The sequence below is a fragment of the Hemiscyllium ocellatum genome, chromosome 23 (genome assembly GCF_020745735.1).
Source record: "Hemiscyllium ocellatum isolate sHemOce1 chromosome 23, sHemOce1.pat.X.cur, whole genome shotgun sequence".
Taxonomy (NCBI): domain Eukaryota; kingdom Metazoa; phylum Chordata; class Chondrichthyes; order Orectolobiformes; family Hemiscylliidae; genus Hemiscyllium; species Hemiscyllium ocellatum.
The window spans coordinates 15,183,574-16,303,227 of NC_083423.1; the positions used below are offsets into that span (position 1 = coordinate 15,183,574).

The window sequence follows — 1,119,654 nt, forward strand, 5'->3', positions numbered from 1 at the left end:
ATATCCCAATATTAATGAACACTGCACCACATGAAGGTACAGTCAAGAGGGGGTAAGTCCCTGTATTGAGGGGTTGAGAGACCCTGAGTTCCAGCGTTTCAGTGTTGAACTCTGACACCGCCGGTTCCGCTTCCCTCACTCAGTGACAGTCTGGGCTCCCATTTTTAGCCAACCTGCACATTGAGAGACCAGGGGGCGGGCGACGTGGGCAACCTCATGTATGTTTCTGAGCAAGGGTCACCGGACCCGAAACGTTAACTCTGATTCCTCTGCACGGACGCTGACAGACCTGCTGAGCTTGTCCAGCAATTTCTGCTTTTGTGTCTGATTTACTGCATCCGCAGCTCTTTTCGGTTTTCACGCATGTCCCAACCTTCTCAGATTCTCCAAACTCTAGAACAGCGTTTCTTGCATTGCAAAATTCCAACATATTTTAAGGAGTTCCCCCGGAGAGAGAGAAAAAATAATGCGTTGAGAAAAGTACACGTGAGTAAATGCACCGATTGCATTGGAGATAATGCAGTGTTGTGTGGCAGAAGGCGATAGACAGACAGAGGCTGAGTGTGTCTGTGTGTGTGTGTGTATGGGAGAGGCAAGGCTCTCTCGCTGAATCCCTGCATTGCAACGACATCTACAGGCGACACATCGCTTGCAAACTCAGCGGAAAAGGGTGCTCTTCAGAGGGGGCTAAGGGAAATCCACTCATTCGTGCCTGTCATTTTAGAGCGACCTGTCGATGCTGAGGAAGGGCTAACCCAGAAATGGCCCCAAGAAAAAAAAATGGCTCCAACTCTTCAACTCTCCTGAAGATAGCGGCCAATCCTCAGAGACAGTGTGACCATTTCTGACACCCGAAGAGTCTGCAAGGGTTGAACAGGCGAAACATATTAGGCGCCGTTCCCCAGTGTAAACCGTACACATATCACACGATGGCAATGCTATTTGATCCTCGTGTTCAATTGACATTCGCACACTGTAGGGCCACTGAAAATCCTGAACAAAATAACACAGAGAGACACAGCAATATAAAACGTGGGAGTTATCAAATTTGAGAGCGCAACTCGAATTCACCTCATTCCAGCAGAGATCCCTAAAGGGTCAGAGAAGGGAAAGATTTACCAACACTGGCCCCTCAGCGAGCGCGGTGTGGCTAGTCACTGTCTTCTACACTGTTACAGAATGAATTGAATGGGTTGTTTGGGTCTGAATCAGCCAAACTTGAAGGTTGTATCCCGGGCAAGCATTGGTATCCCCAGCGTCCGTATCAGGAGTGAAAAAGGCAAACTTGCTCTCTTCAAAAACCCTGGAGCCTGGATAATATCCAGGTTTGGTCTCATGATCTGCTGAATTTCTCCAGCAATTTGTTTTTGTTGCACTTGGGCTGACAAGTGGCAAGTAACATTTGTGCCACACAAATGCCAGGCAATGACCATCTCCAACATGAGACAATCTAATCACTGCTACTTAACATTCAATGGTGTTAGCATCATTGGATCCCCCACTATCAACGACCTGGAGGTTATCATTGACCAGAAAGTCTGCTGGATTCACCACATAAAACACAATGGCTACAAGAGGAGGCCTGAGGCTAGAAATACTGTGGCTTGTAACTCAACTCCTGACTCCTGATTTCCTGAAGAAGGGCTTATGCCTGAAACGTCAATTCTCCTGCTCCTTTGATGCTACCTGACCTGCTGCGCTTTTCCAGCAACACATTTTTAAGGTCTGATCTCCGGCATCTGCAGTCTTCACTTTCTCCTGACTCCCAAAGCCTGTCCACCAAGGAGCTAGTCAGGAGTGTGATGGAATACTCCCCACTTGCCTGAATGGGTGCAGCTCCAACAACACTCAAGAAGCTTGACACCATCCAAGACAAAGCAGCCCGCTTGATTAGCACTACGTCCGCAAGCATCTATTTCCTTTATCACCTCCACTCAGTAGAAGCAGTGTATACTATCTACAAGATGCACTGAAGAAATTCACCAAGATCCTAAGACAGCACCTTCCAAACCCAGGACCACTTCCATCTAGAAGGACAAGAACAGCAAGTTCCCCTCCAATTTGCTCACCATCCTGACTTGGCAATATATACCTTCAGCATTGCTAGGTCAAAATCCTGGAATTCTCTTCCTAAGGGCATTGTAGGGTGACCTAAAGTGATTAAAGAAGGCAGCTGACTGCTACCTTCTCAAGGGCAACAAGGGCCAAGCAGCCAAAGCCAACCATAACCCATGAATGAACAAAGAAAACATGGAATACACTACCAGGGAAAGGTACTAAGGTGGTTAAAGAGTCAGTTGTGTTCTTAGCTGGAGGGTACAGTAGATATGAATTGATAATATATGAAGATGAGTCATATTAGAATATAATACAGTGTGGAAACAAGCCATTCAGTTCAACAAGTCCACACTGACCCTCTGAAGAACACCTCATCCAGACCCATCCCCTAACCCTATGCCTGCATTTCCCATGACTAACAGACTTAACCTACACACTATGGGTAATTTAACATGTCCAATCCACCTAACATGTATGTCTTTGGACTGTAGACCTGAAACTTGTTTCTCTCTCCATAAATGCTGTCATTACTATCATATTTGCCCAGCACTTTATTTTTACTTCAGATTTTCAGCGTCCACTCTTCTTTTGCAATAATGATTTGATTTCATTCAATTTATTTCTTTGGTATCTTTCAGGTGTTTGTTGTGTCTTCCGAAAAAGAGGGTTGTGTTTTGAGAGCATGTTGGGATTGAGGGATAGCGTGAGAAGGTTGGAAAACGATGTTGAGATGTTAATTTGTCTTTTGCGTTTCCAGTGCTGACAGGCGTGTGTACATTTCTAGCACTTTCTGTTTGCAGTTCAGATTTTCAGGATTCACGGTTCATTTTATCTCTGCTGTGCCACAGAATTAAACTAATTTATTATACTCTCTGAGATGGTGCTGCTGACAAAATGGACCTATGACAGACTGAGTGTTTAACTCAGCATGGTGCTGCATTACTTTCTTATTCTAGTCCAATGCTCTTCCATTCCAAGTTGCTTTAAAAATTACAGGGTTATTCTTTCAGTATTATTCCCAATGGCAAATTTCTTGGTATCGTTGACATAGATCACAATGTATTTTTCTCAATGTAAACGACAGCTCTCATGATCACTTCTCCCTTAGTTAGCTCAGTATTATGTAAAATAAAAATTATATATCGCACTGGTCATAATCACCTGATGTCTCAAAGCTTTTTATAACCAATTAAATACAGTTACTGCTATTCGAAATGCAGCAACCAATTTGAGCACAGCAATTTCCCACAAATTGCAGAATGATAACATGTTGATTAAGAGATAAATATTGGCTAAAACACTAGGAAGAATTGCCCAGCTTTTATTCAGAAGGATTTCTTTATGTTCAACAGAGATCCATAGGATTTCATTACATTTACTTGGGTAGGGTTATCAGAGTCTCCATTAAATATCTTATTCAAATAAGAGCACTTCTGACAATGATTCATTTTCTCAGTGTAATACTTACGTGCTCAAGTTCTGGAGGGAGACCTGAAACCAAAACCTTCTGGATCAAAGTGTATCAAGGTTGAGTCACAAGTGTCATAGAATCATGGAGATGTACAACACAGAAACAGACCCTTTGATCCAACACGTCCATGCCGACCAGTTATCCTAACCTAATCTACTCCCATTTGCCAGCACTTGGCCCATATCCCTCCAAACCCTTCCTACTCATGAACCCTTCCAGGTGCCTTTTAAATGTTGTAATTGTATCAGCTTCCACTATCTCCTCTGACAACTCATTTCATGATATATTGAATAGCTGCAGTGTATTCTCATGCAGCAGCGTTATTTTTATGCAATGCAGTGGCCATCCGGAGGGATGTTTGAGACAGCATCAGTTGTGGTGGATGAGGAAGTATAGTGGATGCTGTTTACATGGACTGTCAGAAAGCCTTTGAACACTTAACAGACAGCAGCAAGTTAGATTACAGACTGATTAGAAGTCAGAAATAGAGAATATAGATGAAAGCACTGTTTCTTGGGTAGCTGGAAGTGAGTAGCAATATCGCAAAGGACTCTGCAAAAATTGTTTCTGTTCACAATGAGAAAATAATGCCATAGAGAGAGAACTAGAGAGAGTGGTGACCCACACTGGTAGATGCAATGACATTGGAAGTAGAATAGATAATTGCAAGCAATTATTAACAACATGATGAAATAGACAAATGAAGATTTAAATAATGGAAAGTACACAGTAGAACACTGTTGTTAAAAAGGAAAAGTAACCCAATGATTATTTTTTATATATATATTGAAATATTTTTACTTTTACTTTAAAAAGTTATAAAAGTACAAAAATACAGAAAAGTAGAAATACTACCACTTTATTATATTACAGTAATGTTAACAATAAACTACCTACTACTCTTCAGGATACAATCATCTCATATTTAGTTAAATTAAGCTAAGTTAAACTAAACTCAAATTAAATGAAATAGTGTTAAATTAAATTACAATCTAATAAAAGTAAATTGCATTACATTACACTACATTACATTACTCTACTCCACTCACCGCACCTCCATCGAAGCTCCCATCCACGGTAGCATCAATTATTATACCCGTATTTACTAGGCTTCCTCCCCACCCGCCCCCACCGGGGTCCCAGGACCACCATATACAACCCTCATGGCTATATAACAGCCCTAATCAGTATTGCTCTTAGGTCCATGTCTATGTAATTTAGAAATGGCCACCATGTCTTATAAAATTACTCTGTTCCATGGTGCACCATACTCATCAGATAATCTTGGGAGACGTACTCCATCACAAGTCTGTGCCACCCCACAAGACCTGAAGGTTTTTCTGATATCCAGTTCATTAGAATGTTCTTCCTCGCACAGTGTATAAGAATGTTAAATAACCTCTTCCTGTGCTCAACCAGAGAGGGCAGATTCAGTAATCCCAAAAGAAGGGATACCGGATCCTCCTTAACTTCAATTCCTAGGATCTTCTCGAGCTCATTCACGATGGCACCCCAATATCCTTGAATCTTGTAGTAGGACCAAAAGCAATTTGTGAAGGTGCCTATGCTGACTTTACATTTGGGACATTTTGGAGAAGACTTTGCTGATCTCTCTGGTGCCATATGGACCCTGTGAAGGATTTTCAATTGCATAGCTTGTGCTTTGTTGCATATTGAAATTTTCTTTACATTCCTCCATATATCCTCCCATGTCTCTGATGAGATTTTTTCCCCTAGCACCTGATTCCAGATGCCATGGAGTCTCTCCTCATACCCCAAGATCCTCCCACTCTGCAGATGGTATATTGTACTAACCGAGAGAGCACCCCCACTTCGGAGCACTCTTCTCCCTATATCCAATTTGTGAGGCTGAGTCAAGAGCGTGGTCTTTTTCTGCATATAATCCCTAACCTGGAAGTATCGGAAAAGGTCCCTATTAGGGAGTCCATAATTTTGACTTAATCGGTTGAAAGACGTCAAGACTTCGCCCTCAAATAAATCTCCCTAACAGAAGATTCCCTTACCCTCCCATGCTCTAAAGCCAAAGTCCATTGACCCAGGTCTAAATCCTGGGGTTCCCACTAATGGGGTAAATGGTGAAGTCTTAAGCAAATTGCCCTCACCCTGCCGCATTATCCTCCATGCTTTCACCATATTTATGATTTTCAGACTCTCACAGTGCTCAACCACAGATCTCATCCTGTCCATAAACAGTAAGTTGATGAGGGGACATCTTGCCTGCGCAACCTCAACATCAACCATATCAACCTCAAGTCCTTACTGTCTGGGTAACAACAATGGGAGCATCCTCATAGGAAGAACATTCATTTAATCAGGGCTATATGGCCAAACAATGATAAGGGTAGCCCCTCCCACTACTGCAAGTCCTGCTTTATTCTCTCAAGCAATTGTACAAAGTTAGATCTTTGCAGCAGATGGAAGGTAGGGGTCATAAAAATTCCCAGATGAATAGAACCTTTCTGTGACCACTGAAAAGAAAAGTGCATTCCGTCCTCCAGCTTCACCAATCAACCCACAGGCATAAGTCCCGACTTTGCAAAATTTATCCTGTATCCCAAAAAATTGCTGAATAATTTAATATTTGTATTAGCCGGGGTACAGTCTTTTCTGGGTTAGCCAGAAATAGAAGGATATCATCCGCATAAAGGGCAATTTTGTGTTCCCCAATTCCCACCTTTGGTGCCACTATTTCAAAGTCCTTTCAGATGCCCTCCGCCAACGGCTCAATTCCCAAAGTAAATAGCAGTGGTGAGAGAGGACATCCTGTTGGCTGCCCCTCCCCACACTAAAATTGCTTAATTTGACACCATTCATGATAACTGCCACCTTAGGGCCTCTACATAACACTGCCACCCATCTGGTGAAGGCCCCCACTAGACCAAAATGATCTAGAACATCAAAGAGATACGACCGTTCCACTCGAACAAAAGACTTTTCAGCATCCAGGGAGACCACCAAGCACGGAAACAATCTCTGCAGACATACTTGCACTATGTTCAGTATCTGCCTGATATTGTTGGAGGAGCTGCGGCCCTCGATAGAACCCTTCTGGTCCTCCTTTATAATAATGGGCAGCACCTTCTCCAACCTTAGAGCCAGCACCTTTGATAAAATTTTGAAGTCTACATTTAACAACAAGATAGGTATGTATGACACGTAATCCGCAGGGTCTTTACCTTTCTTTAAAATGATGGAGATATTGGCCTCGCTAAGAGAGGGCAGAAGGCAGTCCTGGCTATACAAATGACTATACATCTCCAGATGTGGTTCAACTGGGATGGCACTGTGGCTCAGTGGTTAGCACTGCTGCCTCACAGTGCCAGGTTCGATTCCAGCCTCAGTCTGTATGGAGTTTGCACATTCCCCCTGTGTCTGTGTGGGTTTCCTCCAGGTGCTCTGGTTTCCTCCCACAGTCCAAAGATGTGCAGATCAGGTGAATTGGCCATGCTAAATTGCCCATAGTGTTAGGTGCATTAGTCAGAGAGGAAATGGGTTTAGGTGGGTTACTTTTCGGAGGGTCGGTGTGGACTGCTTGGGTCGACACTGTTTCCACACTGTAGGGAATCTCATCTAATCTAATCTAACTAACATGTATATATAGTCCTTGTAAAATTCACTCGGGAACCCGTCTGGACCGAGTGCCTTATCGCCTCTTGTATTGTCAGAGGTGCACTTAAAAGGGAGCCAGATCTGCGTTTGTACCAGGGAGGTCCAAGTTTTCAAAAAATGATTCTAATATCACTACTCCATTCCCCCAGCGCTCTGACCAGTATAACTCTGCATAGAGTTCCCGAAGTCTGGCATTAATCTTTTTCAGCTCGAGAATCTTGCTGCCGGTTCTCTCCCTAATAGACACAATGGACTGTGGAGCACTTTTCTTCCTCGCCAGATAAGCCAGCTATCTACCTGGCTGATTCCTACATTTAAACAGCCCTTGTGTTGCAAAAGAGACCCCTGTCTTCGCTGTTTGTGTGAGCACTGAGTCCAGAGCAGCCCGGACAGCCATGACCTGTTGTAATTTAACCACGAATGGTCTGTTATAACATGCTGACTCGGCTGCCTTCAGCTGGGTATCAAGCATCCACTGCTGCTCTCCTCTCTGCCTCTTTCTCACTTTGAGTATGAAATAATCAGACCTCTTAAACATGCCTTGCTGGTCTCCCAAAGCACCAATGGCTTACTGCCCCTACTTCAACTGATGTCCCAAAAAAGTCCTGAACTTCCTTGTATTGCACTGTACAGAGTTGCCATCCCTCAACAGAAATGGATCCATGCACCAGTGCTGTGTGTCTGCTCCCACTACCCTTGGTCTTAACATCCAAGTACACCGCCGCATGGTTTGAAATAGTTATGTTCATAATCCTGCAGGCCAACACCAGGTCCAAACAAACCGATGCAACAAGAACATATCAATTCTTGTGCAGCACTTGTGCAGGTTGGAGTAAAAGGTAAAATCCCTCCCATTAGGGGGGAGAGACCTCCACACATCCACTAACCCCAACTCCTTACACAAGTCCACTAACTGTCTAGACTGCAATGGTGTACCTGACAGACCCCTTCGCATCCTGTATATTCCAGGGTCCATGAGACAATTAAAGTCTCCTCCTATAATCATGAGGGCACACCTCAAGAGCCATCAATTTAGAGACCACGTCAATCAAAAATTTGAGAGGGATGTGTGGGGGGGACAGTAAACTTTCCATACTCTTCTCCATGCACCAGAGCGTTGAGAATGATTAACCGTCCATACCCGTCCTTGATTTGATGTATCACCTGAAGTGGGAGGTTCCTTCATACCAGTATGACCACTCCTCTGCTTTTGGAGTTGACGGGAGAGAAGAATAGCCTATTGTATCCCCTTTGCTGTAACTTCAGATGTTCCCTATCATTTAAATGTGTCTCTTGCAACAGAGTGAGGCTAATCTTTTCCTTCTTAAGATTTGAGAGCACATTTTTCCTTTTAATGAGGGAATGGCTCCCCTTTATATTCCAGGTGCACCATCTGAACAGATCGCTAGCCATGACCACACACTACAGCCCATGGTTCCCCCAAGAGGAAGAAGCCCATTCAATGTGCAGCGAGTGGTAAAAACACAGACTGTATCAAATCTGAAAACTATTCCTACAAACTAAGAAACTAGCCACTACTCATAACTTGAACAAATGAACACTAAAACAACAAATCCCCAGAGATCTCTCCCCTCGCCCATAGGGGGCATTCACTCCCAACCTTACAGCTGTCCTGGCACCTTTCAGTTAAGGCCATGACCCAAACCCAGGCAAAGGGAAAAAATACACATTATTTACACTCCTGCAAGCTAAGAATGGATGCCCTTCCCTCCTTCTCCATATCTCAACCCCACACATCTTTACACCAAAGAAGTAACCACCCTTCACCCAGAAAAACAGAACAGTAAAATAACAGATAACTACCAAATGGATATAATATGAAACAAACCAAATTTTACATCAAAGCAACACCAAGCCTATAAGGCCTGAAACCACAAAAGAGAAAAGAACAAAGAAAGAGAAGATGAAAAAAAATTATGCCGTTGTCTGCACACACCTTTTCCTCCTTTCCCCTCAGTCCAAGTCCATTATTTCAGCAGGTTCATAAATTTTTTTTCTGCCGAGTTGAAGTTACAATCAGACCCCCGATAACTAAAACATAATTCTGCCGGGTACCTAAGAGAAAATTGAACAGTTCTAAGTCTCTTAATTTTATCTTAACATCATCTTCTTAATTATGGCTTGAGAAGAGTCTTGAAAAAACATTATTCTCGAACCTTTATATCCCAGATCTCTTCCACCCAAGAGATGGAAGTCTCTTTTGTGATTCAAGCACGAGGAGCCCTCTGATCCCTCTGCATCACAACATTCTCTAACCACTCTCCATTTAAATAATATGCCACTTTTCTATTACTGCTTGACAATGTGGACAACTTCATTTCTTCCCACATTATATCCCATTTGCCAGATTTTCTGCCCATTCCTCACACCTTAACTTTCCAACTTATTTTCATAGTTGTGATACAGAGGGCTCCTCGTGCTTGAATCACAAAAAGTAAATAGAAAGACAGCATGTGATTAGGAAAGCAAACGGAATGTTAGCCTTTACTACATGCAGGAGAGAATAAAAGTAGGTCTTATTACAACTGTACAGAATATAATGAGACCACTCCTTGAACACTGTGTATAGTTGTCATCGGCTTATTAAAGGAGAAATATACTTTCATTAGGTACAGTTCAGGGAAGATTCACTAGGATTCCTGGGATGTAGGGATTTTCTTATGACGAAAGGTTGAACAGATTAGACCATTACTTATTACAGTTTAAAAGAATGAGCGATGATCATTTTGAAAAATATAAAATGCTATGCAGACTTGGTAGCGTCACAAGAGCCCTTGAGGGGTTAAATCTAAACTGAGACTATGGTTGTTTAGTTGATGACTTGTATTATCAGCAACAGTGACAATAATAGATAGATTTGAGTTCTCAGTGAATAGATATTTCTCCATTTTGCTTTTTATCACCAGCTTTGTCCTGAGAGGGTAAGAGAAAAAGACAAGGAGAGACAGAGAGAGAAAGCCTTCCTGTTATGACAAATCTCTCATTTTGTCTCTGCTCTGCTCCAAAGCTGTTGTCTAAAATACAGTTCCTTCATGTATTCCTGTGTCTAGCTTCATGTTTTTTTTCCCAGGCCATATAATCTCTAGTTGACTTTTATCCTGATTTGTGAAACTTCCTAACATTTGTAAACAAAACAGAAGGTGCAGGTCTGAGTAATTGGTTATATTTATTTTAATGACAAGTCAATTTCCATTCAGATGTGTTTGTTTATTATTGGTCTCATAAGTTTGGCTCAACTTAATCAGTCACAACTGTAGCCATCGTAAATCATTGTTATTATCTTTAAAAATAATTTTAGTCCATAAAAGATCTCAGATATTAAAATCAGATGATAAATGTTGAAAATTGATAATCCAGTATCATAACATTATTGGGGGCAGGTAGGGAAGTGGATTTATCACCTACCATTGTCTTACTGAATGATGGAACAGACTGAAGGGCTGAATAGCCTGCTTCTGTTCCTATTTCTTATTTTCTTATAATCTTAAAAGTAACTCCACAAATAGACAATGTGATGATGCTGTGCTTTAAGAATTACATTCTGTCCTGGTTCCTGTTAGGGAAAGATTGGGTTACAGGTACCAAGCAGTCTTTGAGAAGATAAACAACTTGTGAGGCTTCAGGGTTTTTTTTAAGGTTGGAACAATAGAAGCAGCCTGAGTGAGTGTGGTTAAGGTCTCACAGATCAAGGATTTTTAGAGTCATAGAGTCATAGAGATGTACAGCATGGAAACAGACCGTTCGGTCCAACCTGTCCATGCTGATCAGATATCCAACCTGCCAGCATCCGGCCCATATCCCTCCAAACCTTTCCTATTCATATACCCATCCAAATGTCTCTTAAATGTCGCAATTGTACCAGCCTTCACCACTTCCTCTGGCAGCTCATTCTGTACACGTACCACCCTCTGTGTGAAAAAGTTGGCCCTTAGGTCTCTTATATATCTTTCCCCTCTCACTCTAAACATATAACCTCTAGTTCTGGACTCCCCAATCCCAGGGAAAAGGCTTTGCCTATTTACCCTATCCATGCCGCTCATAATTTTGTAAACCTCTATAAGGTCACCGCTCAGCTTCCGACACTCCAGGGAAAACAGCCCCAGCCAGTTCAGCCTCTCCCTATAGCTCAAATCTTCCAACCCTGTGTAAATCTTTTCTGAACCCTTTCAAGTTTCACAACATCTTTCCAATAGAAAGGAGACCAGAATTGCACACAATGTTCCAACAGTGGCCTAAGCAATGTCCTGTACAGTTACAACATTACCTCCCAACTCCTGTACTCAATACTCTGACCTATAAAGGAAAGCATACCAAACACCTTCTTCTCTATCCTATCTACCTGCAACTCCACTTTCAAGGAGCTGTGAACCTGCACGCCAAGGTCTCTTTGTTCAGCAACACTCCCGAGGACATTACCATTAGTTAGCTTTTAGAAATTGCTAGAGCTTTGAAGAAGTTGATGCTGTTTTTTTCCCCCTCTCTCAGCTACAGCTAGAAGCTAGGATTTCTCTTCCTACTGTGGGCATTGCATGTGAGAAAATCTGATTTCTGAAATTTTGTTTTCCCAAAGGGCATGTTTATGGGATGTTACTATATTGGAACAGATAATTAGTAATAGCTACTGTATCTGCTATTCTGTTAAGTTTTCCAATAAAGTTGCTATTTTAAATTTCTCTTTCTTTTGTTGCATTTTACTACAATGTTTAAATTGTGTTTTGCTTAATGTCCAGTGGTTTGACCAGTTGAATTTTGTCTGCAACATGGCACTTTACATTTTATTTAAATTAAGAAACAGTTAGTGTCTAGGCTACCTTCTTAAAATATTTTGAAGGGGTCTGGTCTGCTCCATAATAATAACACTATGAATGAACAGTTAATGGAACACAGGATTTCACCATGAGGTATAGAATATAAAAGTCAAGAATTAATAAAGAATCGATGTAAAATCTTAGGAACATTACTGTTGATCAGTTTTAGTCACACACAATAGGTAAGATGTGAAGACAATTGAGAGAGTAGAGCATAGATTGAATAGGATGCTGTCAAGTACAAAATAAAAAAAACAAAGAAGAACATGAAATTGGGACAATTTTCATTGGAACAGAGTGTTAAATGTACATTAATCATATCATGACTGTGTAATTATAATATGATATATTGTCTAAAGAAAGTTAATGTTTCAAAATGAATATGGCAACATATAAGATCGCTCCCAGAAGTCACAGGATTATTTTTGTTGATTCACTGTCAGCCAAAAAAAAGTAGACAAACCGATGATTATCTCAGTGTCAGTCATAAATGCTCTTGTTTTATCTGGTCTTCAGTTGGGGGATAAGAGTTACCCATCCAATCTTTCCCATTTCTGAAAGATACGTTTGTGTTGAAAACTATTGGTTCTTCAAAAGTGATCTTAATAGCATTCATCTTAATATCAGATTTCCTAAAGTAAGCTGTATCCACAGAAATTCTAAAGACAAACACATGCATGATTAATGACTTGACCACATGTGCCAAAACATCAGAGTGGCCCTATTCATTATTCTTCTGCCTTCAAGAACATCCCATTGGCCAAAAGGTTCTTTTCAAAAAGTCAATTTCTGCAGAACAATCTGTGTCGCTTTTCTCTTTTCCTGAATTGAACGTGTGTGTATGCACACGCATTTTGGGGTTATTTGAAGAGATAAGCATTGATATTCCCATATTATTGACTGTGTATGTTAATCAATTTTTGCATCTTCATTGAATTAATTTTGCTTTGTTAGTAAGCCAATAGTTGCATTTAATAAGAAACCTGTTGGATAGACCTTTCAGTTTCAAACCTGATATGGTTATGGTAATTTAATAGGGGGCCATCGCAGCAACTAGGAAGCCTATTTTTTGTTTTATGTTGTAATCTGTGGACAAGAGTGACACAGAACTCCTACAGCTTGATTGTACCACCACAATACACTGGAGAAGGTCATCTAACCCTCAATATTATTTCACTATTAAGTTAGATCATTACTGATCAGACCTCACTCCATTTGTGATGTGACCAATAATACTTAATTAATCTAATTTTTAAAAAATTTCTCTTACCACCATTCGTGGGCGGCACGGTGGCACTGTGGTTAGCACTGCTGCCTCACAGCGCCAGAGACATGGGTTCAATTCCCGCCTCAGGCGACTGACTGTGTGGAGTTTGCACATTCTCCCTGTCTGCGGGGGTTTCCTCCGGGTGCTCCGGTTTCCTCCCACAGTCCAAAGATGTTCAGGTCAGGTGAATTGGCAATGCTAAATTGCCTGTAGTGTTAGGTAAAGGGGTAAATTTAGGGGAATGAGTGGATAGCAGGTTGGTGTGGACTTGTTGGGCCAAAGGGCCTGTTTCCACACTGTAAGTAATCTAATCTACCTGTAAAATGCAGCATTGCTCAATATGCTTGCATTGTCCTTTTGGAAATTTACTGTGGTTACAATTGCTGAATAACTAAAACAAATAAAACTGAATCATGACAACAATATTATAACCCGTGTTACAATAAATCAGCACCAACAATTCACAGCCAAATAGAATAGAGGTGGGAAAATAGAGTCTAAAGATCTCCATGCTCCTTTTCCAGCACAGATACTACCAATGGACATGTAATGATGCCAAGTCCTCCAAAGACATCTCCTGCATCAGGCATTGGTGGCTACATATGAATAAATATGATTATCTTAGAATTTATGTAATTATGTTGATATAGTCATAGTCTACATTATTCCTCTCATCACTCCCGTTATGTTCCTCTTTCAAACAGTACAACATTGTGGGCGGCACAGTGGCACAGTGGTTAGCACTGCTGTCTCACAGCGCCTGAGACCCGGGTTCAATTCCCGACTCAGGCGACTGGCTGTGTGGAGTTTGCACGTTCTCCCCGTGTCTGCGTGGGTCTCCTCCGGGTGCTCCGGTTTCCTCCCACAGTCCAAAGATGTGTGGGTCAGGTGAATTGGCCATGCTAAATTGCCCGTAGTGTTAGGTAAGGGGTAAATGTAGGGGTATGGGTGGGTTACGCTTCGGCAGGTCGGTGTGGACTTGTTGGGCCGAAGGGCCTGTTTCCACACTGTAAGTAATCTAATCTAATTTGCGCATTCTGTATATCGAGGCATCAATCTTTACTATGTTGTGCAATGATGAACTTTCAGTATATGATGATGCTGATAATCTGTACCATTCTCTATACTGTACAGTGTTACAATATCTAACCATATTGGTGGCATTTTATGAGGTTTGTAATACTAAGCCGACTCATAAGCTATCACAGAGAAATTGTATTGCTAACTGCATGAGAAACATACTCATTGGAGACAGAATAGCATCCTGCTATATTAGAGACATATTCAAATATTGAGAGATTGCATTAAACATCAAGTGTCAATGTATGATTCTATTATACATAATATTCAGAGTGAATATTACTAAAAGAACTACTGGAAAAACAATAATGAGAACTACAGTATATTGACTGGAAAGAATAATATCATTATCATAGAGTGAGAACTGTACTGAAGACTTATGGAAAAAAGTGAGAGTAATTTGTGTGTATTCAGTGAGTTGTATTGAAGTAAATATCCTGTTCCCTAGTGAGAAAATTAATGCACAGTCACAAGGACACATATTTCGATTTGTATGTAAAATGGTTCTTAGTTTGCACAAGGAATAAATGTTTTGACTCCGATTATAGCAGGGAGGTGATTCAAAGACGAATACAGTGCTATCCCCATAGACATCGTCTGGACTGTACCGAGATCACAACATTATTCTTAAAAAAAAGATATGTCTCCAGGTTGCAAATTTCTGTCATGTGACTTCATGTGACTTCATGGGTCTTCATGGGTCTTCATGTGACTTCATGTGAGTCTTTAGCAGCCCAACAACTGATCTAACAACATTGGACAGGATGTACCACGTGATGTTGAGATCTTGATTTTCTTCCTTCCATTTCTTTCTCTCTTGTTGCTCTACCTCAAATAAGATACTGTGGTGTAAAGAGTGATGCAATTGATAGACAAGTTGTCACTATTCAGAAGAATTGATAGCAAGTCTTTCCCACTCCTTATCGGCAATGCTGCTGAACTTTAAGGAGAGTTTCAGAATGACTTTGAAGCATTTTCTTTGTTCTCCCCAGAAATGTAGGTCATATTAGAGTTGGGAAAACAGGACCTGGCAGAAAAGATACTTTCCTGACATCCAGTCAGAGTGAGCAATCAATTCTGGTTGATTATGTAGGTGTTTTGCCTGAATGCTTGTGAATCTGGCTTAAAGAACATTGGTGTTTGTCCAACAGCCTTCATATTGAATCTTGAGGATACAATGGAAGCATTACTGTTGGAATTTCTCTTGCACACATTTGTGTTGCTGATACACAGTCCTGGTCTCACTGCAGAGTGGTGATAACAAGTGCTCTGTGCAGTAGGACTTTGGTTGATTTAGAGTTAATCAGCACGGAAACAGACCCATCAGTTCTAACAAGTCCATGCTGAACATAATCCCAAACTAAACTAGTCCTGTCTGAAAGTGTACAGTGTGGAAACTGGCCATTTGGCCCAACAAGTCCACACCAACCTCCAAAGAGTAACCCACCCAGACCTCTACATTTACCCCTGACTATTGTACCTAATATTATGGACAATTTAGCATGGCTCGTTCACCTGACCTACACATCTTTGGATTGTGGGAGGAAACCTACGCAGACACAGGGAGAATATGCAAACTCCACACAGACAGTCAGCTAAGGTGGGACTTGAACCCACAATCCTGGTGCTGTGAGGCAGCAGTGCTAACCACTGAGCCACCATGCTGCCTGCCTGCTCCTGGCCTATATCCCTTCAAACCTTTCCTATTCATGCACTTATCTAAATATCTTTTAAATGTTGTAACTGTGCCCACATTCACCACTCCCTCATGAAATTCATTTCACACGTGAACCACCTTCTGTGTCAACAAAATGCCCCTCATATCTTTTTAAAATCTCTCTCCTCCCACCTTAAAAATGTGCCCCCTAGTCCTGAAATCGCCCATCCTAGGGAAAAGCAACTACCATTAACAGTAGCTATACCCTTCATTATTTTATAAACTGCTATCAGGTCAGCTATCAACCTTCCACATTCTAGTGAAAAAAGTCTTTTTTTTATTAAACACTCACTGCTGTACTTTGTAGAAGGTTGAGTTGGTGCAGCTTATCCAGTATTGGATCATCTCAAAAATGATGGCCTGTTGAGAGGTGGCTGCCAAAGCAAGGAAAGCGTTCAACATTCGCCAGAGTTTCTTTTAACATGCATGAGGTGGAATATTTGGGCTGACCAGATATGGGTTCATATGTAAATTGTGTTTTGGCAACATTTAAGGTCTGTCCGAGTTTCCTGTTATGTAGAATTAAAGAATGATTTGAACAAAATGTTGCACATCCAGCGAGTTGTATTGACCTCACCATATTAATGAGAAAGTCATCTTGCAAAATCATCATGAAACCTATTAAACGCCTTTACAGAGTAATCTGCATTATTCTGACAGAACAATGCTAACACTATATCATTGGCAATGTAAGTCCTCATAGAATGCATAGCTATTTCAGAAACTGTATAATTCTATGCTGAATTTCATATTAAGTGTGTGATAGAGTCTGACAGAGGATTATACTACAAGTGACACTATACTGAGCTGGTCTTATAATACTGAACAGATTAATTCTGTTCATAATTCAATGGTGTATTAATAATAGAAGTAAAAAGAATGGATTATTCCAAATATAATTAAAATCCATCATTACAGCAGTAAAGCATAGAGTTTTAAAATACTCTGACTTCTCTCTTCTTGCTGATTAGAAACTTGCCACTTTTTTTGGGTGGGGATCATAAATCAATTATTCTGTATATTTGTAACATAACATCCACTTCTACACCCCCTTCATAATAACCTAAATTTGTGCAAAACTGAATTAGGTGAAAGGAAAATAAGCTCAAGGACGTCTTTGAGCAGAAGTTGTGACTTGACTAAGTAAATAGTTGTTCCCTTACACAGGCCTAACTCCTCAATGGCTACTTTGTCAACTAGGTTTCTTTGAGCTAATGGACAGCAGTGTGGGCTTCTAATGATCTGAGGTAGACTAAGTCATGGTCCATTGGTATAGTCCATTGGATAGGTTTCTTTTTGTGTCTAAGTGCTGTAGACTTCTAATTTATTATCAAAGAAACTATTTGTTTGACTAGAGGTTTACCATTTAACAAGTAACACCAATCTATAATGCACTGTCTGCCTACCACGAAACTCAGCAAATTAAAACATTTCTTCCTGTGCTGTCCATAAAGTGAAAATTGCATTTAGCTTCCTGAGGTCATAGAAGTCATTATACCATGCAAAACAGAAAAACGCCTTCATGCCTATGCTATGCAATTAGTACCATTCCCCTTAAACAGCACTGTAAAATTTCCCTTTTCAATTATTGTGTTTACTCAATTCCTTTATGAAAGCTACTATTGAACCTTCTTCAAGCAAAGCATTCAAAAGCAAGGCCACTCAGTGAGAAATTTTTTATGTCATCTCCATCTGGACACTTTGATAATTAACTTTAATCTATCATCTTAAATTACCAACCTTTCCACCAGTGGAAATAAGATTCTCTTCAGCTACTCTTTATCAAAATGCCTCATTACATGTGAAGTCTGGTGTGAACCAGAGGTATATTTGGTACTATCATTATATATTTCTGCACTTCAATACCATATATAGCTATGTATATGTTGCCCCTCCATCACTATCCAGAAAAAAATTATAAAAAACCCACGCATTGGAAGTGAGATAACATTTGCACTCAAACCTTCCCCATTCCCGTTAAGTTTTTTTTAGCTAAAGATTTTTAATTTTATGTTTTGTTTTATTTTATAACCATTTTATAATATTGTAAAGTGCACTATTTGCAACAAGTGTGACTTTCCTTCAGGGGAATTTCATCCCTTTGTTCTTGATTTTTCCGCATTGCATTCCACCATCCACCTCCCCCTCCTCCCACTTTGAGAATGTAGAGAGGTTTCATCCAGCAAATAATAGCTTGTTTCTTCCTTAATTTACTTTCCATTTTTTCCTTCTAATCTTACTTTTCATTCTCTTTATTCTCTTTTGTATCGAGTTTTGTTTTAATTCACTTTATTTCCTTCTCGGACTTTCCTTTTCCATCCTTAAATATAATTGTGCTGTGACAATCTGTCCTGTCATTAACTAACGCCTTTGACATCTCATGCTAGCGATTTCTGGCACAAAAAATGTTCAAGCTGAACAGTGGGAAAAATATAATTTTGCACTGCAGTTCCTGAACATTGCCTGTAGGGGATGCTATGCTTGAGCTGAGACGTTGCACTGGAACCCCTGACTGCAGTAGGCAGATGTTGAAATATTTTAAGATGTCTCTCTCAAAATTTCACTTCATTTTTTTTCTGTTTATAGAATTTCTTTTTTCTGAACATGTTTTCCTGCATAATTTCTGCCACTGCACTTTTTTAAAAAAACTTTTGTTTGTAGATATAGTGTTTGAGATGTTGAATATAGGATTTGTTCCAAAACTCCCACCCCCAATATCACGAGTGTGCACAACTCTATCTGGCTTTCAATTATCTCTGTTACACAAAGGGAGCTTTGGGGCAGATATAGGTATGAGGGGAGAGTGGGGTTTCTGAACTCAGAAATCCAGGTTTCTCCACAAGTTGTAGCTGTAGTCAACCCAACTGACTGGCAGGAACAATCTGCAGCTGATACTGGAGGTGACTCCAATCTATGGCCTTGGATAGGGTCAGATCGTTGACCTCAGGGTCTGATCCTGCAAAGTCCTGCCTCCAGGCTGTTTGATCGAAAGCAAGCTAGTAAATTTAGGGGCCCTTGTTGGGGAGGACCCCTGATCCCCAACCCACAGTAATATTGTAAAGCCATAGCCAAAGAGTTGTATAGAAGTAGGCTATTCAGCCTGTCACATCTATGCCAGCCAACAAACACCAAGCTGCACTAAGCTTATTGACCTGCATTTGGCTCTTGGCCTGTTATAGCATTTTAAGTGCTCATCTAGATACTTCTCAAATGTTGCAAGAGTATTTGCCTCCACCATCCTCTCAGGCAGCACCTTCGGTTTTTCTATCCTCCTCTGGGTGAAAACTTCTGTCTTATATCATCTCAAAACCATTTGCTCCTCACCATAAACTTATGCCCCCTGATCTTAGACTCAACTGCCATGGGGAAGTGTTTCTGATGATCTGCAGTGTCTATTCCTCTCATAATTTTGTGCACATCAAACAGGTTCCCCCTTTGGCCTCCTCTGCTCCAAGGAAAACAAACACAGCCTATCCAGTGTCTCCTCATACCTGAGACTTTCCATCCTCGGCAACAACCTGATGAATCTCCTCTGCACCATCTCCAATGCAGTCACATCTTTCCCATGATGCAGTGACCAGAACAGCACACAGTATTTCATCTATAGCCTAATTGATGTTTTATACAGTTGTAACAAAATTTCCTTACACCTATGTACTATATCCCAACTAATGCAGACAAGCATCTTGTATGGCTTCTTCACCACCCTATCTACCTCTGCTGACACTTTCAGAGGTCTATGAGCTTGGACATCAAGGTCCCTTTGTTCCTCATTTGCTCCCCAGACATTTACAATTGTTATCTTCTTCCCTTAATAGACCTCCCAAAATGCATCACCTCTCACTTATCATCCAAACCTATATTGAAATAAATGTTAGAAAATACAGCAAATTCTATAAAGTTCCACAAAAACAACAGATTGCATTTATATAGCACAATTAACAGAGCATAATGTCCTAAGGCACTTCACAGGACACATATCAAATAATATTCAACACCGAACCTCATAATGAGATATTACAACAGATGATGGAATAGTTGGTCAAAAAGACAGGTTTAAGCAGCATCCTGCAGGAGGAAAATGTGACAAATTTAAAGATGTTGCCAAAAATCACAGATTGCAACCTACACATCATGTAAAACTTCTCTCAGATTTAACACACCAAAATTCAGAAAGGAAACACCAGAAACAATTAACATTCATACTACAAGCGCAACTCAGAGCAGGAATGAAGCTGATGAACAACTCAAGTTTGGTCCCCATTATTTATGACCTTACCTCAAGCTTTCAGTGTGTTACTAGATTGAAACACAATCCACATTGTGTGTGTGTATCCTGTGTAATTTACTGTTTGAAGTAATTCAGTCAAATAACTGCAGACCAAGTGCTCTGTAACATTATTGAACCACTAAATAGGGGTGAAAACAAGCTAAAAATGTCCACTAACTCAGATTTCTTGTTTATGACAATCATCAACTCTTCGGTGAAATTATTGCTTTCTGATTACTTTTGGGCATTCACAATCTTTTTTGATTCTTCAAACTGATCTGCATCATAAAGATGGGAGAATGAGAGCATTAGGATAATTAAATATCACTTGCTTGTATCAAGGACTTGATGCAAATCTCAGTGATAAACATAATATACACACCTGATGTTGTGTTGGGTATTGTCTGTCTTCTCTTCATGAGTTCTCTGTCAAAGAATGAACAAATAATTTTATTACAATGTGTATTTGGAAAAATACAGTGAAAACTACTTTCTCACCATAATCCAGCACCATTTTAGATGACAAAATAATTAAAAAGAAATTACTTAAATGGAGCTTCATTTTCTGTTCAATTGTCAGAAAAATATAAAGGCAGAAAAATAAGAAATAATGTTCAACTTTACAGTCCTTCTAGTCAAGCATGTCATTGGGTTTTGTTTAGGTAGGCTAATGTAGAGATGTAGGGTATTCCAGTCTCTGAGCCACAATGGGTCCCATTTCTGTGTCCAACCGATATCCCAGGAGCGCTGGCTCCAGTGCCATCGTCTAGCCAACCCCTCACAAACAGCCAAAGCTGCAGCCACTGCTTCACTGGTCTGACCCCTAACACCACAATTTCCATCACATATAGGACATGCAGTTAGGGCCTGAATCCCTTTGAACCCCATGCAATTGGCACCAATCTGATCCACACCAATATCTACCACCTAGAATGGGCGAGGGCGAGGATAACTGGGAACATGACAACCTGCAAGTTTTCCTGCTGGTAACACATCATTCTCATTTAAAGCTACATTGTCAGTCCTTCATTATTACTGGTTCAGGATCCTGGAACGGCCGCTGGCAGAAAGCATGGGTCAACTTTGCCCAATGGACGACAGCAATTCAAGCAGGCAAATTTCCCTGGGGCAATTGGGATTGGACAATAAATCCTGTCCATTCTAGCAATGTCCACATCATGTGAACGAATTAAAGGAAGATTAACACAATGGATGATGATTATACAGTGCTGTTACTGCTAACAATTCAACGTTTCAGTCCCAATGCCTTTCCCTCTAGTCTTTTAACTTCTCCCAACTGGTTAGTCACGAGGGGGTGCATCTGCTCGGTGTCTACATTTCATCTGTGACTGGCAATAAGGCCATACCAGAGAATGCTTTGGATCTCCAGTTGCAGAATCATAAAATGATACAGCACCAAAAAAAGCCATTTGGCACAACATGCCTTTACCATTTTTCTAAATAGCTTTCCAATTAGTCTGATTCTCAATGCCCTGAAAATGATTTTCCTTCAAGTATTCATCCATTGCCCATTTAAGAGTTATCCTTTCTGTTCCCTTTTGAGACTGTGCATTCCAGAGCATTGCCATTTTCTACACAAAGAAATTCTCCCAATGTGCTTCTTTTAATTTCCTCTGATTTCTATCCTCTGGTTCTCAACCAACGTAACACTGGGAAACATTTTCCTTACTAACTGTACAAACATCCTTCATGATATTGAATCCTTTTATTAACTACTACATTAACTTTCAGTGCGCTCGAGAATAACTCTAGTTTCTGTAACCACTCCATGTTACTGACAATCCTCAAACTCGTCATTTTAAAACTCTGAGCCTTTAGAATGGACACCAGCATTGTGCTGATTTTAAGCAGAAATCTAAACTGAACCATTGTTGTGTTTTCAAGAGTTGCTCAGAGCTTTTCGCTGTTCTCCAAAAGATTTGGTTGCTTTGTAAGAATCCACAATGAAATGCAGATTTCAGCTGATTGGATCCACCCCACTAACAATTGGCTGACTTGACTTGTTTCTTTCACTGACAGAAGCACTGTGCTAAACACAATTTTCAGAACATAACTTGATGTTAGCACAGGCACAGATGCTACTATTTCTCCATGAGTACTCAGCTAGTGTAAGAATTACCAGCAGAACATTCAGCCACCCTACTTAACAGAAGCTTCATGTTTTTCTATTTGCTTGTGGGACATGGATGTCGCTGGCTGGGTCAGCATTTATTCGGCAAAAGTGAGTACTGCAGATGTTGGAGATCAGAATTGAGATTAGAGTGGTGCTGGAAAAGCGCAGCAGGTCAGGCAGCATTCGAGGTGCAGGAAAATCAACGTTTCGGGCAAAATCCCTTCATCAGGAATGGGCACTTATTGCCCATCTATAATTGCCTTTGTGAAGATGGTGGTAGACTGCTGCAGTCTTTCGGAACCACTGCAGTCCATGTGTTGTAGGTAGACACACAATGCTCCAATTCCAGGAATTTTGACTCAGCAAGTGTGACGGAAAGGCGATATATTTCCAAGTCCGGATGATGAGTGGCTTGGAGGGGAACCGGCAGAAGGTGGTATTCCAATATATCTGCTGGACCTTGTCCTTCTAGTTGGATGTGGTTGTGCATTTGAAAGGTGCTGTCTCAGGATTTTTGGTGAATTCCTCAAAATTAACACTTTGGCATACAAAATCCTCGTTGTCAAGTGGAAAATAAGCAGATGATTCCAGTCCCCTAGTTTCAGCCAGTTGTCTCCAAAATCAGGTACAAAGTGTCCTTTGATTTTGTGTAATCCAAAACTCAGGATATCAATAGAACAGAAAATAGAAGATGTTCTGTACTTGTAACATTCTTTTCACAACCTCAATGTTAATACGTCCTTCACAGACAATTAATATTTCCGATTTAAGATATGAATCCTGGTGTTCAAAACTCTCCATGGCCTTCTGTCTTTGTAACTTCCTCCAGCCCTATTACCCTCTGAGATTACTGCTTCCTCCCCCTCCCCTACTCAATACAGTGTTTTCAGACATCTAAACCTGAAACTCTGAAGTCCTGTTCCTAAACTTCTTCGGCTTTCTCCTTTAACACTTCTTAAAACATACCTCTTAGTCACCCTTCATAATATCTCCTTCTTTGGATCCGATTATGTTCCTGCCAAACATTATAGGATGCTTCACTATCTCAAAGGTGTTGATTAAATGCAAGGTGTTATTTGAAGTGTAGCTGTTGTTGTAATGTAGAGAAACACCACAGGAACTCGGCACACAGTAGTATTGCTTACTGTGGCTTAATGGGTAGCACTGTCACCTATAAATCAGGAAGTCCTGCTCCGGGAGTTGAATGGAAAAATCAATGCTGACTTCTCTGTGCAGAGCTAAGGGAGTGCTGCACAGTCAGTGGTGTGACTAACCAAGGCTCTATATGCCCTCTTGGGTAGATGTAAAAATCTCACAAAGCTTGAACAAGTTCAGGGTTGTTATGCTAGTGTCCTGGCTGTTATTTATTCCTTAATCAACATTGCTAAAGCAAACTATCTGGTCAATAACACATTGCTGGATGCGGGAAGTTTGTTGTTTTCTCTGTCACAATGGTGATTACACTTCAAAAATATTTAATTGACCATAAAGTGCTTTGGGAAGGCCTGCGGTTATAAAAGATTTGTAGTGCAGTTCCTCAGGGCTTGGTATTGGGACCCTTGCTTTTCATGATATGTATTAATGATCTGGATCATGGTGTGCAGGGGGCAATTTTCAAGTTTACAGGTGTCACTAAAGAATTGTAAACTGTGGGGACGGCAGCGTGGAAGTCCAAAAGGACATAGACAAGTTGATGGAATGGGAATATAGGTGGCAGATGAGTTTCAATACAGAAAAGTGTGAGGTAAGGCAATTTGTTTGAACACTGAAAGAAATACAAAATACTAGCTATAATTCTAAAGGGGGTGTAGGAACAGAGGGACCTGGATGTGTATGGGCGCAGATCATTGGAAGTGGCAGGACAGGTGGAGAGATCAGTAAAAAGCACATGGTATTCTTAGCTTTAAAGTATAGAGAACAAGAATAAGAAGGTAGCATTGAGCTTGTACAAGGCACTTGTTTGACCTCAACTGGAGTATTGCATACAGTTGTGGGCACCATAATCCAGGAAAGATGCAAGAGCATTGGAGAGATTTCAGAAGCAACTTACTAGAATGGTAAATTATGAGAAACCACAAGAATAGATGGAAGAGGTTGTGAAAGTTCTTGCTGAAGTGAAGAAGGCTGAGGGGAAATCTAAATGAGGTTTTCAAAATCATCAGCAGGCTGGACAGAGAAGATAAGGAGAAGCAGTTCCTTCTTGTAAAAGAAACAAGATTTAAAGTGATATGCAAATTAAGCAAGGATGATGTGAGAAAAACTTTGAGTGAGTTGATAGGGCAGGAGATGCCCTGCCTTGAAATGTAGTGGAGGCAAGTTGATTTGAGGCTTCCAGGAGGGTAATGGGTAGCTTTTTGGATAGGAATGGTGTACAGAGATATGGGCAGGAGATTGGCACTAGATTGGCACTGGATAATTGGAGTGGTATAGGCACAGTGAATAAATTGGCTTCTTTTTGTGCTCTAATAATTCTGAGATTCTGTGGTTCTGTGAAAGGTGCTTTACCACTGCAAGTCTTATTTATATTAATCTTTTTCAACGATATTGATTAAGGGACCCATGTATTTTTTTATCGGTATTTTTATTGAAAAAAGAACATTTTTAAGATTATTTTTACAAAATTACAAAAGTAATACGAACAAGTATTAAACATCAAGATAAAATTAAGTAAATAAGCGAAAAAAAACAATAAAAAGGAAAGAAAAAAACCAACTAACTACTAATCTATCCTACAAACAACCAAAACATAAAATAGAATATCATACATTACTAGCAATAAACAACAAAATAATTAAATAACTAGATACGCACTCAAAATAGATTTACATCAAGTCATAATAAAACCCATTTTATATGGGATTCCCCCTCCTGGGGGTCCCTGAATCAGTCAGAACCATTACCACAGCTAGACAATAGCCCTGGACAGTATGGCCGAGATATCTGTGTCGATATAGTTCAAAAGGGCTGCCATGTTTTATAGAATAAGTCCGTTTTTTGGTGCACCAAATTTGTAAGGAAGTCAAGGGGTATATATTCCATGACTAACCTATGCCAGTTCAAAAGTCCTGGAGGGCCTTCAGCTACCCAATTCACGAAGATACTTTTCCTTGCACAGAAAGAAAGAATAGGAAATAATTTCCTCCTGTACGCATCCAGGGAGGGAAAATCTGAAGAACCCACAAGCAGGGTCACTGGATCCAATCTAATCTCCGTACCCAAGATCTCTGTCAAGGTATTCGCTACTCTGTCCCAATAGCTATGGATCTTATGGCATGTCCATAGACAATGCGTGAGAGTGCCCACTTCTATTTTACATTTAGGACACACTGGGGATGCTCCTGCCTTGAATTTTGCGAGTCGTTCAGGTGCCATATGAGCCCTGTGGAGTATATCTAATTGAATAGCCTGAGTTCTAATACAAATAGTGATCTTTCTGGCATTTGCTCAGATGTCCTCCCACATTTCTAATGAGACTTCCAACCCTAATTCTTGATTGCAGGTTTTAAATAATCGTTCCATGTCCTTAGATACTTTATTATAAAGTGAGTGATAAAGAGTACTAACCAAGGGGGGCCCCATCAGACATAGCACTCTCCTTCCCCTATCCGATTTATAGGGATTAATTATTAGTGTGGTCTTCTTTTGTATATAGTCTCATATTTGGAAATATTGAAAAAGGTCCCTGTTAGGCAGTCCAAACTTCTGGTGCAACTGCTCAAAGGACATCATAACCTCCCATCGAACAGATCTCCCAAGCAAGAGATACCTCTGGACTTCCAAGTTTTAAATGTTGCATCTGTCACCCCTGGCTGGAATCCCGGTGCTCCCACTATATGGGTATAAGGGGAGGTTTTTTGCAGGTTACCCTCATCTTGTCGCATTATCCTCCAGGCTTTAATTGTATTTAATACAATAGGGTATTTACAGTAGATAATAATAACTCTCATCTTGTCCATAAATAAAAGATTGACGAGGGGACATTTTGCTTGGGAGGTCTCAATACCCAGCCAGATTGATTGTGGGTCACAAGAGACCCAATCAGCTACATAAGATAATAAGGAGCTCAATTGATACCTCCTAAAATCTGAGAAGTCCAGACCCCCCTTGCTTATGGAAACTGCAGCTTTTCTAGTTTGATAAGGGGCCGTCTATGATTCCAAATAAAAGAGCCAAGCCAGCTGTAAAGCTTATGCAACACCTGTCTCAGCAGCATCAGGGGGAGCATTATCATAGGATATAGAAGACAAGGTAGAATATTCATCTTAACTAAGGCTACTCTGCCTAACCAGGATATTGGGAGATCTCCCCAGCATTGAAGGTCCTATCTTATTTTCTCTAATAAGTGCACAAAATTAGCATTATACAGCTGACTAAATACTGGGGTGATAAAAATACCTAGGTACAGAAAACCTTTTGGTGACCACCGAAAGGGGAAGCAAGATCTGTCCGGTAAATTAGATACACTGGCAAGACCTCCCAACAACACGGTCTCAGATTTTATAACATTGATTTTATAGCCTGAGAACATACCAAATAAATTGATCACTTGGCTTAGGCGAGGCATGGATATCAAAGGGTCTCTTAAGAAGAGGAGGACATCATCCGCACACAGGGTGATTTTGTGTTTGCCCAATCCAACCCTCAGAGCCGTTATGTTAGGGTCAGTTCGTATACCTTCCACCAGTGGTTCAATCACTTGTATGAATAATAATGGTGAAAGAGGACATCCCTGACGACAACCTCTGCCAACACTAAAGTGATCTGAACTTAAACCATTGGTGATCACTGCTGCTTTGGGATCATTATATAATACTGAAACTCATTTAGTAAATACCTCTCCAACACCGAACCTTTCCAGTGTATAAAAAAGATATGACCATTCTACCCGATCAAAAGCCTTCTCTGTGTCCAAGGAGACAGCTAAACCCGGTATTGTTCCCTGTTGACAGGCTTGTATCATATTTAAGATCCTTCTAATATTATTAGTTGACCTGTGACCCTTTATAAACCCCGTCTGGTCCTCTTTTATGATGAATGGCAAGACCTTCTCCAATCTTAATGCTAACATTTTAGAAAGAATTTTGAAATCCACATTTAGTAAGGATATGGGTCTATATGATGAACAATCTTCTGGGGCCTATCCCTTTTTAAGAATAAGAGAGATGTTTGCTTCTCTCAACGAAGGCGGGAGGCAGCCCTGACTATGCGAATAATTATACATAGTTATGAGTGGCCTGGCCAGTTCCCCTATAAATTCTTGACAGAACACAGCCTGGAATCTGTCTGGTCCAGGTGCTTTGCCACTCTGAAGCTGCCTAACCGCATCGAGTACTTCCTGGGCTGCTCGGCGGGGCATTCAAGATTTACGCCTGCTCCGAAGTTAAGCCCAGAAGGGCCAAATTTTTAAAGAAGGATTCCATCTTCTCAGTTCTATCTTCATAGTCCTGCAATTTATACAGTTCAAAATAGAACTTTCTAAAGGCTGTATTGATCTTTTTATGATCACTAGTCAGGGTACCAGCACTTTCTCTAATGAACGTAATGGCTTGAGGAGCCTTTTTCTTTCTAGTAAGGTATGCTGGGTATCTGCCAGGCTGGTCGCCATATTCAAATAATTTCTGCTTTGCGAATAATATTTCCCTCTTTGCTGTTTGGGTAAGTGCAGTATTCAAGGCTGTCCTAAGGGCAGTGATCCTTTGTAGCTTAGTAATAGAGGGCCTATCAAGATACACTGTCTCAGCTGCTTTCAAGCGAGCCTCGAGCAGGCGCTGTTGTTCTCCCTTTTGTCTTTTCTGGGTCCCAGAATATGAGATGACCAAACCTCGCGCATATGCCTAAGTGGTCTCTCACATCATTGACGGGTTACTGGCCGTTCTTGAATTAATTTCCCAGAAGATTTTGAATTCCTGCGAAAAATACTTTATACGTTTGCAATCCTTTGATAAGAAAGGATCCATACGCCAATGTTGGGGGCCTATCCCATCATCCCTAATCTTGACTTCCATATATACTGCGGCATGATCAGTAATAGCTATATTACCTATTTACAAGACAGTATGGAATCCAGAACGGTCAAGGGGGCAAAGAACATGTCAATTCTGGTGTGGCACTTGTGTGGGTTAGAGTAGAAAATAAAGTCTCTACCCTGGGGGTGAAGGCGCCTCCATACATCTACAAGCCCTAGCTCCTCATCCAGATACAACAGTTGTCTAGATCTCAGAGATGTACCTGTAGTGCTCTTAGGTATCCTATCTGTCACTGGGTCCATAATACAGTTAAAATCTCCTCCTATAACTGTATGGTGGACTCCAAAAGCCATCAACTTACAGAACGCTTCCTTTATGAATTTAAAGGGATGCGTCTAGGGGCAATAAAGATTCAAAATTCCATATTCCTCTCCATGTCTTAGGGCGTTGATCAATATATACCATCCAGACTAATCTTTTAGCTGGCTTAACATTTGGAAAGAAAGATTCTTTCCGAATAAGAATGGCTACTCCCCTACTTTTTGAACTGAAATATGAGAAAAAAGTCTGATCAAATCCGCCCTGATGTAGCTTTAAATGTTCTTTGTCAAGTAGATGTGTCTCCTGTAAGGGAGCTACATCAACCCTTTCTTTTTTGAGACTTGATAATATCTTTTGCCTTTTGATTGGTGAACTACTCCCCTTGACAGTCCAGGTGCACCACCTAAACGAATGGCTAGCCATGATCGTCCAGGCCAGCCCGAGACCCCCCAGGAGGAAGAATCCCACTCAGAAAACCTTGAATAAAGACCGTAGTACATTCACAAACATAAAAATTCTTTAAAACATTTAAACCAACACAATTAAAAGCTATTCCTAAGTAAAAAAAAGCACAAAACATATTTGAAAGAAGACTTTCCCCCTTGCTCCCAGGGGGCATAACTACCTATCAAAAACCCCACCATAATCTCTCCTAGCTAGGGCCCTGTCCTCAGCCCAGGCATTATAAAGTGGAGTAGATAAATTCAAGTATTTTATAAAACCAAAGTTAAAAGTGAGTAACCCACCTCCCTTCCCCCCACCCCCCACCAACATCTGGGTGCATTTAGCAAACACAGTACAAAATAGAAGTATATAAAATTACAAAATCACAATCCCGGTGAGTATTAGGCAAGTAAGTAAAATAAGAAAAGAGAAAAACCCCATTCTTAATAAAAGGACAAGACAAAACAAATCCCCCTCGCCCACAAATCGAGTAAGCCACAAGAGCAATGAAAAGAAAACCAAAGAAAGAGTAAGGAACAAGCACACCCCCACCCCCAGGGAAAGATGAATGGAAGAAGGATTAAAAAAGGAGGCAAACAAAGAAGGGGGGGGGGTATGCAAAATAAAGTCATTGTTCATACAGTTCAGATCCTGCAGTCTATTTAAGAGAGTCCAAGAATTCTTTTGCTTTTCCCCACGACCCAAAGTTATAAACGGATCCTCCATGGCTGAAGCGCAGCATTGCCGGATTGCACATGGAATATTGGATATTTAAGTCTCTCAGATATGTCTTCGCTTCATCGAATGCCCTCCTCTTGCAGACCACAGCTGGAGAGAAGTCCTAAAATAAAATTATTCTGGAACTCTTCTGCGTCATGGCCAGGGGATCCTTCCCCAGGACTTTGGAGGCTTCCAGGAGCAGCTGCTTCTTTCTATAACATTGGAGCCGGAACAGAACCGGGCGGGGGCGGGGGCGCTAGTCCGACCCAAGCCTGCGTGTGGCAATCCAGTGGGTCCATTCCATCCGCACCTGGCCCAGTTCCAACTCCAACTTCAATAATTGTGGAAGCCATTGCTCCAAAAAGTCTACAAGCTGGCCTTCCTCTTCCCCGTTCAGGAAGGCCCAGCAACCGAATATTTTCCGACGGCCCCAATTGTCGAGGTCGTCGACGCTCTCTTTCAGAGTCCGGATTCACTGCTTGAGAGCCCGGACTTGACCTACGGACGATTTGGCAGCTGTCTCCGAGGCTGCAGCCCGTTGCTCCGCCCCTCTGACACGCTGCTCAAGACCGGGACCGGGACTTTTCAATAAAGCCGTCAACCTTCTCTTGAAGCTTGGTGATCCCGGAGATCAGGCTCGCCTCTGCAGGTAAGTTCCCCACGAGGCGGCTGCGGATGTCTCTGCTGCTGCGGGAGGGGGTGGGGGGAGGGGTCCCTACCTGTTGAGAGCTGTGGGAGATTTTGCCCTTAGTCATTTTAGAAACAGCACCAAACTATCCAAGTTTGATGTAAAATGACTGACTAAGCTGGACAAAAGCTATCTTATATGATTTAAAGAGTGAGGTGAAGGCGGGTGGCCCACTTTACCCGAGTCTTAGGTAGAGCACTACAGATTCAGACTTGCTGGGTCGTCACCATCTTGAATCTCCCCGAGGGACCCATGTTGACCCAAATACCAAAGACACCATAACTCAACCTGATTCATTTCCCGGTTGCCAAAGCAAAATATTGCAGATGCTGAAAGTCTGAAATAAAAGCACAGAATATTGGTGATGCTGAGTAGGTCTGGCAGCATGTGTCAGAAGAGAAACAGTTTCATAATCTCAGATTGACACCCAGAGCCGATCTGACACGAGGTTACTACTTTGTTCTGCCGAGTATTTCCAGCATTTTCTGACTTTCCTTTTGCAATATTCTTGAATGTTCCTCATCAACTTGCAAGACCCTGTAGTCAATTCCAGTAACCCAACTAAGATTACTAGATACATCCAGACAGAGATGCATGTAGCTGGCATCTCCTGTTTTGGCCTGAACCAATGTAAGGGCTGTCACCAATGAGGCCTAGCCAGCAGAGTAGCCTGCACCAGTGGATTGACTGAAAACCAATTAAAAGTTGAACAAGACTTGAGGGAATAAATCAAATGATTCTGGAAGAATTTCACACAAAATGAATATAAAATTAAGCTAAAATCAATTAATCAAAATTAAGAAAGGAAGTGTGACATTCAGAATTTTAATAGATAAGGAGATTAATTGAATAAATCCCTCTTGATGTGAGAGGCAGAAATTCTTTGTAGGCAGATAAAGAGATCTTGATAAAGTAGTATGGAGACCAGATGGATATAATGTTCATGTCTAAATCAAGATTGGGAAGACAGATAGATAAAGATCAATTGATAGAAAATGACTTGAAGTAATTGAATCTCAAAAGTGCACAAGGTGAAAGCTGAGAGCTGACAACTGTGATTGGGACATTTTATTTAATTGAACAATTTGAAGCGTGCGGCTAAAGCTGTGATAATCTGTTTGGCTGAGGATTTTACAGGATATAGAGTGGAAGAAATGGAAATGACATGATGAGATATAATGTCCTTAATGTTGTTGACTTCATCTGCTACTGCCCTTGAAGAGTTAACAAGATGAAGTTAGAACACGGGAGTTCCTAATACAGGGCACAGGTCAAAATTTCTAGGACAGACAATATGGTAATGGTAAAAACGGGAATTCAAAGAGATGGGAAGCTAAATATGCTGTACATATACAGCAGGCAAAGCATCTATTCATCTCCAGGTTAGTTTTTGGTTGGGTATTTACCAATGAGACTACACATGATGGCAGTTAAAAAGCTTTCAGATGGCAGATACCATATGTAAATAGACCCAAGGACATTTCAGTTTGTAAATTATCAGAGTGGCATACACGCTCTAACCATTGTCGTGGGTGGTAGAATATATAAGGCCTAATCAAGGTCAACGTGTTATTACGTGTCCTTTTATGAATTCTGAAGAAGCAGGTATGGACCACACAAAAATAAACTGAACCATTGCCACCATACACAATGACGTGCACTTACTACTTTCCTTAATGGAGAGCCTAAGTTACATCAAACAGACAGCATAGAAACAGGCCTTTTGACCGAGACAGTTCATCCCATGATTTAGACTCCACCCCTCATTCTTCATCTAACTCAATTAGCATTGTCTGCTACTCTTTCTCTCTTCTGTGGTTATCTAACATTCCCCTGCCTCAGCTACATTCCCTGGTACCGAGTTTCAATTTCCCACCACTCCTTGGACAGTTTCTTCTGAATTCCTGATTAGGTTTCTTGAGGGCTATCTGATCTTGATGCCCTCTCCCTTACAAATGGAAACATTCCCTTCCATAGTTTTAATGGCCTCTGTGAGGTTACATCTCAACCTTCCCTTTTCAAGAGAACAAAAAAACCCAGTCTTTTCATTCTTTCATGAGGGATCATCTCAAGTAACTCCCTCAAACACAAGGCAGAGATTCAGCACACAGCATGTTTCATGTTGGAGAGACTTTTCTTTGAGTCATGAAAGCAAATGTCAGTTCAAAGTTTGTGAGAAGATTTGTAGCTCGGGTGCTCGTTGTTGTGATTCTGTTCGCCGAGCTGGGAATTTGTGTTGCAGACATTTCATCCCCTGTCTAGGTGACATCCTCAGTGCTTGGAAGCCTCCTGTGAAGTGCTTCTGTGATGTTTGCTCCGGCATTTATAGTGGTTTGTCTCTGCTGCTTCCGGTTGTCAGTTCCAGCTGTCCGCTGCAGTGGCTGGTATATTGGGTCCAGGTCAATGTGTTTGTTGATAGAATCTTTGGATGAGTGCCATGCCTCTAGGAATTCCCTGGCTGTTCTCTGTTTGGCTTGTCCTATAATAGTGTTGTCCCAGTCAAATTCATGTTGCTTGTCATCTGCGTGTGTGGCTACTAAGGATAGCTGGTCATGTTGTTTTGTGGCTAGTTGGTGTTCATGGATACGGATCGTTAGCGGTCTTCCTGTTTGTCCTATGTAGTGTTTTGGGCAGTCCTTACATGGGATTTTGTACACTACGTTGGTTTTGCTCATGCTGGGTATCGGGTCCTTTGTCCTGGTGAGTTGTTGTCTGAGAGTGGTTGTTGGTTTGTGTGCTGTTATGAGTCCTAGTGGTCACAGCAGTCTAGCTGTCAGTTCAGAAATGTTCTTGATGTATGGTAGTGTGGCTAGTCCTTTGGGTTGTAGCATGTCCTCATTCCATTGTCTTTCCCTTAGGCATCTGTTGATGAAATTGTGTGGGCATCTGTTTTTGGCGAATACATTTGTAGAGGTGTTCTTCTTCCTGTTTTGCAGTTCTGGTGTGCTGCAGTGTGTTGTGGCCCTTTTGAACAGTGTCTTGATGCAACTTCTTTTGTGTGCGTTGGGGTGGTTGCTTTCGTAGTTCAGGACTTGGTCTGTGTGTGTGGCTTTCCTGTATACCTTTATGGTGAATTCTCCATTCAGTGTTCTCTGTACCATCACGTCTAGGAATGGGAGTTGGTTGTCCTTTTCTTCCTCTCTAGTGAATCGGATTCCTGTGAGTGTGGCATTGATGATCCGGTATGTGTTTTCTATTTCTGTGTTTTAATGATTACAAAGGTGTCATCCACATATCTGACCCAGAGTTTGGGTTGAATTTGCGGTAAGATTGTTTGTTCTAATCTTTGCATTACTGCTTCTGTTATGAGTCCAGAGATGGGTGAGCCCATGGGTGTGCCGTTGATTTGTTCATATATTTGGTTGTTGAATGTGAAGTGTGTTGTGAGGCACAGGTCCAGTAGTTTGAGTATGCCGTCTTTGTTGATAGGTTCCCCGTCTTGTTGTCTGTTCTGTATGTCCAGCAGGTTGGCTATTGTTTCTCTGGGGTTTTGTCAATAGAGGTGAACAGTGCTGTTACATCGAATGAGACCATAGTTTCTTCCTTGACTATATGTATATTTCTGATGATGTTCAAGAATTCCTGTGTTGACTGTATAAAGTGTCTGGATCTGCTGATCAGGTGTTTCAGTTTCTGTTATAGTTCTTTAGCCAGTTTGTGTGATGGTGTCCCTGGTAGTGATACTATGGGTCTGAGTGGGATGCCTGGTTTGTGCACTTTAGGTAGTCCATAGAATCTGGGGGTGGTGTTGCTTTCAGGTTTCATTTTCTGTAGGTCAAACCTGGTTATCTGTCTGTTTTTTTGCAGGTTCCTCAGTGTGTTGTTTATCCTATTGGTGAGCTGTGGGGTGGGGTCAGACTCCCTCTTTTGGTAGGTGTTGGTATCTGCAAGTAGTTGTTGCGCTTTCTGGATGTACTCTGCTTTGTCCAGGATGGCCGTCATTCTGCCTTTGTCTGCTGGTAGTATGATTATGTTCTTATCATTTCTTAGTGTTTTTAATGCTTCCCTCTCCTTGGTGTTGAGATTGTGTGTTTTTCTTTTCCTTGTTATCATGGGTACGATACTTTGTCTCACTGTTTGTTGTGTCTCTTCTGTCAATCCATTGTTCCTGAGTGTGCATTCTAGTGCTGCTAGGAAGTCTGCTGTCTTGGTGTCCCTGTGGTTATAGTTGAGTCCCTTGGCCAGTATTGTTCTTTCCGTGTCTGTGAGCTGTCTGTGGGAGAGGTTTCTAACCCAGGTGTGTGTTATGGTGTCCTCTCTGTTGTATGTTGATCTGGCCATTTTTTTCTTTTAGTGCCGTTTTTTTGTGGTGTGTGGTCCTGTTCTGTCCTATGGTGACGGCCTGTTCTATGGTCCGGGTCCATTCCTGATTGGTGGTTTTTGAAATTAATGATTTTTGGCACGCAATTTCTTGTCTGTATTTGTGTAATCTGTTTTGTGCATCTGTAATCATTACCTGGATCATCCTGAATCCGTTCCGTCTGGCTGTGTCTCTGGCTTGTGGGTTGTTGACTGGTGGTCCGTATTTGACACATGCTGGAAGGATTCGATTCTTTCGGCATTCGTGCGGGAACCGGAGTTATTCGTATGTGGCGCTTAGACGATTGGCACAGGATTCCCATTTCCTGGCTTGTTTTAGTGTCTCTTGCCCGTAGGTTTTCAAAGTTTGTGAGAAGATTTGTAGCTCGGGTGCTCGTTGTTGTGGTTCTGTTCGCCGAGCTGGAAATTTGTGTTGCAGACGTTTCAGTGCCGACATGGAACATTTGCTCATCGACCTTCACTGTCTCAAGCTCTCTAAACACCTCAATTTTCATTCCTATTTTGCAAATTACTCCCTGGTCTCACTCATCCCTCCTTACCTTTGTCACCTCCTTCAGCCCCATAGCACTCCAAAATGTCTACGTTCCTCAAATTTAGCCCTCTAATTCCCTTCCCCATACCAGCTGCCTGACCCATAGATTCTATAAGCCCTTTCTAAACCACTCCAGCTCCCTCTCACTCTCTTCAAAAATCTTTTGAAAAGCTACCTCTTTAACAAAACCTTTGGTCACCTGACAATACCATTTTTTTGTGCTCAGCATCATCGCCTTGCCCGATTAGATCCTTGTGAAGCATCTTGAGAAACTTCACAAACTTAAAGGTGTATAAATGAAAACTATTGTTGTTTTTGGAGTCAATTTCAACAGCCATGGTTTCTAGATCTGATTTAATTCAAATCAGATACCAAGAAAAGCTCTGACCTCAAGCCATGAATGTACTTCAACTCTGTCCTGAATAACTGTCCCCCTTATACAGCAATATGACATTTCCCATGAGTGGGATTCCCAGATAGGAAGAATGGTACACACAACTGCAAGAAAACATCATACAACACAGCACTCATCAGCCAGATTGTTCATAAAACAAGGTGAGCAGCAGTGCAGATCTTGTTTAGCTGCCTCTGAGTACATGTTGGCAGCAGTTGGTGTCTGAAGAATCATGCTCATGTAAATCAGCAGCAGGAAGTACTGAACATCATCCTACAGAAGAAAACCTCATGGTAAGGTTCAAAAAAGTAGAATGTACACTCAATGGCACAATCCAACCTGGTAAGAGAGCTGGTGCATTGAGAGAGTTAGCAACTACCTGAAGCTGGAACATTGTTCACTCCAAGGTAGTTAAAGTTGGCAATTTATCATAAAATCTCTAAGGTATATTTGGCCCATTGAATCTACACCAATCCCACAAACACCACCCAACGTGAGACCACTTAAATGGCTTCAAGAAGACCACTATCATCCCTGTACCAAAGAAAACACATGCAACCTGCTTCAATGACTATTTCCCAGTGGCTTGGACCTCCATAATCATAAAGTGCTTTGAGAGGTTAGTCACGGCCCACATCAATTCCAGCCTCCTAGCCTGACTCAGTCCCTGCAGTTTGCCCACCGACAAACCAATCCATAGTGGACACCATTTCCCTGGCCATTCATCCTTCTCTGAAATATCTGGATAACAAGAACACCCAATCAGGATCCTACTCATCAACTACAGCTTCACCTTCAATACCATTATCCCCTCCAGACTAATCTTAAAACTCCAACACCTAGGTCTCAGCTCCACCCTGTACAAGTGGATCCTCAGCTTCCTGACCCACAGACTGCAATCAGTGAAGATAGACAATAGCACCTCCTCCATACTAATGCTCAACACTGACACCCTGCAACCATGTGCACTCAGCCCCCTACTGTACTCTCTGTACACCCACAACTGTGTAGCCAAATTATGTGCAAATGCCGTCTACAAATATCTGATTACACCACTGCTCTAGGGCTGGATATCAAACAATGATGAGTCAGATTACCAGAAGGAGATGGAGGGCTTGGTAACTAGCTCTCCTTCAATGTCAACAAAACAAAAGAACTAATCATTGACTTCAGGAAGAAAGGAGGAAGACACACCCCTAACTACAACAACAGAGCTGAGGTGGAGTGGGCCGAGGGTATCAAGTTCCTCGGCGTGACGATAACTGACAACCTGTCCTGGACTTCCCACATGGATGTGACATTCAAGAAGATATAATAACACCTTTTCTTCCTCAGGCAGTTTAGGAAATTCAGCATGTCCATACTGACCCTGACCAGCTTTTACAGATACACCACAGAAAGCATTCTATCCTGGTGCACAACAGCCTGGTATGGCAACTGCTCTGCGCAGGACCATAAGGAACTAAAGAAGGTGGTGCGCACAGCCCATGCCATCATGGAAGCCAACCTACCATCTGTGGACTCCACTTACACTTGTTGTTGCCATGGAAAGGCTGCTAACCTCATCAAAGACCCCTCCCACCCTGGTAATGCTCTCTTCCAACCTATTCTGTCAGGCAGAAGATACAGAAGCTTGATCACTCACACCAACAGATTCAAGAACAGCTTCTTCCCTGCTGTTGTTAAGTTGCTGAATAGACCTCTCTAACTTCAAATAATGCTGATCTTGCTAATGGTAATCTTGCTTTGCCCACCTCCTGTGCAGTGTAACCTGTATGCCTTGTTATGTCTAAGCACTCTTATCATCTGTATTTTCTTGTTTACTATGATCCACCTTACTGCTTGCAAAACAATTTTTTTTTACTGCACTTAGGTTCATGTGACTACAATAAATCAAATCAAGTAAGTAACAAATGGACAGGGGGAAATGGAAAATGGTAAATTGAACTATATGCATTTATAATGTTAATATTTAAAGAAAAAGGCTTGGGTGACTTGTATAAGGGTGTAAGTATCTGAAACCATTAATACTGAACAGGGTCTTAATCAGTACCCATTGTGATGCTTGCAATTTGACTAGGTTTATTCAATATATCGTTTTCAATTACATTACACTGTGATAGTTTGCTAAAAATTCTGTGTCTTATGACCTTGCCCTGCCCCCCTTAGTTACCTGATGAAGGAGCAGTGCTCTGAAAACTAGTACTTCCAAATGAACCTGTTGGACTATAACTTAGTGTAATGTGACAGTTAAGACATGGTAGCATGTCATGAACCTCCTGGAATCTTCTCCTATTCTGCACAACACAATTTCAGCAGAAGCCCTATTCACATATCTCACATCAGTGCAATAAGAGCAGCCCAGAGAAACTATCTGAGTGATAGTGACCACAGGAAATCTTTCTCATGATGTCCAGTTAAATCTTCGTAAAGGTAAACTATTTGGATAGTAATAACAGCAGGAGGGCAATTAACACTTGTTTTGGGATACAACTAGATCATAGCTTAATATCCTTTGACATAAGCTATGACATAGAGTCATAGAGATGTACAGCATGGAAACAGACCCTTCTGTCCAACTCGTCCATGCCAACCAGATATTCTAACCTAATCTAGTCCTATTTGCCAGCACTTGGCTCAAATCCCTCTAAACCCTTTCTGTTCAAATATTCATCCAGGTGCCTTTTTAATGTTGTAATTGTACCAGCCTCCACCACGTCCTCTGCCAGCTCATTCCATACATCACCACCCTCTGCGTGAAAACGTTGCCCCAGGCATCCCTTTTAAATCTTTCCCCTCTCATCTTAAATCTACGCCCTGTAATTTTGGACTCTCCAACCCCAGGGAAAAGATCTTGTCTATTTACTTTATCCATGATTTTATAAACCTTTATAAGGTCATCCCTCAGAGTCCAACACTCCAAGGAAAATAGCCCCATCTTATTCAGCCTTTCCCTATAGGTCAAATCTTCCAACTCTGGCATCATCTTTGTAAATCTTTTCTGAACCCTTTTAAGATTCACAACATCCTTCCTTTCGGAGGGAGACCAGAATTGAATGCAGTATCCCGAAGTGGCCTCACCAATGTGCTATACAGCTGCAACAGGACCTTCCAACTCCTATCCTCAATGCTCTGACCAACAAGTACTAAATGCTTTCTTCACTATCCTGTTCACCTGTAACTCCACTTTCAAGGAACTATGAACCTGCACTCCAAGGTCGCTTTGTACAGCAAAACTCCCCAGGACCTTACCATTAAGTGTATAAGTCCTGCCCTGATTTGCCTTTCCAAAATGCAGCACCCGACATTTATCTAAATTAAACTCCATCTGCCACTCCTTGGCCCATTGGCCCATCTGATTAGTCTTGAAAATTTCAATCAACTCAATACCTACAGGCCTTCAAGAGAGAGGACACCAGGATTGAGATTTCAACTCACTCAAAACGTATTCATTTCGAAAGTTAAAATCAGACCCCAGAATTCCTTTTGAATAAAAGCAATATGCTGCAGATACTGGAGATCTGAAACTAAAAAAGAGAAAACTGCAGAAACTCAGCAGGTCTGGCAGCCTCTATGAAAAGAGAAACAAAGTTAACATTTTGAGTCGGGTATGACTTTTCATGACTAAAGTGAGTTCTTCCAGTATTCTCTGCGTTTGTTCCAGATTTCCATTATTCTGTGTATGGAGAAGTGCTTGCTATTTTTCCTGCTAAGTGGCCTGGCTTGAATTTTAATAGGACAATATTGCACCCTTTTGCTTTATATTCCCCATCAAATTCCATTGTTTCTTTGTGAACACCTTACCAAAATCTTTCATCAATTTAAACACTTCCACAAGAACTCCTTTGTACTCAAGCAAAACTGGATTATTGTTTAATCTACTGGATCTCAACCAACGTTCACTTAAGCTGCACAGAAATTCCAAGGTGCCACACATGGTGAACGGAATCGAAGTGATAATTGCAACATTGACTTCCAACGACGGAAATCATTGCAGTGCATGGACCTCAAAGACCTGCACAACTGGTAGAAAATTTAGAAGGGACAATGATCTGAATCAGATATACATTTGGAAGTCCTCGCAACACCATTAGATGTTACAACAAATCCTTCCTTTACTGCATTAGATGTGCTTTTAAATTCTTATTTCTCAAATGAAACTACCTGATTAACATATAATAATTAATCTATCAATTAAATGTTATTGAAAATATCTCCACTCCTTTCTCTTGCATCCAGTCAAAATTGAAAAGATGCAACTTTTTAAAATCTGCACAATTTCCTTCTAATGAGAGCTTGTAATTGATTTTTAATTTATGACTCGAGTCTAAAATGGATAATTAGAACACTGAGAGGGAACACAGTCTCTTTGAGTAAAGAAAAGCAATGTGCAAGGTTGGAGAGAGGAAAAAAAGTCCCTGTTGTCCATTTGGACTTTATCTTGTTTTGAATTTGGCTCACTCTAGATGTGGCATGATGCCCAATGCCACCCTAATCACATTATAAAGGATAATTCCAGCATGAAGGTCCTCCTATGGCGATGTATGAAGTAAGGGATTATTTGGAGCTATCATGGGTAAATTGACTGTAAAGATATAAAGGGACAGATAATTGCCTCTGTGGTTGGATGAGCTCACACTTCAGGCATTGATTTGGGCAATATCTCCGTAATTCTGCTCAAGGCTAATCGTCCTCTTTTACATATAAAAGCAGTGCAGTATTTTCCTCGCTTTTTCACAGGTTATCGTGTATATTAAAATCCACAAAGTGCTCATTATCCAAGATTACCTTTTCATAATTGCCCCCTTCTTGGTTATAACCATGAAAACTCCTGTAGAAGTTAAAGTCATGTCCCACAGATTTCAGTAACTCAGACCCCAGATGTAAAATACAATGCTTTTGATCTTAACAGATTTAGAAAAGCTTCGTTTTTTTGTGTTTTCACAGGATTTGAGTGTGACTGACTATTTATTTCCCAGCCCAAATTGTTTTTGGGGACCTTGGGGTATAATAGCATCCTCAGCTGGGGGCGGGCACTCCAGGATTTTAACACAATGATCATGAAGAAATGGTAATGTTTCAAAGTGAAGATAGTGTGTAACACAGGAGGGACTTTACAGCTGTTGGCCTCCTCATTCAACACTTGCTCTTATTATTCTAGGTGTTGGAGGTCAAGTTTTTGAATTGTCATCGAGGGAAATTTAATGAGACGCTGCAGTGTATCTTTTCAATGCTGCGTGAGATGGAGTGAGTGAATATTTAAGGTGATGGATGAGGTATTGATCTTCGTTGACGGTGCTGAACTTCTTGAGTATTGCCCAGGTGGCACACATCCAGGCAAGTGAAAGTACTTTCATCATGCCCCTGACTTGTGCCTTGTAGATGATGGAAAGGCTTTGGAGAAATAAGAAGAGCTATTTGCCACAAAATGCCCAGATTTTCCAAGTCTTTCTTGCTTGCACGTTGACATGCGTGTAGACAAGTCATAGTATGGATTTGTATTAAAAACATTTTAGAATCGGACACAAGCAAGCTGTTAAGATTGAATAAAGGCAAAATACTTTGGATAAAAACAGAACGAACTGCGAATGCTGTAAATCAGTAACAAAAACAGAAATTGCTGGAAAAGCTCTGTAGGTCTGGCAGCATCAATGGAGAGAAAACAGAGTTAACTTTTTGGGTTGTGTAACCCTTCCTCAGAACCAAAAATACTTTGGATGCTGGAAACACAGAGAATGCTGGAAACTCAGACATATTATCCAGTGATCAAAGTTGGTTTCAGGGACGAGACCCCTATTCCCACAGGACTGACAAGATACATCTGGGGAGGCACTGACCTAGTGCTATTCTTTGTTAATCCAGAAACCAAAGTAATGATCTGGGGACCTGAGTTTGAATTTCACCATGGCAGATGGTAGAATTTGAATTCAATAAAAGTCTGGAATTAAGAGTCAAATGGTGACCATGAATCCAATGTCAATTATTGGAAAAACCCATCTGGTTATTAATATCTTGTAGGGAAAGAAACTGTTATCCTTATCTGATCTGGCCTACATGTGACTGCAGATTCACAGCAATGTGGATGACTCTCAACTGCCCTCTGGTCAATTAAGGATGAGTAATAAATGCTGGCCTAGTCAGCATTGCCCCCTCATTCTGTGAATGAATAACGTTTTAAAAAATAACCATTTATCATCAAGCAGTCTGAGAGCATGACTCAAAAACTAATAGAAGGCCACCAAACAGCCAAAGTACTTAATCTTCAATTTCAAAGTTCTCCTGAGGACCACCTCAGTTCAATGACAAAACCTGTTGTGAATTCTTCATTTCAAACCTAAGATAGTCAACATGGTTTCGTCTCGGGCAGGTCATGTCTCACAAACTTCATTGAGTTTTTTGAGAAGGTGACCAAACATGTAGATGAGGGTAGGGCAGTTGACGTGGAATACATGGACTTCAGTAAAGCCTTTGGTAAGGTTCCACATGGTAGACTGTTGGAGAAAATGCAGAGGCATGGGATTGAGGGTGATTTATCAGTTTGGATTAGAAACTGGCTTTCTGAAAGAAGGCAGCGAGTGGTGGTGTTTGGAAAATATTCAGCTTGGAGTCCTGTTACTAGTGGTGTGCCACAAGGATCTGTTTTGGGACCACTGCTGTTTGTCATTTTTATAAATGACTAAGATGCAGGCATAGATGGATAGATTAGTAAATTTTGCAGATGACAATAAAGTCGGTGGAGTAGTGGACAGTTTGGAAGAATGTTATAGTTTGCAGGGGGACTTGGATAAACTGTAGAATTGGGCTGAGAGGTGGCAAATGGAGTTCAATGCAGCTAAATGTGAGGTTATGCACTTTGGGAAGAATAACAGGAAGGCAGAGTGCTAGGCCAATGGAAAGATTGTTGGTAGTGTGGATGTGCAGAGAGATCTTGGAGTCCATGTACATAGATCCCTGAAAGTTGCCATCCAGGTTGATAGTGCTGTTAAGAAGGATACGGTGTGCTAGGTTTCCTTGGTAGAGGGATTGAGTTCCGGAGCCGTAATATCATGCTGCAACTATACAAAATGCTAGTGCGGCTGCACTTGGAATATTGTGTACAATTCTGGTCGCCCCATTACAGGAAGGATGTGGAAGCATTGGAAAAGGTGCAGAGGAGATTTACCAGGATGTTGCCTGGTCTGGAAAGAAGGTCTTATGAGGAAAGGCTGATAGACTTGGGTCTGTTCTCATTGGCAAGATGAAGCCTAAGAGGGCATTTGATAAAGACATATAAGATGATCAGAGGATTAGATAAGGTAGACAGTGAAAGTCTTTTTCCGAGGATGATGATGTCAGCTTGTCTGAGGGGACAACTACAAATTGAGGGATGATAGATTTAAGACAGATGTCAGAAGCAGGTTCCTTCCTCAGAGAGTGGTAAGGGTATGGAATGCCCTGCCTGCCAGTGTAGTTAACTCAGCTGCATTAGAGAGATTTAGATAATCCTTAGATAAGCACATGGATGATGATGGGACAGTGTAGGGGAACGAGCTGAGAATTGTTCACAGGTCAGCGCAACATTGAGGGCCGAAGGGCCTGTTCTGCGCTGCATTGTTCTATGTTCTATGTTCTATAATCAAATGCATGGTAAAATAACTGCTATTTTGTTAATGTGTGTCGTTTTTATTTGTATTCTTTATTTGCATATTCATGGTATGTAGTGTCTGATGTTGCATTAATTCTGGTTAAGTGTGTGCAAATAATAATCTCTATGTTAAATGCATTTATTTTAAATTCACAAAAGCGTGCCGTTGATTTTAAATTAGAATACATAGAAACATCAAAACACATGCAATACACATGCCAAGGATAAGAAACGATACAATTCTTTCCATACTGATTATGGGCATACTGATTATGAGCATACTGCATGTCCTTGATAAAATCAAGTGTTGCATCCAGGATTAAAATTACTTTAGGCAAACAAAGTAAATCTTATTTTAAACATCGTTTGAAGGGAGAAGGGTAATGTGGCGTTGTCAAAATCATTGACACAAGAACAAAAGGGATTATAGTAGCATGATTATAAATACTAACAACAGGAAGTAAGATGTCTGATTTTAATACAAAAGCATTATGCAACAAGAGAACTTAACTTGGGTTAGGTTAGCATTTGTAACCACAGAACAACTAAACGTTATAGCTAAAGAAGGTTGACTGTAATACACAGTATAACATAGAAGCCAAAGGTGTTGAATGAGCTGAATGAGTATTTTTCCCAGTCCCAGCATCAGAACAAGCAGAGGATCCAGACCCTGAGCTTGAAACCAGGTTACTTCAATGCAACTTCACTTAGATAAGCTAAAGCTAGAATTAGAATTCCAGAAAAAGGAGAAAGAGAGAGAGTGAGAGAGAGAGAAAAACAGAAGAGAAAGAAAAGGTAAACAAGAAAAAGACAAATGGACAGAGACAAAAATGATGGAGAGAGAGGGTTGAGAGAAGGAGCAAACCTTCCATGTATAAAAGGGCATAGAAGGAATTTTAACCCATGAGGAAAGAGGCACAAGGCAAAATGAATTGGGAAGGAAAGGACATCTTTCCATTTAGGCAAAGACACGAGAGATTCAAATGAAAACCAAAAGAACTGTGGATGCTGTAAATCAGAAACTAAAAGAGATATTTTTGGAAAAGCTCAGCAGGTCTGGCAGTATCTTTGGAGGGAATTCAGGTTAACATTTCAGGCCCAATGACCCTTCCACAAAACAGTGATGCATATGACCCAGGTTCAGAAAGGAGCACTGATTTTCCAAAGTACTTCAGGTGCTCAACAAATATTTGATGAGGTGATTCAATGCATTTGAATATTTTCCTGACAGATTAAAGCAATCGGGGGAAGACTGGATTTCCCTGATGCAAGATCCCTTAAAGGGGAAGACTTACAGAGATTATTCCCTGGTGCCCACCAACTATTCTACAAATTATGGCATACAAAGGATGCTATCCTAAGTGGCAATGAGCTCACTCCATGATCAACAATTCCAGAAATCTTATAAGATGACCAATCGAACTTTCCTCCAATTTGAAGGAATTAAACAGCCAGCGTTTGACCATTGAGTATAAGGCCAAGACAGATCAAAGGTGACAATTTTTTGGAGGAGTTTAAAAACTAGTCTTTCACCCAACTTCAAATCTCATGTAGACGAGCAGAGAGTCTGAACAGACAATAAGTCTGGTACCCTTGCAGATGACTATGTGTAAGCCTGGAAACCCAGGCAGATCCTTCCCTGATAACCCACAGAAAGATAAGAAAGGGTATAATGACAAAAGGTGGAGCAGCCTTAGTAAAGAAAATAAATGAAGTCCAAAGAGAATGCATTGGGAGTTGAAAAGAGAGATGAAAGCCCCTGTATTCTCACTGCAGCTAAACAGATCACAAAACTTGAAAGGGTTCAGAAAAGATTAACAAGAATGTGCCAGGTTTGGAGGGTTTGAGCTATAGGGAGAGGCTGAATAGGCTGGGATCAATTTCTTTGGAGCATCGGAGGCTGAGGGATGACCTTATAAAGGTTTATAAAATCATGAGGGGCATAAATAGGGTAAATAGACAAGGTCTTTTGCCTGGGGTGGGGGACTCCAGAACTAGAGGGTATAGGTTTAGGGTGAGAGGGGAAAATTTAAAAGGGATCTTTGTAGCCAGTTGTGAAGCACCAAAATGCTGCAAGAATAAATTTGTAAGTTAGCTCACTGAGCTGGAAGGTTTGTTTTCAGACATTTTGTTACGATACTAGGTAATATCATCAGTGAGACTCTCTGGTGAAGTGCTGGTGGTATGTCCTGCCTTTCTATTTATAAATCTTGGTTACTTAAGGTGGGTGATGTCATTTACGGTTCTTTTTCTCATGGGAAGGTAGATAAGATCGAAATCGATGCATTTATTGATAGAGTTATGGTTAGAATGCCATGCCTCTAAGAATTCTCATGCATGTCTTTGTTTCGCCTGTCCCAGGATATTTGTTGACCCAGTCAAAGTGGTGTCCCTCTGTATGTATGGAACTAGTGATAGTGGGTTGTGTCTTTCGGTGGCTAGTTGGTGTTTGTGGTGTTGGCAAGTTTCCTGCTTGTATGTCCAATGTGTTTTTTTTACAGTTCTTGCATGGTATCTTGCAAATGACCTTAGTTTTGCTGGTAGTATTTAATGGATCTTTTGGGTTCATTAGTCACTGTTGAAGTGTGTTAGTAGGTTTGTGGGCTACTATGATGCCAAGGTGATAAAACATCTGAAAACAAACCTTGCAGCTCAGTGAGCTAACTTACATACTTATCATCAACCTGAGCTACAATTCCTTTCAAAAATCATTAATGCTGCAAGAACCTTAAAAACCAAAATGGATAACATTATAGCTTTCTACTAGATTTTCAACAAAAGGTATTTTCTGAACTTCCACAGTTCCTTGGGTGGAGAATTCTAAAGATTCATCATTCCCAAAATGAAGAAATGTCTCCTAATCTCAGTTGTAAATGGCCTAGCTCTTATCCTGAGAATATATTTCCTAGAGTAAAAAGTGAGGTCTGCAAATGCTGGAGATCAGAGCTGAAAATGTGTTGCTGGTTAAAGCACAGCAGGTTAGGCAGTATCCAAGGAACAGGAAATTCGACGTTTCGGGCCAGAGCCCTTCATCAGGAATGCCTCATGAAGCCTGATGAAGGGCCCTGGCCCGAAACGTCGAATTTCCTGTTCCTTGGATGCTGCCTAACCTGCTGTGCTTTAACCAGCAACACATTTTCAGCTCAATATATTTCCTAGTTCTAGAGTCACCAGCTAGAGAACACATTCACCTTGCTGCACCATGTAAGACTTTTATGTGTTTATTGTACATATCTGTGTCACTTCATATGGTTTAATGGACGTAATTTTATCATTTTTTTCCAAACATCGTCACTGAAGTCATCAACTATGAGCAGAAGCTGGAGACATTTGGGGTCATGGTAGCCCTGGTCACCAATAAATCACCTGATAAATGACCAAGCGCCTTCAATTGGTGACTTGTCCCATAAAAATGCATTTGATTATGATCATGGCATCAGCATTGCATGCTGGCTACAAGTTGATGGAAGCTTTTTCTATTCATAAAATGCAAAGGCTGTAAGTGGCACAAGTCCCATCAATAACTGTGAAATGCCAGCCAGGCAATCAATTGGGCTCTCTCTTTGCTTCATTTCCTCTTCAGTAGGGAAGAAATAAATTATGCAGACCTCATGGAGTGAGCATTAATGATGATCTTGATGCAATGGTGAGCTGCTTATTCTTTCTTTAGATGTAAACATCACTATCAAGGTCGTCTTTAATCAATCACTAGTGAGATAACTTTGGTGAGGTCAAAGGTGAAATCCAATTGGTCTTTGTTTGCCACTCAACCCCTGCACACGGTTACCATCTCCTAAGTCCAGGGTCAAAATGCCCAAGTGTTTCCATGTTGGCAGCTAAATGATGGGGCAGAATCTTCATTGGGAAAGCAATTATAAAAAGTTAAAGTGTGGAATAGATAATCACATCACAGCTTCCTTTTCTGTCCAAGTAAAAGGCTCAGAGGCAAATGCAATTAAATATAGAGTGTCTTTTTAACCAAAAAGAAAAGTAAATAATGTTTATAGTTTTACAGACAGAAATAAGAAGTTTTTGGTTATTATTCTCTCTGTAGAAAATGTAATGCACTATTTGAAGTTGGACTTTGGAAGGAATCTTTATTGCAATAATTTTCTTTGGCATCGTTTGAGAAGAGCAGCCATGATGGCTTCCTCAATAACAATGTCAAGCTGGCTCCAGAAGACATAAAGAAGGTTTGATTGGCAACGTCTTTGAGTTGAGCAGAGGGTGGCAGGTGGCTGACTAGTGTAATCAGCAGATGATAGATGACAGAGCCAACCTGCTCAAGTAACTGTGCCAAGCCAACTTGGACTGCATGAGCTGGGAAGTAATGTCACCGTGAAGGCAGTCTATGGAATATCCAAAACTTTTCCAGCACTCTGAACCCTTCCTTATCTCTTATTGCCTTAAGCTTTAGAGTTGGGATTGGGTGGCCAACATTTTCTTGAAGAAAACTCATTGATCTCTGACAAAAACTCATTAACTCTTGGTCAAAAAATGCAAACTGACCTGTTCAGCACTTCCAACATGTTTGGTCTTTATTTCAGATTCCAAATGTTTGATTTTATTTTGCTTATCAGTCAGATGACTAGCTGTTCTCTCTACCTTGTAGAGAAGTTTAAGTGAGGTGTTGAGAAGCCACTGTTCAATGCCACTGTTCAGTTCTTGGATAGATTGAGGTTTAACAAAGAACTCACACCATTCAGGGAGAGAAGAACCTTTACTGTCACAGTCCTGAAACATCTTTCCCAACTGATAATGTGGGTGTATTAAAACTACAGGGTCTGCAGTATCTCCAGAAGGTGATTTACTGCTATCTTCTCAAGGGTAATAAATATTTGCCTTTCCAGTGGTACTCATATCCCATGAAAAATATTTTTCAACAATTTAATTAACCAAATTCAGAGACATTATCACACACCTCTGGAGCAAGTGGGACTTGAACCCACGCCTTCCAGTCTAGGGGTAGGGATTCTATCACTGCACCATGCTGTAGCTTCTTGCTTCTCCTCCCTGCTGTCAGAAAAATACGAACTGGAGTAGCCAATTCAACCCATTATGCTTGCTATGTCATCTTGCATGTTTATTTGGCAACCCTATATTTTTAGTCTCCTTTCCTTATCCCTCTCCCTGTTCTTTCAGCATTTTTCAGTGATTTATTCTCAATTTCATTTCTTACTGTTACATCAATTTTAATCTCAACAGTAAGGTTGACTCTTAACTATCCTCTGGGCAATTAGGGATGGGCAATAAATTCTGACCTCGCCAGTGACACCTTCATCCTATGAATAAATTAAATTAAAAAGATATCATCCCACAATATAACCAAGGAAAAATGGAAATATTAATTTGTGGGATATTGTTCCTCTACATATGTAGGAGAGAAATTGGTGGGCTGCAATTACAGAACAGGGAAACATTAGAGACCATATATTTGGGTACCATCTCATAATTTTTCATTCATAACTCAAGGGATAATTTTAAAGGCATATTTTGCCTTTGTCCCAAATGCTCAAAGGACAGCACACTCTATTCACACTGCAGTTTAAACAGGCAGGGCAATGAATTAATTATATTACAGACACTGCGTATGATTCACTTAGCAGAGTCAGATATCATAAATCAGTTTAAAAATTAAGAAGGACACTTAGCTGTTTGCGGTATTTAATTAGGTACAGATGCATTTTATTTCTGCTAATTTTACATCAAGGCTTAAACAGTAGCATTTTGAATTTGTTGTCTTGATTTGACATAGAGATTTTTCATGTCTTATATTCTCTGCTGTTGTGTTTCAGGGTTTAGCATAAAGTGATCCTAAACAATTCTATTTGGTTTGTGACTCTCCTGGATGCAAGTTTGGAGTTTGGGAGTGATGGTTTTTTTTTTATATATAGAAAAGTCGGACACAAATATTGGTGCGTTAACTGCCCATTACCAGTACCCAAGCATCTGGAATTCTCAAACAACGAGCAAAAATTTCAAAGAAAGCTTCCCCTTTTTATAATGTTTCCTGAGAAACACCCATTTGAACTTTGCATGCCAAGTTACAAAGTGCCTATGTTTGCTCATCTTGCAGTAGTTCTCCCAGCTACTACTACCAGCGCTGTCTGTTGTTCCCCCTCACACAAGCATCATTACAGTAGCAGCTAGTTGAATTTGTACGTGCATTATATGTGAAATCCTTCACCAGTCCACCCACTAAGTTGCCTAAGAAGACTTCCATGCAAAGACTAAACTGAAAACATCCTACTCTGACTTTGAAATGGAAATCTGAAGTATGTGAAAGATTGGAAAAGTCTGAAGATCGCAATGTGCTTTTGTGTAATGTAACACTTCTGTTTAAGAAGGGAGGGAAGCAGAAGAAGAAAAATTATAAGCTGGTTATAGACCTTGGTTATTGGTAAAATATTAGAATCCATTTTTAAGGATGAGATTGCGGAATGCTTGGAAGTGAGTAAACATGACTTCGTCAAGGAGAGGTCATGCCTGACAAATCTGTTTGAAATCTTGGCGAAGGTAACAAGAAGACCAGGCAAAGGAGAGGCAGTGGATGTGATCTATTTGGATTTCCAGAAGGCTGTTGACATGGTGTCACACAGGAGGCTGTGAGGCACCTTGCTGTTAGAGGCAAAGTATTGGCATGGATAGAGGATTGACAGAAGGAAGAATGTGAGGATAAAGGGGTCTTTTTCAATATGGCAGCTGGTGACTAGTATTGGCATCACTGCTCCTCACAATATACATTAGCAATCTGGTCAAAGGAACTGAGGGCATTGTTGCTAGGTTTGCAGATGTCATAGCGATAGGTGTGGGGACAGGTAGTGTTGAGGATGCAGGGAGGCTGCAGAAGGGCTTGGTCAGGCTAGGGGAATGGGCAAAGAAGTTGCAGGTAGAATACATTGTAGTAAAGTGTGCGGTTATGCACTTTGGTAGGATGAATGGAGGCATAGACTAATTTCTAAGTGGGGAAAGGTTTCAGACATCTGAAGCACAAAGGGACTTAGGAGTTCTAGTTCAGGATTCTCTTAAGATTAGCATGCAGATTCAGATAGCAGTTAGAAAGGTAACTGCAATGTTAGCATTCATTTTGAGTGGGCTACAATACAAGAATAAGGATGTCCTGTTGAGTCCGTGGAAGGCTCTGATCAGACTGCTTTTGGAATATTGTGAGAAGTTTTGGGCCCTGTCTCTAAGGAAAGATATGTTGGCCTTGGAGGGCTTCCCAGGATGGTTAAAATAAAATCACAGGATGAAAAGCTTATCTTATGAGGAGTGGTTGAGGACTCTGGATTTGTACTTGATGGAGTTTAGAAGGGTGGGTGTGTGTGGGATCTGATTGAAACTTACAGAATATTGGGTAGAGTAGACATGGAAAAGATGTTCCCACTAATAGAGGAGACTAGAACCTGAGGGCACAGTGTCAGAGTGAAGGGACAACCCTTCAGAAGTGAGATGAGGATGAATTTCTTCAGCCAGAGAATGGTGAACCTGTGGAGTTCATATCTGTTGAAAGTTATAGATATTAAGTCATTGAGTGTCTTTAAGCCAGAGATAGATAGGTTCATGATTAGTATGGGGATCCAAGATTATGGGGAGGAGGCAGGAGAATAGGGGTGAGAAACATATCAGCCAGGATCGAATGTAGAGTAGATTCGATGGGCTGAATGGTTTAATTCTACTCCAATATCTCATGGCCTTATGCAGGAGTTCAATGTTGGTTTGACAATGACCTGTAACATTAAAGCACAAAGTGGAAAGGTTAAAGAGTATGTTGTGAAATCTGGGAGCGGTAAAAGCAGGTAGTGGCATTTTACAATTGATTCTCCTAAGCTTGAAGACTAGGATACTGCATTGTATGAATGGTTTTCATTAAAGAGGTCGGAAGTGCATGTATCTCTAAATCAATGCTGGTGAAAATCTTAAAGGAAATTTATCAAAAGACAAAAATCACAGAGACATGCCTTTTCTCAAGGGTGGCCCGCTCATTTTTAGATATGGCATGGGATCTGAAGGGTTGATGTATCAGGTGAACAGAAATCTGTGGATATGAAATGAGCTGAAGACCTTTGTGAAATTCTTAATAAACTTGTGATTGAACATGACCTGATTGCTGAGCAAATCGATAATGCTGATGAGATGGTCTTCCAAGCACAACCTTAGCTCATGCTGATGAAAAGGTTGCTCATGGCTTTAATCAAAATAAAAATTGTATAGCAGTGCTTGTGTTTGCAAATGCCATGGGAAAGCATAGAGAAAAATTGACTATTATCGGAAAATATATAAAACCAAGATGTTTCAAAAGCATAATTCACCTTCCTGTTGATTATAAAGCACAAAGTAATGCTCGAATGGACACAGAAATTTTTACTTCGTGATTTCATCATGTTTTTATGCCTAGTGTGAAAGAACATTTGTCAAAGAAAGGAATGCCTGAAAATAGCAATGTTGGGCTTTTATTGGACAATTATTACACTCACTCCCCCTGCACAACAACTCACTAACAGCAATATCTTTGTGTGTTTTCTCATTTCTGATGCAAATAGTTGATTCTACAATGGATCAGGATGTAATCTAAAATTTGAAAATGTTTTACCAATGTGAATTCATGAGAATTCATGACTTTCATTTGGAGTAGTCTATCCATGATGGCAAAATTAACATGTCATATGCATGGAACCAGGCGAAAAGTGCAACCCTGTGAAAGTGCTGACAAAATCTACAGTCGCTTGTCATATTTGAAGAAGGATTGTCTGATGAGGAAGACATTTGTGAAGGATTTCATGTGCGAGAAAGAAACTAATGAAAACATGAAGAAGTCAAGAATTGGTTGACTGTATGAGTGCTGTAAATCCAACGAGAAAGGTTTCTAGCTGGATGCTCGAATGCAGAAGAAATGATAAGCAGCGTCTTGAATCATGACAAACCTAGAGTTCAAGAAGAGAAAAGTGATGATGAGAAGGTGTGAATTGAAAGAATTTCATAATGGACTGCTGCTAAATATGTCCCAAATCTTGCTAGACAGCAAAACTGCTTCACTGCACAAACTGTAATGCAGCTTCCATTTCTTGCATGAGAGCAGGCAAGCATGCAAGCAGACAGGTATAAGGAATTTATTCAAGAGGACTACCTGGCCTTAATCCTCATCTCCTCCACCTTCAACATCCATGGTGCAAGTGCTCATTCTGTTGATTACCCTGATGAATTTTGGCATCATGGATAGACTTCCAAATGAAAGTCATGAGTCTTTCCTTTCATGAATTCTCATGAATTCACATTGCTAAAACATTTTCAAATTTTAGATTACATCCTGATCCATTGTAGAATCAACTATTCGCATCAGAAATGAGAAAACACACAAAGATATTGCTGTTAGTGAGTTGTTGTGCAGGGGGAGTGAGTGTAATAATTGTCCAATAAAAGCCCAACATTGCTATTTTCAGGCATTCCTTTCTTTGACAAATGTTCTTTCACACTAGGCATAAAAACATGATGAAATTGCCAAGTAAAAATTTCTGTGTCCATTCGAGCATTACTATCAGAGGACCCAGACCCCGAAGAGTAAATTGCACTGCTCTTTTGAAGTTTAGATTACTCTTTTCATTCAAAGACAACCAAAGTTTATTGTTATTGGGTTTCCATCATACTATTTCCAATGCAATCAACAGATACACGTAACCAGCAAGCCTGATATTCTCAGACATGCCAGATAATGGGAGTTTAAAATCAGGAAAGACACAACTTCTGAAGACTTTAGATAAGCTTGAAGTAGATTTTTTAGACTTCTCTTAAATTATGTTTATTGATAACTTGTTCATGATGATAAGATGATATATTCTCCATGTTGTATGGGTTCTGACCTCCAGGCAGAGTACTAGTACGTAGCCAATGAGCAACATCAGAGCATATCCCAGAAGTTCATCTGCATATTTATTAACCCTATCGCTACAACTGAAAATGTTCCTGCTCTTCTGAGGGAATGTCTACAAGAGGATGAAGGCGATTGGCTACTACAGCCTGAGATATTTGCAGATGAGTAGAGCAGGTGAAGGCCTCAGTCAGGAGAGCTTCTTGTTGTCAGAGATAACTTGAGAACTCCCAGCAACAATGTCAAACTTTAAACATTGAGAATAAAACCATGAATTAAAAATTTTGAAAAGAGTAACATATTCCACAAAATTGAGTGTAGTGTAGTAACCAAAACAACATTCACAGCACATTTCCACAAAAGTTTGTCATTTTGATTTTTTGATTGGAAGAAGACAGAGTTGTGGTGAGTGGTGTTACATACAAACAAGGAACAAAAGTAGGCTATTTGCCTCTTCAAGCCTGCTTCACCCTTCAATTAAATCATTGCTGCTCTGATTTTAGACTCAACTCAACACTCCTGTATATCCCCCGATAATCTTTCTTCCCCACATGATATTTTATTGTGTTAAGCACACTCTAGGCATCATTCCTGTTACACAATGTTTCCTTCAATTTGTCAGATAGCTTTCTTCATAAATTGAAATCTCCTTGCGGGATTCTGACAGTACATCCTCAGAGGTGATAATGGCTTCGATGAGACTAAAGTGGAAGGTTTGACAATGAGAGATTTGTCAGTAACTCATTGGTCAGCTCAAGATGCTATAAAAAAAACAACTTAAGAACCTCTGTGGCAATGCAGAGACATTTTTCTCCTTGAAATAGTGAAATTTGATGCGTACGTAACAATTATCACTCCGGACAGTGTCCTGAAAAGATTGCAGACAGTGACGTGTGACATTGGGAGAATTGTCAAATTATACAACAATCAACTTGATATTATCCAGTCTGTGCAAAAGAACCAGGATCATTGTGAAAGTCAGGCAAAATTGTGAAGGTGGGGCGGCCCGGTGGCTCAGTGGTTAGCACTGTTGCTTACAGTGCCAGGGACCTGGGTTCAATTCCCACCTCAGGCAACTGTCTGTGTGGAGTTTGCACGTTCTCCCTGTGTCTGCGTGGGTTTCCTCCCACTGCACAAAGATGTGCAGGTTAGGTAAATTGGCCATGCTAAATTGCCCATAGTGTTAGGTGCAGGGGTAATTGTAGGGGACTGGGTCTGGGCAGGTTGCTCTTTGGAGGGGCGGTGTGGACTTGTTTCCACACTGTAGGGAATCTAATCTAATCATCAAACCTAGTAGGGCAGCAGGTCTTACAAAATATTTGATGCTTAAAGGAGAGACATGTCAAAGTTTACATCTTAAAATCATCTGGCCAAACACAAGAACGTCAAATTTCAAAAGACCATTACAAAGCATCCCTCAGGAAAGAAATGTGCAGATTGGTTAATAAATGACTCTGATTGTCCAAGAAACTGTCATGGAGAAGGCAATGCGGAATTACAGGCTTGTGGATAAATTAAATTGGTGAACGCCTTGAGATTTGGCATTTTTTTTAGATTACTCACAGTGTGGAAACAGGCCCTTCGGCCCAGCAAGTCCACACCGACCCACCGAAGCACAACCCACCCATACCCCTACATTTACCCCTTACCTAACACTATGGGCAATTTAACACGGGCAATTCACCTGACCTGCACATCTTTGGACTGTGGGAGGAAACCGGAGCACCCGGAGGAAACCCACGCAGACACAGAGAGAATGTGCAAACTCCGCACAGTCAGTCGCCTGAGTCTGGAATTGAACCCAGGTCTCTGGCGCTGTGAGGCAGCAGTGCTAACCACTGAGCCACCGCGCTGCCCAAAGACACAATGAGAACATGCAAACTCCACACACAGTTGCCCAACGGTGGAATCGAACCCAGGTCCCTGGAGCTATGAGGCAGCAGTGCTAACCACTGAGCTACCATGCCAGCATTCTTGAACTTGTCCTGGTAAGCACAAAATGAAAAGCTTTTGCAACAACTGTCTTTTTTCAACAAAATTCTGAACTAACAAGTGGTTGAAAATATTTGTTGATGAAGCTGGACAGGCCTCAGTAACCAGACACTTTGGGTGGTGAGGCTCCAAATTTTCTTCCCACTGTAAATGTAGAAGTTTCTCCATCAGTGGGATTTCATGTTGTGCACTGTGTTTCGAAACCTGAGCTACCAATGGGGATCATGTTATGTAAATTTTTCAAATGGATGCAGAAACCATTAATGGTCTTCCTTGGGCGCCTACCTAGGATGGGATGGGGAAAGTCACTGAATTGGGCCCCAGTGATGCAGGGAATTTAAAAAAAAATGTCCTTATGCTGTGTTGATCCTGGCAAGGTCACATACATCGTTGATCCTTGGTCACTCCATTGTTGACTGTGGGACTTCTACTTTAACCATTAGCTTTCCTCCACTGATGGAGTTAGATGGTGAATTCCAAAGTATTAACTCACTGACAATGGGGGAATGTTGACCCATAGCTGAGTCAGAATGGTTTAAAACTTGGAGAGGAATTTGAAATAAATGGTTTTCCTTGCTAAATTGACGCTTGTCTCTTTTGGCAATGGAAGGGAGAGAGAAAAATTTCACAAATGTTTTGGTATCAACATTAAATTTGAGTCATGGAGATTCATTGGACATCAGGAATACATCGCCATCCCTTGAACCCAATGTTGCTATGAGGTGGAATTAGATATATGTCTCAAGTTGCATATAATCAGAACAAACACACACATAGAACAATACCATAGAATAGACATTCCTGAATTTAGCTGCAATCCAGATTAGGAAACATTGCCATGCAATAGGAGGTTCAGTTAGGGTTCACAGCTTTTGTTAATGATTATACGCTCTTGCAGTCTTACTGGAGAAGTTTGATCTGAGAGAATACAGGACAATATAAGGATGAAGCACCATTGTCCTAATGTCTAGCTTGAACTGTTGCTGAAATTAAGACTGCCTTGCATACCTATCATTGCTGCCACACACTGGTAGTTGGTAGGATTGTACAGAGATCATGAAGTCAGTAAATTGTTGACAACTGGATTCAGATCCTTCACCTCCTGCAGCATTGAAATGAAGAGAAATATATTGCGCAACAGAAACCTCACAGACTGGATATTTGCTGACTGTTAATTGACATAATTTATTTATCACGGCCCATGTGAAAAATCTCAAAGGTCTTACGCTGGGGATGATTTTCCAAATATGGATATTTTCTTCCAAATATATCTGTTAATAGAGTCATAGAGATCTAGTAAAGCCCAGTCAAACCTTTCTTTATAAGTTCTCCCCTTCAGAGCGTGAGCAATGAAATAGTTACTCTAGCATTTCCCTCGTTTATAATCACCCCCTACCAACTCCCCTTCTCCCCCTGCTGCTTAGACAAGACCTGAACGATGACATTTGAAATGTTAAATTCAATTGGCCAAATAGAGGGAAAGGAGGGATGTCAAGTCTTGTGTGGCAACTGGGGAGAATTAACATCTTAATTGCTGTGGAGGGTGTCAGCAGCTAGGGCAAGGTGGGTCTCCCTGCACCAACACCTACCCTCACCCCCCACCCCCACCTCACCCCCCCCAAATTTCCTTTGCCTGGGCCCCTTGAGCACACACTGAGTGCCTTTGAAAGAGAGGAACCCCTGGCCCATCCCAAAGCTGACAGGGTAATGATGACTCCCTCACCCCCACACTGGTTACAGTCCAGTGGTAGTGGGATGAAACCTTGACTTGCCCATTTAAAGGCCTTGAAGAGCTTCTCTATGGGAATGCTGTTTCCCGATGCCAGGATTTAATTAGATTGAGGCAGTGGGCTGAAGTTGGGCTGAATCTTACCAGAGATTGGCTAAGTTTCATGGAGGATTCTCTTGTGAACCTGAACACGTTTTCTCAGACTATCTTCCCAAACTCACCTCATTACCAATGCACCAATGCATGATAGAGGGGAACATTAAATTCTGCTTTTTGATTCAGTGTCAGTAAGACTAGAGAATGGAGCAGGGGAGCAAAATCCCCTTTAAGCTGCACAGTTGCGCACAGTGAAAGAAACAAGCTGTGTACAAGCAACAATCCCTCGCATTTGAACCTGTGTGTAATCATGGGAAAGCCTAAAGGAACTACTCTGCAACATACTGACTGCGTGCAACAAACTGAGTTCAGAAACAGCATTGGTAGTGAATGGGAATAATCAATTAGGATTCCTGATCTCCAAGACAGAATCAGATTAGGCTCTGGTGGTTGAATAGTTTACCTACATTCACTGTCCAAACCCAAACATGAAGTGACCTCATTTGGGATATTGACTGATTCTCTGAAACCAAACCATAGCTCCCAAACAGCTGAGTAGAAAACTGAGATAATCATCCAAATATGCTGAGGAAAGTTGAAAAGCTTCTGAATAAATGCTCTGTTCAATAAGTAACGCAAGATAGTGGCTTTGCAGAGTATTTTACCCACGTTCAGTATGAAGCAAAGCACTTCATATCTGATGAATTACTTGTGAACTGCATCACAGGTCATACCTGATTATGTGTCAATTTGGGTCTTTCCTGTTATGTGGTTATGTGACATATCTTTTAATAAAAGTGCCCCATTTTTGCCTTTGATCCCATGGACAGTGGACTCAGAGATGACATTGTGCTGTTTGATCAGTCATGCTGTCCCATTCTGTAAAGATTAAGAAGCAGCTATTTGTAACCAATCCATTTGTCCATTGAGCATTGCTCTGAAGAGCAATTATGACCAACATCAAAGACATGAAGGGACAAATTGAGCATCTCCTTATTTCCACTCACACTGTTACTGTAAGCCACCTTCAACACCCAGCTGAAATGCGCAGGATATCAATTATTGTATCAATGTGTCTGTATTGATGTTTATGCCTGGGGAATGTTCCAAGATCAAAGTTGAGCTGCTTTATGCAATAGGAGGAGTTCAATAGGAATTCCATTAGGTCTGTCCAGACAATAATCTTTTTAATTCATCTGCCACTACACATGCTGTTTGTATTCCTCGATAGTGCAATATCTGGACCCAGGAAAATGCCAGGCAACACTTCGGGAAATAGCATTGTTTTATTTAAGGATCTATATAATTATATCATGATCTTATAGATTTAATAAGAAGTGCATTGTGCTTTCTTGCATTAAAATCAAAGCACTCCACCTAATTAAGTTGGGCTGAATCTTACCAGAGATTGGCTAAGTTTCATGGAGGATTCTCTTGTGAACCTGAACACATTTTCTCACACTATCTTCCCAAACTCACCTCATTACCAATGCACCGTCTTCTCATGGCAGCCCACTTCTTATATTCTCCCGCTTGCTGAAGGCAGAAACACAGGATGACACTGGCACTTCCCAGGATGACTGGCACCAGGTTCCATCTGTCAAGCCCATCCATGCACCCGGACAAATGCTGGCAGCTTGCAGCGACCCTGCACAGTTTTATTTACCCCAGATAGGTCAGACAAAAGGCAATGGAAACCACACTTTTTTTGCTGACGGGACCTGGAGGTCCTGCTAAATGGAGGGCGGTGTGTATTGCCTGTCCAAGGAGCATGTGCTGAGGTGTGAGTGACTAATGGAGGTCCAGAGGAGCAAATGATAGGGTGGAGACACCAATCACCCGCTCTGAGCTTCATGTCGGGAATTGCTGCTGTCACACTTTAGTCCAGCAGGTGGGAGAATGGGAAACTGTATTTCAGTGAGGTGAGATAATGTAAGAATGTGGGTATTAATACATGCAAATAACTTCCTCGCTGCTCACTAACGAGAACCTCATCTCAATGTTGGAAGATGGGACTTCTCACTCTTGACAGTGGGAAACTCCTCTCTGCTAATCTCAAGTGATTTCCCCCAACTTTCTCATCAATGCACATGTCGTTCAGTGCTTGGGAAGATACCGTCTGTATTTTTAGAAACAGGAATTTCCTTGGTGCAGTTCCGATGTTTCCCTATAACTTGCCCAGCAAACCACTTGGAGACATTTCTCTAACACCCGCAGCTAATGTATGGCAATACAGTGAGGGCACTGAAAAGTGTTCATAGAACATAAAACATAGAACATTACAGTGCAGTACAAGCCCTTCAGCCCTCGGTGTTGCGCTGACCTGTCATACTAATCTGAAGCCCATCTAACCTACACTATTCCATGGACGCCTATATGCTTGTCCAAAGACTACTTAAATGTACTTAAAGTTGGCGAATCTTCTACCGTTGCAGGCAAAGCATTCCATACCCTTACTACTCTCTGAGTAGAGAGTTCCTTATCAGCATTGTGCCACGCAACAAAGGTGATGAGAAGGACAACGATAAAGCTTTTTCCCCATTTCATTGGTAGCCAGGAAGGATGATATTCGAGGAGTCTGGAAGAACTTCCATGAACTTTGAGGAAAACTACAGCAGATGAGCTCTTCAATGTGAAGTCCCACTCTCTCCATGAGTTGCTTCTGAACTGCACTGAAATGTCAACCTCAATCTGGCCTGCAAACCCTGGTAAAATCAACTGCTGGATCAACTGGGGGCTATGAAGCTGGGCTTTGTTTCAATATAGAATTCTTCTGCTGAATTGGAAACAGCCTAGAGTTTTGCTGGTGGGAGTAAGTTGATTGGGATCTAACTCAAATGCTTTCTAGCTACCTGGAGGAAAATGCTACTTTGGTCCAATAGGAAATGGTCTGTGAACAAAGTGAAGAGCCATTGTCAGATAAGGCATTAATCTACATCTGAATTGTAACAGTAAGGTTAAATTTTCCAAAGCAGCCCATAGAAAACCTACGCATAGCAATTGACTCCTGGCTAATTAGTTCCTAGCTTTCCACAGGTACTATAACAAAACATTGACCAACCAACCCAACCACCCCGTGGCTCAACACTTTAACTCCCCCTCCCACTCCACCAAGGACATGCAGGTACTTGGACTCCTCCATCGCCAGATCATAACAACACGACGGCTGGAGGAAGAGCGGCTCATCTTCCGCCTGGGAACCCTCCAACCACAAGGGATGAACTCAGATTTCTCCAGTTTCCTCATTTCCCCTCCCCCCACCTTGTCTCAGTCAAATCCCTCGAACTCAGCACTGCCTTCCTAACCTGCAATCTTCTTCCTGACCTCTCCACCCCCACCCCACTCCGGCCTATCACCCTCACCTTGACCTCCTTCCACCTATCACATCTCCATCGCCCCTCCCCCAAGTACCTCCTCCGTATCTTTTATCTTAGCCTGCTGGAAACACTTTCCTCATTCCTGATGAAGGGCTTATGCCCGAAACATCGAATCTCCTGTTCCTTGGATGCTGCCTGACCTGCTGCGCTTTTCCAGCAACACATTTTCAACATTAAGCATAGGCCAAGTTCTGATTGAGGCAAACTGAGTCAGAAGAGTCAGGATTAGAGTGGTGCTGGAAAAGCACAGCAGGTCAGGCAGCATCCGAGGAGCAGGAAAATCGATGTTTCGGGCAAAAGCCCTTCATCAGGAATCCGATGTTGATTTTCTTGCTCCTCAGATGCTGCCAGACCTGCTGTGCTTTTCCAGCTCTATTCTAATCTAGACTCTGATCTCCAGCATCTGCAATCCTTACTTTTGCCTGAGTAGAAGAGTGGCTACATAAAAAACAATGTTATTTGATCACAAACATCAATTATCTGGTACTAGCACTAATGCTACAATCACATGTTTGACACAGATACGAGTCAGCCTATGCTGGTGTTTGTGTTCGACTCATCTTTCTACATCTAAATCTATCATCACAATCATCTATACCAGGCCTCTACTCCCTTCTCTGTCATAAGCTTGTCTAGCTTCCCCTTAAATACACCTACACTGTCCAGTTCAACCACCCCTGTGGTAGTGAGTCCATATTCTATCACTCTTTGGGATATTTAAAAGTCTTCTGAATTCCCTTTTAGATTTCATGGTGACTATTTTGTCTTGATGCCTTTAATTGCCCTTCTCCACAGAAGAGGAAACAATTTTTCTCCAATACATGTATACAATAATATATATCTGTATAGAACCATTACTCCTACTCAGCACTCTGATATAGCTTTACCAGTATTTATTTTGCTAATGCATTCACTTCTATAATAATAAGAGCATTATAGTGATAGAGATTATAAGAGATAATGCAGGATAGGCATGTCCTGTTGAAGGCAAAGTATAGGAAGGGCAAAATTCGTGAACAGTGAATGACAGGAGAAATTGTATGATTAGCCAAGAGGAAAAGGGAAGCATACATAAGGTGTCAGCAGCTAAGAACAGAATGGGCCCTGCAAGAATATCGGAAGAGTAGGACAAGTCTTAAACGAAGAATCAAATGGGCTAAAAGGGGTCATGAAATAGCTTTAGCGAACAGAATTAAGGAGAATCCCAAAGCATTTTATTCTTATATAAGAAGCAAGCAGGTAACTAGAGAAAGGATTGATCCACTAAAGGATAATGAAGGAAGGCTGTGGGTCAAACCTGAGAGAATGGGAGAGATTCTGAATGATTACGTTGCATCAGTGTTCACTGAGGAGAGGAACGTGATGAATCTTGATATTAGAGATAGACGTTTGATTAGTCTGGATCTCATTGACATAAGTAGGGAAGATGTGTTGGATAGGCTAGAGGGTATTTAGGTGGACTATCCCCCAGGCCTGGATGCGATCTATCCCAGGTTGCTGAGGGAGGCAAGAGAGGAAATAGTTGGGCTCCTGACAGATATCTTTGTGGCATCCTTAAATACAGGTGAGGTGCCGGAGGATTGGAGGGTTGCTCATGTTTTCCCCCTGTACTAGAAGGGGAGTAGGGATATTCCGGGTAACTACAGACTAGTGAGCCTGACGTCGGTGGTAGGAAAGTTGCTGAAGAAGGTACTGAGAGATAAGATCTATTTATATTTAGAAAAGAATGATAGGCAACATGGTTTTGTGTGGGGGAGATTGTGCCTTACCAACTTAATAGAGTTCTTTGAGAAAGTGACCAAGTTGATAGATGAAGGAAGGGCTATTGATGTCATATACATGGACTTTAGTAAGGCGTTTGATAGGGTTCCGCATAGTAGACTAATGGAGAAAGTGAAGTGACATGATGTGCAGGGTGTTCTAGCTAGGGTGGATACAGAACTGGTTGAGCAACAGGAGACAGAGAGTAGTAGTTGGAGGGAGTTTCTCGAAATGGAGAAAGGTGACCAGTGGTGTTCCACAGGGATCAGTGCTGGGACCACTGTTGTTTGTAATATACATAAATGATCTGGAAGAGGGCACTGTTGGCACGATCAGCAAGTTTGCAGATGACACAAAGATTGGTGGAGTAGCAGAAAGCATAAGGGACTGTCAGAGAATACAGGAGGATATAGATAGACTGGAGAGTTGGGCAGAAAAGTGGCAGATGGATTTCAATCCAGACAAATGTGAGGTGATGCATTTAGGCAAGACTAATTCTACAGTGAATTATACAATGAATGGAAGAGCCTTGGGAAAATTTGTTGGACAGAGAGATCTGGGAGTGCATGTCCATTGTACCCTGAAGGTTGCTGCACACATGGATAGAGTGGTCAAGAAGGCATATAGTATGCTTGCCTTCATTGAACAGGGTATTGAGTAGAAGAGCTGGCAAGCCAAGTTAACATTGTACAAAACATTGATTCAGCTGCATTTAGAATACTGTGTACAGTTCTGGTCGCCACATTACCAAAAGGATGTGGACGCTTTGGAGAGGGTGCAGAGAAGGTTTACGAGGATGTTGCCCAGTATGGAAGATGCTAGCTATGAAGAAAGGTTGAGTAGGTTAGGTTTATTTTCATTAGAAAAAAGGAGATTGAGGGGGGACCTGATTGAGGTTTGTAAAATCATGAAGAGTATAGACAGGGTGGATAGAGACAAGCTTTTTCCTGGAGTGAAGGATTCAATAACAAGAGGTCACACTTTCAAGGTGAGAGGTGGAAAGTTTAAGGGGGATACACGCGGCAAGTACTTCACACAGAGGGTGGCGGGCATTTGGAACATGTTGCCAGCAGAGATGGTAGAGGCACGGTAGATTCATTTAAGATGCATCTGGACAGATGCATAAGTAGGTGGGAAGTAAAGGGAAACAGATGCTTAGGAATTGACCGACAGGTTTAGAAAGTACATTTGGATCGACTCAGGCTTGGACGCTGAAGGACCTGTTGCTGGACAGTAAATTTTCTTTGTTCTTTGTTCTATATGCTACAAATGAATCATATTTAATCATTTTTGTGAACTTGAATTTGAAGGATTGTGGATTCCTTTTTATAGAGCAATTGTTGAAAGGACATTTGAACTGATTTTTAAACAAGACATTTATTGGAAGTCACATGTCTTATGATAACTTCTAGCTTACTAGAGAGCCCCTGCATAGGTTTACAACTGATATTTTTCATTGTTTGTGCTGAATATTGCTTAAAGCTATTACTGACCAGCCTGCTGAAGGAAAAGAGCTCCCCAAATGATCTCTCCTGCTTTAGTAGAGGGACCCTTGTTATGGGCCCAGTGTGCCATCTGGAGCTACTGTTCAGCTGTTCTCACTTGAGAATCCTCTGGAAGAGTTGTGAGCATTTTCTGACTGTGTCTGCAGACGTCCCCAGTAACAATTGCATGTGTTCAGTAACATAGAGTCATGCAGCATGAAAATAGATCCATCTGTCCAACCAGTCCATGCAGAACAAAATCCCAACCTAAACTAGTCCCACCTGCTTGCTCCTAGTCCAAATCTCTCCAAACCTTTCCTATTTATGTACTTATCTAGGTGCCTTTTAAATGTTGTATCTGTGCCCAAATCATCATTTTCTCAGGAATTTCATTCCACACACGAGCCACCCTCTGTGTAAAGAAATTGCCCCTCATGTCTTTTTTAAATCTCTCTCCTCTCACCTAAAAAATACATACACCCTGAGTCTTGAACTCCCCCATCCTAGGGAGGGGACACCCATCATTGATCTGATCATGATTTTATAAACCTTTATAAAATTAACTCTACCCCCCTTTGCTCCAGTGAAAAAGGTCCCAGTCTGTCCAGCCTTGCTCTGTGACTTGAACCTTCCATACCCAGCAACATCCTGGTAAATCTCTGTTGGCACTGAGTGCCAGAACATCAGACAGGCAGTGACCTGAAAAATCAAATATTATAACGTCTGTTTTCAAAAAGCAGTCTTTTTAAACTTGAGAAATGAATTGCTATGGAGAGAGAAATTTGTTTGTTTGTTTTCTTTTACTTAGTGGGAACATTTTGGTTTATTTATAGTGATAAATGTATATATTTTCATATGGGAGGCAAATCAGGGCAGGACTTACACACTTAAGGGTAAGGTCCTGGGGAATGTTGTTGACCAGGGAGAACTTAGAGTGCAGTTTCATAGTTCCTTGAAAGTGGAGTCCCAGATCGACAAGATAGTGGCAAAGGCATTTGGTATGCTTGCCTTTATTGGTCAATGTATTGATTATAGGTGAGGTCATGTTGTGGCTGTCCAGGACACTCATTAGGCCACTTTTGGAATACTGCATTCAAGTTTGGTCTTGCTGCTATAGGGAGGATGTTGTGAAACCTGAAAGGATTCAGAAAAGATTTACAAGGGTGTTGCCAGGGTTGGAAGGCTTGAGCTATAGGCAGAGGCTGAATAGGCTGGGGCCGTTTCATGAGGGGCATGGATAGGGTAAATAGATAAGGTCTTTTCCCCGGGATGGAGAAGTGCAAAATTAGAGGGCATAGGTTGAAGATGAGAGGGGAAAGATTCAAAAGGGATCTCAGGGGCAACCTTTTCATAGGGAGAGTCGTACATTTATGGAATGAATTGCCACAGGAAATGGTGGAGGCTGGTACAATTGCAACATTTAAAAGGATTCTGGATGAGTTTATAAATAGGAGCTGTTTAGAGGGATATGGGCCAAATGCTGGCAAATGGGAATGGATTAATCTAGAATATCTAGTCGGCACAGACGAGTTGGACGAAAGGATCTGTTTCCATGCCGTATATCTCTATGAGTTTATGACTCTATGATAAATTATGCATTAACCAATCTTTGCATTTTTGATATATTACAAAACAAAATCTCTGCAATAATTCTGTGTTCACTAAGGAAAACTGTTTTTTTAAAATAAATCTAACATAGAGAAAGAGTACAGCTAGTCATTTTCGGAATTCAGTGAAACAATTCAATTTACATTGTGAGCTGAGGAGTAGTGGGACTAGAAAAAGACAGAGTTCTTCTCCCACCTCTGTCATAACATATCATGCTTTCATAAAATGACTGAGCTATCAATCCTTCAAATTTGATGTCATAAAAACTAATTTATATCTTTAATACAGTGTCACTTTTTCTTTTGCACATTTTCAGCACCTTCAATGTCTTTCAAAAGTTTCTCCCCGAACATAATCTCATCCACAAAAATTTCCTTATTTCTAAAACTTCACAAACTCAATGCTAGAAAAAGAAAATAGATGAGGATGTGTCAAAAAAAATCATATAAAGTCTGAGGAACAGCCTGCAGCAGAGCCCCACACAGTCTCACAGATATTATGTTTTAGCCCATTCTAAGAAAAATCAAACTGCAGTTCTGCCTTGGGATGGAGTGGGGGGGTCATTAGTAAAGAATGTTTTCTTATAACCCAATAATCCCTCTGGAAAAGTGATTTGTCTGACAGTTTTAAATACATCAATAGACATTACAGTAGAATGACTCTTCCTGTTAATGGCAACACTCATATGCGATGCCTGACTGTTCTCTTGATTTTCTCAGTTCCACCAACCAAACAGTGTACAATGTGCAGATTAAAGGAAAACCACAAGTAATGGAATTCTGAAGCCAGAACGGAAAGTGATGGAGATGCACAGCAGGTCAGTCAATATCTAAAAGAAAGGCAGCTTAATGTGCCGGGTAGTGCTCAACATCAAATCCCGTAATTGAATTCACTTCTTGCTTGTCTCTTTGGGTCATGCACAATGACTGAAGCAGATAGAGAATTGCACCGAGTCCCCTGTCAAGATGCTCTCGTGACTCTCTGGGTGCGAAACTAGTCTAATCCAGCCATGCAAAGCTGGCTCAGAGCAAAACTGATTTTTAAATTTATATTGCCCATATTTCTTTTATATTGTCCAAATTTATATTGTTCATATTTGAAACCAAGTAAAAGTGACAGTGAGAATGCAACATGTCAACAGAAAAAGTCTGAAATATCGTCAGTGACAAACTGGTTGTTGATTCACTGCCAGTTCATCTTGCATTGTGACATCATCCATTTTCATCCCCTTTTTCTTGTTAAAAGAAAATATACATTCTGCCTGCCACTCCACACTCTGTGAGGCATAGTATCAACTACTGCACAAAAATCTGATTCATTGATATCAGACTTCATTTCCACCCAGGGCCCACTGGTATTGAATATTTATGCAGATCAACTAAAGGAGGACTTGACCTGCCAACACGGCCATCCAGTTCCTGTCCATCCAAAAACCTCCAATTGCTGTTTTGTACTCGTGCCCTTTAATTTACCCAATACTCACTTCTGTAGGGCCTGAAATGCCTCTTGGCCAAAGCTGAGGTGATCATCTGGGTCTTATTTTAGTACTCCAAGCTTATGAGGCAACACCTCAGACAGAATTTATGGACACAGGAATCTATAATCATCTTCCACGGAAAGTTCACCCTTATCTGATTTCCAAGAACAAGCTTGTGGATCTGTTTCTGTGCAGTATTATGAGTAAGATAAACATTCCATTCAAATCAAGTCTGCAGTTCATAGTATCCTTAATGTAGGAAAGCATCCCAAGACACTTACAGCAAGTATCAAACAAAACTTGACACTCAGCCACATTGGAAGACATTAGGACAGGAGATTGAAAGCCTGGTCAAAGAAATAAGATTTTAGAAACTTCATAAAATTGTCACAACCATCAGACCTGCCTACCATTTGGTCATGGAACCGTAGATTAATATATTTTTTGCAATCCTTTTTCAATTTGTAATGATTCAAGTTAAAGTATATCAGTAATCAAGCATTTGGTTTAAATAGATTGAAGGGTAGTTTATTGTAAATTACTAAAGCAAGTTCCTTAGAGACAAAGATAAGGTTATTACAGTAAATTTCAGACGTAAAGGTGAAAACAAAAATCCAAAAGAACATGAATGAGGAGGAGTTATTAATATATTTCTGTGGTATACATATGGCTTGGTGCATTCCTTCCTTGTTGCTAAAGAGAAGAGGTGAATATTTGTAGCCAGATCAAGTGGATGTGATAGCTTCTGTAGTTGGATAGCTGGCGCTTTCTTGCACAGATTATCATGCAAACCAGCAGATTTTGAGTGAGAGAGAGAAGATTCCTGGCTTCTGCAGGTGTTGCATTTTCACCTGCCCAGCTACTTTACAGTGAATTACTCGTTGTTTCAAGTTGTTTTCTCTACCTCTCTTCATCACTCTTACTCTCTGTTTGACATGTTTTCTCCTGGATGGTGCAAGGTGAAACCTCTCATTGTCCAGCCAATTTGCCTCTTTTTAAACCACATTTAGCAAGCAAGCTAAGATGGAAAATACAAAGTCATGTTTCATTAAAAGCACTGGCATTCTGGAGACAGCTCAGTCTCTACCTCTTGTTTTTAAATTTGTTCTGGTCCAATTTACATTCCAACAAACAGCCATCAAAGAATGTTGTTAACTTTTGGACAAGAGCTAATACATGGTTGGCCATGTCTCTCTGCAATCCATGGAGAACTGGTCAGGTAATTTGCAACAGGTATAATTTTAGTTGCTTGCTCAGTTACACTCAAATTAACTTTCAAAAAGCAGCAGCATTTTACAGTTATCTCCTAAAAATTACCACACCATAACTATCCAATCATAACAAAACACAACAAGTCAAAGGATTTGCTTTCTCTCTTATAATTGCTGACAGATACTGGCTCCATTCATAAGCTCTGACAAAAGAACTGTCTTTCTTTAAAATTTCATCTGACAAATGCTTCACCATGTATTCTGGAGATTTGTATACTCCAGATTTTGTTTTCAAAAGAAAACTCTTTTCTTGTACAGTATTTGGCACTGACATGAAGTTTCCTTCAAAAACGCAACTATCCAGACACCTTCCATGTCGCTTTTGTCTCACCATCTGGCCACAAATGTTGGCTCTACCATTTATCCATGACAGCTTAGCAGCCAGGAATGTTTGCAACCATCTGTTCATTGCATTATTTTCCCCCACCCCTTTACATTTTAAAAAGTATTTTAATCATAGTTTTTCTCTATGTTCATCTCACTTCCCCAAATGTCACGAGCCATCTTCTGCCCAGCAATGTGAGCAGGTTATCTATCATGAGGGTTCTGCTGTTGTCACTCTTGAACCAACTCCTAGGAAGTGCTTTAAAGTGGTTCAAATACTTTCCTGTTAATTCTTATTTCCTTAGGGATGTGCAATGAAAATATATTTGGCTGCAGAAAAAAATAGAAAAAGACACAACTTGAAGCGAAGGCCAAAATGAACCTGACGACCAAAATAATTATGTTTCAGAAATAAAAAGAAACGAAAACCAGACCATTTGGTATCACATAGATATCAATAGGCAGTGAGGTGGGAAACCTCTCAAGTGTCAAGGTTGTTTGCAGATAATAAAAGAGACTTAAGAATTGCTCTGTTAGCTACACGAGCGATAGACAGGTGAACAAAAGACCAGATGGTTCACTTAAAGGATAAGTTGTGGAACATATTAAAGAGGATCAGGAAATGATTGATGCGTTAAACAAGTTCATCAGAACTGTCTCCACAAATAAAAATTGTGATCAATTCCCACATTATTTGCTCACACAGTTGGTGGGGTTGAGCTATGAAAAAGGATGGCTTGTGTTGTTGGGACTAACAAACTTCATATTGTATCGCCATCTAGGACACTTTTAAATGGCCTGTTCAGCTAGTGTAACTAAAAAATAAATCTGCAGTGTAGCTATCTTAGAACCATGTTATGAAGAATATCAATGAATTAAAAACAGATATTTCTGTTAGTAACATTCAAGGACAGAACCATAATATGGTCATAAGACTTCCCTCTACCCATTACATAACATTTATAAAGTGCCTATAATGTAGAAAAACATCTCAAGGATGCTTTGCAGAGATCGAAGGAAAAGGACAGGGCTTAAAAGAGAGAGCTTTGTTTAAAAAAATTAGGTTTTCTGCAGGGTCTCAAAAGAGAGATGAAGCAAAATTTTAAAATGAATAGGCTAGTGTCACAGCATTATTCGCACCTTTGCTCCTGAGAAAAGATAATTTATTTCTACACATCTGCATGTCTTTATAGAGACTTCAAATTCCATGTTTTGAGCTCGAATTAGAGAAACCTGTGGCACAGAATGGGTCACCAGCTCCATTGTGACTGAGTTACTCTTTGAGAGAGTAGGTATTTTTAATTCCTCATCCTTGCTTTTTATCCATAAGTCTGTATATCTACATAAATCTAATGTTTGCACCTCAAGTACTTTTCCAACTTGCTTCCAAAATTATTCCACCAACCTTTCAGGTAATGCTCCAGATCACTACAATTCTCTGAGTGCCCATGGTTCTCATCTCCCCTCTAAACCATTTGCTAATTATCTTAAATCAATGATCCTCTTGCCATAGGGAAAGAACAATGATAATAACACAAAAAAAATCAAAAAGGCTGTGAAATAAAATGGAATGCACTTTGCAATGTTGGATATATTGATTAATCATTATTTTACACTCTAAACATGGCAAGGTGATCAGTTCAAGCAAAGGCTCATTCATCTCCACAGAAACTGTACACTATGTTTATTCAACTTCATTTCCACTCTGGTGTATTGTTTCTTCCATAACATTCTGACGTTGACATTCAGACCTTGATGAGGAAAACACCAAGACTTACAATGTCCATCACAGAGAATGTTCTGTCAATCTAATAAATGTTCTCAAGTCTCAAAATATTGTTGATTTAAGCCCAATAATATTTGTTTAAATACAACGCATTTTTAATAGTGATGAATTAATGAAGTTATCATAAACTTTTATCATGCCTTAACCATTGAACGGCTGTGATTCCAACATCGAAATGTGTTATTTTAGTGGTCAGAATGTAGAATAGCTACAACCAATGCAGGCCATCTTCTTGTTTTCTTTTCTAATTTGACTCCTATCGATGCTGACTCTTGCTGGGAGAAAGTTTCATGAATTACAAACCCCTTAGTGGTGTTCATGAAGGGAGCCTTTTATTTCATCTCCCTGCTTCAGGGATGCTGATGTCAATTGTGGCACTCCATCTGAGGCACACAGCATAGATTGTAGGGTCAAACGTGGATCTTCTGATGCACTTGGCTCAATACTGCAAACAAATTGCACTGCATTGACTAACAAAGGCATTACTGGCTTACTAGCTGGTGTCTGAAAATTACTTTGAGTAATCCAAATGCACGACCACTTGGTGCACTCGTATTAAATTGCTCTGTCTGCTTTTAAAAGGTACATTAACTCATTTAAAATAGGCAGAGAGAAATTTAGCATAAGCACATTAAGTGCTCACAGATAGTAATGCTCATAGTAATTTTTAGGCTTATCTCCTTACAAGCTAAGTACTTAAAGTGTGAGTGCATTTCAAGTTTCCTGCAAGAGGTAATAGATAAATATGGTAGATATGCATGTCTATATATTTTTTACAAATGTGCAAATTAGCAACCAGCCATAAATAATTTCCTTTTGAATTAACAACTAGTTCAACAAGATGTCAATTTAGTGTTCTTAACATTTTGCATGTTTGCTTCTACCAGTTTTGTGACCCCTGGATGGAAAGGTACAATCACTTTAAAGGTCCCCTCCACCTTGCAGATACTGAGAAACATGTGACAAATGAAAGAGGATTTTACACTTCTGAGGAAACATAGCTTTAAAGTGGCCTTGTGTCCATTTATTTCTTGATTCTGCTACATTTGTTATTTTCAGAGCCATTGTTTGTCAATGGAAGAGTATTCAAGTGAAATGAGATACATTTACATGTATTCAAGTGAATCAGACATTATGTAGTATTATTTACTGACATTGTAGAGCATAAACTTACCAATTCTGGATGGACATAAGCCTGGAGGGCCATCAATTGATTGCCCCTCCCTATTCTGGATCAGTAGTGCTGGAAGAGCACAGCAGTTCAGGCAGCATCCAACGAGCAGTGAAATCGATGTTTCGGGCAAAAGCCCTTCATCAGGAATAAGGGCAGTGAGCTAGCAGCATGGAGAGATAAGTTAGAGGAAGGTGGGGGTGGAGAGAGCCACCTAGCTTATCTCTAGCTTATCATTCCATGCTTCCAGCTCACTGCCCTTATTCCTGATGAAGGGATTTCGCTGCTCGTTGGATGCTGCCTGAACTGCTGTGCTCTTCCAGCACCACTGATCCAGAATCTGGTTTCCAGCATCTGCAGTCATTGTTTTTACCTTTTTGTCCCTCCTTATTCTCTCACTATTGGTTCCTGACATGTTTATTTCCTGGTGCACCATTTCTTTGATTGAATAACACTGAAGAATCATCCAAACAGTCTTTCACTCCAAACAGTGAATATTCTTTATAGGAGGTTCAACATGCTCTGAATTAACTTAGAGAGTAAAGGTTCTCCAGTCTCCCAAAAGAGGTATGTATTTCTTTAAAACTACACTTCACTAATTAAAAATAAGGAAACTAATAGTTTTCTTATTAATGTATTCCAGCTATAACACGGTCTCAACTGTTGAACTCTGATATCGGCATTATTCTGAATTTCCACCTCATCTGCTATCTTTAGGTGGGGAGTCAGCATGGACTTAATGGGCAGTATGACCTCCTTCAGTGTAGTATATGACTCTGAGACTCTATAGATAAAAAAGAATTGTTCAATATTTTTAAAAGTTTTATTTATTAGATTCCCTACAGTGTGGAAACAGGCCCTTCGGCCCAACAAGTCCACACTGACCCTCCAAAGAGTAACCCAACAGTCCTATTTCCCTCTGACTAATGCACCTACACTATGGTGTAATTTACCATGGCCAATTTACCTAACATGCACATCTTTGGACTGTGGGAGGAAACCAGAGCACCCAGAGGAAACCCCCGCAGACACAGGGAGAATGTGCAAACTCCAGACAGTCGCTGAGGCTGGATTCGAACCTGGGACCCTGGTGCTGTGAGGCAGCAGTACTAACCACTGAGCCATCATGTCACCCGTGTTGCCAGTTTAAGGTTCTCCAGGATTGCTTGTTGCATTATTTTAAACTCTTGGAGACTCCAGGCAACTCCAGTGAGGCAAAAGCAAATTCCTGTGAATTCTGACAACCCAAAACAAATACAGGAAGTGATGGAAGATATTTGCAATTGAATTAGCACTTAATGATATTGGCTGTGTTGGGCAGCCTGTGGTGGGGGCAGAGTGTATTGGAGTGGAGTTTGTATAACAAACCCAGAAAGGGCAACTCAATCATCATGGTAGGAGAATTTGAATATTGATGATAAAATATGTTGTCTGTGCTTTTGACAGTTCATGTATTGAATACACTTCACCCAAGTGCTCTTGTTGGTGAGGTGGACAAAGGGACACAGAATTCGGTTTGTGGTTCAACTTGATTTTATTAGCAAAACATTTCTTAATTAAAACACCATGTGAGCATTTCCCAAATTTCCACCACATTTATTCTCTCTCTTGGTCTAACTGCTTAAGAAAGGACACTCATCAATCTATGTGTTTGAGCTGGGCCATTCGCATCTCCTTCCTCTTTGACATGGGGCTGGCTCTCTTCTACAAAGGTGGGTCTCACAGGTGAGGGTGGATCTTTTCCTAGATCTTCTTTGGTTGCTGCACAGTCTTCAGCCATGAATCTTGCTACAAGTCTTCGTTGAGTGTGTGTATTCCAGGTGTGCGTTTTTATTCCTTTTGTCCCAGACCTTCCTGAATGTTCTGTGGCCTTTGGCCAATGAGGTCATGAGCGGGGTTTGTCCAATGGAGTTGTGCCGAGTGATGCAAAGTGCATGTCTTTGGGTGTCAAGGTGCCAGGAAGTCTGATCAATACTTCTCCAATACACAATGTTTGGTTGATTATAACTGAATCCCCCTAAACCTTTCTGATCTCCTTGACCTTGGCTCCCACTGTTGGCTATAGCTGCTGTTTAATTTAGTTTGGCCGATTTTCTGTCAGGCCTGAGTTCTCCAGCTGTGGGTCAATATAAAATGTTCAATTTTGGGCCTGTGGTCACCTACAACAAACGTGATATAATTAATCTATGTTTCCCTTCCAAAGTTCACAATTGACCGAGCATAGGCGACACCCAACACTGTGTGTCAAAGCAGTCTCACAGATTATGGGGATTCCTTTATGAAAATGGAATATCAATACCAGAAATTAAAATCAAGAATTTTATTCAGGGAACAAGACCTTTGCTACAGTTGATTTTTTTTTATTGGAGCTGTGAAGATATAATCCACAAAGCACTGTAGCTATTTGCATCTTACATGGTCTACAAGTCTATGACTTTCAATTTGGCTGAAAACCAAAGCAGTAACTCGTTTCAAGTAGTAAAATACCACTGCTTAAAAAAAAGTTCAGGATTTGGTTTGAGAATATCCAGCTGTGTTGATGCATAATATATATTTTATATACCTTTATAACATTTATCTTCTATTACATATAGAAATTATATTGCAATTATAGGGCATTGTCAAGACCACGCAACATTCCAAAATGTTTTACATTCATTGAAGTACTGCTGTTATGTAGGAAATGAAATAGTTGTCCAGAAATCTCTTGTGACTAGCCTGCACTCTGTAAATGTCATGCTTATTGCATGTAACAATTCCTCACAACTATTTTCCATTACATTTTATATTTACTGTGGAGAAGGGCATGAAAAATATAGAGTGTGGGGAAATAGATGGTGATATCTTGAAAAATGTCCTTATTACAGAGGAGGAGATGCTGGATGTCTTGAAATGCAGAACGGTGGATACATCCCCAGGATCTGATCAGTTGTGGGAAGTCAGGGAAGTGATTGTTGGGCCCCTTGCTGAGATATTTGTATCATTGATTGTCATAGATGAAGTGCTAGAAGACCGAAGGGTGGCTAACGTGGTGCTACTATTTAAGAAAGGTGATAATGAAAAGCCAGGGAACTATAGACTGGTGAACTTGACATCGGTGGTAGGCAAACTGTTGGAGGGAATCCTGTGGGACAGGATGCACATGTATATGGAAAGGCAAGGACTGATTAGGGATAGTCAACTTGGCTTTGTGTGTGGGAAATCATTTCTCACTAACTTGATTGAGTTTTTTGAACAAGTAACAAAGAGGATTGATGAGGGCAGAATGGTAGATATGATCTATATAGACATACACATTGGTAGTATGTGTATGGAATGAGTTGCCAGAGGAAGTGGTGGAGGCTGGTACAATTGCAATATTTAAAAGGCATCTGGATGGGTATGTGAATAGGAAGGGTTTAGAGGGATGTGGATCTATAAGGTGTTCAACAAGGATCCTCATGGTAGACTGGTTAACAAGGTTAGATCTCATGGAATACAGGGAGAACTAGCCATTTGGATGCAGAACTGGCTGGAAGGTAGAAGACAGAGGGTGGTGGTGAAGGGCTGGTTTTCAGACTGGAGGCCTGTGACCAGTGGAGTGCCTCAAGTATCGGTGCTGGGTCCACTGCTTTTCATCACTTAAATAAATGATTTGGATGTGAACATAGGAGGTATAGTTAGTAAGTTTTCAGATGACACCAAAATTGGAAGTGTAGTGGACAGCGAAGAACGTTACCTCACAGTATAATGGGATCTTGATCAGATGGTTCAGTGGGCTAAGGAGTGGCAGATGGAGTTTCAGATAAATGTGATATGCTGCATTTTGGAAAGGCAAATCTTAGCAGGACTTATACATTTAATGGTAAGGTCCTGGGAAGTGTTGCTGAACAAGAGACCTTGGAATGCAAGTTCATAGCTCCTTGAAAGTGGAGTCACAGGTAGATAGGATAATGACGAAGGTGCTTGGTATGCTTTTCTTTGTTGGTCAGAGCATTGAGTACAGGAGTTGGGAGGTCATGTTGCAGCTGTATGGGACATTGGTTAGGCCACTGTTGGAATATTGCATGCAATTCTGGTCTCCCTTCTATCAGAAGAATGTTGTGAAACTTGAAAGGGTTCAGAAAAGATTTACAAGGATGTTGCCAGGGTTAGAGAATTTGAGCTATAGGGAAAGGCTGAATAGGCTGGAGCTGTTTTCTCTGCAGTGTTGGAGGCTGAGGGGTGACCTTATAGAGGTTTATAAAATGATGAGGGGCATGGATAAGGTAAATAAACACGGTCTTTTCCCTGGGTTGGGGGAGTCCAGAACTAGAGGGCATAGATTCAGTGTGAGAGGAGAAAGTTATAAAAGAACCTAAGAGGCAACTTTTTCACACAGACAGTAGTATGTGTATGGAATGATTGTGTGTATGAGTTGCCAGAGGAAGTGGTGGAGGCTGGTACAATTGCAATATTTAAAAGGCATCTGGATGGGGATGTGAATAGGAAGGGTTTACAGGGTTATGGACCAAGTGCTGGAAAATGGGACTAGATTAGGTTGGGATATCTGATCGGCATGGACGATTTGGACCGAAGGATCTGTTTGCATGCTGTACATCTCTATGACTCTATGACTTACACACCATTTGTCTTACAGAAATGCATTTCTTCTGACTTATAACAGCATTGCCACAGATCTGCAAAAATCTTTATATGCCAGAATGTATGAACAATTTTAAATCTGCACACATTTTGTATCCATTAGAAATTCTAATATGTGCAATTTTAGTAGAAGTCATCAATGTAAACTTGTCACACTACACTTACATGCACCCACCAGGGGTGGAGCTGTAGTATATCAGTGTGGCAGCTCCCAATTCCTTTGCCTCCAGATTTCCCTGCAACTAATACTACTATTCTGATCTCCAAATTGTCGTAGGTTGCTTACTTAATTCGACGGGTAATTCTCCTATACCGTGATGGTTGCGTTTTTGTGTGACCCCAAGTTATAGCAAAAAATGTGCTTTAGAACCAGCACTTAAAGTGCTGGCGATATAATTGCGTTACAGCCAAAACACGTTTTAAAGTTCACGCTTTAGAAACAGTGTCCTCAATTTGTCAATCGTGTTATCACGAATTTGCGTTAATGAAATACACTTTATAGCAGAACGACCTGTAAATTACAGCATAAAATCAAGCATCATGGAGAAGTAAAGTCAGTGTGCTTGACTTTCAGTGGAAGCAAATTAATGCATGCATTGATGTGGAGAGAGACAGAGGGAATGAGTCAACAAAATTGATGAATTTATGAATGAATAAATAAATGAATGAATGTCAAGGACACTCGTTATACTCAATAAATATCTTCACAGTGAATCTGGCCCCTGATGAGTGCGAAGTTGTGAATGACACATACTCAGCCCCACTCGTAGAAATATTTATCATTGAGCAAGGACAGACACCATTGCATTCCTTTCTGCTATGAATAATGCTGGACCAGGAGTTAGCAGCTAATCTCTCACTCCAGTCCCCAGAAAATCCTCTGCTTGTGCTCTGGGAGCACTATATTTTAATCATTTGTCTCAGTGGAAGTCCAGCTTTCTATCGCTGTCATACACTGGCCAAGGATGCTTAACAAAATGTTAACCCTTGTAGTGCCAGCAGTCATAGATATCTCAATGTACATTGGTTCATCATTTAACCTCATGTGGTGATTTGAATGCAATGGTAATAAACTATGATGCCAATGAAAGAGTTATTACATTTATAATGTTCACCCTTCAAGCATCATAGACTAGTTTCTTCATTTGGGAGCTGTCAAACATAGGAGTTGATTTGTTTTGACCTCAGGACATATGCATTTCTACAGGTACAAAACTGCAGTGAGCTTGGGCTCAGTTGGTTGAGTTTCTGATCAGAAGATTGTAGTTTCATGTTCCACCTGAGTGCAAAATATGTGTCAAATCATTCAGTAATAATATGGAGAGTGTGTAGCCTTTCAGATTTGAAAAAAAAAATCATTCCTCGATGAACATCACAAAAGAATTTGCTTACTATTACATCGCTGTTTCAGGGAAAAAGGGTTGTCATGTTTCTTCGGTGGTAACACGAATACACTTCAAAAATATTCCATTGGCTGAGAAGTGCCTTGGAATGTCATATAAGGAGCAATATAAATACAAACCCGTCTTTCTTTTCTTTCATCTCTAAAATGGACAATGAGAGTTCAATGGTAGAGGAAACCAGCAGCTCTGATCTCCAGCATCTGCAGTCCTCACTTCCTCTGTGATAAGAGACCATCCAACTATCCCAAATGATAACACACATTCATACAAAGAAATTACTGCTTTGGGGGCTACCTTGTTCTCCTCATAGCCACTGAACAGGCAACATCCACCAATAACTCACAACACCATACAATCAAAGCTACCACAATAGCTGCAGTCTCTTATTGACGAATTTACAGTTTCAACAAATGTTCAGAAGTTCAGTAGTTTCTCGTGAGTAAGTAATTACACCCTATCCATTTGAACAGATCTCTTACTGCTAGGTATTCTGTAAGAGCTAGCATTGCTGAGAAAATCACAGGCTCCATGAGATTATAGTGAAAACTTTCAGCAAGATATACATTTACCACAAAAGGATACAGTAACAAGAATGAAGCCACTACAAAGCTAAAACTAGATGAACAATGACAATGACAAAGAAATTAAAACTTAACTCTGATCATGTTCCTGATTTGTTTTTGCCCCCCGAGAAACAAGCTAGTCACTCAATTAAAAATAAAGCTAACGTAGAAAGTGATTTGTTCATTTATGAGCAGGAGTCTCAATTCAACTACAGTTTAGTTCCTCTGGTCCCATGCTGGAAAATGGGTAGTACCCATCCAGTATGGGTCCATCACAATTTCGTTCTCCCAGCCCAGCTTCTTTATGTGTACTTTGACAGATCTTTTTTGGCTGAGCCCACCTTCTTTACCCATCTGGTGGTGCCCCTTACATCACTTTGCCAGGGAATGTGCCTGGGAGGTGAAATACATGTCCTGTCAGTCTTCATTGTCATTCAGGGTGATATCCCTCAGGCATCTCTGACCAGCACTATGCAACTTTTCTTTATGGAAACATAGATTATAGGAGCAAGCTTAAGCCATTCAAGCCCACTTGGCCATTCAATACGATGTTGGCTGATCATCCAACACAGCGCGCTGTTTTGCTTTCTCCCCTCTTTGTTGGCGCTCTCCCGTCTGTGATGTCTGGGATATTGTATAGGCAAAGCTGGTGAAAGTTGTCCAACCCATGTGACTCCCTTGTTGCACTTTGATCTGTTTGGCTGCCACTGCTGCTTCCTTTCCTTCCCAGAGTCGACTGAACCACACTATCCTCCTCCACTGTCCTTACTGCATCATTAAGTTGTGTGGGAATGCATGTGGCTGCTTCCATGTTTATTTATCACTCCTTGCTGGAAAATCATGTGCAATTGCTTCATGTCATGTGTAGTCATTCTAGAACCCCAAGAAACTATTGTGGACACCACTGCTCCTATTTTTCACCTGCACTGTTGTGTAATGTTACACTGTCAGTATACCATTAACAGACATACTCATGATATCATCAATGCATTGTAGCATGGGCCCCCTGAGGGTATAAAGATCTCAGGACTCCATCTTACCTCAGGTCGCTTAAAACATGACCCTCTACTGGAAGAGTGCTGTTCAATTGTAGCTTAATGGTAGCACAGACATGTATGTACATAGTTAACTGTAATAAATGTCAGATAGATTCTTCAATATCATGACATTCACATCCAATTTATGTTACAAGAGGTAACCTAAGTGTTGCTCCATCAGGCATAACACCATCTTGGAGGTAAATATACACCACTTGGTACTCCTCAACATCATCCTTGTGTATGGTGACGACACCCAGCTTTATCTCAGCAACCATCTCTCTCTCTCGACTCCTCTACTGTTTTGTTCGGTTGCTGAACAGACATTTATCCCTACTAAATACTGAGAACACTGTCTTCAGGTCCTGCTACCAACTCAAATTCTCTCTTTAGCAATTCTTCAACCAACAAGTTAGAAACAAACAATTCCTAACTTTCGTGCTGTATATAACACATGTCTATCTTTAGAACATTTTCTGACTCCACCCCTACATCAATGTATCTGCTGCTCATCCATATCATTGCTTCCTTAACACTTGAATATTTAATGAGCGCTTGGTCAGCCTTCAAACTTCTACTCTATGCAAACTGAGCTCATTGAAAATACTTCCACCTGTGCCTCAACATACACCAAGTCATGTTCATCCGTCACTGTCTCATTTCTTTCCCACAACATTCCATGCTCATTGACCTATACTGGTGACTCATCTGACAATGCATCAATTTTAAAAGTTCTCAGCCCTATATTCAAACCCATCTTTGGTTTACCCTCTGTATGTCTCGGTAGGCACCTCCAGTCCTAAAATCTTTTGAAATCTTTGTACTCCTCCATTTCTGACTCCTTGCACATAATTGATTATCCTTCCTCCACTATTAGCGATCATCAGTTTCGCAGCCTGCACCCGAGACTCTGGAATCTCCTCCCTAAACTTGCATCTCTCTCTCTCTCTCTCTCTCTCCTCCTTTAAGAAATTCATTTTTGACCACGTTTTTGGCTGTCAGTCCTAATATCTCCTTACGTGGCTCAGTGACAATAGTTTTGAAAATGCTCCTGTGAAGCAGCTTGGGACATTTATGATGCTAAAATGCTATATAAATGTAAACTTCCTTGTTTTATCTATATGAAAATAGATCTCTCTTAAACAGATTTCTTTATGACCATGAACAATTAGTTGTTGTGATAGATTCTGGGGCTACCTGGCTGAGTTTTTCTGCCTCATTTTGAGGGATGAGGGATATTCTTGACATCAGTGTTGGAATTACCTTTTGCATTTTGCTCACTTTTAATCCTGTAGCTGCTGTCAGGATGGTTCTTCAGAATACAGAAAGCTGGCTACTGCCTTTCTGAAATTAATGCTAAGTCCATTGGGATGTAACAAAACTATGGCTTCAGGAGGTGTGTTTTTCAAAGCCAAAGCCAAAAACAAAAACTGCTAGTGAGGCCTTGGGCTTTTTAAAAGTAAAGTTGGAACAATAGAAGCAGCCTGAATGGGTGGGGCCAAGCTTTAGTTTTAGCTTTCTGCAGTTGCTGGGGTCTTAAAGTTGGATGTGAAAGCTTTTAATCCTCTCTCTGTTACAGTCAAACACTGGGGTTCTCTTTGTGTTGCTAGAATTGTATGTGAGACAATCTATTTTACATTGTCAAGAGTATGTATGAGATGTTACTATATTGGAACAATTAATTAGTAGTTAATATATATATTAATTTGTTAAGCATTTTGATAGAGTTACAGTTTAGCCAATTCTTTTCTTTTAGCTTTATTTTGTAACTGTAATGTGTGAATAAAGTGTGTTTTGTTTAAAGTTGAATAGTTTGACCAATCAAATGGCATCTTGAAGGCAATGCCTTACACTTACCTTTAAAATAAGAAAAAGTTAGAGTCTAGGCTATCTTCTTAATATATTTTGAGGGGCCTTTGTCTGGTCCATAATGGAGATTATTAGAGTTTTTTAATTCAAAGACGATTTCTGCAATCTCACAAATTGTCACACGTGATGTTCTAAGAGTCTTGGCTGTAAGGTAAGAAATTAATCAACTGACCCACACTGGGTCAATCACCTGATGAAGGAGCGGCGCTCTGAAAACTAGTGTGCTTCCAATTAAACCTGTTGGACTATAACCTGGTGTTGTGTGATTTTTAACTTTGTACACCCCAGTCCAACACTGGCATCTCCAAATCATAACCCACACAGGGTCATTTAGTCAGAGTCATACAGCATGGAAACAGACTCTTCAGTCCAACTAGTCCACACCGACCATATTCCCAAACTAAACTTCTTACCACTTGCCTCTGTTTGGTCCTTATCTCTACTAGATCTTTCCTATTCATGTATTTATCCAAATATCTTTTAAATGTTGTAACTGTACTTGCATCTCCCACCTCCTCTCACAGTTTATTCCACATATGAAGTACCCTCTGCGTGAAAAAGTTGCCCCTCATGTACTTTTTAAAATTTTCTTCTCTCACCTTAAAAATGTGCCTCCTAGTTTTTGAACTCCCCTACCCTAGGGAAAAAAACCCTTGCTATTCATCCTTTATATACTCTTCATGATTTTATAGACCTCTATAAGGTCACCCCCTCAACCTCCTATGGTCCAGTGAAAGAGGTCCCAGCCTATTTTTATAACTCAAGTCCTCCATTCCCAGCAACATCCTGGTCAATCTTTTCCGAGTGCTCTCCAATTTAATAATATCCTTCCTACAGCAGGGCGACCAGAAGAGGCCTCACCAATGTCCTGTACAACATCAACATGTCGTCCCAGCTCCTGTGCTCAAAGGGCTGAGCAATGAAGACAAGGATGCTAAACACTTTCTTAACCACTCTGTTGACCTGGAATGTAAATTTTGAAGAATGATGTATCTGAACCCCTAGATTTCTCTGTTCTACAACACTACTCAGGGCCCTACCATTAATTGTATAAGTCCTGCCCTTATTTATTTCATCAGTATTTGCAAAGTGAACTTTCTCAACTTCTTTTTTAAAGTTTCATCCACATTACTGACTTAATCCTTGCCTTTATTCTTCCTTACTAGATTCTAATCTTCAAGTATCTATCTGTCCTTCTAAACATTTCTGTTGATTCTGTATCTATGGCCTCTGTATATGCCACATCTTATTCTTCACATATAATAATTATTCCTGGATTAATTTCAAATTATCTTTACTGTATTCTTCTGTTGGAAAGAAGACCTTTTTTTCACCATATCAGTTCGACAATCGTTAGCCTGTCAGCTTTACTTAGGCCTCCTTATCAGCAAACACCAAAAAATCTGTGTTAACAAGCTCAAAATCCTCACATCAGCTTTCTTTCCTTGTATATGCGTAAGTTAACATTGTGAATTGTTCCCTCTCCATACGGTATTACTCCACCTTTTGGATGTTTTCCATCATTAACCCTTGTATCGTCAAAAGGCCAACGATACTCCTTTTATCCTGTTATCCCATCACCCAAACTCTGTTCCAGAATGTCATTGATTGTGTTGATTCCAAAACCTGAGCTCATGACCCCCACAGCATTATGTTTGAATTTCGCCAATTTTCAAGTTCAGTTCAATAATCAGGTGTGACTAAAATCGCAAACAACCTCTGTGATTTGTCACCAGGGTGCTCTGTTCCCTTAATATTGTAAAACACTAACCACTTACAACAGCTCTCTCCCATTGCTTGGTTGAACGGGCCTATCTTCACAGCAGTAGTAAAGGAACTTGTACCTGACCACCAGGCTCATGCCCACAGCAAACAACTTAACAAGAAAGACTAAAAGGTTGAACACTTTTTCTTTATTTCTTTGCTTTAAATTCTATGTTTTGGTTTATTTTTCTGTGCTTTAAAATGGCTCCAGAGAGTGGACATAATGCTTTTCGCTATCTTCTAAAACAAAATACATGTGACAATAAATACATCAAATCTAATCAAATAATTATGGTCTTAACCGTACAGTTTCAATCTGCAATGCCTTCTTTTCAAAGCCTACACTGACCTTAACCTTTTCTTTGGATTCCTTAAAGTCTCTGTCTTTATCCTGTTCTTATTTCTCACATATATGCTGTCCCTTAGCAATGTGTTTAAAAACCACCTTTTTCAGAAACCCTGCATTGAGTTTTTTCAGACTGCGTGTCAAGCAACCCATTCTGGATGAACTATAAACTATTCCAATTAGAAATTGGCTGGGACAAAGGGTCTTCAACTCATGTCACAAACTACATTCACTTGTACTGATTCCAACTTTCCTTTGGCCACTGTGCTAGGTTGAACTTGACAATTCACAAGCCTGGCATCCTATCTGATCTGAAGCCAAACTAACAAACTCATATCCTCTGAATCACAAAGATGGACTACTTCCACCCTTGTACATTGCTAATCTTTGGCATGGACTCAGCTTATTTATTACTGAAACTCCTGCCTGCACTTAGCTGCTGTCAGATTCCCCTCGAATTGATGATGTTCTCAGGGATATCCTTCCATTTCCCATTCACCATAAACCTTATCCAAATTTACATTCCCTTTATTCCAAGTTCTAATCATTCATCACACATGCACCCTCTAATCTAAATTGTTTCCTTGCTCTTCTACATTCCAATTTTAATGTTTTGATCCTGGAGTTTAAATATCAAGATGAACCAACCACTCCCCATCTCTCTTGCTTCCCTAAAGAACCTTGCATTCCTCAAACTGTTTACTCCTTACATCCTCAGTGTTGTCTTCTTACTGTGAGCAACCTATTAATTATAGCAATTTGTCTCTAAGACCACAGTCATATAGTCATAAAGGTCTACAGCACAGAAAAATGTCCTGCAGTCCATCACATCCATGGTGATCAGAAACAAAATATCACCTGACAATTCTAATGCATTTTTCCAGCCCTTGGCACATAGCCTTTATGCCTTGGCATTGCAAGTGCACACCTAAATACTTCTTAAATATTATGAGGGTTTCTGTCTGTACCATTCTTACAAGCAGTGAGTTCCAGATTGCCACTACCCTCTGGATGAAAAAGTGTTTCCTCACATCTCCTCCGAACTTTCTGATCCTTAGCTTAAATCTATGCTTCCTGGTCATTGATCCCTCCATCAAGGGGAAAGATTTCTTCCTGTCTACCCAATCTCTGCCCCTCATGATGTTTCACATCTCAGTCATGTTCCGTCTTTATCTCTTCTGTTCTAAGGAAAACAACCGCAATCTGTCTGGTCTTTTTTCATTACTGAAACTCCTGGGAAATCTTCTCTGCACCCTCCCCTGTGCTATCACATCCTGCCTATAATATTGAATCCAGAACGGCAAACAAACTTCCTCTTCTCTCCACCTCATTTAAGAGCTTAATTAAAACTGACTGCTGTGACCAAACTTTTGGTAACACACCCAAACATCTACTCTGGCTTCATGTGAACTTTCACCAAATTACATTCCTGTGAAACAGCATTGGGTTGTTTTCCTGCATTAAAGGTAGAGCTTGTTGTTATAGTACAGATGTCATGACAGACAAACCACAAAAGCGGAAAACTCAATTTGCATACAGTAATTAACGCAGAACTCTGCAGTTAATATATTTAGATGTTGTGGAACTTAACAATGGCTCACTTCCAGGGGAATGCTGGAGCTGTTAATTACAATTCTTAATTTAGGTGATTAAAACACTGCAGATTAAAGCTGTGTGCACCATGTTCAGTAATTATGAAGGCATTTAGAGTTCTAAAGTATTAGCTCTTAAAAATGTTTGGCACGTTAGCAACAGAAATGTCAAACATTAAAGGTTTGAGTGGCATGATAAATTTGCATGTGGCATTTTAAACTCTGGAACTTGGATTTGATTCTCAATCAGATGCTTGGGCTGAAAGTCTCTTTATTCCATCAGCTGCAATGATCCGAACTGAAGAACAAGTTGGGGCAGCATTAATCCATTTTGCCGTGGATCGACATTGAAACCACACAATCGTGCTCTGTTTAAAAATACTTTCCTTCTCCATACACCATCGATGACAAAATTGAGCTCATAAGTTCAAATGAAATAGGGGTTTTTTGGCATATTAAAGTCTTAGTCTTCCTAATACCAGATTTCCTTTCAATGCTTGTCTTCTTAATACACACCTGAACTGGATATCAGTTTTATATTTAAAGGACAGCACCTCTCTCAATCCTGCACCGGAATATCAAACCAGATCATGTGCTCAGTGGCAGTTGTGTGCTGTAACACCACAACCTGTGGAGCAAGTCAATGCAGAGCAAAACTCAATTTATATTGAACATTTCATTGTTTTATACATGACAAAAATGCACTAGCACTTTGCAAATGTCACATTCAAACTTCAATTGCACTTCAAAAGAAAAATATAAAGAGCCAAAGGCAGTCATTTGACACAGAGGCCAGATCATCAGTACTTACTGAGTGACTTTACCAAAACATTAAAAAAAACTGTTGTGAATTACAGACTGAAGAATAATTACACCCTCACATCACCCAATATTTACTTAATATTAACTAGACATCATCATTAAAAGACCACAGTGCTGTCTTAATAGTAGAATAATATTGCCAAATTGCACAGCATACACAACAAACCAAATTATTTGATTTATCATTGGAGATTACTATGGGAGGTTTGGAAGCGTATATCCAACATTCTGTTTTCATATTGTGATGATTTATTAGTTTTTTCTTGATGCAAAGCAATGTAACTGTAATGCCTGAGTTAAAAGAGGTGAACTGATTTGTTTCATATCTTATTCATCCACTGATCACAATGTTATCTTTTTAAAAGTGAGGTAATGCATAAATCAGACTGTATATAGCTCAGTCTCAGAAACAAATCAGCCAGGTTCTTTGAATTAATCAATTATAAACTGACTTATTACAAACAAACATACTCAAAGAGTAAAGTTTGTTAACAAAACTTTTAACCGTACAAATACATACAACTACCCTTTTGAAAACAACCAACACCATACACAACCTCCAAGCCTGGGGAAAAAAGCTCTGCAGAATTTTAAAAGTACTTGGTCATATAATAGTTCAAATTAGAAAGGAAAGAATTATTTCACTAGTTGTCTCAAATGCTGAACTTCAGCTGAAGTCACTTTCCACCCGAGCTGTTGGCACCTTGCATCTCTTGCTGGGTCAGTCCTAGCTGCCTGAATTCAGTCTCTCTGGAAACATCACTGCAGACTTGAAATTCTCCTTAAGAATCTTCAACCTGTGATAACGATATGTTCAGTGGGCTTTTGATTCAAGAACAAATCAGAAGTTGTTGGAAAAGCTCAGCAGATCTGGCAGCATCTGTGAAAACATTTTCTGAGCAACCATCAGTTTTGAGGAAGGGTCATCAGACCCAAAAGGTTAACATCGATTTCTCTTCATAGATGCTGCCAGACCTGCTGAACTTTTCCATCAACTTCTGTTTTTGTTTCTGATTTACAGCATCCACAGTTCTTTTGTTTTTTACTTTGATTCAAGAACTTTGATGAGAGCCAGAGAAAAGAGGGGGTGGAGGTGGGAAGATAAAAGTTGTTGCTCCTGAGGTAAGCTATCTCAGACTTTGTATTCAAGTCCAAACTTGTTTTCACCCACAGAGTCACATGGTCATACCATGGCCTGTCGGAGGTTTGGATTAGAAATGGGGGCACTAACCAACTCAAACCACAGCAGGGATTAACTTGGTATCTTTGTGGCATCATTGGAGGAAGCAGAAAGTTTATTCAGTAATTATAAATGAGGAATACATCTCAAAGTATATTCTCTGAATGTCTATTTATATCATACACTTCATTGGAATTGTACCCAAATCAATGGCCTGCTTATAAAGCATATACAATCAGAGAGGATCATGGACTGTGCAGCACCATGATTCATAGACAGGCCATTAGTTAGTCATAATTGAGGAAAACCAACTGAATTTCTCCACTGAGAATGGTTGGGCCGAGGACACTACCCTGACCAACTGCTACAAAGGTGTCCTAGAGCTGACTGACCTCCAAAAACCACAACTATCTTCCTAACCTGGTTTGAAACAATGGAGACTTTACCCCCTTGATACCCATTGACCATAGCAAAACTGGACTCACCATCTAAACAGAGTGGCTATAAGAGCAGGTTAGAGGCTAGGAATATTGTGGTAACTCATTTCCTGACTCCTCAAAGTCTGTCCACCATCCATCAAACACAAGCCAGGAGTGTGATGGAATATACCCCATTTTCCTGGATGGGTGCAGCTCCAACAACAATCAAGAAGCTTGACACCATCAAGAACAAAGCAGCCCACTTGACTGGCACCACATCCACAAATGTCCATTCCCTCCATTACCAATACTCATAATAAACACAGATGCTATCTCCAAGTTGCACTGAAGAAATTCACCAAAGATCCTTAGACAGCACTTTTCAAACCCACAGCCACTTCTACCTAGAAGAACAAGGGCAGCAGATACATGTGAACACCACAACCTACAAGGTCCCCTCTAACCCCTTCACCATCCTGATTTGGAAATATACTATCGTTCTTTCATTGCTGCTGGGTTCAAATCCTGGAATTCCCTCTCTCACAGCATTGTGGGTTAACCCACAGCACATCTTCTGCAGCAGTTCAAGAAGGTAGTTCACCAATACCTTCTCAAGGGCACCTAAGGATGGGCAATAAATGCTGGCCAGCCAGCGATGCCCACATCCCACCAATTAATAGAAAAACACCAGAATGATGGTAAAGTCACTAATATTACATCAAAAAGTTCCTAAAAGATGACGTTTTTAAACTGCAAGGCTCTGTTGAGGAATCCATTTCCAATTTTTGTCACAATAGACTTTATAATTCCTAACTTTCATTAGTTTGAGCCTTTGTTTCCTTCTCTTAGTCTCATAATTTAAATGCAATTGCTTGGATTTATCTTGTCTATAGAATTTATCACTTTGTTATAGGATTGCCTCTCAATCCGTTAGAACTGAGAAGTTCAAATTCCTTCAGTCTCCATAACTCAAATATCTGATACCAAGGAATTAGTTCTGTAGCTTCCTCCAATGTTTAAATGTCAAATGCATTTGAGTGAGACAGACTGACATGTGAATTTAAGTACAGTTATTTTATATTAGTAATGCATAAACAAAGCCAGTGTGGCAGGAAATTAATATTGAGCTTCTGCCCATAAAAAAATGCATTTAGTTTCAGTTAAAGTTGACCTTGCTTTATCCTGCTAACATCCAGTACAGTAAGACTTCGCTTAAGGATGCATTTTCCTGGAAGTGAAACATTTAGAAATCAATGTAAAAGGTTATGTTCTATAGGCTTTTTCTTGTCAGAAAATAATTAAAATATTATACTCTGCAAGTTGAAATACTGTACATTCATACATTCCTATTGTTAAAAATATACTAACATTAAAACTTGTAAAGCTTTGTGGGCGGCACGGTGGCACAGTGGTTAGCACTGCTGTCTCACAGCGCCTGAGACCTGGGTTCAATTCCCGACTCAGGCGACTGACTGTGTAGAGTTTGCATGTTCTCCCTGTGTCTGCGTGGGTTTCCTCCAGGTGCTCCGGTTTCCTCCCACAGTCCAAAGATGTGTGGGTCAGGTGAATTGGCCATGTTAAATTGCCCGTAGTGTTAGGTAAGGGGTAAATGTAGGGGTATGGGTGGGTTGCGCTTCGGCGGGTCAGTGTGGCCCGCGAAGGGCCTGTTTCCACACTGTAAGTAATCTAATCAAATGTGGAAATATATAAGAAATATGCTAACATGCTTCTTATTACAAAGATAGGTAGAGGGACAGGTAAACTGTCTTAATGCCTCATTCAAAAGGCAGCACCTTCAATAATAAGGCAGTCCCTTAGTGAAGATGGGAACGCTGCAGAAGGATTTGGACAGGTTAGGAGTCTGGGCAAGGAAGTGGCAGATGGAGTACAACGTGGGAAAGTGTGAGGTCATGCACTTTGGTCAGAAGAATAGAGGCATGGACTATTTCATAAATGGGGAATCTGAAGTGCAAAGAGACTTGGGAGTTCAAGTCCAGGACTCTCTCAAGGTAAGCTTGCGGGTTGAGTCAGTAGTTAGGAGGGCAAATGCAGAGATAGTATTTCTTTTGAGAGGACTTGAATGGAAAAGCAGGATTTACTTCTGAGGCTCTGTAAAGCTCTAGTCAGACTACGTTTGGAGTAACGTGTGCAGTTTTGGGTCCCATATCTCAGGAAAGATGCACTGGGCCTGGAGCATGTTCAAAGGAGATTCATGAGAATGGTCCAAGGAATGAAAAGCTTAACATATGAGGCAATGTTTGAGGACTCTGGGTCTGTATGTAATGGAGTTTAGAAGGATGGCGGGGGGGGGGGGGGAATCTAATTGAAACATATAGAAAACTGAATGGCCTGGACAAATAGATGTTGGGAAGATGTTTCCAATGGTAGGACAGAGTAGGATCCAAGGGTCCAGCTTTAGAGTAAAGGAATGGAGATAAGGAGAAACTAGAGAGGGGTGACTGTATGGAATTCATTGCCACAGAAGGCAATAGAGGCCAGGTCATTGAGTATATGTAAGACTGAGATAGAAAGGTTCTTGATTATAAAGGGGAACAAGGATTATGGGGAGAGATTGGGAGAATGGGGTTGAGAAATGTAACAGCAAAGATTGATTGGCAGAGCAGATGCAATGGGCTGAACACCTTAATTTCTGCTCCTATGTCTTATTTCCTGATCTCTGACCACTTGCTGCAGGCTAACACTTCCCCATCTCTCCTCACTTCCTCACTTGACTTGCTCACTCGCTGTGAATATTCAGGAGGGTGTCAAGCAGTGGGAGTCAGGCAGGAAAATGACAAACAGGAGAACCAGCCAGGGAAACAATCAGTGGGAGGATTGAACAGGGAAGTGGCGAAGATAGACAGGTGGCATGAAGGAACATGCCACGAGCAACGGGAAAGAAAATCTGATGGCGTGGGAGAAGCTGCATTTTCATGGCATTGATTGAGCCACACATGCTCTGAAGACCCCAACAATGTTGAAGTGTAAGGGTTGATGCTAAATGTGAGCGATGGTCTTGATGTGAAATGACCCCAAATAAGGCAACTTAAAATGGGAACTTACTATTGGCTGGAATTGAGGTTAGACTGACCATGGACTATTGATCAGTTGTGCTGGAAGAGCACAGCAGTTCAGGCAGCATCCAAAGTGCAGCGAAATTGACGTTTCGGGCAAAAGCCCTTCATCATGGTTACAGAAACAAAGGCATGGATTTATCTCAGATGTGTCAAAGTGCTTTAAAATGGAACAAAGTTTTTTTTGGGAAGTGCAGTCATGCAGTCATACTGGAAACACAGCAGCCAATACGTGCACAGCAAATTCCCACAAACAGCTTTGTGAAAGTGACCTGCTACCTTGTATTATCTGTGGTATTGATTGAGGGAAAAAATGCCAGGCAGGGCAATAAACATCCAGCGAAGCATGCAAACTGGCTTAATGCCTCATTCAAAAGGCAGCACCTTCAATAATAAGGCAGTCCCTTAGTGAAGAACTGAAGGATCAGCCTTCATTTTTGTCCTGAAGACCCACAGTGAAATTTGGATGCAGACCCTCGAGATTCAGAGGCAAAGGTCTACTAACCAAAGAGTCACACTGGACTCGAAAGGTGAACTGCTTTTCTCACCATGGTTGTGCCAACCCAGTCCATCATTTGGTGAGTTTGTTCTCCCAACTGAGTCACGGCTGTCACTCACACAATACACAAAGACCTGAAACTACCATTCCAGTAAATCAGGGAGTTAAATTCAAAGCTGGAAATCTGAAATAAAATTAGAAAATGCCAACCAGCATTACTCGGCAGGATAATAAAAACTTTCGGCCAAAAACATTAAGAGTTTGAGTGTGACCACACAGAACTGGAACAACACATGGGCCTGGACAACGTGGGCTACGGCGTGAAATCTGGGAGAATCGAGAGAAAAGTTGGTCTTGGCCAGTCTCAACAGAGAGAGCAAATTGTTGCATTTTCCAACACTGTTTTGGGTGTCAAGGCATGATTCTCACTAGGTAGCAACGAGATCTTGATTAACAGGGATCAGTTCACAGATTGGTGCAACATTGTGGGCTGAAGGGTCTGTTCTGTACTGTGTTGTTCTATTGCTTGTTCTCAGCCTTACTAACAGCATATCTCACCCCATAACAGGTGGTTTCCTATCCTACCACTTACTGTGAGGAAATTAGATGTTGACAATTCCCAACATGAGAGTCAGAGTGTGTAGATTCAGACAGTCATACAGTGTGGACCTTCTGTCCAACCCGTCCATGCTGACCATAATCCCAAACTAAAACTAGTTCAATTTTTCTGTATTTGGCTTATATCCCTCTAACTCTTTCCTGTACATTTACCTGTCCAAATGTCTTTCAAATGTTGTAACTGTACCTGCATCTCCGCTTCCTCTGGCAGCTCATTCCATTCACTAACCACTTTCTGTGAAAACGTTACCCCTCAGGACCCTTTTAAGTTTTTGTCTTCTCAACTTAAAAATTTGGCTCCTTGTTTTGAATTCCCCTACCCTAGTGAAAAAACTTTGGCATTCACCTTAACTATGCCTTCACAATTTTATAAACCTCCATAAGGCCACCCTTCAACTTCCTATACTCCAGTGAAAGAAGTCCCAGCCTATTTTTATAGTGCAAACCCTCCAATTTGGGTAATATTGTGGTAAACAGTTTTTGAAGCCTTTCCAATTTAATAAATCCTTCCTATAGCTAGGCGACTAGAATTGTACACAGTACTCCAAAAATGGTGCCACCAACGCTGTATAAACCTCAACATAACTTCCCAACTGCTACACACAATGGTCTGAGCAACGAAGGCACACTTGCCAAAGGCCTTCTTCACCACCCTGTCTACCTATCTCCATCTGTCATTCTTCTAAATTCCAATGAGTATACTCTCAGTCTACTCAATTCTTTCTCATAAGTCAACCCCCTTAATTCAGGAATCAACCTCCACTGCACCCCCTCCAGTGTCACTCCATCCTTTCTCAAGGAGAATAAAACTGTACACAGAACTCCAGGTGTGGCCTCGGCAGCACCCTATAAAGCTGCAGTAGAAGCCCTCTAATCTTAAACTCTATCCTCCTCTCGATACAATAAGCCAAGGACACCCTCTAATCCAGTCCAGGAGCTTGGGCATAGTCATTCAAGTCCTGAAGGTCAGGATACTCCCTTCACAAAGGTTAAGGAACTAAATATTGGGTAGCTCACCAGTTGGTTTGGATCTTTTTGATATTTTTCTGGGTTCTTTTTGCCTGGAATGAGAGTAAGGATTGACCGAGATGAAAATGGGTGCCACAGCTGTTAGTGTTGGTGTTGTTTGTGGGAGGGGGTGGGTTCTGGTGGTTTGTGGTGAAGAGGCACTGACATGTCCCAAGTGCATGAAGATAATAGTGTAGGAGCCAGGCTGGGTTAGGAGGGAGGAGGTTTAGAGTGAATGGGACAAAGTGATGGAAGACATTGCATGTAATAGTGAGAGTGGTTGAGTGTAGCTCCTGCTGGGATTGGTGAGTAATATCAGAGATGGAGTGAGTGTGATGTAGCAAAGAGAAGATGGTCCTGCTTACCATGACGGAGCAGAGAAAGCCATTGGCCATTCTCATTCACTGCTGGGCACTCTTCCAGACAGCCAAGATTGCAATGGTCTAGCTTGATGACTTTGAACGAGGCTGGCAGGGTCAGATGGTGTGGCATCCTCTGCTGATCTAGAGGAAAGGATGGCACTGTTCTGCACCAGCCTATCCATTAGAACCTCCAGGTCTCTGCTGCATAGAGGGGCACCAATTTGCTCTTATCTATCATGTCCAGTGCAAATGCCATGAACTGAGCAGGGAGATTCTGTCCAGGTGCACAGTAGCCTTTTAAAGATGGCACCGGTGCCAGGGATGCCAATCTGTTGTGGGAAACCCTGGCAGTGGTGATGTCTAGCAGTGAGTGGTAAAACCCAACCAGTATTGGATAGGTGGAACACCATTGGGTTGTGCAAGTCTTTAGGTAGGCAGGTTTGTGATGATTCAGTAAGAAATCTCATTCATGGAGAGAAATCCTCTGTGAAATCTGACAAAATTGACAACCAAAATATCATAAAATTCAGCCTTTGGGGAAATTTGGGAAGTTTTACACATCATTGCTATTTTTCCCAAGTGACAGAGACACAATTTGATAAATGGGTGGTGGACAGGAAGGGAAATGGGTGATTTAATGCCAGGTTACTTCAAAAATTGCCTGCAATGGTGAGGTTTCTTTTTATTTATTACTTTCAGTCTCATTTCTTAAGACCCAAGCTTTTTTCTTTCTTGAACAAAGGTTGCAAATGAATAACGAGGTGAATTTTATACCTTCCAAAAGGTTTTCTTGGTTCCCGTCATCGTTTTGTGACATTTAATATTAATTGCTCACATTTGAAAGGGATGTTGAAACCAACCACACTCAAAAGATACTACAAAAAATTTGCGGGAAAAATTGCTGGCTTTGTTTTATTTTTAGAAAGATGTTACTCTTTCTGCAAAAATACTTTCAGAAATATATTGCCCCTCAGGCTGGACATGCTGCAGCATATATTTTAGCCTAAGAGACAGTGTGATTCTAAATTTGTTGGAGTACCAAGATGGAATCTCATTTCTACTTGCAATAAGATGTTTGAATGCAATTCTGCACTTAAAATGATTATCTGTGATGCTATAATTTTAGAACACTTGAAAATCCCATGCGCGTTAGTGAGCATAACAAAAACCACAAGTTTGACTGGGGCTTGAAATAACTCTACTGAGCCCAGTATCCCATCACCAAGTTACCTTTTATTTACATGTGGACAGTCCTTGACACTGATCCAGCTCTCAGAGTGAACAGGATGTCTGACACTGTCAGCCACCGCTCCCTGATTAGACCAGATTAATAGCCCCAATCAGGGAACTCTCATTCAACAAAGTCCACCTGGCTGACCTCATTATAATCACTCCAGGGCAACTGCATCCAGAGGAGAACTTACTAAATTCCCATTTTGAATGGGTGCTCTTTTTTTATTAACCATTCAAGGAGGGCATCACTGTCTAGGCCAACATTTATTGCCTATCATTAATTGCCCAGAGGGTAATTAAAGAGTCAACCAGATTGCTGTGGTCTGGAGTCACATGTAGGCCAGACTAGGTAAGGAAGGCAGTTGCCTTCCCTAAAGGGAATTAGTGAATCAGATGTGGTTCTCTGACAATCAACAATGGATTCATGGTCACCATCAGACTTAATTTCTGATTTTTATTGAATTCAAATTCTACCATCTGCTGTGGCAGGATTTGAACCTGCATCCCCAGAACATTACCACTTGGCCATACCTTTAGTTCCTGTGCTCACAAATTCATATATTAAAATGCTGTTTAAATTATTTGCAGCTTAGGTCAAATAAATTAACATGATTGTGATAAATACATAGTTTTAGCATGAAGTGATTGGACAGGTGCTGAAGATTAAACAGCAGGACACTAGAACAATTAAAATCACCTAAACTGACCATCCTATTGGGAGGAAGTGACCATCCTATTGGATTGGATGCTTCACCAGAAATATTTAAACAGAGGGCGATGTAAAAAGAGGGTCAACAGCAGAAAATAGATAGAAGCTCAGGGATTAGATATGTTCACAACTTTTTGGAAGATTGAAATTCTAAGTGGCACCAAGAATGCAGTTGAGGAAATTGAATCTTCATCACTTAAAGAATATAACCAATAAAGAATTAAATGGGCCTAATGTTTGTCTGCTGATGTAAATTAGGTCCAGAGTTTTACAATCTTGGATTGATCTGGCAGAATTAAAAGTCATTAAATGTCATGGATCAGCCCATTTGCACACTTATTTACACACTGGTGAAAGGTAGTATTCATCTGACATCTGGGAGCAGACACTAGAGCAGAACTGGAAGCAAAAATGGTGACGTAATGTGAGCATTAAACTCAAGTGTCAAAAAGAGTAATAAGAGCAGAAGAACCCTTTGGAAGGCACAAAATTCATTTCATAATGCATTAGCAGCCTCTGCACAGGAAAAAAAAATGCTAGAATCTTAAGAAATGAGACAAAACAATAAACGGAAAGAAACTTGATAGCTGCCGGCAACTTTAAGTTGCCCAGCATTAAATCCCCTGTTCAGAAGCAAAGCAACTGCAGGCTGCTAGATATTTTCAAATCGACCTTTTCAGAAATGTTATTATATGCCTTTGGAGTAAATGGGATGTGAGCTCAGGCCTCCTGGTTCAGAGTCACAAGCACTACCATTGCACCACAGAAGCCATACCCGAGATTATGATGATTCTGGTTTGCTATTTGATGTTGTGACAGTACTGAGCCTTTGAGAGGGGCTTGTTCTGCATTGTTTCTCTTGAAGAGAGGTGTTGCCAGTGGTGATGGGATGTCTGCTTCAGATGCAAAGGGTGAACATTTTTGAGCTAACGGACTGTCTTTTCTTCAAAATTAGAGAAAAGAAGCATAAATGGGTGAGTCAGGCTGTCACAGACCCAGGATTTTAATTTTGCTTTCAGGTGAAGTTCGGATTTTGGAGTTGAATATCATAGCACAGGTCAGCAGCAAAATGCTGGAGTTCAGTCTCTGCTGCTAGATTGTTTTTTTTTCAGTGCTCCTTTCTTCTGGACTAGAGGAGATAGCAAGATAGAAAACCTGTTTTACTGAATTGGCCTTTGCCAAGAGTGTGTTTACAGGATGCTGCTAAAAGTTAATTAATTATTTGTTAAATAAAACTGCCAACTAAGAGCTATTCATTCTCCCAGGCTGATCATTATCCACTCCTTTGTCTGTCCAACTGTTCTTCTCTCTAGTTGGGCTCCATCTCAACCTCTCATTCACTCCTTACCCCATCCTCTCCCACCCTATCTTCTGCATAAAAATCAATTTTTCCGAGTTCCTGTCGGTTCTGAGGAAGGGTTAGTGAACTTGAAATATTGACTCTGATGGCTCTCCACAGACTCTGCCAGACCTGCTAAGCTTTTGCAGCAATGTTTTTTTTACTTCTTTTGTTTGTACTTTAACTGTGTTGTAAGAATAAAGTATGTTTTGCTTATAAACTAATAGTGGACCAATCGAATCATAGCTGGAACATGGCACCTTACACTTGCCTTTAAATAAGAAAAAATTAGGATTGAGGCGATCTCTTTGATATACTTTGGGGAGTTTTGGTCTGGTCTATAACAGCACCATAGCATCGTCTTAAAAGGACTTTGGAACACACTTGATACTGCAATTGCCTTGGTATACCGACTACCTTGCTGACTCTATGGCACATGCTTGCCCTAAGAAGTTGTTCACCATTAAATGTGAAAGTGCCTCCCATTATCAGGTAGCTGGGACAATGTTTGAAAAGTCAAGCAGAAGTGAAAGAGAATGCAGTGATGAGCAACCACCACGCGTTTATTCATTCAGCACGATGAAGAACAGGTATACTGGTTGCTTGCAACATCAAACAGTTATGTACTGAGCTCATCTTGTCTACACTATAATCAATCACAGAGCTGCATACACTCATGCTCACTGGTGTGCAGATGAAGGTAGCTGCACACTGGGCTGCTCAAGTTGTCTGGATTAGTGGTGCTGGAAGAGCACAGCAGTTCAGGCAGCATCCAAAGTGCAGCAAAATCGACGTTTTGGGCAAAAGCCCTTCATCAGGAATAAAGGCAGTGAGCCTGAAATGTGGAGAGATAAGCTAGAGGAGGGTGGGCGTGGGGAGAAAGTAGCATAGAGTCCTCTCCACATACATGGATCCCCATTGCAGGGAATGTTACCATCGAGGGAGAAATGCAAACAAATGAAGATTGCTGGCCCAAAGGCTCATGGGAACAAAAGCAGCAGCATTAAACAAAAAGGCAAGTGATCACAAATGATTCTTGAATGACTCTACTTTCTAGCTGCTCTGTTCATGCACTTAATATGGGTAGCTTTTCAGAATAACAAAGGTCAGGGAGAAATGAAAGCCATGCTATAATTTCACACTGTAAAAAGTGAGGTCTGCAGATGCTGGGGATCAGAGCTGAAAATGTGTTGCTGGTTAAAGTGCAGCAGGTCAGGCAGCATCCAAGGAACAGGAAATTCGACGTTTCGAACATAAGCCCTTCATCAGGAATGATGAAGGGCTTATGCCCGAAACGTCGAATTTCCTGTTCCTTGGATACTGCCTGACCTGCTGCGCTTTAACCAGCAACACATTTTCAGCTATAATTTCACACTAACATGGTTGCACATTAGAATATTTCAGTGAATAACTCTCTTCTCCCTAGGAATCAATTATCATGCACATACAGGGTAGAGACCCAGATATGCTGGACTTTGATTTTTTCCAATCTGTTAAGCACCATGCAGTGTCAACTGTGGTTTTAGGAGTACTCTGAGTCAGAAGGTTATCAAATTCACAGTTAACACCCTGTTACTGCAATTGTGGTAAACGATCACTCCTCAAGAGCTTTCAAAATAGCAGAGTGAAGAGGAAGCAGAGTCCTTCTACTCCAATGACCTTCAGCAATGATTCTCAATTTACAAAAAATTTCATATAAGAATGAAGCCAAATCAGCTCTGTATTGATTAAAGGATGATCAAGCATCCTTTGTGGTACTCTGGAGCAGGTAATTGGTTTCTTTCTTTGTCACAGGACCCACATCTACACAGAGTGCACAGAATCGAATAGCACGTATTTAGAGCAGTTCAGACACAGCCCAAGATTTAACAGACTTAACGGCCTTTTGGAGACCTTAATGCACAAGCATGGCAGTACCACCATCTGACCAGAAGCTCTGGGTTTGAGCCCCATGCAGAAGTCTGTTGGGCATACAAAGTGTAACATGGCCAAACAGGTTGATTATCAGCACGTAAACCCTTACAATGTGCCTGATGGCAGTTGGCAGGAGTGGGAGAGTCTCCTAGTCAGCCTTCCCACAGAAGGTAATGGCAAACCACTGCTGGACTTTGCCTGTAAGTGTGGACCAATCCAGAAGTTTATGGCCCAACTCTCAGAAATGAGGACGGAAGAAAAGACAGTAGACAGAATAGACTTTTTCTCCTTCACTTCTGTAAAATCACAGGATTCAAAGATTGTTTGGCATGTTGATTGACAAGAGGCTTTATAGATTAAAAGAAAAGCCACTGAATTGGACATTGAATACGTACAAAATAACTCAAGGCACTTTGTATAGCCAAAGCCCAGATACACTTAGCAGAATCACAAAATTAAGGACAAGCATGCAGCATTTTGATCTTTCAAAGATAGATTTAATTGCATTATTGTTAGAACATTTTAAAGGCCTCATATGAAACAAAACAAAGATATTCCACTTAATGTCATGGGTCAGATCAATTACAGAAAAGCTGAACATTTTCCTGGTAGGACTATAAGCATGACAGGTTGTTAAGACATTCATAACCCTGCTAAACATATCCCCACTGATTAAATTAGGGTGCTTGCTGCTGCTGTTGCCGTGGTGACAATGGCCTTTTGTTTCCTCTTTCCCATATTGTCCAGATGCTTTGCTGAGCTTCTTTGAGTGCTCCTGAAAGATGTTCTGTTGTTGAAATTGACGATGAGGGCTTTTTGATGTGATGGTGGGTTGTTTTAACCTCCTTTGCTCAGCAGGCTCTAAAAGTGCAGAAAGACAAGATATTAAAACAGCAAAAGAATAAGCTATCAAAGGTTTTGATGTAGTTTTGAATCAATTGTTTGGTTTTTCAGGAACATATTCACTTGCAGCTTATTGTTCTCTTTATGCTTCCATTAAGATAATAGATCTTAATCAATACATTCACTACTATGCCAATCAACGTAATGAGAACCAATACAAACCATGCTCCTTCAAAAGGAAGAGTGTACTTCCTTGTGTGCTTTACAATGTGATGCAAAACCATAAAGCATTAGTGGAATATGGTGAAATTAAATTTGTGTGCTACAATCACTGAGATGTCTTCAAGCATGGAAATGTAAATGGAATGATAAATTTTATGGGCCAACTAATTTTTTTTTTAAACTCCGATTTTCTTCTGCTTGTTGCATGAACACAACAGAGCAAGAGGTGTGGTGGCAAGAGAGAAAAATGCCAACTACCTCTAGGCTGGTATGAGCTACTGTTGGATATCGAGCACTATTAACCACACGATTACTTTCCATTTTTCTGGACTTTAAATGTCTGTAGACTGAGACAGGCAGGGGAGACTGCAATTGGTCTGCACAAGCCACAGGTTTCCTGGGTAGAATGGTTATTTCTCATTTCCTGCTTTTTTTCTGTCCTTATACTTTATGTTGGAAATGTTTTATAATGTGAGGAAACTTCAAATGAAATTACTACAAAATATAAATCAACCAAGGGTGTGCAATTTGTCATCTTTCAGGAACCATCGTACACCCTGATTCCAATACTCTGTAATAGCATTCATGGGGAAAGTCACACCATCCACAGCATGTCCACGATTTGGAAAGAGGTGAGTTTTGAGAAGATTTGTAGCTCAGGTTGAGGTTTTGGATGTAGGTTTGCTCACTGAACTGAAAGGTTAATTTCCAGACGTTTCGTTATCTTACTCGATAACATCTTCAGTGGACCTCACGCGAAGCAATGCTGAAAGTTCCTGCTTTCTATTTATACGTTTGGATTTCTTTGGGTTGGTGATGTCATTTCCTGTGGTGATGTTATTTCCTAGAAATTGCAAAGAGGTGTAATGCTGTGCTGAATGCCTAAAATAACAGGAATATTAAACAAAACAAAATGGATTATCTTCTTCCATTTTGGAAGCTCCACTTACAGAAAGGTATGGTTTTGGCCAAATCCTAGTGATGATTCATCAGTGTGATCCTAGGGATGTTGAGATAATAACCTTTGTTATGTCTGAGTAACATTTACTTGCGATGAGGAGATTAAGGAGTAAGCTGATTCAGATATTTAAAATTAAGGCAACTGAAAAGATATACCAGGAATAAATCCCCATTCTCGATAAGCATGAATTAATTATGAATAAGGGAATAAGGAGGTTAAAAGAAACTTCAAGATATTGTTGTGGTTCTGTTTGCCGAGCTGGGAATTTGTGTTGCAGACGTTTCTTCCCCTGTCTAGGTGACATCCTCAGTGCTTGGGAGCCTCCTGTGAAGCGCTTCTGTGATCTTTCCTCCGCCATTTGTAGTGGTTTGAATCTGCCGCTTCTGGTTGTCAGTTCCAGCTGTCCGCTGCAGTGGCTGGTACATTGGGTCCAGGTCGATGTGCTTATTGATTGAATCTGTGGATGAGTGCCATGCCTCTAGGAATTTGCCTCAAGCCAAACAGAGAATAGCCAGGGAATTCCTAGAGGCATGGCCTCATCCACAGATTCAATCAATAAGTACATTGACCTGGACCCAATATACCGGTCACTGCAACGGAGAGTTGGAACTGACAACCGGAAGCGGCAGATTCAAACCACTACAAATGGCGGAGAAAAGATCACAGAAGTGCTTCACAGGAGGCTCCTAAGCACTGAGGATGTCACCTAGACAGGGGACAAAATGTCTGCAACACAAATTCCCAGCTCGGTGAACAGAACCATAACAACGAGCACCCAAGCTACAAATCTTCTCACAAACTTTGAACTTCTAGATATCCTTGTCTGGGTGAGTGTAGCTTCAGCAACACTCAACTAGCTAGACACCACCCAAGGTGAAGGCAGCAACTTTATTGGAATCAAAGTTCACTCCCTGCACTACAAGCATACAGTTACTTTTATGCATTCTTGGGATGTTGACAGGGCTGGTTTAGTGAGCATTTATTGACCATTACTAATTGCCCAGAGGCCAGTTAAGAGTCAACTGCATCACTGTGGGTCTGGGGTCACATGTAGGCCAGAAGACGAAAGGATGACACTTTCCTTCCCTCAAGCAGATGGGTTTTTCCTTGCAATCAACATCACTTATTCTTATTTTCACATTTTCTTTATATTGAATTCAAATGCCACCATCTGCTTTAGCAGGATCTGAGCATTATCTCAATCTCTGGATGAATAGTCTAATGATGATACCACTAGGATATCGCCTCCTCACTGTATACCATCTACTTTAGCAATTCTCAAATGGCCCCTTCCACAGCTTTGTACACCTTGGAAAGACAAGGGAAACAGGTGCATGGCAGCACCATTGTCAACAGTTTTCCCTTCAAATTACACCATCCTAAATATGAACTATATGTTGTTCCTTTATTAATGCTGATCAAAACCTTGGGAGCTCCCATTTCAGCAGTATTGTGGGTGTACCCACAGCATAATGGCAGCAGCAATTCAAGATAAAGGCTTGTCACCACCTTCTCAAAGGCAATTAAGTTGAAGCAGTAAATGCTGATGTTGCCAGGGATGCTTGTATTCCATGATGAATACAAACAAAAGGTTGTAGAAATATCTAACATGTTGCCCAGGTAGCAAATGAGTTAACTGAAATGCTTAAAAGGTAAGCAAATAGAGTCCATAGAGATGTACAACACGGAAGCAGACCCTTCAGTCCAACTTGTCCATACTGACCAGATATCCTAATCGAATCTAGCCCCATTTGCCAGCATTTGGCCCATATCCCTCTGAATAATTCCTATTCATGTACCCATCCAGATGTATTTTAAATGTTGTAATTGTACCAACCTCCACTGCTACCTCTGGCAGCTCATTCCATAGATGCACCACACTTTGCGTGAAAAAGTTGCCCCTAAGTCCCTTTTAGCACTTTCCCCTCTCAGCCTAAACATATGCCTTCTAGTTTTGGACTCCCCCAACCCAGGGAAAAGATCTTGTCTATTTATCCGATCCATGCCTCTCACAATTTTATAAAACTTTACAAGGTCACCCCTTAGCCTCCAAGGCTCCTTAGGAATAATGAAAAATTTTAGTGACTTGCTCTAGTCATGTCTTCCCAAACTACTTTAAGTCAATGTTCTTACAAGTAGTCACTGCTGCAGTACAGTGAGAGAAATCAAATGACTGAATAAGCAGTGGTGGTGTTGATTTAGGGAAATTTTAAATGAGACACTGGGGTCTCTTCTACTCTAACTTGATCGGTGAAGTGGGAAACTGACACAAAACTGAGTAGACAGTCGAGTACTCAGCTTAGCATCTTATCTGAAAGTTAAGGTAGAAAGAGAAGAGAAGAGAAAAAAGGGATTGAGCTAAACAGAGAGACAGCTACCATGACAACAAAGTGATAGGGTGATCTGCTGTACTAAATGGCTTAAACAACATATTTTCAAGAGTAAGATTCATTGTTCCTTTCAGGAATAATTCTATTTATGCTTTTTCTCGAATGTATTGCTGTATTTAACCTGACGTATGCAGCCAGATATTCCACAGACCATCCTGTTTTGAATTTTTAAAAATTTCACTGTCAGAAATGACATACAGACTGGGACAAAGCCAAATATAGTAACTGCCTGGATTCTATGATCAACAACAAATGAACGGCACCAGCTACGTTCTGTGGGCTTTTGCACTAGAACCTGCTGTTACAGTATTTGGGTTTGAGAACAGCAAGATTCCTGTACAAGGGCTGGTGACCCTCTTGCTCAAAGCATTGAATGATGCACCCCCTTAAGTCCTCCCTGAGACAGAGGGAAAGCGCGAGAGCACGAGTGCCTCACTGTAATTTTTACTGCAAGATCTGGGCCAACAATAAATTTAATTGTAATTTGTTCTCCTTCCACTTTCATTTTTTGAGAAAATATATATTGCCCAAAAGAAAAGCAGCATCTCTGACTGAAAAATGGCACAGATCCTTTACAGTTAACGACTAATGCACTCTCCATTTCTGACTTACTGCTTTTGAGTAGTGAATGCCTTTATTTCACTATGAATGGCTTCTCTGGTCTCTGACAGCAATTACATGTTGGCACATTCAGTTACTCAGGTCACAAGAAGTTCATTACTATACTTACACCTTTCCAGTGGCACTATACTCAATGCAATGAGTGATGTTGAATAGTTCTAAAATAATAGTCATAGAGATATACAGCACAGCAACAAACACTTGGGTCCAACACATCCATGCTGACCAGAAATCCTAAATAAATCTAATCCAGTTTGCCAGCATGTGGCCCATATCCCTCTAAACCCTTCGTATTCATTTGGACATCCAAATGCCTTTCAAATGCTGTATTTGTACCAGTCTCCACCGCTTCCTCTGGCAGCTCATTCCACATACACACCACCCTTGACATGAAAAGGCTGCCCCTTAGATCAACTCTAAACCTTTCCACTCTCATCTTAAGCCTATGCCCTCTAGTTTTGGACTCCCACACCCCAGTGAAAAGACGCTGTCTCTGCCCCTCGTGATTTTATAAACCTCTATAATGTCACCCCCCCCCAACCTCCAATGCTCTGGGGAAAATAGCTTCAGCTATTCAGCTTCCTCTTGTAGCTCAGATCCTCCAACCCTGGCAACATCCTTGTAAATGTTTTCTGAACCTTTTCAAGTTTCACAACATCCTTCCTACAGCAGAGAGGCCAGAATTGAATGCAGTATTCCAATAGTGACCTAACCAATGTTCTGTACAGCCACAACATCACCTCCCAACTCCTAAACTCAATGCATTGACCACTAAAGGCAAGCATACCAAACACCTTCTTCACTATCCTATTTACCTGTAACTCCACTTTCAAGGAACCACGAACCTGCATTTCAAGGTGTCTTTGTTCAGCAACACTCTCTAGGATCTTACCATTGAGTGTTTAAGTCCTGCTAAGATTTGCCTTTCCAAAATGGAGCACCTCATATTTATCTAAATTAAATTCCATCTGCTACTCCTTGGCCCATTGCCCCAGCTGATCAAGTTCCTGTGTACTTTGAGATAAGCTTTGTTGCTGTCCACTACATATCCAATTTTGGTATCATCTGCAAACTTAGTAACCGTACCTCCTATATTCTCGTCCAAATCATTTGATGATCCAAATCACACCAATCCTTGTGGCATATCGCTGGTCACAGGCCTCCAATGTGAAAAGCAACCCTCCAATGCCACCCTCTGTCTACTACCTTTGAGCCAGTTCTGTATCCAAATAGCTAGATCTCCCTCTATTCCAGGAGATCTAACCTAGCTAACCAGTCTACCATGAGGAACTCCTTACTGAAGTTCATATAGATCACATCAATCCTCTTTGTTAATAAAAACTAGTTGAATGCAGTAATTGTCCTTCCTCAGGGTAGTGTTTTAGGCCTAACAATCTTCAGCTATGTCATCAATGCACTTCTCCCATTATAAGGTCAGAAATGGGGATGTTTGCTGAAGATTATATAATGTTCAGCACCATTTGTGACTCACCTGAAGCATTGGTGTTCAAAACCTGGCAAACATCCAGGCTTGGGCTGATAAGTAATATGAATGTTGCTTTGCCAAGCTATGACCATCTCAGAAGAAAAGCACAATGTAATCATCTTGCCTTTCCCTTCAGTGGTATTATCATCACTGATTCCTCCACTATTAATATTGTGGGGGTTACCTTTGATCAGAAATTGAAATAGATGGGCTATATAAATACACAAGGGGTCAGAGGCTAGGATTTCTGCAGCAAATAACCCCCTCCTGACTCCCAAAGATTGTCCATCATCCACAATGTAAGAATTTCTTCAACCTAAAACCTCAACATCATCCAATAAAAAGCTGCCTATTTGATTGGCAATCCATTTCCCAGGTTCAACATTCACCACTAATGCAGAGAGGCAGCAGTGTGCACCATCTACAATATTCCCTATACTAACTCCCCAACCCCTACAACCTGGAGAGAAAAGGGTAGATGATGCAAAGGAGCACCACCAGTTGCAAGCTCACCTCCAAGCCATGCACCATCCTTACTTGGAGCTGTTACTTCATCAACACAAAATTGTGGAGCTCCTTTCAGAACAGCACTATGGGTATACAAACACCCCAATGTTTGCTGGGGTTTAAGAAGGCAGCTTGCTATCACCTTTTCAGGGTCAATAAATGCTGGCCTAGTCAGTAAAGCCCAGATTGCACAAATTAATTCAAACAAAATTATACATCATTGTCCTACAGGCATCCACAAAGGGGAATGCATCTGCTCAACACACCTCTTACCACATTGAGATCAGTGTTAAATATACTGGCACCAGTGCTGGGAGAGGAAGGTACTGCACCTGGACAAAGGAATAGCAGGACATATTTCTGGGGTTAGAGGAAATAAAGTAGGAGGCATATTCTAGGAATCACAAATACCAGCACAGACAAGTTGGACCAAATGGCCTGCTAATGAGCTGTCAATTATGTATAACAATATTTTCTTTAATTTCTGTCACAAAGACACTGATTCTTCCTCATGAAGAATCCAAATCCTCTGCTGCTCTTTTCATGAGGCTATTCTTCAAAGATAGAGTGAGCATCAGCAAAGAGACACCTTACCATCAAAAGTGGTACAGCCACACCAGATCTTATTCTGTGAATTTACACAGCAGGTCATCGGGGAAAACTTGCATGCTGACTGTTTTTTGTGTAAATTCAGGCTTATACACAAGAATTAAAAAGGAAGAGTGTTTAGAAGGTGAAGCAATAAAGCTAAAAGCTCTCGAGTCTCAAAGATAAATGAATATTTTAAAAAACACAGAAAACTGAAGCTCAGTTCATTGAGCCTTAAATACCAGCCCTCCCCTCCACTGGTCCAATTCCTTCATGCCTGTGTGCAGTTTTGTGACTGACATTACAGCACTTACTTGTTTAGCATAGTTAATACAGTGAATGTACTGCTTGGCCAATGCAGAACAGCTGAGAGTCTGCTCTGGGTTCTTCTGATAGCAGCGGAGGACTTCCCCTTGGAGTTCAGCACAGATGGGTTGTGACTTGTACTTTCTGGGGAAAGAAATGAATGAAGGAGACGTTAAAGCAAACAAAAGAATTAACATGTGTTTGAATGTCAGATCACACGTAGGTTTCAAAATGAGTTGACATCTGTAAAGGCATGATATTCACTAAATGGAGTCTGGTATCAACCAATAAAGTGTACACTTGTCTAACTTTGCATTTGGGCACTGATTACTGTAAATAGCTAATGCCAGTGTAAAATTCAACACCTTGATAACGTGCTCCTGTGATCACAGTTAGGCACAGCGTTGCAGCGGTCTGCTCATGAGGATAAAATCTTAAAGCCAGGATGTGACATTTCTCTTTTTGTCCAGGCTTCAGCAAGCAATTATCACCTGATTAACATTTCTATTGTAAATAGCAGATTTGATCACTAGGCTGTTCTAAATGAGGACGAGATCTCAGTTGCGATAAAAGGTAGGGCCAAGCAAGGACAAATCAGGGAAACAAAAATCAATCATTCCTCAAGTTCTTGATTCCAATAAGTAAGGCCCACACATGTATTTACTTATTTAACATGGTCTCACATCCTGCACTGATGTATAGTTCAATGGTTTCTTAGTCGAAAACAAAGGTCAGCAACAAACTATTGAAGTTGGCTTTATTGTTTCATTGAAATCATGGATAGCAATTAATCTGTACATGAAATCATGTGAAGTCATTGTGCAAGTTCTACTTCATGATCTCTTTCATGCATAGAAAATAGGTGCAGGAATAGCTATTTGGCCTTTTGAGCCTGCACCACCACTCAATATGATCATGCCATCTCAGTATCCCATGCCTGCTTTCTCTCCATACCTCTTGATCCCTTTAGCCATTTCCAGTTCTCTTCTGAATATACCTAATGAACTGGCCCCAATAGCTTCATGTGGTAGAGAATTCCACACATTCATAACACTGAGTGAAGAACTTCTTCCTAATCTCAGTCCTGAATAACTTACCCTTTATTCTTAGACTGTGACCCCTAGTTCTGGATTTCCCCAACATCGGGAACATTGTTCCAATATCTGGCCTGTCTAGTCCCATCAGGATTTTCTGTTTCCATGAGATCCCCTTCATTCTGCTAAATTCCATGGAGTATAAGCCCTGTTGATCCAGTCTTCCCTCATATGTCAGTTTTGCCCTCCCTGGAATAGGTCTATTGAATTTTCACTGGACTCCCTCAATAGCAAGAGCTTCCGTCCTCAGACCAGAAGACCAAAACTGCACTCAATACTCCAGGTGTGGCCTCACCAAGGTATAAAAGCAACAAACCATCCTTACTCCAATACTCAAATCCTCTCGCTATGAAGGCCAGTATGCCATTAGATTTCCTCAGTGCCTGTTGCACCTACATGATGATCTTCAGCAACTATTCCACCATGACACCCGGTCTCGCTACACCTCACCTTTCCCTAAACTGCCAACATTCAGATATTAATCTGCCTTCTTGTTTTTGCGACCAAAATGGGTAACCCAGATTTATTCATACTATTTTGCATTTGAGAAGTATTTGCCAACTCAGCCAGTCTGTCCAAGTCACCCTGTAGCTTCTTGGCAATCTTCTCACAGCACACAGTATTCTTAACTTCAGTATAAACAACAGACAAACATCCTCTCTCTCGTTTATGGTGATATCTGCAAATCAGAATTGGGCATTTCACCAGGCAATGGTAATTGTAATTAGTCCAGTGCCAGTTGCCTGCTCTGCAGCCCCAAGAAATAAAAGAAAAGGTTGGAAAATTTAATCCAGGCAAAGAGAGTAGCATTCCCACCCTTCATACATCTCTAGTTATTGCCATTAAGTTGCAATTTCAGCACAAATGTGAATTTACAGCTCCAGTTTAAATGCGGTATTAGGCACCAAATGCTCGAATTCCCACTGTGATGCTTAAATGATAAATAGTTCCATCTGTTTGTCCACACGCGGAAACAAGTTCCATCCAGCAATGAGAACAAATGTCCAGAAATACCAAAATTGGAGTCAGTTCAGTCCCAGGTGGATGTGAACTACACGCATGCACGAGTCACTTATAGTTATCAGCTGTTTTCCAATATTCAAAAGTAGCAAGGCAATAAGCAAACAGACTCTGTCAATTCTCACTCATTAATCAACTGCTGCAAGAGTCGGCACTTCCAAAGCGCTTTGAGGAGCAATATTTCTATAATGTCATCCTAAAAATAACCACTAGGGGACTTGATCAGTCATATCCTTAAAACCTGTTATATCATAATTCTTCATTTGGTGACTTCTGAAAAATTTAAACCTTGAATTTTACTTAATGTTTTTCTCCAGCTGTTGAAAACTGACTTGAAAAAAAAAGTGTTGAATGGGGAATAGAGTAAGATAAGGTGGATTAATTTGATGTTAAGGAGAAAGAATGCAACACAACAAGCTGCAGCGGAATCCAGACGATAGTTTCAAAGGGAAGTGGATAGTATTTGGAAAGAAAAAGACAAGAACTTGTTTTGAACTGCTCTACAAGCCAGGTGTGGGTACCATGAATTTGTGGATGTAGCATGCTCTAAAACAGGCCTATGAGAGGATGTACAGCAAAGAAAGTGAAAACAAGTGTCAGGACATGAGCAAAAATGAATTGGAGAAATGAGCCCTTGCTCAGGAGAAGAGCCAAGAACATGCCTACCAAGATACAGGTTTAGATTATGGCCATCGGAAAAACCACGCTTTCGCCAGTGCGAAGTCTTAGCCACACTGGAAGAAAGCAAATAAAAATGGAGGGACAAATATCTTGTTTGAGAGATTAGACCTTTGGCTTTATCTCCATTTTCCATATCCCTTAATTCCCTTAGATCAGAATTCTCTCCATCTGAAAAATATTCAATGTCAAAGCAACTCTACTTTCTGGTGTGAAGAGTTCCTACTCCTAACACTTTGGCAAAAGCAATTTCTCCTTATCTCAATCATAACTGTCGACATTATCAATTATCCTGAGACTGCGCAGTGTTTTAAATTTCCCAGCCAAGGACAACTTTGTTGGACCTGGAGCTCCAGCTATTTACAATCTATAGAAATTGTTAGAGAAACTCAGCAGATCTGTCAACATCCGTGGAGAGAAAGCAGAGGCCCAGTGACCCTTCTTCAGAACAGATAACTGGACTCGAAACATTAATTCTGCTTTCTTTCCAAAGGTACTGTCAGACCTGCTAAGTGTTATCAGCAATTTCTGTTTTTGCTTCAGATCTTCACCATCTACAGCTCGTTATTTACAATTCACATTGGCAATTTGGATGGAGAGAGAGAATTTGTTGACAGAGCACTTTTGGAGTTGTAATGGTTAATAAGACTGGCTCTCCTTCTAACTGCCCAGGTATAGGGCCAGTTTACTCAGTATGTCATCATAGAATAGCCCCTCATCGCAAGGACTAATCAAATGAGGTTTTGCTGTACAGCTTCCAATTCAAGTCTCTCCTTCCTTAAATATGGAGAGCAAAACTGCATAAGCAGCATTATTTCTTCTATAACTGCATGAAACCTTTAGAATTGTAGCAAAAATTCTTGATTTTTGCACCCCAGTTTATTTGCAATGAAGATAAATTTACTGTTTGCATTTCACATTGATTTGCTGTACAAGCATACTAACTTTGTGCTATACAAGTATACCCAAGTCCCTCTGATCACCAAAATTTCCAGGTGTCACACCCCTTCAAAAAAAATTTTTTTTTATCATGAAAGTGAATGTTGTCACACTTAGCCACATTATACTGTATATGACACTTTGCTGCCAACTCGCAACCCATCTTCTTCTAAAGCCTTGTTGTGTCTTGCATTTCGATTTAGTTTTGTATAGTTGATGGCTTCCATTATCTTCATCTGAGCATTGGTGTAGACTGACACTTGGGGCATTCCATTGGTTACAACCTATAAAACTAAAAATGACATTTATACCTGCTCTATGCTTCCTGTCCATTAACCAATTCTTTATGCACGTTAATACTGTACTCCCAACTAATGATACCATTAGCAGGGGGCTGGGATCCAGACAGAATGTTCAGCTGGGAGAGATGAATGGCTGAAATTTGGGGAGACAGCAAGTGAGTCAAGAAATCAGAGAAATTATAGACCAGTTAAGGTCTTTGGCAAGGTTGGATGGATTTAGTTTAATGTAAGAAGTCTGACAAGGAAGATGTGTTGAGGGTGCACATGAAAACATGGGGAGAGTAGGGCTCAATATCCTAAAACTTAAAAGATTGGAGGCAATAATCAACAAGTAGGGTAAGCTGCTCACCGAAGCAAAGGGTATGGCAGAGTACTAAATTGATATGCTGCTTCTGTATTTACCAAATTAGAAGATGGTGATATATATTTGAAAGTGATGAACTTAAGAGGGCGAAGCAGATAGGGCTGGAGAATGAGACTGACTGGGTAGCTCTTTCAGGAGCAGGGAGAGACATGATGGGTCAAAGAGCCTCCTTCTGTGTTGTAAAATTCTAATGATTTAATGAGGCCATTGCTGTCACTGAGATGTGGTTGAGACGGGGCAGAATTGGCAGTTCAATATTCAAGGATATAAGATCTTCAGGCAGGACAGGAAAGAAAGTAGGGGAGAGTGCAATCACAATATTGACTAGTGAATCAATACAATAGGAAGAAGTGATGTCATTTCAGAAGGCTCCTCAACTGAAGCCATATGGGAAAAGCATGAAAACCAAAAAAGAGCAATTACATTGCTGAGAGTGTCGTATAGGCTCCCTAATTGTCTGAAAGAAATAAAAGTGCAGAGATGTAGACAAATTTCAGAGAAATGTAAAAATCAAAGGGCAGTGATCGGAGGGAATTTCAACTCCTTCAACATTAACTGGGCGAGTCATATTGTGGAAGGTTGCGAGGGAGCAGAATTCTTAAAATGTGTCCAGGACAGCTTTTCAAGCCAGAATTTGGAAGGCATTGTAAAATGGGGGTTGGTTCTGGATTTAATTTTAGGTAACAAAGTCAGGCATATGAGTGAAGTACAGGTATTAGTGTGGGAGCATGTTGCAGACATCAATCATAACTCTATTAGGTTGAAGACTATTTTGAAAAAGAACAGGGATGGTCCTGAAATCAAGGTTCTAAACTCAGAAAGGCCCTATTTTAAGAAGATTTTGGGCCAGAGTGGATTGGAAGCAGTGGGACACATTCAAAAAAGGAAATGGGGAGAGTAACAGACGAACACGCTCTCAAAGAAATAGGGTAGAACCAACAAATTCAGCAAGCCCCAAATATCAAGGGATGTACAAAATTGGATAAAGAGAAGAAAAGGAGATTCTGACAGATACCGGGAGCTCAAAATAGTAAGGCCCCAGGAGTACAGAACATGCAAGAGAAAATGTAAAAGGAAATTAGAAATCAAAAAAGGGGCATGAAAGAATAATGGCAAGTGAAAGAAACAAAAATACTAAGTTATTACAAGTACAGCAGGGGATAATAAGGGAAATGTTAGACCCCGTTGAGGATTACAGTTGTAATTTGTGCAGAGAACATAGGTAGGATTCTAAATGACTATCTTGTGTCGGTGTTGACTCGTGAGAGGAATGATGTTGGTATAGGAATCGAGGGGGAGTGCTACTGAGAGATATTTTTAAATCAACATGTTCAAAGATATTACTACACACCTCTGGAGCAGGTAGGACATGAAGCCAGGTCTCCTGGACAAGAGGTAGGGACATTACTACTATATGGGATAAGATGCTTGTGTTGGTAATTGGACATATAAATATGAGAGGATGGATTTGATCCATTGACCTCCAGATTATATGCCGAGCACACTGCTGTTGTCCCATGCTTGAAGAAATTAGCTTACACAGAGAAGAGGTTTTGAGTGATCTGGTAGGCTTAAAGTAGGATTGGCTGAAATGTTACTGAGGCTGTAGAATGAAGCAAGAGCAGAAATAGCAGGGATGCTTGCAATAATTTTCAATTCCTCTCTGGCCACAGAAGTGCCAAGGGACTGAAGAACAGCCAATGTAGTACCCATTATTCAAGAAAGGAGCAAGAGGCAAATCAGGAAACTACAGGTTAACCAGTCTAATCTCAGCAACTTTGGAAGCAATTCTGAGCGACAGAATTAATTTGTAATTAGCATGCTTTTGTTAAGGGGAGATCATGTCTGACCAATTTGACTCAATTTTTTGAGGAGGTGATCAAGTGAGAGAATACAGTCAGTTCTGATATAACATGGTGGTTCCATTCTCGTGCAATCTCGCTTTGTAACAAAATTGCATAATACAGCACCATTTAAACTAATGGGGCTAGAAGTGCATTGTAATCAATACACGCTTTAAAACTGAGCGCTTTAGAAAGAGTATCCCCAATTCGTCAATCATGTTATAGCAAATTAATGTTAACAAAGCATGCATTATAGCAGAACGACCTGTAGATAACAATAATACATTTGACACACTCCACTCAGATTTCAGCAAGGCTTTTGGTAAAGTCCCAGTTGGGAGAATGATAGTGAAGGTAACAGCCCATTGGATCCAAAGAAATTTATCAAATTGGATGCAGAATTGGCCAAGTAGCAGGAAGCAGGTGGTGATGGTCAAGGGGAGTCTGCAGTACAAATAATGGATTTAGAGTTGAATGTAGGTGGGTTATCAATAAGTTTGTGGATGATATGAAAATTGGTGGAGCGGGATATGGTGAAGTGGATATAGATGGGCAAATAGAATTCAATCCAAAAAAGTGTGAGTTGACGCACTTGAACAGGCAAAACAAGGCAAGGGAATGTATGATGAACAACAGGGCCCTGGGATGCAACAAGATTCAACGGGACCATAGTGTGCATGTCCATCTGCCCATTTAGTTTAGATTAGATTAGATTACTTAGGAAATGGGACAGGCAGGTAAAGTGGTTATAGGACACTTGCTATTTTTAGTTTAAAAGCAGGGAGATTATGCTGGAACTATCTAAAAGGTTAAGCACTGTATGCAGTTCTGGGATTCACATCATAAAACAGCTGGGTTGGAACTGCAGAGGGTGAAGAGAAAAGTTACCAGTATAATACCTGGGCTGGAAAATTTAAGCTGTGAAGACTTTTTTTTATTCATTCATGGGATGAGAGGAGTGCTGTCCAGGCCAGCATTTATTGCCCATCCCTAATTGCCAGGGGGCAGTTAAAAGTCAACCACACTGCTGAGGGTCTGGAGTCACACGATGTCAGTTTCCTTCCCTATATGACATTAGTGTACCAGATGGGTTTTTCCAACAATCGACAATGGATTCACTGTCAACATTAGACTCTTAATTCCAATTTTACTGAGCTCAAATGACACCATCTGCCATGGTGGGAATTCAATCCATGCGCCCAGAACATTATGTTGGTCTCTGGATTACTGGTCTAGCGATAATGCCTCTAGGCCGTTTGTTTTCTTTGGGGCTGAGGAGACATGTTTCAGAAGCATAACAATGAAGTGCAAATGCATAGACAAGGTGGTACTATTGCCCTTGATGGAGGGATCAATGACCAGGGGACATAGATTTAAGGTAAGGTGCAGGAGGCTTAGAGAGGACATGAAGATTTTTTCCCCCACTCAGATGATGAGGAGTATCAGGAGGTTTCTGCCTGGAAGGCTGGCAGAGGTGGAAACCCTCAACTTTTAAGCAGCATTTAGACTTACATTTGTGATGTCAAGGCAGACAGAGATACAGGCTAAGTGCTGATAATGGAACTAGAATAATTAGGTTGCTTTTTCTGACTAATGAAAACCTGATTGGCTGATGGGCCTTTTTCTGTGCTATAGACTGCTATGACTCTGTGAAGACACTGGCACTATTGATGGCGAAGTCAAGATTGACAGTACAGGTAAAAAGCTGAAAATGTGTTGCTGGCTAAAGCACAGCAGGTCAGGCAGCATCTCAGGAATAGGGAATTCGACGTTTCGAGCAGAAGCCCTTCATCAGGCTTCTGCTCGAAACGTCGAATTCCCTATTCCTGAGATGCTGCCTGACCTGCTGTGCTTTAACCAGCAACACATTTTCAGCTGTGATCTCCAGCATCTGCAGACCTCATTTTTTACTGACAGTATAGGTAGACAATCCTTTACCCGAAATCTGAAGTTTTTTTTCCCTCCGTAACAAGTTTTTTTGGCACGCAAACAATTACCCCAACTGATCAGTGGCAGGTGTTAATTCTGTCTCAGTACTTGGAGCAGTCACACATGCGTCTGCTGCTCGGTAACTTTTAAAAAAAAATTTCACTGCAAAAACATCATTTATTCCAAAATCTGAAAACCAGCTAGCCCCATGGGTTTCGGATAAAGGATTGTCTAGTTGTATTTAGGATTAGTTCAATTTCAAGCTCCATTTTCCACTGAAGTGAAAAGGCATGCCTTTCCCCACCTCCCTGTTATCTTTTCCATTGTCCAATGTGTCAATGACAGTTAAAAGATGCAGCAAAGAATCTATTTCAATTCCCTTGGTTACCCTACAATGCCTTTTATCCTCCCATTAACCTAAATACTTGTGGGAAATTAGTGACTCCACATCCACTCCTTTCATGGCACACAGTCATGGTGAAGTGGTTAAAAAATACATTATCCCATTGTTCTTCCACCCTCATATTACTACTCAATCTCCTGTGTTATCTAATTGGGCTCCAATGCATTACATCACCACCATGTTCAGCTGAATAACTGGCTTTTCCTTCTGAAATTCAATCTTGGATTCTCCCATCCCCATCACTGCCCCAAGCTGATAACATTAATTGCATTTATTTTGTTTCTGTAATTCAGAATCATGGTGTAACTAATTTTTTTGTTTGTGCTGCTCATCAATTCACCTTTTTTTTTACAAGAAAAGGGGACTTCATATCAAAACGCATGTGTTAGGAATTAAAAACAATTACAATGGAATGCCAAGTCCCAGCATCAAAGGAAAATCCCGGAGACTTAAATATTAGGCTGGACAGGATAATATCAATTGAAATGTTATATTCTGTAAATGAAGGGAATGAAGTGAAATCCATCTTTAAAACAAAAGCAGAAAGAATTCCCCTAATAGTTTTGATCATTTGCAAACAACATTATAGTATGTGACTTTCCAATGAGTGATTTCACCCATAGATGTAGGTATTGCTGGCTGGGTGAGCATCTGTTGCTTATCCCCAGCCCTCGAAAACCTGGTGGTGAGCTGACTTCTTGAATTGCTGCTGCATGCTTACTATAGGTAGACTTACAATGCCATTAGGGAGGGAGTTCCAGGATTTTGACTCAATGACACTAAAGGAATAGTCAGTTCTGCTATAATGCAGTGATTCCGGTCTTGTGCAATCCTGTGGTATAAGGAAATTGTGTAATACAGCATCATTTAAACTAATGGAGCCAGAATCACGTTAACCAATACATGCTGTAAAACTTTTGCACTTTAGAAAGTGCCTCCAATTCGTCAACTGTGTTACAGTGAATTAGTGTTAATGAGACACACGTTATAGCAGAACAACCTGTCGTAATATATTTATAAATCTGGATGGTAATGACTTGGAGGGATTTTGCAGGCAGTGGTGTTCCTGAATATCTGCTTTCCTTATCCTTTTAAATGAAAGTGATCATGTGTTTGCAAGACACTGTCCAAGAAATCTCTGCATATTTCTGAAATGCATCTTGTAAATGGTACACACTCATCTACTGGTGATGGAGGAAGTGCATGTTTGTGGATATGGTGTCAAACAATGAGGCTGCTTTGCCTTGAATGGTGTCAGGCTTCTTTAGTTGGTGGAGCTGCACCCATCCACACAAGTATGGAGAGTGCCATCACACTCTTGACTTGTTCCTTGGCGATAGTGGGCAGGCTTTGGGGAAAGTGAGGACTGCAGATGCTGTGGATCAGAGCTTAAAAATGTGTTGCTGGAAAAGCACAGCAGGTCAGGCAGCATTAAAGGAGAAGGAGAATCGATGTTTCGAAGGGCTTATGCCCGAAACGTTGATTCTCCTTCTCCTTTGATGCTGCCTGACCTGCTGCGCTTTTCCAGTAACACATTTTTAGGTTTTGGGAAGTCAGGTGCCGTGTTACGTGCTCAGGATTGCTAGAGTCTGACCTACTTTTGTAGCTACTGTATTTATGTAGCAAGTCCAGTTGAATTTCTGGTCAATGAATTCCCCCTGTCAATATCCTGGGGAATACAGTGACAGTTATGCCATTGAAAATCAAGGGGCAGTGGTTAGATTATTTCTTATTGGAGGTGGTCATTTCCTGGTATTTGTGTAGAGCAACTGTTACTTGTCAGACCAAGCCTGAAAATTGTCCAAGTCTTGCTGCATCTAGACATGGACTGCTTCAGTATCTGAGTCTTTAGTGGTGCTGAACATTATGCTATTATTGACAAATATCCCCACTTCTGATCCAATGATGGAGGGAAGGTTGTTAATAAAGCAGCTAAAGATAAGTAGGCCGAGGACACTATCCCAAGGAACTTCTGCAGAGACGTCCTGAAGCTCAGATGCCTGACTGCCAATAACCATGACCATCTTCCTTTGGTACAACATCAACCAGCTGAGAGTTTACCTCTGATTCCCAATTTCTCCAGTTTCGCTGGACCTCTTGGTCAAATGCAGCATTGATGTCAAGGGCAGTCACTCTCAGCTCAGCTCTGGAGTTCAGCTATATTGTCCATATTTGAATCAAGGCTGAATGAGGTCAAGAGCTGTGCGGCCCAGGATCACTTGACTAACCATAAGAACTTTGATTGCACCTTCATTAATTTGGAAGAATGAAAGACATTCTCCCCGAAACTTGAATTCAGGATGTATTCAAGTCAGAATTGTTACAATGGTTTTAGGGGTATTGTATCTTTAAGAGAGTTGAAGGACTTAGCAAGCACACAGAGTACTGCAGAATTTACAATGTAACATTTGGTCTAGCCGCAAGCAGTACCTGGATTGCTGAGAAAAAAACAAATTCAAATTCCGCCAGTTTAAATTATGTTCCAATATACTAACCTTAAATCATGTTTGAATTTAGTATTTTGACAATATTAAAACCAATGAAATAATGCAATGCTTTGGGGTATAAGACTGGGAAAAATTCAACAGTTGGAGAGCCGGCAAAAGACCAACAGATGTGGACTGCTAGTAAGATTTCTCTGAAAGGTATCTGTGTGGAGAAGGAGTTTGCACAGAGAAAAAAGATCGACACTGACCGGTGAGTGCAAATCTACAGAGGAAGATATCAAGAGAAGATTCAACAGCGGCTGGTTTTGAAATTTGAATTTTTCTGTAAAACTTAATCGGGGCTTTTAGTGGACTAGTATTGTAGAGGGGAAGGTAAAAGGTAGGTTTAGATAAATGAGTTGTAAACAGTTGTTAGTTAATTATTCTGTTAGGCTTTAAAAAAAAAGTTGTTATGGTGACTTTTGGGATAGTTCTTTGTCTCTCCAATTTTAACAGATTACAGCATAGTTTAAATCATTTCTGTGTTGCAGGTTTAAATTAGAGGGGATGGGTTTACCCCATGTTGTAACAGAATGGTGTGTAAAGCAATGGCAAAGAGATGATTGCACTCCCCTTTTGCAATCAGGTCTCAGCCTGTGTGTTAGATGCAGGAGTTACTGTTGAAGTAATCTCACTGAGCTGTCACACCTCATTTTGTATACCTTGTAACTATTATATTCTGGTGGTGGAGGGGTTGGGTAAGCAAGAAATTGCTTTATATCCAAGAAGTTGAGCCTCAGTATTATTGTGGCGGTACCCATCCAGACAAGGAGTGAGGTTCTCTCACATTCCTGACTCAAGGCCTTGTCAATGATGGGGAGGTTTTGAGGTTGGGGGGGCGGGGGGGAAGGTGGTTGAGGACAATCAGTGATCCTTGGGTATTTGATATCTGCCCCTGCTGTTGCAGGCAGTTCATATAGTTAATGCAGTTCAATGATAGGGTGAATCATTGTGCTGGTGCCACAGAATGTCAGTGGGTATTAGGAGGACATTCTACAGCTTGAAAATGACATTGTCTGCCCTTCATATGTTGGAAAAGATACTGCAGATATTCAAAACTGAATTCTATTGAGGTATTGAACAGCTCAATGCTGTTCTTTGGAATACTGTAGGTTAGATAGGCTTCAGATTGGTTTCACAGGTCGGTGCCACATAGAGGGTCAAAGGGCCTGTACCGCACTGTAATATTCTATGTCGTGTTGTAGACTGAAATAAATTGTTTCATTAACTCAAAATGTGAATAGCATTGAACATAATGAAATTATCAATGAACTGACCTGATAATGGAGGAATGCTGAAGAAGCAGATCAAAACATTGGGCCAATAATATGCTCCTCATGAACTTTGCTGTTAAATTCTGAGGCTTCAAAAACAGACTTCTCTTATGTCAGGACAGGATTACACAGTATGAAGATTTTCCCCTAGACATTTTCCACAGCTTTATAGTGCGACTCAGAGCCATACTGTTGACTACCAGCCTCATATTAAGGCCAACTCTGAACCCCTCTGCATTGGTATTCAGCCCCTGATTCCATGTCTGGTTCAAGGATATGATGAGAAATGGAGTCATGATCTTGTGACTGCACTGTGGATTGGCATGAAAACTGCTGCACATTGTCATTTGATGGTACAATTACTGCCACCTACCATTCCTCGGATATATTAGATTTGTTCTTTTTTTTTGCACAGGATGTACTTGGGTAAAATTTTAAAACTCTGGGTAAATGAGTGTTAACTGAGTGTTAAAGGAGTGAACTGTCCAGTTGTTAACATCTTATCAACACCCAGTAAGAGCTGTCAGCAGATGGATTCCTAGTTTGCAAAAGCTACAAAGGGTGACTGAATTTCATTTATTATTTGGTATCTCTACTCTTTTAAAGCATTTTTCCACCAACTCCACTAATGTCAATTATCACAGTTGTTTTGCCTCAGTAACTTTCTACTGATGAGCCAAGTAGGTGGACTTCAATAGGCTATTTAACTGCTGTGGTCTTCACAACTGAGATGAATATTGACCTTGTTGGATGCCCACATAAGAACACTTTGAATAGACTTTATTGAGATGTTGATCAAGAGTGGAGAAACCTTGACTAAGTTTCCATTGTCCTGACTGTACCACAGAAAGAAATCAATGAAGCAAACACGAATCAGAGATTGCAGATGGAATCTTGGTAATGCTAGGCTCAGTTAGCGCTTGGATAACTTGGGTGGGTGAAATGGGGCGGTTGAGATGGGGGTGTGGGGGGCAGTGAGGAAGAGTTGGAAGTCTTCATTTAACTTCACTCATTATTTTAAGCGAAAGGATGTGATGCACTGTGCAGGAAAAGATGATGGATGGATTTTAGGCAAATCAGGAAATGGTGGCTGGGTGGCATCAAGTTTGGTTCAAAGATTGCAGGAGAAAGAGAAGTTTGAAATACTAATTCTTGTTCAACCATCTGCAGAGATGTGCTTCAGCTCCTCAAATAGATTGCATTTTCCTACTTTGTTATATAATGTTTTGTACAAGTTTGATTTCTTTTTCAGAAGGAACATTCTATTAACTAGCTAATCGTCAACTTCAGTTAATTTCTTTCAACTACATTCAGGATATTCAGTCACAGTGACACCAGAATAAGTTCATGATATATTTCAGCTTGAAGCATAACAGCTCACCCCTCCCCCTACTACCCATTCACAATCAATCCAAGCTATTGTCTATGAAGACCACCACCACCACCAGACTGCGATCACCACAGTCTTCCAAGTGAATTCAACATTCCTAAAAAATGAAAAGTTTATTGAAATCAGACACCAACCAGAACTCAGGTCTGCAATAACAGGGTTTGAAAAAATAGGAGTCACAATGTGCCATATATTCCCTTTGGACATGATTGACCCACTTACATTATGTGTCCGTAACCACGTTCCACTTTCAAACTCAAACCATTTATTGCTTAAAAAAGGAGTCAATAAATAGTTCATTCTACACCTACTTCGAGCAAACTCCTCCATTATTCAGAAGAACAACACTAGGAAGACAAGGAGATATTGATCCCATCCACATGCTATCCAAGTCCTAACGTGCAGGATAACTGCAGCAAAGTGGAAATGAATATTTCTGGTAAGAGCAATGTTTCAATAAACCGTCAGCACACTCTTATGCTTGGTTTTCTTCCAGAAAGGAATAGGAAAGGTTTGGAGGGATATGGCCAGGAGCAGGCAGGTGGGACTAGATTAGTTTAGGATTACGCTTGACATTGACTGGTTCGACCAAGGGTGTGTTTTCACACTATGACTCTATAAATGGAACTCTTGCATTCCATTTTCAGTGCAAAGCAGCTCCAAATGTTTCTGTTAGCACGAATCATTAGACAGTACAAAGATCAGATCTGATTGCACTGGCAATCACTATACAGCATACACTGTACACCATTTGAAAGGCATTAACCTTTACTTCTGCATCAACAAAAACCATAAAGGAAAAGACACAGAATACAAAGTAGGGATGTGGGATCCAGGACCATTTCAGATGCTGCAGTGCACATCGACAGACAGCTCTTAAAATTCCAGGATTCAAGGTTAAGTTATTTTTATTTACAAGAGGTGTAGGTACATTCATGACAAATTCAATTTTAACAAAGCAGTAAGAAAGTGGACAACGTACTACAGATTACTTGTCAATCACTGAGACTAATCCTTTTAATTCAAAAGCTGTGTGGATATGGAAGGATATAATTGATGGTTTAGGAGCAAGTAACAAGGCTGTAATTTAATTAGGATATTCACATGATCTCAAAAATGGAAGGAATAATGCAGTAGTTGATTGCAGCAGCATCTGAATGCAGCAATTGAATTACAGCCCTCATGTTCACTTACGGCCATCTGTGATTGAAACAATAAAGTAGATTTTTATCTGAGGGCTCCTATACTAGCAAGGAGAAAAGAGGAATTAGCTGCTCCTGAATAACATTAGCTAATAATAATCTCTAGTAATAATAATAATAGAAAGTCAATGCAGTCAGGCTCAGCTCTAATGCCTTTTGTGGTTGAATGGTTACTTGCACATAGCATCAAGGCCATGTGTGAACGAGAGTCATTTGGGTGCGATACTAGAGCCAGTGAAATGCAAGCAAGAACATAACATGAGCCAATCCTAAGAAGGGTGGGTAGGCGTCAGAGGTGGAGAAGAGAATACAAAAAGAAAGTAATGTACCCCTGGTTAAGTGTAAAAGACAGTTCAACATGATTTCATGTTTCGGATTTAGTACTTTAATATCTTAGCATAGAAGTCATTGTCATATCAACGCTACAACATGATTGTTACACGATTCACAGGATAATTCAGTTCTCAAAATTACTTTGCAGTCTCAAAAACTGTCAAGAAATGATGCATCTCAAACAGGATTTGCAATGATCCCCAGTTCTTGGCATGTTTGGTAGCACAAGTTTACAAGAAAAGAAAATCATGGCTGTCACAGCAGTATTAGTCGAAAATATGAGCAGAATGGCTTTTTTTTTCCTCAAGCCTCAATCTCAACCTAACTAGGTTCTGCTTTAATTGAGCTCCCTCCCCTCTCACATTGTCTCATCTGCTTAACAGTTGTGCATTTTGTGTACGCATCGCAGTCCAGACATCATTGATACAAAGCAATCTTCAAGAAAAAAAGTTTATAGGTACTTTATCTCAAAGCTAAAAATTTACAAGCTACTTACTAGCCTGCAACTGAGCTGTTGGATGTTAACTCCGATTACTTGGATTAACACAAACAACATTTAGTTTTAAAAAACTGGATATATGAAAGAACTGTGATTGAAACCTCAGCTGCCTGTCAGTTGGTCTTCAATTGTTAAAGCAGGCGACTGACCTGCTTTTGAAACTCTCAAAGGGGTATTGCTGTGCTGCCATCTGTGAAAAAATACCCACCATATCTTTTACATTGAATTACAGAATCCCTACAATGTGGAAGCAGGCCATTTGACCCAACAAGTTCACACCGACCCTCCAAAAAGCATCCCACCAAGACTCAGCCTATCCCTGTAACTCTGCATTTCCCATTGCTAATCCACCTAACCAACACGTCCCTGGACACTATGGGCAATTTAGCACAGCCAATCCACCGAACCTGCATATCTTTGGACTGTGGGAGGAAGCTGAAGAACCTGGAGGAAACCCACGCAGACACAGAGAATTTACAAATTCTACACAGTAACCAGAGGCTGGAGTCAACCTCAGGAATTGAACCTGGGTCCCTGGCGCTGTGAGGCGGCAGTGTTAACTACTGACCCTCTTGGTTTGAAAAGTATTATTTACTGAATTCTTTACTGGATTTGAGCTTGACTATCTTGTACTCATAGCACCTAGTTTTGGATTCATCAAGTGGAAATAACTTTTCCATATCCTCCCAGAGAAGCTGATATTGATAGATCCTAGATAGATCTCTTTGACAGATCTCGAAACTCAGGTTCTACTTAGTTACCTGCAGTGCCTGAGAAATGGTGAAGTTACATTAATCCTGTATGAACTTTGATTACACAAAACCTAGGAATACCTAGCATAGTTCTGGCTCCTATATTATAATAAAAATGAGGCACAAAAGGAGGTATGACAAATATTTCAAGGATGATACCGGAACTGAAATCTTATAATCACCAAGAAAGATTACACAGCTGTGTCTTTCCTCGAGAAGAACAAGACTGAGGAGTAAGCTAATTGATACCTTCAACATGATTAATGGTTTTGGGAGCTTTTATTAGACTTGTTCACTGAATATGAGTGCAATGGCTAGGTCAGGAATGATTTCCTATCCCTAATTGTCCTTGAGAAGGTAAGCTGCCTTCATGAACTACTACAGTCCATATGCAATGGTACACCCTCAGTCCTGTTAGGAAGGGAGGTCATTTCTTTTGACTTTGCAATGTTTGACACAACTGAGTGACTTTTCAAGCTTTTTCAGATGACATTTAAGTCAACCACAATGTTAAGAGTCTGGAATCTCATGTAGACCAGTAGGGATAAGGGTAGAGGATTTCCTTCTCGAAAGGGCATCAGTGACCAAATGGATTTTTATGACAATCAATGATGGTTTCATGTTCACTATTATTGAGCCTAGCATTTAATTTCAGACTTCTTCAACTTTTACTATTATTGCTATTAGGATATAGGCTTTGTGAGCTGTGCCATTCCTTTATTACGCTTGAACTAAGTAGGTTGTTAGGCCATTTTAGACAGCAGTTAAAACCACCACATTGTTGATGTCTGGAGTTACAAGTAAGCCAGACCAGGCAAGGGTTGCAGATTTTCTTCCCTCAAAGACATTTATGACAATCGATAGCGGTGGCATGGTTATAATTTAATGATGTTTTAATTCCAGATTTTTATTAAATTCAGATTTCAGCATCTGCCTTTGTGGGATTCAAACCTGTGGTACCAGAACATGAACTTGGGAATACTAGTCCAATGATATTACCCTGTGTCACTGTCTTCACTGAGGAAGATGAAGAAAAGGTATTTCCACTTGATGAAGAATCCAAAGCTAGATGCTATGAATACAAGATAGTCAAGCTCAAACCCAAAAAGGAATTCAGAAAATCATTTTTTAAACTAAGGTCTACATAATATGGAATTTACAATAACATGGAGTGGTTGAGAAGAATAATACGATGCTTTAAGGAAATCTAGGTCAACACCTGGGAAAGGGAGAAAAAGCAAGATACATTGACTGGGTGAAATGAACAATGATGCAAGGAACATTGATATGGACATGTGTCAAATGGCATATTTCTATCTTGTTAATGCTAAGTAACACGATATAGTAAATGCAAGCAACAGATGTTCGTGGAACTGCATCTCACCAGACATTACCCATGAAGGAGAAACCATAAAACATAGGAGAAGCAGGCTATTCAGCCCACTGACCCTGTTCCAACATTCAATGAGACCATGGCTGATCTGATAATCCTCAACTCCATTTTCCTGCCTTTTCTCAATAACCCTCTATTCCTTTACTAACCAGGAATCTATCTCAGCCTTAAATATACTTAATATCCCAGTCTCTGCAGAGTTCTGCAATATAGAATGCCACCAATACCCTGAGAGAGAAGACTCTGTCATCCTTACCACTTGCTTCGCCACCTATCCTGGTGGCAACAGTGCATTCACTTTCCTCATGCAAGTCATTAATATTTTTGTAGATAACTATGGGCCAAAAGTGATCCCTGTGGCATTCCATTAGTTTACAGGCTGAAAATGTCCCCTTATCCCAATTCTCTAATTCCTATTAGTTAATCAATATTCTATCCATGTTAACATATTACCACAATACCATGGGCTCTTTTAAAGAAGCCTAACAGAGTAATACTGCATGGAAACAGACCCTTTGATTCAACTCATCTGCACAAGCTGGACATCCCAATTTGACGGAGTCCCATTTGCCAGCATTTGGCCTATATTCCTCTAATCTGCTCCTATTAGTGTACCCATTGAGATGCCTTTCAAATGGTACCTGCCTTACGTGTGGAACCCTGTCAAACAAGGTGGTGAAGAAATTGGATTGGAGGGGAAAAAAGAGAAAGGAGGTATTTGTGAGGAAGTTAAAACATAAGCAGGTTATTTTGACAAGGTTTTTACTTCTCTCAAATGTGGATTCTAGTTATGGAGCTAACTCCTGTCGACTATACAATACAGGGCAACTTTTCAACATTTCTCTAGCACTTTCGTTTTTATTTCAGATTTACAGTACTTTGCTTTTATTGAGCATTTTCCTGTATCCTATTCACGTCCGGAACACATTGTGAATCACCACACACAAACAAAAAGGCACATTTTCTTAACAAAGTTTCCCACGAGTTAACATAAATCACTTACATCAGCAGTTCAGGAAAGAAAACATGAAATCTAATCTGCATGACTCCAGTATTAGTATTTATAATGTTAAATAAATTAAATCATACAGGACAAAAATAGATAGCTTACAAAAAGATGCAAAAAATCATTTGTCCTGCTAGTTTCTTAATAAGATTAGTGGGATTTACTGAAGAACATTAAGTGTTGCATTTAAAATGTAATGCTGTCTGTAGTTATTGATGTTGTGATGTATAATTTTACTGCTGGTACTGGCTGATTGCGTGTCAGTTGACAGGCACAGTTTCACTTCCTTAGCAGAAAGAAAACATGTTTAAAAATAAAATCAAAATTGTTCTAGCTTTCTGTGTGGCTCGTGGATAAAACACTGCCTGGTGTTGAATTAATCATTATGGACCAGGAAAGTTAGAGGCTAATCAGACTGAACTGACAAATTAGGGGGCCTGAACTGGCCAGCGCTCAATAATTGGCCTCAGTTCCTCCAGGTTTGGTAGGATCAAGAATAAACAAGCCAGAATTCTTGCCACTGATTCCACCAAGCTCAACTGCTGGAACGTGCTTACCAGTGGTAGTTGAATGGGTTGAGATTGGATTGGCTTCAACTCTGATGCTCTCCCATGATCATATAGATTACAGACATTTAGTAGCAAAGCACAATGTGAACACATGCTTCAACAAGCTACAAGCATGAGTGGGGAGTACCGACTTGTGCCCTGAAGAGTACAGTTCATGTGGGAAAGGTATACGGGTCAAGCTATTGAGAAGTAAGTTTCAAGATACAGTGAAAATGCAATGATGTAGTTCTGAGACAGGAGTGTGGTGGGATGGGCAGCAGCTTGGAGGGGGAACTTGTAGGTTTGGTGCTCCCAAACAATTGCTGATCTCATCAGAGAGGTCACTGGTTTGCAAGGAGGCTTGATGAGCTGCTGCAGATTACACACTGCACTGATGTGAGTGGTGGATGGAGTGAATGGTAAAGGAATGGACTGGATGCAAATCAAGCATGCTGCCTTGACCTGGATGGTTTGGAATCGGTCGAGATGTACAGCACAGAAACAGACCTTTTGGTCCAACTTGTCCATGCTAAACTAATCCAGTCCTTTTTGCCAGTACTTGGCCCACATCCCTCTAAACCCTTCCTATTCAGACACCCAAGCAAATGCCTTTTAAATACTATAATTGTACCATCACCACCACTTCTTCTGGCAGGTCATTCCAAACACGTACCACCTTTGCGGGAACAAGTTGCCCCTTAGGTTCCTTTTGAATCTTTCCCCGCTGAACCTATGCCCTCCACTTCTGGGCTCCCCAAACCCAGGGAAAATACCTTGTTTATTTATCCTATTCCTGCCCATCATGATTTTATAAATCTCTTTAAAGTCATCCTTCAGCCTCCAATGCTCCAGGGAAAACAGCCCCAGCCTATTCAGCCTCTCCCTATAGCTCAAACCCTCCAACCCTGGCAACATCCTTGTAAATCTTTGTTGAAGTCTTTCAAGTTTCACAACATTTCTATAGGAGGGAGACAAGAATTGCACATAATATGCTAAAAGTGGCCTAACCAATGTCCTGTACAGCTACAACATTACCTTCCAAATCCTACACTCAATACTCTGACCAATAAAGGAAAGCATACCAAACACCTTCTTCACTATCACTCCACTTTCAAGGAACTATGAACCTGTACTCCAAGGTGTCCGTTAAGCAACATTCCCCAGGACCTTACCGCTAAGTGTACAAGTCCCACCCTGATTTGCTTCTCCAAAATGCAGCACCTCACATGTATCTAAATGAAGCTCCATCTATTACTCCTCAGCCCATCTGATTAAGATCCTGTTGTTCTCTGATGTAACTTGCTTCATTGTCTACTACACCTCCAATTTTGATGTCATCTGCAAACTTACTAACTATACCCCCTATGTTTACATGCAAATCATTTATATAAATGATAAATAGTAGTGGACCCAGCACTGATCATTGTGGTACTCGACTGGTCACAGGCCTCCAGTCTAACAAGCAACCCTGTGCCATCTTTCTCTATTTTCTACCTTTAAGCCAGTTTTGTATCCAAATGGCTAGTTCTCCCTGTATTCTATGTAATCTAACCTTGCTAACCAGTCTACCATGAAGAACCTTGTTGAATGCCTTACTGAAATGCATACAGATGTCAACCGCTCTGCCCTCTTAGTTACTTCTTCATAAAACTCAATCAAGTTAGTGAGACATGATTTCCCACGCACAAAGCCATGTTGACTATCTTTGATCAGTCCTTGCCTATCCAAATACACGTAAAATCCTGTCCCTCAGGATTTCCTCCAACAACTTGCCCACCACTGATGTAAAGTGCACTGGTCTATAATTCCCAGGCATTTTCTTACCACCTTTCTTAAAAAACTGGCACCACTTTAGCCAATCTCCAGTCTTCCAGCATGTCATCTGTGACTACCAAAGATTCAAGTATCTCAGCAATCAATTCCCGAGCTTCCCACAGAGTTCTTGGGTACATCTGATCAGGTCCTGGGGATTTATCCACCTTTCTGCATTTCAAGACATCCAGCACTTCTTCCTCTGTAATCTGGACATTTTGCAAGATGTCACCATTTATTTCCCTACAGTCTATATCTTCCATATCCTTTTCCACAGTAGATACTGATGCAAGATATTCATTTAGTATCTCCTCCATCTCCTGAGGTCACACACATAGGCTGCCTTGTTAATCTTTGAGGGGTCCTATTCTCTCCCAAGTTACCCTTTTTGCTTAATGTATTTATAAAATCCCTTGGGATTCTGCTTAACCCTATTTGCCAAAGGTGTCTCGTCCCCTTTTTGCCCTCCAGATTTCCTTCATAAGTATACCCCTACTGCCTTTATACTCTAAGTATTCATTCAAATTCTGCTGTTTATAACGTCATATATGCTTCCTTCTTTATCTTGACTAAAACCCTCAATTTCTCTCGTCATTCCTGACACCTACCAGCTTTGCCTTTCACCCAAACAGGAATATATTGTCTCTGGACTCTTGTTAGCTCATTTTTGAAGGCTTCCCATTTTCCAGCCATCCCTTCACCTGCGAATATCCACATCCAATCAACTTTTGGAAGTTCTTGCCTAATACCGCCAAAATTGACCTGCCTCCAATTTAGAAATTAAACTTTTAGATCCTCTGTATCCTTTTCCATCACCATTTTAAAACTAATAGAATTATGGTCACTGGCCCCAAAGTGCTCCCCCCATCTTAGTCACTTGCTCTGCCTTATTTCCCAAGAGTAGGTCAGGTTTTGCAGCTTCGCTTGGAGGTATATTGACATTGAATGTTTTCTTGTACACACTTAACACTATGGCAGTCCCACTCTTTGCTTGAAAAGTTAAAATCCCGAACCATTACCACCCCATTATTCTTACAAATAACTGATATCTCCTGACAAATTTGTTTCTCAATTTCCCGCTGACCAACTGACTGGGGGCAGGGTGAAGCTGGTGGCTTATAGTGCAATCCCAATAAGGTAATTAATCCTTTCTTATTTCTCAGTTCCACCCAAATAACTTCCCTGGACATTTTCCCAGGAATACCCTCCTTCAGTACAGCCATAATATTATCACTCATCAAAAATGCCACCCCACCACTTTCCATCCTTCCTGTAACGTTTGTACCTTGGAACATTAAGCTGCCAGTCCTGTGCATCCCCGAGCCAAGTCTCTGTAATTGCTATGACAGCCCAGTCCCATGTTCCTAGCCATGCCTTGAGTTCATCTGTCTTCCCTATTAGGCTTATTCCATTCAAATAAATGCAATTTAATTTACTTCGGTCTCTGCCTTGTTCCTGCCTGCCCTGTTTGACTTGTTCCCTTTCCCAAGTGTACCAGTCTCAAATTGATCTCTTTCCTTACTATATCCCTGGTTCCCATCACCCCTCCACTCTTTGTAAGTTAAATGCTCCCAAACAGCTCAAGCAAATCTTCATGCCACTGTATTAGTCCCCTTTTAATTCAGGTGCAATCCATCCTTCTTATACAGGTCACTTTTACCTAGGAAGAGATTCCAATGATCCAAAAACGTGCACCTTACTCCCCTGCATCAGCTCTTCTACCACTCAATCATCTGCTCTATCCTCCTATTAATGACCTCACTAGTGCATAGCACTGGGAGTAATCCAGATATTACTACCCTCAAGGACCTCCTTTTTAAATTTCTGCCGAACTTCTTATATTCTCCCTTCAGAATCTCATCCTTTTTCCTTCCTATGTCATTAGTTCCAATGTGTACAGTGAACTTGATGCTATTGCAGTTGTATTCACCTTGACAAGTTTCATTACACTCGACCATTTGTGCTTGAAAGATGGTGGACTTTGGAGAGTTGAGACATGGGCACTTATTCCTGAATTCCAAGCCTCTGACCTGTTCTGGTCAGTGTTTACACGGTTCGTCTATTTATGTTCCTACTCAACAGTAAACTGCATCATTTTGAGGATGAACTTGCAGTCATGGTAATGCCTTTGAATATCAAAATGGAACAGTTAAAAATCTCAGAAATTGCTGAAGAAATACACCAGCTCTTTTGTCCGTACTTGAACAAAGGTTGTAGTGAGGTCAGGAGTTCAGTGGCCCTAGCAGACCAGGCTTCAGTGAGCAATAATATATATATTTTTTTAAAACATATGAGTGTGTTTGCTGGCAAGATCAGGATTTGTTGCCCATCCCTAACTTCACTTGGACTGAGGGAAATCAAGAGTCAACTGCATTGTTGTGGGTTTGCAGGCAGGGACCTGACCAAGGACGATAGATTTCCTTCCCCACAAACCTTTAGTGAACCAGATGAATTTTTTACAAGAATTAACAACAGTTGCCATGGTCACCATGACTGAGATTAGCTTGCTGCTCAAAATTCAATAGCCAAATTTAAACCTGCGTCTCAAAACCATTATGTTGAGCCTCTGAATTACTATCCCAGTGATATGATCCTTAAGTCAACCTCTTCTCCAATGAGACGGTACTGCAGATGCTGGAGATCAGAGTCAAGGTTAGAGTAGTACTGGAAAAGCACAGCAGGTCAGACAGCATTTGAGGAGCAGGAAAAATAGACATTTTGGGCAAAAGCCCTTCATCAGGAAGGCCCTTTGCCTGGAATATCGATTTTCCCTGTTCCTTGGATGCTGCCTGACCTGCTGTGCTTTTCCAGCACCAATCTAATCTTGACTCTTCTCCAATGAGTTGATTCTGGTGAGTCACCTTCTGACCATATACTATACGTACATACACATTGCTGATTGGGAAGGACTTCCAGGATTTTGACCCAGTGACAGTATCTGCTCCCTTTGTCCTTCTGGTGGTTGAGATTGTGGTTTTGAAAAAGTGCTGGTGAAGCTGTCTTGAGCAGTCAAGAGGTGGCGTTATCGAGGTACAATTTAAACACAATTAATTACAATCTGGAATTTAAAAAAAATTCTCACTGTGATTATTAAAACATGATTTCTGCAAGATTGCATGGGTTTAAGGTGAGGGGAAAGATTTAAAATGGACCTCAGAGGTAATGTTTTCCACACAGAGGGTAGTGTGTGCATGAAATGAGCTACCAGAGGTGGTGATTTAGGCAGGTAAAAGGCATCTTGATGGTTAAATGATTATAAGGGTTTAGAGGGACATGGGCCAAATGCTGGTTCGTGGGACTAGATTAATTTCGCATATCTGGTCAGCATGGACAAATTGGACCACTATGCAAAGCTGTTTCCACGCTGTGCATCGCTATGACTCTAAGTCAAGGGAATTGAATCACAAAATGTTTGTGGACTTGCATAAGAATAAAGGCAGCCCTAAAAAAGTACCTGATAGGCAAACATCATAGTAGCGATGGTTGTACTTTTATGAATGTGAACTTGCAAGATATTATGCGTCACATCTGGAAAAATTGAGAAAAGACCAATGGCAACTTTCATGGATTGTGATGCTCCATTAAAAACAGGAGAGCTCTTTAAAAGTGTTGGCTAATACCTGTCAAGCAGTAAAGGTCGGGTAAGTTTCCTAATGATTAGCCAACACTACTTTGGGCTGTGAAAACATCAATAACATCCTCAGATTAAGTTCTCAGACTATTTCAACAATCCCGAAGTGGCAGTGAAAGCAGTGGGAAAGGAGGAGAGATTAACACATTCACCTATTCAAAATTCAAATATTAGCCAACTGTACATAGCTTTTTTTTAAGCATGCTCACATGTCTCTCTTGCACTCAATTCCAAATCCCTTAATCTACAGTTTAATAGAACTTCAGAGTTCTCAGTATCTCGCTGAGGAATACAATGTGAACATGTGATAAACATTATTAATATTATTGGTAACCCTCAGATCAATTGCCTTCAATGAAAAAAAAATCACTGGATTGGCTCATTGTTGCAGGCATTTTCTCGCGATCTCTGAAGACATAACACATCAATGGGGAGTCCAGAAAGAAGATGATTACGAACATGATGACAGTTATTACTTGATACTGTTATGGCTGTGTAATGTTTGTGGAAAACAGCAACAGGGCTAGCATGAAAATGTGCCATGGAGCAGTCCTCTCAAATCATTGCTAAAACCAATACATAAGCATACTAAAGCAGAATGTGACAGTAAAAAGTTAACACTGAACCTTGGTTATATCAATCTTCATAAACATGTCCATGAAATTACAACTAGCTCAACATTACAGCATGTCAGCCCCAAATGTACACAAAAAGTTGACCCGGAGGCTTGGTGAGGCTTTTTAAAATGGTCCGTTAAATGGATGGTATTATAACCAGTACAGGGAGGAAGGAATGACTGCAAACAGGGCTGCGTGTCCTAGCATTCTTTTGGTAGAGGATGAGGCCGAAATGAAAGTCAAATGGGAGCTGGAATGAATTTAAATCCAAGTTTCCTAATGCTGTTGCAGCAGCTGTGTATGCACAATGGTGTGTAATGAGGTTCTGATGATGTACTGGCATCCTGCGTTGATCGCTTCATCTGTAGCTGCCTGCTGGGAAAACCTGGGGCTTGTGGAATGACCTTCTCCCAAAGGATTTGCTAATGTTTCGACACCAACTATTAAGATACTTAGTGGTTGGCTCCCCTCTTTTGTGAGGGCATCTCAAAGTGAAGTCAAGTCAGTTATTATGATAAAGGCCCCTTTATTTCTTTTGCGCTGTCCATTTGCCCTGTCTTGCAAGTCCTCAGGGGAAATCAGAGAGAACTGATTTATGTAGGATTTTTGTACTTTTTGTCACAAAGCTGGCTTGCAAAAGTATTGAATCTGAAGTGGCCCTGACAAATTTACTGCTTATAGCCAGAACAGAACACTCCACACTTAGCTGGGTACGAGAAAAAAGGATCAATGCTATTTACTTAAATTTACACAGAATGATACCTTATTCAGGCTGTGTTTCTAGCTCTCAAAGAATTACATTGTTACACATAAACTATTGAGGGAGACCTCACCTTTTTAAGATTGAGAAAATAAAAGATGACTTGGATTTTTTTTTTGTCTTTGCTCAATAAAGCAAATCTATCCCAGTCAGGAACTGCATACAGCAATCACATAAAAACATCTAGATTTAGACTCGGACCAGACTTCTGTCTGTGACGAAAAAAGGAACATTTTCAGCTTAGAGGAGGAAAGGAGGTTAACTTTGTGTTTCATGCCCCTGAAACGCAAGTGGTTTCCAGCATTATCATAGATATACCTCCCAGCAGATAAAGCTGATGGTGAACAGGTACTGAATTTCACTGGAACAGCTTAATTTCAGGGTTTCAACAAATTGATTTACCTGCATCCTGACTGTCTGTTATCAGTTCTAAAGTGTAAGCTAAATATTGTCAGCAAATATTCTCTTACTGAATTTATTTTATTCACTTCAGCAAATCTACCAAGCAGTTCTGACACCTGCTTGCAATGGTCTGAATAATGAAGTACCAGGGTGCCAGGACAGGAGGAATTTACATCTCTTTACTGGCAGTTGCAGCATTAGGTCTGTGCTACACCAATGCTATCCAATTCCAAAGGCAACAGAACTAAAACAAAGATCAGATCAGCCACGATCCATTGGCTGGAGAGTCAAGTTCCTATTTCTTACCTTATTAAACATGAAATAAGTATCCATGACTAACTCACTGGTTAATATCTAGCTTGATATTTATTATCTACAAAAACCTTACATTCGTATATTTTGCCTGCCAGTACTACCTAACTAGTCAGATAATTTGCTTCAACTTTTTGCCAAAGATTCCTCTGTAAACGTTTCTCATCATAATCATACCCCATCATCGGCCAGGATAAATCCTGTATATTCAAAATATGCATCAATTAGGATGTTGTCAAACAAGGATTGCAATCATTGACTTAAAGGGTGACGAAAATACTGTACTCATGGCTCCTTTCAAAGCCATCGTGGAATGGTCCTGCTATCATAGATCTGACAACTAACTAATGCGGTTAGATTAAAAAAGGCAGTATTCTGTCACATAAGGACTAAGAGAAATCTCTTTATTTGATTAATCTTATCTGCTTTCTGAAGAGTTTGCCTGAGAAAAGCAATGTTGTGGTGCACTCATTGTTCCTGCTTAACTACAATGATGTGTGGTAGCCATGGTGTCTGACAGTATTGGAGTTGCATTGGACTTCTATAATAGTAACTGAGTCAGTGGAGAATAGGACAAAGCCAAAGTACAAAGTACAAGAAATGCTTTGCAGCATGTGTCAGGTTGCAAGGTGAACAATGACCCAATGACAAAACTACATGGTAACACAAGTACTGAGACACCAAATTATGCTGTGTTTCAACAGTTCTGTAGCACAGACAGCAACAGTCAGTTACCTACTTGGTTCAAAGAACAACATGATTTCCAACAACACAGACAGGAAGAGGTTCTACAGGCAACTGTATTATTTCTCAATTACTCTCTACACAGTCCCCACAAATAACAGAATAATCAAGAGTGGATAATACTGCAAATCAAACACAAATCTTAATATAGTCAACCATTAAATGACACCATACATTTGATAACTTTGATATCCATCAGTCTCCATTTCCTTAGCTCTGATCCTGGAACTTCTATTCTTCACTCTTCATAGGTGCATTAGCTTTGTGACCCTATATAATATCTTTATCTTCTCCTTTCTAAGTTTTCTATTCCTATCAGCTTCCCATACAGATGTATGTGAACAGCTATTTTTGCCTTTCATTTCTCCAGATCACAGAATCATTCTTATTTCACTGCACAAGGATAGCAAACACATTAACCTATCCAATCCCAATGAGACTCTTCAACAACTTACCACATGTAAACACATGTTGTTATACCAATTGAAACTAAGCATTCTGACCATAGCGCACAAGTGTGGATCACAATTGAAACTGACACCTTGCTATATTCATGACTGAAACTACCATAATCTCTCTCTCTCCAGACCACGAACAGCCATTCATAAAGAGAATCATGTATAATTTACTGGTTAGTCTATTGTAGCCATGCTTATTGCAAGCCAAAAGTTGTAATTTGATGTAAGGAATATTGTGCACAATGGTACACCTTAATGATAGCAGAATGTAATTTCACTCAGATAACCACAATCTTAATTGATAACAAAGCCTCAGTTCAAGCGTTTGGTAGTTTTCAACATATGAACACTTGCTGAACTTAATGTATTTGTAGCTAATAAGCTTTTCAGCCCCTTAGTCCTATCCCAGCAAACAAATAAAATCATGAATAACCTTCAACTTTCCAAATTGATTCTGTAACTCTCAAATGCCTTGCCTTCGTGTGTCAGATAAAAGGGCCTGCTGCACACACACAATAGCAATGAATGGACTTACTTACAAGCTTCATCGATCCCTGATGGTTGCAATGATCAATTTTTTGGTGCAGAGGCACTAACCTGCAAAGGCTTCTCTTCCTGCACCTGTTTGATACCGAAGACCACCTTGGCCATCATGTATTTCTCACAAACATGATGGCCTGAGTAAATACAATAAAGAAACATGGCATTAGTTGCCACATGCATGCTGATGACATTCAGTTCTGTTTCACTGCTGTCTCTCCTAACCTCTCTGCTGCCTCTCAAATTGTCAGGCTGCTAGTTCAACATCCAATACTGGGTGAGCAGACATTTCCTCTAAATAAATATTGAGAAAACTGAAGTCTTGGTTCCTGCCTAAAACCGTGCTCTCCCAGATACCAGACTCTTTCTCTCCTCTGCAACTATGAGGCTGAACTAGATGTTTTTGCATTTGTTTACTTTATCCCAAGATGAGCATCTGAACACACAGCCATTGCATCTTATAATTCAACCTATTTCCACCTCTAATAATATCACCTGACTCCACATTTGCCTCACCTAATCTGTTGCTAAAACCTTCATGTCAAATCAAAACATGACTCTTCTCCTAACCAATCTCCCACATTCTCCAATCTGTAATTCAAGCCATCCAACACGCACTGCCTGTCCTAACTCTCAATATATCTTTGTCACTATTAGCCTATGCTTTCTGATCTACACAGGTTCCTGCTTAAACAATGACTCCCCATCTTTTTGTGTGCCTTTAGAGGAACTGTTAAACGCAGTCATGACATTTAAAAGTCATTTCGAGGAGTACATCAACAGGAAAGATTTGGAGAAATATGGGCCAAACTTAGACAAGTGGGACTAAGTTAGTTTGAAAACATGGTTGGTGTGGATCCATTGGACCAAAGGGTGACTTATTTGAAACCTACCATTTTGATTAAGCTTTTGGCCATCCGGGCTAGTATGGCCACTGAGAATCAATCAAGTTCTATTTTTCAATGTTTCTGTGAAGCAAGTTGAAATATTTCACTGTGTTAAAAGGTGCCACATGAACACAAGTGCTGCTAATGTTGAAAGTAGGTATGTGTGTGACAAGGGATTTCCCTTAACTTTACGATGCATTGCCAGAAGATGCATTAAATCAAACGACAGGATTTCACTGGCCAATTCATTAAAAAGTGCACTGCAAAGAAAAACTGAGCTAAATCAGTGGGAAAAATATGAATTGCCTAACATTTCACTGATACTGGTGTTGCTGTGTATTTATGACATCTATTACTTCTATATCTGGTGTTTAGATTTACTATTTTCAAAACAAAGTGAACCTGAATCTTGATAACATGTAGGTCACATGCCTCTAACTTGTGATGGTGACTTTGTCTGAAGAGGATGTTGACCGTCATCTGTCAAAAGCAATATTATGCCATTCCTGTTAATGTTTGGGATCTTGCATGTGGCACACCAGGACTGGGAGGTGGCAGAAAGATTGGAGTAGACCAGGTTTGTCCTTCATTCTGTCTTATTGCTACATCATGTAAATGTACCTCGTAAGAAGTCTAATCACATTTGTGCCACCTCAGTTAGTTACCATGTATCTTCTGTGAAATCCTGAATATGGACTTGTCTCAAATGTAACTGGCAATTCTGTACCTGCACTGTATCTTGGGGTTTTACATGCCACTTGAGTTTCAAAAACAGCAGTGAGACTTGAGTTGGTAAATTGCTAAGTACTGATCTGCCAAACAACAGCTATGCCACTGAGGAAATCATCGCATTGAGTTACTACTCTCAAACGTAACAGACCGTTGGACCAGAGATAATGTGGAAAATCAGCAACTTGAATGTATCTTGAATAGTTTACAAATAAATTGAGCTCCATTGTCTGTAATGATCTCTCTTGGGGCATTAAACTAATTAAAGATGGAGTTCAGAAAACGTGCAACAGTTTTATGAACTGTAAAATGATGTATGGTGGGGTAAACTGTCAAAGGTGATGATCCAGTTATTTCCATGGATACTGAGCACCCATCTACTCCAGGCCTGTCTTCCAGCACTTTGCCTATTGACTTGAATGCTGTGTTTCAAATCATGAAATAATTCAGCAATTTTGCAACAGTTCTCATCTCTGTCACTCTTTCAGGCAATGAGTTCCAGATACCCAATCACCTTCTGGGTGAAAAAAAATGCCTTAAATCACCTCTAAATATCCTACCCTATACTTGCAGTCTATACCCCCTACTCATGACGCCTCTACAAGGGGAAAGCTTTCTTCACTTAGACCATAGGAAATAGGAGCAGAAATTAGGACATTCGGTCCATTGAGTTTGCTCCACTATTCAATCATGACTGATAACTTTCTCAACCCCATTTTCCCTGTAACCTTTGATCCCCTTGACAATCAAGAGGCTATCGATCAATGACCTAGCCTCTACAGCCTTCTGTAGTGATGAATTGCATGGAGTCACCACTCTCCAGCTGAAGATGTTTCCCTCACCTCTGTTCTAAAGAGTCTCCTGTTTACTCTAAAGCAGTGCCCTCAGGTCCTTGTTTCTCCTGCTAATGGAAACATTTTCCCAACATCCACTCTGGCCAGACCATTCAGTACTCAACCCCCCCATCCTTCTAAATTCCATTGAATATAGACCCAGAGTCCTCAAACATTCCTCATATGTTAAGCCTTTCATTCTGGGGATCATTCTCATGAACCTCCTCTGCTCCAGGGCTACTTCTACTCTGTGCCTCTCATAATTTTGTACATTTTAATCAGGTCACATCTCAGCATGCTCTGTTCTAGGGAAAGCAACCTGAGCCAAAATAATTTTTCTTCATAACTAGAATGCTCCAGCCAGGCAACATCCTGGTGAATCAGCTCTGTACCCTCTCTAGTGACTACTGAGCAGTCTTTTACATCTTCAAAGAAATCCTGCCTAATAAATCACCTGAAGAGGATTTGTTGAAACCTGTAGCATTCGAATGGGACATGGAATGTGGTGAGTACTTATTATTCACCGCAAAGTGTACTGATCAGTAACCACATTAACTAAGTGATTATTAAGGAAGTCACATGTCATTCAGGAGTAACAGTTTCTCAATCACTTTAAAAACAGTAACATTTTCATGTTTGGTATTTACAATTAAAGTCTATCCATGCGTATAAAATTAATTTTATGAATATAATTGGAAGTAGTCATTACAAAGGCACATTATTGCAACAGTACAAAAAGTCAAATTTAAAAGAAGGTAAAAACTACATTACTTTATCATTTGTAAATAACAAGTATCCCTCACAAATCATATTGACTATGATTGAACAAAGTTTGTTGCAACATTTAATTTGATGCGTGGTAGGGATCTTTTCGAAAGGCATCAGTAATTTAATTGCATCAAACAGATTCTTTCTGAAAAGCAATTATTAGAATGTTGCTAAGGTCTATGGTGCTACAAAAGCTTTAAATCAGCCTTCCTTTCTGGTAGCTGCCATTTCACCAATTACTCAAGGAAAAAAAGAGGTCAAGAACCTTGAATCTAATCAATCACTAAAAGCTGAAACTAGCACCAGCTCTGCCTTTCTTGTGCACCATTATGTTTTATCAAACACGGTGTGAACTTTCCAGTACATTTAGGAAATGTGACTATTTCAATCTAATACTTTTGCACTTAACCTAACCATGCAAATTTGATCATCATTACTACTGGATGCCAAATAACAAGTTAATAAACATTAATGTTCAGAGATTAAAAAAAAACCTTTTAGTTTACCATATAGTGGCTGAAACCAATTAAGTCTTTAAAGAATGGAAACATATAGTCTATATAATGGAGTAGTCAAAAACGGTGGAATGCTTGATTTACCTCTCCTTCTGTTAAGTTATCAATCTTACAAAGTGCTAATTAGGAACAGGAGGCTTTAACGTTGTAAACAATGTAACTGTGAAAAGCCCTGAAAGCTGATGGCTTCCTAGCCCCACGGTTGCAAGCGGTCATGCACAAGCTGCACAAAGGTCTTACCTAGTGAAGAAAAGCAAGAAGCAAATTCATCTAGAGGAAATGAAATTAGCTTTTTTTAAAAAATTCAGTGTAACAAGTTGTTAGAAAAAACAAACAACAGGCCAACAGAACATGCATCTTGCAGTCATTTTTCTCAGAAACAACCTATTGAGATGAGTTCAGTTGGTCAGCTGTTAAAGGAGTGATGAGCTGAACCAAGCAGATTGTGGTACTGAGATTAGATGACAGGTCTGTTGATATCAATAAGCACAATGGAGGAATGGCACAACCAATTAGGATTTCCGAGTCTGATTATTCCATTGAGAACAGAAACAGACATAATTATTGTGTTACCACGACTGAATACACTTTTCAAAGTCTAAAGATAAAGATTAGTTTGGGATTGCCACCTGCTGCATAGCTATCAGCAAGCCAACACTTTCAGTGGACAAGCATAAAATACTTGCCCCACAATTTGTCATTAATATATATTTGTTTTAAACATGAACCTTTCGACTTTAAATCTTCAAATCAACTTTCAGGCTACCACTGCCCACACTGAAGAAATTTGCTACCTTATTCTTTTTTTACCTACAATATCACTTTCATGCTTTACTGAATGCAATATTCTAAAGAGCTAAAATAATCTTAAAAACTGTACAAACTTAGTTGGAAACAAAAATAAAAGTACAGTGAAAAAAATCCAGTGTCTGGATATTGAGGGATCCTTGCAAGTGTATAATGTAACATCATGGGCAGATACTTCTGAGGAGAAGCTCCACCTAGTTTTTGCACTGAGATGTAATTCACTGCCTCAATGACTCCCAGGTATTCACCATTCTGTATCTACCGGTTAATTCTGCTGCAGTTTAGGCAATGCTGATAATTATAATACACCTTAGCACTCCATCATTCATAGTGTATGAAACACAATGCACTTGACTATTTTATTCCCCTATAAAACAGAGCAATAAAGTGCAGGAAATGAAATCACAATGGCCTGTGTGCAGTAACAGCTCTCTCAGGATTCAAATGCCAGGATCCAGCACATTTTGCATCTACTCTCAGATTTGATGGCCTTTTTTGTTCATTAAGCTTCCTGCTGAAAGCTAGGGATTTTCACTGCAGTAGTGCATGGGGTCATTGTTAAAAACCAATCCACATTTTCTATTGATCACAGCTCATTTTTAAATGGCCTCAGATCTTACAGACACATCAAATTTTAATAAACCGCACTAATAAATGATTGTAGAATACACTTTAGTTTTTCAGATACTCATCTGAAACAAAACTTTCACAAAAAAACTGAAAACCTAGAGAAGAAAAACATCCCTTTATTCTGTTTCAATTAGCTTTGACTTATTAATTTAAGAAACAAATGCTGATACCAGAAGCATTGTTTCAGCAGTACTTGTAAATTGAAGACATCTACTTTCAGTTAGTTGTGATTTTGACATCTGTGGAATGTCATTACCATTCGTGAGAAATTGTCATCAAACTAATAAGAAATCCACATTGCTTGTTCAAAATGGAGTGCATTAAAACCAAATGACTTCACAATAAACTCTTGATGCAAATATTCAGGTCCCTAAAATTGCTTTAACCATCATATGAAAGCTCAAATCTTGAGATAATTAGTTCAACTTTCATTATGTAAACCAAAATTATTTTTAAAAATCAGTTTTATATTAAGCTGATGCTTTTCAACTAATTTAATTCACAGGTATAGCATTTTATGTATAGGTAATCACAGTACCAAGAATGGCGTGATTACTCCAAATGCTGAAATGGCTCAAGTGATGTGGGCTGATCATGACAAGACATAGGATGTCTTTGCATGCATTGCCACCATCATTGCACTCTGCGCATTCACAATAAACATAACCTTGAAACAATGACAGCATTAAGCCAAATGTATGAACTATACAGCCTTTTGCATACACAATTTTCTGACCATTTATTTTTATTCAAGGAAGAATAAACAATGAATAGGAAGTTGAAAGCAACACACTTATCCATTATCGTTAAAAATATTTCCCTTCCATTATTTTAAATATGGAAACACTGAGTTCAAGAAATAACTGATTTTTAATACCTGCATTATATTTGAGAGAAATAGTAGACAGTATGTTCTATAATGTTAACTTACATTTAGTTGATCTCGTGACATTATTTTAAAACATTATTTATAAGATTGAATTGAATTGAATTGAATAGATCACGATGGTTTGCTGGGTTTGCTCACAATTTGACTCCATAATTGACTTGACTGAATGCAGGAGGAGTTACTATTTTATTTCTAACTTCAATCTTTGAATGGGTAGCGATTATTATAATTGGCATCAATTGTTTGCACATTGAAAGCTAGATGCATTCAAATTAAATTTATTCAAACTTCCAATTTCAGCTTCTGGCATGGTTGATCATGGTTACCTTCTGTATTTGTCATGGACTATGATTCTTGCATCTGATTGACAGCATCCTTTGCTAAATATGAAGTATTAAAAGAAAAATTTTTTGTTTGAGGACAACTATTTTTCCAGAAACACTAAGGCAACATGCTTCCATTATTAATACTTCTTCTAAACCACAGGATTATGCAGCAATTTGGAGTGTCCATGCACATCAGTCAGCATGCAAACGCATTAACTTTTAGCTCCTTAAGTCATTGCTGTGCCCAGCTCTTGGGGGTCAACACAGTAGCAGGAAAAATTAGAAGGAGCGTAGCACATCATCACATCCCCCATTCAATCTCCAGGAATTTCTGAAGCTGAAGACATTTCTGAATGTTTCCTTTTTGATTTTGGAGAACACTTCTAAAAAGACCAAGGAAAAGACAAAAAATGCAAGACCATTCATGGCTGGAATCACAGGATCACTGTCCTGTGATCCAGTGGTAGGGGAGTCATACAGGACGAAATGAAGAAAAGTATTTCATTCTTCACTAAGTGCTGATGTAACCAGATCAAAATATTTTGTCACGAGAGTACTCTGTCCCATTTACATATCCAGTGGATGCATCTGGCATTCAGACTAACCTTTACAGTAAATTTTCTGATTTTTATAGGTATCATGAAATATCTTCAAAATTAGGTGCCTAACCCACCCCTTCCACCTTAAAAACCAGCTGTTTTGCTTTGGAGTTGTTGTAATAATAATAATACCTAAAACAAAGCTATAAGAATAGCTTGAGTTTGGCAAAAAATACAACGAGTAAAAATATGCAGATGTTAAATATCTGAAATAGAAAATGCTGAAAACACGCAGGGCCAAGCACTGCTGGCAGAGACAGCAGTCTGAACTCTTCAAAGATTTCTTTTTTGCTCTACTGGCTCTTCAATATTAGGAATCAGTATCTAGCTAGGGAATGCACAAATGACCCTTCAACATGTGGATGTCAGCTTCACCCTTTTCCCCTTTAAGTACCTGACCTTTACTCTGCAGATTAAATGGAAAGATGTACTCAACAGTGCACAGATAAGTACATTTGATACAAAATGATCTTTTCACAATTCAGTTTCACAAAACATTGCTGAAATGTACAACAATACATGCATTTATTTGAGATAGCTGCCATGTCCAATGTACTATTCTATACCATTCCCTCCTGGATACTGTGTACTCCATAGGGCTATCATCTAGAGTTACATTTGGCAAAGACTGCTCTTCGTGAATTTTCAATGAAAACTGCTAGGATCACATCAGGAACATCTCTGGAAAACTTAATAAATAACAAACATCAAAATTCCTAATGGTGCTTTTATTATTCAAAGAGTTGCAATGGTACATATTATCTCATAAAACAGAAGTCAAAATGGAATTAAAGAAGTTGGATTTACATTAAGGAGTTTACTTCAGACAGCTAATTGACCTTTTATATCATGAAAATGTTTTTATGTGCACAAGAATGACCCACTTCGTTTCTGGAGGTCTGACTTCCTAAGATTGAAATGCACATTATTGCTCGTGATAACTTACATTATATCAAATGCTGTCAGTGTAGTCGTACTTAACTGTTAAGTCCACTTCGTTTCTGGACACATGATATAACCTTGATTTTTACACAAATATAATCACAGGCATTGTACATTTTACTCATTTCAGAGGAGGAAAAAGACAGAAGCACCATATTCAAGGAATATGAGAACATTGCTACTAATTGTGCGTTTTATAAATTTTCCTTGCTCTCTGGCTTTTCCTAAACTTCAAATACACCTCCTTACATGTTCTTGTTCCTCCTACTGGCTGATTATGTTAAAATCAAGATCCAATGCACTGGCTCTAACTCACTCTTTCTTTTTCTAGGATCTCAAGAAAGTGGAGCTCCGCATCTTTTTCAGTTTTTCCTTCCTCTTGCACTTCACAAGCTTTTAAAACCCAAACTGTTACTTGATTTAACTCATCTTCTCTCTTATATTTTTCAATCTTGCACGTGTCCTGCACTACAGGCCTTGGTTCTGCACCTGGATATATAAGAGACTTAATACAGTAAGAATAAACACTGTGATTAGACTACTTAGATTAGATTAGATTACTTACAGTGTGGAAACAGGCCCTTCGGCCCAATAAGTCCACACCGACCCTCTGAAAAGCATCCCACCCAGACCCATTCCCCTACATTTACTCTTTCACCTAACACTATGGGCAATTTAGCATGGCCAATTCACCTAACCCGCACATCTTTGGACTATGGGAGGAAACCGGAGCACCCAGAGGAAACCCACGCAGTCACGGGGAGAATGTGCAAACTCCACTCAGACAGTTGCCCGAGGCGGGAACTGAACCCGGGTCTCTGGCGCTGTGACGCAGCAGTGCTAACCACAGTGCCACCGTGGCAGGTAGTTTGTAGTTCAATAGCTTAGTCTTGGGTTCATGCATTCACAAATGCTTCTGTTTTGCTCTCATAAATCAAGGTGCCATTAGAAGTCTTTGGCCTATAAGATTCCCTATCCACGTTTACTGTTTCCACATGGATGTTTGTTCTGTGCTTTCATTTTTCTCCCTTTCAGCAGATAAAGTGCAAAGAGGTGCATGGCAGTTGCTACTTTCTACTGTGCATCAATTGTGAGATGCATTTAAGATCAAGCCACATAAACACATGAGGGAGAAAGGAATGGAAGAATATATTGACTAGATGAAGGAGAAAGAGGTGCTCATATTCAGCATAAACACTAGCATGACTATTTGGGTTCAATTATGTTGTAGATTTTACAAGATAAGAACATTTTAAATTGTGTAGGATAACCAACAGAGATGGTGGTGCACGGTACTAGTAATCCCTAACCCCTGGCTCATGTTCTGGGAACATGTGAACTCCATTTTGGTGGATTGTGAAATCTGAATTTCATAAAATCTAGCATCAAAAACTTGTCTAATGGTGACCATCTAATCACTGTTGATTGTCATAAAAGCATTCCTGAAGGAAATCTGTCATTCTTACCTATTACACAAAAACACACAGAATTGATGGAGCAAGCCATTTGGTCCTTTCAGCTGACTCCACCATTCAATATGATCATGCTTGATCATCTGACTCAGTATCCTGTCCCCACTTTCTCCAAAGCATTAAAAACTATATTCATTCCTTTCTTGAAAACATTCAATATTTTGGCCCCAACCACTATCTGGTACAGACATCCAAAGACTCATCACTCTGTGGATGGAGAAATTTCTCATCTCAGTCCAAAATGGCCTACCTTGTATCCTTCAACTTTATCTTCTGGTTCTGGACTCCCCAGTCATTGGGTACATCCTTCCTACATTCACCTTGTCCTATTAGAATTGTGTGTGTTTCTATGAGATTCTACTGCATCCTCCCCCACCCCAGTAAGTATAGTCTTAACCAGTACAGTCTCTTTTCACACATCTTGACATTTTGGGAATCAGTCTGGTAAGTCATCACTGCATGCCCCTTCAATAACCTGAACATCCTTTCTTAGATAAAGAGACTAAAACTGGATGCAGTATTCTAGGTGGGGTCACATCAAGTCCATATACATTTGCAGTAAGACATTACTGTTCCTGTTACTGAATCACTTGCCTATCATTTAACTGCTGCACCTGCATGCTTACTTTCAGTGACTTGCATACATGGCCACCCAGGTCTCACTACACCTCCTTCCTTTACCAATCTATTGCCATTCAAATGATAACTCACCTTGATTTTTGCACTTCATCTGCCATGTATTTGCCTATTCACTCAACTTGTCCAAATCACCACGAAATATCTCTGCACTGTTCTCATACCTCACTTGTCTACCCAGCTTTGTGCCATCTGCAAACTTGAGAGACATTACATTCAGTTCCCTCATTTAAATTAATACAACAATGTTGGGAAAAGCTACATTTCTAGCACCAATCCTTGCTGTATTCCACTAGTTTTTATCTACCACACAGAAAAATACATTTATTTCTACTCTTCGTTCCCTGCCAGCCATTCTCTACCCATGTCACTACACTATCCTAATCCTGTGAATTTTAATTTTTCATGCTAATTTCTTACATGGCCTTATCAAAGGCCTTCTGAAAGTCCAAGTAAACCACACTCACAAGCTCCCCTTTATCAACTCTACCAAGTACATCCTCAAAAATTCCAGAGGATTTCTTAAGCACGATTTTCCTGTCACAAATCCTGATTCTGCCTGATACAATGACTGCACTTGGAGTAATCTTTCACATCATTGTAGCATTTTTTTCCAACTACCGATGTCAGGCTAACCGATCTATAATTCCCTTCTCTCACTCTTCTTGTTTAATTAGTGGAGTTGCATGAGTTCCCCTCCAATCTATACTGACTGTTCCAAAGTTCACAGCATCTTGAAAGATTATGACCAATGCAGGCAATATTTCTAGGGGCCACTTTCTGAGGTACTCTGGGATGTGGACTATTGAGCCTTGAGGATTTATGGTCCTTTGATCCCATCAAGTTCCCCGATACTATTTCCTTAACAATTCTGATTTCCTTCAGTTCTTCCCTCTCACTAGATACTGTGTTCCCAACATTCCTGGGATTTTAACTGTGTCTTCCTTTGCAAAAACAGAACTAAAATATCATTTACTTGACCACCATCTATTTGTCACCAGTTCTAATTTCCCCGTTTCTGACTGTAATAGATCTACACGTCTTAACTAATCATTTTATCTTCATAAAGCTACAGAAGCTTTCACAATCAGTTTGTATATTTCCTTCAAGCTTACTTATTCTATTTTCAATCTCTTAATTAATCCCTTTGTCCTTTGGTGAAATTTAAAGTACTTCCAATCCTCATCTCTGCTGCCTTTCTTGGTGAATCTGTATACCACTTCATCAATCAACTACTTTCTCTAATTTCCTCATTGGCCACACTTAGATCACAATTCTTTGATTTTTGTGCTTGGCAAGAATGAACAAACAATTTTGGTCTGTATGCAAACTCAGACCCCTAGTATTTTGGGTGACACTTAACTGCTCTATGAAATGTCCAAAAAAGCCGCTTAGTCATATCAAAACGCGACAAGTCTATGACATTGACAGAATGCTATTTCTGAGAAGTAACACTCCAGTCAGTCAGCTTTAATCACCACTAGTTTTAGGCATAACTCAAAGTTGCTTCATCAATATATCACAACAGAATGACAAGTTTGTTTATTTGGATAAATTTCTCCAAACTTTTAAGAGCAAAAGTGAATGCATGATGTTTAACATCAAAACAGACATTGCTGGAAACACACCAGACATCAGCCATGACACAAAAGATAGTAATATCTTGATGGGGTTGTGGAGGTGGCGTGGGGGGTTGAGCGGGAGGATATTTCTGGGATTCATTCATAATGACTGGGATCATGCTCCTCACACTGAAGATGAATTGTCTCTCACGCTGTTTAAGATGCTGAATGATCTGCAACATATTTCCAGCATTTCTGCTTTAACCTCAGAATTTTAAGTATCATTTTTCTGAATCATCACTGGAAAAGGAAATAAAATGATAGTGTGCTATTTAAGTTCTACCTCATTACCACCCCACGGTTCTACAGTGTGAGCAGCGAATCTCAGCAGCAGTGCACACTCCCATGCTGCTAACTGAGCTGCTTCATTTCAGATGAAAATGATCAATATAATGAGAAATGATGTAACTATCATGATATTTGCTGGATGAACTGAAATGCACAGATAACATTTAAAGGCACCATTAGATTGCTTCTGCTTTAAACAAAGAAGTGGTTCACCAAAAAAAAAGACAAATTACAATATGAGATCTTACTTGAACTTGGACTCCACTTCACTAACAGCTTTCTGATATTGCTCAGCAGTCAGCTTGTAGAATTGGGCACTCTAGGGGGAAAATGAAAACCATTAAAATGATAAAAATTATATTCAAATGAGCCTCTGTTCCCCACCCCCCTCCAACATAACAGCATAAAGTAGTCTTAGGATGTCAATGATTGTCACTCCCAGGTTTGTGTTAATCACATTGATGGCAATGTGATTAAACAGGAGTGTAACTGGTTGGGGTGCATGGGTCATTGCGCAGGGTGATGAATGGCTCAAAACCAGTCTCACAGCCTGACGCACTGACATACAGTAATCTCATTTGGGACCAGATTTATCTTTCTTTACTGAATCAATAAAGATGAACACAACAGTTGTAGGAATCAATAGCAATTTTTGATTGTTTCAGCTTGAGGGCTCATTTTTGTTTAGGCACGGTAGTTTGAGTAGTTTATTTGCTGTTTTGGTTGCTGTTCAACAGCTCAGTTGGGGTTTCAATATAAAGAAAGGCTTTTCTAATTTGATTGCAAGCCAACTTATCAAAAAGTCATTTGTCAGCAGAGATAGGATTCATCATTTGTTTTGTATATTCCTCTTCCACCATCATTTAGTCATTACACACTCAGCCCTGATGTTTGAAGACATTTATTACCACCTGCTTTTATTGTGATAGAAAAGGGAAATACAGAACGCGACACAGAGTCCCTCAGGCAGGCATGATCTTGCGTAAATTATCTGCTTCAAAAGAGCAAGCGACAGTGTTCAGAATCCATCATACTGGGCACAAACAATCATTTCAAAAGTGAACGCACTGTTCATTTTTTTTCCAGCTATGCCTTATTACTAATGCAATCTAGCTTCACAGTATTTTGTAAATATATTTACAGTATGTGTAGAATCAAACCATAATTCAGGATTTGGTTCAAAAAGGAAAAGAAACCTGTTGTAAATAACACACAAAAAGGTCACTAGCTCCATAGAGGTTAGATCGTGTTTGTGTTGCACAAATTAGTAGCACAATTAAGAAATACTAACTGTTATGTTTATTCATCATAACAAAGTTTGTGGGATTCAATTATGTGCAAAATAGCTATCATATTTACCTCCACAATGTACCATTTTCCACTTCACGATAAGTTTCTGTCTTTGCATTTAGGAGCGACCTAAATTCATATTAATGAAAATCATGACATTGAATATACAGGTGTGGATCAACCAATAGACAAAATGGTGTTGAATGAGGGCAGAATGGAGCTACTCATGGGCAGGTAGATAGGAAATAGCAAAGAGATATCTACAGGCTGGGGGTGACAGACAAGCTGGATGGGGTGATTGACAAGCTCTGGTTAAGTCACAACTGGAGTACTGTTTTCTAGACGTCACATTTTAGGTAAGATGCTTGGATCCTTGAGAAGGTCAGGAGAAGAACCATTGTCAAATGGTTCCAGGGATAGGGGATTTTAAGTACAACGTTAGGTTAAAGAATCTGGGGTTGTTCTCTTGACAGCAAAGGACATTGAAGGGAGATTTGAAAAATGTGCACAAGATGATCACACATTTGATCAGGTAAATAAGGACCAAGTATTCTTGTTAGCTGACTGCACAAGGACTAGAAGACACAGATGTAACATCCAATCAGAACATGTAATGGAGATTGGAGGAAGCATATTTTTAAACACAACTGGTAATGATCTCAAACCTATTGCTCACAGGGTGATGGAAGCAAATATGAACAATTATTTCACAAGAAATCAAAATAGACACTTAGAAGAAATAAATTTGCACTGCAATAGGGATGGTAAGAAGAATAATGGAATAAAGGAACAGAACTGAACAATTTGCTGAACAGATCGCAAAATGAATTTGATGGGCTCAATGCCCTTCTTCTAAGTTGTAAATGACAAAGAAAAGAAATTCCAAATGTTAGTTACTGAAATGTGTTTCATTAGCACATGGGACAAATGACAAAGCAGTCCAACTGCATCAAAGTAGAATTATCCCATTAATAAAGAGTCTCCTGCTTTGCCAACACTTTGAGACGTTATGAACAGGTGTTAAGAAGAGATCATAAAATGGCATCTAATTCATATTGCTTTCTGAAGGATCTTGCTTCTGCTATTAAATTCTATGGAGTGGTTGCATAAGTTTTATAGAAATGGATGTAAAAACGTAAGCAGTTCTGTATTGCTCCTTTTGGTTACAGCAAAAGTGGATGGTAAGTTATTTCAGACATGAGGACTTGCTGTGCTTTTAACTACTAATGGGGCAAGAGATGAAAAATATTATTTTTTTTCTGCTGGCTTGGATTTCCTTCCCCACACAAAACAAAGGATAGATACGTGGCCTCTTGGATTCACATCAGGGGACTAATCACAGTCCAAAATTACAGGTCTGCAAAGAATTGATTGTGGTTTTCTTTCAGAAGTCTCAGTAAATGGTGCTTCCCAAATGTTTTCTTCATAATTAAAGAATGGTTTTGATTTTTAGAGCCAAAGAAGTTCTTTAACAGATTCCTGAAATGAACATTTTAGAATATGTGCATCAATTGCTACATACTATATGATATTGAAGTAAACGAACTTGGATAGCGCAGTGATACTACAATGGGAGGGAGGGGATAAAATATCATGGTGAGTAGTTAGTATACACTATTTTTCAAAAAAGCAAATATTTACTGCAGTCAAAGGTACAACCTATGTTTCTTATGGACAAACCTATAAGGAAGGCTCAAATTAATGATGCAGCATATAATATAAAAAGGTTTTATGCTCATCTGTATTTGTCAAAACCAAAACAGCTATTCAGAAAATACTTGGAATCATTTATGAAACTGCACTCTTCAAATAAAGTAGATAGAAACTGAAGTTCTGAGGAGATCATCAACCAAGGTTTAAGCAGTGAGACAGATACAAGCGTGAAATTAGAAACATGCTTCATGGAAGCTTACAGCTGCAAGCTCTTTAACTGATGCTGCATTTTGGAGTACTTTCCATTCATTGAACAAGTATGTACATTGTTTTTTTATTTCTTCACTTTTTAAGCTTCTGTGCTTTCTTTATTTCTTTCCTTGTACAATCATGGAACAGTTCAGCACAAATGAAGTCCATTTAACTCATGACATCCCATTATTTCTTTCCAACAGCAATTCAGTTTGCCCCATTCTTCAACTCTTCCCACACATCCCCACAATATTACCCCGAGAGCTCCCACCCAAGCATTCATTCCATTCCCTTGAAGACTATGGCTGAATTTACATTCACCAACCTCTCAGGGCATGCATTTCAAATCTTGATCACTAAATGAGTGCTCACTAATTACCAACCATTCAGCCACTGGAAAGGGGCACTCTTTATCTATTCAGTCCTTCCTGATTTTAAGCACCAAATCAAATTTCTGAAGTCTCGCCATTTTTCCTGGGCTACAACTCACGGGTGCCAGAAACCTTCAAACCCCTGCCCACATGGCCAGTTCTCAAAAACCAAAACAGAACATCCAAAGTCAAGATCAATCCTTTCCTCAGTAATATGTGCACATTTAAAGGAGACTTCATACAAGGTTGTTACAGCAACAGAAACACCAAGAAACACTAAGAACCATCAACATGGCAAACCTGTCAGAAGCCAGCCTGATACTGGCATTTGGTTGAGACAATAGAAATAATTTGCATCTTTGAAGCAATGGATAACGGCATTGGTCACTCATCACCCCTTCCCAAAATCACAACAATCTCCCATGCAGACAAACATCGATCTTTCAACAATATTATAAGACAATTGCATTGTTTCACAATCTTGAAACACCGCTGCAAAAGAACGCGACACTCCTTCTTACTTTTTCTGTGGGAAATTACCAAGTAGCCCCAGGGTGCAGAGGTCCTTTAAATTTAAAAAAGATAGCAATCTTTACCTTCTGTCATTTATCAATTACATCCATTTCTAAAGCTTCTCTGATCCAGTGATATTGGAGGATCACAAGTGAAACGAAGTGCATCTGTCACAATTTAGTCCTGAGCTGACAACATCCAAAGTGTTTTTCAAAATAAAAACCTACTCTCGTGATCGGAGCTGCCTGAAAAACATGAACAACCCATATGCCTTTTGTTTGTTCAATGGACGTGTACGTCATTGGCAATGCCATTGTTTAATAATATCGCTCTTATCCAGGAGAGTAAAGAGTCAACCATATGGCTGTGGGTCTGGAGTCATATGCATGTTGGACTGGGTAAGGATGTCACATATTCTTCCCTGAAGCCAAACAGTACACCAGATGTTTATGATGGCAACTGGGTTGTTTCAGGGTTACCATTAGTAACATTAAAATCTTATTCCAGGTTGGCTACATGAACTGGATTTAACTTCCTTAGCTGTTGTTTTGATCCTTGAATTCATGTCTCCGGATTATCAGTTGTGGTCTGTGGAAAACCAGCCGAATAATATAACTACGCTGGCATTCTTCCTTGCAACTAACAGTTTATATAATATTGTCCAGGCAGAACAATTATCCAAAGAAATTTTACAGTGGTAAGAAAGGAATTGAAGGATGAACTATAGTGGGTGGCACGGTGGCACAGTGGTTAGCACTGCTGCCTCACAGCGCCAGAGACCCAGGTTCAATTCCCGCCTCAGGCGACTGACTGTGTGGAGTTTGCACATTCTCCCAGTGTCTGCGTGGGTTTCCTCTGGGTGCTCCGGTTTCCTCCCACAGTCACAAAGATGTGCAGGTCAGGTGAACTGGCCCTGCTAAATTGCCCGTAGTGTTAGGTGAAGGGGCATGGGTGGGTTGCGCTTCGGCGGGTCGGTGTGGACTTGTTGGGCCGAAGGGCCTGTTTCCACACTGTAGGTAATCTAATCTAATAAGGAGGCAGCAAGAAGTTTTGTTGAGAACATGGGCTATTTAAAGGTTTATGAAGGCAGAGAGAGAAATTGCTGAACTATTGAGACCAGGAGAATAGAGTCAGAGAGTAATGCTAAAGTGGTTAAAAGGTCCTCCACCAAAAATTGTTCAAAGTGAGGTCATGCTAATTACCACAGATCATCAAAGTCAGGATGATCAGCGGAAGGACTGCATGGACGACTAGAAAGGCATAATTTCTGTGGGGTGAAATTAGAAAAGGTTTGAAGATAAGGAAAGCAATTTTCATTTTGTATAATGGGGAGCTAGGTGCAAAGCAGGATACAGGACTGAAACAGAGGTAGTTTGAATTTTAAATGTTAAGATCTGCTATAACAGGAACTGCTAATGTTGACACTATAACAATTTGGTGCATCAAAGGATACAAGTTCAAAGCTGAATTGAATGCTAATTTCACAGACGGGTCGTGGAACTTGACGTTATAATATATTCGAGGTGCAAAACAAACAATATTGGGGGCAAGGTGGTTTTTGGGAGATGAGACTGTGTGTGTGTGTGTGTGTGTGTGTGTGTGTGTGTGTGTGTGTGTGTGTGTGTGTGTGTGTGTGTGTGTGGGGGGGGGAAAGAGAGGAAAGAAAAAATGAAATTTTAAAAACCTATTAAACTACATCGACACAGCTGGAGTAGTCCAAAAAAAAAACCTGCTTAATGCGATTAGGAATGAAGTCGGTTTACTCCATGTTGGTTCTACACAGTTGAAACAGAATTTAATTTCTGGCAAATTGGATTTCTGTTAAATCCAAACATACAGTCATGCTAAAATCCAGTTTTCCACGGCAGGAATGTCGAATACAATAGCTTTACAGTCTAAAAGGCTTGCTTGTTGTCTGTGCTACAAATCATGCTTTCAACTTGTGATCTTGGCTCTTCCTTCCCAAGAGGGAAGAAAGTGGATTCACTACAATCTGTGCTTTAAATTATTAAAATATCATCTGACAGGAGATGTTTGTAATAATCTTTCTTCATAAAGAGCATATTGAGCTGCTACTAATCCAAAGTCAGTCAGTGACCTCAATACAAAGCTGATGTGTGTGTTTACTCAATCATCAAAAGATAGAACAGAAAATGAAAATCCTCACACTGAAGATACTGAAATAATCAGAAAGCCAATTAATCATACAGATGTCGGCCGACACGACGAAGGTCTTAGAAGAGATGGGAAGGGAAGGGAAAAGTGCCACCTATTACTGGTGACAATAGCAAATCTTCACTTAATTCAGACAACTTCACAATTTACATGATACTATGATGCGTTTGATAAATTCCTTTAAATCAACAATTCCATTTATGAATTTTATTGTCCCTCATTGTTACAACTAATTCTGACTAACAGGGAACTAAAACATGCTTAGCAGAGGTAATATTTATTATTAACTCCATCACTGCTTTTCTAAGTCTTTAAAATTAGAACTCACATTAAAAAAGATGCACAATCACATTTCATTTTAAGCATATTTAATCATTTACTGTATTTCAAAGTACGACATGTGCTTGGGAGGCTCAATTATCCAACATTCTTAATTGTATGCTATTCAATAACTCTCCACCATCTGACAAGTCTAAGTGACTGGTGTTGAATCAGTTTCAAAACATGCCTAGATCTGTCCTCTTTAAAAGAAATGCAAAAACAACTTACGTTCACCTGCAGACAGTGAAACATTTTTTTTAATGAATGGGAAGATCATCATTTATGACCTAAAAGTTAAATGTTGGTAAAGACAGAAGACTCTGTCCTCTGCTTCATAACTTAATTTTAGATCATACCCATCAAAAGCAGGATAAGGCCATAGTTTAACAACTCATCTGATTGATGGTACTTCAATGTAGTGTTGCATTGGGGGTACAAAGGTAAAAATCATACAACGCCAGGTTATAGTCCAACAAATTCACTTGAAGCACGAGCTTTTGGAGCACTGCTCCTTCATCAGGTGGTTGTGGAGTAGAAGATCATAAGACACAGAATTGAAAGCAAACGGTTAGTGTGATGTAACTGAAATTATGAATTGAAAAAGAACGGATTGTTCAAGTGTCTCATCTTAGAATGGACATGTTGGTTTCAGGAACTTTCATTCTAAAAGATGGGAGACTTAACATACAATCCAGGTCTTTTCAACATATAATTTCAGTAACATCACACTGAAAAGTTTTGTTATAAATTCCCATGTCTTACGATCCTACACTCCACAACCACCTGATGAAGGAGCAGCACTCCGAAAGCTCCTGCTTCTAAATAAACCTGTTGCACGAAAACCTGTTGTTGTGTAATTTTTTTTAACTTTGCACACCTCAGTCCAACACTGCATCCCCAAATCATTGAAGTATCAAGTTGCTCTAGTCCTAGAATGAGACTTGAAGCCACAATGTTCTGATGCAGATGCAAGTGTACTAACAATTGAACCAAACAGAAAGTTGAAGGATCATCAAGATCACAATAGTAAGTTAGACAAAAGAATTCCCAGTAATAATGGAGGCTGGTACAATTACAACATTTAAAAGGCATCTGGATGGGTGTAAGAATTGGAAGGGTTTAGAAAGAGTTGGACCAAGTGCTGGCAAATGGGACTAGATTAATTTAGGGTATCTGATCAACATGGACGAGTTGGACTGAAGGATCTGTTTCTGTGTTGTACATTTCTATGATTCTAATAAATCAGAATTGTCCCCAACAAACCTACAATGGTAACTTTAATATGCATGACATACTTCACACTCTCAGAAGTTATTCAAGATGGCAGTTTGCTGTGAACTTTGCAATGAAAATTAAAGGTAGGCAATAAATACTGGCCTCAACAGTGGTATTAAACTTAAGGCAAACAAGTTTCGGCTTGACCTCTAATCAAGCAAGCACAGCATAACATGACAGGAATAACTATATGCTATACGTGTAGGGCAAACCCATGTGTAAGTCCAATAATGCACTATGAAATGATAGATTGCTGTCACTGTGCACCATTTAGATCTTAAAAGCTGTGTAGTGGAGTGCAACGAGGTTCATCACTCATGTCAGAAGGATGAGTGATAAGGAGCAACTTGATCAACAAGCTTGGGAGAGTGTGGTCTCAGTAGGAACTTGGTAATCAGGATACATTTACAAGCTAGCAAATCTAAAAAATATTTGCAAATATATTTTGACAGTTAAAAGAACATGTGCGAGGTTATGAAGTTAAGGTTGAGAATAGAAGATAAATAGTATGAATTTATGTAAAAGAAAATTAACAGTGAGAATGGTTTGCTAATAAATATAGTTCATTCAAGGACACTAGATTAGTTTTTGAAGCAGTTAGATGCTGCAATGGCAAGGTGATTAAGGTGGTCACTTCTACCAAACCTGTTGTGTAAACTTTTAGTCTTGCAAAATTATGGTCCAGTAATAAGATGAAAACCCACTTCTTTGTTCAAATATGTTCTATGATGCTGAAATATGTCTGCCTATGTTTACTATTTTGTTTAGATTTCAACTAAGTCAAGAATGTTGTACTTACACCATTAATCTTGTATCTTTAAATATGTGGTGTTTTGATCTTAAAAGGCATGGGAGAATTGGCAAAGATGAATTGGAATACAACCATCTGTGAATCAACTTTTTCATAAAAAGAAAGCATATTTGTTTCTTGAACATGATCAGACAAGTGTAAAACATACATAATGATAAAATACCTCATTAGTTACCTATAGTTAGAACTAGCATAGACTCCTCTTAAAAATGTGTCTGAATTGAATATTAGCTTAAGAATATGAAATTAACAGATAAATTAAATATAAATTTTCAATTAACCTTTATTTTGCTTACATAAATACACAAATACATTGTATTCAGACAGTGAGGCAAATTTAGAATAAAAAAGCCTGTGCTCTATTTTTCTAAATCAATCTAGAACATTGATCGAAACCAAATATAAACTATGGTTGATGGGGCAATTTGCTTTATGATACTTGTCAAAGCCACTCTAATCTGCTGCCCATTTATTGTAATTTTTTAAAAATCACAACATTTGCTACTCATTATGCTGCATGCCAAGCATTTTAGGAGTGCTGAGGCATTGTGGATTTAATTGATATATAGGATCTGAAGATGCACCAAGCAACAGTATAAGTGAGCCTCTAAATGGCAAGCAATTTAGCTCGGAGTAATCAACCACATATTATTCATAGCATAGAACAAGATGGACCAAGGACCATTATGGAGTCAACTGGACATTATTAACATGCAAATAACAGTTCTGAATTCAAGTTTAGGATTTATTAATTTGTGAAAAAAAGTGCTAAAATCTTGAATTCCACTGGTGTCAAACTGAAGGGGAGATAAGTTGTCAGAGTCTATAAGCAGGATTTCCAGAGTTCATAGGTTGTTGTTTGGAAGCCTCTAGAACTGCAGATGACTAATGATGGGGCACAAAGCAGCAAGTGAATCAAGGACTATGATGGCATCATAAACTACCAAGATAAAATTATGAACATACAATTTTCTGATGAGCTGATGCAGGTGGCATTTCAGTTCTGATTTGGGAATATTGTATTAGCCCCATGAAATTTGCAAATTAAATCAATGTCACACAAAAAGATGTATCTAACTAATGAAGTTTAAGATTGCAAAGCAATTAAAAAACAAACTGAAAATTTATTGGCAACAGCACACCTTATGATTTTTAATAGGAATTTCTCAGATTATTTTCAAAGAATAGACTCTGCTCTGGGAAACATCGATGTACATTCATGTTGGCACAGTGACGAATATTCCATACCATTAATACAGTGATAACATGCTTATGTTGGAAATGAGCGTTAAACTAAAAGCCTATTATACCAAAGGATGTGTCACACAAAAGGTATTTATGTGGGGTTCTACAGTATTCACTGAATCTAAAACCTTACATAAGATTTGGGGGCATTTTACACAAAGGCAACATGAAATGGCGTTTTATCGGTGTGATTGTGCATTTTAAGCAGCTTGTTTAAAAGAGCATATTTTTCGAGTAGCATACCAAACAGTGAGCTACCTGAGTGTGCCACAAAGCTCAAACACAAAGACTGTAACATTTACACTTAAATTTTAGATACTATCTGTAATACATGGCTTAATCTCAACTGTCAATCAGAATATATGCAGCGCAGTGAATAAAGAGATCACTCAATGAAATACGTAACCAGAGACTGTCCTGAATTCCTGGTTTATGCCAAATTATTTAGCTGAGATGGGGCAGTAGTTAGAAGCTAGAATGATGTTAGTAACCCACCATTGTCTTTGCTACATGTGGGTTGTGTGCACACTGTGGCAAACGAGGACAAGGCTAAGATTAGGTACTGTTCATGGCCACACAACATTTAAGTTCAATTGATCATCCACGAGGTACGACATGGCTTCCGGTACTTGAAAACTCAAATCTACAAATCTCAACAAGCATAAAAAGAGGAAAGAAATTGACCAACATTTAAAGGTCGCCTCCAATTTGAGCCTGGATTAGTTGCAATTGCAGAAATATTTTTCTGCTCAGGCCTGTCTCTTCTGCAGCTATTATACAAGTGATCACAGTGAGACATCCATCATGTGAAAATGAACAAGGGTTTTTTTTGCTGTGCTTGTTCTTGAGATATTGAACCTCTTGTGTATATCAGCAATAGAATACACACTGATGAGCAGTAGTTTACAAAAAGATTCTGTTCATGACAAGGCTGTGAAAACTCAAGTGTGATTCAATATCAAGCTCAATGAGATACTTTTGTGAACTATGTTCACTGATATTGACTCTCTACTCCTTTGTACTCAGGAAGAGACAAAAGCGTGAACGTCTATCTCTCAGAAAGTCTTACAGTTTCAAACAATGTAAAACTGATCATTTTAGTTGGATGAATTTCTTTTTTTAATATGACTAAATGGTATGTTTTATCTTTTCCAGCTTTTTAAACAAAATATTCATGGGCCATTAAACCCATGGCTTCCAAAATAAATTGGCATATCTAACTCCTGACTTTTACTTGTTTCTGCTTTCCTCTTCTCACCTATTCAACACGGCGTACAGACTTCTATATTTCATTTTCTAGTTCTGATGAAAGAGTTCATTCTAAGTATTAACATTTCTTTGTAATTGGTGAGGTTTACATTATATGCCTTGGAATTTGTATTTTTATTGCTGACTTTTGGCATATATGGCTTTTCCCTTTCACTAATTTTAACACTTTTATAAATTATTTTATTACTGCTGCAACTTGTTTTTTGAGTATTCTGACTTGCCAAAACATCAGTGTTTTCCAAGAAAAATATCAGTAGTTAATTTAGTACAATAAAGCACCGATTCCTCTTTCCACAGACTCATGGAATTTTTTATGTTGAAAAAAGTGACTTTTGACCTAACATCTCAATAATGAAATGGAGCTCAATATGCTAACATACTGATTCCTAATGAAGGGCTCTTGCTCCTTGGATTCTCCTGCTCCTCGGATGCTGCCTGACCTGCTATGCTTTTCCAGCACCACACTCTTGACTGATCTCCAACATCTGCAGTCCTCACTTTCGCCTCAATATGCTAACATTCAACATTGAAGATCTGCAATGCTACAGAATATTTCTTGGGCAATCAAAAGCAAGAGTTCATTTACCAGAACCCTGCCTGTGGGGACTGCTTGAGCCTGCATGCTTGAAATCTCTGGTCAACATTTTGCTGGATACATCCAAATCAGAACACCAGGACTCATGAATCTCAATCTCTTAAAATCAATGCAAAACTGTGGAAACGTCAATTTAAGACATGATTTACGGTTCTTTCTTGTATTTCTGCAGCATGTTACACACTTACAGGGCATTTCAAAGTCCTTCACAGACAAAGAAATACGTTTGAAGTATATTTGCTACTGTTCCTTAAATAACAGCAATGAAGTTGTACAAAGAAAAGTACCACAATGATGATTTAAATAACAAGCATGTTCTAGGTTATTGATTGAGAAATGTATTTTGGCCAAGACATTGGGAGGACTCCTAGTATGCTGTTAAATAACCACAAGGAATCTTTAACACTCACCTGCTCAGGTAGAAAATTGATCTAACATACTCAGAAGACAGTATTCCCTTGGTACATTTAATTCGCTTTCTGGAATTTATATTCAAGTCCTTCAGTAAGGTGGGGTTCCATAAATGTAACATCCTATTAAGCTGTACGCATGCCTGACTGTGCAACAACCAGAAAGCTACCTGGTAGGTCACTGATAAGCTATTTAATTTAAGACACTTGCCTGTGTGCAGCCAGACAAAAATAAAAAGCATTGTACTCTGAAATGAATAGGTTGTGCACAAAAAGATGAATGCATGCAGCTACACAGTTTGCAAAGACAAAATAAAAACCTGCAACATAGCAATGCAGCGCTATACTTGACAGGACTTCTACCATAAGGCTACAAGGAGTGCTGGTTATTAAGAACACTTAATCGTGGAGGATGATAGCAGCAGCATGTAACTGCCACCGGAAAAGGAACCCAGGGGCCTCGGCTAATGCACTGGGTTCAAATCCCACCACAGCAACTCAGGGCAGTTTAAGTTCAATTCATAAATCTGGAATTAAAATGTAATCTCAGTAATGAATTCCAATTGTCATAGAAACCCAACTGGTTCACAGATGTCCTCCAGAGAAGGAAGTTTGCTATCCTTCTCTGGTCTGTCCTGGGCGTGATTCGAGGTTTATGGAAATGGGGTTGGCTCTTAACTGCCTTCTAACTAAAGTGTCATTCATTCTATTAAAGACTTGTTTTTAAATCGTGTTTGTCTTCAATGAACCTCCCAGTGCAATTATAGTCATTGATGCCTTAGAAAATTACTACCATCAAATGGTGTGATGGTTAGAAATATCGTTAGTTTTGGACTAATTCACTTTGTAGTTTAAAGTATAGGATAGGCTTCACTTGAGCTGGTCTTGCATTGAAACCAATTCAGGTTGGGCAAGGAAAATACATGTAGCTGTCCTGCTGCCTTTCAGTTTACAATTGAACTTCTTTCCACAACCTTGTCAACTAATGTTTCTCATGAGTGTCTGCTGGTGGATTAGAATACGCAATGTATCTTTTTGGAAAGGACATCTTGCTTATCAACGATGAACTGCAAAACAGTGTACCTCATGTTCTAAAACTAATAGAATACTTCAAATAAATCACAGATTACAAAGTGAATCAATCAAAGTCACAGGCTCTCATTTTCTACTGAGTTGGAATATACTTCTTCAATAGGTCTTTTCTCATGAAATTGTGAGATATAAATAATTTTGGAGTTATTACCCAAAGAAAACAAAATATTCCCAAAAGAGTATCTTTTGAGAGTTAAATAGTCACCTTTATATCAGTCGGAAATTATCCTCACATCATTCCAAAAGAACATGAATTCTTCAGAGTACGTCACAAGGGCAGAGGTGGATTATTAGCAAGAAATGAAGGGGTAAGGTAAGAGATGCTGTGCCAAGGTTCAAGCTTTTCCTTTTAATGGAGGATTTTAAAAGGAACAGAGAGCTGCAATAAGTAGAAGCTGAGGTCAGTATATTGTTATGTCAGGATATTTTCAAAGGACAGCTCTGATACTGCAGCCTATGGAGCATGAAGGTGTAATCCAGAGAGTGGACCAAGGGTGCAAAAGCAGGGATAGTATTGAAGACTATTTTCCACACAGGTTGGAGTGAGGCCACAGAATACAGGAAAACCGAGAACAATTATATTCACTATTGAACGTAGGAGTTGCTGCACTTGGGTATGTGGTTGAGCAATACCAAAGTTGCAGAACTATGAATTGTTTGAGGTTTGTGATATATGGAAATAGGAAAAGCTGTAAGGCAAATATTTCAGTGGCTACACAAAACAATGGAAAAGGAGCAACAAGAGCTTGAGCAGCATTGAGAGTCAAGTAACGAGTTTACATTAGATTAGATTAGATTCCCTACAGTGGAGAAACAGGCCCTTCGGCCCAACAAGTCCACACCGACCCTCCGAAGAGCAACCCACCCAGACCCATCCCCCTACACCTAATGGACAATTTAGCATGGTCAATTCACCTAACCTGCACATCTTTGGACTGTGGGAGGGAACCGGAATACCCAGAGGAAACCCACAAAAACATGGGGAGAATGTGCAAACTCCACACAGACAGTTGCCCAAGGCGGAAATTGAACCCAGGTCCCTGGCACTTTGAGGCAGCAGTACTAACCACTGAGCCACTGTGCCGCCCTTGATATTCTTGTCCATTTCAATGATAGAAGCCCAATGGAGGGAGGTTTTAATACCTTCAGTACATTGTATAAACCAGCGGCCAAGACCAGAGGTTATCAAGTCTCAAGCCCAAATAGTTATTGGAGTCAGTCATCTCAGCTTCAGGACATCTCTGCAGGAGTTCCTTAGCATAGATATTTCTAATCAACCTGTTCCAAGCTGTTGTGGCACATCTCTGGAGCAGATGAGAATTGAATCCAGGTCTTCTAGTCCAGAGGTAGGGTCACCACCACTGTGCCATCTAACTAAGACCAGTAGAAAATAGTTGATCAAGTCCCAAGCTCCCAATGATATCCAAATCCTACTGTAACCTAACTGGCTACTTCATTATCTGGGGCTATGAATAGAGTTATACACTAATAATTAGCAGCCACAGCTCCACATTCAATCTTTGGTGAATGGACATAATTCAGAATTGAGCAGCTGATGATGATTGAGTTGAGGAAACTTATGGCACCGCGCAGCGATAAACCAAGGGTACAATGACCACCTAACGAAGAAATTCATTTGCATCAAGTACAACTGCACTTACTGGACACTACCTTCACTCCAATTCATATTTGCTAATACTTCATTGACTTCCCCTACTTAAATACTGTCTTGCTGTCAAGGATACTTGCTACTCTTGCATTCCATTTGGTATACAACTCTTGGGTCCATATCTGCATCAAGACCAAGATTAGGCTGAAGCTAAGATGTTCTGTCAGAATTTGACTGTGCAGCTTAAGAGTTTAAAAGGATTATGTCTGCCATTGTGACACCACCTTCTGAAACATGAACACAATCATGATGGTGGAAATCATGACCATTTCATCTGTGGTTCATCCATTGTTAAGAGAATTCATTCAAGCTCTTCCATGTGTAGTAAATAAACAACCACAAAAGGAAACCAAAAGTGTAAAGACTCTTTGGTAAAAACAAAAATCAGCAATATTAAATGGTTACAATTTCAGGAACGAAAGTGTAGGGTGCCCTAAATGGATTCTATTTGAGTACTGGATGAGGGAGATAGTTTGACAGACATATAAAACACCAAAAGCTCTTCTCCCAGCTCAACCCAAATCTTAGGACAAACCTGTTGGTCAAAAAAACATTGGACTGCAGAAGGTATGCAGAATAATTGAGACCATATGCCTCACATTTGACCAAAAGAACGATATACAGATCAAATTCTTTACTAGGATTAAATTCTAATTGTGTGGTCCAAAGAACTATACTCTCAACTGCTTCTGCACCAGGCTGGTCAGAGTATCCTTCAACTCCTGGGCCGACCAGGAACCAGGCTAAGGGTAGCAATTCCTGCAATCATTTGCGGGAAAGAGCCCAAGATGTTGGTGCCCTCTTCACCAGCAGAAGTAAGGTTTTGCTCCAATGCTTGCCAATCAATGTTAATATTTTAGAACAAGCTTCATATTCTTCAAAGTTTTGCTTTGATGGCAGATAGTTTCTTTTTGTTTTTCCATTGGCAGAGCATGTTTAACCAAACAAGTTAAGTTAAGGTCATGTCTGAGTTTTGCATGTAACGAAAACTTGGGAGCGGTGTTGAAAGTAAAAAGTGAGGTCTGCAGATGCTGGAGATCAGAGCTGAAAATGTGTTGCTGGTTAAAGCACAGCAAGTTCCTGATGAAGGGCTCTGGCCCGAAACGTCGAATTTCCTGTTCCTTGGATGCTGCCTAACCTGCTGTGCTTTAACCAGCAACACATTTTCAGCGGTGTTGAAAGGCAACTGAGACTTGAAGAACTGGAATCCAGCGAACCTTTAGGAGATAAGGAGAAAAAAGGAAAGGAACTACTTTTTAATTGTCAAGAGAAAGCTGAGAAAACAAAACTGGAGCAGTTAATTGCATCCCTTACCCTTTTGTGGTATATCATCAACAGTTGTAATAATCCAAGTTAATATTTTTTAAATGCATGCCAAATGAAATTTGAAATTGATTTGCAACTGAATGGACTGAATAGAGTAGCAGGAAAATAAATACTGGTTTAGTGACAAAAACAGGACCTGTTCAGGCAATTTTCATCTCTCGCATATCCAAACACCATTACCATTTGGCATTATTTCACTTTTGGTGGATTCTTTTAAATTTAGAAAAATAGCTGTCAACTTTCCTATTTTAATGATTAAGTTGGTTTTCATCAATAAGAGGTATATATAAGAGAACTAAAATTTCCATTTTAGACACTCACTAAGCACATCCAATCAGAAACAAGACTAGTAAAGCTCCTCGACTTCAGAAAATCTTTAGAGCTTCCTTGAATGTACTTGCTTCGTGTTTTCACTTTCCATATAGTGATTTCACTAATTATTTAATGTTGAATTGGAAGCAAATTATCACATGAACCTATTCCTACCAGAGATGGGTATCAGTCTACAGATATTCACTTCAAGTGGATGCAGTAGAATAGTCATGTTCCAGGACTAGAGATGAGAACTAACATCACAAGATGACAATTCAAACTCAGCTTTAGAAAATCTAGAAATTGTATAATGCAATTTTCTAACAGTTGTAATGAATTTACATGTAATATTCTAGAGTAACTAGACCATTGTCAAATAACTCATTTTGCTGAACAAAATTAAGTTTCAGCTCATCTCGGAGTTGATGTAGAAGAAACTGCCAGATAGTACTGCTTAAGACCAGCAGTGGGAGTGCAACTCTGTCATTGGCTTACATGTGGAAACTTGTGACAATGTTGTCATATTATGGGGATACTTTGTGACATGTCAAACATTATTGTGAGAAGTGACACTATCAACAAATTAGTCCATAAGGCATAGTGTCGTACAATTAGCCAATGTTTTCCTTTACTGTCTAGTTCTTAACTCACTCCTTTTCTAAAGGTTGCGAAATGGGCTAGGATATAATTTGAGGCAGGAACAAGTTTGTTGGTATCTCATGGAATTGTTACGTTGTATCAGACAGAAATTGGCATGTTTCATGATGCATGGCATTGGCATGATATTCTGTATGCACATCATGAGCAAGCGATTAATTTAATGTTGATATTGCACGTAAAGGTTGCTGGATATCATTGACAAACAGAGATTGGTTAACATTTTCAATAATGCCACAGGTGCAAGTGTTAATTTGTGATCCTCTCCTGTTCTGACTGAAATAAGCCCTCTTAGCTTCAGTAGTATTGAATCCATCACTAGTTTATCTGCATAGGTAAAGGCCAGGCCATCCAGTGAATAGTTACTTAGCTATCACAAGAGACTGAAGTTAATAAAGCCTTAAGCCTGCAGACAAAATACACACATTCCACGAAAGAGACCTTTCTTAGTTTGTTCGGCAACTCCAAAAATAATCTGCGCTTGATTTTATTTCTAAACAACGAAATTCAGTATGAGATTACAAGGTAATTAAATGTTTGAGATATCTGTGTTAGTTTACAAAATCTGCAAAGAAAAAGTCGAACATTCAGCACTAAACATGGTGTACAATTAGTATTTGCTATGTTCGTTAACTAAATTCTAAAAATACATGTTGGAATTTGAACCTACAACCTCTCATTTTGATCAATTATCCCCAATGTATTTGCTTGGTTAGTTGATGGGTCACTCAACCAAATTTACTGAGAAATGTTGGCGGAAAGATATGCTGTTATCAGGAGGCAAGAAATCTGCAAGGGGATCCAGATCGGTTGAGTGAGTGGACAAAATCTTGGAAGATAGAGTTGAACAGTTACTGGAGGCAGTTCAATAGACATTCAAAAGGCTGATTCCTAGGATGAAGAGGTTGACTTATAAAGAATGATTGAACAGGTTAAGCCTTTATTTGCGAGAGTTTACAGAATGAGGGGTGATCTCATTGAGATGTACAAGATTCAAAAGGTGTTTCCTCAAGTTGCGGGATCTTAAATTTGAGGACCTAGTTAAAGAATCTAATTTCAAAACGAGATGGGAAAGAACTTTTTCTCCCAGAGGATAAAAAGTGTTGTGATGCTTTACCAAAGAGCTGTGGAGGCAAAACAAGACATTTAAAAAGGTTAAGATTTTTGAAATATTGTGGAGTTAAGAGTTATGAGGAGCTGGCACCAAAAAGCATTTCAGCCTGGGGCAGATCAGCCATGATTTTGTTGAATGGTGGGCACGCTTGAGAAGCTAAATGGCCGATGTCTGCTCCTCTTTCCTGTATTCCTATGTTCATGCAGATTTGGGTCATCAAGGTTCCAGCCCCAAGACAGCACTTGGAGTACACACGTTCTAGAGTGAAACATCTGTGCAGTGTGAAGAGAGCATTCATTTATATAGGTGGACTTCTTGGGATGCAACTTACTTCAAAGCTTAATCCATCTTTATTTATTCGCTATTCCAAGTGAATTAGTCACATGATCTAAATATATATTTTTAGGACTAAATTTCAATGTTCCAGCAATAATTGTGTGTCTTAATTCAGGTTATGAGACAATTCCTTTTCAGTACAAAAAAACTCTTCAATTATTTACAGTAATCTGAATTTGATTGGTTAGTTAGGTGGGTAGTTAGAGTCTCATGGTAATATCTGAAGCCAAGCAAAAGCTTATCCCAGTTTCCTAGCCAGCATTCCTGCTTAGATCAACATCCTCAAATACAAATTACCTGGTCACTCCACTCATTATTATTTGTGTTAATTGGTACACCCAAAAAGACCACTGCATAATCACTGAACTTGTTAAATTAAAAACCAGTGTTAAAAGTCAAAATACAATGAAAAATATATGGGGTCACGATAGAAACAACAGGTCAGGTTCCAACGGTCTTTTCTTTTGGCAGAGCTGGATTTACTACTTTACATTATCAATAATTCTTGTAGATAATGGTCATGTTACAGATAAATACGTTCAGCAATGATCTCTAAGTTATGAAAAGATTGTCAGAAAACCTTGGAAGGTTTAGATATGCTCAAATTTAAAAGGACCAAACAAAAAATTCATTCAAGGATGATTTAAAACAAAGGTCTTTGTGACCCCGATCCCTGATGCTTCGATACTTGAATAGAATCGTGGCAATTTACTTAAAGCCAGCTCAAGAGACAAATCAAAACCAGGCTACCACAGGCCTCTCAACCCAACATCCATTCTGAAATGTTGTGAGAAGGAATCATAAGAGATGTCTTTTAGAAAGAGATGGGGCATGGAACTGCACATTAGAAATTCACAGCATTTTTTGAAAGTAAGTTATGGCGACCAAATTAAAATTAACTTTTTTTTAAATGGAAGCCATGAAGGCAATGGAAAAGGGCAATCCAGGAAGCATTGGCAATATTGCTATTATCCTCATTGAGACCAGCAACATTTTGTTTTATTAAGTGACAGAGAAAACATCCCAGTTATTTACTGAAAGAATGAAGCCAGTATATTCCAGTTTAAAACAAATGAATTTTTACTGTGCAAGTGTCAAACAAAGCAAACACTAGATCCTATCCTAGTAACCAGGTTTACTTCAAAACCAATAATTAACACATTTCAAATATGAACAGGCAAATTGCACTAATATAAATTATGCATTAAATGGCAGATACAATGAGGACATGCCTTAGAAATTGGCTCGACAGGCTATATAGCTTACGCATAATCAAAACCAATTATCAAATCCTTCAAAACTCATCTTCCTCACAAAGTGTTTCAACCCTTCTCTGAAAGGATTTAGCCGAATCCTGACAGCTGCACACAACTAACCAACTACTACGGTTACGGACTTTCCAAGTAAGGCACATTTTTACAAAACCTCATGAACTCTGCTGCTGAGGGCCAAGATGCATTAACGTTATCTTAAAGTAACAAACAACTGCAGCAAATATGTAATGGTCAATTCCCAGTTTGTGTGTCTGGACTGCCTTCTTCAGCATTTCTGTAATGTACCCCTGGGATTGTACAAGCTCTGATGGCTGTGTGTCCAAATATTTGGCATCAACCAGTTTCAGTTCCCAGAAATGCTGGTTTCCAAACTTGCTTGTTTTCTTGTTTTCCCTTTTCCATTAGTTGTGTCTTAAAAGTACCAGTTTGAAACCCTGGATTTTATTATGACCTGCAATTCCAGAAAGCCACCAACAAAATACTTCACTTTAAGAGTCTTGAGTGAAATTTAGACAAGTTGGGTGAGTGGCCAAAAATGATAGCTGCAGTATAAGTATGAAGTTGTCCACTTCAGTAAGAGAAATAGAATGGCACAATATTATTTAGATAGTGATAGATTAGTTTATGTAACAAGGGACTTGGATATTTTTATACACCAAGTAGGCAGATGCAGCAAGTGGTCTGGAAGGTGAAATAGAAATTTGGTCATCACTGCAAAAAGGTTTGAGTAAACTAAGAAAGTCTTACTGCAGCTGCACAAATCTTGCTGAGACCATACCTGGAGTAATGTGTACAGTTTCTATATTTAAGAAAAGATTTTCTTGCTTTTGATACAGTGCACCTGTAAGGGACTAGGCCAGATCACTCAAAACATTTTTGTTTCGGTAAATGTACAGTGAAAATTACCCGGAGTATGTTAGGTTGACTAGCAGATTTTAAATCAGACAAAAATTTATTCACAAAATTACAGAATGAAACATAAAAAACAGAATATAGAATACCCACAGAATTCAGTCTATCCAGACTTAATTATGCTGTTTCAAAAATACACAACAGTTCCAATATGCAAACCCCTCAAACACAAAACAAGAAAAAAAACAAAGGTTTATAGGTCGAAGTTTGAAGGAGATAGAGACTCACAGCCTGTTTCCACACAGCTCCACTACTGAACTGACTCAAACAATACTTCAGTCTTTCAGACTGACCACTCCCCTCCCATTATTCAGGTTACTTCTAAAACATGAAAGCTTTGGCCTAAAGTCTCATTTGTTTACTTGTAGGCAAAAAGACGTCCCAATACCCTTTTCATCTCTGTACCAAACCAGTTGATTCGAAGCCTGGAGTGTTTTACAACTCCTCTGTGGAAAAAAAAACCAAGGACACTGTATCCTTGCGAAAAGGAACAGCTTTAAGTGAAAAAAGGACCAGCTTCGTGATACCTCCTCCCTTAATAAAAGAACCATTAATATCTAAAAATGGCTTCATTTTTAAAACCCCTTAAAAAAATTGGTTCGTAATCTAAAACACACATACACTACACTGACTATACACATGCAAACATGCACAATCACATTCGAATTCAGGCTGTGGCACACCTGCCACCGAACGCCTCAATATCTCATCCGAGTCTCGACAATGCATTGGCAATCAGGTTTTCGTGATCTGCCACAAGCACAATTGTCAACTTATGTGGCTGCAACAACAAGCTCCATTTAAACAGTCTGGCATTTTTGTCCTTTAATTTCTCCACAAATACTAATGGGTTATGATCAGTGTATACTATTGTCTCAGATGCATTACTGGTAATATAAACACTGAAATGTTGTAATGCCAACACCAAGCTCAAATTCTCTCTCTCCACCATTGAATATTTCTGCTGATGAACGTGCAACTTCCTGGAAAAATACCTGAAGGGTCTTTCTATCCCCTTGTTATCCTCCTGCAGGAGCACCGCACTGACACCCACATCACTGGCATCGAGAGGTACCTTGAAAGGCTTTGTGTAATCAGGTGTGGCTAATACTGGGATTGAAGTTAACAGGTTTTGGACTGTCAAATGCCTTTGGATAGTCCACTGAAACTTCTTGCTCTCTTTTTAAAACAATTCAGTGAGTGAAGCAGCCATACTACTAAAGTTCCACACAAACGTTTGGTAAAATCCACTCAATCCCAGGAACCGTATTACTGCTTTTTTCACTGTGTGAGAAATGCCCCAATTACATTAGTTTTCACATTGTCTGTGTCTATTAACAGAGCCGTTGAAAGTGACTTGGCTTTGGCAAATTCACTTTTAGTTAGGCTTACCATCAAGCTTGCCTTCTGAAGTCAATCAAACAAGTCCAATAAATGCTGTAAATGCTCCTTCCACGAGTGACTAAAAATCACCCGAATAAACATCACACAGTTGGGTAATCCTGCAATGACCTTATTTGTTAGTCTCTGAAATGTGCCTGGAGCGTTTTTCATACCAGATGGCATGACTTTGAACTGACATAGTCCATTTGGCATAATCAAAGCCGAAATTGCTTTTGCTTTCTCTGACTGAGGTACTTGTGAATAACCTTGGAGCAAATCCAACTTAGAAATCTAAGTTGCTTGTCTCACCTTTTCAACATAGTTCTCCAACCGTGCAATTGGATATGCATCAGTCTTCGTAATGGCATGGACTTTGCAATAGCCCACACAGAAGCGTTGGGTACCATCTGGCTTTGGCACTATGACTATGGGTGAGCTCCAGTCACTGTAACTCACTTAGATTATGCCATCTTGGAGCACGCATTCTATCTCCTTATGAACCTGTGTCAACTTTAGAGGGTTATGCCTACAAGGATATTGCTTAATCGGAACAGCATCTCCAATATCTACACCATGCACAATTAGATTGGTACTTCCCAGTTTATTTCCGCATATCTCCACATGTGATAGTTATAGCTCTTTCAGGTCATTTCGATTTTCTTATGGAAGTTAATTCAATAATTCATCCAGATTTTTGACAATTTGCTCATTGTCAAATTTGACTTGAGTAATGTCCAATTCAGAATTCTCTGAACTTAGTTCTTCCTTCTGTGCTGTAATCATCAACACCTGCCCCTCTTGCCTTCCTACCCTGTCAAAATACCTTTTGAGCATACTCACATGACACACTGAGATTTCTTCCTGTCTGGAGTCCCTATCAAGTAGTTCACCTCAATCAATTTCCTTTTGATTTGATAAGGTCCACTAAACCTTGCTTTTAAAGGTTTACCTATTACTGGATCTAACACCAATACCTTATCCACAATGGAAAAATTACAAATTTTTGATTTCTTATCCGCTTCTTGTTACATTGCATGTGGTGATACTTTTAAATGCTGTCTAGCCAACTCCCCAGCTCTACTTAGTTGTTCTCTAAAATTTGAGTCCAAAATTTTAGTCCAAATGGGTGATCTCTGAATTCTGACTTGCTAATTTCTGCTTAATCAATTTTAACAGTCTGTTTACTTCATGCCCAGAAATTAATTCAAATGGACTGAACTTGGTCAATTTATTTGGTACATTCATTTGGAACTCCCTTACCCCAATCATCTGAATAATCCTGACTTTAAGCCCTCAACATGGTATGTGGCGTTTGATGCCACCTTGTTCACGCTCCCTGCGATTCTGGATGGTATGCAGTAGATCTGAATTGTTTTATTCCCAAGCTATCCATAACCTCCTTGAATAACTTGGATGTGAAGTTTGACCCTTGATCTGACTGGATCTCTATTGGTAGCCCGAATCTAGTACAAAATTTCAGTAATTCTTCGATAACCCTTTTAGCTGTGATATTATGTAATGAGATTGCCTCAGGAAATCGAGTCGATACTTCCATTATTGTCAATAAATAATGATTCTCACTTTTTGTTTGCAAATCAATCAAGACTCTTGTGACAAGTTCCTCAAAGCTGGAATAGGGATTAAAGATGCAGGTTTTATTACTGCCTGTGGTTTTCCGAATACCTGACATGTATCACACGTCTAGCAAAATTCGACCATCCTTGTCTTGTTTAGCCTGTGTTTTCCTCATTTCTAAAAGACCTCCAAGTGGTAGCTCATGTGCCACTTGTAGCACCTCCTTTCTAAACGCTAGTGGCAAAACAATTTGATTAACTTATCCCCATTTCTCATGCGCTTGAATGTGTGATGGTCTCCATTTCCTCATTAAGACATCATTTGTTAAGTATTAACACACAGGGATGCACTCTCCTTTCATGTGTATGCCTTCTGATACAACTGGGATAAAGTGAGGACTGTAGATGCTGGAGATCAGAGCTGAAAAATGTATGTCTGCTGCGCTTTTCTGATACAACTGCTTTAAGTTCTCATCTTCTGATGTAACTCAATAGGCTTAGCAGAGCGAAAGATACTTGCAGGTTTACCATTTTGATTCTTCTCTGTCCCACTTACCTGATCAAAAAAGTCTCAGATAACATTATGTCAGCTTTATCTATGCCTTTTCATCTCCCCTGCTTCAACTTGTGACTCTAATCTCATTAAGACACAATCTGGGAAGACTCCTGGATAAATATCCTGCATTTCTTTTGCCTGCATCTCCACTGGATTTTCAAATGGAGTAGGCACCATACCACTTGTAATTCAGCTAAATCATTTGCAAGGACAAATTGTATTACTGGAGCTGAGAGTTTATCCAGTGCTCCTACCACAAATTTTCCACTCTTCTCTGGACACTCTAGCCTCACTGTACATAATTAAGTGCTTTTTGACTCACCGTGAATTCCTGATAGCATTGTTTTTCTGTCAATAGTCCTTCAGGAGTACATATCTCCTCACTCTTCACCATTACAGACTGAGAGGATCCTGTGTCCCCATATACTGTAACCTCTTTACCTGCTATTTCTGGACTGTGCAAATAAACTTTACCCTTGCATGTATATTTTTTAAGCAGATCTGGCACTTTATCCTTAACCAACATCCGATCAACTTGTACACTGAGGCAGTTGTCTAACTTCCCTTGTGTTTTCTATTACCAGTCCAACAAGACTTCCAAGCTTGGTCCTGTTTTCCAACATCTGGCTTTCTCCTTGCCCACCAACATTGATTTCACATGGCCCACTTTATTACAATGAAAACACCAGCGTGCTTTTTACCTTTGTGCCCTTCAAGGGTTTCTTTTTTACCCTGTGTTAAGTTATCCTTATGATCTTCACTGAGATCTGACTTTCCCTTCCCACATGAGGGTTTCTCTTTGCCCCAATTTCTATCCCTTATGGACTGAAATGGATTCTGGAAGCTAAACTGTGTTTTATGGACTTACTTATAAATGACCACTTCAACTGCTAACCTTGCCATTTTAACTTTCTGCTCTCCCCCCGACTTGCCTTCAACCTTGTCCATCTATTTCTGCTGACTTCCCTTTATAAGTAGTAAAAAATGAGGTCTGCAGATGCTGGAGATCACAGCTGAAAATGTGTTGCTGGTCAAAGCACAGCAGGCCAGGCAGCATCTCAGGAATAGAGAATTCGACGTTTCGAGCATAAGCCCTTCATCAGGAATGATTCCTGATGAAGGGCTTATGCTCGAAACGTCGAATTCTCTATTCCTGAGATGCTGCCTGGCCTGCTGTGCTTTGACCAGCAACACATTTTCAGCTTTTTCCCTTGAAGTGTCAGTTTCAAACACGCTTTTTTATTCTTTCTCTTCCGCTAAAGCCCCTCATTCTTTTTCTTTCTCATTTGCTTTTAATTGTAACTCAAAATGTTTCATTTCTGCTGCCCTTACCTTCCCTTGCCTCACAATCAAGCGGCTCCATTAGCAATTGAATTCTTGTGATCTCTGTAGATCTTGATGGCGTTTCCAGCAAATTTAAATGCTGAGCTACGACTGAAATAATCTCTCCTCACAGAAAGAGGCAACTCAGAATGCAGCTTGTCTGCTAACTCCTGTAGCTAGTTCTTATTCACCTCTGGTAAAACTTCCAAAGTCACCCCATCCACCTCCGGAAATCTCTTGGTGACTAAAAGAGCCATTACTATCCCAAGCTTTGTCTACCCAACCAAACCAACACCCAAAACAAAGACATGAGCACCTACCACTTGCTGTTTAGACTCTGCAAAGAGCCACAAACCTGTTATGGACTTGGCCAGACCACTCAAAACATTTTGAAGCTGGCAGCCCAGACCGTAACTTTGCTATTTGTTTCGGTAAATGTACAGTTAAAAATTACCTGGAGTAAGTTAGCTAGGTTGACTACCAGGTTTTAAAACAGAAAACTTTATTCATAACATTATGGAATCAAACACAAAGAATAGAATAACGAATAACCACGGAACTCTATACAAACTAGACTTAATTATGCGGTTTCGAAAATACACAACAGTCCCAATAAACAAAAATGAAACAAAGGCTTACAGGTCGAAGTTAGAAGGACAGAAGGAGATAGAGTCTAGTAGCCTGTTTCCACACAGCCCACTGCTGAACTGACTCAAACAGGACTTCAGCTTTTAGGACTGACCACTCCCCTTTTATTATGCAGGTTACTAAAACGTGGAAGCTTTGGCCTAACGTCTCATTTGTTTACATATAAACGAAAAGGCCTCCCAATTGCCCATTTTCATCTCCATACCAAATCAGTCGATTCAGAGCCCGGATTGTTTTATGACTCCTCTGAGAAAAACCTAAGAGGCAATTTTTTCATGCAAGGGATGGTCCGTGTTTGGAATGAGCTGCCAGAGTAAGTAGTGGAGACTGGTAGAATTACAACATTTAAAAGGCATCTGGATGGGTTTATGAAGAGGGAAGGGTTTAGAGGGATATGGGCCAAGTGCTGGCAAATGGGATGAGATTAATTGAGGATATCTGGTTAGCATACATGAGTTGGACCGAAGGGTCTATTTCAGTGTTGTATGTCTCTATGACAGATTCTATGACTTGATGTATCGTAAGGTGTGAACTAATGGATCAATCCATAGTTTAATTATAGCAGCTGAATATTATCAACAACCTAAGTGACTTGTCTGAAAACGCCCACTCTCATCTGATCTTGGTAGCTAAGCACACTCAGGTTTGATTAGTTTTTGGATGAAAAACCACCTGGGAATACATAGTGCAGTAGAATTTGGGTGCCCTCTTGAGACTCTGTGGTCATGTCTTGGTCCCTAGACAAAGATGCTCAGGTTCAAATTCCACCTAGTCCAGAAGTGTGTAATAACATCTCTGAACAGGTTGGTTAGAAAAATAGGTTCAATATTTCAAAAAATAGTGTTTAATCACAGGACTCTTGTGGCACAGTTGTATTATCCCTATCTCTGAGCCACAAGAGTTGAAGTCTTACCTGCTCCCGAAGTGCGTAATAGCATTTTTTTTAGATTAGATTAGATTAGATTACTTACAGTGTGGAAACAGGCCCTTCGGCCCAACAAGTCCACACCGACCCGCCGAAGCGAAACCCACCCATACCCCTACATTTACCCCTTACCTAACACTATGGGCAATTTAGCATGGCCAATTCACCTGACCCGCACATCTTTGGACTGTGGGAGGAAACCGGAGCACCCGGAGGAAACCCACGCAGGCACGGGGAGAACGTGCAAACTCCGCACAGTCGCCTGAGGCGGGAATTGAACCCGGGTCTCTGGCGCTGTGAGGCAACAGTGCTAACCACTGTGCCGCCCACTTCTGAACTGGTTGGTTAGTAAATAACTCGTGTGTCATCATTCATGAAAGGCAAGTTGTGAAGGGTCATCTGAATTGCTTTTGAATACATTTTGACTAACATTGAAGATGGTGCTGTGCATCATAAATTTATTTGAGACTTAATAAAGTGTACGAGAAGTGATTTTTCCTTCTGGTAATACATATATAACATTATCTTCATTTATAATGGAACTGCTTCAGCCTGACAATATTTGAGGCATCATTGACAAAACGGGCAGTTAAGCTGTCCTTGGGCATATTGCAATGTTCATGACTTTTAGCATTGACTGTGCTGAGATTTTCTATCCCCACAGGTTGTGGCCAAGACACATTCAAGCTTGCATAATAACTGTTAAAAAAAAATGACAAACACAAACACTGTATGCTGACAAAAGAACAGTATGGAAGCAACACACAAATATTAATATGCCTGGGAAAGGTGAAAATAGGGATTTAGGGACTGTCAATTGCAACACTTCAGTTATTCTTCTGGATCTTCATTGAAATGCTTATACCAAAATCCTGTAATTTGAAAAGTATTGCAAAACATGTCTGCAATACAGAGGCTTCACCTCCCAAAACGAAACTGAAAATCATGATGCACCACACTACTCTCGGAATCAACGTATAGATGGAAGTTCAAAATGCCTTGCCATGATGGATTGAGAACCCCTCTAGTAAAAAATGAGGTCTGCAGATGCTGGAGATCACAGCTGCAAATGTGTTGCTGGTCAAAGCACAGCAGGCCAGGCAGCATCTCAGGAATAGAGAATTCGACGTTTCGAGCATAAGCCCTTCATCAGGAACCCCTCTAGCCTAACTGCTCCAAAATGATTCACTAAGTTCGGGAGGGGAGCAGGCAAGGCAAGAGAAGTGGAAACAGTTAAAGGTTCTCTGTAAGTAGCAAGGCATTCAAAAAAACTTGATGGCCTTTTCTTTCAGCCATTTACAATTAGTACAGCTTAAATTTGTGATTGTAGCACATCGTAAATGAAAATAAGATCAAGCCTTTTCAACAGGATTCACTTATATGAGATAATGAGCATGGCTCAATGCTCCTTGTTCTGCAAAAACAAAACGTAGCAAAGGAAAAAATGTACATACAATCAAGGCATGGTATTTTAAACACCTTTTTAGTGGCAGGATACTCTAGCCATGTAATATGTTTAAGCACCTTGAGGCATCTTGATGAAAAGGCATTAAATAAATGGCAATTATTGATTGCATTCAGCTTTATGCAAATATTTTTTAAAAAAATAAATAGTGATATGCAGATAAATCTGGGTATCCTTGCACACAAATCAAAACAGAAATTCTAGTACAACGTGTGTTTAGGAAAACAAATGGAACATTATCATTCATAACAATGTAATTACATAAGGCTTTGTAGAGGTAACATTTGGTTAACAAGAGTACATTTTTGATCATCTTACCATAGGAATGAGACATTTGCCCAACAGGGAGTGGAGGAAAGTTCACTTGATTGATTCCTGGGATGGTGAAGGAGGAGCAAATGCCTAGGCATGAAAGATTGAATCGACTAGGCTTTTACTTTCCAGTTACGAAAGTGTTTGTATTGAAGTGTCTGAAATTCTTAAGCAGCTTGACAGGAATACTGCAAGCAGTATATTTTGTCAGACTGTCACCTCAGTCATTTAAGACTGAAACTAAGAGAAAGTTCCTCATTAAAAGGATTGATAACTTTTGGAATTTTCTACCTGCAGAGGCTGGGGATATTCAGTTACAAAGTACATTGAAGACTGAAATTTATAGATGTCAGCTCAGGAGTTTAATCAAAGGATACAGAAATAGTATGGGAAGCTAGAATTGAATTGGAAGATCACCATGCCATTAATGAATTGTGCAGCAATTATGAATCGCCAACTCTTCGTATTTTTCATCATCTTAATTAATATTGCTATTTTGAAAAAAAAATTAAGAGGTGACTGAAATCTCACTCCATCTCAAAAGACAAGGTATGCCACCTGCACTTGAGATGTGTGCTCTCTATTGTTCCTTTAGTGCCTGATGAACAGGAATGAATGAAAAGTTTGGCTAAAATAGTATTTACCTTCCTGAAGTTTGTACAGAAAATGCAAATGGCAGTTTTTAAGTTGTCCACCAATAAAAGAATTCAAGTCCTAGAATTATGCTATTTAAACATTCATTTCCGAACTATTTAGTGTAGTTATATTGAAGTATTCCCAGTTGTGCAAAGTAGTTGTATGTTACCGAAGAACCAAGAGTGGAATTGCAGCCATACCACATCAAATAACTTTAAACACACTTTTACAAACATAAGAACTTGAAAGACTAACACTTTGCTCGATTATTGGATAGTGTGATTTTATGATAATGTATCAAATGCTAATAGCTAACAGTATTATCCCAATGACAAAAGATTTGTGAATGCAAACATTTCCTTCAAAAATAAGCTGGTGTCCAACTAGATAACAATTTAATGGCCTACGCATGTTTGGTATTGTTATCAAGTTTGTCCAAGAAAGAAAGTTGACTATCCATCAGCAGAGAGTGAGATCTGAAGATGATAATATTCAATGTAATTTAGTCAGTGCTACTTTTGAAAATTGCTATTTTACATTCACCCCTCCACATTTCAATCAGTGAAAATGAGGTAGCTGGAAAGTTTACTTAGATTAGATTTTAGGTAATCATATGAAACATGAACAATTTATTCAAAAGGACAGAACTTAACAACATGCTTGGAGACAGCTTTTGACTGTTAGCATTAAGCTATATGGTTTGTTCTGCTTTCCCTCAACTTCAGTGAAAAAAGCATTTGTTAAAAACAAAGTCCTTCTTACCCTATCTTCAAGTCTGGTCACTTGCTCCTTGTAATAAGCATTGAGCTTTTGCAGTTCTTTTTCCTTTTCTTCCAATTGTTTTGTCTGAAAGTGGAAAGAAAATGGTTATTTGTAATTCAGCGAGTAAACACATTCGTGCCTCTATTGTACAGTTAAAAAGCTTGGGTGCCTTTAAATTGCAGGAATAAAGTACGGGATATGCACATTTGTTGGTGGTGCAGATACACAAGGCTCACTGCAAAGTTTCACATTTACCACAATGAAGGTGATGGTCAATTTTCTGACACTCTCTCTTTTAAAGTTTGGATTTCACTGTCAGAGAACACAGTGAAGAGCTCTACTTTTCTGAGTAGAGAGTAGGAAACATTAACTCAATGCTATATGCCTGGACAAGTGTCACCCAGCACTTACATTCAAACTGAGTTATGAAAGGAAGATTACAGTCAGAACTCATTAAAATTATGCACAATGGAATGACAAATGAGAAACATTTTATGTTCAAGTGTCAAATTTGAAAGAATCTCTTTGTTCAACATCAAATAATGACAACACAATTGGAGAAACAGACTGGACAAATGACTGAGCTTGATAGTGAAACACAAATGAGTTAACATCCACACAGATGCAGCCAGTAAATCATTTATTTGTAGTTGAGCACAGTAATTTCTACTAGTTAATTCTGACATGCACATAACACTCATATTTGATAAAACATGGCAAAATCAAAAATGATGGTAAGCACATCCCTCAAATACTGAACCCAAAACGGTAATTCTGATTTCTCTCCACAGATGCTGCCAGACCTGAGATTTTCCAGCAATTTGATTTTGTTTCCAAAAATCGGGCACTATTTAGGGCAATTCCACAGATCCCTTTGCAAAGAAATGGGTGAATAAATGACACAAGCAATGTTTAGGGAACAGCAAATTTCCAGTTACTTTCACCTCCTTTTGCCAGATCTCCACCATCTTTTCTTCATTCATCGAATGTGACTGTTGCTCACTGGGACAGCATTTATTGCCCATTCCAAATTGTCATTGAAAAAGCAATGATAATTTCTTGAACTATTACAGTTGCTGTGACACTCAACCCCATATATCTTCTAGAACTAAAACACAAAACAAATTGTTTCTGTTGCTACTGATGCCACACACAGACCTCGAGTGTTTCTAGTATTCTCAGCTTTTCTGTTACATTAATAACAACTGCAGAAATTTGTCCTAAGGCTTTTGACCTTACTTTTTCACTATCTGACAGTGACACCAATGGACTGGCATTTAATCCAAGGATGGCAACACCTTGTAACGCCTTCCTTAAAATGCTTATTCTGATGTACCACAAAGAGAATGGAATGAACAGGAAGAGAGTGAATCTTACAAAGCCCAACTCTACACTCCGATGTATCTGATAATTGATGAATTTTTCTTTGAATTACAATGAACAGGTCTTGTGCTTTCCATTTATCTAGTCAGACATTTACATAGTTAAGCTCAAATACTTGGCAAATGATAGTTTAAGAAAATATAGATGACATTAGGCAAAGTACATTTTTTGTCCACTTCAAATTGTCCTGAGGGAAAGATAAGAATCTTCTGAAGATGGTTCTAAGATTTTAGAAGAATAACAGATGATTTTATTGAAACACAGGATTCTTAAGAGGCTTGACAGGGTAATGCTGAGAGGATGTTTCCATTCAGGGAAACATCGAGGGCTATGAAGCACAGGTTAAGGATAAGACTGCGACAAGGAGGAATTTCTTCTCTCAGAATTGAAGGTGTCTGAAGCTTGCCAGAGACAGCTGTGGGGGCAATGCCTTAGTGTATATTTAAGGCTGAGATGGATAGATTCTTGGTCAGTTGGGGAAATCAAGGATTACAAGCAAAGAACAAGAAAATGGACGCAAAGAATATTGGATTCCATCATGATCCTATCAAATGGCAGAGCACACATGAGGAGCCAAGTGGCTTACTCCTGTTCTTATTTTTTATGGTCCTAAAGTCAACCACATATCACAAGAAAAGCGCAGTAGTTCAACAATTTTATGCTCTCAAATAATAAGCTAGCACATATTAGACTTACTCAACTCCATTTCACAACTAGTCATGATGGGACTGGAACTTGGAACCACTGGGCTCCCAGCCTGTTGCCACAAAATCATATTATCATACCTCGAATACTGGACATGAGAGGACGTAAAGCTGGAAGTTTAAAGGGAGACATTGATGCAAACTAAAAGTAGTGATTAAAGTTGAGTGAGTAGGAAAATTCAGATCTAGTTTATGAATATACATGAAGTTGTAGAAACAGAGAAAACAGAAATAAGAGAGTACTATTTAAAGGTTGATGATCAAAGAGACCTAGTCTGTCCTTGTGAATTAGTTATTGCAAGTATACATGCATTGCAGCAAGCAGTTAGGAAGGGAAAAAGCATGCTGGCCTTCATTGCAAGAGAATTTGAGTTCAAGAACAAGGATGTTGCAGTGCCGCTGTACAGGGCTTTTGTGTGATCACATCTGCAGTATTATGTGCAGTTTTAGTCTCCTTACCAATAAAAGGATGTACTTGACAGAGAGTGAGTGCTGCAGAAGTTCACTGGACTAATTGATGGGATGACAGATTTATTGTATAAGAGATAAGGTTTGATCAACTGGATGTGTTTTAATTAGGATTAAGAAGAAGAAGAGGTCTCATTCTAACATGTGAGATTCTGACAGCATTGGACAGACTGGATGCTGTGATAAAGAGCGTCTGTGACATGATGACGTTTCCACTGGCCACAGGATGCACAACGATGGATGATGGATCTGAATAAGTGATGGCCCATTTTGGATTGAAATGAGGAGCAATGTTTTCATACAGTGGTGAATTCATGGAAACCTCTACCACAGAAAAACTTGTGCAGGTTAAGTGATTGAACATGCTCACAAAATATATAGGGAGATTTCTCGAAGCTGAAGGTGACAAAGGTGTATGATAGAATGGATGCGATGGGCCAAATGGCCTACCTTGGTCATGTTTTCTATCTTTCTATCCTTATGCACAAAAAGGAGGGACAATCACCTTAACATTTTCTGAATGATCAGAAAAGGCACAAAAATGTTTGAAGGTTTGGAATAAAACAAAGTAATGGAGAAACTCATCAGAACTGACAGCATCTATCTCAACCACAGATACAGCCTGATCTGCTGAATTTCTTCAGTACTTTGCTTCATTTCAGATTTCTAGCTTCCTCAATAAGTTGTTTTTATTTAAATGTCTGAAATTGTTTATAATGAACTTTTTCTAAATCTAGATCATCATTATGGGACAAAGATAAACCAAATAGTACAAAACCACTTAGCAAAGAGCAAAAACTTATTTAGTTCCTCATTTCTGTTATATTCCTCCTCTGAAAGCAACAATTGAGAGCCTGTTTTTTAAAAACAAAGTTTTGAGATGGAGCATATTAAGTAGGTCAAGATGGAAATTCAAAGCAATGATGGAGTTTTCCAGTTCGGAGCTGAGAGCAATTTTATTATTCACTCACGTGGCTACATTTCATCTGGAAACCATTAAAGTGTGGCGTAAATTACAGTTAAACTTGAAGCTGTTCCCACGTGAGATACACCTTTCCGAGCACCAGTCATTGGTTACTGATCAGAAATACAACTTGTATTTATTTGCCTCCCTAGCTTATGAAGCTCTTTGAGATATTCCTCAAGACTTTGCTGGCTATCTCAGAATAATTTGGACCTTCTTCTTTGAACAGCTCAGCATCATAGGTGGATCTACTCACCAAAATCAATTTTCCATCTCAATTTGAAGATAACAAATGCTCATCTTTAAAAAAAGATACTGCAGTGGTTTTACTTCACCATATAAAATCCAAATGTAAATGAAGCTCTTCAAGTGTTGACTTAATGAAAAGAATTCAAGCTTGATCACATTTTCCACAAATATAAACATCACACAGAAAAAAAATTAGCTAATACTGAGTGTTTAAATGATCTGAAACTGGCACTTCAGTTGTGAGCGTGAGTTTGCAATAAGAATTAAGTGCTACAGGATGAACCAACCAGAATTCAAGAAAATAATTTGTACTACCTTTTGTGAACTGGATGAATAAGCACGTTGAAAGCATAGCAAAGCTTGCAATCTGCCATTCCATTTACAGGGTGATTGTGTCTCAAAGCAACCAATTGGCCTAAATTACACTATTAAGCAAAAATGTTTTACTCAGCTACATGATGGGAAGCAAATCGATTTGAAGCACTGAAAGAAAAAGAAGTTTTATTATAAAGATAATACCATGTAATATCTTTATTCTGTAAATTTGTAGCAAATTTGTCAACCGCTTGTGCACTATATTGCATTGAAGCAAGTATTTTTCAGTCTGGGAAATGTGGTTTATTTGGAACTGCTGATGAAGCTGGGAAAGAACAGTTCCATTTATATACTTATTGAACAGAATGGGTTCGTACAATTAATGTGACAACATACATATTTTCAAACATGTATTTTCAGCATATGCTACCCCTGGGAAGTTCAGCAATTATTGCCCATTGCTAATTGCCCTGAAGTGACAGTGATGCTGATTGTACAAAGCCAGTTAACGAATAGGACAGACTATTTTGTACATGTTGAGCATTGCACAGATTTATCTTAATTCAAAGTCCTGTTTAACTTAATGGAGTTAAAGAGTGATTTGAAAAACACTGTTCTGACCTACCTTTCACACTTTTGCTTGTGAAGACCTCGACTTGTTCCAGTATACTCAATGCCCTACTGGAGTGTATGTTGTTGTTTATGAATTTGTGTTGATTTCCAACTGACTTTGGTCCATTTATGCAAAAAGCTCTTGTTTCTCCTTTTCTTCTTTGCTCTTCCTCATGACCCAGTAATGTGCAACAATCTCATATCGAAGGAGAACTGGTAACTTCACTGCCAAAACTCTGAAAGCTCATTCTAAACTGAAAGGGAGGGAATTACTCTGGTTTTGGATTTTTCTTCCGTCTTTTCTATTTGCACTATTGCTTTGTAGCTGATCTTTTCTCTTGAAAATTCAAATAATTGGCAAGTTGTTTGCAACAGGATTTATTGTTAATACAAAAAAATGCACAAAATGAAATAAGGGGTGAGAAAAATGACATTGATGGTTCACCTTAATTTTCATGACTTGTTTGACAAGGGATATTATTCACACTTGAAAAAAAAAGAGACTTGCATTTATATCCCATCACTGATGATCACAGGATATAACAGTAGACTTCACAGTCAATTCCTCTTAATTGTTGTCCATATTTAGTCCAGTGGAAGTGAAAATAGCTTCATTTTAGCCATACAGTAACAATCTCATTACTACTTAACACTGAAAATTGATGACCAGATGAAATACTGACCAAAAGCAATGATCAAATAAGGACATGATGCCTGGATCTTTTATGGCAATCAGTTATTTTCAATTTTTATATCTAGAATTCTTCAAGTGTTTGTGGGTTTTCTTGCGCAGTCCAAAGATGGATTGGTTGGCTCAGCTGAACAGCCCTGTAGTGCCCTGGGTAGTTCAGTTTAAGTGAATTAGGCATGAAAAATCCAAGATTACAGAGATGAGGTAGGGTAGGTGGTGGGCAGTGTGGACTCTATGGTTGAATGGCCTGCTTCCACACTGTTGGGAGTCTATGAATGGTGTTCAGAATAGGATACAGGTGGTAAAACACTCATGTCTCCCAAGGATTTATCCTTGTACCCTCTCATTTACATTTTGTCCGTCAGCAGAATTATCCAAAAGTAAAGCCTCAGTTTTTACAGGTTTACTCACTATGCCTAATTCTACTTTACTACCATTTCTCTTGATTCCTCCACTGTTGCTAAATTATCAGACTACCTATCCGAGAGCTAGTATTGGAAATTTCCTCAAATTATTTTTAAAAGACAAAAGCCATTGTTTTGCTACCTACTTCAACTGCTATCCCTTGTAAACAAATTGCTCTTCCTAGCAATAATGTGTTTCCAGTCTGGCAATCACGTTGGATTCAGACAAAGTATTCCAACCTTACATATGCGCCATCATCACGACTCCCATTTCAGTTTATTAGCATTGGCAGATTAGTCTCCAATCTGAACTCATCTGCTGAAATTGCCATTCATATTTTTGGATCTCTGGACTTCAACATCCCAAATGATTTCTGGCTGGTCTTGTACATTCAATCCTCTCAAAACTTCCTCCCTAAACTCTGTTGTCCATACATCACCTTCTGTTCTCTTTGGTCATGAAGTTATATTGGCTCCCAGTGGAGCATCCCTATTTACAAATCCTTTCTGTAAATGCTGAGCTGATCTGGCAACATCTGCAGAGAGGTCACAGATCTAAAACATGAACTCGGTTTCTTTTTCCACAAACACTGTCAGACATGTTCGCTATTTCCAGCATTTTCTGTTTCTATTTCTACTTTAGAGTACACAAAATATCACTGTATTATCCAACAAAATTGTGTACTGGAAATTTGGGAAAGATACGCGACTTAAGTCAAATTAATATCATGCATGGAATTGCTTGGAAGCTAGCCTTAATTAACCATCTGAATTTGCACCTATTGCTACCATCTTTAAGCTGTAAAATCACAGCTTTGATTGATGTACCTTAAAATGGTCTTTCCAAACAATGTTCACATTTGAAAGGGACAGAGTCTGTAATCAACTGCACAGCACTTTTCACAGTTAAACACACATCAAGCATTATGTGTCACTGAAGTTCTGGGAAAATGTGGTTGCAGTGTAACTGCAAAGACATTGCACACGAGGGCTTTACAAACAGACTGAACACTCAGAATTAAAACAAAAATCATTCTTAGCTGAGTACAGCAGAAGAACGTAATTCAGCAATCACTTCGCTTTGAACCTGTAATGAGGGATATGATGCAAAGGCTTTGCACTTAAGAAATGGCACATCATTGCAAGATGTTTTTTTTAAGAAACCTTGCCTCTAATTTTGCATCCATTATGTTGATTTAACAGGCTCAGCATGAATTAATAGGAGAAATGAGGACTGCAGAGCTGAAAATGTGCTGCTGGAAAAGCGCAGGATATCAGGCAGCATCCAAGGAGCAGGAGAATTGACGTTTCAGGCACGATTCCTGAAGAAAGGCTCATGCAACACATTTTCAGCTCATCATGAATTACTGCTTGCTGTTGCTAACTCAGAAGATTGTTCTTCACAACTATCTGTTTGGTCCTTCCATTTTTACCTGCACATTTTAGCATTGTTGTGGGGAAAGCAGAGTTGAAACACTCAGTGTAGAATTGTGACTGCAATCTTCTATGTATCACCCTAATGCCGCGATTTGAATACAACTTTGACATTTGGTCTATGCAAATTAAGAAAAGCCAAATTAGGGTCATACATGATGAAAATAACTTAATCAATCTTAATTGATTTTTCTCTCCAATGCATATGTGCAGGAATGGTTATTTGGTTGAATAATTCTCTCACCTGTCACTGGTTCCTTCTGAAGCTTGTGATTTGTTCAAAAATGAAATGCTTTTCTGTTAGCACTAAGCTATACAGAAAGATGCTGGACTCCAATTTCCAGTCTGTGACAAGTTCACTCATGTCAGCAAGGGTACAGTAGTAAAAGCATAATTGATCTGCCTCAGCTTGGGAGAGGAAAAGAAAACTTCACGGTTTTGTTCCTTATTATTTACTGACACTGTTGGAAAAGAGCTGTTCGGTAAGAAGTTTGGACATAAGCTGTATGTCTCTTCCACATTCACTCTCCAGAATCACAAATAAAGAGTGGTCTCAAGCAAAGGTACCCAGAGGATTGTGAGAATCAATGAAATTCTACCCTAGCAAAAAAGAACAGCTATAAGAACAAAAAGCAAATAATTCTTTCACAGACGACAAGTTGAAAATTTAAATTTTTTTTTCAGTTAAATCAGGTCAAATTCAGTTGTTCACATTACTCATGCTGTAGTATACATGTGCAAGTATGTTATTGAAGGTTTGTTTAGTAATATCAACAGGGAAATAGCTTCCATTTCTTACTTTGCACATGTTTGATTCATCAAGACTACATCTCAAAGATGGTGCCTATTGCATACACAGAAGTCAGAAAATATTTAAAACTGATTTTCTACCTCCAAGCTACATTATGACCTGTGTTTAAAAAAAAGGTCTCAAAGGCCCGACAACTAAGTAAAACTGAAACTGTATCAGTTTACTTGTCTTTTGCACAATATATTGTATTTTCATTTATATGATAACAAAATACAGTTTTGATGCATTTTACTATAAATTTTAGCTTTATGGTTAAGTCAGTGGAGTCCAGGACCCAGAGGTTTATTAATGCAGCTCAGCTCAGGAGTAGGAAGAATTACTTGCACAGGAATTATTGGCTGAATGCAGAAAGGCAGGCAATGTTTTCAATAGGCTATTTGTATTTTCTGGAAACTGAAGTCAAATTCTCACATCTTTGTTTTTGTGTTGCTTTGACATGCATTCTGATATTTTCCAATGGGTTTTGAGAATAATGGTGATGACTCATAGCATGACATAGTGACATGCTTACACGAGATACATGCTAATTACACACAAACAGGATAGTTAGCCCACTCAGCCAGCGCATAACTACCTCATGAGTAAACAGTGCCAATCGTACTTGCCTAAAGCCTTTCTAGATTGAAAATTAATAACTTCAGTGAGGAATTATATATTTTCGTTACAAACAGTAACAGTAATTACACATTGCTATTTTTGGAGAAGATTTGTAGCTCAGGTTGTAAGTTTGCTCACTGAGCTAGCAGATTTGTTCTCATATGTTTTGTCACCATGCCAGGTCAACATCCTGATGAAGGGTTTCTGCCCAAAACATCGATTTTCCTGCTCCTTAGATGCTGCCTGATGTGCTGTGCTTTTCCAGCACCACACTCTGGACAAATATTATCAAAGAACTTCTAATGAAGTGCTGTGTTCTGTCCTACTTGTTATTTATCTATCTTGATATGTTGTTGGTGATATCACTGCCAATTCTGAGAAGTTGGTAATCCATCCATTTTGAGACAGGCTAAACAAAGACACGAACAGGAATTCCTAGAGGTCTGGAACTTGATTAACAAGCATATTGATTTGGACCCCATTTACCAACCCCTCAAAAAAAGAAGCGGAAGTGATATTACCCACCATAACAGACCAAGACTGATAAATGGCATGCGGGACAAAACACCTGTGCTTCACTGCAGGCTTACTGATATATCTATATAAAGAACTCCAATTTCTGAGATATAGTAAAACTAATGGGATTCTCTTAAGTCATTCAATGTTACCATTCTATGGTAGGAAAGATCATGAGGTGATTTCACATTACCAAAAACACAGAATATAAACAAATGCTCTCATCAGCAGTGTAACATTCAAAATCATGAGGACTCAGAATATTTATTATTAAAAATGTAGAATATTTTGTAGGCAATCAGGCAACTTTACGATTTTTATGAATGTTACCCGATTTAAAGTAATAATAAAATAATAGCAAAATGATTTGTTACCCCAAATGCAAATAAAGCACTTGGTACAGCAAAATCCACAAAATAAATCTGCATTTTCTGGAAATTGTGCACATCAATGAGTTGTATAGTAGTTGCAAAATGAACGAACTAAATGCTGGTCATTGATCACGAGTCTACTTGACAAGATGCCTGGTTTGATGTTCATGCTGTGTAAACTTCTCGCACCTGCATATAAGGATGTTAAGGGGTACAATCTTTGGCCTAAAATTCTCCCAGTTATATATGAGAGGACCGATACCTAAAAGATGCAAAAGCATATCACACTGAGATATAGTACAAAACAATGATAACATTCACTTACAAAAATGAAAATCTCAGTGGATGCAGTAACCAACCAACTAAAAACAAGATACTGCAGACATTGAAAATCCGAAATAAAAACAAACAGTCTTAGTAAAAGTCTTCAATCTGAAACATTAACCCAGTTTTTGTTGGCACAAATGCTTCCCTGACTTGAGTATTTCCAGTTTTTTCCATTTCATATTAAACATCCTAATGCTGTAATCCTCTGGTCTCAAGTAGAAGTCCAGTCACCATTGAACATGTAGGAAATGTACCAGATACCCAAATACTGTACCCATCATAGGACATAACCACGTACTAAAGGATTCACATAAGCAAAGTAACTTTGACACCTCAGGTGCTTGTCTATCATCACATGGCAGATTCTCAAAGCCAACATATCCATACATTTCAACAATAAAGTCCAATTTGATGTACAATGTCATGCCTGCAGACAAAATGTGCATGGCACTCAAATTTATTGGAGAAACAAATTTTTGTTTTGAATTATATCCTGCCCATCTAGAACAACAAAATAGATAGACAAAGCCATCATTTCATGTCTCATCTCAAGGATGAGGCTTATCATTGTGTATAAAGCACACTACTCTAAATCTTTACACACCACTTATGCAACCAACTGATTGAGGAAGAGGATCACAACCACGAGTCACAACAAAAGGGAATAGAAAAAAAATCTATCAGAAATCCATGGGCTGAGTAAGAACCAAATGATGTGGAAAACATGGTTCATTCCACCACATACCAAAACTAAAGACCGAATCCTGAAATTCCATTTTACTACACTTGCTTTTTCCTTCTAATCTGCTGTTAGCTGAACAATCTGATCAAATCTGGCAGCAAAAGCTGGCTTGTTTCACTCATGAAAGCAGCGAATTGTCAAATTGCCCATATTAAGGATCCCTGAACACCACAACAAACCACTTTTTAAAAAAAATGAGAGGCTGTCAATGTTTGTGAACTATGAGTACATTGTCAAGAGATTTTTTAAAAAAAAGTTCTACATTTATTTGTCTCCAGCATGGTTTTGTAATCACTATTTCACATTTATAAAGTTAAGAGTACCAATGGTAACCTTTTGGAAATTCAATAGAATTATCTTAACGATGATCGCAGCAATTTCAGCAATAAAGGAACTCTTTCAGCCTTATTGCGCCTGTCAGTACAAGCTTAACAATGAATTGACTTCAATTTCAATATATTGCCATTTAACCGTTATGAAGACAAAAAATTAAGTCCAATTTGCATAATAGCATGATGAGCGAATCAAAGAGCAAGATTGTTATCATGGGAGATAGAAAAACATGAACAACAATTGAACTCAATGGGGGTGTGGGGGGAGAGAAAAGAGTCATTTAAACATGACGAACAACATTACTGCAAATATATTTTGCTTGTTTGATTATCCTTCCCTGTCTTTCATAAATTGTTAGGCACTATGTTTGAAGCATAGCTTCAACTTACTCGTTTGATCCTTACTTCATTACTATTTGGCTCACTTTTCCCATCTCTCTTGTTCTTCTAGATTGCTACTTAGACTTGACTAATTCCAGAAAACAGGCACAGCTGACAAGGCCAACATTTGTTGCTCATTTCCAATTGCTCTTGAGAAGGTGATTATGATCCACAACTGGTGGCCACACCTTCAACTGAAATCACCTATCGAAATCTTCTGGCCACTCTTCCTGTTTTTGTTAGGAATTCATAGATTGAGGCTTAGCTCTAGGGACATGTGTTTATCCCATTATAGCAGACAGCAAAATAAAACAAAAAAGATTGCAGATGATGGAAATCAGAACCAAAAATTGTTGGAGAAACCTGGCTGAGGAGCATTTGTAGAGAGAAAGCAGAGTTAATGTTTTGGGTGCAGTGATTCTTCCTCTGAATGGATTTAGCGATGAAACTGTCGGCTGAATATGGGATGGGGGAGGGGAAAACAAATTGGTGGAGATGGACCTCAGAGAGACAGAAAAATAATTGGGAAGACTGTTGGCAAGAAATGGGTGAAGACCAGCATGGAAGAATCAATAGCTACTCATGGGGACCATTATTGGCTGACAATGGGTTACAGTCCATATGATGTCAAGATCTTGTGATAGTGAAGTTGAATTCAAGTAATGAAACTGGAATTAAAAGCTAGTCTAATAGTAAAGATAAATCCATTGTCTACTGTTGGCAAACAAGACATGCAATTCACTAATGTTCTATTGGCAAAGCAAATCTGCTCTCACTTTCTGGCTAGCAAATAAATTCAGATTGTAGCGAAATGGTTGGTTCTTAATTGCTTTCTGAATGATCAAGCAAGCCTTCCAATTGCACCAGACTGCTAATCTAAGTATTGAAAGTACAATTTTCATTAATCTTCGGTTTACGTAATCTAAGATTACGAAGACATCGAGATCAATTAGGTCAATCGGCTGAAGAGTGGCAAATGGCGCTTAATTTGGATAAATGTGAGACTTTGTATTTTAGCAAAACAAACAAGGGCAGGACTTATACAATTAAAATTAAAACCTTGGATACTGCTGCCAAGAGGAGGGAGGGAGTGGTTCAGGCACATAAATCTTTGACATTTGGGTAACAAAGACAGGACAGTTATAAAAGCATTTAGCATGCTTGCCTTCATTACTCAGACCTTTGAATCAAAGAGTTGAGGTTGCAGAAGACTTTGGAGAGGCTTCTTCAGGAGTACTGAGGCAGTGAGAACTGCAGATGCTGGAGAGTCACAGTCGATAAACAGTTGAGCTGGAAAAAGCACAACAGGTCAAGCAGCATCAGAGGAAAAGGTGAGTTGACGTTTCATGTCAGAAGCTTTCATCAGGAGTCCTCCCCTTCTCCTCTGATGCTGCTTGACAGCTGTGCTCTTTGCAGCTCAACACTTTATCCACTCTGGAATATTATGTCCAGTTCTGTTTGCCCTATTATCGGAAGGAAATGACTAAACTAGAGAAGGTTCAGAAAAGATTGCTGAGAATGAAGGGCTTGAGTTATAAGGAAAGGCTGGGACTTCTTTCACTTGAGTGTAGGAGTTTGCAGGGTGATCTTACAGAGACGTATAAAATCATGATAGGCATAAATAAGGAGAATGGCAGGTGTCTTTACACTAGGAGGGGGATTTCAAGACTAGGGGGCATATTTTTAAAGTGAGAGGAGAAAGATTTAAAAAGACATGGGGGCAACTGTTTTATTTAAAACAGAGTGGTTCCTGTTTGGAATGAACGTCTAGAGGAAATGGTGGATATGGGTACAGTTATGTTTAAAAGTTGTTTGGATAACTACACAAATAAGATATGCTTGAAGGGATATGGGCCAAGTACAGGCAGGTGGGACTAGTTTAATTTGGGGTTATGGTAAGTATGGAACAGTTGGATCAAAAGGTCGGTTACATGCTGTATGATTCTACGCTTTAGAAGATACGTAATCTGGCACTGACCAACAAATTGGAAAGGCCAATGGTTAACACTGTCCTAGAACCCTGCAGAGTCATCCATAGTTATACCTAAGAACATGTGACAAAATTTGGAGTGTTGATTCACAGATCAGTCAAATAACAGGTGTAATGTCATGAGAATTACTATGTTAAAGACACCATGTAAACCATCCCTTTAACGAGAGGACAAACTGACAAGAGATGTGGGCACGAGGAGAGATGTCAGGAGGCAGTTACTCTGGGAGTGCTCAATTAGACATCAGACCTCATGAACTCACATCGACAAGGAATATTCTGCTGATGCTACTTGACCGAGCAGCACTACAATTCACCATGCTGGTCAAGTCCTAAGAGGACATACCTGCTAGACTGAACATGCTGCACATGTTGAAGGACTCAAGATAATGGAAAAAAATGTACTTTACCCTCTCCTGTGGAGTGACCACAGCGCTGTTCTTGTGGAGATGAACTTCCACTTTTGTACTGTGGATACCCTCCTTTGAGGCATAAAACAGACCAACAGCAGCAGCAGAAATTTATTTAATCACAGTATGCAAACGTTTAGACCAGCATAAACCCCATTTTGCAATTAGCACCAAGTTGGGGGATCAACACTGCAAGATATGAAGACATGGTAAGAGCAGCACCAGGCATAACTAACTGATAAAGCTGAAACATTTGCAAACATCTTCAGTCAAACAAACCATTGAGCTCAGCGTCCTTCCAAGGTGCCCAGCATTAGATGTCAGCCTTCAGCCAATTCTATTCACTTTATGTGAAATGGCTGAAGGCATTGGACATATTAAAAGTCATCAGCCCTGACAACATTGTGACAATAGTACTTGGCTCTGGACCAAGCACACTCCTAGCTAAGTATTCCAAAACAGTACAACATAGACATCGAATCAACTATGTGCAAAACAGCTCATTGCTGTCATATATATAAATAGCAGAAAAAAATTCAACTGACAATAACTGCAACAAACTACCCTCAATCATCAAGGTGATGGGAAGCCTTGCTGGTGAAACTTTCAGGCAACACTTTGCCAACTTAATCTGTTCACTGGCATTCAGTTTGAATTACACCAACCTCATGCAGCAGGACCTCATCACAGCCTGATCCAAACATAGATAAATGGCCTGAACCAAAGAGGTGACATGAAGGAGCAAAGCTGGAGTCAATGGGAAAAGGGGAAAACTCTCTGCTCAGTCATACAGAGAACAAAGGAAGATGGTTATGGTCAATAAAATCTAAAAGGGGAGAAACTCAGCAGATCTGGCAGCATCTAGGGTAAGACACAGCTCTGAAGAAGTCATCTCAGGTTTGAAATATTGACTCTGTTCCTCTTCAGATTGACTGAGTTTCTCCAGCACTTTCTCCTTTCATGTTGCCAGCATCTGCGTTATTTTGTCTTTAAGATGATTACCATTGTTGGTGATCAATTATCTCAGCCCCATTAAGTCATTGTATGAGGTCCTCAGGATGGTATCCTAGATTCAACTAATTTCAGCTATTTCACCACTGATCGATTTTCCATCATGTCAGAAGTCTGGATGTTTTCGGATGATTCCATAATGACTACCTTAATTCGCAACTCCTAAATTCTTGAAGCAATCTGTCCCAAATGGAGCAGGAAGTGGACAAGATTCAGGTTTGGGCTATTAATTAGCAAATAAATTTCATACTACACAAGGGACCATCTTTAACAAAACAAAATCCACCAAATACTTGAGATTCAATGACATTATCATTGCTGAAATCTATACCATAAACATCCTGGGCTTTATCACTGGCCAGAAACTAGCACAGTCAAACAAAGATGTGGATATCAGAAACTGGGAATTCTGTTGCGACAAACTCACTCCCTGACTCCTCAATGCCTGGACAGCATTTACAAGGTACAGGACTGGACCGTGATAGAATACTTTCTTGGATGAGTGCAGCTCCAACAACACTTAAGGAGCTCAAAACTATCCAGGACAAAGCACCTTGCTTGACTGGAATTCCATCTAACACCTTCAATATTCACTCTCTTTCACATAAAAACAATGGCAGCAATATGCACTGGAAGAGCTCACTAAGGTTTCTCAGCCAGCATCTTCCATCCCCCCTGAGCTTTATCATCTAGAAAGAGCAGCATAGCAGATGCATGGGAACATCACCACCTGTAAATAACTCCTCAAGCTACACATCATCCTGATCAGAAACAATATGGCCATTCCTTGCAATCCGAACTTAACGAAACAGCACATAGCCTGCATGAGTTCAAGAACGCAGCTCATTCCCTGGGGCAATGAAGGATGAACATTAAATGTTGGCCTAAATAGTCACTTGCACGTGCCAACAAAATTTATTTTTGAGAACTCCAAACTTTACTTCCAAATCCAAATGCAATAAAGAGCATCTCGTCAACCTTTTAACACCATAACCAAAGCAGATTTTGTCCTAATAATATTCAGCGTACTTTCCAAAAAGGATAACCAGACATGGATCAAGAGTGAGAAACTTGATTGAGACTTGCCCATTATTATCCAAGACTGCTTGACGTAACTATAGACTCTATAAAGTGCACGAAGGCTGTGAAAAAAAGCAGAACCAAATTTGTTTTTCTTTCTCTGTACCACTCAGTGCCAGTATCACACCAAATAATGGATCTGTCCAGCAAATCATCAGATTTCCTTCATAGAGATTAACATTTGAACAGGTACAAAATATAATCTTTGACTGATTGATAGTGAAATTCTTCCTGAGAGATCAACTAATGAGAAGTAATTTACTTTGGTACCAAGAATAGGAAATAGATTATGAATAAATACTGCCAGAAACTGGTGACTGATCACTTTTATATTAAAAACATTCCCTGATGACTTCTGAGCTTATTACTTCTGTGTTAGAAGCAAAATGTAATTATAACAAGTTTGCTCACTGTTGGTCTAATATTTTGTATCTGCAAACAATCATTCTACACATAAAACAAGGCTTATCGAAATGGTTCACTGAGTGTTAACATAAGATACTTATTTACTTGCTATACTTGGACTCCAAATCATCACTTCATCAGTTTTCTGAATGAACAAATGGAAAGGAAAGTAATTTAACATATACATTATAAGAATAAGTTCAGTTTTGACTTCAGTCAGAAATTGGAGGATTAAATCACACTGAGGAAATTGATTAGCCTAAGTGGAGCACGGAGTGATTTTTATTCAATGAAACATGAAATCTTAAACCTGATCAACCTGGACCAGAAGCATAAAGGACAAGTCATAATCCTATAATTGTATATAAACAGCGCTGTTACCTGTATTCCTCAGTGACCATTTCCCAAAAGAAACTGATAATTTCTATCACTAATATACAGAGCACCTTCCCACGTGCAAATGACTAATTTGTCCTCCCAAACAGTAGGCAATAATTCAAGACACAACATATGGAGTTGCTTTGTGTTATTGGAGGGATAAAGCATGTGTGAAATGAAAGACAGCTTTAGTTAAATTATGAAGGACTGGTTATCAATCTTTTTTTCCCAGAAGGCTCAGAGCATGCAAAGTTCCATTCTGACACTGAGGTTACCATGGCAAAAAGAGCCTATTTAAAAATCTGATATCGGCAGGTTCTCCTCAGCCTTTATCTGTGCTCAATGACCTCTGTGAATGTATAGGTTTCAGCTGAGTACAGCCTTCGTGGTGGAGGTTTACTGCTGAGGTGCAGAGGAAAAACCATTTGTGGCAAGTACTGGAAAATATAAACAGCCTGCACATCTTGTGTGCACAGATGAGGAAAAGAGAGAATGAAGGTGGAGATGGGATTAAAGAGGTCTTTGAGAGAAATTTCCAACTATCAAGATTCCCAAAGTTATTCTGCAACATATTATGAAATGACAGAGTGAACAAGCTGATAATTTGACCAATTGTGCTTAAGCTGGCTCTTTGGTCAAGTTGCCCAATTAATTCCATTAATTCTGCTGTTTCTCTGCAGCTCTTTGGGTCTTGAACCAATTCTCAACTGAATTGAAGTGATGAAACCATTTATACCAACTTTCAGCAATGCATTATAGGTTAGGTTTCTACTTTTCTCATGCCAATCATCTTAAATCGGTGTCCTCCAATTACCAATCTTTTACTAATGGAAGTAGTTTTTCTGAACTGTTTTGAAAACATTCAGTGTTTTGAACATTTCAATCCAATTTATCCTTAAGTATATCTGCTCTGAAAAGCACAACCCCAGCTTCTCCCATCTCGCCTCAAAAATAAAATTTCTTGCTCCAGGTACCACTTAATGGGGAAATGGCATTATAACAGTAAAATCTGGACTAGCAATCCAGATGCCTTGGCTAATGCTCTGGGGAATGAGTTCAAATCCCACAATGGTAGCTGAGGGGAATGAAATACAATCGTCAAATCTGGATTTGAAATCTAAGCTCAGTGATGGTAACTCAAAAGTCACCACAACATACAATACAATGGTTGACTCTTCACTGCCCTCTGAATTGTCCTTACAAGTCACTCAATTCATGAGCAAATTATGGCTCAGTAGAGAACAAATACTTGCTAGTGACATCCACATCCCACGAAACCATGAAAACAATACTAGTAATTATTTTATTTCAGTTGCTCTAGTGCTTTGACAACTCTCAAATTACCATGTCCAGAAATGAGTGTAATACTCTAACTATGGCCAGGTCAGTGCTTTACAAAGGTTCAGAATCAACACTATTTTGTACTCTGTTCCTGTCTGAAATAAAACGGAGGATTCCCATAGCCAGCAGCCTTCAAATGTGTGTACATATACCCCAAGTCTCTCTTTCCCTCTTTAAAAGCGTACCATTTTGTTCATGTGGCCTCTTCTCATCTTTCTTGCCACATCATATTTCCTTGCATCAAATGCAATGCGCCATCTGTCAGCCCATTTCACCAGCTTATGCCCTTCCAAAGTCTGTAATCATTCTCAGCACGATTGCCTACATTTTCATGTTCTTGTATTATCTGCAAATTTTGTAATTCTTGTTATACTAGAAAGACAGCAGGCAAAATCAAATCAGTTTCCCTTATCCTTGCATTCACAACATAGTAAAATTAAAATTCTCAATGACCCTCAAAATTGTGCCAAAGTTCCTAACCAGACATTTTAAATAATCAGCAGACTTCGTGAACAATTGAAACTGGACTTCAAGTGCAGCGCTTAAACAAAAGAATGAACACTTTATTAATAATACAGCAACTTTGACAAAGATAAAGAAGATCATCGAATTAATATCAATGACTTAAACCCTTGTCTTCTTGGATTTGAGCTCCCATTCACACAAAGACACAGACAAGTCGTCACAGTTAAGGAATAACCAAAAGAAAAATTAAAGGAGCTGTAACTGGCCAGTTCACTTAAACAGTTTCCATTTTGTCATAGGCACATGGGATGGCTCCTTGCTTGGTTTCCAAAGACAGTGGTGCATGCGTATAGCTTCTAGTAGGCTCTAAGGAATATTCATTTAATCCTTACAATCGAGATTCCATTCTCTGAATTTTCACTGAGTTGATATGAGAGGATAATCAAAGAGCAATCAAACCTTCTTCCTGGGATTTGTGTAACCACTATCCTCATGACAAAAAAGTACAAAAGCAGTGCAAATTTTGGTTTCTCTTCCTGTTTTTTCAAACATTTTCTTTGCTAGATTGATTGGCACCCCCACACTCTGTGGGGCCCCAATTAATATTCAAACATCTGCCATCAGTTTCAGTACAATGTATCTCCAGAACTGAAACATCTATAGAATACTTAGCATAAAAATCACCTTGCAATGAACATCCAGACTGGGACTCAAACAAATATCAATTTATTTGTTCTCCTCTTTTTAAAAAAAACAAGCTGTTGCTCACAACCCAAAGGTCATCTTCAGCTCTAACCAAAAAATGTTTTAAAAAAAATATCAATAAGGTTTCTAACATTACAGCTATATACATTCCTGAGAACTCCTGCAAATGCACTGCTTATCAAATTAAGTTAAAATGCTATAAAGTATCAAAGGTACATGATTTTTGCCCACTGATTTTTATTTTTATTCCTAAGAATTAGACATGATTTGACAATTTTGCGATTTCGTGGATACAAAAGGATTTCCTGTACATAAGTGACAAATCTCCTCAACAGACATTTTGGCTTCAATTTTCATGTACAATGACAAGGAACACAAATAAATATATAAGTGGAGTATGAAAGAGTATGGCTATATACTGGGTGTATGGCGTCAGGCATACAACTCTAACAGGAGTTAAGAAAATAAAATGGTTAATGATGAAATTTTAGAAAAGAAAATCTACAGCAGCGGACAAAATGGAGTCAAGTCTGAAAACGTGCAAGTGGAATAGCTTCTCTAGGTTGAAGTTCATGAAGCATAACTTAAAGTAGCATTTTGACAACAAGTACTTGTATCCTAGAACACAAATGTGTACAGGTTCTATTGCTACATAGTAAGAAATAATAAAAGGCAGCTATTATTGAGACAAGGAAAATATGAGATTACAGCTGAGGCAAAGGAAGAAAATAAATTTTTGAGGTAAGATTCTATATTTGAGAGTTCACGTTTGTTGTTGCTTATGTCAGGAACTCTGACAGCTTCTATCAATTCTGAAGGATCATGAACATTCAAAGGATAAAATCTTCGACAAATAAATGATTATGAATTCAGAAATAGGCACAGAGAAATTCTGCCTCTGGGCCTACGACAGTAGACTTGAGACATGGAAACTTGTGATATTCGATGGATTGTGTGAACTGCAAATAAATGCAACTAAAATCCGAAAAAGATAAAATAATATTGATTAAATAAATTAAAAGACATGCAGGTAAAGTTGAACAACATGCTGCAAAGAGTGATAAATACATTTACACGTGCAAAAGAAAGATGGACAAGAATAAGAAAGTGAAACTAACAAGAGAAAGAAAATCAAACAACTTTTATCCATGAATCCCAACATCAGGATATCCCAAAATGTTTCAGCGTGTGAGAAATGCACTTGAAGTGTGATATTTCTGTTTATGAACAAAACAAAAGCATGCCATGTCCTGGAAGATATCATTGATGAACTTCATAAAAATAATCAATGACAGATGTTGTAGTTACTACAACATTGAAGAGTACAGCACAGGAACAAGCCCTTCGTCCCACCAAGTCTCAATGACAATAATGCCATTCTAAATTTATCCCATCTGTCTGCACATGGTCTGCATCTCTCTGTTCCCTGTCTGCTCATGTGTCTGTCCAAACACCTCTGATACTTTCCAAATGTAACTGCTTCAACCAGCTTCCCTGGCAGCACGTTCCAGGTGACCACCACTCTGTGTAAAATAAAACTTGCCTCTCACATCTCCTTAAAAGCTTTCCTCCCTCTCAACTTAAACCAATGCCATCTAGTATTTGACATTTCCACCCTTTTAAAACTACCCACCCTATCCATGACTCTCAAAATTTTTATATTGCCCTCTCAGCTTCCAATGTTCTCGCAAAAACAATTAAAATTTGTCCAACTTGCCCTTACAGCTAATACACTCCAACCCTGGTAAACCTTTTCTTCACCATCTTCAAAGTCTCCACATCCTCCGTATACCGTGGCAGCCAGAAGTGCACCAAAACGTTAAGGAGGCTGACTAGTAGTTCTATTTCCAAATAAGCAATAGCAGCAATGCATTGTCCTCTGGAAGTAACTTTATATAGCACTGCTCAGGTTTCCAACTTGGACCACAGTAAAAATTGGCATTCTGTTCAATAAATAAAATCAGTATCACACACTTCTAATGCGATACCCACAGGACAGTTTTTTTATTTCTTTCAATTCTGCCAATGAAAGAAAATAAACAATTAATGGTTGCTTGATGGATTTTGCACTCAAACATTAACACATCAGGTAAAACGTCTCTTCATTCTACAAAGCTTAATCTCTGAAACCCACTGGGTTACTCTAAATATTTCCGATGTGCAAATGTATTTGACACAAACAGAAGATATTGAACTCAAGGAAAGAAATATCGAAAACTAGTTTCAACTTTGATTTCTATGCATTAGCAATATGGACTAAATCTTTCTCAATATCACGTACAGCCAGTCAATTAATGGCTATTAAAGATATTAAAACACTGACCATGGTGCAAGCTACCTGAATGAGCAAATACAACTTGTCCAAAGGCTTGGTGTGTAGTTGCTGTTATGACTGAAAAAGTACATCAGGGCAGGGGATCTCTCAGAGTTCTGCTGTTTTTATCATTAAAGGAAATATAGTGTAGAAATAAAAATGTGGTTTCAAATTCATTGCACTGGGCAGGTATTCTAGATTTCATGTCAGCTGATAAGCCCCAACAAAACTACAATTTCAGGTTTCTGGTCAGGTCCCAGAGTCACTCTGTTGATGTCTATCAGAGGTGTGGCTCTACCGAAATGTCAGCATCAGGAGCAACCATTTTCATGTCAACTAAAGAAAAGTTACTGGATTATTACTTGGAACTTTATCAATAATCGCAAGTGCTCAGTACAGCAGACATCCTCATAAGACACAATGTGAGAAACTGTGATATGGTTCAAACTGAAAGAATACATTTCATTTGCCAAGGAATATTACAACCAATTTAGGGCTTCTGCATAATAGGAGAAAATGGGTAATGCATGTCATTTGATTTGTCTCTCTGCACTGGGCATGCTTGTCGATCTGGAAGCTCACTGCAATATGTGTGTATGTTAAATGGGCATTCAAAGAAAATCATAATTTCACAAACAAACAATTTCCAACAGATCATCAACAAATTTACTGATTCTATGTGTACTCACACAAGGTCACAATCATGCAATAACACAAATTAATCCATGGATATTATAAAAATACACTGTCCTTTTTGCCCCCTTCAACAATTTGAAACACATCAGCAGAAAGCAGAGACATTAAAGATTTGGTAAGGCTGAAATCTTATAATCTGTAATATCTCTCAAACACCTGCCTGTTTTAAGTAAGAAAACATCCCTTGTCAGGAATCCACTCAATTTGCAACAACCAGTCATCCAAATGCCACATGCAATGACAGAGATCTAAGGGAGATACACGACTGCAGTGAATTAATCCTGTTCCTATTATTTAAAAGGAAGAAGCTGAAATACTGTGTGCGACGGTGGCGAAAGTGGCCTTTGATCTTCATTGTAACAGAAAAGCAATTTGACGTGCTCAAATGAAAATCATTTATAATGGATGGAAGTGGCAGCTATGGTTCACCTTTTCTTGTGTGAATTACAGCAGCCAATGTATGGAGCTAACAGAATAAAGCAAGTCTGATAATGAAAAATACAAATGTAAGCCTCTTTCAGCTAGCTCTTCTGAGATTTTCTTCAGCCAACTGAAGTGATTTAAACCCAGATAATAAGGAGGGGGGGAATGAATCCTTCAACGTCTGGGCAATAAATGTTTCACTACATCCACTAAAATATATGGCAGAAAGTTACAAATACCGAAGTTCATTTTGAAGAAAAACAGCAAAATAAACTTGTATGGAGTATTTTTCATTCATATTATCAGAAATAAATCTGAAGAGACTTTGAAGAAAGTTACTACTGGTTCATGTTTTCAATGCAGTGCAATGGCCTGCATCAATGTACAATTCCTTGGTCACATGTCTTTACTTGAGTTGGATTCATTGTTGAGTTTTGAAAAAAAATTAATTCACAATGTAGGTGTCATTGGCTGGGCTAGCATTTATTGTCAATTCCTTGTAACTCTTGAAAAAGCCGAAGTGAGCTGTGGTCCACATGACGTAGCTAGATGCAAAACATGGCTCGGGAGGGAGTTCCAGGAATTTCACCCAACAACACTGAATGAATGGCAATGCATTTTCAACTCAGGTTGGTGAGTGGCTTGGAGGGAAATGAGTTGTCAACTTGGTATTTCCATTGGCAGCAAAATTTTACTGCTTAGTCAAATGAAAGAACTGTCATTGAGTGAAACACTATTTACGTAAATAGAATATGGTTATTTTAAAGTTCACAGCACCTGAGACTTGGATCACAATCCAAACTGTAGGCATATGGAAAGGATAATATGAAGGGCAACAAATGTCTGTCTTGTTTTGTATTTCACACAAAGATAACATTACCAATGGTTTTAAAAGAGCACAAGGGATGGTTCAGTGGTTAGCACTGCTGCTTCACAGCGCCAGGAAACCGGCTCGAATCCCGCCTTAGGCAACTGTGTGGAGTTTGCACATGGCCCCCATGTCTGCATGGGTTTCCTCCAGGTGCTTCGGTGTCCTCCCACAATCCAAAGATGTGTAGATTAGGTGAATTGGCCAGGCTGAACTGTTCATAGTGTTCCAGGACGTGGAGGTTGGGTGCTTTAGTCAGGGGTAAAATATACAGTAATGGGGATTGGATTTGGGTAGGATACTCTTCAGAGGGTCGGTGTGACGTGTTAGGCCGAATGGCCTATTTCCATACAGTAGGGATTCTAAGATTCTAAAAAAATGCAAGGTTTATGTGAAATAAAAACAAAGTAGCTGTTTAAACTTACTAAGTCTGGCAGCATTGGTCAGAGAGAGATACAGACTAATATTTTGAGTTGGCTGTTCTTTGGAACTTACAAAAGAGATTATGATTGAGGAATGATCCAGTGAACTTAACCCTAGACACAATAAATTAAAGAATAAACATAAAAAAATGCAAATTCAGCTTGAGATGGCTTTGGATTGGCCAACTCCACCATAATTATTACATCAGTCTAACATATATTTCAAAACTTAAGTTAACGATATAGAAGATGGTATTAGTAATAACATTAGCAAATTTGCTGATGATACTAAGCTGGGTGGCAGGGTGAAATGTGAGGAAGATGTTAGGAGATTACAGGGTGACAGGTTAGGTGAGTGGTCAGATGCATGGTAGATGCAGTTTAATGTGGATGAATGTTTGGTTATCCACTTTGGTGGCAAGAACAGGAAGGCAGATTACTACCTAAGTGGAATCAATTGAGGTAAAGGGGCAGTAAAAAGAGATTTGGGTGTTCTTGTGCACCAACCAATGAAGGAAAGCATGCAGGTACAGCAGGTAGTGAAGAAGGCTAATAGCATGCAGGTCTTCACAACAAGAGGGATTGAGTATAGAAGCAAAGAGGTTTTTCTGCAGCTGTACAGGGCCCTGGCGAGACCATACTGGAGTAGTGTGTGCAGTTCTGGTCTCCAAATTTGAGGAAAGACATCATCAGTGCTCTGGAGCCTCCTGCGAAGCGCTTCTTTGATGTTTCTTCCGGTATTTATAGTGGTCTGTCCTTGCCGCTTCCGGGTGTCAGTTTCAGCTGTCCGCTGTAGTGGTTGGTATATTGGGTCCAGGTCGATGTGTTTGCTGATGGAGTTTGTGGATGAATGCCATGCCTCTAGGAATTCCCTGGCTGTTCTCTGTCTGGCTTGCCCTATGACTACTATCATAGTACTTGATTGATTACTTGAGGAAAGACATTCTGGCTATTGAGTGAGTGCAGTGTAGGTTCACGAGGTCAATCCCTGGAATGGCGGGACTACCTTATGCTGAAAGACTGGAGCAACTGGGCTTGTATACCCTTGAGTTTAGAAAACTGAGAGGGGATCTTATTGAGACAGAAGATTATTAAAGGATTGGACACTCTGGAGGCAGGAAACATGTTTCCGCTGATGGGTGAGTGCCGAACCAGAGGACACAGCTTAAAAGTACGGGGTAGACCATTTAGGATAGAGATGAGGAGGAACTTCTTCACCCAGAAAGTGGCGGCTGTGTGGAATGCTCTGCCCCAGAGGGCAGTGGAGGCCCAGTCTCTGGATTCATTTAAGAAAGAGTTGGATAGAGCTCTCAAGGATAGTGGAATCAAGGGTTATGGAGATAAGGCAGGAACAGGATACTGATTAAGGATGATCAGCCATGATCACATTGAATGGTGGCGCAGGCTTGAAGGACAGAATGGCGTACTCCTGCACCTATTGAAGACTTCAAATACCCTTCTGGGAAAAACAGCTTAAAACCCCAAATCTCCTTGTTGCTGGAAGCACTGCAGGCCTGAGACCTAATTCATAAAGTAAAGCCAGCACCAATTGGAACTTGTCTAAGGAAATGAAATGTGTTTCCTTCATACAAAATTGGATTGAACAGGGTCTCATTACTCGTGGACAAACAACTTGGATAAAGACTAATCTGTGGATTCTAAGAATTTTAGGATTCTCCTCCTGCTCCTTTCTCCTTTGAACTAAGATGTTGCCCCCGCCTCCCCCAATCTCTTTTCAGTTTTGCACATTAGGGTAGATCAGATGTTATAACACAGCTGGGAATTTATAACAATTTCTTATTGTGATCGCAGGATGTGAACAACTTTGGTGAGGACATATTTTATGGTGCACTTCAGGTGCCTCTGATAGCATTCTAACAATGGCACTGGATAGGGTTTTAAAGATTTTAAAGAATTCAAAGAATGAAACAATAGTGATGTATGCCCAACTCATTGTGACTTATCATTTGGAGGTGGTGTTCCTGCCCTGTACATATTGCCCATATCCTTGGTTAGATGCTGTTGGTGAAGTAAGCTTGGCAACCATGCAGTCAGCGCTTGAGGGTGAAAACAGTTAAGTACAATGCAAGGAGTCAGATAAAAAGACTCCTGAGCCTTGAACAGAGTTCAGGTTTGAATTGTTGTTGCAGCTTCACCCATCCAGGCAAGTGTTTCATATTTCATCATACTCGATAACAGCTGTCAATGTTCTTCTTTCAGAACAGTTCCAGAGTATGGAGAGAAACATAATTGTTAATCTTCTTCTGGATTAATTGCAGATGTGATATTTACAATAACAAGAGATTTTAATTTGTTCACCACTTTTGATTTTTCAATTTCAGAATAAGGAGATTTGGTTCATCTTGCATATTCAAACTATTATTTAACTACATCTTAAAAGTGGTGTCACCAACAATGAAACAACTGCTTGCAATGATACTTACCAAGTCACTGATGGAAAGAAAGAATGGTGCCAAGCACAGATTCTTGAAGGGGATTTAATGAGCATTTTGGGAAATTATAAAACATTGGATAGATCATTATCTAATGCGCAGCTTAACAAATAGGCAGAAAAGGAACATGAATCAATGATATCCTGATTCTATTGAATGGCATAGCAGTATCTATTGGCTGAATAACCTACTTCTGTTCTTATGGCATGTGGTCTTTCTCAGTTCATCTCAATTGGGTGCATTCTCACCCAAGTGAAGTCGACAATTTAAACTTCATTTCAGACGTCATCCTTTAGATATATCTTAAATTTGTGGTTCCACTCACTCATTCCAGTAGCTTCGATACAGATGGAAGATTATGCAACACCATTTGAAGCTTAGTAATTTATCTCAGCACTACGATTATTGTTCCTGGTTTAATTAATTTCCATTCAATAAAATTACTTGCACAACACCATGAGATATCTGTCCCATTGATAGCCACGGTGAAGTGCCTGAAGACAGGAAGTTGACTTATGTGGTGCCATTATTTAAGAAAGACTATAAGCAAAAGCTAGGGAACTACAGATCAGTGAGTCTTACATCAGTGGTGGTTAAGTTGTTGGAAGGGATAATGAGGGATGGGAATTATATGGATTTGAAAAGGCAAGGATTGATTAGGACGAGTCATCATAGCTTTGTGCATGAGAAATCATGTCTCACTAACTTGCTCGAGTTTTTTGAAGACGAGACAAAAAAGCTCAATGAAGGCAGAGTGATTGATAGGCATTATCCGTATGAACTTCAGTAACGCATTCAGCAAGGTTGTGCGTGATAGACTGGTTAGTCGAGTTAGATGGCATGGTACCTGGGGGAGCTCGCCAATTGGGTATAAAATTGGCTTGAATGTAGAAGATAGAGATTGATGGTGGTGAAGAGTTTTTTTGCCTTAAGATTGGAGGCCTGTGATCAGCAGTGTGCCACTAGGATCAGTGCTGGGTTCACTGCTTTTCATCATTTATACAAATGATTTGGATGTGAATAGACAATAGGTGCAGGAGTAGGCCATTCTGCCCTTCAAGCCTGCACCACCATTCAATAATCCTGTTCCTGCCTTATCTTCATAACCCTTGATTCCACTATCCTTGAGAGCTCTATCCAACTCTTTCTTAAATGAATCCAGAGACAGGGCCTCCACTGCCCTCTGGGGAAGAGCATTCCACAGAGCCACCACTCTCCTATAGGAAGGATGTTATTCAACTTGAGAGGATGCAGAAACCAATTTACAAGGATAGTGCTGGGACTGGAGGATTTGATTTATACGGAGAGAGTGAATTGGCTGGGGCTACCTTCCCTCGAGCATCGGAGGCTCAGTGGGTGACCTTATAGAGGTTTATAAAATCATGAGGGTTTCAGAATAACCGAGGTACTTTTTCTAGGGTGGGGGAGTCCAAAACTAGACAGCACAACTTTAAACTGAATGGGGAAAAATTGAAAATGGATCTGAGGAGTAACTTTCTCATGCAGAGGTTGGTGTGTGTCTGGAATGAGCTGCCGGAAGTAGTCATGGAGGCGAGTACAATTATAAAACTTGAAACACATCTGGATGGAAAGGACTTAGAGGGATATGGGCTTAATGCTGGCAAATGGGATGTCAGATTGGGATGTCTGGTTAATAGGGATGAGTTTGACCAAAGGGTGTGTTTCCATGCTGTATGGCGCTATGACTCAATTTATGGGATCTTGCTATGCATTAAAAGTGCACTGCATTTATTCACAAAAATTAATGGCACTTAATATTACTTTTGCACTTTTATAATGACAAAGTGAAACTTACTTTGTGCATTCCTGTTCTTAATACCTATTTAGGAATAAGAGTATAGTTGACATAAGAATGCAACAAAAGACAGAGATAGTATGGATAGATATTGCCTCAGGAAGGATAGCTGAAAACTTCAATTACTGTACTACTTTAATTTGCTGGACTTTTGTTTTAATATCCCACAGATAGCCATGCCAAAGAAAGTCAAAACTGATGGAGAATTAAAATTGTATGGTAATACAAACCATATCATAACAATGTAGACCAAAAGGAACTTTGAAGGTTTGACAAATAGCCAAATGTCAAATGATAATGGCTGGGAAAAGATGAGAAGTGAGGAATTAACACTATGATGAGTGAATGAACTGTGATATACTTAAATATTTTAATATTTGCTCTGCCAAGTGTTTGTTTTTGATATTACAAGAAACTATTTCAGCAAAAGAGATTTTAATGATAAAGTAGTGTATCATTAATCAATATCTGAAAGCTATGAATCCCATTCCACATCATTGGTGTTTTCTGTTTAACTAATGAAGACATTTGGTTTTGCTCATGTGTTTAACTGGAACTTGAGAGTACCTTCCTCAAATAAACAAATGCTGCCAAGCATGCGATTATAGGGCGACATCAAAACCAAATTACATCCAATATCCACCTGAAAATCGTATCCATATGTATACTAGGAGGCATGACAGTCAAGAACAAGAAATGTGGTCAATGCTATTCCTGTTCTCAACTCCAGAAATAGAGATGTCAACTATGCACACAAATCCTGCCCCTGCTAAGGTCAGACAGCATGAACCCAACAGAAGACCTCTCATACATTAATGGATCACCTGGGGGTAATTACAGGAGCGACTGGAAAGTGCTGTCTAAGAAGCCTTGATGTGTTACTGCAGTGTACCTTGTAGGCAGCATACATTACTGCTGCTGAGCATTGGTGGCCAAATGACTGCTTGAGGATGTGGCAACCTTCATACAGGTTGCTTTGCGCTAGATGGTGTAAAGTATTTTGAGTATTGTTAGAGTTGTACTCACCCAGGCAAATGGAGAGCATTCTATCATACTCCTAACTTGTGTCTTGTAGACGGCCGACAGGCATTGGGGAGTCAGAAGGGGAGTTACTTGCTGCAGGATTCGTAGTGTCTGACCTGCTCTCATCGCCACATCATTTATATGGTTGGTCCAGTTTTCTAGAAATGGTAACTCCCAAGATATTGATCATGGAGGATGCAGCGATGATAATGTCATTGAATATCAAGGGGTGATGGTTAGTTCTCTCTCGTTTGAGACAAACACTGTCTGGCACATGAGAAGTGAAAGTCACTTGGCAGCCCAAACTTGGATACTGTATTGGTCTTGCTGTATTTGGACTCAGACTCTTAGACTGCTTCAGTACCATAGGAGTCATGTATGGTGCTGAACATGGCGCAATCAGCAAATATTCCCATTTATGGTCTTATGATTGGTGTCATGAGGTGAAGAGAGAGATATGCGAGCTCGGTTTCGGGTGCGCTAAGACAGAAAGTGTGTCACCGATGAAGCAATTGAAGCTAAATGGGCCAAGGATATTATTCGAAGGACCTCCTGCAGGCATGCGTTGGAGTTAAGGTAACTGATCTCCGACAACCACAGCCTACCTTCGTGTGAGGTACACTTCTAACCAGAGGTAAGCTTCCCAATTCCAGCTTGGAAGTGAGGCCTTTTCTTGGGATTCGTCATGCAACAGAGATCTCAGGCATTCTCAAAGTATTAATGATTTGCAGAGTTCAAAACAAACATGTCTGGTTTTGGAAGTTTCACAAACTGAACTCTTCCCCTGACAGCAATCATTTCCTTAATTAAGTTAACAAACTTCTTTTTTCTACAAGACCACATTTGAAACGGTCTCCGGTCAGCTTATCTTCAAAATGCTCCTGAAGCTTTTCTGAGCTCTAAGCTTGTCTAAGTAGAATAGAATTGTAGAATAGTAATTTATTGTCTTGTATGTTTACAAAAAAAAGTGAAAAATGTTTAAGTTGCTATGCTCTGACACCTATGTTAAGAACACAAAGGCCAACCTCCCATCTATAGAATCTATCTACCAGGCCTGCTGTCAAGGAAAGGCTGCCAGCAGTCTCAAAGATCCATCCCACCATGGTTTTTCTACAACCTCTACCATCGGGGAGAAGGTACAGAAGCCTGAACACATGAACCAGCTGGCTTCATAACAGTTTCTATCCTACTGTTAGAATATTGAATTGACTCTCAAATTCTTAACATTCGCCTGCACCTGTGTTGTTTTTGCTGCTGTTCGCCTATTATTTACATATCTATGCTACTTAACTCTGTTCAGCCTGCATTGCTCGCAAGACAAAGCTTTTCACTGTGCCTCAGTACATGTGATAATAAATTCAATTCTATTCAACAGAAATTAAGTATTAAATAAAACTAAGACAAAGTTCATCTTTGTTCAAATCATGACTCATGGGTTCCCAAGCTTAAAAATGTGTTGCTGGAAAAGCACAGCAGGTCAGGCAGCAAAGGAGAAGGAAGGTTGACAAAAAGGCAGGAATCACATTCTCCATAGCTGCAGAAAACTAACAGCGAAGTCACCGAGTCTCAGGCTGTGGGAATCCCAGACTAACCACCATGCCACCAAAGATGGAACTCCGAAATTGGAGACCAATCTCACTGTTGAATGCGGATTACAAAATTCTGTCAAAGGTAATAGCCAACCGGGTCAGGTCTGCTCTGGGGTTGGTGATTCACCTTGACCAAACCTGTGCTGTACCGGCAGGAAGACCGCTGAGAGTCTCGCACTCCTCAGGGATACGATCGCCTATGTGGAGGACAGAGGGTTGGACACCTGCCTGATCAGTCTGGACCAGGAGAAAGCCTTTGACAGGATATTGCACACACATATGAGAGATGTTCTCTACAAAATGGGCTTTGGGGAGGGAATCTGCAACTGGATCAGACTGCTCAGTGCAGTCTCAATCAATGGGTGAGAATCAGATCTGGAGTCAGGCAGGGCTGCCATCTCTCTCCTGCATTGTTTGTGTGCGGCATAGAGCCATTTGCTGAGTCCATCAGGAAGGATGCGAGCCTGAGAGGGGTGACTATTCCTGGCAGCAGGGGCCTGCAGGTTAAGGTCTCCCTGTACATGGATGATGGCGCCGTTTTCTGCTCGGATCCGTTGTCCGTGTGCAGACTTATGTGCATATATGACCAGTTCGAAAGGGCCTTGACAAGAGCGAGGCCGTGCTCTTCGGGAACTGGGCCGACCAATCCTCGATCCCCTTCACCATCAGGAATGACCACCTGAAGGTGCTGAATATGTGGTTCAGGGAAGCTACGGCGTGCACCCAAGTCTTGGGAAGAGCGTATCAGCAAAGTGAGGCAGAAATTGGACAGATGGAAGCTATGGTCGCTCTCCATCGCGGGAAACAACCTGGTCATCTGGTGCGAAGCACTGTCATTGTTGTTATACGTGGCACAGGTCTGGCCTATTCCCAGACCTGTGCCGCTGCAGTCACCCAGGCTATCTTCCAATTGATATGGAGGTCAACGATGGACCGGGTCCGAAGGGACGCAATGTATAAAGATCTGGGCAATGGAGGAAAAAATACACCCAATGCCACCCTCATCCTGATGGCCACCTTTGTGTGTGGCTGCATCAAGCTGTGCGTGGATTCCCGGTACGCAAACACCAAGTGTCACTACGTACTGAGGTTCTACCTGTCCCGGGTGTTGCGAAGGATGGGCCTGGCCTCGCTGCCGTGGAACGCTCCGAGTAGTTGAACCGTTCCGTATCACCTGTCCTTCGTGGAAAAGTTTATGAAGAAAAACACCTTTGACCACAAGTCCATTGGGAAGTGGTCAGCATGTAGTGTCCTTGAGACCCTTCAGGAAAAGGAGAGGGCGGATCCTATCGAGCGGTTCCCTGAGCAGACTGTCAAAGCCATTTGGCAGAATGCCTCATCGCCAGAATTTTCCAACAAGCACCAAGACATGGCTTGGCTGGTGGTGAGAAGGGCTCTGCCTGCGAGATCCTTTATGCACGCCGGATTCTCAGCTGCACTTCACGCTGCCCTTGAGGCGGCTGCAGGGGGGAACGAGACTGTCACACACCTCCTTCTGGAATGTGCCGACGCAGAAGTCTGGAGAGGAATGCAGTGGTGTTTGTCGAGGTTCATCCCGAGCAGCGCCGTGACGCAAGACTTCACGCTCTACGGTTTGTTCCCCGGGACGCACAACGAGACGAACATCAACTGTGCCTGGAGGATCATCAACTCGGTGAAGGACGCTCTCTGGGCGGTCTGAAACCTGTTGATTTTCCAGCTGAAAGAATTGACCCCGACTGAGTGTTGCAGACTGGCACATTCCAAGGTGCAGGACTACGTGTTGAGGGACGCGCTGAAGCTTGGGACAGCTACCGCCAAGGGGCGGTGGGGAAAGACCACCATGTAATGTCTGCCTGCCTAAGCACAGGGGGCTGACAGAGTAAGGGGGCTCCGCTTACCCCCCCCAGCTAAACATGTGGATAGTAATCGTACAGACCTGTATATATGAATGATTACTCTGTCGCTGTATGCAAAGAAATGGAATGTTAACAGATGTATGGCATGACCAATTGTACAGATCATCAATATATTTACGAATAAAGTATATTTTGGAAATAAAAAAAAACCATGCCACCAAAGATGCTGCTGAAGCAGTCCACTGGAATCCGGGCCGACAGATGCCACAGATACTACCTCGAGGAATCCCGGACCACTGTAACCCCAGGTTGGACCACCATGCTGCTGAAGACCACAATACCAGGCTGCTGGAATCATGGGCTGGACACACCAGGCTGGCAAAGTTGAGGGCTACGTTGACACCTCATGGGTTCTTTGTTCACTTTAGGACTTTACGACCTAGTGAGGTAGACAACTGCACCTCAAGCTCTTCGAGAAATTTGTAGACTGGGAGTTTTTTTAAGCTTGAGGAAACACCCATTTGTTCAGGGGGAAAGATTTTTGTTTCAATTTTACCTTGAGCAGGTTAGTTCGAAGAAGTTGTTGTAAGGAGATGCATGTATAAAGCTGTGCTCCTGAGAAGGGAGAATATAGTGAAACAAGATTACCTCAGACTAAGGTGTTATTGATAGCCCTAGTTTGGAAGTGATGAGGTCAAGGCCTCAAGAAGACTTGAAGTGGATTTGATGAAACTCAGGTAAATGGTGATTCCAGTAATAAGCAGAGGACTTAGCTCTAGGAGCTGAGGTCACAGGCACCATAAACCAATGGTGCGTGAACACAGTACAAGGATTGCTGTTGCATATGACACAAGGGTTGTGGTTTTTTTTAAAAAGGGGGCATTTTAAGATTAAATAATTCACAATCCTCCTGTATATTTAAAACTCTGAAATTTTAATATAAATAAATATTGTTTATTCCATATTATTATTTCCGATGCTTCATTAATTTGTTTTATTGCTAAAAAATCTGCAAAACTACTTGCGTTTCATTTTATTAAAATCATACCAAAACAAAATGTGATCGACAAGTCAGATTTCAATCCACGATCTATCTTGACCAGTAACATTAATTTGGATTATAACAAAACTAAGTCCAATCCTCAATTATTTTAAATCCTGAAGAGAATTAATGTGCTTCAATCTTTTCTCTCTCCTGCTGTAAACACCCAAAATATGAACAAATATTCATTAATGCTCTAGGAGGTGCTGCTGTAAACAGCCAGGACTGGGTCTTCTGGTGAACCTGCCACAAGTAGAACTGGGTATATAACGGAGACAAGTTGTAGTATCAACAGTCAAAGTTGGATTCAGAGTGTAGAAGAATTTTGAATCAATATTGTGGGTTAGCCAAGGCCACACACAGCATTTTAGCTGTTGGGAATAAAAAAGATTTACAGGAAATCCCAGGTGCAATACAGTGCCACAATGATGAGATGCATGTTGAATATCCAATGGTGATATGTAATCACAGGGCTGAAAACCACCGGAGATCATAAGAGGGAAACGTTTTAAGTTCTAATTTCTTTTTAAGCAGCAGTGAGCATGGAGACAAAGGCAAAAAACAAAATGGCAACAAAGTTTGGGGATGTTGCTTAGAAGATCAGTCCACAGTGCTGCCTCGTGGCCACTTATTGGAACTACATTTCAATTGGACATATCAAAAATGCAGTATTCCCATCTGTAAATGCTGTTTGGAGAATTTTACCTGGTTAAGGAGATAGCACTTGCAAAATAGCTCATAACATCTGATGGGCAAACAGAAATATCACTTTTTAATGCTGTTTTTAATTCTGAGCATCGCTCTAAAACAAAACTGAACAATGCCAAAAAAAAACACCAATAGAAATAGGAAATTAAAATCTGCAATCAAGACTAAAGTGAAGGAACAAACTCACTGGAGCCCCAGATACCATCAGAGAATGAAAGTAATGTTATCTTTCCAAAAACAAACAAAAATCACACTTTCATTTGTTTCCATCAATTTAGTCTTTCAAATCAAACAGCACAATGACAGAATTATGCTGAACAAAACTGCCATAAAATTTAACCCCAGAGCACGAGTAAGAATTCCACAATCAAAATTTAATAAAAATGGAACTTCGCATTTAATTCACTGTAAATCATTTGGCCTGATGTTATTCCCAACATGGTATAAACATTACTTTTGACTCACTGTGAGCAATGCTGCAGATTTACTCATTTAAAAAAAATGCTGGTTTGATTGGAAAGGCAGCAATTGAAGCACTATTTGAGAGCTCTGCATATTCTTCTAATACTGTAATGTGCAAGAGTTAACGTTTGATATTTTCAGAATAGAATCTGGTCTGCTATTCAGTATTACTTAAATTGGAATAAAGTCAAAAACAAAATTGGATGTTATGTAAATATTTGTCAGACATTAAATACTACCACTTATGAATGAAAAGTGATGCCATGTCTTGTTGAGAAATCAATACATGAGAATAAGAGAAGTGCACAAGAAATAAGGGAATGTAGCAATGTTACAAGGACAGGGTTTCCATGGCAACTGCAATGGCTTCAATTCATAAAGACAGTTTGATTCACTGAGTCAACTGATTAAGTGTGTACCAGACCAATCATTTTAATTCATATCCCTCCTAACTTAAAGATAGATTTGGACCAAATTTAAAATAAAAAGACCCTTTCTGGCATTTAAGCCTTAACACACAATGCAGTTAGTCCATACTAATCTGGAGCAAGAACTTGCTGAAAAATGAACAGAGTCCACTGTAAATTTCCACTGGAATGCTTTAGCTTTCTGGATATGCATTTGGAAATTGCAGGTAATAATCTGGGTCCTGAAATTATCCTAATGTAGACTTGGAAACTAATAGCAAGAAGAGGATGAGTAATTCCTGCAAGGCGCATTAACAATTGTTTCATCAGTTTGTTTCTAGCCAGACAAAGAAAGCAGCAGCTCTGGGTCCAGTTCTGGTGAACCATGTAACGTTTGCACCACAGAACTGCCAGGCAGTAACCTTCTCTAAAAAGTGATAATGTCATCAACGTCCCTTGACATCTAATGGTGTTACTATCACTAAATTCCCCACTAACATGCTTGGGGTTACCATGGACCAGAAACTTGATTGGACTTGCCACGTTAACACAGTGGCAACACCAGGTCAGATGTGAGGAAAAATGCAGCGAGTAAGTCACCTCTTGACTTCCCAAAGCCTGTCCAACAACTACAAGGCATAAATCAGGAGTGTTATGGAATAGTCTCCACTTGCATGGATGGACACAACTCCAGCACCACTCAGGAAGCTTGACACCATTCAGGACAAAGCAGCTGCTTGATTGGACCACATCCACAAACATCTAGTTCCTCCACCACCTACCTCAGTAACAGCAATATGTACTATATACAGGATTCACCAAAGATCCTGAGGCAGCATCTTCCAAATCCATGATTACTTCCATCCAAAAGGACAAGAACAGGATATACAAGGGAACACTATCACATGCAAATTCGCCTCAAAGCCACTTACCATCCTGACTTGGAAATGTATCACCATTCCTTCACTGTTGCTGGGTTAAAATCCTTGAATTCTCTTCGCAAGCATTTTGTGAGCCAACCTACAGCACACGGACTGCAGTGGTTCCAAAAGGCAGTTCACCAACACCTTCTCGAGGGAAACTACAGATGTGCAATAAATGCTGCCCAGCCTGTGATGCCCATGTCCCACAAAGAAACCAAAGAAATAGGACAAATGGATCACATTTTAGTGGCACAACATCTGTGAAATGGTATCTTCAGTTTATAACAGTCATGGAAAAGGAAACTTAACTATGAAAATCGTCCAGAAAGGAGAGCTAAATCCAGCGAATTGAAAAGGAATCTGGGTCCAGGTATAAATGGAATCACACAATTGGCAGGTAAAGTAGTAAATGAGCAATAAGAGGCTTTCATGAAGAAATAACTTCATTACAGACAACATGCAATTCTTTAAGTGGGAAGAAAAAGCACCCAAAGCTTGAATTGCCCAAAATATTGAAATTAAAATGAAACAGCAAGTGAAAAATTAGGCTTGTCATAAATGAGAGAGAGAACACCAAGGTAAACAAAAATAAAGAAGAGAATTTGTGTTGTGTTTCAGTATACTTTGCAAAGACATTGTCATGATATCACTATTTTAACATGGCATTACAGCAGAGGGACGAGTGACTGCAGATCTTATACACGATCTGCTGGAAGCACGCTCCTCCATTGCAATCTAATAGCTTTATACTTGACCAGATATTTACATGGCGAGAGTGAGGTCTGCAGATGCTGGAGATCAGAGTTGAGTGTGCGTTGCTGGAAAGGCGCAGGTCAGGCAGCATCAAGGTGCAAGAAAATAGATGTTTTGGGCCGGAGCCCTTCAACAGGAATCCTGATGTGCTGTTCCAGAAATTTACATGCCTGAGCATTACACTGTATGCACCTAACAGCTACAACAAACATGTCTTGAATTCTTCAGCACCACAATATTCACTTCCAGTTCCTTCTGTTACAAGAGACAACACAAGCATTGTCACAACAGGCAATGAGGTGAAAGCAAGTGGATGAGAATACATTACAGGGCAACAGACAATTAAACCAACAATTCATTTATTGACGTACAAAAAGTTTGTAGTTAAAGGTAAGGGTAAGATTAATTAGGGACCTAAAAAAGACCTTTACTTGAAAAAAAAGCATTAAGGTCCTGGGTGAATACTTTGCATAAATCTTCATGGAAGAAGAGGATCTGCTAACGAAGAAAAAAATCAAACTAAGAGGGAAATTAAAAGCAGCTCAACATGAGCAACTCAAATATTTGGCAGTGCCAGCATGTTTCTCTACGTAGAAAAGCCGTTAGTCAGATGCAAGAATGGAAAGTGCAGAGGCTCTAGGCATGGCCTTTCAGTTCCATAAGTGTTGGCGGGAACTGAAGGAATGCAATTATTATACCCGTATTTTGAGAAACAGAAGGGTAAGTAGCCCACATAATCTTCAGGAGGGGAAACTTTCAGAGACAATAATCCACTTGGAAAACTACAAATCAATAAAATGAAATCCAGTATCATTTGCTAAAGGTGTGAAAACATTACTAAGGCTTGAACTTCAAACAAAGAAACCGTGCGCACATTTTCAGTGGAACACAAGCAGCTGGATACATTGCTGTCAAAAACGTGTTTCCAGCACAAACTTGGGACAGAGCCAACAATCTGCAAACACGCAACAATATATTGCAAATCTGTTAAGTGAATGAGATTTTCACAGTAAAATCAATATGGAATGCCAGGGACAACATAATTCCATCAAAGTACAATTTCAGAATCAATTTTCCAAAATACAATTACAACTTTAATAACTGAAGTGGAACAACACTGACAAAAGTGTTAGTGCTCTCAACTATTCAAGTTAATATAGAAATAAGCCCAGAACTGACAAAGAGCAAAGTGTGATTTATTTACTTAGTTGTATTTCAAATGACTGTAGTTGCATTTACCCTGTTTCGCATCTTTATGAAACAACATTCAGCTGTATATCTCACTGAAAAATATATTGATGGAAAAGTGAAGTAGGTCAGGCAGCATCCAAGGAGCAGGAGAATCGACGTTTCGGGAATCCTCCAACTACAAGGGATGAGTGCAGATTTCTCCAACTTCCTCATTTCCCCTCCCCTGACCTTATCTCAGTCCCAACCCTCGAACTCAGCACAGCCTTCGTAACCTGCAATCTTCTTCCCGACCTCTCCGCCCCCACCCCCTCTCTGGCCCATCACCCTCACCTTAACCTCCTTCCACCTATCGCATTCCCAAGGTCCCTCCCCCAAGTCCCTCCTCCCTACCTTTTATCTTAGCGTGCTTGGCACACCTTCCTCATTCCTGAAGAAGGCCTTCTACCTGAAACGTCGATTCTCCTGTTCCTTGGATGCTGTCTGACTTGCAGCGCTTTTCCAGCAACACATTTTTCAGCTCTGATCTCCAGCATCTGCAGTCCTCACTTTCTCCTATATATCTCACTGCAGAGTCTTGCACAAATTATTACTGTATTTCCTACAACAGGAATTATACTTCAAAACAACTTCTTTGGCTATAACGTAATTTGGAATAACCCTAGGTTGTAAAAAACATTGTATGCATCCAAACTTTTATTTCCTTGGACTACTCTCAGTGAAGATTTTATCAGTTGTGTACCTCATGATGCAATATGAAGACTGACATAAACTCACAGCAGTTGGTGCCACAAGCAGGCCTCAGCCTTTAAATATTTTGTAATCAACCTTACACATCTCTGAACCCAGATCTTCTGGTTCAGAGGTCGAGACACTGCTACTGTGCCTCAAGAACCCTGAAATTGATGTCGATATTTAACTTGACATTTCATTTGCTACCTTGCTACGCGTAATTACTGTTACACAGTTGAAGCCGGGCTTGCTGATTCAAGAGGTATGGACACTTCCACCACACCACAAGAGTCCTGAAAGCTTCACGAACCTGATGTGACTGAACACGCAATGTTCTGATATGGAGTCTGACAGGTTACCATTGTGTCACAAGCCCTATTTCAGTCTTTCAGTGCACAGAGCAGGAGCTTTTGACATTTGCTAACTAATAGGATGTCTCAGACAGAATACCGACTCAGAATGTTTTAAAAAAATCTGGCTTCTCCAGAATAGATGCAAAAATCAAAAAGTGTTTGCCAAAATAAGTAAGGATGAATTAGCACTTCAGCAGGTTACTGAGAATTGTTGATGCCTTTTGTGTTTGGACAAATGACTATAGCTTGTGAAAAGCAGAATTAAAAATTTGTGAAAACTATGTAGCCAGTAGCTCGAGTGAAGGTTTGCAACGTCTGTGATCAACAATCTGTAAAGTAATCAAATTCCCATTCCTGCAAGTATAACTGACTGCAGTAAACTATAAACTCGAGTTCCACAGGTTTCTGAAAAGTGACAATGCTGCCAAGTGCCATTGCGCATATAATGTGTGTGTCAGAACTGTCATTCAGTACAGTGATGCTTGCATGCTCTTCATATGCAAATACATGCAGCACAGAATTATAAACGTTATTTTTGATGCACATCAGGTGGTTGAAGAAATCAATGCCATTTGGCAATATATATCTCGATAAATTTAAAACCTTCAACAATAGAACTGACAGAACTTGGACTTAATGAAATGATTTCCCAAACAAATAAGAAGAGAGAAAAACTAAGTGTCAATTTGGAGACGAGAGTCATGTTAGTTGGGCCAATACAGAGGAACTTTGATTAACTGGCATTTGATTATCCAAATATCAGATTAGCCAGCAAAATCGCAGGGCCCGATGCTCAGCTAAACTACATTAAGTGGCATTCATTTAACCAAATGAAATACTTCCCCCGCCAGTGTCCTTTGGATAATCAAGGTTTTTCTGTGCATAGATCTAAACTGGATGAACCAACACATTCTATTATATTTTCATCTTTCTGCTTTTTAAAAAAAATGTTGACGTGAATGGAGGACAAACCAGAGAAAGGAGTTTAAATCTACTTCACCATCCCATTTTACCAATTTAAACTGGGTTAGAACAATCCAAGGTAATAGTTGAATTGCTATTGTACAAGCTGTGGTTTAAAGTAGGAACAATTTTAACCTCTTAAGTGTTCCTTTAAGTAATGGTTGGAAGGATCAAATGGCTCAACAGTAACAGACTCAGTGTTATGGTGCAGTGAAGGAACTTAGCGATTCAGATTCAAAGCAACATGAACAAAATTAAGTCTTAATGACAAAGGCAATGCTGATTTACACTTTAACAGGATTGAAATTTAAAAGTGAGAGCAGATGTCTCACTTGTATGGAGCTTGGTAAGACCCAAGATGGAGGGTTGATTTTAGATTTTGGACTTCCAATCTCAAAGATACAACAACACTGGAGGGGCAGAGGGTTGCTCAGATTAATTAGGATTAGATCAGGGCTTAAAGCTTTATTTTTAATTCACCCACAGAATGGGGATCTTGCTGGCTGGGCCAGAATTTATTGCCCATTCCTAGTTGCCCTTGAGAAAGTGGTGGTAAACTGCCTTCTTGATTGCATTCCATTTTGTATAGGTAGATTCACAATGGTTTTAGGGAGAGAATTCCAGGATTTTAGCGCACCGACACTGAAGGAACAGTGATATAGTTCCAAGTCAAAGTCAGGATGTTGAGCAGTTTGGAGAACTTGGAAGATGGTGGTACTCCCATGTATTTGCTGCCCTTGGATTTGGAACATGCTGTCATAGGAGCTTTGGTGATTTGCTGCAGTATATCTTGTAGATTTGTTGAACGTGATCATTGCTTGGCACTTGTGTGGCACACGTGCTGCTGGCAACTGGTCAGCCACAGCTGGATATTGTCCAGATCTGGCTGCGCTTGGACAGGGACTGCTTCATGACTACAGGTAATTGTTTGTATTCTCATGTTCAGAAAGCTTAAGATAGATTTAGTCAAAGGTTTGAAAATGACATAAGAAATTGATAACAAACTAGATCCAGAATAATGGGGCCTAACATTCAAATGAGTAGTCCACAAGCATTTTTCAAGCGAAACATGGTTGAAATTTCTAGACTTCTGTCGATAATGCTATTATAAAGTATAGCACAGGGATAGGAGTTAATGTATGGATTAGTCATGACCGAACTGGATGGAAGAGGAGGCCGAAGTGACTGAATGATTTACTACCATGTCAAGATTGCTGGTGCTCCATGGCACCACATTAGATTCTGTTATCATGATAATTAACACCTCTAATTCATTACCAACTTTAAGTTGGAGCTGCGTCACAATGAAGGTGCATGAATAGCAGTCTTACTCTTCTTTACTGGAGGCCATTATATTAAAGGTAAAATTCTCACTGAGGCATTGGGACTACATTCTTGCACTACAAGACTCAACGTAATATTTATACATCGGCAAAGTTTTAAACCTTTTCTATACAAACCAATACTAAGCATTAAGGACTTGACAATCACATTCAGAATTGAAAAAATCTGCAGAAGATTTTAAAACTGGGGTACACTAGCTGACTACATAAGCTTTTGTTAAAAACATACCTATGAAAGCTTTTAAGTATGGCTCGCTCACTGGTAATACTGTTATTGTGGGACAGTGCTTTCAAAGCAATTTGGAAGAAAGCAAAGTGTTGCTTAAAATTTGAGGTTCTCACTCAAACTGGGACCATTCCAAAATCAAAGGTTAATCAAATCAAAATCAAAGGGTCTGAACAAGGGTTACTGGACTCAAAACATAAACTCTTTTTTTCTTTACTGATGCTGTCTGAAGTACTCAGTTTCGCCAGCAATTTCTATTTCGGTTTGTATCAAAGGGTAAAAGTTTGATTAAGTTGAAAAATCAATGCCAATGCAATGACTTTCCCAAACTTTGCATTGAAATTAGCTTTGAAAGTGATACACAAGCTGTCAGAGTTTGTGTGTCATTTTGGTCCACCATACTCAAAGTGACATGAACAGCCTGAAGGTTGGTCGAGGCAGATTCAATTCTAGTTTTTTTTAAAAAGAAACTTCACTAAGCACCTGAAGGAAAAGAATGTGCAAGGCTGCCACAATCAGTAAACCTATCATATTCCTAACTTTGATGACTCAGACTCTAGTTCATATAGCCTGCTTGAAATGGACTTCAAAAAGTAGACAACCTATTGCAAACATGGCCAGAGGTTCAGGGGTTTTTTTTTTACCATTTCTGTTCAGATTTTAAATTAAATCAAAACTCTGGCAAGTTCTTAAAATACAAATGACTAGGAGAGGAATGTTATCCCTACATTGCTGGATATGCAATAACTTGCCAAGTTACACCACCTATTGCATACGCATTTATCAAAACTCAATTTCATTAATTTCTCCCTTCCCCTTGACAGAGTGTCTGCAAGCTTGAAAATTAGTAAAGAGATGCAGGAAAAAAAAAGTTTTCAAAAGCGGTTGTCAACAGCCACCATTAATTGCCAATGATTTTTAACTTTTTGCTTCAGTTAATTGTGTGAAAAGTTGAAGTACTGATCATGTGTTCATACAATCACAGAGGCATAGAGATGTACAGCACAGACACAGCCCCTTCAGTCCAACTCATCTATGCCGACCAGATATCCCAAATTAATCCAGTCCCACCGGGCAGCACTTGCCCCATATCCCTCTAAACCCCTTCCTATTCATATTACCATCCAGATGCCTTTTAAATGTTGTCATTATACCATCTCCACCACTTCCTCATTCCATAGACGTACCACCTCTGAATACCTGAGTAAACTGCTCTATTCTAGCATGATTAGGGATGGACAATAAAGGCTGCCATTTCCAGCGACGTCCTCATCCAAAGAATAAAAGGAACAAGGCCAATAGAAATTAACGCCATGAAGTAAACTATAGTGTGCAATTCAAACATAAATGCATTCAACAGTTGAAACAACACAATGGCTGAACAGCATTTGATAATGGCTTTTGCTGAATATTTTCAAATGAGACCCATGTGTTTTAAGAGTTGGTGCTACACAAACTATTGGACAGTAATGGAATATCCCTGCACTTGTAACAATTCAAGAGTCGTAGATTTGACTGAACTTAAAATTCTGACTGTTTTGTCAAAAGAGCGGGAGGAGAAATGTGTTCACAAACGGAAGCGTAAAAAATAATTTATTCCAGCAAATGTTCAAGTTTCCTAATTTTATGGAACAAAAGCTTATTCCATAATAGGCAAAGTCTCCTGGTCTCAGAGAACATCATTAGTTAAAGCTAGGATTATATCGGTGTCCACTAAAATAAATGGAGTGATTCTTTTTACAATTTGGTTTTGCAACACCACTCACCAACATTGACAATCTTCCCTCAAGCAGATACCATACCTCTTCTTTTGTTAACTTGAAAAAGTGCAGGTCCCATTTTGATTGCTCGGTTTTACAACTTTCTGCTTGGAAACTCAAGTCTACAGGCTGAATTTATTGGCCTTGAGATTCGAGCTCTCACTTCTGTGTATGCAGCATTCATGTTTTTGCTGTATAACTCTCTGTTGCATCACAGTTCAGGTGCAAGATTCGTAGCAATAGGAAAATAGTATGAAATGTGACTGAACAAGCAGAATGCTGGATAAACCCAAGTAGGACTGCCAGCATTTGTGGAGAGAAATAGAACTAATATGTTGAGTCTGATATGACTCTTATTCAGAACTCATTCATATCGGTCTTGAAACCTTAAATCTGTTTCTCCCTCTGTAAGCGTTGTCAGACTTAGTGAGTTTTTCCAGCATTCCTCATTTGTTTCAGATTTTCAACTTTTGCAGGATTTTGCCCTTCCTAAACTGGACCAAGTAGCAAGCAGACAGTGCCCATTTAATAAATCACAACTGAAACCCATAGTTTTGAGCGTGATCAAAAATCTATTCAATTATTAGTAAACTATTGGTCTTTATTTCATTAAGATTTGATAATCAACTTGACAACAACAGCATCATTGCAATGTCACTTAAGGATCATAGCCATTTCAAAATATAAATTTTAACTCTATATAACACCTAATCTTTGAGATCACCACTCGTAGGATAAAGCGGGTACCCAAATTTGAAGAGGAGAATGTTGCTGCAAACTCCCATGCCAGTAAACACTGGCAAGAACCTCAGTGCTCTTTTTGATTATTAAATCATTTCTTGAATTCCTAAAAATCTACATCATGTTACAACATTCCTGTTCAATACATTCACTTACTTAACCTCACAATGTGCAACAGTCAAGTCTATAGAAGATCATTTTTTATAGATGATACAAAAACAATTTCAGTGGGAATACTGCTTTGTGTAGTGTGGTAATTAATTACCACAACTAACTCTCTTTCAACAAAACAACCTTCGAGATACTGCATAACAACTCACTACCTTTAACAGAAAATTTTCAGCACTGCCCCATCGCAAATAAAGATGCATCATCCTTGCATTCTCAAATTTTGCAACCATTTTTGTGGGAGTTTCATTGCCAACCATGAGCCAAATTATCAATAATTTATTCAAAAGCCACACATTTTGATTCCAAGAGGACTGAAACCTGATCTCAATTACAACTGGTGTCTGTATTTCAAATGCACAAAATCATTTGTTGCTGATGACAATATATAGTAGTATAGCAAACACTGCATGGCCTTTAAACATATTTTGTGTGTAGTCAGTACATTTTATACGAGGTACTATTTATCATTGCAATGGAAATATCCTCATGTTTCATTTTTTGCACAATCAATGCAAAGCCAGCTATTTAGTGCTAAACGAATTACAATGTTGGACAAAATGGATTGTTGCTACCTTGCACATATTATTTTACATATTAGCCAAATTTATGAACATAATTTTCTACAAACACACCAATGCTATCAAGTTGTAACATTGCTACTAAGACTTTTTCAGTGAGTGGCAAATATTGCATTTATTTGCGAAGCATTAATTAACTTCAAACAGCAACTGCACAATTACTTTTGTGCTGCTGAATTATACTAGAAATAAATCTACAGTGGCAACATGAAGTGTTCTATTGCTTATCTGCACTAAATCAGCTGATTTCAGCAGCAGCAGTGGATCAGATGGAAATAAACAGTCTTGGTGTGCACTTTTTATTCGTTGGTTAGGAGAAGAAACAATGGGCCAGGGTACTTAATCCTGATCATTAACCTGTTATTCCAGCTGAGAAGTGAAGTGCAGGCATGAGAAGGAAGGAGGGTGGTACAGTGGCTCAGTGGTTAGCACAGCTGCCTCACAGTACCAGGGGCCCAGGTTTGATTCCAGCCTCTGCCTGTGTGGAGTTTGCACATTGTTCTTATGTCTGCGTAGGTTTCCTCCAGGTGCTCCAGTTTCTTCCCACAAACCAAAGATGTGCAGGTTAGGTGAACTAACCATGCTGAATTGCCCATAGTATTCAGGGATCTGTAGATTAGATGCATTAGTCGGGGTAAATGGAGGATAGTAGGGGTAGGGGAATTGGTCTGGGTGGGTTACTCTTCAGAGGGTTGGTGTGGATTTATTGGGCTGAAAGGCCTGTTCCCACACTGTAGAGATTATATGATTTGGACTTGCTTTGAAAACTTCCATGATCAAATTTGCTTGAAAATGATTAATGTTGAAAAATATCCAGAGTTCAGCAATAGACTAATATTTAGCACATCTGTTATGACTTCAGGCAGGACCATTGGATTTTAGGTGGAAATTTGACAGATTATTTCAGAGGAGACGGTAAGGGACTGTAGATGCTGGAGGTTCAGAGTCAAAAGGTGTGGCACTGGAAAAGCACAGCCGGTCAGGCAGCATCCGAGGAGCAGGAGACGATGACGTTTCAGGCAGAAGGCCTTCAGACATTTGAACAAGGAAGATTGACATTACATTTCAGTTTAACACTGAGGCAATGCTACCTCAGTGATCCCTTTCGGATGAGACATTAAAGTGAGGCCTCATCTACTCCTTAGGTGATGCAAAGGACCCCCATAGCATTCCTTTGAAGAATAAGGGGGTGATCCTAAGTGTCTTGGCCGATATGTTGTTCTCAAACAGCATAATTAAGAAAAACTTTCATCATAAAATGCCCATTGCAGGAAATAGCTGTATGCAAATTGGCAGTTTATGTTTTGTATATGACAAGGAACTACATTTTAATCCACTTTGTTGATTGTAAAGCACTTTGGTCTTCCTGATATTGTGAAAGAAAGAAAAATCAGAGTCTTTTTTCGTAAGGGAGAAGGTACAAGAAACAAAATTACAAATAGGAAAAAGAAATGAATCTTAATAAAACCAAGCTTCCATCCTTGATCATCATCTGTACTTTTCATTTTCTTGAAACTAAATCTTTGAAACAGTCCTCAAATTTGGTTTAAGTTTTCCTTTCTTCTCTTAACACAACAGTCAAGTTCACAGCATCAAACTTGAAAAGGTAAATACTGGTAGCACAAATAATTCAAGAAGAATCTTTTGATGGTGTTCTAAAAGGGCTCCCCTTCTCGAAAGGTTTTAGCTTTTTATAAATTGCTTTTCCTGACTGGTTTGTATCTTGGGTTTAAGGGCTTATGCCCGAAACGTCGAATTTCCTGTTCCTTGGATGCTGCCTGACCTGCTGCGCTTTAACCAGCAACACATTTTCAGCTCTGATCTCCAGCATCTGCAGACCTCACTTTTTACTCAAATTCTTCTTCAAGTTCCAAAAATAATTCCATATTCCTCTGAGGTATAACTACATATCATTGAAAAATACATGTGCTGAACATGGGAACATTTTATTGTTGAATGTGAAGTAAGCATCCAGAAACAAATACATCTGTGGGTTGGAGAAAGAGTTTCAAATAGGATACGTCAGTAGCAACATCCTTCAATAGGAAATAATAGCTTCATTAATTTAAATGGACTCAACATGCTTTTGTGTCAGTATGATCCTGCACATCAAGATACTGCCATCAGTATCCAGTTAGCATATCAGCTATGCCCAAAATCTTTGATTTTGTATGGGACAGTGCATTTTAATTGGAGCATCAATTTCAGCAAAGTTTCCAAAAACGGGTCAGTTCACCTCAATGGAAAATGATGGACTCTTCTTTTGTTTGAAGAAGTTTTTCAGATATAAATAACTTATCACATCAGTTCAGGAGAACCCCAAAACAGAACAAAATGTTTAAAAGTCATCATGTTGGCACATGGCCGTGATTTGACTGGAGAATTATCCAGCGCAGAGTTGAATTGAATGTCACAAGAAGACCTGATTTGTGGAATAAACCCAGAGAAGATGAAGAAACAAGTTTGGAAGCATCTGTGGAGAAAAATAGAGTCAACATTTCAAGTGTGTTATGACATTCCTTCAGAACACAGCATCTGCAACCTGAAGAACGAAGTGTTCTGAAGATGTATCATCCCAGACTCAAAACGTTAACACTCCACAGATGCTTCCAGACCTGCTGAGTTTCTTAAGCAGAATATTCTCTATTACAAGGTGAACTGAATACCAAAATAGGGAGGTTATGCTTCAGTTTTAAGAGACATTGCTAAGACCACATCTGAAACACTGCTTATTTCAGAAAGGATGCAATGACATTTGATGCAATTCAGGGAAGGTTAAAATTGACTAATGCTGCAAGTTGTGTGACGCCTGCCTGGTAAGGAAAAATTGGGCTGAATGGCTTGTATCCATTGTTGATAAGACTAAGATATGACTTGATGAAAACACTGAAGATCCTCTGTGGTCTTCACAGGAAACCTGTTGAAAGGATACTTCTTGGAGAATAATTTAAAACTTGGCATTATTGTTTCAAAAAAGGTTTACACTTTAAAGTAAACCAACTTCGAGGCTTAGAATTGACTGGTTTTAAAACTGTTTTCCACCAAAGGTGGTGGAAGGAGAGTTGTTCAATATTTTTAAAGCAAAGGTATATGGATTCTTGTGAAGGGGTGAAAGGTTATTGGGGTAAGCAGCAATGTGATCAAAATGGACCAGCTTGAGAAACAAAACATGCTCAAAAGGGTTGAGTGCTAATCCAGCCTCTTAAGTGTCCATTTTACTCTAAACATGGCCAAAGTCAGATCCTATGTGAAAAGCAATGATTTAACAGACACCAGTGTCTTTTAATAAAACAACTTTCTCATCACTGATGTTTAGCTATCCTTGCCCAAGGAATACATCACTATACATTGTGCATATTTGACTAATTGGCAACAAGATTGTTAATAAGTAACCATACTATAACAAACACTAGTCTACCAAATCGGTATCATCTTCTCATCCTTGATGTCACAGCCCTCCCAAACTGAATTGTTTCCACTTGTCCCAGTCATTCATCCAGGTAATATACAGACTAAGCTGCCCGAGATGTAGAAGCCCACCAATTCTTCTGAGGACATTTTGATTTTAGAAAAAATAACAAGGTCACCAATACTGTTTTCAGAGCAAATTAATTGTGAAACTGCAAAATTAGTTTTAATATTATAGATTTCTTACAATGTCAAATATAGTTAGATTGCATTACAATAATGTGGAACATAAGATAGCACTATGTGCAACTTTTATGCTGTCCTATTTATTTACTTCTCTGAACCAATTTAGTTCTTCATTCCCAACGTGAGATTCAACAAACTGTATTGCTTATCTTCAAATCAAGAAATGTAAATTAATGTATTCTGAGTTACCAACAGTCTTTGCTTTGAAGCTCAACTCTCAAAGGGAACAGGCATGAAGTATTAGCCATCATTCTCAAGCTACCATCCCCTCCACAAACCCAGAAAACTCTAAAATATTGTAATTTGACTGGAATTGATTTTTGGGGAACTGAAGATTCCAAAAATTCCTTCATATTGATTCAATGATCCTCGTTCAATGCTTTCATTTTTGAAATTCCAGGTTTTGGTTTATGAATGCATCATACCTTTTCATTTGCGACAACATAGATAATCACAAATCAAATCTTCAAAAGGTTTCATTGGCTTAAGTAGAAAACATTTCGTGAAACCTAGAATTAAGATTTAAAGATTAATTTACACGGCAAAACATGGATATCTGATAATTATATGGCAACCATCATGATCTCAGTGAAGAATTCAAAATAATTCAAGTATCTCAATACATTAAATCTTAAAATTGCTTCCATACATCTTGCTGCACAAATTGTTTGGGTTTAGTTGAATTCTTTAGTTCACTTTGAAATGCAAGTTATACTGTCCCATTTATTTACTTCTCTGAACCAATTTAGTTCTTCATTCCAAACATGAGATTCAACAAACTGTACTGCAAATAGCAGCTGTAGTATCTTGGAACAAACTCAGTTTTAGGTAAAAAGCAGAGCACTTCAGGGAACATCTCTGGGTCACCCACACCGATAAACCACACCGCCCTGTGGCCCAACATTTGAACTCCCCCTCCCACTCAGCTAAGGACATGGAAGTCCGGGGCCTCCTTCACTGCCCCTCCCTCACCATCTGACGCCTTCAGGAAGAACACCTCATCTTCCGCCTCGGACCACTTCAACCCCAGGGCATCAATGTGGACTTCACCAGTTTCCTCATTTCCCCTTCCCCCACCTCACCCCAGTTCGAAACTTCCAGCTCAGCACTGTCCCGATGACCTGTCCTACCTATTTTCTTTTGCACCTATCCACTCCCCACTCCCCTCTAACCTATCACCTTCATCCCACCCCCATCCATCAATTGTATTCTTTGCTACCTTCTCCCACCCTCCTTCCTGACCTATCACCTTCATCCCCACCCCTACTCACCTACTGTACTCCATGCTGCTTTCTCCCTAGCTCCACCCTCCTCTCATTTATCTCTCCACCCTGCAGGTATTCTGCCTGTATTCCTGATGAAGGGCTTTTGCCCGAAACGTTGATTTTCCTGCTCCTCGGATGTTGTCTGAACTGCTGTGCTTTTCCAGCACCACTCTACTCCACAAACTGTTTTGTCAAACAAAAAAGTCTGCATCACCAATTACAGCAACAAATTCTTCAATGATCAAATAATTCAGCTCAGGTCATTGCCCCAATGTCTCTGAGGTAGTTGTTTCATGTTGAATGTTCAGTCCTTATGGAGTGCAGTGGAACAGAGAGATCTTGAAATTCAAGCACATGATTCTCTGAACGTGGAGTCACAGGTAGAAGGGCAGTGAAAAAGGCTTGTGGCACACTAACCTTCATCAGTGAGGGCATTCAATATAAAAGTTGGGAAGTTATATTGCAGTTATACAGAACGTTGATGAGTCTGCACTTGGAGTACAGTGTTCGATTTTGGTCATCTTGCTATAGCAAGGATGTTATTAAACTGGAAAGAGTTCAGAAGAAATTTACAAGGATGTTGCCAGGACTCAATGATCTGAGATTTAGGGAGAAGCTAGACAAGCTAGCATTTCTTTTTAAGCCCATAGGAGACTGAGAAGGGATCTTATAGAAGCGCATAAGATCATCAGAAGCATGGAAAGAGTGAGTGCATTCAGTCTTTGTCGCAGGGTGGGGAAATCACAGACCGGAGGACATCAGTTTAAAGTTAGAGGTGATAGAATGAAAGGGAACCTGAGGGGCAACTTTTTTTTTTAAAAACACAGAGGGTGATACACATATGGAATGAGCTGCTGGCAAACGGTATTGAGGTGAGTATGTGAACAATGTTACAAAGACATTTGGACAAATACATGGATAGGAAAGGTTTAGAAAGATATAGGCCAAGTGCAGGGAAATGGTGTTACCGTAGGTGGACATTTCAGTCGACATGCATCATTTTGGGACAAAGGGTCTGTCCACGTGCTGTAGGACTCTATGCCTCTCTATTAATTTATTACTACCCGAAATTAACAGTTGTTTCCTTCCCTAGTCTCCAGTAATGTGCTTTTTACTGTGGTATAGTTCCATAGAAGATGTGATATTTTGCAGAAGTAACTCATCTTTATGATTGAGACAGGACAGTAAAAAGCACCAGGGTAATTACCCATGGCACATCATGGGAAATCCAAATTTGGCCTCATCTGATTTCTTAATGGACAAAACCTGATATCCATTCGGACCACAAACAGTGGCTGATGACTGCTGTTCCCTTTTTTTTGTTAAATCGTTCATGGGATGAGGGCATCACTGTCGAGGCCAGCATTTATTGCCCATCTCTAATTGTCTAGACGGCAGTTTAGAGTTAACCACATTGTGGAGGGTCTGGAATTACACGCAAGGCAGACCAGGGAAGGATGGCGGTTTCCTTTCCAAAAGTACACTAGTAAACAAGATTAGCTTTTCTGACAGTCAATTCATTATCATCATTAGACTTGTCATTCCAGATATTTTGTTGAATTCAAATTCCACCAGCTACCATGACGTGAACCCAGGGATCCAGAACTTTACCTGGGTTTATGGATCAACAATCCAGCAATAATACTACTGGGCATTTTCTCTACTTAAGAAGATTGAGCTTGATGTTTAGGCTGAAATCAGATTAAATATGACACTTTTCTGTGCCTCAAATATTTGGTTCAATAAACTGATCCATTGTGGTGAAGATGCTTTGATACAAAAAGTGAAGTGCAAATACACTTTGTTTTGTGCATCTCAACAAAAGAATTTGAAAAAACTTCATGTCACAACAGTTGCACATTGTTACAAGTGTCATTTCAAGATCCATTCAATGAAATGCTAAGAACAACAGTTTTATAGCATATTAAAGCCAAAACAAAGTGCTTTATAGGATGACAGTATGCATAGAATGATCAATTATTCTTTTACACTATTTGAAGTGTTATTTGGCCACTTACGTGCGGTTGCAATCTTTATACAAACTGGCAAGAGAATTTTCTCGGTAGCAAATCTATATTGTTCCTGGAAGGGGAAATGTACATTGCACAAAAACCCAACAGTTTGAGAAACTATTAATGAATGGTTATGCACTGCATCAAAAGATGCAAGAATAATACAACAACAGCTGTTTCTATGCTATGTACAAAACACATGATGTGGTTTATACTTTGAATCAAGTAATTTACAAGGTGATTTTTAATAGGCGTGTCGCAGCGAATTTAAGACCAAGTGTAGCTTCACTGAGGAAGGGTCACTAGACCTGAAATGTGAACTGTGATTTCTCTTCACAGATGCTGCCAGACGTGCTGAGCTTTTAGAGCAACTTCTGTTTTTAATTCTAATTTACAGCATCCACAGATCTTTTGGTTTCCATTGCATAAATGTTGATGCTGTTCCAGGCTGTGAATCCTTTAGTTTACATATGACCAAAATATTGCACAAAGTCCACGTTGTCGAGTAAGTGGATTGGATGCAACAATTTCTGCTGATGTCAATATTGGACAAGTCAGATCATAAAAGTTGGCTTGACAGATTTTCTTATTTCAATATGGATAGTCATTCACTGAAACTGAAGCATATAAAGTTTCAGATACTCAGCAACACAAATGTTTATCTCACAGAAGGAAATAAAGCAAATCAAACTAAATATAGAAGTACCTGAAATTTCTTGAAATGAACTAAACAAGGTCTCATGTATTCCTCACTGGTACTGCAGTTTCACAACAAAATTATCCCTTTATCACTGAATCACAACTGAATGAACTTAACTCTTTCCAGTGCTCTGCTGTGAACTGTGACTTCATCTAATGTAATCATTCAAAAAATTGGACAGTCTCAGACTTGCTCAGATTTCAACAGTTGCAGGTTTCTCACTAAACACTCCTGGTTTGGAAGTTGAGCAAATGAACTTTTTGCTAAGCTAACTTAATTCCTGAACTGTTCTGGGACAGAACCAGACAGTAACTACAGATGCACCTAAGTTCCTAAAAATAATTCCGATTTAAATCATTTAGACCCACATTTATTGAGATCAGAGCCAAAGATCCCAAGTCCAAGATGGGACAGATACTAACTCCAGCTGATAATTCCTCTTTTTTCCCAATTTCAAATTAATGTATTATTTGTGCATTTTGTTGGCTGCATTTAGTCAGGGGTGAGCAGAACTGTGTGCCTGCTGGTTACCATGGAGGAGGAGAAAGTGAGGACTGCTGATGCTGGAGATCAGAGTCAAGGGTGGTGTGCTGGAAAAGCACAGCAGTTCAGGTCAGGAGAATCTCTGCTGCCCGACCTGTTGTGCTTTTCCAGCAACATACTCTCGACTGCTGCTTACCATGTACCGTAATGGATGACATAGCGGATACTTGCCACATTGTCAGCCTTTAAGCTGCCCACTTGCAAGGTAGCATATATCTTTCATTACCTGAACTGAAATGCTTCTAAAAATGGCATTTAACATAGTACAATTGAAATATTTATAATTCTATCAACAACAGCAACATAATAATGGCTTCCTGCATACATCCAATGACCGGACAAATTAAATTTACTTGAACAGAACTCCAATGACAGCTGTTCTACTGGCTCCCTGTCCAAAGGTAACAAGCATTAACTACTTGTTAAGTTTCGCACCAGATATGCAACACAAATAATAAAAAGCTCGCACACAGCTTTAATAAGGACAAGTGCAACATTGTGCCATACCAAAATATACAAATCAAGGTAGTCTCAGGATTGACCACAGAGTCATACAACACAGAAACAGCCCTTTGGCCAAACTTGCCCATGTTGATTCCATTTGCTAAATTGAACTGGTCTCATTTGGTCCTTATCCCTCAGTACCTCTCCTATCCATGGATGTGTCAAAATGTCTTTTAAAAGTTGTAATTGTATTGTCTCTACTACTTCCTCTGACCGTTCATTTTATACATGCACTGTGTGTGAAAAAGTTGCCCCTCGGGTCCCTTTTAAATCATCCCCTTCTCATCTTAAACCTGTGCTCTCTATCTTTGGACCCCCCAAACCAGAACGGAAGACCTTGGATGTTCACCTTTTCTAAACTCGTCATGATTTTATAAATCTCTGTAAGGTCACCCCTTGGCCTCTAAAGGTCGAGAAAAAGAAGTCCCAGCCTAACAAGCCTCTTCTTCTAACTCAAATCCTTCAGCCTCAGTAACTTACTCAATTTTTTTGCACCCTTTCCAGTTTCATAACATTCGTCCTATAGCAGGGCAACTAGAATTGTATGCAGTTCTCTCAATGTGGCTTAATCGATGCCTTGCATATACCATAAACAGTATAGGCTCCAACAGGAATTCCTACAGAACCCCACTGGACACAAGTTGCCAGTCTCAAAAACACCTGCGACCATTACACACAGTTGCCTGCCACTCAGCCAACTTTGCAACAAATTTGCCAAATTTTCATGCACTCCATGGGTTTTTACTTTCACTACTGTCTTCCGTGGAGGGCTTTATCAAAAGCCCTGCTGAAGTCCAAATAGTATATGCCAGTTGCCCTAACCTGGTAATCTCGTCAAAAAATTTTACTAAATGGATCAGATAATGACCTCCCCTTAACCAGATCAATGTGAGGAAGGGCACTTGGGCAGGACAAACAAGGCAAGGGAACACAATGATTACGAAGACCTTGGAAAGGGTCAGAAGGACATTGGCATGCAAATCCATTACCCCTTAAGATATCAGGACAGTAGACAAAGGAGGGATCTGGGATTGTTCCATTTTTTGCGAAGGCATAGATATTAAGCGCATGTTATTAATTCTAATTTGAATGGCAGGTTGGGATATATTTCCAATGTCCAAATGTGTTTGTAAGATTTCTGTTTTCCTCTATTTGCAATCTGTGTTGTATGATTGAAAGCTATTGCAGATGAGGCTCTACGAATTTTGATGAATAATAAAACAAACATAACTCACAACAGGTTGGAGTTTGACAAAGACAAAGATAATAAAACGCTTGTTCCTAGTCAGTGCAGAAGTTTAATTGATTCGAAAATTTTTTCAATTGTCACATAATCCAAACTCTAACTGCACTGCTGCCCACTGCTTAGAAAAAAGCCTAACAAGTAGGAAGAAAAATAGATTAGATTCCCTACAGTGTGGAAACAGGCCCTTCCGCCCAATAAGTCCACACTGACCCTCTGAAGGGTAACCCACCTCCCTCTGATCCATAATGCATAATTATGGATTAGAGTGGTGCTGGCAAAGCACAGCAGTTCAGGCAGCATCCGAAGAGCAGGAAAATCGACGCTTCGGGCAAAAGCCCTTCATCAGGAATATAGTAGAGTACCTGAAGGGTGGAGAGATAAATGCCCTTCAGGTACTCTGCCTGTATTTCTGATGAAGGGACTTTTACCCGAAACATCGATTTTCCTGCTCCTCGGATGCTGCCTGAACTGCTGTGCTTTTCCAGCACCACTCTAATCCAGAATCTGGTTTCCAGCATCTGCGGTCATTGTTCTTACCTAATGCACAATTATGGTCAATTTAGCATGTCCAATTCACCTGACCTGCACATCTTTGAAATGTGGGAGGAAACCGGAATACCGAGGAAGCTCACACAGACACAGCGAGGTGGTCTGTGTGGAGTTTGCACAGTCGCCAAAGGCTGGAATCAAACCCCGGTCCCTGGTGCTGAGGCAGCAGTCTGACCACTGAGCCACCATGCTGTCCCTATGCCACTGTGCCATAATCACATGGGGTTTGAACTTTTATTGTTAAGGCTACAGAATACAAAAGCATTCGAGTGGACTAGACAAATCATTGGGCATACTTGAAGTTTAAGAGACTTCGACGTCCAAAACCATGACCGCAAGACTCATTTTCTCATTTATGTTTAACCTAATAAAAGTATGAACAGTCAACATTTACAAATCAAGTAAAATTAAGGAAGCAAGATTTTATAAATACCTAATGAACAATACAGTCATTTCTTATCTTTCAAGACTCAGGATTCGTTGAATGTTACTCTATTCTCTTGTCTTTGAGGTAATGTTACTTTGAATTGTGTATGTAAACTATGGTAAAACTGTCCAACAAAAGACTCACTCACCAACTCTTTTCCCTCATTCAGAGTCTTATTCCTCATAAGCAAATGGTTGAAATTAACTGCTTGCATTGGTGAAAGATGCAGGTCATCAGGCATCACTCCATTTGATAACTCTGGTGAGTTATTGCTTCTCAGACCTAGAATATCCGATGGTGAAGTGCTGTCCCTACTACCTGCCATAAGAGTTCACTTATGCTATTCTGACACCAGTTTACATCCCAGCCCACACAAAGGAAGAGTACACTTGATGAAATATACACCACAACAACATAGCCTTGAGACAGCATACCTTCAACTCCTGACCCATAAGCTGCAATCAGTGAGGCTAGGCGATAACATCTCAACAGCGGTGCCCCACAAGACTCAGCACTCAGCCCATTATAATACTCCTTATACACTGATGACTGTGTGGCTAAATTCTGCTCCAACTCCATTTACAAATTTGCTGATGACACCGGTAATGGGTCGGACCTTAAAAACAACGAGACAAGAGTACAGGAAGGAAATCCAGTTTAAGTGGCACGGCATAAAGACAACAATCTTTCTCTCAATGGCAGAAAAACAAAAAAGCTGATCATTGACTTCAGGAAATGGAGTGGAGTATATGTCCCTGTCTGTATCAATGGGGCTGAGGTGGAGACGGTCAAGAGCTTATACCAATGATTTGTCCTGCTCCATTCTAGTTGGTGCATTAAAAATGAACACCAACACCTCTACTTCTCAGAAGGTGAAGGAAATTTGGCATGTCTATAATGGCTCATCTTTTTTATCGATGCACCATAGAAACCTAACACTCAGATGGTATGACACTTGCTCTGCCCAAGACCATAAGTACTTACGGAGTTGTGAAAGCAGCCCAGTCAATCATGCAAACCGGCCTTGCATCCACTGACAATGTATATTTTCCCCACCTCACAAAAGCAGGCAACATAATCAAAGAGCCCTCCCACCCCACTTAGACACTCTTCGCCCTCTTCCATCATGACTAAACAAAAAGTTTGAAAGCACTCACCAACAGATTTAAGAATAGCATCTTCTGTTATCAGATTTTTGAATGGATCTCTCATATATTACAGTTGATCTCACTCTGTACCTTCTCTGTTGGTGTAAAACGATATTCTGCATTTTGTTCTATTACTTAAATAAGTATGATTTGCCTGGATAGCACACAAAATAATACTTTTCACTGTTTTTCAGTACATGCAACAATCAAATCAAAGCAAATCAACTAATACTAGAGTTTTGTAGACTAAACGAATGCTCATCTCTTACTCTCTCGGCCTCAGGAACTAATTTTTCAGCCTGTGAAGCAATGATACCATTTTAGATTCAAAGATACAGGAGAAGATGTGCAGTAATGCGAATATAAAATGATTCACTTTACTTTTCCAGGATTGTGAAGAACATATACTTCCAGTGGAATATCAGCTGGTCCTTGTTGAAATATAAATAAACTAACTGAATTAAAAAACTTACCAAAACACATTATTCTTGCTTAAATATAGGTGCCATACCCAGTTCATGATGGGAAATTCCATCTAAAAAATTTATTTCTTCAAAGCTGAAAAACAAGGCTATGTCTTGTGACATTCCCAAATAGTTTACATATCGCATACAGAAAATTCTGCATATTTTGCGAAATCTTTTGTGAACATCAACTAGCCACAAATCGACATGACCCTCTCTCACTAATATCCTTACATACAGGTAAGGAAGGACACCACTGAGTGGGACAACACATCCATCCTAGGACAAGCCAAACAGCGAGATGCACAAGAAATCAGAGAAGTAAGCGTTCCGGTTGGAATACCAATCAACAAACACATCAAGTTGACCCCATCTACCACCCACTGAGAAAAAGAACAGGAAATGACATCACCCCAGGAAATGACATCACCAAGCCAAACAAACCAAAACATGGAATGGAAAGCAGGGATCAGCAGCAGTGCTTCGCTGGGAGGCCCAGTGAAGTTGTTACCTAGTAGAGTGACAAAATGTCTGGAAACAAACTTTCAGCAAGCAAACCTACATCCAGATTTTGTGAAATATTGTGCCACAAAACAAAACAAGGGAGTGCTCAAATAAATATGAGTGAATGGGCCAGAATCATATCACTGGCAGTATTGGCAGGGGTACTGAAGCCACACATTCTGCACATGCCTACTTAATGTGTTTTTGAGGATGTCAGCAGATATTCCTAAAAAAAAACCTTGAATTGTACCTAAAACAGACAATTCTTGAACTGGACCCTTGGGGATCTTGAAGACAGTTAGCTCAGCAGTGCAAGCAGCTGTCCCAACTTTGAATTGTCTCATTAGCAGAAATTCAAACCAAACTTCAAAAAGAGAGCCAAGGCAAAATCATATTGTGAGAATACTTCAAGCTAATTGTACATACAAACCATCTGATTCTTAGAAAACTGAACAACACTATGCCTTCTGTTTGTCCTTTAGGAGAAACCAGAAATATGACATGAGATTTAGGCTGATGAGAATAGAATACAATGTTCCAGTTATCAAGATTGAAGGTTAAGAAAACCAGAATTTTTTGAACTGAATAGCTTTTAGAACCATGCAAAATTATTAGGTGTCTTGATAAGACAAATAATGTGACAATGAAGAGTTAACTTGTAAGGAGGAAATAAGCTTAAGACTGACTAGAAGGAGGAAAGGAGAGGTAATCTGTTTTTATTCAGAGGATGGATTGAAAATGGAATTCCCAAATACAAACAATACTGTAAAGGAATCGTCAAAAGCTTTTAAAAAGAGAAGTGACTGAACATATTTGAAAAGTGAAATTGAAAAGAGGTTTTCATGAACAGCCAGGGAATGGGACATCATGTGTAGCTCCTTAGGAAGCTGGCACAGGGAATAGTTGTAAACATTTTACAATTGTGAAATCAGACATGCTATTTCGTGATGAATGAGTTAAGTATTTGATCAGCCATAATAATTTTGTTCTGTCGGTTTACCCAGTCAGTCAATGTGTAATGCGCACAGAATTCTTATCACAACATAATCAATAGTTTCCCCAGTTATCCATGTGTGAGTGACAACCACCAAATAACCCTGCAGTCCCCTACCACAGACGTTATAACTGCTAAAGGCGCCAAATATTTTCTGTATAAAGATTTCTGTCAACCCAAACATGTTTAATCCAACACGTGAATTGGCATGGTGTCATTTACAGGGACAGAACTTGACAGCTCTTCATTCAGCTGAGCTGTGTTGTATTGCTTAATCAAGTATTAGCTCTGAAGGTCCAATAGGACAAAAAGAATTCTCTGACTTGAGTTTCAAAGGATAAATTTTATTCAAAATTTCTTCTTTCTAATGACTACTGGGCACTGATAGATCTGTCTGGTTTAATGTCCCGTGTCCCTCAAGTAAAACCACTGACATATATACAAGCAAAGTGATGAATCTGCTCGTGAAGGACAGATGTTGGCTATAAAAATAGCCTGCCTGGCACACTCTCCTCATTCCTGATGAAGGGCTCTGGCCCAAAACGTCGAATTTCCTGTTCCTTGGATGCTGCCTGACTTGCTGCGCTTTAACCAGCAACACATTTTCAGCTCTGATCTCCAGCATCTGCAGACCTCACTTTTTACTATAAAAATTGTTCACAGCTTTTCGTCAGTGGTCACACCAGTGTACTACAGATTCCATTTTCAGATTCAAGTGATGAAGAGCACATTTGAATAAGAAGAACTAAGGAAATACATGTCATGAATTTCATCAAGTGGATATCCTCTGACCCTCTCTCTTCTACATCATTCATTTCCTTATAGTTGCTCCTTTGGCCTCTTAGTGTTTGTGGCAGGGAACCGTTAGGTCATTTGGCAGCTAAGAATTTTCTGTCGGAAGAACAGTAGGCCATTTAACCCCTGAAAGCCATTCTGAGAGGTTGAATTAGGGAGATGTGTCAACTCAATCTAGTTGTGAATGCGGACAGATAATGAAATCCTGATCATTTTCCTCCCTTGGTCTTTGGTTAAAGGAGTACAATGACATCCAGTAAACAACAAGTTAATTACTTTCCAAAACTATCTTGCATATTTTTTTCAAGTCAATGCTCCATGTGCCTTTATGATGGAAGATTTGCTGAACAATGTGGACATCTTAATGCAAACTTCATTATGAAGGCTGTTCTATTACTTTAGTTGAAAAAAAAACTGGTTCATTTGACAGAGGAAGTACAGACTTTATCAGTTTCTTGAAAGATCACACACAAAAAAGCACCTTTTTAAAGACTTAGTTAAAGCCACATGCCATAGATACAAACCTCCAATTAGACCATTAAAAAGAGTAGTACATTGTTCTTTGCAGAAGACTGAGGTCTAAGTTTTGGAATTTGACTCATCTGCCTACTGCAACTCCAGTTATATTCAGACTGTTGATAGCTTAAAGGTTAGGAGCTGGTTGCATATACTCTTGCAAGGGGAATCCTTCCATTATCAGGGTGAACCTGTTTTGCAAAACAGCTTCACTGAATTAAGGAGGCAGGCGAGATACTCTTGATCTTGTGTCATTGGAAATGTTTGTTATGCAGAGTGCTTATATTCTGGTCAATGAGAAACGATTAATGATCAGTAAGAAATGCATCAAAGTGCTTTTAATTTTTAAAATATAATTGCCTTCCCTTAGAAATGCACCAAGTGATTGCATTTGCAAACATGCCTTACGAATGAAAGGTGGAGTCTGGCTATTGCATGTGTGCCATGAGGGTACGTCACTCAGTGATGAATGCTTGGATCTAACTTCATTCCCTTAAAAGTGAAATTGCTTCTTATAATAATTGCAAAGCTTGATAGTCCCACAAAGTTCTACTTGATTGGTATACTTGCACTTGTGAAATCAACCAGCTGTTTTCATCATTCAAGTCATTCTACCCTCAAAATACAGCTGTGGGTTGGAATGTAATATAGCTAAACAGAATCAGGAACCAGTATTAACTCCTATAGTACATCTCTGATGTGCAGACATTTTAAAAAAAAAAACCAACATGGAGGCCTGTAACTGGAAATTAACAATTTAACTCATCATAACACAATGAGAAGCAGCAGCTTCAATTTTTCTCTTCACTTAGGTGTCTACAAAGACAGGCTTTGCACGAAATATCAAAGAAAAATCCACTCTTTGTTCTAATTAGATCAAGTTAAGGCATGAATAGTATTGCTCAGAAATGTCATCTTTGATCTGGTATGAATTAGCTCAATAGTCATGGGTTACAGAGAGTTGGGAGAAATTCAGGCTGAGCTCCCGCTCTTCGAATTTATCCAATAATCCCTGTATGGAATTCATGCTCATTAGAAAAAAGTTTGTTGATATTATTTGTCTTAAAATATTAAGAATGGACGTTGATGGAACTGAGGGGAACGCACGAGAAAGAGAGAGAGGGGGCGCGAGCACGAGCCCAATAAAATGGCATGAAAAACTCAGTTCTGCAGCTTAACATTGAACTCAAAGCCAAAACATTTTGAGGATCTACATGGCAATGTTGACAATTAGTTCGTCAAAAGGCTACATTTTCTGAATTAATAGTGCACTTGATTGTCCGATTTCTGAATTGTCTAAACTGATGAGATTTTCAAATCAGAATGATGGGCTAAATGACGTATATAATAAATAGGCTGTAAACACATTACTGAAGAAGGGCTCATGCCCGAAATGTCGACTCTCCTGCTCCTTGGATGCTGCCTGACCTGCTGCGCTTTTCCAGCAACACATTTTCAGTTGTAAACACTTCTCCCTTCGTACAGGGACTTAGTTTTCCCATCTCATCAAGCTGCCTGCCCTGTGGCACTATAATTAAGCCATGCTTAAACCATCCAGTTAGAAAGGGGTTGAATGCTGTATAATTACAAAACTCAATGAAGAATGGCTGATCTAATACATGAGCAACAGCTTGGAAACATTGCTTGAAAGATTAAGCCTGTAGTCTTTCCCAGGATTTATATTGGAGATGCTGGTGTTGGACTGAGGTGGATAAAGTAAAAAAATCACAACACCTGGTGTTGTGTGAATTTTAACTGTTGTGCATTAAATATCCTTGTTAGCACTCATTCAACAAGAATTCACCTCTGCACCCAAAACACGGGCACCAAATTGTTCAGTCAGCCTTCATCTGAAACTCCAGCTCGAGAGCTTCGATGTTAAAAAAACCCTAAAGGCTCTCACGATCTCTATCATCTACTGAGGGGAATCTGTTAAATCAGGTGGCTGGTTTGTGATGCAGTGACACCAACATGTGTTCAATTCCCGTACTCACCAAGAGATCACCACAAAAGTCCAGCCTTTTAACTTCACCTCTTGCCTGAGGCTTGGTGACCTGCAGCTTAAATCACCACCAGCTGTCTCTCTACTAATCGGAGATCAGCTGTATGGTCCTCTGGGATGATGGCGACTTTAACTTTTACCACATACAAGGGCAAGGACAGCAGATACATGAGATCACCACCACAACAAGTTTCCTTCAAGCCATACATTATCCCTACTTGGAACCATATCACTGTTGCTTCCATGTTGCTGCTGAAGATATATCGTCTCCATAACAGCAATGCACAGGTACCGACAGTTCATGAAGTGTAAAGGTTTAAGACAGCAACACTAATTTATCAAGGTCAATTAAGGATGTGTAAGAAATGCTGGCCAAGCCAATGATGCTCATATCCTGTAATGAGCAAGAAAGTATCATAGATATGCATGAAAAATGCTGTGGTAATTCACTTTTGGCTTGAATGAATTTAATCTGATTAATAATTGAGTCTTTTTTTTAAATGATTATACATTCCGTACCTCCTCAACTGGTTGTAATATACTTGCATCTACATTCAAAGGGTTACTGTTTCAGTTCAAGATTGGAGAAAAAGAAAAGCAACATTATGATCTTTTATGAAAATGACTTAAGACATGCACATTATGAATCAGGAACATAATGATCAAAAGATGGTTTTCATGCATGCATGCAATTGCGTGGGAAAAAAAATATTAAATGCCACATTTTCAAGGCTGTAGTTAAAAGGTGTTAGGCAGAAGCAATCACTCTGCAACATTACAACACTGCTACTAGAAATCACAGCACTCAGCAGTTCAAAGAACATGATTTGATCATGTGTGCATGTGATCTTGGGACATGGCTCAGAGTGCGTCCAGCTAAAATGGGCTGAGCAAAACATACTAAACCAAGCAAATGGTTGAATGAATGCGGAGAGCTTGGCAAAGGTGAACCAGAGTACTTGTATGCATTCAAATAAACTTATGTTTTCTCAAACAGACTGTTCGGAGGTTATACTTTAATTGCCACTTCGACCACCTTGTTTTCAGTAAAGAGATCAGAAATCCAGTTCTTTTCAAGCGTGATCTTAAAATTTAATCATAACTCAATTAGTAAAGACCAGTACTTGCCACAAGTGTTATTTGACTCATATAAACATGTTGGTTTCAGTGTGCATATATTTTTGTCTTTATTTGGTTTTCCACTTACATTTGGAATTACAGTATGCTGCTAACAACCAAGTATTTTTTATACTCCTCCACAGGAGTCCAGGACTGAATGACATCTGTCATAAAACAAATGTTGAAGGCATACTGTACTGTGAGTGACAGTTGGAATTGCTGAGATTACCCACACGAAAAATAACAAATTTAAATAATAAAACCTATAAATTTCAATATGGAAAGGGATGGGTGGGGACTTGCATCTTATATCCGAGGAAATGGCAAGCAATGTTGCATCGAATATCAATTGTAAGCTTAGCAGAAATTTTTACTTTTAAGAATACCACAAATTCAATGAGACTCTGCGATATCTACGTGGATACATTGATGCAAAAGTCTGCTCTAGTGTATGATCCTAATGTAAAATAAAAGGTATAGTTCCACATGAAGCTCCTTGCTACAATATACAAGAAAATGGGAATCTTGCATTCAATGTATTGATGGCATTAATTGGTTGGACTGACACCAATTTCAAAGTTAATCGTTTTAAAAGGAATGTTAATGTTTCAGAATAATTTTATTTGCTATTTGAAAACTATAACAATCATGTCTGTCAAAACAAAATAAAGCCTCATAGGGCAGACTGGGTGACTCAGTGGGCCTGACACTCATCTTTGGGTCTGGATTCAAATCTGACCACAGAATGAAAGCCTTGTCTGTCCATTAGTTATTTGGCTGCAGTCTAACAAAGTTCAATCAGTGAAAATCATTTTGCACACAGTTTTCTCAATCAACCTCTAATATTAAACTTTGATTAGACAAATCTCACAGGTTTCGATGGATGGGTCAACAAATGCAGCATGAATCAGCTAATCTGCAGCTTTGCAGAACAGCACTTCCGCATCATGAAGTCAGTGAATCAGTATTCAGGAAACACTCAAGAAAGCAAGCGGATTGTTTGGACGAGATTTTTAAACAAGTAGTATTCCCTGAATTGATCAATGGGTAATTACGACATGTGATATCGTCTCTGCAAACCAGCAGCAGTTGACTTGTCACAAGATCTAAAGATTGCTACATCTACCAAGTACTCAAGGGTAGCTGCAACCCATTGATTCACAAAGAGCGACAGTGAGGACCAAAAACATGTTAGCAATTTTCAGAATGTTAACATGGTGCAGTGCAAAGCGATCTAACATTGGCACTGGTCATCTGTTCAGTCACGCTCAAGTCTTTTTGTATGTATCGTACTGATCCATACTGCCTTATTTTCTCAATACAGAAACATAAAACTGTTCAGAAAAAAAAGTAACGATTGGCTCTTGAGGATGCTGTTATCATCTACAAGCCTTGGCCAAATTAATTTCATTTTGATAGATGCAAGTGAGAGAAACTTGGAACTTTTCATTGCACAGATTTAAGCACAAATTCAGGTAGGAATCTGAGCAAGATAAAGAAAAAATATGGACAAGTTTAAATGTTAAATAAAACTGAATAGAACTGTCACAGAAAGACATAGCACATGGGGACAGAGAATATTTAATTTTTAAATTGCTAAACCAAAGAATGGATCAGCAAATTTAATTCTCAGCATACTACAGCTTTGGTTATGCATTTCAGTATTGCCAGGTCAATTAATGTCACCCTTCTGTTTTCATATTATAGTATCCTTATGAACAGGCTGACAATGAAGATATATTCAATGTGAGACTGTTAATGACATGAAATTGGGCACAGGCATTGAGTTTTACATTTTGTTCAATGATGCTCTTTCAACAATGTTTTTTGCAGCATCTGCTCTACCTCAAGCCATGGTACAATCTCTCTGCCTTGCACATGTTATCAGGAGGTAGCTTTCCGAATATTAATATATGCCTTTTTAGCATTATAAAGAACAAAGAAAATTTACAGCCCAGGAACAGGCCCTTTGGCCCTCCAAGCCTGAATCGATCCAAATGTACTGTCTAAACTTGTCGGTCAATTCCTAAGCATCTGTATCCCTCTGCTCCCCACCTACTCACGCATCTGTCCAGACGCATCTTAAATGAATCCACTATGCCTGCCTCTACCACCTCTGTTGGCAACACGTTCCAAACATCCACCACCCTCTGTGTGAAGTACTTGCCACATGTATCCCCCTTAAATTTTCCACCTCTCACCTTGAAAGCATGACCTTTTGTTATTGAATCCTTCACCCTGGGAAAAAGCTTGTCTCGATCCACCCTGTCCATACCCTTCATGATTTTGTAAACCTCAATCACGTCCCCCCCCTCAATCTCCTTTTTTTCTAGTGAAAATAAACCGAACTTACTCAACCTCTCTTCATAGCTAGCACCTTCCATGCCAGGCAACATCCTCGTAAACCTTCTCTGCACTCTCTCCAAAGCATCCACATGCTTTTGGTAACGTGGCGACCAGAACTGTACACAGTATTCTAAATGCGGCCGAATCAATGACTTGTACAATTTTAACATGACTTGCCAGCTCTTCTACTCAATACCATGTCCAATGAAGGCAAGCATACTATATGCCTTCTTGACCACTCTGTCCACCTGTGCAGCAAACTTCAGGGGAGAATGGACCTGCACTCCCAGATCTTTCTGCCCATCAACTTTTCCCAAAGCTCTTCCATTCATTGTATAATTCGCTCTAGAATTATTCTTGCCCAAATGCATCATCTCACATTTGTCTGGATTAAAAGCCATCTGCCACTCGTCTGCCCAACTCTCCAGTCTATCTACATCCTCCTGTATTCTTTGACAGTCCCCTATGCTTTCTGCTACTCCACCAATCTTTGTGTCATCTGCAAAGTGACTGATCATACCAACAGTGCCCTCTTCCAGATCATTTATGTATATTACAAACAACAGTGGCCACAATACTGATCCCTGTGGAACACCACTGGTCACCTTTCTCCATTTCGAGAAACTCCCTTCAACTACTACTCTTGTCTACTGTTCTCAACTCGTTCTTTATTCACCTAGCTAGAACACCCTGCACATCACAGGACTTCATATTCGCCATTAGTCTACAATGGGGAACCTTATGAAATGCCTCACTAAAGTCCATGTATATGACATCAACAGTCCTTCCTTCACCTAACAACTTGGTCACTTTCTCGAAGAACTCTATTAAGTTGCTAAGGCACAATCTCCCCCACACAAAACCATGTTGTCTATCACTGATAAGCTCATTCTTTTCTAATTATAAACAGATCCCATCTCTCAGTACCCTCTCCAGCAACTTCCCCACCATTATGTGCAATGTGACTTGATAACCATAAGGTTTTTTTCAACGTTCACAGAACTTCAGTACAAAAAAAGACCATCCCTTCCTTTGTGTATTGATGGTTCCTAGAAAGAGTTCTCCAATTAGTCTTATTCTCTCACTTCTTCTGCAGATCCCTGCAATTCTTTATGTTTCAAATATCCAAAATTTGCCATTTCATGTGGTTCTGTGAACCATTCAGGCAGAACATTACAAATCACAACAAGTCACCACCTTAAATAAAAAGTACTGTAGATGAAAAGATGTGGAGACCTGTTAAAGACCAAGAGTAAGAAGCACAACCTGATTTTCCTAAGTGTACCAAATCATTGCAGCTGGAAATAGTTCAAGGGTCACCCAGTTAGAGTATGCCAAGTATTTACATGGTCCCTGCACCCTTTAGTTGGAACTCCATGGCAGCCATGGTTGCCTCAGAGCTCATGATGCAAAACTTTTACTACACCCCATCTTAGAAACACCCCTCCAGTTCATGATGAAAGTTTCTCATTCCATACATCATTTGGACGAACTCCATTGCTCCCCCTCTGCAAATCACAGGACGGAGGGAGGGAGGTGGGGGAGAGAGTGCGAGAGAGAGAGAGAGAGAGTGCGAGAGAGAGAGAGAGAGAGAAAAAAAGAGAGTGCGAGAGAGAGAGAAAGAGAGTGCGAGAGAGAGTACAAGAGTGAGACAGTGACAGGAAGGGAGCATGGGCATGATAAATGAAGAGCAGATCCGAATAAGCACATGGATCTCAGTGCACCTTGCGGACAGGGGCCATTGAATTGCATTCTTAACATTCTCCCCCCAATAACATCAACTTTGTTTTTAACCTTTGTATGTGGGTTTAATGAAAATTTACTTGTTCCAAATGCTGTTGACAAGTGTTGCAAAGATGGGGTTAGTAGCTTGACTGCTTGAGCTACATACAGTAATTCCTGTGTTTTAACCTGTAATGAGAATCTATTTATTAATAACAAACAGAAATGTCTTTCATGAAGAAACATTGTCAGGGCTTTCCCTCAATCTGGGTCTAAAATGCCTGGTAAATTGAGGAATTTTGAGGACTTGATGAAATCTTTAGATCTTGTGACAACTCTTGGAATAACAGGGCTTCATTTCCACCACATGACCCAAGGGAGGGATGATACAGGTACAATTCAGGCTCAGGACTGCACTTCACATTTGATAGCCTTTTCTTAATTTGTTCTTAAAACAAGTCAGCTCAAAACTTTCACAACTCAAAAGGTATTTTCCAACTTGCAGAGGTTTATTTCAACAAAATGCAGGATCATTACACAAGATATTAAATCTAAATTCTGCATTTTCCAGAATCATGTGAATCTTTTTACTTGATTCACCATTTATTGGGTCTCAAGAGATGTAATGTCAAGACAAAATTGCTTCTAAAATGGCTCTGCATTTGCTCAGATTCATTTGCACAAGTTCAACCTGGTTTGGAAAGGAATAATTTTCATGGGGCATAGAAAACAAAGATGGTTGTTCTTTCTTTCCTCCTTACTCCTTCACTTCTTAAATTCTATTCAGCACTAAGTGAGATGCCTCTCACCTGAAATCAGACAATGATACTCAAGTGATTTTGAAGTAGAACAGAACGGTCATGGAATTCAACAAAACGTCTTAATCTTTTGAAAATTTAATCAGGTAAATAAAACCAAGTTAAACTTGACAAACGAACTGAGGCATAAGAGAACTGGAACTAATTAACCCCTAGTTTCCTTTTGGCATTTAAATATGAACTGTCTCAGTGAGTGGCATTATTTAAGGATTAATTTCTGAAGTATTTGCCCTTCTCTGTTTCAGTCTTTTCAAGCTTGCCAGATTTTGACTTATGTGGTTTGACCCTTCAGATACACTTAATGAAAAAGAGGAGAAGAATTACATATAAAAAAGCCTTGCTTTTAGGGAGAGTGCATTTTGGGTGTGTTGTGGCGAAACGCAGTAGCCACAAATCACTTCAGGAATGAATTTCTTCAAGTACTGGCAGATCAGACAAGTAAACACTACAACCTCAAGCTCCAAGATTGTTTCAGAGCTCTGAAAATGGAAAATGTAACTTTGATTTTATGTATGTCAAAGATCTAAAGAACTCAGCACTGAAAACAAAAGAAGTACACACTATTTCCAAAAACACCAATTTATAACACTTTGGATCATGTACACATTTGATAAAAATTCTTGATGCATACAAATAGTTGCGCGATTTTCATTAATCTGTTTTTTTCCTGACAAGGTAAAACAAGCTCCACAATTCTACGCAAGTCTCTTAAGGATGCAACAGATCAGCTCTTCAAAGAAAAATCATCATGGATCATCACTTGTTACTCTATATGCTTGGGGGAAGTTGTTGGTGTGAGAGTAGGGGGAAAAAGGTGGGAAAAATAAAAAGACAATTTATGTCCAATAAATTTAACAAAAGGACCAGCTCGTGCAGAAATATAAGACAGCCCAAACATCTATGCACCTACTCCAATACTTAATAAGGAAACACTTCCTTCACAACTTAAATTAAAAGTGCACTTGAAAGACAATTTAGTAAAAGTTAAAGCTTTTTAAAAAAAATTCTTGTGGGAATTTAAAATTTTTTATGGGAAATGGCTAGCCAACACTAATTACCCATCCCTCACAGTCTTTGAGAAGGTGGTGGTGAGCTGCCTTCTTGATCTGCTGCAGTCCTTTTGCTGTGGGTTGACCCACAAATGCAGTTAAGGATCAAAGTCCAGGATTCTTACCCAGCAACAGTGAAGGAATGGTGACATATTTCCATGTCAGGATGGTGAGTGGCTTGGAGAACAATTTCAAGGTGTTGGTGTTCCCATATATCTACAGCCCTTGTCCTTCAAGATGGAAGGGATCATGAGTGTGTAAGGTGCTGTCTGAGGATCTTTAGTGAATTTCTGCAGTTCATCTTGCAAATAGTATACACTGTAGCTACTGAGAATCCATAGAGGGAGTGGATGATTGTGAATGAAGTGCCAATCAAGCAGGTGCTTAGTCCTGGATGATGTCAAGCTTCGAGTGTTGTTGGAACTGCACCCATCCAGGGAATTGGGAGTATTCTATCAGACTCCTGCCTTGTGCCTTACAGATGGTTGAGAGACTTCGATGGTTGGGGTGGGGGTATGGATTGTAACTCCATTGAATGTCAAGAGGCGGCAGATCGATTGTGTCTTATTGGATACAGTCATAGCCTAGTTTTGTGTGGTGTGAATGTTACTTGCCACTCATTAGCCCAAACCTTGATATTGTTCAGGTCTTTCTGCATTTGAACATGGACTGCTTCAGAATCTGAGGAGTCACGAATGGAACTGAACATTGTGCATTCATGACTTCTGACTTATGATGGAGGTAAGGTCATTGATGAAGGAACTTAGGCGGGGGACACACTGCAAGAAACTGAGGCAGAGATGTTCTGGAGTGGAGATGACTGATGTGTAACAATTCCAACCACCTTCACATGTTCCAATTGTGACTCCAACCACCAGGGAGTTTGCCCCGTAACCAAATGTTTCCAGTTTTGCGAGAGATCCTAACACCACACTTGGTTTAATTCAGCCTTGATGTCAATGGCTGTCACTCTCACCCCTCTTCTGAAATTAAGCTCTTTTGTCTATGCTTGAACCAAGGCTGAATTAAGATCAAGAGCTGAGGGTTTCTGATGGAACCCAACAGGATGTCACTGAGCAGGTTATTGCTCAGCAGAAATACTGTTTGATAGCATTGTTGATGACACCTTCCATCACTTCATGATGGTAGAGAGTCAACTGTTGGGGGCGGTGATTGTCAGATGGGATTTGTCTTGCTTTGTGTGTCCAGGTCATAGCTGGGCAATTTGCCACACTGGGTAGCTCCAGCGCTCTAAATGGATTGGAACAGCTTGGCGAGGGGTGTGGCAAGTTCTGGAACACAACTCTTCAGTACTATTGTTGGAATGTTAACAGGTCTATTGGCTTTGCAGTATCCTGTGCTTCCAACCATTTTTTGATACCACATGGAACAAACTGAATTGGCTGAAGAGACTGGTATCTTGAACAATGAGGACAACAGGAGGTGGCTGAGATGGATCATTCAATTGGCACTTCTGCCTGAGGATCACTGAGAATACTCCAGCTTTACTTTTTGCACTAAGCTCTTCCATCATTGAGGATGGGGATATTTGTCGAGCTTCCTCCTCCAGTGAGTTGTTTAGATGTCCACCACTATTCTTGAGTAGATATGGCAGGAGTGCAGGACATAGATCTATTCCAATGGTTGCCGGATCTCTTAGCTTTGTCTATCACTTGTTACTTAAGTTGTTTAGCATGCAAGTCGTCCTGTTTGGTGGTTTCAGTAAAGTATAGTGAAAATGCTTAGCTTATGAGCAGTACAGGCAGATCATAGTAAGCAAGGACATGCAGATCATATGGTGCTTATACAGATGAGAAATGTAGTTTACCCTGCACAGGAGGTGCACAAAGCAAGATCAACATTATTTAGAGTCCATATATCAGTCGAATAATAGTAGGAAAAAGCTGTTCTTCAATTTGTTGGTCTGTGTTCAAGCTTCTGTCTCTTCAACCTGAAGGAAGTCTGTCCAATTTAACATGGTGGTAATGCTCCACAACTGCAGTGGTCACTCTTATCGATATTTTAATGGACAAATGCATCTGCAGCAGGCAAATTTTACCTCTTATTGGTTCCCTCACCATCTATTGCACAACAAGTCCAGCAACTATGTCCTTTTGGACCTGACCAGCTCTACCACTAATATTGCTGCTGAGTCACTCTTGGCAGAGGACAGTGAAATCCCCCACCCAGAAGACATTTTGTGCTGTGGCCATCATCAGTGTCTCCTCCAAATATTGTTTGAAATAGAGTTGTATCGATTAATCAGTGGCAGTTTACTTGTCGATGTTTAATGTGAAGCCACAGGACTTCTTGAGGTCCAGGGCTCCCAAGGCAACTCCGTTCTGACTGTATACCACCATGCTTCCACCTCTGCTGTGTCTGTCCTGCTGGGATAGGGCATAACCAGGGATGATGGTAGTGGTGTCTGGGACATTGCCTATAAATTCTATCTTAAAATCCTTGGAGTGTGAAAGCAGGCCATTCTGCTCATGAAGTCCACCCATCTCTCGGAAGAGCATCCATCCAGACCCCCCCCATTCCTCTAACTCTGCATTTCCCAAGGGTAATCCACCAAGCCTGCACATCCCTGGATAATATTGGCAATTGAGGATTGCCAATCCACAGAACCTGCACATCTTTGGACTGGAGGAGGAAACCAGAGCACCTAAGAGGAAACCCATGCAGACACGGGGAGAAGGTTTGTGTGGAGTTTGCATAGTCACCCGAATCTGGAATCGAATCCAGGTCCCTGGCACCGAGAGGCAGCAATGCTAATCACTGAGCCGCCTTTGGATTCTATGAGTATGACTATGTCAGTGCATGATTAGTTTGTGAGACATCGCCCCCAAATTTTGCCATGAGGCCCCAAATGTTAGTGAGGAGACTTCGCGGGGTTGACAGGGCTGTTTCTGCAGTTGTCTTTTCCAGTATCTAGGTCAATGTGCGAGCAGTGGCAGAGTTTAAACGAACCCAGAAGACTACAGCTAAGGTAAGACAGCTTGTTTTAAAATTACTTACCGGTAGCGGGCAGCGGTGGCTTTTTTTCTCTCTCTCTTCACAGAAAGAGCGGGAGAAGTAGGGGGAAGTGACGACGACCAGAGGGGCAGCCGGGAAGGAAAGCAGTGAGTATATAAATCAGGAAGGCAGCTAAACCAGAGACTCCACAACTGTAGTAGCTCCCACCCACCCTCCTCCTCTAACCTCCTTAAGTACTCTGGTTTTTTAAGGTAAGGATTTTCTATTTCTTTACCAGTGACTGGTTAAAAATTTACTTTTTTTTGTTTATCTATTAATTTTTTTTTTAGGAAAAGACTATAGCAGAGGGGTATCAAAGTATTTTAACTCAAACCTGTACAAAGTAACAAAGTAATTAACTAAGCAGAGATGGCTGGGCAGGTGATGTGCTGTAGCTGTATGATGTGCGAGCTGGCTGATCCCATTGTGAATGGGCAGTGATCACATCTGCAGCAAGTGCAGGAAGAACTCCGGATCAGAGTTGATGATCTGGAATCTGAGGTTCAAACACTGCAGCACATCTGGGAGGGGGAGAGTTACCTGGACGCTTTGTTTCAGGAGGCAGTCACACCTAGGAAATTAAGTAATTCACATTCGGTTAGTGATCAGGGACATCAGAATGTAACTGTAAGTGAGGCAGGTAGGGGGAACCTGAGTTCAGGAGTGCATGAGCCTCAGCCCTTGACCTTTGTCCAACAGGTATGACAATAGACAACAGGTGCCGGAGTCGGCCATTTAGCCCTTCGAGCCTGCACCGCCATTCAATATGATCATGGCTGATCATTCCTAATCAGTATCTGCTTCCTGCCTTATCTCCATAACCCTTGATTCCACTATCTTTGACAGCTCGATCCAACTCTTTCTTAAATGAATCCAGAGACTGGGCCTCCACTACCCTCTGGGGCAGAGCATTCCACACGTCCACCACTCTCTGGGTGAAGAAGTTTCTCCTCATCTCTGTCCTAAATGGTCGACTCCGTATTTTTAAGCTGTATCCTCTGGTACGGCACTCACCCCTCAGCAGAAACATGTTTCCTGCTGCCAGAGTGTCCAATCCTTTCATAATCTTATATGTCTAAATCAGATCCCCTCTCAGTCTTCTAAACTCAAGGGTATACAAGCCCAGTCGCTTCGGTCTTTCAGTGTAAGATAATCCCTCCATTCCAGGAATTGACCTCGTGAACCTACGCTGCACTCCCTCAATAGCCAGAATGTCTTTCCTCAAATTTGGAGACCAGAACTGCACACAGTACTCCAGGTGTGGTCTCACCAGGGCCCTGTACAGCTGCACAAGCACCTCTTTGCTTCCATACTCAATCCCTCGTTATGAAGGCCAGCATGCTATTAGCCTTCTTCACTACCTGCTGTACCTGCATGCTTGCCTTCATTGACTGGTGTACAAGAACACCCAGATCTCTCTGTACTGCCCCTTTACCTAAATTAATTCCATTGAGGTAGTCATCTGCCTTCCTGTTCTTGCCACCAAAGTGGATAACCATACCTTTATCCACATGAGATTCTTGCTCCCTGTACAGATGAGGAAAAGGGCTCTGGACAGGATGAGCCAGCTGACCATGGCACCAGGGTGCAGAAGGCCATTCAAGAGGGGGGAAACAAAAAGACAAGTAGTGGTTATAGGGGATTCTAAATTAGGGGGGCAGATAATATCCTTTGTAAGCCAGATCGGGAGTCTCGCATGGTGTGTTGCCTGCCCGGTGCCAGGGTGCGGGACATCTCCAACAGGCTTGAAAGGATATTGGAGCGGGAGGGGGAGGATCCAGTTGTTGTGGTCCACGTTAGTACTAACAACATAGGCAAGACTAGGGTGGAGGACCTGTTTGGGGATTATGAAGCACAGGTCCTCAAGGGTCATAGTCTCCGGATTACTGCCCGAGCCACGTGCCAATTGGCATAGGGATAAGAAAATTACGAAAGTAAACACATGGCTAAGGGATTGGTGTGGGAAAGAGGGATTCTACTTCATGGGGCATTGGCATCAGTTTTGGAACAGGGGGGATCTGTACCGTTGGGACGGTCTCCAGCTGAACCGATCAGGTACCAATGTTCTAGCGAAGAGGATAAATAGGGTGGTCAGTAGAACTTTAAACTTCTGAGTTGGGGGGGGGAAGGGAAAGTGAAAGCGACAGGGAGTATGGAGTTAAATGGAAAGCTAAGCAGCAGGATAGCATATGTGCAGGCGGATCGAAACTCGAGGCAGACTGGGAATGCAGCAAAGAGGAAGGATAACTTAGGACATCTTATGACTTCCAATATCTCGAATGATAAAGTTAGCATTAAGGCACTTTACCTAAATGCTCGTAGCATTCGTAACAAAGCAGATAAACTAATGGCACAGATCATAGTGAATGATTATGATGTGGTAGGCATCAGAGAGACGTGGTTACAGGGGAGTCAGGACTGGCAGTTAAACATCCAAGTTTTTCAACTTATCGAAAAGACAGGGAGGTGGGCAGAGGGGGTGGGGTTACCTTGTTTGTAAAGAACAAAACTAAATCTATGGCACTGAATGACATAGCGTCGGATGATGTGGAGTCTGTGTGGGCGGAATTGAGGAACCACAAAGGCAAAAAAATGATAATGGGACTTATGTACAGACCTCCTAACAGTGGTCAGGACCAGGGGCGCAACATGTACCGGGAAATAGAGAAGGCATGTCAGAAAGGCAAGGTCACGGTGATCATGGGAGACTTCAATATGCAGGTGGACTGGGTAAATAATGTTGCCAGTGGATCCAAAGAAAGGGAATTCATGGAATACTTACAGGATGGCTTTTTGGAACAGCTTGTCATGGAGCCCACAAGGGAGCAGGCTATTCTGGACCTAGTGCTACGTAATGAACCAGACTTTATAAAAGATCTTAAAGTAAGGGAACCCTTAGGAAGCAGCGATCATAATATGGTAGAGTTCAGCCTGCAGTTTGAAAGAGAGAAGGCAAAAACGGATGTAATGGTGTTACAGTTAAATAAAGGTAATTATGAGGGCACGAGAGAGGAACTGACAAAATAGACTGGAAGCAGAGCCTAACGGGGAAGACAGTAGAGCAAAAATGGCAGGAGTTTGTGGGTATAATTGAGGACACTGTACAGAGGTTCATCCCCAAGAAAAGAAAGATTATCTGGGGAGGGATTAGACAGCCATGGCTGACAAAGGAAGTCAGGACATGTATTAAAGAAAAAGAGAGATCCTATACAGTGGCCAAGAGCAGTGGGAAATCAGAAGATTGGGAAGACTACAAAAACAAACAGAGGATAACAAAGAGAGAAATAAGGAAGGAGAGGATCAAATATGAAGGTAGGCTCACCAGTAATATTAGAAATGATAGTAAAAGTTTCTTTCAATACATATGAAACAAACGACAGGCAAAAGTAGACACTGGGCCACTTCAAACGGATGCTGGAAGCCTAGTGATGGGAGATAAGGAAATAACAGGAGAACTTAACAAGTACTTTGCGTCAGTCTTCACAGAGGAAGACATGAGTAATATCCCAACAATTAAAGGGAGTCAGGGGCTGAGTTGAGTATGGTTGCCATTACAAAAGAGAAAGTGCTAGAAAAGCTAGAAGGTTTTAAAATTGATAAATCTCCTGGCCCCGATGGGATACATTCTAGGGTTCTGAGAGATGAGGCTGAGCAAATAGCGGAGGCGTTGGTTGAGATCTTTCAAGAGTCACTAGAGTCAGGGAAAGTCCCGGATGATTGGAAGATCGCTGTTGTAACCCCCTTGTTCAAGAAAGAATCTAGACAAAAGATGGAAAATTATAGGCCAATTAGCCTAACCTCGGTTGTTGGTAAAATTCTAGAATCCATCATTAAGGATGAGGTTTCTAAATTCTTGGAGGAGCAGAGTCTGATTAGAACAAGTCAACATGGATTTAGTGAGGGGAGGTCATGTCTGACAAACCTGTTGGAGTTCTTTGCAGAGGTGACAAGTAGGTTAGACCAGGGAAACCCAGTGGATGTGGTCTATCTAGACTTCCAAAAGGCCTTTGATAATGTGCCACACAGGAGGCTGCTGAGCAAGGTGAGGGCCCATGGTGTTCGAGATGAGCTACTGGTATGGATTGAGGATTGGCTGTCTGACAGAAGGCAGAGACTTTGGATAAAAGGTTCTTTTTTTTGGAATGGCAGCCAGTGACAAGTGGTGACCCACAGGATTCAGTGTTGGGGCTGCAGCTGTTCACATTATATATTAATGATCTGGATGAAGGGACTGGGGGCATTCTAGCGAAGTTTGCCAATGATACGAAGTTAGGTGGACAGGTAGTACTGAGGAAGTGGGGAGGCTGCAGAAGGATCTAGACAGGTTGGGAGAGTGGTCCAGGAAATGGCTGATGGAATTCAACGTGAGCAAGTGCGAGGTCTTGCACTTTGGCAAAAAGAATAAAAGCATAGACTACTTTCTAAATGGTGAGAAAATTAGTAAAGCCAAAGTACAAAGGAATCTGGGAGTGCTAGTCGAGGATTCTCTAAAGGTAAACATGCAGGTTGAGTCCGTGATTAAGAAAGCGAATGCAATGTTGTCATTTATCTCAAGAGGGTTGGAATATAAAAGCACCGTTGTGCTACTGAGACTTTATAAAGCTCTGGTTAGGCCCCATTTGGAGTACTGTGTCCAGTTTTGTTCCCCACACCTCAGGAAGGGCATACTGGCACTGGAGCATGTCCAGCGGAGATTCACACATTCACACATTCACCATTCCTGGAATGGTTGGTCGAACATAAGAGGAACGGCTGAGGATCCTGGGATTGTATTCACTGGAATTTAGGAGATTAAGGGGAGATTTAATAGAAACTTATAAGATAATACATGGCTTGGAAAGGGTAGACGCTAGGAAATTGTTTCCGTTAGGCGAGGAGACTAGGACCCGTGGACACAGCCTTAGAATTAGAGGGAGTCAATTCAGAACTGAAATGCGGAGACATTTCTTCAGCCAGAGAGTGGTGGGCCTGTGGAATTCATTGCCGCAGAGCGCAGTGGAGGCCGGGACGCTAAATGTCTTCAAGGCAGAGATTGATAAATTCTTGATGTCACAAGGAATTAAGGGCTACGGGGAAAATGCTGGTAAGTGGAGTTGAAATGCCCATCAGCCATGATTGAATGGCGGAGTGGACTTACTTCCACTCCTATGTCTTATGGTCTAATGCCAAGTGATTTGTCCGGTTTCATTTCTTTGAGACTCTATAGTGATTGATACAACGGAATGATTTACTAGGCTTGTGAAAGGCAATTGAGAATCAACCACATTAGTGAGGGTCTGGAGTCACACACAGGCAGACCAGCTGAGGATGGCAGATTTTCTTCCCTCAAGGACATTAGTGAACCAGATGAGTTTTTCCGATATTTAACAACTATTTCACAATCACCTGTAGATTCTTAATTTCAGATTTCTTTTTATTGAATTCAAATTACACCACCTGCCACTGTGAATTCTAACTCTGGTCCCAGAACATGAACCGAGTTTCTGGATTAATAATCTAGTGATAAGACCACTATGCCATCGTCTCTGTGATGGCTATAGCTTCTAAAGCAACTTTTACTAGTGATCAGTTTAATGTCTAGTTGGAACAATTAATGTTTCAACTTGGCTGTGTGTATCCAATGTTGTGAAGAGGTTGAATGACTAGAAGACTGGGGAAATAGTAGCACAGTAACTAGCTAATGCACAACAGCTACGACAACTGATATTGGTACAATGTATTGAATGTAACAGAATGCCCCAAGGCAGATTACAAGAGCATTATAAAATAAAATGAGACTCTGTAACATCAAGAGATATTATACGTGAGAACCAAAATCTTGCTCTTAAGGTTACACCTCAAGTGCCTTAAAAAAAAAGAAAAGCAGACAGACAAAAAAAAAAGGGCTTAGAGAGATAATTACAAAGTTTAAGGCAGAGGCAGTTGATAATATGGCTAAGAACAGTTGTACACTAGAAATCAAAAATATTCAAGAGAATTAGGGGTGCACAAATATTTTGGAGATTTGTGGGACTGACCAATTCACATGCATGTCAAATGGTAGAAACAGCATGCAATGAAGCCAAACTCTGTGGACCATCATCCGCAGCAGAATTACACTTGACACAATCTGCAAATCTCATTCATGATGTAACTCTCATTCTTCTCTTAAAATCACACTGGGAGATCAAACTCTTGCATTAAATGTGTTAACAGCAGTTCCAATCTTACCAAAGTAAAGGAGAAGCTAACCTGGTAAAGCTACAACACAGGAAAACATGCATGCTCAACAAAGGATGGAGTGTGAGAGAGCTAAGCAACCCCAAAACCAATGGTCAGATCAAAGCTCCGTGGTCCTGTTACAACCAAATGTGAACAGCAATGGACAGTATCATGAACACTGTTACTTCTATCCAACCAACATGAAGATGTTAGTTAATCTAGAAAGACACACAAAACTGCAAGTTAACTATTATCCCAAGGGAGGAATTTGATAAGGACATCATGTTTACCAACATGGATACAGCAGCAATCATTACTACATTATAACCAAAACTGGCAGATACAATACAAGCTTGAATAATGATCATTGTACCTATCAATGCACGAAGGAGATTTTCTGGGGACTCAATGGAATAGACTTGTTAACATGGTTGACTCCTGTTAAACATTCTTGAATAAATTAAACATTAGACTATGAGCATTGACAATCATCAGATGACAATCATAATTTCAAAACCAAAAGGTACAACAGTAAGCAAAGGTTATCATTTTACTCACAGCATACTTGGCTTTCACACGTTCCTCTTCAGTTAGTGCTCTCTCTCGCAAAATAGCTTTTATAAGATTGTCGCTTGCTGCATCTCGCTCACGTTGAAGAACCTTGCTAATCTCATCGTGAACATACGGTTTTTCATGTTCAAGCCTGTATTTCAAAAGAAAAAAATATATGATAACTTACGAAACTATATAAATATGAAGGTTATCCTGAGTCCCATTCCAGTTTCAGCACTGACGAAAACAACTTTTTATCTTCTATTTAAGTGATTTGGATGTGAACATAGGAGGTATCATCAAGTAAGATTGCAGATGACACCAAAATTGGAGGTGTAGTGGACAGTGAAGGAGATTACCTCAGAGTACAATGGGATCTTGATCAGATGGTCCAGTGGGCCGAGGAGTAGTAGATGGAATTAAATTTAATTTTGAGGTGCTAATTTAGGAAAGGCAAATCAGGGCAGGTCTCATACACTTAATGGTAAGGTCCTGGGGAAAATTGCTGAATAAAGAGACCTTGGAGTGTAGGTTCATAATTCCTTGAAAATAGAGTCGCAGGTAGATAGCATAGTGAAGAAAGTGTTTCAAATGGTTTCCTTTATTGGTCAGAACATTAAGTATAGGAGTTGGGAGGTCATGTTGCAATTATACATGATATTGGTTCGGCCACCTTTGGAATATTGTGATAAGCAATTCTGATCTCCACCCGATAGGAAGGATGTTATGAAACGTGAAAGGGTTCAGAAAAGATACACAGAGATTTTGCCAAGGTTGGCGGGTTTGAGCTATTGTGAGAGGCTATTTGGGCTGGGTCTATTTTCCCTAAAGCAGAGGCTGAGGGGTGACCTTATCGAGGTTTATACAATCATGATTGGCATGGATAAGGTAAATAGACAAGGTCTCTTCCCTGGGGGGAGTGGGGAGTCCAGCAGTAGAGTGCATAGGTTTAAGGTGAGTGGGGAAAGATTTAAAAGGGACCTAAGGAGCAACTTTTTCACAGAGGATGTTACATGTACGGAATGAGCCGACAGAGGAAGTGGTGGAGGCTGGTACAATTACAACACTTAAGATGCATCTGGATGGGTCTATGAACAGGAAGGATATACAGGGATATGGATCGAGTGCTGGTAAATGAGACTAGATTAATTTGGGATATCTGGTTGGCATGAACGAGTTGGATTGAAGCTTCCGTTGTGAGTTGTTTATCTCCACGACTCTAAATGAAGAAACATTTGTGACCAGTTTCTGGCAAACAAGTGGGTAATTCTACTTGGGCTAATCCTGAAGACATCACCAACAATAGGTATTGATGTCTTTTTCTTAGGCATGGGCCACATACAAGTATTGGTTACTTGAGCTGGACACCAAATTGCAGGCCTTACAAGTGTTGAAATATTTCATTAAATCTATTTCAGTGTCACCATGACACAGCTATCAAGGGTCTTCACCAATTTGGCCTTATGGCAAATAAGGATAAACAATAAATGAGGCTTTCATAGCATTACATCAAAAAAAAACTTGCAATCTGGGAAGTTATAAATATTCTCTCCAATGCATCCAAAATGTGATTTTTTGAAAAAAACTGTACGGTTGTCTGTGTTTTCAGATCAGTATATCTGGTGTGACAAAGCACAGAGACAGTATTTCATTTCACTGGGAACGAGGTGATGATTCTGAAGTGGGAGCAACATAAAGTAAATTTAGTTTTTATTATTCAAAGCCATCAAAACTGTGCAGTTCAATTGAAGGGAAAATGTTAGTTGAATCTGAACAGAATACTTGCTTAAAAGAGACCAGTTGCCTGTTTCATTCCCCAGAGACTGAAAATAACAAATTTGACAATTTTTTCAACTTTAGAACAACTTCCAAAAGTAATATCTTGTTTAAACGGCTAAAACTGGAAATGTGTTTCACACACTTTGTGCTGTACTGTTGTCCTCTCATTCTTGTAGGATAGCTGTTTTTCTCAAGGGGTGGTGGTTTATCCTGTGTGAAGCTCTGCACTAGACTCGATAAAGGTGTATACCTGTTCAATATGTTACTTCGGAAATAGAACCAGTCTGCCTCAAGATCGGGATACAGACAGATTCTAACATCACACCTTTAATGCACTGAGCTGAGATGTCCTTTTTTAAAAATAAAACTTGAAATTAACCTGAGAATACGACTGGAAAACAGTTCTTGGATTTATGTATGTTAAACCTGCAACCTATCCGAAAACATGAAAAACATAACAGCAATCTGGGTTTGTTCAATACATCGCATCACTTGCACGACACCGAAATCTTATGCTTTTGTTGTGTCTGATCATCCTGTTCCACAACTGCCTGATGAAGGAGCAGCGCTCCGAAAGCTTGCACTTCCAAATGAACCTGTTGGACTACAACCTGGTATTGTGTTATTTTTAACTTTGCCCAGCACAGTCCAACACTTTGTCCTTGAGAAAGCAGTGATGGTTTGCCTTCTAGACTGGCTGCTTCGGAAGGAATTCCAGGATTTTGACCCAACAACTGTGAAGGAAAGACAATATATTTTCAAGTCAGGTTGGTGAATGGCATGGAGGGGAACTTATAGATCATGGCGTTCCTATAGATCTACTGTTCTTATTTTTCTAAATGGTAGCCGTCATAGGTTTGTAAAGTGCTGCCTAAGGACTTTCGATTTTTTTGAATTTCGAATTCTAAATTGAACAGAACTAATGCGCAGAGGCTTGGTCCTGCGCAAGGGGAAGAATTGCCAGATGAAAAAGATTCGAGGTAAAAACAATGACTGCAGATGCTGGAAACCAGATTCTGGATTAGTGGTGCTGGAAGAGCACAGCAGTTCAGGCAGCCTCCGAGATTTCGCTGCTCCTCGGATGCTGCCCGAACTGCTGTGCTCTTCCAGCACCACTAATCCAGAGATGAAAAAGATTCACAATCAAAAAAAAATTTTTTAAATGCGGCAATGAGTTGAAGCCTGTAGTCGTACTTGAGAGCAAAGATGCTTGAAAACTAGGGCTCAATTCCATACATCTGCTATTCCTGATGGTTGCTAAGTTATTCTTTGACTGCTTTTCTGCTATTTTAAGACTGTAAGGTATAGAAACAGAAACAAGCCATTCAGCTTGCTCCACCAGCAGATCATAGCTCACCCATTTCTCACTGGCATTCTACTGGTTCTCTCCATAATCCTTGATCCCCTTTTGAATTAGAATTCCTGTAGTGTGTAAACAGGTCCTTTGGCTCAATAAATCCACACTGACCCACTGAACAGTAACCCATCCAGACTCGCTTCCCTATCACTCCGCATTTCCCCTGACTAATGCACCTAACCTACACATCCCTGAACAGTATGGGCAATTTAGCATGGTCAATTCACCTAACGTGCACATCTTTGGATTGTGAGAGAAAACTGCAGCACAAGGAGGAAACCCATGCAGACACGGGGAGGACGTGCAAACTCCACATGGACAGTCGCCAGAGGTTGAAATTGAACTGGATCCCTGGTGCTGTGAGGCAGCAGTGCTAACCATTGAGCCTCCTTGCCGCCTCTTTACGAAAGTACAAAGTATCTAATGTGTTTTAAATAACTTGCCACCACAGCCTTCTGCAGCCATTAGTTCGATAGATTGACTGGCTGAAGAAATTACTTCTCATCTTAAATTGAAAGGGTAGCCTCTTTACTCTGAACCGGTGCTCTTCTTTGAGTGGAAACATCTTGTTTACATGCACGTGATCCAGGTCTCCCAGTAGTTTTGAACTTAAAATCAGAATACCACCACTCCTCATCCTTCTCCACTCTACAGAGTACAGACCCAGAATTCTTAACCAATCCTCATATGACCAAGTCCTTCATCCCTGAGATCATTCTTGTGAACCTCCTCTGGCCTTCCTCCAAGCTCAGCACATCCTTCCTAAGATACAGGGCTCACAATTTTCCAAACATGCTCTGGACAGAGCCTTAGACAGCCTCAGCAGTACATCTCTGTTCTTGTAATTTACAGGTTGCTCACAAGAAGTTGAAAACACTGAGGATGTAAGGATGAAACAGTTTGAGGAATGCAGGGTTCTGTACCCTTCTTCCTACCAAAGGCAATCAATTTATCACATTGTAATCCATCTGCCACTTCTTTGCCCACTCTCCTAGTACATCCAAGTCCTTGTGCAGCCTCCCCACTTCCTCAATATTTCCAGTCCTTTCACCTACAACATATCAACAATGCCTTCAGTTCCTTCATCTAGATTCTTAACGTATAACACAAATAGTTGTGTTCCCAACATTAACTCCTGCTGAATTCTACAAGTCACTGGCTACCATCCTGAAAAAGGCCCCTTTATTAAGAGTCTCTGCCTTCAACCAATTAACCAATCCTTTATCCTTGATAATATCTTGCCATGAACACCAGGGCTCATATCTTATTTAGCCGCCTTTGTTGGACCTTGTCGATGGCCTTCTAGAAATCCATTTTAATCATGTCCACAGGCTTGACTTTATCTCACTTGCTCATTTTTTGGGGAGGTAATTCGACACTTCTGTCAGGCACAACCTTCTCTTGATAAAACAGTGTCGACTTGGCTCTATTTTATCATGTACTTCCAAGTCTTAAAGTACATACAGTCTAACATTTCACTCTGAAATTTTACCAATAGAGGTCAGGCTAATCAGCTTACAGTTTTCAGTCTTCCACCTCTCTCCCTTCAATAGCAGTGCTACATTAGCCATTTTTCAGTCTTCTGAGACTCTCATGACTCCTGTGATTCCTCTAAGATCACTATCAATGCCTTCACAATCTCCTCAGTTATTTCCTTTAGAATTCTGGGGTGTAGCCCATCTGGTCCAGGTGATTTACCCACCCTCAGACCTTTCAGCTTCTTGATGATGTCCCATACACTCATCTCTGTCCCGACTCTGTTCAAATTCTGGTTTATTGGTGTCTTCCAATGTGAAAATTGATACAAATTACCTCTTCAATTCTTCTGTTACTTTTTTTTGCTCCAAATGACTACTTCACCAGTCTCATTTTCAGTGCTCCAACGTCCTCTCTCTTAAGGCCTCTTACTTAGGAGCTGAAAAAACTTTTGCATTTTTTTGTATTACTAATGTGCTTACTCACATATTTTATTTTCTCTCCCCTTAATTTTTTTTTAAAGTTACCCTCTGCTGGTTTTTAAAGGCTTCCCAATAATCTTCACCATATTGAGAGCTTTTTCTTTTACCTGTATGCTGCCCTTGACTTGCCTCGTCAGCCCCACTTGCCTTATCTTCCCTTCCTACATTTCTTCCTTGGGATGAATTTCTGCTTTGTCTCCCAAATTACCTGCAGAAACTTCAGACATTGCTGTTGCACTGTCTTCCATGCTAGGTTTCCCAACTCTGGCCATCTCCCGCCTCCTGTCTTTTTGGTTACTGTAACTCAATTGTAATACCGTTTCAAGTGATTCCAGTTTCAAACTGCAGGGTGAATTCTGTCATATTACAATTATGGTCATTATCTAATAATCACAAAAAAAAAACACATTTACCAAATGGTCCAAAATTCCTTTTGTAACCAACACTAGAAAAACTGATTTATCTGGCCTTTCATCTGATTTGCTGATTGTTGTAGCTTGCTGCACACAACTGTCTGCACCATTTATCCAGATAACTGTCAAAGCACTGAAAAATAAGTCAATCACCGTTTCTGGGAAATATTACCAACAGTTATGCCACTTAAGCAGTTCAATTTAGTTTAGCAAATACTAATAAAACAGAACAGGGTGGAACCTTATCAGGGTTGGAGAGATTTGTGGCAGAATCAGATGAAAACGTTAGGGAGGACGATCTTGATGTCAGGAGCACCTTGCTCCATCTTTTATGCTTTGAAGGCAATTTATACTCTAATGGAGAGAAATGTCAAAGTGTTTCAATGCAGATGAATCTGGGCATCCTTGTGTATGAATCAAAGAAAACTAGTATGCAAGTACAGCAGCTAATAACAATGCAAATGGAATTTTGGCAATCATGCTCAAGGAATAGAGAATGAAAGGAGGGAACTGTTACTGCAACTGCAAGGCATTAGCAGGTGGATGCTGGAGCTAACTAAATTTAAGAAGCAGGTAGACATATTTTCAATTAGTACTGGGTTGAAGGATTATGGGACCAGGCAGGAAAATGGAGATGAAGCAGAGATGAGATCAGCCATGATTCTATTGAATGGTATTGCAGGTGCAAGAGGCTGAAATGCCTACTCCTGTTCCTCCTCCTTTTGCTGTGAAGCAGCATGGCTCGTTTCACACTAGGAAATGGTAAGTTACCAATTAAGACTGATCTTTTCTTCTGTTAATGCCCCATCTAATGTGCCATCCTCAAACAACTGTCATGATACACTTACAAAACACTTCTGAATTACAATATTGCATTGTTTAATTGCTATGCTGCTGCGAGGCCACTTCTGTATTCAGGGGCACATGTCCAGCTCACAGACTGAACCAGTCTGCATCCCCAGAACCTTGACAACGTCCATGCCTCGCTTTTTGCACTTGGTCCCTTCAGCCAGAGACACAGGTAACACATTATTTTTGTCTTGACTTGCTATTTAATGCAGACACACTGCTAGCACGCTTATCATGGCTGTCAACAAGCCTCTGTCAAGTCAATGGGGATACACTTCTGTCAGAGGGCCCTGGACAAATTAGTCAAAATGCAGCCTCCAATGTCAGTCCAGGGGCTCAATAGGGTCAGTCAATCACTTGGTGTGACAGTCAGCATGAGCTTCATGTAAGGGTGAAGAGCTCAATGTGAACCAGACAACCACTGATTCTTTTAATATAATTAGCAGATGCTTTGCTCCTGGAATGAGACAGGCAGCTATAATAACCGAAGGTGAAAATAAGTGTTACTGTCACTGCTGGTGCAAGCGGAGAGATCTTCTGAATAGTGGGTGATAGCAACTGAGGCAAAATGTTTAAGACAACAGTGAGAATAGGGGAGTACAATCCTTGGTGGAAGGTGGGTATAGCAGCAGAGAAAGCTTGTGTCTTATTAGAGAGAGGGTGATGGCACATACACTGGCAGAGTGGCAAAGGTAATTCAACATATCATATTGCGAAGCTTTCCCCCAGACACCTGAAACTGCCTTAACATGAGGAGCAACCTCAGGCCAGCTGGCATGGTCTGGTATTGTAGCCTCCACTGCTGCTTCCAGGGGAAGTGGAAGCGGAAGCCAGGCGTCTCATCGCCCCTTCCAGCAGGATCTCCAGTTCCCCATCTGCCATGCCAGAGTGGAACATTAAAAACTGCACAGGGCAGCTCTTGACTGCACCACAGGCTTTTAAAGATAGCAATAATGTAAGGGATGCCAGTGAATTCTGGAAGATCCAGTGAGTGCCGGGTTGTTTTACACATGGCAAATGGGAAGCTGGGGTCAGAATCAGACATGAGAGATGCCATAGGGGCGACGTTGGTAGTGAATGTGGTGAATTTGGTTAAAAAAACCCATATGGCCAAGCAGGAGGAACCCCGAAAAAGAAAAAAAAAATGACTTCAACACATCTCAGACTTGGAAAAAACAAAATGATTCCGTTCATGAACAAGCAGCTCCCATAGTTAGAATCACGTCTATGAAGGCAATTTTCAGATTAAGATGAAATTAAAATTTTGTCACAAAACTCCAAGTATACACACATTTCCTTTATCTATGCAATATAAGACATTTAAATTCCAAACTGTTCAAGGACTATTAATTTAGTTCACATTTTTCAGTTAACATAATAGGATTTCTGGTAAATACATCCATATATAAAAATCAATGAATGTTAATATTTCAAAGAGCATGGTTTAAAAAAAGGTCAAGCCATAACGATTCAAGAAAAAAAATCTCATTTTTACAAATGTCCCCTGAGGGGGTTTCCTTTCTTAATGAGACTCATTTATCCCTTTTTTTCTTTCGATTAAAAATAATTGAACAGAATGAACATTTGCATGCATGAATGAGAACCTTGTGTTATATATTGCCGCTATTGGCTATGTATTTTTATTTCAGATTAACAATTTCTGATACAATTTAACTAAGTTTGGAGGAAATAAGTGCTTATCATAGAACCTCAATTCTGCTAAGCTTTGTTGTTATTCAGGCCAACACGACTGTGAGCTTACTGTAATACTCCTGTAACATATGCCATTTAGCAAAACGGGCCAGAATGTCCATGGGTGCTAATTTGCAATCACAGTTATTTAGTCCAAAGGAGCCCAAAACTGAAGATGTAGCACTAACCAGGTAAAACTGTTATTTAGTTTGACATAGGTAAAGCTAAACCTAAGTTGTGACTACAATTTTGCACGTCTTTGTTGGAAAAATTGGGGCGATGTCAAAATCGAATTCCTTGACTGTAAAACATTTTTGATATGATTCGCATGAAACAAGTAATGCCAATAATTCATTCTTTAGAATGCAGTCGAAATGATCAAGGTGAAGGCGAGGATGCAGACAATCTATCCTTTGGTCAACACATTAAGTGGCAGCTATTATGCCTGCACTGATCTGATTGGCCACTTGATGCCAAGTCTCCATCGATCCAAACCACATTTTGCATTCACCCTGGCAATTCATAGAGGAGGAAAGAAACATCCTCAACAGTGCTTTCAATGTACAGATTCAAAATAAATGTTGATTACTTTTTCAGCAACAATGCACACAACCTCAGAAAAGCATCATTAGTTAAACGTTTATGCCATGTACAGAAATATGATCAGTTTGTAATGTCTATATTTACGTATAATCAAAATTCTATCATTGTCAAAGAGTACAAATGTACAACATAAGTAATTATTTCATTTCCAATAATTTAGAAAGCCCATAAAAATGGATCTCAAAATAGCGACGATGAACCACAACTTTTAAAAAGGGGCAAACAATAAATGCTCAATTCAGAGACCTATGATCTTTGGATAAATCAAATCTCTATTGAAGCTTTGATTGGTGTGGCTAACTAAAGATAACTGACACAATGTTAGATGTGGAAGGTAACCAGTAAGTTGGCTTGACAGTGGATTTCACTAAGAGCTCATTTCATTAAAATACAATATTCACTACTGCTCAAACCTGTTCAAGAAGCTCATTTGAAGCTTTTGTTTGAAAGCATGAAAATAACAGGTTTCAATTCTTCAAGTACATGAAGGCCTGAATTTAGTTACATGCTAGATTATGGCTCTTGACGACTGAATGGTAGACTGACATGATAGAGAATTGGTGGTGCTGGTTAGGATGTTGGAGGATACTCAATCCTACCAGAAACTATGTTATGGGCTCTGAAATTTGAATTCATCATTTCAACATGCCCAGCCCCGAACTGACCAATGGAAGTATCAAATTGCAGATGGATAGGCTATTTTGTCCCAAGAATGACTCTTCTTAAAGTGTGCAAGTCAGCCTTTCCTTGAACCACACAGACCCAGGCTGCCTTTGTAACACAAAGTCAGAGTTGGGGGCAGCTGTGGTTTACCTGACCTCTGCCTTACTTCCTTTTTAGGAAAATGAGAGAAATGTAATTAAAGTCCATTTGTGCTATTCCCATCATCTCCTGGCAGCAGGTAGTTTTAAGGAATGGGCAGTCGGCAGACTGCTGTTAAAGTGAATGAAGATTCCTTTTTTGGTAGATTCAGATGGGCATCTAACCTGGTTTGCTCAGATCCCACTCAATACTGCAACACTGGCATATTATTTCTTGGCTCACCTGAGAAGATGAGGGGGGTGTGTGTGTGTGTGCGCGCGTGAGCGAGAGTGTGTGATGAGAAACTATGAGGAAAACAAATTGATAGAGAAGTCATATGACAGATTGAGAGAACTGGGTGATGACTGTGAAATTTTGTGAAATCCAAGTGTATTAATTCATGTAAATAGCTGCATTGGTGATTATCAGAAGGATATGGTATTTGCTGCAGTCAGTCCCACTTAATTTCTCATAAAGCTAATCCATTTAGCTCTATCACATTAGTCCATGAAACATGTCGACATGAGACAGAAAGCTTCAAACCTTCAAGACAAAAAAAAACTTAGAAGCCTTGAATCATTTCTTCCAACAATCAACATGATGTTGCTCTCTGCTTAAATTTTTAAACTCTCCTCTGGTGTATAAAGACAGAAACTAATTTGCAGTTTTCATCATCACTGATTGCCACCATCATTTGTCATCGTTCTGATGTTTATTATTATGAATATCAGTCAGGAGCTTATAGTTGTTATATAGTTGATCCTTTTTAAATTCTGTTCCAGCAATTGCATTTTCCCTTATCCAACACATTACCTATTCATTACCTAAGGTTTCAGCCTGAAGAAGTCTTAGACTGAAATTGTCACACATTCATTTTGCTGGCATATTGAAGTTATAGCTTTGCTCATTTAATTAAATTAACCATAGTATCAACACCCAGACGAAAAAACTTGGAATTGAGTGAATTCTATCGTTGAGATTTTGGAAAGTAATGCCACCCTAATTGAGTGCTTGAGTGTTCCACCTTATATTGCAACTGTGCTGAAGTGCTTCTGTAAGAAACAAGCAGAAATGGGACATCTCGTGATAAGAGTCGCTGTTTCTATCAGGACAATGGATACAAAATATGTATCAAGCATAAAATCCTGCAAATAAGCATGTACCTCAGATCTCCATTTTCGAGGTTACTGAGACTTACCTCAGCTGTTTGTAAAGTCCAGCTCACAAATTCATAACTTACAGCATCTATTCATCACAGCTTAAGCTTCCAACGAAGCTTTCCTAATGACTGGAATGAATACCTGATTTCACAGACGTGCACTAGTAATGATCAGTTAATATCTTATCCACGTCAACCAACCTCTTCATAAAAGCTCAGATATTCATAATGATGGGATTTGACAATCATCCCAGATATGCACGAGCTTTCCTTTCAAATATAGTTAATAACTGTTGTAATATGTCTGAAGATTCCAATCAGCAATGAGGGAAGCCATATTTGAATGGAACTGAGCTCTCTTAAGCTGTTAACACTATTTATGTTAGTGGAAAATAAAACTGACACTATACTTGACCAAAACAACTAAAAAATATTCAAGAGGCAAAATAATAAGGTTTTTTTCTATCAAACATCTTAAAGAATTAAGCGTTGCTCTCAATAAAACTTCATGTTAAAGTCAATCACCTTCAGGGTCTGGACTACTCTATTATGCTTCTTACCTTCCAGAGTTGAAACTATAACATCTGTCAATTTTGCATTCAGTAGCTTTATATTTCTAGCAAGAGGTGCACTTCAGGAAATATTCTTAAATTTTGTGTTCACAGGTACAATTAGCAATGCAGAGTTAAAGCTATAATTAGATCTATGACCTCACTGAACAGTGGAATAAGCTTGATGGACCAAATGGTCTACACTTGTTTCAATTTTTTAATGATCCTACGCATACAGCTGTTTACACCCAATTCAAATCAACATACTATTACAATGAATACAAAACCGCAATGAACAGTTTCTCAATTGCATATTGCACAGCATCAAATGGTCATTGAAAGACTGGATGATGAGAAAAAACTTTTTGCTGCACTTCTTTTCATGGTCTGAAATCTTGAAGCAATTTATTTTTTCTGTTTGGATTTTCAAGCATTCGCATGTCGCACATAACACTTCACTGAAATCCTACTGGTAATACAATAATTGCTGACACTTGTTTCCTCTGCATGATTTTTTTACCTTGTATACTATTTAAGAAAAAAATCTAAAGTCAATAACATTTGCAATAACTGCCAACTGACAACACGAGCTACTCAGTGAGGTGCCCCAATAATTAAGCACTCAGAACACATACCATTTACATTCTGACCAAGTTACTAGGACAGTTTGTGAAATTACTATGTAACAGTGGTGCTGTTGAAGCTGGCAGCACATCCGTCGCTCTGCTTGGCTGTGAATCATATTATTGAGTTTTAATTTGGTTTGAGCATGTAAGTAGGCTGACAATGTCAATAATGAGAGGGCATAATTTCGGTGTGAAGGGTAGGGAGTTCAGACAGTTTGAAGAAACGTTTTTTGAAATCCAGAACGCCTGGGTAAGAGCAGTACAAGCATCAAACCATACAAGCTTAAAAAGCACTTGGAGGAATACTTGAAATGTCTGAACATTGAACTTTATGGGCCATATGCTGGAAAGAGGGTCACACAGCACAGAAAAGGCCGATCAAGTATGTGCTAACCTGTGATCTTACAGTGTAGAATTGAAACATCTACGATGCTATCTATTGGGCCAGCTGTTAAATACAAACCCTATTTGCGTGAATACAAGACTCCATAACTCAGTGTGGAATAGTAAAAAGCCTACATGTTGTCCTTGAAAACAGTCTTGCTCAACCAAAAGACGAAGATGAGCTGACCACTGATTGGTGCTGTGTGCTTAAATTGATGACATGTACAGACATATCAATGACTACAACAACTCTGAATTTGAAGCGCATGACAATGTCAGCTACACTATCTTTGCACATTGACATGACAGCAACATTTAAGAGGCATTTAGACAGATATATGAATAGACAGAATAGAGGGATACAGATCACGTGACTAGTTAGGAACATATCATGGTTGGTATAGACATGGCGAACAGAAAGATCTGTTCCTGTGCTGTTTTATGTTCTATTTCTACGTTCATCTCACTGGTTAAGGTCAAGTTGCTGTAATTCTGGAGGCCACAGGACTGCTCTCCAATCTGAAGGGCCACAGGGCTGTGTTTAATGTGAGAACCACCATGTTTCAGGCAAGGGCAGGTTCATTGAGCAGAATCTTTGTCTAACCTCAGCCACTGCAGAACGTGAACCCACACTGTCACTCTGCATCAAAAACCAACCATCCAGATATCTCACTAATAATTGTTCTTGAAGTGCATACAGATGCAGAGTCATGTTAGGCCTAGTTTTGAGTAGAACGCTCGAGATTGGAGATTTCAGAGAAACAAATTTCCTTGAATGGTTATTTTGTAATAATCCAACATCTCAAATAGGACTGCTTGACTCATTAGAATATAGCATCTGTCACAAAAAGCTGTACAGGTTCCATATTAAGAGTCTTACCCGAGATCTATATTGAGAATATATTGATTTCTCTTTGAGAGTAATATTTTTTAAGATGACAGAATGTCTTACAGTGTAATTCAGGATACTTATTGAACGATGAGCCACTGTACAGATTTGTGCTAAACACTGGTTCCTTGTGCCAGAAGGGGATAATTTGGAGAAATAATGGTGATGCAAGATGAGTAACAGAAAACACAAAGATGAAACAAATCCAGTTTAAAAAAAAAGAGAAAAAGAGAGAAGGGAAGAGATGGAACAACATGTTTCACTGCAGAGAGAGACAGAGGCAGAAAATAAACAAAGTCAGCCTTACAATAAGATTGCCAAATATACAACAATCAGGACAAAACCAGTAAAAAGCATAGTGTGCGAGAGTGTCTTGACAACATGATTCCTGGGATACAAGAGTTATCTTTTCCCACAGCTTTAGGGACCTTCACCACATGGCTTTTCTGAAACAAATAACTCATGCTCTCTCAGAACATAAATGTGCTCTTGGCTACTGTGAAGCTCTTGCTTAATAGTGACACACTTCAAAGTTTGGGAGAAGATTTGTAGCTCGGGTGCTCGTTGTTGTGGTTCTGTTCGCCGAGCTGGGAATTTGTGTTGCAGACGTTTCGCCCCCGGTCTAGGTGACATCCTCAGTGCTTGGGAGCCTCCTGTGAAGCGTTTCTGTGATCTTTCCTCCTGCACTTGTAGTGGTTTCGGCATTCATGCAGGAACCGGAGTTGTTCGTATGTGGCGCTTAAGCGGTTGGCACAGGATTCCCAATTCCTGGCTTGTCTTCGCGTCTCTTGCCCATAGGTGTTCAAGGTGAACAGAACCACAACAGTGACACAATTTTTAAAATCAGTAATTTTCAAGCTTATCTGAGAAAGGGCAACTTGCAGAAGTTGACATCTGAGGACTTTGTTCATGAAGCAGTGAAATGTCGCACAGATAAAAATTTAAGTTAGAATTTTCTAAGGGAAATATCAAAAGGTTCTTCAAAGATATCCTCTCCTTACTCAAAATAAATGGCTCCCATTAAACAGGAGGCAATGGCCAAGTGGTACTACCGCTAGACTATCAATCCAGAAACTCAGCCACTGTTCTGGGAACCTGGGTTCAAATCTAATGATGATCTGGAAACCATTGTAGATTGCTGGAAAAACCCATTTGGTTAACTAATGTTCTTCAAGGAAGAAGTCTTTCATCCTTACCTGGTTTGGCTGACACATGGCTACAGACCCACAGTAATACGGTTAACTCTTAACTGCCCTCTGCGCAATTTGGGATGGGCAATAAATGCTGGCCGAGATAACAATGCCCAGATCCCATGAGTGAATGAAAATAAATGTAGAAAAGGTAAACAGTCCAGCACGTTTGCATTACTTCTTGTGACAGAGTGTATCTGGTTCCAGGCAAATTAAAATATCCAACATCACGCTGCCTGTGGTGTTACAACCAGTCAGACCATCTCACACATCTACATCTTAGAAAAGATCCTTTGACAGCATTTTGCAAACCCATGACTTCTTCCATCAGGAAGGACAAAGACAGCAGGTACATGGGAACACACCACCTGCAAATTTCCCTACAAACCATTCAACATCCTGACTCAGCAAGATATTGCCATTACTTTACAGGTGCTGGGTGATAATCCTGGAATTCGCCCATTAAGGGCATTGTGGATCTATCTACAGGATGTGGGCTGCAGCGGTTCAAGAAAGCAGTTCAGCATCACTTTCTCATGGGCAACAGATGCTCGCCAGCCAGCCACTGATGCCCATGTCCTATGAATTAATTAAAAAAAAAGTTTGAGCAACATACTGACTCCAATGTTATCTCATGTTTGTCAAGAATAGTTTGGAATTTCAGATGGAGAACCAAATTACAGGCAAAACACTAAATTTTGTTGAGCCACATTGAAATCAGCAAATGATCAAGTCCCTCTTCTTGTTCTAAGTGCCACTCACGTGAAAAGCAACTCAACTGCATGCTTTCTACAACAACATGTTCCATGAGATGCATGCTGCTCCACTGGGTTAGACAAGAGAGTTCTTTTGCAGAAATCAGAGCAGCCACAGTATCACAATGTCCAACAGATATCAAACTCATCTTTAAGTTCATGAGGCACAGCAATATTTTCCGCTTTTAGTGACCACCTCCTCACTTCGAAGATGAATGCCGTTGATTACAAAGAATCATTTACTGACACATTGACAGAGCAATAAGTCCCTGGAAAATTTAATCCCTTCAGCATGTGGCCTGTTTCTGTTAACTGGGTCGTTTATCAAGGCAACGGAGCCTCTTCAATTCAGTGACACCTTGATCCTGGTGATACCGGGATCGGTAAATTCACTTTGTTCTCAACCAGTGTCAATAAAGCGGCATCATTTCCTCGAGGTGGTTAGAGAGAACTGTGTGGCATTAAAAGCACAAGCTCTGAACAACTGGCTGAAATTAACTGTACCATTGAGTTTTTATGGGTGACAAGAGCCAAACTAATTATCAATGGCAATTTAGCACAGCTGTGGGGAAAATGCCAAAATTACTTAAATGTGAAATATAAAATTGACTCCAACTCCACTTTCCTCCAGGTCAATACTTGTTTTGAGTTTTTTACAAAAATATACTGAGACATAACTCAAAAGTCGCAAACAGCATTTTTAGAATGAAAGCTTTATTAGAACAAAGTATACCCCTCTAGCACAAACTTCATTCTGCTAAATTATGGCACTCACAATATAAGGACAACGTGAGTTTCCTCATTTTGATAAGTATAACATCCCATGACATGTTGGGTTGCCTGAAAAATATTCAGGAACTAAAACTAGAATGAAAATGCCAATAAAATATACAAAAAAAGTGTATCCCTAAGTAGCATAGAGTTAAAGCAATGTTGAAATGGGCATTAAGAATAATGTTCAATTTTCGACACTTAATTATGCTTGAATAGTTGACAGTAAATTTTTATGAGCAGACAATTAAAGACAGCAACTAAGAAGGTTGCTGCTATAAAATCCTGATGGACCATTAAAAAAAAATTCACCACCCAAGAAGGGCCAATAATTGAAATGACCACAACGTATATTTAAGCAGGAGATTACCAACCACTGAACAGGATGAACAGACCAATCTTTATCATAGTGGTACTTTGTAGATTTGTGCTGAGCATTTTTTTCGGTCTCAAGAAGGACATGCAGTACAGCAGTTGGTGGTCACTCAAGTTGAACGTTCGATCATTTAATAAAAATATTCATAGAATTGTGGAATTCCTACAATGTATAAACTGGCCATTAAACCCATTGAGTCCACATGACCTTTCCAAGAGTATCCTACCCAGACCACCCATTTCTGTAACCCTATATTTCCCATGGCTAGTCCACCTAACGTGGATATTCTTGGATAGTGGCAATTTAGCTTGGCCAGTCCACCGAAGCTGCACACCTTTGGACTGTGGGAGCAAACCAGAGCACCTGGAGGAAGTTAAGGCAGACGTGGGGACAATGTGCAAACTCTACACAGTCGCGAGAGCATGGAATCAAACCCATTTCCCTGACTCTGAGGCAGTAGTGCTAACGATGTGCTGACAAACTATTTTGGGTAAGTGATTGGAATTCAAGAAACTATTTGATCAGTTTTAAGTTCATTATGCCAGATTAAAAGTTTAAGAAAGCAATTTACAAAGTTGATTAAAAATAGACTTCTCATTTGACCAATAATTCCAAACATAACAAGCATGGCCATCTGCCCTCAACAAATGCACCGTCTGAAGTTGAGAAGCATCCTAGATGCCCCAAAAAAGGCAAAATCAGGCAAAAACAGAAGAGAAAAGAGACATAAAGAAGAGCGATCAAAAGCGAAAGACACAATTTAGTGTTGGGGCAATGAGGATGGATGACGTAAGGTGCCATTCTGTAGCTTGTGAAAGTCTGGATTGGTCAGAGATAACTAGTTTTGATATCATTAAGGGTTTCAAAAAATTCAACTTTCAGATTGCAAGTACAGGATTGATGGATGAGCATGAAAATACTGGAATCTAGTCTGAAGGTAACAAAGACATGATAATGGAATTTTGCACACGGGTGCAGCAATAAGTGGATGCACATGCCAGTATTTAGCTGAAAAATGTCAGCCTTTATGACAGAGAAGCAATGGACAGCAGTTTCAATTCATGGATTAATAAGATGCCAAGGTTGCAAACACAGTCTGTATTGCTGTGAAATTAAATAGATGAAGACTTGCTCATCCTACCCTCGTGTGAAGAAGGGATCAATGGAGATGCAAGGCATTTCACTCAGTTAGGAGATGGTTACGACACACCAAAAAATGCCATTCAAAATAGGTAGTCATGTTGTTTTTGCTGATTTTCAGCAGAGGAGCAGTACAGTCAATTGCAGGTAGTTAAACCTTTCTTAGTCCATGAAATGGTAAGGAAACGTGTCTGAATGTGCTATCAGACAATGCCACTGTGAGAATAGGATCAAGGTTTGCTTTGATCTTTTATTCCTCACAGTTGATCAGCTGACTAACGGGTTCAAAATGGACATAAAAGGAAAAGAAAATCTATCGTACCACCACCTCAATGCATGATTTTTCTTTCAAAATGTGAAGTTGGAGTGTTTAATGAGCTAGCAACTTGAGTCCTTTGCATAGCACTAAATAGGGATATGGATTACTAGCTTTCACCAACTTATACTTGGAGGCCTATTTGCAAATTTTATTTCAATGATGAAATGTTGAGAAAAAATGCTGACAAGTGGTGTAAAATTATAGATCGCAACCATGGAAGGAAGTATAGAAAAAGAGTTTTTGATAAAAATAGGAGTGTTGCTTTTAGTTTCACGTAAACATGGCAGCAGTTTTGGTTAAGGAGCAGTTGTGCTTTGCCATTAGTTTTGGAAACATAACATTTCTCTCCCTACCTCATCACTGAATTATCACCCCAGCCTATGGTACTACTCGATAGGTGGTATCTCAGAATGGTATCAGACTTGCTAGATCATATATTATTTTTATCCTAGGTAAGAAACATACTAACATGAGGGTGTAGAGTTTATCAACACAATTGTACTGCACAAAAGATGACAATAATCAACAATTAACCAAGCTATCTAACTGCAACACAGTTTGTAAGATCTTCAAAAATTCTGAAAAATCAAGTTTCATTTTGTTTTCCGACACAATCCATTGGAGAAACCCGTAAAACATCCCACTGATATTAATAATCAAATTCAACGTATGTGATGTTCCTTAGTCCTTTCCTGTGAACAGTCAATCTTGGACTACTCTGACCACCAAAACACACTAATATTAATCACATGCTAAGGGGCCCTACTCTTGGATACAAACTGGAAATGGTCATAAGTCCAGACTGCTTCAGAGGAACTATTTAAAAAAAAACTTCCAGGAAAATAACCAACTCGTATGTCACTGTTTTAAAATCCACAATTTGAACATGATATTCATTCATGTAATTCTCACATCTTTCATGACAATTGTTATGGAGTTAATGGCATGAAATATATGCATCTATGCGATAAATATCCATCATCAAAAGTTCTGATTAATCAGGACACTGGCGGACTTTTGCTGTCTGCCACTGGCACTCAAGTAGGATTAAGAGATTGAGAATCAACCTGTTTGGCCACATTTTGACACACTTTGTTGGCATCAAGTTCTGAGGTGAGATTTGAACTGGGAACACTGAACTCTCTGGCAAGTATTGTATCATTGCAGGACAGGACCTATATTATGTTCCTTTTAGCATTAATTGCTGGAGATTTAATAAATGGACGATCTTAACACAAGTCATTTTTCCCTTTGGTCTCTTTGGCTCTTGATTCAATCTTGCCTTCACGATGGTTCTCTTGGGGTGCCTGATTTCACATTGAATTAACTACCTAATTTATATTTCCATGCCAACAAATGCATTTGCACAAGTTGGCCATTCAGCCCTTCAAGTCTGCTCTTCCCTTGAATAAAATCATGGCTGAAAGGAGTTTGGAATTTGGAACACAAACCAATCTATCCTTTAGAATCTTTGATATCCTTGTCTCAGAACAATGCCTCCACCTGAAAAATATTCATGATCCTCAACTCTGTCTTCTGAGGCCTTCTTTGTTCAAATGTTGTTAATTTCTCAAAATTATTCAATTTGATTTATTCAAAAAAATTAAACTGGTGGTCTTATTCACTCATGTCCTCAACACCTGATTCACTTGCTCCCATATGGCACCTCAAACTTTTCAGTAGCTTAGTGAGAACACAAAGTTTGAGTCAAAGGATTCTGTGGTGAGTTGAAGGAAAAACTCTATTCTCACATTCAAACAAACAAAATCGAATCTAAGGGTCAGAGATAGAAATCCACAATCAACAAGATATCATACTAACAATGTTTATTATTTGTATACAGTGATTACTTAATTAAAGTGAGGCACAATTACAGTGCTTCACAAATACTGAATCATGAAAAGTCATGCAAGGTATGTAAAGATGCACAACGAGTGAGTAAGAACAATTAATCGGTGCTGAGTATGGTCTGAAGACTGTAACACATGTGGGGAATGGTATCCTATCAGTTATGCAACCTTAAATAAGGTTTTAAACATGGATTACACGAGGTGGTAACTCCTCGCCAGATTAAGAGAAAAACAACTCTGTCAGATAAAGTTAATATTTCTCTTCATTAAGTTACTTTGAATTGTTTGAGAAAACTATGGTAAAAACCTAGGTTTCCAATTTTGTCAGTCATCACATTCATCAACTTCATTGGTTCCTGACATTGCCTATTAAGTATGATAATTAGCATATTTTCAGTTTACTCAGAATTTCAACATTAAAATAACTGCTTGTTTCCATTTGCCACTATTCACAATAGAATTTGCACAAGCTTAGTGAAGTGCTAAATCATTTCTATTTTAGATATAGGTCCTATTTAAAGCTACTTATATGAAAAGGTGCCATTTTTCCTGCTTTGACACAAAAAAGGCTTGATGAAATGAAACATAGCTTCTCATGATCACCAATCATTTTATTGAATTCTTTTGCTCTGATCAAATCTTCAGAACAACTTCTAAAATTTGTTCAATTAACTCTCTATTTTCGAATGAATAGTTTGAAACTTCCAATTTTTCAGTGGTTAGAACATAGAACTGTACAGCATAGAAACAGGCCCTTTGGGCCACAACATTGTGCTGAACATGACGCCAAATTAAACTGACTCTTTCTGTCTGCCCTTGGTTCATATCCCTCCATTCCATACGTATTCATGTGCTTATCTAAAAGTCCCTGAAACATCCCTAACATCTCTGCCTCCATCAGCACCCCCAACAATGCGTTGCAGACTCCTACCACGCTGACTAAGAAACCTTACACTTGCATTTCCTTTGAACTTTTCCCCTCTCAACTTTAATGCATGGCCCCTAGTTTGAGCCATTTCTGCTCTGGGGTAAAGGATTCTGATCATCAACACAGCTATGCACCTCAACTTTATGAACTTTGATCGAGTCTCCCCTCAGCCTCCGCCACTCCAGAGAAAACAACCTGGCTTTTTCTATCCTTCAGTTATCATTCATACCCTCAAACCCAGGCAGTATCCGATAAACCTTTCCTGCACCCTCTCCAAAGCCTCAGCATCCTTTCTGTAATGTGCTGACCAGAATTGAACTCAATATTCTAAGTGTAGCCTAACCAAAGTCTTATAAAGTTACAACATGGCTCTGACTCTTATACTCGATTTCCCAATTGATAAAAGCAAGCATATATAGACCTTCTTTACTACTCTTTTGAATTGCGTGGCTACTTTCAGCAAACTATGGACTTCAGCCACAAGATGCCTTTGCACACCAATGCTGTTCAGGGTCATGCCATTAACTGAATACTTTTCCTTAACATTTGATCTCCCAAAGTGCAGCATATAACACTTAACTGGATTAAACTCCATGCGCCATTTCTCCACCCATACCTGCAACTGATCTATGTCTCGCTGTATCCTTTGACAACCTTCTACACAATCCATAAATGGACTGGTTATTGGACTCAAAGTTGCCTCTGGCAGGTTTATCTTTGGTAGAACATGAGTTGGGGTCAATTTTTGGTCATACTTATTTCTGAGTTAGCATTTCATCCACACAACTACATAAATTTAACCTCACATCCCAGAGTGGTTTACAGAGAGGTTACCGTTCTTGGAGATAATACCCCTGAGAAGAGATATCTTATTCTGGGTGTGCAGATAAAAGCAAAAGACAAATTGGCATTCCATACAGGAAAATACTACATTAGATAATCTGGATTTGTACATGCAACAAAAACTTCAGTTCATCAAATCTGTGGCCAAATTTTTCTCTCCAAAACTACCAAATCCAGTCAAACCTATTGCCCTCCAATATTCATTTTGTACAAACAACAATTACTTTCCAGACTGTAAGTAATCTAATCTAATCAATCTGATACCCTTTAATGTAACAGACCACTTCTAACATCTAGTGTTAAGAACTGGATCAACTTCAGGCCAAACAAGTGTTCTAAGAGCATTTAGCCACAACTTCCTTTCATCAATACTCTGTGCTTATATTAATAAACCCAGGATACAGTCGGCCATTTTGGCCACTTACTCAACCTGCTTTGCTACTTGCACCAATTTGAGCATCCATATACCAATCTCCATCACTTCCTGTGCTCTGTGAAGCAGCTTAATATTTAGCTTATATTACCTCTCTTTGTTCAAAAATATTGCTGCATTACAACTTGTATGAACGTGCTCTGTGCAAAATGGCTCTTGAACCAAATTAATCCATTGAATTAGTCTGAGGGATTCTAATTCAAGTGCAAGTCTTCCTTTTATTACTATTACAGTGCTTGTCACAAACTAAAACCTAGCAATCAGAGTTTAATACGACTGGTCCACAGCAAAGTATACATCATATTAAGGATAGAAACAACAAAATTGTATTTATTGAATGCCTTTTATAATCTCAAAACATCCTAAAGAATGTTCTAGCCAAGAAAGCACTTTTGATTTACAGTCAATAAAGCAGGCAGTTTGTATTCCTGCTCCTCGGATGCTGCCGGAACTGCTGTGCTTTTCCAGCACCACTCTAATCCAGAATCTGGTTACCACCACCTGCAGTCATTGTTTTTACCAACAATAATTCCAAACAACATCTGATAGTGATCGGATTATCTGTTTTGGTGGTCATTGATGATAACAGCCTACTGGTGAAAGATCAAGATATACAACCTAAGGCTAATGTCATAGTGTGCCAGGTAGCAGTGTCCCCGAAGATCCAATATGCCCTGGACAATCTACAGCAGGCATCTTTAAGTCTAAAAGCAGTTCTGCCAGCAGTACTTTCACAATGTCTGAAAATGAAGTGCAAGAAAAGGTAGTCCAATGCAGTGTGTTTCCCAAAAATGTGTTCCATGTCGAGATGCTAATCACTCAAAACTAGTTCTACTGTGCAGGATAGGTAGTTTGTATGTCAGACCCCAGACACTTGAAGCAACTGCCCAACTCTAAACCTGTGGCAGGAGATTCCCAGGAGGGCAACGAAAACATTTCTGGACCGTTTATGAAGCATCTCTGAAGAAGTCAAACTTCACAGTGGCTTGTGGGAAAATTGTTAATTTATGGAATACCATGAACAGAAAGAGAGACTTGGTCTCTCTCTCTCACACACGCACACACACACAAAATCATTTATCTGTACTGCCAAACACTACCTGTCCTGAATGCGTCAGAGTCTACAGACTTGGCACTGGATTGAACAGCCATTTCAAATCAAACCGAATGGAAGCAAGTCATCCTCAATTGTGAGTGTCTACCTAAGGAGATAGAATATTGGACATGATACTATCAGTGAAAAAGACAACAGTATCATGGATTCTTCTACGAACATGAGCGTGCACAGATGGGGCCTTGGTTTAACTGATTATCTGAAATACATCATTCCCTCAGTAAAGCACTGGAGCGGCAGTCAAAAGTTTTGAGCTCAAATTTATATAATGGGATCATAACCCGAACCTTCTGATTTATAAACAATTGCACCACTGTTGACACTGCTAAAACTATAAACCACCTGTGCAAAGGTAATCAACATTTGTGTTCCTTTATTCTCAAGTTTTGGACACTACCAATAGAAGATTGCTCCTGTTGGTGACACAATTAATATGTATGTTGCCTTAACTGGATGCTCCTCCCTGCAAAATGACGATATAATTCCTTAAAAGAAACTGCTGTTCCAGACAGAAGACAGAGAACTTATGTCTCTCTCCCTCCAGGGCCTGGAATAAAGATAGAAGAGGTAAAACTATACTGTGTCTCTGAGCATTTTGCTTCAACTTAAGGCAGAAAAGGGACGACACCACCATCCTATCCCTGTAACCTTGCATTTTCTTAATCCATCAAGCTTGTACATAACTGTGGGAAAAAACTAGAGCACCATAGCACTCAGGCAGCAGTGCTAACCACTGAGCCACCATTTCACCACATTGTATTGCTTCCTTTATTGCATGGCACCAATAAACGACGACAGCAACTCCTACTTGCTTAACCCTGTGATTCCATTGTGTTCAAAATGGATCAATAAAAGACACCCCAATATTACTTTAAAATACAACTGGAATGAATTTAGAAAACAAAGTGTTTCTGAGATAATGATAAATAAAAACATAAGAACTAGGATCAGGAAGAGGCCATCTGGCCCTTAGAGTCTACTCCGCCACTCAGTAAGTTCATAGCTGATCTTTTTGTGGACTTAGCACCACTTATCTGTGCTCTCACCGTATCCCTTAATTCCTTTATTATTCAAAAAATATTTACCTTAGCTTTAAAAAATGTTTACTGAAGTTGCGTCAACTACTTCACTGGGCAAGGAATTCCATAGATTAACAACCCTCCGGTGAAGAAATTCCTTCTCAATTGAGTCCTAAATATGCTCCCCCAATTGACGATATGCCCTCTTGTCCTTATTTCACCTGCCAGTGGAAACATCCTCCCTCCTTCTGTCTTACCTATTCCATTTATATGTTTCTATACAATATTACCTCATTGTAAATTCTACTGAATATAATCGCAGTCTGCACAGTATCTCCTCATAGGCTAACCCCCTCAACTCTGGAACGTCCTCTGCACCCCCTCTAGTGCCTTTACATCCTTTTTAACGGAAGGAGACCAACACTGCAGGCAGTATTCTCGGTGTGGCCTGACCAGCACTTTGTACAACATAACCTTCCTGCTTTTAAACTCAATCCCTTTAGCAATGAAGGGCAAAATTTCAAAAAGTATTCTTAATTACTGTTGTGCCTGCGGACCAACCCTACGTGATTCAAGCACAAAGACACCCAAGGTCCCTCAGCATAGCAGCATGCTGCAATAGTTTCCATACAAGTAATAATCCTTTTTACTGTTCCTCCGACCAAAATGGATGACTTCACATTTATTAACATTATATTCCATCTGCCAGACCTTTGCCCACTCACTCCAAGTATCTGTGTTCCTCTGCAAAGTTTCAGAGCGCTCTGCACACTTTGCTCTGCCACTCAGCTTAGTGTCAGCTGCAAACGTTGACACACTATGTGATCCCCAACTTCAAATCATCTATATGAGACAATAAGTTGAAATGCTTCACTTCTTAAAGTTTCATAAAACAAGAACTTGCTTTTATAATACTCTAACAATTTCAATGACAAACACAATTCCTATTGTTCATTCTTCTGTTAAATGAGTATCGAGAGTAACCTCATGAAGCAGGGAGAGAGAGGGTGGAATTGAATAAATATTAAAGCAAGATGTGAGTTGCTACTCTCGAATACAGTATCTTACTATACAAATCCGGTAATATGATGTCATGAGTCATTTATCCTATGTGACTCAATGACAAATTACCAATCAGATTTGCATTCTATCAATTGGTCATGGATTTGTTGTTGCAAATCTAACCTCCATCGTCCACTGTACGCCTTAAAAGCACAATCCAAGCAAGGTCCACAAAACAAAGCAAATATATATCAACTGGACATCTCAAAACTGAGTTGTTTTATTTTCTTCCTGAACTGAAAAACAGCACAAACCCCTTGTAGAGGTACCTCGAAGCAATGACTCGGATGCACTTCCTATGGATTTTGAATGACAAAACAATTTCATGATTGGCAAGGGTCAAGTTCATAGTGGGACCAAGTAGTCAATATCATCACATTAGAAAACAGGGGAGGATGCTGGAATGCAGGAAGCTTAATAATCCACACGTGCGCGGGTACACACAGACACACACGCAACATCATGCTGACCTCTTTTGTAGTCTCAAATCTTGCTCGTTCCGTTCTTGTGCCGACCCTTGGGACATTCGTTTTCTGACTTCATCATCAGTAACTGTTGAAAAGGAAAGCAACATTTAGAGAAGTACACATAGCGTGAAGCCAATCCCTGTGGATCTCTGCTTGTGTTGAATGCACAAGCCAACCCAGGTTCACAAAATGTGGCCAACATACACCAACTGGATGTCTTGAAAATTAAAACATGCGATTTAACTCATCAACTGAAAAACAGCACAAACTCCTTGCACTGGTTCCTCTCAGCAATGATGGAGGCGCACTTCATAGATTTGGAGTATCAATTTCATGATTACCAGTATTTCACCATTAAGAATTGTCTTGTGGGCTGCAGTATTACATTACCAAATTGAACTAATGGGTATTGGGAGTGTTAAGAGGAGAACAGACAAAGTTAAAATATTCTTAAAAAACACCATACAACAGAGATAGAATTAAAGCACCCTTCATTTGTTTTGTTATAATCCCAAACCAGGCACCAAAGTTGTTTTGGTTAGGGTAGGGCCCAGTAACTGCTGTCTCTGAAAATAGACAGAGTATGACTTCAGAGTTTTAAAAAAACAATAAACTTTACTATTCCAAGTTAGAAAAGCAATACAATCATTGAACTAACTGACATACATGCAACACATGTTCTATTATCAACCATTAACCTGAAGTGAGAGATTGAACGAGGTCTGCGGAGCTGGTTGGCAAAAGAGCACCTCAGTGGATAGTGAGAGGCCTTGCATTTTTTTTCCAAACCAGCCTGAATGGGTGTGGCCAGCTCTCAGATCAGGATTTCTTTGTTTTGGTTTTTCAGTAGCATTAAGAGGCTGTTGGGGTCTCAGAGTTGGGGGTGTCAGTAAATCCTTCCCAGCTGCTTCCTTCTTTGCATTTTCCTCTTAATATGTTTTTCCTCCTGAATTGGAGAACTGCATATGAGAATATGTCTCTGAATTTTCCTTTATGCCAACAGGTGTGTTTATGAGATATTACTATATTGAAATCGTTAATTAGTAATAATTACTGTATCCATTATTCATTCCAGCAGAGTTAAATTATTCTAAATTCCTCTTTCTACTGTTTGTATCTCAACTGCACAGTTTTGAAAGAAATTGTGCTTTGCTTAACATCGAGAAGTTTGGCTAGTCATATTGCACCTGGCACATCACATCCACCTTCAACATAAGAAAAAGTTAAGGTCCAGACTGCTTCCTGAAAATATTTTGAGGGGGTGTGGTCTGGTTCATGATAAAGGTAAACACAAATAACAGGCAAACTATGGTTGAACATCCTGGAGCACATTAAATAGAGTCAAGACCAATCCCAGAGATTTCTCAGCAAACCCCAGCAGTTAATGACATTATGGGTTTCAAAAGTCATTAAAAATTGACAAAGGTTTCAAATTTTTCCCAGATCAATGTGTTACGATTTCTCTATCCCCATATCAGTTGGAGCAAAACATTCAGAGACACAGTATAGTTTTACCTCCTGCATCATGACTCTGGGCCCTGAAAGGAGAGAGAACGATTGCCCATGTGCACAGTGGCATGTGTTCTCGGTCTGGTCTCTGGAACAGCAGTTTCTAAGGAATTATATAGTCATTTTACAGAGAGGAGCATCCAGGTAAGGCAACATACATATTAATTGGGTCACTGTTACAATCAGCGAGCATCAACAGTAAAGATGAAGCCATCTGCTGTTACACAATGAATGTTCTTAACCTTGTCAATTGGCTTTACAGATTGAATACTTTTCACCTTGTTAACTGAAGTTACAAACAGAAGTTACAAATAGCTCTACATAATGAATGCTTTTCCACTTTGTTAACCCATTACCCTTGTCTCCAGCACCCCATTGTAAACTGCAATTTCTTGTCTGATCTGAGTCATGCTCAGCTGAACCTCTTGTTTCACGAAACTCAGAGCTTACCTCTTTCCCTGCCTGCTTATACCCTGTAAACATTCTCAGCAGGACCAATACACTTAATGGTAAGGTCCTGGGAAGTGATGCTGAACAAAGAGACATTGGAGTGCAGGCTCATACTTCCTTATTAGATTAGACTTACAGTGTGGAAACAGGCCCTTCGGCCCAACAAGTCCACACCGACCCGCCGAAGCGCATCCCACCCATACACCCCTTTTACCCCTTACCTAACACTACGGGCAATTTAGCATGGCCAATTCACCTGACCCGCACATCTTTGTGACTGTGGGAGGAAACCGGAGCACCCGAAGGAAACCCACGCAGACACGGGGAGAACGTGCAAACTCCACACAGTCAGTCGCCTGAGTCGGGAATTGAACCCGGGTCTACAGGCGCTGTGAGGCAGCAGTGCTAACCACTGTGCCACCGTGCATACTTCCTTGAATGTGGAGTCCCAGGTAGAAGGACTGTGAAGGTGGCATTTAGTGTGCTTGCCTTTATTGGTCAGTGCATTGAGTTCAGGAGTTGGGAGGTCATGTTATAGAGTCAAGGAGATGTATAACACGGAAATAGACCCTTGGGTCCAACTAATCCATGCTGACCAGATATGCTAATCTAATCCAGTCCCATTTGACAAAGTTCGGGCCACAACCCTCCAAACACTTCTTATTTATATACCCATCCAGATGCCTTTTAAATGCTGAAACTCGGCCAGCCTCCACCATTTCCTCAGGCAGCTCATTCGTGACGTCAAAAATTTGCCCCTTAGGTCCCTTTTCGATCTTTTGTCTCTCACCCTCAACCGCTGCCCTTGAGTTCTGGACTCCATCACACCAGGGAAAATATCTTGTCAGTTTCCTCTAGCCATACCCCTCATGATTTTATAAACCTCTATAAGGTCACCCCTCAGTCTCTGATGCTCCAGGAATGTAATTTAAAACCCTGTATAAAGGGAGGATGGTTCTGTTGTTGAGACAGCTTTGCTTGACACGCTCCACAAGCATTGTGAAGAGTGTTATGTGATCCTCCAAAAGCTGGTACTTACCTAAACAAATCATGGTTGCTCACAGAGGTTGGCATATTGCAACTGCATCAAACGTGTAAGAATCTCAAGGGGACCTAACACAGGGAAACTGCCCCAGCCTATTCAGCCTCGCCTTGTAGCTCAAATGCTCCAACCCGGGCAATATCCTTGTCAATCTATCCTGAACCCTTTCAAGTTTCACAGCATCCATCCGATGGGAAGATGACCAGAATTGGACACCATATTCCCAAAGTGGCCAAACTGGGCGGCATGGTGGCTCAGTGGTTAGCACTGCTGTCTCAGTGCCAGGGACCCGGGTTCGATTCCAGCCTCGGGTGACTGTCTGTGTGGAGTTTGCACATTCTCCGTGAATGCATAGGTTTCCTCCAGGTGCTCCAGTTTCCTCCCACCATCCAAAGAAGTGCAGGTTAGGTGAGTTGGCCATGCTAAATTACCCAGAGGATTCAGTGATGTGTTAGCCCGGTGCATTAGTCAGCAGTAAATACAGAGTAATGAGCAATGGGTTTGGATGAGACACTCTTTGGAGGATTGATGTGGACTTGTTGGGCCGAAGGGCCTGTTTCCACACTGAATTTAGGATCCTGACAATCATCTGGACAGTTGCAACATGACCTCCCAACACCTATACTCAATGCTTTGTCAAATAGAGGAATGGATAGCAAATGCCCTTCTTCATATTCTGTTTACCTGTGACTCTACTTTCAAACAACTATGAACCTGCACTCCAAGGTCTTTGTTGAGCAACACTCCCCTGGACCTTACCATTAAGTGTATAAGTCCTGCCCTGATTTGCCTTTCCAAAATGCAAGACCTCACATTTTCCTAAACGAAATCCATCTGCCACTCCTCAGCCCATTGGCCCATCTAATCAAGATTTTGATGTACTGAGGTAACCTCCTTCACTGAAGAAGGGCATATGCCCGAAACGTCGAACCTCCTGTTCCTTGAATGCTGCCTGACCTGCTGCGCTTTTCCAGTAACACATTTTCAGCTCTGATTTCCAGCATCTGCAGACCTCACTTTCTCCTCTAACCTCCTTCACTGTCCACTACACCTCCAATTTTAGTGTCATCTGCAAGTTTATTAACTATACTTCCTATGTTTACATCCAAATCATGTATATAAATGACGAAAATTAGTTGACCCAGCACTGATCATTGTGGCACTCCGCCATTGTGGTCACAGGCCTCCAGTCTAAAAAACAACCCTCTACCACCACCCTCTGTCTTCTACCTTTGAGCCAGTTCTGCATCCAAATGGTTAGTTCTCCCTGTTTTCCATGAGATCTAACCTTGTTAACCAGTCTTCCATGGGAAACCTTGTTGAATGCCTTACTGAAGTCCATACAGATCACATCAACCACTCTGCCCTTATCAATCCTATTCGTTACTTCTCCAAAAAACTCAATCAAGTTTGCGAGACATGATTTTCCACACACAAAGCCATGTTGACTATCCCTAATCAGTCCAAGCCTTTCCAAATGCATGTAAATCCAGTCCCTCAGGATTCCCTCCAACAACTTGCCCATTATTGATGTCAGGCTCACCAGTTAATGGTTCCTTGGCATTTCTTTACCACCTTTGTTCAATAGTAGCATCATGTTCGCACCCTCCAGTCTTCCACCACCTCACTTGTGACTATGATACAAATATCTCAACCAAGGGCCCAGCAATCACTTCCCTCGTTTCTGACAGAGTTCTGATCAGGTCCTGGAATTTATCCACTTTGATGCCTTTTAAGACATCCAGCACCACCTCCTTTTTAATATGGACATTTTTCAAGATGTGACCATCTATTTCACCACATTCTATACCTACCATGTCCTTCTCCAGAATAAAGACTGATGCAAAATACTCGTTCACTATCTTCTCCATCTCCTGTGGTTCCACACATAGGCTGCCTTGCTGATCTTTGAAGGGCCCTATTCTCTCCCGAGTTACCCTTTTGTCCTTAATGTATTCATAGAATCCCTCAGCATTTTGCTTCACCCTATTTGCCAAAGCTATCTCATGCCCCCTTTTTGCCGTCCTGATTTCCCTCAAGTATACTCCTACTGCCTTTATACACTAAAGGATTCACTTGATCTATCCTGTCTGTGCCTGACGTATACTTACTTCCTTTTTCTTAACCAAACCCTCAATTTCTCAGACTATCTGGCATTCCCCACAGCTGCTGCCTTTCACTCTAACAGGAGGTAATGAGAGTGCAGAGGCAATATCTTCATGTTTGAAGACTTCTCATGTTCCAGATGTCCCTTTATCTGCAGACATCTGCAACAAATGAATTTTTGCAAGTTCTTGTCTAATAAAGTCAAAATTGGCCTTCTTCCAATTTAGAACTTCAACTTTTGGAATCTGTCCATCTTTTTCCATCAATATTTTAAAACTAATAGAATTATGGTCGCTGGCCCCAAAGTGCTCCCACACTGATACCTCAGTCACCTGCCCTGCCTTACTTCCCCAAGAGTAGGTCCAGTTTTGCACTGTGGAAGGTACATCCACATACTGAATCTGAATGTTTTCTTGTACACAGTAAAATTTTTCTCCATCTGAACCCTTATTGCAGTCACAGTCTATGGTTGGGAAGTTAAAATCCCCCACCAAAACCACCATATTATTCTTACAGATAAGTCAGATCTCCTTACAAATTTGTTCCTCAATTTCCCACTGACTATTGAGCATTTATAATACAATTCCAATCAGGTGATCACCCCTTCCTGTTTCTCAGATTCAATTAACTTCCCTGGATGTATTCCCAGGAATATCTTCCCCAAGTACAGCCGTAATGCTATCCCTTATCAAAAACGCTACTCCCCCCTCCTCATCCTTACTATAGCATTTGTATCATGGAACATTCTGTTGCCAGTCCTGTGCATTTCTGAGCCACATCACCATAATTGCTATGGTATCTCAGTCCCATGTTCCTAACCATGCCCTAAGTTCATCTGTCTTCCCTGTTAGGCCTCTTGGCATTTATTTAAATGCCATCTTATTTATATTCTGCCTTGTTCTCAGCTTTGCTCTTGCCTGCCCCAGTGCTTGCCTCACCCCTTATCCCAACTGTCCCAGTCTCAGATTGATCTCTTTCCTCAGAATTTCCCTGGGTCCCCCCCCCCACCCCTCCACTTTACTAGTTTAAATCCTCCCAAGCAGCTCTTAAAGCTCCCAGCCAGTATATTAGTCCCCTTCCAATTCAGGTGCAATCTGCCCTTCCTGTACAGGTCACTTCTATCCCAGAAGAGATTCCAATGATCCAAAAACGTGAACCCTTGTCCCTGCACCAGCTCCTCAGCCACACATTCAGCTGCTCTGTCATCCTATTCCTACCCTCACAAGCTCATCGCACCAGGAGAAAATTAGCTGTGATTTCCTTTCAAATCAATAATTAAACTTTTCAGGCTGGGATGAATTTTTGAGGCACACTCCTGCCAATTTCAAAGTTTGTATTTACCAAGAAATTATGATGAAATGTTACACAATCTTTTTTTTCTTTCCTTTGTAGAAAGACTCAGACAGTGCTCTGAATCACTGGTTGAAAGTAAAAATCCCACATACATTCGGTTTTGTCAATTATCTGAGATTTAACCATCATGGACTTGGAAAAAGATATGTAAAAGTATCCCGTTTAAAATGCATTTGATGAAACTTGTGCAATGGCAGAGACAATTTATTTTTATCAATCATTTCAGGTAGTGAAATAAAATTCAAAAGTATGTTGACTTCAGGACTAAATACTAATTGCTTCAGTGCGATGAAATGATGGGCTGTTCCATGAAGGGTCCACTGGAACTATTTAATACCTTCAAAAACAAACAAAAAAAAACGCCAGAGAATGGAGTGTCTTTGTGTCTTTCTAAAGCACAAAGGCATAAAGACCATAGGTTATCAAGTACTGTTTAGTAGCTTACAGAAGTATTTTCACTTCTTCATTACAACCAAAAGAATCAGACTATCTTGTATGTGACCTTCATGCAACCTACTTTGAAGGGAAAAAGCTTCAAAATAATGCTTCAGAACTATTCAAGTCAGTGGTTACCGGTTTAGTGCCTTGTTGCATGTTACTTACCAGAAAACTCACTATTCTGTTGTAAAATAAAGTAATACATGGTTGCTGTGTTTGAAATCATAACGCTTCAAGAGTTTTCACAAAATAACTGACTGTAAAACCACTGATGTGAATATGGACTTTGAATACTCTCTTCACAATTAACCACACAAAGTATGACAGCATTTAAAAAACGAAAGCCTGAGAGATTAGAGGAACAGTGTCAGTACAGGTATAAAATTGGCTTTGTGCTGTCAAGTTCAGGGTGGTAGTGAACCATACTATGGGGTCCTCTGGATTTGGTTTTGAGATGTTTTTATACGTCAATGACTTGAACTTGATATAAAAGGGAAAAATTCAAAGTTTTCAGATGACAAGAGCACACAAAGTATATTTTTGTTTTGGAAGGTAAAAAGAATGAATGTTTCTGTAGATTAGACCTTGGGATGGAAGGCTTGCCCTCGGAGGATAAAATGGCAATAATTCTCTCGAATTAAAGTTGATCCCATTGAAACGCAAGGAAGAAACACAGACCCTGAGTAAATTAGTTCTATATTAGATAAAAATATAGACATTACATTCGATAAGACACTAGTGATTGTCTCTTAGCATTCTGGAAAGTCATAAGCAATTTTGAATAGCCAGGGACCTGATAGAGAATCACAGAATAGAGATAAAGGTCATAAAAATTAGTCTCCAAGTACTCAAATCACATCTCCAGGTGGTATTGAAGATTTTGCCAGTGTAACCCTTTGTCTGAGGAACGACGTTGAAACATCCAAAAAATGACCTTGAGCTGGAAAATAGACAGGAAGGGAGGTAATCATGGCATCATGGATACCTGTCCTGTTTTCATTGGATAGAAGGGTTCTGTGACAATGCTATGGCTTGAAGAGGTATATTTTGTCCTGGTTTTTGCTGTGAAGAGAGGTTGAGACAGAGGTTGCGAATGGTCTGGCTGGCCAATAAAGTAAACAGCTTGTGGGACCTTCAGACTTGTTTTAAAGTTGGAACAATAAATGCAGCCTGAATGTGTGGGGCCAAGCTCTCATGGAACCAAGATTACTAGTTTAGCTTTCTGCAGTTGTTGAGGGTCTTGAAGCTTGATGTGGAAGCTGTTATCCCTCTCTCTGCCATAGCTAAAAGCTGGGGGTCTTCTCCTGTTGCTAGAATTGCATGAGAGATAATTAATTTTAATGACTTTGCCTCTGCTAAGAGAGTGTGCTTATGGGATGTTATGAGATTGGAATAGTTAATGAGTAGGGAATTATGTTAAGTATTTTGATAGAGTTAAATTTAAGCCAATATTTTTCTCATTTTATTTCTTCCGTAGTTTAGCTCTCATATGCGAATAAAGTGTGTTTTGCTTCAAGCCTAGTAATTTGACCAATTGAATTGCATCTGGAACAACACCTGGCACTTACCTTTAAAGTAAGGTCAAGTTAGTGATCTAGGCCATCTCCTTGACATGTGTCAAGGGAGTTTTGTCTGGTCCATAACAGGTAATTTATTCTACCTTGACAAATGCTTGTAGACAAAAGGCAACCTTCAAAAGGATGTTGCCTTCTTCAGGTGGAGGACCGACCAGAACACGCGGAGGGAGGTTGACCAGAACATTCTGGGTGGGGGTGGTGGTGTCAACCAAAATATGCAGGGGGGGGGACAGCAATGGCAGAGCAACCACAAAACATGGAAGCAGACCAAGAGAACACTCCTCTAAGCATCCGGCTGTGGGGCTAGAATGTTAGTTACTAAGAAAAACACACTCCATCAAGCTTCTATTCTCTTTTGAGTGAATAGCACTAACCTGTGTTAAGTTGAACACTTTTGTCAACTTAGCTCAAACTAAATTAAATTTTGCTGAATGCATGTACTGAAGTTGTTACTTATTCAGATAACTAAATTATAGTTATCTGTGGTCACTGAATTCAAAGTCTTAAGATCTAAGATTCGGAGAGGATGTTTCCTCTGGTAGGAGAGCCCAAAATTAAGTGGAGGAATCGGTGACTGCTGAAATTAGATTTGGCCAAAATAAAAACACAATTAAACAGTTCTCGTCATTTTCAAGCAACCTGTTTAGATTGTGATACAATGACATCTGAGGCCAGTGGAATTTGAACTCACCAAGTACATTAGTTCGCCTTGATTCAGAAACAACTCTGAAGCTTATTCATTTTCTTGGTCACTTGGAGTCACACAGCACAGAAACAGATCCTTTGGTCCAATCAGTCCATGCTGACCATAATCCCAAACTAAACTACGCACACCTGTCTTGCTTGGCCCTCATTCCTCCACACATTTCTTATTCATGTACTCAATCAAATGTTTAAAGTCTGACTGAAGATTTGTAGCCCGGGTATCCGTTGTTGTGGTTGTGCTCGCCGAGCTGGAAGTTTTTGCTGCAAACGTTTCGTTCCCTGGCTAGGGAACATCATCAGTGCTGTTGGAGCCTCGTGTGAAGCGCTGCTTTGATGTTTCTTCCGGTATTTATATTGGTTTGTTCTTGCCACTTCTGGGTGTCAGTTTCAGCTGCAGTGATTTGTATATGGGGGCCAGGTCGATGTGTCTGTTGATGGATGTTCTTGCCGCTTCCGGGTGTCAGTTTCAGCTGTAGTGGTTTGTATATGGGGTCCAGGTCAATGTGTCTGTGATGGAGTTTGGGGATGAATGCCATGCTTCTAGGAATTCTCTGGTTGTTCTCTGTCTGGCTTGTCCTATGATAGTGGTGTTTTCCCAGTCAAATTCGTGCTGCTGGTGTTCTGAGTGTATGGCTACTAGAGATAGCTGGTCGTGTCGTTTTGTGGCTAGCTGATGTTCATGGATGCGGATTGTTAGCTGTCTTCCTGTTTGTCCTATATAGTGTTTTGTGTAGTCCTTGCATGGTATTTTGTAAACTACGTTAGTTTGGCTCATGCTGGGTATTGGGTCCTTTGTTCTAGTGAGTTGTTGTCTGAGCGTGGATGTTGGCTTGTGTGCTGTTATGAGTCCTAAGGTCACAGTAGTCTGGCTGTCAGTTCTGAGATGCTCCTGACGTATGGTAGAGTGGCTAGTCCTTTTGGTTGTGGCATGTCCTCGTTCCTTGGTCTATCTCTTAGGCATCTGTTGATAAAGTTGCGTGGGTATCCACAGATATAGAAAAAACACACCGAATAATCAACGCCACACTCGCAGGAATCCGATTCACATGAGAAGAGGAAAAGGATAGCCAACTCCCATTCCTAGACGTGTTAGTAGAGAGAACACCCAACGGAGAATTCACCACAAGGGTACACAGGAAACCAACACACAGACCAAGTCTTAAACTATGAAAGTAACCACCCCAACACACACAACCGAAGCTGCATCAGGACACTATTCAAAAGGGCCACAACACACTGCAGTACACCAGAACTGCAAAAAGAGGAAGAGGAACATCTATACAAGGTATTCGCCAAAAACGGATACCCACGCAACCATATCAACAGATGCCTAAGAGATAGACCAAGGAACGAGGACATGCCACAACCAAAAGGACTAGCCACTCTACCATACGTCAGGAGCGTCTCAGAACTGACAGCCAGACGACTGCGACCCTTAGGACTCATAACAGCACACAAGCCAACATCCACGCTCAGACAACAACTCACTAGAACAAAGGACCCAATACCCAGCATGAGCCAAACTAACGTAGTTTACAAAATACCATGCAAGGACTGCACAAAACACTATATAGGACAAACAGGAAGACAGCTAACAATCCGCATCCATGAACATCAGCTAGCCACAAAACGACACGACCAGCTATCTCTAGTAGCCATACACTCAGACAACCAGCAACATGAATTTGACTGGGAAAACACCACTATCTTAGGACAAGCCAGACAGAGAACAACCAGAGAATTCCTAGAAGCATGGCATTCATCCCCAAACTCCATCAACAGACACATTGACCTGGACCCCATATACAAACCACTACAGCTGAAACTGACACCCGGAAGCGGCAAGAACATCCATCAACAGACACATTGACCTGGACCCCATATACAAATCACTGCAGCTGAAACTGACACCCGGACGCGGCAAGAACAAACCAATATAAATACCGGAAGAAACATCAAAGCAGCGCTTCACACGAGGCTCCAACAGTATTGATGATGTTCCCTAGCCAGGGAACAAAACGTTTGCAGCAAAAACTTCCAGCTCGGCGAGCAGAACCACATCAATCAAATGTATTTTAAATGTTTTAACTGTACCTACATCCATCACTTCCTCTTGAAGTTCACTCCACACCTGAACCACTTTCTGTATAACAAAACACCCCCAGATAGCTTGGTTAATTCTTTCTTGTCTCAGCTTAAAAAATGCTCCCAGTTTTCAAATCTCCTAATCGAGGGAAAAGATACCTGCCATTCACCTCAACTTAACCCTTCGTGATTTTATAAACCTCTATAAGGGAGCCCATCCACCTCCTACACTTCAGGGAAAGAAGTGCCAGCCTATTTTGTGTAACTGAAACTCTCCATTTCCAGCAACACCTTGGCAAATCTCTTCTGAACTATCTTCAAATTAATAATACTCTTCACATAACAGGGAGACCAGAACTGGATACATCACTCCAGAACAGGCCACACCAGCATCCCTTACAACCTTAACATAATGTCCCAAATCCTAGACTTAAATGTCTGAGCAACAAAGGTAGGCATGCTAAACCTCTGCACAATTATTCTTTGCATGCTACAAAGGGTAAAGTCCATTAGAACTCTCAAGTTCCCTTTCAGAGTCTTCTCAACTCATAATTAACACTAATACCAACATTCCTGGTACTTCCTTCCAACTGTACCATACTGTAGTTGATAAGCAAACTTTAAATGCAGCCACAAAGACTGGCCTTGGAAGAGGTATCATAAATTGTTGCTTAAAGCTTAAGCAAACTTAACAGTATTCCACATTCTGTTACCTCTCTGTAAATACACTTGTAAATCAAAGATTAGTCAACAGGATGGTTAAAAGACAGAAGTTGTCTGCACAGCAAAATTCTCAGAGCAGTTATTGCATTTGTTTACCTTGCTGCAGTGAATTCCCACTAATGAATGGGATCAAAACGATGGACTGCTTTACATCAAAGACTTACCAGTTCAGTACAATGTAGACAGGAATATAGTTTGACCACAAGTAACACTTCGATCAGCACACTGTAACCTCAAAATAAAATTGCTTCTTTTCGTTTCTGGCTACTTGAATAACTCAGTTTGAATGCTGAAAATTCATATCAACAAGGAATCTGATGGAGTTATTCTCCCTAACAGAGTGGGAAGTTGTAAAGACATTATAAATAGCAATAGCAGTACCACTAAAATAGTCTAGAGTTTTAAAAAAAATCCCATGATGTTTGCCAAATTCCCTCAAACTGTCATGTTCAGTCAGCTCTTCTCAGTCAATTTTCGAATGTTGCACTCTGGGGCTTGATCCAACAAATTAACAGAAAAAGGAGTATGAACAGATGGTCAGAATCAATAGTTGATTGATAAGACTCATTTACAACAGCGGGGGTAATGACAGGAATCTGTTTAAGAACTTGATTAAACTGAACTTTTCAAACTGATATCAGGACTTGCAGCATTTATAATGCCCATGCCCCAAGGCTGTATTAAAAAAACTTAAACCGACACCGTGTTAGACAATTTTACAAATGGAGAAAACAAACAACAGCACAACAAATTAAAGCTTGGTTTCTTACTCATGTGTATATGGAAAGACTGCTTGGCAAACATACCCCTGGTCAATCCACAGCAAAAATCAATCAATCCTGAGTTTCCAGTTGTCTGTCATTGAGATTCTCCAAATCATTTCCACTCTGACCCCTCTTTGCTCATTGTCCTGCATTATTCCAATGAGAAACAGCAGCTCACCTCTGGATGACACAGCTTTTTAGACTTTATTTTGAGTGCTGAAGAAGGGTTACACCCAAACACTGACTTCTCCACCTCCTGATGCTGCCTGACTTGCTGTGTTCTTCCAGCATCTTGCCTGTCTAATTAACATGGAGTTCAGCAATTTCCGATCAGAACTCTCATCTGTAAAGTGGGTAAAGAGGTTATCAGTGATTCTGCTATTCCATTGTAAATAACCTCTGGAGCTATCCTTTTTACCTTTTGTTTGTTTCATTATCATCTCCTTTAATCTTGCAATGATTTTGCAATTTAGCCTCCCAGGGTGCCTGCATTAATTTGAACTTGTTTTATCTCTAACTTTTATTGACCTGCAAAAGTGATGTTTTTTTCCCTCACAGCACAAAGGCTGCCTGACTTGCTGAGTACTTCTAGCATTTTCTGGTTTTATTTTGGATTTCCATCAACTGTAGAATTTTAGTTTGGTATTGTGATAAATACCAATACTGAGAAGTTGGAATGCAATCAGAAAGGACAATAGGTGGAAAGTTCACAACAATTTCAAAGGGAAAAATCAAAGTCATTTTAATTTGACAACTTTCAACGAGTTCAAAAAATTCAACAACAAAGTACTGAGAATAATGGACTTATAGAGTCAGAGAAATATAGCATGGAAACAGACCCTTTGGTCCAACCTGTCCAGATATCCCAACACAATCTCGTCCCACCTGCCAGCACCCGGCCCATATCTCTCCAAACCCTTCCTATTCAGATAAATGTGAGGTGCTGGGAAAGCAGCACTTATACACTTAATGGTAAGGTCCTAGGGAGTGTTACTGAACAAAGACACCTTTGAATGCAGGTTCATAGCTCCTTGAAAGTGTTAGATAGGATAGTGAAGGCGGCATTTGGTATGCTTTCCTTTATTGGTCAGGGGATTGAGTACAGGAGTTGGGATGTCATGTTGCGGCTGTACAGGACGTTAGTTAGGCCACTGATGGAATATTGTGTGCAATTCTGGTATCCTTCCTCCAGGAAAGATGTTGGGAAACTTGAAAGGGTTAGGAAAAGATCTATAAGGATGTTGCCAGGGTTGGAGGATTTGAGGTATAAGGAGAGGCTGAACAGGCTGGGGCTGGTTTCCACGAAGTGTCGGAGGCTGAGGGGTCACCTTATAGAGGTTAACAAAATTATGTGGGGCATAGATAGGATAAATAGACAAAGTTATTTTCCCTGGGGTGGGGGAGTCTTGAAGTAGAGGGCATAGGTTTAGGGTGAGAGGGGAAAGATAAAAGAGATGGGAGGGGCACCTTTTCCACAGAGGGTGGTACGTGTATAGAATGAGCTGCCAGAAGAAGTGGTGGAGGCTGGTACAATTGCAACATTTAGAGCAACAAAGAGGATTGATGAGGGCAGAGCGGTAGATGTGATCTACATGGACTTCAGTAAGGCATTCGACAAGGTTCCCCATGGGAGAGTAGTTAGCAAGGTTAGATCTCACGGAATACAGGGAGAACCAACAATTTGGATACAGAACTGGCTCAAAAGGTATAAGACAGAGGATAGTGGTGGAGGGTTGTTTTTCAGACTGGAGGCCCGTACCAGTGGAGTGCCACAAAGATTGATGCATTTACATAAATGATTTGGATGCAAGCATAAGAGCACAGTTAGTAAGTTTGCAGATGACACCAAAATTGGAGGTGTGGTGGACAGCGAAGGAGGTTACTTCAGATTAGAACAGGATCTTGATCAGACGGGCCAATGGGCTGACAAGTGGCAGATTCTGAAATAAAAGTGCTGACACAAAAACAGCATTTATAAAAATATCTGTCCACACAAACGCAGAGTTAATGTTGAGTCCAACGTGACTCTTCAAAACAATTCAATTTCCTCAAGCACACAATGATTCAGGGCAAGATGAGGTGGTGGTAAGTAGTGGTGGCTTATGGTCCATTCCTGTTCCCAAAAATCCTCATGTTCTCACAGTGGTGACAATGCACAAATCCAGCAAAACGCAAGATACAGATCCAAAGGCAGAACAAATAAACAGCTCCAGTCTCTCAAGGATATTCTGGGTGCACAATAAAAAGCTACTTTGCAAGAGTAATCTACTTGTTCATTGGGCCTGTTGTTAACCAAAAAGGGAAATGAAAAGACAAAACACTTCAAATTAGTGACAATAATCTATTCAGACACACCTCATAATTCGACTTTTTCAACTGTTTCCACTCAAGAGAACTGTTGATGTACATTTAAAAGTAGACACAAGTCTTGAATGAGGAACAGAATGAAGTTGTCCAAATGTCTTTCAGACGTTACCTTAAGTAACACTGACAATGAGGAAGCATGAAATTAAGTCACCTGTGGAAGGTGAGTCAACATCATCATATTTTAAAGTCGTAAATACAAGCTGGTCAATGCAATTTAAAACAACGAATGGTATTGACAAAGTGGAAATAATTCACATGATTGATCTTGGATTTAAGTAGATTCAAGCTCAGTTAATAAATAAAACTTCATTTAAGCAGCATCTCAAATGCTCCTTAAAAGCACTGGTGTCCCTAAAGTTAATTGTAATCTATTTAGTTGCCCTCAGCAAAATGCAGTTTTGCTGAGAAAATGTGCAATTAGTTTTCATTTAAGGTATTGTAATAAAGAAGTCAACTGAATCTAATTTACACCTGTTGCTTTTCTTGAGCAAACCAGAACATGGTAATATTCTACTTCCAACCATGCGTGCGATTTTGCATCTTTTCATTGGCTATTATTTAATTTTCGTATCACTTTTCCTTCCTGTCTTTAATCTGAAACAACTCAATTTAATCCACATAATGCCAGTTGTAGAAGCTCTTTGAAAGTAAGAGACCATCAGAATCTTGGGAAGTGTAATTCATCCTCAATTCTTACATAATAAAAGGTTTTGAATGAAAACTTGCCAAACATTTGGCATACTGTAGTCGTACGTGGAAAAGAATTTCACCTGATTCGGTCTGGTCGTTACAAATTATTAGTAACAAAAATGCCTGTTAGTCACAGAGGAATCAATGCTCATAATTTGCTGATTGCTATTACTCAGTCTCAACATACTACCCTCCTGCCATTTGTTATAAATCTCACTTTTAAACAGCTCTTTTAAATTCACAATTAGCACAGAGTTGATCTCAGTACAGGGTGTTTGCAGGGAAATACTTGGAATAATGATAGCTCAATTGATTGATCATCCTGCAAAGACAAGGCTTCAACAGGCTTTACATGATGGGACATTGAGGTAACTGTCAATTTTTCTATTTCATATAAAAAAAAATTGGCCAGTAATTATTTCAGATAGTCTGAAACTGACTATACAGATGACTAATAAAATGGACAGTATTGTACTTTCCCAGATAAACTCTCTCAGTCATCATAAACATTTAAATAAACTTTAGAACAACAGGAGTGATCATTGTTGCAAGTAAACCTGATATGAACGAACAGCAGCACATGAAAGACACAATGCTGATACAACTTTCTGTGTCAAACAAATTAAACAAATTCTGAAATGCAGTCCGAATGAGATATTTATAAGTTATTTTGCTCTATTGACCTGCAAGAAATTGAATTCCCCGGGGGCAGGATGGGATGTCACTGTTCTGCAGGTACAATGTAAGTGAATTTACATTCCCATCCCTTGCCAGTCAGAGCCATTTACATGGCCATGAGATGAGATCACAGCTGGAATATTCCATGCAGTTTTGGTCTCCCTACCTAAGTAAAGATGTACTTGCCAAAGAATGCATACTGTGGAGCCTCACTAGGCTGACACAAGAAATGGCAGGACTATCTTCTGAGTAGAGATTGGTTCAAATGGGCATGTATTCATGAGAACTTGAGCTTAGAGGATGAGAGGTGATCTGAATCAAATGTTCAAACAGGGCTGGACAGAGAAAATGCAGGGTTGATGTTTTCCCTTGTTGGGAAATAAAGAACAAGGGGGTACAGTCTCAGGAGATGGAGTGGTCCATTCAGCAATGAGAGGATACATACTTCTTCACTCAAAATGGCAGTGAATCAGTGAAACTGATAATTTTTTTTTAGCTTTTTAAGGCATCAAGGGGTACGGGAAGAAAACAGAAATACGACAGAGATAGAGGATCAGCCACAATCATAATAAATGTGAAGCAAGCTCGAAAGTGCGAAGTTCCTACTCTCATTCCCACTTTATGTTTCTACCTTTCCAACTACAAACCAACCCAGTTAAGCCTATTGTTTCCTGTTAGCTTGCCAAACCTCCTGCCAAACCAATGTAACATTCTAGACTATTAATTTTTAATACTTGTTCCAACATTTCAAATGGCACCTTATTAAAGGCTTTCTCTCAATCTAAGTACAGTACATTTGCTAGATCCCCTTTATCCACAGAACATCTTAGTTTCTTCTAAGACTCCAATTATTTTGTTAAACATCATTCCTTCACACATCCCATGTTGAATCTCTCATTGGTTGAATTTCTCCAAATGCCTGGTTTTAAATGTTTAATTATAGCTCCTAACATCTTCTATGGTAGGCATTAAGGAAACTAGGTTGCAGTTTTCTGCTTTCTACATTCCTCTCAATTTGAGTGAAGGAGTTACACTCATTCCTTTCCAACAAATGGAATCTTCTTCACAACTGAGAAATTTTGGAACATTAAAATCAATAGATCGACTGTAGTTCTTGCCACTTCTTTTAAAATCAGGACCATGGGACTCATGAGGCTACAATTTCTTCAGTACCATTACCTAAATGTAATATTTCAACCCAAGTTGGTGAAGCCTATCCAATTGTACTGTCAAATTTTAGGAAGGATGGCATGGCTATGTCGAGGATACAGAAGAGATTTATTCGAATTGTTCTCGAGATCAAAGATTAGTCATGTGGATACACTGCACAAATACTGAGTGACCAAAGAATGTGTCTAACTGCAGAGGTAAAAGGAATCATAATTACCAAAGTACCAACTATCCATAATATTCCAGTGGAGGTCCAAAAAACATAAGTTCAGCATCACTTCCTTGCTGCTGTCGTCTATGCCTCGATTAATATAGTTTTCTCCATCTGTCTGACCATTTTAAGGTCTGTGTAAGTATACACCAAGATCCCTCTGTTCTGGCTTCCTCTTTGGAACTGTACTCCCTCTTTTTTATTGCCTGTCCGTGTACTCCCAACCAACATGAATCACCTCACACATTGCTGCACTGAAAAATATTATCTGCTACACATCCACCCACTCTACCCAAGTCCTTTTGGACTTACATACTGCCTTGATCACATTTGAAAATTCTTCCAAGTTTAATATTGTTGGCAAACTTTGAAGTGCCCACTCGACACCAAGGCCCGGATCATTGATATATAGTATGAAAAGCAAGGGTCCCAATACTGTCTATGGAAAAGTCCAGCCGAAAAGTTATTGCTGTTCCTGATCACTCAGCCAATTTTGTACCCACATTACCACTGTCCATTTTGTACCATTACCTATAACTTGCTTTTCATGCCTACTGCGAGAAAACAGATCAAACACCTTCTGGAAACCCATGCTTACCACACCCACAGCATTACCTTATTGAACCTTGGCTTCCCCTTGAAAAATACCTCAATTAAGTTAAGTATGATTTCACTTTAGAAATCTGCGCTACCTCTTCTGAGTCAACCTACCTGTATCTGCATGACTATTAATTTATTCCATTATAATTGTTTGTGGGAGTTACCCCACCATTGAAGTTAAATCAACTGGTCTGTTATTGCTGGGATTACCTTTCCAGTCTTTCTTGAACGAAGATGTAATGTTTGCAATCCACTTTCCGTCAAGTCCAGGGGAGACTCAAAGATTATAGCCAGTGCCCCCACAATTTCTACCCTTACTTCTTTCAAAATCCTTGGAAGCATCTCCTTCAGTGCTCACCAGGAAGTGCAACAACTATCAAACAATCGAACCATCATTTTGAACAGCTTTCGTGACAGATTTTCTTCCTGTCACCATGGCCTGGGCAACATTCTCTTTTGTAAAGACACATGCATAGATTTCATTTAATATCTCAGTTAAGCGCCTTATGTAAATTTCCTTTCAGCTTTCTGCTTCTTTCAGTCACTAGAAGACATTAGGGATTTCCTTCTAAGTTAGTTGTGAATGTTTCCTTACAGTTCCTCTTTGCTTTCTAACCTCCCCGCTAAACTTTGTTTTTCCTGTTCACTTTCAATTCTATTTTCTCTCTTACATCTGTCATGGGCACACTTTTGCTTTTCAATGGTAATTTCTACCACGTATATTTCCAGGGAACTCTATTTACTTTACCTTTGACATTAAAGATAAATATACCTTGACTGCTCTTTGAAGATATCCCCAGGTTCAGTTATTGTTCTTCCCACCAATGTCCGATTCTAAACAATCCTGCTCAGCTCTATTCTTGCTCCAATCAAATCAGCCCTGCAACAACTGACTTTTCTTAGTCTGCACTGCTGCGTGACATTCTTCAAAACCATCCTGAACTTTAGGATACAATGACTGCCATCTCCTAAACGTTAACTCACTTGATCCACCTGGTCCAATTCATTTCCAAGGACCAAGTATAACTATGCATCCATCCTCGTGGGACGGACACATAGGTGCTGCACAAAACTCTATTGAACACAATCTGTGAATACAGCCTCTCTCTGCACATTACACTATTCATCTGTATTTGGATAAGTGAATTCCCCAGTTGATTAACATCACCAAATTTCCCCACGACCAACATCCCAAGTTTGACTATTGAGCAGAATCTAAATTGGACTAGCCAGATAAATTCTGTAGCTTTAAAAGCAGATTGGATGCTAGGAATCTTGTCGTAAGAATTCACCTTGCAACTCCCCAAGGTTGTCCACTGTTTATAAAAAATAAATCGCGACGATGATGGAACACTCCCCATTCACCTGGATGAGAGCAGCTCCAGCACTCAAAAAGTTTGCATATTACTTGCTACTTAACCAGACCAATCCTAGACAGTTAGGTTCCTGTGGTGCAGTGGTGGTGTCACTATCTCTGAATCAGGATCCTGTATTCAAGTCCTTCCTGCTGCCAGACATTTGTGAATAGGTTGATTTGTAAATCAACATGTTGTTGAGATTGCTTCAACACCTTGAGAGTGGTCATGCCACTGTGGAATAGTCAACCAAAATCGTAAATTCTGAATTCATTATGGAAGGAAGACCATTTATGAATTAGCTGAAGATAATTGGGCTTAAGACTATCATGAGAAACTTCTGCAGTGATATGCTAAAACTCTGATCATTGACATTCAAAAACAATGATCTTTTGTGCTCGCATGACTCCGACCAACCACAGATTCATAGAATTACACAGCATGTGGAGTTTTCCTCAATTCCCATTGACTTCAGTTTTGCTAAGAGTCCTTAATATTCAGTCACATGCTGCCTTGATATTAAGAGTAGTCATTCTCCTCTCACCTCTCAAGTTCAATTATAATCATCCCTGCTATTACAGGTAATTTTCTTTTAAACAGTTTAAGTATTAGCCAAAGAACTAAACATGTTGTTGGAGAAATCAATTCCTTTATTTTAAAATTTCAATGTCATCATGATGATTTCGCTTCAGGATCACAAAAAATTGAATTCGAAATGCCATCAAATGTTCACATCATACTGAATACACAGGGCAAGACTCAAGTTCATTTTGAAAGATTCATTGATAGTTTCCAGTTCATTTATTGATAAGGAAGAAAATATGCATACAGACTTGTATGTCCTTCTTAAAACAGTAATAAATCACGGCCAGTTGCATAGAAAAAGCTATTGGACTGTATGATATGGCCACAACACAGCAGGAAAACATGTTTCAGAATTGGAATTAAATGTGGTGAACAAGTAATCACTGCATGCTTCTTTTAGCTACAATAAAAGAAAGTGACTTAACTGAAGTGGTACCCAGTTTTATGTTAACTACAAAGGAACAGCGCTCTGAAAGCTAGCACTTCCAAATAAACCTGTTGCACGATAACTTGGTATTGCGTGATTTTTAACTGAAAACCGTTTTTTGAATTCAGATGTTTAAAGGTTAACAGATTGTCGGAGTCACTCCTGCATTTCTGTAAATAAACAAATGGTATTTGAATATGAGTGCACCACAGGGCAAGAGGAGACTACTTTGATCACATCTATCTAACAGCCAACACTAATATTGCCTGATTTGAGCATTTCCTCACCTTTCCAGTTTCACTTCTGGATTTAGATTTTAGTTCTGGAGACAACTCAGATGGATATGGGACCAGTTGAATTCACACAATAAATAGAAAGAATGGAAGCCATTTCTTTCATTTTTGCTCATGGTTTCCGAGGAAACTCAGTTCCTTGTCACAGGAACTTAATCGACTCTTGAATGGTTATAAATTTTTTTTCTTTCATTGCAAAGTGCATTCCAAATAGCAGTCTAGCAGTCATTGTCATAATAATGGTTAAGAACCCTGAAGAACTTCAAAATGGGGGTGGGACAAATCAACACTGACCTGTGATTACCTTTAACTACAAGAAATAATGACAGCCGACAGCCACCGCATAATGTTCCAAATTACAGATATGTTGAGTGTTTCTCGTTTTGAAGAATATGCGAAGATCGGACTAAAAAAGTCAGTTTCAACACGAAAGGGAGAGTAGCAGGACTGAACGTCCTGCTGTGTGCCAGCCAGCGTTTGCGCATAAGCATCTTGTGACTGTCATAATTGAAAAATTATTCATTATAAGAGGCTACATTACCATTGTCTTAGCAGACAATATGGCTGCACTCTCATCAGAATGATAGTATTTGTAAAATTCGCAGGGTCATGGATAGGGTGAATAGTCAAGGATAGGGGAGTCCAAAACTAGAGGGCATTGGTTTAAAGTGTGAGGGGCAAGATTTAAAAAGGGGACTGGAGAGGCAATTTTCTCATGTCGAGGATGGTGCATGTGTGGACTCAACGGCCAGAGGAAGTGGAGGAGTCTGGTATAATTATAATATTTAAAACGCATCTGCATAGGTCTAAAAATAGGAAAGGTTCAGAGGGATATGGGCCAAATGCTGTATGGCTCTATGACTGTATCCTGCCAAATTAAACATTATTGACTTTGTTACGAACCAGTCCAAATCCCCCCAAAATATATCAAGGAGATGGCCGAGACCTTAACTTTTATCTTATTTAAAGTATGATGCTGAAGCTTTCATGGGGTATTTTGCCCTGGTTTCTTTTGAGAGAGATTGAATGAGAAGTGTCAAGCTGGCTGGTTGAAACTACCTGAGTAAATGGCTTGGGAGGTCTTCAGCTTTTTATTTTAAAAAGTATCCTGAATGGGTCTGGCCAACTCTCTCAGATTAGGATTTCTGGGTTTTCCTTTTTCAGTAGCATCAGATGCTATAAGGGTCTCAACACACTTGGAAGCATCAGTAAATATCTCCTGGCTGCTACTCTCTCTGAGATTTTTCTTCATATTCTTTTGCCTCGAAATGGAGAACTGAACGTGAGAATCTGTGCCTGAATTTCCCTTTTTGTTTGCCAAGAAGTAAGTTTAAAGGATGTTGCTCCATTGGAACAGTTAATTTGTAATAGTACTGTACCTAGGGTGTAGGTTTGCTCGCTCAGCTGTAGATTTGATATCCAGACGTTTCATTACCTGGCTAGGTAACATCATCAGTGGCGACCTCCAAGTGAAGCAAAGCTGTTGTCTCCTGCTTTCTATTTATATGTTTGTCCTGGATGGGGTTCCTGGGGTTTGTGGTGATGTCATTTCCTGTTTGTTTTCTGAGGGGTTGATAGATGGTATCTAGATCTATGTGTACAAACACAATGATGGCATTGTGGTTGGAGTGCCAGGCCTCGAGGAATTCTCTGGCATGTCTTGGCTTTGCCTGTCCCAGGATAGATGTGTTGTCCCAGTCGAAATGGTGGTTTTTTTCATCCGTGTGTCGGGCTTAGAGGGAGAGAGATAACCACTTTACCATACAAAGAAGTTTCAGAAATGACAGCCAAATTACTTAGACCCCTCGGAATTCTAGTTGCACACAAACCCATCGACACTCTCAAACAGAAACTCACAAACTTAAAAGACCCAGTACAACCCATGGACAAAACCAACGTTATCTACAAAATTCCATGCAAGGACTGGCACAAACACTACATTGGACAAACAGGAAAACAGTTAGCCACTAGAATACACGAACACCAGCTGGCCACAAAAAGATACTACCCTGTCTCCCTCGTAGCCCTACACACGGATAAAAAAACCCACCATTTCGACTGGGACAACACATCTATCCTGGGACAGGCTAAGCAAAGACATGTCAGAGAATTCCTCAAGGCCTGGCACTCCAACCACAATGCCATCATCGTGTTTGAACACACAGATCTAGATACCATCTATCAACCCTCAGAAAACAAACAGGAAATGACATCACCACAAACCCCAGGAACCCCATCCAGGACAAACATATAAATAGAAAGCAGGAGACAACAGCTTCGCTTCACTTGGAGGTCGCCACTGATGATGTTACCTAGCCAGGTAATGAAACGTCTGGATATCAAACCTACAGCTTTGCAAGCAAACCTACACCCTAAACCTCAACCTGAGCTACAAACCTTCACAAACCTTGCAGTATTGTATCTATTATTCTATTAAATTTTCCAATACAGTTAAGTTATTCTGAATGTTTTTCTTTGGTTATATTTTAACTACAGTGTTTAAAGAAATAGTGATTTGCTTAACGTTGAGTAGATTGACCAGTTGCAGTGCATCTGTAACCGGCATTTCACATTTGCCTTTTAAAAATAACAAACTTAGGTCCCAGTTGCCATATTCCCAATATGATTCAATTGGTCCACAACCAGACTATAAGCAAAACAGACTTTATTCTTACTAGTTACAACTCTAACAAAACAAAAATCGGCACAACTTGAACTTTAAGTAATATTGTTTTAAGTCTTTTGATAATCATCAACTGGTCCAATATACCAGCATCCCATAAATACACCTCAGGTAAAGGCAAATTCAGCAAAACAGATCTCACTTGCTATCTCCTCCAGTCCAGCAGAAAGAAACAATCTTGCAGCAGAAAAAGAACTTGAGCGTTCTGCTGCAGCAAAGAAGAGGTGTATCTATCACCTTCATCTCCAAAAACCACAACTTGGACTCAAAGCAAAATTAAAACCCTGGGTCTATTTGAGCCTGATTCTACCCACTCATGCTGGTTTTATGTAATTTACAAACAAATACTCAGGGAGCTTAAACTTGTTTACCAACTGCTTCCGGAGCAGTCATTCCAGCACCACTGACAACACCATGCTGCAAGAAAACACAGAATAAATCCCTCTGAAAGGCACAGTACCGTCACAACACCAAGTACATTATCACAGGCTTGCAATACCATCCTAGGTATACTTCTCTTTAAATGCAGGATATTTACACAAGATTAAAATGCCCATCCAGACCCCTCAAACATGACTTAAATGTGTGGGGCTGCATTTGTTCAATTCCAGTCATATTTATTCAGTAACAAGCAAAGAATTACGTGCAAGGCAGCAGTATTCTCGTGCAGTACTTCAAATTCCAAATGACTTATTCCTCGCCTCTTATTTCAGTCAATTACATCCAAGTCCTTAGCAATATTTTACAAAGATCAATCAGTTTTCACTCATAAGCTGTCATTACATAACTGTCCCACACCACCACCTTCTGCACCCTTCTCATTATCTCTGAACTGTTCAATGGTTTCTGTATTACCCTGAATTGGATGCAAACATGTCCTTCACTTAAAATATTGCAAACACCAAAGCAAATGACTTGGATACCACAGTCTAGTGCGTGGTGCTGGAAAGGCACAGCAGGTCAAGCCGCATCCGAACAGCCGGAGAGTCAATATTTCGGGCAAGAGCCCTTCATCGGGCTCTGTTTTGATCAAGAGTCCAATGAAGGGCTCTTGCCCAAAACATTGATTCTCCTGCTCTTCGGATGCTGCATGACCTGCTGTGCTTTTCCAGCACCACACTCTCAACTCTGATCTCCAGCATCTGCAGTCATCACTTTCTCCCATTTGGACACCACACCCCAACCTTGGAATAAATACCTCTAGACTTGATGATTCCAATATAATCCTGGCCAGCCTCCAATATTATACACTTATTAACTTGAGGTTACCCAAACCTCTGCTACCCATGCCCTAACTTGCACCAAGTCCTGATCACTCATCACCATGCATTCTGGATCAGCAACATCTTGTTTATCAAATTTTCAGTTTTCAAATGCTTACGTAGTCTGCGACTTCTGCCTCCGTAGTCTTGCATACTCCTCCAACTCTCACCTTTTGAGCAATTCCAATTTCCACAGTAACCATGTCTTCAGCTGCCAAGGCCTTACAGCTCTGCAATTCCCACAAATTTCCTTGGTTCTTTCTTGAAAAGCACTTAAAACCTACCCCATCATTGTACCTGAATATCTCCTTACTTGATTGTCAAATTTTGCTTGAATACAGTCTTGTGGGATACCTTGGACACTTGATTGAATTAAAGATCTTTAATAAAGACAAGCTGTTATTAAATATCTCATTTATATGACCAAACTGAGTGCCAAGACCCCGATACGGATAATTCAATCTCATGGTCGCCAACTTTCTGTATAGTTGTGCTTCTCTTGTCAATCAACCGTACATGAATCCAATGATCAACTGCTTTGGAGATGCATCTTCTGACCAGACCAAAATCAATAACAGCTTCACATGAACACGACACTTTGAAACAGAAGCACAGCACGTTTTGTTTCTTCATTGATGAGCAACCATTCTTTGTACCCCCATTTCAGGTTTCCTGTCCTAACAGGTCATTATCTACATCAAATTCATCTCCCAGCTCAGCTCATGTTCTTCATTGATCCAAATTCTTCTGAACACAATTAACCTTCTCTATAGTCATCAGATGATCAAACAGCAGCGCCAATCTTGGGTGATTTGTGTGTTAGCATGTGTGGCAAGGGATCGGTAACAATTCTGTAGTCACTCTCCAGATAAACTCTTCTTCATTAATCAGACCTTCTACTTGCTATTGTGAATTGAGGTTCTAGTTGACTTAACAGATTTTGTCAATTCCAGAGTTTAAGAGTCTCAAATCCCGTCTACATTCATATCAAAATGCTGAGCATCCTCAATTTAAAGCTTCTATCCTATGGATTATTTTCGTTATCCATTTTCTCCTGGTTCTTGCCGAAGAGTAAAAACTATTTGAAGGGTACATCAGAAAGTGGCTCTGCAAACACTGAATAGACAGCGCTTATGCCAGGGAGAGGAGCAACACCACAAAAAGATACAACTTAAGAGTTAATTTGGTACTCCAAGTAGAAGTTGTGTCGGGAGCCTCAGTCGGTTTAGTTCTGATGCCATGGATGCCACTTGACTTTTGGGCAACATGCAAGAAATGCTTTCAACTGGAGGAGCTTTATGACCACATATCAGCACTTGTAGTGAAGCAGCATGGCGGAGAACTACATGGATGGCATGTCAAGGGCTGTTCAGACAACAACTCAAGAGTATGCAAGCAGAGAGAAAATGGATGACTATTACATGGAGGACGGAGCAAGTAGCACAGGAGATTTAATAATTTATGTAACGGGCATATGATTGAGGTCACCAAACAGACATGTTGCCTTCCAGAATGTCACAGCACTTGCAGAAAATTCTGAAGAGTGAAAACTGAACAGCTTGAGGTCATGGTCCATATCATAGTTAGAGAGGGGTTAGGTGCATTGGGCCAAGTTGAGAGAATGAGCAAAGAAATAAATAAGCAAATCCTCACATACAATTGTCGTTGGATGACTTCTGCAAGCGAATCCCAAAATAGGAGGATAGCTCAGATAATGCATAATGGAGAAAGGGTACAAGAGGGAAGCCTTGAAGCAAGAAAATGGTTCTGGGGAGGTGGAAGATGGACTGTTATGATAGCATCTCCTTTAATGCAAGGAGTCAAATAAATAAAGGCAGAATGAATAGTTGAAGGCACAAGGAGAAAATTTGAAGTTTTCTATAGAGAATTTTAAACATGGCTTAAAAAGAACCTCAGTTTAACCTTAAATAAAAACAAAGAACTGCAGATGCTGTAATGAGAATCAAACAGAAGTTGCTGCAAAACCTCAGCAGGTCTGACAGCATCTGTGAAGTGAAATCAGAGTTGATGTTTCAGGTCCGGTGGCCTTTGCTGTTCTGAGGAACCCAAAATGTTAACTATGATTTCTCTTCACAGATTCTGCCAGAACTCCTGTGTTTGTTTCAGTTGAATCTTTCCGGTGACAGGTTTTTCAGACAGGATGGTGGGGATAAAGGAGGGAAGCTCTCAATATTGGTTAAGGAAGCAATCCGAGTTGCGAGGAAGATGACATGCTGGAAAGATCATCAGCTGAGAAATTTGGGTTGAACTGGAGGAGGACATGGGACAATCACACCATTGTATCTGACCCAAATTGATCACTCTCAAACTGAACACCCCATTCTATTGTGCAATGTTAACTACTGTTTTAGGGATCATTTATTCTAAGATAATTGATTAAATCTGATCCATTACACATGACCAGATCTAAAATAGCCTGATCCCTGATAAATTCACTGCATGTTCCTGGAATCTATCCTGAATGCACTATGAATTCTTCCTCACAACTACCTCTATACAGATTTGGAAAATCAAATTGGCAAAGATTAAATTATCCAACATTAATGTACTGCCTTTTCAAGATTTATTCTCCGCCCTCCCAAAAGCCACTGTGAACGGACCGACAGACTACTTGGAGTGGCTTCCCTCCCTTCTTAATTCTCAGCATCACCCATTTGGTGCTTGTACCTCAATACTGCTGCCAATGCCATATCAACTGAAAGCCATTTTTCCTACACCAATCCTTAAGCCATACATTTAACTCCTTTATTTACCCAATGCCACTTGGCATACCACTCAGGTTATAAGCCAGTAGGACCATAACATAAAAGGAGCAGAATTAGGCTGTTCTGCTGCCTCCTTCCTCTAACCTTGAATCCCTTTACTAATCAAAAATCTATTTTGTCTTAAATACACTCAATGATTTGGCCTCCACAGTTTCCAACTTGATAATCGCTGCTCGCTATCAATTTAATTTAATTTCTTGACAACAACTCACTCCCCCCACTCCATCCAGCTGCCTGTCCTTTGATTGAATGCATAACCTACACTATTTAGTTTGCTGCCCAATCCCCTGATGCCCAAAACATTGTACCTTTTAGTGGTACAATGTTCTTGTGACCTCAATTTCTCATATTAGTTTATCTACCTTATTCAAAATGCTTCATGCATTAAGATACAAAGCCTGTAAGTTTTTCTATTATCAAGTTGCCATGCACTTTTATGGTTCCTTGGTACCATGGAAAACACACACATTCCTTTATTTTCTGGTATCAACCCAGCCACTTACCAGCCTTCTACTCTACTTTTCATTTCATGATTTTCCACAAAATTGAACCCATCCCCCAATAATCCAGTTTAAAGCCCGATCAATAGCCATAGTTTAGTGACTTGACATGACTCTGGTCCCAGCATAATTCCAGTGGACAAAAACAAAAACAAACAAATGGAGAAACTCAGGAGGTCTGCCAGCATATGTGGAGAGAAATCAGAGCTATTGTTTTGGGTCCAGTGACCCTTCAGCTCAGAACCTCGCGAGCATGCACAGTTCTTTTTGATTTTTGCTCAGTGACTCCAGTGGTACCCATTCCATCAGAACAGCTCCCTCAGTCCCTAGTACTGCTGCCAGTGTCCCATGAATTCAACTCACACCAATCTTTGAGCCACATATTTACTTCTATGAACTTGCTGACAGTTCAGGTGGTTGTCCAGAGGTTATTACTTTTTTTAATCTGCTCTTAGCTGCTCATAGCGCCCCAGCAGAACTTCTTTCCTTCTTTTACCTGTATCGATATGGACATGACTGCTGGTACCCCCTCCACTACAAGTTCCTCTGCAGCCCAGATGAGGCATCCTGAACCCTGGCACACAGCAGGCAACAAAGCTGCAGGGATTTTCGATCCTGGCCACAGAAAAAAAGTGTATATTCCCCTGACAACCCTGCCTTCAAATTACAACTACTTTTGCTTTTTTTTCCTCCCAGCTCCATAATGCTCCAGTCAGTTTCAAGCCCTCTGGCACGTAAAAGATAGTCATGGTTGTTGCAGGTCAGTCATCGCAGCTCCAGGACATCTCAATCAGCAGTTCCTTAGAATAGTTCAACCTCGTGCACTATCTTCATCTGCTTCAATAATCTTCCCTTTACCATAATGTCAGAAGTGAGGATGGTCACTGATGACTGCATGGTGTTCAGCATCATTCTCAACTCCTCGAATAGTGAAGCAGTCCATATTCAAATGGAACAGATTCTGGACAAAATCCAGATTGACAGGTGGAAAATAACCTTCGCAACACCACATGACAGGCAATGAACAACTTCATTAACAAACAAATCCAATCACCATGGCTTGCCACTGCATTAATCAATCCCCCATAATCAACATCCTTGGGGTTACTATTGACCAGAAACTCAAATGGACTGACCACTTCAACAGTGAGGACAAAAACAGGTCAGAGGCTACAAATACGGCAGTGTGCAGCTCACCTTGCACTCCTGATCCTGAGCTTCAATTTATTGTTCAAAAATAGCTGACAAACTCCCAGCCAAAATAACAAAAAGCATCTCTTCCCCTCAATCAAATTTCCATGCTGCCTCCAAAAGGACCAAGCTATAACTCACTCGTATGGAGTCTTGCCTTAGATGTGATCTCTCCTTCCTGACATGAAAAGCTTACTGAGATATCCAAGATACTGAGTACCACTTTAAATGATCTGCACTTGAATTTAAGATCTAAATTGTTTGAAACCTTTCATAACGTAAGTTGTTCCAGTCCTGTCCACGTCATTGGTACTGAAAAAGAATGACAACAACTGGATTCCTCCCGTCCCTTTCCAAGTTCTTCTCCAATCATGCCTGCATACAAAATGTTTCTTTTGCCTGGAAATCTAATGAAGCTGCAGCAGAGACTTGAATACATGGGACAACAGTCAGCATGTGTCTCTATTGTAACTTGTAGACAAGGCAACAGATCTATCATTTCTACAGTGGTAAACACGAAGACTGGTGGACACGGTGAAGTGACAAATGCCAAACATACGGACAGGTGAGAACTTAAAAATTACACTTGTGCAAAGTAACAGAAAATCCATTCAACAATTACTTTTGTCAAAGAATGTATAAATAATTAGAGATAAAGTCAATGCCAAGTTGCAAACAACATCAGCATGGACAGTACATGTAAAAATCTTCTTAGATTGGTTGTCAGCAGAAGCACATTAATCCACAGATTCAAAACCCAAAAATACTTCCAACATTACAGAACAGGAGAAACGCCAATCAGCTCTATTTTTTTGTTCCCAGATAAATGCATTGCAAACCAGTAGGAAAATATTCATTAAAGATGCAGCATCAGAAAGAAAATACTGCCGAGACATAACATCACACTATTCTGGAAAGAATTCACATTTAATGAAATGATTTACTTTAAGAGACAACATGGTAAATGCAAGAGCAAAGAAAAGTACTGTACATGGCGGGATAGCTTTCATAATACAACATAGATATTTGACTATAAAGGCACACGGTCCTCCCAAGTGCTGGGCATGAGAAATGAATTTTCAAGCTCTCAAAGTGCAGAAGGCATTGATGATGAAACATCAAGTTCTTTGCACCCAAATGTGTTGAATGAATTGGAACCAGAGTGGAAGGACTTAAGAGTTCAGGAAATACATGTTTTGCAATCGGTACATGCATCGCTGAGTTAGGTTCACTGTCCAAAGTAGGTTCACCACTTTATAGGCTAGCATCGTCAGATGATTGAGGGTGGACACAATAGTGGGGATAAGCAGACAAGTCCACAGCAAAATATTTTTTTAAAAAGGCTCAGTATCCCCAAGTGAGGGACAATAATGGAGGGCGAAACATTGGCAGTGGGTGTACGTGAGTAGAGAACTAGAAAATGCAATTCCAGTATTGACTGAGGGGATATACTTCAGAGGAAAGGGTAATGTCGAAATGATTTTCTAGCAGCCATTCTATGAGTTACAGTAGAGATCTTAACAAGAAAAAGACAGCTACCATCAGACATAGTAACAGGGTTGCATGGTGATGGACAGCTTCCTAGGACAACAGATAAAAATACAACTCCCATAAAGAGAGGTGTTTATGCCTACTAGTAGAATGGACGATACTGTGATAAATGGGCGGCACGGTGGCACAGTGGTGAGCACAGCTGCCTCACAATGTCAAAGACCCGAGTTCAATTTGCACCTCAGGCGACTGTCTGTGTGGAGTTCGCACATTCTCCCTGTGTCTGCGTGGGTTTCCTCCCACAGACCAAAGATGTGCAGGTCACGTGAATTGGCCATGCTAAATTGCCCGTAGTGTTAGGTGAAGGGGAAAATGTAGTGGTATGGGTGGGTTGCACTTCGGCGGGTCGGTGTGGACTTGTTGGGCTGAAGGGCCTGTTTCCACACTAATTAATCTAATCTAGTAATCGAATATAAAAAACTGATTAAAAGAATAAATCGATCAGAAAAACTTCAGAGGGTATTCTGAAGTTGATGATTGAGGTTCACAGACTTGGTCACACAAATGGATGGATGTAGAAAAGGTTCTATTAAGGGAGACCAATACGACGAAAGCAGGGCTGTGAGCTAGCTTTGAGCAATGCTTGTGGGAGAAATAGACTAAGGGAGACTTTCTTATGGCTGAGACTTAATTTTGAAAATTGTTTTAACTATTTCAACAATCTTATTTATCGAAGTATAATCTTATGAATATCAAAACAATGTTCCATCAAGGTAATATGCTCTCACTGGAGAATACTTTTATAGCCCCCAAAAGGAAGTGTGAGGATCAGAGCTGAAAACTTGAGAAATTGCGTAAATGCATGAATGGGTGAAGTGATGCTTCATGTGTATGATATCTTTTCAGTAAAGGTGCTCACAACTCAAGGTAGACTCAATGTTCTATTTACAGTGCATCTTTATGATACATGTTGACAACTTTTGTAGGGGTGAGGATGGACTAATGACTTTGATAGCAAGATGATCATTAGAGTGAGGAAGCGTTAATAGGCAAACAAATCTCTGGAGAATTCAAATACATGGGTGTCAAAATTAAGCAATGAGCCAAATCTAAACATATACAAAAAGGCGTTATTGAAAACTCTAAATGTCTTGCAGTTAGTCATACCAGACTGAGATAGAAAGATGAGGTTTCTGTTAAGGATTAGATGGAACAGCTGAGGAAACCTGTTGGCCAACTTAACTGGTGAAATCCAGAGACCAGGTCAAACAAAGTTTTGATGTGCTACAACTTATTCTGATCATGAAAAATGCTCAGGTAGATGACATCTTCAGAGTAAATAGATTCTAAACAATTAAATAAAATGTATGAAAAAGTTCCCAAATTTTGATAGCTTCATCAATATGACAAAAAGATGACATTTCATGATGCTCACCCACAAATCTCAGTGATGGATTTTCCAGTGCTGGGGATTTAAATATTTCTCGTGGAATAAAAGGGAAAAGTTGCTTCTTGATATGGGAGATGAAGCAATTAAGACTGGTGAAGAACACATTTGCTGCTGGAACTCTGGCTATCAAGTAAAAACAGGCCTACCTGTCAAGAACACACATTGTTTGAATATCTGTAACTGAAAACCAAAGTTGGTTGAATTTAACCCCTTCAATTATCCACGATACAGAGCATTAAATCAATGCCTCCATAGGTCAGCTGGTCAGAATCAACATTACCTTTCATAAATCTTATAAACAGTATATTGGACATGATTTCCATGACAGATTCAAGCTGCTAGGGAGAAATCTAAAACACCATTCAACTTCAAGAAAAATCTTTTCACAAGTGCTTTGGCAACTTCAAAAAAATGTTTAAGCAAGATTCAACAAACCAAGTTATTAGATTGACATGCCAGTTTAAAGTTGCACAATGTCTTTTAAATATCCGTGGCAAGCACAACAGAAAATTGCATCGAGTCTTAAAACATTTTCCGATTTTTCTTGCACCATCATAAAGTATCATGTTGACTGTGGAATCACTTTAGAGAAAATAAGCTGAAGACACTACAAAGTATTCATACTCAGTAAAGGAAACTACATATGTGAAGGATGCAATGCTCTTCCACAGTTTTGGAATAACCATTGTATCACAACACTTAAATCATATTACTCCATCAAAAAGCCAGTACAGTAATACTACAAATATTTTACAAAGCTGACAGCATCAAAAAAGTAACAATAGAGTTCCAGAAATAAGATAGGATACATAGAGCTGTGATGGATGATTTGTAACATTTCAATTAATTTTCTTCACTTCATACTAGGAAATTACAAGAAACTCAGAGATCACCATAACAACACACGTTCAGGTGTTTCAGCAGCCACTGAACACAGCTCTCAGGCACTCGTCGGAAATAACATGCACAGCAAAAGTTATCTGCAACCAATTTCTGCACAGAGCATTGTTTACTTGGAGAAGTTTTGAAAAAAGTGATAAAAAGACAAATGCATCACAGATAAATGTACAAAGAGGCAAATACCTAATAATTGAATTCAACGAAACAAAAGAAGGTGGAATTCTGAAATTAATTACTGCATAAATAGAATAGGTCCAGCAACATTTGTGGACAGAAAGCAGAATTCACTGTTCCGGTCCAGTTACCCTTCTTCAGAATTCATCGGAGCTAGTAAAAGATGGCTATCATTGCTCAAGATGGGATGGGGAGGGGAGGGGCGGAGACGAATCATTGATCGGTAGAGAGAGAGATACAGACAGACAAAAACACAGATGCCAAATTTTGCCTGTCTCTGTGGGGTCTGGGAAGCATTCTTTGTTCCAGCCGTACTTGGTTCCCTACCCCACCATTCTTGCTCTGGTCCACTGATAACATCCCTCTCTCACCCAGAACTGGAAAAAAAAATATCAATTTAACATTTCTGCCCTACTCTCTCCTTCACCTGGTCCACCTTTGACGACTCCTTTTCATTCTTTGACATCTTTTCACACTTTTGAGGGTAGGATGGCAACCTTTCTCCAACACAAACCCCCCCAACTCCCACAGTAAGCTACATGAAATATCTTAACACTCCACCGCTTGTAAAAACGATGCTATTTTTCCAGTTTCTCTGTCTCCATCAGATCTGTTCCAAAAATGCCAGCTTCCACAAGGGTCTTTGAAAAGTCCACTTTTACTTCAGCCAAGGATTCTCCACCACTGTGGTCGACAGGGCTTTCAGCCTTGTTTGACCCATCTCCCACACTTGTACCCTCACCCCTTCTCCTCCTTCCCACAAACACCTGTCGTGTCTACCCATTTTCACTTGCAAACTACCAGCATCCACACAGAAAGCATCATAATCTGCCATTACTGCCACTACCAGACACACATTCCCCTTGTCAGCGTTCCACAGGCACTGTTCCCTTCAGGGCATCTTGGTCCATTCCTCCTCCACCTGCAATTCCACCCCATACCCCCCCAAGGCACTTCCCATGCAACTGCAGAGGTGTAACACCTGTTCATTTACGTCCTCCCTTTTCACTATCCAAGTCCCCAGTCACAAGTTCCAGGAGAAACAGCAATTTACATGCACTTTGCTCAATCTGATCTCCTCCACACTGGGAGATGAAATACAGACTGGGCAGCTCCTTGCAGAAAACCTTTGACCTGTCCACAAAAATACCCCTGAGCTTTCTGCTGCAGTGCTCCAGCAAAGTTCAGTGCAAGCTGGAAGAAAAGAAATTCATTTTTGGCTTGTGTGCCCTCTAGCCTTCTGGACTCAATACCAAATTCAATAATTTTAGGGCCTGATCATCTTCTTCCAAGTTCTTACCCCAACTGCCACACATCAGGCTTTGTCATCACAGGGGCTGCTACCACAACAAACTGTTAGCTTCTAATGGTCCCCATTAGAACCTATTGATTCTCCCAGGCTGACGATCACCCAGTCCTTTGCTCCCTCCTGGGCTCTATATCCAGCTATTATTTACAACTCCTCGCTTGTCCCACTCCATCTTCAGCAGATGTGACAACCTGACAATTCACTGACAAGGAGGATTACTGGACCAGAAATACTTTCTCACCACAGATGTTGCTCAGCTATCACTGAGTTCTGGATACTTCCACACGAGGAAACATTGTTTCCTCACACACCTGTAGTAAAAAATGAGGTCTGCAGATGCTGGAGATCACAGCTGAAAATGTGTTGCTGGTCAAAGCACAGCAGGCCAGGCAGCATCTCAGGAATAGGGAATTCGACGTTTCGAGCATAAACCCTTCATCAGGAATGAGAGAGAGTAGCCAAGCAGGCTAAGATAAAAGGTAGGGAGGAGGGACTTGGGGGAAGGGCGATGGAGGTGGGATAGGTGGAAGGAGGTCAAGGTGAGGGTGATAGGCCGGAGTGGGGTGGGGGCGGAGAGGTCAGGAAGGAGATTGCAGGTTAGGAGGGCGGTGCTGAGTTGAGGGAACCGACTGAGACAAGTTGGGGGGAGGGGAAATGAGGAAACTGGAGAAATCTGAATTCATACCTTGTGGTTGGAGGGTTCCCAGGCGGAAGATGAGGCGCTCCTCCTCCAGCAGTCGTGTTGTTATGTTCTGCCGGTGGATTAGATTAGATTACTTACAGTGTGGAAACAGGCCCTTCGGCCCAACAAGTCCACACCGACCCGCCGAAGCACAACCCCTACATATACCCCTTACCTAACACAATGGGCAATTTAGCATGGCCAATTCACCTGACCCGCACATCTTTGGACTGTGGGAGGAAACCGGAGCACCCGGAGGAAACCCACGCAGACACGGGGAGAACGTGCAAACTCCACACAGTCAGTCACCTGAGGCGGGAATTGAACCCAGGTCCCTGGCGCTGTGAGGCAGCAGTGCTAACCACTGTGCCACCGTGCCGCCCCAAGGACCTGCATGTCCTCGGTGGAGTGGGAGGGAGAGTTCAAGTGTTGAGCCACAGGGTGGTTGGGTTGGTTGGTCCGGGCGGCCCAGAGGTGTTCTCTGAAGCGTTCCACAAGTAAGCGGCCTGTCTCCCCAATATAGAGGAGGCCACATCGGGTGCAGCGGATGCAATAGATGATTTGTGTGGAGACTCTATTTTGATTTAGTCCCTGCCCTCCCCTTCACTGTTTGTTCACACAGCATTGCCCTTTGATGTGAAGGGCACTGCTTGTCACAGGCCACTCGGGTGTTTTCCTACTTTTCCTGGTGGTGGAAATTGAATAAAGATTTGTACACCTGGTCTCTCACTGTGCCTCACACCTGCACACACACACACCATGGGTGCTGGGGATAAAAATAATAAGCACTACTGCAGTTAGGCGGTAGTGTGGGAAAATAAAATATACAGAGGGGATGTCCCTGCCCTCCCCTTCACTGTTTAAGAAAAAATGATGTGTGGAGGTACTGGTGAACTTCTGGCGGATATGGAAGGATCCCTTGGGGCCTTGGAGGGAAGCGAGTGTGGAGGTGTGGGCGCAAATTTTACATTTCCTGCGGTTGCAGGGGAAAGTGCCGGGGGTGGAGGTTGGGTTGGTGGGGTGTGTGGATCTGACGAGGGAGTCACGAAGGGAGTGGTCCTTGCAGAACGCTGATAGGGGAGGGGAGGGAAATATATCCTTGGTGGTGGGGTCCGTTTCCGCCACCTCCAAAGTTACACCGGACTCCTCTCTCTTGATGCTGCCAGACTCAGATTTTTTCCTGCATTCTGTTTGCTTCAGGTAGCCAACATCTGTATTATATTCCTTCCACCTATTCCAACTCTGCTTCCTGTTAGCCAGCCAATCTTCCATCCATGCCAATATATTACCCCAAACACCAGGAATGTTTGTTTCATGCAACTGCATTTTATGGGGCATGTTTTCAAATACCTTCTGGAAATTGCAACAGAAAACATCTGCTGATTTTCCTCTATCCACTGCTCAAGCTACTTCTTCAAAAGAATCCCCAGAAATTTGTTAAACATTATTTCCCTTGGAAAAAACCTTTGCCAGATTATCTTGAACTTTTCCAAGTGTCCTGTCATAATGTTGTGAATAATAACTTTGAACAGTATTCCAATTCCAGATGAAAAGCTAACTGGCGAGTAGTTTGCTACTATCCACCTCCTCCCCTTTTTGAATAAATGAGTTATATTAGCCATTTTCCAATCCAAAGAAATGTTCCCTGAAACTAATAATTTTTATTTAATTAAATTAAATACATCAACTATGTTACTCACTACTTCTTTTGAAGACCAATTTCCCAAATTTCAGGCCCTTGCTAACAAATAAAAATTCATCACAGCCAGGCGTACTATGTTATTTTTACATAGTGTCAAGTTCTGCCTCAAATGTATTTATTTGTATCAATTTTATTAATTTATCCTACTGCTGTGCTCATCCATCTTCTGCACATATTTAAAATGCTTGTTTATCAATGTAAAAGCTTATATTGCATTTATGGAAAGTTGAATCATTTAGTTCAACTGAGAAACTTGAATCAATAACCCAGGACACCATTTCAATTCCACTTTGAAAGTCATAAGTAAATTATTAAGTATGGGTACTGGACAGGGCAACAGACTATATTCTTGGTAATTGATATGTAAGCAATATACTGTTGTGCTTTGGACCTCATCTATCAACAGTGAACCAATATTTTCAAATGCTACCAAAACACTACAGTATAGAGGGAGAACGTACAGCAAAATATCACCACTTCACCACAAATAAGCCAACACTAAAATCATAACTCTGTTTCAAAACAAAAGACCATGTTTTTGTTTGTCATTCATAGCATGACAGTGTCATTTGCTGGGTTAGTTTTCATTTCCCTATTCCAACTGCCCTCAAAAGGACAAGGGTGAGCAACCTTTTTGAGCCACGACAGTCCACGTTGTGTACGCATACCCATCGTACCATCTGTAAGGGAGTTCCAGGATTTTGACCCAATAACAGTTAAGGAATAGCAATTAAGTTTGCAATCAGGTTGGTGCGTGGCTCAGGGGGAAACTTCCAATGCGTCTTGAACTTCTTGGATCTTGCCAGAGTTGCAATAATCTAGCCAAGTAGGGAACACTGCATCACAGATAGTGGACATCTTTTGAAGAATCAGGTGGCAAGTTACTCATTGCAGAATTCATAGCCTTTGCCCTGCCCCTGGAGTCACAGTACTTATTTGGGCAGGTCAGAGGCTACAAATTATGCAAGTTATACAAACCAGAGTTTTATTTTTCCATAAAAACTGTTAAGTGTCTCCATAGTCCACATTAATATGACATATTAATGTACTTTATGTGGGCCATTTCAAGACAGTCAACATACTTCATGTATTCTGTATTCATTTAGCAAGGCAGCAGGGCTTTTGCAAATCCTATGATACACAGCTATTATACCATATGAAACATCCACATGGCAGCTCGTGAGTTAACTGTGGATGTAGTGGAGTGCATTGCACATCGCAGGAGATGGAAGCCATTCAAGACAGAATATATTTTTTACTGCAAGTAACTGCAAAACACAAACTTGATGCAGGAATTACAAAAATCACAACATAATAAAACAACAGGATGAAATATGCCAACATTTTTATGCAAGGAAGCACGAGCAGGATGCAACTTCAAGAATGCAAAGTCTCCCAATTCCTAAATATGCCTATGACTCAAACCACAGGTGCTGAGTGGCGATACGAATACTGAAGGAAAATGGGGATTATTGCAAGCAAACAGTCTCACTAAGGATTCAAAGCATGTTAAACTGTCACTGCATGTCTAATTAAATGTGTTGCATGTAACCTCCAGAAAATTTAGTGAAGCATTCTTTTAAACCACTGGCAAATATAGAGTTGATGGCTTCAACCATCCTGTTTATATTTCACATTTCAAAGAATCTGAAATTCAAAGAACTGTGCTAATGTCAAAAAGAAAAGGTTGCATTGGAATCATTTTGTAACATCCCTGGGAATGCGTTGTCTCTTCAAAGGGCTCATAGACATGTTGAATTGGTTTCTCAAGGTCCAATCTAAGCTCAATCCAGCACCCTCATTTGCCAGTGGGAATTCAATTGATTTATTGATGCACAGCATTGAAGTTAATGCAAACTTTAAAGATTAAAGTGCAAACTTCTATTCTTTCCTTTCAAAACACTAAACTGAGCTAAAGCCAATGTGATGCACTTTTAAATAAAATCTAATTAGGTCTAATGTATAAGAAACACAAAAGTAGCATAAATCTTTCATCATTCAGCTTTTCTTTAGTGTTAAATATGTCTGCTTAATTTCACAATACAATGAAGAAGAATACTCTGTGTACCAGGAACAATTTAATCTTCAAGATACATCGTTCCTAAGTATTTTAATTGGTTACTCCAGATCTCAAATGGATGAGCATCATGACATTTCATGAATGAAGACAGTCTTACTGCTCACAACTGACAGCTGCAAGAAACATTTTTTGTTACTGATGTGAACGGGAGCCAAAATGGGCTGAATGATCTATGTGATGTATATTGCCAAGAAAGCGTATATCCTGGCAGTATCTGGAATCTAGCGTGACCATGAGTTTTGATTCGGTTTAACTTACTCCTCTCACAATCGAAGCCTCTGAACTTGCCCCTGTCTGAATCTGTCTTTTAAATACTGGAACACAAATAGCCCAAAGAGTCATGAAGTTCGCTTTACCACTCAATCCAATCATAAGTCATTTTTGATTTCAAACTGTATATGTAGTTATTTTAATTAATATGTTTTAGTTTTGTTAAAATATACCTCTGGGTAAGTGTGATCTGAGCAGATATCTGGATAAGAAAGACGGACACTGCACGACCAGAGCCTTTTAAGTCAAGATTATGTTGTGAGCATCTCCTATGGCTCACATTAAACTGCTAATAATTTTAAAATCAACCTGTCTGGACATGTTATGACAAACCTCTGAATCAGGTACGACTTGAACGCAGGTCTGCGAGCTCAGAGGTATGGATGCTAATACGGCTTGGATATTTAATACAATGCCCAAACAATTTCAGTTCTGAATGTTTCAACTACTCTAGCTTTTCTAAGAAGAATTCGAGATTCCCTTCATGGATACAAAGCTTGACTGAATCAATGACCTCAAATTTCATTTGTTGGACATCCTGCACCATAGGTTTTCTCTGCCCATCCCAGTATATGCTATCCCCCCAAATTTCTGATTTCCTACTCTCTCTAACCTGTTCTCAATTTATTCTTGAATCAAAACTTAAATCACTTTGACTGAGTTTTGAAACAAAATAGAGGTTGCTGGAAAAGCTCAGCAGGTCTGGCAGCATCTGTGAAGAGAAATCAAAGTTGACATTTCGGGTCTAGCGACCCTGAGCTTTTTCAACAACCTCTATTTTGTTTCAAAAGCCACTTTGACCGAGTTAAGTTTTGATTCATGGATAAATTAAGAGATAAATAGAGGTTACTGGAAAAGCTCAGGGTCACCAGAACCAAAACGTTAACTTTGATTTCTCTTTGCAGATGCTGCCAGACTGGCTGAACTTTTCCAACAACGTCTGTGTTTGTTTCTGATTTACAGCATCTGCAGGTCTTTTGGTTTTTCTTGACCAAACTTTGGTCTAACTGACAAAAGCCATTTTGGATGTTTTGTAGTTATGGAGACAAGGTCATATTGCACAGAAACAGGTTCAACTGGTCTACACTGACTAGGTCTCCCAAATTAAACTCGTCCCGCTTGCCTGCATTTGGCCCACAGCTCTCAACTTTTACTATTCACGCACCTGCCCAAATGTCTTTTAAGTGTTCTAACTGTGCCTGCACTTATCACTTTCCTCGGCAGTTAGTTCTACAAACAGACCTCCGTGAAAAAGTTGTCTCTCAGATGCTTTTTAAATCTTTTCCTCTCTCAATCTAAACCTATGCTCTCTTGTTGTGAGCTCCCAAACTCTAGGAAAAAGACTTGGCTATTCACTTTCTCTGTACCCCCTCATGATTTTATAAACCTCAATAAGGTCACCCCTCAACTTTCCGTACTTTCAGGGAAATAGTCCCAGCCTTCCCAGACTCTTGTTATAACTCAAAACATTCCATTCCTGGCAACAATCTTCAAAGTCTTTTCTGTACCCTTTCCGATTTAAGGGTATTCCAAACTCCAAAAATGGCCTCAATGCGCTGTACAGCCTCAGCATGACATTCGGACTCTTACACTCAGTGCTCTGACTAACAAAGGTGAGTATGCCAAATGCTTTCTTCATCACCCTGTCTACCGGTGATGACACTGTGCCCAGGTCTCTCTCGCTCAACAAGTGACTTTCAACAACTTGTGTGCCACTACAGTTGAAGCAAAACATCAAGGAGAGGAGAGTGAATTTTTGCAGAATCGAGTGGTTGAGTTGGAGGAAGTTTTTTTTCACAAAAGATGAAGCAAAGCCGAGTTCTGCTGTGAACGTGTTGAGTATTCAAACTCAAAACTGGAAAAAGTCAAAATAGCACAATATGAACTTCGAGGTGGAGGCGCAGGAAGTTGTGGATGTGCGACATCCTGGGGATTTCGAATTAAGCAAAGCATCTGAAACCAATTTGTTAGAATAATAAAAGTTGGTCGCAGTTGATAAAGGGAAAGATAATTAGTATGCAAGATGTGAACTGTAGAAAGCAAACAGAATGCTGAACCAATCAAGTTATAGGATGATAAATCCACCAATGTACATCAAGTGGAGATAAACATAGACAGAATAAACAAGATAATAGGTTTACTGACAGCTGGAAACAGATATGGAAATTTTTGTCAAGAAAATAAAGAGCAAATTTAGCCTTGTCACTGATTCTTTTCATCACTTGGTCACACACAAATGCATACAAAAGTAGCACTGACTGACCTGAATCCAGATTTACTCCCCACTATCGTGTTGGACGGTTTCAAGTTCATAAATTAACAGAAATATAGGGTCACAGAGATGCACAGCCCAGAGACAGACCCTTCGGTTGAACTTGTCCATGCCAACCAGGTATCGTAAGCTGATCTAGTCCCATTTCCAGCACTTGGTCCATATCCCTCTAAACCATAGAACATAGGACATAGAAAAATACAGCGCAGTACAGGCCCTTCGGCCCTCGATGTTGCGCCGACCAAATCCTACCTAACCTACACTAGCCCAATAACTTCCATATGCCTATCCAATGCCCGCTTAAATGACCATAAAGAGGGAGAGTTCACCACTGCTACTGGCAGGCCATTCCATGAACTCACAACCCGCTGCGTAAAGAATCTACCCCTAACATCTGTCCTACACCTACCACCCCTTAATTTAGAGCTGTGTCCCCTAGTAACAGCTGACTCCATTAGCGGTAAAAGGTTCTCAGTGTCTACCCTATCTAAACCCCTAATCATCTTATACACCTCTATCAAATCTCCCCTCAACCTTCTTTTCTCTAAAGAGAATAGGCCCAAGTGCCTCAGCCTTTCCTCATACGATCTTCCTACCATGCCAGGCAACATCCTGGTAAACCTCCTCTGCACTCGTTCCAATGCCTCCACGTCCTTCCTATAGTATGGCGACCAAAACTGCACACAATACTCCAGATGAGGCCGCACCAGAGTCTTATACAACTGCAACATGACCTCAGGACTCCGGAACTCAATTCCTCTACCAATAAAGCCCAGTACACCATATGCCTTCCTCACAGCACTATTTACCTGGGTGGCAACTTTCAGAGATCTGTGTACATGGACACCAAGATCCCTCTGCTCATCCACACTACCAAGTAGCCTACCATTAGCCCAGTAATCCATCTTCTTGTTACTCCTACCAAAGTGAATGACTTCACACTTAGCTACATTGAATTCCATCTGCCACCTTTCTGCCCAGCTCTGCAACCTATCAAAATCCCGCTGTAACCTGCCACATCCTTCTTCACTGTCCACAACTCCACCGACCTTTGTGTCATCCGCAAACTTGCTCACCCAGCTTTCAAGCCCCTCCTCTAGATCATTTATAAAGATGACAAACAGCAACGGTCCCAAAACAGATCCCTGTGGTACACCGCTAGTAACTGCACTCCAAGATGAACCTAGTCCATCAACTACTACCCTCTGTCTCCTGCCAGCCAGCCAATTCCTAATCCAAACCTCTAATGCACCCTCAATGCCATACCTCCGTAGTTTTTGCATTAGCCTACCATGGGGTACCTTATCGAACGCCTTGCTAAAATCCATATACACCACATCTACTGCTTCACCCTCATCCACCTCCTTAGTCACCTTCTCAAAGAACTCAATAAGGTTTGTGAGGCACGACCTGCCCTTCACAAAACCATGCTGACTATCTTTGATCACATTATTCCTATCCAGATGTTCATAAAACTTATCCCTTACAATTCTCTCTAAGACTTTGCCCACAACAGAAGTGAGACTCACTGGCCTATAGTTACTCGGGCTGTCCCTACTCCCCTTCTTGAACAAGGGGACCACATTCGCTATCCTCCAGTCTTCTGGTACTATTCCCGTTGACCCTTCCTATTCATACACCCATCCAGATGCCTTTTAAATGCTGTCATTGGACCAGCCTCAACCATGCCCTCTGGCAGCTCATTCCATAGATTCACCACCCTCTGCATGAAAAAGTTGCCCCATTGGTCTCTTTCTATCTTCCCCCTCTCACCCTAAAGCTATACCCTCTAGTTCTGGACTCCCCACCCCACAGCAAAGACCATGTCTATTTATCCTATCCATGCCCCTCATAATTTTGTAAACGTCTACAAGGTCACCCCTCAGCTTCTGACGCTCGAGGGAAAACAGCCCCAGCTGATTCAGCCTCTCTTTCAAGCTCAAACTCTCCATCCCTGGTAACATCCTCATTAATCTTTTCTGAACCCTTCCGAGTTTCACAGCATCCTTCCAATAGGAAGGAGACTTGACTTGCATGCAATATTCCCTAAGTGGCCCTAACAAACGTTCTGCACAGCCATAACATGACCTCCCAACTCCTATACTCACTGCTCTGACAATAAAGGAAAGCACATTCAAAGCCTTCTTCACTATCCTATATGCCTGTGACTCCACTTTCAAGGAACTATAAATCTGCACTGCAAGGTTTCTTGGTTCAGCAACACTCCCCAGGATCTTACAATTAAGTGTCTAAGTCCTGCCCTCATTTGCCTTTCTAAAATGCAGCACCTCATATTTATTTAAATTAAACTCCAGCTGCCACTCCTCAGCCCACTGGCCCATCTGATCAAGATCCCGGAGGTAATCTTCTTCCCTGTCCACAACACCTTGGTGTCATCTGCAAACTTACTAACTATACTTCCTATACTCAGGAGAATATCATAATAATCCAATTATTACACTTGATGAGATATCTATCAGCTACTTTCCCAGGCATGAGTTTTGCCAGGGAATTATCTTCTCCTTCTCCATGGCTGCTTCTTATTTAATCTCTCAATTAATCATCCAACCATATATACTTGTAAGCTGAAGAGTCCACTATGTTCAGAGGCTTCCTTCAGATCTTGCTCTAAACGTCTAATATTCTTTCAGAGGCACGGCTGAATAACAGCATTTGATTTCCTTGTGCTTTAATAGATTGCACAATACAGTACCTTGATATTTTGTAGAGTCATAATTTATTTTTTCACTTGTCTTCCAAATGCAACCAACAATTTTTACCATTTAATTGCTGGTTTGCCACTCAAGCTTTCTCCCGACCTCTTATTTCTCCTCCTCCATTTAAACATGCAGAAAGTCCATTTTACACAATTATGCAAAGATGCACAGTATGGATGGTAGTTTCAACACCTGAACCAGACTTAACAGCATCATTAGAGATGCAGCAAGACAATACCTATTGGTTGGACTGGAGAAGGCGGACAAGTTCCAGGAGATGGCGATGGTCCTGCAGGTGACGACTGGGATTTTTCAGCCGGTGAAGAAGCATCCCGCATACGGCTAATGACACTGTCGGAGAGCTGTTTAGATAAAGTAGTGGAAATCTGTTCATATTAAGTTCCCAAATCCAAGGACATATGTTATCTCAAATATTCATCAAGAATAGCACTTTTTTAAAAACTTGTTTTTAGCATAAACCATACTTCTTCAGAAAACTTTTTAAAGCTGTACACTATTCCCAGCGACTTAGTTCATTTAAGAATAATTTTTGTTGCAGACATCTCATTTCATTCCACACACATGTTCTGTGAAGTGTGGAAGATATTTTTCACATCTCCACACTTGAGACTCCTAATATAAAATTTTACACAAAATTCATGTTTTTAATAACATCGCTCTGAGAGGCTGGTTTTATCACTTGTATATTTTCCAGTTAGCCCCCCATGTCACATTTCAGTAATACCTACATGACATTCAGTTACTCATGCTAACTTGCCACGAATGCTTTTCCACCTCATGATATCAAGTGAACATTCAAGAGAAAAAACTTAAGATTAACTCTCAAATTCTAGAGAGATACACAAACTGTGCCACATGTTTTGTAAAACTAGGCAAAGATTAACAAGCAAATTACTGACACTCTTCCCACATTGATATAATGAAAATAAATTCAAAACTTACTGAAGGCTTGTGATGACACGGGGTAAACCCTTCTGGTAATTAAATCAAACACACAGAAAAGCTAACCTCGCCTCGTAATCTGTTCAAGTACAAGTGAGAGAACTACCCAAATTCCACTATTTTAAAAAAAAACTCCAAAAGAGAACATTAAATAACAAGTACTTACAACTCTAAGACTCCTTTCTCTTAAAAACTTGTTATCTACCTCCCACTCTAGAACAATATACTGATCCAATAATGCCCCTATTAAATTTTCAGCAAACCACTTTTCACAACCAGACAGCGGATTTGATCTCCCTCAGTCACCTTTGGTTTTCTGCTGCAAATAATTTTAATTTGAAAAGGTGTGTTTTAGAGAGAGTGCTTGCGGGCAATCTTTCAAGACAGTAGGTACTCTTTCTTTGGCTAACTGCCCAAAATACCTGCTTTAATACCCCAAAACATTGGATCATCTCATTGAATTTTACTGTTTTGACAACATGAAACCAAATTCAATTGGAATTTACTGTCTTGAGGAAGAATTTAGACTGACTGGCTGAATTTGAATTGTTGTGAAAACAACTCATTATCTGAGTTCCAGCTCAAATATTACATCGTCAAATTGTCCTGAACACTTTGTGCCTGCAGTCAGTCACATGACAAGTACTTGTCAGCTTTTCAACTTGCACTCTTTCAAAGGTACAGTACATGCCTTCAACTTCATAACAATACCACATTGGTATTTGTAAGACAGCTTTTAATGGAGATGACTTACATAAAATGTGATATTAAAATAATATTATTTTAAAATTGAAATTAGCTTCAAAAATCTAATATGGAGGATGGGCGATTCACAAATTTCACAAGGAGTAAATTCATATCGAATGGTGCTGTTCGCAGTCAGACCGCTTTTTATACTTCAAGTCCAATTTGCACTCAGGGGAACAGTCTGGTAAAAATTACTGCGAAAAATTGAAAAGGCATCACTTCAAAACATGGGGGTCCTTTGCTTTCAACCTCATTACGACAGACACCAGAAGAGTGCACCATTACTTTCATCCATTATTCTATGGGTCACAAAAAATTAACATACTTGTTTTCTGATTATCAAGATGACCATATCATATTAACCAAGATTTATTAACTAAGTTTAATCCAGTCTTTGATAAAAACCAATAACTTGGTTGATGAAAATGCAATAATTAATGTTATCATGTGTATGTTAACCAAAGAATAAATGCTTTTCAATTCAAATATCCTTGAAATGAATACATGCTGTTCTCAGAAAAGGATAGAAAAAAAAATTCTCAGCAGAGACGGACTTTCTGAAAACCTAAACTTTGGCCAATGAATTCATCTTGAAGGAAAAGGATAAAGTTTAAAACATAATAGAATCCATTGCTCTGACATTCTGGCATGTGTGATTAAGTCAATAATGATACACCTTTGTTTCTGGTGTCTTGCAGACACAGTTTGCTTAAGAAATACAATTTCTAGCTTTTTTTAAAAAAAAACTCAAAAGAGCAAACAACTTTACCCTAAACTCAACACGAAGACTTTTTTCCCCCAGAAATGAGATGGATCAGCTGGATAGCTTGTTCTTGGCAAACTTTCCTCCAAGCAGTTTGCTCTGAGCAGGTGCTTCTCCAACTAAGCAGATATAATAAGAATGTTTCCACGGAATCAATTTATCAAAACAGCCCCAGCAATACTTTGCAGCAAAGCAGACACCACCAGTCATATGATTCACAAGAGGTCTGGTTTAAGACATCGATGTAAATAGTGAACTTTCAAGACTTCCTTCAGGTATTTCCACAACATTTGAAGGAAATGAATTTAATCAAGTCCTTCAAAATCTAACTTTCCAAACAAAAATGAATATAAATCATCTATGTAAAAACCTGAGCCAGGGGAATCTGCAATGCTGCTACTCAGATATAGTCAACTTTATAGCTTAGACTTAGAAGGAAAACTGCATATTATGCAGGACAGAAACAGAAAAGGTGAACAGTTCAGTATCTTTTGTGGGCTTGGTGAAGCATGAAATTCTTGGGAATATAAAATGTTCTTTTTGTCACTGGCTTTTAAGCAGTAATTCAAAAAGAAATCGACAAACATAAATTAATTTAGCATCCAGCCTGCAGAATTTTGATTGATGCAGTCACCGGTGAGTGCCAGTGTATCAGTAGGATGATACCCAGTGTGAAGGGATTGTCTTTTAAGACAATGTTAAATCTCTTCTGAACCCTCTCCAGCTTAATCATATCCTTCCTTTGACAGGGAGACCAGAACTGGATGCAGTACTCTATAAAAGAGGCCTCACAAACATCCTGTCCAACCTCAACATAATGACCCAATCCTATACTCAAAGATCAGAGCACTCTACTATTCAGGAAAGGCTTGTTATCATTTGCTGGGAAAATACTGGAATTTGTTCAGGAAAAAACTTCATTGCACTTGGTAAATGAAAAGATGATCAGACAATGTTCATGTCGTTTTACTTAAAGAAACTAATGTTCAACAAATACATTGATTTATTTTGAGAATGGGGTATGTAGAGAAAATTAGCAGTTGGATTTACAAGGGCCCATGGAGTTGGGGGTAAAATATGAGTATGAATAGAGGATTGGTTAATGGACAGAAAGCAGACTGTAGCTAAATGGAGTATTTTCAAGTTAGCAGTTGTAATTAATGGAGTGCTGTAATGGACCCTCAGGTACTTATGATTACAGTGATGACAGAGACAAGGGTCTTATCAAGTTTTGCAGCTCAAATTAAGGTTCTGGATATAGGTTTGTGCACTGAGCTGCAAGGTTCACTTCCAGATATTTTGTCACCCTACTGGGTAACATCTTGAGTGGGCCTCCGGGCGAAGCACTGCTGATAATTCCTGCTTTCTATTTGGGTTTCTTTGGGTTGGTGATGACATTTCCGTTTCTTTTTCGCAGAGGGTGGTAGATGAGGTCTAATTCGATGTGTTTTTTGATAGAGTTCCGGTTGGAATGCCATGCTTCTCGGGATTCTCGTGCGTGTCTCTGTTTCGCTTGTCCTATGACGGATGTGTTGCCCAGTTGAAGTGGTGTCCTTCCTTATCTGTACGTAGGATATTAGTGAGAGAAGATCATGCCTTTTTGTGGTCAGTTTGCTGCTGTTTGTCCAATGTAGTGTTTGTTACAGTTCTTGCACAGTATTTTCTAAGTGACATTAGTTTTGCTTGTTGTCTGTAAAGGGTCTTTCAAGTTCATTAGCTGAAAGACTCTTTACAGACAAAAAGCAAAACTAATGTCATTTTCAGAATACTGTGCAAGAACTGTAACAAACACTACATTGGATAAATAGGCAGCAAACTAGCCACCAGGACATATGAACATGAACAGGCCACAAAAAGACATGATCTTCTCTCACTAATATCCTTACGTACAGATAAGGAAGCACACCACTTCGACTGGGGCAACACATTCATCACAGGTCATGCCAAACAGAGACACGCACCAGAATCCCGAGAAGCATGGCATTCCAACCGGAATACTATCAAAAAACACATCAAGTTAGACCCCATCTACCACCCCCTGAGAAAGAGAACAGGAAATGACATCACCACAGGAAATGATATCACTAACCCAAAGAAACCCAAACATATAAATAGAAAGCAGGAATTATCAGCAGGGCTTCGCCCGGAGGCCCACTGATGTGGTTACCCAGTAGGATGAAGAAACATCTAGAAATGAACCTTCCAGCTCAGCAAGCAAACTTACATCCAGGAGACAATGGCACTTAAGAAGCAATATGTTACTGCACCAAGTGTTGGCCCAGATTTATTGATGACCAAACAGTCATGATTGTCAACTCTCTCAAAGTATCCTTATCAACAGCAGAATTCAGAGTATTTTCATGAAATTAATTAAATGGTGATTCAGGAAAACCTAGGTTGTTAAAATACACAGCATAACTATTCTGATGTTTTCTGAATGAACCTATTGAGGGATGTTATTATGCATCTCAGGTACAAGTGGAACCTGAACCTAGGCTTCCTGGCTCCAAAGTAGAGGTGCTACCACCGCACCAAAAGGGTCATCCAACTTAGTCTCTATATTTAAGTCTCACAGTTCACTTCTACATTTCACCCAGACCTGACATCTCCTCAACGCAATCCCCTCTGATCTTGTTCTCCCTACACTGGACTGAAGCTCCCCTTTCCTGATCCAGACCCAACAACCTTCACGCACCCCACTTCAACTCCAGTCTCAAAGCCAATTCACTTGCTCTCTGCATACCTGTGCTCCATTCACCCCTTCTCCTGGTCTCAATCTGTCACGCCCCTCCATCACTCCAGATCTGAATGTCTTCATCCCCCAAGACCCAATCTCACTTGACCTGCTCGAGACCCACTTCCCCCTCCCTCTCACTAGATCGGACTACTTTTCTTCTGAAGGAAACCAATTCCACTTAATCTGCTTCCCACATTCCTCTGCTCTAAACTTACTTCTTGTCCTCGATCACCTCTGGGGGATAACCTTACTTCACCTATGCCAGATCCACATGTTTCGACCACCAGGTCCAGCCAAACCTCTTTTCATCCCTTGGGAAACAAGTCATCTTCACCTGCTCTAGACCTACTCCCTCCTTCATTCTCTAGAAGAAAACTCCCATCACCCATTCCAAAGCTCGCTCCTTCTTCCCCCACTCCAGACCAAACGTAACCCCACCCAACCATGATCTTTAAGAATTGAAATATGGCTATATTTCTCAAAGCGTCCTGAGGACTCTTCTGTCAGAAACACAGAGCTCTGTCCTTTTGTAAAGGGGTGGCGTGGCATCCTGTGCAAGAGTGCTATTCTTCAGAAAATCTGGCCCTATGAATTCAAAAGAGCTGATAGCACAACTTTAAGTGGAGCATAAACTGCTAGGAGGACACACTAAGAGGTGTGGATTAAGTCCTTACCCATCCTGGGTATGAAAACAATTATATTTATTATCTGTGGTCGTGGGTATGGTTCTGAACAGAATGGAGGTGACTCCACAGGTTGATCTGTGCCAAGGAATTTGAGAGTCATGAAATCAAAAGTAATTGAAACAGACCTTTCATTCCAGCTAGCCTATCCCAATCTGGTTTCCAAACCAAATTAGCCCCACTTGCCTGCATTTGGCCCATCCCTTCAAACCTTTGCTGTTCACATACTTATGCAAATATCTTTTAAATGTCCTAACTGTACCAGCAGTTCATTCCACATATGAACCATTTTGAAGGAAAAATTGGCCCTCATGTCTTTTTAAAAATCTTTCTCCTCTCATATCAAAAAATACTCCTCAGTTTTGAACTCCACGGTCCAAGGGAAAAGATCTTCGCTGATCAACTTATCCACACCCTCATGATTTGAGAACCTTCCATTCCTAGCAAAATCCTGGTAAACCTTTACTAAACCTTCTCCTATTTAACAAAATATCCTTCTTATAACAGGACAACTTTCACAAAGGTCCAGAAGAGGCTTCACCAACATCCTGTACAACCTCAACACGACTTTCCAACTCCAAGATTCACAAGGTCTTCACAATGAAGGTAGGGTGTATAATCGCCTTCTTAACCACCCTGTCCAAGTGATGCTACTTTCACAGAATCATGTATTTGAACTCCTTCATTTCTGTTCTACAACACTACCCAAGGCCCTACAATTGTACAAGTCGTACATTTGTTAGTTTTACCGAAATACAATAACTCACATTTATCCAAATTAAAATCAATCTGCCATCCCTCATTCTATTGATGCAATTTACCAAGATCTCATTGTAATCAGCAATTTTCTTGACTGTCCTCTGTACTACCAACCTTGTTGTCATCCACAAACTAACTGAACATGTCTCCTAAAATTAGAACAGGTATTGCAGGTTAAATGAATTAAAGTAATATGGCAGATCGAATACAATGCACTATTTCTGTCAAGTTGTAGTGAGGCACTTGACTGATATGCAATCCTTTAATCGAGATCCTTGGGTCCACCTGTTTTTTTGGATTTCAGAAGTTTTCGCGTTTCAGAATAAATAACATTTTCACAGTGAAATAAAAAAGACTTTGCCGCAGATCCGCGTGTGACTAGTATGAGCGCTCAGACACAGTTCATGCTGGCCAGTGTTGGGCCACACCAGCGCCATGTCGCATCTCAGTGATGTGGGTTGAGTGGGTGTGGAGTTGGGTAACCTGTTGGCACAACAAACAACCTTGCTATACAGAAAAATAACGTGGGTTTTTGGAATTCTGGATAAAGGATTGTGTACTTGTACAAATATCTGAGCAAGGGGCCCAGCAGTCACTTCTCCAGCTTCCCACAGAGTTCTTGGGTACACCTGATCAGGTACTGGGGATTTATCCACATTTATGTGTTTCAAGACGTCCAGAACCACCTCCTCTGCAATATGGACATTTTTCAAGATGTCACCATCTATTTCTCCACACAAAGACTGCCTTGCTGATCTTGCAGAGGCCCTATTCTCTCCCTAGTTACTCTTTTGCCCTTAAATGTACTTATAAAAATCCTCTGCGTTCTCCTTAAGCCTATTTGCCAAAGCTATTTCATGTCCCCTTTTTGCCTTCCTGATTTCCCTCCTAAGTATACTCCGACTGCCTTTATATTCTCAGGATTCACATGTTATCTCCCATGTATACTTGCCGTATGTTTCCTTCTTTTTCTTAACCGAGACCTCAATTTCTCTCGTCCTCCAGCATTCCTGACACCTCCAAGCCTTGGCTTTGATCCTAACAGGAATATACTGTCTCTGGCCTCTCGCTATCTCATGTTTGAATGCTTCCCATTTTCCAGTCGTCCCTTTATCTGCGAACATCTGATTCCAATCACTTTTGAAATATCTTACTTAATACCTTTGAAATTAGCCTTGCTCCAATTTAGAACTTCAACCTTTATATCCAGTCTATTCTTGAGCACCATTATTATAAAGCTAATAGAATTATGGCCATTGGCCCCAAAATGCTCCCCCAACGACACCTCAATCAGCCTTATTTTCCAAGAATATGTCACATTTTGCACCTTCTTTCATAGGTACATCCACATATTCAGAAAATGTTCTTGTAGACACTTCACAAGTTCCTCTCCATCTCAACCCTTAACACTGTGGCAGTCCCAGTCTATGTTTGGAAAGTTGAAATCCCCTACAATAACCACCCTATTATTCTTACAGATAGCCGAGATCTCCTTACAAATTTGGTTCTCAATTTCCCACTGACTATTAGGGCGTCTATAATAGAATTCCAATAAAGTGATCATCCTTACTTATTTCTCGGCTCCACCCAAATAACTTGCCTGGATGTATTTCCAGGAATATCCTAAGTAAAGAAGTAATACTATCTCTTATCAAAAACATCAATCCCCTTCTCACTTGCCCCGCTTTTGCATCGTTCCTGCAGCATTTGTATCCTGGAACATTAAGCTGCTAGCCCTGTCCATCTCTGAGCAACATTTCTCTAACTGGTATGATATCCTAGTCCCATGTTCCTAACCACCCCGGGTTCATCTGCCTTCTTTGTGAGGCCGGTTACATTGAAGTAAATGCAGCTTAATTTATCAGTCCTAATTAGTTATCGCCTTGTTCCTTCCTGCCCTGATAATTGATTCAATTCTGCCAGTCTTGGATTGATCTCCTTCCTCACTATCTCTCCTCCTCTCCCCCACCCCTCCTCCTCTTCCTCTTCCTCCTTCCCCACCCACCCCACCCAGGTCACTTCTATCCCAGAAGAGATTCCAATGATACAAAAACGTGAAGCCTTCTCCCATGCACCAGCTGATCTATCCTTCTATTCTTAACCACACTACCTCATAATATCTAGATTATTCCGGTGTTAATATCATAGAGGACCTCCTTTTTAAATTCTTGCCGAACTCTCTGTTGTGGTTCTGTTCACCGAGCTGGGAATTCGTGTTGCAGACATTTCGTCCCCTGTCTACGTGACATCCTCAGTGCTTGGGAGCCTCCTGTGAAGTGCTTCTGTGATCTTTCCTCTGGCATTTATAGTGATTTGTACCTGCCGCTTTCGGTTGTCAGTTCCAGCTGTCTGCTGCAGTGGCCGGTATATTGGGTCCAGGTTGATGTGCTTATTGATTGAATCTGTGGATGAGTGCCATGCCTCTAGGAATTCCCTGGCTGTTGCCTGTTTGGCTTGTCCTATGAAAAAAGTGTTGTCCCAGTCGAACTCATGTTGCTCGTCATCTGAGCACGTGGCTACCAAGGATAGCTGGTCATGCTGTTTTGTGGCTAGTTGGTGTTCATGGATGTGGACCGTTACTGTCTTCCTGTTTGTCCTATGTAGTGTTTTGTGCAGTCCTTGCATGGGATTTTGTACACTATATTGGTTTTGCTCATGCTGGGTATCGGGTCCTTCGTCCTGGTGAGTTGTTGTCTGAGAGTGGTTCTTGGTTTGTGGGCTGTTATGAGTCCTAGTGGTCGCAGTAGTCTGACTGTCAGTTCAGACATGGCACAACCCAAAGGACTAGCCACACTACCATACATCAAAAACATTTCTGAACTGACAGCCGGACTACGGACAGCAGTAGTCTGGCTGTCAGTTCAGAAATGTTTTTGATATATGGTAGTGTGGCTAGTCCTTTGGGTTGTGCCATGTCTGAACTGACAGCCAGACTACTGCGACGACTAGGACTCATAACAGCCCACAAACCAACAGCCACTCTCAGACAGCAATTCACCAGGATGAAGGACCCGATACCCAGCATGAGCAAAATCAATGTAGTGTACAAATTCCCATGCAAGGACTGCACAAAACACTACATAGGACAAACAGAAGACAGCTAATGGTCCGCATCCATGAACACCACTAGCCACGAAACGACATGACCAGCTATCCTTAGTAGCCACACACTCAGATGACAAGCAACATGAGTTCGACTGGGACAACACTACTAAACTGAACAACCAGGAAATTCCTCATGGCATGGCACTCATCCACAAATTCAATCAATAAGCATATCAACCTGGATCCAATATACCGGCCACTGCAGCAGACAGCTGGAACTGACAACTGAAAGCGGCAGGTACAAATCACTATAAATACTGGTGGAAGCATCACAGAAGCACTTCACAGGAGGCTCCCAAGCACTGAGGATGTCACCTAGACATGGGACGAAATGTCTGCAACAGAAATTCCCAGCTCGGCGAACAGAGCCACAAATCTTCTCCCAAACTTTGAATGCCTAACTTTATATATTCTCCCTTCAGAATCTCATCCTTTTCCCTTCCTAGATTATTGGTTTCCATGTGTACAACTATCTCCTGCTGGTCCCACTCCTCTTTGTGAACATTCTGCACTCTGAGACATCCTTGACCCTGTCACGAGGGAGGCAACACCATTCTGGTTTGTCGTTTCTAGCTGCAGAAACCTATGTATGTGCCTCTATGATTAGAGGGTCCCCTACCACAAACAATCACTTGAAACCTGACATACCCTTCATTTCATTACAGCTAGTCTTGATACCAGAAACTTGGCCATTTGTATTACATTCCCCTGAGAGTCCATCACCCCCTACATTTTCCAAAACAGCATACTTGTTTGAGATGGGGATAGCCACAGAAGACTCCTGTACTATCTACCTCTCCTCCACTTTTCCTGGAGTTAACCCATCTACCTCAGTGTATCTGCAGCTTTTCTCCCTTGCTATAACTGCCGCCAATCAGCCCCAGCTCTTGTAAAGTCCTCATTGCCTCTAACTGCTGCTCCAACTGTTCCATGCAACTTGACTGGATTTACAACCAAACACATTTACTGCAGGCATAATCATCAGTAACATGGAAACTCTACCTAAACTCCCACATCCGACAGAAAGAGCATATCACTCTATTAAAGGCCAACTTTGCTCCTTCACAATCTCCAGACACAGAAAATAGCACCATCTTTTTACCCTGAAAAACAGTGTTCTCGGCTAACTTTGTACTTATGATTCATATTTTTAAAGTTGAATGAAGATACAGATTTCAATTAAATACTTATTGGAAGGATGTTGTGAAACTTGAAAAGGTTCAGAAAAGATTTACAAGGATGTTGCCACTGTTGCAGAATTTGAGCTATTGAGAGAGGTTGAATAAGCGAGGGCTGTTTTCCCTCAGAGGCTGAGCGGTGATCTTATAGAAGTCTATGAAATCATGAGGGGCATGGATCGGATAAATAGACAAAATCTTTTCCCTGGGGTGGGGGAGTCCAGAACGAAAGGGCATAGGTTTAGGGTGAGAGGGGAAAAGATACAAAAGGGACCTAAGGGGCAACTTTTTCATGCAGAGGGTGGTTTGTGTATGGAATGAGCTGCCAGAGGAAGTTGGTGGGGTTTAGTACGATTGTAGATTAGAGCAGTGCTGGAAAAGCACAGCAGTTCAGGAAGCATCCTAAGAGCAGTAAAATCGACGTTTCGGGCAAAAGCCCTTCATCAGGAATACAGGCAGAGAGCCTGAAGAGTGAAGAGATAAATGAGAGGAGGGTGGAGGTGGGGAGAAAGTAGCATAGGGTACAATAGGTGAGTGGGGGAGGGGATGGAGGTGATAGGTCGGTGGGGGAGGGTGGAGTGGATAGGTGGAAAAGAAGATAGGCAGGTAGGACAACTCATGGGGACAGTGCTGAGCTGGAAGTTTGGAACTGGGGTGGGGGGAGGGGAAATGAGGAAACTGTTGAAGTCCACATTGCTGCCCTGGGGTTGAAGTGTTCTGAAGCAGACCCCCCTGGTGCTCACCTTCCACCCTACCAATCTTCGCATAAATCAAACCATCTGCCAACAATTCCGTCACCTGCAAATAGGCCCCACCACCAGGGATATATTTCCCTCCCAACCCCTTTCCGCCTTCCGCAAAGACCGTTCCCTCCGTGACTACCTGGTCAGGTTCACACACCCCTCCAACCCACCCTCCCATCCTGGCACCTTCCCCTGCCACCGCAGGAATTGCAAAACCTGCGCCCACACCTCCTCCCCCACCTCCACCCAAGGCCCTGAAGAAGCCTTCCACATCTAAAGTTTTACCTGCACATCCACCAATATCATTTATTGTATCCATTGCTCCCGATGCGGTTTCCTTTACCTTGGGGAGACTGGGCGCTTCCTAGCAGAGCGCTTTAGGGAACATCTCCGGGACACCCGCACCAATCAACCACACCGGCCTGTGGCCCAACATTTCAACTCCCCCTCCCACTCTGCCGAGGACATGGAGGTCCTGGACCTCCTTCACCACCGCTCCCTCACCACCAGACGCCTGGAGGAAAAACACCTCATCTTTTGCCTCGGAACACTTCAACTCCAGGGCATCAATGTGGACTTCAACAGTTTCCTCATTTCCCTTTCCCCCACCCCATTCCAAACTTCCAGCTCGGCACTGTCCCCATGACTTGCCCTACCTGCCTATCTTCTTTTCCACCTATCCATTCCACCCTTCCCCCAGACCCCAGACCTATCATCTTCATCCCCTCCCCCACTCATCTACTGTACACTATGCTACTTTCTCTCCACCCCCACCCTCCTCTCATTTATCTTTCCACCATACAGGCACTCTGCCTGTATTCCTGAAGGGCTTTTGCCCGAAACTTTGATTTTACTGCTCCTTGGATGCTGCCCGAACTGCTGTGCTTTTCCTGCACCCCACTAATCTAGAATCTGGTTTCCAGCATCTGCAGTCCTTGTTTTGACCTTTTATTTAGAATGATTGCAACATTTAAAAGGGATCTGGATGGGTATACAAAAGCAAGTGTTTGGAGGGATATGGGCCAGATGCTGGCAGGTGGGACTACATTAGGTTGGGAGATCTGGTTGGCATGGACGAGTTGGACTGAAGGGTCTGTTACTGTGCTGTACATCTCTTGGACTACATAATCAAGAAGAACCTACTCTGTTCAGTACTGCAGATTTAAAACAAAGTTACACATTAAGACCATAGCAACACTACGGCTGGAGGAAGGGCACCTCATCCTCCACTTAGTAACCCTCCAACCACAAGGAATGAACTCATTTCTCCAGTTTTCTCATTTCACCTCCCCCCACCTTGTCTCAGTCCCAACCCTTGAACTCAGCACCACCTTCCTAACCTGCAATCTTCTTCCTGACCTCTCCGCCCCACTTCCACTCCGGCCTATCATCCTCACCTTAACCTCCTTCCATCTATCGCATTCCAACACTACTCCCCCAAGTCCCTCCTCCCTACCTTTTCCCTTAGCCTGCTTGGCACACTTTCCTCATTCCTGAAGAAGGACTTGTGCCTGAAACGTCGATTCTCCTGCTCCTTGGATGCTGCCTGACCTGCTGCGCTTTTCCAGCAACACATTTTTAGCTCTGATCTCCAGCATCTGCAGTCCTCACTTTCTCCTACACATTAAAAACCTATGACCTACTCTGTTATTGTGCTGGTTCCTCCAAAGACAGGTGTGTGTTTGTTAAGTTTTCCTGGATGCAATCTGATGTCCAGGATACATGAAGTCAAACAGCAAGGCAATAACTGTTCAGATTCACTGTTGTGCCAGTTAGCATGTATCTTTCTCCCTTCTGACCATGTGGTTGCTTTCTTTGCCTACTTTTCCTCCTTTTAAAAGTCCCTGAGTGTGAAATCAAACCCGACTCCTTGAAGCTGTGGAGCAGCAGCAGCGCTCATCACTGTGCCACCTATATGTCTTATGGTTTAACAGTAATAAGTCCCTTATGAAAGTTTGAATTTTACTCAAACGAAAACTAATTTATTGTAAATATTACAGGTCTGTTCTCCAGAAGGACCATAATAATACCAAACTGAGTATTCTGCGCTCAAAAGCAACGGGTTACAGAATGAGTTCACTGTCTTTAAAAACTTATACGTCATGGAAAGGCCTCAACCTGAACACTAAAAAGCCAAATTAAGTTTCAAGTACTTTGAGATTGAGTTTAGAATGTCAGTTTATTGAGAAGAACCCGGCTATTGTGAAATATAACCAAAGCAATTTGTTAACATAAGTGATAAAGGTTATATTTCTCCAGTCTGCCGACAGTGACCCACTCACCCTAATGCCCTTCACGACAGTAATCTGATCATTCTCATCAGCTTCGAAGGAGACGCGTTTTGTACTCCCGCTACCTCCCATGCCGTCAGCATTAACTGAGAAGAAAAAAACAAAAAGGAAACAGGGAACAAGTTCGCTGCCGAGAAAACTTTCAGAAGCGTTGCACTGACAAGTGAGACCATGCAGACCACTCAGACTCCACCAACGGCCCACTCCATCACACCTCTGAACACCGCCCCCCACAACCCACCTCCCAGTAACAGCCAGTGCGATTGGTCAACCGCCACGTTAACGCTGCCATTCCAGCTGGGCTTACGATTGAAGTCGAGCGCTGATTGGCTTACAGACACCATTACGATAGAGTGGGCCGATCGAGGGGAAGATAAATACCTATAGACTTCACAGTCACCTGATGATGGAGCAGCGCTCGGAAAACTAATGCTTCCGCATTAACCTGTTGGACTAAACCTGATGTTGGGTGGTTTTTAACTTTGTCCATCCCCAGTCCAACACTGACACCTCCACATCACAGTAACTGATCGATTTCAAATAAAGTTATGTTTGTTGTCAACTCCCAAGCGACGATGGGAATTGTAGTTCTTTATCGTGAGCGTGTCCAAATATAAAACAAAAACAACGGTTGACCTGACATATGAAACAGCAGATATCGTTACTCTTATGAAATATTACTTTCTACCTTCAAGTTGTTATTGGTGTATTTCACCAAATTTAATCGAGGCCCCGCCCTTTCTTCGCGCCGAGTGGTTTGAAACGATCAGTCCGTGCACGCGCAACGTCGCGGTTTACTGACAACAAAAAAAATGGCGAGCGAGGCCGGAAAGTACAGGAGTGCCATCAGTAAGAGTAAAGATCCTTCAGGCTTACTTATTTCTGTCATCAGGTAAGCGCTGCAGGAAAATACATATCCCATCGCTGTGGCATTAAACAGTTGTTTTGGGCATAACCTTTGATTTCAATGTAAACCTCTAAGCGTTACACGATATGGTAGCCCAACCCAAAGAAACATGTTGGGAAAGTAAAGAAATCGACTATTATTTATGCTTTATTTTGAAATTTGCTAATAGCACTATATATTCAACAAATTCCACTGATTGTTAAACATTATAACCATCGCCGTTTCACACTTTCTTTGCATTTATATCGGTCTGACAGCTATGTAAGCGGCTATCAGCTTTAACTCAGTTGACAATGTCAGCTCAGAGTAAGAGAGTTGACATAGATGTTTGGTAGGTGAGACTACAACTGAAGTATTGCTTGCAGTTTTGGTCTCCCTATCTAAGGTTATGGAGGAATCGTAGGAGATTGGCACTAGATAATAGACCCAGTGATGGCATGATGGGCTGAATAGAATTTTGAGTTATCATATTTCTGTGATTTTGTGAGGATATACTTAACTACAGAGGGAGAGCAAAGCGAGTTCACGAGGCTGATGTTGGCAATGGGAGCACTGACATATAAGGACAGATTGAATTAACTTGGTGTGTACACTATTCATTAGGTCAGAAATCACAGGACACCAGATTATAGTCCAACAGGTTTATCTGAAATCACAAGTCTTCATCCAGTGAAGGAGCAGTGCTCTGAAACCTTGTGAATGCAAATAGACCTTTGAATAATAACCTGGTGTCATATGACTTAAGACTTTGTACACTCCAGTCCAACATTGGGACCTTCATATCATGTATTCATTCCAGTTTATAAGGATGAGAAATTAAAACATATGTGGGGCTGGATAACCTAGACATAGGGAGGATGCTTTTCCTGTTTGGGGAGCCTGCAACCTGGGGTCATTAATTTTATGGCTGAAAATGTGTTGCTGGTCAAAGCACAGTAGGCCAGGCAGCATCACAGGAATAGAGAATTCGACGTTTCGAGCATATTCCTTTCATCAGGAATGAGAGAGAGTATCCAAGCAGGCTAAGATAAAAGGTAGGGAGGAGGGACTTAGGGGAGGGGTGATGGAGGTGGGATAGGTGGAAGGAGGTCAAGGTGAGGGTGATAGGCCGGAGTGGGGTGGGGGCGGAGAGGTCAGGAAGAAGATTGCAGGTTAGGAGGGCGGTGCTGAGTTGAGGGAACCGACTGAGACAAGGTGGGGGGAGGGGAAATGAGGAAACTGGAGAAATCTGAATTCATACCTTGTGGTTGGAGGGTTCCCAGGCGGAAGATGAGGCGCTCCTCCTCCAGCCGTCGTGTTGTTATGTTCTGCCGGTGGAGGAGTCCAAGGACCTGCATGTCCTCGGTGGAGTGGGAGGGAGAGTTAAAGTGTTGAGCCACGGGGTGGTTGGGTTGGTTGGTCCGGGCGTCCCTGAGGTGTTCTCTGAAGCGTTCCGCAAGTAAGCGGCCTGTCTCCCCAATATAGAGGAGGCCACATCGGGTGCAGCGGATGCAATAGATGATGTGTGTGGAGGTACAGGTGAACTTGTGGCGGATATGGAAGGATCCCTTGGGGCCTTGGAGGGAAGTGAGTGTGGAGGTGTGGGCGCAAGTTTTACATTTCCTGCGGTTGCAGGGGAAGGTGCCGGGGGTGGAGGTTGGGTTGGTGGGGGGTGTGGATCTGACGAGGGAGTCACGAAGGGAGTGGTCCTTGCGGAACGCTGATAGGGGAGGTGAGGGAAGTATATCCTTGGTGGTGGGGTCCGTTTGGAGGTGGCGGAAATGACGGCGGATGATACGTTGTATGCGGAGGTTGGTGGAGTGGTAGGTGAGAACCAGTGGGGTTCTGTCTTGGTGGCGGTTGGAGGAGCGGGGCTCAAGGGCGGAGGAGCGGGAAGTGGAGGAGATGCGGTGGAGGGCATCGTCGATCATGTCTGGGGGGAATCTGCGGTCCTTGAAGAAGGAGGCCATCTGGGCTGTGTGGTGTTGGAACTGGTCCTCCTGGGAGCAGATGCGGCAGAGACGAAGGAATTGGGAATATGGGATGGCGTTTTTGCAGGGGGCAGGGTGGGAGGAGGTGTAGTCCAGGTAGCTGTGGGAGTCAGTCGGTTTATAAGAGATGTCTGTGTTGAGTCGGTCGCCCGAGATAGAGCTGGAAAGGTCGAGGAAGGGAAGGGAGGAGTCTGAGACAGTCCAGGTGAATTTAAGGTCGGGATGGAAGGTGTTAGTAAAGTTGATGAACTGTTCAACCTCCTCGTGGGAGCACGAGGCAGCGCCGATACAGTCATCGATGTAGCGGAGGAAAAGGTGGGGGGGTGGTGCCAGTGTAGTTGCGGAAGATGGACTGTTCCACATATCCTACGAAGAGGCAGGCATAGCTGGGGCCCATGCCGGTGCCCATGGCAACTCCTTTAGTTTGGAGGAAGTGGGAGGATTGAAAAGAGAAGTTATTCAGGGTGAGGACCAGTTCAGTCAGTCGAAGGAGGGTGTCAGTGGAAGGGTACTGGTTGGTGCGGCGGGAAAGGAAGAAGCGGAGGGCTTTGAGTCCTTCGTGATGAGGGATGGAGGTGTATAGGAACTGGATGTCCGTGGTGAAAATAAGGCGTTGGGGACCGGGGAAGCGAAAATCCTGGAGGAGGTGGAGGGCGTGGGTGGTGTCCCGAACGTAGGTGGGGAGTTCTTGGACTAAAGGGGACAGGACCGTGTCGAGGTATTGGGAGATGAGTTCGGTGGGGCAGGAGCAGGCTGAGACAATGGGTCGGCCGGGGCAGGCAGGTTTGTGGATTTTGGGCAGGAGGTAGAAACGGGCGGTGCGGGGTTGTGGGACTATGAGGTTGGAGGCGGTGGATGGGAGATAATTTTATGATATAGGTAGGGCCGTTTCAGCCTGAGATAAAGAAACATTTCTTCATGTAAAGGTAGTGAACCTGTAGAATTCACAACCACAGAAGGCAGTGGATGCCGGATTCCTGAATATATTTAAGAAAGATATTATTAGTAAATTGTTTGATATTAAAGCCGCCATTGAATATGGGCGAAAGTAGGAATATGGCATTAAGAGAGTGCATTAGACATCATTATTTGGATAGTGGAACAGGCTCAAAAGGCTGAACAGCAGCATCCTGCTCTCAGTTTGTGTTTCCATCTCAGCCAGAAACAGTCTGTCACCACAGTTCATTACTGAGGGCCATGTCGATTCAAGGGGAGATCTGAGATCTCAGTTGTGAAAAAGAGCAGACCTATTATCCCCTTGGCCTGAAGAGTGTTATTTCCACTATTAGTGTCACCTATTTTTTTCAAAACAAGGTGACTGTTTACCATATTTTGTAGGAGTATACTATGCATAAATTGGCTGCTGCAATGATAATGATGTTGTAGTTGTGAGTACGTTCACTGAGCTGGGAAGTTGATTTGCAGATGTTTTGACCCTGTCCAAGTGATATTTTCAGTTCTTTGGATCCTCCTGTTCTGCTTTACTGTGTCTTTTGGAATTTACTTGATTCCATTCCTGCTGCTTCCAGTTGCTGGTTCTGGTTCTTTGTTGAAGTGGCCACTATATTGGGTTGAGGTCCATGTACTTGTTGATAGAGCCTGTGGCTGAGTGCCATGCACCTAGAAATTCTCTGGCTGTCCTATGTTTTAACTTGTCCTATGATCATTGTGTTGTCTCCATCAAATTTGTGGTCCTTGTCATGTATGTGTATGGCTACTTGGGACAGTTGGTCATGGTGTATAGTGGCTAGTTGGTGTACGTGGATGTAGACTGCTCGTTGTCTGTCTGTTTGCCCTATATTGTGTTTCGTGCAGTCTTTGCATGGAGTCCTGTAAATTATCTCACCCTGAATAACTTCTCTTTTCAATCCTCCCACTTCCTCCAAACTAAAGGAGTTGCCATGGGCACCCGTATGGGCCCCAGCTATGCCTGTCTCTTCGTAGGATATGTGGAACAGTCCATCTTCCGCAACTACACTGGCACCACCCCCCACCTTTTCCTCTGCTACATCGATGACTGTATCGGCGCTGCCTCGTGCTCCCACGAGGAGGTTGAACAGTTCATCAACTTCACTAACACCTTCCATCCCGACCTGAAATTCACCTGGACTGTCTCAGACTCCTCCCTCCTCTTCCTAGACCTTTCCATTTCTATCTCGGGCGACCGACTCGACACAGACATCTACTATAAACCGACTGACTCCCACAGCTACCTGGACTACACCTCCTCCCACCCTGCCCCCTGTAAAAACTCCATCCCATATTCCCAATTCCTTCGTCTCCGCCGCATCTGCTTCCAGGAGGACCAGTTCCAACACCGCACAGCCCAGATGGCCTCCTTCTTCAAGGACCGCAGATTCCCCCCAGACGTGATCGACGATGCCCTCCACCGCATCTCCTCCACTTCCCGCTCCTCCGCCCTTGAGCCCCGCTCCTCCAACTGCCACTAGGACAGAACCCCACTGGTTCTCACCTACCACCCCACCAACCTCCGTATACAACGTATCATCCGCCGTCCTTTCCGCCACCTCCAAACGAACCCCACCACCAGGGATATATTTCCCTCCCCTCCCCTATCAGCGTTCCGCAAAGACCACTCCCTTCGTGACTCCCTCGTCAGGTCCACATCCCCCACCAACCCAACGTCCACTCCCGGCACCTTCCCCTGCAACCGCAGGAAATGTAAAACTTGCGCCCACACCACCTCCCTCACTTCCCTCCAAGGCCCCAAGGGATCCTTCCATATCTGCCACAAATTCACCTGTACCTCCACACATCATCTATTGCATCCGCTGCACCCGATGTGGCCTCCTCTATATTGGGGAGACGGGCCGCTTACTTGCGGAACGCTTCAGAGAACACCTCTGGGACGCGCGGACCAACCAACCCAACCACCCCGTGGCTCAACACTTTAACTCTCCCTCCCACTCCACCGAGGACGTGCAGGTCCTTGGACTCCTCCACCGGCAGAACATAACAACACGATGGCTGGAGGAAGAGCGCCTCATCTTCCGCTAGGGAACCCTCCAACCACAAGGAATGAACTCGGATTTCTCCAGTTTCCTCATTTCCCCTCCCCCTACCTTGTCTCAGTCGGTTCCCTCAACTCAGCACCGCCCTCCTAACCTGCAATCTTCTTCCTGACCTCTCCGCCCCCCACCCCACTCCGGCCTATCACCCTCACCTTGACCTCCTTCCACCTATCACATCTCCATCGCCCCTCCCCCAAGTCCCTCCTCCCTACCTTTTATCTTAGCCTGCTTGGCACACTCTCCTCATTCCTGATGAAGGGCTTATGCCCGAAACGTTGAATTTCCTATTCCTTGGATGCTGCCTAACCTGCTGTGCTTTAACCAGCAACACATTTTCAGCTGTAAATTATCTGTCTTGCACATGATGGGTAGAGGGTGTTTTGTCCTTTTGTGAGTTGACTGAGCATGGGCTGTCGTGAATCAGTGATTGGAAAAGTCTGGCAGTCAATTCTGAAATGTTTTTTGTGTAAGATAGCATGGTCAGTGAATTAGCTCATGGCATGTCCTCATTCCATTGTTTGTTTGTTTGGCATCTGTGGATAAAGTTGCAGGGATGTCCGTTCTTGGCGAATATTCTGCCAAGGTGTTCTTTTTTTTTCACACTTGATTGGCAAGGACAAGCTAAACTTAGGACAGCCAGAGAATTTCTTGAAGCATGGCATTGAGCGACAGACTCCATCAACAACCAAGTGGACCTTGACCCAAAATACTGGCTACTGCAAAGCACTGAAAATGTCACTTAGACAGGGGACGAAATGTCTGCAAATCAGTTTCCCAGCTCAGCAAACGTTTCCACAACTATGATAACTGGTACGCAAGCTACAAATCTTTACGCAAACCTTGATAGATAATGCTCTTCACAGTTGTCTGTAAAGCACTTTTTTGGAACATGATGTTTATACACAAACTTTAATAGACAGATTTTAGTTAAGGAAGAAAAACTATTTCTTTTATTTTGGAATGGTAGATATAACATATTATGGAGCTCTAACCTTACCACGTAATTCCCCAAGTTCTACTGTAATGTCATGTATTTGGAAAGGCAATGACTGATCAGACAGAATCAACATGGCTGTGTGTGTGTGGGAAAATCATGTTGCACTAACTTGTTTGAGTTTTTTGAATAAGTAACAAAGAGAATTGATAAAGGCAGAACAGTGAACGTGGGCTGTATGGACTTCAGTCAAGTGTTCAACAGGGTCCTGCGTGGTAAACTGTTTAGCAAGGTTAGATCATGTGGAGTTCAGGGAGAACGAGCCATTTGGATACAGAACTAGCTCAAAGGTAGGAGGCAGGGTGGGGATTGAGAGTTGTTTGTCAGATTGGAAGCCTGATCTATTTTGTGCTGCATGGATCAGTGCTGGTCTCACAGCATTTTGCCATTTTTTATCCATGATTTGGATGTGAACATAGAAGTTGTGGTTAGTAAGATAACACCAAAATTGGTGGTGAAGTGGACAGCAAAGAAGGTTACCTCAGAGTACAAGAGGATCTTGATCAGCTGGGATAATGGAGTGAGGAATGGCAGATGGAGTTTAATTTAGATAAATATGAGTTGCTGCATTTTGGAAAGGCAAATCAGGGCAGGACTTGTACAGTTAATGGCATGGCCCTCGGGAATATTGCTCCAAGAGACCTTGGAGTGCAGGTTCATAGTTCCTTGAAAGTGGGTCGCAGGTAGATAGGACAGTGAAGATGGTGTTTGGTATGCTTATGTTTATTGGTCAGAGCATAGAGTACAGGAGTCGTGATGTCCTGTTGCAGTTGTAAAGAACGTCGGTGAGACCACATTTTGGACAGTTCTTGTCTCTCTGCTGTCGGAAGGATGTTGTGAAACTTGAAAGGATTCCGAAAAGACTTAAGGTTCTTGCTGGTTTGGAGGGTTTGAGCTATCAAACTTCTTATTAGAAAAACACTCCCTGCATGTTTTCCATAAAGAGGTTTGCACAATTATGAGGTGCATGGATAGGATAAATAGGCAAAGTCTTTTTCCTGGGGTTGGGGAGTCCAGAACTAGAAGGCATCGGTTTAGGGTGAGAGGGGAAAGAAATAAAAGAGACCTAAGGGGCAATTTTTTCACACAGACGGTGGTATGTGTATGGAATGAACTGCCAGAGGAAGTGGTGGTGGCTGGTACAATTGCAACCATTTAAGAGGCATCTGGATGGGTATAAGAATAGGAAGGGTTCAGAGGGATATGGGCCAGGTGCTGGCAAGTGGGACTAGATTGGTTTGGGATATCTGGTCGGCATGGACGGGTTGGACCGAAGGGTCTGTTTCCATGCTGTGCACCTCTATGACTTGGGACCTCAGTGAACTTCTGCAGTGCATGTTGTAAACGTAACTGTGAGTGAGCATCAAAGGGAGTAGTGCCATGTTGGCCTGTTTCCATGCTGTACGTCTTGATGACTCTATAAGTAGTTAGGTTAATTTGAAAGCTTGTTTGATGTGTATTTCCTCACATGTATTGGAAATATTGCAGGTCTGAGAAGTGGTAAAGAGTCATAGAGTCATAGAAATGTACAGCATGGAAACAGACCCTTCGGTCCAACCCGTCCATTCCGACCAGATATCCCAACCCAATCTAGTCCCACCTACTATCACCTGGCCCATATCCCTCCAAACCCTTCCTGTTCATATACCCATCCAAATGCCTCTTAAATGTTGCAATTGTACCAGCCTCCATCACATCCTCTGGCAGCTCATTCCATACACGTACCACCCTGTGTGTGAAAAAGTTGCCCCTTGGGTCTCTTTTATATCTTACCCCTCTCACAGTAAACCTATGCCCTCTAGTTCTGGACTCCCTGACCCCAGGGAAAAGACTTTGCCTATTTATCCTATCCATGTCCCTCATAATTTTGTAAACCTCTATAAGGTCACCTCTCAGCCTCCAACGCTCCAGGGAAAACAGCCCAAGCCTGTTCAGCCTCTCCCTACAGCTCAAATCCTCCAACCCTGGCAACATCCTTTCAATCTTTTCTGAACCCTTTCAAGTTTCACAATATCTTTCCAATAGGAAGGAGACCAGAATTGCACGCAGTAGTCCAACAGTGACCTAACCAATGTCCTGTCCAGCCGCAACACGACCTCCCAACTCCTGTGCTCAATACTCTAACCAATAAAGGAAAGCATACCAAACACCACCTTCACTATCCTATCTATCTGCGACTCCACTTTCAAGGAGCTATGAATCTGCACTCCAAGGTCTCTTTGTTCAGAAACACTCATCGGACCTTACCATTAAGTGTATAAGTCCTGCTAAGATTTGCTTTCCCAAAATGCAGCATCTCACATTTATCTGAATTAAACTCCATCTGCAACTTCTCAGCCCATTGGCCCATCTGGTCCAGATCCTGTTGTAATCTGAGGTAACCCTCTTGGCTGTCCATTCCACCTCCAATTTTGGTGTCATCTGCAAACTTATTAACTGTACCTCTTATGCTCGCATCCAAATCATTTATGTAAGTGACAAAAAGTAGAGGGCCCAGCACCGATCCTTGTGGCACTCCATTGGTCACAGGCCTTCAGTCTGAAAAATATCCCTCCACCACCACCCTCTGTCTTCTACCTTTTGACCAGTTCTGTATCCAAATGGCTCATTGTCCCTTATCCCATGAGGTCTAACCTTGCTAATCAGTCTCCCATGGGGAACCTTGTCGAACGCCTTACTGACGTCCATATAGATCACTTCTACCATTCTGCTCTCATCAGTCTTCTTTGTTACTTCCTCAAAAAACTCAATCAAATTTGTGAGACATGATTTCCCACAAACAAAGTAATGTTGACGATCGCTCATCAGTCCTTGCCTTTCCAAATACATGTACATCCTGGCCCTCAGGATTCCCTCCAACAACTTGCCCACCACCGAGGTCAGGCTCACTGGTCTATAGTTGCCTGGCTTGTCCTTACCACCCTTCTTAAACAGTGGCACCACGTTTCCCAACCTCCAGTCTTCCGGCATCTCACCTGTGACTATTGATGATACAAATATCTGAGCAAGAGGCCCAGCAATCACTTCTCTAGCTTTCCACAGAGTTCTCGGGTGCACCTGATCAGGTCCTGGGGATTTTGCCACCTTTAACCATTTCAAGACATCCAGCACTTCCTTCTCTGTCATCTGGACAGAGGTTAAGGTGTCAAATCTTCTTTTGTATTTCTAAATTTACTTATGGAATGTTGGCATACTTGGTTTAATGGCATTCTTTGCTTGTCATTTGTTGCCATGGAAAGTAATGATGCCACCTTGAACCACTGGAGCTTATGTGCTGTGGTACACTGACAATGCCATGACAGTGGCAATGCCAGTATGTTCACAGTGAAGGACCAGCAATATATTTCCAGGTCAACATGATGAGTGGCTTTGACAGGAACTTGGAGTTCTCATGTATCTGCTGTGCTTTGAGTTGATAGTGGACAGGGTTTCGGAAGGTCCTGTGTAAGGATCTTTGCCACTGCATGCACAACTGTTAGTGAGTGTTTGTTATTGGATGTTTGTGGATGTCATGGAAATTGAGTGGGCTGCTTTCTCCTGGATAGTATCAGGATGTATGTGTTGGTGGAGTTGTACTCATTGAGGCAAATGCAGAATATTTCATCAGAATCTTTGCAAGTACCTTCTAGACAGGCTTTGTTGAGTTAAGAGGTGGGTTACTTTCTGTCATGGATGTACAGCAGAGACAGACCCTTTGGTCCAATTAGTCCATGCTGACCTGATATCTGAATTAATTTAGTCCCATTTGCCAGCATTTGGCCCATATCCCACTGAACCCATCCTATTCATATACTCATCCAGGTGCCTTTTAAATGCTGAAATTGTACCAGCCTCCACCAATTCTTCTGGCAGCTCATTACATACATGTACCACCCTCTGCATGAAGAAGTTTTCTATCTTTCCCATCTCACCTTTAAACCTGTGCCCTCTTGTTCTAGACTTCCCCAATCCCAGGGAAGACTTTGTCTATTTGCCTAGTCCGTACCCTTCCAAAACTTTAAACTTCTGCAAAGTCACCCCTCAGCATCTGACGCTTTAGGGAATAAACCCCAATCCTATTCAGCCTCTCCCGAGAGCTCAAACCCCCAACCATGGCAACATCTTTGTAAAGCTTTTCTGAACCCTTTCAAGTTTCACAGCATCCTTCCTTTGGAAGGGAGACCAGAATTGCACACAACATTCCAGAAGTTGCCAAACCAATGTCCACTTCAGCTGCAACATGACTGATTAAAGTACAGGTTTGAGACGGCCCAGGGAGTTCTTTATGAACTCTTAGTTTGTACTTTTGCTGGTCTAGAATAAACAAACCTTTTACAGCCAGTTTAGTTTAATTTTAATTATTCCCTTCATTTACTTACAGCATCACTGTTACAACATAGCCTGACTTTTAGGTATCAGTGTCAACTGGATTCTAATAAGACCAGGACAGTATGACACTACTCTTCCCTAGACCCCTGGCAGTCTACTCTGTTGAACTATCTCAAACAGACTATCTTTATGTCCAAATTTACAAAGACTACTGTCGCAAACACAAAAAGGTAATAAAGGCACTGCATGTTTTGAACTAGACAGATAATAGTGAAGGACAATCATTCGGGACAGAAATTAATTGATACAGAGTTTCATTTCAAGTTCAGAATCAAACATTGTTATTAATTTCACAAAGAAACAGCAGTGAATGTTATCACTTGGCGTCCTGTTTATACAGATCCACTGATGTTAAGGCAAATGTTCTTAATTGTCTTACCCTCCCTGCCTGTCTATTTTCTAGTGTACAGCAAATGTGTTCTATTATTCAAAATTACATTTTTTAGTCCAATTGTTTAAGGGCAAGTTTTTACGGCTATAAACATTCTCATGACCACCCAACTCTTGTACTCGCTGCTCTGACCAATAAAGGAAATGATCCCAAAAACCCTACTTCACTATCCTATCGATCTGCGACTCCACTTTGAAGGAACTATGAACGTGCACACCAAGTTCTTTTTTTTTGATTTCAAAATATACTTTATTCATAGAAATCTTTGGTACCTGTACAATTTGTCATGTCGTTCATAGATATATACATTGCATGTCTTAACATTACATAGAACAGATTGAATTAATCGAATTTACAGTTTTCCTATTTACAATTCCCTTTATTAACCATCGAATCTCTTATTATTTAGCTGTGGCTTCAGCAGAACCCACCTGCTGAGTGGGTGCCCTGTTATATGATAGCAAAGGAACCTTCTTTAACTCCCAGTTTATGGGGTTTCCATTGTCCATTTGACTGTCCTGTCTGTGGGCTAGCTGTCTGCATTCCCATGGTGAGCTCGAACTGCTGGACGCCAGTTCTTTTGTTCCACAACACTCCCCAGAACCTGACCAATAGGTGTATAAGACCTGCCCTGATTTGCCTTTCCAAAATGCACCTTTATCTAAATTAAATTCCATCTGCCATTCCTCAGCCCACTGGCCCATCTGATCAAGATCCCGTTGTAATCTGAGGTAACCTTCTTTGCTGCACCCTACACTTCCAATTTTGGTGTCATCTGCAAACTTGCTAACTATACTTTCTACGTTCACATGCAAATCATTTATATAAATGACAAAAAGCACCGGGCCCAGCACCGATCCTTCTGGCACACCACTAGTCACATGCCTGCAGTCTGAAAAGCAATCCTCCACCATTACCCCCTGTCTTCGACCACCGAGCTGTATCCCACAGGATCTAACCTTGCTAACCAATCTACCATGAGGAACCTTGTCATATGCCTTCCTGAAGTCTGCACAGGTCATGTCAACAACTGTACCCTCATCAATCCTCTTCGTTACTTATTCAAAAAACTCTATCAAGTTAGTGTGACATTTCCTGCTCACAAACCCATGTTGACTATCCCTCATCAGTCCTTGCCTTTACAAATAAATGATTAGATTAGATTTTCTACAGTGTGGAAACAGGCCCAATAAGTCCACACTGCCTCTCTGAAGAGAAACCCACCCCCTATATTTACCCCTGACTAACACCTGTAATACCGTGGGCAATTTAGCATGGCCAATTCACCTGGCCTGCACATCTTTGGATTGTGGGAGGAAACCAGAGCACCCGGAGGAAACCTGCGCAGTCCCCGACAATTTGCAAACTCCATACAAACAGGCAGCAATGAAACCCAGGACTCTGGTGCTGTGAGGCAACAGTGCTAACCACTAAGCCACCGTGCTGCCCACGTAAATCCTTTCCGACATGATTCCTGCCAACAGCCTGGCCAACACTGGTGTCAGGCTCACCGGTCTATAGTTTGCTGGCCTTTCCTTAGCATCTTTCTGAAATAGTGGTACCACGTTCGCCAACCTCCAGTCTTCTAGCACCTCATCTGTGACTATTGATGATACAAGTACCTGAGCAAGGGACCCAGCAATCACTTCCCTAGCTTTCCACAGAGTTCTAGGGAACACCTGATCAGGTCCTGGTGATTTATCCACCTTTTATGCGTTTCAAGACATCCAGCACCACCACTTCTGTAATATGGACATTTTGCAAGACATCACCATCTGTTTCTTCACATTCTGTATCTGCCATGTCCATCTCCACAATAAACACTGCTGCCAAGACACTCATTTTGTATTTCCTCCATCTTCTGCAGTTCCACAAATAGACCACCTCGCTGATCTTTGAGGGGTCCTATTCTCTCCTTAGTTACTCTTTTGTCCTTCATGTATGTGTAAAATTGCTCGGGTTTTTCCTTGACCTTACTTTCCAAAGCTATCTCATGTATGTTATGGACTCAGCCAGACCCCATCAAAACGTTTCAAGACCCTAACTTTGCATGTTTTTTTTAAGCATATGTGTTGTGGGTATTCCAGAAGTGATGTGTCTGGCCCATCCACTTAAATTTCCTTTTGTTCAAAAATAATTTGCAAAATTACTGAATAAAACAGAAGATAACAGAATATAAAACATTTTAACCTATCTGAAAACCCAACAGATTATCCAGTTTAATGATGTTGTTCCAAATTTCTGCAACAGTCCCAATAAACACCCCTTGGTGGTGGGTGGGTGGGTGGGGGAGGCAGGGCAGCGGTGGTGTTGGTGGAGAATAAAGGTAAATACAGAGCCAGGAGAGATGTTCGAGACAGAGAGAGGATCAGAATGGCACTGTTTCTTGAACCAGCAGCCTCAAAAAAAGATGAGCAGCTCTGAACAGCCAGACTGCCAAAACCCAAACGAAACCAAACCAAGCTGAGCTGGGAGAACTTGCCACTCCCCCTTGATTGTCCAACTTTGTTTTAAACACAAACATGTTAAAGCAGCTGCACCATCACATGCCCCCTTTTTGCTCTCCTGATTTCCCTCTTTAAGTATACTCCTTCTGCCTTTATACACTTCTAGGGATTCATTCGATCCTGCTGTCTATACCTGACAAAAGCTTCCTTCTTTTTCTTGACCCAAACCTCAAATTCTTTCATCGTTGTGCGTTTCCTACACCTACCAGCCTTGCATTTCACCTTAACAGGAATATACTGTCTCTAGACTCTCATTATCTCATTTTTTAACGTTTCCCATTTTCCAGCTGTCCCTTTTACCTGCGAACATCTGCCCCTCCATCAACTTTTGAAAGTTCTTGCCGAATACTGTCAAAATTGACCTTCTTCCAATTTAAAACTTCAACTTTTAAATCTGGTCTATCCCTTTCCATCACTATTTTAAAAATCATAGAATTTTGGTCACTGGCCCTGAAGTTGTCCTCCACTGACACCTTAGTCACCTGCCCTGCTTTATTTCCCAAGAGTAGGTCAAGTTTTGCACCTTCTCTGGAACATGCTGAATCAGAACATTTTCTCAGACACACTTAACAAATTCCTCCCCATCTAAACCCTTAACACTGGCAGTCCCAGTCTGTGTTTTGAAAGTTAAAATCCCCTACCATAACTACCCCATTATTCTTAGAGACAACAGATCTCTTTAGAAATTTGTTTCTCAACTTCCCACTGACTGCTGTAGGTTATGCTGTATATTTCCAGTGAAATGATTGTCCCTTTCTTATTTCTCAGTTCCACCCAAATAACCTCCCTGGACGTATTCCCAGGAATATTCTCCAAGTACAGCTGTAATGTTCCCCCTTTTCAAAAATGGTACCCCCCCCCCCCCCCCCTTTTTCTATCGTTTCCTATCGCATTTGTACACTGGAACATTTAAGCTGCCAGTCCTGTTCATCCTTGAGCTGTGTGTTTTTAATCATTATGATAACCAAATTTTATGTTCGTAACCCCATGCCCTGAGTTCATAGAATCATAGAATTCCTACAGTGCAGAAACAAGTCATTCAGCCCATCAAGTCCACTCTGACCCTCCGAGTAACCCACCCAGACCCATTCCCCTACCTTTTATTACTTGACAATTACCCCTGACTAATGCAGCCAACCTACACATCCTTGAACACTGTGGATAATTTTAGCACGGCTAATTCCCCTAACCCGCTCATCTTTGGATTGTGGGAGGAAACCGGAGCACTCGGAGGAAACCCATGCAGACATGAGGCGAATGTGCAAACTTCACACAGACAGGCACCTGAGGCTGGAATTGATACCGGGTCCCTGATTATGAGAGACAGCAGTGCTAACCACTGAGCGACCGTGCCTTGCCTGTTAGGTCTCCTGGATTGAAATAAATGCAGTTTAATTTGTCAGTCCTACCTCGTTCTCTGCTTTGTTCCTGCCTGTCCTAACTGTTTGATTTTGCTCCTTTTATTAACTGTACCAGTCTCAGGCTGATCTGTCCACACTACCTTCCGGCCACCAACATCCCCCATCCCCGGACTTCCAACTCCACTCCACACCCACTTAACTGGTTTAAATCCTTCTAAGTGGCTCTGGCCAATCCCCCTGCCAGCATATTAGTCCCCTTCCAATTCAGCTGCAATGTGCCCTTCCTGTACAGTTCACTGCAACAATCTGTGTGGAGTTTGCATATTCTCCCTGTGTCTGCGTGGATTTGCTTCAGGTGCTCCGGTTTCCTCCCACAGTCCAAAAATGTGCAGGTTACGTGAATTGGCCATGCTAAATTGCCCGTAGTGTTCGGTGAACATAAATGTGGGGGAATGGGTCTGGGTGGGTTGCTCTGCGGACTTGTTGGGCTGAAGGGCTTGTTTCCACACTAAGTAATCTAATCTATGTAAACACCTTGACTGCAGCCACAATCATCAGTAAAAATAGAATCTCCCTAATCTCCCACATCTGACAGAAATAGCACATGACTTTAATGAAGGCTGTTTTTGCACCTTCACAATCTACAGACCCAGAAAATAGGTCTGAATACTCCAAAAATCACTTATCCAGGATAGCCTGTTTTATGTTTTAAAATTGTCAAGAAGACAAATCTCAATAAAACATGTAATCAATAAGTACTCCGTCTACTCACTATTGTAGATTTACAAAAAAGAACCGCAAGGTTACATTTGAAAACTATGCACTTATCTGCCCTCGTGCTGTGAATTCCCCCACACTGGTTCCTCCAAGGTTAGCTGTGATTTTTGCTGTTTGTTCATTTTTTCTTAGATGCACTCCAATGTCCAAAAATACTTTAACTCAAACCGCAAAGGCAGTAGCTGTACAGATTCACTCCTGTGTCAGACAGCAATGGAGGATTGTTTTGTCGTTTAATTCACTGATTATGGGGTCTCTGCCTTTGTCTCTTTCCCTCCTTTTTAAAGTGCTGTTGTTTTGATCTTTTTTTCCTCTCAATGTTCCAAACAAAAAACCAACAGCTTATAAAACAGTAATCGTTCCTCCTGGAACTCAAAGATGTCAGCTCCAACAAGTAAAATACCTCAAAAAAAAAGGAGCAGCTCTTAGAGCAAGATTTTTTTTTACTGCACGATTCCTAGCCTCTGACCTGCTCTTGTTGTCTCTATTTATATGACGAGTCCAATTGTGTTTCTGGTCAATAGTAACCACCACTATGTTGATATTGGGGATTTCAATGATGCTAACACCATTAAATGCCAAGGGTCAAGAGTTAATTTGTTAAGAAACCAAGACCTACAAATAGAGAGGTGGGACATACCACGAGTTCTTCTCCAGAGACTCTCACTGATGCTAACTCGTATGGTCATGAAATGTCTGATAACAAACCTTCAAGTTCAGTGAGCCAACCTAGATACTTTGTCATCAATCTGAGCTACAAATCTTCTCAAAAATAGTTAATTTGTTTCTGGAATTTGTGTGGTGTGAATGTCACTTGCTATTTATGTGATCACGGAGTTCAATTTCTCACAGTATTTGATCATTGGATACGGTAGTTGTTTACTAGGCAAGAGTCACCACTCGGCAATAGTGGTAAATACCACTATAAATGCCGGAGGAATCAGCACAGAAGCGCTTCACAGGAGGCTCCCAAGCACTGAGGATGTCACCAAGAAAGGGGTCAAAACGTTTGCAACAAAAACTCCCAGCTTGGCGAACAGAACCACAACAACGAGCACCTGAGCTACAAATCTTCTCACAAATTTTGAGTCATTCTTCATCCCCTGCATCCAGTGAATAGAACAAAATAAAGTATTACAGTCCACTTTTGGGAATGGTCAGTATGATTGTTTCATGCAATATGCCTTTTTTGGCACCAGAAAATTGAAATTTGTATCTGAGCATGAAGTGCGTACACTGGAAGGTCTGTTTGATTTTTCTGTTCAATTCAGTTAAAATATTAAAATTTAAAAAGCCCCTGTGCAATGGCAATGTAGGTTACATTACAAGCAGTTAATCAGCACATCATGGCAATTTTATTATGTCAAAATCCAGTTTGTGCCATTAATGTGAAAGCTCCTGGTGATGATCATGCAAGTATCTAATATGATATCATCCTCTACAGCAAATTGGGAATGCAGAAATGTTCATTTTCCCTTTTATGTATTTCTTCATGAGTCTTTTAGAAATGGTTCATGCAGTGCAGTATGTTTGACCTGTGGGTATACAGAGAAATAAAACCTTTAAAATTATTTTTTCTTAAATCTTTTACCAAAGCTGCTTATCAAAAATAATTACAAACATGGTCAATAGCAAAATTCAGCATTTTGCATTACCTAAAATGAAAATGTCCATTTACTATTTTGAAAGACTTCAGTCAGATTCAAGTGATGTTGGCAAGTATATTTTGTCATTCAAGTGAAATATCCTCTTAATTCTATTTTTCCTATGTCTTTTTGTAGAACTCTGTCTATGAGTGATGATATTCATGATCGAGAAGCTGAGAAGGGCCGCCTTGAGGAAGCTTATGAGAAATGCGACCGTGACTTAGATGAATTGATTGTACAGCACTACACAGAACTTACCACAGCCATCAGGACGTACCAAAGTATCACAGAACGTATCACCAGCTCACGCAACAAAATCAAGCAGGTGAAGGAGAATTTGCTTTCATGCAAAATGCTCCTTCACTGCAAAAGGGATGAGCTGCGCAAACTTTGGATTGAAGGGATTGAACACAAGCATGTCCTCAATCTGCTTGATGAAATTGAGAACATCAAACAGGTGCCACAAAAGCTGGAACGATGCATGGCAAGCAAACATTATCTTCATGCCACAGACATGCTGGTATGTACGTGCTGAAATGTGAATGGAGGTTTGTTCAAGCTGCTTAGTAATCTGTGCAGATTGAACGCTAGATAATCAAGGATTCTATGGATTGCTAACTGTTTTATGGAAGCATATTTACAATAGATAAGAAATGAGCAGGAGTAGACCCCAGAACTCTTGAACTTGCTTTGTTTATTTGAATGGAAACAATTACTGATACAGGTTTTAAAAAATGTAGTTTTGAAGCCAAGGTGATGTTTGGTTATAAATGTATGCCATGATTCTAGGATTCAGATCGACTTTTTTTTCAAAGAGTTTTACAGAATTGATTCTGATTTCATTTTTACTTGGAGAAATTTGGCCAGGTTTTATTTACACTTCAGTACAAGTTCAATCTTTCTTTATGCAGGTCATTTATTTTCAACTGCAAAGACTGATTAGGATGGGATGAATTGTATCAATGCTACCTCTAGGTGGCGCATGGGGTGTGTACACCCAAACATAAAGCTAACTCCCTTTGTAAGCGATTTTAAAACACCTGTTCCATTTAGATTTTCTATGGAGCCAGTAATTAGGGCCTGAGGCCAGCTCTATTATTTGTGTACAGCCAGCCATCTTTCCAGGATTGAAAAGTTGAAGTGACTGCATCCCTTGAAGTACACTGATCACTTGCCAGTCTTGTTTGAAATGTTCACCATGTTGGTCATGACACCAGTGGCACTTATGTATTTAGAGCTGGCTGATGCCTCAGCCTGCGTATGTGCTGGCAGCCATTTGGTGCTCACAGTAATCACTCAGATGTTGGATACAATCTTCAAGTCATGTTAAAGACTAACACAGAGCAGTATATAAAGTTTTATCCCTATTGATAGTGTGGCTGAAAGAGAAGTATTTTTTTCACTTCTTTTATGAAGAAAGCTTGAGATATTTCCCAAGTGGTCTGCTCATTGTGAGTCTGCTTGCTTGTGAGGCCTCGGTTTTTTTTTCACAGCTGGAATAATAGAAGCAGCCTGAATGGGTGAGGTGTAGGATTTTTAGTTTTAGCGTTCTGCAGTTGCTGGGGTTTTGAAGCTGGATGTCAAAGGTCATCTTCCTCTCTGTTTCAACTAAAAGCTAGGGTTCTCTCCCTGCTGCTGGAATTGCATGAGACATGACCAGTTTTACTGACTTTGCCTTTGCTGTAGATATATTTATGGGATAGAACTGTATATTGAAATAGTCACTGAGTAGTTAATATTATTTTTAGTATTTCAAGAGTTACAGTTAAGCCAGTTCTTTTTTATCTTATGTATTTTAACTGTAATGTAAAAGTCAAGTGTGTTTTTACAATTTAGATACTAGCCTTAAACTTGCCAAACAAGCAAGTTAAGATTTTCTTTTTTGCATTGGAAAGAAAGAAAATAAAGACTGACATTTTAAAAATGTGAAGGAGGTCTGTGACTAAACAGTTATGAACTTAAACTCGCAGAGTTGGCATGTTAATGCTGAATGCCATGTAGATAAGTCCGGCAGCTAGAGTCACTGGGCTGTCAAGTCTTTTACATTTTATTTTCAAAATAAGATCAGTGCATTGATTTTAGGAGCTGGGAGGTCATGTTGTGGTTGTACAGAACTTTGGTTGGCCATTTTTGGAATAATGTGTTCAATTCTAATTTTCCTGCTGTAAGAAAGATGTTGTGAAACTTGAAAGGGTTCAAAAAAGATTGACAAGGATATTGCCAGGGTTGGAGGGTTTGAGCGATAGGGAGAGACTGAATAGACTGGGGCTGTTTTCTCTGGAGCGTCAGAGGCTGAGGTGTTACATCTAGAAACACATGGATCGGGTGAATAGGCAAGGTCTTATTCCCATGGTAGGGGAGTCCAAAACTAGAGGGCAGAGTAGCTTTGAGGTGCAGAGGGGAAAGATTGAGAAGGGACCTGAGGGGCAACTTGTTCATGCAACGGGTGATGCACATAAAGAAGGAGTAGTCAGCTGAGTTGATAGATGTTGATACAATGTCAACATTTCAAAGGCACCTGGATGGGTGTATGAGTAGGAAGGGTTGAGGGGGATATGGGCCAAGTGCTGGCAAATGGGACTAGATTAATTTAGGATATCTGATTGGCACGGATGAGTTGGATCGAAGGGTCTCTTCCATATTGTGCATCTGTGTCTGTGACTCTAGGTGGTGGAGCAAATAAATCTCTGGGTGCTGAAAAATATATCATGAAATGATAAGTGCAATTCAAATAGAAGCCATAAAATGTGCAAATCATGCGTTCTGAAAGAAATAGAATCATTCCAGAGAAATTCCATTCACACAATTCATGCAAAAAAAACGCATTTTGTTCGAGCTTTTCATCATGCACTCATCAGGATGATTTGGAAGAATATTAATATAAAGGGGAAAGCCAGCATTCATCTTCTGTGATGAGAGTGCTGATTGGTACAGGTATTGCTTTGGCACATATGCCAGTTCGCCTAGAAGGACAGACAAAGATGCATGGGACCGTCACTTGAATGTTTCTCTCAAAGCAATACCATTGAGTTGGAACTATATCATCTTTCCTTCACTGCTGCTGGGTCTAAGTCCTTCCAAACAGCATCTTGGGTGTGCCTATGCTCCAACGACATGAGCAGTTCAAGAAAACAGTGGAATATCACATTCTAGAGGGAGATTAACATTGGGCCAGCACCTATTGTCTAGTCAGTGACATTGATATGCCACAAATGATGATTAGAAAAAAAAGCTTCCACTTTTAATTTAGAATATGGACGATAGGCGACACGGTGCTGATACCAGAACTGAGAGTATTGTTATCAAAACATGCTGAACTGGTTGGCATTTCTTTGTTGCGCCAACGTTTGTGGACAATGGAAAACATGGAAGTTTTGGTAAACAGAGGTGTAGAACTTCAAAACTTAGTGTAGAGCTTCATTGACAAATTGGTGGAGTGGGTGGTTAGGTGGCAGATCAAATTCAACGTGGAGGAGTTTGAGGTGATCAATTTTGGTACAAAGAAATGGTACTGTTCCACAGAGTGTCAGGAGCAATGAGACCTGTATGAATATATGTTGAAGTCACTAAAGCTGGGAGGCATGCCAAGACAGGTGTTCAAAAAAAAATCATTTGTCGGTTTCTTCAGGGGTAAGGCATGGACAAAAGCAGGGAAGTTACATTGAATTTGTACAGGATGTTTGATTATACCTTGGCTGAGTATTTTATATGACTCTGGAGCACAGAACATCAAGAAGGATTTGAATGCCTTGGGGAGTGCAGAAGTTGTTGTTAAGAATGCTGCTAGAAATGATATACTTCAGTTATGAAGAACGATTGGATAAGTTGAGACAGTTTTCCTTGGGAAAACTTTTCCAGCTCAATGAAGAGTTTATTGCTTTGAAATGCCACTCTGTTTCTTTGTCCACAGAGCTTACCTGCTGAGAATTTCTAGCATTTGGTTTTTATTTATGGGGCTGATGGCAAAGCCCGAAGCCTTGATCCCAATCTAATCAAATTATTAGTCCGTTCTCTGATGTAATATACAATGGCCATTGGAAAGTTATCACTATTTTATGGAGTCTGATCAGTCCATCAAAGAAAAACCAAAGTTTGAACTAGTTTTGAATTGCGTTTTAAACAGAACGATTGTGCCTGAAGTATGACTGGAAAAAAATGACTGAAGTATGACTTGGTTAACCTTCCATTATCAACTTATCAGCTTGGATTCTCTCAACTTTCACTTACTATTAAATGAATATTCCTCAGAATGTTCTGTGCTTTGAGAAAGTAAGCAAGATACAATCCTATGTGTCTGTGAGATTACGGATCGTGGAGATGGCTTTCGTGAATTGACCATTCACATCTCATTTTTTTTTCATTTTGATTTATACCTGAACTGTGTCCATTTGTCTGTGTTTGTTTGAGTTGGGCGGAGAGGTTTTAAGGAGGTTAGGATTTAAATCCTTGTTACAAATATATGGACTAGTAAGCTGATTTTGATTTGGGTGTCTGTGTCATAACACTGTTTCACAAAGCATCTCAAAAATATCAAGTACTTGATTTTCAGTTTAAAGAGCTTTCTTGATTTTTCCAGCTATAAAAGTTCGCCTTCAAATTCAGTTTATAGTTCCAAAAGAAAAATGCTCTTGCAAGGTATTCTAAATTTTTAAATTGCTCTCACTACAGCACCGATAAGCTGCAGATTTTGAATTATATGAGACTCTACCTGCTGAAAACAAACTTTTTTTTTTGTTGTTGCTTGTGCTTTTAATTCATATGTTGTTTTGAAGCCCAAACAGGGGCAAACTTGAAATAACATTTTTTTTGTGTGAAAGGCTTGCATATTTTGCATATCGTTGTACTCCCAAATTTGCATACGTCACAGCTAAGAATGAATGAAACTGGAAGAGGGGGTAGGAAATCTTGCCAGGTTTTTGATAAGGCAGTTACCTTTTTAGCAAACCTTTCTTCCTACATGTTGACGAAGTTTCATACAGCCTTAATAAAATCACTATATCATTGCACTGTGCTTTCTTACATGGCGTTTTCCACAAAGGTTGCTCAGAAATGCTGTCAGTTAAGTTGTATTGCAGAGTGTGCACTGTAAATGTTTTAAAATATTCTCATTGAAACAGATGGCAAAACAAAATTTGTGTTTTGGTATTTCTTCATGAATTTATTGACTTTTGTGAGCAGCGAACTTTTTCCATGCAAAAATTACCTTGCAGCTTAGAAGTATTCAAATAATTTATGCAAGCACATGAAGATTGCACCCTCTGTTTAATTTCCTTTCTTTTTCCCTCTTAAATTAATTGAAGTAATTTTACGAGTGAAGCATGCTTCACGTTTTGAAATTGAAATTGTAATTCCCATATTATCTTCATAACATTGCAGATAGAATTTTATGACTTAGTTTATGAACTCCAATTTCGAGTTAAAATTTGATGAAAAGACCCATAATAAGATGGATTCCAGGATGACCGTTTTCTTCTTAGAACATGAAATTAACAAAACTGTGGATGCTGGAAATCAGAAACAAAAACAGAAATATCTGGGAAAACCCAGCAGGTCTGGCAGCATATGTGGAGAGAAAGTCAAGTAAATGTTTCAGATCCAGAGATGCTTCACCAAGGTCTTCATGGAATTAACATCTTCTTCGATGCAGAGTCAAGTTCCCTCGTTTTGTTTTATCTTGTTCAGTTGGGCACCCCTAAGGAGGGCCAGCAAGAGTAAAATTATAATTTTTTTTTCTACTCTGTCTTAGTTTAATGCTTCATTTACAGGATTACTGGTGCTTTCTGGATCTTTTGTCACTCATGAGCTGTTCACTTTAAATTTTTTGGCACCATTTTGGTCATTTGAAGTTATCAGCATACTGGAACATTGATCAGAGTTATTTCAACTGTTGTAATGTTTGTTGTTTAAGTATGACAGAGACAATATTGTAGCAGTAGTATTATTGCAGATGCCCAGGTAATATTCTGGGGATCCATGTTCAAATAGGCAGATGGAGTTTTGAAATCAGTTTTAATCACTGTACCAGAAGGAAGTAAATTTATTCCTTTGTATTAACTATGTAATGAACGTGCCGAGAAACTGACAGTTTTTTGAAGTTTATTCACAGAATGTGGGCTTTCTTGATGTTTGTTGCTCTTGAGAAGGTGAGCTAATCTTGATTGATTTGTGCTTTCATAAATTTGCGATGCATATTTTTAAATTCACTCAAATAAGATATGGATATTGCTGGTTACCCTAGCATTTCTTTGTTAACTGATCCCTGTTGCACTCTTTAACTACCATGTCTGTATCATTTCCTTTGGTGAACACAGAAGCAAAGTCTTCACTTAAAAATCATGCTCACTTTTGTAGACTCCATAACCATTGCTTACCTCTCTGATCTTGAGGGATCCAATTCACTTCATGGTTATCCTTTAGCTCTTCATGGATTTATAAAACATTTTTGGATTTTCTTTGACTGGAAACAAACATTCAATTTTAAATACTTTTCATTGCTTTTCTTTGTCATTGCACTTTGGGAAGAATAATGGGAAGGCAGAGTACCAGGTCAATGGAAAGATTCTTGGTGTGGATGGGCAGAGGGATCTTGGAGTCCATGTACATAGATTCCTGAAAGTTGCCATTCTGGTTGATTGGTGGTGTTAAGAAGACATATGATGTGTTAGGTTTCATTCGTAGAGGGATTGAGTTCTGGAGCCACAATATCTTGTTGCAACTATACACAATGGCCATACTTGGAATATTGTGTACAGTTCTGGTAGCCATATTTTGGGAAGGATGTGGAAGCAGAGGAGCTTTACCAGGATGTTGCCTTGTCTGGAGGGAAGGTCTTATGAGGAAAGGCTGATAGCATTCTTTCCAATGAGAACAGACCCAAATCTAAGAGGGGATTTGATAGAGACATACAAGATGATCAGAGGATTAGATAGGGTAGACAGGATGATGACGCCAGCTTGTACGAGGGGGCAGAGCTACAAATTGAGGGGTGATTGATTTAAGACAGATGTTAGAGGCAGGTTCTTTGCTCAGAGTGATAAGGGTGTGGAATACCCTACCTGCCAATGTAGTCAACTCAGCTGCATTAGGGAGATTTAAATAATCCTTGGATAAGCACATGGATGATGATGGAATAGTGTAGGGGGATAAGCTGAGAATAGTTGACAGATAAGTGCAGCATCGGGGACGAAAGGGCCTGTCCTGCACTGTATTTTTCAATGTCCTTTTGTGATATGCTTTTTGATCAATCATCTGTACTTCCTGGCCTTCCCACACTTAAAAGGTGGGGAAACAACCCCACGTGAATTGAATTGAATTGAATTTATTGTCACGTGTACTGAGCACAGTGAAAAGCCTTGCGAGCAGTACAGGTTTCCATTTTAGACCTTGTAATTATTGTGAATGTGTGGCAGTTTAGATTTATCCAACAATGATTCAACATTCCTGCTTAATTCCCACACACGACACCTCAGTCCAGAACAAGGCAAACAATGTGGACACTTCTTTTTCCCTAAGGATCTGTTTGTTAATTTAAAAAACGATTATTGTCATTTGTGGTTTCTCAGTGTTTTTTTTTGTGTGGCTGCCTGTGTTGCTGTGTATGTATCCAAGTGTTCATGTCCTCTTGACATAATCTGAGGTTTGTTTCACAGTCTGGAATAGAGCCAGCTGCATTACTCCTCTGTAAAATCCACTGTGTGTGTGCTGAGTTACTTGAACCATTTCCCCAGCTTACAGCCATTTTATGATGATTGTTGACATATTTAAGATGAGTTTGGTGTGGAAATGGAGACTCTCATGGCCTTTCCTTCCTAGCTGGTATCTGTTATTTTACTACATGGACTTACAACCAATGGACATTTTGTATTAAAGATCATCAAAATTTATTACGTCTGGCACATAAATTGGCCATCCGTATTTTCATGCAATGCCAGGTTAGTGAAGAAATCCACGCTACAAATTCCTCCCTGATGTGCTCGAAGCTTTCTAGGCTCAGTTGAACAGAATGCCAGCGACGCACTGTCAGCTCCCTTCATCACTGCTGCACACGTCAGATCGGATTTCCTAAGAATGAACCCAAGGAAAGGGACAGGCTCAGACAGAGTCCCTGGCCATGCACTTGGATCCTGTGTGGACCAATTGGCAGAGGTATTCACTGACATCTTCAACCTCTCCCTTCTACAATTGAAGTCCCCACATACCTCAAGAAGACCAGCATCATCCAAGTACCAAAGAAAACCCGTTCAAACTGCCTTACTGGCTACTGCCAGTGGCTCTGACCTCGAGAATCATGAAGTGCTTTGAGAGGCTGGTCATGGCCCACATCACCTTTAGCCTCCCAGCCTGCCCAGATCCCTTGCAATTTGCCAACTAGCAAAACGGGTCAACAGCGGATGCCATTTCCCTCGCCCTAAACTCATTTCTGGAACATCTAGATAACAAGCATGCCGACCATAATCCCTTCCAGACTAACGTCCAAACTCCTGAGATTTCGGAATTGGCTCTTCACTGTGCCAACTGGATCCTCTGCTTCCAGATTGCCATCAGTGAAGATAGACAACAGCACCTCCTCCACAGTAACCCTCTACACTGGCACATTGCAAGGATGCATATACAACCACGACTGTGTAGCCAAATTCTGTATGAGTGCATTTACAAGTTTACTGACAGCACCACTGTGGTAAGATGAATCTCAAATAGCCATGAGTCAGAATGCAGGAAGCAGGTGGAGGACTTTTGTTATTGTTGCCCTATAACACTATCTCTCTTGATATTGGCAACACAAAAGATCTTGGCATTTCTTTCAGGAAGAAAGGAGGATGGCATGCCCCCATCTGCATCAATGGAGCTGGGGAGGGTTGAGAGTGTCAACTTGCTCGGAGTGACGATAACCAATAATCTTTCCTGGACTTGCCACATCAATGTGATGGTCAAGAAGGGGCAACAACACCTGTTCTTACTTAGGTGGTTTTGGAAATTCAGCATGTCCATAAGGACCCTGATCAAGTATTTAAAAGATGTACCAGAGAAAGCATTCTAACTAGCTCTTGATGGCTTGGTATGGCAACTGCTCTGTTAAGGATTGTAAAAAACCACAGAAGGCTGTATGTACAATCCAGATCATTTGGAAATCAACTTCCCATCCATGTACTCTATTTATACGAGTTGCCGGGAAAAGGCTGCCAACATCAAAGACACCTCCCACCCTGGTAATGCTCTTCCAACCTCTGCTATCAGGTATAAGATACAAAAGCTTGAACACCAGCACCAATAGGATCAAGAACAGCTTTTTTCCTGCCATTGTTAGACAGCAGAATGGACTGTATAACTTCAAATAATGTGGATCTTGCTTTGTGCACCTCCTCACCCTGTCTAAGCCCCCTATGATCTATGTAATGTAATACTTGTATACTGAGTTTTTACTGTACTTACGTACATTTGACTACAACAAATCAAATCAAACTTAGTTTGAAATTTTTGGTTGCATACAGATGAAAAGGAGACTGTTGAAATATAATTTAAAAAAAAAATCCTTTGTCTATAGCTTGTTTTATTTTTTGAACGACACTGGTGTGTAGAAATAGCTAGATTCCCAAAGTGGGACTATCCAATATGAGGTTAGATAGTTTTGATTTTTAACTGTGATTTGCGTTATTCTTGCAAAAAGAAGGAAAATACTTTTTGACTTACATGGTGATTTTTGCAATTTTAGGATACCTCAAGTACTACATGGTTAGCAGGAGTTTCAGCACACTGTAAAAGTGTTATTCTCTTGGATTCAGTCCAAGATCATGGTTCATTTTTATACCATTCACACCCTGAAGCATTATTATACATGGTGCAGTTTGATCTTCATGTTTTCCTTTTTCTTTTTGTGATTTGTTGAAGATTCACCATTACAGACTGAGTCTTTGTTTTCATAGTTTTTATACTGCATCTGTTCTGACACCTGAGCTTGCATCATAAACTTGTAAGACAAGTTTTAATAATAGGGGATAAGAAGAGGAGGCTTTTTTTAAATTGAAAAGTGATAGACACTCTCGATAATAGCATAACCTTCTAATTGCTTTGTTAAAATGTCTTCAAAATCTCATAAAATATCCATTGTGCAATCTCAACATGCTAAAGATTATATGCTTGTAATTGTGGCTTTTGATCGTTGATGTTTACTGGGAGCTCATTACCACTTCAGACACTTGATCTACTCTATAGTCTTGATAGTAAATGAGGTGGCAATATTTTAGAATGCATCAAATTATTATTGCTTATCTTTGACTCAGTTGCCACCATCTGAACTTGACCTTAAACCTCTGTCTGTCTGAGAAATTGCATTGAGTCAGAACGGATATTTCAGGGGTAATACCATTGGACATAATAACAAGGCTTTGTTTATTTTGATAGCTAATTGAAGATTAATATAAAATCTTTTGAGATGGTTGTTGAGCAATGCAATTACAGACAACTGCACTGAAAATATACAAATATATCAGTTAAGAGCAGCAGTAGGTTACTCGGTCTTATTCCACCTATCCACGAAATTGTTCCACCTATCGATAAGATCAAGGCTGATTTGATTTGGAACCTCAATTCCATGTTGTGACCTCCTCCTGGAAAAAAATATTTTTCACACCCTTGCTTACCAAGAATCCATCTGTCTCTGCCATTTAAGTGTACTTGAAGACTGCCTCCATTGTCTTCTGAGAAAGGGAATTGCTCAGATTCACGACTAACTGAGAGAACAAAATACACCATCTCTGACTTAAATAGGTGACCTTTTGCTTTCAAACAGTGATCCCTCATTCTTGATGTTCTCACAGTAGGAAATCTTCTCTCTCCATTTTCAAGTTATCAAACCTTGTTACCTTTTTTAGTTTCTGCTGTTCGAGACAAGGCAACACATTCTTCTATCTCTTATTTCCTCATTGCGAGCAATCAAGAATCAAACAGAAATCAAGTTTTGGTTTAACTTAGAAAAATCTAGAGATTGAAAATTATCTTTTCAGGCAGTTTTCCAAGACACCTGGTTGAGGCCTGAAGAAAAGCTAGTTTTTCTCCCAGGAAGGAGTGCAAGGCAGTGTTATGAGCAAGACAAAACCTTCTCAAAACATCCAGGAGATAGCCTGGACCCTAACTTTTGGTTAAAGGCAAGTGTAAGGTGCTGAAATCCAGATGTGATATGATTAGTCACACTACGAGGCTTGAAGTAACATACACTTTATTTTTACCCCACAGTTAAATTGCAAACAAAACAAGAAATTGGCACAACTTTGTCACAATACTTAAACTAGCATATAATTTAATTACTATTCATTAACTCTTCCAGTATAGCAGTAAGTGTGAGAGAGAGAGATATCTCGCGGCTTCAACTCCAAAACGTCAACTGAAAGCTAATTGAAAACTCTGGGTCAGTGTGAACCTAATGCCTTCCCATCGTCTACAGATTTGTCTTTTCTTATCCACCATGTGATTCCTACTGTATCCTTTCCAAACTCCTTAATAATTCACTTAGGCATCTAAATTATGGATATTTGTGCCAAAAGCAAGGAACTAATATTGAGACCTGTTGCACTGTCCTGGAGACATCATTCCATCATAGAAACAGCTTCCTCGTCAGTCAATTTTGCTTTCAACTTGTCACTTTCTCTTGAATTCCCTGACCGTTTTGGTGACCAGTCAACGTTTCTTCACTTTGACTAATGTACCTTGTTTCATGATATTTCCTCCGACTACATCGTTCTCGTAATTGCTACAATCATTTCTTTTTGCTTACTATGAAACCATCTGGATTGGAACTCTGACTAGAATGTGAAGCTTTCATTCCTGTCCTCCTTTCAACCCTACTTCCACAACAACTGTAATACCAAACTTTCACTTAAGATCCCTCATGCATACAGGCATTATTTATCAATACATTGGCTAAAATGCATATAGATTACAAGAAATGCAGCATCCTGCTTGACCCTTTATATCTTGTATAAACAAAATAATGTTAGTCAGATGTGATGTTCCCTCAATAAATCTGTGGTGACTTTATTGGAATGAAACTTTGAATCGGAGGCTTGAGTCCCGTGTTCAGTTGCACAGTCTATCTTTGTTCGTAACTCCTTACCTTGCACCGTCATAGTATTCTCTTTGACGTTCTGCCTTTCCCAATAAAGTGCAGGATATTTATACACTTGTGCTTTATCATGATTACATACAACATTGACATCAGTGCTTGTCACCTCTGCTCTGACTGTTATGCTCTTCCCCATACCTTTTAGCAACTGAATCATAATGAGTGGATTTTTTTTGGTATCTTATGAAGCTGGAATCATTTTCCGAAGGTCACAGTGACTAAGTGATGTTTGACAATTGTCCCCTTACAATGATGTTTTCTGGTGTCCTTTCTCAAGCTTATCTGTTTATACATCATTTAGTCCTTGGTATTTAGATGATTTGACCTCTTGTCCCCACTGCTAATGGGATGGAGGCTTCTCTTTCCTACTTGCAACCTTTTGTCTAAAAAAGTTCACCTAAATTCTTTACCTTTTTTGGTTGAATTATACTTTCAGAATACCCCCATATGTAATGGCAATTAATTAAAAAGCCTTTGTAGAAGGTGGGATTAGACTTTCGCTTCTACACTTGACTAAATAAGTATTTTTTTCTCAGAGATTTCAATGAGGCACTTCATTATCTTAGTCTTTATGCTCATTGCAACAAGATGCGAACTTGACTGGGAACTGCTGCCACAACTGACAGTTCTCTTGAGCCATTGCTAACTCCAGTACTGTCCTTGTCTTTGATTACTCAGTGTCCTCCTAAGTGAAGATTTATCCTATTCCTCTGAAATATTTTCAGTAATTTATCTTTCTTTTAAAATAAGGCTGGCTGACATGTGCTGCTTTATTCTATCCCTTTCTTCCTTTGACATATTCATCCAGATTTCTGACAGAGTCTGTATACAGAGAGGAATAGCACATGATGGTCACGGCATGTGCTTTTCTTCTCTTGCCTTCCTTAGTAATTCAAGATACATTTTACTTGTGCTTGTATATTTATCAACTTTGGGAAGTGTTAATATCCTTTTTAATTTCTTCTGTCAGTGTTGACTTCATGGAATTTTACATTGCTCCTCTTTCACTGCCATGGTTGAATCATGTTTCTGTTTTTAATTTCATACCAACCATTTTTCATATTCTAGGTTTTTCGGAGTATTGAGCCCTCATCTTTTATCAGAAGGTTTTTCTCCATCTTTCGACTTGCTGTGGAATTTTTAGTCCCTTTTTTATTGTTGAAATCACCCACTGTTCGACTGCTGTTTGTGTTTTCATTTTTATTCTTTATCTCCCTCTGATGATTTTCGGGTCGACAGTACACTCCTATTCCCACACTTTTTTCTTCTGTTTGACTGATATGGCCTCATTTTATGAACTTTTCTCCAACTATGTTGTTCCTCTTCACAACTATAATTGCTTCTTTGAGCAACCTTTGGATCTGATTTGTAACAGGAAATATTTAGCTTCTATTCCTGTCCTCATTCAACCAGATTTCTGTAACTGCTATAATTTCGAACTTTCACTTAAGTAATCTTCTTGAGTGAGAATGTTTGAGTTTATAGTGTCCGTAATATGAGAATTTCAAGGTCATTGAAGAAGGTACTGTTGAAAACTGAAGTGCTTAGCTGGAATCCAGATTTGGTTTTCAAAAGAATGTTTGAACAAGCCAAACAAGAACTACTAACTGTTAAACTGTGCAAGGTATATTGCATTTGTAATGTGAGATTCTCGTCAGAATGCCTATATTAAGTAAGGTGATGTTGAGCATTTTTTTCATGTTGCTGGGTTCTGACTCTTAGACCAAACAAATAGTAATTCTGAATAATTACTTACATTCAACTCATTTGCTGTTTTTTGATGCTGTATAGTGGTGTTGGCAGACTGAACCATTTAATCTGAGCAAAACGTTAACTGCTTGAACAAACACTTGATTACTTGCAAGACCAAGAATATGCAAGTTTTGTGTATTTGTTGTTTTTTAAAAAAACTGCTTTTATCAAATCAAAACTTTTTTAAAATGCACCTCATGCAATGAATTAGTTTGATTGCAATACAGTGTAATTGTTACATAGATAAACATGACATCAATTCTGCACAAGTGAGATTTTAGCTTGGAAGTGGACAAAGTTCACTTGTGTATGACTTTTAGAATGCTTTGGAAGCCTAATCTGCTCACTCTGTCCGCTTTTCCAAAATGAGTTTAAACATAGCTAGCAATATAAAAGAAGATTACAAAAGTTTGTTTTAGAAATGAATAGATAAGAAAGTGGAAAGAGGGGAGATTGGACCGCTGGAAAATGAGGACGGAGAAGTAGTAATGGGGAACCAAGAAATGGCGGAGGAGCTGAAAAAGTACATGGCATTAAGTAGCATACCAGAACTTTGAGAGTCAGGGGGCAGAGATTAGTGTAGTGGCCATCTTGAAGGAGAAGATCAATAAATAAATTGAATTAGATTACATCCTAGAGTGTGAGGAGATTCTGAAGGCATTGGTGGTGATCTTTGAGGAATTCAGTGGAGTCAGAGAGGGTCCCAGAACACTAGAAAATGGCTACTGTGACAGCTCTGTTGAAGGAAAGAGTGAGGCAGAAAATGTGAAATGGGTTAGCCTGATCTCAGTCACTGGTAAAATATGAGAGCCTATTATTAAGGATGATAGTGCGGAGTACTTTGTGCAGTTTTTTTATGAAGAGCTGAGTCAGTGTGACTTTGTCAAGGGGGGCTCATGCCTGACAAATCTGTTTTCCATTCTTTGAGGAGGGAGTGAGCAAGTTAGACAAAGGAGAGCCAATGGATATGATCTATTTTGGATTTCGAGGAAGCATTTGACAGGATTCTGCACAGGATCGGACAGGAGGAAGTTATGTCAGTTAAGAGCCGATGGTGTGAGGGGCAAGATGCTGGTATGGATAGACGATTGGCTGATAAGAGTCAGAATAAAGTGATTTTTTTTAATATGGTAGCTAGTGGCTCGTGGAGTTCCAGGGGTCAGTTTTGGGACCACAACTATTTACGTTACATACGAATGATTTGGATGAAGCAACTGAAGGCATGGGATATCTCTGATATCTTTGGACTTGGGAGTCCTAATTCTGGTTTCTCTGAAGGTTAATATACAAGTTCAGTTGTCAGTTCAGAAAGCAAGTGGAATGTTCGCATTAATTTTGAGATTGCAAGGATACAAGCAGGGATGTACTACTGAGGTTATAGAAGGCTCTGCTCGGACCACATTTGGAACAATTGTGATCAGTTTTGAACCCATATCTAAGGATGGATGTGCTGGCCTTGGAGGCAGTCTAGGAGAGGTTGACAAAAATGATGCTGGAGATGAAGGGCTTGTTATGAGATGTGGCTGAGGATTCTGGGTCTGTAGTTGATTGAATTTAGACAGATTGATTGGAGTGGGGGTGGAGGGGGGCGCGTGGATTTGATTGAAAATTAAGGAATACTGAGAGGCCTGGATAGAGTGGATGTGGAGAAGGTGTAGACGGGTCTCTGATCCAAGGGCACAACCTCAGAGTCAAGCGAAGAACTTGTAGAACTGAGCTGAGGAGGAATGATGAATCTGCAAAACTCATTGTCGCAGAAGATTGTGGAGGCCCATGTAACTGAGTGTGTTTAAGGTAGAGGTTATTGATGAGTAAAGGCAACAATGGTTTCAGGGCGAAGGGAGAGATTGGGTGTGAAAACCATATGAGCCATGATCAAATGGTGGAACAGACTCCTAATTCTGCAATTTTGTCTTGTGGCCTGAAATTCTCTCCACACTAATTTGATTCGCCAACAGACAGGTCCCAGATGAAGTCCATGCCACCCAAACCGTTCCTTTCTTCCAATACAAATACTGTTGCCCCACAAATTAAAACTCATTTCACCCATACCTATTTTGAACCATGCAATTTACTGTATTTACACAATGCCAATTTGTCAGTGGCTCGGGTAGCAATTCTGGCGCAATTACCTTGGAGGTTCTGTTTTTTAACTTTAACTCCTAATTTTTAAAAATTCTGTCAGCAGAACCTCCTTTCAAGCCCAATCAGTGCCATTAGACCCAGTGCAGCCAGACACGTGGATACTTCCCATCCCTTTTTACTTCTAAAAGGCTAGAAATACTTAGTCTCCTGACCAGTCAGATGCTTTCCATGCATTTTCTTCACATTTTATTTTGTGATGCCCCTCCGTTATTCATCTCCATGCCACAAAGCGTCTTGATCCACATTTATCCTGCCCCACTTGCATTGCGACTTGCAGGGTTGACCGTAAACATCTACTTTCATCACCACTGTCCCAAATTCCCACTTTAAACCAAATTCTGGTCTAATCATTTGACCTTTGTTAGAATCCTCATGTCTTCATTAGTTGCGACCAAAGATGATGTAAAAATAATGAGCTGAGAGTTGAAAGTGACCTTTGGGGATCTGTGATCAGGTGAGTGTTTTGTTTTTGGAAAAAGGACAAACAACCTGGTACTTGCCCTGGAAGTTAATTACAGGTTGATTGTCATTCAGAAAGCACTGAAAATATTTAGGTTTTGGGGATGCACTGTACTTAAGTTTGTATGTTAATTGGGGGCATCACATGGAAGCTAGTCTTGGAACCTTTTTTTTGTCAGAAGGATTGTGTCTTCCAAAGCTCCAGGATGGAGGTGTTGGCTGTCAGATTATCATTTTGAGCAATTTATTGGAAGCTTAGAATCTCAGTTGCAAGAATTAAACAAATATTTCTCCAAGCTGACTGGAAGGTATTTCAGTCCAGTGTTTTCAGAAATTAAGCAAAACCCAATCCCATGAGTCCTGTGATGTTGTGCTTCCTGGAAACTGGTTAAATGAACATTTATTTGAAATTTTATTTCTTCAACTTATCCCTTAACAGTGTGTGTTTATGTCTGTCTGTTTGTGTGATTGTTGCCTGAGATTCTTTGGTAAATCATTATGAATCTTTTTGTTCTGGTTATAGACTCTTGAACCAATGGAAACTGCTTGAAAAGAAATAGTCTAAACCCTTTTATGATTTTTTAACATTTTTACCAAATAACCTATTAATTTTCCATGTTTTATTAGAGCAACCCCAGCTTGCTTACTCTTGCTGCATTGTTGGAATCCCTTCTGGAACCATTCATATAAATTTCACCTTGTATTCTTTCCATGACCTTGATATCTTTCCTATTGGCCTGACCAGTGCTGCCTGTTCTGCAGACTGTGCTGGTTTGATGCTTCCTTTACTTTCCAGCCTCCTGATTTCTGCTTTACTTTGGCATGTAAGGCAAATGGTACTGGGTAGGCTTTGCAGAATCATGAATTACTTCTTGATCAATGTGTAATGTGGCCTTGCCCCTATGGATCGTCCCTAGTCCTACCCAGCCATTTATTAATCGAGAAATGTTGAGTTGAACAAATTAAATCTTTGTCAACCAATGTTGCTCGATCAAGCTTGGGCCCAATCCTTTTATTACAGTCACTGGTAATTGAACCAACTGCTCCTCATAAGAGGCAAGAACTGAAGTTGTACTCTTTAATCTGTCGGGGTTCCCTGACAGCCTGGCTGAGGTGAAGTATGAACCTAAGAGTTGGAATCCAGAGTGAATTTTGGTAAAGACTGATACAGCTGCAATGGCAATGGCAATGACCTCTATCATAGCTGGGTGACCTTTTAACCAGATGTTTATTTTGGTTCTGATTTGGATGTTGGTAAAAAATTTCGACCCCCCCCACCACTCCCACCCCACCGACCTAAAACCAGCTGAAGTTGGATTTTGCAGAGTGCACACTCTCCTGGATAATAGCCCTTTAAGTTCTGGTAGTGAATTTAGGCCGAGGTGGGACTTTTGAGTCTGCATTTTGGCAGCAACTACAATGGCCTGCTGGCCAAGGTCGTCGCAAATTTTAATCGCTAGGCTGAGGCTTGGCTGCATTTTGAAGTTTGGCTGTGGCCTGACTTAGGGTCCTTCTGTTTGGCATATGCCTTGCTGAGGGTGTCCACTTCTATCAGTATATCATGTAATTCATAAGCTCCACATGCTGCATTTTCTAACAGCAATGTCAGTTGCAATGTCTGTTTGAAGTTGAGTTGAGCTTCAGATAGTAGGTGCCTTTGGATTGTCGCATCATTAGATTAGATTAGACTTACAGTGTGGAAACAGGCCCTTCGGCCCAACAAGTCCACACCGACCCGCCGAAGCGCAACCCACCCATACCCCTACATTTACCCCTTACCTAACACTACGGGCAATTTAGCTTGGCCAATTCACCTGACCCGCACATCTTTGGACTGTGGGAGGAAACCGGAGCACCCGGAGGAAACCCACGCAGACACGGGGAGAACGTGCAAACTCCACACAGTCAGTCGCCTGAGTCGGGAATTGAACCCGGGTCTACAGGCGCTGTGAGGCAGCAGTGCTAACCACTGTGCCACCGTGCCGCCCACTAATCCCACAGTCTCTCAGCATCTCACTTAGGGTTAAACCAAAATCACGTGCTTCTGCCAGTTGTTTTAACCTCGTCAAAAAAAACCCAACATGCACTCCCTTTGTTCTTGAACTGCTGAATCAAACTGATTGTGTCTCTGAATTAGAGGAGTTATGGGGTTGTAATATTTTATCCATCAACTATTGAAAGGTTTCACTATCTGGTGCCTCTGGGAGAGTTAGGCTTGTAATAATTGTAAAAGCTGTGAGTCCACATGCTGTTAGGATAATTATTCATGGCTTTTCACCTGGCCTAATGTCATTTTTCTGGGGAAAAAAAACCTCATTCATTCCACATGCTGGGCCCATCTCTGGCAGGATCAATCAAGTCAAGCTTCCCAAATAGCACCAGAATACCAGAAATGTTTACCTGAATTCAAAGATGACTGGCATGAAAGAGTGTCTTCAGGGCTGTGTTATTCTCTCTGCTGCTGGAATGACTCTGTGAAAGCCAATATTCCATTACGAAGTCATCATTTAATTACTGGCTCTTTGAGCAGTACCCCAACACTTCTGTTTATATTTGTCAGCCAGGACTCTATGATTGCATCAGATTAATATCCCTGATTGGGGAGCTCATATTCTGAGATCCACCTGTCTGACCTCGTTCCAATCTTTACATTCATCGTGAATGTGAAGCACTCAAGCACAGTTAGAGAAACATTGTTCATTTGTTTCACTTACTGCCAATTTGCACCAACAGAGAATCTAATCACCTCTGTTTGCCAATTAAATTACATTACCATCACTGAGTCTGTCACTGTGTACATCTTCAAGGACACCATTGACAAGAGACTAAGTGCTTATGTGGTTACAAGAGTAAGTCAGAAAGGCTGAGAATTGTGAAGCAGGAAATTTGCCTAAATGAATGAAGATTTTATATTTAATTCACAAGTCAGGCGTGTGATGGAATACTCAGCACTTGCCTGGATTAATGCAACTTCAACAACACTCAAACCTGAGAGTCTAGGACACTGTAGGCTGCTTTATCAAGAGTCCATCTATCCCTTTGATATTTTGTCCCACTCCCACTGGTGGACAGTGGCCACCATTTGTCCCAAAACAGAGGATGCACTGCGGCAACTTACCAGGGTCGATTTTCAAGCACCTTCTGAATCCACAAACTGAACCACCTGAAAGGAAAGGGTAGCCGAGAACATTATCATTTGTAAGTTCCCGTTCAAGCCACACAATCACGCCAGACTTCATGCTATCTTGCTATTTGTTCAATGTCCCTAATATCGTGGAGTTCACTTTAAGGTTGCACTGGGTATACCTGTAGTTGGTGATGAGCTACAGTTATTCCAGAAGGCTGTTTAATACCACTTCTAAAAGGGCAATTTTGTATGTACAGAAACTGCTGGCCTTAGTAGCAAGGTTCAGATTTCTCAAAAAAAAATCAGAAAGGTGTCTCATTTTAAGAGCGAAATCAATTCAACAGTTTTCTTGGTAATGCATCAAAAACAGTATAAGATCAGTAGTAGACTGAAGGCCTCCTTAGTGTTAACTGAAATTGTATCTAATCTTGGACTATCAATTCCACTTAGTCCCCGGCTCCCCAAACACTTGGATTTCCTGAGAGTCTAAAATTTTAACCAGGCCTTAAATGTATTCAGTGATAAAATATCCATAATTCTCTGATGTTGACAATTGAAGATTCACTACATTTCCTCTTCTCAGTTCTAAATGTTTCTTTGTATGGGACGATGTAGATTAATGTTTGAAAAATAAGCGATAGGCTCTTTAAAGTATGAACTTGTTTGACGTGTACCAAGTCCAAGAGTGAGACTATTTTGATTGCCTCACACAGAGTTGCAATGGACTGATAGCCTTTTGGTGCAACAGTGCAATGAATTACTCTTGTCTGAGTTGCAGTTTACTTGGCCTCCCACCACTGGAAAACTCTCTCTGATTTTCTTTCTCACCATCACCCCTCCATTAGCATATGCAGCCCTGAAGAAGGGTACCAGGACTTGAAAAGTTAACATTTTTTTTCACAGATGCTGCAATACGTTTCCATGTAAAAAATAAAGTCCAGGAAAATCAAGTCTATTAGTTCACCTTTATCTACCAAACTAGTACATCCATACCAAACTCTTTGTTTGTGGTTTTGAGGAGAGGTTGTTGAAATTAATTTACTTATGTTTTGGGTGCAAAGATAAGTACATATGTCATATATACTTAAGGCAAATGGTTCACGATGTAACTTATCTTGGTCGATATAGTATGTTAAAATGGGGATAATTATGGAAGTTCTAAGCTTGCAGCTGTATTACTCCACCAAGTGAGTTCCAGATATACACTGCAGTGTTGAAGACTTTGCCTTTCTGGTGTTTTATTGAAAGATCAGGAATTCATAGAACCTGATCAGAACTGGCCTTTGATTGTTAGTTGTCAAATCATAAATGATAGAATACTCCCCACTTGCCTGGATGAGTGCAGATCCAACAACACTCAAGAAGCTTGACAACATCCAGGACAAAGTAGGCCGCTTGATGCGCATCACATCCAGAAGCATCCATTCGCTCCACAACCATTGTAGCAATGTGTACTATCTAGAAGATGCTTTGCAGAAAATTCACAAAGATGCTCCCACTGCACTTGGCAAACTCATGATAACTTCCATCTAGAAGGGCAAGGGCAGTAGCTATAAGGGAATGCCACCAACTGCAAGTTCTCCTTAAAGCCATTCACCAGCCTGACTTGGAACGTATCATTATTGCTTCAATGTTGGGTCAAAATCCTGGAGTTCCCTAAAGTAATCATGGGTCCACCTGCAGCATTATGGACTGCAATGGTCAAGAAGGTAGTTCACAATGGCCTTCTCCAGGGTACCTCGGGGCAGGGAATAAATGCCAGCAAAGCCCAGGTCCCATGGGAGAAGTAAAAAGAAAACCAGCTTCATAGACTCGAACAATCCATTTGGAAATAATTTCTTTTAGTATGCTGTCTGTCTTGTCGGCCAGCTATGTGTGTCATGTAATTTTTTTTTGAAGAAGTAGTCACTTTAAATCATCTGTTTGTTACATGTGGCTCATGACAGATTGCATTAAACTACCTTATTTGTTATGGCAGAGAGGTAGCATGTTAAATGAAACAGCCTTGCTGTCACTGGATGAGCTAGACAATAATATTAAAACACGCAATAAGCCTTAAATTTGTTCAGTTGTTCCGAACCAGACTTTGCAAATAACATATCTTGGATACCAAATGTATAACTTAATAATAAATTGTTTATTTTTGTTTAAGAATATAACTTCATCAAAACACAGATAAATAATATGGCAGTCTATTTAAATTTATGATATCAGCCCAATCTTCTTTGAGAGACTGTTGGATTATATTTAGAGACACAGTTGACAGATATATTTTTTAAAAAAAATATCATTAATCAGTTTGATAAACCCGTTTCAACACTGAATAGCAGGTCTTGGATAATAGGTTCTATTATAGACAGATATGATTGTTTACCTTCCGTGAAATCCAAAGATAATAATCAATGCAAACAGTGTCTGCAGACCTCTGAAGACTTGTGCTTATTTTTTTTACAGATGGGCATTTTTTTCTCAGAACTTGAAACAAGTCAATGACTGTAGAATAATTGGAGAATGATAATCCCAGTCAAGAAGCTTCCAAAACAATACTGCCTCTTGTTCAGAACAGTCAAACAGTTCAACCAATTTTTTTCCTGTTCTTCTTTTTTTCTTCTTGCACCATTCTTTGTGGATGGCTGCCCAACATCAGTCCTCCCTTCATTTGACCGATTTGAAATCCAACTAACTGCCAGTCGCTAATAACATTTCTATGTCAACTCATCTGCAATGCCCTGAGATCACTAACTAGGAACTAACTTAGATGATCTTTCCAGGCCAGTTCCCAAGAAAGAATAATTGCTTTTGTTCTTTTTGTTTTAATATAACAGCAGACAGGTCAAAGTTCAATTCTCAACTTAAACTCTCAGTTCCAAACCAAAACTGAGAAAAGTACAAGCAAAATAATAATGGTCTCAACATTTTGCAGAGGTAGCAATGTGTCAGTTGAAATTCTTTGTGTGCATGTCTCACAAAAAAACTCATCTGGAACCCTACTTTACACTTTTGTTTGACATGTCTGAAAACTTCATTTGATGGTCGTGGGAACGTTGAATATTGCAGTGTTCAGAACCTTGAATGAATAAGATATTGAAACAGCCTTTGCCTGTGTTCAGAAAAACCTGAGCAGCATTTGGGCTTTCTGGCTGATCTGTATGTGAATATCGCACTTTTTTTTTAAATGCCAATGAAAGACCAACAAGAGAGAATCCCATCGTCTCCCCATAACAGTGAAGACCATATTATCACTGTTCTTCCATCCTCAAAATGCTGAGGCTTAGCATTGACCGGAAGCCTAACTGCTGTTTCAGGACACTGCTGACAAAGAAAAGGTCAGAGATTGGGAATCCTGCAGTGCACATTTAAAATTTGTTCACCATGTCCATGGTAGAATTTAGAAATATGAGGGAATCCTCTGCACTTGCCTAAATGTTTGCAGCTCCAACAACTCTCAAGAAGCGATTTCTTAATATTATGTTGAGTGATTCAAATTGTTGGAAGACCACCATCTGTGATGCTAGTTGAAATAGATTATTCACCTGGTAAATGAGAGTAGATGTTTATCTTGCCTTCCCATACCCAATATGTCTGATCAAACAAGGGACTGCATAGATCTGAACGAACATCACTACTTTTTACATGATGGGGAATTGAGTCAAGGCAGTTGTCCAAGGGGAAATCAGGGTTTTGCACTGGGCTATGGTGGCCCAGAGCCTTGGAGTATTAATGATCTTAATAATGGAACATTAGGAAGCAAAAATCACAGTTGTTGTTTGTCCTCTTGTTTTCTGTCTCAGGTCTCCGCAGTAGATTCTTTGGAGGGGCAGCTGCTGCAGGTCGAAGGATTGAGTGATCTGCGTCTCGAGCTCCACAGCAAGAAGTTGAACATGCATTTGGTCCTGATAGACGAATTACACCGCCACCTGTATATTAAGTCCACGAGTCGTGTGGGCAATAAAAGCCGGGACAAAAATAAAATTGGGTCAGTATGAAATGCACTTATGAAGGAATGAAATAGAAGTGGGAACAGAAAAAAAAAGTCAACTGCTTGACACTAAGATAAAATCAGGAATTGTTGGAAATGCACAGCAGGTGCCTTTTGCAGATATCGGTTTGTAGTTTTGGCATCATGGGATCACAGTGGAAAACATTTACTTTTTCCGTTTTTATGCTAATTGACCTTTTGTGTGTTTTTGAAGTTGTATTTTGAGGAGTTGTTGTGAATCTGATACTTGTTTCATTTTGAGGATTGACAATCTTTCAAATAATTTTTCTATGTTTCAGTCATATTTTTTCAAGAAATTATGTTCGAGAGTAGTTACAAGTGGGAAGCAGAATCATTCGAAGCTGACAATCTTTTTATTAAGAGAATATTCCATCAAATTAGACGATAAAGTTGTTCAAAATGCTAAATATGTTGAATGTCATTTACACAATGCTCTCTATCTGGGAGGACATTTATACTGTGATTATTTAATGCATTTTTCTTATACGAGAACAGCATTTCATTGGACCTGTGCAGATTGTTATTAGCTATCAGCCAACTGTTGAAAGCTTGAGTTGATCTTGATCTTTTTTTCTTGGGAATGGATGTGCAAGGAGCTCCTTATAAGTTGGACATATGTTTTCTTCCAGTGGCGTATTAATGATTGTGTACTGGACTAGCAATCTGGAGGCCCAAGCTAATGCTTGAGTAACACTCAATGCCCATTCCCAGTCGGGTTTATCTCTGGGCTCTGTGCTTCTTCCTGGAAAAGAAATGACCTGAACCATCCCCAACCTTCACCACCCTTCTCCACCTGGCCAAACATGTCCTTAGTTTGAACAAATTCTCCTTTAATGCATTTTACTTTCATCAGCTTGTGTGTATCTATGGGGCCCAGTTATGCCTGTCTCTTTACCAGGTGTGTGGAACATTGCTTATTCCAGTCTAACCTGGGCCTCTACTCACAATTGTTTCTCTGGTACATGGATTACATCATGTGATACTCCTCTCTCTTGTCAGGAGTTGGAAAAGTTAATTAATTTCTCTTCCAAATTCTACCCTGTCCTGTACCTACATCTGGTCCATCTCTGGCTCCTTCCTTGTGTTCCTCAACATCACTGTTTCCCTCTCTGGGGGTAAGCTAGCAACCAGTACAAATCCATGAACTCGCAGAGCTATCTTGCCTTCGTCAAAGACTTGATTAACTCTCCCAGTTTCTGTGTCTCCATTGCATCTGTTCCAGTGATGCCAACTTTTACAAGGGGGCCTCTGAAATGTCCACATTCTTCTTCAACCAAGGATTCCCCACCACTGTGGTTAATGGGGCCCTCCAAAATGACTGCTTTCTGTCCTCAAATGACACTGAGTTGCTTATTGTCTGCCATTTCAACACATTACTATGTTCTCTGGCCAACGTCTTGACTCCAGCATTGCACAGTGCTCCAGTGAAGCTCCTTGCAGGCTAGAAAAACAGCATTTCATTTTCCACTTGCGGACCCTGCAACCTTCCGGATTGAATATTGAATTCAAAAATTTTAGGGCCACGAACACCTCCTCCCATGTCCTGACACCAACTGCCACACACCAAACCTGTTGTCACATGGGCAGCAACCAGAAACAACCCATTGTCAGCTACTTATCATACCCATTTACAGCTCTTGACTCTCCCAGTTTGACCTTTTGAATGCCCAATTTATTTTTTTCTCTTTCCCTCCCCTCTCTTTCTCTCTGGGCACCATCTCCACTGAGCATTTAGTCCATTTCGCCCACCCACCCCCACTGCCCATCCCACAACTCCAGCATATTTCTGAACCTTTTCTGAGCTTGAAGCAGATTGAAGGGTCATTGGACCTGAAATGTTAACTCTTCTTTCTCTGCACAGATGCTGCCAGACCTGCTGAGTTTCTTCAGCAATTTTTGTTTTCGTGATTTTGAGCATCTGCTGTTCTGTTGTTTTTGGTTGAGTGCTTGCAGGAGGTTTGAAATCCTGCGACAGCATTTAATATAAATATCATTTCATGTAATTTTGGAATTCATAGCAAATCTCAGTCATAATCGTGGAGTTCAGTGATTATCATTGAATGACATTGGTGAATGCATGAGTTTTCAGTAAAGGACATCTGCTAGCCTTACCTGGCCTGGCTTACAGGCAGCTCCAATTTCATATAATGGTTGACTCAACTGCCTTCTGAAATGGCCAAGCAAACCACTTTATAAAGTGTGTTAAGGTTGGGAAATAAATGCTGGTTGTACCAGTGATGCTGAAGTCCCTGCAAAGAATAAAGAAAATAACAAAGGTCATTTAGGCAGGCTATCGGCTTGTCAGGGAATTGGGAATTTGGAAGGTGGCTGAGAAATGGAGTTAATGCCCAAAGGTTAGCACTGATTACCTTAGCGGATGGAGTAGGCTTCAGGGTCTGTATTGGGGAGGGATTTTTAAAAGAGGAATTGGAGTCTCTTGTTCAGTAGTGCAAGTCAGTTTTTATTTTGAGCTCCTTTGCCACACTTGGGAGAGGCCAGAGATTGCTCTGAATTTAGTTTTCATGTGGGGCCCATTTACCCTCTTAATTAGAGCTCAGATTGGAGGCTCATGACACTCGTTCTTTGCAAGTAAGGTACAGGATATTTATAGATACTCCATTACAATGGTTACATTCAACATTGACATTCATCCTTGCCACATCCCTTCTGACTTGCCCATCCTGTCCTGTCAATATATGATTAATGACTGACAGCTTCACTGTCCACCTTGGTCCTCCCATCATCTTGTGATGTTTACTACAGCTCTTATCACCTGTCTTTAGGCTCTTTGGATTATTGACCATAGCCTAATACCAATTGTTATGTTCCTTTCTAGACAATTGTCAGATGCATCATATTTGCTTGTCACAAATGACTTCTCAAATTCAGTCATGCAATTCATATCCTATGCTGATCTTAGGACAGAAGATTAGAAAGGATGTTAATTTCTTTTCATTTTTTGTAATATTTGTAATATCAGCTCTAAGGTTAAGTTAGAAATAGATAAACCTAATACTCTGATTCTGTGACAAGGCTAACAATTTCAGGAACAGCTTACCTTGGGTTACTGGTGAAGTTGTAGTTGTTTATTCTCTTCGTCATGGTGACCCTGTTTTAAAACTGTTTCTGTCCTCCCTTTGCTTGGTTGTTTGTCTCTTTGTACTCTTGAAGTTGTTTTGTTTATACCTTTTTGTTGTTCTAATGTTCTTGCTGAAGGAGAAGAAGTTTCTTGAGTGGGGTTTATCAAAACTAGTCTCCGCAGCCAAGGCGAGCTGCCTTCAGAACGTAAATTCCCTCGCATCTAATAAATAAAAACTTGTATGAATATGTACTCTAACATGTAATTATAATTCGTTAAAAAGCCTCATCTCGGCTACGTCAAGCTTTCCCTTTATATTTAATACAGAAATCAGTAATCTTATCATAGCCTTACCGTTCGCGTTCTAGTCCCATCTTATGAAGACTTAGGCATTTTGTTGTCTGGCTGAAGACTAGGATTTGAGCAATATGAAATGCTACATTATCTAAAATTTCATGTTTCTGTGTTAGTTAAATAGCTACTTTATCATATTCAACCACTGGCAATTACAACAGATTGTATGGTCTTATCCTGGTCTTTTCTCATAGTTTAAAGTGAAGCTTTGCAACCCCCTCAAAGCCTGAGATCATGGAAAACCAAGCATGTGTTTGATTAGCACCCCATTCACTCCTTCCTGTGCTGTTTGGCAATGGCAGTAGTGTGTACATTGCAGCATACCCTGTCAGCAACGGCCAAGGCTCCTTGCAGTGGTACCTTCCTGTTATGGACCAGGCCTGACTCCCTTAAAACAATTTTAAGCAGGTAGCTGAGACTGTAACTTTACTATTTGTCTCGGTTAAGTGTACAGTGGATATTCCTGGAGTGAATTAGCTGGTCCAACTGCCACGTTTTAAGCAAATAGAATTTATTTACAAAATTATGGAATGAAGTTAATTGTTGTTATAAGTCTGTCCAAGAGAAAGGCTGCAGTAGTGAGTATAGTGAATTCTTTCTTGATTATGTTTTTGGAGAGAAGTCTCTTGATTAAGCTTAAAATATAAGCCATAGTTATTAATTTAACCTGGGGCAGTGTTTTAGAGGAATAAGGTGTTATTTTCTGGGTCTGTAGATTGTGAAGGAGCAAAAATGGCCTTTGCAGTGATATGCACTTCTTCTCAGATGTGGGAGTTTAAGGCTTACTGTGGATTATATCTGCCATAAATGCTGTTGGATGCGAATCTGATCAGATCGAGTGAATCAGTTGGAGAGACAGATAGAAGTGATGAGAAATTTGCAACAGCAACAGTGTGATGGATGGCAGGTGTAGGAAGGGGGGAAAAGTCTCAGATACAGTCACAGAGATGGGTTAACTTGAGGAAGGGTAAGAGAGGGAGGCAACTAGAGCAGAAGTCTTTGGTGGATATACCCATTTCAAACAGGTATGCTGTTTTGGAAAATGTAGGGGGTGATGGGATTCTCAGGGGAATGTAGCACGAACAGCCAAGTTGCTGGTATTAAGACTGGCTCTAATGCAACAAGGGGTACGTCGGCTTCCAAGAGATCAATTGGGTTAGGGGATTTTGTAATCAGAGGTACAGATAGACGTTTTTGTGGCCAGGAGAGAAAAAGCAGAATGGCGTTGTTTCCCTGGTGCCAGGACCTAGGACATCTCAGAGAGGGTGCAGAATGCTCTCATGGGGGAGAGGGGCCAGCAGGAGATCGTGGTCCACATTGGAACCGACGACATTTGGAAGTGAAAAGGTTGAGACTCTGAAGGGAGATTACAGAGAATTAGGCAGAGATTTAAAAAGGAGGTCCTCAAGTGTAGTAATATCTGGATTACTCCCATTGCTAAGAGCTCATGAGGGCAGGAACAGGAGGATAGAGCAGATGAATGCAGGCTGAGGAGCTGGTGTATGGGAGAAGGATTCACATTTTTGGGTCATTGAAATCTCTTTTAGGGTAGACGTGACCTGTACAAGAAGGACAGGTTGCACCTAAATTGGAAGGGGACTAATACTCGCAGGGAAATTTGCTAGAACTGCCTGGGAGGATTTCAACTAGTTAGGTGTGGGGTCGGGGGGGAGGGGGGAGGTGGGGCCCAGGGAGACAATGAGGAAACAGATCGATCTGAGATGGATACAGTTGAGAACAGAACTAAGCCAAACAGTCAGGGCAGGCAGGGACAATGTAGGACTAATACATTAAACTGCATTTATTTCTAAGCAAGGGGCCTAACAGGAAAGGCAGATGAACTCAGGGCATGGTTAGGAACATGCGACTGGGATATCACAGCAATTAGGGAAACATGGCTCAGTGATGGGCAGGACTGGAAGCTTAATGTTCCAGGATACAAATGCTACAGGAAGGCTAGAAAGGGAGGCAAGAGAGGAGAGGGGTGGCCTTTTTGATAAGGGATAGCATTACAGCTGTGCTGAGGGAGGATATTCCCGGAAATACATCCAGGGAAGTTATTTGAGTGGAACTGAGAAATAAGAAAGGGATGATCACCTTATTGGGATTATATTATAGACCCCCCCCCAATAGTCTGAGGGAAATTGAGAAGCAAACCTGTAAGATCTCAGCTATCCGTAAGAATAATAGGGGAGTTATGGTAGAGGATTTTAACTTTCCAAACAACGACTGGAACTGCCATCGTGTTCAAGGTTTAGATGGAGGGGAATTTGTTAAGTGTGTACAAGACAATTTTCTGATTCATTATGTGGATGTACTTACTAGAGAGAGTGCAAAACCTGACCTACTCTTTGGAAATAAGGCAGGGCAGGTGATTGAGGTCAGTGGGGGAGCACTTTGGGGCCAGCTACCATAATTCTATTCGTTTTAAAATAGTGATGGAAAAGGATAGACCAGATCTAAAAGTTGAAGTTCTAAATTGGAGAAAGGCCAATTTTGACGGTATTAGGCAAGAACTTTGGAAAGCTGATTGGAGGCAGATGTTCGTAGGTAAAGGGAGGGCTGAAAAATGGGAAGCCTTCAGAAACGAGGGAACAAGAATCCAGAGAAAATATATTCCTGTCCGGGTGAAAGGGAAGGCTGGTAGGTATAGGAAATGCTGGATGACTAAAGAAATTGAGGTTTGGCTTAAAAAAAGGAAGCATTGTCAGGTATAGACAGGAGAGACAGAGTGAATCCTTAGAGTATAAAGGCAGTAGGAGTATACTTAAGAAGGAAATCAGGAGGGCAAAATGGGGACATGATAGCTTTGGCAAATAGAATTACGGAGAATCCAAAGGGTATTTGCAAATATATTAATGACAAAAGGGTAACTAGGGAGAGAATAGGACCCCTCAAGGATCAGCATGGCGGCCTTTGTGTGGAGCCACAGAAAATGAGGGAGATACCAAATGACTATTTTGCATCAGTATTTACTGTGGAAAAGGATATGGAAAATATAGACTGAAGGGAAATAGATGGTGACATCTTGCAAAATGTCCAGTTTACAGAGGAGGAAGTGCTGCATGTCTTGAAACAGTTAAAGGTGGTTAAATCCGCAGGGCCTGATCAGGTATACCCAAGGACTCTGTGGGAAGCTAGAGAAGTGATTGCTGGTCTCTTGCTGAGATATTTGTATCATCGATAGTCACAGGTGAAGTGCCGGAAGACTGGAGGTTGTCAAACGTGGTGCTACTGTTTAAGAAGGGCGGTAAAGACAAGTCAGATAACTATAGACCGGTGAGCCTGACCTCAGTGGTGGGCAAGTTGTTGGTGGGAATCCTGAGGGACAGGATGTTCATGTATTTGGAAAGGCAAGTACTGATTCAGGATAGTCAGCATGGCTTTGTGCGTGGGAAATCATGTCTCACAAACTTGATTGAGTCTTTTGAGGAAGTAACAAAGAAGATTGATGAGGGGAGAGCGGTAGATGTGATCCATATGGACCTCAGTAAGGTGTTCGTCAAGGTTCCCCATGGGAGACTGATTAGCAAGGTTGGATCTCATAGAATACAGAGAGAACTAGCCATTTGGGTACAGAACTGGCTCAAAGGTAGAAGACAGAGGGTGGTGGTGGAGGATTCTTTTTCAGACTGGAGGCCTGTGATCAGTGGAGTGCCACAAGGATCGGTGCTGGGTCCTCTACTTTTTGTAATTTACATAAATGATTTGGATGCAAGCATAAGAGGTACAGTTAGTAAGTTTGCAGGTGACACCAAAATTGGAGGTGTAGTGGACAGTGAAGAGGCTTCCCTCAGCTTACAACAAGATCTTGACCAGATGGACCAATGGGCTGAGAAGTGGCAGATGAAGTTTAATTCCGATAAATGTGAGGTGCTGCATTTTGGGAAAGCAAATCTTAGCAGGACTTATACATGTAATGGTAAGGTCCGAGGGAGTGTTGCTGAACAGAGAGACCTTGGAGTGCAGGTTCATAACTCCTTGAAAGTGGAGTCGCAGGTAGATAGACTAGTGAAGAAGGTGTTTGGTATGCTTTCCTTTATTGGCCAGAGTATTGAGTACAGGAGTTGGGAGGTCGTGTTGTGGCTGTACAGGACATTGGTTAGGCCCCTGATGAAATATTGCGTGTAATTCTGGTCTCCTTCCTATCGGAAAGATGTTGTGAAACTTGAAAGGGTTCAGAGAAGATTTACAAGGATGTTGCGAGGGTTGGAGGATCTGAGCTACAGGGTGAGGCTGAACAGGCTGGGGCTGTTTTCCCTGGAGCGTCAGAGACTGAGGGGTGACCTTATAGAGGTTTACAAAATTGAGGGGCATGGATAGGATAAATAGGCCAAGTCTTTTCTCTGAGGTTGGGGACTCCAGAACTAGAGGACATAGGTTTAGGGTGAGAGGGGAAAGATAAAAAAGAGACCTAAGGGGCAACTTTTTCACGCAGAGGGTGATACGTGTATGGAATGAACTGCCAGAGGAAGTGGTGGAGGCTGGTACTGCAACATTTAAGAGGCATCTGGATGGGTATATGAACAAGAAGGATTTGGAGGGATCTGGGCTGGATGCTGACAGGTGGGACTAGATTGGGTTGGGATATCTGGTCGGCATGAACGGGTTGGACCCAAGTGTCTGCTTCCATGCTGTACATCTCTCTGATTGTATGATTCTTTGAAACACCATGAACCAAAAATAGAATACACAAATAACTTATTCTATCCAAAAATCTGGCAGGCTATCCTGACTTAGTGATGCTGTTCCAAAATACTTGCACCAATCCCAATAAATAGACCCTTAGCAAGGAGACTAAAAATGACACAAAAAGCTTCCAGATTACCAAGTCAGAAGGGCAGTAAAAGGGAGAGAGCTTCCAGTTTCAAATGTGACTCTGACTCCACTAACCCCTGAACTGAACTGACATGCACAGGTCAAGAGCTGGCCACACCCCCTTGATTATCCCAGTTTATGTTTAGACATGAAAGCCTTTGCCCAGAGACTATCTGTGAGGGGGAAACAAAAAGGACCCAAAGAATCCTTTGAAACCCAACCTAATTGGAGCCCAGCCAATTACCCCCTCTCTGAAAAACATTCCAGGGCACAGTAATCTTGTAAATGGACCTGCTTCGTGACACTTCTCTCTCCCCACCTTTGTAAAAAAAAATGAACCATCACTACTCAAAGATGGCTCCATTTTTCAAAACATCAGAAAATAGTGGCTAGTTCCCTAAAACACATAAAACATGCACTGACTACAAACATGCAAACATGCAGAGCTACATTTGGATTCAGTCTGTGGTTCTCCTGTTACCGAACGCCTCCGTTTCTCAGTTGAGTCTCTACAAGGCGTCAGCAAACAGATTTTCTTATCCTGCCACGTGCACAATTTTCAAGTGAATGGCTGTAACAACAAGCTCCATCTAAACAGTTTGGCATTTTTTCCCTTAACTTTCTCCACAAAGCTCAATGGTTAATGAACAGTGTATGTGATTGTTTCAGATACATTGCCAGTAATATATCAACACTGAAATTTTGTAATGCCAACACAAAGCTCACAGTCTCTTTCTTGACTGTCGAATATCTCTGCTGACGAATGTTCAACTTCCCAGAGATGTACCCAATATGTGTTTCTATTTTCCAGTCGACTTTCTGCAGGAGCACAGCACCGACACCCACATCTCTCATATCAATAGCCACCTTGAAAAGCTTTGCATAGTCAGGTGTGGCTAACACAGGGGCAATAGTTAACATGGTTTCAAGGCTATCACATGTCTTCTGACAGTCCGCTATCCACTGAAACTTTTTCCTTTTTGTTTTTAGCCATTCAATGAGTGGAGCAGCCACGCTATTAAAATTCGGTACAAACTTTGGATAAAATCCACTCAATCCCAGGAACCATAGCACTCCTCTTTTCCTCGACAGAATGGCAAATTCTCCAATTACTTTTTTCTTGCATCCCGTGGGGCCATTTGTCTGTGTCCACTAGCATGTTCAGGAACGTGACTTGGGCTTTGGCACATTCGCTTTTGGCCAAGTTTATCACCAAGCCTGCCTTCTGAAGTTGATCGAAGGAGTCCGATTAAATGTTGTAAATGCTCCTTCTATGAATGACTAAAAATCACCACCAGGTCATCGATGTACATCACATGGTTGAGTAATCCGGCAATGACCTTATTAGTTAGTCTCTGAAATGTGGCCAGAGTGTTTTTCATACTGCAAGGCATGATGTTCAACTCATCTAGTCCATTTGGCGCTACGAAAGCTGAAACTGCCTTTGCTCTCTCTGACAAAGGTAGTTGCCGGTAGCCTCTGAGCAAACTTAGAAGTTGCTTGTCTCATCTTTTCAACACTGTCTTCCAAGAGCGGAATTGGATGTGCATCAGTCTTTCGAATTGCATTGATTTTGTGATAGTACACACAACTGTTGGGTACCAGCTGACTTGGGCATCATTTAGTATAGGTGAGCTCCAGTCACTGTAACTCGCTTTGATTCTGTTGTCTTGGAGCATGCGTTCAATCCTGTTCTGAACCTGTGCTGGTTATGTCTACAAGGATATTGCTTAATCTGAACAGAATCTCCTATATCTAGATTATGCACAATTAGGTTGGTACCAGTTTATTTCCACGTATCTCCCCAAGTGAAAGTAATAACTCTTCCAGGTCTTTTCGATTTTTGTTATAGCACCTTAACTCGATGTATCCCAATTTTTGACAACTTCTTCATTGTCCCATTTGATTTGAGGAATGTCCAATTCAGAATCCTCTGAACTTGGAGAAAGTACAGGTGTTGTAATCATTAGCACCTTCTCCTCTTGCTTATCTTCCCAGTTTAAGTGTCTTTTGAGCATATTCATATGACACACTGAGATTTCTTCCTGTGTTAAGTACCTCAAATAGTTTACTTCACTCACTTTCCTTTCGATTTTATAAGATCCACTAAATCTTGTTTTTAAAGGCTCATCCATTGCTGGAAGTAACACTAATACCTTATCCCTGATAGCAAAATTGTGAATTTGTGATTTCTTGTCTGCTTCCGGTCTCATTGCATGCTGCAATACTTTTAAATGCTGTTAAGCCAACTCCTCAGCTCTATTTAATTGTTCTCAAAAATTTGACACATAGTCCAAATGCATGGTCTCTGAATTCAGACTTAGGAATTTCCCCTTAATTAATTTTAATGAAACTCTTGCTTCATGCCCAAAAACTAATTCAAATGGACCGAATTTGGTTGCTTCATTTGGTGCATCTCTGATTCAAAAATGTCAACCAGAATTCTCTTAGCTCAATCATCTGGCTAGTACTGTATAAGCCCTCAACATGGTCTTTAATGTCCGATGCCACCTCTGTAGTGCTCCCTGTGATTCTGAATGGTAGGCAGTAAACTTTAATTGTTTTATGCCTAAGCTGTCCATAGCTACCTTGACTAATTTTGATGTGAAGTTTGACCCTTGATCTGACTGTATCTCTATTGGTAGCCCGTATCAAGTAAAAAAAATTGAATAATTCTTCTACAATCCTGTTAGCTGTAGTATTGTGTAATGGGACGGCCTCTGGAGATCTATTTGTTACATCCATTATTGTTAAAAATACTGATTCCCACGTTTTGTTTGAGGTAGGGCACCTACGCAATCAATCACGACTCTTGTGAAAGGTTCCTCAAATGCTGGAACAGGTATTAAAAGTGCAGGTTTTACTACCGCCTGTGGTTTTCCAGTTACCTGACAAATTTTGTCAGACATGTAATATATAACTACATCCTTGTGCAGTGCAGGCCAGTAAAAATATCAGTATTTTAATCTGTGTTTTGCTCACTCCTAAGTGATCTTCAAGTGGTAGCTGATGTGCCACTCGTAAAACCTCCTTTTTATATCCTACTGGCAATATGATTTGATGAAGTACTGCCCAATCTCATCTTCCTGAATACATGATGGTCTTCATTTCCTCATTATGACATCATTTTTCAGGTAATAACCTCCGGGATACTTTCATATTCCTTTTCTGGCTATGCCTTTTGATACAACTGCTTTAAATTTTCATCTTTCTGCTGTAACTCAATTAGTTTAGCTGAGCTAAAAATATTTTTATGACCACCATTTGCCTCCTGTTTTGTCTCAACTATCTGATCGAACATCATCTCTGCGAATGCTGCTTCAGCTTCCTTAGCTAGACCCTTTGATCTGGTGACTGTTTCAACTGGTGACTTTGTGACCTCATTACCACATAATCAGGAAAGATTCTAGAATTAGAGTCCTGCATTGCTTCAGTTACCTGCGTTTCCACTGGCGTTTCAACCACTGTAGGCTACTTGTAAATCAGCTATATCATTCGCAAAGACAAATTGTATTCCTGCAAAATTCTCTGCTCTTTTCTGGACTCTCTAGCCTCACTTTAATTGAGTGCTTTTTGTCTCACTGTGATTTCCCATTACCAGTACCTTTTCTGGCAATAGTCCCTCAGGATTATGTACCTCTGTATCCTTCAGCATCACAGACTGAATGGATCCTGTGTCCCTTAATGTTGTTACCCCTCTACCTACTACTCCTGGCCTATGTGAATAAACTCTACCTTTGCAGGTATGTTTTGTAAGCAAATCTGGCACTGACTCCTTAACCAACCTCTGCTCATCTTGTACACTCTGATGCAGCTTTATAGCTTCCTTTGTACTTTCTTTTACCATTCCAATAAAAATCCCAGGCTTATCCTGTTTTCCTACATCTGGCTTTTTCCAAGCCCACCAACACTGATTTCTTCTACCTTTATCGCAATGAAAACACTGGAGCTTTTTTACTTTCTTTGTCCCTTCACGTGTTTTTACCCTGTGGTAAATTATCCTTATGAGATCTACCTTTCCCTTTTCATGTGAGGTTTTCTCTTTTTGCCCCAGTTTTTATCTGTCATGGACTGAAGTTAATTCTGGAAGCCAAACAGTGTTTTATGGACCAATTCATAACCATCAGCAGCTTCAGCTGCTAACCTTGCTGTTTTAAATCTGTGCTCTTCCACACTTAGCCTACATTCAACCTTCATCTCCATCCTTTTTAAGCGTCATTTTTCTGAAGTTCAAACTCTCTTCTTTCTCTTCTGCTAAAGCCCTTAGTTCATTTTCTTTCTCATCTGCTTGAAATTATAACTCAAGCTGTTTCATTTTTGCTGCCCTTTCCTTCTCTCTCACCTCTAACTCAAGCTGCTTCATTTGCAATTGAAGTTTTGCCATCTCTACAGATCCTGATGGTGTTTCCAGCAGATTTAAATGCTGAGCTCTTGCTGTAATCATCTCATCTTTCCTAACGATCGTAGGTAGCTTCAACTCCATCTTGTTTACTCATTCCTGTAGTTTGGCCTTACCTACTTGTTGTAAAACTTCCAAGGTCACTTCTTCCACCTCCAGAAAACTCTTGGTGACTGAACGAGCCATTGCTATTCCAAGCACTGGCTACCCGACCAAATCAAACCTGAAATAAAAAGAACGAACATCTACTGCTCGCTGTTGGAGTCCAAACAATTCGAATCCCAATTTCTAAGTATAAACAAATCCCGCAAAGAGTGAATCAGGTGGTCTGACTGCCAAGTTTTCAACAAACAGAATGCATTTACAAAATTACAGAATGAAACACAATGAACTGAAAATAGAATACCTGAATAAGTTTTCCTATCCAAAAACCCAACAGACTATCCCAACTTGATGATGTTGTTGGAAAATCCTGCACTCTTCCCTTAACACGGAGTCAAATTGACATAAAAAGCTTATAGGAAGTGAAGTCCGAGGGTCAGAAGGAGGGAGACAACTTCCAGTTTCAACTGTGACCCTGACTAAACTAAGCTGAAAATGTGTTGATGGTGAAAGCACAGCAGGTGAGGCAGCATCCAAGGAACAGGAAATTCGACGTTTCGGGCCAGAGCCCTTCTTCAGGGTGAGGGTGCCAGGCAGGCTAAGATAAAAGGTAGGGAGGAGGGACTTGGGGGAGGGGCGATGGAGATGTGATAGGTGGAAGGAGGTCAAGGTGAGGGTGATAGGCCAGAGTGGGGTGGGGGCGAAGAGGTCAGGAAGAGGATTGCAGTTTAGGACGGCGGTGCTGACTTCAAGGGAATCGACTGAGACAAGGTGGGGGGAGGGCGGGTAAGAGGCCAGCACGGGGTGTCCAGGTGGATGGGGTGTGTTAAAGAGGACTCAAAGCCCTCCGCTTCTTCCTTTCCCGCCGCACCAACCAGTACCCTTCCACTGACACCCTCCTTCGACTGACTGAACTGGTCCTCACCCTGAATAACTTCTCTTTCCAATCCTCCCACTTCCTCCAAACTAAAGGAGTTGCCATGGGCACCCACATGGGCCCCAGCTATGCCTGTCTCTTTGTAGGATATGTGGAACAGTCCATCTTCCGTAACTACACTGGCACCACCCCCCACCTTTTCCTCCGCTACATCGATGACTGTATCGGCGCTGCCTCGTGCTCTCACCAGGAGGTTGAACAGTTCATCAACTTTACCAACACCTTCCATCCCGACCTGAAATTCACCTGGACTGTCTCAGACTCCTCCCTCCCCTTCCTAGACCTTTCCATTTCTATCTCGGGCGACCGACTCAACACAGACATCTACTATAAACCGACTGACTCCCACAGCTACCTGGACTACACCTCCTCCCACCCTGCCCCCTGTAAAAACTCCATCCCATATTCCCAATTCCTTCGTCTCCGCCGCATCTGCTCTCAGGAGGACCAGTTCCAATACCGTACACCCCAGATGGCCTCCTTCTTCAAGGACTACAGATTCCCCCCAGACGTGATCGACAATGCCCTCCACCGCATCTCCTCCACTTCCCGCTCCTCCACCCTTGAGCCCCGCTCCTCCAACCGCCACCAAGACAGAACCCCACTGGTTCTCACCTACCACCCCACCAACCTCCGTATACAGCGCATCATCCGCCGTCATTTCCGCCAACTCCAAACGGACCCCACCACCAGGGATATATTTCCCTCCCCTCCCCTATCAGCGTTCCGCAAAGACCACTCCCTTCGTGACTCCCTCGTCAGGTCCACTCGCCCCACCAACCCAACCTCCACTACCGGCACCTTCCCCTGCAACCGCAAGAAATGCAAAACTTGCGCCCACACCTCCTCCCTTACTTCTCTCCAAGGCCCCAAGGGATCCTTCCATATCCGCCACAAATTCACCTGCACCTCGACTCACCTCATCTATTGCATCCGCTGCACCCGATGTGGCCTCCTCTATATTGGGGAGACAGGCCGCCTACTTGCGGAACGCTTCAGGGAACACCTCTGGGCCGCCCGGACCAACCCACCCAATCACCCCGTGGCTCAACACTTGAACTCTCCCTGACACTCCACCGAAGACATGCAGGTCCTTGGACTCCTCCATCACCAGAACATCATAACACGACGGTTGGAGGAAGAGCGCCTCATCTTCCGCCTGGGAACCCTCCAGCCACAAGGGATGAACTCGGATTTCTCCAGTTTCCTCATTTCCCCTCCCCCCACCTTGTCTCAGTCGATTCCCTTGAAGTCAGCACCGCCCTCCTAACCTGCAATCCTCTTCCTGACCTCTCCACCCCCACCCCACTCCGGCCTATCACCCTCACCTTGACCTCCTTCCACCTATCACATCTCCATCGCCCCTCCCCCAAGTCCCTCCTCCCTACCTTTTATCTTAGCCTGCCTGGCACCCTCTCCTCATTCCTGATGAAGGGCTCTGGCCCGAAACTTCAAATTTCCTGTTCCTTGGATGCTGCCTAACCTGATGTGCTTTAACCAGCAACACATTTTCAGCTCTGATCTCCAGCATCTGCAGACCTCACTTTTTACTCCTGACTAAACTAACCCCTGAACTGAACTGACCTGCGCAGCTGGAGAGCTGACTACGCCCTTTCATTATACCAGTTTGCTTTAAGACATCAAAGTGTTCGGCCGGAGGTATTATCTGTTGGGGGGGAAATCAAAAGGGCCCCAATAAACCTTTCAAACCCAGCCTAGTTGGAGCCTGGCCAATGACCCCCCTCTCTGAACAACACTCCAGTGCACAGTAACTGTGCAAAAGGACCAGCTCTGCGACACTTCCAAACCCATGTTCTTTTTCAACGAGGTGAGTAAACTAAACAATACATTAGCTGCAGGCTCCCCATGAAACAGAATCATCCTGATCAGAAACTAGTTCTGTTTCTTGTTGTTACTGTCACTGAATCAAAACTTCAAAGATGAACGGGCTGCCTTTTGATGGACGCAGTCTGAATTTTGATACCGGGAGGAGCCCGTCAGTCACTGGAGAGGACGAGAAAGGAGGATTTTTGCAATGGTCCATCCTGTGGTGGATAGAAGAGGTATCTCTCTGCACTAGCACACAAGGTCTTGCCTCTTTTCTTGAGGATAATGTCAATCTTGAAAAGAGTGCACTTGTTGGTTTTGTTCCCTTTTGTGTCATAAACACGTGTTCTGCTTTTTAAAAAAATCTGCCACCTTCATGAATGTTTTATAACTCACTTACCATGTTAACGAGCTAACTTAAAAAGACTAAACAGTCCAACTTTGACAGTGAGATCTGACTTGTCCAATAGTACGATCAGCTAGGAGCAGAACAATTTGTACCTTCCAGTTGACAGAGATGATAATCTTTTGAAGGTCAATTAAAGACTGTATGGTGGAGGTTGCTGCTGCGATGTACTTTTCTTTAATTGATCCTTTCTTGCATATGTGATCTCATTTCTCTTATCTGAAAAGCAGAACAGATGCTTACTACATGAAAGAAATGAAACAAACAGGTTCTCTTTTCTCTCCTGATCTTCCCCACTCTTCCCCGCTGTTGAGCAGATGACACTTGTGTTGGTGCCCAAATTCAACATTTGAAACATTCGTGGAAGCATTTGAGAGAATGGGTCTTCTCTCAAACATCGAGAAGACAAAAAGACAAGTTACCTGCATGCTTAGTCTTCAGTTACCACATTGTGCTGATTACATGGAACATTACTTTGCTAAAGGCATGATGAATGTCATGCCTAGAATTTTCAGCGTTAGCCAACGATGAATTTACAAAAGTGGTGATGGAAGCAGTGACAGTTGGAAACAAAGGTTCAACCAAACCTGAGAATTTCTGATATCAATAATGGACAATTCATCTTTGAACATCTTTGAGCAACAAAAGCTGTCTTTGCACTTAAATTATATTTAAAACAATAACTCTCAAAGATTTAATGTAAAGATGAAATCATAAAGCAGGATAAATCCTGATGTATCTCATGGATATGGTGATATTAATAACTGTCATGAAAGCACACGAGTCGATATCTCATTCAGGGTACTTTGATTTCTCTCATACTGAAGTGTTATGTTGTTGGATATTTATGGCTCAGTTGCCTGAAGAAGAGTACTTTCAATCATTACAGGCACAGTGGATTGCTCCAACAAAAACAAAACTTGTTGATGCAACTCAGCAGATGTGCCATCATTTGTGTGGAGAAAGCAGAGTTAGCTTTGTAAATCTGGTGACTCTTCATCAGAACCGCAGCAATGTGCGCCGCTTAAAATCCCTATGTGATTTGCCTCTTTTTACTTGCATGGAAATCTGTCAATTATACTGCTTATCTACTATTTCTTTAAAGTTCCCCATAACTGTCAAATACACTACTTCCTGAATGGAGAAAGAAAAATGACTTCCCTTCTGAAATTTGCCAGTTCTGTTTCGAAGGCCTATCAAAAAGAATGCTCGAGTAGGCCTGATGAATACTTTGAAAATCTGTGCTCCCTTAAATTTCCCTAATGGTCGTGGCAGTTTTGTAAGTTAAGTTTAAAATCTGATTTCAAATCCTGGCATTTCTGGAAAATATGAAGTTTCAGTCTAAAATAACTTCACTCGACATTCTTTGTAATAACTCAAGCAGATGGGTGAAAAGCTGAGTTGCAATGAAAATATTCACGTGCATGAAGTGTTTTGGTGTGATTATCGTGACTGTAGCCGATTGCAAATCTAAGAGTTCTGTGGTGACATCCTGAATAAGAGAGTCAACAACACTATCTTGCAGGATGTTGAAGGAACACTTAATGGTAAGGTCTGGGGAATGTTGCTGAACAAAGAGACCTTGGAAGACAGGTTCATAGTTCCTTGAAAGCAAAGTTGCTGGTAGATAGGATAGTGAAGAAGGTGTTTGGTATGCTTTCCTTTGTTGGCCAGAGTATTGAGGATCGGAGTTGAGAGGTCACTTTATAGCTGTACAGGACATTGGTTAGGCCACTTTTGGAATATTTTGTGCTATTCTGATCTCCTTCCGAACAGAAGAATGTTGTGAAACTTGAAAGGGTTCAGAAAAGATTTGCAAGGATGCTGCCAAGTTTGGAGGATTTGACCTATCGAGAGAGGCACATCTGAGGGGTGACCTTGTAGAAGTATATAAAATCATGAGGGGCATGGATATCATAAATGGATAAGGTCTTTTCCCTTGGTTGGGGGAGTCCAGAACTAGGGGGCATAGGTTTAGAGTGAGAGGGGAAAGATATAAAAGGGACTTAAGGGGCAACGTTTTCAGAGGGTGTTGCGTGTATGGAATGAGCTGCCAGACCAAATGATGGAGGCTGGTACAGTTAGAGTTTTTAAAAAGCATTTGGATGTGTATATGTATAGGAAATGTTTAGAGGGATATGGGTCAAGTGCTGGCAAATGGGACTACATTAAGTTCGGATATCTGGTCAGCATGGATGAGTTGGTTTGAAGGATCTGTTTTTGTGCTGTACATTTCTCTGTTCTATGACTGTGTGTGTGTGTAACATGAATACCTGACGCATTTTGTCAGCTTTAGAATCTTTGAACTGTGTGTTTCAGTTCTTGGATGTGGGAGCAGAATTCTGTCTCTCTGTGATTCAAAATCAATAATGAGAGTGAGCAGAGGTGGCTGCAAATCTCTCTCTGCATGCAGGTTTCTGACCGCTGAGATTACAGAAGATGTTGGATGGTCCAATTTTCGATCTTGAGCATATATGTCCTTGGCAAAATCAGTCAGCTGTTGCAAGGAATTATTTTGGCTCCTGTCACCAAGACTGCATGCTTTGTTCTTTTACATTATCAAGTTATCAAACGTTAATTTGAAGATCTTTTTCTGGGTGGCCACGTGAACTAAGTCCCGAACAAAATCAACACAAGTCAATCTGGACGTTCTGTTTTCTTAGTGATGCTTGCTACAAAGTTACAAGTGTTTATTTTCAAAAGAAGCAAATCTAAAATCAAACCTTAGAACACAAATGAAAATTTCGGGGATTTGAGCATAAATTTGATTCAATGAAGCGAGATCAGTTCTTGTTTGCTCACAGTTGCATTTTCTCACTTTTCCTCCCACTAAGCTGGTCAGTATCTTGTCTCACTTTTCCACTTGGTGGGATTGAAAGATTGCTCGACATTTTGTGTATGTAGCCATTTCCAGTACGTCTTTTGTTTTAAAAAAAATTGAAGTTGAACACCAGTTCATGAAGGCCAGTGGTCAACTGAAAATAATTTGAGTGCTTTATGAGCAAACAAGCTGCAAGCATTAGGTAATATGTTGATGTGGTTTTGATATAGGACTATGTACTTTTAAGTTTTAAAAAATCTGGCTGTTTGGATACAGAATTGGCTGGCCCATAGAAAACAGAGGGTGCTGGTAGATGGCAGGAATTCAGTCTGGAACTTGGTGACCAGTGGTGTTCCGCAGGGATGGGTTATGGCTCCTCTGCTATTTGTGATTTTTATAAATGACTTGGATGAGGAAGTGGAAGGGTGGATAAGTAAGTTTGTTGATGACAGGAAAGTTGGTGGAGTGGTGGATAAGAGATATTGTTGACAGAATGCACAACTGGGCTGATAAATGGCAGATGGAGTTCAACCTGGGAAAGTGTGAAGTGATTCACTTTTTGAAAGGTGGAATTTGAATGAAGAGTACAGGGTTAAAGGCAGGATTCTGGGCAGTGTGGAGGAACAGAGATCTTGGGATCCATGTCCATAGATCCCTCAAGTTGCCACCCAAGTTGATAGAGTTGTTAAGAAAGCGTGAGCTGTGTTGGTTTTCATTAGCACAGGAGGATTGCATTGAAGACCCATAGGGTTATGCTGCAGCTCAATGGAGCCCTGGATGGACCACACTTGGAATGTTGTGTTTGGATTTAGTCACGTCATTCTTTGGAAGAATGTGGAAACTTTAGAGAGGGTGTGCAGGAGGCATTTACCAGGATACTACTTGGAATGGAGGGCTTGTCTTATGAATAAAACTTGAGGGAGCCAGGGCTTTTCACATTGGAGTGAAGAAGGATGGGAGGTTACTTGACAGCAGTGTACAAGATGATGAGAGGCATAGATAAGGTGAATAGCCAGAGACTTTTTCTCATGGCAGAAAGGTCAATCGCAAGGGGTGGGGGGGGCACCATTTCAAGGTGATTGGGGGAAGGTTTAGGCGAGATGTCAGAGATAGGATCTTTTACACAGATTGGTGGATGCGTGGAATGCACTACCAGCAGTGGTGGAATCAGATACATTAAGGACATGTAAGCTACTGCTGGGGTAGGCACATGGACAATAGTACAATGAGGTGTAGTAGGTCAGTCTGATCTTAGAGTAGGATAAAAGGTCAGTACGACATCGAGGGCTGAAGGGCCTGTACAGTGGGATGCAAGTTTGCTCACTGAGCTGCAAGGTTCGTTATCAGACATTTTCATCACCATACTAATATACAACATGTCTGAAAATGAACCTTCCAGCTCAGCAAACAAACTTAATCCAGAATGTCAACCTGAGCCACAAATCTTCTCAAAACTTGCTTAACCCTGTACTGTGCTGTACTGTTCCATGTTCTATTTATCAAGTTTATACCATAGTACTAGTGCATATTTATGGAAACCATGTAGTAACAGGGTCCTGTGTCCAGTGATAGTTGTGAACAGACAGGAAATCATTTTTGCTTTCAGTTTTAGCCTCGTATCTTTTGCTGTAAAATTCCAAATATGTTTAATTTCGGGCCTACTAATGATTTGAGATTGTCACACTTCAGTATGTATTTTTGTTGTGATAAATGATCAGATTAGAATTGTTGAATCACTGGATTAGCATGATTGAATAGGTACAACACAACAGGGGACCATTTGGCCTTCATGGCCTGTAATGGCATCCTAGAGCTGTATAGCGCGGACACAGACCTTTTTGGTTCAACTTGTCCATGCCTACCAGGTACCACAATAAAGCTACTCCCATTTGGCAACATGTGGCCCATATCCCTCTAAACCCTTTCTATTCATGTAACCATTGAGATGCCTTTTAAATGTTGCAATTTTATCAGCCTCCACCACTTCCTCTGGCAGCTCATTCTATGAGATGTTGCTCCTTAGCTCCCTTTTTAAATCATTCCCCTCTGACTTTACCAATTAGTTGCACACCCTACTTCCTTGTTCCATGGAGCAGTATTTTCTGCCTTTGTAATATTTATCACATTTCTATTCTGTGTATGCTTTTCAATTTTAAAGTTGTGTGAATCCTCAATTTTCTTGTACAGCTAATTTGGCACACTAAACATAAATCCACTCCTGCATGGATTTGCTGTGAAAACCTGAATGATATTGACCTGCGTCACACAGTACAGGTACACAATCCTTTTTTCTGAAATCCTTTGGGCCAGTCGTTTTACGGATTTCGGAATAAATGACGCTTTCACACTGAAGTTTTTTAAAAATCCTAATGACAGGCACGTGTGAATAATATAGGCACTGAGACGCAATTGACTTCTGCCAATGCTGGACCATGTCGCCATGTCACATCTGAGTGATGTGGTTCGAGTGGGTGTGGAATTGAGTCACTTGTTTGCACGCCAAAATGGCACTCCACACTCTGAAAAAAATTCAGATTTCAGAGCTTTTCGGATTTCAGAATTTTGGATCAAGGATTATGTCCCTGCATTTTGATTGTGACTTCTTAAGGCTGTAATGTTGTCCTGTCAGCCACAGCCATAGTGACCAGATGAACTTGATGTTGACTCTATACTGATGATTTTGATTTTACGGTTAAAGAGACAAACAGACAAAGCATTGGTGCTTTTCATGTAATAACTGTACTGTTGAAGTCTGTAGTTTGTCGAAGTTAGAACAGACTTCCCTTGGTATTTCAAATATATCCTGTTGATAGAACGGTGAGTAGAAATGTTAACACTTTATTAGCCCTCCAGAAATACTGCCTAACCTGTTGACTATTACCACGATTATCTTATTTATCTGAGCTTCCAAAATTTTCTTGCGTTTGACATTTTGTTGATTTGATACTAAGGTGTGACCATTTGTGGCCAAATATTGACAAGGATGTGTTTGTTTTTGTACAGCTTACTTGGCAAAGATGCATCTTCTGTTCCTATTATTGATGTTAACTTGGGATCTACTTCCCGGAAATTTATGGATAACTCTCAGTACAACAATTCAGTAAGCACTGCTGGTGAGTCCTTGATCTCTTTTGCAAATTCATGATGACTGCAGTTGAAGTTTTGCTTGTTGAGGAAAGAAAAGGTGATCTCCCTATAGCCGTATATCCTCTTCAGCTGTTTGTAGGAAAGTCCCACTTTGCACTTTGAGTAAATCGTGTCAATGGGGAAAGGAATACATGAAATGGTTTCCTGTTTCCACTCAGTGCATGAGGAAGACATTTTAACTTGAGCTGAGACTCGTGAATTGGTGCCACTTTTCTCCAACCTCTCTCGATTGTTTGCAACAAAGATTCAACTTCTTTTTAGCTGGAAGCAACACCTTCCAATAGTTTATCATGACGTTAACAATATAATTGTTGTCAACAAGTAACCGATTGCAAGATTTGCTTGAGTTAAAGGAAGAGTAATTTTTTTTTTAATCTGCAAATGCCAAGGAAAAATAATGAAGTAGTAACATCAGACATGTCAACATCAAGTTGATATCCAGTCCAAAAAGAAGATAAAAGAACAAAATCGAGAGTGGGTTGGGGACTGCAGTTTTGGTCACCAAGTGTAGCATGGCATCATTACTGGCACATCTAACTGGTTAAGCATAGTGGACATTGGCGAGATTGGGTCTGTGTAGCAGGTTTTAAGATAAATAATGCGAGGAAAAAAAAGTACTTAACCTTATCCTCACGAATCTGCCTGCTGAATGCATCTGTTAATGATGTATTATTAGGAATGACTATGGCACAGTCCTTTGTGGGGCTGAAGTTCAATCTTCATCTGAGTTCATGATTGGTTAATTTTATATAGAATTCTACAATGTGGAAACCAGCCCTTTGGCCCAACAAGTCCACACTGACCCTCTGAGTAACCCACCCAGACCCACTCCCCTACCCTATTGTCCTCTATTTCCCCTGCCTAATGCACCTAACCTACACATCCCTGAACACTGTGGGCAATTTAGCACAGCCATTTCACCTAACCTGCACATGTTTGGATTGTGGGAGGAAACCAGAGCAGCTGGAGGAAGCCCACACAGACTGTTGCCCATGGCTGGAATTGAACCCGGGTCCCTGGTGCTGAGAGACAGTAGTGCTGCCCCAATTATTATTTTTGGCCATCAGCAGTCGTGCATGTTAGTTATCTTTAAAGTTCACTGCTGTACAATTAGTACTTTCACACTATACTTTTCTTGAGAGACAGTGAGTGAAGCTTCTCTCCTGGGTTCAGTTCTATATTTGTAGTTCCAATCTTTTCTCTACTGCCATTGGAGCATTCTTTTTGAACTAATAGCTGGCTTGTATTTTGTATTTGCTGAAATTGATGTCTTTTTGGGCTTGTGATTTGAAGGTGATGTTTTATTTCCAACATATGGAGTTTTTCAAAATGGTTTAAATCAAATGGATGAGGACCTTGGGAAGGGTATTTTGAGTAGCTGGTTTTGTTTTCCTTCTGTGATAACATGTGATAATCAGTTTTTGAATTTGATTTTCATTGAGAAAAAAAAGAATAAAAACAGGTGAGTTTTGTTCCTTCCAATGAAGTTAGTTGTTTTTCTTAAAATAACATCATGGATGGTGATGGTGTTAATGCTGTTCTGGTAATTGAGAAACCCAGGAAATGCTTAAAGGACGTGAATTTGAGTCCCATCTCGACAGATTGTAGAGTCTGAATTGGAGATCTGGAATTAGAAGCAATCTTTGGTCATGAGACCCATTTGGTTTGTGAATATCCTTAGTGAGGATCTTAGGTGGTTGAGCCTAATGTGTTGAGACACACAACAGTGCTTTAGTTTAACTGCACTCTGAAAGAATCAAAGCCTAAAAAAGGAACTAAACCCGATGGATCATGTAGCATCGACCTCAGCATCAGAATTGATGCCGGCAAACACTGCCATGATGCGCCTGCAAAATCCTCCATTTTATTAAGGGCTGGAGGCTGAAGTAAGGTTAAAACAGAGGTGCCCAGGAAGTCCTCAACATGAACTATGGGCATAGTAAGTTTTATGGCATCAAATCAACCATGGCTAAGGAACCGTCAGCTGTTTACCACGTAATCCCAATCCTATTGGATGATCCAGTGCTACGCGATATTCATCTGCCTTTGGAAGAAACACTTATGCAGCCGAAGGCATTTGGATTGGGGATTGCAATGTTGGTTATGAAACGTAGATTGGCATCATCACTGGCACACGTAGCTGGTTAAGCAAGACATTGTGGCAAGATTGCATCTGTACAGAAAGTGTTAAGATAACTAACATCATGGGAAGAAAATCCTTAAACTTAACTTCATGATTCTGCCTGCTAAAAATGCATCTGTCTGTGATATATTATTAGGAGGGACTGTAGCCCAGTCGTTATGGGGATGAAGATCATTATTCACAGAGACCATATTATCAATCATTTCACCAAATGGGCTGAGTTTTGAACAGGTCTCTCAACTCTGCATTCAGTATCCTTGAGATGTTACAGGCCAATTATAGTCTAAAACAATCTGCAACCTCGTAGCCTGATACAAGCCCCACTTTATCATTTATAATTGAGCCAGAAGACCAACCCTGGTTCAATGAAGAGTGCATGAGAGCATGTCAAGTGCAGTGCCAGGTATACATTAAAATGAGGTGTCTACCTTGTGAAGCAACAAAATGGGACAGCTTGCATGCCAAGCAACATTAGCAGCAAGTAATATCAGGAATAAACAATTCTTCAATCATTGGATCAGATCTAAGCCCTGCAGTTCTGCCACATCTGGTCATGAATAGTGGGAGATAATTAAACAATTCACTTGAGGTGCAATGTCTACAAATAAACCCATCCTCAATGATGACGGAGCCTAGCACTTCTTTGTTTTAAATGCTTCAACCTCACTTTTTACAATCTTCAACCAGAAGAGTCAAGTGGATGATCCAACCTTAGCAGATCGAGATCATCACAGATGCCATGATTTGGAGATGCCGGTGTTGGACTGGGGTGTACAAAGTTAAAAATCTCACAACACCAGGTTATAGTCCAACAGGTTTAATTGGAAGCACACTAGCTTTCGGAGCGACGCTCCTTCATCAGGTGATAGATTGATGAAGGAGCTTGATGAAGGAGCGTCGCTCTGAAAGCTAGTGTGCTTCCAATTAAACCTGTTGGACTATAACCTGGTGTTGTGATTTTTAACTCGCACAGATGCCGGTTTTCAACAAATTTAGTTAATTTCATGTGATATCAAGAAGTCACTGGATACTGCAAAGGCTGTGGGTCTGGTCAACATTCTGTCACGAGTACTGAAGACCTGTGCTTTTAGAATGTAATGTACACCTCACCCAGCTGTTGTGGTACAGGTTCCAACTCTTGCATGAGAGAGAGAAAGAGAAAGAAATCTACACTGCTGTTTGACACAGCAGTGAATCTGCACAGCTGCTTGGCTTTGTGTTTGAGTTCAGGTATTTCTGGACATCCAAGTATATCTAAGAAAAGCTAACGAACAGCGCAATTCACAGCTCATCTTTTGGAGCAATGAGTGTGGGAGAGCTCACAGCACAGAAGCTGATAAGTGCATGTTTTGTTGTCTTTGTTTTAATAATGAATAGACTGGGTTATTTTTGGTCATATGTTTTATTGAGATCTGTCTCTTGATTAAAATTAAAACATACAAAACACAGGTACTAAGTTAGCTTGGGGCAGGGTTTTATTTTTGGAGTAGTAAGACTGCTGTTTGCTGGGTCTGTAGATTGTTAAAGTGCAAACATGGCCTTTAGGAGAGTGAATCCTATCAGATCAAATGGTTTGGTTGGAGCAGCAGTTAGAGGGAATGAGGAACTTAGAGGAGCTAGGGGGTGTGATGGATTGCAGTTATAGGAAAGGAGAAAAGCTGCAGATACAGTCAGGTAAATGGGTTAACTATAGGAAAAGTAGGAGAGGGAAAAAGGTAGTGTAGCAGTCTCCTATGGCTATTCCCTTCTCAAACAAATCTGCTGTTTTGGAAAATGTAGAGGGTGATGGGACTCTCGGGGGGAAAATAGTACAAACAGCCAAGTTTCTGGTATCGAGACTGGCTTTAATGTAATGAGGAAAAAGTGAGGTCTGCAGATGCTGGAGTATCGGAGCTGAAAATGTGTTGCTGGAAAAGCGCAGCAGGTCAGGCAGCATCCAAGGAACAGGAAATTCGAAGTTTCGGGCATAAGCCTGATGAAAGGCTTATGCCCCAAACGTCGAATTTCCTGTTCCATGGATGCTGCCTGACCTGCTGCGCTTTTCCAGCAACACACAGTCCTCATTACATTAAAGCTGAATATGTTGGGGTTTCAAGGAGTAACATGGTTTCAAGTGATCGATTGTGATGGGGAATTCTCTAGTTAGAGACACAGATAAACGTTTCTGTGGCCAACAGTGGCAAATCAGATTGGTGTGTTGTCTCCTTAGTGCCACGATCAAGGATATCTCCGTGCAGAATATTCTCAAAAGGGAGTAGTACCAGCAAGAGGACATTGTTTACATTGGAATTAATGACATAGGAAGGAAAAAGATAAGATTCTAAAGGGGGTATATAGAAAGTTCGGCAGCAATTTAAAAAGGAGGTCCTCGAGGGTAGTAATAGCCATATTACTCTGAGTGCTATGAGCTAGTGTGGGAAGGGATAGAAGGATAAAGCAGATTACTGTGTGGCTGAGGAGCTGGTGCAGGAGATAAGGGTTGACTTTTTGCGATCATGGAAATCTCTTTTGGGATAGAAGTGACCTGTTCAGGAAGGACACATTGCATCAGAGTTGGAAGGGAACGAAAACACTGGCAGGGAGTTTTGGTTGAGCTGCTTGGAAGGATTTCAAGTAATAAGGTGGGGGACTGGGACTCTGGGTGGTAGTGAGCAGAGTTCTAAGACTGGCACAGTTGGGAAAAGAAGCAAGTCAACAGTGAGGGCAAGCAGGAACAAAACAGTATGAGTTAAACTAAACTGAATTTATTTCAATGCATGAGGCCTAAGGGGAAGGCAGATGAACTCAGGGCATGGTTAGCAACATGAGAGTGGGATATCATAGTAATCACAGAGACACAAAATATGGAGGCATGGGATTGAGGGTAGGGATTCAGCAGAAATGTTGGCAGCTTCCAAGCCAGGAGAATGCCTATACAAGTCTTCAACTTAGTGGAACTGAGTAAATTTAGGCACCGGAACTGTGAAAGGTTCTTGCAAGAAGGTTTGGAAAAGAATTATTGAGAACAACTTTCTCTGCTGTCAAAGATGAACCAACTGGTAGTTGAGTATCTGCAAGGGTCGTGTTGGCAAGGAGGTAGAAATTTTGTTCTGATGTTTTGTATTAAGATCTTTCCAACAGTCCTCATTTTATAGCTTTATCTTTCTTGTGCAATAAATAAATGTTCTCTCATTGTATAACCTCTATAGCTCTGTGAATGTTTGTGATCAACCTTTATGTTTATGAATGCAAAGATTCAGGTATGAAGTAGTTTTCACTTTAGGATCTGACCTGTTCACTGCTCTAATCAAGAGGATCATAACACTTGGGTTAAATGTTTTAGCTTAGACTATGTTTGATATAACTTGCGTAAGATTTATGCCCGGAAAACTGAATGGATCACGTGATTCTTGTGGCTATTTTAAGTCTCTGTTTTGGTCTCCCTTTATAACTCTTACAATCTATAAAACTCCCAGCTAATAGAATGACCAATGGAATGCTGAGTTCAATATCTAGTGTTGCATTGTGCTCACAGGAAACATTAGCCCTCTTCCAGAAGGATCCTCAGCTGTTAAGTGTTCTTAATATTCTAACTGTTCCATCACAACCACCAAATCTTTGCATGCGACCATTGTTGTATTCCCTGAATATTGGATCCCTACTTCGCCCTGTCAGAATTCACAAGCAGATTGAGTTTATCATCCTCCGACAGTTCAAATTGTTCTGAAGCTACTATAAGGGATAGCCACTGTGAGAAATTGACTACACTGATTCAGGTTGACTCAAAAAATAATACATCCACCTTCTCTTACCAATTATGTGGTTATCTTTGGATCGTGAATGAACTGGTCATTTAAAATATCTGACTCCACTGAAATTGCTGTACTTCAGATCTTGTCAGTTTCACCCACTTTGGCATGAGCGATCTAGTGTAATTGAAAAAACCTGCTCAGGAGGACCAATATAGTACGATTATTGTGTTAAATGTGATGTCACTCTACTTCATCCCATTGAATGAGAAGCCAGGCAACTGTGAGACTGTCAAGTTGCTGTCTTGGTCAGTCATATGCACCACACAATTTGAAAGAATCAGTGTGCTGTCTTTTTTCTCGTTGAAGTACATTATTGACACTTTATTTTCATCATGTTATGCATTTGTTGAGATTTGACTGGGAAGCACAATGTGAGAGTGTACTCTGTTTTAAAAAGTACTTTAGAAAGGAACTTGGTAAGTTCATGAACACTGTACGGAATAGCTACGTTTGAATGCATCTTTCTGTCACCACGTCACAGAACAGACTGAAGATGTACCGGAAAGGAGTTGTCAGATGTCAACAATTTGGGTTGTTGCTGTATTGTATTAATCAGCCCAAGTAGGTAAATATTCCATATAACTATGAACAGTTCTAAGAATTAATTCAATTTGGAACCTCTCCGAAGTGACATTGTGCACAGTTGAGTTATCCTATTTCTCCTGTGTATCAAGGGTCAAGTTAGATATCTGTATTCACTTTATTCTGCACGTAAAAACATAAAATTAGGAAGTACACATTGTACTTGGATAGATTTTCTTAGATTATTATAGTCTACAACTGTATAAACATATGAAAATGTATTACCGTAACACTTTTTTTTCTGTTGTATTAGCTCGGTTTCAGTTGGTGCAAAATTGTGATATTCAGAATCCATGGTTTTATGATATGATTTCTTGGAAAGCTATTAATTGACTAGATTGGAAATCTATTTCTAGATAAAATTATTATTGTTATATTATATAATATTAGTCAAATATGACTTCCGACAACGTTGTTTTTTGATTTTGTACAATTTCAACCTTTTTTATGTTTGGTCCAATACCAACAGGGCACGTTTTGCTGATTATCTCAGCTGGGCCCGCAGTGGCCCCTCTGACCTCCCCAGTCATCGCCCATTTTAATTCCTCTTCCCACTCCCTTTCTGATGTGACCATCCTTGGCCTCCTCCATTGTCACAGCGAATCAGACTGCAAATTGGAGGAATAAGACCCCATCTTCCACTTGGGCAGCCTACAGACCGGAGAGCTCAACATTGAGTTCTCAGAGTTCAAATTACGTCCCCATCTCCGACTCTCTTCCCAGCCCCTCCACTCTTCCTTCCATTCCTCTGATCGACCCTCCCTTCCATTGATGGGTCGTATCCTCTACCTGTGTTCACCTACCACACTACCCGTGCCTCTCCCCACCCAAAACGCTCCCTGAACTCTCACCCTCCCCCCTTATCTGCAGCACCACTGCCACCTTTCCCCAGTCTTAAAAAAATGGTTACACACAAAACATCAATTTCTCCACCTCCTGATTCTGCTTGGCTTGCTGTGTTCTCCCAGCCTCTTGCTTGTCGAACTGGTCCTGGAACTGAGCAGATCGCTCTGCAGCTTTATCAGCCTTCTACTGATGCTCATGATGACATCTGGGAATGTCTGTTGGTTTGCATTTGACCTCTTTTAAAATGTTTGTTTCTTAGGAAAACAACAAATCATTCTGGCATGTTCAACCTTGCATGTGTTTGTTTGCATTTTTGGACAGTAAATATTCTTTGGCTTTGCATCTATTTTGTTTTTATTACATTTTTTTGTATGGTGCATTGGGATTTTTGCTGACATAATGGTATTGCATCAATGCAACTTCTGGTGTTTTATCTGAAGAGATCCCAGATGTTCTTTCTCAGTCCAGGCAACATGACCATTTCAGTCAGTGACCTTTGCAGCAGGACTTTGAACGTTTTTTTAAGCAACGAAAGCAACAATTTTGTGTTCTGTGAAGTTTGCCAGAGTTTAATTTGTTTGATTTTCCTAGAATTAGAGTTGTATTGTTCAAATGGTCTTGCAAGCCATTTTTTGCTTTATTTTGTTGGATGTAAATGGAAACTTTGTTTTTTTTTTGAGAGTTTGGTGCAGCATGAGGCGTCGTATCCTTGTAGCTCTGAGTCCACCAATTTGCTTAAGGTCTGAGATGGCTCCAGAACCAAATTGTATTCCATTTCTGTGATTGGAAGACACAATGGTCAATCAAACTCTGTGAGCACTGTACTTGTTCTTTTTGAATTTGGAGATATCCAAATGTACAGCACTGTTACAATTTTATTCTGTTTTACACAATAGTACACAACCATTTGGCCCATATCCCCCTCAACTCTTCGTATTCATGTACCAATTCAGGTGTTTGTTAAACGTTGCACTTGCACCTGCCTCCATCACTTCCTCTGGCAGTTTGTCCGTACACACACTACCCTATGTATGAAAATGTTGCCACTTGGGTCCTTTATTTAAAACTTTCCCCTCTGACTTTTAAACCTATGCCTTCTCATTTTGGACTCTTCCTCTCTTTCCCCCCCCCCCCCCCCACAGGAAAAAGATCTTGGCTATTCACCCTAGCCATAATTTTGTAAGCTTCGATAAGGTCATCTCTCAGTCTCTGACGCTCTAGGAAAACAAACTCAGCCTATTCAGCTTCTCCCTATAATGCAAACCTCAAGTCCCAGCAACATCGTTGTAAATCTTTTCTGCACCCTCTCAAATTGAACAATTTCCTCCCTATTGAAGGGTGACCAGAATTGTGTACAGTATTTCAAAAGTGGCTTCAGCGATGTACTGTACGGCTGCAACATGACCTCCTGACTCCTCTACTCCATGCACTAACCAATAAAGGTAAGTGTGTCAAACACCTTTTTCACCACTCTGTCTACCTGTGACTCCACTTTGAAGGAAATACACACCTGCACCCCAGGTCTCTTTGTTCAGCAACACTCTCCAGAGCTCTACCATTAAACTTTTAAGTCCTGCCCTGGTTTGCAAACCAAAATGCAGCACCTCACATTTATCTAAATTAAACTTTGTCTTCCAGTCCTTGGCTTGTTAGCCCATTTGATCAAGGTCCCTTTGTACATTGAGATAAGCTCCACTTGCCATGACAACAACTATTTTGGTGTCATCTGCAAATTTAACTATACCTCCTATGTTGATGTTAAATTCAGTTTTGAGACAGCCCAGGGAATTCCTTGTGGACTCAGACCTGTAAGGCTCTCGCAGTTTGTCCTGGAGATCATACTCTTTGGGCATCTGGAATAAAAACCTATTACAGTTTAGTTTAATTTTAGTTATCCCCTTTATTTACCAATTGCATCACTATTACAACATAACACTGATACCAATAAGCTGAACTAGCTAGGTTCTAATAACCTAGGAGAGTAGGAGTGCCCTAGCAGGCTACTCTGATTTACTGATACAAAGTGGCTTCCTTTATCCAAAAGTTTACAAAAGCACTGCATGTTCTTAATTCGACAGGTAACAGTGAAAGACAATAATTCATAAGGAAGAGAAGTCAATTGACAGGTTTGTGTATGCTTGACGAATCACTCCTACATGCCCTGAGCCATTCATCAGGTGGGAAAAAGATACCCAGCCAGGTTAAGTGCCTGCTAGCAAGAAGATAAACTCCTATCATAAAGAGGTATCCATCTGAATTAATTGGAGAGTTCATAAGGTAACCTTGCACAGCTGACAAATCAGATACAATTGCTTTCCAAAATGGCTTCTTAGAAAAGAGGGCAAACTTTGACCATAAAATGGCTTCCCGACACATTGTGCCAGAATCTCTTCAATGTTAAGCCCAGATTAATTTCTAAGCTAGGAGCAGACTCCTTCTTTTGAAGCACTCGATCATTCTGTACCTGAGGCCGAGATGTTAACCTAAGGTTGAATTTCAATGGATTCATTCGTCTTCAAATAAAACATCCTTTTTTTTCAGGGTTGTGATTCAAATTCAAATAAGTCATAAGATCTGATTAGTTAGAATTGACAGTGGGACAGTCTGTAAGGCCTGTAGAGTGGTCTGCAAGAGCAGCAATTAAGTTAAATCTTCATCAATATTACCTTGTACAGAATTTGTGTTTAATAACCGGTAATGGCTATTTAATATTATGACATCGCAAAAATACAATTAAATTCAATCCATAGCAGTTAAGCGCTAAGAGTTAATTTTCTACTGGCTTCAGCAGCCTCTGCACTAAAATGGTCTCTCTCCCTCTAGTGTCCTTTTGAACTCAAGTCAGGGATTGTAACAGCAAATATGTGTTTTCCCTCTGTTTCTGCCGAGTTTGCAAGGGGTAACAAGAATCCATTATAATTAACAAGACCTGACCGTCAATTACAAGGTTTTTGACAGTACCAAGTTTCATTTTGGGGTCAGAATCAAACATTCAATCATTTCACAAGGGAACAGCAGTGAATGTTATCACTTGGTGTCCGGTTTACTCAGATTCACTGATGTTAAGGCAAATGTTCTTAATTGTCTTAGAGTATCCTGTTATCACTTGGTGAGCATAGATGTTTTATTCTTCTGCATACCTTGGGTTCCTCCCTTTTTCTGAGTCTCCCTGACTTTGTGTATTTTTTAGTGTGCAACAAATGTGTTCGATAATTCAATATTACATTTTAGTCTAAATGTAATAAGGGCAAGATTTTAAGGCTATAAACTTTCTCATTCCCTCCTTTTGTCATTTCATGATAACTACATAGTTTATATAAGTGTAATTAGTCTATTCAGTCGATTTGTATTTTCAATAAGTCACGTGTCTCCTCTGGCGAACCATTGTTTTGTGGAGCAGAGTTTGAAAGATACTGGATTTCAGTATCTTTGCCATCTCATCAAAAAAAAACTTCAGTCAAGGTAGTAAAGCATGATTACCTATGCACAAAACCATGCTGTCTGTACCTAATTTGTCCTTGCCTTTCCAAGTGCATGTAAATCCTGTCCCTCAAAATCCCCTCCAGACAACTTAGCCACCACTGATGTAAATCACACCAGTCTGTAGTTCCCTGGCTTTTCTTTACAGCCTTTGTTACATAATGACACCACATTAGCTTCCCTCAGCCTTTTGGCACCTCACCTGTGGCTATGGATAAGCCACATATCTCAGCGAGGGGCTTGTCCAAATTCTGGGAAACACCTGATCAGGCTGCTGGGATGTATCTAACTTTTGTACATTTTACAACTCCAGCACCTCTTATGTAATATGAGCACTTTTCAAGATGTCACTATTTATTTCTCCAAGTTCCTTTGTATTCATTTCCTTTGAGACAGCAAAATATTTGATTGGTCCCTCACCCATCTTGTGTCGCTCCACACATAGAGTTTACCCTGATCTTTAAGGGGCCCTACTGTCTGTCTTGTTATTCTTTCTTTTGTTCTTAATTTGCTTAGAAAATGTTCTTGGATTCTTTGTGACTCGGTTTGCCAAAGCAATCTTCTTTCCCCCCCCTTTTGTCCTCCTGATTATTCACTTAAGTATACTCCTGCTGTCCTTACACTCTCTTCTTGGGATTTGTTTCATCCCAGCTGTCTATATTCGATATATTAGATTAGATTAGATTACTTAGTGTGGAAACAGGCCCTTCGACCCAACAAGTCCACACCGACCCGCTGAAGCGCAACCCACCCATACCCCTACATTTACCCTTTACCTAACACTACGGGCAATTTAGCACGGCCAATTCACCTGACCTGCACATTTTTGGACTGTGGGAGGAAACCGGAGCACCCGGAGGAAACCCACGCAGACACGGGAGAACGTGCAAACTCCACACAGTCAGTCGCCTGTGTCGGGAAATGAACCCAGGTCTCAGGCGCTGTGAGGCAGCAGTGCTAACCACTGTGCCACCGTGCCGCACACTATATATGCTTCCTACCTTTTCTTGATGAAAATCTCCATTTCTCTAGTCATCCACCCTTGCCTACACCTAGCAGCCTTGCTTTTAATCCTAACCGGAACATACTTTCTAAACTCTCACCTCATTCTTCAAAGCCTCCCGCTTCTCAACTGTCCGTTTACTTGTGAATAGCCTCCTTCAAACAACTTCTGCAAGTTCCAATCTAATACCATTAAAGTTGGCTTTATTCCAGTTTAGAAATTTAACTTTTTGATCATAGCTATCCTTTTCTGATGCTGTTTGAAAACTAATAGAATTATAGTCACTTTCCCCAATGTGCTCCCCCACTGACACCTCCATCACTTACCCTGCCTTATTACTCAACAGAAGGTCAAGAATTGCTTGTTCTCCAGCCAGCACCTCCACATTGTATCAGAAAGTTTTCTTGGACAAACTTAACACATTTCTCTCTATCCAATCTCTATCGTAATCCCAGTGTATGTTTGGTAAGTTAAAATCCCCTACCATTGTCATCCTGTTTTTTTTGTGTTTTGCAGCTATTTCCTGCATATTTGCTTCTTAATTTCCTGCTGACTATTGGGGAGCCTCTCATACAATCCCAACAAGGTGATTATCCACCAACCCAACCTCCACCCCCGGCACTTTCCCCTGCGACCGCAGGAAATGTAAAACTTGCGCCCACACCTCCACACTCACTTCCCTCCAAGGCCCCAAGGGATCCTTCCATATCCGCCACAAGTTCACCTGTACCTCCACACACATCATCTATTGCATCCGCTGCACCCGATGTGGCCTCCTCTATATTGGGGAGACAGGCCGCTTACTTGCGGAACGCTTCAGAGAACACCTCTGGGCCGCCCGGACCAACTAACCCAACCACCCCGTGGCTCAACACTTTAACTCTCCCTCCCACTCCACCGAGGACATGCAGGTCCTTGGACTCCTCCACCGGCAGAACATAACAACACGACGGCTGGAGGAGGAGCGCCTCATCTTCCGCCTCATCATCACCCTCCAACCACAAGGTATGAATTCAGATTTCTCCAGTTTCCTCATTTCCCCTCCCCCCACCTTGTCTCAGTCGGTTCTCTCAACTCAGCACCGCCCTCCTAACCTGCAATCTTCTTCCTGACCTCTCCGCCCCCACCCCACTCCGGCCTATCACCCTCACCTTGACCTCCTTCCACCTATCCCACCTCCATCGCCCCTCCCCCAAGTCCCTCCTCCCTACCTTTTATCTTAGCCTGCTTGGCTACTCTCTCTGATTCCTCATGAAGGGCTTATGCTTGAAACGTCGAATTCCCTCTTCCTGAGATGCTTCCTGGCCTGCTGTGCTTTGACCAGCAACACATTTTCAGCTGTGATCTCCAGCATCTGCAGACCTCATTTTTTACCCCTTCCTTACTTGTCTCGTGCACCCATATAATTTCATTGGACAATCTCCCAGGAATATTCTCAAGAAGTATAGTTGTAATGTTAGCTGTAACCAACAACTCCAATGCCCCTCCTCTCTTGCCCCCCCCCCCCCCCCCCCAACCTTTCTATGCCATCCATATCCTGAATTATTAAGCTGCCAGTCCTGTCCATCCTTGAGCCGTGTTTCTATCTTAGCTATGGTATCCCAGTCTGATGTTCCCAACTATGCCCTGGGCTCATCCACCTTACCTATCAGGCCTCTTGCATTGAAATAAATGAAGTTTAATTTTTCAGTCTTATCTCATTCTCTGCCAAGCTCTTGTCTGCCTTTTGAAATTTTGAATTGCTCCCCTTTACCTTTTTTTTCCAGCCTCAGCCTTTTCTCTTTTCTCACTGTTGCTCTGCATCCCCTTCCCCCCATCCCCAACAATTTACCTCCACTTTTACTAGTTTAAAGGCTCTTGAGTAGCACCAGGAAATTTCCCTGCAAGGATATTTGTCCCCTTCCAATTCTGGTGGAAGCCATCCCTTCCTTTTAGGTTATTTTTACCACCTGAAGAGATGCCCTCAGCCACTCATGTAGTCAATTCCTTCTATTCCTGCTCCTATGAGTATGTGGCACCAGTTTTGTCCAAATATTACTACCCTCTAGGATCTACTTTTCTGACTTACTGCTAGTTTACTATATTTTTTTTCTGCAGAACCTCATCCCTTTCTCTCCCTCCAGTGCCAATCACCCCCTCCTCGTCACTCTTCCCGTACAAATTTTTTGCACTCACCGTGACGTTTTTGACCCTGGCACCTGGGAGGTGACCCACCATCCTGATGTCTTGCTGATGGCTGCAGAAGAGTCTGTCTGAGCCCCACACTAGATAGTCCCCTGTAACTAATAATCGCTTGGAACCTGGAATAGCCCTTGTTGCAGGAAAGCTAGTCACTGTACAAGAAACTTTGCTATCAATGCTATACTATCCTGCAAGCCCCCTCAACCCCTCATAAACACTATTCAAAACCATGTACCTCTTTGAGATTGGCATAACCACAACAAACTCCTGCACTCCATGGCCACCTCTCCTTCCATTCCTAGTGGCCAGCCATTTACCTGACCGTATCTGCAGTGTCTCTGCCTTCCGAAAACGCATCCACCCCCTTGCTCTTGTAAACCCGTCATTGCTTCTAACTGCCACCTGGAGTCCTGTAAGCAGTTTTGTTCCCCTTATTTAAGAAATAATGTTATTTTATTGGAGGCAATCCAGAGAAAATCAACAAAGATATGATTCCTTGTATGGAGGGATTACCTTTTCAGCCAAGTCGAAACTGTTTGGAGAATTGGGACTGTACTCATTGGAGTTTAGAAGAATGAGAGGTGAACAGATTTACAAATAAAAGATTATTAAGGGAAGTGACAGGATGAATGCTGAAGAGGTGTTTCCCTCATGGGGGAGTCTTGGTGCAGATGCTTGATTTGGTGAGGGAATCTAGGTTTCTGCACAAGAGTAGAAAATTGGACATGAAGAATGGCAGATTACCCATTCCTATTGAATTGCGAATCTGTTTCAAGGAGCTGAATGGGCTGCATCTGTTCCTATTTCACATGATTTTAAACTGATAAAATACTAAAAAGACAAATCAGTACAAATGCAGTGAAGTTGCTGCTGATGTTTTCGGAATACAGGAAACTGAGTCGACCATTTAAGATTGTGGGGAGTTTTTTTTTGTTTCATCCAGAGGATGGTGAGTGCATGGAATCCTTTGTCACAGAAAATGGTTGAGGCCAAAACATTGTTTTCAAGAAAGATGTAATTATTAGTTTTGAGAGCTGGAAGGAATCCAAGGGTATGGGAGAATACCAGTCAAGGTCACTGAGTGGGATGATCAATTGAGATAAAATGGAATGGCAGAGCAGGCTTGAGGTCTGAAAGGCCTACTCCTACTTTTATTTTGCTGACTGTATTCTGTACTCATAATTGCTCATGCCCTGTTCACACTTGATCTGGACACATCTTTTGTCTTTTTTCGATTACCACTCCCTTTGATTTTGAAATGTGAAGCCTTCTGTCAGTTAACCTGTCCCGTCCTTCACCCGAGCATTCCCTTTGTTCACCATCCCCCATGCCCATGTTAACTCGGTTTAGCCATTTACCCAGTTTCTATCTCCACAGACGTGGCCGCATTTAGAGTCCACAGCAGAGAAAGAGTCCATCGAGTCAACTTGACTCGAGTAAGTGTACATCAATCAAACAATTCATGGCCAAAAATTTCAGAAATTGACTTTTTCTTTACATAAAATGTATGGTATCTATTTTAAATTTGAGATAATTACAATGCAGGTTATTTGGTTGGTGAAAAGCTCAATCTGTATTGTTCTTTTGACATGATCAGATCCACTTTTTAAAATTGCTATCTTGCAGTCTATTGCTGTTAATCACAAACTGTAGATATATAACTTGTTAAAATTGTATATTACAACATACAATTGGCCCTCAGCTAATTTAATAAACATGGACACTGCAGAGTGTTACAACAAATGAAGTGATTGTTGCTTGAAGGGTGTAACGAGGTGCAACCAATTAGTGAACTATACTGTTATTTTAAAACGATAGCATGTTATTGCATGTGACAAGGTTTTCTCATTTGTTAAAGCAATTACTCGCAGTACACTACATATTTAAAATATTTTGTAACTGGAGTAGTTCAGTATTTATGACTGGAAAAGTTCTCAGAAAAAAAAGATGTTAACTACTCTCTTCAAAGTCAGAAAAGGAAAAAAAAAACAATTTTTTGCAAACTTTTGTTCCTCCCAATGAACTGCCTGTTGAATTACACTGCATATTTTGGAGAAAGATAGATGCCGTTTTTTGCTGCTGTTGTGCAACTGTGTGTCTCAAACCAAAGTTAACTGTGTGATTGAAAATAAAATCAGAAATTGCTGGCTACACTCCGCATCTGTGGAGAAGAAGCAGCATCAACATTGAGTTGTGACCTTCTTCAAAATTGGACTTGAAACTTCTCACTCTGCTTTCTTTCCACAAATGCTGCCTGACCTACTGAGTTCCTCTCGAGTTCTGCTTTTTTTTCTCTCAGATTTCTGGAATTATACTTATGATTCAAATTCTGTTTGGACTGAAGAGGTGCAATTTACCATTGAACATGGCAAAATTTAATGTCTGCAAGATACAGTATTTATAAGTAAAAGAATTTATATGGCACTGAGGTAGTGTGATAACAGCAATGCAATATTTGTTTTTTGTAAAAATTCTTTTGTTCATATTCGTGGTTGATTGTGCCAGATTTATTGCCCATTCTTAGGTAGCCTTGAAGGTGATGTTGAGCTGCGTTCTTGAATTACTGTGGTCCATTTGCTGGAGATAGGTCATGGGGAAGGGAGTTGCAAGACTTTCACTCACCGACACGGGAGTCAGAATGGTTTGCAACTTGGAGGGGAACTTTTAAATGGTGGAGTACCCATTTATCTGCTGCCCTTTTCCTCCAGATGATAATGGATGTCGTTTTGGAAGGTATTGTCTAAGGGGAATTAAGTGATAAATTTCTGTAGTCCATGTTGTAAATTGTACAGATTGCTGCTTCTAAGATCAGTATTCAAGGTAGGTGCTTGTGGATGTGGTGCCAAGGAAGCGGGCTGCTTTGTCCTGGCTGGTATCAAGCTTCTTGTGTGTTGTTGGAACTACACTCATCCAGGTAAGCCTGGAGTGTCTCATTATGCTCTAGACATGTGTCTAGTAGATGATGAGCAAGAATTGGCAAGTGAGGAGGTGAGATACTCATTGCAGGAATCACAGTCTCTGACTTGCTGTTGTAGTCGGTGGTCAGAATGCATGTATGGCTACTTTGTTCAAGTTCTGGTCAATGGTAGCTCCCAGGATGTTGACACTGGGGAATGTGCATAGACTACTGGGCATTGTATGAAGCCAGCATTCCTAAAAGCTTTGCATGATTCATGTCTGCACAGATAGTTTGAATCAAAATATTAGTTGAGGATCTTTTCACCTCCACAACTGAAGGTTTTTCTGCTGTCACATTTGAAATTCTCCATTCCATGACTGCTCGCCCCAAAGCAACACCAACCTGATATATTAATTTTGTTTCTCTTCACAGAGCTGCCTGATTACTGAACATTCTGTTTTTGATTGTAAACTGTTTTGAGTTCAGTACAATATAGTACAAGTCAGCAGTTTATTTGGTGGGTTCAAAATACCAGTACCCACTGTCGAGGTTTTTAATCTTGCCACAAAGCTCCCCCCATCAAGGGAAGACAAATGAGCATTGCATAAATTAATTAAAATAGCAAAGATAGGTTCTTCCTACCTTGAGCCCTCATTGAAACAAAATGCAAATTATTCAATAGAAATAGTAAAATAAAACACGTTCTAGAACATGACAATAAAACAGATTAAAATTGCAGGCCACTGCTTCAGATAAGAGTGACTTCAGTTTTCCATTACTTTTGTGTAATCTGTCAGGACTTGGTCAGCATTGACATATCTTTCAGTTAATAACACTCTAAGTGATTTATGTCTATTGATTAAATGTCAAGACTTGGCAGGATCAGTCTATATTATGGTAGATCTCTGTCATGGAAAAATAAACACAAACTCTAGATAGAATTTAGACCTGTATTCTTTTGTATTGAGCTCAGAAAAAGTGACATGTTACTCCTTTGTAATGTATTCCAGTGCCACTGAGAAAGTAAATCTATTGGTTTTTACTGACTGCCTCAAATTGATACTGTCAGTCCAATGGAAGGTAAAATGTGATGGTAACTCTTTTCATTATAACGCATCTGACATGACCAGATTGATCAGAATAGGAGACTGCGAATAGTGCACTATGTTTCTATGTAATATTTCAGGCCTTCAATATCGGTAGCATGAAACAGCAGGATTGCCTTATACATTCAGGAAGCTGAGCATTATTTTTTCCTTAGTTATTAATGGAATGTGAGGGAAATTGTAAGCCAGCATCTCTGTCTGTATTCTTTGCACAGATGGTTGTGAGCTCCCTCCTTGAATTACTGCAGTCCATGTGGGACAGGTACATCCACACTGCAGTTAGCAAGGCAGTTTTCGATATTTGACCCAGATCAATTGTTCCATGTTGGGATTGTATAGGGCTTATTGGGGAACCTGCCAAAGGTGATTTTCCCCTGAATTTACTGTCTTTGTCCTGCTATGGTGAGGATTGTGAATTTTGCAAGGTGCTGTCTAAACGGTCTTGATGAGTTGCTGCAGCACATTTCAAATGTGAGACACTGCTACAGTGGAGGTGCAACAGCATCTAACTTTTTTAAATTGAAGGACATTAATTGCCAAGAAACGAATAACTGTTTCTTAGTCTCTTAATCAGAGCCCACTCAAACTTTGTAACTTTTTATGAAAGTGTAGCCGTGTCTAATTCAGCTACTTTGAAATAGTTTCAAATTAACAGCCAAAGAAGATGGTGTAATAATATTGACATCTCAACTTGTTCCACTTAAATTGAGGAGAAGTTAACTGGTACTTATATCCAGGTATTGAAATGGAGAGGTGTATGACCTATTCTCAAACTGAATAAATATTATTTTGATACAGAAGCAATACTGGAAGTATTCTCTCCCTACTGGCTGGTTGGACAGAAGTACTGAAGAAGATGCTGAACAAATGAGCATTTTTAAATGATCAGGTGCTGCAGCTGCCTTTCAAGCATTGGCTGGTCTGTCACTTCAATTGCCCAGAAAAAGCTTTTTGGTGTATATTGCACCAGAGCACTGTTGTAATTGTGAAAACTTACCGATGAGGTATCTTTCAGTTTATTTACTTTCTTAATCTAAGAGCTGATGAAGCTATTGTTGTTTAGATCAGCCATTTTTTCACATCCCCAAATGGCCTCAGAAGGTGATGGAAAGATGCCTCATTGAAATGCTAGATGCTGTGAGTGTAGGGACATCCACAGTACTATTGGGGAGGAATTTTGAATGAGCAACAAAGAAAAAGGTCAGGATGGTGTGTGTGGGTTGATGGGCAACTTGCGGGTGGTGACATTCCCACACCTTATCCTTCTCGGTGGCAGAGGTCATGAGTTTGGAAAGTGCTGGCAAAGCAGTTTTGGTGAGTTACTGCTCAGGTTTCCGTTGAATGGTTCGATCTGGGAGAATTCTAGTTGGCTGTCAGAAAACTGAAACAGGTTTTTGGCTGTTTGAAATTTGCTTGAAAGTATATCCATGAATCTGTTAGTTGCGAAGGGTTTATTTTTGTGCCATATGGAAATCAGGGCATGTAGTCACTTCTGAAGATGACTTTGATTGCAAGGATAATCTTGATTTGTAAGAGTCAGGTTATAATAAGTCAAGGCTAGGGAAATACCCTTAACATGGAACTGGTGTTTTACCTATTGCATTTAATTCCCAGCTTTGTTAAATGGTTACGTTCAGAGATATTAGAATACTTACTGGCATTTTACAATGGATGCAAAACATTTGACTGAAGTTAGCCTTTATCAAAATAAATGTGCTTCTGCAACATCTTGTGTACTGTCTTCAATTATTCAATGTGTGCATCCCCACTGCATATAGTAACATTATCGACTGGATGCTGTTAATCTGGGATAGGCAGAACAACATTCGAGTGTGTGGTGTTGGAAAAGCATTGCCGGTCAAGCAGCATCTGAGGAGCAGGAAAATTGAAGTTTCGGGCAAAAGCCCTTCCTCAAGAATGAGGCTGGGAGCCTTGTGGGGGGAGAGGTCAATTGGAAGGGATGGGGCTGGGGGGAAGGCAGCTGAGAGTGCAGCAGGTGGATGCAAGTCTAGGTAATAGGTCAGAGGGAGGGTGGAGTGGATAGGTGGAAAGGAAGATGGACAGGTCATGAGGGCAGTGCTGATCTGCAAGGTTCAGAACTGGGACAAGGTGTGGCGAGGGGAAATGAGGAAACTGGTGAAATCCACATTGATGCCATGGGGTTGGAAGGTCCCAAGGCAGAAGATGAGGCATATTTCCTCCAGGCATTGGGTGGTAAGGGAGTGGTGATGGAGGAGACCCAAGACCTGTTTGTCCTCGGCAGAGTGGGAGGGGGAGTTGAAGTGTTCGGTCACAGGGCGGTGGAATTGGTTGGTGTGGGTGTCCCAGGGATGTTCTGAGGGCGCCTACGAGCAGAGTGCTTCAATCTCCCCAATGTAGAGGAGACCGCATTGGGAGCAATGGATACCGTAAATGACGTGTGGAAGTGCATGTGAAATGTTCATGGATGTGGAAGGCTCCTTCGGGGCCTTGAACAGAGGTGAGGTGGCAGGAGAAGGTGCCCGGAGGGGGGTGGAGGGAGGAGGTGAGGTGGGGTGGGTGGTGCATGGACACAACTAGGTAGTCGCGGAGGGAACAGTCTTTGCGGAAAGCGGATAGGGGTGGGGAGGGAAATATATCTCTGGTGGTGGGGTCCATTTGTAGGTGGTGGAAATGGCGGAGGATGCTGGGATGGGGATTCTGTCCTTGTTGCAGTTGGAGGGTGGGGTTCGAGGGCTGAGATGTGGGAAGTGGATGAATTGTGCTGGAGGACATCATCAACCATGTAGATGGGGAAATAGCAGTCTTTAGAGAAGGTATGTTCTGTGGTGGAACTGGTCCTCCTGGGAGTTGGTCCCCCTACCAGTACCCTTCCACTGGCAATCTAATTCATTTGGTTGAACTGGTCCTCACCCTGAACAATTTCTCCTCCGAATCCTCCCACTTTGTGCAGACAAGAGGGGTAGCCATTGGCCCTAGCAATGCCTGTCTTTTTGCCGACTGTATGGAACAGTCTTATCTTCTGCAGTTGCACCGGTGCCACTCAACACCTTTTCCTCTCCGACATTGACTGCATCGGTGTCATCTCGTGCTCCCACGAGGAGGTTGAACAGTTCATCAACTTCAGCAACACATTCTACTCCGACCTTAAGTTCACCTGGACCATCTCTGACACCTCTCTTCCCCTTCCTGGACCTCTCCATCTGCCATCAACGGTGACTGACTCAACACTGACATTTTCTACGCACCCATTGATTCCCACAGGTACCTGGATTATAGGTCATCCCAACTTGCCTTCTGCAAAAATGCTATCCCTTGTTTCCAATGTTTCTTCCTCCACCGCATCTTCTCCCAGGAGGGCCAATTCCACCACAGAACACACCAGATGGCCTCCTTCTTTAAAGACTGCAGTTTCCCCTCCCACGTGGTTGATGATGATGCTCTCTAGCGCATCTCATCCACTTCCTGCACCTCTACCCTCTAACTCCATGCCTCCAACCACAACAAGTGCATAACCCCCTTGCCCGGTCCTGACCTTCCACCCCACCAACCTCCAAATACATTGCATCATCCATTGCCATTTGCACCACCTACAAACAGACCCCACCATCAGAGATATGTTTCCCTCCCCACGCCATGCACTTTTTTTGTCAAGCCCATTCTTTCAATGAATCCCTTATCAGGTCCACGCACCCCATGCAACTTCCCCTGCCATCGCAGAAATTGCAAAACCTGCACTCACCGCCCCTCCCCCCCCCCGCCCCCCCCAACTCCGTCCAAGGCCCCATAGCAGCCTTCCACATCCATTCACCTGCACTTCTACACACATTTACTGTATCCGTTGCTCCCGACGCAGTCTCTGGGACATGCAGGTCCTGGGCCTCCTCCCATCGCCACTCCCTTACCACCCGATGTCTGGAGAAAGAATGACTCATCTTCTGCTTCGAGACCCTCCAACCTCATGGTATCAATGTGGATTTCACCAGTTTCCTCATTTCCCCTTCCTCTACCTTATCCCAGTTCCAATCTTGCAAATCAGCACCGCCCTCATGACCTGTACCACCTGTCCATCTTCCTTCCCACCTACCCGCTCCACCCTCCTCCGACCTATCACCATTACCCCTACCTCCATCCACCTAATGCACTCTCAGCTAATTTCCCCCCAGCCCACCCCCCTCCCATTTATATCTCCACCCCCAAGGCACTCAGCTTCATTCCTGATCAAGGGCTTTTGCCTGAAACGTCGATTTTCCTGTTCCTCGAATACTGCTTGACCTGTTGTGCTTTTTCAGCACCTCACGCTCGACTCTCCTCTCCAGCACCTGCAGTCCTCACTTTTGCTGAGACAGGATAACAGCCTATATGCAATCTGGCCACCTTTTAAGTGTCTGACTTTGTGAAATGTTTGTGTTATTTTTCAGTAATACTTTTTTTTATCAGCACTAACTAACTGAATATTAAACTATTCACAAATGAGAGATGCATTTACAATAGTGTTTTCATCACTGCAGGATTCCGAAGTACTTAAAGCTCTGAAATGTTGCTTCTTTACAAATCGAAGTTGAGTTTTTATTTAGAAAACCAACAAATGCCTCGGCTTTTAACAGCTGACAACAAAAATTGCCACAATAAATAAGAGAAAATTGGAAGTTAAACGTCTTCATATGTATTCTTCACCAATTATTTACACACATTTTCAATAGCACAGAGAGTCAGTATTACCTGCAAGTCAACATGAGCCATCTGTTTCATGGAAGTCTTCAATAAAACTTGTGAACAGTCATTTGGGAAAAGAAGCAAGTCAAACAGTCAGGGCAGGCACAAACAAAACAGAAGTAGAGAGGATTGATAAATTAAAATGCATTTATTTCAATGCAAGAGGCCTAACGGATACGGTTCCGAATGTGGCATTGGGATCTCCTCGCGATTGCCTGGATGGACAGGACTGCAAAATTTATGTTCTCGGGTGGAGGTATGAAAAGGAGGATAGAAAGTGGGGCAAGAAATGAGTGGGAGTAGCATTCTTGGTTAGGGCTAACATTACAGCTGTACTTGGGGAGGGTACAACCGTAAGACATTGGAGCAGAAATTAAGTCATTCAGCCCACCAAGTCTGCTCCATGATCCAATCATGGCTGATCAGTTTCTCAACCCAATTTTCCCGCTCTCTTCCCATAACCCTTGATCCCTTTGACAACCAAGAACCTATTTATTTCTGTCTTAAATATATTTTGTGGCAGCAAATTCCGTCAATTCACCACTCTCTGGCAGAAGTTTCTCCTTAGCTGATCTTCCCTTTACTCTGAGGCAACGCCATCTGATTCTAGTCTCTTCTACCAATGGAAGCATCTTCCCAACATCCACTCTGTCCAGGCCATTCAGTATTCAGTATGGTTCAGTTAGATCTCACCTCATCCTTCTAAACTGCCTTGAGTCTTGACCCGGAATCCTCAACCGTTCCTCATGTGTTAAGCCTTTCTTTCCTGGGACCATTTCTCATAAATCTCCTTTGAACACTCCAGGACTCGGACATCCTTCCTGAGATATGGGGCCCAAAACTGCAAAAGTGGTCCAACCAGAGCCTTAGAGTTTTTGAAATACACTTTTGTATTCTAGTCCTTTCAAAATAAAAGCAAACATTGCATTTGCTGTGCTAACTATTGACTCAACCTGCAGGTTTACCTGGAGAAAATCTGGACTAGAACTCCAAAGCCTCTTGGCACTTCAGACTTGTGAATTTCCTCCCAATTAAGAAAATACTTCATGCTTCTATTGTCGCTACCAAAACGCATAACCTTATACTTTCCCACATTGTACTCCGTCTGCCACTTCTTTGTCCACTCCTAACCCGTCCAAATCCTTCTGCCGCCTCCCCACTTTCTCAGTACTACCTATCCCTCCACCTATGATTGTACCATCTGCAAACTTAGACTGCCCTCAGTTCCTTCAACCAGATCATTATGTATAAAGTGAAAAGTTGTGGTACCAATACTTGCGGAATGCCACTTGTCACCGCCTGCCATCCTGAGGTAAACCTTTTTATCCTCACTCTCTGCTTTCTGCCAGAAAGCCAATCATGTAATCATAGCAATCATAGCATTTTGCTATGGCACCATGGACCCTTCTCTTATTCAGCAGTCTCCAGTGGCACCTTGTCAAAAGCCTTCTTCAAATCTAGGTTGATGATATCCATTGGCTCTCCTTCGTCTAACCTTCTTGTTACTTCCTCGAAGAATGCTTGCAAATTTGTAAGGCATGATCTACCCTCGATGAGACTATGCTGACTTTGCCCTATTTTACCATACACTTCCAAGTCTGCAGAAATCTCATTCTTCACAAAGACTCCAAAATCTTATCCTTGACCAAGTGCTAGGCTGTTTGGCCTGTAATTTTCTGTCTTTTGCCTTACTCATTTTTTAAATAGGAGTGTCACATTAGTAATTTTACAATTTTACAGTCCTCTGGGACCCTAACCCAAGAGATAGCTGAAGAGGTGGTGGAGGAGTTAGTTGTGATCTTTCAGCAATCTCCTTTAGAACTCTGCAGTGTAGTCCACCTGATCCAGATGATTTATCCACCTTTGGGTTGTTCAGTTTTGTTTTTGTTACCTTCACCTTGATGCTGGGCACCATACTTAGCTCTGCTCCCAATACTCTTGAATGTTTGGGATATTTCTCGTGTTTTCCACTGTGAAGACTGCAGATTAATTATTCAGTTTCTGAGCCATTCCCTTGTTCCCCACTACTATCTCTCCAGTGTAACTTTCCAGCTGTCCAATGTTCATTTTTGCCCTTTCTTTCTCTAAAGAAACTCTCTTCTTGTCTTCCTTTTTATATTTCTGGCTAGCTTACCTTCTTTTAATCTTCTCTCTCCTTATTTCTTTTTATGTTACCCTCTGTGGATTTTTGTAAGCTTCCTAATCCTCTGGTTTCCTACTGCTCTTTGCCACATTATATGCTTTCTATTTTGCTTTTATGCTGTCCCTGACTTCCTTAATCAGCCATGATTGCCTCATCCTTCCTGTACCATGCTTCCTTTTCCTTGTGATGAATTTTTGCTGTCTCCCCTGAACTACTCCCAGAAACTCCTGCCATTCCTGTTCTACTGTCTTTCCTGCTTGGTTCCTCTCCCAGTCAGTTCTGACCATCTCCTCCCTCCTGCCTCTGTAATTAACTTTTTATTCTGCTGTAATACTATTACCTCTGATTCTATCTTCTCCCTCTCAAACTGCAGAGTAACTTCAATCGTGTTATGATCTCTGCCTCCAAAGGGTTTCTTAACCTTAAGCTCCCCTATCAAGCCTGCCTCATTGCCCAGCATGAAATCCAGTATTGCCTATTCCCTAATGAGCTCCACCACAAGCTGCAACAAAAAGCCATCTCGTCGACATTCTACAAATTCCTTTTCCTGCAGTCCACTACCATTCTGATTTTCCCTGTCCATCTGCACATTGAAATCCCCTGTGATCACTCTAACTTTGACTTTCTTTCACCAGGAGATTGAGAAGTTGTGTATCGTGCACCCTACCTCCTGACAACTATTTGGAGGACTGTACATGAATTCAACTACGGTTTCTTTACTTTTTTGTGGTTCATCAATTCTATCCACCCAGATTAGAAATAGCATTATCTGTACTATCTGACCCTATTTCATTTCTTACTGTTGACTTAATTACATTTCTGACGTACAAGGAAACCCCTCTCTCTCTGTCCACCTGCTTATCTTTTCAGTAGGATGATATCCTTAGATATTCAGCTTCCAATCCTGATCCCTTTGCAGCCATGTCCCCATGTAGCCCATCACGTTATACCTGCCAATTTTGATCTGCTCCATGAGCTCATTCATGTTATTTCTTCTTCTTGCATTCAGATGTAACACCTTCAGTCCTGCATTAACCTTCTCTCTTCTCAGTGTCATTCATGTGTCCAGTGTGCTTGAAGTTTGATTACTAACCCCTTCCATTTGTGTCTGTTCTGGACACTTGAATTAACTCTCCTGAGTTCTCCTTCCCTGTCATTTATTGAGTTGTAGAGATGTACAGCATGGAAACAGAACCTTCGGTCCAACTCATCCATACCAATCAGATATCCGAAATTAATCTCATCCCATTTGCCAGAATTTGGTCCATATCCCTCTAAACCCTTCCTATTTATGTACCCATCCAGGTGCCTTTTAAATGTTGTAATTTTACCAGCCTTCACAACTTTCTCCTGCAGTTTATTCCATACGCTCTCACCACCCTCTGCATGAAAAGTTGCCCCTTTGGTCCCTTTTAAATCTTTGTCCTCTCACTCTAAACCTATGCCCTCTAGTTCTGGACTCCCCCATCCCAGAGAAAAGATCAAGTTTATTGCCCCGATCCATGCTCTTCATAATTTTATAAACCTCAATAAGGTCACGCCTTAGCCTCTGCTCCAGGGAAAACAACCCGAGCCTCTTCAGTTTCTCCCTGTAGTTCAAACCCTCCAATGCTGGCAACATCTTTATAATTTTTTTCTGAACCTTTTCAAGTTTTGTAACATCTTTGCTATAGCAGGGAGACCACAATTACACACAATATTTCAAAAGTGGTCTATCGAATGTTCTGTGAAGCTGCACATTGACCTCTGAACTCCGATACTCAATGCTTTGATCAGTAAAGGCAAGCACACCAAATGCTGCCTTTACTCTGTTATATACCAGGGATTCCACTTTCAAGGAACTATGAACCTGCACTCAAAGGTCTCTTTTTGTTCAGCAACACTCCTCAGAATCTTAACGTTACATATGCAAGTCCTGCCCCGATTTACCTTTCCAAAATGCAGCGTCTCACATTTATCTTAATTAAACTCCATCTGCCACTCCTCGGCCCATCTGATCAAGCTCCTGTTGTACCTTGAGGTAACCTCCTTCATTGTCCACTCCACCTGATTTTGGTGTCATCTGCAGACTTACTAATTATACCTCCCATGTTTACATGCAGATCATTTTTATAAATGATGAACAGCATTGGACCCAGCACTGATCCATTGGCACACCACTGATCACAGGCCTCAACTCTTAAAAGCAAACCCTCCATCACCACTCTGTCTCCTACCTTTTGAGCCTGTTTTGTATCCAAAGGGCTAGTTCTCCCAGTGTTCTACATGATCCAACCTTGCTAACTAGTCTACCACAAGGAACCTTGTCAAACTCCTTACTAAAGTCCATATAGATTACAGCTGTAAGTTTGCTCGCTGAGCTGGGAGGTTTGTTTTCAGACATTTCGTCACCATACTAGGTAACATTATCAGTGAGCCTCCGGATGAAGCACTGGTGGTATGGGCTGCTTGCTATTAGTGTTTAGGTTCCCTTGGGTTGATGATGTCATTTCCTGTTCTTTTTCTCAGGGAGTGGTAAATGGAATCCAAGTCGATTAGATATCCTTTGGCCTAATTAGTCCACGCCGACCCTCCGAAGAGTAACCCACCCAGGTCCATTCCCCTGAACTAATTCACCTAACTCTACGGGCAATTCATCATGACCAATTCACCTAACCTGCATGTCTTTGGACACATGGATGTGTTTGTTGATTTGAGTTCCAGTTTGATTACCAGGCTTCTCGGAATTCTAATGCATGTCTCTGTTTGGTTTGTCCTAGAATGGATGTGTTGTCCCAGTCGAAGTGGTGTCCTTCTTTATCTGTATGTCAGGATACTAGTGAGAGTGGGTCATGTCTTTCTGTGGCTAGTTAATGTTCATGTACCCTGGTGGCTAGTTTTCTGGCTGTTTTTAGTGTTGGTTACAGTTCTTGCAAGCTGTTTTGTAAATGACATTAGTTTTGCTTGTTGTCTGCATAGGGTTTTTCAAATTCATTTAGTGAACTTGTTTTGGTGTGTTGGTGGGTTTGTGGGCTACCATGATGCCAAGAAGTCTGAATAGTCTGGCAGTCATTTCGAAATGAAGAAGGACACCACTTTGACGAGGATGACACATCTATCCTAGGACAAGCCAAACAGAGACATACACAAGAATTCCTAGAAGCATGGCATTCTAACCGGAACTCGATCAACAAACACATTGACTTGGATCCCATTTACCACTCCCTGAGAAAAAGAACGGGGAATGACATTACCAACCTAAGGAAACCTAAACACATAAATAGAAAGTGGGCCATACTACCAGTGCTTCTTCCGGAGGCTCACTGATGACGTTACCTAGTGTGGTGATGCAACGTCTGAAAACGAACCTTCCAGTTCAGCGAGCAAACCTACATCCAGAACCTCAACCTGAGCTACATATTTTCTCAAAACTCACTACCACATAGATTACATCCACCAATCTACCCTCATCAATCCACTTCATTACTACTTCAAAAAATCTTAGTTTTCCACACAATTGAATCACCGTCTACAGATGTTAACCTGCTGCTTTGTTTCACCCCCCCACCCCCAATCCCTTAATTCCCTCCTCACTTTGTAGTTTAAAGTCTTGTTGACCAGCGTATTTACCACTTCCACTAGAAATTGGTCCCAGCTTGGTTCAGGTGGAGACCATCCTATTAATACTGATCACTCCTATTCCGATATTGATATCCATGCCCCATGAAGAGGAATCCGTCTTGCCCACACCACTCATTTATCCACGTATTTACTTTCCTTATTGTTGTGTCCTAATGCCAGTTTGCACTTGGCTTGGGCAACAATCCAGAAATTAAAACCCCCAAAAATTGAGGACCTGTTCATTAAATTGGTTCCGAGCTCCTGATAATGTCTGAAGAAGTCCTCTTTTCCTGGTCTTGCCTGTGTTGTTTAGTCGAGCATGGACCACAACAACTGGGTCCTCTTTCTCCCTCTCCAATATTCTTTCAAGCCGCTCAGAGATGTCCCTTACTCTGACACCAGGCAGGCAACACACCACGTGGGATTCTCGATCCTGCTTACAAAAAATACTACCTATTCCTTTATCTATAGAGTCTCCTACAACTGCAACTTCTCTCTTTGTTTCCCCCTCTTGAATGGCTTCCTGTAGTATAGTGCAGTGTTCAGTTGGCTCATCCTATCTGCAACCCTTTCCTCATCCACACAGAGCAAGTACCTCATACCTGTTTGACAAGGTCAAGAGCTGAGGCTATTCCTCACAGCAGCATCAAATTACTTGCTTTGATTGCAGGTAGATATTCTTGATGAAGAGCTTATGCCCAATATGTCAGTTCTTCTGCTCCTCGGATGCTTGTTGAACTGCTGTGCTTTTCCAGCACCACACTCTCGACTCTTATCTCCAGCATCTGCAGTGCTCACTTTCTCCTATTCCTGGGATTATGTCCAGGGAAATTATTTGGGTGGAACTGAGAAATAAGAAAGGGACGATCATCTTATTGGCATTGTACTATTGAACCCCCAATAGTCGGTAGGAAATTGAGAAAAAAACTTTTCTGGAGATCTTGGTTATCTGAAAGAATAATAGGGTAGTAAGGGTAGTGGACTTTAATTTTCCAAACATAGACTGGGACTGCCATTGTCTTAAGGGTTCAAATGGAGCGAAATTTGTCAAGTGTGTACAAGATAAATTTCTGATTCAGTGTGTGGATGGACCTACTACCGAAGGTACAAAACTGGACCTACTGGGTAATCCAAGATGGAAGACGGGAAAAGTTTCTGGATGTAAGAGCTGCCCCTTTTTTTTTTTGGAGGTATTTTAGATGGTGGAGGCGATTTCCTCGAAGGCTGGGAGGAACAATTACTGTTTTATATGCTGTTTGCATTGTTTTGGAACTTTGGAAAAAAAAAGTCAAAACAACATCAGTTTTCAAGGGAGAAGAGTAGTCAAAGGAAGCACATGATGAGGACAGTGGAGGGGAGAGAGAGAGAGAGAGAGAGAGAGAGAGAGAGAGAGAGAGAGAAAACCTGCCCAGTTACAGCCTTTGCTGTTTGAATTTGTGTATCGCTGGCATCGGAGTGCATCTGGGAAAATTAACAAACAGTGAAATTCACAACTAATCTTGGAGAAACTGTTGGGCGAAGTTCACAGCACAGAATCAGATAAGTTCATTGTTGTTTTAAGTCTGTCCAAGAGAAAGGCTGCAGTAGTGGGTACAGTGGATTCTTTCTTGATTATATGTTTTTGGAGATAAGTCTCTTAATTAAACTTAAATTAATAGCTATGGCTTATATTTTAACCTGTGGCAGTGTTTGCAGAGGAATAAGATAGTGTTATTTTCTGGGTTTGTAGATTGTGAAGGAGCAGAAATGGCCTTTACAGTGATATGTACTTGTCAGATTTGGGAGTTTAAAGAGAGTTTAGGGTTACTGCGGATTACATCTGCCATAACTGCTGTTGGATGCGAATCTTATCAGCTCAAGTGGATCGATTGGAGACGCAAATAGAAGCGATGAGGAATTTGCAACAGCAAAAGTATGTAATGGATGGCAGTTATAGGAAGGGGGGAAAGTCTCATACAAATACAGCCACTGTTTAAGAAGGGCAGTAAAGACAAGCCAGGGAACTATAGACCAGTGAGCCTGACCTCAGTGGTGGGCAAGTTGTTGGAGGGAATCTTGAAGGACAGGATGCCCATGTATTTGGAAAGGCAAGGACTGATTCAGGATAGTCAACATGGCCTTGCATGGGAAATCATGTCTCACAAACTTGATTGAGTTTTTTTGATGAAGTAACAAAGAAGATTGACGAGGGCAGAGTGGTAGATGTGATCTATATGGACTTCAGTAAGGCGTTTGACAAGGTTCCCCATGGGAGACTGATTAGCAAGGTTAGCTCTTCTCGAGGACAGGGAGAACTAGCCGTTTGGATACAGAACTGGCTCAAAGGTAGAAGACAGAGGGTGGTGGTGGAGGGTTGTTTTTCAGACTGGAGGCCTGTGACCAGTGGAGTGCCACAAGGATCGGCGCTGGGCCCTCTACTTTATGTCATTTACGTAAATGATTTGGATGCGAGCATAAGTGGTACAGTTAGTAAGTTTGCAGATGACACCAAAATTGGACGTGTAGTGGACAGTGAAGAGGGTTCCCTCAGCTTACAACAGGGTCTTGACCAGATGGGCAAATGGGCTGAGAAGTGGCAGATGGAGTTTAATTCAGATAAATGTGAGGTGCTGCATTTTGGGAAAGCAAATCTGAGCAGGATTTATACATTTAATGGTAAGGGACTGTTGCTGAACAGAGACCATGGAGTGCAGGTTCATAACTCCTTGAAAGTGGAGTCGCAGGTAGATAGGATAGTGAAGAAGGCGTTTTGTATGCTTTCCTTTATTGGTCAGAGTACTGAGTACAGGAGTTGGGAGGTCATGTTGGGGCTGTACAGGACATTGGTTAGGCCATGTTGGAATATTGCGTGCAATTCTGGTCTCCTTCTTATCGGAAAGATGTTGTGAAAATTGAAAGGGTTCAGAAAAGATTTACAAGGTTGTTGCCAGGGTTGGAAGATCTGAGCTACAGGGAGAGGCTTAACAGGCTGGGGCTGTTTTCCCTGGAGCGTCGGAGGCTGAGGGGTGACCTACAGAGGTTTACAAAATTATAAGGGGCATGGATAGGATAAATAGGCTGTGTTTCCCCTGGGGTGGGGGAGTCTAGAACTCGAGGGCATAGGTTTAGGGTGAGAGGGGAAAGATATAAAAGAAACCTAAGAGCCAACTTTTTCACGCAGAGGGTGGTACGTGTATGGAATGAGCTGCTAGAGGATGTGATGGAGGCTGGTACAGTTGCAGAATTGTACGAGGCATTTGGATGGGTATATGAATAGAAAGGGTTTGGAGGGATATGGCCCGGGTGCTGGCAGATGGGACTAGATTGGGTTGGGATATCTGGTCGGCATGGATGGGTTGGACCGAAGGGTCTGTTTCCATGCTGTACATCTGACTCTATGACTCTACTGTTGGCAAATAAGGCAAGACAGGTGACTGAGGTGTCAATGGGGGAGCACTTTGCGGCCAGCAGCAATAATTCTGTTAGTTTTAAAATCGTGATGGAGAAAGATAGACATCATGAAAACGTTGAAGTTCTAAATTGGAGGAAGGCCATTTTTGACGGTATTAGGCAAGAACTTGCAAAAGATGATTCGGGGCAGATATTCAGAGGGACAGCTGGAAAATGGGAAGCTTTAAAAAATGAGGTAACAAGAGTCCAGAGACAATATGTTCTTGTTAGGATGAAGGGCAAGATTGATAGGAAGAGGGAATGCTGGATGATTAGAGAAATTTGATGTTTTGGTCAAGAAAAAGAAAGAAGTATATGGCATGAATCTAGTGAATCCCCAGAAGTGTCCAAAGCAGTAGAAGTGCACAAAAGTGGGAAGGCAGCTGGGCAAAATGGGGACTTGAGCTAGCTTTAACAAATGAAGTAGAATCCAGAGAGATTTTATAAATCCATAAATGACAAAAGGTTAACTAGGGAGAGAATAGAGCCCCTTAAAGATCAATATGACTGCCTATGTGATAAGTTGGAGAAAACAGCGGAGTTTTTTTTGCATCAGTGTTTACAGTGGTGTAGGATATGCAAGACAGAGAGCATTGGCAAATAAATAGTGACATTTTCAAGAATGTCCATATTACAGAGGAGGTCGCGCTGGACATCTCAAATTGCAAAACGTTGGATAAATCCCCGGGGTCTGATTGGTTGTACCCTAGAATTCTGGGAGGCTTCTGTGCCAACAGCCATTGTTGAGCTATTTTCTGTTAAAATGCTACCTTCCAGCTGTTAAAGTCCACAAGAAATGGAACATCAAAATGCAGTAATGATTAATTTTGAAATTGATAACCATGGAAGTGGTTCATGAGTTGCCTCGTTTTGGCCAAATGAAGTGAATTTGATAGAAATGTCATGGAGGTGAATAGTTTGGGAAGTAAAATAGATAGGATAAAATTTGATTCAGTTGTGCATCTCTTGTAGAAGGATGGCTCTTGATAGGCTAAGTGTTTTGACGTATGCTTTGATACCAGTTGTTTACTCTTTCCAATGTATCTTATGGCATATATGATTCCATTTACTTGTTCAACAGTTTTGTTTTTCAGTTTCTGTTTTGCTCTTTGCATCTTTATTGCATTCACATGTGATAAGGATTTACTAGTGTATTGTAGTACCTAAGGAGCTCTATCACCTTGGATTTTGTGCAGGAATTTTGTCATGAATGTTAGGTTGAGTTCCAGTGAAGAATATCATCATTACTGTGGAGTCAGTGGAACTGCCATCTTCTAAAGTTTGTTCATGCTTAGTTAAATGAGAGAGTCCTGTAATTGCTGTTGGGTCAGCCTGTTTCTCCATGTGCTGCATTTTAACATCTCTGTCTGTTACGGTGCCATTAGTTAGCCACGAAATGTGCCACGTGAGGCTTGGACTGTTGTTTTCTGCTGTAACTGAACTTTTGCTGGAAATACCATCATCATCGATACCAAGCAGATTCCTTTTTGCCCTTAAATTAGAAATGTTTGGCGTCTGATTCTTTCAGAATTGAATTCATGTTGGAATTTTGAACGCTTTTATGAAAATCTTTTCACTTCGGCCAATCCTTAGTTTCCTGGCTCTTTATTGAACAGATGAGAACCAATGACCAGTTTCTCAGAATATATCCACCACAGAAAAAAATCTTGGTCATTGTAGACCCTATTGCTTCTCTACCTCGCTTGGTTTCTCTCATGGTGACAACAGGTGTTTCCAAAGCATTTCTGAACCACTTAGTCAGCATCCATTGGGCTGCTAAGACCATCCAAGTGGCAGCTCTGGTGCTACTCATCATTGGCTTTGATGATTGATCGTAATTCACTGACTAAACTTGAAGTTGTGCATAAATAATTTCATTTATCTGTGGACAAGACTATTGTTTGGCTCTGTAATTAAGTACATACTGGGGGAAAAAAATCTTTCAGTTTGCTGTACGTAGATTTAATTCATCGTAAAATTATTTCCTAGTAGCAACTTTGGGGCTAATGGAGCTTAAATCAATGAGGAAGCTTTGATTTCTAGTTGAGCCACTGTCTTGCTTGCCTAACCTGTGCACTGGACAGGTGCCATGGAGAGGATGTTCTAAAAATGGTCAACCACAAATAACTACTGTTAAGCCTATGAGTACTCTGAGCACCATTGGTGATGGCAAACACCATTTATTCACATTGGACTGCTAAGTCCAGGGAAATAATATTCTTCTAAAGAAGTGCCAAATTGAATGTTGCATTTTGTTTTATTTAATTGACTTGTTTTGTTTTAACAGTGAAAGAGGTAAACCTCCAAGATATAAAAGAGGACCCAGAATGTGATCCAGAGGAGAACAGCATACTTTTTATGGGCATTCTGATAAAAGCCCTGGCAAAGCTGAAAAAGATTCCTGAAACAATCAAAGGTATTAAAGAACGCTTCAATCAAGAACTGGAACAGATTGTGAAAAGGTCCACAACCCAGGTCGCAGATCATGCTTATCAACGAGGTGAAGTTGTCTCACAAGAGAATCAACCTAGGTAATAGTGCGATAACTGAGAAATGGGAAGGGGCCCAGAAATTTTGGCAGTCATCATACTAATACTTTGTGAAATACACATTAGTCTGTAAAAAGTTGCGGTCATGTTTTCAGCATATTTTGCAAACCATTGCTCAAAATATTTGTTTTACGTTCTAAGCTTACTTTCATAAAAAAACTGGTAGGGATTGTTGTTTGTGACTGTTATTTCTTTGACACAGTGACATGTTTGACCACAGTGCCTTATCATTTAGTACTTAAGTCATGATTGATCAAAAAATTTCATGCTGCCAGTAGCTTTTCAGGAAATGTTCCCAAATACCATGACAGTGTCAGCAAACGGCATTTCAAGTTTGCTTTCTGCTGGAATAACTTCTTGCTGTACTAAATCTGGCTTTGATTGCTCCAACACAAGCAAATTGTGCATGGATCTGAGTTTAATTGATTTCTCCAGCTTTACATCTTCATTTTGAAGAGTTGCATCATGTGACTGATCGTCTCCACTCCCTTGAAATCAATTCACGTAGGGGCTCTTGTAGTGCAATGTCCTTCTCTCTGAGCCAGAAAGACAGGTTTCAAGACTCACCTGATCCAGAGGTGTATCATAACAACATCTCTGAACAGATTGATTAAAAAATTTGAGAGACGGTGATTGGAGACGGACAACCACAAACTACCAGGTAGGTGTTGATAATGTGATGTATGACATGGTTCTTCGTATAGGTACTTGTGGTTGTGGTTCTGTTCGCTAAGCTGGGAATTTGTGTTGCAGACGTTTCGTCCCCTGTCTAGGTGACATCCTCAGTGCTTGGGAGCCTCCTGTGAAGCGCTTCTGTGATCTTTCCTCCGGCATTTGTAGTGGTTTGAATCTGAAAATGTGTTGCTGGTTAAAACGCAGCAGGTCAGGCAGCATCCAAGGAACAGGGAATTTGACGTTTCGGGCAAAAGCCCTTCATCAGGAATGAGGAAAATGTGTCCAGCAGGCTAAGATAAAAGGTAGGGAGGAGGGACTTGGGGGAGGGGCGATGGAGATGTGATAGGTGGAAGGAGGTCAAGGTGTGGGTGATAGGCCGGAGTGGGGTGGGGGGGCGGAGAGGTCAGGAAGAAAATTGCAGGTTAGGAGGGCGGTGCTGAGTTCGAGGGAATCAACTGAGACAAGGTTGGGGGAGGGGAAATGAGGAAACTAGAGAAATCTGAGTTCATCCCTTGTGGTTGGAGGGTTCCCAGGCGGAAGATGAGGCGCTCTTCCTCCAACCGTCGTGTTGTTATGTTCAGGCGATGGAGGAGTCCAAGGACCTGCATGTCCTCGGTGGAGTGGGAGGGAGAGTTAAAGTGTTGAGCCACGGGGTGGTTGGGTTGGTTGGTCCGGGCGTACCAGAGGTGTTCCCTGAAGCGTTCCGCAAGTAGGCGGCCCGTCTCCCCAATATAGAGGAGGCCACATCGGGTGCAGTGGATGCAATAGATGATGTGTGTGGAGGTGCAGGTGAATTTGTGGCGGATATGGAAGGATCCCTTGGGGCCTTGGAGGGAAGTGAGTGTGGAGGTGTGGGCGCAAGTTTCGCATTTCCTGCGGTTGCAGGGGAAGGTGCCAGGAGTGGAGGTTGGGTTGGTGGGGGTTGTGGACCTGACGAGGGAGTCACGAAGGGAGTGGTCTTTGCGGAACGCTGATAGGGGAGGGGAGGGAAATACATCCCTGGTGGTGGGGTCGGTTTGGAGGTGGCGGAAATGACGGCGGATGATGCGCTGTATACGGAGGTTGGTGGGGCGTTGGATGAGAACCAGTGGGGTTCTGTCCTTGAAACGTCGAATTCCCTGTTCCTTGGATGCTGCCTGACCTGCTGCGTTTTAACCAGCAACACATTTTCAGATTCAAACCACTACAAATGCTGAAGGAAAGACCTCAGGAGGCTTCCAAGCACTGAGGATGTCACCTAGAGTGGGGGCGAAACGTCTGCAACACAAATTCCCAGCTCGGCGAACAGAACCACAACCACAAACACCCGAGCTATAAATCTTCTCGCAAACTTTGAGGCACTTGTGGTGTTTGTAGTGGTAACCCAATATCTGAGCCAGGAAGCCCAGTTTCAACTCCCAAATAATCTGTAAGTGAGTAATGGTACATTTGAACATGTTGATTCGGAAAATGTTTGAAATCCTAAATTCTGGTCAAAACCAAAAGATTTTGAAGATGGAAGTCCAAAATTGCATCCAGTATTGGAACTGATGTTGCAATGGTTTGTATCAGATTTGAAATATCTGGCGATGATCTCCTGTGGACCAGAGATGAATTAAGAAGGCTGAAATTCATATTTCTTCAAAGTTTTTGTAATGTGTCCTGGAAAAGTGTACTGATTTGGATTTTGGGAAAAGATAATATTACGTGGGCTCCTGATAGCCCAAACTGATAGATGGAGAGGGGGTAATAGATGAAGAAGGCAAATGTTGTATTGGCGTTTATTGTTCGAGGGGATTGAGTTTCAGAGCCATGAGGTCACGCTTCAGCTGTACAAGACACTGGTAAGGCAGCACCTGGAGTATTGTGTACAGTTCTGGTCACTCCATTACCAGAAAGATGTGCAAGTTTTGCAATGGGTTCAGAGGAGATTTATTAGGGTGATGCCTGGTATAGAGGGAAGGTCTTAGGAGGAAATACTGAGGGACTTGAGACTGTTTTCTTTCGAGAGAAGAGGTTGAGAGGTGACTTAATCGAGATGTATAAGATAATCAGAGGGTGAGATGGCGTGGATAGTGAGAGCCTTTTCCCTCGGATGGTGAAGGCTAACACAAGGGGACGTCGCTTTAAATTGAGGGGTGATCGATTTAGGGCAGATATCAGGTAGTTTCTTCACTCCAAGTAATAGGGCCATGGAACAGCCTGCCTGCAACAGGAGTAGATTCGCTGACATTTAGGGCATTTAAAAAGACATTGGATATACGTATGGATAATAATGGAATGGCATAGATTGGATCGGCATCAGATGAATTTCACAGTTCAGCGCTACATCAAAGGCTGAAGGGCCTGTACTGTGCTGTTTTGTTCTATGCTCTATATTTCAGAGGGTGGGATATGAGACTGTTGTCAGTTGCTTCCCTGTCACAGAATGACTGCAGAGCAATTTTTATTTTGCTCAAGGGTGAAATGCCAGAGATTGTGGTCCACATTAGTGCTAATGTCACAAGTTAAAAGAGGGATATGGTTGTTGTAGGACTTTTGGGTACGAGCATGAGACTGGCAAGCAGGACATAAGGCATGGACGAGTTGGACCGAAGGGTCTGTTGTACATCTCTATGATTCTGTGACTCTATTATGCAGTGATCGCGGGATATTTCCAATGCTGTGTATCCGTCGGCATATAACTCGGAAAATGAGCAAATGAACACATGGTTAAATACATGATGCAAGGGGCAGGGCTTTGGATTTGTAGAAACCGAGAATAGGTAGAACCTGTATAATGAAGATGAGCAAGACAGGCAGGGAAGATTGCTCATGTTGTTGTGGGATTTAAATGAACCTGCCAGAGAATGGGGAACCTGAGAGCAGCTTTAAATCGAATAAAAATAAAGCTGGTTATGAAAAGTAGGAAGCTCAAAAAACAAGGTTAGTGATGTAACAAAAGCAAAATTAAGAGCAGTCTATCTGACAGCACACAGCATTCGGAACAAAATGTGTCATTTGCTGGCACTAGTAGATATTTTTAAAAAAGGCATAATTGAGTAGGACATGATCTCTGTATAAGAGATCTCCCATTAAAGGCAGAGATGAGGAAAAACATTTCTCAGGACAGTGAAGCTGTGGAATTCTTTGTTATAGAGGACTGTACAAATAGGTTGTTCAGCATTTTCAAAGCCGATGCACAGATTTTAATCGTTTAGAGAATCGAGGATAATGGGGAAAGGCAGGAGAATGGAGGTGAGGATCATGAGATCAAACAAGATTTGATGGGTGAAATGCCAACTTCGGCTTGAACATTATTTGGTCATAATTTCAGTTAACCATGTTTTGCACACCACTGATTACTAATTCCCTCTGTTTATAGAACCAAATTGTCACTTAATTATCCATGAATGAATCAATATATCACCTGTTCCATTAGCCTTTCTGCATTCCTGCTTCAGCTGTACAAGACACTGGTAAGGCAGCACCTGGAGTAAGTGTTCACTCTAGTTTTTTATCAGGCTTCTGGGTGCCACACTTTGTCCTTAGCATTACGGTAGCTTTTGACAATAGCCTTCACCTCCTGTCTCAAATTTAACTCTTCTGCCCATATTTGGATCAAGGCTGCCACAAGGCCAGGAGTTCAGTGGCTCTGGTCGAACCCAAATTGAGTGTCATTGAGCAAATTATTCCTTGCTAAGTGCCTCTTGATAGTATTGTTGACAACCCCTTCTGTCATTTTGATGAGCTATCATAGACTGATAAGGAAGTAATGGTCCAGTTTTGATTTTTTGGTTTTTGAGCTCAGGATATTATTCAACAATTTTTAACCTTTTTCTGGTAGATCCTAGCAGAGCCAGATTGGAGCATTGCTGAAATGTTCCTAGGGTCAATAAGATTACAATTTGCTAAGATCTAAGTGGACAAATTAATGCTTCCCAGTCTTAACAAAATAGCGGTAGTGACGAGGATATAAAGAACTTGGTTAGCCTATTGTGTGGAAACTTGATGAGCTTTACAAATAGAACTGATACTTTATGCATACCTTTACCCTGAAATTTAAATGGGCAGTGAGTGGCTATTTCAGCATTTGGGAAAAATATTTTTTCTGGACAGATTGGGTTAGAAGTCTTTCCCTGTTTGTGTTCTGTGTGGAAATCTACATAGCATATATATTGTTGAAGGAATACCATTTACCAGTGATGGGGAATAAAATATTTTGTAGTAAAATCTGATGATGCTGTGTTTAATGTGACTGTGTAATAGTGTGAGGAATTTTGCAAGCGAAGAATATATTGACTTTGATAAGGAAATAAGTTTTTGAATATATATTTTGTGATAGGATCTCACTTTCAAGAAGTACCCAACCTAGATTTTTCTCACTGTTTTGTCCCCAGAATCTCAAGTCTTACTGTTCTGATGTAGTTAAATACTTAGGATGTTACTTCACAGGTGCTGAATTTGCTGCGTTCACTTGTAAAATTGTTAGACCAAGTCAGAAATGTTTGTAAGCAAGTTTGCAGTATAGCATGGTATGATACAGGAACAGGGCTTGATTTCACCATCAGCAGTTCTGGAGCTAATAGGTTAACTCTTTTCTCTTGGTTTGTGATTTTATTCAGTTCAGTGGTAAATTCAATTGTCATTGGTGTTCTGTGTCATTGTTGGCAAAAAGATTCACGTAATTGCATTAATCATTAACGACAATAGTTATGACTTGTAAATTTCTGCAAGTTTTCCTTCATAACTATTGATTACATGAATCAGGTGAACCCTGTGAAATAGTTTGTTTATTAATTACTAATCTTCTGTTTACTGTAGTAAGGCTAAGTTGATCTGATACGTGTATTTTATGGAAAGTATACTGCATACAGCATAATGAAGTGCTCTGGCTTGTTTGTAACTGATGAAATATTTTCTGCACTTGCCGAATGGAATCTGTCGAGCTTTTTCAGTTAGGTGTTGACAATTTGATTTCCGTCATTTTTCTTGGAAAACAATCTTAATCAGTTCACCACACTCTGCTAGCTGTATTAACACCCATACAATGATAGAATCAGGTTTTGAAATTAATTTTCTAATAAATGTTGAAAATGCATATTTGGAGAGCATACCCTTAATGGTGCAGACATTATCAGCTAAATGGCCTCTTTTTACAGTTGTGTCATTCTGAGAGTTTAAATAGTTGGTCTATTTTAACCCATTTATTAAAACTGCCCAATATCCATTCGGGAAGGATTTCTGGTTTTAATCACCACTCTTTCAGAAAATATATTCCTGCAGCATTCAGATTTTATAACCGTATTAACGATGTTTGTAGCAAAAATGACCTGGGTTGGATAATATGCAAATGGAAAGTGGCTATTTGTACTTTGTTAACAGCTAGCTTATTTATTAATTTTACAATGATTTTGTTTCTAGGTTACTGCTGGAGCTTCTCGAGTTATTGTTTGAAAAATTCTATGCTGTAGCTGCTGCCCACAAAATTGTTCTTGGCTATCTTCACCAAATGGTTGTATCACCTTCGAGTACAAATGTGAGTGAGATCAAACTGTACGACATGGCAGAAGTCTGGGCGAGGATCCAGAGTGTCCTCCAGGTAAATCTAGGGCAATTGTGGTTCTCCTATTAAAGATGTACCATTAATCACTTGAGTGCTGTTTTCTTGAATCTTGCTTGAATGCTTCTGCTGGCAGTGTATCATGCCCCCAGATTCTCCATGTAACTCAATATGTTCTTCCTGTTTTAGATGTTAGTGAAATACCCTTCTGAATGCCTTGATTGAATCTGCCTTCACTACACTCCCTTGGGCAGTGCATCTAGATGTTCACACTGTCTGTAATTTTTCTCTTGTCTCATTTGTTTGTTTTGGCAATTATTTTTAAATCAGTACTGTCTCATTTTTGACCATGTCACATCACATTTTTATTCTGTTCTCTTACACATAACATTGCACAACTTCGCAGAAACATATTGATGGCTTTTAAGTGAACTTTTTCAAGATGAACTGTCAGTTTAATATATCTTCTAGTTCCTTTGTCTCATGTGTTTGTAGATTAAATAAGACTTACTTGGCAAATACTTACTTGGCAAGTACAAAAACCACTGTACACCAAACCATTGACCATGTATGTTGCAATATGGGAGTGGATAGAGCTTGAGACAAGTCATGTGAAAAAACTTTGAATATTTTTGAGTGAATGGTTTTATGTCTTGAGTATCCCTCTATTCAAGTGCTATAGACTTCTATGCTTAAGTAGAGTAAATAAGACATTGCACAGAAGGTGATGAGTTCAAACAGTGGCTACAAGTTGAATTTGATTTCAGTATTTGCTGGAAAGGTCACTGTTATCTGGAATATATTTGTAACAAATACGCCAGTGAATATTGCTAATTTTATCTCCTTAAGTAGTGGTGAAATCTTTTTGCTCCTTCATAAGTACTGCATATGAAATGGCTGCTTCAAAAGCTTATGTTTTTGAACTTGTATGCTGGGTGTCTGTGACTGTTGTGTTTTAAGGTTGCCAGACAAAGCAGTGTGTAAAGGTCAGTCTGGCACAATGAATACTGCTAATGGGGACCCATTCAAGATGGCAACGGGGTAGTAGGTTGCATTTGGACTCCTGAGGCCAGGACTCGTCCACTTTTAGTTATTGGTCCTTTTCTTTGTTTTTTTTAATGAGCTTACCTTCTGATTTAAGAATGGTGGCAATGTGGGTCAAGCACATTCCTGATGAAGGGCTTATGCCCGAAACATCGAATTTCCTATTCCTTGGATGCTGCCTGACCTGCTGTGCTTTAACCAGCAACACATTTTCAACAAGCACAAACCTGTGATGAGTTTTTGGATTCCTGGCACTAGAGCCAAACCTGAGCCCAGTCTGAGATCCAATACCATTGTTGGCTGCATCAGCCAAGTCAGACGGCAGCATAGACTCGAGTCAGCTGTGGTGGAATTGAATTTGGGCCCAGTGCAGATCAATGGCATCAGTGGTGGTGGCATTAGCGAGGTCAGCCCAGCAAGGATTCATGGTGGGCTCATGATGCTGAAGAATGGCGACTCTGTTTCAGCAGCGGCAGTGTGGTAAAGGAACTCAAAGCTGGCTGACTGCTTTGTATATGTGTTGGTCTCAGCATCTGAGTTGGGGAGCGCCTACATCCAGGACCGCGGGTGAGCTTTTGAGCTGAGTTGAACTTTGTTTATTTTCTGCCTTTACTTTCTATGCTTGGATTTATTTTCTGTGTTTGAAGATGGCGCCAGAGAGTGATGACACTATACAACACTTCCACTGTATTTGCAACAAAATACATGTGACAATAATACATTGTATCAAATCAGAAACATAAAACAGTTACTGGAAAATCTCAGCATGTCTGGCAGCATCTGTGAAGAGAAAAAAAAGTTAACGTTTCAGGTCCAGTGACCCTTCCTGAAATCAAATTAGGCTGTGTCTGAAAAATTCCTTTACATTTTTATTGAACAAAGGGAAATATTCAACTTCTAACCAAGTCTCAAATTCTCCAATATAGGATCAGACACTTTAAGAATGTGTTAGAAACTGAAACAATGCTTTTGATGACATTGACTCACTCTCTCGGCGGAGCAGGTAACGGCTGTCTGGTGGTGTTTTTTGAAGTCGCGGGTATAGTCCAGTTAGTGTTTTTTAACAGTTAAAATTTAAAGTTATTTTTAAGCGCCTAGCGGACCTGGAAGCTGGTGTCGCGCTAGGTTACCTGGGAAGGGTTTTTTCTTATAAGCACGCAGGTGAGGAACCCGAGGCACTACAGGGGTAGAGCCTCCCGCCCGCCGCCCCCCTCTAACCTAATAATAAGACCCGTTGTGGTAAGCAGGTAAGTTCTGCATTTTGCTTGTTTGTTTCTTTAGATCTATTTTTTAAAGTTTACCTTTTAGAGGGATGGCAGCGAAGGCAGTGCAATGTTCCTCTTGCAACATGTATGAGGTGAGGGAAGTCATTAGTGTCCCTGCTGATTACACTTGCAAGAAGTGCACCCATCTCCAGCTCCTCCAAGACCGTGTTAGGGAACTGGAGCTGGAGTTGGATGAACTGCGGATCATTCGGGAGGCAGAGGTGGTCATAGATCAGAGCTTTAGGGAAGTAGTTACTCCGAAAGTTATAGAGAGATGGGTGACAGTGATGGGGGAGTGGGAGGAAGCAGCCAGTGCAGGGACCCCCTGCGGTCATTCCCCTCAAGAACAAGTATACTGTTTTGGATACTTGTGGGGGGGATGACTTACCAGGGGTAAGCAATGAGGTTCAGGCCTCTGGCACGGAGCCTGGCCCCGTTGCTCAGAAGGGAAGGGTGGAGAAAGGTAGAGCGATAGTTCTTGGGGACTCAAAAGTGAGGGGCACAGATAGGCGGTTTTGTGGGGGCGACAGAGACTCACGATTGGTATGTTGCCTCCCAGGTGCAAGGGTACGTGATGTCTCTGATCGTGTTTTCCGGGTCCTTAAGGGGGAGGGGGAGCAGCCCCAGATTGCGGTCCACGTTGGCACCAACGACATAGGTAGGAAGAGGGGTGAGGATGTCAGGCAGGCTTTCAGGGAGCTAGGTTGGAAGCTCAGAGCTAGAACGAACAGAGTTGTTGTCTCTGGTTTGTTACCCGTGCCACGTGATTGAGAGTCAAGGAATAGGGAGAGAGAACAGTTAAATGCGTGGCTACGGGGATGGTGCAAGAGGGAGGGATTCCGGTTTCTGGACAACTGGGGTTCTTTCTGGGGAAGGTGGGACCTCTATTAACAGGATGGTCTAAACCTGAACCTGTGGGGCACCAATATCCTTGGGGGGAGGTTTGCTCGTGCTCTTTGGGAGGGTTTAAACTATGCAGGGGCATGGGAACCTGGACAGTAGCTTTATGGTACAGGACCTTGAGTGTAGGGAGGTTAGGAACAAGGCATCGATCTCGAAGGAGGGTGCCTGTAGACAGAAAGGTGGCTTGAAGTGTGTATACTTCAATGCCAGAAGTATAAGAAATAAGGTAGGTGAACTTGCAGTGTGGGTTGGTACCTGGGACTTCGATGTTGTGGCCATTACAGAGACGTGGGTAGAACAGGGGCAGGAATGGCTGTTGCAGGTTCCAGGGTTTAAATGTTTTCGCAGGGTCAGAGATGGGGGTAAAAGAGGGGGTGGTGTGGCATTGCTTGTCAAGGATAGTATTACAGCGGTGGAAAGGATGATGGAGGAAGACTTGCCATGTGAGGTAGTTTGGGCTGAGGTTAGAAATAGGAAAGGTGAGGTCACCCTGTTAGGAGTTTTCTACAGGCCTCCCAATAGTCCGAGAGAAGTAGAGGAAAGTATTGCGAGGATGATTCGGGAGAAGAGTGAAAGTAGCAGGGTGGTTGTTATGGGGGACTTTAACTTCCCAGATATTGACTGGGAAAGCTATAGCTTGAGTTCGTTAGATGGGTCGGTGTTTGTCCAATTTATGCAGGAGGGTTTCCTGACACAATATGTAGACAGGCCAACAAGAGGTGAGGCTATACTGGATTTGGTTCTAGGTAATGAACCAGGCCAGGTGTTAGACTTGGACATAGGTGAGCACTTCGGGGACAGTGACCACAACTCGGTGACTTTTACTTTTGTGATGGAGAGGGATAAGTGTGCACTGCAGGGCAAGAGTTATAGCTGGGGGCAGGGAAATTATGATAGGGTGAGGCATGAGTTAGGATGCGTGGATTGGAAAAATAGGCTTCAAGGGAAGAACATAAATGATATGTGGAGATTGTTCAAGGAACAGCTATTGGGTGTCCTTGATAAGTATGTACCAGTCAGGCAGGGAGTCAAGGGTCTTGTGAGGGAGCTGTGTTTTAATAAGGAATTGGAATCCCTTGTGAAAGGGAAGAGGGCGGCCTATGTAAAGATGAGACGTGAAGGTTCAGTTGGGGCGATTGACAGTTATAAGGTAGCCAGGAAGGATCTAAAGAGCAAGCTAAGAGCAGCGAGAAGAGGACATGAAAAGTCCTTAGTTGGTAGGATTAGGGAAAACCCAAAGGCTTTCTATAGGTACGTCAGGAATAAAAGGATGACTAGGGTAGGTATCGGTCCAGTCAAGGATAGTAGTGGGAAGTTGTGCGTGGAGGCGGAGGCGATTGGAGAGACGCTAAATCAATACTTTTCGTCAGTATTCACTCAGGAACAGGACACTATTGCTGATGCGAATATTGAGTCACAAATGATTAGAATGGATGGCCTTGAGGTATGTAGGGAAGAGGTCTGGGGAATACTGGAAAGGATGAAAATAGATAAGTACTGGGCCTGATGGCATTTATCCTAGGATCCTCTGGGAAGCTAGGGAGGAGATAACAGAGCCATTGGCCTTGATCTTTATGTCGTCATTGTCTATGGGAATAGTGCCAGAAGACTGGAGGATAGCGAATGTGGTCCCCTTGTTCAAGAAGGGGAGTAGGGATAGCCCGAGTAACTATAGGCCAGTGAGTCTCACTTCTGTTGTGGGCAAAGTCTTAGAGAGAATTGTAAGGGATAGGATTTATGAACATCTGGATAGGAATAATGTGATCAAGGATAGTCAGCATGGTTTTGTGAAGGGCAGGTCGTGCCTCACAAACCTTATTGAGTTCTTTGAGAAGGTGACGAAGGAGGTGGACGAGGGTAAAGCAGTAGATGTTGTGTATATGGATTTTAGCAAGGCATTCGATAAGGTACCCCATGTTAGGCTAATGCAAAAACTACGGAGGTATGGCATTGAGGGTGCATTAGAGGTTTGGATTAGGAATTGGCTGGCTGGAAGGAGACAGAAGGTAGTAGTTGATGGAATAGGTTCATCTTGGAGTGCAGTTATTAGCGGTGTTCCACAAGGGTCTGTTTTGGGACCATTGTTGTTTGTCATTTTTATAAATGACCTAGAGGAGGGGCTTGAATGCTGGGTGAACAAGTTTGTGGATGACACGAAAGTCGGTGGAGTTGTGGACAGCGAAGAAGGATGTGGCAGGTTACAGCGGGATATAGATAAGTTGCAGAGCTGGGCAGAAAGGTGGCAAATGGAGTTCAATGTAGCTAAGTGTGAAGTCATTCACTTTGGTAGGAGTAACAAGAAGATGGATTACTGGGCTAATGGTAGGCTACTTGGTAGTGTGGATGAGCAGAGGGATCTTGGTGCCCATGTACACAGATCTCTGAAAGTTGCCACCCAGGTAAATAGTGCTGTGAAGAAGGCATATGGTGTACTGGGCTTTATTGGTAGAGGAATTGAGTTCCAGAGTCCTGAGGTCATGTTGCAGTTGTATAAGACTCTGGTGCGGCCTCATCTGGAGTATTGTGTGCAGTTTTGGTCGCCATACTATAGGAAGGATGTGGAGGCATTGGAACGAGTGCAGAGGAGGTTTACCAGGATGTTGCCTGGCATGGTAGGAAGATCGTATGAGGAAAGGCTGAGGCACTTGGGGCTGTTCTCATTGGAGAAAAGAAGGTTTGGGGAGATTTTATAGAGGTGTACAAGATGATTAGGGGTTTAGATAGGGTAGACACTGAGAACCTTTTTCTGTTAATGGAGGCAGCTGTTACTAGGGGACACAGCTTTAAATTAAGTGGTGGTAGGTATAGGACAGATGTTAGGGGTAGATTCTTTACTCAGCAGGTTGTGAGTTCATGGAATGGCCTGCCAGTAGCAGTGGTGAACTCTCCCTCTTTATGGTCATTTAAGCTGGCATTGGATAAGCATATGGAGGTTATTGGGCTAGTGTAGGTTAGGTAGACTTTGGTCGGTGCAACATCGAGGGCCGAAGGGCCTGTACTGCGCTGTATTTTTCTATGTTCTATGTTCCTGGAATTTGCTATTGATGTACATGGTTCTGGAAACCTTTGATTTTTATCCAACACAAAGAATGACTTCGCCCTGATAAGACCATAAGGCATGAGCGCAGAATTGAGGCCATCAAGTCTGCTCTGCCATTCAATCATGTTACAAAGTTTGTCAACCCCATTTTCCCACAACAATCAAGAACGTATCTATCTCAGTCTTTAAATATACTCAATGACCTGACCTCCATATTTTTCTGTGGAAATGGATCCCATAGATTCACCACTGTCTGATTAGTTTGGATGAGATTACCCACAATATAGAAACAGGCCTTTCGGCCCAACCAGTCCACACCGACCCTCCCGAAGAATAACCCACCCAGACCCATTCCCCGACCCTATATTTACCCCTGACTAATGCACCTAACACTTTGGGCAATTTAGCATGGTCAATTCACCTAACCTGCACATCTTTGGACTGTGGGAGGAAACTGGAGCACCTCGAGGAAATCCATGCAGACACTGGGAGCATGTGCAAACTCCACACAGGCAGTTACCCGAGGCTGGAACCGAACCTGGGTCCCTGGTGATATGAAACCTCTGCTAACCACTGTGCAGCCCAGTCTGGCTGAAAAAATTTCTCTTCATCTTCGTTCTAAAGGATCTTTCCTTTAGTCTAAAGATGTACGCTCAGGACCTAGTCTCTCTTGCTAATGGAAACATTTCCTCAACATCCACTCTGTCCAGGTCTTTCAGTATTCTACAAGTTTCAATTAGATCCCCCTTGATCCTTCTAAACTGCATGAATGTAGACCCAGAGTCCTCATATGTTCAGCCTTTCTTTCCTGTGATCATTCTTGTGCACGTCTTCTGGACCTGTTCCAAGGCCAGTACATCCTTAGTGAGATATGGGGCTCAAAATTGCTCACAATACTCCAAATGTGGTCTGACTACAGCCTCTTAAGGCCTCAGAAATACATCCCTGCTTTTATATTATAGCCTTCTTGAAATAAATGCCAACAATAACTATTGACTCAACCTGCAAGTTTACTTGAAGAGAACCCTGGGCTAGAATTCCCAAGGTCTTTGCACTTCTTCAGATTGCTGAATTTTCACCCTATTTAGAAAATAGTCCATGCTTCTATTCTATATACCCAAGTGCATGACCTCACATTTTCCATGTTTTATTTCATCTGCCACTTTTTTGCACACTCCCTTAACCTGTCTAAATCCTTCTGCAGCTGAAAATATGTTGCTGGAAAAGCACAGCAGGTCAGGCAGCACCTAAGGAGCAGGAGAATCGACGTTTCGGGCATGAGCCCTTCTTCAGGAACCCGAAACGTCATGCCCGAAACGTCGATTCTCCTGCTCCTTGGATGCTGCCTGACCTGCTGCGCTTTTCCAGCAACATATTTTTCAACTCTGATCTCCAGCATCTGCAGTCCTCACTTTCTCCTAAATCTTTCTGCAGCCTCCCTACTTTCTCAGTACGACCTGCCCCTCAATTTTATCTTTGTATCATCTGCAAACTGAATTAGAATGTCCTCAGTTTCTTTATCCAGATTGTAAATGTATAAAGTGTAAAGTTGTGGTTCCAAAACTGACCCTTGCAGAACACTACCAGTCACCAGTTGCCATACTGAGAAAGACCCTTTTATCCCCATTCTCTGGTTATCTGACAGAAAGCAATCTTCTATCCATGCTAGTTCCTTGCCTCTGACACCATGGGTTCTTATCTTTTTCAACAGCTTCCTTTGCAAAACCTTGTCAAAGGCCTTAGAGAAACATAGAAGATTGGAGATGCAAGAGGCCATTCGGCCCTTTAGGCCAGCTTTGCCGTCCATCACAATCATGGCTGATCGTCCAATCTAATCTTGCTTTTGCTCCATAACCTTTGATTCCATTCACCTTACATGCTATATCTAGCTGCCTCTTGAATACATTCAATGTTTTGGCATCAGCAACCTCCTGTGGTAATGAATTCCACGGGCTCTCACTTTTTGGGTGAAGAAATGTCCCCTCAACTCTGTCTTAAATGGTCTACCCCGAAAGCTCAGACTGTGACCTGTGGATCTGGATGCACCCATCATCCTCCTTTCATCAACCCTATCTAGTCCTGTTATAACTGTAAAAGTCTCTATGCCATGTTCCCCTTCCTTCATCTGAACTCCAGTGAAAACAGTCCTAACCTAGTCAATCTCTACTCGTACGTCAGTCCCGTCATCCCCAGAATCAACCATGGCCCTGTATGACTGTGGCAACATGTTCCTGCTCCCGTAAGTCCAAGAAGATAACACATACAATGCTTGGTTAGACCAAGGAGAGTCAAACAAATGTGTCAGCATTGACCTCCCCTTGATAAAACCATGCTGACTTTGCTCAATTTTACTGTAAACTTACAAGCGCTCAGAAATCTCATCCTTTACAATGGACTCGAATCTTAGAAGCGGTTGAGGATAGGCTAATTAGCCTGTAACTTCCCATATGATATTATTCCATGTTTGATATTTTGTCTTAGATGTTTAGCAGTCTGGGATGGAGTGTGCGCTCAGTGAATGAGCAATATATATACTTGGAGAAACATTATGGGATTCCCTCTGATGACTGGCTCTGTATATCTCCGGCTCAGTCTACCCATCAGTGCTATGAGATTGTTAAATTCAGAACTTTAATAATATTTCATGGTTTGGAGTATTTACTGACATGGAATTAAAATCAATTTGCCGATTAACCATTCGTCACCATTACTGGGAAAAGGAGGTGTCGAAACTATATAAAATTGCTTGATAACTGGCTGCATTATGCCAACAGATCAAATGATTGCCCTGCCGAAGTATTTCAACAGTTAATGACAGGACACACCTGTTTCAAATGAACAGCTAACACCAAATATCACATGGAACAGTGAAACTACTCCTAGCCAGAAAGCGAGCTGCAGACCTGCTGACTGCAAAAGTGAAATCATGTCATGGATGAACAGATCTAAAGGGTCATTAATAATGCTGAAAATGTGTTGCTGGAAAAGCGCAGCAGGTCTGGCAGCATCCAAGCAACAGGAGATTCGACGTTTCGGGCATAAGCCCTTCTTAAGGAATCATTCCTGTAGAAGGGCTTATGTCCGATACGTCGAATCTCCTGTTCCTTGGATGCTGCCTGACCTGCTGCGCTTTTCCAGCAACACATTTTCAGCTCTGATCTCCAGTATCTGCAGTCCTCACCTTCTCCTTGGTCATTAATAATGACACACCACAAGCTGAACAAACAGAAAACCCTCTGAGAATAGAACTTCTGGATTCTTCGACAGCAGAAATCCAGAGAACCACACTGCACAAGAATTGAATTCTGGACACATCCAGAGGTTGTTGCTATCGGTTGGAATTGTTACTAAATTCCATTATTAAACGAGCAATACCCAAGTAAGTTTTTGAGGTTAACTTGTGTACTTGAGAGGTCTTATTTTGATTGCAACATGCAAGAAAGTTCAAATAACTGTTTCGGTATTGGAGTGTCTGTGATGATTCTTAATAAGTAGCTGAATTAAAGGTAGCTTGTATTGCATTTAAATGTAGAGTGTATATTTCATTTGTTTCTAATAAATACAGTGCTGTACAAACTCAGCAAGTCTACCAGCATCTTAATTCTATTTCAAACTGAAAAGAGATAAATATTACAGGGCTCTAAGCTGTTGAGAAGGGTGGTGAAAAACAAATGATGGTCAGAACTAAGTTAGAGGGTAAGGAGCACAAATTGACAAAGACTTTTGTTTTGCTTTTATTAACAGCTAATATTTATTCTGTATAAAGGCTGTGAACCAGTCTTTATTACTACCATGGCCACTTCTTTTGCCTTTTGTTCCCATGACATGTCTGACATGCAATGATAAAGTTGTACGTTCAGTTTGAAAGGGAGAAATGTGGGTCTAAGAAATCTGTTCTAAACTTAACTAATAGTAATTATAATTATATGAAGACAAACCTAGCTGAAGTGACCTTGGAAATTAAGTATGGCATAGTGATGCAGTGGTCAGCTTTTAAAGAAATATTTAAAAGCTTACAGCAAACACTTATTCAAATAAGAAAGAAAGATGAAGTGTTTTTAGCCATGGATGATGCACTCTTCTCAAAGCAGAGGTAAATGGTTGGTATCAGATTGTAGGAAAGACTGTACAAATTGAATTTCGACTTTTGTTTAAACAAGAAAATAATTACCAGTGAATCTTTAGAGGAACTGATGGTGGAAAAGAAAGAAGTGGTTGTAGTGTTTATGGAAAGCCGCCCCCCCACCCTCCCAGTCATGTTTAACAATAACCTGAAAAGTACATCTAGAATTTGATGACTTTTCATGGTCCTCTGGGTTGTTTGTTACTGAAATTGATTTGCTGACATCCAGAAACAGGTGAGTTTTTCCAGTATGAAAGGGCCATAAACCTCCAACTCTTACCATTTCTGACTCTGCCTCAACAATCCTAAAAGCTTTGCTCAATGTTTAGACAGTCATTTGAATTTCTGTAACCAGCTGATATTAGATCTTATGTTGTCTAGTGAGAGTTCAAGTCACAGATAGTGTCAGCTAGTCTTTATTGCAGCTTTATTTTTCAGTACAGCTTTATTTCTCAGAACAATGAGGCACACCAAAAGCTTCAGAATGTCTTAACTTATACAGTTTAGACTTACACTACACATGTTTCCCCCCCCCCCTTGATTTACTATTGATCAGTGTCACCAAGTTAACCTTTAGTAACTGGTTCTATGGTACAGCACCCTATACATTTCAAACTTGCCTCAGTAACTTCAATGTATTCTGAAGTAAGCTAATCATATCATTGAAGGACAAAGAGGTGGACAGTCCTGTGGTCCACCCCGGTCCTTCGTGATGTTTCCCACACTCTCTTTTCACAATGAATGCTGTATTTAAGTAACGCTTGCCAGCTGCAGCATGTTAACTGCCTATCACTTTCGGAGCTTTTAAATTCTTTCTTATCGGAAATACGGAAGAGTATTATTTTTTGATCAGTTCCAACAAAATTGTGTAGTTACAACTAATGTTAGAAATCTTTAGCTAACAAGGTGTGTCTTGATGTGTTCATTCAATTCACATTCCTTTATAATTTCTGTAACTATGATTCATTTTTCCCTGTAATGATATGGGGGGGGGGGGGGGGGTCGGGGTTGCTATTACTGACCGAAACTGGTTTGTATCTTTTTTTTGTCTACCGATGGATCAGATTACTTGAGAATCTACATGTATGATTATCTGAAGAATCTTAACTAAAACCTGCTATTAGTGTTGTAACAGATTCATTAAATAATTCCAGAGAAACAATTCATTGATGTGAAATATTCTTATCTATGCCTTATGCTAAAGGAACTCTAGCTGCGTATTCTACCTTAGTCCAGCAACCTTGAATCTACAGTGCTACTATTGTTCTACTTGGGAAGACTATGTTAAGCAAATACTTTCTCAGGTTCTCTTAACTACTGTCAGCCATATTCTGCTGCATTAGCCATGGGCAGCCAATTGGTCATTTTGTGCTGCCCAGTCATGGGCAGTCCTAACAGCAGATAAACCAGTTTTCATTGAACTGTTGATTTCATTTCTAAAGAAACCAAATGGTTAAAAAGCTATTTCTATTCAGAAAGTGTCCAAACAAGTCCATATCTCCCAGTTTTTCGTGTAGTCGACATATATAAATGTGCATTGCCAACAATGGAAAGAATAGAAGAGTAATGCATTAGTTAAATAGACGGAGAATGCAGAAAACAGTAATGCAGAGGAATCCACAAGTCCTGAGAAAGGAACCACTAAGGTTTTCTCCAGGTAAAGCAGGTGATGAGAAGGTAATTGAATGCTGTTTATATTTGCAATTGCACTTCATAGAGTCATGGAGATATTCAGCATGGCATCTGACTCAGTGGGCCAGCTAGTCCATGCCGACCATATATCCGAGATCAATCTTGTTCCATTTGACTGATATCCCTCTAAACCTTTTCTATTCATATTCAAAAGACATCCAGATGCCTTTTAAATATTGTAATTGTATCAGTCTCCGCCACCACCTCTGGCAGCTCATTCCATACATGCACCACCCTCTGCACAAAAAGTTGTCTCTTTGGTCCCTTTTAACTTTTCGTCTTTCACCTGAAACTTATGTCGTCTAGTTTTGGCTTCCCTCCACCCCGGGAAAAATGTTTATCCTCTTTACCCTATTGATGCAACTCATGATTTTATTCACTGTAAACGAAGAAGGTTTTGTCACAGTTGTATATAGCAATGGTGAGACTAAATTTTGAGTGCTGTGTACAGTTTTGACACATTATTTACGAAAATACTTGATTGCATTGGGTGTGTCCAGAGAAGGTAATTCTGCCTCCTGTAGCAAAGGGAAAATGCCTGGAGTAGAACAATCAATGGGTATCCCATCCCAACAAACCAAAAGGACCATTTCAGTCGACCCTCTGAACGGGGGCCATTGAGCTGTTTAACACCTTTGGAGAAAGGACAGCTAAAGATTTGGAAAAACATTGTCTGCTTAACAGGCAGTCTGCCTTATTTTTGTAGCCCAGAAATTAATACGAAGGGTTTTTATGCTTTCCTGGGATATGAGCATTGCTGGCTGTGCCAACATGTATTTTCCATCACTAGATACCCTTGGGAAAGTATTGATGAGCTGCCTTTTTGAACCATTGTGGTCCATTTGGTTTTGGTAGACCCACAGTGCTATTGTAGAGAGCGTTCCAGTATTGCAGTTCTGTATTAGCAGCTTATTATAAATAAGTTTATTGTCGGTAGCTACCCCACGTCATTCTGCTGGCTTCCAGGTCTACTCTTGCTCTGTTTGTACAGAGACCCAAGGAAAGTCTGTGTCGCAATCGCCTTGCAGTTGTTCCACTGGTGGCGGAATTGCATCGTATGTTGCAGGTGGACATAGTCAGGTTGGCAAAGAATAGAAAAGTCGAGCATAGCGTGTTGGATGGAAAGCGAATGCAAGTGTGAACTAAATGGAAAGCTGTTGATGTATTTGGAGAAAGGGAGTATATAACTCCTTGTAAGTGAGTGATTGCTGAACACAACTGGAGTTCTAGAGATGTTAATGCAGGATGAGCAGTGAAATACATCTGATTTCAAATCCCAACATACGAAGTTATGAAACTGGTATCAGTAGGTCTAGTAATTTCTAAATCAATACAAAAATACAAGTGCTTCATCTGCTGAAGGAGAGAAATCTGCCACCCTTGCCTGGCCTGTCTGACACACAACTTGAGTTCGCTGATAGCTACAAAATATCCCAAGACACTGTTCAAAGTGGTGCAAGGAATTCTGATATCATGTCCAATAGGCGTCTCCCAACCAGCATCTAGACCAAGTAAATGCTAAATACTGCAGATGGTGGAAATCTGAAACAACAGAGAATGCTGGAGAAAGTCAGCTGGTCTGGCAGTATCTGTGGAGAGAGAAACAGTTCTTGTCTGGTGTGACTTCTTCAGAACCTACAACCTAAAGCAAGTCATCTCGTCAGTTATTTCACTGCCGTTGATAAGGGCTTGCTGTGTGTCTGACCTTAAAATCAACTACATTTCAAGAGTATCTCATGCATTAGAAAACCATTTGGAGCGCTCCAAGATCAGATAATGCAATATATGGATACAGATGCTTTTTTCTAATTGTTTGTTTGTACCTGAGTCCCATCACATTTATATTGGGCCAACTGTACTCCTTTTGTGTTAAACTGTCTGTGGTTCAAAAAATATGCGAATTACAGTACAAACCAATCACAGGATGTCTTTGTAACACTTGAATATGCATTTAACTTCAGTTAAACGCTTCACACTTCACACTTCATCTCTGTATACCTCGACACGGTCCTGTTCCCCTTAGTTCAAGAACTCCCCACCTACGTTCGGGACACCACCCACTCCCTCACCTTCTCCATGGTTTTCGCTTCCCAGGTCCCCAACGCCTTATCTTCACCATGAATATCCAGTCCCTGTACACCTCCAGCCCCCATCACAAAGCACTCAAAGCGCTCCGCTTCTTCCTTTCCTGCCGTACCAACCAGTACCCTTCCACTGACCCCCCTCCTTCGACTGACTGAACTGGTCCTCACTCTGAACAACTTCTCTTTCCAATCCTCCCACTTCCTCCAAACCAAAGGAGTAGCCATGGGCACCCGCATGGGCCCCAACTATGCCTGCCTCTTCATAGAATATGTGGAACAGTCCATCTTCCGCAGCTACACTGGCACCACCCCGCACCTTTTCCTCCGCTACATCGATGACTGTATCTGCGCTGCCTCGTGCTCTCACGAGGAGGTTGAACAGTTCATGCACTTTACTAACACCTTCCACCCCGACCTCAAATTTACCTGGACCGTCTCAGACTCCTCCCTCCCCTTCCTAGACCTCTCCATTTCTATCTCGGGCAACCGAATCAACATGGACACATTTACTATAAACCGACCAACTCCCACAGCTACCTAGACTACATCTCCTCCCACCTGCCCCCTGTAAAAACGCCATCCCATATTCCCAATTCCTTCGTCTCTGCCGCATCCGCTCTCAGGAGGACCAGTTACAATACCGAACAACCCAGGTGGCCTCCTTCTTCAAAGACCGCAATTTCCCTCCCAGACGTGATCAATGATGCTCTCCACCACATCTCCTCCACTTCCCACTCCTCTGCCCTTGAGCCCCGCCGCTCCAATTGCCACCAGGACAGAACCCCACTGGTCCTCACCTACCACCCCACCAACCTCCATATACGTTGTGTCACCTGTCGTCATTTCCACCACCTCCAAACGGACTCCACCACCAGGGATATATTTCCCTCCCCTCCCCATCAGCGTTCCGAAAAGACCACTCCCTCGTCAGGTCCACACCCCTCACCAACCCAACCTCCCACTCCCAGCACCTTCCCCTGCAACCGCAAGAAATGCAAAACTTGCGCCCACACTTCCCCTCTTACTTGGCCCCAAGGGATCCTTCCATATCCACCATAAATTCACCTGCACTTCCACACACATCATTTACTGCATACGCTGCACCCGACGTGGCCTCCTCTATATTGGGGAGATGGGCCGCCTACTTGCAGAACGTTTCAGAGAACACCTCTGGGACACCTGGACCAACCAACCCAACCATCCTGTGGCTTAACACTTCAACTTCCCCTCCCACTCCACCAAGGACATGCAGGTCCTTTGACTCCTCCATGGCCAGACCATAGCAACATGACGGCTGGAGGAAGAGCACCTCATCTTCCGCCTAGGAACCCTCCAACCACAAGGGATGAACTCGGAGAGCTCATGACGAAGGAGACCAGAATTGCACGCAGTATTCCAACAGTGGCCTCACCAATGTCCTGTACAGCCGCAACATGACCCCTCAACTCCTGCATTCAATACTCTTACTAATAAAGGAAAGCATACCAAACGCTTCCTTCACGATCCTATCTACCTGCAACTCCACTTTCAAGGAGCTATGAACCTGCACTCCCTAGGACCTTACCATTCAGTGTATTAGTCCTGCTAAGATTTGCTTTCCCAAAATGCAGATCTTGCATTTAGCTGAATTAAACTCCATCTGCCACTTCTCAGCCCAGTATTTCCTTGATTTTATCTCTTTTCAATTGCAAATTGACATTTTTTTGCACTTTGGTTCTCAGTTTTTCAAGATATCCTTTCTGTATTTTTTTAAATTGACACCTTTTTGGTAAGGAAAGTTTTTTTTTCCAAAGGATCTTGGCAAGTTCTGCTTATTCTGATCAGCCATATTTGTATCAATCTGTTGATTAGCACCAGGCAACTGCGAGGCAAATTGACAGTCTCTCAGTAGTGTTCTGTGATAGCATGCATTATTCTTTTTAAATCTGCTTAAGGTAGTATAAGAATTGAGTCAGTATCTGTGCAATGGTCACAGCTAGTATTTAAATATACAAGTAATGACTCAGTGAAAAGTCTGCTGTTTCACGATACAAGGTCCTTTACCAAGGTGTACTTTAAAATTGTTTTTGAGAATTGGTTTGCTTTGATAATTTTAGTTATATTTTCTTTCATTCTGTATGTGGATAACATGCTGTGATTTAATCTGTCTGTGACTTGCTATTCCATACCTTGTTATACTATCCAGTGCTAGTCAGTTTGGACCATTCAGTGCCATTAATTTAGGTAGGGCTGGATGAAACTTTGCTGCTGTTAATCAAGTTTTTCTAAAGAGTGCACCGTACTGCAAGTTCTTGGGAAGGTTCCTTTTATCATTTGGGAGTTTGGGATGATTATTTGCTTATTGCCAATTGCTAATTGGCTATCTCATTGAACTTGCTGTGTGATATTGTCTGGGGATTCTTCAGATATTTATTTTGAAGAATGCACTACTAAAAATCTCAAATGTTATATCCATCTTTTGCTAACATTAATAAACAAGGAATGAACATATATCATCTAAGATATTTGATTAAGATTTGGACAAAAAGAGAGCTGAATAAATTGGATTAGTTGAATGCTCTGTAAATTCTGCCTGTGAAATCACATGCAGAATTTCACAAATGCCTTCTAACTGATGGATTTATCAAATAGAAGTCTTCAACTCTGGAATAGCAATGTAGGTAGAAGTTTGCAGCTGACAATATTACTCAGTGCACTTTTCTCTGTGGAGTTAATGTTGGAGGCAGAGTAAACTGGCTTCCAATGGACCAACCATGAAAATAAAATTTATAAATTGGTTTCTGCTTAAACAGCATAATCTCAACTTCCCACTTTGTTAATAAAACAAAATGACTGAGTGAGTGGCAACACTAAATTGCTCACGATCCACCACCCAAGCAATACTGCTGCTGATAGTTTAAAATTTTTAAATGTAGCATCATGTTAGTATTTCATTTAATATAATATCTGTCTTCTTTGAGCCTCTTTTCGGCAACTTGCTTGTATCGAAGTGTGACTTGCAGGGAAAAAAAATCCTTTCTTGGCCTGAAGATTTAAGATCAAGCAGACCTGTAGCAAATTTTGTTGACGAAATTCATCGGTGGATAATAACGAGACATGCGGAGATGTAAATTTCTGTAACATTGATTAAACGTTAGGGCCAAATACTGTCATAGAGATATACAACACAGAAACAGGCTAACTGAACCAGGTCAGCCAGATAGCCTAAATCATTCTAGTCTCATTTGCAAACGTTTGGTCCATATCCCTCTAAATCCACTTGCCTTTTAAATGTTGTAATTGTACCTTCTTCCAACACTTTCTATGGAAACTCATACCATACACCCATCTCCCTCTGTGTGTAAAAAGTTCCTCAAGTTAATTTCTCTAAAATTTGTCCAAAGTCTAAGACTCTTCTGATTGTCCCATTTCTGCTCCGCTTAATACTTTAGAAAGCATTGATCAAGTTACCCTTCAACTTCTTACTTTCAGTGCATTCTAAAGCATTCATCCTGGAATTGCTGATGCATCTGTTCACAATACTATTTATCGGAGTACCCTCTGCATGGTCATTGCAGAGATGAAGCCCTGTTTACACAGTGAAGACACCATTCATATTGTTTTGTGGCACTACCAGTCTGCTCAGTGAGATAGACGTGGAACAGAGCAAGCAACTTAAGACCGAGCATCAGTGAGTCACTGTGGGCCAGCAGCAGTTGCACAATTGCATTTGGTCATTATCTGCAACTTCATGCCTGAGCAAATTCTCCAGTCTACCATTATCATCAAGCCAGGAGAAAACCCTGGTTCAATGAAGAATGCAGGAGAACATGTCCTGAGCAGCATCAGGCATACCTAAAAATAAGGTGTCAGCTTAGTGACACAGAAGCTACGTGAAAAAGACTGGACTAAGAAATACTGCAACGAAAAGATCAGATCTAATTTGGGCAGTCCTGACACCTTCAGTTATGAGTGATCATGGGCAATTAAATGCTAACAGAACGTGCAGGCTTCATAAATGGTCCCTTATTAATTTATGGCAGAGCATAAAATACCATGGCTATTTGCCTTATCTATGCCTCCCATTGTTTTATAAACCAGCCTCCAACACCCAGGGAGAAAAAAGCTTCAGAGTATTTCACCTCTTCCTACAGCTCAAACTCTCTAATTCCAGCAAGGTTCTTGTAAAACTTGACTGAATCCTTCTAAATTTAACAACAACTTTGCTATAGCAGGGAGACTAGAATTGAACGCAGCATTCTAGAAGGGGCCTCGTCAGTGTCCTGTGCAGTCACAACATGATGTCTCAACTTCTGTACTCAGTACACTGATCAGCGTGCCAAGTGCCTTCTTCACCCTGTCTACCTATGACTCCATATTTGACTTTCAAGGAATTATAAACCTGCACCCCTCAGTCTCATTGTTTGGCAACACTCCCTGGGACCCTACCGTGAACTGTATACGTCCTGCCCTGGTTTGTCTTACCAAAATGTGACACCTTTGATTTATCTCAATCAAATTCCATTTGCCACTCATCGTATCAAGAAATTGCTGAACTCCTCTGTATGCTGCAAAGCTCTGACGATAGTACAGCAATTACTGAAGAGATGTACTATCAAACTGACATAGTCCGACATTCCTCAGCCTGTAATCAGTGATGGGCAAGTTATTGGAAGCTCTTCCCAAGGAAAATCTAAGGCTTCATTTGGGTTAATCAATAAGAGATGTGTGGGTTTAAACAAGTCAGATCGTGTCTGCCACATTGGGAAGCATTTTCTAATGACGTAACAAAGAAGTTCATTAAAATATCACGTTTAACATTGCACATGTAGACTGTGCACACAAGAAACTTCATTAGAAAATGAAATCCTGTGGAATTAAATGCAAGCCTTGAATTGAACTTGAAATTGACTGTGTCACAATGTGAAGGCTAGTAGTGGATGGCAGGCATTCTCAGGCTAGGAACTGTTTTGCAGTTGTGCTCCCCAAGGGTCAGCTTTTGGGTGTATTTAATTTTATAAATGGCTGAGTTAAATTAGGAAGTTCCTAGGCAATACATAGGCTTTAGGATGCTGAAATAGCAAAAGCATGGCAGATCCTGTTAAATGTGGAAAAGTAAAGAATTTAAAGAATGGGAAACTGTTATATTTATATTGAGGGGCTTAGGGTGTCCTGGTAAATGCATCAAAGAAAATTGTTCGGCAGGTACAGCAAGCAATTAGGGAAACAAATGCTATATAGTCGTTTATTAAGACTAAGTTGGAATATAATCACAAAAACTCTTCTTGCAGCAGTATAGGGAAAAAACAAAATATTTAAAATTGGTTCTTAGTATATGCAATGTCACTGGTAAGGATTAACATTTTATTGCTATTGAACAAGTAGTATTAAGCTATGTGTAGGTATATCCTTTGTGCAGATTGGTAGAGGGTTCCAGGATTTTGACTCCATGACAATGAATGAATGGCGATGTAATGCTAAGTCTGGATTGTGTCTTATTTGGAGAGTTCTTGCAGGGAACAGTACTTCCATGCTTCTGCTCGATGGACAAAGCAACAATGGAAAATGTTGAAATCTATGTCGGTCTGTACGACTTGGTGGAAAGAGAAACCATGAACATCTCAAGTCCATGTGCAAACTCGCACTAAGTTTCCAGTCATGGATAAGTTGTATGTAGTTGGACACATCCAAAGCTTCGTCAAACTATCCCACTAACAGAAAGATTGTTACTGTACCCTCTCCAAATCCTTCACATGTTGTCTAAAGTATGATGCACGGAAGTGGGCACCGTTTTCTAGTTTAAGGTGAACCAGTGATTTTGTGAAGCTTTTTTCTAGCTTTTGCACCTTATACATCCATTCTAACAGGTTACCCTATTATAGGAAGGATATTGCTTAACTGGAGAGGGTTCAGAAAAGATTTTCCAGGATGTAACTGGTGATGGAAGGTTTGAGATATTAAAAATAGATTTGAAAGCCGAGAACTTATTTCTCTGGTGCATAGGAGATGAGTAATGACCTTACTGAGATTTATAAAACTCATGAGGGGTATATTTAAGGTGAATGACAAGGGCCTTTTCCCTTGGATGGGACTTCAAAATTAGTGGCATGTTTTTAAAGTGAAAGAAGAAAGATTCAAAAAGGACATAAGGGGCATCTTTTTACACAGTGGCTCGTGTGGAATGAACTGCCAGAAAAAATGATGGATGCATGTACAGTTACATTGTTTAAAAGATACCTGGATAAATACATGAATATGAAAAAGATATGGGCCAAGCACAAGTAGGTGGGACTAGTTTAATTTGGGATTGTTGTTGATGTGAACTGGTTGGACTGAAGGGTTTGTTTCCATGCTGTATGTCTGTTTGACTCCATAATGAAAAATAGATCTCAAAGCTAGATATTGACTATAGTGCTGGCAAGTTAGTTTTAAATGAAATAATAGCTTACTGCTTTTAGGATTTGACATTCGAAAAAAACTTATTTTAAATTAGTAGTGACCTGAGGGAATTTTCTAATCCTTGGAAAGAACTGTGCAGAATCTCAATAAACACGCACCTTAATTGGTTTGCCATGCACTAAATGTCATTGTTATTTCTCTTTTCGGTGTTTCATCAATAAGCCATCATTTTTCTTTGCTTTGGAAGTTATGACAAGTTTGACCTTAAAAAGTTAGTTGTGTCGGGTGTTAGTGACTGTGTATTTTTTGAAAATAAAATGTCATTATTTTAACCATTCAAATCTTGTGTTGACGCAAGACCTAACCATTTAATTTTATGACTCTTAATCACAAATAAATGGAACAAAATTTCTGTTTAGACAATTAATGAAATTATTGAGCAAATAACCTGATAAGCACTTGAAAAATTGAACCAAGACAATATTCTTGAAGTTCATGATCAAACAGACCCTTGGTACCCAGACCCAATTCTTGGGTAAAGTTATCACTCATTTGAATTGCATGTTGCAGTTGATAGGAAAGTGAACTCCAATTCAACTTGTGAATGACTTTAATGTTTAGGAAACAACAGTATTCTTTCTGTTTTGTCACTTCGCCGTTAATATTTTAAATATTAACTGTAATCTGCGGTTCCTTTTGCTGTGCTCCAACATGTTGTATTAAAAACCTTGCTGCGCCAGTGTTCTCCATTCTACTCACTCCGTATAATTGCTTCAAGGCAAATTTCATATATTGCTTCAGCTTTTGCTGTAAAAAGCTTCCAGAAACTTTTCAATCCTATCTTCAGTTTTTCTCTTGCTCTCATTTTATTTCTTATACCTTTTTATATTTTGCCACTTATAAAAGAATCTTGGAATCTTTTTTTTTGTTCGGGGCACAGTGTCAGTGATTTGTTTTTGGCATCAGCGGTTCATGATAGTTGCCCCACAATTATTTTTTCTGTTTTTTGAGAGGCAACAGTTAATACTTGACTCCTTTCTGGCTCATTAGATTTTGGTTTGAAGCTGGCATTGCATTTAATTTATGTGCAGTATGGACCTTTGTCATGGTCTTTATACTGTAATTGCAATGAAAGAAAGAATTAGGAATTTGCGTTCACATAATGCTGTTATTAATCACTGGGCATCCTAAAGTACTTTGTGGTGGAAAGTGTTTTTTTTAAAATGTATTCACAGTTGTGGTGCAGGAAGATCATATTTGAGAAGCAGGATCTTAAACTGAAGACTCAAGTTCTGGTTTACTGGGAATCACCATTCCTATGCTCCAATGTGCTTCGGAAACTTGGACATCTACCACAAGCTCCTCAAAGCACTCAAGATACCATCTACAATACCTTCGCAAATCCTCTGAACTTGTGGCAAGAAAGACAGTGAATTTTGGTCAGCATTGACTAATCAACTCAAACCAATGCTGTAGGCCAGCCATATTATTTGGATACTTGATAGCAGTCTCTTGAATCACCTGCTTTGCTTGGAATTCTGTTGTGACAGGTGAGTCCAATGAACAAAGTGGAAGTACTTGAAGATGTCCTCAAAACATTGCTGAAGAGGTCAAACATCCCTGCAGACTTTAGTCAATTCTGGCTTGTGACTGATAAAAATGGAGAAGATTGTGAACCTTCAGTATTGATTCTTCATGTAAATTCCCCTGTTTAGATTAGATTAGATTCTCTACAGTGAAGAAACGGGCCCTTCAGCCCAAGCAGTCCACACCGACCTTCCGAAGAGTAACCCACCCAGACCCATTTCCCTCTGAATGATGCCCCTAACATTATGGGCAATTTAACATAACCAATTCACCTGACCTGCACATCTTTCTGACTGGTGGAGGAAACTGGAACACCCGGAGGAAACCCACGCAGACGCAGGGAGAGTGTGCAAACACCACACAGATAGTCACCTGAGGCTGGAATCGAACCTGGGACCCTGGTACTGTGAGGCAGTAGTGTTAACCACTGAGTAACCCTGCCGCCCATCAGTGGGAACACTTTGTGGTAAAGACAAGGTGTGTGTGAGAATACACTAACCTTGAGTATACTTGAATCTGCAAAATCATGCATTGTACTTCTCAACTATCTGAGAACCCAGTAAACTGCAGTTGATGTAAGCCATGTTTGATTCTTTTGATAAAGAAAATCCAGGGAGTATGACTGCTAATAGCACACAGCAGGATTCCAAAAACAAAATGTTGATCATGATTCAGTTATGCTGTTGATTTGAAGTAGTTCAGTGTAATTTGCTTTGCATCATCTTGAGTCAGTGAAAGGGATTTTCGTGCAGTACAATATACAAATTTCAAAAGTCCAACACTCCTCAGCACTTTGAATAATTGACGAATGCAGGAAAATTATATTCTGATACTCAAAAAATCTCTTTGGCATCGTGCAAGAGGTATCCAATCTGTTTAACTGGTTCTGATCTTAACTTTAACACTGACAAATACGTACTTGAAAATACTGTATACAGCAGGTTTTTCGAACAGTCAGTATGCAAATCTTCAATCTGTTTTTTGTTCCCAGTTATGCCCATAACATCAGCTTGTTTAGGTAATGAGTATAATTTGCACCACTATTGATGTATTAAACATTCATTTTTAGCCTGATAATTTTGATAAGACAGGAAACAATCAAGATTTCAGTGATGCTCATAAATTTTGACAATCCCAAGATTTATGAAGCTCCTTTTGAAAAGTTGCAAGTTTTCATCATACCCTCAGTTTTTAACAAAAGATAGCAACTAATATTTATCATATTAAATTGGGCGACTCAACTGTCAAAACAACTTTTATTTTTGGACTGTATACTATTGGGTTTGGGTGAAGCGATTGTTTTTAACCAAGGAAGCAGTGAAAAAAGATTGAATTTAAAAAGGAGTTACGTGAAGTCATTGTGAGTTGTAGCTGAAATGTTGTCTTATTTGAGTAATGGGAGAGAAATGCAAGACATTTGATTTGATTTATTATTGTCACATGTACTGAGATACAGTGAGAAGTAGTGTATTGCATGCTAACCAGACAAATCTTATTTTACATCCATATAATAGAACAGAATGCAGAATATAATGTTCTATCTGCAGTAAAGAGAAAGTCAAACTATCATAGAGGATGTCTGTTCATAACTCTGCTAGCAGGGGTAAGAAGCTGTTCTTAAATCTGTTGGTACATGTTTTCAAAGTTTTATATCTTCTGTCTGATGGAAAAATGCGGAAGAGAGTATAACTGGGGTGAGAGGAGTCTTTGATTATGTTGTCTGCTCTCTTTAGGCAACAGGAAGAAAGACTGGTTTCCATGATTGACATCAGTTCCATGTGTGTGTTCTCAGTGCAGTTTTGCCGAGAGAGAATGCTTGAAAATGCTATATTATTCTATCACCCTCTGATAACTTGTAAAATCAATCCTCTCTTTATAAATAGGAAACAGAAAATTAACAATTAGTTGCAAGAAAATGCTAAGAACAAGATCTTGATGGGCTAGGAATTGCCTGGAAATTTGTCAGTTGAAGCTTTAATTGTGTACTTTCCTCACACGTAGATGAATAAACATTATCCAAGTTATATGCCGTTATGTGTTGCTTCAGAAGTGTTAGTCACAAAGTTTGGTGTCTATCTGTATTTTGAAAGTGAGCATCTTGAAAATTTGCATATTCAAGTGCTTAATATGGGGTTTCAGACAAAATAATGGACTTTAAATGTTATTATAAAAGTGGTTTTTCATTCCATGGTAGTATATTGATAATTTGCAGATTTACCAAATATCCTTGACTTTCTTTGTTTGTTAAATTTGTACAATTTTGAGGGAGGCCTCTGAGAAAAGTAAAATATCCCCCAGTGCTTTTAAGCCAATTAAGGTATCATCACTTTGGTACTGTTACCAGCATTAAAATTTGATGGGATATCCCACCTGTAAAAGCTTCAACATCCACTCCGTCCAACACCATGCTATTATGGTTAATTTCCACACCAGCTGAAGTTACCATAATTCTCAACTCTCCCCTCCCCTGAAGCGTGGTGACCTTCATGTTAAACCTATGCCAGTCCCTTTCTTTCTATTTCCGATCAACCATTTGACATGTTGGAGCATGGCAATTTTAATAGGGTAAGAACACAGAGACATGGGAACACTACTACCTGCAAATTTCCTCAAACCGTGTGTCACCCTGAGTCGAATCTATTTTGCCATTCCGTCTGTGTTGTTGGATCAAAATCTGGAGCTCCTTTTCTATTAACACTGTGAGCATTATACATACAAACTGCATGTTTGCAGTGGTTCAAGAAGGCAGCTCACATCACTTTCTCTAAACAGCAAATGCTCGCCTCTCCAATGGCGCTCACATGTCATGTTTGAATTAAAAACTAAATCACCCAGTGGAAGGTTAGCTGCTTCGTGCATTATGATACTAGAATAGGTGGGATACTAAAATCGATACTAAAATACGAAGTTTACAAACAGATTTGGATAATTTTGCTGAGTGGACCAAATTTTGGCTGATGAAGTTTAATTTAGATAGATGTGAGGTTATCCATTTTGGTTGGAGGAATAAAAGACGATGTGTTATGTAAATGGAGAGAAATTTCAGAGTCCAGAGGAATCTCTGTAACCTTATATGTAAGTCTTGGAAAACTTGTATGAAAGTACAGCAGGTAATATGGAAGTGAATGGCATTTTGATATGTATTGCTAAAGAAATAGAATATAAAAGTAAGTAAGTGTTTCAGCAACTGTCCAAGGCATTTGTGAAACTGCACCTGGAGTATTGTGCACAGTTTCGGTCCCCTCATTGGATGAGGAATGTAGTTAAATTGGAGGAAGTTCGGAGGAGGTGTCTAGGTTGATTCCAGAGGTGAAAGGTCTGTCTTATGAAGAGAGTGTGACCAGTTTAGGCCTAAACTTTCTCACGTTTAGAAGAATGAGAGGAGATCTAATTGACGTATGTAAGATGCTGAAGAAAATGACAAAACAGACAGAGAAAGGATGTTTGCTCATGTCGGGCAATCAAGAACCTAGTTTTAGGATAAAGGGTGGCAGGTTTAAAACAGAGGTGAGAAGAAATTACACAAAAAGTCATGATTCTGTAGAATTCACTACCCCAGAGTGCAGTGGAAGCTGGGACATGGAGTCAATTTCAGGAGGCGATGGACAGAGTTTTAAATTAGCAGTGATTTGAGAGTTGTGGAGAGCATGCAGGAAGTAGAGCCGAGGCCAAGACGAGGTCATCTGCTATCATATCAATTAGTGGAGCAAGCTCGAGAGTTGGAATTGCCTACTGCTCCTGGTTCTTAAGTTATGTCCTTATGATCCCATTCTAATGGAATGAAAGTTTTGTTTTATGAGAAAAGGAAATTGAGCACTGATGTCTGCATCTTTGAGTTGTTGAACAAGATTACTGCAGCCCATGGGAATCTTGGGTTAAATTGTGTCAGATTGAAAGTCATGATGAGGATCACATTCCTTGCCCTTAAATCATGGATATTACTTCATTATGCTGCATTGCAAATATGATTGCTTTGTCATGAATGAAAGATGTTTCTGTGCTCACGCACCTTGAAGAGCAAAGTCGCCTTGATCCACCCACTTTGAAATTTACCTTGTGGGTAAACAGTTTTATATCACATGAAATTTGGCTGACAAATAATACATTCCTACTAAACTATTTTCTTTTGAATGCAGCTTGTTTGAAACTTGACTGCAAAAAGAGACACTGAAAACAAAAACATTTGGCTAGAACCTTACGAAATCATTGAGATTACTCTGCTACCTGCATGAGACTCTAGCACAGTCAGCATTGCTAAAAGAATTAATGATGACGTCTAGACTTGTTTTGAATTTTGGAGTGTAGTTAATGAAATGAAATCAGGAGGTCTTCAGTCAGATTTACTTGTACAGTTTAAAAGAACCCTTAGCTTGATTTTTAAAACAAAAAAGGAAAAGAACTGGGAACATTTTTTGTTGAATCAAATGAATGTTAGGATGCCTTAAATCTTGTTTTTGTAATAAATTCCTTGCTTTAATTTGATATTTCTATTTAATTAATGTCCATGCTTTGTTTGTTTCAAAGCAGATCTTGTGATTGCAAGTATTCAGGCCATATTTGTTGAGTGACTCCAGGGAGCTGCATAAGGGTGCTCAATGTTTCATGTCTTGTTTTGCCTCTTGGGCTTATTTTTGTCCACTGAGAAGATGGATTCCATTTGACAGCTGAAAATTCCAAGCCTGTACTTTACAATTAAATACACTTTTACAAGGTGTGACAATACTATGGTTTTTGAGAGGTGTATTTTGTCCTTTCTTTATTGAAGAAAGGTTAAGATAGAGATCCTAAACGGTCTGCTCAGAGCCAATGAAGTAAAGAGTTTGTGGGGTCGAGATTTTTTTTTCATTTGGAACAACAGAAGCAGCTGGATGGATGGGGTCAAGCTCCCACACAGTCAAGACTTTTAGTTCTAGCTTTCTGCAGTTGCTGCGCTCTGAAAGCTGGATGTTCCAGCTAAAGGCTGGGCTTCTCTTCCTGCTGCAAGAATTTAATGTGAGATAATCTTTCTTAATTTGCCTTCGCCAAAGGTGTGTTTATGGGATGTTACTTTATTGAAACAGTAAATTGTTTGTGGTTAAAATATATATATATATATATATATAATTTTGTTAAGCGTTTTGATGGTGTTACAGTTAAGCCAATTCTTTTCTTTTTTTATTTCATCTGTATTTTAACTGTAGTGTAAAATTAAAGCGTACTTTGCTTCAAATCAAGTAGTTTGACCAATCACGTTGCATCTGGAATACAGCACCATACTTATTCTAGAGCCTAACTTTTTCTTATTTTAATGTTACCTTCAATATATTATAAGGGGGTTTGATCTGCTAAATAACAAAGGAAATTTACTTACTTGCACAATGGTTCACTCTTTCCTGTTAAAGCAATTAGGCATATGTGATTGTGTCAGTCCTCACTGCAGTTTAATTAAATGTAGAGTTACAAGTATGACAAGGTATTAGCAAGGGGTCATTACTTCTAAAGTATACTGACTGCAAATTAATATACAGCAATTACTCAAAGAATATGGAAGCTGATTACAGTTTTAGTTCGGGCCTTGTCCAAAATACACGCATGAAAAATTGATAGTACAATGTGATCACTTTGGAAACTTTGGTATTGGACTGATGCTTTCAAGTTTTACTGATTAATTGCATTATCTTATTTTTGCACTGAACTACTGCAACTGAGGAAGATCTTTTAAAGGCCATGCAACATATGTGTTAGTTGGTTTCCATTGACAAATGAGGCAGTGTCCCACATCAGACAGATTTTTGGCCAAAATCAATGGTTCTTTCTGAGGAGTATATGTTACCATTGAGCAATGTCAACATTGCATTCATCTATGATTCCTTCCATGATAGAATAGCTGACAAAGATTCATCTCGCTCAACTATTTATGGTGACGGTTTGGGTGCCAGTTGCCAGGAATGCACGAGTTTGTGCGTTCAGAGGAATGGGAAACATTTCAGGCAAAAGTATTAAGAATTCCTTTTCATCTATGCGTAAGAAATAGGTTGTTTCTGGCTGTTTTCTCTCAAATCAAATCAAATCATACCATACCTAGATGCATTCTGAATGTCAGAATCCATCATTATTATAAACATAAGATGCATCATGTGATGAACCTATTCAGAATGGAACAGAATAAGTAGATAAATAAAAGCTAGAGTTCCTCAGCTATCAAGAGAAACTGCATAGGTTCAGGTTGTCTTTCCAACATCTGAGGGGGGATTCTAATTGAGGTCCATAAAATTAGGAGGAGCATAGATTGGGTCGACAGGAATAAGCATTTCCCATTATTAGAGATCTGTAACATGGTGTAAAGATTTAAAGTAAGGGCCGGAGGTTTAAAGGGGATTTAAGGAGGAAGTTTTTCACCCAGAGGGTGGTATGTATCTGCAATTCATTGACTGAAAAGATGGTCGAGGCAGCCACAAGTACAATATTTATGACACTTGAAATGCCATAACAGACAAAGTGGTGAGAAATGGAATTAGAATAGATAGTGCTTGATGACTGGCATGGATTTGATGGGCATAAGGGTTTTAATACTTAGTGACAATAAATTTGTATTCTTGTTGATTTATTAACGTGATAATTAGGGCTTAGTTGTCAAATACATCACAGGAGAACAGGAAGTGGTCAAGTCCTTGACTCTAAACTTATTCTGTTAATACTTTAGATTAGACTTAGTGTGGAAGCCTGCCGAAGCGCAACCCACCCATACCCCTACATTTACCCCTTACCTAACACTACGGGCAATTTAGCATGGCCAATTCACCTGACCCGCACATCTTTGGACTGTGGGAGGAAACCAGAGCACCCGGAGGAAACCCACGCAGACAAGGGGAGAACGTGCAAACTCCACACAGTCAGTCGCCTGAGGCGGGAATTGAACCTGGGTCTCAGGCACTGTGAGGCAGCAGTGCTAACCACTGTGCCACCGTGCCGCCCACAAAGAGCTCAAGGGGAAAAGGGACAAGATGGGTACGTGCCCTCTTAGCCTACTTATGGGATTAAGATCATGAAATAGCTCATGGAGTTCTCATGCATTTAGAACTTGTCAAAATAATGTTCAAATGTATTGAAAGACATTTGATTCTCTTGAAGGATCTTGTGAATATTTACAATTTGATAACACACAACTATCACACCATACACTGCATTAATAATTAATATGCCACATAATATAAACTCTCCCAGCAGTAGACATCAATATCTTATGGTATGGATTACTTTGGATTTGATCAGTATTCAGACTGGGTGTAGAAAGATAGTAACTTTTGCCTTAAAGATATTGATGATGGCAGCTTCTTCCAGGCAGTGTAAATGGTTCGAAAGTTATTGAAACTAAAACAGTGAAGGAAGTGTGTTACAGAGGGAATGGTCATTGCAAAAGATGAACGGGGGTGGTGGTGGAGAATGTGTTACTTCTTCCCTCTTGAGTATCCAAAGGCCCAAACACAACTTCCAGGTGAAGCAGCATGTTACCTGCAATTCGTGGCATCGAGTCGACTGCATTCACTGCTGACAAGGTGGTCTCCTTGACATTGGGGAAACAAAACGCAGACTGGGTGACCTCTTAGTAGAACACCTACGTTCTGTCTGTGAAAAGGACCCTGAGCTTCCAGTTACCTGCCACTTCAACACATTGCCTTGCTTTCTGGACAACATCTCTGTCTCAGTGCTCTAGCAATGCTCAGCACAAGCTGGAAGAGCAGTACTAATTTTCCACTTGGGGAACCCTACAGTTCTCTGGACTCCATATCGTGTTCAATAATTTTAGGGCTTGAGTTTTCCCAAGTCATTATCCCAACCCCCACACGTCAAGTCTTGTTAATACATAGTCAGCCCCGAACAGTTCCCATGAATACTGCTCACCCTCCTAACAATCCCCTTCTTTGTCTGTCCAACTGTTATCTTCTGTCTTTGGGCTTTATCCCCACCTATTGTTAACTTCATTTCCCCCATCACACCAACCCCTCCCCTAACGTCTGTACATAAACTAGCATTTTTGTAGCTACCATCAGTTCTGAGGAAGGGTCACTCAATCTGAAATGTTAACTCCAATTTCTGTCCACAAATGCTCCCAGATCTGCTGAGCTTTTCCAACAATTTCTGTATTAGTTTCTGATTGACAATGTCCACAATTATTTCAATTTGTAAAGTTGCAGATCCTCATCATAAGGAAAACAAAATGTGACCATCATACCTATAACATTTAAGTATCAAACTCATATAGGAAAATGTTTTTCCCCTTTCTGATTTTAAAGAAAATCTAGTCACCATCTTTTGAACCCTGTAATTAGATAGGTATCAATTGAAGCAAAGCAGAAACATTCTTGATGGAGCAAGGCATATTTCAATGGGGTGCGTTGGAGCACAGATTTATGCCTCAACATTAGGAGATATCTTGCCATATCTGGAAGACGTGCTTTAAGAGTCGAGTACCATAGAATTTTTATAGGACACAAAGAGGCCGAGAACGACTCTCAAAAGAGCCATCCGACTTGTTCTCCAGCCCTGTTTCTGTCGCCCTCTAAATTAATCACATGCAGACAAAAATCCTGTTCTTTTAAAACCTTGCACGTAATCACCTTCCACCATTCTCCCAGGCAGCGCATTCCAAATCCAATCAGCCCGTTGAGTAAAAATGTTTCTCCTCATCTCGATCCTAACTCTCTTGCCGATGGTCTTGAAATTGTGAACTCAAATTATGACATTTCAGCAGACTATCCTTCTTTACCCTGCACCTCTGCATTCATCATTGTGGAATGTAATGGGAACGTTCGGCATTTTAAAAACCAAGGGTTGCTGAAAGATTACTTCAGTTTTCAGAAATAGCTAACCTGACAGTCATGCAAAATACACTTAGGCAAAATGCTTACATTAGCAGCTGAGCTTGAGCCAAGAATTGTGTCCAAATGCTCAAGGAATTGATGGATCTGCAGACTAGTTATTGACCCCCAAATGGGTCAACAAATATGTGATTGGTTCCCAGTCAGCTGAACGAAATAGCAAGAAGCATTGAGATATTTGTAGGCCTTGGAGCTTCTTTGTTCTCTGCAGTAAAAACAACTTTAAGCTTGAAGACAAGTAGTTGTTCTTTCCTGCAACAGTTGTTGTAAGCAGTGACTTTTAATTAATAAACTAGAACCCTAAGTGTGAGCCAGTTGCCTTGTACATCCAGCCAACCAGTGAACACACGAAAACAGTGAACACACCAACTGAAAGAAAATCAAGAACCAGCTTTCTGATCAGCACAAGATTCACTTTAGCAAATTGTGTGAACAGAGACCATAGAACTGCTTTCTTACTTTTCCCTCGATCTGTAAAACACCCTTTTTAAAAAAATTCCCGAAAGAATTTTGCACGTATATCTCCCCGAAACTTGTCCCCACTCACTTTGAACTTGTGACCCCTAGTAATTGAGTCCTCCACTCTGGGAAAAAGTTACTTGCTGTCCAAACCTTTTATGATTTTGTAGGCCTCCAATCAGGTTTCCCACCCCCACCCCCAACTGCCGTCTTCCAATAAATCTACAGAATCTCTCCTCATTGCTAGCACATTCCATACAAGGCAGTATCCTGGTGAACCTCCTGTGCATCCACATCCTTTTGGTAATGTGACCAGAACTGTGCGCAATATTCCAAATGTGACCAAACCAAGTCTTATACAATTATAACATGACCTGCCAACTTTTGTACTCAATACCCTGTCCGATTAAGGAAAGCATGCCATATGCCGTCTTGGCCACTCTACTGACCTGTATTGCCACCTTCAGGGAACAATGGACCTGAACACCCAGATCAATTTTTCCCAGGACTTCTCCATTTACTGTATAGTTCACTCTGGAATTGCATCTTGCAAAATGTATCAACTCATGTTTGTTGGGATTGAACTTGGTCTGCCATTTCTCTGCCCAACTCCACAGTTTATCTGTATTCTGCTGTATTCTCTGACAGTACCCTTCACTATCTGCTATTCCATCAATTTTTGTCTTTTTAACATTTTGAACACTTGTAACAACTCCAAGAAAAGCAGAGCTTGATTTGCAGCATGATACTCCAGTATGATGTAACAAAATTGCCGCCATTCTTGTGAGGCCTTCCACATGGTTAGCACTGCTGCCTCACAGCGCCAGAGACCCGGGTTCAATTCCCACCTTGGGCGACTGTGTGGAGTTTGCACATTCTCCCCGTGTCTGCGTGGGTTTCCTCCGGGTGCTCCGGTGTCCTCCCACAGTCCAAAAGATGTGCGGGTTAGGTGAATTGGCCATGCTAAATTGCCCCTAGTGTTAGGTGTAGGGGAATGGGTCTGGGTGGGTTGCTCTTTGGAGGGTCAAGGTGGACTTGTTGGGCCGAAGGGCCTGTTTCCACACTGTAAGTAATCTAATTCTCTGTTGCCTCATTCCTTATCTGCTGTGAAACCTCTGAGAATAGTAAGGTGCACATTGTCATAGCACTGTCTGTCTGGCAAGTCAGATTAGTGCTGGATATCAAGATACCACTATGTATTGAGATAAAAGAGGGAGAGAAACTTTGGACAGTTATGCCAAATACCTGTCCTTGAGTGATATGTCGTTGTGTATGAGATTCATCTTTATTCTTGGTGGAAGCTAATTTTGTGCAGGGGCATTCAAAAAGAAACAGCAAGGGAGAAGTAAAAACTGAAATTGCTGGAAAAGCTCAGCAGGTCTGGCCTAATCTGTGGTGATAAATCAGAGTTTATGTTTCAGGATGAGTGACCCTTCCTCAGGAAGATTCTGAGGAAGGGTCACGACCTAAAATGTGAACTCTGTTTTCTCTCCAAGTGCTGTCAGACCTGTTGAACTTTTACAGCAAATTCTGTTTTTGTTTCTGATTTACAACATCTGCAATTCATTTTTTTTTTATTTAGTTGAAAAGTGATAACTTTTATGTTGGAAAGTTAACATAGTGTGCCCGTTGGTGGTTTTTCACTTTAATGTTTTACCATTTCAGATGCTGTTGACAGAGTACTTAGATGTGAAGAATACTCGAACTGCCTCTGAACCTTCATCACAGCTCAGCTATGCCAGCTCAGGAAGTGATTTTGCAGCATTCTTTGCCAAAAAGAGACCGCAGAGGCCCAAAATCTCTCTCTTTAAGTAAGAATCGTAGGGACCCCATTGTTACATTTTAGAAGATAAATGATATGCTTTTGTAATACTCTTTTAAACAACAAGAAACTTTTTTTTCAGTGAAAATTACGTTTATGTAACCTTTTGAAAATTCATGTTATTTTTATGTTCTAGTGTAAGGTAATCCTGTTGAAGGACTTATGCCCGAAACGTCAATTCTCCTCCTCCTCCTCCTCCTCCTCCTCAGATGCTGCCTGAATTGCTGTGCTTTTCCAGCACCCTACACTCGACTATGGCAATCCAAGTCAGGCTAACCAATGGCTTGGTACTTCTCTCCCATTGACAAAGCTGGAAATAACAACATCAGTGACAGACACACAGAAACCTGTCACTTACACTCCTCATTAAAGGAACAAATGGGAAGAGAACATGCAGGGACAAAAATTCATGAACATGAAATACCTGATAATTTTCTGACTGGTACATGTTTCACCTTCTACTCATCAATCAGAATTTTAAAAAATGACTGCAAGTGTTCTAGTCCAGCAGTTTAGCTGTTATGGTGCTCATTTAATAGAATCTCATTTTATTTCTGGGAATAGCTATTTTGAAATCTTTCCAATGTAGTTCACTTTGTCGAAGTGGAGAACACTTTTTATTCATTATTGGGATATGAACGTTATCAATGAGACCAGTATTTATTGACCATCACCAAAATTTCCTTGAACCATTGAAGATCATGAGATGTTTATGCATTGACAGTACAGTCAGACGGCAATATGTGTCTTGAAATGAATAGTTGAATAGTAGAACGTTGGTTTGGAGAAGGCACAGGTTTACTTTCGTGCAGTATATTCGCTCTTTTGGATTGGTTCACAAAATTGTCTTGTTTGAGTCTTGCCATTGGCAGTGGTGTTTCAGTGGCAAGGGATCATAATCATCGAATATTGCTCTAGGGATTACTGCAGCAAGGGAGCTATGCTTAAAAATTACTTCAAAAGGCCATTGGGTGATGACTGAAACAGTAGTTATTATTCATTGATACTTAAAACAATTTTGCTAGTTTCTGAAAGCTTGCTTGAAATCAGAATGTTAGCTTTATCATTTCTGTGATTGATCAAACCGAAATTTAATTTTTAAATTCTGAGTACTGACAACAAAATGTTTTGGAGACTACATATGTCTTTTTTAGAACATGTAACTATTTTGATGTTGACAAAACCGTTATCAGTTGGGGGGAAAAAATACTGCAAACTGAAAATGTGAAAAAAAAAGAAATGCAGGCAACACACAACAGCCTTATTAATTTACAAAAGGAATAAAGACAGAATACTGTGACTGCTGCGAATCTGAATCGAAACAGAAAACGCTGGAAATGTTCAGGCCGGAAAGCAGTGTTGGAGCGAGAAAGAGTGAATGTTTTAAATTGACATGGCCTTTCTTCAAAACTCAAAGCTAAAAATGATATATTTTAAACAAATGCAGAGATGAAGGAAATAGCATGGGAAGGAAAGAACAATACTTACTGGCTTGAAGACAGGAGAGATGACAGTACACAGGATTGATATTACTAGGCAAAAAGAAGGTGGTAAAAGGATATTAGTGAAAAGAAAAGATCAAGCTCAAGGAGCAGAAAATTAGAAAATCTGAATCATGATCAATGACGGTCTGAAAGAACAATGCACTGGTTATGATCTGAAATTGGTAAACTTACAGTCCGAAAGACTCTAAAGTAGTGAGGTTGACTGCCCTCTGGTATGAGGGATGGGTACTAAATGCTGATTCACACATACCATGATTGAATACAAAATTTGTGCTTAGCCAATAACCAATGTAATGATTGTCAAGCTTAGTACAGGGTATGAGGCCAAATGGAACTTTTTCCCTATTCATAAATACGACCAGACTTTTTGACTTTCTTCAGCACTTTTACCACTTTGAATTGCTTTGTCAATGTCCATCTGTTTGTTTTGCTATCTTCCCATGGGCCTGTCTTCCCCACTTTTACTTCAGATTTGACTTGCGCCTTCCATTTTTTTTTGCTTACAAGGTGAAATGGTCTGTCCCCTGACAGCTCTGTGTGGCAAAACATTCCCTACTCCAGCAACTCTTTCACTTGACTTGTGCCTATAATTTCAAGTTAGTGAAATGATATTCTGTGTCTTGGTTCAATTAAAAACCTTGAATATAATTTTAAAAATTGTTTTATCTTTGACTTCTCTGCCCTTGTGAAAGTAGTGTAAATTTCACATGTCTCTTCTCATATTTTGGAGCTCCTAAAATAAGATAATATACAAGTTGCATTATATGAGCCTGAATTGCAACATTCCAGTTTCAAAGGCATTTTAATGCTGATAGCTTCGTATTACGTTCGAGAAATGATGCATAAATAATATTAATTATACTTCAATTACATTTGTCCATTTGCAGGTTTGAATCATCTTCACATGCCATCAGCATGAGTGCATACCTCCGTGAGCAAAGACGGGAGCTGTACAGCAAGAGTGGAGAACTACAAGGTAAATTCATTAGATGTTATTTACTTTACATTTTTCGAAAAGGAGGAAATTATATTGTTGGTTTTGGTGCAGCCAGGTGAAGAAGAATAAATTAACTCCCCTCTTTTTACTTACACCTTCAGTTGGGTACAACAAAGATTTTTTTTCTCCTTTTTTGGTATACAGCTATGTCATCCTTAAATTAAAACATAATGCTGGTCAAATGTAAGAAGCCAGTTTCTAAGTTTTCTGAGGTGGAACGGAGGAGTTTGATCACTAATGCTGAAAAAGTAATAAAACACATCAACATCAGCAAAGTGCAAATATCAAGTTTCAAGAGCTGAAAAGCTTCTTTTAAAAACCATGTTCAAAAATATGGAGTTTGACAAGTCCTTGATTTGCTCGATTTAACCTGAGACAATGGTTAATGAATTTATGACTTGTCTCAGCAGTCATCAGATTTTTCGATATCTTTTGAATTTTCGTTGATGAATGTTTCTGAAATTTTATTTCCACTGGCATTGTCTTCTGAGAAAAATAGAGTGCCTTCCAATTCTTCTATTGCCTATCCATTTTCCTTCTCTCTTCTGACCCAAAAGCAGTTACCTGAAATAAAACTCACTTGTGTACTGTCACATCTTATTTGATTGCTTTTTAAAAACTGGATCATCTCCAGAGGACTTTAATACCAATCTGTGAAATGACCAGACGGGTGTGAACTCAGAAATGGGTACAGATCAAAGTTTCAGTGCCTTTTTTGTGAGGATTATAATTTTTACATCAACTGGTTCTTGTTTATTCATGATCTAAATGAGCGTTTTTCTCTTTTTAAAAACATTTTACTCCGTGAAAGATCCCTGATATTTAAATTACAGACAATCTAAGTCATGAATTGGTCGTCCATTTTTGTCATAGTCAAAAGTTTTCTCAGAGGTAAGTAATGGATCATGGTTGTTATATTTAAAATGATCTTGTGCTTACAGGAATCACTGATACACGTCATTAAATACAACCTAGGATTTATCCTGAAGAAAATATAGAATCAGCTGTTTGTTTTTATAGTTCCAAAAAACTAAAACGATGTTTATACAAGTATTCAGTTTGTCCTTGACGCATCAAATCTCGGACTGATTGCTGTGACTGTCTTCCAATGTCTTGAAATCTGGATTTTAGTTTGACTCTGATTCATCAAAAGTAGTGATCTCTGGATTACTCCTGGTGCCATGTGCTAGTGAGAGTAGGAATAGGAAAGTAGCACAGATGAATGCTGGCTGAGGAGTTGGTGCAGGGGGAAAGGGTTCAGTTTTTTCGATCACTGGGATGTCTTCTGGGGAAGGCATAACCTCTACGAGAGGGATGAGTTACATCTGAACTTAAGGAGAAGCATTATCCTGGCAGGGAGATTTGTTAGAGCTGTTCAGGAAGTTGAGAAAATGTTGAGGCTTTCAGAAGTTAAAACAGCAAGTTAAATAGACAAGACAGAAAAGAACACAGCAGAGAACGAGGGAAGACTGAAGAATTAAACTGCATTGTTTCAATGCAAGAGACCTGACAGGTAAGGCAGATGAAGTGAAGGCATGGCCGGAAACATGGGACTGGGATATTGTTTGGGGGGGGCGGAGGGGGGAGTAATTTAAATGTGCTCAAGAAAACTTTTTCAATCAATATGTCAATGGTCCTATGACAGAAGGAGTAAAATTTGACTTTCTCTTGGGAAATAAACAAGGGTGAATGACCCGAGGTATTAGTCGGGGAGAACTTTGGGACCAGTGACCATAATTCTATTTGATTTGAAGGAGTTGTGCAAAAGAATAGACCTGGTCTACAAGTTAAAGTTCTAAATTAGGGCAAGACCAATTTTGATGGTATTAGACAAGACCTTTCAAAAATTGATTGAGGAGGCTGAACATAGGATGTCTGGCAAATGGGAAGGTTTCAAAAGTGAGAGCATGAGAATTTTAGGACAGCATGTTCCTGTCAGTGCGAAGTGCAAAGCTGACTACAGGAGGGAACACTGGATGACTAGAGACATTGAGGCTCTGGTCAAGAACAAGAAAGATGCATGTGTCAGCTATAGAGGGCTGGAATAGAGAGGAGTGTGTATATGGAATGAGGTGCCAGAGGAAGTGGTATATGCAGGTATAGTTACAACCATTTTAAGAGACTTTTGGAAAGGGACATAGATGGGAAAGGTAGAGAGGGATATGGGCCAAGTGTAGGCAAATGGAACTAGTTGAATTTACGAAACCTGGTTTGCATGGATAAGTTGGGCTAAAGGGTCTGTTTCTGTGCTGTATGACTCTGACTCTATATTGTCCATCAAATATTTTTCTGAGACAGGTAAGATACTTGACTTGCACATTTGCATTTTTTGGGAGAATGCTGTCTGAGTTTTGTGAGGTGGGGATTCCTGATCCTTGGTCTGGATTCAACTCAGTATCATTTTGCATCGTCATTACCTCTATATTAACTCCATTACTTCGTAAATCAAATGTTTGATGAAATTTGACAGCTACCATAATGTATGCTTGAAGGAATAGATTTGAGTAAAACACGACAGTTCCTTCCCTGACATCAAACTCCTGAATTCTTCTGCTGGCTTATTAAGAGATGCACAAAGCTGTCTGGGTGGGACCATTTCTCATTGCGGTGGTAAAAACAATGAGCATAGAGTACAATGGGTGAGTGGGGGAGGAGAGGAAGGTGATAGGTCAGGGAGGAGAGGGTGGAATGGATAGGTGGAAAAGAAGATAGGCAGGTTGGACCAGTCTGGACAAGTCATGGTGACAGTGCTGAGCTGGAAGTTTGCAACTAGGATGAGGTGGGGGAAGGGGAAATGAGGAAACTGTTGAAGTCCACATTGATGCCCTGGGGTTGAAGTGTTCCGAGGCGGAAGATGAGGCGTTCTTCCTCCAGGCGTCTGATTGTGAGGGCGCGGCGGTGAAGGAGGCCCAGGACCTCCATGTCCTCGGCAGAGTGGGAGGGGGAGTTGAAATGTTGGGCCACGGGGCGGTGTGGTTGATTGGTGCAGGTATCTCGGAGATGTTCCCTAATGCGCTCTGCTAGGAGGCGCCCAGTCTCCCCAATGTAGAGGAGACCGCATCGGGAGCAACGGATACAATAAATGATATTAGTGGATGTGCAGGTAAAACTTTGGATGTGGAAGGCTCCTTTAGGGCCTTGGATAGAAGTGAGGGAGGAGGTATGGGCACAGGTTTCACAGTTCCTGCAGTGGCAGGGCAAAGTGCCAGGATGGGAGGGTGGGTCGTAGGGGGGCGTGGACCTGACCAGGTAGTCACGGAGGGAACGGTCTTTGCGGAAAGCGGAAAGGGGTGGGGAGGGAAATATATCCCTGGTGGTGGGGTTCTTTTGGAGGTGGCGGAAATGTCGGCGGATGATTTGGTTTATGCGAAGGTTGATAGGGTGGAAGGTGAGCGCCATTTCTCATTGCATTTGATTTTGTTTTAGTAATTTCTTTAGACTCTATGTGTTCCAAAGTTTTATTTTTCATTGGGACGAACACAGACTCGATTGCAATTTGAATGCACTCACAGCATTAATCATATGTTTAAGTTTTTGTCCTTTCCCTGCAGTTTACTGTTCAAATCATTAAGTTTTGACATTATATCTGTAAGAAACCCAAAGTTAAGCCACCATGCATTGTCTGACAACTCACTGCTCGCTTCATTCCTTGATTTAGGAAAAGTGAAAATTTTAGGCTTCAGCTCTAAAAGTCTTTGCAGTACGTTCCTCAAATTAAGGATCTCACATCAACGTGGAAGAATGGTTCACTAAAGGCAGCATTGAGATTGTTGAGTAAGGATTTAAAAAGTAATGCTGAAGAGCGCCTCCTCCAATTGGATATAGAACATATAATATTACAGCGCAGTACAGGCCCTTTGGCACTCGATGGTTTCACAGGTCGGTGCAACAATCTGAAGCCCATCTAACCTACAATATTGCATTTTCATCCATCTGTCAATTAATGACCATTTTAAATGCCCTTAAAGTTAGCGAGTCTACTACTGTTGCAGACAGGCCGTTCCATGCCCCCACAACTCTTGAGTAAAGAAACTACCTCTGACATCTGTATTATGTCTATCACCCCTCAATTTAAAGCTATGTCCCCTCATGTTAACCATCACCATCTGAGGAAAAATGCTGCCACCGTCCACCTTGTCTAAAACCCTGATTATCTTAACTGTCTCAACTAAGTCACCTCTGAACCTCCTCCTCTCACGAAAACACCCTCAAGTCCTTCACCCTTTCCCCCTAAGACCTTCCCTGCATACCAGGCAACATCCTAGTAAATCTCCTCTGAACCCTTTCCAAAGCTTTCACATCCTTCCTATAATGCGGTCACTAGAACTGTATGCAATTTTCCAAGTGCTGCTGCACCAGACTTTTGTACAGCTGCAGCATGACCTCATGGCTCTGAAACTCAATTCCTCGTTTAATAAAAGCTAACACACCGTATGCCTTCTGAACAACCCTTCAACCTGGGTGGCAACTTTTAGGGATCTCTGCTCATTTACACTACCAAGTATCTTACCATTAGCCCAATTCTCTGTATTCCTGTTCGTTCTTCCAAAGTGAATCACCTCATGCTTTTCCGCATTAAACTCCTTTTGCCACCTCTTATCCAAGCTCTGCAGCTTTTGTATGTCCCTCTGTGACCTACAACATCCTTCGGCACTATCCACAGCTCTACTGACCTTAGTGTCATCGGCAAATTCACTAATCTATCCTTCTGTGCCCTCAACCAGGCCATTTATAAATATGACTAAGAGCAGTGGCCCCAAAACAGATCCTTGTTGTACCCAATTAGTAACTGAACTCCAGAATGAACATTTCCCATCAACCACCACTCTGTCTTCTTTCAGCTCGCCAATTTCTTATCCAAACCAGTGAATCACCTGCAATCCCATGCCTCCATATTTTGTGCAATAGCCAACCATGGGGAACTTTATCAAACATCTTACTGAAATCCATATAACCACATCAACTGCTTTACCTCATCCCCACCTGTTTTGTTGTCTTCTCAATTAACTTAGTAAAGGTTATGAGGGACAACCTATCCTTCACAAAACCGTGTTGACCAGCCCTATTCAACTTATTCCTCTGGATGATTATAAATCCTATTTTTAATAACCTTTTCCAACACTTTACCCATAACTGAAGTAAGGCTGACTGGTCTATAATTACCATGGTTGACTGTACACCCATTCTTGAACATTTGCTCTCCTCCAGTCTTCAAGCACTATTCTTGTGGACGATGATCGCATAAAGATCAAAGCCTATGTCTGCAATGTCTTCCCAAAGAATCCTAGGATAAATCCCATCCAGCTCAGGGGACATATCTATTTCACACTTTCTAGAATTGCTGACACCTCCTCCTTGTGAACCTCAATCCCATCTAGATTCTGGATTAGTGGTGCTGGAAGAGCACAGCAGTTCAGGCAGCATCCAAAGTGCAGCGAAATCGACATTTCGGGCAAAAGCCCTTCATCAGGAATCTCAATCCTCAATCCCATCTAGTCTAGTAGCTAATATCTCAGTATTCTCCTTGACAACGTTGCCTTTTTCTCATGTTAATGCTGATGAAAAATATTCATTTAGTGCTTCCCCTGTCTTGTCTGACTCCATGCACAGCATTCCACTACTATCCTTGATTGGACCTAATCTTACTCTCCTTTTTCCTTTATTCCTGAAACACCTATAGAAATCCTTAGTGTTTTCCTTGATCCTATCCACCAACGACTTCTCATGTTACCTCCTGGCTCTTCTTAGCCAGGAAAGACCTAAAGAGAGAGCTAACTTTTAACTCTCAAGTGCCTGAACTGAGCCATTACATCTCTTCCTAACATCAGCCACCTTCTTCCAATTGACAAGAGCTTCAACCTCCTTTCGTAACCCCAGCTCCCTCGATCATAATTTCTCTCTTCCTGACTAGTTCATTCTTATCAAGGACACAAGTAGCTGTTTCTTGAATAAGCTCCACATTTCAACTGTGCTGATCACCTCCAGTTTCCTTCCCCATCCTCTGCATTCTAAATCTTGCCAAATCACATCATCATTGCCTTTCTCCAGTAATAACTCTTGCCCTGCAGTATATATGTATCCCTTTTCATCACTAAAGTAAACATGACCGAATAGTGGTCACTATCATGAAAGTGCTCGCCTACCTCCAAGTCTAACACCTGGCCAGGTTCATTCCCCAGTACCAAATCCTTTGTGGCTCCCCATATGTTGGCCTGTTTACATACAGTGTAGGAAAACCCTGTTGCACACATTGGACAAAAACTGAGCCATCTGAAATACTCAAACTATAGTATTCCTGGTCAATATTTGGAAAGTTTAAGTTCCCTATTACTGTCCTGTCTCACTCGTTCCTATCCAGAATCATTTTTCTTGTCCTTTCCTCTACATCTCTGGAACTATTCAGAGATCTATAGAAAATCTCCAACATGGTGACTTCCCCTTTCCTGTTTCTAACCTCAGCCCATACTACCTCAGTAGACAAGTCCTCAAACGTCCTTTCTGTCAGCGTAATACTCTCCTTGATTAACAATGTCACACCAACGCCTCCCCCCAGCCCCCAACTTTTACCATCTTCTCCGTTCTTCCTGAAATATCTAAATCTCGGAACCTGCAACAACCATTCTTGTCCCTGCTCTACGCATGTTTCCGAAATGGCCACAGCATTAAAATCCGAGGTACCAACCCATGCTGCAAGTTCGCCCACCTTTATTCTGGATACTGCTAGTGCTGAAGTAGACACACTTCAAAACAACTTTTTGCTTGCTGGTGCCCTCTTGCAACCTTGAAACTGTATTTCTTATCTAACTACTCCCAATCGCCTGTGTACTGGAACTACAATTTAGGTTCCCATCCCCCTGCCGCATTAGTTTCAACCTCCCTGAAGACCTTTCGCAAATTGCCCCCCACCCCCCACTGGATATTGGTACTCCTTCGATTCAAATAAAGACCAATCTGTTTGTAGAGGTCCCCAGAAAGATTCCCAATTATCCAGGAATCCAAAACCCTGTCTCCTGCACCATCCGTGTAGCCATGTATTCAACTGGTCCCTCTCCCTATTCCTCGCCCTGCTAGCATGTGGCATGAGCAACTAACCAGAGATAACAACTGTGTTTGCTCTACCTCTAAGCCTCCACCCTAGCTCCCTGAATTTCTGCCTTCAATCCCCATCTCTCTTCCTACCTATTTTGTTGGTGCTTATGCGGACCATGACTTGGGGCTGCTCTCCCTCCCCCTTGAGAATTCTGAAAACAGTCAGAGACATCATGAACTCTGGCACTTGGGAGGCAACATATGAAACGTGACTCTCTCTCGTTCTCACAGAATCTCTTATTTGTCCCCCTAGCTATTGCCTTGAAAAAGTCCACACACGTCAGTCTGCAATGACCTATCTTGTATCCTGAGACCAAGATCCCTATTTGTACAGTGCCTGAACAAGAGAAACATCCTTCCTGCATCCAGTCAATTTTGCTCTGCCAGAACTTTTAACAATTTCAATGAGAACCCCTCTTCTGAACCCCAATGAATACTGGCTCAATCGACTGAGACCTTTTCATGTCCTCCTTGCTGCTCACAATCGCATTTAGTTTGGAGGTGAGCAAATTTAGAAATATTACATTTGGTAACCTCATCCAAATTGTTAATATTTATTCTGAATATCAATGGGACTGGATGGATTTCCATATTTTGAATAGATTACTGCGTGTAAGTGGTTCTTTTTGCTTTTAGGCTTAAAATTTGTCTTAGATATTTCCTACATAGGGAGTTTCAAATCAACCTGTTCATTGATGTCATTTCACTCCTCCTAATCAGGTGGGCTTGAACTTCAGCCCTCTGGTCAGGACATAACTATTGTCCCACAAGAGCCCTAACTTTGCTTTTACATGATGGATAGCAGGCAATTAATTCTTTTGAGTAGTTAGGATTGTGCTCATTGTTATTTTATAAAAAAAATGCAAGTATCATGAATTCAATATTAGGAGGCAATGCTTCGAAGTATTTTTGTGATGGTTAGTAACTCTAAATCTGATCTGAAATTTAAATTTACTGTTGACATCTCACATGCTTGTGCTTGACTTTATGATGACTGATCTTCAACAAGGAGAAAGTGAGGACTGCAGATGCTGGAGATCAGAGCTGAAAATGTCTTGCTGGAAAAGCGCAGCAGGTCAGGCAGCATCCAAGGAGCAGGAGAATCGACATTTTGGGCATAAGCCCTCCTGAAGAAGGGCTTATGCCCGAAACGTCGAATTTCATGTTCCTTGGATGATCTTCAACAAGGACAAGCAAATCATTAAGGAGCAATTTTACTTGACTGTATTCTCTTCAGAGTTTTGCAGAATAAGAAACCATTTCATTTAAAAATTACAAAATACTGAAAAGGATAGACCAAGTAGGTGCAGATAAGATGTTTTCTGTGGTCAGGGAGCCTTGGACCAAAGACCACAATCGAAAAATCAGGAGGCTGCCATTTTGGTCCAAGGTGAGTTTTCTTTAAGCTCAGAGGCCTGTGATCAGTACTTAAGTATTGCACAGATAGATAACATTCTCTGGCAAAAATAATGATGTTGTACATTGCAGCATTGTTGAACTGCTTAACTCGTCCTGAAGTGACCTGATGTTATATTTTCTTGATTGTATGTGCATGCATGTCATTAATGTAATTTTAAGATCCAACCCTGTGTTTGTGCAATGCATGGGAAAATGAACCATGACTTCATGCCATGGCGTTATATGAACTCAATTATTTTTCTGCATGGAGTTTATTATCTTGACTGAATTATTATAAATTGGCATTAAGTGCAGGCCAGAATGGGTCTTCTGCCCGTTGACTACTCCAAGGGCATGAATGCAGATTTAATATTAATATAACTAATAGATGGAAAAATTATTATGGTGCAGTTATTTGCTTTATTTTTTTTAACTTGAGAATGTCTAATTGTATTGTATGAGTATTTCTCCTTTGTGTATCAGCCATAATAGTTTTCAAACTAATGTACTGTTCAGTCACTTAGCTTAAATGTCACACTGAATTTTGTTTTATAGTTAGCCATAGTAGCAAGGGGCAGTGATTTTTACCAATATACTTCATCCTGGTATGGTGGTCAACCCCTCTTCATTTCGTGTTTCTCTTCAAGTACACAATTATACCATCTCTGCAGTGCAGAAAGAGACCATTCGGCCCATGGAGTCTGCGGTGAGCTTCTGAAGAGCTTCCCACTCGGACTCACTTCCCTACCCTCTCCCTATCATGGCTAATCCATCGAGCCTGCATATTCCTGAACACTATGGACAATTTTGGCATGGCTAATCCCCCTAACCTGCATATCTTTGGATTGTGGGAAGAAACCAGAGCAACTGGCGGAAATCCATGCAAACATGCAATCTCCACACAGTCACCAAATACTGGGATCAAACCAGGTCCCTGGCATTGTAAGGCACCAATACTAAGCTTTTGAGCCACCATTCATTGTTACCAACAAGGGAATATTTGCACTGAGCTATAAGTGGCAGCAATCTTGGAAACAATGTTCCGGGCAAGATTTCTGATGTATTTTATCTACAATAACTTTTTGGCTGAATTTGACCAAAAGCTCAGCTAAGTGTCAACTTTGGGAGAGTTTTTCTGTCTCTGACTTCCAGCAAGTTATCTCATGCTATTTGCTTTCAAACATATGCACCATGCTCTATCATACCGAGTCATTTTGAATGAATGGGCAGAGAAAATACTCACCATTTTCAGGATTTCTGCTGGTGCAGCATATTTCAAGTCTAGCTGTGCATCATGTAAAATTTTGCCAGCCAGGATAAACTCTTTGCTGTACATTGTTGGAGGGTGGGTGGGGATCCTCTTCTGATGATACCCATTGAGGTGGCAAAGTGGCTGAGTGGTTAGCACTGCTGCCTCACAATGTTAGGGACCAGGTTCGATTCCATCCCCGAGTGGCTGTCTGTGTGGAGTTTGCACACTCCCTGTGTTTGTATGGGTTTCCTCCCACGGGCCAATTTAGGTGCAGTTTAGGTGGATTAGCCACGCTAAATTGCCCATAATGTTATGATGGCTAGGTGGATTAGCAAAGGAAGTGCAAGGTTCCAGGGAGAGAGGAGGTGAGTGGGATTCTCTTTGGAGGGTCGGTGTGGACTTATTTGGTCAAATGGCCTGCTTCCGCACTCTCAGGATTCTGTGATTCTTTATGTTGCATAGGTGAGCTTTCATTGCAAATTGAAGCTCACATTCATATTGTCAAGTCCATGTCTGTTCATTTTTCTCATTTTTGGCTTGGAACTGAGAGCTGAAGTTGAGAAATGAACTTTGAATTTTGAGCAGCAGTTTGTTTGTCAAAAAAAAATTGCACAAATGACTTGATGTTTGTTTATGGGAATTAGCCTGGATCAAAAATTGCAAGTTAATTATTGACCAGAGAAGCATACAGACACTTTGGCATCAAGATGTTCTCAACTCAAAACTGGAGACTGGATGGATGTTGAATGAATAAATCAAGGGTGGTTTGGGCTGGTCAGTCAACTACAGAGAATGTGGATAAAAGCAAAATCTTCAAATAATTTGGTTTGACTGGATTTTTTTGGGCATTAGGCTGCTTCAAAACATTTGAAAACATTAACTCCTGTTGAATCTCAAAAAAACTGTAGAAAAAAATAAACCGAAATGGCTGCATTTGTTTCTGGGATAAGTGGGATGTTCGTCTTTGGAGGAACAAAAATCTAGTCAATGAATGATTACTTCACCCAGCTCCCATCTTTGGAACTGGGTGCCAGTTGCATCCTGAGCTGAAAATGTGTTGCTGGAAAAGCGCAGCAGGTCAGGCAGCATCCAAGGAACAGGAAATTCGATGTTTCGGGCACAAGCCCTTTGTGCCCGAAACGTCGAATTTCCTGTTCCTTGGATGCTGCCTGACCTGCTGCGCTTTTCCAGCAACACATTTTCAGCTCTGATCTCCAGCATCTGCAGACCTCACTTTCTCCTGCCAGTTGCATCCTGTCTGATTTGTTGCACGTGATGCTGCAAGAAAATGTTCTTGTTAATCGAAGTTCTCATCCTCCACCTTTTGAAAGCTACTGCCTTTTTCCCATCTCTTCAACGTTCATTACATCCTGTCTTTGCCTGTCCAGATGTGCAGAACACAACATGACAGGATTATGCAACACATTAGACTGTTTTGCAAGGTTTCTCTGAATTGATCTTGACATTGGAAACCCATCTCTGCTCCATGATGGCTCAGATGAAAAAGTGAGCAGAATTTTATCTATGCTTTGCTTCACTCAATGGGTTGTACAATTTAGTTGCAGTACCATGGTTGTAGAGGGCAGAACATGAGAATTCGTGAGGGTATAGGCATCTTAGCAATTTGCAGTGTATCTGGCTCAGACTTCAAGGATGTGATACCAGTGATGACAACACTTTGATGAAATAGAAACTTTTCTGTTGAAGATGTCATACTCTGAGTGAAGTATGCCACATCAATGTGATGTGTGTATCATCAACAGAACCCTGTACCTGGGGGAAACCAGCTATATCCATGCGACAGTTTTGACTTTGTCACGTGGTCATGATATGAAGTTGTCTGATTTGTTGCAAATTGCATTCATAACATCCTTGATACATTTTTTTAGTTGAGATTTATGTTATACAACACAGGTTCCCAACGGATCCTTGGAAGCAGTGAGTTGTATAAATGTTTTGCATAGCTGTCACCCTGACAGCCTCCAGGATAAGATGACTCTCTACTCCTTTCGGTCACTAATCCTACTCCATGGAAAAAAACATAGCTTTATAACTGTGTCCCGTGCCACCCACAGCCTCCAGCAGGAATTTGCCTCACTCATCTGCGAGATATGACAAGGGTTGATTAACTCTGGGCTCCCTGTACCTCTGTTCAGCCTGAAGGTGCCTTCAGCTTCATATGGAGACATTTGCAGTTTGGGCTTGCTGAACGATCTGTTTGTCCACAATTTCTGTATCTTCAATGATGCTGTGGCTGGATTCTATGAACCTATGTGGGGCATATCCGAAGCAAAACGGGTTCTTAGTGATATCAGTAGTCAGTATTTGCATTGCACACACTTTTTCAAAATATCATTGATATACTTTATTCATGAAATATTTTGATGATCTGTACAATTGGTGGTGCCATTCATAGGCGCACCTTGCATTTCTTTACACACAAACATCGGAATTAATCATTCGTAATTATGGGTCTGTACATTTACCATCCATATATTTAGCTGAGGCTTCAGCGGAGCCTACTTACTGAGTGGGCGCCCTGTTCTTCTTTGGCAGGCAAGACGTTACACGGTGATCTTTCCCCACCGTGCCTTGGCGGTAGCTGCCCCAAGCTTCAGCACGTCCCTCAGCACATCCTCCTGGACCTTGGAATGTGCCAGTCTGCAACACTCAGTTGGGGTTAGCTCCTTAAGCTGGAAGATCAACAGGTTTCGGACAGACCAAAGAACGTCTTTGATAGAGTTGACGATCCTCCAGGCACAGTTGATGTTCGTCGCAGTGTGTGTCCCGGGGAACAGACCATACAGCATGGAGTCCCACATCACGGAGCTGCTTGGGACAAACCTCAACAAACACCACTGCATTCTACTCCAGACTTCCTTTGCGTAGGTACATTCCAGAAGGAGGTGTGTGACAGTCTCGTCCCTTCGACAGTTGTTTCGAGGGCAGCATGCGGGCGTGCATAAAGGGCTCTGCCTGTGAGATCCTTCTCACCACCAGCCAAGCTTGATAGCTAAGTGTAGCCCATCACATAGTGGAACACTGAAGACTGTGACAGGAATGGCCATGGGATGCTTCACATGCACCTTTTGATATATTGGACCTTTATTTGGCTGAATGCAGCATAAGCCATGCCACACAAATACAATAGATTCTTCATGCAAAAAGGCCATTGAAACATTGCCACCACACCCCGTTCTCTAAGAAAGGCAGCATTGCAGTTTAGAGCTTGGCTGTTGAGAGGTAATTCATATTCTGAGACAGCCTATGAGACCTTGCAGTGTTTTAGTGAATTGTTTCCTGCCTGTGATATCTTTCACATTACTTATGATTACTTCAGCTTCAAAGCTGATTGAGCAATTGATCAATTTTTACTTTGCCATGGTGACCACTGTCCTGAAATGCACTGTCATCTCCCACCCTCATTAGCTGAGCTTCCCTGCTTACACAATCCTATTTCTCCCCCCACCTGACATCCCAGCAATTTCCCTCTAATCCTCACATTGTTGACTTCCAAACTTACTGCTACAGTGGTGCCCACTAATAATCCCTTAGTCTTATCATTGCCAGACATTCAGAACCACACCCCTGGCTGAAATGACAACCCTGCTGGTGAGTGACCATTTCCCTGACTGATCTCTGCAGCATCTCAAGTGACCGAACGGTAATCCCTACACTGGTTGCACTGGATCTACTGTGGCCCGCTCCACAGACTGTAGTGAAACTGAACTGTGACTTTGATTAACCTAAGCAGTTCACTGGATATGTCCATTCCCATGCGCTGAGTTCTGACATTGCCCTTGAAAGTGCTGACATCCCTGACTGATGACAATTTCTGCTGAAAATGTGTTGCTGGTTAAAGCACAGGTCAGGCAGCATCCAAGGAACAGGAAATTCGACGTTTCGGGCCAGAGCCCTTCATCAGGAATGAGGAGAGGGTGCCAGGCAGGCTAAGATAAAAGGTAGGGAGGAGGGACTTGGGGGAGGGGCGATGGAGATGTGATAGGTGGAAGGAGGTCAAGGTGAGGGCGATAGGCCGGAGTGGGGTGGGGGCGGAGAGGTCAGGAAGAGGATTGCAGGTTAGGAGGGCGGTGCTGACTTCTAGGGAATCGACTGAGACAAGGTGGGGGGTGGGGAAATGAGGAAACTGGAGAAATCCGAGTTCATCCCTTGTGGCTGGAGGGTTCCCAGGCGGAAGATGAGGCGCTCTTCCTCCAACCGTCGTGTTGTTATGGTCTGGCGATGGAGGAGTCCAATGACAATTTCTGTTGACTTGATCAAGGACCTGTCCTTTGACATGCACTGTCTTTCCTGTATAACGTGCAGGCAAATGCTGTCGGTGTGATATTTATGTAGCATGGTGCAAGACCCCTTGACTGCTGACAACAATGACAAGCTGCTTGGCTTTGTGATTGCACAATACGTTAAGGCAAGACAGGAGTATTGTGAGCCTTTAGGTTCTAAAGGACGTACCAAGACAAATGCTATGTAGAGAGACAGGAAGCTGGAAGAACACAACAGGAAGAAGGGTAACACCCGATAAGCCAATTTCTCCATCTCCTGATGCTGCCTGGCTTGCTGTGTTTTTCCAGCCTCCTGCCTGTCTACCTTGAATTCCAGCGTCTGCAGTTTTTTTTTGTCTCTAAGACAGATGCTAGAATCCAAAGTAGATGGAACGAATTGAGTGTTTTCTTGGCATAGAAAATCTGATTTTTCAAGATTCGCTATAGTTTCCCAACTGATAGACCAATGTGCATATTGTTCAAGGTCTGAGGAAATTCCACCCATTGTGACCTGTCATGATAGTGCACTTAACATGTTTTATAAATAATACTAGATAAAAAGATTTTATTTAGAATGCAACTAAAACATAAGGATCAGAGGAACTCTTGTTTTCCCCATGCTCCTGACAGCCCCTAACTGATTGAAACTTGGAGGCACCAGGTGTGCTTTGCTGCTTCATGATTTTCTGGTTAGAGAAACTGATGCAGCAGTACTATCTTTTTGTTTCATTGACTAATGATGTCTTGTCATGATTGACATATGGCAATAATGCAGCAATCCACAGGGCAAAAGCATAATTTTACAGATCCTGGAAATATAACTTTACAACAGAAGATATTGGAAATACTCAGCAGGTCTGGGAGAATCAATGACACAAGATATCTAACATCATTATTGATGAAAGAGAGTTAGAATTTGAGGTCATTGCTGAAGTTCTGTTGAAAAGTCAGTCAATATCCAATTTTCATGCACCTCAACATCACTCTATTATTGTGATTGTTTGAAACTGAATGCCAGCTAACAACTGATGCATTATTAGTAAAATGGTGAGCAGTGAAACATAATTATATTACAATTCTGGCTAATGATTTTGTGTTCTGTTCTCCATCCATCCAGTTTAAGCTGATTTACTCTCAAGCTCCTAGTAACAGCAAAAATATTGCTAACTGATGACCTCACTAAGCTGAAAGTAGATCTTTTGAACTAATCAACCCAATCATTTCATTTTTTATAAAATATCACCATTGATGAGTATGTATAAACATAGCCTTCTTTATGATATTAGCTTTTTCATCAGTCTTTCTTTTTAATTGGATCTTGCCTCTGGGATTCAGTGAGTATTACACAAACCATCTGCTCCTGTCAATCTTTGTGGCATTGACACTGTTTTGATCACCATGTATCATTGAGGTCTTGCCTGACAACTTTTAAAATTTGTTACCAGACCTGTCAAGAGGAGGTAAGTTTCCTTTTCTATAAATAGCATGCTGTGCTGTGGTGCTTAAGTATTGTAGAACTGATGAATTTCTCAAGGTTTTGCATAATCACAAACCCATCACTTGAATTTAAACTCAAGTTTTGGTTTTATGTCCTAAATATATTTAGTTTTTAACCATGAGTGATATTCTAATATCACAGGATATTAAATTTGCATGCAATTGTAAATCATTTTTACCTGTCTCTATCGGCAGCTGCCTATCCTTGACAATTCTCATTGGGACATGCAATCAACAAGCAACATAGAAAGATAGGGTGAAAATGTTGGCTTGCTTGTTGGTTCTTCATCTACTTAATGTTTTCTTTTGGGGCAAACTATTGTTGCTGTGTAGGTTTATTTGTTTTGTTGAGATCCTCCTCTGCCTCCAACAGTGTCATTGTTCAGTCAGCTAATGTGCTTCTGTAATTAAAACTTGTAAATTGAGTACTTCCATTATTAACACAAGCATGTGTTTATGCCATGCTTTTCAGATTTTAAATACCCAAAGCCCTTTGCAACTCATCAGAATGGAACTGGTGGTGGTATGTGAGTTATTATGTAAACGTTTTCAGAAGTGAAAATGCACACTTAGAAACTGTAATTTAGGTGGTTTCATCGATCTTTTTCATGGTGTTACTTGAAGTCTGTGTGCTCCTTGTGCAGAGTCAAATACATCTCGGAACAAAAATAAGTTTGTGACCGAATGTTTAGAAAATAAAACTGGTCTTTTTTTAGGAGAAAATTTACTTATCGTCTGTATGTCAAATATAATATTCTACAATTTTGTTAGCTTACTCCTGTTTATACACCATCGTGGATACCAGGAAATAGAGTAGCTGCTACATTATTCTTTGTTACAATGCCTTTATTTGACTAGTAGATTTCTTAATGTCCATGTATCTGATTGGTGATTAAGCATGTCAGATCAGACAACTCAGTGCAGACTAAGATTTATGTAAGTGTGCTATTTCAGTGATATATTCAGTGTAAGAATGTAAAAGTTGTAAATAAGTTTTTGGCAGTTCGGAACTTGAATATTACTAAAAACATTTGTCAAATCTTTTTGTCTTTCCCCCATCAGGAAATTTTATAAACGCACCAGTTTAAGTGGCAATATTTTTATGCTGTATAAGAGGAGAATGCTGATCAGCTGACAAGTGGATTTTGTCTGCCGAGGTAGAATGCACCACTCAAAAAATGGAGTTTTGATAATAAAAACAATGCCTTTACCAGTGCCAGCACCTAAGTAATAGATTTTGTTGTGATGTGGAATGATTACTTGTACCTTATCGCAGAATTAACTTGGTCAACAGTCAGTGTGATTCTGCTTCTCCAGACTTGATTATGGCTACCTCATCTGTATTTTGAGAATGTCCTTACATATTTCCAGTTCCAAAAGCAACTACTGTGGCAGAACCTTTGTTGTTGATATGTTGTGAAGGACATGTGATTGGAGGCAGAAATCACAGGTTGTGGTTACCTGTCTAGATGGTCCAAATGTTTTTAGTATAATGCCAACGAAGCTAGCAATTTAGACTGTCTGTGCTCTGTGAAACTGACAATGACTTTGGACACTTGCATGCATGCAATTAAATGTGGAAATCCAAAGGTAGTGTTCAATCATCACCTCCTTTTTATTGAATATGCCATTGAAGACCTGGCAAATATTATGGAAACCGCATGATTTGGTGTCAACCTCTTTGTGTCATCAGTATCATTCTAAAATTCCTCCAAGTTATCCCCCATTGACTAACTGTTTATTCATGGGGTTCTAAGTTATAATGTTAACTTGACAACCTCTGGCCCTGAAAAACAATTTTTTTTTGAGAACATCAAGCTTCTGCATTTTGATGATTCTTTTTGACATATCCACTTCAACCTTATATGGTTGTGAATATTTCCACTCTCTCAAATAATCTGAATGAAAACTTTTTTTTTAGATTACTTATACTATGGAAACAGGCCTTTCAGCCCAACAAGTCCACACCAACCTGGTGAAGCGCAATCCACCCAGACCCATTCCCCTACATTTACCCCTGCTTCTAATACCACGGGCACTTTAGCATGGTCAGTTCACTTAACCTGCACATTTTTGGACTGTAGGAGGAAACCAGACCACCCAGAGCAAACCCAAGCAGACACGGGGAGAACATGCAAACTCCACACAGCCAGTCACCTGAGGCGGGAATTGAACCCGGGCCTCTGGCGCTGTGAGGCAGCAGTGCTCACTATTGTGCCTTCTTCCTGTGGTGTTATATAATCAGCTGCTTAGCAGTTTGACATTGCTGTTGTCAAATATTCTATGGCTGATGAAAAAGGAAATTTAAAGTTGGACCTCCTGCAAAGGGCCATTCCTAAGTTTTTGTGAGCGGCTGTCTTTGAAGTCAATGAAACCATTACTTAACTGCTTGCTTTTAAATCTAAATTTTTACATGGCTTCAGCACAAGATTCTGAATCAGAATCAGGCCATTCAGCCCTTTGAGTCTGCTCCTTCATTCAACCATGCCTGACATGATTCTCTACCAGATTCTCCTGCCTTCTCTCAGGAGAAGGCCAGTCTCCCTTGCCAGTCAAGAACTTATCCATCTTTGTCTCAAATACACTCAATGGCTTGACTTCCACAGCCCTCTGTGGCATGAGATTCACAGATTTACCACCTTCTGGCTGAAGAACTTGCTCCTCATCTCAGTTAAAGAGGGTCATCCTTTCACTGAGCTGTGCTTTCATGTCGTAGTCTATCCTACTGGTGGAAGCATACATTCTATCCAGACCTCTCAGCAAGATATAATTTTCAATGTCATTTCCCTTTCATCCTTCTAAATGCCCATCTTGTACAGACTCAAAGGTTCTCAACTGCCACTCATATGACATGCCCTTCATCCCCAGAATCATTCTTGTGAACCTTCTCTAAACCCCCTTCAAAGCCAGCACATTGTTCCTTGGATACAGAGCCCAAAATCTCTGTCAATATTGCAAATGCAGTCTGACCGGAGTCTTATTCCGCCTCAGTGGTATGTCTCTGCCCTTCTATTCTAGCCTCTTGAAGGAATGCTAACATTGAACTTGCCTTCCTAACTGCCAACTGAACCTGCATGTTCACCTTAGGACTACCATGAATGTGGACTCCCAAGTCCCTTGAATTTCAGATTTCCACAGTCTTTCCCTGTTTAAAAAATAGTCAATGCCTCTATTCGTCCTACACAAGTGCATAACCTCTCACTTTCCACATTTTATTCCATCTGCCATTCTCCTAGCCTGTTCCAAGTCCTTCTGCAGCCTCCCTACTTCCTCAACACTCTCTTTCCACCTATCTTTGTGTCACTTGCAAATTTAGCAACAATGCTAATCATTTCCTTCATCCAGAATGTTAATGACAAATGTGATTGGTTGTGGAGCCAACGCAGATCCTTCTCGAACTCATGTAGTCATTGACCCTTTGTTCTGAGTCTGTGCATCTACCAGTCAGCCAATCTTCTGTCTATGCCAGTACCTCACCCTTGACAGCATGGGGTCTTATCTTAGTGGCCTCCTCAGCAGCACCTTGTCTAAGGCTTGGCATTATATTTTGTCTAGGGCTCCTATGACACTGCAGAGAATTTATTTTATTATTTTCAGATAGTTTGTAAGTATCCTTAAGGAATTAATAAAGAAGTTTACCATTTGGCACTTTGAACCTTCTCTGCCATTCACTAAGAATTTTTGAATTCCACATTCTCATCTACACCAATAAACTTTTGCAATATTATCTCACAAAAATCTATCTTCGTCTTAAAAAATTCAATGCATCTGCTTCCATTGCCTCCTGATGCAAAGAATTCCAAATTTTTCCTCTGAACAGGAAACCTGTAATTTTATAACAGTGGCCTCTAGTCTGTACTGACTCATGAAAGGAAAGACTTTGCACATCTACCTTGTTAAGGACATTACACTTCATTGAAGTAATCTCTCACTCTTTTAAATGGCAGCTTCTGTTGTTTCCTTTAATATGTTTGCAGCGTTGAACTATGGAGATTTAGGTATGGGGGGGGAAGGTACTTAGCTCATCTTGTCTTTTGTAACAAAAGGCATATGCATCCGTCCTTTACTTCAATCCTAGAAGTCGTCAAAATTCACTCATTGGCTGGTGGCAGCAATACTGTCATGATTAATGTAATGAATATTGTCTTCTGTCTAGTCTGTCCCAAACACCTAGATTGTGCTTTATTTATTTTCCATTATTTCTTTCAAGTATCTAGCTGACAAAGTGAGAGGAAGCCATTTTAACATTTTGAAAAAAACCGGGTTCACAGCCCCATTGAGATGTTTCTCCTTGTTGTAAATTTCTTGCCTCTCACCTATTGGACTGAAGAGTGTTCACTGTGTATATTAATACCCAATTGGTTGACTGGATTCAGACCAAGATATAAAAAAAAATGTAAAGGCCATTTGGTGTGATTCAGTTATTTTAACCATACTGCTGCTGAGTTAATTAGAAATTTATTAAATACCTATATTTCATTAAAAAATCCTTTTATGGAGACTTTCCCAAAGAATTTATTTCAAATATATTACTTCACATAACCTGAGAGTTGGGAATAATGCTCCAGATCAATAATATTAAAGCAGAACTAATTTTAAACCAAGGCCTGTAATAATTCACTTTTAGTCCCAGCCTCAAGGGTTTGTGGATTTAGTCAGTTTGAGGCTGTGGTGGTCATAATCAGATGTCAGTCAGGTTCTTGGGGCTGAAAGTGTTTCACTTTTGGTTCGTAGAAGGCAAATTTTGGCCACAAGAAACAAATTGATATCTAAATATTACTGAAGTATTGTCTTAATGTAAAAGAGTTGATATCTGCTCACTTCTGAAAGGAGAGCTGAGCACAGATATTTGTTACTTTGTGTCTACATTTTTGCATTACTAAGTTGTTGAAATTACTTGGTGTCAGGTTTTGGCTGGTAGAGTAGAAAGCGACTTGTTTGGGATTAAATTCTCCCTTATTCAACAACAACTAAGTCAGGCAGAAGTGTTTGTGATTTAGTTGTTTATTTCATTTTAATATTTGTTTTTATTTTTTGGATACAGCAATAAGTCAAAAGATTGACATAAAATCAGATCAACCTATCAAGCAAAATAAACTTTAAGATTGAAGGAACAAGGAAGGGCATCATGGTGGTTCAGTGGTTAGCTCTGCTGCTTCACAGTGCCAGTGGCCCAGGTTCAATTCTGCCCATGTTTGTGTGGGTTTCATCCACGTGCACGGTTTCCTCCCACAGTCTAAACATAGGCAGTTTATGTGGTTTGGCTAGGCTAAATTGCGGTTCCTATCCAAGGATGTGTAGATTAGGGGGATAAGCCATGGGGAAGCCTGGGTGGGATGCTCTTCAGAGAGTTGGTATGGACTTGTTGCGCCGAATGGCCTGTTTCCAAGCTGTGGCAATTCTATGAAGTCTGTTCAATGGGATTTAATTTTCAAGTACCTGCAGCCTTGGATCTAAGTACTGAAATCTTTAGCATAGTAACAGTTAAATTTCAGAGTAAGATGACCCTGATTAAACCCACCCCCTTTTTGAATTTTGATGTTAAGTCCTGTTTAATTATTGGATAGATGTACCCAAGGAATCAAAATTTTAAGTGCTGTGAATATATAGTTAGATGGGAAAATAATTAAATAAATTTTAAGAACCCATTTCAATAAATTTGAAATTTAGTAGTACTTAAAAAATACTTAATCCTGTAAAATTATTTCCTTTCTTTGCAGCTGTTAAAAAAAAGACCGTCAATTGAATTGAGCTTTAAGAGTAATATGAAAATTTTGAAGAAGTGAATCAACTTATTTTATAAATGAATACTTTTGCACTAAAATTAAATCAAAGTCTCATTTGTTTTCTGAAACTAATTTTATTATGTTAGATTCAATTACATGTTATATTGCTTGGAATTTCTCATTATGTGGCCAATGAATTGAATGACTAGAGTTCAAAGCGATTCAGTTTGAAAGATTTGATGGAAAACCTGTTAATTGCTACACATGCAAGTCTTGTCTTAACCTCATTGGTGCTTCAAGATGTGATGTGACTAAATGGTACTGAGCTGGAAGATAATTTAAACTCATAAATAGGGTGAACAATTTACATCCTAAGAAATCGCCAGGACAATGATGTACAAAGTAGTATCAGTGAGTTTTTGTTCTGCAGGTCAGTAATTGTCAGCTTTGACTCAGTTGGTTGAACATTTTCCTCTGTATCAGAATGTTGTGGATACAAGGTCAGAAATGGAGTTGTGAGCACAGCATATAATTGAATGTTCCTGAGCAGAACTGGGGGGCTGCTCCAAAGACACAGGTATTGTAGTGATTGGAACCAGGTGGACATTCCCTTGGGCAAATCAGGAAACCCTGGCCGACCAATATAAACTGAATTTCCTCAGTTTGGGGAACTGACTCCAAGCTGGCTGGCCACAGTCAGTGTACTGTGCACAAGTAAATTAAGTGTGACTTGCTGACTGCCTGTTAGCCTCTGTGCATCTATTTCAGTCTCTGGGTTAGTGGTGCTGGAAGAACACAGCAGTTCAGGCAGCATCTGAGGAGCAGTAAAATCGACATTTCGGGCCAAAAGCCCTTCATCAGGAATAAAGGCAGAGAGCCTGAAGGGTGGAGAGATAAGCTAGAGGAGGATTGGGGGTGGGGAGAAAGTAGCATAGAGTACAATGGGTGAGTGGGGGAGGGGATGAAGGTCATAGGTCAGGGAGGAGGGTGGAGTGGATAGGTGGAAAAGAAGATAGGCAGGTAGGACAAGTCATGGGGAGAGTGCTGACCTGGAAGCTTGGAACTAGGGTGAGGTGGGGAAGGGGAAATGAGGAAACTGTTTAAGTCCACATTGATGCTCTGGGGTTGAAGTGTTCCAAGGCAGAAGATGAGGCATTCTTCCTCCAGGCATTTGGTGGTGAGGGAGCGGCGGTGAAGGAGGCCCAGGACCTCCATGTCCTCGGCAGAGTGGGAGGGAGAGTTGAAATGTTGGGCCACAGGGCGGTGTGGTTGATTGGTGCGGGTGTCCTGGAGATGTTCCCTAAAGCACCCTGCGAGGAAGCGTCCAGCCTCCCCAATGTAGAGGAGACCACATCAGGAGCAATGGATACAATAAATGATATTGGTGGATGCATAGGTAAAACTTTGGATGTGGAATGCTCCTTTAGGGAGGAGGTGTGGGCGCAGGTTTTGCAATTCCTGCGGTGGCAGGGGAAGGTGCCAGAATGGGAGGGTGGGTTGTAGTGGTGCTTGGACCTGACCAAGTTGTCATGGAGGGAACGGTCTTTGTGGAAGGCGGAAAGGGGTGGGGAGGGAAATATATCCCTGGTGGTGGGGTCTTTTTGGAGGTGGCGGAAATGTTGGCGAATGATTTGGTTTATGCAAAGGTTGGTAGGGTGGATGGCATTTATTTCAGTGGCAACGGGGATAGCTCAAGAGATAGCTGAGGCATAGGTAGTGATCTTTCAGGAATCGCCCGAATCAAGGTGGGACCCAGAGGACTGGAAAATTGCTAACATGGACACCCCTGTTTGAAAAGGGAGTAAGGCAAAAGATGGAAAATTACAGATCGATTAGCCTAACCTTGGTCGTGGCTAAGATCCTGCAATCCATTGTGAAGGATGACATTTCTGAATACTTGGAAGTATATGTAAAATAGGGCAAACTCAGCATCGTTTCATCAAGAGGAAGTCAGATCTGACAAATCTGTTCAAAGTCTTTCAGAACATAACAAGCAGCATCGACCAAGGAGAGCCAATGGATATTATTTACTTGGACTTCAGGAAGGCCTTTGACAAGGTGCTGCACAGGGGAGCCATGGTACTAGCATGGATAGACGCTTGGCTGTCTGCGAGAAGGAGAGTGGGGATAAAAGGATCCTTCTCAGGATGGCAGCCGGTGACAAGTAGTGTTCTGCAAGACTCCGTGTTGGGACCACAACTTTTCATTTTATACATTAATGATCTGGATGAAGAAACTGAGGGCATTCTGGCTAAGTTTGCAGCTGATGCAAAGATATTTAGAGTGACAGATAGTATTGAGGAAGTTGGGAGGCTGCAGAAGGATTTGGATAGGTTAGGAGAGTGGGCAAAGGAATGTCAGATGGAGTACAATGTGGGAAAGATTGAGGTCATGCACTTTGATCAGAAGACTAGAAGCATGGACTATTTTCTAAATGGAGAGAAAATTCACAAGTTTGAAGTGCAAAGAGACTGAGGAGTTCAATTCCAGGATTCTCTCAAGCTAAACTTGCAGGTTCGTCAATAGTTAGTAAAACAAATGCAATGATGGCATTTATTTTGAGAGGACTTGAATGTAAAAGCAGGGATGTACTTCTGAGGCTGAAAGCTCTGGTCACACCACATGTGGAGTATCGTGCACAGTTTTGGGCCCCATATCTCAGGAAGGATATACTGGTCTGAGATCATATTGAGAAGAGGTTCACGAGAAAAGTCCCAGGAATGCAACGCTTAATATATGAGGAATATTTGAGGACTCTGGGTTTATACTCAAGGGAGTATAGAATGAAGGAGGCTCTAATTGAAACTTACAGAATATTGAATGGACAGAGTGGATGTTGGGAAGATGTTTCCATTGGTAGAAGAGACTAGGATCTGCATAGCCTTAGAGTTAAGGAAAGACCTTTCAGAATGGACTCGGTGAGACCAGATCATCATAGTGAACAGCATATTATAGAGAACAAGAATGATTGTCCTGAAGAAAGGTCACTGCCAGATATTGGCTGAAATCCACCAGGGTCATCTGGGGTGTCCAAAATGAAGGTGTTTGTGAAAAATTATGTCTGGTGGCCAGGATTGGATACTGATCAGCTGCGTTGGTGGGTTAGTGCCCAGTGAGCCAATAAGGACAAAAATTACTGACAGCAGCTTCCCCACATTCGTGGGAGTGGCCAGGTAAACCTTGGACTCAGTTAGAAGTTGACTCTGCTGATCCTTTCATGGCCTCAATGTTCTTGGTCATTTATGGTGGATGCCCATTCAAAGTGGTTGGATGTGCATCAAACAAAGGGATGAAGATTGAAAAGTTGCCAGCATCATTTGCAATACATGGACTCCTGAATGTGTTGGCCACAGACAATGGGCTATCGTTTACAAACATGGAATTTGAGTTATTTCCTAAAGTCAAATGGCATTTGCCGTGTCAGGACAGCTCAGTCCCATCCATCGCCCAATCACCCAATGGTCTTGTGGAAAGAGCAGTCTGTACTTTGAAGGCAGGCTTAAAGAAATAGCCTACAGCTTCATATGATACCAAGCTGTCCCGGTTCCTGTTTCATTATAGGACCACAGCTCATGCAACTACAGGTTGTTCTGCTGTCATGCACATTTTGTTAACGCAAATTCACTGTAACACAATTGATGAACTGGAGGCACTGTTTCTGAAGTGTGAAAGTCTAAAACGTGTGTTGGCTGTAATCCGATTGCGTCCCCAACATTTTAAGCGCTGTTTCTGAAGTGTGATTTTTTTTCTTTATAATGCAGGGTTACACAAGAACGCAATCATAGCGTTACAGAAGAACTATCTGTGCAGGGACAGTTCCAGCAGAGTTGCTAATGGGCAGAATACTCCACACCAGTTTAAATCTGATTTCCTGGATCTGGGGTGAGAGGGCAAGGGCCAGTGCTGTCAGTAATGCCAGAGACATGACTCCTCTAAATGAGAAAGACAATTTACTTCCGGGGATGAAGTTTGTTGTGGAAACCATTGGAATGGCTAATATGAGATCAGGTCCCATGACATACAAAGTTTGAGTTGGAGAGGCAGTCCTGAGCAAGCAGATGGACCACATGAAAGCTGCAATCTCGCAAAAAGTGCAGGGGCAAAACATATCTGGCCTGTCCGAATATCAGGCTGTCAGAATCTGTATTTCGACATTATGCGAAGGAGAGAAACCACTCTCTGAGAACATAGCAGATGTCACAGCCTCAACGCCGTTACTGCCTGAAGAAGATGAATTTCAGCCAAGGTGCACCGGGCTCATGAGGTGGTCTTCATTCTGGCAGAGTCAGAGGAACCCGCCCTGGTGCAAAAATGCCCAGGACAGGCTACAGGAAAGCGAATGGGCCTATGTCCCCAGGCTTAGGAGAGGGATGTAGTGATTGGAATGAGGTCAGCCAGGTAGATCTCCAGAAAATATGCGTTCCTGTTAACCTGGTCCTATTTGGGAGTCCTGGCTGATAGAGAGTGTCAGGACTTGCGCTCACTTAAGGGACCAGCTATGAGCTGGCTGCGGCAGTGTCATGTGCTATGCACATGCAAATAAAGGGTGATTTTGTGACTGGATACTGGCCTTCGTGGAGTTATTTAAAAATATAAGTGAGAAAATAGTGATATCGGTCTTCATATTTCTGGGTGGACTGGGCTTGGATCATTTTGTTCGTTATTAATCACAAGTTTTGTTTTACTTCCTGAATCTTACCATTTGGTTTTGCATTGCACATTATATATTGACCTGAAATATCCATGGTCAGTATTCATTTCAGTTCTGTTCAATCATTGTCCTCTAATATTGTTCTTTTAAACCTGTTCTTATGGTCCAACTAGCTCCCTTTGTTGATGTATTTCCAAAATTACTTCCGGTACCTTTTGTTATCACTCACAAGGCTTCCTGACCTGGGAATCAAGGGTAACTGAAAATATCTTAATAATATATGTGATTCCCAAATTTCCCCTCCTGATTCAAAATGTTGTCTGAATACTTAGCTTAGATGACTCTTTGCAATCACTCCCAAGTATGTGATGTTTTCTCTGTAAATCATTTGAGTTTCTTGTGTTGCTGCTTGAAACTTGCTCCCTGGTATCGATTATGGTTCATTTAATGGTTGTTAATCTGTATAAGACTGAACCAACATTTTAGTCGTGAGGATATGTCCTGTTCATATCAATATTTGTGATGTATTTGATCTTTTCCTCTGAAACATATTTAAAAGCAATAAAATCTAGTGTTTCGGAAATGCCATCTGTGCAAAAGCATTATGGCTTGGCATTTGTGCGTTTTGGCAAAATGTAGCATTTTTGTTGTTGAAGTTTACATTATTGACTTGCGTCCTGCCAACACAGCTCCATCTCTGCGCAAAAATCTTTCATTGATGTTCAAGTCCGTATTGGAAACATGTGGGCCTCAACAAACCCACAACAGTTTTCACCTCCAGTAAGCACTCAGTAACATGCTTCCAAATGAGAAAATGAGTTAATTGTGCATAGGTCATTTCAGTGAAAGATTTATTATCCAAAGCATCATTTGCATAGGTAGGTGGCATAAGTGGGATGTTGAACACCCAACAGCCTAAGTCCCTCCAACCATTGGTTTAGCATTGAAAAATGGTCGAATGCATTGCAGGATTCTTGAAAATCTAGTGGATCTGACAGGGCTTACCTTTATAACCGAGGTCTTACAGTATGGTTGTCATCTTTTAGTAATGATGCCAAACCTTTAGTGAAGCAGGGACTTGTCCTAATGGAGCAAACCAGTTCTGACTCCTGTAAACCTGGAGTTTAATACCTCTTCATGATTCATTGTCTGTTCTACAGATTATGCAAGATTTCTCATTGAAGGATATGCAATCAAGGGCCATTAAAGTCCGAGCGAGCTGTAGTGGTGAATTAATCATTGGAGCATTTTCATGCTGAACATGAACTTTTTGATTATTCATAGCAAGCAAGGTTGCAATTAATATTATAGTAAGCTTGAATCTCCAGTTGTTTTAATCAGAAAAATAGAGAGAATGATAATATCAGGCAGAGGTCAGATACTTGACAGCTGCAGAATTGTTTGAATGTAAAATAGATTTGTTACTTGATTTGCAGCATACTTTGCTATTTGGACAGGGACGAATTCACTGTTTGAGGCTTCAGGCTTCATTAGTGTCTCGCTTAGTATGCAATACAGAAGTATTCATATGCTTTCAGTTAAAGAAACAACTGTGCCAAAGGGGTATGTTTTTGACTGACACTGTCTTTTGAGACATTTTGTCTCAGTTGGATCAGGGAACACAAAACATTAATTGCGAGGAAGATGTTAATTCCCTTTCACTTCAGCCGTTGCAGAAAATTATAACCAGAGCCAAATGTCAGGTCAGAATTAATGTCTGCATGAAGCCTAAGTACAGTCTTCTCATTACTCTTGACATCGTATTACCCTGAAATTGCTTTGTGAGGTAGAAGAGGAAGGGGGAGAGAGAGTATGGGTTAGAGAAAGTTGGGGGGAGATAGTGTGGGGATTTGAGAGGGAGAGTTGTGGGGTGAGAGAGATTGGGGAGTGGTGAGCCTCACATCAGTGCTGGGTAAATAGTTCGAGGTGATTATGAACAAGAGGATATACTTGCATGTGAAAAGGCAAGAACTGATTGTGGATAGTCAACAAGGCTTTGTGTGTGAGAACTTGTGTCTCACTAACTTAATTGAGTTTTTTCAGTAAGTGACAAAGAAGATTGAAGACAAAGCAAGGCATTTGATAAGGTTCCGCATAGTAAACTGATTAGAAGGTTTGATTACACGGAATCCAAAGGGAGCTGGCCAATTGGATATAAAATTGGCTTGAAGGTAGGAGACAGACAGGTGGTAGTAGAGGTTTGTTTTTTCAGACTGGAGGCCTGTGACCAGCAGTGTCCCACAAGGATTGGTGCTGGATCCACTACTTTTCTGCTGTTATATTAATGATTTGTATATGAATATATGTGGTATAGTTAGCAAGTTTGCACGTGACACCAAAATATGTGGTCTGATGGGCCATTGAAGAAGGTTACCTCAGAGTACGACGAGACTTTGATCATATGGGCTAAAGAACTGAGGAGTAGCAATTGAGTTTAATTTAGATAAATGTGAGGTGTTGCATTATTGGTAGGGTGCTGGGGCATTTGGCCAAACAAAGAGACCTCGGGGTGCAAATGCATAATTCCTTGAAAGTGGAATTGCATGTAGACAGGGTGGTGAAGAAGACGTTTGGCATGCTTCCCTTCATGGTTAGTACATTGAGTATTGGAGTTGGGACATCATATTGTACAGGACATTGGGGTGAGACCACTTTTAGAGTACAGTGTTCAGCTCTGGTCGGAAAGATGTTGTTAAAATTGAAAGGGTTCAGAAAAGAAGGATGTTGCTGGGTTTGGAATGTTTGAGCTGTAGGAAGAGCCGTAGAGTGATAGAATTTTTCAACACACAAACAGACCCTTCAGCCCAACTCATTTGTCCCAACCAGCAATCATTCCATACATGCACCACCCTCTGTGTGAAAAAGTTGCCCCTTAGGGCCCCTTTTATATCTTTCCCCTCTAACCCTAAACCTATGCCCTCTAGTTCTGGACCCCTCCCCACTCCTCTCCCCTCCCCACTCCAAGGAGGCTGAACACACTGGGTCTAGTCTTCCTGGAGGGTCAGAGGCTGAGGTGTGACCTTCAAGAGCTTTATTAAACCATGAAACACACGGATAGGGTGAATAGCCGAGGTCTTTTCCCCCAGGACAGGGGAGTCCAAAACTAGAGGACATAGGTTTAAGGTGAGAGAGGAATAATTTAAAAGGGACCAGAGGGGGGCAACTTCATGCACAACTTTTTCCAGGTTGTGTGTGTATGGAAAAAACTGCCAGAGGAGATGCTGGAGCCTGGTACAATTACTTCATTTACAAGGCATCTGGATGGTTACGCAAATAGGAAGGGTTGAGGAGGATATGAGCCAAATTCTGGCAAATGGGACCAGATCAGTTTAGGACATCTAGTTGGCACTGACAAATTGGACTGAAGAGTCTGTTCCATGCTGTATAACTCTGACTCTTTGAGCAGATTTTTTTTAGATTAGATTAGATTACTTACAGTGTGGAAACAGGCCCTTTGGCCCCACATTGACCCGCTGAAGCGCAAACCACCCATACCCCTACATTTACCCCTTAGCTAACACTATGGGCAATGTAGAATGGCCAATTCACCTGACCCGCACATCTTTGGACTGTGGGAGGAAACTGGAGCACCCGGAGGAAACCCACATAGGCACAGGGAGAATGTGCAAACAGTCAGTTGCCTGAGTTGGGAATTGAACCCGGGTCTCTGGCGCTGTGAGGCAGCAGTGCTAACCACTGTGTCACCGTGCCGCCCACTGTCTCTACTATCAATCATGCTTGCCCATTTAAATTTAATTAAATAGATTTATTTACTGCACATGGGCAGTGAGTCCCAGCACAGCCCATGGGCAGCGAGTCCTGGAGCAATTGAGTGCTGTTTCACAGCCATGTGGAGGCTTGGAGCGGAATGGGGACAGCTGTTGGACTGGGGTCTGGTACGAGTCATCAGATCACCCAAACGAAGAGGAACACCAGTTCGACTGGGACAATACATCTATCCTGGGACAGGCTAATCAAAGACATGCATGGGAATTCCTAGAGGTTTGACACTCAAACCAGAACTCCGTCAACAAACACACTGCTTTGGACCCCATTTCCAAATCTCTCTGTAAAAGAATTGGAAGTGTTATCACCTCTCGCAACAGACCAAGACACACAAGCAGCAAGCAGGACAGAACACCAGTGCTTCATCAGAGGCTCACTGATGATGTTACTTAGCATGGTGATAAAACATGTGAGAACAAATCTACCAGCTTAGCAAGCAAATTTACAACGAGGGAGAGACTAGAAAGTGAGAGAATAAAATATCCTTTGTACATAATAGTGACTGTTTCAGCACAAGTTTTGTTTTAACTAATGATATGTTTTGGAAATGGAACTGTACATGAATATATTGAAGAACAAATGGCAATTACAATGAGAAAGAATATCTATAGAAATCTGAGTTACAGTGGGCAGTTTTTGTTCACGAGCTCACTCGTTCTGTTTTACTTGTTTTCTCTGATGTCTCCTTGCCCAAATTGCCACATACTCACTTATCTCAAGTGAGATCTCACCTTGGCCCTCTCCATCTACTTTGCTGATACCTTTGTGCATTATTTCTCTTCTGTCTTTTTCACCTATTATTTGAAAACTATGTCATTCTCATGAACAAGTCACTCTTTCCTTCAGCAGAACATTGATATAATTGAAAGATAATTTTTGTCCCCCACTATAAATTCTTGCTTTCCACTGACTTCATCCCTCTCCCCAATCATATTCTCAAACTGATCTTGGTCATTTTCTATTTGAGTTTAGTGCAGTTTCAGTTGTAATCTTTCAATATTGCTAAACACCTTTTGCTGAACACCTTTCTTCACCTCAAACTTACTGTTCAAAATCGATGTTCACATCAAAGCATTCTGTGAACCCTGTAACAATTTTCATCTATTACTTCACCTCTATTGTCTCCCTCTCTCTTTCCCCCCACCCCTTTCTCTCGCTCGCGCTCTCTCTCTCAACCCCCCCACCTACTGTGAAGTGTTATGGAAAGTTCTATTAATGCTCAAGGTACTGAATAAATGCGCATTGTTTTCTATGAAACACAATCAGAAGCAACATTGATGGAATTCCTTTTGTCTTCGTGGCATTCTGTTTAATTATATTAGAAGAAATAGCAAGTTAGTTCAATAAATGATTATTAGTACAGCAAAATTGTTAGCCAAAGGGAAGTGTACAGGAAAGTTAATTACTTCAGTGCTACTGCCAGGAGCATGAGATTTCAAGACATGTGGAGCTCAGAATTTATGAAAGATGGTGTTGCACTGAGAGGAATTCTTGGCTATAATTAAAATATACTTGAGCATTTTGTTTTACTGCGATTTACAACAGAGATGTAAATGTTTTTCCAAGTCCTCTTGTTGTCTTTGCACTATTTTCTTTTATCAAAATGTAAGATTGTTTATTGAGCGGCTTGGGTGATAGTGCCCTGTCAAGTTGCATTCACTTGAGCAAGGGCCAGGCTCACTTTAAAGAGAAACCCCCACCAGTCTTCTGGCAGCCACAAAAATCTCACCATATTAAATCAGAGGGCAAAAGAAGTTGAATGTGGAATTCTTGATCTCCTGCAACCAAATGTCAGCCTGAATGAGCTGGTTGATACCTATTATCTTTGAGCCCATTGCAACTTAGTGATGGCTTGAGAATGAAATCAAACCAACAAGGCTTTTCCACACCTATAGGAGGTGCCTGTCATTGTCAGACACTTACTACATGTTTAAGGGACCTGGCATTGGCCAATGGTGTGTATTTTGAAAAACACCGTGATTCCTTTGCAATGTTAGAAATCCAAGTTCCACCAAGTCAACCAGAATAGCTTCAGAGTTGACTGAGAGCAGGTGATGCTCAGGGAACTTCAAATATAGGCTCGGTTCTATCTCTGTGGCTTCGTGGTAGTGTCTGTACCTCTGGGCTAGAAACTCCAGGTTGAAGTCCTACTTGCTCCTGAGCTGTGTCATCACATCTAAGGAGATTGGTTGGAGGTAAAAATAACACTGGATTCTTCTGCAGTGGGTGCCTGCTTCAGATTTTTTCGATATGGCAGGTGCATCAATGTGCTTTTCAATTGCCATGCCATTGGCCAATGCCAAGTCCTTTGAACAGGATAAGCATCCAGAAGACTCCAGTGGAAACTCATATTGGTATTAAAGTTATAGACTTAAAATAAATTCTTGCAAATCTCTGAAAGTCTTTTGCTGCATTATTCAACATATTGATATTGGTCTGTTAAATATGGCAGCAGAGGATTAATCTCAATCCCATCAGATGAGAAGATAAAGCTGAAGGGACTCCTTGTTTTTTGGAAGAAGCAAAATTTCTGGTGACTTCTTAAGATAAAACACTGAGTCACACCGTAGAATCGAGAAATAGATTTATCCATCTCTGTTTTGAAATTGGAACAATAGAAAGAGGTGGAGATGTGGACTCTGGTAATGTCTTCAACTAAGAAGAAGCAAGGTAAGGTTTGGCTTTATCCTAATCAAGGAGGAGTGAAAATGGGAATCAATTACTTTTGAAACTGGATATAACTGACCTGAATACTGAGAAGCGATTGTAGATTCTAAAATGACTTGCACAAAGTTTTTAAAAGGCTTTTTTTATGACCACAAGATGTGGTCAGTAATTGATTAATTTAAGATGGATAGTTATCCATGGAAAAATATGCCATGGAGTTTGAAAAGTTATTAAAATAAAATGAAGAAATTCAATCTAAAATTCTGGATTTTGTGCTGATAATTGTGCAAAGATAGTTCAGTTTCACAGAGTGATATAATTTTAGTTTTGATGGGTGTTCTGTTTTGTGCCAATGACTCTGACCAAATGGCCGCTACTGTAAAGAAAAATTTCGGAAAACCATTGTTTCCAGTTACCTTTGTTGGGCGTTCAGTGGTGATAGAGAGAGTGGAAGATTTTGATTCCTGACTCTCAAAATCACAGGGGACACAATTACAAGAGCCTGAACAAGGATGAAATTACTGAAAGATATTATATGGGGAGTATTGTTGAAATTTTCAAATCAATGGAAGTGGAGGATTGGGGTGATAGATGACAATAAATGGATCACAGAATCGTTAGCAAAGAATTCATAGATATTGCCATGTGAGTCTAAATATCACTTTTTCAATTTATCTTAAGAATCAGGACTCAAGTGTTTGAAGCACCTTGTGAAATAATGGTTCTGAGGATGAACAGCAAGAAAATATTGTGTTAATGGCCAAAGATTTAAGTTGGCCTATGAGTGTCTTAGTCATTGACTACTTCAATGATGCTAGGAGCAAGTGAGGACTGCAGATACTGGAGACCAGAGCTGAAAATGTGTTGCTGGAAAGGCGCAGCAGGTCATGCAGCATCCAAGGAATAGGAGAATCGATGTTTCGGGCATGAGCTCTTCAGGAAAAAGAAGGGCTCATGCCCAAAACGTCGATTTTCCTGCTCCTTGGATGCTGCCTGACCTGCTGCACCTTTTTAGCAACACATTTTCAGCTACTTTAATGATGCCCACATATTCATTAGCTCTGCTTCCTTATAGTATGTGGCATCGATTGACTGAACCATTATTTGGAATCCTTGATTAAAACACACAAAAGCAGGTCAAAGAAGTCAAAAGCTCCACTTGAAAAACCATTGAGTACCATGTTGTCAGAGTGAAACCTGCTCTGTGAAATTACAGGACTATGTAATTTTAAAAACACTGATATCGGCCAGAGTGATATACCATTAGTATTGAGTAAATCTGCAATGATAAAAGCAAATATGCGTTTTGGATATGAAAATGATAAAGCATTTGCATTTGGTGAAGTGATAAATTTGCAATTCATGGGATACAGAAGTTATTATCTTGTGGCAATCAAGAATTTCACGCAATAAGGTTAAGAAATATGTTTAACCTCTGCAAATGAGACTCTAGCTGATAATAGGATCATATCGGAATTGCTTAATATTTTGCTCATTGCCTTTAACATTTGTGACGAGGAATGTTAAAGGATGCCACAGTTCTAATAAAACACATGAATTCCTTGTAGAACACATCTCATGGCAACGTGATAGATTTATTAAATATTCAAAGACAGAATTGCAAGTATTCATTAAATTCCTAATCTAAAGAAAATAATAGTCATTGTTGTGAAACATGGGACAAAGATCAGAATGTCAATCTCTTACACTTCGTACATGTGTCAACTGGGTTTAGTGTATCAACTGCAATCACTTACAGACTACAACGGACAAAGTCATGGATAGGTGGGTCAATTACCAATGAAGCTTTTAAGGATTGTGGAAGTGGAAGTCTTTGGCTGCTCACTTCAACATACAGAGATCGGTTTGTTAAGCATTGCTTCCTGTGACCTTCCCTTACCCTTGTACTGGAGTCCCTTGGAGATCCTGTGCCTCTACTATCTTCACCACCAGCTGTTGGCACCAGCCCTCTATTGCCAAAATTGAATAGTTACTGATGTCTGATTGGCTGCCAGCTCTTCATAGGTGGAACTTCCTGAATCCAGTAGAGAAACAAGTTGGTACTTAAGTTCCTGAAGGGCATGTGAATCCTCCAAATAACTAATGAAGGGCATTAGTTAGGGCCCTTCATGAATAAGGGTTGTTGTGATCAATCACATTACTGTGGGTCTGGAGTCGCATGTAAGCCAGATCCGGGAAGGATGACAGATTTCCTTCCCTGGTGGACATTAGTGAAACAAGTGATGGATCCGACAATTGACAACGATTTCATGGTAATTAGGCTCTAAATTCCGGATTTTTTATTGAATTCAAATGCCACCATCTGTTGTGGTGTGATTTGAACCCAGTACAATGTGAGAGAATACCTGAAAGTTGAAACTGAATTATTTGAAATGTTTAATTTTAAATAAAAGTTTCATGTGGAGTTGAGTTAACAACTTGAACGTGCAAGAACATGATGCCATGATATGTATGACCTGACAAAGAGAATCTGGATGCATTCTAATCTCCCTTAGAATTTCTGGTGTATAAATTAGATATGTAAAAGTAAAATATTTTATTGATATAACAGATGACCACAGTAGACTGATTTGAAACACAATCAGACCATTACTACCCCCAAAAAATGATGAGATCTGGTAAAGTTGCTTTCGTTTGTCACTTTACTCAAGAAAAATTGTTGCACACATTGCTTTACTGTCACTCAAGTAGGGAAATTGCATATTTAAGAAGCAAGACAATATTGAATCAATGAGTTTTATGTTGCAATTTTTTTTAATCTTGCAATGATTTATTCTTGTTTACCAGATGTAAAATGGCCACACAAGTCCCATGCCTCTCAAATCACAATTGAAATTGTACGTTCTATGTTTGACACTATTTAGTCAGCAGCTGTCAAGCTGTTTGTCAAATAACAACTGCACTAAAACACTGGATAACTGGTTAGTGGATAAAAGCTTAATTTATTTTGATGTATCTATCAAAGCATAAAGGAAAGCATGATGAAGGGGATCTTTATATCACTCTTAATTGTTGGATTTCAAAGTAGAAGCAAATGGGTCTTTGCTTTTTGTCTTAATACTTGTTTTTAAAAAGAACACAAGACTGGAGAGCACTCTGCTACAGCACTTCGTCTGATAGCAAGTAACCCCAACCCCTTCTGGGGTTAATGGAAAGATGTTTATACTATTGAGCTTCTGACAGGTTGGGTGAGCATGAAAGACCATTACTTTTGTTCTAATATCAGAAGAATATTTGGATTGAGCAAGTTTTTAAATTCCGTTCAGGAGACACCACGATTGAGTTTAGTAACAAGTTGAGTTTTTTTGCTTGAAGAGTATTAGATCAACTCTCAGAATCGGTCACCTCAGCCAAAAGGGATAGTTTGTTAAATTTCCAACTGGAGAGTTTGATTAGAAATCCGCACGTTGCAGAATTGAGGAAGTTAATTAATGTACAAGTTGATGTCAGCAAGGATTCGTTGAATTGAGTTGAGGTACAGAGCATAATTCTTTGAATACTAATCTCTGTAAGAGGTGGAGATGGAGAAACAAATTTGAGACTTATTATCTGCTTTCAGATCATAACAGTCTGTAATGTAGCTGTTCTTTTTTTTAAAAAAAATTGAGTAATCTACCATTTTTAAAGGAAGTCCGTGGCCTTGTGTGAAACTGTTTGGGTGTAACCTCTGCCAATGAATGAAATATTAAAGAACTGTCTATCAAGCCAGGTTTCATTTTGGAATATGACTTATCCATGAGTACTACCAGCTGGAATCAGTATAGAAAGAAGGAAGTGCACAGGAAAATTGATCTGAAATTTAATTGAAAAATACAGCTCCTCCATTGCAATGAGGTTGTTAAACATACGCATTCTCAAGATATGGATTTCTTTTTAGCTGTGCATGTTATCTTGACAACATTCTGTGTCTACTTTGTGCAACCTCACTGCCATCACTGCCCTCTCTCATCCCCCTTCCTGAATCAGCTGTCTAATTCAGTTCTGCTTACATAGAATAGATGTTCAAATTTAAATGGGACATTTAGAGAATCTTGCAAGTACTTTGTCACAAGAATATTTTAAGCCCTTGTTGAAAATATGTATTGCTGCAAATATGTACTTTAGGTTTATAGAATATTCGGTCAAGTGAAATGTCACTTTTTGAATTTCAATTGTTGTTTGTGACTATAAATTGTTCAGGTCAATTTTCAAGTACTTTGAAGAAATGGAAATCATGACTTTGCCTTTGCTAACTCTTCCTTGTTTGATTACTTACTTGGAAAGACATGTTTCAATCTATGAATTACTTTTGAAATGATCTTAGTATATCAGTGAAAGTAACAACATCTGATTGCGTGTCTCATGACCACGCTAATGAAGGACAAACCAATTTACCAGATGGTCAGTTTTAACAGGGAAAGTGTCAGTTATGGGCTCTTTACCTCACAGAGCAGGGGTCTTACTACGATATATCCTCCAAAATACAGCACCTAAGACAGTGTGACAGTCCTTCAGGAAAATTATCCTTCTGGACTACATGTTTAAATCATTCGTATCACTGGAACCCATAGCCTCTAACTTGACTTAGGAGCCATTCTGATGCTTTAACGATATATGTTGGCCATTGAAACATCACAGCTGCAAATTTTTGGATGCTGAAATTAACATATAGAACTTTGTGGAGGAACTGACAGAATAGAAATGAGTAAGATCAATTGCCTTAAAATTTGTACAACTGGGACTCATTTCTAAGAAGGTTACTCCTCTTCAGTCACCCCATATTAATGTTTCTGTTGTTACATCCCACCGATTACACGCAGGACCTGCTTTCCTGCTTAAAAGCTTTACAATTTACCATGTAACCGAGGAGCTTTTAGGAATAATTGAAATTCAATACGTTATACAGTATTAGTAACACTTTACACTGTATATTTACAGAATGAAAATGCTCCTGTTATTCGGTGTTTTGTACAAATTTCTCTTAAATAAGTCATTATTTCCAATTTCTCTCTTCCGTTCGGATAGCCTCCAACCTCGCCTGTTTCTCTCTGTATCTCGATCTCTATCTGACACCTGCTCCCAGTCTCTACACCTATACTTCACCTTTCTCAATCCAAAAGAACATAGAAAATAGAAGCATGAACAGGCCAAGCTGCTCCTTGACTTATTCCACCACCATTCAAAAATGTTCATTGCTGATTTAATTTTAATGCCTTTACTGCCTTGTTAATCAAAAATTTGTCTAACTTGGTTTGAATATGTTCACTGCTCCATTACTTTCAAAGTAAACAGAACATAGAAAAGTACAGCACAGAACAGGCCCTTCGGCCCACGATGTTGTGCCGAGGATTATTCCTAATCTAAAATCAAATAACCTAACCTATGTACCCCTCAATTCACTGCTGTCGCTTAAATGTCCGTAGTGACTCTGCTTCCACCACCACCGCTGGCAATGCATTCCATGCATTCACAACATTCTGCATAAAGAACCTACCTCTGACGTCTCCTCTATACCTTTCTCCTCATATCTTAAAACTATGACCCCTCGTGCCAGTGGGAAAAGTCTCTGGCTATTGACTCTATCCATGCCTCTCATTACCTTGTATACCACGATCAGGACACCTCTCTTCCTCCTTTACTCCAGTGAAACAAGTCTGAGCTTGGTCACCCTCTCTTTGTAAGACAAGCCCTACGGTCCAGGCAGCATCCTGGTAAATCACCTTTACACCCTCCCTAAAGCCTCCGTATCTTTCCTATAATAGGGCAACCAAAGCTGGACACAATATTCCAAGTGTGGTCTCATCAGGATCTTGTAGAGCTACAGCAAAACCTCACGGTTCTTAAATTTGATTCCCCGTTAATGGAAGCCAAAACACCATATGCTTTCTTAACAACCCTATCCACTTAGGTGGTAACTTTGAGGGATCTGTGCACTTGAACACCAAGATCCCTCTGTTCCTCCACACTGCCAAGAATCCTGACTTTAATCCTATATTCAGCATTCAAGTTCGGCCTTCCAAAAGTGCATCACTTCTCATTTATCCAGGTTCAACTCCATCTGTCATTCCTCAGCCCAGCGCTGTATCCTGTCTGTCACGCTGCAGCCTGCAATAGCCCTTGATACTATCAGTGGCACCTCCAACCTTTATGTCATGGGCACATTTACTAACCCACCCCATAACCTCCTCATCCAAGTCACTTATAAAAACTATAAAGAGCAGAGGCCCAAGAACACAGCCCTGTTGGACACCACTCAACACTGACCTCCAGGCAGAATACTTTCCATTTACAACCACACTCTGCCTTCTGTCAGCCAACCAATTCTGAATCCAGATAGACAAATCTGCATGTATCCCATACCTGCTGACTTTATGAATGAGTCTACTATGGGGAACCTTACCAAATGCCTTGCTGAAGTCCATATACACCACACCCAGTGCCTGACCTTTGTCGACCTGTCTCGTCACCTCCTCAAATAACTCAGTAAGATTTGTGAGGCATGATCTGCCCCGCACAAAGCCATGCTGACTGCCTTTAATCACGGTATGCTTTTCCAAATAGTTGAACATCCAATCCCTCAGAATTCTTTCCAAAACCTTGCTGACCACAGATGTAAGACTGACTGGTCTGTAATTGCCAGGGATTTCCCTATTCCCCTTCTCGAAAAGAGGAACAACATTTGCCTCCCTCGAATTCTCCGGTATGACTCCCGTGCAGAGTGAGGAAGCAAAGATCTTCGCCAGCGGCTTAGCAACCTCCTTTCTCACTTCCCGGAGTAACCTTGGATCAATCTAGTCTGGCCCTGGGGACTTATCAATCTTAATGTTTTCCAAAGTTTCAAGCACATCAACTTCATCAATCTTGATCTGTTCAAGCCTGTTTCCCAGCTCCTCCAAGTTCTCATTCACAACAAGGTCCCTTTCCTTCATGAAAACCAAAGCAAAAAACTCATTTAGGGCTTCCTCAATCTGCTCAGACTCCACGCACATGTTCCTTATGCTACCCCGACTGGCCCGACCTCCTCCCTTATCATTCTCTTACTCCTCACAATATATGTAAAATGCCTTTGCATTGTCCCTAATCCTTCCTGCCAAGCCTTTCTAATGCCCCCTCCTGACTCTCCTCAGTCCATCTCTGAGCTCCTTTCTCGTAATCCTGTAATCTTCTAAAGCTGTGCTAGATCGTTACTGTGGAAACTATTTCCATGCAACCGCTGAGATAGAATCGCACAACGCTTAGCCCATATCCCTCCAGACATTTCCTGTTCATGAGCTTATCCAAATGTCTTTTAAACATTGTAACTGTACCCGCATCCACTCTTCCTCTGGATATTTATTCCACACATGAACCACTTTGTGTTTTAACAAAAAAATTCCTCTCATGGTTTTTTTCAACCTTTCTCCTGTCACCTTAAAACTCTGTCCCCCACTGTTGAAATCCTCACCTCAGGGGCGAAAACACCTGCCATTCACCTTAACAATACCCCTCATTATTTTATAAACTGCTATAAGGTCATCTCTCAACCTCCCACGCTCTGTGGGGAAAAAAAATCCCAGTTTGTCCAGCCTGCCTTTTTAACTTAAGCCCTTTATTCCTGGCAACATACGGTACATCTCGTCAGAACCCTCTCCAGCTTAATAATATCCTTCCTATAACAGGCAACTAGAAGTGGACAGGACTGCAGAAGAGCAGAAAGTGAGGACTGCAGATGCTGGAGATCAGAGTTGAGAATGTGGTGCTGGAATAGCACTGCAGGTTAGGCAGCGTTCAAGGAGCAGGGGAATCAATGTTTTGGGCATAAGCTCTTCATCAGTGATTCCTTAACGTGGTAGTTCTGTTCTCCTGCAACCCCGTGTCTTAAGAAAATTGCATAATAGCAGAACCATTTGAACTAATAGGGCCAGAATCCCATTATAACTACACGCTTTAAAAGTTTGCACTTCAGAAACAGTGTTCTTGTGTTATAGCAAATTTGCATTATCGAAACACTCGTTATAGCAGAACAACTTGTAGAAGCCTTGTCTTTGTTTGTTTACCAAGATGTAATACCTCTCATTTATCCAAATTAAACTCCACTTGTCACTCTTCAGCCCATTTGTTTAATTGTTCATGATCTGTTTGTAATCTTAGATAACCTTCTTCGGTATCCTCTGTACCACCAATTTTGGTGTCATCCGCAAAAATGCTAAGCATGCTTTCTATATTCTCATCCAAATCATTCATATAAAGGACAAACCGGTGAACCCAGCACCAATCCCTGTGGAGCACCATTGGTCATAGGCCTCCAGTCTGCAAAATAACCCTCCACCGTCACTCTGTCTCCTATTGTTCAGCCAATTGTGTATCTAATTGGCAAGCTCATCATGAATCCCATGGGATCTAACTTTATTAATTAGTCTACCATGTAGAATCTTGTCTGGGTAAAGAATGCCTATTGCTCTGCCTTCGTGAATCTTCTTGGTTACTTCCTCAAAATCTCAAACAAGTTTGTGAAACACTACTCTGGCACACAACCATCCTGACTATCCCTGATCATCCCTTGCCTCACCAAATGCATACGAGTTGGAGATCCCTTGTTTTGAAACTGTTCCACTGTTCTGAATACCCCAAAAAGATGAAATCTCCTCTATCAAAGCCCTTCTAAATTTTGTTTCAGGAAGACTAACACTCCTTCTAAACTTGCACAAGTATATGGCCAGCTCCTCAACCTTTCTTCAAAGGCAGCCACTTCATGTCAGAAATCACCTGAGTAAAGCTTCTCTGAATTCCTTCCAAAGCTTTCCCACCCCTCTATTTAAATTAGATAGAATAGAAGGATAATAGACTGACATGGGAATAGTTTTCTCAACAGCTTGCGAAAACATGGTAGATTAGATCTCTACAAGCAGAATTGAAGAGTGCCTTGAAGACAAGTATATTGTACTAAAATGTTGGGACATGAGAAAAATAACCTGAAGGATTTTTGGTTCATTCAACCATTTAGCTTTTCTGTGTTTCAAAACAAAATTGAATTATTGAGCTACTTTATGCACATATTCTGGTTTGGTTTATTTTGGGGCACAGTCAGGTCTCAAAGTTTTATTTTTTGCCATCAGAAACATGTTTCAAAAGAATGCATGCTGATCAATTTGTTGGTTTTGACAGTTGAACATCTTCATTGTAAAAATCAGTTTCAGCTGTGCTGATGACCAGAGCCAGTTCATGACATCATTAGAAAGTCTCAATTGTATTACTGCTTTTGTAATTCACTGAGAGGTATCCATTATCCTCAGTGTAATTTTATTTGCCAGCAAATAATGATTGTCACTGGCTTGGGTAATGGTACTGCCTTTTTCTTTGACTGAGGTCACTTGAAATTCCTTGGAATTTCATTAAAAAGTGCAGCTGATTTGTAGAGATTGCTGTTTGAGTTTGGTATTTCGCTGGGACATTTTTCAAACTAAAACCAGCCCATTTGTGCCTACAGTGGGATTGGAATCTGTTAACTTGTTTTCTAAATTTGTGAATAACTATCATTTTGAAAATAATTGAAAGATATGCTGGCAGTTTATGCCTGCCAGACAAGTATGTCAGCAAAACTGATTACCAGGAAGTCTATATGAGACACCCAATCTGCTGACCTAGATCCTGTCTGTTTGATATTATGATTTTCTGAGTAATCTTCAGCCCCCAAGAAGAAAAACTATCATTTCACACATCAATGTCATATTTATCTTTAATTGGCATCCCTTGATTAGCTAAGTGGATCAAAATCACTGCTCTTTCCACAGCCAAAGTCATTGCTCATCAAGTTAACCTTGATTGGACAGGACAGCTTAGTGTTGAACTAATAGGCTGTTTTCCTTCCTGTTTTAACTCCTTTAGTGCTATGTTTATTTTCATTCTCGACAAAACAAATTCTTGGAACTACCGTGCAACAAAATATGTTCTCTGAATCAATTTGGTCTTACAACTCTGTTCCAGAGAACTGCCAGAATTTATTTATTTTTAACATGTTGGAGATATGGGTGTGTTAAGTCAGCTGGCTGGATAGCTGGTTTGTAGTGGAGAGTAATGTTGTGATGTGGTGTTGTGAGAGAGTAATGTCAACAGCATGGGTTCAAATCCTGCATCAGTTGAGGTTACCATAAAGGACTGTCCTTCTCGACCTCTCCCCTCAACTGAGGCATGGTGACTCTCAGGTTAGACCACCAGCAGTCATTTCTTTCTAATAAGAGAGAAAGCGCCCCTATGGTCCAGTAAGACAACAGTGACTTAACCTTTGCCATATCAGAGATTGCAGTTGGTCCCTCCTTCCACGATCCATGGCTTTGTTTAGTTCCAAAATTTTTGAATGAAACGTTTCATACTTATATCGTTATTATGGGAAAACTGGCTTTGAGGAGTAATGAATGAGGGACCTGAATTAACATTGTTCAGTCTCATTTTGCACCAAATAGCGATCCGTCAATTCTGTCCCGTTTTCTCCTGTCTGCTTTCATGTTTGCTCAGGAAACCTATTATTGTATAGCAGTGAATTGTAATGAAGAGTGGATTAATTTTGTGATGCGCTATTTTGGCATGCAGCTTTAGTATGAGAGTGCAGCAACAAAAATTGAGATGTCATCTTCTAACCATAGTTTCCTGAATTCTGTTTGTGTTAGTATCTTGATTTCCTTGAAAATACATTTAGCCGATATCATGTATCACTAAAGAAAGCGTACATTGCTTTAACTGCTGTTTACATGAATTTGGTTGATTGGCGGAAAAAACCACCAAATCAGAATCTGATGAGCTCTAGCTGGTATCTTCTTTTCACTGACCCTTTTGCGTTCTGTGGATTGATTTGAATTGAAATGTAAGAGAAAGGTGATTTTATGGCTCCCTTTGAGCCAAAATGCTCTGCAGAGATTTAAGTTCCATCTGGAACCTAATTGTTATGAAGAACCCAGCCACCACTGCTGACAGGTCAGCATGTATACTGGCAGATGTTGACAAAGACTGAATCTCCATTGGTGCTCATGACATTTTCTTTTCACCTGATATGCCGTATTGCTAGTCTGGTTGGGGTGTGTAAGCAGCAGACAAAGGATTTGACTGTTGAAAAATAAAAACTGCCAAAATCAAAACTGATGCTCGATCATGAAGGGAGGTGAAGGACGATCATCAATCAGCAGTGTGGTAATTCCCATGTAATAATTGAAAAACCTGAGAGATTTGAATTGAAACTGCAACTTAAAATTGCAGTTTTCTGTTCAATCACACTTTAAAGATTCAGAAGAAAAATGCCTAAATGTAAAATTGTAACCTTTTCATATTTATTTCATCCCTTTGAAATTGTCGATGGGTTTGCTCTTCTTGACCAAAATCATACATGGATGCCTTTGGACTCTTTCAGACTAGGCCAATGCAATATTGCAGTTCAGAAATGACAACTGCTGCATAAGACCTTGGAGTGCAGGTTCATAGCTCCTTGAAAGTGGAGTCGCAGGTAGATAGAGTAGTGAAGAAGGCGTTTGATATGCTTTCCTTTATTGGGCAGAGTGTTGAGCATCAGAGTAGGGGCTGTACAGAACATTGGTTAGAGAGAGGAGGAGAACTTCTTCCATGTAGGCATCCTTGGAAGAGGATTCGTCGTAAGGTTAAAATCAGTTAGGCTGATGAAGGGCTTTTGCCCAAAATGTCAACTTTTTGTGCTCCTCAGATGCTGCCTGATGTGCTGTGCTTTTCCACCACTACTCTAATCTAGACTAGTTAGGATATCTGGTCAGCATGGACGAGTTGGACTGAAGGGTCTGTTTCTGTGCTGTATGTCATATGACTCTATGAATCTATTTACCATATTGTCAATCATGGGCGCCCATTTCAAACTGAGATGAAAAGGCATTTTTTTCTCTTACCAGATCATGACCCTTTGGAATTCCCTTCCTCAAAAGACTGGATACAGAGTCTTTAAATGTTGTTAAAGCTAAATCTTGAAATATTTTCAATTATTGATACCAAGGGGATTAAAGGTTGTCAGGGATATGTAGTAATGACGAGCTGAAGTTAAAATCAGGTCAGATTCTTGATCAGGTCTGATTGAATGGTGGAGCAGGCTTGAAGGTTTGAATGGCCTACTTCTTATTTCTTGTTTAAATGCCATCTATTTGAAGGAAATAATTTATGTTGTCCATCAGTCTCAAACGTCAAGAACATTAAAAGGGTAATTTAAAAGCACGTTTTGCTATTGAAACATTGCCATTAGTAGAAGCAATAGTTAAATGGGATGTAATTGTCTAATGTTTTGAGGAAATCTTAAGATATAATCGGAGGATAATTTATGTGGATAACAGTTCTCTTTTGAACAATGTTTATTCAATAAAGGGTATCACAGAATAAAAGGTTGATGTTGATCTTGCTTCTGTGAACAAAATGTTGTAATGAGAAGACATTTCAAAAGTCAAATGGATTGACTGATGTCACCACTTGTCAGGCTTTCACAGAGATAAGTGTTTACCTTTAAATGATGACATGACTTTGAAGAAGGAAGTCTTGGTTTATGGTGAGAACGTAGAATGACTGTGAATGAATATGGATAACAAGTTTATTTTGCTTTAGTATAATTTCTATTTGTGCAAATAAATTCAAAGAATGAGGTTTAGGGGTTCGCTTCTTGTTGGTTGTTTTATAATATTTGACATAGTGGGGAAGAAATCATTTCGTGAGTAGTTTTTGAAAGATTGCTATCAAAAGTTTGAATTTAAAAAAAAATGTTGATGTCAACTTTATGGTATTTTTAAAGATTTGTTGATGTCTCTGTTTAGTGTTGAGAGAAAGGGGTGTTGATTGTTTGATGAGGAAATGAGATAGGAGATCAATTAGCTGGCTTCACAAAAGATAGGATGTGTATGATAAAAATGACGAACTACAGATGTTTGCAATCTGAAGTAAAAGCAATTTGCTGGGAAAACTGAATATGTCCCTCGGATCACCGGACTTGAAGCATTGGCCCTGTTTTTCTCTCTGAAGGCACCACCAAACCTGCTGAGTTCCTCCAGCAATTTGTATTTATAAAAGATGTATATGACTTGGTTTTCAATTCCCATCAAATGGCTCTGACTGTATTAATAATTGAGGCATCATTGTGTACTGTCATTCAGCAAGTATACTTCAGTTGAATTCTCCTTCCTTATAGCTGGGCAATTATTATTTGCTTTTTCTCTGAGACCAGTATCACAGAAGTTCTTTTAACTGTACTTGACCCTGGATGAACTCCAGTTTAATATAGCAGCTGGCAATGTTGAGCATTTTAACTGATGTTGTCAAAACATTTGAAGAGGCAGGTATTTTGCATCAACAGAAAAACGCGAATCGCTGACTGACATCGCAGCAAAATGCTAAGTTACTGCAGACTAAAGGGGCCAAGCTTTGTAAAGTTGCTGCAATTTGATTTCTTCGATTGCCTGATTGTTTTGTTGCATCATAACTTTATGTCAAGTGACTAAATGTACTGATGCCTTTGTTCGTATGTAATCATTTGGGCTCAAAACACTTGTTTAAAAGCAAAGTGTAGTGGTTTATAAAAGGACAAGATGCTGTATAATACTAAAAAAAGTTTACAAATACTTCTGGCTTTTGAACTTTGGTAGAGCAAATGTTGAAATAGTTTTATATTTATTTTGCAGTCTGTATATCAGTGTGGAATACTAAAGAAATTTGAACAGGAAATTTTTGATATGTGTCTAAAGATTATGTGTGCAGATTTTAAGACAGGAATTTAGAAATTGAAGGTTTCAAACTTCTTGCCTGCTAAGGCCAAATTTCAAACTTTGAGCAAATTGCATTGGAGCACACAGGTATTTGAAGTTGATGAGATGCTTACCGGTGTACTTATTTCTGCAGTATGCATTTATTCACGTGTACGTAGTCACAAAGCTATGCAAAAGCTTTTTCAGTGGCTAGGTGGAGCACTTCCTGTCTGGCTTTAAAGTTCAGTTAATGGACATCTCAACAATGTGAATTATTGTTCGGGCTGCGTCACAACTTTAACCTGGATGGTCATAGCAACTCCACTGACATTGGGTGAATATGCAGTGGCCTTTGCCAGTCCAGAAAGGGTGTTAAAGACACCATTGTAAGAAAATAAAGGCTGAGTGGACAATAAACAGGGCTGACAAAATGAAAATGGTTTCTGGTGGATTTCTGGATTCTGGGCTTTATGCCTTAGGGCAACAGCCATTACTCTTTAGCATAATGGATTTTCCATATGGAGAGGTATGAAGTATGAGAGATGCATTGAAGAGGTAATTGAATATGCATGATATTGTTTTGGAGATAACCTTCTCCAATAACTTGCCTGTTGTGCATACTCTCAATTTGGGGTGTGGTGTCGGGGCAATGCTGCTCAGTACTGGGAGCCAGGGTAGGGGAATTGTTTGAAGACTGTAAATGAGTATCAGTTATTTATATGACATATATCTCAAAAGATACAGTGCAAAGTGTTTTGTCCCATTTTGAGTAACAAAAGAATAAAAAGAAATTAGATACAGTTCATTTTCTGTACAAGGGGCCTTCAGACACTGCTCAAGGGCTTCTGCAAGATGTCCTGTGCCTCAAGGAGGCCCTGTTCCAAATACAGCAATGGTGACACTGCCAAGGATCTACACCTGAGGCGTAGCGCAGCTAGAAATCCTGTTTTGGGCACCACTGCAGCCAACGACCCACTGAGCATCATCACAGTCCATGACTTATCGAGTCCACACTTCAGGCATACCACAGTCAGGCGACCCTGCTCCAGGCACCGTCACCGTCCCAGCCAAAGACCCACCAAGCACTGCTGAGTCTACGCTCCGGGCCTCCTTCAGCCAGGAGTCTTTGCTCTGGGCATCCCAATCCCTGCAACCAATGCCCTGCTGGCACCTCTCTGGCTTCCCCATGATGTCAAAAGTTGAAGAAAAGGAAAAAGAGAAATATTTTTTTAAAAATGGAGACACAGAGAAGGATGCTGCCAACCTGGAGTCTTCAAACAATTCTCCTACCCTGGACACTACCTACCATGCTGGTGCCGTCTTAATAAAGTGTTGTCTGTAGGCAAAGAACATAGAACAGTTCAGCACAATACAGATCCTTTGGCCCTCGATGTGCCGACCTTTTATCCTACTCTGAGATCAGACTAACCTACATATCAACATTGTACTGCCTTCCATGTGCCTATCCAAGTGTTGCTTAAATGTCTCTAATGTATCTGACTCTACTACCACTGTTGGCAGTGCATTCCATACACCCACCACTCTATGTAAAGAACATTTCTCTGACATCTCACCTAAACTTTCCTCCAGTCACGTTAAGGTTATACCCCGATGTGATAGACATTTCCACCAGGGGAAATTGTCTCTGGTTATCCACCTTATCTGTGCCTCTCATCATCTTGTACACCTCTGTCAAGTCACCTCTCATCCTTCTTCGCTCCAATGAGAAAAGCCTAAGTGCTCTCCAACATTTTTTCATAAGATATGCCTTCCAGTCCAGGCAGCATCCTCGTAAATCACCTCTGCATTTTCACTTCCACATTGTTCCTATAATGAGGTGACCAGAACTGAACACAATACTCCAAGTGTGCTCTCACCAGGGCTCAATCGAGCTGCAGCATTACCACGCAGCTCTTAAACTCAATTCGACGAGCTAATGACAACCAACACACCATACAACTTCTTAACAACCCTGTCAACTTGGGTGGTCCCTCTGAGGGATCTATGGCCATCGACCCCAAGATCCCTCTGTTCCTCCACACTGCCAAGAATTCTGCCTTTAACCCTACAATCTGTATTTAAATTCGACCTTGCAAAGTGAATTACTTCACACTTTTCCAGGTTGAACTCCATCTGCCACTTGTCAGCCTAGTTTTGCATCCTGTCAATGTCCTGTTGCAACCCACAACAGCTCTCCACATTATCCACAACTCCACCACCCTCTGTGTCATCAGCAAACATAATAACCCGTCCTTATACTTCCTTGTCCAAGTCATTTATAAAGATCACAGCAGGGATGCCTGAACTGCAACATTTAAAAGGCATTTCGATGGGTATATGAATAGGATGGGCTTAGAAGGATATGGGCCAAGCGCTGGTAGATGGGACTCGATTGGGTTGGGATGTCTGGTCGGCATGGACGGCTTGGACTGAAGTGTCTTAGATTAGATTAGATTACTTAAAGTGAGGAAACAGGCCCTTCGGCCCAACAAGTCCACACCGACCCGCCGAAGCGAAACCCACCCATATCCCTACATTTGCCCCTTACCTAACACTACGGGCAATTTAGCACAGCCAATTCACCTAACCCGCACATCTTTGGACTGTGGGAGGAAACCAGAGCACCTGGAGGAAACCCACACAGACATGGGGAGAACATGCAAACTCCCCACAGTCAGTCGCCTGAGGCGGGAATTGAACCCGGGTCTCAGGCGCTGTGAGGCAGCAGTGCTAACCACTGTGCCACCGTGCCGCCCACTGTTTCTGTGCTGTACATCTCTCTGGCACGATGACTCTATCCCTGCAGAACACCACTGGTCACCAAGCTCCAGGCTGATTACTTTATTTTCCAATTGCCACCACCCTCTGTTTTCTTAGAGCCAGCGAATTCTGTATCCAGAGAGCCAGGTTTCTCTGTATTCTATGCTGCCTTCCTTTCTGAATGAGCCTGCCATGGGCAACCTTATCAAACGTCTTGCTAAAATCCATGTGTACCACATCCAGTGCTCTACTTTCATCAATCTGTTAATGACATCTGCAAATAATTCAGTAAAATTTGTGAGGCATGACCTGCTTCTCACAACCATGCTGACCATCTTTAATCAAACTATAGCTTTCCAAGTGATCATAAATCCTGTCTTTCAGAATTCTCTCCAATACTTTGCCTACCACGGATGTAAGACTGACGAGTCTGTAATTTCCAGGATTATCTCTATTCTCTTTCTTGAACAAAGGAATAACATTTGCCACCCTCCAATCATCTGGCACTATTCCATTAAAGGTTTTGTCAAGCATCGCATCTGAATACACAGGCTGGAGTTTATGTTGCAGATCATTTTGCAAGGGTTCAGAGCTCAACAATTTTTCTTCTGTGTTGTCAAATGATTTTAATCTTGTATAAACCATCATAGAGAATTCCAAGATATGGCAAAATTCCACACTTCTGTGTACATCCAATTTGTTATGAACTGGCACATTGTGCACTTTGAGAACCTCTTATGCCACTTGACATTTATTTTTCTCTGCGAGAATCCCTTTTGTACTGAACTTTAACTATGAATACACACAATCTGTTTCTTACAGATTGAACGTTTTGATCCTGCTTCTGCTTATTCCTAAGTTTGCATCCTGTTGTAATTTTCTTGACTTCACTGTTTTTATGTAAGAACATAGGTCGGAGGAGGAGTAAGCCTCCCAGCCTTTCGAGCCTGCTCTGCCATTCAATAAGATGATGATGGCTGATCTCCCTGCTGCATCAACCCCTCTTCTGCACCAGCCGGAATTATCACCCCTAATTAGAACTGTACTGTTTTATTGCTGGCATTTCTAATTTCCTGTTTAATGCTTTTCCATAATTTACTATCACAACTCCAAATTCCATATAAAAATCCCACTGCCTGTTTCTGTACCTTTTTTGTGTTTCTAACTCCTACCCATACAGATTTCAATTCTCTGGAACTAATACCCTTTCTGGGATAATAAGCCCTTATTGGGATAACAATCCCAACCATATCATACCTGTTACTATGTATTTGCATGATAAAATTATCTACTTTATTATGAATGTTGCATACAATAAGAGTCAGGATCTTAAGGCTTCTCTTAATGCAAATAGGACTAATAATGTTTATTTTAGCTCTGAGATGCTGTTTGAGTCTTGCCCTTTAAATTTCTGTCTATCACTTTTTTCTTATTTCCTATTTGATCTTTTATTTTTGTCCTTATTTCCCTGTTCTCTCTCTCTATATAGGTTCCCAATCCCCTACTGTTTTGGTTTAAACCCTCCCCAAATGAACCAGCAAATACTCCCATTGGACGTCAGTTCCAGTCTTGCCCAGGTACAACCTGTCCTGCTTCTACTGGTCCCATCTCCCAGAGAGTGAGTCTTCATGCCCCAGGAATCTGAAACCTCCCCCTTGCACCATTTCTCCACCGATGTGTTCATCTGATATATTCTGCTCTTCTTACTCTGACTAGCATGTGTCACTTCTGGCAGTCCTGAAATCACTACCTTTTAAGAACCAACTTTTAAACTTGCATCATATCTCTATTTCATTTTTATGACCTCAACCCTCCTTTTACTTGTGTCATTGGTACTGATGAGTGCCGCAAGCCTGTTCACCCTCCCATTCCAGAATATGCTGTAGCTGCTCTGAGACATCATTGCCTCCTCGGTGCTGGAGTCAATGTACTGTCTTGGAGTCTCATTTATGTCCAAAGAAACGTCTATCTATTCCCCATTGGACTGAATACCTATTTTCTATAGCCTTTCCTTAGTTTATCCTCCTCTCCATGCAGTCGAGTCAACTGTGTTACACTGAATTTGGCTGTTGCCTTTGAGAAGCTATTCTCCCAACAGTATCCGAAGTGTATATCAGTTATTTTAAGGAATGGCTTCAGGGGATTCCTGCACTAGGCTGCTTTTTCTGCCTAGCGATCATTCATTCCCACCGTGCCTGTCGAGTCTTAACCTACAGAGTGATCAGCACTCTATGTGCTATCCACCACTATCCCTTATTGTTCTAAACTCTGGTGAACAAATGCCTTCCCTGTTTAGCCATTTCTGATAAGTCAACCTCTTCATCTCAGTAATCAGCCCACTGAATCTTCAGGATTCCTGAAGAAGGGCTCATGCCCGAAACGTCGATTCTTCTGCTCCTTGGATGATGCCTGACCTGCTGCACTTTTCCAGCAACACATGTTCAGCTCTGATCTCCAGCATCTGCAGTCCTCACTTTCTCCTTTATATTTCATACTCAAGAACAGTCAGATTGCTCTGTACTGCACTTTTGTTTTGAAGCGCCTCTCCATTTAAGTAATAGTCTGCCTCTGGTTCTTTCTGTGAAAAGCCTCTCGCTTTCCTACACTAATTCCATTGTGTCACAGTCTTTGCCCACTAACTTAACCTATCTGTATTCCTTAGGTCCTCTTCACACCACGCCCTTTTACCCATTTTGATACTATGAGTAAATTTAGCTGCTCCTCCTCTCAGTAATTAATATAAATGGTAACTCCACAAGTTACGTCTTTTCAACCTGAAAAGACCTATTAATCTTAACTGTCTTTTGTGTGTTAATTCATCTTCTTTCTTTGGGGAACATTTTCTAAAGTGCAAATCTGTGCAGTTGTTCTCTATTTATGTTTGTTGTATTATTCTGGAATAATTCTGCTTTATTACTATTGCATCTAAAAATCTTCCCTCTTTCATTATTGGACTGCATCTGTATATCTACCTATATTATCTGATGCTGGAATCAATAACCTTATACAGTAAGACCATTAAAAATTAGGAGCAGATGTCAGGCTTTCAGCCCATCAAGTCGGCTCTGTCATTCAATGAAATCATGACTTGCCAGACAATCCTTAACTCCACTTTTCCTGCCTTATCCCTATAATCCTTAATTCCCTTATTGATTTAGAATAATAGAATCATAAAAGTCTGATTACCTGAACCTTGTATATACTTAATCCAGCATCAGAATCCCTCTGTGATCAAAAATTCCACTGATCCATTACTCTTTGACAAAAGAAATTCCTCCTCATGTCTGCCTTAACTGTGCGACTCCTTCTTTGATTTTGCTCACTGGTCCGAGACTCTCCCACAAGGCGAAACAGTTTGCATTTACCCAGCCAAGTTCTCTGAAGGTCTTGTATTTTCAATAACGACATCTCTCATTGTTCAAAATTCCAATAAGTGCAGGGCTAAACTACTCAACTTCTCCTAATACAGGACCTCCATACTTCATATCAGTCTCGTGAACCTTCTCTGGCCAGCCTCCAGTGCCAGTCTTATCTCTCTTTAGATAAGAGACCCAAAGCTGTTCACAGTATTCCCGCTGTGATCTAATTTTTGTTTTGTGTAGTTTTAGCAAATCCTCCCTATTTTTTTAATTTCATTCCCTATGAAATACATGCCAACATTCTCATTGCCTTCATTATTACCTGTTGAACATGGATGCTAGCTGTTAATGATTTAAGGATGTGGACTCTCCACATCCCTCAGGTCAGCAATTTTCTGCACTGTTTCTCAGTTTAAATAATATTCACATCTTCTATTTGTTTTGCCAAGGTGCTTAACATTTTCCCACTTTACGTTTCAACTGCCAAGTTTTCACCTACTCACTCAGTCTGTCTGTTACCCACTGCAGGCTCTGCATGTGATCTTCAACACTTACCTTTCCCTCTTCTTTTTGTGTAAGCCACAAGCCTGGTTATGTACATTCACTTTCCTCATTCAAGCCATTAATATAATATTGTAACTAATTATGGGCCCAATGCTGACTACTGTTACTCCACTGGAATCACAGAATCCCTGCAGCATCGAAGCAGGTCATTCAGCCCACCAAGTCCACATTGACCCTCTGAAGATCATGTCTCCCATCCAGACCCACTTCCTACCCTACCCCTGTCATCCTGCATTTCCCATGGCTAACCCACCTAGTCTGCACATCCCTGAATGCTCTGGGCAATTTAGCATGGCCAATCCACCTAAGCTGCACATCTTTGGACTGCAGGAGAAAACCACAGTACCCAGAGGAAACCCACACAGGCACTGAAAGAATGTGCAAACTCCACACACAGTCGCCTGAGGATGGAATTGAACCAAGGTCCCTGGAGTTGTGAGACAGCAGTGCTCACCACTGAACACTGCCACCCATTTGCAGACTGCCATTCTGAAAATGTACCCCCGATCCCAAATCTGTCTTTTATTAGTTAACTGATCCACTATCCCTGCTAATATATGATCTTTAATGACATGGGCTCTTACCTTATTAAGTAATGTAACTTGCAGTACCTTAGCAAATGCTTCTGAAAATCCAAATACCATTCATTCTCTTTTAAGCATCCTGCATGTTATCATCTCAAAGAATTTTTGTAAATTTGTCAGACATGATTTCCCCTTCAATAAACTGTGTTGACTCTGCTTGATCATATTATTTATTTCTAAATGCTCTGTAATGATGTTGCAGATAAATTCTTAGCCTGAATTCTCCTAAGAGGTAGAAATATTACTATGATTGTTCCATTCCAGTATCCACCTTTTTCATGGTAAGATTGATCTTAACTTGAAAGAATGATGAATTTTACAACCAGAAGTGAATAACTTTCTTTTTTTTTGAATGGTACCTCAGAGGTGTAAGAATTGATAATGTGCTGACTGGAAAATATGTCAAAGTGCCCAACATCCTTTCTCTGTGAACAATATAATGTATATTGAATAGTAAACCTGCAATTTCATGAGTCATTACAAACATGGGGATGAAACTCATCTCTGTTAGGATAGATTTCGCAAATAAAATGCAATTAATCCTTTCTGCCAAGTAAAGGTTATAAATAAAAATATTAGCCATAACCACATCAAATGTAGTACTAGGGTGAGTATATTTTAATCAACCTCCAACTATTTGATAGTCTTGATGGGCTTGGTGAAATCTAATTTTTTCATGATCAATGACATACACACATGAATCAAGGCAGAAAAGTGAATTTCTGCAGTGCCGAAGTAAAGGTTATTATAATGACTTGTTAACTTTACTAAATACAAAGTACACCACAACGTAGATGCACTTACAGAAACTGATGTCCAAGTTCTTTGCAATGCAGTCAGATGAATGCCACTTCAATTACATGGCTTCTTCTGGTGAGAGGCTTTTTTTTTCCCCTTTTGAAGTCTGTAAATGTATGGTTGATAGTGGTACTACATTGTCCATGTTTGCCTTATTTTTCAACGAATTTAAACCTGTAATGCTTAGAGTAGTCTTGGACTGAATTGTATGCTTAATGTACAATCTGTGCAACAGACTGTGTTTCATTTATTTGACCATATGCTGTTATGCCCCAGTGAGGAGAGTGAATTGGCTTCCCTCTTTTGAACCTCTTGGTCACAACAATGATTTTTAATACTTTTTACCCGCAACTGTATAACATATCACTGAAAGCATCCTGATTCACTTCTGAATAACTGTTACATTGGACTCAACAGTTGATGCAAATTGTGCTGCTCAAGTTGGCTTTTTGAGCATGACATTTTATGAACTGCCTTATCATTGAAATGCACTGAATATTACAAAATTCTTCTACGTGCATGGGAAATGCAAATTAAACTGGCCATAAAACTTGTTGACTTCATTGTAAAGGCTCTGTTGATAACCTAAGTGTACAAACCACTGCCAGTCTGCATCTCCAGATTTGCAATTTAATTATTATAAGTGCAGGTTTACATTTTTAATAATTTTAAATATTTTAAAAATGTTGTAGCAAAGCCTGACCCATTATATCCATCATTCTTAGACCTTTGAGTTTGTCTACACAAACCAAGTTATTGATTTCGAGGACAGAAATTGGAAAGCATTCTTACTGAGCAGTTAACCCAACAATGTGTCAGTGCTTTGTATTTAATGCACTATGCAATGTGATATAATTGAACTTGATTGTATTTCTGTATGAAATATTGAACTGGTCAATCTTTGGATCATTGGAAGATAGTTGCAAGAGTGACCAAAACAATGGCCCACATTTTGTTCTAAGAGTTACTGCTGGTGCATGTATACTGGTCATCCATATGCCATCCGTGTATAAAAACAGAAAAACAATTAACAATGATCAAATGTACTCCATATACATTGCATTACTTGAAATTGTTTAGACAGACATGTTTGAGGAATTTAAATCCTTCCTTGTGCAACTGGACCCAATTATCCAACAGCAGCAGAACCTTGAAATTTAAGTCCTCAATTTAACTGAATCCGAGTCTAGGGGACTTCTGCAAATGTTTGCATATACAAGGTTGCACACTATTTTTATGTATTAACTGAAGAAGTTTATAAAGTTAATACAGAATCTGCATCTCCCAAATGAGAAGAAAAACTCAAGAGCATCATTGCCCCGTTTAAAGTTTTGGAATGTGGCCTGGTCAAGTGATTCTGTTATCGGACAATAAATGTTGGGCATTGAGAATGTAATCCTTTTGATCTTGAGTCTGATATTAAATTGTGATTAGCCATCTCCCTCACAATTTACCTTCGACTATTGACTGATTTAGAAGTTTCATTATGCAGACATTGTATTGAATGTTTACACCCATTTATCTGAAGTTCTGATGCAGATAAATAACTTGGTGCTTTCTCTGTTTATTGATGTCTCTGTGTCTGTCACACACATGCTTCAGCCTCTGCCACTGCGAAGCTGTCATTGTAGGTTATGCAGTGATAACTATAGGCACTCCCCTGTTGATCATCTTTGCATCAAGGCACAGATTCCAACCTTTTAGACAAATGTTCAGAAGCAGAATATTTTGATGAAATATTTCTGAAGACAATTGTGGCTCCTGAGCCATACAATGACAACTTAAATTTGTATTGCACTTTTAACACAGCAGAACATATCAGAACACTTCATATGAGGATAATCAAATAGAAAAATTTCACCGTCTAGGAGATGCTGATAACCGGTCAAGCGACTGAAAGTGTTGCCACAAAGATAGATTTTTAAGCATGATTTCATGGTTGAGAGGCAAGCACGGGGTTTCCGTGAGGACACTCCTGAGTGTAAGAATTAGGCAATTCTAGGCAAAGACCACAAATTTAGAATGGAGAAAGTGGGAGATGTACAAGAAAATGGGTGGCACGGTGGCACAGTGGTTAGCACTGCTGCCTCACAGCGCCAGAGACCCGGGTTCAATTCCCGCCTCAGGCAACTGACTGTGTGGAGCTTGCACGTTCTCCCCGTGTCTGCGTGGGTTTCCTCCGGGTGCTCCGGTTTCCTCCCACGTTCCAAAGATGTATGGGTCAGGTGAATTGGCCATGCTAAATTGTCCGTAGTATTAGGTAGGGGGTAAATTTAGGGGTGTGGGTGGGTTACGCTTCGGCGGGTCGGTGTGGACTTGTTGGGCCAAAGGGCCTGTTTCCACACTAAGTAATCTAATCTAAAGCATAGTTGGAGAATGCAGGATCCTCTAACGTTTGAAGGGCTAATTCATTTTACAGATCAAGAGGGTAGGAAAGTCTATAGAGAATATTTTATAATTAGCAGTGCTTGGCGAAGAGACAACAGTGATATAGCTATATACTTATTTCTGTATTGAAGTCGTCTTCAGATATTCAGAGAAGTTCTAAAATCAATATGCTGAAGTTATATTTCAAAAGATATTTAGTTTAGGGGCCCTGCTTGAGAATCTCCATAATAACAAACAATTAAGGTTTTCCCAAAAGATAACCTTTTATCTGCATGGACTGGAGAGAAATTAATTCAAATTGAGACATTTCATCAGGATTATTGACTGTACACTATGCTGACTGTAGGAAGTAGATCAAATGGGTCAAAAGGCTGAGAAATGGCAGGTGAAGTTCAATCTGGATATATGTGAGTCATTGCATTTTGGTACAACAAACGAGGGCAGGGCTAATACCATTAATGGTAGGGCCTTGAGTAGTGTTATAGAACCAAGGAACTTAGGGGTGCAGGTACATAATTCTTTCAAGTTTGTGTCACACATAGACTCAATGATTGCCTTCATTGCTCAGACCTTTGAGTATAGAAGTTGGGAAGTTATATTGAGGTTGTCTAGGATATTGGTGAGGCCACTTCTGGAATACTGTGTCCCAATGTGGTCACCCAGTTAAAGGAAGGATATTATCAAGTTGGAGAGTATTCAGAAGAGATTTACCAGGATGTTGCTGGGTATGGAAGGTTTGGGTTATAAAGAAAGACTGGATAGGTTATGACATTTTTCACTGGAGCATAGGAAATTGAGAGTTGACCTGATCGTAGTTTATAAAATAATGAGAGGTATAGGTAAAGTTGATGGTCGTTGTGTTTTCCTTAAGATAGGAATTTCAAGACCGGGGGCACATATTTAAGGTGAGAGGAGAGAGATTTAAAAAAGACATGAGGTAAATTTTTTACACAGCGTGGTTCGTGTGTGGAATGAACTTACTGAGGCAGTGATGGATACAGGTACAATTACGACTTTTAAAAGACACTTAGAGGTAAGGTTTGGAGCGAATATGGGCCACGAGTAGGCAGGTGGGAATGGTTTAGTTGTGGATTATGTTTGGTGTGGACTGGTTGAACTGAAGGATCTGTTTCCATGCTGACTCTCTGATGAAACACCAGTGTTAAAACATCTGAGAAGTAAACATTGATCATGAAAATGTCAATGGCTTCCTGTTTCCAAATGCTGCTGCTTTTAAAAAGGTACTAATACTGTGTTTAGATAGGTGACAGAGAAAGATAAAGTAAGTGTACAACAAATATTATCCCTTGTCAGCATTCGGCAGGTGCTGTCCCTTTGGGACATGCTGGAACTTTCCTTCTCCATTCCCAACACTTGCACAGCATCTACCCATTTAGCTCTTCCCTCCTCGCTCTCCAGGGCCCCAGGTACACTTCTGAGTCTTCAGGGCTCTCCAACTTCATTGTGCTCGAAGTACAATGTACTTTGACATTTTTAAAAATCATCTAAACGATAAATTTTGAATGACTATCGAATAATATAATTAGAATAACAAGTTAGCAATCAAGTGTCTGAAGTGATTGATGGTGGGTGTATAGCTTATTCTAAAATTAGATCTTCCGAAAAATTTGAGCAAGTACTGTTGCATTATTGGAATGTAGAATATCCTATGGTGGTCCAGTCAATCTACAAATACTGGGATTTAATAAGAATTACATAGAAATGTTAAGGCGCCAACCTTAACAAAATAATTAATATTTAAGCTACTATTAAAGTAGAGGGAGAGTAGTATTCCACAAATTCTTAACAATGAGGCTATTTTTGAATCTGCTTTCATATATTTATTCTCAAATAATGAAAAAGAATTGCTGTTTGGAGACCCTTGTTGTTTGTTATCATTTTCCTTGGGAGTGCTATTTGTGCATGCTGTTTGTCACCATGGATTGATTTTGTGTTCCTTGAAAGTGATTTTCTTTCCTTTGCTGTGTGTGTCATTTCAATGTTGTTGCAATGGCCTGGTGTCTGGTTTAAGTTTTTATGTTGTGGCGAACTCTTGAAAAAGACAGTATATGCTTCACTTCAAAGTTATGTGTATGATTTGCTTGACATGTATTTTTTTGAGCATTCTTACAATACACAAGTGCAATAAACATGCACTTTTGAAAGAATGGAAGGATGATCATTGAGCTGATTAAAGACATATTCTGACATAGAGTTTGAAGTTAATTGCAGATTTCCTGCCCTATTCCGCCCTATCTGTGAACTTGTGGCTTTTTTCCGTGACTACATTCTATGGTTCTTTGCACTTTTTCAGTGACTTGAAGCAATATCTATGTCAGGACCTGGGAAAGACAACGGAGACTGGACAAAAAATAAATACCAATTCACGGCTGTAATTTGTTTTCATCTTCGAAAAGTTGAATATGCTTACATGCACAACAGTTTATTTTATTACAATCTGGAGGCATTTCATATAATTCGTAATGAAATTCAGCACTGTTTTGAAACATTGGTAAATGCTAGTCCTGGAAGGGTTTATCAAGTTCTGACTGATCACAGCATGGCTAATTTCAGACAAACTGACTCTCTAATTTCTCTCGGTAACGAGTTTTGTTCTGTGTAATAAAATATTCATGCTGAAATGAGTTTTAGACTAATTATCTCCAGCCAACATTTGCATGTGCAGTAATTTTCTGTTAGCTGGTAAGTTGATTGCTCATTCAATGGTACAAGCAGTCCAGTCTGGCTCAGGACTTGCATGTCATCTGATATTTCGGATGACTGGCTACCCACATCCAGACTTAATTCTCATTACTGCTGAGACAGATTTGTGAAGAGAATGTAGCAGTAACTAAACAGGCTGGAAAAAAAGTACTGTTAGAAATTTCTACATAATGAGAACATTTCTAACTTTCCAAGTTTTCACTGCAGGGGAGCCCAAAGGAGCCATCAGGACATTTCTTTTTACTGGAAATAAAATATTCGTTTAATGCATAATTATAAACTGTTATGGTAAGTTTTGTAGCTCCATGGTATAATTAGTGAAGACCATTTTGACTGCAACCAGAGGTATAATTCAGAGGACCTGTTTGAAGGACACTGATAAAAGTTTCATCACTTCTTTCTCTTTTCTCCTTCAGTTTTCTCTCGTGACTTCTGACCTTTTCTTGTCAGAATTCTCTGTCCAAGTGGGTTAGAATACATGGGCACAGCAATCTTTCGCCTGGTATATGAGCCTTGGAAGTGAGCACAGCCAAACTATTTGGCTGCATGATGCCTTGGATTGTTCTGAAGCAAAGCTCAGGGATCAGGATCTTTTTCATTTTTTTTATGCACTCCAAATTTGTTTTACTCTTTTTTATTACAACTAATATTTGCTAACTCTGTTGATTTATATCCACTACCAGAATGAAATACTAGATTATAAAATGCCCTAAAGATCAGTCTCACTCTAATTTTCAAAATTTTAATTTAGCCTGGGCTCACTTTTTATTCTCTCTTATCCCGTAACCCTGATTCAACCTGAGCTATGAATACATGAGCACTAATAGCCCATAGCAACTAAAGACTATTCAAAATGGTACATGATTTGGAGGTGCTGGTGTTGGACTGGAGTGTACAAAGTTAAAAATCACACAGCACCAGGTAATAGTCCAGCAGGTTTAATTGGAAGCACTAGCTTTCGGAGCGCTGCTCTGAAAATGGGTCAGTCTGTTACCAGGTGGATGGCCTTGCAGTGAACTTCATTGTATCATAATGTCAAAAAGCACAGATATTGTGCTCTGCAGCAGACTCTGTGGATAGTAATCAGAATCCAGAAGCTTTGTCCGATATCCTCCTCCACAGCACAGAGGTATTCAAACCTCTGGTAGTGCCAACCATCAGCTGATTGATCAGGAGATGCTTCGTTACTTATCTTGGGTGTGGCCAAGCACCAAACCATGTCAGGTAATTATTTAAGTGATCCATTTAAGTGGGCAGCCCACTGGAATTTCATTTGGACCTCATACTACAGCTTTGAAATTATGCACTTTCACCCGTGGTACAAGAGATGGCTCCCTCTCCTGTATCTTCCGTGTGTAAACTTTTTTCCGATTCCAGCTGAAGCTCTGTTTTACTGCAGTTGCAATATCAATTCCAATTTAACTGAAAAGAGACTCTGATAAGAATTACTTTCTTGCTGCCTCTCATTTTTCATCATAAAATTGCGTAACATATTGTCTGGCTGTTGTATTAGCAAGAGACACTCATTTTGGCAACAAAGTACTTTTATCAGGACTACACATTTCCAGTTCTATTAATTGATACCAGATCTGATACAAAGCCATAAATTGTTTTTAAATTAGGTGCTCTTGAGTGAGGTGAAGTAGAGCGCTAACTTTCTCACGGTTTCAGTATAATCTGACTCCATTATCTTCCCAGGCAATACAAGCTTTCTTGCTATTTTAGTGCTTGCTTACAGAACTCATTAGCCACTGATGTGGAGCAGTTTGCATTTCACATTGACACTCAACTAGTATTATAGCCTTAGCTAGTGCAGGACTTAGGAGAGGGTACTGCCACCTTAACTTTGCACCTCGCCTGAGGTTTGGTGACTCTCAGTTTTTAACTCAGTCATCTTTCAGAGAGCAGCCCTATGATCTTCTAGAACTTCAGCAGCTTTATCTATTATAAGTTGACCATCAAGATCTGGCCTGGCTAAAACCGAAGTTTGACTTTGCCTGGAGTTATGGTTCAGTGTCGTTTTCTTAGGCATTCCTACTTACACTAGAGTCTGAAGAGCTCTAAGGTTTGATACATCTAATGTGTCAACTGCAGATTCACTTAAGTACAAATCAAGTACAGCTTTGGAGAGTTATGATTGTAAATTAGGAGAAAGTGAGGACTGCAGATGCTGGAGACCAGAGTTGAAAAATGTGGTGCTGGAAAAACACAGCAAGCCAGGCAGCATCTGAGGAGCAGGAGAATTGACGTTTCTGGCATAAGAAACGCTTATGCCTGAAACATTGATTTTCCTGCTCCTCGGATGCTGCCTGGCCTGCTGTGTTTTTCCAGCACCACATTTTTCAACTGTGATTGTAAATTGTTTGGATGTGCTTACTCTGATGCCTTCCTTGACCTCTGCACATTCTCGAGTCAATTTCCTCTATTTTGGTGAGTCACTGGCCAGATTTGATCTCTTAATAGATGCTTGAGAACATTCTTACAACATGACATTTCCATTGTTCTCCTGAGAATCTCCTCCCACAGGAGAGCAGTTGCTTTGGAAGCCTAGAGTCTGACAAACAAATTATATGACCTGAAACGAAAACAAACTGTAGAAGAAACTCAGAGGGTCTGGCAGCATATGTGGAGAGAAAAAGAGTTGAAGTTTTGAGTCCAGTGATCTTATGTCAGAACTAATATGACCAGCAAGCAGAGCTACATTAGAATGATTAGCATCTCAATACTGGACAGTTTGGCTTGGGAAAGGTGCTGCTGTTGGAACACCTTCTTTGTGTGACATTGAAATACCTGTCTAATTTGTGTGTGCTTCTCTTCTGTTGCATCATTTGTACATTCCATCAGTTCTTGTACCTATTCTGATGACACCCAATTGTAATTCTCTGCTGTGCAGTTTGATGCCATGACTGATGTTGGATTGGTTGCTTGCCATTATGTCATGGATGAGTCTCCCACTTAGAGCCTTTTTTTTTCAGTCCCTACCATCAGATTCTCCCCCAGGCCATTGATTTGAGCTCAATTCCCAATGTTAGCTTAATTGTACTGTACAGAGGTTGATTGATAGATTCTTGTTGTCTCGAGGAATTAAGGGCTACGGGGAGAACGCTGGTAAGTGGAGTTGAAATGCCCATCAGCCATGATTGAATGGCGGAGTGGACTCGATGGGCCGAATGGCCTTACTTCCACTCCTATGTCTTATGGTCTTATACCAAACCCTGGCACTCTAAGAAACTAAGATCTGCACTTTAAATGCTTCTAACCATAACCAATACCACTGAATGTTGCCTATGCAACTGTTTTCCACGATTTCCATTGTATTCTTGGGTTGCGACTGAAAGGTTTATCCATGTTTTTATCATGTCTGCACTGATATGTAAACCTTTCCCCCCACTTAGTTCCCCATAAATTCTGATTTGTTTAAAACTTAATTACCTTTATTTTGTCTGACATATGTTTATCATTCATATCTTTGAGTCTTACTTGCTGGCAGTCTATAACATCTTGATTTAAAATATTCAATTTATCAACATGTTCCTTCGCAAAATCACATCCACTGCATCAGCTCCCCTCCGTTTTGTGTCTTATTTCTTAAAGATATTTTCCTTACTGGAGAAGAGTCACATAGCAAATGTTTTATGAAGAATAGTATCAGTTTTCTAGATAACCTAGGTATATTGCAAATGAAAGGAGTCTATCAGATAGTATTTCTAATTATTGAGCTCGTTGCTGTCATTTTAAAATGAGAACTGCTATTCTGTTGAAAAACTGGATACCCTGAAATTGTGGATCCCCCTCCCCCTACCCCACTAATTATCATTTATTTTTGGCTTTGGAAACTAAGGATATGAAGGTAAACACAAATAATAAATGGAAATGGTATGATATTAAAACAGGGTTCAAGAATTTGCCAGAGTATTGCAACATTGGATTAGAACCTGCTCTCAGCCTTAGTAAATTGTCAGTGATACAATCTCTATTATGAATCTCCAGACTAGTCAAGCTAATAAACTGCATATGAAGTGACTGTGCTTAGTCATATCTAACTAATTGGGTTTTCTTAATCTTCCGCGACTGAAATTTTAGTATTTCATTTTTTATTATCTAACTCATTGCATTCTTCTTTGCACAATTACTTTTCACTGAGATGAAGTTTCCAAATTTATTTGGTAGATGGAAAGCTCATTACCTCTGAATAGTGTTTTAGCTTGAAAGATCAGAGCTACCCAAGTTATCAGCTTTTTAAAAGAAAGATCAACTTTCTACTTCTGTGTTAAGTTTTCACTACTGTAAGCTTTGAACTTGTTACTTAAATGGTTTCTACCAGACATGGGAATTTGAGCAAATGGAAGCATGAAAGGATGGTGTTGAAACTGTACTCTGTATATTTATTAGGTGGCTGTTAAAGTTTGTGATTTTGGCAAGGAGCACCAGCTATTTTTTTTGGAATGAGATTTTAGAACTCCTGTTGGAAACAGCTGGGTGAATACCTAGAAATTTGAGACATGGGTATAGTGCCCCTTTCCTGACCTAGCAATGGATATGGCCGTGTCCCCTTGGCTTTCTGACCATTCCATCAGGCACACTGGAAATCGTGCCGTGCTACTATCCAAGGCATCACAAAATTTTAACGTTTTACAAGTATACAAAATTCTCCAATTTACCTATCTTTTAGACCCAGGTTGACAGAATGCATAGTTCAGGTTTCTGTCCTTTAAAAATTGCTGTATATATTACTGAAAAAGATTCTAACTGCAGATAAACAATTATGAACCTTTGATTTACAATTCTTCTCAGTAAAACTCTAACCCTGTTTTAACTGTACCCCCTCCCCACTGCGCATACAGACAGCTGCAAGTAAAATGGAATTCTCCTTTTTCTTGTCTCCCGCATGTTTCACGAAATTCCAAAATACCAATTGAACTTTTCTAGCTCTTGTATTCTACCCACTAGGCTAGTTGGCTTCCTTCATACAGCAGTATGGACCCACCATTCAAAAACTCCAATTGTGCCACGTCATGTGGTAATTTCAAAATTTGTTGAACTTTCAAATCTTTGAACTCAACTTGGCAGCCAAATATTCATCTATGCCTTGATAAATGACGACCCTCAGTAATGTTTTTACATCCAGTTGCTTCAACTTATAATTCTTGCTTGAGACTTGCAATTTTATACTCTATTATCTTTTTATTCTTCTCACACAGATTCTCCATTGACTAGGTACTGCTCATCATAGATTTCACTATAAATGTTTCATTCATCAAAATTTCAAGGGGAAATGACACAGGAAACTGGTGATAACTTTAGGAAGTAAGCAATATATGCAAGAATTTTCACAAAACCAGTAAATTTCTTTGCCTGAACATATTTCTTTTTTGCTTGCAATGATAATTGCCATATGAAAGTCTTGATGTAACTGATGTCTGGAACATGGCATTCAAGCATATTTAGTGTCATGGACTTTTTGTAGGAACTAATAACACAGAAAACCTTTGGCTGTGTCTGTCGAGACACTGTTTGTCTTTTCTTTAAGAGGGAAAATTTTGTGACTTTTGTGTCATTCAAATTGACTTGAATGAAAATGATATTCCATTGTTAACATGTTAAATGGGATGGTTTTTACCATATAGTACAAAAAGTGCAACCATAAATCTTTTAGTATATAGCAAAATTAGGAAAGTTGGTGCTGGTAGAGTTGAGAAAAATGTTTTCTGTTTTTTAATGTTTGGAAGTCAACTTGTCAATATGACCCCACTTTTTTAAAAAAAATGCACCAATTCAATAAACAAAAAAGGCTGTTTGATATCAAAAGTACACAAGAAGGACACAGTAGCAGAGAAAATGACATCGGACGTGAATTTTTCTTAACAATTTCCCATATGGTCAGTTCTGATCTTTGTGTTAACAAGCAAGGCATTGAACAAAAGCAAGCACCAAAGATGTTGAGTCAGCCTGCACTTTCCTTGTGTGTACTACAGTAACCATGTAGTTGACAAAATATTGCTGACTTACTCTTGATTATAGGACGGGTGCAGAAAATGTTTGAAGAGGAAACCTTTTGAACCCAGTTTCTGTTATGTCTGCAATATAATTGCCTTTTCACAGAATTTTAAACTAAATTTAGAGCTGACCAACTAATCCTTGGTCACATTGGATTAAATCCACTGATGGTGAGTAAACAAATTGATGTAAAATTTGGTATTTCTAAATTGATAGTTTGACTCGGGCAATTCTGATATTTTTTCCTGGAAAATTCTTTGCTTTCCGCATTCTTGGTTCTTGTTCTTAATCATTGTTATTGAAGGCAACGCGTGTGAAATTTCACAGTAGAATGCAGCGTCACTCTTTTCTCGCCAGTCAATCTCATTCCTTACTTTGAAATAAGAAATAAGATATGCATTCATTTTGTACTTTGTTTTCAGGATATACTTCTGTACTTCTACAGTACAGTCGCTATTATGACAGTAAATTCTGCAGCAGTTTTGTATGGAGTAGACTCCACAAAGAGCAAGTTAATAAATGGGAAATAAATCAAATCAAAATATTTACATTTATATAATGCCTTTGATAACCTTTTAAACCATCAGAAATCACTTCACAGACAATAGTAAACAGCATTTTGGATTGTAGTCATTGTTGTTGTGCTGCACATGGGTCAAATTAATGATAATATACATTTTGGTGATATTTGCTAATGGATAAATGCTGAGAACTGGAGAACTCTGCTGAGAAATTACCCTGTTGTTCAATGATTGAGATTTTTTTTCCATCCATCTTGATGGGCCCAATATTTGAAATAAAGAAACTGCAACAAGACCACAGGAGAGGGGACTGTTTTCAGTGCTTATCATGGAGGCCTGTCCCTTCAGCAGAGCCCAGGATATCTGCCACTACTTTGCTCACTTTACGAGGCTGTCCAACTCCTTCTGTAGCTTCCCCACTACCTCAACACTCCCTGTTCCTCTACCTATCCATGTCATCTGCATACTTAACAGTAATGCCCTCAATTCCTTGATTCAGCTCATTAATGTATTCTATGATTAGCTGTGGTCCCAACACTGACTCCTGTGGAACTCAACTGATCACTGACTGTCATTGTAAAAAAGACCCCTTTATTCACACACCCTGCCTTCTGCCGGTCAGTCAGTCAGTCCTCTGTTCATGCCAACACCTTGTCCCTAACACCATTGGCTTTTAATTAATTTATCAGCCTCCTGTGCAAGACCCTGTCATAGGCCTTCCATAAATCCTAGTTGATCACACCCACTGGCTGTCCTTTGTCCAACTTGTTTATTACCTCCTCAATATTCTAACAGATTTGTAAGGAATGACATAACTTGGAAGGAGCCCTATTTTACCATGCACCTTCAAGAGCTCCACAGTTGCACTCTTAATAATGCGCACTAAAACCTAATTGGCCAACAATTTCCCATCTTCTGCTCCTCTCCCTTCATAAACAGGCATGTTCCATTAGCCATTTTCCAGTCCTCTGGGATCCTGTCAGACTCCAGAAAGGTTCCTGAAAGGCCATCACAATCTCCTCAGCGTTCTCCTTGAGAACACTGGTGTGTCGTCCATTTGGTCTGGATGATTTATCCACCTTCAGCTCTTTTGGCTTCTCCAGCACCTTCTCCTCAGTGATGGCCGCTACACTCACTTCTGCCCCTGAGTCTCTTGAAGTCTGGTCTGCCACTGGTGTTTTACACTGTGAAGACTAATACAACGTGCCTATTCAGTCCTGCTATTTCTTTTTTTTCCCCATTACTATTTCTGCAGCCTCATTTTCCAGTCGTCCACTATCCACTCTTACTTCTCTCATACCTTTTTATGTACCTTCTGAAAAAAAAAGCTCTTGGAATTTTCTTTTATATTATTAGCTAGCATACCCTCATATTTCATCTTGTGTCTGCTGGTTTTCTAATCCTCTGGCTTCATTGCCCCTCTCATTGGCCTTTATATGCTCAGAAATGCATGTGCGATGGTGCTCCCTCATAAATCTCGTGCTCAAATTTCCAGTTGCCCTAGATCAAGAGTTGAAGTCCCTGTTGCCATATTTTGGGGAGCAAAAATGCATTCTAAGTAATGAAGTTCACCCTTACCTGCACTTCGTCTTGAACATGCATGGATCCACGAAAGGACAAGAGCTGTCAGCAAAGTTCAGAATACCTATGTCGTGATTGGAGTGAGGTTAGTCAGTGGATCTCAGAAAACAAGTTCCCTCATTGGGTCTCTGGATGTAGGGTTGCTTGCTGAGCTGGAAGGTTCATTTCCAGACGTTTCATCACCCTAGGTAACATCTTCAGTGCGCCTCCAGGCGAAGCATTGCTGATAATTCCTGCTTTCTATTTATATGTTTTGGGTTTCTTTGGGTTCGTGATGTCATTTCCGGTTCTTTTTCTTAAGGGGTGGTAGGTGGAGTCTAACTCTGTGTTTGTTGATAGACTTCAGGTTGGAATGCCATTCTTCTACACGAATTCTCGTGCATGTCTCTGTTTGGCTTGTCCTAGGGTGAATGTGTTGTCCCAGTCGAAGTGGTGTCCTTCCTTATCTGTATATAAGAATGTTAGTGAGAGAGGATCATGTCGTATTGTGGCCAGTTGGTGTTCATGTATCCTGGTGGCTAGTTTTCTGCCTGTTTGTCCAATGTAGTGTTTGTTACAGTTCTTGCCCGGTATTTTGTAAATGACGTTAGTTTTGCTTGTTGTCTGTATAGGACCCTGGACATTTCAAGCATGATGACATCCACTGTGAGAAACGTCACTCCAGCCTGTAGAATCAGTGAGGAGCAACTCCTCTGATTATAAGCTGTACCTCTTGCTGCTGATATGTTCAGAAGTGAACCTGTCAGCAGTAAGGGCAGAAGACAAGTGGTGTGTTTTTGGAGGAGCAGCAAGTAGTTAAGATTGGAAGGACTTAAACTGAAAGATGATGAAGCCACCTATCGCTGGGGTGCAGGAGCCATGATGATGCAAACTTCTGCCAACCTATCTGGAGGCAGGGGGTTGGCTTTTGCAAGGTTTTGGTCAAGCAAATGGGGCTGCAAAAAAGAATGGAAGACTGGGGGTTTTGACAGGAGAGGTTGTAAGTGATTAGGATTCTTGAATTGGTTGTAGTTAATTGGTTGCAAAAAAATGTAGAATGTGTGGTGTAAGAGTTCATGTATTCAGTTATCACAAACTAAGGGAAATGCAATTTATGCTTTTAAAATTAACAGTTACGATTGTAAAATTTTATACCTGAGATGCAGTACCTATCCTGTTAATATCTTCCAGCTTTGTGCATATGTGATGGAAGTGAATTCACTCTGACCTCACCAGTACATGGAAGGCGTATTAAGATTCATGACATTTTCTCCAGAAATTAGTCATTTTGGGAGATAAAAAAACGTGTTGCTAACTTGTGACTATGGACTTTGCCAACTTAAATACTGTTGGGTTGAGGATTTTGAAGCTTTCTTTGTGTGTTGTAGTTTTGAATTTAATCCAAGGTTGATGATTATTGAGGATGTGGATGAATTCTTCGAGTTCTTTTTCTGTACAAGTCTAAATACCTAACATATGAATACAAATACACAAGGTCATGTTGCGATGTGACTGCATAGCCTAATAGATGAGTTAGTGAATTTTGCTTTCCTATCATTTGACTCATTGTGGCCATTTGTCAGTGTGATTAACTGAACTTGTAATGAGAAAATATTTATCACGATGTTGCAAAGTTATTTTTTTTTGGTTTTCAAAGCCCACCTTTATGGACAGAGAGAGATGGAACATTTAATGCAGATGCATGAGCTGGTGCTACTTTACTGGAATGTCATTTACTTCTGAAGTTCTGAAGAAGGTTCACGTGACCCAAAACATTAACTCTGATTACTCTCCACAGATGCTGCCAGCCATGCTGCGTTTTTTCAGCAATTTACAATATAGTACCTAGAACAATACAGTGTAGAACAGGCCATTCGGCCCTTGATCTTGCACCGACCTGTGAACTATTCTCAGCTCGTACCCATACACTATCCCATCATCATCCACGTGCTTATCTAAGGATTGTTTAAATCTCCTTAATGTGGCTGAGTTGCCTACATTAGCAGGTAGGGCATTCCACGCCCTTACCACTGTCTGCATAAAGAACCTACCTCTGATGTCTGTCTTAAATCTATTGCCCCTCAATTTGTAGTTATGTCTCTCGTACAAGCTGATGTCATCATCCTCAGAAAAGGCCTTTCACTGTCTATCCTATCTAAATCCACTGATCATCTTGTATGTCTCTATCAAATCCCCCCTTAGCTGCCTTCTTTCCAAAGAGAACAGACCGAAGTCTCTCAGCCTTTCTCATAAGATGTTTCCTCCAGACCACGCAACATCCTTGTAAATCTCCTCTGCACTTTTTCAATGCTTCTACATATTAGAAATATGGCGACCAGAACTGTACACAATATTCCAAGAGTGGCCACACTAGCGTTTTGCATGATATTGCAGCTCCGCAACTCAATGCCTCTATGAATGAAAGCTAACACACACCGTATGCCTTCTTAACAGCACTATCAACCTGAGTGGCAACTTGCAGGGATCTATGTACATGGACTCCAAGATCCCTCTGCACATCCACACTACTAAGAATCTTTCCATTGATCCAGTACTCTGCTTTCCAGTTATCCTTCCCAAAGTGCATCACCTCACATTTAGCTGCATTGAACTCCATTTGCCACATCTCGGTCCAATTCTGCAGTTTATCTAAATCCCCCTGCAACCTGTAACATTTTTCCAAATTGTCCACTACTCCACCGACTTTAGTGTCATCTGCAAATTTACTAATTCATCTGCCTATATCTGTGTCTAAGTCATTTTAAAAAATGACAAACTGTCATGGTCCCAAAACAGATCCTTGTGGCACTAGTGACCGGACTCCAGGCTGAATATTTTCCATCAACCACCACTCGCTGCCTTCTTTCAGAAAGCCAGTTTCTAATCCAAACTATAAATCACCCTCAATCCCATGCCTCTGCATTTTCTCCAACAGCCTACCGTGTGGAACCTTATCAAAGGCTTTACTGAAGTCCATGTATGCCATGTCAACTGCCCTACCCTCATTTAGATGCTTGGTCACCTTGTCAAAAAACTGAGGTTTGTGATACAAATCCTGCCCTACACAAAATCTGTTGTTGTTTTTGATTTTAAAAATCCACAATTCTTTTGGTCTTTGTTAAGCAGTTGAACCCCACTTTGACTATAGTTCTTAATCCCCAATTCTCTGACCAGAAGCTCAGGTACTACCCTTAACCCTCAGTAAGCAAATGTCAACTTATATGCTTTTCTTAATTCGGAAATGTGATGTAGTGAATTTGAAAGAAAGATTAGTGCTAATCTATCAGTGGTAAGGGTGAGTGATGAATGTGCAAATTGCAGCTTTTGTGGTCTTTATACACATGGATTTTCTTCTTGAAAGGTTTGCTGCAAAGAATTGAGTTAAGAGATGCTGGAACTTGAGAGAATGAGTATGGTTTTTTATATTTGGCCTGAAAGTACGGGAAATGTCCATATTTTAAGCCACAAACTTGACTCATGATGCACATTAACTTAGTCTCGATTTCAATGTGAAAATTTTCATTTATTTCTTACAGTTTTCTTGTTTTTAACTAAGTCTTTCTTTTAGATCTGACAGAGAGATCCTTTTCATAGCATATCAGTCATTTGGGTAATTTTTATACCATCCCAATAACTCATGGGAGAAAAAAGTCTGAATTAGTGAGATTGAGCTTTTTATTCCTCAGTTTGTATATATTTTATTGAGGATATAAGTATTGCCTTGAATCTTTTGATCTGCAAGGTTACACAACAGGAGGTTGGATTAAAATGAGCACCTGTGTTCTTTTTTTTAATTTAGTCTGTGCAGACACAATGAGCTAAATGGACTCATTTTGTCTTGTATATAGAACATAGAACATTACAGCGCAGTACATGCCCTTCACTCCTCGATGCTGCGCCGAACTCTGAAACCAATCCGAAGCTCACCTTACCTACACTATTCCATTTTCGTTCCAATGACCATTTAAATGCCCTTAAAGTTGGCAAGTCTACTACTGTTGCAGGCAGTGCATTCCGTGCCCCTCCTCCTCTCTGAATAAAGAAATTACTTCTGACATCTGTCCTATATCTATCATTCCTCATTTTAACGCTATGTCCTCTCGTGCTATGTTCCATCCGACGAAAAAGGCTTTCACAGTCCAACCTATCTAAACGTTTGGTTGTCTTATGTCTCAATTAAGTAATTTCTCAAACCTTCTTCAATGAAAACAGCCTCAAGTCCCTTAGCCTTTCCTTGTAAAACTTTCCTTCCACCCCAGGCAATGTCAGTAAATCTCCTCTGAACCCATTCCAAAGCTTCCACATCTTTCCGACAATGTGGTGACCAGAACTATACGCAATACTCCAAATATGGCCGCACCAGAGTTTTGTACAGTTATAGCATGATCTCATGGTTCCAAAACGCAACCCTTCTACCAATAAAAGCTAACACACTGTATGCCTTCTGAACAACCCAATCAACCTGGGTGGCAACTTTTAGGGATCTATGTACATGGACACTGAGAACTCTCTGCTCATTTACACTACCAAGAATGTTACCATTAACCCAGTTCTCTGCATTCCTGTTATTCCTTCTAAAGTGAATCAAGTCACACTTTTCTACATTAAACTCCACTTGCCACCTCTCATCCCAGCTCTACAGCTTATCTACATCCCTCTGTAACTTGCAACATCCTTTGGCACTATCCACAACTCTACCAACCTTGATTGTTATCTGCAAATTTACTAACCCGTCCTTCTATGCCCTCATCCAGGTCAATGGTAAAAAGCAACGGACCCAAAACTGATAGTTGCGGTACACCACTCGTAACTAAACTCCAGAATGTACATTTCCCATCAATCACCACTCTCTGCCTTCTTTCAGCTAGCCTATTTCTGATCCAAATCAACATATCACCCTCAATCCCATGCCTCTGTACTTTGTGCAATAGCCTACCATGGGGAACCTTATCAAATGCCTTACTGAAATCCATATAGACCACATCAACCGCTTTACCCTGATGTACCTGTTTGGTCACCTTCTCAAAGAACTCAATAAAGTTTGAGAGACACAACCTACCCTTCACAAAACAGTGTTGACAATGCCAAATCAACTTGTTCCTTCTGAGATGATGATAAATCCTCCCTCCCAAAACCTTTTCCAACACTTTACCCGCACCCCAAGTAATTGCCAGAGTTGTCTACTCCCCTGCTTGAACAAGGGAACAACATTTGCTATCCTCCAGTCTTCTGGCACTGTTCCTGTTGACAGTGATGACATAAAGATCAAAGCCAAAGCCTTGGCAATTTCCTCCCTGCTTCCCAGAGAATCCTGGGATAAATCCCATCTGGCCTGTGAGTTTATCTATTTTCACACTTTTTCCAGAATTGCTTCCACCACCTCTTCATGATCCTCAATCCCATCCAGTCTAGTAGCCTGTATCTCAGTATTCTCCTCGACAACATTGCCTTTTTCTAGTGTTATTACTGACGAAAAATATTCATTTAGTGCTGCCTCTACCTTCTCTGGTTCCATGCACAGCTTGCCACTGGTATCTGTGATTGGCCCTAATCTTACTCTCATCATTCTTTTATTCCTGATATACACATTGAAAGCCTTAGGGTTTTCCTTGATTCTATCTGCCAATGACTTCTCATGTTCCTTCCTGGCTCTTAGCTCTCTCTTTTGGTCTTTCCTGGCTAACTTGTAACTCTGAAGCGCCCTAACTGAGCCTGCACATCTCATCCTAACATAAGCCTCCTTCTTTCTCTTGACAAGTGATTCAACTTTTAGCAAATGACAGCGCCCATGCTCGCCAACTTCCTCCCTGCCTAACCGATACATACTTATCAAGGACATGCAGTAGCTGTTCCTTGAATAAGCTCCACATTTCAGTTGTGCCCATCCCCTGCAATTTCCTTCCCCATTTTATGCATCCTAAATCTTGCCTAACTGCATCATCATTGCCTTCCTCCAGCAATAACTTGCCCTGTGGTGTATGCCTATCCATAGCTAAAGTAAACATAACTGAATCGTGGTCACTATCATCAAAGTGCTCACTACCTCCAAATCTAACACCTGGCCAGGTTCATTCCCCAATACCAAATCTAATGTGGCCTCGCTCCTTATTGGCCTGTCTACATATAGTGTCAGGAAACCCTCCTGCATGCATTGGACAAAAACTGAGCCATCTAAAGTACTGGAACCAGAGTAAACTCAGTTAATATTTGGAAAATTAAAATCACCCATAACAATTGCCCAGCCACTCTCCCTCCTATTGAGAATCATCTTTGCTATCCTTTCCTCTACATCTCTGGAACTATTGAGATTCCTATAGAAAACTCCCAAGAGGGTGACCCTCTCCTTTTCTGTTTCTAACCTCAGCCCAAACCGCCTCAGTAGACAAGTCCTCAAAAGTCCTTTCTACTTCTGTAATACTTGTCCCTGCTCTACCTTTTTCTCTGAAATGGCCAAAACTTGGAAATCCCAGGTACCAACCCCGTGCTGCAAGTTCAGCCACCTTATTCCAAATGCTCCTGGCGTTGAAGTAGACACACTTCAAACCAACTTATTGTTTGCTTGTGCCCACTTACGACCTTGAAACCCTATTTCTAACCTCACTACTCTGAATCTCCTGTATAGTCAAACTTCAATTTTGGTTCCCATCCCTCTCCTGAATTAGGTTAAACTCACCCGAAGAGCATTAGCAAATTTCCCCCATAAGATATTGGTACCCCTCTGGTCCAGGTGAAGACCATTATGTTTTTGAGGTCCCATCTACCCCAGAAAGAGTCCCAATTCTCCAAGAATCCAAAACCCTCCCTCCTGCACCATTCCTATACACATGTTCAACTCCTTCTTATCCCCTATTTCTCACCTCGCTAGCCGTAGCACAGGCAACAAGCCAGAGACAACAACTTTGTTTGTTCCAGCTCTAAGCCTCCACCCTAGCTCCCTGAATTTCTGCTAAATCCCCAACTCTCTTCCTACCTATGTCATTGGTGCCTATGTGGACCATGTCTTGGGACTGCTTTCCCTCCCCCACAAGAATCCTGAAAACACGATCAGAGACATCATGAATCCTAGCACCCGGAAGGCAACTTTGAGTCTCTCTTGTTCCCACAGAACCTCTGATCTGTCCCCCTAACTATGGAGTACCCAATAACTAATACTCTGCATCTCTTCCCCCTTCTCTTCTGAGCAACAGGGTCATACTCTGTGCGAGAGATCTGTGCCCCATTGCTTATTCCTGGTAAGTCCTGCCCCCCACACCAGTATGCAAAATGGTGTACAGAGGAACCTTGATTATCTGAATGAGATGGGTGGGCACTTTTTCGTTCGGACAGTCAATTATTTGGTTCATCAATTAAGTGCCTTTCCTCTGGGGCTCAGAGTTCTATAAAGTCTGCTCCCTGTTCAGGAGACTGCGGTAGCACACAGCACACGGGGCCCCACCCCTGACCCTGTCCAACCCCATCCCCCGCCTCCAACCCCGTCCAACACCGCCCCCGCCCCCAAAGCCATGCAACACCCCCTCCGCCTCCAACCCCGTCCATCACCGCCCCCCACCCCCTTGCAACACCCCCGCACCTGTGCAGCACCCCCCTCCCCCAACCTGTCCAGTACCGCCCCTGCCCACAACCTGTCCAACACTGCACCTCAACCCGATACACACCCGCCCCCTCTCCAGGGGAGCCGGAGTGGACACCAACAACAAGACTGCTGCAGCAGTAGTGTTTGTGGGGTAAGTCTCCAAATAGCATACGCACACAGCTACACACACAACTTTTTACTGCAACTTTTTGACAGGTTCCACCTTTGCCCAGTACAGGACAATGTCAGAGAGATTATCTGGGGAAGGAGGGTTTAGGGTACACCCCCAGTGTAGAACTCCAGGGTAAGTTTGGGGAGAGAGAGAGGGTGGGCAGTCAGTCATTTGGAGACGGTGCCTGTTTAATCACTGTTAACAAAAAATGTGATCACTGTTGAAAACATGTCTTTGATGTAATGTTTCCTTTGGGGCCTCGATCGCCTTCAGATAATCCGATTTTCGGATAATTGCTATTCGGGTAATCGAGGTTTTCCTGTACTTGCTTAGTGAGGGGACCGGCCATGTGGCTTCCCTGCACTGTCTGCTGGTTCCCTTTGTGCCCCCTGATAGTAACCCATCTACCTTCTTGTATCTGCAGTGTGACTACCTCCCTGTAACTCCTCTCAATAACCCTTCCGCCTCCTGAATCCTGCCAAAAAAAACTGGAGCTTTTCTAAAGTTCATTAGTTCTGGATCGGTCCCTATTTCTGATTCATACTGTAAGTAATCCAATCTCAAAGATATCACATGAAAATTATTGCAGATGCAATTGCATTTGCAAGGTTCCAGACCAGGGGCTTTCCCAGCTGAACTAGCACAGCAAGTACAAGAATTCAAGAAGACCAGAGCAAGTGGAATGAGTTTCTTTTTTATTCATTTGTGGGATCACTGGCTGGTCAACATTTTATTGCTGATCCCTGGTTGTCTGTGAGAAAGTGGTGGTGAGGTGGCTTCTTGAACTGCGGCAGTCCACCTGCTGTAGGTTGACCCACAATGCCATGAGGGAGGGAATTCCAGGACTTTGACCCAGTGACAATGAAGGAACGGCCATATATTTCCAAATCAGGATGGTGAGGGGATTGGAGAGAAACTTGAAAGTGGTGATTGTCCTGTATATCTGCTGCCCTTGTCCTTCTAGATGGAAGCGGCTTTGGGTTTTGAAGATGCTGTCATAGGATCTTTGGTGAATTTCTGCTGTGCATCTTGAATATAGTATGCACTGCTGCTACTGAGCATCAGTAGTGGAAGGAGTAGATGCTTGTGGGTGTTGTGGCAATCAAGTAGGCTGGTTTGTTCTGGATGGTATCACCCTTCTTGAGTGTTGTGGCTGCAGTCATCCAGGCAAGTCGGGAGTATTCCATCGCACTCTAGACTTGTGCCTTGTAAGTGGTGGACAGGCTTTGAGAAGTCAGGAGGTGAGTTACTCGTCGCATTATTCCTAACTTCTGACCTGCACTTGTAGCTTCTGTGTTGATGTGGTGAGTCCAGATGAGCTTCTGGTCACTGAACGCCCCCAGGATGTTGGTATTTGGGAATTCAGTGATGGTGACACCGTTCAACGTCAAAGGGTGGTGATTAGATTGTCTCCCATTCGTGATGGTCATAGCCTGGCATTTGTGAGGCACGAATGTTACTTGTTTGAATCTTGAGTCCTTTTCAGTAGTAAGTGATTTAAAGGCTTTGAGAGAAGGCAGATGTGAAGGTAGAGTGGCAGGTGAGTGGAAATGCTAGATGGTCAGCTTGTCAGTTTGAAAGGTTTTGGGGTTCCCAAGATGGTGAAGGAGTTTCCATTCCAGCTGGGTGAGAGGTACCAGATCCCAAGGGAGTGACGGGAGGATGCCATATCAGTGGATGAGCGTGCAAGGTAGGTTGAGGTATAAAGTCAAAGTGAGCAGTTGGAGATCATTGCCATATTTTGGTTAAGATGGGGTGAGGGTGATGTATTGAATCTGGTGGGATTATGTTTGTTGGTGAATGGGCTTATCAGATCAGGGTGGAGCAAGGACAATATCAGATTGAGTGATTTGGAAGGATGTCAGGTGTCAGTGGGGCAGGTGATCAGCGGTGCGTCATATCATTATCCAGGAGATTTTATTCATGTGACATTTCCTGTGTAACTATTGAGTTTAAGCTCATCAGATCCCTCTGAAGGTACTTATTAACTCTGACTCGTACATAGAGTTGACTTTGTCGGAGGGTTACAGATACCAGGTGATTCCCAATCAAAACTTTATATTTTCTGGGCAACTTGAGCAGAGTCAGCAATATTGGGACTTCCACATGGTCCTAATCTGCAACTTCAGTCTTTGCTGCAGCCATGGCTCTCTTCCTGTCAGAAGACCTTGTCCATTGGATTTAAACAAGTAACCAGGCTGTAAAATGATTCTGGCTTTGGATCATCTGAAACTGAATTCCACTTGTATATCAGGTTAAACATCAGCATTAAAGTTGTATCTCATATTCTTGTGATATGAATGAACAAAACTTTTTTTTTGTGTGCTCAGCAGTGCTTAAATGTGAAAACTGATGGAACAGAACACCTCAATTTGGCAAGTTGATATCCCTTTGAGTAAAACATTTCAATTTTTGTTTTACCAGAGATCTCCCCTCAGGAATTACTTTTCATTTGTTTTTATGTGTGTAATGTTGTATGGCTTCCACCTCTCCAGTGGGTCTCATCTGTGCACTTTCAGTTTTCTTCCAATGTGTAAGATGTTGTTTAGAAATCTCTTCTGTATTGCAGTGTTTAGCTCTCTATTGCTCAGTGATATCATTGGAGGATGGACAGGAACGGGAATAAAGAAAAATCTGAAATGCTGCTGGACATGGCAGATACATTTTAATCAATTTTAAACTCACACTCAGCATCTAAAAATGGAACAGTCTATTTCATTGGATTGATTATTTAAACTGCTGCTATTTATTGTGAGGTACTTTGGACTTTGAATCACACTTAGTGCTTTGAATGGCAATCCATCAGTTGAATGTTACAGGTTAAATGTCAATTGAGAAGAGGTGTGATGCAGCACATATCTGGCTGAGACTGAGGCTAAAACCTGAGGGATTTGATGTGAAAAACATACGTGTTGATAAATCTGTCACAAAATTAAAGCTGAGCACAATTGTAGTCATTTTGCATTTGCTGCACCTCAGCAATATTTTGTTTCAGTGCAGAGCATAAATGCTTATTTGATGAGGTGATGACAATTATGTATTCACATTTCAGCCAGTAGCGAAACTAATTGATCATTTTCCCTGATGGTTGTTGCCATCCAATTAGTTACCATTTTTTTTATTGGCTTTTTCAAAATTGGAATGCTTGTTGCTGGCACAACGGTGTAATTGCCATTTATATTTTGTAAAGTAGAAGAATCTGTTTTTTAAATGGATACACATTCCTAGTAAATGGGTCCCAGAAGTTACATGTCTAGTCAAGGCATTCAGACTTGTGCTGGGACTAGGTTGTTTTATCTCAGGAAGAGACCACAAGACCTTTTTGAAATTCACTGAATATTGATAAAGGTTCCACTGGAGGTGTGAATAGACTGTTCTTGCTCACTTCAATTTGATAATGCGAATGAACAAACTAATGGCTAAGGCAGTTAAAAGTCTGTTTGCATGTTGACATTTCTATGACTGTATAGAAGACAATAACAGAATAAGACCTGTAACCAAATATGAAAGCAGGATGTTAGGGTATTGGAAGCAGCCATCTTAAGTTTTGATCTGCTTAAAAGAGACGTGAAGGCACCATTTTGATCAGTAACTCCAAGAAAACCTCTGGGAGAAACCATCATAGAAAGAGAGTTCTCATTATGGGGATGATAAAGGCAAAAAAACCCCAAAAGGACTGTTTAAAATCCAGGCTGCCAAGGGCCACAATTTGCAAGGCTATAAAAGCGAAATATAGGACCCTCACTTCCTCCTAGAATCTGTTGCTACTTCAACCATTAGATCCAGTTTTTCAGGTATTAAACCTTAAAAGCCATCAAACCTGTTAACATCTGACTTCCAACTGTTCAACCTCTTTACCTTGGAAAGAGAGATCTTCATGCAAACTGGACTTCCAACTAACCGAGACTGAATTTGCTTTCAGTTTTATATTTTACCCATTTTTAATATTTGTATTAACTTTAGCTGCTCGGATAGTTAGCATTTCAAAGCTTTATGGAGTAACTTTGAGCAACAGATAGGAAAACATTTTTTTTATGTTTAATGTTAGGTCTTTATTTTTGGGTATTTTTAAATTGGAGCACCCAAAATAAAAAATGTGATCAGCTAATACAAGCTGTATAAAAAAAAGGAAAAAAAACTCAGCAGTTCTACCAGCATCTGTAGGGGAGAAATCAGATTTTATGTTTCAAGTCATTAAACTTCATCAGAACTCCAGCTTTACAAATTTTTTATTTTAATTCCCAGACCAGCATGTTCTTGTGACATTTGCTATGGACTAGTGAATTCACTCAAATGGGAGGTTGCCTGCCCTTCCTGTATATTCATGAGTTACTTTAATAATTTGATTTGATTTCTGTTTGTCATGATTGAGATCGTTTTAAGGCTCAATACCAGTTGTAATCAGCTAATTTTCCTCCAAAAAAAGGCATTGTTCTTTCATTCCATAGATTATTGGTAATGCTGACTCTGCATTTTGTTGTTTCTGATCTGTAATAAACAATTTATTACAACAATAAACAAAAACAGATTAGATTAGATTCCCTACAGTGTGGAAACAGGCCTTTGAGCCCAACCAGTCCACACCAACCCTCTGAGGAGTAACCCACCCAGACCCATTCTCCTACCCTGTATTTACCCCTAACTAATGCACCTAACACTATGGGCAATGCTAGCATGGCCAATTCACCTGACCTGTGCATCTTGGAACTGTGGAAGGGAAACCGAAGCACCCGGAGGAAACCCACACACACAGGGGGAATATCAAACTCCACACAGACAGTCGCCCAAGCCTGGAGTTGAACTTGGGTCCCTGGCGCTGTGAGGCAGCAGTGCTGGCCACTGTGCCACCATGCTGAGGTTTGTTCAATTATTACCAAACAAAACTGTTCTAAACTTGGAAACTGTTGCAATTCATACACTTGAGGAACAACACTGATGAAGCAAATGGTACATGGAACAGTCTATCTTCTGCAGCTACATCAGCATCATTCCGCATTTTTTCTTCCGCAACATAGATGACTGTATTGGCGCCACCTCATGCTCCCACAAGGAGGTTGAACAGTTCGTCAACTTCACAAACACCTTCCCCCTGATCTCGAGTTCACCTGGGCCATCTTGGGCACCTCCTTCCCCTCCTGGACTACTTCATCTCCATTTCCAGTGACCAACTCAACACGGACATCTACTTCAAACCCACCAACTCTTACAGCTACCTAGACTACACCTCCTCCCACCCTACCTTCTGTAAAAATGCTATCCCATACTTCGAATTCCTCCACCTTCACCACATTTGCTCCCAGGAGGACCAGTTCCACCATAGAACATCCCAGATGGTCTCCTTCAAGGACTGCAATTTACCTTCCCACGTCTTCGACGATGCCCTCCAGCGCATCTCCTCCGCTTCCTGCCCCTCTGCCCTTGTACCCCACACCTCCAATCACTACAAGAACAACGTCCCTGGTCCTCACCTTCCACCCTACCAACCTCCAGATACAATGCATTATCCTCTGCAATTTCCATCACTACAAACAGACCCCATCACCAGAGATATTTCCCTTCCTATCCCTACCTGTGTTTAGCAGAAATCATTCCCTCCGTGAGTCCCTTGTTAGGTCCATGGCCCCCACCAACCCACCGTCCTCTCCCAGCACCTTCCCTTGCCACTTCAAGAAGTGTAAAACCTGCGCCCACACCTCCCCCTTCACCTCTATTTAAGGTCTCAAAGGATCCTTCCACATCAGGCAAAGGTTTTCCTGCATCTCCACACATGTCATCTACTGTCAGTTGTTTCCGATGTGGTCTCCTCTACACCGGGGGGATAGGACACCAACTTGCAGAACGATTCAGAGAACATCTCTGGGGCACGCATGAACTCTTCAACTCCCCTTCTCCTCCTCCAAGGACATGCAAATGCTGGGCCTCCTACACTGCCAGATTCTAGCCACCTGACACCTCGAGGAAGAGCGCTTTATCTTCCACTTTGAGACCATCCAACCACACGAGGTGGATGTTGATTTCACCAGTTTCCTCATCTTCCATTTCCCACCTTTATCCCAGATCCAACTCTCCAACTCAGTACCACTGATCTGAGCTACCTGTCCATCTTCTTTCCCACCTATCCGCTCCACCCTCGCTCTGATCTATCACCATCACCCCCTCCCCATGTCCATCTGCCTATTGCATTCCCAGCTACCTTCCCCCAGCCTCACCCCACTCCCACTTATCTCCTTGCCCCCTTGGGCCTCCCCTCACATTCCTGATGAAGAGTTTATGCTCAAAACATCTACTCTCCTACACCTCTGATGCTGCTTGATCAGGTGTGCTTTTTCAATACCACACTTTTTGACTTTGATCTCTAGCATCTGCAGTCCTCAGTTTCTCCCAAATGATAGCTCAGTACTGTTTGTCAGAGGTTTTTGCTGGGCAGCCTAACATAATTCATTTTCTCTGAAAACTTTGGACCATTCAAAAATACATCATAACTCAAATAAGTTTATTTAGGTCGCATTTCATTTACTTGCCTCTCCAGAGCCTTTTTCACATGTTGACACAGAGGCTCGAGCAATAAAGAATGCTGATTAAATAGGCATTGTTGGCCAGTCACACAACAGTCATAGCTACAGAAATGATTACACTATGGTGCACAAATATTTCAAAAGATATAAAACCCAGGGTTTGAACTATCCTAATAGAATACTATTCTAATAACAAAGTATTGTTTAGATACATCACGACAAATGCTATTCATGACTAATTTTGAAAATTATTCTTTGAACTGTTGCTATTATCTTTCCCAGGGCAGAAAAGCACCTTAATTTTATGTAATGTGGGTTTGTAGCGAGAGAACATCATCTTGGTAATTCACTATAGTAAGTGTTTGACGAACCGAAGCACTTGCAGATTTGAATGTGATGACCGATTTCTTCTACAGACTAGTTTCTCTCTTGGGACTTCAGGAATGCTAGGGGCTATAAAACAATTTACATATAAACATGTGGAATTAATGGTTATAGTGACTCTGAATATTCATGATGTTCATTTTTGTTCAGGGAAACTTGATTCTGTTTCTTGATAATGAATTCATTACAATAACTGCATACCTTTGATGCCTTGGGATATTTTCTAAGACAAATGCTCATAATAGGCAGTGATTAATCTCCACACAGTGGAACAACATTAAAATTCTTATTGCTCACTAACTGGTTCACAGTTCAAAACTGAAGATTTGTCCTCCATTCTTTTTGTAACAGATGTGAAAACTGATGGAAATTCTTCAGATGTTATTACATCCTCAGCTGCCCACCCTCTCTCAGCTTCTCCGATTCCTATTATAAATACCATGACAAATTAAGAACTGGCTTCAAGAATATGCAGAATGAATAAAAAGACAAAATGCTTCAGATTTGGCAAATCCAAAATAAGTATGCAAAAAATGCTAAAAAGATTCAGCAGGTATCTATCATTGGTCTCCACTTATAGGAAAGGATTTTACTGGTTGGAGTGCAGAGGAAATTCACCTGGATGATGCTTCACATGGAGCATTTCAGCAATGAAGAGATCCTAAATAAGCTTTGATTGTTTTCTTTGGAGCAGGGAAGATTGAGGAGTACCTGATAGAGGGTGTATAAGAATATTAGGAGCATGGATCGGAAGCAGCTGGCCCCCATAGACAAAGGGTCACGAACAAGGAGCTATGCTTTTCAAGTGAAAAGCAGAAGGTTTAAAGAGATTTGAGGAAAAATGTTTTAACTTAGAGGCTGGTGGCATTCTGGAATGCACTGCTTGAGAGGCTAGTTGAGGCGAGTAGCTTTATAATCATTAAAAAGTACTTGAATGAACACTCTTTCTCTCCCACACCGAGGGGAGAGAAATATGTTAGAGATCGTTATTAAGGAAATGAGAAGTAAGCACTTGGATAATTATCTTCTGATTGAACTGTAGTCGATATGGATTTGTGAACGGGCAATCTGTTTGAACTTTTTGGAGTTTTTGAGAAAAGAATGTTACAAACAAAATTGAGGAAGGGAAGTCCATGGTCATAGCATTCTTGAATTTTCATTAGACTTTTGATAAAGTCCCAGGATATTTGTTAACAAATTGAAGTGGGATAGGAGGTAATGTATTGGCATAGGTTAAGGACTGACAAGAAAGCAGAAAACAACATACAGACCATTCTTAGATTGGCAGGCAACAGCTTATGAGATTCTCCATTCATAATATGTGTCAATGATTTGGAGTTGGGGACCAAATGTCTCATTTACAGGTTGGCAAATGATACAAAGCTAAACAGGAGTGGATGGTGCAAGAAAAATGTAAAGTGGTTTCAGCTTAGACATTGGCCGAGACACAGCAGATGGAATATAATGTGTAAATTGTAACCATCCACTTTGATATGGGAACAGACGTGTGAAGTATGTCTTAAGTTATAAGAGGCTACAAAGTGTAGGCATACGAGGGACTTTGGTGTCCTTGACAAGTCGCTGAAGGCTTTATTACAAAAGCATTTGAATACAGAGTCTTGAAGTCTTGTGTCTGCTCTTGAGAAGCTTGGTTAGATCACACCTGGAGTACTGTTACACATGATTCACGATTTGCCTGTAACTTTACTTACCTGGTTAGGAGCATACTGGACCATTTTACTTTGGTTTGTAAGGTCAATAGACTGTGTGCAAAAATGGTACCATGTATCAAAGTTGATCAGTGCCATGAACAAAAGAAATTTTACAATTGACAAGTTTTCTGAAGTTGATTGACTGAGGTGACTGTCACAGTTCTGAAAACAGCAAGCAACATGAGATGAGGAAAAGGGTCAAGGATGGAATTCAGTCGTCATTATTCACCCTTCTGATGTTGAGTCTCCTCTAAGCTAATAGCCAACTGCCTTTTGTATTTTGTATCTTTGCTACGACTTCAGCTGTTAGGTTATCGTCAATAACATTCCCAATTTCATTAAGTGGTCTTTGTCCATGGTATTTGCTGAGTTAATGTTTTTGACTTATGAATATCTGTTGCTTCTCCATCTTCCTCCCCCAGGTATTTTCACTTGTTTCTAGGATTCACAGCATGACTCTATGGTTCACACTTATATTTCTTGTAGAGTCATTGAGATGTAAGGCATGGAAACAGACCCTTCAGTCCAACTTGTCTGTGCTGACCAGATAGCCGAAATTAATCTCGTCTCATCTGCCAGCATTTGACCTATATCCCGCCAAACCCCTCGTATTCATTTACCCATCCATATGCCTTTTAAATGTTGTACTTGTACCGGCCTCCACCACTTCTTCTGGCAGCTCATTCCATGCACGCACCACCCTCAGCATGAAAATGTTGCCCCTGAGGTCCTTTTCATATGTCCCTGATTTATTGACTAAGATTCACAGCTTACAGAAACTGATAAGAGGGAAGTTGGTTGGCTTTCTTCAGCTTATTATATTTCTTATATTCACTAATGGGATGTAGGCATCACTGGCTGGGCCAGCATGCATTGCCCATCCCTTGTTGCCCTTGAGACTGTCATGGTAAGCCCTTGGAATTTTTTTCAATTATAGAGAAATTACAGCTTCTTCCTTTCTCAGGCCAGATGGCTTCTGACCAAGAGACCACATCCATGTGTTGTTCTGCAACCTGGGATCCAATCACATAGTTGTTTGCAGGTAGAAGGTCTTTGTCACGAATAACTGATCACCATTTTCCAGAAAATTTGCCATTTACTGTCAGCCGAATCTCCATTCATACACATCCCTTGGTCCAGCTTGTTTGCATGAATATGTCCCCCACTTCTTAAACCAATGGCAATGTCAACAGAACTGATGTCAGGTATTATGGTTTTAAGAAGTGCAGCAGTCTTTCCCACGATCCATGGTTTTTAAAAACAGTCCATCAAAAATATGGAAACACAAAATTATATAGTCTTCTTGGGAAACCTGCAGATATTATGCTCTTAGATTTCCAAAATGCATTTGATAAGATGCTACATCCAAGGTTATTGCACAAAGTATGAACTTCTTGCAAGGAATAATATGTAAGCTAATCTATGGAATTTCATTCGTCCGAAAACTTTGTAAACTGGGTCATAGAATTTATTCAAGGCTGAGTTAGATAGTGTTTTGATAGGCGAGGGAGTCATGGGTTCTTAGGGAAGACATGCAAGTGGAATTGAGATCATGGTCCGAACATCTGTGATCTCATTCACTGCAGAGTTGGCAGAAAGGGTTGAATGGACAGATCCTTCAATGACCTATGTTGCTATGAATATCCAGTCATTTTGAAACATTTCTTTGTTCTGGACATCATCTTCACAAATACTTTCATGTAAATTTTTGTTGCCTGGATGAATGGTGCACCAGTATCTTCAAAGAAACTTGATATCATCCAAGGCAAAGCAACATTATTGCTCACCACTGTGTAAACATTCTGTCCTCCCTTCTCCGCTGCACAGTTGCAACAGTATGTCCCATCTCCTTGCCTAGGGAAGGCGATGGCCACGTGGTATCATCACTAGGCTATTATATAGCATTCTGAGGACCCAGGTGTGAATTTGAATTCAACAAAAAAAAATCTGCAATTAAGAATCTACTGATACCCATGAAGTGACTGTCATAATAAAAAGGGCTGGGTCATGGAGGAAGTCTGCCAACCTCACCTGCTCGGGCTGACATGTGACTCTCGAACCACAGCAATGTGGTTGACTCACAGTTGTTCTTTGACATGGCTAAGCAAGTCATTCAATTGTACCATTTGCTACAAGGTCTCAGAGAAATGAAACCAGATGAATCATCTAGCATTGATCTGGGTATCGGAAAAGACAACAGCAGAAGCAGTCCTGTGGATCCTGCAAAGTCCTCCTTACTGATATCTGGGGGCAAGTGCCAAAATTGTGAGAGCTGTCTCACAGACTATATCCTAACAACAACCTAACGTAGTCATACCCACGGAATCAAACCTTACAGATGATGTCCCTGACACTATTATCACCATCCCTGGAAATGTCTTGTCCCACTGGCAGGCTAGACCTGCCTGAGGTAGTATCTCAGTGGTGTACAGTCGGGAGAGAATTGCCATGAGAGTCCTCAACATTGACTGCAGACCCCATGAAGGTTCATGGCTTCAGGTCGAACATGGGCGAGGAAACCTCCTGCTGATTATCATGTACTGTCCTCCCTCAGCCAATGAATCAGTACTCCTCCATGTTGAACAACACTTAGAGGAAGCAGTGAGGATGGCAGGAGCACAACATGTACTGTTGGTAGGTGATTTCAATGTCCACCACCAAGATTGGCTCGACAGCAGTACCATTGATCGAGCCAGTTGGGTCCGAAAGAATGTAGCTGCTGGACTCGATCTGCGGCAGGTGGTGAGGAACCAATAAGAGGGAAAACCATACTTGACCTCATTCTTGGCAGTCTGCCCTCTGCCGATGTATCTGTCCGTGACAGTATTGGTAAGAGTCACCCGTCTTCATGCAGAGAATAACCTCCATCATGTGTGATATTATCTCCATGCCAAATAGGACAGACTTTCAAGAGATTGTGCAATTCATTTGTGATTCCTCAATCCGAAAGCAGTCCATGTCCAAATGCAACAAAATTTAGACAATTTCCAGGCTTGAGCTTATAAGTGGCAAATTACATTCACGCCACACAAGTGCCAGACTATGACTGTCACCAAAAGAGACAACTGCCCCTTGATGTTCAATGGTGTTACCATCACTGAATCCCCTATTGTCATCGTCCTCGAGGGTTATCATTGACCAGAAACTCAACTAAATTCACTCCATAGACACAATGGCGATAAGAGCAGGTCAGAGGCTCCGCATGCCACCTCCTGACTCCCTAAAAAGCCAGTCCACCATCTACTCAGCACAAGTCAGGATTGTGTTAGAATGCTCCCCATTTCCCTCAATGGGTGCAGCTCCAACAACACTGAAGGTTGATACCTTTCATGACAAAGTAGCCGCTTGATTTCCACTATATCCAAAAGTATCCACTCCCTCTACCACCAACGCTCAGTAGCAGCAGTGCATACTATCTACAAGATGCACTGCAGAAATTCATCAACGACACTTCGAGAGAACCTTCCAAATGCACAACCACTTCCATCTAGAAGGACAAGGACAGCAGATATATGGGAATACCACCACCTTCACGTTCCCCTCAAAGCCACTCACCATCTTGACTTGGAAATTTATCAAACTGGATCAAAATCTTGAAATTTCCTCCATAAGGGCATTGTAGGTGAACCCACAGCAAGTGGATTGCAGTGGTTCAAGAAGGCAGCTCAGGACCACCATCTCAAGGACAACTAGGAATGGACAATAAATGCTGGCCAGCCAGCGATGCCCACATCCCACAAATGAATAAGAGAAAGCATCTTTCAACAGGAGGTTCCACTTTGTCCACATTAGTCATAGGCGTCAGAGGGTAGCGGTGAATGGATGTTTTTCAGAATGGAAGGTTGTGACTAGTGCTGTTCCACATGAATCATTGCTGGGACCTATGCTGTTTTTAGTCTACATAAATGATTTGGAGTAAAATATACCTGGTCTAATTCATAAGTTTGCGGATGATGCAAGCATTTGTGGTGTTTTTAGTTTAGATTAGATTATTTAGGCTGAAGGGCCTGTTTCCACACTAACAAGTCCACACCGACCCGCCCCCACCCAGACCCATTCGACTGCAAGAAGGCTTCTCAGAGGATACAGCAGAATATGGATCAATTGGAGGCATGGGCGGAGAAATGGCAAATAGAGTTTAATCTGGACAAAAATGAAGTGAGGCATTTTGTAAGATTAAGGCTCATGCCCGAAACGTCGACTCTCCTGCTCCTTGGATGCTGCCTGACCTGCTGCGCTTTTCCAGCAACACATTTTCAGCTCTGGTCTCCAGCATCTGCAGTCCTCACTTTCTCCTGGAAGATTAAGTACAGTTGGAAATTATACATGGAATGGCAGAACCCTTGGCAGTATTGATATGCAGAGGGATCTGTGTGTCCCGGTCCACAGATCACTGAAGGTGGCAGTGAAGGTAGATAAGGTTGTAAAAAGACCAATGGCCTGCTTGCCTTCATTGGAAGGACTATTGAGTACAAGGATAGACAGGTGATGCTACAGCTTTGTAGAATGTTTGTATCATCAATCGTCACAGGTGAGATGTCAGAAGATTGGAGGTTGGTTAACATGGTGCTACTGTTTAAGAAGGGTGTTAAGGACAAGCCAGGGAACTATAGACCAGTGAGCCTGACCTCAGTGGTGGGCAAGTTGTTGGAGGGAATCCTGAGCGACAGGATGTACATGTATTTGGAAAGGCTGGGACTGATTTGGGATAGTCAGCATGGCTTTGTGTTTGGGAAAACATGTCTCACAAACTTGATTGAGTTTTTTGAGGAAGTAACAAAGAGGCTTGATGAGGGCAGAGCAGTAGATGTGATCTATATGGATCTCAGTAAGGCGTTCAACAAGGTTCCCCATGGGAGACTGATTGGCAAGGTTAGATCTCACAGAATAAAGGGAGAACTAGCCATTTGGATACAGAACTAGCTCAAAGGTACAAGATAGAGGGTGGTGCAGGAGGGTTGTTTTTCAGACTGGAGGCCTGTGACCAGTGGAGTGCCACAAGGATCAGTGCTGGGTCCACTACTTTTTGTCATTTACATAAATGATTTGGATGCGAGCAGAAGAGGTATAGTTAGTAAGTTTGCAGATGACACCAAAATTGGAGGTGTAGTGGACAGCGAAGAGGGTTACCTCAGATTACAACAGGATCTTGACCAGATGGGCCAATGGGCTGAGAAGTGGCAGATGGAGTTTAATTCTGATAAATGCAAGGTGCTGCATTTTGGGAAAGCAAATCTTAGCAGGACTTATACACTTAATGGTAAGGCCCTAGAGAGTGTTTCTGAACAAAGAGACCTTGGAGTGCAGGTTCATAGCTCCTTGAAAGTGGAGTTGCAGGCAGATAGGATAGTGAAGAAGGTGTTTGGTAAACTTTCCTTTATTGGTCAGAGTATTGGTTACAGGAGTTGGGAGGTCATGTTGCAGCAGTACAGTACATTAGTTCGGCCACTGTTGGAATATTGCATGCCATTCCGGTCTCCTTCCTATTGGAAAGATGTTGTAAAACTTGAAAGGGTTCAGAAAAGATTTACAAGGATGTTGCCATGGTCGGAGGATTTGAGTTATAGGAAGAGGCTGGAGCTGTTTTCCCTGGAGTGTCGAAGGCTGAGGGGTGACCTTATATAGTGGTTTACAAAATTATGAGGGGCATGGATAGGGGAAATAGACAAAGTCTTTTCCCTGGGGTCGGGGAGTCCCGAACTAGAGGGCATAGGGTGAGAGGGGAAAGATATAAAAGAGACCTAAGGGGCAACTTTTTCACGCAGAGTGTGGTACGTGTATGGAATGAGCTGCCAGTGGAAGTGATGGAGGCTGATATAATTGCAACATTTAAGAGGCATTTGGATGGGTATATGAATAGGAAGGATTTGTAGGGATATGGGTCGGGTGCTGGCAGGTGGAACTAGATTGGGTTGGGATATCTGGTTGGCATGGACAAGTTGGACTGAAGGTTCAGTTTCCACACTGTACATCTCTATGACTCTAGGTAGGTCCCAATTGGAATATTGCATATATTTCTGGTCACCACGCCATCAGAAGGATGTGGATGCTTTGGAGAGGGTACAGGCAAGGTTTACCAGGATGTTGCCTGGTATGGGGGATTTTAGCTATGAAGAAAGTTTGGATAGACTGGGTTTGTTTTCACTAGAATTCAGGAGGTTATTGGGTGACCTGATGTAAGATTGTGGATGGCATGGATGGAGTGGGAAGTATGAAGATTTTTTCTGGCATGGAGGGATTAATTACTGAGGGACACAGGCTTAAGGTGTAAGCTTTTTCCTGGGGTAGAAGGGTTAATTACCAGAGAACATTGGTTTAAGGTGAGAGGGCCGGGATGTTTCACAGATGTGCGAGTTCAGTTTTCACAGAAAGGGTGATGAGTGCCTGGAACATGCTGCTAGAGAAGCTGGTGGAAGCACACACAATAGTAGCATTCAAGAAGTGCCTTGACAAATACATTAATAGGAAGGGAATCAAGGGGTATGGATCCTCTCAGTGAAGACCGTTTTAGTATGGAAGGGCACAATATTTTGGCGCAGGCTTGGAGGGCCTAAAGGCCTATTCCTGTGTTGCATTATTTTTCTTTGTTCTTTGAAATAAATGGGCAGCAGCAAGGGGATGCCACCACCTGTATGTTTATCTCCAAGCAACGTACCATCCTAATAACATCGGAAAAAACTATGGATGCTGTAAATCAGAAACCAAAGCAGAAAATGCTGGAAAAACTTGGCAGGTCTGGCAGCACCTATGAAGAGAAATCAGAGTTTACGTTTCAGGTCTGCACCTTTATTCTGTCACAGCTGTATAAAACTTTAGTTAGACCACATTGTAATGTGTGCAGTTCTTGTTGCTGCGCTGCCAGAAGAATGTGGACACTTTGGAAAGAGTACAGAGAAGGTTTACCAGGATGTTGCTTGGTTTGAAGGGTTTTGAGTATTAGAAGAGTTTGGATAAAGTTGGATTGTTTCCACTGGCAAGATGGAGGCTGAGACCAACCTGATAGAGGTCTACAAAATTGAGAGGCATAGATAGGGTTGGTAGAAGCTTTTTCCCAAATGGAAAGGTCAATGACAAGAGCTCTTGAGTTCAAGATGAATGGGGAAAAGCTTAGGGGAGAAGTGAGGGGAAGGTTTCTCAGAGAGTGATGATTGCTTGGAACGCACTGCCAGTTGAGGTGGTGGAAGGAGGCACATGAGCAACCTTTAAGGTGTCTCTTGATAGACATCTTAGGAATCTGCACAGGCCTTTTGGGCCTAAGGACCTGCTCCTGTACTATAATGTTCTTTGTTTTTAAGGATAATTGCCAGTTGGCAACAGATGTTGGCCTTATAAGCAGAGGCATGTTCAATAAAAAGATAGACTATTTTGAGACACGCGAGTCACATCAGAAAATACCATTTTTGAAAAGCTGACTGTTATCGACTTGTGTTTTTTAATTAAACCTGTGTTCTTGTTGCTTTGGAAATTGGTTTTATTAAGTATGACATTCGGGTCATGGATGGCATGGATCATAGTATAGCAAGGCTATGCTGCAAGAATTGTAATTTACTGTTCTCCCTGCTTTGTTAACCTTCACAGTGCTCAATTACTCTGCTGCTTATTGGTTTCTATGTTCCTTGCATTCTCAGTACTCCATTCCGATATCAGGCATCCTCTCCAGACGTGAAACATTGTCAGTTAAAAGTAGAATTACACTGTAATAGAATTATTCTGAGAAGTATGATTTTGTCAAATGCTTTAAAGTAGAATATTTTTGCTGTGTAAAATATTCTTAATTGAAGAAATCACAAAAGACAAATGTTGTAACAGTCAACGTAAAAAATACAAGTTGTGAACAATTATATGAAATTAAACACTGAGCTGAAAAATGTGTTGTTGGAAAAGCGCAACAGGTCAGGCAGCATCCAAGGAGCAGGAGAATCGACGTTTCGGGCATAAGCCCTTCAGGATTCCTGAAGAAGGGCTTATGCCCGAAACACCGATTCTCCTGCTCCTTGGATGCTGCCTGACCTGCTGCGCCTTTTCAGCAACACATTTTTCAGCTCTGATCTCCAGCACCTGCAGTCCTCACTTTCTCCTATGAAATTAAACATATTTCCTTTTGACAACATTCTGCGGATTCTTCTCCAGTTAACTATTGTTTTATCTACTTATAGTCATGATGCTTTTAATTTGTCACAACCAAAATCCTGTCCATGGTTATATTCTTTTTGGGTGAAGTACATTGCGATTTCTTGATGCAGAAATTATTTTTTGTGGTTCCTACTCCAATTCACCTTGGTGTGCCCTGGAGACCTAAGTGAATTTTTTTTTTGTATTTATGTTGTTGGCTTAAATGGTGCCAGAAATGTTCAAGCTAAGTTGTGCACATTGTTGAATGAGGTGCAACATTATTGGGGTTTTAACAGCAGTGATGAAAGGCGTGTAATTTATTTAATTGTCCGATTTTTCGAGTTCACATTTTAAAAAGTTAGCGTATGAGTAATGGTTACTTCTGTGAAGGGTTTAAGAAAAAGATCAGACAGCCCTACCAGCACAGTAGCCTAGTCCATGTTGTGTCATAGAGCAAGTGATTGTGAACTCCTAGAATGTTTGTGGAAACTTGTTTATGCTAGAATGGTTTGTGGCAGATTTTAACTTTTTTGCACTTTAGAATAATCAAGTTTTTTTTTGTTGATAAACTTCAGATATTGCAAGTTTTTTGGGCAGTTAGGAAAAGACTGGCCTCAAAAGTACTGTCATTCTCCTGTTGCAGAGGTCTTTCTTTTTGGACTGTGTCTTAAAATGGACGAAGATAGAGCTTTAAGCTAAGAAAAATGTAAAAAATAAATTTGCAGTTTTAAAATAAGTTAATGGAGCGCATTTTTTACAATGTTGCCTTAATGGAGCAAGGAAGGGCAACTCCAGACAAACTGACACTCAATGCGTGTGTGTATGTTTAGGTTTAGGGAAATTCTGCATGGATGCAGATTTGGCTTTTCAGTTGGTCCGAGCTGTGAGCTCAGAAGAGCAATAACACCCATGAAGCTTTGTATCTTCCAAGACAAAACAAATCATTTGATGGGCACCACATACACCTCTTGAAGTATACATTGAAAGTTGTCAACAGTACTTTTGGGCCATCTACAAGACATACTGCAGCAACTTACCTATGCTCCCTTTTCAGCCCCTCCAAACCATGACCTCTTACATGAAGTGCAGGCTTGGCAGGGATCATGACATTACAGTTGGCCTTCTAAATCTAAAAGAATACCTGTATTTCTGGAGTGCTTTTAAACCAGATATACATATTATTGAAGGAAATTTGACACTAAACCAAATAAGGGAGATAGGAAGACAAATGATTAAACACTCGGTTAAGGAGATATATTTCAGGACTGTCCTAAAAGAGGAGAGAGAGACTGCTTATGAAGTAGAGAGGTTTTGTGAAGGAATTCTGATACTGTGGGTCCTGGCAATTGAAGGCCAACAATGTTTGACTGAGCAAATTTGCAATGTTGATGAGACAGATTATAAATTCAGTTAGTTGTTGAGGTAGGCATGTTAACAGAGTTATAAAGGTGCTAAGTCATGACGGGATATGAGACATGCATCAGAATTATATTACCAGACAAGGAACTGATGTGGGTCATTGGGCGTGCGGATGATTGGTGAATGGGAAATAAACAGAGAGGAGAAACTGTGAAGAAAGAACCAGAGCTAACATTTCGCTCTATAGATGCTGCCAGATTGGTTGAGGTTCTCCAACATTTTATTTAAAATTTCCAGAATCTGCAGTTTTGCTTTTATATAGGGAAAAGGGACTTGGTTTGAGTGAGGATACGAGCAGCAAAACTTTGTATGCACTTCAGTTTGTGAAGGGTGTCAAATTGGAAGCCTGTTCGTTTGGGGCACTGAATGAAAACCCCAAACGAACTGAATGTTCAAAAAAATCTACATCCGAAAAGAAAACTGGCAATCATTCAATTCAGGTTCCAGCTTCATCATTCTCAGGTTTTGAGCAACTTCTGATTTATGAAAACAGAGTGAGTGAATCAAACCAACGATGCACTTGTATGATACTGAGAGTTTCTTCATGATTAAGTAGTTAATCTGAAGAGTTAATTAACAATTTTTTACAAATGGTAGCAGACCTAAAAATGCTACTCATTGAAGATTTTAAATCACTGCTATGTGAGCACTATACCATGTTCACCAAGTCTCTGGGTCATAAAATCATAGGGTCATACAACATGGAAACAGATCCATCAGTATAAACAGTCTGTGCCAAATGTAATCCCAAAAAAACTAGTCCAACCTGCCTGCTCCTGGCCCATATCTCTCCAAACCTTTCCTATTCATGTCCTGAACCAAATGTCTTAGATTAGATTACTTAGCGTGGAAACAGGCTCTTCGGCCCAACAAGTCCACACTGACCCGCCGAAGCGCACCCATTCCCTTACATTTACCCCTGCACCTAACACTACAGGTAATTTAGCGTGGCCAATTCACCTAACCTGCATATTTTTGGACTGGGAGGAAACCGGAGCACCCGGAGGAAACCCATGCAGACACGGGGAGAATGTGCAAACTCCACACAGTCACTCGCCTGAGGCAGGAACTGAACCCGGGTCTCTGGTGCTGTGAGGCAGCAGTGCTAACCACTGTGCCACCATGCCGTCTTTTGAACGTTGTAATTGTACCTGCATCCACCATTTCCTCAGGAAGTTTATTCCATACGTGAGACACCCTCTACACAAAAGAAACATTGTCCTCCCATGTATTTTTTACATCTGTCTCCTCCCACCTTAAAAAATGTGCCCCCTCGTCTAGAAATCCCCTGTTCTTGTGAAAAGACAATGACCATTAACTCTATCTGTGCCTCTTATTATTTTATAAATTTCTATCAGGTCATCTCTCAACCTCCTACGCTCCAGAAAAACAAAGGTCCCAGTCTGGCAAATTCCTGGTGATCCTCTTCTGAACCCTCTCCAGCTTAATAATATCTTTCCTATAACTAGGTAACCAGAACTGGACACAATATTCCAGAAGAGGTCTCACCAATGTCCTGTACAACCTCAACATGACCTCCCAACCTGTATTGAGAAATGTTTATGTCGTCCTATGTCACTTTAGCAATGTTATTCAGTTAAAAAACAGGGAGCTTTAGCAGTCACACAACCATTTGGTTCAATATATCCCTTTGAAGTGAGGTCCCTTTGGGATCCAAATATTTGATTTGAGTATCTGAATTTGGATGTGTTGCTTTGCAGGAGGAGCTGATGACAATCTAATTGAAGGAGGAGGCACGAAGTTCGTTTGCAAACCTGGAGCTCGGAACATCACCGTTATCTTCCATCCGTTGCTAAGGTATCACGTTTGTCAAAAAGCGAGATATGGATATTTTTATTGCCTGAAACTCTTTTGGTGTACAAACTGCTTTCAATTGATGGCCTTTTGGTATTAGAAATAATTTTTGTACTTGAAAATAATTTGATCCTATTCATAATTTTAATAATCCCACAACAAGTAATCAAGAAATATAGAAATATTATTTGACAATGTAGAAGAGCAATATTTCTGATTCATCATAATGTCCTTTTCAAATTAAATTCAGCATTGCTGAACAAAGTTGCTTAGTTCTTGCAAGGCATAAAGTTTGACAAATTTATCCCCTTCTTATCTCTATGAAGATTTCTTGGGTATTGCAGCTAAGGTCAGGGACTTGATGTGCATTGAAAAATTGGAATCCTCACAATTTGAGATGCAGCAAGTGATAACATGGGCAGGGCACACTATTACCCTGCACAAACAAACTGTCTTCGTTTCTCAGTTTCTGTTTCATTACTATCTGTTTTAAAACTTCGACCTGAAGAAACTGTTATTTGAGTTTATTTGCAGACAACTGTTAGCAACTCCAACAATTCTCACATCGCGAATCAAATGGCCACCTGCAGTACTTGGAGGGAAAGATGAATATCCATTCGCCATATCCCATTGCATTGAATTTTCTCTCCTTTTTTTTGATCCTTTGGGCTTTCTGTGGGTGACAGCCAGTTAAGGCTGAATTAACAGTGCGTTAAGACTGGCTTTGGAATCATGCTGATTCCAAACTCAATTAAAACTGCCAAAATTTACTTTGATTAGAACCTTTAGCAGCTGGTGGAGCAAGGAAATCTTGATGCCACCTGTTCTGTATAGAATTTCTGTGTAGGTTCCAGCAGTTTAAGATTTGTTCCAGCACACTTACCTTTTGCACCCATTTAATTATTTTCAACAAAAGCAGAAGGAAATAAACTTGGAAGTAGATTTTATGCCCATGTTTATGTTAATTCTCTTGGTTGCATTAAAACTGTGCTTTATCCCCATGCTTTCCTCCTTAGTCAGTTTAGTTGCTGAGGGTGGATTTCAGATGTTTAATAACCTTCTCAAGGGCGATTATTAATGAGCAACAATTGTTGACTTTGCTGGTGATAATGTCACTCCAATAAGAATTTTTAAAATCGGTGGCTCACTACCACTTTCTCAAGGGCAGTTTGCAACTGGCAACGCATGCTGGCCGAATCAATAATGCTGACATTACATGAGAGAATACTAAACATCAGTCCAGGTGAAATGTGAATAGGCAGAATCAGTCTGAAATTCAATGATTTGCTTTACTGATGCTAAAACAAGTATGGAAACAAATTTGAAAAGAGTTATTCTCTTGTAATTATGCATGTCCAACATCCAATTTTTATCAAAAAATATAATAACTGAATTATACTTAAACTCCAAACTTGGGGAAAAATAACATACAGAATGAGACTCAATTAGAACATAGAAGTTTCATCATAGTTAAGGTAGGAGCTTGGAGATGAGCTCCTGAATGTTGTACACCAGTTGCAAGATGTAATTGCAGTCCTACCAGTTTACAGCTGGCCACATTTATATTGATGAAATCTTATGATTTTGTGGGAATAAATGATCAAACTGTATTTCAGTTACAGTTGTTGATTTGAGGTAATATTCATGAAATGGTGTTTTTCTAATGATTGCAAATGCTGTAATCTCAGCATGTTATTGATAGAAGCTGTGTGCTCTTGGAGGTGCGTTTGAAGGGTTACTTGTTAAGAACCAGCCAACTCCAAATCATATCTTGAGTATTGACCATAAGCTGATATTCAATAAAAGAATAGAAAATAGTAGCTGACTTGCAATCAAGAGTGGTAATAAAATGGGTCTTTTCCACATGATAGGCAGTGACTTAATAGGGTAATGTAAGGACATATAAACAACCTGGACAAAGGAACCAAATGCAACGTTTCTAAGCTTGGTGGTGACGCAACTGGGTGTTGTTGTGAGTTGTGAGCAAAATGCAAGGAGGCTCCAGTTGAGTTTTAGATTTGATTAGATTACTTAGTGTGGAAACAGGCCCTTCGGCCCAACAAGTCCACACCGACCCGCCGAAGCGCAATCCACCCAGACCCATTCCCTTACATTTACCCCTTCACCTAACACTGCGGGCAATTTAGCATGGCCAATTCACCTAACCTGCACATTTTTGGATTGTGGGAGGAAACCGGAGCACCTGGAGGAAACCCACGCAGGCACAGGGAGAATGTGCAAATTCCACACACACGAGTTGCCTGAGGCGGGAATTGAACCCAGGTCTCTGATGCTGAGGCAGCAGTGCTAACCACTGTGCCACTGTACCGCCCACTAATGGGCAATCACATGGCCCTCAGTGATGCAAAACTCTATTGTATTCGTGTTAGTTCACATTTCATTGTTCAACTCTGGTCAATTTGTCTGCACAAAACATTGTGAATATTAATGTGATAAATATTAAAAACTTTCCCCATGAACTGAATGGTGGCTCAGTAAATAGCACTGCTGCCTCACAGCACCAGGGTCCCAGGTTTGATTCCAGCTTCGGGCGACTGCTTGTGTGGAAATTGCGCGTTCTCCCCGTGTCTGTGTGGGTTTCCTCCAGGTGCTCCAGTTTCCTCCCACAGTCCAAAGATGTGCAGATCAGGTGAATTGGCCATGCTAAATTGCACATAGTGTTCGGTGCATTAGTCAGAGGGAAATGGGTCTTGGTGAGTTACACTTTGGAGGGTCAGTGTGGACTGGTTGGGCTGAAGGGCCTGTTTCCATATTGTCGAGAATCTAATTTAATTTAAAACTGAAGATTTTATTAATCATATTAAAAATATACTAAAGTTAATATTATATGGTTTTTGTTCAATGAGATAGAAAACATTACAAAGATCGAATTCCGAGACATCAGTTCACGGAATGAAACATACTTTCGCGATTTTTAGCATATTTTTAATTTTATTCATTGTGTGGTTGATTCCCACTCACCAAAGACTAATTTAATGAGACATCTGGCCAACTTAAAATTGCCTCTGGCAGTACCTTGTTTTTTTCCTTTTCTGCCTCTGTGATTAATGAATTTGTATTGGCAATAAGGCCAGTTTTTACGTTTTTTTTTATTCTGTGAAAAGAGAAAGAAGACATGAGATGCTCCACTGTTGTTTTGGGAAAAGATGGTAGTAATTGAGTTGCTGACCCTTCTACTCTCAACATTCAGAAACTACCTTATGACTCACACAAGTTAGACACAATACATAATTTATTGACATGATTAATAAGAAAGGTATATGATCGGTAAACACAACAATGAGGTCAGAGATGATTCTCCTTTTGCCAAGTCCTGTCCAAAGAATCTCTTTTGAATGTCCAATTTGTTATGAGATTAACTTTGACACTGAAACTTTAGCAGTATTTGTGTGACCTGTTATTAGATTAAAGGCAGATGTACACTGGGATCTTCCCATGGAATGTCTTGTCTCAAGGAGTGCAAATTTTAAATTCAATACTTTAGGATGCATTGAAATCAATGTAGATGCCTGATTTGTAAGCAAGTGACGGCTCAGGAAATGAGTAGTTGCACTTTCAACAATTTTCAGTTCGAGTTCGAGAGTCACAAAGATGTACAGCATGGAAACAGACCATGCACTTTTCCAGCAACACATTTTCAGCTCTGATCTCCAGCATCTGCAGACCTCACTTTCTCCATGGAAACAGACCGTCTAACTTGTCCATGCTGACCAGATATCCTAACCCAGTCCACTCCCATTTGCCAGCACTTGGCCCATTTCCCTCTAAACCCTTCCTATTCATATACCCATCCACATGCCTTTTAAATGCTGCAATTGTACCAACCTCCACCACTTTCTCTGGCACCTCATTTCATACATTTATCACTCTGTGTGAAAAAGTTTCCCCTTAGGTCCCTCTTAAATCTTTCACCTCTCATCCTAAACCTGTGCAGTCTAGTTCTGGACTCCCCACCCCAGGGAAAAGATCTTGTCTATTTATCCTACCAATGTAAATGCTGCCCCTCAGGATTCCCTCCAACAACTTGCCCACCACCAATGTCACTCTCACTGGTCTATAGTTCCCTGACTTTTCCTTACCACCTTTCTTAAATAGTGGCACCATGTTAGCCAACCCTCCAGTCTTCCAGCACCTCATCTGTGACTATCGATAGTACAAAAATCAGGCCCAGCAATCACTTTCCTAGCTTCCCACAAAGTTGTAGGTTATGCCTGATCATGTCTTGGGATTTGAACACTTTTATGCATTTCAAGACATTCAGCATCTCCTCTTGTATAATATGGATGTTTTTTAAGATGTCACCATCTATTTCCCCACATTCTAAATCATCCATGTCCTTCTGCACAGTAAACACTAATGCAAAATACTTGTTTAGTATCTTCTCCCACCTCCTGTGGCTCCACAAATGGGTTGCTTTGCTTATCTTTGAGGGATCCTATTCTCTCCCTAGTTATCCTTTTGTCCTTAATGTATTTATGAAGAACTGAGAACAGGGCAGTAGCAAGGAGGACAAAAGAGAAATAAAGTCTGTACTTGACATAACATATCCATATAGCTAATGGAAACGGAAGTTGGAGTGAAGCTGCATTGTATTGTGGAACTAATGTTGGGCGGAATGTTAGGTACTAAAGCGCAATATTTTATTGTCAGTACTCGGGTGAGTGGTAGAGGGTTGAAACTTTGGCCAGAGAATGTAACCAGTATCTGGGCTAATTGATGTTCATGTGGCTAAAACCTTTTTGAATCCATATTCAAGTGGTGATGGTGGAGAGATCCAGTTGGGTGTTGACTCCATGCTGACGGCTGCAACCTGAGGGATATGCAGATTCGAGACTGGGATGATCTTCAAAGATGCAATTACTTTGCTCAGCCTCTCTCCCTAGTTCATTTAAGACCCTTAATCATTGAAACCTCCCTGGGTGTTTACTAAGTTGGCTTAACAATTCAGAGGCAGCATGTGGTTGAGAGATAGTAGAGTAGTAGAGTTGAGCATTATTAGTATAGCTACAAAAGCTAACCAACAACTTCATATGTGACCATAGAGCAAAATAGAAATGAAATCTCAGTGCTCAGGTTTGATTCTTTAGATAGAAGAGAAGTCACAGTGAGAAGGGAGGATGTAATATGATGCCTGGAGATGTGCTGTCCACAACTGGATAGACAAAAGTGAAATCACAAGGAGATGGGCCCACTGAGCTATAAAATGAATTACTGTACTGGACTTACTATGCCAAAGGCTCCAGCAGAGTTGTGAAGATAAATTGTAAAATGGTTCCAGCCAAAGAAATCAATGACTCCATTGTTGGATCTCTGGAAGAGCAGTTCCAAGATGGCAGCGGAGTAGGATTCCTCAGCAGGAGCTCTTTACCTCTGTCTGTTTCTTTTGTTTTTTTCCTGTTATGTGTTTTTTATTTCCTTGCCTCCTTCTCCACGATGTCCTGAACTCCTGATCCAGCATAGGTTTGGACTCCTGGCCTTGGCACAGACTCCCACTTCCAACCTCCGCTTTGACTCAGACTCTGAGCCTCAGCGCAATCTCTTGTCTTGGCGGCCTGGCATGACCTCAGTGCAGACTTCCAGCCTCAAGATAATTCCAGAGTGGGTCCCTGAGCTCGAGGTGAAGCCTAACGTGATTTGGAGTCAAGGCCGAGTGCAGACTAAAGACTAGATACCACCGTGCTGTGGGTTGGAAGGACTGTTGTTTTATTTCTTTCTTCTTCTCATTAGCTTTCCCCAGGAACTTGTAGTTTAGAATCTGTACCCAGGCACCTTTGTACCTAAGGTGGCATTGTAAGTGGTGACTTGTAAAATTTTCATTTGAATGCACATTGCATTAAAGCTAATTCTAATTTTAAAGAATCCATCAAGTACAGCTTCCCTACCGTTTTCCCTTGTATCCTCCAAGTTTGTTGTTCTTCACATAATTATCTGGACTTTTTTTTAAATCCACAATTGAATGCAAGTGATAAAAGAATGAAAATATTGCACCATGCTATGCCATGTCAGGCATGCCAGTAACATGTAATATTCTTAATCTTGCCTCAGTCGTAAGATGCATTGCAAGCTTGCAGAAATGGATGAAACACTGCCTCGAGTATCTATCATGTAGAGATCAAAAGCTATAAAAGCAAGGAAGATCTTGTGTATATAAAGTTCATTTTCATGTCTTCTCTGTAATTGAAATCTATTTTTGATTTGAAGTGCTAATACTGTGCAAGCATAACTATTTTATGCACTGCAAGCTCGCACTCAGAATTACAGGAGAAGGTAAAGATCTAGATCCCAGGAGGGACCTCGCGCCTTCGTGACCAGTCAAAAGAATCAACAGGAATGGGGTCTGTATAAAGCAAGGTTTCTAGTTTAATAAAATGAGGCAGCCTGGCGCAGTTTTGTCCAGCAGCGCAGAGGTTAAAGCTTTCATGTTCCGTGGTGAAATTGTGTAATTATATTCGAAAATTAAACGTTATTTATAGGTTTTTTTAAAAGAGATAGCACAGTCTTAATTACAAGAAAAGACCAATCAAATCTAGTAAGGTGACATGATTGACAGCAGGTTAATCCTGGGAAATAGTTCTTGTCTTACGTAGATCATCATCTCATGCTAGCAGTTCAAGGTTAGTTTGAATGGTCAGTTATTGTCTTATGATTCATTTTTGGAAAACTCCATTGTCTGCTTTATCTTCTAATGCAGCGAACTCAGCAAAGCAATAATGCAGGTTCACAGTGACAAATCATAACTTGAGGCCATTTTGTTGTGTTTATTTTAAATTGAAAAGCCATTTTATGGTTAATAAGAACTTACATATCTGACAACAGCCTAAATTCAAATTTTAAATCCTCATCGCCACACCACCTCCCCTGCCCCCGCCCCCCCCCCCCCCCCCCCCCCCCCCAGTATAGGTCCAGCACGAGGAGTACTTGATTTATTCAAGACAGGGTAGTTAGATGCTTTATTCTGACTGATTAAAAAACCCAGGTTTAGTCTAGATAATGGAGGGAATTTCTCAATAAGAAGTGGGCCTATCTTTGTGAATTCCTGGAGTATGTGGATAGTCCATGTTTAAATAGTTTGATCCCAGACGTGGAGGGTGAAAATGTTCAGTCAAATGAGGTGGGTCTCTCGATCAGAGATGTGGTTATTATCCCAGAATGGTTTCACGCATCCCATAATTGGGAAGACATTGGTCCCATTAGGGGTTTCATAATGAAGGTAGGTGTTATTACCCACCCTACAAAAGGTTTGAATGTGTGAGGTCCTTCAGGGAAGCAGTGATGACTGGTACATTTGATCACAGCACAGGGGATGGCTTTAGGCACTTTTACATAAATGTGCCCCCATTCCTTACCATGGTAGCAATTTGGATAGGTTATTCCGGATTTATTGGAGGAAGTCCATAAACAAGTAGCAGGCGGGGATAGATAATAATTCAAAGAAATATTGCGACCTGTAAATGCTTTAGAACCATTCCATACCCCATGTTAGGATTTGGGAAGATAAAAGGGGTCAGGGAGTCTTTTGCTGAAGCCAGTGTGTAACACACATAACTTCATCCTTGTCAAATATTCTGTTATGGTTTTTGGGAATCAAATTGTTAGTTCAAGATAATATTTCTCCTTTTTCTCTTTTATGGCATGGTCTGTTTGAATGGGGCAAAGCTTACCAGGGTTGCCCATAGTACAATTGAAATCAAACTGATACATAACACCTTGACAAGGTAAAGACCATTTACAGCTTGTTCTGTAAATGGATTGTTCGATCTTGTTGATGTAGTTGACCACTATGACAATTATCTTGGGTAACATTCCACACATCTAAAAAGTCAGTCTCTTGGCAAAGAAGAACATCATCCTGGCATAGGTGGTATCCAGTCTCTTCTTGTTCCGGATCACAAAGATAAGTGGTCCCTTCTTGTGTACTAATGCTGGCCATGTTAAGTCCATTTTTCAGGGTGAAAGTGATCCTGTTCCTGGTAGTCATTTCTGTAGCAAAGGTTAGGATATCTAAAACAGAACAAGAGTTACTATTCGAAAAGGCAGCTGTAACATAATCGTCTGGTTCAGATTCCTTTCTCAGATTCCTTTCATTCTCATCATCACCATCTTCCCCCACCCTTTAGGTGCATTTCCAGTGAGTTTACAATGATGGATGTGAACCCAAGCAGAACGCCCAGTGACTTTAACAGCAGTTGGGGTGGTGAGGAAGATCTGAAAGTGTCCTTCCCATCGAGGTTGGAGGCCATTGCATGTCCAATTCTTGATGACGACAAAGGAGCCTGGCTCAGTAGTGTTAAGCCCTTCAAGGGAGGGGAGGTTTTCTTGAGCAGCACATACTCGAGAATGGAGCCCTTGCAAAGTTTTAGCTAAGGGGCGGACATAGGAGTGCATTTCGTCTGCCACATGGTGAAAGTGGACAGGGGCATTTGTGTGAAAGCCTGGTCATAAACTATTTCGGCAGGGGATAAATGGACTCTACCAGCAGAAGTGCAGCGTAGGTGAAACAGAGCCAGAGGCAACAGTTAAACCCAGGAAAGGTCTGTCTCAGAAGTTAATTTTACAAGTTTAGTTTTCAGTGTCTGGTTACAGCGCTCTGCAAGACTTGCAACCTGTGGGCGATAAGCTCAATGGAGGTGACCGCAGATGCCGAATTGAGAGGATAATTCCTCATTTACGTCACCAATAAAATGAGTACCATTGTCAGAAGATGGACAAAGGGGAATACCAAAGCAGGCAATAATCTTCTTAAGCAGGATACTTATAACAGTTTTGGCAATAGCTTTGAAAGTAGGATAAGCTTCAACCCATTTAGAGAAAGCATCAACAATGACTAAAACATATTTATAGTTTTGACACTTTTCTAATTCAGTGAAATCAAGTTGAAGAGTTTAAAAAGGTCCCTCAGGGAGGGGTGTCTGTCCTGTAGGGCAGATCTTTTCCTGGATTGTGTTCTTGGCAGGTGAGGCATCCATTACTTACTTGTTGGACCATCTGCTGGAGGCACAGATGCCACCAAGAGTTCAATAGCAGATCAGACGTTGAGTGAGCACCGCAGTGTGTCGCATTATGAAGACAATCAACTCTCCAGGTAGCAAGTTCATCAGGCATACAAATCTGTCCAGCTGGAGTGGTCCATAGTTTAGTAACAGGATTACAATAACGGCTGGCTTTGGACCACAACTGCCTTTCAGATTCAGATGTGTCCCTCTGTAAGGTAACCATATCTTGAATCGTTGCCATGAGTTTATCTGAGGTCGACTCACTCTTGTCAGAGCTTTCAGTCTGACTCATCATTTTGGGCGCAATCATAAGGCGGTTGCAAGCGGCTTGTTTTGCAGCCACATCAGCAGCACGGTTACCAATATCAACAGGGGATTGGCCAGTTCCATGGACAATACTTTGGATAACAAAAACCTGTTTTGGGAGTAGGAGTGCGGACAAAAGATCTGAGACGAGCAGGCAGTGAGAGGTGGGAGTGCCAAGTGATGTCAAAAATCCTCTGTTACTCCCGAGTTGTCCAAAACCATGTGCAATCCCAAAAGCATATGGGAATCAGTGTAAATGTTAGCATGGAGCCCTGTCCTTCGAATGCAAGAAGTGAATGCAAAACGTTCAGCTTGCTGGGCTGAAAATGGTTGTCGAAGGTAGCAGATTCCAGGATAGAGCCATCGTCATCAACCAAACCATAGCCTGTAAGATGAACTCCTGTATGGTCAATCAATGAACATATTGATATCAGGGTTTGAGATTGGAGTGTCAGAGAGATCTGACTGAACTTTGATGTCCTCATTAATGAGGAGAAAGCAATCATGTTCTGGAGTGGACAGTGGTAAAGGAGGATGAGCCAAGAAATCGGCAGGGTTAATGTAGTACAGTGCTTAAAAATCAATCGAGGATTATTTAGAAGATAAATCCCATAATGGTTTTGGCAGGCTGCAGTCAAATGTTGAGTTTGTAAATTCCCCAAGAAAGCAACGACTGAATGAGAACTGTTGATGACGATGTCCTGTTGTAGTGTAAGATTCTCTGCAGATTGTAAACTGAAATAGTTGGCAGTTAAAATTTGGGTGCAGCAGAATGTCCTAAAGCAACAGGGTCAAGTTTAGTAAAAAAAAAAGGCAATTGGGCCATGTTTATCTCCATGAAGTTGATTAAGTACTGAAGAGGCACAGTCATTCAGAATGGTGCAGTACAGTTGGAAGGGTCTGTCATAAAGAGGTCTTCCCAGAGCTGGAGCTTGTGACAAAGCTCGTTTTAGTCCATCAAAGACTTGCTTTGCTTCTGAGGAGAGGGTAAATGTACCTTTGGAGGAGGAATATGGAGTCAACTTCTTAATGAGAAGAGCCATGTTTGGAATCCACTGTCTGCAGAAGTTGACCACCCAGCCATTGGCACACTTGCTTTGCGGTGATTGGGACTGGGAAGCTGATAGGAGGAGTCATGCGGCTCTGTTCCAGATATAATAAAGCCTAGGAACTTAACTTGACGACTTAGAACAACGGAAATTTTCTGTGGAGAGACGACATATCTCAAGTACTTCAAGTAGTCGAGGAGGAGAACAACATCAGGTATTGATTTAGACAATGCAATCCAGCCAAATCAGGTTTTCTTAATTCTGAGAAGGTTCCCGATCTTCTCCCTACTTTTTTTTGTTAAGTAGATCGCTATATGAAAAAAAGGTTGGAGGGTTCGAGGGTCGAAGGGTTCAAAGGTTGGAATTCAACAACCCTGCTCCGGAGTTCAACTACTCTGGAAATCACCAACCGTAAATATAAAAAGTTCCCAACTTCACTTATTCTTCCCCCACTCCCGTCTTCTTTTTATACAGGGTGCCCTGACCCTCTCCTTGCTAAAACCGATCCTTTTGGTCTGGACTAGAAAATAGGCAGTGAGGGGCGAGGGGTCACGTCGGGCGTTACTTGAATGAGAGGAAAACCAAACGTATATAAAATACTCACGTCTGACTGGCCGAATTCCTCAACACTCAGTAGTGAAAGACTCTAGGCTCTTACACTGCTGTGCATGATCCGTCTGTGCCGAACTACGAGTCACAGCACCAAATGAAGATCTGGATCCCAGGAGGGACCTCTCGGTTTCCCGATCGGTCAAAAGAATCAACAGGAATGTGGTCTGTATAAAGCAAGGTTACCAGTATAATAGAATAATGCAGCCTAATGCACTTTTGTCCAGCAACGCTAGAGGTTCAAGCTTCTGTGTTCCGTGGCAAAATTGTGCAATTAATTTTGAAAATTAAACATTATGTTTAGGTTTTTTTTAAAGAGATAGCACAGTCTTAATTACAAGAAAAGACCAATCAAATCTAATAAGGTGACATGATTGACAGAAGATTAATCCAATGATATTTCCTGGGAAATGGTTCTTGTGTTACTAGATCATCATCTCATGCTGGCAGTTCAAGGTTAGTTCGAGTGGTCAGTTAATGTCTTATGATTCATTTTAGGAAAACTCCATTGTCTGCTTTAAGTTCTAATGCAGCGAACTCAGCAAAGCAGTAATGTGGGTTCACGGCGACAAATCATAACTTGAAGCCATTTTATTGTTATTTTAACTTGAAAAGCCATTTTATGGTTAATAAAAACCTACGTATATTTGTTGCTTCTGACAACAGCCTAAATTCAAATTGTAAATCCTCAGAAGGATCAGATTTTCTGATTTTATGGCTCGGTAAAGAGATGCTAATAGAGATGACAGAAGAATTTCCGTTTTGCACACGCCATCAAATTTTTTGTTTCCATCTCAACCAATACCGTAAAAGGTTGCTGGATTTTGATTTGACTTTGCATCCAACTGTGGAACTCTACTTCTGTGTCTCTTGAACTATCACCCTTAGAAGGCCTAAACCATCAGTTGTGACAAGTGGCAGTCTCCAACTGACAACTAACACATATGGCTACACCAGCTTTGGTCAGACTTTGTTGTCATGATGACGTGGCTTCAGAAGCTCCAAAGCTAACGTCAACCTTGCAAACAACACGCATCAGCAAAGATTATCTCTCACCACTGGCAAGGGACACCTTCATGCATGACAATTGAATAATCTTTGAAGAGTTGATTCATTCATGCATTTGAGGACTGCAGCAAACGAAGTCATCTGACCTCACTAATGTTGTGAGGCTGTATTCACATCATCTCACACAGATGGATGAGTGTCACCCAATCAACCTATATTGTGTCCTCAATTTCTTTGTTTGGAACCATAATGCAAGAGATAAGACGACTAAGTTGATGCATTCAGGATGTAATGGGGCCATGGTAAATGAAAGACCATGCCTCTCAGATCTGGACTCCTTAAGAGAGAGAAATATGCATGTGTACAGTAGTTGGCCCAGTCAGAATTATCTATCTTTACAGGTAAGTAAACATTATTCTTGCTTCTAAGCAAATTAAGATGTACACTAATTCAAATAAACCATGTTGAGTATGATTAGGAGGCTTGATTACTGATGCATGAATATATGAACTGTGGCCTAAGATTTGTAAAGAATTTTTGTTCAAATAGGTTACCCAGGCAAGTAGTATTTGCAGGTTACCCTGAAATTTGGAGGTATTTTTTTCCTTAAATATTTGAAATATATTTTTCATATTTGCAAATACATTTATGATAAATGCACAGTAATGGAATTTTATGCATATTATTTATAATTATTCTTTATATGTGATTATTCTGAATATTTGCATCATAACATTTGTGTTCTTGAACACAACAGAATGTAAAAATGCTCATTTTATTCAGCCAGTTTTCCTGTCCTCTGCCAATTTAAGGGAGGAAGTTACTCACCAAAAAAAAGAGAATATTTATTCCAATAGATTTCCATCAACAGATGCCATCACTTGGGGGCTTGTGCTGTTTGACTGCATAGTTTAATTGCTGGTGAAAATGCCAGTGATCCTAATACTGTTGAACACCATTTGGCTATCAGATACCAAAGCGCTGGAATCCTTCAGCAAAAGTATCAGCTGCACTTGTTTGCAGTTTATGTGCAATTACAAAATTGAAATATGCCACTTAATAAAAATAAATTAGACAGTACTAAGTGTTGAAAAAAATCAAGTAATTGTTTACAAGGTGATCCACCAAGAATGTTTTTGTTCGTAGAAGTTTAACAAACTGACTTGAACTTGCTAGGTAACATGAAAGAGGACAACCCAGATCCCTGGTATCCATCTATTTGTTCCCTTCCTCCTCAAGCATTCTTATGCTCTCTTGGATTCCTTCCCACCTACCACCTATAAACTTGAGCTCATTGCAAATTCTGCTGATGTATTTTAACTCACATCGTGATTTTTTGCCTGCTGACCTAAATCTATACAATCATCAACAACTTGATTTTGACTTCTGATTGTTATTCAGAGCTTTCCATGGACTCAGTCTTTCCTTAGATCTGTATATGACAAGAAATTGGAGCAGGAGTAAGCTATGTAGTCCCTTGAGTCTGTTCCACCATTTATTGACTTCAAAGCGAATCTACCTCAACTCCAATCTCTGTTTCTGTTTATGGCCTTAGTATTTAAAAATAATTTCTTCTTGACACATATTCATCTGAGAACTCATTTTCTGTTTGTTCACGCCAAACTTCTTTTACCCAGCCATTGGGACCTTCTAAGCCCTAAGATCTTAAAATTCTTCATGTAATCTCTACCTATCATTATCTTGAAGGTATTCCTTTTTAAATTAGTCATTTTGACCAAACTTTTAGCCATTTTTGCAAGTATTTCCTTGGTATAATTTTATCAGGTTGTTTCCCAGTGAAGTGCTTTAGAATGTTGTGTTGTAAAAAAGCACTACATCAGTCAAAATTGTGCGGGGTTTGTTTGTGCATGATTTCAGACCCTGAAACATCAACATTCGATGGAGTTGTATCAGAATTGCAACTTCACATTCTTGAAAATAAATACTATGGCAAGCTGAGCTAAAACATAAACCTGAGAACATGCTGTCCTGTCATGAGAAAACCACACGATGAACGCAGTCCAATGATCATGGAATATTGTTAGTTGTGGCCGAAAGAATCTCTGCACCAAAGAAGGAAAAGTTTTAATACAACTAATTCTGCACGATGACTGAAATAGGATGGCAAAATGAAATTGATTTTGGAATTAGCCATGAGCTTACTGAATGGCAGCACAGACATCAGGAAATGTGCGGCCAATTCCTGTTTCCGTTTGATTCGTATATGGTGGCAACCCTAGATACAATCCTAGTGAGACCACATTTGTCTACTGGTTTTGCTTCCACATTGTTGATCTGGGGTGGAGTTGTGCACTTTGGGAGATCAAATGTTAAGGAAAAGTGTACAGTTAATGGCAGGAACCCTGAACAGCATTGATGAACAGAGGGATCTTGGGGTTCAAGTCCATACCTCCCTGAAAGTGGCCATGAATTGGGTAGGGTGGTAAAGAAGGTATATGGCATGCTTGCTTTTATTGATCGACGAATTGAGTGCAAGAGTCAGGATGTCATATGGCATCTTTATAAGACTTTGGTTATGCCACGTTTAAAGTATTATGTTCAATTCTGGTTCCCAAATTGTAGGAAGGATGTGGGGGCTTTCGAGAGGTTGCAGAGGAGATTTACCAGGTTTGGAAAGTATGACCTTCAGGGAGAGGCTAGAAATACCCGGGTTGCTTTCTTTGGAGTGGTGAAGGCTGAGGGGAGACTTGATAGAAGTCTATAAATGTTTGAGATGCGTTGATAGGGTTGACAGAATCTTTTTCCCAGTGTTGAAATGCCTATAACTAAATGGGGGCGGGGCAAGTTCAAAGGAGATGTGAGGGGCAAATTGTTTTCAGAGAGTGGTTGGAGTCTGGAATGTGCTGGCAGGGGTGGTGGTGGAGGCCGATACGATCAGGGCATTTAAGACTTAGATAAGCACATGAAAGTGTAGGAATGAAGGGATATGGACCAAGGGCAGGTAGAAAGGATCAGTTTAATTTGGTGTCCTATTTGGCACAACATCATGCACTGAGGGCTCGTTTCTGTGCTGTGGTGTTGTATATTCTTTGTTGATACAATGAAACTTTATGAAGTTCAGCCTTAATATTGAGGCAATCAATCATGATGTGCATCTGCCTGTCTACCCCCATGCCCCCAGTTCTAGTGCAGCTAATCTTTATAAGTATTTTCCATCAACCTGCTGATATTATTACAGGAGGAGGTGTGATTTGAATCTGGGCCTCCCATCTCAGAGGTAGGAACAGTACTACTACTGTGCCATAAGAGCCCCTAATATGATTATTTCGAATTAAAAGCAATGCATTTATTCCCTCAGAGCCTGACTATCTATTTGCCAGACATGTTATGATGCAATTCTGGAGAAGGTGAGGCTTGAACCTGGCCTTTTGCCCCCTAAATATGCTGTGAGATTTTAGATTAGATTAGATTAGATTACTTACAGTGTGGAAACAGGCCCTTCGGCCCAGCAAGTCCACACCAACCCGCCGAAGAGTAACCCACCCAGACCCAATCCTCTACATTTGCCCCTTCACCTAACACTTGAGCATGGCCAATTCACCCAACATGTTACATATTTTTTGGACTATGGGAGGAAACTGGAGCACCCAGAGGAAACCCAGGCAGACACGGGGAGAATGCGCAAACTCCACACAGACAGCCGCCCGAGGTGGGAACCAAATTTGTTTTAGGTATTTCTAATCAACATGTTATGACACAGCTCTGGAACAGGTGGAAATTGAAACCAAGCCTCCTGGCAAAGTGATGGCGATACTACCACTGCATCACAAGTTCCTTCTCTAGTAAATCCATCTTTCATTTGGATTCTCTGCTCTATCTATCCTGCTAGTGAGACAGAAAGTACGTGGGATTAGTAAGGGCAAAGCCTGGCACGTAATTAAAAGATGTACTTTTTTTAAAAAACAGCTTGCATTAGGCTGTTGCTTGCAGAGTCTCTGGGCAGTCTTTCCCTTCATGATCATGTCTTCATTGGATTAGTATGGGGTTAGCTGAACCGCGATTGCTTGCATGTTGTGATCCAGTTGCTGAGGTATTGGTAATAAGCCCATCTATTATTTCTTTTGCTATCTTTAACAACAGTTGTTTAACAACTTAGCAAGTAGGATATCCAGAATCAGCCATCCATTAGATGAGTCAACGTTGAGTTAGCTTGTCCGGTAAGGTGCTGCATCACTTGAAATCTTGCTTCCACATGGTTGACCTGATACAATGAAACTTTTTCAAGTTCAGCATTAGTATGAATGAAGCTGGGAGTCAGTGCTGCTGTTGACATGTAGCTAAGCAGAACAATCTTTACACTGCTGATTGAGTTGTAGTTGGCAAAATTTGTTGGATTGAAGTCAATGAATTTGAGTAGAACTGTGTTGCCAGATCTCCTTCTGCTGTGTGACCACTTTGTCAAGTCATATGAAGTTAAATACAGTGCATTTCCAAAGAAATTTTGGGACTTCCAGGGCTTAATCTTTAACATGTCACACACGGGTGCAAAAAATAATCAAGACAGCTCATGGAATGCTGCCCTTCATATTCCAGAGCACTGGAGTACAAGGCTCTAGAAGTCATGCTGCAGTTGAACAAAACCCTGGTACGTCTCCACTTGGAGTGAGCAGATCTGGGCACCAAACCTTAGGGAGGATTTGTTGGCCTTGGAGGTTAAAATGACAGTCTTACAGGAGTGATACCTGGACATCAGGGGTCAAGCCACAAGGAGGAATTATCCAAATTTGGCCTGTTTTGTCTAGAATTTAGATGGCTATGGCGTGAATTGATTCAAGTCTTTTTGACAGTAACAAGTAGTAAAGAGGGTTGAATAATGTTGACTGTTTCCACTAGTTAGGGATTCTAGAACTAGGGGATTTAGTGTAAAAATTAGGGACAGAACATTCAAGAGAGATGTTATGAAATACTTCTGCACACAAAGGGTGGTTCATGTTGGGAATTTTCTCCCACAAATGGCAGTAAATCCAGCATCAGTTGTTAATATAAATTGATCTACCTCAAGTTTATTGTTAAGCAAAGCCGTTATGGGATAAAGTCCAAAGGCAGATGTATGGAGTTTAGCCACACATCAGCTATGATCTAGTTGAATGATGGAACAAGTTCAAGGGGCTAAATGGCCTACTCTTGTTCCTATGTCACCCTGTGCTTTTTATTACACTCCTGTAATTAATGTTAGGTATGTCTTGAAAGAAATCTGGCAAGACACAGAACAGTTCTTCCATCCATTGTCTGAGTAATGCACTGACTGGGGAATTTTTCAAATGTGATTTGTTTAAATATTAGTGTCGGGATTCAATAGGAATTTCCAGTTGCCATGGTAGCATGCTGGCTGGATTAGGCATGCATAACTGTGTCTCATAATTTAGCATAAAGGTCACCTGCTGCTCGTGCATGATTGCCAGGTGGACAAGCAGAAGGTTGGAAGAACAGAGCAAGCCAGGCAACATCAGGAGATAGAGACTTTCCACCTCCTGATGCTGCCTGGTTTGCTGTGTTCTTCCAGTCTTCTGCTTGTCTACCTTAGATTGCAGCATCTGCAGTTTTCTTGTCTCTAACTAGGGCATGTATGCCAGGCTGGGTAAAGGTGACAGGGTTCCTTCCATGAACTAGTTAGACTTTTGCAACAACTCTCATGTTTGTTTTTCTGAAACTCTCCGAAACATTACCAAATGGTCTTTCAGGCCTTTTCCTGGTGGGATTTGAACTCTTGTTGCTGGACCATTACTTAGCCACTGAACTATCATATCCTATTTAATTTATACATTAATGGGATATGGGTGTCACTGGCTAGGCAGTTACCAGCAGAGTTACTCTGCATCTAGTAATCTAATATATAGTTATTTGTTATCTGAAAGTTAAAGATAGAACATATTCGATGTCTACTTCGTCTCCTGCGCCATGTGTGCCAAGTAAGAAACAGTTGTTAGACTTATGATACCTTACCTTTTCACAGTTTGTACTAAGGGTGCAGACTTCAATTTAAAGAAAATCTGTTTGTCAAACTGACTATTTTGCAACTTGAAATTATGGAAATCTATTCATGTTCTTGGTATTGTCTAATGCAATTGCGTTAACTGTTCAGAGTTTTTCATTCCACTGTAATGAAGCAAATTGAAAATATGAAGAAACTGGATTATTCTCCTTAGACTAGAGATGGCCATGGGAAATTTGACAGAGGAAATTAAAATCTGTCAGGTTTTGAAAATGTCAGCAAGGAGAAACTATTTATAGTGATGTAAGAGTCACTTTGGTTCTTCAAATCCCTCACCTAACCCTTCAGCACTCTGGCCTGTTGGTAGTCCTACAATTTTGGATTTGATTGCCACTTAAATCCACTTACTGCTTCTCTTTGTGCCTCAGCTTAACCTATTGACTACTAATTGCTACTTCCCTTTCAGCAGCAACCGTAACTGCCCCAACTGAATCGCATAGTCCTTCCCATCTAGCATGCCCATGAAGGGCCACAATGTCCTATTTTCTTCCAATTCCATTGTATTAGTGGACTGTTTCAGTGGATAAACCGTCACCATCGTTCTTGACGTTTCGTGTCTCAATGCTAATTCAGCTCTGAAAAGGATCCATGTCACCTTTGAGTTTATATTAACTGATGAGAGAACTTTACAGCCTTGATGGAAATCTAACAAAGCAGAAATGGTACCTTGCCATTAAATTGATCCTTCCCACAGAAGTGTACCTTCCACCACTGCTCTGTTCTGTTGTGCTGTGGATGCTATAACTCAATATGCTTTTTTGCCCACTGTGTTGGTTTCGTTATTCACTGTTCTGTACGCTCAGCAACTGACTCTCTTTCAAATCTTCTGTCATTACTCGTTCTTAAAAAAACTTAATCTGACATCCTTGCATCTCGACTGTTTTTAGTTGCCCTATTCTCTCAAATGCATAAATTTGCTGTCACCACATAAGTCCATGCTCCTCTTATCTGGAATTAATATTCAAATTTGTCCAATCTGGTTTCTTATATAGCTGCAATAATGAAACTGCTGCTTTAAAGTCAAAAATGACATCCATGTGATTTTGGTAAACTATTCCACCTCGTGTTTCTCAAATGATCTGCAGCCTTCGGCAGTCTTTATTCGCATTAGACTGCTGTAATATTGATTGCCGTCTTCCATTTGGGTGAATTTGTACCAATCCTGATCAATTCTTATTAATCAACTCACTGAAGGAAGAGGCTCCACAAGTATCGCCATCCTCAATGATGAAAGAGTCCAGCAGATCAGTGCAAAACAGAAGACTGAAGCTTTTGCAGCAACCTTCAGCCAGGAATGCCGAATGGATGATCCATCTTGGCCTCTTCCAGTGGGCCCCAGCATTACATGTAACTGTCTTCAGCCAATTTGATTCATTCTACTTGATCTCAAGAAACCGTTAGATGCACTGGATACTGCAAAAGCTATGGGATCCGACAGCATTCTGGCAATAGTCCTGAAAACTTGTGCTCCAGAACTCGCTGCTGTCCTAGCCAAACTATTCCAGTACAATTACAACACTGGCATCTACTTCAAAATATGGAAAATTGCCCTTTATATCCTGTACGTTAAAAGCAGGACAACTCTGACCAATTACCACCCGATCGACCAGTGTCAAGTGATCGAAGGTGTCATCAGTAGTGCTATCAAGAAGCACCTGCTCAGCCATAACCTACTCAATGATTCACAGTTTATGTTCCACCAGGGCCACTCAGCTCCTGACCTCAATACAGCCTTGGTTCAAACATGGACAAAAGAGCTGAGTTCCAGAGGTGAGGTGCGAGTGTCATCCCTTGACATCAAGGATGCATTAGAGTGCGGCATCAAGGAGCCCTGGCAAAACTGGAATCCATGGGTATCGGAGGCAAACTCTGTGGTGGTTAGAGTCATACCTGGCACATAGGAAGATGGTCCTGCTTGTTGCAGGTCAACCATCTCAGCTCCAGGACATCTCTGCAGGAGTTCCTGCAGGTAATGTCCTAGATCCAGCCATCTTCAGGTGCTTCGTCAATGACTTTCCCTCCATCATAAGGTCAGACGTGGGAATGTTTGCAGATGATTGCATAATACGCAAGCACCATTTGTGACTCATCAGCCACTGAATCCATCTGGGTCTGAATGCATCAAGATCTAGACAGTATCCAAGCTTGGGCTGACAAGTGGCAAATAACATTGCACCAAACAAGTGCTCGGCTGTGACCATCACCAATATGAGGTAAGCTAACCAGCGCCCCTGGACATTCAATGGTGTTACCCCCACTGTCAATGTCCCGGGAGTTATCATTGATCAGAAACTCAACTGGACTCACTGCATAAATGCAGTGGCTACAAGAGCAGGTCAGAGGCTCTGAATACTGTGGTGAATATTCAGCCTATCTACCATGTACAAGGCACAAGACAGAAGTGTGAAATACTACTCACTTGTGAGAGATAAGTGGATAGGTGGAGTTGGAGCCCAGAGGGCTGAAAGGTTAGCAGACGAGGAGATGGCTGATAGTTGGTCAGGATGTGAAAAGCTGAATGCGTTATGAGAATGGGAGAGAATAGGTAAGCTGTGCTGAAGCCAAAAATTGTAATTTGAAATGCAGCTATGAATGGGTGAGCAAAATACTGCAAATGCTGGAATCTGCACTGAAAACAACAAATATTGGTGATCACCGCGAGCCAGACAGCATCCATGGGAGAAAGCAAATTAAAGTTTCGAGTCTGGATGACTTTTAATCACTTCAGCTGGGATGAAGAGTCACCCAGACTTGAAATGTTAGCTTGCTGTCATACAATATTGACTAACAACTATTTCCAACTCCTTTCTCTAACCTATCTTTTACTTTCCCTTTTACAATACTGGTCTGATAAAACCCCCAATTAAGATTTACCGAAAATTCAAGTTTCAAAACCAGCCAGCTGTCGAATCTTCTCTTAGAGAAAGATTCAATCTTCTTTTCTTCTTCGGGTTTCTGATTCACAGGTCATTGATAGATAAAGGTACCTTTTAAGAGAGCTATTGTCTGGACAGTCTGCTTATGTTGGTGGCTTGGCAGTTCTCCCCTAACTTTTCAATTTGTTTAATATTAAAACACCAAAGCATTGGTTCATTTCATTGGTTTTAATATTGTGAAAATACCAAATTCAAACTTGATTCGAGTTTAGTATCTTGGGGCATAATTTAAACTGACCAAATTCGCATTTGTTTTTGCCTCATTGCAATCTAGGTACTGCTAGCTAGGTCCTTGCTGGCTTTCAACTTTCTTAAAGGCACAGTACCCCTCACACCTTCATAACAGTCCTATTGAATCCTGTGGGAGCAAAGAAGATGCTGTTCTTTGAGCTTGCACTATGACTCATTAGAACACTGCAGCAAGCCTGTAACAAAAATGTTGGCATAAGAACACAGTGGTATGTTGAAATGGCAGGCAACTGGCAGCTCACGGTCATTTTTACAGACAAAACGTATAGATATAACTTTTTTTCTTCCCCTAGCCAGCAAAAATAATGTAATTTCAAATAGTTTAGCTTTGTCTTTTAAGTTTTTCAATGCTAACTATTGCCAGATAATAACTTAGTCATAAGGTTTTTTTAAAATCTGTCATATTTAGCTCTGTGTGAAAAATGTCTCAAAATTAAATGTTAAGTTGTTAGTTGTCTTTAATTCTCCTGACAGTATGGGTGTTTGTACTTGATGCTGCTCGACAAATCTTGAAACCTTCAGATTAATGGTTTGCCTTTTGTTGACAGTAGATGAAATGCTTTAAAAAATACAGTAAGCATACATTAATTTGTAGTGGCGAGTGAGCATGAGATTAACTGTCACAACAGATTGCAGACCAGATCATTCAAGTCTGTTTATTTTACTGAAATAGCTCTTGTGATTTGGAGGCCAGTGTGACTTTGACTTGAGGTCCTTCTGAAAACACTTTTAGACAATTAATGTACTACAACAAAATAACACAGGGAAATATTTCACAAATTAAATGTTGATTTCCCTATTCATCTGATGGGCATTTTTAGTGTTGTTTGCAGGAGGGTAGCAATGGATGTTGTCTCCAATTGTTTCCACATTTCATCATTATGACATAGAATCCTGAACCATGCAATTATCATACTGTTTCTGTTTGTCAGGTCATCAACAGATGCCATCTTGTGTGTATGTTTATTGGCTGTAAAATGGAACTGGCACTGTCACTACTGATTCCTCTAACTTTCCACATGGTTCCTTTTGTCAACAGAGGTAAATCAGAAGTAAAATCAATTAACTTTTTATTCTGGAGCATGGTTTTAGTTCTCTCAATAATCAAAAGATTGTGGTTATTTCCCACTGATTCAGTGGTACACACAAAAATGGTTAAAATTTGGTACACTGTTGAGGGGTCCTGCATTGTCCTGCATTAGTTGTTTTAAGCAGACTATGTTGTTAGATAGAGCTCCGAGACATCAGTATTGGTCAAAGTGATTGTGTGGCATACCTACTCAGAAATCAATTGAAATTTCATCATTTCATTTAATTTGGGACCCTCTCATCTGGTTATAGAACATAGAACATTACAGCGCAGTACAGGCCCTTCGGCCCTCGATGTTGCGCCGACCTGTCAAACCAATCTGAAGCCCATCTAACCTATACTATTCCATGTACATCCATATGCTTGTCCAATGACAACTTAAATCTACTACCGTTGCAGGCAAAGCATTCCATACCCTTACTGCTCTCTGAGTAAAGAAACTACCTCTGACATCTGTCCTATATCTATCAACCCTCAATTTAAAGCTATGTCCCCTTGTGCTCGCCATCACTATTCTTGGAAAAAGGCTCTCTCTGTCCACCCTATCTAACTTTCTGATTATCTTCTGTCTCTATTAAGTCACCTCTCAACCTTCTTCTCTCTAAGAACAGCTTCAAGTCCCTCAGCTTTTCCTCGTAAGACCTTCCCTCCATCCCAGCAACATCCTAGTAAATCTCCTCTGCATCCTTTCCAAAGCTTCCACGTCCTCCTTATAATGCGGTGACCAGAACTGTACACAATACCCCCAAGTGCGGCCGCACCAGAGTTTTGTACAGCTGTAGCATAACGTCATGGTTCCGGAACTCGATCCCTCTGTTAAGAAAAGCTAAAACACTGTATGCTTTCTTGCCACCCAGGTTAACAGGGTTGTTAACTTTCAAGTACCTGGACACTGAGATCTCTCTGCTCATCTACACTACCAAGAATCTTACCATTAACCCAGTAGTTTGCATTCCAGTTCCTCCGACCAAAGTGAATCCCCTCACACTTGTCCGCACTAAACTCCATTTGCCACCTCTCAGCCCAGCTCTGCAGGTTACCTATGTCTCTCTGTAACCTGCAACTTCCTTCATCACTATCCACAACTCCACCGAACTCCGTGCCGTCTGCAAATTTACTAACCCACCCTTCTACACCCTCATCCAGGTCATTAATAAAAATGACGAACAGCAGTGGACCCTACACCGACCCTTGCAGTACACCACTGGTAACTGGACTCCAGGATGAACATTTCCCATCAACCACCACCCTCTGTCTTCTTTCAGCAAGCCAATTACTGATCCAAACTGCTGTATCTCCCACAATCCCATTCCTCCGCATTTTATACAATAGCCTACTGTGGGGAACCTTATCGAATACCTTGCTGAAATCCATATACACCACATCAACTGGTTTACTCTCATTTACCTGTTTGATCACCTTCTCAAAGAACTCAATATGGTTTGTGAGGCACGATCTACCCTTCATAAAACGATGCTGACTATCCCTAATCAAATTATTATTTTCTAGATGATTATAAATCCTATCTCTTATAACCTTTTCCAACACTTTACCAACAACTGAAGTATGGCTCGATGGTCTATAATTACCAGGATTGTCTCTACTCTCCTTCTTGAACAAGGGAACCACATTTGCTATCCTCTAGCCTTCTGACACTATTCCTGTAGATAATGATGATTTAAAGATCAATGCCGAAAGCAATCTTCTTCCTGGCTTCCCAGAGGATTCTAGGATAAATCACATCCAGCCCAGGGGACTTATCTATTTTCCTACTCTGCAGGATTTCTAATACCTCTTCCTTGTGAACCTCAATCACACCTAGTCTAGTAGCCTGTATCTCAGTATTCTCAGCAACATTGTTGTTTTCTAGACTGAATACTGCTGAAAAATATTCACTTAGTGCTTCCCCTATCTCCTCTGACTCCACACACAACTTCTCACTTGATTGGCCCTAATCTTCAGTCTTAGAGTAAATCCTAATCCTATCCGCCAACAACTTCTCATGTCTCCTCCTGGCTCTTCTGAGCTCTCTCTTTAGGTCTTATGATTGTAATTTACCTCACTAGTATGTATTGGATTTGCATCCAAGTCCAAAAAATTAAGAACACAATGTTCTGCTTACCCATTTTTCCGACTGCAGAATATTAATTGTGCACATCGATTTAAAATATCAATGAGTGTGCCTGTGTAATTTAAATGCACAGCAAAACAGTCTTTAGACACTCTTGCTGGGAATCCATTTTTCTGTACCATTGAGCTTTTTAACTCTGCAGGCAAACTTCCTTATGCATATCCTATTGAGACTCCTGTTTGTTCCACTCTTTCATACTTCCTGATGGTGATTCAGTTTTTAATATGATCTGTTAGGATTGTGGTGAAATATAGCATGTCATTTCTGAGATCCAAAGAAGTTCTTGTTTACGGTTAAATCTACGGCTAGCAAAATCTTTTTGTGATTATTTATTCCAATTTTAAATGACAGTTGACCATTCAAATATCTTTTTAAAGTTGTGCCTCAAAAATTATAAAAAGTGCCTTTGGTTTATTTCATACACAGTTTACACATTATTTTGAGCCATAACATAGACCTGCAATATGGAGATAGTATTAATACAGTGATAGAACAAAATTGTGGCATGATTCATGGAGGTGAAGCGTGCATCTCCAGTGTTCCTGAGAGGAACAAAGAAACCACTTCACCTAAAATTATATTCAGGTTTACTTTTGTTACAGTGTCAGAGGACAGTGAATTTGTGAAATTCTTTACTTCAATGGGCTTTTGAGATTAGGTCAAGTGTATTGAAGGCTGAGATAGATCGATTTTTAATCAATAAAGGCATCAGGGTTTACTGAGAAAAGTCACTCAATGAAAACAAGAAAAAAAGTCTTGTGGATATTGCAAATCTGACATAAAAAAGGAGTGCTGAAAATACACAGCAACTCAGACAAAATCTGTGTTTTCAGATTAATAAACTATCATCACAATTTGAATTGAAGTAGTTAAAGCAAGTGTTAGAAAATGTGGAGAAAGAACTCAAAGGTAAGGTTTGTCACAGGGTTGAAATCCTGAAAAATACATAACAAAGCATTGGTAGTGTTGTAATGGGATAAGTCAAGAACCAAGTGTTGTGTTTTGAAGAAATATAAATGGCAGGCGAAAAGAAATTCTTGCTTCATGCCAATTAAAAATATGCATTTTAGAATCTATTCTTATGATTTAAAGTTGGTTTTCATTGTTTTTAATGGCTCTAATAGCTGCTCATGAAGATTTGTATGTGTGCCCTCTCGGCATTAATGGAGAATTCTTGAAAATTAATGGATATGCATTTGGATTACTGGGGCACCTATGACTGGTCGTGTCCACTGGTCATGGATCTAGCTTCCATTATATTAAGAAATGTCAGGTATTAAGGTTACTCAGAGCAATTGATAGCACAGTAAGTTGCTTTTGATCAGAAAAGCAAGTTGTAAAGGCACATTGATAAGTTAATTGCAAACCTGTTGCAGGAAGAGTTTAAGATAAACAAATGCCAAACGATGATATTTCTAAAACAAACGGGCAGCATACAACAAAGAACATTGTGTGGTACTTGTCAACTCTATTGCTGGTCATGTATTGACAATATTGAGAGAATAATGTTAAATGGCCATTGTTCTACCAGACCATAGGGTGTTCTCTTATTGAAATGATTGGTGATGGTTTAACCCAAGGGTCATCACACTTCAGGCAAGGGCAGAGTTGGAGAAGGCAAGTCCTTCATGGTGAGTTCAGTCAGTGTGGGAATTGAACCCGCACTGTTGTCACTGCTTTATAAAGTAGCCATTCAGCCAACTGAGCTAACCAACTTGAATCTTTTGTAATAATTTGTTCTAATGTTAACTTAAATGAAAAAAGAAATTTAAAATACCTAATAAACAACAGTGCAGTACATTGTTGTAATCCCAGATGGAGGATGGGGAAAAATTGTGACTGTAAGAGTTGCTCCTTTTTTGAGGTACTCGAGGTGTTGGAGGTGATTTCCTCGAATTCAAAGAGCAGCAGTTACTGTTTTATAAGCTGTTGTATTGTTTTGGAACTTTAGGGCAACAAAGATCAAAGCAATGGTGCTTCAAAAAGGAGGAAAACAGACAAAGGCAGTGACCACGTGATCTAAGAAAGAAACCTATGCTGCTGTCAGATACAGCACTGAATCTGCACAGTTAATGCATTTGCTCTTCGACTTCAAGTATCTCTGGACATTGAAGTGCGTCTAAGACATATTAACAATCAGTGAAATTCACAGCTGACCTTGTGGGAACCTGTTTTGGAGAGTGCTCAACACAGGAACAGATAACTGCATAGTTGTTAAGTGTAACCTTGCTGTAAATCTGCAATAATGAGTAGAGTGGGATCTTCCTTGATCGTTTTATTGAGATCTGTCTCTCGATTAAATTTTTAAAAATATTAAACCATAAGTACTAAGTTAGCTTAGAGCATTGTTTTTTTTAGTGATAAGACATTGCTATTTTCTGGGTCTGTAAATTGTGAAGGAGCAAATATGGCCTTTAGTAGAGTGAATGTGCTCTTCCTGTGGCATTTGGGAGCTTATGAAGAGTTTCCAAGTTCCTGATGATTATGTCTACAGGGAGTGTGTTTGTTGCGAATCTTATCAGATCACATGCATCCATTGGAATTGCAGTTAGAGGCAATAAGGAATTTACAGGAGCTAGCGGTCTGATGGATGGCAGTTATAGGGAGAAAAGCCACATTTACAGTCAGGTAGCTGGGTTAACTTCAGGCAAGGTTAGAAGGGGCAGACAGTTAGAGTAGAAGTCTCTTATGGCTCTCCCCGTCTCAGTCAAGTATGCTGTTTTGGCAAATGTAGGGAGTGATGGACTCTCAGAGGAATGTAGCACAAATAGCTAAGTTTGTGGTATCAAGAATGGCTGTTATATACGGAGGAGTACTTCAGGTTTCAAGCGATCGATTTATGATAAGGGACTCTTTGGTCAGAGGCACAGACAGACGTTTCTGTGGCCAGCAGGGAGAAATCAGAATGGTGTGTTACCTTCCTGATGTCAGGATCAAGGATATCTCAGCAGATGCAGAATGCTCGAAGAAGAGAGGGACCAGCAGGAAGTTGTTGTGCACATTGGAACTAATAACATAGAAAGGGAAAAGGATGAGGTTCTGAATGGACAGTATAGGAAGATGGCAGGAATGTAAGAAGGAGATCCTTGAGGTAGTAATATCTGAATTACTTCCAGTGCCACAAAGTAGTGAGGGTAAGAATAGGAGGATAGAGCAGATAACTGTGTGGCTGAGGAGCTGGTGCAGTGGAGAAGGGTTCACATTCATGGATCATTGGAATCTCTTTTGGGGTAGACGTGACCAGTTCAAGAAAGATGAATTCACCTGAATTGGAAGGGGACTAATATACCGGCAGGGAGATTTGCTAGAGCTGCTCAGGAGGATTTAAACTAGTAAGATGGGGGATGGGACCCAGGGAAGTAGTGAGGAAAGCAGTCAGTCTGAAGTGCAGTTGGGAAAAGGAGTGATCCAAACAGTCAGGGCAGGCAGGAACAAAGCAGAAAACAAGGTAGGACTGATAAATTAAACTGCATTTATTTCGATGCAGGAGGATGAACAGGGAAACAGCTGAACTCAGGGCATTATTGGGAACATGGGGCTGGGATATCATAAATATTACAGAGAAATGGCTCAGGATGGACAGGAATGGCAGCTGAATATTCCGGGGTACAAATCCTATAGAAAGGATATAAAAGAGGGCAAGAGAGGAGGGGGAGTGGCATTTTTGATAATGGATTGCATTAAGGCTGTACTTTGGGAGGATATTCCTGGGAATGCTGAGAAATTGGAAAGGGAAGATCACCTTATTGGGATTGTATTATACATCCCTGCCCCCCCCCCCCCCCCCCCCCACACACACACACAATAATCAGTGGGAAATTGACAAACACATTGGTGAGGAGATCTCAATTACCTGTAAGAATAATAGGGTGGTTATGGGAGGGAATTTTCACTTTACAAACATAGACTGGGACTGCTGTAGTGTTAGGGTTTAGATGGAGACAAATTTGTTAACTGTGTATAAAAAAAAATTGGGGATTTATTATGTGGATGTACCTATTAGAGAAAATGCAAAACTTGACCTACTCTTGGGAAATAAGGCTAGGCAGGTGACTTGTGTCAGTGGGGGACCACTTTGAGGCCAGTGACCATAATTCTATTAGTTTTAAAATAGAGATGGAAACAGATAAACAAAATCTAAGAGATGAAGTTCTCAATTTGAGGAAGACTAATTTTGATGGTATTAGGCTAGAACTTTCAAAAGTTGATTGTGATAAGATGTTTGTGGGCAAAGGGATGGTTGTAAAATGGGAAGCCTCAAAAATGAGGTGATGAGTCCAGAGACAAGATACACCTTTTAGGGTGAAAAGCAAGGCTGATAGGTGTAGGGAACGCAGGCTGACTCAAGAAATTGAGAAAGTGAGGGCTGCAGATGCTGGAGATCAGAGCTGAAAAATGTGTTGCTGGAAAAGCGCAGCAGGTCAGGCAGCATCCAAGGAACAGGAAATTCGACGTTTCAGGAACCCTCCAACCACAAGGGATGAATGCAGATTTCTCCAGCTTCCTCATTTCCCCTCCCCCCACCTTATCTCAGTCCCAACCCTCGGACGCAGCACCGCCTTCTCGACCTGCAATCTTGTTCCCGACCTCTCCGCCCCCACCCCCTCTCCGGCCTATCACCGTCGCCTTAATCTCCTTCCACCTAACGCATTCCCAACGCCCCTCCCCCAAGTCCCTCCTCCCTACCTTTTATCTTAGCCTGCTTGGCACACCTTCCTCATTTCTGAAGAAGGGCTTATGCTTGAAACGTCGATTCTCCTGCTCCTTGGATGCTGCCTGACCTGCTGCGCTTTTCCAGCAACAAATTTTTCAGTTCATGAAATTGAGGTTTTGGTTAAGAAAAAGAAAGAAGCATATGTCAGATATAGACAGCAGAGATCGAGTGAATCCTGCTGTCAGGATTACTGCTGTCCAAAAGGTAGCAGGAGTACACTTAAGAAAATCAGGAGGGCAAAAAGGGAACATGAAATAACTTTGGCAAATAGGGTTGAGGAGAATCCAAAGATATTCCATAAATTCATTAAGATCAAAAGGGTAACTAGGGAGAGAAAAGGGACCCTCAAAGATCAGCGAGGCAGCCTATGTGTGGAACCGCAGGAGATGGAAGCGAAAATGAATGATTATTTTGTATCAATGTTTACTGTGGAGAAGGACATGGAAGATATAGAATGTGAGGAAAGAAATGATGATATCTTGAAATCTGACCATGTAATGGATGAGGAGATACTGGATGTCTTAAAGTGAATAATTCCTCAGGACCTGATCAGGTGTAGTGTCAATAGTGTGATGCTGGAAAAGCACAGCAGATCAGGCAGCATCTGAGGAGCAGGATAATCGACATTTCGGCCATCAGCCCTTCATCAGGAATGAGGCTTATGGGCCGGAGTGTTGAGAGATAAATGGGAGGGAGGTAGCTGGGAATACAGTAGGTGCATGAAATGAGGGAGAAGGTAATAGGTCGGAGAGGAGGGTGGAGCAGACAGATGGGAATTAGGACAGCCAGGTAAAGAGGGCTGTGCTGCGTTGGAGGCTTGGGACTGGGATAAGATGGAGGGAGGGGAAATGAGGAAACTGGTGAAATCCACATAAATCCTGTGTGATTGCAGGGTCCCAAGGTGGAAGATGAGGTGTTCTTCCTCCAGATGCCGGATGCTTTGGGTTTGGCAATGGAGGAGGCCCAGGCCCTGCATGTCTTTAGTGGAATGGGAGGGGAATTTGAAGTGTTCAGCCACAGGGCAGTTTGGTTGGTAGATGCGGCTGTCCCAGGGATTTTCTCTGAAATGATCCACAAGTTGGCGTCCTGTCACCCTGCTGTAGAGACCACATCGGGTGCAACAGATACAGTAGATGACATTGGATGTACAAGTAAATTTCTGTTGGATGTGGAAGGATCCTTTGGGGCCTTGCAAGGAGGTGAGGGGGGAGATGTGGGGGAGGGTTTTGCACTTCCTGTGGTGACAGAGAAAGGTGCTGGGAGTGGGGTGTGGGTTGGTGAAGGACGTAGATCTGATATGGGAGTCACAGGTGGAATGGTCTCTCTGGAACGCTCATAGGGGTGAGGAGGGAAATATATCCCTCGTGGTGGGCTCTGCCTGTAGGTGGCGGAGGATGATGTAACATGTGTGGAAGTTGGTGGGGTGGAAGGTGAGGACCCGGGGCAGGTTCTGTCCTTGTTGCATTGGGAGGGATGGTGTTCAAGGGCGGAGGTGCAGGAAGTAGGGGAGATGCACTGGAAAATATCGCCGACCACGTGGGAGGGGAAATTGCAGCCTTTGAAGGAGGAGGCCATCTGGGATTTTCTCTGGTGGAATTGGCCGTCCTGCGAACAGATGTGGAGGCGGAGAAATTGGAAATAAGGGATGGAAGACATCTTTCCAGGAGGCAGCGTGGGAGGAGGCACAGTCCAGGCAGCTGTGGGAGTCCATGGGTTTGTAGTATATGTCTGCCGTTAGTCGGTTGCTGGAGATGGAGGGGAGGGAGGTGCCTGAGATGGTCCAGGTGAATTTGAGGTCAGGGTGAAAGGTGTTAGTGAAGTTGGTGAACTGTTCAACCAACTTATGGGAGCACAAGGTCATGCCAATAGAGTCATCGATGTCGCGGAGGAAAAGGTGAGGGATGGTGTCAGTGTAGCTGCGGAATTTGGACTTTTTCACATACCCGACAAAGAGGCAGGCCTAGCTGGGGGCCATGCAGGTGGCCATGGATACCCATTTGGTTTGGCGGAAGCGGGAGGATTGAAAGGAGAGGTTGTTATGCGTGAGGACCAATTCAGCAAGGTGGATACCGCCACTGCAGCAATTTCCGACCCTAGAAACATGACTCACCAGAATTCAGATTACTCCACCACCGATATCACTTCTGCCATCAGTGACATCACTCACCAGAACTCAGCTGGCGACATCGCTGACATCCTGCCTGATATCACTTCTGCCCCCACGGGCAATGCCATAGGCCTCACTTCCGCCCCCATGGTGAGCATCACTTCTGTTGGTGATGTCACTCCTGACCCCATAACCATACCAAATCAGTGGCAGTCTCTGACCCAAGTTATAACAAGATAAAATTCATCAACTACAATTATTACTGAAACCACAAACACCTCCCTGGAACTAACAACAGTTTTGTGATATGCATATTGCTGTAGCAGAAAAGAATGCCTGCGAATGGCCAGTCTACCTTGAAGAGTCAAGTTCAAAAGTTCTAATCATTAAATATGCAGCAATGATGTAGTACCTTTGCACTATATTGTATGCAATGTAATGTTGTTTTATACAAGGGAAGTCTGAGTGTGAAATAGAGACTGTGTTGTTGAAACTCAACGATCGAATGAAGAAGAATTGGTAGATACGAAAGTGCCTAAGGATATTTCAATAGAGAGTGGATTTGTCGGGCTTTTGATTTATTTTTATGTTGACTTTGCCTACTCTATTTCTGCCAGCTTCTCTACTCTTCGCAGAACTTGACTTGTTCGATCAAAATGCACAGAGAGGGAACTGTCGGTCCCACTTTCAAATGATCAAACATTCACTTCAATACCTTTTTCATTATTGCTTTCTTATGTTAATTTTGCTTCTTGAAGTGTTTTATTAAATTCAACACTGGTAGCTAATTTGGTTCAGTTGCTGAAATATAGACATCAGAAAGATTCCAACTTTGATATTTGTTCTTTGTTGGGTTAATAGATCTTATTTGTTGTTGTGATGGGTGACTAATGACTCTGACTCTGTAGAAGGTCAAATTGTAGAGACTATAGTTATGATCCCAGTTGATGGTAATTCTTGACATGTCAGCTCCCAGACTGAAAGTTGGTTTGATAGATTGCAAATTTTATTTTGAAGCTTGTTTTGCCATCAGGATAACCACAGAACACATTCCAAGCGGCTTTGAATGTTCTTTTAACAAAGGGAGCATTTATTGAGAAAGTTTCTACAAGGTGTTGCAGTGCCCGTGCGTGTCAAGGAACACAGATTTGTAGTGACACATTGTACAGCAAAGAAATAATAGCTCCCAGGAACCTCATCTGTGTTTTCTGCTTAAAGCTATTTTCTGTTTTTTTCTGACCTAACACACTGTGGTAGACTAGCTCCCTTTACTTAATCAAACCGTCTCCAATTGTGGATCCAACAAAAAAAGTGACTGTCCACTGACAACTTGTGCACTGCACGTGCTCCAATGACTGTAGCAAATGATGGTCGAGTGGAGAACTGCCCTCCTCCATCTCTCTTCCCCACCCTCTCCTCCCACAATGGCCATGATGAGTGCCAACAATGCTTGTACAGAAACTGATGTCACCGAACAAGGAACATGATTTGTGTCAATAATGCATGTGTAGATGCTTCTTGCAGCCTGATGCAGTCAGCTAATGTTATTGCCTAGTTTGACACATAGACAGGCCCATTTTGGTAGTTACTTTGGCATTCATGGAAATCACTACATTTAATAAGGAATGCAAAAATCTTAACATCTGGCCAGTGATCAGTTGTCATTCTGTATTTGTTGTTCACTTTGTAAACGTTTCATCAATTAATTCTCCAGGTACCTTGCAAATCACTTTGATTTGATTTATTATTTTCACATGTACCGAGATAGGCTGAAAAATATTGTTTTGCATGTTAATCAAACAAATCATACCTTACGTAAGTATGTCAGGGTAATATAAGAGAATGCAAGTATAATGTTATAACTGTGGAGAAGGTGCAGAGAAAGATCAACTTTAATATGAGAGATCTGTTCATGAGTTTGATAACAGTAGGAAAGAAGATGTTCTTCAATCCATTGGTACATCTTCTCAAACTTTAGTATCTCTGTCCGATGAAAGAGAATATGACCAGGGTAGGCAGGTTCTTTGATTATGTTAGCTGCTTTCCTGAGGCAGCAGGAGTGTCGATGGAGTCAATGGAAGGAAGGCTGGTTTGTGTGATGGACTGGGTGACAGTTGCCATACCAAGCTATAATTCATTTGGATTGGATACTTCCTGTCGTGCATCTATAAAGATTGGTCAGAGTGTTTGTGGACATGCCGAATATCATAGAACATAGAACACTACAGCACAGTACAAGCCTTTTGACCCTCGATGTCAGACTAACTTACATACCTGTCATTGTACTGTCTTCTACATACCTATCCGAGAGTCGCTTAAATGTCCCTAATGTATCTGACTCTAATACCACTGCTAGCAGTGCATTGCATGCACCCACCACTCTCTCACTAAAGAACATACCTCTGTCATCTCCCCTAAACCTCCCCCAATTGCATTAAAATTATGCCCCCTTATGATAGACATTTCTGCCATGGGAAAATGTCTCTGGCTATCCACCTTATCTATGTCACTCATCATCTTCTGCAATTCTATCAAGTCACCTCACCTCTTATCCTTATTTGCTCCAATGAGAAAAGCCCTGGCTGCCTCAACCTTTCCTCATAAGAAATGCCCTCCAGTCCAGGCAGTATTCTGGTAAATCTCCTCTGCGTCCTCTCTAAAGCTTCCACATCTTTCCTATAAAGAGGTGACTAAAACTGAATACAGTATTCCAAGTGTGGTCTCACCAGGGTTCTATAGAGCTCTCGCATAACCTTGTGGCTCTTCAAGTCAATCCCCCTGCTAATGAAAGCCAACACACGATGCGCTTCTTTACAGCTCTACCAACTTGGGTGACAACTTTGTGGGATCTTTGGATATGGATCCCAAGATCCCTTTTGTTCCTCCACACTGCCAAGAATCCTGCTTTTAACCCAGTATTCTGCTTTCAAATTCGACCTTCTGAAGTGAACGACTTCTCAGTTTTCCCAGTTTAAAATCTATCTGCCACTTAGCAGCCCAGTTCTGCATCGTGTCACTGTCTCGCGACAACCTCCAGCAGCCCTCCACACTATCCACAACTCTACCAACCTTCGTGTTATCAGCAAACTGACTAAACTCAGTTTTTCACTTCCTCATCCAAGTCATTTATAAAACTCAAAGAGCAAAGATCCCAGAATGGTCGCTGCGGAGCACCACTGGTCACCGAGCTCCAGGCTGAATACCTTCCATCGTCTTATGTGGGCTGCCAAATGTGTGTTCAGACAGACAGATTTCACTGTATCCCATGCCTCCTTCCTTTCTGAATGAGCCAACCGTGGGAAACCTTATCAAATGCCTTGCTAGAATCCATGTATACCACGTCCACTGCTCTACCTTCATCTACATGTTTTGTCACATCCTCAAAGAATTCAATAAAGTTTGTGAGGCATGACCTGTCTCTCAGAAAGCTATGCTGACTATCTTTAATCGAACAATGGTTTTCCTTAGTCTTCTGCAGAACTAGAGGCGTTTATGTGCATTTTTGACTGTAACATCAATGCAGGTTGCTCAAGTCAGATCGTTAATGGTATTTACTCCCAGGAACCTGAAGTCTTAACCATCTGCACCTCAGCACCATTGATTCGCACAGAGCCGTCTCCTCCACTCTATTCCTTGAAGTTGATTACCAGCTCCTTCATTTTGCTGATATTGATGGAGAGATTGTTGCCATTACACTATGCCACTAAGCTGTGGATCCCTTTCCTATCCTGTGTTCCCTCATAGGTTGAATTTCAAGCAATCACGGTGATGTTATCAGCAATTTATAAATTGAGTGAGCTAAATTTGGCCACACAGTCATGAATGTGTAAAGAGTACAGTGTGGGGCACTAACGTTCAGGGCTTTTGTGGAGGAGCTATTGTCATCTATCCTCATTGATTGAGGTCTGCGGGTCAGGAATTCCAGGGTCCAGTTGCCAAGGTGGGACCAGAGTTTGAGGCTCGGAGTCTGGATGTGAGTTTGCTTGGAATTAGAATGTTTAAGGTGGAGCTAAAGCTAATAATAGGAATCTGGAGTTGATGTCCTTGTTATTCAGATGTTCCAGGGATGAGGACTAGGGAGATGGCATCTGCCTTGGACCTATTGTGACAGTAGGCGAATTGAAGTGAATCAATGCAATCAGGGAGGTTGGAGTTGATGTGTGTCTTTACTAACCTCTCAAAGTACTTTGGAATGATGCATGTTAAAGTTATCAACTCAAAGTCATTAATACATTTCCTGATTTTTCTAGTTGTCTTCTTGAAGCAGATGGGAACCTCTCATCATAGTAAGAAGAGGTTAAACATGTCTGTGAATGGTCCATGCAGGATCTGAGTGCTTGGCCGGAGACTCCATCCGGATCAGTCACCACATGCTTTCTTGGAAATTATATTTTGAAATAACTGTCAAAAATGATTTTCTGACAACTACTTAGAAATGTCACCTCTACATAACAGAAGAGTAAAATCTATTTCCTCTATCTTCAATTCCAAATTCTCAAATAATAACAATATATTACAAACTTGCGTCACAACGTGAACCAATGTTAGTATTTAAAACTTTCACACATCCAAACCTACAGCAAGACAACATCAATACATCTTATATTTTTATTTTGTCTTCAAGCCACATAACCTTCCAGTGACATTTTACAGCAATGCACAACCAGCATTTTCACACTGATCTACATTGAAAGAATATTAAAAAGGAGAGCAAAATCTTTGTCAGTTTGATTTTGTGTGTCTTAAAGGACAAGAGAGGGGTTTAGGGAAGGAATTGCAAAACTTATGAACTGCACAGGCAAAGGCAGAGCTGGCAAAGGGGGAGCATTTAATGTCAGGAAAGCAGAGAGGTCAGAATTCAAGGTTGGCAGAGTTCTTGGAGGCTTGGTAGTGGAGATAAGAGATGAAGAGGACCAATGGAGCAATTTGGAAACAAATTGCTGGATTGAAAGAAAGTATATTTCTGAGCAGAGTGGTGAATATTTGATTATGCGGCTGCATACAGATACCAGAGCTCAGGAGTGGGCTTAAGTTTATGAATGGTGCAAGTCAGGAGGACAGTATGGTGAAGATTGGAGCACTCTAGTCTCATGGAGCAAGCCCAGAAAATTTCAACTGTCGCTGATGTAAAACAGGAACATTAGAACAATTCCTTTACCTCTTTGGCCTTTTTCTAGACAAGAACAGTTTGGAAACAGTAGGATTGAGAATTATGGTGATAAACTAACAGTCACATCACTGATGTTGTTGAATAATAGAGATAAACGGCCTGGTTGTCCCTGCCATCTCCTCCACCTCCTGATTCATACGTTCACATGTATCTTTGAAAAGAACCTTAAAACTTGAAACAGAAGTTTGTTCACCTTCTGAATTTTCCTCACTTAATCTCTTGGTTTCATAATCTTTGTGTTGTTGAGTGCAAAATGCATTACTTATATAATGCAAAGTCTTAAAAAATAGCATTAAATTGGCAACCAGTTCAAAAGTTGTGACTTTTACTGAACTGAAATTTGTACTTGATCCTTAACTTAGTTCTGCTGACAGTGAATAGTCTGTCAACTGTTTGACTGGTGTTGTTCAAGATACAGAGTTGTACGATCCTATCTTGTTCTTCTGACAAATGAGTCCAACCCCAAACTGTGTGAGATCTCTCAAATCCACTTGGATTTATCAGTAGATACTCCTTGCTTGCCTTACTCATAATTGAAGAACAAATGAATTGGAAATTAAGGTCCTTCATTATTTGCGCTGATAAGTCATGCAGTCATTTCCAAGAACAATTCAATGTTTTGTAGCAATGAAGAGAATAGTTCAGGATCTCATTCATGATGAGCTATTCACTGCTACTTAGATTGTTAGTTTGTTTGTTTGATTGTCAACTGTATTTTAATGTAAGATAGCAGTGTGAAAAATAAATAATCTCATTGTAATGTGTGGCTGATTGTTGGATCAAACTTCTTCATTTAATTTTCTGTCAATGAAAATAAAAGACAAAGTTTAAACAGAGGGAAGGCTGAAAGCCTTAGTTAATTAAAACTGCATTATAAATGACCATGAAGATAATACAGCAGCATCATCTTTTCTGAATTGAAGTTCAACCATTTGGTCACAATTTGTTTCAACCGGTTGAAATTTTACAGAAGACATGACAGGGAATGGAAAGTGGTTTGTTAGATACAAGAACAGAAATTGCTGGAATAAGCCCCATAGGTCCAGCAGCAACTGTGGAGAGAAATCATAGTTAACATTTCAGGTTCAGTGACCCTTCTTCAGAACTAATGGTAGGTAGGAGAAAATTGGAATTCTGTCTTTCAGCTGTAACTCCACCTATCATTTACTTTTTTACCCCTTCCTGCTACCCAATCTTCTGCATAAAACCCAACTTCTTCCTAGCTATCAGCAGATCTGAAGAGGAGTAAATGGACCAGAAATATTAACTCTGATTTCTTTCCACAGATGCTGCCAGACCTGCTGAGCTTTTCCAGCAATTTCTGTTTTTGTGTCTGATTTCCAGACATATCTTACAAATTCCAGTAATTTGTAAGATACTTATCTGTCACATTTACAACTTTGAGTTTGACAAACATCAGATATCTGTAAACAGACATATTATAGTTAACATTCTGAAAGAAAAGTGTGTCTTCACGTGACTTGTTTGAGGTCCTCAGTTAAAATAAAAATTAGAAACCAAGCCCAGTGTTGCACGGAATCTTCTGAAGCTGCTGGAAAAATGTAAAGAGCAATTCACTTTGTGTTTAAACTGCTGGCACAAGTTAACTCCTATCCACTTGCCCAATTGAAATTTGAAACCCTGTTTTGATAATTCACAGTACTGTAACAACCCGAAAAGGCCTGATTTATTGACACTGGTTTGGAGAAATTGCAGTATTTCCATCAACAATACTCTTACAATATTTGAATCTTCCTTTGACACACAACTTGGAATGCAGATTGACAAAATAATGATAAAAATGAATCTTCTGTTCATGAGCAATTAATGACACATACTCCAAAAAAAAATCAGACCCCTAGGGCACGATGTCACAACAGTATTAAGATACCTTTGAAAACGCATGCTTTAGTGACAGATCTCTGTGGCTAAACACACCAAAGCCTCTGCTGTCAAGGGCCATCAGCGTTTGGAGCTCTCAGCTCTGGGTGATATATCTGTCTTTCCTTTATCTCTGACTTGAATTTTTTTTCGTGCTCTTGACATGACAAGATTTGTGTTAGAATGCAGGCTTCTTCAAAGCATGCGGCATTACATCAGCAATGGCTGGCTTTCTTGTCTTTGTGTCAAGCAAGCTCACAGCCCAAGTGTTTTAGTGGAATTGAAAATAATATGCTTGTCAGATGTGTCACTTTATTGGAACAAGCAACCCTGTTAGTAACGGATAGCGACAATTTTGTGTCTTTTGAGTATATTAGCAGAAATAAAATCAACGTGTGTGCACATGTTAGATATGTCACGTTTCTCACTCGAGGAAAGGAGCTGTGCGTCAACTTTACTGTTCAAAGCTTCATATTTATATAAGTTATTGTTCAGGTTTCAAACCTAAAGAGAAAAGGATGTTCTCCCTCATGAATGTATATGCTGTAATATTCTCATAAATTGATTTTACTTGGTTACAATCATGAGGTTTATACGAATTATGTTTTGGGATGATGTCTTTAAATTGAAGGCAAAAGGAAAAGGATTATGTGATCTGCTTTGAAATCTGCTTGACACTAGTCCTTGGATTGTTAAATTTCAAAGAGAGGCCCAGCTAATGATTCTGGAGTGATGGGGTAAGGTGTTTGCTATTGAGTCCTTGGCAATAGCCCATAACTTCCCAGTGGATGTGTGCTGAGTTTTTCAAAAGTCCTAGCAAAGTATTAGAACAAACGTATTCGAAGTATCAAGTTGTACTGCAAACTGACCACTCCTTTCCAAGATTAAAGTGAGTTGACAACGAGGATAACTAATCAGCATTTCTTACTGGATGCAAGGTGAATGATAAACATGCAAAAGGTGGCATTTCTTTTCAGATCAGGCTATAGGTTTCCCAATGATTCACTGAATATCCCAGACTAGCAGTAGCTACAGTGTGTTTGGCTGTCATCTTGACTTTACAAGCTACCACAGCTGTTTGTGGAGAGGGGATGGTCTCCATTTGGAGAGGTGCATCCCACAGTCATCTAGGGATTCCAGGATATGTATCCTGATGTGACCAAAGGGATAGAATCGTCTGGACAAGAGGGAATGTATATTTCTGCAGTTGGAAGTATAAGTTGACTGCAAAAAGAAAATAAGGTTTTGTCAACAGTGATTTGTTTGTCATTGTTTACAGTAAAATTTATAAACTCTAATCTTTTTACGTTCTTTGAGCTATTAATTGGAAAGTCAGCTATTTTAAATTGTTGATCTCCATGGAGATCATAAGAAAATAAAATACTACATTTGCTTGATATCTTTAAATATAATTTGTTTTTTTTTCAAAATACAGTCTTGTTATTAATTGGAAACACCTGGCACCCACCATTCTCCACTTAAAGATAATTGCTGAAAAAGTGAATTTGCTGCATCATGGATTTGCGCAAGCACCAAATGTGTTTGTGGTAATTTTTTCATGTTCATTTGCAATCCTGATTTAGTGCAGGGAGAACAACTGACTGAGTTCTCATCAACAAATTGAATTTGAAGTTATGAGTAAAGCACCAAAGGAATCATGTGGTTAACTGTGTTAGATGGATCAACGGGCTTGCCCTACCTGGAAGTTTTCCTGGGTAGATAGCATCATCTAAGGAAATATGTCAATGACTGTTTCACATTTTCAGCTGGTGGAAATATTTATCTGCAGTATGTTATGTATCTATTAAAGAGAAGGTTTAAATAATATTGTCAAATATGTGATGATAAAGTACATTTGGTGAAATTAAAGGATACCTGCGGAGGAGATGGTTTATAAGAGTATGAGAAGTTTTGCAAGTAGTAAGTTGGAAACGCAAAACACTTCCCAGTTTGACCAAAGAATCTCTCTTACATACGTTTCCAATGGCAGTCACAATTTTCCAAAAGCAGCAGAGACATAAGTACTAGTTTATGTAGTTTTTTATGTTTTGGCTAAAGCACAGCAGAAATACTCCCAGCCTTTGTTCAAAAAGCGCTTTTAGATCTGTAAATGTTCATGGGATGACATGTTCCTGGATAACTGGCCCATCCCAGAGGGCAGTTAAGAATCAATGACATTGCTGTGGATCTGGAGTCACATGAAGGCCAGACCAGGTAAGGACAGCAGTTTCCTTCCCTAAAGGGCACTAGTGGACCAGATGGGTTTTTACAACAATCGACAATGGAATCTTGGTCATCATAGGCTCTTAATTCCAGATTTTTTAATTGAATTCAGATTCCATCACCTGCTGTGGCAGAATTCGAACCCAGGTCTCTTGAGCATTACTTGGGTCTCTGGGTTAAGAATCCAGCGATAATACCACAATGTGAAGTAAAACCGGACCTCAGTTTTGTAGATAGGATAATATATTAGTGCAGCATTCCTTGAAATACATCATGAAGTATCAGTGCAGATTATATGCTTCAAGTTCAGGAATGGGGATTGAACCTACAAATATCTGACTGAAAGGAGTGAGGATGCTGCCAACTGAACCCATTCAGTTTTATCATGCTAATGGCTCCACAATCATTGAGAGAGCTTGACTGGACAACTGGGACTTAATGGCAATAATTATGTGTTATTCTCAGTAACTTCTGTTAGCTAACTCTGACTGATGGAACACAGTTGGGTTGGGAATGCTGCTGTTCACTGACCTAATAGCAAACTCTAAGTGTTTTCCAATTCTGTTCAAGGGGCATTCCCTGCCTTCTGAAAAGGATTTACCCTCTTGTGCTCTAAATGTTTTGAATGACCTTTGGTAAATGTAAGATGAAGAATCATGAAGGAAAATTAACACCCTGAGCAATTAGTTCATTCCACAGTTCATAGTCCACAGCAGTTAATTTTCCAGCATTCTTCAGTTAATTAGCTATATCTTCACCTGACAAATCAAGCTGGCTTTTTAGTTGGTCACATTCAAGTTATATTAAACACTGTTGACAAGTAAATGTTGAAGGGAATAGTAGTCTTGCTGCTTCTCTATGTGCATGTTTGCTCTGAGTGTATTCTTGTGTTACAACTCAGAAAATAACTAAAAGCTGATGAAAAGTTGAATACATGGCATATTAAAAAATATAGACTTCCATAACCTGGAGATATTTACATTTTTTTAAATAAGTAAAGTAAAAGTTTTTGACAGAAGTGCATGAGGATTTTGAAAGGGGGTAGCAGTCAAATTTGAAACGTTGCCTTTCTTCAGAAATGCCTGAGGACCTGACAGTTTGATAACAAATGCCATGTTGAAGAATTCAACAAAGAATCATGACAGCACTAATCCTCGCTCACTTGATCAACGTAATTTCTTCTTGCTGCTTATCGAGGAAGGCTGAGCAAAAATAATTGTTCTGTGATAAGCATTTCATGAAATAAATTCCAGCTAAGTAGAGAATAGGAAGCTTTTGGGTCATATGAATAATGAAGAGCTAACATTTGTGTTGCTCTAATTGTGACCCAGTGAAATAAACCTTTAAGGCCACCAGTATGTCGAAGCTACCTCCCCCTGTTCAATGTCAAAAATGCTTAAATTAATCCAACATCCTCTTACATTAGAAGTCGCATGCCAATAAAAACTAGCTGAAGTCGGCCCCAAAGGCAATGATGATAGACATGTTTAGTTTTGTGCTGATAGACAGTTTTGCCTAAAACAAAAAGCCCCACATGGAGAAGTAGTGTGAAGATAGATGCTTCATTGTATATAATTTGCCCCAGCTGAGTTTTACTATTAAATGCAACAGGGACAAATCCAAAATAATAGGCCATGTAGCCTCTTCACAAAAATTGAATGATAGAATGATACAGCAGTATTGAACATAAATGCAGGGAAATCACCCAAACAGCATGACCATCATTGGAAACTTTGACGCTCAAAGTGCCTTGTGGCTCCTGGGCTCCATGGATGAATCTTTCACAACAACTAGCTACATATGTTTATAGATACATGTAACAATAGGTCTGATTTTACTGAACAGAGATTATAGCTTTTGATTTCACTACTTTTCCCAGCAATAGTATTCCCCTTTAAATCATTTGAATGCCAATTGATTGTAGTTGTTTTGTTTTATGTTTACTTTTTAGAATCCCAACAGTGTGGACATGGGCCATTTGGGCCAACAAGTCCACACTGACTCTCTGAAAAGCATCCCACCCAGATTCACCCCCTGACCCTATATCTGTAACCCCTGCATTTCCCCTGACTAATCCACGTCGCCTGCACATCTCTGAACACTATGAGAAATCTAGCATGGCCAATTCACCTATCCTGCATATCTTTAGACTGTGAGAGAAAGCCAGAGCACCGGAGGAAACTATTCAGACATGGGGAGAATGTGCAAACTCCACACAGACAGTTGCCAAATTGATCCCAGGTCCCTGGCATTGTGAGGCAGCAGTGCGAGCCGCTGTGCTACTCCCGTATTACTATGGAGTTAACAAAGTGACCTGCATATGAAACGATGGATTACACAATTCCTCATACAGATAGCTGCTAGGTTGTGCTGGTTCTTTCTGCTACAACCTTTCAAGCATGTCTTCATTTAAATGAGATTCTACTTCCCTCATTGTGCATTTGCTTTTTTGAATAATTACTTTGCAGTTACTGGTAAAGAACTACTACTCCTCAATTTCACTTTGTTGAAATGTTTGTTGTAATAGCAAAATACATTGAATTTATTTCTCAAAAATGTAGTGTGGTGAATGGCTTTGACAAAAACAAGAGAGTAAAAGCCAACGTGCATCCGAAAGTCAAGTGCTCTTGCTTCTGGTCTGTTGACTAGTTAGCTCTGAGTTTAAAATGTATTTGGAATAGGTGCTAAACTTCTGCACCGCACTGTTTGGTTAAATAGAATGATCTACTCTCTCAGCCAGTTGCTATTTTGATTGCTTTGGAAGGTGAGATATGGGTTAGGTTTGAAAAGTAAGTCTTTTCATTGTAAATGGAACTTATATAACCTGGGCCATGTACTCAATATTCCCACTCTTAATGTAAAGAAATCTAGAAGCAGAAACTGCTACAAATAATTAATGCACAGAATACTGGAGTTGAACTCTGTAGTTTGAAAAATTAAATGATGACTTATTGATGAATACTTTGTTCTGACAAGATTTTACCACACAATCGGTAAGACCACCTATTTACACCGCCATAATATGGGTCTACCCTGCCATTCTCAGCTACTGAAAGCCTCATCCATGCCTTTGTTTCCTCTAGACAACTATTCTCCTGGCATTCCTGGCCACCTGACCATATTCTACTCTGCTTGAGGCCATACAAAACTCTGCTGACCACTTACTGGGTTCCACTGAGATCGATTATCTATTACCCACTAAGAGTACATGGGCTTCCAGTGGTGTCAAGCCTAAATTTTAAAAGTCTCACCTTTTTTTTTCCAAGTTCTTTCATGGCCTTGGCCCTCTCTATCACTGACATCCCATTGAGCCCAACAGCTCTCCAAATATCTGTACTTCAGAAATTCTTGCTTCTTGAGCACCCCTAATTTTAAAGACTTCATTATTTATAGCCATACCTTCTAATAATTGGACCCACAATATGAGAATTGTCCTTCTGACACTCTGTCTTTGTCTCTGTTTTGTCCTTTCAGATGCTTCTTGAAACAGACCTCTTTGACCAAGCTTTTACCAAGTTGAGGCTTGTCTGCTCTCATTTATATTTATATGGCTCAATGTCATATTTTTTCTGCACAGCACTCCTGTGATGTACCTTCAAAAACTGTTTTGTTTAAAGTGCTATATAACTATAAGATTTTGCTCATTTTTTCATTATGGTCGTTTTCAACCTGAAGTAGAAACCGGAAGAATGGATTGTAGAATGCGATTTTTGCAGTCACTAGAGTTTTAGTCATACAGATGCATAAAAACTGTGCAAGTGATGTCTTTATACCTCATTCATTGATGTGCCTTTATTTCTACCATTTTACTTCAAAAATTATTATAACTCTTAACAATTCAATGCTTTAAAACTATAGTTTTTATTTTGGCTCAACCAGATTCTAACAATCAAATCACTTGAGAAGAAGCAATTGCTATCAATTTCAATTTTTTTGTTTGAAAGCAAAAATAATTTAAATTGTGTCAGTACTACATTTGTAATTTTATTGGCTCCCTCCTTGAACGCTGCTATTTGTGGTGAGGAATTATGATGAGTACAAAGGAAAACCCATATAAAGATAAATGTTTGAGTTCACAGTGTCATTTAAAAAGAAACAATCAGTGCTTCACATTGCTCTGAACTTAAGTGATGCTTCTATTAGGCTGTTTGATTGCTTGTGAATAAGCTGTGCCGGAAAGCCTATTTCTGAGGAAGGTAGCCTGACGTGAGACTCCTATTTGGGCCTGCAGCATCTCCAAGAGTTGTGGAGTGTGATTATTGTCAACCAAGCTCTTGGTCACATGCCCTAACAGCTCCTTACATGTTTCAGTGGCATGTTTTGTCTGACATTATCCTATGAAGCACTTTGGGGTGTTTTATTCTGTGAAGGTTCTTTGTATAAATTCAAGATGATATTTCACTGTGGTGAGATAAAGAAATCCCCAGAAGGCTGAGCATGAGAACCTTTGAATTCTGGACCTCTGAGTTCCTGACCCAGAAGAGACATTTAATAACCGCTAAAAAAAATGTTTTTGCAACCAGTTCTTTGCATACTTTAAACTATACCACTGATGAAGAATAAAAAGAGTAATTGCTGCCAGAAATTGCAATGTAGAGGGACCTAGCTGTTCTTGTGCATGAATCACTGAAGGTTGGTCAATAGGTGCAACAGGTAATTAAAGAGACAAATGGAATTTTGTCCTCCTTTGCTAAATGGATTGAGTTTAAAAGCAGGGAGGTTATGTTGCAGCATTATAGGATACTGGTGTACTGGAGTACTGCATGCAATTTTGGAGAAAGGATGTAGTGCCACTGAGACAGGATGCAGAAGAGGTTCTCTAGGTTGATTCCACAGTTAAGGAGTTTGGCTTATGAGGAGAGACCGACTAGCCTGTGATTATATTCATTGGAATTTAGAAGAATGAGGGGGAATCTTATAGAAACATATAAATTCTCTTCATAATTTTATAAGAGGGTGTTTCCACTGGCATGTGAAATTAGGACAAGAGGGCATAGCCTCAAAATTGGGGGAGCGGATTTAGGATTGAATTAAGAAGAAACTTCTTCACCCAGAGGGTTGAATCTATGGAATTCTCTCCCTGGTGAAGTAGTTGACATGACTTCAGTCAGTGTTTTTACGGCTCAGATTGTTTTTGAACAAGAAAGGAATTAAGGATTATGGTGAGAGGGTGGGTAAGTGGAGCTGAGGCCATGAAAAGATGACCCATGATCTTAATGAATGGCGGAGCTGGCTCAAAGGGCCAGATGACCTACTCCTGCTCCCAGTTCTGATTTTCTTATGTACCCCCAAAAACAGACAAAGCTGATCCAAGTTTCTGATGATTCCTGATGAAGGGCTTATGTCCAAAATCTTGATTCTCCTGCTCTTCAAATGCTGCCTGACCTGCTCTGCTTTTCCAGTACCACACTCTCGACTCTGATCCCAATTTCTACCCCAGTGCCTGAGTGGCCCGATGAGAATTCAGGTTCAGCATATAAAATTAATTTGACTCCCTCAACTACACTGATATTCCACGAGATAGTGAGGGTGGGCTGTATTGTTGTCAGTATCCTAAGATGTTAAAGCCTGTTCAGTAACTCATAGAGAGCACAGCATTTGCAGCACTGATATAGGATGGACAGAAAACATTGGAACCACTGAAGATTAAGACAGCATCTGCAGAGACATTTGGAGACAAATTAACATTCTCAGCTATGGACTTTTTCTCAATGATATTTTTCAGTTTCAATGAGAATGACAAAACAAGGGGAATGGAACAAAAGTCACAAATATAACAAAACTCTGGTGTGTTGCCTTGATAGCAAACTGATTTGTTTTTTTCACTAGTCGCTTGATTATTGGCACTTTTTCTTCTTGCTCATTATTTCAGCAATTCTGAGTGAAAGAATTCTTCCAAACTTACCTCCTCCATTCTCATTGTGACTATTTTAATTTACACAATGTCAGTGACTTGATTTGTTACCTCTCTCAGCACATGCTGACTTTTTCATATTCTGGTTTTTGGTCTTGCAAATAGAAAACAACTTCATGTTCATTTTGACTTAAGATAAACCCCATCAAAATGGTTTTGGAGAAAAGTTACGAACTGCGTTGTATGGCAAATGCTCGCCTACAATATTGCTTAAACTGCTTGACTTTCAGCTATTGCCTTGAGCTGTACAACAACCATGAATTATTATTCAAAGATATTTAAGCCGTTTTTGTAATTAGCAACCATTTATGTTGTGCCAACTGTCTCTATCTTTCTTCAAGATCCTTTCTTGATCATAGGTTGCCACTGAAGCTTTGACTTTAAGAATTCAAGCATTTTGTGTATTGCACTTAAACCAAGTGAATATGTTGCTTTTTTTTCTGTCTTATGAGGGACTGCTGCTTTTACTTGTTGTTTACTTTTCATTGTCAATCTTGCTGGTTTTGGATTTTGCAGATTTAATTTGATTGTGAACTTATTTCTTATTTCTGTCAGCAAACACAATGTTTGATCATTGAATGTTTATTGCTCAGAATGAGTCTACTTGTCCTCTTTGTTAGCTCTCTACAAGAACAATTCAACTAGACCCACTCCCCTTCCCCCATGGTCCAGCAAATGTTCTCTCCTTAGACAGTATTTGAAATTTTCAATGATCTAGAATATAGATGTTTGACACTTCACAAGATTATGCTTTATTTCTGTTGGATAAATGAAACTGTCTTTTGATTCGTGCATTCTTCCGTCTCTATTTCTATCTCAGGATACGTAAACGCAAAAACATCAGGCTACAATCATTATCCTATCTTCTGTCCTTTGCGTAAATTTGGGATTTTCGAACCATTTCATCTCTCTGATTTTTACAATAGTCTTACTTGAATTAGACCCAGTGAAAAAGGCGGCATGGTGGCACAGTGGTTAGCACTGCTGCCTCACAGCACCTGAGACCCGGGTTCAATTCCCGACTCAGGCGACTGACTGTGTGGAGTTTGCACATTCTCCCCGTGTCTGCGTGGGTTTCCTCCGGGTGCTCCGGTTTCCTCCCACAGTCCAAAGATGTGCGGGTCAGGTGAATTGGCCACGCTAAATTGCCCATAGTGTTAGGTAAGGGGTAAATGTAGGGGTATGGGTGGGTTGCGCTTCGGCGGGTCAGTGTGGACTTGTTGGGCCGAAGGGCCTGATCCACACTGGAAGTAATCTAATCTAATGTAATCTAAGTTGCTCATGTCATTGGCTTCTAATGTTGCAGACTTGCACCACAATTAGAAACCAGAACTTTGTTGAATTTGCAACACCAGTGTACAAGAAGACCTTTTCCTTTCTTTAAAAAAAATACTTCTACCTTCAAATTGAAGATCTGAATGGCACTGAGAGTACAGGTCATAGAATTTAGGGAAAAAAAGCAATTTTCTAGGAGTGATTTGACTCTGGCACTGCATTCAGGTCTTCATTCAGTGTTGAAACTTTGACGTGAACAATTGGTTGTAAATCTTTACCACAGAGTGCTGTTTAATCTGGATCTTTAAATATATTTAGGGTGAGATTGGCAGATTTTTAATCGGTTAGGGAATCAAGGGCTGGGGGATCAAACAGAAAGTAGAGTTGAGGATTATCAGATGAGCCATAATTTCATTGAACAGCTGAACAGACCTAATTGTGCTGCTGTGTTATGGTCTAATTCTAGCTTTGTGTCCTGTCAACCACAAGTGTCTGAACCCAGTGTATGTCAGCAAAATGCAAATGAGCAAAAACTGAAAAGGATAAACAAAAGGGAAAAAAACCAAATAAAATTCTTGAGTTTTTCACTGCAAGATGGTCCCAAACAAATACAAATAATTATCGTGTAATCCTCCAGAAGCATCCTGTTTAGAGCTTTGCAGAGTTACTTTGTCAAATCTCATGGGTTTTCTTTATAATGAGACCAAAACCCTAAATTTCAAATTGTAAATTAACAAAATAGAAAATATATACAATTTCCTTCTTGTGTGAACTGATCCAGTAAACTCTCCAGATGGTTTACTTGCTTCATGGCATGATTGGTGCATGCTCCGAAATATTCTGCACCCTCAATTTATGTGTCATAATTATGGTAGAGGAAGTGAGTGGTGTCAGAGGTGGGTTGGATGTAAACTAAGTGCATACATAATTAGCACTGTGTGGTCCTTTAGAAGTCATGCCTGAAGTGATCTGCAGTAGTGGATGGTGAAACTACTGAACAGCTGCATTTTAATTGAGACATTATAACTGAAGCCAGAACAAAATGAATTAGTTGCAGTAGTAGATTAGATGATTGGGACTTGGCTGAGAAATTAAAATACATAACATGACAAAACCATCACAGCTGAATGTAATTTGCACTTTGCCCTTTTACCCCTTTAAAGACAGATGAATTAGTGCAGTATAGTAATGAGCTGGTTTAGTGAAAGCCCAGTGTGGAGTATTGACAAACTTGCATTGATTCCTGAATTGCAATGAGTTTTAGCCCCAAACGTCTGTTCTTTTTCTTGATCAGGTCTTCTTCCCTTCGAAACTGAATGTGATCCCTTTACACACAAATTGTTTTCATGGAAGTCCCATGTAGGTTGGTTGATCAACTACATTACATGGAAGCCTGAACCTTTCATCTACACTGTACACAACCCAACCACTCCCCAACTTGCTGAATTTCAGACTTTTTTTATCGTGGAGTAGGATCTGACGAATCCTGTGGCATCTATAGTCAAACGTTTTATTTTTCAAATACTTACCTAACCTTTTTTTTGAGAATTTGTTTTGCCTCTGTCTCAGCAGTCACTTGTGGTCCTTGTTGTATCAGTGCTCAATGAAATTACTTTTCACTACTTCCGCCATTCTTCTACGGGCCATTGGATGTTTTAAAATACATAATGTTACAGAACCATCATAGTCAAATGTAGTTTGCAATTATTGCTTGATACCCAGTGAAAACTATCCTTCCTCATTTACCCTCTAAAATTTACTCCAGTTATTAAAATCTCTTGGATCCCTCTGCACTCCAGTAGGTACATTAAAATTTTACAAATGTTCTTTGCAACAATAAACTCGTCCTGCGAGAATGAATTTTCAATGAATCCTTTCTAGTCAATAAAACTTCTTTTAAGTAATTGATTGTTCACAACAGGTAAACGGTGAAAACATAGTTAAAAATCATACAACACCAGGTTATAATCCAACAGAGTTATTTGGAGGTATTTGGGTTGGACTATAACGTGATGTTGTGTGATTGGTAACTTTATCAACCCCAGTCCAACATCGATACCTTCACATCATGGAGAAAACATAGAAAAGCAATTCCCTCCATGCACATAGCTGCTGATGTTCCCCTGTAACTTTTGGATGTTCACATTTTTTATTTTCGAGGTTGGGCAGTTATCGCCCTAATGTAGTTGACATTAACATATTTATTTCATGCAGTCCGTCAGTGAAGAACCGGGTAGAAAAACAGATTGAAAGTTTTGTATTTAGTCATGCCCAATTGGTATGTGTAAATACCAGTTGTTTGTTTGCTCTCTCCAGTATAATTTGATAGCAGACAAGGTCTTGACTGGATGTTCCACTTGAACACTGATGACTGGGTTGGATTTGATCCTTTCAATAATTATCAGGAAAAAAATAGTTTGGTCAGTTTTTTGAGGGCACAAGTCTTTCAGACTAAATTGGACGCATTTAGCTAATTTAATGATCTCACCAAATAAAATGTATGGCTCTCTGATTTGAGTCTTCACTAGAGCCGATCTTTTTCTGAACTTCAGTATTCTGTATATTTTGTTGAAAAAAACTGTTATCTCCCTAACACTGTCACCAATTGGACAGATAATGAGTATATGTTATGCATATTAGTCCACAGATAGCTGTTCAGTGATGTTTCAGTACCTGACTGATGCAAGTTATGTGGTGTAAAAATAAGATTGAATACGAAAATAACTTAATTGGGACAACACGGCGACATTGCACATCAGTGAGGCAGTTGTCAAAGCTGCCAATTACAAAAGTTTTTCATTCAAAGATTTTATCACGCTGAATCCAGTTCAAAACATTAAAATTAATATTTTATTGATGATGGTAGTTGGAAGGACTCTAGAGTTTAACTCAAAAGTTAGAGTGTTGACATTTAATTCTATCTTGTCAGGAATGCAGTGGCAATTGATAGAGCTGTTGGTGCTTCCAAGATGCACTCTGTCAGTAGTGTTAATGGGGAGCTGAGGAAGACATTCTTTCATCACTATGCCACACAAGTCTACAGATATTGGAATTCACCAGATGTATTAATCAGATACTCTTACTCAGACGGTTTTTATCCTAGTAAAATGGCAAACTCGTCCTTTCAACCCATAACACACTGATTCTGTTGCTGGTAGTAACGAGAACACTTTTATTTCGCTTCCACTGGTTTACATTTCAGCCAAAATAAACTTGGTTTAATCACCAGTTTAAAGTAAAAATGACAAGTCTTCCCAAGTGTCAATCTTAGCAAATCTGGGAAGCTAGCTCATGAAATTATGGAAATGCACAGCTCAGCAAAATGCCATTCAGCCCATTGTATCTGTAAATTTAATCCCATTCTCCAGCTCTTTGTTTGTAACCCTGTTACTTGATGTGCAAAGGAAAATAGGTCCTTCCTATGAACTGCATTCAAACCCCTCTTAATTTCACACATACAATTAAGTATCTCCTTCTTCCCCAACTTCATCTACCCGCATTCCCAGCTATCTTCTCCCAGCCTAACCCCTCCCATTTATTTCTCAGCACCCCCCCCCAGCCCACAAGTCTCATTCCTGATGAAGGGCTTATGCTCGAAACATAAATTGTCCTGCTTCTCGGATGCTGCCTGACCTGCTGTGCTTTTCCAGCACCACACACTTGACTCTGATCTCCAGCATCTGCAGCCCTTACATTTTCCAGCATTGTCAGAAAGTACTTTGTTACCTTTGCTATTTCTTGCTTGAATGTAGGACTCTACACTAACTCTAAACATGGTTTAACTGCGATTATCTGCAGTCTTCGCATAGCCTGTGCCTTGGCCATGAAAGGAAAATGTCCAGAGTGCCATCTTAACCAATTTATCTGTGTGTTTTGCTGCCTTCAGGGATCTGTAAACATGTAATCCCGGACCCACTTTTAAATATATTGCCATTTATTTTGTACAACCTTGTCTTGTTTGCCTTCCAAAATGATTAGCTTATACCTCACCAGATTATCGACTGTCAGTTTTCTCCCACCTCTAGCAGTTCATGCATTCCAGCAGACTAAAATATTTTTCATCAAAAAGTGACAAACATCATAAGATCTACTGCTTCTTATCATTTTAGGTAAATGATTTGGATATGAACATTGGAGATATGGTTAGTAAGTTTGCAGATGACTGCAAGTAAGGTTACCTCGGAGTACAACAGAATCATGGTCAGATGGGCCAGCGGGCCGAGGAGTGACAAATCGAGTTTAATTTGGAGAAATGTGAGGTGCTGCATTTTGGAAAGGTAAATGACACGTTTGCCGTTTTACGACGTTAAAAACAGTCTGAGTAAGAGTATCAGATTAATACATCTTGGTGAATTCCAATATTTTTAGACAGGGGGCAGCACGGTGGCTCAGTGTTAGCACTGCTGCCTCACAATACCAAGGACCCGACTTTGATTCCAGCCTTGAGTGACTGTTGGAGTTTGCACTTTCTCACCGTGTCTGCATGGGTGTCCTCTGGTGCTCCAGTTTCCTCCCAAAATCCAAAGATGTGCTGGTTAGGTGAATTGGCCATGCTAAATTGCCCATAGTGTTCAGGGATATGAAGGTTGGGTGCATTTGTTAGGGGTAAATTGAGGATAATAGGATAGCGGAATGGATTTGGGTAGGTTACTCTTTTTGGAGGGTTGGTGTGGACTTGTTGGGCTGAAGGGCCTGTTTCCACGCTCTATCGTTAAGTGAACTTAGAATCCCTAAAGTCCTGGGCAATGTTGTTGAACAAAGAGACCTTAGAATGCAAGTTCATAGTTCCTTGAAAGTGGATTCAAAGGTAGATAGGATAGTGAAGAAGACATTTGGTATGCTTGCCTTTATTGGTCAGTGCATTGAGATAGTAGTTGGCCATAGTTCCTGTGGCTGAACAGGATATTGGTTAGGCCACAATTGGAATACTGTGTGCAATTCTGGTCTCCCTGCTGTAGAAAGGATGTGGTGAAACCTGAAAGAGTTCAGAAAAGGTTTACAAGGATGTTGCCACAGATGAAGGTTTGAACTAGAGAAAGAAGCTGAATAGACTGGGGTTATTTTCCCTGGAGCGTTGAGGCTGAGGGATGACCCTATAGAGTTTATAAAATCATGAGTGTGATGGATAGGGTAAACAGCCAAGGTCTTTTCCCTGGAGTCGGTGAGTTGAAAATTAGACTGCATAGGTTGAAAGTGAGAGGGAAAAGATAAAGAAGAGACCTAAGGGGCAACTGTTTCATGCAGAGGATGGTGTGTGCATGGAATGAGCTGCCAGAGAAAGTGATGGAAGCTGGTACAATTACAACATTTAAAAGGCATCTGGATGGATATATGAATAGGAAGGGTTTAGAGGGATTTCAGCCAAACGCTGGCAAATGGGACTGGATTAATTTCGGATATCTAGTCAGCATGGACAAGTTGGACCGAAGGGTCTGTTTCCATACTGTATGTCTCTATGACTCTCTAAGAAATATTGCTGTATTTCAACAGTACTGTTTGCCTCTTGCTACTGTGCCAATTTTGAATACAACTTGCTATTTCCTGAAATCCTGTGAACATTAACTTTTATGGTCAGTGTACCATGTCAGACTTTTTAAAGCCTTCCTGATATCTCTGTGCTCTTCAGATGTGCTACCCTCAATGTTCCTTATTGTTATCTCCTCAAACTATTCTGTTATGTTAATTAGAAATTACTTCCCTTTAACAAAGCCATGGTGATTATCCTTGATTAATTGGCGCATTTTTAATGACAGTCAATACTGTAACTCAGAATTTTTTAATATCATTTTTCTGCTATCAAAGTTAGACTTATTGGTCAATCCCTTGCACATTTTTTTAAACAGCCTTCATACCCACCAGCCTACTGATACCAGGGGCTGGGGAGTCCAGAGCTAGAGGGCATAGGTTTAGGGTGAGAGGGGAAAGATGTAAAAGAGACCTAAGGGTCAACTTTTTCATGTAGAGGGTGGTATGTGTATGGAATGAGCTGCCAGAGGATGTGGTGGAGGCTGATACAATTGCAACATTTAAGAGGCATTTGGGTGGGTATATGAATAGGAAGGGTTTGGAGGTGTGTGGGCCGGGTGCTGGCAGGTGGGACTAGATTGGGTTCGGATATCTGGTTGGCATGGATGGTTGGATCGAAGGGTCTGTTTCCATGCTGTACATCTCTATGACTCTATGTCTTTGCCAAAGAAATATTGGAAAATAATGTGAAGTAGTACAAATGAAAATACATTTTTTTAAAAAACCATTCATTGAATGTGTGGGCGCTACTGCCTCAGCCAGCAATTATTGTCCATCCCTAATTGCTCTTTAGGTTGCAGGTTTGAAAGGTCCTGTCAAAAATATCTTGGTGATCTGCCACAGTACGTCTTGAAATTGGTGCACATTGCTACCATTGTGCATTAGTGGTGAAGGAAGTGAATGTTGAATGTGGTGGGTGGAAAACCAATCAAACTGGTTGCACAGTCCTGAATGTTGTTGAGCTTCTTGAAGCTGCACTAAACGGGGTAAGTGGAGAGATTTCAATCACACTCCTGACTTGTAGATAGTAGATCAACGTTTTGGAGTTGGGAAGTGAATTTCTCACTTTGGAGTTCGTGGCTTTGTCCTGCTCACGTATTTATATTGCTGGTGCAGTTTGGTTTCTTATCAGTAGTAATCCACAGGATGTTAATTGTGAGGGATTCAGCATGATACTGCCATTGTGTCAAGAATGCTTACAATGCTAAGAAAGTATCTCTGTACATGTCTTTTTTGTACAAATCTAGTTTTGTTTGTTGTGTACAATTAATATTTCTCAGAAATCTACAATTTTAATTTTGAAGTTGCCAGGCTTAAGAAACACAATTGAGATTAAGTAATCAAATAATCAACTCAAGCCAAAGAAAGCAAATTGGCCAATGGGTTGTTCTTAACTCTAAAAGAATGAAGCATAAAATGTACCAAAGGATGTCGCTCTGATGTTTTCGCATTTCTGGTCAAATCATTAATTATATAGGGATGTCTCTGGGGTCTTGCTAGCATAGCTTGCTCAAAAAATATAATCTTGAGATGTTCTTTCAAACACTTGCAAAAGTGCAAACAGATTTCACCTTGAACTGATACAGAGGGTTTTCTTTTGAGAAATTGGAGTAGTTGGCTTGGGAGCTTTCCTCCAACTCCGTTTGTTCTCATTAGGCTTCTCCAACTGAGCCAGATAAAACTGTGAAATCTCTTCAAACTCATCATTGTTCAAAACAAAACCAAGCAGTGATCATCAGTCATGTGATTTAGACTCATAAATTCATAGAGTCATATAGCACGGAAACAGACCCTTCGGTCTAACTCATCCATGTCGACCAGATATCCCAACCCAATCTAGTCCCATTTGCCAGCACTTGGCCCATAACCCTCTAAACCCTTGCCATTTACGTATCCATGCAGATGTTTTTTAAATGCTGTAATTGTACCAGCCTCCCGCACTTCCTCTGGCAGCTCATTCCATACACGCAACACCCTCTCCATGAAAATGTTGCCCCTTAGATCCCTCTTTAAATCTTTCCTGTCTCACCCTAAACCTATGCCCTCCAGTTCTAGACTCCCCCACCCCAAGGAAAAGACCTTGTCTATTTATCCTATCAATGCCCCTCATGATTTTATCAACCTCAGCCTTGGTTTAAAATAAACTCCAATATCTACAATGCACTTGCAATAACCTCTTTAGTATTTCCACAAAACTTAAAATAAATTCCATTTTCCACAAGCCTTCCATTCTTTAGTCTTCTAGCAATATTTAATATAAAGCATTTTTGTAACAATGTATAGTGAGTTATGTGTCATCATTAAAAACAAATAAGTGAAGTCCCTCGAAACACTGTTACTTAAATATCATGAAAGTGATTTACTTCAGATTATTTTTACTGAAATGGAATAACCATGCCATCTGTATTAGTTCTGAAGAACCCGAGGATTGAGAGTTTGAAGCCAAATTTGAACACCCCTTTCCTGCTAATCACAGTGCAATGCTTAAATGCCTCATTTGATTTTTCAGACAGATTAATTTAATTTGATTTCTTATTGTCACATACTAAGATACAGTGAAAAGTATTGTTTTGCATGCTAACCAAACAAATTAGACCTTCCATAAGTATATCAGTAATAGAACAGAAGGCAAAACATCATGTTACAGCTATAGAGAAGAGAAAGATCAACTGTTCATACGTCTGATAATAGAGGGGAAGAAGCTGATCTTAAATCTGTTGGTATGTGTTTTCAAACTTATGTATCTTTTGCCTGATGGAAGAAAGCACAACCAGGATGGGAGGAACTTTTAGTCATGTTGGCTCCTGTCCTGAGGCAGCGGGAAGTGCAGACAGAGTCGATGGAAGGCAGGCAGGTTTTGTGGTGGACTGGGACTGCATTCACAACTTTCTGTAATTCCTTACATGTAGTGTAAAAATTATTTTAATTTTGTTTCTTGCGTCCAGAATGCCTTCATTGTGGTGAAATAATTCAGCATTTGTGCCTCGTTTCTGTAAGGACATTAGACAGAAGTTTCAATTTTTGTTTACAAAATACAGATGTTCCTATTTTATGATTTGACATTCATACTAGCTTCTGGTATTTTATGCTTTAAAAATTTTATTCATCTCAAATTGTTTTCTTTGCAATCAAATTTTTTTCAACACATTAAACTAATCCAGTATAAACACTGGAATAAGCAAATTGTATTCCATACAGCACACTGACATCAACTAATAATTAGCTCACTCAATAGGAAAAGCATGCTAACAGTCCTATGAGAGATATATTGCAATGTTACACTACTCTGCAGGATAACCCCTGCAATTCAGAACTTAATGTATTTCTCAAAACATCTTTTTTATTTGTAAATAAAATTGCATGTATTGCTGATTGCAGCTACAAGTTACCCAAATTATCCATGTTAAACAAAGAAAATCATTCATTCATAAAACTGTTAATTCTTGTGCAGAGACTCATGAAAGTGTTACTGATGTGGTGCGTACATTATCTCTACATTGTGGAAATTATTTTCATGGTGTGCAAGCATCTGTTGATGTGATTGATTGTTTGTCTGGGATCAATACAATTCTCTTCAAATGAATTGCCATAGTAAATATTACTGTAGATCCATTTCCAATGTGGAGAATGGTGGACTTCCAAGACAGGTAGTTATTCTGTATGGATGGTGAAATCATATCTCTGATCGGCTGTCTGCAATGAAGGAACAGCTTCTGTGATTATACATCTGTCGACACAACAGTGTGTTTTTGATCATTCATGTTCAGTGCACATGGTTGAGTTGACAGTTCTTCCATAACGGTCTAAGTTGTCTTGTAGGCAAAGTCTTGTTGAGAGCATTGGACGTTTCCACTCTAGCTTTCCAGTGCTCAGCTTTGGCAACGCTTTGGCAATTTGACCAAGTAAAACTTGGCTTCTTGTTGTTTTACCTTGATTTTAGTCACTCAGTCCTTTTCCATCCTCTGGCTTCAGTAGTTTGTTTCGTGACTGGAAGAGTATTTTTGGTGCAAAGTGACATTTGTCTTTGAACTGCACTATTATCTGCGGCCAGCACTTTTCTTTTGGATTGCCATGCCTATAAATTTCACTTGCCTACAACTATCATTTGCACGAGCGTAATAAAAACCCAATGCCTCAGCAAGTTGTGGCAAATTATTTTCAGCGGTTGCTATTGGCTAATGAGATCTCTTCCAATCTTTACTGAGATCTTTTGGATCTACGCTGACTCTCAGCTCTCCAGATTTCTTAATTTCTACCATTCTGTCATCCACTATGTAGGAGTTGTCACTTTCTCGATTATTCCCTTTGTTATGGACCAGGCCAGAACCCCTCAAAACACTTCACGAAGGCAGCCTAGACTTTAACTTTTCTAGTTGTTTTAAGCAGTTAAGTGGATATTCCTGGGATGATGCAACAGGCCTAACCATTCAGTTTAAACACAACATAATTTATTTACAGACTACTGAATGAAACACAAGCAAAAGAGAACCAAATTTAGAATAACAACCTATCTGAAAACCTAGTTGACTCTATCTCAACTTCATGATGTTGTTCCAAATACTTGCAACATCCCCATAAATACCCCCTTGGCACAAAAAGTTAAAATCAAGCACAGCTACTTACAGGAGAGTTGTCAAAGAGAGAGAGAAAGGATCAGCATAAAACTGCTTCTTTGGGTCCAAGCAGCGGATTCCCCGCTAAATTCACAGACAATTCCAGTAGCTGCAAACAAACAGTTTGCTACAACCAAGCCAATCCCTGAAGTGGGAGAACTGGCCACATCCTTTTCATTGTACAAGGGTTTTAACAAAAGCACTTCAAAGCTTTTTCAAGTCAATATTTCCAGACATATCGGAACATCTGCCCTTACGATCCCTTTACGAATAAAATCAAGGACAACACAACCTTGTTAAAGGAGCAGCATCATCACACCTTCCTTGTGCAAATCCCACTACTTGGTCTTTCTGACACAGCTTGGCAACACCTAGAATTCCTCAGTAGATGCTGAGTTGGTCTCTGACTCATTATTTTGAAATGATAGTCACAGCAGAGATATTCAAACATGCAAAAACAATTTTTTAATCTTCTAGGATCTGTTCAGCAGCCAATGGTTCAGTGGATTTTGAAATGCCATTTATCTCTTCTGGCGCATGTAGAGTTACCAGTCCAAACTTCAGATTTGCTTCAGTTGATTAGTTTCGTTTATTGTCAATGATCTGAAACTCCAAATCTTCTTCCCATTGCATTGGATTCTCAACTTCTTCTTACAATGTGCATTGTTCCATCATATCATCTTGCCTTCGAAGACTTCAATTTTGAGACACCATCTTGACCAGACCTGAGAAGCTCAACATTTTTAATAAAAGACCAATGCAATCTGATGCTTCACTTTCAGGACTCTGTCCTTCTGCAGTCATCATCCGAACACTCAAAAATGACTGATCACCTTCAGACTTGAGGTTGCCAATCTGAAACATGGCTAAAGTGATTTGTCTCAACCAGTGGCCGATCTCTATCCACCAGCCATCTTTATAGGATTGCTTTGCTTTACTCCAGCTAAACACCTCTGTGTGCAAAGTAATTTAGTTTCTTGCCATTAGAGCTCAGCTTTCTTCAAGTTGGATATGCTTCATTTTGTTTTGTGGTTGTATTTTCTGCAATATTTATATGCTGCGTTCTGACCTTGAGTTTTCTATTTGCCATTCTGCAAATATGTTTTATTTTCCAATATAATTGTTCTTGTTCAACCTGGGATGTCTATTGGCATAATCCAAACTTCATCTGTTCTCATTTTACTGCAGCCTAGCTGATGACTGACCATGTCCAAAAACATTTCAAATACTTTCTTGAGAGTAAGCTTCTCGGCAGATACACTTTCATGATGGGATCTTTTATGTCAAGAAATCCTGTTTGATCAGATGTCCAAAATCATAGGTATTAGCTAGATATAACAGTGCCATGACACGCTGCTTAAGAGTCTCTCTATTTCGACTGGGACAACACATCTATCCTGGGACAGGCTAAGCAAAGGCGTGCCAGAGAATTCCTAGAGGCCTGGCACTCCAACCACAATGCCATAAACAAACACATAGATCTAGATGCCATCTATTAACCCCTCAGAAAACGAACAGGAAATGATATCACCACAAACCCTAGGAACCCCATCCAGGAAAAAGAGATAAATAGAAAGCAGGAGACAACAGCTTCGCTTCACTTGGAGGTCGCCACTAATGAAACGTCTGGATATCAAACCTACAGCTCAGCGAGCAAATCTACATCCTAAGTCTCCCTATTACCCCAAACTCTCATGTTAACACACATTGGTCATACATAACACTAATATGGGATTCAAAATATATCTTTAAAACATTACTGCTCTGAGTTGTGATCTTCAGTGGGTACAAGTCAGCTTGTAACACTCTCTTTCCCCGTCATTGATAAGAGTTTGGAACAGATATTTTGTTAGAGTCTCTACTTAATTCTTCAGCTATTTCATAGTTTTATTACAGAATTATGCTGAAATACCTTTTTTCCATCCATTTTGTAGTGAGCAGTCCACCTATTTGTGAACATAGTAACATTCAAGCAACAGACGATTCCAAAGTCATCAATTACATTTCGTACTCCTCTGAGCAAAGGCGAGACTTTTTGCAAGATTTTCAGTCATTCACTCGAGTTCAGGGGTACTGAACAATCAATTTTTGGCATTTGGATGGAGGCAGTCAGAGAAGAATGTTGTTATTTTTGGGCTGCTGGACAGGCAGGTACTTGGGAGCAAAACAAAATGCCTTCACCTGATAAAGCTATTGCAAGATTGAGTCATTAGGACTCAGGGCAAGGCGGCATGGTAGCTCAGTGGTTAGCACTGCTGTCTCGTAGCACCAGGGACCTGGGCTTGATTCCAGCCTCGTGCGACTATCCTGGTGTCTGCATGGGTTTCCTCTGGATGCTCCACAATCCAAAGATGTGCAGATTAGGTGAATTGGTCATGATAAATTGCCCACAGTGTTCAAGGATGTGTAGGTTAGATGCATTAGGGATAAAATGTAGAATAAGGTGGGATGATTGGATGAAGTATTCTTTGTCGGGTCCATGTAGATTTGTTGGACTGAAGGGCCTGTATCCACACTGTAGGGATTCTATGTCAGGATTCTACGACAAGTCTGAGGAGTCAGGAGTTGTTTCTAATTCTTAGTGCTCAGGATGCTGTGGGGAAAATGAAGAAACCATGGGCCATTTATGCTTTTGTGTGGCTGAAAGCAAGGATGAAGGGACTCCACAAGCAGTATGTGCTTGGTGCAGTTCAGCAAGCCTGGGACTCATGGAAAAATGCAGGGACAAGGTCAGGTCAATTAAGCTAGCTATCTGTGGACAAGCTGTGCTTGTGAATTGGTGTTCGTTTCCTGCCTTCACTGTTTCAGTTACTGGCCTCATTCCTGATGAAGAGCTTTTGCCCGAAACATCAATTTTCCTGCTCCTTGGATGCTGCCTGACCTGCTGTGCTTTTCCAGCACCACTCTAATCTTGATTCAGATCTCCAGCATCTGCAGTCCTCACTTTTGCCTTTAGGTGAGTGCAGTCTCAAAGAGGGAACTCCCAAGATGTGAGCAATTGTTGAAACAATCTTTGACAGATGTTTGACAGAGTCCTGAAGTGAAGTCATAGAGTCATACAGCAAAGACAGACCCTTCAGCCCACTCATCTATGATGACCAGGTTTCCTAAAAGCCTAAAGACCTGGACCTGAAACTTTAACTCTGATTTCTAATCACAAAGATGCTGCCAGACCTGTTGAGCTTTTGCTGTAATTTGTGATTTTGTTTCCTAAAAGCCTAATTTCCCATACCCCTCTAAAACTTTCCTATCTATGGACCTGTCTTTTAAATGTTCAAATGACTTTTAAATGTTGTAGTTGGACCCACTTCTACCACTTCTTCTGGTAGCTCATTCCATACGCGCGCCACCCTTTGCATAAAAACATTGCTCTTCCGGTCCCTTTTAAATCTTTCCCCTCTTGCCTTAAATTTATGATCTCTAGTTTTAGACTGCCCTACCCTGGGGAAAAAAAGCTTGAATATTAAGCTTATCTAAGCCCCTCGTGATTTTATAAATCTCTGTAAGGTCACCCCTCAGCCTCCTTCACTCCATGGAGAAAGGTCTGAACCTATCCAGCCTCTCCATATAAACCAAACCTTCCAATCTCGGTAACGTACTTGTAAGTCTTTTTTGCACGCCTTCCAGTTTAATAATATCCTTCCCATAGGAGGACAACCAGAATTTTATGCAGCACTCCAAATGCGGCCTTAACAATATCTTGTACAGCCGTAATGTGATACCAGTGCTCTGATCAATGAAGACAAGCGTGCTGTCTGCATATGATGCCACTTTCAAGGAACTATAATGCTGCACCTCGGTCTGTCTGTTTGACAACATTCCCCAGATCCATGCCATTAACTATGTCACTTCAGCCCTGGTTTGTCTGACCAAAATGCAACACCTTGCATTTATTTGAATTAAACTTCATCTGCTATTCCTCAGCCCACTTGCCCAGTTAATCAAAATCCCATTGTACTCTGAGATACTGTTCTTCATTGTCTACTACACCACTAGCCATGGTGTCATCCGCTCGTTTACAATGCCCCCTATATTCTTGTCCAAATTGTTTATATAAATGATGAACAACAGTGGACCCAGCACTGATCTTTACAGCACACCACTGGTCACAGGCCTACAGTCTGAAAAACAGCCCTCTACTACCACCGTCTGTCTTCACTTGTGTAGAATTGGAATCCTTTGATAGTTTTAAGGAGTCCACAAGCTCAGTGACATTTGAGGAGTTGCTGAGAAATCCATGGGATCTGCCTTGACTGCATTTGTGGTGTTTGACTGCAGTCTGGTTAATTCTGGATATTAGAATATGCTGTAGATTGTATTACTGTTCTTACTTTGTGTATAGTTTATTCAAAATTGTGGAACTTTGTGGCTTTATGCTCTTCGTGAGTACTTGGAATCTCACATTTTTTGCACTTCTTAAAAAAAAAACACTCACTGGTCCCTAGGCAGATTGTGACATGAATTAGGCATCATATGCCTTATAATTCTTTGACTAATCAATTGAGGAAATGTCCAACTGGCACTGTGTCCCATCCTGTCCCCAGAGTTTCTTCACAATTACCGCAGGTTTCAGGTTTGTATGAGTAAGAGAGAGGTTTGTATGGAAACTATTAAATATTTCACAAAGTGCACATATTTCTGTCCCCCAACTGTTGGCATTTGTAGTATTATTTCCTTAGGAATTTAAATAGGATAGCAGGTACAACAATAGGACACGTTTCTTGGACTGTTTTCTGACTTTGTTATGTCAAGCCAAGAGGCTTGAGGTGGTGAGCCAGTTTGTGACAGAATTGACAGCATTTACTCAATAAGCAGCAAAGCAAACAAAGTTCTTAATGAGCAGTGAGAATTAGGAAATTATGAATATAGTAACTTCATTTTTAAATTGTTTTTCTTTACTTTGGAATTAAAATCCCAAGAGGTTGAAAGTTTTTTTTGTGAAGTTTCTGAATGTTAACTTCAGTATATTAACACTAGCAAGAAAGTTGAAGCTGATCAAAAACGTGAACATAAGTATTTGGGATCGTATGGAATTAACAAAAATGAACCAAGTGCTTTTTTTTTTAAGATTAAGACTATCCAAGGGATGATGAGTCAGAATGTTTGACTTTGTGAAAATCCTGTTCAGTTTTAGCAATGTTCATCAGGTCTGCCAGCATGTTCCAAGAAGGAAATAGAGTACAGGATTCCCTCAGGGTCGTGTCCAAAGCCCAACAATCTGTCATCATTTCACCAATGATCATCTTTCGCTTGTAAGGTTAGAGGGTTGGGATGTTTGTGGATGTTTACACCGTCTGTAGCTGTTCAGTTTTGAAACAGTCTGTATCCATACGCAACAAACCTGAACAACATTGGGCTTGGGATTCAAATCAGCAAGTGATATTCTCGCCACTCAAGTGTGAAGTAATGGATATCGAAAACGAGAGAATCTGAGCATCACCCGTTGACTTTCAATGACAGGGCCATAGCTAAAACCCCCACCATCGACAGTAAATTGAACTGGACTAACTGTATAAATATTGTGCCTACAAGAGCAGGTCAGAGGTTGGGAATTCTGTAGCAAACAACCTCCTGACAACTGAAAACCTTTTCACGATCTACAAGGCACCAATCTGGAGTGTGATGGAATACTTTACATTTGCCTAGGTAAGTAGAGCTCCAACAACATTGAAGAAGTTCAACTATATTGGGGACAAAACAACCAGTTTGGTTGTCACCCCTAACAACCAGCAATGACAACATTTACTTCCTTTGCCACCAATTCACAGAGGCGGCAGTGTGTATCATCTATAATACATTTAACAGCCCGCCAAGACTGATTAGACAACACCTTACAAATCCGCGAGCTCTACCACTTAAGGCATCAGAAATGTGGAAAAACCTGGAAGTTCCCCTTGAAACCACAAAACATTCAGCGTTGTAGCTATATATAGGTCAAAATACTGGAACACTCTCCTGAACAATGCTTGGGGTATATTGAGCACTTTGATTACAGGAGTTCAACAAGGCACCTCAACATCATTGCATAAGGAACTGCTTTCTAATATCTCTGTTGAATCACCTGGCTCTCATCTTAAAGCAGTGCAAATAAGTTATCTTCATTTACCTGTTTTTCCCTGTTAAATCTTGAAGACCTTGATTAGATAATCCCTTAACCTTCTAAATTCTAGAAAATTAAGGCCTAATTTGTCTAAAATCTCCTCAAAACTTAACCCCTGAAGTCCAATTATCATTGCTGTATACCTGCTCTGAACGTTTAAGGTATGATGTCCAAATCTGCTCTCAGTACACTAAGGGGCGTCAAACTTGAGTTTTGTGTAATCATAGAATCTCTATAGTGTGGAAACAAGCCATTTGGTCCAACAAGCCCACACCGACCCTCTGAAGAGTAACCCACCCAGACCTATTCCCCTACCATATTACTCACATTTAGGACCATTTGGCGCAGCCATTTTGGCACGCGCGATTTTGCGCAGCCTGTTTTGCCGCAGATCCATTTAGGCGCAGAACTATTTTGGTGCAGATATATGGTAGTCATCAACGAAAATCAATATAATAGTAGAATTATTAAATGGTACTTTCCAGTAGTTTGTAGTTATTATTAAGATAATTAGTCATCAAAGAAAAATAACTGGAGGGGGAAGTTTACAAGTGATTAACGAGTGCCTAGAAAATTTGTCGGAAGCTTGTCAAGGAACGATGCCTAACAACAGAGCGCCGAAGAAAATAGTTCATAGGACAAGGAAAGGTATTGGTACTTTCCCGTAAATCCAAGAAATTCGGAAGAACTTGCAATTCCAGATAGCTTTACAACATATTCTGTTAATGAATATAATGAAGAGCAACTTTTACTATAGACAGTGGTAGCACCACCTGCAGAATTCTTCTATTTGGAAGAAAAAGGAATGCAGAGTTTCTGAAACAATCAAAGTTATTTGTTGATGGAACATTCAAAATGTCCCCACCTCTATTTTCACAAGTTTGTTATTTTAGGGGAAATACATAAAGGTGTGTTCCCACTGTTGTATGCTTTGCTTAACGAAAAACATAGGATAAATTATTTGAAATGGTTCTGGAAATATAGCCTGAATGCTGCCCTGACATTATTAACTGTGACTTTGAACTTGTACATCTCATAGCAGGGCACGATAGTCAGTTGAAGTTAAAGAAATTCAGGGAATTGAATGGGTTGTTTTTTTTTATAAATTTTGAGAAACCATGGTTAGGAGTGGACTAATCACAGACTAAATGCAGTTGATACACAAATAACTACAAACTACCCATTAAATAATTCTATTATTATGTTGTTTTTCTTTGATGACCACCTTTGTCCTGTTTTCAAAAAGTTTCTGAAATGTGTCTGGCATGACCTACCCTTCATGAATCTATGCATACTCTCCCTGATTAGCTGAAATTTTTCGAGGTGATCACTTACTTGTTTTAATGTGCAATTCGTAGTTTGACTGTACCAACCTTGTGTAGATTTGATTAGATTAGATTAGATTAGATTTTTGATTAGATTTACAGTGTGGAAACAGGCCCTTCGGCCCAACAAGTCCACACCGACCCGCCGAAGCGCAACCCACCCATACCCCTACATTTACCCCTTACCTAACACTACGGGCAATTTAGCTTGGCCAATTCACCTGACCCGCACATCTTTGGACTGTGGGAGGAAACCGGACCACCCGGAGGAAACCCACGCAGACACGGGGAGAACGTGCAAACTCCACACAGTCAGTCGCCTGAGTCGGGAATTGAACCCGGGTCTACAGGCGCTGTGAGGCAGCAGTGCTAACCACTGTGCCACCATGCCGCCCATATGTACTTGGACATGAAGGCCGTAATCTTTGACACAAGCTTATGTTACTGGCAGGATCAACCAGGTTGCTGATTGGGCAAAAACAAATATCCTTGATTATAATCACCAATATAGTCCCGACTGTAGTCGTTAGGCTAAGTGGCTGTAATTCCCTGGTTTCCATCTGTCACCCTTCTTAGAAGTGACATGAGCAAATTTCCAATCCAGAGTTACAACTCCTGTACCCAGGGAACTCTAATAGGTTATTGTTAGGGCATCAGAAGTACATTTGCCTCCCTCATTTAATAGAAATGATAGAAATCATCGGATCCTGCGGATTTGTCAACTTTCAGTTCCATTAATTCGATTTGATTTATGATTGTCACGTGTACGGAGGTACAATGAAAAGTGTTGTCTTACGTGTTTTAAAGGCAGATTCATTATTGATAATTTCCTTCTTACTGATGATTAATTCCCTGATTATTGATGATTTACTTAAGCTAATTTCATTTATCCGCTGAACCTGATCCTCTGTTAATCTCTTTGGGTCTTCTAACACACTATCCTCCTTTCTGCTATAAATACCAAAGCAAAGTAGCATTCAGCATGTCTGACATTTCCCCATGGTCATTACCAATAAAGTTACAGTCAGCTTCAATGGCCCAATAGTATTCTTAAACAGTTGCTTTCCTTTTGTAGAATCTCTTATTGTCTTTTATGTCCCTTGCACGCTTTCTTTCATAATCCTTTTTAGCCGCATTTTTAAGTTACTTTGTGGCCCTATGTTGGTCTTTGTATGCATCCCATTCTATGGTATTTGAATTGTTCCTTGTATTTTTATAATCCCTTCCATTTAATTTTATGCTGTCCCTTACCTCCTCAGAGGCTTTTTTATTTGTGAGTTGGAGCTTTTCCTTCTCATGAGTGCAAACTGCTTATGAACACCCTCCACTGCTTCTTGGTTGTTTTACCTATGAACAGTGTTTCCCAGTTTATTACGGACAGTCTCTGCCTCATTCTATTAAAGGCTACCTTAGTTTAATTCTAATGTGGAGGTGCTGATGTTGGACTGGGGTGTATAAAGTTACAAATCACACAACACCGAGTTATAGTCCAACAGGTCTATTTGAAACTACAAGCTGCAATCTTTGCTTATTTCTAACAAATACTACATGAAACTGAATCATGTTATGGCCACTATTTGGCAAATGTTCATAAACAATTAGATCAGGCTAATTATTCATTACTGGATCCAATATCGCTCATCCTCTTGTCATATCCAAGACATGTTACCATAGGAAACAATGCTGGATGTGATCTTTAAGTTCACAATCTTTCTGGCAGATATTTGGCTGTCTCCCCTGCTCTGCATTCAAATTAAAATCTTCCATTATATCTACACTACCTTTGCTGTATAGTCATCTAATTTCAGCATTTGTACAATCTAGCACTTCTGACATGCTACCAAGTGGTCAAGATATGACCCTCGTGTGGTTTTTAGTTCTTCAGTTCACCCATAAGGTCTCCACTGAATACTTTGCCCTCATTACATCCTCCCTCATAATAGAAGTGATCCTGTTTTTACAACACCCCCTCTGGCATTTTCTCTATCCCTCCTGTGAATCTTATAACCTGAAATGTCTAGGTAACAGTCCCAACCACCCTGAAATGAGGGCAGTGCTGTCTAGGCCAGCATTTATTGCCTATCCCAAATTGCCCAAAGGGCAGTAAAGAGTCAACCACGTTGATGTGGGTTTGGAGTCACATGTAGGCCAGACCAGGTAAGGATGGCAATTTTCTTCCCTAAAGGACATTAGTGAACCAGATGAGTTTTTCCTGACAATTGGCAATGGATTCATGATCATTATTAAACTCTTAATTCCAGGTTTTTATTGAATTCAAATTCTAGCATCTGCCATTGATGGGATTAGAATCCAGGTCCCCAGAGCATTTCCTGGGACTCTGGATTAACAGTCCAACAATAACACCACTAGGCCATTGCTTCCCCTATAATGGCCACTATATCATAGTAAATCTGTGCCTGCAGCTCAGACTTGTTCCTTACACTTCATGCCTTTGTATAAAAAAAACTCTAATTTGACTGTACATTCTAGATGTTAGATTACTTAGTGTGGAAACAGGCCCTTCGGCCCAACAAGTCCACACCGACCCACCGAAGCCCACACCCATTCCCCTACGTTTGCAATTTAGCATGGCCAATTCAACTAACCTGCACATTTTTTTGGACTGTGGGAGGAAACCGGAGCACCCAGAGGAAACCCATGCAGACACGGGGAGAATGTGCAAACTCCACACAGTCGCCTGAAGCGGGAATTGAACCCGGGTCTCTGGCACTGTGAGGCAGCAGTGCTAGCCACTGTGCCACTGTGTCGCCTGCCTTCCTTATCTTTTTTATTGTTTCTCTCCCCTGTCTTTTTCAATACACTATAGGCATGTCTTATTCATTAAATTGGCCTTGCTTCTTCATTCAACTAACCTGTAGCTTCTCCTCATTTGCTGACCTGCTACTCCACTTCCATCCACTAGCCATTGCTGCTGCCACATTAATTTAAATCCTCCAGAATGCATACTGCCCACAGTGATATTAGTGTCCTTCCAGTTTAAATACAACCCATTCTTTTTGTGTAGTTCCCATCTGTTCTGGGAGTGATCCCAATTATCCAGATATCTGAATCCCTCCCTTATGCACTCGGTCTTTAGCCACGTATTCAGCTGGACTACCTTATTATTTTTGCATCACTAACTATCTATTATTTATCGAAATGTCCTACTATACGGCAACTTTGGTCTCAGTCAGTGGGATGCAAGTTTTTCATTGGATTTGGTGAATGACATAGTACTATTATCACAAATGCTGTTTCAAAGTTTATTTTTGATTGTGTACTGTGAATGAATGAGTTATTGCATGATCAAAACAAGGCTATTAAATAATCCCCCATTCTTTCCTGTATTCTCATGTTCTATCTGGGATTATCTTTCTCACCCTGTATGAATCTTCTTGTCAGATTCTTTTTGATCGAAAGTAAATCATTTGAAATGTCTGGTCATGTCCCAGCCAGATAGATACATTTATTTCTGATATTCAAGACTATGTTTGATTATCCAAGTGGAGTCATAATTGATCTAATGATAGATGCATTGTGTTAAAAGATAGTGGAAAATGCTAGATAGAAGATTTTAATACTTTATTGTCATATTTGTTTTGCACAAAAATATTGAAAATTAGAGCAATTTTGAAGAATAAAAAGAAACTTAAGTTCAAACTTTTGCTGAAATGTTAGCCTACTAATGGCTGCCAAATTGTAAAGAGCATGCATCAATGATCACGAATATTTAAGAATTACATCCATTGAAGGAGCTAAAAGCTATCATTGTTGGATAACTGATGGCCATTTTAATCAAAGGTATCAGCATGTATCTGAAGTGGGTGTATGCCAGTGAAACTAACAAAAAGGTTAAATTCACTTTTCAGAGGGTTAGTTATTTAATAAAGTTAACATTAAACTTGCCTCCATTTCAAAGATACCATGAGTGAATAATCAATGGCAGTTTCACTGTTCTGTAGAACACTTGAATACGGGGAAACAAGCTGTTTAATCACTGGGGAAGGCCAGCACATTGTTCCTTCAGAAGGTTATTTATCCCATCCTCCTCTTTGTCATTCAAATTCCCCTCAGTCATGTATGAAACCCTCGTGTTAAGTATGGATTGTTTCTCCTAGTTAGTCCATTAATTCACCCATGATGGCGTTAATGCATCTTCTGGAGGTGAACTCCAAGCAGATCTTAAACAATTGTTTCCGTGGTGTACATCTCTTTGACTCTATAATTATTATAATGATAAAATCTGGTTGAATTTGGTTGCCTTTCTTGTGATTTTTATTATTCCATCAGAGGAAGTGATCAGTTCCAGCAAAGCCATTGTTTACTGACCATTCCTAATTGCCCTTTCAGAAGGTGCAGATAAGCTGTTGTCTCCGAACACACTGCACCCCAAGTTCATCTGCCTTGCATTGTCTCCCTGCAGACAAGGTGAAGCACAAATCGTGATTTCTGAGTTGCATTCCTGTTAGATGATTACGTTTTGCATCTCATTATATTCAAAACAGATGAGTACACAGTAAGGCAAATCTTATTTGCTTGTAAAACCAGAGAGCATAAAATTAATCAAGAAATTGTATTTTCAGAATATTTTGGAATTGCTCAGATTGCAGGAGAATCAGCAAAGCCATAATGTTCTGGAGATTGTCCTAAGCCACATATTCTGGACTCTTCTTCAAAATGTGACTCTTAATATAAACCAGAGTCTTGTGAGACGCATACAGACATAGTGCACCACCCAAGTAAAATAGTTCATGTGAAAAATGAAAACTAGCATCATTATGAGCAAAGAGCAGTGTTTCCACAAAATATGATGAATTATGACTTTGTTTTGCAGGTTTATTACAAAACTACTTTTGTCCTTCTTTGCCTCGGTGTTAAAATGGCATCATGGATGTTACGGATGTTACTGATGACTTTCCATGGAAGTGCAAGAAGGTGCTCAAAAAGAGACAAACCTGTAGAAGTTGACGATAGTTTAACTATTTGAGCGTGGGCTTTAAATCCATTCATAGCTGAGTTCAACTGTTTTATTTTAATTAATTCATGAAATCTCGGGTATCCTACCATATATAATTGCCTTTGCAATGATGATGGTCAGTTGTTTCTTGATCTCTAAATCATGTGGTGTAAGTGCACCCAGTTGCTATTAGGGAGGTACAGGATCTTGATATAGTATCAGTTAAGGAACATGATATGTGACCTAGAGGGAAACCTTAAGGTGAAGGTGCTCCTACATACTTGGTCCTCATTACTTCTACAACCTAGAAGGTGATAAGAGTTTAGAAATAACTGTCAAAGCAGCCTTAGCAAGATTTTTTAAAAAATCCTTCACAGGGCATCGCTGGCTAGACCAGCATTTATTGCCTGTCCCTAATTGTCCAAAGGGCAGCTCACAGTCAACCAGCTGGATTTATCCTGGCAATAGACAACAGTTTCATGATCATTATTAGACTCTTAATTCAAGGTGTTTTTATCTAGATTAGTCATACTACTAATAAATTGTTCCTTGCAGATGATATACTGTTGCAATAATGTCTGGTGGTGAAGGGAATAAATGCTTCAGAGCAATTTTATTGCCATGTGATTATTAATTAATTCACTAGAAAACTATTTTTTATACAGTCCTTTAACTCTCACAGCAAGTACTCAGGGTATAGAATCGACTGCCTGGAGGGGTATTGAAGACAGGTACTCTGGTAAGTTTTGGATGATTATTTGGATAGAAAGAATGTCTGGTGAAAAAGCAGTAGCTGAGTAATAGGTAAGGGTTTGAAGAGACACTACAGACAAGATGAACTGAATGGCCTCGTTCTCAACCCTGCTGGGATTGTAAGATTTGCTGAGGTACAATCTGCCTCCGCTAGCCTAGTTGCAGTAACTTTAGTAAGGTAGCTGGAAAATTCAATTGATCTTTTGTTACTTTACTAAAAGTTCTGTAAAGAATGTACGATTTCCATGTTCTCCTGTCACTGAATATTGCTGTTAAACATACATGTGTACAGTTTTATATTGAGAAATCATTTTAAGTCAGCATATAGAAATATTTGTTTCTAGAAGTCACCTGCAGTTGGACTCGTATCATTAGCCTGGGCCTTGGATTTTGTCTCCAGTTACATACCACTGTGACATTGTCTCCCCATCCCCTGACAATAGGAACTCAAATTTTCATTTTGTCAGTGTCGTGATTGTAATGAGGTCAGCCAGCTGGACCTCATAGAATATGGGTTCCCTGATTAAGGTTGTTAACCTGGTCCAATCAGGGAGCCCTGGTTCACAGATAGTGGAGTGCATTATTTCCCCCTCCAACTCTATTTTGATTTAATCCCTGCTCTCCCCTTCACTGTTTGATCACGCAGCATTGACCTTTTGTGGAGGGCATTGCTTGTCACTGGCCACTTGGGTATTTTCCTATCTTCTTGGTGAAAAAAAATTTTAAAAAAAACAGATTCAGCAACATGGGTGCTGGGGGAAAAAAATAAGCACTACCGCAGTTAGGCGGTAGTGTGGGGGTCAGAAAAAAAGAAAGAGATAAAAAGAGTGTCAGAGGCTTTTAAAAAATGAACAGATTCAGCAACATGGGTGCTGGGGGAAAAAAAAACACTACTGCAGTTAGGCGGTAGTGTGGGGGAGAAAACAAATAATCAGGTATCAGAGATTTTGTTAAAAAAAACAGCAGATCTCCTCAGTCTGTGGCCTGACTCTGAGTTGACTGGCTCACAGTCAGTGTGTACTGTTAATCTGGGACAATCAGGAATTCCCTGGCTGACTGACAGAACCAGGAGATTTAGAATCTCCTCAGTTTAGGGGATTGATTCTGTGCTGACGAGGCCACAGTCAGTGTGTTACTGCTACTATTGGTTTCTGTTTGTTTTTGGAGGAAACCTGATTCCTGAACAGGTTGGTTTACAAAGCTAGTTTTGTTAACTGGTATTCCTTCATTGAGGGCTAATTTTCAAACTGCCTGATCTACACAGTCAGATGTAATTCAGCCCTCATTAGGGAACTGACTGGTTACAGCCTGTGTGTTACTCTTTTCACTTTGAGAGAAGGACAATGTTGATTTTGTGGCAGGGCTTAACTCTTGCATTGTTTTTTTTTGAAATGTGTTTTTACTTTTTTGGTATTTGGACTGAGAAAATACATCTTTCCAGACGAGCTTTTCTTGTGTGGGTAGGCCTAACCCTTTGTGGGTGACTAGGCTTCTGTAAAGACTGAACACCTGTGTGTGTGCAGGGAGGTGAGCAATTGCTGCATTGTGGAGTGGACCACACCCCTGTGAATTAACTGTGCCTTTACAATATACTGTGCTCCTGTGAGTGGGCTTGGTCCTTTGGATGGACCGGGCCTCTGTGGATACTGAATACCTGTGTGTGCACTGTGGACTCTGCCTTTGTGAAGCTGCGGTTGGTCCATTCCCAATGTACTGTGTTCCTGTGAGTGGGCTTCATTATGTACGTATGGGCCAGGCCTCCAAGGCGACTGAATACTTGTATGTGCTGTGGGATGTGCATTTGCTGCCTGTTGGGGTAGACTCTGCGTTCGGACATGGACTCTGTCTTGGTACTGGAAACTGTTTTGTGAGGATTTTGTGAATTCTGTTGCTGTACATGGGTTTCGTAGTTGTGTTCGAGTGCGGACCAGAGTGGGCTCGTCAATGTGTGGGGCGACTGGGAGCTGGAGGGTCAATGACCGGCCTGGGCGAAAGTGGGCTGAGGGGGGATCTGTTAATGCGCAGGGTGGCTGGGGCTAGGCAGCTGGCAGCATGCTGTGAGGAAAGTGGTCAGGGGAGGGGCAGCCAGTACAGGGGCTGGCTGGGGGCCGGAGGGGTGCTGACTGGCCTGGAGGAGCCTCTCAGTATGCGGGGTGGGTGGGGCCAGGCAACTGATAGCGTCCACTCAGAAAAGCTAGTACAGGGTCAGCCGGTCAGTATGCGGGGAGGCTGAGCCAGATGGCCAACAGCAGCCCGTAGGAAGGCCAACCGGAGGAGGACCAGTTAGTAAGCAGGGAGGATGGGAGCCGGACTGCCAATGTCCAGTCAGTAGGAACACTGGCCAAGAGAAAGGGTCAGTCGATACACAGGGCAGCTGGGTGCTGGATGGTTTGGTTAGTACACGGGGTGACTGGGAGCCGGTGGCCCATGTCCTTCCCGGAGGAAAGTGGGCTGGGGAGGATCAGTCAGTACACAGGGCTGCTGGAGGCCACAAGGCCAACAGTCAGCTTATAGGAAACTGGCCCAGGGTAGTCTGGTCAGTATGCAGGGCAACTGGGAGCTGGGTGGTCGTTGACCAGTCTGGAGGAAAACAGACCTTGGGAGGGTCAGTCAGTATACAAGACAGCCAGAGACCGGAAGGAAGGTTAGCCAAGGGTGGTCTGATCAGTATGTAGTGGGGATTGGTGTCAGGTGTCTTTTTGTTATAGCTATATTGGTCTGTGTTTTATGCATTGTTTCTTATTTGATTGGGCTGTCTTGTCTGTGTTTTTTACTGTTGCCTTTGATGAAAGTGGAGTTTGAAGTTTGTCCTCGTTTCCCTGAAAACTGGTTGAGCGATGGGTTTGGAGTTTGTTTTTTTCTGCCCCTTCCCCTGCATGTAGTGTTTTTTTTTGTGAACTGCTATTTTCTGTTTGTCAACTGTATTTTGTACTGTTTAATAAAAGATTTTATAAAACAGATTCAGACGATCTCCTCAGTCTAGGGACTGACTCTGAGCTGGCTGGTCACAGCCCACATACAGGGCAATGTAAATAAAGGGTGGCTTGGTGATGGGATACCAGCCTCAGTGCAGTTATTTCAGTGGCAACGAGAGAAATAGTACCTGGCTGAAGAAAATTCGCTCACAACAGTCATCTTGGAGTTGGGATAGGCATTTCTGGCATCATGCCTTTATTTGGGAAGCTTGTCTCTTTCAATCCTGCCGACGAAGCCAGGGCCCAGTATGTGAAAGGAATACATTTTGTTTTATGGGCAAAATTACATTGCAGCAGACGAAAAATAATGAGGAATCCTTCTGTTTGCTTGCAAACATGCAGCATTATCAATTATGAGGAGTTTAACTTTCCCTGAAGCATACAACCCAAAACATCTTCTAATTCTGAAACGCTATTGGTTTTATTCAGCTGTTCGAGAATGGGGGGAATTGGTATCAGGATTTTTGACTATGTTAAGATGACTGGCAGAGGCATGTGATTTTGGCTGACCTGAATGAGATGCTGAGAGATCGATTAGATTAGATTACTTAGTGTGGAACCAGGCCCGCCAACCCAACAAGTCCACAACGGACCCACCCAGACCCATTCCCCTACATTTACCCATTCACATAACACTACGGGAAATTTGGCATGGCCAGTTCACCTAACCTGCACATTTTTGGACTGTGGGAGGAAACTGGAGCACCCGGAGGAAACCACGGGGAGAATGTGCAAACTCCACACAGTCGCCTGAGGCGGAAATTGAACCGGGTCTCTGGCGCTGTGAGGTAGCAGTGCTAACCACTGTGCCACCATTCCACCCACACGTGGGATATAGTACGTGGGATTAATGACATAACCAAAAGCACCTACTAGCTGAAGCCCAACTCGTCTTCAAACAAGCAATACAACTTGCTTGGTCATTAGAAAATGCAGCAAGTGGAACATGTGAGCTCTACAGCACCCAATGGAAGTGGACACCTTCACCTGTCCGATTTGAGTTTGGAGAAGACCACTTCAGTGTAGGCAATCGCAGAGCTTTCTGCACAGGATATCCTGAGCAGAGCTGACCTTGGGTCAGCCCACAGCAAAGTCAGGCCTCTGCCAAATGGCCAAAAAATTCTTCAGTATCCGTGCCGTAGTAGTAGCTGCTGGTATGTGAGCTCGAGACAGCAAAGGGGTCGTACTAGGCCTGACTTGAGTAAGAATACTTGTAGCGTGGTACCCAGAAGACTGCACACACTGAAAAGTCCCCTGACGTGTGGGTTGAAACAGTTAAATTGTTTAGCAACGTCCAAATCTGAACCAATTGAAATAAATGCCTGGTTAAGTAGTCACCTAGTTCTCATGGAAGTCAATATCAGTACAGCCGTATCAGTGTTTGCAGAACCAGTCTTTAACACCATTCACTTTGGGCACCTTAAGTTTGTGCAAGACCTCAGCCAAACTGACAATGCATACTAGGGAGCTTTTATAGATTCTGGTCTTCTGTAAGAAGCAGCTGGTTCAGTTAACACTGATTGTAGTAAGAGGCTCAGGCCCAAGCCTACTGGGGCGGAATTGGTTGAGAAAGATTCACCTTGATTGGCTCAACATTTTTTGATTAGAAAATGGCTACCGGAGTGAAGTCCTAATTAAATATCCTGTTTCAGGAAGGGCTATGGACTCTAAAAGGGGACAGGTCATTTTTTAAATGTTGACCAGGAAGCAGTTCCATGGTTTTGCAAGGCCTGCCCAGAGCTTCTGTCTTACGGCAAATGTGGAGGCAAAACTCTGGAGGCTGGAGAGTGGAAGAATCATCAAATCTGAGCAGATTGTGGAATGGGTAGCACTGGTCAAACCAATTGTGAAGCCTGATAGCTCAGTTTACGTTTATGGGGATTTTAAACAAATGGTAAACTGTTTCTCGCAGCTGGATAAATAGCTAATCCCTCGCATACAGGACTTAGACTCAAAACTGGAGGAGGCTGCCCTTCACAAAGCTGATCATACCTACCTGCAATTGCAACTAGATGAGGAATCCCAGAAATATGCCACAATTAATACCCACAAGGGTTTCTACCAATATACAAGACTGCCATTTCCAGTATCATCAGCCTGTGCCCTTTCCAACGAACAATGAAGAATATTGTACACGAGCTACCCCAAGTTGTCTCTTATCTGGATGATGTACTAACCAGGAAGACCAAAAAAGAACTCTTGGAGAACCTGGACATTATGCTTGCATGTTTCTCCCGGGGTGGTGGAGTGCCTTAGAGGGAAAAATTGTGTGTTCCATTCACCCCAAGTGACCTACTTGGGCTACAGAGTCAACAAAACTGGGTTACACCATTGGAAGGTTAAGAGAGCGCGATCAAAAGTGCCCAGGCTCACACATCTGTACCAAAGCTTTGATCTTTCCTTGGGCTGGTGAATCATTCCGGGGAATTCATATGAGGCATAGTTTCTATACTGGCACCCTTACATAAGCTGTTGAAAAAGGGTCAGCTTTGGAAATGGCCAGTTAGCTTAGAAGTAGCCTTTCGGCAGTGAAAAAGCAGCTATAATCATTGAAGGTATTGGCCCACTATGTCTCCAAGCAAGAAGTTGTGCTGACATCCAAAGCTTCCCTGTATGGTATTTGGGTAGTGTTGGTTCAGTGATAGCCCAGCGGAGTGGAATGCCCAATAGCATATGCTTCCTAGACTTTGGCTGATACTGAATGCAAATATGCCCAGATACAACAGGAAGGTTTGGTGGTCATACTCCTTGTGCGGAATTTCCGCCAACACCATTACAGATATAACTTGGTCATAGTAACTAAACCTTCTTGGGCTGCTTAAAGAAGACAAGCTGTGCTGCCATAGCTTCTGATTGAATTCAGCAGTGGGCCCTTATTTTCAATGTATACAATTGACAGTTGGAACACCATCCCGGAGGCCAAGTGGTAAATGCGGGTGCCTTGAGCCACCTCCCTTTGGCAGCTTTTAAACTTTTTGGACTCCCTTCCAGTCACCGCTGACATATACGATTGTGGACACAAACAAAGTCCTATCCTGCTAAACTAAAACAGCTGGAGATAACGGGGTAAATAGAAAAGCCATCGCAGCCAGGATTGAAACCTTTCCGAACCCGACAAGACCAGATCACAATAGGGGACTGTATATTACTATGGAGAGCAAAAGTGATTGTCCCGAATCATCACCACATTCTGGCTGAACTCCACCAGAGTCATCCAGGGGTTTCCAAAATCAAGATGTCGACAAGAGGTTATGTCTCGTGGCTACGAGTGAATGCCACCATGTCTGCATTGGTGGAGCACTGTCCAGAGTGCCAAAAATTACCGTCAGTAGTGCCCCTACATTCGTGGGTATGCCAGGTAAACCCTGGATTTGGCTGTATGTTGACTATGCTGATCCTTTCATGAACTTAATTATCTTGTCCGTTGTGGATGCCCATTCAAAGTGGTTGTATGTGCATAGAGAGTCCGTGTGGCAAACTCTGGGATAATGATTGAAAAACTGCAAGCATCGTTTGCAAAGTATGGACTCCTCGAAGTAGTGGTCATGTACAATGGGACATCATTTACCAGCAGGCAATTTGAGTATTTCCTGAAGTTGAATGGCATTTTGCATGTTTGGACAGCTCCATACCATCCATTGTCTAGTAGTCTGGCAGAAAGTGCAATCCAAATGTTGAAGGCAGACTTAAAGAAACAGCCAGTTAAAAACAAGGACTGCAGATGCTAGAAACCAGAGTCTAGATTAGCGTGGTGCTGGAAAAGCACAGCAGGTCAAGCAGCATTTGAGGAGCAGGAATATCAACATTTCAGGCAAAAGCCCTTCATCAGGAATAGAGGCAGGGTGCCTGCAGGTGGAGAGAAACAGCGTACGGTTTCACTCAGTACCAAACTGTGCTGTTTTGTGATCGATTATAGGACCACACTTCACGCAACTACAGGATAGGAGAGAGGGAGGACTGCAGATGCTGGAGATCGGGGTCAAAAAGTGTGGTGCTGGAAAATCACAGCCAGTCAGGCAGCATCCGAGGAGCAGGAGAGTTGAAGTTTCAAGCATATGTTCTTCATCAGTCCTGATGAAGAGCTTATGCTTGAAACATTTTTTTCTTCTTCTTCTCGGATGCTGCCTGACTGGCTGCGCTTTTCCAGCACCACACTTTTTGGTAACTACCCCAGGATAGGTCCAACAGAGTTACTGATTAGAAGAGTCAACTCCAGATCAAACCTGATATTCTTGGACCAGGGTAGGGGCAAGTGGCAAATGACACGTGCCTCCTCCAAGCCAGAGAGACAGTTTACTTAAGGGGACGAGTTTGGTACTGGAACCACTGAAATGATCTGGCATGGGAACAAGACAAGATTGACCAAAGGTCAGGTCTCATGATATACAAAGTTAGGTTACGTGAGGCAATCCTGAACAAAAATGGATCACCTGCAAGCTGCTACCATGTAAGCAGGACAGGAGCAATTTATCCATGACCCCTCAGAACAGCCAGATATACTGTCAGAAACTGTGGGTTCTCCTACTTCATTGAGCATCAGTGAAATCTCAGGGTCCAAGATGGCTGCAGCTTCAACACTGTTATTGATGGGGGCGGCACGGTGGCACAATGGTTAGCACTGCTGCTTCACAGTGCCAGAGACCCGGGTTCAATTCCTGACTCAGGCGACTGTGTAGAGTTTGCACGTTCTCCCCGTGTCTGCGTGGGTTTCCTCCGGGTGCTCCAGTTTCCTCCCACAGTCCAAAGATGTGCGGGTCAGGTGAATTGGCCATGCTGAATTGCCCGTAGTGTTCCGTAAGGGGCAAATGTATGGGTGGGTTTCGCTTCGGTGGGTCGGTGTGGACTTGTTGGGCCAAAGGGCCTGTTTCCACACTGTAAGTAATCTAATGTTACCAAAGGAAGAAGATGCGGAAACTCTCCAGAGGTAGTCAGAGCACAATAGAGAGACCACAGTCCACCTGTGTTTGAGTCAGAGGAACTGGACCTCAGGCAAAAGTGTCCCAAGAGAAGCTACAAAAGAAAGAACACACCTGGGACTTAGTGGGACTGGGACTTAGTGTGGGGGGTGTGGGGAAATGTAGTGGGTGGATCTCATTGACTGACATTCTTGATTGGGTCTGTCAATCTGGGCCAATCAGGGAGTCCTGTTTGACAAAAATAAACAAGAAATTCAGAAGTTTTCCTCAGTGTATGAACTGATTGTGAGCTGGCTGGTCTAAGCCATTGTCCTTAATGAAGTTGAGGACAGAGATCTTGTTTGACAACTGTGCTGCTGCTGCTATCCCTGATTCCACAAAAAAAACCCCCAGGAGATTCGTGGGGACTAGCTTTAAACTGGCTCGTCACAACACATGTATAGTGCACATGTCAATAAAGGGTGACTTGGTGACGGGATACCGGCATCTTGCAGTTATTTCAAAATCTTAAGCTATCTAGTCAAGTCTTGCAAGAAAAAAGTGAAGTCTCTACCTTAGTGTTAAGAGTAAAGTAATGTACAATTTGATTAGCATCAAGCCATTTGCATTTCTCATGACAATTATTTTCCATTCCTAATGTCTCCCATTATATTGATTTCTGATATCCTCCTGGGCATATTTGTATGCGTCTGGTTTGCTTCCAACATTTCACCTGTGGCCATCAACCATGCTTGAACCTCGACTGGGAATTTGGTTTGTTGTTCCAAGGACACTTGTACTTAAGAACAACCAGCTGATGATCTGCAAGCACTAGGCTACTTCCCTTCTGATCTAGGGCACCCATGAACTCTGAAGTGCCTTTGGTACTACTTCTGTTAAGATGAACAAACACTGCGCAGTCTGAGGATTGAACATAGGATATTTGCCTTCTTTTTGGATCAATGACAAGTGACTGCTCATATGAACTATGTTACCAGAGGAGAAGACAGCTCATCAATGCTTTTTAACTGTGAGCACCACAAGGTAGATACTTACATAAAAGCTCCAGAAATAAGTCCATTAAAACAATGTATTTTGTGAGCTTCTGGTAGAATTTAGAATTGAACAATTCAGAATAAAGGTACCAATGTCGCTTAATCTTAATTTTCCCAAACCTTTATCTCGATACTGTCAGTAGTTGTGTACTTTATTGTCAGGGAATGCTATAGAGAGAGGAAATTGGTTTACATCCCTTTTATAGTTCACCCCGCTGTTGTAGTTATTTTTGACTTTTACATGATGCCTGAAGTTATATGTACACTACATATGGATGTGACATTTCTTTAAAAACCTCAGAAGCAATCTTAAGAAGAGATGTAGAGAGGCAATGGCTCATCAGACATTTAATTTCATTCCTTGTGGATTGATTGCAGTCTTTTCCATTAGCTGTGACAATGCAAGATGATCGCTGTACTTCAGAAATGTGTATTACTGGGAAATGTACTATATTACATTTTGCTATTGTAGTTGTCAATGTTGTTATTCCTGTCCTCAAGATGTAAAGTGCAAGTCGAGAGAAAAAGGTTTGTCAACATAGAATGTGCACATGTGGCAAAATTGATTGTTTTGAGAACTGTATCCTGGATATGGGTGTACAATGTAGTCAAGAAACACAATCGAAGTAGCAAATATATTAAGGTTATTTGACTCAAAAATCGATAATGAGAATTGAAGTTTTTACTGGTTGTCGTATCTTGCCATGTTAAATACTGCAAAGCTATCAAACACTAATTCAATATTTTTTTTACTGTAACTCCTCTCAGACACAGATGCAGCCACATTTCTCATAATACAAGGAATTACTTAGCAATAATCTGCAGATCATTTCTCAATAAATGTGCATAACGTTAATCCTTTTTAGCATTATCATGCATGAAGGACATAGAGCAATGACAGCACTGCTATTGTATGAATTGAATTAAGATTAATTTATTTTTATTCATTTTGGGGGAATTATATGGTTCTGAAAACACAAATTTATTGTCCACTTCAAAGATGATAGTGTACCTTCTTCATCCATTACAGTCTCTGGTGGTCAGTGTGCTCTCACAATGTTGTTTGTTTGGAATTCTGAATTCTCGTCATATTGATGCTCATACAATTTGCTAGATATTTACATTGGATAGTTTGTGTGAAGCTAAGTTGTTTATCGGAAAAACTGAAGGGGCAACATTAATTTCAAACTGCAATTACCGAATAAATTCCTGGAATTGAACGATTTAAAATGGGAAGTACTAAAAGTGAATATGGTTCACAACATTGCTTTATGATGTGAAATCCTGTTAGTAACGAATTAAAAAACCTAAATGACGTTTAGAAGCTTCCCCATTCACTTAACGTTTGAACGCCTTTGTATTAGCTAGAATGAAACAAAGAACTGTGGATGCTGAATATCTGAAACAAAAATAGAAATTGTTGGCGAAATTCAGCGGTCTGGCAGCATCTGTGGGGAGAAAGTATAGTTAATATTTCAGGTCCTTCTTCAGAACTGAGAATTGAAGTGTTACCTCTGCTTTCTCTCAGATGCTGTTAGACTTGCTGAGTTTGCCCAATATAGATGTGGTCAGTTCAAGTAATAGGAATTCCATATGTTTAAGTTAAAACTGTGTCTGATTAAGAGAGGAATTTTGAGGTGATACTCACTTGCTCTTTATATCCTTTTAAATGGTGGAAGTTTGGAAGTCTCCGTATTGCTGTTGTATATATTGTCAAAAGGACCTGCTGGGAACAGTGCAGTGATTTTGAAGGATGAATGTTTTAACGTATTGGATATAAGGCTGATCAAGTGGATTACATTCTTAGGTTACTGATGACCAGAAGCTGAAATGTACTAGCCATGTAAATACTTTTTTTAAAAAAGAACAGGTTAGATACCAGAAATACTGCAGCAAATAACTCACCTCCTGAGTCAGAGTCATAGAGATGTACAGGATGGAAATAGACCCTTTGGTTCAACTTATTCATGCCAACCAGATATCTTAGATAAATTTAGTCCCATTTGCCAGCACTTGGTCCCATATCCCTCTGAACACTTCATACTCATATATCCATCCAGATGCCTTTTAAATGTTGTTATCGTACCAACTTCCCCCACTTTCTCTGGCAGCTCATTCAATACACACCCCACCCTCTGTGTGAACAAGTTGTCCCTTGGATCCTTTCAAATCTTATTCCTCTCAACGTAAAACTATACCCTCTATTCTTAGACTCCTCCCAGGGAAAAGACTTTGTCAGGAAGGGTGTACTGGTCCTGGAGTGTGTTCAGAGGTGGTTCATGACAATGGTCCCAGGAATGTAAAGCTGAACATATGAGGAATGTTTGAGGACTCTGGGTCTGTACTCTGAAGTTTAGAAGGATGATGGGGGATCTTATTTATACATGCTGAATGACCTGGACAGAGTAGAGGTTGGGAAGATGTTTCCATTGGTAAGAGAGACTACAACCCGAGGGCATTGTGTGAGAGTAAAGGGAAGACCTGTTAGAATGGAGATAAGGAGAAACTTCTTCAGCCAGAGAGCGGTGAGTCGATGGAATTCATTGCCATAGAATGCTGTGGAGGCCAGGTCATTGAGTATTTAAAACTCAGGTTCTGAATATCAAGGGGATGAAGGGTTACAGGGAGAAAGCAGGAGAATGGGGTTGAGAAACTGAACAGCCATGATTGAATGGCAGAGCAGACTCGATGGGCTGAATGGCCTAATTTCTGCTCCTATGTCATATGGTCTTATCCTATCCATACCCCTCATCATTTTGTAAGCCTCACTCAGGCCACTCCTCAGCCTCTGACACTCCAAGAAATATAGTCCCAACCTATTCAGCCTTTCCGTATAGCTCAAACCCTCCTGGCAACATCATTGTAAATCTTTTCTGAACCCTTTCAGGTTTCGCTACTCCTTCCCTAGAAGCAGGGAGACCAGAATTGCACTCACTATTCCAAAAGTGGCCTAACCAAAGTCCAATACAGCTGCAACATGACCTCCCAACTCCTTTTTTCAATGCACTGACCAATAAAGGTAAGCATACCAAACACCATCTTCACTATCCTATCTGCCTGTGACTCTACTTTCAAGGAACTATGAACTTGCATTCCAATGTCTTTTTGTTCAGCAACACTCCCCAGGACCTTGCCAATAAGTCCTGCCCTGATTTGCCTTTGCAAAATGCAGCACCTCGCATTTATATAAATTAAACTCCATCTGTCACTCTTTGGCTATTTGATCAAGACCTTGTTGTATTCTGAGATAACTTTCTTCGCTGCTGCTACACCTCCCTAAAACTTGTCCACCATCTACAAAGAACAAGTCAGGAGTATGATGGAATACTCCCCACTTAACTGAATGAACACTCCAACAACAGTCCGGAATCTTGACACTATCCAGATCATAGAAACCCACTGGATTGATAGCACATCCTCTAGAGGCACATAGAAGCATCAGTATGGAATGTCCACAAGATACACTAAATAAATTCACCAAGGCTCATTCAATTGCACTTTCCAGCCAATGACCACTACTATGTAGAAGGACAAGAGTAGCAGATATGTAGGAATACGACCTCTTGCAAGTTTCCCTCCAAACCACTCATTGTTCTAACTAGGAAATATATCACCATCCCTTCAGGGTCACTGAGTAAGAACACAGCTCACTATCACCTGCTCAAGAGCAGTAAGGGAGAGTCCAGTAATGTTGGCCCAGCTAACAAAGCTCATGTTCAATGAGCAAATAAAATAAATTAATAAAATTGTTCATCATGAAGAGTTTTAGCAAGTCAGAAAATGAACCACTCAATGCAGAATACTCAGCCATTGTGTTGCTGTACTACCCATGACGTTTATGTGGCTGCTTCCTTCAATTTCTAGTCAGTGCTAGCATCTCAGAATGTTGGCAATTGGGTTCTCAACCATTGAATGTCAAGAAGAGATTTCATTTTGATGACATTATGTGACACATCTGTTACTTGTCACACACCAGCCTAAGCCTGAATGTTTGGCAGCTCTTACTGGATGTGGCATGTTTCATCATAGGAGCTATAAATGGAGTTTAATGCTGAGAGAAACAGAGGTAACATTTTAGGTTCAGTGACCTTTCTTCAGAACTGATTGTAGCTAGGAAAAATTTGGTATTTCTGCTAGAGAAGGGTGAGAGGGGGAAAGAGTAAACTAAAGGTGGAGATGGAGCCTAGATAGAGAAAAAAAACAATTGGGCAGACAAAGGAATAGGTCGAGGTTAGCTTGGGAGAATGATTAACTGCTAATTGTCAGTCACAATCAGTTATATGTAGTAGCAGTCCATGTGCTAACAGGGCCAGGGATGTGGGATTTGGGCTTAGGAGACGGGAGAAGGTGTTCAGGCTCTAAAATTATTGAACTCAATATTGAGTCCAGATGGTTGCAGAGTTTCCAAGTGGAAAATGGGGTGGTGTTCTTCCAGCTTGAGCTTTGCTTTGCTGGAGCATTATAGCAAGCCCAAGCCAATGATGTTGGCCAGGGAACATTGTGGTGTGTTGAAATGACAGAAAACCAGAAGCTCAGGGTCGTTTTGCAGACAGAACGTGGGCGTTCTGCAAAGCAGTCACCCAGACTGCATTTCGTCTCCCCAGTGTAGAAGAGATCGTGTTGTCAGCAGCGAAGAGAGTAGACTGGGTTGAGTGAAGCAAAGTTTAGTGAGGTAGTGGAATTGGAAGCAATTAGTACTAATAAGGAAGTGCTTTTGGAGAGCTGGAAGCTGTCAACTCCTTGGGACGTGATGATCTTTGGCTTAGAATATTGAGAGATGCTGAATATATTGATAATTACATTTCAAAATTGTATTTATTCTGCAGATTAGAAGGTTTCAAATGTAGCCCTGTTTAAGAAAAGTGGAGGAGTTACTATGGGGAACTCCAGACCATTTTGCCTGACATCAGTAATAAGGAAAATTCAAGAATCTGTGATAAAGGGTACGATCACTTTTAGAAAACAATTGTCTGATTAGCCATTGTCAACATGGTTTTATTAAAAAGGTCATGTTTGAGAAACTTGGTAGGAGTTTTTAGAGGATTTTGTTTGAGGACTAGCTGAGTTAGTAAGGGGGAACCAGTTGATGTGGTGATATACATTAACAGTCTGGATGAAGGAACAGAGGGCATTGTTGCTCAGTTTGCCAATGGCACAAAGATAGATCGAGGGCAGGAAGGAAGTGGGAGGCTGCAGAAGGAATTGGACAGGCTAGGAAAGTGGGCAGGAAAGTGGTAAATGGAATGCAATGTGGGGAATTCTGAGGTTATGCAATCTGATAGGAAGAATAAAGACATAGACTAATTAGGGAAAGGCTTTGGAAATCTGAAGCACGAAGGGACTTTGGAGTCTTAATTCAGGTTTTACTTAAAAAGCAGGTTCGGTTGGCAGTTTGGAAGGAAAATGCAGTGTAAGCACTCCTGTCAAGAGGGCTAAAATACAACCGTAGAAATGCTGAGGCTGAATATGGCTCTGGTCAGATCACATTTGGAATAGTGTCAACAGTTTTGGGCCCCATATCTAATGAAGGATATGCTGGCATTGGCGGGGGTTAAAAGGAGGCTGACAAGAGTAATCCTAGGAATGAAGGGCTTGCCATATGAGGAATGGTTGAGCACTCTGGGTCTGTACTTAATTGAATTTACAAGGATGGGGAGATCTAATTGAAACTTACAGAATGCTGAGAGGTCTTGATAGAGTCGGGGTGAAGATGATGTTTGCAGTAGTCGGAGAGACTAGGATACAAGGGCACAGCCTCAACATGAAGGGACTAGCCTTTCGAATTCTGAGGAGAAATTTGTTCAGCCAAAGAGGGATGAATCTGTGGAACTCATTGCTGCAGGGGACTGTGAAGGCCAAGTCACTGGGTGCAGTTAAGACAGAGATAGATAAGTTCTTGATTAGTAAAGGGATCAAGCCATGATTGAACAAAGAAGCAACTTGATGGACCAAATGGCCTAATTCTGCTCCTGTGTCTTATGGTATTATTTGAATTTTGAGAATGATTTGACTCAAATCCTATACAGGGGATTGATAAATAGCATTAAAGTACATGGGATTGGTGGGTTCTATGCTAGCGTGGATTGAAGATTGGTTAACAGGCAGAAAGCAGAGAGCAAGAATGAATGATTCAATCTCAGGTTGTCAGGCTGTGACCAGTGGGGTACATGTCGGGTACTCCAGTGCATAGGCCCCAGCTGTTCAAAATCTATGTCAACAATTTAATTGTAATATTTCCACATTTGTAGAATCCACGAAACATGGGAATGAGAGTTACTATGAGGATGTAAAGAGGCTTCAGGGGATTTAGACAGGCCTGAGCGAGTGAGTAAAAGCATGGCAGATTGAATATTAAGTGAATACGTATGAGATTATCCACTTTGGCATGAGAAACAAAGATCCAGAGTATTTGTTTAATGCTGAGAGTTTGAAAAGTGTTGAAGACCGAAGGGACCAAGCTGGCCTTGTTCATCAGTCACTGAAACCTCCATTCTGGGGCAGCAAACAAAATGAAAGGGCAAGAGTTTGGTAGCTTTTATTGACCAAAGATCTGAGCGCAGGAGCAACGAACTATTCTTCAGGTTCCATTTCCATGCTATTTGACTCTGACTCTTTTATTCTATAGCTGTATAAAACGCTAGTGGGAATTGCACCTGGAGTTCTGCTCCCTTTGTTTAAGGAATGATAACCTTGTCATAGACGGAGTACAGTTCAGATTAACTATAGACTGGTTCCTGGCTTGGTGGGATGAACCTAAATAAGTGTGAGAATAAACTGAAAAGATCCTGTTGTATTCTCTGCAGTTTTGAAGATTTTGAGGCAATGTCATTGAAACTTAAAGATCTCTTATAGGGATGGACAGAGTGAATGCAGAAAAGATTGTTTTCACTGTCTATAGATTATAGAGGAGGGGATTAGATCTTAGAATAAAGTAAAGCCATTTAGGACTGAAATGAGGAGAACCTGTACGCTTGGACAGTGGTGAATCTTTGGAATTCTCTACCCTGGAAGGTTGTAGAAATTCAGACATCAATTTTATCAGAGAATGATAGATGTCTAATTACTAAAGACATTGAGTGGACATGGCAACAGCATAGGAATATAGCATTGAGGAAGTGATCAGCATGATTTCAAATGATGGAGCGAGCTCCCAGGGCTTCATGACTTTTTCCCATTCCAGTGTTCCTAAGTATCTTACGTATCGACTAAGTATGAGGTTGGGGTTAGCCAAGATTCTCCCTCAAGATCTAACAGCCTGCTAGAATTTATTATCTGGCTTATGTGTGATGATTGAACAATGTAATGCAAGTTGATCAGCCACTTGGAATTAATTCAACTTTCAAGCAAAGAGGAGGCAATATTTGAATGAAATAAATAATTAAACCCACAGCAAACTGGTCTCTAAATCTTCGGCATCAATTTGACTTGCATTACTGATGGAGAGGTGTTTTCTGGAGTTGTGTAGAAATTGCAGCAAAAAATTGCTATGAACGTGCTGAAGAAGAAAAGACAGTTGAGTCGGAGAGCAAAAGGAATAACTTGGGTTTAAAAAAAAGGAGTCGAAAAACAGTTCTTCAGATATTGATTAAGGCTTAAAGAATTAAGACTGATCAGTGGAATTGGGACATTGAGCAGCCAGGTTCTAATAGACCAGTGGGACTCCATCTTGGGGTTGAATGGCCTGTCTCTGTAGTTCCCATTTTGTATAAGTCAGTAACCAGTGCGTTAGATCTTATGTAAATGGATTTGGATTTGAAGCAAAGTTTATAGATTTCATTCATCTATGTAGACCCCTGTGTGAAACTAAGTGGAACAGTAGGTATCGGTGCTGGATTAAACTTCATCTAAGGATCAAACAAGACCTTGAGAAATTAGACTATTATTTACTTCTATTTAGTTTCTATAACCCCAGCAAATTGAGAACTCAAGGTGGGACAGAGAAAATAATGAAAACTCACATTTTTGTTTACACTCTCTTTTAGAACAAGGCACATTGATTGTACTTGGATCAGTAATTTTTACAATTTGTAGTTATACTTGCTTATTTCGAGGCAGACATTCTGAAATGCACATTTCACCAGGCATATTGAGTAGAAGCACAAACAAAATGTATTGTTATTTTGACTAAGTTTATTTAGATTCCTAACTAGGAATGTTGTGAAGGAATTTGTTTTGTGGAAGCGTTATAAAAGATATACATGTATTTGGAAAGACCGGGTTTAATTAGGAATAGTCACCATGGCTTTGTGAGTGGGAGGTCATGCCTGTCAAATTTGTTAGAGTTCTTTGATGAAGTGACCAGGAAGGTTGACGAGGGCAGGGCGGTAACTGTAGTCTGTATGGATTTCAGTAAGCTCTTTGATCAGGTTCGACATGGTGGGCTGCTCTTGAAGGTTAGATCACATGGAATCCAGGGCAAGCTGGCAAATTGGGTATAAAGTTAGCTTGATGATAGGAAGGATACTTGTTCGACTGGAGGCCTGGGAATAGTGGAGTACTTCAGGAGTCCATGTTGGGCCCATTACTTTTGATCTATATCAATGATTTGGATGAAAATGTACATGGCATGATTCGTAAGTTTGTTGATGACACGAAAATATGCAGTATCATAGACAGTGAAGAAGGTTATCAGAAATTGCAGCAGGATCTTGATTAGCTGGGGAAGTAGGCTAAGAAATGGTAAATGGAGTTTTATGTAGAAAAGTGTGAGATCTTGCATTTTAGAAAGTCAAATCAAGGTAGGAGTTTCATGCTGAATGATATGGCCTGAAGGAAGGTAGTGAAACAGAGGAATCGTGGAGTTCAGGTTCACAATTCTCTGCAAGTGGAGTCACCAGCAGACAGGGCAGTGAAGAAGGTTTTTGGCATGCTGGCATTGATCAGAGAGGGCACTGAGTATAGAAGTTGTACAGGATGTTGGTGAGGCCGCACTTGGAGTATTGTGTTCAGTTTTGGTCACCTTGTTAAAGGAAGGATGTTACTAAACTGGAAAAGTATGAAGGAAATTTACAAGGTTGATGCCAGGACTCAACGGTCTGAGTTATAGCGAGAGGCTGGACAAGCTAGGACTTTTTTTCATTGGAGTGTAGGAGACTGAGGGGGCATCTTATAGAAGCGTATAAGATCATGAGAGGCTATTCCACTCAATCTTTTTCTCAAGGTTGGGGAATCATGGATTGGAGGACACCAGTTTAAGGTTAATGGGGAAAGAATAAAAGGGAATCAGAGAGGTAATTCTTTACACAGAGGGTGGTACACATTTGGAATGAACCTCCAGCAGAAGTGGTTGAGGTAGATACATTAACAACTTTTAAAAGGCATTGGACAAATACATGTATAGCAAAGGTTTAGAAGGATATGGGCCAAGTGCAGTGAAATGGGGTTAGTGTTGACGGACGTTTTGGTCGGCATGAATCAGTCTGTATCTCTGCGCTGTAGGACTCTAAGACTCTAAATCAGAATTTTGCTTCAATTGTATTTAATTCATTCAATTTGCATTATATTTAACTACTCCACTAGAAGTAATGGGGAATTTCTTGAGACTTAATTTCACCTGGCCATGGGCACAGCAGCATAGTGAGAAGACCCAAGGTTTAAATCATACCACAAGTTATGAAACTGAATCTGGAATGTCTGGTTATTTGTAAGCTTGATTATTAACATAAATTGCAAGCTTGTTGCAAAAAGCCAATTGGCTAATTGATTTCCTATAGGATACTGAATTCCCCACCCACCTCCCACTCTGTCTGCAGTTGCAGTGATTTGACTCTTGATGCATTCTCAGTGACCTAGCAAGCCAATCAGTTCTAAAAGCAATTGCAACAAAGTGTGAAAGATACCAATGCTGCCTTCTCGTGCCAATTTATTCGTAATAAATACATAATAAATGGTGTAATATTAAGACGTGTAAAGGAAGTGAGGGTCTTGGAATTGAATGTTCACTTGTCCCAGACAGAGCAGAACAGGACAATAAGGTAGTTGAGAAGTTTTTTGGATGCCTTTATTAGCAAAGGAATAGATTCTAAGAGCAGGAAGATTTTTCCTGGAACTGCATAAATGATTTGTCAGGCAATATCTTGAGTACTGAGTGTAGTTCTAATCAAACAGAAAGGGTGTCTTTGCACAACAGAAGGAACAATGGAGATTTGCATAGATTTTGTCAGAACATGAAAGATGCAGCTGTGAGGAAAGCTTGGAGAGGTTGGGATTGCTCTCTGTGGAACAGAGGAGAGTTTAGGGAGATTTGATTCAGGTGTACAGAATTATGAAGAAACTAAATAGAATGGATGCGAAGGGGTTATTTACCTCAGTGAGGTTTATGAGTAGAGACATAGATTTAAAGTTATTGATAGCCACATTAGAAGAGAGATAAGAGAAAAGTTGTTTTCACTCACAGGGTTGGTAGCTCATTGCCTCAAGAGGTAGTAAAGACAAGGAATGTTTTTTAAAGGTTTCTGAACTTAAGTGCTGTAAACTGTTGAAAATTGACTAGTGCAGATATGGTGAAACAAGTGACCTTTTCTGTGCTTCCAACTTGGGATTTAGAACGGTACAGGAAGTAAATGTGACATTATCAGAATTCCAGGATCAATATGTATGTACGTTTTTTTTTAAAACGTGAAAAAGCAGAATATTGCATAATTGACAAATGCTGCAATTCATAGTTGTGATGCTCTTGCAGTCTTCAAACTTTTTAGCACTGCTGCCTCACAGCACCAGGGTCCCAGGTTCGATCCCAGCCTCTGGTGACTGTGCAAACTTCACACAGACAGACATTCTCCCCGTGTCTGCGTGGGTTTCCTCTGGGTGCTCCGGTTTCCCCCCCACAGTCACAAAGATGTGCAGTTTAGGTGAATTGGCCATGCTAAATCGCCCACAGTGTTAGGTTCATTAGTCAGAGGAAGACGGATCTGGGTGGGCTCCTCTTCGGAGAGTCGGTGTGGACTTGTTGGGCCGAAGGGCCTGTTTCCACACAGTAGGGAATACTGGCCATCAATATTGGTTACATATTTCTTAGCATATCTTGAACGCTACTCAATCCCCCTTTGAGTATATCCTGCCTTCCCTGTTTTATTCACACTGAAATCATAAATTTGTAAGACCATAAGACATAGGAGCAGAGTTAGGCCACTTGGCCATCAAGTCTGCTATGCCATTCAATCATGGCTGAAATATTTCTCAACCTCAATCTCTTGCCTTCTCCCCATAATCATTGAACTCCTTATCAATTAAGAACCTATCTATCTCTGCTTGAAATACACTCAATTACTTGGCATCCACAGACCTCTGTGGCAATTAATTCCATGGATGAAACACCCTCTGGCTGAACAAATTCTCCTTATGTCTATTCTAAAGAGTCGCCCCTTCACTCTGAGATTGTGCCCTCAGATCCTAGTTTCTGCCACTAACAAGAATAGTTTCTCCACATCCACTGTATCAAGGCTACTCAGGATTCACTAGTTTTCAATCAGATTCCTCCTTCATGCTTCTAAATTAAATCAAATACAGACCCAGAGTCCTGAACCACTCATATGACAAGCCCTTCATCCTCTGGATCATTCTGGTAAACCTCCCCTGGACTTCTCCTCCAGTGCCAGCACATTTTCCTTTGATATGGGGCACAGAACTGTTCACACTAGTCCAAATATGGTCTGGCCAGAGCATTGTACATCCTCAGCAGTATATTTCTGCTATTGTGTTCCAGTCTTCCTGAAATGAATGCCAACATTACATTTGCCTTCCTATCTAACAATTGAACCTGCATGTTAACCTTAAGAGAATTCTGAACTTGTATTCCCAAGTCCTTTTTGTGCTTCAGATTTCTGAACTTGTCACTGTTTCGAAATTAACATATGTTGCTACTCTTTCCACCAAGATGCATTTTCACACTATTCCACTTTGTATTCTATGTGCCACTTCTTTTTCTATTGTCCTGGCTTGGCCAAGTCCTTGTGCAGCCTCCTGCTTCCTCAGCACTATCTGCCCCTCCACCTATCTTTATGTCATCTACTAACTTAGCAACAGTGCCCTCAGTTCCTTCATTCAGATAGTCAGTATGTCATGTGGTCTCAACACTGACCCTGCGGAACTCCATTGTCACTGGCTGCCATCCTGAAAAAGACACCTTTACCCCCAGCCTCTGCCTTTCACAATTTCAACAAAGCTTGGCCACAATAGAAGTACCAGGTGGAATAAACTTGTGTGGCAAATTAAAGTCATGCAACCTCTCTCAGTTTATACAAATACTAAATAAAGGTAGCTTTCCAGAATGCCTTTTGCCTCAAATGGTTTTATTTTCTTTATTGACTCAGCACAATGTATTCCACCTCAGTATCAACACAGTACTGGTAAGGCAAGAGCATAATGCTTAACAATACCAGGTATTAGCTAGTGAAGGAATTATGAAATAAGATATCATACAGTTCAGCAGGGATATATCATAGTCTTCTGAGTTCATTGCTTTCTTTTCATTGTGTAATCTGTGCACTTAAATATTTTTGAGCTCTACGTGCCTTGGAGCTGCTGAACACATCTGAAAATGAATCTATCCAAATGTTTTGATGGCAAGTTGATTTCCTTCATTGAGGTCCTTTAATTACTGGGACACATTGGTTCCATGTGAGCAAAATGACATTTATTAGCATCGCTACGGTTATTATTTGTAATTACATTGCACTTCCCAATGCCCAAGTGATTTAATTAAATCATTTCTGTGCCTAGTTACTTAGCAGATGCTGTAAATTACTACAGAGTGCATATGTTAAGAGTATGCTGTTCTAATTGAAGGAACTTCAAATGAACAAGCATGCCTCAAAAAAGCTAGAGAAATTCACTTGCTGGTCCACACCTGTCAACTTACCACGACAAGTGTCTTCATTGTGAGAATGTATCCCCGTTAAGAGTGCTTTATATTTGAAAAGGAAGAGAATATTCATCACATTATGTGATGTCATTTGTTTAAAAAAAATAGCTTCTTTGACACCAAGGAGTGAGTCAAATGAAGTTTCAAGCTAATTCGGCTATTGGACTTTTCAAAGTGTACAGGTGATTTTTATGTATTTAATTTTCCAGTTATTCTTTTCCAATGATATTTTGAGTTTCTAAAACTAGAGGGCAGAGGTTTCAGGTGAGAGGGTAAAAATTTAAAAGGGACCTAAGGGGTAATTTTCCCATGCAAAGGGTGGTGCATGTGTGGAATGAGCTGGCAGAGGAAGTGGTCGAGACTGATATACCCTAAACCTTAACCTGAGCTACAAACCTTCACAAATCTTTCAAAACTGCCTTGCTGTGAGTGGAATCCTATTTTAATTTGCTTATGATCTCAAACAGTGGTGCACTGCTTTGAATCTGAATTGCTCAATATTGTCACAACCCACTTGGAAAAATGTGCTGATCCTTGAGCTCTACTACTTGTGGGGCAGTTGCTAAGTTAAAGATTTAATCAAGTTACTCCAAGTCCCCAACTTGCTGTCTGATGGACTTGCATTAGAACAAAACATGGGCCAGGTTTCTGTGTTTAACAAGACCCACTGTTTATTACAAAGACATGAATTCAAACCACATTCAAACAAAAATACAAATGATCAACATATGCCTCTACTAACTGAAGCTCGAACACCAACTTAAACCCCTAAACACACACGCAAACAGACGAAGACAAACAAACAAACATGGATGTTATGAATGAAGGAAGATATATTGAGAAACATTCAATTGGACCAGAATCCAGGATTTGATGAAATGTCCTTTTTACTTCTCTTATATCTCTCTGATCTCCAACCTTCATAACCAAATCCTTTTACTACTTTGCTGAAGATAGTGGGAGTTGGCACAGTAATTGTTCAGTTTCTCAGTCACTGGTTAGAGGCAATAGCTTCTATCAAATAATGGGAAAGGTTAGTTAGCTATATTTCAGACTTTTGGTTATTTCACTGCAAAGAGAAAATAAATACTAACTTTTGCAATTTGAAGCCATTTAGCAAATTGTTGTCAAGCTGATGAACTCATAGAAATGAGCTCTTTGATAGGGGCTGTTAACCTTGTCCAACCAGGGAGCCCTGGCTAACTGATATAAACAGGAGTATCAGAGATTCTGTTCACTCTGAGAGCTGGCTCTGAGGAAGCCAGATCAGTATCAAGTACTATGCATTTGTAAATAGAGCAGCTTGGTACTGGAATTCTGGCCTCTGCGGCATTTTTCAGCGATTGATTGGGAATTATTAGTACTCGCAAGATCCAAATGTCCTTGTACACCAATCACGTAAACTTGTGATGCAGATACAGAATGTAATTAAGAAATGAATGGCTTTAATTGAAAGGCTTCAGGAATACAAGAGTGAGCAAGACTCACTCAGGTGCATAGGTTCCTGGCGAGTCCACGCTTGGAATACTTTTGTATACTTTTTCTCTCCCTTCCTGAGGATATTCCACTTGATTTAGAGAGAGTGGAACAAAAGTTAAATAATTCCTGGGGGTAAGGGGATTATCCTCTGAGGAAAGATTGAGTCGACTCTGCCTATTTTGTACTATTTTTTGACTGATAGAGCTGCGACATTGATACATTATAGAATTATACAGCATGGGAACAGATGCTTCGGTTCAACCAGTCCATGCCGAATATAATTCCAAACTAAACTAGTCGCACCTGCCTGCTCCTGGCCCATATTCCTTCAAAACTTTCCTATTCATGTATCTATGCAAATATTTTTTAAATGTCACAATTATACCCACACCCACCACTTTCTCAGGAAGTTCATTCCACATGCAAACCACTCTGTGTAAAAGAAAAAGTTGCCTTGCATGTTTTTTTTTATCAAATCTCTCTCCTCTCACTTAAAAATGTGCCACCTCATCTTGAAATTCCACATCCTGGAGAAAAGACAATACTATTACCTCTATCTATACCCCTCATTCCTTTATAAATTTCTATCAGGTCACCCCTCAACTTCCCATGCCCCGGTGAAAAAAGTCCCACCCGATCCAGCCTTTCTTAAGAACTCAAACCTTCCATACCTAGCAACATCCTGGTAAATCTCTTTTGAACCCTCCAGCTTGATAATATCCTTCCTATAATTGGGTGGTCAGAACTGGACACAGTATTCCAGAATGTTTTCAAGTTATGGATGCAACAAAGGGGAAGCTAGATAATACACAGTGAAAAAGAAAAAGAAGGGTATATTGAAAGGGTGAGATAAAATAAAATAGGACACTCCTGTCAAATTCAAGCCAGCTTCTTGTGCTCTAACTTCTGTCGTTCTGCGTTCTGTTATCAGTAGAACTGTGGCTAAGGGAGACTTGTTTTAAATAAAACCGATAATGCCAGTTGTGTTCTAGCAGTTACAGTGACCGCAGACGTACAGCTATTCCATCAGATTTTTATGACACAATGTAGGAGAGTGCAGTTACTGTTCTTCCAATCTCCCTTCCTTCCTAATTCTTTGTAGCCACTGAAAGGAATTGCTCCTGTCAGTTTCCAGAAATCAGAAACTTGGCACGGGAATGGTAAAAAGATAAACTTAATGGCTCTTTACTTGAATCCATGTAGCATTCTAAATAAAATAAATGAATTAACAACACAAATGGATGTAAATGGATCTGATCTTATCACCATTACAGAGACGAGGATATCAAAGCTGATTAGTAAGTATTCAGGAATATGTGGCTTTTGGAAAGGACAGGCATAAAGGAATGGGTGGTGGGCAGCTTTGTTAGTACAGAATGGACTAAGTACAAGAGATAGAATTGATTTAGGATCAGAAGATGTTGAATCCATTGAGGTTGAAATGAGAAATAGCAATGCGAAAAATATACAGGTAGGAGTAGTTTATCAATCCCCTAACAGCTTAATGGTAAGAAAGCGAATAAATCAGAAGATAGTCAGGACATATAAAATGGTAGTATATTAATCAATGATATGTTTAATTTTATGTCAGTTGGGAAAGTCAAATTGACAGAGGTAGCTGTGAGGAAAAGTTCAGAGAGGAATTCGGGACGGTATCTTAGAAGATGGTTATGGATCTATCTGGAGATCAGGCTATTTAGGATCTGGTGATACGTAATGAGACAGATTTAATAAATAACCTAAGGGTGAAATATCTCTTCAGGAATAATGATCATGACATGGTAGAATTTAGATTTCAGTTTGAGAAGGAGAACTTGGGTCAGAAACAACTGTACTAAACTTCTGGTATTTGGAAAGAAACATGGGCAGGTTTAGTTAAAGTGGATGAGGAAAGGAGTTGAGGAGCAATGGCAGATATTTAACAAAGTATTTTGTGACTTGCAACAAAAATGTATGTCAGTGAGAAAGGAGGATTCTGAGGTGGAGGAAAGTCAACCATGTTTAATTGGTGAAGGGTAGCATCAAATTGAAAGAAAATATGTACAATGAAGCAAAGGTAAGTGACTGGCCAGAGGACTGGGGATGTTTTAAAAAACCAACATGGATTTCAGTAAAGTTTTGATAAGCTTCCCCACAGTAGGCTCATTCAGCAAGTTAGGAATTATGGGATACAGGGAAATTTGGCTGTCTGGATATAGAATTGGCTGTCCGAAAGAAGACAGCGAGTGGCTGTGGATGGAAAGTATTCTGCCTGGAGGACGGTGACCAGTGGTATCCCGCAAGCATCAGTTCTTGGGCCTCTGTAGTTTTTATTATTGACTTGGATGAAGAGGTAGAAAGGTAGGTTACTAAGATTACCGATGACACAAAGGTCGGTGATGTTGTAGATAGCTCTGAGGGCTGTTGCAGGCTACAACATGACATTGACAGGATACAGAATTGGACTGAGAAGTGCCAGATTGATTTCAGTCTGGATAAATGTGAAATGATTCGTTTTGCAAGGTCAACTTTGAATCCTGAATACAGGGTTAATGACAAGATTCTTGACTGTGTGGAGGTACAGTGGGAAATTGGGGTCCATATACATGGATCCTCAAAGTTGCCACGCAAGTTGATAGGGTTGTTTAGAAGGCATTTGGTGTTTTGGCTTTCATTTAATAAGGGGATTGAGTTTAAGAGCCACAAGGTTTTACTGCTGCTCGATAAAAACCATGGTTAAACCACACTTGGAATATTGTGACCAGTTCTGGTCACCTCATTATAGGAAAGATGAATGCTGTAGAGAGGGTGCAGCGGAGATTTGCCAGGATGCTGCATGGATTGGAAAGCTTGTCTTATGATGAGCAGTTGACTGAACTAGAGCCTTTCACACTGCAGAGAAGAAGGAAGAGAGGTGACTTGATCGGGGTGTACAAGCTAATGAGAGACATAGAGTAGATAGCCAGAGCCTTTTCCCCTAAGGCAGAAATGACTATCATGAGAGGATCATAATTTTAAGGTGATTGGAGCAAGGTATGGGGAGATGTCAGAAGTAGGTTCTTTACCACTGGTGGCAGTGTATTCCATGCACCCACCATCCTGTGTGTAGTAGATTCAGGAATATTAAGGGCATTTAAGCGACTGCTGGACAAGCACATGGATGGCAGTAAATTGAGGTGTACATAGATAAGGTTGATCTTAGATTAAGATCAATGCTTGGCACAATATCGTGGGCCGAAAGGCCTGTACTGTGCTGTACTGTTATATGTTCTATGTTGCATGTTAAAAGAGTATCAAAAAATTAATAGAGGGAGAAAATGAATTTTGATAGTTAACTTGCACATAAACATGGACAGTAAGACATTAGTTAAATATTTTTTAAAATTTCACATTCATATTTAAATATAACTCACCTAGGCCTCTTTGAAGATCAGATTGGGGTTATAATAATGGGGAGCCAGAAAATGGCAGAGGAATTAAATGAATACCTTGCATAATTCTTCATTGTTGAAGACATTAACAGCATTCCAAAAATACTAAATAGCCAAGGTGCTGAAAGTGAAAATGAAATAAGTCCCATAACAATCACTGCTGAAAAAGTACAAGGAAAACTAATGGGTCTAAAGAAAGCTCTGTCCCCTGGTCCTGTTGGAGTACATCTTGTCATATCCTGATCGAATTCAGCAAGTGGTTACCAGATTGTTCATGTAGATAGCTGATCTGAGTTAAATTCTGAGTTCATTCCCACTTTCAGGTGGGCTACAGAGCTGATTATGGTAATTGATATCACTTAAGATCCACTGTGCAAGTTAAAGTCATCTAATGAGCTGGAAAGTATTATTTTACAAAATATAGAGGAGGTCAGTTGCAATATACTTAACATGTACAGTCCTGAAACGGACAATTACAGGCCAATTGTTTCACACTGATATTTACATTGGACATGAACCTCCTCCCATCTATTTTCATCTGACTTGCTCATCATCACAATTTTCCATTTCTCTTAAATCTAGCAATTCTATTCAACTCAAAAAAAGAAATTGCTGGATAATCTCAGCAGATCTTGCAGCATCTGTAGAGAGAAAACACAGTTCATGTTTCGGGTCCAGTGACCCTTCTTCAGACTCGAGAACTGGAGAACTTGAGTCCAGTTCTGAAGAAGTTCTCCAGTTCTCGAGTCTGAAGAAGGGACACTGGACCTAAAACACTAGCTCTGCTTTCTCTCCACAGGTGCTGCCAGACCTGTTGAGTTTTTCCAATAATTTCTGTTTTTGATTCTGATTTCCAGTATCCACAATTCTTTAGGTTTTTGTTTAATGCTGTTGAACTACTCATTGTGGAATGGGGGTTCTTTAGCTTAGTTGGTTGGACAGCTGGTTTGCAATGCATAGTGATGCCAACAGCATGGGTTCAATTCTAGTATCAGCTGAGGTCATTGTGAAGGTCCTGCCTTCTGAACCTTCCCCCTTGCTGGAGATGTGGTGACTCTTGCGTTTAACCAACCATAGTCATTGCTTTCTAAATGGGAACACAACCATATAGTTCTCTGGGACTGTGTCTACTTTGCCCCTTGTGGTAGTATTGTGCACCAGAACAAACCACCTCAAAATATAATAAGAAGGTAGACCTTCACTTTTTCTTAGTTTAAAGGTGTAAGGTGTTGTGTTCCAGATGGACTTTGATTCATCAAATTATTGATTTTAATCAAAATATACTTTATTTTTACACTGCAGTTAAAGTACAGACAAGATTAAAAGAAAAGAGTTGGCTTAACTGTAATTCTATGAAAATGCTTAAAATAATATATATTTTATTATTGAAACAAATCCTTTGGTCTAACTCATCCATGCAGACCAAGTTTCCCAAACTACTAATTAACTGCTCCAATGTAGTAACATCCCATAAACACATCCTTATCAAAGGCAAATTCAGTAAATTAGATTGTCTCGCATGCAATTCTAGCAGAGGAAGGAGACTTTTAACTGTAACAGAAAGAGAAATAAGAGCTTCTACATCCAACTTCCAGATCCAAGCAACTGCTATTGAAGGCTAAAACTGAAAACCCTGGTTCTGTGGGAGCTTGACGCATTCATTCAGACTGCTTCTATTCTTCCAATTTTTAAAAGAAAAACACCAAGGCCTCACAAGCTGTTTGCTTCATTGGCTTTGGAGCAGACTACTGGGTACCACTGTCAACATTTCTTCACTTAAAAAACCAGGACAAAATACACCTCTTAAAGCCACAGTATTATCACAGTTGTCTGTTCCAAATTCTAACCAGTGCTACACTGTGCCTTCAAAAGGGAATATTACTGTGTGTGAAAAGTTTGTTTTTCTGAATACTTGATGACCTGCTGATATCTATCATTTTCTGCCGTGAGGTATGCCAAGGCAAAAAAGAAAGCAAGAGAAAAGTCCAATTAAGACATATTGCTGTAATAGATAACTTGGTGCGCAGTCAGAAACATAATTCATGTACACTCCAGTTTCCACTAATTAAGAAATGGCATTTGCTCATAGCTGGAGGAGTTCATTAACTACGGCTGCTCAGAGGATGGTTTCATATTTGTTTATCTTTTCATTTTAATTTCTGGCCAATAAATGCAACTTCATAAAGCATCATCCATCTCTTCCCTTCTAAACTACCTGGTGCCAAGGCACTTCCTAGAAATCTATCTTTTCACTGATCTAATCAAGATTTTGAGCATAGTGGCAGCTGATGTTTTTGGAAAATATCTTGAGGATACAAAATACACATAGTCTCATGTTGCAGTATAGAGCAGAGCTACTGGACTCTATTATACTGTTAGCTGTGGCCCAAGGTCACAACATGATTGAATTGCTATGCCATATGGCTTCAAGAATCCTTGGACAATGCATGTATAAGAGTGATAATAGAATCTGACAACATAGAAACAAACCCTTTGGTCCAACTCATCCATGCAGACCAAGTTTTCCCAACTAAAACTAGGCCCACTTGCCTGTATTTGGCCCATATCCCTCTAAACATTTCCTCTTCATGTATCTATTCAAATATCTTTTCAATGTTCTAACTGTACCTGCATCTACCACTTCCTCCAACAACTCATTCCACATACAAATCACCCTCTGTGTGAAAATTTTGCCCCTGAAATCCCTTTTAAATCTTTCTCCTTTCTTAAAAAATATGACCCCTAATTTTGAACTCCCCCACCCTTGGGAAAAGACCTTTGCTGTTCACCTTATCTGTGTCCCTCATAAACCTCTACAGGGTCACCCCTCAACCTTCCTTACCTTCCATTGAAAGAAGTCCCAGCCTCTCCTGCCTTTCCTTATAACTCAAACCCTCACTCCCAGCAACATCCTTGTAAATCTTTTCTGAACCCTCTTCGTTTTTATATTATCCTTCCTATAGCAGGGTGACCAGACCTTTACACAGTACTCCAAAAGTGGCCTCACCAATATCCTGTACAACCTCAACAAGGCATCCCAACTGTTATACTCCATGTTGTTGGAGCTATCCTCATCCAGGCAAATGGGGAGTATAACACTTCTGACTTGTGCATTGTAGATGGTGGACAGGTTTTGAGGTGTCACGAGGTGGATTACTCTTGCAGTATTTCTAGACTCTGATCTGCTCTTGTAGTCACTGTATTTATAAGGCGAGTCTAGGAGAGTTCCTGGTCAATAGTAACCATCTGTATGTTGATAGTAGGGGATTCTGTGAGATTGATATCATTGAATGCCAAGGAGTAGTGATCAAACTGCTTCTTATTAGAGATGGTCATCACCTGGCATTTTTGTGTCACATATGCTGCTTACCACTAGTCAGCCCAAGCCTGGATATTGTCCAGGCCATTTCTGCTGCTGCTTCAGCCCATCTATTGCAGAAAGCCTTTTTTTTGTTGTTTCTAGATTGGATTATTCAAAATCCCTCATGAACTGTCACTTATGTTTCGTTCTGAATAAATTTGAGGCATGGGTGACAGGGTCATTCAAAACTCTAACTTGCACTGTCCAGTTTATTTTCTTGTTTTTTGTGCTTATTGACTTGTGTTATTAGCTCCTGATCCTAGTACCGAAGAGTTAAAATTCATATTCTGATGTTCAGATCAACTTGTCTCCTTATCCCTCCCTCATAACCTCCATCAAGAAGGAAGCCCACCAAGATTTGTGTTCCTGCAATTTTGCCGTATTGTCCATGTCCAGTCCCTGAAAGGTCAAAGCAATTTTCAAGCCTTGAAATAGGGTCACAGTGGTTTGGAGTTTGAGATGCATTGCCAAAGCTCTGGATTTCTACCCCAAATCTTTCTACGTTTTTACTTTTCACATCATCTTTGATGAGCCTTTTTCATACTCATCTCTTGTCTCTGTGACCAACCTTTTAGCCACCTCACTTTTGGATCAGGGTGACCTTTATCTGGTTACACTCCTGGGAACACATGCCTAAGAGCATTTTATACTTAAAAAGGCACGAAATGAATCCAAGTGTCGTTGTAATGATGTTGGCTCATGCTACAGCTGATCCTTGTATCTGATCATTACTGTTATTCTAATTGTTATTAGCATTCCTTTATGCAACTGTACTACCTTAGTAATATTGCCTGAAAATAAATTTCTAATCACTTCAAACATTTCAATCAAAGTAAAAATAATAATAAGACAGTAGTCAGAGATACTGATTTTCATATTGATAGTTTTCTCAGGACTTCCTTCTGCACTGGTCAAAGTTTCTGGCATTTCATAAAGAAATTCAAATTTCCTGCTACCGTTTTGATTTTTTAAAAAATAATAGCCCGGTACTCCAGAAATTCCTTTCTGGATATTTGATTAGATTCCCTACAGTATGGAAACAGGCCCTTCGGCCCAACATGTCCACACTGACCCTCTGAAGAGTAACTCATCCAGACCCATTCCCCTGCCCTATATTTATCCCTGACTAATGCACCTAACACAATGGGCAATTTAGCATGGCCAGTTCACCTAACCTGCACATTTTGGATTGTGGGAGGAAACACATGCAGACGTGAGGAGAAAGTGCAAATTCCACACAGACGGTCACCTGAGGCTAGAATCTAACCACTGAGCCACCGTGCTGCCTGTATTTGGTGTATCTTCAAGGACTATGTTTGTCATTTCAGAGTTGCATTTGGTCAGTGTTGGTCTAGCACGACTGCACTGAAATGTAATGACATTTGGGATATGTATGAATTGTGTTTTCATGTTGGTCTATGACTTTACTTAAAGTAATCTGCCCTAAATGTTCATTTAATTTATTGAGCTCCTTACAAGCCCCTGAGTAGAATGAGAGGTCTGAAAACCCTGCTTTTAATTGAGAAGGAAGGAGTTGGGTTTTTTTTAAAAGTTGAAGTTCCAAGTTAGCAATTATCTACAGGTGGCTCTATTTATGAATTGTCGGCTTTGCACATTTTACCATCAGATCACAGGATGCTTTTGTTATTTTTTGTCAGAGATGATATGGAAATTTTATTGGAAATTCAAATTAATTGATTTAGCCCAAATAGAGTTAACTGGAATACTGCTCAAATTTTTCCCATTCAACTTTGTCTGTTTCCTTAAGATAGTAGAATCAGACAGTAGTTACAATGTAGAAGGAGGCCAGTTAGCCCAATGCTTGTTCATGTGCATTGATAAAAGCAACTTTCTCAGTCTCCCTCTTTAACCTATTCCCCATAGCTTTGCAATTTCTTTTCCTCTTAAGATAATCATTCAATTCTCTTCCCAAAGAGACACTATTGAATCTGCCTCACATTGTAAGGCAATGCATTTCAGATCCTGACCATTTTCTGTTTAATACCTTATCCACATGTTGCCATGGTTTCTTTCGTCACTCGCCTTAAATCAGTACCCTCTCACGTTTTCAACTTTATTCACCCTGTCCAGACCTTTTCATGTTTCTGAAGACACTCCACCACTTAGTTACATCAAAACAATTCTGAAAACTACACACACAAACTCACTTCTTTGTCAATTTGCAAATGGTGACATGCCATTCTGGTTAACGTGTGGGTAGCATGTTTCATAAGGTAAAATGTCTATCTTCCATAAATCAGTGGAAGCCTGGGAGAGTTGAGATGTTGTAATTCTTCCAAACAGTTTATTAACCACTTTTTTCAAGTTAGTGAAGTGACTTGGGCCCAATAAACAATAACTGTATGGTTTCCAAGCATGGAAAAACAAATTGGAAAATATAGCTGCATTATTTGCCCAGTTGTGTAGAGCCAAGAGGAGAAAATGACATGAGTTCTGATGTTCAATTTGTTGTTGAGTGGAAGAGCAATATCAAGACTTCAGCCTCAATAACTAAAATTTCACGTGTATTGAAGTCTTCCAACTATGCAAACCTCCTGTATATAAAACTTCACTTCATATTGGCATCGTTTTCCTACACATTTGTATCAATGACTGTTTCTTTAAATTCCTAAGTAGGCATTTATAATGAATAACACCAATGTGAAAACATCTACAAGAATAACAAGTGTAGCACCTCAGTTTTACATTTTCCTGCTTCAGGCTGTCGTCCTTGGAAATGGTGACACTGCAGCCATCTCTTTGTTGCTCCCCAGTCTGCCATTGCAAGCTTGTACTCCAACTTGGTTGGACTACAACTTGGTGTTGTGTGATTTTTAACATTGAATATGAAGGGGAGGTAAGTGATTGGATTGTTGAAAATGGTCATTGTCAGATACTTGCGTGGTATGTGCATTACTTACCATTTATCAGCTCAAGTCTGAATATTCTCCAAGATTTGCTGCTGATAGACACTGTACAGAATCAGCTGTCAGGACGGTGCTCAACATTGTCTTCAGTGAAAATCCCACCTTTGATGTTATGAAGGAAAGAAAGTCTTTGATGGAGTAGCTGGAGATAGGGTGAGGGAACTCCCCTGAGAAACTTGTGAAGCGATGTCCTGAGACTGAGATGATTGACCTCTGTAACTACAGTCATCTTCTTTGCATCAGGTGCGACTCCAACACAGAGTTTTCACTCTTATTCTCATCGACTTCAGTTTTGTTGAGACTTTTTGACATCACTCTGAGAAAATTCCATTGAAAGTAGTCCTAATAGCATAATTTGTTGTTCAGAAAAGCTTACTGTTAGTGGTGCTACTCATATTTGAAGAAGAAAGGGGATGATAGTCTCTATTTATAAATAGTATTAATAGTGAAACCTTGTTTTGAGATGTTTAATTTGAAAACAGCTGCTGTCAGTTTTGCGTGCCATCTATTGTTCTTGGCTTTAGAAAAATTACATCACCTCTTAATCTCACTGTGCGCACAAGTAGCTCTTTTTGTTTGAAGTTCTGAAGCTCTCTTGTTTTATCTGATGTTTTTAGGGAAGTTTTCATGGAAGTGCACCTCAAAATTTCAAAGTATCTCCTGACTTAAGTTCACAATTGTCAACCTGCATGATTGACATTTGATATTAAATATGTTGATTCACATATAAAGCATCTGATTCTGTGTGGTACATTGATTCCCTAAAATTAACTCAAATCCCTGCAATACGTACAATCTATTCTTAAATAGATCCTTTATTTAAGTCAGTTACTCAGGAATGCAAAACCTGTAAATGTGTATTAGTTTTATTGTCCAAATTATAGAGTTCTTCTGATTCGCACAACTTATTTGGCTGAATAAAGAAAGGACCTTAATATAATAAATAAATCTGACTCCATCAGCACAACAGAAAATTTGCAAAATTGAGCTCAATTATTCCATGAGAACAGGCATTTCTAAAACATTGAGCTTGTTCATTTTAGCCTAGAAATGATAGTTGGCAATCTTGCTGAGCAAACCTCCACCGTGTTTGGCATTTTCTCATACATTATTTAATGGTCACATTAACTTATTAAAAAGAAATAGATTAATTCCTGTGTCTGCATTACAAACCCTGGAATGTCAAATCTGTATGCAAATACATCAAGCAACCGTTTGCTAATATTTTCTCATGATTTCTAGGCTCTTGTCATTTGTTTAATCATAGGTTATCTGTGTGCAACTTTCATAAGAGATATGAAGGCTTCAAATGTTTACATGTTGCTCAGATTAAAAATAGAGAGTGAATCTGCAAGTAGCGCTGGAGTGACGATACCATTTCTTGGTATCAGAGCAGCACAATAATTTGGAGTTAGAGTCGTAGCAGCATGGAAGCAAGTTATTAGGTCAATCAAATAAATGATGCTCTAAAGATTTGTTAGTTTCCTTGCCTATTCTGTCTTCTCCCAACCTAGGGTACAGTTTTCTATATCAATAAAATATTTGCATTTAAGAAATGACTTTCACAATATCAGGATGTTCGAAACATGTAACAGCCCATTAGGTACTTTTAAAGTACTTTTCAAGTGTAGTCACTGCTTTAATGTAAAGAAGCGTGCCAGATAATTTGTGCACACCAAGAGCCTACAGTTTGATCACGACCAAATAATCTGTTTTGGTGATGTTGTTTAGGCCATGTTTATGGGCTAGGACAATAGAAATCTTCTATCCCACATTGCTTCAAAACAGTACATGGAAACTTCACATGCAGCACCTTGGTTGAGCATCTCTGCTGAAAGACAGCGCATAATAGTACTACACTCCCACCATACTACCACAAAATCACCAGCAACTTGCAGAAAACCGGCATTAGTTTATCAGAGCTGACAGCCAGTTCAGATGTAACTTCACCTTTGCTGAAAATGATGACAGAATATTAGACTGCGTGTGCCTATACAAGAATTCAAAGTAGCAATCTAAACTGCCTGATTTCTTGTCTTTTTGATTTGGGGGCTCTGAAATCAATAGTGATGCTAGCTGAAGACATGGACAAGAGATTGAAATTGAGCCCTGTTTACTCCTATGTTATGTTTGGTACATGAACTAATTTGTAAAAGTTTACTAGTTCTGTGCGGAAGTTTCAAATCACTAGCCCAGCTCCTACTGAAGAGTTCCATCTCTAGCAGTTATTAAACTTGATGTAATAAATACAAAGAAACATCCATCATTGTTATACGTAATCTTTAAGGAACCATAATGGTTCAGGCATGTACATTTTATTAAAACATTCAAAAATATGAAGCTTTATTCTTTTCAGCCTTGATAAGTTCTAAACCGATTATTCCAGCCATAATTGCAAGTTTATTGCAGGAATTGTTTCAGGAAAATCATTACTAACTGACTTGCCTTTGTAGAGTCTTTAAGTTTTTAAATTTGCTTCCTGCATGGACTCCTGAGAAAATGTGAACGAATTGTTAACCTCCATAATGGGTGAGGGGAGGGGGAGAAATCCATTTGCTTCCCATTCTGTAAGGATTATTTCCCGTGCGAGATTATGCAAAAGTAACTGAAGGGAATTCAAAGGCACTGCAGCTGCTTATTTTCAATTTGTAATACTGTATACAACTGTATTATGTGACTCTGTCACAGAAACTGGAAGAAACCATCCAGTCCGTCAAGCATGTTGTGCCTTTTAACTTAATTATGACTGACCTGCAACACCCCTCCTCATACTTGCTTCGATTCCATAACTTGGAACTTTATTATGCAAACTAATTGAATCAATCTGAAGTTTTAGAATTTTCAATTTTGCAAAATTTTGGGCAATAATTATAAAGACATTGAAACTCGACTGCCTTCAGTCCAGCAAGAAGCAAGCAGTAATCTGGAGCCTAATAAGTAAAGGATATAAGTAGGGACAGAGATTAACCATAGCGCATTGAAATAGTCAGGTGCAATAGTTTTGCAGAAGGTTGCGAAAGGAATTTTTGAAAACCGTTACTGTGGATAGATTGGAGCATAGATGTGCAGAGGGCGTTAGCTGCGATGTTTTGAAGTAACTGAAATTTCTGTGCAGTGATGAAGACCACTGATGAATGTTCCTACAGATAATATGCACATTTGAGAAATTAATCCTTCAAGGACTCAAGAAAAATATTGAGTGAAGCAGACAGTACCCCAGAGCTAAGTGATTGCAATCTAACTGCAGATCACATGTCATTAATATCCCAGCAAGTGAATAACAATAGGCCATTTAGTCCTGCTGTGCCATTGAAATCCAGTATGTGACCTGTCATTTTTAAGATTAAACTTTAGATTTCCACTTTGGTTTGAAAACTTGCTTCGTGATTTTTTGCCTTCACATCTCCATTCTAATTTTAAGACTGTCTTCCTTGTTTTGGATTCCTCCAGTTGTGGAATTTCTTCATGAATGGAAGCGGTGTATGCATCTAATTAAATACCTTCATTTTAAACATCAAAACGAAAGCATTTCCAAACTTTGAACATTAAGCAAGTTTTTGCAACCATTTCTCTAATCCTGGTATGATTGAGAGGTAATTGTGGCATTCCTGTTGTGAGATTTGGTCCCCAAAATTGAAATTCATACTCCTGCTGAAGTCCCTCCAAGGCTCTCTGCAACTAAAATAGCTTTATCCCTTTTTTAAATGACAACCTATGTTTCTGTCTCACACTCTGTCTCTTTCCCCCATACCCTATCCTTTGGTTCATATCATTATGTTGCAGGTGTAACGTTGGTACTGGGTGGAATTTCATATTATGCTTGGAGAGAGAGAATTAACAGGGTTATTCATATGCAGTAGGGGTTAGTGCATTCCGTACACAGTTCGAGGCGAAGGCCTAATACAAAACAAATTGAGGAAAGAGAATTTGAAATATCTTGCACCTGTCAGAAGATTGTGTTCAAATCCCAAACTAGACACTTCATTGGAGGACTGGGCAAGTATTGCACAAGTAGGGCAGCACGGTGGCTCAGTGGTTAGCCCTGCTGCCTCACAGAGCCAGGGACCCAGGTTCGAGTCCAACCTCGGACAACTGTCTGTATGGAGTTTGCATGTTCTCCCCGTGTCTGCGTGGGTTTCTCCGGGTAAATATAGGATAGGGGAATGGGTCTGGGTGGGTTACCCTTTGGGGGTGGTCAGTGTGGACTTGTTAGGCCAAAGGGCCTGTTTCCATACTCTAGGGAATCTATTCTAATCTAAAAGATGTCCACGTAACTAGGTAGATGGCATAAAAGGCCCCATGGTTTTATTTTGAAAATGAATTGTCGTATCCTGGGTAATATTTTTGTCTCAGCTAAAATCCAAAATAAAGTAGATTGAGAAGACATAGCTCAGGTTATGGATCGCTTGCTGAGCTGGTAGATTTGTTTTCAGATGTTTCCTCACCATGCTAGGTAACATCAGTGAGCCTCCTGTGAAACATTAGTGTTCGGCCCTGCTTGCTACTTATCTGTCTCAGTTTGTTGTGGTAGGTGTTGTTTCTGAGAGATTGGTCAATGAAGTCCAAATCTCTCTATTTGTTAATGGAGTTCCGTTTTGAATGCCAGGCCTGTAGGAATTTCTGTGTGTGTCTTTGTTTAGCCTGTCCCAGGAAGGATGCATGGACTTTTAGCAGATGCAGTTATGCAGAGGTTAGAACGGACAGCTCTTTTCACGATCCACCCCAAGCTTTGGGTCAGCTATGTGGATGATACCTTTATCATCATGAAATGCAACAAATTGGAAGAAACCCACAATATATAAACAACATCCTTATTGGTATAAAGTTCACCAAAGATGAAGAGAACAATAGCATACTCCCCTTCCTAGATGTCACAGTAGAACGCAAAGCCAATGGGGAGCTGCAGACCGGCGTTTACAGGAAAGCCACACATACTGACCAGCTACTCAACTACAGGAGCAACCATTCCAACACTCTCAAATGGAGTTGTTTCGGGACATTATTTAAATGAGCCACAACACACTGCAGCCTCAGGAACTAAGAGAAGCTGAGGAAAAACACCTGTACAATGTAATCAGGAACAACAGGTACCCGATAAGCGCAGTCTGATACTTCCTGCATAACAGACCTAAACAAGAAGTCACTACGCTCCTCAAGACTCTTGCCACCCTGCCATGTATCAAAGACATCTTGGAAATGCTGGCCAGACTACCCCGGCCCCTAGGCATCATGGTAGCCCACAAATCTACCACCACACTGAAACAACTCCTGATGAATTTGAAGGACCCCATACCAACAACCAGCAGAATAAACATCATATACAAAATACCCTGCAAAGACTGCAACAAACATCACATTGAACAGACAGGTAGGAAGCTAGCTGCCAGGATACATGAGCACTAACTAGCCATCAAAAGACATGACCAACTATCTCTAGTATCCATACACACAGACAAAGAGGGACACCAGTTCGACTGGGTCAGACTAAACCAAGTCATGCATGGTAACTTCTTGAGGCTTGGTATTCAAACTGGAACTCTGTTAACAAACTATATTGAATTGGACCCCATTTAATAACCTCTCTGAAACAAAACCGGAAATCACCTACCACACCGGACCAAGATGGATAAATAGCAAGCGGGACAGAACACCACCGCTTCATCAGAGGCTCACAGATAATGTTACCTAGCATGGTGACAAAAAAATCAGAGGACAAATCTACCAGCTCAGCCAGCAAATTTACAACCTGATAAAGTAGATTCTCTGATCAATAGCACATTTCTGATGTGGGAATTTATTGTGGCTGCTCCATCAACCACTGTAGAACAATGACTGCTCTTCAAAAGTACTTTATGAACTATAAGTGCATTGGGATGTCCTGAGATTGCAATTGTATTATATCCTTGTAAGTACTCCTCATTTTGCATATCTGTCAATACTAGACAGGTCATTGCGAAATCATGGAAATGTCCATGATATGCTAAAACTGACCCTTTTTATTCATCATTCATAATAAATAAGTGTAATTAATACTTGTAAAAGGCTGCCAAAGAGTCTCAACTTTAAACAAAACTTCCAAGGACTTTGGCTCAGATGTATAATAAAACTGACTTTTTATAATATAGAATATCATGTTGTACCGTTTCATTTCAGCTCGCTAACATACTCGAGAGTGATCTCATAAAGAATGCTTATTCTTTGCACAAAATATACAATTTCATAATTTGAATACAATTTCTTTGAAAATTTGAATATTATTAAATTGTTTAATAGTTTGTTTATGTGTATGTTCCCAGTGGCTTGGAAACAAAGCACAGGGCCAGACAGCGTTCCTGTTTTGCCTTCTGATTGACCTAACACCTTGTGGTACAATATTTCACGTGATTCGTGACAACCAAATTGTTCAACAAATGCAGAAGACGATTGCATACAAACATGGGAACAAGAAGCAGAAATAAGCCATTCGGCCTTCCGAACCACGAACTGAGATCATGGCTGAAATGATTCCTAGCGTTTTCCAATAACCTTTCAGCCTCTTGCTTTGCTTTTACTTACTTTTTAGAATCTATGTACCTCTGCCTTGTTGGCTAAGGGCTTATGCCCAAAACGTCGAGTTTCCTGTTCCTTGGATGCTGCCTGACCTGCGCTTTTCCAGCAACACATTTTCAGCAGCAATCCTCTGTCTATGTCAACATGTTAATCCTGACAGCATAATCTTTTGTTTTCCTTGGCAACCTTTGATATGGCACCTTGTCAAATGTGTTCTGGAAATGTAAAAATAGCACATGCATTTGTTCCTCTTTATCTGTAAGATATGTTACTTCCTCAAAGAACTTAATTAAATTAGTTAAATACGATTTGCCTTTCACAAAGCTATATTTATTCAAAAACAGAAACTCAGCAAGTCTGGCAGCATCTGTGGACAGAAAAATGGAGTGACAGTGTGAGTCCATGATGCTACCAGATTTGCTGAGTTTCTCCACAAATTTCTGGCTTTGTTTCAGATTTCCATTGTCCAGTCATTTGTTTTTATTTTAGAGCCATTTTTACTCTGTCTGATGACCTCAAACTTTTCTAAGTGCTCTGTCGTAATGTATTCAATAGTTGCTAACACCTCCCCCAGGACAGACATTAAGCTAATTGATCTGTAGCTTCCTGCTTTTTATCCCCCTCTTTTTTTTAAATAAATTGTTTCAGTTTCACACCAAATCTGAACATTTGAATAAATTGGAATAGCCTAACGATTTACAAAATTTAAACTGATACCTTAGCATATTGAGATAAGTATACATATTGATCAAGGTGTTCCATGGCACAGTAGTAGTGTCCCTGCCTCTGGACTAGCAAGTCTGGGTTTAAATCTCACCTGCCGTAAGGATATCATAACAGGTTGATCTCCTGTTGATCCTTGTTTCTTATTCACTGTAAAATGTGTGCATTGCTGGCTGGCCAGCATTTATTGCCCTTCCCGAGTTGCCCTTGAGAAGATAGTGGTGAGCTGCCTTCCTGAACTACTGCAGTCTATGTACTGTGGGTAGACCCACAATACCATTATGGAATTAATTCCAGGATTTTGAACCTGCAGCAGTGAAGAAACATCAATATCTTCCCAAGTCAGGATAGTGAATAGCTTGGAGGGGAACTCTCTTGTGATGGCGTTTCTACTTAACTGCCACCCTTGTCCTTCGAGATGGAAGTAGTCATGGGTTTGGAAGGTGCTGTCTTTGGATCTTTGTGAATTTCTGCAGTGCATCTTGTAGATAGTACACATGGCTGTGACTAAATGTCAGTGATAGGAGTGGATGCTAGTGGATGTGGTGCCAATCATGTGGGTTGCTGATTGAGAGGAAGCTGATAAGGTACTTGTTGATCGAGTCAGGTTTGTTTGTTATTTGTGTATAGGACTTGGGCAATTTTCCACATTATCAGGTAAATGCTAGTGTTCTAGCTGTACTGGTACAGCTTAGTTAGGGATGTGGCATGTTCTGGAGCACATTTCGTCAGTAGTATTGCCAGGTTGTTGTCAGGGCCCACAACCTTTACGGTATCACGTGAAGTAAATTGCGTTGGATGAAGACCGGCCTCTGTGATGCTGGGGATCACTGGTGATCACGCACTCGTTATTTCTGGCTGAAGATTCATGAGAATACTTCAGCCTTATCTTTTGCACCAATATGTTGGGCTCTTCCATCATTGAGGATGGAGATATTTACGGAACTGCCTTCTCTATTGAGTTGTTTGTCTGTCCACCACCATTCATGATTGGATGTGCTGGCACTGCAGAGCTTAGAATCTAATCTATTGGTTCCTGTCATGAGGTCAGCCAGGTGGACCACATTGAAAATGAGTTCCCTCTTTGGGGCTGTTCCAATCAGGGAGTCCTGGCTGACAGATAAGAACAGGAGTATCCGACATCCTGTTTGCACTTGGTTAGTTGTGGGGGAGCTGGATCACTGTCAAGGATTCTCTACCTGTAAATAAGGGGTTACTTGGTGATGGGATACCAGTATTTGTATAGTTATTTCAGTTCGTATTGAAAGTTGGACCATTCAAGGGACAGACCCATGTTAAAGGACTCGTTCTTCATTGCATGATGATTGACTGATTATTGTCACAGCTATCTTGAAGATTCAGTGAAAAGTGTTTTGTTGCTACAATCTGTTGCCATTTTGAGGTACAAAAAGGTGAAAAAGAGGTAGAATAATATTGATCCCTCTACCAATATTTCCCTGATTCTTTAGCAATCTTTTAACATATTCAGAACAGTTGACACCTTGCCTGTACACAATCATTATAGCTCTCTGCTGTCTGTCTTTGATGATTTCATTTCAAATCTTGACGTCAATGCCATATTTCTTCAGAGGCAGATTTAAAACTTTGGCTTGGTTCCGATGATTCCTTGGCTCAGTTCTCAACACATTAATTATTCTCTTTGCTGATTATTGTCCCTCAGAAAAGGGCAATACAATAATAAATTGCAACTGAAAGACAGACTTCTGGAGAATATCAGCAGTTCTAGCAGCTTATATATTCTACAAATGTATAAAACAAAAAAGAGTGGCTAAGGTAAACACTGGTTCTTTAGCGGATGAGTAGGGGAACTTAATGGGAAATGAGGAAATAGCTGAGGCATTGAACAGATATTTTGTGTCACAGTGGAGGACACTCACAACATGCCAGAAATTGATAAGATTGAGGTAGGTGAAGATCTGGAAACGATTATGATCACAAAAGAGGTAGTGTTGGGCAAGCTAATGGAGCTAAAGGTAGACAAGTCTCGTGGCCCTGATGGAATGCATCTCAGGGTACTAAAAGAGATGGCAGGAGAAATAGCAAATGCGCTCGTGGTAATTTCCCAAAATTCGCAGGACTCTGGAGGTAGTTCGAGAAGAAAATGGAAAACAGCAAATACAATGCCACTGTTTGAAAAAGGAGGTAGACAAAAAAATGAGGAATTTTAGACCCGTTAGCTTAACTTCTGTTGTGGCGAAAATATCATCAAGGAAGAAATAGCAAGGCATCTGATAGATATTGTCCCATTGGGCAGACACAGCATGGGTTCCTAAAAGGCAGGTCATATTTAACTAATTTACTGGAATTCTATGAAGACATTATGAGCACGGTGGACAATGAGGACCCAGTAGATGTGGTGTATCTAGATTTCCAGAAGGCATTTGACACTGCGTTGCATAAGATGAAGGTGCATGGCATTATGGGAAATGTATTAGCATGAATTGTAATTGGTTAACTAACAGAAAGCAAAGAGTGGATATAAATGAGTGTTTTTCTGGTTGACAGTCAGTGACTAATGGTGTATCTCAGAGATCAATGTTGGAGTCAATTGTTTGCATTTTATATTGGGGATCATGTGTAGTGTGTCAAAGTTTGTGGATGACACTAAGATGAGTGGTCGAGCAAAGTGTGCAGAGGACTGTAAGTTTGCAGAGGGATTTAGCTAATTTAAGTGAGTGGGCAAAGGTCTGGCTGATGGAGTACAATGTTGATAAATGTGAAGTCATCCATTTTGACAGGGATAACAGTTAAAATGGGCTTTATTTGAAAGATAAAATTTTGCAGCATGCTGCTGTGTAGAGGGATCTGGATGTCCTTGTGCGTGGATTACGAAAGGTTGGTTTCCGGGTGCAACACTTAGTCAAGAAGGCAAATGGAATTTTGTCCTTCATTGCGAGACGGATTGAGTTTGAAAGGGGAAAGGTTATGTGACAGCTGTCGAGGGGCTGGTGAAGACATATCTGGAGTACTGTGTGCAGTTTTGGTCTCCTTACTTGAGAAAGGATGGACTGGCACTAGAAGGGGTCAGAGGAGATTCACTCAGTCTATTCCGGAATTGTGAGGATTGGCTTATGAGGAAAGACTGAGTAGACTTGGATTATACTCTTTGGAATTCAGAAGAATGAGGAGGGATCTTACAGAAACACAAAATTATGAAGGGAATAGATAAGGTAGAACTAGAGAGGATATTTCCACTGGTGGGTGAAAGTTAGAGGGAGTAGATTTCGGACTGAATTGAGAAGGAACTTCTTCACCCAGAGAGCTGTGAATCTATGGAATTCTCTGCCCTGTGAAGCAGTTGAAGCTTCCTCATGCAATGTTTACAAAGCTAAAACAATTTTTTGAACAGTAAAAGAATTAAGGGTTATGGTGAGAGGGTGGGTAAGTGGAGCAGAGGCCACAAAAAAATCAACCATAATCTTATTGAGTGGCTGAGTGGGCTCAAAGGGCCAAATGGCCTTCTGCTGCTCCTGGTTCTTATGTTCTTAATACTTTACAACTCTCTTTTTTTGTAGATTTGTACAACTTGGTTCTCTTTGACTCTGTGGAACTGCAAATTTGTTTTCTCTCTCGCTTTCTGTTTCCGGGTGGTCAGATTGATGAGAGAATTCAGCATTTTCAACTGTTGGGAACTTTTATATTTGTCATTACAATAACTTTGCATTTGTAATCACGTGTAAGACCAACAATATATTAAATGTACAGTTTACAGTTTCAGGAGTTGGAAATGATATCTATGTAACTTTAGTTCCAACGTCTAACAATTTTCAGCTCTGGACAAAGCTGAACTAATTATTTAATCATACTATCATTAGGTCAGCCAGTAAAGATTCAGCACATAAATAGTCAATCAGTTTTGCTAATTCTGAACAATTTAGACAGGGTTTTAGTTATAAACTGATCCAAAAATCTCAAATTATTTGTTCCAAAAGGGATCGTGAATAAATTTCACATGATAATAGTATTTTGATCAGATCTTTGCCTAAATTTGTTGTGCTCGTACTCGAATTGAAATTCTTTAAACACTCATTCCAAATTTCTTAAGCTAATCTCAACCAATTCAACAGTTTGGTGCTACACCAGATATTGATACTCAATCTAGGAAGAACGAAGGTCAGCCACTGCACTTGGTGTAGTTCAATGTCTATTGATTCTTGCTGGAAAGTGAATTAATGTTAGGTGGGAATAGGCTCAATTTAGGTCAATCAAATTCTTTCAACCTTCAGAAGCTACCATTACCTTTACAGACCCTGTTGTGAAAATCTTGTTCATGGTTTGTCTTTTAGAACATAATCTTCAGTTTCCGAAATATTATTTTTGGGATTAAAGTGTTAAATATAAGACAATTGGGCATCCGTTAAAAACAGTGGTGATGGAAATATAACTCGATCAAACCTAGATTAATTCCTTAAAATGGAGCTTGTGTTTAATGTACAAGGTCAGAGGTGATAATGAAAAATTTTGAACATCGCATAATCCATCTCAAAAGGTGTTGTAGAATCAAGGACTCTGGAGAAATTGTCATGAAATTCTATTCGCAATGTCAATCATTACTATGCTTGGGAGGATCAGAGTTGAGCTAATGGTAAAATAATTAATTTATGTTACTCCTTCCACTATTCCAAAGCATGCCACATTGCAATAGAAATTGAGATTCAAGGTGGAGCTTGGTTAGAATGCACTTTGGCTTAATTTATATATGTGCTTGCTATCTGAATCAGTTTTTGAGACAAGTAGTTCGAAGAAGTCTGTAGTGGTCTTCACAGTGACTTGTGAAAGAAATAGTCAACAGAGTTAAAATGAAATACTATAATATGAAAATAGAGTATCTGCCAGCACCCTCAATAAGTGACTAAGACATCCTCATTGGTGAGGTTCACAAAAGCCAAAAAAAAACTCATTGGAGGATCCTGAATAATCATCTTTCCAATGAATTTGGGACACTGGGAAGAATTAAAGTGAAGGTTGGTGGGTTGTGGCAAAGCTTTGGTTTGGTCACTGTTACAAGGTCGAAAGAGTGTATAGTCACTTTAAGATAAAGTGTTTCCTGAATTTAAGTACAGTCACAGCTGCCAGCATACAGAACAGATAAGGGATGGCCTCTTCCAAAATAGATGCATGTGACAATTGGCTGTTAATTGGATACCTGAGTTTTGGTTGCTGTTTTGACAACAATTCAAATTTAACCAATTAATTTATATTATGCCCAGGGATACCAAAACCCAATCGAGTTGAGTTTATTGTGTTGATAACATCAGGCCAATGAAAGGGTAAAGGTAAAATATAAGGGCATTTTGAAAATTGGTCAGAGCAACTGCCATTGAACTGGAGAGCAACTGCCATCCTAGGAAATAAACATCTTGCTTTCAAAGAAATCACAAAAGACACTATCTATCAAAAGTTACCTTTTCCTGCAAAAGCAGTAAAAAGACAGCCCAGGGAGAAGACAGCTGAATCGGAAGGACAGGAAGATGTGTTGTGAAGTTTAAGGTATGTACTGTACTTTTAAGTGAGAGAGAATGCTATACTGAACTGCGAGATTACAAGTACCTATGTATATGACTAGATGGCAGTCCCAGAGTGTAATGGAAAATTGAAAATATGTAACATTTGGCTGTGAAATGAATACCTGCATTTTGGTTGCTGTTTTGGTTAAATTCTAATTGTTGTCAATCAATTTAAATTATGCCCAAGATACTAAAGCCCAAATTAATTTGAATGTGTTGTTCTGCCAACATTGAACCAATGAGATGATCCGATGTTGAGGTAATATAAGAATGCGGACATTTTGAAACTTGACCAGAGAGAAGCCGCCAGAGAGAAAGAAACTTCTTTAGAGCTAATTGTCCACCTAACATCTTGCTCTCAAAGAAACTAGAAAACATTCTCTATCAAAGGTTCCTTTTCATGTGAAACATACTTGCAGTAAAAAGAAAGAAGATGACCCATGGGGAGATTAGCAGCTGGGAGAGTGAAGACACAGAAGAAGACTGTGAGATTTTGAAATTCAGTTGATGTATTTTTTAAAGTATCTTGTTGGAATAACAAATTGTTTATAGAGTTGGAAACAGATAATAAGCAATTAAGAGAAAGGGGGAGCTTAGGTTTGTGAACCGTTTTTGTTTACTGATCGCATTTAGAGTTAGAAAATAAATGGGTATTATTTTCCTTAAATACCGGAATTTGAGCGTTCTCTGCCTCTTATATTGTAACAGATTGCGTGGCGAGCTTTTCTGGGTGTTTGGTTTAATTTACAGAGAGGTTCAACTCTGTGTTGTAAGTTACAAGTTCTCTCGGGAGGGAATAGGGCCCCTCAAAGATCAACAAGGCAGCCTTTGTGTGGAGCCACAGAAAATGGGGGAAGATACTAAATGAATATTTTGCATCAGTATTTACTGTGGAAAAGGATATGGAAGATATAGACTGTAGGGAAATAAATGGTGACATCTTGCAAAATGTCCAGATTACAGAGGAGGAAATGCTGGATATCTTGAAACGTTAAAGGTGGAGAAATTCTCAGGACCTGAACAAGATGTACCCGAGAACTCTGTGGGAAGCTAGAGTAGTGATTGCTGGGCCTCTTGCTTAGATATTTGTATCATTGATAGTTTCATGGGGGGTGCCGGAATACTGAAGGTTGGTAAACATGGTGCCACTGTTTAAGAAGGGCAGTAAACACAAGCCAGGGAACTATAGACCAGTGAGCCTGCTTCCGTGTTGGGCAAGTTGTTGGAGGGAATCCTGATGGACAGGATGTCCATGTATTTGAAATGGCAAGGACTGATTAGGGCTTGTCAACATGGCTTTGTGCGTGGGAAATCATGTCTCACAAACTTGATTGAGTTTTTTGAAGAAGTAACAAAGAAGATTAATGAGGGCAGAGTAGTAGATGTGATCTATAATGATTTCAGTAAGGTGTTCGACAAGGTTCCCCATGGGAGACTGATTAGCAAGGTTAATCTCATGGAATACAGGGAGAACTAGCCATTTGGATACAGAACTGGCTCAATGGTAGAAGACAGAGGGTGGTGGCGGAGGGTTGTTTTTCAGACTGGAGGCCTGTGACCAGTGGAGTGCCACAAGCATCGGTGCAGGGTCCTCTACTTTTTGTCATTTACATAAATGATTTGGATGCAGGCATAAGAGGTACAGTTGGTCGGTTTGCAGATGACACCAAAATTGGAGGTGTAGTGGACAGCGAAGAGGGTTACCTCAGATTACAACAGGATCTAGACCAGATGGGCCAATGGGCTGAGAAGTGGCAGATGGAGTTTAATTCTGATAAATGCAAGGTGCTGCATTTTGGGTGAGCAAATCTTAGCAGGACTTATTCACCTTAATGGTAAGGTCCTAGGGAGTGTTGCTGAGCAAAGAGACTTTGGAGTGTACTTTCATTACTCCTTGAAAGTGGAGTTGCAGGTAGATAGTGAAGAAGGCATTTGGTGTGCTTTCCTTTATTGGTCAGAGTATTGAGTGCAGAAGTTGAGAGGTCATGTTGCGGCTGTACAGGACATTGGTTAGGCCACTTTTGGAATATTGTGTGCGGTTCTGGTCTCCTTCCTATTGGTCTTTTTGTTCAGCAACAGTCCTATTGGAAAGATGTTGTGAAACTTGAAAAGGTTCAAAAAGGACTTACAAGGATGTTGCCAGGGTTGGAGGATTTGAGATACAGAGAGAGGCTGAACAGGCTGGCGCTGTTTTCTCTGGAGCGTCAGAGGCTGAGGGGTGACCTTATAGGTTTACAAAATTATGAGGGGTATGGATAGGATAAATAGACAAAGTCTTTTCCCTAGGGTCGGGGTGTCCAGAACTAGAGGGCATAGGTTTAGGGTGAGGGGGAAAGATAGAAAAGAGACCTAAGGGGCATCTTTTTCACGCAGAGGGTGGTACGTGTATGGAATGAGCTGCCAGAGGATGTGGTGGAGGCTGGTACAATTGCAACATCTCAGAGGCATTTGGATGGGTATATGAATAGGAAGGATTTGGAGGGATATGGGCTGGGTGCTGGCAGGTGGGACAAGTTTGGGTTGGGAATTTTGGTCGGCATGGACAGTTCGGACCGAAGGGTCTGTTTCCATCCTGTACATCTCTATAACTCTGAGAAGTAACAGATTCGGAAGACTGGAAGGTAGTCAGCATTAGAGACTGTAGGGACTAATGTTTAATAATTGTGTTTATTGGAGCAGCATTTTTATACGGTTGGGACAAGACCGTAATTAGTGAAGAAATTGGAGGGCTTGGATTTGTTCATAGTTTTTATTTAGTATTCACTGTTAGAGTTAGGAAAGTAAATTTTTATTTTTCGTTAAATAGTAGAAATTAAAAGTTATTTTCATTTACTCACACTTTTAGCAGATTACGAGGTGAGGCAAGCTTTTCTGTGTTTAATTTTAATTAGCAGAGGGGTTCGACCTCCGTGTCATAACAGTCACTGAAGAAAATAATGCATTTTCAAGATTGTTGTGATGTATAAAGGAATTCTTCGGTCTGAGTAAAAATTGGAAAAAAGTTCACAGTATAACATAATAGTACATGCTTTGTTCAATTCTTTTTGATAAGCAACAAAGTTTGTTTTCATCAAAAAGAATGAAATCTTGTGATGTAATTGCAAGATTTCTTCTTGCAATATTAACAGTCCCTGACCGAATCAAAACAAAATTTCTTGTTCATTTAATTTGTCAGATCATCTTTGATCCATTTTCCAGTTCTTTCAGTCTAAACATACATGATCGGCCAGTTTGTTCAGGATGATGACTGGTACCAAGGAACCAGCTCCCCAAAGTAGTGCAGGCTGTGAATTGCTAAGATCAGTTAAAATCATTGAAAAAATCAAAGATTGAATAATTCATGACACCCAAGTTAAATAAAATAAGCCTGGGACAGTACAGGCTCTATTCATTGCCCATCATTTAAGACTGACTGACACACTACCTTTTTAAAACTGAATTACTTAGGAACTATTAATTGTCAATCTTGCAGTATGTATTAGAATCATGGACAGGTTAGAATTGGTTACGGTTAGCGGGTTTCCTTACCTTAGAAGCAATATAAAAAAAATCATTGAACTCTTTCAGACTCCGTTGTTATTGTGCTTGATCTCAAATTAGAAGACTTGCATAATTTAATTTCAAAACTTGCCAAGATAGCATTTAAACTCCCCACCAAGCCCAGTATTAATTTTATTAACTGTTCAGTCTGACTTGACTGACTTTTTTTTTGTGAATGATGTTTTCACTAAAGGATAAGGTCATTATGCTCAGCTGGACTCTGACATTGGATTGTTGAGTTTGAGGAGAAGAGAAAGGATGATATCCAATTTGATTTGGAGATTCAATCAAATATTGGAAATCTGACAATGAGAAGTTGAGATTGTATTTTTGTCCTTAAGCCAAGGGTAAGGCAAGAGGATGTGGTCAGGAGAACAGAATATATTATAAAGGTTGCCAGTGTTCCTATGCTTTTCTTAAATAAGCAATGTCGTAACCAAATCAAAAATTTCTACTTCCAGAAATAAATTTTGAATATTTTTTGTTTATTTTGAATTTGATCATGATTTATTTATCCAGTACAGCTGTTATTCAGTTTATTTTAGATGAACCATTTTTGAACATTATTGTTGATGAAAAATATATTATCTAAGTCAGTACGTTGTGCCTTGCTGCACACTAAGTTGTCATCTACTTTCAATTATTGAATTGCTTTTAGTTTCAAGCTACCTTATTAGAAGAGTTCTCAATGGAATGCAGAGTGAGATAAGTGTAAAAACATTTTACATTTTCCCTTGTTTTTACATCTGTATATGTTTTATATGCATCCACTTCACCATGTATTGTTTGTACCACAACAGCTTGAGTGCTACAAAAGTTAAAATGAGCTATTGGCAATTAAACAAACTATTAGTTAGTTGCACTTTCCAAAATTAACCATCCAAGTTTAGCAACAGGTTTTTTTGAACTGTGTCCAATTCAATTATAGCTTTAATTCTCCTTTATAATCCAAGTGCTTGAGTCCAACCAGGGCAGGGGTTATACTGGACCTGGTTTTGGGAAATGAGCCCAGCCAAGTGAGTGAAAGTTCAATGGGGGAGCATTTCAGGAGTAGTGACCATAATACCATAAGTTTTAAGATGCTCATGGATTGGGATACCATCAGTCCTCGAGTGAAGGTGCTAAATTTGGGGAAGGCAAACTGCAACAATATTAGGCAGGAACTGGAGAATTTTGATTGGCTTTTTGACAGTAAACCTACATCGGACACTTGGGAGTATTTCAAGCGGCAGTTGATAAGAGTTCAGGAGCGGCACCTTCCTGGGAGGACAAAGGCTTGGTATGGCAAGTTACGTGAATCTTGGATGACCAAGGATGTTATGACTTTGGTTAGAAAGAAGAAGGAAGCATACATAAGGTCTAGGAGGTTGGGAACTGATGAAGTCTTTGAAGCATGTAAGGAAGGTCGGTAAGAACTTAAACAAGGAATTGGAAGAGTTAAAAGGGATCATGAAAAATCATTAGCAAACAGGATTAATGATAATCCCAAGGCTTTTTATACGTATGTGAAGAGCAAGAGCATAGCCAGATAAGGATTTGGCCACTCAAGAACAAATGAGGGAATTGATATGTGGAACCAGAAGAGGTAGGTGAAGTCTGAAACAAATTCTTTGTGTCACTGTTCACCAAAGAGAAGAAATTGGTGGAGGATGATCTCGGGTAAAGGCATATCGAGTTTCTAAGCCAAGTTGCTATTAAAAATGAAGAGGTGTTCTGCACCTTAAAAAAAAAAGTATGAAATTAGATAAGTCATTGACAGACATCTTTATATCCTCTTTGGCCACAGGTGAGGTCACAGAGGACTGCAGAATAGTCAATATTGTCCCACTGTTTAAGAAAGGTAGCAGGGATAATCCTGGAAATTACAGGCCAGTGAGTCTCATATTGGTGGTCGGGAAATTATTGGAAAAGATTCTCAGGGACAAGATCGATCCAAATTTAGAAATAAATGCTATTATTAGCAATTGACAGCATGGTTTTATGTGGGGAAGATCATGGCTCACTAACCTGATCGAGCTTTTTGAGGAGGTGACAAAGATCATTGAGACAAAAATGGTTGATGTTGACTTTATGGACTTGAGTAAAGCCTTTGACAAGATCCCTTCATGGCAGACTGGTACAAAAAATGAAGTCACATCGTACCAGGGGTGAACCAGCAAGATCAATACAGAACTGGCTTAGTCATAGAAGACCGGGTAGCAGTGAAAGGATGCTTTACAGAATGGAGGGCGATACAAGTGATGTTGTACAGGGATCAGTGCTGGGACCTCTGCTGTTTGTGATCTACAAAATATATTGGAGGAAAACATAGCTGATAAATTTGCGGACAATACAAATATTGGTGGAGTTGCAGACAGTGAGGAGGATTGTCAGAGGATACAGCAGGATATAGATCAGTTGGAGGGATGGGCAGAAAAATGGCAGATGGAATTTAATCCAGACAAATGTGATGCATTTTGAAAGGTCAAGTACAAATGGAAATTATACAGTAAATGGCAGAACCCTTATGAGCATTGATATGCAGAGAGATCTGTGTGTGCACACATCACTGGAGGTGACAGTGCAAGTAGATAATATTGTTAAGAAGGCCAGTGGCATGTTTTTCACTAGATGGGACATTGGCTATAAGGATGGGCAAGTTATGCAGCAGGTTTATAGAGCTTTGGTTAGGCCACACTTGGAATCTTGTGTACAGTTCTGGTCACCATACCAGCAGAAGGAAGTGGATGCTTTGGAGAGGGTACAGAAAAGACTTACCAGAATGTTCCCTGGTATTGGGGATTTTAGCTGTGAAGAAAGGTTGGATAGACAGGGTTTATTTTCATTGAAATGCAGAAGGTTGAGGGGTGACTTGATAGAAATTCATCAGATTGTGAATGGCATGGATAGTGTGGGAAGTATGAAGCTTTTTTCCAGGGTGGTGGGTTCAATTACAAGGGAATACCGGTTTAAGATGCAAGGAGGGATTTTTAAAAGAGATGTGCGAGGCAAGTTTTTTTGTACAAATGGTAGTGAGTGCCTGGAATGCATTGTCGGAGGAGGTGGTGAAAGGCAGACATGATAGCATTCGAGAAGCATCTGTCCAAATACATGAATAGGAAAGGAATAGAGGGATACGGATCCTATAAGTGAAGACCATTTTAATCTGGAAAAGCAAAATGTGGCAGAGCAGGCTTGGAGGGACTGTGTTGCATTATTCTTTGTTCTTGTTCTTTGATATTTTTTCCTGGATCTTTTTCTTAGTGAACTCTTTAAAAAAGCTTTTTCATGGTAGTATTTTCTCTGCCCAGTCTTGCAATTTTTTTTTAGGTTACTCACTGCGTGGAAACAGACCCTTCGGTCCAACAAGTTTGCACCGAAAAGCAACCCACCCAGACCCATTCCTTTGCATTTACCCCTTCACCTATCACTATGGGTAATTTAGCATGGCCAATTCACCTAACCTGCACATCTTTGGATTGTGGGAGGAAACTGGAGCACCCGGAGGAAACCCACGCAGACACGGGGAGAATGTGCAAAGACGGTTGCCTGAGGCAGGAATTGAACCCGGGTCCCTGACTCTGTGAGGCAGCAGTGCTAACCACTGTATCACCATGCTGTTTTTGAACAATGTTTTCTTCCTCTTAGATAATCTGTATAGAATGTCATCACCTCAGCTTGGGTCTGTCACATAACCTTTTGTCAGTAAGGATGCTTTACATCACTAAATTCCATTATCTAAGCCAATAAAGCAGAATTCCTCAATCTAAATTTGACAGAAGGCTCCCTGTTAGAAACATGCTTATTCACAGTAATTTATCAGTCATTGTCACTCACTGTGCCTAGGCATATTCAAGGATTGGCTGCTTAAGTCAAGATACTGCAAGTATCCATTGATTTCTGTCCCAGAGAGGTAATTAAAATATCCAAAAAAGGAATGGTGGGGAAAACATGTCAGAAAACTTAAAATGTAATAATGACCTTCAATGTAAATACATTTATCCAAAATTACTGATGGTTTTCAAATAAAACATAAAGCTAATTTATGGGCTCACCATCTTAATCACTAAGTACTGCTACTATAATCTGCCTTCATTCAACCTTTATGTCAAATTGTAATTCAATTTCTGAGTCCTCTTGTGCCTTTTCTGCTATAGCTCATGAAAGGGCTCAGACCATACATGGTAGCAAAGTGTGTCTGTCATGGAAAAGGAAGTATGATCATATTCTATGTCTAAAGTGCAACATCTAAAAATAACATGGGTTTTCTAGTTTTAGAAGAGTTGGAATCTTAATGACAACTCGACCTGTCAATTCAAGAGTATAATTTTACAATTTTAATTACTCCACTTTTAAGACTGACTTTGCAAAAAATGGTCACATTTTGATATCTGTACATACAGCCCTCTCATATCGTATCTTGTATTAAATACTCAGTGAATTCCAAGACTATCTTTTCTTTCTTTTAGATTCATTCAGGAAATTGAAGTCGCCATGTGGGCTGGTTCTGGTAAACAGTGCCCACTGCGTGAGTTCCTCACCATGTACATCAAGAACTTCTTCTTAAACCAGGTGCATCTTGATGTCAACAAAGAAATCGAGGCTGCAACCAAAGTTGCAGATCCTTTGAAAGTGTTGGCTAGTGCTGATACCATGAAAGTCTTGGGTGTGCAACGACCCCTCCTTCAGGTAGGAATGTTTTTGCATGTTGCATTGCACATTTTGCATATGACAGAATTTCATAATGGCATTCATTATGTCATTTGAATTAGGCTATCAGGTATTCATTAAGCTATAAGACAAATGCAGGTACATCTTCTAGCAGGTGGCAATATACTTTTAAGTTTTGTCTTGAGATCCAGTGTCTTAATGTGGACTACATAGTAAAACTGATTTGTTCAGTAGTCATGACTGTATGTCATGAGAACTCCTCGAATGGATTTTCCTTTTACCTCAAGGACATGGCTGCGTAACAAAATAACGGTTAGTGCCACTGGAAACTGGAGGAAAGGAGAAAGCCCTGTTCGTTTGGATGTAAACCTGAAACAGAATGGACCTGGAGATACAGCTTAGGTGAAAACTTTTGTTGGACTTGTAAAACTACATGACTCAAACAAGCCTCATTAGTTTTCTTTGTCCCATCAACTATTACTCTCATAAAATACAGAAGAGTATAATTTGCACGAAATGCCTTAAAATTGCTTGAGGGGTGCATTATGATATGTTTATGGCAGAATATTAAAGTATATATTCATTCTCATGATGCAGTTATTATAGGCAAGGTTTACATTTTACTTTCCCCCTCCATGGTTAATCTTGATATGGTGTCTTTTTTCTTGAACTACTGTGGACAACATGGTGAAAGTTGTGCCAACAGAAAGTGCTCCAAGACTTGGACCCAGTGATAATGAAGAAACAATGTGTTCAACAGTGACACAAGTCGAAGGTGGGAGAGGGGTGGTCATTTAAAAAGGTGTCCGACAACCAACAAAGTTTAATAATTATGGTGCTAATATTGCTCTACATCTCTTTATTCAATCTAATTGGATTGCATTGTGGAGCAATATCAGCATGATAGTCCTTTGGGCCAAACAGCTGGATTCTATATTATAAGTATTATCTAATTTAAGATAAAGAGCATGAGAATTCTTTTAACACAAAAGGTTAAGGCTCTTGAATTTATTACTAAAATTCATATTTGAAACAGAGACCGACATTTAAGAATAGGTAAGTACAATCACGAGTTAAGCTGGTTTCACAGGTGAGGTGCCGGAAGACTGGAGGTTGGCTAATGTGGTGCCACTGTTTAAGAAGGTTGGTAAGGACAAGCCAGTGAACTATAGACCGGTGCGCCTGATGTTGGTGGTGGGCAAGTTGATGGAAGGAATCCTGAGGGACAGGATGTACATGTATTTGGAAAGGCAAGGACTGATTAGGGATGGTCAGCATGGCTTTGTGTGTAGGAAATCATGTCTCTCAAACTTGATTAAGCTTTTTGAAGGAGTATCAAAGAGGATTGATGAGGGCAGAGCGGTAGATGTGACCTATGTAGACTTCAGGAAGGCGTTCGACAAGGTTCGCCATGGGAGAATGGTTAGAAAAGTTAGGTCTCACGGAATACAGGGAGAACTAGGTAGAAGGTAGAAAACAGAGGATGTTGTGGTGGTGGAGGGTTGTTTTTCCAGACTGGAGTGCCACAAAGATCAGTGCTGGGTTCTCTACTTTTCATCATTTATATAAATGATTTGGATGTGAGCATAAGAAGTATGGTTAGTAAGTTTGCAAAATTGGAGGTGTAGTGGGCAACGAAGAAGGTTACCTCAGATTACAACAGGATCTTGATCAGATGGGCCAATGGGCTGAGAATTGGCAGATGGAGTATAATTTAGATAATACAAGGTGCTGCATTTTGGGAAAGCAAATCTCAGCGGGACTTATATACTTAATGGTAAGGTCCTGGGGAGTGTAGCTGAATAAAGAGACCTTGGAGTGCAGGTTCACAGTTCCTTGAAAGTGGAGTCACAGGAATATAGGAAAGTGAAGAAGGCGTTTGGTATGCTCCCCTTTATTGGTCAGAGTATTGAGCACAGGAGTTGGGAGGTCATGTTGCGGCTGTACAGGCCATTGGTTAGGCCATTGTTGCAGTATTGTGTGCAATTCTGGTCTCCTTCCTATCGGACAGATGTTGTGAAACTTGAAAAGGTTCAGAAAAGATTTACAAGGATGTTGGCAGGGTTGGAGGATTTGAGCTATAGGGAGAGACTGGGGCTGTTTTCCCTGGAGAATCGGAGGCTGAGGGGTTACCTTAAAGAGGTTTGCAAAATTATGAGGGGCTTGGATAGGGTAAATAGACAAAGTCTTTTCCCTGGGGTCAAGGAGTCCAGAACGAGAGGGCATAGGTTTAGGGTGAGAGGGGAAAGATATAAAAGAGCCCTACGTGAAACCTTTTCACACAGAGAGTGGTATGTGTATGGAATGTGCTGCCAGAGGATGTGGTGGAGGCTGGTACAATTGCATCATTTAAGAGGCATTTGGATGGGTATATGAATAGGAAGGGTTTGGAGGGATATGGGCCTGGTGCTGGCAGGTGGGACGAGTTTGGGTTGGGATATCTGGTTGGCATTGTCAGGTTGGACCGTAGGGTCTGTTTCCGTGCTGTACATCTCTATGATTAAATAACTTCTTTCCGAACTATAAATGCACCCTCTCTTTCAAGAGTCAACATTTCTCAATATTGGCCTTGAGATACCAAGAGTACTTCTGCACTTATACGGAGATGCTGTTATAAAGAAACTTCCTGTTTTGTTCTTCAATTAGGTCAGAGGAAATGTTTACTTATGCTTTGGTGCTCTGCAGTTGACAACTGTTTTTCATATCTTGACAATACACTCACATTTAAGTTGCTTTTGTGTTGACATCGTGTCATGTCATACTTCTAACTCTTCATACAGGGTTAGCAGCAGTATCAAGATCAATGTGCCAGCGGTTAGTCCACATTTGCAGCATTAAAATTGAATGTTATGCTTTCTTGATTTTCTTCGTAAAATACAGCTGATGCTAGAAAGATAGAACAAAAAAGTAAATGGATTGGAGTTTGTAGTTCTCAACAAAGAACAGGTGCTCATGCTCTGACCTTAATGTAAGCCTTGTTTATTTAGCAATCTCTGACAAATGTTTCACTTCCATCAACTTGCAGTGGTACTGTACCTCAGTACAACATTCACTATTGGCCACTCCCAGAATACAGCAGAAGGCCAGCCAACCAAAGGAAAGAATGTTCACCAATTAATGTCAAAAAAAGCAAAATTGCTTCTAAAAGTTTTTATACTTTGCAAGTGAAAGATTAGGATACAAGTGAAAGGTAAAATATTCTGAAAAATTTTTAAAGGGAATTAGTAAAAAATGTAGCTTTAAAAATTCAACAAATTATTCATAACAGTTACAAATGCCGCTAGGGGTTGTCAACATGAAAAGTTAGCATTGTACACCTGCCTGTAGACTTTAAAAATAGAACAGTAACAGCACACAGTGCAGGAGCTGGCCTTTCAGCCCACAGAGTCTGTGCTGGCACACTGCGCTTTTCTAAACTTGAAAACCTTTTCCCTCCACATGATCTGTATCCCTGTATTCCCTGTCTGTTCATGTACCTGTCAAAATGCTCTTACATGTTTCTGTTGTATCTATTTCTATCATCTCCTCTGGCACTTCCAGACACTTACCACCCTCTGTGTAAACAAAATTTGCTTCTCACGTCTCCTTTAAATTTTCTCCTGTAGACCTTAAACCTATATCCTCTAGGAATTGATATGTCTATTGTGGGAGAAGAATTCCTCATTCTTTTTATCAGTGTCTCTCTCTATTTTGTAAATCTCTATCAGGTCACCTGTCACATTTTGACATGCAAGTGAGAACAAACAAAATGTGTCCAATCTCCCTTCATAGCTAATACCCTCCAAATCAGAACCCTCTTCAAAGCCTCCACATCCTTCTGTAGTGACTAGAACTATAATATTCCAAATGTGATCTAACTAAAGTTTCATTCAGCAGAAACATGACTTGCCAATGTTTGTAATCTATCCGACCAATGAAGACAAACCTGCCACATGTCGCCTTATCCACTTGTGTTGCCACTTTCAGGGAACTGTGGATCTGTGTGCCTAGATACCTCTACATGTTGATGTTTCTAAGGGTTCTGCCATTTACTGTGTACTTCCCTCCTGCATTAGACCTTCCAAAATGCATCACTTCACATTTGTCTGGATTAAATTTCCTCTGCTATTTCTCTGCTCAGAGTCCCCAGCCTATTTATATCCTGCTTTATTCTCTGGAAATTCTCACTATCTGCAGCTTCCCCTAATCTTTGTATCATTCGCCAACTTACTAATTAGACCACCGACATGCTCCTCCAAATCATTTTATATATGTTGTATAGATACTAAAAACAAACAGTAAGGGTCCCAGCACTGATCTCTGTGGAAATACCACTGGTCATAAATTTCCAGCAAGATAGCAGACGATGACAAATCCCTCCCAGATTGTCTCAATGCTTTCTATGCTCACTTTGAGCAGAGTTTCGGTGGAGAGGTAACACTTATTCCAACAAGTCCTGAGAGATCTCTCCCAACAGTCACTGCATCAGAGGTCAGATCATTTCTCCTTCATGTGAAAGTGATGGGACCAGACGGAGTACCAGGCCGTGCACTCAGAGCAAGCACAGATCAACTGGCAGAGGTTGACTGGGACATCTTCAACCTCTGCCTGCAGCAGACACTGTCACTGACTGTTTCAAGGTGGCCAACATCATCCCTGTGCCTAAAAAGGCTCATGCAGCGTGTCTCAATGACTACCGCCCAGTGGCCCTAACTTCAGTGGTCATGAAGTGCTTTGAAAGGCCGGTCATGGCATTAATCAACACTAGCCTCCCCACTACTCTTGAACCACTCCAACTCGCCTATCTTCACTCTTCCCGAGAATATCTTGACACCAAGAACAGCGCTGTAAGAATCCTACTCATTGACTACAGTTCAGTCTTCAACACTATTAACACTTCAAGACTGACTACTAAGCTTAGTGATCTCGCACTAAGCCCCACTCTCTGCAGTTTCCTGACCCACAAGCCACAATCAGTGAAGATTGGGGACAATATTTCATCCTCACTAACATACAACACTGGAGTGTCCCCCCTCCCCATCCACACCACCCCCCTCCCCCAGGCTGTGTACTCAATGAATACCCATGACTGCGTCGCCAAGTACCAAGCTAATGCCATTTTACAAGTTCGCTGATGACACCACCATTGTCGGTCAAATCTCCGATGCCAATGAAACAAACCACAGACGGGAGGTGGAAGACCTGGAAAAATGGTGCACTGAGAACAACCTAGCTCTCAATGCCGGCAAAACTAAGATTAATTATTGGCTTTTGGTGGAAAGTTACTCATGTCCCCCGACATGTTAACAGCACAGAGATGGAACGAGTGGAGAGTGTCACACTCCTGGGAATGGCCATCCACAACCAGCTTTCTTGGACCCTTCATGTGGATGCACTGGTTACAAAGGCTGAACAATGTCTCTTCTTCCTCAGGCAGCTGAGGAAATTTGGCATGATGACGAATATCCTTGCCTACTTTAATAGTGCGCCATCGAGAGCATTCTGTCTGGATATATCACTGCTTGGTATAGCAACTGCACCATACAAGATTGGAGACAGTTAGAGAGAGTAGTGAACTTGGCCTGGACAATCACAAAGGCCAACCGCTGTTTTTAAATTCATGTGTTGCTGGACATCGGAGTGATCTGGGAAAATTAACAAACAGTGAATTTCACAACTAATCTTGGAGGAACTGTTGGGCGAAGTTCACAACACAGAATCAGATAAGTTCATTGTTATTCTAAGTCTGTCCAAGAGAGAGGCTGTATTAGTGAGTATAGTGGGTTCTTTCTTGATTATGTTTTTGGAGATAAGCCTCTTGATTAAACTTAAAATAGAAGCCATAGCTATTTAAGCTGGTGCAGTATTTTGTTGAGGAATAAGGTGGTGTTATTTTCTGGGTCTGTAGATTGTGAAGGAGCAAAAATGGCCTTTTGTACAGCAATATGGACTTCTTGTCAGATGTCGGAGTTTAAGAGTTACTGCAACTATATCTGCCATAAATGCTGTTGGATGTGAATCTTATCAGATCGAGTGGATCAGGTGGAGAGACAGATAGAAGCGATGAGGAATTTGCAACAGCATGTGATGGATGGCAGATGTAGGAAGGTGGGGGGTGAAGTCTCAGATACAGTCACATAGATGAGTTAACTCCAGGAAGGGGAAGAGAGGTAGGCACCTAGGGCAGGAGTCTTTGTGGACATACCCATTTCCAACAGGTATGCTGTTTTGAAAAATGTAGGGAGTGATGGATTCTCAGGGAATGTAGCACAAACAGCCAAGTTTATGGTATTGAGACTGGCTCGAATGCAAAGAGGGGTACGTCGGCTTCCAAGAGATCAATTGTGTTCGGGAATTCTGTAGTCAGAGGTCCAGACAGACATTTCTGTGGCCAGCAGAGAAAAAGCAGAATGGTGTGTTGTTTCCCTGGTGCCAGGATCAAGGATGTCTCAGAGAGGGTGCAGAATGTTCTCACGGGGGAGAGGGGCCAGCAGGTCATTGTCCACATTGGAACTAACAATATAGGAAGGGAAAAGGTTGAGATTCTGAAGGGAGATTACAGAATTAGGCAGAAATATAAAAAGGAGGCCTCAAGGGTAGTAATATCTGGATTACTCCCAGTGTTACGAGCTAGTGAGGGCAGGAATAGGTGGATCGAGCTGGTGTATGGGAGAAGGATTCACATTTTTGGATCATTGGAATCTCTTTTGGGGTAGAAGTGACCTGTACAAGAAGGACGGTTTGCACCTAAATTGGAAGGGGACTAATATACTGGCAGGGAAATTTGCTAGAACTGCTTGGGAGGATTTACACTAGTAAGGTCTGGGGTGGGGGGGGGTGGGTGGGTTGGGACCCAGGGAGAAAGTGAGGAAAGAGATCAATCTGAGACTGGTACAGTTGAGAACAGAAATGACTCGAACAGTCAGTGCAGGCAGGGACAAGGTAGGACAAATAAATTAAACTGCATTTATTTCAATGCAAGGGGCCTTCCATGGGAAAGCAGATGAACTCGGCATGGTTAGGAACATGGGACTGGGATATCATAGCAATTGCAGAAACATGGCTCAGGGATGGGCAGGACTGGCAGCTTAACGTTCCAGGATACAAATGCTACAGGAAGGATAGAAAGGGAGGCAAGAGAGGAGGGGGAGTGGCATTTTTGATAAGGGATAGCATTACAGCTGTGCTGAGGGAGGATATTCCCGGAAATACATCCAGGCAAGATATTTGGGTGGAACTGAGAAATAAGAAAGGGATGATCACCTTATTGGGATTGTATTGTCGACACCCCCAATAGTCAGAGGAAAATTGAGAAACCAAGTTGTAAGGCGATCTCAGCTATCTGTAAGAATAATAGGGTAGTTATGGTAGGGGATTTTAACTTTCCAAACCTCGACTGGGACTGCCATAGTATTAAAGGTTTAGATGGAGAGACATTTCTTAAGTGTGTACAAGACAATTTTCTGATTCAGTATGTGGATGTACCTACGAGAGAAGTTGCAAAATTTGATCTACTGTTGGGAAATAAGGCAGGGCAAGTGACTGAGGAGTCAGTGGGTAAGCATTTTGGGGCCAGCGACCATAATTCTATTTGTTTTAAAATAGTGATAGAAAAGGACAGCCCAGATCTAAAAGTTCTAAATTGGAGAAAAGCCAATTTTGATGGTATTAGGCAAGAACTTTCAAAAGCTGATTGGAGGCCGATGTTTGCAGGAAAAGGGACGGCTGGAAAATGGGAAGCCTTCAGAAACAAGATAACAAGAATCCAGAGAAAGTATATTCTTGTCAGGGTGAAAGGGAAGGCTGGTAGGTATAGGGAATGCTGGATGATGGAAGAAATGGAGGGTTTGGTTCAGAAAAAGAGGGAAGCATATGTCAGGTATAGACAGGATAGATCGAGTGAATCATTAGAAGAGTATAAAGGAAATAGGAGTATACGTATGAGGGAAATCAGGAGGGCAAAACGGGGACATGAGATAGATTTGGCACATAGAATTAAGGAGAATCCAAAGGGTTTTTAACAAATATATTAAGGAGAAAAGGGTAACTAGGGAGAGAATAGGGCCTCTCAAAGATCAGCAAGGTGGCCTTTGTGTGGAGCCACAGAAAATGGGGGAGATACTGAATGAATATTTTGTATCAGTATTTACTGTGGAAAAGGATATGGAATGTAGGGAAATAGATGGTGACATCTTGCAAAATGTCCAGACTATAGAGGAATTGCTGGATGTCTTGAAACGGTTAAAGGTGGATAAATCCCCAGGACCTGATCAGGTGTACCCGGGAATTCTGTGGGACGTGAGAGAAGTGATTGCTGGGCCTCTTGTTTAGATATTTGTATCATCGATAGTCACAGATGAGGTGCCGGAAGACTGGAGGTTGGCAAACGTGGTGCCACTGTTTAAGAAGAGCGGTAAACACAAGCCAGGGAACTATAGACCGGTCAGCCTGACCTCAGTGGTGGGCAGGTTGCTGGAGGGATGCCTGAGTGACAGGATGTACATGTATTTGGAAAGGCAAGGACTGATTAGCAATCGTCAACATGGCTTTGTGCGTGGGAAATCATGTCTCACAAACTTGATTGAGCTTTTTGAAGAAGTAACAAAGAAGATTGATGAGGGCAGAGCAGTCGATGTGATCTATATGGACTTCAGAAAGGCGTTTGACAAGGTTCCCCATGGGAGACTGATTAGCAAGGTTAGATCTCATGGAATACAGGGAGAACTAGCCATTTGGATACAGAACTGGCTCAAAGGTAGAAGACAGAGGGTGGTGGTGGAGGCATGTGACCAGTGGAGTGCCACAAGGATATGTGCTGGGTCCTCGACTTTTTGTCATTTACATAAATGATTTGGATGCGAGCATAAGAGGTACAGTTAGTAAGTTTGCAGATGACATCAAAATTGGAGGTGTAGTTGACAGCGAAGAGGGTTATCTCAGATTACAACAGGATCTTGGCCAGATGGGCCAATGGGCTGAGAAGTGGCAGATGGAGTTTAATTCAGATAAATGCGAGGTGCTGCATTTTGGGAAAGCAAATCTTAGCAGGACTTATACACTTAATGGTAAGGTGCTAGGGAATGTTTCTGAACACAGAGACCTTGGAGTGCAGGTTCATAGCTCCTTGAAAATGGAGTTGCAGGTAGATAGGATAGTGAAGAAGGCGTTTGGTATGCTTTCCTTTATTGGTCAGCGTATTGAGTACAGGAGTTGGGAGGTCATCTTGCGGTTGTACAGGCACTGTTGGAATATTGTGTGCAATTCTGGTCTCCTTCCTATCGGAAAGATGTTGTGAAACTTGAACGGGTTCAGAAAAGATTTTCTACGATGTTGGCAAGGTTGGAGGGTTTGAGATATAGGGAGAGGCTGAACAGGCTATGGCTGTTTTCCCTGGAGCGTCGGAGGTTGAGGGGTGACCTGATAGAGGTTTACAAAATTATGAGGGGCATGGATAGGATAAATAGACAAAATCTTTTCCCTGGGGTTGGGGAGTCCAGAACTAGAGAGCATAGGTTTAGGGTGAGAGGGGAAAGATATAAAAGAGACCTAAGGGGCAACTTGTTCACGCAGAGGGTGGTTCGTGTTTGGAATGAGCTGCCAGAGGATGTGGTGGAGGCAACATTTAAGAGGCATTTGGATGGGTAAATGAATAGGAAGGGCTTGGAGGGATATAGGCCGGGTGCTGGAAGGTGGGACTAGATTGAGTTGGGATATCTGTTCGGCATGGACAGGTTAGACCGAAGGGTCTGTTTCCATGCTGTACATCTCTATGCTCTATTACTATAAAATCCATCTACCAGGCCCACCGTCAAAGAAAGGTCGCCAGCAGTTTCAAAGATCCATCCCACCCTGGCAATGTTTTTCTACAACCTCTACCATCGGGGAGAAGGTACAGAAGCCTGAACACATGCACCAGCCTGTTTCGAAACAGTTTCTACTCTCCTGTTGTTAGAATACTGAATGGACTCACAAGCTCTTAACATTCACCCGTACCTGTGTTTTTGTTTTTGCCAATGCTTACCTGTAATTTACTTTTCTACGCTACTTCACTGTGTGATTTGCCTGTATTGCTTACGAGATAAAGCTTTTCACTGTGCCTCGGTAGACATGACAATAAATTCAATTCAATTCAGTTCAGTTAGAAAAACAACCTTCTGCTGCTATTGTCTTCCATGATCATACCAGTTCTGTGTTCATCTTATCAACTCACTGTGAATCCCATGTAACTTCACCCTCTGCATCAGTCTGCCCTGAGAAACGTTCTGAAAGGCCTTGCTAAAGATGATCGAATCTCAGGTGGTAGTGGCTGTGTACCTCCCTCCGCTTCACCTGGCGAAGGAGCAGCATTCTGAAAGTTGTGATTTTCTGGATGTCGGTTTGCTCGCTGAGCTGGAAGGTTCATTTTCAGATGTTTTGTCACCATACTAGGTAACATCTTCAGTGAGCCTCCGGACGAAACATTGCTGATGATTCCTACTTTCTATTTATATGTTTGGGTTTCTTTGGGTTGGTGATGTCATTTCATGTGATGATGTCACTTCCTGTCCTTTTCAGGGGGTGGTAAATCTGGTTCAAGTGAATGTGTTTGTTGATAGAGTTCCAGTTGGAATGTCATGCTTCTAGGATGACTTGTTTGGCTTGTCCTTGTGTTGTTCCAGTCGAAGTGGTGTCCTTCCTCATCTGTATGTAAGGATATTAGTGAGGGAGGGTCATGTCATTTTGTGGCTAGTTGGTATTCATGTATCCTGGTGGCTAGTTTTCTGCCTGTTTGTCCAATGCAGTTTGTTATAGTTCTTGCACAATATTTTGTAAATTATATTAGTTTTGCTTGTTGTCTTTCAATTTTATTAGCTGCTGTTTTAGTGTTTTGGTGAGTTTGTGGGCTACCATGATACCAAGGAGTCCGAGTTGTCTGGCAGTCATTTCTGAGAGGTCTTTGAAGTGGGGGAGAGTGGCCAGGGTGTCTGGACATGTTTTGTCTGCTTGTTTGGGTTTGTTGTTGAGAAATCTGCAGACTGTGTTCATTGGGTACCCATTCTTTTTGAATACACTGTATAAGCGATTTTCCTCTGCTCTGCGTAGTTTCTCAGTGCTGCAGTGTGTGTTGGCTCATTGAAATAATGTTCTGATGCAGCTTCATTTGTGGATGTTGGGATGTTTGCTTCTGTAGTTCAATGTTTGGCCCGTATGTGTTGTTTTCCTATCGACACTGGTTTGAATTCCCATTACTGGCATAAAATTCTCTAAAGACGAGGAAAATAACAACAAATTGCCATTCCTAAATGTCACAGCAGAACAAACCGCTAATGGGGAACTTCAAGCCAGCGTCTACAGGAAAACAACACATGGATTAAATATTGAACCTCCCCTGCACAAAACCATACTGCCTATTGCTAATAAGTTCACATTTTTCCAAATGGGAGTAAATCATGTCCTTCAGAGTTTCCTCCCATAATTTCCCTACCTCTGCCATAAGGCTCACTAGCCTTTAATTTTGCAGATTATCCCTGTTGGCTTAATTAAAGGAACAACATTGACTATTTTCCAGTCCTCATCAGATAACACTAGTCCTCAGTGTATCAACAATTTTTGTTTTTGTATTTCATTTTTCTAACATCTGCAGAAAATGGAGTTTGCACATTCTCCCCGTGTCTGCGTGGGTTTCCTCCGGGTACTCCAGTTTCCTCCCACAGTCCAAAGATGTGCGGGTCAGGTGAATTGGCCATGCTAAATTGCCCGTAGTGTTAGATAAGGGGTAAATGTAGGGGTATAGGTGGGTTGTGCTTCGGCGAGTCGGTGTGGACTTGTTGGGCCAAAGGGCCTGTTTCCACACTGTAGGTAATCTAATCTAATCTAATCTAATCTAATCCAAGAAATGTAATCTAATCTAATGCAATATTTTGTAACTCTGCCAGCTCCCAGAATCTGAATTAAATGAGGTCAGTCTAAAAGTAACTTGTAAAAGGACATGTTCAGTGCTTAATTCTAATAGTTAACAAAAGTTATTTGCAATCGGCCAGTTAAATAAATTATGGACTGTTTTGCAGTTCATTAAATTTCCTGTTGAACCAACCATTCTTTCTACCGATCAATTAAATGAATGACAAAGTGCTACAATTGATGCTGTATTGAGCTGCATTGGATTATGTGTTGCATTCAGATCTCATTAGTCTATTTTTGAACGGTCAGCTGTCAGTCTCCCATTGATCTGTTGCGTTACATTTCAGTAAAGTAACCTGTTGGGTCACCTATTCCAAAGCAGTTTCCACATTCTATTTTAGTTTGAATTCTCAGATATTAGCAGCTGTGCATAAGTTCATGATTGAGCCTGATAAATCAAATGTGTATTGTGGAAATGGGATTCTGAACCTACAAAAGGCAGAACGAACAGTTCTGAACTAGGAAGAATGATAGACCTGGATCTCACTTTGTAAACATGGGAGACAGGCTCATCGACTCCCAAAACCAGAACTGAATGAGATGTCATTGTTAAAAATGGTCTCAGGTCACCTCTAATAAGACTTTTTGAAAAGTGATTCTCATGTATCACAGCAACACCAATACTGAACCGAGAATACTATTTATTTATCTTCAGGTACTGCATGATTTTGTTTGGCTCCTGAGAATAGTGTTTTATCAAAAGAACTTTATATTGGACACCATCCAAAACAAAGCAGCCAGTTTAATTGGCACTACATCCACAGGCATCTACGCCCTTTGATGCTCACTCACAGTCATGTTTACACTGCAGAATTTCACTGGAGGTCCTGAAGCATAGACTCATAGAGATATACAGCATGGAAACAGACCCTTCGGTTCAACCTGTCCATGCTGACCAGATATCCCAACCCAATCTAGTCCCACCTGCCAGCACCCAGCCCATTTCCCTCCAAACCCTTCCCATTCATATACCCATCCAAATGCCTCTTAAATGTTGCAATTGTACCAGCTTCCACCACTTCCTCTGGCAGATCATTCCATAGACGTACCACCCTCTGTGTGAAAAAGTTGCCCCTTAGGTCTCTTTTATATCTTCCCCTCTCACCCTAAACCTATGCCATCTAGTTCTGGACTTCCCAACCCCAGGGAAAAGACTTTACCCATTTATCCTATCCATACCCCTCATAATTTTGTAAATTTCTATAAGGTCAGCACCTTCCAAATCCATAACCACTATGATTGACAAGGGCAAGGCAACAGATACATGGGAACATCATTACTTGCAAGTTCCCATCCAAGACACCATATGTCTTTGAAAAATGTATCACAATTCCTGGGTCACAATCCTGGAATGTCCTCCCCAAAGGCGTTGTAGGTCAATTTATATAATGTGGACAGCAGCAGTTCAAGAAGGCAACTCAGGACACCTTCTCAAGGGCAACTAGAGGAGCCAATAAATGAAAATAAGTAATGACCTACCGCAAAATGAAGTCATATTTCGTGCTCTAATTTTTTTCACACTGCTGGCTGGGTGACCCAAAGATTACTGCAGTCTGTGCACCCACATCTTTTTAGGAGGGATACATTAGGCAGCATATACACACATTGACAGCTGATGAGCCATCCTGGAAAAATTGCTCATCACTCTCAAAAATTGAAGTGTTAAAGCTGAAATAATTATGTTGTTGTTTTTAATTCACACTTGCAGCAAAATCTGTTACAACAGTCCTTTAGGTTCAGGTAGGTAAATGTAGCTGCTGCTTAACATGTGATTATGTTTTGCTACAATACGTTGCAGATAGCAGTGAGGTATGCAGGATTAATCAATTCAGCAACTGCTAGACCAGTAAAAGTGCTAACATTGACCTGTAAGTTGTCTGCAGGCTTTGTTCTGCTGATATCTGTTGACACAGAACAGTTGATGCATCTCATCCATATCCACCTCCCCTCCAGCTTTCTGATTGATTATTTTAATTAGAATTGTGGTTCTGACAGGCTGCCTGAGCAAGATATAGATTGAAAGCATAAATCTTCATTTTTGTTCTATCACTGAATCTGCATGCTTGCTCTCAGGGTCAAGAGGAGAATGCTTCTGTCATCATTGTCTGCAGCATTGTTGTCCATTCGACCTACACAATTTCTTGAAAGGTTGAATGATGCAGTGTAAAATACATGGTTATGCTGCAACAAACTAATTTTTTTTTATTTAGTTTGCAGTGTTGGAGCTGGAGGGGCAGAGTAGAGACAGTTGTCTTTTTATTCCAAGTTTGAATATGCTGACTTTACATGTTCTGTCCTGGAAAATGTTTGTGTGTAGTTATTGAAAATTGAGAAACAAACCAGAAATAATTATTCTCTTTCAAAATTGTTCTAGCATTCAGTACTTTATTCAATTTGCCCTTTTGGTTGGGTTGACAGAGCACATGGGAAAGGTACGTCACAATTGAGCATGATCTTTACTTCAGACAACAAATGTGCAAGTGCAGTTTGTAGTAGGAGTCACTGGTGGCAGTGAGTTCAATATGACTTTTTCTGCTCCCCAGCTTGTTCGTGGAAGTCACTTGTAGTGCCTCGGCTGTTGCTTTGGGCTATAGCTGTCAGCTGCAAGACTTTATTGTATCCCAAGTGTTACAAAAACCATGGATCATTGAGGAAGCTGCCAAGAGATTGTGTATCTTGCAGTGAGAGAATTCGTGACATTATATAAAATGGAATGTTTGCAATGCTGCAACGTTCATGGCATGCTCTGCTTCATTGCGAAAGGCATGGAGCTGGGATTGAAACAATATGAGTTGCCAAATTTTATAAGGTACTTTGACATACTCAAATGGCCACCTTCTCTTAACAGTCAGACACATTGGAATTGGGTATTACCTGTTTCCCTATTCCCATTTTTGTAGATAAAAATTGTTTTGTTGCTTCATTTCATGCCTCAACCCAGCAATATGTGTAGTTTACCCAGATCTACAAATGTACCACTAGGATATAGGTTTACATCCCCTAAGTTTTGTCCTGTGGGGCACCACATGGTTTGAATTTTCATAAGTCGAACTAAACAAGGACCAGCATAAAAGTATCTAATCATTTCTCCATAGTCAAGCCATCCTGGTTCGGTAATGGGTACGTAAATACAAAATTCAGAAGGGTTGCAAACATAGGATAGCACTTTAAAAAGTTACAAAGTAATTAGAGCACAGGAACAAGTCTTTCTACCCAGCAATTGTTTTCCTATTTTCTCCCATCTTTCTGCATATAATCATCGTGTTTCAATTCCTGTCTCCCTCATGCATTTATCTACATTCTCTTAAATAGACTTATACTAAAGTATAATTAAATATAGAAAAAATTTTAAATGTGACATCTATCTTAAGTGTATGCACATCAGGAGGTCAAACTTGACTTTCATGTGTCTGTTACAAACAAACTAAAAAGTAAGAGCACACTGAAAAGGTCAGACTCAATGTACTTATCTGGCCATTTATAATAATCACTGTTCTAAGATGCTTGATTTTATCTAATGAGGGAAGTATTCAAAGGTCTCTTCACATGATAATGCAATCAGATGCTTTTATATCACTTCAGTACATTTGCTCCTGTGGTGGGTGACGAATTCTCTTTACTCCACTATCCTTTGTAGCCATTAGTAGAAGTTCCATTAGAAAGAGCATGCTGTGCTCATTTAATGCATGCTACTCGGGCATATATTCGATAGCAGTTAAACATAAAAATATCTCAGAATGTAGGACTCTTCCAGGCATCGTGATGAGCTTTAACATTCTTAACTGCATCTGAACAGCCCCAATCGGAATCTATTCAACAGCTTCTGAAGACTTTCCATTTTGGATTTGGATTGACACGTTGTGAGCTAACTCATGTACAACAGATCTAAAACTTTGAAATACAATGGGGGAGTTTGATGTTCGTATTCTGTTCAGTACAGACTTTTAAATCATTGTGGTCAGTTGGACATTGGAGAGTGGAGACTGGAGATGGTGCAGTGTGTTGTATTTGGGTCTGGAAGGAGCTGAAAGGGCTAATAATTGTGTCAAAAAGTGTGATGCTGGAAAAGCACGGTAGGTCAGGCAGCATCTGAGAAGCAAGACAATCAATGTTTCCGACATAAGCCCTTCATCAGAAATCGCCCTTTTCGATTCTGACTCTCCACCATCACTTTCTCTTAATATTTGATTGTGTTAATAAGCACCACCCACTGTGTTGATATCATGAGGAGTGGGGTGGCAAGAAAAGTCAGATTTGGTCAGAAACAGTCCTCAGGCTAGGTCCTTCCAACAGCCAATTCCTGTAACTTAGAAATAGTTGCATTTTGCTTATTCTGCAAGATCCCCCTCATTAGACCAGAGAATGACTACTCCCTCACCAGCCATTAAGAACCCCATAGAATTAGAAAATACAGATACCAGCATGGTGGCAGCAGGTGGGAATCTGAACCTGGAAGCATCAGTCCCAAAGAGGTTAACATGCTGGTAACCCTGAAGACTTAAAAGAAACCAAATGGTGTTGATCTTTGAGGATAGCAATTTATCCCAATTTACCTTTTGGTAACACTGAACACTAAAGAATACTTCAAAAGTGACAGCACTTCATACCTGATTTGTTATAATAGCAAAAATCTGCAGCTCCAAGACAGAGATACAAATTAAATTTCAAGGTGGTGATATGTGGGAGTGATCCCGAATCTGTGTTTGGCTGGTGAGCAAACAGATATTGGAGATAGCGAGTGTCAAAACTGCTACAAAGGGGAATTTTTAATTGGTCCTGTAACTTTGGCTGAAGGGGCAAAACATTTAATTAGCTGTTACAGCTCAGATCCAGCATTGCTGCTGGTATGTAGTAAAATGGAAATGCAAGGCTGAGAGAGAAACTCCCATATTCCAATATTGGAGAACAGTGGAAATTGCAAGCCCTGTCGTGTAAAACAGATCAGCATTGGGCAGTTTCAGTTAAGTTAATCTCACCCCACCTGCATATTTTTATTGGGAGACTCAATCATTGGATTTCTGTGACTTCTTTACAGCTGAAAAGAACAAGAAAACACTCCAGAACAGCAGCAACGTATGGGAGACTTGACATTCCTTCAAAGAAACAAAACTCTTCCAAGAACATAGGAGGAGCAGAAGTAGGCCATTTAGATGCTCAAGCCTGTCCAGGCTGATCTGCCCCAGGCTTCAAATGCTCTTTCGTACCAACTCCTCATCACCTTGAACACCTTCATATTTCAAAACTCTATCTACTGTTTCTATAAATACTCAGTAATCTAACCTCTAGTAGTAAGGGTAGAGAATTCCAGATATTCACTATCTTAAGAAAGAAGAAATTCTTTCACATAGGACCTTTAAAAGTAACTGTCCCCGAGTTTGAGATTCCCTAAGAGTGGAAACATTACCTCAACATCTACACCATCAAATATCCTCAGAATCTTTTATGTTTCAATAATATCACCACGCATTCTTCTGAACTCGAATGAATATAAAGGCCCAAACTATTTTCCTATTCTTGGTCAACCCATTAATTTCAGGAATCAGCCTGGAGAATCTCTTTTAAACTGCCAATGCCACTGTATCCTTTCTTCAATTTGGAGACAAAAACTGCACATGGTACTTCAGGTGCAAACTCACCAACATTCTTTGCAGTTGGGACAAGACTACCCTATTTTTGAACTCCAACCCAAAATAATAAAAACTTGAAATCTGACAGCAATTATTTAAAGATCAAAACTAATGACATCCTAGAAGGAGAAAGAAAGATTAGATATAACCATACAGCATCCGGAGGAATTCGTAGATGATTTCTCTGATTTGTACACACTACTGAAAAGATATGGGGATTTAAAATCAGAATTCATACAAAATGAAATTATCTTTGATAATGCTGATGAGCCTTTGGCCCATTCAACGGAGACTGCACCAGAAGAGGCCATTCAGACAGTGAGTAAAGAAGAGATTTTGAAGCAGCATAGATCAGTCAAAGATCAAACTTAACAGAGGAGATCTTTTGAATGCATTCATTTCTCAATGGAGAACCACAGTAGACATATTTGATAAGCTATTGCAGTGTATGGGACAGATTCTACATATTATAAGTCCTTGTCGATTGTTAGAACCCTCACCTACCTTTTCCTTGTTTTTGCTTGATTCTTTTATCAATTTTGTTTTGGAGCTGTAAGTGACTTTTCGAGTGTGGGCAACAGCTCATATTAAGGAAAAGCACCAAACCAGCTGTTGTTCATTTGTAAGACCAGAAGTTAATTGCAGGTTCTTTCTTGATCCAAGTGTTTGTACAGACTCTTCAGCACTGGAGATCTCAGCTATTTGGCCATTAACGAGGTCAGTAACTGGGGATTTGTGCCAGCTAATTTGGGAGTGTACATGATGGTCAAATGGAAGGTTTGGGGCATTTGAGCTGGTTTTTGGGCTGTATTTCTGAAAGGAGTTTTAGCTGCAGCATGAAGATTTAAAAGCTCTCCGCCTAACCTCTCATTATCAGCTTTTGGAAGTACACAAAATAGGTACAAACTTATAAGTTAGTGAAGCTTCCTCAGCATGAACTCAGTGTGGTACTGAAAGAAAACCAACCAACAATCTCTGATGACTATGGAGGAATGAGCCATGAAAGCCACTTAAGTACCACTTGGCAAGTTTTGTTCTTTTAGATTACTTACACTGTGGAAACAGGCCCTTCGGCCCAACAAGTCCACACCGACCCGCCGAAGCGGTTCACTAATGTCCTTTCCCTACATTTACCCCTTAGCTAACACTACAGGCAATTTAGCATGGCCAATTCACCTGACCTGCACATCTTTGGATTGTGGGAGGAAACTGGAACACCCGGAGACACGGGGAGAACGTGCAAACTCCACACAGTCAGTCGCCTGAGTCGGGAATTGAACCCGGGTCTCAGGCGCTGTGAGGCAGCAGTGCTAACCACTGTGCCACCATGCCGCCCACTTTCTTGTTCTTTCTTTCTAACTTATCCTTTAACTGTGTTTGTCTCTCTGTCTCTTCGATTAATTTTGCTCAGCTAGAGTGACTTCTGTTAGTAGATTACTCAGTCTTTAAGCCACAATGCTGGTGCCGAGAATCAGCTATTCACAAAGTTTGGGATTGGTTAAGAACCATTGGCGTCAGTTTTGAGGGTCTTTGAAGTATGTTGCGAATACAGAGGTTGGGAGACTGATTTGATTCAGCTATCTGTGTCATTTCATATTGCTGTAGAGTAAAGAAACCTCACATCTGCAGACAGTGTCCAACTGCTAAAACCAAGTGCTTTATTATAAAATTAGAGATTATTTTCTGAAAAACGTAACACCAAAGAACTGCCTGCACAAAGAAGTAGTACAGTCACATGCAGAAGACACACATGAAGTTTTCCATGGAGAAATATACTGCATGAAATTCCATGGTGAGCCAGGGCAGACATCTTGACAGGATGACATTTATCTCTCAAATTTCAAGTTAGATGCATGAGCAAGTGTCACAATATCATCAGATAGCAAGCTTTGGTTGACAGAAAACTGCTTATACTTGACAGAAGTTCAATTACATGACCCGGGGGGCATTGCACTTAAATTTAAATGTATTCTGCACATATCAATTATTTGAGAACTTGTGTGTACTTTCAAATGAGAATTTTGCACTCCTATTAGAAACGAATGTATTGACCTCAATCTCGTTCAAAAGCAGGAAAAGGTTAAACAACAACAGATCACAGCACAGCCAGTCAAGGAACATTTGATAGGTGATTTCATTGGATTCCGTAAGCTCATGATGAAACGTAAGGGAAAAGCAGAATTCCCTGAAGTTAGTTACGTTGGAATAAGAAATTTGTTTCATAAAGTTAATGAGATAAAAAACCATGATTATACTGGTTTGGCAGAAGTGTTGTCAAAACTACAGAGTACACCTTCCAAGAACCAACAAAATCTGAAAAGGAATGCAAAGAGACAATAACAATCTACTCCATTTGAAACAATTGAACTATCTCCAACTGAATTGAGTCAGATTGCAACAGATCACAGTGAATAACTTGTTCCAAGGATGAATCACACTGGACTCAATGTTAACCCTATTTCTCTCTCCACAGATGTTACTAGAACTGCTGAGTTTCTTCAGCCTTATCTGTTTCAGCTTTTCAGCATTTGGTCTATTTGGCTTTTATTACTGTGAACAACTAGTTATGATAAATTCAAGTCACACATTAGATGCTGAGATGACTAAGAGGGTTCAAGTTCACGTAGAATATCTGACCACCCGAACTTCGCAAGTTCAACAATCATTACGGATAACACTTCTTAAAAATTCATTGATGGGATGTGGGTATCATTGACTGTGTCATTATTTATTGTCCATCCCTAATTGCCCAGAGAGTAGTTAAAAATCAATTACTTTTCTGAGAGACTGGAGTCACATGTAGATCAGGCCATTTAAGATCAACAGTTTCCTACCCTAAAGGACATTTGTGAACCAAATGAGATTTTATGACAATTAACAAGGTTTCATGGTCATCTTTAGACTCTTCCAGATTTTTTTTATCACTCAGATTTCACCATCTGCCATGGCAGGATTCAAACCGAGGTGCCTGGAACATTACCTCGGTCTCTGGAGTAATAGTCTAGCAATAATACCATGAGGCCATCCCATCCTCAAATATATGCTGCAAGAAGAAATCTTCAATTGTGGACGTTAACAAGTTGATTTCATATATTGCTATGGGAGAACAAACAATTCCAAACTGATCAACAAGTCGAAGTTAAAAAGCCTATTTACTTCAGCAGAGATCTATTGATGGATTGACAACATAAATCCATTGATAGAAATTGAAAATGTGCATACAACACCAATGTGTGTTGCAATTGAAGATACTGCTGAGAAAGGAAGTGCCTGTTCAAGCAAGAAAAACCTTCTCTGTGAAGAAAATACAAGAGATTAAAGGTCTTCCAGTATAAGAAAAGAACCTCAGACCATCAAGGCCTAACCTTCTCCCCAAAATCAACAAACTACCATTCTTTCATGTCCATAAAACAAACATACAGGGAGAATAAGGAAACCTCGAAGTCATCTGAATTTCTGTACTCAAAGACCTGGGGGAGAGATGGGGTCATTATACATGTGACTTACAAACAACTGGATAACAATAACAGTTAATATCCATCCCTCCCAAGTTTTTTTTTCTGATGGATATAGATCTGGAAGAATCTAAAAGGGTTTTTTTTTTATTCACCAGTGAAACATAGGTTTTGTTGACTGGCCAGCATTTATCGCCTGTCCCGAGTTGCCCTGTAGAATGGGGTTGTCGTGAGGTACATTCCTGAACTGCTATTGTCCATGTGGTGCAACCAGTGTCACCCATTGTGCTGATGCCATGAGGCTTTGCAAGGAAGCGTAAAGAGGTCTGAATTTATGGTTGCTGCAAATAAAGTAGAGTTCATGGAAAACAAACCTCAGGCTCGGCCATCCCAGTGGTTTTTGTAGTATTGTAGAGCCTATTTTTACCACTTATAAATTGCTGCAGCAATTTGCACTTAATGTTATCTTCATTACTCTATAAAACTCCTTGTCAGACTCATTGTACACACTTTCTGGATTAGTCGTGCTGAAAGAGCACAGCAGTTCAGACAGCATACGAGGAGCAGTAAAATCGACATTTCGGGCAAAAGCCCTTCATCAGGAACACAGGCAGAGAGGCTGAAGCATGGAGAGATAAGTGAGAGGAGGGTGGGAGAAAGTAGCATAGAGTACAGTAGGTGAGTGGGGGAGGGGATGAAGGTGATAGGTCGATGGGGGGAGGGAGGGTGGAGTGGATAGGTGGAAAAGAAGATAGGCAGGTAGGACAAGCCATGGGGACAGTGCTGAGCTGGAGTTTGGAACTAGGGTGAGGTGGGGGAAGGGGAAATGAGGAAACTGTTGAAGTCCACATTGATGCCCTGGGATTGAAGTATTCCGAGGCAGAAGATGAAGCGTTCTTCCTCCAGACGTCTGGTGGTGAGGGAGCGACGGTGGAGGAGGCCCAGGACCTCCATGTCCTAGGCAGAGTGGGAGGGGGAGTTGAAATGTTGGGCCTCAGGGCGGTGTAGTTTCCAGTATCTGCAGTCATTGTTTTTACCTCATTGTACACACTAAACAGCATAAGCACCTAAACAACCCACAGACGTAGAAGATGCATTTGGCAGCAGAGAGAATCCCTAAGTGTATTTTCATGCTACATCTTGAAACCGAAGTCACCAGGTTTCAAAAAACTCGCAGTCAATTCTATATATCTTTTCATCTTGTGAAATGTACACTCAAACCACTTGAGTAGATTTATTATTTCATGCATCATTTTCCTGCCAGAATCTTCACTATGTATTCATCAGGTCTCAATTTATATTGCACTCTATAGCCAGCGGTTTTGTGACTGACATTGTTGTGGTACTGCCTCAAAGATGCAAGCCAGGTGTGTTAATGTACTGTGCAACAGGGCATCCGTTTTGGCCATTTTTTTAGACGTTTAAAGATTAAGTTGTGGGTGCAACATACATCTCAACAGGTTATGTTGAGGTAAGTCAGGAAAGGGACATGTACCGAAATGGGTGGAGGGTTCAGCCACCCATTATCCTGACATTTTTTGAAGGACATTTGCAGTTCTCCTTGTAAATTCCAGAGATTAATGTAATTTTCTTCATTTTTCAGGTTCATGGAAACCAAATAGCTCAACCTCAGAATTGATTTTCTTTTTTTAAATGTTAAATGTGTTGAGGTAGGTTCATGGGGGGATAGTGCCTTCTGGGACCATGTCAAATTGCCTATTACTCATTTGTGAGTAAACATTGGCAGGTTATTACAACTGTGCAGGAACACAAATGAGCCTGATCTTGCTCTCACCAGAGGTTCTCACATGTGCACTTAGCAGCAAGGTGATTGAATTGCAATTGCAGGCAAGGAGCATGGCTTATTTTTCTTTTCCCATAGCCAGAGCTCCTTTTGCTGTATTTTAACACGTGCTGACCCTATTTAAATCAACAGAATCTGCAAAGGCACCAAGCTTGAAAAGTTCTGTCTTCTACAGCTCAATTTCATACAGAGTGGTGCATTTCTTCAGATACCGTTCTGAGGACCTGAATTTGTCTTTCCAACGCAGTAGCAAATCTTTGGATATGTTCCTGAAAGTTAAAGTGTAGTACATGTTCAATTACAGGACTGAACAGTATCTAGCAGTGATGAATGACTTCAATCCTGATCAAGTGGCTATATATCAGAATAAATGTGTACTTCATTGATTGATGGAACTAAGCCTAATAGCATCCTCAGTTCAATCAACCCTTCACTTCAGGGAGCAGAACTTTCAGCCAAGATTTCTGTATCTCATTGTTTTGTATTGACCCTTATTGGGCCTTGGGTGAGGAACCAGTTATATGAATCTCTTCATATTTGTATAATATGCTAACGTTGACCTTCTAGACTGTCACAAGAAAAGTAGCCACTTGTCAAGCAATTGGGCAGTTGTCTGTCTATGTAGATTTCTTCCTCATCAAAAATCAGAATGTGTAAAAGAGTGCAAGTTAGAGTACGTGGCTCACAGCTCATGTCAGAGTAGACCAGTCAAAGGCATATGAAGGTCACAATTCCCAATCTCTCCCGAATTGTCTCACCTTAGCGAGGGTGCATGGGGAGGGAGAGGAGATAATACAGCTACTATTTGCCTTACCGCAGATAGAAAAATCAGCTATTGAATAACAGCGAAATGAAGCATAATACTTAGTCTAATTTAATTTATTTTACTTTATATATTTAAAGTTGAAGTGCCAGACAGTATTTGACAGATATAGAATTATACCTAGTAATAAAGTTGAGGTTTCAGCATGATGTTTGCTTTGTGAGCAGCGTTTGGCACAGTTGATGTGAGGTTCTGCTGAGTCAGAGTTTGTACAGGCTGGAGTATGATAGGCTCATGGAAAACATTGGAAAGCTGCGTCTGGAAATGAGGAAGATATGGATAACGGTTTCTGCATGAACCCATAGGAAGCATTGACATGGTGAAGGATTACCTTTTCAAAGATAATGTAAATTGAAACATATGTCCTACCTGTTTGTGTTTGTATTTCTTGTGTGGACATTTCGGGCTGTGGAATTTGATAGTTCTGGTATTCTGCAGAATTTTTAGCATTAACCAGTCAGGTTTGTACTGTACTGTGAGATTCTCTGAAGAAAAGGCCTCTCACTCAATATTAAAACAATTAAGTTGAAGAATTAAAAACCATATTTTGTCAAATGACATTTGGCTGCATCTTGGCCTCTGACTTGACTTGCTGTCCCTATAATCTTACATTCTATCATGTGCCCACCAAGGCATAGCAGTGCTGCTCTGCATCGGTGCTTCCTATTGGAAATTTGTCTGCTTTGCTTCAGCACTGTCAGGTCAGTTTGAAGAGGTGGAAGTGATTTATTATGTGACCTCCACCCTAGACATATCAACGCAACCAATAGTGAGGAACATTTTCACTATTCCAGACCTTTCTACCTATTGAAGCTTGCAGGAAAATACCAGTGCCATGTAATATAATTTAAACTGAAATGGAACAATTTTCAAGAGGGTGCAGGGACAGTTACACCTGAAGTACACATCTTGTTTACACAAAGCTATGAAAGTGGCAGGACAAGTTGATAAGACTGTTCATTAAAACAGATGTGATATTTTATAAATGGAAGCATTAAGTAAGTAAGTGAAGTTATTGTGGTGCCAAAGGACCAAAGGGCCACTTCTCGTTAGAGAGAGAAATATTTAGTGGTGAGCTTAAGCTGAGGGCCACCAAAACATTGGTGAATGGCAATGTCTTGAAGCAGGACCTTCATGGTGATCTCAGCTGGTATGGAAATTGACCCTGTGCAAATGACATCACTCTGCATCACAAACAGCCATCCAACCAACTGAGTTAACACCCCTCCCCACCCAGACCAAATGTACAAAAGTGAGGAAGTTGTATAAAACTTTTATAAGCCATTGGTTTAATCAATTAGACTATTCTGAGCATTTCACTGTCAGAGGGTTGCAAGGTTTGGATAGGGAAAACTATTTTACACTGCCAGATGGCCAGCAACCAAAGGAGACAGACATAAAGTCATTGCAAAAGAGCAAGAGATAAGACGAGCAAATATTTTTTATTTGGGGCAAGGTGTTCTGGTGTGAAATGCTTGGCCTGAAAGGATGTAGGAGGCAGATTCAAAAGTAACTATTTGAGTTTGGAAAAGTACTTGTAGCGAAAATTTGCAGTGCTATGAAAGATGAATGAGGAGTGGATCTAATTAGTTGATCTTTTGAAGATCTAATGCAGGCAGAATGTCCATATTTCCCATTCTATAATGTTGTGTTGAAAAGGGAAGCATATATGCTGTGTCTTCAGAGATGTATTTGTCTTAAGTTCTACCATTTAAAATGTTCAACAGTTAACAGTTTTAATGATTCACACCTTTATGTGGTTCCTGTTGATTTACTTCTGATGGAGAATGCTATTGTACAGCTTCTGTTAAAATCAGGGCACAGACACAGACCACTGCTCTGAGGGAGCATGGTTGAAAGAAACACCACTCAAAAGGACAAAATAATTGATATACTTGGCATTAATAATTTGCAGTTCAGTTATGAAAGAAGAGAAGAATAACTCAAATCTCTTAACTTTGAGGAAGATAAATAAATGAGGAACGTGTGCATCTATAAAAATATTAATCAGAAATTAAAAGTTAAATTTACAAAGCTTCTTGAAATTGAACCTTGGCTTCAAAAAAGGGTGCAAACTAGTATACTGGTGTGTGAAAACTGGTTTGTTATCCAGAGTGATTCATATCTGACAGTATATTTTAGTAAGGCTAGAGAGGCAAACAGTCTAAAATCAAGACGAAGTTATTTACTGTGATGAACTAAATAAGGAAAATTGCTTCTCTTATCTCTATATCGATCTTTGTGTCTTATCTGATATTAATTCCACTATTCCCATTTTCTGTACTCACTAAGAACAAGTGTTCCAGCTCTTCAGGAAATGGCTGCATCAGTGCAGATTTCACACAACACGAACAGCTGAATAGTGTTTGGTTAGTTATACACCGACGTAGTGCACTTATTATTTTCACAGTACAACAGACATTCTGTGTTTAGTATATTCTTTATTGATTCTGAATTTTTTTTCTAATTTGATTTATAGTAATATCTCAAAAAAAAATGGTGCTACTGCTTACCCACTGATGTCCTTGTGCAAATGGGGGCTGCTCAATTTTGGTCTTAGTCCTCTTTCTTCCCACTATATAAAGTTATGTCCTTCACAGGTGGAGCCTGATAATGTGAAGCTCCAGTGACTGAAATGATTCAGGTCTTTTGTATATAGCTTTTCAAATTGCATAAATAAAATATCTTGGATGCTGTGGCAACTGCCTGGAGAAGGCACAGACAAAATTACTTTTGTCAACTCTGAGTGCAAAAACAACGCAAGTAGGCAAGATATATCAGTCCTTCAGTGTCATCATTGCAATGTTTTCCTTTTTTAGAGAAACAAAAGAGCCAATTAGTGCATAATAAAAGAACTCGCCAGTTCTTCTACCTGTTATTGCATGCGAGATGAATACAGATTTTTAGTATCCAGCGAAGGCAATTAGGACATTACTTTAACTTTTATTTGAAAGATGGTGCCTCCTAAAAATACAAACAGCATTCACTTGGTCCGGCATTAGCATGTCAACGACAGTTTTGGAATTAAGCTTATTGAAGCCATAACCCTTCTGACTGAAGGAATATTGTTTGGTGAACCCAGCTGACATATTGGCATTTTTAACATTGGGGCAGAGCCAGCAGCTGTGCTCATGTGGATGAGGGCCTTAGCACCCTGGCAATAGAGCACAGGGTTGATTTTAGGTCCCATTAAGGATGGTAACAGGCAGCAGTAGTGATTCCAGCTTGGCATGCTGGTTTCCCGACAGTGTTTCCTGCATCAGCCATGGCGATCTATTAAGTTCATAGATTGTGGCTGAGAGAGTATGCTATCATGCTCAACTATATTACCTTGCATTTTTTGGATCTTTTCTGAATTGTTAACCCTTTTCATTTTGGGTTTCCACGGATAGCTAAACATCAGAAATTAGAAATGTGATGGGCTGCTCAAGAAATTAAGCTGTATTTTCACAAAAATAAAGCCAAGAACAAAAACAAATTGCCAGAGAAACTCAGCAGGTCTGATAGCATCTTGGGAGAGAAAGCAGAGTCCGTGTAACGGGTACAGTGATGCTTCATCAGTTTTAATTATCCCAGAGTATTTCGCACTCAGTGTGTTCATTTGTTTATAAATTGTATGGAGTTCTTAAGTGCCATTCACTATTCGAGGGGCAAATGCAAGTCAGAAAATTATCTTACCAACTTGCCGAAGACATTGGTGAATAAAACTCCGTGAACAGTTACAGGTAATTATCCTTCAAGGATAACAGAAAGGAGTTTGAAAGGAGTAACAACGGAAGTGCCACCATGTTGACTTTCTTAACGAAGTGGAGGTGCCAGTGTTGGACTGGGTATAATGGTCGTATCCATGTTGACGCCAACACAAATTGCATTGGTTGCCATGACAGGATTGCATGGTGTTGTGGTTCATGGTGTCCTGAAGGCTAGGTAGTTTGCTGCAAACAGTGGGTTTTTTTTGTATACTAATAAAACTTTAAGTTATCTCATGGCTGTGACTTGAAAGAAATTCTGGGATTTGCATATAAATCAAGATCTGCATCCTCATTCTAAGTGATTAAAAACTTAACGGCAATCTAGGTTTGTTCAATACATCACATTAGTTGTATGACACATTGATCTTTTAGTATAAATTATGTGTCCTACGATCCTGCCCCACTAGCAACCCAATAAAGGAGCAATGCTCTAAACACTTATACTTTCAAATAAACCTGTTGGACTATAAACTGGCATTGTGTGATACTTAACGTTCTTAATGAAGCAACAAGATAATTTAGAGTCATAGTCATAGAGATGTACAGCATGGAATTCAACTAAATATTCTAACACTCCAGCCTCTTGTTTTTTCTCTTGAATATACAAGTATCAGATATATTCTTCACAAGAAATATTGGTCGCACTTTTTTAAATTACTTGTCAGAACATTTAAAGAAGAAGAATCTGTTGGGTTTTGATAAATAAAGTGTCGAGTATGTGTTCCTAGCTAGTAGTTTTTAGGATTTTTTTTCATATTTCCTTTCGGTGTGATGCCCTGTAATTAACATATTTATAAGACCATAAGACATAGGAGTGGAAGTAAGGCCATTCGGCCCATCGAGTCCACTCCGCCATTCAATCGTGGCTGATGGGCATTTCAACTCCACTTACCCGCATTCTCCCCGTAGCCCTTAATACCTTGTGACATCAAGAATTTATCAATCTCTGCCTTGAAGAAATTTAGCATCCCGGCCTCCACTGCACTCTGTGGCAGGCCCACCACTCTCTGGCTGAAGCAATGTCTCCGCATTTCTGTTCAGAATTGACCCCCTCTAATTCTAAGGCTGTGTCCACGGGTCCTAGTCTCCTCGCCTAACGGAAACAATTTCCTAGCGTCCACCCTTTCCAAGCCATGTATTATCTTGTAAGTTTCTATTAAATCTCCCCTTAATCTTCTGAACTCCAATGAATACAATCCCAGGATTCTCAGCCGTTCCTCGTATGTTAGACCAGCCATTCCAGGGATCATCCGTGTGAATCTCTGCTGGACATGTTCCAGTGCCAGTATGTCCTTCCTGAGGTGTGGGGACCAAAACTGGACACAGTACTCCAAATGGGGCCTAACCAGAACTTTATAAAGTCTCAGTAGCACAACGGTGCTTTTCTATTCCAACCCTCTTGAGACAAATGACAACACTGCATGTTTATCTTTAGAGAATCCTCAACTAGCACTCCCAGATCCCTTTGGTACTTTGGCTTTATGAATTTTCTCACCGTTTAGAAAGTAGTCTACGCTTTTATTCTTTTTTCCAAAGTGCAAAACCTGCATTTGCTCACGTTGAATTCCATCAGCCATTTCCTGGACCACCCTCCCAAACTGTCTAGATCCTTCTGCAGCCTCCCCACTTCCTCAGTTCTACCTGTCCATCTAACTTCGTATCATCGTCAAACTTCGCTACAATGCCCCCAGTCTCTTCATCCAGATCACTAATATATAATGTGAACAGCTGCGGCCCCAACACTGAACCCTGCGTGCACCGGCTTCCGAAAAAGAACCTTTTATCCCAACTCTCTGCCTTGTGTCAGACGGCCAATCCTCAATCCATACCAGTAGCTCACCTCGAACACCATGGGCCCTCACCTTGCTCAGCATCCGCCCATGTAGCACCTTATCAAAGGCCTTTTGGAAGTACAGATAGACCGCATCCACTGGATTTCCAACAAGTTTGTCAGACACGACCTCGCCTTACTAAATCCATGTTGTCTTGTTCTAATCAGACTCTGCTCCTCCAAGAATTGAGAAACCTCATCCTTAATGATGGATTCTAGAATTTTACCAACAACCGAGGTTAGGCTAATTGGCCTACAATTTTTTGTCTTGATTCTTTCTTGAACAAGGGGGTTACAACAGTGATCTTCCAATCATCCGGGACTTTCTCTGACTCCAGTGACGTTTGAAAGATCTCAACCAATGCTTCTGCTGTTTCCTCAGCCACCCCTCTCAGAACTCTAGGATGTATCCCATCTGGGCCAGGAGATTTGACAATTTTAAGACCTTTTAGCTTTTCTAGCACTTTCTCTTTTGTAATGGCAACCACACTCAACTCAGCCCCCGACTCCCTTTAATTGTTGGGATATTACTCATGTCTTCCACTGTGAAGACTGACGCAAAGTACTTGTTAAGTTCTCCTGCTATTTCTTTATCTCCCATCACTAGGCTTCCAGCATCAGTTTGAAGTGGCCCAATGTCTACTTTTGCCTGTCGTTTGTTTCTTATGTATTGAAAGAAACTTTTACTATCATTTCTAATATTACTGGCTAGCCTACCTTCATATTTGATCCTCTCCTTTCTTATTTCTCTCTTTGATATCCTCTGTTTGTTTTTGTAGCCTTCCCAATCTTTTGATTTCCCACTGCTTTTGGCCACTTTATAGGCTCTCACGTTTTCTTTAATACATTTCCTGACTTCCTTTGTCAACCATGGCTGTCTAATCCCTCCCCGGATAATCTTTCTTTTCTTGGGGATGAACCTCTGTACAGTGTCCTCAATTATACCCACAAACTCCTGCCATTTTTGCTCTATTGTCTTCCCCGCTAGGCTCTGCTTCCAGTCTATTTTTGTCAGTTCCTCTCTCATGCCCTCATAATTACCTTTATTTAACTGTAACACCATTACATCCGATTTTGCCTTCTCTCTTTCAAACTGCAGACTGAATGCTACCATATTATGATCGCTGCTTCCTAAGGGTTCCCTTACTTTAAGATCTTTTATAAAGTCTGGTTCATTACATAGCACTAGGTCCAGAATAGCCTGCTCCCTTGTGGGTTCCATGACAAGCTGTTCCAAAAAGCCATCCTGTAAGCATTCCATGAATTCCCTTTCTTTAGATCCACTGGCAACATTATTTACCCAGTCCACCTGCATATTGAAATCTCCCATGATCACCGTGACCTTGCCTTTCTGACATGCCTTCTCTATTTCCCGGTACATGTTGCGTCCCTGGTCCTGACCACTGTTAGGAGGTCTGTACATAACTCCCATTATCGTTTTTTTGCCTTTGTGGTTCCTCAATTCTACCCACACAGACTCTACATCATCCGACGCTGTGTCATTCAGTGCCATAGATTTAATTTTGTTCTTAACTAACAAGGCAACCCCACCCCCTCTGCCCACCTCCCTGTCATTTCGATAAGTCGAAAATCTTTGGATGTTTAACTGCCAGTCCTGATGCCCATTTAACCACGTCTCTGTGATGCCTACCAATCATAATCATTCACTATGATCTGTGCCATTAGTTCATCTGCTTTGTTACGAATGCTACGAGCATTCAGGTAAAGTGCCTTATTGAGAATGTCAGTGGATTTCCACAGGGAGAGTGATTGATGTTGATCTGTTTTTTTGTTGGCCAGTGGTGAGCAGTTAAAAAGGTACTATCCTTAGTTTTGCATTTCTGTCAAAGCCTAGGAATGTCAAGTAAAAACAAATTGGAATGTCAAACCAAATAAAAGAGAAACTGAAGGAAGCATGAAATTTGGGTTACAGCTGGAGGTGGAAAAGAATATTCCTAGCAATCAATCCACATTGGTTATTAAATTGGCTGGTGACTCAGGTCAGTTGAACACATCTGAATGATAATATTCTGACCTTAAATTTCTTCTAATTTTTGTTCCCAGTGTTGACATTATCCACTAGGAGAAAGTGAGGTCTGCAGATGCTGGAGTATCAGAGCTGAAAATGTGCTGCTGGAAAAGCACAGCAGGCCAGGCAGCATCCAAGGAACAGGAAACTCAACGCTTCAGCACACCTGGTGAAGGGCTTATGCCCAAAGCGTCGAGTTTCCTGTTCCTTGGATGCTGCCTGGCCTGTTGCGCTTTTCCAGCGGCACATTTTCAGCTTTGACATTATCCACTGCCAACCTGAGTGATGCTTGTGACTGCCCCACTCCCCCATGTGCCAATTTTGATATCTTTCAGTCATGTACTGTTTCTAGGGATGGTGAGGAGAGAAGTGAAAATAAAGAAATTTCATGGAGAAGGTAACCTGGATTTAAGATATGCATCCATTTGTTGATAGTGCAGCTTGCTCTCATTATTAAATTGGAATTACATTAAAATGATGTGATTTCTGTAAGCCCTTTGTTACCTTTACACTTAATTATTTCAGTACATTACTGGTTGACCTTCCATCTTGTAAACTCAAGATCATCCAAATCTCTTCTGCCCGTGTTCTAATTTGCACTAAGCTCCATTCATCTATCACCAGTGCGCTCAGTGACTAAACCAGCTTTAATTCAACAACTCAGTTTTAAAATTCTGATCCTGCTTACAATCCCTTCATGGTCTTGCTACTCTCTATCTTTATAAATCTCTTCCAGCCCAAAACCTACCACAATCCTCTGTGAATACGTTGTCTTTTTTATTTTTGTGCATTTTAAAATTGTAAATTGAAATGAGATGGACCTGTTTTAAAACTCGTGTTTAAAAGGATTCTGTGTAGTTTGAAAAGCAACTAACTTGACACTTACAGCAATCCTTGTGTAAGCAGCTGCTTGAAATACAGTGACTTAAATTTGAGTTGCAGATGAACAGAGCCAACAGTTATGTACAGATATAGCTGGGTGGTAACAAGAAGTTGACTGGTCTGTGGATAGTGACCAACTATCGATGATAAAAGCCTTTTGCCTGCCAGCAAGTGTGTGATTGGTTTTGAAGTGACTGAACAGCTTGAAGCCAGGAGCAAGGTGGTGAGAACTGTTTTGATCTCCATCCGCTCAGGAGCTTTTTCTCTGTTCTATGCAGTCAAAACCCATTATAAATCTGGAGAAAACAAGTTAATCATTCCTTCAGTTCTTGTGAGTTGTGACTTTCTAAGAGAAAAGCCATTTTCTAAGTGAACCAGCCAGCTCGTGTCTCTTGCAAACCAGTGGAAGTATTCAGGGAAAGACAACTAAAAAGCAATGATCTGACCAGCAATCTGTGAATAAGAACCATTGACTGCATTCCAGTTTTCTTTTGCCCATATCTTGTTTTCCCCTTCTAGTTTGTCTGTCTTCATTCAGATGAAGTTCATAAAAGGATCAGAGTTTCAATTTGTCACAGACCGATGGTTTATTACTATTTACCGACAGCTAAAGTATAATTACTTGTAATAAATATTGAATCACGTTAAGCACAGAACCTAGACCATGCTTTCTATCAATCTGGGACTGAAAGTCTTGTAAATTAGGAAATTTTGCCTACATATGTTAAAATATTTAATTTTGTGAAGACTTCAGGAATACCAGGGCTTTGTTTCCAGTGCACTATTTCAGTGAGTCACGACACCTCCAATTCCGGGCTCTTTGGTATCCTCAATTATAACTGTCCACCATCAAGAGGCAAAACTTCAGTTGCAAGGCCTGATGTTCTGGAATTCTTTCTTAAACTCTTATCTACCTCGTTGCTCCTTCAAAACAGTTGTTTAAAGCCTACATTGTTGACCCATGCTTTTGGTCACCTACTCTCATCTTGTCTATGTGCTTTGTCAGTTTTCTTTTGATCGCGCTCCATTTTGGGATGTCTTACTACATTAAAGGAGTAACAAAGGAAAGTTGTGTTCGTGGTTGGAATTGGATACTTGAGTGAATTTATCAGTGTGCCGATCCTTATTTATTGATCTTTCTTTAAAGTATTTGGCTTGCAAGTGTGTAGTATGTTCTTTCTCTATTCTCTTCCTATTCATACATTTACTTTCAAATGAAAAGGGAAGTATCATATCTCAAATGTTCCTTTTGGTTTTGAATTATATTAGAAACTGATTTTAGTGATACTAGGTGTTCATTTGAAATTGCTTGTTCCTACTGTGTCTCAGTGAAAACAAAGCAGCGCCCAATCATCAGCTTAAGCTGCAGTGTGGTCATCTTTGCAGATAACTATCAGCAATCCCTTGATTCCTGTAGCATTTTAAATCCGAGGAATCAGCAGTTTGGTTGCACTGAAGAAGCATGATTGAGGCCAAAAAATTGAGAGAAAATGCATTGATTGAATGATTTATTTGTTGCCACTTGTATTTTACAGTGAAATAATACAGTAAAATACAGTGAAGAGCTTCAATAGTTTCCAAAATTCAGCACTATTTTGAGTAGTTTAAGAACAAAAAGAGCTGGCTCACCAATGACATCTGTGCCACCATCCTCCTTCCACCGCCTTGCCGCCACCTGTGCTGGATCCACCAATGTAGGAGTTGCCACTTGTTAAGTGCCATATATTCGCTGGTGGGCCCACCTCAACAATGCCTGTGCTGGTGCTTGGTCCCATGCTGAAATCACATTGACCCTGCAAACAGGAGTCCCCAGCTCCGCTACCACCTCGATAACACGAGGAATCTTAGCTTCAGGTATACCATACTGCCACCACTTCAGCTGCTGACCCACTCTGGGCCCATTGCAACCAGACCAAGCTGCCACCATCCCACTACAAGACATTCTCTGGCTGCCTTCCTCCGGAGATGTCACTTTGCTGGTGCCACCATCTTGAAAGGTTCACTGCTGATGTTGCCATCCCCTCTGATTGCTGGAGGAGCCTTGCTCCAGTTGCTGCTACCAAGTCCGAACACTGGGAGAATGTGTCTGCTGCCACTGCCCTCAGTCGTTGTGAGGAAGCACGTCTGCTACTGCAGCCTCCAACTACCAGCAAGAACCGCCATTCTGCGCATAACCCGCTCTAGCTGCCATGCTGATTTGGCCAACTAATCCGCCACAAAAGGCTCCAAAGAAAAATGAAAGAAAAATAGTGGAAGGAATAAAGCAGAAATAAGAAGAAAGAAAAATAAGAAATAAAGCACACAAGAGCGGCTAAGCCCAGACAGGAGCCCACAAGTAGCACTACTTATGTACTGACATCTTGAATTGCATCTGTTGTAATATTCATTTTTTTTTCATTTTCTGATTGTTAGCATGCAATCTTCACAAGACTGAACTGCTCAACTCAATCACCCCATTATCAGAAGACATCTGAAAAATATGCCCAACAGCTTAGCACTCCACCCAGTTGGCAGTCCATGTCTGTACAGTGATTACTGTATCATTCTTTGGTTGAACCATATACTGTCTTGTTTCTATGTTTTCCCTCTCCTGAATATGCTGTTTTGCATTGTCTTGCAATTCAGTAAACATCCAGAATCTGTCTTTATTGATTTATGACCCCCAATAGCTGGCTGTTAGTTGTGGTGAAGCATCATACAAGTATGACAGCAAAGTAATTGAGGAGCAGAAATCATGGCTGATTTTACGATCATCCAGTTACACGATAAACAATGATTGTATCCTTAATCATGCCTGGGCACAGAAATTATTTTAGCCCTGGGGCAGTTTTAGTCCATGAAGCACAGTGTTATATTGGCTCTAACTGCAGGTATTTGTCCCATCAATGAAAGTAAGCACTCTGTTGCCCTGATTTGTGTTTCCCCACATTTTTTCTCTGAGCCAAAGATTCACATTTGATTTGAGAAGTTAAGATGTTCCCTCATTTTAACCATGATAAAATTACCCGATTAAATACTCATCCCAGAGTTGAATGTCACTCTTCTATTGACAATTTAATTATTCCTTGGTGGCTATTGGTTCTCCATCCATGATATCACTGTAATATCTAAGAATCATGAAGAAAGCTGGGTAACTGTCAGAAGGGGGGAAGAAGCAGTCAGTGCAGGGATCCCCTGTGGTCGCTACCCTGAAAAACAAGTAGACCATTTTGGATACTATTGGTGAGGCGGGGGGGGGGGGGCTACTTACCAGGGGCATGCACTGGCATCTGTCCCTGTTGCACAGAAGGGAACAGAGGGAAAGGAGGAGATTGTTAGTCATTGGCGAGTCAACAGTGAGAGGATCAGATAGAAGGTTTGTTGGAACGAAAGAGCCTCACATTTGGTGTGTTGCCTCCCAGGTGCCAGGGTCCGTGATGTCTCTGATCGTGTCTTTGGAGTCCTGAAGGGAGAGAGTGACCAGCCCCAAGTTGTGGTCCTCATAAGTACCAACGACATCGAGAGGGATTGGGGTGTAAGGCAGGGAGCTAGGGTGGAAGTTGAGAGCGAGAATAAAGAGTTGTTATCTCTGGATTGTTACCCGTGCCACATGATAGTTAGGCAAAGAACAGGGAGAGACATCAGCTGAACACGTGGCTGTAGGGATGATGCAGGAGGGAGGGTTTCAGGTTTATGGATAATTGGGGCTCATTCTGGGGAAGGTGGGGCCTCTGCAAATAGGACGGTCTTCATTTGAACCAGAGGGGCACTAATATCCTGGGTGGAAAATTTGCTAGTGCTATTCAAGTGGATTTAAACTAGCTCAGCAGGGGAGGAGTGGGGTGGGGGGGGGGGGTGAGGAACCTATATTCTAGTTCCAGTGCACAGGTGGATGAGATAAGAAAGATATGGACAGGATTTCACAGTCACAGGAACATAGAACAATACAGCACAGCACAGAACAGGCCCTTTGGCTCACGATGTTGTGCCAAACATTTGTCCTAGCTTAAGCACCTATCCATGTACCTATCCAATTGCCGCTTAAAGGTCACCAATGATTCTGAATCTGCCACTCCCACAGGCAGTGCATTTCCATGCCCCCACCGCTCTCTGGGTAAAGAACCTATCCCTGACATCCCCCCCTATACCTTCCACCCTTCACCTTCAATTTATATCCCCTTGTTGTACCCGGGGAAAAAGTCTCTGACTGTCTACTCTATCTATTCCCCGATCCACTTATAAACCTTTATCAAGTCACCCCTCATCCTTCGCCGTTCCAATGAGAAAAGGCCTAGCACTCTCAACCTTTCCTCGTACGACCTATTCTCCATTCCAGGCAACATCCTGGTAAATCTCCTCTGCACCCTCTCCAAAGCTTCCACATCTTTCTGAAAGTGAGGCAACCAGAACTGCACACAGTACTCCAAATGTGGCCTTACCAAGGTCCTGTACAGCTGCAACATCACCTCACGACTCTTGAATTCAATCCCTTTGCTAATGAACGCTAATACACCCTAGGCCTTCTTACAAGCTCTATCCACCTGAGTGGCAACTTTCAAAGAGCTATGAACATAGACCCCTTCACCTTACTAAGAACCCTACCGTTAACCCTGTATTCCGCATTCTTATTTGTCCTTCCAAAATGGACAACCTCACACTTGTCAGGGTTGAATTCCATCTGCCACTCCTCAGCCCAGCTCTACATCATATCTAAGTCCCTTTTTCAGCTGACAACAGCCCTCCTCACGATCCACAACTCCACCAATCTTCGTATCGTCTGCAAATTTACTGACCCATCCTTCGATTCCCTCTTCCAAGTCATTAATAAAAATTACAAACAGCAGAGGACCCAGAACTGATCCCTGCGGAACCCCACTTGTAACTGGACTCCAGGCTGAATATTTACCATCTACCACCACTCTCTGACTTCGAACGATTAGCCAGTTCTCTATCCAACTGGCCAAACTTCCCACTATCTCATGCCTCCTGACTTTCCGCATAAGTCTACCATGGGGAACCTTATCAAATGCCTTACTAAAATCCATGTACGCTACGTCCACTGCTCTACCCTCATCCACATGCTTGGTCTCCTCCTCAAAGAATTCAATAAGACTTGTAAGGCAAGACCTGCCCCTCACAAATCCGTGCTTGCTGTCCCTAATCGAGCAGTGTCTTTCCAGATACTCATAAATCCTAGCCCTCAGTACCCTTTTGATTACTTTGCCCACCACCGAAGTAAGACTAACTGGCCTGTAATTCCCGGGGTTATCCCTATTCCCTTTTTTGAACAGGGGCACAACATTCGCCACTCTCCAGTCCCCTGATACCACCCCCATTGACAGTGAAGACGAAAAGATCATTGCCAACGGCTCTGCAATTTCCTCTCTTGCTTCCCACATAATCCTAGGATATATCCCGTCAGGCCTGGGGGACTTGTTTATCCTCAAGTTCTTCAAAATGCCCAACACATCTTCCTTCCTAACAAGTATCTCTTCTAGCTTACCAGTCCGTTTCATACTCTCCTCTTCAACAATACGGTCCCTCTCATTTTTAAATACTGAAGAAAAGTACTCATTCAAGACCCCTCCTATCTCTTCCGACTCAATACACAGTCTCCCACTACTGTCCTTGAATCGGACCTACCCTCGTTCTCATCATTCTCATGTTTCTCACATACGCATAAAAAGCCTAGGGGTTATCCTTGATCCTCCCCGCCAAAGATTTTTCATGCCCTCTCTTAGCTCTCCTAATCCCTTTCTTCAGCTCCCTCCTGGCTATCCTGTATCCCTCCAACGCTCTGTCTGAACTTTGTTTCCTCAACCTTATGTAAGCCTCCTTCTTCCTCTTTACTAGACATTCAACCTCCCTCGTCAACCAAGGTTCCCTCACACGACCATCTCTTTCCTGCCTGACAGGTACATACATATCAAGGACACGTTGTATCTGTTCCTTGAAAAAGTTCCACATTTCAATGACATCCTTCCCTGACAGCCTGTGCTCCCAACTTATGCTCCGCAGATCCTGTCTTGCAGCATCGTATATACTCTTCCCCCAATTGTAAAACCTACCCTGTTGCACGCACCTATCTCTCTCCATAACCAAGGTGAAAGTCACAGAATTGTGGTCACCACCACCAAGATGCTCACCCACTAACAAGCCCATCACTTGTCCCTGTTCGTTACCGAGTACCAAATCCAATATGGCCTCCCCTCTGGTTGGACTATCTACATACTGAGTTAGAAAAGCTTCCTGGACACTCTGCACAAACACCGCCCCGTCCAATCTACTTGATCTAAAGAACTTCCAATCAATATTTGGGAAGTTGAAATCACCCATGACTACTACCCTGTGGCTTCTGCACCTTTCCAAAATCTGTTTCCCAATCTGTTTCTCCACATCTTTGCTGCTATTGGGGGGCCTATAGTGAACACCCAACAAGGTGACTGCTCCTTTCCTATTTCTGACTTCAGCCCATACTACCTCCAAAGACAGATCCCCCTCGAACTGCCTTTCTGTAGCCATTATACCATTTCTAATTCGCAATGCCACATCCCCTCCTTTTTTACCACCCTCCCTAATCTTACTGAACCATCTGTAACCAGGAACCTCCAACAACCATTCCCGTCCCTCTTCTATCCATGTTTCCATGATGGCCACAACATCGTAGTCCCAAGTACCGATCCCCGCCTTAAGTTCACCCAACTTATTTCTGATACTCCTTGCGTTAAAGTATACACACTTGAACCCATCTCTGTGTCCGCAAGTATTCCCTGTTAGTGCTACCTTCTCTACATCCTGAAAAACAGCTAACCTACTTGCTAGACGACAAATCCAGATCCCATCCCCCTGCCAAATTAGTTTAAACCCCCTCGAAGAGTGTGAGCAAACCTACCTCCCAGGATATTGGTGCCCTTCTGGTTCAGGTGCAACCCGTTCTGCTTGTACAGGTCCCACCTTCCCCAGAATGCAGTCCAATTGTCCAAATACCTGAAGCCCTCCCTCCTACACCATTCTTGCACCCACATGTTCAACTGCACTCTCTCCCTATTCCTTGCCTCACTGTCACATGGCACTGGCAACAACCCAGAGATGACCACTCTGTCCATCCTAGCTTTTAGCTTCCAGCCTAACTCCCTGAGCTCCTGAATGACCTCCCCACCCCTCTTCCTACCTATGTCGTTGGTGCCAATGGCTGCACACCCTCCCCCTTAAGGATTCTGAAGACACAGTCCGAGACGTCTCGACCCTGGCACCTGGGAGGCAACAAACCAACCGCGAGTCTCGCCCATGTCCACAGAACCACCTGTCTGTCCCTCTAACAATAGAGTCTCCTATAACTAGAGCTCTCCTCCTCTCCCCCTTTCCCTTCTTAGCCTCAGAGTCAGACCTCTGCCAGAGACCCAGTCACTGCAGCTTACCCCTGCTAGGCCGTCCCCCCCACAACAGTATCCAAAGCGGTATACTTATTGTTGAGGAGAACGACCACAGGGGATCCCTGTACTGCCTGTTTCCTCCCCTTCACACCTCTAACTGTTACCCAGCTACCTCTGTTCTCTGGCGTAACTATGTCCCTGTAGCTTCTATCTATTACCCTCTCAGCCTCTTGAATAATTCTCAGTTCATCCAACTCCAGCTCCAGTTCCCTAACGAGGTCTGTGAGGAGCTGGAGCTGGCTGTACTTCCTGCAGATGAAGTCGGCAAGAGCATCAGTGGTCGCCCCTACCTCAAACATCCTACAGGAGGAACATTCAACTGCCTGCACTGCCATCTCGACACTTGGTCTCCAAAACAAAAACACCAAGTAGCTTACCTTTTTTTTAGGGTAGTGGAGGAGGGAGGGTGGGAGATGCTAGACATGTAGTGTCTCGGGTTCCTTCTCCACTCAAATAACAATCACTTACCTTCCCAACCGGCTTTGCGCTCCGACTTCACTTCCGCCCAGCTCCCGCTACTCTCTGCTGCGAAAAGAAATATGCTGGCAGACAGCAAGCTGGTTTGAAGTATGCCTGCTTCAATGCCAGGTGTACCTGGAGTATGGTAGGTGAGCTTGCAGCATGGAAAGGTACCGAGGGCTTCGATGTTGTGGTCATTACTGAGACTAAGAATAAAGCAAGGTCAGGAATGGATGTTGCAGGATCCAGGGTCATTAAGGTCAGGGAAGGTGGTAAAAGAGGGGGAGGTGTGGCTTTGTTAGTCAAGTATGGTATAATATGGCTGAAAGAACATTTTTAAAAATAGAATCTCTACAGTGTGAAAACAGGCCCTTCGGCACAACAAGTCTGCACCAACACTCTGAAGAGTTTCTCACCCAAACCCATTCCCCTACCCGATTACGCAACATTTACCCCTGACTAATGCACCTAACTTACACATGCCTGAACACTATGAGCAATTTATTATGGCTAATTCACCTAACTAGCATATTTTTGGATTGTGGGAGGAAACCAGAGCACCCGGAGGAAATCCACGCAGACACTGGGAGAATGTGCAAACTCCATACAGATAGTCGCCCTAGGCTGGAATTGAACCTGGGTCCCTGGTGCTGAGGCAGCAATGCTAACCACTGATCCACTAGCTCAACGCGGGGTGGGAACCTGTGCTCTAGTTCCAAGGACGACTCTACTAAGGTGGTATGGGCTGAGGTTAGAAACAAATGAGGAGAGTCACACTATTGGGAGTTTCTTATAGGCCTCCGCCAAGTTCCAGGGATGTGGAGGAGAGGATTGGCAAATCAATTCTGGGCAGGAGTGAAAGGAACAGGCTGGTCATTATGGGGGACTTTAACTTCCCCAACTTGACCGGAAATGGCATAACTCTGTCGGATGGATCAGTTTTTGTCCAATGTGTACAGGAGGGTTTCCTGACACAGTATGTTGAAGGGCCAACAAGAGGGGAGGCCACACTGGATCTGGTACTCAGTAATGAACAGACCAGGTGTTTGATTTAGTGATAAGTGAGCACTTTGGAGAGAGTGACCATAATTTAGTTATGTTTAGTTTAGCCAAGGAAAGGGATAGATACATGCCACACAGCAAGAGTTATAGATAGGGGAAGGACAATTATAATGCAATTAGGCAAGACTTAGAAGGCATAAAATGGGGTCGCAAAATGCAGGGGATGGGACAAATGAAATGTGGAGCTGATTTAAGGAATGGATATTGCGTGTCCTTGATAGGTATGCCCCTGTCAGCCAAGAAAGAAGTGATAAGGTAAGTGAACCATGGTTTACTAAAGAAATTGTATCTCTTGTTAAGTGGAAGAGGGAGGCTTATGTGATGTTGAGACGAGATGGTTCAGATGAGGCGATGGAAAGTTAGAGTAGCTAGGAAGATTTAAGAAGAGAGTTAAGAAGAGCAAGATGGGCACATGAACAGTCTCTAGCAGGTAGAATAAAGGAGAGCCCTAAATCTTTCTATTGGTATTGAGGTAGAAATAGGGCCAGTCAAAGACACAAGTGGAAAGTTGTGTGTGGACCCTATGGAAATCAGAGAGGTGCTAAATGCATATTTCTCATCTGTTTTCACTCAGGAAAAGGAAAATATTGTAGAGGAGAAGACTGAGATATGGGCTATTAGACTGGAAAGGATTGAGATTAGTCAGGAGGAGGTGTTACCAATTCTTGAAAGTGTGAAAGTAGATAAGTCCCCTGGGATTTTTCCAAGAATTCTCTGAGAAGCTAGGGAGGAGATGGTGGACCCTTTGGCCTTGATCTTTTGAGTCATCATTGCCTGCTGGTTTAGTACCAGAGACTGGAGGATTGCAAATGTTGTGCCCTTGTTCAAGAGGGGCAGTAGAGATAACCCAGGTAATTATTGACCAGTGAGTCTTAGGTGGGTTGTACGAAAAGTTTTGGAAAGGATTATAAGAAATAGGATTTATAATCATCTAGCAAGCAACAATTTGATTGGAAGTAGTCAACATAGATTCATCAAGGGCAGGTCATGTCTCACAAACCTCATTGAGGTTTTTTGAGAAAGTGACCAAGCATGTGAATGAGGGTCAGGCAGTTGCCTTGGTGTACATGGACTTCAGTAAAGCCTTTGATAACGTTCCACAGGGTAGGCCTTTGGAGAAAATGCAGAGGCATGGGATTGAAGGTGATTTAGCAGTTTGGATTAGAAACTAACTTTCTGTTAGAAGGCAACGCGTGGTGGTTGATGGAAAATATTCAGCCTGGAGTCCGGTAACTAATAGTGTGCCACAAGGATCTGTTTTGGGACCATCACTGTTTGTCATTTTTTTTAAACGACTTGGACGCAGACATAAGTGGATGGGTTAGTAAGTTTGCAGATGATTCTAAAGTCGGTGGAATGGTGGACAGTGTGGAAGAATGTTGCAGGTCGCAAGGAGACTATGAAAACTGCAGAACTGGGCTGAGAGGTGGCAAATAAGAGTTCAATGCAGATAAATGTGAGGTGATTCACTTTGGAAAGAATAACAGGAAGGCAGAATACTGGGTCATGGAAAGATTCTTGGTCGTGTGGATGTGCAGAGAGATCTTGGTGTCCATGTCCTGAAAGTTGCCATCCAGGTTGATAGTGCTGTTAAGAAGAGGCATACAGTGTGTTAGGTTTTATTGGTAGAGGGATTTCGTGCCGGAGCTGTGATGTCATGCTGCAACTATACAAAATACTCCTCATAATTCTAATGGTTTTAAAAAGGACGCTTTTTGAAGTTGGACAGCTTTCTACCCTTGTGGAATGCTCTTCTATTGAATGCTGTTTCTTGAATTCTCTTCACCTATTTGTGTGCTCCACCCACTCTTCACAACATGCTCATGACTGACTATACCCATCACCAATCTCTCACCCAGAATGCACATTCGATAGCTTTCTTGTTGCTTCTAATAATTCATGCGACTAGTAAGTGAATATGATAGAATTGGAAAAAATTTGTGTACAGATGTGGAAACTAGGAATGAGAATTCTCTTCCCTTTTAAGGGTCACAAAGTCTTACTTTTTAACAAAAAAAAATGCAATAATATGAACATCCTTCCCATGTCAAAGCAATTCAAAGTGCTTCAAAACTATGATTAGTGATCATTTATATAAACTAGTAATTATCACAGATGCAATGCAATGATCAGTTCATGAATCTTTTTGTCAGTGCTCATGGGACAGCATTGAAGGATGAGTCAGCCATTCATGTGCTTGACACTAGCCTCCTGAAACAACTGTTCTACTTGGGACTCAGTCATGGCATGACTCAAAGGTTCCCACTAACTCATAGGAGTCTTGGCACATGACAACCACAATGGGGAAAGTTCATTCCGAAAGGCACTGAACTAAACCAGATACTTTATTTAGAACACATACAGGAGAAATCTCCAAGTTTATAAGAACCCATAAGCCTCCAGACAATTCATTAGACAGTAAGACATGGGAGCAGAAATTAGGCCATTCAGCCCATCGAGTCTGCTCCACCATTCAATTGTGGCTGATAAGTTTCTCAAACCCATTTTCCCACTTTGTCCCTGTAACCCTTGATCCCCTTGATACTCAAGGACTTATCTACCCAACCCAAAAAGCATCACTTATTCTGCATGAGACAGATTCTGTATATCACACATTTGTCAGCTATCTCAGTACTCATGAACTGAGTAGAAGCAAGTCATCTTCAGTCAAAGAAGAGTATTATCCAGGATGCAGAAGAACTACATGTTCTTCTTTAAAAAGTGCCATCTTTAATCACCAAGTGAACCATTTCAGTAGACAGGTTTGACTTCTGTTTGTTATCTAATCTGAAGGACAGCATGTCAGCAATGCAACCAAGTGCTGTTCATCACAAAAACTGGCAAATTAAAGAATTAAAGTCAACTCTCATTTTCTTCAATTAGCAGAACTGGCAATGGTGTGTCATAACTAATGATGTTTCCTCCCTGGAAAACTCACCCTTTTTCCCTCCCAAAGCCAGCCATTTGGCATTTGCACAAATACTTCCCAAAGCCTGCTCCCAATTATTGCTAACCTGATCCCAGACGAACCAATTGAATCAGTATGAATTCAGACCGGTGAATCAAAAATCCACCAACTGCAAGGTTACAGGGGTGGGATGCTCTTCGGAGAATCGGTGTGGACTCAATGGGCCAAAATGCCTGCTTCCACACTGTTGGAATTCTATGATTCCACGAGGCCATCATGATGATGCCATTGAACAGCCTCTCCACCCTCAACTCTACTTGTTGAGTTTCATTTTGATGGAGGTTAAGAAAGCAAATACTGCTCCTTTTAGCAAGGATGACTTCACTAACAAAATGTCTGTGTGTAAAATTTAAACCACCCCTCAAGTAGTTACAAGATATTTCAGCAAAACACACCACAGAGTAGCAGCTCACTATTTACTTAGTGCTGGTATATCAGCAAATTATTTACTTTGTCAGAAGGCACAGATAGAAAGTGACATGCTTCCTTTTAATGGAACCAAACACAATAGTAATGTTTGTTTCTGTAAATGCATAGATGTTTTCCTTGCATTACCTGTTCAACATTTTGTTTTCAACACACTTGGAGTGGAATTTAATTTAAACTACAGGAAATGAATTTATTCAGTGTCACCTTCCAGCCAGCTGTCAATCTATCTAATGACAAGTACTGTCTTGTCATCTTATTAATTTAATACTTATTTTGACTGAAAGGAATCAAATTTTGGAAGTGACATTCTGATTAGCCCCTGGGTTCCATTTATTCAAAATTATTGCATGATCTTTGACCATGTTTTGAATATGTTCTGTCATTCGTAAATAATGTATTCCTTAAACATATTTTTAAAGCTTAGGATTTTCATTCATTCACTTCTGCAGTTATTTAAAAACAAAGGGAGGTTTATAACTTGCTGTTGTGGTTGTGTGTTGGAATGCATCTACGTAGAAGTATGAACAATAAGTGTTTCTAATACAGCAACATCTCTGCTCAACTTCCTTTTGTCAAAAGCAGCATCTGATAACATGCATAATTGGAATGATTCCAACCTATGTGTAAGTACCTTGACTAATGTTCAATTTAGAAAATTATCATTAGTGAGCTGTTGGTTTCTTATCTGTGGATAGGAGAGATGACTGCGAGATTCAAAAACTAGACTTTTCCCCAGGGCAGGATTGACTGGCATGAGGGGTCATGGTTTTAACATATTAGGAGAAGGATGTAGAGGGGACGTCAAAGGAAGGTTCTTTAAGCAGAGCTGGGCTGAGATGCAGAGCTGGACTGAGAAATGGCAAATGGCGTTCAAACTGGATAAATGCGAAGTGATGCATTTTGGAAGGATGAACTTGAATGCTGAATATAGGATGAAAGACAGAATTCTTGGCAGTGTGGAGGAACAGAAGGATCTTGGCTTTCAAGTACATAGATCCCTCAAAGTTGCCATCCAAGTGTTAAGAAAGCATATGGTGTTTTGGCTTTCTTTAACAGGGGGATTGCATTTAAGAGCCGCGAGGTTTTGCTACAGCTCTACAAGTCCCTGGGAGGCTTCACTTGGAATATTGTGTGCAGTTCTGGTCACCCTACTATAGGAAAGACATAGAGGCTTTGGAAAGGGTCCAAAGAAGGTTTGCTAGGATGCTGCCTGGACTGGAGAGCTTCCCTTATGAAGAGAAGTTGACTAAGCTCGGAGTTTTCTCTCTGGAGAGAAGGAGGAAGAGAGGTGACCTGATCGAGGTATACAAGGTAATGAGAGGAATGGATAGAGTTAATAGCCAGAGACTTTTCCCCAGGACAGGATTGACTGGCATGAGGGGTCATAGTTTAAAGATATGAGGAGAAAGGTATAGAGGGAGCATTGGAGGAAGGTTCTTTACGCAGAGAGTTGGGAATGCTTGGAATGTGTTGCCCGCAGTGGTGGTGGAAGCAGAGTCATTAGGGACATTTAAGTGATTGCTGGACATGCACATGGGTAGCAGTGAATTGAGGGGTACGTAAATTGGTATTTTATTTCACATTAGGATTAATGCTCAGCGCAACATCGTAGGCCAAAGGGCCTGTTCTGTGCTGTACTTTTCTATGTTCTATGTTGCCTCATCCATTACATTTCATTGGGCATTCCAGTATGAAGGTCAAGTTTCTCAAAAGTTCACAGGTACATTCTGCAACAACTATCAATCCCATAACTTGACATGAGAAGGTCTGTTATCACGTACATGAACATGCAGCATTCTCCACTCAGCTGCCTGAATTGGGGAATTTTACTTCCTTGACACGCTCCTCTGGGATCATGTTTCTATTGTAGTAGACTGTCCTGTAAGTCAAAGCTTGGTATATGTTTGTATATAAAGTTAAGAAAGTTTCCTGCCTGACCTTGGAAATTTAGGACTAAATAGAATTGTTGCAATCAAATTATATTTTCCATCAGCATTACTAAGGAAAGTAGTTTGACATTGTAGAGTTTCCACTTGTACAGGAATCAAAAATTGTGGTTGATGAATATGAGATAATCACTAAAAAGCCCAGTAAATAATTGAGGAAAAACTTCTTTACTCAGTGAGTAATTGCATTGGATAACACAAAGTAGTGAGGGCAAGATTCTTGATCAGTAGGGGAATCAAGGGTTACAGTGAAAACCAAGGAGTGTGCACATGAAGAATGTAGGATGAGCCATGATCCTGCTGAATGGCAGAATAGGATCAGAATAATGGCTTAAGGGGCCGAATGGCCTTACCCTATTCCTATTTATATGGTCTTGTGGCAAAAACTTTAAACGCATTTACGAGGAAGCCTGAGGAATAATCAAGATAGAAAAGTAAAGGAGGATTAATTGATAGGGTTTGATGACGAAGAATGGAAAGCATCTCGTGTTTAGCATAAACAGAAACATGGGACCTAAAGCTGAATATTCTTTTCCAGTGTTGTCAAAACTTTGTGATGTGAGACAAACTGCATGCTAGATTAAAGTATATAATCTTGTCTGGTATTTCAGTTCATGGGGTACACTACATTGTTTGCTGCAATTTTGACATGCAGTATTATGGCCAATATTAATCTTTCAACCAATGAAAACCAGTTAAAATCAACCAATTAATTAGTTGTTCAAATAGTTTTGCAATTTTACGGACCACAGACTATTGAGTGTAAGGGGATACCCAAGATTGTGAAAGCTACTAATATCCTGGAGCAGCTTTGAAACAACACCATTTATAATCAGTATAAAAATTCTACTTAATAATACTGGTGATAAATCTTATACTTACACAACCTCAATATTTAATGTAACTTAATTTCAGTGCTGCTGTGGACAAAGTCTTAATTATGCAATCGGTTTTCTTAAATCACTCAAATTACAAGTGCATTGTAGAAGTCTGTTGAGCATTATTTTGCATCATGTCACGTCCTTATTTAGGAGTAGAATGGATGGTATTGGGAAAGTAGTGAAATGATGGTCCAAGGGAGAAAAAGCAGAGACCCAGCACTATCGCACCAAGCAATAAAGTAAGATCAAAGAATCATCCAGAACAATTTCCAAGTGGGGAGGTATTCAGAGATGGAATATGACAAGCATGCTTTAACTTCAATTTACTGTTGTACATCGGCTAAATTTCAGCGGCTGATGAAAACTAAAGTGCTCATGTTACAAAGTAGCAAGAGTTATTGTCGCTTTAAGAGAGAAGGGGATTTCTGAGCTGAGAGATTGTGAGAACACATGTGTCTGCAATTGGCTCAAAGGTGCAGACAATGCTGAGAATTGATAGTATGTAACAATCAGCTTGGGATTGTGTTTTGATGTTAAGACAACCGGAGTTAAATTTAACCAATTAATTTAAAATATGCACAGGTTACCAGAAACCAATTTAATTTGATTGGTCTGATGTTGTCAATACACTGAGAGGGTACAAGTCTTGAGGAATATAAAAAGGAAAGGCATTTTGAAAATTAGTAAGAGCTAACTGCCCATTGAACATGAGAACATATGTCATTTGAAAGGGCTGTCAACGCTCTCAAAGAAATCTCTCAGAAGGCACCATCTATTAAAGGTACCAAGGAATTTTACACAAAGATACTCGCAGTAAAAAATATCATAGAAGACAGCCCAGGGAGACAACAGCAGAATCGAAAGGACAGAAGGAAGCGGCAAATTCGGAAGACTGGAAGGAAGACAGCATCCAAGACTGTATGGACCTTGAGGGATTAATTTAATGTTTAATAATAGTGTTATGGGGCAGCACTTCAATATGGGGTCAGATAAGAAAAGGGGGCTCAATTTTGTAGAGTTTTTGTTTGGTGTTCACTGTTACAGTTAGAGAAAATAAACTACTACTTTTTCTTTAAACTGTACAAATCAGGGCTTTTATTTCACTTACTCACATTTTTAACAGAATACCTGGCAAGGTAAGCTTACCTGGGTATTTAATTAGCACAGGGGTTCAACCTCCATGTCATAACACTAAAGCATCCTGTTTATATGTTAACATGAGCAACAAAGTTTAACAGCTACAAAGGAGTGAAAGGGGTTAATAATCTTTTGCACAAGTGGGCAAACAGACTGAAAGCTTAAATGCAATTTGTTTTGTTTAACTTGTTATTTGACTGTAAGTTTTGCTGGCAAGACCTTGCAAAGATGGTGGTGAGCCACCATCATGAAGCTGCAGCCCATATGTAGATGAATCTGTTCAAAAGACAATTCCTAGAGTATGATCCAGCAACAATGAAGAAACCGCAATACAGTTTCACAACAGTTTCTACCCTACTGTTGTTAGAATACTGAATGGACTCACAAACCCTTAACGTTCACCTGTACCTGTGTTTTTGCTTTTGCCGCTGTTTACCTATTATTTACTTTCTATGCGACTTAACTCTTTGATCTGCCTGTATTGCTCACAAGACAAAGCTTTCCACTGTGCCTCCGTACATGTGACAATAAAATCAATTCAATTCAATACAGGTTCAAGTCAGGATGTTGTGTGTCTTAAAGGTGTTCTTGTCTCATTAAAGAGATAGCAGTTCAATGGAAAAGTGAAGGGGGGCATGGGCATTTAGAGCCAATGTTTATTTAAATTGAATGTACATTCCATAGGCAAGAGTTCAATTTTGCAGTCCTAATGTATTTCTCATCAAAACTGGAAGACTCCGTACACTGACTGTGTGGAAGTTATCCATTTTAAGGGTGAGACATGTACACTGGAATAAAAGCAGAAAATGCTGGAAATTCTCAGCAGGTCTGGCTGCATCTGTGGAAAGCAGAACCTCGTTAGCCTTTCAGGTCAGAAATAATAACAAAGAGACAAAAGCAATATCAGTAGCAACAACGGTCCTCTTAAAAACAAGCAAAAAAGGAAGCAGAGGATATAGGGTCTGAAATTGTTGAACCCAGCATTGTGTTCAGAACAATGTAAAGGCTTCATGGAATCATGAGCTGCTGTTTGTAAAATACTGAGATTCATTGGAATAAATTAAGACATCAAGATTAGAGTGGGTGGTGGAATGGTGAATTGAGTGACAAGCAACTGGAAGCTCAGGATTACGTTTGTGAACTGACAGTTTCTTTTTCAAAGCAATCACTCAATTTGCATTTAGCCTTCCTGATGTAAAGAAGGCCACATTACGAGCATCAAGTACAGTATGCCTAATTAGAAGTACAAGCAGCTGCACGTTTTCATCAGGATGGAATGTTTGAGGCCTTAAATCAGGTGCAGCATTTCTTGTGCTTAGGTGGAAATGTATTATATGAACAAGATGGTGGGCAGGAGCTGAAATAGGATTATACAAGGGTGATACTGGAGGGGCGAGAAGGCATAAATGCAGAGGTATTTGAAGGCTGGAACAAAGAATTATCCACTGCTCCAACAAAAAGGCATTTAGTTGGCCCATTCAGATTCCCATTGCAGCACCTTTTTAGAAGGTAACTGAATTAAAGGTTGCTGCAAAAGGAGTTTGAACAAGATGTGTCCAAAGATGTGCAAATTAAGTGGATTGCCATGCTTATATCACCCATAGTGCTCAGGTGCATTAGCCATGGGAAATGCAGGGTAATCCAGGCGGGATGCTCTTCAGCGGGTCGGTGTGAACCTGTTGGGCCGAATGGCCTGTTGCCACACTCTGGGATTTCCATATTAAAAAAAATCTTTGGACTCAGCCCATTTCTCTCTCCACAGATGCAACCTAGCCTACTGAGTTTCTTCAGCACTTTGTTTTTACTTCAGATATCCAGTGGTTTCAGTATTTTGCTTTCCCAAAAGTTGTTCAGTATGAGAACAAGTTAACAGGAGGAGGAGGATATGATAGATAGGGCTTCATTGGATCTCTATTTAAAGAAGACAGAGAGACCTGAAACCATTCTTTGTGAGATATAGGAAGTATCATTATTGAGAAATTACACGGAAATCTTGTGTGATTTACTCAGCATTCTGTCTAGAATCTGTTTCCTTTCCCTAATTTAGTTACTGACACACTGGTTCAATGATATTAGATTGGATTAGATGCCCTACAGTGTGGAAACATGTATGTGGCTCAGTGGTTAGCACTGCTGCCTCACAGCACCAGGGTCCCAGGTTCGATTCCAGCCTCGGGCAACTGTCTGTGTGGAGTTTGCACGTTCTCCTTGTGTCTGTGTGGGTTTCCTCCAGGTCCTCCGGTTTCCTCCCACAGTCCAAAGATGTGCAGGTTAGGTGAATTGACCATGCTTAATTGCCCATATTGCTATGTGCATTAGTCAGAGGGGAATGGGACTGGGTGGATTACTCTTTGGAGGGATGGTGTGGACTGGTTGGGCCGAAGGGCCTGTATCTGCACTGTAGGGAACCTAATCTAATAACAGAAAATTGCAGTTTTGACTTGATGGGTTTTATATTTGATTTTTGAGTTTGCTGCAAACTATCCTGAAATTGGACTGTTAAAGACACTTCGAAGTCAAAGAACAAATCTCTTTCCCCACCCCCCCCCCAAAAGAAATAAAGTCTAGTTCCTCCACTATTGTTATGTATTCATCTGCTCTGCTCTCATGTTTTAGAAATTGCTGTCTGATTCTGACTGCCGTTTCAACAATGCCCCAACCTTTAAACTCTGTGAACGGTAGAGGTAAAGGTTAAAGGCACTGAGTCATACGAGGAATAGGTAGTGAGTTATGGCAAGATTTGGGCAGGGCACTGGCACAACACTGAGTGGCATGCCTTTCAAACTTCTTGGAAAACATGTGGCACGTCTTGGGTAGAATGCCTGATGTTGAATTGTCATTTTTAAAAATTGTATTGCAGTTACTTGATGTGTACAGAGGGGGCAGAGGACTACAGTAATAGAGTAATTTCAACACTGATGGGATGGAGCTTGTAAATGTATTGGGGGTGTGTGGTTCTTCTGCTGCAATGGTATTGTTCCTGTCTCTAAGCCAGGAGGCCTTAATTCAAACCGGACATTCTCTGGAGATGTGTGACACTGTCTCTGAACTGATTGATTAGAAAATATCTATAAGTGTATCTGGTGTCATATTAATCTATCCCCAGAAATATATTTTTTTAAAGCAGTTCAACAAATGCACTGCATGTTATTTCTGTATATCATATTGTATAATTGGGCGGCACGGTGGCTCAGTGGTTAGCACTGCTGCCTCACAGTATCAGGGACCCAGATTCAATTCCACCTCGGGCAATTCTCTGTGTGGAATTTGCATATTCTCCCTGTGTCTGCATGGGTTTCCTCTGGGTGCTCCAGTTTCTTCCCGCAATATAAAGATGTACACGTTAGGTGAATTGGTCACAATAAATTGCGCATTGTGTTAGGTACATTAGTCAAGAGTAAATGTAGGGTCAGGGAATGGGTCTGGGTGAATTACTTTTCAGAGGTCAGTGTGGCTTTGTTGGGCCAAATGGGCTGTTTCCATACATCAGGAAATCTTACCTAATCAAATAATCCATTGTTCAAGTTATTTTTCTAATGTTTGATATAAACAGAACAGTCTATATGGTCAGCAGAGTTCACCATGTTGTGAGCTACATTATTTTGACAACTTGTCTTTTGTCCTATGTCTGCCTTCTGTCATCCTGTCCTGGTTATAACTTATTAAATTGTAATCTAATATAGGCTTCTACTGTCAGGGACAATCTCAGAAATCATGGACCCCAGTGTTCTCCCAGCCTGTTAGAGGTTTCCTTCCCAGCCTCTGCTCCTGAGCACAACGATCCCATCCAAAACTTGAGCAAACCATGCCCTTCAGAGTGCCAACCCCACTTATTGGTCCTGCTGTACCACCACGTCCTGAGCTTTGTCAATACCCTCTACTTCAGGTGAAATTTACGGCAAGAGTGTAAAGTCTATTTTGCAATGTTTTTGCAATGAACGCTCTGACATTGTCACTTCTTTATGAATCAGTCCTAAAAGTGATCCCTTCAATCAAACCTACATTTGGGAGGTAGGTTTTGGGAGGAATTTCTGCGTTATTTGTATAACTTGATCTGTGTTTTTAATCTCCTGAAGGATGAGATTGATTGTCTACATATTGTAATGTTACAATTGTGCCCAATTGTCTGGATGAACTACAAGTTATTTTCCATTTTCTTTTAATCATAGAAACACTTATGTAATTAAAGTAACAGTCATGATGTTGATTGTACATGGTGAAAGATCCCAAGAGCATAATTAATATCATTGGTGGCCAAAGAAGGAAGTCTCTCCTCTCTTTGCTTCGTACCATTCCCGTTGCCATCATCAAATCTGTACATTCCAAATCAAATTAATAACCAGCTGCTTAAAAGGATGTAGAGCAGTAAAGAGAATCCAAATATCGTTAGTATATAGCAGCTGGACATTGGCAGAATCTTGATCGGTATTACTCCTTTCTCCTGTTCTCAAATGACATGCCCTTGCTTCCGTGGAGAACCCGTTGATGGACAGCTAATTTACAGTCTATTTCAAAGTTGGCAGCTTATGAAAATGTTGCTGCTCGTAGCAGACTGTGAATGTGTTGCTGGGAACAAACAAAAATTAGCCAGAGGCAATGGTATTCTGAACATTAACCAGTCAGTCAAATTATTGCTGGATCCAAACCGCCTGAGAAAGTAATTGCCATTTGGGACTGACTTACAGCCTGAAACAAAAACATTTTGTAATTTCATTAAAATTACATAAAGGTTTCAGTCACTGACTTTAAGGGAGAGATTTAATCTATTAACCCTGTGGGTGTTTTCTTTTAATCATTCAGATGGAATCTATTTTGCTCACCAACTTGTTACTTTTGAGAACTAAATTTAAATTTAGCCAAGGTTCCTGAGCTGAAGATATCTTTTTAACTGTTAGTTGTATGGATTTTCTGTGAAATTTAGTTTAGGATTTATGTTGTCAACTCTGGTTGGAGTATTCCTAGAGGTTTTCAAACATTCGCATCCCTGCCTGGTCAAACACCCACTATGCTCCCCTTTTCAGTAATATGATTGTGAGGAAATTGAGGCATTCAAAGACATTTTTTTAAAATCTGGTTTGTTTTGATGCATTTTCTCCAGGGTTTTCTGCTTGCATTAGGTTCCAGAGAAATAGCTTCTAATTTCTGGAGACTGCAGGACAATCATGGAGGATTGGCAAACCAGTTTGGGGCAAAAAGGTTTCTATTGGTCTTATATCGACAACAATGGACTACTTGGTCGCAGATTGTAATGTAAAGTGGCTCTCCAGGGTAACTGGTGTTGAAAATTGACTGGAGAGAAGGGAGCTTTATTTCCTACTACCGAGCAACCTGATGGCTTGATGCCATGGCCCACTTCCAGATCTGCCATCCCTCCCCTTAATGAACACAAGAAAAAGTAAAACTTAAAGCAAACATTATCCATAAATGTTTGAGAACAGTACGTTTGCAAGACAGATTGTTAGTGTTTTGCTTTCAAATGGAAATTCATTTCATGTTCAGGGCTGTTCATACATTGCTCAGGTAATGAAAACATCCGGTATACATTGGATTAAAAGAGGGTGAAAAGTGAACTGTTTCATGTGCAGATCAGGCTATTTATTGTACAATGTATATCTCTCATTATTAGGTAATGTTCCACGTGAGGTGATCAACGCAGAACTTGTTTATTTTCAACCTTCAAATCATAGCAAGGCAACAGATGCAGTTTACCATTTTGTGACCTTGTCTTTCACCTAAAACCATCAACTTCTCGGGCATTATTCTGCGATTTGGAGATGCTGATGTTGGACTGGGGTGTACAAAGTTAAAAATCACACAACACCAGGTTATTGACCAAAAGGACTTCATCAGGTGGAACGAGCGGTGCTCCGAAAGCTAGTGCTTTCATTTAAACCTGTTGGACTATAACCTGGTGTTGTGATTTTTTTACATCATTCTGCGAGTATGCAAAGTTCACTCCCTAACTGATTGTTTTTCATGAGCAAAGTAAATGAGTTTTTGTTTTGCCCACCATTGATGACCTGGTCTTCTGCTGAGGCTCCAGGTTGGAAATCGATCCTTAAACATCTCCACCAGTCCGTCCTTTAAGATGCTGAGTAAAATATGACTTGTTTTCTTGCCCAAGCCTTTGACACCACTCTTAATAGCTCTTTTTCTGTTTCTGCTGTATGTTCTGTGAAGATTTTTGAACTGTTTTACTATATTGAAAGCATTGCATAAAATAAGGGTCAGAGTTTTAAGGACCCCTACCTGTTTTTATAAAAAGAATGTCAGATGGCTTTCCAGCTCCTTCCTGCCTGCCTCCAAAGGTTCACAAATTTATTGTGAATAAGCAAAGCCTGTGGTGGCTTGTCTGCCCCTGTCCCAGTTGTGGTCATTAAGTGGCCAATTATTGGCAACTTAAGATCTGCTTGCTACTCTGCTTCATTTCAGGGCTGGCAGACCAATATCAGGGGTGAGGAAGTCCAGTAGGTCACACTATTTGGGCCTTGGATGGGATGGGCTGTCATCCCACTTAGATGCCTAGCTAAGAAGCCTAGTTCTTCCCTGGCCTCCGTCAAGGACTCTGCCAAACAAAAAGTTTCACTCATCTCCCTACCTTTTGATCCCAGCATCATGCCGCCCCCCCCCCCACCCCAACCCCATGGTCCTAGATTCCAGAACATAGATTCTGGGGGCACAATGTAGTTCCACTTGTTGTGTTGGCCATTTGTCAATGGCATTGGTGAAAGTACCAAACTGCAGCCAGTCAGTAGTCGGGGTCAGATGGAAATGCCATCTTCAACCAAGTAACAGTCTTCAAATTGTTAATTTTCTGCAGACCTATCAAAATTAGGGGATATGTCTTCCCTGCAACCAAAGCGTTGGTAACAAAAAAAAATTTCTAACATTGCAACTATGTTGACCAAGGTTGATCTTGTTAACATCTCAGGATTCAACACAGGAGCACTTTGTAGGAGGAGATCAATACGTAGCAAAAAGGATCTGGAATCAGAGTTGGCTGCCGAACTTTTCTTATTGGCCTTTTCTTCCTAATACAGAATTTTAAAGGCCAAATGTGGCATTACTTAATCTCTGTTTCCAGATGTGCCTTGTATTCTTTTAAACTGCTGTGACATCTTGTTCATGTCTGTTCTGTTTGCCTCGAATGCCTAATTTGAAGAAAGATCTCATGAATTGAGAGCCATAGTCTGCATTGAGATTGGATGCCATTGGGCCAGTCTGTTAAGTGATGTGGTGTTTGCTAGCTACTGAGCAGAATAAGCATATTTTGCAGAACTGCAGACTGTGACATAATTGATGTTTAAATCAGTCAAACAGTATCAGTTGGTATACTCCAAATGATAACTGTATTTAAACAGAATTCAAGTCAACACTTTTTTTTGAGATTTTTCTTTCAGTTAGTTTCAGTCCATGAAAGTTACCCCACTGATTACTCTTCTTTCTATCCAGAAATGTTCTTACACGCAACTAAATGTTTTGTCTTCCATCACCAAATCACTTTCCATACTTTTGCAGACCACTAATTGAGAGGAAGGGGCCTAAATCACAATGAACTTGGAAGGGGAGATAAAGCAGTAAAATCGACATTTCGGGCAAAAGCCCTTCATCAGGACTGAAGGGCTTCTGCCCGAAACGTCGATTTTACTGCTCCTTGGATGCTGTCTGAACTGCTGTGCTTTTCCAGCACCACTTATCCAGAATCTGGTTTCCAGCATCTGCAGTCCTTGTTTTTACCTAGAGGAGATAAAGCACATTATCTGATCCAGTATCCACCCATTTCTAAAGACATCGAGACCATTGGTGGACACTACGTGCTCCCTCTCCAAGGACACTCCAGCACGAATGTGGAAGAGGGGCAGTCAGCAACTATGAACTCCTCCCTTTCCCACTGGAGCAGTTTATGACTAATTTGACCAGGCCCAGGATCAGACACACGAGAAAGCCCTCTGACCTGGCCACATCCCTCCGCACAGATGCCTAAAGCTTAGAAATGACCCTAGTGGTTACTAGCTGCCATATTCATACAAACAAATTCAAACCCAATTCATTCTTAACTAACATATCCATCACCTGTTCTCACATTCAATAAGATTTTAGGCATTTCTTCTGAGCATATTAGATAACCGACTCCCCTATTTCTCTGAAGTTAAATCAATCTAAAATAACAAAAAGAAATAAAAAATATAAATGACTTTTTGTCTTTGCAGATTAAAATTACAGTCATACTTTATCCACTATGTCTGACAGTTTTTTTTTAGAGCTTGCTACTTTCTTTGTAAAACAGTTAGATAGCTGACAGCTGCTATCCACCCATTTCAATTTGGAGACCTCACCACTCTCTACCATCTGTTTTCGAACTGCAATATCAATCCTCAGTCTTGATTCATTCTCACATCTCATTGAGTGTATGTTATCCCATAGTAGCTTAATATCAGTGTAGCATTCAATGGGCATTGCTGCTGAAACCCTACTGGAATTTCTTCCAATATTTTTGCTAAGAAAAATGCCATATCTACCATCTCAGCAAAAGCAAGCATCTCCATCACTAATGTACTTTTTACTAATTTTCTGATATTTTTAGTTTCCTCAGCTAAAGTGCAACATCTATTTTCCTTTCATTCAAGAAAAAATGTATACCCTCCTTTACTCAAGCACCCATTACATAAGAGACATCATTAAAAACAAGATGTTTCATGTTCCTGGCATCTCACGATAATAAAAATTTCAAACATCATGTCCCATTTTAAATTTTTTCCAATGTTTAGTTGCCCTAATACTTTCCAGTTTGGGCTTTTTCACAGATATCCACAACTCTCGTACTTCAGAACTGGTATCTGGTTTCGTTTGGGTGCACAGCCAATTCGATTATCCAATGAGACTTATCCGTTCTGAAAGCTGCTGCATCTTTTCGTGAAGCCCTGCTTTAAGTAATATCAATTGGACTAACACTTTCCAAATAGGGTTGCTGGCATAAAGTGATACTTGATCCTTTTTGTCTGATTTCTATTGTAGTGTGCTAAACAAACGCAGAAGCCTGACTTCCAATTTTTAATCCCTTTTTTGAGAATATTTTCAACTCCAATGCTTTCACTCCACAAAAATCATCTTCAGTATGTGCATCATAAAGAGGCCTGAAAGCTGTCCCCACCATGGTGCCAATAAAGCTTTGCAAGGATTGTTTTTAACTGAAGACATTTCAATTTTAATATGACAGACCTTGCTGAGATGTACCAACCTCTAGAAGCATAATTTTAATCATATGCTAATTTATTTAGCTTCCAGAGTGCATTTGCTGCCTCCTTTGGAGGTTTAAGAAACATTTCTCTCTCAAGCTGATCTTCCTGTGGAAATGAAGCTTGACTATGTTGAACTGCACGCCCAAGCACTCTCAAGCAAAAAAATAATTTAAAATTGCTTTTCCTGCCATTCATGAATCTTGTTTTATATCTTGATCCGCCAGTTTTTTTTTCATAATTTTGTGCCACAAGCCTTGCTTTATTCTTATCAGTCCTATCTGAGGGTATCTTTCAAGTGCATGTCCATCGATTTGCTAAGACTGCTGCTTGTCCCTTATCTCTCACTTCTGTGTACACCCAAATTCTTTCCAGCTTTGTAGTTCTTGTTTAGCATCATGTATAACTTGTCTTCTAGTTTCCTTGCGGCCATTAAGACTTCCTGATTACATGTACTTTCACTTCTGGTGCTATTCTTGTTCCGTATTTTTTAACTACTCCCTCCATCTTGCCTTCAACCTTTTTTTCTAGACTACTGTTTCACCTCCCCTTCTATTTGTAGGATTTATTTCAAAACTTTGTCATCTCTTTTTCAGAGCCTGTTTGCTCTCAGACCTACTGATTGAGCTTACACTGTCCTCTTTCCTTCCACCTTCCCAGTCCATGGACCTAATCTCTTGCCTCGCATCTTGTACCTTTATCCAGTTTATATTTTCCAGTGCCGCCTTGTTATATTTATGATAGTTATATCTTTCACTGACTGGCCTCTTACTGGAGCAAATATTTGACTTTGTGACATACTTTTCACAGTTCCTTGGGCCTCATTAATCATTAGAAATATTCTGTCCATCATCAATCAAAATTTTCAATTGTAACAATCTGATTCTCATAGCCGTGCAGTATGTGAAGGACCTGGCTTCTCATTATTTTCCTTAACTCCTTCATAATCTGTAATTTGTAATCCATGGCAAACAATCTTGAAGACTGCCCCCAAACAGTCTGATTCCCATAGTTACAGTTATTCTCTTTTTCAGTTTTACCAATTATCTTCCCTGGGCCTCAATATTCCTTAACCCCTTCTCTCTTAGAATAAATTCCATCTCTCAGATTGAAACTAGTTTGTGATAGTCTTGTATCTTAAGGCTCTCCAAATTCTTTCCAAGTCTTTGGGTATAGTGAAAGTCTTTCTGCCTGTATACAGTGCATTCAAATGTCCTCAAAAGGTTGCACCAATCGTGACCTTACCTGGGGCTTATATCATCCCTTATTATTGATGGAACTCCAGGATTTCTATCAAAAACTAACAGCTGTATACCTACCCATCATCTGCAAAAAGTTCTTACCATATACACATTAGTGCACACAATAATTTACCTTGCTACTAATCTTTCAAAATACTTTTAACAATTGCCTGGATGGGAGTTTTTGCATTGGACTTCCATTTATATAGGTAAAAGGGATTTCTGCCGCCTTAGTCATAATTATGATGTTCAAATATGCACATGTATCTCCAAATCCATAATTAACAATTTCTGCCCATCACCACCAATCATTGAGAACCTTTGTTGGCCATCTAAATCAAGTTCCTGTGCATGCTTCCATGACAGTATTCACAATTATTTTCTTATCTTTACTATGAGTCATGATTGGCTTACAAAATTAGATTGGCAAATCTGAAAAATGAAAAAAAAAATTTATTTTTCTTTATCCCATAACCTTAAATCCATGGCAATAATCTCAATGAAAATCTTGCTAAAAACAGACTTACTGTTGAACTTGACCCTTTGAGTCTTACACGTCTATCACATGTCTCTCCTGTGAGCTTATTGTACTCCCCATCCTTTACACCTGCATCCTTTAATAAAAGGTTGGATTTTCGAGAAGATTGCAATTAGCAAATTGCCTTAATCATTTTAACACAATTGACATTTTGTCTTCTAAATTTCTATGACCAGATGTCACTCCTACTTCTTTAATATCTTTCGTGCAGATGGTATGTTCCATTAAAGGAATGAATTACTGTTCCAGTTGTGTAAATTGCAATTTCACAGATTGTTGTCAATATTTTTCCATATCCAGTTTCATCTGTGCTCTCTTTATCAATGGCCTATTGAATAACAAGGGTACATCACTGGATGATACATCTGTGCTAATAACAATTGATACTGGAAATCTTACACTCCTTTCAAAGATTTTAATGTTGTAATCCCCAAATCTGAAATTTGTAGAACACTCAAATTTCTTAACTTTGTCTTGATTCTTTTTACTGAGAAATTCTTTTTGCATTTGAGCCAGCCTTTTCCACCATATGGAAATACTGTCCAGCACATGATCATCGAAAGACTTTGCTGCTGCTGGGTTGTGCCTTCTTGTGATCAATATAATGTCCTCTGTTTGATCTGCAAATCCTGCAGTTTGAATATTTTATTCAACTGTTTGGGACAATGCATGGCACAATGGTACTTTGAATCGCAGCTGCAACATCAATTGTCTACACTTTGGGCTTTTTTGGAATTCATTTGCTTATTGTAAATCCCAACTTCTCTTTCACTATCAAAATGATCACTAGCAATCTCCATGTTTGACTGTAGAAAAAGAAGGGGCGTCACGGTGGCTCAGTGGTTAGCACTGCTGCCTCACAGTGCCAGGGACCTGGGTTCAATTCCCACCTCAGGTGACAATCTGTGTAGAGTTTCCTCCCGCAATCCAAAGATGTGCAGGTTAGGCCAATTGGCGATACTAAATTGCCCATAGTGTTTAGGGATGTGTAGGCTAGGTGAATTAGTCAGGTGTGAATATACGATAGGGGAATGGTTTGGGTGGGTTACTTTTTGGAGGGTCGTGTGGAGTTGTTGGGCGGAAGGATCTGTTTCCACACAGTAAGAATTCTACTTCTAATTCTAATCCTAATCTCTATTCTCATTTCTATTTGTTTCGGTTCTCCCTTTGTACTGTCACCTGTGACCTGTTTCTCATCGCATCCTCTGTTTTCTGATGTACCACCGGTTGCCCACTTTGTGCAACGAATGTTACTGAGAACTAATGCTTTGTGGGTTTTCTTTAGTGCTTCTGATATTTGTTTGCGTCACGTATGTGTACCTGAAAATTTGACTCCAGTTAAACCAGAAGTCTGTCTATGCTTAGTACTTTGGCTCAATCCTATAACTTTACCAGTACAGATTGAATAATTTCCAAATGAAATTTCTGCAGTATTGCACAGAACCTACTGAATTCCATTGTGTACTCTTCCCTAATAATGCTCTTAGATTTTTAAATTTTTCCAAACTTGACCATGTCAAAAAAGCAGACAATAGATTTATTTTAAATAAATGTAAGAGAATGATCTCAATAGAGTATAGCCAATGTTATATTCCAAAAGAAAATTGTATTTAAATAGAATTCAAGTCTACACTCCCAATTCCACTTTTCTGTCTTATCCTCATAACCCTTGATTCTTTTGCTGATTTTACCAATGTCTGTGAGGTTAGCAGTCTGTTGGAACTTTCATTCATGTTCAAATAATCAGGCTCCATTTCTGTAAAGGCCTTGCTTCTTATCTTGTTTTTGTACGCTAACGGAACTGCTAAGGCAGTGCCTGGGTTCTGTGCAAAACAGAAACAAGGTCCACATTGTAACTTCATTCTCCCACTGGTCATAAGGCTTATTTTCAGTTAACAGGGTGAGTAATTATACCCTGAAACTTTATATTTTGGCTCAACTGTAATCTGCTACCAAGTTACACTCTGAAAGATAACTGTATATTTAAATAGAATTCAAGTCTGCACCTCAACTCCATTTTCCTGCCTTATCCTCATAACCCTTGATTCTGTGATATTCAAAAGAAGTCCATTCAGCCTTCAATAATGTCCAAGATTTCAAAAGCTCTTTGCAGTAAAGAATTGAACAAATGACTGCCCTCTGAGTGTTTTTTTAAAAAGCAGCCTCATAATTGGCTTAAATGGTGACCACTTACTCCGGGATCATTCTCTTTTATCCTTGACTCTTCGACACGGGAAAACAACTTCTCTGCATCTTCCCTGTCAAGCCACCTAATAATCTGATATTTTTCAAGAAACTCTCCCCACATTGCTCTGAACGCCAAGGTGTAAAAACCCAACCGCCTGAACATCTCCTCAATAGTAAATCCTTCCAAAATCAATCAACCTAGTGAACATTTCTGGACTGTGTCCATTGTTTTAATATGCCCTTCCTTCAATAAGGGGACTGAACCTTTCCTGTTTTAATCCTCCACATGCTTTGAAAAAAAAGCAAGCAGTCCATTTGCCTTTGCTATCATCTGCTGACTTTGGATGCTAGCTTTTTGCAGTTCGTGCATGACCCCAAATTCCTCTGTGCTGCAGCTTTCTGCATTCTTTCACTGTTAAATAGCTGGGAATGTAAATAATCTATATGACAAATATAAGTGTGTGCCCTGCTGCTGATTGTTTTCAAATTATTCCCCTCTGATATGCATGTGGATGTTAACCTAGATGGCCTTTCGAGTGAACTGAGTGGCCCTCTGTAATGGGCTACAGTCTTACCTCCTTCACTCCTGGGCAAACTGAGGTAGTTAACGTTTCAGGGAAAAAAAAGTCTTATATGATTTAAACATTACTTGTTTGCTTACAATACTTTTACAATTTCTCTGATCGACGAACCTCATATTCCAGTACTGTGTGAAGTTTGCACTTTCTCTCCATACCTGCGTGGGTTTCCTGTGGGTATTCCAATTTCCACCCACAGTCCAAAGATGTACAGATTAGGAGGATTGGCCTGCTAAATTGCCCATCGAGTCCAGGGATGCGCAAACTCAATGGATTAGCTGTGGTAAATGCAGGGTTAGAGGGATAGGGTGGGGGCAGCAGTCTAGGTGGGATGTTCTTCAGAGGGTCAGTGTGGACTTGATGGGCCAAACAGAACCCTGCAGTGTGGTAGCAGGCTATCATTCTATAAGCATGTCAGAACAAGATCTCCATTTGATTATACAAAGTAGATAATTATTATTTGAGCTCAGATAAATTGCAGCGCTGTAGCAGAAATGCATTTCAAGCACTTGAAAGCACTGAACCTTTCCATGCTACATTAATCATTGTCATTGCAGAATGTAAACCCAAAATTTAATTTATTATTAAGGCTTTGAGCAGCCAAGATGGAAAATATACCATGTCTAAATAGAACTAAATTGAAATTGTGGCTGCCAGAGATCTATAACCACAGGATATGTTGACTTGACAGCAGATGTTTACCGTGAACTGTTTTTATTTTATTGAGAAGGTTAAAGGGTATGTTGCAAACATTTAAGAGGAAGAAGTTTGAGAGAGCAGGAAGGTAAATGGTGAAATTAGAATTGACTGACATTCAGTTGGAGTCTTAATAATATTGAAGATTGGAAGAGGAGATTTTACAACAATGGTTTTGGGAGGACAGAGCAGCACACCCCCCCCCCCCCCCCCCCCCCCCCCCCGCCTCCCCTCCACATAGCTTTATCGCATTTCTGTTTCTTTCCTGATGGGCCTTGTAAATTGGGCAGAAAATCAGCAAATTCAGCAGCAGATGTTAAGGTAATTCAATAGTTTCTCGGTGCCACTTGAATACCGTGAAGGAAGTAGTTTGTACTTCTGTCGTCCTGATTATAAGAGGCCTATGATTTGCCATTAAATGTAATTATTAAACATATCGGCTCCTTGAAGAAAAAAAACAAGGCTTGCATTTTTAAGATCCTAACAAAAAATGAGTAGAAAATGGTATTGCAAGTTAGGTGAGGAAATTGTAACTTCTTAAAAATGCAACAACTTAACAAGGACACCAATTGAATTTAATTAGTATGTTTTCTCTCATTTTGTTTTCTTTAAAATACCTGCATTTAGGACTATTGCCAAAGATAACAGGAAGGAGGAAATTGAGTAGTATTTGCATATATACCTTGCGCATATATATATATATATGGATCATCCAGTTTAAATATTTTGGAATGTACTTCTCTCACTTGTATATTTTTGAGGATGGAGGTGAGGAAGAAGTTTTTCATAGCCTCAAGAGAAAGTTCCCTATCATAAATACAAACATTGAATTGTATGCTTACATATTCTGAAAAGTAGATCTGGTAACTTGGAAATTTTATGTAACTTAAGGATCTTCAAAGAATGGGGAAAAAAATCATTAAATGAACAGATCTAAAACGGATAAAACATTTGGCTGTTTTGAAGAATTTTCATATTTTTTATTCACAGTTTACTTAAATTGAAAAGTGATAAACATTCAACTTAGACTCCATAAAGGGAGATAGCAGTGTAGTAATGTGACTAGACTAGTAATCAAGAGACGCAGGTAATTACTCTGAAAATATGGGATTAAATTTCATCACTGCAGTAGAATTTAATTCCAATTAATAAAATTTGGAATTGAAGCTAGTCTCAGAAATTAATTCTGTTATAGGGTGACTGAGAAACTATCATTGTCAGAAAACTCCATCCAGTTCATTAATTCCCCTTTCAGGATGGAAATCTGTCATCCTTACCTTGCCATTCTACATGAAATGTCTGATCTACGGTAATGTGGTTGACTTAACTCTCCTCTAAAATGCTGAGGCAAGCCAGTGACTGGAAGGAAAATTATAGATGGTGGTCAAATGCTGGCCTTGCCTTCACATCATATCCTATGAAAGATAGATTTTTAAAATTCAGTAGATGTTAATGCGTCTGCCTCTTCATTGCAAACTTCTACTTGTTAAGTACATAGTATCTGAGAATGTAGTGTGAGTTGATCTGATATTTAGGAGTGAACTGGAGGGTTTTATTTAGGTCCTTCAATAACTGTATTGCTCAACCATTGGAAAATTGCTTGAGCACTTTTCATTCCAAACGGCACGACTTTGCGTTGATAAAATCTAGCCGGACTTACACAAACCGATATTTCTCTGGCTGTATCAATCAATGGAACTTAACAAATTTTTAGCAAGTCTACTTTTGTAGTGAAGTGTGCATCCCAATTCTTTAAATGCATTTTCCTATTACCAAACACATATGGCATCACTGACAAAATGTGACTATCTTTATGGAATCCTGGACAGTGAAACTATTTTAATATCTTAGCCTGTATTTTCCTAATAAGAAGTGCTATTGGGCTTTGAATCTGACTTCAGTTAGTCCCCTTTGATCTGAACCCAAAAGCTTTTCAGTCTCTGAACATTCTGCAAGCTAAAATCAATCCTTTATTGTTCTAAACCACAGTGATATCCAGGATGGTAGGACTGACATATGAGGAAAGACTGGATTGACATGGTTTGTTCTGCTGGAATTTAGATGAATGAGGGAGCATTCCATTGAAATGTATAAAATCCTGATCGGACTGGACAGGCTAGATGTGGGAAAGATGTTCACAATGTTGGGGAAGTCCAGAACCAGGGGTCACACTCTAAGAATAAGGGGTAAGTAATTCGGGACAAAGATGAGGATGAATTCTTCATTCAAAGTTGTGAACCTGTAGAATTCTCTCCCACCAGAAGTTGTTTGGGCAAGTTCATTAGACATATTCAAGAATTATTGCCCTTGCAGCTCAAGGGATCAAGGGTATGGAGAGAATGTGGGAATGGAATACAGAGATTGCATGTTCAACCATCATCTTGTTGAGTGGTGCTGCAGGCTGGGAAAGCTGAATGGCCTACGCCTGCACCTATTTTCTATGTTATTAAATCAAAAGCAAGCTGACGTCTTTCATAGTTTATGACAGAAGACAGTAAACATTCATAATATAAACTAACTTCAGTTACCACTTCAGAAGGTAGGTACTGGCTTAAGGTAATGGTTCCAGAGACACTGACTTAGTTAAATTTTAAATTCTTTCCAAAACAAGCCAACGTGCATTAGAGCTAATGTCAAATCCACACTTTGTTCAAAAACATTTAACACATCAGTTATCACAATGTTAGTGGCCCAGATTTTGCAGTCACCATTGAAGTGATGACAGTCACTTCTGACCTCCCAGAAATTTTCCTGAAAAAAAACAAAAGATCTGTAGCATGAATTTTCCCCTTTGCTGGCATGAATTTCATCCTAGCCGCAGCTCTCAGGATCTCCAGTGCAATCTGTTGATAAACAGCTACCTTCTGAAGTTCTACATTTAATTTTATTGGTACAGCCCCAATAAGTTGCTGTCAGTTGCAAAGTATAATTTTGGCAAATGCAGACTGACTATCATCACAGTCACCATATCTGGGCCATCATGATGTTTAATATTATGGCATGTAATGATGTCCTATTGGCGTAAAAGTGTAACAAGTGGTAGACACTGCAGGTGAGTTTTTGATGGAACTACTTATCTCATGGCATGTACTGATAAATGGAATTGTGCTACACATTTCATTCATAAAATATTTGTTTCACTTGCTGGAAGTGTAAACTGATCATGTTTAGGTTGTTGGAACATCTGGGCCTCCAGTTAACAATGGGACCGTCAACAAAAGTCAAGTAATTAAATCTTATTAAAAATCATCGGTGTACCTCCTTAACCAATGACAATTAAAGATTGAGAGGAAAGAAAAACAGAATGGTAAAGACCAAGATTATATTAAAGTCAAGTCAGACATAGAAAAAGAAATAGAGAAGAAAAGGAAAACTGGATTGAGAGAGAGAAATTGAATCAAAGGAAAATTAGAAACAACATTTAAGCTGACCTTTTTAAAATTGATTGGAACTATGTACAAAGAAAAAACTAAAAGATTGATCTGTTTAAACTAATATTTCTGAACAGGGGGAATTAATCAGCATGCCTGTAATGATCAACATGTCATTAAAAAGATACTTATGTTCTTAATTGTTCAGCAAATTTCTGTCTTTCGGGCAAAAGGACAATTAATCCAAAAATTTTGAATTATAATTGTGAGGCAAAGAAAATGATACTGCTTGCATGACACCAATGATGGAACATTTAAATTACCCATCAAATCTGTCCTGTCTCTTAATCTCCAAATTTGCTGGCCAATATGCACATTATATCAGCACGTGTTGCTAATACGCCTTTATTTTTGCAGCAAGCTCCATTTAAAAATTATTTTTGTCATACTCATCCACTTGAAGAAATAGTTCTACAATCTTGGTCCTCCACCACTGTGCTGCAGAATAACTCAATTTTGTTACCCATGTGAGTTAACTGAGACAGCCAACCCCAAATATTGCTGGTATTGCTCCATGGTTGACTGTGGCAACATTTGTGAAAATCCTTCTCCAGCACTGTAGAAACTGATTATGAACAATGTTCTTATCAAGTAAGCTGTACCACTATACACTTTTCACACTTTTTCTCTTCGCTTCAATAGCAGCCTTAGTTTCCAGTTGCTTTACCATGACATTTGCCAACATGTCTACTGTTTTTGATATTCTCAGTACCCAAAAGCATCAGATATGGAGAGACATGAAGCTTCAGCATTCTCTAATAGATTGTCAATACAGAGACAAATAGTCTGTGAGTCTTCTTGGTTACATTTACTGTACATTTTGTGCTTTCTAATTATAAATGGACAGTATCTGTGTTGAATTACAAAGGGGTAAAGGAATGTATTGAGTGAATTTGGATGGTTTCAATCCTATTCCTAGCAGAAGTAGAACAGTTCCCCACAACTGCCACTGCACAAGACCAAATATTAATTTTCACTCTGCAAAACTTAGCCTTCTTCAGGAATGAAAAAGTCATAATCAAGCAGTGACATCGGTCCTTCTTAAACTGAGATTGAGAGTAGGTATTGGGATATAGCAACGGGGAATTTAGCCTTTACCCAATCATATTAGATTTGATTTGTAAATGCACTATTATGATATTGTGTGATAAAAATTTAAAACATTTCATTGCACAGTAGTAGTTAAGTGTAGACACCTGATCTGAGCCTGAAATATTCTTTCACTCCCAGATTTGCTCTGTTGGTCAGTAAACTACATAAGCCCAGGAAGACAGCAACATATTTACAAATATAATCACTGTGTCAAATGCATTTAATTTATTTCTGCCATTTCTATTTGTGCCGAATTGTTGAATGACTGATATCCATTGACCTCAATGAAAGATTACTAAGCTGACTGATTTTTAAAAATCAGTCGTTTTTAGACACTTTGAACCCAAATCAAAAACTGTCATCTTTATCTGACTTTCATGTGTTTGAATTCCAAAGAACAGAGCCACCTGAAATCTTAAAGACAGTTGCTGACTCATGGCTCACTAAAGATCGGTGTCATTCGTGTAGCACTGATTCATAATGGCATAGGAAAACCCATGCTTGGCTGTCTTTTCTGTGTTGAATGTATTGACCATATCTGTCTTTGAAGTGCTACAGTTAGCTGATCTAATTGCAGATCTTTTTGTGGGGCAAGTTGATTTAGGAGTTTGAAAGCAACCAGGATCCCTTTGCTTGTTTTACTATTTCACATGCATTCCAGAATGAATGAGGAGATGAAGACTTGTACATAGTCACCATAGTTCCAACAGACCATAACACTGTTCTCTCATTAGAGAGAAATGCTTAGTCATGGTTTAACTTGAGAGTCACCATTGCCTTAGGAGAGTGAGAGATTGAGAAGGTGAGTCCTTCATGGTAATCTCAGATGGTGCGGGAATTGAACCCCACTGCTGGTATCACTCCGTATCACAAACTAGCCATCCAGCCAACTGAGATAAAACGTCAAAGAGGAGTTGGGAAGCAATAAATTGTATGGATAGGAAAAGATTGCATAGGGACATAGTTCTGTTGATTCATTTACTTTAAGCAGATGGAGTTCAGTATGGGGAAAGCATTATGATATTTATTTTGGATCTGAGACAGATTAATTAATGGTAAGGAACTGGGAGCAGGAGAGGAGCAATGGAGCTTAGGTGTCCATAATTCATTAAAAGAAAAACAAGTGCACAGATACAAAAAGCTAAAATAATATGCTTTTAGTTCATGGGGTTTGAAGTTCATGGTAACAACACGATGTTTCGGTTATAGAGCCTTTGTCAGACCTAATGTGGGGTAATGTATTCAATATTAGATGTGGAAGCTTTGGAAAGATACATTGCCATGCAAGTAATGCAGCATAGATTTGTCAGAGTGATACCAGGACTAAATTAATTAAGTTACAAACACAGGTTGCAAAAAACTTATTTTTAATCCTATGAGTTTAAAAGTTGACTGGTTTTCTAGTTATGGCACTTAAAAATGATCAGAAGTTTCAGGAGAATCATTACAGAGAAACTATTTTCCTTGGAATGTGGGACCATAAGTTAGAAGTAAACCATTTATAAGTGAAATCAAGAAGCAGTTATTCCCAACAAGCAAATTTGGAAATTTCTCCTCTTAGATCTGTGGGTGTTAAACAGTTTAAAAGAAAAAGTAAGGATATTGAGGGATAGAGCAAAGTTGGGAAGTGGAGCTGAGCAGGGCAGGTGGTGCTGAGGTGTTCATCAGTGATGGTCTCACTGAATGCAGAACTGGCTTAAAGACACCAGTTCCTATGCGCCATGCCATCCAAACTGTCATACATCACTCCATGCTGACTATCCTCCATTCGCTCTTGATCCACTAAAATATAAATTTTGAGATGCTCATCCTTTTTTCAAATGCATATGTGGCCTCATCTCACTCCGTCTGTGAATAACTTCATTCTACTGAGACCTACCCACTCATTTAATTGTGAACTCCTCAACATCCTTCATTTTAATCAATCCACCATTGAGAGTCGTGTCTTCAACTCACTCGATCCTGAGCTCTAGAATTCCCTTCCTACACATCTCTAACTCATTCTTCTCTTGTGATATTTCTGAAACTGTACCACTTTGAACACGATTTTGATCTCTTGCCATAATATCATTGGACATCGTTCAGTTTTGTTTGAAGCACTTCTGTCTTGAGATATTTCAGTCTGTTGAATTTGCTATATAAATGCATATTGTTGTCATTGATTTGTGCATGCTTATTCCATAATAAAGAACAGTTAGTAATATTTTGTTCTAATGGTGATTTGTCATTCTCTAGCACAATTTGGGATCATGTTTGGATAAAATGGCACATGGATGCAGTTGGTTTTTCTCTCTTATTAATCAACACTTTAAAACTCACTTCAAAACAACTTATTGTGTATCATTTTATTTTATTAAACTAGGATTTTTGAGCACAAAAATATCTTTAGTTTATTTTCACAGATGGTGCCTAACACTTGAGCATTGTGGCACTCCTACTTCTTTGATTGTCACCTGTAAGGTTAGGAATTAATGTTGATGTAGTCCTAAGACTCTGGAGAAGCTAAACTTCACATTGCAGTTCACACTGGGGCAAATTCATCATAATCTGCATATCAATGAACTTCCATCCATTTCATCTTAATTCACAAAACAGTTTGAATCAGTACATAATTAGTCTGGAATGTTCAATTTGCAATAACAACTTTCCATTTATATTCATTAATGGGATGAGGCGATCACTGGCCAAGCCAGCATTTATTGCCTGCCTCTAACTGTCCAGAGGGCAGTTAAGAGTCATCAGCATTGCTGTGGGTCTGGAGTCACATGCAGGCCAGAGCAAGTAAAGATAGCTGTTGCCTTCCCTAAAGGATGTTAGTAATTAAATAGCACCTTCAACATTTTAAAGCTTACAAAGGGTTTCACAGGAGCATAATGAGTTTGATACTGAGTTGGGAATCGAAGGGCAGCTAACCTTATACAAAGAGTGAGGTTTTAAGGAGCAGTTTATAGTGGCAATGGTAGGTAAAGAGATTTAAGGGAAGAACTCCAAAATTGATAGCATTTGAAGGCTCAGCTGCCGATGATGAACCAAAGAAAATCTGAGATACACAAAAGCTATATATGTGTTGATCTGTAAGGTTTGTTGAGACCGTGGAAAGACTTAAATGTGAGAATAGTGATTTTAAATAAGGTATTGTTTTCCATTTGGCAGTCAGATCAGTGAGCGCAAAGAGGATGCATAATAGGATTTTGGATGCTTTAGGATATACTCTTGAATGAACTCAGATTATGGTGGGAGGCTGCCCAAGGGAATATTGGAACTGATAAATCATGGAAAAGACACAGTTGATGGTTTTCAGCAGCAAATCAGCTGTGTTGCATCAGTTCATTTTATTTGATCGTGATAAGGGCATCACTAGCTGGACAAACTCTAATTTCCATGGTGATGGCATACGTAGGATAGATCTTAATCTGGTGTTTCCTGTGTAACTGGCAAATGAGGAGCTGAATCTATAGTTCAGTTAAAGGAACTCACTGCAGGTAGTTTCTCACCTGTTCTTTTGTTTAGGGAAGAGTGGGATGTTGTCAAATAAGGATCAATAAAGTCAAGATTTGCTTTAACATACCACCTTATCACATCATCCAATCTTCTTGAAGTACCTCACATAATGCCTTCTTAATCTACCATAGTGTTTGGTATGTGAGAATATCCTCAGTGCTATTGGGAAAGGAGTTCTAGAATTTTGACACAGCAGAAATGATATGAGGGAGCAATTTAGTTCCAAGTTAGGTTGATGTATGAATTGGAGGAAAACTAGCAGTCTTGGCATCCTTATCCATCTTTGCCATTGTCCTAATAGGTCATGGAGGTCATGGGTTTGGAATGTCCTCTCAAAAAAGCCTTGGTGAGTCACTGCATTGTATTTTATGGATGGTGCATACCAGTGCCTTTCTGCATTGATGGTGAGGGATCGGAATGATGAAGGTGATGAATGAGGTGCAAGTCAAGAGGGCTGTTTTGTTCTGGATGGTGTCAAGCTTCCAGGACGTTGCTGGAGCTGCACCCATCCAAGCAAGTGGAATGAATTCTAGCACACTCTTGACTTGTTTCTCATAGATAATGGACAGATACTGGGGAGACAGAAGGTGAGTTATGTGCTGCAGAATTCTCAGCCTTGAACTGCCCTTGTAGCCACAGTATTTTTAAGGAGAAAGTGAGGATTGCAGATGCTGGAGATCAGAATCTAAATGTGTGGTGCTGGAAAAGCATAGCCGGCCAGGCAGCCTATGAGAGTCAACATTTCGAGCAGAAGCTCTTCATCAGGACCAGCTGTGCTTTTCCGGCACCACGCTTTTTGACACAGTATTTTTAATGCTGGTCCAGTACGGTTTCTGATCAATGGTAACCCTCAGGATTTCATTCTGGGGAGTTTAAGCAATGGTAATGTTATTGAATGTCAAGGGGTAATGGTTAGAGTTTCTCTCTTACCTGACATCTTGTGAATGCTACTTGCCCCATAACACCTAGATGTTGTCCAGATCTTGCTGCAAGTCTACATTAATTGCTTCAGTATCTCAGGAGTATATGCAGTGATCAACAAATGAAAGGGAGAAGATAATTGATGAAAGATTGGTGATATTGGAAATATTTTTAACAAAATTATTTAACCTTCATGAGCCACATGACATGTGCAACCTAAGGTCATATTTGACCAGTGAGCCAGTGTCATTTCCCTGCCACACTGATACTAATCTGAATAACCCTATGTCCAATTTTCCCTCCGTATGATAGGAGAGTTGGCTTTCAACTTAAAAATGTGTTCCATGGTGGCAAACCTGAGATTGGAAACTCAACATGTGTAAAGGGGTGTGGAATGTTGCAATCTATCAGTGATGATATGTTAAGTAAAATCATGAGTTATTTGACCATATTATGAAATTATTAATTTAAACATTTTATATGTAAACATTTATGAAGAAATGGTGGTAATTTATAGTGTAGATACAAACTTTGAAAATTCAAAACCATTAACTGTCCAAGTAAGACGGCAAATGTGATTTACTTTGTTGAATACTTGGACTTTGTATCGAAAAGGCAAAATTAATTATTACATGAAGATGGAACTCATTTTTCATGATGAGCTCTATGGAATGCGTGTGCAATGCATAGTGCATCTCTTTATTCATCTTCTGAACTGTGTGTATTCCTTTTTGGTCTTCATTTTGAAAATCTATCTCTGATACTAATGCCTTTGCAGACCTTTAAACATGTTTTGAATGATGATGTCAGTAATAATTGAGTGCTGGTTACAGGCCATCTCACATTAGGGGTAAACTCAATCTCTGGAATACCAATCACGATTGAACATGACTGTCAAATTTAAATGATCACCTGAAGCAAACAAAAGTTTTTTTTATCGCTAGTGCAATTTTTGGTACAAGTTCACTAACACAGTCTAAAAGGCATAATATGATGTATGGTTAGCTGCAAATGTTTCACAAATTGTTTGATCCAGAAGAATCCTCTAAAGTATAATACGTTCCCCAGCTTTTCAGAATGGATATATCTGTTATTGAGTATTGAAATACAAAAAGTGTGTGCAGTGTTTGTTTGCCAAATTCTCTTTCCAGCATTATGCAGTAAATGTCATTTTTCTGATTTGCACATTGAAAGAGGCTTTGCGTTACCTCTTGCTTTGAAGAGATGCCAGTTTGCTCATTTGCCAGACTCTGAGAGAAGCCAGGAGAAAAAAGAAAAGGTAATTGTCTTCTGTCACCTTGTATGTAAATAATTCTCAGCTGTATGTTAATTTCTGGCCAACACAGTTTCTGTTTGCATAATGCACACCCATATATTTTCCTGCATGGTTCCTGTTGATAAGGTCTTTAATTAAAAAGAAAAACATCAGTTTCTGACCCCTATTTTCAGATGCTGCTACAGCACTATATGAGGTAGGTCTACTCTGTCAGGTGGACATAAACGCTCACATAGAATTATTTTGGAGCAGAGCAGGGGAATTCTCTCTGTGACCTGGCCAAATTTATTCATCAACCAATACAAAGAAAGTAGATGTTCTAGTCATTTTCATCTTTCTCTTGGCAGGACATTACTGTGCACCTTACAATACAGAAACTGCACTTCAATTAGGTATTGGACTTTAGTCATGGAAAGCATTATATAAATGATGTTTTTCATAAGTAGGGCAGATATTAATCTGGTTTTTCTGATGTAACCGGCACATGACAGGGTGAATCTATAGGTGAATTAACAGAACTGAGTGAAGTAACTTCCCACCTGTTCTTTTGTTTGGGGAAGCTCTAAAATAAGGACCAGTAAAATCAAGATTGCTTTAGCATACCACCTTATTACATCATCCAATCTTCTTGAAGTACCTCACACAATGAACTGTCTCTGATAGCGATTGTTATGGAGTCAAATATTTGAAAGGGGCAGGAGAAGGAAGAACGACCATGACATGAGAGGATGCAGTGCCGTTCATAGAGTCATAGAGATGTACAGCATGGAAACAGACCCTTCGGTCCAACCCGTCCATGCCGACCAGAGATCCCAACCCAATCTAGTCCCACCTGCCAGCACCCATCCCATATCCCTCCAAACCCTTCCTATTCATATACCCATCCAAATGCCTCTTAAATGTTGCATTTGTACCAGCCTCCACAACATCCTCAGGCAGCTCATTCCATGCACATACCAACCTCTGTGTGAAAATGTTGCCCCTTAGGTCTCTTTTACATCTTTCCCCTCTCGCCCTAAACCTATGCCCTGTAGCTCTGGACTCCCCGACCCCAGGGAAAAGACTTTGCCTATTTATCCTATCCATACCCCTCATAATTTTGTAAACCTCTATAAAGTCACCCCTCAGTCTCCGACACTCCAGGGAAAACTGCCACAGCCTGTTCAGCCTCTCCATGTAGCTCATGTATCCTCCAACCCTGGCAACATCCTTGTAAATCTTTTCTGAACACTTTCAAGTTTCACAACATCTTTCCGATAGGAAGGAGACCAGAATTGCATGCATTATTCCAACAGTGGCCTAACCAATGTCATGTACAGCCGCAACATGACCTCCCAACTCCTGTACTCAATACTCTGACTAATAAAGGAAAGCATACCAAACACCTTCTTCACTGTCCTATCTACCTGCGACTCCACTTTCAAGGAGTTATGAACTGCACTCCAAGGTCTCTTTGTTCAACAACACTCCCTAGGACCTTACCATTAAGTGTATAAGTCCTGCTAAGATTTGCTTTCCCAAAATGCAGCACCTCTCATTCATCTGAATTAAACTCCATCTGCCACTTCTCAGCCCACTGGCCCATCTGGTCCAGATCCTGTTATAATCTGAGGTAACCCTCTTTGCTGTCCACAACACCTTCAATTTTCGTGTCGTCTGCAAACTTCCTAACTGTACCTCTTATGCTCGCATCCAAATCATTTATGTAAATGACAAAAAGTAGAGGACGCAGCACCGATCCTTGAGGCACTCCACGGGTCACAGGTCACCAGTCTGAAAGACAACCCTCCACCATCACCCACTGTCTTCTACCTTTGAGCCAGTTCTGTATCCAAATGGCTAGTGCTCCCTGTATTCCATGAGATCTAACCTTGCTAATAAGTCTCCCAAGGGGAACCTTGTCGAACGCCTTGCTGAAGTCCATATAGATCACATCTACTGCTTTGCCCTCATCAACCTTCTTTGTTACTTCTTCAAAAAACTCAATCAAGTTTGTGAGACATGATTTCCCATGCACAGAGACATGGTGACTATCCCGAATCAGTCCTTGACTTTCCAAATACATGTACATCCTGTCTCTCAGGATTCCCTCCAACAACTTGCCCACCACCGAGGTCAGGCTGACCAGTTCCCTGGCTTGTCTTTACCGCCCTTCTTAAACAGTGGCACCACGTTTGCCAACCTTCAGTCTTCCAGCACCTCACCTATCAGTGATACAAATATCTCAGCAAGACACCCAGCAATCACTTCTCTAGCTTCCCACAGAGTTCTTGGGTACACCTGATCAGGTCCTGGGGATTTATCCACCTTTATCCTTTTCAAAATATCCAGCACTTCCTCCTCTGTAATCTGGACATTTTGCAGGATGTCACCATCTATTTCCCTACATTCCATATCTTCCATATCCTTTTCCACAGTAAATACTGATGCAAAATATTCATTTAGTATCTCCCCCATTTTCTGTGGCTCCACACAAAGGCTGCCTTGCTTATCTTTGAGGGGCCCTATTCTCTCCCTAGTTACCCTTTTGTCCTTAATATATTTGTAAAAACCCTTTCGATTCTCCTTAATTCTGTTTGCCAAAGCTATTTCATGTACCCATTTTGCCCTCCTGATTTCCCTCTTAAGTATACTCCTACTGCCTTTATACTCTTGAAAGGATTCACTTGATCTATCCTGTTTATACTTGACATATGCTTCCTTCTTTTTCTTAACTAAACCCTCAATTTCTTTTGTCATCCAGCATTCCCTATACCTACCAGCCTTCCCTTTCACCCTGACAGGAATATACTTTATCTGGATTCTTGTTATCTCATTTCTCAGTGCTTCCCATTTTCCAGCTGTCCCTTTACCTGCGAACATCTGCCTCCAATTAGCTTTTGAAAGTTTTTGCCTAATACCGTCAAAATTGGCCTTTCTCCAATTCAGGACTTCCACTTAGATCTGGTCTATCCTTTTCCATCACTATTTTAAAACGAATCAGGAAATTTTCTTGTACACACTGAAGAAATTCCTCTCCATCTAAACCTTTAACACAATGGCAGTCCCAATCGATGTTTGGAAAGTTAAAATCCCCTACCATAACTACCCTATTAGTCTTACAGATAGCAGAGATCTCCTTACAAGTTTGTTTCTCAATTTCCCTCTTACTACTGGGGAGTCTATAATACAATCCCAATAAGGTGATCATCCCTTTCTTATTTCTCAGTTCCACCCAAATATCTTGCCTGGATTTATTTCTGGGAATATCCTCCCTCAGCACAGCTGTAAAGCTATCCCTTATCAAAAATGCCACTCCCCCTCCTCTTTCGCCTCCCTTTCTACCCTTCCTGTAGCATTTGTATCCTGGAACATGAAATTGCCAGTCCTTCCTATCCCTGAGCCATGTTTCCATAATTGCTATGATATCCCAGTCCCCTGTTGCTAACCATGCCCTGAGTTCATCTGCCTTCCCTGTTAGGCTCCTTGCATTGAAATAAATGCAATTTAATTTATTAGTCCTACCTTGTCCCTGCCTGCCCTGACTGTTTGACTCACTTCTGTTCTCAACTGTACCCGTCTCAGACCGATCTCTTTCCTCACTATCTCCCTGGGTCCCAAACCCCCACGCTCCCCCCCCACCTTACTAGTTTAAATCCTCCCAAGCAGTTGTAGCAAATTTTCCTGCCAGTATATTAGTTCCTTTCCAATTTAGCTGCAATCAGTCCTTCTTGTACAGGTCACCAGCTCCTCAGTCATGCATTCATCTGCTGTCTCCTCCTATTCCTGCCCTCACTAGCTCATAGTATTGGGAGTAATCCAGGTATTACTACCCTTGAAGTCCTCCTTTTTAAATTTCTGCCTAACCCTCTGTAATCTCCCTTCAGAATCTCAACCTTTTCCCTTCCAATGTTGTTGGTTCCAATGTGGACAATGACCTCCTGCTGGCCCCTCTCCCCCGTGAGAACATTCTGCACCCTCCCTGAGACATCCTTGATCCTGGCACCAGGGAAACAACACACCATTCTGCTTTTTCTCTGCTGGCCACAGAAACGTCTGCTGTACCTCTGACTACAGAATTCCCTAACACAATTGATCTCTTGGAAGCTGACATACCTCTCGTTGCATTCGAGCCAGTCTCAATATCAGAAACTTGGCTGTTTGTGCTACGTTCCCCTGAGAATCCATCACCCCTTCTATTTTCCAAAACAGCATACCTGTTTGAAATGGGTATATCCATAAAAGACTCCTGCACTAGCTGCCTACCTCTCTCACCTTTCCTGGAGTTAACCCATCTATGTGACTGTATCTGAGACTTTCCCCCCTTCCTATAACTGCCATCCATCACATGCTGTTGCTGTTGCAAATTCCTCATCGCTTCTATCTGACTCTCCAACCGATTCACTCGATCTGATAAGATTCGCATCCAACAGCATTTATGGCAGATATAATCCACAGTAACCCTTAAACTCTCTTTAAACTCCCACATCTGACAAGAAGTATATATCACTGCAAAGGCCATTTTTTGCTCCTTCACAATCTATAGACCCAGAAAATAACACCGTCTTATTCCTCTACAAACACTGCCCCAGGTTAAATTAATAGCTATGGCTTATATTTTATCTCCAAAAACATATAATAAAGAAAGAATCCACTATACTCACTACTGCAGCCTTTCTCTTGGACAGACTTAAAACAACAATGAACTTATCTGATTCTGTGCTGTGAACTTCACCCAACAGTTCCTCCAAGATTAGTTGTGAAATTCACTGTTTATTAATTTTCCCAGATGCACTCCGATGTCCAGTGATGCACGAATTCAAACAGCAAAGGCGGTAACTGTGCAGGTTGTCTCTCTCTCTCTCTCTCTCTCTCTCTCTCCTGCACTGTCCTCACCATGTGCTTCCTTTATCTGTTCCTCTCCCTTTTAAACTGCTGTTGTTTTGACCTTTTTTTTCCAAAGTTCCAAAACTGCAACAGCGTATAAAACAGTAATTGCTGCTTCTGGAATTTGAGGAAATCACCACCAATACCTAAAATACCTCAAAAAAAGGAGCAGCTCTTACAGCCAGAGATTTTTCCCATTCTCCATCTTGGATTACCCAGAATGGATTGAAAGAGACTTATCTTTTTGATTAGCAGGTAGGTTAAATCTGAGTCAATATTCGTGTAAATATGCCACTACAAAGAAAGGAATCACAATGAGAATTAATACAATCAGGACACTATGAAAAATTCAATGAATTACTCCCAACAAATTGTGGAGTGTGTGTAGCTGTGAAAGGGTGAATGCAGGCTTCTGATGATTTTCAATGATCCTGTATTAATGTGTTGTGGATCACTAGAAAGGGAATAACAAATTCATATTTCTTGTATAGAATAGTTTCTTGTCACAGCATGGGGTCCTGGTAGAGGCCATGTGTATTCATTCATAGAAGTCTGTGAGTAATAGAAGTTTGAGCAGTGTAGCAGAAATCAGTGTCTGTGGATTCTACTGCAAGCTGCAACATGGGATAATGGAACCATTAGAATATGTTTCAGATGCATCATCTGAAAGTCACAAGGGAGGAACCAGAGTAGGATACTCTGGGTCAAAAAAAGTGAAAGGAGTGGGAAAAAGAGCAAAGAAAGGATTTTTAAAAAATAAACCACATGATTCGTGTAACTCAAATGTGTATGCTGTAGAAGTAACTGCAGTGAGATCCAGTTCTCAGTGTTCAAGTGTGGTGGTTGAAATTTCCATTTGAATAAAATAATACTTAGACTGGTTTAAGAAATTGAAGAAGACTAAGTTCAACAAAAGTATGTTGGTTAGACATTTTGAGAGATTGCAATTTTTTTTGTATATGCAATGAGGTGAGGAAGGCGAATGGCAAAGTCAAAATTTCAGATTTCTTAATGGACAATCGTGACAGTTTTTTTAAAATCATTTATGGGATATCTCGCTGGCTGGCCAGCATTTTATTGCCCATTATAGTTGCCCTGGAGAAAGTGTGGTGAGCTGCCTTCTTGAACAGCTGCAGTCTACCTACTGTGGGTTGACCCACAGTGCCTTTGGGGAGGAAATTCCAGGAACTTGATCCAGTGACAGTGAAGGAACGCTGGTATATTTTTAAGTCAGGATAAGTGACTTGGAGAGGAATTTGAAGGTGGTGATAGACCCATGTAACTGCTCCTCTTGTCCTTCTAAATGGAAATGATCATAGATTTGGAAGGTTGCCACCAAAGTGCCCTTAATAGGTTATCCTCTTCATCTCTCTTACACTCTATCTTAGTGTGTATCCTCTGATTCCTCAGCTGGAGTGGACAGTGCTCACTTAGCAGGGGAGATTTGGTAGAGCAACCCAGGACCCATTGTACCTGAATGGACCAAACATGCGGAGAATGTTCTTGCCAGATACAAGTTAATCTTGCTTATTGTGAATTTCTTAGGGTTGGGGCGTGAAAGGCCAGGTCAGCTCTGGAATGTTTTCGGTGGAGACTCCTAAATGGGCTGTATGTGGTTCTTCCACTGGCTGGATACCTCATGATACAACCGTATGTCCTTATGAAGAAAGTGGTACTTGGACTTACACACCAGGTTCCTCATGCTCCAGTCACCATGCCTTTGGTCCCGAGGACCAGTGGCTGGATGTTGGCATGCAGGTTTATGCATCTCTTCAGCACATTCTGAGGGTGCTGGATTAGTAACAAACCTGGAAGCAGACAGTCATATGGTATGCTACATGGCTGCAGATTATGTCCCACATATATCAGCTACTCCTTTTCATCCTTTTGCATGTGGATGAAGTACTTGATTGCTGACACCTCAGGTCTCCTGCCTGGGGCTAAGCAGGATCTGGACTTTAGCAGGGCTCTTGAGTGCCAGCCGCTTGCGTCATTGTTCCTTAGCCAACTGCTAAGCTATTACAGTAAGGTGCTTACGAGATTCGTGGGGGAGAAGTGAGTGCAGTAGCAGAGAGAGAGTGATATTGACCTGGCAGAAAGGGGTATGGGACTCAACCTGGCATAGTGGAGAAAGTCATTGACTGGCACTGGCCCAAGTGCTAATCTCAGAGCAGGACGCCAGGATCTGGTGCACTACTTCCTTGTTACCACTCTCTTACCAAGACCTGTTGGACAATTGTAGTGCCATCTTTCCTTTTTCCAACATGTTCACAAATTGTCCTTGATCAAGCAGAGCAGGTTTAGAAGTTCCATTTGCCTTACCATAGAAGATATTATGGCATAACTCCAAGAACAACACAAGTTCTTCTTATTTTCTCGACAATAGTTATCCTCAATCAAAGCAAATTATTTGTTTATTTCAGTCTTGTTGCGGTTTATGGAGCCTTACTGTATGCAATTTGGCTAGTTCATGTTCTAATAACATAGCAGAGATGATGCTGTTGAGGTACTTCATTGGTTGTTAGGCAGTTTGAGACATCCAGATTTCCTGTTTTTGGGACGATGGGAGTGGAATCCTATAACATAGTCTTGTTTCTGGGTGATAGTCAAATATTTCTTTCAAGCTTGTTAGCACAAGAACCGTCATCTCAATATATTTCAGCCATTGCATCGAACCAGTTCAAATAAGCTGCATCCTTCACATTATACTTCTGAAAGAAAAGCTCCTTTTATTCAAAAATGTGACAATTCCATTAGATTTTTCAACAAAAAATGTCAGTTGCAAAGATACAAGGAAGGATTCCTCCCTCCAGGCGTGACTCCCTAGTTGAAATTCAGTTTTTTAATGTCGAAACGATAGACACAATTTGTAGCTGTTCCATAAATAATTCAAAGCCTGCTTAAGAACTTGAGATGTCTTTCCACATTACGCTGGAATATTTTGTCTTGTTAAAGCATGCAATAAATGACTACTATTAAAAATGTTATTCTTTTTACCATACATTTTGCAGAGAAACCTTTTATGAGCTATCAATGTCATGTTGCAACAAGTGAATTCTGCTGAAGTAAGGTGTGTTTCAACCAGCTCTTTAGATTTATATCCAAGACATTAGATCATACCACTAAGATGTTCCTGCACTTCATAGGGTGAAGAGAAAAGAAATGCCACTAATATTGGCTCAGAATTGACCATGTATTACACCTGAAAATGAACTCGTCCTTTCAAAATCCTTGTTTCAGGATTGAAATCCCCATTATAATCTAAATCACAATCTCTATGCAACATCTAGTCAAGGTATGGCTGTGCAGGTGTGTTTCTGTTGAGGATGAAGAATAAAGCTCTTCATTCGTATATTGGGGTGAAACTCAAAACTGAAAATAGGAACAAGAGTAGGCCATTCAACCCTTCAAGCCTGCCCTGATATTTATTATGATCTTGGCTGATTATCTGTTTCAGTCCCCTGTTCCTGCTTTCACCCAATACCCTTTGACTCCTTTAGCCTGAAGAACTATATCAATCATCTTCTTGAAAACATTCAACTTTTTGGTCTCCATCATCTTTTGTAGCAGAGAATTCCACAGGCAAGAAGGAGGTAGATGGAGGAGGGGTGGGGGTCTAGTGGTATTATCATTGGACTGTTAATCCAGTGATTTACATAATGTTCAGGAGACCCAGGTTTGAATCCCACCATGGCAGATGGTGCAATGTGAAATCAGTTTTTAAAAAAAAAACTGGAATTAAGAGTCTTAACTGTCCTCTGGGCAATTAGGGATGGGCGATAAATGCTGGCCTAGCCAGAGGCCCCCTCATCCCGTGAATGAATTGAAAAAGTACTCACAGTTATGGTTCTGGGCATGAAGGATCACCATTTTATAGATTGACCAACAAGGTTTCTTTTCCTTAGAGCAAATAAAGTGAAGAGGAGTTTTGAAAGTAATATTTAAAATTATGAAGAATTTAGGTTGAATACATAAAAATAAACTTTTTTCAATGGCAAGACTTGTCCAATTAATGGTTGGGTCTTAGGTATTGTTGTAGAACAGAGGACCTAGGGGTTCAGGTACATAGTTCTGTGCAGTTTACATCACATCTGGACAAGGTTTTTAAAAAGGCATTTAGCACGCTTGTCTTCATTGTTCAGTCTTTTGAGTAAAAGGATTGGGAAGCCATGTTGAGGTTGTACAGGAATTGGTGAGGCTTCTTCTTGAGTACTCTGTCCAGTTTATGTTATCCAGTTATTGGAAGGATATTGTTAAGCTGGAGTCAGTTCAGAAGAGTTTGACCAGGATATTGCCAGATATGGAAGGTTTGAATTATAAAGAAACCCTGGATAGTCTTTTTCACTGGAGCATAGAAGGTTAGGAAGCAACTTATAGAAGTTTATAAAATCATAAGAAGTATAGATAGGATTAATGGTAAGTGCCTTTTTCCTAGGATGGGGGATTTCAAAATGTGCATTTTTAAATTGAGAAGAGAGAGATTTAAAAAAAGACATGGGGGCATTTTTTGTTTTGTACACAGAGGCGGTTTGTGTGAAATGAACTTTCTAAGTAAGTGGTGGATGTGGGCACAATTACAACTCTTAAAAGGCATTTGAATAAGTACTTGAATTGGGAAGGTTTGGAATATGGGCATGGAGCAGGCAGGTAGGACTAGTTTCGTTTGGGATTATGTTCAGCATGGACTGGTTGGGCCAAAGGGTTTGTTTCCATACTGTATGACTCTTTGGCTTAAAGATCAGTCACCAGAGTGCCCAGATTTAACATAATTGGCAAAAGAACTAGAGTCATGGAGAAAAGTCTTTTTACATTTCAAGAGGTGAGGATGCTGAATGCATCATCTGGTCAGATGGTGGATATGAATTAAATTGTAGACTTCAAAAGAAATTAGATAATTGTTTTTAAAAAAAGCTTGCAGGATTTGGTAAAATGGCAGGGAAGTGCCATTGCTCCTGGAAAAAGTTGGCTTAGATTCAATGGGCTGAATTGTTTTCTTTTGGTGGGCTTCTTTGATGTGAAACCTAATGATTCTAAGCAGGTGATGCGTTTTACGTCCTTTTTAACTTCCTTTTTGTACCTTCTGAGGTGAATGCCTCACACAGATTATGATTCTGTACACATTGAGAAGCTTTCACCTAAATTGGTGTTTTTCATGTGAGCTGAAGCATTATGCATTGGCAGAACATTTAACTGTGGGAAAGACACCACAGTGGAACCTGATCCTTCTTTTCACCAAAACTAATCTAAAAGGCAGTTACCAAAAACAGTAAATACTGGAGACCATAGCAAGTCAGACAGCATCCATGGAGAGAAAGCAAACTAACATTTCAAGTCTAGATGACTCCTCTTCAGAGTGCATTTAGACCAAAACATTTTCTTGCTATCTCTCCATGGATGCTGTCTGACCGGTCGTGATCTTCAGCATTTGTTGTTTTCCGTACAGATTCCACTATCTGCAGTAATTTGCTCCTAAAGGCAATTACTCTGACTTCAGCATGAGTCAAGTCATTTGGAAAAGTAGTAATACATTTAAAACTAATGTGAAGGATTGTTCTATAGCTTGTGTCACTAAGTTTCGTTCTTCACACCAACTACCATTGGGTTTGACTAGGTCAAGTAGTTTATTATCACAACTAGCATTTCACTGCATCAACTACTACACCTGGTAAGTATAAAAACACAACAGATTAAATTACTTGCCCATACTATTAACATTGATATAAACAAAAACTGGAGAACTAAGGGATCTGATGTGGGAATATGCACTGACATCTGCCAATATACTCATGTCAGAAAGATTTTTAAAAGTTCAGTGATTATTTTTTTCCGTGATTAGCATTTTGTGATTCACACTCGAATCCATTTCATTGCTCAAAGACCTTGCCCTGATCAAACACTAACATTACCTGGACGTCATGGGAATCAATTCATGCATGTACAAGAAGCACTTTATTAATAAGCTAAGGGATAAGATGGAAACAAAATGGATTATAAAGATTAAAATAATTCCACTAACGTGAAGTTTAATTTTATTCAGAGTTCAGCTAATTCCTGAATAATGCGCTATAACCTTTTTTTTTATAAATTTGATACGAGTTTGTTGTTTACTTACACATTTTATTCCCTTCTGATTTTGTGGTCTGACCTCCTATCTCTCATCATTGGGTAAATTGGAACGGAAAGGCAACTTGTTCTTGGGGTTCTTTTCAGGTTGTTCAATGACTTTGTGTCGTCTAGACTAAAGGTTGTTTAAACAGACTATGTTGGATATACGCAGCTGACCGTCAGCATCTGTAAAGAGAAAGAATGAGTTAATAGTTCAGGAGGAGACCATTTGTCAGGAAGGGGCATCTCTCAAGCTGAATTTGCCTCAATTTTCTCTGGAGAAGCGGCTGATGCACCCTTACAGCTCCACACAATGACATCTCTGACATCGGCTTCTCACAATGAAGAGAATTAGCATTCATCCATGCTGTGGCACAATCTGTCGATGTTTCAACACTGGACCATTACGTTGTTTTCTGATTCAGGGAGTGGTTGATTCTTGTTCCTTTTACCACATTTAGGTGTTGCTTTCCCTCAGAAAAATGAAAAGTTACTTGAACAGTTTCTGAGGGAGAAGAGAAGGCAGAAAGATATACAGTCAGATGACAGCTCAGTTAGATCCTCAAGCCAGTTCAAGCCCTTCGTGGACCAGCAAAAGATCATTGTGATTTGAAGTTTTCAATTAACCTCCCTTTTCCCCCTTCCATCCAGCCTCAAATGCATTTTGGAAAGAGAATTGAAGATAATTGTCATAATTCTGCTTCATCTAGGTATGCGATATTTATTGAAAAGGTTATTGAGTCTTTTACTAATATGTGAGTTCTTCAGTTCACCTGCTAATGAGTTACAATTAACTTTGATTTGGTGGTAGTCTACTGATATGGATAGAGAACTGGTTTGCGGACAGGAATCAGAGTTGGAATAAGCATTCTTTTTCCAAGTGACAGCCTGTGAGCAGTGGGGTATTGTGGGAATTTGTGCTTGGAACCCAGCAGTTCACAACACATGTTAATTATGTAGATCAGGGAATTAAATGTAATATCTCCCCAAGTTTGCAGGTGAGACAAAGCTGGTTAGAAGATAAACTGAGAGGAGAATGGAGAAATGTTTTGTTGTGATTCAGACAAATTGAGTGAATGGTCAAATGCATGGTAGATAAAGCATAATGTGAATAAATGTGATGTTTTCCACTTAAAATCAAAATTAGGAAGACATGATTACCTGAATGGCAATAAGTTGCAAAAAGCGAAGATGCAATAAAACCTCTGTCATTGTAGATCTGTTGCTGAAAGTTACCATGCAGTTGCAGGAGGTAATCAAGCAGTGATATGTTAGCCACCATAGTGAGGGGACTTGAGTATAGGAACAGGGATGTTTTTCTGCAGTTTTGCAGGAATTGCTAAGGTAACACCTGTTCTGGGCTGTTTTAGTCTCCTTATCTGAGGAACAATATTCTTGCTGTGGAGAGAATGCAACATTAGTTTACCAGACTGATTTCTGGATGTCAGAACCCACATATGAAGACATAATGGATTGTTTAGGACTATATTACCGGGGTTAAAAAGAATGAGGGGCAATCTTATAGAACCGGGAACATGGTGCTAGAAAAGCACAGCAGGTCAAGCAGCATCTGAGGAGCAGGAGAATCGACGTTTCAGGCCCCATTCCTGATGATAGTGTTGTGCCCGAAATGTCGATTCTCCTGCTCCTCCGATGCTGCCTGACCTGCTGTGTGCTTTTCCAGCACCACACTCTCTCGAGTCTGATCTCCAGCATCTGCAGTCCTCACTTTATTCTAGGAATCTTATAGAAACCTATAACATTCTAACATGACTGAACAGGATAACTGCAGGAAGGATGTTCCCAATGACCGGGGTGGCCAGAACAGTCTAAGAAAATGGGGTAAGCCAATTAGGACTGTGATGACAAGAAATTTCTTCATGCAGAGTGTGATGACCCTGAAGACTTCTGTGCCATAGGACGCAGTTGATGCAAAAACATTGAATATTCTCAAGAAGGAGTTGGATATAGTTCTTTGGGCTAAAGAAGCCAAAGATTATGGGGAGAAAGCGAGAACTGGTACGGAGTTGGATGATCAGCCATGATTTTATTGAATGATGGAACAAGCTCAAAAGGCTGAAATGCCTACTCCTATTTTCTATTTTTATATCTTTCTATGTTGTTTGTCAAGCTCACCTGGTCAATTTATGGATCTAGTGAAGAGTTTTTAAAAATCGAGCAGACATTTTGTTTCCCTCTTTCAAGACCCAGCATTCAGAACAAGTTGTCAGAAAGTTGTGAATCCAGTGAAATGCAAATCTCTGGCATTGTTTTCATGTCCTTGTTTTGTATTTTTACATATTGTAATGACTGACACAATTCTGCTTTGGAGATGTGACATTGTTCCTCCTATTCTAATAATTTGTTGGCAGTAAAATATTTTAGTTAAACAGCATAGCTCAGTAAATTTAAGCTGTTGAGATGTTGAGGGCTGAACTTGATATAGTGTCCAGCTTGATCTGTGCAATTTTCAGGGGATGCTATTTTCACAAATCGGTATGCAGTAATAGTCCATTTTAATTTGTGATTGACTTTCAGATATCCTTTTTGTGACATTCTTTGCAGATGGTTTTACTGTGCATAATGCATCATCAATTTAGTTCATAATTATAGAACAAGAACCTGTCAGTCACTGAGATCAGTTCATGCATATTGCCAAAGGTAGCAGCAGAGCTCATTTGCATGTCCCAAAAGTGCAAGCTAACTGGGGCACAGTTCTACTCATAAGAACGATGACAATATGAAACAATCTTTATATATGCTTTGGTCAGGAGCAGATTCACTTGTATTTTTATTGTAAACTTACAGAAGTGTTGACAGAAGAAAATTTAATTTGTTAAAGACAATAAGATAGTAACAAGATATCATCTGTGCTCTCTACACAATTCCTTCCATATCGTATATCCTTAGAGCAGTGCTGCCCACATTTAAGCTCTTTCCTTGGTGTCTCCCAAACTGTGTACTCACCATGGCTTCCTGTAGTACGCTGTGTCCTTTCAGTGGTACTTCACAGATGCTGCGCCCCCTCTGGACTATCTCCCACGAACAAATAAAAGTCAGAAACCTGTCAAACGTCCCCAAAGAAAGTGTGGAAATGCAAAATACATAGATCATAGCCAGAGAGCAAGGCAAAAAAAAGGCAAAATATATAGATATTCATTCGTGGGATGTGAGCATCAGTGGCTAGGCCAGCTTTGCCGTTCCTTATTTAACCAAAGGGCAGTTATGAGTTATCCACATTCCTATGGATTTGGAGTCACTTGTAGGTCAGAGCAGGTAAAGGACAAGAGGAAACCAGGTGTATTTTTATGACAGTTGAAGTTGTTACATGATCATCACTGGCCTCGTTTTTTTTGTTCCAGATTTGTTTCATTGAATTGAAATTTCATCATCTGCCATCTTAAATTCATGTTCTTCATACATTAGCCTGGAGTTCTGCATATCTAGTCCTGTGGAATTACTACAATGCCACCATCTTCCTTTTGATCCAAGTTGTATTGGATTTCAGAATATTTATTAATCTGTTGAAAACCAAAACAAATCTGCAAAGAAATGCAATGAGATTGTAATTGGATGTGAACCTTGCTATAAACTCTTTACCAGCATTCCAAGAGGTGCATAATGGGTGCAAAACACAACTTCGTGTCAATGAATACTGACCAGATTTCCAGCTTTTTCAACTCCTCCCCCATTCATACTATCAATGTTATCTGTTAAAAAAGCTTTTCTGACCATGCCTGACTTCTTGACATAGCAAATTCTATCATGCAGATGAATCTAGGTATGTGACGTCAAAGTATTTTAAAATAGCACACATTGACTGGATTAGAGTAGTGCTGGAAAAGCACAGCAGGTCAGGCAGCATCCGAGGAGCAGGAAAATCGATGTTTCAGGCAAAAACCCTTCATCAGGAAATCAGCACGTATTGACTGTTCATTTCATGAATTCCATCAATTGAGCAGTTATTTCATTAGAATTATGGATTTCTCCATTTATCCATGGTCAGTGTCATAGACAAGGGGATGGCACTCTGAGAATGGGATAAAGTTAAGACATCAAATTGTCAATTGTGTGTTGTAGAATCATAGATAGTATAGCATGGAAACAGACCCTTCGGTTCAACTCGTCCATGCTGACCAGATATCCTAAACAAATCTAATCCTATTTGCCAGCATTTGGCCCATATCCTTGTAAAACCTTCCTTTTCATTTACCCATCCAGATGCCTTATATATGCTGTAATTATACCAGCCTTCTCCACTTCCTCTAGCAGCTCATTCCACACACGTACCACCCTCTGCCTGAAAATGTTGCTCCTTAGGTCCCTTTTTAATCTTTCCCATCTCAGATTAATCGTATGCCCTCTAGTTTTGGACTCCCGCAACCCAGGAAAAGTCCTTGAGTATTTGCTTTATCCATGCCCCTCATGATTTTATTAATGTCTATAAGGTGACACCTCAGCCTCCACAGCTCCAGGGAAAATAGCCCAGTCTATTCAGTCTCTCCCAGTAGTTCAAACACACTAACCCTGGCAATATCATTGTAAATCTTTTCTGAGTCATTTCAAGTTTCACAACATTCTTCCTATAGCAGGGAGACCAGAACTATTTGCAGTATTTCAAAAGTGGCCGAACCAATGTCCTTCATTATCCTATCTACCTGGCACTCCACTTTCAAGGAACTATGAACCTGCACTCCAAGGTCTCTTTGTTCTGCAACACACCCCAGATCTTACCATTAAGTGTACAAGTCCTGCCCAAATTTGCCTTTAGAAAATGCAGCACCTCACATTTACCTAAATTAAACTCCATCTGTTACTCCTCCTTCTGTTGGCCCATTTAATCACGATCCTGTTGTACTGTGAGGTAGGCTTCTTCGCTGTCCACTTCACCTCCAATTTTGGTTCATCAACAAACATATTAACGTACCTCCTATATTCACATCCAAATCATTTGTGTAAATAATGAAGAGTAGTGGACCCAGAACCGATCTTTGTGGCACACTACTGGTTACAAAAGGTAATCCTCCACCACCGCCCTCTGTCTCCTATCGTTGAGCTAGTTCTATATTCAAATGACTAGTGCTCTCTGTATTCCATGTGATCTAACCTTGCTGGCCAGTCTACCAAGAAGAAACTTGTTGAATGCCTTATTGCAGTGCATGTAGATATTGTCCACCATTCTGCCCTCATCAATCCTCCTTGTTACTACATCAAAATACTCAATCAAGTTAGTGAGACATGATTTCCCACGCACAAAGCCATATTGATTATCCCTAATTAGCCCTTACCATTCCAAATACACGTAAATCCTGTCCTTCAGGATTCCCTCCAACAACTTGCCCACCACTGATATCAGTGTCACTGGTCTATAGTTTCCGAGCTTTTCCTTACCACCTTTCTTAAGTAATGCCACCACATTAGCTAACCTGTCGTCTTCCAGAACCTCACATATGGCTATCAATGATACGGGAATTTCAGCAAGGGGCCCAGAAGTCACTTCCTTAGCTTCCCACTAAGGTCTAGGGTATACCTGTGGATTTATCAACCTTTATGGTTTTAAGATGTCCAGCACCACCACATCTAATATGGACATATTTCAAGATATCACTATATTTCCCCATGTTTTCTATCTTCCATATCCTTCTCCACAGAAAATACTGACACAAAGTACTCATTTAGTATCTCCCCCATCTCCTGCATTTCCACATAAAGGCTGCCTCGCTGATCTTTTTGGGGTTGTACTCTCTCCCTAGTTACACTTTTGTCAATTATTTGTAGAATCCCTTTGGATTCTCCTTGATTCGCTGAAGCAGAGTGCTCTTTACACTCTTTATTTGCCTCCTTGATATATACATCCATGCAATTCCTCCTATTAGAGTTAGTCATAGAGATGTACAGCACGGAAACAGACCCTTTGGTCCAACTCATCCATGCTGACCAGATATTCCAACCCAATCTAGTCCCACCTGCCAGCACCCAGCCCTTATCCCTCCAACCCTTCCTATTCATATAGCCATCTAGATGCCTTTTAAATGTTGCAATTGTACTAGTCTCCACCACTTCCTCTGGCAGCTCATTCCACACACTTAACACCCTATACATGAAAACGTTGCCCCTTAGGTCTCTTTTATATCTTTCCCCTCTCATCCTAAACCTATGCCATCTAGTTCTGGACTCCCCCACCCCAGGGAAAACACCTTGTCTGTTTATCCTATTCATGCCACTCATGATTTTATAAACTCTATCAGGTCACCCCTCAGCCTCTGACGCTCCAGCGAAAACAGCCCCAGTCTATTCAACCTCTCCCTATAGCTCATATCCTCCAACCCTGGCAATATCATTGTAAATCTTTTCTGAACCCTTTCAAGTTTCACAACATCCTTCTGATAGGAAGGAGAGCAGAATTGTATGCAATGTTCCAAAAATGGCCGAACTAATGTCTTATACAACTGCAACATGACCTCCCAACTCCTGTACTAAATGCTCTTACCAATACAGAAAAGCATACCAAATGCCTTCACTATCCTATCTACTTCGCCTCCACTTTCAAGCAGCCATGAACCTGCACTGCAACGTCTCTTTGTTCAGCAACATTCCCTAGGACCTTACCATTAAGTGTAGAAGTCCTGCACTAATTTACTCTTCCAAAATGCAGTACCTCGCATTTATCTAAATTAAACTCCATCTGCCACATCTCAGCCCATTTGCCCGTCTGATCAGGATTCCTTTGTAATCTGCGGTAACCTTCTTTGCTGTCTACTACTTCTCCAATTTTGATGTCATCTGCAAACTTACTAACTATACATCTTAACCTCCCATCCAAATCATTTATATATACTGTTTATTTATTCCATGTGCCATCTTGGACCGGCTTCCCTGACATATGCTTTCCCCTCAACCTTTTGGTTCAAACTATCCAAGTATACTGCATGCTATGTTTGCTGTATTTTCATTTCCATCCCCCACCAGTACCTCTTCCACTGCAGTCTTTCTGCTGTATCTTCCAAATTGAATACCTTTTTTGTGATGTCTCCTGAACAAAATATCAATTTTTATTTTTCTAACTGCTGTATTTCTTCACATAAAGAAGTTGATTGAAAAGGACTTTTCAAAATCCAACTTGAGCACATTATTAAAGTTTTTTCTTTGTCATATTGCATTGCAACTTGCCAAAGCTTTTTGTTTGCAAGGTAAAACAGGTAATGATTAAGGAGTTTGGACAATACACACAAAAGGCGTTCTTATAACTTTGTCATGTCATGTTTGGGTTATTTGAAAGTTCTCCTGCACCTCAAAGAAAAGTTTATTTTGAATAGAATTCTTTATATAGATGCTTCTATAATTTCATTTTTTAACCAGGAAAATATTTCCATGTTAAATCTTGGAAGAAGTGTTTATGAAAGGCAGATTCTCCACTGTATGAGTTCAGAATAACTGGTTTCTAGTTTCAAAAGTCATATTTATGTCACAGGCTAACACAGGCTTGAAGAGGACTTAATAGTTTCAGGTATTGTACTTGAGGATGATGTTAGTTTCATCAGTGGTTTTAGTTGTGAATATATTCTGAAAAATATAAAAGGAAAGTGCAGAGAGAAGAATTACCAAGGATATAGGAAAATCTTGGCAAGTCTAAAATCATGAGGCAAATCAAAAGTAGAGATTTGTTAGTAATGATAAAAAAAATCAAAACATTTATGGGAGTTTGAAGCATGAAGATAGTACATTGTATTTGAGCAGTAAATCTGTCAATTGACATCTAGGTTCCATTCCAGCCCAGGCAGCTGTAATGTAATGGTCTGAGTGCCTGAGATTTTGAAAGTTTGAACTAATGTGTTGATGACAATGAATGCATAAAATAATCCTGGTTGTACATTAGGAATAATTGATGTAAATCAGCACGCTTGCTCAGTGTGGAAATGGGAAATGTCATGTCATCTGCATTGCTAGTGACTGCATTTTCAAATAATTAATTGAAATGCATGGGAATATTCTGAGATTTGTGGCAAGATGGAGTGTAAATATGAGCTCCGTCCTCCTTTGGGAACTGTTTTAGTGGAGTTGAAGTTCATATTTGTTAGACAGAGTGGGAAGAACTTTAATCCAGTTACATCTGCGGCCTAACCTGGACATTGCTGACATTGGATGATTAGAAATTCCATTATCCAGGTATTAACTCTTCCACTTCCCAACAACACATGCACCCATCTTCCTCCTTCTTCTCTCTCTCTCTCTCTCACACACACACACACACACACACACACACACACACACACACACACACACACGTTCAGGTCAAACAGACATTCACATACTCCCTTCAACATTCTCATTTAAGGGTGTGTTTTCACTGATTTCAGAGGGTTAGAATGTAGTTAGCAAGAGGATAGGGAAACTTAGAATTCTAACAAAACTGCCATGAGCGAAAATGAAGATTCACCACCATGTGGCTATTTGCACAATGGAAGCAATGTTGGTTAAAATAAAATCTTTGATGCTGGACTATGCTCCATGGTAAATTCAAAGATGCACAACCAAAAACCTGCAAAGAGGATAAAGTGCAAAAAAATTAATATCAGTATATATAATGTATACATGGTGAATTTGAAAAAAAATCATAAACTTCAGGACAAGGTGGTGCCATACTGAAAATATAAAAGGTAAAGATCAAGTCTTACAAGACCATTGGTTACTATTCCTTATAAAAGAGAGACAGTTGGTGGTGGTTTATCCTGAGGGTCATCACACCTCTGGCAAGAGGAGTGGTTGAGTACAAGAATCTCATGATAACCTCAGCCATTGCAGGGGTTGAACCCATGGTGTTGGCATCACACTGCATTGCAAGCAAGCCAGCTGTTCTATTCAGCCAACTGAGCTAAACCAACCCCACTGAACTCGTAGTCCAGAGGCCCAGGATAATCCTGTGAAGACAGGGATTTGATTCTCATCATGTCAGTTGGTGGAATTTAAATTGGAAAGAGGCAATTATGTGAAATTGTGGCCATAATTAAGTCAGCCATTCAGAGATCTTACTGAATGGCAAAGAGGGCATGCTCCTAGTTTTTATGTTCATCAGGATTCCTGCATCGTTGGAAAACTTCCCTTTTGAGTGAACGATTATCCCAGGCCCCATCCACTCCTGCGGTGCCACTTGAAGAAGTCGGTTATCCTTATATCCAGTCAACATTCTTCGTCCAAACAATGTCACAATAATAGATTAACTGGTATTTAATTTCATTGTTGTTGCTGCTTTCACTTCCATCGTTTACTTTCCTATATCTCGATCATAACCTGAAAGCATCTTTAGGTTTTATCTCACAACATAATGTTCTACTCAGCGTGTCATTGCTTGACACTGGGGAGATCAGATATTTGAGGAGAAAGATGAGTGGCCTTTCAAAACTACGTTGGACAGCATATACTGATTTATAGATAGTAAACTACTCTTAGGAATCCAGGAAACATTGAATATTTGTATAAGGAGTCTTGCTGTTTTGTGACATCATCTCACTCTTAGCTGGGAAAACTAAACTATATTTTGTCAACAGTATCCCAATATCCCATTTGTAATCAAGTAATGAAGAAGGATTGGTATCAGTCACATGGTGATGGAGGAGAATATTCTGGCATAATCACAGCCTCTGCTAGTATACTTCAAGTAAATCTGTACAAGTGCTAGGTTCTGAGAGTTGGAAGAGGTTAAGCATTTTCACCTGCTCCTTTCAGCTAAAATTCCAGTCAATGAGAATTAATGGAAAAGCATTTGACCCATTTCATTAGCTCCTGTGAACCTGAAATCTCATCCTATCCTTACAATTTTTGTGACATGACATCAATCATCAGTTTCTTACAATTTTTTGTCATAGCGTGGAGCCTTTCTTGTTCATGAGGCATCCAATAAATCATTAAAAATATGCCCATTACTAAACAAAATTGGCCTTACAAGTATTACCAAAGCAGTCCATTCGTAAAAACAAATCTTAACCCCTTTTCTGAAGTTGCACAAATTCATTATTTTTCGTGAAATGTGACCATTTCTCATTGGTTTTTACATGGAATGTTTTGAAAGTATTGAAGTTGAGTGACCCTTTTCTTACCTGACATTATTTGAATGAACTCTTCAGCGGCAGTTACTCGGTAATGGACAAAGGGAAACTTTTGTGCTGTGCATTTTCTTTCACTCAACTTGGCAGCTCAGGGGTGCTGTGACCAACTATGCTACACCAACTGGAATTTCAATTGTGGTTGGATCTGTATTGTACTGAATGGTGATTTGCAGAGTTGTATCTTCAAATAACTTAAGAATCTTCTTTTGTTTTCAATTTCATTGGAGGTATTCTTAGAATAATATGCACAGGCCTCCTATTGCCAGTAACAAGTTTTGTGCAAACTTTCAAATAGTTATCCCAAAAAATTCAGGTATTGCAGTCTCTACTGTGAATTTCCATTTTACTAAATGCTTTGTATTGTTCATTGATATTAATGAATCTCATGTTCATTGCCTTTTTCTTTACCTTTTAAAATAATTAATTCCGCATGTTTTTTCTGTTTCTTTCTTCTTCATAAATTATATATGCTCGGGACCTTTAACCACCCTTGCCTGCCTCCTCTTGTGAATATGAATGATCTGATGGCACATTTGTGAAAGTGTAGTAGTTGTACCTCAACAATTACCCCATCCAATTTACTCACTTCTCTTTTGAAGCAGCTGACTTTGGAGTTCAGGCTTCATTGATGATGAAAGGTGAAGCTATTCCTTGAGAGAAACATCTTGTTGATGCTTGTGTTTTGGATGGAAATTTTCATTGGCTATCTGGGTGCAAGTTTAAATTTTGTTTCTATTCTTTGGGGTAGGAGAGAAAAGGGCATGATGTGCGTCATTCATTCAATGTCTCCAACTTCTGAGCAGTGTGGAACAATGTAGTTGAACTGGTCAGGATGTTCTATTGTTATATCTAATTGCCATTATACTGCCTGCTTCACTGTAGAAAACTGCATTTCAGCTCTGCTGCTGAAACCTCTAAGGCAACAATGTCATAATATCCATGGTATACCATGTTCTGAAGTAACATAGAGAAACTACAGATTTTAGTATCCATACAATGTATACATCACACGAGACTACCTTACTTTCTTTAATTAGATTGTTCTTTAGAAGTGGTGAAACTGAAGAGCAGTCTTTCTAATCAGTTTATTATCAATTTTTAATAAACTAAAATAGTCAAGGAAATAGACAGTCCCATGTGGTGCAAAGTCTGTCTCCAGCCAGATATCAGATGCTATTTGTCTGAGTCAGGCCATTGCAAATTACAGGAAAACCAAATGTTCCACAGTGGGAGAGGGCAGTATGAAACAAGATGTGCCAAAGTACTGGAGGATAATATTAAACAAGAACCGCTATGGTAGGCAAGGGCAGTATGAAGATATCAGCATGAAGGAACAGAGTGGGAAATCCAAGGAAAAAATTGGTGGGAGACATAACCAGCTTCAGCTCAGTCATGCTATTGAATGAGCCTTGGATGTTGGGGTCCAGCTTTCCTACATGTCCATCATGATTTCCACAGTAAAAAGAAATAAAGTGTGCATTTGAAGAAAACCCCAGTAAAACAATTTATTTACAGCACAGCTTACAGTCACATGGCGACTTTAATGTGAAAAAAGATTTTTTTAATATGTCTCTTTACTGATTAGCCAAGGATTATTATTAATGGCTATCCATCAGGTTTTGTGCTATCATATTATCAAAAGATTTACCATATTTGCACGGAGCTATATTTTAGGTACAAGGAGATTTTTTTTTAGCTTTTTTTGCTTGATTTCTGTCAGACTGTGCAGTAGTATTTTCTCATTAATGTTCTTATGTCCAGTCCTACGTTGTGATCTTGTGAAACAAAGGCTACCATTTCAGTGGGAAAACATCAACACAGATTTATTGAGCCAAGTTGCCTGCTAATGTGCTGCATGTTCCACGCATTTGGCTACATAGTAAGATAACAGCCTATGGTGTATGGGGTAGTGTATTTGCATAGGTAGAGGATTGGTTAACTAATAGAAGACTGAGAGTTGAGGTGATGGGATCATTTTCAAAGGTGTAACTAGTGGAGTGTCAGAGGAATCAGTGCTGGAGCCACAATTGTTTACAAATGTACATTAAGAACTTGGATGAGGAAGATCAAAATGCTGTAGCTGTGTTTGGGCATGACACAAAAATAGATGGGAAGGCAAGGGTGATGGTAACGCACAGGTTCTGCAGAAGTTAATTGAGTGAGCAAAAACTTGACAAATGGAATATAATGTGGGAAATATAACAGGTTTGTCAGGAAGAATAAAGGAGATGAATATTATTTGAATGGAACAAGACTTTTTGAACAAAAGCTACAGAAACTCTAATGGCGGATTTGCGAGTCCTTGTCCATTAATCACAAAAAGCTGTCCCAAGTTTAACCAATTTAGTGGGGAAGGCAAATGGAATTTTGGCTTTTATTTCAAGCGGAATAGCATGAAAAAAGTAGGGAGGTTTGCTGAGACTATACAAGGCATCAGTCAGTCCACAGCTGGAATACTGTGAACAGCTTTTGATCCCCCTCTCTGAGGAAAGCGATGCTGGCATTGGAGGCAGTCCAGAGAAGGTTCACGAGGCTGTTACCAGGTATGAAAGAACTGTCTTAAGAGAAGAGGTTGAATTGATTATTATGTACTCATTGTAATATAGAAGAATGAGAGGCAATCTTATTGAAACAGAAAGGATTCTTAGTGGATTCAACAGGGTAGCTGCAGAAAGGTGGATCCTCCTTGTGGGAGAGTCTAGGATTGGAGGACATAATTTCAGAATAAGGGGTTGCCCATTTAAAACAGAGATGAGAAGGAATTTCTTCTTTGTGGTTTGTGAATCAGTAGAATTCTTTACGCAGGGGGCTGTTAAGGCCGGGTCATTAAATATATACAAGGCTGAAATTGATTTTTATTCTGTAAGGGAATCATGGACCATGTGGCAAAAACAAGAAAGTGAAGTGGAAGGTTATCAGGTCAGTCATGATTTCACTGAATGGTGAAGCTAACTCAGTGGGCTGAATGGCGTACTTCTACTCTTATGGCTTTTTCTGCAGTGTTGTGACTTTATGCCTGCATGCTACTGCACAGCATGTGTTTAACACATAATGTGCTTAAAAAGAAACAAATTAAGACCAGGTGTTTATCAAAGAAAAGAAGATGGTTTACTCAGGGAAATACTCTGTGGCCAGGATTCAGTAGAGTGATATCAGCCTGGTATCCCGGTTAGGCAATTTCGTTTGGTTGCAGAGGAATTTGAGTAGGAGAGGAAAGTTCCAGTAGTTGTGGTCCATGTAGGTACCAATGTTACAAGTAGCAAGAGGAAAGTTATTCTAATGAGGGAAAATGAGCAGTTAACACTAACGTAAAAAACATAACCAAAAAGGCTAGAATCTCCAGATACTGTCTGAACCATGAGTTAATTGGCACGTGGTCAACAAGATTGAAGAGGTAAATGCATGAGGAAAGATTAATGAAGAACTGAGTTAAAAGTTATGGGATATTAGCACAGTACTGGGGTAAGATGGGGCGGGCCCCACCTGAATCATGCTGGGACCAGAGTCCTATGTCGACAAACAGGAGGTTGGAAGAACACAGCACGCCAGGCATCCTGGCAAATTACATAACTGGGGCTATCGATAGGGCTTTAATTGTGTGTGTGTCGGGGTTCAGTTGGATGGAAAAGTGTAGCAAAAGTCACAGTGGGAGAGGGCTCAGGAGAGGTAATTGATTTTTCCAGCATGAGGAATAGGGCAGAGAGTATGGAAAGGGTCAGGAATCTAACTTTGGTAGAGCAGATAAGGTGACAACTATGAGAGTGGGACAGCCAATATAGTAATGTAAAAGAAGATTGCAAGAGTTTTTATTTTGCATCTTGAAGGTAAGAAACAGACATTGGTGAATATTCAACTGCTGGAAATGAGACTAGAAAAGTAGCACTGAGGAAAAAAGAAATTGCAGAGGAATTGAAAAGGTATTTACATCAGTCTTCATGTTGGAAAATACGAGCATGCCAAAACTTCAAGAAATTCAGGAGTTTTGTGGCCCAGGATAATATGCTGGGGAAGCTGACAGGTCTGCAGGTGGGTAAATCACCCAGACTAGATGGACTAACCCCAGGGGTCTGAAGGCGATAGCCAAGGATACTGTGGAGGTACAGGTGGTGATCTAGTAGGAATCATCGGAGTTGGGGAGGGCCCAAAGGAATGGAAAACTGCCAATGTAACCTCTCTACTTAAGAAGGGAGGGAGGCAGAAGACAGGAAACTGTAGGCCAGTTAGCCTGACCTCGGCCATGGATAAAATTTTAGAGTTCGTTATTCAGAATGAGATTGTGGAGTACTTGGAGATGCATGGCAAAATAAATCTGAGTCAGAATGGATTCGTCAAAGGGAGGTCATGCCTGACTGATGTGTCAGAATTCTTTGGGGGGATTGCAAGCAAGTTAGACAAAGGAGAGCCAGTGCAAGTAATCTGTTTGGATTTCCAGAAGGTCTTCGACAAGGTGCTGCAAAGGAGGCTGCTAAATAAGGTAAGAGCCCATGGTGTTAGGGGCAGGTACTGGTATAGATGGAGGATCATCTGACAGCAGAAGACAGAGAGTGGGAATAAGGGAGTCTTTTTCAATATAGCGGTCTGTAACTAGTGAAGTCTCACAGAGGTCAGTGTGGGGACCACGACTATGTCCTACCAATTCAGGTTTAACCCATTATTCCTACTCTCTGCTTCCAACCAAGTCCTTGAATTTCAACTTGATCAAATAGTACTGTATTTATTAATTGCCTTCTGGCAGGTCTATTTGCATAACATCCATGTCATCCACCTGTCCACTACTTCAATCACCTCTCCAAAAATTCAATCAGATTCCTCAGGCATGACTGACTCTTCACAAATCCATGCTGACTTCCTTGGTTCAGCTAAAATAAAAATCCAGTGTTCAGTCACTTTTTCCTTAATTATAGACTTTAGAAATTTCTCACAAAAGATATTAAGTCAACTAGTCTATAGTTTCTTCTCTTATTTTTCTTAACCAGTGGAATGGAACTGATTTGCTGATTCATAAAAGGAACACACTACTGCTTCTGTGCAGCATATTATTGAGTCAACTTTTTCCGTAATTAATTTTCTAGCTGCCTAGCCGACTGAAATATGAATATAAATAAGCCCCTTTGTACTGAGATACCAAGCAAAGGAGCTGCAGCAATTTCTGGCTGAATTTTACTCCAGCTTGAGTTCATAAAATAGCTCAGAAGGAGACCATTCAGCCCATCATGCCTGTATTGATTCCCTGAACAAGCTAATAATTTATCCTTTTCTCATGCTGTCATCCCATCATTCAGAGAAAAAAAAATTATGCCAAATCCAATTTCCTTTTGAAAATGACTATTAAATCTGCTTCCACCATTCTGAATCAGATTGGTTGCAATCTCATGTTTCAGTGGAAACTATAAATTGAGTTTTCTTTTGTTCAAGAGGCACAGCAGGAGAGAAAGATCTCCTTTGCATTGAGTAATACAAAAATATTATCCATAACAAAACCAGTTGTCATTTCGCTTAAGTACCTCATTGCCTGCTTATGGCATTGGCATGACAGAAATGGTTGTGCAGAGTACCTTATTGTCAGTAAAAGACCAATTGCAGCAGAGCTAGAAAACTGCAGCAGAGCTTTGGTGGAACAATAGAAAGGACTGTATTTATGATGTCAGCATAGATACGCTGCATGGAAAAATCCAATTTCTCTGAGAATAGGTATGCCACTTGTATAAAGCAAAAGTTAAAAAACGCCAAGTCCTTTACGTTATAATAAAACATGCCTTGTCATTGAATTCCAAAATATGTAATTCCCTGTGTGCAGTGCAAGTCACCCTTTGCTGCTTTCACAAACCTATTAATTAACTTGAAAGCAAACCTCTTTGTTCACTTGCATTAGCCGAAATCATTCTGCTGGAATCCTAGTTAGCTCTAAAGCACCATGAGGCACAATGAGTTCCATCTCTACTAATCAGTGTATCCAAGAAAAAGGTTGCAAGTAAAACCAAACTCTCTATATCAATCTGATGAAGGTTTTTGACACAGTCAGTTGGGAAGCTAACTAGAAGATTGCAGGCTTTGCCAGCTGTCTATAGGTTGTGAGGCATCTCCATGATGAAATTAATGCAGCAGTTCCTCATATTGATTTAGAATTGATGTCTTTCCTGTCAAACCCAGTGTCCAGCATGGATGTGTCCTTGCACCAGCCTTTTTTCTTTATTGTCCTCATGGCCTTCTTTGACATGTCCTCTCGCACACAGGACCCAAATTGAGTACAGGTTGGACAGGATGATTTTCGACTTCCAAAGATTAAAAGCAAAGTCCACAGTCTTATGCATGAACCTGAAGACCTCTAGTATATGGATGACTGTATTACTCTGCTACACACTGAAAAGCTGCAGGTCACTCTTCATTTGTTTAAATGCATCCAGTTTTCCCTACAGCTGCATCTAAATGCCAGTAAGATGAAATAATGCTTCTAGACTAAACCAGGACTTGTACCAAGCACCTACCTCATCAATACAGCTGCAGGATGCCACCTGGAGGCAGTCAATTACTACTATTTTAGTAACAACATCTCTGTCTGGGATCATTGTATTGCCAATATCTGAGTAAGCACGAGACCGAGTAACAATTCTACCTCTGGAAGACTTAACACCTCACCTCGATGGCCCATCACACAAACAAGAGCATCATGCACAAAACATGTGTCCAGAGCTAAGCACAATCTACTCCCATCTCACAACTGGTCACAGATCACATGATGGCCAATGGAAGTATCTCAAAGATACCCTGAAAGCTTACTTGAAGAAGACTGACTTTGAACTGGAAAGAGGGTTCACTGGACTGCCTATGAAGGTGTAACTGGTTTTGAAGCAAGGTTATGGTGGGGGAAACAATGCTGTAGTGGTATTATCGGTAGACCATTAATCCAGAGATCCAAGTAATAATTTGTGTTTTTATACTCATTTACGGCATGAGGGAGTCACTGGCTAAGCCAGCATTTATTGCCTATCCCTAATTGCCCAGAGGGCAGTTAAGTGTCAACCACATTGCTATGGGTCTGGAGTCGCATGTATGCCAGAATGGTAAGGATGGCAGACTCCTTCCCTAAAGGATATTTGTGCAGCAGATGGGTAACCCAGGTTCAAATCTTGCCATGGTAGGTTGTGCAATTTGGATTCAACTTTTTGAAAAGATTTCTCTGATTAAGAGTCTCATGATAACCATGAAAGCTTTATTGATTGTCAGAATAACCATGTTATTAGGGGACACAGCTTTAAATTAAGGGGTGGTAGGTATAGGACAGATGTTAGGGGTAGATTCTTTACTCAGCGGGTTGTGAGTTCATGGAAAGCCCTGCCAGTAGCAATGGTGGACTCTCCCTCTTTATGGTCATTTAAGCGGGCATTGGATAAGCATATGGAGGTTATTGGGCTAGTGTAGGTTAGGTAGGCTTTGGTCGGTGCAACATCGAGGGCCGAAGGGCCTGTACTGCGCTGTATTTTTCTATGTTCTATGTTCTATAACCCAACTGGTTCACTAATACCCTGAGAGAAGGAAACTGTCATCTTTTTCTTTTCTGGCCGACATGTGACTCCAGACCCACACTGATATGGATGACTTTTGATTGTCCTCTGGGCAATTAAGTATCAGCGATAAATGCACATCCCATGAATGATTTTTAAGAAGTGCAAGAACAATGAGGAAGATCAAGTATGCAATCCCCTCATCAACCATGGACAATCTGCTGATGCGCAATCTGTATTTTGTACTTTTACTAAAAAAATTCTCCCAAAACTTTTATTTGCCTTTTTCCACTCCTCATACTTTCACTGACGTCTCACCTATTTCCTACTGCCTCTCCTTCTTATCCTTTCAGTCCCTCTCCATCTCTTTATTCTGGAACTCCATTGCAAGCATCCACCTCACTTCAAGGGGCTACCAAGACAATGATAGAAATACGTTCCTAGTCTGCTGAATAACTGAGTCATACGCTTATCAACTTTTCTCCAAGTCAAATCTTCACAGTTAATTTCTGAGTTGTTACAAGATTTTGACTGACTCATTGACTGTTTGTGCCCCCTGCTGTTTCCAGCCGATCTAGAATCGATATTTGACTCTATCTCTCTGCAGACTATGGTGGTTGGGATAGAGGGTAGTCACTGCTGAGGAAGTGTATCCCATTGAGTACTGGCAGCATTTAGGATCCTGTCAGTGTAATTGATTATTGCAGTGTACCATACTGCAGACAGGTGAGACTTCATGATGTGGAACAAATCAGGACCAATTGCAGTTCCCCTCAGAGATGCTGCATGGATTTAGGCTTCCTTTCCAGACATATTGATTTATATATTTGTGACCAGTCCTTAATGAATAATGCCCATCATGGGTCAGTGGGTGCCCCTGCTGAATAAGCCTTGTCAGAACAATGAACAATGCTTTAAAAATCTAAGCTGTAAATTTAATAGAATGTGGAGGCAAAAAGGGGAAGGTCAGTTACTACCAGTGTAGTTAAGGCTAAGCAAATATTTGATCCCACCTATCTGCCAGCAAGTGAGCTAAAAAAAAGTTGTTGAACAAGAATTCAGATGAAAATGCTTATCTGTCCTGCATCATTCAAATGTGCTTGCCCCTTTCCTCACTGTGAACCATTAAATTAGTTGGTAAATGCCTCAGAGGCTGCATTGCAAATGAATAATACTTTCAACAACATCATGGAATCTGTATCTGATGGTACTTAAAGCAGAGACTCAATTATGTTTTGCCATCATGAGATAGGAATTTTATTTCCACCGTCTCCAGAGCTCCACCATTGTTTAGGCTGGTGCTTCTGGATTGAATATTCAGTTACATAGGTTTTATCATAGAAATTCACCCAAAATGTAATTGAGGTATCGAGTTCTATTTTCAACCTTTTGGAGTCAATCTCTTAAAAGCAATGTGACTGAAATGTGGTCCAGCAATTCAGTTGAATCCGCATCTTGAGGGGAAAAGCAATAATATTGTTTATTTCTCTTTTATTTCATCAAGTTGAACAGCCACGAACTGCTTGCCGCATGCCATGGATGTACCAAAACAAAAATAGGCTTAGAATTTACAGCACAGAAACAGTCCCTTTGCCCCACTGGTCTATACCCCACATGAACTTTCTCCATGCTCCTTCTTTTGATCTTATCAACATATTCTTCTGTTCATTTCTTCCTGATGTAATTAACCAGTTTCCCCTGAAATTCCTCAGTATTATTCATCTCAGCTATTCCCTGTGCTAATATCTTCTGCATTCTAATTACTCTCTGGATAAAGAAGTTTCTGTTGGATTTCCCATTGGATTTAGCAAACATTTTCATAATTTAAGCCATTTGAAAATAAAGGATAATTAGCTTGTGAAATACACTTGTGTCATCCTCATTCTTCTGTATTTTCTAATTCATTTGTGGGATGTGGGCCATTGTTTGTTTGCTCATCCCTCGATGGCCTTGCGCAGGTGGTAGTAACCTGCCGTCTTGAATCACTGCAGTTCATTTGGTGTAGTTTGACCCACAGTGCCATTCATGAGGAAGCTCCAGGATTTTATTCAAATAATACTGAAGGAATAGTGATGTATTTCCAAGTCAGGATAGCAAGTGGCCTAGAGGGGAACTTGCAAGTGATGTTCACATGTATCTGCTGCCCTTGTCCTAGGTAGTAGCTGTTTTGGGTTAGAAGGTGCTGTCTAAGCAATCTGTGAATTTCTGCAGTAGATCTTGTAGATGGTAGACAGATCTTTCTCACTGCTCAGAAGTTAAGGAGGTGGTCTTATTGCAGGTTTGCTTTTGAATTCATTGATAAGAGTGATAGCAGTGCAGGATGACTTGGCATACCCGCTTATTCTCTCTCTTTCTGGAGAAGTGACTCATCTCCCCTCCACATCACTTTGTGATAGGCCATGATAGTCAAGCTCACTAATTGATCTGTATTTTTCTATGCCATCTATTATCATCCCATATCTTTGAAAATCTTCATTTTTTTTTCTTGAACAGGCTAAATTCACTTGAGAGTTCATAGTAGAATGGTTCCAAATTCAAGAGTCATCATGTAGCACCTCTGCCGAGCAGCCCATGCTAATTTGTACCAACTACACTAGTTCAAGTGCCAGATTTAGCAAGCACTGGGTGTTAGAATTAATGCAATGAAAGAAGAGCATTCGACTCAATCGTTCCTGACCTAACAAAAGTAGGTTATGTTATGCCCAAGTAGTTTCCAAAAGAATTATGAAGTAGAAGGATATAAAATGGTGCATGAAAATATTGATTGTACTACTTTGGTTTATATGAATATGTTTATTGAAAATCAATACACTCAATATATTATTTTGTACACTAATGTGTCTTTACTAAGGAGCTTAGAGTGCAGGCATCATCTCAAAACTGCATATATGGTCATGCTGCCACAGTAATTAGACACTGAACAATTGTTTCCCCACAATAGGAAGATAATGAAGATTTGGGGTGGGAGAATGAGAGACTGAGTAGCCACCTCCTAACCACGCTTGTTTCTTTTCAAGTTGAAATGGACTGATGCTGATGAGGTTTAGCGGCAGGTTTCTTGTTCCTATGAGCACAATAACTATACAGACTGAGAAGAAAACAGAAAGATTTCTTGCACTTGGGGCACTAACATCATGATGCATTGTGCACTAGTTGACCAAGGAAGCACATGCTTAAACAAGTTAGAAGCAACTTGAGGCCTGATTTATCAAAGGTATTAATGAAAGTATTAGCATAAATTTCCAAATAAGATAGAGGAAACTACAGAATTGTAATTAGTTCCTCAGGGTAGTGTCCTAAGCCCAAACATCTTTAGCCGCGTCATCAATGACACACTGAGACACACACACAGATGCTAAAGCAGTCCCTCTGGAAATGCGAAAAGACTTGAAAAGATCCGAGATCTGGGCTGACAGGTGGCAAGTAACTCATGTCACATAAATAGCAGGCAATGACCATCTCCAATAAAAGACAATCTAATCAACGCCCCTTCACATACAATGATGTTACCATCACTGAAACCCCACGATCAATATCCTGAGGGTTTCCATTGACCAGAAACTCAGCTGTATTTGCTATGTAAGCACAGTGGATACTAGAGCAGATCAAGTGCTAGGAATACTGCAGAGAGTAACTCACCACCTGACTCTCCAAAGCCTGTCCACCATCCACAAGGCACATATCAGGGAAAGTGATAATATAGGCCTCACTTGTCTGGATGACTGCAGCTCCAACAACAGTCAAAAAGCTTGACACCATCTTGGAGAAATCAGCCCATTTGATTGGCATCACATCTACTCCCTCCACTGCTGACTTTCAGGAGCAGTAGTCTGTAAAATCTACAAGATGCATTGCAAAACTTCATCCAAGATCCTGAGACAGCACCTTCCAAACCCATAACCACAAGGGCAGCAGATACATGGGAACACCGCCACCACTGCCATACCCCTCCAAGCCACTCGCCATCCTGATTTAATTGCAGTTCCTTCAGTCGCTGGGTCAGAATCTTCAAATTTTTTCCCTAACAGCATTGTGGGTCAACCTGCAGTACATGGACTATCGTGATTCAAGTTCACCACTTTCTTAAAGGCAACTGGGGATGGGCAATAAATGCTGGCCAGCCAGCGGGACCCATGTCCCATGACTGAATAAAAAATTTAAGGACTAATTATAATTGGGAAATGCAAGCATTTTACATGTCTAAGCTAAGATAGGATGAATGCCTTTCTCTGTGTTATATGAATCCTAATGATGAGAAGTCCTTCTACAGTTGAAGAACTCATCCATTGTATAAGAAGTAGGACAATAAAAATCACTTCACTGCATTTCCTTCCTATTTTGTACCTTCCTCAAATACATTTTCTTGGAAGAAGGTTATTATCAAGGAACTCGTGTCAAAATGAATATAACTAACAAATAATTACTGAATGAAATTCGTGATCCATCAAAAACTTTTTAAATTGATTACAAGTGCTGCAATGTCTTTAACAATAGCTTCTAATATATTCACTATCACAAATGCAAAACCAACCTTTAATTAGCTTCCAAAGTTCCATCTTCTTCCTTTTCTCTGTTTTCCTATCTAATGGAACCGTACCAAAATCTAGGGAATCCTGAAAATTAAACCTAATGCAGAGCAATCTCACTAACTACAACTTGTAAGACATCAGGATGAAGTCCATCAGGACCAGGAAACTTTTCAACATGCAGCTCCAGCAATTTGCTCACCTCCTTGGTGTTTGCAATTATCCCAACTCACTTCCTATAGTACCTACTTTATTATCTCTCTTTCTTTTTAAATGTTTATAGACCTCTAACTAGCTGTTTGTATATTTCTAGCTAGCTTTCTCTCATAATCTAGTTTTTCCTTCCAATTACTCTTCTCGTCAGCTTTTTATTGTTCTTTATGTACTGACCAATCTTATGACCTGCCCCATATCTTTGAAACGATACACTTTTTCATTAAGTCTTTGGTTTTTTTTTAAAATTCAGTATAGATGGTGGATCTTAGCGTGAAATTTTTCTTTCTCATTCAAATATGCCAAATTTCTATATTCTCATATATCCCCTTAAATGTCACCTCATCCCTATTGACCTATCCTTTTACATTATTAGCCAGTTCACTTACATTAGTTCTCCTTTTGAGTTGTCATAATTGCCTTTGTTTAAATTTGAAATAGTACTCTTGGACCCACTCTTGTCTCCCTCAAACTCAATGGAAAGTCGCTGCTATATAAGAGTACATTCATTTTGAGTTCATTAATTAATCCTATCTTGTGCACAGTGTGAGATCTAGCGTAGCATTCATTTTGACTTCAGAATGTACGTTCTAAGTCCATGTAACTTTCCTTATCCATGAATGTATGTAGTTTGGTGTCCAGCTTATAAGATCTAAAGCAGCTTGACCTGCAAATACTTCGAGCAGACATGTTGTCCTTTCTGTCATTGAGGAATCCCAGATGCTGCAGCTATGACACATACCTGTCCTGCTATCCTTAATGTGCTTTAATGAGCTACTGAATCAAATTATTTATTTATATCTTTTACTTTTTTTTTAGATGTTTTATTAGCCTTGCCACTAGTTCCAATACTATTTTTGAACTTTATGAATAGAATGGACCTTAATCACTTACCAGGTACTCACTAAACAATTATCATCTTCCCTTATAGTACAGTAACCAATTCCTAGAGGTGAAAAATGTTAGAATAACGAAAGGAGTTCCTCCTTCCACTTTTCACTGTCTCCTTTACTCACCCAGCTCCTAAGCACTCTGTTCAAAGTCACACTTTTATTTGATCATTGAATATTGTTGTCTATCTAAGATTCTCCATGCAGTGAGCTCCCATTCTTAATCTGTTAATATGAAGATTTGGCAATTGGTGGCTGTGACAAGAATAAACAGACATGTCACCCTCTTTCCAAACTGGGTTTTCCACCAGTATTAACCGACCAGAAGTGTAAGAAGTAACAGCAGTACAAGCATCTGGGAAATGGATAGCTGTATAAGTATTTGACTCCATGATAAAATACTGTATGATGTATTGCACTGTTCCTTTTGATGTTTTGGTTGGTGTTAAGATGTTGCTTTTTTTTCTCCCTACAGAGCACCGTTGTAGTGGAGAAGTCAATGCAGGACCTGGTGAACCTAATGCACGATCTGAGCGCTTACTCTGATCAGTTCTTGAATATGGTGTGTGTGAAGCTCCAGGAGTACAAGGACACATGTACAATTGCCTACAGGTAGCAGCCAATTATGAAAGACTGACTAATATTATTCCTGTAGTTAATGTTGTTCACTCTGCGTCAATAGTAACATACGTTTCTTGCTTTTCATTTTTAACTCCATTGATTGCCAAGACATTGGGTTGCCAAGACACCTTACTCATTCTTACAGGTGTCGAACATCACTAAACAGATGTCTTTCAAGGATAGGGAAATGTTTTTGTACTTTCCCTTTCCTTTGTATTACATTACATGTCAAACATATAGATATGTCATTGGTCTCTGTTTCAACTGCAATTTCTGTTTAAAGAAATTCCATCTAAGTTACTTACTGGATTTGTTTATGACCAACTTGTTTCTGCCCGTCTATTCTGCAATCTCAGAACTGGCGGGAACAGTTTTTCCACAACTACTCCATTGGTCCTCAAAATAATTTAAAAATTTTGATGACAATCTTGTTTGCCTTTAGGAAGGAAGAAGTATTCCAATGTCTTCAATCTTGCTTTAGTGTAAGGGTGTGAGGACGAGAGGGGGAGGAAAGGGGGATGATAAATTAAAATGCTTTCGAGGTAATGAAAGCATAATTGAAGTAACTGCTCTTTCAGGTTTGTCAATGATGGTAAGTAAATATTGAAACATAAATGGAGCAGAGTACATAGGAAACAAGGACTAAATTTTAGCCAGAATAAGTGAAAGGTGTTTATGGTGAACTGGGACAAAATGAGACTATGATGTAAAATGAAATGAGGAAGTTCAGGATTTAGAAACAAGGGAAGAGTCTTTAGGTGTTGAGGCTTTTAAGACTGCATCATTGAGTTGCAACTTCTAATATAGAAGTAGAAAAGTCCATTAGAGAAGCAATGAAGAAACTGAATCTCAAAATGACCTGCGTTTAAGTTACAAAAAGCTTGTGTTACTTGGCTAATTTTAATTTCATAAACAAGGCCTGTAAATGACAGTGCAGTATTTAGAATCTCTCATAAGGCTTAACCCAATTTTATTATTCCATTATTGTTAAGCACTGGTTTTAGGCTCAAGTTTATACTCCAGGGCTCTTATTAAACCGTTGGATTTTCCATATCGAAATCTCTTTGGCTATGAAAGCCATATTAATACTATATTCAGTTTTTTGTGAGTCTAGGCTGGCATATATGGTAGAGCTGCATCAAAGGTAAAACCATATATGAGTAGCTTTATTCGCACATATTATTAAATAATGTGAAAAATGTGAATTTAAAATGCTGCACAAGTTTTACTGAGAACAGTGTACAGCAAAACTTTTACTCAGGGAACCAGTTGGTCATAGGAGACCAATTCTTTATTCTCGAAAAGTCTCTCGATCCTAACCATAACAGTCTGAGGTAATATCAAACAGAGGCTACAAGTTCAACTGTGGGTTGGATGCAGCATGGAGACAGCTCTTAATAGCCGATTGTGCCTACTTCTGGAGCATTGTTTTGAGAACAAGATTGTCAGAGGCCTGGAAGATGGTCAACTACCCATGAGCTCAGGCACAGACATTATACACGTCTGAAGGCCAGACACTCAGTCACAAATAAATGTATGGGGACAAAATTCTGCAGTTGAGGTAATATTTCAGGACAACATTCACTCAAAGAGGAAAAAGAAAACTCAAATAAACAAACTAGGTTGTGTCATTTTTTGATATTGCAGAATGTGTAGACTGTCACATTCCTTGTAGTTTCAGAACTGTTTTTGAAACAGAACTGTGTGTTATTTTGCACACTTGACAGTTCCTAAATTAAGCTGCAGAAGGTTATAATCCACGGTTATGATTTTCAATGATTATTGTAACCTTTTGTGGCTGATTTAGGTGTTCTCAAGGCTCATCCAATAATACATCAAGATCTGACAAAATTAGGCTTAATTTGATTATTTTCAAATTGAATTGGTTTGCTATATTTAAAACTCATAAATAGAGCAAGTAATTTGCTGCAACTACTTGTTATCACTCGATCCACTGAAAAAACCATAACTTTCACAGCCTGCAATGGAACTTTTGTACTCTTAGTGCAAATTGTATTGCACGGCTAACTAGGAATTTACCATGTGTGCAGAGTGGCATAGCTCAACAACACAGTGAAAGTGAGACTTACAGATGCTGGAGATTAGAGTTGAGAGTGTGGTGCTGGAAAAGTACAACATGTCAGGCAGCATCTGAGGAGCAGGATAATCGACATTTCAGACAAAAGCCCTTCATCAGGAATGATGCTGTGAGCTGAGGTGGGGGTGGTGAGATAAATGGGAGGGGGTGGGGCTGGTGGGAAGGTAGCTGAGAGTGGAGTAGGTAGATGGATTGGGGTAGGTAAGAAGGAGGGTGGAGCAGATGGGTGGGAAGGAAGATGGACAGGTCATGAGTGCGGTGCCAAGTTGGAAGGTTGGAACTGGAATGAAGTTGGGGAGAGGGGAAATGAGGAAACTGATGAAATCCACATTAATGCCATGGGGTTGGAGGATCCCGAGGCGGAATATGAGGCATTCTTCCTCCAGGCGTCTGGTGGTTAGGGACTAGCGATGGAGGAAGCCCAAGACCTGTATGTCCTTGGCAGAATGGAAGAGGGAATGGACGTGTTCGGCCACAGGGCGGTGGGGTTGGTTGGAACATGTGTCCTGGAGATGTTCTCTGAAGTGCTGTGCCAGTAGGTATCCTGAATCCCACTGTAGATGAGACTGCATTGGGAGCAATGGGTACAGTAAATGACATGTGGAAGTGCAGGTAAAACTTTGATGGATGTGGAAGGCTCCTTTGGGGCCTTGGTGAGGGGTGAGGTGTGGGCGCAGGTTTCGCAATTCCTGCTGTGGGAGGGGAAGGTGCTGGGAGGGAAGGGTGAGCTGGTGGGTTGCATGGACTTGACGAGGGAGTCACGGCAGGAATAGTCTTTTTGGAAAGTGGATAGGAGTGGGAGTGGCTCGGCACTTCCAGCTCCAGTCCTACACCAGGTCCTAGCTCCCAGCCCCTGCCGAGTCTTTACAATCCCTCCAGATCTTCCCTTCACTGAGTATGAACGATCAGTCCTCAGCAAAGGCCTTACCTTCATCCCCCTGTACTCCCGGATCAACAAATTCAATGCGTATTGTGACATTGAACACTTCTGCCTCCGCCTCTGGACTTGCTTTTTTCACCGTCTCCCTCCTACCTTTTGAAGATCCCTTCTCCCACCTCCAACACACCCCATCCATCTGGACACCCCATGCCAGTCTCACCCCCCTCACTCCCTCCAATCTCTCACCCTTGCAAAGCGCAGCCCTCCGCTCCAACCCAAATCTCATCATCAAACCAGCAGACGGGGTGGCGGGGGGTGCAGTGGTAGTTTGGCGCACTGACCGCCACATCACTGAGGCCAGGTGCCAACTTGAAAACATGTCCTCCTACTGCCCCCTTAACCACAACCTCACCTCCCATCACCAGACCGTCATCTTCCAGATGTACACAGTCTCATCACCTCAGGGGATCTCCCATCCACAGCTTCCAACCTCATAGTTCAGGAACCCCATATCTCTGACCCAAGATCCACAAACCTGACTATCCTGGCCGACCCATCATCTCAGCCTGCTCCTGCCCCACCGAACTCATCTCCATGTACTTTGATACTGTCCTATTCCTCCTGGTTCAGGAACTGTCCACATATGATCGGGACACCAGCGACGTCCTCCACCTCCTCCAAGATTTTCGTTTCCCGGGCCCCCAATGCCTCATCTTCAGCATGGACATCCAATTCCTATGCACCTCCATCCACCATGACAAGGGCCTCCAAGCCCTCCATTTCTTCCTTTCCTGACATCCCCACCAGTATCCTTCCACTGACGCTTCCATTGGTTTGGCTGAACTGGTCCTCAGCCTCAATAATTTCTCCTTTGAATCCTTCCACTTTCTCCAGACAAAAGGGTAGCCATGGACACTTGCATAGGCCCCAGCTATGCCTGTCTCTTTGTCAGTTACGTAGAACAGCCCATCTTCCACAGTTACACTGGCACCATTCCCCACCTTTTCCTCCGCTACATTAATGACTGTATCGGCGCCACCTCATGGTCCCACAAAGAGATTAAACAGTTTATCACCCTCCCCAACACGTTCCACCCTGACCTTAAGTTCATCTGGACCACATCAAACACCTCCCTCCCCTTCCTGGACCTCTCCATCTCCATCAACAGTGACCGACTCAACACTGACATCTTCTACAAACCCACCGACTCCCACAGCTACCTGGACTACACCTCCTCCCACCCTGCCTCCTGTAAAAATGCTACCCCTTATTCCTAATTCCTCCGCCTCCACCACATCTGCTCCCAGAAGGACCAGTTCCACCACAGAACACATCAGATGACCTCCTTTAAAGACAGCAATTTCCCCTCCTACGTGGTTGATGATGCCCTCCAACGCATCTCATCCACTTCTTGCACCTCTGCCCTCAAATCCCACCCCTCCAACCACAACAAGGACAGATTCCCCCGATTCTCACCACCAACCTCCAGATACATCGCATCATCCGCCGTCATTTCCGTCACCTACAAACGGGCTCCACCACCAGAGATATATTTCCCTCCCCACTCCTACCCAGTTTCTGAAAAGATCATTCCCTCCGCTATTCCCTCAATGGATCCACGCACTTCACCTACCACCGCAGTAATTGCAAAACCTGCACCCACAGCTCCCCCCTCACCTCTGTTCAAGGTCCCAAAGGAGCCTTCCACATCCATCAAAGTTTCACCTGCACTTCCACACGTGGTTATTTACTGTATCCGTTGCTCCCGATGCAGTCTCCTCTACATTGGGGAGACAGGACACCTCATGACCTGTCCTATCTGTCCATCTTCTTTCCCACCTACCTGCTCCACCCTCTCCAACCTCTCAACATTACCACACCTCCATCCACCTATCATTCTCTCAGCTGCCTTCCTCCCAGCCCAACCCCCTCCCATTTATCTCACCACCCCCTCGGCTCATAGCGTCATTCCTGATGAAGGGCCTTTGCCTGAAATGTTGATTCTCCTGTTCCTTGGATGCTGCCTGACCTGCTATCCTGCTATGCTTTTCCAGCACCACACTGATAGCTCAATAATACGACTGGTGTATTTCATAGAATTAAAGCTGTTGAACACTTTCACCAAAGACATCCAAGTTCCATTATGTGAATTCACTGGTAGGGCACAATCCCATGGTTCCCTTATTCATTCAGAGCTTTTGAACAAAGAACAGTACACAGAACAATATGAATTTTTCAGATTTAGTACAACCAATAAAAGTTGTGTCCCTATGATAAAGCCAGTTTGTAATACAGCAATCTTGTGTTTGAGCAGCATTTAGACCTTGCTCCAAGTCTGGAATTGGAGATCTTGGGAATAATGCAGCCATGTCACATGAGCAGGACAAACAGACACTTTTTGTAGGGAGCAAGCAATGATGGACCAGCACAGCTAGTAAAGTAGGACAGGAGGAAACTTAATGCATGTTGGATCAGGAAACAGAATGAAATTACCTTTTTCTTACCTTTGAATTATCTTTTTGGGGAATGAGGTTGCAGGATGGCTTTGAATATTGGTGTTAATTTGACTGTCAAACTCCTCAAGAACCCTTCGAATGCCTTAGATCTTGCTGTACAACTTGAGACCTTCTACAATTTGACCTTCCTTTCCCAAGGGACAGACAAGAAGTTCTGCCTATGAACACTTTAATGGTTATGTCTGGAACAGCATCTCATTAAACTAAATACTAAAATCACACGTTCTCAGTCTATCATCCTTACCAAATCACTGAACAGCATGGAATCCTTGACCTGCTAGAGGTGTCTCGTTAAACCTCTGGAACATTCCGACAAAGACACCTGAAGTTCATCGTGAGAAATCATTAACATCACCAAATCACAAATAATAACATCCTTCATTGTGCTGGGTGCAGCAGCAAGGAGACTCCTCCCATCTCTCTGGGAGGGGAACACTGCAGCTGACTGACATTTGCAATAGCTAGGATTAAAATCTAGAACATAGAAAAATACAGCACAGTACAGGCCCTTTGGCCCTCGATGTTGTGCCGATCCAAGCCCACGTAACCTACACTAGCCCACTATCCTCCATATACCTATTCAATGCCCGTTTAAATGCCCATAAAGAGGGAGAGTCCACCACTGCTCCTGGCAGGGCATTCCATGAACACTCGACTCGCTGAGTAAAGAATCTACCCCTAACATCAGTCCTATACCTACACCCCTTAATTTAAAGCTTTGCCCCCTCGTAATAGTTGACTCCATATGTGGAAAAAGGTTCTCATGGTCAACCCTATCTAAACCCCTAATCATCTTGTACACAAATCCCTAATCATCTGATTCAGTATGCTTCAAGGACCAGCAACAGGAAATTTACAACATGCTTAGAGGATTCCCAAAGGTAATGTAGCTGCAGATGTTTTCCCAGACATTATCAACAAGTGTTAATGTGGGAAAATATGGAATTATGCACTGTAGTAGTGAGATTAAAAGAACTGAATATTATTTAAATGGAGAAAGCTGCAGCACATAGATTCGGAAGCAGCATTGCCCCTTTATTTTCTTTTCCTCCTGACAGACCTCTAAGGTACATGCGCAGAAAAGACTTATTGGTCTGTAAGTGAATGCTTTGATCTATGTTGGCACACCAATAGCCATACTGTTTAGAAGGAACATTGTTTGGGAACCTGTACCAAAAATAAAAAGTGCTGGTGATCTCAGTGGGTCGGGCAGCATTCATGGAGAGAAAGTAAGTTAGCGCTTTGAGTCTAGATGACTGTTCACCAGAGATTCATGCACATTCCAGCATCTGCAGTAATTTGCTCCTACATTGTTTGGGAGTTCTTGTGCACAAATCACAAAACGCTATTGTGCAAGCTTAGCATGTAATGGAGACGGCAGACAGAATGATGCCCTTTATTTCAAAGGGAAAGGGGTATAAAAATAAGACAGTCTTGCTTAAACTATACACGCCGGAAAAACTGTGAACAGCTTTGATCCCCTCTTCTAAGGAAATATGTACAGTCATTGGAGGCAGTCCAAAGAACATTCCCAAGGTTGATCCTGGGCATGGAGGATTCGCTGATGAGGAAGGATTGTGTAGGTTGAGCCTATACACGTTGGAATTTAGAACAATGAGAGACAACCTTATTGAAACACATACAATTCTTAGGCTCCATGACAGGTCGCATGTAGAGAGCTTGTTTCCCCTAGTGGGTGAGTCTCGCACCAAAAGCATCCTATCCGAATGAGGGCCCCCCCCCACCCCCCAAATTTTAAACATAAGTGAGGAGGAATTTCTTCTTTGAGGACAGTGAATTTATGGAATTGTTTATCATAGTGTCTGGGTCATTAAATGTATTCAAGACTGAGATAGATTTTTAATGCATAAGGAAGTTAAAGGTCTTCGGGTAAAGGCAGGAAAATGGAGTTGAGGATGAATCAGGTCAGCCATAATCTCATTCATTGTTGGAGCAGACTCAATATGCTGAGTGACTTATTTCTGTTCCTATGTCTTATGGGTATACCATCTTAAGGACATCCAGTTCTGTCGACATCTATCCAGATCTCACATCAGATTCTGCAGTCATGAGAAGTCATGCAGAAGACACAGTAGTCAGTTACAGTTGGGACATATTAATACAGATTAACCTGTCACCATTATTCACTAACCATTGACAGTATAGGGTACTTCAATTCACATAGTGCCTTTTGTAGCTCCAGGACTTGAAAAGCACTTCCCAAAGAGGCCATGAGAAAGATTCCCCACAATACTTTGGAACCCTGAAAATGAGGCCATCTCTCTCCCAAGGGTTGTTCAGCTGTCTGCTTCTCAGATCTCAGGTGGCTTTCAGACCAAATATAAGAATAGTTCAGAGAAAAAAAGGTGCTTGGTTACAAGGAGTGTGGTTAAAGAAGGCAGCAGGTCATGTTTGTGTAAATAGCTTGAAGAAATCATGATGTACAGCCTCAAGGAATACTTGGTGTTTTGCTTCCTTCAGAACAGTTGTGAACAGGTTCTTACTTTTGAAATGTAGCCATTTTTGTAACGTTAAAAACACTGCAGCATCTCACTAAACTATACTATTATTCTGATCAAATAATCTTTTGCTTCTAATGTTGTTGGTTGAGGGATATTAACCATGCACAAATCAGTCACAAGAACTGTAGGGTGTTAATGTGATATGAATAGACTCATATTAGGAATATACTGTGCAGAGATAAGAGGAAGGCTGTAACTGATACTCAGGGTTTCTCATTAGTGAGTAAATAGATGTTATTACACACACTTGTTGAAGGGAAATTAACCAGATTTTGAATGTATTGTTAGAATTGTATTATTGCTAGGAGAATGTAATTAAAAAGAAACAAACACTGGTGTTGCTTGGGGACTTTGTTAATCTTGTATTCCTAAGGATAGCTTAAGCCGTCAGAAATACCCACTTATGACTTATTGAGGAGGCACTACTATATGAATTAAATGTTGCACTTGATACTTATAACCCATTACATGCAGATATATTTATTTACTCATACTTTATAGACATCTATAAGGGAATGATGCTTGTAAACATTATGTTGTGTATCCACAAACATTACCTGGGCATTTGAGCAATAAACAGAAGACAGCGTTGAGGTAAGGGGAGGGTGTGTGGGGGGGAGGGTCATTTACAGGATGGCAACCTGTAACTAGTGGTGTGCCATAAGGATCAGTGCTGAGGTTGCAAATCTTTACAGTACATGCATTAAGGACTTGGATGAGGTATTTAATTGATGTCGAAAGGTTAATAATGAGGGGCCATAATTTAGGGCAGGATATTTAGAGAAGGTTTGAGGAAAGATATTTTCATCCAGAGGATAGTGAGAACCTGGGATGCACTGCCTGGGAGCACAGTAGAAGCACAAAACTTCATAGCCTTTAAAAGGTACATGAATGAACACTTGAAAAGTCAAAACATTCAAGGCTATGAGCCAAGTGCGGGCAAATAGGATTGGTGTGGATAGATCAATGCAGACTCAATGGGCAAAAGAGCCTTTTCTCTCCTGCTCTAAAATAATCAGGAGCCCCTCAGAACCCATTCTCATCTGTCCTCAAGGTAACAAAACACCAAGTATTCTTTGAGACTCTATATCTAGTGATTTCTTCAAGCTATTTACACAAACATGACCTGCTGCCTCCTTTAACCACACTCCTTGTGACCAGGCACTTTTTTTCTCAAAACTATTCTTAGATCTGAGAAGCAGACAGCTGAACAACCCTTAGGATAGAGATGGCCTTATTCTCAGGGCTCCAAAGTATTGTGGAGAATCTTTCTCATGGGCTCTTTGGCAACCTGAGCCCACAACATCGAATGTTTCCACAGTAAGGTAACTAAAGAGCTCTTTTGTGCAGAAAAACAGACTTATTGTGCACATACACCCAATGTTCCACAGACATTAAGAACAGAAATTGACTGGATCATTCATAAGGCAGTGAGTAGGTTTGCAGATATTCTTACAACTGTCAACTTTTCCCAGGCTGCATTGCAGTGATGTTGAGTACCCCTCAAACTTGACACAAAATAAGACTGTGATCTTCATAGCTGTCTCAGAAATCTGCTGCACATGCTCACAGGCTTTGCAAAATCTGTAAGTGTGTTTTATCCACTGCTCACATCCCTCATCTCCTGGCAGAATCCCTGAAGTCATCATTGATAATCTGTACTTGGGCAATGATACTTCATGGCTTCCATTCAATTACGTTCGGCTCCACTTATGCATCTTTACACTCTAGTTTGTTTGTACTCTATTTGCCATGTGCTAATTCCTCATCTGACTATTTGCAATTTCTCTCTATCTAATGCAGCTTTTATCTCTGAATGATTGGAAGGAATGAATGACTGTTAGACTTCGCCAGTACCTCCAGATGTTGAGGAGACTGTAGCTTCTTGAATATCATCATCCTGTTCTGAGTTTTGGCTTGCAATCTCAGTAGGAAAGAACAATTCTATTACCTTGAGCCTACATGAGCATTATTCTTGCTTGAACAAATGCTTTGTGGACTCTCCTGATGAATGTAGTTGCTGGTGGATATAACAGATATAATCAAAATAGAAAGTATACAAATTCACTGGAGGCACATTGATTCCCGTATCTTTATATCGAGCCAGATTTGATTCCAGTGATTCAGTGTTTCATTTTCCTGCTGTGTTTGTGTGCAGATGTCTGTTAATCCTTGCCCAGTTGCCCTCCCATTTCATTTCCTGACATTATGTATCATCTCCTCCTGTTGCAGTGTTGAATAACATTAATTGGTTGCATGATATCCAGATCCCACAGACGCAATCTGCCCTGTTTCTTGGAGAGAATGGTAATAATAGGAAGTGGAAAAGAACAGGGACACAAGATGTGAGACTTGCAAGTGCTCACATGCATCAAAGGAGATACGTGAGACGAGTCAAATAAAATCATTTCTAAATTTTCTCGGCCAAGGAACATTGTACCAAATGATCACACCAAATGGATAGAGTTATGCTTCGTTGTATTACTTTCCTGTTATTCAGTTAATGATGCACGTACATTTGAGGCCATTAAACCTCTCTTGATGTTGTAAGGCAATCCTTGGACCATAGAGGTTCCAACTGCAATCGCAACCACCTCCTTGCACATGGTCAGCATACAGCTTTTTCTGCTTTCTTTCCAGGGGTTCCAGCAATACAATTACTTTGCTCTTTGACTTCTGTCAGCAGAACCTTAACATCAGCCACAAAAGCATTTTGAGGCTCACTTTTCTCAATGAGTGAAAGTTTCAGCCCACTGCCAGTGCAAAGGAGAATCAGGTATTTACAGGGAGAAATGTCTGATTTTGAAATCAGCCATTTCCAGTGTGTTCTTCAGTGTTGAATTTATTATTGAACTAAGTGTAGGCTGGCTCAATTGGCTGGGCACCCAGTTTGCAATGTGATACCAACAGCACGAGTTCAATTCCTATACTGACTGAGATTAACATAAAGGTCCCACCTTCCCACCCTTGCCCTTTGCATAAAATGTGTTGACCCTCAAGTTAAGTCTGTCTCTCTAATGAGAGAACAGACTATGGTTCTCTGAGACTACTGACTTATTGAACAGTGTATGACTTATCGAAGCAAAGCAAATCTTATAACAGTTCTCAGTTCCATACCTTAGTCTGGTTTTGGAATTAATCAAAGATGACAACACAGTGACACTCAGCTCATACTCAACAACTTGTTGTTGTACTAACATGTACACGGGTGTATTTGGTATGATGTTCACTCTTGGAGAAAGTGAGGACTGCAGATGCTGGAGCTCAGAGTCGAGGATGTGTTGCTGGAAAAGCTGACCTGCTGATGATGTTCACTGTGCCTTCTTAACAATTATGAAGCAGAAGGAACTTTGTTTTATTTATTTTTATACCTCATCTGTCTGCACTGTGTTCAAAATGAGAACTCCAAAGTGGTAAAACTGTCCTGAAACTCTGTAGTTCCTCTCCATTTGCATCACCAGCTGTGTTGCAACTCTGTCAAAAGCAATTCCTACAAATTGGTCTTTTTAATTATAATCAATCTGTCTTTCATCTATCTCGAGAAGTAGTAAGTTAAATGTTATTTTAGTTCTAATGTGATCGAGCTTTTCTTCTATTGACTAACTTTTTCAAAAAGCTTTAAATTGCTCACTGCTCAATATCCACAACTGAGAGAATTTAACCCAAATTTACAAAAGCACCTTACTTAATTTCACTAATAATACTAAATTTGTACATCTGATTAGAGAGTTATTCACTGTATTTTAATATCCATCCCAAATATCTGCCTATTTTCTGCACTGTGAAACCCTGACAGGAGAAAGTGAGGATTGCAGATGCTGGAGTGATCATTGTAGAGGGAGGAGGAGAGCTTCTTAGAGGAAGGCATCCTTGCAAGAGGATTCGCAGGAATTATCATTCCTGAAGAAGGGCTTATGCCCGAAACGTCAATTCTCCTGTTCCTTTGATGCTGCCTGACTTGCTGCGCTTTTCCAGCAACACATTTTTAAACCCTGACAGGTTTGTTGAGCAACTTGAACTGCATAGATGGGAGCCAAGAAAGGACATGTCAAAGCAAAACTTCCAGCTTCAACAGGACGTCTTGACAGTGGTGTGTAATATGTATGAGAATGGTCCTCACCGAGGGAGTGGTAGGTTTGATTGAGTGAAGGACAAGACCACGGGTGGTTTCCTTCAGTTGTCATCTCTGCTCCATTTGCAACTGCAGTAGGTATACAGACACATTGCTCCTGTTTGATTAAACCTTCAAAGTTGAAGAAACAAATTCTATCGATAACTCAAGAAGTCCTGTTTGCGTTTACAAATTACAAACAAGATTTGGCTCTCAGCTGCAACTATTTTAACATGGCATTCTTGGGTTATAGTGAAATTCTAGGCAAAAGTATGGACTGCAGATGCTGGAGATCAGAGTCAAGATTAGAGTGGTGCTGAAAAAGTGCAGCAGGTCAGGCAGCATTTGAGGAGGAGGAAAATCAATGTTTTGGGCAGGGGCCCTTCATTAGGAATTCTGTCAATTGTAATGAATTAGTTCTCTCAAAGTTGAACAGATGGTCGACATGCAGCTTGTTTGAGAATACAGCCAAGTTGTAAATAATAATTTGAATAAACACAAGAAAGCAAACTTTAATACTGTCACTCTAATCCATTATGTGCCATTGAGGATATTACCATTTGAAGTGATAGTCTCCTCAGAACTCCGTACTCTCAATCTCCTACCGTAACCCCACTTGACAGAATTCAACCACTTTCCATATACAAAGTTTTAACACCTATGTTGTCCCACTCTCTTCCACCTTGAATCATGCTCTGCATTGACCTCGTTTTCTTTATTTAAAAAAAAGTCTGCTGAATTTTAGTTAAGTCATTAACATTAAAGCTTCTGTTTCACTGATATTCCCTGGCATTGCTTAAGTTTGGGATTTAATTGTAGGACCAGCATGTTAGAACAAGACTCAAACCAAGGGCCATAATTACAATAATCCAATAGCTGTGATGGGTATGAGTAAGATTGAATGTAGATCCCTGCTGGTCTCGAAAATGGCTGATGTTTTCTCCAACCAATCTAAGTCACTTGGAATCAACCGGCATGTTGTTTTGATTTTAAGTAGATCTTCCAAGACTGATGAAAGTATGTCCATATAAATCTGAAGCACCAAGTGAATTGTTTAGAATTGTTTGTTTCTATATAGGAGTGTGATTGATGGGAATGGCTCCAAAAACACTGAAGAGGCTTGACACCATCAAACACTAAGTAGCCCATTTGAGCAATGCGTCTTAGCGTTCCCTCCCTCAATGACCAATGCACAGTGGCAAGCTCTTTCAAGACCACCGTGTCACCTTTACCATCAAGACAGCAGATGCGTGGGAATACTGCAACGTGCAGGCTCACCTCAAAACTACGCATCGCTGTGACCTTGGATTACATCTCCGTTACTTAATAGTTATTGGGTGAAATCCTGTGACTCCTTTCCTTAACAGCATTCTGGGTGTTCCAACATGCAAATGGACAAGGTGGCAGGCTGTGCACTCTGATACTTCCAAGTAAGCCATCCATTTGTAGAAAACCAATTGATTGACTGTTTGGCTTGCTCTGAACAAGCTGAGGTATATACAGTGAGATTTGTGGTGTTCCTTATATGAAATAGCCTGGCTACATCCCTGTTGCTGTTTTCACATGATTAAAGGCCATTGGGTGAGATAGTGAAGACTGCCAGTATCCATTGTTCCATCATTAACCCCCATCCTTAGGAAGTAACTCAGGGTAAAGAATTAAGGTTTAGGTGAAATATCCCCAGTTACTATTTTTGTCAAGTTTATCAAGTCCAATTCTTTCCTTTACACTGTGCGATGCCAGCATGCTGTATTTTAAGAAATTAATTATATTTTACCTTTGCAGCAGCTGACGAAGAACTAAAAAAGAGTGATGTAATTAAGGGTTAAGTAAACTGACACTCAATTCCAAAATATTCCAAATGCAGAGCCGAGGACATTTTCTATTTCAAAAACCTCTGATCTGGCATTGTTGACTGAATGGGATTTGATTTGTATTCCCTTCTTGGCAAACTGTGTTCTCCTGTTGTAACTGTCATCAAGGCTCCGCGTAGACATCTGAGTTTCCTTCATTCTTAGCCTGGTTGCCAAACTGTGTATTCGCCAGGACCCATGTCCCGGGACTGTCAGCAGATCTTTTGGCTGACTAAATAAATGGGAAATCATATGAAATCATGCTCCACCAGTGGCAGGTGTTACATGAATAAAAAGCACTGAACCGCTTCAGTCTGGGTTCTTTCCCATTGATATTATGTCACCTGATCAGGTGCCGTAGTTAGTTTTACCCCCCGGAGACAAAGGGTAAATAGCTGAACAGATGGTTTCATCTGTGGGCTTCTGGGCACAAGGCCGAGCAGAGAAGAAGGATGTAGGTTTTCAGTTAATAATTCACTTAATTTATTCTCTGAAATTGAACCAGAAGTCATAGCATCCTTCAGAGAGAGAGGGGAAGCAATTCAGTATTTCATGCATGTGAAGGTCCCTGTAATGTTATACAGGACTGTGAATATCTATCCACTGTATAAAACAATAAGTGTGAATAAACCACAATAGAAAATAAATTAATACAGCTTAATGCCAAAAGAATTCAAAAATATTTTCTGACAACAAAATTGTGAAAATGTTTGAATTCTTGAAACCATACGGGCAGTTTGGAAAAAAATACACTTATGTAAAGTTGAAACCAATGAGTCGAGAGATATTAAGACTGGACTAAAATTTGAACTGCAATGTCACAGATTGAGGATTATGCATCCACTGTTGTGGGAATGGGGAAAGAGAGTTCTGGGAGTACATGGAATTTAAATTTTGAAGACTTTACAGGAGACTTGAGGGAGTGTGAGGCAATATGGAGTGTGAAATTTAGGTGAAAAACATCGCAGAGCAGGAGATGGAGGGGAGAGTTTGCCCTTGATAAAGAATTGAGAGAGAAAGTATGTGGGAAAATGTTAATCAGGACACTGGATATCCAGAAATAAGCACAGAAAAGCATTATGGAATTAGGTTTATGAATTTGGTGGCTAAATCTATTAAATGTAATTAATTGAATAATATTTGAAACCTTGAAATACTATAGATTGCTTTTCTAATCTGCAAACGCAGACATTCATATCCTTTACTTATATAACATTACATAGTGCACAGTCCTATGCCAATGTCAGGAGCTTTGTATAGTACTTGCAATAAAATTATATTTCAACAGTACACTGCCACCAGGGAGTAATAGTTTTTGGTGTCTTGTAAAAACAAGTTTTAACGTGCTGACAAATCCTACAGTGATGAGGAGGTGCCAGTGTTGGACTGGAGTGGACAAACTTAAAAATCACGCAATGCCAGATTATAGTCCAACAGGTTTATTCGGAGTACTAGCTTTCGAAGCATAGCTACTTTGTCAGGTAGCTAGTGGGGCAGGATCGTACGACACAGAATTTGTAGCTTAGGACCATAGCTTCATGCAACTGATATGATATATTGAACAAACCTAGATTGCTATTAAGTTGCAATTAGGTTGCAATTTTCGATTCATTAATATGTTAATTCAAGAATTACTTTCAGGTCACGTTCCCAAGATAACTTAAGGTTTTATTTTAAAAAAGGTGATATTTCAGCTCAGACGATGTATTAAAGGTGTGAGGTTAGAATCTATTTATACTCCAGTCTTGAATTAAATGTATCCTGTTTCCAAAAAGGACTTTATTAAATATCTCATGGATTGACTGTTTGCAGGTTTTTGAGCAAAATTGAATGTATCTGCAAATACAAATCTGCAAATCCAAATTCACCCCAGTGACTTGTCTTTAAAAGGTGAAAGACTTAACAGATATCTATGTTTGTTCAGTATATCATTTCAGTCACATGAAACTACGATCTTGAGCTATAAATTCTGTGTCTTATGATCTTGCCCCACTAGTTATCTGATGAAGGAGCAGTGCTCCGAAAGCTGGTAGTTCCAAATAAACTTGTTGATCTATAACCTGGTGTTGTAAAATCCTACAGTGAGTTTGTAAGTTGATGTTTGAACCAACGTCAGTAGCTTATTACTTCTCTGCCAATGGCAGACAGAATTAGTCCTTGCCAACAAATGCATTGATATTTTGGCTATATCGGTTTGACTGTACTACATTTTACTGTTTCAGTTATCAAAAGGAATGTTGATAATCCTGAAATAAACACAGAATGCTGGAGGAACTCAGCAGGTGTGGCAGCATTTGTGGAGAAATAGAGTTAATGTTTTGAGTCCAGTGTGAGCTGCAATTCACAAAATCTGAAGAAGAGTCATAATGGACTTGAAACATTAACTCTGTTTCTCTCGCCACAGATTTTGCCAGAACTATGGAGTTTCCCCAGCATTCTCTGCTCGTTTCAGATTCCAGCACCTGCTATATTTTGCTTTTATTCGTGTTGATAATTCTGATCTACTCTGTTGCTTTTTATCCTCTACTATATAACGTAACATCTATTCACTCAGTGGTCAGATCTTCTGCCCCAGCACCTCAGTATTTCAAGTCTGAGTTAGATTTCAATTCTCACAGTGAGTGGTAACTGTGTTGGGATTGTCATTCTATTTACTGATGGAGACCTGTTTTAGAATGAGTACATCAGTACACTTAAGTTACATTTCATTATATTCAGCAACAACAATCAACCATGATCTGACCAGAACAGAATGCTCATTTCTTCCATCATATGTAAGGCTAGGAGAAAGTGAGGACTGCAGATGCTGGAGATCGGAGCTGAAAATGTGTTGCCGGAAAAGCGCAGCAGACCAGGCAGTATCCAAGGAGCAGGAGAATCGATGTTTCAGGCATGAGTCCTTCAGGAAGAAGGGCTCATGCCCGAAACGTCGATTCTCCTGCTCCTTGGATACTGCCTGGCCTGCTGCGCTTTTCCAGCAACACATTTTCAGATCATATGTAAGGCAACCACTTATTAATCTACTGAAATAGAACATAATTCATTGGCAGATAAATATTATAATAGATGTAATGTTGAAAGTAGTATGGTTATAACTGGATACCGATGAAAGAGTTTCAAACTTTTTTTTTGCTCATCATTTTTTTCCCACAACACATCCTTTCTTGGCTGGGTAGAACTTTACTGCTGGAGATATCCTGTGCCACCTTCCCCATGTCATGAATAGCGTGTGTGTGCCTGGACTTTGATTTTTAGCAGGTTATTTATACAAAATAGATATTGATGTCAATGCATTCACACTTTGGATAAGTAATCAGTGGATAGTTTTCAGAAACGTTGGATGATTTTATTCTATCTGACCAATGCTGATTAATGCACCGATCACCAGTAATGTGGGTGGTTAAATTGAACCTTTCAATCTCCTATTCTCCAACTTAATCATTAAGTTACGAGATGAACTGCTTAGGATTTGAATAGCAATTAATGCTTGAAAAATTTCTGCCAAGTTGATGTTGGTACACTACCTGTGGGAACAAATATAAAGGCATTTCTACTCCCACACAGGTTTCAGCTAATTTTCCTGATCTTTCCTCTTAAAGAGCCATATGGTATTTCCAAGTAAAATGAACAGAGTTTCCAGAACAATGTTCACTGTAAATCAGAGAATATGTTTCTTTGGTAACAACAAATCTTTTTGCAGACATACATTGCTTGTTTATTATGTAATATTATTTCCCCATGAGGACTTTCACAGGTAAAGACGAGAAAAACAATGGTTTCTCCTCTTCTATTTAACTGTTTGTTTATTCATCTCACACTCTGATTCTTTGTTTTCTCTTCTTTATCTTTATCCTTGACTTTTCTGTCTCAGTCTCTCTGTGACACCCACACGTTTTTTTATTGTCTCTGTACCTTTGGGCACAGCCAATTTACTTTCCCAGTTTTTCTTTATGTAGCAACACTACTAAGTCCATCACTTAAATAGGGACAAGTGATGATCATTGTGGCTGAGGTTCAACTGCCTCAAAACTCAAGCGAAAACCTGGTGCTAAACTGTTGTTCTATGATGGTAAAAACAATGACTGCAGATGCTGGAAACCAGATTCTGGATCAGTGGTACTAGAAGAGCACAGCAGTTCAGGCAGCATCCAACGAGCAGCGAAATCGATGTTTCGGGTAAAAGCCCTATGATGAAAGGCTTCATTATATTTTCACAGTATAGGGATCTCATGTTCATTACTGGCTGTTAATAAAACTGTGCATTGGCTTTATAAATAGAAGCCTAAAATACAAAAGCAAGATTATACTAAACCTTTACAAATCCTTGTTTAGGCCTCCAATGCAATTGTTGTGGAATATGGTTCTGGGCATTTCACTTTAGGGAGGCTGTCAGGTCTTGCAGGGGAAATTTAGTACAGTCATGAAAGGAATGAGGAGGCTTAGTCATGTCGATAGATCAGAACAACCAGAACTATTTTCCTTGGAACATTCATATATGGCCTTTCACTATTACCAGGTATCCCAAGTACTTTACAATTAAATAATTTGAAGCATAGTCACAGTGGTACTGTAGGATTTGTGACAGACAGCTTTCAAACAGCAGGCTTCGAAAGGAGCAAACTGCTAATGACCAAATATTCTGTGTTTGTTTTGTTTATTGATGCAGTCGCTTGAACACTGAGGATACAAAGCCTCAGTAAAATGTCTCATCTGGAAGACTGATTATCCAACAGTGCGGTATTCCCTCAATACTCTACTGCAGTATCAACCCAGATTGATGTACTTATGTTCTGAAATAATGTTTGAGCTCTCAACTTTCCAACTTGAAAGCAACTGAGCCATGTCTGTCAAATGTAGAGTAAGAGGAGATCCATAAAGGTGTTAGTAATTGTGAGGAACTCTCACTGGAATGAGAATAAGTAATCAACGGACAAAATTTGGCTATTCCCAAAAAAAATGGAGGAACTGGAGGGATGGAAGGTATTGCTAGAAATAGTGTTTGAAGTAGATGCAGTTGATTGTTGTTATGTTTGAAAAGCAAATATGTGTGGTGCTTTGGAAAAAGACCTAGGCAGAGGGAATAATTGCATACACTTTGAAGAAGCTGACACAGGCCTCTTTCTCTACTGTTTATTTCCATTAAACAAAGAAAATCAGAGCAGAAGGAATCCATTCCACACTTCAAACGTGCTCCACCATTCAATATGATCATGGCTGATCATCCAACTCAGTACCCTGCTCCCGCTTTCTGCTTGTACTAACTATATCTAAGCTGAAAAATGTGTTGCTGGAAAAGCGCAGCAGGTCAGGCAGCATCCAAGGAGCAGGAGAATCAACATTTCGTGCATAAGTCCGTCTTCAGGAATGAGGAGGGTGTGCCAAGCAGGCCAAGGTAAAAGATAGGGAGGAGGGACTTGGGGAGCGGCGTGGGGAATGCGATAGGTGGAAAGAGATTAAGGTGAGGGTGATAGGCTGGAGAGGGGACGGGGCGGAGAGGTTGGGAAGAAGATTGCAGGTCAAGAAGGCGGTGCTGAGACCGAGGGTTGGGACTGAGATAAGGTGGGGGAGGGGAAATGAGGAAACTGGAGAAATCTGCATTCATCCCCTGTGGCTGGATGGTTCTTAGGCAGAAGATGAGGCGCTTTTCCTCCAGCCGTCATGTTGCCATGGTCTGGTGATGGAGGAGGCCAAGGACCTGCATGTCCTTGGCGGAGTGGGAGGGGGAGTTAAAGTTTCAGCCACAGGGCGGTTGGGTTGGTTGGTGCGGGTGTCCTAAAGGTTCTCTGAAACGTTCCGCAAGTAGGCGGCTTGTCTCCTCAATGTAGAGGAGGCCACATCGGGTGCAGCGGATGCAGTAAATGATGTGCGTGGAGGTGCAGGTGAATTTGTGGCAGATATGGAAGGATCTCTTGGGGCCTTGGAGGAAAGTGAGGGGAAAGGTGTGGGCGCAAGTTTTGCAATTCTTGCGGTTGCAGGGGAGGTACCGGGAGTGGAGGTTGGGTTGGTGGGGGGTTTGGACCTGACGAGGGAGTCGCGGAGGGAGTGGTCTTTCTGGAATGCTGATAGGGGAGGGGAGGGAAATATATCCTTGGTGGTGGGATCTGTTTGGAGGTGACAGAAATGACAAAGGATGATACGATGTATCTGGAGGTTGGTGGGGTGGTAGGTGAGGACCAGTAGGGTTCTGTCCTGGTGGTGATTGGAGGGGCAGGGTTCAAGGGCAGAGGAGCGGAAAGTGGAGGAGATGCGGTGGAGAGCATTGTCAACCACATCTGAGGGGAAATTGCGGTCTTTGAAGCAGGACGCCACCTGGGTTGTTCGGTATTGGAATTGGTCCTCCTGGGAGCAGATGTGGCTGAGGCGAAGGAATTAGGAATATTGGATGGTGTTTTTACAGGGGACAGGATGGGAGTCGGTCAATTTATAATAAATGTCTGTGTTGAGTCGGTCACCCAGGATAGAAATGGAGAGGTCTAGGAAGGGGAGAAAGGAATCTGAGACAGTCCAGGTAAATTTGAGGTCGAGGTGGAAGGTGTTAGTAAAGTGGATGAACTGTTCAACCTCCTCGTGGGAGCACAAGGTGGCGGCGATACAGTCATCGAGGTAGCAGAGGAAAAGGTGGGATGTGGTGCCAATGTAGCTGCGGAAGATGGACTGTTCCAAATATCCGACAAAGAGGCAGGCATAACTGGGGCCCATCCAGTTGCCCATGGCTACTCCTTTGGTTTGGAGGAAGTGGGAGGATTGGAAAGAAAAGTTGTTCAGAGTGAGGACCAGTTCAGTCAGTCGAAGGAGGGTGTCAGTGGAAGGGTACTGGTTGGTACGGCGGGAAAGGAAGAAGCGGAGGGCTTTTGAGGCCTTCGTGATGAGGGAAGGAGATGTACAGGGACTGGATGTCCATCGTGAAGATAAGGTGTTGGGGGCCAGGGAAGCGAAAATCATGGAGGAGGTGGAGGGCGTGGGTGGTGTTTGAACATAGGTGGGGAGTTCTTGGACTAAGGGAGACAGGACTGTCAAGGTATGCAGAGCTGAGTTCGATGGGGCAGGAACAGGCTGAGATAATGGTTTGGCCGGGGAGGTCAGGTTTGTGGATTTTGGGCAGGAGGTAGAAACAGGTGGTGCAGGGTTGTGGGTCTATGAGGTTGGAGGCAGTGGATGGGAGATCCCTGAGGTGGTGAGATTATGGATGGTCTGGGAGATAATAGTTTGGTGGTGGAAGATGAGGAGGCGTTCGCGAGCTGGCGTTTAGCCTCAGCAATGTAAAGATCAGTTCTCCAAACTACCACCAAGCCTCCCTTGTCTGCCGGTTTGATAGTGAGGTTGGGGTTGGAGCGGAGGGATTGGAGGGCTGCACGTTGCAAGGGTGAGAGGTTGGAGTGGGTGAGAGGGGTGGACAGGTTGAGGCAGTCAATGTCGCAGCGGCAGTTGGCTAAGAAGAGATCGAGGGCGGGTAAGAGGCCAGCACGGGTTGTCTAGGTGGATGGGGTGTGTTGGAGGCGGGAGAAGGGGCCGTCAAAGGGTGGGCGAGAATCCTAGTTGAAGAAGTAGGCACGGAGGCGAAGGCGGCAGAAGAATTGTTCGATGTCTCGCCGCGTGTTGAACTCGTTATTCTGGGAGAGTAGGGGGATGAAGGTGAGGCCTCTGTTGAGGACTGATCTTTCAACCTCAGAGAGGGGGAGGTCTGGAGAGATGGTGAAAATACGGCAGGGCTGGGACCTTTTTTCTAACTATATCTAACTCCTTTTTGAAAACATCTAGTGTTCTGGCCTCAGCTACCTTCTGTAACAGAAAATTCTTCAGGCTTGCTACTCTTTGGGTGAAGACATTTCTTCTCATGTCAGTCATAATTAGCTATGAGTTCTAGTTAAAAATCACACAGTGTCAGGCTATAGTCCAACAGGTTTATTTGAAAGTACAAGCTTTCGGAGCACTGTTCCTTTGTCAGGTAGCTACCTGATGAAGGAGCAGTGCTCCAAAAGCTTGTGCTTTCAAATAAATCTGTTGAACTAAGCTTGTACTTCAAATAAACCTGTTGCACTATAACCTGGTGTTTTGTGATTTTTAACTTTGTCCACCCCAGTCCAAACCAGCATCTCTCACACAGTGAGTCCTAGTTGTGGACTACCCAATCATCAGGGACATCCTTCCTGCTTTTTCTTTCTCATCCATGGGGATAGTCCAACGAGAGGAGGGGCTATATTGGACCATGTATTGGCTAATGACCCTGCCTAGCTTGACTGACCTCTCAGTGGGAGAACATTTTGGAAACAATGATCACAACTCCTTAAGTTTTATGATAGCTATGAATGAGAATCAGTCAGGACCTTAGGGGAAGTTACTAAATTGGGAGAGGGCAAATTATATCAGTATTAGGCAGGAGCTGAAGAGTGTTAATAGGGTGGAACTGTTATCAGGTAAATTTGTATTTGACATGTGGGAATTGTTTGAAGACCTGCTGATGAGAGTTTAGGACTGGCATTTTCCAGTTAGGTGGAAGGACAAGGATGGCAAAGTAAGAGACCTTTGGATAATGAGGGAGGTTGTGAATTTCATCAAAAGGAAAAAAGAAGCATATGTAATATTTAGGAAGCTGAAATTGAAAGGGCCCATGAGGAATATAAATAAAGCAGGAAAGAACTCGAGCAGGGTATCAGGAGAATAAGCAGGGGCCATAAAAATGACCTTGGCAAGTAGGTTTAAAGAGAATTCCAAGGCATTCTATACATACATTAGAAACAAGAGGATAACTTTGGGCAAAGGTAGGACCACTCTCGGATAAAGGAGGGAACTTGTATTTGGAAGCAGAGGATGTGGGCGAGATTTGAAATGAGTATTTTGCATCGGTATTCACCCAGGAGGATGTGGAGGACAGTGAAATTTGTGTGGAGCAGGCTAATATGCAAGGTCATTTTGAGATCAGGAAAGAAGTGATGTTGGGCCTCTGGAAGAGCATTTAGGTGGTTAGGTCCCCAGGACCCAACTGTATCTACCTCGTTATTGAGAGAGGCAAGAGAGAGAAGATTGCTGGAGCCTTGACCAAGATCTTTCTATCCTCGCTAGCTGCTGGAGATGTCCCGGAGGCCTGGCGCGTAACTAATGTTGTTCCTCTGTCCGATAAGGAAAATAGGGTTAATCCAGAAAACTATATACCATTCTCGCATCGATGGTTGGGAAACTATTTGAGAAAAGCCTTAGGGAGAGGATTCACGCGTATTTGGAAAAGCATAACCTAATTGGGGATAGTCAGCATAGCTTTGTGCATGATGAGTCATGTCTTATGAACTTTGACTGAATTTTTCGTAGAGCTAACAAAGGTGATCAATGAAGGTAGAGCAATTGATGTTGTCTGCATTGATTTTAGTAAAGCTTTGTGGGCGGCACAGTGGTTAGCATTGCTGCCTCACAGCGCCTGAGACCTGGGTTCAATTCCCGACTCAGGCGACTGACTGTGTGGAGTTTGCACGTTCTCCCCGTGTCTGCGTGGGTTTCCTCTGGGTGCTCCGGTTTCCTCCCCCAGTCACAAAGATGTGCGAGTCAGGTGAATTGGCCATGCTAAATTGCCCGTAGTGTTAGGTAAGGGGTAAATGTAGGGGTATGGGTGGGTTGCGCTTCGGCGGGTCGGTGTGGACTTGTTGGGCCGAAGGGCCTGTTTCCACACTGTAAGTAATCTAATCTTTCAACATGATAGGCTTCTTCAGAAGATTAAGGTGCATGAGATCCATGGTGGCTTGCCCATATAAGATAGAGGTAGAATGGTTTTTTTCTGGAGGTTTGTGACTAATGGTGTTCTACAGCGATCCAGACTGGGGCCTCTACTGTTGGCAATATATATAAATGACTTGGATGAAAATGTACTTGGGTGGGTTGGTAAGTTTGCAGACAATACAAAGATCAGTGGAGTTGTAGATAGTGTAGAAGGTTGTCAAAAGACCAGCAGAACATAGATCAGTTGCAGGTACAGGCAGAGAAATGGCAGATGGAGTTTAATCTAGGTAAGTGTGTAGGTAAGCTGAAAATGTGTTGCTGGTCAAAGCACAGCAGGCCAGGCAGCATCTCAGGAATAGAGAATTCGACGTTTCGAGCATAAGCCCTTCATCAGGAATGAGAGAGAGTAGCCAAGGAGGCTAAGATAAAAGGTAGGGAGGAGGGACTTGGGGGAGGGGCGATGGAGGTGGGATAGGTGGAAGGAGGTCAAGGTGAGGGTGATAGGCCGGAGTGGGGTGGGGGCGGAGAGGTCAGGAAGAAGATTGCAGGTTAGGAGGGCGGTGCTGAGTTGAGGGAACCTAGGTAAGTTTCATTTTGGGAAATCAAATGTTAAGGAAAAGTACTCAGTTAATAGCAGGACCCTGAACTGGACTGATGTACAGAGAGATCTTGGGGTTCAAGTCCATAGTTCCCTGGAAGTGGCCACACAAGTAGATAGGGTAGTAAAGAAGGCATTTGGTGTGCTTGCTTTTATTGGCTGGGGAATCTCGTACAAGAGCCAGGATGTCACGTTGCAGCTTTATAAGAATTTGATTAGGCCACACTGAGAGTATTGCATTCAATTCCGGCCACCACATTACAGGAAGGATGTGGAAGCTTCACTGAGGGTACAGAAGAGGTTTTCCATGGATGCTGCATGGATTAGAAGGTTTGAGCTATAAGGAGAGGCTAGAAAAATTTGGTTGTTTTCTCTGGAGAGGTAGAGGCTGAGGAGAAACTTGATAGAAATCTATAAAGTTATGAGATGCTTAGGTAGGGCTGGCAGTCAAAAATCTTTTTCCCAGAGCTGAAATGTCTAAAACTAGAGGGCATGCATTTAAGGTGAGAGGGGGTAAATTCAAAGGAGATATGAGGGCAAGTATTTTTAATAGTGGTAGGAATCTGGAACATACTGCTAAGTGTGGTGGTGGAGGCAGATACAATAGGGGTGTTTAAGGGACTTTTAGATAAGTGCTTCAATATGCAAGGAATTTAGGGATATGGACCAAGGGCAGGCAGAAAGGATTAGTTTGGTTTGGTGTCATGTTCGGCACAGCATTGTGGACAGCGGGTCCCATTCCTGTACTGTTCTGTTTCCTGTTGAAATTTCATAGGTTTCTGTGAGATGCCCCTCATTTGTCAAAACTTGAATAAACATAGCCCTAACCAATTCAGTGTCTCATCATTGGTCAGTCCTGCCATCCCAGGAATTAGTCTGGTAAACATTTGTTACACTCCCTCAGCCAAAACATTGAGGTTCTCCTCATCTGAGAAACAATCAATAATCAAAGTAGCAATTGTAGCAAAACATCCCTGCTTCTCTTCTCAAATCCTTCTGCTATGAATACCAACATGCATTTGTCTTCTGCACCACTGCTGCCTGCTTAGTTTCAGCGACTAGTGTACAAGGGCAGCCAGGTCTCATTGCACCTCCATTTTCTCAATTGAAAGGCATGACTTAAAATTAATAAGAGACCGCGTTTTTCTTTTTCAAGCCGGGGACAGGGAAGTGTATGCGTGTGTGAGAGTATCAGATGTAGATTTTTCTCAAAAACTACTGACACCTATAATTTTTAAAAACAGCCTGGAATTGCTTAGTCCTGAAGATGGTGGATTATATCAGAGCTGGCTGATTGCAATCTGGTATGAAGACCAGTTCCCCTCAAGCACACAGTAACTTGTCACTGCTGCGAACAGTTCAGACAATGTGCCAAATGGAGCAAGAAAACACATTAAGATTTCTAAAAGTGTAAACGGCTTCAAGGCACTCAAAACAGTGAACATGTTAAACAGAATAAATGAAATAAGAATCAGAAAAAGGCTAACATTCCCAATCTCCAGTCACCTTGAAAATGTTTTGAAGGGGAATAATTTGGAAATCTGAGCTGAAATAATACCATGAAATGCATCTTTTAACAGTTGCAATAGACATTGCTAGATAATCTCTGCTATTTTAAAATGATTATTTTAAGCAAGAACCAAAATCCAAAATTTCTAGAAAACCTCAGCAAGTTTGGCAGCATTTATGGAGAGAAAGCAGTTAACATTTCGGGTCCAGTGACCTTTCTTCACATTTTAAGCAAGAACCCAGTTTGTATTTTGTCAAAAGTCTCAAGGACAACTCAATGTTCAGGCTCTTTTTGACTCCATATTCTTATTTATTGGGAACTGACATGCCAAAATCAGCATTACACTAATGAAAAATACTTTCCAAAATATTGATAAATGCATTTGTCAACATGAACCCTCACACCTAGATGACAAATGAGGTATCACGATTATCTTTATTGCTTGTGTGGGAGAAGGAAAACATTGGTGAGGATAACCATCTGTGATGGTTGTTCAGGCTTTCCTGCTGCAACTACATGTGTATATACTTCAGGATGAAGTATAACCAGGCGTGGCTACAAAGTTCCAAATGGCAATAAGCAGCTTATTGTCTACATTCACATGTAATTCATGCTAATCTGTTCAGACCTCCAAAGCTTTATCTTTGCTTTCCTTTTCTCTAATAGAATTGTTCTTTTATGGGGTCCTCTGCATAGGTTAAAATATTTTTTTCTTTGAGGGCTCTTTGTGAGACTTTTTCATTTTCCAGAGCTATATTGTTATTTTCACTAAATTCGTTGTTGAGATAATGCAGTCGCATTGTAACAATAACTAATGCAGTTGAATTTTTGGGTAACTTTCCTTAAAAAGATAAGATAGCACAAACACTATAGATTGTTCATAAAGTAATTTAATTATTACATTTGATAACTTGGAATATGTAAATAAAATGTCAATTTATGATAAATAAATGTCACATTCTCCCTATACAAATTGGATCATACAAAGTGATCAGTCCCTTTTCCCCAATCTGTATGATGACCGCACCATGTTCCAGGACAGTCGGTTGATCTTTTGTAGAAATATCACCAATATTCAGAAGCTCCTTTAGTTTGGATCAGCACTTTTTTTTTGAACAATTGGATCCATGCATGTTTTTGAGGGTTCTTTGAAAAAGTTCCCTTGATGGTTCATTAATGAACGCCTTTGAGGCATTTGGTAAGCTTTTCATTTGAGTCCCTGTGTTGTACCATCAATAGCATTATCCAGTGCTCTGAAGCCATCATTTTGAGCGAATTTGAATTCTTCTTCGCCTAAGTTAAATATAGAGTTCAATATTTAAAACTCAAGAAGCATTGATGGCTTGGCTCCTTATAACAACTGTCAAAGGCATGTCCAAGGTGTTTGTGAGTTAAAAAAAAACTTTACAGGTCCTTTATCAAGAGCAACATATTTCCCAATTTTAATCAGCCCCTCTTCTCCTACTTGATTGATGCTCAAGCCCTGCTACCCCTACAACATGAGCTACACACTAACTGTTTTAAAATCAAAAATGTAACAATGTATCTTGATGGCACACCATGCATTTCAATATGACTGTCAGTGCAATTAATTGTATGATCTCCAAGGAATGATAAAGAATGGTGCTATAGAATCGTAGATTCCCTACAGTTTGGAAAGAGGCCATTTGGCCCATCCAGTCTGTACCTACTCTGTGACCCAGACCCACCCTATCCCTGTAACCCCGCATTTAGCATGATTAACCCAGATAACCTGCACATCCCTCTTATTACCATGGCCAATCTACCTAACCTCTGGACTATGGGAGGAAACCAGAGCAGACAGGGAAGAATGTACAACTCCATGCAGACAGTCTCCCAAGGCTGGAATTGAACCTGTGTCCCTGGCTTTGAGGCAGCAATGCTAGCCACTAAGCCATTGTGTGACCCTACAAAATCTTAAAATAGGATTTCGACAGCAGATGCAGATTAGTCTACATATAAGTAACAGCTTCTATTTCCTATGAACACGTTTGGGCTCTCATTTGGGCTTTAAACCCCCTGGCTAACAATGAGGCCCTGCTGCCATCTAACTTACACCCCAATCAGTTCCCTGCCTGTCTGACACTGGGCCCAGCTTCAAAGGGTATTCAGTACTTAGCTATCAGAATAGCCAAATCTCCTGGTGGATCCAAACTGGCTAAGTAACTCCTGAAGCTCATCCAGTCAAAGGCTTTTTCCTTTCCAAGTGCTTTTCTTTCAAATTCTTGAGGAGAAGTATGAGTGGGAGAGAGGAAATCCCTGATTGGATGAGTTAGAACAGCCTGCATGGGAGAGACAGAAACTCTCATTGGAGGAGTAGCGCCTCAGAGTTCTGGCATTGGTTGCCCCATGAGAGATTTTTTTTTAGAGACAACGAGGGTTTCGGGAGAATTCAGCAACACTCCATATTGTTTGAATACTTCTTCATTGTTATTTGATCTTTGGGCCAACACAAACAGTATGGTTGTTGTAACTGTTTGCTTTCCTTCGTCTGTTTCTCTCACCTTTTCTCTTCTGGTCTTCTGTCATGTTTTCCATCTTTCCTTTTCTTGTTTTGCGTATTCTTTTGTTTTCTCATCCCTCCACCTCCACATCCCTACAAGCTATGTAAACACTCCATTATAGTATTTTTCTTATTGTGGACTAAAATAGGAAAGGCATTATTTTAAAACTGAGGGCTGTGGAATGATTTATTGAACTTTTCAAAACAAGTTACTTATTGTCAGTTGTGTTTACACTGTTGCTTTGCAAGCCATGGAGGAGGAGAGATAAGATACCATGGTACCAGGATATGTTTGCAGAGTAGGATTGTACAGCAACAGATTACTGTGATTGGTATATGTAGTTGGTACCGGCTGCAGATGCCAGAAGTTATCTATCTGAATGAGAACTCCCTGATTGGCTCCTGAGCAGGTGAATATCTTGGCTCTTGACTGCAGTGGGAGAGAAGTCTCTGGACTACTGAGAAAGCAAGTTCTGTGGCTCCATCTCCCTGCAGTAAAACTAAATGAAGGTGAAGAAAGCTCGTTATTTCCTCCCACCGGATGCTGTAACAGGTAACCGATTAGTTAACCAATCACCCAATGCTCCTGGAAAGAAGTGTAAGAAATTGGAGGAGGCAATTGAAGAAGAGATCTTAGGAAACAAAAGAAATATCTCATTTATCCTATGCTCTGGTGCTATTGAACTGTGTATCCCCAATTTTTTTCTATCCCCCACCCTTAACTCCAGTGTTTTCTTTAGATTTGCCTGTGCCTGTCTGTGCGCGTAGGAGTGAAAAGGGCTAGAACTTACTTATTTCTAATCAATTTTTTCTTATAAATTCTTGTTACTTACGGGAACCTGTTCAGTGTTTTCTTATTCCATTAGACTAGTGTTATGAAGTTGAAAGTGTGTACTATACCTTTGAGTAAGTGAATGCTGTTCTGCACTGAAAGCTTACAAGAGTAGTCTCATTGAACTGGAAAGTTGAAATATGTAACATTAGGCTGCGAAATAGACACCTGAATTTTGGTTGCTGTTTTGATGACAATTTACATTTACCCAATCAGTTTAAATTATGTCCGAGGATACTAAAACCCACTCGAGTTTGATTTAATGTTGGCAAAACAATAACTTCAATGAGACAATCTGATGTAGGAGATATCAACAAAGGCAGGCATTTTGAAAATCGGACACCAACTGCCATGAGCAAGATACCCAAAACATTGAAGCACTCTGAATCAAAGATACCTTTTCATATGAAACATCATCTCAGTAAAAAGAAAGAAGGCAACCCAGGGAGACCTTCAGCCAGAAGAAGTCAGACACCAAGACGACAGCTCCTGTATGGTTTTGAAATTAAGTTGATGTAATTTTAATATGTGTTTTATTGGAACAGGATATTGTTATAGAGTTGGAGGCAGGTAATAAGCAGTTAAGAGAAAGGGGGGCTTAGAGTTGTGAATAATTGTTGTTTAATGCTCACTTTTAGAGTTAAAGAATAAATTGATATTATTTTCTTTAAATAGTTGAACTTGGGAGTTCTCTGTCACTCATATTTTAACAGATTACAGTGCAAGGTGAGCTTTTTTTTGTGAGATTGGTTTAATTAGCAGAAGGGTTCATCGCCATGTTGTAACAGTTTGGGGGTTTGGGTCTGAGATTTGAACAGATTTGAGGGTACAAAAGATCCCAGCAGATTTAAACTCTTGCTGATTAATGTCCTTGATCTTCAAATAAAACCCTAGGTGAGATAAGTTGTTGAATTTCGGTTACTTGTGATTGGTTAAATTATAAGTGAGAGAAATGGCTCTTAATATTGCTAAAGAGGTTCTGGGGTTTGAAGATACTTCCCAAATTTGCGAAGAAAGTTTAAAAAGACAGAGGAAGGACATACTTTTAGAATTAGCAAATAGATTCGAATTGCATTTAACCGGAGACAAAAGGAAAGCTGAAACTGTAATGGAGTTAAAAATGTGTTGCTGGAAAAGCGCAGCAAGTCAGGCAGCATCCAAGGAACAGGAGATTTGACGTTTCGGGCATAAGCCCTTCAGGAATGGAGTTGGTCAAGCACTTCGATAGATCAGAAAAACAGACAAGTGCAGTAGAGTTAGAGAAACTTAAATTGCAATGGAGGCAAATGGAGTTAGAAGATAAAGAAAAGGAAAGAAAGAGCCATGTTAGAGGAAAAAGGGAGAGAAGATTCTTAGCTGAACAAAGAGAGAGAAAGAGTCAGAAAAAAAGAGAAAGGGAGAGAGAATTTCAACTTCAGAGTTTGCCAATTAGGAAAGTCAAGTTAACAGGATGGAGATGAAGAGAGAAGGTAGTGATGTATACAAATACGTCAAAGTATTGCCACATTTTGATGAGAAAGATGTCGCAGCCTTCTTTATTTCATTTGAGAATTTGGCTAGGCAGATGGAGTGGTCAGAGAATTGTGTGTAATGCAAGTTCAGACTAGGCTGTAAGGCAGAGTTAGTGACGTATTTGCAGAGCTGACAGATGAAGGGTCAAGAGATTATGCAGACGTCAAACAGGCGATTTTGAGTGTTTATGAATTGATACCAGAAGCAAATAGACAGCGGTTCAGAAACATAAAAAAGGAACTGGGTCAGACTTACGTTGAGTTCAAAAGAATTAAAATAGTAATTTTGATAAATGGGTGTGGGCCTTAAAGATAGATAAAACCTATGAGGCTCGAAGAGAGACTATTCTGCTGGAGGAGTTTAAAAACTCACTTCCCCAGGCAGGGGCTGGGTATGGAGTTAGTGATCTCTATAAAGACTTTGCGTTGTGGATAAAGTTTACTCAGGAAGAACAGGGGAGAAGGGAAAGAAGTTATAACTTTATAACTTTGCGAGATTCGGGATCTAATCAGACTCTAATAGTAAAAATGAATGTTTTTACACTGATCTGTTACTAGAGAGAGTGGTAATTTGTGGAATAGATGGATAGAACTTTAGCGTTCCCCTGTGTAAGATCAGGTTGGAGTGCCAACTCGAGACTGGGGAAGTAACAGTGGGAATGATTGACAGTGTCATTCCCAGGAATACAGTTTGTTCTTGGGAACAATTTAGCAGTGTTCAAGGTGGGAGTGACACCCCTTGTGGAGAAGCCAAAGGAAGACCAGGGCACTGAGGAGTTTAAAAAAAACCCTGGAATTTTTCCAGACTATATCGTAACAAGATCCAACTATCATAAGTCAGAAAAAGAAACAAAAAATAAAGAGAAAGACGAAGGAGTTGAGTTCACTTAGTGGATACTGTGTTTGATGTAATGGTGCATGAAAAACCTGAACAGGCAGAGGGTCAGGCAGTGTTTACTCCTGAAAGGCTAATGGACTTACAATAGAAAGATGAGAGATAAATATATATATAAATGCATACTCTGAAATGGAATCCGAATGTATTTCTGAGGTTTATTACTTTAAAGATAGAATTCTGAGGTGAAAATGGAGACAATGGCAAGTTAGTGCAGAGGAGAAATGAATGAAATGTATGCTACCGGCAACATACCAGATTGTGTTGCCAGTAGCATACAGACAAGAATTGTTACGGATAGCATATGAATTACCAATAGGAAGTCACCTAGGTATGAGGAAGACTCAGGCTAAGGTGTCAAAGTTCTTCCATTGGCCTTGACTGCACAAGAATGTGGTTAAATTTTGCCTTACTTCTCAAATGTGCCAACTGATAGGTAAGCCACAAGCAGCAATAAAGCCAACACCTTTGTTGCCAATGCCTGCATTCAAAGAACCTTTCACATGGGTTATGTTTGATAGTGTAGGTCCCCTCCCAAATACTAAAAGTGGGAACCAGTACAGAGGAACCTCAGTTATCCTAATGAGATGGGCGGGCACTATTTCATCCCGATAATTGTTTATTCGGATAATTGATTTTAGCTTGAACGGGGAAGTAATACTGATGTAATGCTGTGCTCGACCAGACAATTTGTTCAAATGTATAACTTTAATGAGTCTGCCATTTAAGTAAACTAATCTTAGCAGTCAGCAAATTACAGGTTAAAATGAGAAGAACTAAACCCTTACTGTGAAACCCCAGCATTAAACAAGGTCCCAAACAACTTCTACGATCACAAGACCATTTACGCTATCAGTTTCCAGGAGTTCAATCTCACGATAGAAAGACCAAAGCCCCGCCTTGCGGATGCGTTTACGTTCTCGGCCATTTTTTTTTAAATGAACAGCCCGCTAAAATGCTGGGAATACTGTAAAACACTTACTTTCACAAAGGGCTGCATACCAATCCTTACCTAAAAAAAATTTACTTACCTCTTTGATGGATCATTTTTGTGGGACTTTGAAATCATCTACGGATAATCCGATATTTGGATAATCAAAGTTCCTCTGTACTTGCTAACCGTAATGGATGTGTCTACCAGATTTCCGGAGGCAATTCCATTACGGGTGTTAAGGCAAAAAGGGTGATGGAGAAGTTAGTAGCTTTTTTCACGTGGTATACGTTACCCAGAGAGATTCAGTCGGACCAAGGATCTTATTTTATTGCTAGGCTGTTTAGGGAAGTCATGGATAGCTTAGACATGAAGCAAGTTAAATCAAGTGTATACCATCCTGATTCTTAGGGAGTTTTGGTAAAGTGGCATCAGACCCTGAAGACCATGTTAAGAGCTTACTGTCAGGATTACCTGAATAATTGCGACAAAAGTATCTCATTTGTATTGTTTGCCATTAGCGATGCCCCAAAAAAATCTACTCCGTTTACTCCCTTTGAGTTAATATTTGGACATGAAGTGAGAGGGCTTTTGAAATTAATTAAAGAAAAGTTGACAGGACAAAAGTCAGAGATCTCATACTTGGACGTATCTGAGGTGAGGGAGAGATTAAATCGTGTAGGTGAGTTAGCTAAAAATCATCTCAAATGGGCGCAGAATAGAATGAAGCAAGTGGCAGATAAAAACTCAAATTCAGACGTTTCCCGTGGAGATAATGTATTAGTATTGTTACCAGTGGTTGGAGATTCCTTCAAAACCAAGTTTAGTGGTCCCTATTAAATTGAGAAAAAGTTAAGATTAGATTATATTTCCTACAGTGTGGAAACAGGCCCTTCGGCCCAACTAGTCCACACTGACCCTCCAAAGAGTAACCCACTCAGACCCATTTCCCTCTGACTAATGCACCATGCACAATTTAGCATGGCCAATTCACCTGACCTACACATCTTTGGATAGCGGGAAGAAACCAGATGAAACCCACGCAGACAGTGGGAGAATGTGCAAACTCCACACAGACAGTCGCCCAAGGCTGGACTCTAACCTGGGACCCTGATACTGTGGGGCAGCAGTGCTAACCACTGTGCTACAGTGCCGTCAGGTAAACCAACTGGTAAAGATGCCTGATAGAAAAAAAACTATCAGGTATGTCATGTGAATATGTTGAAATCTTACTATAATAGACAGACAACTACAGAAACAGGTGTTAGTTACTGCCCCACAGAGTGAGGAATCAAATCCAGGTGTCGTGGAGTTTGATGACCCTCAACATACGTTAAATAATGAGGAAATCCTTGAGGAGTGAGATAGGTTAGTGAACAATTGTTTCAGGAGCATAGTTGAAAGGTTTGTTGCAGCAGTATGAGGACATGTGCAGGAAGAAGATGGAAGGATGAATACTACTGTGCATGAGGCGGAAGTGGGGAATGCTGTTCTGCTAAAACAGACATAACCCTTTCAAAGCTACACAGGTCCAGAAGGAAGTTGAAGCGATGCTCAGTGAAGATATCAACAACTGTGGAAAAGCACAGCCGATCAGGCAGCATATGAGGAGCAGGAGAATCAACATTTCAAGCATAAGCTCTTCACCAGGAATGATTTTGTGTGAACTATCAGAATGTCAACGCTGTAACAAAATCTGATTCATACCCAATACCAAGATAGGACTGTATACAGAAAGTTGGACAAGCCAGTTACATCGCAAAGGTGGACTTGCTGTGTGGTTATTGGCAGATAGCTTTTATCAGAGAAAGTGAAAGAAGTTTCTGCATTAGTAACCCCAAATGGGCTATATCAATTCAAAGCGATGTTGTTTGGAATGAAGAACGCACCAGCCTCATTCCAAAAACTCATAAACAGAGTCATGGCTGGGTAACAACCTATGCAGTTTATCTGGATGATGTAGTGATCTTTAGTGAGTCATGGAAAGATCACATGGTACAATGGCAGAGCTCTTTGAACAATTATAAGAAGCAAAACCAGTAATAAAACTTAAAGAAAACAGAACTTGCAAAGGCATAGATGGTGTTCTTGGGACATAACGTCGGTCATGGAAGGTTGACCCTAAGGAACGCAAAGATGGAAGCTATTGAGGAACTTCCATGAACTTCCTCAAAGAAAGAGGTGTTTCAATTTTTGGGACTAAGCAGATTCTACCGGAAGTTTATTCCAAACTTCTTCAGCATGGTGCCAACATTAATAGATTTACGAAAGAAGAACACAAAATTTTGGTGGACAGAACAATGCTAAGAGGCATTTGAGAATTTAAAAGCTGTATTAACCACCGCATTGGTTTTAGCTACACCAAATTTTTGGAAACCCTTCAAAGATGCAATCGATGCTAGCGATATAGGAGTTGGAGCTGTACTGCTACAGGAATATGAGGCTGGATTTGAATGGCCAATTGACGACTTTTCAAAGAAACTCAACACCCACCAGAGAAACTTCTCTACCATCAAAAAAGAATTACTGAGTTTGGAACTGGCCTTACAGCATTTTAATATTTATGTGATGAACAATGTGCCAGAGACAGTTGTGTACGTGGACCACAATCCTCTTACATTCTTGGAACGATTTAAAGGCAAAAGTATGATACTATTTTGTTGATGTCTCATGTTACAGACTTTTAATTTACAAATTGTACATGTTGTGAGTCATAAAAATGTGACAGCAGATGTATTATTGCAGATTTAACAGAAAGAATATAGATAAGATTGGACAGATTCCATATGTATGTATATATGTGCAGAAATTAATATGAACTTAGATTAATGATCTATGTATTTCATTAGAATGGGATTAAGAATTAGAAACAAAATGGTTCAGTTTTTTCTTAAGGGAGGAGGTGTTATGAAGTTGAAAGCGTGTGCTGTGCCTTTCAGAGAGCGAATGCTTTTGGCACTGAGAACTTATAACAGCAGTCTGTGTGTGTGCTGGAAAATTGGAAATATGTAATATTTAGCTATTGAATAGATACCTAAGTTGCTGTTTTGACAATAATTCAAATTTAACCGATCAGTTTAAATTATGTCCGAGGATACTAAAACCATGAATTTATTGTTTTGCCAACATTGAACCAATGAGACAATCCAATTTTGGGTATATAAAAAAAAGCAGGCATTTTGAAAATCAGACAGAGCAACTGCCATTGAGAGAGAGAGAGACCGAAGACATTGAAACACTCTCTGTGAAAGATACCTTTTCATATGAAACATCTTCACAGGAAAAAGAAAGAAGACAACCCAGGGATATCTACAGACAGAAAAAGAAAGACACCAAAGATGAAAGCTGCTGTATGGTTTTGAAATTAAGTTGATGTAATTTTAATAAGTGTTTCATGAGAACAATATATTGTTATAGAATTGGAGGCAGGTAATAAGCAGTTAAGAGAAAGGGGGACTTAGAATTGTGAATAATTGTTGTTTAATGTTCACTTTTAAAGTAGAAACTGATATTTTTTTAAAATACTGGAGTTTGGAAGTTCTCTGTCACTCATATTTTAACAGATTACAAGGCAGGTGAGCTTTTCGGGTGTTGGTTTAATTTACAGAAGGATTCACTTCCATGATGTAACACAAGTTATTTGGGGACTTTACATACTTTGATTAAATTACTAACTTTTGTTGTGGCGCCAGGAGTCATGAAGCTTTGATATTCAGCGCATTTTCCATACTGGCTGCCATAACTATCTGCATTGCTCTAATTCTGGCCTCTTGACCATCCTTGATTTTAATTGGTCCACCACTGCTGGCTGTGTGAACAGTTGCCTAAATTCTGAGCTTTGGCATATTCTCTTTACACTGCTTTATTTCTCCACTTGGCTTTTCATCTTGAAGGCATTCTGTAAAGCCATCTCTGACCAAACTTTTGGTCATTCGACCTGATATTTCAATCTGTGATGGGCTGTTATGATTTGTTTTATGTTCTCTTTTAAGCTTCTTTGAATGTTCTATTGAGACCATAAGATGTAGAAGTGGAAATAAGGCCATTCGGCCCATTGAGTCCACTCCACCATTTAATCATGACTGAAGGGCATTTCAAATCCATTTACATGCATTCTCCCCGATGCCCTTAATTCCTTGTGAGATCAAGAATTTATCAATCTTTGCCTTGAAGACATGCAATGTCCTGGCCTCCATTGCGCTCCATGGCAATGAATTCCACAGGTCCACCACTCTCTGGCTGAAGAAATGTCCCTCATTTCTATTCTAAATTGTCCCCCTCTCATTATAAGGCTGTGCCCACGGGTCCTTGTCGCCCCATCTAATGGAACGACTTCCCATCAAAGGTGCTTTGTAAATTTGAGGTATTATTATATTTTTATCTCATCTGTTTATTTTCTTTCTGAGTGGAAATCATGATTGATCCTTTTAGACAGGAATAGATGTGCCACAATGTGAAAAGCAGTGAATCCTGATGATGGTTGGGTGGGTGGAGAAGGCTTCTGCCGAGTGATATTGGTTGCTGGGTTGCAGGGTGGGGAAAGGACAAGTGCAGTCCATGAGCTCATTCACCATGCATAGTCCCAGCTGGTGAGCTCCCACAAGGTGAGCTGTTGATAAGAAGTGGTTGGGGAAAAGGGAAAATACAAGAGATCAGGTTGGTGAGATCAGAGGATGGGTGCTGGCTATCAAGCTATGGGAGAGAAAAAGTAACACAAAGTGTGGACATACTGCATGAAGGCAAAGATGTAAGCCAGTTTTGATTGATAGTATGGGAAAGCATGAGCACTTAGGGCAAACATAGGTAGAATGAATGAGAGTTTGGGAATAGCTACTCTGTTCAAGAGAGAATGCTATTATGTAAAGGCCCTGTTCTCAGGCAACAAGTGTACCAATGTCCAAGGTAAGTCTTTGAGAAATCATTACTTGCTGCTAATAAAACTGTAGCTGGTGAACTGCACAGGGATTGGTGCAGGCTTAAGTTGAAGCTGGTGCTGTTGCTTGGGAGGCCTTAACATGAATATTAAAAAGTGACAATAGCTTCTGGTGACAAGGCAACACAAGTGACCCAGGCCCATAACAGAGACAGAAATGAATACAACCAAAAGATTTCAAGATTAACCAACAGAGAAAAGAGATTTTGGGAGATATAGGCCAAGTGAAGCAAGACACCAAATTTGTATACTTCACAATGAGGGGTGTAACAGTGAGCCAGAGGCTGGCACGTGGACAATTTTTTAAAAAAGAAACTGTGGTCCTTTTTAGCTATTTAGAAATAGTGAACATGAGGGACCAAGTTAGAGGGAGGTAAATCACTCTCACCTGGTGTGTGGAGGTTTGTATTTAATACATACTCTATTTATGAAATTAAGTTTGTAAAAGATTTTTAAGTCAAGGTCATTGTATTGTAGTAAAAAGAGAGAATGGAGTCAGAAATGCAGCTTCAGAAGAGGAATGATAGTATTTCACAGTAGCCTTACTCATTATTTTGAGCATTTATAGTTTTCTTCTAACTCTACTAATCATCGTGGATCTGAAGAACCCTTGAAATGCTCATTTCTGTTCATTTCTATCAAATAGTGCCCCATTTCCCAATAGAAGGAAAGAATCTAACACCTTCATCAGGTATCATGATAGTTATTTGGTCACTTATAACTTGAAAGTTGCTGAAAAAGGCATGCTTGGTTGAAGCTTTTCTTACGCTTATCAGGGCATACAGAAGGATACCATTATAAAGGGGATTATATACTGTATAGGAAGAGACTAGCTGGCAAGTATACTCTTGTTTGACACTGTCATGAAAACTGTACCATTTGCTGAATAATTCTAAGTGTGTTAAGAATTATACAGACTACCAATTTAAGATTGTCAGTTTTGCAAACATTGCACCCATTTCAACTTAATAGAACAGGTGACAGCTATCCACTAGTTCATTCCTCAGGCAATGCCTTGATCAATCAGTATAAAACTACCTGGTTTAAATTTAAGCAACACTTAATATTTAACTGTCAACCATCATCTAAATGGTATATTTTCCATGACAATGCCTCTACCAATCAGGGTCCATTGTTGCTCTTTGCATTGGTATCCCTTGCAGTTGTCCTGATCAGCGTAAGCTGAAGAGCTTTGGCAAACTGCCTTTTATCATAAATACCACAAAATACTTTTAAAAAGTTATTTTTGAGGTATATCTGCTGTTATAGAGTTTGTTGGTACTTGTTCAGTCCCACAAGTAGCGAATACAGTGTATGCTCTGCTAACATAGTTTGCAAGAAAGGAACTTTAAGATTGTGCAGAATGCTGACTTCACTTCAAATATTCCAAGTAATATTTTCCTTTCAACTGAGCAATCAAACAGAATTTTGGTTTAATATTTTATTTGAAAGGCTGTCTGACTTACGGCTCTACTTTTAATATCTGTTTCTTTAATACATTTACAAGCATTTTATTTTTAAAAGAGGTGTGATTTGCTAATTCATCTTTAACCTTAACTTAGTTATTTGTATTATGTATAAGATGTTTAGCCTTGGGGAAACTATCCAGATTGAAAGAGAATCCTGCTTCAGTCAATAAAAATAACATGCAGTTAATGAGGATTTTACATTCAAAACAACTTGAAGTCTTTGACTTTGGATGTGTCTTCCTAAAAGGTGATGAGAGCAGAGTCTTTGAATAGGGTAGACATTCTTGTTAACCTTTCACCCCTTGCTTTTCAGGGGTGAGCAAGAATATAGATTTGAGGTTATCAATATGATCACCCTTAATCTTATTGAATGGCCTGCTCCAGCTTTTTGTTCAAGTACTTGAAGCATGCTTGCAACAATTGGTCTACATTTAATTCAATTTCTCTTCCAATGCAGGAGCATAGTTCAGTCAGAAGAGAAGCTCATCATAAGTGCATCATGGGCCAAGGATGAGGACATAAGTCGACTGTTGACCTCCCTCCCAAACTGGACGAACATGGCTCAGCCCAAACAAATGCGACCGAAGCGGGAAGATGAGGAGGACTTCACAAGGTATGTGTGAAGTTTATCATTGAATCCTGGATTACTATACCCTCCTTTTACCTATCTTGAACCAAGGACCCTAAATTATTTTCTAACACATTATGTTGATATTTAAAGATGTCAGAGAAGGATTTTACATTGTCTTGGAAACATGCAAATGTCAAGTTAACAAAAGATAAATTATATTTTGAAATAAACGTTGCAATTGTCCAAAAGTGCATCCTTAGTGAAAACTGCAGTCGGAATTAAAATCTCAACTGGCAGCATCTAGGAATACAAATTCCAGCCATTCAAGGTGTGTAATCATAAATGCTTGAGACAAAGGTTTCTTGAAACAACCTAGCTTTCTTACACAGTTTATAGGTCATAAAAGCAGGATAATCTAATCAGGCAAAGGCTTACTAAAGTGGTGAGGTAGTTGGAATGCCTGTATTTTTTTCACATTGAGGACAATTCTGTGAAATAATCTATGGCAGTCAGAATCATATGTATAAATAAATAGAGCAAGAAATGAGTATGAAAATGCCATTCTGCCCTTCAAGCCTGTAATAATACTGCCTAGGTCTACATTCCCCCATAAGTGAAAAACATAAATATAAAGAGTAAGACAATTTGGCCGTTTGAGCTTGCTCTGCAACGCAGTATGATCAAGACTGATTATCAAACTCAGTACCGTGTTTCTGTTTTCTCTCCATATCCTGTGGTCCCTTTGGCCCTAGGAACTGCATCTAACTCCTGGAAAACATACAATGTTTTAGTCTCAACCATTTTCTGTGGCAGCAAATTCCATAGGCTCGCCATTCTCTGGGTAAAGAAATTTCTCCTCCTCTCAGTCTTAAAAGGCCTACCCAAGACCTTTGGACATGACCCATGGTTCTAGACTCACTGGTCAATCTTCATTCATTTACCATGAAAACGTCCTCTCAGAATCCTTTATGTTTTGTTAAGATCATTATTCATTCTTGTAAAGTTCAATGTGTACGTGCCCAACTTGTGCAACCTTCTTTAACCAGTCAGTCTTTCATCTCAGGAATCAAGCTGGTGAATCTAAAGAAAATCTCACCTTAAGCAAGGAGATTACATGCAGTAATCTTGGTGCTCTGTACAGTTATAGCAAGACAGATAATTTGGGGAATTTTACATACGCTTTAAACATTTTCTTCCAGGTTTGAGATAAAGATTAAAACAGAAAACATTCCTCCTGTTCTCACCCCCTCGATCTCCACACCCCATCCATGTCAACATATGCTTGTTCTCTCTCCCAACAGTCTCCCATAGCCCCCCTATGCTGTTGCATTTCCCTCACCCTCTCCTTAGCATGTTGCTATTTTCTACATATCAATCCATCCATCTTCCACGGCATTCATGTTCCATACCTTTCTTCCACCCCACCTCATCAACCCTATAGTCCTATATAGTCCCTACACCAACACAATGCAAACTTGTAAAACCCACCAACTAGGCTATGCCCTGCCCTCCCTATGCCAACCCACATTATTATCCAACATGAATCATTAATCGTAGAAATTAAAGCTACAGTTCATTAAGGATGTCACAGATGAAACATGCACTTTCTCATTGAAACAAGACAAACAGCCAGTACATTTAAATTGCTTTAATTAATCCCTCATAGAAGCAAACATTTCACTTAAGTGCTCAATGGCTTAAATCAATTGAATCTCAATCCCATGTTAACAAACTTTTCTGTTCAAGCAGATTGCATTCAATTCCATTCAACAGCAGGAACCATTGTGAAAATTATAGTTTTCGAAATAAGGCGTGATATAAAATTGTATAATAGTGAATAGGGACTGTGAATTTGTTTTGTTTTTAAATGCAACATTTCTGTTTCGGATATAACTTTGCTAGTCCCAATGAGGTAATGCATCTTTTACACAAACACACATCTTTTCACAATCCCAAAGGTTGCTTTACCCCCACCAAAGGTGTTCCAGACCAGATCCAGCAGAATATCTTATTCCCCTGCTCTTCACAAGCCAACCATCATTAACTTCTGTTATCATTACCTTCTGCTCTCTACTTTTCCCTCTCTGCCTATTCCAACTTCCACCCATCATCTCCCAATACTTCACAAGCTTGTTCATCAAGCACCCAGAAGAAGCCATACATTGAAAATATATAGATCTATTACTCACAAATCGATATTGCAGACCAGACTCGATTGAAAAAAAAACACTCACTCAAAAATGCATTCAGTTTTGATCTAATGTGATAGTTCTATTCTCATGTTATAAGAAAATTATGCAATAGCCAAGCCATTTAAACTAATGGGGTTGGAATCACATTATAGCCAATACAGGCAAGGAAAGTTTGCATTCTACAAATAAGTGTCTAAATTCATCAATCACGTTAAAGCCAATTTGCATTGAAGAAACACCTGTTCTAGCAGATCCAACTGTATATATTTTGACACCTGTTCACACCTGTTAACACATTGAGCAGTTCCAAAGCACATATGCACCTTTTGAGCACAGCCTACAGTAAACAGTCCCACACAGCAATCCCTGCACAAAATTTAAAGTGCCAGACCCTCTACCACCCCATAAGGATATCAGATGACTCCTTCTACCCTCTACTGAAAAGATTCCTGACTCCTGGTCCCATGAATTCCTCAGGCCATAGCTGCAAAGGCATTTCCGTTCTCCAGAAGGATATCCTGGCTGTCCAAAGAAATGCTGTTATCTGGTCTAATCTCCACACACCAGATTCCAGACAGCAGGAAGTTCAAAATCTGATTTCAGTTAACACAATTTATCACTGAAATAGCCGGTTGCCTCTGGGATCAGTGCGGATGTGATCCTGACCCTTAAAATTGGAGATGCATGTTTAGGGTCACAAATCTCAATTCCCAACATCTTCTAGCATTTTCACTAAAGCAGGGAGTTCTCTGTCATAACGTTGATTGAAACAATGCAGTTAATGACTTGCTTATGCTGTCTACACTGATGGTAATTGACAATTTGGATTCAAAACTCACGTGAAAAATATTTGACATTTGTCAGGGATTTAGTTAGCAAATGACACCCTGCAGTTAGGAGTGGTCAGCATCTTTTGATTCAGGTTGTTAAATAAGAAGCAAAAACTACTTAATGTATATTATTACTGAGCGATCATAACAAATAATAATAGTCTGGCAAATTTGAAGCTCAAAGTGGTGGGTTCAAGGGTATTCAAACAAAAGAAATTATAAGTATAATTTCTTTAATGGAGAGCAATTGTTTTGGCAACTGAGTAGGAGTATTTTAGTCTGAAATGTTGTTTGGAGGAGAGCTTTCTTTGATCATAGCTCCAAAATGCTAATTGTGCTCATTGTGGTTCAAGTTTTGGTTATTGCATTCTGTCCCATTGATGCATGAAGCTATTAATCTATATTTCGCTCCTAAAATGATTAGTTTAGCAGCATCATTTTCATAATAAAAATATCATTTGTGTCAATATCAATTTAGTTTAAGTCAGTTTATCCTAATTTTGTGATTGGTTTAGGATACTCTCAATACAATCTGCCACAATAAAGTCGCGTTCCATAACAAACGCAAACTATTTCAGCCTTATGCCAAGTACTGAAAATGAAACCATGTAAAAACTAAAACAGCAAGTTTAAAAAGTTAGCTGGTGTAGCTATTAATATTTCAAAGAAAAATTCAAATTAAAAATTTAAATAGGGTTAAGTTCGAGACTGGTTTAAGCTCCTGATTCCTTGGAAAAGCTTTCGACTCAATTTATACACAATCCCAATCAGAGCACAGGCCACCAATACTCCAGAAAAATGCGGAGTAGCATAGTTCATGCATTTTGCACATGAGGCCCCAATTCCATCTTTTTCACTCAAGGAGCTGATGGGTAGATTTTAGAAAAATAAGATTTGGCACAACATGAAACACGTGCGATAAGAAAACATAAAGAATTTGCTCAGGAAAATTACCTCAAAGGAATTTTTTTTAAAATGGGTAATTAATAAAGATTTTAAAAAGTACCAAGTAACAGCATTAACGTTTTTTCTTCTTAAGTAGAAGAGCTGGCAAAAGACCATACTCATTTCAACTCAAACAGTGGACCTAGCACTGAGCCCTGCAGAGCACTGCTGGTCACAAGCCTCCAGTCCAGAAAAGAAAACCTTCACCTACACCCTCTGTCTCTTATCATTAAGCCAATTTTGTATCCAATTGGCAAGTTTTTCCTGAATACAGTGTGATCTAACTTTACTAACCAGTCTGCCATGCAGAAGCTTGTCAAAGGCTTTACTAAGGTCCATGTAGATAATCAACATCAACACGGACATTAACTATAAACCGACCGACTCCCACAGCTACCTAGACTACACCTCCTCCCACCCTGCCCCCTGTAAAAACGCCGTCCTATATTCCCAATTCCTTCGTCTTCGCTGCATCTGCTCCCAGGAGGACCAGTTCCAATACCGTACAACCCAGATGGCCGCCTCCTTCAAAGACCACAATTTCCCCCCAGACGTGATCGATGATGCTCTCCACCGCATCTCCTCCACTTCCCGCTCCTCCGCCCTTGAGCCCTGCCTCTCCAATCGCCACCAGGACAGAACCCCACTGTCCTCACCTACCACCCCACCTTCATTTCGTCATTTCCGCCACCTCCATACAGACCCCACCACCAGGGATATATTTCCCTCCCGATAAGACCACTCCCTCTGTGACTCCCTTGTCAGGTCCATAGCCCCCACCAACCTAACCTCCACTCCCGGCACCTTCCCCTGCAACCGCAAGAAATGCAAAACTTGCGCCTACACCTCCCCCGTTACTTCCCTCCAAGGCCCCAAGGGATCCTTCCATATCCGCCACAAATTCACCTGCACCTCCACACACATCATTTACTGCATCCGCTGCACCCGATGTGGACTCCTCTATATTGGGGATTCAGGCCGCCTACTTGCGGAACGTTTCAGAGAACACCTCTGGGACACCCAGACCAACCAACCCAACCACCCCGTGGCTCAACACTTCAATTCCCCCTCCCACTCCACCAAGGATTTGCAGGTCCTTGGACTCCTCCATCGCCAGACCATAGCAACACGACGGCTGGAGGAAGAGCACTTCATCTTTCGCCTAGGAACCCTCCAACCACAAGGGATGAATTCAGATTTCTCCAGTTTCCTCATTTCCCCTCCCCCCACCTTGTCTCAGTCCCAATCCTCAAATTCAGCACCACCTTCCTAACCTGCAATCTTCTTCCTGACCTCTCCGCGCCCACCCCCTCTCCGGCCTATCGCCCTTACCTTAACCTCCTTCCACCTATCGCATTTCCAATGCCCCTCCTCCCTACCTTTTATCTTAGCCTGCTTGGCACACTTTCCACATTCCTGAAGAAGGGCTCATGCCCGAAACATCGATTCTCCTGCTCCTTGGATGCTGCCTGACCTGCTGCGCTTTTCCAGCAACACATTTTTAGCTCCATGTAGATAATGTCTCCTGCGCTGTCATCATGCATCTTCTTGGTCACATCCTCAGTAAAACTTAATCAAGTTTGTGAGACACAGTTTCCCACGCACAAAGTCTTGCTGGCTACTCCGAATCAGTCCTTGCCTTTTCAAATGCATGTAAATACTTTCATAACCCACCATTGACATCAGACTCACCAGTCTATAGTTCCCAGGCGTCTCCTTGCAACTTTCTCAAATAAAGGTACAGCACCTCACCCATGGCTGTAGAGGTTACAAATATCTCTGCTAGAGGCTGCGCAATTTCGCATAACTAGCTTTCAACAACATCCTGGGATGCACTTGATCAGGTCCAAGAGATTTATCCACCTTAGTGTTTTTTAAGACCTCCAGCACCACCTCTTCTGTAATGAAGACTGTTTTCAAGAGATCATTATGTGTCTCTGAGTTCCCTAATATCCATGCCTTTCTCCACAATAAATACTGATGCAAAATATTAATTTAATATCTCTACCATCTCCTGTGGTTCCATACACAGACAACCTTGCTGATCTTTACGGGGCCCTTTTCTCTCCCTAGTTATTCTTTTGCTCTTAATGTACTTGTAGCATCTCTGGAAAGTGTGGGTTATAAGAGGTTGAGATGTTTATAGATGTTTATAAAATCATGAGGGACATAGATAAGGTGAATAGCAAAGGTATTTTCTCTATGGTAGGGGAGTTCATAACTAGAGGGTATAGGTTTACGATGAGAGGGGAAAGATTTAAAAGGGACCTGAGAGGCAATGTTTTCACACAGATGATTGTTTTTAATGTGGAATGAGCTGCCAGAGGAAGTGGGAGATGCAGCTACAGTTAGAACATTTCAAAGACATTTGGGCAGATACATGAGTAGGAAAGATTTAGACGGATATGAGCCAAACACAAGCAAGTGGCACTAGTTTAGTTTGGGAAACTTGGACGGCATGGACGAGTAGGACTGAAGGGTCTGTTTCCGTTCTGTATTTTTCTTGGATTCACCAAGGGGAAAAGATCAGAGCTGAACTAAAAAGTAGGTTTATCTAACTTGTAGTGACCTAATCTGTCAGGGAGAGAAGTCTGTTGCCTTTCAGCTTGGTTTTGATTCTCCTCTTTGTCATGCGGATAGGTCTTGAAGGAAAGCTGGTGTGTCCAGCTCACATTCATTCTCAGGGGTTCATTCTCACTGCAATACTGCTATCTTACATTATCACTCCACCTCACTCACTCACATTCTCTTTTACACCCACATTCTTTCTTTCACCAATTTTTATTCCATTCCAGCATAACCTCCCTGTTTTTAAACATAATGCTTCGGTTAATAAAGGCAAGTATCCCATATGCAATTTTAACCACTTTATCTACCTGTCCTACTACCTTAATGAACTAATGAATGTGCACACCAAGGTCCCTCTGATCTTCGATGCTTTCCAGGGTCCTATCATTTAATATATTCTGTTGCTTGTTCTGCACAAGTGTATCACCTCACACTGATCTGGATTGAGATAGTTTTCAACTCTGTTACTAAGGTTCTAAACATCTTGGAATACGACAAAAAGGTGTTGAAAATTCATTAATTAGGCAATTGTGTTAAAATATGTGCGAGTTGTCCTTGGAGATGGAGACTGTCCAACAACACACCCAAAACATTTAGAGGCTCCTGCGAGAAGGAGTGCTTGTGCATGACATTCTACACTAATGATGCTTCAATTTGATCATATAGACTTTTTCTTTATTTACAGTGCCCTAATGGGTTGTTTGTTTTCCATTTGTTAACATTTTGACAAAAGAATCATAAAATCTAAGTGGGTTCTGTGGCACAGTGATAACATCCCAAACTCTGGTTCAGAAGGTTTGGGTCTAAGTCCCACCTGCTGTGTTGGTGTGACATAACACCATGTCCAATCAGATTGATTAGAAATTATATTAAAGAAAATATAAAGAGGAGCCAGCTAGAAGGAGGCGAGCATGTATTTGAATGGAGAAGCAAAGTATGTGAAGAAAATAGAAGTTCTACCAAAGATTTTTGGTTTCAGTATATGCTTCATTTAATAGGCTGGGAATCTCACTATCACTTCCCCACACATGCATATAATACTTCCTGACGTGATATTCTATCCCCCCACCCTGTATCTCACTCTCCCTCAATCATACTTCCTCTCTCTCTCTCTCTCTCTCTCAAACATTCTCCCTATCTCTAACTCCATCACAAATGCTGTCTGTTCTCACTCCCTGACACACAGTTTCCTTTTCTCTCACAGCCTCACACACGAACCCTCTCTCTCATTCTGGCACATATCATAAGGTTCTATATCTTAGTACTTGTACTGAAGATGGCGCCTAGTGTGGCAACATTATACACTTTTCACTATACCCCTGTACTTTTATACAGGTTTCACGTGACAATAAATTCAAATCAAAAATCCAATGCTTTCCCTCCATCTTACCTCTTCACGTCCATTATCCCTGTCTTCTGTCTCTCTCATTTCCTCATTCCCACTCTCTCTCTGTCGTACATCTCATACTCTTCATGTCTCTCACTACTTCACACATTGTCTCCTTCACTTTCACTCTCTTACACATGCACATCATTTCTCTTACTACCTTTCACATACTCTTCCTCCCAGGCAAGGCCCTTATCCTTCTCCACCCCTTTAAAGCTTCTTCTCCAGAATCAACACCTCCACAAACAAAGTCTTTTCCTTAATAGTTACCTAGGAAAGTAGAGTCTTTGTCTGCATACCTGAGAACACAGAGTCTTTCTCTCTCACCCAGCAGATTAGCCTCTCACTTGAATTCTCTGCCCAACTCCCACTTCTCGCTGCCATTACTCCAGTTTCCTGGCCTCGGGCTAAATGAAGCCACTCACCTTTACACAGCTCCTCCAATCACAGAATGTTTCTCTCCTGTATTTGCCACTGAGAGGCTCACGAGTGAAATATTAGCAGCAAACAGAGGAGAGAATAAGTTTATGATTGGAGAAGCAGCTCCTTCCAGATCTGTCACTTCCATTTCAAGTATTATGAGCAAGACTAGGGGCTGGTGGAAGTTAAGGTGGACTGGATTCTGACCCACGGGCCATATATTGGGCAAGCTAGGTACAAAGAATTGCTTGGGCAGGAAAAACTGCATGCCCTTACAGTCCTGATTTTACATCCACTGAAATGATTGGAATAGATAATCAGCTAAAATTGCAAAAGAATATGCAATCCTCCCTTGGTGCAGAGCCTAGGAGATGCTTTACACCAATTTCAGTAATAGTTCCTATATATTTTTCTTTTTGACTGCATATTGTCAACCTTGTCATTAATATATGCATATTGTAGATATCCGCAAATCGTGTATCACATTGCCTATTTGAAGACTGATATCCCAAGTGATATCATTCAGCTTAGTTTAATCAAACCAGCAGGAATTAAGGAACAATTCATTAATGATCTTTTAACAAGAGTATCACGGCTAAAAGAGCTACATCTATCTGTGTCATCAACATAAGCATGAAGGATTAACATGTCTCGCATCATCCTTATTGCAAACCTTGAGAAGGTGATGACAATTACAGATGGTCCTTAATCATGTTGTATTTTACAAGGTTAAATGCGTGGGATGAGTTTTGGTCACATAGCACTTAAACAACTGACATCAGTGACTTCCATTTCTCCTTCCCTGGTTTGGTCCATCTTTCCATTTATCAATCTGTCAGAATCCTGGAATGGAAATATCTTTTGTGTGTCTGGAAAGATGCAGGGTAGAAGTGATTAATTGTACTTGCTGACATGTTGCAATTTCTATCTTACTGAGGGGATGGGACAATTGGCAAGGAGGTGGGAAAGTAAAGGTTAAATGCTTAAAGTGGCTCTGGTCAAGTGTTGCTGTATATCAACTCCCCATGGTTATAAATTTGTAAGCATTTTTTCTCGAATATGATTGAAAGCTGCAGATAGCCAGGAATGTGCTAATTGATGAGCAGCATTCTGTTTGCTGTCCTCATCAGTTATTTATCTTGGCTTTTAGGTCTCTAAGCAACTGATACGTTCACCATTTCAAAAAGGTTACTCTTCATAATGATAAGCATCTTGCAGTCGAACAACAACTGAGAGAATTCATTAGTTTGAGACTCAAGACCCTGTAAATATGTCTCAACAAATCTTTAAAGCTGCAGTATATGAAGGAGGAGCACAGTGGCAATTTTTCAAACCAATGACCTTGTCAAAAAGAAAACATAAAAGATATATAGTGCTGAAGGAGACCATTCAGTCTAATGTCTACATTCTGGATAAAAAGAGTTCTATTCATCTTTTTATTGACTACCAAGAAAACATCATTGGATTTAACCATCCCTGCATTGCGAAGGCAAAAGGTATTTCTTTCTTATGCAGAGCATTATTTACATACATGTGAGGCACCAAGAGGGTCCAATAACTGAATGGGCTCCCATTGTTCTTTTGGTATAAAGACTTTAGACAATAGTATTTCCCCACTGTGCCTTGGTGGCAGCTGCCCTAAACTGTTGTGTGACCCTCAGCATGTAGTGCTGGATCTTGGAATGTGCAAATTTGCAACACTCAGTCAACGCCTTGCTGTGGCAAACCAACACGTTTGGGCAGATCACAGAGGGTCTTTCATCAAGTTGATGGTCCTCCAGGCACAGTTGATGTTTGTCATGGTGTAAGTCCCAGGAACAGACAAGTGAGCAGAGTCCTACGTTACGAAGTTATTGGAAATGAACCTCAGCCAGAACCACCGCATGTCTGTGTAGACTTCCTTCACATTCCAGAAGGAGATGTGTTACAGGTTCTATCCTTAGCAGTGCTTTGAGGGCAATGTGCCAAGCCATGTCTTGGCACTTGTTAAAAAATTCCAGTGATAAGTCATTCTGCCAAATGATTTTGACAGTCTGCTCAGGGTCCAACCTGATAGGATCCATCCTCTTTTTTTTCCCACCAGGTCTTGATTGTACGTGCTGAGCACTTCCTAATCATCCAAGGTGTTTTTATTTGCATATTTCTTCACGAAGGACAGGTTTTATGGAATAATCCAACTACTTGGACTATTACATAGCCGAGGCCAGTGCCATCCTTCGCAACACCAGGTATAGGTAGAACCTCAGTACCTCAATATTGACAAGGGTCTGTGCACAACTTGTGCTGCCACACATAAAGGTGGCCATCAGGATGAGGGAGCATTGGATATGTCCTTCCCACCTCTTATCTAGAGCTTTGTACATGGTGTCCCTGTGGACACAGTCCATCTTAGATCTCCAGATAAAGTGCAAGATGGCTCAGGTGATTGCAGTGGTGCAGGTCTGGGAAGGGGCCAAACCTGTGCCATGTACAGCAACAGAGAGAGTGCCTCACATTTATAAGTAAGATTTAATCCACAATGAAGACCGAGCAATGTTCCCATCTGCCCAGTTTCTGCCTCACCTTAGCGATACACTCCTCCTAAGATTTTGCACACACCCCAGCCCCACCAAACAATATTCTAGCACCTTCAGCTAATCCAACCTGACAGTGAAGGGGATAAAGGATCAGTCGGTTTAGTTCCCAAATAACATGGCCTCCCAAAGATCATTGCCTTGATCTATCTTGGCTCCCAAGGCCTGTTCAAAGTGCTCACAGCTACTCATGATTCTGCAGCCTGACAAACCAGATCCATGCAGAAAATGACGATGCTATCCATATATAAGAACGCTTTGACATTCATGTCTTTGCTGCATGGAACAGTCACCCCTCTTCCTGATGGACCCGGCAAAATGCTCTTATGCAAACACACGAGGAGGAGGAGAGAGTGAGCAGCCCTGCCTGACTCCGGATCTAATTGGGAAGCTTTCTGATTCCCTCCCCAAAGCCCGGGTGTGCAATATTTTTTCAAAGGCTTTCTACTGGTCCAGGCTGATGAGGCAGGCATCCATCTCCCTGTCCTGCATGGAGGCAATTGTATCCCTCAAGAACATGAGGTTGTCAGAGATCCTCCTGCACAGTACAGACATGTTTGATCAGTGTGAATCACCTGATCCCAGAACAGACCTGACCTGGTTGGTGATGACCTTGACAGGATTTTGCAATCTGCTTTCAGAAGTGAAATTGGTCACCAATTTCTAATGTCCTCCCTCTTCCCCCTTCCGCTTGTGGATGTGAGTGATGATACCTATCCTCTTGGACTCCCACATGCTGCCTACCAGAAGCATACTGTCATGCCCAGTGTTATGGAGCTGCTTGGAACCTGCAGCAATCCAGGAGAATACTCCTCATGAAGAATGCCTGACTGGCTAGTGTATCTTCTTTCACCTTCTCCACAGTCTGACTGCGTTCCAGACATCCTGCCCTAAGGTTTGGGCACTTCCAATGTCATATTCTGATTGTCTGTACACTGAATTAGTGTTAGGCCAAAGCCTGCATAAAAATCCACCCATAACAGCTCAGCTCAACTGACAATCCCCTGGCATCCACTCATGATCCAGCGATGATCTTGAAATCCTGTCATGATGGGCAACTCAGAACTTCAACTTGGTATTAGCCAAAAGGCCAAGAAACGATTGAACCAACAAACAAGTTATCAAGTCTAATCCCACTTTCCAGTTATGACTCATGGCTATAAGTTATAGCATCAGTGGAGGTTTTCATCTCTACCATCCTTTCAGGCAGTGAGTTCCTCATTCCACTATCCTCTGGGTGAAATAAGTACCTACACATACCCCTCTAATCCTTCTATTAGTTAATTTATTCTATAAATTTACATTATTAATTGTTTTAAGGTACAATTATATGTTGCCAATAATTTGCAGTCTCAATCATTGGCATTGTAATTTGAAATTTTTACTTTGATAATTTTTTTTGTAAGGGGTGAAAGAGGATGACAGCCTGGTGGAAGCAACCAGCAAACGATGTGGAAATTCCACTCTAAGATCCTGAACTGACTGCTTTGGGGGAATGGAAATGGCACCAAGGTTACTTCTGCTCATTTGCTTACTCCAAAAGCTGTGCAAAATGAATGGTCCTCAATGACAGCTAAAAAGAAAAAACTGCTGATGGAAATTTGAACAAAATCAACAAATGTTAGTCATGTATAATGCTTTGATGAACACCTAGAAGGGCACAAATTAACATTCCAATTTGGATATATCACCAGAGCTTTCCTTGGTGTGATTTGGAACTGAATGGGACAGATACTTAGTTCAAAAAGAAATGGTCTCCCCTTAACGTCAGCACCAGAACTGATCTGCAGCTTCTTCCTATTCTCTTTCTCTGGCCCTCACGAAACCCTTTTTTATTCCTGATTAAACTACCTTCTCCCTTGAGCCCCAACCTCACCCAATCTTTGATCATTCCTTCACCATAACCAACCCCTCAAGTAGTTGTCACTGCTCATTTTCAGCAGCACCCCCCAGAGCACTCCAGCTCACCTACCTCAACACAAACACCATTCCTGTCCCCTTCAAAACCTAATCTAAACGCCCCTACTAAAACAGGCACATTAACCAATCTGCTTTTTTTAATTGACATTCCTAATATCCCTTTTCTCAGTTGCAACCTCAAACTTATAATTATTACCTAGCTTCATACTCATCTCTCTTGAAATTCTTTGTTTAAAATCCTCCAATCCAGCTTCTAGCCGCATGAGTTTTGAGACTGTCTGACTGAAGTCATAATAGACAATTGTGATTGTGATGTGAATCAAAATCACAAACAGCAGAATAGGATCAGGAAATATTAGTCCTGGGTAAATTGATCTAAAGCAATCCAGAGGAAAGAGGTGACAGTATGCAAAAATGAAAAATATAGAATTAGTCTGCAATTCATTGTACAAAAGTGCTGTGCAGTTTTCAAAAGGTTTGCTATTACATTGCTTCTGACAGAGCATCCCTTAAAGTATGCAGGTATTCTTTATTTTTAACCCTTTGAACATTAATATTTTCACCCTACTTGATCACTACCCTTAAGAAAAAGTTATAGGTCTGTCCCTGCTTAGATGATCTCAGTGACACTGACACGGATTCATATTCATGAGATTCTTGCAACTGACTGAAGCTAATGTTCTCAGTGGTACAGTGTAGGAGGCAATGAATTAATATGAACATCTCTATACTCAGAATGACAATAATGTGAAACTCATTATCATGAGGTGAATAGCATTGAGTTATTACAGCAGGGAAGAACCCCATTTAGGCCATCATGTCCATGCGTCCTCTCAAGAGCAACGCAGTCAGTACCACTCCCTCACCCTATTCCCCAATTACCAATCAATTTTCTTTTGAAATTATTGATCGTCTCTGCTTCCATCAACCTCAAACAGTGAATTCCAGGTTATAAATGCATTTAAATCTAATCATAGATGAAAACATGATGAAGAATGGAATAAACAGTTATGTAGATCGGGTCAATTAAGTCAAATGGTAGAAGGACTGTGTGCAACATTGACACTAGTTGTGCCGATAGGCTTGTTTCTGTGTAACTGCCCCCTCTAAAGGGTTTAGACATTGCCTGTTTGAATGATGTATGCATTGAAGTGGGTGCTTGATTGTGTTTCAGCTTCATCAACATTTAAGCTTTTGCCAGAAAAAGAGGTCAACCATTGTACCTGCCAACAAATTCATTTGTTATCTGATTCCCTTCTAGCATTGGGGAAAATAAATCATATCTTTTGTGTTGTTTCTACAATGGAAAAGTTTGTCCATCACACAGTTGATTGTGTGCGCCATTGGTTTGCATGTACAAATGATTGGAAAATACTTTGTATGAACTGGTTTATTAGAATAGGAAATCATGTCCTGGCACAGTATCAGGAAGCTGGTGAGGAGTGTTCATAAAATGCATCTGCATCTGTTCATAGAAAGATTGGTCTCACCAATAATCTTGAGGACGGTTTCTAAGAATAAATTCTTAATGCTCCCTGTGCATAGCAGCCCAGGAAAAACAATTAGTGGTAAATGACCACATGAATTCTATGACAGCCTTTAGAAAGGTTTAAAATGGGCTTGAGACAGTTTGTTAAGACTGCTTGGCACTACTGTTGGAAGTAACGTATTGTGATAAATGATCAAGACACAGCACCTGACTCCATTTGATGGATGAGTGTGCTGTTGCCCTGTCAGCTGGGTGTGTGTCAGTTGCTTTGTTTGGTGGTCTTGGAGAATACAGAAAGGAGCCATGGTTGGTGGCAGATGGCATAACGTGCACCATTACTACAAGCACTACCTGAGAGCATATGCAGGAATATACAACACACTGAAGGAATTTAGCAATGAAGGATTGCCCACTAGTGTTCCATATCAAACAGCTAGCCTCTGACTGCATGCTCAAAATGTTGCCTGCCACCCAGTTGCACATTTATCGCTCAACAGTGGTAATTCTTCACTCATCTTTACAGCTCTTTAAATGTATTGTCCTCAGCAGGACATATAATCAAGCTACTGCTGTAAAACGGACCAAATTTTCCAAGTACTTAAAAAATGAAATTCATTGTAATACACTCTAACTATATGATGCATCATTTATGAACCCAGAGTGGTCTACCATATATCAAAACTATTTTTCTGCTTGAATATCAAAATCCCATTTAGTATAAACGATAGTACATAGAATGTGCATCACAGAAACACTCAATCCAGCCCTACTGATCTGAGTTGATATTCATACTTCACATTATTTTTCTCCTATCCTATTTCACCTAACCCCATTTGTTATGCTTTCCTTTATTGGTCAAAGTATTGGGTATTGGAGTTGAAAGGTCATGTTGTGGCTGTATAGGACATTGATTAGGCCACTTTTGGAATATTTTGTGCAATTCTGGTCTCCTTCCTGTTGTGAAACGTGAAAGGATTCAGAGAAGATTTACAAGAATGTTGCCAGAGTTGGAGGATTTGAGCTAAAGGGAGAGGCTGAATAGGCTGCCGCTGTTTTCCCTGGAGCGTCAGAGGCTGAGGCTGAAAGGACAACATAACCTTTTTAAAGTGAAAGCATCATCACATCAGTGCTAGAAAAACATTTCCATCATATCCAAGTTATTTATGCATATTAAAAAATAGAATAAAAGGTCAAAATTTGTAAATAATGCTGAACTTGGAGATAATGATGATGATACCATCTCAAATTGGGTAGCCCCGATGGCGTATGGAACTAACATGAAGTGTAAGGTGACATATTTTGTCAGAAGAGGGAGAGGCAATAGTAAGTAAATTGAACTGTTCTCAATAGTGCACAGGGACAGAAGAATGTTAGGTTCATGTGGTAGGGCATATTGAGTGAAAATGTGTGTTTTTGGACTTTAAATATAGAGATATTGAATGTTTTTTAAAAATCAGGGAAGTTATGCTGAACTTTTACAAAGCTCTGGTTAGGATACGACCAAAATGTTGCATCTAATTTAGTTCTGCTTCTCAATAGGAAGGATATGAGTAAATTAAGAGGTCACAGACAATATTTACCAAATCATTCCAAAGCTTGAAGAATTTTTGCTACCAAGTTTAAGTTGGAGAAGCTAGAATTGTGCTCCTTGGAACAGAGGAGCTAAAGGAAAGATTTGTCAAAGGTGTGTAAGATTCTTGTAGCTTTGTGCAAATTAAACAGAGAAAAGTACTCTCCATCAACTGATGTACAATATCAAGGAGGCCACAGATTCAAGATTTTGTAAAGAGATGTGAGGTGGGCGGTGTGAGGTAGATATTTTTATGTAATGAGTAGTAATGAATTTGAACTCACCTGTGAGAATGGTGGAAGTGAAGATTATCAACAATAAAAAGAACTTGAGGGAAGTAAACTTAGAGCAACCGGAATAGAATGGATGAGTGGGGCTCTTTGGATTGCTCAACAGAGCCATCATGGATTCGATGAGATGATGGACTCCTCCTTCACTGCAATGACTCAGTGACTTTAGCAAACAAGAGAACGGCTGAGAATTATTCAAGTTGTTACATTGGTTGCTGTCCACTCCTTCAAGTTTTACCAGTGAAGGAAAGGTTGAGAAACTAATCAAGAAAGGATACAGGATCCTGGATGATGTCCAATTCTGGGTTCCACACATTGTAAAGAATTAGAAGATCTCTGAGGATGCAGAAAAGATTGATGAGAATGCTTTCAGGGATGAGGGACATCAGTGATGTGGAAAGATTGGAGAAGCTGAGGCTGTTCTTCTTGTACAAGATAAGATTAAGAAGATAGTGATGTTCAAAATCGTAGTTGATTGCATAAACAGAAGGATCAAGAACTAAAAGTCACTAATTTAAAGTGATTGGCAAAAGTAGCACCAGCAACACCAGGAAAAGCATCTTGTGCAGTGAGTGCCAATGATCTGGAATGTATTGCTTGGGAGTATGCTGAAGGCACTTCAGTCAAAGTCTTCGAAAGAAAATTTTCTAAAGCAAAAATATTTCCAGAGCTGGGAAAAGGGCTGGAAGGCTTGGTTAGTTGCTCTTTCAGAGAGCTAGCATAGACATAAATGGTGTCCATCTATACGATGTAGCCATTCTGTGATTCTATAGCATTCACAATTCTTTTTCATTTTTAGGCTTTTCAGCATTCTAAAAGAATATTTGGCCCATCACACCTCTACTGGCTGTATGAAAGTGTTATCCATTAGTCCGACTTCCCCATAGTCCAACGACATTTTTTCTTTTTGATAATATGTTCCAATTCACTTGTAAAAGTTACTATTGAATCTGCCTCATTATTTTCTGACATTGCATCCTAGACCATTTGCTTTGTTTAAGAATATACTTCTTCATTTCCTCTCTGGTTCTTTTGCCAATTATCTTACGTCTGCCCTCTATTGCTGATCCTTCTGCCTGTGGAAACAGATTGTCCTTTTTTACTCTGTCAGGAGCTTTCATAATTTTGAACACCTATTAAATCTGCTGTAACCTTCAGTGCTGTGCAGTGATGTTTTTATCCTGTGGAGTCTTGTAAATAAATCGCTTACCGCCTTCACTGTGACTGAACGGTAAAAGTGAACAATTTTTTCAAGATTTTTAAAAACGCATTATAATGATAAAGTAAAATCTGAATGTATGATTATAGATTTAATTGCTTTATAACCAAAAGTGAACATTAGATGTGTACTACAATATAAACCAATGCTAACAGCACTGACAATATCTTAAAAAAAATTGTAGTCATGCTGGTCACATTAGGTTTATTATTCATGAATCCTTGATTTCCCTCTGGAGCTGTGTTTAAGTGCATTATTATTATTACTCTAATACAGAGCTGCCAATGCAAAAGAATCTGAAGTGTTGACTGGCAACTTGGGAGACAAGCTTATCCCACAGAATGAAATCCTAAGAGATGTCAGTGATCTAAAGGCCTTGGCAAACCTACACGAGAGTCTGGAATGGTTATCAGCTCGGCTGAAGGGATTTTTTTCTAGTCTGCCTACAGCTCAGTGTAAGTATCTAGCTCCATTGATAAAGATTTTGTTGACCTTGATTTTGCTTGATACACTGAATTAATTGTGGAACAGATAAACCACTATCCATTAAACATGCTCCAAATTTGTTTTAATTGCAAAAGGCAGTTCTTATTCTCTTTCTCTGCCTTGTTCCGTGTGTCTCTTGCACTCTCATTCCATCCCACTGCCCACTGTCAAACTAATGTAGTGCTAAACAAAATTGAAAACGACATCCTTTGTGCCTGTAACTGTGATGCCTTATGTCTCAAGTGTCCCCTCAGTGTCTTTGCAGCCTTTAATATAATCGATTACCCCACATTCCTGTAATTTCTCCTTTTTGTTGTCCAACTTAATGGGGCTACCCTCATTTTGTTCCACCCTTACCTAACAGATGTTTGGCAGTGTACTGCCATTAATTTTTTCTCTTCCATTCCTGCCCCATTATCATAATAGCTCCCCAAAGATCTATCTTTTCCAGGAACCTTTTAAAGAAGGTGAGAGATAGACACCAGTGAATTTGAAGGAGGTAATCCCAGAATTTATGGCCTCTGCAAATGAAGTAATAAGAGGCCAGAATTAGAGGTTCATGCATGTCCCAGTTGAATGGTGAGGAAGTGGCAAAGAAGGTTGAAAACCAAGATGTGAACTTCAAAATGTAGACTTATTTTTAACTGGGAGTCACTGTAGGTCGGCAATCAATGATTCAGATTTGGTATAAGTAATAAGCAATCTTAGATTCCTAAAAGTTTATAAATGATGACCAGTTTCCTCCATCTTAACACTAGGGATGTAAAGTAATTGTCTTCAGCAACTTGTCACTTTTTAAAATGATTCCATCATCCTTCCCAATATTGAACCAGACTGTAACCTTGGATTTCCTTTCAACTTTGAGCTGATCTTCTGATCTGACCTCATATCCTTTCCATCACAACAACCTCCAAGTTCCCCTCCTACCCTAACCCAATTACTGCAAAAAAAACTCTCAGCTGTGTTCTTATACCCTCAGACTTGGCTATTCCTATGCTAATCATTCTTCCATCCTCCATAAACTGAAATTCATCCAAAGCTGTGCAATCATTTTACACTCATCCATTGCTTCGTTCTCACTAGCAATTGACTACTTGTTATCTAAAACCTCCATTTAAAATTCTCATCCATGCAATTAAATTCTGTCACGGCTTCACCCTGCCCTTCCCTAATAATTTACTGCAACTTTACAATCTCCTACCACTACCAAGGTTTGTTTGTCAGACTGTCTCCTCTTGTTCAACTATTTCTTCCCCCAGCTCCTCCTCCCTTGGTATTACCTTCAGCCATCTCAAACTTAAGATTTGGATTCCTTGATAAGCCCACCCACACCCCCACCCCCAATACTCAAACCCTGTTTCCTCCTTTAACACCCTCCTTTAAATTGACCTCTGACATTCTCATTAAATTGCTTTCTTTGGCTTAATGCCTGTTTTTTCTTTAAGCTTCTGCAAAACCCTGGACATTATTCCACTGTTAAAGGCCATGATCCAGCTATTTCATGTGCAATCATGGCAGCCAGTTTGTACATAACAAGCCCTTGCAAACTGTATTGAGGTAACTGACCAATTGCTTTGTTTCTGAAGATGTTGTTGATTTTGGGATAAATTGTAGGTCACAAGTCTGGCTTTTGTTACATAGTGGTGGTGTCTCTATCTGTGGGCCAAAGATCAAACCCCACCTTTCCCAAAGGAGTGTCATAACTTGCTTGAACAGATTGATTAAAATAAATAGATCAGGAGACTGAGACAGTAGCCATGCTCAACGAATACTGTACATCTGAGAGAACAGAGCTGGCTGAGGTGTGATGTCACAGCTCAAAGACAGCATGTCTAATAATGAAGTAGTACCTCAGCACTACATTAAAGTGTCAGCCTGGCTAAAGACCTGAAGTAGGCCTTAAAATCGTTATCGCAGACTCAGTGCTACCACTAGTGAGGATCTGTGCTGTTTCAATTTTCGCTGATTCTGAGTATTGAAAGCTACAGGGTCAGTGAACTGGAGAGGGGGTGGGGGAACAGGAGTTTGCTCACCAGCTAGTGACTTCTCCATTTGTTTTTGTTGGCGTTTTGCTCAAGCACATTCATTTTTGAGGACCACAATATATTTCATGGCACCATCAGCAGTTAGTTCAGTTCCACGTTTACTGGCACTATACTGCCGTGAGCACAAAACTGATTCTTTGAGTTTTATCACAATATTGTCTCCACAGTCTAATTAGTTCCTCTGTCTTGGAATTCTTGTTCCTTTGCCAAATCATTTGCTGGGCTGATTTGATCAATTGGATACTTCAAGGGCCACCCACTGGCCACTGCTCATCACCTAATGCTTTATTTAGGGTGGCAGAAAGTTTTCAAAAGGCTTTGGATTTTTCCAGAAACTTCTCACATATTTTTACTAACAGTGAAGACGGACTTTCGTCTTATCTATGTGATTACCCATCTTTGAACAAACTTACTTTTCTCACAGAACATTTTAATTGACAATTTAAAAGCCAATCCAATCCAATCGAACTTCCTCAGCTCAGAGGTTCAAGACTCTCTCTGGCTTGGTTCTCAGATCCATTTCTCAAGTCTATCGTAGAGTCATAGAGGTGTAAAGCACGGAAACAGACCCTTGGGTCCAACCCACCCATGCCGACCAAATATCCCAACCCCCCAATCTAGCACTTGGCCCATATCCCTCCAAACCCTTCCTATTCATATACCCACCGAAATGCCTTTTAAATGTTGCAATTGTATTAGCCTCCACCACATCCTCTGGCAGCTCATTCCATACATCTACCACCCTCTGTGAAAAAGCTGCCCCTTAGGTTTCTTTTATATCTTTCCCCTCTCACCCTAAACCTATGCCGTCTAGTTCTGGACTCCCCCACCCCAGGGAAAAGACTTTGTCTATTTACCCTTTCCATGCCCCTTAGAGTTTTGTAAATCTCTGTAAGGTTATCCCTCAGCATCCAACACTTCAGGGAAAACAGTCCCAGCCTGTTCAGCCTTTCCCTATATCTCAAATCCTCCAACCCTGGCAACATCCTTCTAAATCTTTTCTGAACCCTTTCAAGTTTCACAACATCTTTCCAATAGGATGGAGACCAAAATTGCACACACTATTCCAACAGTGGCCTAACCAATGTTCTGTACAGCCGCAACATGACCTCCCAACTCCTGTAATCAATACTCTGACCAGTAAAGGAAAGCAGACCAAACGCCACCTTCACTATCCTATCTACCTGTGACTCTGCTTTCAAAGAGCTATGAATCTGCACGCCAAGGTCTCTTTGTTCAGCAACACTCCCTAGGACCTTACCATTAAGTGTATACATCCTGCTAAGATTTGTTTTCCCAAAATACAGCACCTCGCATTTGTATGTATTAAACTCCTTCTGCCACTTCTCAGTCCATTAGCCCGTCTGATCAAGATCCTGTTGTAATCTGAAGTAGCCTTCTTCGCTATCCACTATACCTCCAATTTTGATGCCATCTGCAAACTTACTAACTATACCTCTCATTCTCACATCCAAATCATTCATATAAATGACTAAACGTGGAGGACCCAGCACCGATTCTTGTGGCACTCCACTGGCCACAGGCCTCCAGTCTGAAAAATAAGCCTCCACCACCACCTTTGAGCCAGTTCTCTATCCAAATGGCTAATTCTCCCTGTATTCCGTCAGATCTAACCTTGCTCACCAGTCTCCCATGGGGAACCTTGTCGAACGCCTTACTGAAGTCCATATAGATCATATCTACCACTCTGCCCTCATCAATCCTCTTTGTTACTTCTTCAAAAAACTAAACCAAATTTGTGAGACATGATTTCCCACGCACAAAACCATGTTGACTATCCCTTATTAGTCTTTGCCTGTCCAAATACATGTACATCCTGTCCCTCAGGATTCCCTCCAACAATTTGCGCACCGCCAACGTCAAGATCACTGGTCTATAGTTCCCTGACTTGTCCTTTCCACCCTTCTTAAACAGTGGCACCACGTTAGCGAGCCTGCAGTCTTCTGGCACCTCACCAGTGACTGTCGATGATACAAATATCTCAGCAAGAGGCCCAGCAGTCAGTTCCCTAGCTTCCCACAGCATTCTCGGGTATACCTGATCAAGTCCTGGGGATTTATCGACTTTTATGCATTGCCCTTAGATGTTACTCTCCACTTCTTTTGTGTATATAATCTCTCTTTCTTTTTTTTCTATAAAATCTCTCTCCTTTTTTTGTGGAGTTCTCAACTCTGTACCTTTTTTATCTCTCTCTGTCCCTCTCTCATGTCTGGACGGTCGAATTCTTCAACACTTAATAGTGAAGGACTCAAGGCTCTTACACCACTGTCCACGATACATCCGTGACCAAACCAAGAGTCATGGCACTAAATGAAGATCTAGACCCCTCCAAAGGGGCCTCGTGGTTTGAGATCGGTCAGAAGAATCACTAGAAGTATGGTCTGTACAAAGCAAGGTTGCCAGTTTAATAAAGTAAGGCAGCCTGATGCAATTCTGTCTAACAACACAGAGGTTAAAGCTTCTGTGCTTCGTGGCAAAATTGCGCAATTACAATAAAAAATTACACATTATTTATATGTTTTTTAAGAGACAGCACACCCTCAATGACAAGAAAAGACCAATCAAATGTAATAAGGTGACATGACTGACAGCAGATTAATCCAATGATATTTCCTGAGAAGCAGACCGTTCCACGCACAAACCCATCCCATGCTTGCTAGTTCGAGGTTAGTTCGAATACCAAATCACTGTCTTATGATTCATATGATGAATACTCAATTGTTTTCTCTTATCTCTAACCAACTCAGCAAAGCATCAGTTCAAGTTCACAGTGTCAAAAAAAAATCTAAAGCCATTTTGTTATGTTATTTTAAATTGAAAAGCCATTTTGTGGTTAATAAAAATCTGCTATACTTGTTACTTCTGAAAACAGCTTAAATTCAAATTTTAGATCCTCACTAGGACAGGCTTCACTCTGACTCCCTGCGCCAGGCTTCTGGCTCTAAAGAAGCTGAATTTTCAGTGCTTTCGATTTCAGCTGAAAAGTCAAGTACACATACAAAAGCTCCACTTACCCTTACCAGTAGACAATACAGAGTAGGCAATGTGATTTAGGTGTGCTGGCCCTGTGATGTTCTTCAGAGACATCAATTTCCAACAGGTGCCTGTGGTTTTACAGTATCTAGGAAGGACCATCCGAAGTCAAATCTCTTGTACTAAAACCTACATTTAAGTAATTTTTTAAAAAAAAGGAAGATGGCATTTTGTTGGCATGTTTACCATTAGTGCTCTTCATACAGATAAAAACTCAATAATCCATTACTGTATGTGTGTTATAATTAACATTAATATAAAACAGGATGGCTAATAGGAGTGCTTTATCATAGATGGCAGTCACCTCACTGTTCATTATTACTGTTTGCTGAGCTGATGGAAGTTGTGTAGCTGTCGTCTTATCTTGAGTCATTTGAAATTGGATTTCATTTTATTAGCCTATTCAGGAAGGAGAAATGGTTTTTTTTATTAATACAAATAATTTTCCTCTTCGCATAATGTGAAATGTAATAAATTAAAGCTTAGAGTAACCCTTTGAGTGTTAAATTCTTCCCAGGACTATGTTATATTAGTTAATATTCTCCATCAAAAAGAAGTTTCATCATGTTGGATATATTTTCACCCGTCTGTCAATGCTCTTGGGATGTGTCTTAGTAAAGTAAATTGGGTATTAAATGAGAATGACAATCATTTTATTTCATAAGGTAGATCCATCAAAACAGGAAAATAATTCTTATTCTCTGTCAGAGTGTGAGAGTTGATGGCAAGATCAGTTTTTATTTCCCTTAAGGAAATAATAGTGGCCTGTTTTTCAAACACTGCAGCCATGTGATGCCAGGTGCTGCTAAATAAGTCTCAGAATTTTGACCAAGTCATGAAAATGATAAAGAAATCACTGATAAGGTGCAGGATACTGCGTACATTAGAATGGAATTGCAAAGTAATGGTGTTCCTTTCACCTACAGGCCATGCCTTGGTAGGTGGCAGAGGGTACATGTTGAGGAAGTACTGCTGAAGAGGTCATAGAGTCACAGAGATGTATGACATGGAAACAGACCCTTCAGTGCAACTTGTCCATGCGACCAGATATCCCAACCCAATCTAGTCCCATTGCCAGCACTTGGCCCACATCCCTCTAGACCCTTCCTCATCATGTACCCATCCATACATCTTTTAAATGTTGCAATTGTACCAGCCTCCACCACTTCCTCTGGCAGCTCATTCCATACACGCACAACCCTCTGTGAGAAAAAGTTGCCCCTTAGGTCCCTTTTATATTTTTCCCCCTCATCCGAAACCTATGCCCTCTAGTTCTGGACTCCCCCCACCCCAGGGAAAAAACTTTCTCTATTTATCCTATCCATGCCCCTCATAATTTTGTAAACCTCTATAAGGTCACCCCTCAGCCTCCAACACTCCAGGGAAAACAGCCCCAGCCTATTCAGCATCTCCCTATATCTCAAATCCTTTAACCCTGGCAGCATCCTTATAAATCTTTTCTGAACCTTTTCAAGTTTCACAACGACCTTCCAATAGGAACGAGACCAGAATTGCATGCAATATTCCAAAAGTGGCCTGACCAATGTCCTGTACAGCTGCAACATGACCTCCCAACTCCTGTACTGAATACAGTGGAAGCTCGATTATCCGAATGTGATGGGCGGGCACAATTTTGTTCAGATAATCAACTATTCGGAAAATTGATGAAATGCCTTTCCTCTGGGGCTCGGATTTATTGAAGTCTGCTCCCGGTTCAGGAGACTGCAGCAGCACACAGCGCGCGAGTCCCTGCATCCTGACCTAGTGCAACTCTGCCACACCCCCCCCCAACCCAGTCCAACCCCACCCCCAGCACAAAGCATGTGATCCTCCACCCCCAACACAGCCCCCTCACTGCCATCTGTCCAACCCGGCCCTTCTCTGGGGCAGCTGGACTGTACACTAACAACAAGACTGTTGTTGCTGCTGCTGCTGCCTTTGTGGGGTAAGTCTACAAATAGCGCACACACAGACACAGCCCCCCACACACAACATTTTACTGAAATGTTTTGACAGGTTCCATGTTTGACCTGTACAGGACAATATTGGAGAGAGTATTCCTGGGAAGTGGAAGGGAGGGGGAGGGGGTTAGTGTACACCCCTCTGTAGAACTCCAGGGAAAGTGTGGGGAGAGAGGGAGAGCGGGAGGTTAGTCATTTGGAGACGGTGCCTGTTTAATCGCTGTAAACAAAAGATGCGATCATTGTTGGAAACATGTCTTTGATGTAATGTTTCTATGGGGAACTCGGATCTCCTTCGGATAATCCAATTTTTGGATAATTGGTATTCGGATAATTGAGTTTCCTCTGTATTCTGACCAATAAAGGAAAGCATACCAAACGCCGCCTTCACTATCCTATCTACCTGCGAATCTACTTTCAAGGAGCTATGAACCTGCACTCCAACATCCCTTTGTTCAGCAACACTCCCCAGGACCTTACCATTAAGTGTATAGGTCCTGCTCTGCTTTGCCTTTCCAAAATGCAGCACCTTGTATTTATCTAACTTAAACTCCATCTGCCACTCCTCAACCCACTGGCCCATCTGATCAAGATCCTGTTGTAATCTGAAGTAACCTTCTTCACTGTCCACGACACCTCCAATTTTGGTGTCACCTGCAAACTTACTATCATTTATATAAATGATGAAAAGTAGTGGACCCAGCACTGATCCTTGTGGCATTCCACTGGTCACAGGCCTCCAGTCTGAAAAGCAACCCTCCACCACCACCCTGTCTTCTACCTTCGAGCCAGTTCTGTATCCAAATGGCTAGTTCTTCTTGTATTCCATGAGGTCTAACCTTGCTAACCAGTCTCCCAGGGGGATCCTTCTCGAACGCCTTACTGAAGTCCATATAAATCATGTCCACCGTTCTGCTCTCATAGGTCCTCTTTGTTACTTCTTCTAAGATTTTTTGCCGTGCATCATTTATGTATGGAAGACCTGTGAAAGGATCTGCTGACATTGTAAATAAAAAAATCACCTGTGTGATGCTCAGACATATCAGGTGGTGCCAGTGAAAGCTTTGTTAGAGGGGATGCATTTGTGAGCACGCCTGTTGCACGGCGATAAAATGTCGTCATAGCTGAAGTAGCTAATCATGATTACAATCCGTAAAGAGCTTATTCATTGAAGTTGGACGAAGGTTGAAGTGGATCAGCTATGAGCCCATCCACAGGTTAATAGCTTGCAGACACTCATTTGTCAATCTCTGTCCATAAGAATGAACAGTTTCTGTGTGAGTGAACATGCACCACTCGCACATTCAGAGCACTCAGGGTGATAACAAAAATCCACTAACATCAATGTGATTAATATTCAGGGCCAACAGCTCTATTAAAGGGGGTTAGCAAGAAAAACCTAACATTGAGCACAGTCCTTAAGATCAGATTTAACCAGAATGTTTGAGCATAATTCCCTTCAACTTTTGCCCTGTAATTTTAACTGTGTAGTTCTATATTCTTCAGTTTTGTTTTGGCAGCTATGGTTTTGGTTAGCTATAGCCAAATTCAGGAATGTCATCTCCAAACATCCCCTTCTTCCTCCTCCTTTAAACTTTATTAGTAAAACACAATTCTCTGATCCAGCTATTAGTCATAAACCTTCCTTCAACCTGTAGTGTCATTTTTGGCTTAACATCCAATTTTATCTGATTCCAGCCAGCATTTAATGGCTGGCAAGCCAACGAAAACCGGCATTATCTCCGTTGGGGAAAGTCCACTGTAATATGTGCCAATTAAGTATTTTAAATGCAGAACATGTTTCCCTGGATAAAGGACCCAGGGATGGAAATCCTGCAGCCCTGAGAGCTGCCTGCTCATCAGGCAGATGTCCATTGTAGGCAGCTCTGAATAACTGGAGACCCACAATCAATGAGGACCCAGGCGAATGAGGGAGAAACGGGGGGGTTGTAGATCCAGGAATTGTGGAAATTGAGAAAGTGGATTAGTGGCAATGGCCCCTGTATTAAGCATGGATTATGCCAGAAAACAAGGAACTTGCTCACCATTTACTCCCATCCCCATCCTCCACAAGAATCCATAGGAAACTGCTGAGATGTCTGTTTTTTTGGGCTTACATATTGTTATGATCCTAGTTGATGTTAATACCAGACAAGTCAAATCCCAGAATGAAACCTGCATGGAGGTTAAATAATGAACACATTTACAAGAGTTTGCCAGTGTACTTTAAAAAAAAATATTCAAAAGAAAAGCATTAATAAAAATATTGCAAAGATGTCATTACTAGTAAAGATTTTCAAACCACATTATTCCTTTTATCCCAGCAATATAGTATTCTTTGCAAATAACAATATCCTGGTTAAGATTACCACCATCTCCATACCAAACCTTTTTGCTCAGAAAAAAATAGTGGCAACCAGTTCTCTTGCAGTCAATGTCTTTCTTCTCAAAGCACCTAAAACAGACTGCAAACTAAACTCACTATTACTTTCTCAAATATTCAGTTTCCAGCTGTCATACAATTTATTTCAGGAGAATTTAATATTTCTGCCTCCTGAGCACAAAATGACTGACACCCTTCTCTATTTTTCTGTTTCTTTGTGTTTTCATGAACTCGTGTCACTTAGCATCAGCACAGTTGTTTGCTATTTTTTGCAATAATGTACCAACTCCATCTACTGTTGTAAAACCTTATTCAAAATGCATGTATACAAACTGCCTTCCAGAATTCACAGCACCAAGCTCACAAGCGCAACACTAAAAATGAGACTAAAACAATGTCTCTCCTTTCTTCACATAGTACAAAATGTAATTTAAGTTTAAATTTATACATTGTACCGAGTACCATGGTGAATCTTCCACCTGATGCCAGTTGAATAACAACTGCAACAGGAAGACACCCTGAAATCAGCATTAATTATACCACCCGTTAACCTTCCCTCCCCAGAACAAAGATAGAGATGGGAACATGGCAGAGTCCCCAGCCTTGTACTTGCTTCAAACCTACTTTGTGATGTAGGCACTTGGACAAATCTGGACTCGTCCACATCCTGCTATTAGTGAGAAATTTGCAACCAGCACCTGCCTGTTATATTAAGAAAGTGTCGTAAATGGTATTAGCGAAATGAGTGAATGGTGGATATAGTTGTTGTTATGTGATATATATATTTTTTTTTCACTTAGTGAAGAAATGTCGATTTTGCTGCTACTTGGATGCAGCCTGAACTGCTGTGCTCTTCCAGCACCACTAATCCAGATTTCTGTGATAGTGTTCAAAGTTAGTGAGAAGATTTGTAGCTCGGGTGCTCATTGTTGTGGTTCTGTTCACCGAGCTGGGACTTTGCGTTGCAGACGTTTTGTCCCCTGTCTAGGTGACATCCTCAGTGCTTGGGAGCCTCCTGTGAAGCGCTTCTGTGATGTTTCCTCCAGTACTTATAGTGATTTGTACCTGCCACTTCCAGTTGTCAGTTCCAGCTGTCCGCTGCAGTAGCTGGTATATTGGGTCCAGGTCAATGTGTTTGTTGATAAAATCTGTGGATGAGTGCCATGCCTCTAGGAATTCCTAGGGGCATGGTACTCATCCACAGATTTTATCAACAAACACGTCGACCTGGACCCAATATACCGGCCACTGCAGCGGACAGCTGGAACTGACAACCGGAAGCGGCAGAGACAAACCACTATAAATGCCGGAAGAAACATCACAGAAGCGCTTCACAGGAAGCTCCCAAGCACTGAGGATGTCACCTACACAGGGGACAAAACGTCTGCAACACAAATTCCCAGCTCGGTGAGCAGAACCACAACTGTGATAGTGTGCTACTGATTTGTTTGGCAGGGGTACTAACTGAAGGTCAAGATGTTTGTTCCATAGCCGTATGTCAGCCTATAATTTACATGGAAAGAAAAAATTCAAAATCCTGGTTTTCCTTTGAAATCAGGAGCAGAACAGAAGAAATTTACTTAGAAGAAAGAGCAAGAAAATAGGCTTAAAGCAGACAGGACCTAACAGGAACGCAGTTCTACAAACTGCCCCTTGTTCTCCAACCCCTCTGATTCCATGATTTGTACACAGGGAAGAAACATCAGGATCTGTTTTTCATGCCCAGTGGTAAACTAAAGTTTGGTGTGCAGGGAGCAGAACATCTGATTGGACCCTCAAACAAACCAAGGGGAGTTAAAGAGAAACTGCAGCAAGAGGGGGTATAGAATTTTGTAATATTTGTCAGACTAATAGATTGAATTCATGAGATCAAGCAAGAGTTTTTTTTCCCTCCTGTTTCCTCATCAATTTTTTCCATTCCGTTTCTTTTTCTGTTGCTTACCCGAACACTCTGACTGTATGCCAGCAGATGGATCCATAACCCTGTGGTGAACTTCCCAAAGGGCCTTACATTGTCAGTGAGCTTGAGTATAAATTTTATCAGGCTTTCAACAGGATCCTGTGTGTTTCCAATAGGGGTCACAGAATGTTGAATAGTAGCTAGAAACTTGGATGAATTTGCACTGAAGCCACAAGTATTGGAATTTCAGGGTTAAAGTGACTTTAACGCTTTAGTAAGTTTGTGATCAAGCTTCAATGTAGTAACAAATTATCCACATCAAGGAGCTGTTGGCATTTGTCAGAGTGCAGAATTCTACATCGAAAATTGATTGTCTAACTTTACTTGCACACTTCATGTGGTCTCGTATTTTAAAGATGAATATTATAGTTAACCTCCAATTAACCTTCTCTGTGAAGGGTTTAATAGTCCTGTGATTCAGTGTTGCAAGGAAGCATGTATGGTATATCTGACTTCACTGCTTTATTCCCCACTGCAAGCAAGTTCCCAAAGGATTTTTTAAAATGTTATTCCATTCAAAAGCTATAAACCTCATTTTGATTTTGGTGCGGTGGGGTAAATATGTACACGTTTGCCGGTAGTTGCCATTGTGTGCATTCATAATAGTTGCACGCTGTAACATCTTTAGTGATAGGAAAGTTAAATAGGAATCTCACAGCCTCCCCCAACAACAAGATAAAAAAATTAAATGAACTAGAATCAGGGTTCCCTGCTTACCCTGTGGATAATTGATCTTTGATTTGCGATACACAGACCAGAAAAGTGAATTTGTGTTTAGCTAACTAATTGCACTACACTTGCAGAACCATCACTACATTGCTTCGGTGCCCTGGGCTTTGGAAGGCAAAAGCAATATTCAACTCTAAGGATCAAATTTAGTGCTCCCTTTCTGATGGAGTTGCACATTAAATCCAACAGTGTCCTGCCTGCCAGCTACCCACTTTCATCTGTCCCCACCACGGTGGTATCAGCAAGGAATGACAGCTGATAGGAAACATAGGAACATGAATGGGTCATTCAGCCTCTCAAGCCTGCCCCACCATTCCATAAGATCATGGCTGATTTGTGGCCTCACTCCATATGCCTGCTGTGGGCCCATATCCCTTGATACCTCTATTTAATAAAAATTTGACTTGATTTGATGACTTGCAACCAACCTACCATTGGACTAATTGAGACCCTTATATGTGCAATTAATTTGGCATTCAACCAATGGCAAGAGAGATCTATGTTAAGGAACCAGCCCAGTGGGTTTCCTGCGAGGTGCACATTTTCATTTTGGTCAGCAGCTCTTTGAGGTGAGATTTCCTGTGACTGGGTAACAGAGATCTAACTTCCAGGTATGAAAATGGCTGTAAAATAGCAATATCTGGGTGGGCACTGCCCTATCCACAAATAGCCCCTGCTTGGTGAATGGATCCCATCCTATTCCATATAATCCAGGCTGAATCACTTTTTCAGAACTCTGCTTAGTGAAAATGGGAATGTATTTGTTATCATTAAGGGAAGGCGAGGGCGTCAGAGAGGATTAGAAACCAGCCCAATTCATCCTCAGTCAAACTCTACAAGCATGCAGTTTCTGGCAAGAGTTACTGGATAAAGGCGAAGAGGGAGGACAGGTTGATTCTTTCTTTTCTCCTTCCCCTCCAATTGTCCATATTTGAGATCAAGTAAATAAGCATGAATTGAGCATTTAATCTGCGGGTTTTTGCTGTAAATGGCTGTATCACAATCTGACATTTAACACAAGAAAATCTGACATTTAAAATTTTTAAAAATGATTTAAACATTGCAGTAGAATGCAAAAGATGTGACCATATAGGTACTGAGCTCTCTGAAGTCTGTGATTAGGATTTCCTTGATAATTGAGTTGAATTTATGTGTTGTTACAACAGAGTACCATTCTTTTACATTGTTTAAATGTGACAATTCATTAAACGGTAGCAGTGCGCAAACCTTTGGTAACATTAATTCATGAAAACAACATCCTAACTGTATTTAGCTAACACTTTATCATAGATGACAGTCACTGTGCTGTTCATTATGATTGTTTACTGAACTGATGGGAGGCACAGGGCTGTCGTCTTATCTCCAGCTGTTTGAAATTGCTTTTCATTTTATTGAAATCTCCAGAGTTCATGTAGGTTTTCAAAAACAAATTCCACAAGGAAACATTTTCCTGAAAGAATTTTATACAGTCTTGGTAAAAAGTAAAGTATTTAGTTTTCTATATTTGTATCATTGCCATCTCAACATGCGCTGGACCACAACTTAACAGTCACATTTTGTGTAGAAACTTTGAGTGTGAACTGGATACTCACTTATGATGAGTTAGATGTCTCCTCTATCTAACCACCCAAGTTGATCCCCAGATTCTTCCATTCCCCCATCGATGAGATTGGTGTGGGTGTGGGGAGAGAAAGACAGTCACCAGCCTGGCCTTCTGCCAATAGTTTTCATGCACAGCAGCCAGGCAACCAGCCTGTCATTGAGCAGCATACGAAGGAGAAAAATTATATTGAGGTTCTGCAGTTAAGTAACCACGTCATGTTGTTTTGTTTGCCTCACAGTCTATCCTTCCCATAGAAATCAAGCCCAGGGACTTGAGGTGAAAATCCACTTTTTCCTTCCTTGCTTTGTTGTTTCCTGATGTAGAATTGAACGTTGGTTAATCAAGTTACTAAAGTTACTGCAGAATTTTTATCAGCAGCAATACAAGACTCAGAACTCCAAATCCAAGTTCAGTTATTCACTGGGTGTACTGAAGAATTGCATTGGTACCAGACTTGAATAGTCTGAACTATCAGCACCAACTTTTGTCATTATTTGCTTTATTCATTGTCCATGGTATGACTTCACAATGCCTGACCTCAGTACTGAGATGCAATTCAGAAAGATTCCTGTTAGGTTTGTATTTCCACAGAGAAACTAAGTGTGCATGTCAGTTTTATAAGTTAATACTGTCCTGAAGTGAAAGAAAGTGAAAGATTTGCATTTATATTTCACTACACTGAGGAAGATATTTTTCAGAAACAATGTAATTCATTGAGTCAAGACAGACATTATGTGAACTAACACAGTAACCTTTTACTCTTTCCTCCTCTGAATTTCATAAACAATTTTATTTAAGCCCTGAGATTGCCCATGCAGTGACTGGCTGACGTGTATAGGTTGGTAAAGGCCCCTGAGTTAGGGTTTGCTAAGATCGCCTCAGTCGCAGTCATGAAGATAGAGTAACATAAAATTTCTGCAGCATCACTGGCTTCAGGCAATGGGAGAATTGACCTAGACTTTGGTTTCTAGTTAGAACCCCGAAACTGCTGATTTAAGTGTAAACACAGGTGACCACAAAGTCGTTTGGTTCTGGCACCAGAAATCCATTGAATATCTTAATAGCATACTCAGTGTAGGGTCGCATATGAAGAATAACTACTTGCAAACAGCACCCCAGAAAACAATTACTGCCTTCAGAGAAAGTAAGGACTTGGTTGAGAAATTTTAGCCTTGTGGAAAAATTTCAGAAGCTGGAATTGTTCTTAAGCCAAAGAGTTTGAATAGGTAATTCAGGGATAATGATGTCATTAAGTAGTATCCTTTCTCTCACAAGATGGTCAGTAAGCAGAGGAGACAGTTTAATATGATTGGCAAAAGAACCAAGAAAAGATGATGAGAATCTTTTGTTTGTACAAGAATATATGTTTGTATGGTGCCTTGCCTTTAATGTAATGAAATGTCTCGAAGTCTTCCACAGGAACCTTGTAAAATCAAGTGTGAGACCACATAATGAAATGTTGGATGAGTTGACTTAAACCTGGTTAAAGGAAGAAATGAGGTAGAGAGTAAGATGTAGGGGGGGACTTTCGGAACCTGTGGCTTAAGGAACTGAAGGCACAGCCACCAATCATAATGATTGTAATTCAGAATGCACAAGGGACTAGAAATTGAGTGCAAATAGCTGGAAGGTTTGTGAAACTGAAGGAGACTATAGAGGTAGGAAAGAGCAAGGTTACGGAAGGATTTGAAAACAAAGTTGAGCATTTTAAAGTCAAAGTGTTACTAGTGCACACATGCAATGGAATCACAATGGGACTTGATAAAATACCGCAGAGTTTTGGATGGTGACAGTTTACTGGAAAAAATAATGTGGATGACTTTGGAGTAATTGAGTCCAAAGGTTACCAAGGTATGAGTCAGTATTTCAGCAGTCAGTGAACTCACATGAGTGAAGATGGATAATATTATGGAGATTGGAAACATTCTGTTTTGATGATGGCAAGAATCTGAAGTCAGCAATTGATCATGATTAAATATGATACCTAAAGGAAATTAGATAAATACGTTAAAGGAAATATTTCTTGGCCTAAGAATGGAACTTTCAAGGAGTTGGCACAGGAATTGTAACCAGCTATCTTTTTCTATGATTCTTTAGAGGGAAAGGACCTAATGAAACGATGGTGAAATGATCTTTTCTCAGAGGTACTGAGTGCAATGTACTTCCTGCCACCTTTCTCCCCATGCCCCATTCCCCAACACTGCTGTTCATGGATGGCCTCACCCAGCCCAGATGCTCCCTAAGACTCTTACTTTGTCAATTAAGGACTTCATTCTATCAATATTAATATGCAGTTTGCAGGGGACTTGCCACGCGGGCTTGTGTTGATGGCAATGGTGTTCTCAAGTTCAAAGACACTTTCTATCAAAAGACTCTTGACATTGGATAGGGATTATCTCTCTAGAAGCCATCCACTGATTCTTCTTCACTTCCCAGCCAATAGCCTTCTTCCCATGATAACCTTGCTGTTCTGTTGCCTGGACCACTTGACATTGCTCGTCCTTTCTCTGAGTTCTTTACTGGCAGCTGACCCGGAATGAAGTGGATGCTGGGAGATCAGTAAATTTAAAGAGATGATAATCAGACTTTTAATTAGTAATGGGTTGAAGGGTTATGAAGAGAGGGCAGGGAAGTGTAGCTGAGGTTGAGATGAGATCAGCCACGATCATGTTAAATAGTGGAGCAGGCTTGAGGGTTGAATTTCTTACTCCTACTTCTTATGTTCTGAAGTTCTAACAGCCATGGGCGAGTAAAAATTGATTTCAAGGAAACATAGAGGAATGTTGAGGCTAGTTCAAATTAATTTTAGTTATTTAATTTTTTTTATCAGGGGACCCAGTGCCAATGCTCATGAATTCAAAGTGCAATTTCTGCAGCAGTTTCCAGCTGAGCATCATGTAACAAAAGCACATATCAGGATATTAGCGCATGATGGGCAGGCTTCTGCAATGGCCTTACAATAAAGTAACTAAAGTCCCTGCCTGAATTCTCAAGGTTTACTCACGTTTCTCACAGCATTAAATCAGGACATTAATTCAAATTGTGTTCAGGCAATTTATATATTTAAAAAAAAACTCTCAAGATCTTCCTCTACATTTGTAGCTGCCTCAGGATTCATATATTCCATGCTTTCCTCTTGCTTTTGGAAAAAAAAACATTTTGAAGTTTTGATATTAACTGTGGTGAGCTGGAGCCGTCCTAGAGGGGATTCTGCACAGTGAGAGACCTTCAGTTCTTGTCAGAGAAAGTCAGTTGCTTGACCTTTAGACGTTTGACAGTTTGTCATTGGTCAGTTCCTCACACAACTCAAAACACTGCAGTGACCAACTCTGAATCTTTTTTGCCACAGCTGCTGCAGCTAAGAAAAATCGATTTTCTTTGAAATCCTATTAAATCATCCATGTCTTCGTTTAATATAAGTTTTGAGTCAGTAGGAGCATTGATGACATAGGACAAAAAGCCTTTCAGAGTGTCTTGCTTACATGGGCTCCTGGAAAAGAAAAGGTCCATTTCTCCCCCTTTAATTCAGAGCTACATTGATTTACAAGAAACAATCCTTCACCTGAGTGCTGGCTTCAGTCTCAGCAGTTTCTAACATAATAAGTGACAGAAAAAGAACTTTTTGAAAAGTTTAGGCTACAGACCAGTGGAGCTCGCACTGGTGTTTGACTGGGCTGAGGCCCTGTTGGGCTAAGGTGCAACCAGGCTTGCCTACAGTTCTGCAGATGCCATGTGTTAACCTCCTGTCTCCCGAAACATTCTGTTCTTCATCTGAATCTGGACAGCAAGTGTCAATAATGGAGGTGATTAAAGCCCAATTCTGTCTTTCCACACATGGGAAGCCTCCAGGACTGACCACTGAAAAGCTGGAGAGGCCACGGGAGTAGAAGCGCCTGGTGGGGTAGTTTGGACTTTGGAATGCAGAATATCGTCTCCGTGGATCACGTCCCTTGAGATTTTCCTTTTCTACCTTCCTTTTTAATCCAATTCGCACTGAAACCAATTGCTACCAGTGCTGCTGCTCCACCTCAAGTTGGATGGCAGCCATGATGATACTGAATGGCAGCTCAGACCGGAGAAGCCAAATAGCCTGCTCCTCCTTTTTCAAAGTTCTAAACGCAATCGAGGCTGCTAGTGCAGCACTGCTTGGAAGTGGTATCTTTTGCTTGAAACAACACACATCCTAATTGGCAGTGTATGAAGAAGACTAAGAAGTTTTCCAACTATCATGTTCCATAGTCAACATGACTAAAACATTTTATCTGGTCATTAATCTCATGTATTATTGTACTGTACACAAATTGGGTGTTGCAGTTCACCAGTTAATAATGTAAAAGCATTTTTGGCTATGCAGTGGATTCGGAAATGGATTCGGACATGCTATTTGCTGACCTTGTGCAGGAGACAGTCAGATGTTTTACAAGAGATCTCCTTGCCCCTGTCCTGGAATGGAAAAAAAAACAGCCAGAATTTTCAATCCACCTGATAATACGCTGACATAAGTTGAAATGTTTAGTTTTGTGTCTAGTCTAAATTTGCACCTGAAAAATAGATACTGCCACTTGTTATAATTTCAACCTTTAATAATGCTAGAATGAAACTTAATGGATCACGTGTTTTGTTTTTGTAGTTGGTCTGTGGTTAGCAAAATATATTCCCACCAGACTGCAGATTATCTTCAACAATAGAACATAAGTTTATTACATAACAGAAGAAAATAAACAAAGCCTAACAGTTAGAAAAATCTTTACACAGATGTAAGTACAAAGTTGCAACCTGTTTCCCAACACAATTCATTGCAGAGACTCAATCCGAGTGGCATATCAATTATATCTTTTTTTAAAACAATTATTTGAATCATCTGGCATGAGCCTCTCAATTCTGATAGCCTGAACTTTTTCAGTCTAACAACTTGAAGCCTTAGATCCAAGCTTTCCTAGCTTGGAAGCTCCACACCTTGAATTCATTTTTCCTGAACTGACTGATTCCCCTGAACTGGCTTGACTCTCCCTGTTTGGAGAAAAAAATCTTATCTTCTCTTCTCAACTGGAGAGGATACAAAAAACATTGATCAGGGTGTTGCCTGGTTTGGAGGGTATTAGCTTTGGATAAAGTTGGTTTGTTTTCACTTGTATGTCAGAGGCTGAGGGGGTGACCTGATAGAAGTTTAGGAAATTGAGAGGCATGGATAGAAAGAATAGTCAGAACTTTTTTTCCAGGATAGAAATGTCAGTTCCTAAAGCACACAGGCTTAAGGTAAAAGGAGAAAAGGTTAAAGAAGGTGTGAGGCAAGTGCCTAGAATGCACTGCCAGAGCGGGTGGTAGAAACAGACATAATAGCAGTGTTTTAGAGGCATCAACAGTCAAAGAGTAGAGGGATACAGACCGTGCAGAGGCAGAAGGTGTTTGGTTGATAAGAGATGTCATGTGTCAGCACAGATCTGGTGGGCCAAAAGGTCTCCTCTTGTGCTGAACTGCTCTTTGTTCTTAGAACCCCAAGTCCCTCTGAACTAAAACATTTGAACCTTCTGTTCTGAAGGTTCATGAAACTAAACTTACTGCCTTAATATGATAATTCTGCCTATCATAACCCAGCATTATGAACTCTGTATTCATTAATACTGCACAGGTTTTCCCAGGCACTCTACTACAGTCAAATGATTTCTTGGAATTGATGTAATTCAATCATTGGTTCAATTGACTTCCTGTCCTTTTAAAAATAACTCACAGAAGTGACCCACACCCAACTGCCTCTGTTTTAAAATCTAATTATACATCATATTCTACATTCTGCACCTTTCATCACATATTTTCATGAAAGGAAGGAAATAAATTATAAACTAAATGGAATGGAGCATTTTGTAAAATCAATGCAAGCACCATCTCCTTCCTAACTTCTTTAGTGTATTTTCTACAAATTATAATTATCTAAACCCAAACACACATTTTAAAATAAGTATTGTAACCTCACTTAAGTGACTTGGTCTTTTAGTAAAAATTAAATACTGTGGATGCTAGGAATCTGAAATAAAAACAAGTCTTGAAAAAGTCCCGTACATTTGGCAAGTTCTGTGGAGAGAGAAACAGTTCACATTTCAGGTCCAATATTATTATTCTTCAGGCTTCTCTTTACTTTCATTCTTGTCTCTTATTGTACTTCATCACATTTCAGAGAATTGATTTGAAAGAAAAGGCTGCCGTACACCACAGTGCATGTGATGTAGTATGTTTACAATCATGAGCAGGAACATAAGACTTATTGTTTCCAGAAAAACCTCCAGAGTAGTCCAAATGTGCAGCACACCATTGCACTCACTAGTGGGCATTGACAAAGTAAATTAAATAGATAAATGAAACCAAAAATGTGAAATAAAAATAGAAATAGAAATTTGCAGCACGTTAATGGGTATCAATGTCATGAAAAGACTATTATGATTTCAGATACAAATTCAGTACCTGAACTTTTACAGAACATCGGGAATGCAGATGGAACCCAGAAAAAGAAAAAACTGCAAACACAGACAACATTAGCCAAATGTCATGTTTAGTTGCTGTAAATTTAAAAGAAAATTGAACATCTGACCAAATATAGGAGAATTGTTCTATTTTAAATATTAGAAGTATCTTTATATTTGTAATGTTTTAGTTAGTGGTATGTATCCTTTACAGTGTCATCAGTTCACTGCATGCTGATCTTGCCAACAGCGCCCTGTTGTAAACCAAGTAAATTGAGCTGTTCTCTCTAGCAATTTAAATAGATTGAAAGTGTCTCATTTGCATTTTGCATGAAACAAAATTGCCCTGGGTAACATAAAATCAGGCACGTACATTGCACAAGCATTATAAAATTATTTTCTTATTAAACACCGTGTTTTTCTTTTCACTTTTTTAAAAAAAAGTGTTCTGGTTGTTGTTACTCAGTGAAATTATGCTTTGTTGTAAAGAATGATGCAGATAGAGTAAGAAAGGATTTGATCACTTATATTTTAACCAGTCTCGGTCAGATCAATTGTAAGTCATTGAGAAGGAGAAGAATCATGCCAAAATAGGGGCAAAGAGCACAAGAAATATGCCCTTGTCATAATCTAGTGTCTGCTTTCCCATCTCATTCTTGCCCCACTGCTACATTCCATTCACCCACTTCCCCTATATATCATTTCAACTATGTTCTCTCTCTATCTCTCTGTATCTGTCTTCACTCCATCCCCCAGATGTAACACAAAAGCTTCAAACAATGGCATACATCCACCTCATATTGTTTCCTCCTTATGAGTGAGAAAAAGGATGAAGAGGATACAGTGATCATCGAGTCATGCAGTTTTACAGCATGTAAAGAGATCCTTCATGTCCATCCCAGTCATCAAGTACCTAATACCCTCATTTTTCAGCTCTTGTATGCAATAGGGTTAAATGTTGTAAGGCTACCTGCCTCTACCACACTTTTTCAGGCAGTGAATTTCAGATACATCCCAGCCTTTAAGTGAAAACATTTTTTCTCAAATTGTCTCTAAACCGCCTGCCCCTTATCTTGAATCCTGCCAACAGTCCCTGATTGCCACTTACTGCTTTTAAAGAAAAATATATCAGAGAAGAGTATGCTGATTCTACCAGAACAGTTGCTTAGAAGGGGCTGTTGATGCAAATGGGAGGTGAATGGTGAATTTTCTTGCACAGTTAGAGCATGAGTAATACTGATTAATAACCTTAAGTCTAATTGGATTAGTAATGCAAATGTCTTAATTAATGATCCTAAGAGACAAGTTCAAATCCTATCATAGTATCTGAAAAATGTAAATTCAATTATCCAAAATTAAGAAAATTTGGAATGTAAACGTTCTATCGATAACAATAGCAAAGAAACACTGAATTGTTGTAAAAACCTCTAGGGAAGGAAATCAACAATCCTACCTGGATCTGGTCTACATGTGACTCTAGACATACAGCTGTATGGTTGGCTCTTTATTGCTTTTTAAAATGGCCCAGCAAACTACTACTTGTGTTTAGGATAGTGGCTCACCACCACCTTCTTGAAGATAATTAGACACAGGAAGTAAATGTTGACTGAATCAGCAATGTCCAGGTTTCGTGGATGAACAAAAATGAACTTTAAACAGTGAAATTCGATGAGTCTTGCATTTACCATCTTGAGCAACTTTTGTTTTAGCAAATTCAAACATACGTGCTTATTACAAGCAATATCATTTGACTTTGCTCAGATTGTGCTGATTATTTCTGTGATCTTTTCCTGTTTCACAGCATTTTCTCCAGGACAAGAAGTTCATGTAAATATGGATATTCCTCCAGTGTCTGAGCAAATAATGGAAACTCTCAATGATCTTGCAAAGTTATTTCAGGAAATGGCTGACCGGTGCCTGCTGGTGCTTCACTTAGAAGTCAGGTACAGTATCCCAACATAAGTGAGCATAGGAGTATACAAAAAGGCTATTCACCCATCAAAGGGGTCCTATTATGTTGGACCAACATTCTTGTTGTAACTGGCAGTTTATTTCGTTTTCAAAAAAAAATTACTGTCTGAGCCTATTTTTCACAAATATCAGTTATCACTGCACGTCAAAAGTAATTTCTTCTGTGAAGCTTTCAAAATGTACTTCAGTGTGGAGAGGCACTACATTAATGCAAATATTACCTATGTTAATGCTATATGCCTTAGTCATGCTTCCTGATAATTAATGCTATAAGTCTCAGATTGTTCGAATGAATAAGTTCTGGTTGAATTAATTTGTTAAGCCTAGCATTTCTATCCTTTTCCCCATTCTCTAATCTCCCTCCTCTTTTCCATTCTATTTCATTTCCGCTACCTCAAGTTCAGACACTGAATTCATCAATATCTTCTGTTAAGCCAATTTTTAAACAAATACTTATTGAATTAAAGCATCGAATGAAAAATTAAATCAGTAAGAAATGATTATAGCTTGAAGGTATTTAAAAAATGTAAATCTCACAGAGAAGCTCGCAAGGTGGCATGAACTGGAAGACCATTCTATTTGCCCTCTTGATCCCTTGGAAAGTGAATATTTTTATTGGAGACGGTCCCATCTATGAATGTGTTTTAAATGAAACATGTTTTAAAACAGAAGTCAGAGGCGTAGAGTTGGTTTATTGATGACGAGAGCAGACCAGTTAAAATTTCAGATGTGACTTTTCTTAAACCTGGAAGCAGTTGAAGATGAACGATAACAGAAATTGCTAGAAAGGTTCAGCAGGTCTGGCAGCATCTATGAAGAGAAATCAGAGTTCTCAGAAGGGTCACTGGACCTGAAACATTAATTCTCTTCATGGATTCTACCAGTCCTGCTGAGATTTTCCAGCAATCTCTGTCTTTCTTTCAATTTTTATGAAGATGAACAATGTTTGAAGGAGTAGAAACCACAAGATACTGGGAAAGAAAATTATCAGTCTTTTCATAACAAACTGCCTTTCTTAGGAAAAGTTATTCCAGCCCCAATGAAATATGGCAAGGTCTGAATAACAAGGTCCTCAATGACAAGAAAAGGAATCCACTTTTCCATCGAAGATTTGAACAGCGAGACTACCTCACTTGTGAACAGCTAGAAACCTATTTGCATGGATTGATATCTCATTATTACCTGTTCTCACCCCAGTTATGTGCAATTTGCTATTCTCCCAAGTGGTGGAGATAAACTAGATGGTGACAATTCCCAACATGAAATTCAGAGCAAGTACCTGGTGGTTCCAACTTGCCACTTGCTCCTCGGGACCTCTATCTTGTTCAACAGTCCCCCAACATCTTGGGCTTTGCTCATTAGACAGTGACAATCTGCACTCCCCATCCATCAAGCTTGGTATTAGATGCACATCAGTCTTACTACATTACCATAGTACATACCTGATTCACTTAAAACGTGGCAATGCACTTCAGTTCTACACTTTGGATTGCACTAACACCCTGCATCGTTATGCAGCTGCCAGGCCATTTTGCACACAGAAACAAACTCATGCATGGAATGGAGCAAGGTGCATTTCATAGTTATTCTTTTGCTGTCTTAGCACTCACTCACCTCTAATCAGATGCTCAAAGCATTTCCTCCCCACCTTGTCTTGCCTTGCCTTTTTGCATTTCCATCTCATTCAGAATTCATGGACCCACAGTATTTCTGTCCTTCCTTGCCTTTTAGCACAGTCGCAAAGCTAGGCTGCTTGTCATGCTTACCAGCAATTGACAGTCATGGAGGCAGACAATGTTCTGTATGGCATTGTGGCATGTCAGTGTCACACCTACTGCTTGGGCAGCTGCTGATTTAGCAAACACACAGAATGTGCTTTAATCAAACAGCTATGCCTCAAAGTCTAAGTGGAGTAGTCCCTTGTTAAGTCCACAGGGATTGTCTTCAGTCATGGGCTACCAGCTCAATAAATCAAGAGTATCATCTGATCTCATTCCAGGGGCTTGGACACAGTCACATGTTCCAGTGGTCAGCTTCAATTAGGGGTCTGGACATTCGTATACCAGGATTATCTTATCAGTTTAGTCAGGGGTGTGCCACAGTCAATCCTAGGGTCTCTTTACTGAGAACAGAGAACATTACAGTGCAGTACAGGCTCTTTGGCCCTCGGTGTTGTGTCGACTTGTGGAACCAGTCTGAAGCCCACCTAACCGATACATTCCATTTTCGTCCATATGTTTATCCAATGACTATTTAAATGCCCTAAAGTTGGCAAGTCTACTACTCTTGCAGGCAGGCAGTTCCATGTCCCTACTACTCTCTGAGTAAAGAAAATACCTCTGACATCTGTCCTATATCTATCATCCCTCAATTTAAAGCTATGTCCCCTCGTGCTAGCCAACACCATCCAAGGAAAAAGGCTCTCAATGTCCGCCCTATCTAACCCTCTGATTATCCTATATGTCCCAATTAATCACCTCTCAACCTTCTTCTCTCTAACGAAAACAGCCTTAAGTCACTCAGCCTTTCCTCATAAGACTTCCCTCTACACCAGGCAACATCCTAGTAAATCTCCTCTGAACGCTTTCCAAAGCTTCCATAGCCTTCCTACAATGCAGTGACCAGAATGGTATGCAGTACTCCAAGTGCAGCCACATCAGAGTTTTGTACTGTTGCAACAGGACGTGATGGCTCCGAATCCCAATCCCTGTACCAATAAAAGCTAACACACCATATACCTTCTTAACAGCCCTTTCAACCTGGGTGGCAACTTTCAGGGATCTATGTACGTGGGCACTGAGATTTCTCTGCTCATCTACACTACCAGAAATCTTGTCATTATCCCAGTACTCCTTATTCCTGTTGCTTCTTCCAAAGTGAGTCACCTCACACTTTTCTGCAGTAAACTCCATTTGCCACCTCTCAGCCCAGCTCTGCAGCTTATCTATGTCCCTCTGTAACCTGCAACATCCTTTGGCACTATCCACAACTCCACCGACCTTAGTGTCATCTGCAAATTTACTAACCCACCTTTCTATGACTTCATCTTGGTCATTTATAAAAATGACAAACAGCAGGGGACCCAAAACAGATCCTTATGGTACCCCACTAGTAACTGAACTCCAGGATGAACATTTCCCATCAACCACCACCTTCTGTCGTCTTGCATCTCGCCAATTTCTGATCCAAATTGCTAAATCACCCTCAATCCTATGCCTCCATAATTTGTGCAGTAGCCTACCATGGAGAACCTTATCAAACACCTTACTGAAATCCATATATACCTTATCAACCGCTTTGCCCTCAACCATCTGCTTGGTCACCTTCTCAAAGAACTCAATAAGGTTTGTGAGGCATGACCTACCCTTCACAAAAACTGTGTTGAATATCCCTAATCAACTTATTCCTTTCTAGGTGATTATAAGTCCTATCTCTTACACCTTTTCCAACACTTTACCCACAATTTAAGTAAGGCTCACTGGTCTATAATCACCAGGGTTGTCTCTACTCTCCTTGAACAAGGGAACAACATTTGCTATCCTTCAGTCTTCTGGCACTATTCCTGTAAACGATGACAAAATAAAGATCAAAGCCAAAGGCTCAGCAATCTCCTCCCTGGCTTCCCAGAGAATCCTAAGATAAATCCCATCTGGCCCAGTAGACTGATCTATTTTCACATTTTCCAGAATTGCTAACGCCGCCTCCTTGTGAGCTTCAGTCCTGTCTAGTCTATTAGCCTGTAACTCTGTATTCTCCTCAACAACATTTTCTTATTCCAGTGTGAATACTGATGAAAAATATTCATTTAGCGCTTCTCCTATCTCTTCGGACTACACGCACAACTTCCCACTACTGCCCTTGATCGGCTTTAATCTTATTCTCGATTGTTGTTTTATTCCTGATAGACCTATAGAAATCCTTAGGGTTTTCCTTGATCCTATCTGCCAACGACTTCTCATGTCCCCTCCTGGCTCCTCTTAGCTCTCACTTTAGGTCTTTCCTGGCTAACTTGTAACGCTGAAGCACCCTTCACACCTCATCCTAACATAAGCCACCGCCTTCCTCTTGACAAGAGATTCAACTTTTTTAATAAACCATGGCTCCCTCACTTGACCACTTGCCTGACAGGTTCATACTTAACAAGGACATGCAGTAGCTGTTCCTTGAGTAAGCTCCACATTTCAATTGTACTCATTCCCTGCAGTTTCCTTCCCCATCCTATGCATCTTGAATCTTGCCTAATCACATCATAATTGCCTTTCCGTTATCTATAACTCTTGCCCTGTGGTATATACCTATCCCTTTCCATTGCTAAAGTTAACATAACCGAATAGTGGTCACGATTACCAAAGAGCTCACCTCCCTCTAAATCTACCACCTGGCCGAGTTCATTACCCGTACCAAATCCAGTGTGCCTTGCCCCTTCTTGGCCTATCTACATACTGCGTCAGGAAACCCTTGGGTTATCAGGAGCCAGTGCTGCTGTCAGCATGTCAGTTGTGGGGATCGGAGGCAGCATTGCTCTTAAATAATGGATCCACAACCCAATCAGTAATGGCACCTTAAGATCGCTGAGATAAATTCTCTTATGCAGAGACAAAAACAGAAATCTGAACAGGTCTGGCATTATCTGTGGAGAAAAATCAGAGTTATCATTTTGGGCCCAGTTACCCTGTTTCAAAACCCTTCTCTCAGGCCTTTGGTGTAGTGTGTCACTAGCATGACACAGCTCTCTGAGTATGTATGATAAAGAGAATGGGGCATTTTGATATTGTGGGGTGAATGGAGACTCTGGGGTCATGCTGTTGACAATCCTTTTTCTTTCTCTTCAGCCATTTCTAAAGATACTTTTCCATCTTCAGATTGCCCAAAGTAATGTAGTTTGAGGGTTTGAAGTGAATATACTTCTGTGACGAAGAAAGCAGTTTGTTTGGACCAGCTAATCTATATTCATTTGTTATAGTTGAAGGCTAAATGTTGGTGGAGGTAGGAACAGGTAGCTCCTACTACCCCTGAAATCACCTCAGTCCTGGTGCAGATATTGCCTACATATTGGTGTTAAGCAGAAAATTCCAAAACTTTGACAACCCACTCACCCACAGTCAAAAAAAAATTTGTGGAATGGGATTCAACGCTGATACTACAAGAGATTAGATGGAAGTAACTGGATTTTTTCTCACTGGAGATAGTCACTGCCTGCCCTGTACGTGATACAAATATTCACGGCAAATATATATATCACTAAGTCTTTGTGAGATTCTTTCACAAATGTAACATTGAATAATCCATTTGAAATGAAGCAGTCCTGAGTTTTTTATAATAGTTTTTTGATTGGATTGGTTGATCGCCATGCATGTTACTGGAGTGCAGTTAAGATATCTCCTTATGCAGAATAGCCAGCCCCAGTGGCAATAATTAACAACTTATTACTGCTGATGAATTAGTTACAAATACTAATTAATCTGGGGACAAACATTTTTTTTTCATTAGATCAAGGCTGAATGATGGTAATGGAAGCCAAAGGCCTTGAAAAGCTCATTATTCTGTGCACGTAATTCCTGAATAATAGCTTTCCTCGCAAGCAGTCATTTGCTTGATTCTTCCAGTTATTGAAACTTCACTATTTTCTCTTGTTTCCTCAGAGTTCACTGTTTTCACTATTTAATCCCACTGGCCAAGCAAGGCAACTATGCCATTGTTGCAAATGCAGAGAGCATGGATTATGACCCCTTGGTGGTGCGACTGAACAAAGACATCAGTGCCATTGAGGAAGCGATGAGTGGCAGTCTGCAGCAACACAAGTTCCAATACATTTTTGAAGGTAAAGAGTTGAATCTGAATCAATATAGCCAGATGTGGTTGCATGAAAATTGCTTTATGATCATTGACTTTCAGCCGTTAATGCACCAAAAAATCGATTGCTGAAATTACTGTTGGATTCAGAAGAGATTTATTGACACAAGCTGACAAATGATACCTCCATTACTGAATTACATTTATGTAATAGACAGACAGATAAGCATATTTAAGAACTAAATTGGTGCAATGCAATGCCTCCCAGTCAACTGCATGTATAACAGTACATTTGCAATGTGTCTCTCCCTTAAATTAGATGTTTCCTTTAATGACAAATTCAAGAACTGTTGCATTTTGAAGCGTATATCTGGATACAAAATGGGCATAATCAACTAAATGTTTGTTTAAAAAGGAGATAATTCATTTTGTGCAACATGGTAGTTCAGGTGTTATTGTGGAAGGAATGTTACATGTGATTAGCAGCCAGCTAGGGCTAAACAGTGAATATGTACTGTAAAGAAAAACATTTCACTTCCTTGGGATATCCCAGAGTGCTTTACAGCCAACTAATGGTTTTGAAGTGCAGTTGCTGTTGGAGGCAAACATGGTGGACACTTTGAGATAAAAGCGCAGATGCTCAACTTTTTGGTGATGATAGTTACCTTCTCCCTCACCCCATTATTTATATTAAGGGCCATCTCCCGATTAGATTTTCCTCCATACTAGATTCTGCAGTTTGTCCATTCAGATTAGTCAGCCATTCCCTTTCAGGCAGCATTCATACTGCTGCAAATGATACCTTGAAATCCCGCACAGGATTATATCTGGCGACAAAGTTTCTAACCTACTGCTTTTAGAATAGGAGTGAAAATTAAAGTCAAGGAAGTATAAAATAAAATTTTGTGGAATGGTTTATATATTGTGCAGTTACATTCACACTGTAATATTGGACATTCTCATTTATTTGCCTTTGTCATTGATGAAGGGCCACAGCTACAGCTCATCCTGTTACCAGTTTTATCATTGCAAATTCCTCCATTTACTTTACAAAGCTGCTGGATTGTCACACAGCGATTCATTACCAGCTGACAGAGCCCTGAAGGGAAAACATAAGGAGCATTAGGATGAGTTTAGTGAAAAACAGCAAAAATGAGTCCAAGACTTAGATCAGTAAGTTATGAGAACCACATTAAGAGTTTGTACTTTTTAGAAAGTAAATGGCAATGTTATGGGTGACAGAGAAGTGGGACGTAATTTAATTTTTAAATTTATAAAGGTATCATTGAGTTAAAGTTGGTAGCAAATCGAGCAAAAAGAAGCACAAACCTGATTTAAAACTTTCAGAAACCTTAAGTTAAATTTCACTCGTTTATTTTGTTCATATTTGAGTTAGGGCCTTGCAAGCTGTCACATGCCAGCCAAATGATCCCTGAAATAACTCCAGAGAGGCCAATATCCCATCACCAAGTCACCCTTTATTTCCACGTGGAGAGACCTTGATACTGATTCGACTTCCTCAGAGCCAGCTGTCACAGTGAACAGGATGTCTAGCACTCCTGCTCTTATCTATCTGCCAGGGTTCCCTAATTGGACCAGATTAACAGCCTCAGTCAGGGAACTCATATTCTAGGAGGTCCATCTGGCTGACCTCATTACAATCATTCCCCTCTGAGTCCAAAGACATAGGCCAGTTTTTTTATTTTGTAGCTTCTCCTGGGGTGTTTTAGTACCAGATCAGGTTCCTCCAACTCTGCCTTTGATACAAATGGTGTGTAATGTATAGTAGCTTGCCTCTGGTGCCCAGAGCATCTCAGAAGAAATGGCATGCTGTTTCACTCTCCTCCTCAGGTCCAGGAAGGTCAGATTTAATTTGGTGCAGTGTCTTCTTCCCATTAGCAACTCTATTAGAGCTAGTTCTAGATGCATGAGGTGTGGTCTTCTAATCAAATAGGAACTGGATCATTTTGGCATCCTGTGAAGCTGTAGGCTGTTTCTTTAAGTGCGCCTTCAAAGTTTGGATTGCACTTTCTACCCGACCATTGGGTGTTGGATGATATGGAGCTATTCTTACAAATCAAATCCCATTTGACTTTAGGAAATACTCAAATTCTCCTCTTGTAATTGATGGTTTGCTATCCATGACTAACACTTCCAGGAATCGTTGTATTGCAAAAGATACGCACCATTTTTCTGTCATGGTTGACAAATGAACTCTTGTGCATGTCCAGTGACTTTGAGTGGGTGTCCGCAATAACAAACGACATTGAGCCCATGAAAGGACCCGCACAGTCGATGTGTAATGGGGTCCAGGGTGATTTTGTTTAAGACTAGCTCTGCAATCACTGAAATGACTGCACCAATATCAATCTCTATTAATACCAGGTGACCAGATGTTTATCTTGATTGATTCTATTTGAATGTTGCTCAGTAATTAAGTTGTTCCAAATCCAATGTAGGTGGACATGCAGGGTGTGCATTCTCCTGGATACCCGGCTCTGAGTTCTGTTACTCCGTTTAGATCTCGTGGGACTCATTTGCTCTCCAGTCCATCTACCAGCAACAACTACAATGGCTTGTTATCCCAAATCCTGAAAAGAATTTTAACCGTTTAGTGAAGGCTTGGTTTTGCTATGGGCTGGCCCAGAGTCCCTTTCACTCAGATGGTGCTCCCAAGCTCAATTAGACTGGCGCATCTGATGACTTCCATCAGAATACCCTGTAACTTATATGCTCCACCTGCCACATCTTTCACTGATAAAGCCAGTTGTAGTACCTGTTTGAAATCCAGTTGGACTTCAGCTGGTAGGCACTTTTGCATGGTTACATCATTAATCCCACTCTTGTCGCTACTGAAGTAACTCCACAGAGACCAATAGCCCATCACCAAGTCACTCTTTATTTACACACGGAGAGTTCTTGACACTGATCCATCTCCTTCAGAGCCAGCTCTCGGAGTGAAAGGATGTTTGACACACACGTTCTTATCTATCAGCCAGGACTCCCCAGTTGGGGCCATTAATTCGATCCAGTCAGGGAACTCATTTTCTGAGTTTCACTTGGCTGACCTTGTTACAATCTCTACAGTCCTAGGTATGATTCCCTGTGAAGAGTATGGGGAACGTAGCTGCTATTGATCTGTGTATTCTGAAGCTAGATAAATGAAAAGAAAGCTGCTTGTATTCGTTATGAAAATGAAAATTTGGTCATGGTAGGGGAGGGTGTTATGCAGGCAAGGAAGCAGCTTGCAGCAGCAATTTGGCTTTGAGTCAGGTCTGCTCCCAATGTTACCTCCCAGTGAGTATGGATAGTGAATAATAATAGACAGATTTGGACATTGATCCACATTCAATAACTTTTGGCTTTAGTTCTGTTCAAGTTGGAACTAAGTAACTGACTTTAATTCTGAGAGGCTTTTAATTGTTTTTATTCCTCCCTTCTCTGTTCCTGCACCACAAATCTAGGCCTGGGCCACCTGATTTCCTGCATTTTGATCAATGGTGCACAGTATTTCAAGCGGATCAGTGAATCAGGAATCAAGAAGATGTGTCGGAACATATTTGTACTACAGCAGAACCTGACCAACATTACCATGTCTCGGGAGGCGGACCTAGACTTTGCAAGGTTAGTATGTGAAACCAGTTGTTTTAGGAAAAACCAAGTCTGACAATCATAATTGTTAGTCCCTGGCCTTCTCTTCCAGACAATTATTTGTTGTAGGAAAATATAGTAAGGATGTAATTTCCTTGTGGCCAGGAGTAGTTGCTAAAGATTACAAAGAGTAATAGAGCACTGTGGTTAGTCGGATCCTAAAAAGAAGGGTGAGAGCTGTTGGAGATGATGCTTTCACAAATCACATTTCTACTACTTTAAAAGGCATTATGCTGGAACCTCACCCCCACCGAAGTAACCGACCATGCCTCAGACACAAATAACCAATATGTGAGTCACCAACAATTACATCTGTTTGAGATCATAGAGGAGGTTTTTAAAATAAAGTTTTTTTTAAGCAAAGCCATTAACAGACACCTCTTCAAAGCCCTTAACATTAAAAAATATTGAATATTCTAAGAAACTTACGAGTGTACACCAATAAAACTAGTAAATAATATTTTATAAAGTCATTTTCAGTTATTTATATTAGGTTGCTCACAGGTGGCACACTGGATACTTGCAAAGATACATTTTTTGATAAACACAGTTTTATAAACATCAATGAAGCTACATTAAATCACCACTCTGAAATATTGCATAGGAATTTTACTTACAAAGTAAGGAAACACCCCTTTGTTCTAACTGCTGCGCAATAGTATTGCTTCATGAAAGCTTCTGCATTTGTGACTATGGAAAAGAATTTGAGCTGAAACCTGAGTCATAACCTGACTTTGAAAAGAACATAATTTTGCTCTTTGTGACCATATTGACAATCAGTTCCAAACCTGGAAACGCTAACCATCAATCTGGATCTCTCCCTCCCTAACTCCATCTGGTTTAATTGCATTGCCATGGCAATAGTGAAACAAAATGAGGCCTGATGATCTTGTTCACGTATTATCATGTCATTTGAACATACATGCTCAAATTTGGATGATGGAGCCCACTGCTGTCTTCAGCTTTGGCAAAAGGTTCTCCAAACCCAGAAGGAAAATTTAGACCAGTGCATTTGGCTGCTGAGATTGCAATACTTTGCTATTGTACTTGGGCAATTCTCACTGCTGTCAAATACAAGTGAACTTACTCATAAAGTGAATATCAGACTTATCTAAGGACCCATGGTTTGATTGGGACAGGGATTCAATTAACTTAAATTTAGAGCCAGATAATAATGATGTTTAAACCTCTCATTGCATCACCTTCAAGCTTTGAGTTACACCTTTGTTCAAGGGATAGTCAACATGGCTTGGTGTGTGGGAAATCATGTCTCACAAACTTGATTGAGTTTTTTTGAAAAAGTGACAAGAGGATTGATGAGGGCAGAGCGGTAGATGCGATCTGTATGGACTTCAGTAAGGCATTCGACAAGGTTCCCCATGGGAGACTGGTTAGCAAAGTTAGATCTCACAGAATATAGGGGGAACTAGCCATTTGGATACAGAACTGGCTCAAAGGTAGAAGACAGAGGTTGGTGGTGGTGGGTTGTTTTTCAGACTGGAGGCCTGTGACCAGTGGAGTGCCACAAGGATCGGTGCTGGGTCCACAACCTTTCATCATTTATATATATGACTTGGATGTGCGCATAAGAGGTATAGTTAGTAAATTTGCAGATGACACCAAAGTTGGAGATGTAGTGGACAGCGAAGAAGGTTATCTCAGATTACAACGTGATCTTTATCAGGTGGGCCGATGGGCTGAGAAGTGGCAGATGGAGTTTAATTCAGATAAATGCGAGGTGCTGCATTTTGGGAAAGCAAATCTTAGTAGGTTTTACACACCTTAATGGTAAGGTCCTAGGGAGTGTTGCTGAACAAGAGACCTTGGAGTGCAGGTTCATAGCTCCTTGAAAGTTGAGTTGCAGGTATATAGGATAGTGAAGAAGGCATTTGGTATGCTTTCCTTTATTGGTCAGAGTATTGATTACAGGAGTTGGGAGGTTATGTTGCGGCTGTACAGGACATTGGTTAGGCCACTGTTGGAAAATTGTGTGCAATTTTGCTCTACATCCCATCGGATGGATGTTGTGAAACTTGAAAGGGTTCAGAAAAGATTTACAAGGATGTTGCCAGGGTTGGAGGATTTGAGATATAGGGGTTGTTTTCCCTGGAATGTCAGAGGCTGAGGGGTGACCTCATAGAGGTTTATAAAATCATGAAGGGCATGGATAAAATTAATAGACAAAGTCTTTTCCCTTGGGTCGGGGAGTCCATAACTGAGGGCATAGGGTTAGGGTGAGAGGGGAAAGATATAAAAGAGACCTCAGGGGAAACTGTGCATGGAATGAGCTGCCAGAGGAAGTGGTGGAAGCTAGTACAATTGCGACATTTAATACGCATCTGAATGTGTATATGATTAGGAAGGGTTTTGAGGTATATGGGCCGGGTGCTGTCAGGTGGGATATCTGATCAGCATTGACAAGTTGGATTGAAGAGTCTGTTTCCGTGCTGTACATCTCTATAACTCTATAAATGGTTATTTCTACTTATGAAACTTTCACTTTTTAGTTTGGAAGTTTAATGTATCGTCTGTGAAGTGCATTTGACTGATAGTGCCCTGTGGCTATCATGGGCCAAGCAGAAAGCAATTTGTGACTCTGCAATAGTATAGACACAAAAAGCATTATTATATGGATAAATTATAGTCTACACCAGTTATGTCTAAAAATTGCTTACAATAGGTTCCCCCTAAGGGTAACGAACAATGCAGTAAAGACCTATAAATAACATAAGATGTTTTTAGATGAAGAAAACCATTGAAATTGGTGGTTCCCATCCTTTCACGTGAACGAACCTATCATCTTCCCATTACAATGTCCTCAACATCTCTCGTTGTTCAGCTATTCCAGCTGGAGGCTATGTCTCTGAAATGAACTACAACTGATGTCTGTCTTAAATTTCTCTTTTACAACCCTCAGCCATCGTGGGTCTAACAGGTACACAGACAAGCACAGATACAAGTATAAATGATTGCATTATGTCTGTTCTGTATTTTATTAGCCACCTCCAAAACCCCAACTGTGTCATGTTTGTGTTTTGTTTAATTTGTACTTAACAGAAAGGACCGATTCTTTCCCTTTCACACCTTAATTTCCATTCATCTTATATCTCTCTCTTTCTCTGCTGTCAACACCAGGATTCTAATCCATCCGCCCTTTTGCTCTCCTGCTTCTTTGTCACATACATTAAGAAAAACTATTTTCCAAGACATTTCAATTCTGAAGACGAGTCAATCTGGACTGAACACGTTAACTGTTCCTCTCTCCACAGATGGTGCCAAACCTGCTGAGTTTAGTCAGCATTCTTGGTGTTTCTCATGAATGGCGTATCCTCAGTGGCTTTATAAATAATACTCTTACAATGTGGCAATTTTATATAAAAAAAGTTTCCTTACAAGATTAATATTAAATAACATTTCAAGTGACAAAACCTATTTCTTTGACTAGGGTTGAAATCTGTCTGTTGGTCTGAACTTGGTGAGCCAGGAGTAGTATTTTGATGACTCTCCTGGCTTCCAACATTTACAAGTTCCTGAAGACTCAGTGCAATGCAAACACAGTACAAAATTCACCTCTCGACACAGTAGCCAGTTCCTTTCCAGGTTGTCCATGCAGTGCCTTCAATTGTTCTGCCACACAATTTTCTAGAAATGTGTCCATTTGGGGTCACCTTCATGCACAAGAAACATTCGAACCAATACAGTCCTGATGTGTCAAAGTGGAACATGCAGATCTATGGTATAAATTTGTACATTATTCACCAAGCTTTCAGCTGCAAGATGGGCCCTGCAGTAATGTTCCTCAGAGAGTCAGGCACTCAAACGGTCTCTGGTCATTTTTAAGAACCCCGCAATTGTGAAGTTTCTGAGAGTATTGTGATGTGTTGTTGGAGATGATATGCTCAGTTACTATATACTCACAGGGCTGACATAGGAGCATGTGACATGTGCCCACAATGGCTGTAGAATATGCCAAGTCTACTGTATATAGCATGTTATAGTAGAATTTACAGAGAGTAAAAGCTCTATCTGATGCCCATTCAAAAATTGGAGATAAATTACTCCTTCCCCCTTGACATGACAAGCGGTTGTTGGTAGGTCAGCCAATCCACGCAACATCTGAGTCTGTTCATCATTTGTCTTATAGTGTTACAGATCTGTGACTTCTTCATCCACTGAATTGGCAAACCATCCATTAGTAACATCCTCTGTTTGTATGCTTTTTTTTTGTACTGAATAAGCCAGCAAACCATGATGGAAGTATTTATGGAAGAGGCAATTCCAAGATCCAAGAATGGTGGCAATATAAATTCAACTCCGCAATATGGGAGGGGGTTATTACAAGGTTTTCAGTAGTTAATCTAGACAGTTCAGGGGTCACTGCAGAGTATTTCACAGGTTGTGTGCTGTTGGTAAAATCAGTGAGTATGTAAGGGCAGAACAGATGTTAACCATATCAAATGTGCTGCAGGTGGAAGAGTGGGGTGAGAGAGAGAGTGAGAGTATGCGTCTGTGTCTGTGAGAGAGGAAGCGTGTGTGCGCGCACAAAGGGAGAGAGGGATTGTGCAAAAGTTTGTGCATGTGCGCATGAGGGTGAGAGAGAGTTCATGCACACGCATGAGAGGTAAGTATGTGCGCACACGTGAGAGAGAGAGACAGAGAGTCTGTATGAGTGTTTGTGCATGGGAGAGGGTCTGTGTAAGTGTGCAAGTGTGTGAGAGAGATGTGTTGGAGCATATAGTGTAGTGGAGTTATCTGTAGTGTCTCATGAACTCAAGATTACAGCTAAAACTGTCCTCATGGTATGTGGAATTTATCTATCAGCCTCTACTCAATGATTTTGCTTTGTTGCATGGTGTATACAATAGAAGACACTCACCTGAAGATCGTAGGCTGAATGTCCAGGACCTGTGAAGTGTTCCCCCACAGTCCCAATTTTTGGGTGAGCCTCCTTCAAGGTGGAGTTCGAGATATGCAACAACACAAAATCTCTGAGCAGAGGCTGATAGCTAAGTTCCATATCCAAGTTCAACTGTGATCTTGGGTTCCTGTCACACTACTGGTACCACCACCAACACACTATATACTCCCACACACAGACACACACACACTCGTACACTTACACAGACCTTCTCCCACACACAAACACTCACTTCCACACGCACATGTACATATGCGCGCACACACTCCCAAATGCACACGCACACTCTCTATCTCTCTTTCTCTCTCACACATACACTCTTTCACTCTCTCTTTCTCGCTCACTCTCTCTCTCTCGTGTTCTCTCTCTCTCGCACCCACACTCGCGCGCGTGTGCACACACACTCACTCACTCAGTCTCTCTCTCTCTCTCTCTCTCACACGTACACACTCTCTCTCTCTCTCTCTCTTTCTCTCTCTCACACACTCTCTCTCTCTCTCTCTCTCTCACTCTCTCTCCCTCTCATATTCTCTACAGACACATACAAATTATTTTATTCAAGTTCTTTTAAAACTGGACCTCAGCTTAAACCTTCGACTGATTCAAAGCAGGACCTCACACCTAAAGTCCATTGTCCAACTGAGAGATCACCACTTGTATATTGATAAAACCTTTAATTATATAGAGACAAAGACTTGAAAGGAATCTGGATTTTGCATTTTAATCAGCAGTCTACCTCCTCACTGACTAAAGTATTCAAAAAGGGCAGCTAGCTTTAAAGTTAACTTTTTGCTTATAAATCCTGTGCCTTGTACCTCCCTATCATACCACACCAGAGGAAGGAGCAGATCTCCAAAAGCTTGCAATTTCAAATAAACATTTTGGACTGTAACTGGTGTTGTTTGATTTTTGACCTTGTCCACCCCAGTCAAACTCTGGCATCTCCATATCATACATGGATTCTGTTTAGGGTCTCAGAGGAATCAAGAGCAGCTAGATGGATTGTACTGCTGGAACTCAGGAAAAAGTTCTGGGAATTGGTACAAATTCATTTTTGGAGTCAGGACTCCGAACGACTTGATCGAACGTAACGGGAGCAATCATTGAAGCAGTTTATGATGGAACCACTCATGAGAGACAGTTTCAAGAACAGATGTGTAAAAATATAGAATTATAATCCTTTATGAAATTTAATAAGATTTGATGACCCACATCTGGGAGAATTGCTGAGAAATTTGTGGAATCGCCTATTTGATGTGTACTGTGAGGTGTTCCATCACGGTCTGTTATTCATATTTACTACTTATTAATTATAATCATTAGAAGTCAGGTGTATTTGTATTGTAGACTGTGTTACTGTTGACCATGGAATCTTGTGGTTTTATTATCTTAATAAGCCTCTTGGCTCTCTCATATTATCTACTTTAAAAATAAAATATATTAGTTCCTATCCAGATTATAACATAACTTTGGTGTCTAGTCTGGATGTGGGATCGTAATAGTAATTCTTTACCTGACTACAACCTATTCACACCTGGTTATTCACCATGCATTGATCCCAACTCTACTTACCTCAAAGGTCATGATTTGGAGATGCCGGTGTTGGACTGGGGTGTACAAAGTTAAAAATCACACAACACCAAGTTATAGTCCAACAGGTTTAATTGGAAACACACTAGCTTTCAGAGCAACGCTCATTGCTCCGAAAGCTAGTGCTTCCAATTAAACCTGTTGGACTATAACCTGGTGTTGTGTGATTTTTAACTTTGTACCTCAAAGGTATATGAGGTGCCAGTACCTGAGTTGGTAAGTCAGAGGGTCAGAACAAGTGATGGATGTCCTCTGTAGGTGCTGTGGTGTGTGCTCTCTCTTCCCTAGAGTTACTGTGGTGAGGCAGGCAGAAGTTCTTGGTGGTACTTGAGTGTATAAAAACAGTAAATTAGAAGCATAAAATTGAGATAAGAAAATGGGTAGGAGGTAGAATCAAGCGGTGCGGTGTTCCCGAACTGAGGTTGGAAGCTGTGGATGGGAGATCCTCTGAGGTTGTGGATGGTCTGGGAGATGAATTTGTCAGCCACATTGGTAGTGGAAACAGAAACCCTCAATTCATTTAAAGTGAATCTGCATTTGCATCTGAAGCCTGCAAGTATGTTTTCTCTCCCTTTGACAAACCAGTTTGTCTGATGCTGCAGCCTGGCTCATCTTCGTGTATTCATATTTAAATCATTGCTTCCCAGAATGTTGTTTTCCTTCCTGCTAATTTCCACACCGTTTTCCATTTCACAACTTTTTGAAATCAACATTCATTGCACTTTTGCATGCCGTAACTAATACTTTGTCAGCACCTCAGAACTCCTACGTTCCTTACCCTCACTTCACCTTACAATCTTGGAGCTTGTAAATGACCAACTTGGAATTGTTAGTGGATTAGTGGTGCCGGAAAAGCACAGCAGTTCAGGGCAGCATCTGAGGAGCAGTAAATCTACCACTTTAGCACCACTAATCCAGAATCTGGTTTCTAGCATCTGCAGTCATTGTTTTGACCTTGGAATTGTTAGTACCTAAGTTACCTATCCTTCTCCCCATTCTGTTTAGTCTTGGGTCCTACACGGAAGGCGTTTGTCTTTTTCCTGAAATTCAGAGCAAAGACCAGATTGATATGGTAAATTTTGCATGTGTGCTTTCTCACTTATTCACACTGCATGCGAAAGCACTCTGAGGAACAACTCACTCAACTGAAATACACATAGCTGGAGAAGATTTAAGTAACTTCCCAAAGTTACACCTTCAGATAACTTGATATTACAGTGTAAAGAAACTTTTCATATTTCTTTGCCTTGAACAGCATAGGACAAATATCTTCATACATATTTTCTCTCTCTTTATTTTTATGTGTAAGCTTCCTTTCCAAAGTTTGTATTGTGAAGAACTTAAGTTTTTGCACTGTGTATGTCACAACTTTTGTACACTTACATATGTACTGAGTACTGTAATGTCTTTTGGATGAAGCAAGAATGGTTCTTATCAACCAAATTGTACTTGCAGAAGAAGCCATGTGAAATAATTAAAACTTAATTTCTTCCCATAGGCTTTCTGCTGATTAGTAGAGTCATAGAGATGTACAGCATGGAAACAGACCCTTCGGTCCAACCTGTCCACGCCGACCAGATATCCCAACCCAATCTAGTCCCACCTACCAGCACCCGGCCCATATCCCTCCAAACCCTTCCTATTCATATACCCATCCAAATGACTCTTAAATGTTGCAATTGTACCAGCCTCCACCACATCCTCTGGCAGCTCATTCCATACACGTACCACCCTCTGCGTGAAAAAGTTGCCCCTTAGGTCTCTTTTATATCTTTCCCCTTTCACCCTAAACCTATGCCCTCTAGTTCTGGACTTCCCGATCCCAGGGAAAAGACTTTGTCTATTTATCCTATCCATGCCTCTCATAATTTTGTAAACCTCTATAAGGTCACCCCTCAGTGTCTGACGATCCAGGGAAAACAGCCCCAGCCTGTTCAGCTTCTCCCTATATCTCAAATCCTCCAACCCTGGCAACATCCTTGTAAATCTTTTCTGAACCCTTTCAAGTTTCACAACATCTTTCCAATAGGAAGGAGACCAGAATTGCACGCAGTAGTCCAACAGTGGCCTAACCAACGTCCTGTACAGACACAACATGACCTCCCAACTCCTGTACTCGATACTCTGACCAATAAAGGAAAGCATACCAAATGCCTTCTTCACTATCCTATCTACCTGCGACTCCACTTTCAAGGAGCTATGAACCTGCACTCCAAGGTCTCTTTGCTCAGCAACACTCCCTAGGACCTTACCAGTAAGTGTATAAGTCCTGCTAAGATTTGCTTTCCCAAAATGCAGCACCTCGCATTTGTCTGAATTAAACTCCATCTGCCACTTCTCAGTCCATTAGCCCATCTGATCAAGATCCTGTTGTAATCTGAGATAGCCTTCTTCGCTGTCCACTATACCTCCATTTTTGGTGTCATCTGCAAACTTACTAACTGTACCTCTTCTGCTCGCATCCAAATCATTTATGTAAATGACAAAAAGTAGAGGACCCAGCACCGATCCTTGTGGGACTCCACTGGTCACAGGCCTCCAGTCTGAAAGACAACCTGCCACCACCACCCTCTGTCTTCTACCTTTGAGCCAGTTCTGTATCCAAATGGCTAGTTCTCCCTGTATTCCATGAGATCTAACCTTGCTAATCAGTCTCCCATGGGGAACCATGTCAAACGCCTTACTGAAGTCCATATAGATCACATCTACTGCTCTGCCCTCATCAATCTTCTTTGTTACTTCTTCAAAAAACTCAATCAAGTTTGTGAGACATGATTTCCCACGTACAAAGCCATGTTGACTATCCTGAATCAGTCCTTGCCTTTCCAAATACATGTACATCCTGTCCCTCAGGATTCCCTCCAACAACTTGCCCACCACCGAGGTCAGGCTGACCAGTCTATAGTTACCTGACTTGTCCTTACCACCTTTCTTAAACAGTGGCACCACGTTTGCCAAACTCCAGTCTTCCAACATCTCACCTGTGACTATCGATGATACAAATATCTCAACAAGACACCCAGCAATCACTTCTCTAGCTGCCCACAGAGTTCTCGGGTACACCTGATCAGGTCCTGTGTTTTTGTTGCAATAATTTGTATATCTGTACAAAAAAAAATAACTTTAGCTCATAGCCTTGTTATTTTTACAATGCAGATGGCCTCTCAGACCAAGAGCAATGATAATTATAATTTAATGATAATTGTCAGATCTATTAATTAAGGAAAAGAAAGCAAAAAGTCAAGGAGGTTAGGCAAATTTATTTTTCCTCTTATAAGATGAATTAAAATTAAGCCATCAAGGTAAAGGATATTGCCACATCTTATTATTTGGGTGAAATAAGCACAGGGTGGGCCGTAAAACAACTTAGTGATAGTGATTTTGAAAAGAAAGCCTTCAACCTCCAACTGCATAACTGGTCATGCATTGGACTTGTGCTAGTGTATGTGGAGTCTTGGTTTGAAGGTGACTCCCACCTCACCCACATCTCCTCCGAAACAATCCCAGCATTGAATTCTGATACCTGGCTTTACTTCCTGTCGCAAAGGAGGAAATATAAGATTATCAGACCAACCACCTTCCTGAGGACACTTCACACAGATCGCATTTGTATATAAATATGTGAATGGTTCAGAGGATTATGGGAACGTTCCAATAATAATAAATTCCATCTATAACTTTGGATGACAAACAGGTCATATATTTGAACTTCAAGCCAGCTCACTGTGGAAGCTCTCCTCCATCAGCTACAAAGGTTTAAACCCGAGTCTGCCCTTTTCCATGGGTTGAAAAAGAGGAGGCTGGAAGAACACAGCAAGCCAAGACACTGACTTCTCCATCTCCGGATGCTGCCTGGTTTGCTATGTTCTTTCAGCCTCCTGCTTGTCCAACTTGGATTCCTGCATCTGCAGTTTTTTGTGTATCTTTTCCTTGGGTTGGCAATGGAGTGTTGAAGGTGCAAGATTTATGTTTAAAACAGACAGAAAAAGAGTCTGTAAACTTTAAAAGTTAGCCATCAAAGAAATTAAGACAGGCTTGCAATCCAGCTTCTTTATGCTTGCAAGAAGCTACATAAATTAATGCACAAAACTATAAGACATAACAGCAGAACTTGGCCATTCAGCCCATTATATGTACTCTGCCATTCAATCATGGCTGTTGTGTTTCTCAACCCCATTCTCCTGCCTTCCCGTACCCTGGATCCCCTAACCAGGCAAGAACCTCTGTCTCTCTCAAATATACTCAATGACTTGGTTTCCAAAGATCTGTGCCACAGAGTTACCACCCTCTAGCTGAATAAATTCCCCTTCATCTCCATTCTAAAGGGTTGTCACTTCATTCTGAGGCTGTTCTTCAGGTCCTAGTCTCTCCTACTCATAGAAAACTCTTCTCCACATCCACACTATCCAGGCATCTTAGTATTCTGTAAGTTTCAGTGAGACCTCCCCTCATCCTTCTAAACTGTATCAATTACATACTCAGAGTCCTCAACCGCTCCTCATATGACAAGCTCTTCATCTGAGGAGTCATTCTTGTGAACCTCCTCTGAACCCCCCTCCAAGACCAGTACATCCTTCCTTAGACACGGGGTCTAAACCTGCTCGCAATATTCAAACGAGGTCGAACCAGAACCTTTTACAGCCTCAGCAGTACATTTCTGCTTTTGTACACTTGAGCTGTACTCTGCAGGAACAAGAAATATGTCCAGGCATTGTGCGTTTGTAAAATTGAAATTAAGCATGAGGAACAGTAGCTCCCTGGTGCGTTCTCCCTGACGATGCTTCAATTTATCAGAGCTGACTTGCCAATCATTCAGCACCCTTTTCTCTGGCAGTATAAGTTGTTGCTCCTTTTGAAATTTGGAATTCTTAGGGTTGTCCTGATGAGTGCAAGTTGAAAAACTAGGTTGATATGTCTCTACTTTCAGTAATTCTTAGTAAAGTTTGCCATAATGATTTTGAGATACATTTGCAGTTGTTTAATCTTAATATGTTTTAACCAATGAAATTAGGGTACGTTCCAAATTTTTGCCAGCTGCTGGGCTTCTTGTTGCGTGACTTTTATCTGATAAATATAGCAAGCCAGTCTTCCTGGAACCTATGATGAACCTTACAGTTTGATTCAGAAATGTAAATTCTTCTTCAGCACCCCACAAGAATAGAGATGGTGAACACACTTTGATTATTGATGTTAAATTATTTTTAATTGACTGATGTGCTCATAATAATACAGTACCAGAGTTGATTTATGTGGGCTTGATCAGTCAATGGCTGCTCTTTACTATGCCTCCCTGATTTGTGATGAGTTGAATTATACAGGGAATTCCTGTATAACTAAGTCAGTGAGTGAGAATCAGAGCTGTAAGATCTACTTCTGCCAGATTCTTGTTAAGTTGTAATTGATCCATTTTGGTTTACTGTATCTTGCTTTCTCTTCAGTTAAAAGTACTAAGCTCTGCCCACAACCTAACTCCTCGCAGAAAACATAGTAAAAATCAAAAATATGTATGATGAGCCACAGCATGAATTATATTCTTAAATAAGGTTGGGGGAATTCTTACCCATGCCCCAGAACATTAATGTGGGTCTCCAACCCTAACACAGTTCAGCGGCAATACCACTGTCATTGCTTTCCCAATCTGTGAAGTTACAACCTAAATGGATCTGAAGTATCAGGTATTGTAGGAATTTTTAAAACTTTGTGAAGAATTGTTTCCTGAGAAAGCAGACATCCCCCCAAAAAATACAGATTCGCTTCCAAGAGAGAAACTCTACATACTTTTGGTAGCAGATATACCCACGGTTCACTGTCAGAGTCATAGAGGTGTTCAACATGGAACCAGACCCTTCGGTCCAACCCGTCCATGCCGACCAGATATTCCAACCCAATCAAGTCACACCTGCTAGCAACAGGCCCATATCCCTCCAAACCCTTCCTATTCATATACCCATCCAGATGCCTTTTAAATGTTGGAATTGTACTCGCTTCCTATGGCAGCTCATTCCAAACACGTACCACCCTCTGCGTGAAAAGATTGCCCCCTTAGGTCTCTCTTATCTAGGTCTCTTTTATATCTTTCCCCTCTCACCTAAACCTATGCCCTCTACTCCTGGACTCCCCCACCCCAGGGAAAAGATTTTGTCTATTTATCAATGCTTCTCATGCTTTTATAAACCTCTATAGGGTCACCCCTCAGCCTCTGATGCTCCAGGGAAAACAGCCCCAACCTATTTAACCTCTCCCGATAGCTCAAATCCTCCAACCCTGGCAACATCCTTGTAAATTTTTTCTGGACCCATTCAAGTTTCACAACATCTTTTTGATAGGAAGGAGACCAGAATTGCATGCAATATTCCAAAAGTGGCCTAACCAATGTCCTGTACAGCCACAACATGACCTCCCAATTCCTGTACTCAATACTGTGACCAATAAAGAAAAGCATACCAAATGTCACCTTCACTTTCAAGAAGCTATGAACCTGCACTCCAAGGTCTCTTTGTTCAGCAACACTTCCTAGGACCTTACCATTAAGTGTACAAGTCCTGCTAAGATTTGCTTCCCCAGAATGCAGCACCTTGCATTTATCTAAATTAAACTCCCTCTGCCACTTCTCAGCCCATTGGCCCATCTGATCAAGATCCCATTGTAATCTGAGGTAACTGTCTTCGCTGTCCATTGCACCCCCTAGTTTGGAGTCATCTGCAAACTTACTAACTATACCTCATATGCTCACATCCAAGTCATTTATGTAAATGATGAAAAGTAGTGGAACCAGCACCGATCCTTGTGGCACTCCACTGGTCATAGGACTACAGTCTGAAAGACAACCCTCCTCCACCACCCTGTCTTCTACCTTTTAGCCAATATGCGATCTAACATTGCTAACCAGTCTCCCATGAGAACCATGTCAAATGCCTTACTGAAGTCCATGTAGATCACGTCTACCGCTGTGCCCTAATCAATCCTCTTTGGTACTTCTTCAAAAAACTCAAATCAAACTTGTGAGACATGATTTCCCAGGCACAAAGCCCTTTTGACCATGCATAATCAATCCTTGCCTTTCCAAAAACATGTACATCCTGTCCCTCAGGATTCCCTCCAACAACTTGCCCACCACTGACTTCAGGCTCACTGGTCTATAGTTCCCTGGCTTATCCTTACCACCTTTCTTAAACAGTGGCACCACATTTGCCGATCTCTAGTCTTCCTTACTTTCCAACCTCCTCCCTTACCTATGACTATCGATTATACAAATATCTCAGCAAGAGGCCCAGCAATCACTTCCCTAGCTTTCCACAGAGTTCTAAGGTACACCTGATCACGTCCTGGGGAGTTATCTATGCACTTCTAGATATCCAGCACTTCCTCTTCTATAATACGGACATCTTTCAAGATGTCACCACCTATTTCTCTGCATTCTGTATCTCCCATGTCCTTTTCCACAATAAATACTGATGCAAAATACTCATTTATTATCTCCCCCATCTCCTGCAGCTCCACACAAAGGCTACCCTGCTGATCTTTGAGGGGCCCTATTTTCTCCCTAGTTACCCTTTTGTCCTTAATGTATTTGTAAAAATCATTTGGATTCTCCTATTTGCCAAAGCTATCCCATGTCCCCTTTTTGCCCTCCTGATTTCCCTCAAGTATACTCCTACTGCATTTATACTCTTGTAAGGATTCACTTGATCTATCCTGTCTATACCTGACATATGCTTCCTTCTTTTTCTTAACTAAACCCTCAATTTCTTTTGTCATCCAGTATTCCCTATATCTACCAGCCTTCCCTTTCAGCCTGGCAGAATATCCTGTCTCTGGACTCTCATTATCTCATTTCTGAAGGCTTCCCATTTTCCAGTCAAACCTTTACCTGCCAACATCTGCCCCCAATCAGCTTTTGAAAGTTCTTGCCTAATACCATCAAAATCGGCCTTTCTCCAATTTAGAACTTCAAGTTTTAGATCTGGTCTATCCTTTTCCATCGCTATTTTAAAACTAATAGAATTTGGGGTGTCTGGCCCCAAAGTGCTGCTCCACTGACACCTCAGTCACCTGCCTTGCCTGATTTCCCAAGAGTAGGTCAAGTTTTGCACCTTCTTTTGTAGGTACATCCACATGCTGAATCAAGAAATTTTCTTGTACACACTTAACAAATTACTCTCTATTAGATTAGATTAGATTACTTACAGTGTGGAAACAGGCCCTTCGGCCCAACAAGTCCACACCGACCCGCCGAAGCGCAACCCACCCATACCCCTACATTTACCCCTTACCTAACACTACGGGCAATTTAGCATGGCCAATTCACCTGACCCGCACATCTTTGGACTGTGGGAGGAAACCGGAGCACCCGGAGGAAACCCACACAGACACGGGGAGAACGTGCAAACTCCACACAGTCAGTCGCCTGAGTCAGGAATTGAACCCGGGTCTCAGGTGCTGTGAGACAGCAGTGCTAACCACTGTGCCACCGTGCCGCCCACAAAACCCTTAACACTATGGTAGTCCCTGTCTGTGTTTGGAAAGTTAAAATCCCCTACCATAACCACGCTATTATTCTTACAGATAGCTGAGATCTCCTTACAAATTTGTTTCTCAATTTCCCTCAGATTCATTTTATCTTTCTGTCTCAGTGACTAACAGTCCGATCGGTACATTCCAATAAGAATGTGCTGTTGCGCATTGCAGCCAGTAGATCAGTGATCATTCATCTCAGTGTTGTTTTCTAGCTTATTTTCATGGTTTTCATGAATAAAGAACTACAAAATATTTTGCCATTTTGTACACAGCTAAGTCTCAGAAACAAAAATGAAATCAATGAACTTGTTTGTTATGGTGGGAGTGGAGATGGAGGGATATGTTGGCCAGGATATTACAAAAACTTTATCTTCCTCATTGAATAGCAACACTGAAGTGCTAATTCTGATTGTGTTCACAACAGGGTTGCACCTTCTCAAGGGACGAAGTTTACACACCTAGTCATAATAACATCTGTAAGATCAAATGTCACTGTAGCATTTGTGAGGGGATGGTACAAGGAGGCAATGTAATGAGCTGCTTTATATCTTTTTGCTTTTTATCTGTTAAGTATAAACAAATGGGAACAGATTTTACTTTTGTTGCCTGAATCTTTGCATTCGTGAACTAAACACAATTCTGCAGAGAGTATGATTCTGCCTTCTGCAGAAAGTGAACTATAGTTTGCTGCCCTGAAAAACGTGCATCTTAATTTTATACTTGCCAAAGAAAACTTGGTTTCTCTGTAGAGAAAAAGCAGGGAAATGGGACTAATTGGATAGTTCTTTCAAAGAGCCACACAAACACAATGGTCAGAATGTGCTCCTTCTATTTTGTAAGATTCCTTCATTAAAATGTAAATGATAAATCTGCATGATCGTACTGATCATGCTATTCATGTATTGTGTTTAATAGTAAATTCATGTTTGGTTGACCTTATAGGTTAATAGCCAATGCAGATATTGCGACTGATGCTGTTTTTCTCTCTATCATTGGAACTATAATTTAGTTATGACCATAATATGTGTTTGAAGCTGCAAAGTATAGACGGCCCTCGAGGGATAGATCCATTAGATAGCATGGGAAAACATTGAATAGTGGTATTTTACAATGTTAAACATTGGCGATCCAGCTTATTTGCATGTGAAACTATGAACAGTAATATATGCTTAGAATTCTGGGCACAGACGGTGAAATGGAATATTCTGACATTGAAAGTAAATTAAAATAAAGCAAATTTACTGGGTTATTTCGCAAATATGTTCAGCTCAGATGAATAAAATATTTCAGGGCTAGCTTGAAGCATTTGCTAAATGCAAATTTCACATTTAAACATAATGCATTTAAACCAAGGATAGCAACACACCATCAAAATAAGCTATCACAATGAATAATTAAAATTGCCATTCTGTCTGTCTTTGTGTTGGGTAATGGGTGGGAGGGGGTGTAAAGAGAGGAAGAAAACAGATTTAATGCTCCATCTTTGCAAAGCTGATTCATTTGGCTGGTAAATCAGAAGAAATAAACATCCATGTGGATTAAATCAATAAAGAAATGCGATTGTCATTCAGACCCTTGTCAACAGTCTACCAGTGCCAGAATCAATTATATTAATTTTTCAAATTATCTCTGTAGTCATAAAGACACCACAACACTCAATATTATTTATGTGCAAATCAAACAACAACCAGGTGAGTGGAAACAAACAAAATTCTGGAAGTTGTTCACTTGGAAGTATGCTCCTCTGTAAACTGTGCAAAAATGGCATCTCGCTGTTAAACTCCCCAATCAAATGCTTACAGGTCAAAATAAGATCAAAATTAGTCACAGACAAGCTGTCTCCTTCTGAATGTTGTGTTAAGTCTTAATTGCTGGGAAACAATCACAGCGGCATTGAAAATTAAATTTCACGTTACTTAAGATTTTACTTACGCTTGAGATTTGAAAACAAAATCATTTTTTTCGGCGTCTTTTCTCTCTCTCTTACAATCCCATCTTCCTTTTTCTATTGGCTCCTGATTTGAAAACGAGTCTACAATTCCTAAGTCAGCCTCTATACTGTTTACAGACAATTCTTCAATCTTGGAACAACTCACTGCTCACCGGGTGTCTGTTGAAAGGCCGGCATCAGTTGTGCCTACACCATCTTTAAAAAGTTTTGTGTACCTGGACAAGTATTACTAATCCAGAACTGCCCTGAATGGTTCTAGACATGGCAGAAGTGGGAAAATTGGTACCTTGCATTGCAGGCAGGGAACTGGAAATCCTTCTAGATATGAAGGTGTAGAAGTAGGACTTTTTTTATACCTCCCACGTGGTACCCACTTTCTCTCTCCTCTTCCCTTTTTAAAGTACTGTTGTTTTGATCCTTTTTGTCCCAAACAGATAAAAATTGTCTTAATTTTTGCCCTAAAAGGGTAAACCTTAATTTTAAAACATTGCCCCCCTAATTCTGAACTCCTCTTTCCACATCCATCTAATAAAGACCATTTAGGATTTTATATACTTCAATCAAGTAACCCCTCATCCTTCTAAATTCCAGTGGAAACAAGTCCAATCTGTCCGACCTGTCCTAAGATAACTCAGTCATTTCATCTCCTCCTAATCTAGTAGACCTCCTCAGAACCACCTCCAAAGCATAAATAAGGATTCCAAAGCTATGCACAATATTCAAGATGTGGTCTAACCTGTGTCCCTCATGACACCCTTTTATGTTCCATTCCTCTCATAATGAAGGATAGTATTCCATTAGCCTTCTTGATTACCTTTTGTCCCCACAGACTAACTTCTTGTGACTTATGCACTAAAATACACAAATCCCTCTCCCTCTTTGAACTCTGCATATTATCTGTTTAAGTACCACTATGTTTATTCATACTTCCTGCCAAAGTGGATAATTCGGTATTTCCCTCATTATGCTTTATCTGCCAGATTTTTGTCCGCTCACTCAACTTCCTGTTTGTCTGCAAACTCCTTCTGTCTTCTCCACATCATACTTTCCTGCCTGTTTTAGTGATGTCTGTGAGTTTAGCAATCCTGCCTTAATTCCCCTCACCTAAGTCAGTAATGTCAGTTATAAACAGTTGAGGCCCCAGCACAGACCTCTGCTGGACTTCACCCATCACCCCCTGCCACTTAGATGAAGACCCATTTTGCATATAACTTCATTGCCTGACAGCTAGCCGATTTCCTATCCATATTTGAGTACCATACCGCACCATCATGTGATATATACTGTGAGCTTTTATTTTTTGCAATAACAGCACATTAATAAATGCTGGGAATTTTGGAATGTTATTTAAAAGTAAAGTCCAGGAATTTGAAACTATGGGCTAACCATGAGTAACACACTACATGAACCCTATGCCAACTAACTGGGTAATGCTTGAGATTTGTTAAAATTTACTTATTAAAATGTCAGGTCTGAAATGGTTAAATTCTATACTTGCTTTGTGCGAGTACAATAGGGCCGTAGAGATTTCCTTCACAGAGTTATGACTAATTTTGAAATCTATACTGCCCTTGATCATGAACTCTGCAAAAATTAGTATCAACTCAACAATTTTCCGTTAATTTTTCATTCTTTTCTTTGAGGTTGTTCATAAATATTCATGATAGGTCATGCTGTCTTGTACATGCACAAGAAAAAATAACATCTGTTTAAAATATGAGGATGATTCCAGTGATCATATCACTCGATGAAATATGTAAGAGTGAATATAATTGCCTAGGAGAAAATGAGGACTGCGGATGCTGGAGATCAGAGTCAAAGAGTTTGGTGCCGAAAAAGCACAGCCTGATGAAGAGCTTATGACTGAACTGTCAATTCTCCTGCTCCTCAGATGCTGCCTGACCCAACCCTGAATGTAATTGCCCTCTCTTCCCTAAGATTTCCCATTTAAACTTCATAGCCCATCATAATTATCCAAACAGCCCTATTTTCATCAAATGTTGGCTCCAAAGTATAAAGGATTTTATTTTAGGCAGAGTCTATAATCACTAAGAAAACTAGCATTCTTAAGGTATCAGGATAAGACTTTATAAGCTGACTGCATTAATTTATTTGATACTTTCCCTAGAAAGGGAAGACTTGCATTTATAAAGCGTTTCACCACATCTCTCAAACTTTCAAAAGTGATATAACCTGGTGGATTCAGTAGACCAGATACTGAACTACTTCATCTTTTTATTATCGTGGCTACAAGAGTAGGCCTGGGCTAAGAATTCTGCAGGAAGTAATTGAACCTCATGTCTCCCTAATGCTTGTCCACCATCTACAAAGCACAACCTCTGAGTGTGATGGAAGCCTCTCCACTTGCCAAGAAGCTTGACACCATTTAGAATAAATCAACTGACTTGATCGGTAGGCGAAAGTGAGGACTGCAGATGCTAGAGATTAGAGTCGTGAGTGTGGAGCTGGAAATACACAGCAGGTCAGGCAGCATCCAAGGAACAGGAAAATTGACATATTGTGCAAAAGCCCTTCATCAGGAAAGAGGCTGGGTGCCTTGGGGGAGGAGAAATAAATGGGAGAGGGGTAAGGCTGGGGTGAGGGTAGCTGAGAATGTGATAGGTGAATGGAGATGGTGGTAATGGTGGTAGAACGGAGGGGAGGATAGAATGGATAGGTGGGAAGGAAGATGGAGAGGTCGGACAGGTCATGAGGGCGGTGCTGGGCTGGAAGGTTGGAACTGGTGGGGGGAGGGAAAATGAGGAAAAAGGTGCAATCCACATTGATGCCATGGAGTTGGAGGTTCCCAAGACGGAAGATAAGACATTCTTCTTCCAGACATCAGGTGGTAAGGGAGTGGGGATGGAGAGTGCCCAGGACCTGCATGTCCTCAGCGGATTGGGAAGAGGAGTTGAAATCTTCGGGAACGTGGCTGTGGAGTTGGTTGGTGTTGGTGTCCCAGAGATGTTCTCTGAAGTGCTCTGCGAGTAGTTGTCCTGTCTCCCCAGCGTAGAGGAGACCACAATGGTAGCAATGGATACAGTAAATAACATGTGGAACTGTAGGTGAAACTTTGCTGGATGTGGAGGACTACTTTGGGGCCTTGGACAGAGGTGAGGGGGGAGGAGTGGACGCAGGTTTTGCAATTCATTCGGGAGGGGAGGGTGGGTTGTCGGGGGATATGGACCTCACAAGGCAGTCTCAGAGGGAATTGTCTTTCCGGAAAGCAGCTAGGGATGGAGAGAGAAATATATCTCTGATGGAGGGGTCTGTTTGTAGGAGGCGGAAATGGTGGAGGATGATGTGATCTATACGGAGGTTGGTGGGATGAAAGGTGAGAACCGGAGGATTCTGTCCTTGTTGCAATTGGAGAGGCGGTGTTCGAGGATGGAGGTGTGGGAAGTGGATGAGATGCGCTGGAGGGTATCATCAACCACGTGGGAGGGGAAATTGCGGTCTTTAAGGAAGGAGGCCATCTGGTGTGTTCTGTAGTGGAACTGGTCCTCCTGGGAGCAGATGCGGCAGAGGAATTGGGAATACGTGATAGCGTTTTTATAAGAGGCAGGATGGGAGGAGGTGTAATCCAGGTAGCTGTGGGAGTCTATGGGTTTGTAAAAGATGTCAGTGTTGAGTTGGTCACTGTTGATGGAGATGGATCGGTACTTCATCCACTACCATCAACATGCACTCTCTTCACCACTGAGGCACAATGGCAGTAGTGTGTACCAGCTACAAGGCTTAATACATAGCTCATCCAGACCCCTCTCTTCACCCCCCCCCCCCCCCCCGGCAACAACACTTTCCAAACCCACCACTCTACCACCTTGAAGGACAAGGGTAGCAGATGGACAACAACGCCACCACCTCCAAACCATCTTGACTTGGAACTATATCATTGTTCTTTCACTGTCACTTAATCAAAATCCTGGAACTCCCTTCCTCATGACACTGTGAATGCCTGTACACCTGTGGTTGTAGTATTTCATGAAGGTAGCTCATCACAACTTTCTCAAGAACAGGTAGGAATGGCCTTAATGGTGGTGCTTTCATCCCATTAATTATTTTTTAAATGGGAGGAGGAAATGACAAACAGGAAGCAACTATGTGGGAGGGGCAATTACAGACAACCAGACATAGTCCATATGCGTGGTGCCCACAGCATCAGAATTATACTGTTTCATTCAAGTTCCCTGTAGCAATTTAAGCTGGAAGAGACAATTAAAAAAGTGATAAGCCCATAAAAATTAAAATGCTGCTTCCTGCATTTTGCTGGATGCATTCCTAATATTCATTGCAAACCCATAGCTATTTTGACAACTTGTTCTCTGCTTCCTGTAAGGATTCGGTTCCAACTTCCAATTTCTCTTTCTCTGTTACATCTGTTAATGCTGCTACCTTGCACAATGAGACTTCCATCATGTCTTTCTTTTTTCTCCCCATTGGCCCTAACCTTCCCCACACATCTATGATTCCTAAACCACAAAAGGAACATTCCTTAACCTTGTTTTCCACAACAGCAGCCTCTGTATTCGTAGCATTAACCTCTGCCACTTCTATGAAATCTAACATTATGCCACCTCCATTCCATCTTCCTTTCCCTGCCATCCCCTGACAACATTCCAAAGGAACCATTGCCTCAACAACAGCCTGGACCACTCATCTATCACCCCAACAGCTCACTCCCCTCCTATGGTACCTTGCAATGCAATCACAGGAGGTGCAGCATTACCCTTTTACCTCAGCCTTCCTCGTTGTGCAATACCCAAACACATCTTCCAGGCGTTTGTATTTCTTTTCAATGTATACACTGCTCATGTTGCAATCTGCTCTACGTTGGTTACGACAGTTACACATTGGATTACTGCTACCTTACATTTTGTTCTATAACATCTTTTATCTCTGATCTCTCTCTCAAATCTTTCCTTGATCTTCCCTTTAGTTCCATTTGCACCTTCACTCTTTCTCGACAGCATAAAACCCATCACAGTACTGGAGTGGTACAACATTGGCATCAGTACAGTGGAAGGAGAGAGCTGTTTTGATGGGACGGGCTCTACCTGAATCATGCTAGGACCAGAGTTCTAGTGAATCACTCTAGATATGTTCAGGGCTTTAAACTAAATGGAGGTTGGTGCAAGGAAAGTTATTAAATCAAAGATAAAGGAGAAAGTAGAATTGCTGGGGTTGATTGTTGTCAGAACGTGTGAATGTCACATTGTACCAAATAAAAGTGGAAGGAAACTCTAGTAGAATAAATGTAAAGGCTTTGTATTTTAATGCACAATATGTTTGGAATAAGGTAGATAAAATGATGATGCAACCCAAGATAGATTGAGATCATGAGGACTTTGGCGGGGATGGAGGGATTGGATACAAGCTCAGGAGAGATTATTGAAGAACAAGTAATAGGATAGAGAGTGTGGAAAGGGTTAGGAATCTAACATCAGGCAGAGTAGATAAGGGGATGACAATGAAAAAGGGGGGTTCCATGCAAGACTGAGCGTGTTGTATTTAAATACTTATAGCAAATGAAAATAAGTAAATGAACTTGCAGCACAGCTTGAAATTAGCAAGTATGATGCAGTGGCCATCATTACAAGAGCATTCGGGCTGGGAAATAAGAATAAGTGTTCTGTCAAAGAAAACTTTTGATGGGCAGAAGGGTCTGGCTTACCTTGTGAGTAAGAAATGAAATTAAAAGCGATAGCAAGAAGTGAAAGAGGGTCAGAAGGGATAGAACCTGCATGGGTAGACTAACTATAAAGGAAAAACTCCCCAAAGGGAATTATGCGCAGGCCTTCTAGCAGTAGTCAGGATGTTGGGCAGAAAATAAATCAAGAGATGGAAAGGCATGTCAGAAAGGCACCATTCCAATGACTTTGGGGAATTTCAATATGGACTGGGAAAATCAAGTTGGTAGTGGATCCCAAGAAAATAAATTTTTTGAACATCGATGAAATGGCTTTTTTTTTTGAAGCAGCTTGTGGTAGAGCCCATGAGTGAACAGGCACTTCTTGATTTGGTGATGTGTAATGAAGCAGACATGATTGGGGAGCTTAAGGTGAAGGAACCCTAGGGGACAGTGCCCATAATATGATAGAATTCACCCGAGGATTTGAAAAGAGAATCTGGAATCAGATGTGATGGTATTGCAATTGAGTAAATGTAAATAAAAAAGTACGGGTGAGGAGGCTTGCCAGAGTAGATAGGAAGGAAAGTCTAATAGAAAAAGTGGTGGAGCAGAAATGGTAAGAGTTTCTAGGAATAATTCTGGAGGCACAACAGAAATTCATCCCAAGGAAGAAGAAAAATACGAATGGGAGGAGAAGGCGATCATGGCTGACAGGAATTCAGGGACAGCTTTAAAGCAAAAGGAAAAACACATAGTGATGAAGATTAATGGGAAAACCGGAGGACTGGGAAGCCTTTAAAACCAACAGAGGACAACCATAAAAAGGAATAAGGGGGAAGAAGATGAAATATGAGAATATACTAGCTAGAAATATAAAAGAATACTGCAAAGTTTCTTTTAGATGCATAAAAGGTAAGAGAGAGGCAAGATTGGACTTTGGATTATTGCAAAATGAGGCTGAAGAATTATTAATGGTGGAGGAGTTGAATAGGTACTTTGCATTTTTTTTTATGGTGGAAAACACCAACAGCATATCAGAACTTCAAGAATGTCAAGGGGCAGAGGTGAGTGTGGTGGCCATCATGAAGGAGAAGGTACTGGTGAATAAATCGCCCAGACTGGGTGAAGTACACCCCAGGGTTCTGAAAGAGTTAGCTAAGGAGATTGTGGAGGCTTTGGTGCTGATCTTTCAGGAACAATTGGAGTTAGGGAGAGTCTCAGAGGTTTAGAAAATGATTATTGTAACACCACTGCTTATGAACACAGGGAGGTGGAAGACAGGAAATTATAGGGCAATTAGTCTGGTCACAAATGTTGGTACAGTTTTATAGCCTGTTATTAAGGATGAGATTATAGAATACAGCAAACTTTGTTTGAACTGGCGCTCTCGATGAACTGGCAAAAATTATATGCCTCAAATGCTGCCAAGTTTATGTATTATTCTGTCCAGTTATTATCACTTTCTAATCTATTTGCATCAATATAAATATACTTGTTCAATTGAATCGCCACATGAAACATTAATAGTTGATTCAGTTTCTAGTCAATTTCTCTTCATATACTACGATCTACCACAATGTCTGAGTAGTCAGTTGAGGGTGCAATTGAGAAGGCTGTCTGCCAGTAAATTTTATTTAAGGCAAAATTGTGTAATTATTATTTCAGTGATTAATACTATAAATAAACCACAACAACGATGTTTATTCTCCCTGCATTCCATTTCTATTACTTAGTGTGAGTATTATGTGGATCTTTTGATTATCTGGGATATTTGATCAACCAGTGCATCCCTGGCTAATGTGGAAAGTATGAGGTAGGAAGAATAGAGGTGTCGACTGTTTTCTAAATGGGGACAGGCTTTGGAAAACTGAGCACAAAAGAACTGAATCCTGAGCTAAAACTTTGAAGGTTAACATGCGGGTTCTGTTGGGAAAGCATATGCGTTGTTAGCATTCATACCTCGAGCTTTTAAAATATGGCATGTGAAGTTATTGGCAGTGTACTTGGTTAACCTTCATTTCTGTTTTGCTACACAGGCAGTACTATGAGATGCTGTACAATAACCCAGATGAGCTGCTCAACCTGGTAGTGGACCAAGGGGTAAAGTACACAGAGTTGGAGTACATCAATGCCTTAAGCCTCCTCCATCGCAGCCAAACTGGAGTTGGAGATCAGACCACTCAGAACATGCGACTGCAGCGGCTGAAAGAGATCATCTGTGAGCAGGCTGCTATAAAACAGGCAACCAAGGACAAGAAGATCACCACAGTGTAGATGCTCAGCCTCAAAGTAGGGACTCAGTACAGTACAACACCATCTTACTTAGAATTATGGCAAAGCTGAAAGGCAACTTGCCGTCATATTCAGTGAGCGTTTGATTGTTTCAATCTATTAGCAGTTAAACATATACATAGATTATAAAGTTAAAGTGGCATTATTGTAGCTTGTTGCTTTCTGTGAAATACCAAGGTTATTTCTTTGCAGGATGCAATTTTGTTCTTGTAGGTCTGTTTTCCCTTTTACTAGCCAATTGAAACTTAAGCACAAAGTTAGCAGGAAACAACACCCTCTTCATTTCTCCTTCGCATTCCTCCTCCTTTAGATAACTTGGTTGCCTTTCACTATTTCCTTGTGCTTTTTTTCACAGTGCCACCCAATGATTAACTGACTTCTAGCAGCTCCTAGCTTTATTCACCTACAGGCAGTGCAGTTGATGCACAACAGTACAGTACACCTTAACTAATAGTTGGTAAACTCATCTGTCCAAAGGTCACAGCCTAAATTCAGTCAATAGATTTTGTTGCACTCCCTCTCCCAAGCCACCAAATTGACTTTATTATCCGGTTGAAGTTTCACTTGGTTATCATAAAAGGGATTAGCTGCAAAAAAAAGAACAATAGGGTGCATTTCTGCAGCAAAAATGAACTATTTATGGCATTAGCACATTTAATAAATACTGTTTCATCCTACTAAATATTTCAAATTAGCACACATTGCTACAAAATTTGCACAATTTTGATCTAATGTTCAACAACTAAAGCTTAGATTTCACAGCCTGAAGGGGTTTCTGGTTTTTGCTAAACTTGATAATCCCACTTGGATCTTATGGGTAAAAATACAGTAAAACCTAGCACTATAAGGCATATTTAATGATGGTGAATGAGCTGGTGAGGGTTTGGCTTTGTTTTGGTGTATCATAGACACCAGAATCCAAGCCATGTGATTACAAGGCCTTTGGATCAAGCATATCAGATTATCAACTTGATATAAACTGCAGTGTATAAAAGATGAAAATAAATAGTGCATCGTTTATTGAGACTTATCATTTTTTGTATCTGATCTATGTAGGCCAATTATAAAGGATTCTCCTCACTTTGTTGTGCTCATCACCTTTTTAATTTGTATGTACAAAGTATCTGTATCCAAGTGAAACATGCTGTCACACATACCCCCTACACTCCATATTATATATTTTGTCAATAGAATTAGCTCGGAACTATGTCAGTGCAAGTAAAACTAACCCTAAATCAGGACTGGTCAGTTGAAAAGAGAAATAGGTTTGCGTCAAACTATTATTGTAACATCTGTTCTGTTCTTATTTAGATTCACAAAACATTGAATGTTTTTCCTATCCCAAATTCCTTTATATAAATGCCCTTAACTGCATAATCTGTACTATTTATTATTGCACTGCATGAATCAGAAACCATTTTATCTTTTAATGTGTACACAAAATGTTCTGCAATAAAGTTGGAAAAAGAAATTCTCGATCAGAATTCTTGTATTTGTTTTCTTTTTAACCTTTTTTGATATGAGAGCCAAGTTTCCCACATTGAAATGCCGACATGTGACATCGAATGATCCAAGCTGCTAGTTCAATCTCGCTACAGAAATTTTCCAAAACCCCCCTACAGCACTGTTGGAAAAGCACCATTCAGAGAAATTCACTTCAAGAGCCTAATGGGCTTCATTTAAACGGTCCATGTCAAGTTGAAGTTACAATGCTAAAACCAACCCCTTTTCTGTTCTTAGAGACTCATACAGCATGGAAACAGATATTGCAGTCAAACTCGTCCATGCCTACCAAGTTTCCCAAACTAAACTTATCCTACTTATCTGTGTTTGACCCATATCCCTCTAAACCTTTCCTATTCATGTACCTATCCAAATGTCTTTTAAATTGTGTAACTGTACCTGCAATCACCACTTTCTCTGGCAATACGAACCTCCCTCTGTGTGAAAAGGATCCCTTCAGTTCCATTTTAAATCTTTCTGCTCTCACCTTAAAAATATGCCCCTTAGTTTTTAAGTCCCCCATCCTGGAAAAAGACCTTAACTATGTCCTGCATTATTTTATAAACCTCTTATTAGGGCACCACTCAACCTCCTAAACCCCAGTGAAAAATGTAGCCTATTCGTACAACTCAAACTTCCAGTCCCAACAACTTCCTATTAAATTTTTTCTGAACCTTCTTCAATTTCATATTATCCTTCAGATAGCTGAGCAACCGCAACACCAACGTCCTGGACAACCTCAACATGACGTCCCAACTCCTTTACTCAGTGGCCTGAGCAATGAAGGCAAGCATACTAAACACCTTCTTAACCACCCTGTCTGTCTGAAATGCAACTCTCAAATAGCTATATACTTGAATCCTCGATCTCTGTTCAACAACACTACCCAGGACCCTGTAACTTTGTGGGCAGGGTACACAGAAAAAAAATTAAGGTAAAAAGAGAATGATGAATTACAAGAAAAAGTAAGTATGAATAAATAAAAGTAATTTAGTGCCTGATCGAAATATCCTTTCTTGGCTACTGACTGTTTAGTACCAGATATGGAGCCAGGGAGGACTGAAAATGTGTCAACTCTGATTAAGAAGGGAAACAAGTCAGGAAACTATTGGTTAGATTGATGTCAGTTGTTGGTAAGATTTGAGTCTATTATTAAGAATGAATTGTTGCAGAGTACTTGGAAGTGCATGGTTAAAAGGGCTAAGTCAGCACGACTTCATGCCTGACAAATTTGTTTGAGATCTTTGAGGACCTAAAGATCAAGTTAGAAAAAGCAGAGCCAGTGATACGATCTAAGAAGGCCTTCCACAAGGTCCCACAGAGGAAGCTGCTCAAGAAGAACCTGTGGTGTTCAGGGAAAGTGCTGGCATGGATAGAGGATTGGCTGATTGTCAGAAAGCAGAGAGTAGGGATAAAGGGATCTTTTTTAGGATGGCAGCCAATGACTAATGGAATTCCACAGTGGTCGGTGCTGGGACTGCAACTATTCACGTTCTACAATAAAGATTTGGATGAAGGAACTGAGGGTATTGTTGCTAAGTTTGTAGATGATACAGTGATAGGTGGAAGGAAAGGCAGTTTTGAGGAAGCAGGGAGGCTGCAAAAGGACCTTGGCAGGCTAGGAAAGTGGGCAAAGAATTGGGAAAATGTGAGGTTCTACACTTTGGTAGGAAGAATACAGATGAAAACTGTTTTCTAAGCAGGAAAAAGCTTCGGAAATCTGAAGCACAAAGGGACTTGGGAATCCGAGTTCAGAATTCTCATATCGTTATTGTGCAGTTTCAGTTGGCAGGTAGGAAAGCAAATGTAGACATTAGTATTGATTCCAAGAGGGCTAGAATACAAGAGCAGAAATGTACTGCTGAAGCTGTTTAAGGCTCTGGTCAGACTGTATTTGGAATATTTGGGGAGTTTTGAGTCCTGTATCTAAGGAAGGATGTGCTGGCCTTGGAGGGGGTCCAGATGAGGTTTACAAAAATAATCCTGGGAATCAAGGGCTTGCCATATGGGAAACGGTTGAGGACTCTGTGTCTATCCTCAATAAAGTTTAAAAGGAATGGGGAGGGGTAATCTAATTGAAACTTACAGAATACCAAATGGCCTTGACAAAGTGGATGTTGGGAAGATGTTTCCATTGGTCGGAGAGACTATGGCCTGAGGGCCTTAGAGTAAAGGGGAGACCTTTTAGAATGGAGATAAAGAGAAACCTCTTCAGCCAGAGAGTGGTGAATTTATGGAATTCATTGTCACAGAAGGCTGTAGAGGCCAAGTCATTGAGTGTATTTAATACTGAGGTAGAAAAGCTCTTGATTGGCAAGGGGATCAAGGGCTATGGGAGAAAGGATAGAATGGGGTTGAGAAAACTTATCAGCCATGATTGAATGGCAGAGCAGATTCTGCTCAGTTCATTCAGACCAGCTCATTCACCATCATTAAGGATGACTTATTGTGCCAGGTTTTACTGTATTTTACCCATAAGTTCCAAATGGGATTATCAAGTTTAGCAAAAACCAGAAACCCCTTCGGGTTGAATGACCTAACTTCTTCTCCTATGTCTTGTAGTCTAATACTCAATGGGATTTAGAAGGATGAGGGGGGATCTGACTGAAACGTATAGAATACTGAGATGCCTGGATAGAGTGGACATGGAGAAGATGTTTCTACTAGTAGGAGAGACTAGGACCCAAGGGTATACTGTCAGAGTGAAGGGATGACTCTTTAGTACTGAGATCAGGTGGAATTTCTTCAGCAGAATTGTAGTGAATCTGTGGAACTCATTGGTGGAGACGGCTGTGTAGGTCAAGCCATTAAGTGTGTTTGAGAGAGAGAGAGGTTCTTGATTTGGAAGGGGATCAAGGGTTACTGGGAGAAGGCAGGAGAATTGGGTTTAAAAAGATATCAGCCAAGATCAAATGGTGGACAGGCAGGAGGCTGGAAGAACACAGCAAGCCAGGCAGCATCAGGAGGTGGAGAAGGCAATGTTTTGGGTTTAACACTTCTTCAGGACAGGGGTGGGTGTAGGGGGAGCTGCAGATAAAGGGGGTGGTGGGGGCATGGTCACCCGGATGAGCTATGCCTGCCTCTTTGTCAGCTAGTTCAAACTGTCCCTCTTCAGTACCTACAAAGGCACTGTGCCCCAACTCTTCCGCCATTACATCGATGACTGCATCAGCACAGCGTTTTGCACCCAGGCTGAACTGGAGTAGTTCACCAACTTTGCCCACAATTCCACCCACCTTCAAATTAACTTGATCCATCTCAGACACCTTCCTTCCCTTTCTTGACCTCTACATTTCCAGTCTTCAAAAGACATTTACTACAAACCCACAGATTCTCACAACTGCCTGGACTCCTCCCACCCTGTATCCTGCAAGAACTCCATCCCATTCTCCAAGTTCCTCTACCTCCACCGCATTTGCTTGGAAGAGCAGACATTCCATCCCAAATGTCCACCTATTTCAAACAACGTGCTTTTCCTCCCTCTGTCATCCAAACAGCCCTCCACCATACCACCTCCATTCCCCGTTCTACTGCTCTAAACCACCCCACCCTCCAAATGCAATAAAGACAGAGTCCATCTTGTCCTCACCTACCACCACACCAGTCTCCACATCCAACACATCATCCTTAAACACTTCTGCCAACTCCAACTAGACCCCACCACCAAGAACATCTTGCCCTCCCCAACCCTCTCTGCTTTCCCCAAGGATTGTTCCCTTCAACAGTCATATCTTGCTTATGCTTATTAATGTTATAATGATGACTGTTGGCTCTTATGCACTTAGAACAACTTCCATAGTTCTGCTTCATCCATTCCCTGGATAATTTTAAATATTTGCAATATTTCTTCCACACTTTCACAATTAATATTCTCATATAATTTGAGCCAGCAAAGCTTCTTACAGTTCAATTTTGCAAACCTTTTTATTGTAAAAGTAAGCTTTATTCATTAAAAATTATCTTTACGTACATACTCAGGTACTAAAGCAGTTCTGTATGGTCTTTGCATTATAAACAAACATTGGACTTTGACATTCCCTGCAGTTACAAAACCTGCATTTCCTACTCATGCAAAACATTATTTACAGTAGATACATTTTGAGGCAAACAGAGGGTCTGGTAATTGAATGGACCCTCATTATACTTTGTCAGAAAGATCTTTATGGCACTCAATCTCCAGAATTTTTTTTTAATTTCAAAAATATACTTTATTCATTAAAAAATATTTTAATACATACGCAGGTGCTAGAGCAATTCTGTACACTCTTTGCATGTCAAAGAAGACGAACTGGATGTGACATTAATGAGTTAAATGCATTTATTACTCATGCATGACACTATATGCTGACAATTGAATGGACTCCCATTGTACTTGGGCAGAAAGAACTTAGACAATGGTCTTTCCTCACTGTGCCTTGGCGACAGCTGACTCAAGCTTTAGTGCTTCACTCAGCATGTAGTCCTGGACCTTGGAATGCCAGTCTACAACACTCAGTCAAGGACAAGTTTTTGCATTGGAAGACTAACACATTTCCCACAAACCATAGAGCTCCCTTCACTGAGTTGATGATGTTCCTAGCACAGACGAGTTTGCCTTGGTGTGTCGTGAAGAACAGACTATAGAGCACAGAGTCCTGTGCCATAGCTGCCTAGGACGAACCTTGATCATAACCACTGCATCTCTCCCCAGACTTCTTTTGCAAGGGCACATTCCAGAAGGAGACGTGTGACAGTCTCTTCGACAATGCAGACACTTCAAGGCCAGCATACACTGGCATAGAGACTAGGTGTACATGGAAGATGTGATGGGCAGTGCCCTTCCATCATCAGCTAAGCCATGCCTTCGTGCTTGTTGGAAAGTTTTGGCAGTGAGGCATTAGGTGAAGTAACCTTGACAGTCTGCTCAGGGAACAGCTTGACAGGATCAGCTCCCTCCTTTTCCTGCAGAATCTCAAAGTCGCTACATGTCAACAACAGCTTAAAAGACTCGTGGTCAAAGGTGTTTTAGAATCCTTTCCACAAGGGACAGCTGATACAGAATGGTCCAACTATTTGAAACATTCTGCAGCAACAAGGCCAGGCCCATCTTTCATGACACTGGGGACAGGTAGAACCTCACTGCATAATAATACTTGATACAACTGCACAGAAAGGTGGTTATCAGGATGAAGATGGCATTGGGTTCATTTTCCTCCTCCTGCAACACCCCCACCACCACCACCAATCAATCCAGAGCTTTGTACATGGTGTTCCTGTGGACATGATCCATCTTTGACCTTCTGATGAAGTGGAAGATATCTCGGGTGACATAGTGGCACAGGCTCAGGGAATAGGCCAGATCTGTGCCACATAAAATAGCACCAACAGCACCTCAAACCTGATGACTTAGCTTTTTCCTACAACGGAGAGGGAGTGGTGCTCCCATCTGCCCAGTTTCTGCATTACCTTGGTTTTGGTACTCACCCAGGTCCCTCCGAACCACATTCCCAGCATCCTCAGCGAATCTGACCTGGCAGTGAAGGGGATAAAGGATCAGTAGGCCCAATTCCCAAAAAAAAGGCCTCACTCTTGCCTCGATTTACCTTGGTTTCTGAGGCCAGTTTAAACTGGTCACAGATGCTCATGAGTTTGTGCACTAACAGCAGATCCGAGCAGAAACTGGCATCATCATCCAAAGGGAAGCTTTGACCTGCAGGCTCCGCTGCCTGGAATAGTCATCCCTTTCAGGCTGATATCCTGATTGCTTCAGCGAAAGACTGTAGAGAAGGAGCAAAACTGGGGAACTATAGATCTGTGAGTCAGACTTTGGTTGTGGGAAAATTGTTGGAGAGGATTGTAAAGGATTTAGGAACATTTAGAGAGGCAAAAATAAATTAGGGATAGTCAGCATGGTTTTGTGCAAGAAAAATCATGTCTCACAAACTTGATTGAGTTTTGAGGAAGTTACCAAGAAGGTTGATGATGGCAGAGCAACAGATGTTGTTTATTTGGATTTTAATAAAGCCTTTGACAAGGTTTCACATGGTAGACTAATTAGTAAAGTACGGTCACATTGATTCAGGATAAGCTTGCCAATTGGATACATAATTAGCTTAATTGCAGGAGACAGAGAATAATGGTGGAGGGTTGCTTTTTGGACTGGATGCCTGTAACCAGTGGTGTTCCACAGGGATCGGTTCTGGGTCCTCTTTTGTTTGTCATTTATATAAAGGATTTGGATAAGAATATAGAAGGCATGGTTGATGAGTTTGCAGATAACACCAAATTGGTGGCATAGCAGACAGTGAAGAAGGTTTTCTAAGATTACAAAAGGATCTTGATCATATGGGTCATTGGGCTGAAAAATGGCAGATGGAGTTCAATCTGGATAAATGTGAAGTATTGTAGTTTGATACAACAAACTAGAGTGGTGCATATAAAATTAATGATAGGGCATTGGGTAGTGTTGTAGAAGAGGGACCTAGAAGTGCAGGTACATAATTCTTTAAATTTGTGTCATATACAAACAGGGTGGTTAAAAAGGTATTTGGCACATTTGCCTTCATTGCTTAGTCCTTTGAGAATAGGAGTTGGAACGTTATGTTGAGGTTGTACAAGACATAAATGAGGCCTCTTCTGGAATACTGTGTCCAGTTCTGGTTGCCCAGTTATAAGAAGGATATTAAAAAGCTGGAGAGAATTTAGAGGAGATTTACCAGGACGTTGCTGGTTACGGAAGGAGTGAGATATAAAGAAAGGTTAGATAGGCTGGAGTGTAGGAGGTTGAGCAGTGACCTGATAACAATTCATAAAATAATGAGAGTTATTGATAAAGCTGATGGTAGTTGTCTTTTCCCTAAGATGGGGAAGTTCAAGACTAGGGGGTAAATTTTTAAGGTGAGAGGAGAGAAATGTTAAAAAGACAAAAGGTAAATGTTTTACACAGAAGGTGGTTCGCGTGTGGAATGAACTTCCTGACTAAGTGGTGGATCTGAGTACAATTACAATGTTTAAAAGATGTTTGGATGGACACATGAATAGGAAAGGTTTGAGGGGATATTGGCCAGGAGCAGGCAGGTGGCACTCATTTAGTTTGGGATTATGTTCGGCAAGGACTGGTTGGACCGAAGGATCTGTTTCCAAGTTGTACGACTCTATGTCTCAATGACAATGCACAAACAAGATAGTGGGCAGCCTTGCCTGACTCTGGATCTGATCAGGAAGCTTTCTGATTCCCACCGACTGATTGAGACTATAGTAGTGATGTGGGTGACGGCCTCTCCTAGTCCAGGTATCCTCCCCCGTGTCTTGCACATAGGCGATCATGTCCCTGCAGAGTATAAGGGTCTCAGAGATCTTCCTGCCAAGTACAGAATAGATTTGGTCAGGGTGAATCACTTGTACAATAGCAAGTCTGACCAGGCTGGCAATGACCTCAGACAGGTAAGCTACAATCAACAATAAAATTGGTCGCCAATTTCTCATTTCGTCCCCTTTCCCCTTCCACTTGAAGATGAGGATGACAATATATTTTCTCATGGTTTCACACATGCTACCTGCTAGAAGCATACTGTCATCCACCTCCTGCAGTACTGGCCCATCAAATCCTGCAGAACTGAATACGACTCAGCTGGTAAGCTATCGCTTCTGGGAGTTTTATTCTTTTCAAAGGACTTGAGGGCATTGGTTAGCTCATCTAGACATAACAGCTGGTCTGGTCTTTCCTGCAAGCTGTTGTCTAATACCTCTGTGATACAGGACAGGAATGACTGGGAGACTGTACTATCTGTGGCTTTGTGCCATACAATCTTGGATAAAAGGATTTGCTGATCCTCAGGATGTCAGACTGAGAAGACATTACTGAATCATCTTCTTCTTTCAGGCTGTTTTTCACAGAGCTCTCTCTGTGGCACCTCCAGGAGAAGAAACATGAGCATGTCTCATGCTGCTCCTCAGTGCAGATTCTGGATCAGAAGATTATCTTGCAGGCTTCAAAGAAAAAGAGTGAGACTTCCTGGCTCTGTCCACCCACTTCCACTGAATGTGAGGACTGCTGTGGCTGGCACATAGTAGCATATTATAGGACAGTTCAGCAATAAAGAGAGAGGGTAAACCTTCTTAAGTACTGCACTGGAGGCCCAGAGAATTGAGAAGAGTATGGTGTCTCCCGTCCTAGTGGTACTGCACTGGCGTGGTCTCATTATCTTTCCAGAAAAAGGGCAATCCCGAGCAAGATGCCTATAACCAAGACCTGTTCCTGCTGGGGTGACTCCTATACAATGGTGCATCACAACTTTTTAGGTGGTCTCCAGATAATTTCCTGACTAACTTTTGACTAAGTATTAGTTAACTTTTGACAAAGTGTCCCAATGTGTTTCAGAGATAATGTTTACAGCTCCAGCAGTGATGAACATGAACATGAGGATGACAATATATATTCTAAGTTTTTTTGGCTTATGGTCAACATTCATAGCTTGAAGAAAACCTTTTTGGTTTGAGTAGTTGTGCAGAAGTTTTGGCTGAAGCTGGATGTCAAGAACAGTTGCTCTTAAAGAAGGAAAGTAGTTTGAAACTGATGAAATAAATTACCTCAATGTAAGGAATTTATTTCTAAAGTTCCAAACCAGAAGTATTTGGTTAATACCACGAAGGGATTATTTGAAGCTGACAAAGTCTCAGCTCAGTTTCATGAAGAGGCAATCAAATTCTCAAGACAAAGAATTGATACCACAATTAACATAAATCCTATGGCTGTGTCCTTGATTCAACCATCTTTAGCTACTTCATTAGTGATCGTCCCTCCATTATAAGGTCAGAATTGGGTATATATTCTCGTAGAATTCTTACATGTGAAAACAGGCCATTTGACCCAACAAGTCTGCACAGACCCTCCAAAGAGTAACCCACCCAGACCTACTCTCCTAACTAATGCACCTAATCTACACATCCCTGAACACTATGGACAATTTAGTATGAGCTGAAAATGTGTTGCTGGAAAAGCGCAGCAGGTCAGGCAGCATCCAAGGAGCAGGCGAGTTGACGTTTCGGGCATGAGCCCTTCTTCAAGAATGAGGAAAGTGTGCCAAGCAGGCTAAGATAAAAGGTAGGGAGGAGGGACTTGGGGGAGGGGTGTTGGAAATATGATAGGTGGAAGGAGGTTAAGGTGAGGGTGATAGGCCAGAGTGTGGGTGGGGGCGGAGAGGTCAGGAAGAAGATCGCAGGTTAGGAAGGTGGTGCTGAGTTCGAGGGTTGGGACTGAGACAAGGTGGGGGGAGGGGAAATGAGGAAACTGGAGAGATCTGAGTTCATCCCTTGTGGTTGGAGGGTTCCCAGGCGGAAGATGAAACGCTCTTCTTCCAGCCGTCGTGTTGCTATGGTCTGGCGATGGAGGAGTCCAAAGACCTGCATGTCCTTGGTGGAGTGGGAGGGGGAGTTGAAGTATTGAGCACGGGGTGGTTGGGTTGCTTGGTCCGGGTGTCCCAAAGGTGTTCTTTGAAACGTTCCGCAAGTAGGCGGCCTGTCTCCCCAATATAGAGGAGGCCACATCGGGTGCAGTGGATGCAGTAAATGATGTGTGGAGGTGCAGGTGAATTTGTGACAGATATGGAAGGATCCCTTGGGCCTTGGAGAGAAATAAGGAGGAAGGTGTGGGCGCAGGTTTTGCATTTCTTGTAGTTGCAGGGGACGGTGCCAGGAATGGAGGTTGGGTTGGTGGGGGGTGTGGACCTGACGAGGGAGTCACGGAGGGAGTGGTCTTTTCGGAATGCTGATAGGGGAGGGGAGGGAAAATATATCCATAGTGGTGGGGCCTGTTTGGAGATGGCGGAAATGACGGCGGATGATACGGTGTATATGGAGGTTGGTGGGTGGTAGGTGAGGACAAATGGGGTTCTGTCCTGGTGGCGATTGGAGGAGCGGGGCTCAAGGGTGGAGGAGCAGGAAGTGGAGGAGATGCGGTGGAGAGCATTGTCGATCATGTCTGGGGGGAAATTGCGGTCTTTGAAGAAGGAGGCCATCTGGGTTGCACGGTATTGGAACTGGTCCTCCTGGGAGCAGATGCGACAGAGAAGAAGGAATTGGGAATATGGGATGGAGTTTTTACAGGAGGCAGGGTGGGAGGAGGTGTAGTCCAGGTAGCTGTGGGAGTTGGTCGGTTTATAGTAAATATCCGTGTTGATTCGGTCACCCGAGATAGAAATGGACAGGTCTAGGAAGGGGAGGGAGGAGTCTGAGACAGTCCAGGTAAATTTGAGGTCGGGGTGGAAGGTGTTGGTAAAGTGGATGAACTGTTCAACCTCCTCGTGGGAGCACGAGGCAGCGCCGATACAGTCATCGATGTAGCGGAGGAAAAGGTGGGGGGTGGTGCCAGTGTGGTTGCGGAAGACGGACTGTTCCACATATCCTACGAAGAGACAGGCATAGCTGGGGCCCATGCGGGTGCCCATGGCAATTCCTTTAGTTTGGAGGAAGTGGGAGGATTGGAAGGAGAAGTTGTTCAGAGTGAGGACCAGTTCAGTCAGTCGTAGGAGGGTGTCAGTGGAAGGGTACTGGTTGGTACGGCGGGAAATGAAGAAGCGGAGGGCTTTGAGTCCTTCGTGATGGGGGATGGAGATGTACAGGGACTGGATGTCCATGGTGAAGATAAGGCATTGGGGACCGGGGAAGCAAAAATCATGGAGAAGGTGGGTGGTGAGTTCTTAGAATAAGGACAATTTAGTATGGTAAATTCACCTAACCTGCACATCTTTGGACGGTGGGTGGAAACGGAAGCACCCAGAGGAAACCCACACAGACACGGGGAGAATGTGCAATCTCCACACAGGTAGTCACCCGAGGCTGGAATTGAACCCAGGATCCTGGTGCTGTGAGGCAGCAGTGTTAATTACTGAGCCACTGTGTCACCTCAAATGACTTACAACTCCTCAGGTACTGAAGCAGTGCATGCTCAAAGACAATAAGATTTGGGCAATATCCAGACTTGGACTTACAAGCAGCAAGTAGCTTTCACGGCATATAAGTGTCAGGCAATGATCATTTTCAACTCGAGAAAATCTAACCATTGCCCCTACATGTTCAATGACATAACTATTACTGAATCCCGCACTATCAATATCCTGGGCATTACGATTAACCAGAAACTGAACTAGACTAGTTACATCAATACTGTGGCTACAAAATTTTAGGAATCTTGTAATAAATGACTCATCTCCTGACTCCTCACAGTTTGTCCACCATCTACAAGGCACAAGTTAGAAGTATGATGGAGTACTCCTCACTCATCTGGATTCTACTCACTTGCCTGGATTGGTGTAGCTCCAATAACACTCAAGATGCTTGAATGGTCAGCAGCAGCACTGTATACTATCTACAAGATATACTGCAGAAATTCACCAAAGATGCTTAGATAGCACCTTTCAAGCCCACAACCATTTCTATTTAAAAAGGACAAGGGCAGCAGATACATGGCAACACTCCTACCTGCAATTTTCCCTCCAAGCCACTCACTATCCTGACTTGGAAATATGTCACCATTCCTTCAGAATTGTTGAGTCAAAATCCTGGAATTCCCTCCCTCCATTGTTATGAAGTGTTCAAGAGGTTAGTAATGGCACACATTAATTCCAACCTTCCAAACTGCCTTGATCTGCTACTATTCGCCTATCATCACAATAGGTCCATGGTAGCCACCATTTCCCTGGTGCTACATTTATCCCTGGGACACCTGGATAACAAGGACACCTACATCAGACTCCTACCTATTGACTTTAGCTCTGCATTCAACAGCATAATTCCAACATAACTCATCTCCAAACGCCAAGACCTAGGACTCTGCTCCCCCCTCGGCAATATGAACCTCGACTTCCTAACTTGCAGATGCAATCAGAAAGGATAGGCAACAATACCTCCTCCACAATAATCCTCAACACTGATGTCCTGCAAGGCTGTGTATTCAGCTCCTTACTATAGTCCTTATACACTCATGACTGTGTGGCCAAATTCAGCTCTAACTCCATTTACAAATTTGTTGATGACACCACTGTAATAGATCAGATTTCACACACCAACAAAACAGAATATAGGAAAGAGGTAGACATCTTAGTGGCATGGGATAAAAACAAAAATCTCTCCCTGAATGTCAGCAAAATGAAGGAGATGGTCATTAACTATAGGAAGCAGAATGGAGGACATGCCCCATGTGTATCAATGGTGCTAAGATAGAGCTGGAGGTGGTTCAAGTTCCTCGGAGTAAGTATCACCAACAATCTATCCTGGTCCATCTATGTCGACCTTATAGTCCAGAAAGTAAATCAACACCTCTACTTCCTCAGAGGCTAAGGAAATTCAGCATGTCCACAATGACTCTTACCAATTTTTCTTGTTGCGCCACAGGAAGCATCCTACCTGGATGCATCACAGCTTGGTATGGAAACTGCTTTGCCCAAGACCGTAAGAAATTGCAGAGAATTGTACACGTAGCCCAGTTCATCACAAAAACCAGCCTTCCTTCCACAAGCTCTATCTACACTTCCCACTGCTATGGGAAAACAGCTAACATATTCAAAGACCCCTCCCACCCTAGTTATACTCTCTTCCACCCTTTTCCATTGGGTAGAAAATACAAAAGTTTGAAAACACATACCAACAGATTTATGAACAGCTTCTTCCACACTGTTATCAGACTTATGATCTTTCTCTGTACCTTCTCTGTAGTTATAACACTATATTCTGCATTCTATTCTATTACTGTGAGGTACTGGGGTAAAGTATGATTTGTCTGATTAGCATGGAAAACAATACTTTTCACTGTATCTTGGTACATGTGACAATAATAGATCAAATCAAATCCAATCTGATCCAATCCAATGAAACTCTAACTGCATTGTGGGTCTACCTGCACCAAATGAACTGCAGCAGTTCAAGAAGGTATCTCACTACCACCTCAAGGGCAACTAAAGATGGGCAATGAATGATGGCCTGACCAGTGAGGCTCACATCACATGAGTGAACATAACAAAGACATACAACAAATTTACACCACAGAACATCATTAAGGAGATTCATAATATGCAGTGTCTTGAATCAACATTATCCAGTCTTTGTGACAGTAAGTTATCATTATAGAATCATTTAAGAAATAATTAATGTGGGATTCAACTAATTTTGTCATTTAATGTCAATAAAAGTAAAACTTCTGTTCCTGCAATGTTTAAATCTAAACCATGAGCTTTTTCACCCAAATCCATAACTTCACAAGACAAAATTAAATTAGCAAAGAAAAATCATTGTTTTTAGTTCCTATTCTTCACTTTAGTGCTGGAACTATTCGAACATAAGTCACATCACATTGCCTTTCACAGCTTCTGAACTTCCCAAAGCTCTTTCCGGTTAATGAAGTACTTTTGAAGTGTAATCACTGTTGCAATATGCATAAACTGAACCAGTTTGCACAGTGTAATGTCCCACAAACAGTTGGAAGACGAGAGTGGGTAGACAAGCAGGGGCTAGATCCAGGAGTATTTGTGGGAGCAGAGGTGCAGTCTTTCAGGATGTCTGTGAGCTAAAGGGTGCCCAATCAGGGCAACCCTGCATCCCCCTCCCTCCAAACACATGGAGAAACCTTTAGATTATACCTGTAAACCTCCCAACCCCCTCCAGCTTCCTCATCCCTTCACCAACTAGGGAGAATCAGGAAGGTGTGAGTCCCTGCTACTCTCCCTCCTGATTCCAATGCCCTTTGCCAATCCCAACCCCTACCCCCAAGCACCCAGACAGAGGAGGGTGGATGAAAGGAAATTTAATTCAGCTTTTTTCGAGATTGCATGTAAACTGACGTCCTGCTCAGATTAGAGTCACCATACATTCCTGTGTTTTAGGATCAATCCACACAAGTTACTGAATCCACTGTGCAAACCCTGAAAACAATGTCCATGGAATAAATTGTGCTCCATGATTAATTTACACATGAAGATTCTAACTATTATCAACTCACTTCAAATCAGCAGCCTGAGCAACTCAGGGACAAGAAAGAGGGCAAACAAAACAAAAGTAGATTCCAAACAAAAGTAGAATTTGCTGCGAAAACTCAGACGCTCTGGCAGCATCTGTGGAGAGAAATCAGAGTTAACATTTCAGGTCCAGCAACCCTTATTCAGAGCTGTGAGATTCCAATCTATGGGAAGAATATCAATCTTCTGATCCCAACATCAGGCTTAATGAGATATTAAATTTACAGTCACATTACACATGCTCCATCTCCCAAAACCCCCTCGACTACTGAATGTGTTTTGTGCAGTGTTCTTGTAAGATTCGATTGGAAAAGAAAATTACCCCAAATCAACCTGTCTGAGGAATGGTGGGAACTGGACCGACATGTGGGTGATTTGACCCAGGCAACGTGAATGGTATTTGTAAAGAAAATGCGGTGACCCAAGTTAACAGCCAGACTCCATCGGGAAGCTGAGACTGCACTTTGTTTCATCACTAGGACTATCTATTGGGAATCAGAGGGTATTACCACATTTGTTCATGGTGAAGGATCCAAATAGACTGTAGCATGAGGAAATTGTCACATCAGTTGCTGGAATGCCAATATTTAGAGTATAAACTTTGAGTGACAATGTCTAAAACTGAAACTACAAACTAGCATATGCAAAAACATTGATGCCTAGTGTAAAATACAAGTAATCAGAATTTCACCCCAACAGGCTAATTTTAATGTCTGTTATGCTACATTTTCACTTAAGGACCTCAAAACTGAGTAACCAAGAGGGATATACGTAGTGGTGGATGGATCACATTTGAGGGAATAAATGTAAGCATCAAGCATTGCAGAACATGTACAGTGCAGTCAGATACAAAATAAAGCTCCCTCTATTCTACCACTACTATCTGACTCAGTCACAGCCCTATACAAACAACCCACCGAATCTAATATTTTAAAGGCATCTGACTTGTTGCAGCTGACTTGCAGTGCTTGATGCTGACAAATCAGTCCCAAGAATATGATCCATTCGCCACCACTAACATTCCTCATTTTGATGAGCACTCTGTCATGCTGGATGACCCCAATAACATTCACTCCTGTTATGGCATAGTATTTGTACTGTAATGCAGTGGTTATGTTACTGAATCAATAACCCAGATGACTGAGCTATGATTTATAAACTGTGAGTTTAAATCTCATTTCAACAGCTACGGTTTAAGTATAGTTAATCAGACATATTGTTAATAAAATAATTGGCATTGGAAACTGTGATTATTGAATAATACAACTACTAAAAGCCCATCTGGTCCATTGTTGTCTTTGTGGGAAGGAATTCTTTCCATTGTTCCCCAATCTGGTTTACATATCACTCTGGAGTCACAAAAATGTGATTGTCTCTTAAGTGAAATGGCCTAATAAGCCATTCTTAGGCATGGGCCACCAATGCTCACACTTTGCTGAACAAAGTTTTAAGAAGTTGAAAAAGGATGAATAAGCCAGATTAATAATGCAGAGAATGTGACATCAAATCTCACTATGGCAATGATGAAAGAATGAAGGATTATTTCTATCTGTTTGGCTGAGGTCATAGGTTTGGGAGGCCCTGGCAAAGAGGTTTTGACAAGTTGCCATAGTGCATCTTATAGTTATGTTACATTGCAACCACAGCCCACCAGTAGGTGAGGGAGTCATTCTTCAGGTTGGTGAATAAGGAGTCTATTGAGCGTCTACATAGTCTTGAATGGTGTAGGCTTCTTGAGTGTTGTGGCAGCTGCACTCATCCAGATAAGAGGACAGCATTCCAATACACTCATGACTTGAAACTTGTAAGTGGTGGAAAGCTTTTGGAGGTAAGGTAATTTGTAGAATATCCAGCCTCTGACCTGCTTGTGGCCACAGTATACATGTAGCTGATCTGCTTAAGGTGATGATAGTTGTTCTCCTATCGACATATCTAGCTGATTATCCTAAAATTGTTACAACACAGGATCACATTTGGCCCATCATCTGAATTTGCTTCCACCACACTCTCAGAACCTTAACCGCCCACAACTGAACAAGCTTTCCTTGTAGATTTTGCTTCTTTCACCAGTTACACAATCTTGTGCCCTCCTGATTTTGAGATGCCAGTGTTGGACTGGGGTGTACAAAGTTAAAAATCACAAAACACCAGGTTATAGTCCAACAGGTTTAATTGGAAGCACACTAGCTTTCGGAGCGATGCCCTTTCATCAGGTGGTAGTCCTATTCTGGTGCCGTCCTATTCTGGATCTTTTCACAAGAAGGAAGTTTCTCTTTAATTACTCTATCCAGATCACACTGGATTTTCAAAACCTCCTCTCAGCCATCCTTTCTCCCAGGAAAACAGTCCTAGCTTCTCCAATCTATTGTCATAATTTAAGTTCGTCATCCCTGGAACTATTCTCAATAATTCCTTCTTTCCAATTCTTTTCTTTCTTCAAGTGTGGTGATCAGATTGAGGCTAAACAACTGAGCTGAGGTTGAACCACTGACTTACACAAGTTCAAGGTAAACCCGTTTCACTTGCATATATTTCAGCCCTTTCAGTTCACTCATGCTGGGTTCTGCTATCTTTGGGGATGGAAATATTCAAGGACCCTTCTGTTAATTATTGAATTGTCCACCATCATTCATGTGCAACAGGACTGCAGAGCTTTCATTTGGCCATGCTAAATTGCCTGTAGTGTTAGGTGAAGGGGTAAATGTAGGGGAATGGGTCTGGGTGGGTTGCACTTCGGCGGGTCGGTGTGAACTTGTTGGGCCAAAGGTCTTGTTTACACACTGTAAGTAATCTAATCTTAAAAAAAAGCGTATAGTCCAGTGATGTAGCTTCCTCAAATTAATAACTAAGGTTTTAGATAAGCCTGGAACTGTTCTTGGATTTCTCCTGCCAGGTGTGATGATGCTGCCCCTTTAACAAGACGATTTTGCCCTTGGTATTTTTTAAGAGAGGTCGTAAAGGCAGATGTGCCAAAATATCTGGGGGGAGCCAAGTTTAACAATGGCAGAGGAGTGGTCAGTTCTCCCAGTTCAGGTTTTCTCTAGTTTCTTTTAGTTGTAGCTGAGAAGCTGCCAGTCGCAGGCAGTGAGAAGCTGCTGCAGTTTGGAGAAAGGTTCTGAGTTTCAACAGTTGATTTTTGACTGACTTCTCTCTCTGAAATTTCTCCTGCTGTAAGAACCTGCGTTTGAATTTCACTTTTGCCAAGGGGTGTATTTCTAGGATGTTACGGGATTTGGAGCCACTCCTTAGTTAAGTTGCTATATCGGGTTGGTTGGGTTTTCCAATAGTTAAGTTATTCAAATTTCTGTTTTCTTTTGTTCGTGTATCAACTGTAATGTTTAAATAAATTTTGTTTTGCTTAAAGCCAAGTGGTTCGACCAACTGCATCACTCATGGAATGTCCACTTTACATCTGCCTTTGAAATAAGGAAATGTTAGGGTTTGGGTTACCTACTTAAAATATTTTGAGGGGGTCAGGCCTGGTATATAACACAGGAAATAATATTACAAATTGACTTGAACTATAATTCTGGTGCTTATAATGGTCCACAGCTCCTCGCGAATAACCTTTTTTTTTACCTGATATGTCTACATCCATCTATGTCATTTAACCCAGTGGTCATACATGATAAAGAAGTGTGAAGATGGAGTTTATCATGAAATTTATTGTGTGGGCGTCACTTCAACCAATACTGTAATGGACAGATACATCTATAAGAGAGTGAAAATAAGCACTACCGCTGTTAGGTGGTAATATAGGAAGAAAAAAAGTGAAGGCAATATTGGCCATTAAAACTCATTTGCTGCTTCTTGAACTATGCTGTAGGATCTTTAATGACCCCAGATATCCTGACAGGGTATCAAAACAATAATAACCGCACCTCAGGAAGTAATTCAAAGGATATAAAATGTTTCAGAAAATACAAAATTTCTAGATATTTTAAATCAATTCTTTTGTTTTGGGAATGTCTTTTGAATGGTTTTTCTGGGTGGTCCTTTTGATCAATTACAACATCCACAGATCTTCTGCCAAAGTTAAAACAGACCCTGTAATCATTCGCTGGATAGGTTCCTCCATTAGTTACCTGCTAGTTATGTCATCTAGTCCCAGGGGAAAGATTAGATCGAACTAATGCTTTGAATACTGATGCTGCTATTTTGTGCTGAATTAATGTGTTAATTAACTTTTACTCATGTAAGAAACAGCTGATTATTCTGTGACTGGATCAGTGATTGCCCTGGGGTAAAGATCAGTTTCATTTTAAACACTTCAAAATTAATGCTCAGCTTGTCCTAATCTTTAGATAACTTGAGCTTGAAGATGCTTTCACAATTCCTAAATATACTGAAATAATTTGTCACCTGATGTTCCTTTTGTTCTCCTTTCTATCTTTCTGCTGTTATTTCTCACTTTTTCTTCCCATTTTTTTCCAGGAAATGTACTGTTTTCTCATTTAAAGATCAGAACTTTTCCCAGAATTGACAAAGGTTTAGACAAACTGCAGGAATGTGATGATTTTTAATGATCCTCCCTTTTTGTTTTAAAATTCAGAACTGAGTCTTGGTCACCTCTCCAGTGCTCCTTGAGTTAATTTCTCTTCTCTCCTTTTCTTGTTTAACCTCCAGGATACTGTCACATGTCTATTTCACTTGTTACAAACTGAGATGCTCAGTTCTGGCTAATATTGCCTCCTCAATAAATCACTGAAATTGAAGTATGGATGGAGCTTCATTTGTGCAAACTGACTGCTGAAATCCCTAAGGAATAACTGACTGCATTCCAAAACTACTTCATTGATTATGATACACTTTGCCATGTTCCAGAATGAGGAAAATTGCAAAATAGTGCAATTTCGTTTATTTTTTCTTTACCTGCAGACCATCTGATTTGCACATATCCATTTTCTCTTGCTTTCTCTCAGGAAATACTAGTTAATTAATCTCAATGTTTTATTCCCTCTAACCTGATGTAGAGGTAATTGAAATCCCCTTCACTGAGATCACCAACTGCTGATGTCAAGAATCAGTGCCTCCAGTGCAGCTAGTTGGCATCTGATATATGGCTTCCAAGCAGCTCCTGAACAAACATACCTTTCAAACATTGGGTGAATGAGTTTTCAGAGAATTGTCCCTCCAGTACGCTTTTAATACAAAAGTATGAAAAACAAAGATTATGGTTGTCCATCGCATGCTTTAGCTAGAAAAATGACACCTTGTGTTATTTGCCACCATTCAATTGTGTGGGTCAGGAGTATTAATCAATAATGCATCACATTCACTCTGACCTTGGTTGACCTTGTTTGAAACATTCACACAAAATGATGCATTCTGACATAAAAACTGTTATATTTCCGTTTTTTGATTGTGGACTAAAATGGGAAAAGGACTAATTTTAAAACCAAAGTTATGGAAGGGATTGCTGCACTGTTTAGAAACAAGTCACTGAAACTCATTATAAGTGGTGTTTACACTGCAGCTTTGTTTGACCTATGGGGGAGGTTGCTGTAGACACGTTGGCATCAGCGTGTGTGTACAAAGTGAAATTCCGCCAGCAACAATAGCTGACTGGTTTCCAGAGGTCTGACCAGTTGGGGATGGCAAAGAGCATCTGCCTGCCAACAACTATGTGATTGGTTCCTGGGTAACTGAACAGCCTATGAATACAAATGATTGTAGGGTGCAGATTTGTACGTCGTTGAAGGTGAAGTCACTACTAGATAGGATATTGAAGAAGCTGTTTGGTTCACTTGTCTTTATTGGTCAATGCACTGAGTACAGTATAGGAGTTGGGAGGTCATGTTGTGGCTGTACAGGACATTGAGTTAGGCCACTTTTGGAATACTGCATTCAATTCTGGTCTCCCTATTATAGGAAATATATTGTTAACTTTAAAAGGATGTTGCCAGGGTTGGAGGATTTGAGCTATTGGGAGAGGCTGAATAGATTAGATTAGATTAGACTTACAGTGTGGAAACAGGCCCTTCGGCCCAACAAGTCCACACCGACCCGCCGAAGCGCAACCCACCCATACCCCTGCATTTACCCCTTACCTAACACTACGGGCAATTTAGCTTGGCCAATTCACCTGACCCGCACATCTTTGTGACTGTGGGAGGAAACCGGAGCACCCGGAGGAAACCCACGCAGACACGGGGAGAACGTGCAAACTCCACACAGTCAGTCGCCTGAGTCGGGAATTGAACCCGGGTCTACAGGCGCTGTGAGGCAGCAGTGCTAACCACTGTGCCACCGTGCCGCCCATAAATAGGCTGCCACTATTTTCGTTGGAGCGTCAGATGCTGAGGAGTGATCTTACAAAGATTTATAAAATCATGGGGGGGAATGGATAGGGTAGTGGATTTTAAAATGAGAGGGCAAAAGTTTAAGGTGAGAAGTAAAAGATATAAAAGTGACCTGGGGGCAACTATTTCACACAGACAGTGGTCTCTATATGAAGCTGACAGAGGAAGTGGCAGAAGCTGGAACAATTACAACATTTTAAAGGCGACTGGATGGGTACATGAACAGGAAGGGTTTGGACGGAAAAGGGCCAAATGCTGACAAATGGGACTAAATTAATTTAGGATAGCTGGTCAGCATGGACAAGTTGGCCCCAAGGGTCTGTTTCCATGCTGCACAATTCTATGACTCTATAAGCCTTTGGATTTCTGGAAAAGTCAGTTGTGCAAAAACAAATGCCCAAAGCCTGAAGAAAGCCAGTTTATTTTCTCTTACCAGTTGTCATAAGCTGTTGCTTTTAACCATTAAATCAAACCTTACAATTAGTGAACCAGTTACTCTATGCCTCTTGCAAGGAAGTGAAAAGTGAGCGCGAAGATCAGAAAATGCTTACGAATGTCATTGAACTGCTTTCTCCAGTATTTTCCCTCCACTCATAACACTAAACCTATTTGTCCATCTGTGACTATCGATGTGTATGTGTTGGGAAGTTTTAAAATGGGATAACAGATTTAACCAACAGAGTTATATGTCAGCTATTCGTGGTTGTTTACCTAAGGCTAGACTCTATTTATTTGTAATAGTTGGCAGTTCTTGTGAAGGGCAGAAACCTGATCCGTGCTTTCTATTCACCTAGGTCTAAACAAACCAGTAATTTTAGGGGAATTTTACATACTTTGATAAAAGCTTTAACTTTGTGATGACTTTGGATATAGTGAGGCTTGTTTTCCAGTGCACTACCCCAGTGAGATGTAACACTGTTCAGCTGCAATATTCAGGACCTGATGGACTGGCACTCCATGAGTCTTATTGGAATAATACCTGGAATTAGCAGATTGCCTGATGAGGAAAGGTAGACAGGCTCCTGTATCTTCTGAAGTTAGGAAGAGTCACAAATGATTTAATTGAAACATATATGATCCTAAGGGGGCTTGATGGGTGGATGGTGAAAGGATGTTTTCTCTTGTGGGAGAATCTGGAATTGGGGTCATAGTTTAAAAAAAAAGAGCGCGCTCACTGAAGACAGAGATGAGGAAACAATTTTTCTCTCGCAGAATTGAGGGTCTTTGGGATTCCCTTCCCCAAAAAGCAGTGGATGCAGTATCTTTAAATATTTTTAAGGCTGAGGTAAATAGATTCTTGATTATCAAGGGGCTAAAAGATTATTGGGATATGCAGGAATGGAGTGGTGAGATTAAAATCAGATCAGATCTTAGTTTATGGCAGAGTAGGCTTGAATGGTTGAGTGGCTGAATCTTGTTCCTTGTTTGTATGTGTGATATGCTAAAATTACAACAAGTAGATTTTTCTTAATCCATCCATGGGATGTTAATGTCATTGGCTGGGCCAGTATTTATTGCCTATCCCAAATTGACCTAGAGAAGGTGGTGGTGACCTGTCTTCCTGAACCACTGCACCCCTTAAGGACCCCCACAGTGCTGTTGGAAAGAGAGTTTTCAGGATTTTAAGCAGTCAAACAGTGAAAAAAACAGTGATTTAGTTCCAAGTGTATGGTTTGGAAGGGAATTTGCAGGTGGATGTTTTTAACCAAACAACCATTGCTGTTGTCTTCTAGTGGTAGAGTTGTAGGTTTGGAAGCTGCTTTCAGAGGATCCTTGGTAAGTTACTGCAGTACATGTTTCTGTGCAGCAATGGTGAAAGGAGTGAATACTCAAGCTGTGGGATGGGATGCCAATTACACAAATTGCTTTGTCCTGTATACTGTCTGCTTTTTCCTGGAATGTTTCAAGCTTCTTTTGTGTTGTTGGAGCTGCACCAGCCCAGGAAAGTGAAGAATACTACATCACACTCCTGACTTATGCCTTGTGGATGTTGGATAAGCTCTGAGGAGTCAGAAGGTGAATATTCCTAACCTCTGACTTGCTCTTGTAGCTACAGTATTTATATGGCTGGTTCATAAGAACTAGGAGCAGGAATAAAAAGTGAGGTCTGCAGATGCTGGAGATCAGAGCTGAAAATGTGTTGCTGGTTAAAGCACAGCAGGTTAGGCAGCATCCAAGGAACAGGAAATTCGACGTTTCGGGCCAGAGCCCTTCATCAGGAAATAGCTGATGAAGGGCTCTGGCCCGAAACGTCGAATTTCCTGTTCCTTGGATGCTGCCTAACCTGCTGTGCTTTAACCAGCAACACATTTTCAGCTAGGAGCAGGAATAGGCCATTCTGCCCTTTGAGCTTGCTCCGCCTTTCAATAAGGTCATGGCTGATCTTTTCATGGCCTCAACTCCACTTATCTGCCCTCTCACCATACCCTTAATTCATTTACTGTTAAAAAAAAAGTCTATCTTAGCTTTAAAAACATTTACTGAGGAAGCCTCAACCACTTCACGACCCTCTGGGTGAAGACGTTCCTTCTCAATTCAGTCCTAAATCTGCTCCCTCTAAATTTGAGGCTATGCCCTCTTGTCCTAGTTTCACCCACCAGTAGAAACAAAATCTCTGCGTCTATCTTATCTATTCTCTTCATAATTTTATATGCTTCTATAAGATCCCTCCTCATTCTTCTAAACTCCAATGAATATAATTCCAGTCTACTCAGTCTCTCCTTATGAACCAACTCCCTCAACTCTGGAATCAACCTGGTGAACCTCCTCTTCAACCCTTCTAATGTCAGTACATCCTTTCTCAAGTAAGTAGACCAAAACTGCAGGCAGTAATCCAGATATGGCCTCACCAGCACTCTTTACAGCTACAGCATAGACTCTCTGGTTTTAAACTCAATTTCTTTAACCATGAAAGACAACATTCTATTTGCCTTCCTCATGACCTGTTGCATTTGCAGACCAACCTTCGTAATTCATGCACAAAGACACCCAAGAACTAAAAGAAACTGAGGAAAAATACCAAAACACGTATTCAGGAACAACGGGTACCTGATAAATGTAGTCCGCTGATTCCTGCACCACAGATCTGAACAAGGAGACACAACATGCCCAGAAACTCTAACCACCCTGCGATACATCAAAGACATCTCAGAGATGACAACCAGATTACTCTGGCCCCTAGTCATCATGGTAGCCCACAAACCTACCACCACACTGCAACAGTCCTTGATGAATTTAAAGGACCCCATACCATCAACCAGCAGAACAACGGTCATATACAACATATCCTGCATGGACTACAACAAACATTATATTGCAAAACGGGCAGGAAGCTAGCCACCAGGATACATGAGCACCAACTAGCCACCAAATGACATGACTAACTATCACTGGTATCCATACACACAGATGAAGAGGGACACCAGTTTGACTGCGACAGTACATCCATCCTGGCTCAGGCTAAACAAAGACATGCACGGGAATTCCTAGAGGCTTGGCATTCAAACCAGAATCCCATTAACAAATATATAGATTTGGACCCCATTTACCAAGCTAGCATAAACACAACTGGAAGTGATATCACTTAACACAGCAAACAGAGAAACAATAAATTGCAAGCAGGACAGAACATCAAGACTTCACCGGAGGCTCACTGATGATGTTACCTAGCATGGTGACGAAACGTCTGAGAACAAATCTACCAGCTCTGCAAACAAACTTACAACTTGATCTACAACCTGAGCTACAAATCTCCAAAATCTCAAAAATATACACAGGTGTTTGTAAGCTCTCAGTTCAGACAGCATTCACTCTCTCTTAAAGGTACAATACACATCTTCAACTTCATAATAATAGTACTCATTTATTCCCACTCTTTGCTTCCGGTTGGTTAACCAATTCTCTATCCATGCTCATACATTGCCTATAATGCCTTGCATCTTTACCTTATGCAGCAGCCTTGTTGAATGCCTTTTGGAAATCTAGATATATCAGGTCTACTGGGTGCCTGTTATCCACTGTTTTCATCATGCTTTCATAGAATTCCAAAAGATTAATTAAGCATAACCTGTCCTTCATGGATCCTAGCTGTATGTGCCCAATGGGACGATTTCTGTCAGATGCCATGCTATTTCTTCCTTGATAATACAATGAAGTATTTCCCCCACCATAGATGTTAAGCTAACTGGCCTATAATTCCCCATTTTTGTCTACCTCACTTTTTAAACAGTGGCATCACATTTGCTGTTTCCCAATCTGCTGGAACAGCCCCAGAATCCGGGCAATTTTGGAAAAATTACCACAAGTACATTGCTATTTATCCTGCCATCCCTTTTAGCATCCTGGGATGCATTCCATCAGAGCCAGGAAACTTATCTACCCTTAGCTCCATGAGCTTACCCCAACACTATCTCTTTCATGATAAAGGATTGTATCCAGATTGTCACCTATCATTGGCTCTTTGCCAAATACTGGCATGTTATTCATGTCCTCCACTGTGAAGACTGATACAAAATATCTATTCAATGCCTTGGCCATTTCCTCATATCCGATTACTAAATTCCTCTTCTCAACCTCTAAAAGACCGATGTTTACTTGAGCCACTCTGTTTTTAGTTTCATATGTTTATAGCAAATTTGTACTATTTTGTATTTATACTTTGACCTAGATTTTTTCTCAAAATCTACCTTACTCTTCTTTATAGCTCTGTTTGTGGTTTTCTGTTGACCTTTAAAGCTTTCCAAATATTCTAATTTCCCGTTGATCTTGGCCACTTTGTATGCCTTCTTTTTCAATTTGATAGCCTCCCTTATTTCCTTAGATGCTTATGGTAGAGTAGCCTTTTCCTCCAGTCCTTCCTTTTTACTGGTATATACTTTTGCTGAGCACTTTGAAAATGTTTCTGGACAATGGTAACTTCAAGCTGTTCATAATGGGGTATTAAGTGAAAGCAATGCCATTGAATATCAAAGGGGTGGTTAGATTTTCTCTTGTTGTCATTGCCTGGCACTTGTATGGTGCAAATATTAATTGCCACTTTTGAGCCCAAGACTGAACGTTGCCCAGGTCTTGCTGCATTTGGATACAGATAGCTTAAATATCTGAAGGGCCAAGAATGGTGGCTGAACATTGTTTAACCATCAGCAACAACCCTACTTCTGACCTTCTTGAAACAACTCAAGATAGTGGAGCTTCAAACACTACTCTGAGGGACTCTTTCAGTGATGTCCTAGAACTGCAATTAGTCAATTGTAATAGACATGGTCTTGGTGTTCTTGATGCAGTGCTGATGCACATATATAAGGAGGCACATTAATCAATAAAAGAATGTATCCTCTCTGGCTGTGGTGCGGGTGTTCATTTTGATGAGTCTAGATTAGAGTGGCTTTGGAAAAGCACAGCAGGTCAGGCAGCATCCGAGGAGCAGGAAAATCCTGAAGGGCTTTTGCCTGAACCGTCAATTTTCCTGCTCCTCAGGTGCTGCCTGACCTGCTGTGCTTTTCCAGCAACACCCAAATCTAGACTCTGCAGTACTCACTTTTGCCGAGTTCATTTTGATGCGCACATGTGTCATGTGCAAGTGGATAAATCATTGAAGAGATCAAATTCACTGCAGGCCTTGTTCTGTGGCTGCTTTGTAAATAGCTGCAAAGAAGAGAAGACAATTGAGACTTTCAAGTTGAATGAACTGATTCCTTTGCATTCATCAAAATTCACCCGAGGCTCCCCGCATGCCTCATTTGCATGAGAATTTCAGCAACAAGAAATCAAATCTTGAGAGGCATACGATTAAAAAAAAATGTCTTAGCCAACTTTATCCAGCTGGAGAAGCCTGAAATAGTGTGGTGGAGCAGGGGAAGAACAAGCCAGCAAAATCAAGAAACACATTTGTAATAGGTGGGTGAAATCATCAGGTCGCTGAAGAACTGCTAGTTTTGTGGCAGCTCAGGAGAATATGAAATGAGGAGGGATGTTAAGAGACATTACATATGTGAAAGAGTGCTTTATTAATGTCTCAGAGCAGCTGTGCAATGATTTTAAAACCAAAATGAAATGATTCAAAAACATTGAAGAGCGCCTGTTTCTACAAAACCTATCAGGAATAGGACAATGAAATGATCGCAGGTATGACCAGTCAGCAGACTGGAGATATAAATTCTGGTGTGAGCAAGGCTTTCACATGTAATTTTCACCAAAGGCACATTAAAAAGCCAACTGAAAAAAAGTGTCCTGTTCTGCTTGAAAATTAAAAAAACTACTGTCCACATTTCAAACTGCTCCCCAAAAAAATCCAGCTGCAGAAATTGTAATAAGAGTATTTATCATTTCAGGAAAGATTTGATGCTAATTAAATTGCTTGTTTCATTGTTTTAAACTTTTATTAAAATTATACTAATGAGAAAGCATCATGCAACTCATGACTTCTAGTCAAAATCTTTCAAGTGTCCTCTTCCATTGATACTAATGTATCATTAAAATTAACATTGTGTAGAAATGCTACACGGTGACACTGTTTTGTTTCACATTTTTATTAACAAATACATTGCAGCTCTTATAAGAAACTTTGTTGGGAATGTGCAAAGGCATTGCAGGCAGTACACAATCCTCCAAACCTGCGTACCCAACCCTTCAGGCAGCACCTGCTCCACTATACGGTAGAGTCTATAGATTGCACACTGGACTCATTAGCCATCCATTGGACTATATCGGAATCAAATCATCAAGGAATTGGCCAAGAGGAAGTAGCTTGTGCACAGGATTCCAGAACTCTCTTCCCCACCCCATTTAGCCCCAACCCATAGTCTGCAATGTTTACAATCGCATTGTTTTTGCCAGACATTCAGGTGATATACTAGAAGCATTTAAACTTTAAAATAAAGCCTCTGACTGCAATAGCACGCCATGTGTTTTGTGAATAAATGGAATGGCATTGGTATTCCTGCAAATTTAGTGATGAGATTCTGACTTGTGATTATTAGAATTGGCAATCCAGGTATAACTAGAGCCAAACAAAAAAGGAAATCATCTTGTAGCTGTTCAATGTGATGAAATATACAGTGGATTATGATGATACTTCTGTCAAGGTTCTGTTCCTTGGAATAAGATGCATACAAAACTCTCTGTGTTATAGTACAATTAGTCAGACTGTGTCAGGGAATTTGCTGTTTTCTCAGTATTGACCAATGATGCCATGCATAATACTGAGAACCATAAAATCTTGATGAACAGAAGGAAGCAACTCAATCTATTGTGTTTGTGTCAATTCTCTGAAAGCTCCACAAATTACTCCCATTCCTCTGATTCTACCCCTCCCCTTAAAATTTCCTTTCATAGTCATACTCATCGAGATGTACAGCATGGAAACAGATTGTTCAGTCCAACCCACCCATGCTGACCAGATATCCCACTCTAATCTAGTCCCACCTGCCAGCACCCGACCCATATCCCTCCAAACAATTCCTATTCATATACCCATCCAAATGCGTTTTAAATGTTGCAATTGTACCACATCCTCTGGCAGCTCACTCCATACATGTACCACCCTCTGTGTGAAAAGATTGCCCCATAGGTCTCTTTTATATCTATCCCCTGTCACCCTAAAATTGTGCCCGCTAGTTCTGGACTCCCCGACCCCAGGGAAAAGGCTTTGCCTATTTATCCTATCCATGCCCCTCATAATTTTGTAAACCTCTATAAGGTCACCCCTTAGCCTCCGACGCTCCAGGGAAAACAGCCCCAGCCTATTCAGCCTCTCCTTGTATCTCAAATCCTCCAAGCCTGGCAACATCCTTGTAAATCTTTTCTGAACCCTTTCAAGTTTCACAACATCTTTCCAATAGGAAGGAGACCAGAATTGCACATGATATTCCAACAGTCTCTGGTGTCCCTGGTGAACACTCCCTGGTGGTCTAGTGGTTAGGATTCGGCACTTTCACTGCTGCGGCCCGGGTTCGATTCCCTGTCCGGGAACGGGTGCATTTATTTAAGGGGTGGCACAGTGGCTCAGTGGTTAGCACTGCTGCCTCACAGTGTCAAGGATCCAGGTCCGATTCCGGCCTTGGGTGACTGTCTGTGTGAAGTTTGCATGTTCTTCCCGTGTCTGTGTGGGTTTCCTCTGGGTGCTCCGGTTTCCTCCCACAATCCAAAGATGTGCAGGTCAGGTGAATTGGCATGCTAGATTGCCCTTAATGTTAGGTGCATTAGTCAGAGGGAAATGGATCTGGGTGGGTTACTCTTCGGAGGGCCGGTGTGGACTTGTTGCACCTAAGGGCCTGTTTCCATACTGTAGGGAATCTAATCAGTGGCCTAATCAATGTCCTGTACAGCCGCAACATGATCTCCCAACTCCTGTACTCAATACTCTGACTGATAAAGGAAAGCATACCAAACGCCTTCTTCACTATCCTATATACCTGCAACTTCACTTTCAAGAAACTATGAATCTGCACTCCAAGGTCTCTTTGTTCAGCAACACTCCCTAGGATCTTACCATTAAGTGTATAAGTCCTGCTAAGATTTGCTTTCCCAAAATTCAGCATCTCGCATTTATCTGAATTAAACTCCATCTGCTACTTCTCAGCCCATTGGCCCATCTGGTCCAGATCCTGTTGTTATCTGAGGTAATCCTCTTCTCTGTCCACTACACCTCCAATTTTGGTCACCTGCAAACTTACTAACTGTACCTCTTATGCTCGCATCCAAATCATTTATGTAAATGACAAAAAGTAGAGGTTCCAGCACCGATCCTTGTGGCACTCCACTGGTCACAGGCCTCCAGTCTGAAAATCAACCTTACACCACCACCCTCTGTCTTCTACCTTTGAGCCAGTTCTGTATCCAAATAGCTTGTTTTCCTTGTATTCTGTTAGATCGAACCTTGCTCATCAGTCTCCCATAGGGAACCTTGTCGAACGCCTTACTGAAGTCCATATGGATCACATCTACCGCTCTTCCCTCATCAATCCTCTTTGTTACTTCCTCAACAAACTCAATCGGGTTTGTGAGACATGATTTCCCATGCACAAAGCCATGTTGACTATCCCTAATCAGTCCTTGCCTTTCCAAATACATGTACATCCCATTTCTCAGGATTCCCTCCAACAACTTGCCCACCACCGAAATCAGGCTCACTGGTCTACTGTTTGCTGGCTTGTCCTTACCACTCTTCTTAAACAGTGGCACCACGTTAGCCAACCTCCAGTTTTCCAATGCTTCAACTGTGACTATTGATGATAAAAATATCTCAGCAAGAGGCTCAGCAATCACTTCTCTGGCTTCCCACAGAGTCCTCGGATACATCTGATCAGGTCCTGGGGATTCATCCACCTTTACCTGTTTCAAGACATCCAACACTTTCTCCTCTGTAATATGGACATTTTGCAAGATTGATTTCCCTTTGAAAGTTATTCCTCAGTCTATTTCCCCCAAATCTCAGGCAGTGCACTTCTGATCACAGCAACTTACTGCTATGAAATGTGTAGGGAAGTGTAGGTTAGGTGCATTAGCCAAGGGAAATACAGGGATAGGGTCTGGGTAGGATACTCTTCAGAGGATGGGTGTGGACTTGTTGGGCCAAATGGCTGTGGGGATTCTATATACAAAAAATAATAATTCTCATCATTTCTTGATTCTTTTGGAAAAGTCTTATATTGTTTAGTCCTTTAATTAAGAATCTTTCTACCTCGGGAAACTTATTCTTTTTTTATTCACTTTATCAAAACACCTTTGCAAATTTTGAACACTATCTTCTCCTTTTGACATCAACAAAACAAATAGTAAATTATTGTTTCTCTTTCCTACTACAAAACATATTTTCCCTGCATAATTCAAACATGATTTATCACCACTTGCTATCTTTCCTTGCACTGGTAGGATGTGCATCTGAATAAAATATCAAGGGCATTTTTAAAAATGTGACAGAGTAAATGCCTTCTAAGGTTGTTTTTTAATTATGTTGCTGACTTGTTAGAAAGGGACCTAAGGGGCTGTGCGTGTATGGAATGAGCTGCTAGAGGAAGTGGTGGAGGCTGGTACAATTACAACATTTAAAAGGCATCTGGGTGGGTACATGAATATGAAGGATTTGGAGGGATATGGGTCAAGTGCTGGCAAATGGAACTAGATTAGGTTGGGATATCTGGCCGGCATGGACGAGTTGGACTGAAGGGTCTGTTTCCGTGCTGTACATCTCTATGACTCTATGACATCTGAAGTGTGATGAACCCTTTGTAGATAAACATTTAGGTCTGAGTGCTGTTTTTGAGGGTAAGTCAAATGCTTTGCATTTTCTATGAAATGAACAGTGGGGAATGTTCGAATCAGCTTCTAAGTCAGATGAAATCAAGTCACAAAGTTTAATTTTTGTTAAGAAACTATTGTAAGGAGGTAGACTTTAACTGCCTTTGACCCTGAATTCTCAAATCTTCAGTGTTCTTTCAGTCTCCTATTTCTGGTGATAGAGAGTGTCAACGACTGCCATTGTTTTTAAGGATCTTGGTCAAGTCATCGGGATGTTACAGCAAATGTAGCTCTTATTTTGAGAAAACAATTCTATCTTTTTGATGGACAGAACTGCACATTACATATGTCATTTTAAAATATTAAGAACACAGAGAAAGATAAAACTATTTATGAAGCGACAGTTGGTCAAACGCCATCTGGAATATTTGCACAGTTCTGATCATCTAATTACTACTTTTGACAAGTTACAGATGAACCAAGATGAGGCAATTTAATTTATGAAGGAAGGTTAAGGAAATCAAATTTGAAAAAGGGAAGACTTTGACATTTCTGTCTAAGGATTTTCACGTAATGAAAGGCAGTGACAAATTTATCAAGACAAATTGTTCACATGGGGTCACAAATTGAGATTAAGAAAGGAACTTGGATCAAATTTGATTTACACAAAGAAAAAAACCTTGCATTTATATAGTGCCTTTCAACATCTTAAGATTGCTGAAAGCTCACAGAATGATGTGTAGCCATTGTTCTACTGTGGCAAATGTACAGCCAAATTTTGCACAACGAGGTTCCACAAACTGTATTGAAATAATCTGTTTATGATGTTCAGGTAATAGATTGATGGCATACATTATCAAGGGGAGTAGACAGTAAGGGCTGGATTCTGTCAACAGCACGCATTCCTGACGTTGTAAATGGAACTGTTCGTCAATTCCACTTTCTCTCCTTATTTGCTTCTTCCCACACAATCGTAATTAAAATTCTATGTGCCAGCAGTGTGTATGCAGAACATTTTTAATTTAACAATTGGGAAAGCTTTTCATTGATTAAAATAAACTCCTGTTAACTGATTACTGTGTCCACAGACAGCTTATTAAAGAGTTACCTGGTCGAGCAGGGAGACTTTGCATTTGTGGCCACAACTTTCCTGCCAATTTCATTGCAAGTAACATAAGACCCGATTGCACAAAGGTGACACTGCTATTTTTCAAAGGTAAATTTCACATATAGGTATTCACATGTATTCACATGAACTAAGATGAGGAAATTTATGAAGGAAGGTTAAGAAAATTGGTACTTCACCTTATTCCTTTGTGTATCATTGTTATTTGTTCAAAATGGCTTAGTCAGAGAACTAAATGTACTGGCATGCCTTGGTTGACATGTATTGATGGTTATATGAGAGTTGGACAATTCCTTTGTTGTGCACGAAACAATGTTGTGTTTTTGCATTAATTCTTTATTGAATGTTCAAATTAGTGTTGTACTTGTCACAATGGTGTTCAATCTCAGCTGGCCCTCCATTCTCTGCATTGTCAAAGAAATTGTCTGAGAACAATGTCAGCAGGAATCTCAGTAAGTCAAATGTTGTAGGTGAACTCAAACCTCTGTAAAGACTCTGCCAGCTAATAGTCCAAGGTGGACACACATTAGAACAGTACTGACACTGCCTTTTAAATTTATAAATTTATCATCATCTTGACTGACTGTGCCCACCACAGTATATACTTCTCACTTCAGTCCTTCATTTTTCCAACCCACCTGCATCCTCCAATCAATCCCTCTTCTCCATGCCCCATGTGATATTTTTCTAGATGTTCACTGCTGGCCACTTGTGATAATATGTATAGGTTAAAAATCACACAATGCCAGGTTATAGTCCAACAGGTTTAATTGGAAGCACACTAGCTTTCAGAGCAACGCTCCTTTATCAGGTGATAGTGGAGGGCTCAATCCTAACACACAGAATTTATAGCAAAAATTTACAGTGTGATGTATCTGAAATTATACATTGAAAAATTGATTGTCTGTTAAGCCTTTCATCTGTTAGAATACAGTGATAGTTTCACTTCTTTCATGTGTAAATCACAAAACATTTTTTTAAAAAGTTGCATTCTCGGGTTAGCTGTTAACAATGGTGATAGCTCGACAATATGTTGAAGGTGTTGGCCCCCTGTGTTCTCTGTCTATGCCATGATGTTTAGATTGATTCTAATCTAAAAAGTGAGATAATGGAGTTTTACATAAATTCATGCAGTTTTTGAGCAAAGTACAATGTAACCCTGCATATGTACAGGTTGTTTGAGATAGTTCACTGCCACCAATGCACCTTTGATGTTGCTCTGTCTTTGACCCATCTAGTGATTAGTGGTAGAGGAAACACCATACTATCTACTGTAGCAAGAAGACATATTGCACAATAGCGATAAGTACAACTATAATTGCTAAGACCTTAAGGAACTGGTATGAATGCATTGATTCCCACAAAAGCTAGAGTGGAAATCCTTGCCTCCATCCACAGACTTTTTCAAATTCAATAGAATAGGTGGATCTGATGTAATATGGAGATAAACTCCATCAGAATCATTACCTTGCACAATAACACCTCCAAGCACTTTTCCCCATATGTAGTCCATTACACAATTATGTAGATAACTGCATTACATTTACTGCTACCTCATCTCACCCCAGATCTCCGACATCACAAGTGCAGTGTTTCACACTTTTCTCAGAACACATTCTTTCGACTTGGGAGAATAGTAGGTCTCTTCCTTGAGAACTATTGATCCTGACCAGTTGGTCATTTCGCAGTTGAATGATCATTTCCCTCTCAGATGTTGTTCACTGAGGTCTTGGAAGTGCCAAATTAAATCTACTTGTTGCCCCTTGATTGGTTGAATGATAACTGTTTGCTTCTACATCATTTGGTTTCTAGGATAAAGTTATGTTTCTGTTCTCCTAAGGATATGCATGTGGGTTCAAAGTGAAGTTGATTGATTGCAAACAATACACACATTTTCAGTTCTCTTCTATGCATTATATTGCAATGTAACTTGTAGCATTCCAATGTTCATGACAGTTATTCCAGATACGCTACATAGTATTCTATCTGTGGAATGTAGCATTTGACTCTTTTGCCATGATAACTTGTCTGATAAGATAGTGACTTGTACCTTTATATTTAACTTATATTTATATTAACTTTATATTTATTGTTAACATAAACAACTTCTGTGAAGCCTGAGTTAATGAGATCACAAATTTCCCCTTCGATTTCATTGGTTATCTGTTTGAAAGGAAAATGGAATTTAAAAGTACGGAATTGTAAATAGGGCATTGGTGAGAACATGATCTGAGTATTATCAGATGAAGGTGTCATCGCAGCAGTAATGTTATTGGGTTACTAATCAACCCCAGGAAAATGTTCTTATGATACAGGTTTGAGTCCTACCATGGCAGATTGTGAAATTTTAACTCAATCAAATCTGTAAGTAAGAGCATACCTAATGGTACCCATGCAAAATGCCATCTGGTTCACTATTGTCCTTCAGGGAAATCTGTCATACTGGGTCTGGTCTACATTTGACTGGATCACCATAACTTTTAACCACCTTCTCAAATGGCCTAGAGAGTCAAGCAATTCAAGGGAAACAAATGCTGGCTACATTCCATACAAGGACATATTTTTAAAATTATGCAACATTTTGGGCTCAGGTCTTCTGATTGGAAGTTAGTCATTGCTGCATTGCATCCTGCAACCATGAGCTACAGGCCCCTTTGGAAGTTCTGATGCACTGACTACCTAGGAATTGTCTGGAAGATTAAACTTCCAATCGATGTTTGGAATACTCTGAAAACTTTAATTAGATTCACATACTGTGTAGGGTTCATCTCACCTTCCCACAAGAAATATGCAGGAAACACTTGTGGGATGAAAAGCAACTTTAAGATCTGTTAATTATAAACCAACAACCTCAAATCGCACCCCCCAACCCCGCCCCCCCCACCCCACCACCACCAACAACCTGATGTGACCTCACCCTTCTGACCTGCAAACTTCTCTGACATGATGTAGAACTCACCGTGATCTGACTATCCCATGACAGACATCCTGTCCGAACTCCCACTGCCCCAAAGTCTCCATCAAAAACCCCAAACTCAATCTCCCCATGGAGCTTTATGACAGGGTAGGAAACAAGGAGCAGAATGACAATCTGATTGTGATTGTCATTCCTCAGAAGATTCAATGCTTGCTCTCCATTTTTAAAAAGGACATCATTGCATTTCAAATGGTTCAGGGAAGGCTCACTCAACTGATTCCTGAGATGGTGGACTGATTCAAGCAATGATTAGAGTGGTGCTGGAAAAGCACAGCTGGTCAGGCAGCATCCGAGGAGCAGGAAGATTGTGGTGCTGTGAGGCAGCAGTGCTAACCACTGAGCCACTGTGCTGCCCCATGGTTGAAGAGCTTCATGGTAGAGGAGGTGATCTAGGGGTTGCAGTGAGAGAGAGACTCACTGAGATCTTTGTAGAGAGAGGAGGAGAACTTCTTCAAGGTAGGCAGCCTTGCAAGAGGATTTGCAGTAAGGTTAAAATCAACTATGCGAAAGTGAGGACTGCAGATGCTGGGGCTCAGAATCAAGATTAAAGTGGTGCTGGAAAAGCAAAGCAGGTCAGACAGCATCTAAGGAGTAGGATCAACAGGATTTTGGGAGAAAGGTAGATGATCTTATTGAAACACATAAGATCCTGAAGGCACTTGACAGGATGGATGCGCAAAGGTTGCTTCTGTTATGGGAGAGAATAGAACTTGAACATAGTTTTAAAAATAAAGGGAATCCCATTTAAGACGTTAAGAGATTAAGAAGAATTTGTTTTCTCTCAGAATTGGAAATCTCTTCCGAGAGGCTGCTGAAGACAAAGTTTTTGAAAACGTCTTTATATGGGTTTGTAACAAGTGAGTCAAAGGGTACGGGGCTAGGTAAGAAAATGTTACTTTTAAATCTGCAAATGGCAGGGCTGGCTCAAGGGGCCGAAGAGCCCCTCATGCTCTTAATTCATATGTTTGTTTTCTTTTATTGAGTGGACTTTTGTAGTTGCTAAAAAAAAATCTTTCCCTAATGGGCGGCACAGTGGCTAGCACTGCTGCCTCACAGCGCCAGGGACTCTGGTTCGATTCCCACCTTGGGCAACTGTCTGTGTGGAGTTTGCACGTTCTCCCCGTGTCTGCGTGGGTTTCTTCCGGGTACTCCGGTTTCCTCCCACAATCCAAAAGATGTGCATGTCAGGTGAATTGGCCATGCTAAATTGCCACTTCAGGGGTAAATATTGGGTAGAGGAATGGGTCTGGGTGGGGACTTGTTCGGCTGAAGGGCCTGTTTCCACACTGTAGGGAATCTAATCTAATATGAAGTAATTTATCTCCAACAATGAATTCAATCGCTTTTTAGTTTTACTGGAGTTATTGTTATAATTTTGGTTTTCTGTGCCGTTGAATGGGGCTCTGTGATATTCTGCCTTCAATCATTATTTGTTGTTCTTGCATGAATATTGATGACCTCTTGAGAGGATGTTTTGGGTCACAGATTCCTTAACAGCTGCTATCAATTGTTCCAACCATCAGAGGCAGCTGGGATAATTCAAGTATGATAAGACAAGACAGAACCTCGAATTGTGTTCTATCTGTGGCATTTCATCAAGCAGCTCGGTGCAGCTCTAAGAAAACTCATCCAACTGAGTCAAGGCAACTTGAAGTGACTGGTAGTCCCCAGACGCCAATTCACAGCCTTCTGGTTGATAGTCAAATACTCATCTGAATCACACTACTTCAACATGCTGAATTTACTTCCATTACTGGTTGGATGCATTGCTTGTTCCCAGTAACCTGACAGTGGGGATTATTGTGATGTAGCCCTGAAGGAGAATGTCGTGGAGACAGATTGGCACCTATGCTGAACCACAGGAGTAATGTTTGTGAAATACAAGTGTCAGGCATTGACCAACTTGAGAGAATTTAACATTTCCCCTAGACATTCAACTGTAACTATCATTGCTGAATCCTCCTCTTTGCTGGGGCTTTCATTATACAGAAACTGAACTGGATCCACAACATAAATATTGTGATTACAAAAGCAGCTCAGAGACCAAGTATTTTATGCTGGATAATTCACCTCCTGTCTCCCCAAATTCTGCCCACCATCCACAAGTTACAAGTCAGGAGTATGATGGTTGAGTGAAGTTCCAACAACATTCAAGCTCAACACCATCTATTACAAAGCAACCTGCTTGATTGGCACCCCATTCACCACCTTCAATATTAACTTCCTCTATCACTGATGCACTTTGGTAGCAGTGTGCACCATGCTCAAAATCCAACTGAGCCGTTCACCGAGCATCCTTCAACAGCGTCCTCCAAACCCACAATCTTCAAGGCCAAAGGCATTAGACATGTGGGAACAGCACCTCACAAATTCTTCTTCAAGCGATATACCTGCCTTGGAACAATATTACAATTTCCTCTCTGCCACTGGGTCAAAATCCTGGAACTCTCTTTCTGACAACCCTACACCTCAAGGACTACAATGGTATAAGAAGGTGGCTTCCAACCATCTTCTGACAGACAATTTGCAATGGGCAATAAATCCTGGCCTAACAACAACCTCATCCTCTGAAAATTAATGGAAAAAAAACCTGTCGCCTGTCTGGTCTTTAAGCAAAAATAAATTGTCGGCAATAAACGCACTTAATGGGTATCACTAGCCATTTCCATTGGCTATGAAAAGTTCAAGACTAATAGCTCTTATTAAATACTCATGACTTGAATTTAAAAGGAAATAAAGTTATAAATGCAAAACCAGATGGAGTCCCTTTAAGTACCCTTGCACAAAATTAAGATCTATCCCATTAAATGCAATTCTAGTTATTCTGACTTTAGAAGTATTGGGGAAGATTCACAATAAAGGCAAAAGGGTAATTACAGGATTAAGAATACACACATTACTATAAAAATCACAGAGGGCAGAATTTTATTGGGATCTCAGTAATGTGAACAATTGTGACATGTGTGACAGAACTTGGTGATAGCTTTAGACTAAAGGTCTGAATGAAAGAGTTTATGAAATTTGATGAGTCTTCAATTCATTGCACACCTTTGACCTGAGTGGATTTGAGGCATTTTACAAACTTCTGTCTGAAAGCAGTAATAAATATCAGATATCCATCCATCTTAAAAATGAAATCTTTGGGTGACTGGAAGAAATTCTCACATTTTCATACCTTAATTGCTTTTAATTAATATTGACAAAGTAAATATGACAGAAATAATGAGGAGCTCTGGGATGTAATTTGCATTGCACAAGTGGGCTTGGTTAATGAGCCAGGTGCCATAAGGATCAGTACTGGATGTTCAAACATTTGTAATCTATAATAATGGAGGTACTGAGAGTAACATATCCAATTTGGCTGACAGCACTAACCTGTTGTGACAGTAAGCTGCAAGGGGGGCACAAAGAGGCTCCTAAAAAAACTCCAGAGGCTGATGTCCAGTCACCAAATCACCCTTTACTTACCCGTGGAGAGTCCTTGACACTGATCCAGGTCTCCCAGAGCCAGTTGTCAGAATGAACAGAACCTTTGACACTCCTGTTCATATCTGTCAGCCAGGGCTCTCAGATTGGACTAGATTAGCAGCCCCAGGGAACTCATTCTGTGAGGTCCACCTGGTGGCCTTGTTACAATCGGTACAGCTTCAAAGAGATATGAACTGAAGCAATGGCAATTGGGGGGGGGGGGGGGGGGGGGGGGGGGGGTGGGAGGGGGAGGTGCAAATGGAATGTAACATGGAGAAAGGCAAATTGCAACTCCTTTTCACTTCAATCATGTGCCCTATTCTGAAATGTAAAGGTCCAGAATCACAGACAGCCATAGTGACAACTGCTGTCAAATGGTAATCAAATAAGATGAATGTAGTTTACTGTGCTGATGTTAGGGAGCATAAGATGGGTAGGGTGCAAGGGTGTCAGTAAATAGTGTTCCAGCTGGGGAGAAAAGGGTGCCCGGTTAATAGGGTGTCAGGTGGATAAGGTGCCAGCTAAGTAGAATAATAGCTGAGGAGGGGTATGGTATCAGGTGCAGGGTATCAGATGAGTAGGTAGTAGGGTGCCAGATAAGTAGTGGACCAGCTGGTTAGGGAATATGATGCAAAGTGGATAGGTTGTCAAGTGGGAAAGGATGAGGTGCAAAGTAAGTAGCTTGGCAGTGTAAATGATGTAGTGTTTAACGTAGTCAGGATGGGAAGAAAGGGTGGTCTGAGAGATTTGAGTCCAGTGACAGGTAGGGAAAATTCAGTCAGGTCGGGTTGAGTCGGGTGGGGGTGTCAGACAATGGAGTCCAAGTTGGATCTGGTGGCAGTCAGGGAGGTGAGAGGATGAGAGGGGTGGTGAGTTGTGTGTTGGGTTGGGCTCACCCACACCGGTTCCAGCCTAGTCTATCCAATCAGGTTCAGTGAAGTGGGTCTGTGGGGGTGTTGTTGATTCAGGATTTGGGGTTTGCAAGTGGTTTGGTAATAGTGTAGTTGGGGATGTGTGAGAAAAAAAATATGCGGTCAGTTTATAGTTACTGAGGAGTTAAGCTGTATTTAATAGTCTGAGTTTTCCTATTTTATAGGAGGTTGGGGACAGCTGGTTTGCACAACAGAGTGATGCCAACAACATGGTTTCAATTCCTACACCAGCTGAGGTTACCATGAAGGTCCTGCTTTCTCAAATTTTTTTCCTTACCTGAGGCAGAGTGACCCTTGGCTAAATCACCATGGGTCATCTCTCCTTAAACAGAGAGCAGCCCTATGGTCTGGTCAGACTTTACTTAATTAAAAGATACCACCATGCCCTGTTGTAAGTGTTCCTTTAGCCCAGGAAGATATGGATCTGTAGACAGGGGATAAATTTTACAATTTGTACATATAGTAACCAGATTTAGTATATCCATAGTATTAAACAATAAGGACAGACAGACTATAGTTGGCAAAGTCATTGAAAAGGGGGTCAGCACAGGCTTTGGGTCACCAACAAAATTCTCAACAGATAATGGAAGTGAACTTGCGAATGACAGATTTCTGCATATGTGAGAACTTAACGATTAAAATGATGCATACAGCTGCAGAATGTTTGTTGAGCAATAGCTTGTGCAAAATAAACCACATGTAATAGTCTTGAAATATTGCATAAAATACTGGATCATCTGAATGATAGGTTTAAAATGGCACTGACATGGATAATATATGCAAAGAAATTCCTTACAGACAATTGAGGTACATCCAATATAGAGTCATAGAGTCATAGAGATGTACAGCATGGAAACAGACCCTTCGGTCCAACCCGTCCATGCCGACCAGATATCCCAACCCAATCTAGTCCCACCTGCCAGCACCTGGCCCATATCCTTCCAAACCCTTCCTATTCATATACCCATCCAAATGCCTTTTAAATGTTGCAATTGTACCAGCCTCCACCACTTCCTCTGGCAGCTCATTCCATACACGTATCACCCTCTGCGTGAAAAAGTTGCCCTTTAGGTCTCTTTTATATCTTTCCCCTCTCACCCTAAACCTATGCCCTCTAGTTCCCCGACCCCAGGGAAAAGACTGATTAGATTAGATTACTTACAGTGTGGAAACAGGCCCTTCGGCCCAACAAGTCCACACCGACCCGCCGAAGCGCAACCCACCCATACCCCTTACCTAACACTACGGGCAATTTAGCATGGCCAATTCACCTGACCTGCACATCTTTGGAACTTGGGAGGAAACCGGAGCACCCGGAGGAAACCCACGCAGACACGGGGAGAACGTGCAAACTCCACACAGTCAGTCACCTGAGGCGGGAATTGAACCCAGGTCCCTGGCACTGTCAGGCAGCAGTGCTAACCACTGTGCCACCGTGCCGCCCACGGTGACTTTGTCTATTTATCCTATCCATGCCCCTCATAATTTTGTAAACCTCTATAAGGTCACCCCTCAGCCTCCAATGCTCCAGGGAAAACAGCCCCAGACTGTTCAGACTCTTCCTGTAGCTCAGATCCTCCAACCCTGGCAACATCCTTGTAAATCTTTTCTGAACCCCTTCAAGTTTCACAACATCTTTCCGATAGGAAGGAGACCAGAATTACATGCAATATTCCAACAGTGGCCTAACCAATGTCCTGTACAGCCGCAACATGACCTCCCAATTCCTGTACTCAATACTCTGACCAATAAAGGAAAGCACACCAAACGCTTTCTTCACTATCCTATCTACCTGTGACTCCACTTTCAAGGAGCTATAAGCCCGCACTCCAAGGTCTCTTTGTTCAGCAACACTCCCTAGGACCTTACCATTATGGTCAGATACAAGATTGCTTTCAATAGTGCACAATGATCCTCCAGCATGAGAAAGATCATAATCAGATATTTTTTCCATCCATCTAATGCCTTACAAGTCAGTAGAAAAGTGTTTTTAAAAATTAGGAAAGTGTTGAAAAATTGCATCAGATGATCTGGGGAAAGTTTTAGATCTGGTGATGTGGTTTACTTTAAGAAAGATGGACATGGAATGGAAAGAGCCAGGAGAAATTATTGGATGTGATGGGAAAACATTCAAATACATACAGGAATCAGACAAGTAAGGCATTTTCCTTATGGGTGGTGAGGTTGAGTGGTGAGGTTGAGTCATGTATTTTCGAACTCTGAGAATGTAAGAGTAGGTGTTAATGATGAAGCACCACATACTTTACATATCCATGTGTTCTGCGATTTGGAACCAGAATAATAGGATTTTAAAGCTCAGGAAATATACACTGATGCTACAAGTCCAAGATGAAGTAGCAGAAATGAGGACCATAGATTTGTGGCAGGAGAACTAGTAAACATAGTTCCAAATTGAGTACTGATTCGGGAGATACATTTAGGGAGAAAATATTATTTAAAGTTTAGAGGGTTTTTAGCAGATATCTGGAGTGGTCCAGAAAGATCTCAACATGAGTAGGTAAGCTGCAGTTGAACAAGGTGAGAGGGTAGCTTAGGTAATGGAGAGGTTTCTCAAACAGTGGATAAAAATAGATGACCCCATGCTCAGGGGGTGTTTGTAGCTAATAGAAGAATGGAAGATATGATGACAAAAGATGCTAAACTAAGAATTTTAGAGCCAGAAGGAATTTGGATTATGTTAGCAACTGATGATGAGGCCAACCTGCTTTATCATGTAAGGGATAAAAGTCTTACCAGATGGGATTATAGTGAAGGCTAAGTTAGCAGCTGGCAGCTTCAAGCAATGTTTTGGGGAGTGAGACAATTGGTTGGATTATTCTATGGCTGTAAAGGTAATTTTGAAGATCATTTCAACCATTTTAGCAGCTTTCAATTAGGATAACCTGTTGAGAGGAAAGTGTTCTTACAGTCCCCAAAGGAGTAGGGGCTCTGGAAATTGCAGAAATGTGTTTATGAGTTAAATGATGCTACTCAAGTGTGGTATTTTTCAGTAAGGATAGTTCTGTTAACATTACGATCTTCACAACTGAAGGCAAGCCTGGCAATATTCTATTGGTTTTATAATGGAACACATTTAGGTATCTTTATGATGCTTGTTGATGATTTGTTATGGGAAGAGCACCAATGACTTTGAAAAGAGACTTTCAATCAAATTGGGAAGGAGTTCAAACTTGGCCGTCAAGCCTCTGGAGTTTTCAAATATGTGGGTTTGGAAATTAAGCAGAGTGAATCAAATGTAATTCTACATCAGGAGCTTTATTTGGAAAATTGCAATTACTTATACTAGGTCGACAGAAAGATAGGAGTGCTACCAAGAATGAGAAGGAATACTTGAGGAATCTCTTCAGACAAATTAACTGATTTGTTACACAGACCAGATCAGATGCAGAGTATAATGTGCTGGAACTTAAGTGTTGTCTTGAAAAATCCAAAGGTGGACATCTTGAGTGTGAATAAATCTTCTCTTAAAACTGGAAACAGAGAAGCATATGCGGACGTTCTCATCTTTAAGTGATCCCAATAATATAACATAAATAAATTTTAATGATGCCTCACATGCAAAACTTGGTGATGGATTTTCCACTTCAGGAGTATTTCTGATATTTGTTGTGGGAGAAAATAGGAAAATTGTCCCTTGGCAGATGAGGCAAAGAAAATAGGAATTGTAATGAAATTAGCTGCTAAAATTCTGGCTCTCATTGATGCTATTAACACAAAGTTGTATTTCTCTAAGATTGTGGAGGAAATATGATGTGTAACAAGACTAATATCAATCATAGATTATCAATCTATGTGGTGTAATTCATATTCTACAGTGAAAAATGCTGAGTCAAAGGCATAGCCAATTTAAAGCAGACCGTGAAGAAAACGGTGTGTAAACCTTAAATGAATATATGCTATTCTTCAACAAACATTCACTGAGCATGTTTCTACAGAACATGTTCAAAGATGTCCTGCTATTAACAATGGGAAATCTCAAATAGTGCCTTTTTTAAATTAAAAAATGCATCTACATACCCTTGCCTAAGTATAATTGTTTTCTTCTCCAAAAGAATGTTACAAAGGTTAACGTTCTGCTTCTGAAGTTGAACCAGGGATTCTTGTTGGAAGGTTGTTGAGACCTTGTAAAGGATGCAGAGATTCACTAGAATGATAACAAGCTTGGTGAATTTCAATTACCTGGAGACACTAGGGCAATTGAGATTGTACTTCTTGGAACAAAAACAGTTACGTGGAGATTTAATTCACCAGCGCAAACTCATTAAGTACTTTGATAGAATTAGAATTTATGCCAAAGGACATAGACATAGTTATTAGACACAACTAAGATATGGTTCCTTTTACACAGTTGTTTTGATCTGGAATAACTTCCTCAATGCCAAAAAGACAGCATTGTCTGTTTTCATTTCTGATTTCCAGCATCTGCAGTATTATACTTTTATTTTCGGAGTAAATGTTACGACTAGCTTCTTCTCATGGATCGTAATTCACCTACAAAGATCTTTTGCCTCCCCTCAAGGATGCTATACGTAAGTGCGCATGTGCAGCAGCGGTGCTCTATGGGAGTTGTAGTTCGCGACGATCCATGAGCTTCGTGAGGCACTCTGGGTCCGGCCGTCTCCTAGCAACCGTCTTGACAACAAGATGGCGGCCGTCGAAGCGAGGGCTGAGAGTGGATAAACGCTGCTGTTTGCAAACCGGGAGAAGCGGGTTCACCTCGCCCTTTGTCGTTTGAGGTGATGGAGGTAGCGGCGACGATTAGCGAGGGCGATATGCTGCGCCAGGAGTCGGTGATGGAGGGAGAAGAGGAGGACATGCAAGAACAGGAGGACATGATGTGGCAGCTGCTGGAGGAGATGGTGCGGGAGTGCGCTGGCGAGGCTCTGGAGGAAGGTGTGCAGGAACTGGCCGGGGGGCTGCTGGACGAGCTGCTGGACGAGCTGCTGGACGAAGAGAGCGGGGAGGTGGTGGAAGAGTTCAACAGGGAGCTGCTGGACAGCGCCCTGAGCAGCAGCGACAGCAGCTACTTGGAGGAATGCGAGAGCCCAGCGCAGGAGGTGGTGGAGGTTTGTAGCCAATATAAGTGGAATAAAGCCACCTCCGAAAGGGATTTTAGTCAGTTCAACAAGAGTTGCAATCAGGCGAAAGTATGGACTGCAGATGCTGGAGATCAGAGTCAAGATTAGAGTGGTGCTGGAAAAGCACAGCTGGTCAGGAGCATCTGAGGAGCAAGAAAATCGACATTTCGAGTAAAAGCCCCAGAATGAGGAAGAGTTGGAATCAGGCCATTCTAACTGCATCTAGAATCTCCATACAGAGAATCACCCCAGTAATCTCACTCAAAAGCTTGAATACAAGCATTTGGGCTGGACAGACTAGATGCAGGGTTTTCCTTGGTTGGTGAGTTAAGAACCAGGGGAGCATATTTGAGAATATGGGGTAGACCATTTAGAGCTGAGATAGTGAAAGATTTCCTCACTCAAATGATAGCAAACCTCTCAAATTCTCTCCCACGGAAGATTGTGTAGGCCAACTTGCTGAATATATTAAAGAAAGCGGTACATTTTAAAGGTACCAAGGTGCATGGACCTGTTCAATGATTACCTTAGGATGTTCATTGTGGAGGATTCAGTGATGGTTAGACTATCTCTTTTTGGAGATGGTAATTATCTGGCATTTGTGTGATACAAATGTTATTTGTCACTTATCGGCTCAAGTCTAGATGTTGTTCAGGTCTTGCCAGATGTGGACATTGGCTGCTTCAGTATCTGGACAGTTGCAGTTGACGCTGAATGTTGTGCAACTACCAACCAAATCTTCAGTTATGACCTTATGATGGAAGGATGATCATTGCTGAAGCTGCTAAAGATGATTCGGCCTAGGACACTATCCTGAGGAACTGAGCTTTTGTGCTGCAGTAGTAGCATCCTTGCCTCTGAGCCAGGAGACCCAGGTTTAAGTCCTCCCTGCTTCAGAAATGTGTAATAATATCTCTGAACATGATTTGGAGATGCCGTTGTTGGACTGCGGTGTACAAAGTTAAAAATTACACAACACCTGGTTACAGTCCAACTGGTTTATTTGGAAGCATGAGCTTTCAGAGTGCTGCTCCTTCATCCGGCATTCACAGAACTGTCAGCAAGTTATTCCTTTGCAAGTCCTGCTTGATAGTACTGTTGATGACTTCTTCCATCACTTTAGTGATGATTGAGGGTCGACTGTTAGGGCATTAATTGGCCAGGTTGGATTTTTCATGCTTTGTCTGCATAGGACATAGGAAACTTTTCACATTTATCAGTCAATGTTATAGTTGTATTGAAATAGCTTATCTGGGGTGTGGCTACTTTTGGAGCAATTGTTTTCAGTATGGTTACTGGAATGTTCTCACGGTCCATAGCCTTTGTAGTATCAGATGTCTTCAGCCTTTTTTTTGGTATCAAGTAAAGTGAATCAAATGGATTGAAGATTGGCATCAGTTATGCCAGAGACCTCAGGAGGAGGCTGAGTTGAGTCATCTACTCGCACTTCCGACTTAAGTTTGTTGCAAATACTTCAATTTTGTCTACTTTTATCAGAACCAAGCCCACTTCATTGCAGTAAGTCATTCCAGTGGAAATTCTATCATGTCATTAGAATTGGGAACCAACAGTGTATTTAATGGAAATCAAATCACAGGAAATGAAATAAGCACAGTGGCTCAATGGTTAGCGCTGCTGCCTTACAGTTTGATTCCACCCTCGGGCATCTGTGTGGGGTTTACAAATTTTCCCCATGTCTGTATGGGTTTCCTCTGAATGCATCAGTTTCCTCCAGAAGTCCAAGGATGTACAGGTCATGTGGATTGGCCAAACTAAATTGTAAAATGAGAGGTACAGGGGTGAGTGTGGGTGGGATACTCTTCGGAAGGTGGATGTAGACTCAGTGAGCCAAGTGGCCCGCTTCCACGTTGAAGGGATTCTATATTATCTGTTCGAATTGAATTATGGATTTGAGCTATGTTATGGCTTGGTGATAGTAATTCAAACTCTGAGCTGAGCAAGTCTGCTATATTCCAAGGTACCTTAAAATGACTAAGCAACTGATTTTGTAAATTAAAAGATCTTAGAGGGATAGATCTGACCCTCAGGCTGCCGATAAGTCAGTTTCCCAGCATGTTGTATAAGCTGAACATGCACCTGAGGTTAAAAGCAAAACTTAATAAGCCATTTCCACTGAACTAACAAGATCAGGAGAATAATAGAAGTGAAATTTTTGACTACAAGCTTAGTTAGCAATGGGCTCAGTTCCTCTATGCTGGTAAGATAGTTCATACACACTTGTCATTTCCTAATTCTCATGTCTTGCTGGTCAATGCTAAATACTTTGGGCTGTGGGAAGTATGTTGTCTGCCCCAGATGACCTGAAACTATTTTAGCAAATTTCACAATAGCTTATTATAAGGGGTGTAGGTTTGCTCGCTGAGCTGTAGATTTGATATCCAGACATTTCATTGCGTGGCTAGGTAACATCATCAGTGGCGACCTCCAAGTGAAGCGAAGCTGTTGTCTCCTGCTTTCTATTTATATCTTTCTTCTGGATGGGGTTCCTGGGGTTTGTGGTGATGTCATTTCCTTTTCGTTTTCTGAGGGGTTGATAGATGGCATCTAGATCTATGTGCTTGTTTACGGCGTTGTGGTTAGAGTGCCAGGCCTCTAGGAATTCTCTGGCATGTCTTTGCTTAGCCTGTCCCAGGATAGATGTGTTGTCCCAGTTGAAATGGTGTTTTCTTTCATCCATGTGTAGGGCTATGAGGGAGGGGTGGTCGTGGCTTTTTGTGGCTAGCTGGTGTTGTTCGTCTGTGCTGCAGTGTGTGGAGGCTCGTTGGAGTAGTGTTCTGATACAGCTTCATTTGTGTGTGTTGGGATGGTTGCTGGTGTAGTTGAGTATTTGGCAGTGTTTGTCAGTTTTCTGTATACGCAGGTTTGTAATTCTCCCTTGTCCTTTCTTTCTGCTGTGACGTTCAGAAATGCGAATTTGTTGTCAGTTTCTTCCTCCTTGGTGAACTTTATGCCTGTGAGGGTGTTGTTGATGATGTTAAATGTCTCTTCTATCTTGTTTGGTTTTGTGATGACAAAGGTGTCATCTATGTAGCAAACCCAGATTTTTGGCTTGATGATTGGTAGGGCTGTTTGTTCTAGACTTTGCATTACCGCTTCTGCTATGAATCCTGATAGCGGAGATCCCATGGGTGTACCGTTGGTTTGTTTGTAGACAATGTTGTTGAAAGTGAAGTGGGTGGTGATAATGCACAGGTCCATTAGCTTCATGATGTTTTCGTTGGTAATGTAATTGATGGTGGTTGGGGTGTGTGTGATGGTCTGTTCTAAAAGTGTGGTAAGTGTTTCCTTTGCCAGGTTGATGTTGATGGAGGTGAACAGTGCTGTTACGTCTTCCTCTATTTTGGTGTTTTTGATGATTTTTCGGAATTCCTGGGTGGAGTGGATGGAGTGCTGTGACTCTTCTACTAGGTACTTCAGTCTCGCATGTAGTTCTTTGGCCAGTCTGTAAGTTGGTGTTCCTGGTAATGAGACTATGAGTCTGAGGGGGGCTCCTGGTTTATGGACTTTTGGTAGTCCGTAGAATTGTGGGGTGTTGGTCCTGTCGGGTTTCATTTTCTGGAATTCCGTCTTGTTTAATTGTCCGGAGTTGTGTAATTTTCTTAGGAGATATGTAATTTTGTTTCCTAATTGTGGGATCAGGTCTAGCGCCACCTTTTGGTAGGTGTTGGTGTCTGCGAGTAGTGCATTGGCTTTCTCTATGTAATCCCTACTGTTCAGGATGAATGTGAGCCGACCTTTGTCTGCAGGTAATATAACGATGTTTTTGTCTTTTTTGAGGTTTTCTAGGCTTTCTTTTCTTCGTGTGTTCAGTTTGTTTCCTTTCCTTTTTTGGCTCAGAGTAAGTGCAACTGTCTGTTTGATAGTTTGTTGTGTTTCTTCCGTGAGATTGTTGTCCTTCAATGTGGTTTCTAATACCGCTAGGAAATCCTTCTTGTCAGCGTCTCGGTAATTGAAATTTAATCCTTTGATTAGTACCGCTTCTTCTGTGTCTGATAGGGTCCGGTCTGATAAGTTCTTTATCCATGCCCCTGTGTTATCGGTTGTCTTTTTTTGTGAGTTTGTCAAGTTTTTTTCTTCAGGTCCCGATTTTTCTTTATCTGTGTTTGTCATTGTTTGGTTTTTATGGCGCATTCTACCGCGTTTGCCCATTCTTGATAAACAAGCACATAGATCTAGATGCATCTATCAACCCCTCAGAAAACAAACAGGAAATGACATCACCACAAACCCCAGGAATCCCATCCAGGAGAAAGATAAAAATAGAAAGCAGGAACCAACAGCTTCGCTTCACTTGGAGGTCGCCACTGATGATGTTACCTAGCCAGGTAATGAAATGTCTGGATATCAAACCTACAGCTCAGCCTGAACCTCAACCTGAGCTACAAACCTTCACAACCTTGTGAAAGCTTATTATAAGTGTGCTTATGTGTTGAGATGGATTCCTTAATCTTTTGTTATGGTATTCTATGCCTGACACCTAGAATATTTTTCTCTTTACTGTCTTACATTTACCATATCACCATCACTGCACAGCTGAGATCACTACTGACTGGTGCATTTATTTGTGAATTGCTACAATAAATGCCTTTATTTGGTGCACATCAAGGAAACATTTGAAATTTGCAAAAAGTGTCTTGTTTTGCAGGAAGAATTTGATGGTGTATTAACAGAAGATATACTAGCAAAAGGTCTATCAAACCTGAGACATTCAGCAACTGGATTAGAACAGACCTATGTCCATCTCTCCGTTCCAGTAAGTCAGCACAAAATGCTACTGAAAATGCTATTGGCTGATGGTATCCAAATATAAATTTGAACTGTTGGTGAACTGAATATATATTAAGTTATAAGCAACCACTTCTCATGGGATTATGATAACATGATAAAATGCTTTGCATGCCTACATTGCAAATGTCTGGTTAGATTAATAACCTGGCTTGTTTCAATAGATTAATAACCACTTTTTAGGGCACAGGAATGTTTAGATCTGTTTTCATCAATTCATCTCAGCCATAGAACAGATCCAGAAATTTCTGGTATTGAATTCTCACGTGAGCCATAAAAAAGTGAGTACATCCACTCACTCACTTCAAACCCCTACAAGGTTCCATCTGAAATCCCTGCTGGCCATGCCCTACATGCAGGATCCCTTCTTTAGTCGTGTGAATCTTTTAAAAGTACTGCTTGATGGAAGAGCTTGCAATTTTCTTCATCATCATGCATTGCATTCACAGTATGCATTCACCTTGCATTAAAGGTCACCAAGACACTCACTTGTCAGGAATTGCATTCTTAATAGCAAAAGTATTCCATAATGATAGAGGAGATTTGCTCTTGCAGGCTCTGCAAACTCAGTTTCAAAGGAGACAGTCACAGAAGTGTCCCATCTGCTTTGAGCCAAGTCCAGTCATAAGAATAGCATCTACCATCAAGATGAGCATGGCACACAACCTTTATACATTTGATATCTTCCAACTCAGAGCTTTTATATATTTGTCAAATTGCTGTGCATAGATTTCTTAAATAGGAAACTACAGCATTGTCCAGAGGTGAAAACACTTTAATTTCTTTCCCACAGAACTATGAGTGCAATTATGACATTTCCTAATTTCCTAATTCGTTGCTTTTGTGAGATTTTATCAGAAGCTCCTTCCAACTGGGATAATGATAGATTGTGACATCAGTCATGTAGTGCTAATCTGTAATGGTACTCCTCCGAATGTACAAACAGAACGAAACAGCAAGTAGATAGTTTTGACCTTCTATTTTTGAAGAGTGGGAGATTTAAATGCTTCAACTATTCCAATTGGTTTTACAGTTTCATTGAGTTTATTCACATTTGATGCACATTCATGTCTATGTTTAACAATCCTAAAGGACATTTGACATTGCCCAAAGTTGTCTTGGGTTATAACTAGAAAGGGTATCTTACGTTTTCAAAAGGGTTACCTTCCTCTCCAAAGAATTCGAGTAAGTTTATATACACTCCTATTGGGTCTAATATGTAAAGCATCTTGGAAGGAGGCAGTGATGTAGTGGTAATGTCACTAGCCTAGTAATCCAGAATCCTAGGCTAATGTTCATGGGTTCTTGGGACATGGAATTGAATCTCACCATAGCAGATCATGAAATTTGAATTCAATAAAAAATTTGGAGTTAGTAAACAACAAATGGCCATCAAGTAACCACTGTCAAATGTTGTGAAAATCCATTTGGTTCACTAATATCTTTTAGGGAAGTAAATCTATGATCCTTACTTGGCCTGGCCCATATGTGACATCCAACTTACAGCAATATGGTCAGCTTTTAACTGCTGTCTGAGCAATAATTGCAGGTCTAGCTAGTGACTCCCATGTCCCAACACATTAAAAAAAAGGATATTCCCATACATCAGATTAGTCTGAAATTAGCTGTGGTTTTATATGTGGAGTTGTCACCATGAAACGTACATATCCAATGTGTGACCGACTGTGAAACCAGTTGGGAGCCACGTTCAGGAAGGGGCTTTTGAATTTGGCACAACAGTGCAATTTTGGCTAAGCCTTAGACCCTCTCCATGTGCATATAAAATCAGATCTAAGCGTGCAATGGAGGCAACTAAATTTGAAGAATTCAAGAAGTAATCAGAAAAGGAAGATCTGCAGCTCTGCAGGGAGAAGGTAGGGAAATGACTCTAGGTGAACTGTTTGTTTTAGATAGCCAGTACAAGCAAAACGGAACTAATAGCTTCCTTCTATGCTGTATTCATTCGGTAGTTCCAGTGTTAATGTTCTACTGTATTATTTTTCATAACAAGAAAAGCAATCCAAACAAATACCAAATAGGTTGAAAACACTTTGATCAAGCATGAGTAAAACTAGTGTATTTTCGCCCAATGTTTCCCATCTGTACTGGTCTATTCCATTTTCTGGAAAAGCAAAGCAGGTCAGGTAGCATCCAAGGAGCAGGATAATCGATGTTTTGGGCATATGGCCTTCATCAGGGCTGATGAAGGGCTTATGCCCAAAACGTCAATTTGCTCGCTCCTGACCTGCTGCCTGACCAGCACCACACTCTCGACTGAAGATCAGTCCTCACTTTCTCTATTCCATTTTCTAACTATTCACATCCTTGGCCAATGACCTTTTGAATACAATTCATTAACCGAAGAAGTAAATGTGCTGTTTGATAAAACAGGTTTATAAAAACAGGAGTGGAACAAGTTAGGTTCAGGTGATCCTGTACTCCTTTATCTTAAGTCCAAAGTATACCTGACAACTGATTTAATAACATCTGGTACTGATGCAAATTTTGTGTTGTGGTTTGACATAAACATGTGTGTGACTGATCTCATAATCTGAGTGATGGAGGTATGCCAAGCCAAACCTAAAAACCTGGGGTAAATGTTAGAATTACCCTGATAAAGCTTATGAGGGTTAGGTTTCAGATAAAATTTCTCTATAAGATATGAATGTATTATTATTTCACATTATCCAGTGTTTGTGCAATTAAATCCTTTTTTGTTTTTCAGAATTGCAAACTATGTGACATCTCTATTCTTTACGATTACATGCACCTCCAGAAGTTGGAACTCCCCTACAATAAAATAACAGGTATAAATATTTGGATCATTTCACTGGAAGGTTTTTACAATGGATTTAAAGAACTTTGCAGGAATATAGTAAAGTTATTAATCCTCACTAACCTAACACTGTAGCCTAGATTTACTTTGAACCTAAGTGGTCAGTTGGCCTCCAACTTTTCAATCCTCCCACTTCCTCCAAACTAAAGGAGTTGCCATGGGCACCCGCATGGGCCCCAGCTATGCCTGCCTCTTCGTAGGATATGTGGAACAGTCCATCTTCCGCAACTACACTGGCACCACCCCCCACCTTTTCCTCCGCTACATCGATGACTGTATCGGCGCTGCCTCGTGCTCCCACGAGGAGGTTGAACAGTTCATCAACTTTACTAACACCTTCCATCCCGACCTGAAATTCACCTGGACTGTCTCAGACTCCTCCCTCCCCTTCCTAGACCTTTCCATTTCTATCTCGGGCGACCGACTCAACACAGACATCTATTATAAACCGACTGACTCCCACAGCTACCTGGACTACACCTCCTCCCACCCTGCCCCCTGTAAAAACGCCATCCCATATTCCCAATTCCTTCGTCTCCGCCGCATCTGCTCCCAGGAGGACCAATTCCAACACCGCACAACCCAGATGGCCTCCTTCTTCAAGGACCGCAGATTCCCCCCAGACGTGATCGACGATGCCCTCCACCGCATCTCCTCCACTTCCCGCTCCTCCGCCCTTGAGCCCCGCTCCTCCAACCGCCACCAAGACAGAACCCCACTGGTTCTCACCTACCACCCCACCAACCTGCGCATACAACGTATTATCCGCCGCCATTTCCGCCACCTCCAAACGGACCCCACCACCAAGGATATATTTCCCTCCCCTCCCCTATCAGCGTTCCGCAAGGACCACTCCCTTCGTGACTCCCTTGTCAGATCCACACCCCCCACCAACCCAACCTCCACCCCCGGCACCTTCCCCTGCAACCGCAGGAAATGTAAAACTTGCGCCCACACCTCCACACTCACTTCCCTCCAAGGCCCCAAGGGATCCTTCCATATCCGCCACAAGTTCACCTGTACCTCCACACACATCATCTATTGCATCCGCTGCACCCGATGTGGCCTCCTCTATATTGGTGAGACAGGCCGCTTACTTGCGGAACGCTTCAGAGAACACCTCTGGGCCGCCCGAACCAACCAACCCAATCACCCCGTGGCTCAACACTTTAACTCCCCCTCCCACTCCACCGAGGACATGCAGGTCCTTGGACTCCTCCACCGGCAGAACACAACTACACGACGGCTGGAGGAGGAGCGCCTCATCTTCCGCCTGGGAACCCTCCAACCACAAGGTATGAATTCAGATTTCTCCAGCTTCCTCATTTCCCCTCCCCCCACCTTGTCTCAGTCGGTTCCCTCAACTCAGCACCGCCCTCCTAACCTGCAATCCTCTTCCTGACCTCTCCGCCCCCACCCCACTCCGGCCTATCACCCTCACCTTGACCTCCTTCCACCTATCCCACCTCCATCGCCCCTCCCCCTAGTCCCTCCTCCCTACCTTTTATCTCAGCCGGCTTGGCTCTCTCTCTCTTATTCCTGATGAAGGGCTTATGCTCGAAACGTCGAATTCTCTATTCCTGAGATGCTGCCTGGCCTGCTGTGCTTTGACCAGCAACACATTTGCAGCTGTGATCTCCAGCATCTGCAGACCTCATTTTTTACTCCAACAATAAAGCAGTATCAGTTCCAATAATATTCTTGGAGGGCTTCTGACATGTGGTTATGACTCAATATTATCAGGGCTGGAATATCTGACCATGATAAGCTGCTACCGCGCATTGAGAGCTGGGTATTGTTTATCAGTGGATCACAGAGTAGCCATTGAAGAATAGGTAGTGAAGTGGTGGAAACAAGGCACAATTTGTTCAACACTAGAGGCTAAAATGTTGGTTAGATAGAATCCTAGCATTCCTGTCAGTGTTGTATTCCAACTCTTATCACAGAACTCCCACCCAACTAATTACTTGATCCTAATATACACATCCAGTACTCACTCAGTTATCCCTTAATTTTAAACATATAACCATCACCTTTTCCCTAGTTCCATTTGGTCTCAGGCAACCATGCAAGACCCTGTTATACTGTAACAAAGATGATCTTGGAGAAAAGAGGGGTCGCCAGGATGAATGTCCTCATACGTCTCCATGGACATCCACTGAAGTGCCCAATTCAGCAAATAGAAAATAGGCTTGTTATTCATGACTTTGAATGATGCAAAACACTTTGCTGCTAATGAAGTATTTTTGAAACGTAGTCATTGCTGTAATGTCAGAAATCCAGCAGTCAATTTGTTCATAACAAGCTCCCATGAATAGTAATGTGACAATGACTTTTAAAAAAATAATGTTGATTGAGCGACAAATATTGACAGGAGTCTCTCTATACACTACATTCTGAAGATTGTCCTTGGTGTAATTGGCTTGTTTATGCTACTTTGGAGGGCAAAGATTCAAGCATGTTAGTATGGAACTGGAGTCATGAATAGGCTAGACTGCTAAGAATGACAAGTTTTGATTCAATTGATTAGATCATAAGACCATACGTAACAGGAACAGGAGTAAGCTGTCAGGCCCCTCGAACCTTATCTGCTATTCAGTAGAATCACAGCTGAACCAACATTTATCATCTCCACTTTCCCATAACACTTGACTCCCTGGCTAATCAAGATTCTATCAATTTCAGCATTAAATACACCCAAAGATTCTGCCCCCACAGCTGTCTGTGGTAAGGAGTTCCAAAGACTCTCAATTCTCTGAGAGAAGAAATTCCTCATCTCAGTCTTAAATTGGAGCCCCTTAATTCTGAGACTGTGCTCTCTGGTCTTGGAGTGTCCCATGAGAAGAAACACCCTCTCAGCATTTACCCTGTCAAGCCCCTTAAGAATCCTATGTTTCAAAGAGATCACCTCTCATTCTCAAGTCATTAGAGTCCTAACCTGTTTAATCTTTACTCTTAAGATAATCTTTCCATAATAAGAATCATCCAAGTGAACCTTCAAATTTCCTCCAATGAAATAATACCTTTTATTAAAATAAAGGGACCAAAACTGTTCGCAGTACTGCAGATGTGGTCTTACCAGCACCTTGTACAGCTATAGTAAAATTTCCCTGCTCTTATGCTCCAAATGCTTTGAAATAAGGGCCAACACATGCACATATAATAATTTTATGGTCACTTTGACCATTATAATCTCTGAAAAATCTGAATTCATGTTACTAACCAATCACAGTGGGATTTTAAAGTGAGGAATGGGATTGTGGGAGATACAGCAGTTTGGATCAGTAATTGGCTTGCTGAAAGAAGACAGAGGGTGGTGGTTGATGGGAAATGTTCATCCTGGAGTCTAGTTACCAGTGGTGTACCGCAAGGGTTGGTGTTGGGTCCACTGCTGTTCGTCATTTTTATAAATGACCTGGATGAGGGTGTAGAAGGGTGGGTTAGTAAATTTGGAGACAACACTAAGGTCGGTGGAGTTGTGGATAGTGATGAAGGATGTTGTAGGTTACAAAGAGACATAGATAAGCTGCAGAGCTGGGCTGAGAGGTGCCAAATGGAGTTTATTGCGGACAAGTGTGAGGTGATTCACTTTGGTTGGAGTAACCGGAATGCAAAGTACTGGGCTAATGGTAAGATTCTTGGTAGTGTAGATGAGCAGAGAGGTCTTGGTGTCCAGGTGCACAGATCCTTGAAAGCTGCCACCCAGGTTGACAGGGTTGTTAAGAAGACATCCAGTGTTTTAGCTTTTATTAATAGAGGGATCGAGTTCCGGAATCATGAGGTTATGCTACAGCTGTACAAAACTCTGGTGCAGCCGCACTTGGAGTATTGTGTACAGTTCTGCTCACTGCATTATAAGAAGGATGTGGAAGCTTTGGGAAGAGTGCAGAGGAGATTTACTAGGATGTTGCCTGGTATGGAGGAAAGGTTTTATGAGGAAAGGCTGAGGGACTTGAGGCTGTTTTCGTTAGAGAGAAGAAGGTTGAGAGGTGATTTAATAGAGACATATAAGATAATCGGAGGGATAGGTAGAGTGGACAGGGAGAGCCTTTTTCCAAGAATGGTGACGGCGAGCATGAGGGGGCATAGCTTTAAATTGAGGGGTGATAGATATAGGACAGATGTCAGAGGTAGTTTCTTTACTCAGTAGTAAGGGTATGGAATGCTTTGCCTGCAACGGTAGTAGATTTGCCAACTTTAAGTACATTTCAGTCGTCATTGGACAAGCATATGGATGTACATGGAATAGTGTAGGTTAGATGGGCTTCAGATTGGTATGACAGGTTGGCGCAACATCGAGGGCCGAAGGGCCTGTACTGCGCTGTAATGTTCTAATTGTACATTAAACTGCCTTTTCATGAAATTAGTGAAAGCATTTAAAATAAGTAAAGAATAGTGTTACGACACGGTGGTGAACCCTTCTGTAATTAAACGAAGCACCTAGAAAAGCTCACCTCACCTCGTAACCTGTTAAAGTATGAGTGACTGAGAATTCCCAGATTCCACTATTTAAAGAAAATAATATCAATTTAATTTTTAACTCCAGAAGTGAACATTAAACAACAACTATGCACAATTCTAAATCCTCCTTTCGCTGAACTGTTTATTATCTGCCACCAACTCTATAACAATATGCTGTTCCAGTATGACTCTGATTAAAGTTACATTAATTTAATTTCAAAACCACATAGCGGCTGTCGTCTTCTGTGTCTTTCTTCTTCTGGCTGAAGATCTCCCAGGGTCGTCGTCTTTCTTTTTACTGCAAATATGTTCCATGTGCAAAGGTACCTTTGCTGGAGAGTGTTTCTTAATTTCTAGGGTCAGCTCTTGATGGCAGTTGCTCTCTGCAATTTTCAAAATACCTGCATTTTTATACTCCCAACATCGGATCATCTCATTGGCAAAACAATAAATTCAAACTCATTTGGGTTTTAGTATCATGGGGCATAATCTAAACTGATTGGTTAAATTTGAATTGTTGTCAAAACAGCAATCAAAACTCAGGTATCCATTTCACAGCTAAATGTTACATATTTTCAAATTTCCAGTACACTGTGGGATAGCCATATAGTCATATACTCAGCTGCTGGTAATCTCTCAGTTCAGAACACTTTAACTCTCTCTTAAAGGTACAGCACATGCCTTCAACTCTATACCAATAGTGAGGGAAGAAGGCATATTTCTCTAATAAGCGCTAGTAAATAATTAAACTTATGTAATAGTCAGAGTGAAATATGACTTGGCTTGTCATCTACTCATTGAAATAGTATAAGTTAAAAAATGTGAAATGCAGAGAATATATAGAAGCATCAACTCTAATATCATAGAAATGGATATTTAGGCTTAGGTTCACAAACATTTCTACAGTTACAAACATGATTTCAAAACATCCCAGGTACAGACAAACAAGTAAAACAGTGTTTTTTTTCTGCTCCTTCCCAATCACTTTCTCATTTTATCTTTGTTCCATTAGTCGTTGAAAGAAGTTTATATTTCATAGAAAAAAATTAAAATAGGATTTGATAAAATGATTTTTTTCCATGACATGTTTAATACATGAAACTGAAAACAAAGTGTCTAGAGAACTACTTAATGTTCTGAAACTGATTACTGTTCATTGTTATCATAAAACTTACAGTATAATGTGGCTTAGATGCACTTTGACAAGATCTGCTTTCATTTTGAAGACACCTGGAAATAAATTACAATGAAAGAAAATAAGTCTTAGTGAAATATATTTTAAGAGATTGCATTTCAGTTAATTGTAAACTTTATTTTTCAAGTTGCTTGTCTTCTGAGTTGGAGCTGAGCATTATTTTTATGTTTTCTAGATTTGCGTTGTGTTAATTGTATGCCCTACCTGCTACAACTGGATGCCTCCCACAATGCATTGAGCTCACTGGGTGATCTAAAACTACCCCAAAATATAAAGGTAATTCATTGAGTGGCCCTTAAGCAAACTAAGGTCTTGCTTACTGAATGTTCAGTTTAGACAGGATTCTATGCAAGAATTGAGGCAGGATAAATAATATAAAGTAAAGAAGATATGAATGAATTAGATAAATAAAGTATTGATTATGTTTTTCCATTTATTAGAATATTGCTTTTATTTAAGTTTGGAAAGAAATCTCAAGATACATTTATATATTTGTTTGGCAAAGTTTACATTTGTATCAGCTTTTTGAGCTTATCTCACCCTCATAGAGCTTCAAGAGTTATATGTATATATTTAGGAGTAGTGGACGGAACATCTGATTTCCTGATATGTATATTTGGATTGGTGGGATTCTCTGAGTAACAAGCTCTGATTATATTGTACTTTAGAGTATTCAGCATTAAAGAATAATGTTGAAGACCAGTGACACCAGAAGAGAGTTTGAAAAAATACAGCTTTGATCCAACTCCCATCCTTCAATCCAACATAACTGCAGCAATAACAAAGTTTCAAACCAAGAATAGTATAACTTTGCAATTTCATTATTATGGGCTGGGAGTTTGATAACTTTGCTTATATAATAATGGAAAAAAAATGATGAAAGTATGGGCACAGAGTAGAATAGAACTGAGAACAGTCACCTTTTTCACAGGACAAGACTTCTTTATCAAGTAGTATTTCATTCTATATTGCTGTGCAGCCACAATGACTGTTTTCAATTATTTTTTCATTTAAAAAGCTTACTATTGTGTTCTCTGATCTGGAGGTACAATATCTTATTGTTCAAGAAATATTTCTTAACTGTTTAAAAGCAAAATACTATGGATGCTGAAAATCTTAAATAGAAACAGAAACTACTGGAGAAACTCAGCCAGTCTGACAGCATCTGTGGAGAATGAAATTGAGTTAATGTTTTGAGTCCAGTACGTTTTGTTTTTGAACAAGAGTCATACTGGCCTTGAATGTTAACTCAGTTTGGTTCTCCTTTGATGCTGCCGGACCCAATGAGCTTTTCCAACACTTTTTGTTTTTTTTATTTCTTAACTCTTGTTCATTTTTTCAATTGAAAGTTTTTTTTTTATTCTCGTTTCATTAGAATTTGGCATTGGATAATAGTAAAACTGTGCAATTATTTATACCCCTCATTGATTAAATATGTTTTTACCATTTCAAGCCATGGTTAAGCTTTGGTGTCCTGTAATTGTTTGAACTAATGTTGTCTCAGTAAGTAGTCAATACTAAGTTATATTCAAGACATAGTCACTCTTTATATTTTACATTACAGGAAGTGGATTTTTCCCACAACCAGATATCTGACATGAGTCATTTATCAGACTATCGGTTCCTCTTTAAATTGAATTTGGACAGTATCCTTTACATGTTTACACATTTTGCAGAAATAATGAAAGCAGTTCTTTTCTTGAAATATTTAATGATTTCTTTCAATTATTATTAGCTTGTCTCATTGTTCCAGTTATAAATCTGAATGACAGGGAATTGAAGAAAACTCTATGGTATGAGGGGGAATTGATAAGTAGGGTGAGGCTGAATGAGTACTGGAGACTATAAATATCAGGGAAGAAGGTAGGAACAATTATGGCATAGGTTTAAGACACTAGAATTGAAGAGTATTCAATTCAGAGGCTTAGGAAAGTAAAGAAGGCACATTAAGGTCGTTGGCTTAGATACCATTTAGAGAATGGTAACTTCCAGAGAAAAGCAGGAATATGGATAGAAAATAATATACTTGAATACACAAATGCAGAAGGAAAAAGACAATTGGCCAATGTAACTATAGAAGAAAATGAAATCAGCAAATGCTAGGCAACTCTCGACAAGTGTCAGTATCTTTGGACAGTGAAACAGTTACCATTTCGGCTTGATGACTTTTCAACAAAATATTTTTGTGTTGGGACAGTTGGTATGGAGTAAAGAGAAATGTTGCAAAATCACTAAAACATGTGACTATATACTAAAACATGATATCCACAGCATTCATAAAGCGATTAGTCCAGTACATTCAGTGGATTGTAATGAAGGCATAAATGAGGGAAATTCTCTCTTTTCTCTGTGGATAGATATCCTAATTACAATAGCTGAATATCATAGTTCCAAAGCCTGCAGTTCCCCTGATCTGCGCTGTAAGTTTAAAAAAAAGAAAATTAATTGGACTGGCAAGATTTGCTTAGTTGCAAACTTTGTTTGGGATTTAAATTGTTCATTATTTTTGGTGTATTTTTCTTTGAGTAATCGCTGGTTCACAGACAATGAAATCCAGACAATTGAAGGCTTGAGGAACTGTAAAAGTCTCAGCTACCTCAGCCTAGCAGAAAATAAACTGTCAAAAGTTTGTGGCTTGGACAACTTGCCAATTAAGTTCCTTTGCCTTGTAAGTCATGAATTTGTTTTCATGGATTTGTCATGGAGCTTTGTTTTATATTTCTTCCACTTTGTCTCATGTCTAGAGAAATAATGAGTAAGCTTTAAAGCACTGCCCGTTGTTCCTGACATTTCAGATGTTCCAAAGATTGGCTGGGAGACGTCACAGAGTATGCTATGAATCCATAAGTATTTTTAATAAAACCAGAAATTTGAGAAAATAGAAAGGGAATATAACAAGACCATTGATCTCTCAAAATCAGTATTCTTTCCAAGGATCATCCTCACCATATCCTTCAATTCCTTTGATTTCCAGGTATTCATCTAACTCTTGAACGAAGGTGTTTGCTTCATTGTCCATTATTTTTATTGTGCACAGCCATCCATGCGAAATGTACCTTGTCTAAAGAAATGGGGTACAAACCTTATATCTACTAATAGTAACTGATCAGGAAGATGATGACCTAGTGGTACCATCGCAAGATTATTAAGCCAGAGACCCAGATAATGTTTTGAAGAACCAGGGTTGAATCTCGCCATGGCAGATGTTGGAATTTGAATTCAATAATTAAAAAAATCTGGAATTAAGAATCTACTGATGACCACGAAACCATTGTCAATTGTCGGAAAAGTCCACCTGGTTCACTAATAACCTTCAGGAAGGAAATGTGTCGTCCTCACATTGGTTGGCCTACATGCGACTCCACAGCAACGCGGTTGACTCTCAGTTATAGAGTCATAGAGACGTACAGCATAGAACCACACCCTTCGGTTCAACTCGTCTGTGCCGACCAGATATCCTAACCTAATCTAGTCCCATTTGCCAGCACTTGGCTCATATCCCTCTAACCCTTCCTATTCATATACCCATCCAGATGCCTTCTAAATGCTGCAATTGTTCCAGCCTCTACCACTTTCTCTGGCAATTCATTCCATATACGTAACATCCTCTGCATGAAAATGTTGCCCTTTAAGTCCCGTTTATATCTTTCCCCTCTCACCCTAAACCTATGCTGTCTAGTTTGGGACTTCCCCAGCCCTGGAATAGACTTTGTCTATTTATCCTATCCATGCTCCTCATAATTTTATAAATCTCCAAAAGGTCACCTCTCAGCCTCCAACGTTCCAGGGAAAAGAGCCCCAGCCTATTCTGCTTCTCCCTATAGCTCAAATCTTCCAACCCTGGCGACATTCTTGTCAATCTTTTTTGAACCCTTTCAAGTTTCACAACATCCTTCCAATAGGAAGGACACCGGAATTACACGCAATATTCCAACAGTGGCCTAACTAATGTCCTGTACAGCCACAACATGACTTCTCAACTCCTATACTCAATGCTCTGGCCAATAAAGGAAAGCACACCAAACGCCTTCTTCACTATCCTAACTACCTGTGACTCCACTTTCAAGGAACGATGAACCTGCGCTCCAAGGTCTCTTTGTTCAGCAACACTCCTTAGGACCTTCCCATTAAGTGTATAAGTAGCGCTCTGATTTGATTTTCCAAAATGCAGCACCTCACATTTATCTAAATTAAATTCCATCTGTCACTTCACAGCCCATTGGCCCATCTGACCAAGATCCCGTTGTGATCTGAAGTAACCCTCTTTGCTGTCTACTCAACCACAATTTAGGTGTCATCTGCAAACTTATTAACTATACCTCTTATGCTCACATCCAAATCATTTATATAAATGATGAAAAGTAGTGGACCCAGCACTGATTCTTGTGGTATTCCACTGGTCAGTCTGAAAAGCAACCCTCCACCACCACTCTCTGTCTTCTACCTTTGAGCTAATTCTGTATCCAAGTGGCTAGTTCTCCTTTTATTCCATGAAATCTAACCTTGCTAACCCGTCTCCCATGGGGAATCTTGTCAAATGCTTACTGAAGTCCATACAGATCACATCAACCGCTCTGCCCTCATCAATCCTCTTTGTTACTTCTTCAAAAAACTCAATCAAGTTCATGAGACATTTTGGCCTAGCAAACCACTCAGTTGCATCAATTGCTACAAAATCTCAAATTATCTGAACGGATCACCTGGCGTCAACCTAACCACCAGAAAACACAATGGCAGAAACAGCCCTGACGACCCTGCAAGGTCCTCCTCACTATCATTGGGGGGCCAACATTGGGACTCTCACAGACTGGTCAAGCAACTGCCTGACATTGTCACAAAATCGTACCTTACATTCAATGTTCCAGATCCCAGCATCATCATCCCTGGATATGTCCTGTTTTACTGGCAGGACAAACCCAGCAGAGGTGGTGGCACAACAGTATACAGTCAGGAGGGAGCTGCTCTGGGAGTCCTCAACATTGACTCTGGACCTCATTAAGTCTTTATGTCTTCAGGTTAAACATGGGTAAGGAAACCTCCTGTTGATTACCACATACCATCTTCCTCAGCTGATGAATCAATATTTGTCCATGCTGAACAAGGCTGAAAGGAAGCATTGAGTATGGCAAGGACACAAAATGTATTGTGGTTGGGGGATTTCAATATCCGCTACCAAGAGTGGCTCAGCACCAGTACTACTGGTCAAGTTGTTCAGCTCCTAAAAAATATAGCTGATAGACTGGATCTGCAGCAAGTGATGAGGGAACCTACAAAAGGGAAAAACATACCTGACCTCATCCTTACCAATCTGCTAGCTGCAGATGCAACTGTCCATGAAAGTATCAATTAGAGCAATCAACGCACAGTCTTTGTAAAGACTAAGTCCCACCTTTGCATTGAGAATAACCTCCATGGTGTTATGTGGCACTATCATCAAACACTTTGACAGACTTCAAATAGATCCAGCAACTCAATCCATGAGGCACAGTGGGCCATCAACAGCAACAGTATTGTACTCCAGCACAACCTGTGACTTCATAGCCAGGCATATTGCCCACTTAACCATTACCATCAAGCCAGGGGATCAGCCTTGATTTAATGGAGAGTGCAGGAGCAGCACCAGGCTTACCTGAAGACGTGGTGTCAACCTGGTGAAGCCACAAGGACTATTTGTATGCCAAACAACATTAGCAGCAAGTGTTAGACAAAACTAAGTGATCCCACAACCAATGGATCAGATCTAAGCTCTGCAGTACTGTCTCACCCAGTCGTGAATGGTAGTGGATGATTAAACAACTCACTGGAGGAGGCTCCACAAATATCCCCATCCTCAATGACAGAAGAGTGCAGCCCATCACTACAAAAGATAAGGCTGAGACAAAAAAACTGAAGATGCTGGAATCCAACGTAGACAGGCAGGAAGCTGGAAGAACACAGCTAGCTAGGCAGCATCAAGAGGTGGACAAGTCGTTTCGGGTGTACCCCTCTTCAGGACTGGGGTTGGGTGTAAAAGGGATGGCAGGGTGGTGAAGTGGGGATAGGTGAAGACAGGCAGAGGGTATGACCTGGTTGGTCAATGGGAGAAATGAATCTGCTAGGTGGCTGGGAGGAGTGGAAGGGAGGAGGAGGGGCTGGGAAGGGAAGGGAGGTTATTTGAAATTGAAGAATTCAATGTTGAGTCCTCCAAGCTGTAGACTGCCTGGGAGGAAGATAAAGTGTTGATCCTCTAATTTGCAGTTTGGTTCATTGTGGCAATGGAGGAGGCCAAGGAGGTTTGAAAGGGAGGGGAAGGGGTATTAAAATGGGTGGTGACTGGGACGTCTGATCAGCCCCTGCGGGCCCAGCTGAGATGTTCGGCGAACCATTCCTAAGTTTACATCTGGTTTCCCCGATGATGAGAAGACCACATCGGGAGCATTTAATGCTGTAAACTAGGTTGAAAGAGAGGCAGATGAACCTAAGTCTCACCTGGAAGGACTGTTTGGGGCCCTGGATGGAGGTGAGGGGGTGATGAACCAGTAGATTTTGCATCTTTTCCGGTTGCAACGGAATTTACCTGGGGGCTCAGGAGGGGTGGATGGGGAGAGTGGCGCAAACCAATGACTGTTGAAGGGAACAGGCCTCGCGCAAGGCAGAGGTGGGGGGAGGGAAATGTTCTTGATGGTCGGGTCTAGTTGGAGTTGGTGGAAGTGTTGAGCTTGATGCGTTGGTGGGGTGGTAAGTGAGGACAAGGGGGACTCTGTCTTTATTGCGTTTGGAGGAGGGTGGTCAAGAGCAGTAGAACGGGGAATGGAGGTGTGTGGTGGAGGGCTGTCTGCATGACAGAGTCGGGTAAAGCACATTGTTCAAAATAAGTGGACATCTGGGATGCTTGGGAATGAAATGTCACCTCGTCTGAGCAGATGTAGCGGAGGCAGAGGATGTGGTTCTGCTCGCCGAGCTGGAAGTTTTTGCTGCAAACGTTTCATTCCCTGGCTAGGGAACATCATCAGTGCTGTTGGAGCCTCGTGTGAAGCGCTGCTTTGATGTTTCTTCCGGTATTTATATTGGTTTGTTCTGGCCACTTCCGGGTGTCAGTTTCAGCTGCAATGATTTGTATGTGGGGTCCAGGTCGATGTGTCTGTTGATGGATGTTCTTGCCGTTTCCGGGTGTCAGTTTCAGCTATAGTGGTTTGTATATGGTGTCCAGGTCAATGTGTCTGTTGATGGAGTTTGGGGATGAATGCCATGCTTCTAGGAATTCTCTGGCTGTTCTCTCTCTGGCTTGTCCTATGATAGTGGTGTTTTCCCAGTCAAATTCATGTTGCTGGTTGTCTGAGTGTATGGCTACTTAGAGATAGCTGGTCGTGTCGTTTTGTGGCTAGCTGATGTTCATGGATGCGGATTGTTAGCTGTCATCCTGTTTGTCCTATATAGTGTTTTGTGCAGTCCTTGCATGGTATTTTGTAAACTACGTTAGTTTGGCTCATGCTGGGTATTGGGTCCTTTGTTCTAGTGAGTTGTTGTCTGAGCGTGGATGTTGGCTTGTGTGCTAGCCAGGGAACGAAACGTTTGCAGCAAAAACTTCCAGCTCGGCGAGCAGAACCACAACAACGGATACCCAAGCTACAAATCTTCAATCAGATTTTTGGAGGCAGAGGAATTGGGAGAACAGGATAGAGTTCTTGCAGGATGCTGCGTGGGAACAGGTGGAGTCCAGGTAGTTGTGAGAATCTGTGGGTTTATAGTAAACATCTGTCTGGAGACTATCATCGGAGATGGAAATGGAGAGGTCAGGAAAGGGGAGGGAGGTGTCCAAGATGGACCAAGTGAATTTGAGTGCAGGATGGAATCTGTGGGTGAAGTCGATGAACTGCTCCAGTTCAGCTTGGGTGCAGAATGTTGCCAAGATATAGTCATCAATGTAACGGCGGAAGAGTTGCGACACCATGCCTGTGTAGGTACTGAAGAGGGACTATTCGAAGTAGCCTACAAAGAGACAAGGGTAGCTGAGGCTGACCTGAGTGCCCATGACCGCCCCTTGGATTTGGAGGAAATGGGAGGAGTTAAAGGAAAAGTTATTAAAGGTGAGGACCTGTTCGGTGAGGTGGAGAAGGGTATTAGTGGAGGGGGACTATATAGGTCTGTTGGAGAGGAAGAAGCTGAGGGCCTGGAGGCCATCCTTGTGGGGTATGGACATGTATGAGGATGTCAGTAGTGAAGATAAAGCGCTAGGGGCCAGGTAACTGGAAGTTACTGAAGATGTGGAGGGTGTGGATGGTGTTGCGGATGTAGGTGGTAAGTGCCTGAGCCAAGGGAGAGAGGATGGAGTAGGACAAGATGAGTTTGGTGGAATAGGAGCATGCCGAGATGATGGGTCGGCTGGGGTAGTTGGGCACGTGGATCTTGGAGAGCAGGTAGAACCGGGCAGTGCAGGGCTGGGGGGCTATGAATTTGGAGGCAGTGGAGGGGAGATCATCGGAGACAATAAGGGTATGGACAGTGCGAGTGATTTTGGCATGATGAGTCGCGATGGCGTTGTGGACAATGGGGAGGTAGGACGTAATGTCAGCGAATTGGCGTTCGGCATCTGCGGCAAGATGGGTCATGATGATAAGGCTGAAGCTTTCTCGGCAATCTTCAGCCAGCAGTGCTGAGTGAATGATCCATCTCAGCCTCCTCCAGATGTCACCAACATTACAGATATCAGTCTTCAGCCAATTCACATCACTCCAAGTTGGAAATCCTGGATACTGCAAACACTATAGACCCTGACAATATTCTAGTAAAAAATGAGGTCTGCAGCCCTGACAATATTCTGACAATAGTGCCGAAGACCTGTGCTCCAGAACTTGCCGCTTCCCTAGCCAAGCTGTTTCAGTACAGTTACAACCTGACAAAGTGGAAAACTTCCCATATATGTCCTAGACATAAAAAGCAGGACAAATCCAACCCAGCCAATTACCACCCCAACAGTCTTCTGTCAATCATTGATGGAAGGTATCATCAATAGTGCTATCAAACAGCACCTGCTCAGCAATAACCTACTCAGTGATGCCCAGTTTGGGTTCCGCCAGGGCCATTCAGTTGTTCAAACATGGACAGAAGAGCTAAATTCCGGAGACAAAGTGAGAGTGACAGCCTTTGACATCAAGACTGCATTTGACAGAGTGTGGCATCATGGATCTTAGCAAAACTGGAATCAGTGGATATCAGGGGAAAACCCTCTGGTTAGAGTCATACCCGACACATTGAAGATGGTTGTGGTTGTTGGAGGTCAATCATCTCAGCTCCAGGACATCTCTGCAGGAGTTCCTCTGGGTAGTCTCCTAGGCCAAACCATCTCCTGCTGCTTCATCAATGGCTTTCCCTCCATTATAAGGTCAGAAATGGGGATGTTTGTCAATCATTGACAATGTTCAGCACCATTTGTCACTCCTCAGACACTGAAGCTGTCCGTGTCCAAATGCAACAAGGTCTGGACATTATCCAGGCTTGGGCTGACAAGTAGCTAGTAACATTTGTGCCACACAAATGCCAGGCTATGACTATCACCAACAAGAGATAATCTAACCATTAACCCTTGACATTCAATGGTATCACCATCACTGAATCCCTCACTATCAACTTCCTGGGAGTTATCGTTGATCAGAAACTCAACTGGACTCACCACATAAATACAGCAGCTATGAGAGTAGGTCAGAGCTATAAATACTCCAACAAGTAACTCACCTCCTGGCTCCTGAAAGCCTGTCTACCTCCTCAAGGCACAAGTCAGGTGTGTGATGGAATACTCCCCACTTTTCTGGATGAGTGCAGCCCCAACAACACTCAAGAAGCTTGACACCATCCAGGACAAAGCAGCCCCTACTTGATTGGCACTGTATCCACAAGCATCCACGCCTTCCAACACTAATGCTCACTAGCAGCAGTGTGTATTATCTACAAAATGCACTGCAGAAGTTCTCCAAACTTCTTCAGACAACGCCTTACAAATTCACGGTCACTTCCATCTAGAAAGACAAGGGTAGCAGATACATGGGAACACCATCACCTTCAAGTTCTCCTCCAAATTGCTCACAATCCTAACTTGGAAATATATTGTCGTTCCTTCACTGTTGTTGTGTCAATATCCTGGAATTCACTCCCTAATGACATTGTAGGTCAACCCACAACAGGTAGGCTGCAGCAGTTCAAGAAGGTAGCTTAACTATCAATTTTTTAAGGACTGCTCGGGATGGTCAATGAATGCTGGCCAGCTAGACAGGCCCACAGCCCACAAAATGAATGAATAAAAGTTTATGACATTTCTGTGAAGTTAGTTCCCCAAAGTCTGAGGCAACATTTTTGATCTCAGCTTTTTAATACGGATGGACCTACAATGCCAATAAATATGACTTATGGTTATTATTATTGGTATTAATGTGAACTATTCTTGTATCCATAAATATGGAGTGTTGTCAGATTTGTAGCCTAAGTGATTCCCATACCATACTAACTATTCTCTGTACTTTGATTTTTCCAAGGAGGTGGGCATAGCCACTTTAGGACCTCAATTGACCTGGGGTGGTGAGCTAAATCCCACTTTCCCAAACTCAGACTAATTAATAAGAGTCAGAAGGCTAAAAGGTGCTCTATGTTGTGCCTGATTGCTCGATTAAATCCCACCCTCTTCTCTGCCTCCCAGCCTGGTGAAAACATTAAATTCTACCCATTTACATTAAATGTAAAGTACCATCTGGTATGGGAAATATCGCTGGCAAAGAAAGATATTGCATAATGCTTTAATGAATCATTAATTCCTTGAAAATTATATGTACATATTTTAAAAGTTTTATTTGAAAAATCAAGAAGATGCAACTGTCACAATCACTTTCAGATGATTTGCTCATTGTTACTGCATCCAATATGTTGGGAGCTCAGGTGTCAGTCAAAGGTTTTCCAGCCCACGAAGCCCTTCGGCAAATCTCAAGCGCTGTAAAAACCCTTTTTATATTCAAATATTTTAATTGGAAATGCCATTGTGTTAAACAGCCTTCAGAAAGCTGCCATAAATTGCCATATGTTCACTGCAGTAAAAGAAAATGTAAATGCTTTTTAAATAAAGACTCAGAGGAGTCTGCATGCCTGAACTTTCTACAATGACAGGTAAGTACTCATCCTAACTATATGCCAAGTACAGTATATATGCTTTTTTATGCTGACTGGTTTCATAGGTATTGTTAATCACTTTTTTTTGCAAGGGAACTTTAGATATATTCTATTTTGTGAACATGGACATGTAGGAGTGGCATAGCTATAATTAAGCTTTTTGCACTTTCACCCTCTAAAATCACCAGAAAACTGTGCTGATTAGCTTAATCGTGAACTGATAGTGACAAATCTTATTGTTCACAGAATCAGAGATTACGATGATGGCAAAAACAGGCCTTTTGGATCATCAATTCCATGCTGATATTTGAGCAATCTGATCTAGTTCCACTCTCCTGCCTGGTTTACTCCTTTTAAATATTTCCCTTGTCCAAACAACTATCTAATTCTGTAAGAACTACTTCTGGACTCAACTTCATTAACAATGTGAAGTTTCACATTTTAGCTGTAAAGAAGATTTATTTAATTCTTCTTGTGCTTACTTTAAATTTGAGCTTCCTCATTAGTGTCACACAATAAAACTGTCTGTAGTATTGAATTTATTTATAGCTACTTTGAAATTTGGATGGTGTCTTTCAGGTTTTTGTTAACCTTCGAGCTTCAGTGAAAAAATACACTGACTTCTCAGAAGAAAAAAATTGCTGAAATTCTGACATTAAAACTGAAAGAGCTGTAAATACTCCATTACATGTTGCTGCCAGATCTGCTGAGTATTTACAGAATTTTCTGTTTTCATTTTGGACTTACCAAATTGTTCTTCATAACAATGCATTGTTTGTTTAAGGTCGTGGTAAATGCAACATTATCTTTTTACTTTTGTAATCAATGCCTATAGATTGCAAACTCGGGGTTCAGTTTGCCTTTCTAATATGTCTATTCTTATACTTAATCAGGTATATATCCATAACATAGTGGGCGGCACGGTGGCACAGTGGTTAGCACTGCTGCCTCACAGCGCCTGTAGACCCGGGTTCAATTCCCGACTCAGGCGACTGACTGTGTGGAGTTTGCACGTTCTCCCCGTGTCTGCGTGGGTTTCCTCCGGGTGCTCCGGTTTCCTCCCACAGTCACAAAGATGTGCGGGTCAGGTGAATTGGCCAAGCTAAATTGCCCGTAGTGTTAGGTAAGGGGTAAATGTAGGGGTATGGGTGGGTTGCGCTTCGGCGGGTCGGTGTGGACTTGTTGGGCCGAAGGGCCTGTTTCCACACTGTAAGTCTAATCTAATCTAATAACAGTCTCAGCTGCTCCTCTGCTTCAGAAAGGAAATAATCACAAATTAAATTGTGATGTATCAAATTGAAAAAGAATTGAGTTAGTTGTTGCTTGGTTTTTAACATTTTTTTATCCTTAGCATTTCTATGATGTTTAAAAATAATATTAAATGTAACTGTGCACCTGAATACCCGATAAGCTCCAAACATATTTATAAAAGACGAAACTTGATCATTTTGTGGAGAATAGAAAATCAAGAACAATTATCTCAGAGTCAAATAGTTTTCTCTCCTATGTTTATAATTTATTCACAGCAAGGTAACAAGATCACAGATTTGAAGGGACTGGCAAAACTGAAACGCCTACACAAGCTTGATCTGTCGAACAATAAAATAGAATCTTTGAAAGGGTTGGCAGATCATGACCTTCTGGAAAATATTAATCTGCAGAACAATCAGGTAAGAACATAAGCAGGGTATGCAACATATGCAACAAACTTAAATTTTGCTGAATTCCACTACAAACTGATTTATTAACAAATGGTATTAACTTACATTTGTACAGTTCTCAGTGAATGAGCTCATTTCATGTTGCGTACAGAATGAACATGTTTAAAATGTGTACATTGTAACTGACTTAAGAGAAGTAAAATAGATAAGAGAGAACAGTCAGTGTGGTTATTTTGAATTTTTCAGAAGGGTTTTGATAAGGTCCCTTATAAGGGATTACTGGACAAAATTAAAGCGCGTGAGATAGGGAATAATATATTAGCATGGGTTGGCAGACTGCAATCAGAGAGCAGGAATAAATGGGTCCTTTTCTGAGCAGCAGGCAGTGACTGGTGCAGTACTGCAAGTATCAATTCTTGGGTACCAGTTATTCATTATAAATACAAATGACTGGCTGAGGGAACTAGATGCAACATTTTCAAGTCTGCTGAAGACACAAAACTGGGCAGGATTGAGAAATGTGAAGAGGAGGTATGGGGACTTCAAGGAGACTTCGGCAAATTGAGTGAATGGATGACACAAGGCAGATGTGGTACAACGTGATTTAATGTTAAGTTATACACTTTGGTGTGAAAAACAGAAAGGAAGAGTATTATTTCAACTGTGATTCCAAAGCTTCACCCCCATTCTTTGAATGAAGAAAATCCTCTTTGCCTTTTATTTTGAGAGTATATTTATGTTATGATCCCAGTTGATGTTATTACAGGACCACCTGGAATCCCAATCAATTCCCAAACTGGAATCTGGCCAGATAAATCTGAATTGTTTTGGTTTTAATAAAGTGGTCTCTCATTGAAAACTGGGCATACAATATTACAGATTTGGTTTTAATGAAAAGCTAAAGTTTATTAAGCAAAAGAAATGATGATAACCTATAATAAACCAACCAATTTATACATAATATGCCTTTAAAGATTTTGAAACACACAATAGAAATATAATGCCATTAATCTCAAAACACTCATTTGGCAATGTAGGTGTCTCCCACTATCCGAAAATTCAGCGTTCTTATGAAACCTTTTGTAAGCCGAAATGGCGTAAAGTGAAGAAGCAATTACCATTAACGTATATGAGAAAATGTTTTGAGCATTCCCAGACCCAAAAATCATACCAAATAACACACCAAGCCTAAAATAACGCTGATATAGTAAAAGCAGGAATGATTTGATAAATACACAGCCTATATAACGCAGAAATAATGTATGTATAGGGTAGTTTCACTCACCAGAATCAGGAAGACAGCGAGCACGCTGGAAGGCTGAGAGGTGGGAGTGATGATGATGGTATGTAAGGCTAAGTCCTCAGAGGTTGGGTGATGGGAGGTACAGGAGACTGGGGTGTAGGAGAGAGAAGAAGAGGGCCATTCATTAACAGGTCCGGGGATTGGCTTGGCACTGTCGCTCTTGCTGTGCACGCTTTTTCGTAAAAGTGAAAATATTTCAGTCAGCGAAAACAGGTACTAATGTAGGTCTTTCGTAAAAGTGAATTGGCATAAAGTAAACATTCGAAAAGCGGCAAATACCTGTACCTAAAAACACATCTTATACAATACTCATGCCAGATAAAAATCTTTTTTTTTTTGCTAACACCTCAATAGCCTTAAGTTAATTGTCACTTCAGCTTCCAGTCTGGAAAGTCTGAGAGCCTTTTCCTGGAGTTTTATGTGGGATTGTATTGTGAGGCGAATCTTTCAACTCTCAGTCTGGTTGGCAGTCAAGAGCAAACCTCAAGCATTGGAACACAGGAATTAAGAATATGAGGACCAAATGGCTACTGACCCTGCTCTGCCATTTAATATGATCATTGCTGATCACTTGCCTTAACTTCACTTGTCCACTTATAATCTTGCTTGATTCAATGAGATACAATATTACAAATTACTCAGCATCTCATCGTTGTACCCTGTCACGCCAAAGGTTATTCTAGTGAACCCATCTATCTAGTGACTCCACCATACAAATTTTTTGATTATATTTCTTATTATCCTTTTAAATATATAATCTGGGAATTGTAGATATTTTTGATTCCCCTTCTAATATCATCTTGCCATTTTATTGCACTTTTCTGTAAGAAGTAGGATCCAGATATTCATTGTCAGGATTGGGTCAGAATAAAGGCCAGCAATAAAAATAAGACATCAACATCCTGCTTGATGCTGCCACACTTCCGTTCCCAACCTTGCTGATTTTCTTGAGGGTGGGGCAGAACTGGGGGAGGGCAGGGAAGTGAAATTTTCCTTACTGTCATTTGGGCATATACACGTAATTAAGCAGTTAAGCCCTGGCCTCCTCAGATGTAGAATTTTTCACAAGGGTAGATATTCATTTGGAAGTATGTCATGCTGAACAGCTCTAACCTGCCTTAGAACAGTCATCAATGTGGAAAATGTTACATTGGAACACGTGTATGTTTTTGAAGAAAATCTATTCGCAGCAGTGATGTTTTAGTTACACTAAAATTCATCTCTATTCTGTACTAACATGTTCCTGTGCCCTGACCAACTTGAAAATTCAGAAGCTTTCGTTTCTTTTTAAAACAGGCACAAATGAGTCAGACCAGAAGGTGAATTGCATATCTGATGTCCCACCTCCAGCCAGGCCCCGGTCACTAATTGAATGCCAATCCTGACTTCTCATCAATTAATCCATCACCTCTATCAAAATCAGAACCTTTATTTGCTTCTCATTAGAGTCAAATTAACACCCAGAATCCTGCATCCACCTCTGCAAAAATCCAGCCCTTGATGTGATGTTTAATTATTTTGCACCTCTTCCTGTAACTTCTTGATGACTTAAGGAGGATTAGATCATTCTTCTGTTGAATTGCAGCCAATAAAATTGGTATGACATTTTCTTCGCTTGCAGCCGCTGATGGATGCGTACAGTGAACAGTGAAGTATTGATAATTTAAGACATCCAGTGCTATATAAAAATCTTTAAAAAATTTCCTTATTCTTGTATTGATTTTTGTTTTATTGTCAGGTCAGAGAATTGAATGAAATTAAACACATGCAAAGCCTTGAACTTTTACGGGTCTTGAATCTTCAATGGAATCCAATACAGGTACTGGAAAGCTGAGGGGGAAGAGAATGTTTAGAGATAGGTTTGGGGGGGCGGGGGGAAACAAGATGAAACTCAACAGACAAGCTTCCTTTGGCAGCCATGTGAATGAAACTTTGGCTAAAATTCAGCATTATTGATATACTTATTGGAAGGAGGTACCTTAGTATCATCATTGCCTCAAGTTCTAAATATCATTATGAAAAGGCAAATTGTTCCTTTCAAAATCAATTGATGAAATTCATGCTGACTATCACTTAGAGTTATGTCTTGTAAAGAATAAAATAATAAATTGTACCTACTAAATGTCATGTTTGTTTAAAAAATAAACATAATCAGGTGTTAAAAGCTTCTATAATATCACAGCAGTTATTTAATACCTGCTATTAGAAAGCATAGAAAAAGCACAACAGCAATGTTAAATTAAAACGTAAGGTATCCTGTAGATTTTTTTTGTGCATAACTGTAATTTAGAGCAAAATGACGTTCTAGAGCTTTGTTTACATATTGGAACTGCAGTCAAGACCTGGATTTTAATTCTGCTGAAAAGCATCAAGCATTACTGTGACACAATTGGAATCAGTGGCCACCTTCAAAGTTAATTAAACCTTAGCGCTGATATTATTATTATTTCAGAAGCTTCTATTTTGAATCTTGTCAGCATAAGTGAGGAACTGTATGGTGAAGTTCAATAATTTAGGGGGATCTAAGCCTAGACCTTGTTATTATTGTTTCACTTCAGTCAGCACCATTTTTCCTTTGCTTTCCATTGAATTTATGAGAACATTTAGAACTTTTCAAGGCACTGCGATTGCAGAGGGACAAAAATAATTTTCTAAAGTTTGTTAGCCAATGTTACAACATCCAGGGCAACCAGATCTTCCCAAAGCTGCAGAAAAGAAAAAGGAATTTTGCATTTAAATGCTGTTACAAGAAAAGTAATCAGAAAAAAAAATTGTGCTGAATATTCATATTGTATTGTTGAGTTATTTAGTTTTTCTGCAACATTTGGTTCTACTCATGTTTTAATTAGTAAAGAATGTTCTCATTTATAATATGAATATATTTATTCTAAATGGTGTGTTGCAGATTTGCAGTCCATTTTTGTTTTGTTTGCTTATGACATATGTTGAACTATTTTTAACAGCTCATCTGTGTTACAAACTTACTGTGAATCTTAAGTTATTAATCATCTGCATTTTTTACTCTTAGTTTTCATGTGTACTACAGATAAATTCTAACTTTGACTTTTTAAATTAGGTACTTATAACCCCTTCCATTGCACCCATATTCCAACTCCACAAGTGCTAATCAACTCTTCCAATCTGTACCAACTGGCTACCTTTTAATGAATGAACATCGTTAAAATATCGTACTCTAAAGACATTGCACCAAGGCTGTTTCTTTTTTCCTCTCATGCCGGTAGCACATTCACTTCCAACTACAATCATTAGGCAGCAACCAAGAACAATTTTGCTATGAATATGCAATTTCTTTCCCATGATCATGTGAAACTTTTTCAGTAATACTTCTCAAAAAATATTCAAAATTAAAAGTTGAGCCATAAAAAAATCCCATGTGGCAAATGCTTGGCTGTGCATTCAGTCAAATAAACATAGAACACTACAGCGCAGTGTAGGCCCTTTGGCCCTCGATGTTGTGCCAATCTGTGAAACCAATCTGAAGCCCATCTAACTTACACTATTCCATTTTCATCCATACATTTATCTAATGACCATTTAAATGCCCTTAAAGTTGGCGAATCTACTACTGTTGGCAGGGCGTTCCATGTCCCTACTACTTTCTGAGTAAAGGAACTACCTCTGAGATCTGTCCATACCTCAGTTTAAAGCTCTGTCCCCTCATGCTCGCCATCACCATCTGAGGAAAAAGGCTCTCACTGTCCAATCTGCCTAACCCTCTGAATATCTTATATGTCTCAATTAAGTCACCTCTCAACCTTCTTCTCTCTAAAAAAATTGCCTCAAGTCCCTCAGCCTTTCCTCATAAGACCTATCCTCCATATCAGGCAACATCATGGTAAATCTCCCCGAACCCTTTCCAACACTTCCACATCCTTCCTATAATGTGGTGACCAGAACTGCACGCAATACTCCAAGTGCGGCCACACCAGAGTTTTGTACAGCTGCAGCATGACCACATGGATCTGAAACTCAATCCCTCTATCAATAAAAACTAACACACCATATGCCTTCCTAATAACCCTATCAACCTGAGTGGCAACTTTCAAGGATCTATATACATTGTCACCAAGATCTCTCTGCTCATCTACACTACCAAGAATCTTACATTAGCAGTACTCTTTATTTCTGTTGCTCCTTCCAAAGTGGATCACCTCACACTTTTCCACATTAAACTCCAATTGCCACCTCTCAGCTCAGCTCTGCAGCTTATTTATATCTTTCTGTAACCTGCAACATCTTTCAGCACAATCCATAACTCCACCTACCTTGGTGCCATCCACAAATTTACTAACCTATCCTTCTATGCCCTCATCCAGATCATTTATAAAAATGACAAACAGCAGTGGCCCAAAAGCAGATCCTTGTACACCCACTTCAGGATGAACATTTCCCATCAACTACCACCCTCTGTCTTTTCTCAGCTAGCCAATTTCTGATCCAAACCACTAAAGCACCCTCAATCCCATGCCACTATATTTTCTGCAATAGCCTACCCTGGGGAACCTTATCAAGTGCCTTTCTGAAATTCATATACACCACATCAACTACTTTATCCGCATCCACATGTTTGGTCACCTTCTCAAAGAACTCAATAAGTTTTGTGAGGCACGAACTATCCTTCACAAAACTGTGTTGACTATCCCAAATCAACTTATTCCTTTCTAGATGATTATAAATCCTATATCTTGTAACCTTTTCCAACACTTTACCCATAACCAAAGTAAGGCTCTTTGGTCTATAATTACCAGGGTTGGCTCTACTTCCCTTCTTGAACAAGGGGATGACATTTGCTATCCTCTAGTCTTCTGGCACTATTCCTATAGACAATGATGACATAAGGATCAAAGCCAAAGGTTCTGCAATCTCCTCCCTGGCTTCCCAGAAATCCTAGGATAAATCCCAGCTTGCCCAGGGGACTTATCTATTTTCACACTTTCCAGAATTGCTAACACCTCCTCCTTGTGAACCTCAATCCTGTGTAGTCCAGTAGCCTGTATCTCAGTATTCTCCTTGACAACATTATCTTTCTCTAGTGTGAATACTGATGAAAAATATTTATTTAGCACTTCCTCTATCTCCTCGGACTCCACGCACAGCTTCCCACTACTGATTGGCCCTAATCTTACTCTCACCATTCTTTTATTCCTGATATACTTTAGGATTTTCCTTGATCCTATCTGCCAACAACTTCTCATGTCCCCTCCTGGCTCTTCTTAGTTTTCTATTTAGGTCTCTCCTGGCTAATCTGTAACTCTCAAGTGCCCTAACTGAGCCTTCAATCTCATTCTAAGATAAGCCTTCTTCCTCCTCTTGATGAGAGCTTCAACTTCTTTAGTAAACAGCGGCTCCCTCGCTCGACGACTTCCTCCCTGCCTGACAGGTACATACTTATCAAGGACATGCAGTAGCTACTCCTTGAATAAGCTCTACATTTCAGTTGTGCCCATCCACTGCAATTTCCTTCCCCATCCTATGTATCATAAATCTTACCAAATTGCATCATAATTGCCTTTCCCCCAGCTATAACTCTTTCGTGGTGGTCTATACCTATTGCTTTCCATCGCTAAAGTAAGCACAACTGAATTGTGGTCACTATCATCAAAGTGCTCATTTTCCTCCAAATCTTAACACCTGGCTGGGTTCATTACCCAGTACCAAATCCAGTGTGCCTTGCCCCTTGTTGGCCTGTCTACATACTGTGTCAGGAAACCATCCTGCACACACTGGACAAAAACTTACATTTCTAAAGTACTCAAACTGCAGTATTCCTAGTCAATATTTGGAAAATTAAAGTTACCCATAACAGTTACCCTGTTACACTCACTCGTACCCAGAATAACCTTTGCTATCCTTTCCTCTGCATCTCTGGAACTATTCGGAGGCCTATAGAAATCTCCCAACAAGGTGACCTCTCCTTTCCGGTTTCTAACCTCAACCCATGCTACCTCAGTAGATGAGTCCTCAAATGTCCTTTCTGCCACTGTAATCCTGTCCTTGACTAACAATGCCACACCTCCCCCTCTTTTGCCATCTTCCCTGTTCTTACTGAAATATTTAAATCCCGGAACCTGCAACAACCATTTCTGACCCTGCTCTATCCATGTCTCTGAAATGGCCACAATATCGATGTAAAAAGTGAGGTCTGCAGATGCTGGAGATCAGAGCTGAAAATGTATTGCTGGTTAAAGCACAGCAGGTTAGGCAGCATCCTGTTCCTTGGATGCTGCCTAACCTGCTGTGCTTTAACCAGCAACACATTTTCAGCACAATATCGATGTCCCAGGTACTAATCCATGCTGCAAGTTCACCCACCTTATTTCAGATGCTCCTGATGTTGAAGTATTCATACTTCAAACCACCTTCCTGCTTGCCGGTACACTCTTGCGACCTTGAAACCTTATTTCCGACCTCACTGCTCTCAACCTCCTGGACACTGGACCTACAATTCAGGTTCCCATCCCCCTGCTGAATTAGTTTAAACCCTCCTGAAGAGCATTAGCAAATGTCCCCCCAGGATATTGGTACCCCTCTGGTTCAGGTGTCGACCATCCTGTTTGTAGAGGTCGCACCTATCCCAGAATGAGCCCCAATTATTCAGGTATCCAAAACCCTCCCTCCTGCACCATCCCTGTAGCCATGTGTTCAACTCTTCTCTCTCCCTATTCCTCACCTCGCTAGCATGTGTCACGGGTCACAAACCAGAGATAACAACTCTGTTTATTCTCGTTCTAAGCTTCTATCCTAACTCTTGAACTTCTGTCTTAAATCCCCATTCCTCCTCTTAAGTATGTTGTAAGTGCCTATGTGAACCATGACTTGGGGCTGCCCCCCTCCCTTCCCCTCCCCCTGAAGGATCCCAAAAACATGGTCCATGACATCACGAATCCTGGCACCTCGGAGGCAACACACCAACAGTGAATCTCTCTCATTCCCACAGAACCTCCTCTCTCTCCCCCTAACTATGGAATCCCCAGTGACAAATGCTCTGCTCTTCTCCCTCCTTCCCCTCTTAGCAACAGGGACAGACTCCATGGCTTACCCCGGTGAGCCGTGCCCCCCAACACTATTCAAAATGGCATACTTGTTATTGAGGGGAACAGCCACAGGGGATCCTTGCACTGTCGGCTGGTTCTCTTTCCTGATTGTAACCCATCTACCTTCTTCTTGTACCTGAGGTGTGACTACCTCCCTGTAACTCTTCTCGATAACTCCCAAATGATCCAAAGTTCATCCTGCACCAGCTCCAGCTCCAGCTCCAATTCCCTAATGCAGTTTTCGAGGAGCTGGAGTTGGGTGTACTTCCTGCCGATGAAGTCAGGAGGGACGCTAGTGGTGACCCTTACCTCCCACATCCTGCAGGAGGAACATTCAACTGCCCAAACCTCCATTCCCACTATTCTAAATTCCAAAAGAGAATACTGAAAAATAAAGAATAAAACAAAAAAACTAGTTACCTTACCAATCTGGTGCACAGAACTCTTTTTTTTGGTTAGAGCAGGAGGATGAGTGGGAGACGCTATCAAGTAGTGTTTCATGGAACGCAACTGCCCAAATATATTACTTCACTCCCTCGGCGGTCCCATGTCTGCTTCTGCTCAACAAGCACTCTGCCTATTCACGAGGTAAGTTTTTAAATCAGTTACTCACCTTCCCAGCAGCCCCGGGTCATCGCTCCTGCTCTTCCTGCTGCTGAACATAAAACGGAGGCCCCGACACTCGAGGTAAGTTTTGAAATCAGTGATTCACCTTCCCGGCACTCCCTGGTTGTCGATCCTTCTCTTCCTGCTCCTGAACACAGCACTCGAGGTACTTTTTTATTAATTAAATTATAATAAAGTCAATCCTTGCATGAAGTCAGTTCTTTCTAGATTGTTTTTTTTTCTCTCCAATAGGAAAACCCTGATTATTTATACTGGATCCTGTTCATGGTGCAGAAGCTGACTGAGCTGGATCTTAAAAAAGTGAAAGCAATTGATAAGGTAAATTGAATTATTCCTTGAAAATTGTTTTTAATTATATACTGATAGGACCAAGTAAACATAATTATTAAAATTTACATCATGTAATGTAACTTCACAGTTCAGTGATAAAACAGTTGTTTAAAATTTATTTTGTTATTTGACATCAATTTATTTGTATAAAATGTGCTGTAACTGTTTCACATATACAATTTTATTTCTGTAATCACAGTTTACATTTGCTTGAAAAGTGTTAATTTATTTGTAGATTTTGAATATTAATTTATAAGCACTCTTAACAACAGAGTGAACAGTCTTTAAATCTTATGGGCAGAATTCTTCCTTCTGTACTTAACAAAAACTATTATTTACTGCTAATAACTAGATTCTAATCAGTGATAAACAACTATGAACTGTCACTATATGGCTGCACTAGTTAAGACTCTAACTCCCTCTTAAAGTCCTGACACACACAATCAGAATGTACAGATTCACAAAACGAGTTTAGTTTTAAGGGTTAATAGAAAATAAAACTGGGAAACAGAATTCAATAACAACAGACTACATGCTTCGCTGACATGATCCTTTTTCTTGCCATGATTTTCTGTTCTTTAATTTACTCTCTCCAGGTTTATTCACTTCTTTACAGAATATTTGGTACACTACAAATTCTATTAGTTATTAGTTAAAAGGCACAGCTTACAGCACTGGTGTGAGAGAATAACTGGGTTTCTTCAGACTTCGGGTATTTTTATTGCAGAGGGATTGAGAGGGAGAGAGACACCTTCTGCCTTTCCACAGTTTGAAGGTTTCTCATCATATTGTTCGATGGAATCTTATGTGTTTGGTGTGAGTTCTGTTGAGTTTTGTAAAGGGATTTCTGACGTGAGGCCTAGTAAGATTTCTTGTCCCATCTTGTCAAATTTACCTTATTAACGACCTATTTTGTCCCTGTCACACGCTCCCATCCGATTCCAACCCCACATCATCACTTGCTATTCAGTGAACATCTTGCCAGTCAGCGGATGTCTACGAAAAGACTGGCAGCTCTTCCATATCCACAATCTTTAAAAAAACTGCTATGAACCCAGATAAGCTTTGGCATTATGAAGCTTCCCTGTTTGGTCAAGGATGTTTCCAGAAGATGTCATAGAAGGGAAATTGGCATCAGGATTCCTTGGTAGGAATGTAAAGGTCCTGGTTCAGGGAATGTGCAAAGATTCCACTTCGTTGAAAAGTGGTAGAAGAGGCCATACCACCAGGCCCTGGCAATCTGGTCTGAGGTCAGTACTCAGGTCATTGCCATCTTCATGATCTAGAGGAATGGCCAGAAATATCATAAGAAGATCAAAGACCTTCTTCACTATACCAGGATAAGTGCCTTCCCTTCTCTACCTCACACTCACTTTATCTCTGATCTGCACCCTGTTCCCACCAAGGTTTACGGTTTACCTTTCACACTGTCACCTTCACCGTCTTCCCTCGCCCATACTGACCAACACCTATCCCACTCCCTCACCCAAATCTCCCACATTACTAACTCTGCGTGCCCTCTGCACACCTATGCCTCACTTAGGTAGTTTCATCTTTCTCCTACCTGCACCAACTCTAACAGATGTGTCACCCACTGTTATCTCACTGAATCCCTCTCTTTCTCTCATGATGGGAATAAATAGCCAATAAGAGAGAAGAGAGAGTCTGTATCAATGGAAGGGTGCCCAACATTAAGCTCCTAGGAGGAGAGAATGATGGCCCTTGCAGGGCAAGAGTGGTTCAGTCTTGCAGCGGTGCCAAATCATCCATGTCCTGTCAACTCTTCATTCTATTACAACCTTCACAGTAGAGCCACTCAGTGTCATTCATTGGTTATCACTGCTAATCACTGGTCATTATGCCTTATCTTTCTTTTACCTTGCAGTTACTGCCAGCATCTCCTGTGTGAAATGGCTGGCTCCCCTAAAAGTTACCTCCTACACCTCTAAGGGTGAGAGCACTGAGGCCACAGAGGAAGCATTAGCAAGGCTGCCTCCTTCATCCCCATTAGCTCAGATATTGACACTTCAGTGGAAAACTTTAGCATTAGAAAGTATGAGCTCACAATATAAAGCTGTGCATCTGACTGAGGAAGAAATGGCCTAGTTTGCTAGAACTTGGAGATCTGTCAAAGATCAGCCACTATTTCAACCCCAAGCAGGAGAGGACTGTATGGTGTCAGTATTTGAGGATTTCATCCTCATGCATAAGGAGGAACAGAAGCAGCTGACATATATGGGAGGCTATGACCCACATCGCAGCAATGAAACTGCAGCAAGCAGTGAGTCATGCGATTGTCTAGCTGCCTTCATCGACAGGTTGGCAGCTGTCATGGAGTCCAGCCCACCTTAGGATCTATTGGAGAGGTGCGCTCCATGGCTCAGACATTGGTCCTCAGTACTGAAGTCTAGATGATAGGAATGGGTCTCCTAGTTAGCATTTTAGGTATCCCTTCCTCAGAATACAGGGTAGTACCAGAAGGCACCCAGCCACAGAAGAAACAACCCCCTTTGAAATCTTTACTCAGGACACTGCAGAGGTGGCTGGGACCTCCATTTCCACTCTGTCTGCCCTCTGTGACTGTTGAAGGTTCCCACTGAGGAGTGGGAACCTTATAACAACCAACAATGGTAACATGGTTGCCATTCGGCTAGCTTTTAAATCCCAGATTTTTATTCAATTAAAATTTCACATCAGCTGTGGTGCAATTAGAATTCATGCTCACAGGGCATTAATCCAGAATTTTGAATTATTAGTCCAGTGACTTCAGCAGTTCCCAACTCCAAGAGTTCAGTGTCTACAACTGTCATTACTATACTCTATTTTAATTCCAGATTTTCAAAACAATGTCTGCTCAGTTATGTGGCAATTTGCAGCACTGACTAACATATAATAAAATATCCTTCTTCAAAACATTGGCTGTGTGTCAGGCACTTGATTGAGCAAGTTGCAATTTATTTTATGTATTAATTTTTCTATAGAAACAACAAATAAAATTGCTTACAGTTCATTGAATTTTTTGTATGAATTCACTCTTCAAATTTCAACCTTTAACTGACAAAATATGATTCCTACAGTGGCATTATTGCTTGGAAAGCCCTCGCACAAAGTTTGCCATGTGGAATCTGTAACGAAATATGGGTTAGATATATTTCTAAAGTGTACCAAATAGCTTTCATAGTTTAGCAGTTCCAGAGATATAGTTAATCAGTGAGGGGTTAGTTGCACAAAGCAATGAGCTCTAGTGTACATCAACTGGACTATCGAGAATATGTAATATGATGCCATATTTGGGGTGTTTGGGGTGACTTTAATGCTTCCCATCTGTTGGTTTGACACGAGGACAGGCATGTAAACTTCAGAGGGTGGCCTTCCCACTGCCCGCTTCAACCTATCAGAAATTTTAGGGGTGCAGTAAAGAGATGCCAGGCCACCTAATGGCTTCCTAAGGGCATATCATCACCATTGCAGGTACTTTACCAGTAGTATTAAAAGACCCTCACTGTGCGGGCAACTGGCAGCTAGTGTTGGACAAAGGTGTGATCTCTCTTTGTGAGCTTCCTGTGCCCATCAGATGCTGCCTACTCACCCAGGGCTCTTCACTCCACTTTAATCCTCCACTCTCACATCTTGATTCTGAGACTTGCTGGCACTAATGGGATCCAAGACAGAATTTCCTCCTAAGATAGAGGTGGAAGTTTCACCTTGAAGGTGAATTAAAGGGGAAGGTCTTTAAATACTGCTGCAGTGATCAGGGACAGATATTTTAGCCAGAATTGAGAGGGCATAAGTATCAGGAAAGACTGAACAGACTTTAGACAAAGCAGGTTGAGTAGTAATCTGAAAGAGGTTTTTAAGTAATAAAAATATATTTGATACCATAGATATGGAAAACTGCTTAAAAGGATAAACCAAAAGTAGAGATCATAAGTTTCAAATTGCCAGCAGTATGCTCAATAAAGAATTTGAGAAACACATCCAAAGAATGCACTATCACAAAGAATAATTCAGGCAAATCACATTGATGTATTTAAGAGAAAATTAGATTAAACACACAGGGGCAAAGGAATAGAATGCTGTCCTAATAGTATTAGGTAAGGAGGGGTTGGAGGAAGCTTGTGTAGAGCATAGATCTGTTGGACCAAATGGTCAGTTTCTAAGCTGTAAGTAAAGATTTACTATTAACTCTAACAGTGAGTATCAATACTACTGTGTCAGCTAATGAGTTCAATGTGAAGAGATTTACAGATGGACTTACAGGAAACAATCTCATGTAACCATCTTTATGAACTATAGCAAACAGAAACTGATGACATCAGAGACTCACTATAAAAGAATGATTATTTATTCAGCAAAGTTGGAAGGGGTGCAGGATAGTTACATAGTACTAATTATTTGTGTAAAATTAATACCAGTCACTTATTAGCAGTGCTGTCCATTGATATGATTGATGGGAAAATTACCCAATCATTTCCATTTTGGCCAGGATTTGTGATGTCACCATAGGCAGCCTACCTCTTTTATTAGCTATATGACTATATGTTTCATAGAATAATAAGACTGTTTCAGGCCCTTCTGGGTTGGAACTGGAAACATATAAACATAGAAAATAGGAGCAGCAATAAGTTATTCGGCCCTTCGGGTCTGCTTTGCCGTTCTGTATTGATTATAACGAGACCAGCCAGGTGGCCCTCATAGAATATGAGTTCCCTGATTGAGGTTGTTAATCTAGTCCAATTAGGAGCGATGGCTGGCAGATAAAAACCGAAGTGTCAGATGCCCAGTTCACTCTGAGAGCTGGATGTGAGGGAGCTGGATCAGTGTTAAGGACTTACCATATATAAATAAAGGGTGATGGGATACCAAAGTTATTTCACATTCAATATGATCATAGCTGATCATTCAACTCAGTACCCTGTTCTTGCTTTCTCTCCAAGCCCTTTGATCCCATTATCACTAAGAACGAAATCTAATTCTTTACTGAAAAAAATCAATGTTTTGGCTTTGTCCACCTTCTATTGCAGAGAATTCCACAGTTTCACCACTATCTGGGTGAAGAAATTTCTCCTCATCTCAGTTTTATATGGCCTACTCCATATCCTGAACTGTCACCAGGAAGCGAAGAGGGGACTTAAAGTACTGATGTCGCTGCCATGCCAGTTTTCTGGTGCCAGCCACTTTTGCAGAGGTTGTTCCAGGATAGCAAGGCTAACTACATCCATCTCTTGGTGCATTGCAGGTAGCAGTCGGGGCTGTTAAGGGTTTAGATGAAGCCAATTAATGGAGGTATACTTGGAATTTTCAATAAATTGCACTGAATGGGTTTCCTTTGGTGATCAGTGGTGGCCAGCTGGCAGTAGGGAGGGAAAACATGTTTGTGCGAATCTCTCTACTTGCGTGGATGTGCCCAAGAGTAACCTCTCCCACCCTCCAGCCACAGCAGTAGCAGCCTGGCTGCTGTATTTGTTTAAATATTTAAAAATCTGGAGAGAAGCACCTTCATGTTTGAAGGATCTTTTCTGTTTATCATAACCTGACGCAACTCTCAAGGTGGAAATCCTCTAATTGGTGCTCCAGCATTGAATGCCTATCCACTGAACTTAATTGAATGGAGATCTTATCTCACCCATGGCTATACATTTCAGGAAATTCTGACCACTTTTGCAACGTGCTGAAGCAACAACTAAAGTTCCTTATCACCAACAGGTTTTGAAAAATTTAAGCCCAAATCTCAATGTTTCTTTTTACATCACAGCTGTACTGACTGGCATTGTAATATTAGTTTCTACACTTGCTCAAAATTCTTGGAGGCATAACAATGTAATAGATTATGAAAGATATATTTACATCAGTTTTTCTCTCCCAGGTTCTGGCAATCAATAAATATAACCCTCCAGCTGAAGTGGTAGCTGCCAATGACCACATGACCCACATAATGTATAGTTTTCAGCAACTTCAGAGGATTTATGACAGGTATGTATAAAGTCCTTAACTGAACTTGTATTTTTCACCTGTAGAGGGTGCTTAAACATTGCAAAATTGTGCACATGAGGATTGGCTTTAGTCTAATTTAGATGTTTGGTGTTTTTGCTCATTGAAAAATCTCTTCCACTTTCAGTTGTAAAGCATTTGGGATTATTAATTGTTTATTGCCTTCTTGTTAATAGATATAGTTAGGCAGGGTTGGATGATGTTTCAAACATTCCAAATTTGATATGTCTGATGCAATACCATTAAAGACCTTGTGTACTAACTGACTTAGTATTTCCATTGCTTTTATTCATTCCATCTATGCTGTGGATTATATGTTGTCAACGTTATGCATTTTAACTTATTCATATAATGTAGAGTAGTAAAGCACAGAAGAAGACCATTTAACCCATTGGCTTTGTCCAGCACATTCTAAGAGCATTTCAGCTATTCTCACCTCCTTGCTCTTTCCTCATGTTGCGACAATATCATTTCTCCTAGAAAAATTAATCAGATTCCTAATGAAGGTTACTGTTGAATTCATTCTCAGACCGCACATTCCAAATGTTAACCATTTGCTGCACAAGAGATTGTCCTGTCATGTTGTCTCTGATTCTTTGGCCAAATTGTGCTCTCTGCTTTGAATTCTTCAGCATTGCAAACAGCTTGTTTTTGTTAACTCTCTATCTCAACACTTCTTAATTTTAAACAATTCTGTCAGATCATTCACAGCCATCTATGGTGTAAATTTCTCTAGTCTATTACCTGTCATCCTTGGAACCATTCTGATGAATCTTCTGCACTCTCACCAATGCCTTTACATGCTTCCTAATTGCGGAACACAGATTGGATAAAATACTGGACTTGGGGTCAAATTAGTGTTTGACATTAGTTTATATAACTTCCCAACAAATGTCTTATTGACTGCTTTTGTTGTTCCTCACTAAGATATATTCTTGACTGACAAGGGAGTCAGATTTTCAGGGGTAAGCAAAAATGTGAATTTGAGGCCAAAGTCAGATCAGCCATGATTTTATGGATTGGCAAAGCAAGCTCATAGGGCTGAATGGCTTACAACTACTCCTATTTTTGTTTGTTCATGTACATATTATATGCGCATTATGTCCTGCCACCTTCAAAAATTTGTGCTGAAATAGTGTTTTTTAACATTGCACCACTCAGCATGCATTCTCTTTCCTTATTCTTCTGACTAACATCTACATTAATGTTCATGTGATGTGCATCTGCTCATTGCACCTGCCTGGTTGATGAAGACTATGATGATCAATCTCAGCGTTTACTTTCAGGTTTTTCATACATTTCAAAATTGTACTGTTCCCACAAGCACAAGCCATGAATCTAAACCAGCAATGGTCCTAGCATTGAATCCTGGGAGAGTTTGTTGTAAGCCTCCTAGCAGTCTACAATAAAAATATCCACTAAAACTTTGTTTTGCATCCTATCGCCAATTTTGTATCCATGCTGCAACAACATTTATCCTGTGGGTTTCAATTTTGCCATTAAACACATTATGTAGTACTTTATCAAATCATTTTGGAAGCCTCAATTTGAACATTGATTATTGAATTGTAAAAAGCATCATGGCCAAACCCAGCTTAATCCTCAATAAATAATGATAAAAAGAACCCGGCTACCTTTTGTTTAAGAGTTGAGAGTGTGGTGCTGTAAAAACACAGCAGGTCAGGCAGCATCGAGGAGTAGGCAAATCAACATTTCAGCCAAAGCCCTCCATCAGGAGCTCTGATATCCAGCATCTGCAATTCTCACTTTCTCCTGCCTTTTGTTTAACCTGGACATTTACTCCTTCCCAGAAACTATCATTTACCTGTTTCCCAGCTACCAATTGTGACTTGCCAGGAAAATCCCTTCACCCTGAGTCATTTATAGCAGGTAATGTAATTGGTAGCATGGTGATGGTTTGTTTTCCTGGCACCAACCATTTGGTTTAACAAGACCTCTTTAATACCAGTAGAGAATGGACTCTAGGAGAAAGTGAGCTCTGCAGATGCTGGAGATCAGAGCTGAAAAATGTGTTACTGGAAAAGCGCAGCAGGTCAGGCAGCATCCAAGGAGCAGGAGAATCGACATTTCAGGCATAAGCCCTTCTTCAGGAATGAGGAAGGTGTGCCAAGCAGGCTAAGATAACAGGTAGGGAGGAGGGACTTGGGGGAGGGGCGTTGGGAATGCGATAGGTGGAAGGAGGTTAAGGTGAGGGTGATAAGCCGGACAGGGGGTGGGGGCGGAGAGGTTGGGAAGAAGATTGCAGGTCAAGAAGGCGGTGCTGATTCCAAGAGTTGGGACTGAGATAAGGTGGGAGGAGGGGAAATGAGGAAGCTGGAGAAATCTGCATTCATCCCTTGTGGTTGTAGGGTTCTTTTCCTCCAGGCGTCATGTTGCCATGGTCTGGTGATAGAGGAGCTGCATGTCCTTGGCGTAGTGGGAGGGGGAATTAAAGTGTTCCTCCACGGGGCAGTTGGGTTGGTTGGTGCGGGTGTCCCAGAGGTGTTCTCTGAAACGTTCCGCAAGTAGGCGGCCTGTCTCTCCAATGTAGAGGGGGCCACATCGAGCACAGCGGATGCACTAAATGATGTGTGTGGAGGTGCAGGTGAATTTGTGATGGATATGGAAGGATCCCTTTGGGCCTTGGAGAGAAGTGAAGGGGGAGGTGTGAGCGCAAGTTTTGCATTTCTTGCGGTTGCAGGGGAAGTTGACGGGAGTGGATATTGGGTTGGTGAGTGTATGGACCTGACGAGGGAGTCACGGAGAAAGTAGTCTTTCTGGAACGGCGATAGGGGAGGGGAGGGAAATATATCCTTGGTGGTGGGGTCTGTTTGGAGGTGGCGGAAATGACGAAGGATGATACGATGTATCTGGAGGTTGGTGGGGTGGTAGGTGAGGACCAGTAGGGTTCTGTCCTGGTGGTGATTGGAGGGGCAGGGTTCAAGGGCAGAGGAGCGGGAAGTGGAGGAGATGCGGTGGAGAGCATCGTCAACCACGTCTGAGGGGAAATTGCGGTCTTTGAAGAAGGAGGCCATCTGAGTTGTTCGATATTAGAATTGGTCCTCCTGGGATAAGATGCGGCGGAGGCGAAGGCATTGGGAATATTGGATGGCATTTTTACAGGGGGCAGGGTGGGAGGAGGTGTAATCTACGTAGCTGTGGGAGTCGGTCGGTTTATAGTAAATGTCTGTGTTGAGTCGGTCGCCCAAGATAGAAATGGAGAGGTCTAGGAGGGGGAGGGAGGAGTCTGAGACGGTCCAGGTAAATTTGAGGTCGGGGGGTGTAAGGTGTTAATAAAGTGGATGAACTGTTCAACTTCCTCGTGGGAGCACGAGGTAGCGGCGATACAGTCATCGATGTAGCGGAGGAAAAGGTGGGGTGTGGTGCCAGTGTAGCTACGGAAGATGGACTGTTCCACATATCCTACGAAGAGACAGGCATAGCTGGGGCCATTGCGAATGCCCATGGCTACTCCTTTGGTTTGGAGGAAGTTGGAGGATTGGAAAGAGAAGTTGTTCAGAGTGAGGACCAGTTCAGTCAGTCGAAGGAGGGTGTCAGTGGAATTCCAATACTGAACAACCCAGGTGGCCTCCTTCTTCAAAGTCCGAAATTTCCCGCCGCATCTGCTCCCAGGAGGACCAGTTCCAATACCGTACAGCCCAGATGGCCTCCTTCTTCAAGGACCGCAGACTCCCCCCAGACGTGATCGACGATGCTCTCCACCACATCTCCTCCACTTCCCGCTCCTCCGCCCTTGAACCCCGCCCCTCCAATTGCCACCAGGACAGAACCCCGCTGGTCCTCACCTACCACCCCACCAACCTCCAGATACATCGTATCATCCTTCGTCATTTCCGCCACCTCCATACAGACCCCACCACCAAGGATATATTTCCCTCCCCTCCCCTATCAATGTTCCGGAAAGACCACTCCCTCCGCGACTCCCTCTTCAAGTCCACACCCCCCACCAACCCAACCTCCACTCCCGGCACCTTCCTCTGCAACCACAAGAAATGCAAAACTTGCGCCCACACCTCCCCCCTCACTTCCCTCCAAGGCCCCAAGGGATCCTTCCATATCCATCACAAATTCACCTGCACCTCCACACTCATCATTTAGTGCATCCATCCACTGTGCTCGATGTGGCCTCCTCTACATTGGGGAGACAGGCCGTCTACTTGCAGAACATTTCAGAGAACATCTCTGGGAACCCGCACCAACCAACCCAACCTCCCTGCGGTGGAACACTTTAGCCCCCCCTCCCACTCCGCCAAGGACATGCAGGTCCTTGGCATCTTCCATCGGCAGACTATGGCAACACGACACCTGGAGGAAGAGCGCCTCATCTTCTGCCTAGAAACCCTCCAACCACAAGGGATGAATGCAGATTTCTCCAGAGAATGGACTCTGTCAGTCAGAGACCATGGCTGTAGGACCACAAAACAGTTCCTGATGATGCATGGCACAATCCGTACACTTGGGGAGCCCATGTTTTTGGCCTTGTTGTAATCAGTGGTGGGAAGGAAAGAATAGATTATCTACATTAGTTCAGTTAGCTTGAGACTATTTAAGTATGGAGAAAGTGGATACTGCAGATGCTGGACATTCCTAATGAAGAGCTTATGCTCGAAACGTCGACTCTCCTGCTCCTTAGATACTGCCTGACTGGCTGTGTTTTTCCAGTGCCACACTTTTTGATACCTGTTTAAGTATGCGAAAATGAGGACTTCAGACGCTGGCAATCAGAGTCGAGAATGTGGTGCTGGAAAAGATCAGACAGCGTCCAAGGAGCAGGAGAATCAATGTTTCGGGCATAAGCCCTTCATCAGGAATGAGATTTGTGGGCCAGAGGGGCTGAGAGATAAATGGGTGGGGCTGGGTGGAAGGTAGCTGGGAATGTGATAGGTGGTTGAAGGTGGGGGGAAAAAGGTGATAGGTCAGAGAGGAGGATAGAGTGGATGGGTGGAAAGAAGGATGGACAGATCAAGAGGGCAGTGCCGAGTTGGAGGCTTGTGACTGGGAATAAGATGGGGGGAGTGGAAATGAGGAAACTGGTCAAATCCACATTGATCCTATGTGTTTGCAGGATTCCAAGGCGGAAGATGAGGTGTTCTTCCTCCAGGCATTAGGTGGTTAGGGATTGACGATGGAGGAGGCGCAGGACCTGAACGTCCTTGGTGGATTGGGAGGGCGAGGTAAAGTGTTCGGCCACAGTGCGGTGGGGTTGATTGGTGTGGGTGTCCCAGAGATGTTCTCTGAAATGATATGCAAGTTGGCATCTTGTCTCCCTAATGTAGAGGAGACTACATTGATTTCAATGGATACAGTAGCTGACATGTGTGGAAGTACAGATAAATTTCTGTTCAAAGTGGAAGGATCCTTTGGGGCCTTGGATGGAGGTAGGGCTCAGGTGTGGGCACAGGTATTGCACTTGTGTTGGCGGGGGAAGATGCCGGAAGTTGAGTGTGTGCTGGTGGGAGGCATGGATCTGACAAGGGAGTTGCAAAGGAAAGGGTCTCTCAGAAGCATAGATGGGGTGAGAAGGGAAGTATATCCTTAGTGGTTGGGTCTGTTAGTAGGTGGCGAAAGTGGTGGAGGATGATGCAATGTATCTGGAGGTTGATAGGGTGGAAGGTGAGGACCGGGGGATACTGTCCTTGTTGCGATCGGAGAGGTGGGGTTCAAGGGCGGAGGTCCGGGTAGTGGAGGAGATGCACTAGAGGGCATTGTCGACCACATGGGAGGGGCAATTGTGGTTTTTGAAAAAGACGCCATCTGGGATTGGTGGAATTGGTTATTCTGGGAGCAGATGCGGCGGAGATGGAGAAATTGGGAATAAGAGATTTTGTTTTTACAGGAGGAAGTGTAGTCCAGGTAGCTGTCAGAGTCTGTGGGTTTGTAGTAGATGTCAGTGGTTAGTTGGTTGCCGGAGATAGAGATGGAGAGGTCCAGGAAGGTGAGGGAGATGTCCGAGATGGTCCCATTTAAGTATGTCTACTGACTCCCCTTAAGTGCATGGTCCTACCAGACACTAATACCATCTATGAACTGAATGCATTTGAACACAGAGTAAAGCTTTGTGTGCTATGCCTCACCAATTCGGCATGAGAATCAAGCTCCATTATTTAGGATTTGATGTATTGTATCTCCTGGTTATAATTGTTTTGGAACTATTGCTCTTATGGGGGACTTTAAGCTTTGTTTGGATAGATTAATTTAGATGGGCTTCCTCATCTGTACCTACCTTGTGATTAGCGTATTCATTAAAATAAAAAAAAATCATTTTCCCACCAGACCATGGGGCTGCTGTCTCATTAGAGAGAGATAACTAGTGGTGGGTTAACATGAGTCACCACACATCAAGGCAGGGGAGAGGTTGAAAAGGATAGTCCTTCATGGTAACTTTAGTATCCTAGATAACCTTAGTATCCTAAACCATTGCAGCTCTTCAGAAAGAAAAATAAAAGTTTCTGCTCATATTATGCTTTCATGCTACTGGGGCATCACCAATTGCTGTGTTTTTAAAATTTATTCATGGGATATATGCATTGCTGGCTACTTCAGCATTTATTATTTATCCCTAATTGATATTTAATATGTATCCCTAATTACTCAATGAGATTTAGAGTTATGGATCTGGAGTCATTTGTAGATCAGACCCAAGTAGGGACAGGAGATTTCCTTCCCTAAATGACATTAGTTTGCACCATCTGCCATGGTGGAACATGATATGATTGTCATGAAAAAGTGTTTATTCCAAGACTGTCTTCACTTCAGGTTTTTCATCATCTAGCTTTACAGTCAGTGAAGTACTTGTTGAAATGAAGTTACTGTTTAAATGGGAGGGAAGTGACAGCTAATTTGTGCATAACAACATTCCACAAACTGCAGTGAGAAGTGACTCGGTAAGTATTTTCTGAAGATGTTGTTTGAGGGCTAAAAACTGGTCAGGTAGATATTCTCATTCATTATTACCTAATTGAATAAATAGCAATAAATTTCCACAGGCCTTCTGGTTCAAGTTTGTTTTGCACTGAGATTGCAATGGGATGAGTGAACTTCTTTTACCAGTTTTCACAGAGTTTTGTTTGGGGCCAAACCATTTCATTAGCTAAAGAAAGTCAACCACATCAGACATGTTCAAGGCAGGGAGGACTGCTAAGTCAGAAATTTCCTCAACCGCAGTCTGGCAAACAACCAATGGCTGATATGCCAGCTGATAAGTGATTCCTTGGCCACTTAATGCCACAGCTGAAGCCTACTTGTGAGTCAAGTCCAGAGTGTAGGCTGGCACCCTGAAGAAACATTTTGAGTTTCACAATCTAATATTACAGGGGATCACTAAGACAAACCAGACTTTTTGCTGAGGGGTTTTGTTCAGCTTGCATTGTATTCTGTGGGATCTCTGGACTGGCTGGTGTCCACAGTAAGGGAAGATGTATGTAAATCATTTGAAATGAAGGGAATGTTGTCACATTCATTTGCAACCTTAGGATTAGAACCTGAGGGAGGTGTGGCAGGAAAGTGGTACCAGAACTTGTGTAAAAAAAACATAGTTGCCCATTTTTCTTTCAACGCATGGTCTTTGATTTATTGCTGATTAGATAATGCCAACATTCATGAGAACTTAGGAACAGAAGGAGACCATTCAACAGATCTCATCTGTCTGTTTTACTGTTCAGTTAAATTATGGGTAATTTTTATCTTAAATCCATCTATCCATCTTGGTTCTTTAACACGTAATAGCACTGGGAAAGAAAATTATATTAAACACAGATGTGAAATTTTGAATAGACCATTCTCTAATATTTCTGCTACTATAACATGTCTGAATAAAGAGGTTATTCTCTATGCAATGTACTGGGAGTGGAGGGGTCGGCATAATTCATTCATGGCATGTGTGTGCCAATGTTGGGCCAGCATTTATGGCCCTCCATATTTGTTGTTGAGAAGGTGGCGATAAACTGCCCTCTTGAATCAATGTAGTCCATTTGCTATCGACTCGCAATGCCATTAGGGCATATGTGCAGTCCTTGTCATTCCAGATAGTGGAGGCTATGGATTTGAAAAGTGTTGTCTAAGGAGCATTGGTGAATTCCTGCAATATAGCAGATGGTATGCACTGCTGCTGAGCATGGGTGGTAGAGGCCTTGAATGTTTGTGGATTTAGTGCCAATTACTGGGCTGCTTCTTGAGTGTTGTTAGAGGTATTAACAAGTGATTTTTGAATGAGGTATAATTTGCTATAACTACAATTAGCCAACAGTTACATTCCCCTCCATGATCTTTATTCCAAGCTTTCCTCATTTTTGATTAATTGTCATGGTGGTATGTTTATGATGCCTGACCTTTAACACTGAAGCTGAACCATTTTAACCACTATCTGAACTTTGGAAAGAGGACAGCAAGATTCCTTTTCTCCCAACCTAATGCTTCTTATTCTCCAAAGTTCTCATTAGACAATCATAGGACATAGAACACTACAGCGCAGTACAGGCCTTTCAGCCCCCAATGTTGTGCCGACCTGTGAACTAATCGAAGCCCACCCCCCTACACTATGCCATCATCATCCAGATACTAATCCAAGGACTGTTTAAATGCCCCTAATGTGGCTGAGTTAACTCCATTGGCAGGCAGGGCATTCTGCGCACTTACCACTCTTGAGTAAAGAACCTGCTTCTGACATCTGTCTTAAATCTATCACCCCTCAATTTGCAGCTATGCCCCCTTGTACAAGCCAACATCATCAACCTAGAAAAATGAATCTCACTGTCCAGCCTATCTAATCCTCTGATTATCTTGTATGTCTCTATTAAATCCCCTCTTAGATGTCTTCTCCCAAATCCCTCGTCCTTTCCTCATAAGACCTTCCCTCCAGACTAGGCAACATTCTGGTAAATCTCCTCTACACTTTTTCCAATTCTCCCACACTCTTCCTGTAATGGGGCCACCAAAACTATACACAGTATTCCAAGTGAGACTGCACTAGCATTTTGTACAGTTGCAGCGTGACATCATGGCTCCCGAATTCAATCCCTATACCAATAAAACCTAACACACTGTATGCCTTCATAACAGCACTATCAATCTGGGTGGCAACTTTCAGGGATCAATGTACATGGACACCAAGATTCCTCAGCACATCCACAGTACCAAGAATCTTTCCATTGACCCAGTATTCTGCTTTCCTTTTATTGTTCCCAAAGTTATTTACCTTACATTTATCTACATTGAACTCCATTTGCCACCTCTCAACCAAATTCTGCAGTTTATTCAAGTCCCCTTGCAACCTGCAACAATCTTCCACACTGTCCACTCACTCTCCAATGCAGTCAAGAATGAACAGTCTTGTCTTTGCAAAATAGCTGTTTCTCCCAGCAGGGCAAAATTATCAGTGCTTCAAGCACACAGAACAAAGGCATTTTTAACCTTTGACTGACCTGTCAACCATTATATATTGCACAAATGTTTTATGGCTACTACTTCTAGATTTATTTGTACTCTACCATTTCTCAGGTAATGGCTACACTTTCATGTGCTTTTTATAGGTTGACATAACCTCTTAGTTTATCTTCTAGTTTAATTGCAATATACTGTATTACCTCTGCTGTTTGTTCCAAACTCTGTCCAATTCAGACCTTGCATTATAGAGCCATAAAGTCATTCAGCATAGAAATAGACCCTTTGGCCCAACCAGTCCAAGCTGAACATAATCCCTAAACTAATCCTACCTGCTTGCTCCTGCCCCATATCCCTCAAAACCTTTCCCACTCATGTACTTATCTAATTGTTGTTTAAACGTTGTAACTGTGCCCACATCCAACAATTCCTCAGGAAGTTTATTCCACACACGAACCGCCCTCTGTGTAAAACATTTTTTAAATCTCTCTCCTCTCCCAAAACTTGAAATCCTCTATCCTAGGGAAAAGACACCTATCATTAATCCAATCGATACCCCTCATGATTTCATAAACCTCTACAAGATCACCTCTCAACCTCTTATGCTGCAGTAAAAAATATCCCAGCCCTTCCAGCCTTTCTTTATAACTCAAACCTTCCATACCCAGCAGCAGCCTGGTAACTCTTTGCTTAACCCTCTCCAGCTTGATAATATCCTTCCTAGAACTGGGTGACCAGGATCTGGACCCAGGATTCCAGAAGAAGCCTCACCAATGTCCTGTAAAACCTCAACATGACTTCCTATATTCAAAGGACTGAAGAATGAAGGCAAATGTATTAAATGCCTTTTTAACCACTCTGTCTACATGCGATGTTAACTTCAAAGAATTATGTAATTGAACCTACAATACTACCCAAAGCGCTGCCATTAATTGTGTAAGTCCTGCTCCTCTCTGCTTGCAATGCCTCACATTTATCCCAACTGAACTCCATCTGTCATTTTTCAGCTCCTCGACCCAATTGATCAAAATCCTTTTGTAAATTTAGAAAACCTTCTTCACTGGAGGAGAAAGTAAGGTCTGCAGATGCTGGAGTATCAGAGCCGAAAATGTGTTGCTGGAAAAGCGCAGCAGGTCAGGCAGCTGCCTGACCTGCTGCGCTTTTCCAGCAACACATTTTCAAAACCTTCTTCACTGTCTTTTATGCCACCAATGTTGGTATTGTCTGCAAACTTACTAATTGTGCTTTCTATATTCTCATCCAAATAATTTATATAAATGACAAACATCTGCAAACTGAAGGCAAATCTGCCACTAGTCAATCTTAGCTAAAATTTTGTTCACAATCGAGGTTTACAAGTTGGCTATTGGCCATCATAAGGCCCATCACTGCATTTCTTTCGTAAAGCTCTTCTTGCATTCAGTCAAAACTACCTCAGTCAATATATGCTGAACTTCACATGTCCAATCCATGCTCTGTGACGTGTAATGATTGACAGGTAAAAGTTAATGATATGTAGCAGTGATGCATCAATCTGTTTCATTGCTGTATTGTTGAATTATTTAAGTGAAAGTGCTGAGGCTCAATGTGAATAAGTAGTTAGTGAGTTTGATTGAGTTCCACTGTCATCTTGTACTTTTAAGAATCTGGCATATTGACTAATGTGGGTAACCGCTAAAGTGGGTTCCTATTGGTGCTGTCCCCAGCTGGATTGACCCCATCCAGCAAATTGCTAACAACATTGCAACATTGTTTCATGATTCTGGTAATAGCACTAAGTTTAACAGCCTTCAAGTCAGCAGAAAACCAGTTGCTGAAGTATTGCCATCTGCTGCAGGAAATTCTTCAATGAACAGCACCATAAAGCAATCATACACACATGCACATACACACACATATGCCTTTGCTTTTTTGCTCCACCACTGTCTATCCCAGTCTTTATTCTTTTATTTTGTAACAGGCTACACAAGTTATTTCATCACCTTTCAAACTAACTAATACCAGAAAGATGGCACAGTTTTTATTCATTCACAGGATGAGGGCATTGCTGGCTAGGCTAGCATTTAATGCCCATCACTAATTGCCCAGAAGGCAGTTGGGATTCAACTATATTGCATTCATCCCTGGACCATTTGGGCAACAAAGATATCTACATCCTGCTAATTGACTACAGCTCTGCCTTAAACATCATTATCTTCTTCAGACTGATTTCAAAACTCTGTGATCTTGGTCTCGGCTCAGCCCTCTGTAACTGGATCCTCAGCTTTCTGACCTACAGACTGCAGTCAATAAAGTTAGGTAACTGCATATCTTCCACAATAACACTTAACACTGTTCACCCACGACTGTGTTGCAGAATTCCAGATGAAGACCATCTATTGGTTCACTGGCAACACCACTTTAATAGAAAGGATATCTAACAACGTCCAGCCAAAATACAGAAGGGAGATAAAGGGTTTGGTGAAGTGGTGCAATGAGAAGAAGCTCTCTCTCAACATCGTCAAGACTAAAGAACTGATCATTGACTTTAGTAAGGAAGGAGTAGAACATGCCCCCATCTACATCAATGGAACTGAGGTCGAGAGGGTGGAGAGTGTCAAGTTCCTCGGAGTAACAATACCAACAACCTGTCCCAGTCTTCCCACATACTTGCAATGGTGAAGAAGGCACAACAACACCTTGCTGAGGTGGCTCAAGAGATTTGGCGTATCTATAAAGAGGATTCCTGAAGAAGGGCTTATGCCCGAAATGTCAATTCTCCTGCCCCTTGGATGCTTCCTGACCTGCTGTGCTTTTCCAGCAACATATTTTTCAGCTTGTGTCTATAAAGACCCTCACTAACTTCTACAGATGCACAATTGCAAGCATATTGTGCGGGTGCATGACGGCCTGGTATGGAAACTGCTCTGCCCAGGATTGTAGGAAACCACAGAGGGTGGTGTGCACAGTCCAGGCCATCACAGGAGCCAACCTTCCATCCATGTACTCCATTTACATAGCTCGCTACTGCATAAAGGCATCCAACATCATCAAAGACCCTTCACGTCCCAGTAATGATCTCCTACAACCTCTTCCATCATGCAGAATATACAGAAGCCTGAAATCAGCTACCAGTAGATTCAAGGACCGCTTCTTCCTGGCCAATAGAAGACCATTGAATGGACTATCTAGCCTCAAATAGTCCTGATCTGGTGAACATTCATCTCTCTTTTATGGCCTGTGCAATGTTACCAATATGCCTCCTGTTCTGTACATCATTGCTTACTATGATCTACCTGTAGTGCTTGTAAGAGTGTGGTGCTGGAAAAGCATAGCAGGTCAGGTAGCATCCAAGGAACAGGAGAATCGACATTCCGGGCATAGGCCCTTCATTAGGAATGAGAGGCTTTGAATATGGGAAGTCATGTTGAGGTTGTACAGAACATTGGTGAGGCACCTTGTGGAATCCTGTGTCTAGTTTTGGTCATCAGCAGGTCACAAGCCTCATTCCTGATGAAGGGTTTATGCCCAAAACGTTGATTCTCCTGCTCCTTGAATGCTGCCTGACCTGCTGTGCTTTTCCAACACCACACTCTCGACTTTGATCTCCAGCATCTGCAGTCCCCACTTTTTCCTGTACTGCTTGTAAACAAAGCTTTTCACTGTACTTCAGTACACATGACAATAATTAAATCAATCAACATTGCTGTGGATCTGGAGTCATAAAAAGACCAGGCTGGGTAAGGATGAGAGTTTCCTTCCCTAAGAGGCATTAGTGAACCAGATGGGTTTTTTCAACAATCAACAATGGATTCACAGTCATCACTATATTCTTAATTCCACCACCTACTAAGATTAGATTCAAACCTATGTCCCAGAACTTTACCTAGATCTCTGGATTAGCGGTCTGACCATAATGTCACTAGGCTACTACCTCCCCGATCAAGTATTTCCACATTTCAACATTTACCCAGTACAAGAGCTCCTCATTTGGTGCCCCCTCCCTACCTCTTACCACTGTACTCTATGACTCACCTGTTGTTTAGTTCAACAACTGAATCTTATGGGATGTGTACAACAGTGCTTGGCTTACAAACATTGAGGAGAAGAATGTAGGGTGCTGGCCCACTGACATTGCTCTTTGGCTGCAGCTTCAGTTGACAGTGATAAACTTTCATGTTGACAGCATCAGATTTTCACATTGATAGTGAAATTCACAAGCAACATCTTTGAGCAGAGCTGATGTTACAAAATATTTATCTCTTAAATGGCTGCATTTCTTTAATTTTCCAAAACTACATAATTTTGATATGAACTGCTGCTCTTCATGAATATATGTTTAAAACTGAATCTGGGAAATACCAGATAATTAACTTTACTTTAAACCAGCTTGAGTTTCTCAGCATAGATAATTGACCTATTTCTCTGGCCCCATAGCATATTTACTTGAGATACTCAAGATGGCAATGCTAGATCAGGCAGTTAAATAAATGTGCCAGCAGAAGAATCCAGATTTTGTTTTAGCATTCATTTAAGAAAAACCTAATTGCAGCAATCAATATTTTTGTTCTAAATCTCTCAATTCCGAGCTTTTCAAAAGTTTCCAGTGCATTGCTATGCTTGTTATTGAATAGGTTTTATGCCTGTGCAACTCATGAGACTCATCATCTTCCTTCTGCCTATTAGAAATTGAACTAAAATTTTCAACATTCACTTTGTTTAGGACATTTGCTATCATGTGGAAAACAGTGGATTCCAATTCAAGATATAAAAAAAAACTTGTGAAGCACTTGATCACCCAGTTTCCTGTAGAAAATATAGTTTGAATGACTCTGAATGTGTCATATTAATGCAAAGTTTACAGAACTGTAGAAATGTGGTGAAGAAGAAGAAAGAATAGTAACTTGCACAGAGTCAGAGTTGAGCGGTATGAGAGGAGTGGGTTCTGTTATTTTTCACCTTTGATACGTGAGTTGAAAAACTCAGAGTGAATAAAAGAATAACATAAAGGTACTGCATGGAATAAACTTTTCTGAACTATTGAACCAGGTTCGCTTAAAGCAGTCTAAGACCTGAATCTTCCCGGGTTCTTGGAGGCTGGTGATGTATGAGATTGTAAGATGGGTGCTAGTGTAGAAGTGGGGGTAGATTGAAGCCAGGAAAGTAGCAAAACGTCCCAATGGGACAGCTCCCCAATTCTGTTCTGCCTCTGAATATATTTCTTAGGATGTGTTACCATAATGGGCAACCATTGAGACCAAGTCCCACTTATGTGTTATTTTCATTCATGTGTGAAGTTTGCTTGGTGTTGCAAAAGCCAAGTCAAGGGGCAATCTCCTGGCACAAGGTCAAAGGATTTTCAGAGCTGGCTCCCTGTGCTGCTACCTTGCTATAAAATAACCACAAACTCTGCTAAATTCATTCCCTTTACACTTTGATGGCCCCAGCTGCTCTGGTCAATTTGTCGTGGAATCTTACGCAATTTTTTGAGAGCATCTCTATTTTAAGGTATCTGGTGAGCTTCTTGAGCTGCTGCATTCCATGTGGTTAGGTAGACTCACATTGCCACTAAGGAGGGAATTCCAAGATTTTGATCCTACGACACTGAAGGAATATATTTTCAAGTCATGACGGTGAGTGATTGAGGGTTTGGAGGAGTTGTCTAGAGAGGTTTGGTGAATTTCTACAGTACATCTTGTAGTTGGTACACATTGCTGCTACTGAATATCAGTGGAATGAATATTTATGGATGTGGTGCCAATCAAGTGGGCTGCTTAGGCCTGGATGGTGTCAACCTTCTTGAGTGTTGTTGGAGCTTCAGCCATACAGGCACGTGGGAACTATTCCATCACACTCCTGACTTGTGCCTTGTAGATAGTGGACAGGCTTTGGGGACTCAGGAAGTGAGATACCTGCTGCAGTATTCCTAGCCTCTGTCCTACTGTTGAGGCCACACTACTTTGTGGTTGGTTATGGTGAGTTTATGTTCAATAGTAACCCCCAGTATATTGAAACTGAGGAATTCAGTGGTGGTAATGCCATTAAATATCAATGGCAGTGATTAGATTGTCTCTCATTGGAAATGGACATTGCCTGGCATTTGTGTGGCATGAATGTTACTTACCATATGTTTGCCCAGGTCTGGATATTGTCCTTCATTTGGGCATAGACTGCTTCAGTATCTGAGGAGTTTCAAATACTGCATAACATTATACAATCATTGGTGAACATTCCCACTCCTGACCCCTTGATGGAGCAGCTGAAGGTGGTTGGACCAAGGACACTACCCTGAGGGAGTCTTGTAGAAATGTTCTGGAGCTGAGATGACTGACCTCTGACAACCACAACCATCATCTTACATGCCAGGTGTGACCTCAATTAGCTGAGACATTTCCCCCTGATTCCCATTGACTCCAGTTTTGCTCGGGCTTCTTGATGCCACATTAGGTCAAATGTAGCCTTGATGTTAGGGACAGTCGCTCTCATCTCATCTCATCTCTGAAATTCAGCTGTTTAGAATGGTGATATTGAGTGCATTTGTACTTGCAGAATTACATTTTATTTTGCTCAAAAATTGCAGAAATCCATGTAAAATTCTGTAAATCCCTCTTAAGAAATACAATCAGTCTGACCTAATATTAGGACACAGACAGACTTTAACACCTTCAATGTATTATCTGAGCTGAGATGGTACCTGTTGTTAAAAACTATCTTGAGAATGTAACTTTAAAAAAGTTCTGGGATTTACATATGAAGGAACCAAAATTAACATGATCAGTCTAAAGGATGAAGACTCTAGTTGAGTTTGTTTAATATTACATTCCATGACACTGCAATCCTGTTGCTATAAATTCTGTGCCATGCGATTCTGCTCCACAACCACCTGATGAGGAAGCAGCGCTTCGAAAGCTAGTGCCTCCAAATAAATCTGTTGGACTATAACCTGGTGTTGTGTGATTTTTAACTTAGCCTTATCTAAGCCTGAAAAAAGAAATTAAACCAGACTGACAATCTGCCATTGAGCAAGGCACCAGAAACGATAACAACATACAAGTCCTGCCAACTTACAAAATCCTCCTTAAGAACATCGGATGGCTTTTGCTAAATTTGGGAGAGAGCTATGCCACAATTAGGCAAACAGCAGCTTGATGATAGTCATTCTCATCGAATCACCCATTGCAGAAAATAAGCTTAATTTTGCTGAAAATTGCCTAAGTTTTCTAAAGGACACAGTTGCTAGACTGGACCTGTTGCAGGAGGTGGAGGGGGCCAATAAGAGGGAAAAAAAACTACTTTATTTTATCCTCACTAATCTATGTGTAACAGATAACAGATTGATAACAGTGATACAGTGACCACTGTACAATTTTTATGGACACAAATTTTGGCCTTCACATTATTATGGCACAACTTGATAAATCACAAATCAAAGAGGAGACTCACATAGAGGTTATGATCATTTGTTCAAGTATATGTTAGGAGAGGCAGTCTTAATACAATCTAAGACAGAAGTCTGGAAATGCCATTGTGAGATATTGTGTTATCGGTTATTTTTATTAACTCACTCACCAGCTCACTGGGTTCCTATTCATTCATTCATAACATTTTACTAACCCGTTATTTACTGTAACACGGTCTCATTCATTCATTCATAAAACCCCGGTTCTGTAGTATATTTCATTGTCATAAGATAGACCAAATTAAAACAACCTTTTCCAATTAAAATAATCCTTTCAAACATTACTGCTTTCTCACATCTTTAGTTCTGATCAGTCTTTTCTACAAGCAAGACTTACTAGCCTCTGAATGAGTATCAAAGACCACTTACCTATTCAGAACATTACCTCCCCTGCCATCATATCTCCATGACTTACTCAAAACCGTGGAAAAATGATAATATTAATCAGCCCTTACCTACGGACCTAAATAGATTGCAGAAGACCAAACATTTTCCCCAATTAGTATGTACTTGTTAAATACCTTTTAATTAGACCATTGTCCCTTTTAAAAAATAACTGTCAAAACATTACTTAAGTGAAATTGCATGAATGAATGAAACCCACACCAGCAAATCTCACAACCCAGCTGCAGTAATAAGGTTCACATCTTTTATTCTTTCATTAAGAACAGGTACAATTTCTAACTTATTTAGAGCATATAGATCTAGTATTTTTACTAAAACTTACTAATGTAAAACACAAAAGGACTAATGTATCTTAATTATACAAGCAAACTGGGCAGGCACTCTTTAATTCCATCAGAAGTAGCAGCTGGCACTTAGCACATGTTTTAACCCATTTCCCATCTCCCAGGACAGAAGTCCCTCAAATCTTTATGTACTGTAGATAAAACATTTTAACACCATAGTAATGGAATTTTAGTAAATGTAAGAACTGTATTTCAGGATTCTACTCAATTTTAATTTGATCATTTTATAACTGCATACTAAGCAGATGAGGTTTATCTATTTACCACAATACATACATTAGGCATTGTTCTTATCCATTCAAGACCTACTGTTTTCTCTGCTGATTGTCCAACATAGGTTGTGTCCTTGTTTCCTGGCCTGGCTGTTTGCCCTAGTTTCATTCCTTATCCTGACTAGATACTGATCTTCTGTTCTGCTCTTTTCTGCTTACTGAACTATATTTTGCACTGAAACTGTTAAACCTTGTTTAACACTTTCAACGTTGACAATATCCTCCATCGTGTTATTCCACACTACTACCATGCTGAATAGGATAGAATTAGGACAGATCTAGAAACTCATTCCTGGGCATCCATGAGATGCTGTGGACCATCAGCAGCAGAGTTGTACTTAATCTGTAACCTCCTGGCCCAGCACATACACCATTGGCACAAAGCCAGGGAACCAATCCTGGTTCAATGAGTAGTGCAGGATGGCATGCCAGAAGCAACGCTACACGTACCTATAAGTGAGCTACCAACCTCATGAAGCAACAACACAGGATTGCTTACATGCTAAGCAGCATGTGATAAACAGAATTAAGTGATCCAACATCCGATGGATGAGATCTAAGCCCTGCAGCCTTACCAAATCCAATTGTGAATGGTGGTAGATAATAAAACAAGTCAACAGAGGAGGTGTTTCTGCAAGTATCCCAAATCGCAATGATGGAGGAGCTCAGCATATCAATGCAAAAGACAAGGTGAAAGCTTTTTGCATCCATCAACAGCCAAAGTGCTGAGTTGATGATTCAATTCTGTTTCTACCTAAAAGATGGCAGTTTTTAGCAATTTGATTCATGCTGTGTAATATCGAAAATGGCTGAAGACACTACTTACTGCAAAGGCTATGGATCCTGACTACATTTGGTAAGGTGCAAAGCTTAGATCTGACTGCATTCTGGCAATAGTAGTGAATATTTGTGTTCTGGAACTTGTTGCATGCTTGACCAAGTTGTTCTAGTACACTTACAATACTAGCATTTGCTGTGCAACGTGGAAATTGGCCCAGGCATCTCCTTGCTATGAAAAAAAAAGACAAATACAACAAAATTAATTACCACCCCATCAGTCAACTCACAATTATCAGCAAAATGATGGAAAGTGGTATTGACAGTGATTTCAAGTGAAACTTACTCAATGACAGCCTGCTCAATGATGCTCAGTTTTGCATTCTGCCAGGGCCATTAGGCTTCTGACTTCATTGTAGCCGTGGTCCAAGCAACTGAATTCAAGAGGGGATTTTATGGTGGCTGCTGTCAAGTCAAAACAGGAGTTGAGTGGGTGTGGCATCAGTAAAGAGCCTTAGTAAAAATTGAATTAATGTGAATTGGTGGAAACCCTGCACTGTTTGAAGCTTACCTAGCACAAAGCAAGTTGGTTCTGGTTGTTGTAAATCAATAATCTTAGCCATATACAACACTGCAAGAATTCCTCAGGGTAGTGTCCTGGGCTTCTTCACCAATGACCTTCCCTCAATCATAAGGTCAGAAGTTGGAATGTTTGCTCATGATTGCACAATATTCAATATTCAGATACTGAAGTAGTCCTTATCCAAATTCACAAAGACCTGGACGCATCTGAGTTTGACAAGTGACAAATAATCTTCACAAGTGCCAGGGAATTGATGGCATATTGGTTAAGTCACCAAGTAGGTGATTTGGAAACCCACACTAATGCTCTGAGTACACTCGTTCAAATCACACCATAGTAGCTGGAATTTTAATTAATCTGGAATGTAAGGTAATTCTATTAATGGTGACCATGAAATGACCATCAATTGTTGTAAAAGGTCATCTGCTTCACTAATGCCCTGTTGGGAAAAAAATCTGCCCTACCTGTGTTGTCTGGCCCACTTGTGACTCTAGATTCACAGTAATGCAGTTGATTCTGAATTCTGGAATAGCTCAGCAAGCCACTTCATTCAGAGACAATTAGGGATGGGCAACAAATGCTGGCCGTGAAAAAATTAAAAATCACAAGGGCTAGGTGATAACCATCTCTAACAAGAGAAAATCCAACCATTGCATCTTGACATTCAATGGCATTACTATCACTGAATTCCCCATTTTCAACATCCTGGGTTCATATTGAAAAAAAAACTGAACTGGACCCACCATATAAGTGTGTGAATAAGAACAGGTCAGAGATTGGGAATTTTGTACTAAGTAATTAATGTTCTGATTCTCCAAAGACTATCTTTCATCAACCAGACATGAGTCAGGAGAATGATGGAACAGTTTTCACTTGCCTGGATGAGTGCACCTCCAATACCACTCAAGAAGCTTGAAACCATCCAGGTCAAAGCAGCAGGCTTGATTGGCACTCCCATCTAACACCAGTGCTCACTGGCAGCAGTGTGTGCCACCTGTAAGTTCCAATGCTACCAGCCAGCAAAGCTCCCTTAATGGCATGTTTCAAATCTCTGACCTCTTCCGCCAAGAATGACCAGGACAGCAGATACATTGGAAAAAGTTCCCTTTCAATTCATGCACCATCTTAGTTATAAATAGTTCACTGTCACAGAGCCAGAATCCTAGAGCTTACCGTCTAACAGTACTGGGGGTGCAAGCCAAATCAACTTCAGTTACTTTGTTAATGTGCTTCCTTCCATCATTGGGTCAGGAGTGGGGATGTTTGCAAATGACTACATAATGTACAGTTCTGTGGCCAGACAGACCGCCCAAAATAATTGATTTATGATGAACTTCGATAAAGGGCCATTAAGTAAAGTATGCTGGGAATGGAAAGCTGGCTTTACTAACATAATGTTAATAAGCATCATGCAGAACTCAGACAGGTTGCAGCTGCTGACAGTTTGCAAACAAACCTGATAACTGCAGCCACTGAAATACACACTTGAAGTTGGACTTGAATGGGACAATGGAATGTTGCCTTCTGGACAATCAGAAGCATTGGGTCATTTGCCAGGTGCAGAGATGCCCCGCACCCTTATTTGGAGAGGCTATATGTACCCAGCACCTACCGTAATAGACACCTTAAGGCTACCCTGCCATCACCATATAAATGCTTGGTTGCGTCCAATCGATTAGGGTGATCAAACCCGATCGATCCATTGGAAGATACTTAAGACTTTAGAGTATAAGAATCACTGCAAAACCTCGCTCAATGAGAGAATAACCACCAAAAGAGAAGACACCCCAGAGACCCTCAGGAGAAGACCAGACGACATCACCACATGGAGCCTGGCCAAGTTCTCATGTGGTGGTATACAATCATCAAAAGTCAAGTTAAAGCATAAGATAGTGTGTCATATTTATCGTTAGTTTATAGTATTCTTTATTGTTCTAACATTAATTGTGCCAAATAAACAAGTATTATTGTATATCATTATTAAGAGTCGACTCACAGTTCTTTTACTGAATATAAGAATTTAAACACACTGTGTGCCAGGCACAACAATACCATTTGTGTCTCCTCAGATACTGATTGAGTCCATGTCCAAATGCAGCAATACTTGGACAATATCTGGACTCGGTCTGACAAGTGGCAAGTAATACTTGTGCCAACCAAGTCTCGGGCAATGACAATCAGCAGTAAGAGAGAATCTAACCATCACCCTTGACATACCCTATAATCCACATACTACAGTTATGACTGACCAGACTGTGAACTGGAGTAGTCATGCAAACATTGGGGTTACATTAGCAGGTCAGTGGCTAGGAATCCTGCAATGAAAAACTCATCTCCTCTAAAACCTGTCCACTATCTATCATGTCAGGGATGTGATGGAATTCTCCCCATTTGTCTGGATGAGTGCAGCTAAACTACAAGTAAACAAGAACCTTGACACCATTCAGGAAAAAGCCGCCTGCTTGATTGGCACTACACCTGCAAACATTCATCCCTACCACTGCTGATATAAGAGGTAACAGTGTGTACCATCTACAGTATGCAGTGCAGAAATTCACTGAGGCTCCTTAGATAGCACCTACCAATCCATGATCGCTACCTTCAGGTGGGACAAGTCCAGAATGTACTTGCAAGTTTCTGTCCAAATACTCACCATTTCACTTAGAAATATATCACCTTTGCTTCACCATCCCTGGGTGAAAATTTTAGAATGCTTCCCCAGCATTGTGGGTGTACCTACATCAATTGGACTGCAGTTATTCAAGAATGCAGCTCATCACATCCTCCTGTTCAGAACAAGCAATAAATGCTGGTGCACCCAAAAAAAGCCCACGTCCTTTGAACGAATACTTTTAAAACGTTCAAGAAAACTGTTCATCACCACTTTCTCCAGAACAATTAGGGATGGGCAATAAATGCTGACCAAGGCAGCATCATGAACAAATATATGCAATATATAAATTTGCTTGGTTGTCTCAGACTAACAAGCAGGATAACTTGAGTAAAAATAAAGCAGGTATTTACAGTATATATTACTTTGGTTTTGTCACTGTTGAGGCAGATTCCTTGTACTGGGAGTTGGCAGCTTTAGGATAACATTTTTAGTCAGACAAGCCACAGTTGGATGAACAAATTAAAAAAAGACATGAATTGCAAAGAAATGTGTTGATACCCAGCATTGTATTTACTTGTTAAGAAAGTAGGAAATAAACTTACATTTATATGGCATTTTCATAATCTTAGGATGTCCAATCTATTAATCATCGATTAAGTAGTTTTGAAATGTAGCTACTGTGTTATGAACAAAATGCTGCAACCATCTTTGACTGAACAAGATCCTACAAATAGCAAGGAGATAAAAATCAACTAAAATTGCTGGAAAATTTCAGCAGGTCAGGCAGCATCTGTGGAGAGAAATCAATTAACATTTCGGATCCATGTGACCTTCTTCAAAATTGGACCCAAAACGTTAACTCTGATTTATCTCAGTCGATGCTGCCAGACCTGGTGAGATTTTACAGCAATTTATGTTTTTGTTTCAGATTTCCAGCATCCGCAGTTCTTTTGTTTTTTTTAAATCTGATAAACCGTTTTAATGATATTTATTGAGAGATAAACCTGAGTTTAACATGAGAGGTTTCCCCTGCTTTTCTTCAAAATATTGCTTTGAGATTGTTTTGCACCCACCTGAGAGGTGTTGACATGTTTCTTTCAAAAAACAAAATGGTTGATTCTCTTAAGCACCAGCTTCTTCACTTGTTTCAAAACTTATGAAATAAATTTTTTGAGACCCTTTTACATGTATGTGCTTTTTTTGCAGCACCTTGCCTAACTTTGATATTCCATATCCCATGCTCGTTCTGGTGGGGCCCCAGGCCAGTGGAAAACGAGAACTTGCTCACATGCTTTGCCAAGAATTCAGCAACTATTTTGGATATTGGTAAGTACGATGATAGTATTTGTCATTTTGCACTGCATGAAATCATTAATTATATGATCTTTAAAAGCAAAAAGAAGGAATCTGTGACACAACAGCCTTTAATTTAATTGGGAGTCCTGTATTGATCTTTCCATTGCTGTGAGGGTAGAACATGAATGGTTCTGACCAGTATTTGAAAGAGTTTGAAAATGAAAAGTATAAATGATAGTGTGTAATTGAGTTCTCAGTCTCTTTTCCCTCTTCACCTCCATCCATGTAGTTACTTTTCTATCTCTTCCTGAAGAGTACTTCTTCATACAATTATAAAATGCCTTGATATGAGATAATTTGACCATTCCAAAATGTCAATACATTACCCTGTTCCCTAAATATGTCTAGAAAGAAAAAAAATTGGATTTATATTAGGGATGGGCAATAAATGCTGGCCTTATGATTGAGGTCCATATACCACAAAAAAATGAGTTGTGTGTTAACTAGGGGACACAGTTTAACGTATCATTTAACTGCCAATACTGCAGTACTGCTTCAGTATTGCAGTATTGCATTAGCCTGATTTATGTCCTGAAGTGCCGGAACAGGCTTGATCCTTCAACCTTATGTCTTGTAGGCTATAAAGGTCTTACACTGAGCTAGGTTAACATTGGAACAGAGTTGGCACCTAACTATTATACAAGATCTGACCCAATATAAAAATGCAAATTAATATGCCTTACATCTGTTAGTTTCATGGAAGAAACCCACTAGGGATTAGTTTCCTGTCATTTAGAGCTCATAGCATACATGAATTTAAGGAGAAACTAGATAAACGCAAAGGAAATTGAATGGAAGATGTGTTGATAGGATTAGATAAAGAGTAGTGGGTGGAGTCCTTTGGGGCATAGCCTAACAGTTAGAGCCAGTCCATTCAGGAGAGATGTTAGGAAGTACTTCTACATACTTCTCCTCCGTAAATTGCAGTTGATGCTAAGTCAATTGTTAATTTTGAATTTTGGATGAATAAAAACTTATTAAACAAAGGTCTTAAGGGATATGGGCCAGACGAGATAGGCCACAGATCAACCATACTTTCACTGAATGGTGAAACATGTTCGAGGGACTGATGACCTGCTCCTGTTTCTATGTTCCTATGACCAGTTAGGCCAAATAGATTGTTTCTGTGCTGAACATTTTATGTAGTTTAATAGCACACCAGTATGAATGCCAGGTAAAGTCACAGTTAAATTGACAATTTCATTTGCTTTCATTTGATAACAATATTGACATTTTAAACAATGGTAATATGCATTATGCAAGTAAGAGTGAACCGATTAGCATATGAATTGTGTAGATGCATGAATTGTACAGAAGGCTAAATTGGAATTTGTCCAGGAAAAGTCTATTGATTCAATAAAACCACCACTTCACGTACTTGCTTTTCTACTGTAAGATAACTCAATATTATAATTATGCAGATATCTGATTAGATTAGGCACTGGGGAAGAAAACATTTTATAGGCAGCCCAAATGAACCCATTTATGAACAGATAAACGTTGTAGTTGATGCATTAACATTGTGTTCTATTTCTTTGAGAAGTATTATGGAATAAGAATCCAAGTAATTTCATTGTTACATCAATACCATTACCATCTATTGTGAATACAGATGTAAGTCTTCTATAAAATGGCTGTCATCTCTCTCCAGAAAATCAAGTGAATAGTGATTAAAGTTAGCAGTTAACAAGCACAAAAGCTCCAATAATGTAATACTCTAATAGTTCATGTCTGCTTTTTGGCATTTTTAATAAGTTTAAGCAGGGCAAATGTGGGAGAGAGGGTCAGGGTAATAGAGAGAACATTTTTGCTTCCAATTCCTTTTCAAATTGAATATCCTATGTCCCGGTGTATGGCTAATAGGAATTCAGACAAAGACTACAATAAATTATTAGCCTGAACTGACTCAATGTGGCATCTATGTAAAGTGATATAGTATGTAACTGAAAAGAAATTATGCTATTGATAATGTAACCTGCACATGTGAACTATATAAAAAAAGTCTTATTTCTCCGAACAAAAGAATTCATATTGACTGGACCATTTTTTTCTGTGCCAATTGAATATTCTGAAAAGAATATTTTCTGACACCTCCTTCCTTGTCTTTAGAATCATAGCATCCCTACAATGTGGAAACAGGCCATTCAGCCCATCGAACCTAGATTGAAGAGCATCCCATCCAGACTCAACCCCTCTACCCTCTCCCTGTAATTCTGCATATCCCATGGTTAGTCCACTTAACCTACACATCCCGGGACACTATGGGCAATTTAGCTTGGCCAATCCACCTAAATTGCACATCTTTGGACCGTGGGAGGACACTGGAGCACACGGGAAAACTTACACAGACACGGGGAAAATGTACAAACTCCACACAGACAGTCACCCGAGATTAGAACCGACCCCAGGTCCTGGAGCTGTGAGGCAGCAGCGCTAACCACTGAGCCACTGTGCCACCCATCTAATCCCTCCATGCTTCTAAAAGAGTGCCATCTAACGCTTGCCAGCCTATAATTAAAACTCACTGGTTTATAAATTTCTTTCAGTGAAGGTAATCCACTACCTTTAGCAGGTGACAATCCTACACCAAAGTAGTGACTCTTATCTGTCTTCAGAAATGGCTACTCAATTGCAAAAGAACACAGAGATATTCTGGTTAGGCAATAAACATTTGCTACAGTAAGCCACAGGCTGTAAGAAAAAATGCTACTGAAATAGTTTTACAGGGTGATTCTGGACAAGTAGTAATGGGCAAGAAATGCCAACTTGACAGTCATATCTATAGACCAGCAATTAATTAAAACAGAATTGAGGAGTTGGTCAGTCTAGCTGCTTTTTTTCATACTTCTCACATTAGGTTAGGTACATATATTTTGAAATGGATTCTCACTCTTTCAGTTATTGAATGTGTGCTGCACAGAGAACCAAAAAGTAAATGGCGAATAAGTTCACTAAAAATGTTACAATTTTAAAGTTTTTGCTTGTTACGTATCTGCAGTTGCAGGCACCTTGGGCATGTTACAATGGAAAAGAAGAAAACGGATGAATTTTGCAATGCTACATTCTTGGCGAGTGGTTAACAATCGAGAGGTCAAAGATTAAAATGTTAAATATTTTCTGATCTATTTATGAAAAACATAATTGAGCAAATGTATTTGCAGCATCGCACTGCAGAAAGAGAAAGCATTCGAATAGCAAGACAATAAACTAAAATATATCAAATAAATGGATGTAGGTTTGCTCGCTGAGCTGGAACGTTCATTTTCATACGTTTCGTCACTATACTAGGTAACATCACCGCTGAGCTCCAGATGAAGCACTGGTGGTATGGCCTGCTTTTTATTTATGTATTTAGGTTTCCTTGGGTTGGTGATGTCATTTCCTGTGGTGATGTGATTTCCAATGGTGATGCCATTTCCTGTTCTTTTTCTCAAGGGGTGGTAAATGGGATCCAAGTCAATGTGATTGTTGATAGAATTCTGGTTGGAATGCCATGTTAACAAACACATTGACTTGGATCCTATTTATCACCCCCTGAGAAAAATAACAATAAATGACATCACCACAGGAAATGACATCACCACAGGAAATGAAATCACTGACCCAAGGAAATCTAAACACATAATTAAAAAGTGGGCCATATGCTTCATCCAGAGGCTCACTGATGATGTTACCTACTATGGTGACGAAATGTCTGAAAACAAACCTTCCAGCTCAGTGAGCAAACCTATATCCAGAACCTCAACCTGAGCTACAAATCTTCTCAAAACTCGCTAATATCAAATAAATGTTTTCACCCTCTAGCCAGTTTATACTGAAAGCCCACTATTGACACACAGAAATTTCAGCTAAGCAAAGTCAGGTACAGTAAATTATCTTTATTGTTGAACCTGTCATTACATCAAATATTATGATGATGAACAGATGGTTCTGCAAGTTTATAACATTTTTTGCAGATGGAATGAAATATGGAGTCAACAGAAAATGAAAGCACTGAAATTAATTTAGCTATTAGCTAATGGTATGGACAATTATAGCGGATAACTAGGTGAATTTTTATCTGTATCATTTTACTGTTAAGTTTTGATCAGCACTAATTATTTAGGATGTACTGTGACAATTGTCATTTTATATCTTACCGTGTTTTCTTGATGGTAATTTCATTTTATGGTTCAATTCTTTGGTTTAACTGAGCTGATTCTTACCATGTTTTGGCAGTGTCATTTCCATCGAGTTTCATGGAGGGATTCTTTTTATGTGGCCTCACAGTTTACTTATCTTGTTATCACCAATTCACCTCATTAACTATTTTACATGCACCTGTGACGACCCTCTTATCTGATGCTAGCCTAATTCTACCACTCTTCTGAACTGACCACGATATTATCAAAAACTCTGGCATCTCTGACGCATACCATCTTGGAACCCTGGCTGTACTCCAATTGGCAGTCCAGAATTGCCCTTTACTGCACATCAGCCAGAAATTCACCCTGCTCACTGCACATTGTCAACATATGGTCAACACGTCCTTGCATATATTCAAGGCTGAGATAGACATATTTTTAATCAGTAAGAAAATCAAGGGTTTTGAGGAGAAGGCAGGAATATGGAGTTGAGTATTATCAGATCAGCATGATCTCATTGAATGACTGAGTGGACTCAATAGGTGAAGGGGCCTTATTCTGCTCCTATACCATGCAGTTTTATGATCAAATGAGCTTTTGTAAAAACTTGATCATAGATGTGGGCATTGCTGGCTAGCCCAGTATTTTTTGCTCATTCTTAGTTACCCTTAAAAAGGTGATAATGAGCTGCCTTCTTCAGCCACTGCCATCCTTTTTGTTGTAGGCAGATCCACAGTACCTTTAGGGAGGGAGTTCTAGAATTTTTATCCAGTGATATTATGGGGATGATGATATTTTCCAAGTCAAGATGGAACTTGCTGATGATGGTGTTCCAATGTATCTGCTATGCTGTCTTTCCAGATGGTAATGGTCATGAGTTTGGGAGGTGATGTTGTAGAACATGGAATCTGCTGCCCCTTCTGCCCCATGTGTAACAGACCCTGTGGACATTGTATCAGTTTGTACAACAATCTTCGGACTCACCCTGAGAATGGAAAAGACTCATCCTTGTCCACGACGGATTGCCAATTGTATCAGAGCTGAAAATGTGTTGCTGGTTAAAGCGCAGCAGGTCAGGCAGCATCCAAGGAACAGGAAATTCGATGTTTCGGGCAAAAGCCCTTCATCAGGAAGGGCTTATGCCCGAAACGTTGAATTTCCCTGTTCCTTGGATGCTGCCTGACCTGCTGCGCTTTAACCAGCAACACATTTTCAGCTCTGATCTCCAGCATCTGCAGACCTCACTTTTTACTTGCCAATTGTATCAGCATGGAAAAAACCCTTTGATCCAACTCATCCATGCCAATTAAGTTTCCCAAATTAAAATAGTCCCAATTGCCTCCATTTGGCCCATACCCCTCTAAACCTTTCTTATCCATGTACTTATATAGGTGTCTTTTAAACATTGTAACTGTACTTGCATCTACCACTTCCTCTGGCAGTTCATTCCACATACAAACCACCCTCTGTGTGAAAATGTTGCTGCTCAGGTACGTTTTAAAATCTTTCTCCTCTTACCTTAAAAATATGCCCTCTAGTTTTGAACTCCTAATGAAAAGACCTTTGCTATTCACCTTATTATGCCCTTCATAATTTTATAAATCAGCAAAAGATCACCCACTCAAACTCCAACACTCCAGTGAATAAAGTCCCAGCCTACGACCCTCTCCTTATAATTCAAACCCTCCAGTCCAGGCAGAATCCTTGTAAATCTCTTTGAACCCTCTCCAGTTTAATAATATCCTTCTGATAGCAGGGCAACCAGAACTGAACACAGTACTCCACAAGTGGTCTTCCCAACAGCTGCACAACCTCAACATGATGTCCCAACTCGTATACTCAATGGTCTAAGCAATGAAAGCAAGCTTATTAAATGTCTTCTCAACTACTCTGTCTACCCTTAGTACAATTTTCAAAGAAATATACACCTGAACCCCTAGGTCTCCCTGCTCTGCAACACTTTTCAGGGCCCTACCATTAACTGTATAAGTTCTACCCTTTTTTGCCTTATGAAAATGCAATGCCACACATTTATCCAAATTAAATTCCATATGCTATTCCTCAGCCCATTGGCACAGTAGATCAAAATCCCTATGTAATCTTAGATAAGCTTCTTCACTGTCCACTATACCATCAACTTTGGTATCATCTGCAAACTTAATAACCATGCCTCATAGATTTTCATCCAAATCATTTAAGTAAATGATAAACAACAATGAACCCAGCACTGATCCCTGTAGAACACTGCTGGTCACAAGCCTCCACTCAGAAAAACAACCCTCCACCACCACCGTCTATCTCCTACCATCCAGTCAATTTTTGTGTCTAAGAATTCTAAATGAATTTCTGCAGTTAGGAAGATATTGTAATTAAATGCATGCGGTATACAAAATGATGGACATTTGTAGCACATTTGAAATTAGTGGGTACAATGTTATGGCCATCACAAAGATGTGATTGCAAGGGGATGAGGGCTGGGAACCAAATATCCATGGATATGCATCCGATCGAAAGGACAGGCAAATTTGCAGAGGGGACAAAATTGCCTTGCTTGGAATAAATGAAATTAAATCTATAGTAAGAAGCAGTTATAAGGTCAGAACATAGAATCTGCGCAGGAACCAAAAAGAAAGAAAGACCCTGATGGGAGTTATGTTCAGTGTCCCCCTAGTTACCTGATGAAGGAGTAGCGTTCTGAAAGCAAGTATTCCGAATAAACCCGTTGGACTATAATCTGGTGTTATGTGATTTTTAACTGTGTCACCCCTACCAGTAATCCAGATGTGGGACAGAAAAGAAATCAAGAGATATAAAAGGCATGTAAGAAAGATTAAAAATCGCAGGACACTCGGTTATTGTCCAACAGGTTTACTTGTAAGTACTAGCTTTTGGAGCACTGCTCCTTCATTTGGTGACTAGTGGGTCAGAATTTATGGCAAAAGATCATAATGTCATGCAACTGATATGATATATTGGACAAATCTAGATTGCTGTTAAGTCTTTCATCTTTTAGAATGGGTTTCAGGTATTGATGCATTAATATGTAAATCCTAGAACTTCTTTCAAGTCACATTCCTGAGATAGCTTAAGGTTTTATAAAAGAAAGGTGACATCTCTATTTAGACAATGCATTAACGGTGTGAGGTTAGAGTCTGTCTGTATTCCAATCTTGAGACAGACTCTTTAGTATCTGTATCATTCTGGGACACACGCATCTTCAACAAGGATGGGCACCTCGGCACCTCACTCTACTGCAAACCCACTGATAACCTCATGATGCTGCACTTCTCTAGCTTCCACCCTAAATATATTAAAACAGCCATCCCCTACGGACAAGCCCTACACATACATAGGATCTGTTCAGATGAGGAGGAACACGACGAGCACCTTAAGGTGCTGAAGGACACCCTCATAAGAACAGGATACGGTGCTCAACTCATCAATCACCAGTTGCGATGTGCTACAGTGAGAAACCATTATGACCTCCTCAGAAGACAGACATGGGATGTGACCGATAGGGTACCTTTCATTGTCCAGTACTTCCTGGGAGCGAAAGAACTATGCCATGTTCTTTGCAGCCTGCAACACATTATTGGTGAGGATGAGCACCTTGTCAAGACCTTCCTTATGCTTCCACTTCTCATCTTTAAACAACTGCAAAATCTTAAACAGACCATTGTTCGCAGCAAACTGCCCAGCCTTCAGGACAACATCGAACGCAACTACAGCAAGCCATGTCAGAGTGTTGATATAAAAACTACAATAACATGTGGGGTCACCACCAAGCATGTATGCGACAGGTACTCATGTGACTCGGCCAACGTTGTCTATCTTGTATGCTGCAGTCAAGGAGACATGGTACATTGGCAAGACCAAGCAGATGCTACAACAACAGATGAATGGACACTGCGTAACAATTGCCAGACAGGGATGATCCCTCCCAATCGGGGAACATTTCAACAGTCAGAGGTATTCGGCCTGGTGACCGTCCTCCAAGGCAGACTTCTGGATACACAACAACGTAGAGTGTCCGAGCAGAGAATAATAGCCAATTTCTTTACCCCTGAGGGTTGCCTTAACCGGGACCTTGGGTTCATGTCTCACTGCAGGTGACCCCACTACAGTATATATTCTCACACATGCATTGACATACAAGCACACATACACATACACTCTTACATGCTCACAGAGACCCTCTCTCATATACATGCTGTCTCTCAGACACACACACACACACACATCCCACACACACTCACCCGTGCGCACACCCTCTCACAGGCTTGTACTCCATCTCACTTATGCACACACTCTACCAAGCATCCACACACACACTTTCACATAAACACCCACATGCACACACTCCCACTCTCTCCACTCCCCCTCCGCCCCCCACACACAAACTCTCTCTCTCCCTCACATGCGTGCACACACACAGATAAGTCTATAGGGTGAATTTTTGCATTTGCAGAATTGTATTTGCAGATACATTCTATTTTGTTAAAAAAGCAGGCATTCAATCTATGTGACATTTTATAAATTCCTACTTTGGAAATAGAACAAGTCTGACTCAAAATCAGAATGCAGACAGACTCTAACCTTACACCATTAATGCATTGTCTGAGCAGAGATGTCACCTCTTTTTAAATAAACCTTAAAGTTACATTGGGAATATGACTTCAGTTGGGGTTTACATATTAATGAATCTATACATAGAGTCATAGAGATGTGCAGCATGGAAACAGACCCTTCGGTCCAACCCGTCCATGCCGACCAGATGTTTCAACCCAATCTCGTACCACCTGCCAGCACCGACCCATGTACCTACAAACCCTTCCTATTCATATTCCCATCCAAATGACTCTTAAATGTTGCAATTGTACCAGCCTCCACCGCTTCTTCTGGCAGCTCATTCCATACATGTACCACCCTCTGTATAAAAACGTTGCCCCTTAGGTCTCTTCTATATCTTTCCCCTATCAACCGAAACCTATGCCCTCTAGTTCTGGACTTTCCGATCCCAGGGAAGTCTATTTATCCTATCCATGCCCCTCATAATTTTGTAAACCTCTATAAGGTCACCCGTCAGTGTCCAATGCTACAAGGAAAACAGCCCCAGCCTGTTCATCCTCTCCCTATAGCTCAAATCCTCCAATCCTGGCAACATCCTTGTAAATCTTTTCTGAACCCTTTCTAGTTTCACAATATCTTTCCGATAGGAAGACGACCAGAAGTACACACAGTATTCCAACAGTGGCCTAACCAATGTCCTGTACACTTGCAACATGACCTCCCAATTCCTGTACTCAATACTCTGACCAATAAAAGAAAACATACCAAATGCCTTCTTCACTATCCTATCTACCTGTGACTCTATTTTCAAGAAGCTAAGAAGCTGCACTCCAAGGTCTCTTTGTTCAGCAACACTCCTTAGGACCTTACCATTAAGTGTATAAGTCCTGCTAAGATTTGCGTTCCCAAAATGCAGCACCTCGCATTTATCTGAATTAAACTCCATCTGTCACTTCTCAGCTCGGTGGCCTATCTGGTCAAGATCCTGTTGTAATCTGTGTAACCTTCTTTGCTCTTCACTATACCTCCAATTCTGGTGTCATCTGCACACTTATTAACTGTACCACTTATGCTTGCATCCAAATCATTTATGTAAATGACGAAAAGTAGAGGACCCAGCACCAATCTTTGTGGCACTCCACTGGTCACAGGCCTCTAGTCTGAAAAACAACCCTCCACCACCACCCTCTGTCTTCTAACTTTGAGACAGTTCTGTATCCAAATGGCTAGTTCTCCCAATATTCCGTGAGATCTAACCTCGCTAACCAGTCTCCCATGGGGAACCTTGTCAAATGCAAATATTGAAATCCATATAGATCACATCTACTGCTCTGCCCTCATCAATCCTCTTTGCTACTTCTTCAAAAAACTCAATCAAGTTTGTGAGACATGATTTCCCACGCACAAAGCCATGTTGACTATCCCTAATCAGTCCTTGCCTTTCCAAATACATGTACATCCTGTCCCTCAGGATTCCCTCCAACAATTTGCCCACCACTGAGGTCAGGCTCGCTGGTCTATAGTTCCCCGGCTTGTCCTTACCACCCTTCTTAAACAGTGGCACCACGTTAGCCAATCTTCAGTCTTCCGGCACCTCACCTGTGACTATTGATGATACAAATATCTCAGCAAGACACCCAGCAATCACTTCTCTAGCTTCCCACAGAATTCTAGGGTACACCCGATCAGGTCCTGGGGATTTATCCACATTTATGGAGGAACTCTGTAATCTGGACATTTTGCAATATATCACCATCTATTTCCCTACATGCTATATCTTCCATATTCTTTTCCACCGTAAATACTGATGCAAAATACTCGTTTAGTATCTCCCGTATTTTCTGCGGTTCCACACAGAGGCTGCCTTTCTGATCTTTGAGGGGCCCTATTCTCCCTTTTCTCTCCCTAGTTACTCTTTTGTCATTAATATATTTGTAAATGTCCTTTGGATTCTCCTTAATTCTGAGGTCCTCTTTTTGCCCTCCTGATTTTCCTCTTAAGTATGCTTCTACGGCCTTTGTACTCTTCTAAGGATTCACTCGATCTATCCTGTCTATACCTTTTATATGCTTCCTTCTTTTTCTTAACCAAACCCTCAATTTCTTTAGTCATCCTGCCTACCAGCTTTTCCTTTCACCTTAACAGGAATATATTTTCTCTGGATGCTTGTTATCTCATTTCCGGTGGCTTCCCATTTTCCAGCCATCCCTTTACCTGCAAACATCTGTCCCCAATCAGCTTTTGAAAGTTCTTGCCTAATACTGTCAAAATTAGCCTTCTTCCAATTTAGAACTTCAACTTTTAGATCTCTTCTATCTTTTTCATCACTATTTTAAATCTAATTGAATTATGGTCGCTGGCCTCAAAGTGCTCCCCCACTGACACCTCAGTCACCTGCCCTGCCTTATTTCTCAAGTATAGGTCAAGTTTTGCACCTTCTTTGGTAGGTACATCCTCATACTGAATCAGAACATTTTCTTGTAGACACTTAACAAATTCCTCTCTATCTAAACCCTTCACACTATGGCAGTCCCAGTCTGTGTTTGGAAAGTTAAAATCCCCTACCATATTATTCTTACAGATAGCTGAGATCCCCTTACAAGTTTGTTTCTCAATTTCCCTCTGACTATTTGGAGGAATATAATACAATCCCAATAAGGTGATCATCTCTTTCTTATTTCTCAGTTCCACCCAAATAACTTCCCTGGATGTATTTCCAGGAATATCCTCCCTCAGCACAGCTGTAATGCTATCCCTTATCAAAAAAGCTACTCCCCCTCCTCTCTTGCCTCCCTTTCTGTCCTTCTTGTAGCATTTGTATCCTGGAACATTAAGCTGTCAGTCCTGCCCATCCCTGAGCCATGTTTCTGTAATTGCTATGATATCCCAGTCCCATGTTCCTAACCATGCCCGGAGTTCATCTGCCTTCCCTATTAGGCCCCTTGCATTGAAATAAATGCAGTTTAATTTATTCAATAGACAATAGACAATAGGTGCAGGAGCAGGTCATTCTGCCCTTTGAGCCAGCACTACCATTCATTATGATAATGACGGATCATCCTCAATCAGTATCTTGTTCATGCCTTATCCCCATAACCCCTGATTCCACTATCCTTAAGGGCTCTATCCAACTCTTTCTTGAAAGTATCCAGAGACTTGGCCTCCACAGTCTTCTGGGGCAGAGCATTCGTCCTACCTTGTCCCTGCTTGCCCTGACTGTTTGACTTGCTTCTGTTCTCAACTGTATCAGTCTCAGATTGATCTCTTTCCTCACTATCTCCCTGGGTCCCACCCTCCTACCTTACTAGTTTAAATCCTCCTGAGTAGCTCTAGCAAATTTTCCTGCCAGTGTATTAGTCCCCTTCCAATTTAGGTGCAATCTGTCCTTCTTGTACAGGTCACTTCTACCCCATAGGAGATTCCAATGATCCAAAAATGTGAATCTTTCTCCCATATACCAGCTCCTCAGTGATGCTTTCATCTGCTCTACCCTCCTATTCCTGCCCTCACTAGCTTGTAGCACCAGGAGTAATCCAGGTATTACTACTCTCGAGGACCTCCTTTTCAAATCCCTGCCTAACTCTGTATTCTTCCTTCAGAATCTTAACCTTTTCCCTTCCAATGTCATTGGTTCCAATGTGGACAATGACCTCTTGCTGACCCCTCTCCCCCTTGAGAACATACATGCAACCCATTCCAAAAAATGAAAGATCAAACCAATCTAGGTTTGTCTAATATATTGTATCAGTTGCATGACACTATGATCTTTTGCGATAAATTCTGTGACTTGTGATCCTACCCACTTGTTACCTAATGAAGGAGCAGCACTCCGAAACCTAATACTTCCAAGTAAACCTGTTGGACTATAACGTGGTGATGTATGATTTTAACTTTGTCCACCCAGTCCAACATTGCATACACATACACATCATGTAAGAAAGGTGGACTGGGATAATTAAGCATTTCTCAAGGCATTTTTGGAATGCTTACAAGATGATTTTTTTGGAGGATTTTGTCGTAGATTCCACAATTCTAGATCTAGTGATGTGTAATGAAGCAGGCTTGACTTGGAGCTTAATGTGAAAGAACCTCAAGGGAGCTGTGACCATAACATGATGGAATTTACCCTGCAGTTTCAGAGGGAGAAGCTGGAACCAGATATAAAAGTATGATTTGAGTAAAGGTGACTACAAAAACATGAGAGATGAACTGTCTAGAGTTATTTGGAAGGGAAGCTAGCAGGGAAGATGGCGCAGCAGCAACAGCAGGGATTTCTGGAGGTAATTCAAAAGGCACAGCAAAAATTCATCCCAAGGAAGAAGAAATATGCTACGAGGGAAGAGGAAATCATGACTGATAAGGGAACCATGATTGTCAAACGTAAAAGCAAAAGAAAAAGCATACAATGTGGTGAAGATTAGTGGGAAGCTAGAGGAATAGGGAAGCCTTTAAAAACCAGCAGAGGACAACTGAAATTTTAACAAGGGGGGAGCAGCTCTGATCTCCAGCATCTGCAGACCTCACTTTCTCCTCGAAGAATTGGCAGAGGAACTGAATAAGTACCTTGTATCAGTCTTCATGGTGGAAGAAGTAGTGTTATACCATAACTTCAAGAGAGTCCAGGTGCAGAGTTGAGTATTGTGGCCATCACAAAGGAGAAGGTTTTGGGGAGGCTGAAAAGTCTGAAGGTGGATAAATCACTCGGACCAAATGGACAAACCCCACTGTTCTAAAGGAGGTAGCTGAGGAGATTATGGATGCACTGGTGGTGATCTTTCAGGAATCACTGGAGTCAAAGGAAATGGGAAGTGGCTATTGTAATGCCCCTATTTAGGAAGTCGGAGAGGCAGAAGACAGGAAATTATAAGCCAGTTATTCTGATCTCGGTTGTTGATAAGATTTCAGTGCCCATTATAAGGAATAATCTGGCATACTTGTAAGTGCATGGTAAAATAGGGCTGAATCAGCATGGCTTTGTCCAGGGAAGGTCATGCCTGACAAATCTGTTCAAATTCTTTGAGGCAATGAGCAAGTTAGACAAAGGAGAGCCAGTGGATATGATCTTCTAGGATTTCCAGAATGGCCTTTAACAAAGTACTGCACAGGATGCTGCTAACATAGATAAGAACCGAGGTGTTAGGTGCAAGCTATTGGCATGGATAAAGAATTGGCTGACTGCCAGAAGGTAGAATGTATGAATAAAGAGGTCATTTTCAGAAAGGCAACCAGTGACTAGTGGAGTTTCTGGAGTCAGTGTTGGTATCACAGCTCCTAATGGTCCTTATTAAGGATCTTGACAAAGGTACTGAGCATTGTTGGTAAGTTTGCAGATGACACAAAGATAGGTGGAGGGACAGGTATTGTTGAATAAGTGGGGGAGCTATGGAAGAACTTGGATAGGCTAGAAGAGTGGGCAACGAAGTGGCCAATGGAATACAATCTGGGCAAGTGTGAGGTTCTGCACTTTGGTAGGAAGAATGGAGGTGTCGATTATTTTCTAAGTGGGGTAAGACTTTGGAAACCTGAAGCACAAAAGGAGTCCCAGTTCAGGATTAACATGCAGGTTCAGATGGCAGTTGGGAAGGCGACTACATTGTTGGCATTCATCTTGAGTGAGCTGAAATACAAGACCAGGCATGTACTGCTGAGCCTGTATGAAGCACTGGTCAGACTGCATTTGGAATATTGTGAACACTTTTCTGCCCCATATCTATGGATCAATATGGTGCTCTTGGAGGGAGTCCAGAAGAGGTTCACAAACATGGGAAGGCTTGTCATTGGAGGAATGGTCGAGGACTCTGTATTCGATGATGTAGAGAAAGATGAAGGAATCTCATTAAAACTTACAGAATACTAAGAGGCCTGGATAGAGTGTATGTAGCAAAGATATTTCCACCAAAAGGAAAGTCTAGAACGTGAGGGCACAGTTGCAGGAGTGACCCTTTAGAATTGAAATAAGGAACTTCTTCAGCCAGAGGGTGGAGTCTGTGAAACCCATTGCAGCAGAAGGTTGTGAAAGCCCAAGTCACTCAGTGTCTTTAAGATAGAGATATATAGGCTTTTGGTTAGTAAGGAGATCAAGAGTTACAGCGGGAAGGCAGGAGACTGGGTTTGAGAGACATATCAGCCATGATCGAATGATGGAGCGGTCTCAATGGGCCAAATGGCCTAATTTGCTCCCAGTGGTCTTATATTGCATTATGTAGATAGTAGAGGCCACTGTTACTGATCTTTTGCAGTGGAAGAAGCAAATGTTTGTTAATGTGATGCCAAAACAGCAGGTTGCTTTAAGTTGGATGGTTCAAGCTTCTTGAGTGTTGTTGGAGTTCTATTTATCCAGGTAAATGGGGAGTGTTGCATCACACTTCTGGCTTGTGCTTTGGAGATAGTGGACATAGTAGTGTTATGAGGTGAGCTACTCACTGCAGTATTCCTAGCCCTTGACCTTCCCTTGTAGCCACTGTGTTTATGTGGCAAATCCAGTTGAGTTTCAGGTCTATGATAACCCCAAGAATGTTACTAGTGGAGCATTCAGTGAGCATAACACTATTGGATGTCAAGGTGCGGTGATTAGGTTGTCTCTTATTGCAGATGGTCATTGCCTAGCAATTGTGTGGTGTTAAACGCTAGTTGTCAGCCTAAGCCTAGGCATTGTCCACATCTTGTTTCATTTGGACGTGGACTACTTCAGTACCTTAGGAGTCAAAAATGGTGCTGAATATTGTGCAACCATTGGCAAACATTCTCATTCCTGACCTTCTGATGAAGGGAAGGTCATGGATACTGCAACTGAGGATTGTTGGGCCTAGAACTCTACCCTGAGGAACCCATGCAGAAATGTCCTGCTTGATTGGCATCACATCCACAAACTTTCATTTCCTTCATCACCAATGCTCAGTAGCAGCAGTGAGTACTATCTACAAGATGCACTGCAGAAATTCATCTTAGACAGCACCTTCCAAATCTACAACCACTTCCATCTAAAAGGACAAGGGCAGGAGATACTTGGAGCATCATCACCTGCAAGTTCCCCTCCAAGCCACTCACCATCCTGACTTGGAAATATATCATAATTTCTTCAGTGTCACTGGATGAAATACTTAGAATTCCCTCCCTCATGGCATTAAGGATCAACCTACAGAATGTAGACACAACGGTTCAAGAAAGCAACTCACAACCACCTTCTCAAGGGCAACTACAGACAGGCAACAATGTTGGCCAGCCAGTGTTGCCCGCATCCTAACTTGAAATGTATTTCCCTGTGCCAATTCTGCCACATAAACTCCAGATTAAGGCAGATAACATTGAGATTACCTACCAGAGAATCCTGGTGTCTGTCAAAATCGTTTGTATTATTCTGTATAAATGAACCACTTAAGAAAAATGACAGAATTCACAATGAAAATATGATTATACAAAAACTAAAGGTTTCTTGCCCGCAGTACCAGTCATAGGCCTTTATCCTTCTTGGGGATGTTTCATGGCATAGTTTAAAACCACCACAAGAATCAGCATGTTTCTAATTGTTCTGCATGTGTTGAATCTGAAATGGTTTAACTGTAGAGCCAGTTGGTGGAAAATAGCTCATGACCATCTTCTCAAGGGCAACTAGAGATGGGCTAAGAGGTGCTAGCCAACCAGCAATGCCCATATCCCACAAGTGAGTTTAAAAAAAAAGTTGGCCTGGTTTTTCTGATTTTCCAATTGCCTGTTTCGATTTAAGATCCTAGATGTGATTGTTACTGACAAATGTTATTTTAACAGTGCCGTTCAAGTGACATTAGAATTTTATAATAACATGTTGAACATACACCCATAATTTGGATCAAAAGTATTTGATAGACTGTGGTCAAAGTGGAATAGGTTGCTGGCATATTTAATGTTCTGGTTGTCTTTCAGAACCATGTTTTATCAGAGCTAAACTTTTTCAAGAACATACTTAACATTCATTCATGAAGCTAAATATTTATAGCTAGTCACCTGTGGCCACTTGGTAATAAATATTTTTTGTGATTTAATCCATGCTGCTATGGGAGAGATGTGATCTATCTACAGATAAAAAGAAAATATGACCCATGGGAAAATGTTCTATCTTAGGTTATTTGCTAAATATGTATGCTGCATTGCAGCAATGTTATTCATTGCAAAACAAATATAGATTGGTCCTCTACCTTAAAATTCAAACCACTGTTGTCTGATTAGTTGCTGACTATGCCACTGAATTAATACATGTTCCACAGATTTGGTCTAAATTATAGCTGCTGGTAAAGTTGCAGTTATGTTATCTATACCAGATATAAAATGGTGGCTTTACCTCTTTTGGTTAGTAACCTGGAATTTGAAACCTGAGAATGCAATGGAACAAATAAAGGGTTAACAAAATTGGCAAGGTTCTCTGTTTTATCTCTGACATAATGCCACAACTGCTGAAGATACCATGAACCTTCTCAGCCTCTTCCCTCTCCTTAGTGGTGGCCCTCAGGTCAAATCATTACCAGTCATCTCTCCCTAATGAGGGAGCAGCCCTATAATAAGACTATGATGACTTGACTTTGAGACCATCTGTTTTGATGATCTTTCATTACTTGAATACTTTTTAAAAATCTATTTAAACAAAAATAAATAAAGTCAAAGCGTTTAGATTTGAACTCCTGCACAATTTTTTACCAACTAAGCTTATAAATTGGCTAATTCAAAATTGTAATTTCAAAATTCACTTAATGGCAGGAGACAATGGTGGTGGAGGGTTGGTTTTTGGTTTGGAAGCCTATTACCAGCGATTTTCCACAAAGTTCGGTGCTGAGTGCACTTTTCTTCGTCATTTATGTAAATGATTTAGATGAGAAATATAGAAAGCATGCTTACTAAGTCTGTGAATGACATCAAAATTTGTGGTATAGTGATTATCTAAGATTACAAAGAGATCACTGCACTGAGGAGTGGCATTTGAAATTTAATTTGGATAAATGTGAGATTTTGCTTTTTGATAAAACAAACAAGGGTAGGACATACAATTAAAAATAGGGCTTTGGGTAGTGCTGTAAAACAGAGACCTCGGAGTTCAGACTCATAATTCTTTGAAGTTTGTATCACATATAGACAGGGTGGTTAAGAAGGCATTTAGCACACTTGCCTTCATTGCGCTTTGAGTAAAGGAGCTGGCATGTCATGTTGAGATTGTACAGCACATTAGTGAGGCCTCTTCTGGTGTACTGCATCCAGTTCTGGTCACCATGTAATAGGAAAGATATTATTAAGCTGGAGACAGTTCAAAATGATTTACCAGGATGTTGCCAGGAATGGAGGGCATGGCTGATAAGAAGAGGGTGGAAAGTCTGGAACTTACTTCACTGGAAGGTACGAGGTTGAGGGGTGATTTTATAGAGATTCATAAAATTATGAGGTGTACAGATAAAGTGACTGGCAGGGGCAGCTTAGTGGCTCAGTGGTTAGCACTGCTGCCCTCACAGCACCAAGAGCCCAGGTTCGATTCCTTCCTTGGGCAGCTGTCTGTGTGGAGTTTGCATATTCTCCCAGTGTCTGCATGGGTTTCCTCCCACAACCCAAAGATGTGCAGGTCAGGTGAATTGGCCAGGCTAAATTGCCCATAGTATTTAGGTACATTAGTCAGGGATAAATACAGGGTAGGAGAATGGGTCTGGGTGGGTTACTCTTCAGAGGGTACTGCATGAAGGAGGAATTCAAGACTAGGGGGTATATTTTTAAGGTGAGGGGAGAAAGATTTTTAAAAAGACATGAGGGGCAATGTTTTTACGCAGGGAGTGGTTTGTATTTAGAATGAACTTCCAGAGGAAGTAGTGGTTGTGGATACTTTTATTATGTTTTGAAAGACATTTGGCTAAGTACATGAATAAGAAATGTTTGGAGGTGTAGGGACAAAGTGCAGTCAGGTGGGACTAGTTTAGTTTTGGATTATATGCAGCATGGGCAGTTATACCAAAGGGTTTGTTTCCTTTCTGTATGACCCAATGAATCTAAATTGGTAGCAACCTTAAAAATCAAAGTATGCTTGCCAATTCCACCCCTTTTCCCTGAAGTGATTCAATTACAAGCACTGGAGAAACAGATTTGAAATATTCCAACTCTATTAAAGTATAGCCAAGGATGCTATCTTTCAGTTTTCAAACTATACAGATGGATTGTAATTTTTTTAGAATCCCTAAAGAAGAGCTAGAGATAATCAAATATATATTTAGGTGTGGCATAGTGATTCAGTGGTTAGCATTGCTGCCTCACAGTATCAGGGACCTGGCTTCAATTCCAGCTTCAGTCAACTATCTGTGTAGAGTTTGCACATTCTCCCCATGTCTGTGTGGGTTTCCTCCAGGTGCTCCGTTTCCTTCCATAGTCCAAACATGTGCATGTTTGGCAGATTGACCATAGTGTCCAGGGATATATAGGTTAGGTGGATTAGCCATGGCCAATGCAGCGTTAGTCATGGGAAATACAAGGATAGAATAGTGAGTGAGTCTGGGTGAGATGCTTTTTGGAGAGTCAGTGTAGACTTGTTGGCTGAATGGCCTGTTTCCACACTAGGGATTCTATAATACAAGCAAAGTTTGTGGAATCAGTTCTCACACTTTAATTACTGTGTGGATAGGAACAAGGGACTGAATCTTACTTTTATTGGTGAAGTGCAAGATGTATCAGACTTCTTTGGAGGATCTCATTGCAAAGCTATGGGAAATTTCTCACCATATCTTACCAAACGTGCCTCGTTAATAACCTACCCCTCCCTACGTTATCTTTCTTACTCAATTCTATCACCAACTTACCACATGGTGTTCTTGGAACAACTCACCACTTACTGAATCTGATGAAAGACCAGCACCCCTTGCACCTATATCATCTTTAAAAGCACTGTCAGACCAGAGCTGCCCTGACTGGTTCCTGATATTTACTTATAAAATGGCAGATAGATAGCGGTCCAGCTGAATGGAGATCGTGCAGATGCAGGATTTCCACTTCCCCAGTCTTCAGTAATGGATGCAACCACACTACACCATGCTACCAGGAGGAATGCCCAATGCTGTAGAAGAAGGTTAATGTCCTTCTCCAATCCACTAGCATAAGTACCACCATCTTCTCTTCAATAGCTCACACTCTCTTTATCCCTACTACTGTACCCACTTTCCACCAAACCCCATGCACTATCATTCTCACATCTGTGAAATCTTCCCCATTTGATTTCACACACCATCCCACAAGATCACTAATTCTGCATGTCCTTTACACTGCTTATATGCATTTGTCAGGCCACTTCCCCACCTGCACTGAAAGTAACAGCTGTGCTACCTACTTTCATCCCCCATAATCCTTGCCTTCTTTCATTCAAGGAGGACAATGGCTGACAATAGGTCCTAAAGAGTCAAGTCAGGCAGTGGGATAGCTGGCATTCCGCTCCCTATCCCTTATGTGGAAAACACTTTGACTCTGATCACCCTAAGAGACTGACTGACTGTGTCCTGAACTGGTATCAAATGCTGCTCTTGACCTACCATTCTGGAACCCTTTGAGTGAAGCTATCCTCCTTGACTTGATTGAGGTCAGCTGACAACCATGACAGAATGGCAAGAAACGGCAGCAATGATAGTAGCTCTGAACACAGTACAAAGTACACAAAGGCAATACAAGAAAGGGATATAACATCCAGGAAAGCTCAGAGTGAGTGAGTACTGTGATAGTGAGCGATGTATCCAAAGATGCAAACTCGTCGACTTCATGAGCTGGGTGTGTGCGCCTGAGTGCAGAGTGACTTCGAAGCAGCATTACAATGATAGTTGCCAGTGTAGCCTGGAGTCGGAGTATTGAAGTACGGAAGTGTCCTATAAATGAATCAAAGGTGAGCCATATGGGTTCTTAGAGGCTAACACATGTCGATTGTCACTGTTCATGATGTGGGTTGCATGGCTATAGTCTGAGATGTTGATGCCAGATATCCAAAGTAGAGGTCCTTTGAAGAAAATGACGAGCTGAAGTTATGAATTTCAATGAGTTCTCTTGACATTTTTACGCATGTAGTAAGATGGGAAGCATGTTAATTGGCAACTCACCGCTGCCTCGTGAGAAACTCTCTATGCTGCTTGATAAAAGCATAAAAGATGTTCTTGACATCAACATCAGCTTTGGTGGACTTCTCGTCAGTTTGCGCCACCAATTGTATTGTAGCCCATTTTGCTCATATCCCTCTAAGATTAAGTCGACAGTGTCCAAAAATGTAAAAGTTGGTGTCCTGACCAATATTTGCCCTTCAAGCAACAGCACAGGAACATAAATCGGTCATCTAGTCCCTCAAATGTGTTCCACCACTCAGTGAGGTCATGGTTGATCTGTGAATTAAGGCATAATTCCATCTTAATACCATAACTTAATAGACTCTATCAATCTCCAGTTTAAAATCAACAATTAACCCAACATCATCTGTCAATTGTCAAACTTCTGCCAGTCTTCATGTGTTTCCTAATTCCATTCCTGAAAGATTTGGCTTTAATTTTTAGGCTGTAACCCCTTCTATTCTCTATAAACTTGGGAAATACTAAATTTTGCTAAAAATCAGCTACATTTCAATTTCAGGGAATTTCATGGAGAGTTTCTCTCACTGAATTCTAGCAAGTTATATGAGGGCAATATGGATGTCATGGGTGACACTTCATTGGAAGTAGAAGCTGACATTCGTAATTGTATTGCTACTTTATACCATCACTTGTCTAATCTATTGTCATTGTAACTACAGCTCCAAGGTACACAGGATAGCTGTTCTTAGCTCCATCCCATTTTAGAAACCTGTCTAAGGGACTTCTACTTTTTTCCTAACCCAATGAAACATAATATCTTGCTATTGTTCAATGTAGAAGCATCACATGTTGGAGAGTCTTTGGTTAAAAACGTTAATTATTATTGAGTAAAAGCAAAGAGAAAACAAACAAAACGAACTGCTGCATTTGCTTCTGGGAATGAACACAGGGTGTCTGACCTTTCAAATAGCAACAAACTTGCAGTGAATGAATGATCACTTCACCGAGTTCAGATCTTTTGAAAGCAAATAACATTTCTGGTTTGTTGTGCCTGACATTGTACCATACTGTCATAGTGAAGTTGACGTTCGTCCTGCGCCATGTCCTTATCTTCCTCCTTAAAGCTTTCTTAGCTTTTTAGCATTCGTTACATTCCCTCTTTGTCCGCTATATTTGTTCAGTGCGTAGCATGGAATGATTACATGGCACATCCTGTCTGGATTATACTGCAAGGCTCCTCAGAACAATCCAAGCATCGAAACCCAGCTTTCAGCAGACCTCTGTTCTGTTTCACCAAGGCCCGGGTTGAAGAGTGGGCTGCTTTGTTTCTACTCTTCTTTTCAATCAGGTGGTTGCAAAACAGAGTCATCAGCCAGGTTGCAGAAGGTGATCCTTGTCACCCTGTAGCCATCCCTGTAAGCACATAGCCTTTGAATTAAAGCAGGAACCTGAGAGTTCAGGAGTATAGTTATGATTTGGAGATGGCCATTGTTGGACTGCGCTGTACCAAGTTAAAACTTTATGTGAGTTTTAACTTTGTTCAGGAGTACAGGCATCATAGCAGCTCCTAGGTTCACTGATGCAGATCTCTAGGATATGATTCCAATAATCACAGCTGACTTGCACATTGATGGAATGGGAACACTTTTCTGTTGATGAAGGCTGCCACGTTATGATATTATGCTCTTAATGCAGTGAGTGTACAATCTAGAGCCCTGCACCTGGGGGAAGCCAGCTATATTGGCAAAGGATATACTGCCCAGGCTGCACTACTGACCTCATTACAGGAAACAAGATGAAGCAGTGTGATTTGACACAAATGGCATCAGTAACTGCCTTGATACATTTGTGAGTCAAGGATTCAGAAAAAAAAACTATGCCCATCCTCAATGGATCCTTGGAAGTAGTCAATTGCATAAAACTTTAACGCATGTGTCAACTTCACGGCCACGAGGATCATGTTATCTGCTCCACAGGTAGCAATGTTCCACGAAGCTATCCTATATATATTCAGTTTGAGTTGGAAGCAGCATCTGCGATGATAGATGCTGCTCCTCTTGTACCTATTCCACATCCTGAAGGGGCCTTCAACTGTGACCTCTTCTTGTATAGGACAGCCCTGACTGAAGAGCGGCCTATCTAATCTTTGTGCAGCTCCTTGACTGACCTGCAACTAATCCCCAGATTAATTACACTGGACCTACAGGGCTGACTGTGATAGATTCCCTGGACTGTAGTGATACAGACTCAATAATCTGACTGTCCCAAGTGGCCGACTAACCATCTCCAAGCACCTGAACTGAGATCAGTCGTTGACCTTAACTGTCAGTGCCAATATCTTCTGACTGACAACTGTCTCCCTTGACTGAGCACTATCCTCCTTAGACTTTGAGACATAGCCATTCTGTTGAAACACATTCAATATGTTTGAGGTGTAAGCGGTTTGTATATGCTGTAGTTGTGAGATTGGTGTAGTATGGTGCTGTACAACAACATGTCCACCCCCTTGACTGATCACTGTTGACAGCTGTGACAAGCTGCCTGGCTTTTTGTCTGTTCTAACAGGAAAGGAAAGACAAGAGTAATGAGAGAATGCAAGCTCAAAATTATGCAGAATAAACATAAAATGGCAAGGCAGAACTGCTGTGAGCATTGAAATAGAGGGGACACCAAGAAAGCAAGTGAAGAACCCTGAGGTTTTAATGCGTAAGATGGGTGTTTGTCCCTGCATGCAAAATGGCTTGGTTGCAACATTATAGTGAAAGGTGCTAGTGCAATCCAAAATGCAGTCGTGAAGTGGAAAGCTGCATTCCAAGTGACCCAGAGATGAGTCATAATAATGTGGTGAGACTGGTGCATGTCCAGTTCCAATCCCTGTGGAGTGTGCCATTTGCTGTCTGGGACTGCTGGTCAAATGGAGGCCCAGAGAAGCAATTGGTGAGCTGAAGCCTCCAGATATCCACTCTGACTTAATCTAGGGAATTGTCACTGTCTAGTTTATTTTTGACACATGGAAGAACAGCAAGCTATATATAAATGAAATGAAAATAGGTAATAATTTGATATTAATGCATGCATGCCTTGTTCACTAGTGAGATTCTCATCTGGCCTTTCAAATCTTGGACGCAGAATGTGACTTTTATTTTCAATGTTAAGACCATAATTGTTCTAACCTCGCCATATTTTTTCCCATCTGACTAGCCATTGACCACAATATTGAGGTGCTGTGAGAATTCCGTCCTTGAGGCAGAATCTTATAAGGGGCTGAATGACATGGGTTATGGGACATAATATCACATATCCATCCACTTGAATCACATGATTGCATAGCCATGCTGCACTCTGGGGCAACTATCTTTGCAATGCTGGTGCGATGACACTTTGTGCAGTGTCAGACTTAGTCTCTTAACACTCACTCATCTTGAGTCCACTGAGATTCTTGCATCGTCTTTTTGTGGTTTTGCCATTCAGCCAGGGCCACCAGGTTCACAGTACTTCTGTCTTGCCTTGCCATTTAACACAGCCACAAAACTAGAAAGCTTGTCATGATTGCCTGCAGTCCTCAGTCAAATCAAGGAAGTTTTATATGTCACTGGGGTGACATACTCGAAATCAAGCCCTTTTATTTCTGGAGTCATCACAGAAGTTAAAAATTTTTAAAAGCACACATAAATCCCCAATTTGCCTGTCTTTTAGACCCAGGTTGACAGAAAACACCAACCAGGTTTCTGTACTTATCCAGAGTTACTATTTATTACAAATAAGAAAACTAACCTACAGACAAAGTAGTTAAAAAGGCGTGTTGCATGCTTGCCTTTGTTGCACCTGCCACACAGTGTGTTATAACTCTTATATATAGCAATAGAACTGCAAGTCAACTCAATAAAATAAACAATAATATTCATTTATTTGATAAAACTAATGCTTTAACAACAAAATACAGGATAAACTAACAATTTATACTACAAATCTATTTTGTGTTTTAACTTAATTCGGGATAATCATATACCACCACACCAGAACTTAGCCATGTGGTGTTGGTCATCTGATCTTCTCCTGATGGTCTCAAGGGTGTCTTTCACAGTGGTTGGTCTCCAGTTAATGATGCTCAGCATGGTGTTGCGGCGATTATTATACCTGAAAGTCTTTGCACCTTTTTGGGAGGGTCCTTACTGTCCACCAATGGGTTGATCAGGCTCGATCACCTTAATCGATAGAACCAACCATGTGTTGCCATGTCGATGGTAAGGTGGTCCTTAGACATCCATTCCTGGAGGTTTTGGGCTGTGTCAACCTGAAAGAAAGGGGAGTATTAAGGGAGATGGAAATGGGTCACACAGTTGTTAGTGCTGATCAGGTAGGTGAAAGGAGGTGAGGTGGCCCAAGTGAGATGATTAGTGAGTAAGCATTGCAGAGACCATGCATGTCCAGACTGGCAGAGTCTGCTGTCATTAGTCTTTTTGATCTGCACCTACCCATGATAGTTTAATGATACATGTGCATGGAAAGCACATCTTTTTCGATATCCACTGCTTGTAGATTTTCATTGTTAGAAAGTACCCTTATCTTTATTTTTAGGTATGGTAACTTTACAATTACCTATACTGAAATTAATTTGCTGAGTTTTGTCCTTGAATTTAATCTACTAATATGTCTTTGAAATGTCATGCTTCTGTCCAGACTATTTGCAGTGCAACTTCTCTTTGTCTCATCAGTAAACTTGGATATGTAGGTCTCCATTTCAACATCGAATACTTAGAATAAATAGTTGAGACTCAACACAGATCCCTGTGGGACATCACCAGTTGCAACCTGCAAATAGAGTACCAACATAAGTTATGATTATCTGAATTACTTATTACTTTTTATGTGTCCCCACTGTGTCCAAAATTGGTTGTCATATTGCTCTACATTACAATATTGGATACACTTCAAACACACCTTCATTTGCTGTGGTATGTTTGGGATGCCCTCAGGTTATGAAAGAAACTATATAAATGCAAGTTCAATCTTGCTGTTGTTGTTAGGAAACTGAATTTGAACTCTTTGCTGTGTTGGTCAGAATTCCTGGTTGACGTTGAATGTTCTCTTGGAAGATATGGCTGTGTTCATGCTACCAGCTCTTTATATATGGTTCTTTCTTGAGCAATTAGCAGCCATGCCTTACTCACCTTGCTAGATTCACTAACCCTTGTGAATGCAGCAAGTTTGATTTGGGATTGCATCTAGTTGTTACATATGAGTTTTGTGAGGTGGTAGTGCTAAATCACATAAAAGTGGGTGTGACAACTGTTGCAATATGGCCTATAAAATATGACCTATGCCATATTGTTGATTCACAGCTACTAATAATTGCATTGGATTGACCAAACTTTTCATGTAGCTGCCAGGGGGAAAGTATGCACATTCCATTAGTCTAGGCTGGATTCTCACCAAAGGAGTGTATTTCAACTCACTTTTTCTTTCAGACTTCTAGATTTGCTCACTCTGAACCCATTTCATTAAGATATCCTGGGTGATTAAATAAATTCAGGATATGAAATATTTGTGAAAACATTTCCTGCCATTTCTTTTCCTCCTCAATTTATTTTCTTCCACCTTCTGCATGGCATTGATTTCTTGTTGGGTTGAATTTCCGTGGGCAGCAATGTACTTTGGTCACACATGATGTCAACTGTTGTTCGGTTGGTAGCAATCTAGGTTCTGAGTCTGAAGATTAAAACCTGACTTGAGAATGTGAGCACAAGGGTCAAGGATAAAACTCAGCGCAGTACTGTAACAGTTCTGCACTGTCACAGTATCACCTTTCAGATGTGACATTAAATCATGATCCTGCCCTATCAGATGGATTTAAAAGATCCTATGGCTTTATTTCAAAGAAGAGTTGATGATTGACCTTGTTGCCCTGATCAACATCAGTGCTTCAATCAATATTACAAAAACAGATTATATGGTCATTATCACATTGTTGTTTGTTGATAAGAGCTTGCTGTACACAACTTTGCTGCTGTATTTCCTATATTGCAGTCATAAATGATTTTCAAACTGATTGGCTGAAGAGATACTCAGTTCTTTATCTTTTATCACAGATTGCAGATCTCTTGGAAAGTGCACTGTGTTAAATAGCTCTCTAATCACTGGGCATTCCAATATAAAAGCCCACAGACAATCTTTGGGTAAATGTGATGAATGGCTGACACCATTGATTCATTACTTACCACAAAATCTGGCCTGTTTAATATTCTAGATCTCTGAAAATCTTTTGCACATTCCAAAATTACTCCACTTTCCATTTACTAGCTAATATTATTGTGCATTATGCTATCAACAAGCTTATTATGTACTTGTTTCGTATTCACCATGTGATTTTGTAAACCTTATTTATATTGCAGGAGTTCCCTGATTTATGAATGTCCCATTTACAGATTCTCACATGTACGAATACAATCCATACAGGGGTACATTAATAACAATTTTAGAGATCCAACATATGTACATTGCCTCAAATTTATGAATGGCTATTTTTTATTGTTCTGCATTGTATTACGAGTTGAGTACAAATTGATTAATGAACAGACTCAAGTATGCGACATGTTTTCAGCCTGGGGACTACCAGTTTTCTCTTTTTTTGTTAATGAATGCCTATATCTTTGCCATACATTCTAGCTTAATTTTTTGTGAGTTATTTCTCTCCTATAATTCTAGTTTTTTGTGCTCACTTCATTAAGTGTTACTGTTGCTATGAACATTGCTCTCAATCATTCTTTGACCTCAGACATATACTTAATAATAGTTAGTATTTTTGAATGAATTTCATTATACTAATCCAGATTAGGTTAATGTGAGCTTCAGCTTAATGTTTGAATTAAACATGATCGAATACTTGTGGAATTCACTAAAAACCATCCAGTATTCTCCTTAGTTTAAATTAGACTAATACATAACTGTAAAAGATTGCTTATTGAGGACTCATATGTAGAGTTATTTTACATAAATTTAATAATTGCAAACATTTTCCTTCCTTCATTCTGGCTTCCTGGCTTTGACAAGATTGAATTTCTGATTGTAATGGACCAGACCAGAGCTGCCCTCACCTCCAAAAGTATACTATGGAGGTTATTTTTAAGGCAAGTGTAAGGCTCTGTGTTCCATACATGATTTGATTGGTCCACCACTAAGTTTTAATCAAAACATACTTGATTCTTACAACATAGTTAAATTATGACAAAAGAGGAATAGGCATAACTTTACTGTCTTGAAATACTTAACATAATGCACTATGTAAACACTAATCATCAACTCCTCCAAAATAGGCAGTATCCTATAAACAAATGCTTGGAAAGACAATTCAGCAACACATGTTGTCTCAAATGCTAACTCTCTCCAGTGCAGAAGAAAGCAAACTGAAAGAAACAATCTGCACCAAAAAAAAGCACCCAGGGAAAACTCAACAGCCTGCCTGAAGGAAACATTTCAACACCACTGTGACAACACCCAAGAGAAACAGGACAAAACATGCCTCTTAAAGGCACAGAATCATCTCACCTCCCCCCTGAAAAAGGAACCATCAATATACATGGTTTCATTTTCAAAGCATTCGTTCTCATGCTTTTAGTATTTACATCATATATACAATGTATTAACTCCAAACATGTAAACATGCAATAACATAATCCATTTCAGTATGTTGCTTCCATCACTGCCTCCTCCCCCCGAGTTTTTCTTCATCAAAGTTGTGACAATGCATTGGCAATTACATTCTCTCATCCTGCTACATGTATGATTTTCAAACTGAATGGTTGTAACAATAAACTCCATCTAAATAGTCTGATTTTTTATCCTTTTAAATGTTTTCCAAAAATGGTAATCAGTTATGTTCAATATACATAATCATTATTGTTAAGCAGTTATGATCAGTTTACATAAATGTTGAACGGTTTCAATGGCATCACCAAACTCGAGGTCTCTTCTTCCATTTATGAAATATTTCTTTTGATGATTATTCAACTTTTGGGAAAAATACCCAATAGACCTTTCTATAGATCTATCGCCTTCTTGCACGAGTACAGCACTGACACCCACATTACTTGCATCGATAGCTACCTTGAACGGTTTTGAGTAATTGGGTGTTGCTAACACCAGTGATATGGTCAATACAGCTTTCAGGCTGTCAAATATCTTCTGATGCTCATCTATCCACTGAAATTTCTGCACTTCTCCAATAGGTCAGTCAGTGGAGCAACCACGCTGCTAAAACTTGGTAGAAATTTCTGGTAAAAACCACCCAAGCTCAGGAATTGCAGCACTTTCCTGTTTGTCAACAGTATGGGAAATTCCCCAATCACTTTTGTTTTCACATCCAGTGGGGCCATCTGTCCATGTCCAATAGCATGAATTAGGATCGTGACTTGGGATTTTGCGAACTTACTCTTAGAGAGGGTTAACATCAAGCTCACTTTCTGAAATTGATGGAACAACTTTGCTTGATGTTCCAAATGTTCCTTCTATGTGTGACTAAAAATCACTTGATGATCTATGCACACCACAGTTGGGTAATCCCAAAATGGCCTTGTCCGTTAATCTTTGAAATGTGGCTGGTTCTTTCTTCATCCCAAATGGCATGACTTTAAGCTGGTAAACTCCATTTGGTGTCATGAAAGGTGATATTTTCTTTGATGTTTAGGTAAAGGTAACTGCCAGTATCCTTTGAATAAGATAAGTTTAGAAATACAAGTTGCTTGTCCCACTTGCTCAATGCAGTCTTCCAACTGAGCAATAGGGTAAGAATTGGATTTCGTAACTGCACTCATAGTCTACACACCATCCTTGGGTACCTTCTGGTTTTGGTACGCTCACTATGGGTGAACTCCATTCATGGCAATTCTGTTTGGTTATGTCATCTGTGAACATTCTTTGAATCTCCTTTCGAACCTGTGCCAATTTTAGAGGGTTAAATCTATAAAGATATTGCATAATTGGAACAGCATTTCCTGTATTTACATATAGGTAATCAATTTAATACTTCCCAACATATTCTCACATATGATTCTATTAACTCTTTGAGGTCATTTTGATTTTCCTCTGGAAGGTAACTCAATAATTTATTCTAATTTCTCATTGTCCAATTTAATTTGAGGAATGTCAAATTCAGAATCATCTGGATTTATAGAGTCATAGAGTCATACAAAACGAAAAGAGACCTTTTTGGTCCACTTTGTCCATGCCAACCAAGTTTCCCAAAGTAAATTCATCCCACTTCCCTGTGTTTGTCCCATATCCCTCTAAATCTTTTGTTTCCATGTATCTATTCAAATGTCTTTTCAATGTTGTAACTGTACCTGTATCCACCACTTGCTCTGGCAGTTCATTCCACATAGAAACCACCCTCTGTGTGAGAAAGTTGCTCCTCAGGTCTCTTTTAATTTTTTCTCCTCTCACCTTAAAAATATGCCAGCTTGTTTTGAACTCCCCTACCCTCGGGAAAAGACCTTGACTTTTCACCTTATCTACGCCCCTCACGATTTTATTAGCCTCTATATGATCACCTTTCAACCTCCTATGTTGTAATAAAAAAAGTCTCAGACTATCCTCTGAAAAGGATATGCAATGTTTTGTTTACAAAATCTTTAAGGAGCTGGGAAGAACTCCAAACACTTCCAATTGTCAGTGCCAGTCAGAATTGCCACTACCCTCTCCTGAACTTATCAGAGACCAGTTAGTCCTACACTATATACTTCTGTAAGCTGGGGGGAAGGGAAAGGGAAAGCAACAGGAAGTATGGTGATAAATGAAAAGATAAGCAGCAGGTTAGCATGTATGCAGGAGGGTTTAAGATCAAGGCAGACTATGAAAGAAGCAAAAATGAAGGATTACTCAGGAGATATTAGAGATATTGTGAATCATGACGTAAGAAAGCTAGCATAAAGGCACTTTACCTGAATGCATGTAGCATTCATAACAAGGTTGATGAGTTAACAGCACAAATCATGGTGAACGAAAACGATTTGATAGCCATCACGGAGACATGGTTGCAGAATGGTCATGACTGGGAATTAAAGATTCACGGTACCAGACTATTTGAAAGGACATACAGGGATGCAAAGGAGGTGTGTAGCTTTGATATTCAAGGATGACATCAGGGCGGTGCAAAGAGATGATGTAGGTTTTATGGATAATGAAGTCGAATCCATGAGGAATTCGAAGAAGAAAACGTCACTGATAGGTGTAGTCTATAGGCCACCAAGTAATAACATCATGTTAGGGCAGGCAATAAACAAGGAAATAACTAATGCCTGTAAAAATGCTGTAGCTATAACCATGGGGGATTTTAATCTGCATGTAGATTGTTTGAATCAACTTGATCAGGGTAGCCTTGAGGAAGGGTTCGTTGAGTGTATCCGTGATAGTTTTTTTTGAACAGCATGTAATGGAACCTAAGGGGGAGCAAGTTATCCTAGATCTGGTCCTATGTAATGAGACAGGAATAATTAATGACCTCATAGTCAGGGATCCTCTTGGAAAGAGTGGTTACAGTATGGTTGAATTTAAAATACAACTGGCTAGTGTGAAGATAAAATCCAATACCAGGGCCCTGTGCTCGAATAAGGGGGACTATAGTAGAATGAGGCAGGACCTGGCTAAAGTAGACTGGAAACAGAGACTTTATGATACAACAGTTGACGAGCAGTGGAGGATCTTCAAAGAAATTTTTCACAGTGCTCAGCAAAAGTATGTTCTGATGAGACGGAAGGACTGTAAGAGGAGGGGTCATCTGCCATGGGTGTCTGAGGAAATGAGATAGGCTGTCAAAGTGAAAGAGAAGGCATACAAAGTGAGCAAAAACAGCAGGAATCTAGAATATTGGGAAAACTTTAAAGGTCAACAGAAAGCCACAAAAAGAGCTATAAAGAAAAGTAAGATAGAGTATGAGAAAAAACTAGCACAGATTATAAAGACAGATAGCAAAAGTTTCTAGAAATATGTAAAACAAAGAAGGGTGCCTAAAGTAAATATTAGTCCTTCAGAGGATGAGAAGGGGCAGTTAGTTATGGGATATGATGAAATGGCTGAGGCATTGAACAGGTACTTTGCATCAGTCTTCACAGTGGAGGATACTAATAACATGCCAGTAAGTGACAAAGAGACGAAGGTAAGTGAAGACCTGGAAACAATTATTATTATGGAAGAGTTAGTGTTGGGTAAACTAATGGAACCAAGGATAGATAAGTCTCCAGGCCTTGATAGAATGCGTCCCAGGGTACTAAAAGAGATAGCGGGAAAAGTAGCAGGTGGATTGGTGGTAATTTTCTAAAATTCACCGGATTCTGGGGCAGTCCTAGCAGATTGAAAAATAGCAAATGTGATGCCACTGTTTAAAAAGGGAAGTAGACAAAAAATGAGGAATAATAGACCAATGAGCTTAACCTCTGTAGTGGGGAAGATACTTGAGTATATTATCAAGGAAAGATTTAGCAGGGCATCTCAAAAGAAATTGTCCCTTTGTACAGGAGCAGCATGGATTCATGTAGGGCTGATCATGCTTCTCAAATCTTTTGGAACTCTATGAAGACATTTCAAGCAGTGGACAATGGGGACCCAGTGGATACAGTGCACCTAGCTTTCCAAAAGGCCTTTGACAAAGTGCTGCACATGAGGCTGCTGCATAAGATAAGGATGCATGGTGTTAAAGGTAGAGTATTCGCGTGGATAGAGGATTGGTTGACTGACAAGAAGCAAAGAGTGGAGATAAATGGGTGCTATTCTGGCTGGCAATCAGTGAATAGTGGTGTGCTTTAGGGATCAGTGTTGGGACCACAATTATCTACAATTTGTATAGATGATTTGGAGTTGGGGACCATGTGTACGGTGTCAAAATTTGCTGATGACACTAAGATGAGTGGCAGGGCAAAGTGTGCAGAGGACTATGAAACTTTGCAAAGGAACATAGATACATTGAGTGAGTGGGCAAAGGTCTAGCAGATGGAATACAAAGTTAGTAAATGTGAAGCCATGCATTTTGGTAGGATAACAGTAAAATAGATTGTTACTTGAATGGCAAAAAGTTGCAGCATGCTGATTTGCAGAGGGATCTGCATGAATCGCAAAAGGTGGGTTTGCAGGTATAACAAGTAATTAGGAGGGTGAGTGGAATTTTGTCTTTCATTGCTAAAGGGGTTGAGTTTAAAAGCAAAGAGGTACAGCACCTTACAGCTGTACAAGGTGCTGGTGAGACCACACCTGGAGCATTGTGTGCAGATTTGGTCTCCTTACTTAAGAAAGCATGTACTGGCACTTGGGGGGTGGGTAGAGGAGATTCACTAGGTTGATTCTGGAGTTGAAAGGTTTGGCTTATGATGAGAGGCTGAGTAGATTGGAATTATATTCATTGGAATTCAAATGAATGAGGGGGATTCTTATAGAAACATATAAAATTATGAAGGGAATCAATAAAACAGAAATAGATAAGATGTTTCCACTGGTAGGTGAAACTTTGACAAGAGGGCGTGGCCTCAAGATTATGGAAAGCAGGTTTAGAACTGAACTGAGAAGGAACTTCTTCACCCAGAGGGTTGGTAATCCATGGAATTCCTTGCCCAGGGAAGTAATTGACGCTACTTCAGTAATCGCTTTTAAAGCTAAGGTCGATACTTTATTGAAAAATAAATTGATTAAAGGATATGGTAAAATGCGAATAAGTGAAGGTGAGTCCACAAAAAGGTTAGCCATGATCTTATTGAGTGGCGGAGCAGGCTCGAAGGGCTGGATGGCCTACTCCTGCTCCTAGTTCTTATGTTCTTATACTTGTGTGAGGAAATCTGCTTCTGTCAGCCCAACTTTAATTCTTAGAGAAGGTCTGAATGTCAACGTCTTCGAATCCTTGAAACCCTGTCTTTAAGCACAGAGATCATTCCTTGTGTATAGTTCAAACTGGCTTGCCAGTGCTAAGCAGTTTACACCATTAAGACTTCAGTGCCCTTACTATATTGAAGTGAACACAATTGTGAATATTACTATACTGTGGCTGACAATGGGTTGTTTGTGGTAGCAGCCCATGTGATGACAAGGCCTGATGTGAGGTGGAGTGCTAATCTTCCACCCTCTGCTCCCTCTCACTTGTTTCAACATCATTGACAGCACTGGTTAACACTGGGTTTGATGACAGGAATTCAAACCATGTGCACTGTGATGGAAAGGATTTCCGATTGCCCACATCACCAGGCATAGCTCCAGAGCACAGTTTGCGTGTAACTACAGAACTTGGACTCCCCAGAGGGAGCTGTAATCCATGACACAGTCCAGCTTTGGAGCCATGTGTATATAAATAATGGACAACATGAACCACATTAAACGTTATGCCACAGACAATGCTCCAATAAATTACAGTAATTCATTGCTGCCTCAATGACCAGCAATGGTGAAAGGGCACTTAAAATAGTTTATTGCTACACGGTGATAATCCATTTGTAATCATGGAAATGGAGAAAGAGTTCCCATGAAATGTTTTGATGGCATTTATATATGTGTGTGTGTCTGGAAAATGATGATGATACATAGGTTAAGTGAAAGTTGGTGATCATAGCAAAGAGACCAGCAATTCAATTTGAGGACATACAGGGCAGATATTAATACTGAACACTGCAATCAGTGTTTCTATCCTCCTTTGCTTCAATAAAAGTGTATTGTTATTCTGACAACTTCTGCAGCTTGAATCTATTAACCCCTTCTATTGAGAACTCTTGATTGCTGCTTCCATGACTGGCTTAAGCTTAATACGAGGTCAAAAGCATGGTCAACGCATGGTGATGCAGTGCAAGGTGTCCCATTTTGTGGGGAATTAAGTGGTGAACACAACACAAAGAGGCTGCAAAGAGCTGGGAGCAAGAATAGAGAATTCAGCTCCATCATTCAAAACAATCATAACTCATCTCATCTTAGTCTCAAACCCACTTTCCTGTCCCCTCTCCATAATGCCTCAACCCGGTACTAATTAAAAATCTGTCTATCTCCTCCGTAAATTTATTCAATGTCCTGGCATCTACCACAGTCTGGATAGTGAATTCCACAGATTCATGACCCTTTGAGAGAAGTAATTTCACCTCCCCTCTATTTTAAATCTGCCAGTCCTTATCCTAAAACTATGACTTTTGTTCTAGATTGCCCCACTAGTGGAAACTTCCTGTCTACAACTACTTTGTCAATCCGCTATAAAATCTTACAGGCCTGAATTGGATCTCGTCTGTGTTCTAAATTTCAGAGAGTACAAGCCTAAACTACTCAATCTCGCATCATTATACAAACTCCTCATCTCTGAAATCAACTTCTGAATTGTACATCTCTAGTCCAATTACATCCAATAAGGGAACTAAAATTGGACACAGTACTGCAGGTGTGGTCACACTAATGCCTTATCCAGCAGCAGCAACACTTTCTGAATTTTATATCCTATTCCTTTAACAATAAATACCAAAATTCCATTTGCCTTCCTTATTATTATAAATTAAGTGTATTGACCATGCTAAATTACCACTTAATGTCTAGGGATGTGTAGGTTAGGTGTGTTAGCCATGAAAAATGTAGGGTAGGGGGATGGGTCTGGCTGGGATGCTCTTCAGCAGGTCAGTGTGGGCTTGTTGGGCTGAATGACCTGTTTCCACACTGTAGGGATTCTATAATTCTATGATTACCAGCTGTATGTACAAACTAGTTTTCAACAAACCATGCAAAGAACTCCCAGCTTCCTCTGCACCAAACACTCTGAAGTTTCTTTCCATTGCAATTATAGGTTGCAGTTCCATTCCTCCAACTAAAATGGATAACCTTGAACTTCTCCATGTTAAACTCCATCTGCTAAATTTTGGCCCATTCACTGAAGATATCCATATCCAGTTGCACAATTCTTGTTTTTTCATTGCAACTTACTTTCAAAGGGATTCTAACAGATTGGTTGATCAAGTGAGAGTAGGGCAGATAGATTACAATGCGGCAAAGTGTGAAATCATCCAAATAGATCCAAACGGTCAGAGATTGTGCGGAATGTTGCCAAGCAGAGGGACCTGCACAACTCAACGCACAAGTTGCAGAAGGTTATCATGCAGGTCCAGGAAGCTATTAGCGAAGCTAATGATACAGTAGCTTTTGTAAGAGCGAGATTAGTGCATAAAGCTAAAGAGGCCATACTTGAAGTACTGTGTGCAAGTAAGGTTAGTGCCTTTGGTTGGATGGCTGGTTTGTGATGCAGAGTAATGCCAACACTGTGGGTTCAATTGCCACACTGGCTGAGGTTACCATGAAGGACTGACCTTCTGAAACTCTCCCCTCACCTGAGGTGTGGTGACCCTCAGGTTAAACCACCACGTCATTTCATTCTCCATTAGGAGAACCACCCTATGGTCTGCTCGGATTATGGCACTTTTACTCCTTAAATAATGAAGCTCCATCTTATTCTCAGGGGAGTGAATTGAATATTCCAGTGAATCAAATGCTCACTAGCTTCCGTCTTACAAATGAAGTAAATTGGACTTTCATTCCCTGGAGCTAATCTCTTTGGAATATAAAATTCTTCAGGAATTGTTTTCAGTCATTATGTAGGATGTACGTATTGGAACTTACTGAACTTTGGACTCAGTGGCTTGCTACCATTCCAGAGGGTAGTTAAGAATCAATCACATTGCTGTGGGTCTGGAGTCACTTGTGGCCCAGCCTGAGATTTTCTTCCCATAAGGACATTAGTGAACTCAATGGGTTTTTACGACAATTGGTAATGGTTTAATGGACTGAGACTAGCTTTCAATTCCAGATTTTATCAATTGAATTTGAATTCCATTAGCTGCTAAGGTGGGATTTGAACCTGTGTCCCCTGATCATTAGAGTTGGTCTCTGGATTACCACAGCGTGGTCCTCCCTGTTATGGAGCAGACCAGATCCCCTCAAAGTATTTCAAGAAGGTAGCCCAGACCTTAACTTTTCTAGTTGCTTTAAGCAGGTGTAAGGTGGATATTCCAGGAGTAAGGCAGCTGGTCGAACCACTCAGTTTTTTAAAAAAAATCAGAATTTATTTACAGACTACCAAATGCAACACAAGCAAAAGAGAACAGAATATTCAATAACTTAACTTAACTGAAAACTCAAGTGACTCTATTGCAACTTAATTTCCTGCAGCATCCCAAAAACCCCCTTGGCAAAAAAAGGCAAAATCTAAATCAGGTTCTTAAAGGAGAGATGCCAGAGAAAGTCAACCAGAAAACCTCTGTTGAATCAGGGAATCTTCTTCCCCCAGCAGTCTTCTTTGACCAGCAGTTTCAAACTGATTGCTTGCTAAAACCAAACCAAGCCAAACCAGGAAAGAACCTTGAACTATAGAAATGGCCACTCCCTTTCATTGTACAAAATGTTTCTTAGAAAAAAAGCTAGAAGCCTTTTCAAGTAGATATTTCCAGACATATCAGAACCTCTGCCTTTACAACCCCGCTCAAGAAAAAACGAGGGCAAAATAACCTTGTTAAAGGGGCAGAATCATCACATTTTCCCTAAATGTGGGGAGGGAGATGTTGAGGTAATGTTTCCACTGGCTGAGGAATACAGAACAAGGAACCAACTTAGCGAAATAAGGGGTCAGCCCTCAGGATGGAGATCTCCCAAGGTACACAAACCATTTTGAGTAATTGCTCCTCAAATCAGTCCCAAACAATCAGCCTTTTATACTATTCTAGATTTCCCAGCCTCACGAGAAGCAATGTCTCAGTATCTATCCTGTCAAGCCCCTTCACAATCTTGTAGTCTTCAGTGAGGTGGGTTCCCATTTTTCTAAACTCACAAGCATAAAGGCTCAATTTACCCAGCCTCTCATCATAGGAATCAATTCAATAAACCTTTGATGTACCTCCCCCCAATACAAGTTTACCTTCTTTTCAATAAGGAGAACACAATTACAGTACACACAGTATCACCAAAGCCCTGCACAATTGCAGCAAATTATGAAGAACAAGAAGACAAAGGTTATGATGTTTCAAAGTCCTTAGAGCCCTTGAGATGTTAAATTTTTAATCTAGACCACAGGTGCTTATCTGTTCACATATCCTCAGTTGTGGTGAAGTCACTAAAGTAAAAATAACTGAATTGTGGTCACTATTACTAAAGTACTCACCTACCTCCAAATCTAATACCTGGCAGGATCATTACCCAGTACCAAATCTAATGTGGCCTCGCCTCTTGTTGGCCTGTCCACATACTGTGTCAGAAAACCTTCATGCATGTATTGGACAAAAACTGACCCATCTGAAATGCTTGAACTATAGTCTTCCCAGTCAATATTTGGAAAATATAAGTTCCCCCATACCAACTACCCTGTCACTCTCGCTCCTATGGAGAATCATCTATACGTCTCATACTTTTGTAGCTTTCTATCAGGTCACCCCTCAACCTCTACCTTTCCAGTGAAAACAATCCGAGTTTATCCAACCTGTCCTCAGAACTAAAATCCTCCAACTAGACAACATCCTGGTAGACTTTTTCTGCACCCTTTCCAGAGTATCCACATTCTTCTGGTCTTGTGGCAAATAGAACTGCAGGCAGTATTAGAAGAATAGAATGATATGGACAAAAGGTATTTAGTTTAGAAAGATATTAACATAGTCTTGGTGGGCTGAAGGGCCTTATTCTATGCTGTACTGTTCTTTAAATCATTGGATATATTTATAATTTCTTTTTAAAGTCTTTCAAAGTAATGTTTTATAATCTCAATATAATCTATACCTTGCTTGTTAAATTATTTTGAATATAGAGTGGCATCGTTTGAAACACTGCTTGTTGCCAGTAGTTAAGGAATCAAGTGCACTGTGTTAACAGTGGCACATCTACGGTGCACATCTGAAACAAATAGTTTTGTTCCCTTTATGCCGGTTTAAACAAAAAATAATTTCTGGAGGAACATCTGTTTCGTTTTGGTTTCAGCAACTTTTATAGCCAGACAGCACAGTAAAGCTACTTAAAATATTGCTATTAAGAAAGTACAAAGGAAATGAGTGATTTGATGAGTTCAAGTACTTTTCTTTCATCTTCGACTGATTGATGAAATGAAAATTTTCTCCTTTTCTCTGTAAATAAATTGGAGCCAAATCTCAAGGCAGGTCCAGTTAGAGATGGAACAACAGCACAATACTGCCTGTAATTTGACATTAATTGGCAACAAGCGAGTCATCTCCCTCAGAGAGGCCAAGAACATGTTTTGTGCAGAAAATGGAATGTTGTAGTTGAGACACTTCTTAGAAATTAAAGATATGGCATACATTTAGCAAAATTGTAAATGTGTCCTTCTGTTCTGCTAAGTGTTTATTTATTTTTACTTTTCTATAAAGATGAAACTGAAAATAAATTTGCTTACACTAAATAGATTCTAACCAGAGTGTAAGACTGATCTTTATGTTTTAGCACTGACTCAGGTTTAGCAAAAATTTTTGCGAAGCCATTAACAAACAAGTGATTAACTAACCTCTGTTTCACAATTATCCTGGATATAACACTCCAGTAATGATAAACAACTTTGGTTAAGCTTTAGAATTATTATTGTTGTACCAGTAGATTATAATTTACCAAAACTCACAAGCATATTATTTTCAAATGCAGTTATAATATATCTGCACACAGCTACCAGAGCATTTTGGATCTTTGTTACATCTTGTACATGACCTGAATCTATCTCATAATACCGCTGGCTGCAAAAAAAAAGAAAAACATCTTCCATTCTCAACAAATTGATGAACATGACAGTAACCAAAATATAAATTAATGTTTCTGTGAAAGAAACAATCCAAATGCTCTCTGCTTATTTCTATCAATGTTTGTCAGGAGATCTGGTGTATTGAACAGACTATTTCCTTTTATATTTACATCTGTTACACAGACCCATCTGGTATCAGGTACCTTAGTACTGCCTCTGTAATGAGCCAGATCCACATCAGGGTCCTGTATTAGCAAAATGATTTATAGAGGCATATATTTGAACTTGTTTTTCCAGTATCTGTCATACGAGTCGGAGTCCATATTATGGAGAAGAAGATGGATGTGATTACCATTTTGTAACTGAGCAAACGTTTGAAGAAATGATCCGACTGGTAAGAGTTTTCCAACATCAAAGACCCAAAAGATTGGATATAATGAATTGTAAATTATTTTTCGTAAATGCTTTGGGAACGTTTCCAGAATTATTATGAAGTGGAGTTGGGTGTAGATTTGAATTAAAATTAGTAAAATACACATTGTTATTTTTACTCAGAAATGGAGCAAACATTTGAACATGATAAAACAACAAGTGCTGGAGAAACCCAGCAGTTTTGGCAGCATCTGTAGAGAAAGAAACAAACTTAACACATTGAGTCTGATATGACTTCTTGTTCAATATGCTGTTCACATCTTTTCAGCTTGTTGTAGCATCAGGATTACGTTAGTAATAACCATTTGAAATGCTCTATTTGTACTGCCACATCCTTTTTACTCCTCCTTCAAAAGCTTTTTATAGTCTTTGATGTAGACCATTCCATCCTTCTTTAGCCCTTCTACTCAATGGTCTATGTTTTTCATAGTTTATTGGTGTGATGCTGCTGCTATTTTCACAAGGTTATGCTGTCCTTGGTTTTTTTTCAGGAGGTTGTGAAGACTCAGACACCAAAAAGTTTGGGGTTGATCTACTTGAGGATGCTGTCAAGTTTTTAAAAACAACACTTGTAAAATGAAAGGGGAATGGCCAATTCTTCCAGCTCAGCTTTTCTATGGTTTGGTTTTAGCAATCTGGCTGTTCACTGAAAGCAGTCAGTTCAGTTTCAGGCTGCTGGTCCAAGAAACAGCTGCATGGAAGAAGGTGCTGAATGCTGGGTTCCTCTGTCATCTCTCTCTCTCCTGTAAGAGCGTGTTTGATTTTACTTTTTTTGCCATGGATGTTTACAAGGATTGTTGCAGGTATTTTAAACAGCATCATTAAGTTAGGATAATCTGTTGGGTTTTCAGATAGGTTACGTTATTCTGTATTCTGTTCTCTGTTGTTTATGTTTCATTTGGTAATCTTATAACTAAATTCAGTTTTGTTTAAAACTAAGTAATTTGACCAGCTGCATCTCTTCTGGGATATCCACTACACACCTGCTTAAAAGAACTAGCAAGTTAGGCTCCAGGCTACTTTCTTGAAATGTTTTGTGAGGGTCTGGACTGATCCATATTAATTGATACAGATCTAAACTGACCAGCACACCTGCAATAGTTCCTTCTTCTGTGCTAATACAGTCATTGCTAACATACCACTAATATCCATCTTTTCAGTTACTCTGTTCTCTATCTAAATGCACTATTTCAGTGACAGTGATAATACTACAGCCATCTTGAAAGCAGGACATCTTTGATGCACAAGCTAGTCTGTTCTTCTGTCATGACCAACTTTGGGAAGTATGCTATTACTTGAGACTCAATACTCCTGGATTGATCACAAAAGAAATCAAAATACTCTTACGTTTCCAATTTATCTGTCTGATTGTCTGAGATTAGCAGAAAATACGGACAGAGTTCTGTACTTAACAAGATGCTTAAATAGTAGTGCCACATTACGTTGTTAAGAAAGGTAGTAAAGAAAAACCAGGGGACTATAGACCAGTGAACCTGATATCGGTGGTGGGCAAGTTGTTGGAGGGAATCCTGAGGGACTGGGTTTACATGTTTTTGGAAAGGCAAGGACTGATTAGGGCTAGTCAGCATGGCTTTGTGTGTGGGAAATCATGTCTCATGAACATGATTGAATTCCTTGAACAAGTAATAATGAGGATTGATGGGTGTAAAGCAGTAGACATGATTGATATGGATTTCAGTAAGGGTTCAACAAGGTTCCTCATGATAAAGACTGGTTAGCAAGATTAGATCTCATGGAATACAGGGAGAACTAGCCATTTGGATACAGAATTAGCTCAAAGGTAGACAACAAAGGGTGGTAGTGGATGATTACTTTTCAGACTGGAGGCCTGTGACCAGTGAAGTGCCACAAAGATCAGTGCTAGATCTTCTGCTTTTCATCATTTATATAAATGATTTGGATGTGAACATAGAAGGTAGTTAGGAAGTTTGCAGATGACACCTAAATCGGAGATGTAGTTGACAGTGAAGAGGGTTACCTCAGATTACAACAGGATTACAATGGGCTGAGAAGTGACAGATGGAGTTTCATTTAGATAAATTCAACATGCTGCATTTTGGAAAAGCAAAACAGAGCAGGAATTATACACTTAATGGTAAGGTCCTGGGGAGTGATGCTGAACAGAGAGACCTTGGAGTGCAGGTTCATGGTTCCATGGAAGTAGAGTCGCAGGCAGATAGGGTAGTGAAGAAGGCATTTGGTATGCTTTCTTTTATTGCTCAGAGTATTTAGTACAGGAGTTGGGAGGTCATGCTGCAGCTTTACAGGACATTGGTTAGTCCACTTTTGAAATATTGCATGCAATTCTGGTCTCCTTCCAATTGGAAGGATATTGTGAAACTTGAAAGGGCCAGACAGATTTACACTGATGTTGCAGGGTTGGAGGAATTGAGCTATAGTGAGAGGATGAATAGGCTGGGGCTGTTTTCCCTGGAACATAAGAGGCTGAGGGGTGGCCTTATAGAGGTTTATAAAATCATGAGGGTCTTAGATAGGATAAATAGACAAGGTGTTTTCCCTGAGGTGGGGGAGTCCAGAACTAGAGGGCATAGGTTTAGGGTGAGAGGGGCAAGATATAAGGGACCTAAGGGGCAACTGTTTCACGCAGAGGATGGTGTGTGAATGGAATGAGCTGCCAGAGGAAGTGGTGGACACTGGTACAATAACAGCATTTAAGAGGCATCTGGATGAGTATATGTATAAGAAGGGTTGAGAGGGATATGGGCCAAATGTTGGCAAATGGGACGAGACAAGGTTAGGATATCTAGTCGGCATGGATGAGTTAGACCGAAGGGTTTGTTTCCATGCTGTACATCTCGATGACTCTATGACTCTTAAGAACTACAATTTATTACAAATAAATCAATTCTAACCACAGGCAAGCAAAATACAAATTATAAACATTTAGCTCTATTAGTTGAAACTGTCATCTTCTTCTTAAACCCCTACACATACGTACAGACAGACACCACAAACGGACATGAGTTTTCTGGGTGAATGATAAAGTACTGGGGAAATACAGTTCAAAAGTACAAGTCCACAGGATTTAATGAGGCTTTTGTTTTGCTTCCCAAGATCTTCTGTTCTTCAATTTTCTTCTTTCCAGATTCTCTCAGTTCTTTGCTGAAGACACAGCATGGCTTGCATACTAATTGTGAAGTCTTTTATTTTTTGTTAGAGGCAACAACATACAACAATTGGTGGGAAATTATATCAAGCTGTCTTCCAAATTTTGATTACTTCTCTGCTGAGAGAGAGGTAGACCTTGTCTTTTCTGCAATGTGGTGGCTTCTCTCCCTGTACAATGAGAACACAAATTGTTCACCTGCCTAGAAGCCACTTGGAGTTCTTACCAAACTGATAATTTCTAGCATCCACAACTAGTCCTGATTACAGAAGAACTTGGATTATCCGGCATGATCGCAAGGCTAGATTATGTTATCCAGCATTCGAATATCCGGAAATCAATTAACCGAACGAAATACTCACCTGTGTCCTTTGGATAATCGAAGTTCGTCTGTATGCAAAGCAATCAGTAATCCGTTACTGGGTGAAGCTCACTCTGAACACACATCCCTTCTTAGATCTCTTCTTCCATGCTTGAACAAAACAACAGTGTAAACACAACTAACAATGAGTTCCAATAACTTGACAATTTTTTGCAACTTTTCCATTCTTTTTCACATTTTAACATCTATTACTTAAATGAGAAAAAGACTCAGAAATATAATTTATTATTTCAAACTTGGTTAAATTGTACTTTATAATCCAATACTGCTGTCTTGTTAGTGTCAATGCAAATTTTCCCTTTGTTTTATCTCCAGATCCCTACTGTTTCAAAAAAAAACAAACCACATCTTTTATTCCTATGTCAACACATAATTATTTACTTGAGAGATCACTGGTCTAGGGCTCAGTGTGTGGGGTTATCATACCTGTTTTTTCCCTAAGACAGACATCTTGAATCTGCTAACTATCTTGTTAACCATATATCAATTATGTTCAGGGCCTGCTACCAGGATTCTGTTTTGGCAACTCTGAACTTGAGACAAGTTCATCCAGGCATCAACTCACTCGCTCTGACCATGGAATATTACCTTAGATCCCTTTTCGTTTCTCTAATTGTGGTAGATTTTGGTTTGTGACTGGAAAGTTAGAATTGTACATCTAATTCCTGGCACTGCTATATCTGATTAAACTTTATATTTGAACAAAATTATGGTCAAAAGTCAAAAATTCTGTATTTAAAAGCTTAGTGTAAATGATATAATAATTAAATAAAAGGTAAATCACTGTGAAAATAGAAATTCTATGTTCATTTCACCATAGGTAAGAAACATTTACCGAAAAGCCTCGTGCTCTCCACTCCTCATTCCATCTGTCATACTTTGTGATTCTGGTTATGACTTGTTGGAGATCATTGCGATCCAGAGTCTCACTGGTGAAGCCATTTGTTCACATCTGAATTGAGGCAGTAATTATCAGCCATCTTGGGGAACATCAAAAAAAGATTCCAATCCTTTCCTTTCCAGAATTTAGACAGGTTTTTTTTTCAGGAATTAATTTGATGGGAAGGGTGAAAAGAACAGGAATATGATCAAACTTTGAAACTCCAACTGATCTTTTTCTCATTTCAGCCCGGTAATACTGAGAATGGTAGCATCCCTGTCAGCTTCATGCAGTTCATAGTCGTAGAGATGTACAGCACAGAAACAGAACCTTCAATCCAACTCGCCCATGCCAACCAGATATCGTAACCTACTTGGCCCATATCCCTCTAAACCCTTCCCATTCATATACCCATCCAGATGCTTGCAGTTAATTAAACATGTTTTATAAATTTTAAGTAATAAACAGAAAATTACTGATATGTTCAACAGATCCGGCAGCATCTGTGTAGAGAAATGGAGTTAATGTTTCTGGCTTATGATGTTTTGAAAGAACTGGTGGAAAATAATCAATCTCACAGGTGGAAAATAATCAATCAATCTCATGTACTTCTTACAGTGCATAGAATAGTACCAACCCACACAACATATTTGCCCAATGAGCCAATCATTAGTTTTTAAGTAACACATTTGTCAAGAAAGTTCATTCACCTTTTTATAATGATGCTTGCTGGGAAATCATTTTGGGAGCACATTTCAATGATTATAGACTTTAACAACACATTGAAATGACTTGTGACTTCAAAACAGCTTCAAAATGTTTCTCATTAGCATTTGCTCATTTTCCATGTTATTGCGTGGCATTTGTACTTTCTATCTGAATAGCTTTATTGTACTTATTATTGTTAGAAGTGCTGTAGAAAAACAAGTTCTCACAGTTTGTATGTTTGACTGGGATTTTGATTCAGTGATATCAGTTTGGCTTTATTTATAATTGTGTCAACTTGACTTTAGAAGGTTCTTAATTCTATTTTCACTCAAGTGTAATCAAGGCTGGTGGTCTAGTTCATTATTAAGGGAGTGCTACATTGTGAAAGTTGCTATCATTCAGGTAACCTTAAATGTTAATGGCTTGATGGGCAAACATTAGATTAGACTTACAGTGTGGAAACAGGCCCTTCGGCCCAACAAGTCCACACCGACCCGCCGAAGCGCAACCCACCCATACCCCTACATTTACCCCTTACCTAACACTACGGGCAATTTAGCTTGGCCAATTCACCTGACCCGCACATCTTTGGACTGTGGGAGGAAACCGGAGCACCCGGAGGAAACCCACGCAGACACGGGGAGAATGTGCAAACTCCACACAGTCAGTCGCCTGAGTCGGGAATTGAACCCGGGTCTACAGGCGCTGTGAGGCAGCAGTGCTAACCACTGTGCCACCGTGCCACCCACAATTAGTGGGTGGAATTTTCCCAGTCCCTGAATGTCAGGCATTGGCGAGTCAGTTGTGAAAATATGTTGAAATTAGAAGAAATTAGTTTCTCAATGTGAGGAAAAGAGTCCATCTACAAGCAAGCTTTGAATAGTGAGATCAAAATCTCACAAGTGAATGATGAGAGGCCTATTTGAATGCATTGCTTTCAATTAGTACCTTGTCTTGACACATTGATGTTCATTTTACTATTCTCCCATGCACCAGGTAAAAACTAGATAATGATAATTATTGAAATGAAAAGTAGAGTACCTGGCAGCTCAAGTTAGCCACTTGTTCCTACAGACCTCTACCATGGACAGTAGTCACCAACACCTCCAACCATGAATGTTGACATCAGACATATACTAGCCTCACTGCATTTTCAAGGTATATCTCTAATCCATGTAGAATGTAGTCCTGCACTTCAGTGTTGCTCTTTGGAGCACAATGGCACTGTTCTTTGTAACGCTGCTGTCAGGACATTTTGCATGGAGGGACAAACACGCATCTCACAGATTAGACCAGGATACGTTTCAGTACTGCTCAATTGCTGTCTTCGTACTCCCTCACTTTGCGCCTCCTTGGATGCACATAGCATCTCTACCTTGTTTGATCTTGTGTTTTTGCACTTTGTACCCTCATTCAGAGCTTAAATGTTAAATTTTAAATATTTCTGTCTAGTCATAGCTCACTGGTGTAGCATACTAGAAATCAAACCCAGCTATTCCAATAGTCATAACAAAGTTAAAGATTTTGAAATAAGTATACAAAATTTCCCAATTTACCTGATTGTCAACCAGGTTTTCATGCTTAAAAAGAATTACTGCTTATTACAAGTAATTAGACTCTGGATACAGGTAATACAGGTGATTGCTCACATATAATATTACAAATGAAAACTCTCAGCCCTTTCCGAATTCTACTTTACACAAATAGACAGGGGAAAAAACATGACAGAGGGAACAACTGGAAAGACAATTCAGCTGTCTTTGCTTTGAAATTCTGTTGAGTTGGATCTTGCAGATTTCGTTTTGTGAATGCTTCCACTGGTTTACAAGTGGCATAGGGTGGCTGGTTCATTTTTAAAATTTATCTGATTTGCCAGTTAGAAGTCACAACTTATGGTAACTTCAGTTTAAGGTGCATCTTGAGTGCAGAGAACAGAGAACTGCTTCTGTACTAGTTTCTCTGTAACTTGTTTCCATCTCCCAGCTCCAAAAGAGTCTGTTTCAGGATGGCAGCCAGCGACTAATGGAGTTCTACAGGGTTCATTGTTGGGACCACAACTGTTCACATTGCATATTAAGGATCTGGATGAAGGAACTGAGGGTATTATTGCTAAGTTTGCAGATGACACAAAAATAAGCAGAGGGCGAGCTATTTAGAATGTCTTGTAGGCATGGATATGTTGGATTGAATGGTCTATTTCTGTGGTATGTGACTCTCTGGCTCTATGACAGGCAGTGTTGAACAAGCATAGAGGCTATAGAAGAAGTTGGATAGGCTAGGAGAGTGGGGAAAGAAGTGGCAGATGGAATACATGTGGGAAAATCTGAGATTATGCACTTTGGTAGGAAGAATAGTGGTGTAGGTAAAAACAATGACTGTAGATGCTGGAAACCAGATTCTGGATCAGTGGTGCTGGAAGAGCACAGCAGTTCAGGCAGCATCCAACGAGCAGCGAAATCAACGTTTTGGGCAAAAGCCCTCTTGATGAAGGGCTTTTGGCCGAAAGGTCGATTTCGCTGCTCGTTGGATGCTGCCTGAACTGCTGTGCTCTTCCAGCACTACTGATCCAGAATAGTGGTGTAGACAATTTTCTAAATGAGGAGATTTGGAAATTTGAAGAGACTTTGGCATTCTATTCAGGATTCTCTTAAGGTTAACATGCAGGTTCAGTTGCTGGTTAGTAAGGCAAATGCAATGTTAGCATTCATTATGAAAGACTCAGAATGAAGGAATGATCCTTAAGAACTGGTATGAGGAGGAATTTCTTCAGCCAGAGGCTGGTGAATTGATGGAATTCATTGCCACAGGTCACGTGGAGGCCATGTCATTGAGTGCATTTAAGACAAATATAGAACAGTTTCTATTGTTTTGTATTCCACTAAGCTATAAAAACTCTTCAGTCAGAATGTTCATTACTGTGAGCTTCTTCAATGACTACAATATGGGTTCAGTAACAACTGGTTATGTTACTTCATCCAGAAGTATTGACTATTAATATGGAGAATATAAATTCAAATCCTACCATATAAGTTTTATACAATGCTGCTTTTCTTGGGTGATGTGGGGGTGGAGTAGAGGGACAAAGTATCAGAAAGCATAAGGTGAATACTATATTTGCACAACACGGCCTGTTCCACATATATTGAAGTAAGATTCCCTATGTCAAACGTCTGTGTGGAGACATTCCATGCCTTTCCTTGTTGGAGTCTTCCATGTCCAACTGTGTCAAGGGCTATGCAAAACCATAAGTTGTGTGTGTGATATGAATGTTGACTACTCACATTACCAACTACCAGTTCTGTTTCAGATATTCCCCACACAGGTTAATTGGAACTATGACCAATGAATCCAGCCTTGACAGGGGTTATCCTTAACTGTGGTTACATCACAACAAAGGAACAGAAATTGAGGTTGAACCATTAAGTTCGGTTCCAACATTATCCTCCGACAGCTGCAGAACAGCTGCTGCATGAAGAAGTCACAACTGAAGAACTCCTCAGGATCTGGAAAAGATCCAGGAACCCCTGAGTCTATCATTCTCAATGGCACTTCCTCCAGTTGAGCACGGCACAGTGTTCTCACAAATATAGATCTGCCAGGACACTATCACAAACTATGCCAACTGAGAAATGGAAGCTGAAGTGCTGGGTAGTTAAAAACATAAGACATAGGAGCAGAAATTAGGCCATTCAACTCATCAAGTCTGCTCTGCCATTCAATCATTACCGATAAGGTTCTCAACCCCATTCTCCCGTCTTCTCCCTGTAATCCTTGATCCCCTTGATACTAAGACCTTAAGACATAGGAGCAGAAATTATTCCAATCTGTTGGTTATCAAAGTGACAGCTGCAGTAAACATTTATGCAACTGGCTGCTTCCAAGGATCCACTAAGCTCCTGTGTAGGTTCCCTCAATTCTCAACCCACAAAATATCAAGACTGTTACTAAAGCAAGTTGTGTCAGATCACACACTTCAACTTGTTTGCTTGTAACAAGGTCAGTGCTACAGCCTGAGCAGTAGACTTTGCCAACATAGCTGGCAACTCAAGGGGAAGGTTACTATAGATGTATACATGTCGTGTTGAGATCATAACATGACAAAATTAATCAACAAAACAAACAAATTACATTCATGTACAAGTATTTGTGATTGTCACATCTTAGAGGTCACTGTTACATGGTCTGGGAGCTAACTCCCAAGCTCCTGCTTCATTTTAAGGGCTGGATGTCTTATAGGGATGACTGGTGGGAAGCATGGGCTACCGTCTGCAACCATGGCTGGCTTCTCTATTATGTAATCCCTGATTGAGGTCAAGCAATAAATACAATCAAGCCCATTCTTCGACCACAGTTTGGGTAGAGCAGAGGATAGACCTGCTGAAGATGAGGTTCCAATTCTCCAACTACATGCACTGTGCAGCTCCTGACTGGTGGTGCTTGTACTGGCGTTCTGCAGGGCTTCAAATATGACAATGGCACCAAGAATCCTGGCAGCAGCAACTTCCCCCAGTAGGCAAAAGTGAGGACTGCAGATGCTGGAAGCCGAAGTTTGGATTAGAGTGGTGCTGGAAAAGCACAGCAGGTCAGGCAGCTTCCGAGGAGCAGGAAAATCGACATTTTGGGCTAAAGCTAAACTTCCCCCAATGCTGAGCACAAAACAGTGCGAGAGCGACATGATGAATGCATGGCACACAGCTAACGGGACAAATTTCAGAGAATAGTGTGAAAAACTCACCAGGAATCATTGAAAAAAAACTTCCAAGAAACTCCTCAAAATTGACACTTAGCCAATTCAGCCCAGAATTCTCTGAAAATATTAGATCAAATAGGCTGTCTTCATCAGAATGTATTTTGTGACCTAATTATATTTAAAGTAATATGACATTTAGAATTGGATTTCACAACAAATTTACAATGCCTACTACATTCCCTCATACTCCAGCCATTACATAGACCTCTGAAGTCAGTGCGCGATAATGGCTGGAGAAACTGGAAATGAATGCATCGACATGGAATCAACATGACAATCAGCAGCGCAGACTCTCGGAGTGACTGCATGGCCTGCAGCTTAGAGAGAACGATGAACACCTGCTGTTATCCCATATGTTAATTGTTAAAAAAAGTCTATTGTGTGAAATAACACAGTTTATTTTCAGCCTCATGAATTTTTTTTCCCCCTTGGCATCTAATGTCAAATTACTGCTGATTTTGATTTATACTGGGTACCACTTCTTTCCTGTTCAAAAACATTTTTTTTGCTATTCAAATTAGATTATTTAGTTACTTTCAATGCCAACTCGCTCTACAAAATAATATTTTAATAAGATTGGCTTTGAGATGAGAGAGGGAACATTTGTAGATGAACACTTAAATCTGAAAGTTTGCTTCATGTAAGTTTATTTCTTGTAAATGGACTCATGCCTCTAAAATTGTAGAGAGAGAGAGGATTTTCAGATAAATGTGTGTTTTTGTCCTTTACTATCCTAAAGAGTACTATTACAGCCTTAATGTTATGCTTTTTTTTGCCTTCTGATGCAAATAGAAAATTACAGTCATGTTGATCAATAATGTATTCATCTTGTCCTATAAGTGAAGTAAACAGGCTAGTTTTTGGATGGAGGAGGATTTTCCCCCGTGTATTACATATAATTAAATCACAACACATGGTTGTTGTGAATTGTTGTAAATAGTTGTTATACATGGCACATAAGACATATTTCCCCACAATATATTTACTTCTAAATTCTGCTTTAAATTTCATATGTAGTCTTTGAAGGAGGTAGAAGGCTGGTTCAGAAAGCATTTAGCATACTTGCCTTTATTGTTCAGACCATGAGTATAAGAGTTGAAACATCATGTCGAAGTTGTAAAGGATGTTGGTGAGGTCACTTTTGGGGCACTTTGTACAGTTGTGGTCCCTGTTATAGAAAGGATATTATTATATTGGAAAGGTTTCAGAAAAGAGTTACTACCAGGATGTTGCTGGGACTGGAAGGTTTGTGTTATAAGAGGCTGGATAGGCTGGACTTCCTTCAATGGAGAAGAGGAGTTAGGGTTGACCTTATAGAGGTTTATAATAGATAAGGTGATTAGCAAAGGCCTTCTGTTAGGGTAGGGGAGTTCAAAACTAGGGAGCATGTTTTAAGATGAGAGGAGAAAGATTTAAAAGGGACCTGAGGGGCAACTTTTTCACACAGAGGATGACTCTTATGTGGAATGAACTGCCAGAGGAAGTGATGGATTCAGGTACAGTTACACCATTTAAAAGACATTTGCACATATCCATGCATAGGAAAGATTTAGAGGGATATGATCCATATGCAGGCAAGTGGGACTAGTTTAGTTTGGGAAACTTGGTTGGCATGCCCCAGTTGGACCAAAGGATCTCTTTCCATGCTGTATGACTCTACGACTGCACCTCTGGCCCTTTTGTTTTCATTTTTTGATAATCGCCTCATTCCCATCACCCAGGTAAGCTTTGTCCTCTTTCTTGCAGTCCTTTCTTATAAAGGTAAATGTAAGAAATAATTTTTGAGGGGAATACAAAATTAGCAGCCTTAAATATAAGATATTTTAAGCACTAACCAAGAAAGTCAAGAGAAATAACACAACAGGTCAGGCAGCATTTGAGGAGCACGAGAATCGACATTTCGGACATAAACCCTTCATCAGGAATGAGCTCAACTCTGATGTCCAGCATCTGCAGTCTTCACTTTCTCCGAGGAGAAATACTTTCACCTAGAGTTGTTAGAACATGCAACTTGTTATTACATAAAGTAGTGAAACTTGATAGCATAAAGACTTTAAGGAAAAGCTGGCAAGTATATTAGGGAAAGAGGAATAGACAGATGCACTGATGGACTAGATGAAGTAAGGTGGGAGGAAGTCTTTGTAAGCCTAAATACAAACACAAGTCAGTCAGTCAAATGGCCTGTTTATTTATTTAAATTTAAAGCTGTAATCTTGTAACTCTGAAAAACAGTCTAAGTGGAAATGAAAGCAATATTTCATTGCTCCAATGAGTGTAAAGCTCAATGCATATCAGAAATATATTGCTTTCTTTTTATTTACATAGGACAGTTTTTAGTGTTTTGTATTCCACTAAGCTGTAAAAGCTCTTCAGTTAGAATGTTCATCGCTGTGAGCTTCTTCAATGACAACAGTATGGGTTCAGTAACAACTGGATATGTTATTGGATTAGTCATCCAGAGGTATAGACTAATAATATGAAGATAATAAATTCAAATCCTACCATATAAGTTGAAAATTTAAATTCAATTCATTCAGTAAATCTGGAATAGCTCTAGTGTTCAGAAAATCCATTACGAATTGCTGTGATACCGACAAGAGAAGCCCAACAAAAGAAAAGTTTCATATTGTGACGGATATTGATTTCCTTGTGAATTAAAAAAAAAGAATGCTAATTGAGTAGTACCCATTTAAAAGATTTTATGGTTCTGCTTAAGTAAGTGAGTAACATTTATATTAACTGAAACTGTCAAACTGTTCAGACATACTGTGTGCTCATTATTTCTTGTAAGTCATAATGACATCATCCGTTCTCAGTATTTACTGAAAAACAACAGGAAATAAACACAAAATGGCATCAACAAATTCTTTTAATTTATTGATGGCTACAGAGGTTTGATTAGTTCATTTGGCAAGACAGCTGGTTTGCAATGTAGAGTGATGTGGGTTCAATTTCTGCACCAGGTGAGGTTATCATTAACAACTGTCCTTTTCAACCTTGCCCCTTGTTGTGGTTCTGTTCGCCGAGCTGGGAATTTGTGTTGCAGATGTTTCGTCCACTCTCTAGGTGACATCCTCAGTGCTTGGGAGCCTCCTGTGAAGCACTTCTGTGACCTTTCCTCCGGCATTTGTAGTGGTTTGAATCTGCCGCTTCCGGTTATCAGTTCCAGCTGTCCGTTGCAGTGGTCGGTATATTGGGTCCAGGTCGATGTGCTTATTGATTGAATCTGTGGATGAGTGCCATGCCTCTAGGAATTCCCTGGCAGTTCTCTGTTTGGTTTGTCCTATAATAGTAGTGTTGTCCCAGTCAAATTCATGTTGCTTGTCATCTCCGTGTGTGGCTACTAAGGATAGCTGGTCGTGTCGTTTCGTGGCTAGTTGGTGTTCATGGATGCGGATCGTTAGCTGTCTTCCTGTTTGTCCTATGTAGTGTTTGTGCAGTCCTTGCAAAACACTACATAGGACAAACAGAAAGACAGCTAACGATCCGCATACATGAACACCAACTAGCCCCGAAACGACATGACCAGCTATCCTTAGTAGCCACACACGCAGATGACAAGCAACATGAATTTGACTGGGACAACACTACTATTATAGGACAAGCCAAACAGAGAACAGCCAGGGAATTCCAAGAGGCATGGCACTCATCCACAGATTCAATCAATAAGCACATCGACCTGGACCCAATATACCGACCACTGCAACGGACAGCTGGAACTGACAACCGGAAGCGGCAGATTCAAACCACTACAAATGCCGGAGGAAAGATCACAGAAGCGCTGCACAGGAGGCTCCCAAGCACTGAGGATGTCACCTAGAGAGTGGACGAAACATCTGCAACACAAATTCCCAGCTCGGCGAACAGAACCACAACAACGAACACCCAAACTACAAATCTTCTCACAAACTTTGAACCTTGCCCCTTGCCTGAGATGTGGTGACCCTCAAATGAAACACCACCAGTCATTTCTCTCTAATTACAAAGCTGCCTATGGTCCAATAGGACGATGGCAGCTGCCTTTTAGCTGCATTGGTTTTACCATACTGCCTTTTCATCTCTGTGAATGATATTTAGTCCACACTGATGGAACTTCTTTGTTTATTGTGTTAAAGTGGAGGGATGGATGTGGGAAATGTTTCAAAAATAATTAAATTTCACTCTAAAAATATATTGCAGAAGATTATAGAGGCCTGAACAATATGGGCTATGGCAAGAAATCTTATGGAATAGTGTGAGAAGTCCACGCCTTTCTTGACGCCAAGGCCAACTCATTCAACTCATTGAATTTTTAACTAAGCTAAGGACATCAAGATTCTCACTGGGAAGTGATGAGTTACCAATTAAAGGGAATTATTGTTTGTTAATTATTTTATTCACCAAAAATCTCACCTCACCAACATGCAACTTTCTACCCTACCATTTACTGGAAGCAAACTAGTCATCAGCAGTTTGCAACATGAAATTCAGAGGAGGCACCTGGTGATTCCAGCTTGCTACATGTTCTGAAGGACATCCATGTGAGACATCAGGAACCAAATCTCACATTAGAGTCCAGAGGCACTAGCCACATGTAACCCATGTACACAAACATTGGCACCTGACATGTCTCAGTCTTTAAGAGGTCTCATAGCAAATCTCCAACTCTCTTACAGCATGCTTCTGTACTACAAAGCTATGCGTTGAGCTCTCTGGCAGCTATCATTACAATGCCGCTGCAAGTATACTTTGCACACAGGGACATGCTGCCAGCTCATACACTGTCACCTCAGACTGTACATTTGTTCTTTCATTGACCACTCACTTTGATCCTACCTAGGTGCTCACAGTATCGCCGAGCCAGAGATACATTCTCCCCTTGTCTGTGTGGGTTTCCTCCGGGTGCTCCGATTTCCTCCCACAGTCCAAAGATGTGCAGGCAAGGTGAATTGGCCATGCTGAATTGCTCATTAGTGTTAGTGTTAGGAGGGAAATGGTCCTGGGTGGGTTACTCTTCAGAGGGTTGGTGTGGACTGGTTGAGCCGAAGGGCCTGTTTCCACACTGTAAGGAATCGAATATTAAACTTACTGTACTGTGGTATTGCTTTGCCGTTTAGTGCGGAAACAAAGTTAGGAAACTTGTCATGGTTTCATTGGTCCTCAGTCAAATTAATAGAGGCAACCTTCAGGACCTGTGCAATAAGTCACAACCAAACCAGGGGGTTTGAACGTAATCAGTCCAGACCGGGGGGTTTGAACGTAATCAGTCCAGACCGGGGGGTTTGAACGTAATCAGTTCAGACCAGGGGGTTTGAATGTCATCAGTCCAGACCAGGGGGTTTGCACGTAATCAGTCAATCACTTGGGGCTGTCAGGTTCGTGATCCTCTTCTTGTAAGGGGTGCAGAGCCAAATTTTGGGCAGCCCACTGCCTAATTTGACTTTTTATATCCTATTGTTGGATGTTTTTCTTTTTGGAATGAGAAAGAGGTAGGTATCAAGATAGTTGAACATACGTGGCTCAGCTTACTGTTGGTGAAGTTGGGTTAAAGGTTAGATGTCCCAACTGAGTGAGTAGGAAATTCAGAGAGCATATAGGGTGATTTGTGTAGTGGATTGGAATGGTTGACAGTGAATGAGGGAAGATATTGCAGGCAATACCCATAGTGTTCGAGCATGACCTTTGGTGGGTATTGGTTTTTTTGTAGAAGAGATAGAGTCAGTGTGAGATATAAAAGAGAAGGAGGAGTCATGAAGGTCAATGTCCTTCTTTCAACAGTACAGGCAAATCATAGAAAGCAAGGACATATAGATCATAAGGTTAAAAAAATTTGGTTAGAGTGAGGCATATGGGTTATGCCACAGAGGCTGTGTGTGAGGCAAGAACACCATTAACAAGATCAACATTATTTGACAGTCCATTCATCAGTCTAATGACAGGGAAGAAGTTGTTCTTGAACCTGCTGGTGCGTTCTGTATCTTCTGCCTGACGGAAGAGGTTGTAAGGGGACATTACCAGGGTGGGATGGATCTTACATGATATTAGCAGCCTTTTCACAGCAATGAGAGGTGTAAATGGAGTCATGGATGGGAGGTTAGCTTCTATGATGGTCTGGGCTGTGCACACCGCCATCTGTAGTTTCTTATGATCCGGGGCAGAGCAGTTGCTGAACCAGGCCATGATGCACCCAAACAGTATGCTTTCTATGATGTATCTGTAAAAGTTGATGAGGGTCCTTATTGACATACCACATTTTGAGAGACACATGAGGAAGAAGAGGCATTGTTGCACCTTGTTGACTGTTACATCTACATGGGAAGTCCAACACAGGATTCCCTTATGATGTAACTGAATTAGCTATTTAGAACCATATTGGTTTACAGACAGGACAGCACTTCATTGATTTGCATTTCTGCCAATTGATTCAATTGAAAACAAAGTCTAAATTAGAATGGTGCTGGAAAAGCACAGCAGTTCAGGCAGCATCCGAGGAGCAGTAAAGTTAACATTTCGGGCAAAAGCCCTTCATCAGGAATACAGGCAAAGTGCCTGAAGGGTGGAGAGATAAATGAGAGGAGGGTGGGGGTGGGGAGAAAGGAGTGTAGAGTACAATAGGTGAGTGGGGGAGGGGATGAAGGTGATAGGTTGGTGGGGGAGGGTGGAGTGGATAGGTGGAAAAGAAGATAGGCAGGTAGGACAAGTCATGGGGACAGTGTTGAGCTGGAAGTTTGGAACTAGGGTGAAGTGGGGGAAGGGGAAATGAGGAAACTGTTGAAGTCCATATTGATGCCCTGGGGTTGAAGTGTTCCGAGGCGGAAGGTGAGGCGTTCTTCCTCCAGGCATCTGGTGGTGAGGAAGCGGCAGTGAAGGAGGCCCAGGACCTCCATGTCCTCGGCAGAGTGGGAGGGGGAGTTGAAATGTTGGGCCACAGGGCGGTGTGGTTGATTGGTGCGGGTGTCCCGGAGATGTTCCATAAAGCGCTCTGCTAGGAGGCGTCCAGTCTCCCCAATGTAGAGGCGACCGCATCAGGAACAACGGATAGAATAAATGATATTGGTGGATGTGCAGGTAAAACTTTGATGGATGTGGAAGGCTCCTTTAGGGCCTTGGATGGAGGTGAGGGAGGAGGTGTGGGTGCAGGTTTTGCAATTCGTGCGGTGGCAGGGGAAGGTGCCAGGATGGGAGGGTGGGTTGTAGGGTGGTGTGGACCTGACCAGGTAGTCACGGAGGGAACGGTCTTTGCGGAAGGCAGAAAGGGGTGGGGAGGGAAATATATCCCTGGTGGTGGGGTCCATTTGGAGGTGGCAGAAATGTCAGCGGATGATTTGGTTTATGCGAAGGTTGGTAGGGTGGAAGGTGAGCACCAGTGGGGTAGGGTGGAAGGTGAGCACCAGGGGGGTAGGGTGGAAAGTGAGCACACCCCTCTAACCATAACAAGGACAGAATAAACCAAATCATCCATCTCGGAACACTTCAACCCCAGGGCATCAATGTGGACTTCAACAGTGTCCTCATTTCCCCTTCCCCCACTTCACCCTAGTTCCAAACTTCCAGCTCAACACTGTCCCCATGTACTCTATGCTACTTTCTCCCCACCCCCACCCTCCTCTCACTTATCTCTACACCCTTCAGCCACCCTGCCTGTATTCCTGATGAAGGGCTTTTGACCGAAACATCGATTTTACTGCTCCTCGGATGCTGCCTGAACTGCTGCGCTTTTCCAGCACCACTCTAATCTAGACTCTGGTTTCCAGCATCTGCAGTCATTGTTTTTACCTCAATTTAAAACAGAGCTGGTTGCTGAACTTTTACCCTATAATCATCTGCACTGTTTCAGTGCCGCTGGGGATGCAATAGTCCAAGACAAATTTTTTTATGGTGCAATGTCATAGAAACAGGACTCAGCTAAGTTGCCTCTGAAACCAGTTTTGCCATTCAGCGAGATCATGGTTGAATCTGATCAAAGAACACTGTTATGATTTAATGTCTTTTTGTGCTGGGGTATCTTAAACCTGTTCCATAGTATAAATATATTTGCCTCAGAAATGATTCTGATGATAATATTAGATGATAAAATACGGTGTTTAAGTAAATTGATGCATCTTCTTCTAATGTTGATACATTGATGGAAATCTTTCTGGAAAACATTGCATCAGTAAATTAAGAAGTATATTGCTCCAGGAATATTTTTTCAACAAAGTAGGCAGTTTTGATTACTCACTACCATTTCATGTACTTTTGTAATGCATTGAAATGATGGCTGCCAATTCCATTAGGACCTTTTTGTCCTTTTGTACAGGGGAAATTTATTGAGACAATAAAGTACAATGGACATTATTTCGGACTCAGCAGAGATGCATTAGAAGCTGTCGCCAGAGAGGGTTTAGCCTGCTGTACTCACATGGAACTTGAGGTAAATGTTATGGTTATATTTTAATGGCTTTATTGGCTGCTTTGTGAATGATAGACTCTGGTAGTGATGGATACTAAATCCCATCAGGAGGAATATAAGGGTATGTATTCTGCATGGTAAACAGTGTTTTATCATTACAAATATTTTATACAGTGTCAAACAGGAAAGAAAATCTTTGTTGTATTTATTACCTTCCATAGAATTTTGCTGTACTGCAAGCTGATATCTGACATCAAGCTGCCTAAGAGCTGACAGAGATTGAAGCTTAATTTAATAAGTGAAGATAGATTAAGCAGGCCACTGAATCATAGGATGGATTAGAAGTATAAAAATCTGAGACTTGTGTTTTGGCAGGGATACACCACTGTGTCAAATGTGCTCTTACATTTTATTTATAGATATTTTTAATCAATCTGTTGAAATACATTATGCCACACACACTGGATCAGGTGTGACTTGAACTTGCACCTCCTAGCTCAGAAATGGAGACACTATCACTGTACCTCAAGAGCCCATGTGCTGTATTTGTAGATTTTTAAAAATCAACCTGTTCAGATGTGTTATAACAGATCTCTGAAGTAAGTGGGACTTGAACCTGGGTCTCCTGGCCCAGTGATAGGAACTGCACCACAACAGCCTCCATGAAGATGTCTTTGATCAACCATTGCCCCCAGGGCTAGCTATGGTGATCTCCTCATCCCCATCACTCCTGATTTGCTCAATCACCCTAAGCCTGTCCATCTATTACTTGGTGACAATTTCTACCTCTCTCCTTTTCATCTTCATGCCAATGTTTCTGGTATCAATCATGGCCATACCTCAGGAGGCATTCTGACAAAAAATAAAGTTATGTGGCTATTAATGATGTCACTATTGACATAATTGACAAAGTGACACAATACATTGAAATTTCTTCAATCAATTCCTTATGTCAGCAAACATTTCCATTCTATAAGCAGTTGGAGCTATCATTCACAATGCTAATATACTCAATACACATATAAAAATGATGATTTGAGAAATTGGTCATGCAACACAAATTGTCATGTAGCACAAAACTCCCTCTCTACCAGGGTACACATATACCAAGTGAATTGCAATGGTTTAAAAATGTAACTTTCCATTGCTCTTCTGGAATTGTTTTTCCAGATTTCTTTCTTTCATGCCTGTTTTAAAAGAAATCACCATGGCTACAAAAATACTTACAAGTTAGTCATTAAACCACTTCAGTCACACTGAAAACTCAGATACCATTAGTTCAAATTTAATAATCCAAACTCAAAAATAAACGATATTATTAAAATATGTATAAATTATATTCCTTAAATCACACATTGATGCCAAGTCACTCCTTCCCCTGCCCCATTTTGTCTGCCTGGCCAAGGAGGATAGGCCTGTCTCTGAGAAGAAACATCTCAGCAGGCAAGGGTCTGTTAAACTGAACAACACCAGGGTAAGCTGTCCAAATATTCCAAACCATCAAGGCCAATTCAAGAACAAATCCCCTCCATTCTAGCTGCAGAGGTCAGGATTATATTCAGAGGTGATGGAAAGGAGAGGAAGAAAAATAAAAAATAAGGGAAGAAAAATACATGGGAAAAAAACAGCACTTTTGTAAATATATCCTGATTCAGACTCTTAAAATGCCTGCTAATAGCATCATTTTTTCTGTCAGATCTGGTTATCTGGTGATAGATGTAGCTTTTCCAGACTCTCAAAAATGAAAGGAGCTCCAACGATTAAGCTGCGCAAAGTGCTTCCTCATGTGCATTAGGTGCTGCCCTGCAGGCTTATCAAACATTTCAGAATAACTTTTCAGTTCATTTGCAATCTGACAATTGAAGGTTACCAATAATGGAAGAGTCAAAAAGAGATCCTAAAGAACTTCTCTTGGCCTGCCTGCACTATTTGAGAGACTTCATCGCATAACTATCAAACTTTGTGTTGTGGAAGGAAAGTTCATCCACTCACTGACTGCTGCTTCTTCCTTAATGACCAGTAGGACATTTAATGTGTAGACTTGAAAGTGGGAACACCCAAAGATATCAAGCATAGATTGATAATAAAGCATTTATTCAGCACCACAGAAGAATGACTGCAACAATGACAAGGACTGTATATTCTTTGCACTAAGCAGGAGCTGCTTCTAAGACTAATTAGTGAATCCTCAACAATTAATCAAGGTCAAAACCCAATTGATTCTTTCTGAAAACAGTTTTCTATGAGGTTCTCTCTGCTCACCAATACATTGCTGTGACATGGTGTTTTGGATGGTTCTTCTCAAATTTCTTGAACCTTATTCTAGTTTCCATCTTCAGAAGATTGCCATTGAGCCCCATTTCTTCTGCATCCAGGACATCCCTCTTTTGTCATTCCGAGGTGTGAAGGGCACTGCATGCCACAACAATGCATCACATCTTTTCTGGGCTGTATCACAGTCTTCGCCAGAGCTGTGCAAGCATTGAAACCTCATATTAAGGAGGCCGTTGGTGGATTCCACTATGGCTCTGGTGGAAGCATGAGCAGTGTTCCAAACTTGTTCCACATCAATCTGCCAGTTTCATAAAGGTGCTATGAGGCACTATACATAGCTGTCTTAATTTAGTTTCCCTTCCACATTTCTTGTGAAAAATGCATCGACAGGAAAGCTGAGTAATGACTAGAATAGGAAAATAACATTGCTGTAATTTGTTTCTAATTTCATCATTGAATAGGGAGTACACAGCTTGAAGAAGACATATTTTGAGCCTCGATACATTTTGCTGATCCCAATGAGAAAAGAAAAGCACAGGAAAAGATTACTATTAAGAGGGCTGTATGACCAATCGCAAATTGATTTTGCTGTATCCAGAGTTGATACATATATCAGCATGAATCAGGATCACCCAGGATACTTTGATGCTGTTATTAATAGCGGTAAGGGACTTGATCTTTGTTACCTGATTATTGGAAAGATTCACTCATGAACAGTATTTGCACCAAAGTGGTTCTTTCAAATTAAAACAAAGAACTGTGGGATGCTGGAGATCTGAAACAAAAGCAGAAATCGCTGATGAAACTTAGCACGTCTGGCAACTTCTGTGGGGTGAAATCAGAGTTAACGTTTTGAGTCGACTGGCTCTTCAGAGTCTGATGAAGAGTCATTGGGACTCAAAACATTTCTCTACTTTCTCCCCACAGTTGCTGCCAGATCAGCTGAGTTCACCAGCAATTTCTGTTTCTATTTTAGTTCTTTCAAACTCCTGATTGCCATTTTATCTGTTGGGTTTGTCTCACTTCTATTACTTTGGCATTTATCAGTCATCACGGAAACACAAGCAGCCTCAGAGTTAATATGTACTTTAATGAAATCCTTTACTTTTCATTTTCTCAAAATATAATTTATTTTATTTAGTTGTTTCCCATCTATTCCCCAGCAGGGTCTCCATTTCACCGACAGAATTTTTTTCCTCAGGCCTCAATTGATAACCAACCAAAACTGGGTTGCAGATCTGCACATTTTCACAACAGTATTAAATTATAAATTTTACATTATGGAGGCATAACTGAGTTAAATTTTAATTTTGAAAAAAATGCACATTATATTTTTTAATCATAGATGCTATCTGTTAATTATTTACTGAATGACAGGGTGAATACCCTTATACCAGGACTCGACCTATAACTATTGCCTGGGATGATTGTCTCCTTTGGAAATAGGAAGCTGAATTAGATATTCCTCCCCTTGCCCCCTCATCTCTGGAGAAGACATACGTACAAAACGAGAAAGCTTCAATCAAGACTATAGAATTTCTTCCCTTACAGTGTATGTAATAATTGATATGAGGACCATGTGCATACAATTCAGTCTTCTAACTTTGGACGTTTGTTAAATATCCACCTGCAGGTGAAAATGAATGAAACTTATAGCAACAGACAGATTTTGATGATGAATATTCTTATAATGATATAGCTGTGATGCAGCTGGGAGTCTGTAAAGGTCTTTCTCGTGCGTGTCTCTGTTTGGCTTGTCCTAGGATGGATGTGTTGGCCCAGTCGAAGTGGTGTCCTTCCTTATCTGTATGTAAAACAACACAAAAAAAATGACCCTCTCTCACTAGTATCCTTACATAGAGATAAGGAAGGACACCACTTTAACTGGGACAACACATCCATCCTAGGACAAGTCAAACAGAGACACACACCAGAATTCCTAGAAGCATGGCATTCCAACCGGAACTCTATCAACAAACACATTGATTTGGACCCCCTAAGAAAATTAACAGGAAATGACATCATCATAGGAAATGGCATCACTACAGGAAATAACATCACCAGCCTAAGGAAACCCTAACATATAAATAGAAAACAGGAAACAGCAGCAGTGCTGTGTCCAGGGGCTCACTGAAGATGTTGCCTAGTATGGTGATGAAATGTCTGAAAAATGAACCTTCAAGCTCATCAAGAAAACCTACATCCAGTTATTTCATGACTTATTTAGCCAATAACTGTTTGGGTCATGAATCTGTGGAATTCTATACCCTAGAAAACAGTGGATGCTGAGATGTTGAGCAAATTTAAGAAGGAAATAGAGAGGTTTTTAATTAGCAATGGGTCTAAGGATTTACGGAGAACAGGCAGGAAAGTGGAGTTGAAGTTGAGATGAGTTCAGCCAAGATCCTGCTGAATAGTGGATCAGGCTCAAGGGGGTGAAATTGCCTATTCTTGCTCTTACTTATTACGTTTTTATATTCTAATTATGATTTTTAATGCTGATATATTGCCTTTTCAGAAATATATCATGCTTTCCACAACAATGATTTTCCTCATTCTTGTGCTACTAAAACCAGGGATTTTGGGTTATACAAAGTACAGGCATTTGTTTTTCTTATTATAGTTTTATTCATAAGCCATCGACTCCAATAATACTGATTACTTGTTTCTCATGAATATATACTCAATCAAGTTCTCACTTCCATAAACATATAAGCATCACCTTTCCCTGGTTCCATTTGACCTCAGGCATCACTGCCAGACCCTACTAGATGATAACACTGCATTCATTTTTTTAAAGCTCTCCAGTTCCTCAATGTTGTCAGTTCAAACTATCTTTGGCATAATTATTAAAATATACACATTATTTGTTTCAAACAATAGCATGTAACTTCTAAAGAAGAAATAAAAATCGACACATAACTGTGAGGAATATAACTTGGCAAACAGCTGAACACAATCACCTATGTCAAATTTCATTGCTTTAAATTCTGCTAGAGCCCTCAAAGAGTTAAAGTAACTGTGTTTACACCTCTTTTTTTACTTCTTTTATGTGCAGATGACCTTATGCAGGCATACTTGCAGCTGAGCCAGCTGCTCCGTGAGTACCTGAATCTCAAATGCCAAAAAAGTGATGACGAAGACGAAGCTATGAATGGGGACGAATGGCAGGCACCTGGTGAGTGTGTGCTGGAATTTCAGAATGCTGATAGATAGGTGGGTTTTGCAGTAACAAATTGCTAATGTTGCATTTCTATAGTTGCAATTTTCAATGACAGAAATGCAACATTAGGTCTGGGTGGGTTACTTTTTGGAGGGTCAGTGTGGACTTATTGGGCCAAAAGGCCTGTTTCCACATTATAAGGATTCTATGAATCCCTACAATGTGGAAGCAGCCCATTTGGCCTATCAAGTCCACACCTACCCTCTTTACCTACCCTATGCCTGTAACCCTGTACTTACTACAGCTAATCCACTTAACCTATATATCCCTGGATGCAATTGACAATTTAGCATGCCAATCCACCTGACCTACACATCTTTTGAGTGTGAGTGGAAATTGGAGCACCCAGAGGAAACCCACACAGACAAGGGGAGAACTTGTAAACTTCACAGACAATCACCTGAGGGTGGAACTCAATTATGCTTCCTCCAATAGATTGCTAACATTTGGTGCATGGGTCTTGCAGAGCTGATATGATATTGCTAAAGATATTGTCAATCCAATTTATAGCCCTAAATGCAGGTTGCCTGTCATGTAATAATATACAAGCTTTTTTTTGCCATAATATAGCCATTGTATGTAAGTATTCTGATCTCATGAAGGAAAGCTAGTTTTGTAGTTCTTTCTCCTCAACTCACAAAGGTAATTAAACAAATCTTTACAATATTAAAATATCCTTAACCTCTGCTATTCAACTTTAGCCTATGCATTGTTCTTTGCTCCAATAGCATAGAAATCATCACATTCCATTCAGCATTTACTTGAATCTACTCCTACATTTCCCAGGGGCCTTAGGTCTCAAACAAAACTACTTACCCAGCTCTTATAGGGTCATGCAGCACAGAAACAGAACCTTCGATCTAACCAGCCCATGCAAAACATAATCCCAAACTAAACTGGTTCCACCTGCCTGCTCCCGGCCCATATCGTTTAAACCTTTCCGATTCATGTACTTATCCAAATGTCTTTTAAATGTTGTAATTGTACCCACATCCATCACTTCCTCAGGAAGTTTATTCAATGCACAAACTACCCTTTGTGTAAACAATTTGCCCCTAATCTCTTTACTGAATTTACCCAGTCCTGAAAACCAACATCTTAGGGAAAGGCCAACTATCATTAACTCTATCTTTCCTCCTCATTATTTTGCAAACTTTTATAAGATCACCTCTCAACCTCCTATACTCCAGTGAAAAAAGTCCCAGCCTCTCCAGCCTTTCTTTATAACTCAATCCTTCCATACCCGGCAACATCCTGGTAAATCTCTCCCAAATGCCCTCCAGCTTTTTAATATTTTCCTATAATGGATAATCAGAACTAGACACAGTATTCCAGAAGAGGCCTCATCAATGTACTGTGCAACTTCAACATGATTTCCCAATTCCTATACACAAAGGACTGAGCAATGAAGGCAAGCGTGCCAAATGCTTTTTTAACCACCCTGGCTACACGTGACGCAAACTTCAAAGAATTGTGCACCTGAACTCCTCGTCCCTCTGTTCTACATACCCAAGCCCTATCATTAATTCTGTAACGGCTGCCCTTGTTTGTTGTACCAAAATTGTTCGAAGATCCTACTTAAGACAAGACATAGGAGTGGAAGTAAGGCCATTTGGCCCATCGAGTCCACTCCTCCATTCAATCATGGCTGATGGGCATTTCAACTCCACTTACCAGCGTTCTCCCCGTAGCCCTTAATTCCTTGAGACAACAAGAATCTATCAATCTCTGCCTTGAAGACATTTAGCGTCCCGGCCTCCACTGCACTCCGTGGCAATGAATTCCACAGGCCCACCACCCTCTGGTGGAAGAAATGTCTCCGCATTTCTGTTCTGAATTGACCCCCTCTAATTCTAAGGCTGTGTCCACAGGTCCTAGTCTCCTCGCCTAATGGAAACAATTTCCTAGCGTCCACCCTTTCCAAGCCATGTATTATCTTGTACGTCTCTATTAAGTCTCACCTTAATCTTCTAAACGCCAATGAATACAATTCCAGGATCCTCAGCCGTTCCTCATATGTTAGACCTACCATTCCAGGGATCATCCATGTGAATTTCCGCTGGACACGTTCCAGTGCCAGTATGTCCTTCCTGAGGTGTGGGGACCAAAACTGGACACAGTACTCCAAATGGGGCCTAACCAGAGCTTTATAAAGTCTCAGTAGCACATCTCTGCTTTTATATTCCAGCCCTCTTGAGATAAGTGACAACATTGCATTCGCTTTCTTAATCACGGACTCAACCTGCATGTTTACCTTTAGAGAATCCTCGACTAGCACTCCCAGATTCCTTTGTACTTTGGCTTTACTAATTTTCTCACCATTTAGAAAGTAGTCTATGCTTTTATTCTTTTTGCCAAAGTGCAAGACCTCGCACTTGCTCACGTTGAATTCCATCAGCCATTTCCTGGACCACTCTCCCAAACTGTCTAGATCCTTCTGTAGCCTCCCCACTTCCTCAGTACTACCTGCCTGTCCACCTAACTTCGTATCATGTGCAAACTTCGCTAGAATGCCTCCAGTCCCCTCATCCAAATCATTAATATAGCTGTGGCCCCAACACTGAACCCTGCGGGACACCGCTCGTCACCGGCTGCCATTCCAAAAAAGAACCTTTTATCCCAACTCTCTGCCTTCTGTTAGACAGCCAATCCTCAATCCATCCCAGCAGCTCACCTCGAACACCATGGGCCCTCACCTTGCTCAGCAGCCTCCCGTGTGGCACCTTATCAAAGGCCTTTTGAAAGTCTAGATAGACCACATCCACTGGGTTTCCCTGGTCTAACCTACTTGTCACCTCTTCAAAGAATTCCAATAGGTTTGTCAGGCATGACCTCCCCTTACTAAATCCATGTTGACTTGTTCTAATCAGACTCTGCTCTTCTAAGAATTTAGAAACCTCATCCTTAATGATGGATTCTAGAATTTTACCAACAACCGAGGTTAAGCTAATTGGCCTATAATTTTCCATCTTTTGTCTTGATCCTTTCTTGAACAAGGGGGTTACAACAGCCATCTTCCAATCATCCGGGACCTTTCCTGACTCCAGTGACTCTTGAAAGATGTCAACCAATGCCTCAGCTATTTCCTCAGCCACCTCACTCAGAACTCTAGGGTGTATCCCATTGGGGCCAGGAGATTTATCAATTTTAAGACTTTTTAACTTTTCTAGCACTCTCTCTTTTGTAATGGCAACCATACTCAACTCAGCCTCCTAACTCCCTTTAATTGTTGGGATATTACTCATGTCTTCCACTGTGAAAACTGAAGCAAAGTACTTGTTAAGTTCTCCTGCTATTTCCTTATCTCCCATCACTAGGCTTCCTGCATCAGTTTGAAGTGGCCCAATGTCTACTTTTGCCTGTCATTTGTTTCTTATGTACTGAAAGAAACTTTTACTATCATTTCTAATATTACTGGCTAGCCTACCTTCATATTTGATCCTCTCATTTCTTATTACACTCTTTGTTATCCTCTGTTTGTTTTTGTAGCCTTCCCAATCTTCTGATTCCCCACTGCTCTTGGCCACTTTATAGGATCTCTCTTTTTCTTTAAGACATTTCCTGACTTCCTTTGTCAGCCATGGTTGTCTAATCCCTCCCCGGATAATCTTTCTTTTCTTGGGGATGAACCTCTGTATAGTGTCCTCACTTATACCCACAAACTCCTGCCATTTTTGCTCTACTGTCTTCCCGGTTAGCCTCTGCTTCCAGTCTATTTTTGTCAGTTCCTCTCTCATGCCCTCATAATTACCTTTATTTAACTGTAACACCATTACATCCGATTTTGCCTTCTCTCTTTCAAACTCCAGACTGAACTCTACCATATTATGATCGCTACTTCCTAAGGGTTCCCTTACTTTAAGATCTTTTATAGAGTCTGGTTCATTGCAAAGCACTGGGTCCAGAATAGCCTACTCCCTTGTGGGCTCCATGACAAGCTGTTCCAAAAAGCCACCCTGTAAGCATTCCATGAATTCTCTTTCTTTGGATCCACTAGCAACATTATTTACCCAGTCCGCCTGCATATTGAAGTCTCCCATGATCAATGTGACCTTGCCTTTCTGACATGCCTTCTCTATTTCCTGGTACATGTTGCGTCCCTGGTCCTGACCACTGTTAGGAGGTCTATACACGACTCCAATTATGTTTTTTTGCCTTTGTGGTTCCTCAATTCCACCCACACAGACTCCACATCATCCGACACTATGACATTCAGTGCCATAGATTTAATTTTGTTCTTTACTAACAAGGCAACCCCACCCCCCTCTGCCCACCTCCCTGTCTTTTCGATAAGTTGAAAAACCTTGGAGGTCTAACTGCCAGTCCTGACCCCCCTGTAACCACGTCTCTGTGATGCCTACCACATCATAATCATTCACTATTATCTGTGCCATTAGTTCATCTGCTTTGTTATGGATGCTATGAGCATTCAGATAAAGTGCCTTAATGCTAACTTTCTTATCATTAGAGATATTGGAAATCATATGATGTCCTAAGTTATCCTTGCTTTTTGCTGCATTCTCAGTCTGCCTCAATTTTAAATCCGCCTGGACACATGCTATCCTGCTGTTTCTCTTTCCATTTAACGCCATACTCCCTGTCGCTTTCACTTTCCCTTCCCCCCAACTCAGAAGTTTAAAGTCCTACTGACCACCCTATTTATCCTCTTCGCTAGAACATTGGTACCTGATCGGCTCAGGTGGAGACCGTCCCAACGGTACAGATTCCCCCGATCCAAAACTGATGCCAATGCCCCATGAAGTGGAATCCCTCTTTCCCACACCAATCCCTTAACCACGTGTTTACTTGCCTAATTTTCTTGTCCCTATGCCAATTGGCACGTGGCTCGGGCAGTAATCTGGAGATTATGACCCTTGAGGACCTGTGCTTCAATTTCCTGCCTAGTGCTTCGTAATCCCCAAACAGGTCCTCCACCCTAGTCTTGCCTATGTTGTTAGTACCAATGTGGACCACACCAACTGGATCCTCCCCCTCCCGCTCCAATATCCTTTCAAGCCAGTCGGAGATGTCCCACACCCTGGCACCGGGCAGGCAACACACCATGCGAGACTCCCGATCCGGCTTGCAAGGGATACTATCTGTCCCCCTAATTATAGAATCCCCTATAACCACTACTTGTCTATTAGCTCCCCCCTCTTGAATGGCCTTCTGCACCATGGTGCTGTGGTCAGTTGGCTCATCCTGTCCAGAGCCCTTTTCCTCATCCGAACAGGGAGCAAGAATCTCATACCTGTTGGACAAGGTCAAGGGCTGAGACTCCTCCACTCCTGAACTCAGGTTCCCCCTACCTGCCTCACTTACAGTCACACTCTGATGAGCCTGATCACTAGCTGAACGTGAATTACTTAATCTCCCAGGTGTGACTGCCTCCTGAAACAAAGCGTCCAGGTAACTCTCCCCCTCCCGGATGTGCCGCAGTGTTTGAAGCTCAGATTCCAGATCATCAACTCTGATCCGGAGTTCTTCCAGCAACCAACACTTGCTGCAGATGTGGTCACTGCCGTTCACAATGGGATCAGCCAGCTCCCACATCATACAGCTACAGCAGATCACCTGCCCAGCCATCTCTACTTAGTTAGTTAATTACTTAGTTACTTTGTACAAGTTTGAGTTAGAATACTTTCTGATACCTCTCTGCTATAGTCTTTCCCTAAAAAAGGAATTAATATATATATACACACAAAAACGAAGTAAATTTTTAACCAGTCCCTGGTAAAGAAATAGAAAATCCTTACCTTAAAAAAACCCCAGAATAGTTAAGAAGGTTAGAGGAGGAGGGTGGGTGTGAGATACTACAGGTGTAGAATCTTGGGTTTAGCCGCCTTCCTGAGTTATATACTCACTGTTTTCCTTCCCGGCTGCCCCTCTGCTCGCCGTCACTTCCCCTGCTGCTCCCGCTCTTTCTGTGAAGAGAGAGAGAAAAAAAAGCACCGCTGCCCGCTACAGGTAAGTAATTTTAAAACAAACTGTCTTACCTTAGCTGTAGTCTCCCGGGTTCGCTTTTACTCAGCTGCTGCTCCCACTCAAAATTATTACAGCATCAGCTTGTCATGCTGGTACTTTTCTTTTATCAACATCACTCTCTAGTGGGATAATTGATTTCTTTTAATGACTTCATTTAACCATTTTGTTCATCTGTCTTTATAGAAGTTTGTAGGGAGGGAAAGAAGATATTAGCTGGTAATAACAAAGATAAATAGAAAAGCATGATTGGAAACTGAAATACATTTACAAAACTCTGGAAATGTTCAGCCAAGTCGATCAGTGTCTCAGGCTGGGATGGTGGTACATTGGTTAACAGTGCTGCCTCACAGCTCCAGGGACCTGGGTTCAATTCCAGCTCTAGTTGGTTGTCTGTGGAGTTTGTACATTCTCCCCTTGGGTTAGCCGTGGTAAATGTGGGGTTATGGAGATAGGGTGGGTCTGGATATGATGCGTCCAGAGGTGTGGCACAGAATTGATGTGCCAAATAGCCTCTTTCCACACTGTAGGGATTCTGTCTTACAGAAAGTAAGTTGTACTTATAATACTATTTGATTTCAGGCCAAAGTTACTTTTTCAAAATTTCTTTAAGATTTTTTGCTGGGTTTGCTGGTTTGTCCCTTGGACTGAGCGGCTTCCTTAGCCCTTTCAGAGGACAGTTAAAAGTCAATCACCTTGTTACAGATCTAGAGTCAAACGTAGGGTTGACTGGATAGGATGGCAAATTACTTACCATTAGTGAGCCAGATAGGTTTACCCATCAACTGATGGTTTCTTGGCACCATTACTGAGATTTGCTTTATCAATTCCAGATTTGTATTAATTAAATCTAAATTCAGATTCCATCTGCTGCTGTAGTGGTATTTAATTTCATGTCCCAGGATGTTAGCCTTGGCCTCTAGATTGCTAGTGCAATAACATAACATTAAATTATCATTTCACTTCATAAATAGTAGTTAATATCCCCGCCTGTCACACGGGGAACAAGGTTCAATTCCCTGCCAGGAAGGAACCAAGTGTTCGGGGCGGCACGGTCGCACAATGATTAGCACTGCTGCCTCATAGCACCACGGACCTGGGTTCGATTTCAGCCTCAGGCAACTGTCTGTGTGGAGTTTGCATATTCTCCCTGTGTCTGCATGGGTTTCCTCTCACAATCCAAAGTTGTGCAGGTGAAGTGAATTGGACGTGCTAAATTGCCTATAGTGTTCAAGGATGTATAGATTAGGTGCATGAGTCAGGGGTAAATATATGGGAATGGGTCCAGGTGGGATACTCTTCGGAGGGTCGGTGTGGACTTGTTGGGCTGAAGGGCCTGTTTCCACACAGTAGGGATTCTAATTTTAAAATACTGGGCTAGATTTGTAATCCAGAGGTCCAGGGTCATTGATATTTTTATTAGGGTCAAATCTTGTTCGAGCTGGTCATTTTGTAATGTTAGGCATTTTCCTGTAACCTTCACCTTGAAATCCAGCAACCTTCATGACCATTTTAATTTTCTTCTGTACGGCCCCAAAGCAATCATGTTTATTTTTACCCTTTACAGCTGGTAGAATTCAAACCCATAATCTCTGAATTTTTACTTCAATATCATACCCATTACACAAACATACACTGTCAGCATATTAATCTTAGTGACAATCTTCATAGAGATTGCATCAATTTATGTATACAAGCTGATAAAACCAACTCTGCCTGTTCATCACCACACTCAATTCCATGACCAGCAGACCATTTAATTGCTTTCCAGTATCCAGTTAACGACAATCAGTGACTTTCTCCAATTACAGTTGTCAAACAGATGCCATTTTATCTTGGAGTAGATGATTGATTTTAAAATCTAATATTTGATGTTTGAATAGATTTGTCAAAGAACATACCAAGTGACGTTAACCAGTCAAGCAGGAGTAAGATTTCACCATCCAGTGGATTAATGGATTCCTCTACAAGGAACTACTCTTCCAGAATACAGGCTAGACTATCAGCAGAAAAAACAGTCTTGGTAGGAGCAAATTAGGTATTTTACAAAGTGCATCCATAATTTCCTTTACAGCAGAAATGCTAACCAATTTTAGTCAAGGTGTGAATTGATTTAGTTTTGTTCATCATGACTCTGACCATTTCAGATGCTTTTAAAACCAACCTCATATTCTGAAGTGTTTGGTTTGTATCTATCATACACACACGTTTTGAGAGAATAGCTATGCATTTTTATGGTGTATTTTAAACAACATCAAGTGATATTTCTATTCAACTTCCCAATACTTTGATAGAATATGAACTCAGTGGTGAGATGGAATTTGAAACTTGAGGGCATTGTTTAGTAGAAACAAAAAACATTTTGCTTGCTATCTAGACAGCCAGTGAGAGTCCTGCATTCCCCTTTATATGGGAAGTCCCATCAAATTATTTATCAGTTAAGCACTTAACTGGGCAGCAGCAAATATTCCCTGGGATCAAGGACCCCAAGAGATGGATATTCTTCCTACCAAGCGTTACTGGAGACCAGCAACCCTTCATTATTTGGCAGCACAACCAAGGAAGATCAAGGATTAGGACTGCAGACACTCAGGTGTAGATGAGTGATAACAGGAGATGTTCAGCAGTGGGGTACAGAATGGCTGTCAATGCTCTGCCCACACCTCTCCCAAAATCCCCACCACCACCCCCCTCCCACCCCCAAAGATGGTAAGTTAATGGGATTCTCACCTGGCATGCACCTACCTGATTAAACGTCAGCACGCCATCACTAAACACACAATGGGGAAAGGCTTGAACTTCTGCTCTTAAACAGGATCTTCTGCATTCCTTTCTCATTTAAGCTACCCACTAAATTCTTATGAAAATATCACATTCCTGGTTGATCTATTCTAATAATGGATTCAAGCTTGGGTAGATTTTTTTTTACCAGGTGCAGATTCTGGGCAGCCAAGGTGAAGAGGACCCAGTAGGGCCACAAATAGCTGTTAAGAGAGTGCCTCAGGGCAGACTCATCAGAGACACTTTCAGTACATAACTATGCAACATCTGTAATAACCAGGTCGCACGATATAATTTAAATTTACAATCATTCACGAAAAATCATTTATCATGACAAGCAGAATTCCCCTGAGGAAAACATTCCTTCCTATTCCAGTGAAATTTTTAAAGTTTTCAATAAAAGTCATAAGCAAAATCAATATATGACAATCAATAAAAAATAATGTATTATATCTAGAACTTCATAACTCACTGAACAGTCACTTCCCTCATGACCTGGCTTGTTTTCCTATGTCCTATTGGAGCCATGTTGGCACTGTCCTGTATGCTGACTCAGTTTAACAGCAGTCCGGGAGATGATTCCTGCAGCTGAGCACTCTGAACCACTTAACCCATGGCTCTCTAGTAATTTTCTGAACCTCCCACATGTATCTCATCAACTGATGGCGAGTCTCACACTTTTGTCATAGGGTGGGTAGTCTGGTGGCCACAACTCCAATCTAACTGGATTGTCAGTGTTGGATCATAGAATTTGGAACTTTGGGGCCTTTGTTTATTCAATTTAATTGGAAGGTTTCCTCTGCATTCTGAACCAGACCGTTTTCTGTCATAAACTTACAAGCTGAGGCTCCAATATTGAGTTTAAAATAAAATATTTTTTATGCATATTCAAATGTCACTTGATGGTGCAAAACTTGAGTGTTGCTATAAAAAGAGCCATAATGTTAAAACTTTTCCTCTGCACATATTAAGACAGAATCAAAAGATTACAAATTTAGTTCTTGCTGCTGCTGCTATGCAGTAATATTCTCCACTAACACAAAGCTGCTATCAAAATGAAACCAATTCTGCCTGCCACACAAATGGATAATTTATTTGAATTTCAATATCACTGTGTTGCCAGGCATGTTTTTGTATTTCCCATTAATGATGAATTGTATCAAACACATGTCCTTTGTTGCTCTTAACAGGCAGAGAATGCATTGCATTTGGCCATCCACCCTATTTTTTTCTTGCTTTGATTCTGTGAGGAACCTTGAATCATTTTTTTTGTGTTAAATGCATTTTATAAGTTGTTGTTGTTTACTTGGTTGTGATGGTGTTAATATGCTCCACAGTATATTAAAATCTAATTAACATAGTTAAAATAGTAAAATAGCATGGATACGTGACTAGTAAATATCCTGTTGCTATTAAGCTTCCTAATCACAGTGCAAACTGTGATCTTTCACAGTTAGGTCTCCTGATTTATATTTTTCTTTCACATCAGGATTTAAATTTAATGGCTTTTAATTCAACATAATAGATTTGGAGCACCATTAAATCTGTTGTAAGCTTTCCAAGCCCTCTTCCTACCTACTTTTGTACCTCACTTGCATTGGCTACATCCTTTCAATGGTAATAATAGTAAAAACAACAAATTTATACAGTCCATTCAATACCAACAACTTGTATTTATATAGAATTTTTGACTCAATGAACATTCCAAAGCATTTCACAGCAATCTTATAAACAAAATATGACACCAAGCCACAGAAGGAGATGTTAGGTCTGTGACAAAAGCTCAGCACAAGAGGCAGGTTTTAAGGAACACATCAAAGCCAGAAAGTGAAATAAAGAGGCAAAGAGGTGTAGGGAGAGAATTCCAGAGCATAACATCTTGGGGGCTGATCCAGAGGAGCCTGGTTGAATAATGTGTCCATAATCACTGAAAGTAGTTAATAAAATACACAGCATCCTAACCTTTGTAAATAGGGTATAGAGTACAAGAAAGTTTTGTTGAACATGTCTTACTGTGAGTCCAATTCAGGGCATAATATAGGAAATGTGAAAGCATTGGAGAGAGTTTAGGAGAGATTCACAAAAATGATGCAAAAAACAAGACATTTCAGTTGTGAACATTGATTGGACTGTGATTGGGACTGCTTCCCTTGGAGAGGAGAAGGTGGATATTTGTTAGAGGTATTTAAAATGATTAGGATTCTGTACAATGTGGAAGGGAATAACTTCCCATTTGTGGAAGTTCAACAACTTGAGGAGATGGTTATAATTGCGAAACAAGCAATGGATACAAAATGAGAATTATTTCCATACAGAAACTGTTTAGGATTTGGAATACACTGCCTGAGAGTGTGGTGGAAATTTGGTCTGCAGCGGTTGATAAGAGGACCAACACGAGGAAAAAGCATATTTCACCTTCTCATGAATTGCAGATGCGCCTGCCCATGAGAGTATTGGTAAGACACACTGCACTGTGGAGATGAAGTCAGAATTCACACAATAACAAGTTATAGTCCAACAGGTTTATTTTAAATCATAAGCTTTTGGAATGCTGCTCCTTCATCAGGTGAAGTCCACACCTATGGAGATGAAGTATGTCTTCACATTAAGAATCCCCTCGTCATGCTGTGTGGCAGTGCTAAATGGAATGGGCTTCAGACAGATTTAACAACTCAAGTCTGGGTATCCATGATGTGCTGTAGGGTATCAGTAGCAGTAGAATCATAGTCCAACACAATCTGCAACCTCATCGCACAGCTTATCTACCACTTCACCATTATCATCAAGCCTAGGATCAATGTTAGTTCAATGAACAAGGCATGCCAGTAGCAGCACCAAACGTACCTAAAACTAGGGTCTCAACCTGGTGAAGCTACAAAAACTGCACAACATGAATGCAAAACAGCATAAGCAATAAGTGATAGAAAGAGCTAAGCAATTCCACAAATGATGGATAAGATCTAACCTATATACTCCTGCCACATCTAGTTGTGAGTGATGATGGACAATTGAATAACTCACTGCAAGAGGTGATGCCACAAATATCCCCATTCTCAATAACATGGGATCTCAACATATCAATGCAAAAAGTAAGTTTGAAGAGTTTGCAACACTTTTCAGCCAGAAATGCCCAGTAGATGATCCATTTCCAGCGTCCTTCAGATGTCCTCAGCATCATAGTCAATTTTATTCACTTCAAGTGATATTGAGAAACATGACGGAGGCATTATATGCTGCAAAGGCAATGGGCCTTAATAGCACTTTGGCAATGTTCTAAAGATTTAAGCTCCAGAGTTTGCGATGTTCCGAGGCAAAGCTATTCCAGTACAGTTGCAACACTGGCAACTACCCAACAATGTGGAAACTTGCCCAAATGTGTCCTGTCAACAAAATACAAATCCAACCTGACTAATTACCATCCCATCAGTATATCTGAATCATCAGCAAAGTGAAGGAAAACATCATTGACAGTGCAATCGAGCAGCACTTGCTTAGCAGTAACCAGTTCACTGACTCTCAGTTTGGATTCCACTAGACCACAGTTGCTGACCTCATAATAGCTTTAATTCAAAGATGGGCAGAAGAGTTGAATTCCAGAAATGTACTGGAAGTGACCGTCCTTGGTATCAAGGCTGTATTTGGATGTGTGTGGCATTGAGAAGTCCTAGCAAAACTGGAGTCAGTGGAACTCAGAGGGAAATTCTTTTCTGGTTAGAGTCATACCTGGCACATGGCTCTATCCATGGGAAATCATGTCTCACAAACTTGATTGAGTTTTTGAAGAAGTAACAAAGAGGATTAATGAGGGCAGAATGGTGGATGTGATCTATATGGATTTCAGTAAGGCGTTCAACAAGCTTCCCCATGGGAGGCTGGTTAGCAAGGTTAGATCTCATGGAATACAGGGAGAACTAGCCATTTGGATAAAGAACTGGCTTGAAGGAATAAGACAGAGGGTAGTGATGGAAGGTTGTTTTTCAGACTGGAGGCCTGTGACCAATGGAGTGCCACAAGGATTGATGCTGGGTCCACTACTTTTCATCATTTATATAAATGATTTGGATGTGAGCATAAGAGGTATAGTTAGTAAGTTTGCTGATGACCCCAAAATTGGACGTGTAGTGGACAGAGAAGAAGGTCACCTTAGATTACAATGGGTTCTTTATCAGATAGGCCAATGGGCTGAGAAATGGCAGCTGGAGTATAATTTAGATAAATACAAGGTGCTAGATTTTGGGAAAGCAAATCTTAGCAGGACTTATACACTTAATGGTAAGGTCCTAGGGAATGTTGCTGAACAAAGAGACCTTGGAGTGCAGGTTCATAGCTCCTTGAAAGTGGAGTCACAGGTAGATAGGATAGTGAAGAAGGTGTTTGGCATGCTTTCCGTTATTGGTCAGAGTATTGAGTACAGGAGTTGGGAGGTCATGTTGCGGCTGTACAGGACATTGGTTAGGCCACTTTTGGAATATTGTGTGCAATTCTGCTCTCCTTCCTGTTGGAAAGATGTTGTGAAACTTGAAAGGGTTAAGAAAAGATTTACAAGGATGTTGCCAGGCTTGGAGGATTTGAGCTATAGGGAGAGGCTGAACAGAGTAGGGGTATTTTCCTTGGAGCCTAGGAGGCTGAGGGGTGACCTTATAGAAATTTATAAAATCATGAGGGCCGTGGATGGGATAAATAGACAAAGTCTTTTCCCTGGGGTGGGAGAATCCAGAACTAGAGGGCATAGATTGAGTGTGAAAGGGGAAAGATATAAAAGAGAACTAAGGGACAACTTTTTCACGCAAAGAGTGATGCGAGTATGGGATGAGCTGCCAGAGGAAGTGGTGGATGCTGGTACAATTGCAGCATTAAAAAGACATCTGGATGAGTATATGAATAGGAAGGGTTTGGAGGGATATGGGCCAAGTGCTGGCAGGTGGGACTAGACTAGGTTAAGATATTCAGTCAGCATGGACGAGTTGGACCAAAGGGTCTGTTTCTGTGCTGTATGTCTCTATGACTGCGCCTATGAGGACCCAGCATCAGTATGGTTCGATATTAAGGCTTCCCAGGCAAAGTGTCCTCTTATTAGTTTGTTATTTTAGACAATATAAGGACAGTTGAGGAATATTGCTATAATCCAATAATTATTAATACTGTCAAAGCATGGAAGTCAATGCAGTAGAGTGAGGGTAATGTGTCTAAAATATCTTTTCTTACCCCTATAGTTGGGGAGTCTTAGGAGAATACCTGGATCCCTTATACATCACGGCCTGTCGATCCTTCTCCAGCATTCTGGAAGCTTCCATAACTCTCTGTTTGTCCCTTTAGCACTGGAAACGCAACAAGACTGGGTGGGGGCACTGGTCCATGCTGGACCTGCATACGGCAATCCAGTGAACTCTGTTCATGACCCGGCGCACCTCAGCATCCCAACCAAGAAATTGCAGCAGCCACTCTTCAAAAAAAATCTTGCTGACTGCTCACCTTCCACTCCCTCCAGCTGCTCAACAACATGGATATTCTTTCTCCTACCTCTATTTTTGAGGTCACCGACCTGTTTGGTTAAGGCCCAGACCTGTTTCTTAAGGGCCTGGATCCACTCCGTCGAGTACTTGAACACAGTCTCCGATGTTGCAAGTCGTCACTCAACCTCTTCCATCTTCTTTCTGAGCCCTTCAAGCTCCTTCTCATGCTCATGCAGCATGGCCGAAATTGGCACCAGCCGAGTACGACACTCCCTGATCGATGCCTCGATCATCTCCCAGAGCTTCGCGAATTGTACAGCTATTGTCTGTTAGGTCGGTGATTCCATCGCATTGGAGAGGAAGCTGCAGCTGTGGTTGCATTCATAGTTGTGAGCGTGCCTGATGTCATCGGCGAATGTCCTGTCTATTGGGACTTAGTTGAGCCTTAGTCATCCTCACTTACCTAAACAAAATTTAAACAGTTCCACAAGTATTTAACACCAATTTTTTTTCCAAAAACATTTAAGTTATAGGGGGGGGAAGCAAAAACGCCACTATGCCTGGGTTGGGGTGCAGAGCTCAGGAAGGCAGACCTTTCAGTTCGCCACCATCTTGCATCCCCCAGAAATGCTTTTTTAATCTGTTGTTTATAAGATCTAGTTTTTTTTTGCTTTGTTTAGATATATTTCACAATGTTCTGTTTGTTGTTTAGGAACAATATTCTTTGGAACAACGCCAGAAGGTGGCACGGGAAGCTGTGAAGGGAAAAGCTCCAGGTCCATGCAACCACCTGTTCAGAAGGTGATTAGCCTTGAATTCCTCTGATTCATGAGATTCAGTTCAGTGTGTTGACCAAACTTTAGCTCTCCAATGTGACATTGTTATGTTCCTAGCTGAGAGTCTTAGACAAGTATTAGTTTCACCGGGCATAATTAGAACTATTACTAATTAATATATCTATATTCTATTGCAATAACTCTGCCATCAGTGATATGATGCTGAATAAGGGTCACTGGACCTGAAATGCTAACTCTGCTTTCTCTTCACATGCTGCCAGATCTGCTGAGTTTCTACAACAATTTCTGTTTTTGTTTCAGATTTCCAGCATCCACAATTCTTTTAAAAACTGAAAGAACTGCAAATGCTGTAAATCAGATTTAAAAACCCAGAAGTTACGGAAAAAAATCTCAGCAGGTCTGGCAGCATCTGTGAAGAAAAGTCAATGTTAATGTTTTGTGTCCAGTGACCCTTCCTCAAAACCATACTGCTTTTAAAACTTAAAATGTTTTCTGGCCAGTGCCATCTTTGCTTCAGTCTCTCATGCCAGACCCTGTCAAAAGCCTTACTGAATTCTATCTAAGCCACATCCACTCCACTGCCCTCATGTACATATCTAGTCATCTCCTCAAAAAATGCAGTCAAACTGGTGGACAAGTGAGTTACTTACCCCACTTTCCTCAGTTCTAGTGCAAGTGTTCCTAAAACCAGAATAAACTTCTCCTACACCGGTCTTTGAGTGACACATTTTCTGATCGTATTTGCTCTGAACCAGACTGCACAGGGTTCAGTTTGTTACCACCATTCTACCCTGGATTGTTTTCCCAAGGTGGCACTGGGCAGGAAGGCCTACCCATCTGCAACTGATGGGTAACCAATAAGTATTTGAAAAGGGTCGAGACTGTGGTGCTGGAAAAGCACAGCAGGTCAGGCAGCATCCAAGGATCAGGAGAATCCCTGATGAAGGGCTTATGCCCGAAACGTTAATTCTCCTGTTCCTCAGTTGCTGCCTGATCTGCTGGGCTTTTCCAGCACCACACTCCCAACTCTGATCTCCAGCATCTGCAGTCCTCATTTTCTCCAAAGTATGTGACAAGCCAATTAAGACCAATTAATAGTAAACTCCCAGTTGACCGGCAGGCATTATTATTATTCTAATATATTGTTAATTTAAAAGCAATCATGAATCACTGTACTGACTTGATAGGAATGAAGGAGAGGAAAGAGATCTGAGTGATGAATATCTTTAACCTTTTTCAAAAGAGAGGAAATGAATCTAATAGTAATGAATTCTCTTCCTGTAGGGTTCGAAACTTTCCCAACATAAGCAGCACTAGCGGTGTTGTATCAAAAATCACATCCTTCACATCCCTTGTTCCTGTTTTAAGTTCAACTGGATATGAAGAGAGCTCAGACAATTTATCTCATTTGATGAGGTATGCCTATTTCAATATCATTTCAAGTTTTTTTTATTGAGAGTAAGAGGGACGTTTTAAAAATTGCTTTTCAGTACAGGTAGTTCTGGTATAATGCATGTTTCGGCAGTGCTATTTGGTTATAACGTAGCTGAAGAATTTTTGAGAATGCTTAACTCCATTGGCAATAGCGTGATTTCAGCGGAGATCGGTTCACACACTTCATTCTGTGCACGCTGCGATGTGCACGCCAACATCTCGACACCGTTCTGGTGTCCGTGCATGTGCGATGTCAGTGCTGGTCTTCGTGCCATTCTGTGCAAGTGCTGACATCAGCTACCAACAGAGCAGCTTTCAGTGAAGGATACTGTATAGAGAGCAGCTTTCTTACATTTTTTAAATGTATTGTGTGAAATTTACTTTTGTTTTGTTAATAATATGATTACAACCTTCAATCAGGCTGTGCTATACTTTGTGTTACACGTTTAGGTCATTTTTGAGCGATCGTGAGTGATATACTTTGCAGGTCTGCCCCTAACCACACTTTTCCCACAGGCCCCATTATCTACTAAACGATTTTCTATTAAGCGAGGTTTCGCTAGAACGCAACTACGGTGTTATAGGAGAACCACCTGTACTAATTTTGTGCTCTTCAAAGTAAAAGGTATTAATATTGATGAATGGAATGATCAAGATTTTAGGAACCTCTCACAGTTCTAGGTCAGGCACATTTAAATGCAGTTAAAAGCTTACAACAATGTTGCAATCTCAGGAAACATTCCTCCATGAGTGTTTCACCACCCACTCTAGCAATTATGTGGCTTCTGAAGTTTTGCCAATTGCAGACACTTTAGTTTCATCCATACTTAATGGAAATTGATTATGTATTCTTCCAGATTTATGCCATGCAGGAGGGTATATTTGGGCATGTGTGACATGCACACATGCAAACATTGGCACTAACACTCTTGTTGGATTTAATTAAATATAACAAATTACAGAGCCTGTATAAATGCCATACCACTAGCTCATTGTCTAATGCAGCACCCTGATGCACAGTATGCAAGTTTGATTTCTTCCATGCAGCAAAGTTCAACTTTCCCACGACATCATTTGCAAGAGGCAAAATGAAGTGAAAGTCAATGTCCTATCAGTCTGTTCAAGGTGACATCAGGAGAGGTGTGGAAGCAGTCATTTGAAATTGAGTAGCTTTAATTTCCTCATACTTGACTTGATCTTTAGAAAATCATTCCTTCCCACAGCATAGGAGTTCATTTGAAAGGAAGACTATCCTTTCATTTCTCTCAACCTTCTTTACATCGAACAACCTAACAGCATTAGTTGCCTTTGCTGTGTCAAACACATCTTGAACGTAGGTTTTGCCTTTAGAAGGCGATCTAAATTTAGGAAATATGATTAACATTTTATAATATACCTTCACAGATTGTGAGCATCACTGGCTAGGCTACACTGTTGTGTGTGGAGTCACGTGTAGATCAGACCAAGTAAGGATGGTACATTCTCTTCCCTAAAGTAAGGACATTAGTGAACCCTTTTTTTCATGATCATCATTATCATGTCATCACTAGATTGGCTTTTAATTCCACATTTTTACTCAATTTCCAATTTAAACAACTTCTATTTTGGAATTTGAACCCACATCCTATGAACATTAACTTTGGTCTCTGGATTACTACATTACCACTACACCACAATAATGGCGTATTCTTGAAAGCAGCGACTTCTGATGTTTTGATGCATAAGCTAGGGCTGAGAGATTTATTGTTTAAACTGGCTCAATATTCACCAGCTGTAAGTATCTTAATGTCTTATAGACATAAGCTGCAAAGATCTTTGCTTTTCAGCACTTCTGTTCTGACTGTTATCTATCCTTCTCTGTGGGAATGCAAAGAATGGAGTAACATTTGGCATCCCCAATTTCAGAGAACTGATGAATATTTTCTCCATTATCTTCTCATGAAAATAATTTGATTTTTGTTTCCAGTAAAGGAGTTAATTATAAGGCTCAATTCCAAATGTATTACTTTACCACAAGTGCAAATTCTTTGTCTGCAATCTTGATAATGGGCTTTGGCAGATTATTCTTTTGTAGAAGCTATCATAACCCAACTTGTTCAATACACAAGAGTAACAACAGATTACATTTAAAGGACTGGTCTAAACAGTAGTTAGAGACGTGGTTATCACATTATTTTGATACTCAGTGACACATTGTGACAGATGTCAAAGAGCTTGGTCAAAGACATTGAATTTCAGGAAACTCTTCATAGAGAGAGAGAGAGATGTTGAGGCAGAGAGATATCATTAATTAATTCTAGAGAACGTGGCCTTGATGGCGAGGCCAAAGTTGGTCTTTACATCCAGCACATGTGGAGCCCCAAAATGGCTACAGGAGAAATAGCTTTTGCTCCTTTTGTGTAAGAACAATCAACAATCATATCTTTGTAACTGATTTTTAAAAATCGTTTGCAGGATCTTCTTCTGTCTAGATCAGCTGACATTTAGGACTATCCCTGATTGCTCTTGAGAAGGTAGTGATGAACTGCTTTCTGAATTGCCACAGTCCATGTGGTGTAGATACACTCAAAGGCTGTAAGGGAAGGAGTTAGAAGACTTTGACCCAGTGACAGTGAAGTAACAGTATCACATGTGACTAGGAGATGGGTTCCCAAATATTTGCTGCCTTTATCCTTCTAGATGGTAGAGATTGTGGATTTGGAAGGTGCTATCTAAGGAGCCCTAGCTAATTGTTGCCGTGCATCTGGGACGTAGTGCACACTGCTCACACTGTGGTCTGTTGTCACTGTGTATCGATTCTGAAAGAAGTGAATATAGAAGGCATTAAAAATAGGTACCAGTCAAGTGGACTGCCTTGTACTAGATAGTGCCATGTTTCTTGAGTATTATTGGAGCTGTACTCATCAAGGCAAATAAAGAATATTCTATCACGTTCCTGCCTTGTAGGTGGTGAATGGACTTTAGGGAGTCAGGAGGTGCTGCAGTATTCCTAGTCTTTGATCGGTCTTTGTGGCCACATTATTTACATGGTTACTCCAGTCTGATCAAAAATAATGCTTAAGATGCTGGTAGTGGGCTATTCAGCAATGTTCCGTTGAATGTGAAGAAGTGATGGTTATTTACTGCCTTGTTGGAGATTGTCATTACCTGGCATTTGTGTGGTTCAGATGTTGCTTGCTACTTGTTAACCTGAGCCTGAATGTTGTCTAGGTTTTCCTGTATTTAAACATGGTTTGCTTCTTTATCTGATGAACTGTAAATTGTCTTGAACATTGTACAATCATCAGCAAAAGTTCCTACTTCTGAACTGATGATGGAGCAGATGGAGATGGGTCTTGGACACGACCCTGAGGAATTCCTGCAGTGATGTTCTGCAGCTGAAATGATTGACCTGTAACAACCACAATCATCTTCCTGTATGACAATTATGACTCCAACCAGGTAGAGACCCACCCCGCCACTCCCCAGTTTTGCCAGGGCTCTTTAATACCACAGTGGGTCAAATGCTGTCTTGACATTGAGAGCAATTACCCTCCCTTCCCTTCTTGAGTTAGGCTCTTTTTCCACATTTGGATCATGGCTGTAATGAGGTTAGGAGCTGAGTGGGACTGATGGAATCCAGACTGAACATCAGTGAACAGGTTGTTGTTGAGTATGTGCCACTTTATTAGAATAGTCTCCAATATCTTCCATTAAATTGATTTGAATTGAGGGTAGACTGTTGGGATGTTATTTGGCGAGATTGCATTTGGCCTGTTGTTTTTTTGGTGACAGGACATATATGTACAATTTTCCATATTGCTGGGTAGATGCAGTATTGTCATTCTTCTGGAACAACTTGACGTAGTGCTGGAGCAGAAACCTTCCGTTCAGTTTTCAAAATGTTGTCAGGGTCCAGAGCCTTTGCAGTGCCCAGTGTCTTCAGATATTTCCTGATACCATGTGGAACTTTATGAAATTAGCTAAAGGCTGGCATTTATGGTGCTGCTAGTGACTTTAAGAGTAGGCTGAGGTGGATGATCCAATTGGCATAGCTAACAGAAGAGGGATGCAAGTGATTTAGCATCATCTTCTACAGTGATGTTCTAGGGCCCCCACTATTTGTGGAGATTTCTTCTCTAGTGATTTGCCTAATTGTCCACTACCATTCATGACTGGATGTTACAGGACTACAGCTTAGATCTGATTCATTGTTATGGTGTGAAGTAATCCTGTTTTGTCACCTCATTGAGTTGACACTTTATTTTTAGATATGCCTGGTGTTGCTTCTGAAATGCCCTCCTGTGTTGAACTAGGGTCAATACTCTGGCTTGAAAGTAATGGTAAAGTGGGAATATGCACCAGCCCACGAGTTTTAAAATTATGGTTGAATACAATTCTATGCCTGAAGGCCCATATGGATGTCCAAATTTTGCCAGATCTGTTCAAAGTCTGTCCATTTAGAATGGTGCTTGTGTCACACAACATGATGGAGCCTATCTACAGTGTGAAGGTGGGACTTTGTCTACCCAAGGACTCTGTGTGGTTGCTCACATTGATATTGTCATGGGCAGAGGCATGTGTAACTGGTAAATTGTTGAGGAAGAAGTCTAGTAGATTTTTCACTCTTCTTGGTTCCCTCACAGGCCCAGTATGGCAGCTCTGTCCTTAAGGCCTCGACCAGCTCAGTCAGTAATGGAGCTATTCAGTTATTCACAGTGCCATGACTTTGAACAATGAGTAGCATAAGAAGACATTGAAATCCCCCATGCAGAGTACATTCTGTGCCCATGCCAGACTTGGTGCACCCTCTAAGTGGTGTTCATCAGCCGAGTCAAAGAGGAGTGGTGGTAATTACCAGGAGATTTCCTTGCCTATTTTTGACCTTAACTCATGATTTCACAGGGTCCTTAGACAATGTTGAGGACTCCAGGGCAATCCCCTCCCAACTGTACACCACTACTACACCACCTGTGGTGTTTGTCCTGTTGGTAGCACAGGGCAAAAGCTGGAATGTTGATCGTGTTGTCTGGGACATTGCCTGCAAGGTGTGATTCTGTGCGCCTGACAATATGAGGCTGTCATTTGCCTACTCTGTGGTACAGATATCCCAATTTTAGCACAGTTGTTAGTAAGAAGAACTTTGCATGATCAACAGGCTGCATTTTCTGTTCCAGTGCCTTGTTTATTGGTGGGTGGTCTATCTGGTTTAATTCCTTCATGAAACTTTATAGACATTAGTTACAACTGAGTGGTTTAGCAGGCTATTTCATGACTTATGACCTCACATATAGCACATGCAAAGAACAGTTTAAAATGGGATTTAACCTGCAGTTGTACCTAATAGTCCATCGGTCAATCACAGAAAAGAAACTGAAAGCTAGTTGGCTCAGTTGGCTGGAACTAATTGACGCCAGTAGAATGAAGTTTGTTATCCCCTATGCTGCCTAAGGCAAATTTAGAATTTAAGCTTAATGCTTGAGCTGGTCACACTGAAGATCAGAACTGTCTTCTGACAGAGAACTCAAGAAGAAGACAAAACTCTCATCCATCATGTGCTTGATAGCTCAATATTACTGACAATATGAAGTGCCAAAACTGAAAGCAACCCTGTAACTAAGGTTTAACAAAGATCTTACACAAAAACAAAATAGTGTTTTGTTTAATAATGGAACATCCTGTAAACACTTTTCATGTAAGTTTGAGTATGCAATTTCATCATGTTCTCTGATAAAGTGACAATTCGGCTGAGCTGTTTTAAACATTAATAAAATTAGTCTTTATTCAGTATATTAATGATCCTTAAAGAAATATTGATTAAGATTTCAATTTTCAGCATCTATTTCCAAAATATATATTCATTAGTGAGTGTGGTACAATAGGAATGAAGACAGAAATCTCGCAGAAGTTACACTGTTGAATAATCAGTACTGCTTTTGATCTGTTCTTCAAATATATATTTCTGTATCTTACTTATGTGATGATATCTGTTTTTTTTCTTATTCACTCATGGGACATGGATGCTGCTGTTTGGTCAGGATTTATTACCCATCCCAGTATCCCTTGAGATGATGGTGATGAGCTGTCTCTTAGAACTGCTGCAGACCACATGCTATTGGAGGATCAACAATACTCTTAGAGAGGGAATTCCCAGATTTTGATCAAGTGACAGTGAAAGAATGGCAATATATTTCTACATCAGTTTGGTGCGTGGCTTGGAGAAGTGGCTTGGAGAAGAACATGCAGGTAGTGGTGTTCCCATGTAACTGTTGCCCTTGTCCTTTTAGATAGAATGGCCAGGGTATGGAAGGTGCTACCTGAAGATTGTTGGTCAATTTCTGGAGTGCATCTTGTAAATAGTACATACTGCTGCTGCTGAACATTGGTGATGTAAGGAGGGAAGTGGATGTGGTGCTGATCAAGTGGGCTACTTTGTCCTTGATGGTGTCAAGCCTCTTGAGTGTTATTGGAGCTGCACCCATCCAGACAAGTGAGAAGTCTTCCATCACATTCTTGACTTTTTGCCTTGCAGATGATGGGCAGGCTTTGGAGAGTCATGAGGTGAGTTACTTCAGTGATGGTAACACTATTGGAAGTCAAGGAGGTTGGTTGGATTGTCTCTTATTGGAGATGGTCATTACCAGACTTTTGTGTGGCACAAATGTTGCTTTGTCACTTGTCAGCCCAGGCCTGGATGTTGTCCAGATCTTGTTAAAGTTGAACATTGACTGCTTCAGTATCTGAGGAGTCGCGAATGGTGCTGACCATTGTACAACCATTGGCAAGTATAATCACTTCTGACATTATGGTAGAGAGAAAGCCATTGATAAAACATTTAAATTTGGTTGGGCTAAGGACTGTATCCTGAGGAACTCCTGCAGAGATGTCCTGGAGCTGAGATAACTGACCTCCAGAAACTATAACCATCCTCCTATGTGCCTGGTATGTCTCCAATCAGTGAAGGGTTTTCCCGATACCTGGAATGAGCAGGTATCTGTTGATGAAAGGTTGGACAAGCTGAGCTTGTTTCCATTGGTGTTTAGAAGAATGAGCAGCAACTTCACTAAAGTATAAAGAAAGCTGGATGGTTTGGTTAGAATTGGGGTTAGTTTAGTTGTTTGAGCAGCTGATTTGCAACACAGTATAACACTTGCAGTGTGAGTTCAATTCCTGTACCAGCTGAGGTTACCATGAAGGTCCCATCTCCTCTTTAGAGGGTCATCACTATTTTAAAATTATTCAGCAATTGGTTGAGGCAGGATCATTAAACATCTTGAAGCAAAACTTAGATTTTTGTTAGTCAAGCAAATCAAACCATGTAGATGAGAATGTTGGATTTGAAATATATCAACCACTATCGTAATGATTGGGGGAGCAGATCCAAAGAGCCAAATAACCATCTTAATTCATAACTTCATTTAATGTGTCATAACAGGAAGAGCACACAATTTCGGTAGTTTTGGTAGCTAACATGCTGAAGAAACATGACAAGCATGTCATTATCTGAAGACAGATTGGGTTAAAGCTTTCCTCCATACTGATTTTGACTCGCTGATAGGCGTTAGGTTTGGGTAGTTGTTTTCATCTTCACTGCTTGCACAGTATTCTGATGGGTCAAAAACAATGGAAGTGACATTTTTGAGAGTTCTTTAACAGAAGGGCAATTTACTCCATACCATGTCAGCAAATCTCCTGGTAGCAGGAATGCTGATAATTCTTTGGATTTGACTTGTTCCTTCAAGGGTTGAAAATCACCCTTTGAAGCTATTGACTAACATTTTTTTTTAAAAGCACTTACTTTCAAGGAATGGGGCAATGGTCGACTCCGACACTTCCAAAGGCCCTTATGGTTTCTATCATTGATGCTGAGGACTTTTCACTCAGCATGGACCATTGCTCCAAAATGTTTCCAAACCCTAGAAATATTTAGCTCCAACTAGTATTTTTGTCCTTGCGAAATTGAAATACCTACAATCCTGGGCTCTAACTATATTATTGCTTTCTCCAGCAGCTCTGAAGCAACTGAAGAACATTTTCAGGAGTCTTCACTTTCATCGGTCGAAGAACTCTCAGAAATAATTAAGCCTAT

The 1,119,654-nt window shown here is 40.7% G+C and overlaps 3 protein-coding genes and 1 long non-coding RNA gene across 4 annotated transcripts; 3 read left to right on the forward strand and 1 right to left on the reverse strand.

Annotated features, from left to right (window-relative positions):
* Nucleotides 1-98,255: 98,255 nt before the first annotated feature.
* On the reverse strand, nt 98,256-339,983 carry chchd3a (coiled-coil-helix-coiled-coil-helix domain containing 3a). The gene is made up of 8 exons (XM_060843111.1): nt 339,744-339,983; nt 326,022-326,145; nt 281,190-281,271; nt 255,865-256,009; nt 176,836-176,919; nt 146,628-146,698; nt 105,713-105,848; nt 98,256-98,641 (listed from the first exon to the last, which is right to left on the reverse strand). Exons 1-8 carry the CDS (start codon nt 339,822-339,824, stop codon nt 98,618-98,620), a joined length of 747 nt encoding a protein of 248 aa, XP_060699094.1. The 5' UTR covers nt 339,825-339,983; the 3' UTR covers nt 98,256-98,617.
* A 544-nt stretch (nt 339,984-340,527) lies between these two features.
* On the forward strand, nt 340,528-922,788 carry exoc4 (exocyst complex component 4). The gene is made up of 17 exons (XM_060842705.1): nt 340,528-340,644; nt 357,841-358,225; nt 381,095-381,279; nt 403,050-403,159; nt 437,379-437,622; nt 443,698-443,875; nt 476,935-477,080; nt 479,484-479,572; nt 574,515-574,611; nt 699,324-699,543; nt 807,319-807,455; nt 846,810-846,965; nt 864,603-864,781; nt 886,804-886,945; nt 892,616-892,794; nt 896,231-896,390; nt 921,062-922,788. The coding sequence occupies exons 1-17, from the start codon at nt 340,565-340,567 to the stop codon at nt 921,297-921,299; spliced, it is 2,925 nt and encodes a 974-aa protein (XP_060698688.1). The 5' UTR covers nt 340,528-340,564; the 3' UTR covers nt 921,300-922,788.
* Nucleotides 922,789-966,698: 43,910 nt separating this feature from the next.
* lrguk (leucine-rich repeats and guanylate kinase domain containing) lies at nt 966,699-1,095,132 on the forward strand. Its single transcript, XM_060842526.1, has 15 exons — nt 966,699-966,933; nt 971,612-971,719; nt 974,477-974,558; nt 980,419-980,519; nt 981,808-981,889; nt 982,787-982,911; nt 992,900-993,043; nt 996,076-996,156; nt 1,002,251-1,002,337; nt 1,008,216-1,008,322; nt 1,031,379-1,031,498; nt 1,071,269-1,071,365; nt 1,089,550-1,089,663; nt 1,092,378-1,092,579; nt 1,094,975-1,095,132. Exons 1-15 carry the CDS (start codon nt 966,700-966,702, stop codon nt 1,095,130-1,095,132), a joined length of 1,842 nt encoding a protein of 613 aa, XP_060698509.1. The 5' UTR covers nt 966,699.
* Nucleotides 1,095,133-1,103,084: 7,952 nt separating this feature from the next.
* Nucleotides 1,103,085-1,111,505, forward strand: LOC132826827 (uncharacterized). Its single transcript, XR_009645919.1, has 3 exons — nt 1,103,085-1,103,144; nt 1,110,068-1,110,156; nt 1,111,437-1,111,505. It is a non-coding gene; the product is annotated as an uncharacterized LOC132826827 (long non-coding RNA).
* Nucleotides 1,111,506-1,119,654: the final 8,149 nt, after the last annotated feature.

Bases quoted from the DNA above. Each gene is read 5' to 3' on its own strand.
- chchd3a (XM_060843111.1), bottom strand. From the start codon at position 339,824: ATGGGAGGTAGCGGGAGTACAAAACGCGTCTCCTTCGAAGCTGATGAG. The intron at 326,146-339,743 runs GTGAGTGGGTCA...TTATCTAAACAG, and splicing joins CTGTCGTGAAGGGCATTAGG to CTCTCCGACAGTGTCATTAG. The intron at 146,699-176,835 runs GTAAGAAGGACT...TTTTCCCCCTAG, and splicing joins TGACCAGACTTGAAGATAGG to AGTGCCCAATTCTACAAGCT.
- exoc4 (XM_060842705.1), top strand. From the start codon at position 340,565: ATGGCGAGCGAGGCCGGAAAGTACAGGAGTGCCATCAGTAAGAGTAAA. The intron at 574,612-699,323 runs GTATCACGTTTG...TCTTTCTTTTAG, and splicing joins ATCTTCCATCCGTTGCTAAG to ATTCATTCAGGAAATTGAAG. The intron at 699,544-807,318 runs GTAGGAATGTTT...TTCTCCCTACAG, and splicing joins TGCAACGACCCCTCCTTCAG to AGCACCGTTGTAGTGGAGAA.
- lrguk (XM_060842526.1), top strand. From the start codon at position 966,700: ATGATGTGGCAGCTGCTGGAGGAGATGGTGCGGGAGTGCGCTGGCGAG. The intron at 980,520-981,807 runs GTAATTCATTGA...TTTACATTACAG, and splicing joins AACTACCCCAAAATATAAAG to GAAGTGGATTTTTCCCACAA. The intron at 1,071,366-1,089,549 runs GTAAGAGTTTTC...CCTTTTGTACAG, and splicing joins TTGAAGAAATGATCCGACTG to GGGAAATTTATTGAGACAAT.